Genomic DNA, 1,153,433 nt, shown 5'->3' with positions numbered 1-1,153,433 from the left:
TCTTGGTGTGATTTTCAAACTTTTGACCTGCATTTCATGTGATACTGTGCTTTTTTAATGAACTAAGGATCCTACTCACCACTCGCCCAGTGCACTCCTCGGCTGACGCCATCGGTGGGGAATCACTGCGGCCACGCCCACAAACCTTAGGCCACGCTCCCTCCACCCAGTATTTAGGCGCGCTGACTTGCTAGCGCGAACAGAGTACTGCTCATCTCCTGAGGCGGAAAGCCGGGAGAAATGGTCTAAATCTTGGTGTGATTTTAAAACTTCTAACCTGCATTTCGTGTGATACTGTGCTTTTTTAACGAACTAAGGATCCTACTCACCACTCGCCCAGTGCACTCCTCGGCTGACGCCATCGGTGGGGAATCACTGCGGCCACGCCCACCAACCTTAGGCCACGCCCCCTCCACCCAGTATTTAGGCGCGCTATCTTGCTAGCGCGAACAGAGTACTGCTCATCTCCTGAGGCGGAAAGCCGGGAGAAATGGTCTAAATCTTGGTGTGATTTTAAAACTTTTAACCTGCATTTCGTGTGATACTGTGCTTTTTTAACGAACTAAGGATCCTACTCACCACTCGCCCAGTGCACTCCTTGGCTGACGCCATCGGTGGGGAATCACTGCGGCCACGCCCCCAACCTTAGGCCACGCCCCCTCCACAATATATATATATAAAATGTGTATCTTCCGGAAGCGCAGCGGACGAGCGCAGCAGGCGCGCCGATTGCGCGCCGAAGGCGTGCCTAAGGCAAGCCCGTCTGTGCCCGTCCGCGACCCGACTGCGCACAGCGCCAGCCGCGCTGCCGGTATAATGCCCCACACAAAAAGGATAGTCATGACCCGTGAGGACCTATTGGCGCTGGACACAGCGAAACCTTGTCAGGCGACTAGACTCGATCTGGCCCAGTCGGATCTACCATCCTCCTGTCGGAGGTGCGGCAATTTACTGGACATCGCCCCGCCTCTATCAAAGACATGCGCTAAAACATCATTTCGCCCGACTGTTACAAATCCCCCCCATTCTGTTCAGATCAGCACTGTTGAACTGTAGATCTCTCCCCAAGCATGCCAACGACATTAGCCTACTTATTATGGAGTCTAAATGGGATGCCTTGTTCCTAACAGAAACCTGGCTAAACATAGATAACATGGCTTCGATCCCTATGGCAACACCTCCGGGATATAAATTAAGTTTTTCAAATAGAGAGGATGACAGAAGAGACGGCGGAGTGGCAATTATTTTTAAGGACACACTCACTCTAACGTCCTCGGCTCCTACCACCATCCCAGGCGTAGAAGGGCTTCACTTCTGCTTTCAAATTAACCCCCAGCTATCTCTAGCTGGCTTGATTATCTATAGACCCCCGGATTGCCCCTCCTCACGCACTGATGAACTTCTGGATTTAATTACCCTAAGCTCCCTAGCTCACCCACACTTTATTGCAGTGAGCGACTTCAATGTCCATGCTGATAGGCCTGACTGCCCCCAGACCACTCAACTCATTGCAACGTTGCAAGCTGCCAATCTTACCCAGATTACCTCAGGACCGACGCACCGGGCTGGCCACATGCTAGACCTCATTTTCTCCAACATACGGGATTCTACAACTCTCCCACCACTACCATTAGTATGGACGGATCATTTCCTAATTCCCTTCTCCATCTCCCTCCCATCCTACTCTCAGAAATCAGGCAAACGCTTGTACATGCGTAGGAAATGGGATAAAATATCTGAGGATACCCTATGCCCGGCGCTGGCAGCCGCCCCCCCCCCCAACTGACTTCAGACGCTAACGCTGATGCAATGATGGTGAACCACTGGATAGGTAGCACAGTGGAATCCATTGCTCCTGCCAAAATTTCTACATCTCGAAGAGAATCTCCTACCGCCCCCTGGTTCTCCACTGAGCTGATGGCGATAAAAAGCAATTGCAAAAAGCTGGAGAGCCTCTGGAGGACAAATTATTGCGTAGCAGCTAAAACTCGCTACAAAAAAGCCTCTATATCGATCCATAAAAGAAGCTAAAAAATCATTTTATGCGACCTCTATTCAACAAGCCGAACAATCTAGTAAGGAAGTATTTACGATTGTTCAATCCTTCCTCAAACCGAGGGCCATCGAGACTGAGATTACCCCATCAGAGAGACTCTGTGAGGACATCTCAGATTTTTTTGATAAAAAAATCGCTCAGGTTTATGAGTCCTTCTCTACCCCGGTGCATACAGCAATGGCAGACACAGAAATAAAAGGCTTACCCCCCCTCCCCCTAACACAATTCCGTCTTATCTCTCGCGATGAGGCGCTGAACGAATTAAATAAATGCAAATCAGGAGCCCCGGACGATCCCTGCCCACCAAAACTTTGGAAAATTATGTCGGATGCGATTGTAGATCCACTCCTTCATATATGGAACACATCCATTGTAACTGGCACGTTCCCAGATTGCTGGAAACATGCCACACTTCTCCCCCTAAAGAAAAAGCCTAGTGGTGCATCCGACGACTTGAGCAACCTCCGTCCCATCTCCCTGCTGGCCGCTCCGGGAAAAATGCTCGAAAAACTGATTCAGCGTCAACTGAACAGTTTTATCGGGAAAAACGGAACCCTACACGAAACACAATCAGGTTTCAGGACTGGGTTTAGCACCGAAACGGCCCTCATTGAGGTTGCCGAGTCGATTAGATGGGCTTTAGACACAGGGGCATCAGCTATGCTCGTGCTCCTGAATCTTTCGGCCGCTTTCGATACGGTGGACCACGCAAGACTAATGGCAAGGATGCAGGACACGGACTTGGAGGACAAGGCACTGCTTTGGCTTCAATCCTATCTAACAGATCGCTCTCAGAAAGTCGCACTGGGTGCCTTCTCCTCCAAACCAAAACGCCTGTGGTGTGGCGTCCCCCAGGGGTCGGCACTCAGCCCGCTCCTTTTTAATGTCTATCTAGCCCCTCTTTTCACCCTGATTGCCAAATGGGGGGTCAAGGCAATTTCATATGCCGACGACACACAACTAGTTTTTCCCTATGTTGAGGTATCAGAGGCAGCTTTTAGACAAATAAGGGGCTGCCTTCAAGACGTGGCCAAGTGGATGAATACCAACAAACTTAAGCTGAATGCATCCAAAACAGAGGTTCTATTTTTTGGGAAAAATACGCATCCTCCTTCAGACCTATGGTGGCCCTCCGAAATGGGTCCTGCCCCAGCCCCTGGTACCAATGCAAAGAACCTGGGAGTAAGATGGGACGTGAATCTCTCTTTTTCTTCGCACGTTCAGCAGGTTACTACTGGATGTTTTCACAAACTCAAGAACCTCCGGAAATTTCTGACTCTCCTACCTGCTGAATGTCGCAAGACGGTGGTACATGCAACGATCACGTCCAGACTGGACTATGCAAATGGCCTTTACCTTGGCCTGCCCAAATATTTGGTGCAGCGCTTACAGATCGTGCAAAATGTGGCTGCGAGATTAATAAAACCAATTCCTTTCAGACATCATATCTCTCCGCACCTGCGCGAACTGCACTGGCTTCCAATAGCAAGCCGAGTAAAATTCAAAGCTCTTACCTTGGCGTTTAGAGCTCTGAAATGTACTTGCCCTACTTACTTAAAACTCAGACTCCCCCGTTACCATCAGGAGAGACATCTACGCTCTAATTCTCGGCTTCAGCTAACCACTCCACGAGTTAGGAAGGCCAGACTTGGGGGCAGATCTTTCTCAGCAGGCACGGCGAAACTTTGGAACGCCCTGCCTCTGGCTATTCAGTCTGCCTCAACAGAAGCAAGTTTTAAGAAGCTCTTAAAGACCTGGCTTTTTGTGCAATAAACTTACACCATCTCACCTAGCTTCCTCCCAGATGAATGCACTCTCTTAGCGCCGGGACACCTCATTGAGAGGTAGCTGTTCGCGCTCTACAAGCATCGGTATTATTATTATTAGTATTATTATTACATCACTAGTACAAATCAGGTAGTAGTAGAGTAGACACTAATAGTTATATATGATCATTGTAGCCTTTGCTTAATTAGCCCTAGCCATGCTACCATTTTACCTTTGGGTCTTTTATTTTTGCACATGTGACGTTACCTTTACCTTGCAGCTAAAGACACCTTTGAGCCCACATGACCTGCCTCACACTGCTACTGTCTAGCCTACGCGCTGCGTACAAGCGGTCAACAAACATTAACAAGCCACTTTTTTAGGAAGTACTGGTGTACTACTGTTACTGTTAGTCCATATTGCTTATCCCTAAATGCTACACTTTTTGGCACGGCTGAGAAATGCTTGCAAGTTGCAATATACTAACGCACACCATTTCATTTTTCGCATTACAGACGCGAGATTCCCTTCTACGAACCAGAGCTTCTGAATGATGCAACAACTACCAGTACTAGGTTCTTCTAAGGTGAGGGGTCCCTTCACTCACATCTTCATTTATGAATTTATATAAACTAAATTGCTACGGGATGGTGGTGCTGCCTTCCACCACTGATCAGTTATCATGATTTAATTCCCAACTGTATAAGTGTAACAATGTATATTGTTTTAATGTTATTGATTTTCCGGTTGGTGCTGCATTTATAAGAAAACAGTGTACAGACCTTCTCAAATTGAAATGAATATTTTGAACTTACATAGACTTGGTGGTATTTGGTGTGGACTAACTTACACGAGTGAGCAAATTAAAGTAAGGGTGTGCATGTGAATTGCATCCACGACTGAGAGGTTGGGTGTGTTATGTTCTGGGTTGTCTACTTGTTGGGCATCTTAGGGGGAGGGTTCCGAGACCTAATAGTTATGACAAGACAGTACTATAGTCAAGCAGTGGAATTGTGGTGGGTGCAGAATTTCTGATTGAGGTGTGAAAGGAAGGTCCAACCTACCATCACCAACATCCTATTTTCTGGTGCAAATGTCTGTGTATGTGCAAGATCCCTACAACAGTAGTATGTCCTATAGGGTATCATATCAAAATAGTAATAAATCTGGTAGGGCTGTTGCTGTGAATTTTCAAAGCCTCAAGATCTATAAGAGTAAAAGTAGTACAAGACAACGACCCAACGGATTGGACTCAATGGCTCGAGCTACTGGTGAATATGAGTTTTATATTACAACCTTTCACAAAGAGTGGCACTGGCCAACTGGGCAAGACTAGCTACTACAGTACAGACAGACTGATAGTATGTAGTAGTAGTAGTACTCAGAGTCATCATTCGGAGGCAGGGATAAGATTTTTGAAACCGTACAGATCAAAGGATAATTGGTGGTAAAAAAATAGCATTTGGAAACAAACAATAGTTCGGGAAAAATATGGGGCAGTACAAGTTATGGAATAAGAAATATTATTAAAAACAAGAAGACTTACTGGGGCCAGCAGAGGAGCCCTCAGCGGTGTCCTCCTGGTGGTGTTCTGTGTGTCCCGCCGACTGCCCAGTCCCTGTCGGTCTGCCCCTGGGTGCTGATGAACAGGAAAGATATAAGAAAGAGACAAACATTGATGGATGGTGTCAAACAAATACAATATTTTTCAACAACGGTAAAAAAACACTTATGTAAACAACAATTGCAATAACTAAATTGACCGATCTCATCTGGTCAACAAGTAATATCGGGGGATTCGCAGTTCGACTACTTAAGTTACTATTTATCAACAGTAATCCAGTCTTCCATTCTGATTCCAGAAAACCAAGTTACAACTAAGCCTAAGTACAGCGTACCACCCAACCTAGCCCACCTATTCCAGGCATGCCAATTGTACATTAAGTATGCATTTCCACTGTATTCCTCAACAATGCATATGGTCAAATCATGGAGGACACATGAACATGACTACATGTTTTGTATACACCAAATTTGGGTTTGATTGATTGATGCTGATCTGCTAGTGCTAAGTAACTGCTAAGCCTACCACCACTCATTGAACAAACTAGAAAAGGTTCTAATAAAGACAGCCGTACTACCAGCACGTCATGTAACTGAGTGAGGGGGCATCACGCATACCACTAACAAATTAGAAGCTCATACAAAGTACCTAAACTGAAGTATCAATCCGCCCCTATCTATTAGTGACAGGACAAAATAAGGAGTGAACTAGAGTAACTGTAGCATTACGTAACCCAATTTCTCTAAAATAAACTCGTAAAGAATCACGCTAAGCAAGCGCAAACGCAAAGCTGCAAACAAGTACGATTAGTAGTAGCGCAGAAGAGCACCTGTGTCAAAAAATCACAGACTTTTAAACGTAATTAACCTGGAATGTAAGCAGCAACATTCTAGCTGGTTGGAAGAAAAAAAAGATATTCGCAATATATAACACAGAGCAGAAGAACAGACACAAAGTAGTAATAATTAAATAGGTACTCACCAAGCCCCGGGACCTCCACTCCCAGCAGGTCCAGCAGGTCCTGCTCACGGTCCAAGATGTCGGACCACCGGTGAGTCAGCTGCGCCTGGGTGCGCCGAACACCAGAGAAGCGTGACACTGCCCGGCGCACCTTCCCCCACCGCTGCCGACGCTCTCGGAGGCCGTACCCGGATCCAGGCCTGCCACCTGCTGCCAGGGTTGAGGGGAGGTGGCGCTGCTCAAAGAAAATTAGTGCAGCCAACTCCACCTCCCCAAATAAGGCCCGTGCCTGCACCCCTTGTGGGTGCCGCCTTCCGCAAGGAAGGCGGTCGCGGCTCTGGCTGCGCCGGCGAACAGCCCTACCCTTGGACATGGTTCTGGGAACGGGGCGGGAAAGAAAAGGTAAAATAAATAAAGGAGTAAAGGAAATAAATAGCAGGCAATAGAAAGAGAAAAAATAGCTAAAAAACAAAAAAAAAGTAGACAAAAACCAAAAATACAGAGGCAGGAAAATAGTTAGAGAAGTAATAAGTACTAAAGATCCAAAAAAAGTGGCTATAAACGAAAAGATTTTGGGAGGATTCAAAATCAGGCCCCAGGACCATGCAATAGAGTGAAAAACAAGATGGCCGCGCCCATTGCGACCACGTGCGCAAGTTCGCGAGATATTTTCTCCCGAGCAAGCAAAAAGCAACGCGATCAAGTAAAAGCGGTCGCGAACAGGAAATATCGACCGCGAACGGGCGCGAACATGCATTGCGCGACCCGGAACAGGAAGTAAGCATCGCGAGAGGGCGGGACAAGTGAAAACAAGATGGCCGCGCCCGTGAGCAACCGCATGGGTAGTTGGCGGCCCGCGATCACGCAAAAAATACCGAGAACAAGCGGGAAAAAAACTTCCGCATCTTCGCGATATTTCCGGCGTGTTTGCGGAGATTTTTAGCATTTTCGCGATAGTTTGTGAAAGTTAATTTCGCAAATTCCGCCCACCCCTAGTTTTCGGTGGCCATACCCCCTTTCTCCACCACTATGCAAACGCAACTCCTGGCGTACTACTAGTTGGGGGATGAAGTCACTTTGGCTCTTGAGACTCCTTTAGGCCAACTACCTCTTGTGTTACATCCAGTAAGTCCCAGACAGCTGTATTGCTAAGAAGTTGTCAGAAGCTATGCCCCCTTTCTCCACCACTCTGCAAATGCTACTCTTGGTGCACTACTGGTTGGGGGAAGAAGTCCACTTTAGTCCTGAGGCCCTCAGGAGTCTCCAGATGGGGTCCCCGGGGTCTTATCTTCCAGGGCCACGTAGCTCCCCTTCCCTTTATTAAAAATGGCACTCAAGGATACAGCCCCAAGGCCTAATAAGGCTAAGGGAGGTGGCCACTGGGCTCCTCTCCCCTTGAAAATACTTTGGGCCCTGGGGTATGGGGTCCCTAGTGCATAATGAGGCATGTGGAGGGGATCCATGTGTCACCCCCACTTTAAAAGAGATATGGCCCTAGGGGATGGGATTCCCAGGGCTTTTTTAAGGCTTGGGGAGGAGGGCCACATGCATCCACTCCCCTATAAAAATAGCCTGAGGTTTATGGGGTCCTCAGGCCTAATAAGGCTCAGGGAGAAGGTCCACGTGGCCTCCCTCCCTTTCATAAAAAAGTCCTGGGACATGGGGTTCCCAGGCTGTACTAAATCTTAGGGAGGGGGCCTTGGAGCCCCACTTCATTTTAATTGAAAAACTTCCCTGGGAGATGGAGTCCTGGCCTAATAAGGCTTGGGGAGGGGGAGCAAGTGCCCTCCTTCAAAAGTGATATGGCCTTGGGAAATGGGGTCCTGATGGACATTTAAAGGCTTTGGGAGGGAGGCCACATAGCTCTCTTCCCTTAAAAAAGCATGGCCCTGGGGAATTACATTTCCAGGGCCTTTTAGGGGCTCTGGGCCACACCTACACCCTTCCCTTAAAAATATCTCTGAGGGTTGGTGTCCACTTGGCCCTTCTCTCTATGAAAACAAAGGACCTGGAGCTAGGGTCCCACAGCTAAATAATGTTAGGGAGGGGGATCACATGGTCCTCCTCCCCTTTAAAAAACAAAAACTTGTGGCCATAAGATGATACATTTGTTACATGTAATAAATCTATTTGTCAGCTCCATGACATCAAATTTTGGTTGTTATTTTTGTTAAGACAAACCCTCAACATATAAGGGAATACAAACATTTATATATGAATTTTAAATAGTGGTCTCTGTTCACTTACTTTATGACATTTGACACAATGGAATTTGTTATTAACAACCCAGCAAATAAACTCAGACTTGTCAATGATGATGGATGAGATTTATAAGGGTAAGGCCTCAGTGTTTTGAATCCATATCCAAAACGAGCCCATTTTTGGGGAAGATGTTTGAATAGAGTCTGTGGTAGGCCATTTGGACCGGGGGCACAGTCGGCCCAGGCCTTTATGATGACCATCTCTACTTCGGCTGCTGTAATTTTCCGCTGTACCACAGTGGTTTTAATGGGGCAGAATGAATTAGCGGAATAAATCAAATCGCTCTTGAAATGTGACTCTAAAAAATATACCCAGTCGGTCTCACTGATATTGGCATTATTTGCAGCTGCAGGGCCTTTCTCGTTCCGATTAATAATATACCAAAATCTTTTCGAGTCGTGCGTTTTGGAGGCGTATTGTAACTGGGCCCATAGTGTTTCCTGTTTAACTTGTTTACTTGTTTGTACTTCCAGATCTCTTTTTTTAGCCGCCGTCTTTCATTACGGAGCTGTTGCAATAGGTAAGGGTCTCCCGGATGTTGGCGTACTTGCCGAAAGAGTCTGCCTCTTTCCTTTCTCATGTTCCGAATATGGACAGGCAGAATTGACGATTTGCCGTAATCAAGTCAAGTTCCCTTCTTGTGACTCCTCTCATTTTGAGTTTTAGTCATATTGTTAGCGAACGTCTCCCAAGTCGCTATTGGATTGAGCTTACATTGGGTAGGTCCAGGAGACTCGTGACCGCATCCTGCGTTGATGACTTAATGGAGCTAGGGCTCCACTTCAGGCGTTTCAGATTTTCTGAGTGTGTTTCACCCATCAATGAACGAAAAGTCTCAAGTTTGCGCAGGGATGTGTTCAACTGTGTAGAACAAATTGTCCCAAGAGTGAATGACACTGTTTCACAGGAGGAAATTAGACTTGCACCACTTGGTGGTTGTTTAGGTAGGATTCTGTCCTAGTGGTCCAGATGAACCCCCCAACCTCAGGGCAATGGATAGCTCTACATTTGCACAGTAGGAGGGGATGGAAGGTGGCTCCTGGGTTTGCAGGTATTCCCTTTCAGTGGACGACCCTGGTAGATTTTTGTTTTATGTTAAAGGTGCTCAGAAAAAGGTAAATAAGTGACTAATAGCCCTGCATATGTCCTGGATCCTATCCTGAACCATCTCAGACAGGAAGCAAAAGACAGATACCTGCTTATTAATAAGGCATTGTGTTCCCTTTGCAGCTGCTTAATGTGCCCCATGATTAGATTATTCTCTCTGAGGATCCCGGTGACCTGGCACATTCGATCTTTGCGCTGGTGCACTGCTCCTATAATGTTCAGGCCTATAGTTTCCCTTAACCTTATGACATTAATGGCCCCACTAACGGGTGGTCTTCCTCTACCCCCAGTAACCTGTGGCCTTTGCCGAGTTTGCACCATCACACTGGGTCCTGGATCAACAGCAAATGATGTTGCTGTTGGCAACCCACGAGCCCGGACTTAGGTGTGCACTACAAATGTTGTTAGAGATATTGGGCCACAGGGAGCTGTTCCAACTACTTGCTGTTGGGGAAGGGCAGGTACTACATTTATGTAGTGATTGCAGACAGAGTAAGGCTCACCCTAGCAGCCTCCCAAGACACACCTGACAGACCAGGGTGCTTCTCATCTATATCAGGACCAGCAAAAATTGTGTCATCAGTGAGGGCTTCTGCATGAGGAGTACTTGGGGGCATATTTACATGGAAATGGCAGAGCTGGGGCAAAATTTGCAGCGCCATGCTCTGACATTTCCAAAATCCAGGGATGCGCTGTATTTACAACAATACGGCACACCCCTGTATTTTCCCAAAAGCTGGAGTTGAAAAAAAATGTTTTAATTTAGTTTATTATTATTCAATTAAAACCATAAACAAAATCACACGGTTAAAAGTACATAAGGAATCAAAAGGTAAATAGATCAAAAGCAAGTATGTCATATAACTAATACAACCTCAACTCTTCACGCTACATACCCTTTGCTTTCTTAACTTTCCTTCCTAGAGATTTTAATCGGGATACCAAACACTAATTTATGTTAGATAAAAAGTAACTAAACAGGACTCGTTCATTAACTTGATATCTAAAAAAGCAAGCCTTCCAAACAGATAACTTAAAAAAGCCCCTTAAGTAGTTTAATACATATAATTAAAAATGCCTATAAGCAGAACTAAGAGAAATATAAATGCGGGGCCAGGTGGACTGTATTCACATCATTAAAAAAATAGTTATCTGAGTCTAACGGGATAGAGAACTGCTAGTTTCAAACCCTAGCAGCCCGTCCTTCACCGTTACTGGGCGTGCTCGGTTAAGATTAAAAAATTCCAAGTTATTACAATTTAAAGTTACATTCAGAAACCGCCTCCAGATTACATATCACATATCCTATTAACTGATCATTTTCTTAAAACAGATCAATAACTGAGTCAGTCTAATGTTCAGCATGATGTTGATTGGGTCCATGAACTCCACCAGTGCATGCATGCATGCCTGCACGATCTAATACCCCGTTCAAGGAACTCTCGTCTTAATAAGGCTCTTCAATGAATCATCAAAGCAGGACAAACACAGACAATGTGAAGCAGAGATTCAGGCCCCTGGCGGCATAGACGGCAGGACTGGTCTTCACTTTGACCGGACATCCTCCATTTTGGCATGCGGTCTAGTGTGGGTATTTCTCCGAATCTTAGGGCCAAAAACGACTGTTTAATCTTACGGTGATAAGGAGCAGCTAGCAAGGCTGATTCTCTTAGAGTGGAATACGATTTCAACACCAGCCACCCGTGGCGACGTTTTGACAGGGTTTCTTTGTCTGCCAACCAACTTCTTAAAGATTTTCCCAGAGATATTAGAATTCCAAAGGTCACCCAGTTCAAGCATCGTAATACTGTTTTTCTAAAAATGACTTGTAAGCATGGTTGCCCCTTTGCAAGTTAATTTCAATGCAGACTAGATTTGCCAGAGTGTTTTCCGCTGCTGCTCGCAAGTTATAACAAAGCTCTACAAATGCAGACAGCCTAGTGAGTGTCTGTTTTGTGAGCAGAAATTCTAGCCGGATTTGCGCCGGAGAAGCAGATTTGGGGAGCCTAAAGATTTGTTTATAGGCTCTTATCATCAGTTTTTCTAACAAAAGAGCATCATCGCCCAACATAATCTCCATTCCATATGCAAGGGTTGGCAACAATTTAGCTTTCAAAACTGATCCCATGGGCTTTAGATCGTGACCTTTAATAGATCTGGCCAGTGACGAGAAACCAAAATTTAGAGCCTGTGCTTTCACCCTAATCGCCTTCTTCTGGAAAACAAAGGTGAAATTAGCGTCAATTTTCACTCCTAGGTATACATAAAGTTTTACCTCCTCAATTTTGTTTCCATTAATAGACCATTTTCGATTTATCTTAAAGGGACGATTGCACACCATCACACTTGTTTTTGAAAAATGTATTTCCAGGCCGTTCTTTTCGGTGTAAGCTCCCAGAGGGTGGAACAGCCTTTGGAGTCCTATTTGCGTATTGCTGAACAGCACCAGGTCATCTGCATAGAGGATATGTGACAATTGTTTACCTCCAACAGACGGCACGTGGGTCAACTGTTCGTCAAGCTCAGTGGAAAGCTCTGCCAAAAATAAATTAAAAAGGAAGGGGGCTAGGACACAGCCCTGTTTTACGCCTCCGGATGTTTGAACCTTCCTCGATATGCAAAAGCCATCTCCGATTTAAATTTTGACCCAGGTGTCAGAATATACTAGCCTAATTGCTTGTAGGATGCTTGATGGGATGCCCCATTGCTGAAGCTTAACCCATAATTTATCCCGAGGGACACCATCAAAGCTGCTTTAAAGTCAACAAAGCACAAGTAAAGGGGTGTCCTGGTTGCTTTCGCCCTGTTCCTGATTAGATTCAGGGCCATAAGATTAGTTAAAGTACCTTGACCCCTTTGGAAGCCAGTTTGATTTAGGGGAATTCTTCCATTGCCATGCACCCAAAGTTCCAGATTGCGGAGTATTAGCGTTAAAAAATATTTTAACTCAACATCCATCAGGGCTTTTAGCCTATAGTTGTTTTGTGAACAAGCCAGACCTTTTTTAAAAATGGGATGAAGGATGGAGCCCCTCAAGCTATCAGGAATAACATTGTTTTCCAAAATAAAATTGAACATCGATGCTAGAAAACGAGCCCATTTTTGGGGAAGATGTTTGATTAAAGTCTGTGGTAGGCCATTTGGACCGGGGGTACAGTTTGCCTGGGCCTTTTTGATGACCATCTCTACTTCGGCAGCTGTAATTTTCCGCTGTACCACAGTGGTTTTATTGGGGCAGAATGTACTAGCGGAATGAATCAAATCGTTCTTGAAATGTGACTATATATACCCAGTCGGTCTCACTGATATTAGCATTATTTGCAGCTGCAGGGACTTTCTCGTTCCGATTAATAATATACCAAAATCTTTTCGAGTCGTGCGTTTTGGAGGCGTATTGTAACTGGGCCCATAGTGTTTCCTGTTTAACTTGTTTACTTGTTTGTACTTCCAGATCTCTTTTTTTAGCCACCGTCTTTCATTACGGAGCTAGTGCAATAGGTAAGGGTCTCCCGGATGTTGGCGTACTTGCCGAAAGAGTCTGCCTGTTTCCTTTCTCATGTTCGGAATATGGACAGGCAGAATTGAAGATTTGCCGTAATCAAGTCGAGTTCCCTTCTTGTGACTCCTCTCATTTTGAGTTTTTGTCATATTGTTAGCGAACGTTTCCCAAGTCGCTATTTGATTGAGCTCACATTGGGCTAGTTCCAGTAGACTTGTGACCGCATCCTGTGTTGATGACTTAATGGAGCTGGTGTTTCAATGCAATGGGGAAACCCAATCTACCCTTGTGGGCCTGGGCAAAATTAAATGGATGGGTAAGGGTGCCGATAAGGGATTTATTCAGAATGCACAGTCATATAATTCCAAATACCTTATACAGTTTAAGCACTTATCAATTGTTTATTAGCGAATTACTTCTTAAATTTCATTTTACAACAATCACAATTGAACAATTTGAGTCAAAAGATATATAGACACGGGTGTATAAAGAAAAAATTATTTTATATTTTTCAAAGTAGTTGTATGGGTACTATACATATACATAAACAACAAGAGGAGATACAGTGTAATTCAATGGTCCTTCATTGTCACATTTATTTACACTTTTCTTGATATAGATGAATTTTAGAAAAAGGGTCTGAGGTCGACGTTTCGGTCTCTTATGTAGTCATCGATGAGACCATCGTCAGGACTATTAAGTATTGTAAAGATGACCCCTGATAATTAAGGCCTTATCGCGGAAATTTTTATGCGATACGTCAACGACCTGATCGTGAAATTTGGATGTTTACAGGACAGGCAAATTATGAGTTAATCTGGTAGTACGAGGCGCATAGGTGTCCAAGTTGCGAAATATAGGTGCTCTCACAGTAAATGGGAAGAGCAGAAAAAGGCGAGTATCTATAGCCGATTCATATGGTCATCAGAGCGTACCTCCCACACGACCGTGAACAGTATGCTGCACGTTTCCGGATCTTGAGGGACACTGTACTTACAGCTATCACAATTTTTGAGCCGCGATGCAATACACGTGGTTTGATTGATGTACAAGTCGTCGTGTGGGAGGTACGCTCTTCCCATTTACTATTTACGGACTACTTCACCCTCCCAATCTGGAGTGATTGGGTTATTATTACAGATACTGGCCGAATTGAGCATTTTTAATCACTGCCACACCATTTGGACACTTTCTCCAATCCTCAAGTGACTTGGGTCTCCCTATCCTGAAAGCGGCTCAAATTGGAATTCAGCTACTTCCAGACTACTGATCTCTGCCGATACTTACAACGGATTTCTATCGGATCTATTTCTTGAGCTTGGTTGTGGGTTGGATTGGATACTCTTTTATCCCTAAACAGGATTATTTGTGAATACTACATACGTCTGGACTACAGCGATCGGTGTGCTGTTGGACAGCGAGCTATTGCAAATTGGATAGACATACGCTGTGATTGGTATATTGTCTTTTGATACTGTTTTTGCCCTAAAGAAGCTCCCCATGTGGGAGCGAAACGCGTTGGCTGATTATTTGAATTGAATGTTTTTTAAGAAAAATAATTTCAAATAAAGAAGTGACTTTTCTATCTACTTTGGCCTGTTGGACGCTGTGAGCTGCGCACCCCTATTTGTCATATACATCCAAATGATCCTTTATAATCTTATGGGACGTTAAATCATTGTCCACTAACAGTGTAGAAGTAGCTGTGTCCTGCACTTAGAATAACTCCACCAAGAAAACAAATGTCTAAGCCATACATTTACATATTTCAATGTATTATAAATAATTTCAAGAGTAATGATGTTGACCAGACCCATACAGAGAGAATACAATGCAGTAGAAGCAGCTACTCAACGTCTCCCAATCTGGGTACCGCAGCAATAAACTGCCCTGATCACAGCCAATTACTGCATCCTCAAGTGAGGATAAACAGAAACTCTGATCCTCCTTAACCTCTCGGCTAGCTTCAACACCCTACCCCACCACACGCTGATTTAAAGACTTCACCACATCAGCATCCTCAGATGGATCTCTTCCTTCCCCACAAGAAGATTCCGGAGGATCCACCTCCCACCATTCACCTCCAAACTGAAGGACATCACCTGCCATCTTCTCGAGTGCTTATCCCTAAGTCCCTTGCTCTTCAACGCATATATGACCCCTTTGGCCAACATCATCAGGTCCCAAGGTCTCAAACATAATTTCCTACAAAGACAACAACCTACTCATCCTCTCACTCACTGACGACCCTACCACTACTAGAACTAACTTCCACAGAAGCATGGCAAGCATTGCAGACTGGATAGAGAACCACTGCCAGCAGCTGAAAACAGACAAGACCAAAGTACTGATCTGTGACGACAGTAGAAACACACGGAACGTCTCCTGGCTATCAGACTTAGGACCCACTCTCTCTGACCATATCAGAAACTTCAGACTCACCATTATGATTGCACAAGCTCACCATGTAATCACAGATCACCGCCGTGACCTCCGCCTGCTTCCTCACTCTGCACATGCAACATAAGATCTTCAAGGGACTACCTCTACACATGACATGCAACATGAAACAGGTCCACATCACCAGCCGACTGAACTAAGGCAACACCCTCTATGTAGGAATGTTGCACAACTCCTACAGGGACTTCACAATATATAAAATGCAGCAGCCAGACTTATACTCGGCCTTCCCCGATGAACACACATCACACCCTACCTTCACCAACTTCACTGGCTCCCTGTATAGAAGAGATGGTAATTCAAGCACCTGACCCACAAAGACAAGGGACTTCCCAACCAAGGACCTGCTTAAATTAACCACTGTCTGACTTCTATCAACCACTGAGAAGACTACGCTCTGCATCTCTCTCACTTGCCCAGACTCCACACATCTACTGAAGCAGATGTGGAGGTTGCTTCTTTACCTACATCACAGCAAAGACCTGTAACAGCCTACCCACGCAACTCTGTACCATCCCCTGGCTTCGGGAATTCCGAATGGCCCTCAAGACCTGGCTGTTCAAATAAGCCTCCAGGACCTGCAAGCACCTGCATATCCCCTTAGGTGATTAGTCACACTTTATAAATCCTGAATGATTGATTGACTGACATCTTAAGTAAGCCTGGGCAAAGCACTACGCTACGCTCGCGTAGTTTGTGAAGTTTGCGCTACTTCGCACTACGCGAATTGCACGTAGCACAGTGCAAACACGCATAGCGTAGCGTCGCATAGTGCAGCGGTCATTTTTTGCTTGCTCGCGGTCCTCAACGTCAAGTTGGTGACCGCGAGCAAGCAAAATGACATCCCGGCGAGACTTTTTCCTCGTTCGCACTGTGCAATAATTGAAAACAGCATCTTGCACAGTGCGAAAAGGGTACTACGCAGTTCGCGAAGTGCTACGCGTAGCTCGCGTAGTGCGAAGTACGCCCAGGGTTAGGTTAAATGTAGTTGCAGCAAAAAAGCATTCAAACATGATGGTTACTTGTTACTCGACTTTAACACACTTAAAACTTAACTCTGTATAAATTGGTGTATTGATTACATTCTGAAAATGGATTAAGGTTAATATATGATTTCACATTATACATATGTAATAAAAGTAGTCTCCAAAACCAACATGCAAAACAATATCATACATTTAAGACACATAAACATTTAGCAGGACACAAATGAAGACATGGCAGGTGCTACATAACATGCAGTGATTGTACTTACTAGTCTTCAAACCACAAGGGATTCCTGCAAAACCTCCAGTGTGTACAATCCTGTTCACCTTCAGGTCCCAGGGAAAGAGGTTCATAGGCCTGGGAGAACCACAACCAGTCTGCTGGGCATCTAGATGGACTTTATAGGCCTGTGATCTTAACTTCCCTCCTTAGATCCTTCCTGAACTTCCTAATTTACTCCTTTGAGCCACTGTTGTTAAATACAGCATTCATTCTTGAGACAATTTGCTCCCACATTTGCCTTTTCTGAGTGAAAGCAGTTCTTTGGAAAAGGACTCTAAATAAGTGCTGCTCTACCCTAATGACCTCTCCCACCATGACTGCCAATTCTCTGTCCGAGAATTTGGTGTTATTTCTGCCAGACAAATGATAAATGAAGACAAAAAAGACAATAATTAACTGAAACAGTAGTGATTAATGGAACACAAATCACAAGAAAGAAGTGGCAAATAAAAATGGGACATTTGGCTACTGGTAGGGGAGGGCGGAACTCGCAGTGTTTCACTGCATGGAATTCCGTGGAGTGACATGAATGGGCGGAAATCGACATGTCACATTGCTCTTGCTTATTTTCAGTGTCGGGAGCTTGTTCCATGCTGCAAAATCAGTGCAAACAGCACCCCACGGCATACCAGATGGCACTGCTTCTTTGCTGAAGCTCCAGTAGATTGTCTACTCAAGCGACAGCTTTCTAAATGCAAATTGCGGCAACCACGCATATTGACAAAATCTCGCCAGGAGCCCTCCTAGTTCCTGAAAATCATGCTAGGAGATGACAATTCTCACTCGCCAACTTACCGTTGGCAGGCCGTCCACAAGAAAAAACTCTGCCATATGGCTGTTAGAGGAGTTTGGCGAGAACTTTGTGTTACAAGCGAAATGTGGAGTGGACAAACTCTGCAAACTCGTGGGCGGAGCAGACGTTATCGCCCACCCTTAGTTGCTGGTTGTATGTGAGAAAGGTAACGGATCAGTGAATGGAAGTTTGGACTTTTATAACAGGCTGTGCAGGTGTGATTACTTTGCACATTCATCTTAAGTCTGTGACGCACGTGCCCACATTTTAGTTGATTGGATACTTCAAGCAAAAACGGGTCCATGATGTATTTACCCCAGCAGTACAGTGCTGTGAGACTTCCTCTATGATAGACATATATAAGTTTGGCACTTGGTGTACCGCTATTCCAACAGGGTGATGTCTGACATCTGAGAGTTGTGCCTGTCTATGGGGGAGGTCCACTAGTAGAGTGGTTAATCCTCTGCCAAGGCTGATGGCAGATCTAGCATTTAATTTATAAATCATGTGGGATATACTCCGCCAGCAGGATAGACAGATATGTGTTGGGATCCCCTGCACATTCCTACATGGAATGTTCCCTTGGTTACTTTCCCTGCGTGGAACACAGAATGTGTGTAGTCTGGCAGTTGCTTCCTGGGAGCTGCTAAGATGGGTCATGAATAAATGAAGTACTCACCAACTCTGTATTGGTGCTTCTTTTCATTGGCGACGAGTTGTCCCACCTTGGCCTCCCGTTCCTGTGTGGATCCGCGCGTCCTGCTTTGTGCCTGCGAATCTCCAGAGCTTCATTCTTCTCGTGTGGCATTTTCTACTCCACGGCGCCGCTTCTGAGTCCTGCCATCCTTGAAGACTCCTGTGGACTCCTGTTTCACTCCTGCTGCTGCCCTGGGTTCTCCGCATCAATTTCAGGGTCAATTTCTGACCATTTCAAGTCCTCTGTGTTGGTGGTGTGCACGCGCTGTTTAAGCGGCCGTTGCTTCTCGCGCTTTGTCCCCACGATGCTGTCTCTCTGCATGACATGCTGAACCTGCCTGACCAGCCTGTAGTCCCCGCATGCAACGTCCTCACTTTGCGTGCGGCCATCATGGATCATTTGGATTTCCCTGGTTTGTGTTGTCTTGATGACACCACCTGTTTATTTTTCACGCTGATGCGTGCCAGCTTAACCACTCCAATTTGTGCATCAATTTAAACTTCCTCAGCATTGTTTTCTCCACTGACGCGCACAGCTGTTTTTATTAAAATTCATGTGCAGGTCTTACTAAGCATTCCCTGATGTGCACAGCTTATTCTTACATTGTGTGGATGCACACTTTTGTCCAACACACATAGTTCATGCGCACATCTGGAAAAGTACTCGCTGATGTGCCCAGCTTATTCCTGTAGTGCTTTTGATCGGTTGTTAACCATTTGAAAGTTATGTGGAAGCCATCGATGGTGACACGTTCACTACAAAAAAGAAGATAACACTTCTTATGTATAATCTGGGTGCGGAGGGTGGAAGCATTCTGAAAACTCTAACACCCGAGAGGTAGTCAGCACTCGTGTGAGTGGTGGTGATGATGGTGATTCCTTACTCATAGATGACTATGCATCTTTGAGTAAGACTTTAAACAAAAGGTTAAACCCTAAGAAGAATGTATGACTTGAGCGCCACAAGTTTCTGCAACATGCCCAGATTTCTGGTGAATCTATCGATGATTTCGTTGCTGCGCTCAGAACTCTATCTGTCACATGCAATTACAGAGAATTTAGGGATGAAATCATATGTGATCAACTAATCGAACGCACTTGAAACAAGAAAAGTCGAGAGAAACGTTTGTCTTCTGACGACCCAGATCTTGAGATAGCCATCACGCTTGTTTTAAATACGGAAAAAAAGTTAATCTGGCTCGTTTTTGTAAAGCCATGGGGTCCAACAAGGGAAACACCCAATTTGTCAATTCCATTGAAGAAGACTTTGTTGACTCTGGTGAAGAGAATGATAATATGTTATTAATGCTGTCTTCGTCATCTGTACAACTTGAGGGTGTCGTTGAAATTGCATCCATGGGTGGTTTACGTAAAATAAAATCGCATGTCCTATCCATGTGAATGTGAAGAATGTGAATTTCTTGGCTGATTCCGGTTCCCCCGTTTACTCTTATCAATATCAAGGACTTTGGGGGGTTAGAAGACATTCAGTTGCACCAGTCAGATATTATAATTTTTGCCTAGGGGGGTAAAAGAGTGGAAGTTCTGGGCAAATTTGAAGCAAATTTGGAATTCTGTTTGGATCTAGCCACTGGACCTGTATTCATTGTTAAGGATGGTGCAAATTTGTTGGGATGGGAAGAGCATGGGGAACTCAGGATCATCCTTGATCCTAATCATCCTGACAATTCTTCTGATAGAGTGTAGTGGAACACTTGTCAGGTGATAAGTGGGTCCAAAGGTATCCTGCAGTTTTTCGTGACAAGCTTGGGAAGCAGAAAGGCTTCCAACACCGCATCATCCTGAAAAGTGGTGCGAAGGCTGTTGCACACAAGGTGCGAAAGGTACCCTTGAGTTTGCGTGTGGAATTGAAGCAAGTGCTTGAATGCTTATGCTGAATGGATGTGATTGAAGCCATTGAAGGATCTGAATGGTTGGCCCCCATAGTTCTTGCACGCAAGGCTGACAAGTCTGATATGTGTTGACTTGCACGATCTGAATACCAACATTTGGATCGACTGCCAACCGTTGCCCAACATTAATGAAATGCTGGCGATGCTTGACGTAGTTAAGTATTTTTCGTCATTTGACATTTCTTCAGCTTATCACTAAGTTGAGTTAAGCAAAGAGTCCAGACACCTCACCTCTATCGTAACACAGGAAGAAGCTTTCCGTTAGAAACATATGCCTTTTGGTCTGGCATCGGCTTCCGCTGTGTTTCAACGACTCATGGGGAATTTGTTAAAAAATACAGCGGGAGTCATGTTTTCCAGGATGATATTCTGGTGTATGCATGAATCGAGTTAAACATGTACTAGATACTGTAAAACTTCACGGGCTAACTTTAAGGAAGGACAAGTGTAAATTTTTTCACGAGGGTGTGGATTATTTGAGTCACCACATTTCCTGCAAAGGGATTGAACCCAAAATAAAATTTTTAGATGCCATTCAAAATGCACCTTCACCTACCAAAAAGGATCAATTGCGTTCCTATTTAGGACTTGTGGAGTACTATGCCAAATTTGTTGGGAATTTTGCAGATAAAACTTCCTGTTTGCGTGAGTTACTAAAGAAGAATGTTAAATTTGTGTGGTGCGAAAAATGTGTTAATCAATTTGATATCCTAATAAGGGAAATTGTGCAAGCTAGTCCTTTGAAATTGTTCAACATCAATAACAAGTGTTTTGTTTCTTATGATGCCAGCAATATTGGTTTGGGCGCTGTTCTAATGCAAAGAAGGAGTGACGGTCACGAGGAGATCATTGCGTTTGCTTCTAGGACACTTCGTGGTGCTGAGAGTTCTTACTCCACCATTGAGAAAGAGGCATTAGCTCTATGGTGGGGTGTCCAGTACTTTCAGAATTTGCTGTGGGGAAAAAAAATCATCCTCAGGACCGATCACAAACCTTTGGTTGATCTTTTCACCACCAAAAGTGGTGGTCGTGTCACTCCATGAATTGCCAAATGGCAATAAAGATTACAGGAATTCAATTATCGTTTAGAATATGTGCGTGGTGTCAAAAACAACATTTCTGATTGTCTTTCCCGTTTACCTCTTGCCAAAGACATCAGCGTATCTGCCGAGGATGATCTTGATATTGGATGTGCTGTTGGTGCTGTGGTTGACGTGGTGAAGGGCGCACTTTCTGAGCAGGAATGGTTGCAAGCTCTATCTGAGGACAAAGATATCAAAATGGTTGTGGACTTTTTGGTTCAGGGGTGGCCTGTGAACTAGGACTTATCTTCTGAGTTAATTCCGTTCAAAAGCGTTTTTGATGAGTTATATTCGGTGGATGGAATTTTACGCAGAGGTGGTCTTTTGGTTGTTCCCACATGTATGCAGAAAAAAGTTTTAAATCTTGTCCACGATGGTCACCAGGGTATTCGTGCCATGAAACACAGAATCCGTGAGGAATTTTGGTGGCCTGGAGAGGATAGGTGCATTGAGCATTTTGTCAGGGACTGTTGTGCGTGTGTCCTCAGCGATAAGACTCAGGTGACTCATCCATCCCCAATTGATCCTGTGATTGTCAAAAACTTACCTTGGTGCAAACTACCTTTTGATGTTGCTGGTCCATTTGGGATTTCTGGTGGTTCTCCTTTGTATGTGTTGGTCTTGGTAGACTATATATCCAAGTTACCGAAAATTAATTTGTAGAGTGTGTTACTTTTTTGTCTGTCATCAGTTTCCTCAAAGAAGTGTTTTTCCGGGAAGGATTTCCTGAGGAACTACTGACGGATAATGGATCTCAATTGGTGTCTCTGGAAATGCAAAATGTTCTCAAGGAACATGGCATCAAACATGTTTTAACATCGCTTTATCGCTGTTATTAAGAACCAACTGCAATTGTCTTTGGTGAATGGTTTATCCTGGCGTGTGGCTGTGGCAGACATGTTGTGGGCAATCAGAACCACTCTTCATATAAGTACTGGGATATCTCCTTTTACATTGCTTAGAGGAAGAGTTGCTGGTTCCAAGTTGAACAAGAATTGGATGTCCAGGAAGGAGGTTGACCAAACTAGACTTGGCAAGGAAGCGGATTTGAGAACCGCTGTACGGTCCAAGTACACCACTGTTTCTGAGAGAGTTTCCCCTGTGTGCATTGGAGATTGGGTAAGAATCAAGAAGCCTGGATTCATTTGCAAGGGAACTTCTCAGTTTTCAGCTCTGGCTACGGTGAGGGAAGTAAAAGACCGAGTGGTGGTGTTGGAGAGTGGCAAGATTTGGAATAAATGTACCATTTATGTTGTTCCTCAATCCAAAATGGTGTACGATGGGTGTTCATTTTAACTCCTCTCATATAATTCCTCTTCTTCCAAGTTGTTTTTCAACGCTTGTTCTTCCAAGTTCTTCTTCTAACGCTATTCCTCAGCCGAGCTATTCTTCTTACAAAACATTTTCTTCCACGATGAGATCTATGCCTGCTAAGTTTCAAGACTATGCTATATATTGATGATATACTATGTTTTCTTTAAGGTTCTGATTTTTCCGGTTATTGTCAGAACACGTTTGCAATATTGGTATCTGGTTTTTATAATTGTATATTTTTGCTTTTTATTTATCTCATTGCTTTGTTGCCTATTTTCTTCTTTTCTTTTTCGTTCATTTGTGGGAAGGGATGTGTGATGAGATCTCCTGCACATTCCTACATGGAATCTTTCCTTGGTTACATTCCCTGCGTGGAACACAGAATGTGTGTAGTCTGGCTGTTGCTGCCTGTTAGCTGCCAAGATGGGTCATGAATAAATGAAGTACTCACCAACTCTGTATTGGTGCTTCTTTCACTAAGTCACAGAGGATGAATGGGCTGACTGCCAAGATATAGATCAGGCCCAAAGTTTGAGATTTGCAAGGGCTTTTGGGTAAGAAAAACTGGCAAGTCACCCCACACTGGATTCTACTAGGTATGTGGCTTAAAATATTATGCAGGTTTACTTGTTTTCCCTGGGGGTTGGCTGAGCTAGGGCCCAAAAAACATGGATACACACATCACAAAAAAAGGTCCAGTTTTCAGTGGAAATATTTGATCTGCTCATGTTGTGTTTGGGCACTTTCCTTTCGTGGGCACTAGGACTACCCACACAAATGAGGTACTATTTTTATGTGGAGGCTTGGGAAATGCTGGGAAGCAGGGAATTTGTGGATCCCCACAGATTCCAGAAGTTTTCCTTTCATGCATGCGAGCGAAATGTGTGTTTTAAGTCACAGTTTGATGCTTGATGTTAGTAAGGGCTTCTGGGTAGGAAAACCTAGTGATAGCAACACAAGTCACCCAACACTCAATTACCCCGGGTGTCTAGTTCTAAAAATGTGCAGGTATACTAGGGTTCCCTAGGTGCCGGATGAGCTAGGGCCCAAAATCTATAGCTAGCAGCATTATAGAAAATTGGTCAATTATCTGTAGAAAAATGTGATTTGTCCATTATGCATTTTGGGCCCTTTTCTTTTCAAGGGCACTAGGCCTTCGCACACAAATGAGGTACAATTTGTATCAGGAGACATGTGGTAATACAGAATAGTAAACCATTGGTTATCGCCATTTGGTTTTCTCTGCATTTGTGCCTTTCAAATTGCAGCTAATATGTCAGAAAGAGGACTTTTTGAAAAAAGCCCACTACATCACATGCTAGTGTGGGTAACACAAATTTAAGAAATGCACCCACTTTTGTGGCTGGGCATCAAACCAAGGTCAATGCAAGTCCCACAAGGTGACTGACCCAGGCATCACTTTGTGCTTACATCCCAGAATAGGCGCATAAGTCTTTCACTGCCCCCCACCTCCCAGTGGTAAACTGAGACTGTTAACACAAAATCTTCCCCTGGTGACAGAAAGGAAACTAGTTAACAAGGGAAAAATTAGTGTGGATTTATGGTGTTTATTCAAAATCTGAACGGGGGACAGAAAGATCACAAGACACCACAGGCAAAAAAACTAACCACTCCCAAAAAAAGGGCATGGTTTACTAACCCACACATCTGAGTACATAATGGTCACAACAGTTTTTCAGAACCCCCCCTCCCCCCAGGCAGATTTGTCATTATTGCATTGGTTAACAATTTAGAATAACTGTAAATACAAGTTGATGTCTCAGAAAATATTATTGATGACAGACTTTTTAGTGACCCCGTGTGTCCACTAACTGCTTATGGATTATTATTCAAATACGTTTTTCTCGGTGCTTTCCACTATCCTTTTGCTAATAGCATTTTCTTACTACCTTTTACATTCTTTTCTATTCTTGAAGATCCTTTCTGACCAATTTAAGGCTGAGGCTTGTCCGTATACACTGTTTCAATCACACACACCACAATATTTGCAGTGTTTTCAATTGTATAGTTGAATCCAAGTAATTGTCAATTTAATTGTTGGAATGATGGGAGAAATAATAAGGCACTTACTCCAGTTGACTTTCACAAAAACACTGTTAATATGGTGGCCTCTGGTTCCTCGCAGCTATTCATTGAAATCTAGTTCTTTTTGTTACAAGCGGCAGACACTGTCTTCATGCAGGGGACAGATTTACCGTAGCTTGAGATCGGCTAGGTCATCATCACGCGGTCTTTCAAACAGGACGGAGCAGTTGACTACTCAGTGAGATAATTTTTTCGGTAAGGAAATACTCATTTTTGATAGTTTCATTCTAGTTGAGTTTCTCCTACGGATAGTAGGATCACGCTAACAAGCTCCTCGAAACAAATTCTTATCTCGCAGCAATTACTATTTTTGCCTCTCAATCAACATTTTGAAGTTGTTGCAGCACGCATTCATTATGGCACTCTATTGCAGGTATGAGGAGTAAGACATCAGAATTTCGACTGAACAGACACTTCTGTACATCTGTTTGATGGTTGGTTATTGTTTACAGATTTTTGCTGATTAGGCAAGCGCATCAAGTTTCTTAGGAAGAAGGTGGCAATACACACATTTTTAGGTCTCGCCTAGCGATGCAGCGCAGGCGCTGCTCGCCTTGGCAAGACCTATTGTTGTCGGTTTAGTAGGCGAAAGGGAACAGGACATGTGCATGCGCCCAGAAGACAGGACATGTGCACGCCTACGGCTGAAGATGTTAGCATAAAAGACAGCAGGCGTACAAGGACAGGAGATGTGCACGCGTGTACGGCTCAGCCGCTCGATCCCTCTCTCCCTCCCTGTCTGTGTGCACGCTGCATGCACGCTGTTTGCCTGCTCGCGGTTGCCTTGTTAGCACTGGTAGGTGAAAGTAATGTCTTGCATGGGTCAGTGAGGGCAAAATCCTATATGCAACTATTGATGCACATGTGACGGTAACTTGGGCTTTACACAGACTGGTCGTTATAACCTGTTTTGTAACTGTCTAATCTAACGATGCTCCGTTTACCGACCCGGGAAGCATGGAGGCAAAATGTGCGGGTGTACGAATTTTCAGTAAAAGAAAATACGTGTCTCCCTCCCGCGTCGGCGGCCGCAAAGCAGGCAGAGCAGCCCTAGCTCCTGTCTGGAAGCATTGCCACGGGGAAGAGCTGTGTCAGCCAGGCAGGAAGCAGGCAGCTGCCGAGCCCAGCCAGTGAAACACAACACTGCAGCTCCCAACCTGCGGGCCCGGCGGCCCACCGGCACAAGGAGCAGGAGAGCGAGGGGTGAGCAGCCAGGACTAATGTCTGTGTGTTTGAGGGGGCAGGGGGGAGGGGGAGGGCAGGAGCACTGGAGAGGGGCTCTCTGCCGCCACCGGTGTGTGTGGGAAAAAAGGAAGGGGCAGCCAGGCTGGAGTACAGTGGCAGAACTGTGTGGAGTGGGGCAGGCAGCGGTGGAGCAGGAGGGACAGTGTGTGTGTGAAGAGAGAGGAGCGAGCTGCCAGGACTGATGCCTGTGTGTGCGTGAGGGGGACTGTCACCAGGTGCGCTGGAGAGGGGCGCTCTGCTGCCACCGGTGTGTGTGGGAATAAAGAAAGGGGCAGCGAGGGCTGGAGTACAGTGACAGAACTGGTGTGTGCATGTGTGTGGAGTGCGGCAGGCAGCAGTGGAGCTGAAGAGGGACTGTGTGTGTGTGTGTATGAAGTGAGGGCATGAATTGCTGAAGTGCAGTACAGAGCAGCATGCGTGCTGGAGAATAGTGTCACAACTCTTGTGCAGAGTGTAAAATGAGGCAGAAAGGGAACTGAAGAGGGACGTTGCCAGGACAGGTGTCTGGAGAATTGAAGAGGCACATGGAGTGCAAGGTTATCGTACCACAAAGTGTGAGTGTGTGCGTGTGTGTGTGTGTGTGTGTGTGTAAGTGGGTAGGGAGTGAGGGAAAAGAATAGGGACACGCTGACAGGACTAGTGAGTGTGCGTGTGTTGAGGTATGGGGGCAGGGAGTGCAGAGGTGCAAAAGAAGGATTTTTCGTCAGTAACTGTGCGTGTGTACGTTTGTGTGGCACACTTTAATAACTCCTGTGTGGTAAGGGGCACACTGCCAGAATTGGCGTTACTGCCAGGGTTGCCGACTTTGGAGATGAAGATTCAGATGCACATCTCGGCGTAAACTCAACATCCTGTGATTCTGCGCAAATCACTTAATCTCCCCGGGCCTGCAAAACTTGAATGTGTCCTTGTGTTCTGTAGCTGGTGCCCATGTGAAGTGATCCAATGCCTTCGAGTCAAGTTTGTGCTATACAAAACTGCAAAAAGCAGAACGTGTGTGTGTGGAGGGGCCTGAGAACTTTAAAAGTAATGAGCACATACATTGTCACAAGTTGTGTGTGGGCATGGAGGAGGGGCAGAAGCTGTGTAGGGAAGTTCTTCTTCTAATAATGAAAAATCTACCATTTTCAATTCTAAAAAACACTAAAATGAATCACTTATATGTAGCTGAAATAAGTATAGCTTGTACTACCATAGATTTCAGAGTGAATCAGTAATGTAAGATGTGCAGTCATAAATAGTGTATCATAACGGAGTAAGTTATTCTGATGCCAGTGCTGTAATACATGTGTTGTGAGGGGTTGGCTGCAAGATGCTGTGGCCAGGTTCTGCACCCAACTCTGTTTGAGCAGCCAACGCCCCCACCTCGTATGACATGTCGCCAGGACTGGTGCCCAAACCCCCTGCGGGTGAAAAATTCCATGCATTACGAAGCTGTTTCTCTTGTAGCCCTTTTAAAAAACATTATGTGTGAAATTATTATTTTTTTAAAAACACATACCTTTTTTCACATTTGTATCCCTCTATTCATTTACATAGCCTGCTCTTCAGAAAAGCCTTTAAATGTTTACATTCAAAAGCTCATAATCCAACAAAATAGCCTTCAGCAGTGCCTCATGTTTGTAGTTAATACAAAATGTTAGTGCTCTAGTTGTTCATTGGAACTCTGTGACAACACTGAGAGTTTGCTGTCAGACTGCTGCTGGTGTTGGATGTTTGACCTTTCATATCAAAATGTTTTACTGACATGGATGAGAAATATATCTGAGAACTCATAGTAAGTCTGTCCTCACTTTAGCTTTGTAGAGCACTAAACATCATTTACATGACACAAGGAAGCCCCTTATTATGTTCATTTACAAAGGAAAACCTTTTATTTTATGGCTGTGACTCCAGCATTATGGCTTCAGGTGTGCCCCACTTTTGTCATAAACACAGACTGTTATTGCTTTAATTGTTCATTAAATCAGTGTGGGAATGTGGCAGAACACTGTGGAAAAAAATGACAGGCTGCTGCTGGAAGTAATTATTCTACTGAGAATACCAGACTTTATTCTCAAAAGGCTAATGAAGATTGTGCGAAGTTATAGACAATAGACCCTAATTTTAGTTTCTGGAGCGCCTTCCATAGCCTCTATTAGAACATCATGGGAGAAAACTATTTTCTTTCAAACATGGTTAATCAAATCCAGCAGAGGGTCAGCATTTTTCACATGGTAAAATCACCTGAGAATCCAGCACAATCATCAAAATGAGTGTAACACTACCAACAAATAATCTATATTGTGACTAAAATCTGTGCTCCTTTTTGAACTCTCAAAAACAGGCTTCCATTACATGCACTAGGGGGCAAGGGTATGTGCACTGGTGGAAGGGTATGTGCACTGACACATGGCAGTCAAAAATGTGCTAGCTCTGGGGGAGAGAAAAATGTGCCATTACTTATTAGTTATGACATATGTTTTCCCTGGTGCTTCCCAGTGTAACAAATGTAGCCGATTGTTCTGCCAAAAGTGCTTTAGCGCCGTACTTGCTGAGATTGGTGCTAAAGTTACAAAAGAATTCTCACCTTGCGCCGAAGCCCTTCACTACTCCACACATACCCAGTCTGTACTGAAACACGGGTTCAGCAGTGCGGTGAAGTGAGGTAGGGGTTTGGGGCAGGGCACTGTCTACTGCAAGGTACGATCTTTGACAACAGTGCTCTAGTGTTTCAGGCACCCAAAGCTATCACTCTATTAAAGGATGACTGCTGTGCAGATCTGCCACTGACGCAATGATGGTGTGCCTAAGGCAAACCCATCTGCGCCAGTCCTCATCCTGACCGCAAAAACAACAGCTGATGGCAGAATGCAGAACAATGTCATACATTCACCCCAGTACAGAGATATGGGCCTATATCCATCGCCTTTTTGCTCACCATGCCATTCCAGTTTGAACCCAGCCATATGCACATCAGTCTTGACCATGCGCCTCATGGGAACAGTCCAGCCCGAACTGCCAAGGCAGGTCCTCCCTGGACTAGAAACAAGCATCCTAGGACCGGTTTCGGGGTTTCACCCCTCTTCAGCCACGACAGCTTGATTCCAGTGGCATGGATAGCACGGGACCCACGTCTGGGCATACCCGTCCCACTCGGGGTGACACATGCAAAAACAACAGTTGATAGACAGAATGCAGAACAATGTCATACATTCACCCCAGTACAGATATCTGGGCCTATATCCATCGTTTTTTTGCTCACCATGCCATTCCAATTTGAACCCAGCCATATGCACATCAGTCTTGACCCTGCGCCTCATGGGAACAGTCCAGCCCGAACGGCCAAGCTAGGTCCTCCCTGGACTGGAAACAAGCATCCTAGGACCGGTTTCGGGGTTTCACCCCTCTTCAGCCAGGATAGCTTGATTCCAGTGGCATGGAAAGCACGGGACCCACGTCTGGGCATACCTGTCCCACTCGGGGTGACAAATGCAAAAACAACAGTTGATGGACAGCATGCAGAACAATGTCATACATAAGTGTGCCAGGTATGCTCATACGTGAGTCCCGGGCTCACTGTGCCACTGGAATCAAGCTATCCTGGCTGAAGAGGGGTGAAACCCCGAAACCGGTCCTAGGATGCTTGTTTCCGGTCCAGGGAGGACCTGGCTTGGCAGTTCGGGTGGGCTGTTCCCCTGAGGCACAGGGTCAAGACTGATTTGCATATGGCCAGGTCTAAACTGGGGTGGCATGGTGAGCAAATGAATGATGGATTTAACCCAGATCTCTTGACTGGGGATGAATGTTTTAATTTGTTCTGAATTCTGTCCATCAATTTGGTGTCTTTTGCTTTCTCGCCCTAAGTGCACCAGGTATGCTCAGACGTGAGTCCTGGGCTCACTGTGCCACTGGAATCAAGCTATCCTGGCTGAAGAGGGTTGAAACCCCAAAACCGGTCCTAGGATGCTTGTTTCCGGTCCAGGGAGGACCTGGCTTGGCAGTTCGGGCTGGACTGTTCCCATGAGGCACAGGGTCAAGACTGATTTGCATATGGCTAGGTCTAAACTGGGGTGGCATGGTGAGCAAAAGAATGATGGATTTAACCCAGATCTCTTGACTGGGGGTGAATGTTTTGATTTGTTCTGCACCATCAATTGTGTGTCTTTTGCTCATTCCGACCGCAGCCAGCTCCAGCCTCTATACCTGGAGAAACCCAAAGCTGAGCTCTCAAATTTTTTACACCTCAGAATTTCTACTTAAGTTGCGCCTTACCTCTTTACATTGCAATTACCTTGGGCTTTTAGAAGAGAAGGGCCTATTCTGCTGCTTTTCCTGCAAAATGCTACTCCACCATTACATTCTTGGGGTCTGTGTTAAAAGGGAGCCCAGAATTACCCCATGACACTGAAAGCGGCACTTATTAATGTCTGCTCACTAACCAATCACACCTTGATATTTTTAGTTTGTTAGAGGAAGAGCAACTCAACAACCTCTTCATGACAGAAACCTGACTAAACAAAGACTCATGCCCTGACCTCCAACTACCACTTCCCATGACTACTCCTGCAGACATGTAGATCGTATTGGAAGGAGAGGTGGTGGAGTGTCAATTGCATTAAAACAATCCATTAAATGTACCACCTTTCAGGTGGAGTAGCTAGGCTAGCCTTATGCTTCATCATTTCACCTTTTGTCCAATGTACATTTACTGGGGTCCTTATATACTGCCCCTTGGCTATGCTGGAGAGATTAACCTGATCCTCTTTTCCCTGGGCGATAAAATTATTCAATACAACAACTTAATTTTCTTGGGCTACTTCAATGTCCAATTAGACAACCCAAAGGACACTATGGTTGCAAAATCAACTGAGGTACTGACTGAGGCTGTCCACACGACTACCCAATCAGGACCTACACATAAAGCTGGCCATACGATTGATTCCATCTTTCCGAACACCTCCCTGATCCTAGAGAGCCCAGAAAAGGTTACATGATCTGATTGCTTTTTTTCTTCCATATTCTTGGTCATGTCCCCGGCATTTCAGTCAGGGAGATTAGGTCTCTATACCACTAATCTTACCTGGAATAAAATCAATATTCCTCTGTTAAAAGAAACTCTTGTTGGCACCAGACCTACTTTAATCGCTGACAGTGCGGCTAATGAAAGCAGGGTCTATAGTTGTCTCTCTGAAGCTACTTCTATAGTTGCACCACAGTAACCAATAGGATCCCCAGAGTCAATACTTCTACCCCTTTGCTCCTCTGGTTCACAAGGGAACTCGTGGAGGAGAGGAAATCCTGCACAATATTTGAGCGTGCCATGCAGAAAGAATATAGTGCCTCCGGTAATGGACAGAACAAAAAAGCCCTCACTACTTACCACATAAGGTAAAATCCCGAAAATTCAGGAAAAACTTCATGTAGCATAAGCCAGTGAACCAATCAATGCCATCAGCCTGCCCTCACTGCATGCCCGGCTAAACTCAAGCAATTTGCTGCCCCACACCCTTTAAGCGCAGACATCGACAATCCAAGCACTAATAGAAAATCTGGCTTTCCCTGTGATCTCCTTCCTCCTCAAATCATGAGCCTCCTAAGGGACTATCTAGGTCCTACATTCCATGAACTATTTACCACTTTCCTATGCTCAGGGATAGTGCCTTCTGCATGAAAAAACAAATGTGATCCCACTACTGAAAAATCCTAATGCAGTCCCTATTAACCTAACCCCTGCCCTATTTCTTTGCTTCCCTGGGAAAATAAAACCATAGAAAAAGTGGTGAAAATCCCACGAACTCCATTCTTTGCAGTAACAATCGCCTACATCCATCCCAATCTGGTGTTGGAGCCCATCACACCATGGAGACTGCTTGATGGAAATCACCAACGCCATCAAATGCACACTGGACGTGGGTCAAAATGCCAAGCTAATTTTATTGGACATCTCAGTAGCATTTGACACAATCTCAGATGAGCCCCTACTCCATTGCCTCTCCCAGATTGGAATAGAGGGGAAAACATGGTCCTGGCTGAGGTCCTTCTTGGAAGACAAAGAGTAGGCAGTTTGGCTCAAGCCATATGATTCTGATGCCGAAAAACTTAAGTATGGAGTGCCTCAGGGTTCATCCCAGAGTGCAACACTTTTTAACATTTATATGACATCATTAGCACATCTCATAGAGTCCTTTGACATTCGTGTCGTCTCATATGTGGACAACACACAAATGCTACTGATGTACGACAATAATGAGCCTGAAAAATCTACTAACTTTGCTGCATGTGTATCGGCTGTGATGCATTGGCTGAGGGCTAACGCCCTACAGTGCAACCCTTACAAAACAGAGGTCCTACTATTTGGTAACATTCCTCTGTCCAACTGGTCCACTCCTTGGCTGGATGACTCTACATCACCTCCTCATCCTACTGAAACAGCTGTTATAAACCTGACAATAAGCCATTCTTCAGTACATGCAATTTGAAAAATATGTTGGCTGGATTCGGTACTATACGACAACATAGTACTATTATGCTGCTAATCTCCTATACTATTCTGTACATCTCATTGGGGTTCTGTAAACCTGTGATCAGAGAGTTACTTGAACTTCCAATGAATTCCTCCAATAGTCCCCCACTCAGTTTATCTTCAATTATGGGTGACATTCTTGCAATTGTCTCTTGTGTCCAATTGTATGATGGTGTTGCTGAATACAGGGCATCTGATTTTAATTTGACACAAACTGGATTTGCACTTTTATTAATCTGATATATTTATCTGTGAACTTCCAAACTTCTGGGTTCACTGTTTCTTTTAAATCAGAGGATATTTTTTTTCAACTGTCATTTCGGAAAACAATCCTGTAGCTGTCTCTTGTTGGGCCCTTTTAAACTGTACATCCTCATCAGGAGTCTGATATTTAACATCATCCGTTGAACAGTAAATTGTGCAGTTTTCCTAACAGGTCTACAGTGCTTCTCTTAACATCAGAAAGGTCAGAGCTGAAACTGTCATTTTTAATATAGCAAACTGTTGAAACGGGTTCTGATTTTGGTTCTGAAAAGAATTTAACTTTGCTTTGGACACCTGACTTAAATCAATGTTAGGGTTTCCCATATTTTGTGGGACCATGTAGACTTAGAGAAAGTGTATCATTTGGACCTGTTTCTGATTAGACATTTGCATTTGCTGAACAGGCCTATTTAGCATCTGCATTTCTCCCTGTATTTGCACATTTACATTTACTGCATCAGCTTTAAGTCTACACTTCCAGTGCTCACATATGTTATAAACATGGCGAAAGGTCATTTTCTTCAGAACTGTGACACCCATACCCGAATTTGGACTAACCAAAACTCAGCTGCCTCTGTCCTGTGAAACACCAAATTCTCCTTTAGCACATTGAACTCCTGCTTGTGGAATTAGAAAGTGTATCTCACGTTAATTTCCTGCAAACAACTGATTCTGAAATCCTTGCTGAGTAATCTTCCTCTGAACCATCAAACTTTTCTCCTTAAACTCTTTCTGCTTCATTTTTTGTCCTTAATGAGAGTTGTGAGTAGTTTTAAAGGGATTTATTTTCTAATTAAAGTTTAAGATTCTCTGACTCTTCATTCATAAGTGGCATCAATAAGGTTACAGAATTGATAATAGAAAAATGAAGTTAATGCAGAACATATTATAATTTACATATAGCGTGTTCCATAAAGGAAAGAATCTCTATTCTAAGAAAATGTGGCAAATGATGTCAGCCAGAGCTCATGGGAAATTCAAAATGAAGCAAGGGTGAGATTAGCATGAAGCTAAATCAATAATCAATCATTTCAGATTCTCCCATAAAGAGAAATAAAGAATAGAACAAATATGCCTTTGCAAAGCCAGTAAGTCTAAGCAAAAAGCTTGGGTTTTTTAATAAAAGTCAGAATGGAATTGAACAAAACCTGCATCTAATCTGCCTTTATCTGCATCTGTTCTGCTCTCCATCAAAGTCTGCCCTCTCATCCTCTGCAGGTCTTTAAATCTGTGTCTGAAAAAGTCTGCAAGGTCTCCGTTCCTAAATCTGTCTGAGTCTGCAACTCCTAAACCAGGAATGCGTTTATATCAAAAATAAATGTTGCAAAGCATGTGGCATGATCTTCATTCGTAATCAAATTGGAATACAGCATTCTCCAAAAGTACATGTCCACCTCTCCGCTGTCTGCACACGTCATCCATCAGGCAGGTGAAATCCTTCCCACGACACAGTCTGAATCTTATGTAATATAGCTACATCTCCGAACCTTCTTTTAAAGAAACATTTTATTTTAACTAAACACATGTCATTAGCTGCAAAAATAACTTATTATTTAAGCAAGTATCATTAAAACATAAGATGGTGATACATTTTTAAAATGTGTGTTTTCTATTCTTTCTAAAGTAGAGAAATAAAAAAAGACTTTGAAACATTTTCCAGCAGCTAAAGACAATAACAAGCTTTAAATGATGAGAGGTGTCCTTCATTCACATGAGAGAAAGCATTCTTTTTGTTATCTCGAAGGTCTAGCTGGAGCTCTCAGAGCAAGCTAACTCATGAGCTGCTTCTGCGTTTCTACATTTTAAAATATTGCTTTAATTCAGTACAACTATATGAAGTTAAAACGACATTCTACAGTGAGGAAGCGATCTAGTCACTTTAAAATCAAACTATGGATTAATTGCGCATTTTTTTCACAAGATTTATTGAGTGGAAAGCATCTAATTAAAGGCCTCATGTTTTCATTTTCCAGCACCAAATGTCTGTGTGTCATGTTGTAAAATGTATTTGTGTGTCTGAAGCCCAAGGCAGGTTTGTCATTAGTAATGCGTAATTCTATAGGAAATTTTCACACTCTTTCAACACTAAACTATTCCTTGAGCCCCACATCACGGCTATACTTTAAACCGTATGCTTGTTTCTTAGGATGATAAAAAGATTTCTAAAACTCCTGCCCTGTGATGCCCAGAAAACCATGGTTCAAGCCCTGATTCTGTCAAGACTTGACTATGCAAATGTTTTGTACCTTGGCATACTAGATAGAAGGAACAGAACATGGCCATACATCTCCTGCCTAACCTGCCTAAATGCTCCTCATTCTCCCTCGACCACAGACAGCTACATCGGCTGCCAGTGTAGAAGAGAGTTATCTTTAAAGGACTGACAGTAGCACATGCAACCTTTTACAGGACTGGCCCCAAATACGCACAGGATAGGCTGACTCCCTAATAACCTAATAGACCCCTGAGATCTCAATCATCCATTCTGCTATGTATCGCTCACACTAGACGAATGAAATGGGGGGGGGGGGCTCTGCCTGGTCTGTATTAGCAGCTGGACACTGCATCATGAAATAATCATCTTACATACTTGTGTCATTTATTTAGTTATTTGTAGGGATTGGTTTGGATAGTGTGATTTTCAGGTTAACAGGTATAGCTCCATTACAAGATGCACTCTTTAATTGAAAGTAAATGGCAATCATCATCTTAAACACATACCAACACAACATTGTTCTACTCTAGAGCGAATTTGCATTATTGGATGACTTGTGATCTAATGAGAGTGAAGGAAAATCGTGTTTGCAATTATAGACATAAAACGTCTTAGTCATATAATGAGTATTTCTTACAGCAATATATTTGTATGGAGTGATCAGGAAATCTATCACTTAACGTTGCATCATGTATTTTTTAGCCCTCATGAATAGACAGAAATTAGAATAACGTGCCCTTTGAAGTTATTTTTGCTAAAGACGATCATTAAACAAACGTGTAATGAAGGCAATTAAAATCAACATTTTTGTCCCCCAAAATAAGTTCATAAAGAAATTGCGTGTTTCCTTTTCTGTGCTTTTAACATTTAAAGGGCTGAATTATGTAAATGTTGCCGAGTGACCTTTATTTTTCTTGCAGATATCTTAGGGCTATGCTATGCATAGATCATAGTTTCTTTTTGCAGAGTATTACATAACGCGAACTTGACCCGAACCCAATCAGGTATCAGAGCGCTTTACATAACACCAGCTGAGTTACATGAGGACACACATTCAGTTTGTTAGGCAAGGGGAGATTAAGTGATTTGCCCAGAATCACAGGATGTTCGGAGTCATTACCGAGACTCGAACCCAGTTCCCCAGATCGAGCGCCCTAGCCGTTAGGCCAACTCCTCTCCCAATCGTACGTGCGGTTAACTAGTGCTGTAAGAGCATTATGCATCATACATAATACAACGTTAACACTAAGCAGAATAAAACCGCAGCAGCATCATGCATCTCAGAGATACTGAAAAGCATTGCGTGAACATGCACTTCAATAATAAACCCGTCATAGGACTCTTCTCACTGCCATTGATCACTTGGGCATCGCAAGTAAGACTGAATACCATTGTTTAGAAAACATAAATAACATCACACACATAAATTCACCCTTTATGACACGATCCAGATACTTGCTTAAGGTGTGGTTGCCCTGTCACTGTCCCTCTGAAAGAATCTTTAAAAATCCACTCATCTTTAAATCCTAGAAATACAAGGTTAAGAACCTCCCTCCTCTGCCCTTCTGTTCAGCGGTATTGTATTCTATTAACTGCTGTCAAATATAAATCAACTCTTTCAAGCCATTTCCAAATGAAATGGTATGGCGTCTCTCCCACAGCATGGACACTAATTTGAATTTTAATAAAGGCCAGAAATGCATCTGCATCAACAATTGGTCTCTGTAAATTGATCTAGCTTGGCTCCACGGAAGGGAAGGCTGGTCATGTCACAACTGCTTTGAAAGCATTCAATTTGTTTTTCGACCTGCTTCGGTTTAATATTGTCCTTCGTTATATGAACGGTAAGGATTACCTTATTGCACAACCATCAAAAGAGCACAAGTTTCATTATAAGAAGCTTGTATTATTGTTAATCTCTCAACCCTTTATAAACACACACACACACACATCACAGAGATGAGATCAGTCCTCTTTAGTTGGTCAGAGAAAATTTATTTTGGGGTTTCTTAACAATTCTGAGACTGATTAATGAATCTGCACAGAGCTTTCCCACAAAATTCTGATTTGAGTGTGGCAAAGCAAGTTTTAAACAAAGGTATTAAACCCAGGCAGAAGATAAGGGAGGGTCGCATAAGTGACCTTTCCTATAGAACAACTCTCAAAAGAAGTTTTTCACCTAATTACAGAAAAAACAAATGAATGGATTTACACCAACCCTTGCATTAAAGTAGACCTTTCCTCAATGAAGCGTCTTGGCTTGATTTGGTGCAAATCTGTTCATTTGTTGTTGAGAGATTTGCTTTTGAAATATGATTTTCATTGGTGTCAAATTGTCAAGCAAATTAGATATATTTAGACCATTACTCTGTGGATGAGTGGAAAGTTTGGTACACAGGCTGTCCAAAATAAGTAAAAAAAAAAAAACTGATTGGACAAGGGAGATTTTTTCTGTCATCCATTGTGTTCTGTTGACCAAAATATGTAACTCTAAACATGAAGATGCCAGATTGACCGAGAGCTACTTGGCAAAAAAATGTTGCAGCTACCATTACAGGGTGTGGGGACTTTATGTCCTGAAAAATACAAAATGAAAGAGCTATGAAAGCTATCAGGGCAAAGGGGAAGAATCCCCTGACTGCTTAGGTCAGTTGAAGTTCTGTAAAGAGACACCCTGCCACTTTCAGTTTTAACTCCTTTCCGAATTCATGTAGCTGTTTTTTTTTTTTTTTAAATCAAAATTGTCTTTGGATACAACACACCTCATTACCTTCCCCATCTGTCATTTTGTTCTCTTGATACATCTTTTTTACTTCTGAACTGTTTGCAAATTAGTAGTTCGAACCTGTCAGTCAACAATAGCTATGTGTATTGTGTGTGCTGCTGAGCATATGTGACAAATTGCTGTGGTTCTGTGCATTAGTCAACAAATCAAACCTTAGTGGTAAGTGTAGTTTTTTCATTTTTTTTATTTTTTATGATGAACTTAATTTTCGACATCTTCTGCTCATGGTCAAGCCCTGCCAAAAACCGGTCCTAGCACTGCACTACCCAAAATTCTAAAACACTACCCCCAGCATGACCCCCATACTACCCAAACACCAGGGCACTACCCTAAACCCTAAAACTCTACTCCCAGCATGACCCCTTAATCTATACAAACAGCACTGCACCACCCAAAACCCTGAAACACTACCCGCAGCATGACCCCTACACTACACAAACACCACTACACTGGAATAAACCCTAAAACACTACCCCCAGCACGACCCCCTATAAACCCAAACACTACTGCACTGCACTGCCCTAAACCCAAAAACACTACCCTCAGCACGACCCCCTACACTACTCAAACCCCAATGCACTACCCTAAACCCTAAAACACTACCCTCAGCAAGACCCCCTACACTACACAAACACCACTGCACTACCCTAAACTCTAAAACACTACCCCAGCACGATCCCCTACACTACCCTAACACCACTGCACTACCCTTCACCCTAAAACACTACGCCATCACGAACCCCTACACTACACAAACACCACTGCACTACCCTAAACCCTAAAACACTACCACCAGCACAACCCCCTACCCTACAAAACACCACTGTACTACCCTAAACCCTAAAACACTACCCCCTACACTACACAACCACCACTGCACTGCCCTATACCGTAAAACACTACCCCTAGCCCTAACCCCCTACACTACACAAACACCACTGCATTACCCTAAACCCTTAAACACTACCCCAAGCATGACTCCCTACACTACCCAAACATCATTGCACTACCCTAAACAGTAAAACACTACCGCCAGCATTACCCCCTACACTACCCAAACACCACTGCACTACGCTAAACCGTAAAACATGACCCCCTATGCTACACAAACACCACTGCACTATCACAAACCCTAAAACACTACCCCCAGCAACACTACCTACAAACCCCACTGCACTAACCTAAACCCTAAAACACTACCCCAGCATGACCCCTTTCACTACACAAACACCACTGAACTGCCTTAAACCCTAAAACACTACCTCCAGCACGACCCCCTTCACTACCCAAACACCACTGCACTACCCTAAACCCTAAAACACGACCCCCTGCACTACACAAACACCACTGCACTACCCTAAACCCTAAAACACTTCCCCCTACACTGCACAAAGGCCACTGTACTACCCTAAACCATAAAATACTACCCCCAGCATTACCCCCTTCACTACCCAAACACAACTGCACTACCCTAAACCCAAAAACACTATCCCCAGCATGTCCCCCTACACCACCCAAAAACCACTGCACTACCCTAAACCCTAAAACACGACCCCCTACACTACACAAACACCACTGCACTACCCTAAACTCTAAAACACTACCCCCAGCATGACCCCCTACACTACACAAACACCACTGCACTGCCCTAAACCCTAAAACATTACCCCTACACTACACAAACTCCACTGTACTATCCTAAACCCTAAAATACTGCCCCAGCACGACCCCCTTCACTACCCAAACACAACTGCACTACCCTATGTCCAAAAACACTACCCCCAGCACGACCCCTGCACTACCCAAACACCACTGCACTACCCTAAACCCTAAAACATAACCCCCTACACTACACAAACACCACTGCACTACCCTATACCCTAAAACACTACCCCTACACTACCCCCAACACTACCCAAACACCACTGCTCTAACCTAAACCCTAAAACACTACCCTCAGCACTGCCCCCTACACTACACAAACACCACTGCACTACCCTAAACCCTATAACACTACCCCAGGCATGACCCCTTCACTACCCAAACACCACTGCACTACCCTAAACCCTAAAACACTACCCCAGCACAACTCCCTACACTACCCAAACACCACTGCACTACACTAAACACTAAGGGCCTCATGTAGGTAGCTAAATACCGGTCGGTAACGGCCGAAATTCGGTAAATATCCCGTTACCGATCGGTATTTAGGCATTTGAGATGTAGGAGGCATGATTTAAGGATTCGGTAATTTACCGAATCGGTAAGGGATCGGTAAAATACCGATCCCTTCGGATTCGGTATTTAACACCAACTACAGGTTGATGTTAAATAACGAATACCTTTCAAAAAGCTAAATTTGGGTGCTTTAAAAGTGCCATGTGGCAGACATACATGCCCTTAGGGCATGTATGTGCGCCACATGTGCACACATGCACGAATCAGGGGTGCAACAGGGTGTCAATGTGACCCCCTGCCACCCATGATTATGCTTCCCCTATTACCGATTCAGTATTTACCGAATCGGTAATAGTTAATGGCTTCCCATTCATTCCTATGGGCCTCCAGGCCCATAGGAATGAATGGGAAGGGATGCACTATTACCGATTCGGTAAATACCGATTCATAAATACCGATATTTACCGAATCGGTAATAATTACCGATTGTTTACCTACATACTATTTACCGATTCATAAATACCGAATCGGTAAAATTCGGTATTTATGAATCGGTAAATAGTATGTTACCTACATATGGCCCTAAATCTCCCCCCAGCATGACCTCCCACACTACACAAACACCAATGCACTACTCTAAACCCTAAAACACTACCCCCCGCACAAACCCCTACACTACCCAAACAGCACTGCACTACCCTAAACCCTAAAAACCTAACCCCAGCATGACCCCCTACACTACACAAACACCACTGAACTACCCTAAACCCTAAAACACTACCCACAGCATGACCCCCTACACTACACACACACCACTGCACTACCCTAAACTCTAAATCACATCCCCTATAATACACAAACACCACTGCACTACCCTAAACCCTAAAACACTACCCCCAGCATGACCCCGTACACTACCCAAACCCAACTGCACTACCCTAATCCCTAAAACACTACCCTAGCACAACTCCCTGCACTACACAAACACCACTGCACTTCCCTAAACCCAAAAACTCTACCCCCAGCATGACCTCCCACACTACACAAACACCATTGCACTACCCTAAACCCTAAAACACTACCCCCAGCATGACCCCTACACTATCCAAACACCACTGCACTACCCTAAACCCTAAAACACTACCCCAGCACGAGCCTCTACACTACCTAAACACCATTGCACAATCCTAAACCCTAGAAAAGAAACCCTCACCCCATGCCCAATCCCCCTGACCTCTCACTCCTCATGGTTCCTCTATCCTCGTGGTTCCTGCTTCACGTCATCTCTGCTGGTGCGGTGCACGTCATTGTGAGGAAACGAAACAGCCTCTGTTTCCTTACAACGACGTGGATCGTCTACATGTGTTTTAGAACGCATGGTCATTTACCATACATACCTTTACAACGAAATTCTTTATAAAAGGCATGCGTGGTAAATGACCATGCATTCTAAAACAATGCGTAGTAATGACTTTGCGATGTACAACGCATGCGTGGTAATGCATGCGTTGTAATGGTATCACAAAGTAAAAAAGTAATTGTAACATCTGTTTACCGATTGAAGCTTGCCCTGTTCTTCAGTGAGTCGTTTATTTGATAAATTAGGAGGAAGGAATGTGGTTTTTTACCGAAAAGAGCATTCCCGACTGTTGTATTGTGAAAGTGTCCGCGTGGCCTGGTTTCACATCCGGTGAGAGAGTGGAAGAGTCTGTTTGCATCTAAAGGAGTTCTGTTGTTGGACGGGGCCGGCACGACACGTCATCAGGAAACACAGCTAATGGAAAGCGTCCTCCCTGAAGTGTGGAGCTGTGCCATGAGAGGTCAACGAGTGTGCATCCAACCACAGTATGACCGTACCGCGTGACCCATGTGCTGCCTCCAGGGTACGGGAGGCAGAAGCGGCATTGCAGGTCCTCTTAAAGACCGTTGTAGCACTAATTCTACATTTTGGAACTAGGGCATTTTAACCTCGTTGTTCCTGCCAGATACAAGGAGAAGATCCTGTGTTATTCAGTGCCCTTGTTACCTTTTTTGTGGGTTGTGGTGCTTGTCACTTCGCTTCCCCGCCGGTGCACACAACTGGGCATCCCACCTCATGTGCCATCTTCAGGGTCTCTGCCCTCGGATTACTGGTTTCAGTTTCTGGAGTGGCAACATAAACAGCTGCTCCCAAAGGACTAGCCTGAACACTTAGGTGAATATCCCCTGCACCAGCATTCCATGGAAATTCTTTCCTAGCTCTCCCACGTCGACAAGAATGCCATAATAGCACAGCTCTGCTCGCGACACCGTATAACGTCATCGGAGCTATAAGAGGACCTCGTCGGTGTTCCACCCATTTTTTCCATGCCACCGAGACAAACAGGCGGACCGAGACATTTTCGCATGTATACATCGTATACTAAATATATATATATTCAGTGATGTAATATGTGACGTCATCAGCAGTGCATTGCGGGCGTGCGAGTTATAGTTAGCTGAACTAACTATAACGGGGGAATTTCAATAGTTTTGTACGAGACAAAAATGCCCAGCTAACTATAACGCCCCTGAAACCTATGGTTTCTTCAGTGAATTTCTAAGGTATTGTAAATGCTAATTCCTAACTGTAACGTGCCTGAAACCTATGGTTTTTTCAGTGAATTTCAAAGGTTTTTTAAATGCTAATTTCTAACTATGCCTACAGAGATAGGACATGTGAAGAAAGAAGAAAAAACGCACAGAAAGAAAAAAAAGAAATGCAGAAAGAAGCAACAGAAGTCCTCAAAGACGAAGAAAAGTGCAGGAAGAAGGATAACATGCAGAAAGAACAAACAGAAGAGCAGAAAGAAGCCTTGTTGCAAAATCATCCTGTACCCTAAACTTTTTCAGACGGATACTGGTGGTAACTGAGTCTGACTAACCAGTCCTAGAGCCAGTGCTATGTTAAAAGACACTCAGAATACAGTGAAAACACCTACATACACTAGGGAACACTATGCGTTGGGGTCCCCCTGTGATTAGCATGACCTCCTCTGTAAGCCCCTAGTATATAATAGGGCAGGGGGATTAAAACTACCTCTTAAAACAGGCCACAGGGCGTTTTTGCACACGTTAACTCAGGCCCCGTCCCCTCCCTTCACCACTGTGTAAACACACCCTGTGTCCGTTTTTAGTTGGGAGATTAAGTTCATTTGAATCCTGAGGGTCCCTAGGGTCCAACTAGCCCACTAGGTACCTCCAGTAAGTGCCACAGAGCTGCGTTGCAGAGAGGTGTAAAAAGAGGCACGGCCTGGACCACCTCTCTGCAATGCAGCTCAGTGGCGCTTACTGGAAGCACTTGGTGGGCTAGTTAGCCCCCAGGGGCCCTCAGTATTGAAGGGAAATTATATCCCCAATTTAAAACGTGCCATAGTGCGTGTTTGCTCACGTCACCTCAGGCCCCGTCCCCTCCCTTCACCACTGTGTAAACGCGCCCTGTGGCTGTTCTAAGTTGAGAGATTAAGTCCCCTTGAATCCTAAGGGTCCCTAGGGTCACTAGACCACTAGGTACCTCCAGTAAGCGCCACAGAGCTGCATTGCAGAGAGGTGTAAAAAGGGGCTTGGCCTCAGAACACCTGTCTGCAGCGCAGCTCCCTAAAGCATACTGGAGATGCCTGTTGGGCTAGTTGGCCCTCAGGGACCCTCAGTATTGAAGAGGAATTAATTCCTCAATGTACAACTCGCCAGGGGGCGCATTTGCAGAGTGCTGCAAGGAGGGGGCGTCGCCTCCGGCACGATGCCAGTCTTTTATTTATTTTAATTTTTTAAGAAGGGGGGCTGTGTGCCACACTCCTCTGTGTTGTATTCCACTAGCTAGTGCATACGCTATGACACTCTCTAGCCCATGTGCACTGTAACACCACCCTGTGAATATGTCATGCCACACTTGTCTTCGCACGGGTTATATTGCCCCATCTAACGTGCCTTCCTCGATGCCTATGTTATAACGCACAGTGCTATGCCATACATATTACAATCTGGGATCCATATCTTTGTCACAGTGCATATGCAATGTTACACTCCCCAGCACATATTTTATATTACAACTTTAGAGACTAGTTAGGTTACACAACACTGCCCTGTGCATATTACACTCCAAGGCGCATATCGCATAGCACGCGCTAGTGCCTGTGCTATCTCGTGCTCTCCAATGAATCTGTCATTGCGCACAATGTATTGCATATTATATTTCACACCCGGTTCATCTTATATCACACTTTTTGGTGCATAGTTTATACCATACACTATATCTAGTTTTCATTTTCAATCGTGCTCTCAGGACTATGTTCTATATAACACTGTGTTCACCTACCCTTTTCACGGGCATTACATTTTGCGATAGGGGGTGGAGGGTCAGGGGGTGTTTCTGCCAAGGGAGCCCGGAGTCACAGTCACAAACGTCCTCTTCTTCCTGAATAAAAGTGAGATTATGCTGCATAATTGTTCATATTTTAAGTAGTTCGCACAGACACACGTTTTAAAAACAATAAAGTTCCTAATACCCGCCTTCTCTAAACAGTTAGCTTGCTGCCCCATCCCCCTCCTCCCTATCCTCTGTTGTGTGAACCCATGGACTAGCCTCCTTCCTCCTGCCATGCATGGTCCGATGTGCTGCCACTGCCCTCAATTTAGTATGATGTACCAGTCCATTCCTCCTGCCCTCCATTGCCCAATTCTATGTCCCATCATTGACCTCCTGCTTAAACTCTGTGCTTAGCTTGCTGCCCCTATTCTCCTTCCCCCTGCCCTCCAATGTCTTTGTGTATGCCCCTGCTCCATCCTTTTTGCCCACCATGTTCCATGGACCTGCCACTCCTATCTACTCTGAGTGTTCTGTTGAGCTGCCACTCCCCTCCCACCTGCCTAGCATTGTCAGATGGCTGTAACCTGTCCCTGCCACCTCCACCCTGCCTGTCCACATGCCACGCCCCTATCCTCTTCCTCCTGTCCACATGGTCCATTGTACTGCCACACCCTTCTGCCCTCCCTGGTTTGTTGTGCTGCAACTGCTCCTCCTGCCTGCCCCGTGTGGTCTGTTGTGAGGCCCCTTCCCCTGAACTTTCTTGTCTGTGCACAGGTCCTGACCCTCCCTTCTATCCTCCATCATCCTTTGTGCATGCCCCTGCACCCTCCTTCTTGCCCATCATAGCCATTGTGCTGCCACTAACCCTCCCACTTGCCATGCATGGTCTTCTGTGCTGCCATGGCCCCTCCCACCTTCCCTGTGTGGTCAGTTAGCTGCCCCTGACCCCCTCCCACCTTCCCTCCATGGTCTGTGTGTATGCCATCACAGTCTCACTGTTGCTCTTCATGGTGTGTCTTGCTTCTAGTGCCCATCCTGCCTGACCTCCATGGCTATCTTGCTGCTCCTGCCCTGCCCCCTTGCCCCCAGCCCTCTGTTTACATGTGCAGACCCCTACTCCCTCCCTCCTGGCTTGTCTGTTCCATTGTAATGCCCCTGATCCGTCCCACCTGCACTTTATGGTCTGTTATGCTGCAGCTTTCTCTCCTGTCTGTCCATTTTGGTCAGCTAGCTACCATTGCCTCTTGCCCCTCAGTTCTCTGTTGTCCATGTGCATGGTCCTGTCCCCTCCCTCTTGCTTTCTATGGATTGTTGTGCTGCACTCCCGTCCCGCATGCCCTGTGTGGTGTATTGTGCTGCTGCAAACCCTGATGCCTGCCCTGCAGGGTCAGTTTGGTGCACCTCTCCATGTCCCTCCTGTCCTCTGTTATCCAAGTCCATGTCCCTACCCCATTTCCTTCCATGATCCAATGTACCATACTTGCGAACATTTTGAACTTGGTAAGAGGGAGATTTTGAAAAAAAACTGGGGTATTGATTTTCCCCTTTGAGTTACATTGAAAAAGAGGAGATTGTAGACAGGAGACAGATCAAATAAAGCCCATTTGAGCTTAAAAACATTGGACGTTTCCTGGCAGAATCGGGTCTGTTGGCATGTATGGTTGTACTACCATTGCCTCTTCCTTCTGCCCACAATGGTCTATTACATTGCCACAGCCTCTCTTGCAAGCCCTATATTGTTGGTTTGTTGCCCCTGCCCCCCTTTCCACTGCCCTCCATAGTCTGTTGAGCTGCCACGGCCCTTCCTGCCTGCTCAGTGTGGTTAAATTGTTGCCTTTGCACCCTCCTACCTGCCTTAAATTTTCAGAGTCCGTGGCCCTGGCTTCTGCCTCTCAACAGTATTAACCCTGGGCGTAGTTCGCGTAGTCGCGCTTCGCGAAGCTTCGCGAAGATGTCATTGCACTACGCGACCTTCGCGAAGCTTCGCGAGCTTGCGTAGTTGCTTGTGGCAACCTGTTCGCGATGGCTTTTTCTTGTTCGCGAGCGCGGTAAGCATGTTCGGGGAACTGTTTGCATGCTCGGGGGATATATCTCGCGATCTTACCCATGCGGTCGCCAATGGGCGCGGCCATCTTGTTTTTCTATAGTCCCGCCCGCTCGCGATGCCTTATTTCCTGTTCCGGGTCGCGGATAGCGTGTTCGCGATGTGCATTGACGTGTTCGGGAACGCATTTTACTTGTTCGCGATAAATTGTACATGTTCGCGAGAAATATCGCGCGAACTTACCCACGCGGTCGCGAATGGGCGCGGCCATCTTGTTTTTCACTCTATGCCATGTTTCTGGGCCTACTTTTGTATCCTCCCTTTATCACAGCAATCCTTTGTCTTTAAAGCCTTTTTCCTGACTTTTTTTAGTTATTATCTATCTCTCTGTTTGCCTCAGTTTATATTTTGCATTTTATTTCTACTTTTACTGTGTTTTTGTTACTTTTATAAAGTTCTTTCTATCTTCTTCCCCCTAACTTTTTTTCCCCTTCGGACTTTTCTTTTCCGCCTCCCACCCACCCCAGAACCATGGCCAAGGGCACACCAAGTCCCAAGGGCAAGGGACCTGCAGGCGCAGAGAAGCGCCGCCTGCCTTGCGGCAGAATGCGTCCTGCAGGGGTGCAGGCCCGGCAACTGTTTGGGGAGGAGGAGGTGGCGGCTCTTGTTTTTTTCATCCAGCGCCTCCTCCCCTTGACCTTGGCAGCAGGCGGCAGGCCCGGCTCCGGGTACGCTACCCAGGAGCGGCACCGTCGGTGGGCGAAGGTGCGCCGGGCCGTGTTCCGGTGCACTGGGATCCGGCGCACCCACAACCAGCTAGCTCACCGGTGGTCCGACATCCTGGACCGGGAGCAGGACCTGTTGGACCTGCTAGGTGTCGAGGTCATCGGGCTTGGTGAGTAACTGATTGTGTATATTAAATTAGATGAACAACAAGATTACTGCTGCGTGCCAAGCGTTGCTGGTATTACGTTCCAAAAAGCAAAATGTTCTTTGATTTAAGGACCCAGGTGCACGGTGGTACTCTTACTTGTTTGCAACGTAGTTTGCGCTAGCTTGTGCTGATGCTGATTATGTAAGAGTTTACTTTACAGAATTGAAGTTAGGTAATGCGATTTGCTAGAGAGACTCTAGTCCTTCCATTGTCCTACTGTGAAATAGTGGTGGATGGATATTGGATACTAGGTTTAGTTTGTTAGTAGTAGTTACTAATTTTTTTATGCGGTCTGCGTGACGCATCCTCTGTCACTGAGTGCTGCTTACCCCAGTCCTCCGTCGAACCTTTTGTACTTTGTTTAGTGAGTGGTAGGCTTAGCATGGTCAGTCAGTAGCAGAACTAGATCAGCATTATGCAACCAACCCACAATTTGTTGTATGTATGCACTAATGTATGCAACTATGCATGTGTCCTCCATCTCATCATCTATGCATTTGATGGCTGAAAAAAATTGAAGTGCAGACTTAGTGAACAATTGGCCCGTCTGGAATAGGTGGTGTAGGTCAGGTGGTACTTACTAGGCTTTGTTAGTATTTGGAATCAGAATGATCAAGGAACACTGGAGTGTTCATAAATAAGTAGACGATCCGTAAATGCACTAGGAAGCAGCCAGTAGTCGATCCATCTCATTAGATAGGTCAATTTTATTGCACTTGTTGTTTCCTAAAATGTTCTTTGACTTATTGTTTTTCCAAATGATTTATTATTTTTCTCACAGCACTCCTTAATGTTGGTCTCTTTCTTTATTATATTTTACATGATCATCAGCACCACCCAGGGGCAAGAAGACGGGGTCGGAGTCGGCGGGGGAACCCCAGGACCTCTCCTCTACTGAGGCTCCTGCAGCTGGCCCCAGTAAGTCCTCCATTGGTTAGATTGACATTTATATTTCCCTAAATGTTATGTTACTGCATCTTTTCTTTCCCAAACTCTAAATTATGGTTCAACTTTCTGAATCTCTTTTTTACAAAAGCTTACTTCTTTGACCTTGACTATCTGTTTACTAATTCTGTTTATCCCTGCCTCGAAGTTGCTTCTAACTCCCTCTGCTATGACTGTCTGTGCTACTAATACTACTACTACTATTACTATTATTACTCTGTGTGTAGCGAAGCTTGCACAGTTGCCCACTCTTTAATAGAAGGTTTTCTTTGCAACAATAAAACTCTGATTGACCAATAGCTCTAGCCACTGGGTCCTGTCCTTTGGGTTGTCCTCTTGAAGTCTTCTCAATGATGAGGCTTTGACAATTACCACAAACAAAATGCCCAACCAGATATTTGACTAGTATTTTTGATCGGATAGTACATGATACTACTATTGTCTAGGATTCTGCAGAGCCACATACAGAACTATGCACAACAAAATAGGATGGTGCTGATGGGAGGTTGGATCTTACTGATCACACCTCAGTCCGAAGAACCCAGGATCCCCTAACAGACTAGCTATAGTGTCTCACATTAGGGTCCCACTCCCGACCCCCCCACGAAGACGATACACAATGTTGATGATGACGGAGACAGAGACAATCCAGAACATAATAACAAACACCATTATGCTCACACACTTGTGTAAGTCCACTCCACCACACCAAATACCACAGAGTCTATGTGTAAGTTCAAAAGGTTTATTTGAAACAAGTATCAAACTCTGTACATCGTTAATATGAAATTTAATTTACGACAGCCATAGTCAATAAGCCAGCAAAAAGCCTAACATTAAAACAGTAAACATTTACAAGTGCATGATTGACAACAAGAACAAGAGCCAAGATCTTTATAATTCTGGAAGATCCCTCACCGTAGAACGTAGAAATACTGGTTACATCATCTTGCAGCCACTATGCTCTGTAAATCTCTGGTTTGTAGAAGGGAATCTTTCGCCTATGATATATGAGAAAAACGCTGCGAGTTAGCCGTTAGATAGTATACTGGTGAATGATGCTAGCATTTTGCAGTCATGCCAAAAAGTGTAACATGTATGTGTGATGGCTAAGCAATATAAACTAAACAAAGTCAATATGTTGTTTTTTTTTCGACCTCTTCACTTGTACGCAACAGTCAAGCGGCCTTAAAGGCATCTACTGCACATGTCAATACGCTGGCAGGTATAATATGCACCAAAAGAGTAGTAGTCGACATGATGAATCTAAAAGGGTTACTCATGGCTCAGGCTAACTTTCAAAAGAGCTGAGTAGGACTAGATGACCCTAGGAAGTGGAACCATATCCTACTAGTGTCTGTCTACTGACTGTACTTACTGTCTAGTGCTGATGTATGTTGCATCGCATTAACTTTTTGTTCAATGTTCCAAGTGAACACTTAAAATACGGGGAGGGTTACAGGCATCTAAAAAATTTTTGATGCTTTTTTCTAGGCACACTACCATCCACCAGTGCCGTCGGGGCCAGCGATGCGGCCATTCCGGAGGGGGCAGGCGAACTGGCGGCACCTGCAGGAGACACAGGGCCCAGGGGGGATCCAGCAGCAGTGGCCGGCGGCGGTAAGTTATATTCATTACTTCTTGACATTACAGCTAGATGGAACTGTGTTCACTATTTCACTGTACTGTGCGACATTATACAACGGTTGAAGAAGACACCCTTTACGTAGCATTACCAGCGTGAGTAGAGTAACCAATGGCCTCTTCTATTTGACTCCAAAATCAGCTGTGAATGTTTTATGGAGAAGACAAACTCAGATCAGATGACCTTCATGGATGTGTTGAACATAGAGGGAAAGCACTAAGGGTGGAAGGACGGGCGAGATAAACAATATGACTGACCAGCAGAGAAGGATATGTTGTTGGAAGCATGTATAGGAGTCTGATAGTAATAAGATCAGATGCATGGGTTGTTGAAGGATGGGTGGAAGGTGAAAGAATGCCTGCCTGGGTGGGCGACACAGTATGGGTGGATAGTACTAGATAGCAAGAATCAGCGGTGTTTTTGGTTCAAACTCAAAGCCAAGGCAAGGAAGGAAGGAGCAGAAGCATGGGTGTTTGTTGGTGAAACCAACTAAGGTTTGTTAAGAGATATATATACAAAAGGATAGACGTTTACTTTAATGGATGTATGCCTGGATGTACTATCACCAAGAGACAGTATAGGTGGAAAGTGTCACTGGAGATTCTTACTTTGAAGAAAATGTAACAGAAACTGCGCGACAGTAGCAAAGCCTAGAGGAATCAAGGTAGTATTATGAGCATACAGTACACTTGCAGTAGTTTGCAAGCACGTCATATATTATCAAGCGGAAACCCCTTCCTCCCACTCTGGGGACCACTCCCTACCTATTATTATTAATGTATTTACGATTGGGGCAGCCAGCCTGCAAAGGGTGGCCTATCTGTTGTTTAATGTTTATGTATATTGGTTACACAAGCAATGAAAGCAAAGTACCCTCTGCAGTAGCGGTTGGTGGTGGGATTGTTGGCGGGCGGCGACATGGGGAGGGGACGGGTGGGTGGCACTGGCGAGTAAACTGTGTATTACTGTTACGGCCAAATACAGGTAATCAACATAAAAATAAATAAAACTATTTTCAAGGTGCGCACTGCACCGCCGAATGCGATGCAGTGTGTGCTACTGTGTGCAGCAATGTTTTTTTTTTAATGTATTCTTTAATTACCTGTGAATGTCCTTAATCCATCGTTTACTATCCCCACCCTGCACCTTCCCACGTCACCGACCGGCAGCACTCCCACCACCGACCGCTACCGACCTGATGTCGTATATCGTATTAGCACTAGCAGCATCTATAATATGAATATAAGCAATGATCGTTGGATCCGATAAATAAATAATCAGCCTTTTTGTAGTACCCATGGTAGGGTGTAAGTGAAATTGTGCATGCCATTTGCCCTCATGTAACAGAGTATGACCAGTGCCAATGGCCGTAAGGCGTCAGACAAAAAGATGAGCTTCCCCACCTGCAGACAGTAGTAGTAAATAAAAGTAACGTGAGTCTGCATCATCATGTGGCTCATATCTGTTTCTCTTGGGTGCAAGCTTAGCTGATGGACCTGGCATGCCGCCTACAACAAGGTTATGTAATTGGGCTAAACTACAGATAAGAACAGCACGACTGGTGTACCGCAGTACATACATAGTACGATTATATTTATAAATAATGTCTGAAACGGTCACAAATGTTAGAGTCCAAGGAAGTAGGATTAGAGATACTTACCCCAGCACCAAATCCCAAATGTTATGAACTGTGCTTGCTAGTGATACTGTGACACTATGTGTTGAATGATTTTAGTGTTCCTGTTTTGCTAAGAGTATTGGCTCCAACATGTTCTTTTTCTTTTTTGATATAGATGATACTCCTTCCAATAAACCATCAAGGAAGGAGTTGGCCGCTAGGGCCCGGCGCCGGAAACTGGAGGCCATCTGCGAGCATTATCGCCGGCTGGTGGCTCAGGAGGAGGAGGAGGAGGAGGCGGCTGAAGCTGCAGCCTCCTCCAATGCCCCGGGCCCCAGTCAGGCCCGGCCTCCACTTTCACGGCGCCGTGGTCCGGCATTTGCCCGCCGCCGCGCCTCGATTTCCAGCACTGCTGCCCCCCACCCTGAAAGCAACTTTAGGGCATTTCGCCGCCAGCTGCTCCGCCGGATGGCCCGCTGGGAGGAGAACATGGAGGAGCGGGTCAAGATCCTGGTGGACAAACACCTTAAGGCCCGCCGACAATAGAGGACCTCGTCGTTTGCCCCTTTTTTAATTCCTTTTGTTGGTGGGTGGGTTTGTGGGCGTTGGGGATTTCAACGGACATTGGGACTTTGGACTTTCGTTTCGTTGGGGTTAGGGAGGGGGGTGGGTTAGGTCAGAGCGGGATAGTTTATTTTTGTTAGGGGATATTAAAAATATACTTACTATTTATTTATATGATGTTAATGTTTTTTGTGGTGGGTTACAGTTTTCCGAATTCAATGTAAGTTACATGCTTGTTTACTTTGTTTCCGTGCTGCTGCATGCCCACAGCCAGTGTTTGATTTAAAAGATCTGCCGATTTTGTAACACACAAACCGATAGATGCAGTACCCCTCACTGAGTTATTTTTAATTGTCATAGTACTGTCAGTCTCTCCTCCTAGTCCATACCTCCCACCAAACTTATCTTACCTGTGATTGATGATGAAGTTCGGCACACTGATGGCTGCATGGTTGGTTTCCCAAATTGACGGAGTAGATGCCATTATAGTGGTGGTAGTAGTAGACACTGGCAATAGCGTTTGAAAAAAGAAAGAGAAAGTCACTTGACTGAGACTCAGGGAGGAGGAGTGGAACAGAACACAAAGTAAATTACAGCATGGGTGGTCAAGCAGAAGAAGATCCTTGCCCTGCCTTAGTTGAAATTCAATTAGTGTTGCTTTCACCACATCTGCCCCAGCAAGCGTGTGATCAATTGGTGTACATAGTCATCACATCACACCTCAATATAAATCACACAGCCCGGGGGAAGAGGGTTAGGGATTGATGATTGGATGGGAAGTGGGGTTTTGGGAAAGGTTTGAGAAAGAAAAACAGACAATATGCATGGACACAACAAAAGTAAAACACAATCTTGTAAGACGACCATGATCCATTATCAAAGAAATCAAAGTATGAAGTGAGAGAAAGCAAATGCATGCATGCTGAGGATGATAACTTGATGGTTAATGAGATAATGAGTTGTACTATAACTACTATGACCCAATGAGACAGTACAGTCAGGGACGAAATTGAAATTTGCCTTGCCTGTCTGACGCCCTCAGAGCTCAGACCGAACCCAATTACCTGCTCTACCGGGCTTACTTTCATTTTTCAAGCTAGCTAAGGAAACTAAAAAAAAGTTGGATCAATTAACAAACAAACCACAACACACAGTCGTAATGATTAAAGAGAAAAAAGCAAGCAAATAAATGTAAAGACGAATGATGATACTAAAGTTACTGTATTATCCTGGTCCAAATGAGGAGTTGCATCATTCTCGTCATTCTTCTTGGTCCTCCCTTCCATGGACACTCCGCACATCAATCTTGGGTATCACTGCCTGCCTGATGCGTATTGGTAAGGTACGTGTGAGTCGTTTCTCCCACTGTAGCACAGGGTAAAGGGCCGGCCGGCCTGTAAGTGTAGATGGAAAAACAAACGGGGTATTGAAAAATTACAGCCTTTACAACAATAAACTCAATTACAGTGGAGTGCAAGACAACACTCTGGAGAGAACACTTTCAGACTGAGGCAGCTTGGATAGGCTACATAGTGTGTCTACTCTACAGCAAGCATTAAGGTACAACAACAACGGGACAGGATTCAGGAGCCAGCACAGCCACAGAACAGGAGAACCGCGGCACAGGCCAGGCACCCTACCCCTTACTTACATTTTGACCGAGCCAGAGAAATGTCAAATGCACTGCAGCAACCTAGAATTTTCCCAATGAAGTGACTAAATCAATGCGCCACTGTCCGTCATACCACTACACTCTACTCCAGTCCACACCACTACAAGGACATCTAGCCTAGGTCTGCTGTGGTTCTTGTTCAAACTTTTTACCTTTTATGTCAGCCCATGAAAAGCCTGATGCGTATTGGTAAGGTACGTGTGAGTCGTTTCTCCCACTGTAGCACAGGGTAAAGGCCGGACTGTAAGTGTAGATGGAAAAACAAACGGGGTATTGAAAAATTACAGCCTTTACAACAATAAACTCAATTACAGTGGAGTGCAAGACAAAACTCTGGAGAGAACACTTTCAGACTGAGGCAGCTTGGATAGGCTACATAGTGTGTCTACTCTACAGCAAGCATTAAGGTACAACAACAACGGGACAGGATTCAGGAGCCAGCACAGCCACAGAACAGGAGAACCGCGGCACAGGCCAGGCACCCTACCCCTTACTTACATTTTGACCGAGCCAGAGAAATGTCAAATGCACTGCAGCAACCTAGAATTTTCCCAATGAAGTGACTAAATCAATGCGCCACTGTCCGTCATACCACTACACTCTACTCCAGTCCACACCACTACAAGGACATCTAGCCTAGGTCTGCTGTGGTTCTTGTTCAAACTTTTTACCTGTTATTCCATAAATTTTCTCCAATCCAACTGACTGTGTGCAAAGATAGTATGCTCAGCATCCTCAATGATGGTGACCGTGTGGTACGTATTCTCCAACACCAACTCAGTCTGTAGTGACTGATTACGTTTATAATATATTCCATATTACCAAATTGCAACGGATATTGGCCGGCACCTGCAGTGGTAGGAGTACAATGTGGTCATTATTAAACAACAAGGAAACATTAACTGTCACCACACCTGAGTCACTTGTACTTTGTCGATAAACTAGTATAGTTCTACTTCATGGCATGCACAATTCTTCGTAGTCAGCCAGCATCCAATGCAATGCATGCCACCATCATTCACAATAATCACTCATTACCTGTCTTGGTGTTCTCTTTGGCTGTCTGATCTGATGCCTGCCTAGCCTTCTGCCAGTCAGTGATGAGTTTCTTTCGGATTGGAAACAAAATGGAATATAGGTGGAGTCACGTTTCACTTCTTATGGAGGGACTGTTAGAGGCAACATGTATTGTACTATTCTCCATCTCCATCCAATGTCTGACTTGCTTGAAATGTACTTAGGGAGAGTAAGGAACATGGAGCAGGACCCTGAGGAGTGGAGTGGACAGTTATGCACAGACGTGCAACTCCAATAGGGAAATAAAAAAAGGAGACTGTTGATGGCTTTGTTGTGAATGTAGATTTTGAACCAGAACAACAGATACACACAGTCACACACAAATAAAGGAAGGGAGAACAATTTGAAAGCCTAGTTGTCAGGGAAGAGGAGCTCGTCCTCAAACTCTGGTGGTTCGGACAGCAGTACGTCTAACAATCCACTACTTATGTCATCAAAGTCACTCTCCTCTTCCTCCTGTGATTCACGTATTTTGTACTCTGGTGGTATAAAGTGTTGATTCATTTTGATCATGGTTAACCTCTCAACACTTTTGGGCGAGAGACTGGTCCTTTTGACAGTAACAATGGCACCAGCAGCACTGAAAACACGCTCTGAAGAGACACTTGCAACAGGGCAAGCCACATACTTTATCGCCAGCCTGCTGAGCACTGGCCATTGGCTTCTTTTCCCATACCAATACACCAATGGGCTTTGCTCCATGTAGACCTCTGTTGTGTCATCTAGATAGGCCTGAACCATCCGCTCAATGTTCAGGGGTGCTCCGATTTCCTGGGCCTCTTTTGCCTTTGCATCAGTCATTGATGTGCAATACCCTTTCCGTAGAAACCAATCACCTGCCGTTTTTGTACATGTGCCTGATGATCCTGTTGGTGCTGTTGATGTTATTGCTGCTGGCAGTGTTGACTGCTGGGAGGCAAACGCACTGCTCTTGGCTTCTGAAGTAGAACTTCGTTCTGGGTGCCCTGCAGTACTTTTTCTGCCCTGGAGGGGCGGGCCTTTAATGAAGATCCTTTCGTTTTCAAACTCAGTGGCTTCCTCAGCTATCAAAGTTTTGTACTGGGCAACATTCACTTCTGAAAAAGGAATGACTTCATTACTGCGCAGCAATAATTTGTAACGTGGATCCAAAATTGAGGCAGTAATGTAATGTGGATCTGACAGAATGTTATTTTGAATCCTTGTATTGTGAGATAAGCGAGCGGATAAGGTGTCTGCCAAAGAATGTGCGTCTACTTTGTCATCCACATCTGCGTACATTTCTGCCACCTCCTTCAGCTGTTGCTCTAGCATGTACAACAATGGGATAGCTTGGCCCATAGTACAGTCCTCCCGGCTCACTTCACGGGTGAAGACCTCAAAAGGAAGTAGCATCTCTGTCAGGCTTTTGACAAGGTCCCATTGGGCCATCTCAACTCTCATGCCTTTCACTGTAGGATCCCCTGACCTTTTCATGACATAAGCATTAAGTGGTATGTACTGCTCAAACAGACGCTCAAGCATGTAATACGTTGAGTTCCAACGTGTTGGCACCTCTTGGATGAGTGCTTTGACTGGCATTTTATGCTCACGTTGAATCACCCTCAGCTCCTTCCGGGCTTTAAAAGAATGGTTGAAATGTGTGCATATTCTTCTGCAGGTGGTCAGTAAGCTGCTGACTTTGCTTTCATTTTTCAGAAAGTCTTGCACAACAATGTTAATGCAGTGTGCCAAACATGGCACCCTGAAATACCCACCATCTTTCATGGCCCGAACTACATTACTGCCATTGTCCGTGGCAACAAAACCAATGGTAAGACCTCTTGGTCGCAGCCACTCAAACACCTTGCTGTTAAACTCATCCAAAATGTTAGCAGCAGTATGAGATTTCTCCATTGCAAACATGGCTACAGTTGCATGTTTGCGAGTGTCTTTAAAAATCTCAGCGGTGTCAACAACGCCGTCAGATATCTTATCTTTAACACCCGAAAAAGAGACCCAGTGTGCAGTGATGCACATGTAATCAGTGGCTTGGCAACTGGTCCACATGTCTGTTGTCAGGTGTATACTCTGAACAGCACTCTGTTTTAAGGCTTTTCCAAGCAATTCCAGCACGTCGTGATGTAGTGCTGGAACAGCAACTCTTGCAAAATAGTAGCGGCTGGGAACTTTCCATTTTGGGCAGATGGTGGTCACAAACTCAAGAAAACCCACCCCTTCAACAAAAGAAAAAGGGAGAAGGTCCAGTGCTAACATTTTTGCCAGCTTAGCATTGTACAAACGTGCTATTGGGTGATTGCGTTCGTACTGCCCCTCCGGCCTACTAAACATGCTAAGAATGGTAGGCTGCATGGTATTCCTTCCTGTGGTCGACTTCGCACTTTTTGGCCCAGCTGTACTCCTTGGTGTCTCAGGCTGGCTCTTACTCTTGTGCCAATGAGATGTGGCTGAGGATGTGGGCGTTACCACTGCAGTGCTGGGGACAGGGCTACTTTGTCTACCACTAGCACAGAGAATGTCTCCCTCTTCTTCCTGTTCCACCGTGAGCGGACTTTCTACTCGTTTATGCCCAACAGCAATGGTTCCAGTTTTGATGAGCCTAAGGTGCTCCTCCCACTGGATTGCGTGGTGTTTTTTCAGATGGGTCATTTGGCCTCCGGTACCATAGTTTGTACCAAGCTTTCCACGGCTAACAGAGGAATGACAAACGGAGCATACAGCAATGTTCTCCTCCTTTGGGCTAACCGTAAAGTAGTCCCACACTGGGGAGCTTAACTTTTGTCTCCTGCTGGAGGTGCCACTCCCACTTCCAATGCCAGATGAACTGGAGGGTGTGTGTTGAATTTGACTCTGTGCAGGACCACTACCTACTTCTGCTGAGGTGGTGCTTGTTGTGCTGGATGTAGGACGCTGCCGGCCCTTTGCTAATGTAAATATGGAAGCTGGAGGTCTTGTTGGTGTTACCTGTGTTGGAGGTATGCGTGCTACATCCCTCGCATCCATTTTGGATAATGTAAAAATGTTGCTCTCCATCTCCTCAGGCCCGGGAGTGATGTTTGTGATGACTGGCTCATCATCATCATCATCATCAACCTGCTCTTCTACATCAACATCCATAAGTGTAAGGCTTTCTGGAACCTTCCTTTTGCCATGCCTGCTCTTGTGATGTGTTTCCCTCTCAGACTCAGTTTGTGGCTTCCAAGTGACCTCTAGATCATCAGAAGGGGGGCTTGGTGAAGAACTTGATGTACTAACCCTCCTTTTCCTTGCTGGGGATTTAAAAGCCAATGCAACTTCTAAAGGAGTGGCTTCCTCTTCTTCCTCTGCATGAGGCTCAATTTCCTGAACTGCCCCTACTTCAGGAGGAACAGCTACTATTGCGGGCGGTAGCTGCGGCTGTTGACCACTTATCTGCTGTGTTGATGATGTTCCCTCCTGCGTGGATTGTGTACTACTTTGAGATAGCGATAAGTTTAGTTCAGGCTCAGCATCACTGCTTTCTACCATAAGGCTGGCTACCTCTTCCACACTCATCTGCTTGGGCATGGGTTGGTGGGTTGGGCCCACTGATGTGGAGGTGCTGCCCCCAGCTTGCCCCCCCGACACCGCTGCTGCAGGCCTTATTTTTGGTGAACCAAAAAAGGTTTTGGGAGGCACACCAGACTTAAGTGACACTTCCTTCTTCTTCTGTTCCTTCTTCTCCATGGCAACTTTCTTGGTACCGGAGGACCTGCTACCTGCTTTCTTTGGGGGCATCTTCAACAGATGTCAAAACAGCACTCAGTTGCACAAGTTGCAGAGATGCCTGGTCAGGTCACTGACACGTCATGTTGTGTACACTACAGCAGCAGGACGTCGGTCTGGCACCACAACAGTGGATGATGATGACACACCTCTGTCTTTTGTGCACCTAAAAGCAAAAAGCCAGAAGAACATCAGTCAAAAGATCCATAATATAATATATAATTTATTAGTGTCTTGTGGGTGGTCATCACAATTATTAAATTTCATGCAGTCAGTGAACAACATCAACAGTATAGCCAGCCATTAAGAGACTGACAAGGCCAGGGATCCTTTTGTATTTGTACTGTGTAGTGTACACTTAGGAAGAAGAATAGCAAGGGAAAAAAACCCGCCGTGATGATTGCTGAGTTGTACCCCTGGGCCTACTGTACGACTAGGCCACAAGTTTGGACGCCTATGGCAAAGGCACAATGCATGCCTTCCTAAAATGGCCGCCACACACATGCCCAGCCCCCCCACCACAATAACACACAAAAAGTGATTGGAAAGGACAGGAAGAGGAAGTTGTAGTGTCTGTGGAACTTAATCCCTCTCATAAAAATGTTTTCCAGACAAATAACAGCTTCTCCCTGCTCCAAACCTACAGCTCAATGACAGCCTGAGGAGTTTTTTGTGCAGAAATGCACAAAAAAGCGTTTTCGAGAAGGGTCTATGTTGCTCGCGAGATATTGTTTGCCAGATTGCAAAAGCTGCGTGTTCGGGATCGCGAACTGTACAAAAAGGCTTTCTCGCGTGCGCGAACACGCATATTGCGAGCGCAAAAATGACGAAAACTGTAAGTCCGCGTTGTCGCGCTGTGCAGAGTTACCGAAAGTTCGCGAGCTGAATCCATTGCCTTACATGCAGGCCAAAATAGCCCAATTTGTTTAGCACACACCCAAAAAATGCTATTGCACCCCAAACACACCTTTTGCAACAAAATCCAAAGCCATCCATGGAGTAAAGGAAAATCACCAGACAACACCAACTGTACATGTAAAATCACGCACCACAGCTTGGAGGCTGACTACCTCTGGGCCTAGTGGAAGACTACTAGGCCACAAGCTTGGAACCGGATGGCAAAAGCAAGCACACTGCTTGGATGGCTTCACAAAATGGCCGCCACACACCCACAACAACCACAAGAAATGGGAGACAGTCAATGGACGCCTATGGCAAAGGCACAATGCATGCCTTCCTAAAATGGCCGTTCGCGAGCTGAATCCCTTGCCTTACATACAGGCCAAAATAGCCCAATTTGTTTAGCACACACCCAAAAAATGCTATTGCACCCCAAACACACCTTTTGCAACAAAATCCAAAGCCATCCATGGAGTAAAGGAAAATCACCAGACAACACCAACTGTACATGTAAAATCACGCACCACAGCTTGGAGGCTGACTACCTCTGGGCCTAGTGGAAGACTACTAGGCCACAAGCTTGGAACCGGATGGCAAAAGCAAGCACACTGCTTGGATGGCTTCACAAAATGGCCGCCACACACCCACAACAACCACAAGAAATGGGAGACAGTCAATGGACGCCTATGGCAAAGGCACAATGCATGCCTTCCTAAAATGGCCGCCACACACATGCTCAGCCCCCCCACCACAATAACACACAAAAAGTGATTGGAAAGGACAGGAAGAGGAAGTTGTAGTGTCTGTGGAACTTAATCCCTCTCATAAAAATGTTTTCCAGACAAATAACAGCTTCTCCCTGCTCCAAACCTACAGCTCAATGAGAGCCTGAGGAGTTTTTTGTGCAGAAATGCACAAAAAAGCGTTTTCGAGAAGGGTCTATGTTGCTCGCGAGATATTGTTTGCCAGATTGCAAAAGCTGCGTGTTCGGGATCGCGAACTGTACAAAAAGGCTTTCTCGCGTGCGCGAACACGCATATTGCGAGCGCAAAAATGACGAAAACTGTAAGTCCGCGTTGTCGCGCTGTGCAGAGTTACCGAAAGTTCGCGAGCTGAATCCCTTGCCTTACATGCAGGCCAAAATAGCCCAATTTGTTTAGCACACACCCAAAAAATGCTATTGCACCCCAAACACACCTTTTGCAACAAAATCCAAAGCCATCCATGGAGTAAAGGAAAATCACCAGACAACACCAACTGTACATGTAAAATCACGCACCACAGCTTGGAGGCTGACTACCTCTGGGCCTAGTGGAAGACTACTAGGCCACAAGCTTGGAACCGGATGGCAAAAGCAAGCACACTGCTTGGATGGCTTCACAAAATGGCCGCCACACACCCACAACAACCACAAGAAATGGGAGACAGTCAATGGACGCCTATGGCAAAGGCACAATGCATGCCTTCCTAAAATGGCCGCCACACACATGCTCAGCCCCCCCACCACAATAACACACAAAAAGTGATTGGAAAGGACAGGAAGAGGAAGTTGTAGTGTCTGTGGAACTTAATCCCTCTCATAAAAATGTTTTCCAGACAAATAACAGCTTCTCCCTGCTCCAAACCTACAGCTCAATGACAGCCTGAGGAGTTTTTTGTGCAGAAATGCACAAAAAAGCGTTTTCGAGAAGGGTCTATGTTGCTCGCGAGATATTGTTTGCCAGATTGCAAAAGCTGCGTGTTCGGGATCGCGAACTGTACAAAAAGGCTTTCTCGCGTGCGCGAACACGCATATTGCGAGCGCAAAAATGACGAAAACTGTAAGTCCGCGTTGTCGCGCTGTGCAGAGTTACCGAAAGTTCGCGAGCTGAATCCCTTGCCTTACATGCAGGCCAAAATAGCCCAATTTGTTTAGCACACACCCAAAAAATGCTATTGCACCCCAAACACACCTTTTGCAACAAAATCCAAAGCCATCCATTGAGTAAAGGAAAATCACCAGACAACACCAACTGTACATGTAAAATCACGCACCACAGCTTGGAGGCTGACTACCTCTGGGCCTAGTGGAAGACTACTAGGCCACAAGCACACACATCCAACAAAGGTAAATCACACACACACACCAACAGTGAAATACACCACAGCCACGTTTAGCATTTCAATCCTATGCCATCCATGCCCTACATGATGTAGAAATTCTACAGACACCACAAAACATGGACCCATGGGTACCCTACTGGCTGAAATTGCAGAGAAAAAGAACTAGGCCCATATTGAAAGTAGTACAGGCCACCCACCACAACAATAATTTTTAAAAACAATAAAAATCCCAGAAAAATGTAGGTACAAACAAGCCCCAATGAAACAAACACACCAATTCTCCAACTTACTTGTCGTAAATTAAATCTCAAATCAAAAATTCCTCAAATAAATCCAAAAAAATGGTATGATGCAGCAGACAGACACAAAAAGTGATCCTTCCAGCTCCAAATCCAAATGAAAGTTAACAACACATGCACAAAGCACGTGGGAGGAGCCTGCTGGACAGGAACAGGAAGTTGTAGTGTCAGGGGCACTTCCTTCCTCTTGAAAAAAAAGTGTTAAAAAAATTAAAGGACTCTTTCTTACACAAAGACTACAGCAAGATCACAATCTGAGGAGTTTTCTGAGCAAAATGATCATTTTAGAGAAGGTTTTATGAAGCTCGCGAGATATTCTTTGCCAGATTGCAGTTTTTCCATGTTCGGGATCGCGATCTTACCAAAACAGCCGCCGGAAGTCAGTTCGCGCGCACCAATGACGTGTTCGGGGTCGCACACTCTCGCGGGCTTGGGCAGCCATAGTACAAATCTCGTGGCGCTCGCAAACAGACAGAAAAGCAAGTTGGCGATCGCAGAATCAAGGTAAGACATTACCGCGCGCGCGAGAATGAATATTGAGCGCGCGAGGAAGCAAATTTACTACGCTACGCGCTAGATTGCGTAGCAATCTGCAACTTCGCGCTCTGCGCGAAGCGCGAAGTTACCAAAACTTCGCAAGCTCCGCGAACGGAGCGTAGTTCAACGCCCAGGCTTAAACAGTATCCTAATGAACAACTAGATTGCTAACATTCTATATTTATTACAAAAGTGTGGAACGCCTGACGTCATCTTGATGTAATCAAAACTGTAATACCTAGAGCATTTCCTTTAGAAATTACATATATGAGAGGGTCTTATTGGCATCAAAATTATGGGCAGTGCTCTAAAAGACTAAAATAAGGACATATTTTCTGAGTTTTCAAATAGCAACAAAGCACTTTTAAATTATTTGTTATCTTTATGTTTTTTTATCCAGTTGACCACTTGATTAAATGTTGCACTTTGGGGAGAGGATGTGGTGTTACTTCCAGAACTGAAGACTTTGCAACTGGGGACCAGGTTGGAGTTTCTGCTTCAGCTCGACATTCTGTGATTCTGGTCAAATCACTTAGTCTCCCCATGTCTACAACCAAAATGAATTTCTTCTTGTGTGATGTAACCAATGCTCATGTAAAGCACTCCAATACCTGACAAGCCCGCACTATATAACACTGCAAAAACACAAAATAATAAGTGTTTTGCACACTTCTGTCATTGGGCTATATTTGGGCTACATCTGGGTGATTTTGGGCTACATTTGGGCTCTTTTGTCTCCGGTGGCCATTTTGGGAGATTTATTTGTTATGAAGTTTCCTAATTTCCTCATGTACTGCAGTCTCCTCAGTAGGAAATGCTTTCAGTTTTTTACTTGGATTCCATCATGAAGGTATTCAGATATGTCACACATTTGCCATAAATTCTGAATGTTAGCACTCTAGTTGCTTATTAGATCACTGTAGTAAAGCTACTGCTCACCAGGGAAGTCTGCTTCTGGTATTGAAAGTGCATGTTTCAGTCTGCATGTCAGAATTTTTTAATGAAATAGAAGAGGATTTGAGAAGTCTCTCAAAATGTGATCTAATTTTTCTTTCTGCAGCACTAATCATAATTTTTATGGAAAAATGAACCCCCTCATTTTGTTCCTTTTTAAATTAAATGTTTTAAGAGTTACCACTTTAATCCAAGCAAGATGGCTTCAGGTGTGCCATACGTTTATCATAAGTAGGACTGTTAGCACTCTAGTTGTTCTTTGGAACACTCTGGGAAGCTGCAGTAGAACACAAAGGAATCAACTGACAGTCTCTGCCCTTGTTGGATGTACATGTTTTACTGAGAATGTCAGACTTCATTCTCACATGACTGAGAAAGATAATGTGAATTTACAGAAAATATGCTCTCAGTTTAGCTTATAGATCACCTTCCAAACCTCTGTGGGAAAAGCATGAGAAAATATTTTTCTCTCAATCATGATATCCCAGCAGAAGGCTTTTTCACATGGTGAAATCACCTTAGAACATACCACAATTCCTAAAATGAGTATGGTACCATCAACAAATGATTTATAATGTAACTAAAGTCTTAAAACCTTCTATTAACTGCAATGCTTTTTAATGAGGTGCTATCATGTATATTGGTCCCAAGATGGCTGCCAACACTTCTTGGATGAAGTGCTGACAGCCAATCAGATCTCAGGATGAGATGTGTGGTTAGGCTCCGCCCACATATATATATGATTTTACTTTTGATTTTCTCAGGAACTACTGAACAGATTGACACCAGACCTGCAAAAGGCACTTCCTTGACCTGAGGACTACCTCTCTGCCAAATATCAAGTAATTCTGTTCAGCCGTTCGGGCTGTACCTTGGACTAAAGGTCCCTATGGAAAAATGCATGGGGAAAATGCGTTTTGGGACCCCCCTTTTTTCTCGGCCCCCGCTTGACGAATCACCCCGAGACTTTCAGGGTAGGAGCGGAGCGGAGCGTCCCACCTATTTTGAAAATTTTGCGAGGATTCGTCAACCGGCGCCAAAGTTATTCCAAATAGAATGTTGCGGATTTCCTATGGAAACACGGTCCTAACTATAACTATATATATATATATATATATATATATACAAATGCATAACCAATAAAGGCATAAAGAAATAGCAACTGATCAAGCATTTCTCACTATTAAAACATACGCCTGATTAAGACATATTAAAAACATTCATGCCAAACAGTAATAGCATCTTTTTGGTAGAAACAGGTGGACAACGGGGAGGCAGTGGGACAGTGAGGAATCCACAGGCAAATACTGTATCCACCAGAAAAAGCGTTACCGAAGGTAAGTAACTTGTTCTTCTGCCTTTGGATTCCTCACCTTTTGAATAGAATCCCCAAGCCGTACCTCACCCGGAGGAGGGTGTCCTCCTGACTAGACCAAAAAATCTTGTAAAACAGATTAAGCAAAATGGCCATCCCTCCTAACCCAATAAGAATCCAATAATTTTTCGTCTAAATTATATTGAAAATAATACTTTAAAAATACTTTTTTTCATAAATTTAGACAAACACTTAAAGGAAAACTTTTATTTATAATTAATTTAAAGATATTTCATACTTTACAAATTACGCCGAAGTCGCGACCCCAGTGTGACTTTTCAAAATTGCTACCAGAATGCGCACAGCCATCATGTAGGGTGCGCAAAGGGTGCGCGACTTCTGAATAATTAAAAAAAAAAATGATTGACTATAGTTTTCCTAACTAAAAATAATTCCCATTTAAAAAAAAATATATATATATATATGTATATATATATATAGAACATAATGAAAAACATAGGATTGAGGTACATTAGACTTACAAATTTTTATTTAAAAAACCTTTGAAATTCACTTCAAAACCATAGGTTTCAGGCACGTTATAGTTAGAAATTAGCATTTAAAAAACCATAGAAATGCACTGAAACAAACGTAGGTTTCAGACACATCTTAGTTAGAAATTAGCATTTAAAAAACCATAGAAATTCACTGAAAAAACCATAGGTTTCCGGAATGTTATAGTTAGTTGGACATTTCACTTGTATAAAACCATAGAAATTCCGGCATTATAGTTAGTTCAGCTAACTGTAACTCATGCCCCCGCAATGCACTGTTGATGACATCACATATTACATCATTCATGACATGGTCAGTGACATCACTGATGACATCACTGATAACATGTCAAATGACATCACTGATGACATCACTAGTAACATTATCCACGTGAAAATCTGATGCACCTCCTCACACCTGAATATAACCATGATACACCCACTCTAAAATACAGACTACCATTTTCGAAAAAATAGACACATCAGAACCAGTTACTAAATACGCACTGACTGATTCCTAGGTCTACACACACATCCACTCATTCACCCATACAGTTACTGATACATGCAGTCACTCATCAATATAACACATATCATATGCACTCATACACCTATACAGACACTTACACACTGTCACATATCCAGAGTTACTCACACACCTAGTCAGTCATGCAAAGAATCATTCATACTTCCATTTACTTGCCTATACAGTTATACAGACACCACCTCACTTATTCATACAGATACTAGCACATAATTACTCTCTTATAGACTCACTGATACAAATACACACTCATCCATGCAGCCACTCTCACAATTACTGACTCTCACATATAGTTATTTAAAACACCATCCCTCACATATACTGCCTCTTACATATGTAGTTACTTGCATATGTACCACTGAGACATCCATTCACTCACCAAAACACCCATACACACACTCACCCACCCATACAGCTGTTTCCACATGCACTCTTAAACCCATACACACAGTGAATCAACCAGTCAAACATCTATGCACAGAGTCACACACCTCCCACCCACCCACACACACACCCAGGCACCCATACAAATACTCAGGCAACCAATCGATAACTCATATAGACACTCATGTAGCTACTGACCAACCCGTGCAGCAGCTTACACAACAATAGACAGACTGATACAGACATTGACACAGTTTAGTCACTAACCCATGCATTTAGTAAGACACATTTAATCACTCACTTATATAGTCAGTCACGCCCCTACTAAATCCTCCATTCAGACACTTATACACCCACTCATTCTTCAATACACCTTGGCATATATATAATACATATTTAAACTTTAGAGAAAAACACAGTCACTGGATGATGTCATCAGTGATGTCATTTGAGATGTCATCAGTGATGTCATGAGTGATGTCACTGACCATGTCATGAATGATATAATATGTGATGTCATCAGCAGTGCATTGCAGGGGCGCGAGTTATAGTTAGCTGAACTAACTATAACGGGGGAATTTCTCGAGTTTTGAACGAGTGAAATGTCCAGCTAACTGTAACGTCCCTGAAACCTATGGTTTTTTCAATGAATATATATATATATATTTCCTACTGGCGGTCGCCAGTAGGTAGTTATAGTTTGGACTAAGTTTCCATAGGAAGAACATTTTTTGTTTTGCTTATAACTTTGGAGTCGTTTGATGAATCTTCATTACATTTTTCAAACTAATTCCTTGTCCATATCAGCTCCTATGTTGAAAGTTTGGGGGTGATTCGTCAAGGGGGGGCTGAGAAAAAAAGGGGTCCCAAAACGTGTTTTCTCCATAGGAAACTTTAGACAAGGCTACAGGTCGAACGGGTGAATGGAATTACCCCAAATGTGGCATGGAGAAGGGTCTTGGTCAAGAAAGCACGCTTTTGTTTATTTGGTGTAAATCCGTTCAGTAGTTTTTGAGAAATATCGAAATGTACAGATATCGATATTTGGGAATTCTGCCATCTGATTGGCAGAGGCAATACAAGCACGAGCTTGCTGTTTATTGGCTGCGAGCGGTGCGAGCGGTTGCAACTCGGACGTGTTGACCGCCATTTTGTGATTCTGTCAAAGCGAGTAAGGGGAAAAAAGGGCAAAAAAAGTAGGAAAGAGGAGGGTAGGAGCACTGTAACCTCTGTGGGGTGTTTAGGTTGTGCTATAGAGGGGGTGGGAAGCGAACTACTCATACCTACCGGTCTGAAAGTGCTGGGTACGGAAATTAAGCGAGGTATTGCGTAGTCTGATTTTGCTAAGGTGAGCTGCTGTGGGAGTCGGGGATGAAAGTGTGAGCCTAAACTGTGTGTCTTATGGTGTGAAGTCATGTGCCCTGGCCGCTGCAGCACACCTGTGGAAGTAGTGTCAGCATGTGTTTATACCTACTAGGATGAACTTATGACTCCTACTGGTTTGAAAGTACTGGGGTACGGAAAATATTTGAGGTATTGTCTGTAGTCTCATGGTGTTAAGCTGAGGTGCTGCCGGAGTCGGGGATGAAAGCTTGAGTCCAAACTGTGTGTCATATGCTGTGAATTCATGCGCTCTGGCCGCTGTGCCACAGCTGTCAAGTAGTGTCAGCATGTAGTTATACCTACTCTGAGGAACTTTTGTTTCGAACATTGTAACTTGTGTATGGTGCTTAGGGGGTGTTATACAGGGAGTGTGATGGTAAATGTGTGCATTTCAAATCAATACAGTATTTGTAAAGCACAAACTACTCACCCCTATGGGTCTGAAGGCCCTCGAGGCCGGTGTGGAAATTATGTGAGCTATTAAGTGAGCTATTGCCCAGAGTCACATGGTGCTGAGCTGAGGTGTCCAAAGTTGTCCTTCATAAGCATTTCCAAACCTACCCAAGTCAATGTGCCAAGGTAATTTCCACCACAATGTGTGAGAAAGTGCCATCTTTCTTGCATGGTATGCCCCCACTTTTTGCTGAATTGCTGAATGTACTTTGACTGAGTGTGCCCTGGACTCCCTCCAATCAGGTGCCCAGGGCCTATGTTCCTTCCCTAAAACAAACCAAACCCAAATTGGCAAACCCTGGCCACATGTCAGCCCCTGGTAAATGATACCCTAGGTACCCAGGGCCTTGTGACCAGGGAAGGCCTCTAAGGGCTGCAGCACTCCTTGTGCCACCCTTAGAGGCCCTGCACCCTTACACACACACACTGCCTTGGCAGGCTGAGTGTTTGGGTGCAGGCCAAAAACAAAGTCGACATGACACACATCCCTGTGTGCCATGCCCATCACCTACACTGCCATGGCATACATCAGCCACCCCTCTAGCTGGGTGCCTTATGCCAATGGTTTGGGCACAGGAGCAGGAGCCCTGTGCCCCTACAGTGCCCAGGTCCATTCCTGAGCACTGTAAGTGCAATGCTGCCATTTAAGAGTACATGGTGCTGAGAGCTCGTCAAACACGAGCTCCACAGCACCCTAATGGCAACACTAGAAACTGAGAAGTTTGGTATCAAACTTCTCAGCACATTAAACCCACACTGATGCCAGTGTGGGCTTTAATGTACCAAGCACCCCAGAGGGCATCTTAGAGGTGCACCCTTAAACCTAACCTACAATCCACGTCTGCTCTGAGGCTGCCAAGGCTGCCACCCAGCAGACATGTTGCTGGACCCCTGGGTAGGAGAGCCCCTGGTCTCCTGGGTCTGCAACAATGCACATCCTGGGTGAGGTGCTAAATCTCCTCCCCCAGGATGGGCAGGGGGAAGCTTCAAAGGCATGCAGCCTCTGTGAGCTTCCCCAGGCAACTGCAACCCCCCACTCTGGCGGGAAGCTTTGGCCGGAAACCCCAAATAAGGACAGGGGATGTGCCAGGCTGACAACCCCACCCCTCAGGTGGGGGAGGCAAGGTGAAGAACATCTCTGGGCTCTTGCCATCTTGAAGATGGGGAGCCCTACCCTATCAGGACTAGGCTACTGCCCCTCTCCCACAGGAGAGAGGCAGGATAGGGGTGTACCCACCCCAGGACAGGGCCCTTCACCTACCTGTAACGCCCCTAAATCTAGTATTTAAGGGCCCCTGAACCTTTCTTCCCCAGATTCCAGATTCAAAACTACAAAGAAGAGCAAGAAGAAAGAAGACCTGCCCTGCAGCTGCTAAAAAGAGGAAGACACCAACTGCTTTGGCCCCAGCCCTACCGGCCTGTCGACCCTCGAACCTGCTCCTGCTCCAACCCGGCATCTCTTGTGGCCAGCAACCTCACAAACCCTGGAGGACCTGGCTACCTTTTGGCTCTAAGCCCCTGGGACTCCCATGAGTAGAGGCTCTACTCAAAACCTACCTCTAATCCCTGGCAGCAGCCCGGAACTGCGAACCCAGCACACTCTGCACCAGCGAAGCCTGGCCAGTGCCGGAGTGAACAAAGACCACGAAGACGACCCCACGGCGATGATGACCCTGAGTCCGGCACCCAAGGACCTCCCTCGACACTCCTGAAGAAGCCTGCAGCCTCAGAACAAGGTGCCCCCCCACCGCGATCAACAGAGGGTAAGATATCCTGACACCAAAAGGCACCCCTGCACGCGGCGCCCCGCGGCCCCCTGTGCTCAATCCCGGGGTACCTACCTATCCTGCAACTACCCAACTTACCTCTTGAAGTGGTGGTGGCACCTGAAGAATCCTCGTCCCCGAGCTTGCAGTCTTTTTCTAAACCGGAGATTTCCCATTGAAATCAATTGAGCGCCCGAAGGCTCAAAAGCACCCTGCACCCAACCGCCCGAGTGGCCCTTGCAGTGAAAACTCTACACCTACCTACTTCCCCACTTGCCCTGAGTAAGTGACCAGGAGCCCAGCTCCCACAGCCGCGTGGCTTGTCAGTCAGCAACCACCAACCAAGGCCCCCCTATCCCACATAGGATAACATTGGGCCTAACTCTCTCTGCACCCGGCCGCCCTAGAGTCTCTGAGGGTGAACCAACTGTACCTACCTGACCCTTGGGGGACCCATGAGTCTATGCCCAGAACCTCAACTCTGCCAGTCGAGTACTTACCCTTAAACCGATAACTCTATTTTCCACATAGGGTAACATTGACTGGCTTTTTCCTGAAATTTCTTCTAAGTGTGGACTTTTCAAATCTTAAAATATTCACCAAAAATCAGCCAAGTAACGAAAACGAAATTACTCACCTGCTCTTAGGTGAGCTCCCAGTGCTGGATCTTGGTGCCCAGCACTTACAACTGTACTTACCTGTAACCCAATTTTCTTCCATAGGAAATCATTGACTGTTTTCCTGTGAAATTTCTTCTAAGTGTCAATTTCTGCAATCTTTAAATATTCTTCAAAAATCGTATAATATCTGAAAACGTAATTACTTACCTGTTTTGGATAAAGGTCCCAGTACTGAGTCTAGGCACCCAGTACTGGATTACAAAAGTAACGAGAACATACTGTACAGTTGCTGCTAGAGCGCGTGGTGAGGCCAGCCCTCCTTCCTAATATTTTAACTCAAAAAACGATAATCAGAATTCAGCTACATTTGCACATTGCTATTTTGCACTTTTGGTCGCTTAACGCACTGTTTTAATTGGTGAAATAAGATCTTTTATATCAACGTTGGCACTCTATGCATTCAATTGTGCTTGTTTTTATCTTGCTCTGCCTTACCAGGTATTCGTGTGTTTTGTTGCTAGGTCACAGTCCCCGGTCCGTCGTGGCAATCAAGTGCCGATTGTATGGAGGGACGCTTTGCGACTCCACCCACTACTGACCTCAGTTCCGGTCACGGGGTACATTAAGGCGATGACCTGCCGGCCGCGCAACAGTTGCTGCTAGAGCGCGTGGGGAGGCCAGCCCTCCTTCCTATTATTTTAACTCAAAAAACGATAATCAGAATTCAGCTACATTTGCACATTGCTATTTTGCACTTTTGGTCGCTTAACGCTCTGTTTTAATTGGTGAAATAAGATCTTTTAAATCAACGTTGGCACTCTATGCATTCAATTGTGCTTGTTTTTATCTTGCTCTGCCTTACCGGGTATTCGTGTGTTTTGTTGCTAGGTCGCAGTCCCCGGTCCGTCGCGGCAATCAAGTGCCGATTGTACGGAGGGATGCTTTGCGACTCCACCCACTACTGACCTCAGTTCCGGTCACGGGGTACATTAGGGCGATGACCTGCCGGCCGCGCAACAGTTGCTGCTAGAGCGCGTGGTGAGGCCAGCCCTCCTTCCTATTATTTTAACTCAAAAAACGATAATCAGAATTCAGCTACATTTGCACATTGCTATTTTGCACTTTTGGTCGCTTAACGCTCTGTTTTAATTGGTGAAATAAGATCTTTTATATCAACGTTTGCACTCTATGCATTCAATTGTGCTTGTTTTTATCTTGCTCTGCCTTACCGGGTATTTGTGTGTTTTGTTGCTAGGTCGCAGTCCCCGGTCCGTCGCGGCAATCAAATGCCGATTGTATGGAGGGACTCTTTGCGACTCCACCCACTACTGACCTCAGTTCCGGTCACGGGGTACATTAGGGCGATGACCTGCCGGTCGCGCAGCGGACGCGCGCAGCGGGCGCGCCAAAGGCAAGCCCGTCTGCGCCCAGACCGCGACTGGCGCCGGCCATACTGCAACTCCAGACCAGTCTCATCAATTGCATTGGTCTCGCGAGGCACTGCTAAGTCTTCGTTGCCCTCCTTGCGCCTGCACGCAACGGATCAACTTTGCGAAAGTCCCAGTCCTTCTGAGCTGCAACACATGTGGTTACTTACCACTATGCGGCCGGGGGCCACGGAAGCAATCTCAGACCAACTTCAATGCCTGCCTCATTAATTGCAGATCCCTAGTTAAGCATGCCATGGAAATTTGGTCCCTTCTAAGTGACGGGTCCTGGGATGCCATGTTTCTTACTGAGACCTGGCTTTCCCCGGACCCAGTGACATCTATCGCTCTTGCCATTCCATCTGGTTTTAAGATGTGCCATGTTAACCGTGAGGGGGGCAAGAGGGGGGGCGGTGTGGCCATTATCCTGAGAGACACTTGGGATTTGGTGTCCTCCTCCCCTTCGTTTGGGGACGGCATTGAAGGTCTTTTTTTCTGCATTCAGTTAAATCCCTCTTTCTCTCTGGCGGGCACCCTTATTTACAGACCTCCTGACTAGGGGTGGGCGGAATTTGCGTAATTGCGTTACGCAAATCTCCGCGAAACTGTAAGAAATCTCCGCGAACACGCAGAAATTCCGCGAACACGCAGAATTGCTTGTTCGCGATGCTTTTTTCCTGTTCGCAATTGCTGTTTGCGTGCTCGAGGAGAAATATCTCGCGAACATGCATTTTGAGAACGCGAACAAGCAAAATTTTCGCGAAATCGCGGAAAGCAGACTTTTGAGCAATTTCGCGTTCTCCGCGGAACGCGAAATTACGCAAATTCCGCAAATTCCGCGAGCGGAACGGAATTTGCCGCCCAGGCCTACTCCTGACTGCTCGGCAACGATGCTCCAGAATTTATGTAGCCTTATTGTTCAACTGTCTGTCAAATACACAAACTTTATGGTATTAGGTGATTTCAATTTACATGTGGATGACGGTAGCTGCTCACAAGCCGCTCACTTGGTATCCTCCTTAGAAGGTGCCAACCTTATTCAACTGGTGTCTGCTCCCACACATACAGCAGGTCACACGTTGGACCTTGTTTTCACCACTCTTGCCAATGTTGCGAAAGCGCCTCCCTCCCCTCTAATCTGGTCCGATCATTATCTGATCCCTCTTAGTTTTCCTTGCCTGTCCTTAAACAAACTAAAGGCCCTCGCTTCATTTATAAGAGAAATTTGAAAAATGTAAACGTTGCAGAATTATGCGATACCATACAGGCTACCCCTCCCAGCCTGTCTTCATACCCAAATGCCGATGCTATTTCCGTGCATAAATGGATTGCAACGGCAGTGGACTCCGTTGCCCCGGCAAGAATTGTTAAATCCGCAAGACTATCTCCCACGGCCCCCTGGTTCTCACTCTCCCTCAAAAAATCCAGGAGCGAATGCAAGAAACTTGAGCGCGTGTGGAGAGTAAGCTATGATGACCAAACCAAGACATCTTATAAAAAGGCCTTAAAAGCTTTCCATAGGGACATCAAAATCGCTAGGAGAGACTACTTTGCTAACCGTATCTTAAATTCTGACCACTCTGGCAGCGAGGTGTTTAAAGTAGTGAAGTATTTTTTCAATCCCACGGCAATAGAGTCCAAGCTGTCTCCCTCTCCCTCTCCCACTCCCACCCTATGTAATTCTATCGCTTACCACTTTGACAGCCAATTGCTAAAGGTCTATGACTCTTTTGTCCCGCAGACATCAACCGTAAAATCCGATTCTCCCCTTTCAAAGTCCATGGTTCCAACCTTTAGTCATTTTTCACCTATAACCTCCAAGAAAGCACTAACAACGATTCAGAATTGCCATTCTGGAGCTCCAGACGACCCGTGCCCGCCCATATTGTGGAAAAGTCTCTCTGCTCCCCTAACGGACACGCTTCTCCAGCTATGGAATTCCTCACAGTCTTCAGGCATTTTCCCCGACCTATGGAAACATGCCACACTCCTTCCTCTAAAAAAGAAACCTAATGGGGACCCGGACGACCTTGGCAACCTTAGACCCATCTGCTTGAGAAATTAGTTCAGCGACAAATGACCACTTTTGTTGAGCATAGCGGAGCTCTTCATGACAAACAATCAGGGTTTAGGGCAGGCTTCAGCACAGAGACTGCCCTTCTTGAAGTAGCTGAGTCAATAAGATGGTCGCTGGATTCAGGAGCCTCTTCTATACTTGTGCTCCTGGATCTGTCAGCGGCCTTCGATATGGTGGACCACTCCATTATGGTCAAGAGATTACAGGGTGCTGGATTTGATGGTAAGGCGTTGGCCTGGGTTTCCTCCTTCCTGAGTGGTCGCACGCAGAAGGTCGCCCTCAGGCCTTTCGAGTCGTCACCCCTTCCGCTGTGGTGCGGAGTTCCTCAGGGCTCTGCCCTGAGCCCACTACTTTTTAATCTCTATTTGGCCCCACTCTTCTCATTAATCAACAACTGGGGTGTGAAGGCGATCTCCTACGCTGATGACACCAGCTGTTCTTCCCTTTTAAGGAGCAGTCTGTTGAGGCTTTCAAAAATTTCAAAGGCTGCCTGCGTGATATAGCCATCTGGATGAACACCAACAAATTAAAGCTTAACGCAGAAAAGACCGAAGTTATGTTCTTCGGTGCGGGTTATACCCCTGATGCGGACCTATGGTGGCCGGAGGAGATGGGTCCGCCTCCCTCCCCCGCCAATTGCATTCGTAATTTGGGTGTAAGATGGGAGCCGGATCTTTCTCTCCTGGCTCAAATTCAGCAGGCTTCCGGTACCTGTTTTAGATATCTAAAAAACATACGGAAAATTTTGCACCTCCTCCCGGAGGACTGTAGGAAAATAGTTGTCCATGCCACAGTCACGTCCAGATAGGACTATGCAAATGGCCTCTACTTGGGCCTCCCTAAATATGCGAGACTGGTCCGACGGATTCCTTTCCGACAACATGTCTCTCCTCACTTCCGACTTCTCCATTGGCTGCCGGTGGAAAAAAGAATCATCTTCAAGGCACTGACCTTGGCCAACAGGGCCCTGCATGGAAACTGTCCACGTTATCTGAAGGACAGATTATGTCCCTACAAGCAGGAGCGGTCGTTACGCTCCAACTTACCAAAAAGACAGCTCCTGAGGCGGAAGCCGGGAGTATTGCTCGCTATTTTTAAAGAATCAATCTGCTACAAAATTGTTTTTTACCTGTGTGTCACTCTGCCCTGAGCACTCCCCCCTGAATTCGAGTCGCCGTTCACACCGCACAGCCGATCTAAATGCTGCTGCGGGTGTAACCATTCTCTTGCCGCCAATTACGAGGACAGTGAGGCCACGCCCATCACCCTGAGGCCACGCCCCCTCTACTTGGTATTTAAGTCGCGCCAAACCCCAAACGCGCTATTACCAAAAAGACAGCTCCTGAGGCAGAAGCCAGGAGTATTGCTCGCTATTTTTAAAGAATCAATCTGCTACAAAATTGTTTTTTACCTGTGTGTCACTCTGCCCTGAGCACTCCCCCCTGAATTTGAGTTGCCGTTCACGCCGCACAGCCGATTTAAACGCTGCTGCGGGTGTAACCATTCTCTTGCCGCCAATTACGAGGACAGTGAGGCCACGCCCATCGCCCTGAGGCCACGCCCCCTCCTTTTCCTTACAAAACATGTGCCTGGGCTAGACGCGCAGCGGATGAGCACAGCGGGCGCGCCGCCAGCGCTCCAAAGGCGCGCCAAAATTAAGCCCGTCAGTGCCCGTCCGCAACTGGCCGGGACTAGGGGCTATACCCCCTGCTGGTTCGACTCAAAACTCGTCCACACCCACCGGCTACTCTCACAATGAATTGCTAGCCTTTCATAATGATAATAAGGGTATAAAAACACATCTATGTACCCAAACGGGGCCAGGATTATCCTATGGACCAATCTCCTGCCTCGCTTGTCGCTGGTCCAGCATGGGTCAAACCCCATCAGGAAACCCCACAACCCATGCAAAAAATCACTTGACTCTGAACTGTCTATATTTTAATGCTAGATCGTTACCTAGACACGCCCTGGACATCTGGGATCTACTTATATCTAAGACCCCGGACCTAGTTTTCATTGCCGAAACCTGGCTATCCGAGACCAATGCTCCAGACTTAGCAAACGCCCTCCCCTCTAATTACAAAATCATTACGCAAGACAGACCTGGTAAAAGAGGAGGGGGGGTAGCGGTGATATTCAGGGAACAACTAACATGCTTTGTGGAACCTACAACTTTACTTTACGAGGGCCTTACCATCCTAGCTGGTGCAGTTATATACAACCCCCCTGGACAACAAGCCAGTCTCGGCGCCAAATTATTGAATCAACTTCTGCCACTCTGTCTGAAACACAAAAATTATCTAATTGTTGGCGATTTTAACATTCACTACGAGAAAATGGATGCCCCGGGAGCCTCCCAGCTTGAATATGACATGGGAATTCTCAATCTTAAGCAGTGGGTAGTGGGCCCCACTCATACAGCTGGCCACACACTAGACCTACTATTTACTAATATCGAATCCACCAACATAAGAGAGGTCCACCCCCTATCCTGGTCGGACCAATCCCTTATTTCCTTCTCATTTGACCTTCCCGGTAAACCTCTGAAATCCAAGGTAGCCCCTCATATCTCCAAACGAGCTTGGAGGCTAATCAACGAATCCAATTTTGAGAAACACTTTCAAGAGGCGATTATTAAATTATCGGAGGACTCCTCTGTCTGTAATGATGTTGCCCTACTAGATGCTGGAATATCGCAAACATTAAATAAACTAGCCCCGATGCGGGAATCCAGAAAAAAATCTATAACAGAGAAACGGTATACCCCCCATCTAAAATATCTTAAAAAGGAATGCCAAAAAACTGAACATCTATGGAGACAGTCCAAAGACAGCGAAACGAGACTAACCTATGTCCATAAACGAAAGCAGTATATTCTTGCCATCAAAAATGCAAAAAAGGATTACTTTACTCAGCGTATTCAAGAAAACAGTAATTCAGCGAAAGAACTGTTTAGGATAGTGAAGGAGCTTAGCAAACCATCCAGCACTTCACAAACACTCACCCCCTCGACCGAGGCTTGTGAGCGTATCAGTATCTTCTTTTCTGAAAAGATCAAGAAAATATACTCTACTTTCACCCCCCAACATACCCACAGCCACTCAGATAACCCATCTAAGATTGCGATGCTACCAGAAATACCCACAGTCCCACCAGACTCAGGAAATGCACCCCGCTTAACCAGCTTTGAACCACTCTCTGCAGATGAGGTTCTAGCAGTTCTAAACACAGTTAAATCTGGATCTCCTTTGGACCCCTGTCCCCACTTCGTGTTTTCAGAAATTGTGCCTACGCTCTGCCCCCTGATCACTCAACTTTTCAATAAATCGTTAATCACTGCTATCTTCCCTGATGTCTGGAAGCACGCCTCTGTGACCCCCCTTCTGAAAAAAGAGGGATCTGACATTCTCAATCCAGAGAACTACAGACCGATTTCCCAGCTTCCTTACCTCTCTAAAGCTCTGGAGAAATTGGTCAATGCACAGCTGACTAGGTACCTAGAAAGTAACTCCCTTCTGGATCCCTCCCAGACTGGCTTTAGAGCCAATAACAGCACCGAGGCAACGTTGCTGGCAGTGTCGGACAGTATCAGATCCTCCAACAATCAAGGTGGAGCGGTGGCGCTGATACTGCTTGACCTGTCAGCGGCATTTGACACGGTATCCCATGAGTGTCTGATGAACATACTTCAGAGCAAGGGAGTTCAATCCACGGCATTGAACTGGCTACACTCTTTCCTGAGCAACCATACCCAGGCAGTACATATGGGTCAGTTCCATTCAAGGCCCAACCCCATCGGCTGCGGTGTCCCTCAGGGCGCCTCACTGAGCCCCACTCTTTTCAATGTCTATAATTCATCTCTTGCTGACATCGGAAGGAAGTGGGGCATTGGCATCTGCTACTATGCGGACGACACGCAGCTGATGGTGGCCATGGACGAAGGGCCAGATGTAACCAAAACCAAGCTACATGACTGCCTTTCCGAAATGGCACAATGGATGCATGATCACTGCCTAAAGTTGAATGCAGGTAAATCGGAGATTCTTCTGTTCGGTGGTGCCAAACGCATGTGGGATGCCACATGGTGGCCACCTTCACTGGGATTGGCCCCCACTCCAAAACAACATGCCAGGAACCTGGGAATCATCATGGACAATGCCTTGTCCATGAAGGATCACGTCCGATCCCTTTTTGGAAAGGGCTTTGCCATACTAAAACTTCTCGCCAGGATATTTCCCTGGATACCCCTAGATTGCAGACGATCAGTCACACAGGCCCTATTGGTCAGTCGCCTGGACTATGGCAAAGCGCTGTTTGTAGGGATGAACAAACATTTATTCCCCCGCTTACAGGTTTTGCAAAATTTGGCGGCCAAACTCATCTGCAACAAAGGTAAACGAGACTCGGCATCAGAATGCTTAAAGAAACTTCACTGGCTCCCGATGCGTCAGAGGGCTGCCTTTAAATTGCTTAGCCATGCCCATAGGGCTTTACACAAGACTGGCCCCACAATTCTCCAAGGGAAAATTGAATTTTATGTGCCCAATAGGAACCTACGCTCATGTCAATCAGCTTTGGCTAAAATCAAACGCATCTACAAAGTTAGAACAGGCGGCCGCTCCTTCTCTTACCTAGCAGCAAAAAGGTGGAATGAGCTCCCCACTGACCTAAGACATACTGCAAGTTATCTCCAGTTTCGTAGAAAGTTGAAAACCCATCTCTTCCCCAATCCTTAAACATCTCAGCATACGCCATCAGCAGTCCTTATTTTGGTATAAAGCGCCGTGATGTCCCATGGGATGAGTGTCGCGCTCTATAAAAACCGCAAATAAATAAATAAACTCGCTCAACTTACTTCATCCATCCCGGTTTAGAAAATCACGACGGGGTGGAAGATCTTTCACGGTCAATACAACCTCACTCTGGAACCACCTGCCCAGCCATCTACGACTGGCAACTTCAGAATCTTGTTTTCGGCAAGCTCTGAAAACTTGGCTCTTTGGCTCAGCTTAACTGGTTTCCTTTGGAGGCCGGTCATCTCACCTTTGTATGCTATCTAGCTCCCTCTACTGTCAGCGCCGGAACACCCCTGTTTGGGGTAGCTGTTGCGCTCTACAAGCTCCAATATTATTATTATTATTATTATACTGTACCTGCAACTTGAATTTTCTTCCATAGGGAATCATTGACTGTTTTCTAAGTGTCAACTTTTAAAATAGCTAAATATTGTTTAAAAATCATTACAGTAATTAAGTCGACTTTCATCACTTGATTCTGAGTACTGACCCAGGACTGAATCTAGGATCCAGTCCTGGAATTCCATAAGTAATCTAAAAAGTAATCTGTTGCAAATAACTTGAATTTTCCATTGAGCTCAATGCATTGTTGTGTTTAAAATAGAGTTGCCTATTGCAACCACTTGTAACTGTTTACAAAAGTCAATTGCATATTGCAAAAGTATTTATATGAAACATCTCATTCTGAGAAAGTATATTTTAAATCCAAGTGTTGGTTCTAAAATAAAACAAGCATACATTTTTTATATATAAACCATTGGCCTAGAGTTCAGTTATTGAGTGTGTGAGACCATTTGCTGACTGAGTGTGTACAACAAATGCTTTACACTGTCCTCTGATACTGCCTTACTGCTCGAACAAGCTACCACTTTAGAGAGTAAGGTTATATCTAACTTTAGCCTCAGTCAAACCCTGGGGGACTGTGGACTCTTTACACCCTGTACCTATTAAGGAACAGTATATACAGAGCCACTTTCTCACATTGGTGGATCAGCGGTGGGATACAAACTTGAATTTGTTGGACTACTTGGTTACCATCTGATCACACGACAGAACTCTTAAAATTGCCTTTAGAATTCTGATTGGTCTTTTCCAAAATTACTAAAAGTCTTGCTAGGGCCTTGCTTAAGTCCCATTAGAATTTTAGAAAAATAAAAGTCACTATAGTCAGGGTAGAGGATTAGAACTGTCAGGTTAGAATGACTCAAACAAACCCAGCTGTTAGTGACAATAATAACATGGACCTGGTGGAGGAGCTCAACCTCACACCTTACTTACACTTGTATTTCACGGAATTGAGGTCCCTATGCAAACTTAAAAATTGACCAATGGGCCTGCATCCAACCAAACTAGGGCTCCAGGAGTTCTTGGCTGAGTATGCTAAGGACCACCCATCTGAACATGGTGATGGCCAGTCAGATGAGGAAGGGGAAGCAGAGAGGGTTGACAATAACCCCCCATACTATCCCCTAGGGAGGAGAGGGCACCCATACCCTTCAATCCAAGGATTAGCATCTGGGTACCTAGAGATTACACAGGTGACTCTGGTACCAGAGAGAACACTGGGGGACCCACCAGTGAAGAGGACAGCCTTATGAGGCTGGCCAGAAGACTAGAGCTAGAGTCCAGGCTCCTGGCTCTAGAAAAAGAAAGGAGAGAGATGGGTTTAGTACCCATCAATGGTGGCAGCAATAACAAAAATAAGGATAGGGAGGAAACTTCTGACCTTAAAATCCCCAAAGGGATTGTCCCTAAATTTGAGGAAGGGGATGATATCACCAAATGGTTCACAGCATTTGAGAGGTCTTGTGATATCAGAAAAGTAAGGAAACCTCTCTGGGGGTACTCCTGTGGGAAATGTTCTCTGGTAACTGCAGAGACAGGCTTCTGACTCTTTCTGGGCCAGAAGCAGGATCCTATGACCTCATGAAGAAAGCTCTGATTGAGGGATTTGGATTCACCACTGAGGAGTATAGAATTAGATTCAGGGGAGCTGGATTGATTTTGTAGACTTCTCAGTGAAGACACTGGATGGTTGGTTAGCTGGACATGGTGTGCAGGATTTTACTGGATTGTACAATTTATTCATGAAGGAACATATGTTGAGTAACTGCACAAATGAAAAGTTGCATCAGCATTTGGTAGACCTAGGTCTAATTTCTCCCCAAGAATTGGGAACGAAGGCAGACCACTGGGTCAAGACTAGGGTGACAAGGACAGCCACTGGGGGTGACCAAAAGAAAGTGGTCACAAAACCTCCCCAGGGGAAAGGTGGTGAGAATCCCCAAGATAAAAAGTCTGAGTCTTCCAAAGGGCCTCAAAAACCTGTTCAGGTGGGTGGGACCCAAACTACTCCCTATGTGCCTCAACCCTATAGGGGGAAGAACTTTGATCCCTTAAAGGCCTGGTGTAATAATTGTAAGAAGTCAGGACACCTAACTGTAGCTTGCCCCCACTACAAAGCCCCTAAGGCACCCAGTACAGCTACTCCTGGGGCAGCAAGTATACAAATGGGATCAGAGGTGTACCCTGAGCAAATCTGGGAACACACTGAAGCAAGTCTAGTCTCCTCGGGAGAAGTGGAGTTTGCCAAAGTAGCTGTGTGGCTCCCCAACTTAAAGAAATACTTACAGTACCCCTGGGTGAATGGACCTAGGCTAGAAGCTCTGAGGGATACAGGTGCCAGTGTCACTATGGCGAAAGACACACTGGTTTCCCCTGAGCAATACTTGATTGGGAAGTCTTACCCAGTCACCAACGCTGACAGTGTCACCACTAATCATCCCATGGCCATGGTAACATTAGGCTGGGGGGGGGGGGGGGTTACTGGCCTGAAACAGGTAGTGGTCTCTCCAAAGTTGCCAGCTGCCTGTCTGCTTGGAAATGATCTGGAAACCTCAGCCTGGGCTGAGGTTGAGCTAAAAGCCCATGCAGCCATGCTGGGCATCCCTGAATTGGTGTGTGTGCAAACCAGAGCACAGAGCAAGAGGAAGGGTGAAAAAGTAGGTCTGGAGCCTGAAATAATGGCCCAGCCAACCAAGAGAAAAGGAAAGAGCTTCTACACAGCAAAACATTCAGGACCCCTCTCCCCAGGGAGAGGATTTGGATACCCCTGAGGGAACTGAGTCCATGGAGCTTGACCCTTACCAGGTTGAACTCTTGGGCCCAGGGGGACCCTCTAGGGAAGTGCTGTGCCAGGGTCAGCGAGACTGTCCCACTCTTGAAAGCCTGAGGCAGCAAGCTGTTTCAGAAGCAAGGGGAGATGTCAGTGGTACCCACAGAGCTTATTGGGAAGAGGGATTACTGTATGCTGAGGCAAGAAACCCCACTCCTGGAGCCACCAGGAGGGTGGTAGTGCCACAGAAGTACAGTGAGTTCCTCCAAACTTTGGCTCATGACATCCCCCTAGCTGGACATCTGGGGCAATCCAAAACTTGGGAAAGGCTAGTGAGTCACTTTTACTGGCCCCAGATGCACCAACAGGTGAAGGAGTTTGTCAGCTCCTGTGTTACCTGTCAAGCCAGTGGCAAGACAGGTGGCCACCCAAAGACCCCCCTCATCTCACTACCACTGGTGGGGGTCCCCTTTGAAAGGGTAGGATTGGACATTGTGGGTCCACTTGAACCTCCCACAGCCTCAGGGAACACATTTATTTAGTGGTAGTGGATCATGCCACTAGGTACCCTGAAGCAATTCCACTTAGGACTACTACAGCTCCTGCAGTAGCCAAGGCCCTCCTGGGTGTCTTCACCAGAGTGGGGTTTCCTAAGGAGGTTGTTTCAGACAGAGGTTCCAACTTCATGTCTGCTTACTTAACACACATGTGGAAGGAGTGTGGAGTGTAGTATAAGTTTACTACACCCTACCACCCACAAACCAATGGCCTAGTTGAGAGATTCAACAAGACATTGAAAGGTAGATCATGGGTCTACCTGAAAAACTCAAAAGGAGATCGGATGTCCTGTTACCATGCCTGCTTTTCGCTTACAGGGAGGTACCACAGAAGGGAGTAGTTTCTCACCCTTTGAACTTCTGTTTGGTCATCCTGTAAGGGGACCACTTTGTCTTGTAAAAGAGGGCTGGGAGAGGCCTCTTCAAGAGCTCAAACAAAACATAGTGGACTATGTGCTTGGCCTAAGGTCCAGAATGGCTGAGTACATGGAAAAAGCATCCGAAAACCTTGAGGCCAGCCAGGAGCTCCAGAAGCACTGGTATTACCAAATAGCTGCACTGGTTGAATTTCAACCTGGGCAACAGGTGTGGGTTTTGGAGCCAGTGGCACCAAAGGCTCTCCAAGATAAATGGAGTGGCCCTTACCCTATCCTAGAAAGAAAGAGTGAGGTCACCTATCTAGTTGACCTGGCACTAGCAGGACACCCAAGAGGGTCATCCATGTGAACCGCCTCAAGCGCTACAATGACAGGGCTGACATCACCATGCTGATGGTGACTGATGAGGAGCAGGAAGCAGAGAGTGAACCTCTCCCTGACCTCCTCTCCTACAGCCCAAAAGATGAATCAGTAGATGGTGTGATCTTCTGACACTCTCTCTTCCCAACAGCAGACTGACTGCAAGCAAATCTTGCAGCAGTATGCTAGCCTCTTTTCCCTGACCCCTGGTCTGACAAACTGGTGTACCCATGATGTGGACACTGGTGACAGTGCACCTGTCAAAAACAAAATCTGTCGACAGTCAGACCAAGTCAAGGAGAGCATCAAAGCTGAGGTCAGCAAGATGCTGGAGTTAGGGATCATTGAACCCTCTGAGAGCCCCTGGGCCAGCCCAGTGGTTCTGGTCCCCAAACCTCATCAACAAGGTGAAAAGAGAGAGATGAGGTTCTGTGTGGACTATAGAGGGCTCAACTCTGTCACCAAGACAGATGCTCACCCTATCACAAGAGCAGATGAGCTGATAGATAAATTAGGGGCTGCCCATTTCCTCAGTACCTTTGACTTAACTGCAGGGTACTGGCAGATTGGCATGGCCCCAGGAGCAAAAGAAAAGATAGCATTCTCCACCCCTGATGGGCATTATCAGTTTACTGTGATGCCCTTTGGGTTAAAGAATGCCCCTGCCACTTTCCAGAGGCTGGTGAACCATGTCCTGGCTGGGCTGGAGTCCTTTAGTGCAGCTTATCTTGATGATATTGCTGTCTTTAGCTCCACCTGGCAGGATCACCTGATCCACCTTGGAAAAGTTTTAGAGGCTCTGCACAATGCAGGTCTCACTATCAAGGCATCCAAATGCCAGATAGGGCAGGGCACTGTGGTGTACTTGGGCCACCTTGTAGGTGGAGGCCAGGTACAGCCCTTACAACCCAGACCCAAGTCAGGGCATTCCTTGGCTTGACTGGATACTACAGGAGGTTTGTGAAGGGGCATGGGTCCATTGTGACCCCCCTCACAGAACTCACCTCCAAGAAGATGCCCAAGAAGGTTAACTGGACAGTTAGTTACCAAAAGGCTTTTGACACCCTAAAAGAAGCAATGTGCTCAGCACCAATTCTAAAAGCTCCAGATTATGCAAAGCAGTTCATATTGCAGACTGATGCCTCTGAGCTAGGGATAGGAGTGGTCCTATCCCAGACCAATGATGAAGGCCAAGACCAACCTGTTGCTTTTATAAGCAGGAGGCTACGCCCCAGAGAGCAGCGTTGGAGTGCCATTGAGAGGGAGGCCTTTGCTGTGGTTTGGTCCCTGAAGAAGTTGAGGCCATACCTGTTTGGTACTTACTTCCTGGTTCAAACTGACCACAGACCTCTCAGATTACTAATGCAGATGAAAGGGGAAAATCCAAAACTACTAAGGTGGTCCATCTCCCTACAGGGAATGGAATTTGAAGTGGAACACAGACCAGGCATTGCCCATGCCAATGCAGATGGACTTTCCATGTTCTTCCACTTAGACAATGAAGACTCCATAGGGCAAGGTTAGTCTCATCACCTTTCGTTTGGGGGGGGGTGGGGTTGTGTGAGAAAGTGCCATCTTTCTTGGATGGTATGCCCCCACTTTTTGCTGAATTGCTGAATGTACTTTGACTGAGTGTGCCCTGGACCCCTGCCAATCAGGTGCCCAGGGCCTATGTTCCTTCCCTAAAAAAAAAAAAACCCAAATTGGCAAACCCTGGCCACATGTCAGCCCCAGGTAAATGGTACCCTAGGTACCCGGGGCCTTGTGACCAGGGAAGGCCTCTAAGGGCTGCAGCACTCCTTGTGCCACCCTTAGAGGCCCTGTACCCTTACACACACACACACTGCCTTGGCAGGCTGAGTGTTTGGGTGCAGGACAAAAACAAAGTCGACATGACACACATCCCTGTGTGCCATGCCCATCACCTACACTGCCATGGCATACATCAGCCACCCCTCTAGCTGGGTGCCTTATGCCAATAGTGTGGGTACAGGAGCAGGAGCCCTGTGCCCCTACAGTGCCCAGGTCCATATCTGAGCACTGTAAGTGCAGTGCTGCCATTTAAGAGTACATGGTGCTGAGAGCTCGTCAAACATGAGCTCCACAGCACCCTAATGGCAACACTAAAGACTGAGAAGTTTGGTATGAAACTTCTCAGCACATTAAACCCACACTGATGCCAGTGTGGGATTTAATGTACCAAGCACCCCAGAGGGCATCTTAGAGGTGCCCCCTTAAACCTAACCTACAATCCACATCTGCTCTGATGCTGCCAAGGCTGCCACCCAGCAGACATGTTGCTGGGCCCCTGGGTAGGAGAGCCCCTGCTCTCCTGGGCCTGCAACAATGCACATCCTGGGCGAGGTGCTAAATCTCCTCCCCCAGGATGGGCAGGGGGAAGCTTCAAAGGCATGCCGCCTCTGTGAGCTTTCCCAGGCCACTGCAACCCCCCACTCTGGCGGGAAGCTTTGGCCGGAATCCCCAAATAATGACAGGGGATGTGCCAGCCTGCCAACCCCACCCCTCAGGTGGGGGAGGGGAGGTGAAGCACATCTCCGGGCTCTCGCCATCTTGAAGATGGGGAGCCCTACCCTATCAGCACTAGGCTACTGCCCCCCTCCCACAGGAGAGAGGCAGGATAGGGGATGTACCCACCCCAGGACAGGGACCCATTGGTCCCTGCCCTTCACCTACCTGTAATGCCCCTAAATCTAGTATTTAGGGGCACCCTGAACCTTCCTTCTCCAGAGTCCAGATTCAAAACTACAAAGAATGTTTTCCCTCTGAGGCGGAAGCCGGAGGTTTGCTCTGTGTACTTTTGATGATTTAAAAACGATTGATAACTATATTCGTTTTTAACCTCTGTAAATATTTAAACAGGTTCTGTTTTATATATAGGCGAGACTAATTCGCCGAGGCTCGGGTTCATTTTCTTCCCTCAGCGACGCTGTTCACGCGCTGGGGAGCTATCAGCTTGACTTTGGGCGCCATCTTGTGTTGGGAAGGCTGCCCGGTTTGCTCGGCGCCCCTCCCGCCCTCCCAGGGTATTTAATAGGCGTTCCCTCGCTCAGCCAGTAATTGACAATGTTTTCCCTCTGAGGCGGAAGCCGGAGGTTTGCTCTGTGTACTTTTGATGATTTAAAAACGATTGATTACTATATTCGTTTTTAACCTCTGTAAATATTTTAAACAGGTTCTGTTTTATATTCCCGCCCCCCCACTCAGGCGAGACTAATTCGCCGAGGCTCGGGTTCATTTTCTTCCCTCAGCGACGCTGTTCACGCGCTGGGGAGCTATCAGCTTGACTTTGGGCGCCATCTTGTGTTGGGAAGGCTGCCCGGTTTGCTCGGCGCCCCTCCCGCCCTCCCAGGGTATTTAATAGGCGTTCCCTCGCTCAGCCAGTAATTGACAATGTTTCCCCTCTGAGGCGGAAGCCGGAGGTTTGCTCTGTGTACTTTTGATGATTTAAAAACGATTGATTACTATATTCGTTTTTAACCTCTGTAAATATTTTAAACAGGTTCTGTTTTATATTCCCGCCCCCCCACCCAGGCGAGACTAATTCGCCGAGGCTCGGGTTCATTTTCTTCCCTCAGCTACGCTGTTCACGCGCTGGGGAGCTATCAGCTTGACTTTGGGCGCCATCTTGTGTTGGGAAGGCTGCCCGGTTTGCTCGGCGCCCCTCCCACCCTCCTCCCGCCCGCCCCGCTATGTATATTAACAACAGCCCGCGCAGCGGGCGGGCGCAGCGGGCTCGCCGGCGGCGCGCCAAAGGCGCGCCAAATGCAAGCCCGTCTGCGCCCGTCTGCGCCCGTCCGCGCCTGGCCAGGGCCCAGGGCCACCCCCCCTGGTCTGTCCCATCCTACCCCTCGTATCTGTTACTCAGCCGCTCAGCTACAGTCTTTTCGTCCCCCGACCAGTCATTTATGTTGCATATCCCACCCTAATGCCCTGCTCACAGAGCTTGCAGCAGACTGCCCTGGCTGTCACGCCATTTTACCGTCCATTCGCAAATCTTTTCAGATTGGTAAGCACCATCCGACGAAATCTTACACCATTGCGCTCACAAACGTCCGCTCGCTTGGCAAACATAGCCAGGACATCCATGAACTGATACAGGACCATAAAATAGATATCCTGTTCATGACGGAAACTTGGATGGGCAAGCATCTGATCCGGATCTTGTCATAGCCGTTCCTGCTGGGTTTGCCACTTATAGACTGGACAGGCAAACCAAGAAAAAAGGTGGCGGCATTGCTATCATTGCCCGTGACACCTATATTGTAAGGCACACGCTAATTCCCCAGACTTCCTGCGAAGCCTTAGAATTCGCAATAAAACTGACCCCTTCCTATACCTTCAAAGGGATCCTCCTTTATCGACCACCGGGACCCAGGTGTGACTTCCTGGGGGCTCACAGATCCTTCCTGGAAACATCCGCACTGGAGAACTCCTTCACCATTTTAGGTGATTTTAATTTCCATTTTGATGTGCCCGACAATCCTGACACAGCCACGCTTTTAGCTGACATGTCCACTTTTGGTCTATCCCCTTTGGTTCATTCCCCTACGCATGAAGGAGGGCACACACTAGACGGCATTTTTTCTAATGCCTCGGGCCTCAAACTTACAGAAATACTCCCTCTAATTTGGTCGGATCACCATCTCATCCTGGCTTCACTTCCAGTGGGCGACCCCCTGGTCGACAAGCCCCACCCTAATCCCTGTCTCCCCTACCTGGCATGGGATGACTTAGATGTACGCAGGCTGGAAACCTTGCTTAATGATACCCTCCCTACGTTATCTCCGGACCCCAATAACGCCACGTCCCAATTTTACAACTGGGTGAGCTCAGCAGCAAAAGATTTGGTCCCACTTAAACAACGGTCACGCAATAGATCTACCCCCTCGGCCCCGTGGTACTCAGAGGAACTGCGTACCCAAAAACAAAAGTGCCGAAATAGAGAGAGACACTGGCAGAAGGACTACACACCCGAAGCCAAACTCTTATATAAAGAGTCGGTAGCAAAATACAAACATCTTATCTTGGACGCAAAAAAAAAGTATTATTGCAATAAAATTGAAACAGCACAAAACTCCAATAAATGTCTATATGAGACCACCAAACAATTGGCGGGTTTCTCTGTGGATCTCACACCTCCCCCGTCCCAAATCCTTTGCGACGCTTTATCTAAGTTCTTCTTCAGCAAAGTTGATGACATTTACAGGGTTTTCGCCAATAACGTCACTCTCTTCCACAGCCCATCAATTCAACCTGAAGGACCCATTCTCTCGCAGTTCAGCGAGGTCACGTGTCCGCAGGTGCTAAAAACGATATCCACCATCAAATCGGGATCGGCCCTCGACCATTGTCCCTTGAAGGTCCTGAGACTTATCATGGATGCAGTCTTACCCTCTATAACCAATATCTGCAACTCCATGTTTAGCACCGGCATCTATCCCGAGACACTAAAGAAAACCCTAATAAAACCGTTGCTCAAAAAACCTACCCTTAATAAAGAAGAACCCAAAAGCTACCGCCCCATCGCCAGTCTCCCACTATTAGCAAAAATTGTGGAAAAAATTATGAATGCCCAACTCTCCTCCTTCATCGAGGATAACAAATGCCTAGATGAATCACAGTTTGGCTTCCGTCGCTTCCACGGAACCGAGACGGCCTTGGTCAAAGCGGCGGACGACATCAGATCTATCCGGGATGCGGGAGGTACCGCCGTCCTGATATTACTAGACCTGTCGGCGGCCTTTGACACGGTCGACCATACCACCTTGGTCGACCGTGTCGAGAGCATAGGCATCCAAGGTAACGCCAAAAATCTTCTTGCCTCCTTCCTGGCCAACAGGACCCAGGTCGTCACTGTGGGACCTTTTGAATCCTCCCCCCTGTCACTACCGTGTGGAGTTCCCCAAGGCTCATCCCTTAGTCCGACACTATTTAACATTTATGTGTCGGACCTTGCCAATGTCATCAGGGCACACGGGATGAGCCTCACTTCATACGCTGATGACACTCAACTGGTCCTAGCCGTCAAAAACGACGGCCTTCAGAAAGCCAACATGTTCAACCAGGGCATGTCGGCTATCGGGAACTGGATGTCACACAATTGTCTGAAGCTAAACTCCGACAAATCGGAGGTTGTAATCTTCGGCAATCTCTCTCCGGAGTGGTCCCCCCGTTGGTGGCCGTCATCCATGGGCCAGCCCCCAGTCCCGGTTGATAAAGTGAGGAACCTGGGAGTCATGTTTGACAACCGTCTGAACTTCCTACCACACGCCAATCAGATATCCTCTTCAGCCTTTCATAAACTTAGGCTCATCAAAAAAATTCTGCCCTTTTTACCTGAAAACATGGCGAAAACGCTGGTAAGCTCCCTGGTGCTCTCCACCCTAGACTATTGTAACGCTTTGTTTCTAGGGGCCGAGGAGAGAGTGTTAACAAAAATGCAGTCCATACAGAACGCGGCCGCCAGGCTCCTAGGGCGAATCCCCAAATTCTATCCGGTTTTACCCACCATAAAACAACTTCATTGGCTTCCGGTGAGGAAGAGGATTATGTTCAAAACCTTGTGCCTGGTATACAAGGCTTTACACAACGCTGTCCCAGCGTTCTTCACTCAGAACCTTACCCCCTACTGTCCATCCAGAGCATTGTACTCTTCCAGCTCCCTGGGCCTGGTGATCCCCCGAACTAAATCTGTCAACTGGGGTGACAGAAGATTTCTTGTGGCTGCTCCAAAATTATGGAACACACTGCCTCATCCCATCAAGACCAGCACGTCCCTCTGGTCTTTCCGAAAAAACCTCAAAACCTGGCTTTTTAATCATTGATCTCCCAGTCCCCTTGTTGGCTAAACATTGCAGATACTTAGTGCCGAGATGCCCATGGGCCTTCGTTTCGCGCTTTACAAATGTCAAAAATAAAGAAGAGCAAGAAGAAAGAAGACCTGCCCTGCAGCTGCTAAAAAGAGGAAGACACCAACTGCTTTGGCCCCAGCCCTACCGGCCTGTCGACCCTCGAACCTGCTCCTGCTCCAACCCGGCATCTCTTGTGGCCAGCAACCTCACAAACCCCGGAGGACCTGGCTACCTTTTGGCTCTAAGCCCCTGGGACTCCCATGAGTAGAGGCTCTACTCAAAACCTACCTCTAATCCCTGGCAGCAGCCAGGAACCGCGAACCCAGCACACTGCAACAGCCAAGCCTGGCCAGTGCCGGAGTGAACAAAGACCACGAGGATGACCCCACGGCGACTGTGATCCCAAGTCCAGCACCCAAGGACCTCCCTCGACACTCCTGAAGAAGCCTGCTGTCTCAGAACAAGGTGCCCCCCCTACCGCGATCAACAGAGGGTAAGATTTCCCGACACCAAAAGGCACCCCTGCACGCGGTGCCCCGTGGCCCCCTGTGCCCAATCCCGGGGTACCTACCTATCCTCCAACTACCCAACTTACCTCTCGAAGTGGAGGTGGCACCTGAAGAATCCTCGTCCCCGAGCTTGCAGTCTTTTTCTAAACCGGAGATTTCCCATTGAAATCAATTGAGCGCCCGAAGGCTCAAAAGCACCCTGCACCCAGCCGCCCGAGTGGCCCTTGCAGTGAAAACTCTACACCTACCTACTTCCCCACTTGCCCTGAGTAAGTGACCAGGAGCCCAGCTCCCACAGCCGTGTGGCTTGCCAGTCAGCAGCCACCAACCAAGGCCCCCCTATCCCTCATAGGATAACATTGGGTCTAACTCTCTCTGCACCCTGCCACCCTAGAGTCGCTGAGGGTGAAACAACTGTACCTACCTGACCCTGGGGGACCCCTGAGTCTATGCCCAGAACCTCAACTCTGCCAGTCGAGTACTTACCCTTAAACCGATAACTCTATTTTCCTCATAGGGTAACATTGACTGGCTTTTTCCTGAAATTTTTTCTAAGTGTGGACTTTTCAAATCTTAAAATATTCACCAAAAATCAGCCGAGTAACGAAAACAAAATTACTCACCTGCTCTTAGGTGAGCTCCTAGTGCTGGATCATGGTGCCCAGCACTAACTCTGAAAAATACTTACAACTGTACTTACCCGTAACCCAATTTTCTTCCATAGGAAATCATTGACTGATTTTCTGTGAAATTTCTTCTAAGTGTCAATTTCTGCAATCTTTAAATATTCTTCAAAAATCGTATAATATCTGAAAACGTAATTACTTACCTGTTTTGGATAAAGGTCCCAGTACTGAGTCTAGGCACCCAGTACTGGATTACAAAAGTAACGAAAACATACTGTACCTGCAACTTGAATTGTCTTCCATAGGGAATCATTGACTGTTTTCTTTGAAATATTTTCTGTGTCAACTTTTAAAATAGCTAAATATTGTTTAAAAATCATTACAGTGATTAAGTCGACTTTCATCACTTGATTCTGACTACTGACCCAGGACTGAATCTAGGATCCAGTCCTGGAATTCCAAAAGTAATCTAAAAAGTAATCTGTTGCAAATAACTTGAATTTTCCGTTGAGCTCAATGCATTGTTGTGTTTAAAATAGAGTTGCCTATTGCAACCACTTGTAACTGTTTACAAAAGTCAATTGCATATTGCAAAAGTATTTATATGAAACATCTCATTCTGAGAAAGTATATTTTAAATCCAAGTGTTGGTTCTAAAATAAAACAAGCATATATTTTTTATATATAAACCATTGGCCTAGAGTTCAGTTATTGAGTGTGTGAGACCATTTGCTGACTGAGTGTGTACAAAAAATGCTTTACACTGTCCTCTGATACTGCCTTACTGCTCGACCAAGCTACCACTTTAGAGAGTAAGGTTATATCTAACTTTAGCCTCTGTCAAACCCTGGGGGACTGTGGACTCTGTACACCCTGTACCTATTAAGGAACAGTATATACAGAGCCACTTTCTCACACAATGCACAATTATGAGGTCAGGGTGTGGAAGATGCAAAGAGGTTTTAACCATTTAATGTCCACATTTTGTAAAACTAGGTCTAAGTCAATACGTCTGTGTTCTGCACACCTCTGGCACCTGAAAATATAGCTTTGTCCTATGATCCACACTAGCATTTTGAAGGTATGTCTGGAAGGTATGGAAAGATGTCTGTAGCTCATGCAGTTCCTTGGTAGAATAAGAGATATGTTTAAAGATGGGTAAGTTGTTTTTTTGTGTCATAATCAAGTGGAGGGAAAAAGAAGCTTTGGTCCATCCGGCTTCCAATGGTTAATTATAAATCAAAGAGAATGGACCACTTGTCCTGTGTTACCAAGGTCTTGTCGGTTGTATCCGTCATAAAAAGACCCTCATACATCTACACAGGTCGAAGGTGGTATATTTTCATTCTCCGCCATTTGTGTACTGTTTCAGCATCATCATTGGGTCATTTTTTTGTAAAATGCTGACCTCCGCCTGGAGGAAGACCTTCTGGTGACTGACAGTAGTGGTCAGAAATAGATGTGAATATGTGCTCGTGATAAGGTGAAAAAATTTGGTTAAAATCCCTATGTCACTTGTAACCTCAATGATTTATTGGGAGGCAGTGAATGGGAAATTAAAAGAAAGGTGTCGTGCGTTTAGAATGAGTTACTTATCATACGCACTTCTTTTTGGTCAACATGTTTCAGCCCTCTGTGCATTCTCGGGGCTTTCGTCAGGACCGAACTTGAGTATGTAGAGCCTATTTGGTTCTACATGGAATGGTATACTCACCACTCAAAATTTAATTGGTCAGATCAGTTGTATCTGTACCTGAAAGAAATAAGGAAGATTGGGGGGTGCAGTAATACATGAAAACTTAAACATTCCAAAGTTTCAAAAAGAGGACTGCTGGAACAGTGTTTCTCGAACATCCACAGTGGGAGTGAGTGTGGCGCAACATTGTGCATTAGGTATGGGTTAATCATCAAAAGCTATGTAGGCATGGCGATTAGGTATAAAAACACAGAAGTAGGCTATGTGTTACAATGTATATTGTGATGGTCTAGTATCAATGCCGCTTGTGGGCGGTTATATTTCCCTGATGTGCGCATATATCCCAATTAAACAAAGTCAACCATTAGTCATCGAATCGTCTGCACTTAAAGATGGAGAGACCGATAATTGAAGTAGGCGCGCTTCTAGGTTGATGAATCATGTCTAATGTAGGTGGTTACGCTGTCTAAATTAAGCACATATATCTTAGTGCAAAGTATCTCTGATAATCGGCATTTAGTAACCACTTATAATAGCGAGTGAACACAAAAGTAGGTGAATATCTGTTGTTAAAACACACAGAACTTATTTAGTTGGAACAAACAACTCTTAAACAAACCATCAATATCAATGAAGAGCATTAATGCCTGTAGATATTGGCGAGTTAGCACAGTCTATGTCGAACGAGCAGATAATTCGAGTAAGATTGAGTGTTTTTAACGACATAGAACCTACACGGACAAGGATGTTTTCAGCAAACAGTCATACGGGTTGACAGTAGTATTTACCTTGTGATCGCTTAATTGTCACGCTTCATGGAGTCACCGGCGGGCCTTTGAATGTTGATTCTGGGAAGGAAAATAAGCGTTACAGTGTCTTACTTGGGACTTGAAACGCGGCATAGGAGTCTGTTTGCTCGTAGTTCTCACCAGTTGTTTCACTGTGATTCACTTGTGCTGCCTCTCGCTATGGTGCTCCGAATGACGCGAGGGCGGTCCCGGTTCGTTTGTATTCCCGGTCACGGTCAAAAGGGAAAAGGGACTATGGTGTAGCTGGTTGGCATAAAGGGTTGGCATATTTGTTGTTAGAAAACAGACTTTAGACTATAGCGTTAATATTGAGAGGTTAATCTAAATGAATAGAAGTCAATTGTGGTTAAACTATCAAATAGATAGAGTATGTCAGTAAGATATTTGTATAATCTATTGTTACGGAAACCATGACTTCAGACATATATTGTTGTGGCTAGATGTGGATAAGCTAGGTCCCTTGGTCACTGTTAAATGAGAAATTTGGTGAACCATATTATTGAGCTGGTGGTTTAAAGTCGTCATCCTGATAAGAGATTGTGCGTAATCATGGCGCTAAGATTAAATGTTATTATTGCGGGGGAATGGTCGACTAATGAAGTTCCTCGTAACTTGTATTTTTAAATTGTGGCTTAATTTAGTTTGTTATAGGCCTGGCTAATATAGATGAAAATTGTCGGCCAGAGGGATTTGGAGAAACAGCGGATTCTCAGTGTAAGTAGTAGTCTATCGTGCTATATTGCCAACCTTTATGATAATCCAACTTGGTCAATCTAGATCCCTTGGTCAAGTGTGATGCTTGACTAATTAGATGAGGCAGCTATTCTATGGTTAAGGTTATTCTGTTCCAGGATTCAGGATTCAATATTTTCATGAAAGGGTATGCCACGGAATATTATCGTTCATCCCTCCTGTGTCTGTGTGGAGGCGATAAATCCAACGTTGCTCTTTCTCAAAAAGAATCTTCTCTGCATTGTACGATTTTGTTTGTAGGGTCTCAAGAACTACCCATTTGAGGTCGTCAGGATCATGGTTTTGTTCAATGTAGTGTTTACTCATCTTAGTTGTAATTCGTTTACAGGTTACATTGCTCCTGTGTTCGCAGATTCGAATCTTCACTTTACGGCACGTCATCCCTATGTATTTGAGTCCACAGGGACATACAATCATGTAAATCATATGTGTAGTGTTACAGTTCATATGGTGACGTAGCATCCAGGTGAGAGTAGGTAAGAGTTGTAGTGTTTTCGTCGTCTTTGTGAGTTTGCAAACTGAGCACGAGCCACACGGATAGTGTCCTACTACAGGGTTGAGGTTCCAGAGGGTTGTTAAAGTTCCATCATTTGTGGTAGCTATAGGTCTTGTGTGTACAAGGATGTCCTTAATGTTCTGTGTTCGTCTATTGGCAAAGCGTGGTTTTGGCCAATGCAGATTTTTGGACGTTAGAATTCTCCAATTTTTATTAATTATTTTCTTAAAAGTATTTGTAGATGTGCAGTAAGTGGTAACACATGTCAGCAGGTCTGCTGGTTCTTCTCGTTGGATCGATTCAAGTAAACTTTCTCTGGGCTGGTACCTTGCTCTCTTCTGGTATTTTTTGATGGTCTTCATGGGGTAATTCCTGAGTTCTAGTTTATGTTCTAGAGCTGCTGCTTGGGTCTTATAATCTGTCAGCTTACTACAGTTCCGTTTCAATCGTAAAAACTGACTGTAGGGTAAATTTTCTCTCAGTGGTCGAGGGTGGAAGCTGTTATAAGACAAGAAACTGTTCCTAGCTGTAGGTTTGTAGAAAGTTTTGGTTTGCAAGGTGTTGTTCTCAGAGAAGATCGTAACATCCAGAAAATCTATTCTCCTTTTGTTTGATGAGTGTGTGAACTTAAGGCACTCATCCCTCGTGTTTATCCAGGTTATGAAATCTACTAACGCTTCTTGGGTGTCTTCCCAGATTAACAGGATATCGTCAATATACCTGCACCAGAATTTCATACGATCTAAGAATGGGTTGACGGGATTCTGTATCCATTGTTGTTCGAAGGCGCTGACGTATAAACCTGCTACACTGGGCGCAAATGTAGTGCCCATCGAAGTTCCGTGTCGCTGAGCGTAGAGGGTCCCATCATGTTAAAAAAAATTCTCAGTAAGGGCCATCTTACAACATTCCAAAACAAAATGTCTCGGAGTTCTGTATTGCCAGTCTTGAGAGAAAAGAATGTCCTCTAAGGTCTCTAGAGTCTTTTGTTTTTTTACGACTGGTTTCACAACCAAAAAGCGCGCGAACAACAGATATTCACCTACTTTTGTATTCACAGTCCTCTTTTTGAAACTTTGGAATGTTTAAGTTTTCATGTATTACTGCACCCCCCAACCTTCCTTTTTTCTTTCAGGTACAGATACAACTGATCTGACCAATTAAATTTTGAGTGGTGAGTATAACATTCCATGTAGAACCAAATAGGCTCTACATACTCAAGTTCGGTCCTGATGAAAGCCCCGAGAATGCACAGAAGGCTGAAACATGTTGACCAAAAAGAAGTGCGTATGATAAGTAACTCATTCTAAACGCACAACACCTTTCTTTTAATTTCCCATTCACTGCCTCCCAATAAATCATTGAGGTTACAAGTGACATAGGGATTTTAACCTAATTTTTTCACCTTATCACAAGTACATATTCACATCTATTTCTGACCACTACTGTCAGTCACCAGAAGGTCTTCCTCCAGGCTGAGGTCAGCATTTTACAAAGAAATGACCCAATGATGATGCTGAAACAGTACACAAATGGCGGAGAATGAAAATATACCGCCTTCGACCTGTGTAGATATATGAGGGTCTTTTTATGACGGATACAACTGACAAGACCTTGGTAACACAGGACAAGTGGTCCATTCTCCTTGATTTAAACGTTGTTTTTTTGCCATACAAAACGATACGTGATTGGGAGATGAAAAGCATTGTTTTTTAAAAGTGGGGTGCACATTCGTTTTGTGGAAAAGCATCTTCGTGATTGGTTCAGAAAAAGCAGTTTCAATGTGGAGTACATATCATAGAATAAAATTTGCTCAACTGAACCACAGCTGCTACACGCATTTGGAAGGCACTGTTCGAACTCAAAACAATTGTGAACTTTCAACCTGCACATGTTGTTAAATGTTCGAGAAAATGTTGCAATAAAATATCACTAAGTTTAAAAAAATTGATGAATGTTTAACCTGCACATGTTGCAGAATGTTCTAGAAAGCGTGTTGATAGAATACATTGCGCTTCTGATTTCTATGTGTTGTTGAATATTAAAAAAACGGTTTATATGGAAAATTAAAAAGAAACCAATAGAGAGAAGTTTTGAAACCTAAAAGAATCAAGGAACTATTCTAATTTGTTCTTTACATGTGTTTATGTGTGGAGCAACAAAATTATAGGCACAACAGCACCAGGAAGAGGAAGAAGCAGGGAGTGGGGGGACGGGGGGAGATGGGCAGAATGGCACATCTGCACAATTAAGTACAGCACAAGTATAGAGAAACAATGGCCCAAATGAAACGCACCAACAAGGAGCACAAGTCACACCACCCGCCAACATCACACCACTGAAAGAGCACCGAAGTGAAAACCACGCTGCATTCATACAGGATGTGTACAAAGGCCGGTCGTTGGTGTTGTGGGATGTCTGCGACCGTGGTCATCATGGATGAGATGCCCAGCACGTGGCACATGGGCGAGTTCACTGTGTGTTACGTTGCCAAACAGCTGCTCCTCCCTCCCATGAGTCCCCACACTTTTCTATGGTGTGCTGTTGTATCTCATGCACCTGTACGGCACACCATTGTAATGTCTATTCGCGCATGTCCTGCTACATTGAAATTACACCATCACAGTGCTGTTTCGAAGTGGTGCATGCCACTTTACAACATTGAGTGCTGCGGCCTTTGTGGTAGGCCACACCAGAACACAGAGACACACTTACCGCACTTCCTGTACACGGACATGTCCGAGACACCCTGTTCCCCTAGCTGGATAGGCACACCCCTGCGCTGACCTGTGTACTCCGGACCAGCACACACCGGTTGTGCATGCAGGAGGATGTGTGTGTAGCTACATGTCCAGGCTCACTGCCAATGCTGCGGTGACAGCACACTGTGATGTTGCAGGGCTCGTGCCTATCATGCTAAAACAATGACCACAGCGACACACCTGCTCAGATGCGGGTTTGGGGACGTTGGCGGACCTGGAGTTGTTGCGATGAGTCTTGTGGCCCTCCTAGGTATCCCTGTATCATGCTCAGTGACTCTATGGCACCTGTGGGTGTTCTGGTGTGGCTCTTGGCTGTGTTCCGTTTCATGGTGGAAGTAGTCGTTCTGCTTAACACCAGCAGAAAGCAGGTGTAAAATCCCTGGAGCTAACATGGCTTATCACCGGAATTTGTTTCGCATTGCAGTTGGTCTGAAAGCTGTGATGTGACGTGTGCAGAACAATATACGAACTGAGCAGTGTATCTCGTCAAGATCCAGCACCTGATGCACTATTCCCAATCAATATAAATACAATGAGATTTGTTAATTAATTTTGTGTGTACACTGTACGTGCAGCTACTACCTCAGTGCAATTCAATACAGGTTTTAGTATTTAGAATAAATCGCAAAGATGTACCTCTTTTTGTACGGGAACGGCTAGTCTGCATTTCATTATCAGCACATTAATGGAAGTAAGGTTGAGATAAATCTAACACACTATTCAGAAGTTGGTGCAAACTGCAGACATCACCAGTATTCCCGCGATAATTGCCCAAAATTTAACACCATGTGGACTCAATCAAATAACAATAATAAGAACAAGAAAGGGTCACACAGCAGTGAGGAGAACAACCCAAAATGTTATTCATTTTTTTTTCAAACTTTATTTTTTTATAAATATATATGTAAATGATAAATGAAAAACCATTTGCAAAATTTATTTTTTATTAACATATAAATAAATGATAAACTAATAAACAAAATGTAACAAAAATAATAGAAAACAAGAAGGCGGAACACTCCTGTGTGGACCATGGATGTCGATGACAGAGCCTGGAAAATAAAGCACAAAATAAGGACGTGTGTAATGGGCATATCAAAGGAGAGAGACACAGAGAATCAGAGAAGGAAAAAAAAGCCAGAGAGAAAAAGCGAGGGAAGGAAAGAAAGGGAGTGAGCAAGGGAGAAGGAAGAGAGAGAGTTAGAGAGATAGAAGGAAGATAGAGAGTTAGAGAGATATAAGGAAAGGAAGAGAGAGAGAGAGAGAGAGAGAGAGAGAGAGAGACAGGCAGACAGACACTGCCGCCCCTACGCATCCATGAGCATATAATTAGCTGGTGCCACCGGAGTGTGCAGCAGTGGGCACTCCACATGCCCGTCAAAACTCCTCGCATCCCAGGTATGTTGCTGAGTCCTGAGTCATGACTGGCGGACACCACATCATCTTCTCCACAGCCTGGCAGATCTCACACCTGTCGCTGAGTCCTGAGTCATCAATGGCGGAGACCACATCAGATTCTCCGTTGCCCAGCAGATCTCACACATGTCGCTGAGTCCTGCGTCAACAATGGCGGAGACCACATCAGCTTTTGGGGCCGCTAAGCCTGTGGAACCCAAGTCCGTGCCACGTGGTGGTAGGCCCTTGATGGCCATATAAGCTTCGGGTGGCACTAACCCTGTGCACGCCAAGGGGGTGGTAGGCCTCTGACAGCTATGCAGATCAGGGTGCGACTAACCTTTTGCACAACTTTTCAAAGACTCTTTATGGTGAGACACGTGGAGCATCCACCATCTAGTCAGCACCAGCAATAAAGGATGTGACGTTGTCAATCTATTATATTTGCGTGGTCACATGGCATGTGATTCATGTGCTGGATGGGGGTGATGAGTGTGCAAACCTAACCTTAGGGAGTGGCCGTGAGATGTTGAGAACTAGACCCCTGACCTGCACACCAACAGTTAGTATGCCTGCGTCAGGTAGCTATGTGGGCCAGAACGTAAATGGAGTGGCGTGGCGTACAACGGAACAGGGCAGGGATAGCTATAATGACGCAGACGGCTCATAGTACTGCATCTGTGAGCCGAGCGGACGGGCCACAGCTGTCCCTCTGCGAGCCTGGGTGCGAACTGTTCATAACTCACACTACATAAGCATTGAAAAACCATTTTGTGATTCAGTCCATCAGCTGGCATTTGTCCGAGGCATTTGTGAAAACATATCGGACTTCTTTCTGTGATAGATACTCCTTTGACGCTGCCGCTCCCTACATCAGCAGGCAACGCACCCTCTTCCCACATTACCATCTTACCCCCAACAACCTTCTTGGGCCTGGAAGTGTCCCTGTGCGGTTGGACAAAGAAGAATCTTAGTCATGTATAGATTTACGTATAAAAAAAATTATTTAAAGAAAAGAACAACAAATAAGACTGAAGGGAGTCTGGTGCTGTGGTCGCTGCCACGAAGTTGGGGTCCATGCAATTCGGGACTCAGGACACAGTTACACATGTGGGATCAGCTTGTGTTAAAGAGGATTAGTGAAAGAGGATTAGTGGGACTACGTGTCGCCGGCCTTGCATATCGTAATATGCCTTACTGATCAAAGGGAGTTTGGTGCTGTGGTCGATGCCATTCAGGACTCAGGACACAGTTACACATGTGGGATCGGCTTGTGTTAAAGAGGGTTAGTGGCACCACGTGCTGTTGGCCTTGCATATGGAAATATGCCTCACTGATGGCACCAGAAGCATTGGGACTGTATGAGTCTGTGATGATGCTTCGTGTGGACGGCCGCACTGGGAGCAATGTGTCTTGCCTACAGGACTGCGTCATGTGGAATCAGGACTCTATCTGAATTGTGAGCTCTGCTGACCATAGTGTAGGCCAGAGGTAGTGGTGAGCAAGGGCTCAAAGTCAGATGCATACGTTGGTGGCCCCACCGGCCTGCGTAGTGCAGGTTCAGTGGCACCGGCTTGTGTTGAACAGGGTTAGTGGCACCACGTGCTGTTGGCCTTGCATATGGAAATACCCCTCACTGATCAAAGTGAGTGTGGTGCTGTGGTCACTGCCACAGACTTGGGGTGACTGCCATTCAGGACTCAGGACACAGTTACACATGTGGGATCGGCTTGCATTAAAGAGGGTTAGTGGCACCACGTGTCGCCGGCCTTGTATATGGAAATATGCCTCTCTGATCAGAGGGAGTCTTGTGCTGTGGTCACTGCCATGGACTTAGGGTGACTGCTATTTAGGACTCAGGACACAGTTACACATGTGGGATTGGCTTGTGTTAAAGAGGATTAGTGCCAGCACGTGTCGCCAGCCTTGCATATGGAAATATGCCTAACTGATCAAAGAGAGTATGCTGCTGTGGTCGCTGCCACAGACTTGGGGTCACTGCCATTCAAGACTCAGGACACAGTTACACATGTGGGATCGGCTTGTGTTGAACATGGTTAGTGGCACCATGTGCTGTTGGCCTTGCATATGGAAATATGCCTCACTGATGAGAAGGAGTCTGGTGCTGTGGTCAATTCCATGGACTTGGGGTCGCTGCCATTCACTGCCATTCAGGAGCCAGGATACAGTTACACATGTGGAATCGGCTTGTGTTGGACAGTGTTAGTTGGCACCACGTGTCCAAAATTCAAATTACGAGGTCTGCCCGCAGTGTAGACTGCCGAGTGTTCATTTATATTTGAAAATGAATTTGGTGATTGTACTAGAGCTACAACTGATATAAAAAATGTTTAAGAAGAAAGGATACTAAAAGGATATTATGTAGATTTGAGGCCTGTAATAGTTACTTGCCTAGTGGACTCTGTAGTTAATGAATAAAGAAATGATTTTCATTGTGAGCTCTACTGAGTGCAGTGTAGGCGAATGATGAAAAGATTAAATAAGTATAGAATACACTGACGAAGTGTTGGATTTTCTGAGTACAATCTTGTTGTTAGAAATTAGCATTAAAATTGGAATTGCGAGCTGTACTGCCTGCAGTGTAGACTGCTATTCCATGTTAGTTTGCATATGAAGATTAATTTGGTCTCAGGACACAGTTACACATGTGGGATCGGGTTGTGTTAAAGAGGGTTACTGGGACAACGTGTCGCCGGCCTTGCATATCGAAATATGCCTTACTGATCGAAGGGAGTGTGGTGCTGTGGTCGGTGCAACGGACTTGGGGTCACTGCCATTCAGGACTCAGGACACAGTTACACATGTGGGATCTGCTTGTGTTGAACAGGGTTAGTGGCACCACGTGTCGCCGGCCTTGCATATGGGATTATGCCTAACTAATCAGAGGGAGTATGCTGCTGTGCTCGCTGCCATGGACTTGGGGTCACTGACATTCAGGACTAAGGACACAGTTCCACATGTGGGATTGTTCGACTTGTGTTGAACAGAGTTTTTGGCACCACGTGTCGCCGCCGTTGCATACAGAAATATGCCTCACTGATCGAAGGGAGTCTGGGGCTGAGAAAAAATGGGGTTCCCAAAACACGTTTTCCCCATGTTATTTTCCATAGGAAATTTTGAGACAGGCTACAACCCGAACTGCTGAACGGAATTACCCTAAATTTTGCAAAAAGGCAGTGCTTGGTTCAGAAAGTGACCTTTTTTTAAATGATGTAAATCCATTCAGTAGATGCTAAGAAATTAAAAAATAAGAGTTAAAAAAAACAATTTCCCATAGGAAACTTTAGGCAAGGCTACAGCCTGAACTGCTCAAAGGAATTACTCCAAATTTGGCAAAAAGGTAGTGCTTGGTTCACAAAGCGACCATTTTTTAAATGGTGTAAATCTGTCCAGTAGCTGCTGAGAAAAGAAAATCAAAAATAAAAATATCGATATTTATGGCCGTGGAGGGTTTGCGAACCCTACTGACCACAAACTTTATTCTAATTGGCTGTCAACACTCCAAACCAGGAAGTGTTGGCAGCCATCTTGTGACTCAAACAGAAAAACAAAGGTTAAAAAAAAGAAAAGGGGGCAGGGTAGAAACCCCCTGACCCCCAAGGCCTGTTCAAGGGGTCCCACAAGAACCCCAGGGCCAAAAAAAACATTTATTTTTCCAGTGACATTTGCGCTGGGGTCGCGAGTCCCGCCAACATTTTTTAAAAGTTAAGCGCAGACTCCCGCGCTTCATTTAATTGAAGCCCCCTGGTGGGCCAGGGAAAACAATTAATGTAAAGGAAGGGGGCCAAACAAAGATTAAGATTAAGCTGTACCTGACAGTGACACAAGGACATTTGCTGTTATTCTCTTGTCAAATTATCAGTTTAACATGCATGAAAAACATAATCACCCCAGCCGTAATATTTATGCTACATAGTGTCACTTCACACTGTGCAAGAGACTGTTCAAATGCATATTATATCTGGGCCCTTGTTTAGATAAAGTGTGGCACTGTGATCTTTCCTTTTATTTATTTTTGCAGTTTTATATAGCACGAACCACAGGTATTGCAGCGCTTTACACGAGCACCAGTTACATTACATTACACATGGACACATACATTTCTGTAGGCATGGGGAGAATATGTGGCTTGCTCCGAATCACAGGATGTTGAGCCGAGGACAGACTCAAACCCGGTTGTACAGTTCCAAAGTCACTGACCCCAGCCCATGCCAAGCAGGTCGGTTTATATTCCCATTTGTGACACATGGGTAGCCTCAATCTGCGGTTGACATCTTTTGAAAGTGCAATACAATCTTGCCCTGTGTGGAGATGTGAAGTCCGCTTACAGTACCCGGAAGGCATGCAGGGTTACTCAAATAAGTAGGTCACACCTATTCATAAACTTAGCCTCACCCTATTCCAGGAACATTTATCTATCAAACACTGGACTAGCACATTGTAGACCGGTTTTAAGGGACAAACTTTTTAGCACATTGCAGTGTTACAGACATAAAGCGTTCCTTAACACATCTGGCATACCATATGCCTATCTATCTCCTCGCAATAAAAATGTCTGTGGTGGCGCCACGATGTTTATGGAAACATGAGAAAACATAGCTCTTATAAGATATACGGTTCCCTAAAATGAAGTGCTGGGGGGGATATTTCTATAGTGACAAGAGTGCAGGATAAACTATTCCACTTTACAACATCCTGACGCAGAAAGTAATTCCTACAACCGCAGCTCTCGACTGAAATGGACAACTTAGCAGTGTCGACTAAACTCTCATCAAAAATGAATTCCTCTTAGTCATAATTAGCAGGGACACTGTCCAAAGCTAAACAGAAATGACTTTGTCTCACACGAGGGTTAAACAGAGTCCCGATGGTGATCCGGGTGTGTATTGCAGTCTGCAGATCCCGGGAAGTACTGCAGCCAAGAGGCCGACATTTATGACCATGCACTGGAGACAGGTCATCTGGAAGCCTGCGAGGAGGCCGGGGCATATGGATGTTAGCGACATTAATCAAAGAGGCCAATGGTTCCCTGGATACTTTCATCATTTTATCAGCAGTGGTGGCCTGTTACCAGTTTCCACAAATGGAATGGGACCCACGAGGACTGTAATTGGGTGAGTGTAGTATTTTGGAATGTTCCGAGGAGTCTTGAATTCATGCCTGGCTGTGTCGTTTAGAGACTGCGAGGGGGCCTTGTGTGACAGAGTGAGCGGAGGATAAAGAGGCAATTGGCGCAACGAAGCCTCGATCCCTCTTCATTAAAAGATCTCTTTGACACGAGATGCATATTATTACTGGAGGTAGCTGGTGGGCTAGTTGGCCCCCACGAACCCTCAGGACTCAAGGGGATTCAATCCCCCAATTTACAACGGTCCAGGGGGGCGCGTTTGCACAGTGGTACAGGGATGGGGCGTGGCCTGATGTGGCAAGTGTGCAAACGCGCACTGTGGTGCGTTTTAATTTGGGGAATTAAGTCCCCATGAATCCTGAGGGTCCCTTGGGACCAACTAGTCCACCAGGTTCCTCCAGTAAGCGACACAAAGTTGCGTTGCAGAGAGGTGTAAAAATGGGCATGGCCTCGGAACACCTCTCTGCAACGTAGCTGTGGCGCTTACTGGAGGTACCTGGTGGGCTAGTTGGCCCCCAGGGACCATCAGGATTCAATGGGAATTAATCCTCCAACTCAAAACCCGCCAAGGGGCACGTTTGCATAGTGATGGAGGGAGGGGCGGGTCTGAGGTGACATGTGTGTACCTATGCAATCACTCCGCCAAAACCCAAGCACTTATAAATTCACCATGCACTCTCCTTGCAGCACTCTAATTATCCAGTAACTACCCATGCCCTCATGCAATGACCCATGCATTAACTCATGCACTGCTACAATACCCTGAGCAGTACCCATGCAGTCCAGCCATTGCCCTGTTACTACCCATGCAGTCCTCAATCACCCAGCCAGCACCATGTACTTAGCCAATCACTCCACCAAAACACAAGCACTTATAAATTCACCATGCACTCTCCTTGCAGTAGTCTAATCTTCCAGTCAGTACCCATGTACTCATGGAATGACCCAGGCACTAACGCATGCACTGCTACAATCCCCTGTGCACTACCAATGCAGATCTCTAACCACCTACACAGTACTGATTCACTCCTCCAATCACCCAAGTTGTACCCATGCACGCCAGAAATCCCTCTGTCTCTACCTATACATTCCTCAAATCACCCATCCAGCATCATGTACATATCCAATTACTCTGCCAAAACTCAAGCACTTATAAATTCACCATGCACTGTCCTTGCAGCACTCTAATCCTCCAGTCACTACCCATGTACTTATGCAATGACACAGGCACTAACACATTTACTGCTACAATCCCCTAAGCACTACTGATGCAGTCCAGCCATCTCTGTGTCACTACCCATACACTCCTCCAATCACTCAGCCAGCACCATGTACCTATCCAATCACTCCGCCAAAACCCAAGCACTTATAAATTCACCATGCACTCTCCTTGCAGTACTCTAATCATCCACTCAGTACCCATGTACTCATGCAATGACCCAGGCACTAACTCATAGCAAATACAGAGGAGGTCATGCTAATCACAGGGTTACCCCAACGCATAGTGTTCCCTAGTGTATGTAGGTGTTTTCACTGTATTCTAAGTGTCTTTTAGCATAGCACTGGCTCCGGTCCTGGTTAGTCAGTCAGTTACGACCAGTATACGCCAGTAAAAGGTTGGGGGCACAGGAGGACTTTCTGCTCCTCTATTGGTTCTTTCTGTACATCTCTTGCTTCTTTCTGCACTTTTCTTCATCTTTCTGGACTACTGTTGCCTTTTTCTGTATTTGTCTTGCTTCTTTCTGCACGTTTCTTCCTCTTTCTTCACATGTTCTACCTTTATAGGCATATTTAGAAATTGGCATTTAAAAAACCATTGAAATTCACTGAAAAAAACATAGGTTTCAGGCACGTTATAGTGAGAAATTAGCATTTAAAAAACCATTGAAATTCACTGGAAAAATCCATAGGTTTCAGGCACGTTATAGTTAGAAATTAGCATTTAAAAAACCTTAGAAATTCCCTGAAAAAACCACAGGATATCATCAGGGATGTCACTGACCATGTCATGAATGATGTAATATGCGACGTCATCAGCAGTGCATTGTGGGGCGAACTAACTATAACAGTGGAATTTCTCTGGTTTTGTATGAGTGAAATGTCCAACTAACTATAGCGTCTCTGAAACCTATGGTTTTTTCAGTTAATATATATATATATATATATTATCTACTGGCGGTCGCCAGTAGATAGTTATAGTTAGGACCGAGTTTCCATAGGAAATCTCAAAATTCTATTTTGAATAACTTTGGCGCCGATTGACGAATCTTCGCGAAATTGTCAAAACTAATGGGGCACTCCGCTCCGCTCCTACCCTGAAAGTCTCGGGGTGATTCGTCAAGCGGGGGCCGAGAAAAAGGGGGGGTCCCAAAACACGTTTTCCCCATGGATTTTTCCATAGGGACTTTAGTCGCAGCTACAGCCCGAACGGCTGAACAGAATTACGTGAAATTTGGCAGAGAGGTAGCCATAAGGTCCGTTTGGTGCCTTTTGCAGGTTTGGTGTAAATCTGTTCAGTATTTTCTGAGAAAATAGCATTTAAATCAATATATATATCTATACGGGCGCAGCGTGCGCGCAGGGTGCGCGCACTCGGCCGCCCGCGAGCGTACTTCTGATTGGTTGTTACATCTTAGTAAACATTCGAATCGGTCGAAACCAGGAAGTGTCGGCCGCCATTTTGTCTCTCGCACTGAGAGGGGGGTGAAACACAAAGGAGAAAAACATGTAAAGGGGGCACGCTGGCCAGTTCCTGACCCCCTAGCAGGGGTCAAGGGGTCCCAGGAGGTCCCCCAAGGGCAATTAAAAAAATTTAATTTTTTTCGGTAAATCGCCGAGTGCGCGAAGCGTGCGCGCACTATAGGAATGAAAAAAATTCTGCGTGGTTCGCGCAGCGTGCGCGCACGGTGTAAATGCTTTTTAAAAAAATTCAAATGTCAGTCCCCCCGTGTGCGCACGCTGTGCGCAGCGCAGTGGGCGTGCATGGCTTATCAATAATGAACAGTTTATGCCTAAACCCTTAACAACAAAGCGTATCATGTGTCCTCCTTGTGCGAACAGTGCGCGAAGCCCACCGTGCGTACATGGCCCATTAAGCGTAACGTGGGCACGCGGTGCGCGTAGCGCACTGCGTCGCCACCGTGCGTGCACGGTGCGCAAAGTGCACCGTGCGTGCACGCCACTAACTGCGTAAAGTGGGCGCGCGGTGCAAAGCGCACCGCGTGCTCAACGTGCGCGCACGGAACGAACTGCGTGAAGTGGGCGCGCGGTGCGCAAAGCGCACCGCGTGCCAACCGTGTGCGCACCGTGCGCGAAGCGCACCGTGCGCGCACGGCACGAACGGCGTAAAGTAACTTAGCATTTAAAAAAACGTACAAATTCACTGAAAAAACCATAGGTTTCACACACGTTATAGTTAGGAATTAGCATTTAAAAAACCTTGCAAATTCACTTAAAAAACCATAGGTTTCACACATGTTATAGTTAGCTGGGCATTTTCCTCGTGAAAAACCAATGAAATTCCCCTGTTATAGTTAGTGCAGGCAACTATAACTCACGCGACCGTAATCCGCTGCTGATGACGTCAGATATTACATCACTGATGACATATGTGTCTTTCTTAAAAAAAAAAAATATATATATGTATAGCTAAAAAAAAGGAAGAAGACATGGGTATATAAATGTGTAAATACAGTGATGTAATATCTGACGTCATCAGCAGCGGATTACGGTCGCGTGAGTTATAGTTGCCTGCACCAACTATAACGGGGGAATTTCATTGGTTTTTCACGAGGAAAATGCCCAGCTAACTATAACATGTGTGAAACCTATGGTTTTTTAAGTGAATTTGCAAGGTTTTTTAAATGCTAATTCCTAACTATAACGTGTGTGAAACCTATGGTTTTTTCAGTGAATATATATATATATATATTATCTACTGGCGGTCGCCAGTAGATAGTTATAGTTAGGACCTTGTTTCCATAGGAAATCCGCAACATTCTATTTGGAATAACTTTGGCGCCGGTTGAGGAATCCTCGCGAAATTTTCAAAATAGGTGGGGCGCTCCGCTCCGCTCCTACCCTGAAAGGCTCGGTGGGGTTCGTCAAGCGGGGGCTGAGAAAAAAGGGTGGTCCCAAAACACGTTTTCCCCATGCAATTTTCCATAGGGACCTTTAGTCCAAGGTACAGCCCGAACGGCTGAACAGAATTACTTGAAATTTGGCAGAGAGGTAGTCCTCAGCTCAGGGAAGTGCCTTTTGCAAGTCTGGTGTCAATATGTTCAGTAGTTCCTGAGAAAATCAAAAGTAAAATCATATATATATATATGTGGGCGGAGCCTAACCACAAATCTCATCCTGAGATCTGATTGGCTGTCAGCACTTCATCCAAGAAGTGTTGGCAGCCATCTTGGGACCAATATACATGATAGCACCTCATTAAAAAGCATTGCAGTTAATAGAAGGTTTTAAGACTTTATTTACATTATAAATCATTTGTTCATGGTACCATACTCATTTTAGGAATTGTGGTATGTTCTAAGGTGATTTCACCATGTGAAAAAGCCTTCTGCTGGGATATCATGATTGAGAGAAAAATATTTTCTCATGCTTTTCCCACAGAGGTTTGGAAGGTGATCTATAAGCTAAACTGAGAGCTTATTTTCTGTAAATTCACATTATCTTTCTCAGTCATGTGAGAATGAAGTCTGACATTCTCAGTAAAACATGTACATCCAACAAGGGCAGAGACTGTCAGTTGATTCCTTTGTGTTCTACTGCAGCTTCCCAGAGTGTTCCAAAGAACAACTAGAGCGCTAACAGTCCTACTTATGATAAACGTATGGCACACCTGAAGCCATCTTGCTTGGATTAAAGTGGTAACTCTTAATACATTTAATTTAAAAAGGAACAAAATGAGGGGGTTCATTTTTCCATAACAAGTATGATTAGTGCTGCAGAAAGAAAAACTAGGGCTCATTTTGACTTCTGAAATCCTCTTTTATTTCATTAAAAAATTCTGACATGCAGACTGAAACATGCACTTTCAAAACCAGCAGCAGTTTTCCCTGGTGAGCAGTAGCTTTACTACAGTGATCTAGTGAGCAAAAAGAGTGCTAACATTCTGAATTTATGGCAAATGTGTGACACATCTGAATGCCTTCTTGATGGAATCAAAGTAAAAAACTGAAAGTATTTCCTACTGAGGAGACTGCAGTAAATGAGGAAATTAGGAAACTTCATAACAAATAAGTCTCCCAAGGTGGCCACCAGAGACAAAAGAGCCCAAATGTAGCCCAAATATCACCCAGATGTAGCCCAAGTATAGCCCAATGACAGAATGTCCCAGAGTGTTCTTAAAAACAACTAGAGCGCTTACTTTCTTCATTATGACAAAAGTATGGCACACCTGAAGCCATCTTGATTGGAATAAACTGGTAACACTTAAAACATTTAATTTAAAAAGGAACACAATGAGGGGGTTCATTTTGCCGTAGAAATTATGATTAATGCTGAAGAAAGAAAATGAGGGCACATTTTGAGTGACTTCTCAAATCCTCTTCTATTTCATTAAAAAATTCTGACATGCAGACTGAAACATGCACTTTTAATACCAGGAGCAGACTTCCACAGTGAACAGTAGTTTTACTAAAGTGATCTAATGGGCAACTAGAGTGCTAACTTTCAGAATATATGGCAAATGTGTGACATATCTGAATACCTTCATGATGGAATCAAAGTAAAAAAACTGAAAGCATTTCCTACTGAGGAGACTGCAGTACATGAGGAAATTAGGAAACTTCATAACAAATAAATCTCCCAAGATGGCCACCGGAGACAAAAGAGCCCAAATCTAGCCCAAAATCACCCAGATGTAGCCCAAATATAGCCCAATGACAGAAGTGTGCAAAACACTTATTATTTTGTGCCTTTGCAGTGTTATATAGTGCAGACTTGTCAGGTATTGGAGTGCTTTACATGAGCATTGGTTACATCACACAAGAACAAATTCATTTTGGTTGTAGACATGGGGAGACTAAGTGATTTGACCAGAATCACAGAATGTCGAGCTGAAGCAGAAACTCCAACCTGGATCCCCAGTTGCAAAGTCTGCAGTTCTGGAAGTAACACCACATCCTCTCCCCTAAGTGCAACATTTAATCAAGTGGTCAACTGGATAAAAAAACATAAAGATAACAAATAATTTAAAAGTGCTTTGTCGCTATTTGAAAACTCAGAAAATATGTCCTTATTTTAGTCTTTTAGAGCACTAACCATAATTTTGATGCCAATAAGACCCTCCCATATATGTAATTTCTAAAGGAAATGCTCTAGGTATTACAGTTTTGATTACATCAAGATGACGTCAGGCGTTCCACACTTTTGTAATAAATATAGAATGTTAGCAATCTAGTTGTTCATTAGGATACTGTTGAGAGGCAGAGGCCAGGGCCACGGACTCTGAAAATTGAAGGCAGGTAGGAGGGTGCAAAGGCAACAATTTAACCACACTGAGCAGGCAGGAAGGGCCGTGGCAGCACAACAGACTATGGAGGGCAGTGGAAAGGGGGGCAGGGGCAACAAACCAACAATACAGGACTTGCAAGAGAGGCTGTGGCAATGTAATAGATCATTGTGGGCAGAAGGAAGAGGCAATGGTAGTACAACCATACATGCCAACAGACCCGATTCAGCCACGAAACGTCCAATGTTTTTAAGCTCAAATGGGCTTTATTTGATCTGTCTCCGGTCTACAATCTCCTCTTTTTCAATGTAACTCAAAGGGGAAAATTAATACCCCAGTTTTTTTTCAAAATCTCCCTCTTACCAAGTTCAAAATATTCGCAAGTGTGGTACATTGGATCATGGAAGGAACTGGGGTAGGGACATGGACTTGGATAACAGAGGACAGGAGTGACATGGAGAGGTGCACCAAACGGACCCTGCAGGGCAGGCATCAGGGTTTGCAGCAGCACAATACACCACACAGGGCATGCGGGACGGGAGTGCAGCACAACAATCCATAGAAAGCAAGAGGGAGGGGACAGGACCATGCACATGGACAACAGAGAACAGAGGGGCCAGAGGCAATTGTAGCTAGCTGACCATAATGGACAGACAGGAGAGAAAGCTGCAGCATAACAGACCATAAAGGGCAGGAGGGACGGATCAGGGGCATTACAATGGAACAGACAAGCCAGGAGGGAGGGAGTAGGGGTCTGCACATGTAAACAGAGGGCTGGGGGGCAAGGGGGCAGGGCAGGAGCAGCAAGATAGCCATGGAGGTCAGGCAGGATGGGCACTAGAAGCAAGACACACCATGAAGAGCAACAGTGAGACTGTGATGGCATACACACAGACCATGGAGGGACGGTGGGAGGGGGTCAGGGGCAGCTAACTGACCACACAGGGAAGGTGGGAGGGGCCGTGGCAGCACAGACGACCATGCATGGCAAGTGGGAGGGTTAGTGGCAGCACAATGGCTATGATGGGCAAGAAAGAGGGTGCAGGGGCCTGCACAAAGGACGATGGAGGATAGAAGGGAGGGTCAGGACCTGTGCACAGACAAGAAAGTTCAGGGGAAGGGGCCTCACAACAGACCGCACGGGGCAGGCAGGAGGAGCAGTTGCAGCACAACAAACCCGTTTTTTTCCAAAATCTCCTTCTTACCAAGTTCAAAATGTTCGCAAGTATGGTACATTGGATCATGGAAGGCAGGAGGAATTGGGGTAGGGACATGGACTCGGATAACAGAGGACAGGAGGGACATGGAGAGGTGCACCAAACTGACCCTACAGGGCAGGCATCAGGGTTTACAGCAGCACAATACCATGCATATGGACAACAGAGAACAGAGGGGAAAGAGGCAATGGTAGCTAGCTGACCATAATGGACAGACAGGAGAGAAAGCTGCAGCATAATAGACCGTAAAGGGCAGGAGGGACAGATCAGGGGCATTACAGTGGAACAGACAGGCCAGGAGGGAGGGAATAGGGGTCTGCACATGGAAACAGAGGGCTGGGAGCAAGGGGGCAGGGCAGGAGCAGCAAGATGACCATGGAGGTCAGGCAGGATGGGCACTAGAAGCAAGACACACCATGGAAAGCAACAGTGAGACTATGATGGCATACACACAGACCATGGAGGGAAGGTGGGAGGGGGTGAGGGCTGCTAGCTGACCACACAGGGAAGGTGGGAGGGACCGTGGCAGCACAGAAGACCATGCATGGCAAGCGGGATGGTTAGTGGCAGCACAATGGCTATAATGGGCAAGATAGGGGGTGCAGGGGCATGCACAAAGGACCATGAAGGATAGAAGGGAGGGTCAGGACCTGGGCACAGACAAGAGAGTTCAGGGGAAGGGGCCTCACAACAGACCACACGGGGCAGGCAGGAGGAGCAGTTGTAGCACAACAGACCAGGGAGGGCAGAAGGGTGTGGCAGTAAAGTGGACCATGGAGGACAGGAGGAAGGGGATAGGGGCATGGAATGTGGACAGGCAGGGTGGAGGTGTCAGGGACAGGTTACAGTTATCTGACAATACTAGGCAGGTGGGAAGAGAGTGGCAGCTCAACAGAACACTCAGAGTAGATAGGAGTGGCATGTCCATGGAACATGGTGGGCAAAAAGGATGGAGCAGGGGCATGCACAAAGACATCGGAGAGCAGGGGGAAGGAGAATAGGGGCAGCAAGCTAAGCACAGAGGCTAAGCAGGAGGTCAATGATGGGGCCTAGAATTGGGCAATGGAGGGCAGGAGGAGTGAACTGGTACATCATGCTAAATGGAGGGCAGTGGCAGCACATCAGACTATGCATGGCAGGAGGGAGGAGTCTAGTCCATGGATTCAGACAACAGAGGATAGGGAAGAGGTGGATGGGGCAGCAAGCTAACTGTTCAGAGAAGGTGGGAAGGACAGTGGCAGAACAACGGCCACACAGGGCTGTAATAAGGGTGCAGGGACATGGATTTTGACAATGGATGGCTAGGAGGAGGGAAGGCAGCAGCAGCAAGCTTGGGTAGGGGCAGCACAATGCCAGGCCCTGCCTCCAACCCCCCACCATTCATTGTGATATACATCTTATTTAAAGTTTTTAAAAAAACTAGAAATTTGCTGAAAAAAAAGATTACAGGGACGGTATAGTTAGACTCAGATTTCACTCAGACACAACCAGTGAAATTTAGCAGTTATAGTTACCTGAGCTAACTATAACTTACGCCCCTGCAATGTACTGCTAATGACCTCAGACATTACATCATTCACTTTAAAGTAATGTGTAGTCCATTGTTTATGTTGATGTTTGCAATTCTAAGTATGTTTATTATGAATAAGTCACGTTGATGAACATACAGGTATGGCGGTCACAGGGCAAGATATGCTGAAATGACATTGTGTGCATATTAACACTTGTCTCCTTTTCTTTATTGTATCACTGATTACATCACTGATGACATCTCAAATGACATCACTGATGACATTATTTACGTGATCATCTGATGCACCTCCTCACACCCAAACAAACAGACTACCATTCTCGAAACCTTAGACACACCAATACTAGTACAGCTACAATATTCTGTGCACTATGCATGCAGACCATTAATCAGCTACATAGCTTTGATACAGTCTTTTAAATACTCAGTCAGTACCTATGCAGTCTAGGAATCCTTCTGTCTGTCCCATGCACTACTCCATTCAACCATCCAGCACTATCTACGTATCCTATCACTCTGCCAATATCTAAGCACTAAAAAATTTAGCATGCACTCTCTTTGCAGCACTGAAATTACTCCAGTTATTAGTCATATACTTAAGGAATGGCCTAGCCACTAACACAAGTGCAGGTACAATATTTTGTACACTATGCATACAGACCTCTAACCATCTACATACTATTGATATGCTATTCTAAATACCCAGTTAGTACCTATGCAGTCTAGGAATCCATCTGTCTGTCCCATGAACTTCTCCATTCACCCATCCAGCACTATCTACGTATCCTATCACTCCACCAATACCTAAGCACTTATAAATTCAGCACGGACTTTCTTTGCAACACTGAAATCGTATACTTAAGGAATGGCATAGTCAAAAACACAAGTGCAGGTACAATATTTTTTACACTATGCATGCACACCTCTAACCAGCTACAAACTATTGATACACTCTTCTAAATACCCAGTTAGTACCTATGCAGTGTAAGAATCCTCCTGTCTGTCCCATGCATTTCTCCAATCACCCATCCAGCACTATCTACGTATCCTATTACTCCACCAAAACCTAAGCACTTAGAAATTCACTATACACTCTGTTTGTAATACTGTAATTATTCTAGTTACTAGTCATCAACTTATGGAATGGCCTATCTACTAACACAAGTACATCTATAATATTTTGTGCACTTTCCAAGCAGACCTCTAACTAGCTACATACTATTGATACACTCTTCTAAATACCCAATTAGTACTCATGCAGTATAGGAATCGTCCAGTCTGTCCCATGCACTTCTTTAATCACTTATCTACCACTATCTACTTATCCTATCACTCCACCAATACGTAAGCACTTATAAATTAAGTGTTAACTCTGTTTGCAGCACTATCATCATTCCAGTTACTAGTGGTATGCTTATAAAATGACCTAGACACCAACACAAGTACACATCAAATATTCTGTGCATAATCCATACAAATCTCTAAGCAGATACATACTATTGATCCACTCCATTAAATCCTGAAGTAGTACCCATGCAGCGTAGGATACCTCCTGTCAGTCTCATGCAATTCTTCAATCACCCATCCAGCACTATGTTCTTATTGTATCAGTCTGCCAATACCTAAGCACTTATGGGGCAGATTTACAAGCACCCTGCGCCACCAGTAAGTCACTTTTTGTAACGTAGTGATGGCGCCAGGCACTCCTTCTTATTTACAAGGAGAGGTAAAGCCACCCTGCGTGGTTTTTCCTCTCCTTGTAAATATGATCCCTTCGTACACAGAATTTTGCGTTGAAGGGGCGTCCCATAGGTTTTTCTGTGGGTGTTCCCACGCAACATCCATAGAACAAGACACATCTCCAGATTTATGAGAAATCGTAAATCTGGAGATGTGTGTGAATGCTGCGCCATCCAAGAGTTGGTGTAGCAAGGCGCAACAAGGAGAATTGTTTTCATTTCTCCTCATTTTTTCCTCTTTCCATGCATGCTGCTTTCCACAGCATACATTGAAAGAGGGAAATGCCTTTACTGATTGTTTTTTGCAGGAATGTCTGCAGTTTGTGCAGCAGTACAGAGGGAAGAACAGAGTTGCAACACATTCATGTACATATGTCACATCCCTGTGCTTCGGAAGTGCCACAGTGCAGTGCAGCTAAAGAGCTTGCAGTGTCACGCTGCAGTACTTCCTCATAAATCTTCACCTATAAATTCTCCATACACTACTAATGCTTTCTTTCAGTCAATCATGCTGTATACATATATTCAACCAAACTTTCACACATTACCTTGCAATTATAGTTCTTTCTTTAACCAGATAAGGTAGTTCTGATAAGAACCTTTTTTTTTCTCATTTTTTCTTTTGTATTTTTTTGTTATGTTTTTGAACAATTTTCAAAAAATGAACAAAAAAAAGAACGAATAAAACAGGAAACATTTGAAATTACTTATCATTCCAAAAACAAAAAAACAAAAAAAATTAACAACGATGGTTGCGTTGCGCAGCACAAACTGCATCCACCGACTCCTCACCGAAGCATATAAGCTTCTTACACTTCACGCAGTGTTGCTCGAGAAAGGAGAATTCTGGCCTAATGTTCATTGCAGGTGTTCCTGAGGACGCTCCAGATGTACTTGCCACAGCAGGTGAGGGGTTCAAAGCAGCTCGCCTCATTTCCTGCTGAGCAAGATTGAGAGGATTTGTGGTCCGGAGATGCTTGTACATTGAAGCAGTGCCACAAGAGTATTTTTTTTCACTGCCTCTTGACAGGACTCGGTCACAAATTTTGCATGTCACCTTTCTCGCATTTACTTTCTTCTCTCCAAGTGGAAAAGTGAAGAATTTGCACACAACAGATTCCGGCCTCTGTGGATGTTGTGCCTCCTGCAAGAATTCTTCTTCAGAAGATACTTCCTCCTGCTGCCGCTGCTGTCCAGATGCCATTTTCTTTGATATTTTTTGAAAGACACCAAAACAAACAAGCAAAAAGGGTTCTTTGATGAAAATAGATGTCTCTCTAAAGATGCTCCAACAAGAATGATTAAAATGGGTGGGGTTCTTCAATAATTACAGTGGAAAATGTTATAAACCAATTAAATCCTTTTTTTTGAGGTCACATGGGATCCGTGCACTCTGCGCTCATGAAGCAAGCACCTGTTACGACTTCACGAAATATATTTAAAAATAATATAAGTTTATTATAAGTACAAATATATTATTTTTATGAATATCCTAGATAGTCTCTTGCCCTAATATGTATATTAAATACACATACATATCATTTTATAACATAAAAACATTTGCGGGAGTCACGCACCCAGCGCGCCCCAGCACGTATATGACATCACGTGGGACCCGCCACTGCACAAGCATCGCGTACCATGATGCGCATGTGTCACGAATGCGCAGGAGCAGGAGTCACGGACTGGTCGCATACCAATCGCGCACATCACGTAATATTAAATGTACATGATGTAACTGAAAAACACGCAGCCGTCGCACACCATACGCACACCATACGCAGATTCTTCACAACGTTTCTAAAATGGTGGCTAGAATCCACGCACCCACTGTGATGTGTATGCTTTAGGTGCGCGACTCCAAAAAAAAACTGGGTGATTTATTTAAAAAAAAGAAAATATTATAAATATATTATAATAAAAAAATACAACAACAAAATTAAACAATATTTTAGGCTTAAATGTTGTTTGCAATTTTCAGAAAAATATATAATGTTATTTAATAAATAAAATATTTATAAATAAACAGATAAATAACTGTAGAAAATCAGTACACAAAATAATATAATATAACTACTATTACACTTAAAAATTAGCATTTAAAAAACCTTTGAAATTCATTGAAAAAACCATAGGTTTCAGAGACGTTATAGTTAGAAATTATCATTTAAAAAAGCTTTTAAATTCATTGAAAAAAACATAGGTTTCAGAGACGTTATAGTAAGAAATTAGCATTTAAAAAACCTTACAAATTCACAGAAAAAACCATAGGTTTCAGGGGTGTTATAGTTAGCTGGACATTTCACTCGTACAAAACCATAGAAATTCCTCCGTTATAGTTAGTTCTGCTAAATATAACTTGCGCTCCCCAAAAGCACTGCTAATGATGTCATATATTACATCAATCATGACATGGTCAGTGACATCACTGATGACATCACTAATACCATCTCAAATGACATCACTGATGACATCACTGATGACATCATCCAGTGATGTGTTGTTTCTATAAAGTTTAAATATTTTTCATATATATCTATGCCAAGATGTATTGAAGAATGAATGCATTTACAAGTACCTGAAGGGATTATTTTGTAGGTGCGTGACTGACTGTATAAGTGAGTGATTGAACATGTCTTACTGAATGCATGGGTTAGTGACTACACTGTGTGAAAGTCTGTATTAGTCTATCAGTTGGTGTGTAAGGAAATGCATGGGTGGCTGAATAGCTACATGAGTATCTATATGGATTATTGATTTGTTTTCTGAGTATCTGCATGCGTCCCTGAGTGTCTGTATGGGTGGGTGGGGGGTGTATGACTCTGTGAATAGATGTCTGAGTGGGTGATTCACTGGTTGTATGGATTCAAAAGCGCATCTGGGAAGGGCTCTATGGATGAGTTACTGTGTGTATGGGTGTGTTGGTGAGTGAATTAATGTCTCAGTGGTATATGTTTGATTAACTACATATGTTTTAAGGCACTATATGTGAGTGTTTGACTGTATAAATGACTATACATGAGAGTAAGTTATTTGAAGAGTTCGTGTATAAATGAGCGTCTGCTTGTACACTAATTGTATAAGACAGTAAATATGTGTCTGTATCTCTATAAATAAGTAATATGGTGTGTCTATAAATAATGGACTTGGTGTGTATAACTGTATACATGAGTAAATGGATATGTGATTGATTCTTTGCATTACTGACTAGGTGTGTGACTAACTCTATGGATGAGCGGCGGAGTGTGACTGCACGTATAGATGTATGAGTGCATAATTACTACTGAATTGATGAGTAACTACATGTATAAGTGACTGGATGTGTGTGTGTAGACCTAGGAAACAGTGAGTGGTATATAGTATATGGCATTGTTCTGTATATAGTTTCAAAAATGGTAGTCTGCATTTTAGAATGGGTGTATCAAAGTTTATATTAGGGCATCAGTATATGCATCAGATTATCATGTGGATGATGTCATTTGAGATTTCATCAGTGATGTCATCAGTGATGTCACTGACCCTGTCATGAGTGATGTAATATGTGACATCATCAGCAGTGCATTGTGGGCGCGCGAGTTATAGTTAGCAGAACTAACTATAACGGAGGAATTTCTATAGTTTTGAATGAGTGAAATGTCCAGCTAACTATAAGACCCCTGAAACCTATGTTTTTTTCAGTGAATTTCCAAGGTTTTTTAAATGCTAATTTCTAACTATAACGTCTCTGAAACCTATGGTTTTTTCAGTGAATTTCAAACATTTTTTAAATGCTAATTTCTAACTGTAACGTCTCTGAAACCTATGGTTTTTTCAGTGAATATACATATAAATATGTACATATAAATATATATATGTCTGTACATATTTACATATATATAAATATATATATGTGTGCGTGTAGTGTAAATGCTTTACTATTATGTCATTAGTATATTTTCTTTCCCATCTATAATGGCTTCACAAGAGTGTTTAATAGACCAATTTCACAATTTTTACCAATATTATTTTGGGAAAAGATCACACACTATAGCACTGAGTAACAGTGTCACAATACACAGAGTCCTAATACCATTAAAATAGCATCCGGAAACAGGTAAAAAATCTAGGGTGATCATGCAGAGAAGGCAAATTTGCTATATCTACAATAATCAACCCAATGGAAATTGAAAAACTTATCAATCATGCTAACATTATTTTATTACTTCGATCAAAATATGGACTGCATGTGTGTCCTATTCAAATCATCCCCAGCTTCTCTAACATTATATAAACATATTTCCCAATCGTATTACTACCACGAACATCTGCACTTGATCTACTACTTTTTTTCCTTATCTAGGACATTTTGCTGCTGGTTCAACTCGTTTTTCCCATTTTGAGATCTTAGAAGATATTGCAAAATCATCAGTTAAGATGCCTTTAATGCTCTGACGTATATTTAACAATAATAGATACCTGATGATACACCTTTATAAAATGCCCATTTTGCCTTATATAGATCTTAGAAGGTGCTACATATTCATTAAACTACAACCTTTAATGGTGTTGCATATGTCAATAGTAACAGAGACCTGATGTATCAATCTGATAGACTGATTTATTAACATCTCAGTGATGGGTATACCCAAACATTGTGGCCCTTTCACTTGTCAATTTGGTATAGACAAAATGTATAATGAAATACTTTTCTCCATTCATCCTTAATGCTCATTTGGGAGTTTCAATTATCGTGTTCAATACTGTAATTAAATCTATAGCATTGAGTGTTTTATGCTGTGTGTTTAATCTCTGAATCTGATCAATGAGCAGGGGTTGTAAATCATTTATATGTATGCAACATTTGTGAACCATTGCTTCTATAAGATACATTCCTCTCTCACCTATTGTATTTAGTAACACTCTTGAAAATATTTTATCTTTTGAAAATTCCATCTTGCTTGGCTTTGAATAAGAATTGTAAAGCTTTCATAGGTTGCTTATGCTTCCAAATGTTAGTTAATATACATGAGTCTAACCTTCTAACGTGATGAAGTAATATTTATTGGCAAACCCCTAAACAAATGCTAACTTTTTTATGGCAAACTTACCAAAAGTGCCTGTCATAAAGTGAATTATTAATTAGGAAAGATGGGAGTAATTAAATCACTTTCATGTTATAGTCCAGTCAAAGGATTTAGTAATGTAAACTTGAGCTCAACCCCTGGCAGCTATGGCACAAAGCAGACAGGCTTAACTTCAAGAAATTATGTAAATCATTTAAAAGTATCAAAACAATTGAAAAGTCAAAATCAAAATGCAATAAAAATCCCAACTTTCAAAATTATAGAAAGATGCAAAATGACATACAAATCAAATATTGGGCCTGAGAGATAAGCATTGTATTAAATTGGTTGAGGAGGTGGAACCCAACCTCAAGCAACAACCTCAATCCTTGTCAGGGTGAACCACAAAAGTCACTAAATTCACCTGTGCTTAACTCTCTGGCAGCTTGACACAAAATCAGTCAGGCCTAATTTAAAGGCAATGTGTTAAGTATTAATGCAGCCCTCACACAGCAATGAATTGAAAACACAACACAAGAAAAACACCACACCAATTTAGAAGGGAGAAAATTGTAATAAATAAAATGACACAAAAACAAATTAAATCTGGAGTTAGGAATATTTGAAGTTTTTAGTAGAAACTATTGTTTAACCCCTTGAACGCTGCGCAAATTCCCCCGCTGCAAATTAATGAGTGGGCGGGGTTCGGACGGCCCCCGGACATCCTCGGCATACACCCACCATGATGTCCGATGGCCGGGGGCTGTCCGCAGCATGCAAGGGGTTAAAATATCAAAGCACCAAGCAAGAGTATCTGATACCACGAGACCGAGTTAAAGTCAAAAGTTACCGCCAGCCACAATAGAGCACAGTTTGAATACATGAGGTTGATTAGGCATGGTATCGGCTTACCTCCAGACTTAAAAGTATTTTTAAAGAAAAGTCTAAGAGAAATTTGGCATGGCAAGACAGCAGGCTGTGTCGGAGGAGCGGAGGAGGAGTCACAGTCACCAGCGGATGAGATTAGTGGTGTGCTCTGTCTTTGGTGAGAGCGAGTAGATCTCGGGATGGATGCCAATTGCACACGCAGTGTGGTAGCAACTATGTCTGTAAGTTGGTTAGCTTACACGGGAACTGTATCGTGTCTTCATGTCCAGGTGCCTTCTTGTGAATGAATGCGTGCATGTCAAATCATCGCAGAAGGGTAGATCCGACTGATCCATCTACCTTGGTTCAATGACGAGATCTGCTTGCTCTCACCAAAGACGGGGCGCACCACTAATCTCATCCTCCGGCATTGACCGTGCGTTGCATCCTTGAGGTTGCCAGCCCTTTACCCCAGTACTCATAAAGGGTACTCGGCGGGTCCCTTGTGAGTATCTTTTATTACTTCTTTCACTCAACCGGTGTTTCACACTCTTCACGTCGCTGCACAATCGCCTTTCAGATGTCCCTACACCCATAGGTCCTGAAGAGATCCTATATTGTTTTAAAGGGTCAAAACGTCATCGGAAATCTATCAAAAGGAGCCAATTCAATCAGCCTGATTATTGTATACAGTGGTGGTGATCATTGTATAATTGTTTATGGTGGTTTTTTGTGGAAACCAAGTCACATATGTCACCAATTTAAAAGCTTTTTCTTTACTTTTGGTTCCAATTTCACTGGGGACACCTAGCACTATCATGTTTTTTACTTTATGTACAAATCTATACATTATTTGATGTTTAAAAGCAATATTGGTAATACAGCCGGTTGGGTCCTTGCTAGCCTTTCTTTCTGACATCACAGTAACCCTTAACCATTGCGATTGTGCACACTATTATCCAGATAGTGTTCCCATTTTCCCGCAAGAATCATTCCAGCAGAAGCCAGGTGTAGAGTTCAAGGTATGTGGAGCTTGGAATGCATGGCAAGCATTCTGGACATTTTCCACAGGTCTAGTAGTGTACTGAAGAGGGGATTCAGAGGTTCCAATATTTATAACTAGTGCCAGCCTCTGAAGTGGGGTTAACATCCTGGCTACCCCTATATTTTGTTCTGGAAAGTTCTTCCTTTTCCCTGCTCAGGCACCAAATAGTGTAGGGTGACACAAGACTAGTGTCAGAGACCTTTGTGTGTGTGTTGGAGCCAGCCCTTTGAAATGTAAGGAGATCAGGTAACTGCTCTGCCCCACTGCCAACCCCTAGTCTCCTTTTGTCTCACTATCTGGGAGGAATACCCAAAGACCAACTATCAAGCTACTCACAGTCATATTATCCATGACACAGGCAGCAGGCATCAAATGGTTCAGATAAGAAAATACCAACCTTCTAAAAGTGGCATTTTCAGACTTGTGGTCTAAATCTGACTTTATCAATAAGGAGGATTTTTAAATTACAATTCATTGGTTTCCACATTTGACCTTCTTATCTGTTCCCAATCAAATGTTAGCACTTATTAAATGTAAGAATGTTACCCCATGTTATTCAAAGGAAGAAACAGGCCGTGCAGTAGTGAAAAAGACACATACAACTTAAAAACACATATGCTACTTATTAAACAAAATTCACACTGTCCTAAGGGCTGTTTAGGGTCTGCCTTAGGAGTGACATATATATGTTTTAAAAACTTAGATTTAGGCTTTGCAAAGGCTTATATTGCCAGGTTGGTTTGGCAGTTTAAACTGTCATACAGGCTACAGTGGCAGGCCTGAAACATGTTTTAAAGTGCTACTTAAGTGGGTGGCACAATTAGTTCTACAGACCCACTAGTAACATTTAATTTACAGACCCTGAGTACATGTACTACCATATACTAGGGACTTATAAGTAAAATGATTTTGCCAATCAAGTGTAAGCCATGTTTTAAGAGAGAGCACAAGCACTCTAGCACTGGTTAGCAGTGGTAAAGTGCACAGAGATCTAGTGCCAACAAAATCAAAATTCAGAAAACTGGAGAGGTGAGGCAAAAAGTATGGAGGAGTACCAAAGATGAATAGCCTTACATGCATTTTTGATGATTTAAGTGTTAACAAGTACTAAGCTTCAATGGAAGTCTATGGTCACAGTTGACTGTAACATTGGAGCAATTTCAGGCCAAGAGTGAGGGAGTGCTGGTTGGATACACCAACCTGGTTTGTCCTGGATGCAGGTTTTACCCTGGGACGTGGTCTCTGAAATGAAAGTTGAAATCCTCCAGAGGAGCAGGGTTAAATGTTGTATTTGAGGAAGTCATCTTGAAGTCAGATACCCATTTGATGAGGTCGAGCTGAAGCCATTGTTTTTAGCAGGGAGAGATTCAAGTGGGAAAATGTATTTTTCATGCATAGATAAGTCCTCTCATTGGCCAGATACCTCTGCTGCCTTCACTCTGTCAATTAGATGTTCTTACTTAGGCCCCACTTTATATGTTGGTGATAAGCATACTCTGTTGCAGCGGCGATGGAGTATGGTTACTATCAACATAATGGTCTGCTTGCCGAATCTAGATGCAGGCAGACATTTTGTTTAATCATTGTGGAAACTAGACTTGATAAAACCCTGTGGGGCTTGGATCGTAAGAGGCAGACTTTTAATTACACCCTTACTTTAGATGGGCAGAATTAGTGGTCAGTTTTCACTGCCCGTCACTGCCAAGAAAGTCCTTGTGGTAAGGGACAAGGGAAACTGCTAAATGCTCCCCTCACCATGGGAGAGCACTCTCATGGTGAGGTGTGCATTTTCAATTTTTTTTAAAATCTGCTTTGGATTTTTGTTTTTGAAATAAAGAAGAAAAGGTTAACTGAACCCTGTGCAAAAACTTAACAGTGGTTCCTGGCAATGCTTTGAAAAATGGCGGTCATTCCTAAATCTAGCAGGTTGTACCTTCGCCAGGGCAACAGAGTAATTTAGTTTGTCGACCTGATGGAGAAATGAGCTATCCGTCAGATTCTAAGAGATTTGAATCCTCCAGTGACTAGGTTGCAGTGTGTACCAGACAATAAATTCCACAAGGCCGGATACTTTCTCGCCGAGGGCCAGCTGAAAAGCATTTGCTACTGTGAAGAAGCTCCAAGTGCCTTGAGTGAATTGGGTTGGGTGATTTGCTTGGGTCTAATGGAGGCTGGGAGTCTATAAAGCTTCTAAGTCCTACATTTCTAGAGTTCTAGGAACAGCACTTGGAGGTCAAGATTCACTCCAGCAGAGGTTACCACTAGGGTCTATTCCAGTTCAAGTTGTTAATGGTCATCTGTGCACTTCAGGAAAAAGGTTTCTTCTAGCTTAATGTGACCCTGTAGCCGCACAGAAAATCAACCAATTACCCCTTGGACTTATTCAAGTGGGGGGTAGGTCCAGCCCTTCAGGTCTCCTCATAGGTATCAAACAGGAGTTGCCGTCCTTCTCATGTTTTTCTTACCAATCCAGAGAGGGTGCCTTAGGGTGCCATAGTTATATTTGGCATCAGCTAGTGGGTGGGAATGATTCTTGGCTCCTCCATAATCAATGAGGTAAAGGTTGCAATTGGGAGCCTTCCTCACTTTTATATCAGTTCCTGTTTTCCATATGGCAAAAACGTTCCACATAGCACTTTACTCATAAAATTTGAGAAGAAACAACTCTTCCTGCTTTGGGCAAAGCCTGGATTCCCACCCAGAAGTATGGCAATGAAAAAGAGCCGCCCTCTCCTCTTTGGTCACTCAAAAACCTGTTCTGGGGACAGCTCCCCTCCCACTGGGCCTGGGGCCATACTGACGGGGGAATCAAAAGTGTACTTTCACCAGGTCTTACCTTGCATTTAATTTTGAGAGGGTAATCACCTTTAAAAGTTAATGAAGTACCTGGTCCTCCCTTCCTTCCAGGAGAAAAAAGCCACCTCCCCATACCCTGGCCATTGTACCAGAAAATTGCACAGTTTTAACACCTCATAAAGGCCAAGTACTGGCTGAGCAGTTACTTGAGAGCTAATGCAAAATTTGCCTCATGAGCTTCAAACAGTGAAATGGTCATATTATAAAAGTCACTTTTCCTACATATGCATTAAAAATATGACTTTGCCTCTACATTGGAGTTTACTAAATATTAAAACATTAGCTTAAGCGCATTCCAAGCCAATTCAAACTTAAGATAGCAGAATTAATATTTAATGTCATTTATTATCTATGCTTCAGTTTTCTCATAGAGCATTCCATAGCGAGAAAAACTTTTATGGCCTTGTCTCTGTAGGGATATGTTAACATTAAAGCACTACATATCCCAGCTTTAGATACCATTTATCTATCGTGTGGGCTTCAAGGGGTGACTTAATAATATATAATATATTTTTTTCATTGTTAAAAGTGCTATTTTGACATTTTGGACCACAGGTTTAAAATGCATTAGTCAGACTACATTGAAAGGCCTGAAACCATGTTTTCCCAGTCACACTAGCGGATGTCACACAAATTGCTGCAGCATACAGGTGGCATCCAACTTTCAATGCCAAGAGTTTATCTCTTCCCCACACACCTTGGCCTCAGAAGAAAGTTAAATATGCAAATTAGGGTTTTGCCAAGTTTACCATGCCACATGCACTGGGATATGATTAGCAATGTCACAGAGAAAAAAAAACAGTAGCACTAGTCCAAAAAGGTGGGGGTGATCCCGCAATAAAGGGCTCTTTCTTGAAGTATTCATTCTATTAAATGTAAGATAAATATTTGCATTGTTTTAGATAATCTTTTAATTTTGATAACATGGACTTTTTGTTGGCCGACAGGTTTGTCAAAGTATTCCCTATATATAGTTCCATTTGTTAGCCGCATTATTGGTATGAGCTTGACCTATTCTCAGCATTAGTTTAGCCTGAATCCAGACTCCAGTCTTAATTCCAAAGCTATTTCTTTTCAATGTCTACAATAGTTGTGTTTGAATTAGTTGTATGAAGTAGCACGTCATTTGCAAGCACTGGGTCACATTCTCATAGTTCCCACAATTCGAAGCTATATTTGGGCATATGCACTATATTGTTACAAGTTTCATGTAATCCAGTTAAAAAAAAGAAAATCAGTGCTCTTAACACTTCAAAGCATTGATTGGGTATATTTGATATACTGAACTGACATTTACACACCCTTGAGAAGCGATATAGAGATAGGACACATATGTGTTTTTCCTATAAATTTTGAGATGTGTTTTTCTCACTGAGAGTATTCTGTATGTACCCTGACTGTTAATGACAAACCTTCAATTAAAGCCCGTGCAGCAAATATTAACATCATCATTCTAGTTCTGTTATGCACTTTGTGCAGCATAGTGCGCTTTGTAGGAACCATTCTTATTACTTTTCTTTGAGATATATCGCCAAAAGTGAACTTCCTACGGTCTGGGAAACTGATGTCTTGGGCAACCTCTACATAGACATTCCACAGTTGTGGGCATATAATCTGTAAGCATTCTACGCTCAACAGTGGCTACCAGGCCAAATCAATGTGGCTAAATATGTGTTACTGCAAAAACAAAGCAATTGAACTTAAAGTAAACAATTCAAAGGTTCTAACCAAATGGAAGCTAAAAAAGACAATACATTAAGATAAAAATAAGTGAAAAAGAAGATTGCCCATAGTTTTTAAAAGTGGTGTGGGGAAAATCAGGAGGTGAGGGTAAAATCAGAACATGTGCATAATTAAATTCAGGAGAGTTTCCAGTTTAAAAATCCATGAGTCAACCAACAAACCAGAAACACCTCAGGTCCAGCAGTATGTCATTCAAAGGTCACCGTGGTTTGAAAAGTTGTAAATTCGGACTCCAAATGTTTTCATTTTGAATTACCATCCAACAGTCTGAACCAACAAAAGATGACTCTCAAAGTTGCATTGAGTAGCATTGTAGGTCCTGCTGTGACAGAAAATGTGAACAGCTGAAGGAGTATTTTTACACTTACAGTTAAATTGTGCTTCTACTCTAGGCAATTTGCTTTTCATATTATCTTATTGACGTTTTGTTCCTTTTAACAAGATAATTTTAGTTCTTCCCAAAAATCTTCCTTCTTTCTTTTCCCTTCATCAATGATGTTGCCAATCAACTTTAAACAGTACTAACGTGTACATAAGAATGAAATGCACCTCTGACACCTGAGAACTAACAATATGTTTCCTGATACTGTTTCTGTAGATAAAGATAGGAGCAATAACTTTATGAAGAAGGAAGAAGCCAGAAACCAGAAACCACTATAAACCAATATCAGGAAGTCCAACTCCACATAATTTTTGCTTAAACTTATCAGTCTTCTGTATCTGTCAAATATGGATATACATCCGGAAAGTACAAGTTCCTCCCTGAATTGCTGTCCTTTTATGACAACACTAGATTCAAGAAGAAATATTCGGAGTGAAGGACCTAACCAGATTTCGACAGAAATCAATCACAACCATGTTTGCAAATTCAAAATGACCATCCTGAAATGCATTATTGTCGCTACTAATAGTAGGCCCCATTGATACTTTTCATGACATGGGCAGCTTTAAAAATGGCCCAGAGATACTGCATAACAGTAATATGCACTTCACATATCTGTATCCTAATCATCAGATCGCCTCAAATCAAGTTTCACAATAATCATTCCTTATTAAGTGCTAATCACTAGTCTGTCAGACAATGTTCCAGATAAGTTGGAATGCCACTAGTTGATAGCTATGTTTATATATGAGCAGCTCACAATTGTCTATTACCTCCTCTTTCCTGTCACTGTCCCATCGCTTACTAATCGAGAGAGTGTGCCCATTCACACTCACTTCTTCACACCTGCAAAGCAGTATTTTCTTTCTATGAAAAAAAGGTCAAAGGACCTCCAATCAATCCCTACATTTATCCAAATCCTTCCTGTTTCATTTTTGTGCCACTTTGCATATAGAGCAGTTGGAGGTTGTTGTGCCACTTCCATTGATAACTTCCCAATTTGGGTAAGTTTCCTTATTTATTTTCTCTTACTACACTTCCTGCTATGTCCCAGGTGCCAACGTTTTTCTGTGTATGTCTATAAAGGTTCCCTTTTCTACTTCTCTGACACCATAGCATTTATGACTGTCTGGAACACCACATCAATTAGGACAATAGCTCCCCTAAGTCTTGGTTGGGACAGCCTGGAGTCTACCACTGCCCAGCGCCATATACTCATTTGGCTATTGTATTACAGGTTGGCGTGGTGAAATCTGCAGGTGCATGGGTGCTGCAAATCTGATGGTGCATGATGATTGCAGTCTCTTGGGGTTTTCTTTTTCTGGTCGAGCCTAGCGGCAGCGCGCATCCCCTGCTCGCTCTGCGAGACTGCTGTAATAGAGTAAGGGAGAGAAGCCACACCCACTCTCCTCCCATATTTTTCATTGGCTTTTGTCATTGTCTTTCGTAAATGCTGCCTTCGGTTTTGTTAATAGGCTTGTTAATCCATCCTTAGTACGGCCTTGTCTTCATTTGTAACCTCCCATGGTGACTGGCCCCTTTACTTCGGTTGTTCCAAGGGACTTGTAATTTAGTCTGCAAGCACTATTTACTTTATTGAGTTTCTCTTACTGCAGGCCGGACATGCGTTTTCTTACGCTGAAACCACTTGTGTTTGTTTAAGCAGCATGGCTTCCCCGTAACAGGGGTGGCTGCTTTTAATAACTTTAACCCAGCATTATCTTGTGTCTGTTTCAACCCTCCAAGTAAAATGGATTTAGAAATGATTAGGGAATTAAGTCATGTGAATTCCAGGTAGCACATAATTGTGTGCTAATGGGCTGAAGCTGACAACAGCACATCTGTGTTACATTTCTGTACTAAAGCCACCTGATGGGTTGTTTTCAAAAGCCTGTTTTTTTAACAACAACACAACAACCACCACCAATACCATCATCACCAATATCACCACCATCAATACCATCACCTCCACCAATACCACCACCACCAATTCCACCACCACCAATACCACCAATATCACCACCACAGCCAATACCACCACCAATACCAACACCAATACCAACACCAACACCACCACCAATACCACCACCATCACCAATACCATCACCACCACCAATACTACCACCACCACCACCACCAATAAAACTACCACTAATACCCCCACCAATACCACCACCACCAATACAACCACCACCAATACCACCTCCACCATCAATACCACCACCTCCACTACCACCAATACCTCCACCACCAATACCATAACCACCATCAACACCACCACTACCACCACTGCCACCAATACCATCTCCATCAAAACCACAATCACCAATACCTCAACTAACACCATAACCACCAATACCACCACCAATACCACCACTACCAATGCCTCCACCAATAACACAAATACCACCACCACCATCAATACCACCACCAATACCACCACTGCCAATACCAATACCACCACCACCACCAACACCACCACCAACACCACCACCAATACCACCACATCCACCAATACCACCACCACCAATATCACTACCACCACCAATACCACCAATACCACCACCACTAATACCACTACCACTAATACCACCACCACAAATACCACCACTACCCCAATACCACTACCACCACCAATACTACAACCACCAATACCACCACCAATACCACCCATACCACCACCATCCATATCACCGCCACCAATGCCACCACCAATACCACCATCACCAATACCACCACCAATACTACCACCACCAATGCCACTATTACCACCACCAACAACACCGCCACCACCAATACCACCACCACCAATAACACCACCACAAATACCACCACCACCAATAACACCACCACAAATACCACCACCACAAATGTTATCACTTCCAATACCACCTCCACCAACCCCACCACCAATACCACCAACATCAATACCACCACCTCCACCTCCACCACTACAACTACCACCACCAAATACCACTGCCACTATCACCACCACCACCAATACCACTGCAAATACCACCACCACCACCATCACCAAACCAATACCAACACCAACATGAATACCACCACCAATACCAATACTATCACCACCAATACCACCACCACCACCAATACTAATAGCAGCACCACCTATACCTCTAATACCACCAACAGTAACACCACCACCAATACCAATACGACCAGTACCACCAATACCACCACCACCAGTACCACCACCACCACCACCAATACAAATACCACCACCAATACCAATACCATCATCACCAATTTGTTTTTGTTTAAATTTGTTTATTGATTTACATAGTTGTAGTTTGCATCATGTTAGGCATTTGTTTAATAATGCAGTTTTTACTCAATAATGTTCCTGAGCCAATTCACAACGCAGGTTTTTTCAATTAAACATCAGACTCTTACTCAACCTTACAATAATGGCTGCATTGTCCTAGTGAATATATGATGAAACAGTTTACTACATAACAGTGATATAACAAGGTTAAGAACACGTTAACCCTCAAAGTTGAGGCATTAAACAACGCAGCACGTTATACATAGTATATCACCCTTCTGTGTTACCTATCTATCTTTCGACACGCATCACTTGTTTGTGTGTTGGCTTATTTGCATGTCCCCTTTTAGGCCCTTATCTCTCAGGTGGTGCCTGTTGCTTGTTAAGCTGTGTGGCCTGGGTAAGCGTCAATGAGGAGCATCACACCATTTGCCCTGTGCATGTGGTTGAACATATCATGCCTGTTCTGGTTGGTCCCTTGTGTTCTGTCTATTCTGTTAGGGTCTGGTCCGCAACCCACACAGGTGTGTTGTCTAGTTCCTCTGCCCAGTTCTGCCAGATTGTGCAGAAATCCAACAGGATTGCATCCCATTCCGCTGGCAAATACAACCACCACTAATACCACCACCTACAATACCAATACCAATACCACTACCACTAATTCCAATAACACCACCACCAATACCACCACCAATACCAATACCACCATCACAAATATCACCACCTCAGTGCCTCTTTCTCACTAGTAAAAACAGGGGCACTGTATGAGGCCGGATCTACAGCCAAGACCATCCCTCCCTTCCTCCATGCCTGCCATAAAGCACAGACTGCCCTGCAACAGGAGGTGAAGCCTGGGCCCTACTACAGCTGGAGTGTATTTTATTAGACAAATATTGCAATTAAATTACACAACGCACACTCAAATCACGGAGATGGCAGGAAATAGCCCCCTCCATTCCACTCTTCCTCCTGAGCCATGACAGTGTAATCACAGAGCGAAAGGTGTTGGAGCACTTTGTTAGTTTTTATAGCTCAGATCATATGGAACTCTCACTTCACACTTGGTGTCTTCTTCACTGCACTATTTATCACTACTTTGAAGACATCGCAGGCCGGTGTCTTCCGATGTTATTTACAATCTAACACTCGGTCGAGAAGGCCCATTATTGCAATGCAATAGGTCTTGCATTTGCGAGAGTTTAAGTTATAAGTATTGTAAATGACAATGCCTTTTATTTATGTTTTAAAACCCAAAACATAAATAAAAGGCATTGTCATTTTACAATGCTAATAGCTCAAACTTGCGTGAATGCGAGACCTATTGCATTGCAAATGCTTGGTTTTTCTTAAGCTTTAAAGAATGAATACATTAGAGTAACACAAAACTATTGGTTGTAGGGAACGAGAAAAAAGGAGGGAAGTGTGTATATTAGTCATATATGTGCCTGATTATAAACAGAGAATAAGCAATAAAATATGTATCAAATGTTGCATAATAAAAAACAATAAGGTTAGAATTAGGAAGCCGAGGGTGTTGGAGGACTTCTTATGAACTGGGTGGAGGGGCAAATGACATATTTGCAGAGTTATCAAGGAACCGAGTAATTTGTGTCCAAAGGTCATTTCGTTTCAAAACAAGTGATATAGAGTGCATATAAGCAGTGTCCAATCAATGATTATAGCAAACTGCATACAACCATGCTTTAGATGATAATTGCGTAAAGTCCTTCCAGTGTTTACTTTTTACAGAGCGGCAACTGCTAATCACCGGTCCAATATTTTCATGTTAAATAAAAAATGTGCCCATGTATCAGATACAATTCCCAAAAACACATCAGAAATAGAATAAGGTATGTTGGAATAGAATATAGAGTTGATTTGGTACCAAACTTGTGCTCAGAAAGTAGAAATGTAGAATTATGTGAATACCAAGTGTTTCAAATCAGCTTGTTGTGTGGAATATGTCCAGCAAGTATCCAGAATCTCCGGGTTAATCTTACGTAGGAATATGGGTGGTAAAATAAGTCTATTGTAGAAGAAAAAAAGAAATGCATCGTCTTCGCTGCTTAGGAGGATTTCCTAATTTTAATCCAAATATGTCTCCAAGTTGAAATGGGTAAAGTGATAGATCATTTTCGCAAGCAAGATTAATGTTAGATTTGGGTCTCTCACTAGCAGTAGATTGACCAAGTGAATAAATGTGAGCAGCCTTTGAATGTGTGTGTAAATGTCAGCAAGAGCATTGGATGGCATTGGAGTAGATGAAGAAAAGGATTCAAAGTATGTGTATGTTTGAGAACTGATGTTCTGTAGAGTTATAAATCTATTTCAAAAAGTAGATGATGGGCCAAAGAGTATATGTGCTTGTGAGAATGAAATAAGGAAGTCTTGATTATATAATTGATTTCCCCAAATTAGCCCTCTGGCCCTCCAAGTTTGCCAAAAAAAAGGTTTATTGTTGATTTGTATGTAAAGATTGTGCCACATGGTAGAATCTAGAAAGGAATGCAAGTCTGTGGAAAAGATGAACTGACGGAGGCTAATAGTTTACAGGTATTCCTGAAGATTGGATAAGAACGACTTTGGTGTTTTTGAATGAAAGATAAGTATTGATGAAATAAAAAAGACGATAAGAACGCGCATTCCTGATCTACCCACAATGGAGGTAATGGTGAAGAAGGCTTGACCCAATGTATAAATGTATGTATGAAAAATGCTTTTTAGTACTTGGCAAAATCAAGAAAATTCACTCCACCTTCAGCTTTGGGATTCTTAGTTTAAGTGAAGACAAGAGCCTTTTTATGGTTCCAAAGAATTTAGGATAATATTGAGTACACTTTTGTGTGTGATTTAAGAGTAATATTCAACGGAGTGATAGAGATAGTAAAAAGGATAAAGGGAGCCGACATCATCTTGATGGTGTCAAGTTGACCCCGCTAGTATAAATATAGAGGATGCCATCCGTAAGTTAATAAGGTGAGTTTATGGATGCAAGCATCCATATTGAAAGAAATGGAAGTGGGAAGGGACAGGGTGAATGAAAGGCCTAGATATTTACGTTGTTTAGACTGCCACTTAAAGCACGAAGAAGAAAAATCATGCTTCAAAGTGAAATTGTTCAAGGGTAAACTGTCCCTTTTGTTGTTGTTGATTTTATTACTGGATACTGAAGCATTAAAGGGAACTTTTGATAAGAAAGCCATAAGTAAAGAAAGAGATTTTGATACGAATAACAACATATCATCAGCAGATGCAGCTAGTTTGACATGCTGGGGCAGATTTACAAGAATTGGTGCATCCCTGCATATTAGCAGGGATGCGCCAGTTAAATTGTGACACGTTAAAAAATACGTGCGCCACCATGGATGCACTGCATTTACAACGTGTCGCACCGTGGCGCATGGATAGACAGATGCGTGATGCATCTGTTCGGCGTAAGGGCAGCGCATTGCTGGAGTCATGTCGCAAGTACCACGCAAGTCCAGCAATGGTTTTGGGCCGGCGACCAGTCATACGAACTTTGCATGTTCTCCATGCAGGCTGCATTACCAGCCTGTTTGGAGAACATGCCCAGGCACCCAGTCCCTGGCTGACCACCAAACAACAGTGCTCAGACCAATAAAAATGGTAAATGCTGAATTGCAGCATTGTGATTGGTCAGGGGAGTCTGGATGCTTACCAAACACAACGCTGCATTGCAACATAGTGATTGGTCAGGGTAGCCTGGCTGCCTGCTTCCTGTTCTATTCCTGAGGAGTGATGACAGAGGGACGTGGTGGTAAGGTAAGTCTTTTTTCTTTTTTATTATAATCCCCTTACACCCTCTCACTGTTTGCCCCGCCATCTCTGATCCATGCTGGCTACTACTGGGTGAATTATGGGGAGGTCAAACCATTGGCACAGCTGGCAACCTGAGGAGAAGAGTGCAAAAGATAAATTAAAGTGGTAATTTTAGAGCCAAAGCCAAACCAAGCAAGAGTGTAGAATAGGAATTTCCAACATACCTGATCGAAAGCCTTCTCGACATCTAAGGCGATGGCTGCCATAGATTCAGACAAACCGGCAAATTTTGAGACAATATTGAAGAACATGCAAGAATTATCTGAAAAGTATCTACCCTTGACAAAACCTGATTGATCCTTCCCCAAGATGCCGGGGAGAAAGAGTTCTAATCTAGATGTCAGTCCTTTAGATAAAATCTAACAATCTAAGTTAATGAGAGAAATAGGTTTATAATTCTTGCAATAATGTGTGTCCTTCCCATCCTCTGTGATAATGCAGCTGTGTCCAGTATGAAAAGAGTCAGAAAAGGTGGAATAAAGTACATAATCTGGGAAAAGAAGTTTGGGAAAGTGCATTTAAAATTCATCTGTAAAACTGTCTGATCCTGGGGCTTTATCCTTTTTAAGGGATCTCAATGCGGGAGGCAGCTCTGTATGTGTAATGCATATTTCTTAAGATCAAAAATCTATTTGGGTAGAGTCCGTTTTTTGAGCAGATAACAAGTATTGTAAGACTTCAGAATCTGAGGGTATGTCTTCTGATAGGTATGAATTAGTGTAAAAGGTCTTAAATGTCCAAGTCTTTATAGTGTGTTGTGTCAGTAACATCTGTGATTGATTCAATTATGCAATTTTTTGTTTAATTTTAAAATAGCTTGCCAATCATTCCCCAGATATGTCTTGACCTCCATAGTATTTTGCGCAGGATTCAAAGGAGATAGGCGAATGTGTTTTCAGTGGAAACCTTGTTAAATTGAAGCTTAGCGTTGATATGTTGTTACAATAAATATTGTGTGTGAGAAGTATAGTAAAAGTATACTAAAAGTGCTCAAGATGGAGCCAATATCTGCTGAGTATAAAGATTGAGCGAGAGTGTGTGAGATGAAAATATAGTCAATCCAAGACTATGTGTATGTGTGATGTAACCGAGAAAAATATGTATACTCCCTTAGGGTAGGATGGCATCATCGCCAAGCATATGCTAAGTGGCATTAATAGTTTGTACAAATGTTTATTACAATTTGTTTGTGAGCTGAGGAGTGTCTGTCAATGAAGGGATCAACAAAATCGTCACAGTCATCTGCTAAATCTAGTTTATCATTTGGATATTGTAAACGTTTCTGGAAAATACTAGACCAAAACTGACAATCTGGAGAATTAGGACCATAAACATTAAAAAGAACAATCACAATCTTGTCAATACACAATTTAGGCAATACCCACCTACCTTCAATTTCTTGGAACACCAGAGTGATATGTAATGACTTGTGTCATAGAAAAATTACTCCATGCGTTTTACAGTTACTCGGTGAGAAGAATACTTCTTTACGTAATTTCACAGACTCGCTGTCTGTGAGTTGGGATTCTTGCAAGAAAGCAATGTGTGCATTAAACTTTGACAGATGAGTCAAGACTCTGTCTTTTGATTGAGAAATTCAGACATCTGACATTCCAATACATCATTGTCAAAACCATTGATATAAAAACAAAAAGGAGGAGCTAGACATAATGTTTAAAAATATAAAAAGGAAGCACACAGGTGAGTAGAAAAATTACATCATAAAAAGAAGACAATTATACACAGAGAAGTCTAGTATAATGGAAGGAAGAAAAAGAGAGTAAAGAAGAAGAGCCAAGGAGAGGAGACAAAAGGAAAGAGATAGACTACTATGTTTTAAGTAATATAAATATTGAAAAAATACAAAATATTGCACAAACAAAATTAAGTAATGTAACTCTAATTTATCCTGTTCGGTGCGCGCGTCGGCCAACGGCTGTCGCGAGCACTACCTGGCTAGTGCTGCGCACGTCCGTTGGCTGACGCGGACTCGCCCACTCATTAAAACTCCCGCACCTCAGTGGAATTTGCGCCGCGGTTAATGGGTTAAACAAAAGTTACAAAAATAAAAGTGCTCCTATCTGGAGGAGTTACATTTAGAGTTCCTACTCCAACATAAGCAGAACCAAGGCACTCTGAGGACAGGTTAGATTACTATTCCAACACCAACCTATACAACAGTAGGAATGGTGCTGGCTTTGGAGAGGTTAAATTTACTATTCCCACTTCCATCTAAGCAACACTAGGGAATGTGTTAGAATTTAGAGAAGTTACATTCACTATTCCCATTTCAATATTTACAACAGTAGGGAAAATGTTGGACTTTGGAGAAGTTTGACTTCCCATTCTAATTCAAAGTGTTGGCCTTTGAAGTGGTTACATTTACTATTACCAATACAACCGATGCAACAGCAGGGAAAGGGGCTATATTTACTATTTCCAATTCAACTTAAACAATGATTAGGAAAGTGTGGCAATTTAAAGAGGTTCGGCTTCTCATCTGATTCCCCTACAACCGACCACTACAGTTATAATTTACCAATCAACTTCTTAAATTTAAAAAATACACATTAACAAATTACAATCTATATTTAAATATATATGTAGGTTTAAAATCAATTCTATTAATAAATCTAACCCTTACAATTAATATGGGTACTATTGTATATTAGATCAAAAAAGAATATTTACTACAACTATTTTAATGCAGATGATATTATATACAGCAATATATATTTTTAAATACATAAAATACCTATTCTTACCTTTGATATTCTGGTTCACATTGTTTTTGTACTGTCAATATTTTGGACATGAGTTTTACATTGCATGATGTTTTGGAATAAATATTTGTTTCATTCACATCCAAAATATTACCCACAATTGAGCCCTTATTCAGTAAATCCTGCCATACACACCACGATTAAGTATCCCTTCTGTTTTGCATACCATTATAATTGAGTCAACTGTTGCTCGTGTGTGTCAAAGAACAATGCCCAGAATTTGAACACATAGGGGCTGTTTACGATGGCATGCGGATCGTAGAGTGAATTACCCATCGCCATATTAAGATGGCGGTAGGTATCGCGACGGATGGAAAGTCCATCAGCCGTTTTTATGACGATCGGCAATCGTTACGTTTGCCAGCCGGGCGGAGCTGGGACTCACATATGGTGGCGGTGCCTAGCAGGCACTGTCATCCATATTATGATGCTGGGATTCAAAGGCAGGCGGGGACTTGTTCAGGGCGCCTGTTGCAGGGGTTGGGGGTGCAGGGAGTGAACTTGCACTTGGCATGTCCTGCATGTCCATGCACAAGGTGGCAGGCACCGAGCGGTGCCTACCACATTGTGCATGGAAATGCACAACATGGCATTTCACCATTGCGGTGGGTGCTGCTGCCAGCAGTACCCGCCGCAATGTGAAATCGCCAGATGCAACTGCCACCACGGTGGTTGCATCATAATTAGGGTGGCGGGACCGCCGCATGGCAGTCGGGCGGTCCCGTTACCGCTAGGGTGGCGGGCGAACTAAAGTCAGCCTGCCATCCTAATGACCCCCATCGTTCCCTTCACATAGTTTTTAACTATAATTTGCATTTGAATTAAATAAATCACATGTATTGTGTGAAGTATGCTCCTATGCAGTTAAACTGTGGCTCTTCTGTACCATCATCAATCGACTCCAAACAGCGCATCTCTAGCAAAATACCCAAACATACACAGCCTTAAAATAAAAACACACACAAACTCCTTCTCTGACAGCATGAAGAATCAGTGAAGTCATTCAATTCCCCATCTTCCTTTGATATCTTTGCAGTTATATAGTCTTCACCATCGATCTATCCACTGACATCTGTGGCAAAATCCAAAACTTTTGAAATTTCATTTCATTTTGCCTCAACTATTGTGACGAACACATACGCATACCAATACACCTGCCTCAGTGCCTCCTCAATTCCTAATGACCGATGACTGACACTTCCCAATTTGCATCAGGACCACAATTCACTCATTCATGACCCAAATGAGCAGACACTTTTGTAATCAACAAATCTCTCAACCCCTCAAGCTCCTGAGACCTGTACACAGCCCTCAATGATCTCATAACTGAAATATTGAGATCAACAGACTATTATGACTTCATAAAGTCACTCCAAGCCCACCTAATTCAAAACCCTAACCATATTTTTGATCCCTCATATTTAATTCTTGTATTTTGGCCAGCAATTTTGATTCTACTTCTCTTCTAAGAACACAAGTATTAGGAACAAAATTAACACTTTCTCAATGCTTCACTCTTCTCTCCTGTCCTACACTTCTTCCTTCTCCTCCACCCTCCTTTCCCACCTCACCTTTACCCTCCTACTTATAATGCTCCTCCTTGTATACCTTTGTGCCCCTAAAGCTATATATTTGATACTAACATTCTACACATTTTACACACCCTCTGCTCTCTGGTACCTAACCAGAAAGCTTTAAATCAATTATAATAGTGATGCTACTTTCTTATTTGAAAACGGATTGGTAACCTCTTTGTCTGTTCTTGTACTTTTTGATCCCCCAACTACCATTTTTCTGTCAAATATATGAGTGAACTACTGTTTAAATCTATTTATTTTAGAATATTTTACTAAACTCCCTACAATCTGGCTTCTGCCAACTGCATTCATCCACACTGCTCTCACAAATGTGTCTAACTTTCTTATTTACGCCCACAATAATCATCTGATATATATGTAAGTTCATCTTCTCAACCTTTTCTGGTGGATTAATTTGATATATATATATATATATATATATACTTTAGTGCAACCGCTTGCAAACCCGGAAAGCTGAAATGCTGGCTCTATTTGTAATATCAGGTGGCCTCGAATAGCATACAGAGGAGATAAAATAAATAAAAGAATAAATATTAAAAGGCATTGTTTGGAAACCCTTATGAGAATAATACATTGAGAGGGCAGTGGGGATTAGATCGATAACAATTAAAATTAAAGTGAACCACAGGAGATTAGAGTCCCACAATTTGCTATGGCAGAAAGGAGGCAACGGAGGTTTGAAAGGACTAGTGAGCACTTGAATGATGATAAAGCAATAGTGCTGAATACAACTGAAAGAAATTAGAGGATAAAAATAGAACAATCAATGTCGCAATCATGGAATTTGAGCAACAAGTGGTGGGAGATGACATCACTAGAAAAATACATAGACTATAAAAGAATACCAAGATTTTTAAGAATTCTAAATTACCTACCCTGAACGAAGAGCTCGTAAAAACCTGGCACGATGACACAAATGAATGCTCTTTTAAATTAATGCATGCTGTGATCATGCATGCAGAAAGAAGATTTGAAGTGGTAATTGTCAAGATAAAGGAATTGGAACAAGAATTAGAAACACATACTATGACTGACGACATAATGAGAGTGCTTGAACAAATAATCATAATAGAGAAACTCCCTCACGACCTCTATTCATGGAAAACAATTTAATTGTGAAAGGGAAACATAAGGGCCTACACATTAGTGATACCGAACACAAAGAAATATTTTTCAATTTATTTATTTTTTATTTTTTATCATTAGTTCATTTTATGTTTTTCTTTGAAAAAATTCAATATATTTCTTTTTTTCTTATCACAAAAATAAATTTCAAACTTTTAAATTTCACTGATTAAGTGCATTACAGTGAATGTACATTAAATTAATTAATCATTAGCAGTAGTCCCTGGGACAACCTAATATAGATCACGAAGGATCTATCTCATCCCACAGTCACATCTACACACATCCCACATCATTCCACATTCATACATATACATCTCATAAAAACATCGAGAAGAGGTAAAAAAATTTTTTTGTTATCGTTAATTGAACATTGGAGGTACAAGATACACAATAGCCTCCTGTGACTAACAAATCAACTGCAAACGCAGAGTAGTAGTGTCAAGTCAATGGTCGACGCGTTTTGATGGCGTAGGTGCCACCTTCATCAGGACCACAGATGTATTCAGAAACGATAATGCCCAGGGAATACCTGCAATAATATATACATAAAAAGGTTTTTTTTAATTGCCCAAGATTCCCTATGAATTACAGAAATCCTCACAGGTTAGGTGATCACTGAATAAGAAATTTCAGAAAGAGTTTTTACAAACGAAAAAAGAAGGAAAATAGAGAAAAGGGAATATACATCCAAAACATTCTTGTCAAAATGAAATAACTATCACCACGCTACCGTTGCACAATCAACATAACGACCCCATATGCTTAGATTACATGGAGGTAGCAGATTTTTACGGGACACGTCTTTGCGTATGTACAATGCATCTTAAAGCGGAATACAATACCACCACCAATAAAAGCTTAAGACACCACGTGTATCACTAATGTTATCGTCCTCTGTGCTATACCTAGACACCACCGCTATAATGAAAGGCAGGGGGGCAGGAAGCTTACTTGTTTTAAAAGGTATTCTGTACAGAGTATCTCGTCATACGCTCGATGGAAAGGATTCAAAAATCTGTCAGCACAGTGCATACACTCATTAGTTATCTTTTTATCTTTTTGGCGGGGTCACAGTCTCTATGAATGTAAATCAGGCAAAAACCTCCTAAAAAACCAAGGGAACAGAAATGTGATGGTGTTTTTCAGCTTGCACATAGAAAAGTCGAAAGAACCACTGTTAAATTTAATTTAATCTGTTACCACGTAGGTCTAATACCACTTCTAAACAGATTACTGCCGAATTTGTATATTCAGTAGAAACACAGGTGACGTATTAAGCCAGTGAATATATCACAAGTAGTGTTCCTATAGACCCATTCCTACATTTTAAAGATCTTTTCGTCATCTGTTCTTTTTATCTAAACAGATCTATTTATATAAATCACTTTATGCATATAAAACCTACTCTGGCGACTAACTCGATACTCTAACGGTACTTTATATGAAAAACAGTGTTTATTCTAAAGGACTTATTAGTAAAATAGGAGCTAACCTTAATTCGATACCGGAGTCCTGTTCATTATCTGTTATTCATCAAGGTTTGCAGCCGTTATCCTATTGTGTCTAGCAACACCTCAGCACTAAATAGAACAGAGACTGGAGTCATCTTTTGTTTGTTGTAACGAATTTACAAAGACAATTTTTTACAAGGATATGAATACTGCTGCCACCTGGTCATTAGGCAAATTAGGCGCCAAAAAGGCTTACCTTTTATATTTGAAGTTCTTTTCCTCCAAAATTATATAGATGTACCAGAGATAACGATACGGTAATACAACCGTCCTGATCAAATGTATCCAGAGCTGTGTTATTAATCTTTTCAGTCGGGGACGTGTTACATCTAAAGAGAATCGAAACAGGACAGCGTTAACTAGTTAATTTGTTACCAAGTCTATTTAGCTAATCAAATGAAGAAAGGATGTAGCGGCCCAAACACCACTCTGTCTGGAAATTAGTCTATCTAGCGGTTTACCTTATTTTTTAGAGTCCCTCTTCGTCAATGGTTTCTCAACCTCACGGTCTTCCGGGTAGACCAACGATAGCGGTACGGCAGCACGCAGTGACGTCAGGGCCTACAAGCACATATATACGTTGCTGGCCAATCACAGCGGGCCGGCCAACGAGTAGGCAGAGTATAATTCTAACGTCAAATAAGGGAAAGAGGACTGTCTCGCATCGTTTAACAGCACCATTTTGAAACGGGTATTATGTGGTCAATCAAAGGCGTTTTTTTTAAGACCAACTTTATTGTGCCCTACTGGTTGACAGAAGATATATTAATGATTAAGAATTTAGCTGAGATCAAATTTATCTGTTATATACATGCCATTATAGCCGAACCGATATGTGGTATATACTACCACTACAGAAAGATTGTATATTCTGCAATATTGCAAAAAAGATTTTTCAAAAAGAATTTTTTGCAGGTTGATGAGGGCCTGCATAGAGGCCAATTGTATCAGTGTTTGTACACTAGAAACGAAACATTATAATGAAAGAACATTCAGGAAAAAACAGAAAATCAAACAGTGTTGCAAACACTTTGAAGTCAACGTGCAACTCCGTAAAGAAAACTGTCTTGTAGAAGGTCATTGTTGAGATTGACAGTTGTACGGGAGTAGCGAAAACGTTTATTATCACTCCATACACAGTATTACTGGGACAAAAAATGGTAAATAAGAAATAGTCCAAACTGCTTATCATCATCATCATATTGCTAACAAGCTTGTTAAATACAGGTTATATCCATAAACTGTACAGAGCCTATCATAGTTCATGGCACCTCTTCAGTGAAAGTAGTTCAGCAATCACATGGCACGTACGCATCTGATGTATAAACACCCTCACCAAGTCTGAGTCACCAACCATTGTATGTCTAGGTTCAAGCCCTTTCTAACACTGTTGAAAGTAAAAATCCAGAATGTTTCACGTTGTTTTCGAATGGTCTCTATTGGTGTCCCAGCTTTACTCTGGATTTTTTCCAAAATCAGCCATTTAAATTCACTTTCTGAATGGTTTTTATCCATGCAGTGTTGTCAAGGGGTGCTGTAATTTTCTTCGTACGTATAGCAGATTTGTGCTCGCTATATCGGGTACGGAATTCTCGTGCGGTTTCTCCGATGTATGCTAGACCGCAAGGGCATAGTAGCATGTATACAATGTTATGACTTCTGCAATTTGTTAGGTCTCGCAACTTTACACATTTTCCTTCGTATTGTATGGTATCTGTAACCATAGCACTATCACAAGCATGGCAAGAGCCACACTTGTGATTTCCTAGGATCAAAGGCAGACCTGTTATTGTGAGTTGACGTCCTGCGGTTGGTTGGATAGGTCTAGTGTGCACTAGAAGGTCGCGTAGGTTGCGGTTTCTGCGATACGCTACCAGAGGTGGTTCCAGCTGAGTTTCATTTTCATCACTATTTAAGATTTTCCAATTTTTCATAATGACGTTTCTGATCTTATAATTCAATGAAGAGTGGTTGATGACACATACCACTTGATCTTTGGGTGCACGAGCAGTGCCTGTTAATAACGCCTCTCTGTCGTAATATTTAGCCCTTTTATAGGCATGTCTTATCAACCTATGTGGGTAGCCTCTGGCCAGAAGTCGTACCCGAAGGGCATCTCCATGTCTGTGGAATTCACGCATATCTGTGCAATTACGCCTGATGCGCAAAAATTCTCCAAAAGGGATTGCATCTCTTTGGCTCGTTGGATGGAAGCTATGGTAGTGTAATATGGTATTTTTTGCAGTCGGCTTTCTATATAGACTTACTTCAATGATGTTATTGGAGCCTGAGATGAGAATGTCCAAAAATTCCACCTGGTGGGCACTACTTTTGGCTGTAAATTTTAAATTACAGTCACTGGCGTTAAGCCAAAGTATGAATTCACTCAAGGATTCAGTTGTACCCAACCAGATGAAAAAAATGTCATCGATGAAGCGTCTCCAACCGATGACATTATCAGAGAAGGGAGCAGCTTCATTAAAGATGTTCTTAAGTTCCCATTCTCCCATATAGATGTTGGCCACACTTGGAGCACAAGAAGCTCCCATGCTGGTGCCCTTGATTTGTTTGTATGTAGAACCTTCAAACTCGAAAAAATTATTCATGAGCACCACTTCCAAGCATTCTAAGATGAATACATCTGGTCTTTCGCCTGGAGTTTTAAATAGCAAGGCTGCAACAGATTGTAACGCTTGATATTGAGGGATGTTGGTATACATCAGGCGTAATTGCACAGATATGCGTGAATTCCACAGACATGGAGATGCCCTTCGGGTACGACTTCTGGCCAGAGGCTACCCACATAGGTTGATAAGACATGCCTATAAAAGGGCTAAATATTACGACAGAGAGGCGTTATTAACAGGCACTGCTCGTGCACCCAAAGATCAAGTGGTATGTGTCATCAACCACTCTTCATTGAATTATAAGATCAGAAACGTCATTATGAAAAATTGGAAAATCTTAAATAGTGATGAAAATGAAACTCAGCTGGAACCACCTCTGGTAGCGTATCGCAGAAACCGCAACCTACGCGACCTTCTAGTGCACACTAGACCTATCCAACCAACCGCAGGACGTCAACTCACAATAACAGGTCTGCCTTTGATCCTAGGAAATCACAAGTGTGGCTCTTGCCATGCTTGTGATAGTGCTATGGTTACAGATACCATACAATACGAAGGAAAATGTGTAAAGTTGCGAGACCTAACAAATTGCAGAAGTCATAACATTGTATACATGCTACTATGCCCTTGCGGTCTAGCATACATCGGAGAAACCGCACGAGAATTCCGTACCCGATATAGCGAGCACAAATCTGCTATACGTACGAAGAAAATTACAGCACCCCTTGTACAACACTGCATGGATAAAAACCATTCAGAAAGTGAATTTAAATGGCTGATTTTGGAAAAAATCCAGAGTAAAGCTGGGACACCAATAGAGACCATTCGAAAACAACGTGAAACATTCTGGATTTTTACTTTCAACAGTGTTAGAAAGGGCTTGAACCTTGACATACAATGGTTGGTGACTCAGACTTGGTGAGGGTGTTTATACATCAGATGCGTACGTGCCATGTGATTGCTGAACTACTTTCACTGAAGAGGTGCCATGAACTATGATAGGCTCTGTACAGTTTATGGATATAACCTGTATTTAACAAGCTTGTTAGCAATATGATGATGATGATAAGCAGTTTGGACTATTTCTTATTTACCATTTTTTGTCCCAGTAATACTGTGTATGGAGTGATAATAAACGTTTTCGCTACTCCCGTACGACTGTCAATCTCAACAATGACCTTCTACAAGACAGTTTTCTTTACGGAGTTGCACGTTGACTTCAAAGTGTTTGCAACACTGTTTGATTTTCTGTTTTTTCCTGAATGTTCTTTCATTATAATGTTTCGTTTCTAGTGTACAAACACTGATACAATTGGCCTCTATGCAGGCCCTCATCAACCTGCAAAAAATTATTTTTGAAAAATCTTTTTTGCAATATTGCAGAATATACAATCTTTCTGTAGTGGTAGTATATACCACATATCGGTTCGGCTATAATGGCATGTATATAACAGATAAATTTGATCTCAGCTAAATTCTTAATCATTAATATATCTTCTGTCAACCAGTAGGGCACAATAAAGTTGGTCTTAAAAAAAACGCCTTTGATTGACCACATAATACCCGTATCAAAATGGTGCTGTTAAACGATGCGAGACAGTCCTCTTTCCCTTATTTGACGTTAGAATTATACTCCGCCTACTCGTTGGCCGGCCCGCTGTGATTGGCCAGCAACGTATATATTTGCTTGTAGGCCGTGACGTCACTGCGTGCTGCCGTACCGCTATCGTTGGTCTACCCGGAAGACCGTGAGGTTGAGAAACCATTGACGAAGAGGGACTCTAAAAAATAAGGTAAACCGCTAGATAGACTAATTTCCAGACAGAGTGGTGTTTGGGCCGCTACATCCTTTCTTCATTTGATTAGCTAAATAGACTTGGTAACAAATTAACTAGTTAACGCTGTCCTGTTTCGATTCTCTTTAGATGTAACACGTCCCCGACTGAAAAGATTAATAACACAGCTCTGGATACATTTGATCAGGACGGTTGTATTACCGTATCGTTATCTCTGGTACAGCTATATAATTTTGGAGGAAAAGAACTTCAAATATAAAAGGTAAGCCTTTTTGGCGCCTAATTTGCCTAATGACCAGGTGGCAGCAGTATTCATATCCTTGTAAAAAATTGTCTTTGTAAATTCGTTACAACAAACAAAAGATGACTCCAGTCTCTGTTCTATTTAGTGCTGAGGTGTTGCTAGACACAATAGGATAACGGCTGCAAACCTTGATGAATAACAGATAATGAACAGGACTCCGGTATCGAATTAAGGTTAGCTCCTATTTTACTAATAAGTCCTTTAGAATAAACACTGTTTTTCATATAAAGTACCGTTAGAGTATCGAGTTAGTCGCCAGAGTAGGTTTTATATGCATAAAGTGATTTATATAAATAGATCTGTTTAGATAAAAAGAACAGATGACGAAAAGATCTTTAAAATGTAGGAATGGGTCTATAGGAACACTACTTGTGATATATTCACTGGCTTAATACGTCACCTGTGTTTCTACTGAATATACAAATTCGGCAGTAATCTGTTTGGAAGTGGTATTAGACCTACGTGGTAACAGATTAAATTAAATTTAACAGTGGTTCTTTCGACTTTTCTATGTGCAAGCTGAAAAACACCATCACATTTCTGTTCCCTTGGTTTTTTAGGAGGTTTTTGCCTGATTTACATTCATAGAGACTGTGACCCCGCCAAAAAGATAAAAAGATAACTAATGAGTGTATGCACTGTGCTGACAGATTTTTGAATCCTTTCCATCGAGCGTATGACGAGATACTCTGTACAGAATACCTTTTAAAACAAGTAAGCTTCCTGCCCCCCTGCCTTTCATTATAGCGGTGGTGTCTAGGTATAGCACAGAGGACGATAACATTAGTGATACACGTGGTGTCTTAAGCTTTTATTGGTGGTGGTATTGTATTCCGCTTTAAGATGCATTGTACATACGCAAAGACGTGTCCCGTAAAAATCTGCTACCTCCATGTAATCTAAGCATATGGGGTCGTTATGTTGATTGTGCAACGGTAGCGTGGTGATAGTTATTTCATTTTGGCAAGAATGTTTTGGATGTATATTCCCTTTTCTCTATTTTCCTTCTTTTTTCGTTTGTAAAAACTCTTTCTGAAATTTCTTATTCAGTGATCACCTAACCTGTGAGGATTTCTGTAATTCATAGGGAATCTTGGGCAATTAAAAAAAAACTTTTTATGTATATATTATTGCAGGTATTCCCTGGGCATTATCGTTTCTGAATACATCTGTGGTCCTGATGAAGGTGGCACCTACGCCATCGAAACGCGTCGACCATTGACTTGACACTACTACTCTGCGTTTGCAGTTGATTTGTTAGTCACAGGAGGCTATTGTGTATCTTGTACCTCCAATGTTCAATTAACGATAACAAAAAAATTTTTTTACCTCTTCTCGATGTTTTTATGAGATGTATATGTATGAATGTGGAATGATGTGGGATGTGTGTAGATGTGACTGTGGGATGAGATAGATCCTTCGTGATCTATATTAGGTTGTCCCAGGGACTACTGCTAATGATTAATTAATTTAATGTACATTCACTGTAATGCACTTAATCAGTGAAATTTAAAAGTTTGAAATTTATTTTTGTGATAAGAAAAAAAGAAATATATTGAATTTTTTCAAAGAAAAACATAAAATGAACTAATGATAAAAAATAAAAAAGAAATAAATTGAAAAATATTTCTTTGTGTTCGGTATCACTAATGTGTAGGCCCTTATGTTTCCCTTTCACAATTAAATTGTTTTCCATGAATAGAGGTCGTGAGGGAGTTTCTCTATTATGATTGTTTGTTTTCCCCTTTTCCCTGACCTCAAGTAAATTTTAAGGGGGTCCCATATCTGCTGCAGTGCTTGAACAAATGTAATAAAGAATAGAGAAGCGTGAAGCAGGAATAGAAAATAGAAAAACAAGGAAATTTAACCAAGACAAATTGACTATCAGGTTAGACACATATACACTTTTGCACAAAAAGATGATGGCTTGAGAAGTAGAGCCTTGATGGATAAAGCATTGGAGAAAAAGGGTGCCTCAGAGGCCTCAAAAGATAGCTCTGAAGTAAGCTAAGCAGACAAAAAACCAAATTAAAGTAATCTGGATTTTCTGAGGTACTTCGACTGGTCTGCAAGAACATGAGACAGAGAGAAAGAGTGAGGGGAACAACTGCGGGAAGGGTCAGGGGAGAGGAAAATTAAAAGCAGAAGAAGCAGAGGAAGATGGAAAAGCAAACATAGTAAAAGAAAAAGAAAAACTCAAAAAATAGCAAACCTAGAGAATCTTATTTTAAACTTGTCTAAAAAAATCATTAAATGAAGATCAGATGAAAATCTTCAATTAAGAACTTTCCTTCTGTCCTGACTCGATGATGGGTTCAGCCAGTTTAAGAAATGATTTGTACAAATTCTCATGCAAAATGAAATTAGAAAAACATTTGAAACACCCTTCCTCAGAGACTAATTTGCAAACAGCAAAGAAAGTCTCCAACTTATCATTAAAAGAAATTAAATGAATAAAAGAAATGAAATGAAAACTCTGACAACATTGGAAGAAGAATCAGATGGGATAGTTCACCAATTCCATCTGGGGAAATGACGGATGCACAATTCTGTTCAAAGGTGGACAATAACACAGGAGGAGGAGAGAGCAGATTAAGACCAGGATCCACATTCTCTCCACAACTGCCACCTGGGAACAAGATGGACTTGCTCCAAGAGATGGTGGTTCAAAATCGGAACAAATTATCCCAAAAATATATATCACGATGTAAAACAAACATCACTTTTAAGGAAAGAATAGTGATAAAAGATCTTAGGGAACATCCTGTACTCCCTACCTTCCTTTTTTTTTAAATGGCAACCATGATAGTGATGTAACTGACATTGAAGAAGGCGAAGGGCCGAAACGCGCCTATCAGTGATAGGAGGCTTGCGCAGTAAAGTTTTTGAATTACATTAAACCCGTGAGTGCACTAATTTTTTGATTGGAGATTACGGATCATCTGTGTGGCTTCATATATACACACACACACACATACACACACGCACACACATATATATATATCAGCAAAAACAAGGAGTTCACAGTACTCCCAAGGTCCGGTGCACTTGCGGGGAGTGTTGGCTATAAACCACCCACAGTGCAGAAAAGTCATCAATAAAACGACACAGTCATTTAAACAGTTCTGCCATATGGTTGGTAGATCCTTGGCCAATGATGGGCCGGCGATGGGGCGTCACCGTTTTTGTTTTTTATTGCCTGATGCAATGTTTATGGAGCTCCCATCGTAAAAAGTTGATTGGCAGCCGTGATAACTGTGCCTGTACATCCCCTTGCCTGCCGCTGTTTAAGAATGAAAACACTGTGTGTGTCCCACATATAGTGAACCACTCTAGCTTTGTATAAGCCACAACCTAAATAGGTCAACAGAGTCCGTAAGCGGCGGTTCACAGCCCAAATTTAATCCAAAGCACAGCATTCCACCTGGGGCCAGCCGAACTTGTGGCGGGTGCAGACTACCTCTCTTTAGATCTCCCACACTGGGCGGGGAAACATCCATTAAATCATTACACCGCAATACCTTTACAACACAGTCATTACAACGCCACTGCCTTTACATCGCATGCCATTACAACACATGTCACTGCAACGCATTTCACTACAATGCATACTATTGCAACGCATATCATTACAACGAATTATAAGGTAAGTAATGGAGATTTTTTAGTTTTAGGGTGGGTATTGGTTTTTAGGTACATTGGAATAGTAATTTGTACCCCCACACTCTCCAACGCTTACCCTGCTGTTGCACTCACTTGAGTGGGAATAGTAATTTTCACCCCTACACTATCCAACACTTACCCTACTATTGCTCTCACTGGAGTGGGAATAGTAATTTTTACCCCTACATTATTCAACACTTACCCTATTATAGCTCTAAAAGTATTATGCGTTGTAATGGTATGCGTTGTAATAGTATGCGTTGTAATGGAGTGCGTTGCCATGGTTGTTTTAAAAATGCATTTTAAAGGCATGCGTTGTAAAATCATGCGATGTAATGGTAGTAGCGATGTAAAGAGCGAGTTGTAAAAGCATGCGTTGTAATTGTTTGCATTTTAACATCATATATTCACTGGGAGAGGTCTCTCCTTTTCGCTTCAGAGCTGCCATCGTTCGGCGCTATTGTACTACAGCAGAGAAACTGGCTTCCTGGGAGAATAAGCCCCACCCTGCCCTTGTGACAACACGGCCAAGCAATCGCTGCTGCGTTTTATGTTTTTTGCAATCTTTTTAGTCTACCACACAGATATTTTCTCAAGTCTCTCTTAAACATATTTAGACATCGAGGTGCAGAGAAGCACTGTGGCATTTACAATTGTTAAACACCCCTTTTATTTGTTTTATGGACCGCACCTTTCTTAAAGCTGCGGTAAAATCGCGAAAAGCCATGCATGGGTAATTATTTTAGCTTGGTTGCTTTCGCTTTTTAATGTTCAGACACTGTGAACTCCTCTCCCACAGGATCTTTCGCTCTGCTGCCTCTCTTCATGGGGCATATTATCAAGGATGGCGTTAAAATTATCGCCGGTTTAGCGGCAGAAAACTACCGCTAAAGCGGCGATAATGGGCTTGACTATATGCCCTGGAGAATTCCCATAGAAGCCCATGTTCACACCAGAACATGGGCTTCTATGGGAATTCCATAGAGCATATTATCAAGCCCATTATCGCCGCTTTAGCGGCAGTTTTCTGCCGCTAAACCGGCGATAATTTTTAGCGTCGTCCTTGATAATATGCCCCTATGTTCGTAATCTCACTGTTACATAACTATCGTTACATAACTATCTCATTTATAGTTTTACACAAAGTGTCGCTGATTAATGTTTCCTGTTTTTAATGGGGACATCAGGATTGCTGTTATATGTTTAATAGGTGCCTGCGGCATATGCTTCCAATACCACCAGCGCTTTCTTACCTTACTGCTGTTCGGCTTCCCCTGGCCGGTAATGCCGTTTAAATATGGAATGCTGCTCTCACTTTATTTTATTGTAACTGCATCTTATGATGCACATAACTTTCTATCTTATCTATTGTGTTGTTTTATCCTGTGTCGAAGATGCATATTTGCATATTTAACATTATTTGCATTATCTTTTATGGCCATGCATGGCCGAATAAAGAGTTCGTAAAGTAACATAACGACGGTTTTCAAAAAAAGGAATAATAAAACAAATTGAAAACCACACTAATGGGACAACTTGATCACAGTGAATTTAAAGTGAATGCCTTTTTTCTACTTGCTGCTTTTGCTTTAAAGAGCGGGTATATTTTCTATCGGAGAACAACATTGGTGTGCCACATCAGGTGGCGTGAATTCTAAAGCAGGTGGTGAAATGTATTATTGGCGCTGTCGCTCTGTAATCACATGTGTGAATATTTGTTATCGCCTAAAGTGATCTGTTAAATTGAAGTCAATATCTCCACAAGAGCCATTGATAATTTCGCTAGTGAACTCTTGGTGATGGGGACTATTGACAATGAATTATCTCTTGATCATCGAGTCAATAAAGGTTATCGCGCCGTGGAACAGTTCAGTGTTCAGCAACCTGGATTCCTAATTAAAGAAAAGACTGACTTGGCACTTCCATGTGTGCCAGTCACGCGCAGCGCAAAGGAAGGCCAATTTAATTATTCAATAAACGTCTTGACAATGTCAGACTGTGCCCTTCATGAGACCCTTCCGCAGTAGGTAATCTACTCCAGTCCACCAAGCATAGCCATGCACAATTAAATGCAGCTGCAACAGAAATGCCAAATGTAACACATTGTTTATAGTGCATACATCAGCGAACTGGTATGTAGCAGGAAAATAGCATCTCTACATTGCAATGTGTAAGGAGAAAGCACATGCGCTCCCTCACGGGAGTAACTATACATATTTCTTTTTTTAAGTTTAATAAGCTTTATTGAGATAAGGTTCAATATACAACATAGGGCAATAGCATAGCAATTTTTAAGAAAAACCAACATACGTGATCTAAAATATGCCAGAAAAACAAGTAGAAAGCTGTTTACAATTTTAGGATTATAAGGAAAAAAGGAGGAAGGGAAAGAAAGGGGGGGTAAAAATATACTCTGCATCTAAGCATCAGTGGCAATAAATGTACATCAAAACAGAAAGGGATACATTCATATATTTATGTGTATTTTCTAATGTTGAATAGTTAAAAGAGAAAAAAGGCAAAGAAAATAAAAAGAAGAAAAATAATGGAGGTAGGAAGTTATCAGAAAGATTACGGGCTATCTGAGTAAAATAAATCTCATTTAGGTAAACAGTTAGTGGTAACCAAAACATATCTCTATTTAGCTGTGCATTACAACAGAAAGCAAAAGCAGTATCCAACCTATGATAGTGACAAACAGTGTTCTACCAAGATTTGACTGAGAGCTTGTTTGAGCATTTCCAATTGAGGGGCCGATTCCGATCCTGGAAAAACTGGGTACGAACCATCGGTCGGAGCGTTTTCTCCGTCCGACTCGTACCCGGTAAAAACACCATACAAACTTGCAAGTACGATTCGTACGGAATCACCATTTCCGTACGAGTCGGAAAAAACACCGACCGACAGCAAAATCCATACGAATGTGATCCGGGACACCACGGACGTGACGTCCGGACAGAGTTAGGCATGTTTTTACATCCCAGCAAGTACAATTCGTACCAACAGCAGTCCGGACGGCAATATTTTTCCGGCACCCAAAAAGTGCCGGAAAAGCGAAGTACGCCACGATGCGAGCGGAATAGGGGGCCCGGTACACGCTGTCTCCCCCCCAAGCCCCCCGTATGTACGTGCCGTCCCCCCCAGCCCCCCGTATGTACGCGCCGTCCCCCCCCAGCCCCCTGTATGTACGCGTCGTCCCCCCCAGCCCCCCGTATGTACACGCCGTCCCCCCCAGCACCATGGATGGACGCGCCGCCCCCCCCAGCACCATGGATGGACGCGCCGTACCCCCAGGCCCCCCGTGTATGTACGGCACATACCCCCACCCCCGTAGGTACGGCACATACCCCCACCCGTGTATGTACGGCACGTACCCCCACCTGTGTATGTACAGCACGTACCCCCACCCCCGTAGGTATGGCACGTACCCCCACCCGTATATGTACAGCACATACCCCCAATCGTGTATATACGGCACGTACCCCCACCCGTGTATGTACGGCACGGACCCCCACCTGTGTATGTACGGCACGTACCCCCACCCGTGTATTTATGGCATGTACCCCCACCCCCGTTGGTACGGTGCGGACCCCCACGTGTGTATGTATGGCACGTACCCCCACCCGTGTATGTATGGCATGTACCCCCACCTGTGTATGTACGGCACGTCCCCCCACCCGTGTATGTACGGCACATACCCCCACCCCCGTAGGTACGGCACGTACCCCCACCCGTGTATGTACGGCACGTACCCCCACCCCCGTAGGGGGCTACGCACTGGGGGTCCGCACCGTACCTACGGGGGTAGGAGTACGTGCCGTACATACACAGGTGGGGGTACGTTGCGTACATACACGGGTGGGGGTACGTGCCGTACATACACAGGTGGGGGTACATGCTGTACATACACGGGTGGGGGTACGTGCCGTACATACACGGGTGGGGGTACGTGCCGTACCTACGAGGGTGGGGGTATGTGCTGTACATACACGGATGGGGGTACATGCCGTACCTACGGGGGTGGGGGTCTGCGCCGTACCTATGGGGGTGGGGGTACATGCCGTACATACATGGGTGGGGGTCCGGGCCATACCTACGGGGTGGGGGTCCGCGCCATACCTACGGGGGTGGGGGTACGTGCCGTACATACACGGGTGGGGGTCCGTGCCATACCTAAGGGGGTGGGGGTACGTGCCGTACATACACGGGTGGGGGTACGTGCCGTACCTACGGGGGTGGGGGTACGCACCGTACATACACGGGGGGCTGGGGGTACGGCGCGGCCATCCGCGGGGCTGGGGGGGGCGGCGCGTACTTACCGGGGGCTGGGGGGGATGGCGCGTACATACGGGGCCTGGGTGGGGGACGGCGCGTACACGCAGGGGGCTGGGGGGGGACGGCACGTACATACGGGGGGTTGGGGGGGGTGTTCGGCGCCACCGGGCACATGTTTGGACGTCGCCATGGTTGCTATAGGAGTTTGCTCCGGACGGTCTTTTTACCATACGGTTGTACAATCGGACGGACGGTACGAATCGTACTTGCGCGCTCGGACTTCAGTTTTCAGATTCGGATGTAAAAATGTCAGGGGACGTGTCGGACACCTTTTCCGACCCGAGGACTTGTCGGGGAATTTACCCAATGCGATTCGTATGGACTTTTTCACATACGAATCGTACTTGCCAGTTTGTACGGGGCTTGTACGATTCCTGGAATATTTTTCCAGGATCGGAATCGGCCCCTAAGTGTAATCTGTTGAAAGGCTAAGGCTAACATAAGGTCAAACAACCCACGTTCATGAGACAATAACCTAAGTAATTCTAATAAACTTCCCGTAAAGAGAAGAATATTTGATAAAGGAGTGTGTAGGGCAAAAATAGTTGAGAGCCTAGACCATATTTGTGACCAAAAAGAAGCCATGGGGGGACATGAAAAAAGAAGATGACATAAATCAGCCAATGGATGATTGCAAGACCAGCAAGTTTTGTTGTCAGAGTGAGTAAAGTTGTCAATGGAGATTGGAGTAAAAAATTATCTGTGATATAGAAAAAATAGAGATTGAGTAGTAGATGCAGATCTAGACATTTTTTACGATCTGATCCAGATCTTGCTCCAGAAATCAGTGCTCCATTCACAACCCAGATCCGACTCCCATGTAAGCTCTATCTTAGTATTAGTTAGTTCCGAAACAGCAGAGTTGAAAAATGTATAAATGGGAGAAGCCTTTGGAGACAATGATAGGATTCTGATAAGCGGATCTTGTATAAACAAGGAGTCTTCGGAGGGAAGAGAATACAAAACTTCCAGAATTGTTTCCATCAGTAGCATTAATTTGTGAAAAAAGGAACAAGGAGACTGAAAAGTGGTTTGGAACTGAGGAAAAGAACAAGGAGAAAGGCCATCAAACATGTCCTGAACCTAAATAATACCCTTAGATCTCCAAGAGCTCCAGAACAAGGATCTGTTGTTAATAATGAGAAGGCGATTATGCCAAAGAGGAGAGCATAAAAATGTGTTTCTAGAGATTATCTTTGCATGATAGTGAGGTCATAACCATGAGCGACTGTGTTTAAAAACTGGAAAGGACGTGAGATTAGTTTTGGCCATAAAGGCTAGTATCTCTGGGCAAGAGAAAGGGTAAAGTAAGCAGCGTTTAATATTAACCCATAAAGTGGTGAGGTGAAGAGATGCCCGTATGAAGCCAATGAGCGTCCTGCTTAAGACAAAATGCTTTATGATACAATATAAAATTTGGTAAATTCACACCTCCAGTAGCTTTTAACTTTCTGAGATGGGATAAAGATAGTCTGGATGATTTACCATTCCAAGGAAATTTAGATAAAAGGGAATCCAATTTTTTTAAATAAAAAGAAGGAATATGAACTGGGATCATGGAAAGAACATATAACAAGATGGGAGTGACCACCATCTTAATAGAATCCAGGCGTCCCCACCAGGAGAGGAAAAGAGGATTCCAGGAGGAAAGCAGTTTGGAAAACCCAATCCAGGATTTCTTTCATATTTATTTTGACCGATTCTGAATTGGAGTTGGTAACCCACAAACCTAGGTATTTGATTCTAGAGCTATTCCAATGAAATCAAGTTAGGTCAAAATTATGCTTAGAGCAAACTTTGATTATGGGAAGGATTTTTGTTTTATCAGAATTTATTTCTTTTTTTTTTTTTATTATTTTATTTTAATCGAGCAAAAATTCATACAACATAATACGTCATACAGTACATAGTAATACATTAGCAAATCTGAAATAAGGATTCAAATCAAAATTTAAACAAATAAGCAAATATAAAGCCCAACAGCTAACTTGTTTAGTTCAAAAGAGGTGGCTCATTGGATCTATGTTTCAAATACCATTTAGAAATAGGAGCCCAAATCTGGGCCCCAAAAAGCCGAGCTTTTTTACCTCTAGAGCTATAAATTAAAAGCTCCTGTTTGTATGTTGCTAAAAATCGGCTAAGCCACATCTGAAAAGTAGGTGAATCTGTGTCTTTCCATCGTGCAGCTAAAATAATACGAAAAATAGCAGTACCCAAAAAAAAGTATCCTTTGTTCTTCAATATTATGACCAAGCGATTCATCATGTCCCAATAAATAAAGAGTTGTAGAGTCTTGAATGTGATGACCAAATAATCGGTTCCAAAAGCCCATGAGCGAAGCTTTTAATAAATCTAATTTGGGACAACTTGCAAACATATGTACTAAATTCGCTTGGGGCTGATTACATCTCGGACAGTTATCATCAGCCCGAAGACCCCAAGAAAATAGCTTTGCGGGGGTAAAGTAGAGGTTATAAAGAACTCTGTAATATTGGGCTTTAAGATTCGACGGAATAAAGAGCTCAGATGAAAGAGCCAGGGAAAGATCAACATCAACATTTGGATTAGCTAATCTTATAGCCCAGGTCTGTTCAACCCGCTCTAAATCATCTGAAGTATTTTGGATCAGCAGTTGATAAAAAGTGCCGATCCTAGTGGAGTGTTTCCCAATAATAGAGAACAGCTTGATGTCATCCAATTTAATACTAGGCGTCCGGTCACGAATGCTTGTAAACACCTGCAGGTATTTCAAAAAATCAGTGGAAGGAACATTAAATTTCTGTTGTAACCGTTCAAATGACAAAGTGATGTCATTGCCAAAGAAATCATCCACTGTATTAATACCTAAATGTTCCCACCTATGGGTGGTAGAATCGTTAAGACTAGCAGGTATAATTGCACTATGCCATAAGGGAGTATATTTCGAATATTTTGGAATCGATAAATATTTAGATACAGATTTCCAAACCTTCCAAGCATCTGTGACTACCCTTAATTTGATTTTTTTGTAGTATAGTTGCTCAACCTGCCTTAAAAATAACCCTTGACATTTATTTCCAAGACTTAGCTCATAAATAGAAGGGATACAATAATCCATACTAGGCGAGGTAATCGTTTTATATCTAAATAGGGGAGCCATTTGTTGAACGAATGTTGCCCATAAGTATAATTTTAAACTGGGAATCCCGAGCCCACCTCTCCTCTGGGGTAGAGTCAAAAACGATAGGGCTCTTCTGATCTTTCCAAAGCTCCATATAAACTTGGACATGGAGGAATCAATAGTCTTAATAAAACTATCTCGGGGTAAAAGCGGTATTGCTCGAAACAGATAGAGTATTCTTGGAAAAATATTCATTTTTAAATAATTGGCCCTGCCAATTATAGATAGATGTAAATTATCTATTCTCCTAAGGTCAACCTTAATTTTATTAATCAAGGGAGTATAGTTAAGATGATCAATTTCACTTACATCAGAAGAGAGACAAATGCCTAAGTAAGTAGCTTGTTCAACTCTTAGGGGGCTATCAAAGACAGTATTATTTGTGCACAGGACCATTGTTTTGTCCTTGTTGAGGGAATAGCCTGAAAAGAGTCCGAAGGACTGAGTGATTGATTCGATTTCCTGAATGGCCTCAGCGGGATTTGTCGTTAAAATGGCCACATCATCAGCATAGGCCAATACTTTTGTTGATAACACACCAATATCAATAGGCCGAATAACGGGTGAGGAAAGCAATTTGACAATTAACGGGTTAATGTAGAGAGAGAATAATATAGGAGAGCAAGGACATCCTTGTCTCGTACCTCTTTGTATATCAACAAGCTCCGACTCGACACCGCCAATGGAGACTTTTGCTTTAGGATCAATATACAGGGATTTTATAGCTCTGATGAATTTATTCCCAAAGTTGTTAAAATCAAGAATGTTCCAAAGAAAGCTCCATGATACGCGGTCAAATGCCTTCTCGGCGTCGAGAAGGATCATCGACATCTCACCCCCCATGCTGCCCATGATATTAAAGAGGGTAATGGCTCTCCGCGTATGATCAGTGGTACCCCTACCTGGAACAAAGCCGTGTTGCCATGGGGAGACAAGATGTTCGATGATCCCACTCAACCGATTAGCTAGAATTTTAGCATATAATTTTGAATCAGAGTTTATCAACGATATAGGTCTATAGGAGGATGGATTATGTGGGGGTTTGCCTTTTTTCAAAAAAATGGCTATGTTGGTATGTTTCCACGACTCCGGTGGAAGTGAGTGATACTGAACCCCCAAAAACAAGTCCAGTAGATAAGGTAGAATTTGTTTGCCAAGCGCCTTATAAAGATCAAGTGGAATTTTATCCGGTCCGGCAGCCTTCCCATTTGCTAAATCGTAGAGTGCAGTTTCCAGTTCCGACATTGAAATTTCTCTTTCGAGATCTTCTTTAACTAGATCATCAACCACCGGGTTAAGGTCCTGACCCGATAGCCATTTTTAAAAAAAAGTTTTTAAGGTATTATCAGAATGTGGATTATCATTATGATACAGTTTTTGGTAATATTTTCTAAATGCCTCTACTATCTCGCTTGAAGATTCATATTCCTGACCCTCATACTCAATCTTCTGGATCTTGTTTTGTGATAATTTTTGACGTGTTCGAAGAGCTAAATGTCTGCCTACATTCTCTCCAGACTCATATAGCCTGTTTTTATTAGCTTCATATGTTTCTACCGCTTTCCTAGTTAGAGTATTGTTAATTTCAGCTTTTAATACCAGTATTTTTTGAAGAGTATCGAGAGTTGGAGCTCCCTGATGTATCTGGGTAGCATGCTGTGTCTCGAGGTTTGACAATTCTCTCATTAAACTCAAATTAATATTATCTTCAATCTTTTTACGTTTAGCAACGAATGCAATAGTCTCCCCCCTTAATGCAGCTTTAAAACAGTCCCAGACGATCAATCTGGAGGCACTAAACTGATTACAGTCGAAATATTCCTGGGCCCAAGATGTAATATGGGCTATATATTGATAATTAACAAGTAGCTTTCTATCAAAGGACCACTGCGTTTTCGGCTTCGTATTGTTTGGGGAATCAAATATTAGGGTAAGTGCATTATGATCTGAGATCGTTTTCGGGGATTTAATTATATCTACCAAGAGGTGGAGCTCTAATGATGACATAATATAGTCAATTCGGACATACTTGTTGTGTGGATAAGAGAAATAAGTAGATCCGTCATCATTTTTCTTTTTTAGCCCCCATATATCCTGTAAATTATGGCTGTCCATCAGTTGACGCAAAGCCCTATATACCTTAGGTTTACGTCCCTTGTAATTAATAGAATTTTGATTATAAAAATGACTCCCTGTAGCTATGTTTAAATCCCCACATAAGATGAGGGGTCCAGACCAAGAGGCTAGTTCCAACTCTAGATCTCTAAAGAGTAGGGGATCATCCAGGTTTGAGCCATAAATTGCACAAATTACAAGACCAGATTTTAATTGAGCTATGGCCCACCTGCCATGACTATCGGCCAATGTACGAATAGGATCACCGATTAAGGGCTTTACAAGAATGGCAACCCCGCGTGTTTTAGTTGTTTGTGATGTTGCTATAATAACATTATATCCTGGAATATTAAGCAGTTCTTTATCAGATTCAGAAATATGCGTCTCTTGTAAACATAAAATATCGACAGGATCCTGCCGCAAAAGTTGGAATAATTGTGCCCTTTTATTTCTGTCATTTAAGCCCGCAATATTCCAACTACAAAGTTTTATTCTCCCCATCTATAAAAACAAGAACAGTTTCCAAATCTAATTACTAAAAAGAAGATAGGTTTTATAGATAACAAAACATAAATCTTAATCTGGTCCCCTCTGATTACTTGGATATATTCCATGTACAAAAAAGTGAAAATTGCCTTATTTGCATGAATTTGTATCAGAATTTATTTCATATGAAAAGTAAGATATCATCTGCATATGCAGATAGCTTCAGGTGATGATCTCCATATTGAAACCCAGAAATTTAAGTATTCTGACAAATGTGAGATAGAAAAGGTTCAAGAGATAAAATAAAAACAAGAGGACATAAGGGGCAGCCTTGTGAAACACCGCAGTGAAGCAAAAAACGATTTGAAACAAGACCATTGACCATAGTAGAAGCAGTAGGAGCAGTATAGAGTAATGAAACCAGGGAAATTAATTTAGGTCCATGGTGACCATAGTAGAAGCAGTAGGAGCAGTATAGAGTAATGACACCAGGGAAATTAATTTAGGTCCAAAACCATGCCAACGGAGTTTCTTAAATAAGTCAACTCTGTCGAAGGTCTTCTCCGCATCAATAGATATTGCAGCTAAGGAATACGATAGAGTAGACGCCCTGTTTAGAACATTAAAGAACAACGGAGAATTATCAGAAATTAATCTACCCTCGACAAAACCACACTGCTCTGGGCCAATTAAATGAGGTAAGAGTGAATAAACGCGTAGTGCTAACAATTTAGCGAACATTTTATAATCCACATTTATCAAAGATATAGGACGATACTTTTTGCACAATTTAGGATCCTTACCTTCTTTATGAATTAGACAAATGGAGGCTTCTAGAAACGTACCACTTGCTTTTCCAGTAGTACCAAAATACTGAAAAAGGTTGAAGAGTTTTGGAAGTAAAAGGTTCAAAAAATATAAATAAAATTCTACGGAAAAACCATGTGAACCTGGAGATTTATTTTCCTTTAGTGAGCTTAGAAAGCTAGAAAGCTAGTGATCATCTAAATCTTCGCCGCCAGGCCAGAAATGCCTACAATAAGAAAATACTCAACTCAAAAAAAGAATTCTTCCAAACAGAACTAGAGAATGCCAAGAATAGACCTCGCGAGCTATATGATTCGGTCAAACACCAATCCAACAAACTAGCAAAAACCTCCAAAGAAACTCCTAAATCCATAATATCATGTAAGGAATATTCCTCCTTCTTCTGCAACAAAATTGCTGCCCTAGGAATCAAACTTAAATCTGCAACTTACTCCCAAACTCACTTGGCTCTATGACGAACACTCTATCTAAAAAATTCTAGCCGAACATTCAATTCAATGATCCTCTCCCCTCTAACTGCCTCGCTGCCGCCTCTCAGGCTATTATCCCTTCCTGGACTGCAAAAATCAACGCTTCCCTCCTATAGCGTTCTATACCGGACTCTCTTAAAGCCGGCCAAGTCGTCTCCATCTTACAAAAACCTACGCTGGATCCTGCTTCTGCCGACAACTATAGACCTATATCAAACATCCCATTCCTAGCCAAAGTTCTGAAGAAATTTGTGCAACAGCAGCTGAGCCTACACATCACCAACTTCCACCTACTAGATGACTTCCAATCCGGGTTCAGACCTGGACACAGCACTGAAACCACCCTCCTCCACATGGTGGATGATGCCCTCCAAGCCCTCGACCAAGGCAAAACCTGTCTCCTAATCTTCCTAGACCTATCCTCGGCATTCGATACGGTTAACCACGAAACACTCCTTGAATGCCTCATACTCAGGATGGGTTTGGATGGCACCTTCCTTAAATGGTTTAGGTCCTTCCTCCAGAATTGCTCACAGAGAGTCCTAATCAACGGTAACCTATCCGCTCATGGTTGGAGTCCCCCAAGAATCAACCATGTCCTCTACCCGCTTCAATCTTTACCTTGAACCGCTCACAGAAGTGCTATGCACCGCCAATATCTCCTATCACATGTATGCCAACGACACCCAGATCTACATTAAAACCTCTTCCCCTGAGGACATTCTCTCCCTGAATGAGGCCTTGAAGCTGACTGTTCACTGGCTCACCTCTAACCAGCTCAAACTTAACGCAAATAAAACCGAGTTTCTTCTAATCTCCCCACCCAAAACCAATCCAGACATCCAGGAATGAATCAAGGCCACCACAGAGCTAATCTGCCCTCCTACCATTGTGGATTCTGCTAATCCCCTTGGAATAACCCTAGGCGGCAGCTTGAACATGCGGGCCATATCAACTCGATGGCCAAAACTGCCAGATTTCACCTGAGTTACCTAAGAAACCTGAAACCCTTCCTCGACACTTCTGATCTAAAAACGGCAATCCAGGTACTAGTCATCTCCAGACTAGAATATGGATGCTCTACTCTCGCAGGTCTACCCAAGAACTCTCTGTCCCCATTGAAAGCCTGCCTCAACACCGCCGCCAGACTCGTAACAGGTTCAAAGAAATTCGACAACATCTCTCCCCACCTTAAAGCTCTGAACTGGCTTCCTCTCAAGGCCAGAATCGAACTTAAGCTGGCCTGCATTACTCACAAGGCTCTATACTCCAATTCCCCTACATTTCTTGCTCAGAAACTTGTGATATCCGAAGGAGACAGAAACTCCTGATCTGCCAGAGACCTTTTGCTCCAACCAGCACGCTTCTGGAAAAAAAAACTTACAATCGGGCCTTCTCTGGGGCTGCTCCAAGAATATGGAACTCTCTCCCTCCCACCATCAGAAGACTTCTGTCTTTGGCCCGCTTTAAAAAGGAAACCAAAACTTTCCTAATGGGCAAATTCCTCGCCTAACAATCACATTATATTCACCTCAGCGACCTGTTCTACCCACCATTAAGTCATTATCCATGGATTTTCCGGATGATACCTTCCCAGCACTTCTGGACATCCCACCATAGAGTTGAGACTGCGTGTTGTCTTGTATAATGTATCTACCTGTTTTTATCCCAAATGTATCCGGGACCTGAGACTACTTGTTTTCCTTGTATAATGTATCTACCTGTTTTTATCCTAATGGTATCATCCCCTCCTAAGTCTTTTGTATACCACCCGTCAATCCTGTAAAGCGCTCTGATACCCTCACAGGTCTGGTTCGCTCTCTATAAAACTTTAAAATAAATAAATAAATAAAATCTCTTGAAGCGATATGTCTCAATCTAGGGACTTGAAATCAAGATCTGGGAAAGGAGGGGGAGAGACACTGCTAAGATTAGCATCAATGAGAGGATTTGATGCTGGGCATTACGGAGTATATACATTTTCATGAAAAGATGTAAATTCACCCAGAATATCATGATCTTTAAAACTCTGACAGAATAGAATTGATCAGTATCCTCTCCCTTCTGTGATTAAGATAGTTAGCCAAGAGTGATCCAACCCTGTTACGTCCTGCATAGTACCGGGCACTGCTACGAAGCAGAATAGAAGAAGCGTTATCAGTAGAAATGTTATTGAATTCCTACTTAGCACGAACAAGCTTCTACAAAATGAGATCTGATGAGGAGGTATAAAATTGATGTTCTAAAGCATTTAATATTGGCTAGTAGGGCTTTATGTTGAGTGAGAGTGTGTTTCTTTTTCTTCGATACAAAATCAATAATGAAGCCTCGGGCAGCAGCTTTAAAAGTATCCTACACCAAGGCAGGAGAGATAGATGGGCCTTCATTAAAGAAAATAATTCTTCTGCAAAAGAAACAAAGGAGGAGGAAATAATTTGTTACTGCAGAAGAAATTTTTGGAATCTCCATCTAGATTTGGGCTGTGGGCGGAGCAAATCAAAATCAGCAATCACCGGAGAATGATAAGAAAAAAAAAGAGGTTAATTCGAAGATGAAATGAGATTTTGAGGTAAAGGTTTGGATAGGAATAAATAATCAAATCGGGTTAGAGAGCCATGTGGAGGGGAGAAAAAAGATAATTCTGTTTTGTCTGGGTTACATGGTCTCCAAGCATCTACGAGATGTGCTTGTGAGATTGCACTATGAAATTGTTTGTGGGCTTTGTGAGGGATGAAACGCACCTGGGATCTACGATCAATAAATGGGTCCATGATCTGATTACAATCACACCCAACGATAAAAAATGAATCTTTGTGCGCATTTATTTGTAATATTGGGCCAGAAAGCATAATCCGTTTGAGTCGGACCATAGATATTGAAAACAGTTAAAGGAATATTGGTATTAAAAAGCAATTTAACTAAATCCATCTACCGTCAACATCTATTTCCTGTGAGACAACAGAACATTTAAACTTTTTATGGCATAAAATAATGACACCATTTTTCTTTGTAGTAGTGGCAGAAACAAGAACGGAACCAACCCAGTTGCATTTAAGTTTAAGAGCCTCAGCTTCTGACAAATGAGTTTCTTGTAATACAACTAAATCAGGATTATAGGAGGCTAAATGTGAAATAATTCTTTACCTTTTTACAGGGTTAATAAATGCTTTTACATTCCAAGTAACAACTCTGAAGGGAAGAAAATAACAGTAAATATGGAACAAAATAGCCAACAACAATGAAAAGGTGTAGGAAAAATAAGCAGAGCAAGAGGGAAAGAAAAAGATATGTGAAACAGATGAACCAAGAAGAATATAATAATATACATGTTAGAGGAGAGGAGAGGGGAAGGGTAGAGGAGAATAGAAAAAGGAGGAACAAAAGATAGACCCGGAGGGGACAGTACATGTCAAACTGACGACTGTGATACATACCGTTTATGGGGAGGAAGAAGACAACAAGAAGGAGTGGTGACAACATATGAAGATGACACAGCCGACAAGGGAGAAGGCACCACAGCAGTTCGCCAACATAACAGTTGCGGAACAGACAAACCGAAAAAAAAAATACCTGTAAGGAAGGAAGAAAGATGAAGAAAAAAGTTAACATACTACAAATGAGAAACAAACATCAAGAAGCAACCTGTAAAGGAAGCAGTCATTAGTATAGTTGAGAACAATAGTTATATAGAACTGTAAAAGTCAAGTGAAAGAAGATGGGCCAGGAATTTCCATCGCTGTTGTAGAATGTGAATGAATACATTTCCTTAAGTCTGCAGGATCTTCAAATGTGGACGTATTTTTCTGAAATGTCACTTTGGAGAGGTTTGGACGAAAAAGACCATATCGAGCTCCAAGGGTGCATAGAGCAGGTCTTAAATCAAGGAATTATTTTAACCATTTGGCCATTGCTGTAGAGAAGTCTTTGGAGATGAACAAGTTAACACCAGTCCAAACAGGACGTTTCTTAGCCTTGGCTGCATTTAACACTTGAAGAAAGTCTGTAAAGAAAAGAAGAATCACCCCCCAAGGTTCTGATGGGGCAGATGTTAAGGACAGACGAGGACCTAGTCTGTGAACTCGCTGGATGTTCAAATTGGTCAAAGAAGGAAGGTCCAGAAGTTTTTGAAAGAAGGATGTGAAAAAAGCGACAGGATCATGCCCTCCAGAAAACCATATAAACATAGATTGTTACGTCTGTTACTGTTTTCGAGATTTTCAGCAGATTTTTTAAGGAGTGAAATATCTTTCTCCAACGTTGCTATCTTCACAGCAGCATCCTGAATATTGCCAAAGCGTTGTTCCACTAAGGAGAGTCGGGAATCCATAGAGGACCATTTGTTATCCAACACTTGTAGGCGAGTGTTGGTCTCCTCAATAAATGGGCGCAAAGCACGTATCTATTCCATAATAGTATCTAAAGATACAGGAGTAGGAAGTTTAGGAAGGTAGGGTGGGTCTTGCTTCAGACGCTTGTTAGCTGTGGGGGTTACCTGCATCTTAGAGTTCGGCTGAAGCAGCGGTGCTGAGCGAGAGGCCGACGTCTGTGCCATATCTGCTGTAGAGAACGAACAGTTCATGGAGGGCTCAGTACACCGAGAATCAACTTTGGATATCTTGGAAGCACCACTCTTATTGAATATAATAATGTTTTGCTTCTGCCCATAAGAAAACTTGAAATGCGCAGTCAGGAAAAGAACGCAGGCAACAATAAGCCAATATTTCTCTCCAATAGTCTCCCAGAGCCAGAAAGACAGTCAGTCTGCTAGTTGCACAAATCTCCGCAGACTAAAAGGCTCAAAGTAGGTTAAATCAGGGCAAAGCCAATGCAGGATCAATGAAATATTAACTATTATGAGCAGACAAGTATAAAAAATCAGTCACAATCAACCCGGTGCTGAGAAGAATCCAGCTTCCATCAAACAAAATGGCTGCCACATTACTGAGGGAAAGTTCAAAAGCCCAAAAAATTCATGAAAAAATAAAAAAAATTGAAAACGCCTTCCCTCAGTGCAGGATACATTTGGATGTTGTTTTCTGCCTATTTCCCATGTTAACAGGCTCGCGGTAACCACATACCAATTATGGCACTCTTGCCGCGGTACGGAGCACTGTTATCAGGTGCTCAATAGACAATGGGGTGACCCTGTGTCCCTCAGAACCTGGGTATAGGATTATGAAAGTACAATGGTTCTGTCGGGAATAACCACAATATTTCTTATAATTACAATTCATTTTCAAGGACAAGTGATTTCTTGCACAGGTTGAATGTGAAAACGTTAGCAGGGAACACACAAGAAAGGCAAGGTAATCGAGTATTCTAGGTAATACGATATTTTATATAAATTACATCATTTATATTTACCCACATATAAAGAATAATGTTGCATACACAGTTGCCAACAATGTGAAGATTGAAGTGAGCTGTGATCAAGTGACATGGTGTGATCAGTGACACAATGAGTGTGTGATATGTACATGGCGGTTAAAAAATATACATGTTTGGAAGAGGCCAGGATAAACACAATGACCCTGCTGCTCTATACAATTTCAGTGTATTAGGAGCTGGACCAGAAGGTAGCGTCGACGTTTCAATCCTATATGCACAATATTAAATCATCACGGCGGGTCTTCATCAGGACTGGAATGGGGAGAGGAATGGCAGCCTAACGATAACCAGAGATATTCCTGGTTTGGCTCAGGTCAGAGATGATCGAGGGCCCATCAGGTTATATTAGATGTAGATCCTGTTGTGAGTCCTACACGACTTTGAAGGACGGAGGATATTAATCGTGAACGTCTGTAGGGTTTAGTGTGGGATTCCAATCCGAAATTTCAGGCACAGGGGCAGTGGAGACTCCTGCCGCTCGACTGCATAAAGACGGTGGCCATCTTAGGTGTCACAGCGTGTGCTCCCCCCAACTATACATATTTCTTGTCCCCGGGAAATGCATGTGAAATGCTTTCCTTTTTGCCACGATCTGTGACATAAATATCCTTGTGTAATGTTAGAAAAATGGTTTTGAGGAATAACTACTTTGCAAAAAACAAAGTTTCTCATTCCCAGTGTCACTTAAAAAAAGAAAAAACTTTTCTAAACATGAAATGCCATAAATGTGCGTACATTTTCCAGCATGGAATCATGAAATGTGCAATAAACATGGATTTCATGTTGTGGGTGGATTAGGGAAACCCAGTACCTTCCTGAACCATGAGCCCTAAAATGAGTAAAACATAATTTCCCACATGAAAAAGATGTCATGTCAACAATAAATTCATCCCCCTCATCCCCAACCTGAATGAGATGTTGTAAGTTATTAGACTCTAGAAAAGGTTGAAGATCTAATTCACAAATCTCTCCATCCAGTAGGGCAGCTTGGAAACATAATGGAAATTGCTCGGGTAGTACGAGGCACTTGTGGTGTTACAATTACGTTTTTATAGTGCACCTGGCCAAAGTAGCCACATGAACTGGTGTAGCTGCACCTACACTTAAATACCAATATCAAAAACATCCTCAATAGGAGAAATAAAAAGGCAGAGGTGAGCATATAACAGTGAAAGTCCCATGCACCATAATGGAATGTCTGGCATGGAGGATATTTGGGAAATGGAAGCCTATTGGAAGGCATCGGTGGTGGCCTCAACCATAGCCCTATGGAGACGTAGTGAAAAATGTGATTGACAGTGAAAAGAGGTCATACTGCTCATGAGAGTGCAGAGGAGCTGAATGACACTAAGTGGGAAGATGGTGGTGGTGATAGCTAGGGCAAGTGGGCAGCCGCCCTTTAGGATTTTGAGGAGTTCCAGATAATTGGTTGCCCTGTTTTTTATATGCAGTGCACAGATAGTTGAGGGCTTGAGTCAGAGGATGCCAATGCATACTAGCAGAAATAGGCTGTACAAGTGTTTGAACCTCTCTGCACCTTACAGATGTGAAAGCTGAGGGATTGTGATATCTTAAATGAAGTGTGGATACCTCAAGCACTAAACACTCAGAATAATGAAGATGGAGAAATAAGAGAGGGCACCACTTGCAAGACTAGTAGCGAATCCCAGTTTGGCTCTGTGTGGACAAGTGTATCTGCACATATGTTGTTCACTTATAGCTATGTGTGCAAGACAGAAGAATATGCACTAAAGGTTTGGCACAAGCACAGAATTAATGCTCTGCGTGGATTTTTCGAAGTCTTGGACTGGGAGCACCAGAATTTTAAAAAATCAGTGCTTTATTCAATGCAACTTGCAGTAGAGCAGGGAATGAAGTGACGCTGTTCCTTATTGGCCACAAAGTTAGTAAAGCCTGAGCCTCCCAACTGTCCTACAGGAACACACAAGAAGAGACCCAGGTGACTGTGAGTACCGTCCTGACCAGGCTTCAGGACTTACGATCAGTTTGGGTTGCTTGGAAACAAGCACATTAAAACATCACAAAGGTAACCAGAAGTAGAGTTTCCTCAACTTTACAGGCAAGAAACAACACCAGCACACCAAAGCAATGTAGACATCGTGAAAGGGGAGCCCCAGCCAAGGGCCGATAGGCCATTGATGATGTTGCCAAAGTTAGCCTCCTGGAAATAAAAAGCAGAGCCAGTTCCACTGAAAATAAAAGACACCCTGACACTTTGCTTAGATCGAATGAAAGAGTGTGTTGATAAACAGACAACAAGGCTGAGTGAGACTGAGCAACAAATCTCAAACTTGAAAGATGGAGCGGCACAGAATTGGTCCCTATTGTGGATGGAAAAGGTTCTCTCTTTGGTAAAAGCAAAAAATAAGGATTAGGATGCAAGATCTTGCATGAAAAGTATCTGGATAGCGAGGATCCCAGTTTTTACAGCCATGTATATGCATATGTATATATGGTGGAGGAACTTCTTTAAACATGGTTATGGAGCTATTTTGGAAAGATAAGTTTTCAAAATATTTGTTGTGCTTGAATTTGCCCACCAGTTGCTGGCAAAGTGTCTACCTCTGGGTGCCTCCATGGACAACATTTGTCACATTTTAAATTTATAGATATCAGCATGCAATGTTCTCCTTCTATCATTAATGGTTCAGGAGGAGCAACAATTCTTAAGCCTGATTGAACCTTTTTTTAATAAGGAAACATGAAAGACTAGTTTCACATACTGAAAAGAGTATAACTCATATAGCAAAGGGGTGGAGCATAAGTCCTAGACAGATTGGATATGTAAAGTTGATTTATAAACAGAATGAGCAGTAGTTAGAGTAGAATAGATATAAATTATAATCATGATTTGATTGTTTTGCAGTTTTCTAATCTCCACGAGAAGGGGTTTAGAAATACTTCAATACTAAAGCAGATAGAAGATAGGAACACCTTTGTCTTGTAATAACAGAGAGAACAGGTCGTATTCAGGGTGGAGCATAGGAACTGTTGTCATTCTGCTCCCATGCAAGTCATAGGCAAGAGCCTTCTGACAAAGTAAAGTGCCCACGTTGTTAACTTGCACCCGAGCAGAATGGCAGAAGGCTTACACGTAAAAAACTTGGGAGGAATCTTAGAATGTATACAAAAGCAGATTTTTTTGACACAATATTCCCTTCATTCTATGTGCCATCCTGTGATTTTTCCTGATGCACAACCTTGAATAGCCTTTGTATTGTCCTATCTCAGCGGGATTCAGCATTCTGGTCCATGTCCTTGGTGACTAGAGATGACCCGATCGTATAGAACTTTGAAGAATTCAAGAAATATATTTTGGGGCTCTTTGACAGAAGAAAGGCATCACAAGCAACCAATAATACCTACTGGAGTTAAAGCAAGGAAATTGAGAGTTAGTAGCCTACTAGACCCAATTTAACAAATTAGTAGAAACAGAGTGGCCGAGAAAAAAAGAGCAGCAGTCTTCTACAGAGGCCTAAAGAATGAATGGAAATACACCTTAGAACAAATCCCTAATAGACTGACTGAAAACTCAACATTTGTGGATTTGGAATTACAGATAGATTTTTGTCAGAACAAAAAGGGGGGAGACAGAAAAAAAAGAATTCCAATTTAGTGTACCTAATTTTGAGAGAATTAAAACAGGAAAAATACACGCCACAGAAAACCTGCCAGGTGTGGAACCAATGCACATAGACATGATCATAGGTCCACAATCTACAGAAAATGAAGAGAAAAGAAGGCAAACCAAGCTATGCCTTTATTGTGGAGCAAGTGGGCTTATCGTTAAGATGTGCCCAAAGAAACCTAAGATACGGTTGAAGGAAAACTCATAGCACCACCAGTAAGAGGAGTTGGCCTGGTGAGTGCAGATGAAGAACAACTCCGAAAGACCGTCAGGTAGTTAAGACAGCGCAGGCATTGGCTCCTCATTTAGTCCTTTCAGTGACATTAAAATGTTGCCACATTGTCCTAAAAGAGATATCAGTAATGATTGATTCAGAGGCTACTAGAAACTTTTGTGACCTGAAATTTGCTGATCAAATAGGATAAAAAGCCATAAGAAAAAACAACAGTAAAGCAGTTTGAGCTGTAGATGGTACTAATCTTTCTCCGGGACCAATTGAAAGTCACACTGAACCAGCACACTTACTATCTCAATAAGGAAATCAAGAAGTGATCAAATTTAATTTGATTGATGCTTATTTAGTTGACTGAGCATAACCCCACTAATGACTAAAGTGCAAGAACAATCTGTATCCGAAGATATCCATTTTCAAGACAGAACCTTCATGGATACCATTATAATGCAGCGTATTCACTCCACACTGAGAGCCAAGCTCCCCACTTACCCGATTGCACTGGAACCTATGGCCCTGTTGACATTGATAATTGAGAGTAAGGCTGGTACTCACCTCATCTCCAAAATGTACAGGTCTAGTTCTGGTCTACGACCGGTGTCAGATGTTAAAGTTCGCACTGCATGGGAAAAAGATCTTAGCCGGCCCATTACTGACGATCAATGGAAAAAATCCTGCATGGTAACGAGAGAAATATCCCTCAACAGCAGGCACAAACTCATTCACTTCAAATTTCTCCGTAGATTATATCACACGCCAGCCTGGTCACACAAAATTGATCCCTCCAGACCGCACCACTGCCTGAAATGCTATGCCCCCATGCAGACTTTGCCCATCTTACTTGGACTTGCCCTAAATTACAGACCTATTGGGAACAGGTGCATCTTACACTGGGTGCAATGACGTCGCTGACGCTTCTTCACCTGAAATTGCTCCCATGGGATACACAGTTAACTTTCCCAAAAAGATTAGAAGGTTTGCGGCACTTGGGCTCTTATTAGCTAAAAGGGAAATAGCGCTACTATGGGGTAGACGAACTGCTCCTACCCTACAGAGTTGGCTGCGTAGCCTGGCATATTGTAACGTGAACTGTGAACTGTATGCTTCTCTTATGCCTTGTTCGTCTTGCCCTAAAGATATATGAGACCCTTATAGGGCGTATATTGAGGAGAAAAGCCGGGAGTCTGCTTCACAGGTAGAGAATGGTATAGTAACACAAAAAGATGATGTACGGAATGTTGAAGATTGTCAAACATTCACCCCCAGTCACAGATCTGGGTTTATTCCATCGTTATTTTGCTCACCACGCCACCCCAGTTCAGACATAGCCATATGCAAATCAGTCTTGACCCTGTGCCTCATGGGAACAGTCCAGACCGAACTGCCAGGCCATGTCTTCCCTGGACAGGAATCAAGCAACATAGGACTGGTTTCGGGCTTTCAGCCCTCATCAGGCAGGATAGCTTGACTCCAGTGGTGTAGTGAGCACGGGACCCACGTCTGGGCATACCCTTCCCACTTAGGGTGAAAAAGCAACACAAAAAGATGATGGACGGAATGTTGAACATTGTCAAACATTCACCCCCAGTCACAGATCTGGGTTTAATCCATTGGTATTTTGCTCACCACGCCACCCCAGTTCAGACATAGCCATATGCAAATCAGTCTTGACCCTGTGCCTCATGGGAACAGTCCAGACCAAACTGCCAGGCCATGTCTTCCCTGGACAGGAATCAAGAATCCTAGGACCAGTTTTGTATAGTGCCAGAGGGAGTGGGATGATGGGCTGGGATGATGGGCTACATTATTCGAAATATGATTTATATGTGGTTTGTAGTGTTTCTGGATTATCCTAAGTGCACATGCCTGCATGTTTCGATTACATGGACGAGGGGCAGAGGGGGTCTGGACTGGACGGGCCGCTGCATTGTTGATGAGGTTATTACGATGGGCCGAGGGACCAGATGAAACTGTGATTGGATATGTTGACCATCCTCCCAGCTGATATGCCTCAAACTCGGTTTGCATATTGCATGTATATAACTGATCTGTGACATGATACCTGAATGTGTACCACATTATATATCTTTTGTTTATGGATATAAAAGGGAAATTTGTAAAATAAATAAATAAATAAAAAGTGCAAGAACAATAGTAATGAATTCCGATTATCTGAACACAGATCCATCAGGCCATCCCAGTCACGAGTCCCCTCACCACTTTTATTTGTACAAAAGAAAGAAGGTGACCTCAGAACACATATTGTTTGCAGAGTGATCAGTTTCTTCATCTCCTCAGGATTCATGGCCTGAATTATTTGTTATTCCAGAGCTCCTTTGGAAATGGCTCCGATAATCTTTAGCTGTGGATTTATCTTTTGGCTTTCAATTGAATTCTTCTGGTTTTCTATGTCCAATCTGGATAAGGCATTTGCCTTTTCATTCTTATCCCCTGGTCTGGAATCATAATCATCAAAATACAATGACCATCTTAGTTGCCATGGTATGAAGATTCTGACTGACTAAGAATTTTAGGTTCCTATTGTTGGTGAACACTGTCACGGTGTGTTTTGCTCCCATTAAGGAATGCCTCCACTCCTTGAAGGCATCCTTAATTGCAAGTAGTTCTTTTTCTGTTATGATGTAGTTCACCTCAGCCAGAGTTAGTTTTCAGGAACGATAAGCCACTGGGTGTAATTACCCGGTTACTTTATGCCTTTGAGATAGGACTCCTCTATTGGCTAAATCTGAATCGTCGGTCTCTAGATAGAATGGTTCTAAGGCATCGGCATGAAGTAAAATTGGTGCTGAGGTGAAATGCCTCTTTAAGGAGTTGAATGCTTCTTCAGCTTCTTCTGACCATTTGAAGGGTACTCCTTTTCTCAACACCCATGTGAATGGAATGATCTTTTGAGAAAATTAATGGATAAACCTGCAGTAAATGTTGGCAATCTCAATGAGACTTTGGACTTCTTTCACTGTAGTCGGCTATTTCCATTGAGTGAGAGCCTTCACCTTTTGCTCATCCATGGTTGGTCCTGTAGGTGGAGTGTACAAATCCCAGAAATTCTACTGTATTTACATGGAAAAAGCATTTATCTAATTGTGTCTACAGTTTGTTCTCTCTCAGTCTCTGAAGTGCTGCTCTTACTTGCTCCTTCTGTTCTTCTTTAGTGGCTGAGTAAATCAAAATATCATCTATATAGACAATGGCACATTTTTCTATGAAGTCACTTAACATGTTATTAATAAAATGGTTGCAAAGTACATATGGCATTTCCTGATACTCAAATAGGACATATTTAGTTCTAAATGCTGTTTCCAATTCGTCTTCTCATATTCTAATCAAGTGATGGGCGGCCCTGAGGTAGAGCTTGGTATACATTTGTGCTCCCTTGACCATATCTAGAAGCAAAGAGATAAGAGGTACTGGATAGAGCTTCTTTACGGTGATCCAACTGATCACTCTACAATCAATATGTGTTCTGAGGTCACCTTCTTTCTTTTGTACAAATAAAAGTGGTGAGGGGACTCGTGACTGGGATGGCCTGATGGATCTGTGTTCAGATAATCGGAATTCATTACTATTGTTCTTGCACTTTTTATTTATTTATTTATTTTACAAATTTCCCTTTTATATCCATAAACAAAAGATATATAATGTGGTACACATTCAGGTATCATGTCACAGATCAGTTATATACATGCAATATGCAAACCGAGTTTGAGGCATATCAGCTGGGAGGATGGTCAACATATCCAATCACAGTTTCATCTGGTCCCTCAGCCCATCGGAATAACCTCATCAACAATGCAGCGGCCCGTCCAGTCCAGACCCCCTCTGCCCCTCGTCCATGTAATCGAAACATGCAGGCATATGCACTTAGGATAATCCAGAAACACTACAAACCACACATAAATCATATTTCGAATAATGTAGCCCATCATCCCAGCCCATCATCCCACTCCCTCTGGCACTATACGAAACTGGTCCTAGGATTCTTGATTCCTGTCCAGGGAAGACATGGCCTGGCAGTTTGGTCTGGACTGTTCCCATGAGGCACAGGGTCAAGACTGATTTGCACATGGCTATGTCTGAACTGGGGTGGTGTGGTGAGCAAAATACCAATGGATTAAACCCAGATCTGTGACTGGGGGTGAATGTTTGACAATGTTCAACATTCCGTCCATCATCTTTTTGTGTTGCTTTTTCACCCTAAGTGGGAAGGGTATGCCCAGATGTGGGTCCCGTGCTCACTACACCACTGGAGTCAAGCTATCCTGGCTGATGATGGCTGAAAGCCCGAAACCAGTCCTAGGATGCTTGATTCCTGTCCAGGGAAGACATGGCCTGGCAGTTCGGTCTGGACTGTTCCCATGAGGCACAGGGTCAAGACTGATTTGCATATGGCTATGTCTGAACTGGGGTGGCGTGGTGAGCAAAATAATGATGGAATAAACCCAGATCTGTGACTGGGGGTGAATGTTTGACAATCTTCAACATTCCATACATCATCTTTTTGTGTTACTATACCATTCTCTACCTGTGTAGCAGACTCCCGGCTTTTCTCCTCAATATACGCCCTATAAGGGTCCCATATATCTTTAGGGCAAGACGAACAAGGCATAAGAGAAGCATACAGTTCACAGTTCACGTTACAATATGCCAGGCTACGCAGCCAACTCTGTAAGGTAGGAGCAGTTCGTCTACCCCATAGTAGCGCTATTTCCCTTTTAGCTAATAAGAGCCCAAGTGCCGCAAACCTTCTAATCTTTTTGGGAAAGTTAACTGTGTATCCCATGAGAGCAATTTCAGGTGAAGAAGCGTCAGCGACGTCATTGCACCCAGTGTAAGATGCACCTGTTCCCAATAGGTCTGTAATTTAGGGCAAGTCCAAGTAAGATGAGCAAAGTCTGCATGGGGGGCATAGCATTTCAGGCAGTGGTGCAGTCTGGAGGGATCAATTTTGTGTGACCAGGCTGGCGTGTGATATAATCTACGGAGAAATTTGAAGTGAATGAGTTTGTGCCTGCTGTTGAGGGATATTTCTCTCGTTACCATGCAGCATTTTTTCCATTGATCGTCAGTAATGGGCCGGCTAAGATCATTTTCCCGTGCGAACTTTAACATCTGACACCAGTCGTAGACCAGAACTAGCCCTGTACATTTTGGAGATGAGGTGAGTACCAGCCTTACTCTCAATTATCAATGTCAACAGGGCCATAGGTTCCAGTGCAATCAGGTAAGTGGGGAGCTTGGCTCTCAGTCTGGAGTGAATACGCTGCATTATAAAGGTATCCATGAAGGTTCTGTCTTGAAAATTGATATCTTCGGATACAGATTGTTCTTGCACTTTAGTCATTGGTGGGGTTATGCTCTGTCAACTAAATAAGCATCAATCAAATTAAATTTGATCACTTCTTGATTTCCTTATTGAGATAGAAAGTGTGCTGGTTCAGTGTGACTTTCAATTGGTCCCGGAGAAAGATTAGTACCATCTACAGCTCAAACTGCTTTACTGTTGTTTTTTCTTATGGCTTTTTATCCTATTTGATCAGCAAATTTCAGGTCACAAAAGTTTCTAGTAGCCCCTGAATCAATCATTACTGATATCTCTTTTAGGACAATGTGGCAACATTTTAATGTCACTGAAAGGACTAAATGATGAGCCAATGCCGGCGCTGTATTAACTACCTGACGGTCTTTAGGAGTTGTTCTTCATCTGCACTTACCAGTCCAACACCTCTTACTGGTGGTGCTATGAGTTTTCCTTCAACCGTATCTTAGGTTTCTTTGGGCACATCTTAACGATAAGCCCACTTGCTCCACAAAAAGGCATAGCTTGGTTTGCCTTCTTTTCTCTTTATTTTCTGTAGATTGTGGACCTATGATCATGTCTATGTGCATTGGTTCCACACCTGGCAGGTTTTCTGTGGCGTGTATTTTTCCTGTTTTAATTCTCTCAAAATTAGGTACACTAAATTGGAATTCTTTTTTTTCTGTCTCCCCCCTTTTTGTTCTGACAAAAATCTATCTGTAATTCCAAATCCACAAATGTTGAGTTTTCAGTCAGTCTATTAGGGATTTGTTCTAAGGTGTATTTCCATTCATTCTTTAGGCCTCTGTAGAAGACTGCTGCTCTTTTATTCTCGGCCACTCAGTTTCTACTAATGTGTTAAATTGGGTCTAGTAGGCTACTAACTCTCAATTTCCTTGCTTTAACTCGAGTAGGTATTATTGGTTGCTTGTTATGCCATTCTTCTGTCAAAGAGCCCCAAAATATATTTCTTGAATTCTTCAAAGTTCTATACGATCGGGTCATCTCTAGTCACCAAGGACATGGACCAGAATGCTGAATCCCGCTGAGATAGGACAATACAAAGACTATTCAAGGTTGTGCATCAGGAAAAATCACAGGATGGCACATAGAATGAAGGGAATATTGTGCCCAAAAAATCTGCTTTTGTATACATTCTAAGATTTCTCCCAAGTTTTTTACGTGTAAGCCTTCTGCCATTTTGCTCGGGTGCAAGTTAACAACGTGGGCACTTTACTTTGTCGGAAGGCTCTTGCCTATGACTTGCATGGGAGCAGAATGACAACAGTTCCTATGCTCCACCCTGAATACGACCTGTTCTCTCTGTTATTACCAGACAAAGGTGTTCCTATCTTCTATCTGCTTTAGTATTGAAGTATTTCTAAACCCCTTCTCGTGGAGATTAGAAAACTGCAAAACAATACAAATCTTGATTATAATTTATATCTATTCTACTCTAACTACTGCTCATTCTGTTTATAAATCAACTTTACATATCCAATCTGTCTAGGACTTATGCTCCACCCCTTTGCTATATGAGTTATACTCTTTTCAGTATGTGAAACTAGTCTTTCATGTTTCCTTATTAAAAAAGGTTCAATCAGGCTTAAGAATTGTTGCTCCTCCTGAACCATTAATGATAGAAGGAGAACATTGCATGCTGATATCTATAAATTTAAAATGTGACAAATGTTGTCCATGGAGGCACCCAGAGGTAGACACTTTGCCAGCAACTGGTGGGCAAATTCAAGCACAACAAATATTTTGAAAACTTATCTTTCCAAAATAGCTCCATAACCATGTTTTAAGAAGTTCCTCCACCATATATACATATGCATATACATGGCTGTAAAAACTGGGATCCTCGCTATCCAGATACTTTTCATGCAAGATCTTGCATCCTAATCCTTATTTTTTGCTTTTACCAAAGAGAGAACCTTTTCCATCCACAATAGGGACCAATTCTGTGCCGCTCCATCTTTCAAGTTTGAGATTTGTTGCTCAGTCTCACTCAGCCTTGTTGTCTGTTTATCAACACACTCTTTCATTCGATCTAAGCAAAGTACTCTAACTACTGCTCATTCTGTTTATAAATCAACTTTACATATCCAATCTGTCTAGGACTTATGCTCCACCCCTTTGCAATATGAGTTATACTCTTTTCAGTATATGAAACTAGATTTGAATCAAGACATTTAGTGTTCTTTACTTCTAAATGAATTCATACATCAATATGCAATTAAAATGTTTCTTGTCTTTTCCTTTCAGAGGACGTTCTTATTTAAATCAGGATGGCAAAGAAGGCTGAGGCTGACGAACTTCTGAACACTCAGGTAAGCATTAATCTTCTCTTGTAGTTAATAATTCTCATAAACACCTTCAACGTTACTTACTTTCTTTATGTTTGAGAGAGAAGGAAACAACAGTTAAGTAATATTTTTTTAACTGCAGCTGATATTGTTTCCTACGTACTATGATAGACTTGAGTAGTGCTGAAGTAATTTGGATACTAATCTTCCAGATCAGTTTCTATTGTAGAAAACAGGGCACAACGAGATTCTTCAGTGCACAGACTAAGAGAAAAGATGCTTCACTTGACAAGAAAAGCAGTCTCCAATATGAGACACAACTTTTTCAGACAGACTCCTTATTGCAAACTCGTGGACCAAAGAAACTATAACAACCAATTGAGGCTATGCCACTACCCTGACTGAATATTCACAATGGAGAACTTTTGAAAGGCTGCTCCCTCGGAAATTCACATAGGTGAAGTGTGCATTCTTTAGCCAGTGTGTGCCTCACATTCCATCCGTGCCTTTGAAAGAACAACTAGTCGGTTGCAGGAGAAAATGATCTGGCAGTCCTCTACAGTTTCCAGTACTGCCAGCTCAGTTTCCAATTCTTGTTTTTTTAGTCACCATTCAGATCTTTCCTTTAGTTTTTAATGCCAAAATACTAGCCACTATTGTGTTTTTGGCAGGGATCATCCTTCTGATCCTGACATCCATGCCCCAGGGCTGCTTTATCTTTTAATTGTGTGGCCACCCCCCAATCACTTTGTGGCCCAAGAGGCCCCATTCCTAGGGCTGCGTTCTGTTTGTATGAAGTGCGGGGTGTGCATCCCCATTCCCTGGACCATTATGAGGCCCTGGGGACCCCATGCCTTAGGGCAGCAAAACATTTCAAAATTGTGTAGTTATCCTGGTGCAGAAACAGGACACTGACAGAAATTAGTGCCCATTGGGTCACAGGGGCCCCCAGAACCCAAGCAGCCACTGCAACCCCTACAGGCTCCCTTACCAGCACCCATCATGGTGCGGCAGGAGCCACATCCATCTATTTGCTTCCTTCCAGCTGGAGTTGTCAACTGCTCCCGCCGGGTGGGAGCAAATCTGGGATCCCGGCCTGCAGGAGCACAGGCAAGGAGTTCTAAGTTTGCCCTGCTCACATTCTTCCAGGCAGGAAACTGAAGTGATCCAAGGGATGGGGTCCCCCTGGACACTGCTGCCATCGGGCCCCAAGGGGGCGAGGTCCCGGGACCCACTGAATGGCTTTGGAAGGAAGGCTCCCTCCAAAAAATAAAACTGATGCCCCAGTTGAAAGGGTAACCGGGGCCCTTAAAAGACTCAGGTCCCTACCCAAAAAAAATCAGCGTCAGTGGATGGGGTCACTGAGGCCCTCATGTGGGCTGCAATGGGGGTCCAATGTCATTCCCTAAAAAACAAAAAACGACTTTTCGGGTTGTAGTCTCCGGGTCACTTAAGGGGATCAGGCAAGGGATCTCCAAGACCCCTCCACATTAAATAAGAAATTAGCTCCAGGGATGGGGTTCCCGGGGACTTTAGAAGGCCTAGGGTGGGTGCTGCATGCTAACAAGTGCAGATTTCCTGCCCACCTTCTTTTTGAGCACTGTAAATAGATTTATTGTGTGGGGAGGCCTTTGTTCATCCTATTAGAGAGCATAGTAAATAACGTGCCCAGTTTCGGTGGATCTAAGACCTGGAATCGGAGTATGAGCAGAGCCAGGAAAGATGGCAATTCTTAAAGTGTCAAGAGAGTGTATGCATGATATTGGAGACTGTAAATATGCACTTATGGTGCATGTTTAACCATAGCTTGGTACCGCACTAGATTCAGTAGGCCTCGATAAATGAAACTGTACTAAAATGTAAATTTTGTGTATAATATGTAATAATGTCTAAACACCATAGACCATTAGAAATCACTACAGTCCCACACTATGAACGCCAAGTCACATTATAAGGCCTACCCCAGATCAATACCAATCCTTGAAGGGTCCCATCTGTGACAAACTACCAAGAGGCTGTTACCAGGCTGCACAAGAAGTAGTTTCACAAGTGCATCCCACACATGTGCACCAATCCAGAGCCTTGGACAATAGCTGCTTAAATGCAGCCTAATCTTAAAAGTGAGACTCTGATTTTGAATTTAATGTGAGTGAAACTGAGTTAGTGAGACACCCTCACATTTACAGTAAAAAAACAGATAGTCAAATGTGAAAAAGTAGGGTTACTAAATGGGCAGAAACCATTTGCTAATGTTGGGTTTTGAAATGAGATAAAAACTAATATTAAAAAAAACTCCACTAAAATTCACCATTTATAGTCTACTGAGTTAACTATAATTTATGACCACTGTTAATGGTTTCACATATAGAGTTGCTCATGATACAGTAATTGAGATCATTAATACACTTTAATGAGATCACTTATGATACATGCAATCATGCAACACTGCGTATAAGGTTTGCAGACTTGAATTACTTCAACACACTAGACCTATGACCAATATTCTTCTCATAAATACATGGCGTGACCAGCAATTTTAAGTCATGAGGTTGGCAGGTATGTAGGTAGACCATGTAATTGTAAGTTTCACTGGTCCTGATAGTGAAAAACTTGTTTTTCACTATTGCATTGCCTACCTGTCCCATAGGATAACAGAGGACTTACCTTACTTTATTTATTAAGCTGCAATTTCCAAATAGGAACAGGAACCAGATCATTTTTGATGTCTTTGGAATTGTAATGGTACATCCTCAGTTATGATAGAATCGGATTTTAAGTTACAATTTCAAAAATGCCACTTTTAGAAAGTTGTAATGCCTTAGCCATGCAGTCCCTAAAGCCTGTCTCTGGGTCACATGGCTGGGTGTAGTGGACAATTGGGCTTTGTATATTCCTCCTATGACCACCGTGCACAACAGACAGTTTAGGTGTGCCTGGATGGACCGTCATTGGCAGGATGGAAGGTCGGAACTGGGCATAGCACTACTTATACAGTAATAGACTGTGTCCTGCCTCCACACAAAGAGCTGTGTTCCCCATGTAGTTAGTCTGGAGCCAGGGCAGGGGAGACATGAAACCTGTGCACTTCAAAGGGAAACCTTTAGAAGCTTCTCCCACTTCAAAGGAGGCACCTGCTATAAATATTGGACCTCAGACACCAACACTTCAGTACACTTCTGGTCCTCTGCCATAACGAAGGGAATCTGTCCTGCTGAAAGGACTAACACTCTGCTGGATTGCTAAACTGCTGTCTTGCTGTGCTGCTGCCTTACTGGATGATTGATGCCTGCTGCCCTACTGCCCTGCTGACCTGCTGTCTGAGTCAGAGGGATTGGACCTGCACCTGAACCCAGGACTTCTAGAATGACTCAAAGGTATAGTCTGCTGGCCTCCTGCTCAGAGCCACAGGGACCTAACAGGTTCCCAATTACCTGAACCGGCACCCAGATCCAGCTGGTGCTAGCTGCTGACCCCCAAGTGGGTCCTCAGAGGTCCTGGACCCTCGGTGTGGGTTCAGAGAGTGTACGTTTTTGGGCTCTTCGCAATTGCGAACTGGCCCATTGGCACAAAAAACCTGTCACTCGCACAACGCACCGAGATGAAGTTCTGCAAGCCTGATCCTTTGCGATACAGCATCGACCTATCCTGCAGAGCACCACCGCAAAGCTCCAGCCCCCCCACTTGCAACAATAGATTCTACGCACTACAACAATGACCGTCCATGACGCCAGTCCTGCACTTTGCTGTAAATCACAACCATTTGCGACGCCTCTCTGTTCCTCGTTGCCCACTCTACTGAGAAGGTAGCTTTTTGGCAAGACTAAACTGGCCCCTGTGTGCGCCATCGGCCTGAGCTTGTGACTTTCTCCCAGTCTTGCACCACCAGGCAACCGTGAGTGGCGCCTTGGGCTTTTTGGTGCTATTTTCACTTAAATCTTTCAAATTTCCTAACTCAGGATCTACTGAATGGATTTTTGATGGTTTGGTCTTGTTTTATTTATTAGAATTTATTCTATTTTGTAAATTTGGTGCAAGATTCTTTTCGTGTAGTGTTTTCATTTTATTACTGTTTGTAGGGTTGCACAAATACTTTACACAATAACTTTGAGTTAACCCTGAATGCTCTCAACTGGGCTGGGCACAGGTTATTTGGGGGATTGCTTGTGAATTCACCCAGAGAAGACTTGTGGTCACTCCCCTCAACCAGCAAACCAATCTCTTTCAGGAATTAATACAGGAAATCAATGTTTGGGACCGCTCCTCGCCATTCTTAGCCCCACTTGATGAATCAGCGCAAACGTTTTTACAAGCTGAGGTGAGCAAACTTTTTAGAGAAACCATTGTGCAGATTTGTCAAAAGGCACCAAAGTTGTTTGTGAACAAAGAACTCTCTTACTATTGAAACTCTGACATAACTTAAGCTACACAATGGCGACCACCACTGTGTAAAATATGTACAGTACTTCAAAGGTTTACCTGAAAAATATATTTATAAAGCAGTTATGGTTTTGATAAAAGAGCGGGCTTCCTAGAAGAGTGGCCAGCGATGGGGCAGTCTTTCTATACAAGCAATCCAGATTGCTTAATTATATTTAAGTATATATAATTCTGCGAAAAAAGCACATCATGCAGCTGAACCCTGAAATTTGTGTTGTTTGCAAAAGACTAGACTTCACCATCTAGTGATTATAAAAGAATGCCTGATGAAACATAATTACATCTTTCCCCTACATTAAATAAATCCCTGAATGTAGTATAATTTTCATCTTAGTTTTAACTACTAACCATAATCATATTGCAGAAACCTAGTGCTCAAGGCTTCTATTTGCATATTTGTGCCCAATCCTATAAAGTAGTAGAATGTTTACATTTTCAATTAAAGCGTACTATATATTTCAACTGCAACATTAATTTATACAGTACGATATTGCTGCACGTATATATTGGATCATTCCATACCAATAAAGTAAATTAGGCCCAAAAAGAACATCTGTCTACCGCTTGACAAGGTTTTATAAAATCTTGCAAACTACATTACATGAAGACACTTAAGAGGTGCAACCTTCGATTGTTACAGCACATTTGTGTGTGTTGCGGAGATTCCACTCTCCATCCAGAGTGTACTCTTGTCGTATGGCTCCTACATATCCGTAGGATGTGCACATTGTTTTGGACAACATAAACTAAGGGCTTGGGGGCATATGTATCAAGCCCTTTTCCCGTTCGCAAACGGGAAAAGGCCTTTTGGGATGTATGATCCCAAAAGGGCATCGCAAATTAGAGAATCGCAAATTTGCGATTCTCTATTTTGCGATTGCATTTAAGGAAATGCAAATTGCGATTCCTTGAATGCGATGTAACAAGCACCCAAGTTGTGCGATTTCTCCTTAAGAAATCGCAAATTACCACCGACTTCAAGTTGGTGGTAATTTGCGATTTCTTTGAAAGATTCACTTTTTGGCATTTTTCAAAGTGCCGTGTGGCGCAAATACATGCCCTTAGGGCATGTATGTGCGCCACATGCGCACACATGCTCATTTCAGAGGTGCTTCAGGGTGTCCTTATGACACCCTCGCACCCTTGAAATTATTCTCAATTTGCGATTCTCTAATTGCGAATCGCTAATTGCGAATGTCTTCCCATTCATTCCTATGAGCCTCCTGGCCCATAGGAATGAATGGGAAGGTATTCCTTATTTGAGATTTGCAATTTGCTAATCGCAATTAAGGAATGCCAAGGAATCGCTAACAATTTGCAAATTTTTACTTACATCTCGTTTGCGATTCCCAAATAGTGATTCTCAAAAAATCGCTATTTGAGAATCACAAATAGAGAATTTGATACATATGCCCTTTGGTGTTTAGACTGATTCAGGACGCCATTTTAGGATTTGTTGGCCTATAGACCAGCTAGCTTACAGAGCCACTGGAAGCCCCCTAACTTAACAAGGAGCAAACAGTTTCTGGCAACCACTGAACTTGACAACCCTGATTCCACAGAAATCATGGAAACAGTACAGAACCTTTCACACAGTCACTCCTGCTCACTTGTTCCAGAGAATACACAGTGGGATGTTTTCAATATTATTTATTGAACACACATTATTCTTGCATAAAATACGTGTTCTGCAATGATTAAGAGACAGAAGCAAATAAAGGAGATTAAAAAGCACCAAAAGAGTAAACAGCAGATATGTTTCTACCATGGTGCTGAGGCAATGTGTATGTGCCAGTGTATATGCAAAATGGTAATCTAACGTTCTCCTACGATGCAAACCCTACTCTAAGTGTACCTAGAGTGTGTACTTGTAGAGCCAAGAATCCTCCCTAGGGACGATCCAACCCCATTACCTGATGGGAGAAAGTGTAGGACCCCTTTTTGGTCTCGAGTTGGATACCCCTCATGGAATGTCTGCATTGTACGTGGTGATTTCTCAGCAGGCAGGTAGCTTTGGTATCAGCAGAAGTGCCTCCTCTACCTATCTATCGGGATGCCTATTTTTTATAATAAAAAGCAGTCTTCACAATGTACGTGCTAAATTAGTGATGTTATGGATATGTGGATAGCGCTGTCGCACCGTGGATGAAGATAGGATGACTTTTGTCCCTAGTGCGTAGATAGGCCTAGTACATGATGTTTAGGGCATCTTGACAATGTTGTGCAAACCTGGATGTATAAACAAAGTAGTTTTCAGAGAAACTAATCCAACATTTTCATGCATGCAAATATGTACAAAAGGTCACCGCTGAAATGTTATTCTCTAGGACAGTGTAAGGAATTAGCTGCCTTTCTACATGGGCCTAACTCTGGAATATTACACTTTCTGAGCGCGGAGAGTACCCTCCTGGTGCGGAATGGACTCACCATGCTTGGGGCGGAAATTCCACCCCGACTGCGATGGAAAGATACTACTAGTATCTTACCTTTGTGAATACCAATAGTCATAAACGTAGACTTTTAGTCTACGTCTACCTTTGTGCATACCGAAAGTCGTGAACTTAGACTTTTGGTCTAAATTTACCTTTGTGAATCGGGCCCTAGCAGAACCACATGGTTGCTGAGTCGGTGGACCAGATGATCACCTGGTGGCTTGCTGGACAGATGACTGGCATGCTGGCTAGAGCTGCTAACTCTTACTTGTGTTTCTAACCCTCTCCTGAGAGCTTAATAGTCTAGGAAAAATGGCCTACCAAGCAGGCCCAATGGAAGAGTGAATTGACTGAGGCCATTACCATCCTTAGCTCTCCAGTCTCCGGCACCAGGAAGGTTGAAGGCACAAACGCCACGCATCCTTAGCCGATGAACTGGGGGTGACAGTCCCTACCCAGGGCCTGGTGGCTGCAGACTAGGAAGGACTCTTCTGACCTTCCGGTGTGTGGAGTGGAGAACAGAGTCAATGTGATGGGCGAAGCCGATGCCGGGGTAGGGTGGCATCAGACTGGGGAGGAGCCTGGGGCTCTTGCACGCTTGACAGCTCATGTAATCCCTTTTGAGAGGCGAGCAAAACCATGGCTTTCACATGGGAGGGCAGGGCTCCAAGCACTGGGCAGGGCAATCTTCCCTACACAGGCCTGGGAGGCATCGACCAGCTCCCGAAATACCTGTAAGAAGTGCGAGAAGCCATGTCTTTTCCCTGGGAAGACAAATGGTCAGGCACCTGGCAGGGCCCCTTTCCCTTCCAGGGCCACATTGACATTGGACCGGGGAGGATTCTGGGGTTCCTGCAGGCTGAACAACTTCCATAATCCCTGTCAGAGATGGGCGAAGCCATGACTTTTGCCTGGGAAGCGAAATGATCAGGCACCTGGCAGGGCCCTCTTCCCTACTAGGGTCTCTGTTGACATTGGACCGGAGAGGATTCTGAGGCTCCTGCCGGCTGAACAGCTCCTGTAAACCTCTGTGAGAGGCAGGTGAAGCTATGGCTTTCATGTGGGAAGCCAGGGTTCCAGCCACCAGACCGGGCCACCTACACTGCCCAGACCATGGTGGCACAGGACCGGGGAGGAGTCTAGTGCTCCTTTTGGCTGAATTGATCCTGTAATCCTCCAACAGAGGCAGATAAAGCCATGTTTTTTTGCCTGAGAAGCCAGGGCTCCAGGCCCCAGGCAGGGACACCTTCCTTACCTGTGTGGGCTTGACTGGGGAGTGGGGAGAAGTCTGTTCATCCTGCAAGCTGAACAGGTCCCATAACCCCCCATCAGTGGTGGAAAAATCTATGGCTTTCATCAGGGAAGCCAGGGCTCAAGGGTGGCATCGGACCGGGAAGAAGTCTGGTGTTCCTGCAGGCTGAACAGCTCCCATAATTCCCAAATGAGAGGCAGAAAAATAAATGTTCCCTATACAACCAGGGTAACATCAGACCAGGGAGGAGTCTGTGGCTCCTGTGGGCCAAACAGCACCAGCACCCATACACCCCAGTCAGAAGTGGGTGAAGCCATGGCTTCCACAGGGAAGCCAGGGCTCCCGCCACCAGGCAGTACCAATTTCCCTACTTATGACAGGTTTCCCTGCCACGACTGCCTGCTTTGAGAAAATCTTGCTGGGAGGCATTCCAGCTCTCAGTAATCATGCTAGGGGATGCAAATTCTCAATTGTGCTTCTCAACTTAATGTTGGCAAGTTGCGCATGAGAAAAACACTGCAACATTGCACTTTACAGAGTATTTTGCCAGAACTCTGCGATACTCGCTTAGCGTGGAAGGTGGCAAAACTCTGCGAAATCCACCCAACAAAGCAGAATTTTCCAACCACCCCTAGTTTTTTCACTTCTAGGTCTGTAGTAGAATTAGATTATATTTTGTAAATTGCAATTGTCTTACTTATCTGTGAGTGTGTGTTTTGGATTAGCATGTCCTTCCCTAAACCTCCTTAATTCTTCTTATCTCAACCCCTTATGTATCATTTATTGGCCATATTCCCACCACTCCCAGTCCCTCCAGAATTCGCAACTAACTTCTATAGCCACATATGTTGCGATTTCTTCCACTGGGGTAGAGATCTCAGTCCAGAAAAGGTAGGTGAGGCAGAGGTGGAGATCTCCAGCCCTAGGATTGTGAATTGCATTATGTAGTACTTGAAGTAATGCTACTGGAGTACTGCTATAAGTACTGCAAAATGCATTGTTGTGTATTGGGCCGCTAGTGTATGTGCATTTGTATAAGTTTTGAGAAACTGTATAGTTATTCACGTTTTATGGTTTTTGAATGGTGAGCTTTACATTTATTGCAGGGCGCTGTTTACCTCAGCCTACTGTTTTGAAATAGAGCTTGCCACTGCTGATGTTTAACATGCCATTACTCTACTCTGACCCTCACAATAATTACATGTTAAAAGACCTCTTTGTGCTCTCAGCTAATCATTAGTTTGTGCTTCACATCACACCACAATGTATGCTTAGTACTGAGGTTTACATTATAATTTGTCTTTTTATCAGGTGGTTGTGGTCATACACATGAAGGTACTAGATATAATAATTGCCATTGAGTCAGCATGGGAAAGTAATCAAGTAGTGCAAAGCTCATTGTTTCCCCTTTCTGGTATTCTTTGATGCTGTTCCTTCTCCAATTCCTGTACCATCACCTGGCCACATCAGTACTTTTCTGATCTCTATTGACAGAGTCGGTAGCGTACGGAGGTGGACCCTATCAAGCATCAAGCCAGGCATGAGGATGATGTTAGTCCCTGGCACATATTTTGACCAAGGTGGTGAAGTAACATTCATATGGCCCTTTCTACATATTGAATTCATATGTCTTCTTTCTATTAGGTTGAATATTATTTATGACGTTTGGTTTGGCAGTAACGTGTCTTCATCCTTCAACTGTGACTCAGTGTCACTGGATCTGGGTCGCCAATACTATGATGCACCAAGCATCTGAGTTGACTCTACAATCATGAAAGAGTGTGCGATCAACCAATATGTTATTCAATATTCATTCAAAAAGCTAGGCCCTGGAACAGCAGTGCTTGATAAACACGAATGATACCTTCTTTTCGGAATCTTCTCTGAGTCAGTACCTTTATACATCAGTTTCTGATGATAGATAGGTCATTATAATACTCTTTTTGAGAACCCGCACACTAAAAGGTAAGACTAAAAGTGAAACATCTGGGGGAAGTTGAGAGTTTCAAAACCTCCCTTTGTTGTTTGGTCCAGTATGAGTACATGTGTTCAAGTTCCATTAGAGTTTATTAAAGAGCATTTTGCAGAGTCTTGTTCTTTTGGTACTGAGTTATGTGTTTCCCTGTCCTGTTCAGGGGTGATGCACCAGGGGCTTTCTACCTTCTGAATGAGCTTTGGAAGGATTATTTGTAGGACAATTTCAATGTTGCAACTAGGATTTCTCTGTACATCTCAATCTGCCCTTACAGGTTTTGAGTGAGTAGAGGGCATTAAGCGTATTTTCGTCCCGATGTATTGCTCACTGTGGACTTTTGATGGTGTCCATGTTATTCAAATGGCAAGAGGTGCTACAAACTTTCACCTCTGCATCCTTTCGTTTACCATCTGCCTTAGAACTTGACTGCCTGCCCTGCTTGGATATAGCTTTATGATGTACGGGCTGGAACAAGGAAGACTGGTAAGGAGGTAAGTAGTTTCACCTATTTACGGATTAGAGTGTGGTGTGAGCATAGGATAGTGATTTTGAGGATAGCAACTAATCAAAGTTTTGCTTTAGGGGCATGATAAATAGATTCTGCATGTTAAATTTGGCAAATCCCATGATGGTAGAAATGTGATGAGAAAGACTTGATCTTGGTTTAAAGAAAATTACCAACAAATTATTAGACATGTCCTTTGATAAACTTTGAAGAAATAATATAATGGCAATGTCACATCGGAACCTTGAACAGGAATAATGCTTCAGATTATGGAAACAGTGCGCATAATAAGCAGCAAGAAAAAGGGACTCTTGAACCTAATAAAAATGCAAGCATTGTAGACAAAAGTGGGAACAACCAACCGTGAAGTCAATAACACCTGCAAGAATGACAAAAGGCATACTAACTCTGGCTAACCAGGCACTGGTGGAAGTGGCCATGAAGTACCGTGGAGCAATGCATGGAAAGCACAAGGGAAACAATGATCACCTTAAATTGAATCATGACTGAACCTCAGACCCCTTAGATCACAGAAGGAGAGATTTAACAATCGTGCTGCACCCACAGTCTGGGTGCTGCAAAATGAAATTGAGAAAATCATCGAGCGAAGTCTTTAGTGTTTATGGCTATATGATGGAATATCGCGGTACAAAAATATTTTGTCACAAAAATATTAAATTAAATACATCAAGCACAAAAATATAAACTTGACATACTTGCAAATGAAATACAGAAATATTGCAAACAAAAATATCATAGTGCAAAATATCGACATAATGGTTAGCACAGATATTTAATTGTAGTTATTATTATAAAAGAAAGTCAATGTAGATTGTATCGATACCATTTATATATATAAATATATTCCATATGACACTTCGTTAATCCCTGGCCCTTGCAGGGGTGTAGTGCCTGGCTGAAGGACCATGCAGGCAAACAACCCAATCCAAATGGATTTTAAAATAACGCAGCTCACTCAGAGCAATTCTGCTCTCATATTTATTAAGTGCAAACAGTTCATAATGCTCTGAAGCCATGAAACAGCCTTGATCACATGTCAGGCATGTTTTCACTTTACCTTTTAAATCATTGTGTCTCCAAACATAAACGACAGTTTATTGCATGATAATAAGTGCTTTCTTGGAGTGGTTGACTTACACAAAGCACTCTATTAAAGACACAGGCAGATGACAAATGTAGGTGTCTGACCGTACTGATCATTACTAGTCCATCAAACGACCTCTGGCACCCGGTACAGTGTTACATTCAATTTCATGAGTGGTCATGTGCAAACATTCATGAAATTTATATAAACATAAAATTCAGAAAAAAGAGTCACGTTTTGCTCAGTTTCGATCAACATGCATCTGCCTGTCCTACTCAGGTGGGTTATCCAGTGACATTACCTTAAACTTGGTTACCCTTTCTGGATTACTGCTGTACAATATGCATGATCCTTTCCACCGAACAAAGCCCTAATACTAATACTTGGCAACAACTTACCTGAAGCCTCCCGCGTCGCATCGTGCCTCCTGTCCTCTTCCGGGTCCCAGACTCCCATCCAATCCCCGTGCTGCTGAGAACAGCACGGGGGTTGCCTGAGTGGGCTGAAAAGATGCTGTACTCAGGTCAAGGAGTCTGTGGGGTTTCTCTAGCCCCATTGTACAATGCAGTTGGGCTGGAGAAACCTAAGGGCGAATGTGTGTTTGGCTGGTACATAGCACTCGTCCTTCCCCTCTGATGCCCGCCACTCCCTGCACAAGCTGGCTCAGAGCAGGCAAATGAAAAAAAAACGATGCTAGAACATCATTTTATTTTTCATTTGCTGGCTCAGAGCCAGGGGGCCATTCTCCTCCGCCACTGCAGAGGAGCTACTGCTCAATATGACACAATCCAAGACCATCCACAGTACTGCCCCAGTGGATATCTCTGGTTAATGCTCGTAGGGGAGTACAGCTACATTTTCTGCCAACCTCTGCTATTGCAAAAGTTTCAAATGCTATTGGCAACCCCACCTCCAAAATGACAAGTTCTTATCTGTGGTAGTTATCCTTCTCTCACGTGCACAGTGTCCTGGGAAAAAACAGTAGCGGGATCCATCCTTGCGTCTTCACCACATCCCACTCAATGATCCACATCACTGACACAAACATTCCCTTCCTCTCCTTCTATGAAAAAAAACCCCATAAACTTTGTTAAAATTATCTGAAAATTGAAAGCCAAACAGATCAAGGTATGAGTGACAGCGTCATCCTCCTAGATGCACAGACCAGTTTTTCAATATCAATCAATCAATCATAGGCATTTGTATAGCGCACTGCTCACCCGGAGGGTCTCAAGGTGCTGGGAGGGGGGGAACGCTACTGCTCGAACAGCCAGGTCTTGAGTTGCTTCCTGAAGGCGAGATGGTCTTGCGTTGTCCGGAGGTGGATGGGGAGGGAGTTCCATGTCTTGTCTGCCAGGTAGGTGAGGGAGAGGATCAGCTGGGTGTCGTTGGCGTAGGTGATGATCTTGAGGTTGTGTTGACGTGCGATGGTTGCGAGGGGGCTCATGTAGACGTTGAAGAGGGTGGGGCTGAGCGATGACCCTTGTGGTACGCCGCAGATGACTTCGGTGGCCGCTGACCGGAACGGGGGGAGGTGGACTCTCTGGGTTCTTCCGGCGAGGAATGAGGTGATCCACTCCAGGGCCTTCTCCTGGATGCCGGTGTTGTTCAGGCGCTGTACCAGGGTGCGGTGGCAGACAGTGTCGAACGCTGCGGAGAGGTCCAGGAGGATGAGGGCCGCAGTTTCCCCGTTGTCCATTAGGGATCTGATGTCGTCTGTGGCTGCGATGAGGGTGGTCTCCGTGCTGTGGTTGGCTCGGAAGCCGGATTGCGAGTGGTCGAGGGATCCGTTGGTCTCGAGGAAGGCGGCTAGCTGTCTGTTGACGGTCTTCTCGATGACTTTGGCAGGAAACGGGAGGAGCGAGATGGGGCGTTAGTTCTTGAGGTCGGAGGGGTCTGCAGTTGGTTTCTTCAGCAGGGCACTGATCTCGGCGTGTTTCCAGCACTCCGGGAAGGTGGCAGTGTTGAAGGAGGCGTTGATGATGTCGCGGAGGTGGGGTGCGATGATGTGGTCGGCCGTGTTGAAGATATGGTGTGGGCAGGGGTCCGTAGGGGATCCGGAGTGGATGGTGTTCATTGTGCGTGTTGTGTCTTCGGTGCTGACTGGGGTCCAGGTGCGGAGGGTGGTGGTGTGGGGCATCGGTTTGGTGGTGGGGTTCGTGGTTGGTGGGCTGAAGCTGTTGTGAATGTTGGCGATCTTGTCGTGGAAGAAGGCTGCGAGGGAGTCGCAGAGGTCTTGCGAGGGAGTGATGTCATTGTTTCCGGCGTCGGGGTTGGAGAGCTCTTTGACGATGCTGAAGAGTTCCTTGCTGTTGTGGGTGTTGTTGTCCAGTCGTTCCTTGAAGGCTGTCTTCTTTGTGGCGCGGATCAGTTGGTGGTGTTTGCGGGTGGCGTGTTTGAGGGCCGTCATGTTGTCTGTGGTCTGGTTGGTGCGTCAGGTGTTCTCCAGGGAGCGGCAGTTCTTCTTGGAGGTGATGAGCTCGTCGGTGAACCAGGAGGCTTTCTTGCTGCCGCGTCTGCTGGGGGGGTTCTTCTTCAGTGGTGCGAGGGCGTCTGCACAGTTGGTGATCCACTGTGTGAGGTTGTTGGCGGCTTCGTTGGGGTCCGTTGAGCTGGTGGGGGGGTTCTGGCTGAGGAAGGTGGTGAGCTGGTCGCCGGTGATCTTGTTCCAGCTCCTGCGGGGGGCTTGTTGAGGGTGGTGGTGGGTCGTCATTTTACTGAAGTTGAAGTGGACGCAGCTGTGGTCAGTCCACTGGAGATTGGTGGAGTGTCTGAAGGTGACGTATTTGCTGGATTAGAAGACTGGGTCAAGCGTGTGGCCGGCGTAGTGGGTGGGAGTGGTTACCAGTTGCTTGAGTCCGAGGTTGGCCAGGTTGTCCAGCAGAGCAGTGGTGTTGCGGTCCATGTTGTCCTCCAGGTGGAAGTTGAGGTCCCCCAGGAGGATGTAGTCGGTGGAATTGATGGCGTGCGGGCTGACGAAGTCTGTGATGTCTTCGCTGAACTGTGTGCGTGGTCCCGGTGGTCTGTAGACGAGGGTGCCTCTGAGCGTGGTCTTGGGGTCGGTGTGTATCTGGAAGTGGAGGTGTTCGGCGGAGGTGAAGGTGTCATCGGAGTTGGTCGTGATGCGGATGGTGTTCTTGTGGATGATGGCGATGCCTCCTCCTGTCTGGTTGACGCGGTCCTTCCTGGTGATTTTGTAGCCTTCCAGGACGGCAATGGCGACGTCGGGCGCTGAGGAGGCGTTCATCCAGGTTTCCGTCAGGAAGGCGATGTCTGGTGCTGTCGAGTCGAGGAGGTTCCAGAGTTCGACGACATGCCTGTGAACGGAGCGGGTGTTGAGCAGGATGCACATCAGGTGTTTGTTGCTGGGGCTCGGTTTAGCAGGTGCGGTGTTGGGTCGGAGGCCGGTGAAGCGGCAGGTCAGGCAGGTGAAGGGTCCGTGGGTGCGTCTTGGGGTGGCTCGGTAGCAGGCGGTGTTTCGGCCGGCGTTGAGTGCGTGGAGGGTTTTGGCGTCGTAGATGTGCAGGGTGTGCTGGCGAGGGCGAGGACCAGGGGGTCTGGCGCTGGGCGCGGTCCAGGCGCGGACGGGCGCAGACGGGCTTACCTTTGGCGCACCTTCGGCGCTCAATCGGCGCTTCCGCTGCGCGGTCGCTCTGGGGGCGTCATAAGTAAGGAGCCTGGAGCGAGGAGCAGCTGGGTGGCGGGAGCGGGGCGGCAAATGGAATCACAGGGGACGGGGCCGCAGGGAGGCAGTGGCGGGAAATTCCAAGAAGCAGCGGGCAGCGGGAAATTCCCAGGAGCAGTGGGAAATTCCCAGGAGCAGCGGGCAGCGAGCGAAGGAATCTGCAGGCAGGATGCAGCAAAGGCAGGCAGGAGCGGCAGCAGTGAGTGGGGCGACCAAGCCCTGTGGAGGGCTGAGCGGTCACTGGGACCTTTATTTGGTTCACAAAAGGTTATTCGCTTCTATTCTTACACATTAATACAATTTTAATGGTGCACCTCTTCCCATTCTGGAAAAGGGACTTGCTTGCTCCTGGATTTTTCAGCTGTAACCTTACAAGTGTAAGGTTCAAAAAGTAAGAACATGTATTGCAGACTGTTTTCTACCCTGAAGCCACGTTTTCAGGGTAGAAAACAGTCTGCAATGTATGTGTGAATATATCTGTAAACTTTCCAGCGTGGGGGTGTTCTTACATTTTAAATTTCCACTTCAACTCATCGATTTCTAATTCAAAAGGTGTATTTTTTGTATACAGATCCCATTTAGATGCTGCTGTAAAATCCGTGGCTCTTTATGTTGCAGCTTTTTTGGGGCAGTCCCGAATTGAAGCGTTTACTCCCCAAAATGCCTTTCTGAGGCATATTTGTAACTTTCCACAATTCAAGCCCATGTGCATAATTAGTGCAAAATTGGGCAAAAGGTATATTATAGGGCACGATTATAGTTCTGTCCTATAAACAGAAGGGCTAACTATACTCCCTGTGTTTATCAGATTTTCTAAAATATAGAGGAGCTATAAAGCTTCCTTGGTTCAACAGTCTGTGAATATTGGCAAGATGATTCTGGAGCATATTACTTTCTAGTAGTAGTAAGTAGTAATCTTTATTGCTTGATTAATAAACATCTTAGCAAGCTGCATATAAAACACATATAACATAAAATATAGTCCGTTAAAAGTGTAGTGATTCCATAAAATACAAGAATGTAATATTTGCATACAGTACTGAAAATGTATGTCAATATGTGTGACATGTTTAAGCACACAATGGCTGCTGTGGGACTGTCTTCCGTTTAGTGAACCTAGGTTCAAGTATCTGTGTGATTAAGTATAGAATCCTTGCCAGGTTAAGGGTAGTCTAAAAATGGTCCTTCCCAGTGAACAGATGCTAGGTAAGGTAGCAGCAACCTAGGATACAAGCCAGTTAGTTGGGGGTTGTCAGATTTAGTTTTGTTTTTACAATTTTCATAAAGCGTACAACACTACAGGCTAGCCGAACATAGCCCCCCCTCGAAGCAGGCCTTCACTGCCTGTCTGCATGACCGTATTCGGTTTTCATTCAGACGCGTTCAGACGCGGCTTTAGAACCTGTCTTTGTAAAACGTCCTCTTCGGGGTTATCGCAGTTACGGGCTGGATGAGTGCGTTTCCATGGCGGTAAATGTGGTTTTCCCGGCAGAATCCCCAGCCTCATTGCCAGAAGGCTTTCCTTCATACTTCTCAAGAAGCTTGTGCTTAGATATGGCTGCGCAGCACTTTTCGAGTAGCTCTGAATCACAAACCAGCTGTATGCCCTCTTGTTTACGTCTGTTTTGTCTTTTCCTAGGTAAATGATCTTCACCGATTTGTTCACCAAGGTTTTAAAACTGTTGTAAGGAAGACCAGATTTCCACAAGTCCTGTAAAGCGAGCAGCCTTAATCCTGACTGAAGATAAGCCATAGCGGGGCAGTCATTTTTCTGGTCATCTCTTTCCACAAGTATGAATTTAAGAAACCAGCCTATGCGCTCTTTATTTTATACCAGCATTTGGCGTAAGCGCCCTTCCTTGCTTTTTGCTGCTTTTGTAGGCCAAGCTCCAGCCTTATTTGTGCTGGAGAAGTGTGTTGTGGGAGAGTGAATATAATTCTAACAGATTTAGAGACCACCTTATCCAGAGTTGTTTCCTCTTTCCCTCTCATTGATTCGTTGCCATACGTAATTGTTGGTAGAAGCCTTGCCCTGAGTACTTCCAGTAGAGTGGTAAGATTGGGGCCTGTTATTTTGTACTTGATGTTTTTTAGCGTGACAGCCAGAATGGTTTACTCTTCCTTGAATAGCAACTTTTTGTTGGTGGTACGTTCCCATGCTATCAAAGATAATTCCCAAATATTTGTAACTTTTAACCATCTCCAGTTGCCTGCTACCCAACCACCATCTGGGTTGGTTCTTGGTGCTTCGTTGGTTAAAGATCATTACTTTGGATTTCTCATGATTTATGCTTAATCCATTCTTTTTGGCAAAGTTGCTTGTGACGTTTACCAGATGCTGCAGATCAACTGGGGTTCGGCTGATCAGTATCAAGTCATGGGCGTGTAGTAAGTTTGAAAGTGAAAGGCCACACAAGTTTGGGGCATGGTGATGACAGTTATCCAGTTTCTTCGAGAGGTCTAACAAGAAAAGGATAATCAGGGTGTGGGCAAGAACGCAGCCCTGTTTTAGCCCCTTAGTGGTCGGAACCCTACTTGACAGACTTTCGCCGGACCCCAGTTTGATTTGAACCCATGTCTTGGAGTGGAGCAGGATTGGCTGGTTCAAAAGGGTTGGAGCTATTTTCCATCCGTATGGTTTGGCCCACAATTTCCCTTGACTGACTCAATCAAAAGCGGCCTTGTAGTCAATAAAACATACGAATAAAGATTTGTTAATTGCTTTCGTTGTGTTAATTAAAAGTGATTGAGGAAGAATGTTTGTAGTTGTAACCAGGTTTTTCTGGAAGACTGTATGGTTGATTGGGATCAGATCGTTTTCCCCTGCCTACTCAGTTAATTCTGCGAGTAGTAGGCCGGCGTAATATTTGGCCTCTATGTCGGTTAGTGGAATGAGTCTATAGTTCTGTGGTTCATTCTTGCTACTTTTCTTGTGGATATGTGAGATGATCGATCCTCTCCAGGACTCTGGTATTTTTCCGGTTTCCAAAATTATGTTGAAAACTGGTAATAATGCTCCGGCCCAGTAGGTTGTGTCCTGCTTATATACTATTGGGGGAGCCCATTAGCGCCAGGCGCTCCATCATTTCGGCTTTTTGAGATTCTGTCCAAAATCATTTTAATTGGGAAGGAGGGCGTGGGCTGTGTGCCCCCTTGCATTAGGGGTTGCCACTCCCTCTGACATGCCACTTTGTCTTGTGTATTTTCACCTTTTTCCGAGTTAAAGTGACCCTGTAGGTATTTTACCCATGCGTCCTCCGTTATGTGTGAATTAATTCCTGGTGCCCTTGGGTTCTCTATGCTCTTGACTGTCTGCCAAAATCTAGCGCTGTTTTTTGATTTTGCATCACGTATCAATTTTGCCCATGTTGTTTCCGTGGTTCCTTTTTTCGCTAGCCAAATTATTTTATTTTTCCGCGTCCTGAGTTTCCTTAATTCCAGCCATGTATTATCCGCAGAGTGACTTTGACGGAGGTTGCGCATTGCTTTGTTAATTTCGCCCCTTATTTGTCTTAGCTCGGCGTGTTGGGTTCCTGATAAATAAATTCTTTGTTTATTTGGTGGCCTGCTCAAAGGTGCTTGTATGGTTTTTTGCTCTGGCTTTGTCAGGGTTGCTTTACGGTTAGATGGGCCAAAGCTTTCAGTAAAGAGTTCCCAGGCTGTTAGGATGTTGTCATGTAGCATTTTTTTATCCTCCCACCGCTTGTTTGAGTCTGCCAAGAGTGTTACCATATCACGTGTGTTACATTTTATTCTCCTATGGCTATATGTAGCATTTGTACATGAATCAGCAGTAGGGTAAGTAAGCGCTGTTCCTTGTGTGGCCAGTGTGACCTCTTGAGGTTGATGATCGCTATGGTCTTGTATTCCGACCCTGAAGTCTTTTATGAGATGATAAAGTGGTAAAGTCGAGAAAGTAAAGTCTATTGGGTTGTCGGCAAGCACATTGTGGAAAGTTGCAGCTTGGGGATGGTCCCCCTTAAATTGACAATTTAGTGCTACCAAGGACAAGCTTTCTAGACCCTTCAACAGTTCTTTGGAGATTTTTGTTGGCTTGCCCCACTTACACTTGTCTTGTGGAGAGATCCCCCATGCTGTTTGTTGAACTTCTCCTGGCCTGTCTAAGTCGCCACTCTCTGTGAGGAACATGTTAAAATCGCCAGAGACGATAAAGTTAGAAGTTGCCGTCTCGGTAATTAGTTTGGCTAGTTCTATTATCAGATGTTTTGTGCCATTTCTTTTAGTACGGGGGTGTAGATAGATGTTGACAACTATTAATTGTTGTTTGTTTTTGGGACCACCTATACAGCTTAATTGTTTTAATCTTGTTTGTTGCAGTGCTTGTACTTGTTAGTTCCTTGGCCGTCGTTATAGTTTTAATCGAGGTGTAAATCGCAAGGCCTCCCTTAAGATGACAGAAATTTGAGTTTCTAGTTGCTGGGAGATGGTATGTTTTTAAGCCTAGCAGGTGAAGTTGGTCTGCCAGCCACGTTTCTTGGAGCAGAAATAAATCAAATTGTGGAAGATACAACAGCAGATTGCAGTCTGCTGTTTTAGTTCTGAGGCCGTTAATGTTCCAGGAGCAAAATCTTAGGTTAGGAATGATTGTTTCCTGTTCTAGTCCATGTCAGAGAGGCTCCCTTTTTGTGTTTATTTTTTTTGCTATCCAGGACCACTCCTGTAGTGCGTTCAGTTCTCCTCTGCCCTGGATGTCCTGATTAATGAAACTTTTTCTCTCCAAGGTCTCTAATGAGGTACTGCGTGCCCCCTTAAGCACGGTGATGATGGGCCCAGAATTTCTCTTACTCATTACTCCGCTATTTTTAGGCTCTCGATAGGGGGTGAGTAGTGGATCAGGGGACCTGACTGCTTGGTGGAGATGCAGTCGGAACCCCAAATTTCAAATTGGTGCTTTTCCTTGAAAATTTTCTCCACTATTTCTCCAGTTGCCGAGACTGTCTTGGTTACTTCTTGCTCCAAGAAATGTTTGAAGGTTTCAAATTCTACGGATTCTAGGTCTTGTGAGCTGATCCCTGCCAGACTGGTAAAGGCGGATAGTATTTGCAGAATGTTACCTCAATTTAGGGTGTCTCCTTGTCCTCTGGATTTATACTCCAGGATGAACAGAACTACCTTGGACGTCTCCATTTGGAGCTTATTTAGGAGGTGTTCGGTGCAGACGGATATCTTGCTTTCCCCTGCACCTGAGGTTGTCGCATTTTGATGTTCTTCCCTTTCTATGGTGTCCAGGCTTTGCTCTGGAGTCATGCGCTTTCCGCTGACGCTTTGCTGTTTCACTGGCCATAATCTATTTGCAGTTTCCTCTTCTAGTTTGGCGTCCCTTTGCTTGGTGTATGCGAGGTCCGAGGTTTCCTCTTTTTCCTTGCGCCATCCACCGATGCTTTGTTGCGCTACTGGCATTGTTCTGTTTGCTGTTTCTGTATTTTGTTTGGCCTTCCTTGTTTTTAATTGGTCTGTGTGGGTCATTTCTGCTGCTGTTACCCTGGGGCAGCTACCCTTGCTGCTGTCGTTGTTGGCTGGGTTCCTGCCTGCTCGCGTGAGTTGGTATGTCCGAGATAGTTATCCTCGTTTGTGTTCACCTCTCCTGCTTGTTTCTTCCCAGATAAGCTGGGGCTATTGATGCCGTTTGGCTCCAGCTGCGCGTTTATTGATGCACCGCTTGCTCTTCCTGCTTCCTGATGCCCATTCTGTTTTTTTTTTTTGCAACTTCTAAGAAGTGTTTATTGTTGGATTCTTGTTCCTTTCTTTTCACCTTTGCTTCCGACGCTGTTTGGATGTTTGCCATTTGTTAAACTGGGTATCCTCTTCGTCTGGATGACCTGTCTGCTTGTTGATGCTGCTGGTGGTCTGTGCCAGTAATTGGCATTCAGAAGGGACTAAAGGGACTGATGGGTCAGTGCTCGCCTTGTTTTGTTTTAACTCTGAGGTTGCACCTGCTGCTGCCCCCATGTCGTTCCTGGCCGGCGTGAGGGCGTTAACCAGAGTATTTCTCCACTTGCCTGGCTCAGAGCGCTCTTTTTGCTCCTTAGTCGGTGAAGACTTTTCCCTGTGGTGATCTTGTTCTAGTTTACTATTCCTGGTGTTAAGTTTGCCGGTGTTTGAGTATGTGCTTTTTAGGTCCGTGAGAAGATCACCCATCACAGTAGGCAAGGATACTAGTTTTTCGGCAATTAAATGGCAGCTGCAGCTTGAGGGAATTATTGCTGTTTCTGATTGGACCCTTTTTATAAAATTGTTCATTTCCGACAATTTGCTGTCAATGATTGTAACATGCAAGGCTAGACAGTTGAGGAGGGTAAGTAGAATATCCATTTTGTCCGACTGGTATTCTAGCGCCTTGGTTGAGAGTTGCATGGTATTTAAGATGGAGGCCCATATTTTGTTTTCTCCTATTGGTGATTCCTCCTGGCTTCCCTTCGTGGCCCTTCCTGAGCTTTGAGGGGTGGCATCTCCTTGGCCCTCGTTCTGGGGGTAATGGTGGTTCTGGAGATCTTCATACTTGCTCCCCGTCATTACTACTCCATCCCCCGGTGGAGGGGTGTCTGGTTCTAGCTGTGATCCAAGAAGTGGTCGGATTGGCTCTTGTTTTGAAGCCAGTGTTGGTATTCTTTGCTATCTCTCTGGGTTGAGGCTTTGCTGCATCCGCTATGGTCGTCACTATCTTTTTCCCGTTTGTGTCATTGGTGTATTCAGGGTTTTTAAAGTCCTGGTCTGTGACCGCTGGTCTCGATTGAGAGGGGTTTTCTCCCGCTGATTTAGTTGACCCAATTAGAGACGTTTCTGGGTCAGAGAGTACTGGAAGGGCTGCAACTCCTTGGGTCTTTGTGTTCTGGCACATACATATTGATTTCTGGCTCCAAAGGTAGTCTTGAGGCCTCCTTAAAAAAAGGCAAGGGTGGATTTCCTAGGCATAGTATTCTTTCATCAATCTCTTTCAACAGTATTTGAATTGATGCATATTGCGTTTTGCTGGGCATTGTGTGCTGCCTGTGAGTCAACTACCTCTTTAACCACCCTGTCAATTCTCCAGCAGGGTTGTGCTGTGCTGCATCCTCCTAGTTTGGCCAGCTTGTCTGTTGGGCCGTAGCCAGTTAAACCTCCAGGTTTAATGGTCTTAGGGGGGATGGGAGGTCCAGTTGTTTATTGATGCTTAGGTTAAGTACTCCTCTGGGGTCTTTCACGAATGAAAATTTGGAATATATTTTAGGTTGAAGGTACTTTATTCCTTTGTTTGTTTTTGGCTGTACTTGTCTGTCTACTGACCCGCCCCCGTCTATGTCCACCAACATGTTCGTTAATGTTCCGTAATCCATGTTGGCAGATGTCTCTGCATTTGCTGCTGCTGCTGCCGGTGGAGATTTTAGGGTGAAAGAACGACTATCGATTGGTTTGTTTGTTTCCCTCAGGATTTTGTTATTCTTTTTCCTGTTGTTAATGACATTTGTTACTGACCGCCTCTCCTTGGCAGACCTCATAGTCACTTGTGTACTGACAGTGATTAGTGACTTGTTATCATTGTTGTCGATGTCAGGATTGTTGTTGATGTTGTTAATTCCTATTTTATCGCTTTATTAGTTTTATTGTGTTTTATTGCTTTGTTATTGTTGTTGTTGTTGATGACGGTTTGGTGTGGATGTTTGTTTGGTTGTCTTTGATTTGCGGATCTTAATTGCGGTAGGTTGGTTAATTTGTAGGTTGTTAGTTGATCTGTTGACTGATCTCCAAGACAATAAAACAGGGTTATAGTTATAGTTGTAGTTTGTGGTTGTATTTGTGGCAGGGTTAGGGGGGGTTTTGCGGGTGGGAACTTACAGCAACCTCTCCAGCCTAGCCCCGTTTCCTGTGGTGATTTATGGTGTTGCACCCGCACCCACAACCCTGTACCCACTCCGCCTGTATATATATTACTTTCATTTATCTTTGTCACAATTCTCTTTGTGAAAAGAGAGGAAAGTGTGGATCAGATGGCATCAGGGGTAGTAGGAGAAATATGTATACAAAAATTGTTTAGGCAGTTTACATTTGGCCAGTGTCTTATTGAGATGTCCCCTATGTTTGACCCATGGTATGTGCAATATGGGCAAATATAAAGACTAAATGAATTTTCGTTTTAATTCTAGGATAAGAGATTTTTGATTCTAAATTCTTTTTGAGATGAAGAATGCAAGACTAAATAGAAATGTTGTTTACATATGCAGGACAACATACCACCTTTATCCAGTAAGGCTCTGTGAATTATACACTCAGGGTTTGACAGAATGGGAGGACGTCGTTGTCACTAAAATAAGGGAAGTTTGTAGTTTTCCAATCTGTATAACTTCACAATTTTACAGTTGTCGGTATTTGCATTTGCACATTTTAATTAATGTATTTTAAAATGATAATAACTGATGGCCTCATTTATGAGGTTTTACCGTAGGGCAGCGCTGCAGGCCTTCCTGCTGCACTGCCTTACAGTGAAAGAAAAGGGTATGAATGTGCCGCATCTATCAGATTCAGCACATTCCTGTAATTTTCTCCTGCGCCAGCACACAATGGGCGGCTGTGCTCCAACGCAGGAACCGTTGCACCATGGTGCAAGGGTGCCTGCTTTGCAGGGATGAATATTTCTGTGCAGGAAGGGATTTCTTCCTGCACAGAAACAATCACAAGAGGATTTTCCACTTTCTATGTGTGCTGCATAATAGAAAAGGGAAAAACAAGGTAATATAAAGATATTTCCTCTCGTTGCAACTCCCTTGTGCCTCCCCTGCGGAGGCGTATGTTTTTGGCACTGCTTCAGATTTACAATTTCTCGCAGTGTCAAAAAGCCATGGATGTTGCTGGGAACACCCCCAGAAACACCCATTGCATGACCCTTTAATGCAGAAAACTGTGTTAAAGGGAGCCATATTTACGAGGCAGCATTAAGCCAAAACAAAGGGGCATATGTACAAGGAATGGAGAAAACTACCGCTAACGCTAGTTGGCGGCTGTTTTCTTCCCGCTGTGGACCACTGAAAACTATTGTCTTGTTAGCGACCTATGTACAAGACGTCACTACATGGCGATAGCTTTAGGGATCAGCGGTGAAAACTGCCGCTAACATTAGGGTGATGGCGATAGGAATTCCGTTGTTAGCGGGTGAAAACCAACCAAAGGCCCTTTAGCGGCCCAAAAACGCCCATTAGTCAGCCCAACGTGAGTTTTTTTGCCTCTATTACAAAAAATAGCCTATCAGTCGACCTCTAATAGAAAATAGGCAAAAGAAACAATGACATGTATGATGGAGCAGCCAGGACCACGTGCAGCACACGTCCACAACCTCCTCAAGCCACCCAACATCCGGGATGACCAGGATTAGAGCCTGGAAGCCTCGCAGGACCTGCGCCTGGAGCCTGGATGTCTCACTAGACCTGTGTCTGGAGCCTAGATGCCTTCCTGGACCGGCGTCTGGAGTCTGGATGCCTCACCGGACCTGCATCTCGAGCATGAATGCCTCACTGGACCTGCATCTGGAGCCTGGATGCCTCACTGGACCTGCGTCTGGAGCCTGGATGCCTCACTGGACCTTAGTCTGGAGCCTGGAGTGGGATGCGGAGGAGCTGTGGAGTCAATGAGCCCTGGCGATAGAGATTGAGGCACGGCGATCGCCCATACCTGGTGGTGAAGTCTGGTTAGTCGCATGGAGACACATTGCTGACCTGTGTGAGAAGACCGCCTTGCACCCCTTGAAGCTGTGAAGGGTACAGGCGCTCCTACACACCAATGTAGGGAGGTCTGCATCGCATACTACAATCCACCACTACACCGGGGTGCACAGAGAGGATTACCAATGGTGGGCGGCCTCTCTCTGCATCACAGGCCAGACAAGGTTATGCTGGCCGGACGCTGTGGAGGGTGCGGCCCCTGAACTGCGCCAAACTTGTGTTGTGGGAGCCCTGAAGGTTTATGCCTAAGGGGACCCTGCTGAAGCCACTGCATCTGGAGGTTCACCAGCAGACTTGGCCACGATTGCTGTACCCACGCTTCTGAAATCCCACCTGGCTGAGGCTCCAGCTGTCTGAGTCACAGAGTTGGAAAGAGTTTAGCGGATTGCACCACGTTGTCAATGTCCAGGTAAGGAGGAAGTAGGCCACGTAGCGGAGGAGGCCGGGGGTCGAGTCGCCCAGGCCGAGCACCTGTAGATAATGCACCCCCAGTGTCGGCTTATCCGCTGTGGCGGAAGAGCGTCACCCCACTGCTTCCAAGCAGTGCAAGAAGAGGAACAATCATCACATGATGATATCTTCCTGATGTTATTGTGCCATGCTTCCTTTGCGGGCGGGAGGGTGGGTAGGGCTGATCCACTCATGGAGCAGGGCAGGGGCGGATTGGCATGCCCACTCAAGTGAGCAGTGACTGTTTCGTTGGCCCGCTCAGGCCGCACAAACCAGTCATGCGCACTGTCCTGTTCGCAATGCAGGCTGCATTACAGCCTGCATGGAGAACATGCCAACACCTCCAGACCCTTGCTGGACGCCTCATCCTTGTGCCAATGACCAATTCCAACATTGCATTGCAGAATTGTAAGACAAGGGCCCGGCCTCGAGGTAAGATTTCTCTCATTTAAATATTTACAACACCCGCTCACACTCATACCCCCACGTCAACGCCCCATCATGTGTTCTTTCTGGCGTTTCCCACCTCCCAGCTGTCCAGTTCCCCTGCAGCACTTTTCAATGGCGGCCGCTGTGCGGTCACCAACAGCGGGCATACCACTGGTGTGTCAAAGGTATATATGGAGTTACGACACATACCATTATATCACATTCCAATACAATGCATACTAATACTAGGAGTATTGCAACAATAGGGAAGGTGTTGGATTGTGGGGATGTAAACATTACTATTCCCACTTCAGTGAGTGCAACCCAATAACTAACCCTTGCACCCCAATGCAAACCTTGAACCCTAAAATTTATTTTGAGCCCCCAAAACACACCCTAAAAATCATATTTGACCCAAATGCACACCCCGTTTTTCCATATTTGACCCAAATGCACACCCCAATTTTCGTGATTGAGCCCAAAACACAACCCAAATTTCAAATTTTACCCCATAAAACACCCCACATTTCATCTCCGACAACCGAAACCCATACCCACCCTAAAAATTAAAAATACCCCATTATTGATCTCACAATGTGTTGTGATGGAATGTGATGTAAAGGCACCTGCGTTGTTGGATTTGCGTTCTAAAGGCAATACAATGTAATGCCTGCGTTGTAATGGACGTCTCCTGTGCCAATGGCAAGCCATAGGCAGGCCCGTCTGTGTCCGTCTGCCCCGGGACCACACTCAGCACCAAGGACCCTTCCTCTATGACACTACACTCCTACGGCGCCAGCACCCTCCTCGCCATCAAGCCTGGACACCATATCGCGTGCCAGGACCAACATCTGCTCCGGACCGGACATCGCCATCACTGACGGCTACTAAATCACTCGCAAGGACCACCCAACCGTCCAGGAGGAGGCATTGCCATTACATACACTCCAACTGACCACACACTCTAATGACCCAACGGTGACCATGGAACACCTCAACTTCCAGATCCGGACCAACCCCAATGCCATCCTCTGCGGCACACTCATCTACAGGCCTCCCGGGCCATTGACACCCATTCTCCGATACCATTGTAGACCTCATTGCACACCAGGCTCTCCCATCCACCAACGACAACCTACTCTGTGAACTCAAGCGCCACCTGGACAACCCCAGTGACCAGAACACTACCTGGTGTAGCTCCCCAACATTAGATTAAAGCAGCTAGTCACCGCAGCAAGCCACATAGCAGAACACACGGTCGAGCACGTCTCCTCCGTCATCGGGACCTTCAACTACAGCCACACCACCGGACTCTCCTGGGCCAACCATCATTGTATACATCACGTCTTCACAATGCCCACCGTACACAACCACCATCATCGCCCTCCTCGCAGCTGGATCAAGGCCACCGAAGTACATCTCGTCAACGCTTACAGGCGATGACACCGAAGCGCACAACCGCCACCGATGGATCGCCAACTGTGCCGACACCCGGCCACTAACCCCACACCTGGGCACCCCTCAAGAACGGCACTGCATCAGTACCTTACGCCTGCATGTTGGCAGGCGTAAGGGTGACGCAGTGCCACAGGGATAGGCTGGCCCCATGCATTGCTGGAGTTGCGTCATGGTTGTGACACGACTGCAGCAATGGTTGACTTTAGCGCAGACAGATACGTCAGGATTCCAGACGTATCTGTCATTACTTGCATCATGGAGCACTGTTCAGTAAATACAGCGCATCTGTGGTGTTGTAAGAAGGGGGTAGTGAAAAGTGTTGCAATGCTGTCTTTTCACAGCGCTGCAACACTTTTAATGAGTGAGGCCCAATAATGCGCACTATCTTATTGATGGTGCGCATTCCTGCCCTGTAGTTTTGTCACAGGGCAGCGCAACAACATTGCTTACAGGGCAGTCCAGCAACAAAACCTGCTGAAATGAGACCCCAATGTTTATCTCCATTTTTAAGACCAGCTATTTTTTAGTCTTAAAAAAGTGCCTCTAACTGTACTTAGAGGCAGTTTTTCGGTCCTCCAAAGTTAAGGAATCCCCTTGTAAGTATTGCTAAGTGGGGTTAGTGGACGTTTTCGCATAAGAACCCCTCCCTTGCATGTCATTATCGCTAACAGAAGTGCCGATCTTTAAAATCGATGTTTTTGCCGTTAAACTACAGCTAACAGAGGATAGCAGCAGCTTGTACATAAGGCGATAAAATTCTCGCCACAAAACAGTCGGAAAAATGCCACTAGTGCGGCTTTAACTCCTTGTACATATGCCCCAAAGTGGCTTACTGCTGTCTAGTAAATATGGAGGAGGCTCAGGCATCACCGAAATATCACAAAAAAGTGACTTTGCAGCTTCTCAAGTGGCCTCATAAAATGAGGCCCTGAATTTATGTTTATAAATATATATGTTTTACTGGAAAACTATATTTCAGAAAATAGGCATTTGATGATGATGAGGATGGTTATGGGGAATAAAGACATTCCCCAAATAGAAACGTTTTATACTTGAAGTACTTTACTGCTAAATCTTTCAAGTAGACCAGACAATACTACATGTGGAAAGTTGTATTATATTGACCTTGCTAAACTTCCTTCTATAAAAAGAAGTGAATTGATTATCTACCTAATACAATATTATTTGATTACCTACCATGTTTTAAAATACTTGCTACATATGGAGTGGGAAGGTAGAGTATATTTTCTCTAAAACTGGCCTTGTGGGATAATACCATCCACAACTTAAAAGAAAGATGCTGGTGCCACCATTGTGATTTATTCCCGCATAGTGAGCCACAACTACTGACACTGTGAAATGCCTCTAAGCAGAGGTACAGAGAAAAACAGGATCTGGATCAAGCTCCATCAGGGGCTCCAATTTAGGAAAGTGTTGAAGTCTTAACTCTGTAAAGAACACTATATCACAATACATTAACAACCCATAACACAGCTAAGTTCTTGTAACTTGTTAACTTTATGCTTGTCTTTGTCCCATGCATACATACATACATACATGAGGGATGGAAAACCTTTTCCTTCGGAGAAAGTCCTTCACCTACACCCTGCCAAATCTAGGGATGATCGCTTCCCCTTCCCCTGCTAGTAGAGAAGTTGCTTCACCCCTTGACTCAAGTAAATTGCCATTTCCATGGAGACATGGTTCGATAAGAGCTTACGATTGTCCGTGTTTGATGCCAATCTAAACATCTAGAGCAAACTATGGCATAGAATACCCACTTCCTACCTCTTTTGTGGGATTTATAAGGGCAGATTTCAAAGATACATTATTATCATCTAACTTATATTTGAATATTAGATAAACAAAATGCATTATGTTGGCTTTTTGCCAGATGTGTCCCACAAAAAGACACAATATTTGTGTAACTTGTATCCCTTTCAAGCAGATACGCTTCCTGTAAATAACTATGTCCAATACTCTTACAGCCAGAATTATCAGCACTTCTTTCTCTGTCCTTTAATGCTCATTTTAATGTTCATGACAGAAAGTCATTTTGGACCCACATTTAGTAAATACCTAACACAATGAGACATGCATCAAGCATAATATAAACTAAGGGGCCTTTTTAAGAAAAAGTCACGCAGCGCAAATCACAACTCAAATTGCTGCGCTGTACTGTATGACAGGCTAAGGGCAGGAATGTGCCATATTTAAAGCAATACCACACAGTTCTGCCTTTTCATCTGTGCTGGTGCCTTTTTGGCAGCCTAGTGTCAATGCAGGCACCATCTCACGATGGTAAAAGGGTGACTCCTTTGCATGGAGGATTGTTTTTTGCAGGAATGGGCACCTTCAAAAGATCTTGAGGCATATTCCACTTACTATGTGTGCTGCAGAAGGATATTTCTCCTCGTTACACCTCTCCTGGGGGAGTGCATCCTCTTTGATGTGTGGAGGGAACCCAGCACATTGTCCTCGGAACCAGTGCATCACCTTTGTAATGGATGCATTGCCTATTGCGGGAGTGGCAGCCGTGCATTGCATCCTGACCCAGAGCCTTGCACATGGAACCAACGCATTTTTCGCAATTGCGTGGAGAAAATTGACACATCTCATCCACTACGTAGCTCTAAACTGGTGCATTATTTCAGCTGCATTGCACATCCTTATCAACAACAACGCATCCCGGATCACGTTACTTTGGTTCAGCGGGCCTAAGTGGGTCACTGCATCTAGCTCATGCTCCATTGCGGTCGACCTGAACTTTTGGCTTTGCCCCGGTCTATCTTGACCAGCTAACCCCACAGAAACACTTATTGCTTATAAATGCTATGTTGACGTTTAATCTTTAACAATTCACATCTCAACTTCTACAAATTGACTTTTTTTTTTTTAGTCTTGTTTTATTTATAAAATCATAATAATTTTTCTAACCTGATATGCTGTTGTTTTGTTCTGTTTTCAATGTGTTATTGAATAAAGTGTTGAACAAATACTTTACACATTGCCTCTTAAGTTAAGCCTGACTGCGCTGTGCAAAGCTGCCAGAGGGTGAGCACAGGATAATTTATGTTTTGTAGTGAGCTACCCTGACTAGGATTGTGGTTAGCGATTGGACAGGGTGCATCCCTCTACCAACCAGAAACCAAAATTCTAACATCTAGGTTTACCAGTTCTGGTAAATCTGGGAATGCGTCAAAAATCAAGCGAGTTGTGTCGGACGCCTTCCCAGGTCAGACTAAGGCATTACAGCTGTTTATGCTGTGTTGCCTTACTCCAGATATATAGAGTCACTCAGGGTCGCACACAGGGGCCTTGTATGCTTCATAAATCTGACTTAAGGTTTGCATCGATCTTGCACCATGTTTAGTGGTGCTAGAGTGACACAATCCAGGTTGTAAATTGGCCCCACAGTGTAATAACCAAGTGTGATATTTCCGATAAATCTGGGAATTCCTGATTCAGCTGGCACCTTCCAAATTGGGGTGTACTCTGACTAATGTAGTTGAATCCATGAAGAACATATTTTGGTGATTGGTTTCCACGAGGCTGGTTTTGTCCGGAGTGAACTGTTGAGTTCTTCCTGATCCATACGACCATATCAACAAGGCACTCACTTCTTCATACCATAGCAAGGCACTCACTTCTTCATACCATAGCAAGGCACTCACTTCTTCACACCATAGCAAGGCACTCACTTCTTCACACCATAGCAAGGCACGCACGTCTTCATACCTTGACAGCCATTCATACATCTTATTAGCTTTCTTTATTGTTTTGTCTTACTAGTTTATTGCAACGAAATATATGTTTGTTTACTCTTGCTGCTGAGAACATTTGCTGCTTATGTCTTGTTCAAATTCTGTTTGACAGTTTCCTTTTTTCGATGTTCTCTATAACTACTAAACTATGCTGACAATTAGAAACTGTTTCTGACTCGCTTGCCAACCAGAGGCGACTGGTAATCTTTCCAAGTCCTTTGGAATGTGGCATTAGGAGCATGAACTACATCACCACTTTACTGCTGACATTTTATCCGATGGATTTGCTTAACGGTCCCTGCAACACATCCGCGTAAACAGAGTTACAACAGTTATGCATTTTATTTTCTTTATGTCTCATTCCTATCCTTTAATAGCCGACTTCTATTCGCATGGAAATCCAGTCATTCTGAAACAAATTGCCTGTGTTAAGCACAGCTTCCAGATGGGGTTTATAACTGCCGGCTCATTGAGAAAACAATGAGGCATCGTGTAAAACAGCCTCATTGCACACCAGGGGCAGCAGCATGGCATGGCCCACGATCACAATCCATGTACTCTGAGGGTGAAGGGACTGGAGGGTTGCTAGACAGGGCTGAGGTTGTGTGATTCATGCAGATGCACACGTTTCTGTGTCACCCTTCATCTCTTCAGGCCTCAAAGGTTCAACGACGGTCACAGAGCAATCACTATATGTGGCGCAGTGCACTTTACTCTGTAAATACACTCCCATTAAGTGCATATAGATGTTACTTGCACTTTACTTATGTACGGCTCATTAAATTAATCTTGCTTATCAGAACTGTTATTTGATATGCGGCTGGGTTATACAAATATAAACAATCTGTGTACTTTAAACAAGACATGGAAAGGTAAGCCTCGTTTGCATGACTCACTTAGCATTTATGAATACATAATTATGCTCATTATTTCTTGACAAGGTTCTGGCTCCAGGAGCATCATTCTTTAATACTTTAATCAGTTCTCCCTGAAACAGCCCTATTTAGAAAATTAATGAAGGAGTTATCTGTGACCTGTGTTTGCTGCTGATGCCACTGCTCTGGCGTGAATATTAGTTTTTTACTTTGTTTTTTGGAGCCTGAATAGTAAGCATCTGAAATAATAAAAATGAATCGGGTTTTCTATAGATTTCATGCTGCGGGCTCCACTGTTTAGCAAGGCATTGACACAATCACGAGAAAGCACAAGCAATTATTGATTCAATCATGCTTCGACAAGAATATGAATCTTCAGTGCTCCATGTGTAATGTCATTTACTACAGCTTGTAATATAGTTCAGTGTACCACTGAGCCCACACTGAATGTGTGTATGTTTGTGCAGGCCCTCCGAACAATATCATGAAAAGTCTAGCAACTATAAAAAGAAAGTGTTAAAAAGTAGAAATACTATAACATTTTCCAGAACAAAAGTGCATGAGTGCTGGATAGGAATATCTGGAAGACATGGTTCATTTCAGACTTATTTCAATGAATATAATTGTTCAAACACCGGATGTGCAATCCACCCACAATTAAAAACAAGCATTTGCAATGCATGACTTATAATTTCATGATACACTGCAAGCGCTCTTGGGCTTCACTGTCACTAAAGATATGTTAAAACAGAGCTACTTAAAGCAAACATTTGCAATGCAATAGGTCTCGTATTTATGCAAGTTTGAGCTATTGGCATTGTAAATGATAATGCCTTTTATTTATGTTTTGGTTTTTAAAAGATAAATAAAAGACATTGTCATTTACAATGCCAATAGCTTAATCTTGCCTAAATGCGAGACCTATTGCATTGCAAATGTTTGCTTTAAGTAGCTCTGTTTTAACATATCTTTAGTGACAGTGAAGCCCAAGAGCGCTTGCAGTGTATCATGAAATTATAAGTCATTTCAGAACATCAATATTCATACATCATATACCTGCTCATATAAATACAATTTAGAGCCCTCAGTTACAATAACATTTTTGAAACATCCCAATACACTGACATGTTAACTCCCTCACACTCGTCAATGCAATGGCCCATACAATCACAGAGAAAAGCAACCTCCGTTCCCGATTAATCATGCGCATTCCGTCCCACTTGTACTATTTGCATCAAGCAACCCTGTCATTCACCCCATTCTTGGAAGTATTTTAGTAATCCCTGGAGTTGTGACTGCTCCTCTGCTAGTCACTACAGCCAATGTTAGTCGGTAATGGAGTGAATTATATTTCCTTACAGTCTGTCAGCACCAGAACACCCACACTTATCACTGGGTCTCATGGCGGATATTCAACAAAGAAAGGTTGTGGCTGGTAGCAGAAGCAACAGGTAAGGAACGGTGCATTTCTGGGCAGGAGGAAGGCTGTATATCTCTTCTAAATTCAATGAAACCAACATACTCAAGTTATTTTGAGCTGAGCGATCCTTGGACCTGCTCCATGCCACAAAGAGACCAATGCAACTGGGTGAGCTTGTCTGGAACACTTCAACTTGTGCTCTCGCTCAAATGAAGGGAAATCACTATGTTTACGTACATAGCCTGTCAGTGACCCCACGCAGGAGCGCAGCACCACAGCCTGTAGAGTACAGCAACTGGACCGTGGCTAGCAATATAACCCCCACACTGTGCCCGCTCCAGCATTTCATGCACTCTTCCATCACCTGTATTTTTCTTATAAACAGCCAACATGTGTTGTAGTGATAGTGGTCATTGTTGGTCGCAGTTTTATTATGAGTACATGCATATGCTTTGGTCATAATGTTATTTCATAATTTGGTTGTCATAAATCATATACGTTGCTTGTCATAACTCATTGCTTGTCATATCTCCTTTCTTGTCACTTCTGGGTCATAAAATTGTTCTGTTGGTTTCCACGCTCTTTGCATGTGGAGATAGCTTCTCCCTGGAATTAGGCCCCAACTCACCACCTTGTTAGTCTCATTTGTGCCCTGCCGTCCGGCGGGGTCTGGGCTGCGAGTGCCATCTCTGTTTGCTACCCCTTTTTTGTCAGGCCTACTCACCCTGCCTGAGGCATCCCAAAGTGAGTAGCCCTACTCCTACATACTACCCTGTCGGTGTGTCTCCGTAACCAACTATTGTACCCTTACTTATCTACTTTACGCATCCCTGCTTCTGATAGGTGATCCCCCTCCCGCCCATAGGGGTCTCGGTGGCCTGGGTGGATGACGCTTAGCAGGCCATTGGATAACTCTGAACTGGCCCGGTTCCGTCTTGGGGAACTACCCCTGGGGGAGAAATTACCAATCCCTTTAGTATCGAGAGAGGGAGCGGACCCTCTATCCTTCCCAGGGATTTTTCTTTCTCTAGCTTTTGCGAACCACCTCTGGGTACTGAAGTGCAGCTTTTAAGTTTTTTTGCGCCACCCAGTGGTAGGGAGCTCTCCAATGGTATAACCAAAGCTTTCCCAAAAACCAGCCACTAGGATGGCCGTGACTTTCATGTTGTGATATTTGTGTGCTGCTGGGGGACTCAGCTAACCTATAGTTTTTTTGCAGAGTTTTATATAGCGCGGACTTGACCCGAATCCAATCAGGTATCAGAGCGCGTTACATAGCACCAGTTACGTTACATCAGGACACACATTCATTTTTTTGTTAGGCACGGGGAGATTAAGTGATTTGCCCAGAATCACAGGATGTTCGGTGTCATTACCAAGACTCGAACCTAGTTCCCCAGGTCCGAGGTCGAGCGCCCTAGCTGTTAGGTCAACTCCTCTCCCCTTGTGCTGTGGACTTCATTTAGTCCCCCACTCTCTTGTCTGTTCTAATGTTCTCTCTTCTCTTTTTTACCCCCTCATGGCTCTTCCTTGCATCTGCACCCTGCTGTTGAATGTCCTCTTCCACACACGGAGCATATGTGCTGGAATTTGCAAGAGGCCCCCCATGTGCACTCGTTGGAATCGTGCTTCCAACAGATGGCCGCCGGCCAGTTGGAGGATGGGGGTTTCCAATTATTATCTGATTTAGCCCCATGATATGTCTTGCCTTACCCTTTGTAGAAAGAAACTTGAAAGGGCTGCTCACTCTCCCCTCCCCATGTTTTGATCTCTTTTGCCACCATCATTTTGTGAATGAAACCGGACAAGTCCTCCTCATTCTATTCCATTTCTGGATGTGTCTGCATTTTTAGTCTAAAGCCCTTATCATATTCTAACCGTGCATCCCTTGGGAATTGTCTTTGTGCCCCGTGGATATTGGCCTCGTACAGCCTTATGTCTGTCGCACAGCATGGAAACTTCTCAACAATAATGCACGCCATTATTCTTAATGCGTCTAGCCAGTTATCAAAATTCCTTTCCTTCTTTTCGCACACCATCAGTTCCAGCCCATCCAATTGAATCTCTAACAGTACAAACATTTCAATACATTTCTTCATCCATATACTCTCCTTTACTGCTAAGGGGATAAGGCTTGCTAGCCCTGTGGCCCTTGTGATCATCGATGATGAACCTGGTGCGGGCCTAGTGTATGCGTCCGGGCTAAGGCTATTCTAGCTGGGCCACTTGTTGTGCTTGCGCCACCCCATGCTGCTGCAGGTGACTCTAAACCCAACGTGTCTCCTGCAAGACGTGCCCTTGCAAGCGCTCCTGTTGTGTGTAGCCCGGATCTATAAAGTGTCATGGCAGCCCGGATACTCCCCCTTAAGGTTGGGGGACGCCGTCCCTAGCCCCTGTGCGCCCAACCCCTTAAGCAACAATGGTGCCATTGATTTTAAGCATTCCTGCACAATTATTCTAGTATGTTCACCCCTTGTTGCTGCGTTGCTAGCATCACTGCTAACTCCTGCAGTCGCCAGGATGGCTACAGGCGGCAGGTCAATCCTCCGGCATCCTTTCTTGGCTGCCATCGTCTGCGGAGTTTTGGATGCAGCCCTCTGTCTCTTCCTGGGTGCTGGCATGAGGATGTTCTCAGGCGGCTGATTGCTTGTCCCTTCTCTGGCATCCTGGTCCAAGTGTGCATGAAGCCAGTTGGTCCCGTGGACCTTCGATGCTACCCAAATTTGCCTTATTAACTCCCCCATCTCTCCTGGTTGCTCATTTCTGCCCTGGCTCTCCATCACGCTTGCCTTCCCTGCCTCTGTCAGTCTTCCTTCTCGGTGGGTTGCTGTGGCCCTCACTATGCACCAAAACTTCAAGATTCAACTGGGTGTTAACACCACAGGATGACAACCCCCATACTGCACTGTGTATCTCCACAAGCCCCTGTACTCTGTCTTCTTGGTGGAGTGCTGTCACCTTTCCTTATGCACCAAGAGTCCTTACCACAATTGCACTAGGCTTTTCTTTTCTTTTTTTTTACGATTGTCCGTGTGACCCCAGGACAAGGCAAGGGCCTGTACACCCAACCATGTTTCACTTGCTCCGGCCACCCCCTTTTCCTTGTTGCCTTGCCGACTTGGAGCGAAGAGTACTGCACAGCTGAGCCTGCCCCCAGCACCAAGTAAACTGACTACCTGCAGATGTTACAAGTATGTGACTTCGCAAGAGAAGTGGCTACACCCTGGATCGACCTTGCCGATGTTGAAGTATCGACACTCTCGCAGTGTGTCCCGCACATGTTGGGCGGCTCCACTTTTCCGGCTCCACCCCCCCTGCAGAGCTCTTGCCGCGCCGCCTACCTCCAGGCAGTGCAAGCGGAAAATATAGATGCTGGTACCAGTGGGATTCAAACACAAAGTGACAAAAACCTTAGTTCGCTTCAGACCAGTCGACGGGGTCTTGGTGCTGCGTAGCCTCCAGTTACAGCCCAGACTGGAATCCCTAAGCTGCCAGATTCAGGATTAGAACTCCTGTCCCCCGGAGTCTCTTACAATTCAACGCCCCCGCTGCTTACTTTCTTTCAGTTTCCAGAAGTAGCCGGGAAGCCGCGGACGAACACTGATCGAGTGCCACAAGAGGGGCACAACCCTGAGAAACCTCAGGGAGCTGAAGATCGCCCCACTCTTCACCACCACCACATCAGAAGAAAGGGGGAGAAAGAATGTACCAAGGCAGTGACTCAGAGCAACTAGGGCAGCACACCCAAGGGTCGACCTCGTCGACCCCCACATGATTCAGACCTCAATGCTGGGCAGCAGCGCAAAGGCGCCGCCGTCCCTCGGCGTGCCAATGTTCCTGGCAGTAAACACTCATTGTGGAGCTCCGACAGCATAGCTTCGCCTCGCCAAGTTCACGGACCAGGTACTCAGGACCGCTTTTAAAATCCTTGGCGCCCCTGCTCTACGATGCTAAGAAGCTGCATGGGTGAGTGGTGAGTTATAACCCCCCTCCGCTTTCCTGCCCCAGCCGGTGGTGTCCCCCCATTGGGGGGGTTCATATATCACCCGGCCCCCCATTACAAGGGGGGTATGGTGCCTCTCTGTTGCCCTCGGGTGCAAAGGGCTCTCCCCCATCTGCTTCTGGGTGCGTTGGGGCACCCAGAACCGGCGTTGGTTATGGTGCCGGCCCTCGAGGAGCCCTTCAAGTGCACATTTCGTTTTCTTCCATCTTCTGGAGCAACAATGTTTTTTATACAAATGTACATACTACTCATGCTGTCTCACTGAATAAATCAGTATAAATTGAAATTTGACAGATTGTAATATTTGTTTTCATGGTGACGTTACATTTTGTCTATTGAATTGTATACTACTGTGACCTTTTTTTCTTGTTCGTCAATATTTGCCCGCAGGCATACATGGTGTAACTTATAGCTTTCCCTCCACTATAATACTGATTCGTCGAGAGAACAGGCATAAATCTTCATTTTGGAGGCAATTCAAGTGTTAATTTCATGTGTGCCCTTGAACGGTTCTTGTAATTTGCTCCAATAGCTTCATGTACCCAGCACTCTAGAGCTTTTTGAAACCCCTTTTCTCGTTAGACTAGTTGGATTACAATTTTTTTGCTCAGCAGTTTTTAAGTTTCCATATTCCAAGTTTCCACTTAAGTAGTTGTGCACTGGTTTGAAGGTGGTCTTTAGTGGGGTGCAGGAATATGTGTGCAGTATATGAACTTTCCCTTTTTGATAAAGTGAAAAAAACACCTATGATTAGCAAATCATCACCTTCCCCTCTCCCCTGCCCCAACCACACCGTGCCCCAGGGACATGTGCATATTTTCAATGAGAAAAGAGCACTTTGAGCTAAGTGTTCAGAGAAGAGCGCTGGGTCTGAAGGGACCCTTGCTTCAAACGTTTTGCAGTCAGTCACCTTTTCACAGCGCATGGGTTAGAGGTCTGTAAATAACTTAAATAATCTAACGACCTTTCCTCCTTCAGCAGCGAGAAGTTTTCTATCCCAGATATCCCAGTGCCAGTGCACAGAGCGCTGTCACACACATTCTCTGATGACCTACTGTCAAGCACCCTGCCTTCAGCCGCCTCCGGGCTGCTCGTAGCACCCGGCTCTCACAGAGGGGATCCGGCCTGAGATGGGGCATTACTTCCTATGAAGGAATCTGCGTGCCAGGGGGTGATACAAAGACCCGGTGCCCCAAGGCAACAAACACATACACACACACACCCCGAAGACAGGCAAGTTCACTGAGGCATGCTACGGTTCGTGGAGCTCACACTTCCATTAATACCTTTTGAGTAGGGACTGCAGCTCACGCAGGCTCGAAAAGGCAGTGTGATTTAACCCACTCACCACAGGAAACGTGGCCTCAGGCCCCATCAGATACGCCATCAATCACTGAGGCTAATTTCAGAAACTGGAGTGGCCGAGGAATCACAGATTCATTAGGGGGGGACGCAGATCCCGCCGCCTAAGACATGATCTCCCCTGTTGCATATTCACAAACATGTGAGACCTATGGCATTCAAAACAATTTTCTGAGAGTGCATGCCCCGTGTAACAACCAAGTAAAGGGGACAGTAGCCATGGGAGGATACAAATGACAACGTCTGTACTAAGGAGAGACTAACAAGCCTCAGAATGAATCAAAATGCAGCATTTACAAAGGACAAACACACAAGGCAATGAAAAATATGGGCGGGTGTAGTGAAGACGCTCCAGATTGAAGATGAAGTCACTTCAGTTTATTTTGTAGATTAGCTACACAGCAAAGGAGAAAGGCAGAAGATCCACATCAGACTTCAACTGCTCCACGAACCCACTTCAAAAAATCTCACAAACCAACGACTAGGCAACTAGGCAACCTCTTGACATTCTGCTTGATGTCACAGAGGACAGAACATAGCAAACAGAGCTACAGCTAAAGGATATCCCAACTAAAAGTAGAAAGAGAATATATAACAAGCTTCTCTCCGTACTCAACTACCAAAGCTCTTTGCAGAGCAGCTCTTATGCACTGGCTCAGGCTCGACCTAAAAATACTAAATGCATATGATTTAATACCAGGAAACCAATTTAATGATTTAATGAAACTGCTCATAACAGTGATCAAACTTTGCAGAAAGGGTGGACAAGTCGAGAGCACATACATAAAAGGCACTGACTCTGGACTCAAAGACATATTCATGATGGGAGATCAATAGTGTCTATATCCATCTGTTGTCAATTGCGTTTTTACCTCAGGCTTACTACGATGTCATCACCAGGACAAGAGGTTGTCAACTGACCATGCATCAAGGGCCAAGGCTCTAGGAATTGGTGGCTTGTGTTCAACTGGTAACCCACAGTTAAGAACATTTTGGCTGAAATAAAAGGCAAGATAGGTAATCTAAAATGAAATCCAAGCTGGAGTATAATAAACACTCAGTAGACAAGAAAGTAGAGTCCAGGACATCATCAGATATCAGGTCGGTCAAATTAAATGGAGAGGCGTCATCCACCACATGGAATTCATGCATTAATGGTAGAACAAAATAGCAGCGCCCGCAGCATTTTAGTTGACTTTAGTTCAGGTTGTTGTCACAACTGGTTGCCCCTCTCTATTTAAATCAGAAAAGCATGTAGTCAATGTTTTTCTGTTCCATTTTTTACATATATGTGTATGAAGATGTAAAATATTATTTTCTAAAACGTTTATCTTGAGATTATTTATTTGAGCCGCATCCAATGTAGATTGACAAGGGCAGGACCTAGACTAGACTTTGAAGATAACTAATGCTCTGTAAGGTTCACTGTTTATAAATTTGTTTCAGAATATTTGAAAAGCTGGCATAGATTCAGCTTTTCAAAGCTACATTCTGCATCCCTGATTTAGACAAATGGCAGCTGAGGCCTCAATTTTGAGTGCCTTGGTAATCTATGTGTCATTTGTTGCACACTGTAACTAACTGTACTCGGGGATTGACAATTATAAATAACGCAGATGTTAGAAATTAAGTTTCTGGTTTCCAGAGGTATGCACCGTCTCCAAGCAGGAACAACAATATTAGGCATAAATCAGAAACACATTTCAAATTAACTTGTGCTCAGCATCTGGCAGCTTGGCACAGAGCATGCAGGCTTAACATAAGAGGCAATGTGTAAAGTATTTGTGTAACACTTCAAACAGTAACACTATGAAAATACAACAAAAAGATTCCACAGCAATCTAGAAAAATAGAATATGATTTTATAAACAAAAAAGACCAATACAACCAAATTCCAATAAGTAGAATTCAAGCTATGAATTTTGAAAAATTAAATATAAAAATAGCACTTAGATGTAATAAGCGTCTATAGGACTATGGACAATGGGCCAGAAACAGGAGTCACTCAAGACCAGCTGAATAAAGTACATTGATTGTGGTTGCAACAGTGAGATGATAAGTGCAGCCCCACAATGCGTTGGGTTTGATCCTGAATGCTATTCCAACAGACCAGGCACAGGAGCAGGGGATGGACTGTTCCCTTGGGGAGCAGGGAAAAAGGATGATCTGCATATGGCTGGGTCCAAACTGGAATAGCGTGGCAAGCAAAATATCGATGGATTAATCCCAGATCTGTGATTGGAGGTGAATGCTTGACAATGTTCAGCATTCCGTCCATCATCTTTTTGTGTTGCATTTTTGCCCTAAGTGGTTACGGTATGACCAGACATGGGTCCCGTGCTCTCTACCATCAGTTTCGAGATAGCCTGCATGGTGAGGGGTGATACCCTAAAACCAGTCCCAGAATGCTTGTTTTCTGGTTCAGGGGGACCTGGCCTGGAGGTTCTGGCTGGACTGTTCCGAAGGGGAGCAGGGTCAAGGCTGATTTGTATGTTAGGATACCTGCCACAGCTCACCTCTCTTGACTATCACAAATATACTGGCATGATTCATATTGTTCCTCCCAACACTTATAAGTGAACAAACATCTTGTACCCTGACATTTGACCATATCACAGGCAGTTGGAAATAGCTAGCTGCAGCTGGTGTTTCCCGGTTTGTCTGAAAAGGCTTAATAGCTTTTGCAAATGTTTTACTATGCATATGCAAGGTCATGGTTCAGGCGCCATGGAAACATCCAGTAAATCCATCAGAATAAGTAACAGGCAACCAGCATAGATGGGCTGAACGTAAACCTTCCAGAAGACAGCCCTCATCAAATGAATCACCTGCACCTGTTCCTTGCTATAAGCAATTAGAATTTATCATATGTGAACATTCTAAAACACCTTCTAGAAGGCAGCCTCATCAAGTTAATCATCTGCACCTGTTCCTTGTTACAAACAATTAGAATGCAACCTTTGTGAGCATTCTAAAACAGTGAAATTAACACTAGCGTGCAGAACAAAGACAAGCTGTATTATTTAAAGACCGTCCACACTCCTCTCCTTCGGTTAGCCTTTTCGCCTGCCACTTACCTGTTTCCCCGACTTGCCAACTTCCTTGTTCCTCTTGCTTGAACCTCACAGCTAGGAACGTCCTGCATTAGTCTCGCAACTGGATGGAAAAAAAAGAGAAGTAAAGGAGAGAAATATTAACAGACTTGATTTTGCTATGTGCTGAGCTTAGTCACAACATTGTGCTGCAAACAAATGTAATCAGTGTTTTTGTTCAACTTGTACAAACTGTTGGCAGTGCTCTGCCAGAAAGGACTTGGGTTAAGCTAACCCCATCCAAATTTGCTCACTGCAGTTTTCAAAACGTTGATGCAAAAGCCTCTATGGACAATCTAAAAAATGGATGACAACAATAGTGAAGGTTGGTTGAGATTAGAAAAGCTTTCTCGAGGTGCTACCTTAATAGATGTATTCAATATTAGACTAAAGTCTTAATATTTCTTTGTTTATAGGTACCATATCTGCCGGTACCATTTGTCAGACTGGTGTGAATGCCTGCTGCAGTGTTGCTGTCGAGTAGATGAGCCACAGCATCTTTTGACTCCACACAACCTCTCCATCCCAACCCCCTTACCCTTGGGATTTGCCACTAGAGCAGTATCTCCTCCTGAAAACCAAGGGCAAGTATTGTGAGGATTCGAGAAGTAATGTTGCCACCCCATTGGAATCACCTGGGATCCAGGTAGGTTGCTTATGACATTGCATATGGCTGGGGCCAAACTAGAATGGCATGGCGAGCAAAATAATAATGGATTAAACCTAGATCTGTGACTTGGGGTGAACATTTGACAATGTTCAGCCATCGGTTCATCATCTTTTTGTGTTGCATGAGACGTTGATATACCTGAGTTTCAAAATAGGAGGCAAGCCAGCATGCGCTTGCAGATCACTTTGGGTTCAAGCAAGAGTCCAGTTCTTTCTCAGCAGGGGCAGAGTTTATCAGACAGCAGGTCAGCACAGCAGAAAAGCAGTTCTTCCAGAGCAGCAGTCGAGTGGCAGTCCTTCTAGAAACACAGCAGTCCTTCTTACTGGCAGAGTTTCATCACAGGTCCAGAATTGTCTTATTTGGAGTGGTCAGATATCCAGTACTTATACCCAGTTGTGCATTTGAGGGGTTGACTTCAAACAGGAGCTTTAATTGTGCAGATGTCCCACCTTCCCAGCCCTGGATCCAGACTCTCTACAGGGGGATAATCAACCCTTTGTGTGGGGACAGGACGCTGCCCATTCAGGTGTAGGTGCCAGCTCCTCCCTCCCATTCTGCCCAGGATAAGCCTTCAGGATACAGATGATCACTCAGTCATACCTACCCATCCTTTGTGTGTGGTTATTGGCAGGGAATGCAAAAAGTCCAGCTTTCACCCACTCTAGAGGTTTATTGGAGACAGACTGCAGCCACACAGAGCTTAAGAGCAGGGAAATGTCATCTTTCTAAAAGTGGCATTTCTAAGAAATATAAATTATATTTCTTAGAAATTAAATTATATAATGATAAATCCATCTTTGACAGCAAAGTGAATTTATCATTACCATTCCAATGGTATGAAGCATGACAGAGCTACTCATTCTCAATCAAGAATTACAAATTAAAAGGATAACATGGAATTCCCTATGTTAGCCTTTGAGAGGGGTTGGCCACACAGTACTAAAAAACAAAATGTAGGTGTTTTAAACTACCAGGACATGCAAAACTTAAAAGTACATGTCCTACCTTTTAGGTAAACATCACCCTGCCCTATGAGCTACCTAGGGCCTACCTTAGGGGTGACCTATATGTAATAAAAGGGGAGTTTAAGGCTTGGCAAAGTGTTTTAATGGCAGGTCAACATAGCAGTTTAACTGCACACACAGGTTCTGCAGCGGCAGGCTGTGATACTTATGTGGGTAGAAGAATCAGTGTGCAGTCCCACTAGTAACATTTAATTGTATAGACCCTGGGCACTGGTAGTGCACTCTACCAAGGACTTAAAGATAAATTAAATAACACAATTTTGGATAAGTGAAAGAAACCATTTTTAGGAGAGAAGTACATGCACTTTAGCACTGGTCAGCAGTGGTAAAGTGCTCAGAATCCGAAGGCCAAAATAATGAATAGAGCAAAAAGTTGATTTAGGCAGGCAAAACGTTTGGGGAAGAACACCCTAAGGTTGTCAGATTTAACAGTCAATTATGAATGTTCTCTTTGTAATGGGGAGTAGCAAGTAGATTTGGTGCTTACTGCATCAAAATCCACACGTCCTGTTCATTTTTCATCCAGTAAATTGTGGTAGGCTTGACCTGAGAAATGTATTAGGAGAAATAGGACTGTTGAATTTGCAACATATTCATAATTCTAACCAGTAAAAATAATCATTTGCATGTGTGTCATTTACATTTTACATTGCACTCATAATCCAGGCTGTGCTGTGTTGAGGAACTATCTGTATTTAATCAATGGTTTAAATTAGTATATTGTCAACAGGTGTTATACAAAGAATTGCTGGCTTTGCACTGGACTTAATGACTCATCTTGAAAGTTCTTGGCTTGTTCAGTTTGCGTGATATATTACATTTTGTAAGATATACAATCGCAAACTTAAGACAGAATGGGCCTCTTTTATATCAAATGATTTCTAAGGAAAAAATTATACACTTTTCAAAAAGCACTTGCTGGACAGGATATATTTGAACGACTGGCCTACTTTGTTAGTGTCTCAACAAAAAAATATTCTCAACACAAAGGCTTCTTCTTCATATTAATCTATAAAGGTTAAAACATCGTTTACAATTTTAAATACTTCTGTATAGGTTAACATTCTTTATAAATCCAACAGCATTAAGAGGAGAAGTAAAGAGCAAATTTCTGTAATTGAGACATTAACTAGAAATCATCCATCATTCTCTGCAAAATATCAACATTATTGGACATTAGCGGTAAAGGGCAAGTTGAGAGTTTAGTTTAATATACATTATAATTTGACTGCATTTCAAATGCAGTTAAACAAACAGCACATCAAACTAGGAAGCCCTCCTAATATCTTCCTGAGAGCATTAGGAAGCTAGCTCATTTTAAACATTTGGCTACTTTTCAGGGGGTAGAATAGTGCAATAGGCAGGCATGAAAATTGATGGGAACTGTTAGGAATAGTGTTTGTTTTATTTTAAAAAGTCGCATAGACATTCATGAAGCTCAGAGAGAAGAAATCTCCATCCATCTGTGCGGTGACCTGAGGGGGACACAAAGCTACTGAAGAAGGTACAGAGACAGCCATTTCTTCCCTTCTTATCAGGCCCCATTCGCAAGCTGGTGCTAACAGCCGATACCACCAGTTTACCTGCGATAGCATCCGCAAAAACATGGCCACAGATGACCACACGCTTATTAGATGCAGAGTAGGCATTCCTGAGCAAAAAGCAGCGACAACACCACACCTCAAAATTCTCAACGACCAGCCAGATCGGCGATAAGACCACAAAACAGGCGATAAGACGCGTTAGCAGCAGGAAATTAACACCTGCTCTGACCTGGTGCAAAGTCGGACGACAACCTGCACCAGAAAAAAAGGGAGCCCAGCCCACAGCCACTCCTGAGGAACAACAGATGCCATGAAGCCAATGATCATGCAGCTCAGAGCCCCAACAGGGCCACAACACCCACCGCCACCACACCTAGGACTGCCACCACCCCGGACCCTCCCCCACCGTCCCCAGCCCCCCTGACCATCATAGAGGCAGCGCAGGCAAAGACAGCAGACCTTCAGAAAATGCACCAGCCTCACAGACCTAACACCAGACAATGTCATTGCCCACTACAGGCTCAAAAAGACAACCATCCTCTGCAACATGAACATCATTGTCCAAAGGCTGACGGTACCAACACAGTGGACAACCAACATCCCACCTCAGACAAAGCTGCTGGCTGTGCTGCACCTGTTGGCCTCTGGTACCTCCCAACCGACAACGGCCAGAGTCGGAGGATTCTCACAGCCAGCCCCATGCAAGTTCCTCACACCTGTCCTGGATGCCATCATCAGGGTGGTACCCCAGTACCTATACGTCCCCCACAATGTGCACGAACAGCTGGCGACCAAGCAGGAACTATACGCCATAGCTGGATTCCCACACGTGTTGGGGCAAACAACTGCACACATGTCCTACTTGTGCCCCCTGCCGACACCAAGAAAACACACGCATTCCATCAATGTGCATGCAATAGTGATAGTGGACCACCGGGGACTCTTCACCAATGTCGTCGCCAACTACCCAGGCAGTGTGCATGATTCCTTCATCTTCTGACAGTCCATCATCAACCAGCGCTTCCAGGATGGCACCTATGGGATTGCACTGCTCGTTGGTAGGTACCAAATGAACACACCACACACCTCAACTCCACAATCATGCAACTCAAGACTTTGGCAATGCACACTTTACAAAATCACACACAACATGCCAAACAACATGCCCACTCACCAGACATGACAGCACAACTTACTGTGGTGACCTGGGCAAGCCATGTACATGAGCCATCAACGGCATGGCACCTCAGCCACACAATAGCAGAATGTGGGGAGAGGTGGGAACCATGTATGTACGTAGGAGGCAAGTGACCCATGAATGAGAATGTACACAATGCCAAGTGTGGCGTGCATGTACTGGCCAGACTGCAGTATGCAGACCACAGACATATCCATGTCTACATGCACTGCTGGTGTTTGGAGTGTAGTGAACAGTGGACGCAACGATGTCACCCCAGCCAGTGGGGAAGAGCGCAGAAATGCAGCTTTTGACATCCCCCCCTGTAAGCGGGTGTGGAGTGGGCTGGCCCAGCGTACGCCAGGCCAGCGTAGGGGTGTGAATAAAAAGCATGTAGCTCTGGGTGTGGTTCTCTTCCAGAATGCCCAACATGTCTGCCAGGGCGGCGCCTCCCACCCCGCCACGACGCAGACTCCGTGAGCAGTGTTGCCTGCAATCCTGTGCGACTGCTGCGCCCCGGGCCGCTGGTCCCCAAACCCGTCTTGCCCGCCCCTGCGCAGCCAGACCTCACTTCTCACCTGCAGAGACCAGCATGTGTCAAAGAAGGCCCACCACGTGCCAGCGCAAGCTCCAAGCTCAGCCTCCTCAGACCATCGCTGTCCTCCACGAGACAGGACCGCTGCATTCCTTTTTCGTTGAAGTACTCCACCGGCTTACACAGTGGTCAAGTAGTTCACACATCTGGCACTGAGTCTTGATCATACAATGTCTGAGTACACATGTCCATACCAGGCAGGACACGGCATCGTCACTGGCTAAACACCCGCTCAGCTCTGTTGCTTCTACCTCTGTCAACCACAAGTCATCCCCACATGCCATTTCAACGTCGTGTGCGAGAGTTCCAGGAGGAGCTTGCTGAACAGCGGTTGGCCCGCGCTGACTGCTGCCTCTGGCATACACAGCGGTCAAGTAGGTCACACATGTGGAACTGAGTCTTGATTATGAAATGGCAGAGTACACACTTTATGGTAGATTTCATGTCACTGTACTCCCTTCGATGTGGTGCCACCAACTCCGTGCCTAGCATTGGAATGACACCTGTCTGTGGTCCCTTGCTGACTACTGCCTTCGGCCTACACTGCGGTCAGGGAGGTCACACAGTTTGAAGTGAGTCTTGATGTGTGTATAGCAGAGTTAATATCATTGTACGCAAGGAGAGGAGTAAGAGGAAGACGTGGTGCAGTCTGGAGGAAAAAAGGATCCTCATTATGGAGGTGATCGAACACTACCAACACCTAGTCTGGTGCCACTAACTCTGTGCATCGCAAGCCAATGACACGTGGCTGTGGGCCCATGTTGACCTCTGACTCCGGCCTACGCTGCGGTCGAGTAGGCCACACATTGGGAACTCAGTCTTGATTTTTTTATGGCAGATTTGATATCATTGTACTGGCCTCATCGCAGACTGCATCCCCTTTCAGCTCCGGTGCCACTAAGTCTGTTCCCCAACATCCATGGACACTTTCTGGTTGAACTTTGGTGTTGACTGAGTCTATGGACTGGGGGTTGCCTTCATCATCATATCGGTGATACTGACTTTGTGGCAAAAACGAGGCCGTAGCATTCCACTCCTCCATTTGCTGCTTCCGGCCAGCTTCTGCCCTCTGCATCATGCCCTGGAGGACACCTTCCACTGTCCCCTGCAACCCTCCGCTACATTCACCTTCGACATCGATGAGGACCCGCTCAGTTCGCGTGGCCATATCTCAAAGCACCGCAAGTCACCGTCCTGTGGCGGTGTGCCTGTGCTGGCCACAGTGCATCCGCGGCTCTGTGCAGCTCAAGTCATGGACCCTGTCTGATAGCATATTAGATGGCCTCTGGATCAATGTACTGGGGTTCATCAAGGCCATGTGTCTGTGGCCCTGCGCTGTCCACTGCCTCCGGCCTCAACTGCGGTCCACCTGGGCTCAAAAATCAAATCGCATCCTGACCTGCCTGGACGTCGCATCACCGCAGGATGCACACGCCACCACTGCCAGGACCAATTGCAAACAACAGGTACCAGGGTTGGAAGTGTCTTACTTCCAGACTATCAGATTTGCACCTGTCATGGGTGCCATCATCAACTTGATCCCCTGCTCTGCTCTTCAGGTGCCACTAACTAAGTGCACCACAGCTCATGGACCATTCTGGTTGAATATTGGATGAACACTGTACTTTCTCCAGCTACCACCATGGTGCTTTACAGTTGTTTCTGTTATGTTGTAACCCTGGGCCTAGTACTACACTTCGCTCACGAAGCATGCGTAGTTTGCACTATGCAAAATGCACGTAGCACAGTGCAAAAACTGTGCTACCACACGTAGCGTAGCAGCAATTTCAACAATACCAGCAAATGCTTTTATAAAGCAATTTTGCATGCTAAAATGCATATAACCAATTCACAAAAGTGAACTGTGAATGAAAATATTAGGCAATGAGAGAGGTGATGATTTTGGGGTCCCCCCTAACCTAGGGGGAGGACCAAGCAGATGCCTTGAACACAAAGAGCATATCATGCTGGTGAACAATTCAGTGGTGGTCTCTTCCTCCTAGGACCACCCCAAGCAGAGTTATGGGCAAAAATACAATCTCAACCAAAGGCCCTGCAAAGCATTATGGGACAAGATTAGCAGTGGGCAGGGAATAATATAGGGGCATATTATCAAGCCAAGCGGTAAAATTATCGCCGCTTTAGCGGCAGAAAACTGACGCTAAAACGGCGATAATGGGCTTGATAATATGCTCTATGGAATTCCAATTGAAGCCCATGTTGGATGTGAAGGACATCTAACATGGGCTTCAATTGGAATTCCATAGAGCATATTATCAAGCCCATTATCGCCGTTTTAGCTGCAGTTTTCTGCCGCTAAAGCGGCGATAATTTTATCGCCTGGCTTGATAATATGCCCCATAGTGTCCAATATCAAAATAATTCTACCAAGAGCTGCAGTTCAACTAGTCGTTACTAGATGTCCCTAACGAGTCAAATGCAAAAGCATTGAAATTATTATTACATCAAGCTGCAGTTCCACTAGTCGTTACTAGATGTCCCTCACGAGTCAAATGCAAAAGCATTGAAACCCTTTCATGAAGCTTCAATGCTTTTGCATTTGACTTGTGTGGGACACCTAGTAACGACTAGTTGAACTGCAGCTCTTTGTAGAATTATTTTGATATGGGATACTATAATATTCACTGCCCACTGCTAATCTCATCCCATAATGCTTTGCCCACTGCTAATCTCGTCCCATAATACTATGCAGGGCCTTTGGTTTGGATTGTATTTTTGCCAATAACTGTGCTTGGGGTAGTCCTAAGAGGATGGGACCATCACCAAATCATTTAAGAAGATGTGCTTTTTGTTTTCAAGGCATCTGCTTGGTTCTCTCCCTAGTTTAGGGAGGATCCCAAAATCATCACCTCTCTCACTGCATGCTAATTTATCATTTTCACTTTTGTGAAAGGACTATATGCATTTTAGCATATAAAGACAGAGATACTTATTTTATCAGAACTTGCACTGTGCAAGATGCTGTTTGCAATTATTGCTCAGAGCAGACAAACACACAGTGCTAACAGCTACGCACTACGCAGTTTGCGTAGCTGAGCGTAGTTCAAAGTTTACTTCGCGTAGCTACGTGTAGTGCTACTACGCAAACTATGCCCACGCTTATTATGTTGGTGTTTTCTTTTTCCGCTGTAATTGTGAACACTGTTCAAGTTATTGCCAGCACCAACGACTTCATGAGGGCTGGCTTACACTCACCCCACACACATCGAGCACAGGCGTCACTGTACATGTGACCCTGGCAATAAAGGTGTCGTGCCCACGAGCCCGTAGCCAGTTCAACAAACTATCTGAGTGTGTCCATTTGCTCATGATGTATGCATTAGGGCCCCGGGCCCTACAACATTACATTGTGCCATGTAAAGTGGACGCAGCCATGTCACTGCAGGCAGCGGGTGAGACCTTGCACATGTAGCTTTGTTGTCACCCATTCGAAACATCAGAGGAGTGAACTGGGCCGGTGTGCTCAGGTCCAACATGGGGGTGTGGATGATTATCCCATGGCTCCGGGCGTGGTTCAGTACTGGAAGTGTGCAAAGGCATGTGTCTCTGTCGCAGTGTGGGTCTCCGTTGGGGAGTGTAAGTGGTCCCTGATGGGACTTAGACACCCACGTATATGGTCTAGTTTGGCTTCCATGAGGTTGAACCCCACCCGCACCTGTTTGGCCACCCCCTTCTGGCAGTCGGTCACCTGGCCTTGGAATGTGATGTGTGCTTCGGTGGGCTGCTGGGAGCCAGCCGTAGTGGTGGGTGCGTCCAGCTCTGTGGTCTGTGCAGGGGGTAGGGTATCCTCGATGGAGCTGGGCTGCCCTGCTCCGGGAGGTTGATTGCCTGAGATGTCCATGAACTGTTGTAGGGCGTCGGTGTCGAAAGTGTGGAGGTCCTCTTCAGCAGCACTGTAGAGTTGTCTGGTCTGCTCTGCTGGAGGTGTTCATTGTCCCTATGCAGTGTAAAGGGGAGATGCTGGTTGACAATGTGTTCCATGTATGTTGATGCATTGTACATGTTTACATACACACTGCATGGCAAGTACATTGTGACTGTTTGGGAGGAGCTGTCTATTTCATGCTGGACAGTGGACATTTGAACTACATCAGGGATGTCAAGTTGTACACGTATACGCTCATCTCACAGTTTCCTGCTATGCCAAATGTGATTGACCAGTTTCTACGCACAAGCAGACCCAGTTGTGTCCTCTGTTCTGCAGTGTAAGTGTTGCACTGTGTACCACATTGTCCTCAATGTGGATGTGCTGTTATTGCTATGTGTGTGTGCTGCATTGTGTGAGAGATGCCCCTGCAGCTGTAATTTTGCTGCCTCTTATCCCTTGGAGGCGGTGTGCCTTTGACTTTTGTGCTTTTAAGGTGCTGTGTGGTTGGCGACTTGGGTCATTTGTGCTCTTAGATGGTTTTGTACTCTTGTGCATTGTTTGTCTGCAGATGTATTGTATTGAAGTCAGTGGTTGTTTGTGCACGTGGATGTGTCAGAATGTGACCTGCTCCTTTACGGATGTGGTCCACACTCGGTCTCATGGTGTGCACTACGTCATGGTGATTGTACTCCAGCCATGCTGATCGTCATGTAGAGTCACTTGCATTGTCACTAGGGCTCACAAATACGCATCTTTGCTGTGTTTCGCACGGGTGATGTGTGTGTTGTGGAATTGGTGATGTGTGGGGTGACCCCTTTGGGCACATGGTGGACAGGGGCCTACTTGATGTTTGTATGTGTGCTGCAGTGTGCCACGGGGATCAGGGACATGCTCCACGGTCATTGTGGGTGTGTGGTGTGGTACACATCGTTGTGCATGTGTGCCATTGTGCCCGTCTCCCCCGTTCCCTGTCCCTGGTCGTTACTCACCCTGTTTATGTCATGTCAGGTCATGTCGAGCTGTGTCCGGATTCCTGACTCCTTGCACCGTCTCCACACTGATGACTGTGGCCACCATTTGCTCCAGCTCCTCCTGTGGCGCAGGGCTCCCACCTCCAGTCGTCGTTGCTGCCTTCCTGTTGGCAGCGGATTTCTGCTTGGTTTGGCTTTTCACATCATGCCAGCGCATTTTGACCTCCTTGGCACTCCGACTGCATTCACGATGACATGATATTTTTCCGTCTGTGTTGCCAATGACATGGTGGAGGTGACGGACAGTTGCTGCTAGTGTTCTGTCACCTCAGTGACAACAATCCAGTTGTCATGCGGACTGTACCCCATCTTCCTCTTCCTCTTCCTCTTCTCCTTGGCCTTCTCTGACCCGAGGTTCCTTGCTGGTGGTCTGTGGGGCTTGCGGGGTTCATGTTGACCTGGGCACTCGATCCGGGTGCATCCATGGTGCTACTTTGTTTTTGGTGTGTTTTTCTTGCTCTGTTTTTATTGTGCATTTTCCCGCATGACGCATGGGAATTGCAGGCCTGTTGCTGGCTATCGATGATTTTTGTATCGCGGTGGGCGCAGGGTGTTGCCACCATTCAAATTAAAAGTATGACGGTCTAAACAGCAGGTCTGATGTCATTTTCTGAAGAAACGTGTTCACATTCCTTAGAAGAAAAGCCTAGTACAGTACCGCCTTTGTTTTTTTTAGCAATGTGTTTCTTGAAGGTGAGGTTGGTTTCTAAATCTAGTCCCAGCACCTACCGAATGCTTTTGTCTCCAAATCTCTCAAACAGTCCCCCCAAAAACCTCCAAAAGCAAAGTGTTGAAAACATTTCTGAAAACACTCTTTGCTGACAAATACCAGTGCAGCTGCAAGTATTGCCTAAAAACAGATCCTTTAACTCCTACTTTCCTTCCCGGTGAGAAGAAACCCTTATAAATAAATTGAAAGTGGCTAAATCATGGACAATCCTTCATGGTAAGAAACTAATGGCATCCCCCACCAACTTGCTGTGGTAAGCTCTCTATTCCCTTTTTGGAAATGACAAAATAATGGTTCAGTCAACAGATGGCAAGCTTGACCAGTCTCTCTATAGACTCAACCAGTCTCCTTTGCTACCAGGGATCTCACTTTTACCTCCTCTGCCCATTTTCATAATCTCCATCTACACACCATCTCCACTACCTCTCTGTTGGACCTGTTAGCCTTAGGATGGTCTCCCCCTACATTTTTGCCCTTGTGCCTCCCATTTTCACCATACCTTTTTGTTTGACTTAGGACTCTGGGCACCTTACCACTGCTAAACAGTGCTGAGGTGCAGGTGCCCTCCCTTAACCCCTTCAGCGCTGCGCGGATTCCCCCGCGGTGCTGAAGGGTTCGAGCGCGGGCGGGGCCATGACGGAACGGTTCCGTCATGAGCACAGCTCAACCGATGCTCATGACGGAACCGTTCCGTCATGAGCATGGAAGGGGTTAAAACATTGTGGCACTGGCATACCTGCCACAGGCTTCTGCTACCGCAGTGATGCTTAACCCTCCATAGGTTAACATAGGGGACCCCCCATTATGGGATCATTTCAGACTGGGACCTAATAAGTATGTCATGTTGGTCTTGTTAGAACCGGGACCGGGAACCCTTTCCAATGAAATATGGGGTTTGGGCGCTACTACTTTAGAAATCCCACTTTTAGAAAGTGGAAATTTTCCTGCCTACACTTAGTCTGGGCAGTATAGACTCCCTCTTCCCATCTACACAATGATAACTGCCTGGGTTGGGAGGTGGGAGTGGTGATTCACACCTTCTCCCCTTGAATGGGCTGTGACCGGCTGCCCACTGTAGCCTTAATGGCCCTGTCTTTCGTCACTGTGACAGCCAGGTCAGAGAAGGCAGGGAACATCTCAGAACTCCCTGGACTCTCCCAGAAGCCCCTGCCCCCAGACCTTCCAGAGACTTCAGCCCCTTTTTAGTAACTAGACTGTAGGGTATATAAGGGAGGGTCCTGGCCTCACATCCTTGTTACACTACTGGATCAAGACGGAACTCTGCTGGAGTACAGACTGCTGCGCTAGGTGGTTTGCCACTCTGCTGGAGCTGATTGTTCCTAGGAACTGCTGCCCTGTGGTTGTTGAGCTGCCCTTCTGCCTGCTGATCTGACCCTGCCAAGAGGAGACTGAAGCAACATCTCCAGTGTGTCTCCACAACAAGATTGGCTAATTTCGTAGACTCTAAGCCCCAATGACTGTAAGGACTGTTCCCCCCTGCCTGATGGGGAATTCCTGAAGGCAACCACGTTTTTCCCGTCATCAACTGCCTCTGCAGCACTGGGCGTGTGATGCTAATTCTTCTCACCCCTGCAATCCCCGCTGCCCGGGACCTCAATGCGCTGTGTAGCGCTGCGAAGGAACTAGAGCGCTGTGTGTACCAGTGGAGTCACCGCCGCCCCCCCCCGGGACCTGAAGGCGCTGGGAAGCGCGGTAACAAAGGAGCGCTGGGGCCAGAAAGCACTGCGTGAGGAGAGGGTGCTGTGAAGTGAAGTGCTGATCAGCCGGAATCACCGCCGCCGGCCGGGGAGCCTCGGGAGACCTGCGAGGATCTCCCTGTGACGTCAGAGGCAGCACCGCGCTTGGATTGGAGCCAGCATGGGGCATTGCCTAGCAACCACAGGGCTCACCGTGCGAACACCAAGGAATCCGTGCAAGAGGGAGGAGGCGCCCGGTCTCCCCGCACCATGCCGAGGCCGGGAAGAAGCTCTGACCCCAAGGAAGCCCGAGCCAGCACCAACCCCAGGTATGGTCAGCATTGCGAGTGGAGCTGCCGCGTGGTAGCGGGTTGCGGGGACTAACTTAGCCGATAGCGGGACTGCCAGATATTGAGTAGGGCGGCATCCGGAGAGCGGGGGTGTGCCCCGAGGAGGCTGTCCTGGTTGGGGCCACTTTAAAAGCCTAAACCCTGCATGTGGCCAATGCGCAGGGCATGTTGCTGGCAACCTGTCAATCACGCATTTGCAAGCGCTGTACCTACCACTGTGACAAGCGTAGTGGGGCATTTTAGTGCTGAGAACCAACGTGTTAGCCGCATTTTGTCCAGGAAGCGGCCCCTTGGACCGGAACACTGCTCACAAAGGGAGCACTCTAGCTGACCCGGCATTAGTGAGCGCAGCAGTGCCCTCTAGGCCCCAAACCCGTGGTATAAGAGGCTCTGTGCGCTAGGACCCACACCAGTTTTCTAGATTTGACAAACCTTGTCCCAAAGACACTATCAGAGCCTACACGTCGATCCCATGAGTATGTTGCGCAAGGGAAGTCCTTAGCCCCTGTGAATTTCTTTATTATTGATCTTGCCTGGAAACTGGATTTGTCTTACTATTGACCTTGCCTGGAAACTGGATTTATCTGATGATTGATCTTGCCTGAAAGTGAGATAAAGATATTTTTATTTTTATAATTCATTGGTGTAGTGTCTTTTTGTGCGTGTTTTACTGTGTACTGTGGGGGTGTGTTGCAAAAATACTTTACACATTGCCTCTTAAGTTACCCCTTCCTGCTCTGCGCCAAGCTACCCGGTCAGAAGCGATGGTCCCTACATGGACTAGGGTGCATACCCCTGCCAACTAGTGACCCCGGTTCTAACATTGGTGATCAAGCGGTGGGATTAGGACTTTTGCTTGTGTAACACCACACAGTGACTCAGTGTACACCACAACCCCACGCCTGACTCTACTGAAACCTTTTTGTCTACCTTCTCCAATTGGCATTTTTATTTTTTTTAATTCTCCCTGACTGGCTGCTCTTTTTCAAAGTCCTATTTGCCAAGTCCCATTGGTTTTCTCCACGAACGTCTGAGGTCCTACCAAGCAAAATGGAATTTGAGCTGGCCAACCTGGACGCTTACACTGTGGCACAGCTATAAGAATTCTGCGAGGAGAAAAGGGTGCGCTTCAAGCGAAGCACCAAGAAGGCAGAGCTTCTGAAAGCCTTGAGAGCATGGGTAACGGCCCACCCAGAAGGAGAAGGGGACTGGCAGGGATCAGAGCATGACCCCGCAGGAGATCTTGACCACTGCCCTTGGTGGAAAATTGCAATTTGTAACCAGGTCCAAGGGTACCTTCCAGGGCAGGCAGTAGTGTGTCAGTAAGGCCCCTGTTCTCAGAGGAATTGGAGGACAGGAAAGAGGATAGGCAGTTTAAATTGGAGCTCGCAAGTTGGAAAGGGAGCGTGAGAAAGAAAGGTGGGCCATGGAGGAGAGGAATCTTGCCCACGAGCTCAGCCTGAAGGAGCTGGAAATTCGAGCCCTACAAGTAGGGACCAACAGCAACAAGAATGGTGGCAGCGTACCTACAGAAGCTTCACATGAGTCCAAGGTCTTTATGCCTAAAGATGTGATGGCCAGTTTTAAGGTGGGGGATAATATTGACAAGTGGTTAGCAGCCTATGAGGTGTCCCTAAGAGCCCATGGGGTCCCAGAGAGTTACTGGGGGGGTGGTTTGTACAAGTACATACCTCCAGAAGTTAGGGACACACTCCTTTACCTAGAAAAGGAAGACCAGACCAACTATTCTGTCACGAAAGCAGTATTGCTCAAAAGGTTCGGTCTTACCCCTGAGAGGTATAGGCAGAGGTTTAGGAATAGCCACAAACTTCCCACTCAGAACTGGGTAGATTTCCTGGACTACGCTAGTAAAGCTTTGGAGGGCTGGGTGTGGGGCAGCAATGTGCATGACTATGAAGGGATGTATGACTTGTTATTGAGAGGGAGAAATGTTTTCTAGAGCTGCACCAACACCTGGTGGACAGCAAGTTGACCAATCCTAGGAAGCTTGCGGAGGAGGCGGACACCTGGGTCAGTACCAGGGTGTCCAACAAGGGTTCTGGGGGGGACTCCCAAAGGGGTGGTCAAGGTTCCAATCAGAAGAAAGAGGGGGAAGATAAAAAGAAGGAGTTCTTTAATGACCCCCAAAACAATTCACAAGGGAAAGGGTCTGGGTCCCAGCCCCAATCTGGCCACCAAAAGCCCACTTATCCTGACAAAGGTCAGCAGCCCAGAATTGTCCGGTGCTATGAGTGTTGTGAAATTGGACACTACAAGGGGGATCCCAAGTGTCGCAAGAGAGCACCACCTCCCACTGGAGGTAAAAACCCCGGGGTGGCTAGTGTAGCACTTAGGGAGGAGCTGTCCCTAGATAACAGCAGTGAGGGGGCAGGGCTTGTCCTAGTGTCCCTGGGAGACAGTGAGATGGTTCCTAAGATCCATGTGCCCTCAAATACTACCAAGTATAGGCAGTGGGTCACCATCAATGGTCAGGGGGTAGAGGCCCTGAGGGACACAGGTGCCAGCAGGACTATGGTAAGGAGTCAGTTGGTGTCCCCAGGGCAAATAATTCCCAATGCATTCCACCCAGTTGTGATGGCTTTTTAAATGGTAGCGGCAGTTTCAGTCGATAACCTTTCAAGTATTTGCCCGGCGGTAATCGCCTCTCATACCACTCAATAATTTACCAATGAGGAGGAGCCTAGCGCGCAACCAAGATGGCCGCGTAGGTGCGAGGCTCCCGAGGACCTCCGCGACCTCCTGAATTAATCCTGACTATATCCTGTCCTTTTCGAGGGGACTGTGTCGGTGAACCCGAGCTGAGGCGCCACCCGTTTTCCGTGTTCGAATCGGACCCCGAACACCGGCGGGAGCGCCGATCGAAGGTTGCGGCCTTCCCCGTGCCGGCCCCCCGGATTGGAGTAGTGGGGCGATCCGGGGACAAAGTGAACAACAGCGGCGGGCACGGCTGGGCGACTCGCGTACCCCGCGCTTTCACTTTCACTTTTGCGCCCTCCTCGCCTCCAGTGAGGTAGGGTCGCGAAGCGGGGTGCGGTGGTGTGGTCTTGTCCAGGTGCCCGGCTGACCCGCCTGCTGTGGATTGTCCTGCGGTGCGGTGGCTGCCCTCCCTCCCCCGGACCCCGTGAACGGGTCTATCGGCCCTTTTGCGGAGATTGGCACGACGGTGGGGAAGCAAGCATGTCCACCAAACAAGATGGCGACCGGGCGAAGGTGAAGACGACCCGCCGTGGCCCGGCGCACCAATCCAACAGTATGGACCGCTACACCCTCCAGAAGGGATCTCCGGAGACATCGCGCACGTCCCCGGCGGGCCTGACGGAGACATCTGCCCAGCCGGTGGACCTGACCCTCCGGGACGTCATGGGCGCCATCGCGGAGATGAAGGCCTCGGTGGACCAGCGCTTCGACACCCTAGCGCAGAAAATAGACTCGGTCCTGGTGGATGTGAGCCTGGTGAGGGCCGACCTCTCTAAGACGAATGACCGGGTCGATTCCCTGACCCACACCACAACGGGCCTCGAGACAGATGTGGCGGCCCTCCAAAAGGAGGTGCGCCGGCTTGGCCAGGCGAGCGCCCTGATGGACCGGCGACTGGAGGATTCTGAGGGTCGGGCCAGGAGGAATAATGTTCGTATTGTGGGGGTGCCGGAGGGACGAGAGGCGGAGGCCGCCGACCTTTTTGTGGAAGATCTAATCCTTACCCACCTGCAACCCCGGGGCCTGAGTAGGTTTTTTGCGGTTGAGCGTGCTCACCGGGTCCCTGGGGGCAGGCCGAGGGCCGGTGCCCCGCCGCGGCCTCTCATTGCCCGGATTTTTAATTTTCGGGACAGGGACGCTATCCTGCAGACCTCCAGGCAACAGGGACCGGTCAAGCTTGACAACATGGATGTGCGTTTCTACCCAGACTTTACTCCGGCGGTCCAAAAGCAGAGACTCAGTTTTCTCGGTGTTAAACGTCGCCTGCGGGACCTGAACCTAAAGTACTCAATGCTCTTTCCAGCTAAGCTAAGGGTGGAGGTGGAAGGTCGCACGCACTTCTTTGATCGCCCCGAGGCGGCTGGGGACTGGTTGGACACTCTGCCTGATGATCGGGGCCGGGGGGGTGGGGGGGGTGCGGGCGGTGGAGAGGGCCTGCCGGATCAGAACTAAGGGGTGAATAATAGGCCCTGCTCGGGACAATACTTCTTTACCATTTCTCGATCGTGTATATTCCCCTCCTATGGAGGTCGTACGGGGTCTGTTGGGGGCTTCCCTCCTCCTCTGGGGTACTAGTTAGTCTTTCTCTATGGGGCGACAGGCACACTGCACTTTGGGGGGGCTGACTGGGCTCATGCAGGGGTGCAGGGAGGGGGGAGTTTTGTTGGGATGGGGGGGTGGGGGGGGTGTGTTGTTTGTTTGCACCGCAAGGCAAACCCTTTACTGTATTGCTGTTCTCGAAATGCTCTGTGGGGGACGACCGATTGCTTCTACATATGATGGGGGGTAGGGACTTGGCTGTGTTGTCCTGGAATGTTAACGGCCTGGGGGATCGGATTAAGCGTGGTGTGGTCCTGCAGTTCCTGAAACGTATATCGCCAGATGTTGTCTTCTTGCAGGAGACACACCTTATAGGTAACTCCTTCCATGCCATGAATCGGCGGGGCTATCGTTTGGTGGCCCACTCGGGCTTCACTTCGGGGTCGCGGGGGGTGGGTATCATGATCAAGAACTCGCTTCCACTGGAGATTGATGAGGTGCGCCATGACGAGAGGGGACGTTACACTGTCCTGGTGGGTAGAATGGAGGGTAGAGTGATTGTTTTCATGTCAGTGTACGTCCCGCCTGGGTTACAAGCTACTACATTTGCGGACCTGGGGCGCCTCCTCCTGGACCTCCCGGGTGGCCTGCTGGTGGTCGGGGGGGACTTCAATGCGGTAGTTTCTGGGTCTATGGATCGCCGCCCCCTAGGGACCTCCCCCGGGCACGGGCGTGGCTGTCCGGCCTTTTAGACACACTGGGCCTGGTGGATTGCTGGCGACTAAAGCACCCTACGCAGCTGCAATACACTTTCCACTCGGGCGCCCATGGTAGCCTCTCGCGACTTGACTACATCCTGGTCCCGGCGGCCCACGCTGGGAGGGTAGGAGAGGTGTGCCATCTGGCGCGGGGTATTTCGGATCACTCCCCATTACTGTTACATTTTGATGTCTTCCCGAGAGGGGAGGGCAGCGTGGCCCCAATCAATGCATGGTACTTACGAGACCCCACTATTCGTGCCGACTTGATTAAATCCTTACAGCGCTATTTTGACGAGAATGTGGGGTCTGTCCCTTCGGCCATCTCCCTGTGGGAGGCCTTTAAGGTAGTCCTCAGAGGGGAGGCCCTCTCCTTTATCTCCCATGCCCGGAGGCGCGAGCGGGAGGAGGTGACCCGGGTGGAGGCCGAGATTGTGGAACTGGAGGGTGACCTGGGGAGCGGGGTAACGGATGCCAAGTTGCATGTTTTGCACCTCAAGCAGGCGGCCTATGGGGCCCTCGTCACGGAGGCGGCCAGGGGCCTCAGTAGAGAGCAACAGGGACGATTGTATGATGTGGGCGATAAGGCGGGTAAATTGATTGCGTGGTTGGATAAGAGGGAGAGAGCGAGTCGTGTGGTTCCTTTGATTGAGAGGATGGATGGTACGCGTGTCACCGAGCCGGAAGCCATCGTCTCCTGCTTCGCGGATTACTTCCGCGAGGTGTACTCCCCGGTTTCCCCCTGCTCGGAGGAAGATTCCCATTCCCTGCTTCGGGACATCGCGCTGCCCTCCCTTTCGGTGGAGGACAGGGATTCGCTAGACGCTCCTCCCACCTCGGACGAAATTGCCCTGGCTATTCGCTCGGTCGCGTCCGGCAAGGCCATGGGCCCTAATGGTCTTCCCATCGAGCTTTATAAGCTGCGCCCGGATGTGCTAGCGCCCCACCTGGGCGCGATGTTCTTGGCGGCCCACTCGCAGGGTTCCCTCCCGCCGGACCAGCGTCTGGCCACGATTGTGGTGATACACAAGGAGGGGAGACCCCGTGAGCGGGTCACATCCTACAGGCCAATTTCGCTCTTGAACGCGGAACCCAAAATCCTCGCCAAGGTGTTGGCCAACCGGTTGGTCGGTGTGGTGGGCGACTTGGTCCACCAAGACCAATCTGGCTTTATACCCCATCGCAACACGGCTCTTAATCTGCGACGCTTGCACGGGGTGCTCGCGCGTGTCCCGTTTGTGCGGGAGCCGGCCATCTTGGTATCCTTGGACGCCACCATGGCGTTTGACACGCTTGAATGGCCATACATCTGGGCGATGCTGGCGAAATTCGGATTTGGCCCGGGGTTCATTAGCTGGGTCAAATTGCTGTATTCGGGCCCGCTGGCGCAGGTGGTGGTGAATGGGCGAGTCTCGGCCCCATTCGAGCTGGGGCGGGGCACGCGTCAGGGTTGCCCCTTGTCGCCGCTCCTGTTTGCACTGGCCTTGGAGCCCTTGGCGGAGTGGCTACGGTGGCACCCTTCTATCCGTGGTCTCCGCTGGACCCCTGAGTATGAGGACCGCGTGTCCCTCTACGCCGATGATATCCTTTTGTATCTCGCCTCCCCGCGCAAATCGCTGATTGTCCTGGTTGATGTTTTGCGCTCCTTCGGGCGTAACTCAGGCCTTGTCATCAACTGGGCGAAATCCTGCGTATATGTGCTTTCCGGGGAGGCTCCGGCCCTACCGCGTGACTGCCCGATCCAGATTGCCTCCCAGGGGTTCCGGTACCTGGGTATCTATATCACCCTAGACCCGGAGGCCCGCTATGAGCGGAACTTGTTGCCCCCCCTCCAGCGCTTGCGAGAGGATGTCGCGCGTTGGCGGCGTCTTCCGCTCTCGCCACTTGGCCGAGCGGCCTTGTTTAAGATGATGTCCTTGCCGCGCTTTCTGTACGCCCTCCAGAACACTATGGACTCGGTACCAGCGCGCTACTTTCGCGAGGTGGAGGGCCTGCAGCGGCGCCTGTTCTGGGACGGGAGGCCGCGTATTGCTCTGGCCAAATTGACGCTCCCGTGGTACGATGGGGGGGTCGCCCTCCCGGACATTAAACGGTATTACTGGGCCTCCCAGCTAGCTGCAATCAATCATGGCCTTTACGGGCCCGCCTTGAACCTGGCATTTGAAATGGACAGGATGCTCCTGCCCGGTGGCGATTATAATCGAGCGCTCTATTCTGGCACGCCCGACTCCCGTCTGACGGGACCGACGCGTGTCATGGTGCGTGTATGGCACGCGGCTAATGCAGCTATGGGGTGGAAGGACCGTTTGACCCGGGCGTCACCGCTATATGCGTCTGAGAGGTTGGGCTCCCTGTGGACATCGAAGGGCTTCGAGAAGTGGGACACGATCGGAATCAGCACAGTGGGAGATCTCTGGACGAGGGGGGGTTTCAAGACTTTTGAGATGCTGCAGACGGAGTTTCAGCTGCAAGGCAGTGAGTACTTTCGATACTTACAAGTCCGCCACGCGCTGACCTCCGTCTTCCCGGATGCTGCGTCCATTCCGGAGTCTTCCCCCCTGGAGGACAGGGTGCTGGATGGCCATGTACCAGACAGCACGATCTCCCTTATATATAAAAAACTGATTAATGACAGATCGTGCCTGCTGACTGGCCTCCGCGAGGCCTGGGTTGCCGATGGGCTGGAGCTGGACGACGAGGATTGGATCTCCGCGGTGGCCTCTCCGAAGGAGGTGGCCATCCCGGCTCGCCTTCGTTTCGTCCAGCTTAAGATCCTTCACCGGGTTTACGTCACGGGGCCGAGGCTTCTACGTATGGGCTTTGTTGGTGACGGATTGTGTAAGCGCGGCTGTGGTGCTTTGGCAACTTTCATGCATATACTGTGGGAGTGCCCGAAAGTGGAGCGATTCTGGCGTGGTGTGCATGAGGTTTTGCGTGTGGTTACGCGTGTTGCACTGCTGCCTGAAGCGAGGAGATGCTTGCTGAATGTGTGGGAACCAAATGATTATTCGGTCCCGCAGACGCGGTGGGTGACTCTGGGATACATGATAGCGAAGCGGGACATCGCCCAATTGTGGGGATCCCAGAGGCCCCCGGCGGTGTTGGCCTGGAAAGAACATATGGACTGGTGTATGTTTCGTGAAAAAGTAGTGTATGTGGCGAGGGGTAAGCCTGGGGCGTGGGTGAAACTCTGGGGCCCCTGGAACGCCTACCGTGGGGGTATTTGTGAGCCGCCACTCCTACCGGCAGCCTCGCCAGCCCCATCTCCTTAGCCGCCCCCTCCCTCAGCCGTGGGCGCGTGGCTCCCCAGTCCCTGCTATACTCCCATTCCCCTCTTCAGAGTTTTGCTGCTGGTTAGGATCCCCCATTACGGAGCATGTACTGCCACTTGGATCGCGGGTTGCCTTGCGGGTGTGGTTTTTTGTGTTGTTCTGTTTGACAAAAGGAAACCGTATTGTGGGTTAGGAATGATGCGGCCTACGCTATTGATATCACCTGATTTGCCAATCTGCTCCGCCAAGAGACTCTCACTGTATGTATGTTATATGCCTTTTGCTACTCTAGCGGCCGGCCGGATGGTTGTAGGCCCATGCCTGTAACTTTTTTATCGTGCAATAAACGGTTTCAAAAAAAAAAAAAAAAAAAAAAAAAAATAATTTACCAATGAAAGAGGCAGGCGCCGGAGACTGGAAGGCAGGAAACAAAGTTTTATTCCGTCGGAGCAGAACACATCAGATCAGACAGCAAGGTATCGTCACGAGGTGCTCTAACTGCATCTCTGAGACCTGGTCTCTTATACACTGGTTTATTGCTTTATTACACATAGTACATTCTTGAGGTTCCCTTGATGTATGGGAGAATATCCCCTGAAGCCCCGGTTCAGATCCGATCCCACACATAGATACAGTAGAAGTTCCCACCCCACCCACAGTAGGAGATGGCTATTGCGCAGCAGGGTATTCCGCCAATTCCTGGGGGTGTGTGTGACCGGTCGGGTCTCAGGGGGTAGGGGCTTTGATCTACTGTAATCCCTTTGATGTGGGGTGTTTCCCTTACAGTAGGGGCAATAAACTGCATCCGCAGGGCTAGGTGATGGCCTGGGACCAGTTCAGACAATGGGGCGCAGAGGAAGGGGGTTATCAAAGGAGAGGCATGACCATGTATGGGATGTCGGTCGGATGTGGTTCCGTAGCAGGGTCGAAAGAGAGGGTTTATGGCCTGTATGAGAGAGCGGGGGTGGCCAGCGCGCGGGGGATGCTCGCAGCGCCAAGGGGAACGCGCTGGCGATTGACAATGAGCGGGGAGAGAGTGGGGTGCCTAAAATGGCGGCCGTGCATTCGCTGTGCGTGGCGCTGGGGAGAGGCAAGATGGCGCAGATAATGTTCAGTTTGCAAGCTAAATTTCCACAGTCCTCCCTTTTAACATATCTCGCCAGCTTGCCTGGCCAATATTCACCTTTGTTAGCTTTTCAGTCATAGTAACGTCAATGTTCGTCATATATTTCTTAAAGATACAGAGTCTCTTGGGCAGGCAGGAGTAATCTGACACATTTGTACATTGTCTCATACAGTTTGATAAAGTAGGCGAGGAGGAAGTACATTCAAAATTACATTAGCTGTGCCGCAGGTCAGGCCCAGGTGAGTGTGTTCGAGTATGAATAGGATACTGTCCCAGTGTATAGCCGGAAGTGATTGATGCAACATCACGAAAACTCAATAGGAAGATAGTTAATAAAAAAAGGTGGTTGGGAGAGGATTTTCAATTTTAACATAGGTTCTTCTTTCCAGTGTCCTATTATAAAGAGCCATCACTGGTAAGCTCTTGTTGTTCTTCTTCTTTCGTTGGCACTGTTGAGCACCGGCGGTGGAGCTAAGGTCCAGCTCAAATCTGATTTCTCACGTGGCAGGGTGTGACCACTCGCTGTTCTCTGATCACAGTCCTGTTCCTTAACACAGTTCACCATAGGTACTTTGAGACAGGGTACCTGCCTTTTTGTTCTTCGGTAGTGGGTCAAAGTCATAATCCATATGAAAGAGGAAGAGAGAAGGGGGGGTGGCGTGCTTCGGGATGCCGAGGGAAGAGGGGTGGCGTGGGATCGGATCAAAAATGCAGACCAAGGAGAGCAGAATCTTTCAGCACTGGGCCCATCAATTGGGCCCGACGGGTTTGAGACTTCAGGCACGCTGGTCAGTGAGCAGGGGCCTCGATGTAGCCCCTCGCGCTTATCATTCTGATAATGGTGTCTCGTCTCACGCCTTTTTTGCTTCGTTGCTTCCCCCTTGGTCGATGTCATAGATGCTTTATGGTCCGCAGCCAGGCTGTGCGTCACGTCCGACCCCTCTCTTCCGATGGCTGCAGGTTATCTTTGAATGGGTTATAAGAAACGAAAGTCTTAGAGATTTTGGCAGGGAAGACATTTACATACTTCATCCTCTCTCCCAACCACCGAGTAGTTGCGGAAATGCTCTTATCTGTTACTGTATGATTGGTGTCTATTAACTCTGATGTTAATGTGCGTGTTACTAATCTATTAATTATTGCTGTGGTGCAGGGTTCTGTGGGTGTCCCTGTCCATCGTCTGGCCTTCTAGGTGTCGATTTCTGCGCCCTATAATCGTTGCAGGAAGCCTGACATCTGTCAACTTTCTGGTTTATTAAAAATTCGAACCGGCTTCTCCGGTGGAGGCTCATTCACCTCAACATAAGGTTTGGTAATACACATCTTCCTCCGAGGACTACTAAGTTTATGAAAAAGTAAGTGCGAGGTGCTACTGTCATGCGTTCACGAGTATCCCTTTCAGGGAGGAACATAAGCTAAGCATTATTTTTGTTGGGGACAATAGGTAACCCTGTATCAGTTTAGGCGATGGATTATTAGAAAATAGGGCCATCAGCCGTTTCGTTCGAAATACTCTGAGACGGCTAGTATAGGGCTGGGGTTATTTTTGGGAGAGCAGGGTGCTTTAGACATTCTATTTCGGGCTAATTGGTCAGGAGTAATTCTGGGTGGTGGAGATGGTGTCCTTTAAAAACAAAAACCACTGACATATAGTCCCCGTGTTGAGGGTCAGATTGGGAGACATCAGTCGTCTTACCTGTCCTTTCTTTCTCAGCCGATTAGGCTCAACATTTGCAAAAAGGAGAGGTAGTAACGTGGTAAAGTATGGTCGTTTTGTTTCTGTCAATTTGTTCGAACACCACCGTGTTCAGGCCAATTATACACTTACCGAAGAGGTAGGTGTCGTTAATTTATTCAAGAAGAAAGAGGGCAAGAAAGAGCCCTTTTGTGAGGGAGGGGGAGAGAGAGAGAGAGAGAGAGAGAGAGAGAGAGAGAGAGAGAGAGAGAGAGAGAGAGAGAGACGTGTGCATCAAGTAGGCTATTTGGCATACATACGACACAAAACGAGAGAGAGAGAGACATGGGTTAGATAATAGGCCACTTGGTGCACACACAACATGGAGTAACATGGGTTTGTTCCATGTAGGAAAACACAGGCGGAGAAAAGACATAAATTCGGTGATCACGTATACACAAGTGCCGGATAGGGTGTGACAGTACATGCATCAAGACGGAGACTTAAGACGGAGACTCAGGGCTGCGTTGAGCATGGGGACCTCTCCTTTCCTGTCCTCTATTCCTATGCATGCTGCGTACTTTTAGTATTTTGTAGTTTATCTTAGGGGGTGTCTGACCCTTTATTCTCCTCCCTTTGATCGGTGGACGAGCACTTCAATCATACAGTGACGCTCTCTTCAAGTGACCCAAACATGAAAAGCATACACATTCATGCCGTATAATCGTAGTACACACGCACAATCATATCATACAGTTTTTCATGTTCCCAATGGTGGTCTGTAATTTTACGCACTATCTCACAACGCTTGTCTATGTTTTCCCTGATATTGAACTCGGTGCGGTCCATGTCCACTCCACTCTTCAGTCGGAACTTCGTCGTGACCTATAGAGGGGAAAAAGAGGGGAGGGGAGGTGCAGTATTCAAAATACCCTAGCGCGTTGTAGACACGAAAAGGTTCTACCTACCATGTACCAGGCTAGCCGCAGGAGTGGGTAATACCACAGACCTATTATTCTTTTTGTTCGAGGCAAAGATGCTCTAGTTCATTCATCTCCTAAATTCGGGTTCCCTGGTCGTACATGTATTTCTCAATCGGTCGTGTATTATGGTGCAAGATACCACACCTTGCATGCGGCATATACCTTAAGTTATAGTTGATTATTGAGTTGACAATTCTTGGAAAAAGGACAGGCGTGATGGGTACAAATCCCGTTAAACAAAAATATTTTAGGCAAATTGAGTCTGTATTATCTGTATGCTTTCGCTTAGGAGTAACAATCATTTATTCAAAAGAAAAACCTTCAACAACCCAGATGATTAGTCATGACACTGATTCAGTAATTCCTTTTAAGAAGCCCTTTATTTAAAACAATGTCACTATAGAAATACGGGCCTACAGCCGCTATAGACCGGCCACAGCGTGAGAGACGTCGAGCAACGTGAACCACACTATATCAGCATAAAACTGTTTCCCCCCCCCCCATCATGTGTGAAAGCATCGTATATATATATATATTTCTTTTTAACACAAATGTCACGTGACTGGAACGCCACAAGGAGTTGTAGGCCTCTCCTACATCTGCCCCATTTTAGGGCGGGGTCGGGTCAGTGTACAGTCTAGGTCTTTCCATGAATTAGCTGTTGAACCAGAATTCCTTTCGGTAGTTCGAGAACTTTCGTTAGCGTCAACTTTGCGTCAGCATGGAGTCACTGCGACCTTGTAACAATGCCATGGTTCGTTCTTGGGGCGGGGCGGCAGGGGGGTTCTTCCGCCGACGCTTTACTTTCTCACTGCACCAAGCGGAGGCAAGGTGGTTGCCGCCCGGGGCAAAGAGCAATGGCGGTGGTTTTGTTCTTACCGGAAGTCCACGGGAGTCGAGTGTCAAATGACTCCAACCGATTCTGCAAGGCTGAGGGGAGTGTTCTGTCAAGGGTGGGGCCCATGCCCAAGCAAACAAGCTTTCGAGTCCAGAATTGTCTCACGGTGGGTCAGGCCTGGAACCGGAGGGGTCAACCGCCGGAGTCCAAGGGCAGCAGTAGCAGCAGCTCTTCGGTACGGCTATCGGAGAGGGGCCAACAGCAGCTACAGCGGCAGTTCAGATGGTATTGCCACCGGAGTGGTTCCAGTAGCAGCGACGACAGCAGTTTGGATGGTATCACCACCGGGGTGGGTCCCCGATTGCTTGGCTGCGGGGGCCCATTCCTCGCGTCGGGTGCTAGCGGCAGTCCTGGTGAGCCCTGTGCTTGGGTGGTTGCCTGGTGGCCGCGTGCAGGGGCGCCGGCTCAGCCGAACGGCGAATGAAGTGGCAGGGCGCAACTCAGCTGGCTGACGTGTGAAAGATGCGGTTGGGGTGCCCTCATCTGCTGGCGAGCCTCCACCTGGGGAGGCGGGGGAGGCCCGTCCGCGTCGCCTCCCCCTGCCAGGGCACCCCCCCGTTATCGAAGGAAGAAGAGAATGGGAAGATCCGCACAGCGTGCCAGGGTGAAATTCAGCAGACCGATGAAAAAGATGGCTGGGGTGCCCTCGTCTGCTGGCAAGCCTCCACCTGGGGAGGTGGGGGAGGCCCGTCCGCGTCGCCTCCCCCCGCCAGGGCGTCAGCCATTATTGAAGAAAGAAGAAAGAAAACGGGTAGGCCCGCACAGCGTGGCGGACTCCGCCTTGGTGTTGCCAGAACTTTGGCGCTTCGTATAGCCTCCGGCCTATTCGCATAGCTGCCCGCCACTGATGTCAAGGGATTTTTGCATGGCTTTTATAGCCCAAAGTCAACTGAAAGGACCGCCCAAAAACAGGCCAATGTTGCAACTTCGAGGAAGGAGAGGCGAGGACGGTGTCACGTGGACGTGAATGCTTCGGGATGCAGGTCGCAGCAGACTGTCATGTAAATAGTTGTTTAAAACATGTTCTAACCTGTTCATTTTGCCGGAATGTTGTTATACTTATAAGTTATTAAAAAATGTTTGACCATACTATTTTGTTGAAGCGTTGTACGTATCAGTGATCTGGTCAGTGTATTTGAAAAAAAAATGGCGTTGTTCGATTGCATGTGATCCTAATCAAGTTTGGTGACGTTGATGGTGGGTATCAACAATCTTCCGGTTGTGTCTATTGGGGTCCCTATTTTTGTTCAGTTCCAAAAGGACCGGGCACTGGGATTTCCAGTGTCCGAACCCTCTACAGAACGCACATTGATTCCCATCTAAGTCTTTCCGTCCGTTGTAGGGTGTAGGGGTATGATCTCTAGGGGGTAGCTTTCTAGGGGCTGTTGGTTGGTAATTCTCTTTCGGGGGTTCCCTTCCTATTGTCACTCCTTGCAACTGTGCTATCATCACCCTCTCCTTTAATTCCTTTTTCTTCTTCTCTGACGCCCTATCGTTTTCGTTCTTCTGGTTTTCGTAGTATTGGGCCATCTGGAGAATTGCTGCGGGTTTGGAGGCTGCCCAACTACTCTCGCTGGTCTGTAGCTTCTGGGAAACTTCTTGTGACAGACCCTTTACATAATTCTGGACAAAGAGGTGGTGTCCGGTTGTGGTGGTCATGTCTTGGCCACTGTAATCGGAAAACACAGTCTCGAATCGGGAGAAGTATTCAGACACATCTTCCTGGGGTTTCTGGCGGCAAGCCGTCACTATCGACCAGTCTACCTTTCTTTCTGGGATTAGAGTCTTCAGCTTTTGTACAATCTTGTCTGGGAGCTCTAAGATGGCTTTCGGGGGTTTCTGTCCTGGTTCTCGCTGTTTATCTATGGTATCGAGTTGTACCCAGGTATATCCGAACGGCTCAGCGTGGTCAACTTTCCGGATTTGTTTCCACACATCAGCCGGCAGGCATAGCCCAAAGAACAAGTCGATATCTGCTAACGTCATTATCGTTGAGCCTAAGGCTGTACCCAATTCTGTGTAGAAGGCAGTCGGGTTCTTTCTCAAGTCGGGTAGAGTCTTTCTAAAAGTCAAAATATCTTGCCGGTCCCACGGCTGATAGACCCAGTTATATACAACCCTTCCCTTCGCATCTTGGTGGTTGATGTCGTCGTGTGTTCCCTGACCCCGTGGGGGGACCCAGTAGGGGGCAGCTTCTTTAATGGGCATCATGGCATCAGCCCTTCCTCCCTGGGGTTTAGTTGCTATGGGGGTTTCTGTTTTGGTGGTCTGTCCATGTTCTTTAAGGTGTTGGTAGACCTCGAGTGTACGAGTGAAGAGGTTCGTTACATCGCCCTCTCTTTCTTCCCCAATGTCTACCTTCCTATATAGGGCCGCTAAGCCCTCGGGACCTTTATCGTGGTATCTGTCCTCATATGCATTCAGGGCGTGATAACAGAGCCGTACGACGAAGTGTCGTCTGCGGCTGTCGGCATACGAGTTATACACGTCTGTTATATACTCCTCACTTTCTTTTCGCTCCACCAGCGTCCCTACTATCTTATCAATTCCTGCTCGTTCATCCTTAGTTAATCGATTCATTCTGGTGGAATCTTTCTTTCTCATCTCATGGTCATCTAGCGTTATAGCCGACGTTGGGTTCGGCACAAGAGGCTCAGCCGGCGCGGAGGCCGTGAGGGCCGAGGCCCCTGTACTGCTTTCGCTCGTGTTCGGGGGTTGTGGGTGTTGTACTACTGATTGGGAGGGTGCATACGGAGGGGGCATGTAAATGATCGGGGGACCTAACAGTAATTCGTCATTCGTTCGCTGCTTGGAGGACAACTCAGGGTAGAGCAAAGAAGGGGTCCTAACAGCGTACTGACCTGAGGTTTCGGGCTCCTGTCTTAGTTTAGTTTCCCTTCTCTCCTTTATGTCTTCTTCTAACCTTCTAGCGGCAAGGTGAGCTGCCTTTCGTAATTCCTTTTCTGCTTTTACTTCTTCCCTCTTTTTCCGTTGCGTTGCTTCTGTGCGCCACATGCCGATACTGTCAATCATAGTAGGCGTCGTTTTATTGCTACGCAGAGCTATTTCTAGCGCTTCTATCTTATGGTCGTCGAAGGATCCCATCAGTGGCCACTGACTCTCGGGGTCCTTCTTGGTATATTTATGCCACAGTTTGCTATAAGCTACGGCGACTAGTCCATATTTAGTGAACATGTCCTTATTAGGGGTGCCTTCCAGTGGAGCCGGATGGTTCACCTCTAATAAGCGGTCCGGGCAGAACCAACTACCAATCAGTGGGGAGAAGATAGGCATGACGGGTTTCAACGGGGACAAAAGTCAGCACTACCTATCTTTTCACTGCTTGCAAAGACTAGACAGAATATCTCTATTCTTCGTTATTTGTAAGCAGAGAATACCTCCAAAGAACCAATATCGAACAACTAGTGTTCGGACAATCAATCAATCAATCAATGGGGAGATAAAGATAGGCACGACGGGTTTCAACGGGGACAAAAGTCTGCGTTACCTACCCTTCACTATTTGCAAAGACTAGACAGAATATTCCTATTCTACGTTATTTGCAAACAGAGAATATCTCAAAAAGCACTATTCTTCAAAACAATCAATGTTCGGACAATCAATCAATGGGGAGATAAAGATAGGCACGACGGGTTTCAACGGGGACAAAAGTCTGCGTTACCTACCCTTCACTATCTGCAAAGAGAGAGGGAGTATTTCTACTCCTCCCCGTTTGTAGACAGCGAATATCTCAAAGAGAACAATCAATGAGCAATACTAGTATTTCCAAAGCTTCAAACAATCAATCAATTATTTCGCAATTTGTCGTGTATCACGACCTTACCCGGACCGCGTGGACAGTTTCTCGTCTTCCGCCTCCAGCGCCCGATCGTCCTCTACTCTCCGTATTTGCCGCGGCACTCCTGATGGTTCCCAGTCAGGACCGTAGATCACTCGAGAGAGGTCTGCTCGGAACCAGTGAAGTTCGGATGATCGGCTGCCAGACGAGGGTCTATTGGGCAGGAGCTCTCCCGATCGTTGCAGTCGTTCACTCTGTCGTCGGGACCTCTCCCACTGGATCCACGTGTCGCTGATGGGCCCACGTTTGGGACGCCAATTGTTAAATGGTAGCGGCAGTTTCAGTCGATAACCTTTCAAGTATTTGCCCGGCGGTAATCGCCTCTCATACCACTCGATAATTTACCAATGAAAGAGGCAGGCGCCGGAGACTGGAAGGCAGGAAACAAAGTTTTATTCCGTCGGAGCAGAACACATCAGATCAGACAGCAAGGTATCGTCACGAGGTGCTCTAACTGCATCTCTGAGACCTGGTCTCTTATACACTGGTTTATTGCTTTATTACACATAGTACATTCTTGAGGTTCCCTTGATGTATGGGAGAATATCCCCTGAAGCCCCGGTTCAGATCCGATCCCACACATAGATACAGTAGAAGTTCCCACCCCACCCACAGTAGGAGATGGCTATTGCGCAGCTGGGTATTCCGCCAATTCCTGGGGGTGTGTGTGACCGGACGGGTCTCAGGGGGTAGGGGCTTTGATCTACTGTAATCCCTTTGATGTGGGGTGTTTCCCTTACAGTAGGGGCAATAAACTGCATCCGCAGGGCTAGGTGATGGCCTGGGACCAGTTCAGACAATAGGGGCGCAGAGGAAGAGGGTTATCAAAGGAGAGGCATGACCATGTATGGGATGTCGGTCGGATGTGGTTCCGTAGCAGGGTCGCGCAGAAAGAGAGGGTTTATGGCCTGTATGAGAGAGCGGGTGTGGCCAGCGCGCGGGGGATGCTCGCAGCGCCAAGGGGAACGCGCTGGCGATTGACAATGAGCGGGGAGAGAGTGGGGTGCCTAAAATGGCGGCCGTGCATTCGCTGTGCGTGGCGCTGGGGAGAGGCAAGATGGCGCAGATAATGTTCAGTTTGCAAGCTAAATTTCCACAGGCTGACAACAGGGAGGGTCACTATCCCGTAGCACAGGTTCCATTTGAGTGGGGAGGGGTTTCTGGCCTTCTAAGAGTTGCTGTGAGCCCTGCCATGCCAGTGGACTGTCTGTTAGAGAATGACCTTGAGCACACTGCCTGGAAGGAGGTAGAGCTCAAAGCGCATGTGGAGATGCTGGGGTTACCAGAGTGGATCTGTGCTACCACACGGTCCATGGCTGCCCAGAAAGGGAGTAAACCAGGGCTGGAGCCTGGAACAATGGCCCAGCCTGCTGCTAAAAAGGGAAGAGCCCGAGGGACGTGGGAAGCCCGCCCCAGGGCGGTCACCCCGTGAGATGGATGGGGCACCTGAGGAGGGCGCACCAGAGTCCACGGAGGGGGACAAAGCTCCCTTGGGGGATCTGCCTACCCCTGCAGAGTGGCAGGTGGAAGGAGGGCCCACCAGGGAGGGGTTTTGTCGGGCACAGAAGGAGTGCCCCACCCTTGAGGGCATGAGGCGACAGGCCGAAGCCCAAGCAGCAGGCAATGCCTCCGGGAACTATCACATTTACTGGGAGGATGGCCTCCTTTACAGTGAGCCCAAAGCTCCTGTGCATGGATCATCCAGGGCCTTAGTGGTCCCCCAATGCTACAGGGCCTTTCTTTTGGAATTGGATCATGAGATCCCATTGGCAGGACACTTGGGCCAAGACAAGACCTTTGCTAGGCTTGTCCCACATTTGTATTTGCCACTGATGAGGATCTCCTCAGATACATTCTGCAGGACCTGTCTGACCTGCCAAGCTAGTGGGAAAACAGGGACCAAGCTGAAGGCTCCCCGGGAACCACTACCTGTCGTTAGCAACCCCTTAGAAAGGGTGAGCATCGACATTGTTGGGCCTATGGATCCGCCGACTTCTTCTGGTCACAGGTTTATCCTGGTTCTGGTGTACCATGCCACCCGGTACCCAGAGGCTATTCCTATGAGAACCATCACTGCACCTGTGGTGGCCCGGGCCCTGATGGGGATTTTTACCAGAGTGGGTTTCCCCAAGGAGGTTGTGTCCGACAGGGGCACCAATTTTATGTCTGCCTACATGCAAGCAATGTGGAAGGAGTGTGGGGTTACTTATATGTTCTCCACCCCTTACCACCCACAGACCAATGGTCTCGTGGAGAGATTTAACAAAACCCTAGAGGGCATGATCAGGAGTCTGCCTGAGGGCCTGAGGAAAAAGTGGGACATCATCTTGCCCTGTTTGTTGTTTTCCTACAGGGAGGCACTGCAGAAGGGGGTGGGCTTCAGCCCCTTTGAGCTCTTGTACGGTCACCCTGTTAGGGGACCTCTCAGTTTAGTGAAAGATGGGTGGGAGAAGATTCCAAGGAAGCTTTCCCAAGATGTAGTGAGCTACATGCTGGCCTTCCGCAGCTAAATGGCTAAGTTGTGGAAGCAAGCTTCTGACAACTTAGAGGCTAGCCAGGCGGTGATGAAGGAATGGTACGACCAAAATTCTCAACCTCTGGAGCTGGAACCTGGACAGAAGGTGTGGGTCATGGAGCCGGGAGAGCTCAGTGCCCTCCAGGACCGCTGGACAGGCCCTTATGATATACTTGAGAAGAAGGGCAAAGCCACTTACCTGGTTGACCTTAAGACCCCCAGGCAGCCCCACAGGGTACTACACGCCAACCGCCTCAAACCCCACCATGAGAGGTCTGAGCTCACCTTACTGATGGTGACTGATGGGGCCGAGGAAGAGGAAAGTGAACCTCTCCCGGAGCTCTTGGCCTCCAAAGAGAAGCACAGATCGGTGGAGGGAGTGGACCTCTCCCCATCCTTGACTCCTGAGCAACAGAGTGACTGCCGCCAGGTCCTGGAACAGTTCTCCTCAGTGTTTTCCCTTATCCCTGGGATTACCCACCTGTGTACCCATGATGTGGACACAGGAGACAGCCTCCCAGTCAAGTCCAAGTCTTACAGGCTGTCAGACAAGGTGAAAGCCAGCATCCAGAGTGAAGTCACTAAGATGCTGGAGTTGGGGGTGATAGAGCCCTCCAACAGCCCCTGGTCCAGTCCGGTGGTGCTGGTACCAAAAGCTGCCCCACCGGGCACCACACCAGAACTTAGGTTCTGTGTGGATTAGAGAGGGCTGAACTCTGTCACCAAGACTGATGCTCATCCCATCCCTAGGGAGGATGAGCTCATTGACCGGCTGGGGGCTGCCCGGTACCTGAGTACCTTTGACCGCACGTCAGTGTACTGGCAGATCGCCCTGACGGACGAAGTTAAGGAGAGGTCTGCCTTCTCCACCCCAGAGGGACACTATCAATTTAGAGCGATGCCCTTTGGACTAAAAAATGCTCCTGCCACCTTCCAGTGGCTGGTGAACCGGGTCCTCTCCAGTTTAGAGGCCTTCTCCGCTGCTTACCTGGACGACATAGCTGTCTTCAGTAGCAGCTGGGAGGACCATCTGTGTCACCTTCAGGAAGTGCTTCAGGCCCTGCAGCAGGCAGACCTAACTATCAAAGTTAGCAAATGCCAGATAGGGCAGGGGTCAGTAGTCTATCTAGGACACTTGGTGGGCGGGGGTAAGGTGCAGCCCCTACAGGCCAAGATAGAAAATATCCTGGCCTGGGAGCCCCCCAAAACACAAACTGAGGTCAGGGCTTTCCTGGGCCTCACAGGATATTACCGCAGATTTGTCAAGGGTTATGGCACCATTGTGGCCCCCTTGACTGAGCTAACCTCTAAGAGACACCCTAGAAAAGTGATTTGGACCGAAGCTTGCCAAAAAGCCTTTGACTCTCTAAAGCAGGCCATGTGCACAGCCCCTGTGCTCAAGGCCCCTGACTTCTCCAAAGAGTTCATTGTCCAAACGGACCTCTCAGAGCATGGCATAGGGGCAGTTACTTTTGCAACTCAATGAGGAGGGCCTGGACCAACCAGTGGCTTTCATCTCCAGGAGGCTACTCGCCTGGGAACAGCGGTGCTGTGCTATAGAGAGAGAAGCTTTTGCGGTGGTCTGGGCTGTTAAGAAGCTGAGGCCATACTTGTTTGGCTCCCACCTCCTGATTCAGACTGATCACTGGCCCCTCAGGTGGCTCATGCAGATCCCCAATTGTTGAGGTGGTCCATTTCCCTATAGGGGATGGACTTCAGGGTGGAACACAGACACGGAGTAGACCACGCCAATGCTGACGGTCTCTCTAGGTTTTTCTGCCTTAGTGATGAGAACTAGGCCTGGGCCAAAATTCCATTCCGTTCGCGGAAATTGCGATAATTTGGCATTTTCGCGTTCCGCGGAAAGCGCGGAAATGTCAAAATTTCCGCAATCCGCAGCTTAGCGATAATTTGTTTCTTGCTCGCACTGTAAAAAAATATATTCTCGCGTGCGCGCTGTGGAAATATGGATTTTTATGATCAGTTATGTCCCCTATCTTGGACCCCAACGGTTTCATGTATAAATCACAAGTACATGTATGTTCCCTCCAGTTCCAGTTATGAAGACGCAAACACATGTGCGTCCACCGTCAACATGTCCTCTTTCAGATCCGCCATGAATGGGCCGGATATTCTATTCCTAAGTATGAAAGGCCACCGGCTTTATATGGTTCATTTATCCCATTTTACAGTCCAGGCGAGTAGGCCCTGATTCTGCCATTAAGCCTTTTCCTGCCTTCTGCCTCTGAAAGCTCCAGTCTGAGCTCGCATCTGTATCCATGAACTTTGTCCTACTCCCTGCGCGGCTAACGGTGCCTGACTCGGCCTGTCTGCCTGCCAAAAACTGTATTTCACCTTCAAGATTATCTGCTCTGCTCCGCTCCTCATCCAATGCATTCCTGTCTAGCAGTTTAAGTAAACATTCCTCTAGCTACCGTGCAAAAGGGCCCGGCTTCTCTGTCTTTATGCAAGTAATTCATAGCCCTGTTACTATGGAAGATTTCTGCCCTCGCATCTAGTGTAGACACTTAGACGCTTGTACACGCACTAACAGTCAGTATAGTCAGTATAGAATAAGATTCTATCCTAAGAGACCTCTCTTTTTGGATAACACAGTTCTTTAAACATAGGATGTAAGATATGATTTAGGATTAGGTTGACATAACCCCAGACTTCTGTCTCCACATGTAGAGCTAAATGTCAAGTTCCATTCTCCCCCTAGTTGCACGTCAATCACACGTCATGCTGCTGCGTGCGCATCTCTGCCAAGTATTTTTGCTGACATTGCGAAATTCTTTCATGGAACCACCCATTTGTGACATCATACCTAATGACGTTCTTTAGTTACGCCTAGTTACACCCATTTTAGTTACGCATGTATGTCTTTATCTCTGTTATCAACTGTTACGCCTCCTGCATCTGTTTCACTGTAATGCCTCTTCTATAAAAATGATTACCTGTCAATAAAGTATTGTCCTTCACTTCCTGAACCTCCGTGGTGATGGAATATGAAGCCCACAAATTCGAATTGTGTTTTGGAATAAAGCCCGTTCCGAACCTCTAATACCACGGATTCTGCCTCTTATTTTACTGAGCTATTTCTTATTAATTTTCCGCATCAAATTAAGTACCGGTAATTAAATTATTTACCACATATATGGCGCCCGAACAGGGACACTTTCTCATCTCACGCGCCGGAGGTGCGTTGCAGGCCCGGTCTCCTGCCACAGCTGGACGGACAACAACGCGTACCCACAGGATTTCCTGTATCTCCCTCCTGCCGAGCGGGGGTAACTGAGGCTGCGATAAACACCCAGACGAGGCGGTGAGAAGTGCGAAGTATCCCGACCAGAGCCTAGCTGAGAGAGCAAGATCCGAGGTATACAGAGGCCCACCAGGTTCCGAAGTTCCGAAGTTTCGAGTCGAGTCCAGTCCGGTCCAAGTCCAGTACAGTTCAGTTCCGAGGCCTTCCGTTCCGAGCTACCCGGTGAGTACCATTGCCGGGGAGGCGTTCTGACGTGCACATAGGTTGTGCCGGTCAAGACGGGTTTGGGTACACAAATCCGGTCTGCACTGTTTCAGCAGTGTATCTGTACTGTTTAGCAGTATATCAAGTATGTCTAGTATATAATTCAGAATTACCTAGTTAGTGCCGAGTATTATGCTTAGTGACTAGTTCCCTACATAGCCATCATTTTTGTTCATTAAATGTTAAATGTTAAAATGTTTTAAATACGTTCTGCATATTGTGGTGTGAATGACTGTTCATTATTGTGTTTTGTTGTATTAAACGTGTTCAAAATTAGGTATCAGATCAGTTCTCAATATGCCGCTCTTTTCGAAATTAAGACAGATCAAAACTAGAAAAGGGGTACTCGAAGAAGCTGTTCCCATTCCTCCTAGGGACACTCCAGGGTACTTCATGTATCATAAACATGGCCTAGACGCCATATTATTTCTTGATTTATGGGTAGACTACACCAAGGAATTACCAGAAAGTCAGAGGTGGCCCGCAGCTGGGACCTGGGATGCAGATTGCATCATGAAAGTAGAGGAAGAATTATGGAAAAAGAAAGCTAGACAATCACAGAAAGATGCCATTGAATTATGGCGTAAAGAATCATATAGACGTACAGAAAAAGCACTCAGACAGGAAGAGAAAAGTAAGGAGAATTCAAATAAAGTCCGAGAAAATCTATTAATTGAAGAAGGTACCCGAGCAAAATCAGAACAAGCAGACAGACAAAGAAATGCCCTTATGAATGGTATGTATCCTCTTCTGGCCGAAGGGTTACCTAAGGCTACTCCCGAGATACCAAAAGACTTGCCACCTCCATTGTTTCCGATAAAGGCACATCCCAAAGGGCATCCCAGAACCGCAGAAGATGTTTTCCTTTCCTCTTATTTAGACGACGCAGCTCCCGAGTATGCTAATACTGCACCACATAGACCACCTGCCGAGGGGGTTCAACGCCAAGACCCTCCGTCTGTACCTCCGCAACAACAAACTCCGACACAAGTTCCGGCAAGCACATCTGTTTCTACAGCTGTACCCACACCTATGGTTGCTATATCACGTTCAACGAATCCTTTCACGTCCAGCACCCCAGGTGGTGCTACAGGAGGTACAGCAAACATTTTTTCCACGCCACCCAGAGTAAATAAACTTTCCTTTCAAGAATTAGCCCACCAACGTACGCCCAAACTAGTAACTCCCGACATGCTTAAGGAACTTCTAGTAGATTGTAGATATGACCCTGTGCCCGGCAAAGAGGACGAAATGCTGCTGGCATCATTACGTATCCGACGAGCTGCAATATATTTAGGGAGGCTACCAGGAATGACTACACATTTAGAAAATATATATCACTTTGTCCAGTCAGGGCGAGATTCTGAAAGTATTAATAGAGCCATGGAGTACCAGAAAGTGGAGATACAGGGGGAACTGTTACGTTTCCTCATAAATTGTGTGATCAGAAATCAAGACCGACCAGGGGTAAATCCGGAAGAAATGCGAATTCTTACCACATGGAGTCGGAATATATCAGAGGGGAGACATAATAAACTATTAAGTATAGTAGCTATGTGCCGAAAGATCCGCAAAGAAGTAGAACGAATACACGAAGAAAGATTAGCGGTAGACCAGCCTGAACAAAACGAGGAGGAGGAAGAATTAGAACTGCCCACAGGACAGTTAGAAACGATGGCCTATGTAGGTAGAGGAAGATCTTGTAATAATACTAGATGCTTTACTGATCCGATACGTCCGATACGTCCAGAAAATAACAGAAATTTCCAAACCCCTATAATAAATATAAGGTCCCCCGAACATGCGTTCCAAGCCGCTGACAAATTACTCCGAGAACGAAGGGGTTATCATATACTCGATTCTATGGACGAACAAGAATTAGCCAGGTCAGCCGTTCAATGGGTTGACAGTCCCGGAAAATATAGTGATGATACACTAGCACATACGTTTTTGAACCTCACCCCAGATGAACAGCGTTTAGCTGGTATCTACATGATTCAACAACTCCTTATATTATATAAAAGCCAACACTCCGATCCTGGTCCCTTACCTGATATATTGACTGAATTACTCACGAATAAATGGAGAGGTTCAGGTACTGAGTTAATTAGAGAAATACTAGAATCCAGAAAGCAGTACATTCTTTTTGTATGCCCCGAACATGTCTCACTGCCCATCAAGGAAAGAACGACGTATTATATGGATAGACAGAATCCCTTACGCGAAGTCCACCCGATAAAAGGTGATGACAATCAGTTTAAACGTGTGTTTGTATACACACCCATATCTAAAATGGAACTATTAGAAATGAAGAAAGTGGTACCCAGTCATGACAAAGACCCAGCGGGTTTCCACCGTGAAATTAAAGACATGTTGCTCATGGGAGAGTATACCTATCCCGACATTATGAAAATATTAAAGGTATTAATGCCTGCGGGCATTTACGAAAAACTCAAAGAAAAGGATTGGGAGGTGGGAGACCAAAAGATAGATTGGACAGCATTAGAAAACGAAGAAACAGCTCGAGGTCCAGGTTGAGGGCTCGGGGAAAAGACCAAAATACTACCAGGTTTATTAGTACAGGTACTGCCACGTTTATTAACTACGAAAAAGGAAGACTGGGGTGCAATCTCAGCCTGTAAACAAAAGCAAGATGAAGACACTAGTGATTTCTATGCCCGATTCGAAAAATGTTTTGGTATAAATAGTGGAATAAAAGCAAGTAGCGAATCGTATCCACATCTGTTTGTGACAAAATTAGTTGAAAATGCCTTGCCCCAAGTTAAGAATAGAGTATTGAAATTCGAGAGTACCTGGCAAGGTAACACTCCGTCACAAATGTTACAAATGTTACAGTACCATCACAATAGAATTAGAGAGGAACAAGAACATGAACAAAGACGCATGAAAGACACGAAAATGAAAATGCTAGTTTCCCAGACAGTTCCAGCTGACGGTCATAAAAAGGGTATGACACAGTCCAGTGTTTCAGCAGGTTCTGTAAAAGGGACATGCAACTATTGTAAACAGCCAGGTCATTATGTACACGATTGTCCAGTTTTAAAACATAATATCGCCATAGGTAATACAAAAGAAAGACCAAGGCCACTTAGACAGGATCAGAACCAACAAGGAGCCCCGCAGCATGCACAGTCCATGCCGGCTCCGCAACAGTCTATGCCAGCTCCACCATCGCAGCCTATTGCTGCCACACAAACAACGACACAACAGATGTACCAGACCGCACAGTATGACTATCCTGATTATCAACGATACTCATGAAACAGCCTAGAGAGGGAAGTCGGCTTACCCCTTATCGAGGTCCCTGTAGATCAAGAAAGACCTTATGTACACAGTGAACTATTAGGCCAAGATAGAAATTTTTTACTTGATACAGGGGCGAGTCGAACAACCATAAAACGTAGTGAAGTTCCAGGGGCACCCCTCTCAGGCTCACAGAATATTTCCCTTGGTTTTTCAGGAAAACCTATCATTAACGAAGTATCACAGCCTCTTCCCCTTACGATTGGTCCCTTGACACGAACTACAGATTTATTGCTTACTAAATCATGTCCAGAAAACCTGTTAGGTATAAAAACATTGAAAGCTCTAGGAGCTATAATATGTTGTTCTCCGGAAGGAGTAAGATTGTTTTTACGCGATTTCAAAGGGCACTATGTGTCCCGAGACACGGATCACCGACTGCAGACTTTACCCACACATTTATGGGCACAAGGCCCTACAGATGTTGGTTGCATGAACATTACACCATATCGAGTCACACTAAAGACAGGAGTGGTACTACCACGAATGCGACAATACAAGTTACCCCCAGATGCTGTAGTGGCTTTACTGCAAATCATTGATGAGCTTATTACCCAAGGAGTGGTTGTGGAAACGGACTCCAATGTATGTAATTCCCCGATAATTCCGATTCTTAAACGAACTGATCCAAAAGCCCCGCCAGTATATCGATTGGTTATTGATCTGCGCGAATTAAATAAATGTATTGTACCACAATACCCCGTAGTCCCAGACATTTCTTCATTACTGACAGCCATTGATTCCGAAGCAACATTCTTTACTGTAATTGATCTCAAGAATGCCTTTTTCAGCGTCCCAATAGATCCGGAAAGCCAATACTTGTTCGGATTTAGTTTAAATGGACGAAGCTTTAAATTCACACGCGCACCTCAAGGATTTACAGAAAGCCCCAGCATCTATAGCCAAGCACTGAAACGAGAACTTGACAGTATCCACATGCCAGTCAACACTGCCCTGCTTCAATATGTCGATGATCTGCTGATCACCGCTAGAAGCGAACCTGAATGTGAAAAAGCCTCACTGACGGTTTTACAATTCTTGGCCGAAAAGGGGCACAAGGTGTCCCCTTCTAAGCTGCAATTCTGTGTTCAGCGAGTTGTTTACCTTGGGCACTCGCTGTCCAAGGAGGGAAGGCAGCTTACACCCGATCGCATCCAGTTAATTGCTAACATGCCAATACCCAAGACACAAAAGGAGGTGCGGGCTTTTATAGGCCTCACTTCATATTGTAGGCAGTGGATCCCTCAGTATGCATTTCTAGCAAAACCACTCATTCAGTTGACAACACAGGAGGCAGCCACGTCGACTGTCCTCCCTTGGACTCAGGAACATACACAAGCTTTTGAAAGCCTAAAGAAAGCTTTATGTCAAGCACCTGTTTTAGCAACACCATGTTACAATAAACATTTTACGCTCTTTGTTACAGAACGCGAAGGTACTGCTTTGTCAGTACTCACACAGGAACAAGCAGGATCACACAAACCATGTGCTTATTTCTCTAGTACATTAGATCCAGTAGCTCAGGCTCTGCCTGCGTGCCTGAAATCAGTGGCAGCGACAGCTTTAGCAATCAGACAAAGCGATGCCATAGTGTTAGGACATCCATTGACAGTACAAGTACCACACGCAGTAGAGGTTCTCTTGAACCGAACGCAAACACAACACTTGACTATAGCAAGACTCACCGGTTACGAATTAACATTGTTTCAGCCATACATAGAAATCAGACGTTGTAGTACATTAAATCCTGCCACACTGTTACCAGTAAACGGAACAGACCCACTAGCACATGATTGTATTGAAGTTATTACTATCACGACGAAACCCAGACAAGACTTGACAGACGTCCCATTGTCAGATCCAGACCTGACGTTGTATGTAGATGGTTCATGTATGAGAACAAGTACAGGAGAGCTAGTGGCCGCGTATGCAGTCACAACAGACACTAAAGTCATTGAAACAAATTGCATAAATACCTTGTCAGCTCAAGCAGCAGAGCTCATCGCTCTGACACAAGCCTGTATTCAAGCCACAAATAAAAAAGTCAACATATACACTGATTCACGTTATGCATTCGGAGTTGTACATGACTTCGGCGTGCTGTGGCGAGAGAGAGGTTATTTAACTTCTCACGGTGCCCACATTCAGCACGGACCCCTCATTCATGCCTCATTAGATGCAATACATCTACCCACTGCAATATCAATTATGAAATGTAAAGCTCATATGAAAGTTACTGATATCATTTCCCAAGGCAATGATCTAGCTGACAGAACAGCTAAACAGACTGCTCAAACTCACACATCTGACATGACAAAGACAATAGTTCCGACACCAACACATTGCATGATGGTTAAGGATCCCGCTCTTGACGTAATTGACATACAGACACATGCTACACCAGATGAAATAAAGAAATGGACTGAATTAGGAGGGATCCAAACGGATCAAGGATGGATGACGAAGGAAAAATCTGTATGGTTTCTTCCTGATTCTATGGTTCAAGTTATCATTAATACAATACATAGTCCAGCACACCTAGGAGAAAAAGCTATGCTAGACAGCATTCAACACATTTGGTTCAACAAACATTTACGAGCAGCAGCTAAACAAAAAGTTCGTACCTGTATGATCTGTTGTCAGTTCAACCCAGGTAAAAGCATTCCCGTAGAACAGGGTGGATTTCAGCCTCCTGAGCACCCTTTTGAAGTCCTCCAGATGGATTATATCCAGATGGAACGATGTCGAGGATTCAAATATGTTCTTGTAGTTGTCTGTGCTCTTTCCCGTTGGACAGAAGCATACCCGGTTTCAGAATACACTGCCCCGACTACTGCCAAACAGTTGGTTCGAGAATTCTTCCCACGGTATGGTTTACCACGTGTTGTCTACTCAGATAACGGCCAGCCGTTCTCATCCGAACTAATGAAACACGTTTCACTTTTGTTAGGCTATCAATGGAGATTTCACTGTGTCCGACACCCCGAGGCAGCAGGTCTCGTGGAACGACATAATCAAACTCTGAAAATTAGATTGTCCAAAATATGTAGGGAGAAAGGTGTCGATTGGGTAGTAGCCTTACCAGTTGCACTCTTTTACATGAGAATGGTAGCACACTCTCGAACAGGGCTATCCCCTTATGAGGTGATCTTTGGCAGACCACCAAATATGTGGGGGACGCCTATACCACGCAAAATAACTGATGTTGACTGTAATATGCTGACAGATTACCTGGCTTCCTTGATGTCTGCACTACAATCTTGTCGTTCACAGGTAGCTGCAGCCTTTCCCGACAACACCGAGGTGAAACCCCATGACGTAGTTCCCGGGGACCTGGTGTTAGTGCGGAATTTTGACCGGAAGACTCAGCTGGATCCTAGGTGGAAATCGCCTCAACTTGTGCTGCTCACCACGAGGACAGCCGTGAAGATCGAAGGTCGCAAAGGTTGGATACATTCAAGTCATATCAAGAAATTTCATGGACTACCGTCTGATGTAAACGATACACCTCGCGTGTCTTCACCGATTGACTCAAAGCTTCCTTTGGTTGAACTAAGCGATAAGGAACTATACAAACTAAAATTACGGTCTAATAAGTCAGACAATTTGATTGTTTAAGTCCTCTCCAAGGTGAATCGGTCGAATTTGTCTCTGACATGTATCCCCTAGACCTGAATAGAGAAAGAAACGGAAAGATGCAGTTGAAAAAACATGCGTACTGTAAATCACTGCGTAGTCATTGCACAGTGACGTTATTAATTTTGTTTTTCTTAAGTCTTTTAATAATCGCTGCAAGTATATTGTTGCACATATATTATCCTATTTCTAAACATGTTTACACTGTTACTGCTGAACATTCTTTTAGTGAATTACCCCCGCATGAGTTGTCCTATAGATTTGCGCTGCGCAATAACACTTTTATTAGTATGTTACATCATTCCCATCAGACTAGCAATGCTACAAATTGTTGGATATGTGGCCGACTCCCTCCCTATCAGAACTATAAGGGAATTCTGCCTCTCTTTCCATATCCGTTCACACACAATGGCTCCTGTGGAGCATGGTTTAGTTTAATTAATTCCCTAGATTCGAATTCCGCAGTTTATCAAGACAACTGGGTATGGGGAAACCTGAACTTAGTTTTGCTTAAAGTCTGCTACCCTAACAAGGAGGGACTTCCCAAAAGAACAGGAACTGATCTAGAAAATGAAGTATACGGATTAGGTAATTTCACGCTTAATCTCATGATCCTGAATGTTGAATCCGAAGCTGCACCAATTTTGCCCGCTATGTCAGTATTTCCAGTTAAAGGTGAATTGTGTGTAAGAAAGAATGGTTCCATACATATGGGCCATAGTAAGTGCACCACTGTAATAGAATTCAGTGATCAAGGCAAGTCTACATTTAGAGCTTCTCGCCATTCCTACTTCGTATGTGGTCAGACTGCATATACACGTTTGCCTCTAGATTGGGATGGTACCTGTTACATCGGATTCCTTTTGCCACCTGTTTTCCTAGCTCCTCCTGATTATCATAGAAATACTCATTTAGTACACAATAGACAGCAGAGAGATCTCCCAATCGTCGATTACACTGAAACAGCATGGGATAAATACACAGATTTCAATAAAGGTTTCTTCCCCTATATAGGTACAGTCACTAATAGTAAGTTGATACGTAGATTAACCAGAACCCTTGAAGCAGTAGTGAACGAAACTATTTCCGCCTTAGGCAATTTAACAGAAGAGCAGTCTGCTATGCGGATTGTTGTGCTTCAAAATCGTCTTGTCCTTGACGTCATTCTGGCCGATAGGGGCGGAGCTTGTAGGGTCATCGGATCAAGTTGTTGCATTTTCATACCAGAAAATTCGCCGTCAGTATATAAAGCCATAACTCGCCTTCATAAGATTGTAAGCCAGATACACCAGAATCCAGGCACCTGGACTTGGTCCGGTTGGTTTTGGAGTGTATTGTCAGCCTGGGGATGGAGGGTCCTATCCTTCCTAGGTATTGGCTTTCTCATACTATTCAGTTGCTGCTTATGCCTACAATGTGGACCAGCGATTTGTGGTCTGTGTGCCACATCGTGTATTCCACCACCAAGATTTCATTCATCCCGGAAGAAGAAGGAAGAACAAATGATGCTATATGAACAGATCGACGGATTGATGAAGATTGATATCTCTTAAGGGCAAGTAGGGGACAAGGAGGGAATGTGGAAATATGGATTTTTATGATCAGTTATGTCCCCTATCTTGGACCCCAACGGTTTCATGTATAAATCACAAGTACATGTATGTTCCCTCCAGTTCCAGTTATGAAGACGCAAACACATGTGCGTCCACCGTCAACATGTCCTCTTTCAGATCCGCCATGAATGGGCCGGATATTCTATTCCTAAGTATGAAAGGCCACCGGCTTTATATGGTTCATTTATCCCATTTTACAGTCCAGGCGAGTAGGCCCTGATTCTGCCATTAAGCCTTTTCCTGCCTTCTGCCTCTGAAAGCTCCAGTCTGAGCTCGCATCTGTATCCATGAACTTTGTCCTACTCCCTGCGCGGCTAACGGTGCCTGACTCGGCCTGTCTGCCTGCCAAAAACTGTATTTCACCTTCAAGATTATCTGCTCTGCTCCGCTCCTCATCCAATGCATTCCTGTCTAGCAGTTTAAGTAAACATTCCTCTAGCTACCGTGCAAAAGGGCCCGGCTTCTCTGTCTTTATGCAAGTAATTCATAGCCCTGTTACTATGGAAGATTTCTGCCCTCGCATCTAGTGTAGACACTTAGACGCTTGTACACGCACTAACAGTCAGTATAGTCAGTATAGAATAAGATTCTATCCTAAGAGACCTCTCTTTTTGGATAACACAGTTCTTTAAACATAGGATGTAAGATATGATTTAGGATTAGGTTGACATAACCCCAGACTTCTGTCTCCACATGTAGAGCTAAATGTCAAGTTCCATTCTCCCCCTAGTTGCACGTCAATCACACGTCATGCTGCTGCGCGCGCATCTCTGCCAAGTATTTTTGCTGACATTGCGAAATTCTTTCATGGAACCACCCATTTGTGACATCATACCTAATGACGTTCTTTAGTTACGCCTAGTTACACCCATTTTAGTTACGCATGTATGTCTTTATCTCTGTTATCAACTCTTACGCCTCCTGCATCTGTTTCACTGTAATGCCTCTTCTATAAAAATGATTACCTGTCAATAAAGTATTGTCCTTCACTTCCTGAACCTCCGTGGTGATGGAATATGAAGCCCACAAATTCGAATTGTGTTTTGGAATAAAGCCCGTTCCGAACCTCTAATACCACGGATTCTGCCTCTTATTTTACTGAGCTATTTCTTATTAATTTTCCGCATCAAATTAAGTACCGGTAATTAAATTATTTACCACAGCGCGATCGCCTTACCTGAATCCCTGCATTCGCTGACAAGTTTTCCCAACCCGGTCGCGTTCTCCACGAGATATTGGATTGTTGGTAGCCATTTTGCGCTGTCTCGTAACAGTTCGCGCTCGCATTATTGTCACTTGTCGCACGATCACGTCATTTGTCGCACGATCACATCATTCTTCTCGTGATCATGCACCGCGCGAGTATGAGAAGATTGAGATCTCGAACACGTCATTCTCCACCGCGAGCGAGAGAGTTAGGACGCGGGCACGTCTAATCGAACGCGAAAAGGAGAAAGAGACCCCGAACACGTCATATCCAACGCAACAGGGAGCGAGAGAACGCGATCAAGTCATTTTCGACACGCCATCGACATCCGGCGGAAGTAATGTGAAGCTCGAGAACTCGAACATGTAAAATTTTCAATTTGGAGAAGAATATCAGCGCTAGCAGCATGAAACCTTCTGCAAATGATGATTTTGGATGAAAACAACTCCTCAGATTGACATTTGGCTGTCCTTTTTTGTGCAAGGAGTCCTTTTTTAAAAAGGTGGGGAGAGGGAGGAAGTGACAGAATCTCCAACTTCCTGTTCCTGTCCAGCAGGCTCCTCCCAGTGCTTTGTCCATCTCCTGCTCATTCTGCCTTTGGATTTTGAGCTGGAAAGATCACTCTTTTTGTCTGCTGCATCATTGTAATTGGATTTGAGGATTTTTTGATTTGGATATTTTACAAGTAGGTGATTGTTATGTCTGTTTGATTGTGGGCATTGCAGTCGTTGTAACTACAATTTATTTTTGGTAACTATCATCATTCCTTTTTTTTTAAATGTTGTGGGTAGTAGTAGTCAGTAGTAGGCCTGAGCTAGTCATGGGCATGGCCTCATGGGTGTGTGCATGATGAAGCAACTGTTCCTTTGGTGTTTTTTTAATGTATTTCATTTTCAAGCATCATTTATGGCATGGATGGCATTGGATTGAGTTGGGGAAGTGTGTTTTTTTGGGGTGGGCTTTCTGATGTTGTTGGGCCCGGCCATGTGGCTGGGGGCCATTTTGAAGCCTAGGCCCGCAAGCTTGCCTGGCCTTGTCTGCCAAAAACCCTGCTTTCATCCACTAGGATCAGAGCAGGTAGCCACAGCTTTATTAATCAAGTGTTTTCTGTGTGGTCTGTCGAATTTAGACATCATTTAGGGCATGGATGGCATTGGATTGAGTTGGGGAAGTGTGTTTTTTTGGGGTGGGCTTTCTGATGTTGTTGGGCCTGGCCATGTGGCTGGTGGCCATTTTGAAGCCTAGGCCTGCAAGTTTGCCTGGCATTGTCTGCCAACAGGCCTGCTTTCATCCACTAGGATCAGAGCAGGTAGCCACAGCTTTATTAATCAAGTGTTTTCTGTGTGGTCTGTTGAATTTAAACATCATTTAGGGCATGGATGGCATTAGATTGAGTTGGGGAAGTGTGTTTTTTTGGGGTGGGCTTTCTGATGTTGTTGGGCCTGGCCATGTGGCTGGTGGCCATTTTGAAGCCTAGGCCTGCAAGCTTGCCTGGCCTTGTCTGCCAACAGGCCTGGTTTCATCCACTAGGATCAGAGCAGGTAGCCACAGCTTTATTAATCAAGTGTTTTCTGTGTGGTCTGTTGAATTTTTAGACATCATTTAGGGCATGGATGGCATTGGATTGAGTTGGGGAAGTGTGTTTTTTTGGGGTGGCCTTTCTGATGTTGTTGGGCCTGGCCATGTGGCTGGTGGCCATTTTGAAGCCTAGGCCTGCCAGCTTGCCTGGCCTTGTCTGCCAACAGGCCTGCTTTTTCATCCACTAGGATCAGAGCAGGTAGCCACAGCTTTATTAAGTAAGTGTTTTCTGTGTGGTCTGTTTAATTTAGACATCATTTAGGGCATGGATGGCATTGGATTGAGTTGGGGAAGTGTTTTTTTGGGGTGGCCTTTCTGATGTTGTTGGGCCTGGCCATGTGGCTGGTGGCCATTTTGAAGCCTAGGCCTGCAAGCTTGCCTGGCCTTGTCTGCCAACAGGACTGCTTTTTCATCCACTAGGATCAGAGCAGGTAGCCACAGCTTCATTATTCAAGTGTTTTCTGTGTGGTCTGTTGAATTTTTACGCTAGAAAAAACTAACCCATGAGGTTGTTTACACTGTGCACAGTCCTGAGGGTAATAAAACACCCTGTGTTTATGCAATCCTTTTTAAATGACAATGCAGTAATCAAATTCAACCAATCTGGTTTATACAATAACATATGTATTTGGTATCAAATTTTACGAAGATATAGTCATTGTTGTACAAAACAATCAAAACAAATTGAGTAATCATGCCAATTTTACAATTCTTATGGCATATTTAACATATAAATGCGTCGTATACATTGCAAATGAACAATACATGAGAATAAGCCCGATGCATTTCGGGACTGGCGTGTCCCTTCGTCAGGGGAAATCTGCAATTAAAATGAAATGCATTACAAATATATTAGCACTTAGATGCCTCATATACACCCTAATTTGTTGAGACCAGTCCGTAACCATAATTAGTTGATAAGCCGAAGAGCAACTGGTGAGTATACAGGTTAGTATGAACTTTGTTTAGTCCAGATACTGTAATAGCCAAGGAAATTAGTTGCCATGTCATAGAGTCCGGATACTGTAATAGCCAAGGAAATTAGTTACCAAGTAATAGAGTGTGGAAAATAAAGCAAAACGCCACCAAATAGAATGTAGTTTATGGATACATAAAGCCGTGTAGATCTCGGAGATGTCAAAGCTGTAGGAACAAGTGCGAATGAACCAGTGCATACGGGACAAAAATAAGATGGTGGGAGAGTAAAACGAGAACGTAGAGGTGAACTCACCTCCTCGTAAGTTGACGAAAAACAAAAATAAAAGGGTAATGTACCAGACGCGAGCTCAAACACAACTTTAAAAGAAAATGTGTGTAAGTATTTTATAATTAAAGAGAAATGCGTCCGACCAAATGCAGAAAGATGAGAGACTCAGCCCTCGTGGATCACGTCTCAAAAAAAGGGAGGAAATGGTTGTCTGTAATAAACCAATATGAAAGAAATGAATGTGCTGAATGGGTCATGTTAGGTACAGATAAAAATATTCAATGCTCAGATGAAGCACTTACCGGATGGACTGTGTGATTCAAAAGTTACTGTGGAAGTGGTAGAATGGATCTGCTGGCTACCTGCGTTGATATTCAAAAAGTAGAAATAGAGATAGGCCAGGAGAACAGATAACAACTGTGGGGGCCATCTTAAAGAGGTAAAGCGAATAACAACTATGAGGGCCATCTTAGAGCAAGAAATAGAAAGGCAAAATAAACTAAAAGAACCTCAGAAAATATAAGAGAAACCTTATGATGAATAACCATAGCACACATTATCACCATATGAACGGAAAACAAGAAAATTACACCGCATAACGATAAGGTAGTAAAAGAAGTGTAAAAGACATGAAGAGAAAAAAAGGGTGGAAAAAAGGGGTTGCATATAACCAAATAATACTCCAGCAGTGTAGTTAGTAAAAATATCTGAACCTGCCGTTTACAAAAAGCAGGACATGTCCAAACGATCATTGAGACCTAAAGGGGACATAGTTTGTAATTGTTGTATTCAGAAGATTTCTTGCGTAATAAAGTTTTAGATATATCAATGCCTGGACGTACAGCCATTTTTTCAATAATTTGAAACCGTAGTTGCGATATAGTATGTTTGGCTTCACCCCAGTGTGTAGCTATACTCGAGGTGGTGTTTTTATTCCTGATTTTGCTTTTGTGTTCGGTGATGCGAATTTTTAATTTACGTTCAGTTTTGCCCACATATGCTTTCCCACAGGGACATTTAATGCAGTAAATCACATGAGATGAATTACAGTCACTAGTGTGTTTTAGTTTAATTTTTGAACCTGATACTGGATGTGTTAAAATATTCCCTGTTATAACATTGTTGCAATGGGTACAAGCAGAACATTTTTTGGTGCCCTGATAATCAGTTAGCTTGGAACAGGGATTCGGATTAGCTAATAAAAATCGTAGGTTTTGTCCTTTGATATAAGCAAATAAAGGTTTGGTTTGAAACAGACCATTGAAGTAAGCCAGCTCCTCTAGATTCAATTTCGCTAACACATCATGAAAAACACGCAGACGTCAAGGAAGCAAGCGGCAAATCACTTCGCAGTGGAAAAACAGTGATCTAATAATAAACATCTCTTCTAAGCCACTCAACCCACAAGAAACAGCTGTTCTAGCCCGTGGTTTGTCATTTGTACCCACAAAAACTACTACCTCTCTACAAACACAGGGAGAATTTTTCTAATTTATGTGGATACTCAGGTTAAAACATTTTTTCCCTAATGTAATCACTTCAGACCAACAAACCATTGAACCATCTCCACAGGTTTTCAAACCGAAAAGTACGTTCATCCCTCCAGTTTCGCATAAAACACTGGACACTTTTGAAACCCTAGTCAACAAGGACCTTCAAAAGTTATCATACCAACTCAAAAAACATGACAACTCATCCAAGCACGAGAGAAACATCGTACAAAGATTAGCTAACAACACTGCTATTACTATGCAACCAGCTGATAAAGGAGGAGCTATTGTGGTAATGGATACCGTATATTATCAAGCTAAAGTATCTGCTCATGTTTCAGAAACTAACACCTACTTGAAGCTCACCTATGATCCCACTAGTCATCTTCAAGGGATGCTCAATAACCTTTTAACGGAGGCATGCGACAATGATTGGATCAATGATTCAACGCAACTTTTTCTTACGACTACTAACCCCCGTAGTCCAAAACTATACATGATTCCAAAAATACACAAGGACTCAATCAATCCACCATTTCATCCTATCGTGTCAGGATGCGGGTCTATTTTTGACCCGGTTGGTAAATTTCTAGACTTTTACTTGCAAAAGTTTGTACAACATTGGTGCACGTATCTCAAAGACACTACACATTTTCTTCAAAAACTGAGAGACACACAGATTGACCCACAGATAACCATCTTTCTATGCACTATCGACGTTACTGCTCTATATACTTCAATACCTCATGCAGCAGGACTGGAAGCCACAGAATGGGCACTTCTTCAAATGGATGATATAGACATAGAAAAGTTGTTTATTTTCCAACTACTAAAAGTCTGTCTTCACAACAGTTATTTTGAATGGCAACAACAATATTTTGCACAACTTACAGGAACATCTGTGGGTTTTTCGGGAGCCCCAGCATATGCAAATATTTTTGTGTCCCAATATGAACAGGAGAACATTATCACTAATGAAAACTGGTGGTCCAAAATCATCCTTTACTGCCGTTATATAGATGACATTTTTCTAGTCTGGAAGGACACTGAACTAGCCTTCATAGCCATGATTGAGTTGTTAAATAATGTCAGCCCACACATACAATTGACATACAATATTCATAAGGAAACCATCCACTTTCTTGATGTACAGGTTGTAAAAACAATGTCTAACCATTTCGAGACATCAGTCTACCACAAACCTACTGACCGTAATAGTGTATTGGCATACTCAAGCTTCCACCCAAAAAGCCTTATAAAAAACTTTCCACTTTCTCAATTCATAAGGATCCGCAGAATTTGTTCAGATTCCCAAACCAGTATGATGAATTTACACGAGTCTAGACAACGATTCATATCAAGTGGCATTGGATTGAGTTGGGGAAGTGTGTTTTTTTGGGGTGGCCTTTCTGATGTTGGTTGTCTTAAAGACATGCTTTTGTTGTATGTGTCTGGTGTGTTGGTGTGCAATGCATGCACCCTGCAGACCTTTTTGGGGCCTGTGAATGTTCGTAATTCTATTTTGTTGCATTAAAAAGGCAGAGCAGTGTGCTTTAGCATGCATCCTTTACCTGGCTTTTATAGGCCTTTTATCAGCGCCTGGTGTTTCCCAGGCCCCCTGCTTGTTTGTGATTTGTGAGTGTCCATGTGGCTGGTGGCCTTTTTTTGTGTTTGGACTGGGAGTTATTAGTGTCCTGCTTTTGCCATAGGCCTGCATGGTTTTCCTATTGGCTATTTGGCTTACTGCTTTCATCCATCCACCCCCTTTGCCAGCAGCAGCTCCATGGATGCTGAGATGCTCAAATAATTTAATGGCAAATATGGTCCACCCCACTTCCATTACATTTTTTTTTTGGTGGTTATTATTAACTTTCCTATCCTTCCTGAGAGTGTAGTGTGTGACTGTACACAGTAGTATAACATAGCCCTTGTTCAAAAAAAGTCATAAATGGCTAGACTATATCTTTTGTTTGCACTAGTACAGTACTAAGTAACTGAACCACAACAACAAATGCAACATTTAACTGATGTTCTTCTCCTGGCTTATTTGCTTTTAGGTGCACAAAAGACAGAGGAGGAGGTGTCATCAGCATCAACCGGCTACCAGCCAGCCAGACAGAAGTCCTGCTGCGCATCACGTCCACGTGTGACCAGAACTTGTTGTGCATCTGCATCCTGCCTGACATCTGAAGAAGATGGCACCAAAGAAAGGTACCAGGTCCAGTACCAAGAAAGTTGCCGGTGAGAAGAAGGCACAGAAAAAGGAAGTGCCATTAACCACGACTGGTGGTAAGCCGGCCAATGTTTTTTTTGGCACCAAAAAAGTTACGCCTGCAGCAGCGTTGTCCGGGAACCAAGCAGGAAGCAGCACAGCGGTCCAACCCCACCAACCTAGGCCCAAGGGCTTTAGTGTCGCAGAGGTAGCCAGTCTACTAACAAGCAGCGATGTTGAAGAAATGTCATTACCGCAAAGTAGTACACAATCAAGTTCAACGCAGGCGCAAACTCAGCATATAAGTGTGCAGCCGTAACAAGAACAGCAGCAGCCGCAACAAGAACAGCAGCGGCTGCAACAAGAACAGCAGCGGCCGCAACAAGAACAGCAGCTGCCGCAACAAGAACAGCAGCCGCCGCAACAAGAACAGCAGCCGCCGCAACAAGAACAGCAGCCGCCACAACAAGAACAGCAGCGGCCGCAACAAGAACAGCAGCGGCCGCAACAGCCCACCATAGTAGTTGCTGCTCCTGACGTAGGGGCATTTCAGGAAATCGAGCTTCCTGCAGACAAAGTGGAGCAAAGTCAAACCACTGTTTCAGAATATCTATTGTCTTCCAGACCACCAGCAAGGAAAAGGAGGCTTAGTCCATCATCTTCTTCTTCAAGCCCCGCTCCTGATGATCGTGATGCCACTTGGCTCCCACCAGCTCAGTCTGAGAGTGATATACGCCACAAGACAATGCTTCTGAAAAGGAAGGTCCCAGAAAAACTTAGAGTTATGGAGGTAGATGTAGAAGAGGGGGGTGATGATGTTGATGAAGACAAGCCAGTCATCACACACATTACTCCCGCCCCAAAGGGATTGGAGACCAACATTCTCACCCTATCCAGAAAGGCTGCTACTGAGCGGGATGTAGCACGGATATCACCAACACAGGTTACACCACCACTACCTCCAGCTGCCATATTTTCCAAGGCCCGGCAGGGACCTACATCCAGCTCAACCATCTCCGTAGGTAGTGGTAGTAAAAGTCACGGTATAGGTGCACAGGGTCACATTTCAAGCACACTATCCAGTTCATCTGGTATTGAAAGTGGCACATCCAGCAGTGCCAGAAAGTTCTCCTCCCCAGTTTGGGACTTCTTTTCTGTTAGCGCCAAGGAGGAGAATGTTGCTATATGCTCAATTTGTCGGCAAGGTGTTCGGCGTGGTAAGCTTGGTACAAACTATGGTACCGGAGGAGAAGCAAGTCATCTCAGAATACACCACACTATCGTGTGGGAGGATCACCTACTTCAGTTAAAAGAAAGTAGAAAAACTCAACCCATTGAAGTTGGTCAGGAAGAATCAGGGAGCGATAATAATGCGGTGGAAGGTGAAGAAGAGGGAGTAATTGCTAGCCCTGTCCCCAGTAGTGCAGTGGTAACGCCCACATCCTCCTCAGTAAAATCAGAATGGCACCACAGTAAGAGCCATACTCTGAGTCAGGCTGAGACACTAAGGCGACCGAGTACCGCAATGAGACAATCTGTGTCGTTGAGCCTTAGTGGGTTAATGAAAACAGCACCACAAAGGAAAGTAATCCAGCCTACCATTGAGAGCATGTTTAGGTTGGAGGGGCAGTTCCAACGCAACCACCCAACGGCACGGTTGTACAATGCGAAGCTGGCTAAAATGTTAGCGCTGGACCTTCTTCCTTTTTCATTTGTGGAAGGGGTGGGTTTCCTTGAATTTGTGTCTGCCATCTGCCCTAAATGGAAGGTTCCCAGCCGGTCCTATTTCGCAAGAATTGCTGTTCCGGCACTACATCATGATGTGCTGGAATTGGTTGGACAAACTTTGCAGCAGAGTGCTGTTCCCAATATCCACCTGACAACAGACATGTGGACCAGTTGCCAAGCCACAGATTACATGTGCATCACTGCACACTGGATCTCTTTTGTTGGGGTTAGAGATAAGCTATCTGCACGAGGTGCTGTTGACACAGCTGCGATTTTTGAAGGTACTCGGAAAAATGCAACTTTAGCCATGTTCGCCATGGAGAAATCTCATACGGCTGAAAACATTTTACACAAGTTTCGCAGCAAGGTTTTGGAATGGCCGCGGCCAAGAGGGCTTGGTATTGGTTTTGTTGCCACAGACAATGGCAGTAATGTACTTAAGGCCATGAAAACTTGGGTCCTATTTCAGGGTTCCGTGTTTGGCGCACTGCATAAACATTATAGTTCAAGACTTTCTGAGAAAAGAACCCACAGTCAGCAATTTACTGGCCATCTGCCAAAGAATATGCACTCATTTCAGCCATTCTTTTAAAGCTCGGAAGCAGCTGAGGATCATCCAACGTGAACATAGGATTCCAGTCAAGGCACTCATCCAGGAGGTGGCAACACGTTGGAACTCAACGTATTACATGCTTGATCGTCTGTATGAGCAGTAAAGGTCACTCCATGAATATGTCTGGAAAAGAAGAGGGGATGCTACTGTTAAAGGCATGAACCTTGAGATGGAGCAATGGAGCCTAATTAAATGCCTGACTGAGATGCTTTGTCCTTTTGAGGTCTTCACACGTGAAGTCAGCAAGGAGGACTGTACAATCGGCCAAGCTATCCCATTATTGCAAATGCTAGAGCTTAAGCTGAATAATGTGTCTGAATCTTACAAAGGTGTAGAGGACAAAAGGGAAGCCCATGACTTGGTGGAGAGCTTATCCCGTCGCTTAGCTGAAAATGTAAGGATACAAAATAACATTTTGTCACAAGAACATTACATTTGTGCCACAATTCTGGATCCACGTGCAAAATTTGGACTGAAGACATTCTTTGCTTTTTCCGAGATTGATGTTGCCTGCTACATAACTTGTATAGCTGAAGCAGCCAGTAAGTTGGAAAACGAACGGCTGCTAATTAAAAGCCCGCAAGATCAACCCACAAGAAGTACTGCAGCAGGCCATGCAGGAGCAAGTGCAAATTCGTCGGCTGAGGGCAGTGCGTTTGGATCACAACACTCACCATCACTATCGACCACAGCAACAATAACTGGATCATTAGGCCGAGTACAATCATTACACGATTGGTATGTAAAGTTAGGCATTAATAAGCACAGTGCTGATGCACAGAGAAAAGAGCACGAAAGCTTACCAGCAGCAACCCTGAACATTGAGCGGATGGTCCAGGCCTATCTGGACGACCCAACAGAGGTGTACATTGATCAAAACCCATTGCAGTATTGGTATAGGAAAAGGTCTGAATGGCCACAGCTCAGCAGGCTGGCGATAAGCTATCTGGTCGCAAGTGTCTCTTCCGAACGTGTTTTCAGTGCTGCTGGTTCCATTGTAACATTGAGAAGGACCAGTCTCTCGCCCAAAAACGTGGAGAGATTAACAATGATCAAAATGAATCAGCACTTCATACCACCGAATTACACAATACATGAAGCAATGGAGGAAGATGAGGACAGCGGCTCAGGTGACGGAAGTAGTATGTCACATGATGATTATTCCCTACTACTGGCTGACCTCCCAGAGTTTGAGGGAGAGCTATACTTCCCTGACAATTAGGCTTGCACTTACTGTCTTCCTCCCTTTTTTCCCACCTTTATATGTGTGTCTGTCGTTCCGGTTACAAACTTGTGAATCACAACAAATCCATTACCACCGTCTTCTACTCTTCTTATTTAATATACAATTTTCAGGTGTCTGCAATGTGACAGTACAGTCCCCCGAATCCAGCTCCTCCGCTCCATCATACTGAATCTCCCGCCCAAATCCATTGCCCTCATGAATGATGATTGGATGATGGTAAAATACTACAAGAACAAATTCAAACTTTCCTAGTCCTGCCAAAAGAAGTGGAGCATGAATCAGATGACTACCATAGCTATCCTCCTTTCAGAGCCGACAGAGACTGGCCATTAACTGAAAATAAGATGGAACAGGTAATGATTGATGCCGTGCATTGGACGCAGAGTCGCAGACTGAATGATGTTGTTGTGTTTGTTGTGCATGAATTTATGTAATTGTGCACTGTCCCTAATCAACTTTCTACAGAACACACTAAACTTAACTCAAGGTGAATTCAATTTTCCCCTTCTTGCAAATACGAAATTTGTACTTCTCCTGCAGCTTGGTGATACATTGCTTTTAATTCAATACTGGAAGGGGACTCACTCAATCTGCGCAATGAGTATGATTGACACAACAGCACTGTCCATCATGATGATGGCGAAATAGACGGCCCGTTAACTTAAGATGAGAAGGAACAGGTAATGACAATTAATGGCATGCATTGGACACCTGACTCTGAGCGATTCGTCTTTGTGTTTTCGTTGTTTGTTTGTTGTGCACAAAGTGAAGTCAACGTGTACTAGTAATCTATCTTTCTGTACACACTAAAGACTGAACATATGAGAAGTAAGCAGCTGGGTATACGCACATTCGCACTGCATGAACAAGTCACTTGTGAGTAATACGTGCGTTGCCCACCTCAAATGGCCAGCCGCTTAGAAGACCATAGACAATAATAATGAACACAGAATATGAGAGGCAACGCGAGAGTGAAGTAGCTAATACAGTGTGATATTACATTTCTGCGCCACTAAGTTCTACGGCTAGATTCGTTGCCCTGAAGAAGCCCATGTTTGGGCGAAACGCGTTGGCTGTGGATATGACAACATCATTGCAATAAAGAAGAAACTTGAAAAACTATTCAGTTCTGTGTATACTATGACAACTTTGTAATATCACACTGTATTAGCTACTTCACTCTCGCGTTGCCTCTCATATTCTGTGTTCACACTAAAGACTGACTCAAGTCAATAATATTTCTACTCTTGTTGTGTAATAACAATTTTACTTCTACTGCAGGCCGATCTTCACAGTCAGTCAGTAAAAGTATCGGAGAAGGTGATGAAGTCAGGAGGATGTTTCATGAGTGGCATAAAACTTAAAAGCCTAAAGGTAAACACGTCAACAACAACCACAGCAGACCCAAATGTCTGTGTAGAAGTGGAATAGAGTGTAGCGGTGGGATGACTGCGGTGCATTGATTTACTAACTTAAACTGTAAAATGTTATGTTTGGAATGGATAATGTGCTTTGCCTTTGTCCAACTCTTTAAAAAAAAAAAAAAGTACTTTAAAGTCTTAACGTAGGATGTGCTACTGCTAAGCACTGTGGGCCTGCTCTCTCCTGTTATTGTTGAAGGTCAATGCTGGAAACAGACTAGAGTAGAGATGATGCATACATGCCACCTCGGAAAGTGTTCTTGTTGCACTACACCATAACTTGTGCATTTGTTTCAACTTTGTTTCTCAATATCCTCTTTGGTTTTCCATCTACAATTACACGCCGGGCCTTGCCCTATACTTTGGAAAACATTACAATGCACACTTACCTTACCACTAAATCGACATTTTTTTTCCAGCCGGGCAGTGGCAAGTGGCGAGGCGACACACCCAAGATTGATGGACGAGAGGACCAAGAGGAATGCCGAGATGCAAATCCAGTCCACATTTTTTACCAGGATAACACAGTAACAGTATCCACTTTTAACTTCTTTTAAATAATTTGATTAATATTTTGTATAAATCTTTACAACAGTGTCTTCTTGGAGTTGTTATTATCATCATTAGGTTTGCTCTCTGTTTACGATTCTGCCCTACCAATATTGCAAATTTCTATTTGCTATCTGTAAAAGTATTAAGGCCGGAACAACAGAACAAGAACTAGAAGTGTATGTAATCCGGGTCTCTTATCTTCATGCATGCATTTCCTTTTTCTCCCTTAACATATGGATATGGTAGTCTTCAATGATTGGCGTTTGTTTGTCCATGCATACTGTTTTTCTATGTCAATCCTTTCCCAAAAACCCCCTTCCCATCCATTCAACAAACCCTAACCCTCTTCCTCCGGGCTGTGTGACTTTTTGTCGAGATGTGACTAAATTAAATGTACACCAATACTTAATCACACACTTGCTGGGGCGGATTTGGCGAAAGCAACAGTACTTCAATTTCAAGGCAGAGCGATGGTCTTCTTCTGCTTGCCCACCCATGAGTAGGATATTTTAGAGGTTATTTTATTTAACAAAGGAACATATACCTCAGCATTAATTGCCGGCATTGATTGGATTTGTTTGTTGTCATTCCTCATATACAGCACTAACTGTTAGGCTGTAGGCCTAGTCAAGTGACTCGACACAGCTATAGTTTGTAACTCTGTCTAGTAGGCTATCCCAACCACCATTATGTTTTGTTGTAAAATATTTTAGCATATTATTGTTGCTCGGTAAGTTCTGTACTGTACTTCATTCTACTACTCCTCTAACAGTCTCTCAAAGGCGATTGACTGTCACCTTTTCTTTTTTTGCAAATGCTGCCGCCCTGGCAGTGTCTACTACTACTACTATACTACCACCACCACCCCCCAATCATGGCATGTTAGAAAAAGGAAACCATCTTCACCATGCAGCCACTGCTGTGCCAAAGTTAAACATAAACATCAAGCACAGGTAAGAGAGAAGTTTGGGGGAGGCAGAATTAGTAATGGACATGTTGTCAATGATTTCAATTTCACACACCAGTCCAGATAAAGAATGCATAGACTAGAGGACAGACTGAAAGTACTAGAAGGACAAGTCAATTAGTGAGGTGTGTCGCCTCTATCTGTTTGTGTCTTACACAGTCAGCCAATTATTTAAATCAAACACAGGCTATGGGCGGCCCTGCACTAGCAAGGAAACAGTGTGATGTAAAACAGTTACCCCACCTACAAAACATTAACAACATTGCATGTAACATAGAAAAATATATTTAATTTACCCTAACAAAAATAAACTAAACCCACAAAAGCTGACCCACCCCCCTCCCTAACCCCAACCAATGCCCATAGGAAAGTCCAGGAGAAAAAGTCTGTAAAGCAAAAACCCAAACCCAACGCCCAAACCAGTTTCCACCCACCCAAACAAGAATTAAAAAAGGGGCAGAACTTGATGACAGGGACTAAGGTGTGGGGCGGGACTCAAGGAGGACACGCACCTGCTCCTCTAAATGCGCGACGCAGCGTCTGAGGGCGCGGCAGTTGCAGCCACAGTGGGGGGGCACGAGAGATGGCACTACGGTGGCAGCGGGCAGTCGCCAGACGGTGGTGCCGTACCGCTGGAGGGCGGTGGCTGGGGCCCGGGGCACTGGAGGAGGCTTCAATTGCTGTTGCAGTCTCCTCCTCCTCCTCTGCTAAGACCACCAGCCGCCGGTATTCCCGCTGGATTGCCTCCAGCTTCCGGCGCCGTGCCTTGGCGGCCAACTCCTTTCGGTTGAGTTTAGGAGTAGCTGTGTATCAAAAAGAAAAAACAAGACAATTGTAAAATATACTCTTAGAAAAACAGTAAGACAAGTTAATTATTTATACACATAGTGGCATGGTAGAGTAGCACTATAAAGCACAGTAGTACATAACATTTTAAATCTCGCCCGTCCTACTTCCTTCCACCCGTCTTTCACTTTTTAGTTGAACAGTGCACCAGGTGCTCTTCTCCATAACACTTTCAAAGCGGAGTTGAAATCAGATATTTGAGGCCATTGGTTACGCAATACTCCTGCTCCTATGCTAATTAAAGGGATTCTAGTCTTCTAGTTCACAACAACTTATACTTACTTACGACTTCGGATGGCGGGCGGACTCACGCTAAAAAGAGTGGGGGTCCCATGGGGACAATTAATTAGGATGATGCGCCCGGCACAGTGGCAGGCGCATCCTGTTTTTTTTACATTCTGGTTGGTGGTGCCGAAAGCAATGCTAAAAATACATGTTGCGCTGCTTTTCCAAGCACAACATGACGGGCCCCGCACGGAGCCTGTCACGTTTCGCTTTGAAAGGCAGGGGGGGTACCATAGCATAGGTAGGTACCCTCCATGGGGGCCCCCAAGCATATTCTGCAATGTCTGCATGCCTTTCCATGGTGGACAGCAATGCCGCCACACAAAGGCATTCCAAAATGCAGATTATATGGCTGGCGGTGTGTTCAGAGAGACACCACCGCCATATTGAACCCTTTTCCGCCTGGTCGACATGTGGGGTTCTGACTCTTTTCTACAGGGATGGCGGGAGGCTTGCCCCTGCGGTGTCGGCGGTGAATACCGCCGGCCCGGCGTGGGCAATACGCCCGCCATCCTAATGGGTCCCTACGTCTCAACAGTACAGTATACATATACATACAGTACACCCTTGCAGTGAGTGTACTGTCAAGTTCCACCATAATTAGGATTATGAATCTAACTTACCACCACCCGCCACTGGTGCTGCCACTCTCCCAACCGCTCCGGTATCTGCAGCAACTGCCTCATCCTCTCCCTCCGCATCGCCTTCGCTGGCCCCAGCAATGGTGGTCTGTAGTGCGCCTAGAAAACATTACACATTTATTAGGCGTCATATACACCTCCCCCCTATTGATCAGTAGCAAGGTTGAAAAATGAGTTAATACTAACATACATCACTAGTAAAAATCAGGGTGTAGTAGAGTAGACACTAATAGTTATATATGGTCATTCTAGCCTTTGCTTAGTTAGCTTGAGCCATGCAACCATTTTACCTTTGTCTCTTTTATTTTTGCACATGTGACGTTACCTTGCAGCTTTTTGTATAAGACACCTTTGAGCCCACATGACCTGCCTCACACTGCGTACAAGCAGTCAACAAAAACATTAACAAGCCACTTTTTTAGGAAGTACTGGTGTACTGTTAGTCCATATTGCTTATCCATAAATGCTACACTTTTTGGCACGGCTGAGAAATGCTTGCAAGTTGCAATATACTAACGCGCACCATTTCATTTTTCGCATTACAGACGGAAGATTCCCTTCTACGAACCAGAGCTTTGCAGAGCTTCTGAATGATGCAACAACAACCAGTAATAGGTTCTTCTAAGGTGAGGGGTCCCTTCACTCACATCTTCATTTATAAATTTATATAAACTAAATTCCTAGGGGATGGTGGTGCTACCTTCCACCACTGTTCAGTTATCATGATTTAATTCCCAACTGTAAGTAAGTGTAACAATGTTTATTTTTTTAATGTTATTGATTTTCCGGTTGGTGCTGCATTTTATAACAGAACAATGTACAGAGCTTCTCAATTCAAAATAAAAATGTTGAACTTACATAGACTTGGTGGTATTTGGTGTGGACTAACTTACACGAGTGAGCAAATTAAAGTAAGGGTGTGCATGTGCATTGCTTCCATGACTTAGAGGTTGGGTGTGTTATGTTCTGGGTTGTCTACTTGTTGGGTATCTTGAGGGGAGGGTTCGGAGACCTAATAGTTATGACAAGACAGTACTGTAGTCGAGCAGGGGATTGTGGTGGGTTCTGACTTTGTGATTGAGGTGTGTGAGGAAGGTCCAACCTACCATCACCAACATCCTATTTTCTTGTGCAAAGGTCTGTGTGTGCAAGATCCCTACAACAGTAGTAGTATGTTCTATAGGCTATCCTATCAAAATAGTAATAAATCTGGTTGGGCTTTTGTTGCTGTGAATTTTCAAAGCCTTAAGATTAACAAAGACTCAAGATCAATAAGACTAGAAGTAGTACAAGAGGACGACCCAAAGGATTGGACTCAATGGCTAGAGCTACTGGTGAATTTGAGTTTTATATTACAACCTTTCACATAAAGAGTGGCACTGGCCAACTGGGCAAGCTTAGCTACTACAGTACAGACAGACTGATAGTAGTAGTAGTACTGACAGTCATCATGGCAGAGGCAGGGATAAGATTTTTGAAACCGTACAGATCGAAGGATAATTGTTGGAAAAAAAATAGCATTTGGAAACTGAAATAATAGTTCGTGAAAAATATGGTGCAGTAAAAGTTATGGAATAAGAAATATTATTAAAAACAAGAAGACTTACTGGGGCCAGCAGAGGAGCCCTCATTGGTGTCCTCCTGGTGGTGCTGTTCGGACTGTTGTCCCGCCGACTCCCCATTTCCTATCTGTCTGCCCCTGGGTGCTGATGAACAGGAAAGATATAAGAAAGAGACAAACATTGATGGATGGTGTCAAACAAATACAATATTTTTAAACAACGGTCAAAAAACACTTATGTAAACAACAATTGCAATAACTTAATTGACCGATCTCATCTGGTCAACAAGTAGTATCGGGGGATTCGCGGATCGACTACTTAAGTTACTATTTATCAACAGTAATCCAGTCTTCCATTCTGATTCCAGAATACTAAGTTACAACTAAGCCTAAGTACGACGTACCACCCAACCTAGCCCACCTATTCCAGGCATGCCAATTGTACATTAAGTAGGCATTTCCACTTCTTTTATTTCTCAGCAATGCATATGGTCAAATGGAGGACACATGACTACATTTTTTGTATACACCAAATTTTGGGTTGATTGATTGATGCTGATGTTCTACTAGTGCTAAGCCAATTACCATCACTCATTGAACAAACTAGAAAAGGTTCCAATAAAGACTGCCGTACTAGCAGCACGTCAAGTAACTGAGGGGGCATCACGCATACCACTAACAAATTAGAAACTCATACAAAGTACCTAAACCTAAGTATCAATCCTCCCCTATCTATTAGTGACAGGACAAAGTAAGGAGTGGACTAGAGTCACTGTAGCATTACGTAACTTAATTTCTCTAAAATAAACTCGTACAGAATCACGCTAAGCGAGCGCAAACGCAAAGTTGCAAACAAGTAAGATTAGTAGTAGTGCAGAAGAGCACCTGTGTCATAATCACAGAAGACTTTTAAACGTAATTAACCTGGAATGTAAGCAGCAACATTCTAGCTGGTTGGAAGAAAAAAAAGATATTCGCAATATATAACACAGAGCAGAAGAACAGACACAAAGTAGTAATAATTAAATACCTACTCACCAAGCCCCGGGACCTCCACTCCTAGCAGGCCCAGCAGGTCCTGCTCACTGTCCAGGATGTCGGACCACCGGTGCGTCAGCTGCGCCTGGGTGCGCCGGACCCCAGAGAAGTGCGACACTGCCCGGCGCACCTTTCTCCACCGCTGCCAACACTCCCAGAGGCCGTACCCGGACCGAGGCCTGCCACCTGCTGCCAGGGTTGAGGGGAGGTGGCGCTGCACAAAGAAAATGAGTGCAGCCAACTCCCCAAATAAGGCCCGTGCCTGCACACCTTGTGGGCGCCGCCTTCCGCAAGGAAGGGGGTCGCGGCTCTGGCTGCGACGGCGACCAGCCCTACCCTTAGACATGGTTCTGGGGTAAGAAAAGGTAATAAAATTAAAGAAGTAAAGGAAATAAATAATATCAGGCAATAGAAAGAGAAAAAGTAGCTAAAAAAAAAAAAAGGAGACAAAAACCAAAAATATAGAAGCAGGAAAATAGTTAAAGAAATAATAAATAAGAAAGATGAAAAAAAAGTGGGTCAATAAAAACCATGGTCCTATGATTAACACCTAAATCCCGGACGATATAAAGGGATTGGTTGGATAACCTAAACAAGTGCAGGTGGTCGGAGGGCGCCCCATCATTAAACCGACCAGTTATGCCCTGCAAACAGTTTATAGGTGAGATGAGGACAAAAAATAACAAAAAAAAAAAAAAAAAAAAAAGAAAAAAAAGTGGGTTTAAACAAAGGATTGAAAAGATGTAGGGAGGATTCAAAATCAGACCCCAGAACCATGCAATAGAGTGAAAAACAAGATGGCCGCGCCCATTGCGACCACATGCGCAAGTTCGCGCGATATTTTGTCCCCGAGGAAGCAAAAAGCAACGCGATCAAGTAAAAGCGGTAGCGAACAGGAAATATCTACCGCGAACGGGCGCGAACATGCATTGCGCAACCCGGCACAGAAAGTAAGCATCGCAAGAGGACGGGACAAGTGAAAACAAGATGGCCGTGCCCGTGATTAACCGCATGGGTAAGTTGGCAACCTGCGATCATGCAAAAATTACCGCGAACATGCGGGAAAAAAACTTCTGCGTCTTCGCGATATTTCTGGCGTGTTTGCGTAGATTTTTAGCATTTTCGCGATAATTTGCAAAAGTTAATTTTGCAAATTCCACCCACCCCTAATGAGAACTCCCTAGAGGTTGGATAGTTCTCCCCACTTTCAGCTGGGGAGGAAATGTGTTGGACCTGTCAGCCTTAGGGTGGTCTCCCCCTACATTTTTGCCCTTGTGCCTCCTATTCTCACCGTACCTTTTTGTTGGACTTAGGACTCTGGGTGCCTTACCACTTCTAAACAGTACTGAGGCGCAGGTGCTCCCCCCTAAAACATTGTGACATTGGCATACCTGCCACAGGCCCCTGCTACTGCAGTGATGCCTAACCCTTCATAGGTTAACCTTGGGGACCCCCCTTATGGGATGATTTCTGACTGGGACCTAATAAGTATGTCATGTTTGGTCTTGTTGGAACCAGGGCGGGGAACCCTTTCCAATGATATATGGGGTTTGGGCGCTACTACTTTAGAAATCCCACTTTTAGAAAGTGGATATTTTCCTGCCTACATTTAGTCTGGGCACTGCAGACTCCCCCCTCCCATCTACACACTGAAAGCTGCCTGGGTTGGGAGGTCGGTGTGGTGATTCACACCTTCTCCCCTTGAATGGGCTGTGACCGGCTGCCCACTGTAGTCTTAACGGCCCTGGCTTTCGTCACTGTGACAGCCAGGTCAGGGAAGGCAGGGAACATCCCAGAACTCCCTGGACTCTTCCAGAAGCCCCTGAACCCAGAACCTTCCAGAGACTTCTGCCCCCTTCTAGTAACTAGACTGTAGGGTATATAAGGGAGGGTCCTGGCCTCACATCCTTGTTACACTACTGGATTAAGACGGAACTCTGCTGGAGTACAGACCGCTGCGCTAGGAGGAATGCCACTCTGCTGGAGCTGACTGTTCCTAGGAACTGCTGTCCTCTGGATGTTGAGCTGCCCTACTGCCTGCTGATCTGACCCTGCCAAGAGGAGACTGAAGCAACATCTCCAGTTTGTCTCCATAACACGATTGGCTAATTTCCTAGACTCTAAGCCCCAAGGACTGTAAGGACTGTTCCCCCTGCCTGGTGGGGAATTCCTGAAGGTAACCACGTTTTTCCCCTCATCAACTGCCTCTGCAGAGCTGGGGGTGTGACGCTAATTCTTCTCACCCCTGCAATCACCGCCGCTGCCCGGGACCTTAATGTGCTGTGTTGCATTGCGAAGGAACTAAAACGCTGTGTGGACCAGTGGAGTCACCGCCACCCCCAGGGTCCTGAAGGCACTGGGAAGCACGGTAACAAAGGAGCACTGGGGCCAGAAAGCGCTGCGTGCCATAATCACTGCTGCCAGCCCGGGGCCTGTGAGGAGTGGGCTCTGTGAAGGGAGGCGCTGATCAGCCGGAATCACCGCCGCTGGCCGGGAGCCTCATGAGACCTGCGAGGATCTCCCAGTGACGTCAGAGGCAGTGCCGCGCTGGGATTGGAGCCAGTGTGGGGCGTTGCCTAGCAACCAGAGGGCTTGCTGCGCGAACACCAAGGAAGCTGTGCAAGAGGGAGGAGGCGCCGGCCCCGGGTAAGGTCAGCATTGCGAGTGGAGCTGCCATGTGGTAGGGGGTTGCGGGGACTAACTTAGCCGATAGTGGGACTGCCGGATATTGAGTAGGGCGCCATCCGGAGAGCGGGGGTGTGCCCCTAGGAGGCTGTCCTGGTTGGGGCCACTTTAAAAGCCTAAACCCCGCATGTGGCCAATGCGCAGGGCACGTTGCTGGCAACCTGTCAATCACGCATTTGCAAGCGCTGTACCTACCACTGTGACAAGCGTAGTGGGGCATTTTAGTGCTGAGAACCAAAGTGTCAGCCGCATTTCGTCCAGGAAGCGGCCCCTTGGACCGGAACACCGCTCACAAAGGGAGCGCTCTAGCTCACCCGGCATTAGTGAGTGCAGCAGTGCCCTATAGGCCCCAAACCTGTGGTGTAAGAGGCTCTGAGCGCTAGGGACCACACCAGTGTTCTAGGGCCTCAGTAATCGACTTCCACAACCCGTGAGACTTCCCTCAGAGATCCTGCAACTGGGAGCCTTCCCCCACGCTTGAGACTGAACTGGTGATTTGACAAACCTTGTCCCAAAGAGACTCTCAGAGCCTGTGCTGGAGCAGGGTTTTCTATTGAAAATTTATTGAGATTTAAACTCCAGTTTATGTTGTTTGTCGTGATTAAAATTACTAATTTATGATCATTAATTATTAACTTTGTCAGAAGTCTTGATTAACCAACATTACTAATGAGAGAAAATTACATGTGGGAATGCATATATGTTGCTTTGTTAATATGTGAACTAAATTGGTGAGCAAATTAATTAAATGAGTGTCGCAAAGTGCTATTTGTTTCGTGTTGGCGCTTTAAAATAACGTGCTCTAATGCTTCTTTGTGTTGCAGACAGCTAGGTAATTACATACACATAAGGGTATTAGTGGGGATTAACACTGCATAATCATTATGATGTGGTAACGTTGTTTTGTGTTTCTTTTATTAAGATGGTCCGTTTTGGCCTAAACAAAGATGGCTGCTATTTACAGCCTGCGCTCGAGTGATTGAGATGTGACGAGAGGCCTTGCTGAACATGGTTGAAAGTCACCTGACCACAGCCTCTGTCTGAATTAAAAGTTTCCGTGAGGACAGCAGCTCCGGGCTTGCTTCCAAGTGCCCTTGGAAAAGAATAAAGCCACAATGAACTTTGATAGCGTGTGGTGGCTTCGCTATGGATCCAAGGAAGAGCATTCATAAATGTTTAGATTGCTTAACTCGAGTTTTCTTCTTCCGTGTTTTTATTTTTGTGATTTTTCCTGAGCGGAGGTTTTTCTAAATGTTGCAACATCCTTTCCTGCTCGCTCTGCTCATCGGACAACGGACGTTTTAAAGATTGTTTGTAACTTTAGTATGCACATTTTTAGTATAAATATTACTAGACTAGAGAGGGGCTTAGTCTTAGCATTTCCCAAATGTGGCCACTTCTTCCTGAACCTATGTTCGTGAGGACCGATGCTGTTCGTGAGGACGGTGACTTGAGAGACTTTACTGAGAGACCTGTCCTGACCCATTTAGCTAGAATAGGTAACTATGAGAATAATGAGCTTTCTATTGATTAATTTCCATTTGAACTAATTTAGATAAACAACCATTTGTTTGAATTCCAGTGTCGGGTGGTCATTTCTTTGTCATTTATTGAGTTTCAAATGTATTTCCTATGTTTTAAATCATGACTCAGGACAATATCTTTATGGTCGCATTGACCTCGCTATAGATGCAGATTGGTTTAGGGTTTCTCTCCTATATTCAGTGTGGATAGAGTAATAGAGAGAATCTCAGTGTGATGGGCCCTAGCGTATGATGAGTGTATGTGCGTGCGACTGTAGGTTTACTCTGTCCGTGGAAGCAGGGAGAATTTATATGCGCCGATCTGCAGCACCTGCACGTTATCCCATGAGTATGTTGCACAAGGGAAGTCCTTAGCCCCTGTGAATTTCTTTATTATTGATCTTGCCTGGAAACTGGATTTATCTTATTATTGACCTTGCCTGGAAACTGGATTTATCTGATGATTGATCTTGCCTGAAACTGAGAAAAAGATATTTGTATTTTTATAATTCATTGGTGTAGTTTCTTTTTGTGCGTGTTTTACTGTGTACTGTGGGGGGTGTTGCACAAATACTTTACACATTGCCTCTTAAGTTACGCCTTCCTGCTCTGCGCCAAGCTACCCGGTCGGAAGCCGTGGTCCCTACTTGGACTAGGGTGCATACCCCTGCCAACTAGTGACCCCGGTTCTAACACTCTCCCACCCTTTCATTGCCTACTTTCTTCTTCTCACATCTCTCCCCACCTTCTCACTCTCAATAAGCCTCAATCATGTATGTGAAATGTCCAGGTGGTGGGATGCAGCAACCTTGAGACAATACATAAAAGTAAAAAGAGTACCCAGAGGACTGAGATCCCAAATAATACCCACATATGAGGATTTGGAACCAGATTTATTGGCGGACTGGGAAAAGGAACTCAACAGTAATTCAAATAGACTGATGGAGATCCTAATAGAAAACTGTGACAGGAAGGTTGCAAAATTGCAGAAAGACATTGAAACGATAGAAACGGAAATAAAAGATCTTAATTTACCAGAGGTAATGACAAAGAACTATGTAATTCTAAATGAGATCATAGAACGACATGTCGCTGATATCAAACAGCGGAAAATGAGGAAAATCAAAAGAGATGAACGGGACTATGCTAGCGGTAGAATTTTTACTTTTGCCAAAAAGTATGATCACCTGATTCCCAAAACAGTACCCACTAAAACGGGGGAGGGTACATCAGCTCATTCTAGTACCACCTCACTAGACACAGACTTAACTAGTGACAGTGATCCGGAAAGGGCAGATACTACGGGTAATGTCTCCAACGAAACAAGTTTTTTGTTAGAAGTCAGACGGATAAAAAAAAGGCAACAGAGAAAATCGCAGACCAAATCAGGGAGAAAAACAAGGAGGGGAAAACGAGGGGGCAAGAGATACGGAGCGTCCCGGGGTAAGGACCAGATCTTGGAATGTGAGGAAATGAATGATTTAACAGTTATGAATTTGTCAGATTTAGAGCTTACTAATGATATGGTGTCCGTACTTTCCAAAGGGATGAGCTTTTGCCCTAGTAGCATTGGTGATATATGTACAACTAAAATTGATTTGTTTAAGTTCACTAGACGCCTCAAATTGAAAAAGCATTTTGAATTGAACAAAGTGGCAAATAAAGACATGCAGCAAAATCTTGGTCTATTATTACCCAATGAACAAACAATACAGGACCTACTAGATACCAGATTGTTGTTATCTTTAACTGATTGTGAAGACGAATTAGTATCGACTGACATAATAATGAGAGACCTAAACATTGACCCGGATTACAGTATCACTAGTAAACTAAAAGAAAAATCTAAATGGACACCTACACTCACAGCAGGCAATAACATAGACCTATTTTATAAATTGGTCACGGCTGACCTAGACAAGCATGATGTCAAGAACACGGCCTCACGTATGAAGAAGGATAACCTCACACAACAAGAAAGAATAGCACTTAGAACACTCAGTAACAACAAGGACCTAACCATAAGGGAGGCAGATAAAGGGGGAAACATGGTGGTCATGCGTAGCACAGACTATGAGCAAGAAATACAGACCCAACTAAATGACCCAGATTGCTATGAAGCCCTAATAGGTAATCCTATTTGGATGCTAACGAAGTATATCAATACTCAACTAAGAAAATGGCAAGAACAGGGACTGCTCGACGAAAATGAATACACCTATCTCAAAGTTGATCGACCAAGATACCCATGTATGTATACTGTACCAAAGGTACACAAGAACCTTCCATTCCCACCTGGTAGACCCATAATATCTGGGATAGGTGGGCCGACAGAAAGAATATCTGAATATGTAGACATCTTTCTGAAGCCTTTAGTAACCAACTTAGCCTCATACATAAGGGACACTAAACATATTCTGAGTATTCTAGCTGACCTAAACTGGGAAGACAACATGACTATGGTTACACTGGATGTAACCGCTCTGTACACCAGTATAAAAAGGGATATTGGCATTAGAGCTGTCAAAAGGATGTTGAACAGAAGGGCAGCGAGCTCCTGGAACCATACAGAAATGCTCATTGAGATGATAGAACTCATTTTGGACAACAATGTGTTTCTCTTCAAACAACAATGGTTTAGACAGACACAGGGAGTAGCGATGGGCTCCAGATTTTCTCCCTCGTATGCCAACCTTTTTATGGGTTGGTTCGAGGAGACGAGAATCTGGGGCCCATTGGGTGCTGAATATAACGACTCTATTTTACTTTGGGGTCGTTATATTGACGACTGTATCATGATCTGGACAGGGACAAATACCAAACTTTTAAGTTTCTTTGAATTTCTGAACAATAATGATTGTAATATTAGATTCACCATGGAACACAGTAAAACACACATACCATTTCTAGACGTGGAACTATATATTTACAATAACAAAATTGAGAGTAGACTGTACCGCAAGGCAACAGCATGTAATTCTCTGTTGCACGCCAGCAGTGCACATCCCTATCACCAGATACGTTCCATTCCATTTGGAGAACTGACAAGAACCAGACGTAATTGTAGTAGGGATGATGAATTCCATACACATAAGAAAGGAATAATATCAAGGTTCAAAAGGAGAGGCTACAGCAAACCCTTACTTAAGAAAGCTGAAGAAAGAATAGATAAAATGACCCAACACGAAACATTAAAAGAAAAACCTAAACAGGATGTTAATGATCAAAGGATCAGATTGATTACTGGGTACAACAACTGGTCGGTAGTTCTAAAAAGGATCCTCAACAGACACTGGCACTTACTAAAGGCAGACAATACCCTTAGGGAGTACGTCACGGACAAACCAACCATAACATATCGGAGGGGGGTCTCACTAAGGAACCTACTGAGTCCTAGCTATCCAAAAACAGTAGGCAGGACTAATTGGCTTAGCCAATATTCATGTGGCTTCTACACATGCGGTCACTGTAGCTCATGCAAATGGGCTGATGATCGCAAAACTGAATTTTTAGGACCAGAGGGAAGAAAATACAAAATAAACTCTAACATTAACTGTCTAACCAAATTTGTTGTATATATAATACAATGCAAATGTGACAAACACTACATTGGTAGTACAATTAGACCCTTGCGGGACCGCATAGGGGAACATACCAGAGCGATTAAACAAGTAGACATGAGATACCCACTAGCAGCACATATGTCTACTTGCAATGCACAAACAGGCAATCGCATATTCAAATTCTATGGAATAGAACATGTCCCAATTAGTCCAAGAGGAGGCAACAGAGAACTGACACTAAGACAAAGAGAGGCCCAATGGATCCTAAAAATGCGTAGTGTGGAACATGGTCTTAACATTGACCATGAACTACACTACTTCTTGGGCAGATGAGAGCCTCAGTACTTATATTCGAGTTACCGTGTACATAGTCCTATTCACAGTTCCTTGTTTACCATGACTTATTACACTACAAACTATTGGGTTATTCTACCCAAATCACTACCACACATTGATTAGAGTAGCATCAATAACCCGAACGACTAATATCACATGTTATATTTATCTAGAGATATGTTACTGTATACATTGTATTAGAATTGTATGTTTTTCCAATTTGCAACTTTTTTCTGATCACAGCTGTGGAACACATGATGTCATTTTATTCATGGAGATTAACATTATAGATGTTTTTACGATATGCCTTATCTTAACAATGTTTGATTTATCTATTATTTGCTGGAGTTTCTGATCATCGTGTACTGTTTTTAATAGCTGGAGAGATCTATTCATTAAATATTAGCGTTAATACTAAGATACTAAACATAGCTCCAAGATGGCCGAATCAATAGCCACTTCACCTTAAGTCCCTTTTCCACTCACTGCATGAGAAGAGGCACGCAATGCAACAAGTCACGTGATCACGTTTCACGTTCCGAAACCGGAAATATAATCACCAGGGAAGCCACTCGCATATGAACACTTCGAAAGGGAAACCAGTGACGGGCAGTATTCCGGCCCGATTTTCAGCCGAATAAGGTAAGCGTAGTACTCGCCACACAAGCGTTTTCGGTTAACTAGTAACTTTGACACCGTGCGCTGTGAGGACAATGCAGAAACCTCACCCGGTATATTTTTCGGGTTTCTGGTAGTGATTTGATTGATACCAGGCTCTTTCTTCAGAGCCTGTTTAAGCACAAATTGGGGAGTTACGCTATTCTCATAAACTAATCAGGCACACTCAAACGTGGGGACAGACAGTTGCCAGGGCATATATATACTCATCATTGTTTCATTTTTGAGCCTGCGCATGGTGTAGCGCTCAATAATTACTCAGCCACCATTCGAGAAAAAACGCTTTGACGATTACAAGACTAGCGTATTCTCGTGTGTCAATATTAATAATACTTAGATTCAAGTGGAACATTTAGTTAAAGTGAACACACCGCTCTTTGACGCTAAAATCAAGATGCAATACATGATCTAGATTTATTTACTTTTTTAATTTACTTTTTACAGTACTGGAAATAGAATCTAATAGCACCTGACCACTGAACAACTACAGAGGAATACTGACGCCACCACTACTGAAACCATAGGTGGTTTGGAATTATCACCACTTAATAAGTAGGTGTTTCATCTTTAACGAACACTGCCTATGTTTATTTTGGCCCTAGAATTTTTAAGTCCTGTTTATGAGTACTAAATAAGGTTATTTGTATCATTTTTTAGGAATACTCAAACGAACGAAGAATAGGTAGCTATGATCGCACAACACAAGAATTCACTGTCATGGTCTGATTGTACTGATACATGGCACATTAAATATCGTTGCATGACCGCACATATAGACGCACCACGTCCGGTTTCTAAATACACTACAATGAACCTAGCCTCATCACACCACGAAACTGTTCACGTTTGCCACTCCAAATCACGATTAGCTTTGATTCTTTTAGCGTATTTCCCCACTTTAGCACGGTTATCCAGCTCTCTCCATCTTATTAGAATCATATTTAGTTTATGTCTACTATTACTATTTTACACAACAAACGTTATAGCTACTATGCATAGTGTGTATCATGGACGACTTGCTCACCCACTTGTAGCCGGTTCTTGAGTTTCACCACCAAGTTGCTTTGGCATTGCCGCTGAGTACATGTTTTCAAGTTATGTACTATATAGGTTCTTAATTTTCTTTTGTAACACAGCCTTGAAAAAGTCGCGGGAATAATTTTCCCCTGTAGCGACGAAAAACGTGTCGGCTGGATGTTGTATATCGCACGGAAGACACCTAATGAATAAAGAACCACCCATAAGAGGAGACTAATCTATTTTCTTCACCTACAAATTTGTACTGTCATTGTGGAAACACTAAATAACTTGTTTTTTTGATAGAAAAAGGATGTGTGCTAAGGACTGACTGCTAACTCTACCTCCTGACCCAATGCAGAAATCCAACTATCCCTTATCTAATTCCTCCTCCTCAACTACCATACCTGCACTCACACATCCTCTATCATACTAATGTCAAACCCTCTCCTCGTAGCCCACATAAATCACCCCCAACAAACTCCATAATCTTTCACCAGCAGCAACGCACCCATGGAGATTCTCTCCCACACCCTCATCAAGTTGAATCTCATACACCTGATATATCTAGCAGAGGAGCTGGGAGCGTATGCAGATGATATGCAGCTCCTTTTTACTTGGAAGGAAAATGACCTGTCTCCAGATCGAGCTAAAGACTGTCTCTCAGCCATCTTTAAATGGCTCGCAGCGGCTCAGCTAAAGTGTAATGAGGACAAGTCAGAGGTTCTTTTGTATGGGTCCTTCCCTCCAAAATTTAGGGAGGCACTCTGGCCCACAGAGTATCCTCTACCGAATTCTGCAGGTCTGGTTTAGTGAAGACCTCCGGTTTGCCACGCAGATAAAAAAAACTATCTAGACTGTGCTTTGGCACATTGAAATTGCTCAGGAAGTTCTTTCCGCTGCTACCAAGGCCAGCAAAGGAAATGGTTACTCGCACCCTTATTCTTTCACGCATCGACTATGCTAATGCATTGTATATTGGCCTGCCAGGCTACCAGTTTAAGTAACTGCAAATAATACAAAATGCTGCATCCCAGGAAGATCAAGCATAAAACAACATCTGCATGACTTACATTGGCTTCCTGTGGCTCAACGTGTCAAATTTAAAGCCCTCACTCTGGCCCATGGAGCTCTTCATGGATCTGGTCCGCCATATCTTAGGAAACGCTTTAGCTTTTATGTGCCTCAAAACAACTGCAGTCAGCCTCGCAGCATCTTGCAGTGATACCCCGCTTTTGTCTTACATGAATGGGGGGCAGTTCCTTATCTTTTAAGGCAGCAGAAGCTTGGAATTCCCTTCCATATGAATTGCGGAACACGTAAGACCCCAGGCTGTTTAAGAAGCAGCTAAAAACTCTGCTTTTCAACTAATCTACAGTTCTACTCAGCCCATAGCATTTGGCTTCCGTGCCGGGACAATCTTGAGTATCTGTGCGTGATATAAGTGCTAATAACATAACATAACATAACATAACATACACACATAGCTCAGCCACAAATATAACACAAAACATATACACTCACCCACACACAGCTTCTGCAGCTCCGATAGCAGGAAACTATTTGACCTACTCTCTCTTTCAGCCATCCAACTCTAAACCTTCACTCCCCTGTCACTCTGAATGAAAAACATCAGTAATCAAAACGCTTACATACTCTTTTCTAATCTTAGAAGATGTGTCTCGGTGCTGGAAGGCAATTCTTATTCCTACCTTGTCAGCTTCCCAAGATGTAGACCCACTGAAAATATCCACCATCCCTAAATGACTACAGAAGTAAGCAGAGAAAGCAGTGCTGCCAGTAATAGTAATCTGGGGTGAGGCAGGTAAAGAGAGTGAGAGAAACACCAAATTGGAGTTTGATCCTAGGATTTGTCTCAGTCAAGGGACTCCAGTGTGGAAGCTCAATGTTTTTTAGATAGTTTCCTCTAGCTGGCAGGAAAACAGGGATGGGGAGGTAAGCATATTGAACAAGCCAGGGAGAATAGGTCATCTATCTAGTGTAGGTCACTGCGGAGCAAACATTCCAGCTCTCATCTTGGTGCTCAGGGTACGAGGTAACTTTAATCATGCTCAGGCAAGTATAAAAAAAAATTACAAGCCCCTAGAGAGAATAAAACACTGCTGTAGCAGAAAAAAACCTGGATGCATGCAAAGTCAAAGCTGACAAATAGGTGCCGAAAAATTCCGGAGTGCTGAAAGAGCTGCGGCCGGAAAGACGGCACTAAAGAATCCTGTTTGGGCCCTCTAGCTAAGCTGCTGGGCTGGAAAACCACATGGCGGACATTACATCCTACTTCCCACAGGTCATCAATATTACTCATTCATTCATGGTTCATTCTCAAGATTAGATTATCTACTAATTACTAATTAACACGCCACCAGAATACCTGCAGTGGAGACTCTGCCTAGGTGCTTATCTAATCATTCCCCAGTAAGACTACAATTATCTATGGGTGCTAAACGACTGCCCTTCCTGAGCCGCATCTTACCATGGTATTTGCAAAACTAATATGCACACCGGCATAACGGAATATTTCTCAGCTAATAAAAATAAGCCTCCTCTAGCGTACTTTTGTGGGAGGCAATGAAACCAACAATGAGGGGGTTTATATTAGCTATTGCACTGCTGAGCGGCGCAGAAAAAACACAGAAACTGCTACAATTTGAGGCACACCTGTTGGAGTTAGAAAGACGATGTAGGGATCATGATGGTGGATATGCCCGTAGGCAACTAAGGGGCATATTATCAAGAAAGGCGATAAAATTATCGCCGCTTTAGCGGCAGATAACTGCCGCTAAAACGGCGATAATGGGCTTGATAATATGCTCTATGGAATTCCAATTGAACCCCATGATAAATGTGAAGGACATCTAACATGGGCTTCAATTGGAATTCCATAGAACATATTATCAAGCCCATTATCGCCGTTTTAGCTGCAGTTTTCTCCCGCTAAAGTGGCGATAATTTTATCGCCTGGCTTGATGATATGCCCCTAAGTGTAGTGCAACAAAGATATCACAGAAAACGGATCGATTGCGACACAGAGCAGAATATATCGATGGGGGACAAGTTGGGAAAGCTCCTCCACAGACTCTGACAGTATTCCAAGAAACCAGTCCAATTACCGGCAATTAAAGCACAGGACAATAAACTAATCACAGACCCAGCTGAAGTAGCGCATTGTTTCGCCGATTTCCATAGATCCCTCTATACCAAACACAAAATACTAACTGAAACTCAGATTGAAGACTTCTTCTATGATATGCCACCCAGGGCACTCATAGACAAGGCACATGACACCTATTTCAAGTATGTACTCGGGAAAGTACCAGGGTCCAATGGATTTCCCTGTGAATTTTTTAAAGGGTTCATGTCAATACTGGAACCTAGATACCTGGTCACCCTCAGTCAAGCTATAAGGATCAAAAGCCTACCACCTATCTGGAGACATGCAGAAATTGTTGTCTTCCCAAAACCAGACCATCCACCGGAAATGTGCTCGTCATATAGACGAATCTCACTCTTAAACATCAAAGCCAAATTACTGGCCAAAGTATTAGCAAATAGACTAATTCCCCACTTGACCAACCTGATTCATCCTGATCAGGCGGGCTTTATGCCACAAAGAGCTACGCTCCATAATATACACCATGCCCATAACGCCATTGCGGCGGCAGATCAGTTTTGTCGACCCCCTGCACTACTACTCATGACATCGATAAAGCATTTGATCTCGTAGTTGGGCGCATTTGTTGATTTTATTGAAGCATTTAAACATGGGCCACAAATTCATAGCTTATATACATCTCTTCTATACGGCACTAACAGCTTCTATTCGAGTGGTGGGGGCAGTATCCAACCACTTTTCGATAGGTCGAGGTACACAACAGGAATGTCCTCTCTCCCCCATTTTATTTGCCATGGCCATTGAACCACTAGCGGCATGGGTGAGGAAAGATGCGATCATACAGGGATTTGAATGGATGCTGGAGATTTCAGATCGCATTGCGTTATACACAGACAATGTCATCTTTTTCATGATGGACCCTACCAGAACCTGCCCAAGACTCCTTCAGATAATGTGAATATTCTGGAAGGCATCTGGTCGCCACATGAATAGATCAAAATCTTTTATTTCGGCGGTTAAGGGTTTCCTAGGGCTTGGTCGCTGGCTGGAAGAATTAATAATAGTATCTGACAGCTTACAATATTTGGGAGTATTCCTAACTGATACACAGTCAAGCTGATGGGATAAAAATCTGAGAGCATTGGCGAAACGGATTAAGGTGGTGGTTCGTGCCTGGTCGAATCTCCCTCTCTCATTATACGGTAGATTGGCCATTTTTAAGATGGTATCCCTTCCCCGCCTACTCTATCAATCTCACCCATACTTGATTCAACAGACATGGTTTTGACAAATAAACACAATACTGTGGCAATTTTTGTGGAAGGGGTGACATGTGTGGCTCTGCATACATGCTTTCAATCTACGTTTTGTGGTGACATAGCGGCTGCCGATATTCAATCCTCCTGTTCAGCAGCCCACCTACAGGTCATAAATGAATGGTGGTATGGATCTAGACAAGAGCCGGCCTATAGAGTAGAGCAATAGATTATGAATGACCCCTCTCTAAATACATACCTTTACAATAGATCTGATCCTATAACTCTTCCCCCTGTGACAAGAGTAGTGATCATGGTCTGGCGACGGTCTCTCCATCGGTGGGTTGGTGGGATCGTATTATCAAGGAGACTCCACTATGGCAAAATCCCCTACTTTTTCAAGTGGGGCAGCTACAAGGGTTCCTACAGTGGGATAGCATAGGGATCTCTTTGATAGGGGATGTGATAAGGGGTGCTGTCTTTAAAGCATTACAAGTACTGCAAGCAGACTATTCTATGTCACATACACAATTCTATAAATGTCTCCAGCTACGACATGCTCTCTACCCATATTTAAAAGACTTAAAATCTATCCCCGAATTCAGTCCATTGGAGTCTAATGGAGACCCAGACGACCACAAAATATTGAAGATTTATCAATCACTGATTACCAACAACCCAAACACTCTGGAAACCCTGACGGTGGCATGGGCGGCAGACATAGGCCTAATTGATGAAGATGATTGGACCGAGGCCTTGGAGTCACCCAGAGGGGCAGGGATTTCAATCTGCTTGAGGCTAATACAATTCAAATTCCTACACAGTGTATACTATACACAATATCGATTGTGGAGGGCAGGCTTGGTAACATCCCCACAATGCCTATGGTGTCATCATGACAAAGATACATTTTACCACACAATAAGGACGTGTGGCATTAGATTGCTTTTGGTGTGGCTTAATAAAATGCCTGACAGCAGTACTGGCATGGTAACTTCCCAGATCCCCCAAGCTTACACAACTACATTACACTGAGGGTGTGGGGGGAATATGCATAAGCCACATCAACTCTTCCTAGGCCTAACACTGGCAAAGCGAGACATAGCAAGGCTTTGGAAAGCGGAGGCATCCCCCTCAGCAATGGGGGTATGGAAGAAAGATATGGACTTTAATATGAGTCTAGACCTCCCCACATTCAAGGCACGTGAATACCCCGAAAGCATAGTAAAATATTACAGAGGTGAGCTGATTATCAGGGCATAGTATTGGAACAGCATACTCCATTGGAACAACGCTTATTGGATGAAATTATGTCATTTGAATACAATCACAGACCCACATCATAGGTCAGTCTCAACAATAAAAGGAATGAAGGGATTGTAAAGAAACCAATAACAATTACTGTCAATGCACAAAGGTTTTTACAGTTGGATTGTTATTTGTTTTTATATTTTCAAACGTGTAACAGCCAGTTCCGGTAAGGAACCAGAACTATCAAGTCCAATCTTAATTAATGTATGCATCATTTTATTTCCGGCTCATGTTGGTTTTAATGGTATTGAAAATCAAATAAAATATATTATGAAAAAAAAAAACTGGAACAGCACAAACAACAGAGGACGCAGTGTTGTGACACACTGATCCATAGTTCAGGCTAGCTTAAATAGCCTGAGGTCTAAGATTAGCCTGAGGTCTAAGATTGCCCCAAAAGATGTTTCCACCAAATTGAATTGGGCTATTTGTATGAAAAAAGGAAGGAAATCTTACTTTCCCCCAACAAAATTCCCAGCCTACATTTATTTTGTTTAAAATGTAGAAATCTGAATCTTTCAGCCCCAGATGAGATGTGATACAAACATAGAGGTATGTGACACTGGAGATTCTTCTGGCAGTGCTGACTAAATACTCACCTTGTCTCTTTCTTTTCAATGCGAAGGTCAGATCACTCACCAAACACAATGATGGCAACAAAGATAAAACTTGGAGTGAGCGGAACTCGTGGATTTTCACTTGGAGGAATTCTGCAGACAGAGATGCCAAAAATGTTGACCGAGCATGACTAGACACCAAGATTCCTGCTAAGCTAAAGGACCTGCATAGAAGAAAATAACCTCCTTCAATCAGAACTGTGTGTGGCTACAGAACAGAGACAACAATGTCACATGTAATAGATGATGTTCTAAGCATGCTTATCTCTGGTAAATCATGCCTCCTTTTACTTGAACTTGCCTCAGTGTTTGACACAGTCAACCATACTTCACCAAAGATCCTCAAAGAGCAGATGGGGATTTTGATCTTATTGTTTGTGAAATCATAGCATTATGTAATAAATGGATACACTTTTACATACTCTAAGGACAAAACGTGCTGTCAGCTTTTTTACTCACAATCTCACAAGTTATACACAAGTTCAAGATGCATTGCTCATGCATAGTGAAAATCATGAGTGAAAATAGGAAAGTCCAATCCATGATTTATTACACTAATTAACACAGACATTGCTATTTATCAATAGCTACTTTCAGTGCTTCAAAACCAAATTAATTTGAATCACTTAAATCAAGTTTATAGTGCTTTGCAAAAGTGTTTGCTGAGGACCAGGTGGCAAGACTAGATATTTGCGCCAAAGGTACTTCCTTCATCTAAGCCCAAGAAGTAGGGACTGTTTGCTGATCTTGCCTGAAGTGAACTGGGTAACTCACAACCCATAGAAGAATATACCTTCATGATCGTCTGTTTTTTAAACTTTATACCATGTAAAGAATCCTGGTGCACACTACCTTCTTTTTGCAACATGTAATTTGTATTGCTGTAATTATGGAAGTTTTTCTTTTTGTCTTTATGCATAAAACCAATAAAGCTCTAGAAAAAAAATCCTGGTGCCTAAAAGATCAAAGCACCAACCATGGACATATAGTCGCCCAAGACTGTTTCAAGTGTAAAAAAAAAATGGACAACTGTGAGGTCTGCACTTTTATTTTGGACTAACAGTCTCTTGAGAGAGAGCAGCTAGACAAAGTCACTGTGAGGATTTCTCTGTTCAGGACAAGCCTGAGGCTGTGGCCAGTGAGAGGTCCATGAGGTCAGATACCCCTTTGGTGAAGTACCTCTCAACAGGATTTGCTACTTTAGGAAAGAATGTAGCAGGAGCCCCCTGAAATGTCAGGCCAATCGGTGATGCACCTTGGGCAGATAGATGAGTAGGTTGATTCCAGTCTAGTCTCGGTTCTCAGAGCAGATTTTAGCCCAAACATTTTTAAGACCCAAGTTTGGTATTTTGGCTATCTGGGCACCTTCAACACCACACCTGAGTCAGGACTGGAGGGGCACCACTTGGGGGTTGATTACTCACATTGTAGTGAGGTTAGTGGATTGACTGCAGACATTGCTAAGTGAGCACAAGCTTGGCTGCCATGCTTCTGCTTTTGCGCACATTACTACACAACTTTGTTTTCACTAAACACTGCTTGTGCCTGTTCACATGCGAACTGTCTGCCTTTCGCGTTCCTTGCTGTTCTCTGTGGTTTTCGTCTGTACATGATGTGCAAGGTCGAAAAACAATGTCCCTTGTTATTCTGCTCTGGTCAGTCCCCCACACGTAGACATAACACGAAGCACAGCTGCACTGCTGAAAATCCAGTGCTTTTAATATTGGATGCATGCATGTCAGAGGCACTTGGAGAAAAATCTTTCCAGAGAGAAGAGCTGTGCTTGCCCAGGGATGTAAACCTTTGCATTTAGACTTGGAGGTATGCGGTCCCCCTGACAAAGCCCAGCCTTGTTATAATAAACTAGTTCCTAGCACGGGGAGGGTGGAAAGTCACAGGTCAAAGTAGGCGGTTTTCCACTAGCTTTATAAATCCCCGTTCATATTCTATGGAATTGTAATAATGCTCACTATATTGTGTCTATGAATTCTGCTGTTAGTAATAGCACATATACTGCATTTTAGAGCACGTTAGTTGAAATAAACATTTTTAACTATACCGTGTCTCCGATTACTCATGTTGTGGACAAGCATGAGTGAGTGAGCGAAAGAGTGTTTTTGCTCCCGCGATACCTGAGAGAGTCAGAGTTATATATTCTGGGTCGTCTAATTATTGGTAGCTTTGCTGTAGCACAGAGAATGAATGAGAAATTATAGCTATTTTTTTTTTTTTTTTTTTAAAGTTTTTATTGAAATTAGACAAATCAAATAATACAGATTTTGCGGCTGTGCGATACACAAATAACCAATCAGTAGCAGCATTGTGACATTTCCGGTCCTGAGATAAACAATACCACATCATGAATGCAACCGACAACAAGACCCCATCTACCAATCCATCATCAACACTTGCCCGAACCTGAACCAGGGGGATCCCTGACCCGTGAGCTGTCTCCAGGGTACTAAAGACGTCCCCCTCCCCTGCCCTCATTTCTAACATGGGAAAACGCCACGCGGTGTACAGTACCTGACCCCAGGAGCTTAATATCCCCGCGTCGACACCCCAGCAGGACCCCTACATCTTCGTAATAGTGGGTTGGTACGACCTACCCCACTCCAGTGGGAGCTATTCCGGGATTCAGGGATGGCGGGGTCGAGCCAGGCAAGCCTGCAATGTATGTTTTATAAGGGCCCCAGATGTCCCTAGGACACGCTATCGTTGGGAGGAGACTAGAGTAGATCTCGCTATTCGTGCTGCAGAAAGCCATGGCTGTAAGCCATGTCTTGGACGTGGGAGCTGTCTTCCTCCCCCAGTGCTTTGCTATCTCCCGCTTGGCCAGAAGAAGCCCTAGAGAGGCCAGTTTACGGACATTCTTTGGGAAATTGACCGTATAACCCAACAGTGCGACCTCAGGAGTGGGAATGAGTGTAAGCCCTAGCATCTCTTCTAGGATCTTGTGAACCTGAGCCCAGAATGTCTGCAGTCTCGGACACGTCCAGGCCATGTGTGCAAAATCGGCATGTGGTGCAGCGTATTTCCAGCAGGCGTGCGGCCGCGCGGGATCAATGGCGTGGAGTCTAACCGGGGTCATATACCAACGGCGTAGGAATTTATAATGTAGGAGTTTGTGACGGCTATTCAACGACACTGTGTCGGTGACCTTGCAACATGCCGTCCATTGTTCGTCCGTGATAGGCCTACCAAGGTCTGTCCCCCACTCCTCCCGCGCATGATCATCCGCACAGGGGACCCGCGCCGCGCACGCCCTGTACAGCTTGGAAACAATATGTGCCCCCGTATCGGCGTCAATCAGGATGGTGAGAGGTTCAAGGGAGGCCGGCTCGAGGGGGAATCCCTGAATCTCCGCCCGGGCGGCGCAATAGAGCCGGCGAAGAACAAACCGGTCCATGAATGTAGCGTCACTTAATCGCGCGTCCTCTGACGCCGAGAAAATGTGCCCACCCGGGTACAAGTCCCCGATCCTGGTGAGGTCAAATTTCGTCAACGTTCGTCGCACTAGTGCTTCATCCGTGCCAGGGTTGGGTATCGGGAGGGAAGACGAATACAGCAGAGGCTGAGCCAAATAGCGCGAGAGCCTGCTCCATGCCCAGCTGGTGGTTGACACAGTTTGAATGTCCTTTGGGTCCCTGGGGACACCTTTGGGCAACACCGTCGACAGGCGACCCGGGAGGACAAAGTCCGCCTCTGGGCGAAGGAATGGGATCCGAGCATCAGGGTGATACCAGGCATAGGCATGTGCACACTGAGCGACTAGATAGTATAAATAGAAATCCAGCACTCCAAGGCTGCCACGATCTTGTGGGAGTATGAGGGTCGCCCAGCGGATCCGGGGGTGTTTCCCGCCCCAGACCAGTCTAATCATGAGGGACCGCAGTGTGGAGAAGAAGGCCCGGGTCAGAGGGATAGGGATGTTATTGAAAAGATACAAGAATTTGGGGAGCACTATCATTTTAAGAATAGCTATCCTGGCGGACATAGAGAGCGGGAGCCGCAACCACCCATCCACCTGAGTCTCCAGCCGCGCAATCGCGCGGCCATAGTTGAGGCGGATGATTTCGTCCGTGTTCAAATGTATTTGTATGCCCAAGTATCGCACCGAGTCTGAGCACCACTCAAGAGGGAACTCACATTGCCATGGGGAGGTGCCGATAGTCAGTGGGAAGATGATGGACTTATGCCAGTTTATGCCCAGGCCCGAATGGCTACCGAAACGAAGGATCTCATGTATCAAGGGGGCCAGGTTGGCCTGCGGCTCCCTGACATACAGGATTGTGTCATCGGCATAAAGAGAGGCCAGCAATGGGCCCGTCCGAAACTGGAGACCCCTGTGGAGGTGCCACTCTTGGAAATGCCGAATCAGGGGGTCCATAGCCAAAATGAACAAGAGCGGTGAAAGCGGGCAACCCTGCCGCGTACCGCGCGTGAGTGAGAATGGGCGAGATAGCGTGCCGTTGAGACGCAAACGGGCCGTAGGGCAACTATAAAGGAGTCTGACGGTCGCCAGGAAGTTCGTGGGCATGCCCATGCGCTCCATGACGGAAAGAAAGAAAGGCCACTCCAAAGAATCGAATGCTTTTTCGGTGTCTAGGAGGATCGCTGCAGCCGGAGTGGTCGGGTTAATTCTGTGCAGAACCGTGAAGAGCGTACGCAAATTAAGTGACGTCGAGCGGCGGGGGACAAAGCCGGACTGTGCGGGCGATATAATGAATTCCATCAGCTGGGAAAGCCTGTTGGCCACTATTTTGGCCAAGATCTTATAGTCAGTGTTTAAGAGGGAGAGGGGCCGGTACGACCCACACAATGTAGGGTCCTTATTCGGCTTCGGGAGCAGCACAATGACCGCCTCACTAAGAGTTGACGGGAGGGAGCCACGTTCCAAGGCCTCCGCATACACCTCTATTAGCTTGGGCGCTAGCAGATCCGAAAAGGCCTTGTAGAAGTCAGCGGAGAAGCCATCAAGGCCCGGGGCAGAAGAGCCCCGGAGCACTTTGATCGCCCCCCGCACCTCCGCCACCGTTATAGGTTCCGCCATGAACTCCTGCATGCCCCTATCCAGGAACACAAGAGCGATTTCCGATAAATAGGCCGCACGCGCTGCCGCGGAGTCACCCAACTTGGTGGTGTATAGATCTGTGTAGTAGGCCAGGAACTCGTCCCGGATCTCAGCGGGCGTTGTGCGGAGCTCCCCGTCCGTGCCCCGCACCTCGGCGATCAGGGACTTGCTGTATGGTGGTCGCAAGGCCTGCGCTAGCGTGCGCCCTGGTCTGTCCCCCGGTCTGTCCCCCTCTCCATACCTACGCGCAACCTGGTATTTCCCCAGATACAGGATCTCCCTGTCCGCGGCCTCCCGGAAGTCAGATAACAGTCGTAAGCGCCTGGTAAATACCTCGTCCGTGGGTGCCTGCTGCGCCTCAGTGTCTAGCGCGTCTAGCTGTGTCTCCAGTTGTGTTATTGTGGCGCGCAATACTTTCAGGACCCCAGCGTGCTTAGCAATGCAGACCCCTCTGATGTATGCCTTGAACCCATCCCAGAGCACTGCCCACGAGTCCACCGAGCCAGTATTTATGGTGAAGTAGTCCTCTATCGCCTCGGAAACCTCGTGCACAAAAAGGTCATCCAGCAGCGCCCTCCCAGGGAAGCGCCACTGCCGCTCAAACCCCTCAGGTCGAGGAACGTCTAAGCCAAGCAGGACTGGAGAGTGGTCCGAGTACGTTCTCGGGAACGTCCTCAACGCGCGGAACCAAGGGGACAGGCCCGGGGAGAGGAGCCAGTAGTCAATTCTGGTCCAAGTGTTGTGCTGCCCTGAAAAGTGTGTGTAGTCAGGTGTCGCCTGCGCCATATATCCGTCAACGAGAATCGACGGCAAAGGTCCTGGAATGCGCGCCTTGCCCTAGGCTTAGAGTCTGTGGCCCCAGAGGTGCTATCCAGCCCCACATCCAGCAACATGTTTAGGTCGCCGCCCAGCAAAACGCCAGCCGGCGCTAGGGTTACCAGTTGGGCCGCAAGCGCATTAAAAAAATCCGGGGAATCAGTGTTGGGGGCATACACACAGACAAGAGTAACAACATGGCCCATCAAGACCCCCTGTACAATACAGTAGCGCCCCTCCCTGTCCCCTAGAAACGTCTGGCACTGAAACGGGACTCTCTTATGGATCAGCACCGCAGTGCCTCTGGCGTAATTACTGTAATTAGCGAAGTATCGGTGAGCGCCCCAGGAAGCCGCAAAGCGGGAGGGCATGGGGCCATGCAGATGAGTCTCTTGGAGAAAAGCAATGTCCACCTGATGCCGATTTAAGTAATGCAGTACTTGTTTGCATTTACTCCGGTTGTTCAGGCCCCAGACATTCCAAGTCATTAACGATAGATTGAGAGGAGCTTCATTCAGACCTATGTGGGCCATTGATGCCAGTCAGCAAGTGATGGGAGCAGCAAAATCGGAATGTAACTGTGTATCAATAAAGTTCGTTCACACATAGCCGTAGTAGAAGAATCAAAATTGCTTACCCCAACCCCCCTCCCCCCGCCCGGCCAAACCACGCAAACGTGAGGCAATCCCAATTCTGGAAAAAAAGAAGAACATAGCTCTAGGCAGGAATACCCAGTGTAACCAAACAACACAAAGTAGAGCATCGTAACAGAAAACGATCCCAGCGGTTTCAACCAAAGGGGGGTGACAACGATCCGCAATCAACCCAGCGCAGTAGCACCAATATACTCCAAATGTTAATACGTCCTCAAATAACCAAAGTCAAAACAGTGCAAAGTTCAGTAACGGGCGCAGTCTCAGCCGACACCGGAGGATAAGAACAGGTCCTGGCTGCCCGCAGACCCACTACCAGGGGGAGACCGTCCACCCTCATCTCCCCCTGGCGGGCCCCTGCGCGGCTTGTAGGTACGGCAAAACTCCTGCACCGCAGCGGGATTGTCAAATAGCCGAGCTCGGCCATCAACCTCGACCAGGAGCCGGGCCGGATAGAGCATGCCATATTTAAGGCCCAGGTTCCGGAGCGCCGCCTTCACCCCCGCATACTTACGCCTGGCCTCCTGGCCCATGGCGGTGAAGTCTGGGTAGAATGAGAGTCTTGCACCTTGCCAAGTAATCTCGCCCTTCTCTCTGGCAAGCCGCAAGGCCGTGTCACGGTCTCGGAAGTTCAGAATGCGGGCAATCAGGGGGCGAGGCGGGAGCCCCGGGTTAGGCCTCGGCCCCAGGGAGCGGTGGGCACGCTCCACCACGAAGCCAGGAGTGAAGGAGTCTCTCCCAAAGATATCAGCCAACAGTTGTTCCACAAAAACATCCAGCCTGCCCGTGGCCGTGGACTCCGGAACCCCAATAATCCGTACATTGTTGCGCCAACTGCGCGATTCCAAATCTTCGTTTTTGCTGGCCACTTCCTTCAGTATGCGCTCCAATCTGTCCACCCTTTTGATCTCCTGTACCGATTTATCCTCCACTGCCGAGATCCGGGCCTCAGCCTCCCCCAAACGCTTGTCATGGGCCTGGATTTTGGCCCCCATAGTTTCCAGCGTCTTATTTAGGGCGTCAAAGCGACCATCCAGGGCCCTGAAGCCGGCACGCATCTCCTGTAGCCAGTCCGGGGCCGGAGCCTGGGTCGTCGAGCCGCCGGTCGCCCCACCAGCCGGGTCCGGCATGTCAGGGGGGTTATCCGTGGGCTGCTCAGACAGTTTCTCGAACTGCAGCGTTTTCTGTTTGGGGTCCTTGCGACCCATTCTCACAACCGCCAGACGTGTGGAGAGCAAGGGAGGCGATGGTGTGATGGAGCGTCCGGCTAATCCTTAGCCAATCTGGTCTGGAGCACTGATGATGGTGGGCCCACCGGGCACCGGACAGATCACGTCCTCACTGCGCAGCAGGCAAGAGCCACGACTCCGTGTAGCCAGCAGGGCCCCAATGGAACATCAAGTGCGCCATCGCGATGTGTTCAGCAGCCACGACTCGGCGCCGCCGGGAGGGGCAAGGGAGGAACGCAACAACCAGCCGCGGAGCACATGGCAAAACCCGAGAGGGCCCAAGTAACGAGGCAGAGACAACCTGGGCGTCGGGCCCAGCGCAGGGCCCCAACCGCCCCCCCCCACCGCCAGCAGGCCGTCCCGCCACCCCTCCCAGGCCCCCCGACCGGATTAGCCCGGGGCCCCAGGGAGGAGATAACGAGCGAGGCCGCGGCCGGAGCGCAGGGCCAGAGCCGTGCGCCCGGTCGTCCTCCGGTCCGCAACGGCGTAGGGAGAAAGAAGCGGGCCCCCGCCAGCCAGCACCCCGGTGCTCAATGCCCCCCCCTCCGAGCCCCCCGGGTACCTGTCTCTCGGCCGGCCGCCCTCCTCGCACTCGAGTCCCCCGTTCCCGGATCAGCCCGCCATCTTGGGCCTCAGGATGGTGTGCTCATCTCCGGGCGCCCCCGTGGCCCGGGAGGTCCGCTCTGCATCCCAGCGCACTCCGGGGTCTTAGTAGGGTCAGCGGCAGCGTCTGGCGTCCCGCGCCCGCATCAGGAGGGCGAGGAAAGCAGGGTTTGCGCCGGGTCGATGGCGGAGCTTCAACGCCGTGCGGCCATCTTAGCCCGCGGCTTGGCCACGCCCCCGAAATTATAGCTATTTGGATTGGTATTTTGGGCACTAAGGTGGGTAGTTGGTACACCACAATACACCAAGATCCTGGTTTCCTGCGCATAGTTCTGTATGTGTGCAGAATCCCTGCAATAACACAGTCTGGGTCTAGGTGTGGGTTCAAGATGGTTGGAGCATTTTCTACTCCTTAGGCTCTGATCCAGAGGCCATCCAACTAGCCCCTAGAGTCACACTGGTAGTCTTGGGTTCAAGTGATTAAACAAGGCTGAAGCAGCAGTGATGGTCTGAGGGTTCAAAGGAGTCTCCAGGCAGCAAAGCAGTCTTGTGGAAAACACAGCAGGCCACAGCAGTAGGCAGTACTCTGAGAGTCCTTCTGCAATTTCAGAGAGGGAACTGAAGAGTGGGACTGGGGATCCTGTTTTTATTTTACCTGGTAGGGGAAGTTTGTAGAAAATTCCCTTTGAAGTTCTTGGAGTTTCCTGCCTCCCCTGCCCTGGCTTCAAACTGGATGCATGAACAATGTAGAGGTGACAAGTCATTTGTGCGAAGTCAGGGCACATCCTTTTCAGTTCCAAGTTGGCTATGCCCAGCTCTGTCCCCCCATCCTGCCTGTGATGGCCCATCCAGGCACACTTAATCCATCTGTTGTGTGGCTGTCTAGGACGAATAAGCAAAGTTTAACTGCCAACTATTCTCAGTCATGTGACCCAGTAACAGGCTACAGGCACAACATTGGGAAGGAAGATGCCAACTTTCTAGAAGTGGCAATTTCAAACGTGTTACTTAAAATCCAACTTTACCATTAAAGAGTATTTCAAATAGCAATTTTTTAGACACCAAACATGAATTTCCTACCTGCTCCTAATAAAAAGTTAGCACATAATAAATTAAATAAGGCAAATTGGTGTTACCCTATGGAAGAGGTAGGCCTCACAGTACTGAAAAATGGAATTAGGAGTATTTCACTACCAGAACATGTAAACATAAAAGTAGATGTTTAACCTTTTAGTTGCAATGCACCCTGCCCTATGGACAACCTAGGGCATACATTGGGGTGACTTATATGCAATAGAAGGGGGGTTTAAGGCTTGGGAAGGGGGTTATACTGCCAAGTCGAATTGACAGTTTAAAAATCATTCCGGCTGCAATGGTAGGCCTGAGACAAGTTTTAAAGGGCTACTTAAATGGTTGGCACAATACATGATGCAGGCCCACCAGAATTATTTATTTACAGGCCCAGGTTATGTAATAAACCACTCTACAAGAGACTTATAAGTACATTTAATAAGCTAATTTTGTCTGTGTTTAAGGGATAGAGTGTGAGCCCTTTCCACTGCTTAGCAATGGTAAAGTGCAAGTAGTTCTTAGGCTAACAAAAAAACAAGGGTGGTGAAGGCAAAACCTTTAGGATTGACCGTGCAGAGAGGGCAAAGTGTAAAAGCTCCCTTCACATCTAAAACCCATGGGCACCAGTTGTACTGACAGAAGGATGACATAACAAACTCTTGCTGTATGAGAAACTGAGAATGTACTTTAAGGTGGAACTTGGGGGGCAGCCTAGGCACCACCCTGTCTGAAAACATTCCATCAAATATGGATAGGATTCAAGCAAGGCTCCTAATTCACCAGTACGTTTCGCAGATGAGATTGCAACCAAAAACTTAATTTTTATTGTAAGCCATTGAAGTGTTGCAGATACCATTTGCTTGAAGGTTTTTTTTTTTTTTGAAGACCCTGTAGACCCTGAAGAACCGTAGTTAAATCCCATTGTGGAATAGCTGGTGACCGTGGAGGTTTCTTTAATTGAAAATCCCTCAGTGACCTCCTAATTAGGCTAACAAGTTGTGACAAGGCCAAGACGGAGTCACCCATTCCCTTTATTACCAGCCTATGAGATGTCATTGTGGAACGGAATAAACCTTTTTGCAAACATTCCTGCACAATCTCCAATCTTTCATGAGGATCCACTGTCTCTGCGGTGAATCCCTTATCACTGCGCTGCCTTTCAAAAGTATCCCAGTGTTTTGCATGTGCAGCCAATGTAGATGGTTCTCGTTACTGCTAGATGGAACAGGATACTCCCCTAGAACATTTTAATGCTTGTAAACACCTCCTTCCAACTTCCAAGCCGAGAGGCTTAGAACTTGCCTAGTCACAAAAGGAAGATGTTGGTGTAAATTGGAAATGTATGTAATGGAAACACTATCTGACTGACATCTTAGAAAGGAGAGAGAACTATGTCCTTTTCTGCAGGAAATGTACTTCTAAGATTACTAATTTATCCTCTTACCATATCTTCCTCTGTACCTTGTTCAGTAGGGGAATGGGTGGAAACACATATAGCAGACTCTGTGACCAGGAGAAAGACAAAGATCCACCTTCCACATTTTGTGGATCCTTGGTTTCCTAACAATAGTCAGCGAGAAGAACATTTGTTTGAGATGCGAAAACAACCATGAACCACATAGATTGAAAGGGAGACTGAAAAAGGTAAACAAAGATGTTAGTAGCAATGTGTGTTATGCCAAGCAGGTATATGATGAGCTACAGACATATAAATCAATGGACTGAAATTATGAGATGTGAGATCCAGAAAAACAGAAGTACCAGTCATATCACTAACTACAGGGAAATGGAACTATGGACCAACATTTCTAGCTGTGTAACCTGGAAAGATAAAGGTGCCAGCTATCAACGGATCATCGAATACATGCAGCATAGGAGTAGAGCTTTAATGGGTCACTACCCAGTATGCTGGCAATTTAAAAAGTATGACATTGGGCATAGCAAAACATAAAGGAGGACAGTTTGCCTACAGCATCCTAAAGGTTGCAGTATTATGTGCTAGTGATATGTGCAATAAAGAGCTCATGTCAAAATGGAGTGTAAGTTTAAATATCTAGAGGTTAATTTATGGTCTGCCCAAATGACGACCCTTCTGAACTAAACTTTAAAAAAAGTGAATGCTGTTCTTGGCCCTTATTCAGTACACTATGCGCTGCCTGAGGGCAGCAAATCCACCTAGATTCCATTTCTCGAAAGATTAGATAGCAATTGTATGATATTCGATCAATTTCATAAAATGTGAAAATTGTTCTTTGTTATTTTACCTATTTAAGAAGCATAAGAGAAAGAAGGGTAGTGTTGAGCATTATTGTGACATGCACTAGCATGTTCACAAATCCTATACCTTAGTTGTCTGTTGCTATTGATCCCATAAATCTTACCACGTCTACAAATAATCACATTGATTAGATATCTGGTACACCAATTAATGAAGTGTCTAATCATGAGCTTGTGTTACAATTGAACTCTACTTTTTTGTTTAGACCCAGCGGGCAGGCCAAGCTGTTTCCCTAGGTATAATAGGCCACTGGGTTTTCTGGAATCCAGTTGTCCACTCAGGTTACATGGCTCTATGTAGCTTTGACTTATAAATCATTTGAAGATGCATTCTCGTCTGAAAGTTATAAGGGGCTTTTTAGGTAAGACATTCTCTAAGCCTGCAATAGTCTACAACAAATTCCAGTGTCTATTGAGTATTCTGACTACTTCCAGACTAGAGCTGAAATACATCTTGCTGAATGGCGATCTTTCTCACATGAGATCAGATATCATGAAGGTTCATACTCTTTTTTTCTGCCTTGCATAGTACTTTCAAATCAAATCCCCTAAAACTCAATTGTAAGCTTGGAGCTGCTAAACTGTCTTCAAATGTTTTCGCTTCATTGCAGTTCATGCGTATACTAGCATTTCACCAAAGGGAAATATGTCTTCTAATAGACAGGATATGCACTGTCAGCCCTTAACACATTGTTACTTGCAATAGAGTACTCTGGATCTTATCACTGGAAACATTTAGGGGCTTATTAGTATGTCAGTCAGAAAACCTCGTACCGTGGTCGGAGGCTTTTCGACTGACATCCATCCTTTTAAAGTCCGACCACCTAATTACAATATAAGATGTCGGAGTTTAAACTGGCAGGTCATTCTGTCTGGCTTCCGAAGGGCACAAGGAACCTGTCGGCCAGTCAGAAACCATCACATAATCTCTTACATACAACGTTTCTGCCATAGGGATTATGATGTTGGTTTCCGACAGGTTTTCCATGTCGGGCTTTTCGACATGGAAAGCCAGTTGATGAGCAACTTAGAGGGCCCTTAGCAGGGACCCCATCCCTCAGCGGCCTCCAGTTGTGGGTCGCCTAGGGTGCCCCCCTTTAAATCCCTGCACCATGTGGCAGGAACTGTGAGGTGTCTGCTACACTGTGCAGAGATTCACACAAACTCCCATTTTTCTATGGGAGCTTGGGCTGCGGGCAGAAACCACCCTCAGCAAAAGCTCCCATAGAGAAATGAGAGTTTGTGCGGTCGCATCAAAATATGGTGTCCGGAACTGCCAACCCAAGGTTGGTTGGTTCCTACACCAAATAACATTGTAATTATGGCCTAAAGGTCCCATCCAAAAATTACATTTCAAATTTATGAGCAGACATTGATAACTTTATATTAAATGAATTGTTTGTTCATATATCCATAATACGTTGGCATCTGTTCTTGTGTGCCAGTCCAAATTATCATCAATATAATATGTCCAAAAGTACACATATTTTAACCATTCTGTGGCTCTGTTGGACCAGGTGTGCCTCCACTGCTCCCAACCCAGGAACAAGATGTTTTATTTTTGCAGTTTTATATACCTCAAACTCAACCTGAAGGTATTGAAGTGCTTTACATGAGCACCAGTTACTTTATGCAAGGACACATTCATTTTAGGTAGGCGCAGGGAGATTATGTGATTTGCGCAGAAACACAGGATTTTGAGGCAATGCCGAGACTCAAACCTGGTTGCCCAGCTGCAAAGTCAGCAGCTCTGGCCGTTAGGGCACGTACTCTCCAGGTGTTGCGGGGAAAGCCAGGAGTTGCCCTGCCACTGTTTGTACCACTGCTGATCATATTGAAAGTAGTTATGTGATAAAATGATGTCAACCATCTCTAATAGCATATTGGTTTCTTCATAATTGTCTTTCTAGATGACAAAGCCATCATGTCACAATCATCCTTTGTAAGTTGTAAATGTTCTTAGTTCGACTCCAATGTGTTCTGAAGGAGCTTGTTTGAGCTCTTCAAGAACTGATACATACTCCCGGTTGCTCAGACTTTCACTTAACATTTTGGCCTGCTGCAACCCAATGCTTCATTATAGACATGCAATAGGTAGAACAGTGACTTAAGGAGAGTATGGTGTGGAAAACCGAGGGTAAGTGTAGACCACTGCTCAACAAGTTTTATGAATGTGGTCAAAAAATAAGCAATGGAATTGATGGAGCTCCTAATAGGAGTGCGGGATGGTGGATTGATTTGTGGTACCCATAGGATGGGTGAAAATAACTGTGTTCTTGTTCCAGGCACTTGGGGGTATGCAACCTGAACAAATCCCACTGTGAGGAAGTATATTGACTGGCAGTGTGCAATGGATCATGTTGATGGTTACTATACTCAGTCAGGGCCACACATTCCTTGCCTTCATCCCTTGAGTGTGCAGTCAAGATAGTGGCCTGAAGGAGCAGGAGTTACTCTACCAGATTTGGAAATCTACCACCACCTTTTGATGGAGCATCTTTAACAGGTTTCTCCCACAGGCGCTTTGAATGAGACACACTTGTTGGTCTTTAGGCATTTAGTAATAGGGTCACAATGCCAACATTTCTATTAAGACATTCAAGAGATCATATGATTTGGGGAGTGCCCTTTGTACATCACATTGCTTGTTACAAAGAGAAGTCACCACCACAATGCCAGTGATCTGCTGCACATGCATGAGTTGAGCACAGCAATACAGTAACTCGTCATATCTTGTCTGCCACTGTGATCTTTGAGTGGACAAACCAGTTATGTGTGTTGCTCTCCAATGTTGCCTGCAGAGGTTGTTTTGAGGAATGTGCATTTGTTGTTAAATGGTCAATGGAAATGCACATGAGAAGAAGCAGAATAAGACTTCCAATCCAACATCTGCTAAATTATAAGGACATGGTCTCTGACACATGCATGATGTTTTAAACCATGTACTGACGAATGAATATCAGTGGCATTAATGTGTTCCTTACTGGTAGATTGCATTTTGCTGCTAGAAGTCGATCACTTTATTGAGGCCCTAAAATTGGAGAAGTACAAGCCTGATATGCAAAATGTGTGGGTCTCACTGATCATATCAGAGTAAGATAAGTGACTACAGCTATGTTTTGGTTTTTTTTTTTATTTAGACCTTCGGTCCTTAAACATAAAATTATAGGAGCATTTCCATCTTTCCACAGTACAATATCATTAATCATTTATATACTATAAAATTGTAATACCAGAATAATTATTTCATTTTCTAATCTAATTCCTGTTGTCCTTATATAAAATCATAAAATCCCAATTTTATAAATGCTAAAAACCTTTTTAACTTCAGAGCATACATCTCCCAGTACACAGGCTATGTCCAAATAGGTTATTTCTGTTAGCAATTCTGCTGCCTGTGCCTGGTTCTTTATCCCATATTTAAGAAATATTGGTCATATAAACAGTTTCTGTGTGTCAAGGAACTTATGACAATCTAATAATATGTGTAATATATCGAATTTGTGCCTAAATTGCAGTTGCAATTCCCTTTGGGATCCATCATAGCAGCTTTTATCCCATCATTCATATAGCAAGGATTAATACCTATTCGTAATCTTAAGACTTCGTTCCTAAGGTAGCAGTTGGGTAATATATCTATATACAGGAACTGTTGATCAGATTTCCATGATTTAGTCATAAAACCTACAGATGTTTTCCCCTCTAGGTACTGGCAATCCTGATCTCAAGACATTCTTTTCTCTAGTACCTTCAATTCTCATTATATAATATCAATTTGTAAGTCCTGAGGGTTCAGTTTAACTCATAGTTCCCTGCATACTGTCTCTAACATTTTCCTCACCCCTGATGACCATTTCAATTCACTCTGTATAATTTCCCTTTTGCACCATTCTGCAATTGTTTGCTCCTCCCCATTTCCTAGGCATTGCCAAAATCTTATTAATGCCATAGGTGCCATTTACCTTCCAAGAAACCAGGCTTGTTTCTATTCTTACTTCCTGTATCATAGATGATCTAGGTAGGGATAGTACATTTTTGATACATTTTCCCTCCTCAGTATCCCACCTTCTTTTGCCACTCAGATACATTCATTCAGCCCCATATTGGAACTGAGGCAGTATCCTGGCCATATAGGCTTTCAAGACAGGTCTGTTTGACCTTTCTCTGTAGTTCCTATAACATTTTTTAAACCCCGTAACTGAGGCCTGCACTCATATCCTTAATGCATTCAAATGAGTTTCCCATTTTAGGGATCTTTCAAACCATATCCCTAAACATTTATACTCATTCACTTATTCTACTTTAGGGTAGCCCAGAAACAAACTGAATTTCTTCCTTTTCCTCCCAAAACTCAGGACCTTAGTTTTGTTTAGGTTTACAACAGGTTTTTCCCGATTATAATATTCATTAAACACAGTCAGCTTCCTCAGCAGACCTATCTCTGTTCGGTCTAACATTATCAGGTCATCTGCATTGAGTAGGCAGGCTATGTGTTTCCCATTTAATTAGAGGCTGGCACCCCAAACCTTCTTTAATATAACTGGTAGGTCGGCAGTAAACAGGGAGAAGAGCATGGGGGGCCAAGACACACCCTTGTATTAACCCATTTTCAATTGGTATGTTCCTTGACAGTGTCCCCTCTGTATCCAGAAGAACTTGGGCCCAATTGTTTCTATGGAGCTCTTATATAATGGCCAGAAGGTCTTTATTGATGTCAATGTTTATCAACATCTCCCACAACTGATTACGGTCAACCAAACCAAAAGCTGCCCAAAAGTCGATAAAACAGCTGAACAGCGTACCCCCCTGCTCCACCGACTTCTGCGCATTTTATCAATGGGAGAAGCAGTGATCTACTGTAGAGTGCCCCTTCTTAAAACCACCCTGTTCCGGGAATATTTTTTGGTTAGCCTCCACCCATTCTTTAAGTTTTCCCAAGATTACTTTAAAAAATACTTTCTTTCCCACATCCAAAAGGTTAATTAATCTGTCATGTTGGGGGATCTTTACATCTCCTCGTGTATGGATGGGTCTAATAATTGCACCTTTCCAGGTTTGGGGCATCTTCCCTGTTTCCATTATACCTGAAAACATTTTTGTAAAAAGGTCTGCCCACCAGTTGAATTGGGTCTTTATAATTTCTGCTGGGAGATTATCAGGGCCAGTTGCTCTAGTCAATATAAAATTTGCTATCGTGCGTTTAACGTTACTTTCTGAGAATGACAACCTGGTATCCTCCCCCATCTCTGGCCATATTACATGTTCCGTAGTTACTTGCCGTTCTTCTATACTATATATTTCACCCAAATATCTGTCACTCGCAATTCATAATTGCCTGTGTCTTCCCAGACCCATCTTGGACCAGTTTCCAAAACATTTTTACATCCTTAGTTTCTATTGCGTATCAGGCCTAAGAATCCCTTTTTAATTCATATAAGTCACCCATAGGGTATAACCTAAACAGCCCGTATTGCAGGGTGTATTGTATTTTAAAGGTTGGACATGTACTACATGCCTACTTCTCCCATAGAATAACATTGGGTTACCTTACTACATTTAATAAGTAATAACTTTTGTTAGGGAGCAGGAAGAAATATCATATTTAGTGTCTAAGTGTTAGAACTGGATCCTTCCCATAGATTTCCCTCTAACTCTTTGCCCTTCAGACCTCTGTTTTTGCTGACTTTGATTTTGCTGGCATTAGGACTTTGCACAATTTGCCATGGCTGACCAGTACTAAAGTGCTTGTGCTTTCTCCTTTAAACCTGTTAGATTGGCTTATACCCAATTGCCATATTTAATTTACCTGTAAGTCTCTAGTAAAGTGGTACTACCTGTGCCCAGGGCCTGAGAAATTACTGCTACTAATGGGCCTGCAGCACTGATTGTGTCATCCACTTAGGTAGCACTTTAAACATTACTCTGGTCTGCCAGTGCATCCTGTGTGTGCCCAGTTTTAAACTGGCATTTCGACCTGGCAAAGTAAACCTTGTTTCAGGCCAACAAAGTTCCTTTGTAATACATAGAAGTTACCCCTAGAGTAGGCTCTGGACAGCCCAGAGAGCAGGGTGCCATGTAGTTAAAAGGTAGGGTATGTCTTTTTTAAGGTTTCCATATCCTTGTAGTGAAAAGCTCTAAAATGTGTTTGTCACTACTGCAAGGCCTACCTCTTCCATAGGATAACACTGGAGTTAGCTTATTACATTTCATAAGTGTAATTTCCAATTGTGAACCGGTGCCCAGTTCATGTTTGGTGTCTCTGGAATTGTATGACAAATATTAACTTATGGCGAAGTCAGATTTTAAATTACAATTTTGAAAATTCTACTTTTAGAAAGTTGTCATTTCTTGCCTTAGTCAATTGGTGCCTGCAGCCTCTCCTTGGGTCATTTTACTGGGTGCAGTTTAGAGCTGGGCTTTGTGTATTCCTCCTAGGCAGTCATGCACAATATGGAGCTTAGGTGTGACTGGGTGGTCCATCACAAGCACAATGGGAGGAAGGAGCCTGGTTCAGCCCCACTTACACTAAATAGGCTGTGTCTTATTTCCACACAAATATCTGCATACCCAATTAGTTAGTCTGGAACCAGGGTCAGGAAGGAAGAGCACCTGTGCACTTCAAAGGCATGCCCCTCAAAACTTCTTCCCACTTCAAAGGCACAACTTGGTATGAATACTGGACCTCAGACACCAACTCTTCACAACACTTCTGGTCTTGTGAATACTCTAAAAGAAAGAAGGATTGCTGTGCTGCTTAAAAGTCTGCACCCTGCAGAACTGCTGCCCTACTGTGCTGAATGGCTGTCTGCTGGCCTCTTGCCTGGAGGAGAAGTATTGGACCTCTACCTATAGAACCTAGAGATTTTCCAGGGAATAGTCATCTGGCCTCAGGGACACAAAAGGCTGCCATCTGTGAGTATATACTGCCAAGTGGTGCCACCCCAGTTCTGGACCCTTGGAGGTGGGCTTAAGGGGCTATGTCAGCCTCTGAGGATCCAGCAAAACTGACACAGCCACAAGGCTGTGTAGTTCAAACCCAAGCAGATCCTGGTGCCTCACTGCTCCCGCATGGATTGGACCCCTCACAGCCATTGATGCATCCTGAGCGCAGGTTCTGTCATCCCTCATCAACAGCACCCTTGATGACAATGCCAAACTCCACATCCCTGCCTCACAGCTCTTTGGAACCAACGCATTGCCCCGACTGCCCACCACATCCTTGACGGCAGCATTCGCACAGGCAACCCAATTGACAGGACCCGCGGCGATTAGGCCTGGGCTAAATTTCCGTTCCGCTTGCGGAAATTGCGATAATTTGACATTTTCGCGTTCCGCGGAGAGCGCGAAAATGTCAAAATTTCCGCATTCCGCAGCTTAGCGATAATTTGGTTTTTGCTCGCGCTGTAAAATAATACATTCTCGCGCGCGCGTGATCGCCTTACCTGAATCCCCGCGTTCGCCGACAAGTTTTCCCGATCCGGTCGCGTTCTCCACAAGATGTTGGATTGTTGGTAGCCATTTGCGCTGTCTCGCGACAGTTCGCGCCCGCAGTAATGTCATTGGTCGCGCGATCACGTCTTTCTTCTCGCGATCATGCACCGCGAGAAGAGTGAAAACAAGATGGCCGCGCCCGCAAGCAACCGCATGGGTAAGTTGGCGAGCCACGACCATGCAGAAAATACCGCGAACGGGCGGGAAAAAAACTTCCGCATCTTCGCGATATTTCCGCGTGTTTGCGGAGATTTGTAACATTTTCGCGATAATTTGCGAAAGTCACTTTCGCAAATTCCGCCCACCCGTAGCGACGATGATACAGAAGCTTGTAACTCAGCCATGCCCCACCTTGGAACCAATTAATCGCTGCTGCTGCATGACGCATCTTCACCACGGATCTTCACCACACTCCAAAAACCAGGATTTGAGGTACAGTGTTCTGCAGGCCTAACTGTGTCCCTGGAGCCAGCCTATACTCCATCAGTGTCAGCCTGAATTTGACATTTTTTCCCGGTCTGACAGAAACAGATTTCAACAGTTGAAGCTCTGTACTATTTGGCCATATTGTTCACCAACATCTTTAGAATTGCATATCTCTGGTTCTACTAATTGGATTTTTGTCATTTTTTATCTTGTTCTATACATTAACAGAAGGTCTTTTGTCTAACGTGGTGTGCAATCCTTTTTATGGTTTATTTTTGCTTTATTACTGTTTGAAATGTTGCACACATTCTTTACACATTGCCTCTACGTTAAGCTTGGCTGCTCTTTGCCAAGCTACCTGAAGGTTGAGCACAGGCTAATTTAGAGTTGGCATGTGTCTTTCCCTGACATGGATTGTGGTTGCTGCTTGACCAGGGTTTACACCTCAGTCAAGTAACAACACCATTTCTTACAGTAAGGACTTGCAGTTTAAAACCCTCTTCAATCGTAAAGTAAGATTTGTAGTCATATTTCTGAAAATGCCACTTTTAAAAAGTATATTTTCTTGTCTTAATCATTGGGTTTCTGGAGCCCATTTCCTGGGTCACATGACAAGGTGTAGGTGTTAGTTGGCTTTTGTGTATTTCTCCCTGACGGCTACATAAATTAGGGAGTCCGTGTTTAACAGGATGGAATATTCATGCAGTATTTGGTAAGCAGAGCAGTGTGCAGCCCTACTTGCACTTCAAAGACACTGCCTCTGCTCACACACAAAGAACTTCATACTAATATATTATGGCTACAAACAGACTGGGACCAGGGCAGAGAGGCAGGGAATTCCAAGCACTTCTGTGGGGAAAAAACTCCAAATGTTTCTTCCACTACAAAGCTGACACCGGGTATGAACAGAGAACCCTCTGTTTATACTTCAGTTACATTTTGGACCTATGCAAGGACTCCTAGAGGACTGTCTCACTGCATATAGCTTGCTATGTACCTCAGAGGACTGCCATCTTACACAAGAGGACTTTCCTTCTGTCTGAAGCCTGCCTTGTGCCCTCAGAGGACTGTCCTGCTGTTGAAGACCTGCTATCCTGCTTGACCCCACGACTACCAGAGTGACTCAAAGGGCTAGTTGGATGGCCTTCTTATCAGAGCCTCAAGGACAGAAAAGTCACCAACCATCTTGAACCTGCACCTGGATCCAGCCTGAGTGAGTCCTGGCCCTCCAAGTGATGCCTCTATTGTCTTGTACCCTTGGAAGTTGTGATACAGGTACACAGATAGCCCAAATCCATAACTTGGTACTTGGGACATTTTTCGCCAAAAGGTGCCCTGGGAACCAAATGGAAACCAGGTCCTATCTGCTTGTTGATCTGCCCAAGGAACATTGCGGGTCGGCCAGACATTGTGACAGCTTCCACAAGTGCACAGAGGTGGCAGTGCCTATTTGCGAATGCACATCTATATAACAATTCATCCGTAAAGTAATATGTGTATCTATGCAGTACAATGTAGTGCTCTCAAAGCAATAAGTCTCCTTCTAATTTCAAAGAAATAAAAAGCACTAAGGAAAAGACTCTCCATAGAGTTCACAAATGACATGCACATTTGCCAAGGCACACAAAATGTAGTCCATATTGTGACAATAGGCAGTAACCAATGCAGTAATCATAGGAAGTCCATTAAGATATTTCTTTCTCTTTATTCTCTTATTTTATTTTTCAAATATTTGTAAAACCGAACACACTGGCAGCCGACACGTGTTTTGTCTAACTGACTTTTTCAAGGCTAGGAGGTATAGGCAAAGAAACCCAGCACCCCAAAGCATAGCGTACCGCTAGTAGATGCGTAAGAGAAGATTCTGAATGTCTCTAAGTAGACGTAGAATGACGAAAAAACAGGCATATGTGTCTTTTGAATATATACCGGATCACGTAAAATGCTTCTAGAAAAGTCTCCAACCGTTTAAAAATAGGTCTTTGGCCCGCCATTCCAACCAAGAAAACCTGTACCTGCAGATAAACCCTATGTGGCGTGAAGATCGAAAGTTGAGGCAATCTCTGGCTTGTAGCTCCAACAATCAATGACCGTACCTGTTTTGTTAAAACCTTGAACCCTGTGGTGGGCACATACTATGGGGTGCCCGCCACAGGGTGCAAGGTTTACCCAAACCACCCCTTTTTTCAATTGGAGCATATGTTCTTGTTTGAAATACAGGCTTTCATTGAAGTCAATGCGAGGTTGACCGAACAATGTTGAGAAGCATCATAATAAGCCGGTTGGACTTGCAGACCTGATTTGGTCGGAACGGTTACGAAACCGTTTTTTTCTGAAGAATTTCCGAACGACATCGTAAGATGAAAACTCAATCTTTGCTCTGAATATACTCATGACATACTCAGATGTACTGCCTCATCGTGGTAGTTGGTGATATTTGGCAGAATGAGAGGAGGCAGTTGCAACCAGGTGGGGAGACCTGGTCAAAAAGTCCAGAGGGCACTTTTTGTTCCATAGGGCAGCAACAAAGACAGTGGGTAAGCCCTGGGGGACAGGACTTGAAAAACCAAAGAAACACAATGCCTGCCAATCCATGGTCACATCATCTGGCATCTTTAAAGCTGTCACTTGCTTATATAGGTCAATGTGAGGAGATACGCTACTGCTCTGACCAACCTTCAGGATGAGTGGGAAACAGATCTGGGGCACCCCATACTGGATAGAGACTGGACAGAAATCCTGAAAAGGGTGCCTACGGTGTCAAGAAAATCCCATTTCAAGTTGATACACTTTTATGTGTCTCACAGGGAATACCTAACACTGGAACAAATTAACTGATAGTTTGCTAACTCAAATGCTGGCTGCCCAAGATGCAGGGATATGGTCTGGGCTTGCATGACACTCACACCCTACTAGGTGAACATACCTACTACACTCACTGTCATTATTGAGTGGGAGATCCCATGTACCCCACAGCACTGCATCCTTAGCTGGTTCCTGCATACAGCTAAAAATAAAGCCACATGCAGATTCCAAGTACTGGCATTCCTGCTAGAAAAACAAGAGATTACCCAAAACTGGAAAGGTCAGAGAGGTCCATGTGAGGTATGAAGGAAGGAACTCAACAAGTTAGCTGGATATGATGGAGATGTGTTGATGAGAGACCAGAGGTGGCCTGGGTTCCAGTGCCTTGGAAATGAAAGCAAATACCATGAACCACCCAGAACCCTCATCTTGGGGGACCCAACTTTTAACCTCCAATAGCAGGTACTCATGTTACAGATCCTACCCATCCCCTTCACTTTGAAGGACACAATCCCTGTGCATAGGTTAACTCCTAGCTATATGAAATGATCCTTGTTGGCTATCAGGATGAATAAGGCAATTAGACCACACCTAAAATGCATTATCAATAGGGAAAATATCAGGAGGCAAGATAGGGACAGGTGGGTGGATAATATTGGGATGGGATTGTATTGCTACAGCACTTCTGATGGCAGCTGTACAATAATGTTATTTTAATTTATCAGACATGCTGAATGACTTCTGTTAATGAAAGTCCATAAAATCTGATTTTAAAAAAAAAGTTGGCCATGGAAGAAAAAGAGTATGGCCCATGTGCCAGCTTGACTTCTGTGAGGCGTTATTAGGCGTTTTCAAAGCAGGTGATACCCAATCCACGGGACCCTGAGCAAGGGTAGGACGATCGCTAGTTGCCCGCCTACACCTCGATCAGAGCAACGACGTGTTGTGGTTTATCCCAGCCAGCCTTGACTGGTTTGCTAGGGGTCTAAAAGTATACCCCAGCACTAGCTTACTAGTATACTCCCTACCGCTTCTGGCATAATTAACCTTACTTGCCAAACGGTAGTGCATACACTACCTTTAGTTTAACGGTCCTAACAAAGTGCCAATTGACCCTTTACGGGCAGCCTGGGCACGAAACATGTTGACCATTGACACCACACCAGCCCTTTAGGAACATTGCTCCAATATAAGGGTATCTACGCTGTTTTTAACTAGGCTAGAGCTACCTAATAATAACACTTCACTTAAGTAGGACTGCTCTGAACCGTTGTTAACCCACTGTACCTCTCGTACACTACCTAGCCCCCACACCCGCACGCACCCTACGGCTTCTTCAAAAGATCCCTGATAAAGAGCCCCGGTTTCGGGAGCCCGTCAGGCATTGCAGAGCCAGCCTGAAGAGGGGCAAATGCCCAAATGATGAAGCATGACATCCCTTGGGGTGTGTGAGGGCATTACGAAGAAAGATCTGCCTGCCCCCCCCTTCCCTTGGTCTTACTAGGAACTGCTCACCCCCCGATACTGACCCAATACATTCTACCACGTTTTGATGAAAGACAACCAGGAGAGTCAATACCCAGTGTCTCTGTTTTCCTTTGAGTGGGGGGGTCTCAGGGTACCTTAAGGTAGCTGTGAGTCCTTCAGTGCCTTCAGATTGCCTGTTAGGAAAGGATTTAATGTACACTGTCTGAAGGAAGTGGAGCTCAGGTCAAATCTGGAGATGTTAGGGTTGCTTGAGGGATCTACATGACCACAATATACATGGCTGCCAAACAGGGGAGTCAAGGAAGACTGGAGCCTGGAACATTGGCCCAGGCAGCTGCCGAGAACGGGCTGGGGCTGGCTCACATTATACCCCTGGCAGGACAAGACCTTTGCCAGACTAGTCACCCACTTCTATTAACCCCGTGAGTGCCCCGCCCTTTCCCCGCCCTGTGCCGGCCCTTTCATTAGCGGGCGGGGTTCATGACGAGAGAGTCTCGTCATGGGCACAGCGCAACCACGGCCCATGACGAGACCATCTCGTCATGGGCACTCAAGAGGTTAACCCGAGATGAAGACAGCCTCTGATCTATTCTGTAGGTCATGTCCCACCTGCCAAGCCAGTAGTAAAACAGGGAAAATATCAAGGCTCACCAGGTTCCTTTCCCTGTCATTGGCATTCCCTTTGAAAAGGTGGTCTTCGATACTGTTGGGCTCTTGGATTTCAAATCTTCCTTAGTCAAGAGGTTCTTCCTGACTGGTGGATTATGCCACCAGATAACCAGAGGCCATATCTCTGAGATCTATAGCTGCACCTACAGTGGCTAGAGCCTGATGGGAATTTTAACTAGAGTGGGGTTCCCCAAGGAATTGGTGTCTGACAGGGGCGCAGACTTCATGTCTGCCTACATGAAGTCCATGTGGGGTGAGTGTGGAGTAGCATACAGGTTCTCCATACCCATTAAGTGGGTCGCACACCGCTCGTCATACTAGCAAGTAGCCCCATAGGATTCTGGACAATGAAGTAGCAGCGGCGAGTACACCTATGCTACGAGTGTTAAGTAAATGCCATCCCTGGACACGTGTTTCGAGGTAGTTGCCTCTCGTCAGCAGGGAGCAGGTCTGTATGTGGGGTGCCGGTAGACTGCCAAATGTACAAGGTTAAATACCTTTCACGGCGCGCGGGTGCGGGATCCTGACTCGTCAGCCGTTTAGCTCGAGGGAGCTTTAAATTCAACCATTAAGTGGGTCGCACTTCATTGTCCAGAATCCTATGGGGCTACTTGCTAGTATGACGAGCGGTGTGCGACCCACTTAAAGGTTCTCCATACCCAATCACCTGAAACACAAATGGGCTTGGTGAAAGGTTCAAAAAGACCCTTTAGCCCATGTTTGTGGGTCTGCCTGAGCCTATGAGGTGGAAGTGGGCCATCCTCTTGCCATGCCTTTTCTTTGCCTACAGGCAGGTGCCGAAGAAAGAAAATGGATGTAACCCCTCTGAACTCTAGGAGAACATAGTCAGCTACATGCTGACCCTAAAAATCCAGGCACAGAAGTTCTGGAAAAAGGATTCAGAGAACCTAGAAGCCAGCCAGGAAGCCGCGAGGCTTTCGAATGACCAGAAGGCCACACTGGTAGATTTAAAAACAGACCTGGAAGTGTGGTTGATGGAATCTGTGGAACCCTGGTTCCTTCATGATCATTGGTCAGGGCCCATGATGTGACTGAGGGGAAGGGGACTGTCACCTATTTGTTGACCTCAGATCCCCAAGAAACCACTTAAGGGTCCTCCATGTCAATTGCCTAAAATCACACTGTGAGAGGTCTGAGGTTACCATTGTCCTGGTGACAGATGATGGGGTGGAAGGAGAATGATGGGTCAGTGGAGGGTGTCAACTTCTCCCTACCCTGACCCCAGAACAACAGAGGGACTGTGCCAGTTGTTTGGCCAGTTTGCCTTTCTGTGCTCACCACACACTCATCACAAGACTACAAACAGCAGGAACGCAAGGATCAGCACTCAAAGGAATAGCCTCCTTCCTCTCCAGAACAACAAAATGAGTCAGGCTCATGCCATTTTCATCAGATCCCAAAGACCTCATCTGTGGAGTCCCACAGTGATCATCACTCATACCTACACTTTTCAACAAGTACATGATTATTTTGGCTAACATCATCAGATCCCATGGAACCAGCAACATTTCCTACACTCATGACACCAAGCTCATTTTTTCCCTAATTGTCACCACCAAGAGAAATTTCAAACAATGCATGACCAGCATTCCAAATTGCATGAAAGAGAACTGCCTAAAGTTCAACACTGACAAAACTTTATCCACATAAAAATTATAACCTTTAGGAAGGACTGGTTGGACAAGCCCCCATTCAGTCTTTGCTGCTGCTTTAAGTGTGGAACCTATGGGATTTAGAGTGTGGCCCCTCCCTGTATACCCTCTCAGGTTGTATACATAACTAGTAAATCTCTCACACAGCATGTACCTTTTGATGCCATATTGAGCTCTTTTGCTCAGTGTGTCCTGCCTGAACAGAAGTTGCTCTTTGTACAATGTCAATCAATCAATCAGGGTTATTGTATAGGATGGCTAAACACCCATTAGGGTCTCAACACACGGTGGGGTCTGTGAGGTGTGTGTGACAAAGTGTAAATGCAAGAAAGCACTTAGCTTATCAATGCTGCTACAGCATCTTCTAAGACTCTAAACAAAAAAATAAAAACAATTGCCACACATGCAATACCACAACATATTTCATCGGGCAAGTGGAGCAAACACAATATCCCTCATGGTCCAATGTTTTTTCCTAGTGCCTAGTGATTTCCTGCTTGTGGATTGTGGTATCTTAGAGTGAGGCATCACTGGAAAGGGAAGCTCTCCTCTTTCCAATGTGGCCTCCTTGAAACACGGAGAGGCATTGAGGCCCATAAAAACACTCTGGATGACAGACAGAGCACTCACCCCCCCCCTCCATGTCTGTTGGGGATCTGTGATGTCAGTGTGACTCACATCACACTGACATCGCAGATGGACTGGAGGGGGTAACTGAAGCAAGAACGATTATGCTTCACCCACACCCCTAGGTTTAAAAAAAGGTACTCTACAGTGCAAACTAAAGGTTTTTCTTTAAACCCTCCCCAGTAATTGGCCAATGGCTGACAGATGCACTAGGGAGGAAGTTCAGGTGTCATCCATTGCCTGACACCCACACTTCAGGGATTATTATTGGTATTTCAGAAAGAAGTCACAGAATATGATACTATTCAACAACATACATGCATGACACCACTAGGACTGGGCAGTGAACTCCACTTCGTTTGCGGAGGTTTCCACACACCGCGGAACACGCAGAGCTCTAAAAAAACCCTGAATAACATCAATTTGGTGAGCGCAAGCGAGGAAAATCTACCTCCCGGCGAGATTTCGCAACACGGGATGTCAGATTTCTCAACCTGGGCAGTTGTGAATGTTCGCGATCGCTCGCATTGAGAAACATTCTGTTTGTGTTGGAAAAACTGCCATTCAGGTAGAAAATATACTCAAGCGCTAAGAAAAGAGGCAGTGGAATGTTACACTGTGCATGGTGCCGTTCTTGCTGATTTTACAGCACGAAACATACACCTGGCCCTGACAATCAATTAGAATCACATGACCAGACACACTTTTTCCATTTGAGGTACTCAGAGTATTGCGGCTGAGTTTTTTCGGTCACTCCGCGAACTTCGCCCACAACTAGTCACCACATATTAGTAAGAGCAAGCAATTACCAACAGTAGTCATACTACATGTCTCTACAATCCTATCAACTCATTGGTGAGGGCACCGCTAACAATTTATTCAATAGAAGTAGTCTCTGCCAATCTAGCATAGCAATCAGAGTAACCTATGACTTGCGTAGGCTACTTCTGAGATCTGTGGGGGTTCTAGACAGTTTCAAAGAAAAGGCATAGGGAGGTGGATTACTATCGTCCTATGCATGAGACTGGTTTGCCGCTAAGTGTGACTGCACCTGTCTAATCTTCAGGGTAAGCAGACGATTACAAATTAGTGCCTAACCAAGTATCCATTTGCTCCATGAACTCTAGAGTGATGTCTTTTGTTCCTCTAAGGGAAAAATGCATAGAGTGAGAAGATGAGATCCAGGACTAAGGATCTACTGAGTGAGGGGTGTAGAACTTGAAATACCATTGTATCCCACAGACTTTTCATATGAAACAGCAGATGATGTAAGTAAGATGATCTGTCTGGTCCCTTTAGTAAGAGATTGTGCTGCCAGGTAGGGACCTTAAATGCTGCCAAAAATATCAATTTGGTTGGCCATTTATATGAACTTTTTTAGACTGAAAATCCTTGTGAGCTCAATCATCCATTCGTCATATGTCAGTGCTGCATATAGATTTTGGATTCTGTTTGTGAAAATGTCACCTACATAAGGACTTGGTTAGTGAGGCCCACAATATTAGGTGTCAAGAAGTATGGCAAGGTGTGGTGATGGGGGGATGATTCTTTTTCTAGTGTCAGACCCCATCTGGCCCATGTGTTCAACATGTATTTAAATGTGGGCATTTCCTCAACATATCCAGTAGGTCACAATCTCACCAGACCTTCTCCAACAGTTCGATCTTTCATGTAGTTCACCTCAATGTCGTTTCTAAGGTGACCAATTCCAGCCATGCAATATTGTAAATCATTTATATCTCTTTTGGAGAACGTTGTTTGTTTAGTGTCATCTGCCGATTCAAAATGGAGATGTTCTCAATTCGAAGAGAGAACCTCTCCTCCCCCACCGCCCAGTCTGAAACAAATGCCACTCCCCAGTTCTGCTGCCACATCCTAAGGCATTTGAAACTGAAACACGGCGCACACATATTTTGGAGTGGTCCAAGATACCATATCCGACAATGTTGTTGGTGACAATACTTAGCTTTCAGAGGTAGTCAGCAAGGTTCAAAGGTTTTTTTCAGAATTGTTAATGTGATTTAGAAATAGGATACCTCTTGTTAACCCTGTACACAAGTGTATTGATGCTTTGTCTTGAGCAACCCTTTGCTGTGGCAGATAGGTGCATAAGTGTTTGATGTTGGATGGGTTCGAAGCTCTCTGTGGGCAGTGTTTCAAATGGATGGCATCCTTTACACCATTGGGTTGTCAACGTATGTAGTCTTCGAGGTAGGTAAATGTACTGGATGGATACAGTGCAGGGATTTAAGAATTTCTTGTTTAATATGCAACCTTTGCAGAATGTATTTTGCAGTCTTTAAAAAGAGGAAAAATTGTCATAAATGATGCGCTAAACATTGACTCTACATCTGGAAGTATGCAATTCCCAGGATGCCCACCGTTTTTAAGATCCCAGTCCGAGTTATGCTTTTCTCCATATTTTTTAATCTGTCAATCTATCTGAGTCAATATTTTTCAGGTATTAAGATCGATATGTGCCAAAAGACAGGTGTAACAAGTAGTCGCAAATTGTGCACCAATTTTTTGTAAATGCTGTCTTTGTATAACATCCAACTGAGGAAGAACAGCTCCGAAAATACCATTAAATATTTTTGGTAGCCTTTTGAAAAAAGTATTTATAATTATTTCAACCAAAAAAATGTTTCAGCATAGTCACATTTACAACTTCTAAATGACTAAAGGAGCAAAGCCTATGAACTCTATTTGCAAATCACATGTAATTCCTCTGCGGTAATCGGAGTGCAAAAGGATAGAGAATTTGCTTGTGAACCTCTTGATGGCTGAAGAGACCTTTGTCTGTCTCAGCCAATCAGATAAGAATTTTCATTCTAATCGTGCATACAACATTTCAACAGTATAAGTTCTAGTGCCATACACTGAGGACTTAATTCTACCATATGGGAATACCAGGTGATAATTATAAAATCAACCCAGGAAGAAACTGTTACCGCAATAAGATGGATTTCCAGAGGGCAATTTTACTTCCACGTTCGAAATTTCTGCTTGTTAGATTGGGGATTAATGTGCGGTGAGTTTTTACCGCATGCTAAATTCACTGAAGTTCTCCATCATAAGAGACAATTTTGCAATGTGTCTTGCGTGTATTCTTTATTCATGGGAAAATATTCTTGTCCTTTTCCACACTGGGATCTCTGTACGACAGGACATCATGGAACAGGATGTGGAAAGAAGAAGGCTCCAGTCCTGGAACCTGACAAGGTGGTCAGAGCAGCAGATATGAGGGTAGATGGTGAGATTTGAGAGTTGTCAAAGATCATGTCCTCATTTTTTGCAGCAGCACCATTGCATAATTCTGCATTTATTGGTTGGGTTGGCAAGGTTTTGGATGGGGGACCACCAGGTATCTGATTCTGTCTAGTGATTCCACTGTTACTAACTTGGGACGGGATGGATGGTTGTCTAGTAGCACTTGGAGCCGCTAGTGTACACATATTTTCATACCTCTACCTATTTTCCATTTAACAGTCAGAATTGGAAGGAAATACCAAACAAACCCCTTCCATGCAATGCTTAATTGGTACTGGTGGTTTAAGGTCATCAAGACCAGAACTTAATTGTCAACACTGCCACTTATTACATTCTGCCACATGGACTTGTTTTTTGTTAACTTTTGAGATGTGCACAACAACAGTTGTTTAATAATTGAATATACATTAAAAATGCTGCTGCCTAACCATATTATTACATTGGATGGCCTAGAATAGTTTAATTTTTACATTTGTGGTAATATTATGGTTCGTAGTTTTGTAAGTACTATCACTGGCAGCGCTAGCAGGGGCAGTGAGTAGTGCAAGATGCAGTGGCCTTCTAACGAGGGTCCAGGCATGCACTTTTTTTTTTTACAAAATAAGCACTGCTTTAATTTTATATCTAAAGAAGTATTCAGGGATTAAAATTGCAGGATCAGAGAGGATTTATTACTTACTGTGGAATTGAATGTCAAAGAGTGCTTTGCGATTTTAGTAAGAACCTGATCATTTAAGGCCTCATTATTATTTTCCCATAAATCCTAATAGAAATTGGAGTTACCAGCTCATCGGGCTCATAAATACTGCTAGAGCACAGAAGGATTTCTGTTTTTCACCCAGATGTTTCACCTGCTGAAAATGTTTGAGTGAAATACTGGGCAAAAATACACGGACATTATTCCTGGGAACTTGCAATAGCGGCTATTTCCTCTTTCCAGAGTTACTGATGCCCACAGTATTGGTAATTCAAAGGAGGAAGTTTTTTAAGGCGTTTTAAGCCTACTTACAATAGGCTTGTTAGACCTGGTGTCCTTGCACAGTTTCCGCCCTAACGTTTTGCCTTCAACCTGCCTGTTTGGCTGAATTTGTTTTTGAGGACACTGAGCACTTTACCACGGCTAACCAGTGTTGAAGTATTGTATTGTAATTGGATTTATATAGCGCTTATTACCCCTAATGAGACGTCGAATCGCTTTAAGGCAAGTAGTTTGCTACTCCGGAACACAAGGTTAGTGGTTAGTCCAGTGGTTATTGTGATTAGTAATGTGCTATAACACACAAGGAGGAGTAGCGAGTGAAAATACGGAGGTGGCACGTGCACAGTGAAAAAATACTGCCCTCACAAACAAAATTGTGACATGCTTCATCATTGGGTCTGCTTCAATACACCCCCGCGCAGACCAACACCTGGGGTGGAGCAAAATTAAGAGGAGGCAATACAACAACAAAACAAATGATATACAGATGTAATTTGGGGAACACCGAAAGAAAAGTGCTGTGAAGGTTAAAACTAGTCTGGTGTCCTTGCTCAACAATTTAATCCTGGACCAACCGGCTGGGTCTAAAAAACGTGAAGGATGGTGGTGATAGGAAAGAATTAAGAGTTCCTTCACCCCTTCTTACTGCCTAAGTGTTGCCATGTTTCTGCCGTGTCTCAGGTGCCCACAGTGTTGGGTCACATTGGCATTTCTCAGGACCTTTCTGATCCAATAATGTGATTACCCTTGTACCTTGATTAGGTGTCCCTGGAACCAGTTGTTTCCAGAGGGAGGGTACCCCTAAGTAACTCACATTAGTTCATCAAGTTTATTACGAATCATGCTAAAACTGGCGGATAAGTGAGAGAGACCCCCTGTAGTCAAACATTCATCAAAGCCTGCCTGGCAAATGTCTTTTAACTGCCGTGAAGATTAGTAATGTGCACTCAAGAAAAATTGCATGCATTTACTCCAGTTACTTTGCTATACATACTTGTGCTCTCAACTCTAAACATGGTAAAATTAACCTATACCCAATTGCCACATTTAATATACTTGTAAGTCCCTAGTAAAGCGATACTATGTGTACGCCGGAATCTCTAAATGTAATGCTGCTAGTGGTTCTGTAGCACTGATTGTGCCACTCACTTTATTAGCCCTGTAAACATGATAAACATAATAAACCTTTTTTCAATCCCAAACTTTCCTTTTGAATACATATCCCACTCTAGAGGAGACCTGGACAGCCCAGAGGGCAGGATGCACTGTAGTTAAATGTTGAACATGTGGTTTACATTTTACGTCTTGGTAGTGAAACATTCTTACACTTTGCTGCTTCTTCCATAGGATAACATTGGAGTTACCTTATTACATTTAATAAGCTGTAAATTCAAATGGGAACAGATCACCAGTTCATGCTTGATATCTTTGGAATTGTAGGGAACATTCCTCTATTATGATAAAAGTCTGATTTTTAATTATGATTTTGAAAATGCCGCTTTTTGAACACAGGCATTTTCCTGCCTTAGCCATATAAATCCTGCAGCCTGTCACTGGGTCACATGACTGGGTGTAGTTGATAGTAGGGGTTAGTGTATTCCTACTAGATATCCATAAATAAAAGAGAGCTTCGGTATGTCTGGATGGGCCATCACTGTCAGGAAAGGTTGGTGGAGCTGGACACAGCCCTATGTACACTTGAATAGGCTGTGACGTGCCTACACACAAAAGGCTGCATACCCCTTGCAGTTGGACTGGAGCTGGGGCAGATGAGTCAGGAAACCTGGTCACTTCAAAGGGAAATCTCTAGAAGCTTCCCTCACTTCAAAGGAAGCACCTAGCATAATTATTGGACCTCAGACACCAACTCTATAGAGCACTTCTGACCAGTGGAGACTCTGATCTCCCTGATTTTGGCCCATCGGGCTCTGCATCAGACTGGCCCTCTCTACATCCAAAAGCGGTTCGCCTTCTATACTCTTAACAGACTGCTGCGCTCCGCCACCTTGCACCTAGTGACGGTATCACGCTTCCATAGGGCCCGTCTGGCTGGCCAATCTTTTTCAGTGAAAACAGCCATGGCCTGGAATGCCTTACCTTTGAAACTGCGCGTCATCCAAGATCTTAGGCTCTTTAAAAAACAACTGAAAACTTTTCTTTTCTCTGGGGCACTCTAATGTCTTCTCCTCAAGGTTCCGCATGCAGCATTCACGCCAGGACACTTTTTAAGTATTTGTGCACGTTAGAAGTACTATATAACATAACATAACTACTGTTATGTTGAAAGGACTGCCCTGCTGGACTACTGCCTTGCATGACTGCTGCCTTGCTGGATTGCTGCTCTGCTGCTCTCCAGCCTGAGGCAGAGGGATTGAATCTGTACCAGAACTCCCAGAGTGACTTCAAGTGCTAATTTTCTGGCCTCCTGTTCAAAGCCATAGGGACATAACTAACTCCCAACCACCTGAACCTGCACCCAGATCCAGCTGGAGCAGGCCCCTGACTCCCAAGGTATGCCCTTCAGGGTCTGTGCACTTAACATGGCCTCAGAGGAGCTGAATTGAAGTTTTGGGCTCTTTGTGACCATGAGCGGGCCCGGTGCCCCCAAAACCTTGTCACTCGCACAGCCCGGCAACACGAAGTTCCGTCAACCAGACCCTTTGTGCTGCAGCATCAACTGCTTGTGGGGAGTGACTGTCCCTGACCACAACAGTATCTTTGCTCTGCAGAGATGACTGTCCATGACTCCAGGCCTGCTCTTTGCACTACATCGATGACCTTCCGTGACACTTCCCTGCTCCTCAAGGCACCCTCCACCGCAACAGGACAGGACTCTGCGTTGCAATGAGAAGGTAACATTTCAGCGGGAAAAACCTGTACCCTATATCTGATCCATGCTCCTTCATTGTCTGGCTGAAGGTGTGATTTTCACCCGCACTTGCACAACTAAATAGCAGTGAGTAGTGCATTGGACTTTTCGGTGCTATTTTAACTTAAATGTTTAAGATTCCATATCTCTGATTCTAGGGATTGGAGTTTTGTCGTTATTGTCTTGATTTATTTATTACATTTTGCTCTATTGTTCTAAATTGGTGTGGGATTTTTTTGTGTGTTGTACTTTCACATTATTACTGTTTGCAGCGCTGCATAAATACTTTACACATTGCCTCTAAGTTAAGCCTACTGCTCTGTGCCAAGCTATGAGAGGGTTAAACACAGCTTATTTTGGGATTTGCTTGTGCCTCACCATTACAAGGATTGTGGTTACTGCTTCAGTAGGGTTTCACACCCTCAACCAGTAACCCAATGTCTCACCTGGCCCCTTATTTGAGGCCATTGGTCTGTGGAACTGATGGGCTGATGAAAAACCTTGGAAAAACAATGGTAAAACAGCACAACTAAAAATGACAAGGTCATTATGTCTGCAGTAATTGCAAGCTCACACAATTCCAACCCTCTTCCAATGATGAGGTGTCCACCACTACAAAACATATATCAGTTGGAAATTCAGATTGTTTTCTTTCCTAGGCAATGGACTTGGAAATGTTGAAGGTTTATGACTTGATCAATGCCTAAAACTCAGTCTTCTTACATAAGCAGAAATAAAGTGGTATCGTCACTTTTCAGCAATGAAGTAACACTTGTGTACTCCAAACTAACAGAATAGAATAGGTATGTGATAATCCGATTCTTGCCTATTGACCCTATCTAACTCTAAAACGAAGCCTCAATATTTACAGGCATCCTAGAATTCAATGTTTTGAAAAGGTACCATAGCTATCATTTTGAAAAATGCTTTTTTAACCTTTTGATGTACATGCAGTGTAAAGATTTTTTATAGACAGCAATCTATGGTGGTCAACATCAGAGCATAGAGATACTAAAGAAGTGGAACTTCGCAGGGGTGCATCCTTTTTTATCTTATCTTCTTCCCTGGGTCACTAATTTAATTGCCATGAGTCTTACGCTGCTTTAAAATATTGGTTCTGTACTTGGATGTAATTCGTAATTTAATATGCAGCACTGATATGAACCCAATATATTCAGTTTACATATGAACCCAATGAAAAGCATGTGAAAATACATCAAGCAATATATTATTTATTTTTGAGGCAAACAATCTATTTTCATTTAATTATCTCCAAGATACCTTCGGGCAACAGGTGAATCTTGCTTTTCATTTGGGAAATGAGTAAGGAAATCAATATCCCTGTTCAAATAATTTCTAGCTGAAAACAATAGAGCAAGGCAATCCATCTGTTGTATTCCAGACGGACTTTACTTTATTAAGATGTTGGTAGATCGGAACCAATACATTGACTCTAGACTACTGTATATTGTGAGATAATTAGAATACACTCCTGCTTCTGGAAAACAAGATACAGTGAACCTTCAGGAGAAAAGTCACATTATGAATATGTATTGATGGAGCTCATACAACATGCTGTGTATTATGCTGAAATTGTGTTCACTGGACTATTCTATTGCAATAATAAATACATGCATAAAAATAAATGTCATACATTTACTTGCGCTGTTTAAATTGTCATATAAAGGTAAACCGAGTAATTTGCACAGGCCCACATGTTTTTTTACAGTGAAGTGCTGATGAAGGAGGTGCCCAGCTTTCAAAGACTTCTGTTTAGTCACAACAGCACATCCCTCCCCTAAGGTATACGGTATTTATAGAAAATATTGAGTTGTAAATATAGGAGCACAGATATATCTGAAAAACATATTGTGAAACAAAAATATAGTGATGCAGAAAAACTGTTGTCAAGAATATCGATTGTTTTAGTCAAGTAATATCGTTAAGTATAGCCTTGTTAATGTTGTTTTCAATAATATAGTTGTAAAACATATTGTTTTGTTAATTATCTTAATTTGATTTAGTTCCTAGATTAATTGTATGTGTTAGCATTGTATGTATAATTGGTAATAATATTTCTAAATATAGTTTGTAATTTGAAGTGATTTATAATTTCTAATTTAATCGTTAATAGCAATTTATATTGTTGTAATCGGGTGCTAATTAATTAACGAATAATTATTGATTTGTTATTATTTAATTGATTATTAAGTATGTAAATTGTGTAATAATACATTTTCAATTTATATATTTGGTTTGGGCGTTAGGTTTGTAGAGATATAGGGTGGGAAGTTAAGTAAGTAATAATGAATTATTAAATATTTATTTATTATTCACTCTTTAGTTGATAATTAAGTATATTATGTAACATTGATTTATTTTAGTTATATTTTAGTTGTGGGTTGCTATGTTTGCAGCGGTATAGCGTGAAACATTAAGAAATTAATAATCATTTAACAAATATTTATTAATGTTCAATTAATTTGTTAAGTGATTATTATTATGTGATTTGTTTTATACTTATTAATTGTAGCTATATTTCTCATGGAGGCTGGTAAATTAGAGGGGTTATAGGGGGGAAGTTAACTAATTCAGAAATGACAATTCTTTTATTGATAATTAATTACATTTTTTACTAATGTCAATTGTTTAATTGTTTTATATATGTATGTAATTTGTATTGGTTAATTAATAATGTTCATATTAAAAGTTTTATATTTGCTGCAAATTAATAGAGTTATTCAAATATGTTATGTGTTTGAAGTGAAGTATTTTCCCTACTGCTGCACAGACTGGAGTGGAAATACTAAATTTAATCCATGTGAAGTCCAACACTTTCCTTACTGTTGCACAGACTGGAGTGGGAATAGTAAATTCAACCCTCCAGAAGTCCAACGTTTTCCCTATTGCTGCACAGTCTGGAGTGGGATTGTTAAATCTTACGACTCTGAAGTCTAACACTTTCCTTACTGTTGCACAGACTGGAGTGGGAATAGTAAATTCAACCCTCCAGAAGTTCAATGTTTTCCCTACTGCTGCACAGTCTGGAGTGGGAATAGTAAATCTTACTACTCTAAAGTCTAACGCTTTTCCTACTGTTGCACATCAATCAATAAATCACACAATCAATCAATCAGGGTTTGTAGAGCACACTACTCACATGTTAGGTTCTCAAGGCGCGGGGGGGATGTGCAGCTCTGTTACAGTCATTCAAAGAGCCAGGTCTTGAGGTCTTTCCTGAATTGGAGCAATGTTGGGCTTGCTGGAGGTGAAGGGGAGGTAATTCCAGGTCTTGGATGCCAGGCAGGAGAAGGACCTTCCAACCGCTCTGTTCCTATAGAATCATGGGACAGTGGCTAGGGAGGTCGGGCGAGTGGAGGTTTCTCTCTGTGGTGTGGAAGAAGAGGCAGTTTTTGAGTTATTGTGGTCTGATGTTGTGGAGGGCCTTGTAGGCGCTTGTGAGCAGCTTGAAAGTAATTTTTCTTTCAGTGGGGAGCCAGTGGGGGTCGCAGAGGTGTTGGGTGATGTGGTTGCATTGTGGGATTAGTCTGGCCCCGGTGTTATGAATGGTCTGAAGTTTGTGGAGGAGCTTTTTGTTGATTGCGGCATAGAGGGTGTTTCCGTAGTTGAGTCTGCTGGTGATGATGGCATGAGTGACTGTTTTTCTGGAGTCAAGGAGGATCCATTTGAATGTTTTGCATAGTATGCAGAGTGTGTTGAAGCATGCGGAGGAGATGGCATTTATCTGGTGATTCATAGTGAGCGATGAGTTCAGTATTATACCGATGTTACATGCATGGTCTGTTGGGGTGGGTGGGATTCCGAGGGTGGGGGCCACCAGGTGTTGTCCCATGCAGAGGGGTGGAGCCAGGGAAGAGGGCCTCTGTTTTGTCTGAGTTGAGTTTCAGGCGGCTGTTCTTCATTAAGGTTGCAACAACCCTTCTAGGAAGTTGTGACTGGTGACGTCAGGTTCCTTGGTGAGGGAGAGGGTGAGTTGGGTGTCCTTGGCATAGGAGATGATGTTGAACCCACAGATTCTGATGATGCTTGCGAGAGGGCCAATGTTGATATTGAAGAGGGTGGGGATGAGGGAGGATACTTGGGGAACTCCGCATCTGGTCTCTGTCGGAAGGGCAGGAGTCTTATTTTCTGTGTTCTGCCCATGAGGAATGAACATATCCAATCTAGGGCTTTTCCTTGGATGCCGGTGTCATGGAGTCTGGTGGCTAGTGTGCGGTGGGAGATAGTGTCGAAGGCTGCTTATAGATCCAGGAGTATGAGGACTGTCATTTGGCCTTGATCAAGGAGGGTTCAAATGTCACCTGTGGTGGTGAAGAGGGTGGTCTCGGTGATGTGGTTGCTGCAGAATCCAGATTGGGAGTGGTCTAGGATGTTTTTGGCTTTGATGAAGTATGCTAGCCGTATGCTGATGGCCTTTTCGATGACCTTGGATGCGAAATGAAATAGTGAGATGGGCCTGAAGTTCTTGAGGTCGGTCAGGTATGCGGAGGGTTTCTTCAGGAGGGGGTTGACTTTGGCACGCGTCCAGTTGACGGGGTATGTGGCAGTCTCGAGGGAGCAGTTGATGGTTTGAGGTAGCTCGGGTGCAATGGCTGTGGCGGCCCTGTGGAACATGTGTGGCGGGCAGGGATCTGACGGTGCTCTGTAGTGGATGCTCTTCATGGTCTTTAGGGTGTCTTCTGTTGTGAGTGGGGTCAAGTGAGTAGGGTCTGTTGGGTGGCATCACTGGGGGTGGGGGTTGAGGCAATTCAGAGGTCTTGGTCATCGAAGTTATCATAGTGTCTTGATCTTGGGGTGGAGAAAGGAGTTGAGTCTGTTGCAGAGTTCTTACGAGGGCACATGTCTGTTACCTAGCTGTTGGGTTTGGTAAATTCCTGTATGATAGAGAAGAGTTCCTTGGAGTTGTGGGTGTCGGAGAGGATTCTGTCTTGGAGGAAATTCTTCTTTGTGGATTTGATGAGTTGGCGGTGAGCTGTGGTGGCTGTTTTGTAGCCGGTGCATGTTTCTGGAGTTATGCTGTTTCTCCACGTCATTTCCAGTTATCTATAGAAGCGCTTGAATTCTAGTAGTGTCGTGGTGAACCACTTTGCTTTCTTGATGTGTCGTCCTGCAGTCTTCTGGAGGGGGGTGAGTCTGTTGCTGTAGTCGGCGATCCATTGGCTGAGGTTGCTTGCTGCTGTGCAGGCATCTGTCACAGTTGGGGTTGGAGTGCAGGTGAGGGCAGAGGTGAGGTGTTCTTCGGAGACTTTGATCCAGTTACTGCATGGGGTGATGTGGGTGCTTGTGTGTGGTGAGTTTTCTGAAGGAGAAGTGAATGCAGTGGTCGTCAGTCCAGAGGAGTTATGTGGTGTGGCTGAAGAAGATGCCTTTTCCTAGTGCAAATAGGAGGTCGAGTGTGTGTTCTGCTGTGTGAGTGTGAGCAGAAACAAGTTGCTTCAGTCCAATGGTGGTGAGGTTTTCTAGGAGGGTGGTGCTGTTGGAGTCGTCATGGTTCTGCAGGTGAAACTTTAGTTCTCTGAGTAGTATGTAGTCTGTGGAGGCGGGGCTGTGGGTGCAATGAGGTCAGTGATGACAATGGTGAATGGAGCAAGTGGCCAGAATGGTCAGAAGACAAGGGTTTGATTGAGTGTTGTTGTGGGATTGTTCAGGATCTGGAGGTGGATGTGTTCTAGGGCGAGCGAGGCATCGTCTGAGTTGGTGGTTGTCATGTGAAGGGAGCTTTTGTGGATAATGGCAAGGCCCTCTCCTAGGAGGGTGGGGCAGTCTTTCATCAGGATCTTGCATCCATCAGGGATGGCGGTTGCGATGTCTGGTGCGGAGGAGGCATTGATCCAGGTCTCTGTGAGGAAGGCGACCTCAGGCGTTTGAGTGTTGAGGAGGTCCCAGATTTCCATGACGTGTCTGTGTAGGGAGTGTATGTTGAGAAGAATACATTTCAATGGTTTGTGTGCACTGGCATCCGGTGGACTGGGGGCTGCTGCCAGGCAGACAGATGATGGAAAAGGTTTAATTAAGTAAATAAATACTACCTATTCCTTCATCTGTTGGCTTCCCTCCCTCCCGCTGCACCCTGCCCCACTGTACTGCACTTATCTATGCCAGCCGCCGGTGAAACCTGGGCCCTCCGGAGTCCAATACTTTGTCTACTGTTGACTTGCTTGGAGTGGGAATAGTAATTGTAATCCCTCTGAAAGCCTGCACTTTCACTACTGTTGCCTAAACTGGAGTGGAAAGAATATGTCTATCTATTATTACCCATCTAATATTTCCGGGATTCAATGTTTTTCTTTATATTGTTTAACTATATCAATTATTATTATTTGTTAACATATGGAATTTTATATTACTTATCCATATATATATATATATATATATGTCCACACCAAACGAAAAAGTTCTTCGTGCGCTCTCAGTAATAAACAGGTGAAACAACGATATCAATATCCGAAAGTTTAATTCACACTACGCGTTTCGGCGACAAGCCTTGATCACGTGTGAACATGTGTTACCCAACAGTCCTAATAAAGCATTGAAATTGCAATGTCATCACGTTAGACATAACCAGGGCAGCGGCCATCTTAGAGTGGTACAAGCATTATTGGTACACAGGAAAACATTGCATATTCAAATAAAAATAAAAATTAAATTGATAAATCAATGTTGCAATGTGACGTGTCTACACAGGTGCGGATAAAGCATTGAAATTACGCTGTCAAAACACCGGAATGAGTTGGAGCCAAGGCAGCGGCCATCTTGGAGTGGTAAAAACAGTATTGGTACTTAGAAAAACATTGCATACTCAGAATCGGAGTTCAAAGTTGAGAGAATTGATACATGATGCAATGTGAGTTGTCTCCACAAGTGCGGAACATCCCTATGGCTGCACTGCTGGACCAAAGGAATAGTAGGGTAATACTAATATTAACGGAACCGGTGGTTGCCATGGCAATGGTGCCCCCAACAATTGACACGAAAAATGCGTGAGCTAAAGACAGGGGTCAGGTGAATGGCAGTCTACGGGCAAGTGCCCAGGCAACTACCTAGTAATGTTATGACTAGCGCTAAATAACGAGGACAAAAACATAATATTGCAATAGTAGTAGCTCTACAGACATAAAATGTGTACGTGATGACTATAACCATAGGACTTATCTTAGCCAATGAGCGTGCCCATAGTGGAAAGGTTTGAGGTGATGAGCAAGTGAAGAGTGAACTCGTGGAGTGAAAGGGTAGGAAGCCCGTGCCGGTGAGTCAAAGTGAAGGGCTCCTTCCTTCTCTCCTGTAAATAATACAAAAAATGAACATGTCAGTGCAACGAATAACATAGCTCATAGGGTTAACACAATACAGAAGTATTAAGTAGCATAGCATACACATCGAAAAGGAGACTATTAAAAGACAAAACAGCTGGATTTGGTTGTACAAGGGTGAGCATAAAAACACATGGTATGCTGGACGGGTAAGGGAGCAATTAAGACATAAAATATGCTTATATGGTTCCTCATTATTTAAGGTGGATTGACATTTCCTCATCCATGTTCAATCCCCCTGGGCTCTTTGTTTGAAAGTCAATAATATATCTAGATTCACGTTGTCTGAGGTGAAGAGTTCTATCACCACCTCTGGGATTCCTAGGTATATGTTCCAAAATGCAGTAACTCATGTCGTTAATGTGAACCATGTTTGGAGAAAAAGTGACGAGCAACCGGGTATTTGGGGTCATTATTGGTAATGGCCCTTAGATGCTCCATCACTCTCTTTTTAGCAGGACAGGTGGTACTCCCTATGTACCAAAGTCCGCACGTGCACTCAATGGCATAAATCACGAAACAGGTACTACATGTGAGAAATTGCGTGATTTTCTTGGACACCCCACCATATGTCAGATTGTCTTTAAATGTACTGTTTCTGCAACCTTTACAATGGCCACATGGAAAAAATCCCATGAGGCCATGGCCAGTATTGGTGGTACGGTCAGTGATATCATTTCTGACTACTATGTCTCTGATGTTCTTATTCCTCCTGTAGGTGATACTGGGCCTGTCAGGAACCAGATTGCCAACCACCCCATCTGATTTAAGAATGTCCCAATGTTTAGCGAAAATGCGTTGGATTTTATGTGCATCAGAATTGTATGTGAGGATCACCCGGACCACATCTGAGGTATCATCGGTGGTACTTTCTACTCTGTCTTTCAGGGTGTCTACCCTATCAATCCCTTCCGCGCGTTCTTTCGCTTTTCTGAGAACCCAATTGGGATAGCCTCTAGCTTGGAACCGGCTGACAATGTTATCCCTCTCTATACTGTATGAATCGGGATTGTTGCAATTTCTCTTTGCCCTCAGCAGCTCCCCGTAGGGTATACTCCATTTGAGAGTATCGGGGTGGCTGCTGAGGGCATGCAAGATGCTATTGCCCGCTGTAGCTTTCCGAAAAAGAGTAGTGCATATTTTGTTCTCCACTACCTCCAGTCCTACGTCAAGAAAGTCCGTTTTGGTGTCATTGATACTCCCAGACAGAACAATGTTGTAACTATTGGTGTTCAGTTTCGAGATAAATTCCTCAGCTTCACCTCTGGTGCCATTCCAGACGATGAACAAGTCATCAATGTAGTGACGCCACACGACAACTTTACTGAAATCGGTTTCCAGGGTCCTGCTGGCTGTTATTTCTTGCTCCCAGAAGCCCATGAATATATATATATATATTCGAAGAAGTTTTCCGCTGAACGCCGCACGCCTGCACATTAACGCCGGTGCCTGCCGTGGAAGCGGCAACCACGATAAATTGAGTAAAGTTCAGTCCAAAATAGGAATGAGGCGGCACACCGTCCTGGTGTTTCAGGTATTTTTAATCGCTCACTAACAACAACACGTTTCAGCCGAAAGACGGCCTTTGTCAAGTTGTTTATGCGTTCCACAAAGCAGATTTTTAAACAATCAGCGTCATAATGGACATAGAAGAGTTACTGCGTGAGTTTCATATGCAATTCATTAATCATGTTGTTGTCATTACATTTCATAAAAATGAATTACAGAACAGTTGAAAAGAAAATCAAATAAAATGAAATAGAAAAAATGGAAAAAAATCATCAATAATAATTAATTAATTCATTTCCTTCATTGTAGTGTGAAAATCACTTCGTGAAAATAGACGAAAGACGGTAGCCCTTCACTTCAAGGACACCAGCCACATATTGTTTACAAGGTGGACCGCCAAATAAAGCCAGCCCTCGTGGCGAGAGTGAAACAGCCCATAATGTCTAATGTTTGAAAATTGATTACACAAACACATGCAATTTGTTTCATTAAGAACACGCATGAATTCAAAAGAAGGCAAAACAATTGACAGAATACATATTTTCCATTTCTTTAGCCATGATTCATATTTCAAATACGGAATTGCACTGCAGTTGAAAAAGATTTCACCATTCCTAGTGTCGAAAAGATTTTTTTGATTGCATTGAGGGAACGCACATTAAATAAGTGCAAAATAGTGGAGTGTGTAAGAAAAATAAAGAAAGGACTAATGCAAAGAAACGGTATTGGTTACATATACCTCTCTAGTAGTTCCCATTATTATTCTGTACAGTGACAATGGATACCAATATGATCCATTGAATATGCAGTAAATAAATAAATCCCAATAAGGATAAAGAATAGGAATTTAAAGAATCACTATTAAATATAGGACAAGTGCCCAATTATCTACTGTCACAGGAACTAAATCAAGTCACAATGAGCAATATCGAAATGTCAAACATATGGATCACAATTCCATGTCTGTAATAACCTAACCCCAATGCTAGTCTCAGTCGATATGAGTGAATTTCCATTTTGTGTACGGTACGCGCACGGTGAAAAAACTTTAAAAAAACCCCCAAAAAAACATAACTTAGCATTTAAAAAACCGTACAAATTCACTGAAAAAACCATAGGTTTCACACACGTTATAGTTAGGAATTAGCATTTAAAAAACCTTGCAAATTCCCTTAAAAAACCATAGGTTTCACACATGTTATAGTTAGGTGGACATTTCACTCGTGAAAAACCATTGAAATTCCCCCGTTATAGTTAGTGCAGGCAAGTATAACTCACGCGACCGTATTTGTAATATATGTATAGCTAAAAATTAATGGAAGAAGACATGGGTAAATAAGTGTCTAAATACAGTGATGTAATATCTGACGTCATCAGCTGAGGATTGCGGTCGCGTGAGTTATAGTTGCCTGCACTAACTATAACGGGGGAATTTCAATGGTTTTTCATGAGTGAAATGTCCACCTAACTATAACATGTGTGAAACCTATGGTTTTTTAAGTGAATATATATATATATACATATATTATCTACTGGCGGTCGCCAGTAGATAGTTATAGTTAGGACCGAGTTTCCATAGGAAATCTGAAAATTCTATTTTGAATAACTTTGGCGCCGGTTGACGAATCCTCGCGAAATTTTCAAAACCGATGGGGCGCTCCGCTCAGCTTCTACCCTAAAAGTCTCGGGGTGATTCGTCAAGCGGGGGCTGAGAAAAAAGGGGGGTCCCAAAACACGTTTTCCCCATGCATTTTCCCATAGGACCTTTAGTCGAAGGTACAGCCCGGACGGCTGAACAGAATTACTTGAAATTTGGCAAAGAGGTAGTCCTCAGGTCAGGCATGTGCCTTTTGCATATATGGTGTCAATCTGTTCAGTACTTCTTGAGAAAATTGCAGTTAAACGTACATAAATATCTATAAGCACGCACCGTGCGCGCACCATAACGTGCGCAAGCGTAATTCTGATTGGTGGTTACATGTCTGTCAACATTCGAATCGGTCGAAATCAGGAAGTGTCGGCCGCCATTTTGTGTGTTTTGTGTGTGACAGTGAAAAAGAAAGGTGGAGAACGTGAAAAGGGGGCAGGGTAGAGAGTTCCTGACCCCCTAGCCTTTGTCAGGGGGTCCCTGAAGGACCTCGAAGGGTGAAAAAAACATTTTATTTTTTTTCCAAAAAATCGCGGGGTGCGCGCACCGTGCGCGCGTGGTGAAAAACCTTTAAAAAACCCAAAAAAAACATTTTAAACGAGCCATTCCATATTACAGTATAGAGTCAATCTATAACTATATACATAGGTAGCTTATTGTAAAATAAATATATAAAAAATATAATAATACATACATAACTTAGCATTTAAAACACCTTACAAATTCACTTAAAAAACCATAGGTTTCACACAGGTTATAGTTAGGAATTAGCATTTAAAAAACCTTGCAAATTCACTTAAAAAACCATAGGTTTCACACATGTTATAGTTAGCTGGACATTTCACTCGTAAAAAACCATTGAAATTCCCCCGTTATAGTTAGTTCAGATAACTATAACTCGCGCGACCGCCACTCTATCACAAGGATGATGTCATCAGTGATGTCATGAGTGATGCCACTGACCATGCCATGAGTGATGTAATATGTGACGTCATGAGCAGTGGATTGCGGGCGCGCGAGTTATAGTTATCTGAACTAACTATAACGGGGGATGACATCTCAAATGACATCACTGATGACATCATGCAGTGAATGTGTGTTTTTCTGAAAATTACATATGTTTTATATATGTATATCTCAAGGTCGATGGAAGAATAAATGGGTATATAAGTGTCTAAATGGATGATTTGTTTTTGAAAAATCGATTGTATAACTGACTGATTAAGTGTATCTTAATGAACACATGGCTTTGTGAGTAATGTTTAAATATGTAAATATCTGTATCAGTCTCTCACTTTGTGTATAAGTGGCTGCATGGGTTGGTGAGTAGCTACATGAGTGTCTATATAGGTTATTAGTTGGTTTTTTGAGTATCAGTATGAGTGTCTGAGTGTCTTTATGGTTCGGTGGGGGTATTACGCAGTGCATAGGTGCATGAATGAGTGACTCACTGTTTGTATGTGTTGAAGACAGCATGTGTGCAGGAATGTATGGGTGGATGAGTGTGTGCATGGGTGTGTTAGTGAGTGAATGACTGTCTCAATAGTGTCTTTATGAGTAACTACATATGTTTTAAACTGGTATATGTGACCTTTGGTGTATATAAGTGAGTATATGTGAGAGTGAGAGATTGAAAGAGTTCCTGTATGAATAAGTATGTGTTTCTATAAGTGATTGTTTGAAAGACTAAGTATGTGTAAGTTTCTGTAGAAGTAAGTGTGGTGGTGTGTGTATAACTGTATATGCAAGTAAATGGATGTTTGATTCTTTATTAGCATGAGTGACTATATGTGTGAGTAACTCTATGGATGAGTGGCGTTGTGTAACAGGATGTATAGGTGTATGAGTACATATGATGAGTGAGTACATATATGAGTGACTGTATAGGACTGTTGGTGAATGAGTGGATGTGTATGTAGATCTTAGAATTACTGAATAGGTTGTTGTAACTGGTATTGGTATGTCCATTGTTTTGAAAATCTTAGTTTCTATTTTTGAATGTGTGTATCAAAGGTTATATTAGGGGGAGAGGAGGTCTGCCACTCTATCACAAGGATGATGTCATCAGTGATGTTATCAGTGATGTCATTTGAGATGTCATCAGTGATGTCATGAGTGATGTCACTGACCATGTCCTGAGTGATGTAATATGTGACGTCATCAGCTGTGCATTGCGGGCACGTGAGTTATAGTTAGCTTAACTAACTACAACAGGGGAATTTCAATAGTTTTGTACGAGTGAAAAGTCCACCTAACTTTAACGCCCCTAAAACCTATGGTTTTTTCTGTGAATTTCTAAGGTTTTTTTTAAATGCTAATTCCTAACTATAACGTGCCTGAAACCTATGGTTTTTTCAGTGAATTTCAAAGGTTTTTTAAATGCTAATTTCTAACTATGCCTACAGAGATAGGACATGTGAAGAAAGAAGAAAAAACGCACAGAAAGAAGCAACAGAAGTCCTCAAAGATGAAGAAAAGTGCAGGAAGAAGAATAACATGCAGAAAGAACAAACAGAAGAGCAGAAAGAAGCCTTGTTGCAAAATCATCCTGTACCCTCAACTTTTTCAGACGGATACTGGTGGTAACTGAGTCTGACTAACCAGTCCTAGAGCCAGTGCTATGTTAAAAGACACTCAGAATACAGTGAAAACACCTACATACACTAGGGAACACTATGCGTTGGGGTCCCCCTGTGTTTAGCATGACCTCCTCTGTAAGCCCCTAGTATATAATAGGGCAGGGGATTAAAACTACCTCTTAAAACACGCCACAGGGCGTCTTTGCACACGTCACCTCAGGCCCTGTCCCCTCCCTTCACCACTGTGTAAATGCGCCCTGTGGCCATTCTAAGTTGAGAGATTAAATCCCCTTGAATCCTAAGGGTCCCTAGGGTCAAACTAGCCCACTAGGTACCTCCAGTAAGCGCCACAGAGCTGCGCTGTATAGAGGTGTAAAAAGGGGCGTGGCCTCAGAACACCTGTCTGCAACGCAGATCCCTGGCGCATACTGGAGATACCTGTTGAGCTAGTTGGCCCTCAGGGACTCTCAGTATTGAAGGGGAATTAATTCCCCAACTTACAACTGGCCAGGGGGCGCATTTGCAGAGTGCTGAAAGGAGGGGGCGTGGCCTCTGGCGCGATGCCGGTCTTTTATTTATTTTATTTTTTTAAGAAGGAGGGCTGTGTGGCCCCCCTTCTTTTTCTAATTTTTGGCCCTGGGGACCCCATCCCCCAGGGCCTGCACCCTAATTTCTTTTGTTGAAAAAAATAAATTTGGCCTTCCCAAGGCTTTAATAGGCCCTGGGGACCCCAACCCCGGGTCAAGGCATTTTTAAAAAAGAAATTCTTTAGGAGGGGGCTACTTTGCCCCCCTCCTCAGGCCACTTATGGCCCCGGGGACCCCATCCCCCGGGGCCGGCCTTTGTTTTTTATTATTTAAAAAAAATATATATTTATAGAAATACCTAGGACATGCTGGACAAACCGTATGTACCTATCACCATGACGATTTGAGTGATATTCATTAAAAGGTGACTATGCATACAATGAATCCACGTGGAATGTATTTACACCGCTAGTGAAGCTCTGACGTGTCTGATGCCCTACCGTGCCTAATCCCGGCGCACCCGCCGGTGGGTACTCTCCAAGTAGACACCCTTGTCGTTTATTTATACAAACATGGGTAGCTATTGACAGGCACATTTAATACACACGCACACCAAGCCATTCAAAGGGGATTCGACAAAAATTTTACCAAACTATGCAAGAAACCCCCCTCACGGTTAATAAAAACACACATCCACCGCCGGATGTGTAATACTTTTTATTTTACTCTCTGGATAGGAGATGAACCTCACTTGAGAGTCACAGCGTGCTCCTGGCTAAGCCCAATGCTGTGTTACACCCACCAGTGCCCGCCAAGTGCCACACACCTCTGTGTTGTATTCCACCAGCTAGTGCGTATGCTATGACACTCTCTAGCCCATGTGCACTGTAACACCACCCCGTGAATATGTCATGCCACACTTGCCTTCGCACAGGTTATATTGCCCCATCTAATGTGCCTTCCTCGATGCCTATGTTATAACGCACAGCGCTATGCCATACATATTACAATGTGGGATCCATATCTTTGTCACAGTGCATATGCAACGTTAACCTCCCCAGCACATATGTTATATTACAACTTTAGAGACTAGTTAGGTTACACAAGACTGCCCTGTGCATATTACACTCCAAGGCGCATATCGCATAGGACACGCTAGTGCCTGTGCTATCTCACGCTCTCCAATGAATATGTCATTGTGCACAATGTATTGCATATTATATTTCACGCCCTAGTTCATCTTATATCACACTTTTTGGTGCATTGTTTATACCATATACTATATCTAGTTTTCATTTTCAATCATGCTTTCAGGACTATGTTCTATATAACACTGCGTCCACCTACCCTTTTCACGGGTATTACATTTTGTGATGGGGTGGACGGTCAGGGGGTGTTTCTGTCAAGTGAGCCCGGAGTCACAGTCACAAGCGTCCTCTTCTTCCTGAATAAAAGTGAGATTATGCTACATACTTGTTTATATTTTAAGTAGTTCGCACAGACACACATTTTAAAAACAATACATTTCCTAACACCCACCTTCTCTGAACAGTTAGCTTGCTGCCCCATCCACCTCCTCCCTATCCTCTGATGTGCTGCCACTATCCTCCATTTAGCATGATGTACCAGTCCACTCCTCCTGCCCCCAATTGCCCAATTCTATGCCCCATCATTGACCTCCTGCTTAGCCTCTATGCTTAGCTTGCGGCCCCTATTCTCCTTCCCCCTGCCCTCCGATGTCTTTGTGCATGCCCCCGCTCCATCCTTTTTGCCCACCATGTTCCATGGACCTGCCACTCCTATATACTCTGAGTGTTCTGTTGAGCTGCCACTCCCCTCCCACCTGCCTACCATTGTCAGATGACTGTAACCTGTCCCTGCCACCTCCACCCTGCCTGTCCACATGCCATGCCCCTATCCCCTTCCTCCTGTCCTCCATGGTCCATTTTACTGCCACACCCCTCTGCCCTCCGTGGTCTGTTGTGCTGCAACTGCTCCTCCTGCCTGCCCCGCGCGATCTGTTGTGAGGCCCCTTCCCCTGAACTCTCTTGTCTGTGCCCAGGCTCTGACCCTCCCTTCTATCCTCCATGGTCCTTTGTGCATGCCCCTGCACCCTATTTCTTGCCCATCATAGCCATTGTGCTGCCACTAACCCTCCCACTTGCCATGCATGGTCTTCTGTGCTGCCATGGACCCTCCCACTGTAGTAAGGAATCCCTTAATACATACATACAATGTTAAGTTAGCATAACCACGTTAGATGTTAGAAAGCCATCTTGCTGCTTTTGCGCACGACACTGCATCTACATGTTATTGTTTAAACAAACTGCTGGCTCGCGCTTTGCCTCACACGAGAGCAATCTGTTGTTACCATCCCGAGCTCTGCGCAGCGACCTTGGGCTGTACATGGTGTAACAAACAGTCTGGGTTGTTAGACAATGCATGTTTTCCACTCCAGGTTGATCGACCCACTATTTAGCCATAACACACAGGCAGCTGTGAATACCTGAAAGTTGGTGCTTTTAATATTGCAGACATCATGTTTAATATTCAGACCGAAGAGGAGCCTTCCTGCGAGAAGACTCCTGATGCTCCTGTGATGTGATTTCACTAAGCTGATCTTTGAGGTATGGGGTCCCCTATTCAAGCCTAAGAGACCTTTTATTAGCATAATAATAATATTAGCTTCTTAGTAAAGGAAAGGTGGTAGTATCCACTGTCATTTATAACATGATCACTCCTTTTATATTCTATGGTATTGTAACGATGCTGATGGTATTAATTATAATCATTTGTCTGCTTTTATTAGCCAAAGTACTGCATCTGAGGACACGTGGTCTATAAAAATAAACTCTTTTTATTTTCACCGTGTCTCTGTTTATTCTTGTTGTGGACTGATGTGAGAATAATATACGAACAGGTATTTCCGATTCCCACCATTCCTGAGAGTACACTGAGTCGCTTGTTCTGGGTTGTCTTTTCATTGGGATCGCCGAGCCAAATCTCGGATAACGAATGGGACACTTATGCTAGCCGGATACTGGGTTCTGGGTTCTGAGGTGAGTTTCTGGTACACCACAATTCACTGAGGTCCTGGGGTTCTACGCATAGTTCTGTGTATAAGCAGAATCCCTGCAACATGGCGCACCCAACGTTTGGTCTATGAGTTGAAACGCCTTAGTAGTGCTTATATTAGTCCACAACACCCTCATTCTTGTTTCCGGATAACAAGTCTGACGGATTTAAACCTACCTATTTCTGTTGATATAGGTTTCTTCAAGCTTGATCATTAAAAAGGTTATTGAACCCTTGTGCTACTGATTACTTCGAGTGTAGCTTGTCCTTATGGCGGTAGATATAGCGGCGCACAGCCGTGCAGCTCTGAAACGTCATTTGATGCAGTATGGGGTGCCGGACACTGGTGTGAACGTCATCTTTGTGGTAGGAGCCGATGCGGCTCATCCTTATGAGTTGTTCTACTCTTGGGTGACGCTTCCGGCAGTGAGTGAGGACGATAACTCCTTTCATTCTTACACTGCCGTGCCAGCGAACTATACACCGTATAGGACACAGGAAATACCAATATCTGCTTGGCAGCATCTTATTTGGTTTAATGGCGCCCTTCCCCATGCGGTTATACCGCCGAGAATGGGCCCTTTGTCAATTTCAGGGGCCACTTGGCCGGTACTAGCCGGATTTACGCCTCATCCCCGTTACCTCACGGTGACGGTGGCTGAATTGCGTGTACTACACACTGCCCTTATTACAGTATATAGGGCGTTGGTACAGTACGTGTCACGCAATGTGCAGGCGGGGGCACCTGCTGTTGCGGGACAGCCTACTGACCACCACGCGGTGGTCATTAGTCCTTTTATGGTTAATTCTGTTATGGGCAAGCGCCCCCAAACTAGGGATGATTTCCCTTTTTGGCTTGCTGAGAAATTTGACCAAATAGAAGCGGTATACCCAAATACCTTACCATTAGTTTGCCTAAAGACTTGGTCCCCGACATTGATGATTGTGTAAACTGGGGCAAGGTCTTTGCAGCGATGTACTCGCAGTGCTTTGGCACTCCGTCTATGTCGGTACTACCCTCCGTTATTAAACGTGTTCAAGATAACCACAGTGCGGAGTCTGCGATAGAATTAGGCATGCGGCTCCTCGGACAGTTTGACCTGGTGGCTACCATGATAATGTGTAACCTTAAGGGTGATGCTATTCAGTTCCAAGTTCGAAATGAACTGAAGAAAGTTGCTGATGAGGATAAGCCGCGGGAGTTGGCGAAAATAATCTCGTCGGCGTACAGAGATTTGGGTCGTAGTTCTTTAGGAGTTAAACCTGTGATCAAAACTCCCGAAATTAAGCAGCAGGGTAAGGCGGAAGCCTCTGGTAAGGATGACCGGCCAAGCTTTCCGAAACAGAATTGGCGGTCAAAACAACAAGGAAAACAGCAGCAGAAACAGGGGTCTCGGCCTGCCTCTCCCGTTCAGTCAGGTAGTGAGCGCACTTATGATCTGCGTGATCGTGCTACTATTAAGTCTCCTGATAGATTTCAGGTTTCTGAACAACGTTCTCCTCGTTCTTCACAGGAAGCATCGGCTTCACAGTCCGGTGGCGGAGGCGCTGGCAAAGGTCGGGGTGCTCCACAAACAAGTGACAAGCCCCGACAGACTGAGGGTAAAGGCAAGCAGGACGAATTTGCACGACAAAGACCCCCGTTTCAGAAGAAGAAAGTGGCTGCTCTGACGGCAAGGTATGCCTCAGATAGTGCGGACACAGCTTCGGAACCGGACATGGGCGCTGACGCTACTGGACAGCGTGGCGGAAATTACCATAGTCCGTCAAGCTCTGCGTCCATTTCTGGCGGCGACAGCAACTGATATATTGGTTACTGTTGAAACAGCTGACACCAGAGTGGCTCCCCCTGACAGACTTTACGAAATAGTCTTACTAATTGAGGGTGACATACAACGTACAATAAAGGGGATTTTTTGGGATAATCTGACTACCACCTATGATATCCTCCTAGCGGAGGCAGATTGGCCCCCAGCTTTCATTTTAGAAGCTCCTAGAGGGGAGGAGGTAATCCTCCCGTCCTTTGCGCACACAGTGCCTAAGGACCAGGCTGAAGTGTACGCTGAGGAGTGGGCACTGGCGCTTGCGCCGGCGGTGTATCGTACTCAAGTGGGATGGGACCGGTTGTCCCCCTGCCATGAGATTCCATTGCGGTCTATGCCCCAGCCTCAACCCCAATATCCCATGCGTCGTGAAGCTAGACCGCACGTCGCTGCAATCCTTGAACAATTGGAATATCAGGGTATTATTGAAACTTGTGTGTCCCCTATGAATAACCCTTTATTCACTGTGACGAAGCCCGACGGGTCGTACCGTTTAGTTTTGGATTACCGGCACTTAAATTCGCATTGCCGGACCTGCGCGGTACAAAATACTCACAGCTCGGCTCTTGTCAACAGTCTCGTGCGTAAGAGATTTAAAACGACACTTGACATCTCCAATGGCTTTTTTAGCCATAACCTGTCCACACTGAGTAGCCAGTGGACGGCGTTTACTTCGGGCGGCAAACAAAAACAGTTCACAAGATGAGCCATGGGCTATAAAAACAGCCCTGGCGTCTTTTCCGCTCCCGTGGTCTCTCTCTTAGAGAGAATTGACCCCGATGCATACTCCTATGTTGACGATATCTACCTCACGGATGATGAGCTGATGCCACATCTGTCTCGAGTCGACAATATTATTGTGAGTTTTGCAGACTATGGCTACAAATTTAATTTTGCGAAGTCTCACATCGCGGAATATACAGTGTTGTTTTTGGGCTACGAGCGCAACAATGAAGGTAAGGGATTGGCTCCTCACTTTCTGGAGAAGTGCGCATGCTTGCGTGCTCCTACAACACTGAAAAAATTACAATCTCTTCTGGGCTTTCTGAATTTCTGACGTACGTATATTCCTGATTATGCCCAGCGTATCAAGCCGCTTTACACCTTGGTACAACCTTCTTTTTCGAAGTCTAGCTGGCAGCTAGAACATTCTGCTATTCTACAGTCTTTACAGGCTGATCTTCTTGCTTCACAATACTTACTGACGCGTGATAACCGCACTAACCTGGTAATAAGAATAGTACCAGGCGCAGTGGGTTTCACGTATTTGACGTTCAATGAGGGCGATACAGTCCCCATTGCATATAAATCACACTTGTACACCTCTGCTGAATTGCGTTTTTCCACTGTCGAGAAAGTTCTGACGGCAGTACAGATGGCGATCCTTAAAGAACGCGCACTGTCGCATGGAAAACAGATACTGGTTGTAACACCGTATCCTGCCCTAGAGGCAGTGACAAAAGCAAGTGTACCAAATTCTAAAGCTTTGCATCCACGGTGGATACAATGGGCCACAACTCTGACATCACCAGATGTCACTTATATCTTTGACGCCTCTTTACAGACTCAGGAGTACTTACAGTATGAATTCGTTCATCCCGCTCCTCTGTCTTTGCGCCCGCTCGAAGAATACCATTGTGTCATATACACTGACGGCTCGGCGCAGCCGGCGATTGGATCAAAGCATGCCTATTCTGCGGCTTGTGCAATTGTCGTGGGTACATTCGTCAACGGTGAATTCCAATCTGATGCCGTGCATACGCAGTCATTGGGTGATTGTACCGCGCAATTGGCGGAGCTCCGGGCTCTGGTGCTTGCACTGGAGTTTACTGATCCCCGAGTCACGACTCTTATAGTAAGTGACTCCTTTTATTGTGTCCAGTCCTACAATGACAATTTACACTTCTGGTCTCAAAACGATTATCGTGATACCAAAGGTAGCACAATTAAGCATAAACTGCTTTGGGTTCGAGTGGCAGACTTTAAAGAACGTCTCCCTCTCGTGAATGTTATTCACACTCTTGGTCACCAACGACTGGTGTCCATGCTGTCGGTAACAGCTTGGCTGACGAGGCAGCAAAAACCGCAGTGGCTACATACTTAGTGGCAGCAGTTACAAGATCCAAAAGTAAGATTGATGATGACATCTTGGCAGCTATTGCTGCTACAGAGAAGGGAAGTGATTACCCGAAGGGTTTTCCTTCTCGTTATTTTTATCACTTATGTCCTGATAACGTCCCGTTAGTGAGCATTAACGACGTTGGTGACAGAATTATTCCCAACGCGGACTGCAGACCATCTCTGATACTAGCAGCGCACGAGGGGTTGGCGTCAGCCCACGCCGGCGTGTCCCCTACTATATCTCTGTTACAACAACGTTATTGGTGGTTTGGTTTATATAAACAGGCGCGCGCTTATGTTCTTGATTGTGACATTTGCCAACAGATTAAACCTTCCACTGTTGCGCGCCCACCACAAACACAGTTGTAAATATCTAATAAACCATTTGGTTGTGTTTATCTGGATCACTGCGGTCCTTTTTCTTCTGATACTGCGTACAAGTATATCTTGGTTGCAGTGAATTCGTGCACACGTTTTCTCTGGGTAGGGCCACAAAGGAGTGCTGACTCGCGGACTGTCATCAGGGATTTGCGTGTCTTTGTGGGAACTTTTGCGTGTGGTACCTTCCATTCTGATCAGGGCCCTGCGTTCGCCTCTAAGGCTTACAAGGAGGCTATGAGAAATTTGGGGGTCCAAGTGAAATTTTCGTCCCCCTACCGACCTGAGGGTAATAGTGTGGTGGAGCGAATGAACCGTGACTTAAAGCAATCTTTGACAGCACGTGTTTTAGGCACAGGCCGGAATTGGCTAGCCCATTTGTATAACGTCCAACGTGCACTTAACATTCTCCCTAGAAGGTCTCCGGGTGGGCGGACCCCATACATGATGCTCTTCGGAATTAGAATGTTTGTCCCAGACCTTGATGGTCTAGACATGGCGGCGTCGACCGCACCCTTTGACATAGATGATCACTGTGCTGTTTTGCAGACCCTACAAGAAGCCAGAGACACTCTTTCGAAGGAACACTTGCCCTCCACGTCTGATGCTGAGCTTCAGATTCCGGTAGTCGGCTGGCTACCCCGAGTTGGAGACCTGGTCCGTGAGAAGGTGGAGAACAAGAAGGAGTTCGGCCCCTCTTATCGTGCACCGGTTCCAGTGCTTGGAGTGCAGGGTACAAGAACATTCATTTTACCTCCACTTCCTGGTCGCAAAGAAAACAGGTACATCTCTATTGACAATGTCAAACTTCAGCGAGTGGCCGATACTTCTTAGTCTAACTCCAGCAGTTTCCTGCCAGACAATGCAAAGAAATTCAGTGTTGGTTTCTGCTTCTACCACCTTGTCTGATGTTGCCATCGAGATGCAGTCAGTTACTGATCCCTTGTTAATACCGCCGGCTATTGGTCTGCCCGAAGAGACTGAGTATGCTTATCCTACAGATGGTCACTCGCCTGTTTTAAAATCTACGGCGGTTGACCAGTCACGTTTCTCCTTTGACACTAACTCATTGCCTCATACTTCCCCTTCGAACATTGCTATTTTTGCTAGTTGGTTCAAAAGACATTTCTTGATTCCCCCTTGGACATACATCTGGCTGGTGCTTATAAGTATTTTTTTGTTTATGTCCATTGGATTTGTAATAGTATTTTTCTGTCTGGTGAATGGCCACTATCTTAAAGAAAGATCTACAATTAGACTTATCAATGAAACTTTGGTCCCACACTCCTCGTCCCACATCATGAGAAGGGACCAGACTTTTGTGAATATAACTGCCTGGCCCGTTTTGGATGGAATTGCGTGGGATGCTGTTAAATTCCAAATTCATGGTCCTACAGAGGTCATCAATGTACCTAATGTGTTTTGTGTTTCTATGGGTGATGTGGTTAAGCAGAACATTCGTTCTGATGATTGGGATGTTCATGCCTTTGAAGCACTGTTTTCTGATTTGAAATATTATGCCGCTTTTTGATGCAGAAGATTTATATGAAAATGCGGCTAACTATGCGGAACAGTATTGTTTTCAGCATTATGGCAATCACTTCCTGCATAAAGCGAACACATTTCGTAATTTTGTAAATTTTACCCAATGGGAACACTGTCCCACCCCATCTTTCGGCAGTTCACCTACATTGGTTGATAAGTATACTTATTTTACTGATTTCAGTGTTTCCAACCCGGCATCCTTTTATTTTAAAGTGATGCCTGAGTCTGCCTCGAAGGTTAGACTGACACACACCAAATTGCTCTATTCTAAGTCCTTTATGGATAAGTTGTCAATCAAAGGTTATGATCTGTGGAAGGCTACTATTGATCTTAAATCGGTTTGGGGTTCCAAACCGTGGCAGGTTCAGGGAACTGAAGCTTTACATCGTGCCTGTCGTGTACCAAATCATATGTTGTTTTTAAATTCAACCATCTTCCAGACAACCTGTTTCGGATTGGCCACTTCTAAAAAACTAAATTTCCCTTCTGTTCCAGATCTGGGCGCTTACCCAAATTGGGATAACCACACAGATCTGTCCCTTCCTGCTTTGCAGTCATTAATTTCTAATACATCTTTCAATATTTCGAAATTTAGTAGTGAAGGATGGTTAATTTGGCAAAGCAGTTCCGATACCTGTCAACGTCGTTTTCTAGGTCTGAAACCGGGGTATACTCAGCAACGCGTAGACCCTCGGTTTGAGTCCTCTCATACAGTAACTACCTACTCTGTAGGGAAATTATGTCAATCCTGGCTGCGACATTCCACCTTGGCATCTGTCAAAGTTCATTTATCAAAATTACATGACAAAATAGATTTGAATGATTTTGTTAAAGGTCCTGTGAGTGGCAGATCCAAGAGGTGGGCGTATGCTATTTACAACGAAGTATGGAAATTGTCGTAAATTGAGGCTGCTTCTAGATTGAGAGCTATTGATCAAGCAAATATGGAAAAGGTATTAGCCGTTATAGATAACAGCATTAGCACTCTTTCTTCCAGAATTTATACATTAGACATTCAATTGTTGATATTGTACATGATGATATGTCTGTATTGTACCATGGTCAAAACCAGTTGCGTTCTGTTATGCAGTTTGCATGGACATTACAAACGTTAAAGGCAGGAAAGGTCCCCTGGGACTATCTGAATACGACATCATTATTCCTTCCCTTTAACCTTACTGTAAAGCAACAGTTCATGTCCATGAAAGATGCTACATATTCATTGTTACACATTGAAAAGTTGGAGCCGTTACCTTTCTCTGTGGCGGAATTGAATTCAGCTGTGTGGTTAGTACATGGGTTGATCACGCTCCCTTTCGCGCTTTTTAGGTTTACGTCATGCATGAAACACTATGCCCTGGGTAGATATGAACAGTTGGGTACCGCGTTCCTGCATGAGGTTTGGTCTCTCCCTTTTACGTATAGATGTACAAGAGACGGTACAGAGGTTTACCTGAAAGGTGAGGAGTGTACCTCGACACCTGATCATTCTGTAGTATGTAGGCACATTCAGTTACACGGTGCATGCAATGTACACGCCCCGAATTTGGCCTGCGTCCTCAAAGGTATCCCAGTGCCAGTGATTACACCATCTTTCACGCTGCTTGCAAATGGTAGTTATTTGATTTTGAATAATGAAGCTTGCTGCGGGATGTTAGTGGGAATCCCATATATAGTAACTGTATCGCAGAGAGTAGTCTGCTGCAATAATGTTCTATTTCCTCCCCCGCATGGGCGGCTGGATGTTTCCATCTGGCCTTCGATTCCGACCTTGAAAGCAGAGTTCAACAAGATGAGCAGAATAAGAGCTCTATTGTCCCAAAAGGAGATGCCATTGACTTCCTCCCGAGAAACGTTTGTCCTTCACGTAGCAAATACGCGCACTGAGGTACAGGCGCTTTTGAATACTGACCTCCCCCTGCATTTTGGAGCTTTGATCCAAACAATTTTCAATGCCTCGTCCACAACTGGCCTGGCTCATTTTTTTAAACTTGTAGGCTCAGGCCTCGTGACCTCCTTCCAAACTTTTTTTGGTGTGATTCCGGCATTTTTTCATTCTATTTTCTCGAGCGTCTTTGGCGGTGTCCCGCTGATTCTGGCGCTGGTGGCAGGTGTGCTATTTTTACTTTTCATACTACGAAATGGCTGCTCTTTCTGTGCCACACGACAACCTGTCCCGTCTGCTTCTTCTTCGTGACAGGATGCTTGAATATTATGGTACGCTGCCATTGGCGACTTTGAGCCTGGCGTATGGATTATCCTTCCGGTATTCCTACTTCACCTGCGTGCAACCTGTTTTTCACTGCCTAGATTGTCCCTTTGAATGGCCTCTGGATTTGTGCTTAACCAACACGGTGTCTCCGGTGCCGGATTATGATCAACTGATGAGGCCCTTAGTGTCTCACGAGTTTGCCTGTTCTGGTGTTCGGATTATGGCCTGTGGTGCGGCGCATGGAATCCTGGGTAATTGGGACATCGCAAGGGCTGCCTATGACTTCTTGGATATGAGTTTTCTGGAAGAACACGTCGGTTGCCCTCTGATGGTGCTAGAGGCTCCGCTTATTGAAGAACATGTATGTTCCTTTTCTTTGATTAACTGGATGGCTGAAACTTTTAGTGGCCGTGCCAACGATTTCCTGTTGGAAGCTGTTGCTACGTATGCTGCATACACGTTCATGGATTGAGTGAACTGTCATCCACCATATTTTTTCTACCATGTCTTAAACATTGCCTGTGACTTTGGATTGCTAGCTAAAGCAGCATTTTTCATTTTTTTTGCTTTTTTGAGGTTTTTGCTTTTCTTTTTTCTTTCGAACTTTCTCTGAACCGATACTTGGTTTCAATTTGGATACGCCTTGTTCTGCTCTGTCGAATTTGAACTCTGCGTTCTCTCATTTCTTCCCTGCTGGTTAGTGCTTCGATCAAGGGGGCATGTAGTAAGAAATCCCTTAATACGTACATACATTGTTAAGTTAGCATAACCACGTTAGATGTTAGAAAGCCATCTTGCTGCTTTTGAGCACGACACTGCATCTACATGTTATTGTTTAAACAAACTGCTGGCTCGCGCTTTGCCTCACACGAGAGCAATCTGTTGTTACCATCCCGAGCTCTGCGCAGCGACCTTGGTCTGTACATGGTGTAAAAAAACAGTCTGGGTTGTTAGACAATGCCTGTTTTCCACTCCAGGTTGATCGACCCACTATTTAGCCATAACACACAGGCAGCTGTGAATACCTGAAAGTTGGTGCTTTTAACCCCTTGCATGCCCGCCCCTTCCCCCGCCCAGTGCCGCGCCTTCCATTAGCGGGCGGAGTTCATGACGAGCTGGACTCGTCATGGGCACAGCGCCACCGCAGTCCATGACGAGTCCAGCTCGTCATGGGCACTGAAGGGGTTAATATTGCAGACATCATGTTTAATATTCAGACCGAAGACGAGCCTTCCTGCGAAAAGACTCCTGATGCTCCTGTGATGTGATTTCACTAAGCTGATCTTTGAGGTATGGGGTCCCCTATTCAAGCCTAAGAGACCTTTTATTAGCATAATAATAATATTAGCTTCTTAGTAAAGGGAAGGTGGTAGTATCCACTGTCATTTATAACATGATCACTCCTTTTATTTTCTATGGTATTGTAACGATGCTGATGGTTTTAATTATAATCATCTGTCTGCTTGTATTAGCCAAAGTACTGCATCTGAGGACACGTGGTCTATAAAAATAAACTCTTTTTATTTTCACCGTGTCTCTGTTTATTCTTGTTGTGGACTGATGTGAGAATAATATACGAACAGGTATTTCCGATTCCCACCGTTCCTGAGAGTACACTGAGTCGCTTGTTCTGGGTTGTCTTTTCATTGGGATCGCCGAGCCAAATCTCGGATAACGAATGGGACACTTATGCTAGCCGGATACTGGGATCTGGGTTCTGAGGTGAGTTTCTGGTACACCACAATTCACTGAGGTCCTGGGGTTCTACGCATAGTTCTGTGTATAAGCAGAATCCCTGCAACACCACCTTCCCTGTGTGGCCAGCTAGCTGCCCCTGACCCCCTCCCACCTTCCCTCCATGGTCTGTGTATGCCATCATAGTCTCATTGTTGCTCTCCATTGTGTGTCTTGTTTCTAGTGCCCATCCTGCCTGACCTCTATGGTCATCTTGCTGCTCTTGCCCTGACCCCTTGCCCCAGCCCTCTGTTTCCATGTGCAGACCCCTATTCCCTCCCTCCTGGCTTGTCTGTTCCATTGTAATGCCCCTGATCCACCCCTCCTGCCCTTTATGGTCTGTTATGCTTCAGCTTTCTCTCCTGTCTGTCCATTATGGTCAGCTAGCTACCATTGCCTCTTTCCCCTCTGTTCTCTTTTGTCCATGTGCATGGTCCTGTCCCATCCCTATTGCTTTCTATGGATTGTTGTTCTGCACTCCCATCCCGCATGCCCTGTGTGGTGTATTGTGCTGCTGCAAACCCTGATGCCTGCCCTGTAGGGTCAGTTTGGTGCACCTCTCCATGTCCCTCCTGTCCTCTGTTATCCGAGTCCATGTCCCTACCCAAATTCCTCCTGCCTACCATGATCCAATGTGCCATACTTGCGAACATTTTGAACTTGGTAAGAGGGAGATTTTGAAAAAAACTGGGGTTTTGATTTTCCCCTTTGAGTTACATTGAAAAAGAGGAGATTGTAGACAGGAGACAGATCAAATAAAGCCCATTTGAGCTTAAAATTATTGGACGTTTCCTGGCTGAAACGGGTCTGTTGGCATGTATGGTTGTACTACCACTGCCTCTTCCTTCTACCCACAATGGTCTATTATATTGCCACAGCCTCTCTTGCCAGTCCTGTATTGTTGGTTTGTTGCCCCTGCCCCCCTTTCCACTGCCCTTCATAGTCTGTTGTGCTGCCACTGCCCTTCCTGCCTGCCCAGTGTGGTCACATTGTTGCCTCTGCACTCTCCTACCTGCCTTCAATTTTCAGAGTCCGTGCCCCTGGCCTCTGCCTCTCAATAATATCCCAATGAACAACTAGATTGCTAACATTCTATATTTATTACAAAAGTGTGGAACGCCTGACGTCATCTTGATGTAATCAAAACTGTAATACCTAGAGCATTTCCTTTAGAAATTACAAATATGAGAGGGTCTTATTTGCATCAAAGTTATGGTTAGTGCTCTAAAAAACTAAAATAAGGACATATTTTCTGAGTTTTCAAATAGCGACAAAGAACTTTTAAATTATTTGTAATCTTTATGTTTTTTCATCCATTTGACTACATGATTAAATGTTGCACCTAGGGGAGAGGATTTGGTGTTACTTCCAGAGCTGTAGACTTTCTGCTTCAGCTCAACATTCTGTGATTCTGGTCAAATCACTTAATCTCCCCATGTCTACAACCAAAATGAATATGATCTTGTGTGATGTAACCAATGCTCATGTAAAGCACTCCAATACCTGACAAGTCTGCACTATATAAAACTGCAAATACACAATAAATAAGTGTTTTGCACACTTCTGTCATTGGGCTACATGTGGGCTACACCTGGGTGATATTTGTGCTGCATTTGGGCTCTTTTGACTCTGGTGGCCATCTTGGGAGATTTATTTGTTATGAAGTTTCCTAATTTCCTCATTTACTGCAGTCTCCTCAGTAAGAAATGCTTTCAGTTTTTTACTTTGATTCCATCAAGAAGGTATTCTGATATGTCACACATTTGCCATAAATTCTGAATGTTAGCACTCTGGTTGCTCATTAGATAACTGTAGTAAAGCTACTGCTCACCACGGAAGTCTGCTGCTGGTATTAAAAGTGCATGTCTCAGTCTGCATATCAGAATTTTTTAATGAAATAGAAGAGGATTTGAGAAGTCACTCAAAATGTGCCCTAATTTTTCTTTCTTTAGCACTAATCATAATATCTATGGCAAAATGAACCCCCTCATTGTGGTCCTTTTTAAATTAAATGTTTTAAGTGTTACCAGTTTATTCCAATCAAGATGGCTTCAGGTGTGCCATACTTTTGTCATAAGAAAGACAGTAAGCGCTCTAGTTGTTCTTAAGAACACTCTGGGACATTCTGTCATTGAGCTATACTTGGGCTACATCTGGGTGATATTTGGGCTACATTTGGGCTCTTTTGTCTCTGGTGGCTAATTTGGGAGATTTATTTGTTATGAAGTTTCCTAATTTCCTCATATACTGCAAGTCTCCTCAGTAGCAAATACTTTCGTTTTTTTATTTTGGTTCCATCAAGAAGGCATTCAGATGTGTCATACATTTGCCATAAATTTTGAATGTTGGCACTCTAGTTGCTCATTAGATCACTGTAGTAAAGCTACTGCTCACCAGGGAAGTTTGCTGCTGGTATTCAAGGTGCATGTTTCAGTCTGCATGTCAGAATTTTTTTATGAAATAGAAGAGGATTTGAGAAGTCAAAATGTGCCCTCATTTTTCTTTCTGCAGCACTAATCATAATTTCTATGGCAAAACGAACCCCCTCATTTTGTTCCTTTGTTAATTAAATGTTTTAAGTGTTACCACTTTATTCCAATCAAGATGGCTTCAGGTGTGCCATACTTTTGTCCTAAGTGAGACTGTTAACGCTCTAGTGTTCGTTAGAACACTCTGGGATATTCTGTCAGTGGGCTATACTTGGGCTACATCTGGGTGATATTTGTGCTACATTTGGGCTCTTTTGTCTCTGGTGGCTATCTTGGGAGATTTATTTGTTATGAAGTTTCCTAATTTCCTCATTTACTGCAGTCTCCTCAGTAGGAAATACTTTCAGTTTTTTACTTTGGTTCCATCAAGAAGGCATTCAGATGTGTCACACATTTGCCGTACATTCTGAATGTTAGCACTCTAGTTGCTCATTAGATCACGGTTGTAAAGCTACTGCTCACCAGGGAAGTCTGCTGCTGATATTCAAAGTGCATGTTTCAGTCTGCATGTCAGAAATTTTTTATGAAATAGAAGAGGATTTGAGAAGTCAAAATGTGCCCAAATTTTTCTTTCTGCAGCACTAATCATAATTTTAATGGCAAAATGAACCTCCTCATTTTGTTCCTTTGTAAATTAAATGTTTTAAGTGTTACCACTTTATTCAAATCAAGATGGCTTCAGGTGTGCCATACTTTTCTCATAAGTAAGACTGTTAGCGCTCTAGTTGTTCGTTAAAACACTCTGGGACATTCTGTCATTGGGCTATACTTGGGCTACATCTGGGTGATATTTGGGCTACATTTGGGCTCTTATCTCTCTGGTGGCCATTTTGGGAGACTTATTTGTTATGAAGTTTCCTAATTTCCTCATTTACTACAGTCTCCTCAGTAGGAAATACTTTCAGCTTTTTACTTTGATTCCATCAAGAAGGCATTCAGATGTGTCACACATTTGCCATAAATTCAGAATGTTAGCACTTATTATTATTATTATTATTATTATTAGATCACTGTAGTAAAGCTACTGCTCACCAGGGAAGTCTGCTGCTGGTATTGAAAGTGCATGTTTCAGTCTGCATGTCAGAAATTTTTTATGAAATAGAAGAGGATTTGAGAAGTCACTCAAAATGTTCCCTAATTTTTCTTTCTGCAGCACTAATCATACTTTCTATGGCAAAATGAACCCCCTCATTTTGTTCCTTTTTAAATTAAATGTTTTAAGAGTTACCACTTTATTACAATCAAGATGGCTTCAGGTGTGCAATACGTTTGTCATAAGTAGGACTGTTAGCGCTCTAGTTGTTCTTTAGTACACTCTGAGAACCTGCAGTAGAACACAAAGGTAGAACACAAAGGAATCAACTGACAGTCTCTGCCCTTGTTGGAAGTCCATGTTTTACTGAGAATGTCAGAGTTCATTCTCACATGACTGAGAAAGATAATGTGAATTTACAGAATGCTCTCAGTTTAGCTTATAGATCACCTTCCAAACCTCTGTGGGAAAAGCATGAGAAAATAGTTTTCTCTCAAAAATGATTCATGATATTACAGCAGAAGGCTTTTTCACATGGTAAAATCACCTTAGCACACACAACAATTCCTAAAATGAGTATGGTACCATCAACACATGATTTATAATGTAACTGAAGTCTTAAAACCTTCTATTAACTGCAATGCTTTTTAATGAGGTGCTATCATGTATATTGGTCCCAAGATGGCTGCCAACACTTCTTGAATGAAGTACTGACAGCCAATCAGATCTCACTATGAGATGTTTGGTTAGGCTCCGCCCAGATATATCTATCTGTTTAACTCTAATTTTCTCAGGAACTACTGAACGTATTTACACCATTTAAGCAAAAGGCATGAGTCTGAACTGAGGACTACCTCTTTTCCAAATTTGGTGTAATTCCGTTCAGCAGTTCGGGCTGTAGCTGTGTCAACAGGTCCTATGGGAAAATGTGTTTTGGGACCCCCTTTTATCTCGGCCCCCTCTTGACGAATCACCGCCAAATTTTCAGGATAGGAGCGGACCAGAGCTGGCCAAAAGTTTGGAAAATTTTGCGAAGTTTCGTCAATCGGCGCCAATGTTATTCCAAATAGAATGTTGCAGATTTCCTAGGGAAAATAGGTCCTAACTATAACTACCTACTGGCGACTGCCAGTAGGTAATATATATATATATATATATTCACTTAAAAAACCATAGGTTTCACACATGTTATAGTTAGCTGTACATTTCACTCGTAAAAAACCAATGAAATTCCACGTTATAGTTAGATCAGGTAACTATAACTTGCGCGCCCACAATAAACTGCTGATGACGTCACATAGTACATCACTCATGACATGGTCAGTGACATCACTCATGACATCAATGATGACATCTGAAATTACACATTGTGGATTGCGGTCGCGCAAGTTATAGTGTCCCAGAAGTCAATGAGGCGCAAAGTCCCACATGGGCGTGGCAGTAGAGTACAGGTCCACACAGCTGCCAGGACCTTCGTGATAAGCCATTGAGAAAGGGCGTGAAGCCTGAAATGCATCTGGCGCTTGAGATGGGGGAGAAAGCGCGCTGAGCCTGTGCCCGCAATAAAGAAAGGTGCACAATTTCAACTTTGTTGGCGTTTCTATCATAGGGCAACCTTTGTGATTTGGAACTAATTTGCGGTGCGCCTCGTCGCAGAAACGCCCTGCCGCAGAGAGAGCGGACCCGGCACCTGGAGTTCCTAGTGCTGTGTGGGGTTGAATACTTACCTTATTGCGGCAAAGAACACTGGCAGGAACGAAAGCGGTTCTCCTCCACCAAACCCACTGGGGGAGTACAATTTACCACGAATACCTGAGAGCAGTCCACTTTGGTGAAAAAGCATGGACTACCTGTCCCAGAAGTCAATGAGGCGCAAAGTCCCACATGGGCGTGGCAGTAGAGTACAGGTCCACACAGCTGCCAGGACTTTCGTGATAAGCCATTGAGAAAGGGCGCGAAGCCTGAAATGCATCTGGCGCTTGAGATGGGGGAGAAAGCGCGCTGAGCCTGTGCCCGCAATAAAGAAAGGTGCACAATTTCAACTTTGTTGGCGTTTCTATCATAGGGCAACCTTTGTGATTTGGAACTAATTTGCGGCGCGCCTCGTCGCAGAAACGCCCTGCCGCAGAGAGAGCGGACCCGGCACCTGGAGTTCCTAGTGCTGTGTGGGGTTGAATACTTAAATTATTGCGGCAAAGAACACTGGCAGGAACGAAAGCGGTTCTCCTCCACCAAACCCACTGGGGGAGTACAATTTACCACGAATACCTGAGAGCAGTCCACTTTGGTGAAAAAGCACGGACTACCTGTCCCAGAAGTCAATGAGGCGCAAAGTCCCACATGGGCGTGGCAGTAGAGCACAGGTCCACACAGCTGCCAGGACTTTCGTGATAAGCCATTGAGAAAGGGCGCGAAGCCTGAAATGCATCTGGCGCTTGAGATGGGGGAGAAAGCGCGCTGAGCCTGTGCCCGCAATAAAGAAAGGTGCACCATTTCAACTTTGTTGGCGTTTCTATCATAGGGCAACCTTTGTGATTTGGAACTAATTTGCGGCGCGCCTCGTCGCAGAAACGCCCTGCCGCAGAGAGAGCGGACCCGGCACCTGGAGTTCCTAGTGCTGTGTGGGGTTGAATACTTACCTTATTGCGGCAAAGAACACTGGCAGGAACGAAAGCGGTTCTCCTCCACCAAACCCACTGGGGGAGTACAATTTACCACGAATACCTGAGAGCAGTCCACTTTGGTGAAAAAGCACGGACTACCTGTCCCAGAAGTCAATGAGGCGCAAATCCCACATGGGCGTGGCAGTAGAGTACAGGTCCACACAGCTGCCAGGACTTTCGTGATAAGCCATTGAGAAAGGGCGCGAAGCCTGAAATGCATCTGGCGCTTGAGATGGGGGAGAAAGCGCGCTGAGCCTGTGCCCGCAATAAAGAAAGGTGCACAATTTCAACTTTGTTGGCGTTTCTATCATAGGGCAACCTTTGTGATTTGGAACTAATTTGCGGCGCGCCTCGTCGCAGAAACGCCCTGCCGCAGAGAGAGCGGACCCGGCACCTGGAGTTCCTAGTGCTGTGTGGGGTTGAATACTTACCTTATTGCGGCAAAGAACACTGGCAGGAACGAAAGCGGTTCTCCTCCACCAAACCCACTGGGGGAGTACAATTTACCACGAATACCTGAGAGCAGTCCACTTTGGTGAAAAAGCACGGACTACCTGTCCCAGAAGTCAATGAGGCGCAAAGTCCCACTTGGGCGTGGCAGTAGAGTACAGGTCCACACAGCTGCCAGGACTTTCATGATAAGCCATTGAGAAAGGGCGCGAAGCCTGAAATGCATCTGGCGCTTGAGATGGGGGAGAAAGCGCGCTGAGCCTGTGCCCGCAATAAAGAAAGGTGCACAATTTCAACTTTGTTGGCGTTTCTATCATAGGGCAACCTTTGTGATTTGGAACTAATTTGCGGCGCGCCTCGTCGCAGAAACGCCCTGCCGCAGAGAGAGCGGACCCGGCACCTGGAGTTCCTAGTGCTGTGTGGGGTTGAATACTTACCTTATTGCGGCAAAGAACACTGGCAGGAACGAAAGCGGTTCTCCTCCACCAAACCCACTGGGGGAGTACAATTTACCACGAATACCTGAGAGCAGTCCACTTTGGTGAAAAAGCACGGACTACCTGTCCCAGAAGTCAATGAGGCGCAAAGTCCCACTTGGGCGTGGCAGTAGAGTACAGGTCCACACAGCTGCCAGGACTTTCGTGATAAGCCATTGAGAAAGGGCGCGAAGCCTGAAATGCATCTGGCGCTTGAGATGGGGGAGAAAGCGCGCTGAGCCTGTGCCCGCAATAAAGAAAGGTGCACAATTTCAACTTTGTTGGCGTTTCTATCATAGGGCAACCTTTGTGATTTGGAACTAATTTGCGGCGCGCCTCGTCGCAGAAACGCCCTGCCGCAGAGAGAGCGGACCCGGCACCTGGAGTTCCTAGTGCTGTGTGGGGTTGAATACTTACCTTATTGCGGCAAAGAACACTGGCAGGAACGAAAGCGGTTCTCCTCCACCAAACCCACTGGGGGAGTACAATTTACCACGAATACCTGAGAGCAGTCCACTTTGGTGAAAAAGCACGGACTACCTGTCCCAGAAGTCAATGAGGCGCAAAGTCCCACATGGGCGTGGCAGTAGAGTACAGGTCCACACAGCTGCCAGGACTTTCGTGATAAGCCATTGAGAAAGGGCGCGAAGCCTGAAATGCATCTGGCGCTTGAGATGGGGGAGAAAGCGCGCTGAGCCTGTGCCCGCAATAAAGAAAGGTGCACAATTTCAACTTTGTTGGCGTTTCTATCATAGGGCAACCTTTGTGATTTGGAACTAATTTGCGGCGCGCCTCGTCGCAGAAACGCCCTGCCGCAGAGAGAGCGGACCCGGCACCTGGAGTTCCTAGTGCTGTGTGGGGTTGAATACTTACCTTATTGCGGCAAAGAACACTGGCAGGAACGAAAGCGGTTCTCCTCCACCAAACCCACTGGGGGAGTACAATGTACCACGAATACCTGAGAGCAGTCCACTTTGGTGAAAAAGCACGGACTACCTGTCCCAGAAGTCAATGAGGCGCAAAGTCCCACATGGGCGTGGCAGTAGAGTACAGGTCCACACAGCTGCCAGGACTTTCGTGATAAGCCATTGAGAAAGGGCGCGAAGCCTGAAATGCATCTGGCGCTTGAGATGGGGGAGAAAGCGCGCTGAGCCTGTGCCTGCAATAAAGAAAGGTGCACAATTTCAACTTTGTTGGCGTTTCTATCATAGGGCAACCTTTGTGATTTGGAACTAATTTGCGGCGCGCCTCGTCGCAGAAACGCCCTGCCGCAGAGAGAGCGGACCCGGCACCTGGAGTTCCTAGTGCTGTGTGGGGTTGAATACTTACCTTATTGCGGCAAAGAACACTGGCAGGAACGAAAGCGGTTCTCCTCCACCAAACCCACTGGGGGAGTACAATTTACCACGAATACCTGAGAGCAGTCCACTTTGGTGAAAAAGCACGGACTACCTGTCCCAGAAGTCAATGAGGCGCAAAGTCCCACATGGGCGTGGCAGTAGAGTACAGGTCCACACAGCTGCCAGGACTTTCGTGATAAGCCATTGAGAAAGGGCGCGAAGCCTGAAATGCATCTGGCGCTTGAGATGGGGGAGAAAGCGCGCTGAGCCTGTGCCCGCAATAAAGAAAGGTGCACAATTTCAACTTTGTTGGCGTTTCTATCATAGGGCAACCTTTGTGATTTGGAACTAATTTGCGGCGCGCCTCGTCGCAGAAACGCCCTGCCGCAGAGAGAGCGGACCCGGCACCTGGAGTTCCTAGTGCTGTGTGGGGTTGAATACTTACCTTATTGCGGCAAAGAACACTGGCAGGAACGAAAGCGGTTCTCCTCCACCAAACCCACTGGGGGAGTACAATTTACCACGAATACCTGAGAGCAGTCCACTTTGGTGAAAAAGCACAGACTACCTGTCCCAGAAGTCAATGAGGCGCAAAGTCCCACATGGGCGTGGCAGTAGAGTACAGGTCCACACAGCTGCCAGGACTTTCGTGATAAGCCATTGAGAAAGGCCGCGAAGCCTGAAATGCATCTGGCGCTTGAGATGGGGGAGAAAGCGCGCTGAGCCTGTGCCCGCAATAAAGAAAGGTGCACAATTTCAACTTTGTTGGCGTTTCTATCATAGAGCAACCTTTGTGATTTGGATATATATATATATATATATATATATATATATATATATTTTCACTGAAAAAAACATTGGTTTTACAGACGTTATATTTAGGAATTAGCATTTAAAAAACCTTTGAAATTCTTAAACAAAATATAGGTTTCAGGGACGTTATAGTTAGTTGGACATTTGACTCATATAAAACCATAGAAAATCCCCTGTTATCGTTAGTTGAGCTAACTATAACTCGCGTGCCTGCAATGCACTGCTGATGACACATATTACATCACTCATGACATGGTCAGTGACATCACTGATACCATCACTGATGACATCTCAAATGACATCACTGAAGACATCACTGATGACATCATCCAGTGAATATGTGTTTTTGTAAACTTTAAATATATTTTATATATGTTAATGCCAAGGTGTATTGAAGAATGGGTTGGTGTATAAATGTCTGGGTGCAGGATTTAATAGGTGTGTGACTGACTGTATAAGTTAGAGATTAAATGTCTCTTCCTGAATGCATGGGTTAGTGACTAAACTGTGTGAATGTCTGTATCAGCCTCTCAGTTGTTGTATAAGCTGCTGCATGGGTTGATGATTAGGTACATAACTGTTTATATGGCTTACTTATTGGTAGCATAAGTATTAGTATGGGTGGCTCAGTGTTTGTGTGTGTAGGTGGGTGGGTGGTGTGTAACTTTCTGCCAACATATGTGAGTGGCTAATTTATTAGTTATATGGGTTCAATAGTGCATGTGGAAATAGCTATTTTGGTGTGTGTGTGTGTGTATCACTGTGTTTGAGAGTGAATGTATATCTCACTGGTATATGTGTGATTAACTACATATGTGAAAGGCAGTATGTGTGAGTGTTTGAGTATATAAATGACTCTATGTGATAGTGAGTAATTGCGAGAGTGGCTGTATAAATGAGTGTGTGCTTGTGTCAGTGATTGTATAAGAGAGTCAGTATATGTTACTATTTGTATGAATAGGTTAGATACTGAATGTATAACTGTATAGGTGAGTAAGCTGCAGTGTTATAGATTCTTTACATGACTAGCTATGTGTATCAATAACTCTGTGGCTGAGTGACAGTGTATGAGTGTTTGAATTGGTGTATGAGTACATTAAACAGTGCTATATTGATGAGTGACTGCATGTATGAGTTACTGTATGGGTGAATGAATGAATGTGTGTGTATAACTAGGAAGTAGTATGTGGGTATATAGTAACTGCTATTGATTTGTCCATGGTCTAGAAAATGGTAGTCAGTATTTTAGCGTGGGTGTATCAAAGGTTATATTAGGGTGTGAAGAGGTGTATCAAATTATCATGTGGATGATGTCATCAGTGATGTCATCAGTGAAGTCACTGACCATGTCATGAGTGATGTAATATGTGACTTCATCAGCAGTGCATTGCGGGGCGCGAGTTATAGTTAGCTCTACCAACTATAACGTCCAAATTTCTATGGTTTTGTACGAGTGAAATGTGCAACTAACTATAACGTCCATGAACCTCTGGTTTTTTCAGTGAATTTCAAAGGTTTTTTAAATGCTAATTTGTAACTATAACGTTCCTGAAACCTGTTTTTTTTAGTGAATTTCAAAGGTTTTTTAAATGCTAATCTCTAATTATAGTGTTCATTAAACCTATGGTTTTTTCAGTGATTTTAAATGATCTTTCCATTTTCAACCTGATGAAAACAGGCGATATCGCCAGTTTTCCAGCAATAGCTTCCACAAAACAAATTGCCACAAATGAGCGCAACAACTAACGCAAATAATATGCAAAGTAGGCATTCCTGTACAAAAAGAAAACAAAAAAACCATTTCCTGATATTTTCAACAAGCAGCCAAATCTGCGGTGCGATCCAAAAACAGGCGATAAGCTGTGTTAGCAGTAGGAATGTACCATTTGCCTTTTACTTGTGTAAAGTAGGACGAATACCTACAGTGTGAAACAGAGCGCAGCCCAGAATGATATCTGAAGAATAACACATGTCATAGAGCTACTGATCATGCACCTCCGACACCCAAGAAGGCCACAAAACCCACTGCCACCACCCTCAGGACCTCCCCCTTACCATCCCCCCTACTACCACCGAGGCAGCGCATAACAGGACAGTGGACCTTCCAAAAACGGCATGGCCCCTCAGCCACACAATAGCTCAATGTTGCGAGATGTGGCAACCAAACATGTGTGAAGGACGCAAGTCACCCACCAATAATAATTCCCACAATACCAAGTGTAGTATTGATGTGCTGGACAGACCTCACTATGCAGAGGACAAACCTCTCCATGTGTACATATACTGCTGGTGCTTGTAGTGTTGTGGACAGTGGACGCAACCATGTTACCTCAGGCAGTGGGGAAGATCTCTGTCATGTACCTGTATCGTCGTCCCCTGTAAGCAGAAGCACAGTGGGCTGGTCCAACATACGCCACTCCAGCGTAGAAGTGTGAAGAAATAGGCCGGGACTCTGGGCGTGGTTCACTTGTGTGAAAGCCAATGCATCTGCCAGAGCAGCGACTCTCACCCTGCCACGTAGCTGCCGCCATATCCACTGGCATCCTCGACACGGGTCCCCTGCGAACACAGCGGCACAGCACCGCAGACTTATGTCTGTACAGACTCCTGCCTTCTAACTACACTGTGAACAGTAAGGCTCACAATTCAGACGGAGTGGCGATTGCAGATGACACAGTCCAGTAGGCAAGAGATATTCCTCCCAGTGTGGCCCGCCCACACCACGCATTAATTGCTGGCTGTGTACACGCCGAGCGCCAGAGGTACCACAAACTCAGTGCACCACAACTCAACACCACGTGGCCTTATTAATGCAAATTGTGTAAGAGACTTTAATCGGTTAAGGAAACCAGATGCTCCCAATCTGTGCAGCTAAAGTCAACGCCACGTGGCTGTGGGCCTTTGCTGACCGCTGCCTCCGGCCTACACTGTGGTTAGCAGGGCTCACAGTTCAAATTCATTCTTGATTCATTAATTGCAGAGTCCAGTAGGTAACTAACTATAACATCCCTGAAACCTACACATTTCGACAATGTATCCCATTCATATTTCATCTTTTGTTACCTACACTGAGGTGAGCAGAGCTCACAATTTACATTGAGACATGATCTATTAATTGCAGACAGAATTGTACTCTATCTCCTCTGATTTTGTCAAGAGGAAGTGACAAAAAGCATTCCTTGATGTCTGTGCTGACTACTGCCTTCCATCTACACTTCGGACTGCAGGGCTCACAATTCAGTTTGAGTTGCGATTGCAGTTGACGCAGTCCAGTAGGCAACAGACATTGCTACCAGTGCGGCCCGCCCGGACTAGGCATCATCGCAGGTTGCACACACGTTGAGCGCCAGAGGTACCACTAACTCAGTGCACCACAAGTCAACGCCACGTGGCCTTATTAAGGCAGAATTCATTAGACAAAAGACATTGCTACCAGTGTGGACCGCCCGGACCAAGCATCATCGCAGGGTGAGCACACGCTGAGTGCTTCAGGTGCCACTAACTCAAAGCACCACAAGTCAATGCCACATGGACTTATTAAGGCAGAATTCAGTATGCAAAAGACATTTCTACAAGTACAGCCCGCTAGGACGATGCATCATCGCAGGGTGCGCACAAGCTGGTTGCTTCAGGTGCCACTAACTCAGTGCACCACTTATCATCGCTGGCTGCACACATGCTGAATTGCCAATAACTGTGCAGCTCTACTGAATGCCACGTGGCTGTGGGCCCTTGTTGACTGCTGCCTCTGACCTACACTGCGGTTAGCACAGCTCACAACTAAAATTGAGTGTTTATTCATTCATTACAGAGTCCAGTAGGCAACTAACTACAATGTCTTCGAACCTAAATAATATCCTTTTAGTATCCTTGCTACAAGAACTTTTTTGATATCAATTATAGCTTCACTACAATCACAAAATTGATTTTATAACGTCCCCAAAACCTACACAGTTTGACAATGTATTCCATACATATTTCATCTTTTGTTACCTACACTGTGGTCAGCAGAGCTCACAATTTACATTGAGACATGATTTATTAATTGCAGACAGAATTGTACTCTATGTCCTTGGATTTTGTCAAGAGTAAATTACAAAAAGCATTCCTCGATGTCTGTGCTGACTGCTGCCTTTCATCTACATTGCTGATAGCAGGGCTCACAATTCACATCGAGTCGCAATTGCAGATGACGCAATCCAGTAGGCAAGAGACATTGCTCCCAGTGTGGCCCGCCCGGACCACACATCATTGCTGGCTGCGCACACGCTGAATGCTTCCAATGCCCCTATCTCAGTACAGCACAACTCATGGACCCTTTCGTGATACAATATTTTGTGTATAATTTCACATCTGGTGCCCCTACCTCAGTGTACCACAAATCATGGACCCTTTACAATAGAATCTTTTGTGTATTATTTCACATCTGGTGCCCCTACCTTAGTGCAGCACAAATCTTTGACCCTTTATGATTGAATCTCTATGTCTGATCCAATGATTACTGTTCTACTTGTTGCTTGCACCAACCATTCCCAGAGGGCTGGCTTACACTCACCCCACATGCATCCAGCACAGACGTCACTGGACATGTGACCCTGGTAATAAAAAGGAGTCGAGCGCACGTGCCCGTAATCAGTTCCACTATCTATCTGTGTCCGTGAGTTCATTATGTATGCAACATGCTGCCCCTGGGCCCTACTACATTACATTGTGCTCTGGACAGTGTATGCAACTAACTTACCTTTGACAGTGGGAGAAAACTTTGGTTATGTAACTTTGTCCCGGTCATTGTACAAGAACGAAATTAGAGACTGGATGATTACAGTACTGCAAGGAGAGTTTATAGTGAATTTATAAGTGCGTGGGGGTTGGCGGAGTGATTGTATAAGTTAACCCTGGGCGTAGTTCGCATAGTAGTGCTACACGTAGCTACGCAAAGTGCATTTCACACTACGCAAGAAATGCGTAGCACTACGCGAACTGCGTTGTGCGCTGTTCGCGATGATTGCACAGTGCCGGATGCTTGTCCGCACTGTGAAATCATTGAAAACGGCATCTTGCACAGTGCGAGCTGTCGTTTTCTGCCACTCGAGTAGATTTTTACTCGAGCGGCAGCTTTCTCAACTCAGACTGGTAGTTTCACATCGTGAGCGGTCGCGAGCATATGCGACCACTCGCAATGAGAAACCTGATCTCCCCGAGTTGAGAATCTCGCCGGGAGGTTTATTTTCCACACTCGAGATCGGCAACTTGATTTTGCTGATCACGAACGAGGAAAAAGTCTCACCGAGATGGCATTTTGCTTGCTCGTGGTCTCCAACTTGACGTTGAGGACCGCGAGCGAACAAAAAATGCCAACTACGCTACGCTACGCGTTTTTGCACTGTGCTACATGCAATTTACAAAGCGCGAAGTAGCACAAACTACGCAAACTACACGAACGTAGGGTAGTTGTCTGCCCAGTGTTAGTATAAGTACATATGTTGGTGTAGCCTAACTCCGACAACAAGCTTGTCTCTAATTGGCTGCCCTCCATGTCCATGTCCCAAAAACTGAATTTTTGACTTTGCATGGCCCAGTATTGCTACAACTGCAATACTCCACTGATTGTGCAATAAACATTCACATCCACACAGATATGTCATGTCCACCATCTTTCTTGTGTGGAACTATGGATGAATGTAGGGTCGGTGATTCCCCGTACCTTCCATGTTAGCCATGTTGTGGGACTTGGCTCACAGACTGACACACTGACGCTTGCGACCCGGGTGACGGCAGCACTAAACAAGAACACCCGCATGGCAGTGTTGCCACATTTTTTAAGCATTCTCTAGCCCAAAGACAACCAATATTGCTACTTTAAGGAAAGAGGGGCAGGGACATCGTCAAGCAGGCGGTGAATGCATTGAAATTGATTTTGCAGTAGGCTCCCAAGTGAATATTTATCTAATAAAGCGATTTAACATACTAGTTTGCTGGAGTGCTGTATATATATTTATAATCTTGCAACTAGCACAAACCAATATTTTACCGCACCACCGGGAAAAATATAGCTCAATTGTGCATGATCTAGCTCAATCTGGCAACAGTGCCGCCTCAGTTGATTCCTCATACAGCTCACAAAAGAGTCACGCCCATAACTCCGGAGTCATTCTTCACAGCCTCACGCAGGACTGACATTCGCCAGGCCAGCCCACTCTGCTTACAGGGAAGGACAACAATTCTACATGGCCCAGATTTTCATTGTAGTGATCTGCTGGTCACAGATCTAGTTGTCACTATGCCACAGCCACTCCCTGACGGCTGGTATACACCCACACCACACCCATCCAGCACAGGCGTCACAGGACACGTGACTCTACCAATAAAAAAGACCGGGCACACGCGCTCTATGCCATTTTAGAGTTGCTCCCACTGCATGCACTGTGATGGCATGTCCCGGTGGTCCAGACACCTCATGTAGGCCTGAGCCACCGAACAGGGAGGCCTACCACCATGTGCATGGCCTCACTGGTTACTGAGTTAGTGGGAGCGGGTGTGCAACCTTTGATGATGATAGGTGCACTAGTATCTCCTCTGCCATGGCAAAATCAAGACGCAGCACCAAATGTGAGACCTGTTGGCCTGCATATTGGGACTGCATGATGTGGAGGTTGCCCTCTCTGCAAAAAGGTGAGCAGTGAGGCCTGGGTGCGCAGCGGTGTGAAAATATATCTGGGCAGCGGGAGTGGATGGGGTGCAGCAGACTGGGTGTGCAGCGGCATGCAGTCACCTCCGGGAACTGGGAGTGCATGGGATGCAGCAGCCTGTGCCCCAGCGGCTGCCATACACCTCTGGGCAGTGGGAGTGGATGGGGTGCAGCAGCCTGGGTGTTCAGCAGTGAGTAGACACCTCTGGGCAGTGGGAGTGGATGGGGTACACTAGCCTGGATACACAAAGGCAGAACAGCAATTTAGGCTTGCACAGTTGTATGTACTCATCCATTACTGATTCCATACTATGTTTCAGATTACTAAGCTTGAGGGTTGCCCTATATATTGGCATGTGGTTGGAGACACACCAGTGGCAGAAAGGTGAGCTGTGAGGATTTTCTCTACAGTGTGAACACTCACTCTCCCTATCCATCTCTTCCTTTCTGTCACTCACACTCTTTCTCTCTCTCTCACTCTCTTTCTCTTCCTTTCTCTCTCTCACTCTCTATCTCGCTTTCTCTGTCTCTTCCTCTCTCTCATTCTTACTTTCTCTCTCTTCCTCTCTCTCAATCTTTCTCTCTCTCTCTTCCTCTCTCTCACTTTTTCTCTTTCTCTGTCTTCCTCTCTCTCTCACTCTTTCTTTCTTTATCTCTCTCACTCCTCTCTCTCACTCTTTCTCTCTTTCTCTCTCTCTCTCCTTTGCTGGATGCATGACGCCTCATCTTATCTTTCTTTTTGTCTTGCAGGCTGTGATTCACAAATTGTGCACTTGTATGTACTCATCCATTACTGATTCCATACTATGTTTCAGATGACTAAGCTTGAGGTCTACCCTATATCCCGGCACGTGGTTGGAGACACACTGGTGGCTGAAAGGTGAGCTGTAACGATTTTCTCCACAGTGTCAACACTCACTCTCCCTCTCCATCTCTTCTTTTCTGTCACTCACATTCTTTCTCACTCTCTCACTCTCTAGCTATTCCTTTCTCTCCCTCACACTCTTTCTCTCTTTCTCTGTCTCTTCCTCTCTCATTCTTGCTTTCTCTCTCTCACTCTTTTTCTCTTTCTCTCTCTTCATCTCTCTCTCGCACTGTTTCTCTCTTTCTTTCTTCCTTGTATCTCACTCTTTCTCTCTTTCTCTCTCTCACTCTGTCTCTCTTTCTCTGTCTTCCTCTCTCTCTCACTCTTTCTTTGTTTCTCTCTCTCTCTCCCTCTCTCTGTCTCTCTTTCTCCTTTGCTGGACGCATGACGCACCATCTTATCTTTCTTTTTGTCTTTCAGGCTGTGATTCACAAATGGTCCAGCGATGACATGACATGGCTGTACAAAGTTTTATTTGTTGTTGTTTTTAAAAAATATATATTTTGTATATGTAAATCCATACATGACTAAGATTCTTATTTGTCCAACCTAACGTGACTGACACATTTGTTTGTGGGGGTAGGGGTGAGAGGGGATGGCGGACAAGGAGCTCCTGCTGGGGGATGTCGAAGCAGTGTTGGGTGTCCGACCTGCATGATTGTTGCCTCCATTGCATCTGTTCTCAGAGACTTACGAGCCGGCAGGCTGGCTTGTAGATGAAGAGCTGTGAGCCGACTGGCAGGCTCATAGAGGGAGAACCGTGGCCCGTCAGTTCGCAGAGGGAGAGCTGTGGGCCAGCTCACAGAGGAACACCTGAGGGCCGACTGGCATAGGGAAAGGTGCAGGGCATCGGCTTCCAAAGGGATAGCTGGGGAACAGCGATGTGGGGAGAGGAAGCGTGAACGGGGTATCTCACAGAGAGAGACCCGCGGACTTGGCTTCATAAATACAACTGTGGGCCCGAGAACTCACACCCGAAGAGCATTGAGCTGACATGTGGTTCGCAGAGTGAGACTTGCGGTCCCAATATTCTTGTTGGAGGTTTGCTGTTGATGGGGGAAAGGGGTGCATTTCCTGCTGATGTAGGGAGACGTAGCGTGAAAGAGGTATCTCGCAAAGACAGAGCTCCGGGATATAAAATTGCCCCCGGGACCTTTCTTTTATATTTTCACTCGATGCGAGGCACAAGATGGCTGCTAACACTGGTTTGAAGTGTTAGCAGCCAATCAGAGGCAAGCTCGTGCTCGGGACTTAGGCACCATCCAGATATATATATATTTTTTCCTTTAATATCTAAAAAACTACTGAACAGATGTCACCATTTCAACAAAAGCATGCTTTCTGGACCAAGACCTTTCTCCCTGCCAAATTTGGCGTAATTCTGTTCAGCAGTTTGACCTGCAGCCTTGTCTAAAGTTTCCTATGAAAAATGCATTGAGAAAACACTTTTTCGGACCCCCCTTTATTCTCTTGACCAATCCCCCTGTAATGTGTCTTTGCAGCTGGAGGGCTCCGATCGTGGGTGCAAATATCTCGCAATAAACTTGCTTTCAATCAACAACCAACCTTGTATGTCCTCAATACAGCCCATAACTTTAAATATACGAGCTGATCAAAAAAGAGAAACTTTCTGGAAAATTTAGTAAAGATTCGTCAAACGACGTAAAAGTTATAAGCACATGGAGGGCTCCAGGAGGGGGTCTGCACAACTCCCCTCCCAACACTTGTACGTCCTCAATATACCCCTAAACTTTCAAGATACGAGTTGATCAAAAAAGAGAAACTTTCTGGAAAATTTAGTAAAGATTCGTCAAACAACGCCAAAGTTATAAGCACATGGAGGGCTCCAGGAGGGGGGCCGCGCAACCCCCCTCCCAACATGAGTGAAGCCCTGGGTCTGCGGGGACCCCAACGGGCCCCCGCAGCCCCAGCGAGACCCCACTATTATTTTTTAAGAAATGCCCCCGGGTCTCATTAAAATAAAATGCGGGAACCTGTGACCCCAGTGCGAATTGCGCCAATATATATATATATTTGTAATGCTTTCTTTGGCCCTGAGGATCTTTCTGGGACCCCCTGAGCAGTCCTAGGGGGTCTGGGTATTTCTACCCTGCCCCCTTCTCTTGTTTTATACCTTTGTTTCTCTGTTTTCTGATGACTTGCTTCTACCGAGTCACCAGATGGCTGCTAACACTTCCTGGTTTGGAGTGTTGACAGCTATTCACAGTGAAGCTGGTGCACGGGACTTAGGCTCTGCCCAGATATCGAAACTTTTATTTTTTCTAATATCTCAGCAACTACTGAACGGATTTACACCATTTAAAAAAAGGTCGCTTTCTTAACCAAGCTCTACCTTTCTGCCACATTTGGGGTAATTCCATTCAGCAGTTCGGGCTATAGCTCGTCGCAAAATTTCCTAAGGAAATTGACGTGGGGAAAACGCGTTTTGGGACCCCCCTTTTTTCTCAGCCCCCACTTGACGAATCACCCCCAAACTTTCAGGATAGGAGCTGACCTGGATAGACTTTTTTTTGGAGAATTTCGCAAAGATTTGTCAAACGACACCAAAGTTATTAGCAAATCAAAAAATGCTTTTCCTATGGAAACTAGGTTGTAACTATAACTACCTTCTGGCGACCGCCAGTAGATAATATATATATATATATATATATATATATATATATATATATATATATATATTCCCTGAAAAAACCGTTATAGTTAGTTGGACATTTGACTCATATAAAACCAGAGAAATTTGCCTGTTATAGTTAGTTGAGCTACCTATAACTCGCGCACCTGCAATGCAATGCTGATGACGTCACATATTACATCACTCATGACATGGTCAGTGACATCACTCATGACATCACTGATGACATCTCAAATGACATCACTTATGACATCATCCAGTGAATGTGTGTTTCTGTAAAGTTTAAATATTTTTCATTTATATCTATGCCAAGGTCTATTCAAGAATAAGTCGATGTAAAAGTGCCTGAATACATTATTTAGTATATGCATGACTGACTCTATAAGTCACTGATTGAATGTATGTTACTGAATACATGGATTAATGACTAGACTGTGTAAATGTCTCTCTTAGTCTCTCACTTGGTGTGTAAGCAGGCACATGGCTTTGTAATTAGCTACATCAGTGTGTATATGTGTTTTTCATTGATCTGTGTGGGGGTCTGACTGTTTATGTGGGTGGGTAGGTTGTGTCTGACTCTGTGCATACATATCTGAATGGCTGATTCACTGGTTCTATAGATTCAAAAGTGCATCTCAGAAGGGCTGTAAAGATAGCTGAGTGTGTGAACAGGTGTGTTGATTAGTGAATTGATGTCTCAGTTGTTTATATGTGAGTAACTATATATGTTTTTACAAACTATACGTGAGTGTTGGAGTGTATAATTGACTACGTGAAAGACAGTGATTGCAAGAGTGTCTACATACACAAATGTGCACATGTATTAGTGATTGTATAAGAGAGTAAGTATGTGATAGTATCTATATATATAAGGAATGTGATGTGTATAAATAAGGCAGGTATTGTTTATATATCTGCATAGGTGAGTACATGGGTGTATGATTGATTATTGGCATGACTGAATAGACGTGTGAGTAACTATATGGAACAGTAGCACTGTGTGAATGTGTATATACATGTATGAGTGGATATTATACGGATGTACTGATAAGTGACACCATGTATGAGTGACTGTATCAGTGTATATCTGGCTCACAATATATAGATAGGAATCAGTGGATGGATATCTAGTATCTGGTATTGGTGTGTCTATGCTTTTCAAAATGGTACTCTGTATTTTAGAGTGTGTCTCTCAAAGGTTATATTACAGTGTGAAGAAGTGTGTCAGACTATCACGTGGATGATGTCATCAGTGATGTCATGAGTGATGTCATTTGAGATGTCATGAGTGATGTCACTGACCATGTCATGAATGATGTAATATGTGACGTCATCAGCAGTGCAGACGCGCAAGTTATAGTTAGCGCAACTAACTATGACAGGCATATTTTTCTGGTCCAACTAACTATAATGTCCCTGAAACCTATGGTTTTTTCAGTAAATTTCTAAGGTTTTTTAAATGCTAATTCCTAACTATAACATCTGTAAAACCTATGGTTTTTTCAGTGAATTGTGAAGGTTTTTTAAATGTTAATTTCATATTTTAATATTTATAAAACCTTTATTTTTTCAAATTGTTTTTTAATACTTTGCAACTCTATCATTCTTTTTTAAAACTTTACAAATTATGTAATCTTCCCCACAAAATATGTATGTCTTTTTTTTTTTTTTTTAGATAACTACAGTCCCGTACCGGTAGTCTACCAAGCTCAATCAACACGCGAATCCTATCCACCACATTTAAATGATGCGCATTTCCTATCTGACAGGTTTGTGGCACCGCGTCCTGCGTAACAACATGTACATTTGAGGTCGCGCCAGCTGCTACTCTGGTATGTGACGGTTACATACTGCCAAGCCGCACGTTACGTCATATATGTATAGGGTCGCGCCCGCTGCATGTTGCGTATGCGATGAGTGAACGCTGCCACACCCTGTGTTACGTAATAGATGTACGATGTCATGCCGCATAAGCCATTCCCTCATTTTTTTTGTCTCAAAACTATATCTAAAAAACTTTAAAGTGTATATGAGAGCAAGCGATAATTACTAGGGGTGGGCGGAATTTGCGTAATCGCGTTACGCAAATCTCCGCGAAACGGTAAAAAATCTCCGCGAACACGCAGAAATTCCGCGAACACGCGGAATTGCTTGTTCGCGATACTTTTTTCCTGTTCTCGATCGCTGTTTGCGTGCTCGGGGTGAAATATCTCGCGAACACGCATATTGAGAACGCGAACAAGCCAAAAATTTCGCGAGGTTGCGGAACGCAGATTTTTGGGCATTTTCGCGTTCTCCGCGGAACGCGAAATTACCCAAATTCCGCAAATTCCGCGAGCGGAACGGATTTTACCGCCCAGGCCTAATAATTACAAATATTTTAAACAGTTATATATTTCTAACTCTAATAAACGTATAATATAATAAATATATTTTCTCAAAATCACATTGGGTGCGGTCTCATTGTGCACTGGCTGCGCAATTGCCATGTAACCATAAAAAAAAGCATTTCATTAGTTCATAACATTTTCCATTGTAACAGTTCGAAAACGCCACCCATTTTTGTCAATATCTGTACTGCATTTCATGAGACACACCTCTTCTGCTTAGAGAGCTTTGTTCAAAACGTTTTGCAATATACACATATCTTACACTACACACAACATGCAACCATCATTTTCATCAATATTCATGCTCTGTAAAGTAGCCTTTCACCTATGATACCCATTCACCTAAAAGTTACATTACCGAAATTTTCTCCAATACCACAGGCAACATGGTTGCATTCGCTGTCCACAACACAACGTAATATAGTACAGCCCAGAGACAGTATCATGCATAGACAATGAACACACGGACACAGATAGATAGTGGAAGTGGATATGGCCACGTACGCTTGACTCCTTTTTATTACCATGGTGACATATCCAGTGACGTCTGTGCTGGATGTGTGTGCGGTGAGTCTAAACCAGCCTTCAGACAATGGTTGCTGCTAGCATCAACCACAACAGTAATCATTGGATCACACACAGAGATTTAATATTAAAAGAATCAATAAGTTATGCTGCAGTAAGGTAGGGACAGTAGATGTGAAATAATACAGAAATAATTCCATCGTAAAAGAACAACAACTTGTGGTACACTGACACAAAATCAATAGATCTAAAATAATACACAAAAAGATTATATCATAAACGCTCTATCAGTTCTACTGCACTCATATAACCACATCAAAAGCATTCAGCATGTGCACAGCCACCGGTAATGAGTGCTGTAGACAGGTCGCACTAGGAGCAATATCTGTTGCCATCAACACTGCATCATCTGCAATACCGACTCAATCTGAATTATGAACACTGCTGTCTGCAGTGTAGGCCATAGAGAGCGGTCACAAAGGACCCACAGATACGTAAAGTGACTTCACCTACCCAGTTTGTCATCAGCGAAGCAACAAAAAAGCCTGCAATTATGCATATGCATGGTGCAGACAGTACACACTGGAGCAATGTCTATTCCTACAGGACTACCTCATCTACAATAGCGACTCAATCTCAATTGTGAACACTGCTGTCTGCAGTGTAGGCCAGAGTGAGCTGTCACCAGGGCCCACAGCCACATGGCATTCACTTGAGCTCTACAGTTTGCAATACACAAACTAAAAACAAAAACGTGTTCAGAGCCTGCAATGATGCATTTGAGTGGTGCAGACAGAGCGCACTAGAGCAATATCTTTTCCTACAGGACTGCATCATCTACAATACCGACTCAATGCCAAATGTGAACACAGAAGTCTGCAGTCTAGGCCAGAGAGAGCGTTCAGCAAGGGCCCACAGCCACGTGGCATTGACTTGACCTCTACAGTTTGCAATACATGAAGCAAAAAAAAACGTGTACAGAGCCTACAATGATGCAGCAGACAGAGCACACTGGAGCAATGTCTTTTCCAACAGAACAACCTAATCTACAATAGCGACTCCATCTGAATTGTGAACACTGCTGTCTGCAATGTAGGCCAGAGAGAGCAGTCAGCAAGAGCCCACAGCCACCTGGCATTCACTTGAGCTCTACAGTTTGCAATACACGAAGAAAAAAAACGTGTGCAGATCCTGCAATGATGCATATCAGTGGTGCAGACAGAGCGCACTGGAGCAATGTCTTTTCCTACAGGACTGCATCATCTATAATACTGACTCAATGTCAAATGTGGACACTGAAGTCTGCAGTATAGGCCAGAGAGAGCGTTCAGCAAGGGCTCACAGCCACGTGGCATTGACTTGAGCTCTACGGTTTGCAATACACGAAGCAAAAAAAAAGTGTGCAGAGCCCACAATGATGCGTATGAGTAGTGCAGACAGAGCACACTGGAGCAATGTCTTTTCCTACCGTACTGCATCATCTACAATACCGACTCAATGTCAAATGTGAACACTGAAGTCTGCAGTATAGGCCAGAGAGAGAGTTCAGCAAGGCCCCCAGTCACGTAGCATTGACTTGAGCTCTACAGTTTGCAATACACGAAGCAAAGAAAACGTGTGCGGAGCCTGCAATGATGCGTATGAGTGGTGCAGACAGAGCACACTACAGCAATCTCTTCTCTTACAGGACTGCATCATCTGCAATAGCAACTCGATCTGAATTGTGAACACTACTGTCTGCATTGATAATTAAAAGCAGTACTCACACACACAACCATCAATACTTTTTCTCACTCCCTCTTTACAAAATAAAACAACATAAATTACAGAGAACTTTACAATGAATAAATCAAAACAATTCAAATTGGGATTTCATCTCTCCACAGTCTTTGGACTTCCAAGATAAATTTGGTAATTTCACTATACCTATAACTGATATAAGAAAACTTCTTGAAGCAAGTATACTAAAACAATGTTGTGTATGTTTCAATAGACGTTCTAATTACTTAACTACTGGATTGTGTAATTAAACAATCACCACGCAATCTAAATTGTGAACCCTGCGAACTGTAGTCTACACCAAATCCAGTGGTCATTCACAACTCATAGCCACATACCGTTGGATTCGGTAGCACGGAGTTGGTTGCACCTGATCAGAGGGGGAACACAAAAATCATCAGAGACTTTAACTTATGACATCTTCAATCATAGAATCAAGACCCCATTTCACTGTTTGCACCTGCTGTACTACAGTATACTCCACCGACTACTGTCAACCAAGCCCAATAATCATGTGCAGCAGTTAGCTATGGAATCACAGACTGTGATGCACCTCAACACACAAACTCCAAAAAAAAGCAAGCAGCAGGTAATATCGGACATCATCCATTGTGGGATCAATACACTGTTCCACAGTTGGGACCTAAAGTTGGATGAACCTGATAGAAGAGAGTACCTTCATCTCCACCTCTCAAATGCAGTTCTAATGTCGTCCATTGTGAAGTCAACACACCGTTCTACTTTTGGAACCTAGAGTTGGTTGCAGGTGGTAGAAGGGAATACCTCCATCTCCACTCTCAGATACAGTTCAAACATCATCCATTGTGGGATCACCACACCATTCCACTGTTGGGACCTAGAGTTGCTTGCACCTCATGGGAGGGAGTACACAGAAATCATCACAAACTGTAACTTCTAACATCCTCAATCATTTAATTAAAACCCCATTTCACTGTTTGGACCTGCTCTACCGCGGTGTATTCCATCAATACCAGTCAACTAAGCCCAATAACCACGTTCAGCACTTAACAACAGAGGCACAGAATCTGATGTGCCTCAACAGACGGAGTTCTGTGAAAAACCAGCAACAGGTAATATCGGACATCGTCCATTCTGTGATCAAGACACCATTCCACTGTTGGTACCTAGAGTTGGTTGCACCTCACCACACACTTTAACTTCTGACATCCTCAATCATAGAATTAAGACCATGTTTCACTGTTCAAACATGCTGTACCGCTGTGTCCTCCAGCAACTGCAATAAACCATGCCTAATAAACATGTGCAGCAGTTAACTACAGAAGCACAGAGTCTAATCCACCTCAACGGAAGGAGTTCTGTAAAAATTAAGCAGAATGTAATATCGGACATCTTCCATTGTGGAATCAAGACAACGTTCCACTGCTGCAACCTAGAGTTGGTTCCACCTGGTAAAAGAGAGTACCTTCATCTCCACTCTCAGATGCAGTTCTAACATCATCCATTATGGCATCAAGATACCGTTCCACTGTTGGGACCCAGAGTTGGTTGCATCTGGTCAAAGAGAGTACCTCCATCTCCACTCACAGATGCAGTTCTAACATCGTCCATTGTGGGATCAAGACACCGTTCCACTGTTCGGACCTAGAGTTGGTTGCACCTGATCAGAGGGGGTACCTTCATCTCCACTCTCAGATGCAGTTCTAACATCGTCCATTAAGATATCAAGACACCGTTCCACTGTTCGGACATGCTGTAACGTGGTGTACTCCACCGACTGCAGTCAGCCAACCCCAATAATCATGTGCAGCAGTTAGCTACGGAAGCACAGAGTCTGATGCACCTCAACGGCGGGAGTTCTCTTAAAACTCAGTAGCAGGTAATATCGGACATTGTCCATTCTGGGATCAAGACACCATTCCACTGTTGGGACCCAGAGTTGATTGCACCTGGTCGGAGGGGGTACACAGAAATCATCACAGACTTTAACTTCTAACATCCTCAATCATAGAATCAAGACCCCGTTTCATTGTTCAGACCTGCTGTACCGTGCTATAGTCCAGCAACTACTGTCAACAAAGCCCAATAATCCTGTACAGCAGTAAGCTATGGAAGCACTGAGTGTGATGCACCTCAACGGAGGGAGTTCTCTGAAAACTCAGCAGCAGGTAATATCGGACATAGTCCATTATGTGATCCAGACACCATTCCACAGGTGGGACCCAGAATTGATTGCAGCTGGCTGAAGGGAGTACCTTCATCTCCACTCTCAGCAACAGTTCTAACATCGTCCACTATGGTATCAAAACACCGTTCCACTGTCGGTACCTGCCGGACTACCGTGTTACTATTATACAGAGCACTCCATGCTCCTGGGCCTCAGGCTGGGCTCTGTGTGCCTATGTCGCGGTAGCCAGCGTTAATCCCAGGAGCCTTCCGAGCTCGCAGACCTCGGCCCAGGGCCTTCCGCCAGCACGTGGTCTGCCCTCTTTCACATACAGCGGTGTCAAAAGGTGAACTGTGGGGAATATATGCGTCACAGCAGCCATGACGGATTCTGAGTACCAGGAGGCTGAGAGCATCATTCAGGCACCCACCTTCGCTCACAGCGTCAGCCTTGTGGAGGTGTAAGCTGCGCAGACCTGGCAGACACATTTGCCAATCCGGAAGAGAACCACACCCAAAGAAACATGCCGTTTATTCATACCCCTACGCTAGCCTTGCGTACGGCGAGCCAGCCCACTTCCCTAAACATTTGTGGGGGGGAGAGGCACGTATGCACTACCATTCTTCCCTACTGACTGTACTATCATGGTTGTGTCCACTGTCCACTTCACTCAATAGACCATCAGTGTATGTTGACATGTGCATGTCTGTGCTCTGCATACTCAAGTCTGTCCTGCACATCCCCTCAAGACTTTGTATTGTATACTTGTATATTATTTGCCACCTTCGCACATACTTTGCTCTCATCTCTCCCCGCATTCTGCATAGTGAGGCAGAGGTGCCATGCCATGTTTGGTTTGTGTACATGGCTAGCCAAGGTTCCCACAGTACGTAGTGCAATTGAGTCTGCTACGTGCACATGTTGTTTGTCATGTTGAATGTCATTATATAAGGTAGCAAATTTATTCACAAGCAGTGGCTTATTCCATTTACATATCGCTGTCTTAAAGAGCATACAAAAGTTTTTCTCACAGGTGAATAGTGCAAACACAATGGCAGTCATTCATTACTATTCAAGAATTTTCCTGCTGCACAACGCTTCTAAGCTTACAGCCACCAATCTTGCATTCTTTCTGAAAAGGACGCCAACTCCCACAATCACACCAACATTCACACAGCTTTCTAACAACAGTTATCTGCTTCTCAATAACATACACTCCTACGGAATATGAGCTGGCATACCGCATGTCCTTACTGTTTCAAACACAGTAACTTCCTATGTTAATGTCTATTCCCACCCACACAAACTAACTCCCAAACTTCAACTTGGCCTTCAATTCCTAGTTTGAAAACACATTTCAAGAAACAAACCAAACTAAAAGCACCTTTGTTCAGAACAGAAGTCTCCCTCACTTCTACAAAAGAAATTTATCGACTGCAGATACCATGAACTTCAAATAAAATACACTCCCTTTTAAATACGAACCACCAATTACACTTCGTGAATTGTTGCACAATTTTCAACGCATGTAACACTCAAGGTCTGGCAAACTTTTTTAACATGGTCTCCTACAGCCTTCTAACTCGCTTTCAAACTGTTCTTGTTTTAAGCCAGACATTCTTTCGATCATCTCTGGAATAACAGGAACAGTGCCCATAAGTCTCACCCTCTTTGCGGCCATCCTACTACTAATTCTACTTCTAGAAATGGCTACGCTCTCTATGGTAACAACTATGTCCAACAGAATACGCCTCTACGCCAAGCTACATCAATACTGTAAAAAAATGGAAAACATTTTTGGCTGCCTGACTGTATCTATTATCGGAGCTAGCTACAACATAACATTTATCTACACTTATGCAATATGTGTACAACCATTGTTTGATTGCAAAACTTGCCCATTCGACAGGTGAATGGATGTATGCCTTGGCAACATCTCAAAAATCGCTCCTGATATCTAGCAGGTAATGGAGTATCTTGAAAACCATGAACGTGATTGTTCTGGCAGCGGAGCAATGGCGAATGCAATGCAAAAAGGAATCGCATCGCAATGGGATTCCTGCGCAGCCGCGAAAGATCTCCTGCAATGTGCGACCTTTCACAACATCGCAGATTGCCTTCCCATTCAAATTACCACTCCAACATTTGAGCAACATTGCTGTCCCTTCGAGGATATGGATTGGATCGCTTCGCTTTTCTCACACGATGGCAACAATAGCCTCTTGGAACATTACCCATCTCAAGCAACTGAAGAACTTCTGGACTGGAATCTCCAAGACTTGTAGAGACTCACATTATTCTTGAATGGATTTTTTTCCATCTTTTTTTTACTTTTTCCTTTATTTTATAATTTTATATATAAATATAATATTTTATAATACACTTCAATCCTACTACTTTGATATAATAACTTTCTAAGTATACTCAGATATTTGAACTCTATCCTCATTATTCCCCCTTACGTCTCCAGTCTAACCAGGAATCGGTGATGTATGGCGTATGCAAATACGCTATTTACTTCCAAAATTAACCTAAACCCGATACCCATTTAGGAACCACGTCTATTCTTTGTGCACACACCTTTCTGCCTGCATGTTATTCACAAAGCCCTTTCACACAATTTTACTCAAAGTCACCCTCTGCTCAGAACCTCACGATAAAAATTTAAAAGGACGACTTTATTTAGGAACTTGTTGGCACAGTGTGGTAATCGTAAACTACCTTTATTTTCATTATACAATGTATTTATTCATGTCTAATAGCTATTCTGTAGGTCACATAGAACTGTAACATATAATGTCAATTCACTGATGCAGGAGCTGCGATTTGACTACAGCAGAAGCAATTGGAGTTTGTCTAAGCTCGATGCCTTAGCTCTCTACACAAGAATGTTTTTTTGAAACAGCTGAAGACAATAATGTACGGTTTGACTATAAAGGTACCAAATGTGCTTCTCAGAAGAGAAATGTTTGTATTCATCCTCAAAGTTCCAATGTGGGTAGAACTAGTACCAATTCTGACACACACCACATTGAATCTACTGTACAACAGATTGCTAACTATACTACTGTTGCTAATTTTCTGTTACAAAAAAGCACTGCCAAGGTACATAAAAAGTTTGATGACTACATTTTACAATTTCTTTTTTATTTATTTATTTTCTTAAACGATCCATGTGGTAATCGTATCCCACCTTTATTTTCTTTATAGAATGTAGAGTCATTCAAGTGTAATAGATATTGTTTATTTCACATGCAACTGTAAGATGCAATATACAATTCACCGATCCCGGAGCTTACGTTTGAATACAGCAGAAGTGGTTCAACTTTGCATCAGCTGGATACCCTAGCCCTTGCACCAGTGGGTCCAATTATGGCACTGAAATAAAGACACGTTCTATATAATTTTCAAACTCCATCCCTTTATTACACACAACCCCTTTCTTAGACACAACTCATTTTACCATTTTCCTTCTCTGGCATTGCAACATTCTGCATTATATTCTTCACGATTATTCCTTTATTCCTGCTTCCTAAAACACTACATTCGACTCTTTGGACCAATAGGGATGAGTAGTTCGTTTCACACTCCCTGTATAGAATAAACGCACACTAACACTACTTACACAGGTATGCTACAGCGGCCAGTATCCTACAGCGCCCACAGCACATCAATTCACAGCAATAAACTCATGACTTACACTCACAGTTTCTTCCCCAAGTCTTCATACCGATACCACTGAGTACTTTGCTTCTCACTCCTGCTATACTCTAAAGGCATACTAATACCAACTGCACAGATATGCTACAGTGCCCACTATGCTACAGCACAGAGCACATCACTTTACTGCACTCAGCTCACAGTTTATATGCACGGTTTCATTACAGAGTGTACCGGCACCTCTCCTCAGCACCATCTCACAGTGGGCAAAACAGCACTTTCACACCAGTAGGGATAAATAATTAGCTTCACACTCCCTCTATAGCACACCCTATCCACCCTACAAACCTCACAGTGCTCCTACCCTCCTCTTTCCCACTTTTTTCTCCCTTTTTCCCCTTAATCGCTTTAACGGAATCACAAAATGGCGGCCAACACTTCCTAGTTACAACCGCTCTCACCACTCGCAGCCAATCATCAGCAAGCTCGTGCTAATAATGCCTCAGCCAATCAGATGGCAGAATTCCCATATATCGATATCTGTAAATTTCAATATTTCTCAAAAACTACTGCACGGATTTACACCAAATACACAAAAGCGTGCTTTCTAGACCAAGACCCTTCTCCCTTCCAAATTTGGGGTAATTCAGTTCACCCATTCGACCTGTACCCTTGTCTAAAGTTTCCTATGGAAATTAACATTGAAAACACATGTTTTGGGACCCCCTTCTTATTCAGACCCCCTTCACGAATCACCCCCAAACTTTTAACATTGGAGCTGCTCTACAACAAAGAATTAGTTTTGAAAATTTTGCGAAGATTCGTCAATCGGCACCAAAGTTATTGCGAATAGAATGTTGCCATTTTCCTATAGTAACTATGTCCTCACTATAACTATAGATATATATATATATATATGTGTATATATATTATCTACTGGCGGTCGCCAGTAGATAGTTATAGTTAGGGCCGTGTTTCCATAGGAAATCTCAAAATTCTATTTTGAATAACTTTTGCGCCCGTTGACGAATCTTCGCGAAATTTTCAAAACTTATGGGGCGCTCCGCTCAGCTCCTACCCTGAAAGTCTTGGGGGGATTCATCAATCGGGGACCGAGAAAAAAGGGGGGTCCCAAAACGCGTTTTCCCCATGCATTTTTCCATAGGACCTTTAGTCGAAGGTACAGCCCGAACGGCTGAACAGAATTACTTGAAATTTGGCAGAGAGGTAGTCCTCAGGTCAGGGATGTGCCTTTTGCATATATGGTGGCAATCTGTTCAGTAGTTCCGGAGAAAATTGCATTTAAAAGCACATACATATATATAGCCGCGCACCGTCCGCGCACCGTGCGCGCACGGTGCGCGCACCCTAACGTGCGCAAGCGTAATTCTGATTGGTGGTTACATGTCAGTCAACTTTCAAATCCGTCGAAATCAGGAAGTGTCGGCCGCCATTTTGTTTGTTTTCTGTGCGAGAGTGAAAAAGGAAGGTGGCGAACGTGAAAAGGGGGCAGGGTAGAGAGTTCCTGACCCCCTAGCCTTTGTCAGGGGGTCCCTGAATGACCCCGAAGGCAGAAAAAAACATTTTACATTTTTTTTTTTAAATCGCAGGGGTGCGCGCACGCTGAAAAACCATAAAAATAAAAAATTATTGAAAAATAAATATATAAAAAAAATAATAATACATACATAACTTAGCATTTAAAAAACCTTGCAAATTCACTTAAAAAACCATAGGTTTCACATATGTTATAGTTAGGTGGATATTTCACTCGTAAAAAAACAATGAAATTTCCCCGTTATAGTTAGTTCAGATAACTATAACTCGCGCGACCGCCACTCTATCACAAGGATGATGTCATCAGTGATGTCATGAGTGATGCCACTGACCATGTCATGAGTGATGAAATATGTGACGTCATGAGCAGGATTGTGGGCGCGCGAGTTATAGTTATCTGAACTAACTATAACAGGGGAATTTCATTTGTTTTTTATGAGTGAAATATCCACCTAACTGTAACATGTGTGAAACCTATGGTTTTTTAAGTGAATATATATATATACACACACACACATATATATACACATACATACATACATACATAAATACATATACATATATATATATATATATATATTCACAGAAAAAACCATAGGTTTCAGGCCTGATATAGTTAGGAATTAGCATTTAAAAAACCTTAGAAATTCACTGAAAAAACAATAGGTTTTAGGGGTGTTATAGTTAGCTGGACATTTCCCTCGAACAAAACCATTGAAATTCCTCCGATCTAGTTAGTTGTACTAACTACATCTCGCGGGCCGCAATCCACTGCTGATGATGTCACATATTACATCATTCATGACATGGTCAGTGACATCACTGATGACATCTCAAATGACATCACTGATGACATCATCCAGTGAATGTGGTTTGGTTTGTTATTTAAATATGTATTATATATATAGCAATTTGCATTGAAGAATGAGTGGATATATAAATATAAGTATCTGGATGGAGGATTTAGTAGCAGTGTGATTGACTGTTTACTTGACTAATTTATAGTGTCTCACTAAATATATTGGATAGTGACTAAACTGTGTGAATATCTGTATCACTTTGTAAGTTGTTGTGTAAACTGCTGCACCAGTTGGTTACTAGCTACGTGAAAGTCTATATTATTTATTGATTAGTTAACTGCGTATTTGTATGGGAGAGTGAATGTGTGTTTGGTTCGGTGGGGGGTGTGTGACTGCCCAAAGATGTGTGAATAGTTGATTCAGTAGGTATATGAAGCTAAAACTACATGTTATAACAGTTGTTTGGGGGAGTGAATATCTTTATGGGTGCGGTGATGAGCCAATATATGTCTCAATGGTACATGTCCAACAAACTAGGAAAATAAAAGCCAGTGTATGTGTCAGTTGTTGTATATAAATAAGTATACATAAGACTTAGTGATTGTATGAGTGACTGTATGGATAACTGTATACTTGTAATAGTGTTTTTATAACACACTAAGTATGATTTATTATCTATATGAATAGATGAAGTGGCGTTTTTATAAGTGTATAGCCAAGTAAAAGTAAGTATGATCCATTGTTTGCAAAAGTGAGTAGGAGGACTTTATAAGTGATTAGGATGTGTGCTGGTGTGTAATGTCGATATAGGTGTATACGTGATAGTGTTTTATTGATCATTGACAGCATGTATGAGTGAATCTATAGGTAAGTGATTAGATGTGTGTATCTAGGAATCACTGAGTGGGTGTTTAGATACGTGTGTTGGTGTGTCAATGGTTTTAAATCTGGCACTCTGTATTTTACAGTGAGTGATGAAAGGTAATACTAGTGTATGATGAGGTGTATCTGATTGTCACGTGGGTGATGCAATCAGTGATGTCATCAGTGATATCATTTGAGATGTTGTCAGTGATGTCACTGACCATGTCATGAATGATGTAATATGTGACATCATCAGCAGTGGATTGCGGGCGCGCGAGAAGTAATTAGTACAACTAACTATATCAGAGGAATTTCAATGGTTTTGTTCGAGTGAAATGTCCAGCTAACTATAACACCCCTAAAACCTATTGTTTTTTTCAGTGAATTTCTAAGGTAAATGCTAATTCCTAACTATATCAGGCCTGAAACCTATGGTTTTTTCTGTGAATTTCAAAGGTTTTTTAAATGCTAATTCCTAACTATATCAGGATTGGAACCTATGTTTTTTTCAGTGAATTTCAAAGGTTTTTTAAATGCTAATTCTTAACTATATCAGGCCTGAAACCTGTGGTTTTTTCAGTGAATTTCAAAGGTTTTGTAAATGACAATTTTTTATGTCTTAATTGTTATACTGATTTTTTTTTATACTGATTTACTACATTTTTTAAACTATTTATTTTTAGATATATTTATTTAATTACATTATAATTACATTATACATTACAATACAAAATATACTTTCTCAGAATGAATTGCTTTAGTTTAAATACTTGGCAAATAGGAAACCGACTTTTCAGTACAGTAGTTACAGTTGTTGCAATGGGCAACACAATTTCAAACACAAAGCAACATTGAGCTCAATGTGAATTTCTAGTTTAATGCAATTAGTTACTTTATGGATTACTTTTCTAACCACAGGACTGGATCCTAGATTCAGTCCTTGGACATCTCCTGTAAACAGTTGAGTAAAAGCGTTTTCGTTACAGTAGTTATTTTTAAGGAATATTATTGTATTTTAAAAGTTGACACTTAGAAAATGTTTCACATAGAATCACCAATGTTATCCTATGGCAGAAAATTCACTTAGCAGGTAAGTAGTGTTATCGTTACTTTTTCCTCCTCAGTGGTAGATCCTGGATCCAGCACTGGCCAACCTCCTGTAAACAGTTGAAAGAATGTGTTTAAGTCATACAGACGATTTTTTAGGAATATTTTTAGTTTGTGAAAATAGACACTTAGAAACTTTTCTGCTGAAAACCACACAATGGATTCCTATGGAAGGAAATACAAGTTACTGGTAAGTACGCTTAGAATTACTTTTCAGAGTCAGTGCTGGGCTAAAAGATGCAGCCCTGTGTTCTCTCCTGATAACAGGTGAGTAAATCGGAATTCGTAGTTCGGCTGATTTTGGAGGAATATTTGTACGTTTCAAAATTAGACACAGAAAATTTTCTGGTTTAAACCACACAATGGATTCCTATGGAAGGAAATCCAAGTTATTGGTAAGTACGCTTAGAATTACTTTTCAGAGTCAGTGCTGGGCTAAAAGATGCAGCCCTGGGTTCTCTCCAGATAACAGGTGAGTAAATCAGAATTCGTAGTTCGGCTGATTTTAGAGGAATATTTGTACGTTTCAAAAATGGACACACAACATTTTCTGGTGAAAACCACACAATGGATTCCTATGGAAGGAAATACAAGTTACTGGTAAGTACGCTTAGAATTACGTTTCAGGGCCAGTGCTGGGCTAAAAGATGCAGCACTGGGTTCCCTCTTGATTACAGGTGAGTAAATCGGAATTCGTAGTTCGGCTGATTTTAGAGGAATATTTGTACGTTTCAAAATTGGACACAGAAACTTTTCTGGTGAAAACCACACAATGGATTCCTATGGAAGGAAATACAAGTTACTTGTAAGTACGCTCAGAATTACTTTTCAGGGCTAGTGCTGGGCTAAAAGATGCAGCACTGGGTTCTCTCCTGATTACAGGTGAGTAAATCAGAATTCGAAGTTCGGCTGATTTTAGAGGAATATTTGTACGTTTCAAAAACGGACACTTAGAAGCTTTTCTGCTGAAAACCACACAATGGATTCCTATGGAAGGAAATAAAGTTACCGGTAAGTACGCTTAGAATTACTTTTCAGGGTCAGTGCTGGTCTAAAAGATTCAGCCCTGGATTCTCTCCTGATAACAGGTGACTAAATCGGAATTCATAGTTCGGCTGGTTTTAGAGGAATATTTGTACAATGGTAAAGGAAGGGGACGGGGCCTGAGGTGACGTGTGCAAACACACCCCGTGGTGTGTTTTAAGTTGGGGGATTAAGTCCCCTTGAATCCTGAGATCCCCTGGTGGCCAACTTGCCCACCAGGTACCTCCAGTATGCGCCAGGGAGCTGTGTTGCAGAGAGGTGTTCGGAGGCCACGCCCCTTTTTACAACACTCTGCAACGCAGCTTCGTGACGCTTACTGGAGGTACCTGGTGGGCTAGTTGGCCCCTAGGGGACCTCTCGATTGAAGAGGAATGAATTCCCCAACTTAAAACGCGCCACATGGCGTGTTTGCACAGTTTCACCTCAGGCCCCGCCCCCTGTGTTCACTACTGTGCAAACGCACCCCGTGGCGCGTTTTAAGGTGGGGGATTAAGTCCCCTTGAATCCTGAGGTCCCCTAGTGGCCAACTAGGCCACCAGGAACCTCCAGTAAGCGCCACAGAGCTGCATTGCAGAGAGGTGTAAAAGGGGCGTGGCCTCATTACACCTCTCTGCGAAGCAGCCCCCTGGCGCATACTGGAGGTTCCTGGTGGGCTAGTTGGTCCCCAGGGACCCCCAGTATTCAAGGGGAATTAGTTCCCCCTGGGCGCGTTTGCAGAGTGGAGTAAGAAGGGGGCCTGGCCTCCGGCCCGATCTCGTTTTTTTTGCCCAATACAAGGCTCCAGGAGGGGGGTTGCATGCCCCCCCTCCAACATGTACAAGTTGCCCTGGGGTGGTGGTCCCCAGGGCTGGGGGGGCCTGAGAGCCCCCCACATCAAATAGTTTTAAGCCCTGGGGGTGGCGGTCCCCGGGGCTGGGGGGACTGCTAGCCCCCCCACCTATGATAATGAAGCCCCGGGGGGTGGTGATCCCCGGGGCAGTGTGGGGGCATTGGGACCCCCCCAACACTTTTTTTAAATTAAGCCCCTGGGATTTGGCCCCCGGGGCAAATTAGAATATTCAGCGCGGGAGTCCACGCTGAATTTTAAAAAAAAATTCGGCCGAAAACCACGCTGGGGGCGCGAATCTCGCCGATATTTTACAAAAAAAATGCTTTTTTGGGCCCTGGGGGTCCTTGTGGGTCCCCCTGAGCAGGCCTAGGGGGTCTGGGTGTTTCTACCCTGCCCCCTTGTCGCGTTTTTCGCGTTTGTTTTATAGGTTTCTTGTGCCTCGGTTCTACCGAGGCACAAAATGGCTGCCAACACTTCCTGATCTGGAGTGTTGACAGCCAATTAGCATTCAGCTTGTGCACGGCAGGGTGCGCACTGGGTGCGGGGAGGGTGCGCGGATCCTCCGAGGCCATAGATATCACTAACTTTTTTACCCTAATTTTCTCAGGAACTACTGAACGTATTTACACCATTTAAGCAAAAGGCACGAGTCTGAACTGAGGACTACCTCTTTGTCAAATTTGGTGTAATTCCGTTCAGCAGTTCGGGCTGTAGCTGCGTCAACAGGTCCTATGGGAAAATGCATGGGGAAGACGCATTTTGGGACCCCCCTTTTTTCTCGGCTCCCGCTTGATGGATCACCGTGAAATTTTCAGGATAGGAGCGGACCAGAGCTGGCCAAAAGTTTGGAAAATTTTGCGAAGATTCCCGAATCGGTGCCAACGTTATTCCAAATAGAATGTTGCGGATTTCCTATGGAAAATAGGTCCTAACTATATCTACCTACTGGCGGTCAATATATATATATTACCTACTGGCGGTCAACATTCTATTCCCAATAACTTTGGCGGCGGTTGATGAATCTTCGCGAAATTTTCTCGGGGTGATTTGTCAAGCAGGGGCCGAAATAAAAGGGGGGTCCCAAATGTGTTTTCCCCATGCAATTTTCCATAGGAACCTTTAGTCGCAGCTACAGCTCGAACTACTGAATGGAATTACACCACATTTGGCAAAAACGTAGCCCTTGGTTCGGAGTTGTACCTTTTATTTAAATGGTGTAATTCCGTTCAGTAGTTGCTGAGAAAATCAAAAGTCAAATCGTATATATATCTATGGCCACGCAGGATCCGCGCACCCTCCCGATGACAAGCTGTATGCTAATTGGCTGTCATCACTGCAAGCCAGGAGGTGTTGGCAGCCATCTTGTGCCTCTGTAGAAACGAGGCACAAGAAAGCAGAAAAAAAACGCGAAAAACGCAAAAAGGGGGCAGGGTAGAAACACCCTGACCCCCTAGGCCTGCTTATGGGGTCCCACAAGGACGCAGGGTGCGCAGATCCTGCCGCAAAAAAAAATTAAAACCATGGGTGGGCTCCCGTGCTTCATTGTTAATTAGCCCCCGGGGGGCCAAATCCCGGGGGCAATATTGTTTATGTAAACCCCCGGGGCTTTTTCAATTCTGTGTGGTGGGGCTCTCAGGCCCCCAGCCCCGGCCACCACTACCCCCAGGGTTTTGAAAAGTATTGGGTGGGGGGCTCAAAGGCCCCCCCATAAGCCGCGGGGACCGTCACCCCCTAGGGCTTTTAGAAAAGATTGGTGGAGGGCTCACGGCCCCCCCACAGCCACCCCTGGGGCTTTAAAAAAAAAAAAACCCCACATGCCCCGGGGACCGCCACACCCCGGGGCTCTAAATATTTGAATTGGGGGGTCCGTGACGGACCCCCCAGCCCCAGGGACCACCACCCCCGGGGCTTTGTAGATTGTGGGAGGGGTTCACACGGCCTCCCTCCTGAACCCTTTTCATGGCCCTGGGGACCCCCACCCCTTAGGGCTGGCTCCTGCAGTGTCCCGCAGTGCCCACCCCCGGGACACTGTAGTTTGCTATGGCATGGCGGAAGCCTCACGGCTCCCGCCCTGCCATAGCAAACTTGGTTTGAATATTGAAAGAGAGAGCAGTAAAGCCTGCTCTCTCTTTCAAAATTCAAACCAAATTGCTTTTCCACATGGGGAGCTGCATCTTAGCAGCTCCCAATGAGGAAAAGCAATGCCGGCTCCCAAAGGACGCGGGGAGCTGGCTGGACCGTGGAGATATTGGGGACCCCTTCACGGTCACCAAAGGAGAGGGCCAGCCCCGGGGAATGTGGTCCCTGGGGCTACAAGTGGCCTGGGAGGGGGGCCACGTGGCACCCCTTCCCAAAATTAAAAAATTAACAGAGGCCGGCCCCATAAATGGCCTAAGAAGGGGGGCAAGGCAGCCCACCTCCCAAAAAAATAATAATAAACAATATGGCATTGCCCCAGGGGATGGGGTCACCGGGGCACATTTTGGCCTTGGGAGGGGGGCCACGCAGCCCCCTTCCCAAAATAAAAAAAATGGGGGCATGCCCTGAGGGATGGGGTCCCCAGGGCCAAGAATAGAGCAGCCCCCTTCTTAAAAAAAAGACCGGCATCTCGCCGGAGGCCACGCCCCCTCCTTTGAGCACTCTGCAAACGCAGCCCCTGGCACGTTTGCAGATGGGATCGAATTCCCCTTGAATACTGGGGGTCCCTGGGGGCCAACTAGCCCACCAGGAACCTCCAGTATGCGCTAGGGGGCTGCGTTGCAGAGCGGTGTTCTGAGGCCATGCCCCCTTTTACACCTCTCTGCAACGCAGCTTTGTGGTGCTTAATGGAGGTAGCTGGTGGACTAGTTGCACCCCAGGGACCCTCAGTATTCAAGGGGAGTTAATCCCCCAACTTGAAACATGCCATGGGGCGCGTTTGCACAGTGGTGAAGGGAGGGGGCGGGGCCTGAGTTGACATGTGTGCAAACACACCCTCTGGCACGGTTTACGTTGGGGAATTAAGTCCTCTTCAAACCAGAGGTTCCTGGGGGCCAACTAGCCCACCAGGTACCTCCAGTAAGAGCCACGGAGCTGCATTGCAGAGAGGTGGTGCAGGCTGTGCCCCTTTTTACATCTCTCTGCAATGGTGCTTACTGGACATAACTAGTAGGCTATTGCCCCTAGGGACCCTCAGGATTCAAGGGGACTTAATCTCCCAACTTAAAACGGCCAAAGGGCGTGTTTACACAGTGGGGAAGGGAGGGGACAGGGCCTGAGGTGATTTGTGCAAACACGCCCTATGGCGCATTTTAAGTTGGGGAAATAATTCTCCTTCAATCCTGAGGGCCCATGGGGGCCAACTAGTCTACCAGGTGCTTCATGTAAGCGCCACTGTGCTGCGTTGCAGAGAGGTGGTCCAGGCCGTGCCCATTTTCTCTGCAACACAGCTCTGTGGTGCTAACTGGAGATACCTGATGGGCTAGTTGTACCCAAGGGACACTCAGGATTCAAGGGGACTTTATCTCCCAAATTAAAAAGGCCACAGGGCGTGTTTGCACACGTCAGCTCAGCTTCCCCCTCCCTTCACCAGTGTGCAAACGCACCCTGTGATGCATTTTAAGAGGTAGTTTTAATCCCCCTGCCCTATTATATACTGGGGGCTTACAGAGGAGGTCATGCTATGCTAACAACAGGGGTACCCCAACACATAGTGTCCCCTAGTGTATGCGGGTGTTTTAACTGTATTCTAAGTGTCTTTTAGCATAGCACTGGCTCTAGGACTGGTTAGTCAGAGTCAGTTACCACCAGTACCCATCTGAAAAAGTTGAGGGTACAGGATGATTTTGCAACAAAGACTGTTTCTGCTCCTCTGTTTGTTCTTTCTGCACGTCTTCCTTCTTCCTGCACTTTTCTTTGTCTTTGAGGACTTCTGTTCTTCTGTGACTTCTTTCTGTATTTCTTTTTCTTATTTCTGTGTGTTTTTTCTTCTTTCTTCACATGTCCTACCTCTGTAGGCATAGTTAGAAACTAGCATTTAAAAAAGCTGTGAAATTCATTTAAACCATAGGTTTCAGTTACGTTAAAGTTTGAAATTAGCATTTAGAAAACCTTTGAAATTCCTTTAAAAAACCATAGGTTTTTAAAAAACCATAGATTTCAGGCACGTTTTAGTTAGGAATTGGCATTTAAAAAACCTTAGAAATTCACAGAAAAAATCATAGGTTTTCGGGGTGTTATAGTTAGCTGGACATTTCACTCGTACAAAACCATTGAAATTCCACTGTTATAGTTCAGCTAACTATAACTCGCGCACCCGCAATGCACTGCTGATGACGTCACATATTACAGCACTCATGACATGGTCAGTGACATCACTCATGACATCACTGATGACATCTCAAATGACATCACTGATGACATCATCCTAATGATAGAGTGGCAGACCTCCTCTCACCCTAATATAACCTTTGATACACACATTCGAAAATAGAAACTAACATTTTCAAAAAAAATGGACACACCAATACCAGTTACAACAACCTATTCAGTAATTCCAAGATCTACATACACATCCACTCATTCACCAACAGTCCTATATAGTCACTCATTCATGTACTCACTCTTCATATGTACTCATACACCTATACATCCTGTTACACACCGCCACTCATTCATAGAGTTAATCATGCTAATAAAGAATCAAACATCCATTTACTTGTACATACAGTTATACACACACCACTACACTTACTTCTACAGAAACGTACACATACTTACTCTCTTAAACAATCACTTATAGAAACACATAATTACTTATACAGGAACTCTTCCAATCTCTCACTCTCACATATACTCACTTAAATACACCAATACTCACATATACTAGTTTAAAACATATGAAGTTACTCATAAAGACACTATTGAGACAGTCATTCACTCACTAACACACCCATACATACACTCATCTGCCCATACAGTCCTGCACACATGCTGTCTTCAACACATACAAACAGTGAGTCACTCATTCAGGCATCTGTGCGCTAGGTAATACCCCCCACTGAACCATACAGACATTCAGACACTCATACTGATACTCAAAAAAACAACTAATAACCCATATAGACATTCATGTAGCTGCTCACCAACTCATGCAGCCACCTATACACAAATTGAGATACTGATACAGATATTTACATATTTAAACATTACTAGCTAACCCATGTATTCACTAAGATACACTTAATCAGTCAGTTATACAAACAATTTTACAAAAAAAAACATCCATTTAGATACTAATTTTCCCATTTATTCTTCCATCGACCTTGAGATATAGATATATAAAAAATATTTATTTTTCAGAAAGACACACATTCACTGGATGATGTCATCAGTGATATCATCAATGATGTCATGAGTGATGTCACTGACCATGTCATGAGTGATGTAATATGTGACGTCATCAGCAGTGCATTGCGGGCGCGCAAGTTATAGTTAGCTGAACTAACTATAACGGTGGAATTTCAATGGTTTTGTACATGTGAAATGTCCAGCTAACTATAACACCCCTGAAACCTATGTTTTTTTCTGTGAATAAATATATATATATATATATATATTCACTGAAAAAAACCATAGGTTTCACACACGTTATAGTTAGGAATGAGCATTTAAAAAACCTTGCAAATTCACTTAAAAAACCATAGGTTTCACACATGTTATAGTTAGGTGGACATTTCACTCGTGAAAAACCATTGAAATTCCCCCGTTATAGTTAGTGCAGGCAACTATAACTCACGCGACCGCAATCCTCTGCTGATGACGTCAGATATTACATCACTGTATTTAGACACTTATTTACCCATGTCGTCTTCCATTAATTTTTAGCTATACATATATTACAAATATTTTTTTTTAGAAAGACACATATGTCATCAGTGATGTAATATCTGACGTCATGAGCAGAGGATTGCGGTCGCGTGAGTTATAGTTGCCTGCACTAACTATAACGGGGGAATTTCAATGGTTTTTCACGAGTGAAATGTCCACCTAAATATAACATGTGTGAAACCTATGGTTTTTTAAGTGAATTTGCAAGGTTTTTTAAATGCTAATTCCTAACTATAACGTGTGTGAAACCTATGGTTTTTTCAGTGAATTTGTATGGTTTTTTACATGCTAAGTTATGTTTTTTTTAAAGTTTTTTCACCGTGCGCGTACCGTACGCGATCGGTGCGCTTCGCACACCGTGCTCGCGCTGTGGGCGCTTGGTGCGCTTCGCGCACCAAGCGCCCACGATGCGTTGTTCGTGCCGTGCGCGTGCTTTGCGCACACCCCGCGATTTTTCGCAAAAATTATTATTATTTTTTTCCCTTGGGGGTCCTTCAGTGACCCCCTGACAAAGGCTAGGCGGTCAGGACCTGTCCATCCTGCCCCCTTCTCACGTTTTCCCCCTTTGTTTTTCATTGCCTCAGACTGCAAGAGACAAAATGGCGGCCGAGACTTCCTGATTTCCACCGATTCGAATGTTTACTGACATCTAACAACCAATCAGAATTGCGCTCGCGCACGTCACCTTGAGCGTACGGTATGCTTACCGTACGCGCACGGTGCGCGCTCATAGATATATATATGCTTTTAACTGCAATTTTCTCAGGAACTAATGAACAGATTTACACAAGACCTGCAAAAGGCACATCCCTGAACTGAGGACTACCTCTCTGCCAAATTTCAAGTAATTCTGTTCAGCCGTTCGGGCTGTAGCTTGGACTAAAGGTCCTATGGAAAAATGCATGGGGAAAACGCGTTTTGGGACCCCCCCTTTTTCTCAGCCCCCGCTTGACGAATCCCCCCGAGACTTTCAGGGAAGGAGCGGAGCGGAGCGCCCCACCTATTCTGAAAATTTCGCGAGGATTCGTCAATCGGCGACAACGTTATTCCAAATAGAATGTTGCGGATTTCCTATGGAAACACGGTCCTAAATATAACTATCTACTGGGGACCGCCAGTAGATAATATATATATATATATTTGAACCCAAGTAGCTCGTTTTTGAGAGATCTCAAAATCAGCAAAGCGGCACACCAAAGGACAAAACAATTTATTTATTGTCTATATAAACGATGCATTTCGGCGAAGCCTTTTTCAAGTTAGTGACCTGCGCCCAACTCCCCTTAGAAATACAGGTCGTGGTAAACAAACAAATAAGAAATACTATGTTCTAATACGATCGCATATAAAACAATTCATGGATTCATGAAAATTCAATCAACCTTGAATTCATCTATCACATATGTATATATAAACGTCGGACATGTCCATAAATACAATTTACATTTTTAAAAATTTAATGTAAAAGAAATCATGGTCATAATGCAAATAAATAATAAGCGGTAATGTTGCCACGCTATTGCTCCGTCATATGCTATATACATAAACATTTCCACCATTCAAACCCTCATGATTAGGGCATCAAAGGCAAATATCTCCACTCTAACACATACATAGTATAGATCGGTAATGTACCGTCTATATTACTAATGCAATTAAATCATAAGCGGGAATGTCGCCACGCTATTGCCCCGTCATATGCTATATATATGAACATTTTCACCAATCAATACTTCATGATCAGGGCATCGAAAACAAATATCTCCACATTAAACACACATAGTATAGATCGGTAATGTACCATCTATATTACTAAAAATGGTATCAGTGGTTATGGCAGATCCTATCATTTGTAAATAATAGGCACCGTATAACCATTTGGCAATGGAGGCATATGCCCCATGACATTCATATCCTAGGTAATGTACCTTAATGTCCAACAGTGATATACATAATTCAACCATGATGTTATATATTACCGCAGTTTCATCAATTCGAAAAAAAGGGGGGTTGGGGGCTAACAGTGACACATGGTGAGGAAAAATAAAAAGTGCATGAGTAATAATTATATATATGTGCGTTAGAAGCAATAGAAGGCATTTAGAACCGTCGTCCCCCGACAGCCGTCATGGATGGAATCACATAATCCTATGTGATATCGGAACCTCTTCAATGCCAGGGGAATCTGTGTACATGCTTGTTGTGTGGGTATGCTCTTGGTGCTGGAACCTCCTTTAGTTTGTGCGTACAGTTGGTAATGCGTTATTGGGTGCTCGTAGCTGACTCGGCACTGCGGCCAGACCAAGGAAAGTTGTCTTCTTTTTTTATTTAATTTAATTTTACTTCTCCCGTCGTATGTTGACTTACCCGACCCTCATCCCGCCCCACCTCCTCACCGCTCTTACCTGTGCCGGCTGCCACTGGGTGCTACCTGTCCTATCGTCTGAGTTAGCACTTGGTTTCTCTCTTAGTAGTGAAGGAGAGGTGACACATTTTATAAATGTAAGAAAAAGTCATGATGAGGTCACTCCTAAAGTGAGGGTGGCTTTTAAATGACGAGTAAGATTTAGAGAGAGCTGTTTTAGAATTTTGTCTAGAAGGGACGATGATAGTATTGCTATGGATGTACGTTTTTCTCATTGTGGTATACGTTGAAATCCTGAAGCGGTCATAATATTCAGAGGAAGTGAAATTGCTAAAGGTTATGCCAGTCAGTCCTGCTGTAAAACAAATGTTGTTAACAGGTAGTTTTATAACAGAGTATTGTCCATTGTTTAAGGTTTAGATATTTGAATGTTAGTTTGGAGGCATTCTACTGAGTGGGTGACTGATGGTGCCAATGTAGTGCAATTTATCTGGTCTCTGCATTTGCAGTCGATTTCCCCACTCATTTAATTTTTTTCTCAATCATTCCACAGAATTTTGTATCCCAGGGAGGCTAATATATCTCTGAGGTGCTGTCCTGAGTGGAAAAAACAGATTCCAGGTAAGAAGAGGGTGTTGATGTTGTAGGTGCAGTTTACTTTTGCTGGCAGGTTTTTGTGAGTGCCAGGTCGAACGGTAGAGCTTCGGCAGTGAGCTGTGTTCCCAGTGGGCCACGGGTCACAGACTCTCGCACTTTTAGAGAGATGGCAGTCATCCTCACCCACTCACCCCTGCCCTCACCCACCAATCCCTGCCCTCCCCCACCGATCCCCTCCCCTCAACCATTGATCCCCCCTCACCCCACCCCCTGATCCCTCCCCTCACCCACCAACCCCTGCCCACCCCTCACCCACTGACCTTTGCCCTACCCTCACCCACCGACCCCTGCCCTCCCCCCACCCACTGACCCCAGCCCTCCCCTCACCCACCAACATTTACCCTCCCCTCACCCACTGACGCCTGCCCTCCCCAACCCACTCACCCACCGACCCCTGCCCTCCCCTGACCCATTGATCTCTGCACTCCCCTCCCCACCAACCCCTGCCCTCCCCTCACTGCCTTCCACCTTCACGTACCCAGACCTCTGCCTGTTCTCTCCAGAGACCCGCACCCTAAGTAACACCTGGCAAGGAGGCACAATCTGGACTGTGACTAAACATTTAGGGCAAAGGATCGACATTCAAGACACAAAGTGAGGATAAAAGGTCACTTGTATGGCAGATCTGAGGAGTCCAGCAGTCATGTACACAGACATCTGACACCGGCAAGAGTCAGAGCAGGTTTGTCAGCTTTGGTTTGTATAATACATGGCACTTTTGATCAAACCTTCATATGTAATTTGGATTATTTAAGGATTTTAAACACTTCAAACGTGTACTCTTTAAGCAGAATCCGACAGCTGGCAAGGGGGGCTTCGGTGGCAGACCCCTCCTGCCCTTCTACCATGTGGGACAGAAGCAGTGCTCCGAGGCCGAACATGCACCGCCAGGGTTAGTTTTTCCTTTTCATAAGCAGTAGCAGATCTGAAGTTCTTTGTTTCGAAGAGAAAAGAACAGAAATCTGGGCATGAATATTGATCTGGACCCGCAGTTCCTCTTTAACAAGTTTAGCATCACACCTATCACACTGCAGCATGCTGGGGGCGAGAGACGCCACACTCCGGTAGGACGTTTAAGGTTCATTTCACCCACACCTCTTTTGCCTCTTTCAGCACCTCTGTTGGTTCTTTCTGCACTGCTCTTGCTTCTTTCTGCACATCACCTGTCTCTTTCTGCACTGCTCTTGCTTCTTTCTACACCTCTGTTGCTTCTTTCAGCAATTCTCTTGCCTTTTTCTGCACTTCTCTTGTTTGTTTCTGCACCTCTCTTGCATCTTTCTGCACCTCTGTTGCCTCTTTCTGCACTTCACTTGCTTCTTTCTGCTCCTCTCTTGCCTCGTTTGACACATCTGTTGCTTCTTTCAGAAATTCTCTTGCCTCTTTCTGCACTTCTGTTCCTTCTTTTTGCATCTCTCCTGCCTCTATCTGTACCTCTCTTGCCTCTTTGTGCACCTCTCCTACCTCTTTCTGCACCTCTCTTGCCTCTTTTTGCATGACTGTTGGTTCTTTATGCACTGCTCTTGCTTCTTTCTGCACCTCGCTTGCCTCTTTCTGCACTGGTCTTGCTTCTTTCTAAACCTCTGTTGCTTCTTTCAGCAATTCTCTTGCCTATTTCTGCACTTCTCTTGGTTGTTTCTGCACATCTCCTACCTCTTTCTGCACCTCTCTTGCCTCTTTTTGCATGACTGTTGGTTCTTTATGCACTGGTCTTTCTTCTTTCTGCACCTCACTTGCCTCTTTCTGCACTGCTCTTGCTTCTTTCTAAACCTTGTTGCTTCTTTCAGCAATTCTCTTGCCTTTTTCTGCACTTCTCTTGGTTATTTCTGCACCTCTATTGCCTCTTTTGACACCTGTTACTTCTTTCTGCACCCCTCCTGCCTCTTTCTGCACCCCTCTTCCCTATTTGTGCAACTCTCTTGCCTCTTTCTACACCTCTCTTCCCTCTTTCTGCAGCACTTGTACCTCCTTTTGCAACTCTGTTGCTTCTTTCTGCACTTCTCTTGGTTCTATTTGCACTGCTATTGATTCTTTCTGCATCCATCTTGCCTCCTTTTGCACCGCTGTTGCTTCTTTCTGTACCTCTGTTGCGTCTTTCTACACTTCTCTTGCCTCTTTTTGCACCCTTCGTGCCTCCTTCAGCACTTCTGATGCTTCTTTCTGCACTTCTCTTCCTTCTTTTTGCACCTCTTGAGCCTCCATCTGCACATCTGTTGCCTCTTTCAGCACCTCTGTTGGTTCTTTCTGCACTGCTCCTGCTTCTTTCTGCACCTCACGTGTCTCTTTATGAACTTCTCTTGCTTCTTTCTACACCTCTGTTGCTTCTTTCAGCAATTCTCATGCCTCTTTCTGCACTTCTGTTCCTTCTTTTCGCACCCCTCCTGCCTCTTTCTGTACCTCTCTTGCCTCTTTGTGCACCTCTCCTACCTCTTTCTGCACCCCTCTTTCCTCTTTTTGCACCACTGTTGGTTCTTTCTGCACAGCTCTTGCTCCTTTCTTCATCCTACTTGCCTCTTTCTGCACTGCTCTTGCTTCTTTCTAAACCTCTGTTGCTTTTTTCAGCAATTCTCTTGCCTCTTTCTCCACTTCTCTTGCTTGTTTCTGCAACTCTCTTGCATCTTTCTGTACCTCTGTTGCCTCTTTCTGTACTTCACTTGCTTCTTTCTGCACCTCTCTTGCCTCTTTCGGCACCTCTGTTACTTCTTCCTGCACCCCTCCTGCCTCTTTCTGCACCCCTCTTCCCTATTTGTGCAACTCTCTTGCCTCTTTCTACATCTCTCTTCCCTCTTTCTGCTGCACTCGTGCCTCCTGTAGCACCTCTGTTGCTTCTTTCTGCACTTCTCTTGGTTCTTTCTGCACTGCTCTTGCTTCTTTCTGAATCACTCTTGCCTACTTTTGCACCTCTCTTTCTTCTGTCTGCACCTCACTTGCTTCTTTAAGAACGTCTGCTGCTTTTTTCTACAGATCTCTTGCCTCTTTCTGCACTTCATTTGCGTCTTTCAGAACCTTCAGTTGCTTTTTTCTGCAGATCTCTTGCCCCTTTCTGCACCCCTCTTTTCTCTTTTTGCACCCCTCTTCCCTCTTTCTGCACCTCTGTTCCCTGTTTCTGTACATTTCTTGCCTGTTTCTGCACCTCACTTGCCTCTATCAGCACTTCTGTTGCTTTTGTCTGCAGATCTCTTGCCAGTTTCTGCACCTCACTTGCCTCTTTCAGCACCTCTGTTGCTTTTTTCTGCAGATCTCTTGCCTCTTTCTGGACCGCTCTTGCCTCTTTCTGCACCCCTGTTCCCTGTTTCTGCACCTTTCCTGCCTGTTTCTGTACCTCTCTTGCCTCTTTCTTTACCTCTGTTGCCTCTTTCACAATTTTCTTGCTCTTTTTGCACCCTTCAAGCCTGTTTCAGCACCTCAGTTTGTTCTTTCTGCACTGCTCTTGCCTATTGCTGCACCTCTCTTGCCTCTTTCTGCACTTCTCTTCCTTTTTTCAGCACTCCTCCTGCCTCTTTCTATAACACTTGTGCTTCTTTGTGCACCTCTCCTACCTCTTTCTGCACCCCTCTTTCCTCCTTTTGCACCTCTGTTGTTTCTTTCTGCACTGCTTTTGCTTCTTTCTGCACCTCACTTGCCTCTTTCTGCACCCCGTTCTCTGTTTCTGTACCTATCCTGCGTGTTTATGCACCTCTCTTGCCTCTTTCTGCACCTCTGAGTTAGAGGTACTTTTAATCCCCCTGCCCTATTATGAACAGGGGCCTTACAGGGGAGGTCATGCCAATCATAGGGATACCCCAACCCATAGTGTACCCTAGTATATGTAGGTATTTTCACTGTATTCTAAGTGTCTTTCAGCATAGCACTGGCTCCGGGCCTGGTTAGTCCGAGTCAGTTAGTACCAGTCAGCAAAAAGTTGGGGGCACAGGATGACTTTGAAACAAGACCTCTTTCTGCACCTCTGTTGCTTCTTGCTGCATATCTCTTGCTTGTTTCTGCACGTTTCTTTGTCTTTCTGGAGTTCTGTTGCCACTTTCTGCATTTCTCTTGCTTCTTTCTGCACCTTTCTTCCTCTTTCTGCACATGCTCTACCTCTATAGGCATAGTTAGAAATTAGCATTTAAAAAACCTTTGAAATTCACTGAAAAACCATAGGTTTCAGGGACGTTATAGTTAGAAATTAGCATTGAAAAAACATAGAAATTCGCTGAAAAAAACATAGGTTTCAGGAATGTTATAGTTAGCTGGACATTTTACTCATACAAAACCATAGAAATTCCTCTGCTAAAGTTAGTTCTGCTAACTATAACTCGCGCGCCCGCAATGCACTGCTGATGATGTCACATATTACATCATTCATGACATGGTCAGTGACATCACTGATGACATCACTGATGACATCACTGATGACATCCTCCACGTGACATCCACTCACTGATCAATAGAACACTATGAAATACATTCATTAACCTATATAGACAATGACACATCAGCAGTCATCCTACTCGGTTTTGCAGTTATCGTACTCACTCAGGAAAAAAATGAATCACACTTACATTTACTCACTTATACAGTTATACACACAACACCTCATTTATTCGTACATATTGTTACTCATAGGTACTATGTTATAAAATCACTATTACAATTATACACACATTCATGCAGTCACTAGCACAATCAGTGACTGTTATGTATACTTATTTGTATACACTAACTCTGACATAAAATGCCTTTTTTTTTTGTACTTTCTTCGAGATGTAGCAATGAGACATATATTCACTCACCCACACACCCATTAACACACTCTATTACTCAAAGAACTGTTTCCACAAGCACTCTTAAAATCATACGCCTATGTAATAAACCACTCACACATCTATGCACAGAGTCATACACCCCCCACCCAACCATACACACTCTCAGTCTCCCATACAAATACTGAACCAACTAAACAATAACTAATATAAACAATCATGTAGCTAGTGACCAACTGATACAGCAGCTTACACAACAATAGACAGAGTGATACAGACATTTAAACACTTTAGTCACTAACCCATGTAATTAGTACAACACTTTTTATTACTCACTTAAATAGTCACTCACACAACTACTAAATCCTCCATCCAAACACTTATATATCCACTCATTCTTCAATACAGATTGGTATATATAATATATATTTAAATTTGAAACAAAAAAACATACACTGGATGATGTCATCAGTGATGTCACTGACCATGTCATGAATGATGTAATATGTATCATCATCAGCAGTGCATTGCGGGCGTGCATGTTATAGTTAGCAGAACTAACTATAAAGGAGGAATTTCTATGGTTTTGTATGAGTAAAATGTCTAGCTAACTATAACGTGCCTGAAACCTATGTTTTTTTCAGTGAATTTCTATGTTTTTTTTAATGCTAATTTCTAACTATAACATCCCTGAAACCTATGGTTTTTTCAGTGAAAATATATATATAGGTATATTTTGAGGACATTTATTTTTGGGGGATTTTTGTAGTTTTTATATTTAATTAATATGGACATATATTTAACGTTTTGCAGTTGATTTGCTAATATATATGTTTCATATATTTTATCTACAGATATATATGTTTTATATAGCACCAAATTAAAACAAATTACTCACAAATTTAAAGATAATGCAAAATATATATTTTTAAATATAGTATTACATTACATATATGTATATATAAGCATGCACGTATACATGTTTGTGTTCCTATAAATATTTATATATAGTATTAAATATGATTTACCTTTATTCAATTTACCTTATAGTAATGTTAACTATTGAAATTTTTAAGATTTACTATTTGAAACTGCATATATAATAAAAAAACAATATTTTTGTATGTTTGTTTACTTTATTAATGTGACACAATAAACTTTTTAAAATATTTTTGCACTTACCATTATACGTATAGGGGCACTATATTTCTGTAATCGAAATTTCGGACACAAAACTATTGTATCACGATATTGTTGTTTTCGCTTTTGTGTCAATGATCCGGATATAGGATTGAAGTTGGCAAAGGCACAATAACAAAGTCAAAGAGTACATGGGCTGACTTTAATTGTCACAAATGACTTTGCCTTTCTATTTATGTATCTAAGCAGCAATTCGTTAAAACTGAATGCAGAATTGAAGACATATTGAAAACAAATGCCTCTACATTGTGGACCATGGATTACCTGCCTGCATTAGTTTAGCAAACCCATTTTCAAAATGATAAGAGAATTGAAAACATAGGGACTACCAAATATTTAAAAAGGAAACATGCAATCATCGCAACACTCATAAAACACATTAATGGCAGAAGTGCTGGGGGCAGGAGTGCTGGGGGGATCTCTAGTACATTAAAATACATTAAAATGTGCCCTGTTATATGCTGCTTAATGCTATATTTCCAGACTGTTGATTACACCGTAGATGAAAAGGGAAATTCAGTACAGAACTCAGTACAGTGAGGCATTGACAAGAGGGTTGTGCAAAATGTGAGGGGCACATAAGAGAGAGCACAGAAATCTAAGAGCCACAGCTCAGTGGGTTTATGTTCCTGTTGTCGAGATGTGTTGTAATATAAAGAAAACAGCATATAATATACGTAAAGCAGCTACATTTGTCCCTGTATTTTGCAGGGAATCTACCTGACAAGCAAGAAGGAGAAAGGGCCCTTTTTCTTGTGCGTTAAGACTGAACTCCTATAGAACATTCCAGGGGGTTGACAACCGTAAACCACCCTCTACAACAGGAGAAACCCTTGCTGGCCTTTAGTAGATTGGCTGAGCACAAGTACTACTTCTCAATAAGAGTACAAGGGAGAAGGAAAATATTCAAAACATTTTATGGAGTGTGTCTGTAGAGGCTGATATATGGTCCCAATTCGAATCGTGATGGAAAACTGGCCCACTACAAATATGACCTTAAGACATATGGCGTAACATATGAAAGTGGGTGTTTCTGCACTGATTCCCACTTGGTTATCACCACTGGCTTTCACTTGGACAGTCTGAAGATGTCCAGGTAAAGCACTAGGGATCTGCAGTATTCCTGCGACATTGTAATTCTCGATGCAGCATGTAACAGAAGTTACCCAATGCACTGCGAAATATAGCACTCTCATCAGAAGGTTCACAGCCTTCTGTCTGCAGGTTGAGGCAGAACAAACCTCTACAGATCTGGACACACTGAATGAGATTCCTTGGTGATCAGTGAACAAACACATCCAACTCACAAGCTCCACCTGGAATACAGCGCCTTTCAATGACGGATTTGCTGTCCAGTACTCCATTTGCAGAATTGCTGATGTTCTTTCAGGTCCAGCAGGTTCTGTCTATGGCTGTTATCAGACGAGAACTCTATGGGCTCAGTTTGCAGGCTCAGAAGCTCCCAATTAACTTCTGAATAGTCTTATTTATTGAGTGGGGCAAGGCCCGTCCTCAGTCTGCCAAGATGGTGTCATATGAGGAGCTCCTTGCTCAAGGACCTTCAACAATTAAAAGTACTATTTGCAGGAGGCTCACCCAGTTCGTGGACCCAGAAGGTCCAGCAAAATCTAGCAGAAAAAATGAAATTCTGTTGCCTTACTTCACACTTTCTCTCCAATTTCAAGCAATGGCCAAAAAGACTGTCTTATCAAGTATGGATTTCTATCGAACGCAGGAATGCCAGTGATCAAAAGTGGCATCACCTGCATTTCATAGTTTCATACTTTCATAATTTGTATAGCCAATTTATTTTTCCTGCTGCTGAAACGCTCCGTAGAGATCAAGAACAAAGAAGATGTAAACATAAACCCACCTCTGGATACACTGGGCCTCATTTACTATATTTTGGCGCACGGCAGCACAGCAAGCCTTCCTGCTGTGCTGCCATGCATCAAAATAAAAGGGCAAGAATGCACCGTATCTGCAAGATATGTCGCATTCCTGTCCTTCTCCCCAGCATTGGCACAGAAACAGCAGTTGTGTGCCAAAGCAGACACCCTGGCGTTATGTTGCAAGGGTGCCTGCACTGAGGGACACCTTCCGGCACAAAAACAATCATTGATTGCATTTTCCTCTTTCTATGCATGCTGCAGAATGCAACACGCATAGAAAGAGGAAAAAATTATGAGAAAATAAAGTATTACTACTCATTGTGCCACACCCCCTGGGGCGGCTAGGATTCTGACGCATTCCCTGCTTTACAAAACGTTTTAATACAGGGAATGTATCAGGGTCCATGGATGTTGCGTGCAAACGCGCACTGAAACAACGATTGAATGCCCCTTTTATGTAGCATAATCTATAAAAGGGGCACATATTTAAAAGACTATTAAAAGTCACACAGGGTGAGTTTACGAGGCCTTGTAAATATGGGCAAGCCCATTGCGCTGCAAGTGCGTCAAAGAAAGTGATGCACCGGCAGTGCAATGGGCTTATAAAACAGGCCCACATAGTTTTGATAGTATTTCCTATTCAAGGGATGTGTCTTGAATTTAGTCTCTTGCTATTTCTTTTTTTATTCAAAGACAATTGCAGGGCAATGTTGCAGGCAGAGATGAGTGAGTTACGCATACCTGCAATAGGCTACTTGGTAGCTCCTGAGTAAGCTAGTGATTGTAGTTCAGCACAGTGGAGCAAAGACATGCTGCAGAAAGCTGCATATAGCAGGCCGCCTACAAACTCCAATATCTGAGAAGTTGAATGATGTCTTAAGATGCTAGCAGAAGAGACCTGTGTGTAACCTACAGGGCACAGGTTCCATTCCCAATGGGATTTAGGACTGTGCTGAGAGTCTGGTACAGTGATGTTTAAGAAACTAAGAGTTTGAAAGTTTAAATCCAATTCAGTGTATATGTATGTGATATGTCTATAGCGCAAACCTACCCAAAAGTGAGCGGAGTGCCGTACAGGGTCAATTATGATGGATCTGTTGAAGATATCTACATTTTAGGGCACTGGTTGCAATCCTGGAAGTTGCGTCGTATTCTTTCACCCTTCTGAAGGTGACATAATGTGTACTATTGAGTTTGAGAATAGATAAGTTGCTGTAAGAACCAGGAGACAGATGATCACAGATTACAGTCTATGATCTACAAAAGACATGTCTCTAGAGGCTGCACATGTCACAGAGACACTTAAAGAGTCTTTGGTGTCAAACTTCTAGTTTCAGTTCTTGCATATTGTTTCAGGCTCCTTTTGAAAGTGACACTGCTTCTTGTGAATACCTGCGGGCAGACAATGATATCAAAGATCACCTGTGTCAATTGTCACTTCAGACATTCTACCTGGCACGAGTCCTAGGCATAGCTCAAACAAGTGTAGGGAGGTGGGGGTTCACCAACTCAGAGCGGTTTAACAACAACACTTTCAACAACACAGTCTCCATTCACTGAAAAAAATATTGGTTATTTTTTAATGGTTTACGATTCTGAATGGGCCGAGGAGCTACCTGGATGATATGTTCTGCGAGATCTATTTTAACTTTGGAATTAAACCTTTTGTTTATATAAATATTTAGGATACAGTTTAAGGAGCTTCGGAGTGATTTCGTCCAGTTTTTTCTAAATTAAATTTGTACTTATAAGAGACAAAGGGGCAGATTTGCAAGAAAGTGACGCATCTATAAAAAAGTGTCACTTTCCCAGCGCTACTGAGAGAAACCCTTGCGCCACCATGGATGTGCCGTATTTACAATATGGCGCACCATGGCGCAAGGATTGACAGATGCATAAAAAATTCTGATGCATCTGTTGAGGCAAAAGTCATGCATTGCTGATGTCCTGTCGCAAGCACGACGCAACGCCGGGCAATCCATTTTGAGGCCTATTCCCACTAAACTGCGTCACTCCTTATGCCTACTTCAAGCATGCAGAAGGGTTTGACGCAGTGGCGTCCGAGAAGTGACGCAGTGAAATCTTGTAGATTTCACTGCGTCACTTTTACGAGGCCTTCCATCGTGGGAAAGCCCACCCTGCATACATTATACCTGACGCAGGTATAATGTGACCCAGGGCTTAACAATGTGACGCATCTCCCTTGATGCGTCACATTGTAAATTGCCCGCATTTTTTATGCCACCCCTGGGCCACAAAAGTGACACAACTGCAGCGCAAAAGTGTTGCAAGCAGCTTGTAAATCTGCAACAAAATGTGGGCCTCTTTTGTGATTTTAATATATGTTTTAAGAACATTGATACAAAAATACAAAGCTTGTTGGAAAAAATTCTGTAATGATGGCAAACCTAATGATCAGCAACTGGAAACTAACTGATTATTAGGAGAGAAATGGTGCACCTAGGCCTTCAGCAAGACTAATCAACAGTCACAGGGAAAACTCACAAAGAGATTTGCGAGTGCATGCAGCAGTACTTACTATAGGAGTGTTATTTTACACATTCTAATATGCAATTCTCAATAGGCCCTAAAATTTGAATATTCGTCAAATATTCAAATACAATTGTTACAAATAGAACCAGCAGTGTTTTTAATGCATTTTTACTAATGGGAAATTTTAAGTTTTAGGGTCACAAAGTCATGAAAAAGCCGGTACCTGAAACAGTACTCCTGTAGTACTTCTTTCCCTACTCATAAATGCTAGTGGGTATCGGTCCCATATTCAATGTTTTCACACGCAAAGAACATAGCTGATTGACACGCTTTTGCCTATTTTGAAAGAAGAATAACGAATAAAGCATTCGATTGGGCTCTTCTGTAACTGGTGACTTTTAGTTACTTTTCTGTAAATTGACAGTGCACGTTAACATTAGCCATTATTGAAAGGTAAGGCAATTTTATTGAAGAGCTCATAGGATCCCTCTTTTCAGCAGCCTTTGGAGCTCACATCACCCTTGATGTACAGTTTGCAGATCCTTTCATCTTCATTAGAAACCGCGTCTTTCACCCTGGTCACCACACAGCACTCTCACATCAAAGTGCAGCACTTCAAATGGAAGAAGGCACGTGGTCCGTGCTTTCTATCACGGGCCGTGCATCATTATTTAGAGTGCACTGGTTGGCCAGGCTCTTCAAAGAATATTCCTATTAACAAGCGCTGGTACAGACGTCCAATTATGATCCCAGCACTGCTCGTGTGAAGTACAGGCGCTGAACGGCAAGAGGGAGGCAGGGCTGACCCACTGTGCCGGTTTGTACTGGTACTCATGAAAAGGTGTCACAAGGGGCACATTGGATGAGGGTGGGCTGTGTGACTCCATGACATGTATGTCCTTAACCTGAAAATACAACAAACCCGCAGTTCAAAAGTTTAAACTGCATTGCTGCTTAGATATAAGTGAACTCCTCACAGGAGCAAGATTATGTGTTACTCGACCTTTTAAGCTTAACTGCTCCTAGTTTAAAGGGAGTGCCCTACATTTTAAAGACTTTCTGATTGAGGGCCTTACTTAGGAGGAGTGCCACATCGCTGAGACAAAGCAGCGATGCAACACTTCTCAGTGCGCTCTCCTTGCGACACCAATGATGTGTCATATTTACAGTGCGGCGCATCAAGACGCAAGGACTTACAGATACATCAGTATTACTACCGTATCTGTATGCACAAATGTGGCATATTGCTGGGGTGTGTCTAAAAAGAGACGCAACTCCAGCATTCTGCAGCACACATACAAAGAGGAAAAAGCCTCCTAGCATTCTTTTTGCACAGGAAGGTGTCCTTTCCGGCACATAAACGATCCTGCTACAACACACGCACCCTATTCCATGGTGCAAGGGTTCCTGATCTTGTGCTAGGCTGCAAAAACAGCACGAGTGCAAGGTAAGAAGACAGGAATGTGCCGCATTCCACAAATATGGCACATACCTGCCCTTTCCCTGTTAAGTGGGGCAGCACAGCAAGTTGACTTGCTGTGCAGCCCTGTGCCACAATTTTCATAAATATGCCCCTCAGTTTAAGAAAATGTATTCATGAAAAACAATATGATTAGATAGTGAAGCATTGTAGTATTCTCTGTAGGATGGCATTACCTTCAATTTTACATGCTCACTATTAAAGCCATTCATTTCATCAGGCACACCTGTCATGATCGAAAGAACACTGTTCATTTCATGTGATAATGCTAAACCAGAGTCTCCAATGCATTTAAAGTCAACCATGATGCTAAAATTAAACTAATAACTTAGTTATTGACATTTGTATATCACAGTTAATTTTTTTTTCCTTACAATTACACTGGCTAAAGACCAGGAGATTTTTCGTACAAGATTTGCAATTTGCGCTTTTTTTATTAGGACTCTAATAAAATCCATTCGGCAGAAGTGAGTGGCGTTTGCACACCGACTTCTACCGAACACATTGTTTTTGTGAAATAGGTTGTTTAATAAAAGTTCTAATTAGTAGTGGTTAGCAATTCGACCCACCTCAGTAAAATGCATAAGTTAGGTAGCAAATGAGACCCACTAAGTTTAGAGTCAAAGGTGCGGTGATCTGCTGGGGTCAGCAGATCACCATGTCTGTGATCTCTTTTAAATAAAGGATTTTTTTTCTAATGCAACCCATTTTTCTGAAAGAAAAATGAAGTTTATTTAAAAAATAAAAATGAATATTTTTGCAAATATTACCACTGCCTCCTAATATAAAAATTCTTTTTTGACATTCACAAAGAAAAATGAGACATTCCATTAGGGACCCCTTCCCATTTGCAAATAATTACCACCAATTTAGACTTGGTGGTAAAATATTAAGGGTTTGTGACCAGATTTCAGATACAAAATAATGATATATAAGTCAAGGAATCAATATTTGGAAGGGACACCCTTTACACATAGCTGCCAAATACCAGTTCTGTATTTTGCCTGAAACCCAAATTACGATTCACTAACTTGTAACAAAATTGGGATTTGTTTTTTTTTTGCATTTACAAAAGCCATTTTGCAGTCACGAAGACTTTAAATTTGACATTTGCGTCCATCAATCTCTCTGTATATCAGGTCCCCGGTGCCATATGTTCTAAGCGCTTTAACACCGCAAACAGTTGGAATGGCTGTTTGCTTTTTTTTTTTTTATTTTTTTTTTATTGTGATTCAGCGAGGAAGCATTACATAATAAAACAAAAGTATACAGATATCTCTCCTGTACACAACACAAAAGAAGCAAGGTAATGCATACATAAAAGCATATAAGCATATAATAACCATCATTCTTGTATCCATTTTCTCATTGGCTTCCATATCTGAGCCCCTAGCTTTTTCTTTGAGAGACCTTTTAATTTATACAGGGCTGATTCGGTGTTATATATTGAGATTATCTTGGCCCTCCAACCACAGAAGGAGGGGGGGTCCGGATCAATCCACTGTGACGTTATACATAACCTCAAAACCGACATAGACATAAACTTAAAGCCTCTGTAGGGCACCAGTAATCCAATCGAATCTGGGATAGATTCAGGTTCCATTCCAAACAATACCAGACTTGCTGTAATAGTTATCTGTATCCCCAGATAGTGCATCATAAACCCCTCTATCTCTAGTAACAGAGGCTGAAGGGCAGGGCAGGAAAAAAACATATGAATTGAGTCTGCTGCATAGAGATCACATCTTGCACATTTATCGCCCCTCCCTCCCTTCCATTTTGCTATCTTTGCCGGGGTATAATACAAATTGAACAGAGCCATATATGACTGGCTCTTAAGACTGCCAGACAGCAAAATGGAACCAGCAATTTGGGTTACGAACTTTAAGTCTAAATTACTAACTGATAGTTTCTCCTTCCATATTGCTTCCTGCCTAGCCATATCATCCCGTTGCATACCCATAATCTCCATATAAATCTGACGTATTTTAGAGTTCTGTTGTATTAAATCCAAAATACGAATCTGTCGAATCTGACATCTACCCCCCGTGACTGCACCCTGAAGAAAGATTCTCAACTGCAGATATTTAAAAAAATCAGTATTACTGACACTAAATCTGCCCTGCAAAGCTACAAACGAGATCATCTCTCCCTGCACCAACAGATCCCCAATTCTTTTAATACCATAATGGGCCCACCTCCGCATGACCACGTCATGAAATATCCCAGGTAAGATACCGATAGAATCTAATGGTGTATCCCATAAAATACTCGGAATATGCAGCTGCTTACGCAACCCCTTCCAGACTGAGTAAGCTGCCTGAATAATTTTAAACCTAGTTTTTTTGTAATAGCTTGGCTCCAGAATTTTCAACAATAAGCCTTGTGCTGAGTCACCAAGACACCATTCATATATTGAAGGTGAAAAAGCAGCATCCAGAATCGCTATCGGGCCACAAACCAAAACGCCCATAAATTGAAGTAATGTTGCACAGTAATATAAATAAAAATTTGGGAGAGCCAAGCCTCCCCGTTCCGTTGGGAGATAGAGGAATTTAATTGCTCTTCTAGATCGGTGGTAACCCCATAAAAAACGTGTGCACATTCGTTCTATTTTAGTGAACAACAATCTGGAAAAAAGAATTGGAATAGCCCGGAATAGGTACAGAAATTTTGGGAAAATAGACAAGGAATGGCTGTTTGCTACTGCAAAAAAGTTTTTTTGCCATGTACTAATGGCATTTTAGGAATCAGTAAATCATTACTGACTCCTGTAATTAGATTGTGATTCCAGTGCAAATTGGCATTTGGAAGGGATGTGTTGTAGGTTTCCCTTTCTAGTAGCAATATGGTATTGTTTTGCTAATTAAATCCACACACAAAACCATGAAAAATGACTGACTCGAGTTGGGGGTGGTTCACCATTTGCAAAAGGGAAGGGGCCCCTAGCAACACTAAAAAACAACGTATATTTTTAAACTCAGTACTGTTTGCTTTAGAGGAAACAGGCAGTATATACAAGCATTTTTTATTTAAAGGTGATCACAAACATGGTAGTCTGCTGTTTCCCTGTGATGGCCACCAATCAGAAAGAATTGCACTTTGAGACCTACATTATTACTATTTATGAGATGGGACAGATGACAATCTACTCAAAATCTGAATTTTACATGCTGGCCAATTAGTACATAGATCCGTTCTTTAGTAGTAATAGAAATATAGGTCGTACACTATGTGCATTTTTTGTGACCAATTTTAATACATCCGTGCCTTGGTTTGAGCAGAAAGTGTATCATACAAAATGAGAAAATGGATGCATACCATGGACACATGCTGTACAAGCAACACTCAACATATAGCTGTAGAAACTGGCTGTACAATGCTTTACACTGATGCCTCTTGTGCTTTTTGAATGCAAAGTTTAACTTATGTAAAATTGTTATGCACGTCTGTGCGCGTAATATGCTTAAAAGCCATAATGCTCAAGAAATCATACAGTTTCTCCATGGAAAAATGTATGCAGTTTTTTCGAATCTGAGGAAACACAAATTCAAAACTTAAGTGCAATCAACTAAGCTGGAGCACATTTTGCACTTACAGTTATCTTACAAAACACAGAGTAGCTATAATCAGATATTTTCCACCCCATGAAACAACTGACTATGATCAACCGTGGCATTTGTCAGACTAACAGTAGTTGGCTACCATCCAAACCATGAACCTCTGAATTTTCTTTCTACTTACTAAACTTTATAATGTCTTGCAATCATGCAAGTCTGTTGTAAATTACAGACACCTATGATTCTAAAAAAATTGATGGTGAACACAAAGGCATGTATATTTATTACAACTTCAAATACTATTTTGAGGCCAAATAACTAAATGCAAAGCGATTTCTGTTGACAGGAAGATCAGCTGTTTTACATCAGAGCCTTGCAACTATTTTGAAGTGGCTGGAGAACCCATGCACACCAGGCACACAGAACCATCCAAAAGGCTAGAAGCTAATCTTTGAGTAGATACTCAATCCAGCGCAGAATTTTGGATATTACTTTTTGGAACAGAAGTGAGCCTCTCGCTCCTGTGTATGGGATGAAGTATGCTACGATAAACAACTCGCTCCCAACATACAAAGTGCAACAACTTCTGAAATCAGTGGAGGAGCGGAACAGCCCAGCAGGGCCTACAGTGACTTCCAATCCCCAAACATGCTCCATTTAAAGCCTTGTGCTGGTCTGCTTGGCTTTCTTTGCTCCTGGGTGCATTTACCTACATGCTAGGATAAATCATTGTTTTCCTACTCTTTGGAAGCAATCTAAATCACACCATTTATTGCTTGCACCTTACATGCAGAGCTTCTTCAGTGGACTATCTGCCACTCTTGTTGCATCAAACTATGAGTCATGGTACATTTCAAGGTGGTTCTAAGACTAATCCATTTGGTAAGACCGTTGTTTTGTGTTCTTGGTTGTCCTATTTTAATCCTAGGACCATCATGTCTCTAGTTGACCATGCACTCACTAAGAGCATTCCAAGTGAGGTGGGTGGGAACAGTTGGGAACTATGACCACACAACACCTGTAATGCATTAAATATGTAGTAGAAACCTCTTAGCCGGCCTATACACTTTTACTTTGATCTATTTAGATTCTGCATCCCCAAGTCAAAATGTCATAAATAAGTTACGTTACATTTATATAGAAACCATATAAGACATTTTTCATTTTTAAATAACAAACATTTCTTTAATTTATATCTTTTTTTGTGTTTTATAATTTACACATAATTTAGGAGAACGAAAAAAACATTTTTTACATTTATAAACTTTGATACAAACACATTGCACATTTAATATAAAAAAGGAAACATCATCCTAGACATCAGTGATATATACAGTAAACAATAACTAGTCACTCATACTTGCATTCACACAAAGAAAGTGAGTAGAAAGGAAGATATACAAGAAAGAGAGAAATAGAACTCTTGGATTGGTTAAAATTCTCAGACAAGCAGAGTAAAAAGGTTGTCAGTTTTCTCTGTGTCGAAAGTAATGTTGCAGTCGTATGGGAAACAATGTCGCGGTCAACGTGCGTTTCAGTGGAAAGAACCACCTTCTTCAGGACCAAACTGCTGAGTTTTTAGAAAATGGAGTGAACGTGGATGATGTCTGGGTGTCTGTGAAATAAACAAAAAAATGACATTGACAAAGCGGAGGGGGATGTAAATACTTTGTAAGGAGATTACTTCCTATTAGTCTATAAGCGTGCTCATCCTGCTTCAAAGAAATGTACAAAAAGTAGCTGAAAAAGGTCATGCACTTAGATAAGGGATACAAGAAATAGTCTTTCTCCTGTAGGACCCATTGATTTTGTGAGAGTGAAATCTGAAAAAGTTTACGTGCATATTAGAAGACTCCGGATATAAAGTGCCCAAAAAGAGCATGCAAACCTCGAGAGACAGATCTGTTGTTAGCTACCTTATAAATTGTTAGGCCAGACGCATGTGACCCGCTTAAAAGAACGTCTATGTTGTGGTGCAAAAAGTATAGAATTTTTCTGCAAAAGAAAAAGTTTAGCATTATATAACCCACTCAGGAGAAGTAATGCGAATGGCTGAATATGATAACAGTGCCATACTACCTCAACGAGTTAAAATGTGGAGATATATTTTCAATCCAGAATTAGTGTAATTATCTCCAAAGTTGTTTGTAAAAACAATTGCGGCAGTCCTGCGGAGACAAGTAGGCTCATTGTCAAACCTAGTCAGATAGTTGAATTAAAAAGATCATTGAATGCCGGTAAGTTGTATACCTTGTAAGTGCAAAGATTGGTGTTGGCGAATCATGTCAGGCAAATGTCTTGACACCAAACCTCTCTATATATATCTGTTAAATACCATTCATCTAAGTTGCATCACATCCCGACATATCTCTGTAGAGAGAAAAAAAACCAAAAGAACATATGTATACCCCCTTAGAAATGCGAAGGGGAAGTAATTCGATGTGTAGCTACCTAGTTTGCATTGATATATTAACTAACAACGCAAAATGTTGATCAGATAGACACGAGCTACCACGACTCTAGTTATGTGATAATTTACTAATGCATTATTCACGCAAAGCAGAAAATATACGAAAGACCCTTTTAGTAATCGTTAACACCAATGCTAATAGAGAAACTTAAGATAGTGGGGTGATCTCACTAATTAGAATGTGCGATAGAAAGCACAAACATGATTGACCCGCCGTACACAGTGGTAACAGGATCTAAGAAGAGCCGGGGTAATTCTACAACGGAGCCGGTTGAGAAAAACATACCTCTGTACGCCGGGGAGCCTCTTTGCCGATCAGTCGAGAGGCGGAAATGAGAAGAGGGCGTGCTTAAACACGTTGGAATGCTCGCGAGATTACGATCTCATAAGCAATGTTAAAAGTTCCTCTACACTTATTTGCTGTGGCGCCATCTTTGAAAGGAGTAATGGTTTGATATGTTAGATGGTAGTGATCTTTAACTCTCCAAAACGTGCACAGTATTTCTCAATCTATCACGTACAAAAAAACAAGTGGTAGTTGGCATGAATTAGCCGTTCATCCCAATAAGAATGTTATTAAGTGATTGTCGTGTATAAACTAAAGTGCTAAATTTGGCATATGAGCATAGATGAATGAAATTGCGGGATGATGTCGCATACTAGATATAATGTAACGAGGGGGGGACAATTGCCATGAATTTAAATACACGTTGTGTTTGGCACAATAGACGCCATATTTGAATGGTGTGAGAGTCATGGTTATTATCCTATGAAATCAATCACGATCCTATTTTTAAATTTGCAGAAGCCCCTATGATGGTGAGAAAGAATGGTATTCTAAATAGCTGTGATGCTTTGACCTTCTAGGATGTGGAGATATTGGACATGTGTAATGTATATCTTTGTTGATATAAAGGTAACAAGACTAGATTGTAACTTAGTCTAAGGGAACATGTCATTATGTTATGATCCAAATTATCTCCTCATTAAGGCCCCTGCGGACTGTGTCACAATGGAAGATCCAGAAAGTCTCCCTATTTTTCCGTAGTTTATTAATGTCTTGGCCTAATCTGGGGCTCACTTTTTCTAGAATCAGCCATTTTAAATCATTTTCTCCATGGTTGTGTTGGAGGAAGTGTTTGACCATAGGTGCATGTTCTTTACGGGTTCTAATGGCCGATTTGTGCTCTGAGAGTCTAATGCGGAATTCCCGGCCAGTTTCCCCGATGTAGCCTAGGCCGCAAGGGCAGAGGATGAGATAAATGACATTATTGCTTCTGCAATTTGTGTGGCTTTTGAGCCTACCGCCTCTGTTTCCATATGTCCAAGTCTCTGTTGTAATAGCTGTTGTACATGCATGGCATGTGCCACATCTGTGGTTGCCTAGAATTGGAGGCAGTCCATCAATGGTTCTTTGTTCAGCTGAGGTGTTGATGTGTCGCATTCTACTGTGGACTAGCTTATCCCTTAAGTTAGCATTTCTTCTAAAAGCCACTATTGGTTTTGCAAGGGGTTTGCCAATCTCATTCGTGTTTAGAATTTTCCAGTTTTTATTTAGGATTTGCTGGACTTTGTGATTGTAATTAGAATGATTGACTACACATACTAATCTTTCCATAGGATTTTTTTCTTTTCCTGAAATGAGACTATCACGGTTGTAATATTTGGCTCTTTTCATAGATTGTTTTATGAGGCGTTTAGGATAGCCTCTAAGTAGGAGCCTATTCTTTAGGTCTTCAGCGTGTGTATTGTAGTCCTTTATGTTGGTACAATTACGTCTGATTCTAAGAAATTCCCCAAAGGGGATAGAATCCTTCTGACAGGAAGGATGGAAGCTAGCATGTTGCAAAATGGTGTTCTTTGCTGTGGGCTTCCGATATAGGCTAACTTCAATGTTTCCATTGCCGCTTTTAATCCAGATATCTAGAAATTCCACCTTTTCTGGTGAATGATGAACAGTGAATTTTAAATTATATCCACTGTGGTTTAGCCATTCAATGAATTGATTTAGCTCGTCAACAGTTCCTGTCCAGATAAAAAAGATGTCGTCTATGAATCTATGCCAAGTGTTGATATTTTCATAGAAGGGGGCCATTTCGTTATAGATGTGTTTTAACTCAAACTCCCCCATGTATATATTAGCTACACTCGGTGCACATGAAGCACCCATGCTAGTACCTTGTATTTGTTTATGTAGATTATCTTTAAATTCAAAGTAGTTGTTGTGAAGTACTATGTCTAAACATTCCAAGATAAAAGCATTGGGTCTATCGCCCTGTGTTCTGTTGAGAAGAGCTGCCACTGCCTCTAGGGCACGATCTTGGGGTATATTAGTATATAGAGATTCTATATCTAATGTCACCAGGAGTTGGCTATCTTTGTTAAAGGGCATGTGTTCCACATTAGAAATCATATGGCCTGTGTCCTTGATGTATGACCGATATAATTTGGTGAGAGGACAGAGAAATGAGTCTACATATTGTGAAAGCGGTTCCGTGTGCGAGTTGATAGACGAGATAATAGGACGCAATGGGGGGTCATTAATGTCTTTATGGGTTTTTGGGACACCATATAGCGTAGACGTGACCGCGTTGTTTTTGTTAAGAAAAGTCAGTTCTTTTTGACAAATGTAACCATCATTGAAGGCTTTGGATGTACTGCTTTCTATTCTGGTTTGTAGTTATTTTAAAACAGATCTGCGGGCTGGTTGGTAATGTTCTGGGATACTAAGCATATTTTCCACTTTCTGTGAATAGGAATCACTGTCTAGAATAACAATTCCGCCTGCTTTGTCACTAGGTTTGATTATGATGGAATTATTTTGTCCTAGATCTCTTAAAGCTGCCATTTCTGGCTTCGTTAAGTTGGGGTTGATTTGCGAACAAATTTAGTGACTCTTTCTAGTTCTTTGATCACTGTTTTCTCAAATATAGCGACCTCAGGTCCCACCATTTCTAAGGTGGGTGTAAAGCTTGACGGTGGTTTGCATCCTGAGTAATTCTCTTCCTCTTCCATCGGAATTAACTCTGACATGTACTTTTGTAGGCGAATTTTTCTGAAGAAGGAAAAGAGAACTTTATTCAAATTGAAGATATCCGGATAGGTACTAGGGACAAAGGAGAGGCCTTTACTGAGGAGCGTGCATTCCGCAGTGGTTAATTGGTGTCTTGAGAGGTTGAAAATAGGTATGCTTTCTCTTTCTGTGGCATTACCTGTTATGACTTCCAATACTGTTGATTTCTCGTTCTCATATACGGTTGCGGATGTACTTGCTCCATCTGATGATAGTTGTTCCTGCCTCGTCTTTGGAATCTGGCTCGTCCCCTGCCTCTGCCCTGTTCTAAAAAAGAGGGTTGACCATACTGTTGGTAATTGTGTATGGATCCCCTCCGATTTCTGGGGTTATATTCATACTCGTCATTTAGGAACGGGCTATCACGGTCCGAATCTGAAGAATTGGTATCTGAAAATTTAACTATTTTTTGTCTCTTATCCGAATGCATGTTCGGCTGTCCTGCTTCCCCTTCTTCTTGTTGGAAATAATTGCTCTGCAGGTAAGGATAGATTTTTTCTTGGGAAAACCACCTTATATCTTTTTTTAATTTTTCAATGGAGTCTCATGCGCATTATATGTTGGAATATCTTAAAGCAGGGGTGATACCATCAGGACTTAGAGTAAGAAACATCCCTGCACTCTTTGTGCAAGTACGCCAGTTCCTGGAGCGCTGGTCGCACATCGCGAACCGTTGCTCCAGGGACTGGATGATACTGATTATTGAAACAGTTAAGGAAATGATTACAGTCCTCAACCAAGAAATTACAGAATTAGAAGAGAAACTGAAAACCAACAGCAGTGTAGAAGAAGGGAAATACAAGCTTACAAACATGAACCAAGAACTTCAAGAATTTGAAGACTACCTTTTAAAGAAAAAAACTGAAAAATTAAAAAAAGATATAAGGTGGTTTTCCCAAGAAAAAATCTATCCTTACCTGCAGAGCAATTATTTCCAACAAGAAGAAGGGGAAGCAGGACAGCCGAACATGCATTCTGATAAGAGACAAAAAATAGTTACATTTTCAGATACCAATTCTTCAGATTCGGACCGTGATAGCCCGTTCCTAAATGACGAGTATGAATATAACCCCAGAAATCGGAGGGGATCCATACACAATTACCAACAGTATGGTCAACCCTCTTTTTTAGAACAGGGCAGAGGAAGGGGACGAGCCAGATTCCAAAGACGAGGCAGGAACAACTATCATCAGATGGAGCAAGTACATCCGCAACCGTATATGAGAACGAGAAATCAACAGTATTGGAAGTCATAACAGGTAATGCCACAGAAAGAGAAAGCATACCTATTTTCAACCTCTCAAGACACCAATTAACCGCTGCGGAATGCACGCTCCTCAGTAAAGGCCTCTCCTTTGTCCCTAGTACCTATCCAGATATCTTCAATTTGAATAAAGATCTCTTTTCCTTCTTCAGAAAAATTCGCCTACAAAAGTACATGTCAGAGTTAATTCCGATGGAAGAGGAAGAGAATTACTCAGGATGCAAACCACCGTCAAGCTTTACACCCACCTTAGAAATGGTGGGACCTGAGGTCGCTATATTTGAGAAAACAGTGATCAAAGAACTAGAAAGAGTCACTAAATTTGTTCGCAAACCAACCCCGAACTTAACGAAGCCAGAAATGGCAGCTTTAAGAGATCTAGGACAAAATAATTCCATCATAATCAAACCTAGTGACAAAGCAGGCGGAATTGTTATTCTAGACAGTGATTCCTATTCACAGAAAGTGGAAAATATGCTTAGTATCCCAGAACATTACCAACCAGCCCGCAGATCTGTTTTAAAAGAACTACAAACCAGAATAGAAAGCAGTACATCCAAAGCCTTCAATGATGGTTACATTTGTCAAAAAGAACTGACTTTTCTTAACAAAAACAACGCGGTCACGTCTACGCTATATGGTGTCCCAAAAACCCATAAAGACATTAATGACCCCCCATTGCGTCCTATTATCTCGTCTATCAACTCGCACACGGAACCGCTTTCACAATATGTAGACTCATTTCTCTGTCCTCTCACCAAATTATATCGGTCATACATCAAGGACACAGGCCATATGATTTCTACTGTGGAACACATGCCCTTTAACAAAGATAGCCAACTCCTGGTGACATTAGATATAGAATCTCTATATACTAATATACCCCAAGATCGTGCCCTAGAGGCAGTGGCAGCTCTTCTCAACAGAACACAGGGCGATAGACCCAATGCTTTTATCTTGGAATGTTTAGACATAGTACTTCACAACAACTACTTTGAATTTAAAGATAATCTATATAAACAAATACAAGGTACTAGCATGGGTGCTTCATGTGCACCGAGTGTAGCTAATATATACATGGGGGAGTTTGAGTTAAAACACATCTATAACGAAATGGCCCCCTTCTATGAAAATATCAACACTTGGCATAGATTCATAGACGACATCTTTTTTTTCTGGACAGGAACTGTTGACGAGCTAAATCAATTCATTGAATGGCTAAACCACAGTGGATATAATTTAAAATTCACTGTTCATCATTCACCAGAAAAGGTGGAATTTCTAGATATCTGGATTAAAAGCGGCAATGGAAACATTGAAGTTAGCCTATATCGGAAGCCCACAGCAAAGAACACCATTTTGCAACATGCTAGCTTCCATCCTTCCTGTCAGAAGGATTCTATCCCCTTCGGGGAATTTCTTAGAATCAGACGTAATTGTACCAACATAAAGGACTACAATACACACGCTGAAGACCTAAAGAATAGGGTCCTACTTAGAGGCTATCCTAAACGCCTCATAAAACAATCTATGAAAAGAGCCAAATATTACAACCGTGATAGTCTCATTTCAGGAAAAGAAAAAAATCCTATGGAAAGACTAGTATGTGTAGTCAATCATTCTAATTACAATCACAAAGTCCAGCAAATCCTAAATAAAAACTGGAAAATTCTAAACGCGAATGAGATTGGCAAACCCCTTGCAAAACCAATAGTGGCTTTTAGAAGAAATGCTAACTTAAGGGATAAGCTAGTCCACAGTAGAATGCGACACATCAACACCTCAGCTGAACAAAGAACCATTGATGGACTGCCTCCAATTCTAGGCAACCACAGATGTGGCACATGCCATGCATGTACAACAGCTATTACAACAGAGACTTGGACATATGGAAACAGAGGCGGTAGGCTCAAAAGCCACACAAATTGCAGAAGCAATAGTGTCATTTATCTCATCCTCTGCCCTTGCGGCCTAGGCTACATCGGGGAAACTGGCCAGGAATTCCGCATTAGACTCTCAGAGCACAAATCGGCCATTAGAACCCGTAAAGAACATGCACCTATGGTCAAACACTTCCTCCAACACAACCATGGAGAACATGATTTAAAATGGCTGATTCTAGAAAAAGTGAGCCCCAGATTAGGCCAAGACATTAATAAACTACGGAAAAATAGGGAGACTTTCTGGATCTTCCATTGTGACACAGTCCGCAGGGGCCTTAATGAGGAGATAATTTGGATCATAACATAATGACATGTTCCCTTAGACTAAGTTACAATCTAGTCTTGTTACCTTTATATCAACAAAGATATACATTACACATGTCCAATATCTCCACATCCTAGAAGGTCAAAGCATCACAGCTATTTAGAATACCATTCTTTCTCACCATCATAGGGGCTTCTGCAAATTTAAAAATAGGATCGTGATTGATTTCATAGGATAATAACCATGACTCTCACACCATTCAAATATGGCGTCTATTGTGCCAAACACAACGTGTATTTAAATTCATGGCAATTGTCCCCCCCTCGTTACATTATATCTAGTATGCGACATCATCCCGCAATTTCATTCATCTATGCTCATATGCCAAATTTAGCACTTTAGTTTATACACGACAATCACTTAATAACATTCTTATTGGGATGAACGGCTAATTCATGCCAAATACCACTAGTTTTTTTGTACGTGATAGATTGAGAAATACTGTGCACGTTTTGGAGAGTTAAAGATCACTACCATCTAACATATCAAACCATTACTCCTTTCAAAGATGGCGCCACAGCAAATAAGTGTAGAGGAACTTTTAACATTGCTTATGAGATCGTAATCTCGCGAGCATTCCAACGTGTTTAAGCACGCCCTCTTCTCATTTCCGCCTCTCGACTGATCGGCAAAGAGGCTCCCCGGCGTACAGAGGTATGTTTTTCTCAACCGGCTCCGTTGTAGAATTACCCCGGCTCTTCTTAGATCCTGTTACCACTGTGTACGACGGGTCAATCATGTTTGTGCTTTCTATCGCACATTCTAATTAGTGACATCACCCCACTATCTTAAGTTTCTCTATTAGCATTGGTGTTAACGATTACTAAAAGGGTCTTTCGTATATTTTCTGCTTTGCGTGAATAACGCATTAGTAAATTATCACATAACTAGAGTCGTGGTAGCTCGTGTCTATCTGATCAACATTTTGCGTTGTTAGTTAATATATCAATGCAAACTAGGTAGCTACACATCGAATTACTTCCCCTTCGCATTTCTAAGGGGGTATACATATGTTCTTTTGTTTTTTTTTCTCTCTACAGAGATATGTCGGGATGTGATGCAACTTAGATGAATGGTATTTAACAGATATATATAGAGAGGTTTGGTGTCAAGACATTTGCCTGACATGATTCGCCAACACCAATCTTTGCACTTACAAGGTATACAACTTACCGGCATTCAATGATCTTTTTAATTCAACTATCTGACTAGGTTTGACAATGAGCCTACTTGTCTCCGCAGGACTGCCGCAATTGTTTTTACAAACAACTTTGGAGATAATTACACTAATTCTGGATTGAAAATATATCTCCACATTTTAACTCATTGAGGTAGTATGGCACTGTTATCATATTCAGCCATTCGCATTACTTCTCCTGAGTGGGTTATATAATGCTAAACTTTTTCTTTTGCAGAAAAATTCTATACTTTTTGCACCACAACATAGACGTTCTTTTAAGCGGGTCACATGCGTCTGGCCTAACAATTTATAAGGTAGCTATCAACAGATCTGTCTCTCGAGGTTTGCATGCTCTTTTTGGGCACTTTATATCCGGAGTCTTCTAATATGCACGTAAACTTTTTCAGATTTCACTCTCACAAAATCAATGGGTCCTACAGGAGAAAGACTATTTCTTGTATCCCTTATCTAAGTGCATGACCTTTTTCAGCTACTTTTTGTACATTTCTTTGAAGCAGGATGAGCACGCTTATAGACTAATAGGAAGTAATCTCCTTACAAAGTATTTACATCCCCCTCCGCTTTGTCAATGTCATTTTTTTGTTTATTTCACAGACACCCAGACATCATCCACGTTCACTCCATTTTCTAAAAACTCAGCAGTTTGGTCCTGAAGAAGGTGGTTCTTTCCACTGAAACGCGCGTTGACCGCGACATTGTTTCCCATACGACTGCAACATTACTTTCGACACAGAGAAAACTGACAACCTTTTTACTCTGCTTGTCTGAGAATTTTGACCAATCCAAGAGTTCTATTTCTCTCTTTCTTGTATATCTTCCTTTCTACTCACTTTCTTTGTGTGAATGCAAGTATGAGTGACTAGTTATTGTTTACTGTATATATCACTGATGTCTAGGATGATGTTTCCTTTTTTATATTAAATGTGCAATGTGTTTGTATCAAAGTTTATAAATGTAAAAAATGTTTTTTTCGTTCTCCTAAATTATGTGTAAATTATAAAACACAAAAAAAGATATAAATTAAAGAAATGTTTGTTATTTAAAAATGAAAAATGTCTTATATGGTTTCTATATAAATGTAACGTAACTTATTTATGACATTTTGACTTGGGGATGCAGAATCTAAATAGATCAAAGTAAAAGTGTATAGGCCGGCTAAGAGGTTTCTACTCCATTTTGCTGTGTCTTCTCCCTCCTCTAGGGCCTCAACTGAATTAGGGAGATCCTTTTGTTTTATCCATGCATTAAATATGTAACAGAAGGAACTGCAGGTTGGTTAATATGATGGGGGCAGGTAGACATCAAGTAAGGGAAAGCAGGATAGGATAGCAGACCTAGAAAAGGAGATACAAGAGCATGGCACTGGCTGGAAAAGTCAAAACAGAGAGTATGTAGTGTGGCTACGTAGCGCACGAGGGCAGAGCGCGCAAGATTGCAATGCGCATGCGCGAACAGCGGGAACGCCATAGAGCGGAGCCGCGGCAGCGAGTAGGTCGTGCTTGGCCCGGCGCTCTCTTGTGTATAACAAACAAAGTATAATTCAAGTTCCTGCAACTCCTGGAGTCCTGTGCTTATTGAGGGAGGTAACAACAACATTACAGTGGCGACGAGTGTGGGATGTATCTGCAACCAGGGACAGCAGAGAAGCCCCGACCCACCGCGTGTGAGCACAGGCCAGAGCAGCAGTAGCCAGCCAGGGGGAAGACAGGAGAAAGACCACTCCCAGGAAGAAAACACACACAGAGAGCGTGGCAGAGGCAGCGGAGAAGGTAACCGACCACGTGCAGAGACCAGTAGGCGGCACGAAGCTGCAAGAGGCAAATACAAAGCCTAGTCACTGAGAACCTGGCGGAAGCGGCAGCATGCGGCGATGGGGGGTCGGAAGAGGCGCAACAGGAGCAGGCGCAGCCAGAGAGGGGAGACACGCCAGACAGTCCAAGGGGCCCAGGGGCGGCGCCAGGAAGACGGGGGGAGATGAGCACCCCAGGATCTTCGCTGACGGCGCTAATACCATTTCTGCCAAGACCAGGAGAACCCCAAATGAAGTGGGAGGATTGGCGGGAATATATCAAGAACTACCTTGCGGCACTTGAAGATAAAAATGGAGAAGCGTTCCCCAGCGCGAGGAAAAAAAGAATACTCCTGCACAATTTAGGCCCGGAGGGCATAAGGGTGTACCAGAACCTAGTACCGCAACCCCGGCAAAACGCTGACGATGACGTATTTAAACACGCCATGGAGGACCTTGATGCCCACTACCGCCCAGCGGTGAGTGTTTCGATAGATAGGTACAACTTCCAACAGAGGAAACAAGAGCCGGGAGAAACCATCGATGAATACGTAGCGGCATTGAGGAAACTGGCAGTGACATGCAAATACGGAGCATTGCATGATGAGTAAGGGTGGGCGTAGTTCGCGAAGTAGCACTTCGCGAAGCTACGCAAAGTGAAGTTCGCACTACGCGAGCTACGCGTAGCACTTCGCGAACTGCGAAGTAACATGTTCGCACTGTGCAAGATGTTGTTTTCAATGATTGCACAGTGCGGACAAGCAACCGGCACTGTGCAATCATTGAAAATGGCATCTTGCACAGTGCGAGCTGTAGTTTTCTGCTGCTCGGGTAGATTTTTACTCGAGCTGCAGCTTTCTCAACGTGAACTGGTAGTTTCTCATCGCGAGCGGTCGCGAGCATACGCGACCCCTCGCAATGAGAAACCTGACCTTCTCGCGTTGGGAATCTCGCCGGGAGGTTTATTTTCCATGCTCGCGATCGCGAACAAGGAAAAAGTCTCGCCAGGATGTCATTTTGCTTGCTCGCGGTCGCCAACTTGACGTTGAGGACCGCGAGCAAGCAAAAAATAACCGCAGCACTACGCAACACTACGCTACGCGTGTTCGCACTGTGCTACGTGCAGTTCGCGTAGCGCGAAGTAGCGCGAACTTCGCAAACTACGCGAGCGTAGCGTAGTGCTTCGCCCAGGCCTAATGATGAGTTCATCAAGGACCAAATCGTCATGCATACTACCAACAAGAGCGTACAAGACAAGCTGTGGGCGAACAGTGAGGCGCCACTAAAAGAAGTGATCGCGATGGTGAAGAAAGCGGAGTTGACAAAAAGGTGCGCGGAAGCGTCAAAAAGGGAGGTGCTCCCGAAGACCATGGTGAACAACGTGGATGATGCAGACTCGCAGGGAAGAAGCAAATCCTCGCCCCAGGAGAGTAAAGGTCCTCCGAAATGGAAAGGGAAACAAGGACAAACATGGAAGCAGAATAGGGACAACAACGGAGCTTGCTACAGATGCGGCAGCCCGGCGCATACAGCTCAGGACAAACGATGCCCAGCGTTCCGTGCGAAGTGCATGTTCTGCGGCATAATGGGCCACTATGAGAAAGTCTGCCGAAGGAAGATGAAGAGGCCCATGGTGAAGTACGTGGAACAAGAGCAACGGGAGGAGGAAGAAGAGCAAGAGGAAGACGTGGAGGTACTTTGTGTCGATGAGCAAGTGCTGGGGATAGACGGGAAGAGAACCCGCAAGCCACAATGCGACATGAAGATCAGAGGGGTGAAGATACAGATAGTAATAGACTCGGGATCCCCGTACACCATCATCCAGAAAGCAGTATGGAAGGAACAATTCGAACCCAAGTTGGGAACGAGACTAGAACCGCCAGACATATGTCCAGTATCGTATACAGGGGAACCGATACCCATGGTGGGGTACAGGAAGTTGACCTTCGAATTCAGAGGTAGACAAGCCGACTGCAAATTGTACATAGCGGAGAAAGGTCCCTCCGTACTGGGATGGATGGACCAAGGTGATCTAGGGATCAATTTAGACCCAGGAGGCGACACACAAGTACTTATGACAGCGCCAGGGAGCTGGCCGCTGTTGGAAGAAATGAAGAGCAAATTCCCGAAGGTGTTCGGAGGGAAGGTGGGGAAGCTGGAGAAATTTACACACAAGATAGTACTCAAAAAAAACTCCAGACCAGTGTCCCACAAAGTCAGAAACATACCCCTAGCGGTGAAAGACGCAGTGCAGACGGAGCTACACAGACTGGAAAAGGCGGGGATAATAGAGCCGATCAACAGATCAGAATGGCTCGCCCCCTTGGTAGTGAAACCAAACGGGAAAGTCCGTTTATGTGTGGACCTTCGGGAACTGAACAAGTGTCTTATAGTGGAAAAATTCCCGTTACCACGCATCGAAGAAATGCTGGCCAAGACCAAAGGGGTAAAGTGGTTCTCCACCATCGACCTAACGTCCGCCTATCACCAGATAGACCTACACCCGACAAGCCGGAAATTGACATCGTTTATCACACCCTTCGGGTGCTACCAATTCCGTAGAATGCCGTTCGGTCTCGCCTCAGCAGCGGCGGTGTTCCAAAAATTGATGCATCGCTTATTTCAGGACATTGAGGGCGTCCAGTATTTTCAAGACGATATACTGGTGATGGGAACAGATAGGAAAAACCACAATGAGAGGCTGGAAAAGGTACTCAGAGTACTAGAGAACAATGGGCTGACTGCGGAATGGGAGAAGTGCCGGCTGGGGATGACATCTGTCACGTATCTAGGTCATGAGATAGGAGGACACGGCATCACCCCTAAAAGAGCTAATGTGGAGGCGATATGCAAGGCGATGGCCCCCAACAACAAAGAAGAAGTGAGGCCCTTCTTAGGGATGGCAGAGTATTACAGCAAGTTCGTGCCAGACTTTGCCACCAAGACACATCACCTAAGACAACTAACGAGGGACAAAACCGCTTACAAATGGACTGAGGACACACAGAAGGAATTTGAAGCCCTGAAGAAAGACATCAGTCAAGCGGTGCCCTTGCAAGGATATGTTCCACTCGGCCGGTCAATACTGACGACAGATGCCAGCGAAAAGGGCCTAGGGGCTGTACTCATGCAGGAAAGGAGTGATGGAATGGTGGAAACACTCAGCTTCGCGTCCAGAACACTGTCGCCTACTGAACCGAAATACAGTGTGATTGAGAAAGAGATGTTAGCTGTGGTGTGGGCTATGGGAAAATATCACCAATTCTTATGGGGCACAAGATTCCTACTTAAGACGGACCACAAGCCCTTGGTCAAGGTACTCACCTCTAGCGGGCATGCCGGCGCCACACCCCGCATAGCGAAAATGACGCTCAAACTGCTAGAGTACAGATACGATGTGGAGTACATTCCAGGGACGAAGAACAAGGTAGCGGATTACCTTAGCAGGGCAGCAGCCATGGAAGGAGCCCCGGACATGGCTACAGAGGAGGAAGAGATGGTGGCAATAATGGAAGACCCAGAAAGGGTAATAAGCAAACAAGACTGGATACAGGCGGATGGGGAAGATGAGGAAATTCGCAAAGTCAAAGAGTACATAATACGGGGATGGCCGGAGAAGAAACGTCTAGGAGAGGCACTCCGAAAATAATATGAAGTCAGAGAAGAATTATCAGTGGGGAACGAAGGAATATTCTTGTACAGGAGAGACAAAGTGGTTCCCCCGGCAGCAGTGGTCCCCCGATTAATTGCAATACTACACGAAGGACACTTGGGAATAGTAAAATCCAAGGTGAGAGCGAAGCATATGTACTGGTGGCCAGGAATGGACGCTCAGGTGGAAAGACAAGTGAGAGAGTGCAACCAGTGCCAAAGAGCAGACAAAACACTAGTTCCCCTACGACCGGCACTAGGGAAATTCCCTCTACCGAGTGGGCCGTGGGAAGACGTGGCGGTGGACATCCTGGGGCCAGTGCTGGACACCCACGGTATGCCCCAATACCTATGTGTCCTGGTCGACAAGTTTTCCAAATGGCCGGAAATACACATACAGGAGGAAATGGAGGCAGAGACAGTGATAAAATTCCTCACCTCGGTGTTCCTAAGAGAAGGCATCCCTAGAACAATCTTGAGCGACAATGGACCCCAATTTAGATCCGAAAAATGGAACAAGTATGCGGAACGCAATGGGATTAAATTGCTACATACCGCAGTGTACCACCCGTCGAGCAATGGACAGGTAGAACGGTTCAACAGGGTGCTCATGGGGTCCATCCAAGCTGCCATAATGATGGGGAAAGATTGGGAGAAAGAGATACGGAACATGTTGTGGGCCTACCGCATCACCCCCACGGGAACAGGGTATAGCCCCTTCCAAATCCTGAGGGGGAGACACCCCTTCACCAAGGACAACGTAATGTGGAGGGAGAAGACGATCACCAGCAAATGGTCTCCAGCGGTAGTACAACACAACCTGGAGAAGGCCCAGAGAGTGTACACGGAGTACTACAACCAGAGAAGGAAGGTCAAAGAAGCCAAGGAAGAAGGGAGACAGCAAGTACAGTCCACCTCTACAGGTGAAGGAGGTGTATGAGAGAGCCGCCTTACTCAGCGACGGGAAAGTGTGGTCCCACGACCGCAGGGCGAAATGTAACAAGATCCTAAAATGGCCGGAGGAAGAGAACGAGAAAATACCCCATGAAACATATACAAAAGACAATGAAGGGAGCAAACTTCTTGAAGGAAGAGATATACAGGAGGGAGAGTACAGCGAGGAGCAGGAAGATCCGGGGATGAAGGAGTCGGGAGAGTTACCGACGGAGGAAGGCCGCAGCCCGGACAGAGTGGAGCGGGGTGACCCCCGAGGTATGGAGGGGAGCCCAGCTGGAAGCAGTGATCCTGGAAACTCCTGCACCCCGGTAAGGCGTACCCGAGCCGGCAGAGCGATTGTGAGGCCTAGCCGCTTCAGACACTTTGAGCTAGAGGGAGGGTGTATACCCTAGAGACTGTGAGGACTGCAGGTTCGTTGGGCCATGGAAAAGGAGGGAGATATGTAGTGTGCGCTCTAGTCCTCGCACGCTACATGGCCACGTAGCGCGCGAGGGCAGAGCGCGCAAGATTGCAATGCGCATGCGCGAACCGTGGGAACGCCATAGAGCGGAGCCGCGGCAGGGAGTAGGTCTTGCTTGGCCCGGCGCTCTCTTGTGTATAACAAATAAAGTATAATTCAAGTTCCTGCAACTCCTGGAGTCCTGTGCTTATTGAGGGAGGTAACAACAACATTACAGAGTAGAACTCCACCCACTTCCGCCAGGGTCTCTGCTGCGCCTCGCTACGGTTCGCCCGCTTAGGCTTCTTTGCCTCTGGTCGGCACACTTACTTCTCACATGCCTCCCTCTGGTGTCCGTCTGCCACTGCCGCGCTCTCCTGGTGTGCTGGTGTCCGTCCTCTACCTCCCTGGTCTGCTCGCCTTGTAGGACGACGTCCCCTCCGGCTCTCCTGCAGGTTGGGGGCTCTTCCCTCACTGGGGTTCAACAGGGTCCGCTCTGTCCAAGCCTCATCGCCACTGTAATGATGCTGGGTACCCCCAATGATGTGCAGGAGGCAGGACTGGTGTATAAGTGCCTTTATTGCAGCATTAGATATCACACATCCGAGAGAGCGCCGGGCAACAGGCTCCGATCGCTTCTCTCGCGTTGCGCTAACTCGCGCATGCGCAGTAGTGTCCAATATGGCCGCTACGCGCATTTCTGCCGTTACGTAGTGCGTGTCAACTAGACCGCGACACTACAAAGATATCTTTCAATCTCAGTCATACACTTAAGAGCATTGCAAGTGGGGTGGGTGGGAACAGTTGGGAACTATGACCACACAACACCTGTAATGTATTCAATATGTAACAGAAGGAAATGCAGGTTGGTTAATATGATGGGGGCAGGTAGACATCAAGTAAGGGAAAGCAGGATAGGATAGCAGACCTAGAAAAGGAAATACAAGCGCATGGCACTGGCTGGAAAAGTCAAAACAGAGAGTAGAACTTGCTATTCTGTGAAACCCTTGGCAGACCCATAAAACTGTTATTTGTGTTAAAAATTATTTAATGGTATCACAGGTTATTCTTTTTAGAATAAATGATAGAATGTAATTAGTCAATGTGACACTGTAGACTTGGCCCTCTGCATCTTCTGCTGTTGAGCAGAGATGGAGCAATATTGGAGAAAGGCTGCCTGCTTGCCCCAGTTTAATTCTATGAAAGCAGCACTTAGATAAACTTTTTAGCTGACTGATTGATAGAACAAGAATCAGGTAGGGTTAAGTAGTTTGTCGATATTAACAGGTTTACTTTCACACGTTTTCGACATTAACAGTTTTACTTTCACACTTTTTTCAGATATCAAAATCTTTCAGTCAGTCGTGCAATGTTAAATGTGATGGACGAGCAGGGCTTCATGAGGCTGGAGGCCTTCTTTCTCTCCCATAGCAGCCGTCAACCCAAATGGAATAAGATTGGAATCTGATGTTCCCATGGCTGCATCGTCTATGGGCATGCCTCCAACGTTGTCATAGTTCTTGGAGAGATGACAAATTTACCAACTTTGGCTAAAGTTGAAAGCCTTTTTTCTAGTTACTCCAAATTGTCCCTAACTTGTCCGGACTGTTCCTTGGCTTTGAAAGTGCACAGTTTAGTTGAAAAAAGATGTTTGACCAACGGCAATTGTTTTGCTCCAACTGAACCTGCTGCTTTTCTCTACTGACTTATTTTCCTGTGATTCTGCTTTCTTCCCAGCCCTGGGAAAAGCTGCGTTACAGCAGCAGGCATTCCTGCATGTGTATTGAACTTCCTCCATTCTTCTTGTAGGGTCAGCAACTGACCTTTGATATAATAATAGAATCACAATATCAGAGGAGATGAAGAATCGGAGGCACGCTGAAGAATAAATAAAGTTGATTTATTCTGTGATAAGATGCCTATGACAAAGCAAGTCCTGCCAGCTTGGATCCCCACGCCTGAATAGCACTGTAACGGAATCCATGCCCACAGTGGTACAGTGCCTGTGGGAAGGCTGATTAAAAGATAACAAGCGTTTTAAAACACAACATGATGAGATGAGCGCAGGCATGCTTACAGTGAATACAAGTGACAAGTGAAAGTATACAATCCATTACACCATCGTCCCTTAAGCCGTGCGTAGTGTGAGCTCAATGAGGAAGCTGCACACACGCCGGTGGGACGCGGCACAGGTGAGTGGAGTGACTGATGGACTGGCGGTTTGTTTTGAAACATCACTCGGGCTCAGTACGTTGCAGATTTAGAAGTTCTGAAGCATAATGTTATGGTATACAGGGGTATAGTTGACTAATGCGCAGTTGATGTTTGGTGGAATGAGTTCTTGAGATTGGTTTGAGGCATACCAATAGAGCGAAAGGCAAGAAAAGATCGCAATAAAAGGTCGTGTTTCTGCCGTGACGTGATGAGTGGCATATTTACACATGAGCTTCGCCATATGATTTTCGGATGATTAGCGGGTTGAGCACTACGTGTTCAGGCCACCCTCCGAATTTGTGCATTAAGAACAGATGCGCTACGTATGTCAGGAAATGTCCTGAATGGATTACGCTTCGAAAAAGTACAACAATAGTAAAGATGTAAGGAATGACTCCTTGTTTTATATATTCTTTGGGGATGAATTACTTGGTAGTCACCCTAGGGGCACGTGATTAGAAGACACGTGTTCCATTTTGAAGACGGTTGCTGGTACGAGAAGACTTCGCAACCTTCTGGTAAAAACGGAATTGAGTACATTATTACAGATTAAAATTGTTGAGTTCATGAGTGCGTCCGGAATGTTGGACGTTTTTTTTAACTGGCTTTCCTTGTGTCTTTTGTATCATACCATCAGAGGTTTTAGGTGAATCATTTGTGAAGGTGGTTTGGAACCACATAGCCCTGAAGAAGTTGCGTGATGGGTCGGCAATAAAACATGTTGGCATTATAGAACTGGGTATGGTTTGATTGAAACCATTTTTAATGTGGGAGCTTACAGCAGTTAATAAAGTCACGATAAGCTAGTAAGCACCACTATTTTTTAATTGTGAGAATTAAAAACTATTATGTTCTCAATGGGGTTCATTGGACACATATGAAAACACTTGGCACTATTATCTTCACCACTTTTATACACTGAAATTATATATTAGTATGTTATATTTTCTTTGTTTTTCACATGGAGTAAGAGCAACCGATGATGATAAGTGGGCATGCTGGTGAGTACCAACCAGCCATCCTCCTTGGTGTTACTACCGTGAGGTGCTCTTTCTCCTTTCTCACCTTTTTTTAGTGAATTTGGGGTAGAATTGGTGTTTGATGGTTTTTTTGACAATTTTAAATTGATACACCATAACCTATGAATAGTGATAGGAAACATACACTAGGGAATTATAAAAGATTGGAAACCCTGTTGACCAGTATATAAATCGGTGTATCTTAGAGCAGGCCATTGGTTGTTATAGTGTATTGAGTGGGGGGCGGCCTTGCTCGTTTCTTCTCCCCCTGTGGCTCCTATTGTGTTAGTACATACCTGCCCTTTCCCTGTTAAGTGGGGCAGCACAGCAAGTTGACTTGCTGCACAGCCCTGTGCCACAATTTTCATAAATATGCCCCTCAGTTTAAGAAAATGTATTCATGAAAATCAATATGATTAGATATTGAAGCATTGTAGTATTCTCTGTAGGATGGCATTACCTTCAGTTTTATATGCTCACTATTAAAGCCATTCATTTCATCAGGCACACCTGTCATGATCGAAAGAACACTGTTTATTTCATGTGATAATGCTAAACCAGATACACCAATGCATTTAAAGTCAACCATGATGCTAATATTAAACTAATAACTTAGTTATTGACATTTGTATATCACAGTTATTTTTTTTCCCTTACAATTACACTGGCTAAAGACCAGGAGATTTACGTACAAGATTCGCAATTTGCGATTTTTTTATTAGGACTCTAATAAAATCCATTCGGCAGAAGTGAGCGGCGTTTGCACACCGACTTCTACCGAATACATTGTTTTTGTGAAATAGGTTGTTTAATAAAAGTTCTAATTAGTAGTGGTTAGCAATTCGACCCACCTCAGTAAAATGCATAAGTTAGGTAGCAAATGAGACCCACTAAGGTTAGAGTCAAAGGCACGGTGATCTGCTGGGGTCAGCAGATCACCATGTCTGTGATCTCTTTTAAATAAAGGATTTTTTTTCTAATGCAACCCATTTTTCTGAAAGAAAAATTAAGTTTATTTAAGTTTATTTAAAAATAATATTACCACTGCCTCCTAATATAAAAATTATTTTTTGACATTCACAAAGAAAAATGAGACATTCCATTAGGGACCCCTTTCCAATTGCAAATAATTACCAGCAATTTAGACTTGGTGGTAAAATATTAAGGGTTTGTGACCAGATTTCAGATACAAAATAATGATATATAAGTCAAGGAATCAATATTTGGAAGGGACACCCTTTACACATAGCTGCCAAATACCAGTTCTGTATTTTGCCTGAAACCCAAATTACGATTCACTAACTTGTAACAAAATTGGGATTTGTTTTTTTTTGCATTTACAAAAGCCATTTTGCAGTCACAAAGACTTTAAATTTGACATTTGCGTCCATCAATCTCTCTGTATATCAGGTCCCCGGTGCCATATGTTCTAAACGCTTTAACACCGCAAACAGTTGGAATGGCTATTTGCTACTGCAAAAAAGTTTTTTTGCCATGTACTAATGGCATTTTAGGAATCAGTAAATCATTACTGACTCCTGTAATTAGATTGTGACTCCAGTGCAAATTGGCATTTGGAAGGGATGTGTTGTAGGTTTCCCTTTCTAGTAGCAATATGGTATTGTTTTGCTAATAAAATCCACACACAAAACCATGAAAAATGACTGACTCGAGTTGGGGGTGGTTCACCATTTGCAAAAGGGAAGGGGCCCCTAACAACATTAAAAAACAACGTATATTTTTAAACTCAGTACTGTTTGCTTTAGAGGAAACAGGCAGTATATACAAGCATTTTTTATTTAAAGGTGATCACAAACATGGTAGTCTGCTGTTTCCCTGTGACGGCCACCAATCAGAAAGAATTGCAGTTTGAGACCTACATTATTACTATTTATGAGATGGGACAGATGACAATCTACTCAAAATCTGAATTTTACATGCTGGCCAATTAGTACATAGATCCGTTTGTAAAATTATTTAGTAGTAATAGAAATATAGGTCGTACACTATGTGCATTTTTTGTGACCAATTTTAATACATCCGTGCCTTGGTTTGAGCAGAAAGTGTTTCATACGAAATGAGAAAATGGATGCATACCATTGACACATGCTGTAGAAGCAACACTCAACATATAGCTGTAGAAACTGGCTGTACAATGCTTTACACTGATGCCTCTTGTGCTTTTTGAATGCAAAGTGCGCGTAATATGCTTAAAAGCCATAATGCTCAAGAAATCATACAGTTTCTCCATGGAAAAATGTATGCAGTTTTTTCGAATCTGAGGAAACACAAATTCAAAACTTAAGTGCAGTCAAGTAAGCTGGAGCACATTTTGCACTTACAGTTATCTTACAAAACACAGAGTAGCTATAATCAGATATTTTCCACCCCATGAAACAACTGACTATGATCAACCGTGGCATTTGTCAGACTAACAGTAGTTGGCTACCATCCAAACCATGAACCTCTGAATTTTCTTTCTACTTACTAAACTTTATAATGTCTTGCAATCATGCAAGTCTGTTGTAAATTACAGACACCTATGATTCTAAAAAAATTGATGGTGAACACAAAGGCATGTATATTTATTACAACTTCAAATACTATTTTGAGGCCAAATAACTAAATGCAAAGCGATTTCTGTTGACAGGAAGATCAGCTGTTTTACATCAGAGCCTTGCAACTATTTTGAAGTGGCTGGAGAACCCATGCACACCAGGCACACAGAACCATCCAAAAGGCTAGAAGCTAATCTTTGAGTAGATACTCAATCCAGCGCAGAATTTTGGATATTACTTTCTGGAACAGAAGTGAGCCTCTCGCTCCTGTGTATGGGATGAAGTATGGTACGATAAACAACTCGCTCCCAACATACAAAGTGCAACAACTTCTGAAATCAGTGGAGGAGCGGAACAGCCCAGCAGGGCCTACAGTGACTTCCAATCCCCAAACATGCTCCATTTAAAGACTTGTGCTGGTCTGCTTGGCTTTCTTTGCTCCTGGGTGTATTTACCTACATGCTAGGATACATCATTGTTTTCCTACTCTTTGGAAGCAATCTAAATCACACCATTTATTGCTTGCACCTTACATGCAGAGCTTCTTCAGTGGACTATCTGCCACTCTTGTTGCATCAGACTATGAGTCATGGTACATTTCAAGGTGGTTCTAAGACTAATCCATTTGGTAAGACCTTTGTTTTGTGTTCTTGGTTGTCCTATTTTAATCCTAGGACCATCATGTCTCTAGCTGACCATGCACTCAAGATTGTAATGATGCTGGGTACCCCCAATGATGTGCAGGAGGCAGGACTGGTGTATAAGTGCCTTTATTGCTGCATTAGATATCACACATCCGAGAGAGCGCCGGGCAACAGGCTCCGATCACTTCTCTCGCGTCGCGCTAACTCGCGCATGCGCAGTAGCGTCCAATATGGCCGCTACGCGCATTTCTGCCATTACGTAGTGCGCGTCAACTAGACCGCGACACTACATATCTCCCCCTTTTATACCACACAACACAATGTACCTGACTGGGTGGTTAGTCCATTTTATAGTCTCTAAACTTGGACGGTCTCACCACCGCTCGCCCAACCCGGGTGTGTCTTACCGGGGTAGTATGTCCTTCTTGACCTCCTTCTGCGACAGGGCTTCCCCTTCTTCCTCCCGGAGTGCCATGACCTTCTCTCTCTCCATTCTCACCCCCTTCCCGGGTCCTTTCCTCCGTGGCCGGTCCTTCGTGTACCTCTCTCTCACAGTTTTGCTCTTCATGAATGTTCTCTCCGCACTTTCCCTTTGGAGCTCCTGCTTCCCTTGTCACCTCTTCTGGTGGTGTTGCCCCTTCCATGTCCTCCCGGGGCCATTGTAAGATTTTGTTGCATTTGGCCATACGGTCTTGGGACCACACGTTTCCATCGCTGAGCAACGCTGCTCGGTCATACACTTCTTCCACGCTTAGGGGTGGGGAGTATTTGCTTTCTCCCTTTCGCATTAGAACAGCCAGCTTCACTCTGACCCACTCCCCTTTTTCTAACGCTGTCTCCTTCACCCTTTTGGTGCGGTTGTAGTATTCAGTGTAAATATGCTGTGCCTTCTCCAGGTTGTGTTGTACCACTGCTGGAGACAACTTGCTGGTGATGGTTTTCTCTTTCCAAGCACCATTGTCTCTGGTGAAGGGTTGCCTTCCTCGTAGGATTTGGAAGGGGCTGTACCCCGTGCTGGTGGGGGTGATGCGATATGCCCAGACCGTACTTTGTACTTCTTTTTCCCAGTCTTTGCCCCTAGTGATGGCAGCCTGTATGGAGCCCATAAGCACCCTGTTGAACCTTTCTACTTGTCCATTACTGGCCGGGTGATATATCGACGTGTGTCTGAGTAGAATGCCATTCCTTTCCGCAAATCTGGACCATTTGTCCGAGGTAAATTGGGGACCATTGTCACTGATTATGTTTCTGGGGATGCCCTCCCTGAGGAATACCATCTTGAGAAAACACAGTATTGTGTTAGTGTCCATTTCCTCTTGGATGTGTACTTCTGGCCACTTTGAGAAGTTGTCCACCAACACGCATAGGTATTTGGGTATCCCCTGATGGTCAAGTACAGGTCCCAAGATGTCCACTGCCACTTCTACCCACGGGTTACTGGGATTCGTGAACTTTCCTAGAGCAGGCCTCATCGGTTTTAGTATCTTGTCAGCTCCTTGGCACTGCACGCAGTCTCTCACGTGCCTCTCCACCTGCAGATCCATCCCCGGCCACCAATACGTTTGTTTGGTTCTGGCTTTCGTTTTCACGATTCCCAGGTGTCCCTCGTGTATTATAGACAGCAGATCCGGTATTATGTTCTCAGGTGGAACCACTCTGTTTCCTCTGTATACAAACACACCGTCGTTCCCCACCGACAGCTCCTCTCTAACCTCATAGAACTGTCGAACCTTGGGCTTCTGTTGTCTCCTCTCCGGCCACCCTCGTACGATGTACTTCTTGATTTCTTCCAGGTCTCTATCAGCTACATACGCATCCTTCCACTCCTGTCTACTGAGGGCCCTTTCCGGATCATCTGTCAGGGCTACCATCTCGTCTTCTTCATCGGTGCTGCTGGTGGCGCTTTCCATTGCTGACGCCCTGCTGAGGTAGTCCGCTATCTTGTTTCTTGAGCCAGGTATGTAGTCCACGTCGTACCGATACTCCAAGAGTTTTAGCGTCATCTTCGCTATCCGGGGTATTGCGCTGGCATGGCCACTTGACGTCAAGACCTTCACTAGGGGTTTGTGGTCCGTTTTCACTTGAAATCGCGTGCCCCACAGGAACTGGCGATACTTTCCCATGGCCCATACCACGGCCAACATCTCTTTCTCGATCACACTGAACTTTTGTTCCGAGGTCGTCAGTGTCCTGGACGCAAAGCTGATCGTCTCCGTCACACCTCCTTGTCTCTCTTGCATGAGCACCGCTCCTAACCCTTTTTCGCTTGTGTCTGTCATCAATATCGATCTACCCAGGGGATCATACCCATGTAGCGGGATCGCCTGGCTGATTTCCCGTTTCACCGTGTCAAACTCTTCTTGCGCCTCTTCCGTCCATGCAAACGCCATCTTGTCCCTCGTGAGTTGTCTCATGTTGTGTGTTTTCGTGGCGAAGTCGTGGACAAACTTACTATAGTATTCCGCCATCCCTAGGAAGGACCTTACTTCTTCTTTGGAGGTAGGCGGGGGCGCGTCACAGATAGCCTTCACATTCCCTTTCTTCGGTGTTATCCCGTGTTCTCCAATTTCATGCCCCAGGTATGTGACTGATGTCATTCCGAAATGACACTTCTCCCACTCTGCCGTCAGTCCGTTTTCCTCCAAGATCTTTAATACCGCTTCCAGCTTCTCATTGTGGTCTTCTAGCTCCTTCCCCATTACTAGGATATCATCTTGGAAGTATTGCACCCCCTCTATACCCTTGAATAGGCGGGCCATTAGCTTTTGGAAAACTGCCGCTGCTGATGCTAGTCCACAGGCCATGCGGCAGAACTGATAGCATCCAAACGGAGTTATGAATGACATCAGTTTCTTACTCGTGGGGTTCAGAACTACCTGGTGGTATGCCGATCTTAGGTCGATGGTGGAGAACCATTTCACGCCTTTCGTGCGGGCCAGCATTTCCTCTATGCGTGGTAACGGGAATTTTTATACCACGATGCACTTGTTGAGTTCTCGGAGGTCCACCCATAAGCGCACCTTGCCTGACGGTTTCATGGCCACCACCAGTGGCGCCAACCATTCTGCGCTGTCGATCGGTTCAATGATTCCTTCTTCCTCCAGTCTGTGTAGCTCCTGTTGCACTGCCTCTCTCACAGCGATCGGTATGTTTCTTACTTTGTGTGTAACGGGGCTGACGTTCTCCTTGAGGACGATTCTGTGGGTAAATTTCTCTAGTTTACCGATCTTGCCGCCAAATGTTTTTGGGTGTTCGCACTGCCATCTCGCTGCCGTCGACCATTCTCCATCAAACGTCACTAGCACTTGGGTGTCTCCTCCCGGATTCAGTTGTATGCCCAACTCTCCTTGGTCCATCCACCCGAGGACTGATGGCCCCTTCTCCGCGACGTATAGTTTGCACTGGGCGCTGCGTTCTTTGAACTGGAACAGCAGTCTCCTGAATCCTACCATTGGAATGGGTTCCCCCGTGTAGGTGACCGGTCGTATGTCGGGCGGTTCCAGATGTGAGCCAAGTGTGGGTTTGAATCTCGCGTTCCACACGGATCTTTGGACGATCGTGTAGGGAGACACCGCTACTATGGTGATTTCTACTCCCCCGATGTGCATGTCGCACTGGGGCTTGCGCGCTCTTTTCCCGTCGATGCCCAGTACTTGGTCTTCCACACATAGGACTTCATCGTCTTCCTCCTGACCTTCTTCTTCCTCTCCAATGTCCTGCGCCATGAATTTCACCGCGCGTTGTTTCCCTTTCCTTCGACACACCTTCTCGTAGTGGCCGACCAGGCCGCAGAATGCACACTTGGCTCTGAAGGTGGGGCACCGTTTGTCGTGCGCCGCGTGGTTCGGGCTTCCGCACCTGTAGCACGTCGACGTTCCTTCCTTTTCTTGCTTCCACGGTTGTCCCGGTTTTCCTTTCCCCTTGTTTGTTCCTTTGTACTCTCCTCGATACTGGTTGTCCAAATTTTCAATGGCGTGTTTGAATACATCGGTGTCCGCTGCTGGTCGGGTGACCGGTGTTAAGTTTTGGAACACCCGTATGCCTTCTGGTCCCAGATTATGTAAGAGTATCCTCTTCCTCCTGGCGCTGGAGAACGCCTCCTCATTCTCGTCTTCCAGTGCTTCGAGGTAATTTTTGAAGTACTCCCTCCAGTCTTCCCATTTCATTTGGGGTTCCCCTGGCCTTGGTAGGAACTGGACTGGCGTCGTTAATGCTGATGCCTGCGCACTCATCTTGGCTTCCGACTGTTTCCTCGGACAGCCTGGCGCTTCCGTCCTCTCCCCCCTTCTTCGGGTCGTCGGGTTCTCGTCGGAGCTGCCTGCGCTGTCTCCACCCACTTCCGCCAGGGTCTCTGCTGCGCCTCGCTACGGTTCGCCCGCTTAGGCTTCTTTGCCTCTGGTCGGCACACTTACTTCTCACATGCCTCCCTCTGGTGTCCGTCTGCCACTGCCGCGCTCTCCCGGTGTGCTGGTGTCCGTCCTCTACCTCCCTGGTCTGCTCGCCTTGTAGGACGACGTCCCCTCCGGCTCTCCTGCAGGTTGGGGGCTCTTCCCTCACTGGGGTTCAACAGGGTCCGCTCTGTCCAAGCCTCATCGCCACTGTAATGATGCTGGGTACCCCCAATGATGTGCAGGAGGCAGGACTGGTGTATAAGTGCCTTTATTGCAGCATTAGATATCACACATCCGAGAGAGCGCCGGACAACAGGCTCCGATCGCTTCTCTCGCGTTGCGCTAACTCGCGCATGCGCAGTAGCGTCCAATATGGCCGCTACGCGCATTTCTGCCGTTACGTAGTGCGTGTCAACTAGACCGCGACACTACAAAGATATCTTTCAATCTCAGTCATACACTTAAGAGCATTGCAAGTGGGGTGGGTGGGAACAGTTGGGAACTATGACCACACAACACCTGTAATGTATTCAATATGTAACAGAAGGAAATGCAGGTTGGTTAATATGATGGGGGCAGGTAGACATCAAGTAAGGGAAAGCAGGATAGGATAGCAGACCTAGAAAAGGAAATACAAGAGCATGGCACTGGCTGGAAAAGTCAAAACAGAGAGTAGAACTTGCTATTCTGTGAAACCCTTGGCAGACCCATAAAACTGTTATTTGTGTTAAAAATTATTTAATGGTATCACAAGTTATTCTTTTTAGAATAAATGATAGTGTGTAATTAGTCAATGTGACACTGTAGACTTGGCCCTCTGCATCTTCTGCTGTTGAGCAGAGATGGAGCAATATTGGAGAAAGGCTGCCTGCTTGCCCCAGTTTAATTCTATGAAAGCAGCACTTAGATAAACTTTTTTCTGACTGATTGATAGAACAAGAATCAGGTAGGGTTAAGCAGTTTGTCGATATTAACAGGTTTATTTAACACTTTTTCGACATTAACAGTTTTACTCTCACACTTTTTTCAGAGATCAAAATCTTTCAGTCAGTCTTGCAATTTTAAATGTCATGGACGAGCAGGGCTTCATGAGGCTGGAGGCCTTCTTTCTGTCCCATAGCAGCCGTCAACCCAAATGGAATAAGATTGGAATCTGATGTTGCCATGGCTGCATCGTCTATGGGCATGCCTCCAACGTTGTCATAGTTCTTGGAGAGATGACAAATTTACCAACTTTGGCTAAAGTTGAAAACCTTTTTTCTAGTTACTCCAAATTGTCCCTAACTTGTCCGGACTGTTCCTTGGCTTTGAGAGTGCACAGTTTAGTTCAAAAAAAGATGTTTCACCAACGGCAATTGTCTTGCTCCAACTGAACCTGCTGCTTTTCTCTACTGAGCTATTTTCCTGTGATTCTGCTTTCTTCCCAGCCCTGGGAAAAGCTGCGTTACAGCAGCAGGCATTTCTGCATGTGTATTGAACTTCCTCCATTCTTTTTGTAGGGTCAGCAACTGACCTTTGAAATAACAATAGAATCACAATATCAGAGGAGATGAAGAATCGGAGGCACGCTGAAGAATAAATAAAGTTGATTTATTCTGTGATAAGATGCCCATGACAAAGCAAGTCCTGCCAGCTTGGATCCCCACGCCTGAATAGCACTGTAACAGAATCCATGCCCACAGTGGTACAGTGCCTGTGGGAAGGCTGATTAAAACATAACAAGCGTTTTAAAACACAACATGATCAGATGAGCGCAGGCGTGCTTACAGTGAATACAAGTGACAAGTGAAAGTATACAATCCATTACAGCATCTTTCCTCATTAGAAACACAAATAAAATTACTCCTAAAAAGAAACAGAGAGGAAGAGCAGGTTAAGAAAGTACAAAATCATCAAATGTTTCGGGAGCTCTCCTAAATCTTGGAGCTATCACATTTATATCTGATTTCTCAGAGTCAGTGGTTATGTGTTTAGACACAGTACCTTCATTGCTGCCCATGGTCCTTTGAACGACCTCCTTATCTTTGTCCATTGAAGACTGATAAGGAGATTGAAGCCACTGTGCCCAATCTGCATTGTGTATCTGATCTCTCCTATTGAACATGATGTTAACTTGATCTGGAGAAAGCGTAACCAATTGGCGTTTGTTCCTCCAACCCCTGTCCCGAATGACCACAGCACCCTTTCTGACTCTGTCCACCTGCACTGGGACAGAGAACTTTGATTCACCCTTCTAATTTTTGACTGGATTTCTGATCATTATCCAATCACAGTCGCTCACATCCACCCTTCGATAACTACGCCCTTAGTTGAATCTCAACTTCATTTCAGCTTGCTTCGAAAGCCAACTTCTTCGGAACACAGCTTGAGCAAGCCAGAAATAGACCCCAAAAGCTATTCCAAATAATCAAGCAACAATCATGAAGCGTATCTAAACCGCTAGGCACCGGAAACAGCTCTCTCCTAAACTCCGAAAAACTGACCTCCTTCTTCACAAAAAAAATGCAAATATTGAGAATGACCGGCAATTAGCAAAGGAGCCACTACTGACTACCTCACTCAACTTTCCACACGCCCTCCAGTATGATGAAAGGCGTGATCCACCCAGGTACCTCTCCAAAAACAATGCCTCCTGACACACTTTCACATCATTCAATGGAAGTGACATCTACAGAATTCTCTCATCATTGAATCAATCTAATCACTTCATGGACCTTCTACTGCCATCTATCTCCAAGGAGATCAAAACCATCACTCTCCCCTTATGGTCTAAGATTGTAAATGCCTCACTAGGTCAAGGCACTATCCCTAACTGTCTGAAAGGAGAACAAGTAACCCCCATATTAAAAATCCTAATGCAAATTGCTCTGATCCCAACAACTGCCGACCCATCTCCAACATCTCCACTTTAGCAAAGCTCCTAGAAAAATGTGCCCAGATCCAACTCCACATAGACAATTTTGAACTCCTTGACCAACGCCAGTCAGGCTTTTGGCAAGGTCACAGCACTGAAGTTGCACTCACTCACGTTGTGCACAACATTAAAAATGCTGGATTTAAATGAATCATGACTCCTAATTTTGCTTGACTTATCTTCCGCCTTTGACATGATTAAACACGATAGCCTACTGAACCTACAAGAACAAAGAATGGGCTTATCCGGGATTGTCCTGCAAAGGTTTTCTTCATTCTTCCAAAACAAGGTCCTAGAGAGTCAAAATGAATCAATCCCTCTCTAAGCCCCACACGATCAGTCTTGGTGTTCCACAGGGATCCGCTCTCTCACCCATTCTCTTCAATCTAGTCCTGGAACCACTTGCAAACTCCTTAAAATCCGCTAACATCCATTATCACATTTATGCAGATGACACTCAGCTGTATCTCAAAACTGTTTTCCCAGACTAAATTATATCCTTCAACTCTACTTTACAAAACACTCATCTTTGGCTCATGGATAACCATCTCAATGCTGCCAAAACCGAGTTCCTTCTCATCTCGGCCCGAATGACATCCCAAGATTGATCTTTGGATGAAACATCTTACAGCGCTCACCTGCTCTCCTCGCATCATAGACTCTGCTAGATCCTGTGGCCTACCTCGATACAAGTTGGCTCCCCTAAGAACCTCCCCTAACGTGGCAGCCAGACTTGTCTCCGGAGCAAAAAGAAATAATTGCATTTCCCCGGCTCTAAAATCTCTGAATTAGCTACCATATAAAGCAAGAATTCAACTAAAGATTGCCTGCATGACTCATAAAGCCCTACATTTCAATACCCCCAGATATCTGGCCCAAAAGCTTGAAAGGTCAGGGGGCTGCAGACATTCATGAAGTGCGAGCTCCCTACTTCTGAAACCCCAACGTTTCCATAAAAAGAAAATGGGTTTTAGAGCTTTCTCGGTTGTCGCACCTAAGATATGGAATGCTCTGTCACTGGATGTTTGCCTGATCTCATCTGCCTCTTCCTTAAAAGAAAAGCAAAATCATTTCTGATGACCAAGTTTTTACCCTAAGACAACATCCATATATGCATTGAATGTAACCATACTAGCTACTCTTCATGATGCTTTACCTCCTCATTGCTTACTATTTTTTTGAAATAAAGCTTATTACTCTGTTTATTTTCAATGTTGTTCTGTCATACTTATATGTGACTATGTTGCTAGTCCAATTTATTTTTTGTCTTCCTTCGTGTAAAGCGCTCTGATACCCGCTAGGGTCATGTTCGCTCTATACAAAAATAATTAAACCCTTTCAGCCAGCACATACTATGAAGGTGCTGTTTTATTACCTGTGTGAGACGTATCACACAATTATTAAGGACACAAAGACATGTATGCATTCCTACCTCTTAGTAAAGAGAAAAGAGTAACACCCGTTGTGCGATGGGTGGAGATAATATAAGTCAATACCTTCTGGTTCACAAATGGTGCAACATCCAGACCTGAAGCCAAGGCTGTGGCTTCCTCTTTGATGACTCCATTGGCGCACTCAACCAGTGCATTGGAAGATGGAAAGTATAACAACTGTAAGGTGCTCCACAGCAGTGCTAAACAAGCAACTCCTCATGCACTCAGAGACAAAGTGGATGGCATTGTCTGTAACAAGAAACTTGGGTGCCCCTTCCATGTGAAAGACATGCTCTAAAAATGTAATAACTGCATGCATGTCTGGGGACTCTGCAAAAGCATGGTACATCGACTTCAAGTGGTGATCTACAAGTAGAATGGCTTACCTCATATTGCGGGGTACAATGGAGTATGGTCCAGAGAAATCTAATCCTAATTTCTCCCACACTTTCTCAGTGAATGCAGTTGGGCAAAGAGGTGCATTAATACTTCTCTAATGTTTGTCTGACAACATACATTCCAGGCATTTATCAACAACTGATTTGACTTGACTGTCCAAAACAGGCCACCAGTAACGCTCTTAATTCTTTCTGCTTGATTTGGTGCTACCTAAATGACCTCCATGGGCCTGTGAAATAATGGCACTAGTAAGCTTCGAGGGAGGAGCAAAATGGTCACCCCATAGAACAAACCATTTCTCCACAGATATCTTTTCCGATAATTTTGCAAAAGTCTTCAAGTCTCCTTCCAAACACCTCACCAGCTACACACAGTGCTAATCCAGTCCTGTTTACTAACCGCAGTGTTACACTCTGAAAGAACATCAATCAAAGCAGCATATTCCACGTCAACAGGCACATCATCAACATTATCTGTCGCCAAACATGACAAACAGTCAGCGCAGAAGTTTTGTCCACCTGGGATGTGACTGGTGACAACGCTATATTCCTGTAACATAGAGACTACTCTAGTGAACCTAGCAGACATGTTCTCCCATACACAATTGGTGGAAATATGGACGAAAAGTTTGTGATGTGTTTCCAACTCGGATATTATGTCCCAAATCTATGTCCTAAACTTATGGACTGCCAATACATATGCTAAAGCTTCTCGTTCTATGGCACTATACTGGCACTCATATGATTTAAGGGCCCTGGATGCAAACACAACAGTTTTGACAACAGTTCCTGTTTTCTGAGTGAGCACCCTACCTAAACCAGATGCACTGGCATCCACTGTAATGGCTGATGGGCAAACCTCACAAAATGCACTCAGTGCAGGGACTGACACAATTAGTCTCTTCATGTTTTTAAAGGAAATAGTGAGATCGTCAGACCATGAAAATTATTGTCCCTGTCTAAGCAAAATCCTGAGCTGCTACACAGACTGAGCAAAACCAGATACAAAGTGTGCATAATTCTGATAAACCAAGGAATGAGCGAAGCGCATCCTTGTCTCCTGGTGTATTTGCATTAGAGATGGCTTTGATTAGAGATCCTTTTGGTTTTAGGCCATCACTTGTCAGAGTAAGCCCCAAATAATTTTATTCATTGGTAGCAAACGTACACTTTTCTAATTTCACTGTCTTACTCCTCTGTAACAATATTGAGTTGATATTATGTTTCTCCAAATCTTTGGAAAGAAATGATATATCATTCTGGTGCACCTGCACGCCAGCAATGCTCTCGAATAAACTGTTGATTAGCTTTTAAAACATCCTAGCAGAGGACGGAAGACTGAATGGCAGCCTGAGGTACTTATATGCTCCACAGGGAGTGACAACGGTTGTCAGTTCCTGAGATTCACAAGATAATACAACCTGATGGTATGCAGACCTGAGTTTGATGGTGGGAAACCAGACTGCTCCACCAAGACTTGCTAGCAGATCTTGAATTTTGGGTAGTGGGCGGCAATCCAAGATGATATTTTTTTTAGAGCACCCATGTCAGCACATAGCTTAGTCTCACCATTTGCTGTGTGCACTACGAAAATAGGTCCCACCCACTGTGATGAATCAGTACCTTTAATAATACGCTGAGACCATATTTTATCAAGAGTGATTTTCAAATTATCTCACACACTCAAGGTGTTGGAAACGGCCCTTTTTGCAGGGTTATCCCCAAACTTTTTGCTTCTTCCTCCTTTATTTTTTCTGACCCGTGGTTGTTGGCAATAGAACTCTGGGCACTTTACCACTGCTGATCAGTGCTAAAGTGCATATGCTCTCTGTATAAATTGTTATATTGATTGGTTATCCATGATTGGTATATTTGTTTCACCTGTTAGCCCCTAGTAAAGTGCACTGAGTGTGCCAGGGCTGGTGATTCAAATGCTACTAGTGGGCTGCAGCACTGATTGTGCCACCCACAGGAGTAGCGCTAAAATGATGTCTTAGGCCTGCTTGCAGTGCCTATGTGCAGTCCAGGACTGCCATGTCGACCTGGCCAGTGCACCCACTGACCAGGCATTATCCTTCCCTTTCTGTACATGTCAGGCATCCCTATGGTGGCCCTAGGTACCCTTCTGGGCTGGGTGCAGTGTATCTGAAAGGTAGGGCATGTACTGAGGTGTGTAACATGCCCTGGTAGTGAATTACAGCCATTTCCGTTTTTCACTGCTGAGAGGCTATCTTGCCCATAGGATAGAATGGGGAAGGCTGTTTACATGCCTATCTTCCCATAAGGGCAAGATAGAAAATCCAAGTTTGGTATCTCTGTGTTCAGAATTTAATTATACATCTTTTTAGCAAGATGGTTTTTAAATTCACTGTGTGAGAATAGCACTTTTTAGAAAGTAGCTATTCTCCTGTTTAACCTTCCTGTGTGCCTGTGTGCTGGTTGGCTGACTGGTGTCATGTGATGGGCTAGGTGGCTCCAGGAGCCTGGATGAGTCAGCAGCAGGGTGAATAGGGAGATCTGCTTTAGATGGGTGGGAGGAGTAGTCCCTGGGTTTGAATAGGGCTGCCCCTGACAAACACAATGCTGGCTCCACCCCCTGCTGGCCAGGCTGAGGACTCTGCCTCTGCTGGCACAAAGAAGGCTCCACCTCCTGCTGAGTGTCTAACGACCCTGCCCCTCACTCTGAAAGGAACCAGGTGCTCCAGAGCAGAGCACACCCAGGAACCGGTTTGAGCAGGGGAATCCCCCCACTGGAACAAAGAGAGACAAAGACTTGGAGGGGTATAAGAAGAGGACCCCAGACACCTAAAACTTTAGATCACTTTGGAACTAAGAAGAAACCTCTGCCAAGGAGAAAGCTGAAAAGAACTGAAGAGGAGAAGACTGCCTGCTTGCTGTTTTGCTTTGCTGCCAAGGAGAGGGGAAGGACTTTGCTGTGTCCCCTTCTTTTGATTCTGATCTCCAAGGGCCTGAGAAGAGCTGGCTCCCTGTTAAGAAGTCCCAGGAACAAAAGGACTTCACCACCAGCTCCCCTGGAACTCTGCTGAAGGAGTTCTGACCTGCCTTGGAGTGCTTGCCCAGTCTTGGGGCCTCAGGAGGTCGTTTTGCTGTGTTTGGGAGCTGGGAAGCAGAAGCGTGAAAAAGAGTAACTGGTACCCAACGCATCATCTGATTGCGTGTCGCAAGAACGAGAGTGCGAGGAGAATTTCATCGCGGCGTCATCGCAGCACCCGGAGTCCCCGCATCGCCGAGTGCGTCGAGCATTGTCCCGGTGCGAGAAGATTCCTGACGCTGCGAGGGTCGTCGCAGAACCAGTTTGCGGGCCGCACCACTGCCGGTGCGTGAAAGTATCCAGTCGCTGCGTGTGTCGACGCAGAGTCCCGTCCCGTGACGCATCGAGGGTTGCAGCGCCAGAAGTCAGCGCTGCGCCGCGCATCGCGCCGCACCGAAGATCGTCGCATTGTACCTGTGCGTGAAGCTTCCCCCGAAGAAACCTACGCAACGAAAGCCAACGTCATCGCATCCTCCCCCTACAGATCGGAGCCGGCGCATCCACCTCTGCTGCGTGACGCAGGGCTGCTGCAAAGCCTCCCCAAGATCTCAGGAGTATCGCATCGCCTTTGCCATCTTCCTTGTTATAGCTTTTGGGAACCTTATCGCAACTACAGGTACTGTTGGGCACGAGAGTGTCGCATTTTGTGCATTGAGAGTCGCATTGTGCAGGACACTGACTTTTACATCCTGGAGTACTTTCTGCAAACTCTTGAACCATCTTTTAAGTAACCTTTTTAATTGTATGTTGGTTTTTCTGTAGTATTTGGTCTTGTGAAGTTTTTAGTAAAGATACCTTATTTTTCTAAAACTGGTGTGGAGTAAATCTGTGGTGTTTTCACTGTGTTACTGTGAGTGTTGGTACAAATACTTTACACATTGCCTTTGATAGCCTAGACTGCTCAGGCCAAGCTACCTAGAGGGTGAGCAGGGGTTATCTTAACAGTGTATCCCCCTTTCCCTGACTAGAAGCAAGGGTCCCTACTTGGACAGTGGTACCTACCCTGCCAACTAGAGACCCCCAGATCTAACACAAGGGTACAGGGCAAACTTTATTTCAAATATGTGAAACAGGCTGTGCATTGGGAAGTAACCTGATTTTATGCTCGAACCCTGAAATCTTACCAACATAATTATCAAACAAAGGCTTAAAATCAGATAATCTGCTGTCAATAGACACGTGAGGCTTATCAACCAAAGAAATGGAGAGTTCACACAAAATCACAGGACTGGTAGAGACTGGGGCTAGGAGAACACCCATTCTTGCTAGGTCTTGCCAACCAACAATGTTTTTGCCCTTGATGGCAACATAGACCTTAGTACATGTATTGTTGCTAAAACAGGGTTACATTTTCTGGAAAATAACCCAACATTTCAATGTCCTTTTCTCTAAAATCCTTTGGGTTAATATCTGCGGGGAGTAGGACCTGTTCAACATCCCATAATTCATGAAAGTAGTGTCTCTCAGAATGGTTATGTTATATAATCAATTTGCATTTCACATATTGGACCTTTGACAGGTGAAATTTAGTCAGAACACTCAAGGGTCTGGATAACATTGTCAAGTGATTCAAAACATGTGACAAGATCTACATCCATGCTACCATTCTTTGTAGGATGCCTACAACTCTTGCATACATTCTGAAAATGACTAATTTTCTAGCAAAGGATACACTTCTTGCCAATTGCAGGACAGGTTTGAGCATTACCAAGACCACACTTAGAACCGCATCAATAACATGACCCAACAACTTTCTTGCTCACATTCTTAAATGTCTTACCTTTGGTATTGATGGCACATTCAGTGTCAGCAGATCCCTCACTAGGTGAAATGGGATCAACCATATGAGTCTCAGGATGCAAACTTTTCGAGGAGATAAGCGATCTTTCAATTTTCTTTATGAGATCGAGAACCTCTATTAACGTGGTGTTTCTGCAGCTTAAAATACTTTCCTGCACCTTTCTTGAATTGCAGTTAAATACAAATTGGTCTTGGATGTAAATATCTGGATTAGTGCCAAATTTGCAAGTGGATGCTAAAACCATGATACATTCTCTTCCACATTCTCTTTTGACTGCTGTTTGCATTTGAAAGCATTATGTTTGCTTCATCCAAAAATTGCTTGCGTAATCTGTCAATAGCCTCCAGATATAAATTCAGTGAACCATCACCAGATGGTGTCGGAATGGATGGTAAACTATCAAAGATGCACTGTGTGGCTAGACCAAGACTGCCAAACATAGCAAATTTGCATGCAGGGTTGTAACTGGCAGAATCAATAGTGACAATGTGGTTATTGAATAACCTAAACCAATGTAGCCATTTTATTGCAGGTTTACCTGGTAAACTCAAGAAAGGTGGGGATTGGGTGAACATTGCTTGCTGTGAAGTAGCCATTAAAACAAACAATATTAAAACAATACAAAGGTCAATTGTAATTTGTCCCAAAGGTCTATAACAAGTGCTTTTCTTAGTGGTTCAGAGCTACTGGAGAGACGAAAAATAAATAAAATAAAAATAAAATACAGGTTGTAACTCTACAGAAATGGCATGTCGGTCACCAAAATCACAAGCAACCAAATACAAATAAACGTTACAGTTAAATTGTGGTATATAGACTGTATCAATATGAAGTGATGTGCCTGTCACCCAGCGTGAGTGCAGGCAAGCTGTGCAACCTCCTGAAATGCCGTTGCTGGACAGTAGGAGCAGTGTACCATTGCAGTAAAGCAGGAACGGAAACAGCAGTCATCTTGAAGTAATGCTGTGCCTGTCACCGAGTGTGAAAGCACACACGCAGTTGTTGCACAAGAGTAGAAGTGGTGGACCAATTCAATATGGCCACCGCCGACATCCAACGAGATGACGTGTGTCTAAGTAGATGTGTTAACAGCAGCCATTGCTGAAAGAGCAGGAGCGATGGACCAATTCAATCTGGCCGACGCCGCTGTCCAACACAATGACGTGTGCCTAACTAGATATGTTATCCGTGAAGAAGACCAAACTAATATGGGTTCTGTTGACGTCCAACTCACTGACATAAGCCGTCCACTCTAATGTGAGGTTTGTCAGGGGGGAGTGTGCGGAGTTCCTGGTCCAGCAAGCCAAATAACATGCATTTGCCGCCAGGAGCTGAATGCAGGAAGACCAGGCAAAGGGTAAGCTGCTGTGATGAAATAGTTATGATGCAGAGCGAGCGGCTTTGAAATCCTGGCTGAAGAAGCTCCAGAATAAAAACAAATAATCACACAATTGGAAAAAAAATCCGGTTGGAGGCATCATCACCAATAGGAAATGAAAAATTGGAGACAAGCCAAAGAATAAATAAAGTACATTTATTCTATGATAAGATGCCCACAACAAAGCACGTCCTGCTAGTTAGGATCCCAACAGCTGACTCGCACTGTAACGGAATCCATGCATGCAATGGTACTGTGCAGGTAGGAAGGCTGGTCAAAACATAACAAGCATTTTAAAACACAACATAACAAGTTGAGCGTGGGCACTTATCTTGTGCTTAGAGTTATTACAAGTGACAACTGAAAGTATACAATCCATTACAGGAAAGTAGTCTTGTCTTTCAATGCATTCAAATAATTCTCTGCAAAGACTGTATGTAACTATTTATGTACATATGTATATCAATAGGGTTAGTCAGACAATGAGAACCTAGATGAAAATCAAGATTGACAAACAGAAAGGGCAAGATCTCAGTTCTGGGAATGTTATGGGGATGGTATTCCGGGTTCTCTGTGAGTCGACGGAAAAATCTGTGCATTCTGGGTTTTTTTTCTCGTTTTTTACTGTGTTTCCTTGTTTACAGCATGGCAATAATTTGCCTACTGGTGAGGTACATCCATCTAAGGCAGTTAATTTATTTTGTAGATAAACACAGATTTTGTTTCTGATGGTCTTGTAGGCAATGCATCTTGTCTATAAAGTGATGGAGGATTGGAAGCAGTGACAAAAAATTATTTCATTTTGGGGGTAATGTGGTGACATTTCTTCACACCATGGATGAAACAAACTTCAAAATTGGATGCCTACCTAAAGTCAGGAGAAGCTATATACGAGTGGGAGAGGACCTGTGTTTGCACTCTTGGTAAGAAGTCAGATTAGGAAATTAATGTTTGCACCGTTTTCAATGTGTTCTTTGGAAGTAAATCTGCAAAGATGGTGACTCACACACATTTTGTGTTTGTTCTCAGCAGGAATGTGAACCCACAAATGTTCCTATCTTCTAGCCCAGCTTGTATCAGTGGTTGGTTGGCAAAAACTGAGATCAGTAGGAATTCACCATATTTGGGTTGAGTTTGAAATGGTGCCTAACCTCCTGTTCTTAATTGAGGTCAAGGTTTGATGTAAGTCATTGATTGTCATCACAATGATGAGAGTTAAAGGTAGAGTTAAGTGTCCATGTTGTGGATCCTGATGTTGAAGTTGAGTAGTTCACCCAGAGGATCCACATAGAGGATAAAGGTAAGGATAGATCTTCAGGAATCTCCACAGGAACTAAGGAGTTTCTTGAATCTGAAGTATCCATCTAGATATGGGGTACTCGCAACCATTTTTCTAGGGGTCAAAAAGTTTGGTCTGTGATGCGACAGAGGCGGCAATGATGCAGCAGGATAGTAGTTGGGTAGAGGCGTTTGGTCATGTGGTTGGCAGTAACATTGGTAAAGGGGAAGCCAAGCATATGCAAATTGTTGCTGAATTGCACAATGTTTAACCAGAAAAACCGGGACTAATCCCAGCTTCCATACTTTACTGAATTGTGTGATCCTAGGTTTCTTAATTACCACATATTAGAGGAGCTCAAATACTTGACTTCAGGATGTGTACTGTACAGAACCTCCTTCTGTGTTTTATTTGATTAACTATAATGTTGTTCAAATATTACAGAAACCCAGGCCAATGTTAAGTGGTGCAGGGCACCCTAGCTACTTCCTTTCTTTACCCTCAATTAACCATTAAATGCATGCTTCTCAGATTAATAAATATAAGTGCTGAGTCAAGTAAACAGCAGCCTAAACTGCTGTTGACTGGGTGCTGTAAAAGTCAGGAAGCCCACACTCAGACCCTGGGCTGCACTTTGACTATCACTGATCTAGATAAACTAATGGTGATTCATTAGGGAATTGGAGGACTGTGTTGGTGAAATAAACATATTGTTTTACAGTGTTGAATAGTGGTTGATGGTTGAACATGTCAAAAGCAAGGTTCATTCTTGTTAATAGAGAGAAATAGTGTCCCCTAGATGCGGGGCAGAGTGCCCTGTAGCCTGATTGGAAGATTTGTAGAAGATGTTTCTTGATAATTTGATACTGAAGTTGAATGGCAACTAATTTCGTAATGATTTTTCTGAAGTAAGGATGGCGAGTGAAGAGTAAATATTTGGCAACATCATCTGCTTCCAAGGTACGTTTTTAAGCAGGCAAATGATCAGAATTGTGTTGAAGACTTTTGGGAAGATTCCTTGAAGGAAGGAGGAATTGATGATTTTATGGAGAGCAGTTATGACATTTGATTGGAAGGATTTCATCTTGGTGGAAGGTGGTGTTCAGTGAGATGAGTATGCTGGTTAGGTCAGTATGTAGAAAAAAATTGAATGCTGGCCACTTGTTGATAGAGAGAGGATAGATTGCAGCTGGGTTGATGCCCACCCCATATTGCTGATGAGGGCAATCATTTTCTACATCTACACTTAAAAGAAGTGGTTGCTGATGAGGCACATGTTGTCAGTTTGGGGAATTGGAAGATCTGTAAGTGCACCGATGCAATGTTTAACTGCTTTGACCGTAGTCCAACTTGCTGGTTAGCAGGGGAGAGTGATGGTTTTTCTGGGTTGGTTGGGAGCCATTTGAAGATTTTCTTCACCATCTTCAGGTTGTGGAAGCAGGATGCAGTGACAACATTGACTTCTGTGTTCATGTCCAGTTTGCTGTTGATATTGATTCTGAGGTTTAAGGTGTGGTTGCGGATTTGAGTTCAGCTGACCACCAGTTGGAGTCCCATGGCAAGGTGTTCTTGGGGAAGAGGACTAGTTCTGTCTTGTTGGATGCCTTGTCGGTGTTGAGTTTGAGGCAGTTAGCTTTCATCCAGTTATCGACTTAGATTATGAAGGCAGACAACTTGCTTCTTGTGTTGGAGGTCTTGCCTGAGAAGGAGAATAGGAGTGGTGTATCATTGGCATAGGAAAGGATGTTGATGCTGTGTGTGCGAACGAAGTTCGGCAGAGGGATCATGTAAGCATTGAAGATGGTAGGGCTGAGGGATGAACCATGAGGGACTCTGCAGATGAGTTTGCAGGCTTTCGAGTGGTAAGGGGCTAGGCTGACTGCCAAAAAGGATTGTGTTAGAGATGGGATCTCTGGTTGGCTAAGGCTTGTGCCAAAGCCAGGCAGAGACCACCACTCTAGTCAGGGAAAGGGAGTTACACGCCTAAAATAACCCCTGCTCACCCCCTTGGTAGCTTGGCACGAGCAGTCAGGCTTATCCCGGAGGCAATGTGTAAAGCGTTTGCGCAACACACACACACAGCAGCAACACGCTAGGCACACCACAAAAGGAACTCCACACAAGGTTATATCAAAAATAGCCTTGTATTATCTTAAAACACATTAGATGGTAATCACACAATATACACTGTGCCAATTTGCCCTGGGCAATATTTACAGGGGACAATATATACACATGACAGGGCCTCATGAACCACTGTCAGAATCATCACTTAGTAGAAATAGTAAAAGTAAGATTTATCATAAATGTAGAACACAACTAGTAATTGTAGCACACATAGCAAATGTAGAGCACAACCAGTAACTGTAGCACAATAGTAAATGTAGCACAACCAGTAACTACTGGCACAATAAGGACCTCAGCATTATCACATTAGGGATAAACCATATTAGGATGACACATTATGCACCAACCTCATACCTAAAAGCACATTATGTAAGAATCATGAGACAATAGGCCTCGCAAGCATAACACCTTAGGAAATATTTCGCATAAAAACAGTGTGCCCCAATCGGGGGCGCAACACACTGAAAGTGGGCCCAGGCCAACTGGCCTCTCACAGGGGCGCACATGCCTAATGTACAGAATGTCAGGGCTGGCTGCCAAAGCAGCAAAGCAAAGTGCGCAGTTGCACCACCTAAATGTGGCAGCTGCCCACTACTTGCTGGGCAGCTGTAACAAAGAGCACAGGCACCAGCGTGCCTCCTGAGCCCTCTCTCTGGGACTTTAAATGAACTATGACCACCTGTGCAGCTGCCCGCAAGGCGGTGCACCTGTGAGCCAGGGACAGAAATGCGGGCACGTTGGAGCCCCCTCCGGGACTCAGGAAGAATCCAAGGAAATGGCCACGGCATTGCAGCGGCCCGCGACTGCGGTGCCGCTGTGACGATTACCCAAACACTGGCACCACTGTGCCTGGGGGAGTCCCACTTGGGGGACTTATAGAAACAAAATGCCCCCCAACGTTGGAGCAGCCCGCTCTCCTGCGGGGCCGCTCAGAAAATGGGCTCTCTCTGGCTGGAACCCGGGGCTCTCCTTAGGCTATGGGAGCCAAGGCCACGTTGCTGCGGCAGGGGAGGAAGGCACCGGCAAGCCACCTTCACACACCCCCCTCCACAGGACTCCCAACTGTGCTCCACTCACCGGGCTACACAGCGGAGGCTCTCCGGAGTTCTGGGACCCGGGACTCATCTAGCAGGCTCACGGGCAGGACCACAAAGGCAGGGTAGGCTCCCGCTGGATTCACATGCTCCTGCTTGCGGCCACACGCTGGGCTCTCCTCGTCTCTCCGGGAGCCCCGCCGACAACAGCCGCACCTCCCTGTTTCCGGCCGCGGGTCAGCCTGCCCACAATCAGGCCTCCAGCATGTCTGTCTTCCTGTTCGCCGCTCCGACGCGGAAGTTTCTTTATTGGGATCTCGGGTCCCGACGGTGACTTCTAGGCAGCAATGCGGGGTGGGCTCCCGCTGAGCAAAGAAAAACTAATGCGGGGTGGGCACCCGCTTCTGTCTTTAAAAAATGGTATAACGTGGCGGTGATCTCCAGGCAGCAATGCTGGGTGGGCTCCCGCTGAGCAAATAAAAACTAATGTGGGGTGGGTACCTGCTTTCTCTCAGCAGTATTGGGGAATCCCTATGGCTGGGATTTCCTCTGTAAATACAGCAGCAGCACACTGCAAGGTACCAGCGCTCGCGGAAATTGCGATAATTTGACATTTTCGCGTTCCGCAGAGAGCGCGAGAATGTAAAAATTTCCGCAATCCGCATCTTAACGGAAATTTTTTGCTTGCTCGCGCTATAAAAAAAAATTTTTTTGCGTGCGCGCGATCGCCTTACCTGAATCCCAGCGTTCGCCAACAAGTTTTACCCGATTTGGAGCACTCTGTTTACCCAGCTCCTCTTCCCCTTTGTCCAGAGGGGGCTCAGTTCTCAGACGCACCACAGGGGGCGGAGCGAGCATTGTGGAGGGAAGGCACAGCCCTATTCAGGTCCCAGGTGCAACTCCTCCCTCCCATCTAGATGCAGATCTCTCTATTCTCCACTGGGCTGACTCACCCTGTCTCCTGGAGCCACCCACACCCCTCAGCTCTTGTCACTCACAAGCCAGACATGCACTCCACATCAGGCAGGCAGACACATAGCACACAGAAATGCCAGCTTCTAAAAGTGGCACTTCTCCTCCAGTCACCTTAAATCTGCGCACACCATTGCACAGCATTTATTCTCACGAGTTCATACATACTAAGCTCGCCCCTGCACTCCTCTCATACCAGGAATTACCATGGACACACATATCCCCCATGCATTCCTATGGGAGGGCAGGCCAACCTTTCAAATGTAACACAAAGAGCACACACACTTTACACTGGGCCACAGTGCTAAAGTGCGCAGAGGCCTAAAACCACCAACACTACACAGGGAAAAGGCTATGAGAGAGGCAAAATGTTTAGGGGCGAACCTGCCAAAAGGGCCAAGTCCAACAGATTGGCACTCTTCCATCAAGTTTTCCATTTCAAGATGTAAGCAACACAGCTTTACATGATTTAAATTTGGACATTGTGAGCCTATGGTTGTTTCTTCAATGTACTTATGCACATGTACTAGTTATCACCAGCTAAATTGTTTAACCAGGTTTTCTTTTAGATATTTAAATACAGAGGCTCAAATTATGGAGAGACCTGGGCCCTATTTTATCACACTTTGAATGTGTTAGACCCATATGCAGGTGGTGAGTTATGTTCTGCAACCTACGAGAGGGTATAGATTCTTCTTCAGGTGCATAATTTTTGTGCCTTTTTTAGTGGTCTTGCATTAAAGTAAATGTGCAAATTAGAATTTTCAAAATGTGTATCATGTTTTAAGAGAAATAGCACATGCTGTGAGCACTGACTGACAAATTGTTACTGCTCATGCCCAGCCCAGGTAGCTGTAAAAAAACTTGGCCTATTCAAATACAAAGGAGATAAAGTATATATTTCGGAAAACTACTAAGAGTATATGAATACTAAATATTCCCACTGATAGCAAAAATTTATTTGATGGCCAATGCTTTTTTTGAAAAATGCAAAAGTGAAATAAGTGACAAACTCATTCTTTGCTTTTCTTGCATCTGCAAAATGCCCAAAAATGTGAATCTGGTTTACTGGTCCATGGTAGTTAACCAGGTCATTTCATGGAGAAGGGTTAATAGCCTCTAAAACCTGCAATGTTTTGCAAACACCTTGGAATTCTGACCTGTCTAACAGATATGTAATAACATGGTTAGCCTATTGGTGAAGCAAAATTACTTCTTGTGTAAATCGTGGATGTTCAGGAATGCCCATGCTGCACCCTAGTAATGTTGCCCCAATGCAAGGTAATGCAAGGCAGCGCTACGCATGCCATTGCTTTGCTTTTGGGATAATACCACATGTAAACCATGCAAATTTCAATTTATGTGGTTTGGTAAATACCAACATGGACTTTATGTAGGGGCTGCACCACAAAAGTCTTAGTAAGATTGTGGTAAATCTGGGCCTTGATTTATAACTTTGTGAAGGTAGTTGTAGAAATAAGGATATGCATAATAGTTCAGGTTATGCTGTGCATTCATAACAAAAGTTTATCATCTCTTCTAGAAAGTCATAGCATTGTCAGCCACTACAGTGACTCGGTTATACAGAGATTGTTAACAAATATGTAGCAGAAAATAGTGAACTGTAGCATCATTGACCCAAATTTAAATAATCATTTCTTGTTGTACTTGGAAATAAGCACACGCAATGTAAAGATTTCCAGAACCAGTTTTACTCTTTTTTCACACAAAGTTGCACAGAATTGCATGAAAGTGAGAGAACAGACATTCATCATATCTACTATGCTATTGTGCACTTCTGTTCTTTTATAGCACTGATGCACTTAATACAGCCTAGTGCCAACACAGACAAACTTGCACCGTTGTGCAAAGATGTCTATATTACGGGTAGGATTGTTGTTGTGTAGGTAGGTATACCTTCCTAAAGAAAGATCTACGCTGCAGAATGTTGAACACATGGAAAGAATGCAGCACACATGGAAAGAGAAAGTAACAATGAGAAATATAGATATTTTTCCTCAATACACCTCTATTGGGTAGGTGTATTATTTTTCTACAAACCCAGATTTACAAGTCTTGGTAAATCTGCGTATCAGCAAATTGGCTTTTCTGTGGTTTAGTAAATCCAGAAATGCATTTTGCGCCAGGGCGGTGTTAAAAAAGGAAGTGGTGTATCCCTGATGCAAAATCTAGCCCTAGTGTCTCTGTTTTTAGGTCTCGCTGAGGCCAGCGCATGCACTGGCTCAGAGAGACATTTTGTAGTTGGGATTTTTAAAGTGCTGCCTGTGGCCTAAAGCTTGAGTGCACGTGAGCGTGCACGCACGCAGCCGCCAATCACTGCTGCGCGCGCACCACTCGCGTGCTTGCCACACAGCGCTCCCGTCCAAGCAATCGCGATCACTTTCGCTTTGATCGCGATTGCTATTACTTTCGTTTTCACAACCGCGCCGCCGTTACTTTGTCGTCAACCAATCCACTAGCATTCTCTTGTTTTCTTTGGGGATGTCTTTGTTTCTCCATTACTAGCGCAGACTCCCGCAGTTTTCTCACTCCCTGGTTGTCCTTCTCACTCTTTCTACAGCGCCGCCTCCCTCTCTGTGTCTGCCTCCCACTCTCAAATGGCGTCTTTACAGCACCTCCCAAGACTCGTGGACAAGGCACACCTCCCATTGCCTGCCGCCTGGTGTGGACTACACTACAGGTCCCGTGATGACCCTTTATGCTTCGCCCTCTGTCACTTTCTCTACCCCGTGCAGTCTGTGCCCAGGCTTGGATCGATGTAAGTCTGCTGGGCTTTGCTGCTCGCTCCTAACGCTGTCCTATATCAGGTCAGTGCTGCTGCTTTTAAGCTCACTCCGTTTCTGAGCCTGCCCAGTGACGCGCATTGTACACACTGAGTGCAAAGGGCTTCATTCATTCACTGTGCGCGCTCCCAGCAGTCACCGCCGAGCAGAGAGGGGACACAGCCTGTACAGGGGCCATAGCGTGCATCTGTGGGCACAAGGACCGCTTCTTCGATGTGTCTGCACACCACACAGCAGAGCACCATTTCTTGCCATGCACGGGACGGGAAGCAATGCATGCATAACTCACCACCGTAGATTGAGTGCACCACACAGCAGAGCACCATACCTTGCCATGCACGGTATGGAAAGCACTACATGCATAACTCTCCCCAATAGATAGAATGAACCACACACCAGAACACCACTCCTTGCCATGCACGGGACAGGAAACACTACATGCATAACCCAGCACAACAGATACAGAGTGCGCCGCCCTGCAAAAGAAGCACAGTATGCAAACACTACGGGGAGCAAGGCACCTATCACCCGCGTAAGGACCAGAGAACACGCTGCGTGCTTGAAAAGCGCGTGCACCGCGCTGCAAATGATGCACTTCCTGCACAGTGAAAACAATCTATCCTTCTACTTAAGGCGTCCTTTGTACAGGCGGTGCACTATCCATTGTGCTACTATACTGACCATACTGCAAAAAATGCATATTCCATCACCGTGCACACCGGGCAGGCAGAGCACTCACCACCCCACAGAGGCCACAAGATGCACGAATCTGCCCATGGGCACCATGTGGATCACGCTGTACAGAAAGCACAGCATGCGCCGCCCTGCCCAAGTGCCCAGAAGGGCCCAGGGACACCTCACACAGGTTGTCGCATGCATTGCCTTTCCTAAAGACACAATGCAGTCTGTGCTTGTTTAGAGCTGATTTCACATCTCTATCCCCCTACCTCTTGTGTCGGCTTTATTAATATGCCCTTCGATTTATTCATGTTTTTCTCTTTTTAACAATATTCTACCTTCTGAGAGCCCCCCCGCCCCCATTCCATTTGTCCTCAACAGCTTCTCTTCTTTACTCCTTTCCCGTTTGTACCGATTACTTTCCTTCCTTCCATTTTCTTTTTTCGTTGTGATATATATCCTTCGTCTTGGCCCAACTCCCAATTGGAGACATGCAGTCAAGAGGCGTGGCACAACTGAATTCGGGAGTTGTTGTTGTTTGTTCATTTTACCGAAAAAATACCTTAAGGTGGAAGGGACTTTTTAAAGTTTGTTACTTTAGAATCACCCTCTTGCCTTTTCAACTCGATTCCATCTTGCCGAAGAATAGCCAAACGCGCTTCACTTGTTAGTAATACATTCATCCACTTGTTCATTTATTTATTCATTTATTCCGGGGTTCCACTGAGCTCACTTCTTGACATTTTGCAAATGTCATTTTGCACCATGCGTGCGTTAGAAATAAAAGGCACACGCATTTTGATCAGCACACTTAAAAGCATTTGTTTGCTATATTTTGTGTGTGTGTGCAGCAGGAGGGGGGCTTAGTGAAAATTTAGCTTTTACTGCAAATTGTCATGCTGTATTACCATTCTTCTTCAAAACACAATGTGAGTGATTGGGTCACGCCAGTCCACTTTCATCTTCACAAATTAAATTGCATGTGGAATTGAAATCACTCTATAGCGTGTGCGTCAGCCGCCAGCATATCCGTGTTTCATGCTTGTAGAAGCTTTTAAACGGTATTTTGCAATCTTCCTGCTAAAGCTCCTTGAGAGTCGGGCAAGGTGATGATTTACTGCTCTCCTCCAAAATGCTGTTTAAGATCCCAAAGTTCACATTTCCAGGATTCCTCAGATTCCCAGAGACAAAGGGTAGGGGTGGGGTGCATTATCCCATCGTTGTGGTGGTATGATAGGCAATTGTTTTAATTTATTTGTTTTTGTTTGGGTTTTTTAAATGATGTGCAGTGTGTCGTTTGTCTGCTTCTAAGTTAACTATTGAGTAACTTGATCTGGTCGCCTTAAAGATCTCGATGGCTCAACAGTTCTATGTATGTTTGTAAGTTCTAAACTGCCCGATTTGTAAACATGGACTACTTTTTAGCAATCTAATGCACTAAATGGGCCGCTTAAGCTCGTAAACACACTACCAAGCATCAACACATCAGAAGTTTTAAATATGAAATTATGAAAACACTTTATTTTGAAGAATTATTTAAACACGTACAAAAACAATGATTCAAAAAATGTGTTCAAAGTGTAAAAATATCCTATTGGTTATATATAAGGTAAGAAAAATGCTTAAAATACGTTTTTATTATAACTTTTCAACATGTTGCACGGCACCCATGCGGCTCTACAACATAGCTTAAAGACACTGACAAAGCCAATAGCTATGCCTAAACACTTACAAGACCCCAAAGGCGAGACCTATTGGCTATGCCAATGCTTGTTCTTTTTCCTTCCCCTGTCCCACAATCTACTGCTGACCTGCATAGATATTCTTTGCATGGTCATCAGTGAGCTCAAGTAAGTGTGAATGCGAGCATTGCTCCTGTTGGATCTGAACTGCCAGGCTGGTGCCACCCTCACACTTTTCTGTGCTCATAATCAAAACATGCTTACATCAAGCAGGGGCAGCCCTATTACCCGAACCTGGGGCAAATAAAGATTACAATGGTAACAATGGTTCAATTACAAAATTACACAGAAACCTATTATAACTGATATTGAAAACAACATTAAAGAAACGTGAAAATGAAACCCATAAACAATCAAGCCATGTGTATTGCAAAACACATCTTTTACTAAAACAATGATAAAATGACATAATCGAAATATGGCAACAAATTCAGATTAAAGTAGGAACCTCACAGAAAGATGCGCTTTCCTACAGCTATTACACATCATGAATGTCTTTTCCAGTACATTTCACTTCAGTGAATGGGTAGCAATTCTGTTTTTTTATGAGCTCCAGCCTGGAATTTCACAAACCGTCTTCAGCAGTGACAATGGCTTCAGCGCTGATATGAAAACTGCATAGATTATTTGCCATTCTAACAAGAAAATAATTACATCAGAGTTTGTTGGCACAAAATTGAGAGGTGAATTGGGCAAGTTATTCAGCACAAGCAATGCCGCTACTTCTTTTAATGGGTGTGAAACTCTCAGATAATGGAGGTCTAACATCGCAGGCTGTTAACATGCAGCATTTTAACACTGCACTCTGAGTCAGTTTAGACTTGCCCTTGGTTGATATAAGTGAATGTGTACATTTGTACCTCTTTATTTGTACTCTAGCTTCTCCTCCCATGAAAAAGTATCACATAATACTATGACACGTAACAAATACAATTATAATTCGCTTGAACACACTGAGGGGCATATTATCAAGAACACGCGATAAATATCTCAAATCGCGCTTAGCGCGTTTTTCATTATCGCCCTCTATCGCTGAATTACATCGCCGTGTTAGCGGCGTTTTAGCAACACGTTGCTAGCAGGCGATGTGCAATCCAGCTATAGAGTGCGCTAATCATCATTAGCGTGTGAAATCCTGTGATGATTTCACAGCCCTAATGAAATGCTTGTTAATAGGGGAGTTTGTACCTAACCACACAATCCACCTCCCATAGGCAATACTGCTAAGTCAGGTTTTTTTCAGGCGTTAGAATCATTCGATAATGGGGGCTTAGCGCGCGTTTTGTTATCGCTTCACTGTTCAGGGGCAGCATTGTTGAGACAGCGATGTCGTGTTTGTGACTTTTTACATGTTGTTGTTTTGTAGGAACACCTATTTTGCATCTCATTAGCGATGTATATCGCTAACATGAGAAGCGTTACAGAAACGGCGCTAACATGCACTAATGCGTGTTAGCGCCGTCTTGTTACTAGAGCGATAAGAATATTGCCGGCAACTAACAGGCACTACTGCATGTTAGCGCCGTCTTGTTAATAGGGCGATAAGAATATTGCCTCTTTAGCGGCAAAAAGTGCCGCTAAAGCGGCGATACTGCCCTTGATAATATGCCCCTGAGTGCTCTAGTAGTCACAAACATTTTTCTAAAGATTGATTTCATAAACGAACAAGGAAGTATTTTAAAGTAGGAAAATAATGAAATTAATTAATTAATAATCAAGGATAGGAAGAAATTGTGCCAGTAAACTGTTATTCTTCAGTACCTGCAGGTAGGAAATTGTCCCTCGAGAAGGAATTGAGAACGTTATTAAGGTAAACTAAAAATAGATACACAAAGAGCACTGTGAAGACTTGTCCAAAGTTATTGTGACTGTAGAATTCCAGGCACATGACTGAGGGCTACTGTTTCACATATTGGAAATTCGGTACTGGACATATAATACAATTTTTCTAAATCATGTCCAGAGGAAACAATATTTTCTAGCATGTTTTGGTCTAAGGGAACACTAAAAACTGAAAATCGTGTTGAAATGATGCGTCATTAGAGCTAGAACATCCGCAGTTCGATATTGGCTAGAAATCAATAATTCATAGGTCATGCCATCTCATGCTTCTAAATGTGGTGGAAAGATATTCTTCTCTGTTTTACTCAGCATTCACTACCGAAACAGTTTGAACATGACCAATCAGAAAAAAGTCAATATAAAAGTTTCTGGATGTAACACACTATCATTATTGAATACAGAGCTTCTGATGTGAGATTGTTAAACTATTTGAGACCTAAAAATGGGAAAAAACATTAAAAACTATTTTTCACCAATGATTTTCAGTTGTAAATCCTATGATTTCTTTTGTAAATTCATAGTACTAATAATGCTCGTGTTATATTAGGAAGCATCAACACATGTTTAAACTCCGTATCATAATATATGTAACCAAATTGGGGGCTTTTCCACAGAAAAAGTCCCATAGGAGCAACAGATTTCCAAAATGTAAGCAATATAGAAAGGGATGCCCTGAACGAACTGAAACAAGACACCAGAATAACCATTAAACCTGCCAATAATGGGGGAGTGATAATTCTCCAGACAATTAATTCATATAGGACTGAGGGCCCGATTCACAGAACTAACTTAAGACAAAATCCTAAACTTACTACCATTTTGGTATTCACAGAAGGCACTTACTCATTTTGGTATTCACAGAAGGCACTTACTCATTTTGGTATTCACAGAAGTTAGGAGTCCTAACTTTAGGACTCCTAAATGCCTTCTGTGAATACCGAAAGTCTTAAAATTAGGATTTTTCTCAGTTTAGTAGTAGTATAGTTAGGACTCCTAACTTTAGGACTCCTAAATGCCTTCTGTGGATACCGAAAGCCTTAAAATTAGGATTTTTCTCAGTTTAGGAGTCCTAAGGTTAGGACTCCTAAGTATACTACTACTAAACTGAGAAAAATCCTAATTTTAAGGCTTTCGGTATTCACAGAAGGCATTTAGGAGTCCTAAAGTTAGGAGTCCTAAACTTAGGACTACTAAATTGAGAAAAATCCTAATTTTAAGACTTTCGGTATTCACAGAAGGCATTTAGGAGTCCTAAAGTTAGGACTCCTAACTTCTGTGAATACCGAAATGAGTAAGTGCCTTCTGTGAATACCAAAATGAGTAAGTGCCTTCTGTGAATACCAAAATGGTAGTAAGTTTTGGATTTTGTCTTAAGTTAGTTCTGTGAATCGGGCCCTGAGTGTCTAAGGCTATTGCCAGGAAAATAAAACAACAAGCATATCCTTCTCCTATAGAGAGATCACTTATATGATAGAGGAAGCAGATTGGGAAGGGTGGATCAAGAAGCAGGAAGGGGAATTCTTACGGAATGCCAATCCAGTAAAACCATATTTTTATGCCCTCTTCATAATTCACAAATACTGCAACCTCCCCCACCCAGCAGACCTATTGTGTCAGGCATAGGGTCCCTTTTGGAACCTGTGTCCCAGTTTTGTGACTTCTTTATGAACCCATGTGTGCAAAAAACAGAGACTTACATTAAAGACACCAAGGACCTGCTAATACAAATAAAATAAATATAATTTGATCACCAACAGGATTTATTGTTGATCCTGTATGTGGAGAGACTATACACCAGTCTCCCACAAGAGGATACCTTGGATGTTATCTGAGAATCCTTAGAGAACACAGAATGGACACACTCCATGCACAAATAGCTCTATCAAGACACTGCTTTGAATTTGAGGATACCCTCTTTATCCAACCCATGGCACGTCTATTAGTAGTACCTTTTACAAAGGTGTGGCAGGAATCTATGTCCACAATCTTGAGAGAAAACATACCTTGCATAACAACAACCTATACAAAGAGCACATAACGATGTGGAAACATTACGTTGATGACATTCTAAAGGTATGGAGGGCTTTGCAATTCATCGGATTGTTAAACAGACAGGATGGGAGCCTCAGGTTCACACAAATTATCAGCAAAGACTCCATGACATTCTTGGGTGTAAGTATATTAGTATATTATAAAGCCTGGAACAAACTACCATTCCGGCTCAGGAACTCCACTGAGCTCCTTTCCTTCAGGAAGGGGTTAAAAACGTGGCTGTTCTCTGAATAACCCTCCTTATTCATTGAAACCTGTTAGACAGTGCTCAGAGCCAGGACACCCTTGGGTATAAGCGTGCTTTAGAAGCTTTAATAACATAACATAACATAACATAACATATATTCCCAGAAGGAGGGGTAGCACACACTGACAATTATCATAAGCCAACTGCCAATAATAACCTGCTTCAATTTGACAGCTTTCTATCCAAAACCGCTGAGAGAAAATCTCTCTTACGGGCAGTTCCTCCATTTAATGTTGAACTGTGAATGGGTTAGTGATTTCAAAAGTCAAGCATAGAACTTAGCTGAAAAACTGAGAGCCCAGAATTATTCAGCAATTTGCATATGCTGAACATGGGACCCAGACAGTAGGACTACCCCCTGTTTTCACATAAAATGGCAAAAAGCTTGAGAGACACCTTTCTACATTCAAGGCCTAGACAATACACTGTGTTCTGGGTCTCCCGGGAGTAGTGGGAAACTTCCCGTGTGGTCATTCTAGTATTTGCCATTTGACAACATCAACAAAGGAATGAGACCTGGGTTTAAAATGTCCCTGATGAATAAGGAAACACACCAATTGTCAACATAAAGCAGGTCATATATATGATTACCTGCCCGTGTATCCTCAAATAGGAAGGAATGACATCCAGGAAGGTCAGGAATAGGATATGTGAACACAGAAGCAATATCAGTTGCGAACGCAACAACACAAAAATGGCTGAACACCTGTTCACCAAATCATATCATAAATGGGTTATTTTGGAACTAGTGATAGGAGAGAACAGTCATTCTGAGAAAATTATCTTTGAGAAAGAACAGCAGTAGATACATAAATGGTGAATGTATGAAAATGTAAAGCATGGATTTGCTGCGATGATTATATGTACTGAGTATCGGCCAGTCATTTGTCCTAAATGCTCAATTTCACTAATAAAAATAATAATAATTAAAAATAAATTGGCTAGATCTTAATTTACATTTAAGGATTGAGGTCCTCATTTACGAGGCCATTTCACTGCAAGTACATCACATTTTTTTTACACACTGGTGGCGCAGTGTTTCTGCCTGTATTTTTAAGGCCACATAAAGTCACCCTGTGCGACATTTCATGGCCTTGTAAATATGGGCCTCTTTCACACCTTACTCTGTGTGAAAGGAATGACCCCTGGGAGTTGCTGTGGGTGTTCTCACACAATACCCATGGAATGTACCACATTAGCAGATTTACAAAGTTTTGTAAAGCTGGGAATGCATCATAATCCTGCATCTCCCCAAGGGAGGCATAGGAGTGGTGCAACTAGGAGAACTACTTCTATTTCTCCTCGTTGGTTCCTCTTTCTTTGTGTGCCGCATTCTGCAGCCTGAATAGAAAGAAGAAAATGCCATAAATCATTGTTTTTGTGCAGGAAGGTGCCCCTTCCTGCACAAAAACAATCATCCCCTCAACACAGGCACACTTGCAACATGCCACAGGGGTGACTGCGCTGGCATGTGGATGGCAGTTGTGCACCAGCGTAGGTGAAAGCTCACAGATGCATCGTATTATCGTCAATACGATGCTTCCTGTGCTTTTGAAATGAAGCAGCTCAGCGCAGCAACATGGCTTGCGGCACCACGCATCGTTTAATTTTTTTTGTAAATGAGGCCCATAATATTTTTGTCATATAACATCACTTCTATTACTATGTTAAAATGTAAGTAAATAAATCTTTCATGTTTATGTCAATTAATGTCACATTCTCAAGTCTAGGGGTAAAGTCTAATTATGCTGATTATTGTTGGAGCTGTGATTACCAACACTCTATCAGGGTCTCAGAAAACTTCACCAATTATTATTAAATACAGGTTTGGTTCATGGCTAAATTAGCTCTTTCCTTCTCTCTAACCTTCTTTTATCATGGAAGAAACTGTAGTTGAGAATAATGTGGTTCATCTTTCTTACTTTTATTTATATGTATTACTCAAATTAGACATTATTTGCATTTTTCACTGCATTGGCTCATCTTCAGAAGAATGTTGAGATGTGGGTTTAAAGGGCCAATTAGTGAATGATGTCACAATAATTCTCAAAAGACAAGGTGACATAATCAAACAAAGAAACAGAATAGAATGCCTGTTGTTGGTGATTGTTAACAATGCAGGATTGGGTAGAGAAATAAATTTCACTTACACCAGATGGCCCTTTAACAGAAGCTAAAAAAGCACTGTATCTCAGCACCTGTCCAGTACCAGTCACTTCGAAAAGGCCACATTCCCCATTAAATATGTCTCCCCTTCTCTCTAGGAAACCATAATAGAAAAAGCATGCAGAAAGTAAAACAGAGTGTTATGGTCCACTGCAGAGGGCTATACCAGTTGTTAAAGTTCTAAACCTGTGAGGACCTCTAATGAGGAAAAGGGCCTTCAAAAACCAGTAGAACCCTCAACTGCAGGCTCTAAGTTTATTGAACATTCCACCCACTGAGGGCAATGGCAGAAACAAAACGAGAAACATTGGAATGTTGGAGCAGTAGACTTTTAACTTCCATTATTAACCCAGACCCACTTCAATGTCATATGTTGCGCTCCCAACATTCCAATGTTCTATTCTGATTTACTCCATCAAGACAACCGTAATCATTTACAAGTGTAGTTCATCCCTTGAATTGAAATCTCTTTCTCTAATTATGCTTACCATGTATGCTTTGTTGTTGAGTATAATGCACTTCATCTTCCACATCATTTTTATAGTAAGTTATTGGCTTAGTAGCCCAGTCCAGTGCAGTATGTTCATAATAGGAATACATGTATCAATATATTTTACTCTATTTGGAGCTCTTCCAAGGAGTGTAGAAATGCTAATTTGAAAATGTTTTTTTAACACAGGATCCTGATACCTATTGATCAACAGTCACTTCTGCAAGAGGTCATATCCACCGGTGCCTCACTATCTTCTCATATGAAAGCATGGTGGTAAAACCATACAGAGAACACACCGTGTGGTGCACTTCATCGCTGCATATGTGTGAGGACTTACAGGCGCTGGTTATGCCTTAGGCTTCCATTCCACTCTCTTGAATTTTACTCAGCATTGTGGACCTTGTAGCTATGTGTAACTCATTTATTCATCCAAATCTTCTGTATATTCTGGACATGAATCAGAAGCCATACCAATGCATTATGTTCATGTTAGTATTAAGTATAGCAATACATTTTAGTGAAAAGGTAAAAATATATGTCTCCCTATTTTGAGCTTGTCTGAAGACAGTAGCAGTGCTGGCTTGAAACAGATACATTAGGAGGCTGTATAAAGAGGCCATTCACTGAAAAGTAGTTGATCTCAAAATCCTATTATCAAACAAAGCAACCTTCTAGCATGCCTACTGTTGGTGAATCTTAGATGTGCAGACCTTGGAAAACAAATACAGTGGATGAACCTTTAATAAGGTCAATGCAATCAAGAATTGAGAAACTATTTTGAGGAGGAAAACATATAACGTAAGCGTATAGTTAGCCCTAAAGGCAAACATTGAGTGAGCTGTTTATTTTAATATCTTTGTACATTCCACATGTTTTTCCAGCATCAGAATATTCACCTTTGAGGACAAGATCTTTGCCTAGCACCTCCCCTCTTGAAGCTTAGCTCGAATTTTATGTTGTGAACAGAATAATGCAATGAGAATGTCTAATGGTTTCCGGCCCGACTTACAAATAAGAAAGAGCGATGGCAAATTCTGCTGTTAATTCTTCATCTTTATTTCACAGTATCCCCAATTATTCCAAGAGACTCATATCGTCCTGAAGAAGGCTACCGAAAGGAATGAAAGGGTCGAAAAGAAGAGGCACTAAAGTGGTGAAAATGTCATCCTCTGGAATCTCTGTGGAAAATCTTTTGACTGATTGGCTCACTGTGTATCCTACCAAGGAACTGAACTTTGCGAAGTTGACTGTGATATGTACATCTGGGGGCAGATTTACAAGCCACTTTTGGCGCAAGGGGCTTGTAAATCTGCCCCCTGGTGTTTATAAATCAGATGCTACACATTGTTGATTTGATCCAAATGTATTTGTCGTTCTTATGAGTTTGTCTTTTAAGGTAGCACATATCAGCAAAATGTATAAGCAGCGTGCTTCAATTTATGCACACATTCATATAGGCACCTTTGGTGCTAGGTCTGCTATACTTACAAAAAGCCTATAAAGAAAATATTTGAAAACATAAAATATAAACTATATCCAAACTATATTGGCTTTCTCTGAATGAAGTATAGTATGAAATCTAAACAGCTTGAAGCAATTTGGTTTATTTCACTAAAGGAGGAATATTTCGATGTTTAGAGATGAAAATATATTTCGAATAATATTCAATTTTCGAAGGTTCGACCCTTCTGGGATCATTTGTACGTAAATGCAGCATGTTTTTAAGGTAGCCACAGGTATAAAAACTGAGTTGACTTACTTGGTTTTTTAGCTAGTCAGGAAGTGCAGGAAGATGAAGAGAAGTAATCTTATTTTAGTTAGCATTCACCGAACTACTACAACGCAGATTGGTCACACACTATTTTCTGTCGTTCGTGCCACTTTCCGTTCCACTGAAATAATGTCACACAGTGGCCGGCTACCAGCAGTTGTACCAGGTGTTCTCACATTGTCATGTGGTTCTAACTCAACAGTATTATTTCAGTGACATGCTAGAATAGCCCCTAACTGGGATGTTAATGGCTGTGTTCCCACATTCATAGCTAACTTAATTAGGAAGTATGACTTTCTACAGTGACATTATTTTGCTGCTAGCAAGAGAGTGGAGGAGCAGCTTTGAGGGACAACTTGAAATACGCATTTGTCCAGAAGCAAAGCATGTCATACATTTAGGCACTTGCTTGCCTATAGCAGGACAGATAATATTTTAAAACACGGTTTGCAAAGAACACAAATATGATCGCATAATTCACTGTGGGCTGTTCAAAATAACCATGAAAATAAGTTCTGTTTGTCTAAGTAAATGGCAAGATTAGCTTTTCTTTATGTTTTACATCTGTCATCTTGTAGATAAATTCGAAAACATTGATCTAACTTCACTGAAGTAAAACAATAAAGTAAAGGCCACCAGTGGTATAGAAACAAGTAACTATGTTTTCTTTCACTTGGGGGATACTCTAGGATAAGGTGTATAATTCCTAGCTGCAGAGCATAATCAGTGTCGGACTGGCCTATAGAGCAATTAGGCAGTCCCTTAAGGGCTGGACTGACAGATCAGTGCTTCGGCCTACTGTGGCTGGTTGTTGCCTGTTTATAGTCTGCTGGGCCGGTGTTTACTGTTGCTTTCCCTGAATTCAAATTATTGCCTGCAGCAAACAACAATTCATGCAGTTACAAGTACCGGTGAGTCTGCTGATTGCTATACATTTGAAACAATAAAATACTTGAAAGGTCAAGAAAGTGTTCTTTGTATTTATTCTTCTGAATATTGTTCATAACCCTTTGTGGAAAAAGATCTGACTTCACAAACAAAGCAGCAGCCGACGCGTGTTTCGCACTTAGACTTTTTCAAGGCTGCAAATGATACATATTCAGATTATAGCATTCGTCGAAGGCTGTTCCTTGAAGTCACAGTCCATAAGGACAACAGAGCTGATTTAGCAGGATTTTTGTGAAATAAAACCTGCTCGGATTGAACCCTCAATAATATATACTAACAGTGTGCGGTGGAAAATTTTTGTGAAAAGAATTGTTTAATATGGGAAAAAGGCTATTGCGCAAGCTCGTACTAAAGTACTAAAGTAGGCTGCAAAACCTACTAGGCCGTAAATGCTTTCTGACTAACAAAAATGATTAGTGTTTGCTGGGAAATAATAATTAACGTGGGTTGCGCATGGATAGATGCAGTATTCGGAGGGTGCGTAAATGAAAAGGCATTCCAAGTGAATAATAAGGCTTGTGTTTTATTTTCCATAGAGAATATGGGTTTCTATTGTGCATGAATTGAGGGTTAACACATTTACGAGAGAAAAATGGAAGAATTAGAAGGAACGTGCACAAAATTTGTCCTTCAGAAAGTCCTATGTGTCTTCCAAATGTTTGTCGGCGAGCGAAGGGATTCTTCCTTACGAAAGGAGCAGATGACGAAAATAATACAAAGTTTGCTACAAAACCGGAGAGAAGGAAATGGAAGAACGGCTGAGGAATAAATTGCATTTCCTGGGGTATAAGTCGTGAAGTGATTATTGAATAGAACAAAAGGAGATTTAGTGAGATGAACACATTGAGTTTGGTGTGTCAGTACACCCCCTTCCTCAACCAATCAAAAGTAGAATAAACTTTCGTTTAGATACAAATGTGGTTTAGACATTTGGGTTTAGGTTATAATTGAGGTGTCTGGTGGGCGAGGTTGTAGGCACTTTGCAGATAGTGGGGAGATCGTCACTGTCGTCGGTTTGCTGTCTTTACCTGACTGTCCCTGTCTGCTGATTACTGATTTAGTGTTTGCCTCATCAATTCTTCTTGAGGGGCCTGCTCTCATGGCCAGAGGGTAGTTTTCTATTTCAATTGGGTTAGTATAGACAGAAAACTGAATTTGCATAATCATTTGCAAAATGTATTTTGTCTCTGAACCTTTTATCTCTTCGCCTTTCCACTCTTTCTTTGCATTTCTGATTTGAGATGTGTTCTTTATCATTATATCTCTGATATTGTTTCACTGTGATGATCTATGATTTGTTCTGTATTTCTGTACTGTATTAGCATTATTCACATTATTTAGATAAACATTATAAAATATAAACGAGTCTGTCATTATTAAAGATGTTATTTAGTTTATGGGTTTGTTCAATCAGGTATTAGTTTGCCAATCCCTATCAGCTATATAAAAATTAATCGCCAACTATAGGTATAGGTATAATAGGAATAGGTATAAGAGGAAAGTGGATACAAATTGATCTTTGGTAGGTTTTGGTAATTTGTTTAGTAATTCACTAACCCAGCATGAAAGGACTTTGTTGGGTAATGAGATTGAGCCTGGTTTGTGATAATGTATTAGTCCCTGATCGCTGGATCAGTTTTGGTAGCAGATGATGGTTTATATTGATTATATTGGCAAATTAATGGTTATTGGCAAATTATTGATTTTGGTTATTAATATTAGAAGTTAGCATCTTTGTTTTATGCAGTCTGGAAGTACGGAGTTGCCTAAGATCCTGGGATATTGATTTAGCCTCAGGGGCAGAGGAAGAGTGTGGAAAAGTATCACACTGTAGAAGTACTTTTTCGTGAAATACTGTTGATGTTATACTAAGGGATTTATTCTGTTGAAAGAAGAGTGAATGAGATAGGGAAGGTCTGCTTTTGAAACATTGGCCTTACATCCCAAAGGAGTACCAAGACCTCATTCCTAAAAGTCCTCTACCGAAACTTTAGCTAGCATCCCCAAACGAGTACCAAGACCTCTTTCACTTGATTGAGAGTAGAGTAGCGCTGGTCATTATTCTGCTAGAAGTAAAAGAATCCATTTGAGTTTTGAACTATCTTTTTATTAGTGGAGCAGACAAAGTATCAGTGTTTTTGTGTTGTTTCTAATAAGATATTATTTAGAAAGACTTTGCAGTATATTGCCGTATTATTTTATAAAGGGAGGGTCAGTAGCAGGAGTTATACTGATGTCACAAAGGCCGTGCTGGCCCGGGTCAGAACAGTGGATGTGTACTTGACTGTGATTGGTTTGTTAGTGTGAGTCGCACTGGTATAGGACGAGCGAGAGCAAATAGAGTATGTGGATTTATGGAAATATTTCCTTGATTTCGGAGTATTGCTGAAAAGGAAGAGAGTTGAAAATTAAGTTCTTAAAAATGATGCAAGAATATTTTAAAAAGGACAAACCAATGATCACTAGAGAGTGACTTCCTGTGACTTCACCAAGATCACCTGCTTCTTTTATGATGTTAGAGCATGGGAATCATACGTGTACTTGGTTGGAGAATTGGGTCAGTTATACGGATGATGATGGAGTTTTAGCTTTCCCAGAACATGGCACGTTTAGTTTGAGAATTCTGGAGAATTTGGGGAGACGAATGAATATCTTGAAACCAAATCCCAGACCTATGCAATGTGAGGCACTTGAAGAATGGGAACTTGAGGCATATAGAATAGAGAGAGATAGGAACGGGGTAAAATATAGGAATACAATCAGATAGTATTCAGAAGCGAAATGGAATGCTCAGATGAGGAAGTGGAGAAGAGAGGTAATTGTAGATGGATTATACCCAGTTATGGTCGCTGAGGGACAAGCTGGTGGAAAGTGCAAGGAGAAAAGTATAATTATGGCAATTTCAGAGTCAGATATGGATCCGAATGACATTGATAATGAGTTATTAGATGAGATGTTGATGAAAAGACCACCACCATATCTGGAGAATCCAAATGAGATTACTCCAAGTGCACCATTAATTAAAATAGAAGTACCACAAGTTCCACAAGTACCTTTAGCTGTACAGTCTTCATCAGATACTCAAGTTTCACAAGAAAGAAAGATTGAAGTGCTCAATAGAGCAAAGGAGGAATTGACTCAGAAAATTCATCAAATGAGTTTGAATGCAGAAGCAGTAAGGATTGGTCCTATAGTTCCATTCCATAGTGAGGGACAAAATATATCAAGAGTGCATGCATTGACAGTTACAGTGAATGGTGCTAGGAATGTTAGCAGACAATCATCAAATGAGATAGGCACATCACTGATTGATAATCCAGCATATGGAAATGTGACTGAAACACCGAAGAGAAATGTACAGATTGATCCTAGAAAATAAGTGACAAATGTGAGAGAAACAGCTTCACTATCGGGGGGTTTAGTGGGACCTTTGCCAGAGTAGCTGGATGAATGGAGTACAGGAATGGCACCTAGTAAGGCTAAATAGGGTATAGATTTACGTAGGTTGAGTGTAGATCTGAAAGAAATGATTATTGGTACAATAAGTCCAGAGAGATTGAGTAAATATCCGGATGAAAAGTTAATATTTTTGTGTAAGAATATTGCTTTAAAAGCGAAAAGTTTGCAAGAGAAGTTGGCAGAAGCAACACAAGAATATGGAGTGGATATTGAAAAATCAAAAGCTTTGCAGGAGACATATAGATTGGATTTCAGTGACAGACTTGGAGAGTTTGAAAACATCAAGAAAATGATGGCAAATAAAATAATTGATTAATACTTTGAAAAGATGGGGTGATTTGGAAAGATGGAAAGGTAGATGGCGTAAAAGAAAGAAGAAGAATTTGCAAGCAAAGGTGTGACTGCATTTTCATTACTTCCATTAAGAGAGACAGAGAATGCGGAAATGATATATCCAAGGAGAGTAGTTCTAGGTGGTTGATATGTTCATATTCCTTTGTCAAGACAGGATATATTGTCTTTTACAAATTGAGGGACAAGCCTGTTGACAGCTACAAACTGGTAAAGAGTTTGAATCTTTATTGTTTCAGCTTTTAAAAACATGACAATTCCAATAAAATTAAACAGTCTGCAGAGGACAATATACTGTACACATTAAAATCATTAATTACCATTATTAAAGTTTACAGCTTTTGATAACATCATATCAAGACAATATTAGCACCAATGTATGTACATGTTAGACATACTGGTTATCCACTGAAGAACCAGTTACAAATAGATAAAACACTATTAAACAGTATATTAGAGATGTAATCTCTTTAGTAAAATAACATTTAAAATACCAGTTCAAATAAAATTTTCATATAAAAGTAAAAACCAATCTCCAGTTAAGTTGCGGGTCACATGGCTCAAGACACTTTAGTATAGCTGATCTTTAACCCTATCTTTGACCCTATCTTTAAAAGGATGTTTTGACAATAAAAGACGAGAGAGGTTTGTGAAAGTTTCAAAGGTTTTGGTAAAAGATTTGGATGGTTTGTTTGAAATTGTGGTTCCAGCTGATCTATGGACAGAGTGTAAGGTTGCAGTTGATTGACCAAAATAAGAATATCCTAGAGATGTTAAGACTGGAGCTCCTTCGGATTAAGTAATGAGAAAAAATATAATCAAGTGATTACTTATTTCAAAGGAAAAGATATATTCAGAAAGAAACAGATTGGGTTAAAATTGACAGGATGACACAGGAATCAAAGGGAACAGTACATGCTTATTATGAGAGACTTTTACAGGTGTTTAAACAGTATAGTGGTTTTGAAAGTATAACTGACAAAGATATGGGACAGTGTGTCAATACATTTTTATTTGGACTAATACCTGAAATTAGTAATATGATTTAACAGCATTTAATTTGTTGGCAAAATCAGACAGTGCATGTAATTCAGAAATATGCAAAGTATTATAGTGATGATATTGAGTCAAGGCATAAGAAATGGAAGGAGAAAATGATGTGGGCACAAGTGAAAGCGGCGCAGCAGAAAAATGGGAAATTTGTTGATTATTCTCAAACAGGATTTCAAATGAAAAGGCAGAACCAGGTTTTTCAAAAAAATCAGGTACCTGTACCTACTTTGAATAATGTACCAAATGGTGGAGTCCAGGTGCAATTACCAGGAAAAAGAAGAGGTAAATATAATAAAGAGGAAATGAAAAAGAAATATCCTTGTCATGGGTGCAGAAAGATGGGACATTGGAAGAAAGAGTATAGGTTCTTTTTAGGAAAAAATGAAATGGTTCAAAATTTTAATTCGCAGAGTTAGATGGTTGTGAATCAACAACAGTTGCAGCAACAGCTGAAACAGCAACAGGTAATTTCACCACAGCTACAGCAAGTACAACAGGTACAAGTGCCTCAAGCACCTATGTCAAAAAATAATGTGAATGCTCAAGTACAGAGATACAGTGCGAATGCTGGATTTCACACGAGTGAACAAGGTGGTAAGAATCAAAATGTACAAATGGTTTTACAATACTGGATGCAGTGTCCTGAGATTGATTCACATATATCTCAATGACAGTGCCTGAGGGGGGAGGAAGAGTATGTGCTTTGCGCATCTCTAGTGGTAGATCAATCTGGTACTTGTGTTGATGGGAATGTGGAAGGAAATTATGTCACATTCCTTGTGGACACAGGTGCTACCCGTTCTAGTGTGAGAACAGCAGAAATTCCAAACTTACCCCTCTCAGGAGAAACTATCCAAGTTGTTGGAGTTTCCAATAAGCTTTTCAAAACTCCAAGTCAATGGCAGTTCACATTGAAGAATTTAGAGATTTGCATCGATTCGTGGTGTGTGATTGGAGTCCAGTAAACCTTTTAGGTAGAGACTTGTTGTGTAAAATGAACTGCGCCATCTATTGTACACCAGAAGGTATTGCTTTCCAAACACCAGATGAAGATGTTGCTTTCAAGTTGATGTTAGCAAAGCAAGGGACAGAAGTGAATGATTTATATCCTATGCTTACAACAAAGGATTTGCCTTTTTAATTGAGAGACACAGTGGTGACTGATGTGTGGGATATTTCAGGGAAAGACATCGGATTGATGAAAGGAGTTGATCCTAATCAGATTTTGTTCAAACAAGGTGCAGAGTTTGCGAAAACACAGCAGTACAAAATTAGTCCTGAGACTATTGCAGGAGTTACTCCTGTAATTGAGCAAATGATTGAACAGGGAATTTTGAGAGAAATACTAGGGTGTCCTTGTAATTCACCTAATATGGGAATTAAAAGGCCAAGCGGAAAATATAGGATTGTGGAGGAGTTAAGAAAGATTAATAAGATTGTAGCACCAGATTCCCAGTGACGCGGAATGGTTCACAGTGATTGATTTTTCTCGATACCCTTGCATCAAGATAACCAGTATCTTTTTGCATTTAGGTTTGGAGACTGTGTTTTGGCATGGTGCCAAGTTCCTCAAGGGTATACAGAGAGTCCTTCGATTTTTAATCACATTTTGAAAAAGTGTCTGAAATCATTGGTTATGCCAAATAATTTGGTACTAGTGCACTACATTGATGACCTATTGGTGGCATCAATGACACAAGAAGCATGTGTGACAGATACAATTGCTCTACTGAACCACTTGGCAGTAGGTGGGCATGAAGTGTCACCAGCTAAATTGCAACTCTGCCAAAAAGAAGTTCAATACTTGGGACACAAAATTGAAAAAGGAGTCAGGAAAGTATCTCAAGATTGAATTGCAGTGATCTTGCAAATGGGTCCTCCCAGAACACAGAAAGAAGTTTGAATGTTTCTGGGCATTGTTGGATACTTTAGACAATGGATCAGTGGATTTTCACTGATAACCAAGCCATTACAAAGATTGACTCATGAAGTAGTAATGTAGTTGATCCGATTAAATTGGATGAAGAAACATGAAGGCTTTTGTTGAATTGCGAGATTGTATTTGTCGAGCACCTGAATTGGGAATGCCAGATTATTGTGAAGATTTTGCATTATCCTGTTGTGAAAAGGATGTGTGTGCACTTTCAGTTTTAACACAGACACATGGAATGGTACGTCGTCCAGTGGCATATTTTTCTGCTACTTTGGATTCTGTCGTTGTGGTGTTGCCAGGTTGTTTGAAAGCGGTGGCTGCAACTTGTGTGAGTTTGGAGCACAGTGAAGGAATTGTAACGGGATATCCATTGAAAGTGTATGTGCCACATTCTGTTGATATTTTGCTGAAAAGAAAAAGGACTCAGTACATGACTAGTAGTTGTTTGACTAAATATGAGCGAGTGATTTAGGGTGCTAAAAATGTGACAGTGACAAGATGTACAACATTGAATCCAGCAACTTTGTTGCCGAGTTCAAGTTGTGAAGAAATAAAAGATGAAGCGGAACATGATTGCTTGGATGTGACAGAGTTGTGTACAAAACTGAGGCCTGACATAAAGGATACACAATTGCCAGATCAGATTATGTGATGTTTGTAGATGGTTCTTGTCTGAGAGATGAAAAGGGTGCATCACATGCTTCATATGCAGTATGTACAGTGGCCATGGTTCTTGAAGCATCTTGTCTAAGAGGGGTAACGTCAGCACAAATTTCTGAGTTGGTTGCATTGACCAGGGCATGTATAATTGGCAAAAATCTGAGAATAACCATACTTACGGATAGTCAATATGGTTTTGGGGTGGTGCATTTGGCAAATTGTGGATGCAACGTGGATTCCTGACTTCTTCAGTGTCACCGATTAGAAACAGCAAAGATGTAAAGGATTTGTTGAATGCATTACAATTGCCCAAAGAGATTGCAGTGGTGAACTGTCCAGCAGATACATCAGGAAATGATTATGTACTAGTGGAAACAGATACACTGATCAAGTGGCTCGTTTCTGTGTACAAAATTCAGTTTCAATTAACAAAGGAACAGGGAAAAAGAATACAAATTGTCACTTGATGTTCTCTATTGTGGAAACATGGGATGAAATTAGACAGCTGCAAGAAGAGGCCAGTGAAGAAGAGAAAGAAATCTGGATAAAATTAGGTTGTACACATAGAGAAGAAGATGAAGTGTTGATTTATTTTGATGGGAGACTAATAATGCCAGATAGTCTGTTGTCTCAGATGGCAAGGACATTTCATGGTTTGACACATGTTGGGAGAGATGCTATGATCAGGCTTTTCAAACAGTCATGGTATAATCCTAAATTTACGGTTATTGCAGAGAGCCTATACCAGAGGTGCGTAGTCTGCCAGCAGCAAAATCCAGGAAGTAAAACAGTTGTTAGTTGGGGGCGAATTGGAAAAGTAGCAGGATCTTTTACATGATTGCAGGTTGACTTCATAGAACTCCCTCCTTTTAATGGACTCAAATATGTGTTGGTTGTGGCTTGTCTGTGTCGTCGTTGGGTAGAAGCTTATCCAACAAGAATAAATGATAGTCTAACAGTTGCTAAATTGCTTTTGAGAGAGATTCCTAGATTCGGATTTCCAGTCTCTTTAGAAACAGATAGAGCAGTGGTCTTCAAACTATTTGATGTCGAGACCCCCTTGTCATACCTTTTTAGGTGTAAGGACCCCTTCTGACAAAATTTTCTAGAAACTGGTTCTCCTCATATTCAACATCTATCGATAACTATAAATGCCCCTGTTATACCTGCCATCTTTTGGCATGTTTCCCATGTTTTTTTCCTTTCGGACCTAGTTTTTACTGTTTTTGCTGGTTCAGTGTCTCTGCGCACTTTCTCACTGCTGTTCAGTGTTAAAGTGCAAGTGCTCCTATTGTAAATTGTATTATGGATTTTTGTTTCCATGATTGGCATGTTTGACCTACTAGTAAGTCCCTAGTAAAGTGCACTGAGGGTGCCGGGGCCTGTAAATCAAATGCTGCTGGTGGGCCTGCTGTACTGATTGTGCCACTCACCCACGCAGCCCTGAAAATGGTTATCTGACCTGCCATGTCAACCTGGCAAGTGCACCCACTTGCCAAGCCCTAATCTTCACTTTTCTTACATGTAAGTCACCCCTAAGGTAGGCCCAAGGTACCCTTGTGGGCAGGGTGCCATGTATATTAAGGGTATGGCATGTACTGGTGTGTGTGAAATGTTGTGGTAATGAATTACAGTGTGTTTCATTTTTAGGTCTCGCGCCTAGCGTTGCAGTGCTCAGCACTGCTCGCGAAGCGAGACCTCTTGTACGGGGTTTAGAAAGCTACCCACATGCTTGTGCGTGTGGGTTTGCTTTTCCCATGTGGCATTGGCTAGCGCCTGCTTTTTTTCCCAAAAAACAGCACGCGATTGGGCAAAGGCGGAACAATGTCCCGCCTTCGAAATGCCCATTCCTGACGGTGGCCAGCACACGCAACAGCACCGTTCGCCTCTCTGCCACTGCCGCGCTCCCCCCTCCTCTTTGGTGCACGCGCACCACTAGTTGTTGACAATCTTTCAGTGCTGCTTTTATTTTCTTCTTTACTTTTCGTATAATCGCGGCACCCGCGCTTTACTTATAACATTGAAAGTAAAGCGTGGGTTCCGTGATTATACCAAAAGTAAAGAAATAGATGTTTTTTTCTATTTCTTTACTTTTGGTATAATTGCGGCACCCGCGCTTTACTTTCAATGCTATAAGTAAAGCACGGGTGCCGCAATTATACCAAAAGTAAAGAAATAGAAAAAAACATCTATTTCTTTACTTTTGGTATAATCACGGCACCCACGCTTTACTTTCAATGTTATAAGTAAAGCGCGGGTGCCGAGATTATGCCAAAAGTCGGCTCCTTCCTTCTGCGATCACCACTGCCGCCATGTAAGTGCCTCATTATATGTCTGGGTGGTGCACACATGAATGTATTTGCATGCATTCACTGTGAATGGGTGAGTGCAAGAGTGTGCGAGGATGTATGCTTTTGGATGAATGGATGAGGATGTGTACTTGTGAATTGGTGGAAGTGAGTGCCTCACTACTCCTGCTCATTACTAGCCACCACCGGCTTTGGACGATTATGTGCAAAGTTTTCTGGTTTTTTGGAGGCACAAAATAGTTACTGTAGACATGCTTCAGAAGATGGTTGAGAAGTAGACTTCTGACAAGTGAAACTGTTTTAAGGGGCAGGGCTGAGAGCACCAAGTCTGCATCAGCATTGCCTTACAGCACGGCACACCCGATTAAAAATCCATGCTTTCAAAGCACATTGGCCCACACATTTTTGGTTTTGAAAAAAATGAAGGGCAAAATGAATGTATTTCCATTAAAATTCAGTAAACCATACATAGCATCATGGCTACAAAGCACATGGTCTACCACAGCAGGGGCGAGTGCCTACAAATGCACTAACAGCTCCACTAAAACGTGATGCTTTTTCTTGGGGTCTGAGGAAGCAGGGTTTATGAGACTGGTGGTCCGGACCATCCCAGCTGATACCCGAGGGGTACTGGGCACCACAAATCTGATCACACCCGCTGGAAAGGTTGGTGCTCTGAGTGACTGCAAGGTAGTATTTAGTACCCTGCAAAATGCCACAAACAAAAGCAACCAAATCGATTCCATAAATACAGAAGTCCAGTCCTGATGGCTTCTCTGTGTCCTTCAATCTATGAGAGCCAAGGTCGCTGGCACCTGGCTATCAGCGTGCGATGTACTGAGAATGAAAGCAGAGACAATAGCATGCCAGAGCCTCGGGTGGGGGTCACCGGCGCGCCTTCAGATACTGAATCCGTTTGTAACAAGCCAAGGGCCCAAGCGGTGCACTCAACAACTGCCCTGTATTCCTGTTACACTCCATGCACTGGCAGATCAGATGCAGCTGAGGGAAGACACTCCACAGGGCCAGGGCAGAAGGAGAAGGCCAGCCATTAACGCACAGTGCAATCTGATATTATCCACCACTGATGGAGTGCGGAGGTGGGCTTCGAACTCCCAAACGGAACCAAAAGGAAACACTTAGAAAATGACCAACCAGGTCTAGGTAATGTGCGGAGGTGGGCTTCGAACTACCACGCGGTACCGAAAGGAAACACTTAGAAAATAACCAACCAGGTCTAGGTAGGCTTAAAAGGTGCACATTCTTCACCAATGGCTGGCATCTCCTTTGGACAGGGAGGAATTCCCGAAATTGTTGTTTTGTTTCCCATCATCCCTTCTGTAAAAAATTGTAGGTGTACTTGGCAACAAGACCCTCCCATAAATTCCTTTTTAAAATTTCACTTACTTTATAACCTAATGTAACTCATAGATAAGTTCCTCATCTTTGCAGTTATCAAGTTTTCATTAAACCTCGACATTTCTATAATGCAGACAAGCAGCTCTTCGAGACGAGGGGTTACATTAGAATCAGGCAGCAACAGTACTCCATACCCAACCATCTGGGAAAATGGTTGACTGAATTTATCATGGAGATGATTTTTACCTACTCACTCTACAAGTCCATTATTGAACTTCCATAAACATCACACAAATCCAACACCGATTCTAGTAACTTCAGAGCCTCGCATCACAGACTGCAGTGGAACTCAAGAGCGAGGATTACTAATGTTAAGGTAGACCGCTTGCCTCAGAAGGGATCTGCATGTGCTTGCTAGAAAAGCACACCTACCTGCAAAGTCTCTTAAACCTGTCCAGAAGACCACTCATTTCTCTCATAATACTCCATCTCGAAAAGTATGCGGAAAGAGGTATTTTTCCAATGTAGTGCTGGAACAAGGAAGGAATTGACCCAAATGGCACAGACTCGTTCACCAACTCTTTTCAAAGCCAGAGGCCCACTTTTCATTCAATCCATGTATGTGCTTACATAAAGGGCTTTCCGCCACCATGGTTAACGGTTTCAAAATGGCATCTGAAAAAAGAATGTTTGCGATATTTCGCCCTGTAAAAACAGGACCAAAGCTCAGAACTTCACAGCGCTATCTTCAACAAAAAGTAAAATTTGCCTGGCACGTTTGCGGAGAAGTTGTTCAGACATTGAACTGTAGATGTCAATCTGACACTTCTCCTGTGTATACGTTTTTGGATCCTCGTGTTAAGGGCATGATTGGCTGTGCCCCACTTAGCATTAAAAAATGGTGCCAGATGAAATGGATCAATGTTATCCCCAGACTAGAAAGTGTTAAGAATTAATTCTAACCTCAGTACTGTGCCATAACCCTAAATCATCTTTAATAGTTGATCTACCCAAGCTGCATCTTGAAGATATCTGTAATAGTAGATCCTGCAAAATGGAGGCATTTTGATAAGCACTTGATGTTCTGTGGCTTATGGCTGAGCTGCTCCCAGCAGTGTTCCAGATGCCTTTATTGCCTTATCAAAGATATTAACTGTAGGGCAGTTTTCAAAATTCCAAGCTAAAGCTTATTTAGCTTATCTTTCACAAGGGCTGTCTTATATGTCAAATAGATCTTCGTAAACACTTGACGTTGACTCTGAGTGAACAAAATGACCACTGGGATGGATCTATCTAATGTAAGTGACTCTAGAGCAATTAACGCTTCACAAGAAACAGAGGCTCGTAAACTGGCATGCTATGATTTGAGGACAACCATGTTAGATAGAGAGGGCAAAGAAGGTCTGCATCTGATTGGTTGTTGAACAAAAGCTCATACTCTCAGAATTGATTCTCTGATTGGTAGCACTGAATGGATGGCCCATTTTCCCAGTGTGCATGACCCTATTCCAATGCTGGCAACCGGTGAGATGTTTAATATGGTATTGCTGTGTCCAGGCATGGCAATTCTGACAGAGATCCATGTAAAACAGACCCTTTTATTCCGGATGCTGTGTTCTATGACTTATCTGGGCAAAAACAAAAAATTCAATGAGCCCAAATTGTATTCTAGACGGATCTATTCAAAAAGGATCTTGAGATTGCATTGTGGCACTGCCCTCTTGGTTATCTTCCATTTTATTTATGTGTTTTGAAATCCTGCAAGCGTTGCGTAAACACACACTTTGTACTTATAGTTATTGCTTACGAGAAGCAAGGCTGGCAGTAACTGCGCCTCTTTTACTGCCAGCCTTGCTTCTCGTAAGCAGGGACTATAAGTACAAAGTGCATGCTAACGCACCGCTTGCAGGATTTCAATACAAATAAATAAAAGGCATTGTCATTTACAATGCCAATAGCTCAAACTCTCGCAAATGCGAGACCTATTGCATTGCAAATGCTTGTTCACTATGGAAAGGCTATCTGTCTCATAGGATAATGGGAGTTTACTTATAACATCTTATGAGCATATCTTCCCATTGGGACAAAATAGAGAAATGGGGTTTAGCATGCCTGAACTCAGAATATAAAATTGCATCTTTTAGTAAAGAGGATTTTTATGTTCTGTGTTTGAAAATACCACTTTTAGAAAGTAAGCATTTTCTTGCTTTGCCGTCCTGTGGGACTCTGCTGGGTTTTTGGACTGACTGTCTGGCTTAGGAGTGACAGGGGCTGGGGATGTGCACTCTCATCAGACAGCTACTGGGGAGGTCAAGGTGTGTCCTTCCTTTCCTGGATGAGTCACAGCTGGGATGAGTAAACCTGGGCTGTATTTATAGTAGTGGGAGGAGATTTTCTTGCACTTGAATGGGCCTGGTCCTTGGGCAATGCTGTCGCCACCTCGTGCCAGGAAGCTGGGCCAGAGAGGATGGAACTGGTTTGTGCTGGGCACAGGCACTCTCTGCCCAAAACGCACAAAGAGAAACTGAGTATAAATATTGGGGTCCAGACCCTAGAACTTTAGAACTCGCGGGAATTAAGGAACCTGCCAAGAAGAGCTGGAAGAGCTGTCAAGAGGAGTACTGCAACTTTGCTGTGTTGCTGCTTTGTTGGTTTGGCCTGCAGTTGCTGCTTCTGCCTTGGGCAGTGAAAGGACTGGACTGAACTTTCTTTACTTGTTGCCTCCTGTTCTGAAGTCTCAGGGACCGCACAATCTTCACTGGCCTCTGGGTGCCGCCTCTGGAACCATGGTTACAGTTACCACGGGGGGGGGGGGGGGGGGGAGAAACCGACTCTGTCACTGACTCTGCCGCTGGCTCCTGCCCTGAAGGCACGCTGAGGGCACCACTGCATCTTGCACCGCAACCCTGGTCTCACTGATGACGATAGCTGAGCTGTTGCTTGCACCGTGACCTGTGGGCACTGCACTCCGCACCGCCTCGCTTCACTTCGCCGCCCTGGTCTCACCGACGCCGTCATTGACTTCGACAACCATGACCGCACTGTGGATTGGGGGCACTGCTCGTAAGTCTTGCGACACACTGCCCCATCCCACACCGCAGTCTGGACCAACCAACCAACGCCAGCTCCCCGCAAAGTGCATATTTTTAAGTTCTGTGATGTTGGATTATTATCGTTTATGCTTGTTTTGAATATATAAAGTATTGGATATTTTTCTAAACTGGTGTCATGTCCTTTTGTAGTGTTTTCAGTGTATTGCTGTTGGTTATGTGCAAATCCTTTACACACTGCCTCTGAAATAAGCCTGACTGCTTGTGCCAATCTACCAAGGGGGTGAGCTGGGGTTATTTCAGTAGTGCATCCCTCTTACCCTGACTAGAAGTAAGGGTCCCTACTTGGACAAGCAAAAGCTTGTTTATACTGATGTGCAGTTTCAGGAGAGTCAGAATGCTGGTGCAAGAATCAACTGTGAGGTAGAATTCAAAGTTCCATGTAGGTTAAGGTAAAATTGTTTTATTAGCTTTTGTGGGTGTTTATGTGTTTGTTGTGTGTGTCTGTGCATGCATGACTGCATGATTGTTTGTCTGGCTTCTGCGATGAACACGATCGATTCTCTGTGCTGGGCTCCGTCATTAAAAACGTCTGTTTTTAATTAACTTGATACTTGTTATATTGTTTTGGAAATGCTATAGTTATTCATTTAAACACGCAGTTTCCAAAGCTCTTGCCGTTGTAGCAATAGTTGTGGCTGTAATAAGATTATGATGTGCATTGTGATATTAAAAAGTTTGTATTCCATATCTGCCACTTTTTTCGTATTTCTAATTTTCTGTTTGCACAGTCAAACGTTAACACTTTTTTATTGCCCCATGCTAAGCTCCCAGGTTGCACTGTGCCTCTTACACAGTGAAAATCTTCACAAAAAACGAATAACCCATTAAAGACACACAGGTGCAATTTGGGTATCATTTGTGGGAATATATCAAACCCTAGATGAGCTTGAAGTCTTCAAGCTCCTAAAACCAATGCAATACATCAGGGCACTGGGCAAGTACGTTGGGGGTGGGGGTCACAGTCCTTATTAGGGGTAGTAAGTTCTGTATAAATAAAATTACGATTCTTTGAAAAGGAGATTTTTGAGTACATGGAAGTTGCAATCTTCGAACATGGTATCAGATGCGAATAACATCACGTCAACTGCATGTTATGTGTGCCACTGTCTAAACCTTAAATAGTTTCTCGATGTACCTAATCAGCCATAATACAATGTTTTGAGCTCATGGCCAGTGTCGTATTTAGAGGCCAACTCAAACATTGTGAGGGTAACAGAGAGAGCAACACTATGCAATTAAAAATCTTTGCATGATAGTCAGTGACACAGGGTGATCTGCACAACAATCGTTTTGACGTATTACTCCATGCAGAGTTTTATTCTAAGTGCCTTATTAACAGGGGCTGTTGTAGCCCACATCAGAAGTTCTAGAAGAGGTGCAACATACAATATTATTGCAGGATACTACACACATAAAGGTAGATAACTACACAAATATGGCATTCAGGGAAATACTTCTAAAAGAGTGATTTGTCACAAGGGTTTGGAGGCAGACAGTGTAAGGGTAGATACATATTTAGGCAAATACACAAGTGTAAAATTTGATTTTTAGTGCAGAGTCATTGTAAGATAAATAAGTAAGATGGCTCAGTGAAGTAACATTTGCAGTGATGCCGAGCTCATGAGTTTGAATGGTAAAACAGACTCAAAATGCAATCCTTCCATGTTCCTCAGAATGGCAGGAGGGAGATATGAAGTGATCTCCCTTTAGTTTTCAGCATTAGTTTGCTTCTATACTGACACAGCTTGCCTCATTGTTCACTGAATGATGTGGTAAAACATCAGCGATGTGGTACATTTAAGAAATCAATTGTGTGTAAGTAAGTGTGTATGTATGTACTCGGACTGTAAGGCAGTCTCTGGGATTGCTTTTGCTTGTTCATTTTCTTGAAATTCTAGCCCGAGCCCACTCTTTTAGCTAGTAGGATACACCTCAGAACTTAAATTCGTGCCATACCACATTTCAAATCTACCAGTCGCCACTGCTTAGAAGGGTGTGTGCCTTTGATGTGCTATACATCATACAGTGCCTTGTAGAGAGCTATATTTTTTCAAAGATTGTGTCGGTCAGAAAAAGATTATTATTACTTTATTTCTGTGACAAAAGAGCCTGCATCCATCCTTCTGCTCTCACACTTCTGGCCAGTCTGTAACAAATACTCACACAAGCTTGGGCAAAAACATTTTTTTACCTGAACATATGATGTCATTTGATTGATTCTAACTTGATTCCAATACATGCTCTCTTTCTTCTCCATAACCCGGTGTAAGGATACATTAGGTGGAAAAATGGAGCAGACTTAAGACATCAGGAACAGGAAACTGGTAGCATTTTATCTCTGGTACCCTCTTATAATTTTAATCACGGAGGAAGTGAAATGTAAAACCGCGGCTCTGTGTTATAGAATTAGATATAATAGCGGAGGTGTACCAGGAGAACATGAAGGTCATTCTGTGAGACATCCATTTAGTTCTGCACATCGCTATGTTAGAATTTGCAAGTATGCCAAATACTATTTCCAAGTCAGCAAGTTTAAGGAAGTGAACAATCTTACTACCATGACATCGAATCAGTGAGAAATCTCACATGCTCTTGAAAAAATATGAAATATTCCACATTAAGACTGTTCATACTTTACAATTTCGTTTTCCTCTTTAAATAGCCATTTACTTTTTAGAAGAACGTACCATGAAAGTCTTGTTCATGAAATGGCAATACAATGTGGTTCCTAAAGATGAATATTTATGATTACAAAAAGAACTTGGAGTTCTTTGCATGATCTCTATGTAAAGGGATATTAGAAAAAAATAATGTATGTTCTCCGATAAAAAAATGACTGGCAATCAAAAATTGCATGTTTCTTTTAACTGTCTTGATGCCACCAATCAACAAATTAAATATGCGTTCATGCGATGGATTTATACATTGGTGTAGTAGCCGGCTGGATACAGTCTAGTGTTTCTAATGCTGTTAACCCACACTAAACACCCACCCACCACAGGCGTCACCAGTCAGGTGACCCTGATAATAAAAGGGTCTGAGCGCACGTGCTCGAGGCCAATTATCTACCAACTACATGTGTCTGTGTATTCCTTCACCAAGTATGTGGGCCTAGCGCCCCCACCACTTTACAATGGCGACGAGTGGGTCTTATCCCATGTGTGCAGTGCCTTCACCTCCCCTGGTCCTGGTGGGGGAAGGGTGAGGCCGATGGCGACGGGTGAGGGGGAGAGATCTGCCTCATGGAATCGGCACCCCCCCTGCGAGGAAGGCGCCAGCCGCCAGAAGGCCTGCGGGGCATGTGACGAGCCCCGGGCCTGCATGAACAAAACGGGGTGAGCGGCTCTACCCCCCTGCCCGCGCAGCACGAGAACAGAGTGAGGCTGCCACAGAGGGGAGGGGAGCACTGCAGGCGAAAGAAGCGGATGTGGCAGCACCAAGAGAAGGTCCCCGCACCCTGCCCAACCTGCACAGGCGAGCGAGAACCCCAGCCGGCTGAGAGCTGCTTCCGGAATTAAGTACCGCCAGCTGCAGAACCGGAGAGCGAATAGGTTGCCGTTCGGAGGAAGGCTGCTCTCCTAGCGAGGGCAAGGAGCACTGAAAGGACTGTAAAAACGTATGGAGCACACCTCAGCGGCGATAGTAATCAAAAGAAAAACAGGTGCAAGGACTTACCGTGGGGCTGAGCAGCATTAGGGATGGCTTGAGGAGCCTCATGGCAGTGCTGCCGATGGGGGGAGACTTGCTGGGCAGGGGAGTAGGTGCCAGTGGAGAGCGGCAAGGCCCTAGCTGCGCGTGTGTGCTCCTGGCAAGAGGCAGCATTGATGGAGGCATAGAGGTGTCTGCGGCTTGAGGGCATCAGGTGCAGGGATGGCAGCACCCGCCACGGGTCGCCATCGTTCCTCTGCACCCAACGACGCATGCAAGACCAGGACATCACGCAGCACTACGGAACCCAGGGAGGTTCCAGAAAGAAGAAAAATTAGCAACACTGCCATCTAGTGGCCATGGGTAGCACCGCGTTTGTGCCAATACAATACGATCAAGGACAGAGTTGCAGCATAAGGAGACTAACCGTCGTAACCTGCAGTCAGGACGAAGAAGGTAACTGGTACGTGGGAGCCCAAGCGGCGATCAAGCTGAGGCAGTTCCTGGCTGTTGAAGAGAAGTAAAAAGGGGGAGAAAGACTGGATACTGCATCAAGGAAGTCCATACTGCAGCAAGAGACCGATGCATCCAGCAGAGAGCCCCAACAAGCTCAATGTTGCCCCACCAAGGAAGCTGCCAGGAGGCCAGTTAAGGGGAAAGGACCGAAAGCAGCCAAGCCACTACACAGCTGCGAGGAGAAAAGAGACAAAGAGCAAGAAAGCACCAGGAGTGTGAGATCGCAGCACAGGGAAAACTGTGGTTAGCCAAAGCGCAGGAGGACAGCAAGCTGGCACTCCGAGAAGGGAAGAAGAACGCAGTGACTAGCGCGCACAAGTAGTGACCAGGAGCAGGTCGACGGAGTGGTGGCGCAGACCACCAGAAGCACTGAACCGAGCTGAGGCCGAGAGAGAGAGCAGTGGTACCTAGTGGCCACAGATTGTCGCTGCAGCAGTAGGAAGGAGAAGGAGCACCACCAGACAAATGAACGGAGATACAAGAACTCAGCACCAGGCAAGTGCGAAGATGCGCAAGAACAGCAGACACTGCTCCCGGAACAAAGGAAGTAGAGGAACGTGCAGCGAGTGCACCCAGTGTGGTAACGGAAGACCGCCATCGGAAGCGTGCTACAGCAACGTGAGTACAGAGAGGAAGAAGAAGTGGGTGCACGGACCACCAGAAGTACGAAGACCCAGAAAGAGAGAAGAAGCCAACCAGCCAGATGGTCACCAGAGAAGAGAAGAAGACGACCAGCCAGATGGTCGCCAGAGAAGAGAAGAAGCCAACCAGCCAGATGGTCCCCAGAGAAGAGAAGAAGCTGAACAGCCAGATGGTCGCCAGAGTAGAGAGGAAGCCGACCAGCTGGATGGTCGCCAGCGAAGAGAAGAAGCCGACCAGCCAGATGGTCGCCAGCGAAAAGAAGAAGCCGACCAGCCAGATGGTCGCCAGCGAAAAGAAGAAGCCGACCAGCCAGATATTCATCCGAGAAAAGAAGCCGACCAGCCAGATGGTCGTCAGAGAGGAGAGACCTGACAAGAGGTCTGATCAGAAGAATGGAGAAGATGTCCGTGAAGTGAGTGTCCGAGGGGATGTCCGTGAAGAGGACCCCAGGAAAAGCGAAGAGGACCAGAAACAGACGGGCGAGAAGTTCAACATCAGTAACTAGAAGTTGGAAGGAATCAAAGGAAGAAGGTCGCGACAACCGGTCAAGTCACAGAGTGAAAAGAAGACAGTGTCCTACTGCTGGGACAAGACCAGACGGAAGCGTTTAGAGTGCAGGCTACACGGAGAAGCTTGTTTAGGATGGGAAAGAATGCGAGAAGACCAGACTGTGTCGCGGAGGAAGGAAAGAAAAGAAAGAACGTGAGTGGCAAGACGCCATGAAGAAAGAAGTGGAGAAGAGGATGACAGGATGTCAGCCTACAAAGGAGGAAGGTACAGTGGCACCGCGCCATGGGGCAGACAACCAACACAGGCGTGGAAGGGACAATGAGGCGAAGAGACCGGGCAGAGTACTTGCATCACCACAGAAGAGAACACCCGAGACATCAGACCGCCACCTACTGCCCCATCAAAGAATAATGGTGAAGTCATCAACACCACCAAGGAGCAGCACAACACCTAAGGGAATCCACACACTCCAGGCAACTGGAATCCAAGAAGGCAGGCCGCCCAGGAACCGTCTGTGCACCCCTCTCAGCCTGCACCATAAGGAAGTAGAGCACAACCGGACATTAGACGATCCACAGCTTGGGATAAAGCAAGACTAGGCCGTGGCCCTGCTGGGAGTTCTGAAGTGACCCCTACGCGCAGCCTACACGAAGGCCCGCACAGCCCACGTGGTCAAGTGGAAATCCAGGGGCAAATGGCCTCGGTGGAATTCCAGTGAAATTGGAGTCCGAGTGGGAGAGATGTTCTTCAGCAGCTCCTCGACATGCGCAGGATGCACGGAGGCCACAGCCAGAGACTGGTTGCCCTGCGGCCCTGAGAGGACGACACAGAACCGGATTCCTGATGGCGAAGACACCAAGATGGAAACATCACCCTTGGCAGACACATGGGCGACTAGGCTGTGAGTCCCATTGGCAGTTTGGAAGTGACGCCTGAGAGCGGCCCACTCGGAGCCCGCATGGTCCACGTTTTCCCATGACCGCCCAGCAGGAAAGCCCACCCGGAGGCGCCGGTGAGAGAGGTTCCCAAGTGAGAGAGGCAAGTCGGAAGCATCTTGGCCGTCAAGATACTGGAACAACAGCTAACACGTCACCTCCAGGCAGTAACCTCATAACAAGAAACATCACAGAGTGGATCTCATCACAGCTCCCAGTATCATGATGAAGGACTATTGTGCATAGACAGTGTTACTGATAGACCAGGTCGGTCTCAGGCAGTTTGCCAAGACGAACCCGAACGTCACGAACAATGGTGGTCCAGGAAATCCAACACTCCCGGACTGCGGCCTGAAGATAACGCCACTTGTGATTTATTTTGGGGTGTTTGCTTTCTTTACAGGTTGGATGTAGTATCCGGCTGGATTCAGTCTATTGTTTCTGATGCTGTTAACCCACACTAAACACCCACCCACCACCGGCGTCACCAGTTAGGTGACCCTGATAATAAAAGGGTCCGAGCGCACGTGCTCGAGGCCAGTTATCTACCAATTATCTGTGTCTGTGTAGTCCTTCACCAAGTATGTGGGCCTAGCGCCCTCACCACTTTACAATTGGGAGCCTGTTAATATTCTGACATTCAACTGCCAACCCACAGTAGTAGTTCAGCATGAATTTGGAAAGAGACTGAGGGCAACAATTTAAACCTGCTTTTGTTTTTCCCAGTCTGGATAAAAAATCAACCACACCAGGCACGGCTCTTCCACTATGGCAGAGGAACGTCACCCCACTGCTTTCTCGCAGTGCAAGAAGCAGAAACATAAAATGGTAATAACTTCCTGGTATTACCATTTTATGTTTAGTTGCGGGCAGGTGGGCGGGATTGCTGCACAAACAGGGGGGGATGGTGTGCCCACTCCTGAGGGCACAATGACTGTTTGGTCGGTCCTCTGTGGCCACCCAAACCAGTGATGTGCACTCTGCCCTTTCTCCTGCATGGAGAGCATGGCCTCCCCATAAGCCCCTTGCTGGGCGGTATCCCCACCAATCACAATGCTGCCATTGCAGCGGTGTAATTGGGTTAGGGGAGGGAATCTGCCTGCTTCCTGGTCCTGCCGGAGGCAGGAGTGCAGGAGAGCAGGAGCAGGAGCCAAGAAGACGCAGGACCCGGCCGGGAGACAAGTACGTTTTTAAAATGTATTATTAAATTAAACCCAACCTCCCTACTCGATCGCCCCCGCGTGCCCCCCGCCCTCCACCCGCGATTGATGCCAGGGCCAGACTGGGAGCCCAAAGCAGCCTGGGCAAATGTTGTCAGACCTGCCCCTTTACGTTGCATAGCAAGGGAGTGTAGCAAGTGGGTTAGGTGGGTTCTCCCCGCAAGAAAATCTTGTGAAAAATGGCAAAAACGATGTATTCTACAACACATCTTTCAATATATATTCAATTGTATTAGCTTTTAAAGCATAGCAAGTAATGAATGATACCTCTCTAAGTCAATGTTGCATTATTCAAGTGTGGTTGGGCTGGAGAAGCACAAACTCAGCATTCAAAATGTAAAGTATTGGTTAGGGTAACATTTACTAATAAGACTTTATTTCTACCCAAACAAACCCTTTTTCACAACAATAGGATAAAGAAAGACTGGAAAAAACATAACTATTTAAACTGTACCATGCAGTTTGCATTCAGCTTTTTGATGGAAGTTCATAACTCACTGCGCTAAATTACTATTGTAACTTGTAAACAGCTTTGTGACAAAAGGAGTAACGCACAGAGCTAATAATATGCTGACATGAGTATTCCCATATGGATAATAGATGTGCACGATGATGGTTGGTTACTGTCATTTAGATCCATCTCTATTCAAGCCTGCGCATAAATATTTTGACATAGTAAAATTTGTCTCCAGCAAATAATTCTGAGTATGTGTTTCTGGCCTCATATGATTACCGTTCTATGATGGGCGCCATCTTTGACTAATATGAGGATCCCCTTGCTACACCCAAGAAATCATCTATGCGTCAAACACATAAATAAGAACCGTCAATTGTTAGATACTCATACAAACAACCGTTTATTGAGTTTCAATTTGAGGGTTGTTTAGACTTAGCAACGTGTCATGTTATCCATTACATTCAGGTTAGGGACATATCCTGCTTTGTAAGTCCTATTTCGATAGCCATTACGTTCGCCTGAGAATCTCTTCAATTCTCGTAGTCCTACCTCGATAGTGATTACGCTTCGACCTCACGTAAGCCCGGCCATCTTTTTTGCATAAATGTAGGTCTTTGTCGCTGAGGACTACTTTCATCTTGTGGGACGCTGAGGCATCTGACGTAGTAGACGTGAAATCCGAGAGAGAAGGTGAGTACTTTGATGCGGCGTCACAATGCGACAGCAGCTTGGCGGCACTCCGAGTATCTTATTGAACCTGCTGGGGCTTTTAATTATCATCGTGGCGAAAGCTCTTCTCTTTCTCCTTTTTTTTCCCCACATTTGTACGAAGTAATATTATGCCTGTATTCTTACTTTTAGACGCGCACCGCGCATATTCACCACTTGAGATAGGTTTGCCCACTAACTATAGGGCCACGCCTCTACCGGCTCGGGGTGCATAGTTCAGTTTGCGACACGATGTGCCTCTGACGTAAAGTGGATATCAGTCCCATATTAAGAACAAAAACATTTTCATTGGACGGATAGCCAATAACATCTATACCACGTCACTGATAATTCTCAAGATGCCGACTTCATTGTTTATCCTTACCGCTAGTTTGCTTATCTCGAGGATGTTGCACCTATAACTATTACCCATAAACTAGGCCCAAGAGGAGCACTTACGGGGGCAACAAAGGTTAGGCATTATTGTAAGAAACATCACACTCACAGCACCACTATATGCTTTAATTGTAGGTCAGAATATGGAGGCCCCGGCCCGGAGGGCATTGTATTAATCTATTTAATCTTCTACCATCCAACTGGGTACGGGATCTCCTTGGACTGCATGGTATATCAAACTATAGTGAGTATATTACTGTTGATGCCCTGTTAATCCATATGGGCCACACTCTAGAACATAGCTCAGGTAGGAATTACTACCCACAGATTTCTCTATTAATTGTTGATTCTGAACAATTTTTCTAGGTACTTACAGACTTGTTTGGAATAAATGTACGGAAATTGTCCCTCAGCTGTACAGATTTGCTAAGAAAGAAAGTAATTATTCCTTGCCAATAGGTAAAAGTCTTTACTAGAGCACAACCACCGTTACCCCAAAATGATATAGGATAAGACTGAGACAAATGTAGCCTTTATAATATATATGGCTGTTTTTGGTTGCATTTATTGCAGTACTCGGATTCATCTGAGATGTAAAAGAATCAGTGCTCTCTGATCTGTCCATTTGGAATCAATCTGGATTACGAATATTGCATTCAACCCCCAAGAGTAAGGGACATCTCAGTTAGTTACTTTGTAGATCTGTATTTCATTTCTGGATGCTGATTATATTCTAAGACTATAGTTTTCTCAGCACAAAAAGGTGTTCACTTTGGGATTCTTCTTTTGGGGATAGCTCTCTCTACAAACACTATTTCTTGATTGTGGTACTATGGGCCACACGTTAGAAACCCTAGGGGGGCATCAAGCACACCTCTTTAAGGCTTTTTTCTTCTATATTTGTTCACCACTAGAGGGCCTGATACACCGCTTGCAGTTTTGTTATTAATGACTGTTGCTTGGTGCATGGACTATCTTGATGATTAATAATGGAAAAAAATGGAAAAATATGTATATATATACTTTTTATCATTGTCCCTTAGGTACCCCCATGTTGCACTAACTTTGGAGACACTATACCCTAATTGGGCGAGGTCCTGATGAAGGTCGTTTAGTGTTGTGTTATTCCACCGAAACGCGCGTAGACCATATCTGCCCAGACCTACTTAGGTTGATGTCATCTGAACCAAAGACGGGAGATGTTCCTATATCTACATGCGCCTTGAACCCACTGAGTATATGTGCCTTTGTGTGATTGTGAATGAGTCAGAGTTGTGAATGTGTTTGCGTTTTGATTGTCTCCATGATTAGGGGGTTGTCACTTGTATATATTACAACTATTAGTTGTCTACATATAAAAAAAATTCAACTGTCTTGAACAAATGTTGTTTTCACAATATGATATGAATTGTATTGTTTTATAAAATGATGAAGACTGACTTATAGCAGTTATATGATTGTACTTATTGGTAAAATTAATCTATTTAATAAAAAAATACATTTGGTATAAAAACAGAAACAAATCTTGTAATAGTATATTCATGTGTGCAAATCACGTATGGATTCATTACACTTATCAATTCATGCACAGATACAACCTCCCTGGACTGGAACCAAGCATCCTAGAACCGGTTTTGGGGTTTTACCCCTCTTCAGCCAGGATAGCTTGATTCCAGTGGCATGGAGAGCACGGGACCCACGTCTGGGCATACCCGTCCCACTCGGGGTCACAAATGCAAAAACAACAGTTGATGGACAGAATGCAGAACAATGTCATACATTCACCCCAGTACAGAGATCTGGGCCTAAATCCATCGTTTTTTTGCTCACCATGCCATTCCAGTTTGAACCCAGCCATATGCAAATCAGTCTTGACTCTGTGCCTCATGGGAAAAGTCCAGCCCGAACTGCCAAGCCAGGTCCTCCCTGGACTGGAAACAAGCATCATAGGACCGGTTTCGGTGTTTCACCCCTCTTCAGCCAGGATAGCTTGATTCCAGTGGCATGGAGAGCACGGGACCCACGTCTGCGTCCTACTCGGGGTGACAAATGCAAAAACAACAGTTGATGGACAGAATGCAGAATAATGTCATACATTCACCCCAGTAAAGAGATCTGGGCCTAAATCCATCGTTTATTTGCTCACCATGCCATTTCAATTTGAACCCAGCCATATGCAAATCAGTCTTGACCCTGTGCCTCATAGGAACAGCCCAGCCCGAACTGCCAAGCCAGGTCCTCCCTGGACTGGAAACAAGCATCCTAGGACCGGTTTCGGGGTTTCACCCCTCTTCAGCCAGGATAGCTTGATTCCAGTGGCAAGGAGAGCACAGGTCCCATGTGCACAATGTTACTGTACAGGGTGGTGTGCAACATGGGGATATCATCATCTTGTTTCGTGCTTTGCCTGCATATGATGGTTGTGTAAATGCCACTGAACTGACCCTACATCTCTGTCTCATGCATCATCTCCTGTGGGCACGGAAGGACAGGGGACGGACACCAGTGGTGAGGCATCAAGCATGACTGCTGCAGACAAGCACATTGACACTGATGTGATCAGTGCCTCGGAGGGGGACAGGAGTCTGCTTGAGGAATCACAGCCAGAAACACCAACCTCAATGTCATCTCACTCCAGCCGTGACATATCTATGTTGGCGGGCACTGGGAGTGGGAACTCTGCCTCCTCTTCCACCACACAGCGTACCGTGACCACCCTCCCACTTACTTCCACTAGTGCTGCCCATGTTCACACCAGTAAGAAGGGAAGAGTGTCCTTCACCCCAGGCACCGCTGCCCCTGCCCCTGTCTCCCCTGCTGCCATCAGTGTTGAGTCTGTGGACCTTTTGCACCAGCTGTGTGTGGGCCAGACAACTCTCATCAACGCCTTCCTAGACCATGACAAAAAGTTGGCACAGGTAGTTGCTTTCATGGAGGGCATTCATTCAGACGTGGGTGGGCTACACCGGACTGTCCAGTCTTTGTCCTCCGCAGTGATGGCAGCCATTCAACTGGCACAATCTCAGAGTCCAGCTCCAGTCCCTTTGCCCCCCCCTGCCAGTGGCTACATCTGATGATAGTGACCACACACCACAGACCTCAAGGTCAAGACACAGCACACGCAGCACACAACAGCAGCAGCCCAAGCGGTTGTGGGTGCTGACACCATCCCCCTAAAAAACTAAAGCTATCCCAGAGCGCAAAGGCAAAAGCCCTTCAGGCGACAGCCGGGGACACAAAGCCAAGAAGCAGGCCTCAGGCTCACAAGCCTCAGAGGCCTCCCAGCCAAGTACTCTCCTGTCCCAAAAGCAGACAAATGCCATGCCCGCTGAGATGCTGGTGCTTGCGATGTGTCCACATAAATTAAGCTTCAAGGCAGATTCACCCACAACCTCAACTCCCATCCAGAGCCCTGTGAAGCAGGGAAAGGAGGGCACTGTAGGGGGTACACCTAGTAAACAGGGGATGGAGGGGCAAATGCAAGGACAGGCCAAGTGTACAGCTGGATCCAGTATGTCCCCAGAGGGAAGGCCAGCGGCTGCACCTGATGCAGCTTTGGTGGAGAGTTTGTCTGTTGTGTCTGCCCCACCTCCCACTCCTACCAAGACAGAGAAGCCATTTAGACTCCCCAAGAAGTGGAAAGGTACCCCTCCACATTCTCCCACCTGCACTGTATCTCACGGCAGCATGACTCCACCTCAACTTGCCACCACACCACCCGGTCCAAGCAGCCCTCCGGCTTCCGAAGCCACTGATGCCTCTACCGCAGCATGCCTCTCTTGCCCCGGTCCAGTCCTCCAGCTGTCCCCGACACTCAGCCACTTCCCAGTCCGACTGACAGCCAAGTCTGAGTGAAAGTCCCCCTCAAACACCTGTCTCTCCCACAGCCTTGCCTGGAATGCCCATTGTTATCCCCCTAACTGTGTTGCTGACCATGGCAGGGTACAGTCTCACCCATTCCCTGTGCAGAATCTCATGTACCTACTCTGGACCTTGGACTGGCCACTGGACTTGACGTTCACTGCTGTTTGCCCATTCCCTGTGCAGCTTCTCATGTACCTACTCTGCACCTTGGACTGGCCACTGGCCTTGATGTTCACTGCTGTTTGCCCATTCCCTGTGCAGCTTCTGATGTACCTACTCTGTACTTTTTACTGGCCAATGGCCTTGATGTTCACTGCTGTTTGCCCATTCCCTGTGCAGGATCTCATGTACCTACTCTGCAACTTGGACTGGCCACTGACCTTGATGTTCACTGCTGTTTGCCCATTCCCTGTGCAGCTTCACATGTATCTACTCTGCACCTTGGACTGGTCACTGGCCTTGATGTTCACTGCTGTTTGACCATTCCCTGTGCAGCTTCTCATGTTCCTACTCTGCACTTTGTACTGGCCTTGCTCTTGTCTACCTTTGGGGCCTATCTGTGTAATATGTGAATAATGACACTTACTCCTGTTGTCTGCTTTGTCAGTGTCCTTGCTAAATAAAGGGTTTTCTGTGTGGGTAGGGTTTAATGTGACACATGCTCTGTATGCCACTTCAACATTGCCAATGGCTTGTTTAACTTTTTCTGGGTTTTGCAGAGGTGACAGGCTCTTCAGTTCTTCTTGACTTTGAGGTTTGGGGGTGCAATGATTGTGGTTTGTGATGAACTACTTTTATCATAATCATTCTTTGGTCAGGTTAGCTACATTGTACACATGTCATGTTTGTATGCACTGCCAGCACAAAGTAGGATTCTATCCCCAGGATTGCAGGCAGGCTGGCCAGGGCCATCATGTCTGTGTGATCTTTCTTGATGTGTGAACAGCAGTGTTGGTGTATGCTCACCTTGTGATGGCCAGTCATCCTAGTCACATGGGTAAATTTCAATGTGTGCACTTGGGTGGTCAAGAAATGTGCAGAGTGAAGGGGGTGACTGTCAGTAGTGTTGATGTGTGTGTGCCCCTGAAATGTCAACTGCACACATGTCACCCAGGAGTTGGGTGCCTGTTATTATGATTAGTCAGCCCAGTGCTTGTGATTGTGTGCACATGTGGGAGTTGTAGGTTGTGCACTGTGCAGTGTGTTGGTGTGTCCTTGCACTCCTGGTGGACACCTACTTGTTGTTGGTGGCAATTGTGAGTATGCAGAGTGTGTGACTGGCGAGTCAGTGTTGTGTTTTGTTGATCAGCCATGTGACTTGATACTGTTTGTGATCACTGTGCAGAACTGCTCAGTCACATTGACGTGGGTGTGTTTTCTCATGCATTGCTGTCAGTATGGCATGTGTGGTGTGGAGTCATAAAATCCCCTACCTGTGCTACTGATGCCTACCCATTGTGAGTGTGCACTCCATCTATTTTTGTATGGGGCACTCCTCACCTGTCCACTACTGACGTACACACCATTTCACTCTCACGTCAGCTGTCCCCTTGGGTTGCCAGTGTGTGTGCCTCCCCACCACTTTCTTTGTTACACTATGGTTTGTGGAGCTGATCTGTGCACAGGACCAATGTGCCACTCAGGACAGTTTCCCAATTGGTTATATGTGATTTTCTTGTACTGTTTTGCAGTCATGATTGCTCATATGCAGTTCAGCTGTTTGTGCTGCACAGTCCTCTGGTTATGTTGTTTTCACCTGGGTGTCCCAGACTTGTGCATCTGTGAGTGATGGGTAAGCTGTATGTGTGTTTGCTGAGGTACTTCTTCCCTTCCTGAGTGTGATGTTGTGTGGGTGTTATAGTGATTTGTGTTGTGGGGGTTCATGATGTGGCATTCATATCTGTGTGGAACTGGTATGTGTGGTGCGCACACACTGCTTGTCGTGCATGCAGTGCTGAGTGTATGTTGCCTTGTCCTTGCCTGGTGTGCATCCCCTGATGTCCAGCTGTGTTTGCAATGTGATGGATGGGCATGTGCATCTGTTGTGTGTTTGATGTGGATGTGTGCAGTGTTTAGCCTGTGTTGTCTTTTGCAGCTGGCAGATGCTCTGTGTGTGATGTTCTATTTGCATGTCTTTTTTTTCCTTTTATTGATGCAATCTCACATTTTATAAACAAACATATAATGTGGATTTCAGATGAGGTAAGTAAATAAAACTCCAGATATTCCTACAGCGATCAACTTACAATTCATTACAACAAGGTTCCTCGCATGGTCATGGGAAATAAATAAAAAGAAAAAAAGGCCCCCACAGAATGGGAAGAACAACATTAATTTCATATTATTCCTTCATGTATTCAATTATTGGACCCCAAATTGACAATCCAAGTTTCTGCTTCTGTACCCCCTTCAACGCATATAAACTATACTCCAAATTAAAGATAGCCAAAAATTTGGCTCTCCACATTTCAAAAGTTGAAACCTCTTTTTGAAGCCACAAAGAAGCTATACAAAGCCGGGCTACCGCCACTGCTATGAAGATTAGGTATCTAAAATCAAAAGCCGATTGTCCTTCCCTTACATCCCCCCCTATACCCATTAACATAACAGATGATGAGATTTTAATTTTAACTCCCGTAATTACTGATAAAAAACCTTCCATATAATCCAGAAGTTGGGTCAGTTTCCTACATGTAAACAAAATGTGGATAATATCAGCCCCATCCGTCCCACATCTAAAACATTTCCCATCGTTGTTCCCCTCCATTTCAACATCTTAGCAGGGGTAGATATAGATCAAAAATTGGCTGATATTAAAATTCTCCCTGCCATAGCAATTGATTGTTCTATACATATTTCCTGCTCTCCCAATCTATTTCTCCATCTTACATTTTGAGCTTCCAAATCATCTCTCTGTATGTCCAAAAGACATCTATAGATTACCCCTATGCGTTTGCCCTCTCTAACGGCCTCAACCAACAAACATGGCTCTATTATCCTTTGTTTTTTCCGTAGAAAGTCCCTCATCTGTAAAAATTTTAAAAATTCAGTTCGACGGAGTTTAAATTCATCAGCTAACATCTGGAAGGAGAGCAGCTCTCCGTCTTTATATAATTTACCTATAGATATAATTCCCTTATCCTGCCACATCTGAGCTACTCTGTCAGTAAAGACAGTACGGAGTAACATGGGTGAATTTATTGGAGTATAGAAACTAATCCCCTCTATTTGTAACTTTTTCCGCACTGCTCTCCAAATCTTATAGGCAGCAATTGCTACCTTAAAGCGCGTCCTCTTAAAATAGTTATAATTTAATTTTTTAAACAAACAATTTCTTACTTCTGGCCCTAGTACCATCTGATATATGGACGGGTGCTCTGCAGGGTTGCTGATGTCTTCGCCAGTGAGCATTATCCTAATATTTTGCAAAATACATGTATAATAATACAATGTGAAATCGGGTACCGCCCATCCACCCTTTTCTTTTGTTAAAGACATATAGTGCATCGCCCGTCGCGGTTTCCCTTGGGCACATAGAAATCTCATACAACACGACTCTAGTTGCTGTAACTGCACCTTAGATAGTTCCAATGGGACAGACTTAAAATAATATATAACTTTAGGTAAAATTACCATCTTTAAAACATTGCATCTTCCCACCATTGTAAGCTATAAACATTCCATTTTATCTAATTGCTTCTTAACATTCAATAGGATAGTATTCCAATTGATTTTTACCAATTCGTCCAGGCACACCTTGATTTTAATCCCGAGATAACTAACTTCATCTATCACTCTGGGGTCTTGAAAGCCGGTCTGGTTAGTACATAATATTTATGTTTTCGATGTATTGAGCTTGTATCCAGAGATCGTTCCAAATTTATGTGCCATTTATTCAATCTCTGAGATTGCTGAGGCCGGGTCTGATGTTACTACCGCCACGTCGTCCGCATATGCTAATACTCTGAATCACATTCAACCGGTTTAATTCTCGGATTACGTTCTAACATAGTTAAGAATGGGTTTATATATAGAGCGAATAATAATGGGGAACACGGACATCCCTGCCTCGTGCCTCTTGTTATATACACTGGTCCCGATTCTACCCCACTGATACAGACTCGAGCTTTAGGACTCTTATATACAGCTTGAATAGCCTGGACAAACGGTCAAAAGCTTTCTCAGCATCTAGTAGAATTAGCCCTATGGCAGTGTTCTGTACACTAGCCTTATCTAACAGTGCTACTACCCTATTAATGTGATTTACCGTCCCCCTCCTAGGTATGTTATGTTATGTTAACAAGATTTCTAAAGCGCACTGTTACCCTGAGGTGTCCTGGCGCTATGCACTTTCTGCCCAAACAGCTGAGTAAAACACAAAGAGAGTTTATGAGAAAAGCCAAGTCTTTAGCCCCTTTCTGAAGGCAAGCAGTTCCGAGGAATTCCTAAGATGAAAGGGAAGGCCATTCCAGGCCTTGATGGCACAGTGAGAAAAACTTCTGCCACCCCAGCTAAGTTTGCGGTAGCGAGGAAGGATGGCAAGTTTAGACTGCATTGATCGCAGAGTTCTGCCTGGCACATACCATTGAATGGATTGTTTTAAAAAGTCTGGGCCAATGCCGTTAAGGGCTTTAAAGACTAGACATAGTGCCTTGAACTGAATTCGTGCCGCTACCGGAAGCCAGTGTAGAGATCTAATTCCATCCTTTACTGAGGTAAATCTGGGGATACCAGTAAGGAGTCTGGCCGCAGCATTTTGCACGGTCTGGAGTCTGGAAAGATGTTTCTTTTGAATGTTGATGAAAAGACCATTGCAATAATCCAGCCGTGAGAGGATAAGTGCCGTCACTGCGATTCTTAGGCAGTCTTCGGGGAGAAAGGATCTAATTTTCCGCAGAAGTTTAAGAGGGAAGGAACAAGAAGAGACAACCCTGCTAACCTGATCTTCAAAGGACAATTTTGCATCTACAATCACCCCAAGGTTTTTTGCCTTAGTGACTGGAACAGGAAGCTTCCCCATAGACGTCGGCCACCAGTCAGGGGTCCAAAGATTGGTGATATTCCCGAAGAGTACAACCTCGGTCTTTTCCGCATTAAGCTTAAGGCAGTTTGCTTTCATCCAGGTAGCAATAGCCTGGATACAATTATGGCATTTGGAGGCTTCTGCCCCTTTTTTGATGGACAGCACAATTTGTGTGTCGTCAGCATACGATGACAACTGGAAATCAAAAGATTTAACCAAAGTGGCCAACGGGGTAACATAAAGATTAAATAATGTAGGGCTAAGTGATGACCCCTGAGGGACCCCACAAGGAAGAGCAAAAGGCCTAGAGCTATATCTGTCGAGATCCACCGTTTGTGATCTGTCAGTCAGAAAGGATTTTAAAAGATCCCATGCCTTACCTCCAACCCCTACCGCTGTCAGACGGTCCATCAGAACTTGATGATGGACCGTATCAAATGCGGCCGACAGATCTAAAAGAATGAGAATGGCAGCTCCACCCTGATCCAGGGCCTCTCTGATCTCATCAGTGGACTTCAGCAGTGCGAGCTTGGTGCTATGATCAGCACGGAACCCAAACTGTGTGGGATCCAAGGATGAACTCAGTTGCAAAAATTGGCTTAATTGATTATTCATATCTTTCTCAATCATTTTGCCTGGAAAGGGAAGACGAGAAATGGGCCTATAGCTGCTCGGGTCGTTTGGATCCAGTTTGGGTTTTTTTAGTAGGGGAAGAACTGAAGCAGTTTTCCAGAGAGTGGGAAAGCAGCCAGATTGAAAAATAGACCGAAACAATGGGGTTAAGGCCTCTCCGATGATATCCGAACCGATGCAGGGCAAGGATCAAGCGGAGATCCAGAACGAATCTCGGAGAGAAGTTTAATAACAGCCGACTGTTCAAGAGGAACAAAGTGGTCAAAATTAGGACGAGATCCGTTACACTCCTGGTGGCCCATCAGCTCATCTTGGTCGAATAGTGTAGGTGAAAATGTGAAAGACGAGAAAATGTTTTCGACCTTTTGTAAGAAGAAAGTAGCCAGAGATTCACATAGTATAAACCCATGCTGTCTCAGTGATACTAATGGGGTAATAACATTAGCCAGACGAGTAGCTAAAATTTTTGTATAGATCTTCCCGTCAGCATTTAATAAAGAAATTGGACGATATGACCTTGGGAGCTCTGGTGGTTTATCTTTCTTTCTGAAAACAATGATATTTGCTTCCTCCCATGATGCGGAAGCTGCCCCCATCTGTGCCTGTTGCAGGGTGGTCAATAATTCAACTTTTAATTCCTGGAAAAATATTTTATATACTTCCAAGGGTAACTTGTCTGGGCCCACAGCTTTACCATTATTAAGATTATTTATTGCCATTTCTAATTCTTCCATCGTGATAGATTCCTCTAAAATCTGCACCTCTGTTTGTCCAAGTTTGGCACAATCTATATCTTTAAAGAATGTATCTATAGACTCATACCCTTGATTATCCTCTGTATATAACTCTTCGTAAAACGAGTGAAGAGTTTCAAGTATTTCCTGTGGGGTTTCCACTATATTGCCTTGTGCATTCCTCATCCTTAAGATTCTCTGTGCCACCTCTTTAGACCTTAACCTTTGTGCCAAGCACTGCCCAGTGGTTTCACCGAGTTTGTATCTCTCTCCCTTAAACTGGTTATATTTTAAAGCAATTTCTCTACTCCAGTGAAGGTTGATTCTTGCTTTACATCGGGTAACCTCTGCTTGTGGCTGGACAATATCCCCCCCCTGCTGCAATCTTTCGCATCAAATCTATCTCTGCCAACCTAAGCTTCCCATAGAGATCTTGTACCTCAGCTCTAAGTTGTCTCTGCTTATGGAGCCCATAACTCAGCCCCTCCCCCTCCCCCTTAAGCCTTGCTTTTAGGGCATCCCAAACAAATGGTTGTGAAGTCGAGTTGTGATTTATTTCCAGAAATTGCCAAATCCACTCTTTCATGTGCCTTATATAACTAATATCTTTTATGAGTTTACGATCAAACAAAAAAGGTCTCCGTAGAGAGGTGTTACCATTGCAGAGGATTGGGATGTCTATAACTAATGGTCCATGATCTGAAGTGACTGTCGGGTAAACTTGTATGCTAATAATTCTGGTGGTATAAAAAAATAGTCTAATCTAACCGCTTTATTATGAGGATGAGAAAATAAAACCATGATCCTCCACCAAGTGTTATAACCCCTTAAAAACTTTTGGTTTCCTGCCAGTATAGCATTCCCATCCCTTCTGAAAATCATGCCGATTTAGATGAATATTAAATTCCCCACATAGTATCAGAGGGGTAGGCCATAAGGATAACTCTACATTAAGTCCTTCTAACACTAAAGCTTCGTCCAAATTAGACCTATAAACCGAATACACAGTAAAAGTTATACCACCCTCTTACATTCCGTGATTACCCAGCGACCTTGGTTATCAACCTTTGTTCTACTCGTACATTGTATCTCCCTTTTTGCTAAAATGGCTACACCTCGAGTCGTGGTGGACTGTCGTGCACAAGTGAGTACGTTAAACCCCAATTCTCCAAGAACCTTCCGCCTATCCCATGAGATATGAGTCTCTTGGAAACAAACTAAATCCGGCTGCATCATTCGTATTTCCGCAGCTACTTTTTGCCGTTTCAAATTGTTATTCAACCCACGCACATTAAAAGAACATATCCGTAAGTTGCCCTGCTTCCTTTTATCCCCCATCAAAAAAAATGCCATGCCTCTCCTTTTAATAACCTTATCTCCTTATCTCCCAATCGACTTATCCAGATTCTCCTCCTCATCCTCAAAATACTGTGAGTTGCATCTCCTGTTTTACCCACTACCCATACCCGAACCATCCCCTCCCCCCAAGTAACCAGAGGAAATGGTTACAATCCCCCCCCCACCCTCCGTTTAACAAGGCTTTAGGACCCATGGTCCCGTTGATGGACAGCTGATTTCTCCCAAACCCCTCCCCCATAAGTCTAACCAACTAACAATTACTTATCTAATATTAATTTCGTACCGTGAGTCTGATAGTTCAAAAAAAACAACTATGAACCCTGTTTCTTTTAGGTCTATTACCTCCTTATATACCTGTCTATATATACCTTGCTAACATATACCCCAAAATCACATACAGATCAAAAACGTCAAAAACAATTAAATAATACCAATAAAGAGAGATCTTAGTACATTAAAGACTATCCATATATAGAAGTACGTCATCATTTCCTTTTTTTTTTTTCCTTTTTTTTTTAGAGCAAGAAAAAGGAACAGCTTTAAATATCACCTATCACTGTCCTGATGAACCTAGACAATGGAGTGCAGTTGTTTATTTGCTTTCACTTCCGACATAAAAAACCGTGTCTGTTCCTTATAAATAACCTTTAATGTGGCTGGGTTCAGTAAGAAAGCTTGAGCTCCCTTGCTTTGAAACGGACTGATGAGCTGCCTCAGCTGCCAACGTTTCTCAACTGTCTGGTGGCAGAAGTCCGGCCTCACAAAAAACTCAAATCCTTTGCCTTTTCTTTTTCTATCCGGACGCGCTAGCTCATACACAGCCTGCCGAGCTAGATAATTATTGACAGATATCAATATTGCTCTGGGTCTGCTCAGATCTTGACCCGGTCTCGCTCACTGAGCAAATGGAAATCTATGTGCTCTTTGGATTTCTTGATTCCAATCCCAGTGTGCCAACTCCGGAAAAGCTTCTGAAAACATATCTACCACAAATTTTCTTATGTCTTGGCCTTCAACCCCTTCCGCCACCCCCAAATTTCTTAGATTGTTTCACCTTAGGCGATTTTCCAGATCTGTGAGCTTCCATGATATGTCGTCCTTTGATGTCTGTGCTAATTCCATCATTGTTCTTTGAGCTACTAGTTCATCCTCGATTTTAGAGATCCGAGTTTCCGCTTCTGTGACTCGTTCCGCAAACTCAGAGCAAGTTTTTGCAATCCTCCTTATTGAATTTTGGAGTTTGCGATACGCTCCTTGAGTCCTTTGACTCTCCAGACGAGTTTCCTCCCTGTGGGCCATGATGGTCTCATATATCACCTTCAATGACATCTCTTCAGGTTCCGGTATATCCACCACGGCCCGTTCCTCCAGTGTATCATCCACATTTCCTACTGTCCCAGGTGAAAAAGAGGCTAAAAAGGAGGCACCATCCCCTCCGTCCCCTTTATCTCCTTCATCCATATTTGGCTTTATCTAGTTGACCTATATTTTTTCGTACAGTCCGAGGGGCAGTTCTAGTACTGCTTGAAAGGCTACTGGATCCCATTTTAAACTCCAAATCATCCTCATTGCCTGACGAGTCTGAAGGGTCGGAAAGGGAGAAAAAGTCAGCAGAGTCAATTTCTTTAGCTTGGGTTTGCAGGGTATTGCCCCCATCTGCCCCAACTACCCCACCGAGCTGTGCAGTTGATCTATCTATGGTCTGCTTGCTGTCACTGTCTACCATTTTTTCTTTCCCTGACTTCAATAAGGCCATTCCTTCTATTCCCAGTAAGGGAATATCACTAGCAGATGACACCACCGGACCTTCACCGGAAACAGTGTCTAGTGTGCATGGAATACATGGGGTGGCATTTGTTAAATCACTTACAAAAAGTCCAGCTTGCTGATTATTAGAGGCATCGCTACAATCCATCTCAAGCAGAACATTTGGCATTGTCCTCATGCCTTTACGCATCTCCCCTTCTGCCCCCTCGCTGATATCCACATTCAGCTGCTTTTTACCCTTACTCGATAAAAACAGGGCAGGGATACTGCGCTTACCACCTTCTGCATTATCTGTCCATTTTTCTTGTGGATTTTCTTTCTCCTTTACATTGCAATTCTTTGTACTTGCCAGAGGCTGGGTGATTTTCCCCAGATACGTTGTTTCAATAGGAGTGCGTGTTCTTCCTCGAGCCGCCTTCGGGGGCATTATGCCTGAACTCACGAACACCTTAGGCTTCCTTGCTCCGCCCCCAATACCAACTCTTCCTTGCTCCGCACACCGTAACGAAGAAAGCCGCCAGCAGAGACCCGCGAATCGTCGCGTTCTACTCCAGACGATCGCAGCCAAAAGGGACATGACCTCCCAAGCCGCTGGTAAGTCCCATAATTTTTACCCGTTGGAATTGGCCACAGCTTCACGGCACAGGCTTCAGGTGGGAGTGTTGAGTTTTGGGAGTGCTCAGCTTATCGGCCGCCTCGCAGCCGCCATCTTGCCCTGGGGTTCGCACTGTCCAGATGTCCTATTTGCATGTCAGTGTGTGCGATTTGTTAGTGCATTGTGATTCATTCAGATGTGTGTTGCCAGTGTAGTGTGCATTACTTGTGTGACTGTCACATGCACTTAGGGTTATTCTTGTTCCTGGGTTTATTTTGAGTGCATCCTTGGTGTTTTCTCCTCTATTTGACCTGTCACTTGTCAGGATTGTGCATGTGCAACATGTGGTACACTATGACACCATTTTGACTTGATGGATGGTGCAGTATGTCTGTCTGTGTTTTATTGTAGGCCCATTGCTCCCAGTTTGTGTCCATGATTGTTTTGAGATGATGCACTTCTTGTCTGTGTTGGGGTATGTTGTCTGTGCATTGTTCCTGACTGATGATTTTGTGTACTCCTGTTCTGTCTGGGCTCCCATTGCCTTTCCACAGTTTTGCTGTACATGTCTGGGCTTGTTGTACGTCTGTGTACTTTGTTAGTGAGTTTTGTGTATGGTTGTTGTTTTTGTGCCAGCATTGGTTCAGGCATCCCTGAGTGAGTGTGTGTGATGTTTGTGGCTGCCCCCCCCCAGGGAGTGTGATTGTTTGTCAGTGTATTGACTGGACATTATTGGCACCCTTCTCTGTGTTTGACACTGGTGTTGTATGCTGCAGGTGCGAGGTTGGGGGGTATGTGTGAAGGATCCAAGTTGTGTTTGACAGTCATTGAGTGTGACAATGGGCCCTGTGTGTTGTGCTGCTGACATACACCTGTCAAATAGTTAGATGCAGATGTGTGGCTGTTCACTGTTTGACTTCAGAGACTTCCTTTCATCTGTGTGTCTATGCATGGGTTGCCTTGCTGTCTCCCTGAGTTGTTGCACAGAGGTGGCTGTACCAGCCATTTGATGGGCTAAGGGTGTTGTTATATGTTCCTTCTCTTGCATGTGATGTACACATGCTTAGTTGTTAGCTCCTTGGCCTTCAATTTGTGTTCACCTCACTTTAGCTTTCCTATTTGTTGTCCTCCATTGCTGCTGACATCTGGTCTGTGTATGTGGCTGAGTGTCAGTGTGGGGTATGTCTGTGTGACTTGACAGGCTGTGTGTCCAGTTGAGTGATTGTTAAAATTCTGTATGTGTGTTTATTTTGTGCTTGGACTCAGTTTTCTTGCCATGAGTGTAGTGTAGGTGTGGTGTGAGAGTTGCCCTGGCCCTGTGCTACTGTGCTGTATGTTCCTCTGCAGTCCCACCTGCTGAGACTGTCTCCCTAGTTGTTTGGTGTGTGTGGTGTGGTGCAGGGTGTGGGTTCACTTGGCTGGTTATTGTGCATGGGGGAGCACCGGAGGGGCACATAGCATGTCCCTTCATGTTTGGGGCGGGCCTAGTGTCTGGAGTGTGGAGGTGTGGCCCTATGATCTTTGTGCACTGCCCATGCCTGACGATGGTCCTGCCTTCTGTATTGTGCACATGTTTTCCCACGTCTTCACCACAGCGGTGACGTGACCGGGATATTGCATTGACATCGCGGTTGGTGGATGACCTGGATGCGGAGGGGTGATTGGGTGACATGTAGGACATGGCTGGGGACACTTGTGGATGTGTTCCTGTCTCCACCAGGGTGTCTGGTGTGGACAGGAACCCTATATCAGCCCATGAGTTGTGTGTTGTGGTTGTGTGCGGAGTTGTGTGATTGCGCACCTGCTGCGGCGTCCGCAACGGTGCATAACTTGCTTGTAGTGTATCAGGTACAGCACCGGTAAGACGTGTAGAGCTGGATCCATTGCAGTCGGGACCGGGTGGAAGGGACCGGGAATCTGGTTTCGTGCTCTGCAGTTGTGCTTCCGCCGTCTCTGGTTAGGCGGTTTCTCCGCTACTGTGCAACTGGCTGTTTGGGACATCCTGATTTGTACAGTGGACGGGATGTAATTCCACACTGCGGTGGCTCTCCATTGGCTCTCACCGCCGCGGTGGCAGGCGCATTTGGATGGCGGTTCACGTCGCACCGGAGCAGACAGGAAATAGGCTATTTTTGGCTATACTAATATGGTGGGCGTGAGGAGCGCTCTTGTCGTGCGGAAAATGGCATTTTCCACCACCGCCAGCACCGTGGTGGTGCCTCCGCCCACCATCCTAATGGGCCCCATAGCCTTTACATTTGATGAAAGGGGGTTATCATGGAAAATGGGTATTTTCCTACTGATACCAAAAGTTCACCAGAGACCATACCTGGATTTTGTAGCCTCTGAGGGAACTCAAAGTTACATAGATTTGCCACCCCACATTATCATGTGATTTTTGAATAGCCCATTGTAGTTTTCCCTACGTTAGCCTAACTGTACTCATTGTAGGTCTCATTTTCCTTTGCACACGTTACTATAGACTCATTTTGTTTTTGTGACACATTGTACTTTCACATGGAACTTGCATATGTGTTTGCATTCTTTTCTTTTCCTGGGATTTAGTCTGAACATCATTGACAAGGTCAAACAGCAATATCCCTTGTTATTCTTTCTAGCTAGGCACTGGCACCTAGACATAACACAAGAAGGCAGCTGTTATTTATGTGCACATGTCCTGTCAAATAGAAGACTACATGAGCCAAAAAGCAACAAGAGTTCTGAGACAAGAGCATGGCGCCCGCTCAGATGTAGAGCGTCAATCTGTGTATGCTAAGGTATGGGGTCTGCCGGTAATCCCAGAGATATTTTCATATAATCAAGTAGCAGGGGAGAGGGGGTTACGTCACTCTGTCTTATGAAATTAGTGTTTTTCATGGTATACGGATTATTAACCATGCTAACAGTATTTTATAATGCATTTGTTTTCTGATTGTGGCACGTATACTGTATTTCAGGAAATGATAGTTTTAATACATTTTCCAAACTACCTTCTTGTCTACTGGTTATCTCATTGTGGACAATTTTGAGTGAGAGAGCAAAAGGGTCTGTCCCATTATCATGATCCCTGAGAGGACCGGGAGTGTTGTGCTCTGGGGGTGCCAATTCACTTGTACCTCTGGTAAGGTTAGGAGGGACTATAGCTAGTTGGATTCTGGCTCATAGATACTGAGGCAGTATGGTGACTCAGTCTCCTACATACTGATGGTCTATGGGTCCAAGCATAGTTTTGTTCCAGAGCAGAGTCCCTAAACAATATTGGTCCAGGATTTTATGTTCAGCCATAGTCACAATTGTGGTTTGGCTTCTAGGCACCAGGTCACTCTCCAACCAGGTCTCCTAAAATGTCACTCTGCTATTTTTGTGTTCCTGTGACAGGCAATTAAGAGTCCATCCACTTGACCCTTGAAAAACATTTACAGTCTCTGGGTGCCAGCAGGATGCAGAAGTAATTCAATCCTTGAATGTTTCAACTTTTTCTAGCAGGAGTCGGGAGCCAGGAGTCATGAGTCTTCTTGTAGAAGTGTCTTCTTCGAATGCAGGCTTCCTAGGTCCAGGAAGGTTTTAAGGTGGTGGTGGAGGTGCCATTTTCAACCAGTGTTCTACAAGAGACTGGATTAAATCTAACACCCATTCCAAAAAATTTGCTCACAGTCCCATCACTTCTTTTTCCAGCACATCCTTTTTGTCTTACAGTGAAGTTACCCAGAATTGCATTTTGAAGATGAATGAACCCAGCTGTCACCATGCAGTCCTGCCCTGAGCTCCGTAGCTACTCCACTATTTATATTAACGTTCTTTCCGTCAGACCGGTTCAAAACTGGTTCTCTCCTCTTCTGTGATGCAAGCCTGTTTATATGGCAGGGTCCTGGGTAAGAATAGGAGAAGCCCTTTGTGACATCTCCATGTTAATAGAGGAAGTGCCAAAGCTGCCTTTTGTTTTACCCTCTGTTCATGTCCTTTCCCATAATAGTTTATCTTTGATAAGTAGTCTGCAATTAATAGTGATCGTTCTTCTTAGGCTCAGAGGCAGGCATTGTTCTAAGAGCCAGGGCCATTAACAGAGTCTGAAGGTGAATTCCAACTCTGGGTGGGTGATGAGTGGCAGACCTGGTTTCAGAAAATAAAGTAAGAAGTAACTTTGAAGCAGTTTTGTAGCATGTTCCCAGGTGGTTATAAGTAATGCCGATTTTAATCTGATCAAGTCCACTTCAATGAGAAATCTAGCAACACCTACACAGTGAAAAACCTTTAATGTAATATTTCACTGTGAGTATATTTCTAAAGTACAAGGTAAAACAATGGGTGATAAGAGATCAGGGGTATAAGTAATTCTAAAGGAACATGTGTCTCTTATGTGAAGAATGTCAAAAATCAAATGTACATAGAAATACAAATGAAGTCTGCGTATGATGTCCAAAATAGAATAATCATATATATTTATTAAAGCAAAATAAAAACATCGCAGAGGGAAGACGAAAGAAAGGAAGGTCACATAAAGCTTGTAAACACAGGCAAATAAATGTGACAAGAATGACAACGCAATGGTTAGGTCACAAACTGCAAGACCTAATGCTCCCATATAATAATGAACAGTTTTAGCAATTAAGTCAAGCTACCATAGTTGATGGATATTTAAGGTCAAAATACCACATTTATGCCAGAAGGGAGTACTCAAAAGCATTTCTGGCAGGTGTAAATGGATTTAGTACTGTGGAGACTCTGCTACAGGTCTGGAGAATCATCATTAGTAACTCCTGTGCAAGGGGTAAGAAAAAGCTTTCTCCATGTGTAAAAATGGTTTCCTCATAGTAAAAAATGCGCTTTGACATATAGCTCCTGAATCCGAGTTTATTCACATGAAGGTGCTGAGAAATAATATCACAGGGTTCATCATATATCGGATGTCATAACTAAAAAATATCACTTGTTTTTGGGAAATACCATGCAGATTTTAGTGTTTTCTGCCCCACAATCCACATGCTAAGATCAATACTGTACACTTTGACCTTGTTAAATTCCAGCAGGTTTGACCTGACAAAATATAATGAAGGGTGAGATATTTAACATACCCAGTAATTACTGGATCCATTAAATAACACCCAACTCGAAATTCCAGCGCCTGTGCAAACAGGAGTATGTACAGGAGGTCGGAGACACTGACCCAATAATAATCAGGGTTTTTGTTGGCTGCCCTTTCAATGTGCTGCATTCTATACTAAGCACAATTACGCATATGAGGAATAGTCAGCGTTTTTATAAAAGCAGAAAAAAATCACATTAATTACGTGGAATTCCAATCCTGACATGGCTTTCACGGCATAACGTTACATCGATTGTTTAATTGCATTAACATTACCTAGGGCTTTTACTGGAATACCAACGATTCAGTGCTTAATTTGAGCCAGTGGTTCCTGGTGCTCGGCACAGGCACTTACTTTTGTCAATACCAGCGGGTGTGACAGTCTGCCACAGGTGACGCTGTCTCAGAGGACCACTACAACAGTCACTTATTAAATTAATATACATTTAAAATGACTATTATCTGCCACCCAAGCCATTCTTATTGCTTTGGGGGCCTGGAATAGTCTGGATTATCACACTAGTAGGCATGTGATGGTTAGTAGTTGTGTAGTTACTATCACTGGCAGCGCTGATAGGGGCAATGGGTGGCGCAAGCTGTAGTGGTCTCCTGACGAGATCCCTGGCACTTATTTATTTACAAATTAAGCACTGCAACGACTTTATGTTGCAGACTTGCGCACTCAGGTATGGGGCAGTTTGATTGCACATATTTATAGTGTTATAATATGTCCCACAGTGGACTTTTAATATCAACTTGCTGGATAATTACCTTTTCTGAAAGAAAATATAAAAATAATATTTTTGTATTTAGGTGGGTAAAAGTGTGGCGTTCAACTTTACTATCTTACATTTGCTTACTTTTTTAATGTAGACGTGTTGTATGTGTAGCCCACAGTTATATTATTTTTACAATGCAGTTAGTATACCTGAATAAAAATATTATGCTTTGTTTACCTGTCAGACTAAAGTTTTAATAGTTACAGTATGCATATTAAATTGTCTGTAACTTTTAATATTAGAGAATGGCAGGTGATCTTGAAATCATTTTTCATATTGCTATTTTTAATATTGATTTTCCTTCACAGTTCGAGAAAGACTGCATATAGCATTTTAATTTCATGGTTTTGACACTGGTACATTTGAACAACTATCATTTTCAGCAATGTACATTTTCAATATGCTGTGCGCTTTATTGTTCTTTTGTGACATTTCTGCATCCCCAAATGTCTAATGTGTCGTTTGGGGATCCAGGATTTTTTTAAATAAAAGATTAAACTGTCGTGCAATAATCATCATTTCAGTTTGCTATGTATGCAAGTGGAACAGTTTAGAAGAATTAAACACAAGTTAATGCCATTTATTCATTTCTGTAATCTTTGACCTGCTTGAAAAGTTGACAAAAAGTTGTGATGCACAGAACGTTTTAATAAACGAAAAAAAGAATAGACAAACCTACGACCCCTAACCGCACACGGATTAGGATTGTTCCATACCTATTTAAACAGTAAAGTGTATGAGTGACAAAAGCAGTCAGGTGCATTTGTTGACATGTATTAACGTTGAGTCTAACACTCCTTCTACCACAGACACATACTGTGCTGTCACTATACCCCGGCAGCCAACTAGGAGTCGAAGGTAAACGGGTGACCATAGGGAACTCACCTGGGCAGGTAATGATCCCTGAGAAAGAGCTGGAAGGCGAAATGCAGCACAACTCTCACCCCAGCATCTACAGAAGTGGTTCCTCGCTGCAGTCAGAAATAGTGGACAGGCCCTAGGAATGATCAATACCAAACTCCAGAGTATAGCATTGCATAGAAGAGGGTATTTCATTGGCCAATCAAGGACCAAGGTCGGAAACTTTATCCAAGAAAACAGTACAGCATTTCAGGCTACCGGAAGTCAGCAAATCTCCCCCCATAACAGCATCGACAGATATGGGAACCGAGCAATTTGTGGGTAAAACATATGATAAAAAAAGCAGGTGAAAAACAGAAACAACAGGATGTATATATCCTAGGCACTTCACCACTCATATACTACTAATAAATATATCTACTACTGCTAGATGTATGTCTCTCGTACACGTGTATGGGGGTAGTGCACAGTGGTGCAGAGAGTGTATTGGCACCTGGGGCCTACAAGGTAAAAAGGGCCCCCTAGATCACAATTGTTTATGTTTTAAACATTGTTACATTACCTTGTATAACATTATCGTTGTAGAAATATAGTTAACATAAATGTATCATGAGTGATATAGACATTGCATAATGATAAGTTGTACAAGCTTAGTGCTGGAGGCTGAAACATCGACTGTTCCCAGTGGTAATACTGACTAACTTATAGGAGGAGACAACTGAGTAGTAAAACCATGCATGATGTGGGTCCTGGCATATGTAAGTGTTGACAGCATGATGTATGCCGTGGGGGCCTCTTCATGCACCAGTTCCCAAAACTGAGTAAGCATGGTGTCCCGGGCAGATGCTATCGGTCGTTTTTGAAGCCGGCGGGCTTCTTTGCAATGTAGAGCTACACTATCAGTTTCTCCGCATCGCAGGAGCACCCTCTGCCATTGGAAGACAACTGGAGGTTTGAAGTCCTCCTATTTATCATGAGTGTCTTCTTAGTTAGTAGTAGGTCCAGGTTTACGAATCTTGACCGAACTTTGTGTATTTTCCTGTGTTTGTAGATCTCCAGGGCAGTCACCTCCCATGTGTTGAGAGTGGTAAGCTCTGTAATTGTGGCTAGGACGTCAGGTAGAGTGTGCCAATAGTGAGTGAGTGAGTGGCAGGATCATAGCATTAGTTGGAGGTTTGCTACAATGAATTGACATCTGGGTTTGTGTGCTTCCAGAACGATGCGGTACAGTCTGGATGGCCTTATTTAAATCATGTCTTGCATGTTGTTTCATTGTGCATTATGTGAGACACTTTGGGGCCGATTCCGATCCTGTAAAAAGGCCCTACGAATGGTCGTACGGAGCGTTTTCTCCGTACGACTCGCACCCGGTAAACTGTCCCTACAACCTAGGATGTACGATTCGTACAGAAAGCCTATTTCCGTACGAATCGTACAAAACACTGTACGTGGAAAAAATACCTATGATTCTGATCCGGAACAGCTTGTACGCGACGTCCGGACGTATTCAGGCAGCGGTTTCCGGACCAGCAAGTACGATTTGTCCCTACGTCACTCCGTACGGCTCTTTTCTACGGGAGTCAAACACAGCCGGAAAAGCAGAGTTCGACGTGAACCGCTATGCAACGGAGCCCCGGTACGCGACGTACACGCCATGAACCCCATCGTACGTGTCATCCCGGTCCTCCTGGCCTACGACCTGGTGCACCGCACCCGACGCACATGCTGCAGAAGGTGAGAACAACACCCAGGGGCCAGGGGGAGTGAGGGGCACGAAACATACCCCATAACCAAACCCAAACCTATAATATGGAGGCCATACATTACCACCAGGGTCTGGTCACTTTGGGGGCGTATCCAGCAACCACTGCGTACCACAACAATGGAAGTGGATGTGTACGGTGCGTACCACACGTACCCCTACGGCACCATTACAACAGTGGCACAGACCGTACCCACATATGAATGCGTGGGTACGGTGCGTACCACACGTACCCCTACGGCACCATGACAACTCAGGTACAGACCATACCCATGCATGAATGCGTGGGTACGGTGCGTACTACACATACCCCTACGGCACCATGACAACTCAGGTACGGACCGTACCCACGCATGAATTGGTGCGTACAACACGTACCCCGTTACGGCAGCAGTAAATTTGGGATAGGATGCGTACACATGCCAGGAATGTGGGTCTAGACGACTGGCCCAGCATGTTACCTTCATATTGGTGTGTGCGTAGGTCCAGGCCAGCAGTGTACAGCCCCAAGGGGGTGCGTGGGTGGGTGCATCTGACTACCAGCAGCGTACAGACATATGAGGGGTGGGTGCATATCACTACCAGCAGTGTCCAGACATATGAGGGGTGGGTACAGAGGACTCCCAGCAGTGGACAGACATATACGGGGTGGGTGCATATCACTACCAGCAGTGGACAGACATATGAGGGGTGGGTGCATATCACAACCAGCAGCGTCCAGACATATGAGGGGTGGGTGCATATCACTACCAGCAGTGTCCAGACATATGAGGGGTGGGTGCAGAGGACTCCCAGCAGCGTCCAGACATATGAGGGGTGGGTGCATATCACTACCAGCAGTGTCCAGACATATGAGGGGTGGGTGCAGAGGACTCCCAGCAGCGTCCAGACATATGAGGGGTGGGTGCATATCACTACCAGCAGTGTCCAGACATATGAGGGGTGGGTGCAGAGGACTCCCAGCAGTGAACAGACATATGCGGGGTGGGTGCATATCACTACCAGCAGTGGACAGACATATGAGGGGTGGGTGCATATCACAACCAGCAGCGTCCAGACATATGAGGGGTGGGTGCATATCACTACCAGCAGCGTCCAGACATATGAGGGGTGGGTGCATATCACTACCAGCAGTGTCCAGACATATGAGGGGTGGGTGCAGAGGACTCCCAGCAGCGTCCAGACATATGAGGGGTGGGTGCATATCACTACCAGCAGTGGCCAGACATATGAGGGGTGGTTGCAGAGGACTCCCAGCAGTGGACAGACATATGCGGGGTGGGTGCATATCACTACCAGCAGTGGACAGACATATGAGGGGTGGGTACATATCACTACCAGCAGTGGACAGACATATGAGGGGTGGGTACATATCACTACTAGCAGTGTCCAGACATATGAGGGGTGGGTGCAGAGTACTCCCAGCAGTGTCCAGACATATGAAGGGTGGGTGCAGAGGACTCCCAGCAGTGTCCAGACATATGAGGGGTGGGTGCAGAGGACTCCCAGCAGTGGACAGACATATGCGGGGTGGGTGCATATCACTACCAGCAGTGGACAGACATTTGTGGGGTGGGTGCATATCACAACCAGCAGCATCCAGACATATGAGGGGTGGGTGCATATCACTACCAGCAGTGTCCAGACATTGGAGTGGTGGGTGCAGAGGACTCCCTGCAGTGTCTAGACATATGAGGGGTGGGTGCAGAGGACTCCCAGCAGCGTCCAGACATATGAGGGGTGGGTGCATATCACTACCAGCAGTGCCCAGACATATGAGGGGTGGGTGCAGAGGACTCCCAGCAGTGTCTAGACATATGAGGGGTGGGTGCAGAGGACTCCCAGCAGCGTCCAGACATATGAGGAGTGGGTGCATATCACTACCAGCAGTGTCCAGACATATGAGGGGTGGGTGCATATCACTACCAGCAGCATCCAGACATATGAGGGGTGGGTGCATATCACTACCAGCAGTGTCCAGACATATGCGGGGTGTGTGCAGAGGACTCCCAGCAGTGTCCGACTCCCAGGAGGATGAATGTCTTACTCACACTGCATGACACACCACATGTGGGTGTGAGGACATATAACACATGCATACCCACCCATGGCGGATGCAGCACAATACACACCCAGATTTCATGCCAACAGACTGTATAGTCATGTAACTGCATACAAAACTAAGATAGCCAAAGGGAACACACACTGTCACGCACATCCCAGGACTGATAGGAATGTCCAGGTGCTGGTCCAGCCACCAAGATGTTGTCTCTCATGGAAGGAATAGGGTTCAATTCCACCAGATACAATGCCCACAATTGCGAGTCAGGTGCCCAAATACCCGCCATAACAAGTACCATTTGTGCGGTAGGCCGTGATTACACACATGCATAGTGCTGAAAAGGGAAGGCATTCCTACATACCCAAAACACAAGTACAGTGACTAGCAAGGATGGCACAGACGATTCAGCAGGAGACATAGGTGAGCAGGCATGGCCATTGTTGAAGGGATCCGTCACCAACAAAGGAAATGTCGACACAGGTCAGCACAACAATTGTGCAACTGTTTGCAGGGAAGATGTCATGTGCCACAGTGGAAGGAACACTCCTTGGGACAATGTATCCAAAGAAAAGGAACACACACTACCAATGATTCTTTGCAGAGACATTGTGATGGCACACAGATACCATGGTCCACCTCATGACCATCATACAAAAACATTTCTCAGAACCCTAACACATTACCGGAACAACAACTCCAGGAGCCCCATCACCAACATCAAGTACCTGAAATGCAATAGTGTTGAAAGTAAAAGAAAAGGCTTTATTCAGCACACAAAAATAATAAATTAAGAAGACACTATCTACAAAGGCCAATGGCAACTGTGTGAGCAGTTGAGTGTGTCCATGGAGGACATGCAGCACTGATGCCTGACCAACCTGCAACTGGCGCAGTGTGTCCACAGACTCTTCACTGAGGGCAGCAGGGGTGACAGGGGCAGGGGGTGCGGTGCCTGGTCCGAAGGAGACATGGTGGGACCCTGCATGGACAGAAGGGACAGGAGCAACTGGGAGGGCAGAGATGTCAATGGAGGAGGCGGGTACAGATGGTGGGATGCTGCCAGTTGTTGGGGCTTCCTCTGCCTCCTCAGGGAGTTCAGCCTCGGACCCGTCGGCGTCGTAGATGCTCTCGCCTCCAGACAGGTCCTCCGAGTGACTCCCCTTGCCGTCCGTGCCACTGGCGCCTGCTGACTCCACAGCACTGGCGGCACTGTCGCTGAGTCCCTCCTCAAGGTCCATGCAGGTGTCTCCCTCGCTTGCGGCTGATGATGCTGTGGGCAAGGAGAAGAAACCAAAATGCATCAGTCACCTGTATGCATCTGACACATGAGCACAAGGACAATTGGTCACAGTGCATATCAGGCAATGCATCATGAGTAACAGCTAGCTTACTCCGCACATATGTAAGCCATGTACTGCCCAGTTGTTAGACCCACCATGCCACTTTAACACCAGGAAAATACATACACAAAAGGCCACAACTTGAATGAGGAATACACTGAGAAGCTAGTGTCTGTGAACCGGTGAGCACAGCAATACAATGAAGTCATTACACCTCTTGTTTAGCCTGAAAAAACAGTAGTGATGCACTCAAGGTAAACTAACACACCTCAATACTCAAGGTGTCACCACACTCAGAGACCTGTAAATCCTTTGGAACACAAAACGAACAAATGTTGCTACCTTGGGACTCACAATACTTTACACAATCTACATGTTTTGAATGTGCCAATTGGCCATTTCATGAAACGAACACTCATGTGGCTGCATGCAATATATCGCACAAGGCAGTGCACACAAAAGTACATGTACACTGTCATTGAAGTAGCTGGCACCTTTTCTGAGAAGCCACTGTTAGAAATTAATGGTGTTGCAGAAAGTAGATTTACATGGGCCCACGGAGGTCCTGATTAGGAGGCCAGGGTGTCTCAGGGGACTGTAGTGGGCACACTGCTCCGTGGTCCTTGAATGATCTGACTGTACCATCTTCAACCGTCATGGCACTATGCATATCTCACACTCATGCACATAGTGTCTGAGGCCACAGCATTGGTCATGCATGCTGCAAGGGTGTCCAGTTGAAAGCTCACACTCCTATGTGGAGAGTCAGCATCAGTGACAACTATGGACCCCCAACATAGTGAACAGGTCATGGCATAGGCAAGGTACCAACACAAGTCACAGACCACCCTCCCACATGATGCAGAAAGCAATGTGCCCTTAGATTTACTGGCACCCTAGATGACCATGTGCAAATGTGATTACACACAGACCAGGGGACACATGTCAAGGAGGGGAAGGGATGAAAAAGAGCAACAGGTGACATTGGGGAACAGAAAATGCACTGCACATATCAACTCTGGGAGTGTATCCAGGCTAGAGCGCTTACAAAAGCTTGCGACACATAACACGACAAACAGCCATGTACCTACCCCCTCCTTGCTGCAGTCTCTCCTGTAACTGCCTATCGAGGTCTGGGAAGACCACCGCCAGGACACGTCTCATTTGGGGGTCAGCCGTCGGCGTCCGCCGTGGGGGCGAGGAGGGTCCAGCCCCAGCTGGACCCGGGCGATCCGCCGGGTCCAGCACCGGACGTCCTGCCACCTCTTGCGGACCTGTGGCAGACGGCGACTACACTCCCCCTCAGATCTCACGTCCCTGACGATGTGGTTCCAAATCACCCCCTTCTCGTAGGCAGTGACCTGTCAGGATGACAAAGTGACACACCATCAATATACCTGCTCCATGTCCCCGAGACACACATTTGAACCTCTTATAAATGTTGAACAGGGCATAGGATGCAGACAGGAATTACATCATACACAATAAGAAATTGGCCTGTGTGCAAGCCCCAATGCACTACATGGCATTGAAAGTCAACCGGTTGGCATGAGGGTTGCGACACACTCACTGATCATGCCACACACTGCGCAGCACATGCAACATGGCCAGCACGTGCCAAGCAGTCACATGTCCCACTCCACTGACGCACCCTCAGCATACTAGACAGACACACCCAAGCACAGATCACCTGCCTGTCATTGACAACAGCAGATACAACCCTCACTCTGCACATGTGCCACTTGCCAGTGGGGTGTCACAGGTGTCATGCTAGCTATGCAAGTCAGACACACAGCACGGCCTCTTGTCACATCAGATGGGTAGATATGTTGCCACCTCCATGCAGGTGTGGTGCAACACTTCACATAGACACTCACCCACATGTAAAGGAAGATTCACACACATCAATGTCCATGAGGTCGTACACATCATTTGGACACTCTCACCACAGGTCCACTCAACTCATACACATCTGTGGGTACAGTCACCTGTCACACCGGGGGGAGCACTGAATCACCTCAGGACAATAGGAAAAAAAAACACCAAGGATTTCACTGGCTCAATGTGTCATGCACTATGCAGTGAAAGTCACAGTAAGCACAATGCAAGTGAGGAGTGCACACAGGAACTACATCAGGCTCTGCATGAGAGACATCAGCATGTCCCCCACCCTGGGACCCACTCCAAACAACATAGCATGTCTGGCCCACCTGGACATAATATTGACAGTCACACAACAGGTGCCTAGGCAAAGGTAGTGGACTCAGCACTCACCTGCTTCCCTGGTCTCCCATACAGCTTGGTGTACTGTGGGAGGAGGGCATCCAGCAAGGCCTGATTCTCCTCCTGGGTGAATGGCTGGGCCCTCTCCACAGTACGCGACATGGTCCAGAGGAAGCAGAGACAGCATGGGTTCTGGCTGCCTTATATCTGTCTTGCTGAGGGGCAGTCATTCAGAGGAGTACATAGTAATTGGTCAGACTCATTAGCATCCTATGTTTACTCCAATCCCTTTAAACATATACCAATGACTTTAATCGTACACAATTGCAGCATTCGCATCGTTCAAATTTTGAGCATCATGTCAAGTCAACAACCACTTTGCAATATTGTATTTTGTGGCCAACTGACTGTTCCAGGACACCTGATTGACACTTTCCAACAGAAAACTCTGTCTCCATGACAACCAACATGCATTTAGGGCCTAATACTTGTCCCTTATGTGTCCCCTATGTAATTTTGAATTCCACACACAGGTACGGTGCGTTTCACATGTACCCCTATGGCACAAGTACAATGGTGAAACAAAGCGTACACACGCGATGATAGTGGGTGTACGGTGCGTTTCACACGTACCCCTAGGGCACAAGTACAATGGTGAAATGAAGCGTACACACGCGATGATAGTGGGTGTACGGTGCATTTCACACATACCCCTACGGCACAAGTACAATGGTGAAACGAAGAGTACACGCGCGATTATAGCGGGTGTACGGTGCGTTTCACACGTACCTCTACGGCACAAGTACAATGGTGAAACGAAGCGTACACACGCGATGATAGCGGGTGTACGGTGCGTTTCACACGTACCCCTACGGCACAAGTACAATGGTGAAATGAAGTGTACACACGCGATGGTAGCGGGTGTACGGTGCGTTTCACACGTACCCCTATGGCACAAGTGCAATGGTGAAACGAAGCGTACACACGCGATGATAGCGGGTGTACGGTGCGTTTCACACGTACCCCTACGGCACAAGTACAATGGTGAAACGAAGCGTACACACGCGATGATAGCGGGTGTACGGTGCGTTTCACACGTACCCCTACGGCACAAGTACAATGGTGAAACGAAGCATACACACGCTATGATAGCGGGTGTACGGTGCGTTTCACACGTACCTCTACGGCACAAGTACAATGGTGAAACAAAGCGTACACATGCGATGATAGCGGGTGTACGGTGCATTTCACACGTACCCCTACGGCGCCAGTTGTACAGTGCGTTTGACAGGTACGTGTACTACTAGTGCGTACAGGTACGTGTATGGGTATGTGCACTAGTAGTACACATACCCATACGCACTAGTAGTACACGTACGGGTACGTGTACTACCTTAGTACACATACGTGTACGCACTAGTAGTACACGTACGGGTACGTGTACTACTAGTGCGTATGGGTACGTGTACTAAGGTAGTACACGTACGTGTATGCACTAGTAATTTACACAAGCTTGCTACGGCTGACACCTAGTTCTGCACCTCAATCCCAATATACCAACATATATAAAGTCCTGTGCACAATTCTTCCGGAGGATGCCGTAGAAAAACTCCACTGGAAACCAGATGAGAGGATTGAAACAAACGTGTACTACTAGTGTGTACACGTACGGGTACGCACTAGTAGTACACGTACGGTGCATGCACTAGTAGTACAGTGCATACCCGTATGTGTACTCATTTCACACGCTTACAATGGTAATACAGGCGTACACATGACAGGAATGGAGGGCTACGAGTCACACATGGATGTCCATCAAGTACTTGTCTTTGCATACTTACATGTGCAGGCCCTAGGTGTGTTAGCCAGTGATATTGCACAGGTCATCTCATCTAGTTGCACAATTGATGTGTGATGACCTGTGGACACATGTCATGTGTGATGGGGCACTATGTGGCACACATCACCTTGACACTTGCCACATGTGTGTCTGTAGTCCAACATGCACAGCAGCAGTGGGATGTAATCAACACCCGCACCTGTCTCCTGATGCCAGGGACAGGGACACTCTCTCGATCACCGTGCCCCTTTGGGACTATGTCAGGTGTGTGTCATGTGTTCCCATGAGCTTGATGTCAGTGTCCCGTCAACTGCATCTGCTGTTGGTGCATCCAACAGGGGTCTGTGTGGAGATTGGCATAGAACACGTCTACGCACACTATGCCACATGTGGATTCCCATGGCTGTAGGGTCTGTGTGCATCGTGCACCATATTTTCCCAGTCAGACATGTGTGCGTTGCCTCAATGGCAGTGTTTTTTAGTTGTCATGTGTACCCCTTCATCGCATGTGACCTGTGCGTGTGCCTTGCAGTCAGCTGTATGGATGAGATGACATCCTTCCAATGCAGCTATGTGGATGTGTGTCACTCTGGTGATATCTCTGGCTGTTCACTCAGACTGGCCCCCAGCTCATTTCAGGGCATGTCATGTAGACTTGACAATCAACAGGTGTATCTGGCTTTGTAGGAGTGCCAGCAAGCGTGCATATGTGTCCTGGATGTATTGCACACACCCGACTCCATAGTTACCTGATGTGTATTAGCAGTGTGGATAAGAAAATGGGGGGAGATTCAATAGGGTGTAGCAGAGGCTGGAATCTAGACTAACTGTTTTCAACATACATTTTGCCTCTGACACCATAAATTACAGCAATTATTTTGTCAACTAGCCTGTTTAATGACTGTGATCTACAAAATCTTTTTTTGGTTTTTGATTTCTTAGATTCGATGAACACTACTGGTTTGACACACACTTATTGTATACAAGATATGGTGACATAAATATTTACATTTGTACAGTGACTTCAAAATGTGACAACAAACGAAAAAAATTATATAAATACAGCATACAGATTATCAAATTGGAATTATTTTTCAAAGCTGAAGTCAAATGTCCGAAACAAATTAGTTCATGGAACGTGAGCAGTTGGCTCCTATAGTTCTCGCTATTATTGCGGTCCTATGCAGAGTCGGGTACTTGTGTCTGTATATAATTTCAATGAGCAATGCAAATTGCAGTCTGTCTTTGCATTTGCAATTGCTTATGTAGAGAAGCTGGTTCTAGCTTAATCTTCTACAAAAATCCTCTGCGATCTCTGCTTTTGCGCCAACGCGTTTCGACCTGTGTAGTTGGGGACCTGTGTGATGTTTGTGAGGTCGTCTTCAGGGCGGGTATTGTGGTGGAATCGGACTTCTGTTCGTTCACTCCAGGTGGTTGAACTTGTCTTTTATGTTATGCCTTGTTTTGTGTACTGTCGACTGAAGTAGAATGACTTTCTTGACCTTGGTCTCGTTATTTTCTTTCTGCTCTGTGTCCACGCCTAGTACAAGGGAAGGCGAGAGCCTCGCACGCCAGCTGGCACGGCTCCCGGAATCTGACGGGCATCAGCCGCCAGGAGAGAGAGGTCGCCCTTCACCCCGCTGCAACCAGGACTGCGACTTCTAGTTCCCGGGGGTAGCAGCGCTCAGTCCGCAGCTGGGGGGCACGTCCTGCTGGAAGTGTTCAGTCGTGAGGGGGTTGAAGTGTTTCTCCAGTGGGTGAATGACAGCCTCTCGTGTATTAGCAGTGTAGCATGTGCTATGTTCATTGACATTGATGTTGGCCGACTCTCAATCTTCGTTCATCCAAACAATGTCTTGCAGGGCACCACCTGTCCCAAGACCAATGCCAGACTTGGGTGCCATGAGGGAACGTGCCTGCATCCGATGTTACAGATTCACTCAACAGTTGATTGAGGACTTGACCGACAGGCTGGCACCACACCTCCAACCGCGACACAGGTATCCTACTGCACTGACCCCAAAGATGAAGGTGATGGCAGCCCTACATTTTTTTGCCACAGGTACATTTCAATTCAGCATAGCTGATGTTGGTGGCATGTCCCAGACAATGTTCAGCCGTGTCCTGCGTGATGTTTTAGCAGCCATGTTGGAGCACCTTGATGAATTCATCCAATTTCCTACTCCTATCGCAATAGAGAACATTACCACTTGATAAATGCCCTTGTGGTGTGTCTTGCTAACATGCTGATTTCTCATGCCTGTGCACGTTTTCCAGGATCAGCACACGATGCCTACATCATGAGGCGTAGCAGGGAGCCACAAATGAGGCTGCGGCTGCACAACGAACGAGCATGTCTTGTTGGTGGGCATACTCTGTTTGTCCTGTGTGTTGAGGTATCTTTGGCTCTTACGGCATCTCCTGACCCTGTTTTTTACATGATGTTTCCATGCAGGGTACTCTGGATATCCCAACATGCCATGGCTAATGACATCTCTCCGCAAACCAAGAACAGCAGCAGATCACAGGTACAACGATGCACACGGGCAGACCAGGCAAGTTATTGAGAGGACGTTTGGCCTCCTGAAGAGCCGATTCCGGGGACTGGACAAGAAAGGCGGGTCCCTCCCTTATGCCCCGGAGAAGGTCTGCCGAATCTCCCTCGTGTGCTGCATGCTGCACAACATGGCAGTTGAGAAGGCAGTGCCACTCATCCTGGATGCGGATGAGCAGGAACATCCACCCGTGGAGGATCAAGGGCTTGCTCACGAGGCTAGTGATGAGGAGGAGGAGGATATCCGGAGTCAGCTCATACGCAACTTCTTCTCATAATGGTGAGTCACTGGGTATGAGTGTGCAAGGTTGTAGCATTGAGTGGCATGTGTTGCAATGTGTGTGTACAGCTGACTGAATGCAAAGTGGCTTGGATGTGTGTTCTGATGTGTCACTAGAGTGATGATGTCATGCCACACAGTTTTGCGGAGAGACATTCTTTGAAATTTGCATGTGTCAAACATTGTTCATGTTTGGTAAATGTCCATGTGTGCGGTGAGAATTGTTTTAGGTGACTTCTTGTGTGTCTGTCATTCCCAGGTATTTAGTACCTGTTGTCTGCTCGTGTCATCGTTGTCCTCCTGCTATTCCTCATGAGGATTGCAACGGGTGCTGAATCAGCGTTCCATGTACGGACATGTGGAAAGGTCAGTCTTGGTAGAGTTTGCAGCATGGACTTTTTGTGGTGGTACGGGTTTGGAATGTGTGGGGACTGCTTCTGTGCATGTTGTGGTACAATGCATACATGTCTTCTCACCATTGAGCATGTAACATGTAGCATCACTCCCATGACATGATAGTCACCCTTCTTGACTGTCATCTGTAGTGGAGTGTGGCATCTGATGAAGGCATCAATGTATATAAACCTTGCCTCTGAAACATTGCAGATGCTACGGGTGGACATAGTGGGGGACATCACAACAACAGGCTCCATGGGGAATTGCAGCCTCTCCGTGTGCAGCAGGATGTGTTTCGCTCATCCCCTTAACTTTTGTGCCAGTTCATTGAGATTGACATCATCCGTGTTGTGAAGGGGGTGTCCAGCGTATGTCCCACATGTTCTGTCAACTGACCTGTGAGTCTGTTAATATGGATGCATATCCCTTTGTGTGTGTATGTGGAATAAAGGTGTTCAGCACAATCCAAAGTGCCTCATCTCTGTCACTGCAGCTCTCTTAACAGTTTGCATGCGTCATCTATGGCATAATTGTCGAAGATTGAGCATCTGTGTGCACGTGTAATTTATAACCCTGGGCGTAGTTCGCGTAGTCGCGCTTCGCGAAGCTTCGCGAAGATGTCATTGCACTACGCGACCTTCGCGAAGCTTCGCGAGCTTGCGTAGTTGCTTGTGGCAACCTGTTCGCGATGGCTTTTTCTTGTTCGCGAGCGGGGTAAGCATGTTCGGGGAACTGTTTGCATGCTCGGGGGATATATCTCGCGATCTTACCCATGCGGTCGCTAATGGGCGCGGCCATCTTGTTTTTCTATAGTCCCGCCCGCTCGCGATGCCTTATTTCCTGTTCCGGGTCGCGGATAGCGTGTTCGCGATGTGCATTGACGTGTTCGGGAGCGCATTTTACTTGTTCGCGATAAATTGTACATGTTCGCGAGAAATATCGCGTGAACTTACCCACGCGGTCGCGAATGGGCGCGGCCATCTTGTTTTTCACTCTATGCCATGTTTCTGGGCCTACTTTTGTATCCTCCCTTTATCTCAGCAATCCTTTGTCTTTAACCCCTTCGCTGCTAGGCCTTTTCCCCTCCTGTGCTAAGCCCTTTTTGGGCTATTTGAGGTAGTGCGCGCTTAGGCCCCTGTAACTTTTTGACCACATTAGGTATCCACGCCAAATTTGCGTCCTTTTCTTCCAACATCTTGGGGATTCTAAAGGTACCCAGGGTTTGTGGATTCTCCTAGAGGGTTCCCAGAAATTAGTCAAAATACAGCAATTTTTTTTTTTTGTGAAAAATGTGAAAAACGGGCTGCAAATGAAAGCTTCTGGGTTTTTCTCTGCAAATGGTATCAAAAAAGGGTTTGTGGGGCTGAAATCACAATTTCTCCAGCTTTTAGGGAATGACAGACTTTTGTTAGAAAACCAACATTTTTTACACAGTTTTGGCATTTTTCTGGGACATACCTTATTTTTGCTATTTTTTGTGCTTTCAACCTCCTTCCAGTTAACGGTAGAAAAGGGTAACAAAACAATAATGGATCCTGGAAAGCTATACATTTTTGAAAAGTAGACAAAATTCTGAATTCAGCAAGGGGTCATTTGCGTAGATCCATCAAGGTTTCTTTATAGAAATTTACAGGCAAATATAGGAAAAATTAAAAATTTGTTGAAAAAAGCAGCCTCTTGAGTCAACGTTTTTACCTGTAACTTCTTCGAATTATGACATCTCTTTGAAAGCAATGTACCGTTACATCTGGTAGACCTTCCTGGTTGTGGGGACATATAGGACTTGTAGGTTCACCAAGAGCCCAACGAACCCAGAGTAGAAAAATGAGCAGCATTTTGTAATGTTTTTTTTTTTTGGTCCGGGTATATAGCAATTATTGTGGGAAAATGTATACTTGGAAAAATCGGTATGAAAGTCACCTATGTATTTCTGAAATGGGAACAAATTACAGAGTTCAGAAACAGTGCATATTTGCACATTTTCAAAATTGGGAATACTCATATTTGCATGAAAATTATTGGTCATTTTTCAAAATGACTTTTTTTGTACACAATGTCTTTCATTTGGAAGGGAGAAATGCATCAAAAATCAATAGGTAATAACAGTTGCTTTACAAATTTGAACTACCCTAAGTCTCCCGAGAAAAATGGTACCTCACTTGTGTGGGTAGGCATAGTGCCCACGACAGGAAGTGGCTCAAAACCTAAGGTGAACACACCACATTTTCACACTGAAAATTTACACTTTTTTTGCTAAGAGTCTAGCTGTAGTTTTTGAACCCTAGCCCTGCCGGCACCTAGGGAAACCTAGCAAACCTATACATTTTTGAAAACTAGACACCCAGGGGAATCCAGGATGGGGTGACTTGACTGCCTTCCACCATGGTCTGTTACCCAGAATCCCTTGCAAACGTAAAAAATTGACAAAAAAAACATATTTTCCCCACATTTCTGTGATGGAAAGTTCTGGAACCTGCGTGGATCCACAAATTTCCACCCACCCCGCGTTCCCCAAAGTCCTACGAGAAAAATGGTACCTCACTTGTGCGGGTCGGACTAGTGCCCGCGACAGGAAACGGCGCAAAACGCAACGTGGTTTTGGAGTGAAAAATGACCCTTTTTTTGGCAAAGTGACTAGCTGTAGATTTTGTACCCTAGCCCTGCCGGCACCTAGGGAAACCTAGCAAACCTATACATTTTTGAAAACTAGACACCCAGGGGAATCCAGGATGGGGTGACTTGACTGCCTCCCACCATGGTCTGTTACCCAGAATCCCTTGCAAACGTAAAAAATTGACAAAAAAAACACATTTTCCCCACATTTCTGTGATGGAAAGTTCTGGAATCTGCGTGGATCCACAAATTTCCACCCACCCCCCGTTCCCCAAAGTCCTACGAGAAAAATGGTACCTCACTTGTGCGGGTCGGCCTAGTGCCCGCGGCAGGAAACGGCGCAAAACGCAACGTGGTTTTGCAGTGAAAAATGACCCTTTTTTTGGCAAAGTGACTAGCTGTAGATTTTGTACCCTAGCCCTGCCGGCACCTAGGGAAACCTAGCAAACCTATACATTTCTGAAAACTAGACACCCAGGGGAATCCAGGATGGGGTGACTTGACTGCCTCCCACCATGGTCTGTTACCCAGAATCCCTTGCAAACGTAAAAAATTGACAAAAAAAACACATTTTCCCCACATTTCTGTGATGGAAAGTTCTGGAATCTGCGTGGATCCACAAATTTCCACCCACCCCGCGTTCCCCAAAGTCCTTTGAGAAAAATGGTACCTCACTTGTGCGGGTCGGCCTAGTGCCCGCGACAGGAAACGGCGCAAAACGCAACGTGGTTTTGGAGTGAAAAATGACCCTTTTTTTGGCAAAGTGACTAGCTGTAGATTTTGTACCCTAGCCCTGCCGGCACCTAGGGAAACCTAGCAAACCTATACATTTTTGAAAACTAGACACCCAGGGGAATCCAGGATGGGGTGACTTGACTGCCTCCCACCATGGTCTGTTACCCAGAATCCCTTGCAAACGTAAAAAATTGACAAAAAAAACACATTTTCCCCACATTTCTGTGATGGAAAGTTCTGGAATCTGCGTGGATCCACAAATTTCCACCCACCCCCCGTTCCCCAAAGTCCTACGAGAAAAATGGTACCTCACTTGTGCGGGTCGGCCTAGTGCCCGCGGCAGGAAACGGCGCAAAACGCAACGTGGTTTTGCAGTGAAAAATGACCCTTTTTTTGGCAAAGTGACTAGCTGTAGATTTTGTACCCTAGCCCTGCCGGCACCTAGGGAAACCTAGCAAACCTATACATTTCTGAAAACTAGACACCCAGGGGAATCCAGGATGGGGTGACTTGACTGCCTCCCACCATGGTCTGTTACCCAGAATCCCTTGCAAACGTAAAAAATTGACAAAAAAAACACATTTTCCCCACATTTCTGTGATGGAAAGTTCTGGAATCTGCGTGGATCCACAAATTTCCACCCACCCCGCGTTCCCCAAAGTCCTTTGAGAAAAATGGTACCTCACTTGTGCGGGTCGGCCTAGTGCCCGCGACAGGAAACGGCGCAAAACGCAACGTGGTTTTGGAGTGAAAAATGACCCTTTTTTTGGCAAAGTGACTAGCTGTAGATTTTGTACCCTAGCCCTGCCGGCACCTAGGGAAACCTAGCAAACCTATACATTTCTGAAAACTAGACACCCAGGGGAATCCAGGATGGGGTGACTTGACTGCCTCCCACCATAGTCTGTTACCCAGAATCCCTTGCAAACGTAAAAAATTGACAAAAAAAACACATTTTCCCCACATTTCTGTGATGGAAAGTTCTGGAATCTGCGTGGATCCACAAATTTCCACCCACCCCGCGTTCCCCAAAGTCCTACGAGAAAAATGGTACCTCACTTGTGCGGGTCGGCCTAGTGCCCGCGACAGGAAACGGCGCAAAACGCAACATGGTTTTGGAGTGAAAAATGACCCTTTTTTTGGCAAAGCGACTAGCTGTAGATTTTGTACCCTAGCCCTGCCGGCACCTAGGGAAACCTAGCAAACCTATACATTTCTGAAAACTAGACACCCAGGGGAATCCAGGATGGGGTGACTTGACTGCCTCCCACCATGGTCTGTTACCCAGAATCCCTTGCAAACGTAAAAAATTGACAAAAAAACCACATTTTCCCCACATTTCTGTGATGGAAAGTTCTGGAATCTGCGTGGATCCACAAATTTCCACCCACCCCGCGTTCCCCAAAGTCCTACGAGAAAAATGGTACCTCACTTGTGCGGGTCGGCCTAGTGCCCGCGACAGGAAACGGCGCAAAACGCAACGTGGTTTTGGAGTGAAAAATGACCCTTTTTTTGGCAAAGTGACTAGCTGTAGATTTTGTACCCTAGCCCTGCCGGCACCTAGGGAAACCTAGCAAACCTATACATTTTTGAAAACTAGACACCCAGGGGAATCCAGGATGGGGTGACTTGACTGCCTCCCACCATGGTCTGTTACCCAGAATCCCTTGCAAACGTAAAAAATTGACAAAAAAAACACATTTTCCCCACATTTCTGTGATGGAAAGTTCTGGAATCTGCGTGGATCCACGAATTTCCACCCACCCCGCGTTCCCCAAAGTCCTACGAGAAAAATGGTACCTCACTTGTGCGGGTCGGCCTAGTGCCCGCGACAGGAAACGGCGCAAAACACAACATGGTTTTGGATTGAAAAATGACCCTTTTTTTGGCAAAGTGACTAGCTGTAGATTTTGTACCCTAGCCCTGCCGGCACCTAGGGAAACCTAGCAAACCTATACATTTTTGAAAACTAGACACCCAGGGGAATCCAGGATGGGGTGACTTGACTGCCTCCCACCATGGTCTGTTACCCAGAATCCCTTGCAAACGTAAAAAATTGACAAAAAAAACACATTTTCCCCACATTTCTGTGATGGAAAGTTCTGGAACCTGCGTGGATCCACAAATTTCCACCCACCCCGCGTTCCCCAAAGTCCTACGAGAAAAATGGTACCTCACTTGTGCGGGTCGGCCTAGTGCCCGCGACAGGAAACGGCGCAAAACGCAACGTGGTTTTGGAGTGAAAAATGACCCTTTTTTTGGCAAAGTGACTAGCTGTAGATTTTGTACCCTAGCCCTGCCGGCACCTAGGGAAACCTAGCAAACCTATACATTTCTGAAAACTAGACACCCAGGGGAATCCAGGATGGGGTGATTTGACTGCCTCCCACCATGGTCTGTTACCCAGAATCCCTTGCAAACGTAAAAAATTGACAAAAAAAACACATTTTCCCCACATTTCTGTGATGGAAAGTTCTGGAATCTGCGTGGATCCACAAATTTCCACCCACCCCGCGTTCCCCTAAGTCCTACGAGAAAAATGGTACCTCACTTGTGCGGGTTGGCCCAGTGCCCGCGACAGGAAACGGCGCAAAACGCAACGTGGTTTTGGAGTGAAAAATGACCCTTTTTTTGGCAAAGTGACTAGCTGTAGATTTTTTACCCTAGCCCTGCCGGCACCTAGGGAAACCTAGCAAACCTATACATTTCTGAAAACTAGACACCCAGGGGAATCCAGGATGGGGTGACTTGACTGCCTCCCACCATGGTCTGTTACCCAGAATCCCTTGCAAACGTAAAAAATTGACAAAAGAAACACATTTTCCCCACATTTCTGTGATGGAAAGTTCTGGAATCTGCGTGGATCCACAAATTTCCACCCACCCTGCGTTCCCCAAAGTCCTACGAGAAAAATGGTACCTCACTTGTGCGGGTCGGCTTAGTGCCCGCGACAGGAAACGGCGCAAAACGCAACGTGGTTTTGCAGTGAAAAATGACCCTTTTTTTGGCAAAGTGACTAGCTGTAGATTTTGTACCCTAGCCCTGCCGGCACCTAGGGAAACCTAGCAAACCCAGGCATTTTTGAAAACTAGATACCCGGCGGCTTCCAGGGAGGTATGGCTTGCGTGGATCCCACAACGTTTCCTTACCCAGAATCCCCTGCAAACCTCATTTTTTGCTCAAAAAATCACTTTTTTCACACATTTTGGGGTGGGAAAGTAGTGGCATCACCGGGCTCACACAAATTTACCACCACCCAGCGTTCCCCCAGGTCTCCCGGTAAAAATGGTGCCTCACTTGTGTGGGAGGCCCAAGTACCTGCGGCAGTCAAGGGCCCCAAACGTAGTGAGGCGACATCAAGATGGCCTATCGCCAAACCACCTGGTTTTGCAAGGGGGGTCACTTTGGTTTTTGGCCCGGTGGGCGGCGGCCATCTAGGGAAACCTACCAAACCCAGGCATTTTTGAAAACTAGACACCCGGCGGCTTCCAGGGAGGTATGGCTTGCGTGGATCCCCCAACGTTTCCTTTCCCAGAATCCCCTGCAAACCTCAAATTTTGCTAAAAAAATCACTTTTTTCACACATTTTGGGGTGGGAAAGTAGTGGCATCACCGGGCTCACACAAATTTACCACCACCCAGCGTTCCCCCAGGTCTCCCGGTAAAAATGGTGCCTCACTTGTGTGGGAGGCCCAAGTACCCGCGGCAGGCAAGGGCCCCAAACGTAGTGAGGCGACATCAAGATGGCCTATCGCCAAACCACCTGGTTTTGCAAGGGGGGTCACTTTGGTTTTTGGCCCGGTGCGCGGCGGCCATCTAGGGAAACCTAGCAAACCCAGGCCTTTTTGAAAACTAGACACCCGGCGGCTTCCAGGGAGGTATGGCTTGCGTGGATCCCCCAACGTTTCCTTACCCAGAATCCCCTGCAAACCTCAAATTTTGCTCAAAAAATCACTTTTTTCACACATTTTGGGGTGGGAAAGTAGTGGCATCACCGGGCTCACACAAATTTACCACCACCCAGCGTTCCCCCAGGTCTCCCGGTAAAAATGGTGCCTCACTTGTGTGGGAGGCCCAAGTACCCGCGGCAGGCAAGGGCCCCAAACGTAGTGAGGCGACATCAAGATGGCCTATCGCCAAACCACCTGGTTTTGCAAGGGGGGTCACTTTGGTTTTTGGCCCGGTGCGCGGCGGCCATCTAGGGAAACCTAGCAAACCCAGGCATTTTTGAAAACTAGACACCCGGCGGCTTCCAGGGAGGTATGGCTTGCGTGGATCCCCCAACGTTTCCTTACCCAGATTCCCCTGCAAACCTCAAATTTTGCTCAAAAAATCACTTTTTTCACACATTTTGGGGTGGGAAAGTAGTGGCATCACCGGGCTCACACAAATTTACCACCACACAGCGTTCCCCCAGGTCTCCCGGTAAAAATGGTGCCTCACTTGTGTGGGAGGCCCAAGTACCCGCGGCAGGCAAGGGCCCCAAACGTAGTGAGGCGACATCAAGATGGCCTATCGCCAAACCACCTGGTTTTGCAAGGGGGGTCACTTTGGTTTTTGGCCCGGTGCGCGGCGGCCATCTAGGGAAACCTAGCAAACCCAGGCATTTTTGAAAACTAGACACCCGGCGGCTTCTAGGGAGGTATGGCTTGCATGGATCCCCCAACGTTTCCTTACCCAGAATCCCCTGCAAACCTCAATTTTTGCTCAAAAAATCACTTTTTTCACACATTTTGGGGTGGGAAAGTAGTGGCATCACCGGGCTCACACAAATTTACCACCACACAGCGTTCCCCCAGGTCTCCCGGTAAAAATGGTGCCTCACTTGTGTGGGAGGCCCAAGTACCCGCGGCAGGCAAGGGCCCCAAACGTAGTGAGGCGACATCAAGATGGCCTATCGCCAAACCACCTGGTTTTGCAAGGGGGGTCACTTTGGTTTTTGGCCCGGTGCGCGGCGGCCATCTAGGGAAACCTAGCAAACCCAGGCATTTTTGAAAACTAGACACCCGGCGGCTTCCAGGGAGGTATGGCTTGCGTGGATCCCCCAACGTTTCCTTACCCAGAATCCCCTGCAAACCTCAAATTTTGCCCAAAAAATTACTTTTTTCACACATTTTGGGGTGGGAAAGTAGTGGCATCACCGGGCTCACACAAATTTACCACCACCCAGCGTTCCCCCAGGTCTCCCGGTAAAAATGGTGCCTCACTTGTGTGGGAGGCCCAAGTACCCGCGGCAGGCAAGGGCCCCAAACGTAGTGAGGCGACATCAAGATGGCCTATCGCCAAACCACCTGGTTTTGCAAGGGGGGTCACTTTGGTTTTTGGCCCGGTGCGCGGCGGCCATCTAGGGAAACCTAGCAAACCCAGGCCTTTTTGAAAACTAGACACCCGGCGGCTTCCAGGGAGGTATGGCTTGCGTGGATCCCCCAACGTTTCCTTACCCAGAATCCCCTGCAAACCTCAAATTTTGCTCAAAAAATCACTTTTTTCACACATTTTGGGGTGGGAAAGTAGTGGCATCACCGGGCTCACACAAATTTACCACCACCCAGCGTTCCCCCAGGTCTCCCGGTAAAAATGGTGCCTCACTTGTGTGGGAGGCCCAAGTACCCGCGGCAGGCAAGGGCCCCAAACGTAGTGAGGCGACATCAAGATGGCCTATCGCCAAACCACCTGGTTTTGCAAGGGGGGTCACTTTGGTTTTTGGCCCGGTGCGCGGCGGCCATCTAGGGAAACCTAGCAAACCCAGGCATTTTTGAAAACTAGACACCCGGCGGCTTCCAGGGAGGTATGGCTTGCGTGGATCCCCCAACGTTTCCTTACCCAGAATCCCCTGCAAACCTCAAATTTTGCTCAAAAAATCACTTTTTTCACACATTTTGGGGTGGGAAAGTAGTGGCATCACCGGGCTCACACAAATTTACCACCACACAGCGTTCCCCCAGGTCTCCCGGTAAAAATGGTGCCTCACTTGTGTGGGAGGCCCAAGTACCCGCGGCAGGCAAGGGCCCCAAACGTAGTGAGGCGACATCAAGATGGCCTATCGCCAAACCACCTGGTTTTGCAAGGGGGGTCACTTTGGTTTTTGGCCCGGTGCGCGGCGGCCATCTAGGGAAACCTAGCAAACCCAGGCATTTTTGAAAACTAGACACCCGGCGGCTTCTAGGGAGGTATGGCTTGCATGGATCCCCCAACGTTTCCTTACCCAGAATCCCCTGCAAACCTCAATTTTTGCTCAAAAAATCACTTTTTTCACACATTTTGGGGTGGGAAAGTAGTGGCATCACCGGGCTCACACAAATTTACCACCACACAGCGTTCCCCCAGGTCTCCCGGTAAAAATGGTGCCTCACTTGTGTGGGAGGCCCAAGTACCCGCGGCAGGCAAGGGCCCCAAACGTAGTGAGGCGACATCAAGATGGCCTATCGCCAAACCACCTGGTTTTGCAAGGGGGGTCACTTTGGTTTTTGGCCCGGTGCGCGGCGGCCATCTAGGGAAACCTAGCAAACCCAGGCATTTTTGAAAACTAGACACCCGGCGGCTTCCAGGGAGGTATGGCTTGCGTGGATCCCCCAACGTTTCCTTACCCAGAATCCCCTGCAAACCTCAATTTTTGCTCAAAAAATCACTTTTTTCACACATTTTGGGGTGGGAAAGTAGTGGCATCACCGGGCTCACACAAATTTACCACCACACAGCATTCCCCCAGGTCTCCCGGTAAAAATGGTGCCTCACTTGTGTGGGAGGCCCAAGTACCCGCGGCAGGCAAGGGCCCCAAACGTAGTGAGGCGACATCAAGATGGCCTATCGCCAAACCACCTGGTTTTGCAAGGGGGGTCACTTTGGTTTTTGGCCCGGTGCGCGGCGGCCATCTAGGGAAACCTAGCAAACCCAGGCATTTTTGAAAACTAGACACCCGGCGGCTTCCAGGGAGGTATGGCTTGCGTGGATCCCCCAACGTTTCCTTACCCAGAATCCCCTGCAAACCTCAATTTTTGCTCAAAAAATCACTTTTTTCACACATTTTGGGGTGGGAAAGTAGTGGCATCACCGGGCTCACACAAATTTACCACCACCCAGCGTTCCCCCAGGTCTCCCGGTAAAAATGGTGCCTCACTTGTGTGGGAGGCCCAAGTACCCGCGGCAGGCAAGGGCCCCAAACGTAGTGAGGCGACATCAAGATGGCCTATCGCCAAACCACCAGGTTTTGCAAGGGGGGTCACTTTGGTTTTTGGCCCGGTGCGCGGCGGCCATCTAGGGAAACCTAGCAAACCCAGGCATTTTTGAAAACTAGACACCCGGCGGCTTCCAGGGAGGTATGGCTTGCGTGGATCCCCCAACGTTTCCTTACCCAGAATCCCCTGCAAACCTCAATTTTTGCTCAAAAAATCACTTTTTTCACACATTTTGGGGTGGGAAAGTAGTGGCATCACCGGGCTCACACAAATTTACCACCACCCAGCGTTCCCCCAGGTCTCCCGGTAAAAATGGTGCCTCACTTGTGTGGGAGGCCCAAGTACCCGCGGCAGGCAAGGGCCCCAAACGTAGTGAGGCGACATCAAGATGGCCTATCGCCAAACCACCAGGTTTTGCAAGGGGGGTAACTTTGGTTTTTGGCCCGGTGCGCGGCGGCCATCTAGGGAAACCTAGAAAACCCAGGCATTTTTGAAAACTAGACACCCGGCGGCTTCCAGGGAGGTATGGCTTGCGTGGATCCCCCAACGTTTCCTTACCCAGAATCCCCTGCAAACCTCAATTTTTGCTCAAAAAATCACTTTTTTCACACATTTTGGGGTGGGAAAGTAGTGGCATCACCGGGCTCACACAAATTTACCACCACCCAGCGTTCCCCCAGGTCTCCCGGTAAAAATGGTGCCTCACTTGTGTGGGAGGCCCAAGTACCCGCGGCAGGCAAGGGCCCCAAACGTAGTGAGGCGACATCAAGATGGCCTATCGCCAAACCACCTGGTTTTGCAAGGGGGGTCACTTTGGTTTTTGGCCCGGTGCGCGGCGGCCATCTAGGGAAACCTACCAAACCCAGGCATTTTTAAAAACTAGACACCCGGCGGCTTCCAGGGAGGTATGGCTTGCGTGGATCCCCCAACGTTTCCTTACCCAGAATCCCCTGCAAACCTCATTTTTTGCTCAAAAAATCACTTTTTTCACACATTTTGGGGTGGGAAAGTAGTGGCATCACCGGGCTCACACAAATTTACCACCACCCAGCGTTCCCCCAGGTCTCCCGGTAAAAATGGTGCCTCACTTGTGTGGGAGGCCCAAGTACCCGCGGCAGGCAAGGGCCCCAAACGTAGTGAGGCGACATCAAGATGGCCTATCGCCAAACCACCAGGTTTTGCAAGGGGGGGTCACTTTGGTTTTTGGCCCGGTGCGCGGCGGCCATCTAGGGAAACCTAGCAAACCCAGGCATTTTTGAAAACTAGACACCCGGCGGCTTCCAGGGAGGTATGGCTTGCGTGGATCCCCCAACGTTTCCTTACCCAGAATCCCCTGCAAACCTCAATTTTTGCTCAAAAAATCACTTTTTTCACACATTTTAGGGTGGGAAAGTAGTGGCATCACCGGGCTCACACAAATTTACCACCACACAGCGTTCCCCCAGGTCTCCCGGTAAAAATGGTGCCTCACTTGTGTGGGAGGCCCAAGTACCCGCGGCAGGCAAGGGCCCCAAACGTAGTGAGGCGACATCAAGATGGCCTATCGCCAAACCACCTGGTTTTGCAAGGGGGGTCACTTTGGTTTTTGGCCCGGTGCGCGGCGGCCATCTAGGGAAACCTAGCAAACCCAGGCATTTTTGAAAACTAGACACCCGGCGGCTTCCAGGGAGGTATGGCTTGCATGGATCCCCCAACGTTTCCTTACCCAGAATCCCCTGCAAACCTCAATTTTTGCTCAAAAAATCACTTTTTTCACACATTTTAGGGTGGGAAAGTAGTGGCATCACCGGGCTCACACAAATTTACCACCACACAGCGTTCCCCCAGGTCTCCCGGTAAAAATGGTGCCTCACTTGTGTGGGAGGCCCAAGTACCCGCGGCAGGCAAGGGCCCCAAACGTAGTGAGGCGACATCAAGATGGCCTATCGCCAAACCACCTGGTTTTGCAAGGGGGGTCACTTTGGTTTTTGGCCCGGTGCGCGGCGGCCATCTAGGGAAACCTAGCAAACCCAGGCATTTTTGAAAACTAGACACCCGGCGGCTTCCAGGGAGGTATGGCTTGCGTGGATCCCCCAACGTTTCCTTACCCAGAATCCCCTGCAAACCTCAATTTTTGCTCAAAAAATCACTTTTTTCACACATTTTGGGGTGGGAAAGTAGTGGCATCACCGGGCTCACACAAATTTACCACCACCCAGCGTTCCCCCAGGTCTCCCGGTAAAAATGGTGCCTCACTTGTGTGGGAGGCCCAAGTACCCGCGGCAGGCAAGGGCCCCAAACGTAGTGAGGTGACATCAAGATGGCCTATCGCCAAACCACCAGGTTTTGCAAGGGGGGTCACTTTGGTTTTTGGCCCGGTGCGCGGCGGCCATCTAGGGAAACCTAGCAAACCCAGGCATTTTTGAAAACTAGACACCCGGCGGCTTCCAGGGAGGTATGGCTTGCGTGGATCCCCCAACGTTTCCTTACCCAGAATCCCCTGCAAACCTCAATTTTTGCTCAAAAAATCACTTTTTTCACACATTTTGGGGTGGGAAAGTAGTGGCATCACCGGGCTCACACAAATTTACCACCACCCAGCGTTCCCCCAGGTCTCCCGGTAAAAATGGTGCCTCACTTGTGTGGGAGGCCCAAGTACCCGCGGCAGGCAAGGACAACAAACGTAGTGAGGCAACATCAACATTGCCTATCCCAAATGTCGCCTCACTACGTTTGTTGTCCTTGCCTGCCGCGGGTACTTGGGCCTCCCACACAAGTGAGGCACCATTTTTACCGGGAGACCTGGGGGAACGCTGGGTGGTGGAAAATTTGTGTGAGCCCGGTGATGCCACTACTTTCCCACCCCTAAATGTGTGAAAAAAATGATTTTTTGAGCAAAATTTGAGGTTTGCAGGGGATTCTGGGTAAGGAAACGTTGGGAGATCCACGCAAGCCATACCTCCCTGGAAGCCGCCGGGTGTCTAGTTTTCAAAAAGGCCTGGGTTTGGTAGGTTTCCCTAGATGGCCACCGCGCACCGGGCCAAAAACCAAAGTGACCCCCCTTGCAAAACCAGGTGGTTTGGCGATAGGCCATCTTGATGTCGCCTCACTACGTTTGGGGCCCTTGCCTGCCGCGGGTACTTGGGCCTCCCACACAAGTGAGGCACCATTTTTACCGGGAGACCTGGGGGAACGCTGGGTGGTGGTAAATTTGTGTGAGCCCGGTGATGCCACTACTTTCCCACCCCAAAATGTGTGAAAAAAGTGATTTTTTGAGCAAAATTTGAGGTTTGCAGGGGATTTTGGGTAAGGAAACGTTGGGGGATCCATGCAAGCCATACCTCCCTGGAAGCCGCCGGGTGTCTAGTTTTCAAAAATGCCTGGGTTTGCTAGGTTTCCATAGATGGCCGCCGCGCACCGGGCCAAAAACCAAAGTGACCCCCCTTGCAAAACCAGGTGGTTTGGCGATAGGCCATCTTGATGTCGCCTCACTACGTTTGGGGCCCTTGCCTGCCGCGGGTACTTGGGCCTCCCACACAAGTGAGGCACCATTTTTACCGGGAGACCTGGGGGAATGCTGGGTGGTGGTAAATTTGTGTGAGCCCGGTGATGCCACTACTTTCCCACCCCAAAATGTGTGAAAAAAGTGATTTTTTGAGCAAAATTTGAGGTTTGCAGGGGATTCTGGGTAAGGAAACGTTGGGGGATCCACGCAAGCCATACCTCCCTGGAAGCCGCCGGGTGTCTAGTTTTCAAAAATGCCTGGGTTTGCTAGGTTTCCCTAGATGGCCGCCGCGCACCGGGCCAAAAACCAAAGTGACCCCCCTTGCAAAACCAGGTGGTTTGGCGATAGGCCATCTTGATGTCGCCTCACTACGTTTGGGGCCCTTGCCTGCCGCGGGTACTTGGGCCTCCCACACAAGTGAGGCACCATATTTACCGGGAGACCTGGGGGAACGCTGGGTGGTGGTAAATTTGTGTGAGCCCGGTGATGCCACTACTTTCCCACCCCAAAATGTGTGAAAAAAGTGATTTTTTGAGCAAAATTTGAGGTTTGCAGGGGATTCTGGGTAAGGAAACGTTGGGGGATCCACGCAAGCCATACCTCCCTGGAAGCCGCCGGGTGTCTAGTTTTCAAAAATGACTGGGTTTGGTAGGTTTCCCTAGATGGCCGCCGCGCACCGGGCCAAAAACCAAAGTGACCCCCCTTGCAAAACCAGGTGGTTTGGCGATAGGCCATCTTGATGTCGCCTCACTACGTTTGGGGCCCTTTCCTGCCGCGGGTACTTGGGCCTCCCACACAAGTGAGGCACCATTTTTACCGGGAGACCTGGGGGAACGCTGGGTGGTGGTAAATTTGTGTGAGCCCGGTGATGCCACTACTTTCCCACCCCAAAATGTGTGAAAAAAGTGATTTTTTGAGCAAAATTTGAGGTTTGCAGGGGATTCTGGGTAAGGAAACGTTAGGGGATCCACGCAAGCCATACCTCCCTGGAAGCCGCCGGGTGTCTAGTTTTCAAAAATGCCTGGGTTTGCTAGGTTTCCCTAGATGGCCGCCGCGCACCGGGCCAAAAACCAAAGTGACCCCCTTTGCAAAACCAGGTGGTTTGGCGATAGGCCATCTTGATGTCGCCTCACTACGTTTGGGGCCCTTGCCTGCCGCGGGTACTTGGGCCTCCCACACAAGTGAGGCACCATTTTTACCGGGAGACCTGGGGGAACGCTGGGTGGTGGTAAATTTGTGTGAGCCCGGTGATGCCACTACTTTCCCACCCCAAAATGTGTGAAAAAAGTGATTTTTTGAGCAATATTTGAGGTTTGCAGGGGATTCTGGGTAAGGAAACGTTGGGGGATCCACGCAAGCCATACCTCCCTGGAAGCCGCCGGGTGTCTAGTTTTCAAAAATGCCTGGGTTTGCTAGGTTTCCCTAGATGGCCGCCGCGCACTGGGCCAAAAACCAAAGTGACCCCCCTTGCAAAACCAGGTGGTTTGGCGATAGGCCATCTTGATGTCGCCTCACTACGTTTGGGGCCCTTGCCTGCCGCGGGTACTTGGGCCTCCCACACAATTGAGGCACCATTTTTACCGGGAGACCTGGGGGAACGCTGGGTGGTGGTAAATTTGTGTGAGCCCGGTGATGCCACTACTTTCCCACCCCAAAATGTGTGAAAAAAGTGATTTTTTGAGCAAAATTTGAGGTTTGCAGGGGATTCTGGGTAAGGAAACGTTGGGGGATCCACGCAAGCCATACCTCCCTGGAAGCCGCCGGGTGTCTAGTTTTCAAAAATGCCTGGGTTTGGTAGGTTTCCCTAGATGGCCGCCGCGCACCGGGCCAAAAACCAAAGTGACCCCCCTTGCAAAACCAGGTGGTTTGGCGATAGGCCATCTTGATGTCGCCTCACTACGTTTGGGGCCCTTGCCTGCCGCGGGTACTTGGGCCTCCCACACAAGTGAGGCACCATTTTTACCGGGAGACCTGGGGAAACGCTGGGTGGTGGTAAATTTGTGTGAGCCCGGTGATGCCACTACTTTCCCACCCCAAAATGTGTGAAAAAAGTGATTTTTTGAGCAAAATTTGAGGTTTGCAGGGGATTCTGGGTAAGGAAACGTTGGGGGATCCACGCAAGCCATACCTCCCTGGAAGCCGCCGGGTGTCTAGTTTTCAAAAATGCCTGGGTTTGCTAGGTTTCCCTAGATGGCCGCCGCGCACCGGGCCAAAAACCAAAGTGACCCCCCTTGCAAAACCAGGTGGTTTGGCGATAGGCCATCTTGATGTCGCCTCACTACGTTTGGGGCCCTTGCCTGCCGCGGGTACTTGGGCCTCCCACACAAGTGAGGCACCATTTTTACCGGGAGACCTGGGGGAACGCTGGGTGGTGGTAAATTTGTGTGAGCCCGGTGATGCCACTACTTTCCCACCCCAAAATGTGTGAAAAAAGTGATTTTTTGAGCAAAATTTGAGGTTTGCAGGGGATTTTGGGTAAGGAAACGTTGGGGGATCCACGCAAGCCATACCTCCCTGGAAGCCGCCGGGTGTCTAGTTTTCAAAAATGCCTGGGTTTGCTAGGTTTCCCTAGATGGCCGCCGCGCACCGGGCCAAAAACCAAAGTGACCCCCCTTGCAAAACCAGGTGGTTTGGCGATAGGCCATCTTGATGTCGCCTCACTACATTTGGGGCCCTTGCCTGCCGCGGGTACTTGGGCCTCCCACACAAGTGAGGCACCATTTTTACCGGGAGACCTGGGGGAACGCTGGGTGGTGGTAAATTTGTGTGAGCCCGGTGATGCCACTACTTTCCCACCCCAAAATGTGTGAAAAAAGTGATTTTTTGAGCAAAATTTGAGGTTTGCAGGGGATTCTGGGTAAGGAAACGTTGGGGGATCCACGCAAGCCATACCTCCCTGGAAGCCGCCGGGTGTCTAGTTTTCAAAAATGCCTGGGTTTGCTAGGTTTCCCTAGATGGCCGCCGCGCACCGGGCCAAAAACCAAAGTGACCCCCCTTGCAAAACCAGGTGGTTTGGCGATAGGCCATCTTGATGTCGCCTCACTACGTTTGGGGCCCTTGCCTGCCGCGGGTACTTGGGCCTCCCACACAAGTGAGGCACCATTTTTACCGGGAGTCCTGGGGGAACGCTGGGTGGTGGTAAATTTGTGTGAGCCCGGTGATGCCACTACTTTCCCACCCCAAAATGTGTGAAAAAAGTGATTTTTTGAGCAAAATTTGAGGTTTGCAGGGGATTCTGGGTAAGGAAACGTTGGGGGATCCACGCAAGCCATACCTCCCTGGAAGCCGCCGGGTGTCTAGTTTTCAAAAATGCCTGGGTTTGGTGGGTTTCCCTAGATGGCCGCCGCGCACCGGGCCAAAAACCAAAGTGACCCCCCTTGCAAAACCAGGTGGTTTGGCGGTAGGCCATCTTGATGTCGCCTCACTACGTTTGGGGCCCTTGCCTGCCGCGGGTACTTGGGCCTCCCACACAAGTGAGGCACCATTTTTACCGGGAGACCTGGGGGAACGCTGGGTGGTGGTAAATTTGTGTGAGCCCGGTGATGCCACTACTTTCCCACCCCAAAATGTGTGAAAAAAGTGATTTTTTGGGCAAAAAATGAGGATTGCAGGGGATTCTGGGTAATGAAACGTTGGGGGATCCACGAAAGCCATACCTCCCTGGAAGCCGCCGGGTGTCTAGTTTTCAGAAATGCGTGGGTTGGAAAGGTTTCCCTAGATGGCCGCCGAGCCCTGGGCAAAAAACCAAAGTAACCCCCCTTGCAAAACCAGATTACCTATTGTTACTACAGCGTGAGAATTTAGGAATAATACTGCAAAGAAAATGTGGCAGACAATTTGAGGTTTACAGGACAATGGGGATAAAAAATATTTTTCAAATCACTAGAGAGACATCACCATGAACTCCCAAGGGTTTTCGACAATATCTACAGTTGGTGGGTTATTCTTACATGGAAAGTGTACCTTGGCAGAGAAACAAAAGACAAAGATTCCTGCACAACCATCTATTCCTCAAACACACACACATACTGGTTGGATTTGGCACGAGGGCAAGTCATGGTTCAGTGTATTAAATTTTATTAACAAGAGATTTCACAAAAATGAAATGCACTGTCAATAATTAAATTCACAAAAAACCAAACCAATGACTTGCAGCTCGTGAGCTGTAAAGCCACGTCAAGGCACCAACCGCTTTACAGGCCATTCACACACCTTTCATACGTGATACAAACAAGACCATTCGCACCACCAGGTACAAAAGCAACACAGTACAAAAATCACCAAAAAGGGACAAGGTACACCCTGCTTCAGAAAGACAAATATTACTGCACAGTCATCTAACCCGCAAGCACACACACATACTGGTTGGATTTGGCACGAGGGTGAGTGATGGTTCAGTAGATAAAATTGTATTACCAAGTGATTTCACAAAACATGAAATGCACTGGTAATAATTGAAAGGGCAAGAAACTGAACCATTGACTCACAGCTCGTGAGCTGTAAAGCCACGACAAGGCACCAACCTCTTTACAGGCCATTCATACACCTTTCATACGTGTGAGACATACAAAACCATTCACACCGCCAGCCGCGGGCCCATCACATAACAAAACTCACACCAGCACACAGCGCCATTCAAGGGCCCATCACTTTCACACGCCCACAATCCAGACACAGCAACTACACAGGCTGAAGGATTGCGTGGAGTGGCACTCAGCTAGCAGTGTGTGTAGTGACCAGCAGAAAGTCACTACTCACACACAGCCAGCCAAGCACCAGTCGACACACACCGCTAGCCAAACGCCAGTCCACGCACACCGCTAGCCAAGCGCCAGTCCAGGCACACCGCCATCCAATCGCCAGTCCAGGCACACCGGCAGCCAATCGCCAATCCACCTACACCGCCAGCCAAGCTCCAGTCCACGGACACCACCAGACAAGCACCATTCCACGCACACCGCCAGCCAAGCTCCAGTCCACACACACCACCAGACAAGCTCCAGTCCACGGACACCACCAGCCAAGCTCCAGTCCACGGACACCACCAGCCAAACACCAGTCCGCACACACCACCAGTCCACACACACCGCCAGCCAAGTACCAGTCCACGCACACCGCCAGCCAAGCACCATTCCACGCACACCACCAGCCAAGCACCATTCCACGCACACCGCCAGCCAAGCACCATTCCACGCACACCACCAGCCACGCACCAGTCCACGCACACCGCCAGCCAAGCACCATTCCACGCACACCACCAGCCACGCACCAGTCCACGCACACCACCAGTCCATGCACACCGCCAGTCCACGCACACCGTCAGCCAAGCACCATTCCACGCACACCACCAACCAAGTGCCAGTCCACACACACCAACAGCCAAGCGCAAGCCTACACACACTGCCATCACATTTTGGATTTTTTTAGAAAAAAATAAAAACACAAACAAATTGCAAATAGATACAAATCTTCTAACAGAAAATCAGCAACTAAATACATTGCACTAACACCAACCTTGAAACAGAATCATATTTTCCAAAGAATACAGACCAGGCAGTTCACTTTACCACTCATGAATCTTCCCAGAAGTTTTTACGCGTGTGGTACGCTCGGAAACAAGCAGAGAGACACAGTGCAGGATGAGAGGGACAATCGGGGCAGTACATACGACTCTCCTTCCGCAAACCTCTTCTCCAACAGACTCTACATCTCCTACTGGGAAAATCTTTTGCGGGTGTGGGAGGAATGTGATCTGGAAAGTGGCGTTCTTTCAATCTAGCAACATCCTCCACCAGTCCAACTCTAGGAACACTTGCCTGTTCCACTACAACAAGGCTGCCTATTACAGACTCCTGAAACTTAGCAAAAGTCATCTTTGACTCAGGGCAAGAATCCTGGAACACAACAAAAGCATTAAACATTGCCAAGTGGAAAAGATGGATAGCCAACTTCTTGTACCAAATGTAAGCCTTACGAAGAGCAGTGTAAGGTTCCAACCTCTGATCTACTCTGTCAACACCACCCATGTACCTATTATAGTCTAAAACACATACAGGTTTGCGCGCTTCAGCGACCTGACCCCAAACAGTCACAGGTGCAGTGCTTTCATCATGGATGGAAGTCAGCATGTAGACATCTCTCCTGTCTGTAAACTTCACAGCAAGAAGCTCCTGGCAACGCAACGCACTGCACTGACCCCGCACAAGCTTTTGACAAACAAGTTCTTTCGGAAAACCTTTACGGTTACAGCGGACTGTGCCACAAGCAAAAGTGTCCACTTTGGCCAATTCCCTGAACAACCGTACACCAGTGTAGAAGTTATCTACATATAAATGGTGGCCTTTGTTAAAAAATCCTCTACCAAGTTCCCAAACAATTTTCTCAGTCACTCCAAAAGTGGACGGACAACCAGGGAGGTTAAACCTAGATTCCTTACCGGTGTACACCCTGAAATTAGAGACATATCCAGTCCTACTGTCACACAGCATATACAGCTTTATTCCATAGCGTGCCCTCTTACTAGGAATGTATTGCCTAAAAACCAAGCGGCCCTTGAACAACACCAAAGACTCATCCACTGCAATTTCTCTACCAGGGGCATAAATCTCAGAAAATCGATCAACAAAGTGATCAAGGACAGGCCTAATCTTAAAAAGACGGTCACAATCAGGGTGATCTCGTGGCAACGCTAAACCATTATCTACAAAGTGCATCATCCGAAGCAGAAGCAAATACCTGTCACGAGTCATGACTGCCGGAAAAATAGACGTTGCCATCAAGGGACTGCTAGACCAATATGAAGCCAATGATGGCTTCCTTAGCAAGCCCATCAAAAAAGTTAAACCCAAGAACTTCTTCATCTCTTCAACATTTGTGGGAGTCCACCGGGTAGCTCTAGAGTGTGGCTTAAGACTGGCACTGTTGTCCCTCAAAAACTGTTCGGCATACAAATTAGTCTGCTCAACAATCTCTGCCAAAAACACATCGTCCATAAACAACTGAAAAAAATTTACAGGCAAAAAGTTCTCGGTATTCACTCTAGACCCTGGAACACCAGTAAACTCAGGAAATTCCGGCTGCACCATGCCAGGGGCAACCCAGAGGTCATCAGTTTCAACGGGAAGACTTGCAGCCCCAGCCTGCAGCCCAGATGTCTCTTGCCGCACTACACCAACGGAAAGGCTTGCAGCCCCAGCCTGCAGCCCAGATGCCTCTTGCCGCACTACACCAACGGGAAGCCTTGCAGTCCCAGCCTGCAGCCCAGATGTCTCTTGCCGCACTACACCAACGGGAAGCCTTGCAGCCGCAGGCTGCAGCCCAGATGCCTCTTGCCACACTATCGGCACATCAGTCTCCTCCTCTAACACAGGCACTTCATCCGCACTAAGAGTATCTTCATCATCCGATGACCCCATACGGAGAGAAAACTCACTGCCAGAATCGTCCCCTGCCCCCTCTCCCTCAGAAGCAGAGTCAGTCTCTGACCCAATATCAGAGGAAGACTCAAACAGCAAACCAACAACCTGCTGAGCAGTCATCCTGCGGCTAGCCATTATACCTACTAAGATAGAAGACTGCACAAACAAGTCAACAACAACCAACAATGTGCAAACCAAGTAAGTAAAGAAATGTGTACCTTATATCAATAAGATCAATGTACTCAAAAACTATACAATCCAAAATCAAAAGAGACAGCTGCACTCACCAGAAACAAACTCTGCAGTGACACAGCAAAGACCAACGATATCAAACTAGAAAGAAGAAAAAAAACAAATTACTCACAAGACAACAAAATACACATCGTGCACCAATGCAAAAAGTTTTTGAAACTCAAAAACCAAACATACTGCTATTATTACACCATTTGCAAAAAAAAACAGGCAGAGAAATCAAACACATTTGCATTGTACAAAAAAACAGTCTCTTACCAAACTACACAAACAGCAAAACCACCAGAACCAAAACGTCACCGTGAACAGAAGAAAAGCCTTCACCTAGAACAAAAAAGTAAACAAAAAAAACATTACAATTGGAAATCACAAAAAATATAACAATAAACATTATAACATGCCATGTCACTACCCAAATGGTCAATCGGTTTGTGTGCCAGGTCAGGCAGAAAACAGCAGGAAAAAAAAGGCTATTCAGTCCCGGGGCAGGTGAGCCAAATACATATAACAAATTGCACCCTGGAAGCGAGGGGTCACTTCTATTTCTAATTGAACTAATTCCCTGGTGTCTAGTGGGCTTTTCTGCCCCCAATGGGAGCAGAAACGGCAAAAAAATAAAACCGATCTGCCCACAGAGGGGGCAGAAAAGTCTTCAAAACATTTAGGGGCCCAAGGAAGCGACCCTTGCCCAAGGGGTCGCTTCCTACAATAATATTTATATCCCTGGTGTCTAGTGGGCTTTTCTGCCCCCCCCCTAGGAGCAGAAACGGACAGAAAGACGACCAATCTGCCCCCAGGGGGGGCAGAAAAGTATTCTAAATAATTAGGCCGCAAAGGAAGCGACCCTTGCCCAAGGGGTCGCTTCCTACATAAAGAAAAAGACATCCCTGGTGTCTAGTGGGCTTTTCTGCCCCCCCTGGGGGCAGAAACGGGCAGAAAGACGACCGATCTGCCCCCAGGGGGGGCAGAAAAGTCTTCTAATCACTTTACCACCCTAGGAAGCGACCCTTGCCCAAGGGGTCGCTTCCTACATAACGAAATAGACATCCCTGGTGTCTAGTGGGCTTTTCTGCCCCCCCTAGGGGCAGAAACAGGCAGAAAGAAGACCGATCTGCCCCCAGGGGGGGCAGAAAAGTCTTCAAATTATTGGGCCCCCCAAGGAAGCGACCCTTGCCTAAGGGGTCGCTTCCTACATAGTAAAAACGACATCCCTGGTGTCTAGTGGGCTTTTCTGCCCCCCCTGGGGGCAGAAACGCGCAGAAAGCGGACCGATCTGCCCCCAGGGGGGGCAGAAAAGACTTCTAAAAATTTTGCCCCCAAGGAAGCGACCCTTGCCTAAGGGGTCGCTTCCTACATAGTAAAACCGACATCCCTGGTGTCTAGTGGGCTTTTCTGCCCCCCCTGGGGGCAGAAACGCGCAGAAAGCGGACCGATCTGCCCCCAGGGGGGGCAGAAAAGACTTCGCCAAATTTTTATCCCCAAGGAAGCGACCCTTGCCTAAGGGGTCGCTTCCCAAATTCGAAATACCAAATCCCTGGTGTCTAGTGGGGCATCCCTACTCCACGATCGCGACGCTGTGCGCGATCGTGGAGCAGGAATGCCCTGTATTGAGACATCGGGGGAGAGGAAATACTCTTTCCTCTCCCCCGATGCCTCAATACTACAGATTTCACCGCCGCGGCCCCCACCGGACTACAAACACCTACCTCTGCTCCCTTGGACGCGCTGGAAGAAATGGATTCCAGCGCGTCCAACGCTTCCTGATGACGCCGGCGCGCGCTGTGCGCGCTGACGTCATCAGAAAGCGTGGGGGGGCTCGGGGGGGCTCGGGGGTGGCAGCGGAAGCTCTTCCGCTGCCACCCCCGTAAAGGGGGTGAAGATCGCTGCACAAGGGGGGGAGCACCAGCGCTTCCCCCGGGGGCTGTCCTCATGACGGAACGGTTCCGTCATGAGCACAGCCCAACCGATGCTCATGACGGAACCGTTCCGTCATGAGCATCGAAGGGGTTAAAGCCTTTTTCCTGACTTTTTTTAGTTATTATCTATCTCTCTGTTTGCCTCAGTTTATATTTTGCATTTTATTTCTACTTTTACTGTGTTTTTGTTACTTTTATAAAGTTCTTTCTATCTTCTTCCCCCTAACTTTTTTTCCCCTTCGGACTTTTCTTTTCCGCCTCCCACCCACCCCAGAACCATGGCCAAGGGCACACCAAGTCCCAAGGGCAAGGGACCTGCAGGCGCAGAGAAGCGCCGCCTGCCTTGCGGCAGAATGCGTCCTGCAGGGGTGCAGGCCCGGCAACTGTTTGGGGAGGAGGAGGTGGCGGCTCTTGTTTTTTTCATCCAGCGCCTCCTCCCCTTGACCTTGGCAGCAGGCGGCAGGCCCGGCTCCGGGTACGCTACCCAGGAGCGGCACCGTCGGTGGGCGAAGGTGCGCCGGGCCGTGTTCCGGTGCACTGGGATCCGGCGCACCCACAACCAGCTAGCTCACCGGTGGTCCGACATCCTGGACCGGGAGCAGGACCTGTTGGACCTGCTAGGTGTCGAGGTCATCGGGCTTGGTGAGTAACTGATTGTGTATATTAAATTAGATGAACAACAAGATTACTGCTGCGTGCCAAGCGTTGCTGGTATTACGTTCCAAAAAGCAAAATGTTCTTTGATTTAAGGACCCAGGTGCACGGTGGTACTCTTACTTGTTTGCAACGTAGTTTGCGCTAGCTTGTGCTGATGCTGATTATGTAAGAGTTTACTTTACAGAACTGAAGTTAGGTAATGCGATTTGCTAGAGAGACTCTAGTCCTTCCATTGTCCTACTGTGAAATAGTGGTGGATGGATATTGGATACTAGGTTTAGTTTGTTAGTAGTAGTTACTAATTGTTTTATGCGGTCTGCGTGACGCATCCTCTGTCACTGAGTGCTGCTTACCCCAGTCCTCCGTCGAACCTTTTGTACTTTGTTTAGTGTGTGGTAGGCTTAGCATGGTCAGTCAGTAGCAGAACTAGATCAGCATTATGCAACCAACCCACAATTTGTTGTATGTATGCACTAATGTATGCAACTATGCATGTGTCCTCCATCTCATCATCTATGCATTTGATGGCTGAAAAAAATTGAAGTGCAGACTTAGTGAACAATTGGCCCGTCTGGAATAGATGGTGTAGGTCAGGTGGTACTTACTAGGCTTTGTTAGTATTTGGAATCAGAATGATCAAGGAACACTGGAGTGTTCATAAATAAGTAGACGATCCGTAATTGCACTAGGAAGCAGCCAGTAGTCGATCCATCTGATTAGATAGGTCAATTTTATTGCACTTGTTGTTTCCTAAAATGTTCTTTGACTTATTGTTTTTCCAAATGATTTATTATTTTTCTCACAGCACTCCTTAATGTTGGTCTCTTTCTTTATTATATTTTACATGATCATCAGCACCACCCAGGGGCAAGAAGACGGGGTCGGAGTCGGCGGGAGAACCCCAGGACCTCTCCTCTACTGAGGCTCCTGCAGCTGGCCCCAGTAAGTCCTCCATTGGTTAGATTGACATTTATATTTCCCTAAATGTTATGTTACTGCATCTTTTTTTTCCCAAACTCTAAATTATGGTTCCACTTTCTGAATCTCTTTTTTACAAAAGCTTACTTCTTTGACCTTGACTATCTGTTTACTAATTCTGTTTATCCCTGCCTCGAAGTTGCTTCTAACTCCCTCTGCTATGACTCTCTGTGCTACTAATACTACTACTACTATTACTATTATTACTCTGTGTGTAGCGAAGCTTGCACAGTTGCCCACTCTTTAATAGAAGGTTTTCTTTGCAACAATAAAACTCTGATTGACCAATAGCTCTAGCCACTGGGTCCTGTCCTTTGGGTTGTCCTCTTCAAGTCTTCTCAATGTTGAGGCTTTGACAATTACCACAAACAAAATGCCCAACCAGATATTTGACTAGTATTTTTGATCGGATAGTACATGATACTACTATTGTCTAGGATTCTGCAGAGCCACATACAGAACTATGCACAACAAAATAGGATGGTGCTGATGGGAGGTTGGATCTTACTGATCACACCTCAGTCCGAAAAACCCAGGATCCCCTAACAGACTAGCTATAGTGTCTCACATTAGGGTCCCACTCCCGACCCCCCCGCGAAGACGATACACAATGTTGATGATGACGGAGACAGAGACAATCCAGAACATAATAACAAACACCATTTTGCTCACACACTTGTGTAAGTCCACTCCACCACACCAAATACCACAGAGTCTATGTGTAAGTTCAAAAGGTTTATTTGAAACAAGTATCAAACTCTGTACATCGTTAATATGAAATTTAATTTACGACAGCCATAGTCAATAAGCCAGCAAAAAGCCTAACATTAAAACAGTAAACATTTACAAGTGCATGATTGACAACAAGAACAAGAGCCAAGATCTTTATAATTGTGGAAGATCCCTCACCGTAGAACGTAGAAATACTGGTTACATCATCTTGCATCCACTATGCTCTGTAAATCTCTGGTTTGTAGAAGGGAATCTTCCGCCTATGATATATGAGAAAAACGCTGCGAGTTAGCCGTTAGATAGTATACTGGTGAATGATGCTAGCATTTTGCAGTCATGCCAAAAAGTGTAACATGTATGTGTGATGGCTAAGCAATATAAACTAAACAAAGTCAATATGTTGTTTTTTTTTCGACCTCTTCACTTGTACGCAACAGTCAAGCGGCCTTAAATCTTAAAGGCATCTACTGCACATGTCAATACGCTGGCAGGTATAATATGCACCAAAAGAGTAGTAGTCAACATGATGAATCTAAAAGGGTTACTCATGGCTCAGGCTAACTTTCAAAAGAGTAGAGTAGGACTAGATGACCCTAGGAAGTGGAACCATATCCTACTAGTGTCTGTCTACTGACTGTACTTACTGTCTAGTGCTGATGTATGTTGCATCGCATTAACTTTTTGTTCAATGTTCCAAGTGAACACTTAAAATAGGGGGAGGTTTACAGGCATCTAAAAAAATTTTGATGCTTTTTTCTAGGCACACTACCATCCACCAGTGCCGTCGGGGCCAGCGATGCGGCCATTCCGGAGGGGGCAGGCGAACTGGCGGCACCTGCAGGAGACACAGGGCCCAGGGGGGATCCAGCAGCAGTGGCCGGCGGCGGTAAGTTATATTCATTACTTCTTGACATTACAGCTAGATGGAACTGTGTTCACTATTTCACTGTACTGTGCGACATTATACAACGGTTGAAGAAGACACCCTTTACGTAGCATTACCAGCGTGAGTAGAGTAACCAATGGCCTCTTCTATTTGACTCCAAAATCAGCTGTGAATGTTTTATGGAGAAGACAAACTCAGATCAGATGACCTTCATGGATGTGTTGAACATAGAGGGAAAGCACTAAGGGTGGAAGGACGGGCGAGATAAACAATATGAGTGACCGGCAGAGAAGGATATGTTGTTGGAAGCATGTATAGGAGTCTGATAGTAATAAGATCAGATGCATGGGTTGTTGAAGGATGGGTGGAAGGTGAAAGAATGCCTGCCTGGGTGGGCGACACAGTATGGGTGGATAGTACTAGATAGCAAGAATCAGCGGTGTTTTTGGTTCAAACTCAAAGCCAAGGCAAGGAAGGAAGGAGCAGAAGCATGGGTGTTTGTTGGTGAAACCAACTAAGGTTTGTTAAGAGATATATACAAAAGGATAGACGTTTACTTTAATGGATGTATGCCTGGATGTACTATCACCAAGAGACAGTATAGGTGGAAAGTGTCACTGGAGATTCTTACTTTGAAGAAAATGTAACGGAAACTGCGCGACAGTAGCAAAGCCTAGAGGAATCAAGGTAGTATTATGAGCATACAGTACACTTGCAGTAGTTTGCAAGCACGTCATATATTATCAAGCGGAAACCCCTTCCTCCCACTCTGGGGACCACTCCCTACCTATTATTATTAATGTATTTTCGATTGGGGCAGCCAGCCTGCAAAGGGTGGCCTATCTGTTGTTTAATGTTTATGTATATTGGTTACACAAGCAATGAAAGCAAAGTACCCTCTGCAGTAGCGGTTGGTGGTGGGATTGTTGGCGGGCGGCGACATGGGGAGGGGACGGGTGGGTGGCACTGGCGAGTAAACTGTGTATTACTGTTACGGCCAAATACAGGTAATCAACATAAAAATAAATAAAACTATTTTCAAGGTGCGCACTGCACCGCCGAATGCGATGCAGTGTGTGCTACTGTGTGCAGCAATGTTTTTTTTTTTATGTATTCTTTAATTACCTGTGAATGTCCTTAATCCATCGTTTACTATCCCCAGCCTGCACCTTCCCACGTCACCGACCGGCAGCACTCCCACCACCGACCGCTACCGACCTGATGTCGTATATCGTATTAGCACTAGCAGCATCTATAATATGAATATAAGCAATGATCGTTGGATCCGATAAATAAATAATCAGCCTTTTTGTAGTACCCATGGTAGGGTGTAAGTGAAATTGTGCATGCCATTTGCCCTCATGTAACAGAGTATGACCAGTGCCAACGGCCGTAAGGCGTCAGACAAAAAGATGAGCTTCCCCACCTGCAGACAGTAGTAGTAAATAAAAGTAACGTGAGTCTGCATCATCATGTGGCTCATATCTGTTTCTCTTGGGTGCAAGCTTAGCTGATGGACCTGGCATGCCGCCTACAACAAGGTTATGTAATTGGGCTAAACTACAGATAAGAACAGCACGACTGGTGTACCGCAGTACATACATAGTACGATTATATTTATAAATAATGTCTGAAACGGTCACAAATGTTAGAGTCCAAGGAAGTAGGATTAGAGATACTTACCCCAGCACCAAATCCCAAATGTTATGAACTGTGCTTGCTAGTGATACTGTGACACTATGTGTTGAATGATTTTAGTGTTCCTGTTTTGCTAAGAGTATTGGCTCCAACATGTTCTTTTTCTTTTTTGATATAGATGATACTCCTTCCAATAAACCATCAAGGAAGGAGTTGGCCGCTAGGGCCCGGCGCCGGAAACTGGAGGCCATCTGCGAGCATTATCGCCGGCTGGTGGCTCAGGAGGAGGAGGAGGAGGAGGCGGCTGAAGCTGCAGCCTCCTCCAATGCCCTGGGCCCCAGTCAGGCCCGGCCTCCACTTTCACGGCGCCGTGGTCCGGCATTTGCCCGCCGCCGCGCCTCGATTTCCAGCACTGCTGCCCCCCACCCTGGAAGCAACTTTAGGGCATTTCGCCGCCAGCTGCACCGCCGGATGGCCCGCTGGGAGGAGAACATGGAGGAGCGGGTCAAGATCCTGGTGGACAAACACCTTAAGGCCCGCCGACAATAGAGGACCTCGTCGTTTGCCCCTTTTTTAATTCCTTTTGTTGGTGGGTGGGTTTGTGGGCGTTGGGGATTTCAACGGACATTGGGACTTTGGACTTTCGTTTCGTTGGGGTTAGGGAGGGGGGTGGGTTAGGTCAGAGCGGGATAGTTTATTTTTGTTAGGGGATATTAAAAATATACTTACTATTTATTTATATGATGTTAATGTTTTTTGTGGTGGGTTACAGTTTTCCGAATTCAATGTAAGTTACATGGTTGTTTACTTTGTTTCCGTGCTGCTGCATGCCCACAGCCAGTGTTTGATTTAAAAGATCTGCCGATTTTGTAACACACAAACCGATAGATGCAGTACCCCTCACTGAGTTATTTTTAATTGTCATAGTACTGTCAGTCTCTCCTCCTAGTCCATACCTCCCACCAAACTTATCTTACCTGTGATTGATGATGAAGTTCGGCACACTGATGGCTGCATGGTTGGTTTCCCAAATTGACGGAGTAGATGCCATTATAGTGGTGGTAGTAGTAGACACTGGCAATAGCGTTTGAAAAAAGAAAGAGAAAGTCACTTGACTGAGACTCAGGGAGGAGGAGTGGAACAGAACACAAAGTAAACTACAGCATGGGTGGTCAAGCAGAAGAAGATCCTTGCCCTGCCTTAGTTGAAATTCAATTAGTGTTGCTTTCACCACATCTGCCCCAGCAAGCGTGTGATCAATTGGTGTACATAGTCATCACATCACACCTCAATATAAATCACACAGCCCGGGGGAAGAGGGTTAGGGATTGATGATTGGATGGGAAGTGGGGTTTTGGGAAAGGTTTGAGAAAGAAAAACAGACAATATGCATGGACACAACAAAAGTAAAACACAATCTTGTAAGACGACCATGATCCATTATCAAAGAAATCAAAGTATGAAGTGAGAGAAAGCAAATGCACGCATGCTGAGGAGGATAACTTGATGGTTAATGAGATAATGAGTTGTACTATAACTACTATGACCCAATGAGACAGTACAGTCAGGGACGAAATTGAAATTTGCCTTGCCTGTCTGACGCCCTCAGAGCTCAGACCGAACCCAATTACCTGCTCTACCGGGCTTACTTTCATTTTTCAAGCTAGCTAAGGAAACTAAAAAAAAGTTTGATCAATTAACAAACAAACCACAACACACAGTCGTAATGATTAAAGAGAAAAAAGCAAGCAAATAAATGTAAAGACGAATGATGATACTAAAGTTACTGTATTATCCTGGTCCAAATGAGGAGTTGCATCATTCTCATCATTCTTCTTGGTCCTCCCTTCCATGGACACTCCGCACATCAATCTTGGGTATCACTGCCTGCCTGATGCGTATTGGTAAGGTACGTGTGAGTCGTTTCTCCCACTGTAGCACAGGGTAAAGGGCCGGCCGGCCTGTAAGTGTAGATGGAAAAACAAACGGGGTATTGAAAAATTACAGCCTTTACAACAATAAACTCAATTACAGTGGAGTGCAAGACAACACTCTGGAGAGAACACTTTCAGACTGAGGCAGCTTGGATAGGCTACATAGTGTGTCTACTCTACAGCAAGCATTAAGGTACAACATTAACGGGACAGGATTCAGGAGCCAGCACAGCCACAGAACAGGAGAACCGCGGCACAGGCCAGGCACCCTACCCCTTACTTACATTTTGACCGAGCCAGAGAAATGTCAAATGCACTGCAGCAACCTAGAATTTTCCCAATGAAGTGACTAAATCAATGCGCCACTGTCCGTCATACCACTACACTCTACTCCAGTCCACACCACTACACGGACATCTAGCCTAGGTCTGCTGTGGTTCTTGTTCAAACTTTTTACCTTTTATGTCAGCCCATGAAACGCGGTTATTCCATAAATTTTCTCCAATCCAACTGACTGTGTGCAAAGATAGTATGCTCAGCATCCTCAATGATGGTGACCGTGTGGTACGTATTCTCCAACACCAACTCAGTCTGTAGTGACTGATTAAGTTTATAATATATTCCATATTACCAAATTGCAACGGATATTGCCCGGCACCTGCAGTGGTAGGAGTACAATGTGGTCATTATTAAACAGCAAGGAAACATTAACTGTCACCACACCTGAGTCACTTGTACTTTGTCGGTAAACTAGTATAGTTCTACTTCATGGCATGCACAATTCTTCGTAGTCAGCCAGCATCCAATGCAATGCATGCCACCATCATTCACAATAATCACTCATTACCTGTCTTGGTGTTCTCTTTGGCTGTCTGATCTGATGCCTGCCTAGCCTTCTGCCAGTCAGTGATGAGTTTCTTTCGGATTGGAAACAAAATGGAATATAGGTGGAGTCACGTTTCACTTCTTATGGAGGGACTGTTAGAGGCAACATGTATTGTACTATTCTCCATCTCCATCCAATGTCTGACTTGCTTGAAATGTACTTAGGGAGAGTAAGGAACATGGAGCAGGACCCTGAGGAGTGGAGTGGACAGTTATGCACAGACGTGCAACTCCAATAGGGAAATAAAAAAAGGAGACTGTTGATGGCTTTGTTGTGAATGTAGATTTTGAACCAGAAAAACAGATACACACAGTCACACACAAATAAAGGAAGGGAGAACAATTTGAAAGCCTAGTTGTCAGGGAAGAGGAGCTCGTCCTCAAACTCTGGTGGTTCGGACAGCAGTACGTCTAACAATCCACTACTTATGTCATCAAAGTCACTCTCCTCTTCCTCCTGTGATTCACGTATTTTGTACTCCGGTGGTATAAAGTGTTGATTCATTTTGATCATGGTTAACCTCTCAACACTTTTGGGCGAGAGACTGGTCCTTTTGACAGTAACAATGGCACCAGCAGCACTGAAAACACGCTCTGAAGAGACACTTGCAACAGGGCAAGCCACATACTTTATCGCCAGCCTGCTGAGCACTGGCCATTGGCTTCTTTTCCCATACCAATACACCAATGGGCTTTGCTCCATGTAGACCTCTGTTGTGTCATCTAGATAGGCCTGAACCATCCGCTCAATGTTCAGGGGTGCTCCGATTTCCTGGGCCTCTTTTGCCTTTGCATCAGTCATTGATGTGCAATACCCTTTCCGTAGAAACCAATCACCTGCCGTTTTTGGAAATGTGCCTGATGATCCTGTTGGTGCTGTTGATGTTATTGCTGCTGGCAGTGTTGACTGATGGGAGGCAAACGCACTGCTCTTGGCTTCTGAAGTAGAACTTCGTTCTGGGTGCCCTGCAGTACTTTTTCTGACCTGGAGGGGCGGGCCTTTAATGAAGATCCTTTCATTTTCAAACTCAGTGGCTTCCTCAGCTATCCAAGTTTTGTACTGGGCAACATTCACTTCTGAAAAAGGAATGACTTCATTACTGCGCAGCAATAATTTGTAACGTGGATCCAAAATTGAGGCAGTAATGTAATGTGGATCTGACAGAATGTTATTTTGAAGCCTTGTATTGTGAGATAAGCGAGCGGATAAGGTGTCTGCCAAAGAATGTGCTTCTACTTTGTCATCCACATCTGCGTACATTTCCGCCACATCCTTCAGCTGTTGCTCTAGCATGTACAACAATGGGATAGCTTGGCCCATAGTACAGTCCTCCCGGCTCACTTCACGGGTGAAGACCTCAAAAGGAAGTAGCATCTTTGTCAGGCTTTTGACAAGGTCCCATTGGGTCATCTCAACTCTCATGCCTTTCACTGTAGGATCCCCTGACCTTTTCATGACATAAGCATTAAGTGGTACGTACTGCTCAAACAGACGCTCAAGCATGTAATACGTTGAGTTCCAACGTGTTGGCACCTCTTGGATGAGTGCTTTGACTGGCATTTTATGCTCACGTTGAATCACCCTCAGCTCCTTCCGGGCTTTAAAAGAATGGTTGAAATGTGTGCATATTCTTCTGCAGGTGGTCAGTAAGCTGCTGACTTTGCTTTCATTTTTCAGAAAGTCTTGCACAACAATGTTAATGCAGTGTGCCAAACATGGCACCCTGAAATACCCACCATCTTTCATGGCCCGAACTACATTACTGCCATTGTCCGTGGCAACAAAACCAATGGTAAGACCTCTTGGTCGCAGCCACTCCAACACCTTGCTGTTAAACTCATCCAAAATGTTAGCAGCAGTATGAGATTTCTCCATTGCAAACATGGCTACAGTTGCATGTTTGCGAGTGTCTTTAAAAATCTCAGCGGTGTCAACAACGCCGTCAGATATCTTATCTTTAACACCCGAAAAAGAGACCCAGTGTGCAGTGATGCACATGTAATCAGTGGCTTGGCAACTGGTCCACATGTCTGTTGTCAGGTGTATACTCTGAACAGCACTCTGTTTTAAGGCTTTTCCAAGCAATTCCAGCACGTCGTGATGTAGTGCTGGAACAGCAACTCTTGCAAAATAGTAGCGGCTGGGAACTTTCCATTTTGGGCAGATGGTGGTCACAAACTCAAGAAAACCCACCCCTTCAACAAAAGAAAAAGGGAGAAGGTCCAGTGCTAACATTTTTACCAGCTTAGCATTGTACAAACGTGCTATTGGGTGATTGCGTTCGTACTGCCCCTCCGGCCTACTAAACATGCTAAGAATGGTAGGCTGCATGGTATTCCTTCCTGTGGTCGACGTCGCACTTTTTGGCCCAGCAGTACTCCTTGGTGTCTCAGGCTGGCTCTTACTCTTGTGCCAATGAGATGTGGCTGAGGATGTGGGCGTTACCACTGCAGTGCTGGGGACAGGGCTACTTTGTGTACCACTAGCACAGAGAATGTCTCTCTCTTCTTCCTGTTCCACCGTGAGCGGACTTTCTACTCGTTTATGCCCAACAGCAATGGTTCCAGTTTTGATGAGCCTAAGGTGCTCCTCCCACTGGATTGCGTGGTGTTTTTTCAGATGGGTCATTTGGCCTCCGGTACCATAGTTTGTACCAAGCTTTCCACGGCTAACAGAGGAATGACAAACGGAGCATACAGCAATGTTCTCCTCCTTTGGGCTAACCGTAAAGTAGTCCCACACTGGGGAGCTTAACTTTTGTCTCCTGCTGGAGGTGCCACTCCCACTTCCAATGCCGTATGAACTGGAGGGTGTGTGTTGAATTTGACTCTGTGCAGGACCACTACCTACTTCTGCTGAGGTGGTGCTTGTTGTGCTGGATGTAGGACGCTGCCGGCCCTTTGCTAATGTAAATATGGAAGCTGGAGGTCGTGTTGGTGTTACCTGTGTTGGAGGTATGCGTGCTACATCCCTCGCATCCATTTTGGATAATGTAAAAATGTTGCTCTCCATCTCCTCAGGCCCGGGAGTGATGTTTGTGATGACTGGCTCATCATCATCATCATCATCAACCTGCTCTTCTACATCAACATCCATAAGTGTAAGGCTTTCTGGAACCTTCCTTTTGCCATGCCTGCTCTTGTGATGTGTTTCCCTCTCAGACTCTGTTTGTGGCTTCCAAGTGACATCTAGATCATCAGAAGGGGGGCTTGGTGAAGAACTTGATGTACTAACCCTCCTTTTCCTTGCTGGGGATTTAAAAGCCAATGCAACTTCTAAAGGAGTGGCTTCCTCTTCTTCCTCTGCATGAGGCTCAATTTCCTGAACTGCCCCTACTTCAGGAGGAACAGCTACTATTGCGGGCGGTAGCTGCGGCTGTTGACCACTTATCTGCTGTGTTGATGATGTTCCCTCCTGCGTTGATTGTGTACTACTTTGAGATAGCAATAAGTTTAGTTCAGGCTCAGCATCACTGCTTTCTACCATAAGGCTGGCTACCTCTTCCACACTCATCTGCTTGGGCATGGGTTGGTGGGTTGGGCCCACTGATGTGGAGGTGCTGCCCCCAGCTTGCCCCCCCGACACCGCTGCTGCAGGCCTCATTTTTGTTGAACCAAAAAAGGTTTTGGGAGGCACACCAGACTTAAGTGACACTTCCTTCTTCTTCTGTTCCTTCTTCTCCATGGCAACTTTCTTGGTACCGGAGGACCTGCTACCTGCTTTCTTTGGGGGCATCTTCAACAGATGTCAAAACAGCACTCAGTTGCACAAGTTGCAGAGATGCCTGGTCAGGTCACTGACACGTCACATTGTGTACACTACAGCAGCAGGACGTCGGTCTGGCACCACAACAGTGGATGATGATGACACACCTCTGTCTTTTGTGCACCTAAAAGCAAAAAAGCCAGAAGAACATCAGTCAAAAGATCCATAATATAATATATAATTTATTAGTGTCTCGTGGGTGGTCATCACAATTATTAAATTTCATGCAGTCAGTGAACAACATCAACAGTATAGCCAGCCATTAAGAGACTGACAAGGCCAGGGATCCTGTTGTATTTGTACTGTGTAGTGTACACTTAGGAAGAAGAATAGCAAGGAAAAAAAACCCGCCGTGATGATTGCTGAGTTGTACCCCTGGGCCTACTGTACGACTAGGCCACAAGTTTGGACGCCTATGGCAAAGGCACAATGCATGCCTTCCTAAAATGGCCGCCACACACATGCCCAGCCCACCCACCACAATAACACACAAAAAGTGATTGGAAAGGACAGGAAGAGGAAGTTGTAGTGTCTGTGGAACTTAATCCCTCAAATAAAAATGTTTTCCAGACAAATAACAGCTTCTCCCTGCTCCAAACCTACAGCTCAATGACAGCCTGAGGAGTTTTTTGTGCAGAAATGCACAAAAAAGCGTTTTCGAGAAGGGTCTATGTTGCTCGCGAGATATTGTTTGCCAGATTGCAAAAGCTGCGTGTTCGGGATCGCGAACTGTACAAAAAGGCTTTCTCGCGTGCGCGAACACGCATATTGCGAGCGCAAAAATGACGAAAACTGTAAGTCCGCGTTGTCGCGCTGTGCAGAGTTACCGAAAGTTCGCGAGCTGAATCCCTTGCCTTAAATGCAGGCCAAAATAGCCCAATTTGTTTAGCACACACCCAAAAACTGCTATTGCACCCCAAACACACCTTTTGCAACAAAATCCAAAGCCATCCATGGAGTAAAGGAAAATCACCAGACAACACCAACTGTACATTTAAAATCACGCACCACAGCTTGGAGGCTGACTACCTCTGGGCCTAGTGGAAGACTACTAGGCCACAAGCTTGGAACCGGATGGCAAAAGGAAGCACACTGCTTGGATGGCTTCACAAAATGGCCGCCACACACCCACAACAACCACAAGAAATGGGAGACAGTCAATGGACGCCTATGGCAAAGGCACAATGCATGCCTTCCTAAAATGGCCGTTCGCGAGCTGAATCCCTTGCCTTACATGCAGGCCAAAATAGCCCAATTTGTTTAGCACACACCCAAAAAATGCTATTGCACCCCAAACACACCTTTTGCAACAAAATCCAAAGCCATCCATGGAGTAAAGGAAAATCACCAGACAACACCAACTGTACATTTAAAATCACGCACCACAGCTTGGAGGCTGACTACCTCTGGGCCTAGTGGAAGACTACTAGGCCACAAGCTTGGAACCGGATGGCAAAAGCAAGCACACTGCTTGGATGGCTTCACAAAATGGCCGCCACACACCTACAACAACCACAAGAAATGGGAGACAGTCAATGGACGCCTATGGCAAAGGCACAATGCATGCCTTCCTAAAATGGCCGCCACACACATGCTCAGCCCCCCCACCACAATAACACACAAAAAGTGATTGGAAAGGACAGGAAGAGGAAGTTGTAGTGTCTGTGGAACTTAATCCCTCTCATAAAAATGTTTTCCAGACAAATAACAGCTTCTCCCTGCTCCAAACCTACAGCTCAATGACAGCCTGAGGAGTTTTTTGTGCAGAAATGCACAAAAAAGCGTTTTCGAGAAGGGTCTATGTTGCTCGCGAGATATTGTTTGCCAGATTGCAAACGCTGCGAGTTCGGGATCGCGAACTGTACAAAAAGGCTTTCTCGCGTGCGCGAACACGCATATTGCGAGCGCAAAAATGACTAAAACTGTAAGTCCGCGTTGTCGCGCTGTGCAGAGTTACCGAAAGTTCGCAAGCTGAATCCCTTGCCTTAAATGCAGGCCAAAATAGCCCAATTTGTTTAGCACACACCCAAAAAATGCTATTGCACCCCAAACACACCTTTTGCAACAAAATCCAAAGCCATCCATGGAGTAAAGGAAAATCACCAGAAAACACCAACTGTACATTTAAAATCACGCACCACAGCTTGGAGGCTGACTGCCTCTGGGCCTAGTGGAAGACTACTAGGCCACAAGCTTGGAACCGGATGGCAAAAGGAAGCACACTGCTTGGATGGCTTCACAAAATGGCCGCCACACACCCACAACAACCACAAGAAATGGGAGACAGTCAATGGACGCCTATGGCAAAGGCACAATGCATGCCTTCCTAAAATGGCCGTTCGCGAGCTGAATCCCTTGCCTTACATGCAGGCCAAAATAGCCCAATTTGTTTAGCACACACCCAAAAAATGCTATTGCACCCCAAACACACCTTTTGCAACAAAAACCAAAGCCATCCATGGAGTAAAGGAAAATCACCAGACAACACCAACTGTACATTTAAAATCACGCACCACAGCTTGGAGGCTGACTACCTCTGGGCCTAGTGGAAGACTACTAGGCCACAAGCTTGGAACCGGATGGCAAAAGCAAGCACACTGCTTGGATGGCTTCACAAAATGGCCGCCACACACCCACAACAACCACAAGAAATGGGAGACAGTCAATGGACGCCTATGGCAAAGGCACAATGCATGCCTTCCTAAAATGGCCGCCACACACATGCTCAGCCCCCCCACCACAATAACACACAAAAAGTGATTGGAAAGGACAGGAAGAGGAAGTTGTAGTGTCTGTGGAACTTAATCCCTCTCATAAAAATGTTTTCCAGACAAATAACAGCTTCTCCCTGCTCCAAACCTACAGCTCAATGACAGCCTGAGGAGTTTTTTGTGCAGAAATGCACAAAAAAGCGTTTTCGAGAAGGGTCTATGTTGCTCGCGAGATATTGTTTGCCAGATTGCAAAAGCTGCGTGTTCGGGATCGCGAACTGTACAAAAAGGCTTTCTCGCGTGCGCGAACACGCATATTGCGAGCGCAAAAATGACGAAAACTGTAAGTCCGCGTTGTCGCGCTGTGCAGAGTTACCGAAAGTTCGCGAGCTGAATCCCTTGCCTTAAATGCAGGCCAAAATAGCCCAATTTGTTTAGCACACACCCAAAAAATGCTATTGCACCCCAAACACACCTTTTGCAACAAAATCCAAAGCCATCCATGGAGTAAAGGAAAATCACCAGACAACACCAACTGTACATTTAAAATCACACACCACAGCTTGGAGGCTGACTACCTCTGGGCCTAGTGGAAGACTACTAGGCCACAAGCTTGGAACCGGATGGCAAAAGCAAGCACACTGCTTGGATGGCTTCACAAAATGGCCGCCACACACCCACAACAACCACAAGAAATGGGAGACAGTCAATGGACGCCTATGGCAAAGGCACAATGCATGCCTTCCTAAAATGGCCGCCAAACACATGCTCAGCCCCCCCACCACAATAACACACAAAAAGTGATTGGAAAGGACAGGAAGAGGAAGTTGTAGTGTCTGTGGAACTTAATCCCTCTCATAAAAATGTTTTCCAGACAAATAACAGCTTCTCCCTGCTCCAAACCTACAGCTCAATGACAGCCTGAGGAGTTTTTTGTGCAGAAATGCACAAAAAAGCGTTTTCGAGAAGGGTCTATGTTGCTCGCGAGATATTGTTTGCCAGATTGCAAAAGCTGCGTGTTCGGGATCGCGAACTGTACAAAAAGGCTTTCTCGCGTGCGCGAACACGCATATTGCGAGCGCAAAAATGACGAAAACTGTAAGTCCGCGTTGTCGCGCTGTGCAGAGTTACCGAAAGTTCGCGAGCTGAATCCCTTGCCTTAAATGCAGGCCAAAATAGCCCAATTTGTTTAGCACACACCCAAAAACTGCTATTGCACCCCAAACACACCTTTTGCAACAAAATCCAAAGCCATCCATGGAGTAAAGGAAAATCACCAGACAACACCAACTGTACATTTAAAATCACGCACCACAGCTTGGAGGCTGACTACCTCTGGGCCTAGTGGAAGACTACTAGGCCACAAGCTTGGAACTGGATGGCAAAAGGAAGCACACTGCTTGGATGGCTTCACAAAATGGCCGCCACACACCCACAACAACCACAAGAAATGGGAGACAGTCAATGGACGCCTATGGCAAAGGCACAATGCATGCCTTCCTAAAATGGCCGTTCGCGAGCTGAATCCCTTGCCTTACATGCAGGCCAAAATAGCCCAATTTGTTTAGCACACACCCAAAAAATGCTATTGCACCCCAAACACACCTTTTGCAACAAAATCCAAAGCCATCCATGGAGTAAAGGAAAATCACCAGACAACACCAACTGTACATTTAAAATCACGCACCACAGCTTGGAGGCTGACTACCTCTGGGCCTAGTGGAAGACTACTAGGCCACAAGCTTGGAACCGGATGGCAAAAGCAAGCACACTGCTTGGATGGCTTCACAAAATGGCCGCCACACACCTACAACAACCACAAGAAATGGGAGACAGTCAATGGACGCCTATGGCAAAGGCACAATGCATGCCTTCCTAAAATGGCCGCCACACACATGCTCAGCCCCCCCACCACAATAACACACAAAAAGTGATTGGAAAGGACAGGAAGAGGAAGTTGTAGTGTCTGTGGAACTTAATCCCTCTCATAAAAATGTTTTCCAGACAAATAACAGCTTCTCCCTGCTCCAAACCTACAGCTCAATGACAGCCTGAGGAGTTTTTTGTGCAGAAATGCACAAAAAAGCGTTTTCGAGAAGGGTCTATGTTGCTCGCGAGATATTGTTTGCCAGATTGCAAACGCTGCGAGTTCGGGATCGCGAACTGTACAAAAAGGCTTTCTCGCGTGCGCGAACACGCATATTGCGAGCGCAAAAATGACGAAAACTGTAAGTCCGCGTTGTCGCGCTGTGCAGAGTTACCGAAAGTTCGCAAGCTGAATCCCTTGCCTTAAATGCAGGCCAAAATAGCCCAATTTGTTTAGCACACACCCAAAAAACTGCTATTGCACCCCAAACACACCTTTTGCAACAAAATCCAAAGCCATCCATGGAGTAAAGGAAAATCACCAGACAACACCAACTGTACATTTAAAATCACGCACCACAGCTTGGAGGCTGACTACCTCTGGGCCTAGTGGAAGACTACTAGGCCACAAGCTTGGAACCGGATGGCAAAAGGAAGCACACTGCTTGGATGGCTTCACAAAATGGCCGCCACACACCCACAACAACCACAAGAAATGGGAGACAGTCAATGGACGCCTATGGCAAAGGCACAATGCATGCCTTCCTAAAATGGCCGTTCGCGAGCTGAATCCCTTGCCTTACATGCAGGCCAAAATAGCCCAATTTGTTTAGCACACACCCAAAAAATGCTATTGCACCCCAAACACACCTTTTGCAACAAAATCCAAAGCCATCCATGGAGTAAAGGAAAATCACCAGACAACACCAACTGTACATTTAAAATCACGCACCACAGCTTGGAGGCTGACTACCTCTGGGCCTAGTGGAAGACTACTAGGCCACAAGCTTGGAACCGGATGGCAAAAGCAAGCACACTGCTTGGATGGCTTCACAAAATGGCCGCCACACACCCACAACAACCACAAGAAATGGGAGACAGTCAATGGACGCCTATGGCAAAGGCACAATGCATGCCTTCCTAAAATGGCCGCCACACACATGCTCAGCCCCCCCACCACAATAACACACAAAAAGTGATTGGAAAGGACAGGAAGAGGAAGTTGTAGTGTCTGTGGAACTTAATCCCTCTCATAAAAATGTTTTCCAGACAAATAACAGCTTCTCCCTGCTCCAAACCTACAGCTCAATGACAGCCTGAGGAGTTTTTTGTGCAGAAATGCACAAAAAAGCGTTTTCGAGAAGGGTCTATGTTGCTCGCGAGATATTGTTTGCCAGATTGCAAAAGCTGCGTGTTCGGGATCGCGAACTGTACAAAAAGGCTTTCTCGCGTGCGCGAACACGCATATTGCGAGCGCAAAAATGACGAAAACTGTAAGTCCGCGTTGTCGCGCTGTGCAGAGTTACCGAAAGTTCGCGAGCTGAATCCCTTGCCTTAAATGCAGGCCAAAATAGCCCAATTTGTTTAGCACACACCCAAAAAATGCTATTGCACCCCAAACACACCTTTTGCAACAAAATCCAAAGCCATCCATGGAGTAAAGGAAAATCACCAGACAACACCAACTGTACATTTAAAATCACGCACCACAGCTTGGAGGCTGACTACCTCTGGGCCTAGTGGAAGACTACTAGGCCACAGGCTTGGAACCGGATGGCAAAAGCAAGCACACTGCTTGGATGGCTTCACAAAATGGCCGCCACACACCCACAACAACCACAAGAAATGGGAGACAGTCAATGGACGCCTATGGCAAAGGCACAATGCATGCCTTCCTAAAATGGCCGCCACACACATGCTCAGCCCCCCCACCACAATAACACACAAAAAGTGATTGGAAAGGACAGGAAGAGGAAGTTGTAGTGTCTGTGGAACTTAATCCCTCTCATAAAAATGTTTTCCAGACAAATAACAGCTTCTCCCTGCTACAAACCTACAGCTCAATGACAGCCTGAGGAGTTTTTTGTGCAGAAATGCACAAAAAAGCGTTTTCGAGAAGGGTCTATGTTGCTCGCGAGATATTTTTTGCCAGATTGCAAAAGCTGCGTGTTCGGGATCGCGAACTGTACAAAAAGGCTTTCTCGCGTGCGCGAACACGCATATTGCGAGCGCAAAAATGACGAAAACTGTAAGTCCTCGTTGTCGCGCTGTGCAGAGTTACCGAAAGTTCGCGAGCTGAATCCCTTGCCTTAAATGCAGGCCAAAATAGCCCAATTTGTTTAGCACACACCCAAAAACTGCTATTGCACCCCAAACACACCTTTTGCAACAAAATCCAAAGCCATCCATGGAGTAAAGGAAAATCACCAGACAACACCAACTGTACATTTAAAATCACGCACCACAGCTTGGAGGCTGACTACCTCTGGGCCTAGTGGAAGACTACTAGGCCACAAGCTTGGAACCGGATGGCAAAAGGAAGCACACTGCTTGGATGGCTTCACAAAATGGCCGCCACACACCCACAACAACCACAAGAAATGGGAGACAGTCAATGGACGCCTATGGCAAAGGCACAATGCATGCCTTCCTAAAATGGCCGTTCGCGAGCTGAATCCCTTGCCTTACATGCAGGCCAAAATAGCCCAATTTGTTTAGCACACACCCAAAAAATGCTATTGCACCCCAAACACACCTTTTGCAACAAAATCCAAAGCCATCCATGGAGTAAAGGAAAATCACCAGACAACACCAACTGTACATTTAAAATCACGCACCACAGCTTGGAGGCTGACTACCTCTGGGCCTAGTGGAAGACTACTAGGCCACAAGCTTGGAACCGGATGGCAAAAGCAAGCACACTGCTTGGATGGCTTCACAAAATGGCCGCCACACACCCACAACAACCACAAGAAATGGGAGACAGTCAATGGACGCCTATGGCAAAGGCACAATGCATGCCTTCCTAAAATGGCCGCCACACACATGCTCAGCCCCCCCACCACAATAACACACAAAAAGTGATTGGAAAGGACAGGAAGAGGAAGTTGTAGTGTCTGTGGAACTTAATCCCTCTCATAAAAATGTTTTCCAGACAAATAACAGCTTCTCCCTGCTCCAAACCTACAGCTCAATGACAGCCTGAGGAGTTTTTTGTGCAGAAATGCACAAAAAAGCGTTTTCGAGAAGGGTCTATGTTGCTCGCGAGATATTGTTTGCCAGATTGCAAAAGCTGCGTGTTCGGGATCGCGAACTGTACAAAAAGGCTTTCTCGCGTGCGCGAACACGCATATTGCGAGCGCAAAAATGACGAAAACTGTAAGTCCGCGTTGTCGCGCTGTGCAGAGTTACCGAAAGTTCGCGAGCTGAATCCCTTGCCTTAAATGCAGGCCAAAATAGCCCAATTTGTTTAGCACACACCCAAAAAATGCTATTGCACCCCAAACACACCTTTTGCAACAAAATCCAAAGCCATCCATGGAGTAAAGGAAAATCACCAGACAACACCAACTGTACATTTAAAATCACGCACCACAGCTTGGAGGCTGACTACCTCTGGGCCTAGTGGAAGACTACTAGGCCTCAAGCACACACATCCAACAAAGGTATATCACACACACACACCAACAGTGAAATACACCACAGCCACGTTTAGCATTTCAATCCTATGCCATCCATGCCCTACATGATGTAGAAATTCTACAGACACCACAAAACATGGACCCATGGGTACCCTACTGGCTGAAATTGCAGAGAAAAACAACTAGGCCCATATTGAAAGTAGTACAGGCCACCCACCACAACAATAATTTTTAAAAACAATAAAAATCCCAGAAAAATGTAGGTACAAACAAGCCCCAATGAAACAAACACACCAATTCTCCAACTTACTTGTCGTAAATTAAATCTCAAATCAAAAATTCCTCAAATAAATCCAAAAAAATGGTGTGATGCAGCAGACAGACACAAAAAGTGATCCTTCCAGCTCCAAATCCAAATGAAAGTGAACAACACATGCACAAAGCACGTGGGAGGAGCCTGCTGGACAGGAACAGGAAGTTGTAGTGTCAGGGGCACTTCCTTCCTCTTGAAAAAAAAGTGTTAAAAAAATTAAAGGACTCTTTCTTACACAAAGACTACAGCAAGATCACAATCTGAGGAGTTTTCTGAGCAAAATGATCATTTTAGAGAAGGTTTTATGAAGCTCGCGAGATATTCTTTGCCAGATTGCAGTTTTTCCATGTTCGGGATCGCGATCTTACCAAAACAGCCGCCGGAAGTCAGTTCGCGCGCACCAATGACGTGTTCGGGGGCGCACACTCTCGCGGGCTTGGGCAGCCATAGTACAAATCTCGTGGCGCTCGCAAACAGACAGAAAAGCAAGTTGGCGATCGCAGAATCAAGGTAAGACATTACCGCGCGCGCGAGAATGAATATTGAGCGCGCGAGGAAGCAAATTTACTACGCTACGCGCTAGATTGCGTAGCAATCTGCAACTTCGCGCTCTACGCGAAGCGCGAAGTTACCAAAACTTCGCAACCTCCGCGAACGGAGCGTAGTTCAACGCCCAGGCTTAGTAATTTAGCAACATGCATGCAGTGCTTTATGGCTAATGATCTCTATTGTGTATGAAGTACCTTGTTGGGTATGTATTTGTGCAGCTTGCTCCCCACAATGGGACGTGAACGCCTGCTGATGGTGTGTGTCCTTTGTGCATCTCCGCATTTTGTTGCCTGATCCAGTGGCTGTAATTTATGGTGATTGTTCATACATTTTCTCATAGTGACCAATGAGTGACCTGACACTTCTTCCTTTACATACACCTGTTGCACTGTGCATTTCAGACCTTGTCTGTGTGTGCTACTTTTTCCCTAATTACTAACCCCTTCCGCCTGCTGCTGCCTCACCTGCAGCACCGCCCCACCGAGTGCCCTGATTCTGCAACCCCCACACCTCCGAAATGCTCTGCCCTTCCCCCTCCACCCATTCGAAATGCAGGCAGCAGCTTTTCTGTGCCACTGTAGCCCAAGCGCCGTGCCAAAGGCAGGTACGTATGCGCCTGCTAGTCTTTGCATGACCCACGTCACACAACAGGCTCATGCTGCAGCCACTCTCGAAGCAATGTCATTGTGACAATCATCCTCCTGCTATCAGGCAACCCCTAAGCACACACATGACACCTTCGCATGCTGAGTGTGCTACTCCAACTGCCTACACAGTGCTGCCCAGCCTACAAGACCCTGTAAGAACAACCAGGTAATGTGCCTCCTACTCCACACTCGCTCCGTCCACCAGCACGCCATTGGACTCTGTTAGCTCCTCAATACGACAGCCCCACACATCACCTTCATGACAGTAACCTGGAAAAGCATCCTCAGCACATGACGTCTTCATTGCCATCTCATACGGATACAAAACCACCCGCAGGGACGGCAACACCAGTCCCGGGGGATGAATTGCTATTTATTCACAAGTACACCCTCAGAGTCACAAATCCGGGTTTGCAGCAACTCCATGGCAACCCTCAGTGTAACACTCCTCTACAGATCTGCAGGACTACATCCACTATTCCGTTAAGCCATCAACACGTACATCTGCACGCACGCACTAACCTCCAGGGGCTACATGTGGCTGTGTGCCAGTAACTTCTTGCTGGAGGGGAACAACACCACCATCCATCATTGGTCCATCAACATTTGACTACACATCTCCGACAAGCAACACACTGCCCCACACCCCACTCCGGATCCCCCAAAGATGCTTGATGTAAGTCACCACAGACAAGCTGTGTGGGACACTAAAACAACACCCCTGCCACACCCTGCAACCTCACACACTGGATCAGCAACTGATCCAACAATCTTGCCACATTGATGGACTTTCCTGTGAAGCACAACAACAGTTCAGGCACCTGGGACAAGGCAGACCTATAGGACTCCTACAGACTTAGCCGGACTCTTGTGCAAACCTTGCAACACAAAGAGCCATCATTTGCCTTACAGCCCTGGAAAACACCACACACAGCCATCACCATATCACCAGCAAGGACAAGTGGAGATCCTTCAGATAGTGCCGAGACACCCAATCACACAACATCCAGGGGCTCATCAGCATTGTGAGTGAAATGACAGAAGATATCCATCCAAGACACCCCAGCCTTGCAAGGCAGATCACATCTCTTGCAACTTTGTACCACTGCAAGCTCATGGGCATACACGACAGCCTTGGCACACAGACGCAGACAGCACTATTATCCGCAGGAAAAAACCCCCATCAGGTTATGGACTCCCATCAGCAGCAATGACACAACCTGGCTCATTGCAACATACACTCTGGCTCTCCATCAGGCCCCTTCCCACACAACATCTAAACCACATCATTCCACATCCTTGAAGCCCACGTCCAGCGTATCCTGAATGTCTCCTTTGAGTTTGCCACTTTCCATAGGTGCAGGAGGCATGCAGAGACCCAGGCCTTTCTTAGACAACGGTCGTCAGTACCGCAGGATCTCCTGGTGCATCACCCTGCTTCCCTACCCAGGAAATGTCATCAGGAAGACACTCAACAAGCCATGCAACCTTCTCCAGGCAATCGGCACCAGACCATCTTCCACAGTAACAACACCACTGCAACCCTCAGCATTGCCACCAACGACAACTTTGCCATGCTCAACAATGGTGAGGCCACCACCCTTGACCTCTCAATGGCACTCTATACCATGTGCTACCACACCGTCAGCTCACACATCTCCAACACTGGTATCCAGAGGAGGGCCCAGAGTTAAATCAGAAAGTCTGCCTCCACCCTGCAACATGTAGTACACTGGGGTCATCTGGCCCATGCCCCAGGGCTCTTCTCTCAGCGTGACGATCTTCAATGTCTCCATGACCCCCCTCTCCACCATCACATGCGCACACGGCCTCATCATCTTCTCGTATGCCATTGACACCCAGATGCTCCTCCAACTCACCAAAGACCCAGCCATTGCCAGATCCAAACTTCAAGAAGGCATGAGATCTGTTGAGGAATGGCTGAACATCAGCCACCTGAGGCTGGACTTGGACAGGACAGTAGTCATCATCTGAGGATTGTCCCCTTACAGCTGGGTCAACTCCTTGTGTCCCACTGGTCTGTGCACCGCACCAGCACCCAGTGGCCACGCACGCAAGCTGGTGTTCATCATGGACCCATCGCTGACAATTACCATGCAACTCACCACCATCTGTACCTCATGCTGCAACACCCCCCACATGCTGCAAATGACCCACAGATGGATCCACTCCAAGGCAAGACAGGCCGTCCCCCTGGTCCATGACACCAGCCGGCTCAACTACAGCACCGGCCTCTATGGAGAACAACAGCAAAACTGCAGGAGAAGTTGTCGACATCCTGGGTGCATCCGCACACCTCATCTGCAACATCCCCCACCCTGGCCCCATCACCGTCCACCTGAGATAGGTACAATGGCTCACTGTGTGCTGCAGGATCACCTTCAGACTCCTCAACCACACTCAGGAGGCAGTCCACAACCCCAGACCCAACACCGACCTTGGATGTCTGTCATCCAACACCCGTTGGCCCAACTCCATGCAGCCCACCTTGCCCTGGCAACCATTCATCACATCCACATAAAAACTGCATGCAGGAGATAGTTCTCCTACCTCGCAAAACAGACCTGGGACTCCCTCCCCGGGCAAATCAACATGACCCATGACCTCTACACCTTCATGATACTCTACCAAATTGGTCTGTCTGAGCAGTATTGCAAGCACCCCCTCAGCATCTTGAGGCCATCACGTGTGAGTATTGGGCTCCATGTCTGTATTTTGTGATACATTGTGACCCATGTGTGTCCTCGACCGGACTCAGATCCAAGTGTGGGGATGGCTGGAGTTTGTTCCACACTCAGGCATACTTCGACACATCCCCACACATATGTTGTGTAATCATGCTAAATGACTGCAACATAAAATATCATGTCTTAATTTTTTATATAGCTCTGGGGCGTAATTTGTGCACAGAAAAAGGTGCTATGCAGGGACCATAGAATCTAAAGTTCACAGGGGGAGATGAGATCCTTGGTATTTGAAGTCATCAGTCCAGACCACAGTGTTTGGCATCATTGGTCAGTCTGTGACCAGCAAGTCCATGTGGCAGATGATGTTAGTCAATGAGGTGATGCTGTTGCACGTGAAGGCCAGGTGCCAGGCCAGGTGACCTGGGAGATGTGGATGGGCCGCTGCCTCTCATGGTCTTTTCCGTGGATGACCCACCTTCCTCGCATGACCCTCAGTTGCAGGCTTTGACGATGCTTGGGACGCTCCATCGGACGAATCCTCCTCCCAAAAGGCTTGAAGGGGGTTCAAGCCTTTTGAGCATATGGGCATTGCGCACCTGGTCAGCACTATCCAAACATAAGGCATGGGGCCCTTATGGAAGCACACGTTGCACGCCTGAACGTGATTCATTTATTTTGTCAATTTAGATTATGAGACTGACTCACAGCTAATTATGGTTCTTTTGCCTTCTGTTGTTATGACTGGTACAGGCTTCCTGTAGGCTCCTCCTTTTCACCCTTATGCTACCAGCTCACCAGCCTTGACAAACCATCTAAACACAAGTAGATGTGGAAGGAACAACAGCTGGTGCTTCATAAACATTTGGATGGCTGTTCTGCAAATCCTGTAACACTCCAAGATTTCATTAATTAGGAGGCTTTTTAGCTCCTCCCCAGGAAGGACTGGCTTTTACAATTTTATATAAAATGAAATTTCATAAGGTGAACAGTTTAGCAATAGATTTCTTGGTATATTATTAAAAGCTTACTATGCACTATACAGAATATTTAGCGAGAGTGTGCTATATCTTGAAGGCCTCAGAGTCAAAGCTTATTTTGTTGTTACAGTCTACCACTCACTTTGAATCTGACTGGTGGTGGTCTTTACCTGGTGGCACAGGGAGGGTTGCCCATGTTGTCGGCGATCCGACGGAGTGAATGGCTTATGTCCCTTTGCATGAATGAATGAATGAATGAAATGAGTTTTATAAAGCGCACGTAGCTGCCCTGGGGCGTCCAAGCGCTGAGAATACCAACTGAGGCTATGATTGCTTGAGGGAAGAATATCTAACCTAACTACTAATTAATAAACAAAAGCGTTTTCAGCTGTTTACGGAAAGAACTAAGGTCGGGGATGGATCTTAGATGTTGGGGAAGAGCATTCCACAATTTGGCCACATTAAAGGAAAAGTAGCAACCTCCCGATCCTGATTTCTTTATTTTCGGGACAATGGCCAGATTGGCAAAGGCTGAGCGCAGATGTCTGACAGGCTGATAAGGTGTAATAAGGGGAAAATTAATTGCTGGGCCTGAGGACCAAAAGGCCTGATGTGCAATGCAAAGTGATTTGAAATTTACTCTTTCCCTAAAGGGAAGCCAATGCAGTCTCCTTAGGCCGGACTTTACTGATGATCTGCGGGGGATTTGTAGAAGAGTCCGTGCTGCGCAATTCTGTATCAACTGCAGTTTGCGTAGAGTGAAATCGGGAGCTCCCAGATATAGAGCATTCCCGAAGTCCAACCGTGATTGGATCATGCCCAGAACCACGGTCTTTCTTGCTTCAAAAGGGAGTAGAGGAAGGACCTTCCTGATGACTCTAAGAATGCCGAAACAGATAGCAGATAGTCTTATTGCCTACTGATCAAATGACAGGGACCTATCCAGCCAGACACCAAGGCTCTTAATGGTATCTTTAGGCACAGGGGCCGGTCCCAAACTGGGTGGCCAAAGAGTATCAATGGAAGAAGGAGCGTGACGACCAAGGAGCATGAGCTCAGTTTTGTCTCCGTTGAGTTTGAGACAAGACTTGGTCATCCAACTCTTAACCATGTCCAGACAGCCTGCAAGATCCGCACACACTAAGGATCCCCCTTCCTGTGCCAGAGAGACCACCAGCTGAGTATCGTCCGCGTAGGTAATGATCTTAATGCCATACGGATGGACGATCTCAGCTAGTGGCCTCATGTAGACGTTAAATAACGTCGGGCTCAATGATGATCCCTGCGGGACTCCACATCCCAGAGGCTTACTGGTGGAGGGGACATTGCCCTCATATACCTGGAAGGATCTCTCATTCAGGTAGGACCTGAGCCACTCCAAGGCCTTGTCAGATATTCCGGTGTCCAGGAGACGTTGTAAGAGGATATCGTGATTGACGGTATCAAATGCCGCACTCAGATCAATAGTGCAGTCTCGGTCCCATGCTTGGGTCGGAAGCCTGTCTGGGAGGGATCGAGCAGCTGGTTTTGTTCGAGAAAGGTTGTTAATAGGCCGTTTATATATTTCTCCAAGATTTTGGCTGCCCATGGCAGCAAGGAGATCGGGCGAAAGTTGTTAAGATTCTTGGTGTCCAGATTAGGTTTTTTAACAAGAGCTCTCACAATGGCCTGTTTCCAGGCCACTGGGACTGTGCTGGTAAAGATCGAGGTGTTTAATACAGCTAACAGTGTAGGAAGGATGGTCTGAGTGGCAGAGACTAAAATGTGTGGAGGTGCTGGGTCCCTAGGGGAACCTGATTTCACCTGATGCATGAGGGAGGTGAGATGGTCCACATCCATCTGGGGAAATTCCGCCAGCACTGGAAGGCAGTTGGATATGTTTTCTTGTAGGGGACAAATAGATGTCTCCTTCAAAGTAGTCTGCTCTGAGGGTGGAAAGGAGGAGTAAATGAGATTTATTTTCTGGAAGAAAAAATTGGCCAAATCATCACAGCGGAGCTGAGAATTTTCATCAATAAGTGGAGGCGTTGGGAGGCTAATAAGACTTTTTACAATCCTATAAATCTCCTTGGAGCTGGAGCTAGCCTCTGCGATTTTGTGTGAGTAATATATGGATTGCGCGCTCTTTATGGCTTTTTAATATACTCTAATCGAATCTATAGATGGTTTTGTCTGCTCCAGCGTATCCTAATCGCCATTTTCGTTCCAGTCTCACAGGGGCACTTTTTCATCCGTAAATCATTCGAATACCAAGGAGCTGAAATCCTAGATCTTTTAAGACAATTTTCTTCATAGGGAGTGTAGCATTTAGAGAGTTGTTTATCCATTCGTTAAACATTTCATTGGCCAGAGATGGAGTCTGACCAACTGAGGGAATTGAGATTTGTAATTCCTGAGTCCACAGAACCAGCGGAATTTTTGACCAATTGCGTGTTTCTCGCACTGTAGGTGCGAGGGACGGAGACTTATCAGATTTCCATAGGAACGGAATTAAAGCATGGTCTGTCCAGGGGAGTGCTATAGGGGGACATATTTTCAAGTTGGGACAGTTGCTAAACACCGGATCCAACCAATGACCTTTGGTGTGCGTGGGGGATGGAACCAGCTGGGACAACTGTAAAGCAGAAAAATCCCCAATTAATTTGTTAGCGATGGAGTCATCAGGTTCATCGAAATGAATGTTGAAATCGCCTAATAACGTAAAGTTGGAGGGTGAACAGGCTAGGTCAGCGACCAGCGAGGGCAGAGATTCGTGAAAGTGTTTGGCTGGGCCCGGAGGGCGATATATAAGTGCACCAGAAAAACTTGTATTAGGAGAAAATTCCAAGGAAAAAGACAAGCTTTCGCAGTCCACAAAGGGATTCGGGGTGCAGCGACAGGTAAAACAGTCTCTGAAAATGATTGCCAAACCACCCCCTCTATCCTTCACGCGGTCCTGTCTCACAATTTGGTAACCCTGACCCAGGGTTTGAATTAACTCCGGGTCAGATTGCGAGGTTAGCCATGTCTCGGTGAGAAAAAGAACATCAGGTTTTCTCTCCTCGAGTAGCAATGATAGTTCTGTACAGTGTCTAGGCAAAGATCTACAGTTTAAAAGGGACATTCTGAACAATTGTTGCCTGTGAGTGAGGGGCTTAGTAGTAAGAAGTATGTTGCAGTCCCTACATTGAATAGGTAGGTCAAGCGGAGGGTACTTATGTACACAAGGCAAATTTACCTGTGAGTTGATCATTCGTAATTCAGTAGAGGTGTATCTCCTAATATTTTTTGTTTTAGTGGAGATGAGGGGTATGGCCCCTGGTCCCGGCCGGTCGCGGACGGGCGCAGACGGGCTTGCCTTAGGCGCGCCAACGGCGCGCCCGCTGCGCTCGTCCGCGGCACCTCCTGAAGTGACACATTTTTATATGTGCTGGATGACGGCCAGGGGGGGCGTGGCCTCGCAAGGGGGCGTGGCCAGCGATCTCGCCGGTGATGGCGGCGGGGTGTTTGCCTCTGCCCAGGGTCCGCTGCACGGCAGGGGAAAGCGTGCAACCCCAAGAGGAGCAAGTAATGCGGTGAGTAGAGTAGAGTACAGTTTGCACCGCCAGGAGCTCAGCCAGTCTTGCCTCTATCCATCCTTGGTGTTCTTGTTGACTGGCGTGTTGCTCGGCCTGCTGGTTCTTGATCTCTGTGAGTGTCACCAATATCTGGCTGAACTCCCTGGTTTCACGCCGGTATGCCTCCATGATGTTGTGGATGTGTGACATACCGGTCCCTTCAGCTGGCTGGTCAGGTTCTCGCCTCCGCCGTCCTCCACTCCCACCACCCCTGCCCACACGAGCCTGGCCTGCCGTTGTGGGCACATCGGGTCTACGGGACCCCTGAGGGATGGCAGTGTCGGTGTTGTCTGCCTCCTCCTGGGTGCCCGCCGCACCTTGTCCCTCCTGGTCAGACTGGCTCAGTTGTTCACTGCGGGCAAGGCTTCTCGGTGTCTCCTGGGATGTGGCAGGAATGGGGCGGTGGTTGGCACAGATGGTCCTGAACCAGGTTGTGCAGGGGCTTGGACACCAGAGGGTCCAGGTCGGTCGGGGTCATCCGCGGAGTGTTGAGAGGCGTCGCTGCCGGTGGGATCAGGTTCCTCCCGAGCCTGTGACTGTGATTCTTCCCCCCCATTGTTGGGGGGATATTCATCACGTTGCCCTGTGTGTGAGAGACAGACAATGTTAATGCTGTTTCATGCAACATGCATGTTTCATACACATTCAAGTTGGCAGTGTTCCTCCAGGTAGTTGTATGTGCCTAGCATGCTCCTCAATGTTCACTTGTGGATGGGTATGTTGCGGGGGACAGATTGATATGTTCTCCTGAGTCTTTGACATGGCGATTTGTGGCTTGGATGCTTCTTCGGCTATGCATTGGTCTTGTTGTGTTGTATGTCCATGGTGACAGTGGGTAAATTCATTGCCTGTCCTGGTGGTGTCTGCTTGTGTAAGGGGTGTGTGTGACAGGGCCTGCTGGTGGGTGTAGTGTGATTTAGCAGTGGGGCTTCCAGGTGATGTAGTTGTCCCCCCATGGAGCATGCTGCCATGACAGTGAGTGTGAGTTCCTGTCCTAGATATCTGACCTTGTTGTCTTGGTGTTTGTGTTGGCACTAGTCATAGGAGGGCCTTGTGCTACCTACACCCAGGCCGAGTGTGAGCTATCTTGTCAGTACTTTCCCAATCCCTGTGCATTGCGCATGGTGCATGGGTATGTAGCTGGGCCATATTGGATGAGGGCAATTGTGTCTGATTTGGACTTGGAGTTCAACAATGTGTTTTGTGCCACCCACCCTCCCAGCATACCAGACATCCATTCTTGGGTTGGTGCTTCATGTAGCATGGCACGTAGCATGGCCTTGCTTTGTCAATGGGGCATACACATGTTGTTGGCATTAGCGTAGTTTTTGAGTGTGGTTCTGGCCGGTGATGGCTTGGGGGTAGTTGGGTGCATTTGGTGTAGTATGGGTGTGGATGGCATTACCCCCATGTTACGTAAGTTGTTTGTGTACTCACCAGGCTCTGCAACTCCTTGGAGTCCATGTACTCCCACCGGTGGAAGCATGGTCATCACCTTCTCCTCCCAGGGATGGTAATGTACTGGTCTGCGGGGCGCACCATCTCCAGTGATGTTGCTCTGGGCGTAGTCCTCATTCATTTCGCTCTTGACCGCCCTCCGCAGATCGTACCACTTGGCTTGGCATTCATTCCTGGTCCTTCTATCACCCTATCGACGATCCTCTGCCACAGGCGTGATTTTTCAGCTATGCTGGTCTGTCTGACCAATGTTCCAAACAGCTGTGGCTCGACTCTGATGACTTCATTGACAAGGATCTCCAGCTCCTCCCTTGTGAACTTTAGATTCTTGTCTGTGGGCGTGGTGTGGGGTGAAGGGTGTGGATTAGGCCTGGGCCAAAATTTCATTCCGTTCGCGGAAATTGCGATAATTTGGCATTTTCGCGTTCCGCAGAAAGCGCGAAAATGTCACAATTTCCGCATTCCCCAGCTTAGCGATAATTTGTTTCTTGCTCACGCTGTAAAATAATACATTCTTGCGTGCGCGCGATCGCCTTACCTGAATCCCCGCGTTCGCCGACAAGTTTTCCTGATCCGGTCACGTTCTCCACGAGATGTTGGATTGTTGGTAGCCATTTGCGCTGTCTCGCGACAGTTCGCGCCCGCAGTAACGTCATGCGTCGCGCGATTACGTTTTTCTTCTCGCGATCATGCACTGCGAGACAAGTGAAAACAAGATGGCCGCGCCCGCGAGCAACGGCATGGGTAAGTTGGCGAGCCACGACCACGCAGAAAATACCGCGAACGGGCGGGAAAAAAACTTCTACATCTTTGCGATATTTCCGCGTGTTTGCGGAGATTTTTAACATTTTCGCGATAATTTGCGAAAGTGAATTTCGCAAATTCCGCCCACCCCTAGTGTGGATGGTTGTGGGTGTGTGGTTGTGAATGTGACGCTGTGGGTGTGAATGTGTAGAGGGGGTATGTGTGAAGGAGGTTGTGTGAAGGTGTATATGGTAAGGTGGATGGGTGCAGTTGTTCGTGTGTGCTCTGTAGGTGCAGTGAGTCTGTTGCAAAGGCTCATGGTTTGTGTGTGTGGGCCCTTTTAATTGGTCCATGTGTGGGTGTGGCTCAGTTTGAATTTTTGGTGGGTGTGTCATAAGAGGTGGTTGTGAGTTTGCCCCTCTGTTTGCCTGTTTGGATGTGTCCAGGTGAGTCCTTTCCATTTTTTGTGCAGTGTAGACGTGTTTTGTGGTGTTGTGCGAGTCGAATAGGCCCTCCTTGTGCTGTTTTCCAGTGTCCGTGGTTCAGTAAGGTACAGGGGTACGAGTCGTACAGACACATGGCGCCATGCGTTGTGTATGTATGGGGCGTATGCCGCCATTGCCATGTACGATGCATACACCACCATCGCTGATGTACTTTGCATACACCGCCATCGCTATGTACGGTGCGTACACCGCCATCGCTTATGTACGGTGCGTACACCGCCATCGCTATGTACGGTGTGTACACTGCCATCGCTATGTATGGTGCGTACACCGCCATCGCTATGTACGGTGCGTACACCGCCATCACTTATGTACGGTGCGTACACCGCCATCGCTATGTACGGTGCGTACACCGGCATCGCTATGTACGGTGCGTACACTGCCATCGCTATGTACGGTGCGTACACCGACATTGCTATGTACGGTGCGTACGCCGCCATCGCTTATGTACGGTGCGTACACCAACATTGCTATGTACGGTGCGTACACCGCCATCGCTATGTACGGTGAGTACACCGCCATTGCTATGGATGGTGCGTACACCACCATCACTTATGTACGGTGCGTACACCGAAATTGCTACTGTACGGTGCCTACACAGACATTGCATTTGTACAAGTCATTCCCCATGTACGGGACGGACGTTTTCCGTACGAATCGTAAATCAGTAAGCTGGTCCAGATCGTACTTGTATGCTCGGACTGTGTTTTTACGATTCGTACGTAAAAGTGTCCGGATCCGTCTCGTAACACTTTTCCCGCTACGATTCATACGGATCAGGCCGATCCGTATGTACTTTTTCCCGTACCAATCGTACTTCACGGGTCGGACGTGACTTGTACAATTCGCACGGAAAAAAATACAGGATCGGAATCGCCCCTTTGTGTAGACTCCAGAGCATTATTCCACTCGAAGTCATGGAGATAGTGTGCAAAGTCTTCTTTCCACGATGGTGAAGGGTTGCCAATGAGACACCCACATGTACTCCGATAGCTTAATATAGCTATGTGATCAAGTGACACCTGGCACCCATAGTGTAGAGTCTGTGTATGACAGCATGGGTGGGGGTTCTTCGTCCACTGTGTTCCATAGGAGTTGACATGCAGTTAGCATCTTCCTGTGCAGGAGGATCTGACCTGGAGGCATTTCATAATTGTGATGAAGCTGTTTGAAAGTGGCCAGTTTGTGGCCCTGAAAGAGGGAGCCCAAAGCATCCAAGGATTTGTCATGCGAGGTTGTGAGGTTGCCTGCCATCAAGGATCCAAAGAATTTTGACAGTTCTTACAGGGGAATTTCAGAGTATAAGGCAGTGCTTGCCACATCAGTTGAAAAACCCAAGCGAGGCATTTCTGGGCTACCCACACAAGTAGGGATCAGGAGTGGTGCAGCTTAATAGAGGGCAGAAGAAGCTGACAAATGATGTCAGGGGATAAGGGAATATCTCCTGTGCTGGTTTCATAGAGATTCATGCCTCCTGCCAATGGGACACACATTGAAGTTGGGCGTGAGATAGTAGGATTCAAAAGAGGTACCGCCCTACCCATAAAGGCTAAAGGGAGATGCTTCCAGAATCGAGTTCTGGGATTTAGGGCTGCGAGTGGTAGAGGCGGATTCCTTGATTTTGGACCATTATCCCCACCCAAGTTGCAGTGACTCTGCTGAACTGTATCATCTCAGGGCTGCAACTCCTCACAGGGGGAAGATTTACGACTTAGTCTAGTTGACCTGAAAACCTGCTGTGGCTTTAAAGTCTTATGGGGCCTCATGTTTCATTCTGGTACCAGTACTGACATCTCAGAGATAGAACAACATCATGTGTGTGGTGTTGGATAGTGGGATGCCACAAAAGAGGCCCTCTATGCGGAGATGGAGTGCAAATAGTATGGGGAGAGAGGGCTAAGAGGGAGAGAGGGCATCCCTGGCAGGGCCCTGGCCAGCAGCAGAGAATGAGGCAGCTAGGGTGCATCCAATCTGCACCTGATGGATGGAGTGGTGCATATTAGTTTCATGTAAACCAGGAGATGCCATCGAAACCTAGGGGTCCATTAGTATGTCTGGCGCATCGCCACTGCCAGCATGGCGGTGGCGATCTGCCCGAAATAATCCCCCCGTCCGCCTCCCATTTCCCCCCACCATATCAATATGGCAGGGGGTACCGCTGCGGACGGGAAGACCATCCGCCGCTTTTCCGCCCGGTCGACGAGTCGACCGGGCGGAAAAGGCTTTAATATGGTGGCGGTGTCTGCTAGACACTGCCATCCCTATTTGTATGCACGCGGGGAGCAGCCTCACTGCCATGGAAAGGCATGCAGGATTCAAATTTGGGGGCCTGTTGCAGTCCCCCAGGAAGTTGGGTGTGGTGGAGGGTGCACATGGGGGGTACCTATGGTGCCCCCGTGCATTTGCATGCACAATGCGGCAGGCACCGCGCGGTGCCTGCCACGTTGTGCATGCAAATGCACAACATGCATTTTTGGCATTGCGGCAGGTGATGCTGAAAGCATCGCCAGCCGCAATGTTAAAAATGCAGGATGCACCCGCCAGAGTGGCAGGCGTATCACCCCCACGTGACCGCCGCACTTATGGTGGGTGGTCCTTTTTTATGTCAGGATGGCGGGTGGACTAATGATGCCCTTAGTTTTGACAACATTTTGAAAAGATATGGGCATGACATCATGTCAAATGCCTTCTGTAGATCATGTATGAGGCACGCACACGTCTGATCCATTACATGCTATGGCCCAGGACTAATCCGTTTTATAAGGGTGGGTACACTGACAAACTATCGAAAAAAATATTGTGAACAAAATATCGATATATATATATATATATATATATATATTATTTTTTTTAAATAAATATTAAATATATTAAAGAATACAATTAATTAGAAAAATATTAGATTTAATATACATTTTAATAAATATAATGAATAAACTTTTTAAAAAAACGTTAAATAGTCCTATATAATAATTAAAATATATATATATATATACATTTACTTTAAATAATTATTAAACAATTAATTTTAATGTATTTTATAATTTTGTAATTATATAAAAATGTAACACATGTTATAGTTAGCTGGACATTTCACTCGTAAAAAACCATTGAAATTCCCCCGTTATAGTTAGTTCAGATAACTATAACTTGCGTGACCGCAATCCACTGCTAATGACGTCACATATTACATCACTCATGACATGGTCAGTGACATCACTCATGACATCACTGATGACATCATCCTTGTGATAGAGTGGCAGTCGCGCAAGTTATAGTTATCTGAACTAACTATAGCGGAATTTGCAAGGTTTTTTAAAGGCTAATTCCTAACTATAACATGTGTGAAACCTATGGTTTTTTTAAGTGAATTTGTAAGGTTTTTGAAATGCTAATTTATGTATGTATTATTATATTTTTTATATATTTATTTTACAATAAACTACCTATGTATATAGTTATAGATTGACTGTATCCTGTAATATGGAATGGCTCAGCTCTTTTTGTTTGTATTTGGATAAAGTTGAACAGCATAGTTAATATCTTCTATAAACTTATAAACAGTTGATTTTTTTTTTTTTTTTTTACTTTTTTCACGGTGCGCGCACCGTGTGAGCACAATGCGCGCACCCCGCGATTTTTTGAAAATAAAATAAAATGTTTTTTTCACCCTTCGGGGTCCTTCAGGGACCCCCTGACAAAGGCTAGGGGGTCAGGAACTCTCTACCCTGCCCCCTTTTCACGTTCTCCACCTTTCTTTTTCACTGTCACACACAAAATGGCTGTCAACACTTCCTGATTGCGACCGATTCGACTGTTGACTGACATGTAACCATCAATCAGAATTACGCTCGCGCACGTTAAGGTGCGCGCACGGTGCGCGGCCATAGATATTTATGTACTTTTAACTGCAATTTTCTCAGGAACTACTGAACAGATTGACACCATATATGCAAAAGGCACATGCTTGACCTGAGGACTACCTCTTTGCCAAATTTCAAGTAATTCTGTTCAGCCGTTCGGGCTGTACCTTTGACTAAAGTTCCTATGGGAAAATGCATGGGGAAAACGTGTTTTGGGACCCCCCTTTTTTCTCAGCCCCAGCTTGACGAATCACCCCGAGACTTTCAGGGAAAGAGCTGAGCGGAGCGCCCCATTAGTTTTGAAAATTTCGCGAGGATTCGTCAACCAGCGCCAATGTTATTCAAAATAGAATTTTCAGATTTCCTATGGGAACTCGGTCCTAACTATAACTATCTACTGGCGACCGCCAGTAGATAATATCTATATATGTATATATATACCAATAACAGAAAATCTGCTCAAAAACATTCTATTATAAATTAAAACAAACAATTTAAAAATCTTTAAACTTACATTTCCCACTCCAGTTAGTGCAACAGTGGGGAAAGTGATGGACAGCGGAGGGGTAAAAATTACTATTCCCACTCCAATTAATGCAACAGTAGTGAAAGTATTGGATAGCGGAGAGGTAAAAATTACTATTCCCACTCGTGTGAGTGCAACAGTAGGGAAAGTGTTAGATAGCGGAGGGATAAAAGCTACTATTCCCACTCCAGTCAGTGCAACCATAGTGAAAGTTTTGGATAGCGGAGGGGTAAAATTTACTTTTCCCACTCCAATGAGTGCACCAGTAGGGAAAGTGTTGGTAGCAGAGGGGTCAAAATTACTATTCCCACTCCAGTCAGTGCAACCATAGGGAAAGTATGGGATAGCGGAGGGGTAAAATTACTTTTCCCACTCCAATGAGTGCACCAGTAGGGAAAGTGTTGGTAGCAGAAGGGTCATATTACTATTCCCACTCCAGTGAGTGCAACAGTAGGAAAAATGTGGGATCGCAGAGGGGTAAATAGTACTACTCCCACTCTAGTGAGTGCAACAGTAGGGAAAGTGTTAGATAGAGGAGGGGTAACAATTACTACACTTACTCCAATTAATGCAACAGTAGGGAAAGTGTTGGATGGCGGAAGGGTAAAAATTACTATTCCCACTCCAGTCAGTCTAACAGTAGGGAAGCGTTGGATAGCAGATTGGTAAAATGTACTATTTCCACTCCAATGAATGCAACAGTAGGGAAAGGGTTGGATAGCGGAGGAGTTAAAATTACTATTCCCACTCCAGTGAGTTAAACAGTAGGGAAAGTATTGGATTGCGGAGGGATACAATTGGCTATTTCCCCCCCAGTGAGAGCAACAGTATGGGAAGTGTTGGATAGCGGAGGGATACAAATAAAAACAAACAAAATATCATCAACAGAATGTTTTTTTTAAAGTAAGTAAAAAAATATAAATGTTACAAATTTAACTTAAAATATATGAAATAATAAAAAAAATATATAAACATATTCTAATGTTAAATACATATCACCAATACCTACAAATATTATATTAAATAACATAAAAACTTTTTTGAAACAAATACATATTTTATTTACAAATTATTTATTACATAAATGAAATCTATTTACTTCCTAACCTATAACACCACACAACTCATAACCCACAACTAAAATGTATTTTTGCATAATTAACATATTTAAATTATTAATTAAACAAATATTATTAATTAAAAAACAAATTAAAACACATAGAATGTAATTGACTTCCCACCCTTTACACCTAGAATCCCCACAACCCACACCTAAAATTAAACTGTAAAAAAAACTAATTACACAATGACATTTTTTTTCAATTAAATAACTAATAGTATTTAACAACTAATTATAAGGTAAGTAAAATTAATTTGATCACCAAAACAAATAATTGAATAATTACTCTAATTAATTACCAATTAATTAATTAATAGTAATTATCGACTAATTATGAATTAACTAAAAATAAATTACTTCCCACCCTGTACCCCTAGAAACCCCACTACCCACAACTAAAATTAATAACACAATTTCAATATTTAACTGTCAATTAATTAATTAATATTAATTAACAACAGAGTTTTAATTAATTAAAAATAAATTACTTACCACCATTTACCTCTATAAACCCCACAACCAAAATGTATTACAAAAATACCATAATTAATTGTTATTTAATTAATTTATATTAACAACTAATTATTAATTAATTACAAATACATTTCTTACCACACTTTACCTCTATAATCCTATCAGACGCACCTAAAATGTACCCCCAAAAAATAAAAACATTATAAAATCTCAATTAAATAATAAAATATATTTGTTGATTTTTTATAAATGAATTTCCTCCCACCCTATTCCCCTAACCCTCAACAGAACTAAAAAATGCAAAATGTAATTAAAATAAAATTAATAACTACTAAAAATTTAAAACATATATTAAAAAACATAAACAATACTTATCCAAAAAATACATCACATATATTTAGAATATATACTAAATACATAACACTAATTAAAAAATCGATATTTAAAACAAATATATTTTTGCAAACAATATTAATGACTTCTATGTTTTTCAAATCAATATTTCTTACCTTGAAGTTGATATTCTTGACCACAATATTCTTCCTGTTAATATTTCGGTGTCACAATACTCAAAACTCAATATTAGTGTAAGTCAACATTTCCAACTTTATATTTTGGGGCCTATTAGGATGGCGGCCGAAAAACCACCCCGACTGCCATGGAAGGGGAAAACAACCGCCCGCCGGCACAGTGGGAAAACCGGCGGCCAAATTAGGATCATCCGCCAAAAAACACCGACCGCGGCAGACCGGTGCCAAGAAAACCTCCCGTAGCGGGCGGAGATGGCCAAAATCTGTCCGCGGCTGTCGGAGTCACGGCAGAAAAACACCAACCCGCCGCAAGTATAGTGGAGACACTGCACGGGAAATTAGGATATCCCCGACGGTCCCGCGGTACGTACCGCTGTCTCCAACCGCTGCGATCGCACAATGAGATGAATGGGAGAGCCAGCGGAAGAGCTGAAGCACAGCCACCACTGCGGACGATCCGTAAAAAATATTGCGGATGAAGCAAAAAACCCACAAGAAGGTCAAAAAGTGCACACAGAAAACTAGCCATGGCTCCCACATACACAAAACACACCACAATGACACAACCACATGGCAAAAAAAAACATACAAATCCCAGGACAACATACCTGACAGCAATACCCTAATTGGACACACCCACATAGCTGAGTATAAAACCAGCTCCTTCCCTGACCACAATCCTTTGCAATACTCCATGAGAGAAGGGACACACACCCCAGCTGACAGGAGAGGCAAAGGACACAACATCACTAGCCGCACCACCACCACTTCCACACCTGCACAACTAACCCCCTGCACAACACACACCATACATGTCACAACCACAACCACCACTCACACTCCTGCACCCACAACCACTTTGCACACCACACACCATGGCCACACAGAAAATGCCGAAATTCACAGAGAGTGAGTTGACAGTCATGGTAGATGAGATAGTCAGAGTGGAACCACAGCTTTTTGGTAGCCCGGTCCAACAGACACCATTAGCCACAAGGACATAAATGTGTGCAAGGATAGTCCAAAGGGTCAATGCAGTAGGGACCAACCCAAGATCAAAAGGGTGGTCAAGGAGAGTAGGAGCAAGAACTGTGAGCTGGCTCACAGGACTGGCGGTGACCCTCCCATTTTACAAAAACCATTCACACGATGGGAGGAGAAGGTGCTTGCCATACTGCATCCAGAGAGTCTCACAGCAGTAGCCGGGGGAGTTGAGGCTGTGTGTACAAATAAATGACTACCACCACTCTGCTATGTACAGTCCTGCACAACTACAAAGCAACACCACCTAGGACAAATTCCATCCATCTGCACCACACACTCACAAAAACATGTCTCACAGATCCAATATTCACCCACTCCCATTCACCTCACATGTAGCTACCAACATTACCATGGGGGCATGTTTACAGGCAGACAGCACTACAACTCCCACCACGCCCCCTTGTCCCAAAGCATCAGCAAGAAGGAGCCTTCCAACCACCCCACCCAGAAGCATGTGTCAGCCATTACATTACCCTCATCAAACTCACAGGTAGGTAGCCATCTTCCTGGGAGGGTGTTTGGAGCACTACCCCCACCCCACCCAGAGGCAGTTGGAAGCTATTACATCGCCCTCATCAAACTAACAGGTAGGTAGCCATCTTCACAGTGAGGGTGTCTGGGTGTGGGAGGCCTGTACCACTACTCCCTTCATGCACCCTGCCCCCTACCTCAGCAGGATGGAACCCTACCCCACCCCACCCAGAAGCAGTTGGAAGCCATTACATCACCCTCATCAAACTAACAGGTAAGTAGTCATCTTCACAGTGAGGGTGTCAGGGTGTGGGAGGCCTGTACCACTACTCCCACCATGCCCCCTGCCCCCCACATCAGCAGGATGGAGCCCTCCCCCATCCCACCCAGGAGCAGTTGGAAGCCATTGCAGTATACCAAACAAACTTACAGGTAGGTGGCCATCTTTACAATGAGGGTGTTTGTGGGTGGGAGGCCTGCAGTACCACTCCCACCATGCTCCCTGGCCCCCACCTCAGCAGGATGGAGCCCTCCCCCCACCCCACCCAGAAGCAGTTTGAAGCCATTACATCACCCTCATCAAACTAACAGGTAGGTAGCCATCCTCACAGTGAGGGTGTCTGGGTGTGGGAGGCCTGTACCACTACTCCCACCATGCACCCTGCCCCCCACCTCAGCAGGATAGGATGGAGCCCTCCCCCACCCAACCCAGAAGCAGTTGGAAGCCATTACATCACCCTCATCAAACTAATAGGTAGGTAGCCATCTTCACAGTGAGGGTGTCTGGGTGTGGGAGGCCTGTACCATACTCCTTCCATTCCCCCTGCCCCCTACCTCAGCAGGATGGAGCCCTCCCCCATCCCACTCAGAAGCAGTTGGAAGCCATTGCAATACACCAAACAAGCTTACAGGTAGGTAGCCATCTCCACAATGAGGGTGTTTGGGGGTGGGAGGCCTGCACTACCACTCCCACCATGCCCCCTGCCCCCCACCTCAGCAAGATGGAGCCCTCCCCCTACCCAGAAGCAGTTGGAGGCCATTGCAGTACACCAAACAAACTTACAGATAGGTAGCCATCTTCACAACGATGGGTGTTTGGGGGTGGGATGCCTGCACTACCACTCCTACCATGCCCCCTACCCCCCACCTCAGCAGGAAGGAGCCCTCCCCCAAACCACACCCAGAAGCAGTTGGAAGCCATTACATCACCCTCATCAAACTAACAGGTAGGTAGCCATCTTCACAGTGAAGGTGTCTGGGTGTAGGAGGCCTGTACCACTACTCCCACCATGCCCCCTGCCCCCACCTCAGCAGGATGGAGCCCTTCCCCACCCCACCCAGAAGCAGTTGGAAGCCATTGCAGTGCACCAAACAAACTTACAGGTAGGTAGCCATCTTCACTATGAGGGTGTTTGTGGGTGGGTGGCCGACACTACCACTCCTATCATGCCCCCTACCTCCCACCTCAGCAGGATGGAGCCCTCCCCCACCACACACAAAAGCAGTTGGAAGCCACTGCAGTACACCAAACAAACTTACAGGTAGGAAGCCATCTTCACAATGAGGGTGTTTGGGGGTGGGATGCCTGCACTACCACTCCCAACATGCCCCCTGACCCCCACCTCAGCAAGATGGAGCCCTCCACCACCCCACCCAGAAGCAGTTGGAAGCTATTGCAGTACACCAAACAAGCTTACAGGTAGGTAGCCATCTTCACAATGAAGGTGTTTGGGGTGGGTGGCCTGCACTACCACTCCCACCATGCCCCCTGGCCCCCACCTCAGCAGGATGGAGCCCTCCCCCTACCCGACCCAGAAGCAGCTGGAAGCCATTGCAGTACACCAAACAAACGTACAAGTAGGTAGCCATCTTCACAATGATGGTGTTTTGGGGTGGGTTGCCTGCACTACCACTCCCACCATGCCCCCTGGCCCCCACCTAGGCATGATGGAGCCCTCCCCCCACCCCACCCAGAAGCAGTTGGAAGCCATTGCAGTACACCAAACAAACTTACAGGTAGGTAGCCATTTTCACATTGAGGGTGTTTGGGGGTGGGAGGCCTGCACTACCTTACCATCATGCCCCCTGGCCCCCACCTCAGCAGGATGGACCCCTCCCCCCCACCCCACCCAGAAGCAATTGGAAGCCATTGCAGTATACCAAACAAACTTACAGGTAGGTGGCCATCTTCGCATTGATGGTATTTGGGATGCCTGCACTACCACTCCCACCATGCCCCCTGCCCCCCACCTCAGCCGGATGGAGCCCACCCCCCGCCCCACCCAGAAACAGTTGGAAGCCATTGCAGTGTACCAAACAAACTTACAGGTAGGTAGACATATTATTCTGGCCTGTGACCCCACTGAGCTCACTGAGCAGGATGTAAGCCGCCACCACACACACACACATGTGTGACATAACAAACCCAAATGTGGGCACATTACAGGTAAGTAGCCAGTACGTGCACCCACCCATTTATCACAAATTAAATGGTGCCAAATGACAACACCAGCCCTCTCATTGCACAGAGGCACACCTATCCCATTGCCAAGCACAGTGTGCACACAGGTAAGCTAAGGAAACTGTTACAGCTACCAAAGTGTGACACACCAACGCACAAGTAGAAGAAAGTCATGGCACAATCATGCACAGCACCTAATTACATCTGCATCGCCATGGGGCTAGTGCAACAAGGACCATTTGAAAAATACAAAAGCATGTGTGGTGGTACAAACCAAGATATGCACATGACAGGACAAAGGTACGCAGGAGATGACAATTACCAGTCCATGGCCAGATGTGACGCCTGCCAGGTCAGACAAATCAACAATGAGTCCTCAATTAAAAACATGTTGTGCCAGGCCCTATATGGCAACAAGTCCCTGTAATCATTAATTGTGCACGGGTCGAATGGTATGCCTTGACACCTCACACCATGGACAAGTAATCTATGTACCGCTGCATCATGTCAGGAAGCACAGTAGTGCACACAGGAAACAATGTGATGATCTGTGAATTGTGTAGTGTACAAAATGTGAATGACACACAGCTAACACAAAGCTTGCCGGGTGCCATTTCCCATCTGACCAACAGGTGACCAAGAACTCACTGCAGAGGACAATACCAGAAACCTGCAGAGCCAGTCTCTCCCCCCGGTACATGGACTCTCAGATGTTGACTCCCAGGATTCCATGGACAATGAGCTTGAATCCGGCCCATCTGGTGTGCCAGGGAGCAACAGGTCCCAGGACCCCATCGTCCCCCCACCACATCAGCGGCAACAACTCCACAGCAGACCCCTGCGGTCACTGCCTGCGCAGCCACCGCCGCCACCACCACCACCACCAGTGCTGCCTACAACACCCTCCCTGTCCCAGAGGATGACCAGCACACACCACCGATGGAAGAGGGCAGGGAGAGGATGCAGGTGCCCACAGTGGTGAGGCAACAGGTCCGTGGCAGCAGGGCAGGTGGGAGGGGCAGGGTCACCCACAGACACCAGGAGGCTGGGATCCAATCCCTGGAGAACATCACCAGAGTCCTGGGCGCATACGAACAGGACCAGGGACGAACGGGCCGGTCGGACAAACTTGTCCACGAGCTCATCCTGCTGATGAGGTCCATCGACACCCACATGGGACAAATCGTGGACCTCTTGGGCCAGCAAGTGGCGGTACTGAGGGACAGGCATGCGCCACAAACAACACCTCCAACTCCCTCTGGTGGGCCGCAGGATGACAGTTCACCATCCTCCCCTGTGCCCACAGAGAGGGGTGAGTCCTCAGACCCCACTGGCCCTGCAGCAGGGACCCCCCTGCCAAACGACAAAGGGGCCATCCTAAGAAGACCATGGGAGTATCTGGAGGCAAAGCACCTGCCAGACGCCAGTCACGGAGCCAGCCATGATGGCAACCCTCTCCACCACTGCATTGACTTTTTGGACTGTCCTTCCCTACACTGCCTTGTGAATGGCATCTGTCTGTTGGACTGGGTCACCACATCAATGTGGTGACTACTCGATTATCAAATCTATCACAACTGTCAACTCACTGCTCCACACCCCAATGGAAATGTACCCCCCCCTCGCATCTCACCATTGCAAATAAAATATCCTTACACACATGCTGTTGTGTCTGCTCCGTCTTTATTACAGGATGTACAGCCTTCAACATGATCACAATGTACCAGGAGCATGGGCTGCATGTAGGCAAGGAAAAGTTGAAGGCACCTAGGGAAAAACAACAGAACTACTTTCACTGGTCTGGTTGTGGCATCACAGACATCACACAACCCCTACCATCAGGATAACCCAACATGCACACGTCACAATGGGCAACAAGTGTCAACATACACGTCCTGTAGATGTTCCCAAAAGACCTGTCCCAGAAACATTGCCAAACACCACTGGGTCTACAATTGGCTGCTGTTACAAATCTCACATGCCCCTTCACGACAACAGCAATATCAGCAGACAATGGGTATGTTGCACATTGTCACCCACCTTCAAGTGAAGTAGCGTGTGATGAGCTGTTGACACAGGTCAACACCTTCCTCCTCTCCACTGTCCTCATCACTGGACACGGGTTGGTTTGCAGGCTGGGGCCTTGGGTCCTCACCATCATCCAGGAGCAGGGGAATCTCCTTGCGAATGGCTAGGTTGTGGAGCATGCAGCATGCCACTACAATCTGACACACCTTCCTGGGCGAGTATACCAGTGCACCTCCGGTCTTGTCCAGGCAACGGAAACATGACTTGAGCAGACCAAAAGTACGCTCCACCACACGACGTATCCTCCCATGTGCCTCATTGTAGCGGATGTCAGCTGGGGTCCTGGGATTCCTCAGTGGGCTTAGAAATCAGGGACGATTGGGATATGCAGAGTCACCTAGGTATGACAAACACAAATAGACATTGTAATGTTGCTGAGGATGAGGGTACCAGCTTACACACCCAGCACGTAATACGACTAGGCATACTCACCCAAAATCCATGCATGCTCGGGAAGCAGATTAGCCATCAGCTGGGGCACAATGCTGTTCTGCAGGATGTAGGAGTCATGGGCCGAGCCTGGGAATTAGGCACACACGTGGGAGATGATCATATCTGCCAGGCACACCACCTGCACATTTATGAGGTGGTAATCCTTGCGATTCCTGAAAATGTGCTCACTTGCCTGTGGTGGCACAAGTCCGACATGGGTACAATCAATGGCACCAACAACATTGGGGATGTGTCCAAGGGGATAGAAGTCTCCCTTCACAGCTGGAAACTCAGCACCCCTGGGGAAATGGATGTATCTGTCCTCGTATATCATCATGGCGGAAAGTACATAACGCAGCACCATGCTGAACATCGGTTGTGACATCCCACCTGCGCTGGCCAGTGTCTCTTGGAATGATCCAGTGGCAAAAACATGCAGGGCCACCATCACCTTATAAGTAGGGGTGAAAGCTGTTGGATATGTCCGGAGAAGCTGCAGGTGGGGCTCCAACAGATCACAAAGGGTTTTGAGGGTGGCTCTATCCAGTCGGCATTCCTAGATGATCGCAACATCCTCCATGTCCTCCAGCACCTTAAAGTGACGAATCAAATTTGGCCTCCTCCTATTTGAGATTATATTAGACACATGTCATGAGATGTGCACAGCATATCACGTTCTGGATGACACAATGACAACAATGACTGCCATCAATATTGAGTTACAGACCAGCTTACATGTAGGGACACCTTCAGCTACACAAAGGGCACACCTGTCAACTTACACAAGACAAGTACATAAAACACCATCATGGACAATGTTAATGCACATAGGGAGATGGCCACATTTCACATGGGCATGCCTGGGAGTATAGCATCCAGCATATGTGCAACAAATCAAACCCACTGTCTAATACCTAGCTGCTGTACCTGTCACACCTTAATGTGTCATTACAACCTGGCACACATCTACCACACAATGACCACCGTCGGCACAGGAATGACGAATGTGTGCATGAGTAGACATGAGAGGCAATGCAAAATGGATCATCATTAAGGCGAGCATTGCTGTGATTGTCACTGCACCTCAACACATTGACACGTGTACACATTGTAGAGTCCAGAACAACACTGTCCTGCCCACCCAACCATCACATCCATAAGTGACCTGTGAGTGAGTACAGGCCAATCTACGAAATCACACACACAAACATGGCATGTGTAGCCATCAGTGGAGTAAATGGAACATTGCTGTGAGAAGGTGGCCTGATATATGCTGTCCACTAGTTCTAGTGGGCACCTTGTATCAGTCCAAACAACCCATTATGGTAAATTGGTTAAAGAGTAAAGACAACCTTAATTGAAAGCTATCCTAGTGGTAGCTATGGAGAGCAGCCTTCAGGCTAAGTCTTGAAGGAATGTAAAGCAGCTTGTTTTACCAGTCTATAATCTCTGGAATGATCAAATGAAAGGACAACCACACCAGGTATATATTCAAAATATATGTATTTAGGATAAAACATACCCCTCTAGTCTCTTTATGAGACTGGAGTTCGAAGTACTTAATTCACAAGTTAGCAATCAACAGTAATAGCACAAGTACACATTTGGGCCCTAGGGGCGTACCAAACCATATACCAAAAAAGTGGTATAAGAACCACAACTGAACTAGACACAAGGCCTAGTGCCTGTAGAATCGCTGGGACCCCAAGGAACCACCCACGGTAGTGACACAGGGGACCCACGGGTACTGTATGCAGTGTGTAAACACAACCGTGGGTTCCCGTTAGCTTCTATGGGCAATGTCGGGGTTGGAAATGTAATGATTAGGGACACTTAGAATTGAGTTAGGACCAAACCCCTTTGGACTTAAGAAGCTCTAGGGCTAGCACACACAGGAGCACCGGAGTACTCGAGTCACCTCACCCAGGGAAGCTGGGTGCATAGGTGTCTTTTGGTGTCGGGTCGCGTCGTAGATTTCAATGGAAGCCTGCAAAGAACTGCTGCTGCCATGAAGAGGAGAAGTGTCTGAAGAGATCCAAGCCTGGATCTAGGATGGAAGGAACATGAAAGCAGAGGGGACAGAGTCTGGGTCACTAGCCAGTGACCAAGGGCCGGATGGACCAATGCCCACAGATGTCGGGTGCTTCAGGTGAGTTGATGGGTGTCTTGACTCTTCAGCCAGGAGGTCCAGGAGGCGTCGACGAAGTCCACAAGCCGGATTCGAGATGTCCCACAAAGTCTGTCGAGTGCTGCGGCTTCCGCAATCAGATTGGACCCAACAAGCCTTGGCAACGGCAAGTCAAAGGAATTCAGAGAAAGGACTGCGGTGCAGACCAACAAGGTCTGAGGGGCTCACCCAGCAATGGTAAGTCAGGGCACATCTGGAGCAACCAGGAAAGCCCAAGTAGAAGAGGAGTTGCCTTTGTGGGGACCTACTAGCCAACGGGCTAGCGATCGCAAAGGAGCCTCGAGCGGTCGCACAGGAAACTGGCCCACAGGTCGGTCGTGGCGTGGAGGCCAGCAATCTTCGGTGCAGGAGGTGCTCAAGGCAGGGACTACTCGGAGTCCCAGAAGATAGTGTTGCTGCAAAAGTTCACAGTGTCCAGGGGTCACGGTTCCACGTCACCCACTATAGCCACGGGCCTCAACTTTGCTGTGGACTCAGGGCAGCCTCGGGGAAGTCTGGAAATCCACCTCTGGGGATGCAGAGACTTTGGCCTCCGGTGGGAGCTTCAGAATTGCAGACCAGTCAGTTGCTTCTTTGGTGCCTGCCAAGCAGGGGAGTCACTCCTTGACCCCAAGGGAGATTTCTTCCCTCTTCTAGTCGAGATAGAAAGTCGAAGGTCCAGGATATATGTTGCAGAGTTTCGTCCAGGGTCATCTAAAGTCGCAAGGACTGGGTTCCCATACTTATACTAAGTTTGGGGGTTGGACATTCTCTAGGGACCCACCTATGGGAGGGTTTGGAAAGAGAGGTGGTTACACCCATTTCCTTTGCCCAGTTTCACGCCAGAGGAGGGGCAGTTAGCCCCTGCAACCGGTTTGAACTGGACTATGCACAGGGACACCAAGTGTGCCCCCAGTGCAGGACTTCAAAGCACCAGAGAGTGCTCCCGCCCAGCCCCAATACACATCTGCCTGTCTGGGGAGGTGGTTACACCTCCCTTCAACAGGAAACCTATTGTTCAGGCCTCCCCTGCCGGAGCTTTGGACAGCAGCAGGAGGCCAGACCCGTGTCTGTGGCAGAGGCATCCATTTTGTGATGCCAGGGCTCAGGAAAGTCCGACCAAGTTAGACCAGTGTGAACATGTCTCTCCCTCTAGAAGGGTGGAATGCTACCCCCGCTGCCAGAACTGGCAGGGGGGTAGTATTCCAAAGCATTTGACACCAAACACAACATGTTTTGATGCAGTCATTCCAAAGATAGCATTTACCGCAAGGTCATAATGCACTTAAGAGTATATGGTATGGCTGTATTTCAGAACAAATGTAAACAAAAAGAGAGCGAGGAAAACAAGGTAACTTGTCCTTTTCCCCAATGAATTTTCAGAAACAAGATGGACAAGTACTTAGGGAAGGTAACTTGTAGCAAAGGTTTTTCGCCGTCACCTGTTGAAGGAGAATAAACAACTATTGTAAGAAACCCCTCACCCACCTACCTGGTAGGTGGCATGCTTCATCATCGGGGCCCAACTGGATTGCCTAGTGCAACCCAGCTGTGCTACAACGCCTGATTTACAGCGGAGCAGGTTGTTAAGTGAAAGGAAAGTGACTTAGTATGTGACGTGCAACTATGTGTTAAAAATGTCTCTGAGAATGCCCTTTGACAACAATTATTTATTACAAGGGTCCCAGGACATGAGTAAAAATATAATCAGGATCTCTACTAAGGTTTGTTATTTGCCTTGGTATCCCTTATAAATGAGGTCTACTAGTTTCAGCCTTCAGATGGTTCTTGAGGCTTTCTTCAGGACCAAAAAATTAGTGAGTGGCCTAAATTAGGAGAGGCCACATGTGATGTGAAATATCAGCACACACCCTAAAGTGTGCTGTGAGTGTAGTGGTTAGCGATCATTACTCACCAAAACCTTTGTTGGGAGTACCTGAAAATAAAAGGTTGATCAATACAGATATATAGTTGTTTATTCGTGAATCTATGTCATTTAAATGCATGCTCCTGTATAATATAGCAGGTGGTGACATGCATGTGAAGTAGTAGGCAGGCATGTCCACTAGAGAAAACTTGCGTGGCTACAATGTGCCCCAGTGTAGTGGGTATACGCAAGGAATCGTGTAACATGTACAGGTAAGTGAAAAAAAAAAGATTTGCGTAGCAAAATGGGGCACTTGGTGCTCATAAACGGTATCATCACTATCAATTGTGCACGTGTTTTTATGCACTTTAGCTCTAAATGTAAGGCATTTCTGCTTCATTGTGACGTACCCACTACACTGGGGCACATTGTAGCCACGCAAGTTTTCTCTAGTGGACATGCCTGCCTACTACTTCACATGCATGTCACCACCTGCTATATTATACAGGAGCATGCATTTAAATGACATAGATTCACGAATAAACAACTATATATCTGTATTGATCAACCTTTTATTTTCAGGTACTCCCAACAAAGGTTTTGGTGAGTAATGATCGCTAACCACTACACTCACAGCACACTTTAGGGTGTGTGCTGATATTTCACATCACATGTGGCCTCTCCTAATTTTAGGCCACTCACTAATTTTTTGGTCCTGAAGAAAGCCTCAAGAACCATCTGAAGGCTGAAACTAGTAGACCTCATTTATAAGGGATACCAAGGCAAATAACAAACCTTAGTAGAGATCCCGATTATATTTTTACTCATGTCCTGGGACCCTTGTAATAAATAATTGTTGTCAAAGGGCATTCTCAGAGACATTTTTAACACATAGTTGCACGTCACATACTAAGTCACTTTCATTTCACTTAACAACCTGCTCCGCTGTAAATCAGGCGTTGTAGCACAGCTGGGTTGCACTAGGCAATCCAGTTGGGCCCCGATGATGAAGCATGCCACCTACCAGGTAGGTGGGTGAGGGGTTTCTTACAATAGTTGTTTATTCTCCTTCAACAGGTGACGGCGAAAAACCTTTGCTACAAGTTACCTTCCCTAAGTACTTGTCCATCTTGTATTTCAGAACAGCCATAAGGAAGTAGTTCCGAAAGCTGCAGAGGGTCTCAGCTCATGCTTGGGCACCTTCTCACACAAAATCAAGCACTCTGCCTTCAGGATTGTCAAGGCCTGCCACAGGAGTGGCTTATAGGTTTATATGTGCCTGTATATATATGTGGATATAGGTAGCCTATACCACTGTAAGGCGTGCAAGCACACCCTTAGCCAGGCTGCAGTAGCAGACCTTTGGTGCTATTTAGGAGTGCTTCCCAGGTGTGGCATAATACATGCTTCAGCCCCTGGTAGGCCTCTGAGGTACCTATGCCCTAGGTACATAGTATACCATATACTAGGGGCTTATAAGGCACTCCAGAATCCAATTAGATATGTACCTAATGTACATGCAAACCATTTTAGAGAGGAAGCAGCTAGGCTAAGGTCGAAAAACAGTGAAACACCAGCAAAAAGTGGGGGTACCCATGTGAAGCAGATCCTACTCTCCTACAATTGGCATCATGTGCACAATGATGTGCCATTGACCATGTGGACACTGTGCTCTGTTGATGTTTGCCAGATGGCCATTGCGATTGTATGGCACCCATATTGTGGTAGCTACCGCCTGGCCCTGGCGGTGTGTCACCAGCACCCCCATTCACACATGTGCGGAAGTGATAGCCATGGAACATGGGGAGATAGCGGTTGGCATGCTCTGTGACCCATATCGCGGTAGCTACCTCCTGGCCCCGGCGGTGTGTCACCAGCACCCCCAATCACACATGTGCAGTAGTGATAGCCATGGAGACATGGCGAGATGGCAGTTGGCATGCTCTGCCACCCATATCACGGTAGCTACCGCCTGTCCCCGGCGGTGTGTCACCAGCATCCCCATTCACACATGTGCGGTAGTCATAGGCATGGAGACCTGGGGAGATGGCGGTTGGCATGCTCCGCCACCCATATTGCGTTAGCTACTGCTTGGCCCCAGCGGTGTGTCACCAGCATCCCCATTCACACATGTGCGGTAGTCATAGGCATGGAGACATGGGGAGATGGCGGTTGGCATGCTACGCCACCCATATTGCGGTAGCTACCGCCTGGCCCCGGCAGTGTGTCACCAGCATCCCCATTCACACATGTGCAGTAGTCATAGGCATGGAGACATGGGGAGATGGCGGTTGGCATGCTCCACCACCCATATCGCGGTAGCTACCGCCTGGCCCCGGCGGTGTGTCACCACCATGGAGCTTGACCTAGAGCCAATGGGAAGCTTGATAGCGGTGGCATGATGTAATTTTGAAGATCGCGGTAGGCGTACTCCGCCACCGCAAAGGCGCTCATTGGATGCATTTGAAAGATGCACCATCGCACTAGCACACACCAGGCCCCAGCGGTGTGTCACTGCCATGGAGGTTGCCCTGGAGCCAATGGGAAGCTCGACAGTGGTGACATGATGCAATTTTGAAAATCACGGTAGGCGTGCTCCACCACCGCAGGGGCGGTCATTGAATGCATTTGAAAGAGGCAGACCTGGACCACCAATTGCTGCAGCTTGGCACCTTTGAAATGACCCCAGGGCGTTATATATGTGTGGAATTGAGCCTTACATTTCCAGTGCTCCCAGAGCCTGCTGCCAGAGACCCCTCACCTGCTGCTGCCTCCAGGGACTGCAGCCTGAGACCCCTCACGTGCTGCTGCCTCCAGGGACTGCTGCCTGAGACCCCTCACCTGCTGCTGTAATGTATTGCTTGCATATGTTTGTTCTGTTACTGTCACTGACCTGACCCTACATCTCTCTCTCTCATGCAGCATCTCCTGTGGTCACGGAGAGACAGGAGACGGACACCAGTGGGGGTGAACAAGCACAACAGCTGCACAGGAGCCCAGTGACACAGATGTCACCAGCGCCTCAGAGGGGGACAGGAGTCTGCTGGAGGAATCCCAGCCTGAGACGCAAAGCACCACATCATCTGATGCCAGCGGGGATGAATCCATGTTGGAGGGCACAGGGAACGGGGACTCTGCATCGGCTTCCACCACCCAGCCACTTCCTCTGGTGCTGCCCGTGTCTGCCTCAGTAAGAGGGGAAGAGTGTCCTTCACCCCTGGCACCACTGCCCCTGTCCCCCCTGCTGCCATCAGTGCTGAGTCTGTGGACCTTTTGCGCCAGCTGTGTGTAGGCCAGACAGCTCTCCTCAATGCCTTTGTTGATCACGACAAAAAATTAGCCCAGGTGGTTGCTTTCATGGAGGGCATACATTTTGACGTGGGTGGGCTGCACCGGACAGGCCAGGCTTTGTCATCGACAGAGACGTCTGCCCTTCAACAGGCACATACTCACAGTCCAGCTCCAGTCCCTTTGGCCACCCCCCTGGTAGTGGCCACATCTGATGATAGTGTCCACGGTCCACAAACATCAAAGTCACGAAACAGCACACAGAGCACACAGCAGCAGCAACCCAAGCGGTCCAGCTGCAGACACCATCCCCACAGAAGACCAAAGCCACCCCAGAGCGCAGGGAGAAAAGCCCGTCAGGCAACACCAGTCGACAAAAAGCAAAGCAGTGGGCCTCAGGCACACATGTCTCAGAGGCATCACCATGCAAGGACTCTCCTGCCCCTAAAGCATCGCACAATGAGAAGCATACAGTGTCTGTGCCCACCAAGAAGGTGGTGCATGCCAAGGGTACACCTAGGAAGGGCTCCAAGGCAGATTCACCCACCAGCTCGACTCCCATTCCAAGACCAGTGAAGCAGGGGCTGGAGTGCACTGAAGTGCCTGCACCTGATGCAGCTTTGGTGGTGAGTGTGCCTGTTGTGCCCACACCACCTCCCATTGATCCAAAGTAAGGCAAGCTATTTAGAATCCCCAAGAAGGGGAAAGGCACCCATCCACAATCTCCAAGCCACACCTTGTCTCCCGTCTGCATGACTCCACCTCCACGTGCCACTACACCACCTGGTCCAAGGAGCCCTCCGGCATGCCAAGCCACTGATAGCTCTACCTCAGCTGTTCCGCTCTCTCCCCGTTCAGGTGCCCCAACAGTCCCCAAGACACAACCAGCTCCCAGTCCGCCTGACATCCAAGTCTGAGTGTTAGTTAGCCTCAAACACCTTTCTCTCACACAGGTTGGCCTGTACTGCACATTGTTACCCCCTGACTGTGTTGCTGACCATGTAAAGGTACAGTCGCACACATTCCCTTTGCAGCTTCTCATGGACTCAGTCTGCACTTTGTCCTGCCCACTGGCATTGTCATTCACTGCTGTGTGCCCCCTGCCTGTGCAGCGTCTCATGGATTCAGTCTGCACCTTGGACTGACCACTGGCCTTGTCCTTCACTGCTGTGTGCCCCCTGCCTGTGGAGCTTCTCATGGACTCAGTGTGCACCTTGGACTGGCCACTGGCCTTGTGTTTTGCCCCCTGCCGGTTCAGCTTCTCATGGACTCAGTCTGCACTTTGTCCTGCCCACTGGCCTTGTCGTTCACTGCTGTGTGCTCCCTGCCTGTGCAGCTTCTCATGGACATGCTCTGCATTTTGTGCCTTGCTCTTCTCTTGTCATGGTGCCTGCCTGTGTAATATGTGAATAAAGACAGTTGCTCCTGTTGTCTATTTTGTCAGTGTCTTTACTGAATAAAGATCTTTTGCTGTGTGTATATGGTTTACTGTGCAACATGCTCTGCGTGCCACTTCTACATGGTCAATGTTTAGGCTCACTTACGAATCAGTTTTCTGGGGTGACAGGGTCTTCAGTTCTTCCTGAACCAGATACTTGTGGGGGCAATGGTGTAATTTTACAATGTGCAGCAGTTGTCATTTACTTGATTAGTACATGTTGGCTATATTGTACACATGTCCGGTTGGGGGGCACTGCCGGCACAGAGTGGGTTTCTGCACACAGTTTTGCAGGCAGGCTGTCCAGGGTCATCATGTATGTTTGTTCTTGCTTTATGTGTGCCCAGTGGTGTATGTGTGTGGTCATCTTGTGATGGCCAGTCATCCTAGTCCCATGGCTTACTTTCCATGTGTGCTCTTGGATGGTCAGGTGGTGTGCGGTGTGAAGGGGTTGAGTTTGTGGGGAGTGTTGATGTGTGCATGCCCCTGCAATGTGAACTACACACATGTGTCACACAGGAGTTGTATGCCTATTGTTTTGATTGTGCAGCCCTGTGGATGTGGTTGTATGCACATGTGTGAGTTGTATGTAGTGCACTTTACATTGTGTTGGTGTGTCCTTGCAGTTCTGTCTGACTCCTACTTGTTGTTTTTGTCACTTGTGAGTATGTAGAGTGTGTGACTGGCGAGTCAGTGTTGTGTTTTGTTGCACATCCATGTGTCTGGTGGCTGTTTGTGGGGACTATGCAGACCTGCTGTTCCACACTGCCATTGTGGTTGTGTTTTCTCATGCCTTGCTATCTCGATGATGCCTTCTTTCCTCCAGTGTGGCATGTTGTGTGTGTTGTCATGCCATCCCCTATCTGTGCTTCAGATGCCTACCCATTGTCGGTCTACACTCCCTCTCTTTGTGTTTGGTACACTCCTGCTATGTCCCCTACAGGCATGCATTCCACTTCACTTTGGTGTCAGCTGTCCCCTTGGTTTCCATGTGTGTGTGCCTCCCCATCACTTCATTTGTGCCACTGTGTTTTGTGGTGCAGTTCTTTGTCCAGGGTCAATGTGTCACTGAGGGCATTTCCCTGATGTGTTGTATGTGATGTGCTGGTGCTGTTTGTCAGTCATGGTTGCTCCTATGCAGTCCAACTGTGTGTGCTGCCCAGTCCTCTGGTCAAGTTGTTTCCACTTGCATCTGTTGGTGTTGTGTTAGATGAATGTGTGTTGTCTGTGTTTTTGCTTCACTTCCTGGGTGTGCTGTGCTGTATCATGTTGTGTAGGTTGCTGTTCTGCCACTGATATCTGTGTGTGGCTGGTATGCCTGGTGTTCACACACTGCTTGTTGTGCATGCAGTGCTGTGTGTGTCTGTTGCCATGTCATTGCCTGGTGTGCATCCCCTGGTGTCCTGCTGTGTTTGCTGTGTGATTTTTGTGCCTGTGCATCTGTTGTTTGTTTGATGTGGCTGTGTATTTCTGTGATGGTGCACTTCTTGTGTGTGTTGTGGTATGTTGTCTGTGCATTGCTCCTGAGTGATGATGTTGTGCCCTCCCGTTGTGTCTATGCTCCTATTGCCTTTCCCCAGTTTAACTGCACAGGGCATGTCTGTTCTTGTTGTTGTTCTGTGTGTGTTTCTGTTGGGTCATGTGTTGGTGTGTTGTTTTTGTGCAGACATTTGGTGTGGCATCCCTGTGTGTGTGGGATGTTTGTGGCTACCCCCAGGGTGTGTGATTGTTTGTGTGTGTGTTGACTGGCAAGTATTGCCAGCCTTCAGTGTGTTTGGCACTGGTGTTGTGTGCTGCTGGTGTGAGTGTATATGTGTGTGGATTCCTACTGGTGTTTGTCAGTCATGGCGTCTGTCAATGGTCCCTTTGTGTAGTGCTGCTGGTGTACTCCTGTGAAGTAGTTGTATAGATGTGTGGCTGTTCACAGTTTGACTTCAGGGCCTTACTTTCATCCTTGTGCCTCTACATGTTTTGCCTTGCTGTCTCCCTGTGTTGTTGCACTGTGATGTCTGTGGTTTGTTCTCACTGACTGTACCAGCCATGTGTGCTTTGATGGTGTGAGGGTGCTGTTCTCTGTTCCTTGTCTTGCATGTGATGTACACATGCTTGTTGTGTGTCTCCTTGGCCTTCCATTTGTGTGCATCCCAGTTTGGTTTTCCTATTTATTGTGCTCCATTGCTGTTGGCATGTGGGGTGTGTATGTGTCTGTGTGTCAGTCTGTGGAATGTCTGTGTGACTATGCAGGCTGTGTGTCCATTTGCATGTTTGCTCCTTGTATGTGTTCATTTGGTGCTTGTCCTCATTTTAGTTTCCTTGAGTGTGGTGGTGTGGTGGTGTGTGTGTTTCCCTGGCCCTGTGCTACTGTGCTGTGTGTTCCTGTACAGCCACTCCTGCAGAGTCTGTCTCCCTGGATGTTTGTTATGTGGTGCAGGGTGTGTATTGACCTGGCTTGTTGTTGTGCATGGGTGCACAGGAGGGGAACATGGCATGTGCCTTCATGGGGTGTGCTAGTGTGTGGTGGGAGGGGATGTGGCCCTGTGGTCTTTGTGCCCTGCCCATGCCTGGCACTGGCCCAGCCTTCTGCATTGTGCGCATGTACTTAATTGTGTTCACTGCTGCGGTGACGTGACCGGGACATTGCTGCATGGTGGCGAAAGACGTGTGTCCAGGATGCAAAGGGGTGACTTGGTTGGCAGGTGGGTGATGTGTGGGTGCCCTTGTGGATGTGTCCCTGTCCCCACCAGGGTGTCTGATGTGGATTTGGACCCTGTGTCAGCCCCTGTGTTGTGTGTTGTTTGTTGTGTTATTGCGTACCTGCGGCGGCGTCCATGGCGGTCCATGAGTTCCTTGTGATGTGGCAGGTAAAGCACTGGAAAGACATGTAGGGCTGGGTCCATGTCGGTCGTGACTGGATGATGTGGACCGGGACTCTGGTTTCGTGCTCCGCTGTCGTGCTTCCGCTGTCTCTGGTTGGGCGGTTTCTCCACTGCGGTGCGTCTGCTTGTTTGGGTCATCCTAATTTGTGGAGCGGAGCGGACGTCATTCCGCATGGCGGAGAGTCTCCATTGGCTTCCACTGCCGCGGGGGCGGGTGCACTTTGATGGCAGTGTACGTCGCACCGCAGCGGTTGGGAAGTGGGCTATGTTTGGCCATACTAATATGGCGGGTGTGAGGACCACTGCTCGTGGGTGGATAAAAGCATTTTTCCGCACCGCTGGCACAGCGGTGGTGCCACCGCCCGACATGCTAATGGACCCCTTTGACTGAATACCATCAGGGTGTATCATTTTAGGGAGGATCAGAAGGTAGCGGTACGCGAGTATCTTTCTCCATATTTTGCAGTTGACACCCAAGATAGCTATGGGCCGGTAATAAGACAGCTGGTCAGGTCCCTATCTAGCTTGACTAGGAAGAAGTGAAGGAGGGATGCTGGGAGTGCTACAATGGTGAGCACCTCATTGTATATGTCAGCCAGCTTGGGGCTACGTGAGTGTAGAAGTGGTCATAGTACTCCAGAGGGAGACTGTCCTAGCCCATGTTTTCTTACCAGCCAAGTTTTGGATTGCCTTCTTCACCTTGACCACTAAAATAAAATAAAATGATGGATTTGACCCAGATCTTTGACTGGGGATGAGTGCTTGACAATATTCAGTATTCTCTCCATCATTTTATAGTGTTATTGTGAATAAATTGTCAAGCTCTTTATGCTCTGCGGCAGTGATGTGTGGCAGAAGATTGGGTCATCCAGGATGTCTCGCCGTAGGAGCTGTGTAGGAAGAGTTGGAGTGGGAACTTTCCAGTCCATGTTAAGTATGTGTGCTGCATGGATGGATATGACATGGCCAAGATAGTCTGTGTGCTGTAGCTGTGTGAGTGGGGATGTGGGGCACAAAAAACTGTCCAGGCAGACAAACAAGTAGGCTGAGTAGCATGAATAATGTTTGGGTAGTGGATTTTTTGCTCTCAGGTGTCTTAAAGGGACTATTGTCTATCCCAGTGGACAAATTGTGATGAGTGGAGCTGTGCAGGTGCCTGGGGGAGCAGTGGGTGTGATTTGTCTAATTGTCAGTCGAGAACACAAAGCCGACTAGTACCTGCAACAGAGAGACTCAGAAATTGGATGTCTGATTTCAGTGCATCACACGCCCCAGTAACACATGGACACCATCCAGGTGGCCCTCTATGAAAACAAATTTGCCTTTGTTGTCAATTACTGTGTTGAGTGTCTGGAAGGGTATTCCAGAGGGAATCCAAATCAAATTGCCTTGTGCATACGCTGACTATGGTGCACAGTGTATGGTGCCCATCCAACGCTGGCACAGTCTCTGAAGTGAGGTGTGTCTCCTGAGGCAAACTAATGTATGCATTTTACATCTTGATATCTGAGTAGACAGGGTAGCAACGGCGTGGTCTGTGCATGCCCTGAATGTTAAGGTTGGGAATTCTGATCTGTTGGCGGCGTGTCATGGATCAGAGGTGTGCAAAGTTGTGTAGCAGATGCCAACCATTGTGTGCTGACCCACTATTTAACTCCCCACCCATAGGAAGTGCTAAGAGAATAGTGCTGCTCAAGGGAAGTGGTGCGTGAAGATAGAGCCAAACTTGAACAAAGTGAAGAGCCTACAGCAACCAGCTGTACACTCAAACAGTCATTTTAAAGACATAACACAAATTGAGGAAGAATGTAACAACCAGTAAGTTCAGTGAGAAAGCATGGGGATTCTCGACATCAGGCAGGAAATCCAAATCTACTGTAGTCTTGGTCCGACGGATACATTCTACCATCTGCAGGGTGCAGTTGTGTTGGACTAGTGACCCACAGGGCCACCAGGGTTGGAGTCAACCCCCCGGCATGCTAGTGGTGGTGTCGCAGGCAATGTAATTAGGTTGTCTTGTGACTGTTGTCTTACTTGGGTATGAAAAGCATCAAATCAGTCGTCAACTGTCTGTGGTGTGACTTAGGGACCATGAAGTGTCTCTGTATGATGGGAGGGACCAGAGGAGTCATTATCTGAGCTGCTATTGGAGTTTGTGTCAGGATTGGATGTGGGTGATGACTGGTACAATGCCAGTGCTGTGGCAACGGTTGACTGTCACTTTATCTGTAACTCCTGCGGTGAGGGTGCCCCAGATCTCACTGGGGTTGCAGCAGTCTGCAATGGCCTTGACCCCTTCATTGTCTGGCATGTGGTGGACTGTTCTTTCCTGCTGGCTGGTGGGTGCCACCATCAGTGTGGCTTTCAATCATGTCCCATTCCTGGGTGGCATCTGTAAAGATGTATGAGAGCTGGTCATGGACGATCTTCAGTTTTCTTGGGTACAGCGGTGAGTATTGGATATATACGTCTCGGAGCTGACACTTTTCTCAAGAGGGGATTTCTGTCTGGTGGCATGTAGGATGGCATCTCTCTCCATGTAGTGAAGAAAGCCATGTGACTATGGGGAAAGGTTGCAAGCCTGAATGTGGGGGGCTGGTGGGTACTCCGATCACGCTCTCAAAAAAGAAATATTGTTGAGCTCGTCCCTTGGCATTTTACATGCAACTCTCCAGGTTGACCATGGATACTTTTTTTTACCCCCTCATGGAGTTCCACCACCCTATAGTGTTACATTGAGCTCAACCCTTGGCATTTTCCATGCAACTCCCCAGGTTGATCATGAATACTTTTCACTTGGTCACCCACTTGGGGTGTCAGTTCATTCAGTCAGTGCTCAGCATCCATCACTCTGGAGTCCAACTTTCAATGGTCATCTCATAGGAGGCGGAATTCCGTTTGAAGTTCTTCGATTTTATTTTTCACTGAAGGGCAAGAGATCTCAATCGCAGGCACATTAGCATCCACCTTGTTGCTAGATTCTTGGAGTTGAGTCATCTGCTCGTGCCCTGGTCTGCAGTGAACCAGTGGTGTGGGGGATGGGAGATGGCAGTCTGAACTTACCCCTCGTTGGCCTATGGCTACACATCCTGAGGTGTGGGTCAGTGGCTCCTGCAAAAAAAGACGGGCTGTCAGTGGTGGATCCCTGGCTGTCTCAGTCACCTATGTGTTGGACTCAAGGAGCCAAAAGCCGATGGATCTCCGGGACACAGAGACCCCTGGGGCCACCTGTAGCATCAAATAGGAGTCCTAGCAGCACCTACCACTTAATCTCAGTAAACATAAATGGTGCTCCACGTCCTGGGAAGTCTTGGTGGAGTACTCCACTGCCCACCATCACCACTTCTAGGGCCCATGTTGCCCTTTCCATGGATAGCGGGCTCACTCAGGGTCAAGTCGCCTTGCTGCTTCTTGGTTTCCTCTCCTATGAGGCTGTACAGAGTGAATTGTGTCCTGGTGGGTCAATATTTGCCCTGACTAGCTAGGAGAGGCTAGGGGGCTGGGTGCCCCTTGGGCTGGGGTTATTAATCTTATGTCTATTTGAAAGCCCGACATGAGATGTTAGGTGTTCTTGACATTAATAATTGTTTAATTGTTTTCTTTCTATAGATATGGGCACTTTAGAGTGATGATTACTTCATCCACTGGGGAGATGAAGGAGGTGTGATCTGTGTACGTTTGAAATCCTTATGCCAGTAGGTGCAGATATCTAGGATTGTCTTGCTCTGTTGCTTTTTAATTGCAATGGGTTATTTAAGGCATATGTTAGGTTCAAATATAAGGAGAAGTATATCCCACTTGGGATGAGTATGAAGGTTGGATGGTTTAATTTAGTATCGAAGGCATTATACTATCTGCTCATTTTTGCCCTACGTTTGTTTTGTTTGCATGTATAACACAAATGCAGGTACCTGATTTCAGCGTGTGAATTGTAATGCACTGTTAAAAAGGAGCCCTGAGCATTATGAGACATATGGACTACCTGAGTGCTGATCACTTCTTGTAAAATGAAGAGGCTTGGAATTCTGGTTACGTGTTGGCGAGCATGTCAAGCCGCACCGCTGGTGATTTAGACCGTGTCAGCAGACCTGCTGGCCGGTAAAGTGATTAAACTATTGATCCTGCATGCAGGGAGCTGCATTTCCAGCAGCTCCATTTCCAGCAGCTTCCTGTGTGCAGCAGCAATGCCAGCTCCTGCTGGATCCGGGAAGCCAGCTGCGAGTGCAGTTGCCTTGAGGCTTCCCCCACGGTCCCAAAGCACAGGGAGTTGTGCCCTAAATGCCCCCCCTTCCATTCTAATAATTGGGCAAGCCGAAAAGCCCACATCAGTTGCATGAAAATGGCTTCTTGCCTTTTGTCAGGATGATTGACAATTTGCCAAAGGCCCCCCAGCACATTTCCCTCTTATTTTGGTGACACATTCTTGATACCAATGAATATGAGGACATCTCCACAAAACAAAGATCCACGTAGTTCATATAGATAAGAGGAAGAACTGCTGTTTGTTGGAGATCTACCTCTTTGTAGTCTCATTGTCCTCTCTATGGTAGGATTCATGTTGTCAAATATTTCTGGATAAAGATTCAGAAGGAATAATCACATTTCCAAACGCACACAAGGTCACTGGAGACATTACCTCCTGGCCCATTACACAGATGTAATATAGAAAATGCACCTAACGAGGTGGCAGTTACTAATTAATCAGAAGAAAGTACTCCACTTGGGTAGATAATGTGTACAAAACTATGGACTCTTGTTGGATAAAAGGGCAGGTGCAGTTTGTTTGTGGTTGAGTCACTCACATAACTACTGAAATACCCACACAGATACTTAGACATCCACTCACACACTTAGGCAGTCACACACTCACTGATAGTCCCACTCAGACACTCACACATACATTCACAGATGTACTCAGACACTTCCTCAGACACTCATGGGCCGACTCACAGAGCCATACAGCCACTCACAGACCCAGTCAGACACTCATGCACTCACATGCAGACCAACCCAGACACATACACCTACTCACAAACCCACTCAGGAACTCATATTGCCACTCACAGACCCACTCAGAGACTAAAATACCCACTCAAAGACACACTCAGACACTCATGCACTCACTCACAGGCTGACTCACATACTCATGGAGGCAATTGCAAACCCACTCAGTGGTGCATCAAGTTTTCACTTTTAAATTTAATCAATTCTGGGTAAAGAAAGCAGCAATATTTGGCACCTAGGTAACCCTGCTGATCTTGGATAGTTCTGAAAACTGTTGACCCAGGTAAGTCCATGATTGTGTTGCTTGAATGTATCTCACTACTTGCCCTTACCTAAAATCCACTTCAAACTTTACTTAAAGTCACAGAATTTTTCCATGTTTATGAGATGGAACATTTCTCAACCAATGTCTTACCTCCCAGTGTTTCCACATCTCACCTGATAAAAACAGTATCCTACTTGTGTGGGAAATGTATATTCCTAAACGTACTGATACCTTTAACTTCAAAATATTATAACTCATGCACCTCAATAAACAGTGTATTCAACTCGGTAGCCACACAGTGATAATAATAACTCACCACTCTACCATGCACTGTGTTCTCAAAACATTTATGATTTGCAACAACATTACTATTATTGTAAATGACATTATTTTACCAGGTGTGACTAATATAATATAAAAGGGTCTAAATATTGCATGGAGGAGGCGCACCTTATGTTTAATGTAGTGTGACTACCGAGTTGAATACACTGTGAATGAATTATAATAATGGAAGGTGTTGTGTAAATTATAAATTAAAGGTATAAATCCCCCAGCAGGCACAAACCAAACCAGGGTCAATGAGAGTCACTTCACCAAACTCCCATTGACTTTGGTTTAATGATTGACTGTCTCATGCACTAGTTCCAGCCACAAAAGTGAGGGAGCATTATCAGGACAAGTGGGAGAATTTTGTGGATTCCTGCTGATTCCAAATGTTCAGGTCACAGGAATGCAGAAAATGTTAAGTTTTATGCAAAGTTTGAGGTTTGCAGGGCATTGTGGGTAAGAAAATGTTGTCAGATCCGCACAAGGCATACCACCCTGGACTCCCCTCAGTGTCTAGTTTTCAAAAATGTTTGAGTTTGGTAAGTTTCCCTGGGTGGTCGCTGCAATTCCCATTGCCAAATCAGATCACTTTTGTAACAGGAAATGTTGTTTACTCCACAATGCATTTTTGGGCCTTTTCTGTTGCGGGCACTAGGCCTACCCATACAAGTGAGGTACCATTTTTATAAAGGAGACTTAGGGGAATGCTGGGTGGAAGGAGGTCCTCATCCTGGGATCCACCCCCTCGGCCTGGAACGACTCCTGGTGGCCGACCTCACTGGGAACAGCTCCAACACCCGCCGACCATGCACGCAACCAGGGGTCATCCTCAACTCCACCCTCTCCTTGGATGAATTCAGAATGTTGTCTTGTTTTCAGAACTATATATTTCCCCTGGATCACCCATGTGTTTGACACTGGTTTACACCACAAACCTGAAGCAGGTTAAAAGCACAATTATGGGAACAATGGGCTACCTGTTCGAAAAATGCCAAAAGTGTGGCAATAACATTAGATTTTTTGCTTCAGCTCAGATGGCAGCTTTAGCACAGGGCTCTCCAACCTTTTCTGTAGTGAGAGCTACTTCTGATCAGTGAAAATAATTCTTAGCTACTGAAGGCTAATCGCACCCACACCCAGCTTAATTGTCTTTGAGCCTAAGGTACATGGAGCTGGATGCCATGGTTTGAACAAAATACTTTGACTAGGGGCATTATGATAGGGTTGCCATGTGTGTCTGCGAGAGTATGGTCTTTGGGTATGTAGGAACTTGTGTGCATATGATTTGTGTATTTGTGTACATGTGACTGAGAGACTGTCATATGCATTTGTGGAAAAAAACATACCTTTCACAGTATATGGCACTGTAACACAAAAGGATGAAAAATGTTCAGAATATGGAACATTTTTCTTCTCTTTAAATTTCTCCAACTTAAAATAATCGCTGTATTTTTCCACTTATAAATTTGGCAATGTATCAAGAATGTTACATTGGGGAGTTAACTTTGTTTATACGGATTCTGTAAAACTCATTGATTAAATGTTCTCCCAAATCCAAGTGCCACATTTACAAACATCAAACATCTTGCTCCCAGTAGCCTGTAGACATGCAACTGTATTTATAACAGAAATATGCAATTGTTTAAATGTGAGCAATTTTTAGGGGTGGGCGGAATTTGCGAAATTCACTTTCGCAAATAATCGCGAAAATGTTAAAAATCTCCGCAAACACGCAGAAATATCGCGAAGATGCAGAAGTTTTTTTCCCCGCCCGTTCGCGGTATTTTCTGCGTGGTCGCGGCTCACCAACTTACCCATGCGGTTGCTCACGTACGCGGCCATCTTGTTTTCAATTGTCTCGCGGTGCATGAGCGTGAGAAGAAAGACGTGATCGCGCGACGAATGACGTTACTGCGGGCGTGAAGTGTAGCGAGACAGCACAAATGGCTACCAACAATCCAACATCTCGTGGAGAACGCGACAGGATCAGGAAAACTTGTCGGCGAACGCGGGGATTCAGGTAAGGCGATCGCGCACACGCAAGAATGTATTATTTCACAGCGCGAGCAAGCAAATTGTTTCTGGTAAAATGCGGATTGCGGAAATTTTGACATTTTCGCTCTCTCCGCGGAACGTGAAAATGTCAAATTATCGCAATTTCCGTGAGCGGAACGTAATTTTAGCCCAGGCCTAGCAATTTTACATGACAAAACATGGTTCATAAAAGGGGGAACCAATTAAAAAATTTTCTGAGCATGTGGAGGATGTTGATGCAGGCTCATGTGGGGGTGTTGATTTGGGGTCTCATGGAAAGTTAGATGTCCAGGATAATGCTCCAGTTATGAGTCCAGTCGTTGGGGGTTGTGGTGGGTCCCAGATTGATGGGATGGGTCCCAGATTGATGGGCCAGGAGGAGTTGTTGGATCCGTAAAACAGGACTTCCATTTTCTCTGCATTGAGTTTCAGCCAGATGCACAATTTGCAGTTCTTTTTGGTGTTGACGGGGTATTCTGAGAGGGAGCAGATGAGTTGTGTGCCATTCAGGTATGAGATGATGCTGGGTCGGTGGGAGCTTTTGATCTTCGCAAAGGAAGCAAGGTAAATGTTGAAGAGGGTAGTGATGCAGGATGACCCTTATGGGACTCCCTAGATGATGTCTTTGGGTTTGGAGGTGAAAGGCAGCAGCCTGATGCATTGCGTTCTTCTGCACAGGAAGGAGAATAACCATTGGAGCGCTAGTGCTTGGCTTCCTAGGTTGTGGAGTCTGGTGATATGCATGTGGTAGGAAACACCCTAATTTTCCACAATAGGCTGTCCAAGTGGTTCTTGATTACTAGGGTCTGAACTCTGGCTCTCTTGTGAACTGTCCTTTCCAACCTCTACAGCAATTGTTTTCTCGTGTTGAATTTTATCATTAAAAAATTTCTGATATGTGGGAAACACTGTACATTTAATTCTATCTTAAACTGTATCGAAACCATCTTTAGAACAGTCATAGTCACCTAGCAGTTCAGTCTCAACAGAGTACATGTTCACCATAGTAAAGTTTGTTGTATAAGTAAGCCTTTATAATACTATCTATGGTAGTGAATACCTCATTTATATCACAACATTCCCTCTCTACTAATATCTCTGTAGAGTTAAAGGCTGGGGGCAAAAGGCTTTAGTGAGTAATTCAGCCCTGTACAAAGAATTAGTGCACAAGGTGTTATACAAACACTAGAACTTCCGCTAACAGATTAAAACAGGGTTCAGGTTTTGTGTGGTAGAGTTGCATGAAAGAGTAACTCCTTTTCAGACAAGAACTAACAGAGTGAATGGTTCCATTTTATAACACAAAATGTCTACTGACATCTCTCTACACAATAAAAAGTGAGTATGAAGGGCTATAATAATGAATCTATCTGTCTCTACAGATCTTTTCTCAGAGTGAACAGGGTGTTTGACTCAGCTTTCAAGCTGCATTCTCTACTGACACCTAGGAAAAGGATTTGAGGGCATGTTTATTAAATAGCCTTGCTGCACTGCGTGACAGTGAATGGGCATGATTGCACCGTATTTAACATTAGACGGTGCATTCCTGTCTTTTCCCAATGCTAGCGCACAATGTGATGCCTAGCGCCAATGCAGCTCCCTTGCACCATGCTGCAAGGGTACCTGTGTAGCAAACAGGATTGTTTTGTGCAGGACAGGACAGGACTGTTCCCTGCACAAAAACAATACCAAGACATTTTCCTCATTGTATGTATGCTTCAGAATTCAGCACACCTAGAAAGAGTAATAAAAGAGGAGTAATAAACATATTTCTACTTGTTACGCCTCACCTGGGGAGGTATAGCAGTTATGGCACATTCCCAGGTCTACCACTTATGGTAAATCTGGGACTGCATCAAAATCCATTGGTGTCATGTGAGAACACCTGTGTACATACCATGGAACACCTCCCTGGGGCCGAACAATGCAAAACAGCGATTTGCGCTGTCTTTCGTTACTCCAGATTTATCAAGTCACTCAGGGCCACCCAATGTGGCCTTGCATGGCTTGATAAATCACAATTAGTAGTAGTGTGGTGCCTGCACCCTTTTGCATGGTGCAAGTGGGACGCCACCTCTTGATAAATATGGACCGACAGATTTGTGGGCAACACTCCATGGAAAGATTTGGCCTTATATTATTACATTTTAAAATGGTGCAGATTCTCTATGGTAGAGTTTGATGAAAGAGGGGATCCTCTTCTGATAAGTATATACAGGGTAAATGCTTCATTTTCATGGCAACATGGCCTTTAGTATCAGATTTCTCTTCAGGGTGAAGATTGGATGTGAAAGGCTATGTAGGTAAAGTAATCCCTCTGTAAAGGTATGAGTGAATAGGGTGTTTGGTTTAGTCCAGTAAGACCATCCTCTCTAGTGATTACTCTGAGCAAAATAGACAATCTGTGTATAAATATTAAGAGAAATACTAGACCCTGTGCTAGTGTATTTCAACATGCTATACATTTTGTATCTTAGAATTTGATAAAACAGCGATCCTAACTCATTTTACTCTGTAACAGCAGTCACTTTACTGACACAGCAGAGAGTTCCTAGTTTCTGTAAAAGAACTTAGAAAACTAGTACCTGCTGTGTTATATAGTATTAGAAACAGCAAGTTCTCTACTTATATCTCTGAACAGAGTAAAGGGTGTGTGTAAAAGGTATCTGTGAAACAATAGGCCCTCTGCTACTACATTTAAACTGAGTGCAGATTGAGGATTGAGGATGTAACTGGTGTATGTAAAAGTAAGAATAGCAGTCCAAGTATGATCTGCTACATAGGAGAGAGAAGTCTCAAAAATAAGATTCTAGAGTGTTCGTGAGTTGAAGTCCAGATACTCCTAGGCAGGTGCTGGAAGTGCCCTCACACACCCTTGCGGGTGCAAAGCATCATCATAGGGCAAAGCTCCTCGTGGGGGTGGTGCTGCAGTCCCTCACGGGCCCTCAAAGAGGGCGCTCTGTCGGAGATCTTTTTAGGAGTAGCCGCTGTTGTGCGTGCGAGGGTGTGGGGATGATGTGGGAGGTGGTGAGGCTACAAAGACCCTTTGGTACCCCAATAGTTTTATTTGTGAGTCCTCGAGGTCTGGTAAAAATAAAACGGGGAAAGATGCGTAAATAACACTTGAATGAGTAGGGGAAAAAAAGGTAAACTCCTCAACTAATTGTGAAAAAGTTTTGAGGTCTCCGTTATGAAGAATCTGATCTATAGTCAGGATACCCGCCGATTTCCATGTAGGCCAGAAGTGAGTATTCCCTTTAATATGTATTCCAGAGTTATTCCATATTGGGGCCTTTACATGCAGACTTGGATTAAATCCTAAAATACGGTGTGACCTTTGCCAAATTTTACGCATTGCAGATAACATAGGATTACGGGATCAAGACGGCTGGTACCTGACCTATATAAGGCAGATATAAGGCAGAAAGACCCAATTCAGAGGATAAGAGAAATCTTTCAGTATGTACCCATTGTGGCGTGTTAGAGTTATCGTGAAACATGTATGTAAGTTGGGATAATTGTAATGCAATTGAATAGTGTTCAATCGAGGAGAGACTCAGACCACCATTGGAATGATGGGCAATAAGTTTATTGATGGCTAAACGGGGTTTGATGGGGCCCCATATAAAGGATTTAATCTTCGAATCTATGAGATGTAGTGTAGATAAGGGAATATGGAGAGAAAGCATTCCTAGTGTGTAAAGAAAACATGGAACAGTGACCATTTTCACAGCTTGTACTCTACCCCACAAAGATAAACCCAAGATTTTCCACTTATCGAAATCACGTTGCAGTTGGGTAAGTAAGGGATTTATATTATCCGGAACCATGGCTTCTGTTCCCTTATTCACAATAATACCTAAATATTTTAAACGAGAAGACTGCCAATGGAAGGGGTAACCTTGTATCAAATGTTTTGAGGTGCCATCAGATATAGGAAGTGCTTCACACTTATCCCAGTTAATTTTATACCCAGAAAACGATGAAAAATTCTCTATGATTTGAAGTAGGGATGGTAATGATCTTGATAAGTCAGTAATGGTAAGTAGAATGTCATCTGCATAGAGATAAAGTTTAGATTCTCCCAATGGAAGAGGAATACCAACAATCAAGTGTGATTGTCGTATTGCAGCTGCCAAAGTTTCAGTAGCCAATAAGAACAAAAGAGGCAACAAGGGGCAACCCTGGCGAGTTCCTCTACGGATTAGGAATGGATAAGAAACAAAACCTCCACAGTTAACTGATGCAGTGGGTTGTTCATATAGCAATTGTACCTTATTTATAAACTGGTCTCCCAATCCAAATTGTTTTAAAATTTTGAATAGGTATGTCCATTCTACTCGATCGAATGCCTTTTCTGCATCGAGAGATAATGCTATGGCATCGTCTTGAAGAACTTTAGCAGCGTGAAGGGTGTGATTTAAAGAACGCAAATGATTTCGAGAGGAGCGTCCAGGTATAAATCCCACTTGGGTATGAATGAATTAAGGAGGGAATAACTTTACGAAGGCGAGAGGCAAGAATACTGGCTAGGATTTTTATGTCACAATTGAGAAGTGATACAGGACGATAACTGCTACAGAGTAATGGATATTTCCCCGGTTTAGGCAGGACGGCAATTATAGCTTTATTACAGAGATTTCCTAGGGAAGATGTGTGTTCAGCCTCTTGGAATGCAGCATGTAAACAATCCACTACATTGTCGCCTGACCAACGATAAAATTCTGCAGGGAATCCATCCTCCCCCGGGGCTTTATGATATGGGAGTTTGGCTATAGCTTGTACTATTTCCTCTTTACTGATTTCTGCATTTAAAAGTGCTCTGTCCTCTGCAGAAAGGAGAGGTAAATCAATTTCTGCGAGAAAGGATGTCAATTTATCGTGGTCTATTTGGGTGCCTGGAGTATAAAGGGATTTATAGTAAGAAGCAAATTCATTAACTATATCCTGAGGGCGAGTCAGCATATTACCTGTAAGTGATTTTAAGGCTGGGATAGCCATAGCAACTTCTCTTTGTCTCAATTGTGCTGCTAAGAGTCTATCCGCCTTTTCTCCCTGATCATAATGCCTCCCTTTCATTTTTTGAAGGGCATATTCTGCCTTGGAAGTAAAGAGATTGTTCAGTGCCATACAGGCTTGTTCTAATGCTTTACAATTTTGTAAATTGGGTGAATAACTAAATGTTTTGTTCTAATTCTTTTTGTCAAGTAGCATTTTTCCTATTGGCCTGAGCTGCATCCCGCATAAGTTGCCCCCAGATGGTAGCTTTAGCAGCAGCCCACATAGTCCTGCTAGAAGTCACAGAACCTTGATTTAAGGAGAGATAATTGTGGAGATGATCCTGTAATTGTGTTTTACCCTTAGGAGTTTTGTGACGTTGAATATTCATCCTCCAAAGTTTGCGACCTGGTCTTGCCATCCCTGTTTGTAACAGTAATAAGACTGGAGAGTGATCAGATATTGATGCTTCCAAAATATGGGATTCCTTAACTGATTGGACTATACCTTGGGAGATGAAAAAGTAGTCCAACCGAGACAGAGTTGCATGAGTGGGAAACGTGAAGGTGTATTCAGTGTCATCCCGGTGTGCAAGACGTGATCAACAAGGCCGTTATCATCAATTATGTCATTCATGAGGGCCCTGTCTGCAGCATTATGTTTATCAAAAGGGCCTGTCCTGTCAAGATCTCTCACCAAATTCCAATCACCCCCTATAAGGTATTGTGAAGCATCAATCTCTGACAACAAACGATTCAGATGAAGGAGAAAGGATTTTTTGGAACCTGTCGGGGCATAGACTGATCCCACACAGATATGAGTATCACTAATACGCAGTTTAGCAAAGACATAACGACCGTCTGGATCTACCCATGTTTTCGAATGAGAATTGCCACACCACATTTTCGAGTGGGACCTGAGTCCGAGGAACTGTCGCTATGAATACTGCTGTGGAAAACCTTTCCTACCCAGTCTCTACACAATTGTTTTGATTCAAATTCGTCAAGATGTGTCTCTTGAAGAAGAGCCACATCTACTTTTTTGGATTGGAGATATGAGAAAACTTTTTTCCTCTTAATATAATGCGTGAAACCATGAACATTCCATGATATTGCACACAAGGCATGGGAAACAACCATATTTGCAGGAGTATTGAAAGTTTTGTTTAACTTTTGTAGACAGAATAAAATGAGTTTTGGAGGAAAGGTTTTCCAGTAACAAGAATACAAATTGTTCTAAAATCTGCTTGTCAATAAGAATAAAAAATGTATTGTGTAGAAAGAATAGGAAATACGTTCAAGTCACAATAAACTGGTGTACAGAGTACTACAGGATCAAAAACTTTAAGCGCGGGTCTAGGTTCACAAGAACAACGCTCCAGGCAAGGCCCCCATCAGGAGTACTAAGCAGAAACCAGGACCGATTATTATTGAAAATATTAGGATCTATAGAGCCCAAATATACTTGATGGTGATCTGTGAAGGGAAGTACCAAGCATTATAAAGCATGTACCTAGGCGTGTCTGGGAAATAGAATAAAGAGATCTAGAAAATATTCTAAAGGGACATACGTGTCAATAATATAAACAAGAATATCTCATTCTAGGTATATCATAAAGGATCAAATAAATAACAGATTGTATTCATAACTATAAATATTATTTACCAGGCATAGTTGTAAAAAGGATTACCAGTAAAATAAATACAATTCAAATGACAGACTAGCAATTGAATAAATATGAGAAAAGAAACAGTAAAAAGAGTATTATCCAATAAATACCAGCATTAATAAATAATAAAATGGCCAATGTAATAAACATTCATCCCATGCGGAACAATTAATATATGTATATAATAATTATTAAAATATACAAATTCAAACCTTAAAGTATATAGAAGAAAAAGATACACATTTTATGTTGAACATTGGCAACAATATTAAGGGAATAGAGAGAGAAATAGTGTAGATAATGTCCATCTGCTGAATATAAAGATAGGATATTTCTGTGAAATATGAACATGGGAGTCATGAAATAGAATAGTTATTAATTATAAAAAAAAAAAGAAAATACGCTACTAAGAACTATATTCCATCTTAAAATTAGTAATAGGTATGTAGAAAATGAGATTATAAACAGATTTATCATTAGAATAAATACAAATATATCTATTGGAGATAGCACATAAAAGTCCTATGAGGTACAATAATAAGTAATATATATAAAATAAATTTTTATAAAAATTTGGAAACAGCTTAAATAAGTTTAAAATCGAAGGCATACACAAATAGATATTGGAAACCATTAACAAGAATGAGTAAATAAATACAGAAAGAGTGCGGAAAGTACTCATCTGGAATGTTGAGGATACTTGTCTCCCTGTATAGCATAAACCTGAGAGATTTAAGCTAAATCTTGTAATTAGCAAGAGAAGAGATATGTTGTCAAGGACTACTCTCCATCTGAGGTGGACTTTAAAAGAGAGCGAGATTTGTCTCTGTGATGATCTTGAGTAAAGTTAGATACTGTCTACAAAGCTGAGGTTTTATCTTCTTGGGTGCGGTTCAATCTCTCAAGCTCTCTACCCCATTCACGAGCTTCACCTGTGATATGATGTCTACCATCTGGAAGGTGATGAGTAGATTGAGAACTTTGAGAAGTCTGAGGCGTAGACGTAGGTTGAATATCCACATCTTGGAGCATCGTGTCATCCAAGAAGCGCTGTAGCTCATCTGGATTGTAGAAGTCTCTTGATTCTCCATTCTTAGTAACACGAAAACGGGCTGGATCAAACAAGCCGTATTTGATGTCCATTTTTCGCAGCAAAGGCCTCATGGATAAAAATGCTTTTTGTCGTTCATTAGTTTCTCTGGAAAAATCAGCAGCCATACGAATTACATGACCCTCATAACTATAAGAATTCTGTGTACGTGCCGCAGTCAGTAGTTGTCGAACCTGATCATGCCGCAAAAATGCAAGCAATGAGGGGTCTTGGGCGGGAATTTAGATCCTTACGCGGAGGGCCAAGATGATGCGCATGTTGAATTTCAAGCATGGTTCAAATCGAATACCAACCAATTTTGGAATAATTTCACACAAGAAGTCTCCAGTATTCTGACCTTCAATTTTCTCTGGAAAGCTAACAAACAGATGTTATCTCTCCGGCTGCGATCTTCCAAATCCACCAGCTTGCTACAGAGAAATATTAATTTTTGATCTCTGCTTTGTAATGTGTAGAATTTATTTTCAACAGCAGTCAAGCGTTGATCCAAGCCTTCTGTTTTAGTATGAAATTGCACAATATCTGCTCTTATTGGTTTGGTTTCCAATGCAAGGGAAGAAATGTTAATGTCCATTTCTGTTAGGCGGCTACTAATGGTTGAAATTTCCTGAAAGAGACGGTCCATATTATCACCTGATATTACCTTGGAAGTAGTGCGAGGTTGAGCAGGTGGTGATGAGGCAGAGCTCTTCGCAGACATATTACTTGATAGTTTTAATACGTCAGCAAAAGGTAACTGCTTAGTAGGCTTGTTTCCGTTCTTGTTATTAGGCATTACCGCAGACACTTGAAGCAGTAAAGAAGAAGAATGAATCAAGCTTGCCAATAAGAATGAAGTGAATTTTAGTTATGTAACTTGTTTTGACATAACATGAAACATATAGATATTTGTTGGGTTTTGTTTATTAAAAAAAAAATAATAATTATAATAACCCAGTATATTGGCTCAGGCAGCTGATGTTGTGAGGTAACACAAACAAATTGAGAGGCGGCGACTATGCATTGATGAAGCAAGTTGTGCCAAAAGGTTTAAAATTACGAAGAAATTTGTTTTGCTCTTTTTTCCTAGTCAAAGGTAGTTTACACAGAAATTCCAACAGTCTGTATATTGTTGAAAGGAAGACGAAAGGCTTTCATTTACCTCCAGAGACAAGCTGACAGAAATTAGAGCAAGTTTAGCTCAAAAAACAGTCTCAGAGACAAAAAGGTGACACATGAACCAGCAATTATTTAGAAATAAAATGTTGCAGTCCAGAGGTGCTGAGAGCAGACCCAACTCTGAGGTGATTCAATGTGTGGTAAAAGTGTCATTTATCAAGAGCAGTGTGTGTGGAAACTCCCAGCTTAACTCTGAAAATAACTTCATTGCCAAGGATTTTCATGTATAAACTCCCACCAGCAGTTGTTGACTGAAATAATGATAGAGCTGTAAGATTCAGAGTGGGGAGAGCGCCTACCTCATGAATCTTCACACTGTCAATGCCACAAGCTAGTCAGATAAGCAGGCGCGATGACAACGCGAGGCCCGGGGCTTCAAAGGCTTCACAAGGCCCGGCCTGCGCACATTTTCTTTCAGAAATTCCACAGCTTGAAAAGGGGTCAAGAAGAGGTCATTGAGCTACGGAAACATATCCCAGGCATGGCTCTAATTTCAGCTTGCTCAGGAACTCTTCAGTGACAGTCCTGGAGTCCTGGAGATGCTATAAATAATGCTGTCTCCATATGGGTGCCGGCCCGGAGCAGAGCTCTTCAATTAGGCGGCCATCTTCCTACGTGGCCAGACCACGCCCCCTTACATTATATTTTTAAGTAACTGCAAATCAAGTTGTATGTTTAAGATAGCTAAATACACCAATCTCCTTTAATCAAAACTCAAATAACCTCTGCTGATCACAAGTCAAAGAGATTACACATGTCTCACCTCAAAACCACCCAGGGAAATCTCAGGTGTCTCAGGTTATGTAACAGATATAAGTATCTGAACCTTCAAGCCTTGCACCCAACCACAAGATAACTTAAAAAGAAATTGTAGCAGGAATGTCAACTATTGGTGGACGCTAATATAAACTCACTCCTGCATTTTTTACACAACAAATGTATCTCTTCCACAGTACATGCACTACATGACCATAATTCCCTTTAATAGACCTTGTAAGCTTTTATTTTGACTTATTATTATTAACCTTGCATTATTTATTTGTAATGAATTATGGTTGTTTAAATCAGTTAATGACACTTGTACTGTGCCAATGCACAGCTTTTCTCTCCCTGTAAAATCAAGCTCCTGAGACTACTGCATGAAGGTAAAAAGGCCTTACAGCAGGGTCAATCTGTACATTTCCATGTGAGTCTTTTGAGATTTTTGCAGGATTGTATGACTTGAAATCCAAATGAAGTTGACCTTTCCACAATTGATGTCTCTCTTTCCCCACAGAGCCTTTTCTATTCTAAGATATGTCAAAAGCAAAAATGGCAATGGTCAAAAGATTTTTTTCTAGATTGACAAATCCCAGAAGCATGATAATAAAACATTTCTGCATTTCTTCACGACTATGGCACAGGCTCTCTTTGTCATAAAAATATCTGCTTCGATATGCTTGGTGTCTTAAGGCAAAATGCACGTGCACATGCAAGTGCACGTCACTGCAGAAAGAAATTTGATATTCCTTACATAATATCAAGGAATGCATCCAATTCTATGTGTAACTAACCACTAAACACTATAAACACAAAGGCTCTTGCCATAGCTACACTTCTTCTACATTATATGATAGTTTCATATCATAAATCCTTTTTTGGGGGATATTGATACCTGTGAGACTCTGGCAAGCGTGAGAGCACCCAGACAGCTTCCTTTACCAGTATATTTGTCCTTCTCCTGAGAGAGTCTTGTGAGCTCATACAGCTAACCTATATCTTGTGGATTACAGCTGTGCATAGTAGCATACTAGCCTCTCTGTTGAGACTTCTCCTCAGGCTAATAGGTGTCCATGCTAGGGTTTAGAGACTGACATGCCTCTCTGTTGAGACTTCTACCCAAGGAAATCTGTGTGCATAGCAGGGTATGGAGATGGACAAGACTCTCCTCTGAAACATCTCTTTGGAAATATGGGTGTGCAAAGTATGGTGTGGGGAGGGACATACTGCATAGGTCAGACCTTTTTCTTGCATGACAGGTGTGTGTAGTAGGCTGTGGGAATAAACTGACATCTGTGCATGGGGGTGTGCATAGTAGGATGAGTGGAGAGACCTTACTCTCTACTCTGTCTTCTCCCCAGGGTGACAGATTTCCAAGTATGGTGTGGGGAAGGACTGGCCTATGGGCTGAGAACTTTTTGGATGATGGGTTTGCACTGAAAGCTCTCACCAGAGTGATAGTAATACATAGTAAGTTTTAGACAAAATTGCTCTCTCCAGAGTACCAGGTGTAAAGAGAGGTTGTCTTCTCTGTTCAAACTTCTCCACAGGGTGATATGTAGTACATACTGTCAAACAACTGCATCTCTGCTGACATCTCTCCCCAATTTCACATTCATAAGAAGTTGAGTGATGGAAGAGACAGACCTGTTCTGTAACACCTCTCCCAAAGGTGATGTGTGTACATAGTAGGGTGTGCAGAGGGAATAGTATCACCTCTGAGTCCTCTCCCCAGGATGACAGCCATACACAGTAGAGTGTGTTGTGAAAGAGTATCTTCTCTGATTACACCTCTCCCCTGAGTAAAAGTTGTGCATATTACAGTGTAGATAGGCACTGCCATTTCAGGGGAAACCTTTCACCAGAGTGATGTCTATACATACTAGGGTGTGGTGAGTGATTGGTCTGTCCACTGACAAGTCTACCCACTGCAACAAGTGCACATAGTAGGGTGTGGGAAGGGAGTGGCCACTCTACTGTAACCTCCCTCCAGAATAATGGGTGCACATAGTATGTTATAAGGAATTACTGTCCTATCCACTGAGACCTCTCTCTACAGAGACACATGTGCATTGTAGGATGTGGAGAGAGACAAGCCTCTCCACTGACACTTTTCCACAGGATGACAAGCTAGTTCAGTAGGGTGTGAGGAAAGACTGCCTCCTCCACCGAGACCTCTCACCACATTGACAGTCATGTACAGTAGAGTGTAGGGAAACTCAACTCTTTCTATTGAAAACTCTATCTAAGGTGACAAATATGCATAGTAGGGTGTACGGAGATACTACCCTCTGTGTTGAGACCTCTACCCATAATCAACATCTCTGCGTATTAGGGCATGCAGTGCCAGTGTCCTCTCTACTGACACCTCTCTTGATCACAAGCGATGTGCATGGTAGAGTGTGATAAGGGAGAACACTCTCCGCATAGACTTCTCCCCGGAGTCACAAGTGTATTAAGTAGGGTGTAGGCTGGCCTCTGTATTGAAATCTCTCCCCAGCATGACAGCTGTGCATAGTAATGTGAGGGGATAGACTGTTGCTCCACTTATACATCTCTCTTGGACAACCCATGTACAGGAAGACAGTGGCCTCTACTGTCAGAATTCTCCCTATAGTGACAAGCATGCATACTAGGATGTAAGGAGATTCTGGCCTCTTTGCTACAACCACTCTTCAGGGTGACAGGCCTACAGAGTATTTTGTGGAGAGGAATTGACGACTCCACTAAGACCTGTCTCCAGTAAGTCAGGAGTGCATAGCAGGGTCTGCTCTCCACTTGTACTTCTCTCCAGCATAACATGTGTTTGTAGTAGGGTGTGGGTAGAAAGTATCCACTCTACTCACTCATTCCCCCAGGACAAGAGATGTACATAGTATGATGTGAAGAGACACTCTCCTCTCCACTCATACTTCTCTTCATGACAACTAATGTATGTATTTGGATGCCGGGGGAAGAAACCTGTAGACTGATAAGTCTCCCGAGAGTGACAAGCATAGAGAATAGGATACGGAGAGAGACTGCAATGTCAGCTCAGACCTCTCCCCAGAGTAACACATGCATAGTAGACTGTGGGTATAGACTGGCCTCTCTACTAATACCTCTCTTCATGGTGACGGATGTGCATAGTAGGGTATTGAAATGGAGTATTCTCTTTGCTGAGAAATGTGTCTTGGTTCACTGGTGTGGATAGCTGAATGGGGGGACACACCTCTCCATCAGACCTCTCACCATGGGGACAGGCATGTGCAGTAGGGTGTGAACTGGGACAGATCTGTCTGCTGAAATACCTCCACAGGGTGACAGGCATTCATATTAGCATGTGTGAAAGGACTGCCCCTCCAGTAATACATCTCCACATGCATAGTAGAATATGGGGACGCACTGACCTCTGTGCAAAGACCTCTCCCTTGTTCGAGAGCTCTTGGTACTACAGTGTGGGCAAGAACTGATCTTTCTACTGAGATCTAACTCGTGCATGTCAAGTAAGTGTAGAAGTGTGTACAAATTATTAGCTTCTCCACTAACATTTATCTCCAGCATAAAAGATGGCCTTGAACCCCATAGATAGGCCTTAATGCAGGAGCACCGGTGCAGTTTAAAGAGATTAAACATCCAGTTTTATTTAACATTCCAATGCTGTTATGATATTGAAATCTAAACTAACTACTAAGTAAAGAAAGCACTACTAACTTTGAATGACATTTTTTTATAATAAAATAATGTAATAACATTACATACCTACAACAGCTATATAAACAAACTATATTGACAATTCTAAAACAAAGAACAGAACCAACTTCACTCATTTACAATGTCATCTTCTAACTGTGATGTGAAGGCACCAGCAGTTTGTTTAGCAGCTCAAGAAAGAATCTCTTATTTGACACTTATTAAGTATGAAAGCAGGAGGGAAAAGGTATCTGACAAGTTTGTGACGTGCAACCTTTGTTACAAAGAATTCATTGGAGGGACAAAGAAGCAGTACTCTATGAGCACTACTGGTACGTAGAGATATTTAAGATCTATGCATCCACAGAGATTTGACAGGGGTCTGATGGTTCTCTCTTCTGAAATGGACAACACCTCAGGAGGTTCTACAACATTTGCAGCTGGGGATACACTACCACCTCAAGTACTGTTTGGTCAGGCCGATACTAATCCAAGGTATTTTAACTAGGTTCTGTTTTGCTGGTTGTGTAAGCAAATTATTTCTTGTTTTGAAACTAGATCTGCACAAAATTAAGCTTCACGGAAAAGATAAATACGCCCCCAGGCCATAGTTTTCTTTTATTGATTTTCCTCAAAGTTATTGTTTCCTGCTTCTTCAAAAGCGAAAATGTTTTATTTTTCTCCTCCATATGTTTTATCATGTGGTAATTTTGTTTTCAAAGATCGGTGTTTTCCATCTTTCTACTACAAAAAAATAAAAGTTACATATTTTTCAATGAAACTTTTGTGCATCTTTCACCCAAAATAACATGTGTATATCTAGTGCATCACGTATTGATATTCCATTCTCCAGAACAATTCCACACCCTTACCACTGCATCATTCTTTTTGATACCAATAAAGTGGAGAATGGCTTCAAATCTGTGCTTGAAGTAACTACATACATTCGCAGGATCAATAGAACACAATTGGTGCAATTAATGCCTGCAATGTTTGCATTAGCTGGCCAGAGAAAGTGATGAAGATGTTCCTATGTGTACTCTTTGCAGCTCAAAGTGACAAACCAGGTGAATGCACCTACATTGTGTAAAATACGCTTGAACTACTGACACCTCAGTACATGGTAAAGGCTGGTTGTGTAAGGATTTAGGAAGTAACACATTTCTGTTCAGAGACTTTTGCTGAGAGTGAGCAAGGTGTTTCACTTTAGAAACAGCAATCTCTCCAGCGAAAAGGGTAAAGGATCTGTATACCAGGCTTCCGGGAAACACTGCGCCTTGTATTAACACACTCCTGATTCTCTGTTTTATAATTTGAGAAACACTGCCTCATATTCTTAGAACTGTATACATAGTGAACAATTCATTTACAACATGTCATCTCTGTTGACCTCTCTCTACATTGCAATCTCTACATGTAAAAGGCTATACTGAGAAAGCTACCACCTTTTCTTTCAGTAAACATGGTGCAGAATAAGGATATAAACAGCAGGATAGCTTCTGACATTTCTAAATAGAATAAAGGGCCTGTTTCCAGATTTCAGAGATACACTAAGACTCTGCATTAGTTCAAACGTGTCATTATTTATGTTCTTAGTATTCACAATTTAAAATTTGACAAACAATAACCAATGCCTTAACAAACATACAACTCTAAAAAGTATTTAAAAAAAGAACATTATCAAACTCTCTAATCACACATCATACAATAAATGAACTATCATTTTTTTTACCTGAAATTGGAGCGGTTTCTTAAAAGCAGCTGAAGACACTACTCTATTTCAATTCAAAGTAAAATCACCTCTGTTAAAGCACAAATCAAAGAGATTACACATCCTTCACCTCCAAACCACCAAGGCCAATCTCAGATGTCTGTTGTTATGCAGCCAATCGTCTGACAGCATTTTTTCAACTATGTAGTGATGATGTTAACTATTGGTTAACCTTAAAATAATTTGGGGCCAGATGTAGGTGGCTAAATACCGCTCGGTAACCACAAAATACGTTTTTCAGATTACCACGAGAGTCTTGCAAACTAACAAATATATATATATATATTACAATAAGACTGTAAACTAAAGAGAATGGATTCTCCACTCGACTATTAGGGTGCATAAAGAGAATGGCCTTTTACATGAGACCTCTTGGATGACGGGTGTGTGTAGTAGGGTGTGGGGGAGGTTCTAGCTTCTCAGCTGATACCTCTCTTGGACGATGGATGTGCGCAGTAGGGTGTGGAGAATTGCTGGCGCCTTAGCTGAGGTATCTCTCTTCAATAACTATGTATAATTAGTAGGGTGTGGAGTGAAACTACCCCCTCCACTGAGACCTCTCTCTAGGATGACGGGTGTGCATAGTAGTATGTAAAGAGAGACTAGCCTCTCTGCTGAGACCTCTCTCTGGTATGAAGGGTGCGTAGTAGGTTTTAGGGAGGGACAGGCTCCTCTTTTGAGACCTCTCCTTTGGATTACATGTGTGCATAGAAGGGTGTGGAGAAAGACGGCTCTCCACTGAAACCTCTTCTCGGGAATGACGTAAAACCATTGAAGATGTGTGGAGGGACTGGTCTCTCCGCTGACAGCTTTTCCCAAGGCATCAGGTGTACATAGTAGTGTGTGGGGAGGGACTATCCTCTCCACTGAGATATGGCTCTTGGATAATAGGTGTGCATAGTAGGGTTTTGGGAGGGTCTGGCCTCTCCACTAAGACCTCTGTGTCACAGGGGTGCATAGTAGGGTATGTGAAGGGACTGGGTCCCGCCGCTAAGACTCATCTTTTGGATGACGGGTGCACATAGTAGGGTGTGTGGAAGAGCTGGCCTCTATGCTGAGACCTCTCTCTTGAATGATGGGTGCGCCTAATAGGGTGTGCAGAGAGAATGGCCTCTCTGCAGAGACCTCTCCCCAAAGCTACATGTATGCATAGTAGAGTGGAGAGAGAGTGGCCCTTTACATAGGATAGGATAGGATAGGATATATGCTCTAGAGAGCTTGAATGCTGTGGCGTCTTGGCGCTAAGGTGAGTACCAGTATTACGGCCTGCATCATTCGCCTATGGTGTAGCAAACAGTCAGGTCTTCAATTCTCTCCTAAATACTAATCTGTTTGATTGAAAACGCATGGTTGTAGGCAATGAGTTCCAAAGCTTTGCTGCGCAGTGGGAGAAGGCTCTCCCATCCCATCTCGCCTTCCTGATCCTGTCAATATGGAGAAGACCCAGTGTACTGGATCTTAATGAGCGGGCAGGGGTATAGGGTCTAAACATTCTTTGAATGGCCTTAGCTCCTCCACCATAAAAGGCCTTGTGGACCAGACATAAGGCTTTAAATTCAACTCAACTCTGGATAGGAAGCCAATGTAAGGCTCGGATTCCAGCGGAGGTAGATTTACCTCTTGGTATGTTTAGGAGTAATCTAACAGCGGCATTTTGTAATTATTGTAGCCTGCTCATTTGGGACTTATTAATTCCCAATAGAAGGCCATTACAATAGTCTAACCTGGATAGCAAGAGAGCTACTACCACTGACTTCTGCAATTCCTTCCCAATAAAGGGAAAGATCTTCTTCAAAGTTTTAATTAGAAAGAAGCAGGAGGAGGTAAGGCTATTTACCTGGGCAGAAAAAGTTAATTGACGGTCAAAGATGACTCCCAGATTTCTAACCTTAGGAGCCGGACTGGGACATTCACCAGCTGTCGTTGGCCACCAAGAGGCGTCCCACCGGGGTTGCCCCTGGCCAAATTCAATAACATCTGTCTTATCTGAATTGATTTTTAGGAAGCTGTGGTTCATCTAGATCATAATCTCCTCTAAACATGAATGAAACCTGACCGCTGTATTCTCAGGATGTTTAGCCATGGAGATTATGAGCTGGGAATCATCTGCATATGATACAAAAGCAAATCCATGCTTCCTGATAAGACTGGACAGGGGTAGCATATAGATATTAAAGATTGTAGGTGATAATGCTGAGCCCTGGGGGACCCCACAGGGCAGATGAAAACTTTCTGATTGCAGGCCCTCCCAATGCAGGTCCAGAAAAGAGGATAGGAGGGACAGAGCCAAACCCCCAATCCCTACCTCCCGTGGCCGCTGAACCATCACCGTGTGGTTCACGGTGTCGCAGGCTGCCGATAGATCAAGCAACACAAGGACTGCATTACCCCCATGATCAATTGTTCTCCGAATCTCCTCAGCAGCTACGATCAAGGCTGATTCGGTCGAATGGTTAGGTTGAAAAGCATGCTAAGTTTGATCAAGTCCATTATTAGTCTCCAGATAGTCCATCAATGTCCTATTCATTGACTTTTCCAGAATCTTGGCCATTATAGGCAAACCGGCTATCGGCTGTTAGTTCTTAGGCTCCATAGGATCTAAAGTGGTTTTTTTTAAGATAGGTCTGATCGTGGTTTTTTTCCAGCATGCTGGATAGCTGCCAGACTCCAGGACTTGATTAATTAGCGGCGTCAATTCGTCGCCAATTCTACTAGCAACCGAGTGTATTACAGTAGCAGGACAGGGGTCTTTGGGTGATCCACATTTTATAGAGAGGACCAATTTACAGACCTCATCTTGATTAATCGCTGGGAATCTGGTTAGCTCCATCTCGGGTATTTCTGCTGGCGACTGTGATAGAAGTGATATATCTGTGGCCATTCGAGCTTCAGAAAGGTTATCATAGATAACTTGAACTTTGTTTTGAAAGAATGTCACAAGCCTATTACACATAATTTGATTAGGATGAAAGATACTGCCGAGCTGTGATTTAGAAAGCAAATTTATTGTTTTAAAAAGCTCCCTGGAAGAATTTCCAGCTTCCTCAATTTTGGTAGTGTAAAACAGCTTTTTGCCTCAGTAATGGCCTCTTTATATTGTTTAAGGGCAAGATTATAATTCATTTTCATGACCTTATCATAATCCTGCCGCCACTGTCGTTCGGCTGTTCGACATTTCACCTTTAGAATCTTCAGTTGTAGGTTGTACCAAGGAGATGAAGGCTTAAATCTCCTAATAGTAGACCATTTTTCTGGGGCCACCTGGTCAGCCACTGTCCGGAGCCAGTTGTTAAACTCAGAAGCTGCCTCATTACTATTTTTGGCCAGCGACAAGGGACCTTGACCGAGAGCTACTAACAGATCGTCAGCATTGACTTTATTCCACCGTCTGGATGTTACCTTAGTTGGTTTTATTTGTTTTACCTGAATTGGCAGCGGTACCCTGATCTTAAAATGGACCGCATGATAGTCTGTCCATGGAAGAGGTGCGACTCTTGACACAAATATTTCAAGGTTATTTGAGAAAATATCATCTAAAATGTGACCAGCCTGATGGGTGGGTTCTGAAACCAGCTGGGTAAATCCAAAGGTAGCTAGATTATCAAGTAGCCTTCTTGTGTCTGAATTGTCAGCAAGTTCCAGATGGAAATTAAAATCCCCGAGTATCATAAACGGGGCAGAGTCTGTTTGAGATTCTAAATGAGTCATTAAAGTCAGTGCGAATGGGACCTTGGGTCCAGGGGGGCGATAGAGCAATAAATCCTGAAGATTCAGAGTGTTATTAATATTAATGAAAAAATGCAGGGCTTCTGCCGGGAGATCCCTGATTTTAGATATTCCCTGTGTATGATGGCTATGCCCCCCCTCCCTATCCTGTGAGGTAACTACATAGCCTTTTGGCAAGGCTATATTCCAATCAGGGCATGAGGCATTATCTGTCCATGTCTCAGTAAGAAAAATTATATCAGTATTCGTACTTTGGATCATGTCTTCGATCTGGTATTTATGTTTCCCTAGCAATTGGATGTTTAGTAGAACACACCGCAGGTTTTTTACATGGGCAGAATTGTAATTTCTAACCGCATTATGCCTGGACGGAGAGCCGGGTTGGGTATCCATAACTCCGCCCTCCCACCCCCCTACCCTTTTAATAGTTGGACATCCCAGACGATAAGAGCATTTAGAACACTCAGTATTGTCTGAAAAAATTAAGTCATGTGGCTTTCATGATCCTAGATCCAAGAGTAACAGCTGTTCCCTGCTATATTTTCCGGAGCTCAGTTGACCAGGGGTTCTGGCGCTGGTCGCATTCCGGGCGCTGACGGGCGCAGACGGCTTGCCTTTTGCACGCCAGCGGTGAGCCCGCTGCGCGCGTCCGCTGCGTGTCTGCCCCAGCGCATTAATGTAGCTTCCGGGAGTAGAAAAAACTAGCGCGTCAACCCTTGTGCAGTGCGGACCCTCTAACATCCGGGTTCCACCAGGGTCGAGCGCGAAATGAGGAGCAGATAGACAGGGAAGAAAAGGTAAGGACTACAACCAAAATATCAACCAGGGTTTCAAAATGTTCGTTATTTTAAAACAGAGCAAGCAACAATAATGTGCCAAGTGCAATGAGGAGTGTTCAGCGAAGTTAAAATGAAATTAAAATGACAGGTAGCAGCAAATTCACGAGTAGCAGCAAACTAAAACTTCTAACAACAGGTACTCACACATGAGACATCTCTCTTAGATGACAAGTGTGCACTGTAGGTTGTGGGGAGAAACTGGCCTCTCTGCTGAGATCCCTTTCTTGGATGACATTATGTTCTGAAATTACTTCTCTTGCAGCTGCATACAAAAGGAAATATCCAAGTTCCAAAATGTCTTTATTTAGATCATGTAGCACACATAGAAGAAGGAACAAGCCTCTACGTATTGTTTTGTGTAGAAAGGTCTCCCATGCAGCACACACTATGTCAGAACAGGACTGCTCCATATTTTTCTCTTGCTGCATCTCGTTTAATGAAATAATAAATGTGACTTTGTGCACAGTTCCCTACTTTTCCTTGCAGCCTAACCCAAAGAATAAACTGGGGCGGGAGGGATGCAGGGGGCTCCTGCTCCTATTATCGAGCATAGACAAAGCTTGTGCAGTTTGGTATGCCTGGCGGAGTCTTGGAGCAAAAACCCATCGCAGATACACACTTCACAGAGCAAAAGCTTAAATCCTTGTATTACACAAACCCAAACACAATGGTGGGTTGAATTGTGAAACATTGACTTTTTAACCAATGTGTGAAATGTTCCCTGTTTCATTTTGGATGCAACTCTGTTTGACTCAGAATAAGAGAATCCAAGAAAACCTTTTCTCTGAATGAAATAAAATAGAAATGGTCTTGCTGGTTATCAAGGCTTCCAAGTGGCCTCATGTCATGAGTGGAGGGACCATTAAAACCACATTTGTAACAGAAACATGCAAATGCAAGGCTCTGATCTCAAAGGAAGCATTGTTAGATGATGCTCCTGATATTAAACAAGTTGGCAGTTAAGTTTAGAACAGCTGATGAATGTGTGAGTCTGTTTTAATATTCAAAATCTATGTATAATGCTATAAATAAAAAATAAATGTTCATGATCTCCCCCATTTTGATGTACTGGTGCTGCTGGTTTTATGACTCTTCACACTGAGACACTACTAACCAGGCCTCAGTGCACGTGCTCTCACCCCGAAAACATGTCAAAATGTGCTTACATCGAATTGACCTATTTAACTTTTCAATACAGTGTAAGTATATTGCGTCCCAAAATACACACATGGCAAGTATCACCTATGGAATACAGCACTCGTGCAACCAACTAGTGTAACAAGACACATGACGGCAGACCCATGACTGTGGCCTGGTTGCATGACATGACATGACAAAATGCTCCTTTTGACAGGAGAAAACATCCCTTTAAAATATTAATGTTACCCCTTTGTAGGCCTTAAAGCCCACAAAGCAGAGTGCAAGGTATTTAAAACATGTAGAAAGTTAAAGTTAACATGTCCTTACAGTGCCTAGCATCCAAATGCTATTTCTCTGTAGAAAGGCTGGCTGGCCCACAAAGAAACAATGAAAAGCAATATTAAATATGAATTCTGCTGTTTCAGGATAGAGACCGGCTAGAAACATGATTAGCTGTTTTCTATATTTATTAAAAGCCCAATTTAGTGGTGAAGTTGGACGTTTGATAAATAGGAAGGGAAAGGAACTTTTAGAAATATACCTTTTCTCTACCTAAATCTCCTGGAGGCTGATTGTATTATCCTCTAACTGTGAAGTGGCAAATAGCCCAGATGAGATGTGAAAATTCCTCCCAGAATCAGAAAAATGACCTGAGCATGGGGAGGCTTTTTCACATCCTAGGAAGACTGGCTGGGCTGTGCCAAGGAACTTAATTTACTTCCTCCCAGCCAGACAGGCACCAAATCCAATGTGGGGGGGGGGGGGGTAAAAGATACCCCCAGAACAGGGTTAGAGTGAACACATAGCAGGGAATGCTCATTACTCTGGCCACGACTCCGGAAAGGTAGACAGGATCTGCACAAAAAGGGCAGGGTTTCTCCAGCTTGAATTTAGAGAGCGAGAGACCTTGTGGGACCATTTCAGTTGGGTAGACAGGAACTGCTGCAAAAACAGGTAGGCTTTCCTCTAGGAATGTGTAGCCTATTGTTTAGGGAGGGGCTAGGGATCATCCCCACCTAGAAGCTATTGCCAGGTGTAAATATGGGATCCCAAAAACAATTTGGTCCTCTGGAAGAACAGAAGAAGGACCTGATGTTTGAGACCTGTAAGGAGACCTGTTCCCACTTGTACCCCTGGAAAAGAAGTGGACTCCAAGGTTTAGTTGGCTGGCCTCGTGTGTGGTTAAAGAGACACAGCAAGCTGTAAGAAGCCTTTTTCCTGAAGTGCCCAGCTGACCAGTACTGATTGAATCTCACCTGGACCCTGCTGTTGGCCTGTGCTGGAGTGAGTCTTTACCTCTATATGTTGGGACCTTGTCTGTATGTCTAACTGAACTTCCCTACTACTCTAGACAACCTGGGAATGTGTGAACTCAAAGACCTCTAAAGGACCAGGACAAACCTGGGCCAAGCATATATGCCTAAGGTGCATCGTCTCTGGGCTGAAACAACAGGTTTCCTGCACTCAGAGCTTCTTTGCATCAGCAAATCCATTTTAGCAGGACCTCAGAGAGAAAGTATCTGGGCTCGTGAAGCCCTCATCAGCCACAGCTGACAACAATGCACCACTGGAGGAATTTGAGCTCCAAAAAAAGAGACTAAGTCTGAAGGTAAAAATCTTGATAGAGTTTAGGCACCCCCAGCATCCAACGGGTGAGATGACTTACCTGGGTGTGAAATTAAACTTTTCTTGCTCAGTGTTTTTGCAGCAAAACCAATGACCTTACCTGTGTTGCAGCGTGGAACATCAAATTCCCCCTTCGTCGCAGACCAAATACCTCAATAGCAAATTCACTCAAATACATTCATTGGTGGGGCCCATAACACCAACACTCATACTTCACTGATCTGCTTCCCTAGAGGAATAAGCTTCCAAACGCTGACATGAAAGGAATATCTTTTACCTAACCATAAATACGTTGACTTCGACCCAGTGATATTCCCCTCATTAGGAGATTAATCATTTAGTTGTTATCTATGGTTTTAGTGACTAAATTCATTTATTTATACACTACTCTTTATCCTAATTCTCTTCTTCAAATAATCAACACAACACATTTATCAATTAATCAAATATCATTTATCTAAGAAAATTGCAAATCGTTAATATAGTCATCAGCATTGCAGAACATCATATTTACCTAATCTGGCTAATAGTCAGTCAAGTCGAGGGAAAATCTTTATTTCACCAAAGTTAGGCCGCAATTCAGTCTCTCGAAGATTCAGGATAACAGCTGTCCAGCAGTGTCACCGTCCTCTCCGTCAGCATATCTTCAGGAAATCTACTTAGTGATCTGTAACATAGGAGGAGGATTGAAAGACTAGATCCACACCTGCCTATTATCAAGGTTTTCTGGGCTTATTATGAAGGACGGCGATAATGGGCTTGATAATATGCTGCAGAGAATTCCAATAGCAGCCCATGTTCACACCAGAACATGGGCTTCTATGGGGCATATGATCAAGCCCATTATCGCCGCTTTAGCTGCAGTTTTCTGCCGCTAAACTGGTGATAATTTGTAACGCCTTCCTTGATAATATGCCCCTTTGTTCTTGCAGGATAATTATCGCTGATTTTCGCACGTTAATGCAGCTTCTCACCCTCTATCGCTGGATTTCACATCGCCTCGGTGAAAAGCGTTGATAATACTCCACTAACCTGGGGCAGAAATCCAGCGATAGACTGCGATAATGCAAATCGCGATGATTATCGCATCTCCTTGCTAATATGCCCCTTAGCTGGGCCAGGTGGGACAAATGTCCAAGATTAAACAGCAGAGGACGGACTACTTCCATATGTTTGCTCGCCGTGGAAGCCTTCAAACATTTTAGATATTATTTTAGTGTTTTTGTTATTCCAGCAGTTAGATTGAAAAACGTTCTCAACAGACCAACTTTATCCATTTTGGGATGAACAATGTTGCGAACAAATGCCCCCTCCTCCAGTAAATAAAATTCAAAATATAAGTTCTCAGTAACTAGGTATTGTTATCGTTATAGTATAATTGTCAGGAACTAGATGACCAATATAATACCTACCATTGAACAATAGAACAGGAATATATAGAACTTGTCTGGCTGGTGCAATACATTAAGCTGTAAATACAAAAATCAGTTTGCAGTGGATATTAAGAAACTCACATTACTGGCCCTGTCGGGGTTACTGGGAGCACTCGTTATGAGGCGAGAACGTGCGAAATGCGCCGCCATGACCTCACACTGAGGAGCGTAAGGTCATAGGTAGTGCACCGAGCAAGTTATAGTGTACAATAAAGCATGATGTTGCAATGACACAAAGGAAGGTCGCCCGCCACAGCACAAACAGCTCATAATTACTGATCACTTGATGAATATATTTCCACAAATTGCACTCATCAATGAAAATAACATACTTTAATTATATTTGCGGCAGCATTATAACACCAATTAGTTTTTAACAATAGTGTCACTGTGTGCATTTATTTCAGTCGAATTCATTCAAATATATTTCTGAGCAACCTACAATTTTTAAATATCCTGGTTACTGAAGGGGAAATCTGTACTTGAAGCAAACAATTATAACTTGGCAAGACTCCAAATGTAAAGTCTGAGTAAGTAATTTTGCATATTTATAGAATGATTTAGCTGATCAGTGTAGACGGGTCCTTTAATGGTGTGCTCCTGTCTTGTTCTCTTTTGAAATACCTATTAACAAAAAGCACGCATATTTTGCACTCGCTGTTACATTTTGCTGTGGAATGTGTGCTGCATTATTGGCATCCTAGTGGGAATAGTCATTTTACAATCACTGTTAAATATAACAATTTCCAGACATCGCTTTAAAACAAAAAAAATACTTCTGCAATGTTATTTTCCAATCTAAGATAGACATTTCAGTCAATTAAAGTTGATTCTTTGAAATAACCAAGGTGTTTTTGGGAGTAATATGAACTGCTTAGAGGCAATTACATTTTGCCAATTAGCTTGAAGATATCAGTTTGAGATATTTTACCATACGTGATGTCACTAGTGATGTAATTTGTGGTATCATCTATGATCTTATTCTCCATAAATGGAAAATTGTATTTGCTTTATAGTTTTATGTCATAGACACTCTGGTCTTCATCATTTTCCTTGATTATGTGATCCCAATAGTTTTAATCAAACTTTAGCCTGAGTTTATCTAGTTTTCTCTATGAATTCCAGGTGTTGTAGTGCATCTTGTAGTACTTTTTCTATCCTCACATTTTAGGTCTGGCAGTAACAAACACCTTTTGATTTCACTAAAATATGTATATTATCCTTACTTATAGAGGCTTTCAGCCACGTCTCACCATCCATTGGCCTGTTCTTGTGCCATTCAAATTGTGCTTTCACCCACTACAGCTATAGCATGGGGCAGTGAGTTAGCCTACTTAACCCACTGGTCAACTTCACTTTGAGTGACTGCTTTTTGCTATATCACAAGGAGCACATCCTCACACAAGGTAGTTCCCTTCAGTGCCAGTGTTTTTTTTTTTACTTTATAATTGTCGCCAGGTGTGATAGTAGGAAGCTTTTGATGCACATTCCATTTTTATCAGATTCCTTCTCCTCACAACGCTGTTGTTCTGTAGAGTTTTGTTTTTGCGGCTGCTGCTATTTTCAAGCATACTAATATGTGTCAATTTCGAACTGCTCTGTATTAAGTTATCCTCTGTTTTACTTTTTTTTCGCTCCTTTTTTTAGCTTTTCTATTTCCCTCCTTCTTTCATTCTCTTTCCTTCTTTTTCTTTTCTTTTTTGTCTTCTTTCACTTTCACTCTCGCTCTCATCTTCCTTCCATTCTTTCTTTCTTTCTTTCTTTCTTTCTTTCTTTCTTTCTTTCTTTCTTTCTTTCTTTCTTTCTTTCTTTCTTTCTTTTTCGCTTCTTTTCCTTTTTTATTATCCCTCTTGATGTAAAAACTGTAAAGCGCTCTGATACCCTCGGTGGTCATGTTCGCACTATAGAAAACTTTCAAAATAAATAAAGGAGTTTCAACAAGACCTCATGCACTAGTTTATGGTCGGTGTCATTCACATTTTTCTTCCACCCACTCCAGCTTGCATTAAGGGACAATGTATCAGCCCACATCAGTTATTGGCTGACTTTAATAAGAGTTACCACATGCCGCCCTTTCACAAAAAACACACCCACACCAAACGTAGCCCCCTGGGAATACTATAGTAATGTATAGTTCTCTTTATACCCAAAAACGTTTTTTACCTATAGCAAATGACCTTTAGATTGGTTCAGGGACAGGCATGGTCCCAAGTTTGCAAAAATCATGAAAAATCAAAACAATAATTGCCAGAAGGCTTGCGGCCAATGCCAGACTTATTGCCCTGCCATCGCTTGATATTTATTTGTCTTTGCCTATTTCCTTTGTCATAAGATTCCTAGTTATACTCCATTTGGAACACCAAAGCAATATACCTTTTGCTTTGGTATTCTATTTGTTATTTTGCCTTCTCCTACATGTAACAGGCACCTTTCTGCATATTTTGCTTTAACTGTTTTCTCAACTGTTCTCTGAACTGTTTTCTTCCCTTGCCATTCGTTTCCATGCACAATTTGGGGAAACAGAAGTTACTTTAAAAAAAAAAAAAATGCAGACTGAATTTTAAAAGAGTATGTATTTATTTTTAGGAAAAAGAAAACATCTTCATACTCATATGCAGCCATATAGGTTTATGTGCCTTTGTATTGATTCACAGGTATGTTTGCTAATATATAGACATGACTGTAAAGGGAAACACATGACTAATATGAGAGGAAATACATCTGCTGGTTTTGTTTTTTTAAAGCTAGCAAATAAAGCAGTTATCATTGTTCTCATTGCACAAAATGGGTCTAATTGTACATAATTATTTATATTTCGCCCCAAAATTACGCATTTAGCTTTTCCCTAATATTTACTGCTTTCTCCTTCTTTCCCCCCTTTTTTATGAGTGCTTTTCCTGCTTTTGTCTAGTCTTTAACTTCTTTTTAAATTCCTTTCCCTTGTTTTTCTGAGTGCTTGCTCCTGCTTTCGCCTTGTTTTTACTGCTTTCTCCTTCCTCTCCCCAGTTTTTTTTCTTGCTTTCATGCTTTCTCCTGCGTTTCACTAATTTTCCTCTGCATCTCATTGCTTTTTGTCATTTGCCGCTACCGCCTGACAACCCTTTTCCCGCCTAGCCCCGCCCACTGCCTCTCAGCACCCCTCCCTCCTCCCAGGACCTAATTAATGGAGGCCGCAGTGCAACCTCATTGAACAGGTCTTAGGCCCAGCTCTCCCGTGCTGCTGCACCGCTCTGCTTCCTCCCTGTTTTTATGAGTTCTTGCTCCTGCTTTTGCCTCATTTTTGACTGCTTTCTCCTTCCTCTCCCTCATTTCTCTGTGTGATTTCTCCTGCTTTTTCCTCATTTGTCACTGCTTTGTCTGCAAAGCAGCTAGCAACTCCAGTGCCTTGAGACCCTCATGGATGATTTGCTGCACTTTATAAATCCTGATTGATTGAATGGCATTTGTCTTTGATATTCCCTTCTTCCCCTTATCTATTCATAGAAGTGTAGCCTAGCCTTACCTTATGCCTTCCTTTATTCCTGAATCCCCCCAATCCCTAGCCCTCCATGTGGAGAAAATGTTTTTTCTGGTTGATGGAATGGCTATCTGGTTTTTAAAATGTTTTCAAGCAACAAATAAAACAAACCTCTCAAACTGATAACTTTTCATAGACACAGAAGATAGTGATAGATAGCTAATATAACTTTAGAGAGTTATTTGTGTTGCATGTTGTGCAAAATAAATGCATACATGGCTATCTGGTATCTAAAATAGGTGCATTATGTTTTTCACCAGGCTTAGGGACCAACGGCAGCAGCAGTGCCATGAACTCCAGGACATCGGTGGAGGTGACAACCGAGGGAGAAAGAGAGAGATGTCCCAGTGGTGGCAGGGACAAGTGGAATGTCACCTGGCTTTGTATTGACAATGTACTGTTCTGGTTAGACAAGGCAGATATCATTATCCTGCCCATCACCTCATCTCCAGTCCCTCCTCTTACCATCTCACCACCTAAAACTGCAGATCGGTGTAATCTCTTGTGCTGCTGCTGAAGTGTATGTAGGACACAATTGGGTTCATGTGTGTCTGCAGCGGCACAGTGGCACAACAGAATAAAGTCTGAAATGCACAAACCACAAACCGAAGACATGGTGTATTTGCCAGTGCCCATTCAGTCACCTACTAGTACTTCACTTCATCACTCTGTCTTCCTGTCCTAGCCTACCTAAAAAGTCTCATATGTTTGGTCCACATTTCTCTGCTCAAGTTGTTATCTTCCATTACAGATTGATGGTTCCAATATCTGTCCTTCTTCACATTGATTGATGGGAGTAACATTATTTGAACCGTCAATTCGTAGTTCATGATCATTTATTGACAACTAACTAACCATTCCATTGCTAAACATGTTCCTAGCCCATTACTTATAACTTATCTCCCTGTGGACTAATTTAAATTTTCCCCACTGCCAAGTGAAGTTATTTCTTGAGAATAATCAGTGTTGGAGGACTGTGTGTTGAATGTGGTATTAAGGGCCGGATTTAGATTTTGGGGGATGGGATACTCTGTGCTAAATAAAGACCCAGTTCGCTGCACTATAGTACATCATATTCTTCTATGCACTGTCTACTGTAATAAGAGATAGGATATCCATTATCCACCAACTGTGTCCCGTCTGCCAGACTATCAGCCTAAGCGTATAAATTCTAACCTACGTTTGGTCCTAAGGTAGTAGAATGGAGTAGGGAGTTGGAGAAGAGTAGGGCCACTGGAATTATAAGTTCATTTAACATGCTATAGCCTGAACAGACGCCTCCTGAGGCGGAAGCCGGGAGGAACGATCGCCATTTTTTAAAGCATTTAAATACTAAAAATCGATGTTTTACCTGTTGTTGCACATCTCCCTGAGCACTCCCCCTCCTTAGAGTCGCTCGCACACACCGCGCAGCCGATCTAAACGCTGCCGCGGGTCAGTCAACAATTTGCTGCCATCAGCGAGGGAAGTGAGGCCACGCCAACCGCCCTGAGGCCACGCCCCCCTGGCTACCATATAAGACGCGCTAATCTCCAAGCCCGCATTAGCCTGAACAGACACCTCCTGAGGCGGAAGCCGGGAGGAACGATCCCCATTTTTTAAAGCATTTAAATACTAAAAATCGCTGTTTTACCTGTTGTTGCACATCTCTCTGAGCACTCCCCCCTCCTTAGAGTCGCTCGCACACACCGCGCAGCCGATCTAAACGCTGCCGCGGGTCAGTCAACAATTTGCCGCCATCAGCGAGGGAAGTGAGGCCACACCCACCGCCCTGAGGCCACGCCCCCCTCCCCCCAAAAGGATGTGCCTCGGCCCGACGCGCAGCGGACGCGCGCTGCGGGCGCGCCGAAGGCGCGCCAAAGGTAAGCCCGTCTGCGCCCGTCCGCGCCAGGATGGGCCCAGGGCCCAGTCCCCCTGCTCCTCTCAGCTCGTCTCCCATCAGTTACTCTGCAAGCACACTTCGGCTACTCGCCATGAGTACCCATGACTTCTGCCTCCATTCAATCTCTCCCGATGAGCATCAAAACAAATGCAACCACTGTCCATACAGACTCACCCCCCACTCCTCCCCAAAGTTAGGACATTCAAAATGGCCTTGCTCAACTGCAGATCCCCCCCAAACACAGCACCGAGATTAACCTTCTAATACTGAACAACGATATCGAAGTGCTGTTCCTCACGAAAACCTGGATCAACTCAGCATCTGACCCAGACATAGTTCAAGCCCTAATCCCGGGCTACATATTTAAACATTTAGATAGACCTCAAGGACAAGGAGGCGGCATAGCAATTATCACCAAAGCTCACCACTCCTGCCAACTCAAGGCCAGCCCAGTCCTCGAATGCGAAAACACTCACTTCTCCCTACATCTCTCCCCGGAGAAAACACTGTTGGGACTTCTAATCTACCGACCCCCGGGCCCACCTGGACAGTTCCCTAACTCGCTTGTGGAGACAGCCACCTCTCTAGCCTGTCTATCTTCCAACTTCACAGTGCTAGGAGATCTTAACATTCACTTCGATGACCCAAGGAACAAAATAGCTGGGGACCTTAAAGAAGACCGAGCAGCACTCAGCCTCCCATTGAAAAATCCTCACCCCACCCACAACAAGGGCCATCTCTTGGACCCCATCTTTTCTAACATCCCGGAACTCACCACATCCTCACCCCTACCCATCCCCTGGACAGATCACCATTTGATCCTCCTCAAACTTCCAATCTCTACTGAACTCACCCCAAGCACCCTCTCACCCGTGGCACAAACTAAACACAGATGCTTGGACCAGCCAGCTGATAGCCTCCACCCCCACCTTGGACCCGGACCCCTCACTAGCAGACACCCAAATTCGATCCTGGATTAAAACATCCCTAGACGCGGTCCTCCCCGTCAAACACCTCCCCAGTAAAAGGGGATCATTCAAGTCACCCTGGTTTACTCCGGAACTGCGTGAACTACGCAAAAATGCAAAAGACTCAAACATCTCTGGAGGAAAGATTGGACCTTAAACAGCAAAGAAACTTACAAATCATCCATGAAACAATACAAAACCCTTATAAAAAATACGCAAGCTATCTATTTCGAAGAGAAAATCCTAGCTGCTTCCAACTCCTCCAAGGAGACCTACTGCATAGTAAAATCACTTATGAAAATCCCCGAACCTCAGCTGGCTGCTGACCCCACCGGAGCCAGATGCACCCAACTCGCCGAGTTCTTCTCTTCCAAAATCCTCAAGATCCTAAAGACTTTCCCCCAGCCCCACCCTCCAACAGACCCTCCAGATTGGCCTATCGACAAAGACGCCCCCCTCCTGAATGCCTTCCTCCCCATCTCCACCGAGAGGTTGGTGGCCACCCTCAATCTTGTGAAGAGCGGATCCCCGGACGATCCAGCTCCCATGAGTAAACTGAAATTAGTAACCCCTACAATATCCCCCCTCCTCACCAGGCTGATAAATGCCTCCTTCTCCCGGGGGATAGTCCCCGCCAACTGGAAAAGTGCGATAGTACGGGCACTCATCAAAAAACCCCACCTAGACCCCTTGGATCCCTCAAACTTCAGACCTATCTCCTTCCTCCCAGGCATCAGCAAAGTTGCAGAAAAAATCGTAAACGAACAGCTCTCAATATTTCTAGAGACCAACAACCTCCTTCGCCACTCTCAGACAGGGTTCAGACCAGGACAGGGGACTGACACCGCCCTCCTGGCCATTACAGAGGAGACAAGATCTATCTTGGATGCAGGGGGATCAGTGGCAGTGATCCTCCTGGACCTGAGTGCCGCCTTCAACACGGTGGACCACACCATCCTCCTCCACCGCCTCCAAAAAACTGGCATCACAGGGACTGCCCTGGCCTGGTTAAAATCATTCCTGGAACACAGGACCTTCCAAGTGGCCGACAGTTACGGTCACTCCAAAGCTCTTCCTCTTAACTGTGGGGTTCCCCAGGGATCCTCCCTGAGCCCCACCCTTTTTAACCTTTACATGGCCCCCTTAGACAATATAGCCTCACCATTCGGCATAAAGGTGGTCATGTACGCCGACGACACCCAACTAGTCGTCTCCATCAACCAGGCTGATCAATCCATGGAGAATCTTGCCACCTGACTGCATAACATATCCAAATGGATGGGCGACTCCAGATTAAAGCTCAACAGCGAAAAATCTGAGATTATGCTCCTAGGCGACCCAAACAAACTCCCCAAAACCCTTGCCTGGCCACCCAGCATGGGTACCCCCCCACACACCAAAAAACGAAATCAAGAGCCTAGGCTTTTGGCTCGACCAGGACCTCAGCTTCAGAGCCGAAGCGAGAAAGACAGCCGGTACTTTGGGCTCATGCGAGCAGCCCGGAAGATCCTCCCTCTTATCCCTTCCCAGTCTAGAAAAATTCTTGTCCAGGGCCTTATTTTATCTAGACTGGATTATGGAAACGCCCTGTACCTAGGCGCTCCAGTAGCTGTCATTAAAAAACTTCAGCACGCCCAGAATGCCGCAGCAAGACTGCTCATGGGGACGAAATCAAGGTGCTCGGCTAAACCTTCTCTCAAGGCTCTCCACTGGCTCCCCATCCAGGAGCGCATCGCCTTTAAAACCTTATGTATCTCTCATAAAATCTTACAAGGTAAAGGCCCACCTATACTAAAACCACTCATCAAACCCCATAAATCTACCAGACAGCTTAGGTCGGACTCCCTTTTTCTTGCTAGCGTCCCCAGAATAAGAAGAGCACGCACGGGTGGGCGCCGCTTAGCATACAACGCCCCCAAGCTCTGGAACAGCCTCCCCCTCAGCATTCGCACAGAAAACAATCTGCTTTCATTCCGCAGATTACTGAAAACTTGGCTCTTCCCCCAATAATCATATACCAGGAGTACTTTCAGGCCGACACTATAGCGCGGGGACGCCCGAGGGTAGCTACGCGCTCTATAAAACCCAAATCAAATCAAATCAATCAAATCAAATCAAATAGCTGGCAAGACAACCACAGAGATTTTGGCCCCACGGTACAATCACATCGGACCTGCTCTTTCTCTTGGAAACCTGACTGACCCCAGGCGGTGCTCCGGATATCACCATGGCCATCCCTGTGGAATCCAATATCATCATACAAAACCCTCCAGCACAAACTATAGGGGTGCACCAACACCATGGAAATCACAGCTACGTGGAGCATCTGACCTTGAATTTTGAAATCCCAGCCAGCTTCAAATTATGCAGAATGTTCATCTATAGACCACTGGGACCAATCAGAAAATTTGACAGCAATGCCACAAATGTTCTCTCCCCCCTCATCATTGACTCCACCACATTCCTCCTCTTAGGAGATTTAAACTTTCACCTGAAAAACTACATTGGCCCAAACTCCATCAACCTCCTAGAAAATCTTAGCAACTTCAGCCCCCCAGCATGTCACCAAACCCACCCACACCTCCTGGACCTGTATTTCTCCACCATCAGAAACATCAAGGTAGACAAACCTTCACCCTTTAGATAGACTGACCATACCCTCATCAGTTTCAGCAGTCCCGTCCCAAGCTGCAGGAAACCCATCACCTCTGACCTTGCCTAATGCTCCTGGATAAACATTTCAAAGATGGACTGGGCTTCAGCCCCCTCTAGACACTAGCCCAAACCAAAAACAACCTGACATGAGATATAAATAACTTCAAAAATTGGATTACTGCCTGCACCACATAACTGCCTCCCTTCTAGAATGACAAAAAGGACAAAAACATAAACACAAGCAAGAACCACACAGAAGTCCTCGTGCTAGTGAAGCAGCACTGTGAGCAACTAAAACATAAGTGGTTAGCAAGCCAAAACCTGCAGATAAAGTGATATTTAAAGCCAACACAGGCAATACCACCAACAAATCCTGAAAACTAAGTGCACAGCACTCACAGATTACATCAATACTGTTACTGGCAACAACAAGTAAGTCATCAAAGTGTTCACCACTTCTTCAACCATCTCCAACAATATTACTGCATACCAATGCCTCTGCAACAATATATCAGACTACTTCTATGAAAAAATCCATACACAGCAACTTCAACCCTCAGTTGGACCCCTTGGTCCTTGCAACAAGTCTCCTTGTCTCAAACAAAGAAAATACCCTGACCATGTGACATGTTCTGCAAACTGTAACTGTCAACATCATGGAGTCCATTCACTCTGGAACCCTGTCAGAACCATGACTCCAACTCAACTACAACAAGGAACTCATCCCCACTAGTGAAGTCCTCACCCTGCTCCTCAATGTGTCATCAAACCAGACACCTTCCTGGAAACCTCGAAACATACACACTCCTCTCAAGAAACCCTCAGCAGACACTGCTAAGCTCAACTATTACAAACTAATATCCCTCCTACCATACAGCAAAGGTTTTTGAGAAACTCATCAACAGACGCCTCACTAATGACCTTGTCAACCAGCAGGTCCTAGATGTGACTCCGTTTGGATTCAGACCTAACCACAGTACAGAAAGAGCGCCACCATAGATAACGTACAAATGATCCTGGCAGAGGAGAAACCATGGCCCTCATACTCATGGACCTCTCAGCAGCCTTCGGCACTGTCTCACACTCAACACTAATCAGGCGCCTCCTCAATATCTGCAATCAAAGAGCTGCTCTCCACTGGATCAGCTCTTCTCTGATGGAACAAACTCAAATGGGCACCCTCACAGCATACATTTCTGAAGCCCGTAAGCTCATCTTGAAAGTGACTCAAGACTCACCCCCCAGGCCCACTCTATTCAACAAATATGTGATGCCTCTAGCTAATGCCATCCATAACTGCAACATCAACACCCTCTCGCATCTCAAACTATTCCTCTCAGACAAAACCTCTGTGAGAGATTAAGTTGTTGGTTGAGTGTGATGTTCACCCGGCTCAAGTAACAGTCACATTTCCTGTCAGGGTGAACCACTCAAGTAACTACATTAACCTTATGGTAGCAAGGCACAGAAGCAGTCAGGCTCAACATAGAGGCAATGTGTCAAGTATTTATGCAGCACACAAACAGTAAAAAATTGAGAACACAACACAAGAAAAATCCGACACCAATTTAGAAAAATAGTACATCTTAATGAAATATTGGACACAGAAAGGACAAAAATACAAACAGTAGATTCTGAGTTCTGAATTTTTAAATTTTAGACTAGCCTCTGAAAGATCAAAGTGCCAACCGTGGGTCAAAGTAGAAAAATATGGCCAACCGCAATGGAGCATGAGTTGGATACAAGAGAAGTGGATTTTGCCTTGTGTGTACTTACCTTCGGACGTAGGAAGTTTTTTTGAAAAAAACATCTGAGAATGTAGATGTTTAGCAGGGCAAGGCTGCAGGCCGTGACCGAGACGGAGCCAATGCCATTGGGAAGCTGCTGGATGAAGTCATGGTGAAGGCTTCAACTGTGGGACTCCTTCTCTTTTTTAGAAATTGAAAATCTCCAGCTGGATGAGGCTGGAAGCTGTGGCCGAAGAGGGATGCACAAGGGTAGAATACCTCTTCTAAAAATGACTGCTGCACAGGATTCACTGCTGTGTCGAAGAACGTAGCAGGAGCTGCCACGAAAACAGGCTGATCTGCAATGCAACTTGAGCTGATAGACAAGCAAGTTGTTCCAGGTCTATCAATTCTCAGAGCAGTTTTTAGGCAAAAGTTCTCTAGTGCTAAGTTTTGGAATTTGGCTATCTGGGTCCCTTTAGCACCACTTTAGCATTGCCCATGACTAAAGATATATCACCTGGAGTGTTAGGACTCACTCAGGCTCAGTCCAGGTGCAGATTCAAGATCACTGGAGCCTTTACTGTCCCTGAGGCTCTGATCAGCAGCCAGCCGACTAGCTCTTGGAGTCACTCTTGTTGTCCTTTGTTCAAAAGGTGGAACATGACTCAAGCAGCAGGGCAGGACTCTGATGGTTCATGGCAGGCTTCAGACAGCAGAGAAGTCCTTCCAAGTGCAGAAAAGCAGTCTTCTGAAGTACACAGCAGGCCACATCAGCAGGCAGTCCTCTGACATTCCTTCGGCAGGTCCAGAAAGTTAACTGAAGAGAAGGTCTGAGGAACCTACTTTTGTACTTCTTTGAAGTAGAAGAAGGTTCTAGAGATTCCCTGTGAAGTGCTTGGAATTCCCTGCCTCCCCTGCTCTGGATCCAGCCTGGCTGCCTGAACAATGCACTGGTGTCAAGTACTTTGTATGAAGATAGGGAACTAGTCTATTGATTTGCAAGTGGGGCTGTGGCCAGATCCACTCAGCCATCCTGTCAGTGACGGCCCGACCAGGAACACCTAATCTCTCTATTGTGTGGCTTTCTTGGAGGAATAAACAAAGTTCAACTGCCAACTACACCCAGTCATGTGTCCCATGACCAGGCTGCAGATGCAAAATAGCTAGGGCAGGAAAATTTAAACTTTCTAAAAGTGTAATTTAAAAATTTTAACTTAAAATCTGGCATTACCATGTTAGAGAATTTTAAAATTCTATTTCCCAGCCACCAAAAATGATATTTTTACCTGTTTCTAATCAAAAGTTACAAGGCAACCCCATGTTATCCTATGGGATAGGTCGGCCTCACAGTAGTGAGAAACTAATTTAGGAGTTTTTCACTACTAGAACATGTAAAACTTAAGGTACATGACCAATCTTTTATTTCCAATGCAATTTTCCCTATGGGCTGTCTAGGGCCTATCTTAGGGGTAACATATGTAATAACAGAGGAGTTTAAGGGTTTGAAAGGGGTTTATTTTTCCGAGTTGAATTCGTAGTTTAAAACTGCCTTCAGACTACAATGGCGGACCTGGGACATGTTTTACGTGGCAATTTAGGTGGGTGGCACAATGTGTGCTGTCAGCACACTAGTAGCATTTAATTTACAGGCCCTGGGTATAGGTAATGCCAATGAACTAGGACTTATAAGTAAATTAAATAGGCCAGACAGGTATAAGCCTGTTTTACCATGTTTTGGGGAGTGAGCACAAGCGCTGTTGCACTGGTTAGCTATGGTAAAGTGCATATAGACTTGAGGCCAGCAAAAACACATTCAGCAAATATAGGACAGGTGAAGCAAAAATGTTTAAGGGTGACCCTGCAGAGAGGACTAAGTCCAACAACCTCAGTACCACAAACAGGTCCACTGCCTGCATTACCAATGTTGCCATCTGAATTAAAAAGGTCTTTTTCAAGCTTTACACCTACAAGACAGAAGTGGTGATCTTTGGAAAAAACACCTCACCCTAGAATTCCACCTGACGAATGGACAACCTCGGACCCACCCCCAGGTCGCCATGCCTGGAACCTCAGCATAATCATAGGTGATGAAGTGGCCATGTCCAGGCAGGTCAACACCATTACAGCCACATACCTCTACACCTAGAAGGTGCCAAAGAAGATCATCAAATGGGTCCCAAGCAACGTCAGGAATAACTTCACCCAAGCCATCATTAACAGCAAACTGTACTACAGGAATACCCTGCATGCCAGAATTACCAAGCATCTCACCAGAAGACTAGAGACCATACAGAACGCAGCAGGCAGACTCATCCTCAACCTCTCTCACAGGGCTCCCATCACATCATACCTTAGAGAACTCAACTTGCTCCCTATACACATACGCACCAGTTGAAGCTCCTCATCCTACACTTTCAATGCTCTACATAACGCAAGACTGGATTAACTAAGCAGTCAGATCTCCTTCCACCAACCAGCCAGACAACTCCTCTCAGCTGGACTCCGACTTGCATACGCGCAAATCATTCACAGGAGCAGAGGAAGAGGTCAAGCCTTGTCATACATAACTCCTGCAGTGCGGTACAGCCTCCCTCCCTTCATCAGAGCCTCCTCCTCTGTTCTTGAATTCCACAAGAAGCTGAAAGCATGACGTTTTGACTAACACATCCTTGGTCATGGCCCCTACTCCTGCTAAGTGCTAGGATACCGTCATGGGTGGAAGTTTGGTACATAAATATATGTAACATAACATACCATGAGGGTGTTGGGGGCATGTGGCATGCACGGCTTGGCACCTCCCTTGGAGGCATATTGCATCCATGTCTTGGGGTCCCAGAGGATGATTTGTGAAAAGACCCAGGAATGGATCTTTCTCAATGAGACAGGATGTTATAAGTGAATTGAATTGATACTGGTTGATGGAATGTTCATTAGTACATCTGCAAATCCTAAGAGATGTAAATAACACATCTAACAGTCCACTGCCACTCACAGAAGTCAGCTTCCCCTTCAATCATTTATTGTCTGGATATTTGCATTTAACCATTTAAAGAACTGTGCGGTTTTGGTCTAGTTTTGCACTATAAAAATGGCACTTACATTCAAACATACATGCATACATGTTTCTTTAACTCATTATTGTTGCTCAATTAATCGACCCCAACATGATGGCAATTTGAGTCGGCCTTGCTGGGATTAAAGCTTGTCATTCTTTTTAATAAACGCCTGCCAGCACTGAGAGTTGCACTCACTGAGCCAGCATGTAAGCAACGATGAAGGGTACCAGTCAGTGAAACCTACGCTCACACTCAGTGTGCGTTGAATCAGTGGAAAATTGTGACTTATTTAATACCATTTATGGATACTGTAAGAATCTTTATAAAAGGCAATATGTTCAATGTATCGTTGTTAACTTTCCTATTTGAAGTTCCATCCTCAAGTAAAATAAACTCCATTTGAGTTTAAATATTTCGCTTCTAGTGGCCTACTTTTAAACATGTTGCCCCGCATCGAACCAATGTTCTATACATGTGTTTCAAGGTTAAAACACAGTGTGACCCTCTCAAGGTATTATCAGCACTTTAATAATGAATCCACATAAGAAGATGTATTTGAGTGTTATGTAGCTAACAATGCCAAGAGAGGATCAATAAATCATCTCCGGATTGCTTCCTCTCCACTCATTTCCTGTTTGAACCTCATGCCTCTGCTCTATAGGCCATCAGAAACGCATAATAATCTACAGACCTTCAATGTTGCATTCTTTTGTCAAGTCATGTTTATCCGTGGCGCTTTCTCTAGCATCATAGTATTAAACATTTTGGAGAAGGTCGTAGTTTCTGCACTACAACCAAGATTCAATTTTCCGTATTGACTATAACTACGTAAACAGGCCGGTTGGTACAACTGATGAATGTGACATGTGATACTTCTTAAATTCTAGCAGCGTGGCCAAAACAAAACCAGGCTTTCTGTTGCATTTAATTGTCTCTGATACTCTGATAGAAAATGTATTGATAGGTCTCTCATAGATAAAGGATGACAAAAGAGCATGAGGTTAGTCCTGAGAAAGGAACTGCATGTGGCTAGCTGTCCCTTAGAATGTTGACAGAAGAATATGCATTACAAAATGGGCAGATACACTTTATATTAAACAATATCAATCTTGCTAAACCAATAGCAACAAAACAAGTGCTTTCGTAGAGGTGTTTTCCGAAGATTTTAATTCTCGTAATACACATTTTTTGTATGCAGTCTGTTTGTGCTGCAACATTTGACTTGAAAAGTCGCTGCAGAGGTACGCTAGAAAAAAAAGCAGATTTCATGTTGACACAGGTAAAAGGCCTGTGAATCGGCTGCCCACATGAAACTGGTTGATCAAGAGGGGTCCTGGAGACACAATCTGCCTAAAGCAAATTTGATTGACTTTCCGGGGCGTATTCACAAGGTGTGGCGCATCTCTGCAAATCAGCAGGGATGTGCCAGAATAGATGAGACACGCAATTCTCCCCTTGCGCCACCATGGATGCGTCGCATTTACAATGCTGCGCACCGTGGCGAAAGGATAGGCAGATGCGTGTCGCATCTTGTGGCATAAGGGTGGCGCATTGCTGGAGTCGGGCATAAGGGTTTGACGCAGCGTCGTCGTAAAACTGCCCACCGTGCGACAGAACGCCCACATGAAACCTGACACAGGTTTCATGTGGCGCAGTGCTTTACAACGTGACGCATCTGCCTAAATGCGTCACGTTGTAAATAAATCTTAAAGTGGCGCATGGTTTACGCCGCTGCTGCGTCACAGAAGTGACTCAACGGGGGTGCAAATGTGTCTCAAGGGGCTTGTAAATCTCCCCCTCAATGCTCCAAGCACATCGGCCAATTCGGGTGATTTAAAAAATGTGTCATTCAGATTGCAAGTTCAGCAATCTGACTGGCCATCAGATCAACATACAAGGCCTCTGTGTTAGGCATTATCTGATGATGGCCAATCAGACTTAACCTTGATACTACTTGTCTAGACTTGCTTGCAGGTTCAGAAGACCACTGCATGACACTTTCCTTTTTATTTACATGAGTTAGACAAAAGTGGTTCCTGAAGAAGGCAGGTTTACCTTGAGATTATTTTCTACACATGGCAGACCAAAATAAATGGCCCCACACTGGTACTTAGTGGCAGGTTAGAAAATAGTTCAGGATAATTGTATACATTTAATTAAATTTAACTATGTCAATTGTTAGCAATGGGGGTCTCCAGTTGGCAGAGGAAGGTACTTTGTCCAAATAGGGACCCTTGCTTCTAGTCAGGTTAAAGGGAATACACTTCTAAAATAACGCCTGCTCACACCCTTGGTAGCTTGTCACCAGCAGACAGGCTAATCTCAGAGGCAGTGTGTAAAGCCTTTGTGAACACATACAGTAACACAGTGAAAACACTGCAAATGGACACCACACCAGTTTAGAAAAATAATTAATCCTTATCTAAACCAAAACAAGACCAAACAACAGAAATCCGCAGTACAGTATTAAAAATAAGGCTTTCAAATGGTAGAAATAGTTCAGTTCAATGCAAGTTGTAATTGCAACACTTTTCTCACAAAGTACCTTGGATGCGTAACGCAAAACAAACAAAATGGCCGCAGGGGAGGTGATGCATCGGTTCCTTACGGTAGAGGAGGTGATGCGTCGGTTTCTTACTACGTGGGGAGGTGATGCACCAGTTTCTTACTACGTCCCCAAATGATGCGACAAACTTGGCGCCTCGATGCGATGCGACGATCCAGGACGATGTGTGGATTCATCCATTTCCCAGCAGAAAACCGTTTCTAGAGGTATGAAACCACAGCAGGCACTTCTTTGCAGGTCAAACCTCCCAGAAAGGAAGTTCAGGGGAGCTGGTGGTGCAGTCTTTGTGTCCCCGATACTTAAGAACAGGAGGCAAGCTCAGTTTCAAGCCCTCGGAGATCTTCTTTCAAGCAGGTGACAAAGCAAACAGCAAAGCCCTTCTCTCCTTTCCTTGGCAGCAAGCAGCCACTGCAGGCCAACCCCAGACAGCATAAAGCACAGTGGCAGTAGAAGAAGAAGAAGGGGGGGAAAAAAGGCCCCACCCACAAAGTATCAGGAAGGGGGTAACTTTAGAGCAAAGGCCAAGGGAAAAGGTTAAGGTAGAAAGGCAAGGAATAAAAAAGCTAACCCATGAAGAAACAGGAGTGAGAACCGGTAGACCTGAGGGAAAACTAAGGTGGGAATTAGGAAAAAGTATGGCAATGAGCTTTAGGTGGGACTTGGTGGAAATACCCAGGTGAAAAGGAGGACGTAGTTCAAGAATGGGGGATGGAGCCGTCTGTAGCAGCAGGGCCTAGTAACCCAGTCCCGGGGATGAGGTGTAGGAATAGAGGTAAAGAAGAAGTAACCTATCAAAGAAGGGAAGAAATGTTAGAAGAAAGATCATTAGATATGCGGCGAGATAGGCCCGTAGACACTTGGCTATTTTTAGAACCAACAGGATATAGAAAGGGGGGGAAAGAGCCAAGAAATTAAACCCCCTAAATCGTGCCCAACTCCTCTCCTCATTCGCAAAATGCCCTAGCTTAAGATACATAAGTACAGAAGATCTAAAAGAAGTGGGGTTCCTGAAGAACACAAAAGGACAAGAAATAACAAAGGTTTTACTCCACTCAGCATTAATAAAAGTAGCATTGGAAAAGGCAGAAGCCGAGATGCAAAGGGAAGGAATAAGGATATTAAAAAGAGAGGATGTGCTGAGAGATAAACAAGAGAAACCTTTTCTTAGGAACCATGCAGGGCTGGGAGAAAGGCAAAAAAAAATGATTAGTTCAGGACGGGGTATAAAAAAGAAGCCCTCGAAATTACTATAACCCCTAAAAATCTAGGGTGGGATGAGGTAGACGTCCGGGCAGGGAATAGATCTGGAGAAATTACATATATGGACGATGGAGAAAAAGACGGGGATTTGATTAGTGTTGATTAGGAACGAGGGTCGTTGCACAGCCTAGCCATACTGTCTTGGAATGTTAATGGATATAAAAGAATATGTGATCATGAAAACTTTGAAGATATCCTAAGTAAGACCGATGTTGTCTGCTTACAGGAGACTTGGTTGTGCAACGAAACCCTTGCTATGGAAGGCTTTACATATCATGTAAAGCCTGGAAGAAAGAATAGATCTGGGAGGCCATCAGGGGGTCAGATAACACTGGTCTCAACAAGGATAGCGACAAATATAGAACCACTTGAACTTAAGTGTAATTGGGCTTTAGGTAGCAGAGTGTTGATATTGAATAATAATGTAGATGGGGAAGGTTTATGCATTGTAAATGTGTATATATGTAAAGGCAGAACAAAAGAGTATAAAGCAGATCTGGAATGATTAAAAAAGGACTTGAAGATTTTACAAGATATATACCCAAGAGATGTGTTACTATTACTGGGTGATTTTAACCACAGACTAGACCCCCAAAAAACTGACTCTTGGCAGAGGGAGTTGCTAAGAGTATACAATATAGAGTTTGCAAAGTTCCCTAGGTGTGGTAGCTCAAACCAAGATGTGGAGCTAGGTAAACTGTTGGGGGCTATGGGCCTGTTCTGTGTAAATGGAAGAAAGGAATCGGATCGGCCTGCAAAGCGCACTTTTAAAATAGGGCAGCAAAAGTGCCCCATAGATTACGCATTTATTCAGGCATGGAGCTTTCATTTAATCAAACATTTTGAAGTAGGTAGGGCAGATGGTAGCGACCACTACCCACTGATGATAGAATTACAAGTAAACAGGGGCCCGCAGAGACAAAAAGTGTGACAAGTAGATGTGGAATATCCTAAGTGTTTGACAACTAGGATTAGTGATGACCATATAAGGAAATTGAGTTCACTCCAATTAACAGTGGAAATAGAAAATCGTCCAGCAGGAGAGGACTTATCCTGGTATGAGGATATAATAAGGCAACTAGTAGAATGCCTCAGGATTAATATTAAACGGGGTAACTACGGGCCACAAAATAGACCAAAAGTACTTTCCAATAATAAACCATGGTTTGATGAAGATTGCTGAAAAGTAAAAGCCGCTATTAGGCAGAAAGAAAGACGCCTAAGAGATATTTATAATGACGCATTATTGCATGAACTTAAGAAATTAAGGATGAAATATAAGGCAACCATCAGAGAAAAAAAAAGATCCTCTAAAGATAGATGTTGGATGAATTTACTGGAGGCAATTGAAGATAAAAATGTCAAAGCCTTTTGGAAAATGATACAAGAATGTATGGGGAAAGTTGTAGGGAGCCTGCAATGCATGGTTTTGGAAGATAAGTGGGAAGCTCACCTTGAAGAAATCTATGGTAAATGGCCAAGGAGGGAGGAAACATTATCAAATAACTGGCCAGGGGTCAGGGAAGATGTGAAAGAGCACTTCTCCACAGATTACATTAAGAGCATTATATCAAATTTAAAACTAACACGAGCTGCAGGTCCTGATAATCTACCAGCAGTCGTTATAAAAACGAATCCAGAGTGGTGGGCCGAGTTCTTTTCGAAGATGTTTCAGAGGATACTAATTAGAGGAATTCTGCCAGACAGCTGGAAAGGGGCGATTATTAGTCCAATACACAAAAAAGGCGATGCAAATGATCCAAAAAACTATCGCTTGATAAACCTCCTGGATATAGGTGAAAAAGTATTTTCCAAAGTAATCCTGGGTATGCTAAAGGAATGGGAATATGATAACCAGATAGTACCCCCAGAACAGGGAGGATTTAGAGAAGGACACTCGATGGTGGACCACTGTTTTGCACTCTGGTCCATAGCGCGGAAGTCAATAGAACAGAGGGGTAATTTATTCTGCTGTTTTGTGGACTTCCGAGCGGCTTTTGATCTTGTGGGCAGGGAGCGGTTGTGGACAACCCTGATAGGGTATAACATACAGGATGATCTTTTTGGCCCTGATCCAGGCCTTACACACTGAAAATTGAGCCCAGATAATTTTGAATAAGGAGGGAGGACTGTCAGGGAGGATCCAAATTGGAAATGGTTTGAGGCAGGGGTGTGTACTTGCCCCCTTACTTTTTTCCCTGTTCATAGCAGATTTACCTCAAAAATTAAGAGAGGTTAGAGGGGCTAGCCCAAAACTTGGAGGGAACCATGTACCCTGTTTACTTTATCAAGATGACCTGGTGATTATGGACCAGACGGAGATAGGTCTCCAGAGAAAATTAAACAGGTTTAAAGACTACTGTTTGAATAAAAAATTAGCAGTGAATATGGAGAAGACAAAAATCTTATGCTTCGGGAGGAATAAAACAAAGTTTTTGTGGAACCTTGGTATAGAACGTCTCGAGAGAGTAATGGAGTATAGATATCTAGGAATGTGGTTCACGAGTAATTTAAAATGGAATACTCATCTGGAAGCGCTAAAAATGAGGGCAGCGGCCTCTGTGAAGGGCCTAAAAAGATTTAACAGTGTATATGGAGAGATGTCGGATAGGCCAGTTATAAAGGCCTATCTAGCAATGGTCCCGCCACAATTCCTGTATGGGATAGAAGAACTTTACTTAAGTGGAAAATTCAGCAGGGATAAAGAAGAGGGAAATATTCTAAAAAGCTTGTTCTCGCTGCCAAAATCATCTATGGTACAGGCAGCAAGATTAGAGCTGGGAATTACCTCTTGGGCCATAACAGCCTGTATGGCACTAATACGCTTCTGGCAGCGCTTAGGGGCAGAGGAGTCTCATAAAGTCTCCCAGTGGTGTAAAGCCGAAATTGCCTGAGTGAGCTGCCATGGGCAAAAGAGGCAAAAACCGTAGTAAGGGAAGCATACGGAGTATTAGGTTTAAGGCTTGACCCGCAGCTAGGATATCCCCGATTAGATAAAAAAGAACTCAGGTCATTGGGATTCGACACGTCTCGTATACATGACCGGGAGGATCTTTCGCGAAAAACTTCAGTATCCCATATGACCTTGGCTTGGGAAAAGGATAAACATTATCCTTATATAGATAGGTTACCAAGTCACTATTTACGACGTGAGGTGTTAAAAGTGCGAATGGGGATAAACCCCTGTTATATGAATAATGGGGTGAAAAATCTCATGATAGATCCTAACGGGAAATGCACTTGCACTTTGGGTACCCCCTGTGATACTGTACATATTTTATTTGATTGTATGAAATTTTTAGATATACGAAAGGAGATTCTACGCCCTATATTTACACAATATAGAATAATGAGTAGGACGCAAGCTGTTGAACTTTTAGTGGGAATGAGTAATTTAGACATAGCTTGCGCCATGGGGAAATATATGTGTAAAGTCAAAGTGATTCTTAAGGGCACAGAGTAACTTTTGTCTGCGTACTGTAACGCCGTTAAGAGATGGTGTAACTAAAAGATAACAGTACGGTATTTGATTTATCGGAAATATTGGATCCAAATGTATAAACGTATGAATTACCCGGTTTTATCAATTTTAGAATATTCTGTAATTTTTTTAAAAAAAGGATATGGATCAATTTATGTGTGTTGAGTATGTGTCGTATTTTATATGTATATGTATTTTAATAGAGGGAATAGATGTAATGTATATACTTTTATGGTTGTAACAAACTAAATAAAGTTAAACTGACTGACTGACTGATGCAGTGGCAGTATTCCTCCTCAGCTTCTCAGGCTCTTCTCTTCTCCTTGGCAAAGGTTCATCTTGATTTCCAGATGTGATATAAAAGTCTGGGGTCCATTCCCCTCTTTTTATACACCAAAATCCTTTGTTCTCTAAAGGCAGAGAGTGTCTGTACCCAGCGAAAACCAGTTCTATGGGGCACTTTGCATGTGCACAACAACCTCCATTGTCAGTGTGAGCCCTGGCTCCAGACACACCACAGGGGGGCGGAGCTGTCATTGTGGAAGGCAGGCACAGCCCTATTCAGGTGAAGGTGATACTCCTCCCACCACTCCAAATGCAGGCCAGGCCTATTCAGCCCAGCCCTGACTCATCAGACGTCTGGAGCCACTGCCCCTCTACAGCCCCTGTCCTACAAAAGCCAGACATGCAATACACAAACCTAGCAGAGGCAAACTGGATGGTTAGGCATGAAAACACCTACTTTCTAAAAGTGGTATTTTCAAACACAGAATGTAAAAATCACCGTCACTAATAGATGCACTTTAACATTCTGAGTTCAGGCATACTAAACTTTACTTTCTATCTTGTTTCTAGGGTCAGTTATGTTTATAAGATGTTATAAACAAACTCCCTATTCAGGTCATGGCCTACCTTTCACTTACAATGCACCCTGCCCACAGGGGTGACTAATATGTAGAAAAGAGAAGTTTTATGGACTGGCAAGTGTGTGCACTTGCCAAGTCGACATGGCAGTCCCAGACTGCAACAGGCTCTTCAATGGCAGGCCTGAGTCACATTGTACAAGCTGCTTCTCTGGGTGGCACAATCGGTACTCCAAGACCACCAGCAGCATTTGATTTACAGGCCCTGGGCACACATAGTGCACTGTACCAGGGTCTGACAAGTAAATCAATTAGCCAGTCATGGAAACACTAATCCATAACACAATTTACAAAAGAGAGCATATGCACTTTAGCACTGATCAGCAGTGGTGAAGTGCCCAGAGTCATAAAACCACCAACAACAGGTCAGAAAAAAATACAGGAGGAAGGCAAAAAGTTCTGGGATGACCCTGCGAGCCAAGTCCAACATCAATCAAGCCGTATTGCTGAAGATTCATGACTTGACTTACTGTATACAGAAGGGCAGAGATCAAACAGAGCTAGCACTTTGGAATGTTTGCAGTATATTCATAGCAGTATATTTATAGAATGTGTTTCATGGACTATGAAAATATCTTTGATGCAAAAAACTGTCACATCCAAACAAAGTATGTGGGTTAATAAAGAAACTGCATTAAGCACCATTAATTCCTAAAAAACGGACCAGGAGCTGTAATACTACCAGCCTCATTCATGAGGCTCTACTGGCACTTTTGCTCCACTGTAACGTCTCTTTTTTTACGTTCCGGTGGCGCAATGTGCCACTGGCATATTTATAAGGCCACATTTCATGGCCTTTTGAATATGTACCAATTTCACGCAGAAAACTGCGTGAAAGGGACTTCCATGGGTGTTGCTGGGGGCGTTCCCTGGAACATCCATGGCGTTTTGACACTGACCCAGATTTATGAGAAATTGTAAATCTGAGGCAGCGCCAAAAACGTACACCTCCCCACGGGTGGCGTAAGGGAGGCACAGTGAGGGAATATATCTTTATTTCTTCTTGTTTTTACATAGAAAGTGGAAAAGCCTCTTGCGATTGTTTTTGTGCAGGAATGTTTCTCTTCCTGCACAAAAATAATCATCCCCACAACGTAGACACGCTTGCACCATGGGGCAAAGGTGACTGCCTTGGCGCACGCCATCCCATTGTGGGCAGCGCAGGAGAACATGACAGGAATGTGCTGTATCTAATAGATACAGCACATTCCTGCCCTTTTCTATCGCCATTAGGGCATCACTGAGCAAGGCCTGCTGTGCTGCCCTACGGCAAAAAAACCCATAAATGAGGCCCTGCATTTATCTTGCATCTGTAAGTCATCTGTTATGGTCAAGTTGTCAGTATTGCAGGACTGCAAATGCAAACATGCGTTGATCCCTGACTTTTCACAGGTTGTTTGCTATTCAAATCATAAGAATTAAGAAGACATTTATAAAGTCACTGCAGTGGTGAACTACATTCATATATCTTGTTAGAAGAAGCATATCCATAGGATACTTGGGATTTATTAAGAGTTTGGGCCACCAGTTAATCTAGCCCATTGTGGCAGATATCCCGTCCGCCATATCCCAAAAGTACATTATAGCCTATGGCCCTATAATATGGCAGACACAATATTCATCATGTTTTTTGCCACATCTGCCAAACTCAAAATAACTTCCTTTATTTGATGTGTGGCACTGGCACTGATGACAACTGATAACCACTGGAATGATTCATACTGAAGTACTAGAGGACTTGGAAAACATGTGAACCTGTTTTCTAAAATTTGGAAATTTTACTAGCATACAGCCCTACCACATCACAAGGCAATGGCATTGTTTGTACTATGTTGTTGAACATTATTTCATCAAAAGTAAGTTATATAATATTTAAGTCTAAATGTATGTATTTAAAAGTAAGATAAGAGTAACTTAAAAAAGAAACGGGGTTGCAGGTACCCTGAACAAGATAATCCAACAACAAAGACCTGGCAGTGCTCGGACTTTCGTCAATTTATATGTTTAAATACGTAGGATTACTTATAGGGTGATATACTTATCAGTTCCCCAAAATCAGTAGTTCTTATCATGGACTCTGACCTAATTCTCTGTGCCTTAAAAATTAGTACTTTAAAATTCCCACTAAAGGGAGAAATACCAGTCAGCAGTCAGGTTACTCAACCAGCACCAGTTAGCATTGGAGAGTCAAAGACAGCAAGGTGCAAGAAAAAGTGTAGGGAAATGAACCGGTGACTAGAGATCCAGGTGAGGAACGTCTTGGGGTGATTACAACCATGGTTGGACAAGCCAAAGAAAAGAAATGGATAACTGGCAAAGAGGCAGACTTTTAAATTAATGTAAAGCCAAGAACACTGGCATTTTATATTCTGCCTAAAATGCATAAGGCGCAACACCCACCACCTGGGCGCCCGATAGTTTCGGGGATCTCCTCTGTATTAGAGTCGCTTTCGCAGTTCGCTGACTTCTTTTTAAGAGAATGAGTGTTGAATCAACCCTCCTATGTCCAGGATACAACAGATATCTTGAATGTTATCCAAGATATGGATTTTGACCCATCACAACAGTTGTTAATGACGATTGATATTGAATCTCTGTACACTAGCATACCCCAAGAGGCGACGCTGGTGGCAGCAGCTCGTGCTCTTGGGGCCCAGGAGTGGTTTTACAATACTCCACAGTCCTTTGTTATCCAGTGCATTGAGATTGCCCTGACCGGCAATTATTTTGGCAATAAGAACAAGCTTTTTTTACAGACATCCGGTGCTTCAATGGGCGCATTTATGTAGGCCAGTTTGAAGAACACCATTTGTACCATTCATCTTACCATATTTGCCTCTGGAAGAGGTATATAGATGATGTCCTGTGTGTGTGGTCAGGCACTGAGAACCATCTCCACAAATTTTTGGAGTGGCTGAATGGTCGTGATGACTGCTTAAAGTTTACATGGAGCATAAGTAATGAAAAGGCGACATATCTCGAGCTGGACATTGGAGTGGTTAACAACAAGCTCACTTCAAGTGTGCATCAGTAACCGACAGATAAGAATTCACTGTTGCACTATCAATCATTTCACCCTAGAGCTTTGAGGGATAATCTCCCGGTGGGGCAATTTCTTCGATATCGGAGGAATTGCTCCTCCACGTGTGATTACTTGCAACAGTCTGAAAGTCTGGCCGAAAGACTGGTGCAAAGTGCATATCCTATGAGGATTGTCAATAGAGCCCGTAAGAGGGCACACAACACTCCATGTGAGGCTTTACTTGAAAGAAATATGAGAGAATCTAATGACTGCCTGCCAGTTGTACTGACCTATGATCCCCTGTCTACAAAGATCCGTCAAGTGATAATGAAACATTGGTCGCAGTTATCTACCAATGATTATCAAATGTCACAACCGAGGTTTGCTTTTAAGCGTGCACAGAATTTGAAGGACAGGCTTGTCCATATGAGGCCCATACAACGTACGGCAAATACATCCATTCCATCTGGGCATTACCCGTGTGGGGGATGCTCAGTGTGTGAGCTAACACAGAAAACTATTAGTGTGCAGTTGAAGAACGGAAGAACGTGCCACCTTAATAGGTTCAGCAATTGCAACTCTGTTAATGTTATTTACAGATTAACATGCCAGTGTGGGCTACACTACATCGGCCTCACAACTAGAAAAATCAAAGTGAGGGTGCAAGAGCATCTGAGCACCATCAAAAACAGAAAGCTGACCACTAGATTAGTCCAACATTATCGAGAAAAACAACATGACCATAGGGCAGTACAATGGGTGGTTCTGGAGAAAGTAATGGGTGATTCCAACAATGTCGAGAAAATACTTGCTATGAAAGAAGCTCGGTGGATCTATTCTGAGAAGGCGGATCAAATTGGCCTGAATGATCAAATTGAGTGGAATAAAATCACTAGACAGTGAGTGGAACCATGTAGAAGCGATGCTCCTTTGCAGACAATAATGTTGTCACTGGCTAAGCCCCGCTCCCTTCTCTAATGTGAACACTCTGTTTGGGTCCATTGAAGACATTGGTTCTCTGTCTGATCACTCCCCTTTTTGTTTTGATCATTGGCCCTGCCCGGCTATATGAATATGTTCACGATCGGTTATAGTTAAATCTTCGGGCCTTTCGTGTGGTTTTATACGCAGTCCGCAGTTTGTTGTTGGCAGAAATGATTGGTGCTTCATCGAAGAATTATTACACGACTCTTAGCATATTGATATTTTCTATTTTTCCGTTATCTTTACATTTTAAATGGTATGCGGCGTGTTTAATAGTGGGTTCTGATATAGTCACATTAGCCCAGCATATGTAATTAATTTGACAACTCTAAGATGGCCACATCGTGGGCATTACGTTATCTGACGCTCCGATGCGAATCCTGAGCAGTGCTCATGTGACCGACGTACTGACGTGAGATGAAAGGAGAAGGCTTGCGCTGTGTTTTAAAATCGACCACACGCACAAGCTTGGTGCAATGCCGGGATGATTGACCGCGTGCAGTTACAGCACAAACGGTGAGAGTATGCTGTGTGTTTTTTGTCCTCACAATTGGATTCTGAGAGAATAGGAGTTGTGTGCAAGGTCGATGGCACCTTTTGGTGTGTTAAAGATTAATTAGAGTAAATCAGGACTGTGGAATAGAAGGGGAATTGAGAAAATGTGTTTGTAGTGCTGGGGCGAGCAGGTCCGATGGTACTTGTAATGGCTCAGGGACGTGCAACCATTTCTGGAGATCGAGTGCTTGAACTATGTACGATTCAGTGCTGTGAGGTTGTATAAAATATGGAATAAGGACTGGGGAGGATTGTATGATCCAGGTTTGAATGTATAGAACGATAACTTGATGCAGTTAACATTTTAGTTTGTGTGTTTGTTTCCACAGATAAAGTTGTGAGCAACAGAGGTGCTTGCATAAAGGGAGAAAAGTGTAAATAATATACACCCCTGCAACTGAGTGAGAGCCAGTATGTGGGCCCATGGTTCTCACTAGGTAAATATTTACCAAAACCACAGGACTTGTGGTTACTATTTTAATAAAGTCCGTGTTGATATGATTACCTGCCATGAATTATTAGATAGGAACGGGTGGTGTTGCTCATAATTTACCAGTAATTTCTTTCTCTGCATGTTTGTCAGTCACTCTTTTTTTGATGTACAAAGGTCCAGGGAGGTGAATGCTGACCTCGGTTACCCTGATGAATTTGCCGTTACTCTTGAAAAGGCAATGAAACACGTTGGCCATCCTTAAAGTGGTTAACAACATGCTGTGTTTATAACATTGGGCCAACTCACGCAGCGAAATAAAAAGCCGGAAGTGCATATGTCAGTTGGACCCAATTTTATGTGAGACTCTCTCCATCTTTTTCTTTGGGGTCTTGCTTATCGCTTGCTTTTTTTCACACCTTTACCGCACTGGACACATATTCTATTTTATGAGAAAGTTATCGCTGATGATAAATACGTGGGCAAGCTGGTGAGAACCGGCCAGTAGCTCCTCCGGTGGTGCACACGTGAGATACTTTCTCATTTCGTTACACTTTTTTTTGCACCTTACTATCTTTGTGATACGTACACTCTTCAATGCTAATTGGTGCTGGTTGTGTGACCTGACTGCTGACTGGTATTTCTCCCTTTTGTGGGAATTTTAAAGTACTAATTTTTAAGGCACAGGGGATTAGGTCAGAGTCCAGGATAAGAACTACTGATTTTGGGGAACTGATAAGTATATCGCCCTATTAGTAATCCTACATATTTAAACATATACATTGACGAAAGTGCCTGGTATTGCCAGGTCCTTGTTGTTGGATTATACGTTGAGTGGAGGGTGGCCTGGCATATATTTTCCCTCTGCAGCCTCTTGTTGGATAATACCCTGAACAAGATGTAAAGTTAAATGATTTAGTGAACTGCACATAGTGGCGGGCAATGTTGTGGAGTTATAGTAAAATATAATAATCTCCTGAATTCTGGCCTGAAGTGGACCTGATTGATGAAAATCAATCCTGAATGATCAGCAACACAAACTACTTTCAACATTTCTTTCACTCCTGTCAGTGACCCTAAGTCCTACCTTTACAGATTTAGGAGATATATGGGACCCAATTGCATAGCTCTAAGAAGATTGCATTCGCCACACTTGGTACTAAAGCTATGTTCCACATTGATGATATTACGTGTTGAATTGGGCTGTTGGATCAGCAGTATCCAGCTTTTGCACAGACTTGAGCAGATACATCCTCTTGATCATTCCATGTCAGAAGATAAAACCTTTGATTGGTGCAAGTACGAAGATGTTTCTGGCTATGTGCTTCTGTGAGTCAAGCTCACTTGGTCCTTCAGTTCTGGTGCATGTCTAGTGTGGTATATGTTGCCATATTTCAATAGCCATTAATTTCTATTCAAATAACATTTCACATTATTTCGTGAAGAACTGTAAGATTTTTTTAGTAACTGTTAAATCCATTTACTGATTGTTAAATTTGTTTGGCATTTGGTTATTAATTTTTACTGTGTATGCCGTTAGATGTGTATGTCATTAGATGTAATGCCAGTTGTACAGTTTTGTTACATATACTAATTGGTATTCACGTTAAGAAACCAAATGTGGCCCTAGGATACCCTCAGAAAATAGTTGGTTAAGACTTGTGGTACTTATGTTTAGCCATTATGGAAGCTCTGTCACATCTCACATCAATACTGTGAACTCTCATAGATTGACAGTCATATTCCCTTTGTGAATGGTATATCTATTTAGGAAATTGTTTGCCATGCCAATTATATTGTGCATTGACACTTCAAGCCATGTTGAGTATATTGGATCCGATTCAGATTGAGTTCAATGTTGCAGAGACTGTGTTAAGGCAATATTGGTTTTCCACTGCATCTATACTTTTCTCAGTGCAGTATTACAAAGTGGCTGAGCTCCTGTTGTGATCAGCCCATGTTGCTATTTGCTATCCGACTAAATGCATAGTTTATGATTGTTTGCTACACAGAGAACACTACCCCTTTTCCTAAGAAGGTGGTTATCTATTAAAAAACAAAGTCCAATGAGCCTTGTATGTCTTTTAAATTTCAACCTGTTTTTTTACTTCCTCAGTAGAGATGCTAATTTTACTGTTTTACATTTTTTACATTATCCACTCTGCTTTTGCAAATTGCAGTAAGTTTGCTGCTTTAGTCAGGTTCCTCAGATACCACTCTTCAAAGGAACATAATTTCAACACTATAAAAAAAATTCTTAAATGCATTATTGAAATCGGAATTCCTTCTTTGTGTCTCCCTAAGACACCCATGTTTAATCAGACACACCAGACCGGGATCACAGATGCAAGGAAGCAAAAAGCATCTAAAACACAGAAATGCAAGCCAATAACAAGGGCTTGCCCTTTATTGCTTGTGATGCATGTCAGCTGTATCCATACTATCTGTACATCATGCAAGATGTAGACCTTCTCACTCATTAGGAACAGGAATTTTACTGAGGAGTAGGCAGACCGTGTTGCCCACTTTGTATTTAACCACCATGGTGGACAACATGGTCTGCCTGCACATTCCCACAATGAAGCAGAGAAGCGGGTCAAGTGGCAAAACATCATAGAAGAGGCAAATGCATTGTGTTTGCATGTATGCACTATGGGGATTTAAAGAAAGCATGACAAGAAGGGATAATAAGTGTGAAGAAGACGTTTGCCACATTAGATGTGCAACTATATTCCCTATAGGAAGATTTATAACACACCAATGACCCACTCACATGGAGAGGCATGTCATTAATATTATCAGTACCTTGGGTACACACCAGCTAGACGAGCTGGATTATCAGGTCAGGCAGGATGCAGTAAAATATCCCTTTAACTGCAAACTTACTGTGCACACATGCGTGTACAGGCTAAGTACAACTCAGTACTTACTCCAGCATTTAGACCACCACACACACACTCACACCAACACATGCTGTTCCAATGCACTGCCATGGATGGCTCCAAAGTTCATCCCCTTTACCCAGTGAGCAAGGAAGGTGTCACAGCAATGTCAGTCTTAGCCATACTACCAATAAAAATACCACAACATTATGTGTATGTGCAGGGTAATATAATCTTTGCATATGTACACTATCTTTAATATATCAGTGCATATCTCAAGTTGTCAAAATGAGGGTAAGCCTACACAAAAATATTCCCACATGATATTACATATTGAACATTGCAGGACCTGTTTTGCCAGCACTTCAGCCACATGCCAACAGATCACCTGCTGTTTCATATCCTGCTGTGGCACACGGATGTTAAATCAGACTGGATGGACCACCGATCCTGGTGATTCACATTACACTAATTTACCATACTGTGTATGTTCTAGCATGTGTTCACCTCAGCGCTTGACCCATCCAAATTATTTTTCCAACATCTGACTAATATAGCTGGATTGTGGTTGTACTCATTAGTGTTAAGTCTTCCTTGTCTTCCCACAACACACGCCCTTACAATTACCATCACTGGTGTAAAAGCCCACTGTATACTATCAATAAATATCAATAACATGTTTGGCTTGATTTGTCTACAAACTGTTACTTGCTATATTGCAAACAAGTCTTAGATTAATTATAGTTGTATAATAAATGGGGTTATTAGTTGAGAGGGGTAGCAGCCCCACCCAGCGAACAACCACAGTCCTTGTCAGGGTGAACCATAAAAGTCACTAAATTAACCTGTTCTGAACCCTCTGGTAGCTTAGCACAAAAACAGTTAGTCTTATCTCAGAGGCAATGTGGAATGTATTCATGCAGCAAACAAAGAGTAATAAAGTGAAAACACAACACAAGAAAAATAACAAACCAATTTAGAAACGTAGAATACTTTTTATTAAATAAAATATCAGAAAGACAAAAGTCCAGTCAGTAAACTTGTGAAAATAGTACCTAAAAGAACAAAATGCTACTCGCTGATATCAGGTCAATCTAGACCTGACAAGTTCAGGCACAGAGCAATAGAGCATGGGTCAGATACAAGGACAAGGTGAGTCCCACTGAAAAGCTACCTTCCATGGCTCGTATGAAGAGTTCTGTTCACTTTATAGGATGCCAAGAGTTGAAGGCTGAGTGTCACAGATTTTCATCGCTGTAGCATGAAAAGCAGTTTGGACGTCATGGACTTTGCTGTATCGCAAAGTGCCGGTCAAGCATAGCATTTTGTTGACAGTCATTGAAGGCTATTGTTGTGAAGTGCACCTCTCTCGTTGCCGGTTGTCTCTGTTGACATGAAGAGCAGGTCTCACCGGAGCTTCACGATGGCGGTTGTCACAGTCGGCAGAGTCATGGTGTGAACAGACCCATTTGCCGTTTTGAGGAGCCCAAAATTTAGGATTTTCAACCTTTCTTGAGGAGTACTACACTATGATGTCAGCCCAGGGTGAAGGACCAAAGGAGGCACCTCTTGGGGATAAGGAACTCACTCCAGCAGAGGTCAATAGGGCTCAGGTAGTTCAAGTTGCAGCAGGTCAGTTGGGCAGTTCAGGAAGGCCTCTGAAGGTGGTGGTGTCCATGCAACTCACACAGGAGGTCAGCCGACAGACCCCTGGAGTCACTCTGGTTAATGTAGAGTGAGGACAGGCACATAAAATCTTCCTTCTCAGACAGCAAGGCAGTCCTTCCAGGAGGGCAGCCCTCTGACAGAAGTGCAGTCCTTCGCCTATAACTTCCACAGATGGCAGTCTTTGTGTGCGGGGACTCCTTGTCCTAACCTTACATCTGGTACTGGAAAGGTCTTCCACTTCCCCTGTCAAGGCTCCAAACTGACTGGGGGTGACAAAAGGCAGGCAAGCCTAGTGTCACATTCCTCTGTGTCTGCAAGAGATAAAGTTAATTGAAGTGTAAAGTGGGCTGGGTACAGCCTATCCCAGTTATCTCATCCTATCCACACATAAGCCCCTTTTGCACTACTATCTGGAAGCAATCCACATGCCCCCACAGCAGAGTCATTTACAGTCATGTGACCCAGAACACTGACAGAAGGCACAAATGGGTGCGGTAAGAAAATGGCAACTTTCTAGTGATATAGGAAAATTAGGGGTTGGGCCCTTAAGAAACGGTTGGGTTAGGCCACCTTTAGTATGCAAATTGTAATCAGAAATAACAATAGCTGTGAGAGCAACAGCCGGAGAGACGCTAAACCTGTCTAAAATATAATAAAAATCATAACAGAAGCTGTTCAAAATTTTAAGAAGGTGACTCAAGACACACAACATACAAGGTGAACTAGAAGAAAAATGATAAGAAGAACCCATAAACAAAGGAAGGGTTCAAAGTGCATCAAAGAAGAAACTTGGGGAGTGCAAACTTGAATCAAAACATCTTTCTGTGGGCAAAGTGGAAAATATGAAAGCTTACTTATATAAAGTGATTTCTTGACCCCCAAGAGACGATTAAAGCAAGAGGTTCATTTTTGGAAGTGACAACAATGATTACCTGTGCATAGTCTACATTTAACGTTAATATAATGTGGTCATTTTGAGTTATAAATGTACACAGCATCATACGTATTGTAAACTAATTCATGAGTATTTAATGTTATATGTGTTTGATATTTGAAATGTGGCCTGAAAATATTTTTAAGAGTTTATCAAGCATCTAAATCAGATGGTAAATCTATATACATAAATAGACGGGCCACAACAATGTATTTACTTGATCCACACATTAAAAGTGTCACTTTAAATAATTACAGTTTGGGTAAATTACTGTATACGTTTTTAAAAGTGACATTTTCAGAATTGTGACTTAAAATCCAACTGCACCATTAAAGAGGATTTTAAATTACAACTCATTTGAGTGTAAACCATTCTAAAGTTATCACTTATTGAGTATAATGAGATAACCCATTGTTATTAAAGGACGGAGGTAGGCCTCACAAAAGTGAAAAATAACTTTAGGAGTTTTTCTCTGCCAGGACATGTAAAACGTAAATACAAATGTCCTACATTTTAGTGCAATGTGCCCTGCCTTCTGCATGGTAGGGCCTAAATTCCTGCATGAATACTGTCCCTATTTTGATGCAGGATACGTTTCTCCATCTAAACTATGACAAGACGGAAGCTGGTTTTCATCATGGTGGCCTTTAGAACTGGGACAACCTCAGTCTCCAGTGGTTTCTGCAAAAACACAAAACCTCCTCATTAAAATTAATCAGCTCTCATTTATTAAATAGATTGATTAGGTATCCAAGACCTGTTTTCTTTTATTGGGGATGCTCAGCGAGATAGTTCCTTTGCTGCCCCTTGTTAGCTGTAAAACAGTAATTCAGTCCCTGACCAATTTATGTCTCATCTATGGCAAATCCATCTACTTTGGTCTCTTTGACTATCTTCTAAATTGACTTCAGATTATCCAGACCTCAGATCACGGATTGGCTTATCCTCAAACTGCCAGCCTCATCCCACATCCGCCTTACTTAAAAATCTTCACTGGACGTCCATCAGAAAGAATCCTAAATGTAAGGCTCTCTGCCTAATTCACAGAAAAGTGTTCAACTCATATCATATTTATTTAAGGAAAACATTCTGTTTGTACCTTCGAACATGTCTCTTCATTCCTATTCTACTGAACTCGTTATGGTGCCTTTCATCAAGAAGACCTATGGGGGCAGGGGTGACGCTCCTACTCCTTTCTTGCTTCTAAGTTCTGGAACACTTTGTCACTCATGACCAAATTGATCTTCACTCCTAAGAGATTCAGTAAAGAAATAACCATTTCTCATAGTCCCGCTGTTCTCCCCTTGCCCTTTTCCTTCAACTTTGTCAGGATTCCCCTCATGGTATTTGTCACACTTTAATACATAATTAACATAACAAGTTTGACTGCCCTTCTTTTTATTTTGTATTGCCTGCAGAGTAGAAAATAACAGAGACGTAGACCTCACTCTGCTAAGTGTTACTGCTAACAAATTAAAATTGTAGAGGTCGAAACCAAGAATTAAGCTGCTGCCAAAAAGGCAGCCAATACATAGAAGTGTCTTGCCACCATTGGAAAGAGCAATGAGAGCAAACCTTTTTCAAAGGTGGGTGTTGTGATGTGCTTATTCTCTATACACTCTCCCTACTCTGGTTCTCTGCCTGCCTGCTCAGCCTCTGATGAGGTATGATAGAATGTTGAGGGTGGTCTGGATTCTAGTGTGGATCAGTTGGTGAGAAGGGGCTGAGCAGGGAGGACGCTGCTCCTGGTGGGGCTTTAAGAAGGCACAGAACATCTTCCTGTAACATGTAACTAATGATTAGGACTGAAGAATAAAAACATCAATCATTAATACAAGACCTTGCTTGCGCACCATCATTCATTTTAACACTGGTGACGAGTTAAAGAACCTGCGTGTACCTTCAAAGGATTTTGGACTTGTGAAACTTAAGAGCCTACCTTGGATGAATTTGGGAACTGAAGAAGCGCATAAAAGGAAAAAAAAAGAAGTCATCTTGCACTCCACAAGCCCCACCAGTGACCTAAAGACCGGTCAGCCCTGGCGTGGATGTGCCAGATGATGGACTTGGGTGAGTGTTTCCCCAAAGGTCATTTTTGACTATCTGAAACCGTCAGCTCTAGCCTGGGTTTGCTGATTCCTGATGTTAAAGCCTGCTCCTGTACTGGGGTATGTGGAGTTTTGCCATATTCTGAGGATTCCTGCTGTTGGCGCTACTTTGGAGGAGCTTGATGGAGTAGTTACAGCATATAGTGCACTCTGGATACAGTGTACGCCAAGTCTGACATCTGGAGTGTTTTTGAGGGTTTAAAAAAAAAAAAAAAAGAATACGTTTTTGCCTCATGTTTTTACGTTGATTTTACAAGGATTTACAGTGTTTTTGACGTATTTAATGGCTGTTTCCTCTCACGACGATGTATTTTAAAAGTTATGTGAGCATTCTGGGTCATTTTCAGCGTGGAGAATTCACACAAAGGATAGTGTGTGATGTACAGTGTCATCGGCAAGTTGTGGACGTTTACTAGTTACGTGGAGTGGCAGGTGAGACTTATTATTGAGGTTTTAACATTGATTTTTTTTATGTTTGAAATGCTTTATTTGAAGAGAAACATAGCGAACGACAAATACAGGTCAAATTAAGAGCATTGTCATACAAAGTCAAAAGGAGAGAAAAAATATTACAGGGTCATTATAAACTCAAAAACCTTAGGAACCTGAGGAAACAATACGAAAAGCATTTTATAGTATTTTAAAGGGAACCGAAAGGGAAAAGAAAGAGGGGAAAAGGAGAGAAAAGGGGGAGAAGAAAGGAAAGAAGGAAAAAGAAAGGAAAAGGGAGATATGAGGCGTCTTAGTGAAGAGTAAATGGTATAGTCGGACAGAAGATAGATAAGATAGAGAGAACAGATAAGGCAAGAGTAGGGAATATTTGAAAGGCAGGGAATGAGAATGTAAATATAAATAAGGTAAAGAGAATAGAGAAGAAGAAAGAAAGAGGAAGGATAGAGCCGGTGTGCTTCATGGGGGTTTGAAGTTCTCAGAGGATAAAGGAGAAACAGACTTCGAGTTTAGAGCCTTAGAGTCAAGATAAGTTGTGAGAGGCAACCAGAATAGATCTCTGTTGAGAGTAGGAGTGGAGGCAGCAGCGAAGCGAACATCAAGCCTGTGATAGTGACAGAGGGAGTTCCACCAACATTGTATCGTGAGTTTAGAAAGATCCTTCCAGTTGGAAGTAATGTGCTGGAAAGCCAGAGCCAACATGAGATCTAATAGGCCTGAGGAACTAGAAGGAATGTCAAGAGCGTCAGAGATACTACCTAAGAATAGAAGAGGAATAGAATACGGAATAGAGATAGAGAAGAAGCGAGAGACATAAGACCACACCTGATCCCAAAGTGCTAGAGCAGAAGGACACAGAAAAAGTAAATGGTACAGATCAGCATTAGGGGCAGAGCAGGTCCAACAGGTAGAGTCTTTATCAGGAGAGAAGCGAGAAATAGAGAGGGGAGAGAGATAAAGTCTATGATATAGAAAGAACATAGACTGAGTTAGAGAGGCAGAACGGGAGATTTTCAAGGATCTGACCCAGACCTTGTCCCAAACAACTATAGACCATTCACAGCCCATATCAAGTTCCCAAGCAATTTCCAATTTGGATTTTGGACGAGTTGGATTGGGGGAAGAGAAAAACTTATAAATAAGAGAGGCTTTGGGAAGAGCAGAGAGAATCTGAAGAAGCGAGGACTGGGAAACAGAAGAGGGTGACAAGGGGAGAGAGTAGTAGACCTCAAGTATAATGGCCATTAGGACAGAGAATCTATGGAAGAAAGACTGAGGACAGTGAAACAAGAGTCGGAACCGAGGAAAAGAACACGGAAGAAAGCCATCAAAAAGCTGGTTAACCCATATCAGCCCTTTAGATCTCCACGCGGTCCAGCAAATAGGGCGATTATGGAGAAGAATAAGTGAGTTGTACCAGATCGGGGAGGCCAAAAAAGATTCGCGAGAGATCGGGTCCGAGCGGACTAGAGTATGTAGCAGAGAGGTAGTATGTTTAAACAGGGGTAGAGGGGTGGTTAAATTCTTAGCAGTGAAGTGAACAACTTCAGAAAGGGAAAAAGGAGAGAGGAGTGAACGTTCAATGGAGAGCCAAAGAGGAGCTAGAGGGGAAGGCGTGAGTACCAGCCAATTAGAAGCCTGACGGAGAGAAAAGGATTTATGGTAGAGACGGAAATCTGGAAAATTGACTCCGCCGTTAGCCTTTGGTTTACGAAGGACAGTAAGCGCAATTCTCGATTTTTTATTATTCCAAAGAAACTTAGAGAGACAGGAATCTATGCGTTTGAAATGGACATCAGGGATATGAACGGGGAGCATGGAAAGAATGTATATGAGAATGGGAGAGATCATCATTTTGATCGAATCTAGCCGACCCCACCAGGAGAGAAAAAGGGGATTCCAAGAAGAGAGCAACTTATCTATACGGGATACTACGGTAGTGAAGTTGAGCCGAATGGACGAAGAAATGGAGGTGGAGAACCAGATGCCAAGGTATTTGATTTTAGAGGGATTCCATGCAAACCCGGTAGCTGAAAACTGGTGAGGGAGACAAAATTTAGTAAGAGGGAGAATCTCAGTTTTATCGGAATTGATCTTGTAACCAGAAACTTGAGAAAAGGAGTTGAACTCAATTAATAAGGCCGGAATGGATTGGTCAGGATCGGAAATAAACAAAAGAATGTCATCTGCATACGCAGAGAGTTTCAAGTGGGCTTTACCATAAGGAAAGCCAGAAATAGAAATGTTGTTTCTAATGGATGAGAGAAACGGCTCTAAAGCCAGAACAAAAAGTAAAGGGGAGAGAGGACAGCCCTGGCGGACACCACGCCGCAAAGGAAAGTAAGAGGACGTTCGGCCGTTAACTAATACAGACGCTTTAGGAGAGGAATAAAGTAGAGAAACAAGAGAGATAAAATTAGGGCCAAAGCCGTGCCAACGAAGGGAGGCGAACATAAAGGACCAATCTACTCTATCAAAAGCCTTCTCGGCATCCACTGATATAGCAGCTAGAGAGGAGTTAAGAGAAGGTACTTTGTTGAGAACATTAAGAAAAAGACGGGAGTTATCTGAGGTAAGTCTACCCTTTACAAAACCGCATTGTTCCTTACCGATAAGGTGTGGGAGGAAAGAATCTAAGCGTCGGGCAAGAAGTTTAGCAAATAATTTATAATCTACATTAACGAGGGATATTGGGCGATAGTTCTTACAGAATTGCGGGTCACGACCATCTTTGGGTATTAAGCAGATGGTAGCTTCGTGAAAGGTACCAGAAGCCGTACCGGAGGTGAAGAAGGATTGAAAAAGAGAGAGAAGTTTGGGAAGCAAAAGATCTGAAAAATGTAGATAAAATTCCACAGAAAAACCATCTGGACCCGGAGATTTACCCTTGGTTAGAGATGTTAAGGCATTGTCCAATTCGGTGAGAGAGAGGTCAAGCTCAAGATCAGGGAAACTAAGATGAGAGGTAGAGGGGGCAGGAATTTTGTCCAAGTAGGATTGAATGAGAGTAGCCGAAGGGGGGGATTCAGGGGTATAAAGAGATTGGTAGAATTGCTGGAATTGGGCGAGTATATCCTCTTCCTTGTGGAGGAGACGGTTATCGTTGGAATATATTGAATCAATCAGGTTACGCTCCTTGCGGGACTTAAGATAGTTGGCCAAGAGCTTACCTGACCTGTTACGACCTCCGTAGTAGCGGGCGCTGCTGCGGAGAAGTAATGAGGACGCATTGTCAGTAGAAATTTTGTTGAACTCGAGTTTGGCACGTATAAGGTCTGGTACAACAGTTGGAGTAGAAGAAGTGTAAAATTTATGTTCTAAGGATTTGATATGAGAGAGAAGGTCTTTTTGTTTCTTAAGATAAGATTTCTTTTTCTTTGAGACAAAGTCAATCACAAAACCACGAGCCGTAGCCTTGAAAGAGTCCCAAATAACATGAAGGGGTAGAGAAGGGTCAGAATTAAGTAGGAAAAATTCTGTGGCAAAGGAAAGGAAGGTAGAAGAAAAAAGGGGGTCTAGGAGGAGAGAGTTATTAAAGCGCCAGCGTGAGGATTTGGGGTGAGGGGGGAGAAGATCAAAAACGGTGACAATAGGAGCATGGTCTGAGATAACCATCGGCTCTATAGATGAGGAAAGAAGATTTTGAGAGAGGGATTGAGAGAGAAATATATAGTCAATCCGGGAGAAGGAGGCATGAGGGGGTGAGAAGAACGAGTAGTCTAAAGAGTCAGGGTGGAACAGTCTCCAAGAGTCAAGAAGGTGAGATTTGGAAATAGTGTCAAGGAATTGTGTATGTGATTTGTGGGGGGTGAAGCGGGCAGAGGATTTGCGATCAAGAAACGGATCAACAATTTGATTACAATCCCCCCCTAGAATGAACAAAGAATCACTGTGTTGGAAACATTTAGAGGTTATTAGAGGCCAGAAATTACAATCAGGGTGGGTGGGGCCATATACATTAAAAACAGTCAGGGAAACAGAATTAATTAACAACTTAGCTAAGACCCAACGACCCTCAGTGTCATTTTCTTGAAAGAGAACTTTACATTTCAACTTCTTGTGACACAAAATGGCCACACCATTCTTCTTGTTAGAGGTAGGAGAAAATAAAACCGTTCCCACCCAACCTCTTTTTAACTTAAGAGACTCCGCCTCAGAGAGATGAGTCTCTTGCAAAAGAACCAAGTCAGGGGTATAAGAGGCTAGATGGGAAAGCACTCTCTGCCGCTTAATAGGGCTAATAAAACCTTTCACATTCCATGAAATAACTTTAAATTAAATCACAATAAAGTGTGTCAGGAACAGAGAAAAAAGGAGTAAAACCAAAAAACGCCACAAAGAAGAATAGCGAACAGAGGAAAGACAAGAGCAAGACAAAAGGAAGTCGAAGAACATGGTGAAAAAGAGAGCAAGAAGAGGGGAAAGGAAGGAGAGGGGCGAGAAAAAGGAGAAGAAGAAGATACAGTACATATCCAAAGCGGACGACTGAAGGAAACATACCTGAAGGGGGAAGGGAGATGAGAAGATGACGACGATGGGGTGTGGGAGGATTCGACAAGAACAGCCCTCCGAGCCGGAGAGCAACAACTCACCGCAACAGGACGGATTATGAGGAAGACGGACTAAATGGTATGGAGAGGATTACACGAGGGTTGGTCAAACAGAGAATCTGGGGAAGGAAGAAGAAACATGTTATGCAGGGATCATGGGAAGGTAAACAGTACACAAACAAACAATTAAATGCAAAAACAGAAACCCAAAACGACAACCGTTATGTAATCACTTCAGATAAAAGGAGGATCAACTAGAAAGGGAAAAACTCCAGCAAGAACCTGTAAGGAAAAAAGACCAATCAAGTAAATAATCAACCAGTAGGAGGATTGGATGTGTCCATGCCAGTACTAGTCTGAGTGTGGATGAATTTCTTGAGCTCAGCCGGGTCTTGAAAAGTCCAAGTATTGTTCTGGTGGGTTACCTTGAAGGTACAGGGATGAAAAAGGCCATACCTAGCACCCATAGAACGTAGGGGAGCGCGAAGAGACAGAAATTCTTTTCTTCTAGCAGCAGTGGCACCAGAGACATCCTGAGAGAGATAGACTCTCTGACCCATCCAAGAGATTTGGCGTTTCGCTCGAGCTGTGGAGAGGATCAGGAGGAGGTCAGTAAATTTAAGAAAGAGGATAATGACCCCCCGCGGTTTGGTGGAGGGGGAGGAACGAGGGCCAAGTCTGTGGGCTCGTTGGATGCTAAGAGAGGTGGTAGCAGGAAGGTCTAACAGCTTCAGGAGAAAAGAAGAGAAGAACGTGACAGGATCATCCCCCTCCAAAGATTCCGGTAGGCCATAAACGCGCAGGTTATTCCTCCTGTTCCTGTTCTCCAAATCCTCAGTATGCTGCTGAAGGGCAAGGAGAGACTTCTCCAAAGAGGAAATGCGATGGGAGTTTGACTGAATATCTGGAACCTGCTGCTCCACAGAAGAAACACGGGCCTCCATAGTCGACCATTTGTCCTCAAAAAGCTGCATCTTAGCGTTAGTCTCCTCCACGAATGGGCGCAAGGCGCGAATCTCCTCAAGTATCAACTCCATAGAGATAGGGGGTGGAGATGATTCAGAAGGAGGAGGAGAGGCGTCCGGCTTCATGCGCTTAGGTAAGGAGGCAGGAGGAGAAGACTTACTGGAAGAAGATTGTGCTGAAGAAGAGCGGGAGGGACCTGCTGTCGCCATTTGCTCTGTGGAAGGAGACTGAGGAGAAGGGCCTGATGGAGAGGAGGAGGCAGAGGAAGGCGGAGCCTTTGAAGGCACAAAGACAAACTTCCGATTGCGAAGCTTGCCCATAGAAGCTGGAGCCGTGCCAATGATAGTGAGCGAAAGTCAAATAAGCAGGCTAACACAAACAATCTGGGTTCAGAAGCAGGGGTTATCAATGTGCCTACATTACCAGACCAGAACCAAATAACCCAGCGATTATCCAAAGTGATAGAGGAGACTTGGAAAGGTCACTGAAAAACTCCGGGGTTGAAAATGATGTGAGCGAATATTAGGCGGTGTTTCCACACATAGTAAGCAATTAAATATGGATGTCCAATACCACGTTTAGTACCACATAAGGCTTGGCAAAGGTATCCTCAAGATTACATGTAAGTCATAGAGAAAGAGCCTCTGGTTTAAAATCCATCTCCAAGCGTCACAAAAAGCGTAGAAAAATAAGTTAAGTCATTCTCTGAAGGATTAAAGTAGACATGTAATCATGTAATCCTCGGGGGACAGCTCAAAACCACAGAGATATTCACCTGCCAGGGAAGTTGCCATGAGCTCTTCACATAGCTGCTCCAGGAGAAGCGATTAGGAAGTAGGAGTTACTCCACATTGTCCTCGAAAGCAGAGCGCGTCTGAAAACAGGGAGAACTGCTGTTCCAGGTGCGCGCGCTGGTTACAGGCGAGCGCTGCTGAGGAGACAAAATGGCGGGCGTTCTGAGGAGCGCATTCAACGCGACGAAGATAGCGTGTTTTGAACGCAAGAGGGATCACCCTTGGCTCCCCAGGTGCACATCCCGTTCCGCAAGCTGGACTGTCTCTGCGGCGCCGATAAAAGAGGCTGGAAACTGGTATAATCAATCCGGGTCCATCCCGGTGCGGCGGAGCTCCGGAACTAGGCGGCCATCTTAGTCGGCGTCCAAGCCACGCCCCCTTAACATTGATTTTTGTCCGTTTTGAGACCTCTGGTCGCGGTGATCTCAACCGCCTATTTAAGTTTAAATACAAATATTGCACGAGCTCTGTATGGCGCATGAATGCCTACCTTCAAGAAGACGCTGCAAGCTTCATACTGTCTTCTATGACGTCTTCCTGGTCGTTCATTTGGATGTTTGGCACACAGAGCGTGCCGTGAGCCACTCGACGCTGCGTAAAAAACGTGCCGCCATGTTGAGATGTGAACGTTTACACTGTCAACCAGGTAATTGCCATTGGAGACACGAGCCATTTCCGCCAACCACGTAATTGTGCCAACCAAGTTTTTTTTTTTCGTTTCCATGAATGCAGCTTTTACAATAAAGTTTCATCAAGCACGAAGATGATCGAGTTGGTCACTACTTCGGCGGTGAGTGCAAGTCATCATTTGGAAAGTATCCTGAGGCGATGTTTTTTTTTTGTTGTTGTTCCCGGTTCACGTGAACATGTGTAGATTTTCAGAGGGTGTTCCTATTACAGGACTTTGGGGCTGAACATAACTGTTTGGAGAGTTGATGTTTTTACGACAAGAGTGGTGGAAATGTTTTCGGGTGAGAGATCGCTCACCGGTGTGGCATACAGTTTTAAGATGTTGTGCATATAAAGTTTTTGTAAATTTTATGTAATATTGTTTGTATTGTGATATTCCACAGTTTTTGTTTCCTTTCATTGGGTGGGACATCTAATGTCGGGGTGGTAATCACAGGTTTATCTCTTGTTTTAGGGTTGCGCTTTGTATTATATTTCCACAGCTTTAGTGCCTTTACGCTATAGGATACCCAAAAGGGTCATGGGTTATAAATACCCATAGTGTTTTGCGAGTGTGTGTTTCAGGGTTAAGGGATACCCTAAACTTGACATGGGTTATAAATTCCCATAGTGTTTTGCGAGTGTGTTTTAGGGTTAAGGGATACCCTAAATTAGTCATGGGTTATGGTTACCCATAGTTTATTGCGAGGTTGTTTGAGGTTATAGTTGCCTTGCAATTTGTCTTGGGTTTTGAATACCCGTGGAGTTTGCGTGAGTGTTGGGGTTAGAAAATGCCCTAGTTTGGTTTGAGTATTAGAGTAAGTCTGGTCTTGCTTAGTTTTAGTCTTAGATCTGTCTTAGTGGTGGATCTGTTTTGTCTTAGTTGTGCAGTTTTGGGTTGTAGATCCCTGTTCTGCCGCAGTCTTGTGTCTTTGTATGAGGCACAATGGGTACGTTGTGGGGTGTAGTGTTTTGTACCCATAGTTGTAGTGTGAGTTTTCATGCTAGTTTTGCAATTTGTTTTTGATCATTATCAGGGGAAGGATGGTGTTTAATGTTATTCATTTTTCTTTTCTACCGAATGTGTGTTAAATTATCTTCATGCATTTTATTGTTATGATCATTATAGCTGGGGGGGTGTTGAGCATTAGTTGTATTATTGCATCCTCCTATCCTGAGTGTGTGTTGTTTCATCTTAACACATTTTCGTTGTTATCAATTATTATAAGGGGGGAGATGTGTTGTGATGTGCTTATTCTCTATACACTCTCCCTACTCTGGTTCTCTGCCTGCCTGCTCAGCCTCTGATGAGGTATGATAGAATGTTGAGGGTGGTCTGGATTCTAGTGTGGATCAGTTGGTGAGAAGGGGCTGAGCAGGGAGGACGCTGCTCCTGGTGGGGCTTTAAGAAGGAACAGAACATCTTCCTGTAACATGTAACTAATGATTTGGACTGAAGAATAAAAACATCAATCATTAATACAAGACCTTGCTTGCGCACCATCATTCATTTTAACAGTGGGCAACTCTATGCATCTGTTTTGGGAGAGATGAGTTTGGGGGGTTAACCTTTGGAACCACATTGGTGCCGCCACCACATAAAGCAGGCAGATGTATTGTTATATGGCCATTAGGGCGTTGTCCACATTGCTAAGTTAGCCTGAGCGCTGCTGCCATGATGCTGCTTTTGTGCACGTTACTACATGACTTTATTTTGCAAGGCTCTGTTTGTGCCTTAAACATGAAAACTGTCTGATTTCTGCGTTCTCTGCCTGTTCCTGGAGTTTAGTCTGAACACAATGTGCAAGGTCGATAAACAATGCCCCTTGTTATTCTGTTCTGGTCAGTCCCTAACACCTAAACAAAACATGCTTAAACAGCTGTGCTGCTGAGGACTCGTGCTTTCATATTACGGGGAGGCATGTTTTTCAAATACACACCTGGAGAGGGACCTTTTCCAGGGAGAAGAGCTATGCAGTTCCTATGATGCAAAACTTCCATCAGGCACTAAGTATGGGGTCTGCTGACAAAGCCCAGAGATCTTCCTTTATATAATAAACTTTACCTTACCAAGGGGAGGGTGGTTAGGTCTTATAGTCCTTTTTCCACTGTCTGTATATGATGACATCCCCCTTTATATTCTATGGAATTGTAACCATGCTAACTGTGTTAGGTTTATGCATTTCGCTGCTGGTAGAGGCTCGTATATTGCATTATAGAGCATGATAGTTAAAATAAACATGTTGAACTATAACAGTGTTTCTGCCAATTCTTATTGTGGACAAGTATGAGTGAGTGAGCGAAAGGGTATGTCTTTGCTATGCGATTCTTGAGAGAGTCAGGTGTGTTCTGTTCTGGGTTGTCTAATCATTTGAAGCTTCATAATTATGTAAGAGAACGAATGAGACACTGTAGCTAGTCGGTTTTGGGATTTTGGGTACTAAGATGGTAGGAAGGTACAACCCCAATACACCGAGGTCCTGCTTTCCTGTGCATAGTTCGGTATATGTGCAGAATCCCCACAACAGTATCTTATTGCTGCAGTGACTGCAGTTGTGCCTGAGATTACTAAATATGACATAGAATTGTCCTATCAATATTCCCAGCACTCTCACTATGTAGACAAGTCTGATGCACTTTATCTTTCTGAAGTTGGGGCAGAGCAAGAGGTTTGGCTTGCAGCACAGCAGGATGATGTGCCTGTTCTCTCATTGGAAAAATGGACTTCACCATCTCAACTTACGCTGAAAGAAGCACAACTCCTCCATTGTCTACAAACCCATTTTTCGATGAAGCCTAAGCTGCAAAAAAGGCATAGATAAATGGATTTCAGGTGTCCTTGGATGACATTTCATCACATTTTACACATGCATGCACTTACATCTTTGTTTTTGTAGGGATGAGAATTGTGAATTGCCACACACTTTGATATCATGCCTATAGTGAATATGAACATCCTTTATATTTACAGCTTTATGAGCTGAAATCCCAAGCAATTAAACGTGTACGATTGCTGACCAATGGAAAATATACCTAGCATGTGTTGCATTAGGAAAGGTGAAGTTCAAATGTGCAAACTGTCACCTGGAATATCATATAGCTTGGTTGTTGAAAGAATATCAGCAGTGTCAATTGCAATACTAGCGTTTCATCTGCTGGTGCGTCAGACGTTTCACATGTGTACTGTAAATGGCTCCCAGCAAGAAATAACCTTTGGCATAGATTTGCCATCCCCAGCCATTGACTTTCCTGCAATGCATTGATTGTGGCATGGTAATATTCTTCTGCACTCAACTGGTGATGCATGACAATGCCTATTGCAGGATTGACTTGCCTCTGAAAGGACAACTTTCCACTCCCTCCCTTTGTCCTTTGAAAGGATTTAATGGCTAGGAAGTTGATTGAAGCCAGTATCTTGATATGGGGAAGGAAGGAATGGGAGTGACATCTTTATGAAGTGGGCTCTTTATTCTCTTTAGCAACCACATCAACGATCACACCTGTAGGGAAGCAGTGCCTCCCAAAACGGCCTCTTCATATGTGGCAAAAAAAATGATATTCATCCACAAGGATCAGGCACTGCAAGAAAAAATTGATGCAGGCATTGAGGAAATGTTTTTGTATCTATGACTGGCTAACGTAAGTGGCTGACCAGTGTGAGACTGGTCTGTTAATGACAAGTAGCAGATTGTAGGAGGTTTGGAACACCTGTTGTCTAAAACACCACCCCAGGATTGTCTAAGTGCATGTATGTGTTTTAAATATGCATTTGGTGTTCAGTTTGTGTTTAATATGCATACAGTTTCCAGCAAAATCATCTGTATCTGTATCTTTCAGTATTATGTTTACTGAGGGACTGTTAGACCCAAGATCCTTGGTTGTCTGAGGTAAATACTGTAGGCCAAATTGGGACCCACGTTCCAACGTCAGGGAAAGGAAGGTCACCTTCTGAGATAGCCCCCACTCCCCCCCTCGGTAGCTTGGCACGAGAAGCCAGGCAATTCAAGGCAAATGTGTAAAGTATTTGCAACCATGCTCACAACAACCCAATGATGACACCACAAATAGACTCCACACAAGTTTTATAAAAAGATATACGATAAGACCACACAATATATATCCAACATATGAGTATGTGTAATATTTCTCCTGGCTGGTCGTTAGGGAGTTCTGGGTGCCTCCCTACCAGTGACACCTTCTTCCTTTGATTAGTGGGGGTCTGGATTCTCAGTCACTCAGCAGGAGATGGGACAATTGTTTTATAGCAGCAACACAGGCCTCTTCACCTCTAGGGGCTACTCCTTCCCCTAAACTCCAGATGCAGGTCAGCCTGTTGCTGTCTCACCTCCTCCCCTGGGTCAAGACATTCACCAGATCCTATTGTTTTCCAATCCAGACAGTCAATCCACAACCAGGCAGGGACACACAGAAATGTTAGAGCACAAAAACACAGCCACTTCTAAAAGAGTGGCTTCTAAACGCACAATGTAAAAACCAACTTCATAAAAAGATGTGTTATTACATTGTGAGTTCAGGCATACTGAACATTACCTCTCCATCTTATGCCTTTGGGAAGATAGGCTGAAAAACATATTACACACCCTCCCCATTCTGTCCTATGGGCAAGTTGGACTTTCAACAGTGAAAAACGAAATGGAGATTATTTCACTGTCAGTACATGGTACACATCTTAGTACATGTCATACCTTTCACATGCAGTGCACCCTGCCCAGGGGGTACCCTGAACCTACCATAGGGATGTCTGAAGTGTATAGAAAGGGAAGGGTAAGGCCTGGCAAGTGGGTGCACTTGTCAGAAAACATGGCAGTTTAACAAACTGCGCGCAGGCACTGAAATGGCAGGCCTGAGTTCCCTTTTAAAAGCTACTTTTTTGGGTGCTCCAGACCCAGTAGTAGCATTTGCATTGCCAGTCTTGGCACACATAGTGCACTTTACTAGGGAGTTCACTAGTAAGGAAAACATACCAATCATGGACAACCAATTACCATTACACTTTATGCGGGGAACACTTACACTTTGACACTGTTTAGCAGTTGCAAAGTGTCCAAAGCATCTAAGTTGGCAACACCATGTCAGAAAAAAGGTCTAATGGGAAAGCAAAAACGTTAGGGAACTTTAGCCTAAAAGGGCAAAGTCCTACAGGGGCTGATTCACAGAGGTTACTTTTGAGTAGCTTTACTACTTTTGGCTATTCACTGAGGCCCAGATTCATGAAGGGCTTGCATTTCCGTTGGGTCACGCAAGGTGACACAAGGCAACTCAAGCCCTTAAGTCAGACTTACTATGCAACACAGAGCCACCTTTTGCGGCTCTGTGTGGCATAGTAAATCTAGAGTAACTCAAGGCATGGTAAGTTGCAGCTTTGCATTACTCTGCGTGGAGTAAGGCGTTCCAAGGGTGGGCATGAAAGTTCACACGCATCAATCCATGGTTTTTGGCACATTTCCAGATTTACTAAGACTAGTAAACGTGGAAATGCATCAAAATGTAACGCCCTTCCAGGTGATGTGAATGAGGAGAATTATGTTTATTTCTCCTTGTTATTTACTCTTTCTTGATGTGCTGCATTCCGTACAGCATACAAAGAAAGATGAACATGCCTGTGAGGTTTGTTTTGCAGAATGGTGTTCCTTCCTGCACAAAAACAATCCTGTCTGTCTGTAACATAGGTACCCTTGCACCATGGCACCTGCATTAACTCTAGGCAGCCACTATTGCTACAGTGCAAAGAGAGAGCAGGAATGGACCATACATTAGTAATTATGGCACATTTCAGCTTTCAACAATTGACAAAGTGCAGCAAGTTGTCTTGCTGCGTTGCGTCAAATTTTGATAAACCTGGTCCAAAGTGTCCTGATGTTACCATGTATGTAGTCATAATTATTTATACAGGTGATGTTTTCCTTGACAGTGTTCTCCAGTTATGCTTATTTTATCACATTTTTTTTTGTCAACCTTTTTATTTTGTATGAGTAGATATAGTGATGACTGTATGAAGGATAACATTTTTTTATTAACTTTCAATTTTACTTTTTGTCTTAGATGCAATAATTTCAAGCTTCCTTTGGTTGCTGGGTAGTCAGTGAAATTCCTGGGAGTGATCTGTGTGTGTTGTCTGACTTCCTTTAACTATGGGTTGTTGTAACTTGAAGACTAATTGGTATGCAGCACTAATTGTGCAATATTTACTGTAACTATGTTGAACTGAGACCTAATTCCCTTTTGTGAAAGTGTTGGTGGATTTGCATGTCTTCTCTGGGCCCTTCCTTGATTTTTCCTTCACAACGGCAAGATATAATAACCTCCCTAGACCAATTATATACCTGACTATTGCATTTTTTATAGGCAGATAACTATGTCATGTTATGTGAAATTGTGTAAATACAGTCAACTACTTTTTTGTAATAAGGGTTTGAGGATTGCCATTCCTGTGTATACGCACATAGGGCCTCATTTATGAGTTTTTGATGCCGGACAGTGCAGCACATCACTTTTCTGCGCTGCCTTGCATCAAAAGGAAATGGCAGGAATGCCCCATATTTTTGATATATGGCGCATTCCTGTCCTTTCCCACTGAGCTGGTGCCATTTTGGCTGCCTTGCGCTAATGCAGGCACCCTTGCACTAAGGCGCAAGGGTGTCTGCGTTGTTGGCAGGATTACTTTCTTTGCAGGAAGGGACACCTTCCCCCTCAAAAGCAATCATGGAGGTTCTTTCTTCTTTCTATTAGAGCACACATAGAAAGAAGAAAAAACAAGGAGGAAACATATTTCTTCTTGTTACGCCTGCCCTGGGAAGGTGTACAGTTTTGACTCGTTCACAGATTTACAGATCCTTGTAAATCTGGGAAAACATCAAAACCCAATGGGTGTTGCATGGGAACACCCATCACAACGTTCTTAGAACCCCTCACTGACACAGTGTAAGGCACCGCAATGACTTGCGCTGTGTTGCCTTACACCAGATCTGCAAGGCTATGAAAAGCTACACAAAGTGACTTTGCATGGCCTCATTCACATGGGTCTGCACTCTCCACTGCTAGAGCATGATAAAAAGTGAATCACCTCTGACACAAGGGGCTTGTAAATAAGCCCCATAGCGAGGTATTCTGAATTTACACTAATTGGTTTGTAAATTTGGATCTTCAGTGGGCCGGGCAGCGCAGCACAACAAGTCACTTTTCTGCGCTGCGCTGCGCTGCGCTGCCCTGCATAAAAAGGAAAGGGCAGGAATGAGCCATATTTATGATATATGGTGCATTCCTGTCCTTTATCACTGTGCTGGTGCCATTTTGGCTGTCTTGCGCTAATGCAGGCACCCTTGCACTAAGGTGTAAGGGTGTCTGTGTTATTGACGGGATTGCTTTTGGCAAGGAAGGGACACCTTCCTCCTCAAAAACAATCCATGGAGATGTTTTCCTCTTTCTATAGCAGCACACATAGAAAGACGTAAAAACAAGGCGGAATCATATTTCTCCTTGTTATGCCCTGGAGAGGTGTACAGTTTTGACTCATTCACAGGTTTACAGATCCTTGAGAATGCATAAAAACCCAAGGGGTGTTGCATGGAAACACCCATCGCAACATCACTGACACAGTGTAAGCCAACGCAACGTCTTGTGCCATGGTGCCTTACACCATATCTGCAAGGTTATCAAAAGCTACAGAAAGTGACTTTGCATGGCCTCATAGATATGGGTCTGCACTCTGTGCTGCCAGAGCATCCTCAAAAGTGACGTAAATATGACGCAAGGGGTTTGTAAATAAGCCCCATAGCGAATATTTTGACTATACACTAATGGGCTTGTAAATTGAGATCTTCAGTGGGCACTGTTCTAAGTTTTACATCCGTGTGTTTCAGGGTGCCATTAATTTATCATGCTTTCAGAATGCTTTGATTCCATGATTGAAAATAAGTGTTGTGCCATTACTGTTGTGCTCACACTAATTTTGAGGTGAGCGCTACATAGTGATGAGCAAGTCTTCAATTCCTAGAAACTCGTTCTTGTGCACCACATACTATCAATTTATATGATGCAGCTGCAGGAAAGATTCCTACAGGAAAATAACAGGCCTCTTTGTCTGTCAGGAATCCAATGTAATTGATTGGGTGTCTACTTTTGTAGAAATTCAGAGCCGTTGACGTTTGCTACACATGTATTATTTTCCCACAAATCTCTCTTATTCACAATTGATGGTCTTGAAGAGCTTGGCCCATGCATTTTTCACTGGTCTGAAGGGAGACACTTCAGCAAGCCAATTAGTACACAATAGATGAATGGAGTTTAGTATGCCTCACATCAGAATGTGGAGATGCATCTTTTAGTAAAGATGATCTCTATGTTCTGTGTTTGAAAGTACCACTTTTAGAAAGTAAGTATTTTCTTGCTTATCCATCCTGTTTGCCTCTGCTGGGTTGTGGATTGACTCTGCCTCTGCTGGGTTGTGGAGGGGCTGGGGATGTTCATTCTCTTCAGACAGCACTAGAACTTGCTGGGATCAAGGAACCTGCAAAGGAGAAGAGCTGAAAGAGCTGCCAGGAGGTGTACTGCCCATTTACTGTGTTGTTGCTTTGCTGGGTTGGTCTGCAGTGGATGCTTCTGCCTAGGGCAGTGAAAGGACTGGACTGAACTTTTTTCACTTGTTGCTGAGTATCTCCAAGGGCTTGAGATAGAGCTTGCCTCCTTTTCACAAAGTCTTAGGGACAGCAAATAATTCACTTTCCTCTGAGTACTCTCTTGGTTGCCACAGAAGGAAACCCCAACTGGACACCGCCAATAAGACCGCCAGTGATTCCGTGACCTGAAGGCACAGCAGAGGGCACCACGGCAGTTGGCAGCACAACCCTGTTTTCCCTGAGCTGCTGCTTGCACCACGACCTGTGGGCACTGCACTCTTCACCAACTCACTTCACTCCGCCACCCTGGTCTCACTGACGATGATGTTGCCAGCTGACATCACCGCTGTGGTCTGCACTGTAGTCTGGGGGCACCACTCATAAGCTACACGCAGGACCGCACCGCAGCTGCAGTCCACTGATACCAGCCCCATGGACTGCCGATCTGGGATGGCCGCTGAAGCTTGCATCATGACTGCCAGCACTGCAGAGGTCACCTCTGCACTTTCGCACCGCAGCTCTGGTCTCACCAATGACAACGACCGCTGCTGCCACCAAGCCGCTGCTTTCACCGCGGCCTGTTGGGCACCGCACTTTGCACTGCTCCACTTCACACTGCCGCCTTGATGACTGCTGCCTCTGGAGCATACCTCCGCAGTCGGCCTGAACAAAAAGTTACTGTTTTCAAGTCTTCTGACACCGAAGCCGGACAGCACCGACGCAGTCGACTGACCCTGGTGGATTTGGTTATTTTCAGCACAGCTGTAGCACCAGACGGAGCTACCGTCTTCAAGGAACTGCATTTTTAAGGTTATTCTTGCAGATTACTAATTCTGGTCATTGTATGTCTGGCATCTGGTCATTGTATGTTTGGCATTTATCGTTTTGGTCTTGTTTTGCACAGATATATATTGGTTATTTTTCAAATCTAGTATGGTGTCCTTTTGTAATGTTTTCACCATATCACTGTGTGTGATTTGCAAATTCTTTACACATTGCTCAGAGAAAATCCTGACTGCTCATGCCAAGCTACCAAGGGGGTAAGCAAGAGTTAATTTTGAAGGGTATGCTCCTTATCTTGACTCGAAGGAAGGGTTGATATTTGGACAAAGGTGCACACCATTGCCAACTTAAGACCCCCAGTTCTAAAAGTGGCTGAACAGTAATTTTATTGTTTTCACATGTTTGTTGAGTTCTGAGGGGCACATTATCAAGACAGGCAATAAAAGTATCGCCACTTTAGCGGCAGAAAACTGCAGCTAAAACGGCGATAATGGGCTAGATAATATGCTCTAAGGAATTCCAATTGAAGCCCATGTTAGATGTGAAGGACATCTAACATGGGCGATAATTTTATCGTCTGTCTTGATAATATGCCCCAGAGTCTCTAAACCCACATTACTTTAGTAAAAGTCTCAGTTTGACAATCTGAACCCAGCAACCTCTGTCTGCCATGGGCATCCGATAATTTCCACAGCTTTTATATTACATGAACCTTGTTGATTCATATTGTTGCTGCAAGAAGAGTATGATTAACGTTGGGTGTGTATTTTCCAACAAACATAGGGCAGTTGAAAATGGAAATTACTTACCTTGATTTAATCCATACACATGCCTGGAAAAAAGTGAAATTTCAAAATGCTCGACTTACACATGATTTGTAAAGGCCTGTATACATGAAGAAGTGAATACTTTGCATAGGTGTAACGCCATGTGACAATTACAAGTGTCTTAGACTCACAAAAGGGACTGATTTATAATCTATGTTTTACGAATCTCTAAAACGTTTTTAATTGTTTTCCATTTTTTATTCGAATGGCTCTTAGGAGTGAATGCAGATGGCTCAAATGTTTTCATGTGGCCCAGTACCTGTAAGTTGTTTAGAGTTATATTGGCTGTGCAATTCATGGGGCTTTTGAGCAATAACACATGCAAAACCAGTACAATTATCGATTCCCTTTTTGCTTATGCTGTAAATCAGGAGCAAAAAAGGCACGGACATCCTGTGCGAATCCTATTTGTGTTATGGTGTTTTGGAGCTCATGTTTGCTGATCAGCTCTTCATAACTCTGGCGGTGTCTGTTCACTGTATTTTCTAACAGGTTCTATGATCCCTGTTTGGGAATTGATATTGGTGTACATTAGGTACAAATATATGGCAATGTTTCACAAACATATTTTCCCCATCCGCTCAAACACAAATTGGACTTCAAGTACATTTATGCATGTGTTCTGATTCATTAAAAAATATATACACATTAGGGGTATATTCACAAGAACGTGTGACAACTACCGCAAGAGTAGCGTAAGGCAACTTTCAATATCGCAGCCCATCGCGGAAAAATAACCCCGTGACAACGTGGGATACACAACAAAGCGCTAGCATGCGATAGTCTGCTGAAACCTCGGACAATGTCTGCGATAAAACCACCTCGATGGAGAAAAAAACACAAATCACAACACCAAAAACTACGATGGGCCAAAGCGCGATGAGGAAATCAGCGATAAGCAGCGCCAGGCCTGCAACACACACCTGGTGGGTGGGAAAAATCCCCATAAAAGCAGAAGAAACACCCACACACAAACTGACCTACACCCAAGCACCATGGAGGCAGCCGGAGCAGGTGCAAAGGACGAGCGTAACCCCACAATCATCCCGGACAACCAGCCTGGGACCACAGGGACAGGGAAGGGCAAGGACAAGAAAACAAGGAAGACAGTTCAGTCCAAAGGCGAACAGGATCAGAGTCACGGAGGTGATGGAACACCATCAACAACTCTTCGTCACCTCCAGCGTGTCACTGGGCACCAAAACTGCAATATGGCAGGACATCGTCGACAAGGTGAATGCCGTCGGAGAGCACAAGAGGACAATGGATGAGGTCAAGAGATGATGGAATGACATCAAGAGAAAGACCAAGGATAAACTCTCGGCCAACCAGAAGGCAGCAATGCAGACTGGAGGTGGGGGCCCAGCCCCACAGCTGGAGCTCGATGACATGGAGGAGCTGGTGTCGACAGTCATCAACATGGAGACTGTGGCCGGAGTCGGGGGACCGGACACTGTTCGACAGGACACAACACAACAGGGTGAGTGACCACCAGGTCCTGGGGGGAAGGGTGGAAATGGGCACAATGGCACTCATGCACAATAAAGCAGAGCACAGTGCACACCCAAAATGACTCTGGGTCACCGCCCGGATCTACAGACTGTCACAATGTACAATGCCATGCTGTCTGAATGTTAACCTGTACCATGCGTCTACACACATGGGGACACATTGTAATACACCATCTCCCCTTCACATTGCAGGGGCACCATCAACACCTCCTGCAGAGCAGTCCCAGCCACTCTTCACGGATGACGAGGAGGACAACGCCAGCATCAACACCCAAACCATCCAAGACATCATTGACCTCATCCGCCACTCACCTCCAGGCTCAGGGCAGCCCAGCTACATGACCCCACCCACCACCCAAACCACCCAGCAGGAGGCCCCCTCAGCCCGGCACCCTCCCAAGACCTCCAGGAACAACACATGGCCTTCCAATGCCGTGTGCTGGAGTGCCAGGTGGAGATGGCTAAGCAGGTGCCGGTGGGCTTCAGCATCATGGCTGCCAAACTGGGCGCCATCCTTGGGTGTCTATGTCCGCCCCATGGTCTCCAACAAGCCCTGACTGACATCACTGGAGTTATGACGCGGAGAGTAGAACAGCTGTCTGCTCAGAGTGGCTCCAGCAATACCAGCCGTGAGCTGGCACACATATGGAGGCTCATGGAGGACATGGTGCGTATGGAGGCGGAAAGGATGGCAGCCACCGCCGCACATCATCAAAATGTGGCTGGGATCTATCATGCCCTACTGACCTCCACCATGGCATTGCCACCACAAGGCGTGACACAGATGAATACTGCTGCCCCCACACCATCCACATCCCTGCCCCCTGGGGTGTCAGTGCCACCCAGTGTGGCAGCCAGATCCAATCAGGCCCCTGCTGTGTCAGTGGCACACAGTGCGGCAGCCAGATCCACTTAGGACCCTGATGTGTCAGTGGCACACAGTGCAGCAGCCGGATCCACTCAGGTCCCTGATGTGTCAGTGGCACACAGTGAGGCAGCAGGTTCTTCAACACCCACAGGTGGGGCAGGGCACACACCCGGGACGAGGACGCAAATGGGACTGTGGTCAGAAGGACCAACAAACTAACATTCATTACTGCCACCTGGCCTGTTTCTGCTTGGACCCGCACATGACTTCATGACCTTACACTGACCCATGACACACTTCGGTGCACTCACCTTGGACAGCAACATGGACTGCCACTTTCGGATTGGTGACCAATGACACGTCAAACAGGCTGCAGACTGTACCCTTCCCTTCAGCAGGACTTGTCATCGCCAGATGGACTCTGGATGGCCCTCCACGGGCCCATATTGTATAGTGTGCTTGGCATTGCCCTGAACTGCTCTATCTGCATAACTGCACTGGATGTGCATTAAACATCCATTGACGCAGTGCTGTGTCACCTCTTTCATCAGTCATGTATATATGTGTGGATGTATGTAGGGGCAGTGATTATCCTTGCGTCAATGATGCTCATCCTGTGGGATGCCAGTGAGAGGGTGCTACATTGCATTTTGTGTTCCGGTTCCCGTGGACACTACAATAAGAACACACGCATCACTCACTTCCATGTCAAGACATGGACTGAACCATGCCCAGAGACCACATGTCATGGTGGCAAGCCCTGCGCTGGTCCTGCGTACGGCAGGCCAGACCACTCCGCTTATTCTCAGAGGGAGGGCCATCATTGCTACCCGTCGCAGGTGTACTCCCTGGTGGTGTGTAGGTCACTGGTCTAGTTGTCAGTATGCCACAGCCACTCCCTGCCTGAAGGCAGGTTTGCACGCACACCACATCCATCCGGCACAGGCATCACAGGCCATGTGCCTCCGCCAACATAAGGTGCCGACGACATCACATTCTCCTCTGCCTATGGCGACTGGATGATGGACGCCACGGTTCCCAATCATAAAGGGCCCAAGAGTTTTGTTGCGCACAGGGTTAGTGGGAATCCAGGCCTGCGTACGGCATGGGCTGACCACCACGTGGCGCTGACTGGCGTTACACAGGGTTAGTGGCAAACCAGGCCTGTGTAAGGCATGGGCCAACCACCACGTGGCACTGACTGGGGTTGCACAGGGTTAGTTGCACCCGGTGCATTGCGGCAGGCACAGGCACCCCGCCACGGGACGGTGACTTTGGGTGCACTGAGTCAGTGGCACCTTAGGCTGCAATAATGCCCGGTCCCAGCGGTCCAGGCAACTCAGCTTTCCTGTGCCCTGCTGGACCGCAGTGTAGGCCAGAGCCTGTGGGCAGCACGGGCCTACCGCCACGTGGCCTCGCTTCTGGGTCACAGACTTAGTGGCATCCATTGGGCTTATTGGGTGTGCAAAATACACACAATTGATGTACGTAATGCTGCACAAATCAAGACTGGGCGGCTGTGCAGCCTGCGATGTTGCCGGGTGCACTGGTATGTCCTCTGTCATGGAGTATTCAAGACCCAGCACAAAATGTGAGGCCTGGTGGCCTGTGGTGCGTGGCTGCATGGTGTGGAGGGTGCCATGTCCGTGGGCCCCGGGCTTGTAGCTTGCAGCGGCACATGGTGGGGCATCCAGTCTACACGCCGGTGGTGGAAGGTGAGCAGTGAGGCCTGGGTGTGCATGGGCGGGCATGCTCCGTGGGCGGCGGGTGCCTTTGTGATGCCTCTGCATGGGTGTGCATGGGCGGGTAGGCGATGTTATCTTGTGCAAGTGTGTGTACTGTGCCAGTCATGTATCTGGACTCTGTTTCAGATGACGGCTCTGACTCAGATGTGTGTCCTGGCGTACTGCTCTACATACTGGCACGTGGTTGGAGACACACCGGTGGCAGCAGGTGAGCAGTGTCGCCTGGGTGTGCAGGGGCGTCTCTCTCTCTCTCTCTCTCTCTCTCTCTCTCTCTCTCTCTCTCTCTCTCTCTCTCTCTCTCTCTCTCCCTCTCTCTCTCCCTCTCTCTCTCCCTTCTTCTCTCTCTTGCTCTCTCCCTCTCTCTCTCCCTTCTTCCCTCTCTCTCTCTCTCTCTCCCTCCCTCCCTCTCTCACTCCCTTCTTCTCTCTCTCTGTCTCTCCCTCTCTTCTTCTCTTTCTCTCCTTCACTCTCTCTCTGTCCATTGATGTGCGCAGGACACAACTTCTCATGTTTTCTTTCTTGCAGGGTGTGACCTATGGACTGCATGCGTCTTCATTTCATTTCGGTGTTCATGTTAATAAAGTTATATTTATTTCTTCGAAAGAGAATATGTGATGCTCATTTCTGTGACTACACATGCATTTCAACTGTTGTGATTGTGCGACATCATGCAGAATAGTTTGTACATGTTTTTGTGTAGCTGATGTGGCATGTCTTTGTTGGGGGGGTGCAAGGGAGGGGTGGCCCGGGGGGGTGGTGTCGGTGGGTGTTGTGGCTCTCTTGGGTGTTCAGGCCACATGATGGGTGGCTCCATGGCATCACTTGCCCTTCCAATGTGGCCCTGGGCTGGTCTCCCTTTTGTGGTGCTGGCTGCCGTCCGATTTAACACCAGGTCAGAGCAGGTGTAGATTTCCTGGTGCTAACACGCCTTATTGCTTTGTGTCCTTATCGCTGATCTGTCTCGTCGTTGAGAATCTTGAGGTGTGGTGTGGTCGCGGTTTTTGGCACGGGAATGCCCACTCTGCATCTCATTAGCGATAGTTGCGGTGTTCCTCTGTGGCAATGTTTTTTGCAGCTGCTATCGTGGGTAAACTGGTACTCTGGACTGTTAGCACCAGCTTGTAAATGGGGCGATACATTTATCACAACTTTGGCTGCGATAAAGTGCCATTAACTCAGCGATAGTTCCTTGTGAATATGCCCTATAATGTCTTCAAGGTGGTTGAGGTGCACTCATCTTCTTCATCCCAAAACTGCCTGGCACACATTTTGCTCTGGTTCTAGAAAGCCTGCTCTACAATCTGCACATGCTTTGCCATAGATGTACTGGCATGAGCAGAGCTTCTAGAGAGGACCCTGCTGTGCTGGTAATGGCAGCGTGGCGATATCATTCACCCGTCTTTAGGTATTACTTTTCTAAATCTGACATGCGGGCATTTTTTATCATATCTGTACTACATTTATATTGCAAGTGTACTACCAACATTCAAAGTATATGTTTGAAGTTTGAAAACAGGTATTATTTTTGCTTCCATCACATGAAATACTGTAATGAGGACTTAGGGACACAGATTTACAATAAACTAACGCAGCGCGGTGCAGCAAGTCATTTTGCTGTGCCGCGCTGCATTAGTTTGGAAGCACGGGGATGCAACATATTTACAACAATATGTCGGATCTCTGTTCTTCCTCCTGTGCGGGTGCACAAACTGCTGCCATGCGTCGATGCAGGCACCATGGTACAAGGATGACTGCGTCAAGGGGATGATTGTTTATGTGCAGGGAGGGTTCCCTTCCTGCACATAAATAATCAGAAATGGCGTTTTACAAGTTCTATGTGTGCTTCATTAGCACACCTAGAACTTGTAAAACGTCATTGCTTTAATGGATTGTTTATGTACAGGAAAATCCATGATCAATTATCCAGTAAGCCTTTGATCATTTTTATCATTACTTCATAATTTCATTTATAAAGTTCTGCATAGTGATTAGTTACATTTTATGTCCAAATCGGAAATTGGGTTGGAATTAGAAGTCTGCCACTCAAGGTTAAAAGGAAGAGTGTGAAGCTAAGTATTAAATAAAAGCAATTCTGTTTTATTATGATTAGTTTTATATCCCCCAATTGATTGGATCTGCTCGAATTCTCCCAATGTCATTTTGATGTTTTTCTCTTCTGACCTGAGGTAAAGTATTAAGTCACCAGCAAATAGTTTGAGCTTAGACATACATACAATCGGTACCTCAATAGCCAAGGTAGCACTAATCCTAACTACCAGGGGTTCAATAAAAATGTAAATAGTACAGGAGACAAGGGACAACCCTGTCCAGTTCCCCTATTTATTTTGACCATTCCTGCTAAATTTGTATTTATAAATACCTTTGACTGAGCCCTCTGTTATAATAAGCATAAAAATAAACTGGGAAGGAAAACCAAACCTTTCAAAGCAATAGAAAAGAGCATCCTAGTGAACGAGGTTGAATGCTTTCTCAGCATCTTCGATTGTGATCAGTGCGGGCATCTGTTTCACATTAAAAAAATCCACTGCATGAATTAAGGAAGAAGTTTAGACAACATCAACCTGGCAGCCACAAGCCCAGTCTGGTCCTTATTAACTAGCTTCAGGGATACCTGGGTGATGCAATTAGCCCACAATTTCATCATTTTGTTTTTAAAATCTGTATTTAATAGGCTAATCGACCTATATGAATTTAAATTTTTAGGGTTCTTTCCTTTCTTAATAAATCTGACAATTGTTGAGTCCTTACAGATTGATGACATCTCACCCCCTTCTTTTATAAAAATTAAAAAACGCCACCAAAAAGGCACTAATTGTTTAGACAAGATTTTACAAAATTCTCTTGGAAATGCCATCATTGCCACAGGCGTTTCCGCAAGGCATTGGGACCAGGGCCTGTTGGATAGCTAATGCTGTAATACCTGCTTCTAATCCCTCTGATTGTATGTTTGTCGATGTGGTCATTTTATAGATTGGAAATAATGATGTATGGTCTCTTTTAAGGCTGCACATTTGGTAGCTTACAAATTATTGTAAGGCTGCAATTGTTCTGAGATATCTTGTTCTTTGACTACAGCCCCTGTCCCCAGTTTCTGAAGGTTGGTAATTAATGCAGCTTCATGCTTAACCCTGGTTGACCAAGCCAGGACTCTCCCTACCACCTGGCTTTCCCCAAACACCTTCTGCTGATTCAGCCGTGAGCTCTGTATTTCTCTGTAATAAAGCATTGACTGCAGATTGAAGGTGAGCTTTTCAAACCACCCGGTCTTTAGCTAGTGAGGTCATAAAGGCCACCATCTGACCATGCACTGCTGTTTTTAAAGCACCCCAAACTGAACAAAGTTATGCAGTACCCATATTGATCTGAAAAAACTCTTCCATATTTTTCTTCGTTCTTATCAACCATTCCTGATTAGAAAGAAGAAGACGATCCAACTGCCACCTGGACCCCAATCTCTGCCTTGCCTCCACCTCCAACTCAGTATCAATCAATGAGTGATCTGATCAACACAATTCAGAGAACATGAATCAAGAAAAAGATTTATATGAGAAGCAAATTGAAATCAATGGCAAAAACAAGTTTAGTGCGAGAGACCCAGATGAGCAGAACACCATGGGTCAGTCAATTGATGATCCTGTATCATTATTTCTAATACTTTTTTGATACACGGCTGCAACTGTTTTTTGGTTTTATTCAAAATATCCCTTACAAGGTACTGAATAAAATTGAAATTGCTGCCTATAATTAATTATAGGGCCCACTGCTCCAATGGCCAATTTGTTAATCTGCATGATTGCTGTAGATCGGCCACTATCAGGATGTAGTAGTTGAAAGGATTTCCATTAACCCTGGCTGTAATCCAGATGCATCTACCATTGGGATCTCTATAAGCTTGAATGTCCTCTAAAGAAAGATCACTACCCCACTTACCGCCAACCCAGCCGAAGCAAAGTATGGCTTAAAGTAGCATTTGGAGATAAAAAGCTTTGGTGTGTTGGGTTGTTTGTGTTTTAGATTTAAGGGCCAGAGCAGTATACAGATTCCCCGTCATATTAGTCATTTTTAAATGCGTCACCATTGTGGTTCAAGAATGCGTAACACACACAGTGCGTCATTAGCTCAGCTTTGAAATCCTGGTTCAGTCAGCCACCTGGGAGTAATTAACGAGGGCGGCAAAACGTATAACAGGTTGTGTCACCGATAGATTTAGTTAGCATTCAAATGGGTCACGCGCGCCTCGGCACGCCAGGAAATAGGAACATGACACGATAGAACACGGCATATTATTTTTAAAGAAGTGTAAATTCTGTAAGGATTGTTTTAAGGAACAGGAATGACCAGATGACATGGTAAGCGTGAACATGTTTAGAGCAGTTTCAGTGCTAATGAATAGGTGACAAGATTTAGGGGCATATTATCAAGCCAGGCGATAAAATTATCGCCGCTTTAGCGGCAGAAAACTGCCACTAAAACGGCGATAATGGGCTTGATAATATGCTCTATGGAATTCCAATTGAAGCCCATGTTAGATGTCCTTCACATTTACCATGGGCTTCAATTGGAATTCCATAGAGCATATTATCAAGCCCATTATCGCCGTATTAGCGGCAGTTTTCTGCCGCGAAAGCGGCGATAATTTTATCGCCTGGCTTGATAATATTCCCCCTGATGCGTTAAAGGGGTTGGTTTTACCGAGGGTTAACTTGCCACGTTAAATATTCGAGAACAGCATGGATGTTGTAGAAAGGTTTGTGCTGTATGGTGGATGTTCCAGTGTAAACTCTCTGGGAACTGGCCGGATTTATTTGCAGTGTTTCTTGCTTTGTATATGGAGGATATTATTCCTGTGTACAATAGATGGATATCGTTTTTTAATTATTGCGAAAAGTACCATTATGTTGACAATGATGGGTAAAACATATATGTGGTTGTTTTTTAGATGCCCCTGAGGAAGGGAATTTGTTCCCAAAATGCATTAGGTTGTTAAAATAAATCATGACATATGGAACCAACTTTTGCTTCTGAGCTTTTGTGAACAGCGACGTAAAGCATTGAAATGAATAAAATTGATTGAATGAACAGTTAAGCAAGAAGGTTAAAAAGTAACGGTGAAAAATATGGATAAAAAAGATTACATTATTTAAATGTAATTCATTGGATTCATCCAGTTGTGTGGCTGTGCAGCTTGCTGGAACCAAAACTGATGGTTCCCTTGTGGTTTAGAATGCGTACTTCCCCAATTCAAGCCTCAGATTAATTTCAGGAGGGAAAAACCAACCAGCGACGCACAACCAGGACACCCTACAAATGTACTGACATTTGCTTAGGTACTTACCCCTGGTGTGAAACCTGGGGGCTCTTTCCTACTGCAGCCCCTAATGTTGTCTTCATATTGGAGGGCACACAAAAATACAAAGCTAGATAAGGCCTCCTGCGTTTCTCTCTTCTTTTTTTAATCCTTTTTTTGTCCCCCACTGAGTCCCATACAGTATCTTCAATCAAGAGCAGTTCTGCAATATCTTGCAGCTGATTTGAACTTCAATGAAGTGCGCTGCTCTTCAATGGGCCACACAGCTCATCTGACCTTGTCAGGAAAAGAGGCCCCCTTGTTAGCTAAAAGCCGGGAGCCGTGCTGAAGCCCTGCGATGAGAGCCACACTGAAGCCCACTTTGCCGCTGCTATGGCTGTCCCAGGGCACCGCGTAAACCCTCCGGTAACATTTTCCAGTGCCACCCGCTGTTCGGTGCAGCCACATCTCAGCTGTTTCCTCAGCTGCATCCTAGTATCCTGGCGGTCCCCAACTCAGGAAGCAGAAACTGATTCTGCACTGTGAGTTGTGGGACAGTGGAGGGTTGGACACCTAGCAGCAGTGTATGTGGGATTACCTATTCTTAAATCCACCTTCACCAGTATGGAGGATTTATCATTACCATTTCAAGCATATGAAAAACAAAAAAAGTCACTCCTCTCTGATCAGGTATTACAGCTTTATGGTGTATAAAGGAATTTCCAATGCTAACTTGTGAGAGGAGCAAGCCTTGCAGGAGTGAAAAATGAATTTGGGTGTTTGTCACAACCCGGACATGTAAGACAGAAAGGTGCATATCCTACTTTTTACTTACATATCACCCAGCTCTGTGGTTTACCTATGGCCACTGATGATTCACTCGTTCCCAGGCCATAGCGCGAAGGTTACCACTCCTCGTGCATTGCCTTGCCCAACGCTCGCTATGCAGCAGGACAGCTCCCTGATGCATTCCTTCCTCGCATTTACCAGCAAGTAAGTTATGGCACCCTCCAGATCCCTTACCCCACTACAGTTGTGCGTGTATCCGATTCCTAATCACATTCCCCTTTCCCTCCATGTCATACAGATTATTACTCATTGGCAGGAACGGGAGTACAACACAGGGCTCAACGTCCGTCCCCGCCCCCGATTCATCCACAAGAGGTAAATTATCTCCAGCTCCGTTCCTCGACTAAAATTGCCTCTGATCTATAATTGAGTTTTTGCATACCTACATGCATTTCCCCTGTACTCATACATGCAATTCCCTACACAGTTTCATCACAGTAGCCTGATAACGTCCCCCTCGTGGCAACCCTTGCTTGAGTTACTCTACATCTACCTGAGGTAATTACCTACCTACCACTAAGACCCTCCCTATTTCTTTCTTCTTTACCTTTGGGCTACTTAGTTATTTACTCTTCTCCTTCTCCCTTTCACTCTATACAGCATTACTTCAAAATCATTGACCATTGTCCTGATGATGACCTGAACTTAATCAGGTTGAAACGCCGGCGGCTACCCAGCTAAAACACTGGGTCTGTTGTGGTCACTTTATTTGCCTTAAATGATGAATATCTGCCTTGTATATAAACCCTTAATTACATTATTCTGACCACATTATTATTGTCACTGCGCTGCTCACTATCTCTAGCACATTCAGTGTTCACTTTGTGTGTTAATGGTCACCGTATATCAATCTGTACTTTAGTGCTGATATAACTATGTACAAATTATAACCCCTGTCTTTACCATCCTTGTTGTGGTCCCCGTTCTTTAGCCCCTTCCCGCTGTGATATATAACTGTGAGGGTTCCTCTCTGGTACAGCGCAAACCACACAATCTTTCCAACATGGCGACCGGAAGTTGGGTTGGCAGACATTGCCAGCAGCGCACCAGATGCCTTGGGTAGGGGCCTTGTCACGGTTCTCTCCCAGCCTGATGAGGAAGGGTATCTTCGCCCTATCCTGTTCCTGAGCCGCAAGTTGTTCCCTAGGGAGACACGTTATGCCACCATAGAACAGTAATGCTTAGCTATCAAATGAGCCATAGAAGCCCTCCAATACTACTTGTTGGGACGACAGTTTGTTTTGTTAACTGATCATGCTCTTTTAACCTGGTTGTCCCAGAACAAAGACTCAAATCCTAAGGTACTCTGTTGGTTCCTTACTTGCAGCCCTTTTCATTTTGCACCATACATGCCCCGGGAAGGCTACAGACAAACGTTGACTTCCTTTCTCTATGCCCGGTGTCTGAACGGCCCCAACGTCCATTCCTGGAGGGGAGGCAGTGTGAGGGTTCCCCTCCGGTACAATGCGAACTGCCCGATCTTTCCAACATGGCGGCCGCCATGTGGCAAACATGAAGTTGGGTTGGCAGTCCAGCGGACCAAGCGGACATTGCCAGTATCGCACCAATCGGAGGACAGTCAGGCGGGGCCTTGAGAAACAAGAAGACCGCTTTTGGGACGTCTGGGTGTTGGGAAGAAGGAGCAGAGGCGAACAAAGGCGGAGTGAAGGGGAGCGAGAACGAGACTGAAACCGAAAGAGAAGGGGCCGGAACCAGCAAGAAGGAAGACACAGCAGAGGAGACGGTACCCAAGGACGTGCTTTGTAGGAGCGAAGAGAAGCAGTCTTGCGACGGCTGCTCTGGGAGAAACGCAAGTAAGTCCAGCACTCCCACCTCGGGGGGAGAGGCTGCGACCTCCAACTCCATGGCCCAGGAGGGTTGTGGGTACAGGCAAGTGCCCAAGACTGGGTTCTTTTTGTTACGGGGTTGGTGGGCGGGGTCGTCAAGGGCCACACTACACCCAGTCACTAAAACATTTCCTGACACCTAGGCACTGCACCATAGGGAGGCACTGGCGACGGGAGCACTTTTTTCCCCCTCTTTTGTGTGCGACCCAAAACGGAGGTCTAATCCTGTTTTCTTTATTATTTTGCTTTTCCCTGGGACACATACGACTGCTATCCATATCCATCTCCTGCTGCACCTCGAGGAGCCCAGTCAGGCAGAGATGACAACACCAAAAAGGAAATCACCACCAGTGACTGTGGACTGTATTTTCTCCTTGTCATCTTCCTGCCTAACCTCCCGTGTTTCCTTTTCACTACCCCATCCCCAAACCAAGGGAGAAAAAGCCGACGGTCTTGAGAGACACTGGCATATCTCAATGCTTTATTCTGTTAATAAACGTCCTCATATCAAGCACCTAAGACCGCCTCCAGGGTATTCTTCTGTGCACTGACAAAGTTGTCAGTCTCAAATAGCGGTAATCCTCACAATAAAGTTTTTTGTATTTGTCCTAATTGAATAACTTCCAGTTGAGACATTGTCGTTTGTTACAAACTTTAACCGGTCTCACCTGGGTTAACGGGTTATACTCCTGTATAGGAGTTTCAGTTGATTATCTATGGGCTACTATGATTAAAATGAGGTTTGGCATTAACCAAAAGAATCAGGTAAACTGGCTATATCAAAATCCCAAAAAGCAGGTCATCATCAGTGTGGACGCAGCCATAGAACTGCCCATTGTTGCCATTATTAATTATTCTATACCTAGAACCTTATATTTTTTGGCTCTCCCATAATCATTTTCTATCACCTGTTGAACCAAATGGAATTACAGTTCACTTAACTGTATTCGCTGATGATATCACTGTGCATTCTAGTAATCTGATATACTGCACATTAAACAGGAGGCCTTAGCCTTTGCCATTAACTGAATACAACCAAAATCCATACTATATTACACCATTTAGTGTCACCTGAATTAAGGGTTGTTCATCATGCCACATGTAGAGATTGTCATTTCGAGTAATAGTCACAAGATTTTCAAGCTCAACTATCAGACAATCCTTTCAAATGTACCTCTCAGATACAAATGTGGCACAGGCTTCCAATCTCCGTAGTTGGGAGATGCAATATTTTTAAGATGCATGTACTTCCCAAATGTTTACATCAGTTTATTGCTATCCAGCTCTTAGTCTCTCATTCTTTCTTTTACCGTCTCAACTTCGCAATTAGTAGCTTTCTGTAGAGGTAGCAGCGTGTGAGACGAGCTATTGAATTGTTTAAACAAGAGGAGGCGGCTGATCATTGCCAGATTATAAACACTATGACTGGGCAGATTTTTGGGAGTCAATTTGGAGCCTTGTGACGGAGACATCTGAAAAGAGCGTGACATTTGTGTATGGAATTACCCTGGGCAATCATCCAAATTGCTTCGAGCGTGTGAGACTTACGGTGATTGGACATGCATTACATATTTGGAATATAAATGGTACAGAAAACTCAATATTACGAGTTTTCCCTTCTATATAAGTATGGATATAACAACCCATTTTTTCCATCGGGGCTAAAAATCACTGGACAATTTTACAAGCTTGGCTCACTTGCCCTTCCTTAGAATTCCAAGTGGATGGAATTTGAACTTCCATCCAAGACGTTTATCTTCAGGTATGGGATTATCTAAATCGTTAACCACCTTCTGTTCTTGAGTAATGAGCTTTTGAATTTTTATTCGAGGGGATAGAAAAAATCCCTATTAGAAAGCTATACGGGGCATATCAGCAACAGCCGGCGATATTTATCGCTAAGCGCACTTAATTATCGCCGGCTAGCGTGGATTTTTATCGCTGAGATAGCGTGCTATTAGCAACGCTTATCTCAAAAGCGATAAAAATCCTAGCGCTTACTGCCAAACATGAGATTATCGCTGGAAACCCAGCGATAATCCCACGAAGTTTGGCAATAGCTTGCTGATAGGGCCTCACATACTTAGCCATGATATCCACCTTCCATAGGATATCATGGCTAAGTCAGTTTCAAAGCAGGCGTAAGGAAAGTAGCGATAACAGAGGTTATCACTACTTTTCTTGTCGCTATGCTGCTTTGCGTGAGGCTTGATAATAGGAGAAATGTCGCTTAGCGACATTTCTCCCGTTATCCTGGGGAGGAACGTCCACTTTGCATCTCATTAGAGATGCAAAGATGGGCATTAAGAATTCAGACGCTAAGGCAAGGTTTCACGCGATAGCATGACCTTGCTGATATGGCGATAAAATTATTGCCGCTTTGCGTCCGAAAACGGCCGCAAAAACGGCGATTATTTTTTAGCGCTGCCTTGTAGATATGCCCCTACGTCTGTTTATCAACGCTGTGACAAAATGATGTGATTAAACCGGCCGATATATGGTCAAGGAATTTAGGCACAATTGTACACTCGGATACTTGCGTTGGCATTCAATAACTCATCTGCTCTGCTATTGTCAGCCAGTTGAAGCTATAGCAATGTAAAACCAAGTGCATGCTTTATTATACCCCCAAATTACTCACTGAATGGACAAAAGGAAATAGAGGAATGTTGCAATGCCCACGTTGTGGCCTTCCAGCTGGAGGCATTGTCCACATGTTAGCTGTCTGCCCTCTTGTTTAAAGGGTTTGAGACGGGACTGCACATAGGCTAGCAGGATATTAAGAGATGTGGTCGAATTCAAACCCTTTAATCTTATGCTAGTATCAATCTCTCTGCATCACCCCTTGACTTATGTATGCTCTATATTTTCAGTACAATCCCAAGGGTTTGCATTGCACAAGAATGGAAACATCAGCCACCACCCACGATTAATTTCATTCTGCCACTCTTTGAATTTGAACCGGCTGCACTCAAACCAAAGGGGGAACGAGGTATGTCTAAACAAAAACAATGGGAACGTTTTTTTTCTTTATGATTTGGGCCAATTTTAAGTTGCAAAAGAGTGCGCCAATTTTCTGTAACGTCTTGCTGTTTGAACGCAATGTTACTCATTTACCTGATTCACCGCTCTTTTAAATCGCTGTATATACTTCTTAATCCGCCATTATTGTGTTCTTCCTATTTGTTTTTCTTTTATGGATGTATAGATGACCCTCTAATAAAAAAGAAAAAAAAGAAAAAAACACTCATAATACTCATGAGTAGATTTTGTTTTGGTCAGCAAAACACTGGCTGCTTGTGTGATAATTAACTCAATATGGGTATAAAATCATGCACCGCTTTTTATGATAGTTGAAGTAAATGATAACAACTCACAACTAGAGAGATCTTTCTGAAAGGACTACTGCAGGATATGACATACGTTCGAGAATTAAGATTATTTACCCCTTAATTGTTATCCATTAATTTGGGCACAGCCAGTGTTAACGAATTATAGGACTTTATGAAAGTTGCTATCCGTGGCTTTTCAATAGAATATTCCACGAAAAAAAATGAAGGCTGTCCCAGTGGATGTAAAAGGATTTAAGAGCTAGGCTAAAGGAAAATTAACATATCCATTTTCAGGTAATAACTTCCAAAAGATTTCTACTCTCTAGAGTATTTTTAGAAATTCTCACTATAAGATACAAGATTGAGTTTTAGGGGCATACATCATGAAGGCAGAGAAGCAGGTATTTGTGATATGAACACAGTAAAAAGCTGGGTCACATTTGGCTGCTCAGACACGGCAATGCTTGGCAGCTCAAACTTCCCTATAAACAGCACAGAAGCAAGACTATTAATACTTTGTCTGAGGTATCTTGCGCTTTTGACCATTTTACTCTGAGCTACATCTTCTATAAGAGCAAAACCCCTTCCTAAGGAGAGTCAATGACAACAGAAAGATATGTTTTGAAGCATAACCTTTCAATAATTTATAGAGATAATCCATGCATCTCCTTTAGGCAAAACTAGAGGCATAGATGCACTTCCATTTAAATTCTTAATATTAGAAGCTGGACCTTTTTCCCTTCACGTGATGTTCCTTCATTTGTATTACAGATGCAATTAGGCCTACACCATTTGTAATATGGCAGACAGGATAGCTGCAACATGTTGATGGACTACGCCACCCACCAAACTTTAAACAAGGCTCAGTGTCTGGTCGTTCAACCCCATGATACTGGAGAAGTGCTTGCATACAGGCCTTCTGTAAAAATAACAAATTCCCTCAATGAGATCATACTGACCCATATATCTTCTATGTTTTGATTATAAAATATATACCCAATTAGTGGCCCTTTGAACATGTTTCAGGCCTACCAACACAGCCTGTGTGTGCAGTTTCAAACTGCCTTTTTGACCTAGCAAAATAAACCTTTTGCTAGGTCTAAATCCTCCTTTTTTATGTCTCGCCTAGCGTTGCAACGCATGTGCTACCCACTTTGCGAGCCACGTAGTATATACTATAGCAGGGAAGCTTTGTGTAAGCTCTGCCCAATCACCGCCCATCTTTTTGTTTTGCTTACATCCTAAATGCTGCCTTCTGATTGGTTTTTGGCTTGTTAGTCTCTCCTCCTAACGTCCATTGCATAATTTGTACACTTCCGAGGCTATTGACCCTTTACTCAAAACTATTTTTTTCCCTGTGTCCCCCCGCCCCCTTACGCAGTCCATGATTTTTCTCCCACCTCTCACCCCCCCCACTCCCGTTCATGCCTTCTTTGATGCCCGCACTCCAATTTCCAATGCAATACGTCTTGCGTAAATGTGAGTTGTTTTGCATTGCAAATGCTTGTTTTAAAGTAGTGCGCAGTCATTTAGAGGCAGGCCCAACAAAGCCGTAGTGGGTACGTGGCACTGGAACTGCCTCCCCCTTCCTGCTGAAGCTGCATGCTCATGCGGGCGCACCAGGCCCGTGCCCACAGCCCGAGGAGCCGCAAGCCTCTGCCCAGGTCCTGGCATCGGGCGGGTGTTAGTGCCGTAGCTGTCAGCCCGGTATTCTGCTGCTTCGGGTGCCTGGTGTGTATTAGTGCCACAGCTGCTGACTGAGGAAATGGGTTTGGCTCCCGGTGCCGACCTAACATCCTTTTGTATTGGGAGACTGGCTCTGGAAAAATTAGCATTTCTTAGAAAGTGCTTTGTGACTGTCTGGCACGAAGGGGGCTCGCCATTCCTCCGAACCCAGGCAGCTAAAAAGGATCATTTGTAGGCGAGGTTGTGGCAGAAGGCTAGAGCCCCCGATTTTCGAGCCTGAGTATGCAGGTTCAAGCCTGGCATCCGCTCTACATCCTGTGAGTCAAAAATGAACACGTCCTTGTCTAATGTAACTGGTGCACGTTTATATAAAACTGAAAAACAAGTCACTTTGAAACAACATCAAAAGCGGCGACCATGAATCCCCTGTCCCAATATAAAAACCCGCACTTGTGAGGTAACTGGTGCTGAGTTGGCGCTATAAAAAACAGTTTCTTGCGCCAGCTCTGGGGCCGGGTCCCTTGATCTCCCCGTGCCTAGCAGAAACGAATGTGTCCTTGTGTGGCGCGGCAGCCGCTCAGGTGAAGCTCTCTGACGCCGGTCCCCTCAGAGCAAGTTGGCTCTGGGATCAAGCGGTGTATTGTCCCAGGTGTGAAAACAGTAGAGGTTGAAAAAACTTAAAAAGAAAAAAATGTGCACAGAGAGGCGGAGTACATGCAGGACAGTAGCTGAGGACAATAAAGTCCCCAGCTACTGAGGTTGGTGCACGAAGATAGGAACTCGATGGTAACTTCAGTTGAGCCCTGCAGAGTAGGATTTCGGTTACCTGCTAGCAGGGCTCACTCAGGCTTTCGACCTTCTGAGGTCGGAAAAGTAAACTGCCATGAAATTGATCATTGTGAGTCTCAGTCATTGGCAGAGCATCGAACCAGAAACGCGCTGTTCCCACCACATTGGAGAAGTGGCACAGGGACAAGAACGTTTTCACTGGAGTCTATAAAACAAAGTCCAAACTCGGCGGGCCCCCTTTCAGCTGTTCACCATGCTGAGAGGTCCCGTCTATGGGAACAGGAGGGGTGGCCTGATTTGGTTTCTCTCTTCTGGTCCCTCACTGGTGGTATTAAAGGGGTGTTTGATGTAGAGCCATGTCACTCCATGTGGCCAGGACACTACTTTCCACACCTGGTGGGGTCAATGGGAGCACCGGTGACTACAACTCCCAGAATACACGGTGTCATCAAATAAAAGCCTAGGACTGGGACCTACAGTAAGATGGCCACTCTAGTCGCTTAGTCCCATGGATTGGCCTTCCAGGCTCTATGTACGTATTGTGTGAGCTGCAGTTGTCAGCCCTTTGATGCGCATTAAATGTCTGTGAGGATTGTTATGGTGCGTCTTGTGCTCATTTGGTCAGTTTTGCATATGTTCTCATTCTGCAGTTTCAAAATACTGTAAATGAGAACTGCAAGCACCTGTATTTGCATCTGAAATATGCAAATCCATTGAAGTAAAAAGAGCGAGCACTTCTGGCAGTCACAAATCACCAGCATGCTACAACTCTGCAACATCATTTACTAACTAACGTACATGGAAGAGCTGTTTTACCAGCACAACTGCGGAATATTACCCGCACAGCTCCTCAGCTGTGTCTCTGCAGCCCTCTGCATTACCAGCACAACTGCAGAACATCTCCTGCACAGTTCCTCAGCTGTGTCGGGGCAACCCTCTGCATTACCAGCACATCCATATTATATCACTTGTACAGCTCCTGAGCTGTGTCTGTGCTGCCCCTCTGCATAATCAGCACAGCCGTAATATATCACCATGCAGTGTGAGAATATATTTGTCTGTCAGTGGAAGGCGCTCAGCTTTGTCAATACTTATAAGGTCCCAAAGGCAAGACTGATTGGCATTGCAAATGCTTGTTGAATATGTGTCACCACTAGGGTAGGCCCTTAGGGCAGGTTGCAGTGTATTTAAACAGTGAATTTAAAAAGTTGGATATGTACTTTTGAGTTTTACATGTCCTAGTAGTGAAAAAGTCATAAATTCATTTTTACTGCTGTGAGACCTACCTCTTCTTACCTCGTCCTTCTCAGCTAGCAGGGCAGGGCTCAAGTATAAGCAAGCAGGGTTTTCTTCTTCTGTAGTATCCGCAGGTCCAGAAGTGTACTGAAGAGTTGGTTCTGAGGGTCCAATATTCACACTTGATGTCAGCGCTGAACCAGGAAATGTTTCTAGAGATTTCCATCCCCCGAGGTGCTTGGAATTTCCTGGCTCCCTGCTCTAATCCCAGCTTGTCTCTGGGCTACGTAGACTAGTGTCAACCCCTTCGTGATTGTGCTGATGCAGAGGCTTTTTGTGTGGTAGGTGACAGCTCGCCTCCCCTTTCAAGTCAGAGATGACCCATCCCACCAACACCTATTCCCCCATTGTCTCACTGTAAGAAAGCAATACAAAGAGATCAACCAACAGGAGAACTAGGCTCCTAACATTACCAAATACAGGACTATAGGGTTCACTGGAGAAACACACCGCCAAGAAGCAGTAGATGTCGCTTGTGCCAACACCACATAGAATCTGCTGAGCACATCGTCTATTGTTGCCCAGATCTGTTGGGTCCGAGGCACCTATATTTAAGAACTATGGGGCTCATTTATGAGCCCCTGCGTCACTTTTGCGCCGCTGGTGCGTCACTTTTTGTGACGCACCAGTGGCGTAAAACATGTGCCATGTTGCGCCATATTTACAAAGTGACGCATCTAGGTAGATGCGTCACTTTGTAAACCCCTGTGCCACATTATACCTGCGCCAGGTATAATGTATGCAAGGGGGGCGTTTTGACGCAACAAAGGGTCGTAGAAGTGACGCGGTGAAATCTACGAGATTTCACTGCGCCACTTCTAGGGTGCAAATGCGTCAATTTCTTGCGCCTGCCTCACAGCAGGCGTGAGACTGACGCAGGCCCTTTCACATGGGGCTTGCCCCATGTGAAAGGACACATTGCTGGAGTTGCGTCACTTTTGTGACACACTCCAGCGATGCGTCACTTTTGCGCCTACAGATACGTCAGAAATACTGACGTATCTGTGACTCCTTGCGACATGATGCGTCATACTGTAAATATGACGCATCACTGGAGTCGCAGGGAGGGCGCAGTGAAAAGTGGCGCATCACTGTTTTCACGCAGTGATGCGTCACTTTTCATAAATGAGGCCCTATGTTCCTTCAAAATGGCATAAGATCATGCAAGGATGCTCTAATGTTCATCTACACCACCACAGTGCAGATGGAGCTCGCATGAATTGGGAAGTTCTATGCGGCAGCCAGAAGGACTTTATGTTATGTTATGTTATGTTATGTTATGTTATGTTATGTTATGTTATGTTATGTTATGTTATGTTAGCTGGTGTTTTATTGAGCGCTCAGCTACTCAAGCAGAGTGTCCCGGCGCTATGATTAATGCAAGAACTGATGATGAAACCGAAATAATACATGAGCCACTGATCATCAACCGTGGCAGTAATATTTGCATCGTGTTTCTATACTTCCCCCACTTGCACTTTTACTCATTTTCTCATATTGTATAGTTTACTTTGGGAGGAGCACTGTCCCTCAATTCATCCCACGTGCCTTCACATACAATAATCACGCTACTACGACACTTAATTGCATGCTCACACATTCAATGCCTCTCAGTTCTATCCAATGATGCCCCTTCGCTTTTCTTTTATGTTCTTTTATGGCTCGCTCACACATTTTTCATCCCATACCTCTGCCCGCGCATAAAGTTCTTACACTCATGCTTGTATGACATCCTATTGCACGTCCACGCTCCCAAGCATTCCGGTCTCGCATGGTGATGTTCCTCTGCTCTTCTGCAGCATTTTTAGCCGTTCTTAAAATTTTTCAGGTCACTCCTGTTTTTTATACATTTTAGACCTTTTAATTAATCAAATGTCTTTTTTACGATGTAACATGCACTTTATTTGTAAATGATTTTAGGTAATCAAACAATAAAGAATTTACCTGATCAACTTTTGGCGCTATTTTCTAGGCCTGGGCAGAATTTCAATTACACTGGGGTAATTTTGGTAATGACCAATTATTACATGATTTCTTCTCCTTGCGTAATCAAGTTATTGCAGGTGGGGGAATCTTAATGCAAGAGGGAGCACATATGTCTGCTCGCTATTTGCATTCTGCTGCATTTAGGGCTATTTCTTAGTGCAAAATGCATCCTCACATCCATTTTGGATGCAAGGCGGCATTTTTATGATGAGAAATAGCACTAAATGCAGAATTACCCTTCTCACGTAATTCAAGCATAATCTCGCAGGATGTTGAGTAATTCTGCATGATTACACTGAATTATGCGCGTTATGCCCACCGCTACAATTTTCTTAGCGTGTGATTAAACATATTTTGTCTGGTTTAGACTCAGACCAGCAGAATTACTGTTACTATTGCTAATACTCCTTGATGTTGATTTAATAGGAGAATGGCAACTTGCAGAATGGATAACAAAATTGTCTAATTGTCTGAGAGATGGTATCACATCAGAATTAACTTCTTAATAAATTTCCACGAACTATTTTGTTATGAACATTTTCAAACTTAGGATCCAGAATTTCAGTCAATTATTGAATTCTGTGCGATACCTGCTAAAATGGTACAAGGGTTTCCAATGGAATGCTGAACTGCCCTAGATTTAGAACTCAAGAGGCAGATTATGCAATTTGACCCTATTTGGACGGAATTATTTTTGTGAACTATCTTTAGCGCACGGTCTCCCTCACATTTACGATGCCTCAATGATCATTACTTCAACAAAGACTTAAAGTTAGCTTTACATTGCCACCAATTCTAGTAGCACTTTAAAAAAATGGTTGATATTGGAAAGACTCTATTCAGTCTGATGTCAATTTATGATCAATGTTTAGAATCAATAAAAGAGGCAAGAGCTTTTTAAGGCTGAAACAAATATGTTGCAGTAGTAAGTTGGATTTATGATAATTATTTAGACTGTATATAATTGGTATAATGTATGAATATGTCACTGGTTCTATTCTGCCTAATTTTTTTAAAAATGAAGGAAAAAACGAAAGAAAAGGTAGTATGGATAAGCCTGCTATTTTGTTAAGCGTGGAAGACAAACAAGAACATGTGAGGACACATGCTCTTCCCCCTGCTACAAATCCATAGTAAAATAGAAGAGCTGTTAGCTCCTAAACTTATCTGCATGTTTTAGAAGGGATATCATTGAACCGATTGAACCAATTTACAAAGATGTTTCTGTGTCTGTTTTAGTGCAACTGGCTTATTCATAGATTCCAGGAGTAACCAGGAACACCTACATATGGAAAAATATTTGGGAATCGGGCACTATTGGGTTATACCAAGTGGTATAACACATAATGTGTCACAGCAAGTGAAGCTGCTACACTGCTTTGCATGAATTAGTGAGAGCAGACCTGCACCAAACCTTCACAGAAATGGTGCAATTCTGCACTCTCCATGAGTTAGCGCACTTACAGCTGCCTATGGCCATCACAGGCACCCTTGCGCCATAGTGAAAGGATCTCTGAGTTAGGGTCAAGATAATGTTTGTGCAGGAAAGGGTACTTTCCTGCACAAAGCTATACTTTAAGACTATTTCTTCTTCGTATTTGCACTGTACAATGCAGCTCCATGGTTGGATGCAGGGGAATGCCCATGCACCCCCCATGGAACACCTACCTATGGCAAAGTAACACAAGGCAGCGCCCTCCCTTGCATTACTTTTTTTTACAAAGCAATGCAAATGATCATTTTCGTTGCCTGGTAAATACCACAATGGAATTTGCATAAAGTCTGCCTCCAAAAATTGACGAAAACTCGAAGCAAAATCATTTTAAAAAGTGGTCCTGAGGGTTGTGTGGGCACATTTTTGCACTTAACCTGTGGGCAATGTCTTATGTCGATTTGCACCAAACAAAAGTCAACACAAATCTTAGCAATTAGACCTCGACATGTGCCGCAGTGGATTCATGAATCAGTATCAGTACTTTACTTATGCCTTAGTAATCCCATGAGATCCGATGTAAATTACTCCTGTTCAAAGTACACTTTGGGACAAGGAAGGCCGATTTACACAACAAAAAGTTCCATTGTTAATTGGGAGCAAAGTTCATTGGCATTTACAAATAGGGGGCCATTGTCTAGCTGGTTATAGAGGGTTTTCAATGTTTTACAATGCGTGTTTTCTGTTTTGCCGAGAAAGCTATTTGCTTATGTTTCATTCAAGATGAAAACATGCATTTTAAACTAAAAAATAAGAACTGCATAAACTTGAAACTTGGTAGCCTGATTGAAAACATGTATCTCGGTTTGACTGCAATGCATGTGGTGAAGCCCTCTGAATCAAAACATGTTTTGATGATAAAAAACAGTCTCACTGAATAAGTGGAAAAACCAGCAGCATTTCGTGAACACAAATAGGGAAGCCCACGGGAGCAGCCAGCCAGCAGAATCACTCCCAGGACTGCAAACACAAATTACACTCCCCTCCTGAGTTTTATATTGCTCTTTTTTAGCAAACCCGATGCTAAATCCATGTACTGCCTTTAATAGAGGTTCTTTGCACCAAACCCATGTTTGAGCCCCTGTTGATAATGTTGACAAGTTGACATGCACCAATCCTTTTCTATTTAGTTTTACAAATATGAGTAGAAATCCCCAAGTCAGTTCAGATAATAGGAAGTTTCTAAAACATGTTCATTCACTTCAATGCAAAAAAAAGAAACACAAAATATTTCACATTGAAGTACGATAAAATTGCTGTGTAAACCTATGACGTTTACAAGTGTTAAGAATCTTGAAAATTGCAGGGCGTTTTGAAAAATACTAAAAACCATCTTTGTAAATGTTTCCTCATTACTCCCTTATTTCTTAGAATAAAAGAAAATGCACCAATCTCGATTTTGATTGCTTTATGTTCTGAAAAAGCGAAACATCTTGTTTATACTTAATATTTCTTCGCAATTGAGAGTAATTGTTGAAACTAGAAAGCTCAAGGGGTCTAAAGAAATGTTTCTTAAAAAGTAAATTACATTAAGGGTAAATGTGAAGAAAGCATGGGCAGCTTTTCCTTGAAACACCTACCCATAGTTCTAGTTGTTATTAGTTGTCATTACAAAAGAATATAGAAAATAAACGTAAAAAAGTATATCCTATAGGAAAATACACACACATTATCATTTAATTATTGTGTACTTTTGCGAACGAATTATCTTCTGCTCGTCTAGGCCGAATATATTTAGGCCAATGGAATGGCGGGTCACAAAGTGCAGTTTGATTTCAGTCATTGAAGCAAACCTAGGGGCATATTATCAAGCCAGGCGATAAAATTATCGCCGCTTTAGCGGCAGAAAACTGCCGCTAAAACGGCGATAATGGGCTTGATAATATGCTCTATGGAATTCCAATTGAAGCCCATGGTAAATGTGAAGGACATCTAACATGGGCTTCAATTGGAATTCCATAGAGCATATTATCAAGCCCATTATCGCCGTTTTAGCGGCAGTTTTCTGCCGCTAAAGCGGCGATAATTTTATCGCCTGGCTTGTTAATATGCCCCCTAGTTCTGTGAATGAAGTGCATTGGACAGGTGGTGCTACACACTTCGACCTATAAGTAGAGGGGGATTAAATTAATGTAATCTTATAAAATGTTTTTTCGTCGAGAAAGCAGTTCTTGAGGAGGAGAGCAAGGCCGTGAGCAACCAGACACTGTGGGCCATTGACAAAGGTAAATGTATACTTTTGTGTAAGTTTACGATTGTTTGCTATTCACAAAAGGATTTATGAGAAGTATCTTTAAGAGTAAAGATTCTCTGCACATAGAAAGATAAGTCTTTTTATGTGTGGAAACTCTGCACTCATGACGAAGGTCAGGCAGTGGTTCGATATTTTGGTACTCAATATTTTGTTCATGATACTAAGGCACCATGATATCCCTACTATCAATATTCAGTAGTACAATCAAACTAGACTGTTGTTCACATTCAAGACTAGTAGTCACAAGGAAGGTGGTGATGAGAATTATAGGAAAATAATAAGAGGTTCCAATGAAAATTTCTAATCTCAGTGATGACATTAGATGTTAGACATGTCAGCCATAGGGTTGTCTTACCCCAAACGTTTTGATTCTTCCCCCATTTTTGATGAACTAGTTTTTGCTGGTGTTAGACTTCCCAGGATCCCTGGTTGGCTGAGGTAGGTACCGTAGGCCAAACAGGGTCTCTAGAGCCCCAATGTTAGGGAAAAGACAGGTTGCCTCTAGAGATAGCCCCCGCTCCACCCCCTTGGTAGCTTGGCACGAGCAGCCAGGCTTATCTATACGGCCAAAGTGTAAAGTATTCGCAATTACGCTCACAGCATTCTAATGATGACATCACAAATAGACTCCACACGAGTTTTAAAAACAAGTATATGTTTATAAAAAGATATACGATGCGACCACACAATACTAAACCAACATATGCGGCGGGGTAATGCCCCACATGCCTATTATTATTGAGCTAAACTAAACAATCCTTCTTAATGTCATAATATGCAGTTCGTTATGCAAGACTCAGATACTTTACAACATAAGAATAATGCAGATCGAAACACGGCTATCTGGCAATTTGTACTGTCACTGTAATGCAATGCTTAAAGCAACAACATGGTAAACTGCTATGCTCCCGTAATGCAATGCGTACGGTCCCCTTTCAGGTACTCTGTTAGGAAAAAGCAATACAACCTGTAAAACAGTTATCAGACAGTTCGTTATGTGAAACTAATGCAATGCGGAACACATTTATCTGGCAGTTCGGTATGCAACACTAATGCAATGTGTACTACGACAATCCGGCAGATCGTGATGCAGGACTAAGACAAAGCATAGCACATCTATCAGGCAGTTAGTTATGCAAACCTAGTGCAATGCGTAACACACCTACCAGGCAGTTCGTTAGGCAAACTAATACAATTGGCAACACGACAAAACAGGCAGTCCGTTGTGCAGAAATAAAGCAATGCGCTATACAATCATCAGATACTCTGTTTATGCAGAAGTAATGCTGTACGTAAATTACTCCTGCACCATTCACGGTGCCTCCTGCGGTCTCTCCGCCACTTGCGCTGGCTTGCGGTTAGTCTCCGGCCACAGTTGCCCCCCCCACACAGTTAAGATAGAACACAGTAAATGCAGCTTCACACTCAGGCCCTGGTGCAGCCACTCCCTTGGCACACGGGCCTCAATCCGAGCAGAAGCAGAGGCTCGCATTGCAGGACTGAGAGGGAGGCAGAGAGTGTCTCCCTCTGAGTCCGAGCACCGCCCCAGCAGTCGACACACGTTACCTGGGGGGCGCGAATCCACTCTCCTCTCCTCGTGCAGCGACTTGGGCCTCTGATGCAATTTCTCTGAATTTCCAGGCAATGGGAAGATCCCAGGCTGCACACTACACCCACACTCAGAGTCGATGAGACTCACGGGAACTCCGGGTGCACGATAGCCAGACAACTCCTCACGAGGATCTCAGGCTGCGCATGGCACACACGCACAGGGTCGCTGAGACACACTTGATCTTCAGGTGCCCATGATCACGGGGCACAACTTGCGCAGGTCTCAGCTGGTAGAAAGTACACGCACACAGCATCGCTGCGACACTTTATCTTCAGGTGCCCCTGATCACAGGGCACCTCTTATGCAGGTCTCAGGCAGTAGAAAGTACACGCACACAGCATCGCTGAGACACATAGTTTATCTTCCGGTGCCCCCGATCACAGGGCACCTCCAGCAAGGGTTTCAGGCTGCAAACAACACATGCACACAGCGTCGCTGAGACACACTTGCTCTTCTGGTGTACACGATCACGGGCCAATCCACACAAAAGTCTCAGGCTGCCCCCAAGCACACGCACACTGCGTCGCTGAGACTTACTTGGCTCCCCGATACACACGTTCACAGGACGATCCTCTCGAAGGACTCAGGCTAGACAGAGCACACACACACCGCATTTCTGAGTCTCGTTTGGAACTCCAGGTGCCCAAGATCACAGGGCACAAATTGCGAAGGTCTCAGGCTAGACAGAGCACACGCACCCACAGCGTTTCTGAGAGTCTTCTCTGGAAATTTTTGTGTTCCTGTGTTTCCAAACAGGGAGCCAGCTCAACTCAGGCCCTTGGGGATAATTACTTCAGGACACAGCACACAGCAAAGTCCTTGAAGCAGGGGGCACAGCACACAACAAAGTCCCTATAGCCTTTTCTTAGTTGAAACAGCACACTGCAGGCCAGCCCCAGATCACACAGCAAGAGCAGTCCTATCCATCAGTCTCTTCATTTGCTTCTTCTTCGGCAAAGGTTCCTCTTGATCCATGAAGTAGCTCCAGTCTTGTTCACACTTGATCAAGCCATTCTCCAAAGTTCAGGGGCTTCAGCTCACATAGTTATACCCCTCAATGGCTTTGAAGTGTTTGTGTTACAGGGGGCACTGACCCCTGCTCAAACCAGTTCTGGGTGCCTCCCTACCAGTGACACCTTCTTCCTTTGATTAGTGGGGATCTGGATTCTCAATCACTCAGCAGGAGATGGGACAATTGCTTTATAGCAACAGCCCAAGCCTCTTCACCTCTAGGCCTACCCCTCCCCCTACACACTCCAGATGCAGGTCATTCCCCAGATCCTATCGATTTCAAATCCAGCCAGTCTATCCACAACCAGGCAGAGACACACAGAAATGTTTAAAGCACAAAAACTAAAAGATGTGTTATTGCAGGGTGAGTTCAGGCATACTAAACTTCACCTTTCCATCCTAAGGCTTTGGGAAGATAGGCTGGGAAACATATTACACAGCCTTTCCATCCAAGTCTAATGGGCAAGATGGCCTTTCAGTAGTGAAAACGAAATGGAGATTGTTTCACTGCCAGGACATGGTACACACCTTGGTACATGTCCCACCTTTCGCATGCACTACACCCTGTCCAGGGGGTACCCCTTGAAAAGGGAAGCGCAGGGTCTGGTAAGTGCATGCACTTACCAGAACAACATGGCAGTTTAGGAAACTGCACGCATAATGGACAGCCGATCTCCATTACACTTTACACAGGGAGCACTTGCACTTTGACACTTTTTGGCAGTGGTAATGTGTCCAAAGCATCTAAGTTGGCAACACCATATCCACCACAGTACCAAACATACAGGAGGTAGAGGCAAAAAGCCTGGGGCAATCAAGTTAAGACATGCCAGGCCGAACAGCTGGCGTTAAGACTCTTCACAGTTTACCACTGCTAACCAGTGCTAAAGTGCATGTGCTCACGCCTTAAAACATGGTAACATTGGCTTATACCCAATTAGCATATTTAAATTACTTGCAAGTCCCTAGTAAAGTGGCACTACATGTGCCCAGGGCCTGTAAATCAAATGCTACTAGTGGATTGTCTGCAGCACTGATTGCACCACACACTTACCTAGCGCTATAAACACACTTCAGGCCTGTCTCTGCAGCCTGTGTTTTTCCTTTTTTAAAACTGCTATTTCAATTTGTCAAAAATAAACAATTTGCCTGGCCGAAACCTTCCTATTTAATACATATATGTCACATCTAGATTAGGCTCTGGACAGATAGCAGGCTCCAGTGTATTTAAAATTTGGAAATGTACTTTTAAGTGTAATATGTCTTGATTGTGAAAAACTATTACATTTGTGTTCCACTACGGCTAGGCCCACCTCTCGCATAGACTAACAATGGAGTTTCCTTAATACAGTCAGTAAGCTGTAATTTCTGATTGGAAGCCGGTAACCAGTTAATGTTTGGTGGCTTTGGAATTGTAATAAAAATGCCTAACGCACGGTGAAGTTGGACGTATAATTACAAATTAGAAAATGCCGCTTTGAGAAATGTGGCATTTTACTCAGATAGCCATTTAGTGCCTACTGCCTTTATCTGGGTCACATGACTGTGTGTAGCTGACAATTGAGCTGTATGTATTCCTCCTTGTCAGCAACACACAATAAAAAGCTTTGGTGTGCCTAGATGGACCATAACTGGCAGGATGGAAGGGTGAAGCTGGGCACAGCCCCACTGACACATTATGAGGCATGCCTCCACACAAAATGCTTTATACCCCCCTTTAGTTAGTGTGGAGCCAGAAAAGGGGAGGCAATATGACTAGGGACGTCAAAGGGAAACCTCAAGAAGATTATCCCCCACTTCAAAGGCACAACTGGGTAAAAATACTTGACCTCATAAACCAACTCATCAGTACACTTCTGGATCTGTGCATATTCTGAAAGGAAGTAGAACTGCTGAGATGCTGAAGGGCTCCCACTCTGCCAGACTGCAGCACTGCTGGAATACTGCTTTGCTATGCTGCTGCCTTGCTGTACTGACCTGCTGCCCTTTTGACTGAGTGAAAAGAACTGGACCTGGATCTCTTGAACCCAGAACCACAGAGTGACTCCAAGGGCTAATTGGCTCACCTCCTGACTTGGGCCACAGGGATAAAAAGCTCCAACAGCCATTACCCAGCACCTGGACTTTGTCATCTGTGAGTCCATCCTGGAAAGTGGTGTCACCCAAGTCCTGCACCTTTAGAAGTGGGCCTGAGGTGCTCTGCCAGTCCCTGTTGATCCAGTGGAACCAATGCATCACCGGTACTGCATGGGTAGGAACCGCCACAAAGACCGACATCATAGCCCGTCGCCACATTGGAACCAGGGATGCGCAATGTATCCTTGATGGAGGCCCTCACATCAGTCATTCATGGCAGCCTTGACAGTGATGCCAAAATCCACATTGCAGCTCCTCAGGACCAATGCATCCCCCCAACTGTGTGGCACATCCTCCACTGCGGACTTCACATCACAAGCCCTAGTTGTTGGGATTCTCAACGATGGCGCAGGATATCGCATTTTCAGCCTCGCTGCATCTCAGAACTGATGCATCGCTTTGGATGCAAGATGCTTCTTTGCTATGGATCCTCACAATGCTCTGCAAACCAGAATTTATGGTACTCTTATCAGCTAGCCTAACTGGGTCTGCAGATGGCTCAGGCTCCATCATGGTTAGCCATAACTTATGACTTTGTCCCAGTCTGGTCTACAGTTATGCACAGGTGCCACTTTACACCTTTGGCGCTACTTCAACTAAGATCTTTACAATTGAATATCTCTGGTTCTAGTAATTCAATATTTGTAATTCTGGTCTTCTTTTATTCAATAACAGTTACTCTATTTTTCTAACTCTGTGGTGGGGCTCGTTTGTTGTGTGTTTTCACTGTGTGAATTTTGGAAGAGTTGTACAAACACTTTACACATTGCCTCTGCATTAAGCCTGACTGCTCAGTGCCAAGCTATCCAAGGGTTGCGCACAGATTAATGTAGGGGTTGTGTGGGACTTCACAGTGAGAAGAATTGTATTGGTGCTTGAGAAGGGGTTAACCCCCCACTACCAGAAACCCCATTTCTTACAACAGATTTACCCAATTCCCAAAAATAGAGTGCAAAAGATATAAATGAGAGTAGCCTTCTTTAATACTAATGTTGTCCAGTACTTCAGAAGTATGCTCGTGTGTTCACAATTTACGTATTATTCACAAACATTTAAATATGGGTGCATGATTTACTCATGTGGCACTGCAAAAATCTGTAGATTCACATGAGTATTGTCTTGATGTGGTCTAGCAGAGATTCCAAAAAAAACCTTGAAAAACATTTTGTGCACATTATTATTCAAGAAATGCTTATGCAGAAGAGCACCATGTGCCACATGTGCAAGAATTGCATCATGCATGCATATGACCTATCACAAAATATTCCCCTAGGTGTTTGCCTGTGCTTCCTCTGATTTAAATCTGAATATCTGCACCATGTAATATAGCAGATTCAAATACGAAGCTGAGGAGGAAAGAAAGAAAGCAGAATAGACACATTACCCCCAGGCCCATCCAGTCCTCATCCCATTCCTTACTTATGGAGATGACCATCTCCATGATAGAAAAAAGAACAGAGGAATGCTGGGAACCCTAACCCCACCCCCTCCTACATGGAGTACTTAACCAGCACTTACCCAGCATTCTACCTGTTATTTGTTCTGTCTGCCAACATAATGGGACATGGTAATTTGTGCTACTCCTGCCAGGAGGGAGCTGTGTCTTCTCTGGTGCCCGTCGGTCAGCTGGGCTTTCCTTGACAGTGCTTAGTTATGCTTCCAAGTCTGCCTGACTTGCCGGGAGGCTTAATTGTTGGCAGCCGGCCCTTTGCGGCTGGTGCGCCGGGTCTTCTGTGGAGTTCCAGGTTGTGGCTGCGCAACTTCCTGATGCCGGGCCAGGTGGAAGTTGTGCTGCCATGGTGTGTTCTGCCTGCTTCGGCTGCTTCTTCCAGCTTGTGGTGGGCTTTCTTGAGCCTCTACCTTAGCCTGCCTCTCTCTTGTCTGTTGTGTAGGTCCTGTCTCAGTTGGCAGTTGCAGTGGCTGCTTGGCAGATCAGTGCTGTCTTGGGAATGCTCTGGTAATGACTGGATACAGGGTGTCTCAGAGCTGTTCTGACGGGCTATGTCCAGCGTGCCAGTCTTGGTGAGCGTGCCTGAGTGCCCTGGGGACATTTTTCTGTTCCTGCTGTGCCTTTATGCCCCATGGCGAGTACTGCATAGTGGTTTCTTTTTTCTTTAAAGTTCTACTGTGTGCCCAGGTGCTTTAACTGATAGTACGTGCCTGGGTTGGCTGGTGGGGGCTTTATAGGGGCTGCCCTATTCGGTGCTGTCTTGGGGTTACTCCATATTTACCTAGCTTTAAAGTGTCTCGGAGCTGTTCTACCGGTCTATGTCCAGGCATGCCAGTCTTGGTGGGCGTACCTGAGCGTCCCGTATGCATTTTTCCATTTGTGCTGTGCATTAATGCTCCATAGTGAGTATTGCATAGTGGTTTCTCTTTTGTTTTCTTTTCTGCTGTGTGCCCAGGTGCTGCTTTGTGGGTGGTGGGCACCTGGGCTGGCTGGTGGGGGTGCTGTTGTGTCAGTCCTTGCGCACAGAAGTCTGCCAGCCCAGTGGGTGAGTTCCGCATAGCGGTTTTACTTCTACCTGCCTTTTCGTCAGTTCATTTTCTGCTGTGCCCTGGTTTTCCATGCAGTTCTTGCCCTGCCTCTTCTCTGTGTCATTTTGTGCCTCCTCTTTGAATTTGGATGCCTGCCCACTGCTGGTGCGGTCAGCAGGTTTCTGCTGCTTTCCTGTCTGTAGTACGACTTACACCTGTACCCCATTATTTTCACTCCTATGTATTGTGTTGGTGTCCAGGGCCGAAAGGGTTGGTGGCTTGGTACTCTTTCCGGTTGGCCAGGGTACTCCATCCCCACCAGCCAGTCACACTTTCCCTGCTGTGGTTGTGTCGTTTGGGTATGGTTGTGGGCTGTACCTGTGTCCCCTCGTTGGTTCCTGCAACCTTGGTCTGGTCTGCTTGGTGGAGGCTTTGGCTTCAGCCTCTCTTCTCTGGGGCCTCACTATCTGGTTGTGGCTGCACATGTATCCTGGTTGAAGTGCTTCCTGGTTTCGGGGGGCTGACCTCCAAGGCAGATTGTCCAGTCCTTGCCTTTGGGAGTCACCCTTTGGGTGTCTGTTTCAGTGGAAGGGTCTCTACCTGCTGTGTCACTGTTGCCTCTTTGGGTCGAGTTTGGGTCTCTGGTGTGGTGGCAGGGTTCTGTCACTTTCCACTTGCGCTTGGTCTTGCCTTTTGGGCTTTGTGCTTTGGGTTCCTGGCCCCCTTCCTGCCCTGCTTGTTGTGGTTCGATGGTGGGTTTTGTGCCTCTGGTGTCTGGGGTTCCTGCTCTTCCTAGCATTTGATAGCTTTGCTGTTGCTCTTTCTGCTTGGGTCCGGGTTCTGCCTAGTCCACCTTCCTTGTGCGCTCTTTGGGCTCATTCTTCCTTGGGGTTTGCTGTTGCCCTAGGTCTTCAGGTCAGGTTGTGGGGCCTTGGCTTTGCCTCTGTGAGAAGTTGGCCTGATATATGCTGTCCACTAGTTATAGTGGGCACCTTGTATCAGTCCAAACAACCCCTTATTGGTTATAGATTAAAGACAACCTTTAATGAAAGCTATCCTAGTGGTAGCTATAGAGAGCAGCCTTCAGGCTAAGTCTTGAAGGAATGTAAAGCAGCTTGTTTTACCAGTCTATAATCTCTTGAGTTCCTAAATGAAAGATATCCACACCAGGTATATATATAAAATATATGTATTTATTACTAAACACAGCCTCCTAGTCTCTTTATGAGACTAGAGGTCAAAACACATAAGTTACACTTCAATAATGACAGTAAATAAGCACAAATACACGTCAGGCCCTAGGGGCGAGCGAAACCATATACTAAAATAGTGGTATAAGAACCATGACTTAACTAGACACAAGGCCTAGAGCCTGTAGAATTGCTGGTACCCCAAGGAACGACCCAAGGTAGTGACACAGGGGACCCACGGGGACCGTGTGCAGTGTGTGAACACAGCTGCGTGCTCCCGCTAGCTTCTGTGGGGAAAGTCGTGGTTAGATTTTTAAAGATTAGGGACACTTAGAAATGAGTCAGGACCAAACCCTTTTGGGCTTAGGAAGTTCTAGGGCTAACACCCACGGGAGCACCAGAGTACTCGTGTTACCTCACCCAGGGAAGTCGGGTGCATAGGTGTCTTTTGGTGTCGGGTCGCGTTGTCGATTTCAATGGAAGCTGGGGAAGAAGTGCTGCTGCAGCGAAGATGCAAAGTGTCCGAAGAGATCCAAGCCTGGATCGAAGATGAGAAGAACCTGAAAGCAGAGGGGACAGAGTCTGGGTCACTAGCCAGTGACCAGGAAGGCGATGAACAGATGCCCACCGATGTTGGGTGATTTCAGGTGAAAGAGGTGAAGATTGACTCTTCAGCCACGAGGACCAGGAGGTGTCGAGGATGACCAGGACCTGGATTCGAGCTGTCCCACGAAGGATGTCGAGTGCTGCAGCATTGGTGCCGGGATTGGACACAACAAGCCTTGGCAACAGCAACCCATGCAGAAACAAGAAAGATGCTTCGGTGCAGACAAGCAAGGTCTGAGGGACTCACTATTTGGTAGGGAGTTGGGGCACATCTGGAGCAACCAGGGAAGCCCAAGACAATTCAAAGTTACCCCCTCAGGGACCCACCAGTCAACAGAGCAGGGATCGCAAAGGGACCTCAAGACGAAACACAAAATGGCGGAATGACCAGGCCAACAATCTTCAGTGGATTCAGTGTTCGAGGTAGGGGCTATAAGTCAGCCTAAGTACGACTTCAAGAAATGTTGAGAAGTGAATGCGCTTGCAGAAATGCACAGTGACCAGGAGTTCCGGTTCCACGCTACTCATGAGGGCTGCGGGTCTCAGCTTTGCTGAGGACTCGGGTCGGCCTCTGAGATGTATGGAAATCCTCTTTCTGGGCTGCAAATACTTTAGAGTCCGGCGGGAGCTTTGAAAATGCAGACCAGCAAATTGCTTCATTGGTGCCAGTCAAGCAGGGGAGTCACTCCTTGTCCCCAAGGGAGATTTCTTCAGTCCTCTGGTCTTGAGCAGAGTGTCAAACGTCCAGGATTTGGCTTCAGAGTTTCGTCCAGGGTAATCTAAAGTTCTGGTTATAGAGGTTCCTTACTTATACCTAAGGAAGGGGTTGGACTAGCTCTGGGGACCCACCTATGGGAGGGTGTGGAAAGAGGGGTGGCTACACCCATTTCCTTTGTCCAGTTTCGCTCCAGAGCAGGGGCTGGAAGCCCCTGAACCGGTGTGAGCTGGACTATGCACTGGGACACCAAATGTGCCCCCAGTGCAGGACTTCAAAGCACTCAGAGAGTGCTCCCACCCAGTCTCAATACACATAATCCTGTCTGGATGGTGGTTACACCTCCATGTGACAGGAAACCTATTGTCCAGGCCTCCCCTGCCGGAGTTTCGGTCAGCAGTAGGAGGCCAGACTTGTGTCTGTGGCTGCAGCATCCATTTTGTGATGCCAGGTCTCTATTAAGTTTCTACCGGCTATACCAGTGTTGTCATGTCTCTCCCTCTAGAAGGGTGGGATCATACTCCAAGGTGTTTGACACCAAACACGACATGCTTCCATGCAGCCAGTCGAAAGTTAGCATTTACCGTTTGGTTATAATACACTTAAGAGTATAAGATCAGGGTGCACTACAAACAGCATCAGAGAAGGGTCTCTGAACGCTGCAGAGGGGCTCTGCTCATGCAGGGGCACCCTCTCACATAAGAACCAAGCACTCTGCCTTCAGGATTGATAAGGCCTGCCATAGGAGTGACTTATAGGTTTATATGTGTGCATATATATAGTGATTTAGGTAACCTATATCACAGTAAGGGGTGCATGCAGCACCTTACCCAGGCTGCAGTAGCAGACCTGTGGTGTCATTTTGGGTGGCTTTCCAGGGGTCGCATAATACATGCTTCATCCCCTGGTAGGCCACTGGTGTACCTATGCCCTGGGTAAATAGTATACCATATATTAGGGACTTATAAGGGCACCTCAGTTCCAATCTGTAATGTACCTAAAGTACATGAAATCAATTTATAAGAGAAAGCAGATAGGCTGGGGACCTGAATAGCAGGTTCCCAGCCAAACTAAGTCAAAAACCACCAAAACACGAGGAAAAAAGTGGGGGCAACCATGCAGTCAGATTCCACCTTTGCACAGCATCTATTTGTGGTAGCCTTGATGTGCCTATGTTCGGTCCCTCACTGACCTGTGCCGGTTGGTTTGGCGATGCATTCAATGCACTTGTCTCCTGGTTAGGAGCTACCTGGTTATGGGGGTCTTGCCTCCGGGTGGTGTCTGGCTCAGCTCGTAGGGGCCTTAGCACCTTGGGGGTCTTCTTCTGCAGGCCGTTTCTGGCTTCCCTTCTCCTGTTTGCTCTGTGACTTGCTTGGGTGTGGGTCTTTTGGGCCCCCTGGTGGTCAGCAGTTCAGGGCTTGGCATTGGTGGTGTCCGGTCCAGCCTCCTTGCCCTTTCCTCTTGCCTCTTCTTTGCACCTGCCTTTCCAGATTTGGGCTGGGCTGTGGTGTTGGCATGCCAGTGCTGTCTGCTTGGCTTACTCCCTGGCTTCCTGACAATTTTTGTTCTCTCTTTGGACTGGTTGTGGCTGGTTCCAGCAGTTTTCTCTCTGCCCTATTGGTCCTGTGCCATTCCTTCCGGGCTTGTGGGGTGCCATGTTGCTGGCCTCCTGTTGTTTTCTCCTCTGGTTAAACCCCGGGTTTGTGGTTGTCATCCTTAGTTAGATGTTGTTTGGGGTCCGGTATTCCCTATTGGCCCTGTATGGTCTTAGGCTTTCCCTCAGCTCAGTGGCATCGGGGATGTGCCTCGCCCCTCTCTTGGTGCTATTGCTGGTCTGGTTCGGGGTCTGATGGTGTCCGCCCCTTGTTTTCCTTGGGTGGGGTCCGGTTGTTGGCCTTGTTCTTGGTGGGAGGGTTGTGCTTTGCGGGCTGGCCTCTAGTTTTCTCCCTTCCGTTTCCTTTCCAGGTAAAGTCTTTCTTCTTGCCTGGTCGTTCTGGTTGGTCTTTAGATGGCTGGTGTTCTGGTGCTTGTTGGTCCTGTTTCCTTCTGACTGTTACTGTGCCTTTGTTGGGCATGGTTCCCGGTTGTTTCCCGGTGTCCTCTGCGTTCTTTGTGGGTGCCTTGGTCTTGGCCTGTTGAACTGCCCCTGGGCCCAGCTCCGAGTTCTCCTCCCGGTTTGAGTAGTTTGGTGGTTGTCCTGTGTCACCACTGGCAGTTGGTGCTGGACGTTCCTGCCCGGGGCCTGGTTCTCTGCTGGGGGTTTTCAGTGGTGGTGTCCTCTGCTTTCTCTGGTGGACGTGAGGTTCAGGTTGATGGGACTGGCTCTTGTTCGGTGGTTACTCCGTTTCTGGGGTTTGTCTGTGTGGCCCTGACAACTTTCTTGGTCCTCTGTTTCTGTCTTTGTGCCCTGTTTGCTGGCCCTGTCTTCTTTTTTCTGGGCTGATCTGCTGTAAGTCTCCCCGGTGTTGTTGAGGTTGGTCCTGTTGCTGGGCCTGTTCCCCTTCATTTTCTGGTTGGGGCTGGACCTGTGGGGGTCTTTCCTTAATTCCCCTCCTTTCTTCTTTGGGTTTCCTTGTGGCTTTTTCAGCCTTGCTGGGCTTTCTTTCCATTGTCTGCTTTGGCTTGCTTTCTGTCTGTTCGCTAGTCGGTCTGGGGGCTACTCGGTGTTGCTGGCCATGGCAGCTTTCTGGCCACGTGGGCGCCCTTCCAGGCTTTTCATGTCCTGTGGGGTGCTCCGGCTGTTCTGGTCCTCCCTCTGCTGGTTGTTTCTGGTGGTGTGGTTGCTTGGACCCCTCTGGGAATTGGCCTTTGGGTTGGGGTCTCTGTGGTTTGCCTCCTTTCCCACTCTGACTTTGTTGGTCTCTGTCTTGTCACCTTCGTGACTGGCTCCCTTCGGCTTGGGGGTTTTTGCAGTTGGGGTTGGTGGGGCCTGGGTGCCTTTCTGGGGCTTTTTTCTGTGGTTTGCTGCCTTCTTGGGGCTGCTGGTGCCTTCGGCTTCCAGGGGTCTGGCCCTGGTTTACTGGTGTGCCTTGTTGCCTTGGGTCTTCTTTCATGTGTGACCTCCTCGCTGTACTTCTGTTGAGGGTGATCTCTGGTGGTTCCTTGCTGGGTGTTCCTCCTTCGTTGTTGGTTCGGGGCTTTCCTGTTGTGGGTTGGCTGCCTTCTGGGCAGCAGCACTGTGGGTTGGCTACATTTGTGTTCACCTGGGTCATCTTCTGATTGTTCCTGGGGTTTGAGACCCTGTTGTTTGGTTGGCAGTGTTGCTGGCTGTGTGCTCGTACCTCTGTTTCCTGTGGTTCTCCTGTTTGCTTCACTTGGGCTACTGCCTTTCAGGGTGGTGTACTGGGTGTTCTTTTGGTGTTCGGACAGCCAGGTTTCTGTCTTTGGTATGCTCCATATGCAAAGAATGGGACGAGGACTGGAGAGACCTGGGGTAATGTCCTTTTACTTACCGGAAATCTTCATTACTCCTGGTCCCGTTGTCCTCGTCCCACTCTTTACACCCCTCCCTCCCGGACGGCTGCCCTTTCTGTTTGTGGCTAGGTAGTACTGGCAGAATGTTAGGTAAGTTCTGGTTAAGTACTATCAGTGAGAGGGGGTGATGTTAGGGACCCCAACATTCCTCTGTTCTTTCTTCTGTCAGGGAGATGGTAATCTCCATAAGTAAGGAATGGGACCAGGACAACTGGACCAGGAGTTATTAAGGTTACCAATAATGTATAGCCATTCCTTAATGCTCTGGCCCCAGTCAGTAAAAGAACTATTGAGTGCAGCTTATTTTCACTAAGGTGCACAGAGAAAAAAAATATATATATTATTAAGCCACAATTGAATCGCAGAAAGCAGCTATGTAATGGGATCAAGACAGCAATATGTGTATATATAAAATATGACATTTTACCGTTAGGACCTCATGTACTGGTGGCGTGTCCCAGTCCTGATGACGACCCTTAATTGTTTGTGTTCACAATAGGGTAAAAAGAACCATGTTGACATCCCCATAAAGAAGTTAAATTTACAGAAAGAGGAACATGTATCCCTAAAGATCAATGCCTCTAACAAGCTTCCCGTTGATGAGCACATTCCAAATAGGATTGAGACTATAAGGACACCTTCTAAAAAAGCTCCCATTAGTTTGTGCAAATAGTTGTCATGCAAAAGTGTCCTTAAAGAAGTGTAAATGGTATTCAATATAGCATCATGGATGTATTGGCACTGTGGAGAGTGATATGAGATTTCTGTTCAAATGTTAAAGGTTTAGTCACCAAACCATTTCTGCAAAAAAACAATATCATTGTTCTGTTTTTCATATTTAAATTATAAGAAATGTTTTGATTCAAACAGGTTTTCTTTCAAATATGTGCATGTAGAGAATAGTAAGCAACTCAGCTTGCCCACTATATTTTGTGGAGGAAAGACGGCATTTTTCATAAACATATAAGACTGGCTCCTTGATTGCCACACTCCATACCATCATCATCCTCTAACGCAGGGACCTATATCAACCTATGTATTTCAGTACATTATAAAACATACAGAGGAAATAAGCAGGGTAGTCTATTTTCCTTTTTACCTGCCCTAAATTCCTTACGTATCGATCGTCCAAAAGAAATGGAAAACTTTTTTAATGCATGACTATAGCTAATGTAGAGTCATGCTCTTTAATAACACATACAGCTAAAAAGAGCACAGAGTAGAATGTATCAATATAATTACAATTAGTTTAAATTAATGTATGCTCTTCGCCATCTCCTAGTTGTTTTTCGCTTTCTAATATTTCCGTGGAAAAGTAAGATTCATGTCGAGTGAGTCATATGATTTTTGTGGACTCTAGTTTCGTTTACCCTGGTCCTTCCGAGCCGTGGAGCTAGCTAGCCTGTCGGCCAGCAGAGCTGGGAAACAGAGATGAGTCCTGTGGACATAGTGTATGAGAATAGATGAGCATGGAAACTACCTCAGACCTGCCACGGAACCTTCAGCAAGAATGTAGAGGATTTCCACCACTTTGCTTTGAGAAATCACATACATCCACAGTTCCTTATTTCCCAAGACACTGACAGGAAGCATTAGCACGGGTGAGTATGACAAATTAACAGATAGTATATCCCTCACATTGTATTAAGGGCTAACAAAATGTTGAGGTTTTTGAAGCTAAAGCAACTAAGAATAAACAGGGGATGGCTAATTACCCTAATCAACCTTATTTACCTAAACACCCTTGTTATGCAAATCTTCTCTATGCTTGCTGTGCTTCTCGAGTCGAGTTTTAGACAAATTAAACTTCAGAAAAATAATGTGGATTTTCTCCCTCAAAGTCAAAAGATTACACTCATCTATCGTCTTGCTTATGCTTCCTTTAAAATCAAGTACAACATGTTAAGCATGCAACAATTATTACGGGTGACTTCAATGCCATCCATTTATATGAAAACACCTCCATTACAGCAAGGGATTCAGAAGAGAGGTATTTCTGCATCCCTTTGTAAAATAATAATGGGGCATATCAACAACAACCGGCGATAATTATCGCTAAGCGCACTTAGTGCTAGGATAATTATTGCCGGCTAGCGATTTTTATCGCTGAGATAGCGTGCTATTAGCAACGATTATCTCAAAAGCGATAAAAATCCTAGCGCTAACTGCCTAACGTGAGATTATCGCTGGAAACCCAGCGATAATCTCACAAAATGTGGCGTTAGCTAGTTGATAGGGCCTCACAAACTTAGCCATGATATCCACCTTTTTATCGCTACTTTACTTTTCTTGCCGCTATGCTTCATAGCGTGGGGCTTGATGATAGGAGAAATGTCGCTTAGCAACATTTCTCCTGTCATATTAGGTCAGGAACGCCCACTTTGCATCTCATTAGAGATGCAAAGCTGGGCATTAAGATTTTGTGTGCTAAAGCAAGGTTTCACGCCTTAGCGTGACCTAGCTAATTAGGCGATAAAATTATCGCCGCTTTTCGGCCGAAAACGGCCACAAAAGCGGCAATAGTTTTCTATCGCCTCGTTGCTGATATGCCCCAATGGTCTAAAAAAAAACCAATAAATGAACATAGCAGTTTTTTTTTTGATGAACTTGACTTGTGAACATTACAATCACGCATTTCGTTCAGCAGGCCATACATCTGTTATGGATTACACGTATATTTATTACATGGATTTTAATAAATGTCAACATGTTGCTCTAAGGTACAGGGAGGACAGTGATTAAGATACCCAACCAATAACTCTTAAATGGTGTGGAGCGATGTACCGCTAAAGAGCCTGATCATTTGTATGTCAAAGAGACATCTTCAATAACAATTCAATGCAATTGCCTATTAAGGAATCTCTGTTGATTAAATGCACTATGTCTAACATTTCTGAGGGCAGCCATAACGCTAACAAAGAAGAATGGGAAATTTTTGTCACTGACATTTTTGATTTTCTTTCAAATAGAGTGACCAGCGCTACTAATAATTTGTTCCGTTAGAATTGCTGGTACATGAGAATACAAAATGTAAAGCGTTCTTATAAACAGAAGGTCAAAAATAACATCCTTGGGAACCACAAAATTCGACAATTGAAAATATTAATCAGGATCACCCTTAAGAGAAACTAACTTAACAACAGCAATTATGGAGTGAATTTCATGCATGAATTGAGAAATAATAAGAATTCAAAGAACTTTTGGTCACAATTTTGTTTTGTCCAGGAGAAGAAAAACAAGTTTAGGTGATATCATTTCAACCATAATAAATGGGAAATCTACCTCGCAGAGTTGTATGGTTTGATATCAAATCTTTGGCAACGTGAGATACTATACTTTTCAGTTCTAAATTTTTAATTACCATATAGGAGATAGGAAATCTCATCTCTGAAATAGGATCCTCTCATACCTTCAGGTCCAAATGGGATCTCAAATGCAATAATAAAGAAAAATGTATAAAATTGGCCTCTACTCCTAAAGTCTACCTCTAACTCCATCCTTCGTTCGAGCAATATTCCTTTGTCCTGGAAAGGATTAATCAATTTTGCAACCCTTGTATAAACGCAATCCCAAATTAGAACCCTGTAGCTATTGTATGATAGCTTTATTTGATGCAAATGGTAAAAATGTGAAGACTGGGAATAGTCCTACAGGATACTTCAAATTGGTCTCAGCACATCGCAAACTTGAAAAATAAATGTCGTAAGACAGCAATGGCAATTACTAACCCTGGGCGTAGTTCGCGAAGTAGCACTTCGCGAAGCTACGCAAAGTGCACTTCGCACTACGCGAGCTATGCGTAGCACTTCGCGAACTGCGTAATACCTTGTTCGCACTGTGCCAGATGTCGTTTTCAATGATTGCACAGTGTGGACAAGCAACCAGCACTGTGCAATCATTGAAAATGGCATCTTGCACAGTGCGAGCTGTAGTTTTCTGCTGCTCGAGTAGATTTTTACTCGAGCGGCAGCTCTCCCAACGCGAACTGTTAGTTTCTCATCGCGAGCGGTCGCGAGCATACGCGACCACTCGCAATGAGAAACCTGACCTCCTCGCGTTGGGAATCTCGCCGGGAGGTTTATTTTCCATGCTCGCGATTGCCAACTTGATGTTGCTGATCGCGAACAAGGAAAAAGTCTCGCCGGGATGTCATTTTACTTGCTCGCGGTCGCCAACTTGACGTTGAGGACCGCGAGCAAGCAAAAAATGACCGCAGCACTACGCAACACTACGCTACGCGTGTTCGCACTGTGCTACGTGCAGTTCGCGTAGTGCGAACTAGCGCGAACTTCGCAAACTACGCGAGCGTAGCGTAGGGCTTTGCCCAGGCTTAGCAATTACACGATTCGCTTACAAGTATGGAGGAGGGGCTGTTGTTCCAGCTACTGTTGCCATTAAGACTAAAATAGTTTCTAGCGGCAAGCAGATGAGGGCAGGTATGAATGCCATACGGCAGAAGCTCAATGTAGCCTCCTGAGACGTCTGCTTCCCTCGTTGAGGCATTCCCGGGTATTGGTTGGAGTTGGATTAATACGTAGGCGTTGTTCTAAACTACTGTGCCCAGACAACAATAACCACTTACCTGACTCAGGTCTATATAACAGTGTGTACTATTTCTTTTGACCCCTGTTTGATTTAAAATTGTATTTATACTTTTTACCTACACACATTTTTGGGGTTTTGATGAAACGCCAAGGATCCAGTAGGGACCATGGGGCATGAAACTTGTCGACCCCATGACTTTTATCACTACTCACATTTTGAAAAACAAAGTGACCCTTCTCATTGGAGTAAGGGCATGTTAGACCTGGCATCTTTGGCGTGGTTTCCCCTGACGTTTTGCCTCTACCTCCTGTATTTTTGAAGCTGTGCTGTTTTTCGTTTTTGCTGGTTTAGATGCTTTGGGCACTTTGCCACTGCTCCCTAGGTAAATTGTTATATTGAGTGGTTATCCATGATTGGTATATTTATTTCACCTGTTAACCCCTAGTAAAGTGCACTGAGTGTGCCAGGGCTGGTGATTCAAATGCTACTAGTGGGCCTGCAGCACTGATTGTGCCACCCACAGGAGTAGCCCTAAAATGGTGTCACAGGCCTGCCACCGGAGTGCCTGGGTGCAGTTGCTAACTGCCATGCTGACCTGACCAGTGTCCACACTGGCCAGGCCTAACCCTTCCCTTTCTGTACACATTGGACACCCCTATGGAAGGCCATAGGTAGCCCCCTGGGCAGGCTGCAGTGTATGTGAAAGGTAGAGCATGTACTAGTGTAGGTGACATGCTCTGGTAGTGAATTACAGCCATTTTCGGTTTTCACTATTGAAAGGCTATCTTGCCCATAGGATATAATGGGGAATGCGGAGTATAATGTTTACCTGCATATCTTCCCATAGGCGCAAGATTGAAAATTAAAGTTTAGTATGCCTGAACTCAGAATGATAAAATATATCTTTTAGTGAAGTTGGTTTTAACATTCTGTGTTTGAAAATACCACTTTTAGAAAGTAGGTATTTTCTTGTCTAACCATTCAAACCTGCCTCTGCAAGGTTGTGTATTTCTTGTCTGGAGTTTGAGTGACAGGGGCTGGGGAAATCCAGGGGGCTGGGGAATTCCCGAAGACAGGGTGATTCAGCACAGGGCTGACTAGAGAGATCTCCATGTAGACGGGTGGGAGGAGTTGCACCTGGGACCTGAATAGGACAGTGCCTGTCCCCCACAGTGCTAGCGCCACCCCCTGTGGTGCATCTGATGTCTCTGCCATGCACTGTGAAAGGAGAGAAGGAATCATGTCAACAAAGTGCTCCAGGGCTGTGCTTTCCCTCCACAATGCTGGCTCCACCTCCTGTGGGGCGTCTGATGTTTCTGCCCTGCAATGTGAAAGGAAAGAAGGAGTCATGTAAACAGAGTGCTCCAGAACTGGTTTGGACTGGGCAAAGGCCCCTCTGCCCTCAGAGGAAAAAGGATTTGGGGGTATAAATATTGGGACCCTGATCCCAAGAAATTATATCTTCCTGGAATCAAGAAGGAACCTCTGCCAAGGAGAAAGCTGGAAGATTGAAGAGGAAGGAATGACCTGCTGTAAGGCTGACCTGCAGTTGCTTTGCTGCCAAGGAGAGGGGAAGGACTTTGCTGTGTGCTGTGTCCCCTGGCTTGAAGGAATCTCCAAGGGCCTGAGGAGAGCTGGCCTCCTGTTAAAAAGTCCCATGAACAAAAGGACTTCACCCCCAGCGTCCCCCTGAACTCTGCTGTGTGAGTTCTACCCTTCCTAGAGTGCTTGATCCAATTGTGGGGCCTCTGGAAGTTGTGCCTGCCGTTGGGAAGCTGACCAAAAGAAAAGAAGTAAAAGAGTATCATCGCAGAGCCCGACGCCGCTGAGTGAGATCGTCGCACCGCTCGTTAGCAGGCCTCATTTCTGCACTGCGAACATCGTTGCAGAGCCAGCGAAGATCATCGCATCGTGCCTTTGCGTGTAAATTTCTACCTGAGAAGCTACGCCTTGGAATCCATACAAGTATCGCCTCACTCCCCATACAGACCGGATTCGTCGCACATGCCCACTGCGTGCAGCGGGGTTGTCACATCGCCTCCCCAGGGTCTCAGGTCTGACGCTGTTGCTTGTTTTTCGACGCCTGAGCGCCGCTAGGAACTTTTATCGCATCACCTGGTACTGTTGGCTAAAGTCGACGCTAATGTGGATTATTTTGTCCCTAAGCTAAGAACTCTTTTGAAACCATATTCTTGAACTGTGTATGTTGGATTTTTGTCGTTTTGGTCTTGTGTAGTTTATATAAAAGTACTTTATTTATCTACACTGGTGTGGAGTCCATTTGTGGTGTTTTCACTGTGTTACTGTGAGTGTTGGTACAAATACTTTACACATTGCCTTTGATAAGAATGTCTGCTCGTGCCAAGCTACCAAGGGGGTGAGCAGGGGTTATCTAAAGAGTGTATCCCCCTTACCCTGACTAGAAGTAAGGGTCCCTATTTGGACAGTGGTTCCTACTTCTGCCAACTAGAGATCCCCAGATCTAACAGGGCACTATAGTTCTTTTTCCTGCTTTTAATCATACCAACAGATCCAAGAAAAAATATTACTACGGGTATTGTTACATTATTTTTCATTCACCTGCACACTCCCCACATACCCAAACTCACCACTAAAGCGTTCCTCTCAAAAGATCTCTGCTAAAGAGCCCTCTTGTGGCGCCCGTGGTTACTGCAGCACCAACCCCACAAGGAGCTAAACGCCATATGATGAAGCATGACACCTTAACGGGTGTGTGAGGGCAACCCTTCAATTTAGAGGAATTACCCCTCCACATACCTTCCTATTCATCAAACCTAATGATCATCTGTTTAGATGGATTACTACCAACCTTCTTTTTCACCCCCACTCTCCGCTGCCTATTCTTTATAGGAACAGTTACTCTCTAGTGATTTTGACATACTGTCTTGGGAGCACGGGTACTGGCCTACTTTCTTAGCAACCCGTCCCTCGCTCTGTTCATTAAACTCTATAGGGTCACCCTAAACCTTTTACCTTCCTACGCCTCTTTTTTTCTTGTTCTCATTTTTTTTAGCTTTAGGACTCTGATCACATTACCACTGCCAACCAGTGTTAAGTGGTTTGACTGACTTATCCATATTTTGCATATTTAATGTATCTATAAGCCCCTAGTAGAGTTCACTACATTTGCCCCGGGCCTGTAAATGAAATGCTACCAGTGGGTCTGCAGCACAGGTTTTATCACCCACACAAGTAGAACTTTAAACAATTCTCAGGCCTGCACTGTAGAACCTGTTTGCGGTTTACACTGCCATGTTGACTTGGCATTTAAAACCCCTTGCCAAGCCTTCAACTCCTCTTTTATTACATACATGTCAACCCAAATGTAGGCCCTAGGTATCCCATAGGGCAGGGCGGTGTGTAATGAAAAGTAGGATATTTGCTTTTAAGTTTTGCATGTCCTGGTAGTGAAAAAAATCCACATTCAGTTTTCACGTCTGTGAGGCCTACCCCTCTCACAGGTTAACATTGGAAATTCCTTATTACACTTATAAGCTGTAATTCTTGGATTGCGAATAAGTAATTCAGTCATGTTTCATATCATTGGAATGGTGATGATAAATTGTCCTTACTGGTAAAGTTGAATTTAACATTACCATTTTAAAAATGCCACTTTTACAGAGATATTTATATTTTGCACCAACAAGGGAACCCAATTAGTGACCAGGCACCTTAAGTATCAATTATTCCAAAAGAACAGCGGTCCTTTACACGTAAATTATTAGTACTGTAATTTACGTAGAGGTACAATGATATCTTTGTTCTGACTGTCAAATTGGACATAATCATTTAATATACACAGATAATTATAACAACCTATAAATGAGATAATTAACAAAGACAAAAGGAGAAGAACTCCAGCATAATTAACTAAGGCCTATAACATTACTAAGTAGTTAAAAAAAAAATACATATTTTAGGCACCATAGCACTATTTGGTAAACATAAATATTCTGTCAAGGTGCAAAGAGTCGACGATGTTTCGATCCACTTGTTAAAATGCTGGGATCATCTTCAGGACAATAAGGATAATCCCTGAGGTAATTGCTACAGAAAAGAAACAAAAGAGAGGGAAGGGTAGGGGGTGGGAAAATAAGAACAATGAAACTGTTAGTTTTGTGTCCAATTGAGAATTATCATCATTACATGTGGGCATGCACAGGTAGTGGGCATGCACGGTCTATCATAATCAGCAAAGGTGCATCCTGAGTCGGGTGGACTTCACTTAATTATTAACACATAGTCTAAACAATAGGACCCCTTAAGCACTGCTTCAAAATGGAGAAAATCTCTCCTGGATGTTCAGTCCTTGCTAACCCAACCTATATGTCTGGCTAACTTTCCCAAAAACTCCCCTTTCAGCCCCCCTGCTAATGGAATTACAGGGGCTCACATCTGGATGGGGATGCAGAAAGAGGGGATGGAGCTGGTTCCTGTCCTTACTGTCCTTCTCCCTTTGAAGACCAGTTTGGCTACCCAGCCTCCTTCCCACCTTTTTTCTGCTACAGATCTCCTTCCCCCAGATTTTTCTTTGTTCCCTTGTTGACCACTTTGTTGCAGGAATTCTGTTTGGAAACAGAACTATGTCTGGTAACACAGAACATCAGTATGTAGGGACTACGTCACCCTACCACATTAGTACATATGGTGCCCAAATCCTGACTAGCTCACAGTGTCTTACCTGCCTTGCTAAACTTCCCAGAGTGATAGGTAAATTAGCAACCCAGAGCACGACGCCCTAAGAGAATTGTGGCAACGGATCATCATCTTTTGGTCTCTCACTCATGCATGTCCACAATAAACAGAAGAGACATGAGCACAGGTTTTCAAGATTTATTGAAACTCCTATGCTCTATTATGAAGCAACTGTGCTGCAAAAAAAAACATATGCAACTGAGCAGTGTAATTAGCATTACCAGTAAACTGTATGCAATAAAAAGCCAAGCATGGCAAATGATAAATCTGCCTAAGCCTAGCTTCACTACATGAGCACAGTGATATATCAATGATCTCTTGGATTAGTACCGGGCCCATACCTGGCATTTCCCATTAGCTGGTCTGCATCTCATATTGCGCAGAGCTGGAGCTCACATCCCGGGACATTTCCTCTGCTAGAAAACCTCCTGTCTGCTATGAAAACGACAAGTCACAGCTTATATGAGAAGAAATGCCATGTTAGAAAACTACAGCTGGGTTGCTCTGTTATGTTTTTATGTTAGAATGTGTTAGTGACTGACCAAAGAGAAAAACAGGGCATGATGTTGTTCGACCTTGTACGAAATGTGCAGACTGAGGCCCAGGAAGAAGTACTGAATAACAAAAACATGAACAGTGTATTTCTAGAATGATTTTGTGGCACTGAAATAAACGTGTTATTATGTAATGTGTGCACGGCAAAAAGCAGCCTACAACATACTGTTAGGCTAACCTAGGGGAGAACTACAGTGGGCCCTAGAGCGAACTCACTACAACTTCACACCTCATCAGAGCAGTTTGGCTCAGTCGGTCAAAGGCTGTCAAATCAGGAGAAGCTGCTCTCGAGCTGGATTCAGGCACATCTGAAAAGAAACATGTTCCTTAAAGTCTTTTCTGTCATAATAATTATAAATCCAACCTTGGCAAGTCATTGGATTTATTCTAACCATTATTTTAACACTACAAATAATTAATTTAGCTCACTCCTGTCAATATTTGGACTTTATTAATGTAAAAAAAAAGGCTTCACATGTTAGCCTTTGGAGATAATACACTACAGTGGGAAAAATCGAAAGTGGTATTTTTTCCCCTCACCATGGCATATAAAATATCTTTCGTAATGTATCTGTTAATTTTAACATGGCACCCTACCCTTGTTGCACCTAGGGGTGACCTATATGTTAAAATAAGGTAGTTTAAGACTTTGGAAGTATCTTTAATTCCAAAGTGGAATGGACATAGTTTTATTTAAAAGGCAGCCTGCAAGTCAGGGCTGTTTTCCAAAATGACAGAAGGCACTACAGCAGTGCACACTTAACTGCATGAAATCTACTGGGCCTCTAAACCTGAATGCCAAACCACGTACTAGGGATTTACAATTTTAATTGCATATAATTGCCAGATACCTTTTAAATGAAGCACTGGGCTTGAGCCTGGTTAACAAGGCTGAGGGCACAATCAGAGTCAGTAACCACCAGTATCAGTCAAAAAATGAGGGTGATCAGTGCAAAAAGGATGACTTTCTCACATATGCTACATGAAAAAATTGAAAAAACAGCACAGCTGGAGAGCTCCATTTGTGCAGCTTCTATACTCATATTTCCAGTATCATTTACACTACATAAATATTAGATTCCTGTATCTTACCTTAAGTTATTAACAGTACAGGAATGATTCATGTAATGAAGAAACTGATAAGTGGGATAGATAGCAGTGGGAAAATAGGGACAAATAAGAAAACAGCTCACTTTTAATGCTTAAATGCACATGTAAATATCTCAAATAGTCTACTGGTTGTCTGAGAATCATTACACCTAAATAACAAAGGCTGTTGCTTTCTATTGGTATTCAGTATTTCTGTTGCGAATTATGCTTGTCCACACAACAGAGACAATAAATCAATTGTATATCCTCTAGGAATATTGCAATATCCTGGCAGGTACACCCCAGAACTTGACAGTGTGGTACACAGAGTGACCGGGAGAGAGGGAAAGGCAAATGTTGTGCTTGGATTAGGATAGGTTTGTTTTTCAAATACGCCCTAAAGACCTCTAAAGGAACTTGGTGCAGCGAGTAAATAAATAGCTACTAAGAAGAAACTGGAAGTATGAAACCCGGTGAGATTTTCATGATTACATCAATCTCACTGTGTATTAAAAGTCAATACCTTCCCTGCTGAAGTGTCTCCCTTCAGACCAGCGAAAAACGCATGAGCCAAGCTCTTCAGGACCCTCAATTGTGAATAAGAGAGAATCGTGGGAAAATAATACGTCTGTAGCAAATGTCAACCGCTCTGTATTTCTTCAAAAGTAAACACCCAATCAATTACATTGGATTCCTGACAGATGAAGAGGCCTGATATTTTCCTGTAGGCCTCTTTCCTGTAGCTACATCATATTCATTGTTCGTATGTGGTGCACAAGAAAAAGTTTCTAGGAATTGGAGACTTGCTCATCACTATGTAGCACTCAGCTCAAAATTAGTATGAGCACAATAGTAATGGCACAACACTTATTTTCAAACATGGAATCAAAGCATTCTGAGAGCATGATAAAATAATGGCACACTGAAACACACAGATGTAAAACCTTGAACTGTGCCCACTGAAGATCCCAATTTACAAGCCCATTAGTGTATATTCAGAATAGTTCGCTATGGGGCACTTTCTGTACCTTTTCATAGCCTTGCAGATATGGTGAAAGGCAACACAGCACAAGTAGTTGCATTGCCTTAGACTGTGTCAGCGAGGTGTTCCATGGGCGTTGAGATGTGTGTTCCAACGCAACACCCCTTGGGTTTTAATGTTTTCCCAGATTTGCAAGGATCTGTAAATCTCTGAACAAGTCAAAACTGTACACCTTCCCAGGCCAGGCGTAACAAGGAGAAATATGTTTCCTCATCCACGTTTTTTTCCTCTTTCTATGTGTGCTGCAATTGAAAGAGGAAAGCACCTCCATGGATTGCTTTTGAGGAGGAAGATGTCTCTTCCTGTACAAAAGCAATCCTGCCAATAACGCAGACACCCTTACACCTTAGTGCAAGTGTGGCTGCATTAGTGCAAGGCAGCCAAAATTGCACCATCACAGTGGGAAAGGACAGGAATGCACCATATATCATAAATATTAAGGGAAAAGGGGGGGGGGGTGTCCTAGCCGGCACATTCAAATGCTGTGAAAACCAATTTAACAGACTAGAGGCCATCAATTCAATTGATATGGGCTTGAAGCATTTATTTGCTACTTCCTTCTGTACACTGTACTCCGCATTTAATCATGGGTCAGGTAAGAGCGGATATGTCCTCTGCTGTGTGGCTGCCATGCTGTGTAATGTACAACGTGCAACCTGCAACGTGCAATGTGCAGCGGGCAGCAGATCTCAACGGAGCTCAACGGAGATTGGCGTTTCATCGGAGAAGGATCAGAGCAGGATTGGGAGGTTACATCGGCATCAGGGAAGTGGCCCCCATGTTTTTCACATTACCAGGAGCACGAGACGCCTATCGCCTGGCAGGCTGCACCACTCCATCTCTTCTCCACGTTTTTGGCAGACCCGGAGGGGAGTTTGAAAATCGGTATGGCAGATGAGTGATTGGCAGAAACGCGCTAGCTCCTGGTGGCCCTGAGAGGGAGGACTGATGGAATTTTAAGGCGTTTGTCCATTAACCCCAGCCCCTGGTCCCCGCCCATGAATGAAGAGACAATATACATAGGTGCCTCAAAGTTTTAAGCAGGAATAACGTCCAGCCAGCCAGCTTAGCACACAGCACAGGTAAGTGTTTTTTTTAAATTATAGAAGAAAATCCTTGTCGATTTTAAAAAGTCTCTAATCCAGAAGATACACCAGGGACCAGTCCAGGAAGAGGAAAGAGGTGGCAGTTGTCCAGCAGCATAATTTAGAAATTGAGTGGGTGTAAGGAAACTGATTTTCCCTCCTCCGGACTCAATCCGTTTCACTCCCTTACCCCATTTAAATTAGTTTATAATACATAATACAGAAAGAGACTTCCTAGTAAGATGGCACAAAAGAAGACAAAAACAAGAAAAGTTTTCAAAGACCTCCCATCGCTGAGTAATGAGACTACAGATGAAAACGGGTCTCTAGGGGAGGGTGTGGATGGGCATACGGATGGTCATGAGGAATATGAAAAAAAGTGTTCATAAGAGGAATACAAAGAAGATCACTCTACCTGAAAAATCTCTAGTCTGCATGAAAGGGGGGGGGTCTAGTGTCCAAATCAATAAAGGACTTTGTTGGCAAACATTTTAAAAAGGCACCGATGCCCGTGAAAGCTCAAGGTCAAGGCCTTGATAAGAAGCAGTCAAATGTACTGGAGGTTAACGAATACTGCACCCCAGATCTCGATGATCTATCTCTCACCCAAAGTGATTTAAGTCACATTGACCACCCCTTGGAACCAAGACTTTGATCATCCTCTCAGATATTTTCTTTGTCTGGCGTCGAAGAAGTAGAGGTAGTAGAAGAAGTTGAAAATGAGGGAAATCTTTTTAAGGACTTGGGAAATCGAACTGTCTTGTTGAACCTGGCTACAAGGCCTAAGTCTGATGAAAGCATGGGCCATTCAGGAACTCAAGGCTCTAAGTCCATAGAAGAAGTGGTGCGTAATAGCACATTGGGATTTGATATATCCGCTACACCCTCGGCCACAATGTTGGACTTAATGCTGATGCTGCAAAAAACCTTGCAAGGATTGTTAGAAGTTTCAATGTTAAATAATACCTTGCTAAATAATCATGAAATCCATTTCAAAAGAATGGTAGAAGAACTACAAGGGATCAGGGGTCACATGCCATCTATGGTTAGACCGGTGCCAGATCCCCCCATTGAAGGTAGTATTGGGGATGTAGCACAGGCGAATAAACAGCGTGATGTGTACATCTCCAGATGTCCAATGTTAATTAGGAGACGGGGAGAGCTCTCTAGGTATAGGCACCAGAACTCTCGGTCTCTCGCAAACACAGCCACAGGGAAGAAATAAGGGCTTAAAAAAAGGGAGGGGTAGGGTGGATCACACACAAGTAGAATCAAAGGAGATCGGAATCCCTCCAAACAGTAGAAGGAAATGGAGGAACCTGGAGTGTCCATCCAATCTGGCACTAGCAAAATTGGGAGAGAAAAGGGTCCAAGAACAATGTATTCAAAATGCCTGTGGGGAGGTTAAAAGATTGAAAATATGTGAAAAGACGCAGCGAGTGAAAGAATCCCCAAGGAATCCAGCTGAGGGGGGAAACAAATATATTATCTAGAAAGAAGGAAAAGTCGGGAACACAGAATCAGGATATAAAAGCATTAGACTCCAGCGCCAAGATGTGGCTAAACTTTGAACCCACCTAAATGGAGAGGAAAAAACAAAGCAAGATCATACCTCTAACTCGTTGCCAACTCTTTTTCTCCTTTGCAAAATGCCCTAGCCTGAAAGAAATTGGGACAAAAGATCCGAGGCAGGTAGGTTTTAGCCTCAATAACAAAGGCAATGAATGTACCAAGGTTCAAGTTTACTCAGGGCTGGCTAAGGCGGCAATTTTAAATGCCAAAAAGGAGATTTTAAAAGATGGGATAAGAATAATATCAGAGGTAGAATTGCAAAGGTCAAACCAGTGAGGCTGTGCCTTTTTGAAAAATCATGCAGGCTTGGGGAAAAGACAAGTGAGATTGATAGTCAGGGCAGTCGGGGAAAGAGCAAACATCAACATAGTGGTTGAGAACCTGGAGCCCAGTAAAAACTGGGGTGACTAGAGTCCATGAAATAGCCAGTTAAGTACATCCTCATGGGATCTGATGGGTCAGGTTGTCTCAGCGATATTGATTAGGGCACCGGGTCGTCGCATAGTCTGAAAATAGTTTCTTGGAACATTAATGGTCTTGGAGGGTAAACAAAAGTGGAAAGTTTTAATTACGTAGCACAGCGTGCTGATATCATTTGTTTGCATGAAACATGGCTTTGTGACAATACCCCGGTGGTTGAAGGTTTCGCAAGCCTGCCAGTAAAAAGAAAAGATTTGGCCGATCATCCGGGGATATCATGACACTTACCTCAACTAGGAGTGCGAGAAATGTGAAGCAAATAAATACAACATGTAAATGGTGGCTGGTTTGCAAGGTTTCTCAACTGGTTACTGAAAAGAAGAATGCTCACATGATTCTCGTAAATGTTTATATACAATGGGGTTCCCAAGAGGAGTATGAAATTGAAATGGGGCTTTTTAAAGAAGATATGAATACCTTAAGTGAAATGTATGAAAATGATTTGATGGTCATGATGAGAGATTTTTAATCACAAATTAAATTTTGAAAAGAGAGACCCATGGTTTGACGAAATACTGAGCTCCTGTGATATAAAGTTAGCTGATTTCCCCACGTGCTCATCAACAAAACAGGATGAAGCGCTTGGAACTTTTTTAGGATCTCAAGGACTATTCTGCCTGAATGGCAGGATGGATCATGACAGTCCAGCCACACAGACCTCTAGACTTGGTAATTAATCCTACCAAATAGACTACGTTCATGCCTGGAACTATGATATAGTAAAAAGGTACCAGGTAATCGGGCGCAAAGACAGAGATCACAATGCCCTACATTGTGAAATATTAAGGGGGCCAGTAAGCCACCGCAAAAGAGTCCTTCCACAAGAATTGATATACTCTAAACACCTAACTACAGCATTAACAGATGAGTACTTAAAGAAATTAGCAAGTTTTCAACAACATTTAAATATGGAATGTGCCATAGATCAAAAGGTATGCAAAAGGGTTTTTTTTCATCCTTAGCAAACCAGGTATAAACGAATATTCAATAGGACACAACAACAAGAGAAGGGTACTTGGTTATCTATTTAACCGCTATTTATTTTATGAGGAGAAAAAACAATGACCATTAGGTTAATCTGTCCTTGCTATATGATTTTTTTAAAAAATCATAGCATTTCTAAACATGTTGATGAAGGACATTCAAATCATGCCTGAGAAGTGATACAATTCAACATACAAAATTTTACGGTTTGGATACATCAACCATGTGAATATACATAAAACCAAAACAGTGCAATAATTTCACACAAACCATATAAATGAGACAAAGTGCACAAAATTACACCAGCATAACATGTTCATTGAAAAGGTCCCCTTATTCGCCTCTCAATAGGTGTTTTTTTAATGGAGGAACTTGGGCCACATGGGAAATGTCTCTCCACTCCTGCGAGGTGCATAATAAATTGTGCACCTTTAGTATGGAGCACAGGATTTGGTAGTTGCGCTAAGTGGCAGACAAAGTGAAAAAGGCTGACGGGTTTCTAATCCCTGCGGTAAATCACGGGATTGTCATCAGGACGTTGAGGGACGGTGTAACCTATAAATGAAATTAAGTGAACTAATTAAAATGTGGTAAGTCTTCTCTTCTATACCTATTTATAATCTGCTGTATTTAAAACAATGTACCTGAAGTTCATGGTGCTGCTGCACAGCCGGTAAAAATAGCTTTAGGCTTTCTAAACAGGACCTGAAACAATCAAGGAAATGCCTATCATTTAACCAAAACACTTTAGTGTGTGATACCTGCAGTTAATGGACTATTTCGAAAGGGCACTTACTTTAAGACCAAAAGGAGGACGCAGAAAATTATTTACATGGACCGATCTTCAATCTACACGAGGCCGTCACTTTCTAGTTATATGTCACCATTCATAAGAGAGATGCCTGAGGATAGGATACGACCAAGAAAGCTTAGTTAACCAGACTAAATTAAGGAAAGAATATAAAACCTTAGTAAGGAAACAGATAAGGATCTTTAAAGAAAAATGTTGGGAAAACCTGCTGGAAACAATAGAAGCTAAAAATGTCAAAGGATTTTGGAGGTTGATACAGGACGCTTCCGGTAGGATTCCGGGAACCATGAGCTGCGTAGTGGATGAGGCAGCTTGGGTAAAATATTTAGGAGAACTATATGAGGCAAACAAAGCACCCTCAATAAGTAAGGAAAAAGCTCATTGGGGAGGGTGCATAGATGATTTAAAAACAGCATTTACTGCAGACCAAAAAAAAGGAAACTATCAAGAAGCTAAATTTAACTTGTGCTGCAGGGCCCGGCAATTTACTTACCATTATAATTAAAACACAAATAAACTGGTGGGCAGAATTCCTATCCCATATGTTTGTTGCTATATTGGATTCAGGCCATATCACCAACTCTTGGAGAGCGGCGGTTATTATACCACTTCACAAAATAGGTGATAGGAAGGATCCAAAGAACTACAGACTGATCAACCTGTTGGATATAGGCGAGAAGGTGTTCTCCAAAATAATCTTGGGCAGATTGAAGGAGTGGGTGTGATCCAGTGGTTCAACAACAACAGATACTCTACTACCATATACTCACCTGAGCCCATAAACATACAATATGAGTAAACCGCTGGGTGTCAAGTTTATGTGTTTTCACAAGTGTTCAAGATTAGTCTAAATCACCTTTACTGACCCTTCACAGATCAAAAAGTTCTTTCCTCTGGTCAATGGACCATTAGTTGAACTAATTGATGGTGATAATGACTCAAACTCAGCTTAAATACCTATACTTTAATTAAATGTTACTTTAAAAAATAAATGGTTTCACTGTATACCACCCATCTCTACACTATTCCCCTTCATTTATTAAGACTTTCCCCACATTAGCATTAGTATAATAGCTTGTTTTCTTTTCAGCAAAGCAAATGCCATGCATGTGAGCCTTTAAGCCACCATGTTAGTGCCTTCTGCTCATGCGCAAGAATTTCCCTCCAAGCTTTAGAACGTCATATTGCGTAGATGCAGTTGACGCATGCACAGTAAAGATTTCCCTGTTAAAGCGGTTTTAGTAATCCCAGCGAGTCGCTAACGTTAACAAACACATATGCAAGCTTCACTAATTCATGTGTTTATGTGGTGCGCGTTAGATTTCCACAATACGTAATTAATAACATGTTAGTGAGTTAAACGAGCAGATTGCGTCCGAGCAAGTCTCTTTTCTACGAGTCCTTGCTCCATCAGGTGAAGCAGCAGTCGATTGTGCCAGTAGAACAGGGAGGATTTAAGGAGGGTCATTCTACTATTGATCACTGCTTCGCCTTATGGGCAGTGGCGCGGAAGTCCATGGAGCGGCACGGTAAGCTGTATCGCTGCTTTGTGGATATCTGTGCGGCCTTTGATTTGGTAGACAGGGAATGCTTATGGGAGATCCTGAGAAATGATGATGTCCCTAAAGCGCTCCTGCTCATAATTCAGGAGTTGCACAGCCAGAACTGGGCTCAGGTTATTAAAGACACGAAATGGCCTGACACCTGAAATAGCAATTAACAATAGCCTCAGACAGGGTTGCGTTTTGGCCCCGCTTCTCTTTGCCATATTTCTAGCAGATCTGCCATCCATCCTGGGGACTGTCAGAAGTGCTAGCCCAAAAGTGAATGGGAAGCATTCATCCTGTTTGCTGTATGCCGATGATCTAGTATGTTAGATCACACTGAGATAGGTCTACAAAAGAAGCTAAATGCTTTTAGCACACATTGTGCAGCAAAACGACTTACAGTAAAAATGGATAATACGAAATCTTGTGTTTCGAGAAGAGAAACATGAAGTTTAATTGGTATCTGGGACAAATCAAATTAGATAATGTATGAGTATAAATACCTTGGAATATGGTTTGTCAATTCTTTAAAGTGGGGTACGCATTTGGAGGCACAGAAAGTAAAAGCCCAAATATCGGTATGTGCACTGAAAAAATGTAATCGTAGTTATGGAGATATGTCTCATAGACCCCTGTTGACAGCCTATAATGCAATGATCCCCCCGCAACTTCAGTATGGAGCAGAAATTCTCTGTCTAGGCGGCAAAAGTTCTTGGGATAATAAAGAAGGAAAATGTTCAAAATCATTATTGTCCCTCCCTAGCTCCTCAATGATCCAGGCTATTAGATTAGAGCTAGGTTTGACCACATGGAATGTCCAGGTGCAAATAGATTAGATTTTGGAAACATCTGGAAATGGGGGAAGTTACGAAAGTGTACCAATGGTGTATGAAGGAGATTCAGTGCAGTGAACTAAAATGGGCCAAATCAACAGGAGAAAAACGTCATACCATTTGTGATCACTTCAAGGTGAAAATTGATCCACAGACTTTGCACATTGACGAATCAAAGAGTGTACTTAGATTTTTAGGGAAAGAATTGTCTAGAATATTAGATATGGAGAACCTGAGTAAGAAAGATTCTGTGAAGTTTATGAGAAACTGTTCGGAGAAAGAAATCTGGTACCCTTATCTAGACACCTTACCTAACCAATGGTTTAGAATTGAAGTATTAAGGCCGAGCATTGGAATAAATCCTGCTGTGCTAAATGGCAAAATAAAAACAGAATTGATGCGACCTGATGGTAAATATACATGTAAGATGGGTATGAAATGTAATAGTTTACACATTTTAAAGGACTGTCAAAAATTGTTACATCAGCAAAAACAGCTTTTACGCCCAATTATTTTCAAAATATGATATTAGGTCACGTACCCAAGCATGTGAGTTTCTCACTGATATGGAAAATCTTGATATTGCAATAGCCATTGGAAAGTATATGCAGGCTGTAAATAGGTTTTTTATGGAATAGAAAATTGCCTGGTTGCAAGTGTGGTGGAAGCAAGGAGGTATAGAGATACAGATTTTAGCACTATTTAGACTATGTTTGTAATATGTGTGTATACACAGTTCACGAATGGAGTTACTCGAGAAAAAGGAATGTAATTTTTGGAATTTTAGATTTTACAAATGGCACAGGTTGATGAATTTGTAATTATTTGAGAATATTTATATAAAATGATATGTTTATGTGGTTTAAAGCCCAACGGTCTAAATAAACTTTATTTTTTACTTGACTTGAAGTGCGGATATGTTTCAGTCATGAACAAATCATACATATTAATTCAACATATAAAACAAAGACATACAGACTTTGTGATAAAGTAATGTGATGTAGCAAACAATACATGAAGCGTGATACATAACTTTGAAATAAAAAGAGAGGGGTCCCCTTCTCCAAAGGGACAGGACACCAAGATAAGACACTTCTGTCAAAAGCAAAGATCCCTGTGGGCATACAAATATTCTCAACCATTATGCATACACTATCCACATCACCAGCATACAATCGGAACCAACAAAAGTGATATAAAAGTTATTTATTAAAATTTATAATTTTCTCACAAAAATATGCTATTACCATCAAATTCACATCATTATTATGCATCAGATAATAAAAACAAACATAGACATGTTTAAAAACAACAGTTGATTGGGGACATAAACATAAATCTTGTCCAAGAAGCACATCATGTTTGACAATATAAAGTATAAAGATCAACACTTTTTCTTTGTTATTATTGACCCTTGGAAAATACATGGGTGCTAGATGAACACAGGACAAGCAGAACAAGCGACGCGTTTCGGGGGCACAATTCGATTCATCACCTTCTTCAGGCTTAATGTGATAAATCAATATCTCCCCAAATATCTTAATCTTTCTTCCTTCCGTTCTTATTTGTTAAAAAATGGTACACAGGATAGGGCAACCTATATTTGTTTCCTTTTCTCTGTCACTTGTTGTGCCCTGCCACTGGAGTTATGGCAAATGATTTCTTGTATTCTGTATCTGTCTACTGGTGGGCTAAAAAGCTTCAATAGTAGTCCAATCGATACCGGGACATAAAAAGTCTCCAAACTGACTCCACATTCGTCTACTGGTATACAAGAAATGCTTCTTGCACAAGATTTATGTTTATGTCCCCAATGTTGTTTTTAAACATGTCTATGTTTGTTTTTATTATCTGATGCATAATAATGATGTGAATTTGATGTTAATAGCATCTTTTTGTGAGAAAATTATAAATTTTATTAAATAACTTTTATTGGTTCTGATTGTATGCTGGTGATGTGGATAGTGTATGCGTAATGGTTGAGAATATTTGTATGCGTGAAACATAACAACAATTATCTAAACATTATATTACCAGTCTTAGTTCACAAACGGAGCAGCTACTAGGAGAACCTTTAGCATCCACATTGTGCAACAAATACAAGAAGCTGCTACCCATGGGAAAAAAGAGACATTAGGCCCAGAGGTGAGATAATTCAAATAACATTTCTACTGGAGGAAACCTAATTAAAAGCATTCATGCCCTCTCCTTTTGATGTTGGGCAGCCCAGAAAAGTGACTTGCTGCACTGCCCGACGTCAAAAACTCATAAATGAGGCCCTATGTGCGCATACAAAGAATGGCAATCATCAAACCCTTATTACAAAAAAGTAGTTGACTGTATTTACAAAATATCACATAACATGACATAGGTATCTGTCTATAAAAAATGTAATAATCAAGTATAAGAATTGGCCTGCTCATTTTCACCTTTCTCCTAGAGGTCCAGGAGTCCCAGGAGGGCTCCGGACATGCTACAACCTTATTGCGAAGGTTCGGGGTCCTGCAGTTACTCTGCAAGTTTGCAGACGGATATGGGGCGTATGTGGGAGACCCAGTGACATCTGACGCTGGCCCTGTGTAGCCCCCCAGTGTTGGTGCATAGCTAAGGGGGGCATTTGGCTACCATACTGGTAGCAGGATGGGATAAACCCACGATGAGGGTCCGACCCTGTGGAGGCTACTGGAATACAGATAAAAGAAGTGCAAAGGCTTCTGTGTCATGCATAGAATCCATACTGCATAGCATGTAATAGACACACAGATGCTCTGTCTCTAGGGGTTCCCTGCCTTTGTAGGAGATGTATCCTATGTGTTTAGGTTGGTACTGATATGGTGATTCTTATGATGGTATTTTGCATGATGTTATGATCTGTGCAACCTATGGGAATTTTACTTATGTGCTCTGTGGAGTTGTGTGTTTTCACAAGGGTTTTGGATCTGTGAAAATTTTAGTTATTTACTTCAGTGCACTACATGTGATATCATGATAATTGTCTTATGGGAAAGTGATTTATAAATTATGCAACTTACAAGTATTAACTTAGTTGCACTATATGTACCTTTATGGCCATTGCCTAGTGGCACAGTGATGTCTGTGATTGTGTTCTAAAGTGCTTTATGAATAATACAAAGGATATTTTTATAAACCCTTGAGTGGAGTCTGTTTTTGTGGTGTGCCTAGTGTGTCACTGGTGGATGTGTGTATTGCGCAAACACTTTACACATTGCCACTGGGATAAGCCTGACTGCTCTGCAAGCTACCAAATGGGTGAGCAGGGGTTATCTTAGGTGTGTAACTCCCTTAACCTGACTAGAGTGGTGGGTTCTGCCTAGCTTAGGTGCATACCGTAGCCAACCAGAAACCCCATTTCTAACAATATTCAACTGCCTTAGCTTTTAAAGTATAATGAATATGACCTTACCATGCACCGGGACGCAACAATTTTTGTTGGGGCCCCTTCAATGATTCCCTCACTATCACCTTCCAAAAGTGACCCTCATCTCTCCAAAGCCCCTCTCTCACATGTATAATTTTTGTTTAATAGCACCTCTCATACCAGTGTAGGGTGTTGGAGCACTATACATCACACACAGAGACAATGAATGAAACGTGAATATCAGAATATAGAAAATGTTACCTAAGACAAAGTGGAATGCGAGGTGTAGAGACACACTTACCGGAGCAGTGAGGGGAGAGTCTCTGGGGCCTGACACGCTTTGGTGAAGCTGAGCAGCAGGGATTCACCGCTGCAGCCCACACAGTTTTTCCACCCAACAACACCCTGTGGAGGACTTCATGCCCCAGGGTGCAAAGCTTTCCACTGATAGCAGCTGTCAGCAAGGGGGAGGCGTCATCATCGGCACATAAAGCGATGCCTCAAACCCCGCGGCGCAGGATGTGCTTACCAGAGCAGTAAGGGGAGAGTTTCTGGGGTTTGGCACGCTATGGTGAAGCAGAGCAGCAGGGATTAGCCGCAGCAGCCCACACTGTTTTTCCGCCCAACAACACCCGGTGGAGGACTTCATGCCCCAGGATGCAACGCTTTCCATTGATAGCAGCTGTCAGCAAGGGGAAAGCGTCATCATCGGCGCATAAAGTGCTGTTAACCCCCGCAGTGCGGGATGCGCGTGGGCTGCCCCCTGGCAAAGCCCAGGCCAAGGGCGGGCCCATCCTAATCCATCATTGTCAGGAAGAGGCAGGGCTGGGCCACCCCCTGTCAACTAATTTGCTGCACACTAAAGGTACTGTTCTCTTTGCTTCCGCCATTAGCAACCAAATTACCCACTTGTATGGTAACTTTACTCATAGTGTCATTCTGGTCATTCATGGACGATTTCTGAGTAGCTCTCTGTCCCCTTTAGGACATTCGTCATCCTGTTAGTTTGGACTGTTTACATTTAAATAATTAGATTTACATTGCTTAATATTTGGTTGTTATTGCGATCTTGCCCCTCAGTGTGTCCCTATTTGTGTTCTCTGCCCTTCATTGTTATACTAGAGGGGGTGTCGCGACATCCCATATAGCTCCATTGTTTATGTGCTCCCTTCCTTTGTCTGTTGTTATAACTTATGTACCTACGGCTTTGGTAAGAGTCTGTTTTTCCATTGTATTAGGGAGGCATGGGGAAAAGGAAAGCAGCAGAAGTTCTGGGAGGAGGCACAGTGGCGAAGGGTAAGAAGGCCAAAAAGTCCACCAAGCAGCCAATGTACAAAAGCAGTACTGGTGTTATGGGCCGCATTGACAATTTAATCAGTGATTGTGAGGAGATTTTAGCAGTCCCCCTGCGCTCTGACTGCGGCTCCACTGATGAGTAACTCATCCCCAGCCCTACCATTCCAAGTAGAGCTTTATCCATCCCAGAAATGTTTAAAAGACCATTAACAAAGGGGCCTTCATTGAACAATCAAGTTGATACATCTCACATAGTGAGAATTCATTCTCCACCTTCAACTTCTAATTCAGACAAACCAAGCCAACTCAAATCCACACTAGTGTGCACCAATAGATTTGCCCCTTTATTGGATCTAAATGAGGAGGATTTGGTCCATCAGTCTACAGTTGGGATAGGCGATACTCCACATTCTTCTAACTTTCCTTAACTGTGTAAGACCTCGTGCTCGGATCAGTTCACTAGTCAGATTGTGGACCTAAAGGCCCAAACAAGAACACTGACGGAGGAAGTCAGCACACTTAAGGGTATGATCAGCACGTTAATTGATTCACTAAAATTATAAATTCAAAACACACTGTGTGCCTCTGAAAGATCAACCGTGTTACAGCAGCCCAAGCCCAGAGAACTAACCATTGCTTGTACATATAGAATAAATAGCGATCCAACCCCTATTTGGCAGACTACCGCTCACATAGTAAAAATCGATCTAAACCACATAAGGGCTCGTCTAATATTCCGCCACTATTTCACCACACTTAAGATAGGCAGTGTGGTCTACGACTAAAGAGTATGAGACCCAGAGCTGATCACTATACGTTTTCTAAAACCAATTCTTATTTGAGATCATCGTCACAAGAATAACAGCTATAAAAAGGCATTGACTTGTATTCCAAAATGGCAATTTTATTTTACTGGATGTTCCCAAACAATCCCCTAGTTTAATTAAAGAAGACGATTAATCCCTGATCAACAAAATTACACAATGGCTTAGACATGTGAGAAAGTATAGATCTGTAATTAGGGAAGACATACTCTCAGCCAAAAGGTATTTATCTACAGACTCTAAATCTGATTATGTTTATCTTACATTGGCCAGTGCTGATTTGGTGGATAATTTAGTGGCTTTTGACATTAGGACCTCACACCTGAATACAACCACAATTAGGATTAAGAACAACCCCCCCAGCTCCACAAAACAACCCGAATACCTGTAATTACATTCCAACTTGTAGTGAGGGACTTACTTTACACAACATAGATTGAAGGCTATGGAACATCCTTTCCTCGCTCCGATTGAAGGATGCTGCATATCCAGGTGGTGTAGTCACAAGCTGTCTCTTATCTTCCACCGTTAGTAGTAGAGGCGGTCTGGAAACAGCTGTTAAGCTTACCGGGCCATAGGAATGTACCCAGGTTGGCCTATACTGTTCCTCTAAACATAAGGACCCCGCCCAGTTGGTATATACCCCGAAAGAATGTACCCAGGTTGACCCTTATTGTTCTTCTAAATTTCAGGACCCTGCCCAGTTGGCATATGCCTCCTGGAACATTGCAGGACTGCAATAAAAAATATCATCCATGGACTGGTCAGCATTTAGAGAAGCACAGGACATATGTGCCTTCCAGCAAGCATGGTCAATCAATACAATGTACCGCTCAGGTTATTTAAACTTCTTTAAACCTGCAATTGGTGGACAGAAAGGTAGACCCTCAGGAGGGCTTACATACTGGGTTAGGCAGCGTTCCTGTTACAAGATGCAGGAAGTGCATATCGATACTCCTGACATTGGGGCAATTCTTTTACGATCAAAATATCTCCCACACTTAATGGTGATCAACGTGTATGCGAGAGGTCTTACGGGCAGTAGATTATCTACCACAATTTCCCTACTTGATAGCTTTTTAGATAATAACAGGCCCATGTATTATTAGTGTTGAAGAAGATGCTCAATGGAACATCTCTTCATTAGAGTTGCCCTCAATAAGGAAATGGACAGAGGTAGCCCTCCAATTAAAAGCACTATGTCTGGAGAGGGGTATCAGGGCAGTGAACGGGAGAACTCCTTCAGATAGATTAGGCTCCCACACATATTGTAACGGTCAGAGAAGTAGTCACCTTGACTACATTCTTCTTAACCTAGAGTACTGGTCTTTTCTTATTGACATAGAGGTATGTGAGAGAAACAAAAGTGATCACACCCCGCTCCTCTTAAAGATGTTGGCCCCAGGTTTCGCAATTGCCCAGCCACAGACAACTGAGAGTGCGACTGCAGATTCCCTCATTTGTAACGACATGAGGTGGGTTAAATGGGACAGGATCATAGATAATGACTGCTCACTTGTACAAATGAGAGCAGCTGTTGTTAGCACTCTATCAAGCAAACAATGGTTCTGTCGGGTATGCACTATTTCTTAAAACATTGAATCAATCAAAACTTAATTTCATGAAAGACAAAATCTCATAAGCAACACACATAGAGACCAAAAGAGGGGGTATTTGAAAAGTTTTATAAATTACTTCATTTATAAATCCCCATATTCAATTTATATGGCTGTCATTATGAAAGGTAAACTGTAATTTGTGACACAGTGAAGAGTGGTGCTCAGTGCTATGGTGAGGTGCGTAATATATACAAAGTGACTTTCGTGAAAAAACGTTTTTTTAAAAAGGCCAGAATACAACGGCTGTTAGAATAGGTCTGTAGACTGAATGAATGAGTCTTTATACAGAGTCTTTCAGCTGGTCCAGGGTATATGTCGACGTTTCAACCCAGGGGGGCATTACTGTCTTAGTCAATGCGGGTCTTCATCAGGACAAAGGAATGGGGGACAGCCTAGAGAATAATAATGTATGGTCAGGTGTGTTGGCGCGAGATGCTGAATAAATCACGGTATATAGGGTTATAGGGTAAAGGACTCACCTATTGGGGCCCGTGGTGATTCAAAGGGCTGGTGTGTGTGCAGTAGCAGAGTGGTACTGCAGGTGTTCTTCCAAAGTGGGTATCCTATTCGGGAAATCGCATAATAAGATCTATAATATTCAATTGATTGATTTACTGACAATTAATATCGTGCTTGCTGTCGACTTACCCAATGAAGGGAATCGACCACGGTCTTCCGAATTCTAAAGACCTCGATATGGTAGAAGAGTACAGGCAATCGTACTGTCTCTGGTGATCAGTCTAATATTCTGCGAAAAAGGGGGGGGAAGGGGATAAGTCACCTATTGTGAGGATCGCATCCAAGCGATCGCGCCATTAGCTATTATGTTCTAGCGCTTACCTTAATGAAAAATGGTATCAGGAAGAAAATGAATTAGTTCCAGTCCGTGGGTGCTAGCGTCCTCTCTGCTCGAGCTCCGACACCAAGTGTGCCGCTGGGCGTCTTTATCATGTGTGGATAGCGCGCGTGTACGTAGCGTGTATGGTTGCGTCCAGGGCTCGTTGCTAAGCAACACGTTAAGCGTGTGACGTGCCTCCGTCATGTCAGTCGAGGAAAAGCGTCCCGGTCTTGTTGCTGGGCAACAAGCTACGTGGTGCATGCGACTCAGTATGCATGTACGGTGGGGCAGAGCGCGAAGACTCGTTGCATTCAACTATTATTAAATCTCATCGTGAACAGTGAATGGACAGGTGAACTGAGCGCATTAAGAGTATACGTGAAGCTCTGAGAGGTATCGAGTCAAATCTAACCCGATAGAGGTCCAGTCGGCATTTTTGAGTCGGACAAAACATACATTTGAACAACTTTTACAATTGAACAAAAAACACAAAAATGTACAAACTTTCTTGGGTTAAAACAAACAGTGATCCTCGCATAGAATCGCTGATACTGCGTTAAAAATTGAGTAAGCTATACATTGTGATTAATGCTACTGGGTGCATGTTTGTGGTCAAGACCTGAATATTTACATGTAAACAGATATGGGAGACTCAGATTGTTATAGTTATCCCATGTCTCTTAAATCACGTTAAACCCATTATTACTGGAGTTAGGTAAATGGGTAAGCTGAGCAGGTTCAAATGCAAGCAAGGGGCTCTAAACATTTAGATTAATGGGACATTAAGAGTATCAGAGTTGTCCCATTTGTCTAGCGGTCTCTTCAATCTCGTTCAACCCGTTATGAACAGAGTTGAGTGAGTGAATCCATTTGCATTCCTTGTAATTTAGGACCCCGGATAGTGAGCCACCTCTCGCATTGGGACTGATCTTTTCTATAATCCACCATTTTATGCTATTTGGAGAATGGTTATGTGTCGTAAAATGCTCGACCATGGGTGCTCCCTGTACCTTGCATTTTATTCTGCTCATGTGTTGAAGGATTCTGGCTTTAACTTTCTGAATAGTTTGCCCTACATATATCAGATCACAGGGGCAGAGGATGGCATATATGACGTGGGAGCTGTTGCAATTTGTAAAGAGAGGTTGTTTGTATGTTTTGTTGTTGTATGTGAAGGTCGTGCCTTCTTGACATTGGTCACAGGCCTTACACTGTCCACATTTGTGATGCCCACTGAGTGGTGAGAGTCCAAGGTAGTTTCTTAGTCCTGGTTGCTTTGGTGGTTCTAAGAATGCTCTGACGACCGTGTTCTTGATATTTTTGCCTCTTTTGAAGGCAAAGATCGGGTCTTGCTTAGTGTCAAGTTCACTTGCAACCAAGTTCCAATATTTCTTCACAATCTTTTTGATGTTGTTGCTCTTGGTGTTAAAAGTCGTTACACAGACGATGTTGTCCGATTGTGTGTATTTGTCCTTTACCTCCAAGAGTTCCTCACGTGGGCAATACCAAGCTCGTTTTTTTGCTCTTTTGAGGAGTCCTGTCGGGTAGCCTCTTTCTTTCAGGCGACTCACGAGATTGTCTGCTTCTTGGAAGAAATCCGATCGTTTTGTACAATTTCTTCTCAGTCTGAGGAATTGCCCGTAGGGCAAATTATCTCTCAGGTTGCGTGGGTGATGCGAGTTGTACATCAGCAGTGTGTTTCTCTCCATAGGTTTCCTGTAGAGATCGCAGTACAACAGGCCTCCTTCAATTCGAAACGTGAGGTCCAAGAAATCTATGGACTCATTACTACTCGACATAGTAAATTTGATATCACTTGATCTGGTATTTAGCCAGACATGAAATTCATTTAGCTCATTTGAGTCTCCAGACCAAACCATTATCACGTCGTCAATATATCTTTTCCATATTGCGATCTGATTCAGGAAAGGGTTTTCATCACAATACAAATGTTCCTCTTCAAAATCATCCATAAAGATATTGGCCAGGCTCGGCGCGTATGTAGCTCCCATCGCCACGCCCTTACACTGGAAATAAAACTGTTTCTTAAAGATGAAATAATTCTTTTTCATAGCGATCTCTAGGAGCGAGATCAGAAAGTTAGTAGGAATCCAGTGTGGTCTCGGTCGTTCGTCCAGAGTTTGTCTCATGATGTCAAGGGCTTTGTCCTGTGGGATAGATGTGTAGAGGGAGGACACATCGAGTGTTACTAGCAGTTGCTTATGCATATGAATTATTTCATCTTTAAGAAACAGTTTTATTTCCAGTGTAAGGGCGTGGCGATGGGAGCTACATACGCGCCGAGCCTGGCCAATATCTTTATGGATGATTTTGAAGAGGAACATTTGTATTGTGATGAAAACCCTTTCCTGAATCAGATCGCAATATGGAAAAGATATATTGACGACGTGATAATGGTTTGGTCTGGAGACTCAAATGAGCTAAATGAATTTCATGTCTGGCTAAATACCAGATCAAGTGATATCAAATTTACTATGTCGAGTAGTAATGAGTCCATAGATTTCTTGGACCTCACGTTTCGAATTGAAGGAGGCCTGTTGTACTGCGATCTCTACAGGAAACCTATGGAGAGAAACACACTGCTGATGTACAACTCGCATCACCCACGCAACCTGAGAGATAATTTGCCCTACGGGCAATTCCTCAGACTGAGAAGAAATTGTACAAAACGATCGGATTTCTTCCAAGAAGCAGACAATCTCGTGAGTCGCCTGAAAGAAAGAGGCTACCCGACAGGACTCCTCAAAAGAGCAAAAAAACGAGCTTGGTATTGCCCACGTGAGGAACTCTTGGAGGTAAAGGACAAATACACACAATCGGACAACATCGTCTGTGTAACGACTTTTAACACCAAGAGCAACAACATCAAAAAGATTGTGAAGAAATATTGGAACTTGGTTGCAAGTGAACTTGACACTAAGCAAGACCCGATCTTTGCCTTCAAAAGAGGCAAAAATATCAAGAACACGGTCGTCAGAGCATTCTTAGAACCACCAAAGCAACCAGGACTAAGAAACTACCTTGGACTCTCACCACTCAGTGGGCATCACAAATGTGGACAGTGTAAGGCCTGTGACCAATGTCAAGAAGGCACGACCTTCACATACAACAACAAAACATACAAACAACCTCTCTTTACAAATTGCAACAGCTCCCACGTCATATATGCCATCCTCTGCCCCTGTGATCTGATATATGTAGGGCAAACTATTCAGAAAGTTAAAGCCAGAATCCTTCAACACATGAGCAGAATAAAATGCAAGGTACAGGGAGCACCCATGGTCGAGCATTTTACGACACATAACCATTCTCCAAATAGCATAAAATGGTGGATTATAGAAAAGATCAGTCCCAATGCGAGAGGTGGCTCACTATCCGGGGTCCTAAATTACAAGGAATGCAAATGGATTCACTCACTCAACTCTGTTCATAACGGGTTGAACGAGATTGAAGAGACCGCTAGACAAATGGGACAACTCTGATACTCTTAATGTCCCATTAATCTAAATGTTTAGAGCCCCTTGCTTGCATTTGAACCTGCTCAGCTTACCCATTTACCTAACTCCAGTAATAATGGGTTTAACGTGATTTAAGAGACATGGGATAACTATAACAATCTGAGTCTCCCATATCTGTTTACATGTAAATATTCAGGTCTTGACCACAAACATGCACCCAGTAGCATTAATCACAATGTATAGCTTACTCAATTTTTAACGCAGTATCAGCGATTCTATGCGAGGATCACTGTTTGTTTTAACCCAAGAAAGTTTGTACATTTTTGTGTTTTTTGTTCAATTGTAAAAGTTGTTCAAATGTATGTTTTGTCCGACTCAAAAATGCCGACTGGACCTCTATCGGGTTAGATTTGACTCGATACCTCTCAGAGCTTCACGTATACTCTTAATGCGCTCAGTTCACCTGTCCATTCACTGTTCACGATGAGATTTAATAATAGTTGAATGCAACGAGTCTTCGCGCTCTGCCCCACCGTACATGCATACTGAGTCGCATGCACCACGTAGCTTGTTGCCCAGCAACAAGACCGGGACGCTTTTCCTCGACTGACATGACGGAGGCACGTCACACGCTTAACGTGTTGCTTAGCAACGAGCCCTGGACGCAACCATACACGCTACGTACACGCGCGCTATCCACACATGATAAAGACGCCCAGCGGCACACTTGGTGTCGGAGCTCGAGCAGAGAGGACGCTAGCACCCACGGACTGGAACTAATTCATTTTCTTCCTGATACCATTTTTCATTAAGGTAAGCGCTAGAACATAATAGCTAATGGCGCGATCGCTTGGATGCGATCCTCACAATAGGTGACTTATCCCCTTCCCCCCCCTTTTTCGCAGAATATTAGACTGATCACCAGAGACAGTACGATTGCCTGTACTCTTCTACCATATCGAGGTCTTTAGAATTCGGAAGACCGTGGTCGATTCCCTTCATTGGGTAAGTCGACAGCAAGCACGATATTAATTGTCAGTAAATCAATCAATTGAATATTATAGATCTTATTATGCGATTTCCCGAATAGGATACCCACTTTGGAAGAACACCTGCAGTACCACTCTGCTACTGCACACACACCAGCCCTTTGAATCACCACGGGCCCCAATAGGTGAGTCCTTTACCCTATAACCCTATATACCGTGATTTATTCAGCATCTCGCGCCAACACACCTGACCATACATTATTATTCTCTAGGCTGTCCCCCATTCCTTTGTCCTGATGAAGACCCGCATTGACTAAGACAGTAATGCCCCCCTGGGTTGAAACGTCGACATATACCCTGGACCAGCTGAAAGACTCTGTATAAAGACTCATTCATTCAGTCTACAGACCTATTCTAACAGCCGTTGTATTCTGGCCTTTTTAAAAAAACGTTTTTTCACGAAAGTCACTTTGTATATATTACGCACCTCACCATAGCACTGAGCACCACTCTTCACTGTGTCACAAATTACAGTTTACCTTTCATAATGACAGCCATATAAATTGAATATGGGGATTTATAAATGAAGTAATTTATAAAACTTTTCAAATACCCCCTCTTTTGGTCTCTATGTGTGTTGCTTATGAGATTTTGTCTTTCATGAAATTAAGTTTTGATTGATTCAATGTTTTAAGAAATAGTGCATACCCGACAGAACCATTGTTTGCTTGATATACGATCGCCCAGGTTCTGAGGGATACTGGGTTACCCCATTGTTAACATAAATTGATTCGTGCAGGTTTTGACCTGCGAGGGTTTTTTGCTCTCATTCATTGTTTTTTGAAATTGTCAATTATTTATTGTTCACACTCCCATCTTCGTAGTATGTCTGAGAGAGAAACTCTGTCATATAGCGAAGACTATATAGCAAGGCTAATACAAGATCAGGGTGCCTCTAATTTCCTTCTAGGATCCGACAGAGTCTCAATAGATACAGGCTTGAATGAGAAACTTGCCAAAATAGAAAGATTGGAAAAGAAACTCATCAGATCACGCCTTCACGGGCACGTACTAACCAAGTATTTGCAATCAAATATAATCCCAAAAGGATTGCAAGTACGCAACGAACCTGCTATTTTCATAGACATCCCAAAATTTAGAGAGGGCTTTAGCTTCGTGGCAAACAATTGCTCTCGACATTGGATGGTCTTAGGGGTTGAAACTGCGATTGAGTACGTCAAAAAACTCACGCAAGAAATCTCTGACCTAAAGAAAGAGATACTTGAAGATAGAGCCCTTTTGAATGCAAAAGAAGCCCTAGAAAGAGCTGAAAAAGCATTGGTTGACTTCAATACGGTCACATTAAACAGGAAATTAGACAAATTAGCAAAAGACATAAGAGGTTACGATAAGAATATAACCTATCCTTACTTAGCTGATGATTACTACCAACAGGACAGCCAGGGTTTCTTCACCAACAGAAGCAGGCAGGGCCCAAGGAGGTTCAAAACATTTTCAGACTCAACGGTAGGCAGTGGCTCCGATTCTGAGTCAGAGAGACCCACCACTAGCTTTCAGGGTAACCAAGGTAACCAGGGCCCACATTTTTTAGGGGAAGGTTACCGACTGGCCAACAGAGGAGGGGGGAGATCACAGAACTGGGAAAGACCAAGGGGTTGGAACAGAGGCAGGAACACACAACAAGGAACATCACGGGTTCGCTTCTACCAACCAGAAACGCACGGGGAGATCTCAACCCGGAGACAAACCTACAGATGGTAGAAATCCAGAGAGCTAACTGCAGCACCCCTATGGACAATAATAAGGTATTGACCATACAGAATACCAATATGGTTCCCAACGATGTGACCACTAACAGCTCCCCCAACACTGACACCATAGCACCACAGACTATTGAAAATGGTACACTAAGCCAGGTTGAACCCCTCAACAACATCAACACGCTAGATCAAAGTGAACCTATAATAAACTTGTCAACTCACATTATGTCCATTGCCGAACGTAATGTCCTTGCTAAGGGGCTGTCATTTGTGCCCACTGTCATACCTGACTCGTTTCAAGTCAAACTGGAACTTCAGAAGTTTTTTCGGAAGATCAGACTAAAATACTATTTTAGCAAAAATATCTACAATCCGAGAACAACCGCCACAAGTTTTAGACCCACTTCAACCTTTACGCCGGGTTCCTATCTAATGAGTGAAAAGATATTGGCATTTGAAAAGATTGTTCTACAAGAAGCTATGCAACTGATGAATGAAAAGAAATACATCCATTTCAACATTAGCAAGGAAGAAAAACTCGCACTGAACTCCCTGCGCAACAATGATTCCATTGTCATCAAAGCAGCCGATAAGGGCGGTGCCGTGGTGCTACAGAACACCTGTGACTATGTGGAAAAGATAGAACTTCAACTGAGTGACCGGGAGAGTTACCTACCGACTCCACGGGATCCCACGCTCACCCTGAAAGTCATGATAGAGAACATAACCAAGGAAGGAATGATTTCCGGCTTCCTCAGCCAACATGAACATGACTTCCTTAACAAAAAGGAACCAAGGATCCCTACAATCTACACACTTCCTAAAGTGCATAAGCGGATAGTGAAACCACCGGGAAGGCCGATTGTGTCCGGTTGCGGCTCAATATTGGAACCGTTAAACCAGTTCATAGACCATTTCTTACAGCCGCTAGTCCCAAAAACCAAATCCTACGTGAGGGATTCTATGCATATCATTCAACTTCTGGAAGGACAAGCCTTCGATATGCATAAGCAACTGCTAGTAACACTCGATGTGTCCTCCCTCTACACATCTATCCCACAGGACAAAGCCCTTGACATCATGAGACAAACTCTGGACGAACGACCGAGACCACACTGGATTCCTACTAACTTTCTGATCTCGCTCCTATAGATCGCTATGAAAAAGAATTATTTCATCTTTAAGAAACAGTTTTATTTCCAGTGTAAGGGCGTGGCGATGGGAGCTACATACGCGCCGAGCCTGGCCAATATCTTTATGGATGATTTTGAAGAGGAACATTTGTATTGTGATGAAAACCCTTTCCTGAATCAGATCGCAATATGGAAAAGATATATTGACGACGTGATAATGGTTTGGTCTGGAGACTCAAATGAGCTAAATGAATTTCATGTCTGGCTAAATACCAGATCAAGTGATATCAAATTTACTATGTCGAGTAGTAATGAGTCCATAGATTTCTTGGACCTCACGTTTCGAATTGAAGGAGGCCTGTTGTACTGCGATCTCTACAGGAAACCTATGGAGAGAAACACACTGCTGATGTACAACTCGCATCACCCACGCAACCTGAGAGATAATTTGCCCTACGGGCAATTCCTCAGACTGAGAAGAAATTGTACAAAACGATCGGATTTCTTCCAAGAAGCAGACAATCTCGTGAGTCGCCTGAAAGAAAGAGGCTACCCGACAGGACTCCTCAAAAGAGCAAAAAAACGAGCTTGGTATTGCCCACGTGAGGAACTCTTGGAGGTAAAGGACAAATACACACAATCGGACAACATCGTCTGTGTAACGACTTTTAACACCAAGAGCAACAACATCAAAAAGATTGTGAAGAAATATTGGAACTTGGTTGCAAGTGAACTTGACACTAAGCAAGACCCGATCTTTGCCTTCAAAAGAGGCAAAAATATCAAGAACACGGTCGTCAGAGCATTCTTAGAACCACCAAAGCAACCAGGACTAAGAAACTACCTTGGACTCTCACCACTCAGTGGGCATCACAAATGTGGACAGTGTAAGGCCTGTGACCAATGTCAAGAAGGCACGACCTTCACATACAACAACAAAACATACAAACAACCTCTCTTTACAAATTGCAACAGCTCCCACGTCATATATGCCATCCTCTGCCCCTGTGATCTGATATATGTAGGGCAAACTATTCAGAAAGTTAAAGCCAGAATCCTTCAACACATGAGCAGAATAAAATGCAAGGTACAGGGAGCACCCATGGTCGAGCATTTTACGACACATAACCATTCTCCAAATAGCATAAAATGGTGGATTATAGAAAAGATCAGTCCCAATGCGAGAGGTGGCTCACTATCCGGGGTCCTAAATTACAAGGAATGCAAATGGATTCACTCACTCAACTCTGTTCATAACGGGTTGAACGAGATTGAAGAGACCGCTAGACAAATGGGACAACTCTGATACTCTTAATGTCCCATTAATCTAAATGTTTAGAGCCCCTTGCTTGCATTTGAACCTGCTCAGCTTACCCATTTACCTAACTCCAGTAATAATGGGTTTAACGTGATTTAAGAGACATGGGATAACTATAACAATCTGAGTCTCCCATATCTGTTTACATGTAAATATTCAGGTCTTGACCACAAACATGCACCCAGTAGCATTAATCACAATGTATAGCTTACTCAATTTTTAACGCAGTATCAGCGATTCTATGCGAGGATCACTGTTTGTTTTAACCCAAGAAAGTTTGTACATTTTTGTGTTTTTTGTTCAATTGTAAAAGTTGTTCAAATGTATGTTTTGTCCGACTCAAAAATGCCGACTGGACCTCTATCGGGTTAGATTTGACTCGATACCTCTCAGAGCTTCACGTATACTCTTAATGCGCTCAGTTCACCTGTCCATTCACTGTTCACGATGAGATTTAATAATAGTTGAATGCAACGAGTCTTCGCGCTCTGCCCCACCGTACATGCATACTGAGTCGCATGCACCACGTAGCTTGTTGCCCAGCAACAAGACCGGGACGCTTTTCCTCGACTGACATGACGGAGGCACGTCACACGCTTAACGTGTTGCTTAGCAACGAGCCCTGGACGCAACCATACACGCTACGTACACGCGCGCTATCCACACATGATAAAGACGCCCAGCGGCACACTTGGTGTCGGAGCTCGAGCAGAGAGGACGCTAGCACCCACGGACTGGAACTAATTCATTTTCTTCCTGATACCATTTTTCATTAAGGTAAGCGCTAGAACATAATAGCTAATGGCGCGATCGCTTGGATGCGATCCTCACAATAGGTGACTTATCCCCTTCCCCCCCCTTTTTCGCAGAATATTAGACTGATCACCAGAGACAGTACGATTGCCTGTACTCTTCTACCATATCGAGGTCTTTAGAATTCGGAAGACCGTGGTCGATTCCCTTCATTGGGTAAGTCGACAGCAAGCACGATATTAATTGTCAGTAAATCAATCAATTGAATATTATAGATCTTATTATGCGATTTCCCGAATAGGATACCCACTTTGGAAGAACACCTGCAGTACCACTCTGCTACTGCACACACACCAGCCCTTTGAATCACCACGGGCCCCAATAGGTGAGTCCTTTACCCTATAACCCTATATACCGTGATTTATTCAGCATCTCGCGCCAACACACCTGACCATACATTATTATTCTCTAGGCTGTCCCCCATTCCTTTGTCCTGATGAAGACCCGCATTGACTAAGACAGTAATGCCCCCCTGGGTTGAAACGTCGACATATACCCTGGACCAGCTGAAAGACTCTGTATAAAGACTCATTCATTCAGTCTACAGACCTATTCTAACAGCCGTTGTATTCTGGCCTTTTTAAAAAAACGTTTTTTCACGAAAGTCACTTTGTATATATTACGCACCTCACCATAGCACTGAGCACCACTCTTCACTGTGTCACAAATTACAGTTTACCTTTCATAATGACAGCCATATAAATTGAATATGGGGATTTATAAATGAAGTAATTTATAAAACTTTTCAAATACCCCCTCTTTTGGTCTCTATGTGTGTTGCTTATGAGATTTTGTCTTTCATGAAATTAAGTTTTGATTGATTCAATGTTTTAAGAAATAGTGCATACCCGACAGAACCATTGTTTGCTTGATATACGATCGCCCAGGTTCTGAGGGATACTGGGTTACCCCATTGTTAACATAAATTGATTCGTGCAGGTTTTGACCTGCGAGGGTTTTTTGCTCTCATTCATTGTTTTTTGAAATTGTCAATTATTTATTGTTCACACTCCCATCTTCGTAGTATGTCTGAGAGAGAAACTCTGTCATATAGCGAAGACTATATAGCAAGGCTAATACAAGATCAGGGTGCCTCTAATTTCCTTCTAGGATCCGACAGAGTCTCAATAGATACAGGCTTGAATGAGAAACTTGCCAAAATAGAAAGATTGGAAAAGAAACTCATCAGATCACGCCTTCACGGGCACGTACTAACCAAGTATTTGCAATCAAATATAATCCCAAAAGGATTGCAAGTACGCAACGAACCTGCTATTTTCATAGACATCCCAAAATTTAGAGAGGGCTTTAGCTTCGTGGCAAACAATTGCTCTCGACATTGGATGGTCTTAGGGGTTGAAACTGCGATTGAGTACGTCAAAAAACTCACGCAAGAAATCTCTGACCTAAAGAAAGAGATACTTGAAGATAGAGCCCTTTTGAATGCAAAAGAAGCCCTAGAAAGAGCTGAAAAAGCATTGGTTGACTTCAATACGGTCACATTAAACAGGAAATTAGACAAATTAGCAAAAGACATAAGAGGTTACGATAAGAATATAACCTATCCTTACTTAGCTGATGATTACTACCAACAGGACAGCCAGGGTTTCTTCACCAACAGAAGCAGGCAGGGCCCAAGGAGGTTCAAAACATTTTCAGACTCAACGGTAGGCAGTGGCTCCGATTCTGAGTCAGAGAGACCCACCACTAGCTTTCAGGGTAACCAAGGTAACCAGGGCCCACATTTTTTAGGGGAAGGTTACCGACTGGCCAACAGAGGAGGGGGGAGATCACAGAACTGGGAAAGACCAAGGGGTTGGAACAGAGGCAGGAACACACAACAAGGAACATCACGGGTTCGCTTCTACCAACCAGAAACGCACGGGGAGATCTCAACCCGGAGACAAACCTACAGATGGTAGAAATCCAGAGAGCTAACTGCAGCACCCCTATGGACAATAATAAGGTATTGACCATACAGAATACCAATATGGTTCCCAACGATGTGACCACTAACAGCTCCCCCAACACTGACACCATAGCACCACAGACTATTGAAAATGGTACACTAAGCCAGGTTGAACCCCTCAACAACATCAACACGCTAGATCAAAGTGAACCTATAATAAACTTGTCAACTCACATTATGTCCATTGCCGAACGTAATGTCCTTGCTAAGGGGCTGTCATTTGTGCCCACTGTCATACCTGACTCGTTTCAAGTCAAACTGGAACTTCAGAAGTTTTTTCGGAAGATCAGACTAAAATACTATTTTAGCAAAAATATCTACAATCCGAGAACAACCGCCACAAGTTTTAGACCCACTTCAACCTTTACGCCGGGTTCCTATCTAATGAGTGAAAAGATATTGGCATTTGAAAAGATTGTTCTACAAGAAGCTATGCAACTGATGAATGAAAAGAAATACATCCATTTCAACATTAGCAAGGAAGAAAAACTCGCACTGAACTCCCTGCGCAACAATGATTCCATTGTCATCAAAGCAGCCGATAAGGGCGGTGCCGTGGTGCTACAGAACACCTGTGACTATGTGGAAAAGATAGAACTTCAACTGAGTGACCGGGAGAGTTACCTACCGACTCCACGGGATCCCACGCTCACCCTGAAAGTCATGATAGAGAACATAACCAAGGAAGGAATGATTTCCGGCTTCCTCAGCCAACATGAACATGACTTCCTTAACAAAAAGGAACCAAGGATCCCTACAATCTACACACTTCCTAAAGTGCATAAGCGGATAGTGAAACCACCGGGAAGGCCGATTGTGTCCGGTTGCGGCTCAATATTGGAACCGTTAAACCAGTTCATAGACCATTTCTTACAGCCGCTAGTCCCAAAAACCAAATCCTACGTGAGGGATTCTATGCATATCATTCAACTTCTGGAAGGACAAGCCTTCGATATGCATAAGCAACTGCTAGTAACACTCGATGTGTCCTCCCTCTACACATCTATCCCACAGGACAAAGCCCTTGACATCATGAGACAAACTCTGGACGAACGACCGAGACCACACTGGATTCCTACTAACTTTCTGATCTCGCTCCTATAGATCGCTATGAAAAAGAATTATTTCATCTTTAAGAAACAGTTTTATTTCCAGTGTAAGGGCGTGGCGATGGGAGCTACATACGCGCCGAGCCTGGCCAATATCTTTATGGATGATTTTGAAGAGGAACATTTGTATTGTGATGAAAACCCTTTCCTGAATCAGATCGCAATATGGAAAAGATATATTGACGACGTGATAATGGTTTGGTCTGGAGACTCAAATGAGCTAAATGAATTTCATGTCTGGCTAAATACCAGATCAAGTGATATCAAATTTACTATGTCGAGTAGTAATGAGTCCATAGATTTCTTGGACCTCACGTTTCGAATTGAAGGAGGCCTGTTGTACTGCGATCTCTACAGGAAACCTATGGAGAGAAACACACTGCTGATGTACAACTCGCATCACCCACGCAACCTGAGAGATAATTTGCCCTACGGGCAATTCCTCAGACTGAGAAGAAATTGTACAAAACGATCGGATTTCTTCCAAGAAGCAGACAATCTCGTGAGTCGCCTGAAAGAAAGAGGCTACCCGACAGGACTCCTCAAAAGAGCAAAAAAACGAGCTTGGTATTGCCCACGTGAGGAACTCTTGGAGGTAAAGGACAAATACACACAATCGGACAACATCGTCTGTGTAACGACTTTTAACACCAAGAGCAACAACATCAAAAAGATTGTGAAGAAATATTGGAACTTGGTTGCAAGTGAACTTGACACTAAGCAAGACCCGATCTTTGCCTTCAAAAGAGGCAAAAATATCAAGAACACGGTCGTCAGAGCATTCTTAGAACCACCAAAGCAACCAGGACTAAGAAACTACCTTGGACTCTCACCACTCAGTGGGCATCACAAATGTGGACAGTGTAAGGCCTGTGACCAATGTCAAGAAGGCACGACCTTCACATACAACAACAAAACATACAAACAACCTCTCTTTACAAATTGCAACAGCTCCCACGTCATATATGCCATCCTCTGCCCCTGTGATCTGATATATGTAGGGCAAACTATTCAGAAAGTTAAAGCCAGAATCCTTCAACACATGAGCAGAATAAAATGCAAGGTACAGGGAGCACCCATGGTCGAGCATTTTACGACACATAACCATTCTCCAAATAGCATAAAATGGTGGATTATAGAAAAGATCAGTCCCAATGCGAGAGGTGGCTCACTATCCGGGGTCCTAAATTACAAGGAATGCAAATGGATTCACTCACTCAACTCTGTTCATAACGGGTTGAACGAGATTGAAGAGACCGCTAGACAAATGGGACAACTCTGATACTCTTAATGTCCCATTAATCTAAATGTTTAGAGCCCCTTGCTTGCATTTGAACCTGCTCAGCTTACCCATTTACCTAACTCCAGTAATAATGGGTTTAACGTGATTTAAGAGACATGGGATAACTATAACAATCTGAGTCTCCCATATCTGTTTACATGTAAATATTCAGGTCTTGACCACAAACATGCACCCAGTAGCATTAATCACAATGTATAGCTTACTCAATTTTTAACGCAGTATCAGCGATTCTATGCGAGGATCACTGTTTGTTTTAACCCAAGAAAGTTTGTACATTTTTGTGTTTTTTGTTCAATTGTAAAAGTTGTTCAAATGTATGTTTTGTCCGACTCAAAAATGCCGACTGGACCTCTATCGGGTTAGATTTGACTCGATACCTCTCAGAGCTTCACGTATACTCTTAATGCGCTCAGTTCACCTGTCCATTCACTGTTCACGATGAGATTTAATAATAGTTGAATGCAACGAGTCTTCGCGCTCTGCCCCACCGTACATGCATACTGAGTCGCATGCACCACGTAGCTTGTTGCCCAGCAACAAGACCGGGACGCTTTTCCTCGACTGACATGACGGAGGCACGTCACACGCTTAACGTGTTGCTTAGCAACGAGCCCTGGACGCAACCATACACGCTACGTACACGCGCGCTATCCACACATGATAAAGACGCCCAGCGGCACACTTGGTGTCGGAGCTCGAGCAGAGAGGACGCTAGCACCCACGGACTGGAACTAATTCATTTTCTTCCTGATACCATTTTTCATTAAGGTAAGCGCTAGAACATAATAGCTAATGGCGCGATCGCTTGGATGCGATCCTCACAATAGGTGACTTATCCCCTTCCCCCCCCTTTTTCGCAGAATATTAGACTGATCACCAGAGACAGTACGATTGCCTGTACTCTTCTACCATATCGAGGTCTTTAGAATTCGGAAGACCGTGGTCGATTCCCTTCATTGGGTAAGTCGACAGCAAGCACGATATTAATTGTCAGTAAATCAATCAATTGAATATTATAGATCTTATTATGCGATTTCCCGAATAGGATACCCACTTTGGAAGAACACCTGCAGTACCACTCTGCTACTGCACACACACCAGCCCTTTGAATCACCACGGGCCCCAATAGGTGAGTCCTTTACCCTATAACCCTATATACCGTGATTTATTCAGCATCTCGCGCCAACACACCTGACCATACATTATTATTCTCTAGGCTGTCCCCCATTCCTTTGTCCTGATGAAGACCCGCATTGACTAAGACAGTAATGCCCCCCTGGGTTGAAACGTCGACATATACCCTGGACCAGCTGAAAGACTCTGTATAAAGACTCATTCATTCAGTCTACAGACCTATTCTAACAGCCGTTGTATTCTGGCCTTTTTAAAAAAACGTTTTTTCACGAAAGTCACTTTGTATATATTACGCACCTCACCATAGCACTGAGCACCACTCTTCACTGTGTCACAAATTACAGTTTACCTTTCATAATGACAGCCATATAAATTGAATATGGGGATTTATAAATGAAGTAATTTATAAAACTTTTCAAATACCCCCTCTTTTGGTCTCTATGTGTGTTGCTTATGAGATTTTGTCTTTCATGAAATTAAGTTTTGATTGATTCAATGTTTTAAGAAATAGTGCATACCCGACAGAACCATTGTTTGCTTGATATACGATCGCCCAGGTTCTGAGGGATACTGGGTTACCCCATTGTTAACATAAGTTGTTAGCACTCTAGCAGTCCTCCAAAATGCCAACACAGCGCAAAATTAATGACATTATCACCCAAGCTCATAACGATTTGTTTGGTAAAATAAAGTCTAACTTTGTTAAACCCCATAAACAAAGCAGCAGGGCCACCCCTAAGCATGCCAATTGGTACAACAAGTCATGCAGAGAAGCCTATAAGCAGCTGTTAGAAATGGGATTTCTGGTTGGCTAGGGCTTGCACCTCACCCATGCAGAAACCACCACTCTAGTCAGGGCACAGGAGTTACACGCTAAAGATAACCCCTGCTCACCCCCTTGGTAGCTTGGCATGAGCAGTCAGTCTCATCCTAGAGGCAATGTGTAAAGCGTTTGTGCAACACACACACAGCAGTAACCCACTAGGTACTCTATAAAAGAGACTCCACACAAGGTTATATAAAAAATAGCCTTTGTATTATCCAAAACACATTAGAATCATAATCACAAATATACACTGTGCCAACTGGCACCAGGTAGTAATTTACAGGGGACTATATACACAGGACACGGCCAATCAGGCCACTGCCAGAACCTTTAGAAAGCACAAGTAGCACAAATAAAACACCACCAGTAACTACTAGCACAATAATGACCTCAGCATTATCACCTGCAACATAAACACCTTAAGTCTGTATTACTTTAGGCATAGAACACATTATGCATACATCACATAAGCATAAACTGTTATGCCACCTCTGTTGGCATAAACACTTTATGCAATAGGCATCAACAGCATAAACACATTATGCAATAGTCATAGTGCATAAATCACATTTAGCAGCAAACAGATTAGGCATACTACGCAATCCTGGTAGAGCCTTGTGCCCTACCTATCTCACCAAAATGACCCAAGGCCAACTGGCCTTTTACTGGGGCTCAAGTGGCCTTTGTCCAGAATGTCAGGGCATAACTGGGGCCTTCCACTGGCCCCTTGGCTGCCAAAGGAGCGAACACAAAGTGCGCAATGCACTGGGGCGTGGGGTGCACCTCACCCCTTTCTTAGCAAGAAAATGAACTGTCCCCGTGGTTGCAGCTGCCTGCACTCCTGCGGTGCAGCTGAGAACAAAAACTACCCTGTCACTAGCTGTGCCACTGAAGCCCCACTCCGGGACTTCTAAAACAAATGGGGCCCCTCGTTGCAGCGGCCCGCTCTCCTGCGGGGTTGCTGAGGCACTGGCACCAATCGTGTTCGGGGAGCACCAACAAATGCCCCCGCTACAGCCCCACTCACCGGGGCTTCTCCTGGTGCCTTTGCGCCACCAGCCAAAACTGCAGCTCTCCCCCACTCACCGGGGCTCCTCTGTTGATGGCATCAGGCCCTCCACAGGCCTATAGATGGGACACGGTGGGGGCGGGATGCGGAGCCAGGTCTCTGTTGGTGTCGTCCCCGCCGCCTCTGTGACTAAGCTGTGGAGCTTCTTCCAGCCACGGAAGTCCCGCCTTCGAACAGGCACAAACTCACCTGACTTACTGCCATCTGGCACCTTCTCTTCTCTGTTGCGGTCACGGAGGCGGGGTAGACTCCCACCCTCCTTCAGGGAAAAGCTCCGCCCCAGACCAGGCAACCTCTGCCTGACTTCCGGCCCGGGTCACAGTGGTGAACACCACAAGTCCACGCTAGGGCTCATGTCTCGGCATCAATACGGGGTGGGTTCTTGCTTCCCAAGGAGCGCCCAATGCGGGGCAGGCTCCTGCCTTTTAGATGCACCAACGCGGGGTGGGCTCCCGCTTTCCGAGGCTGGAAATTGCAGGGGGACGCCCACTTTGGGACCTCCCCAAGGCACATTGCAGCCCAGTGCTGCCAATTAAAAAAAAACGCTCCCCTCGTCCAGGAGCATAAAAATGGCAGTGCAGTCCTCAGGAGGCACTGGAACCCCAAAGTTCAGGGGGGAAAGGCAGGGCCCAGGCAGGCCAGCTCACAGGGCCCTCCAGCAGGGAGGCAGTCCCCTGTGGCGGTTCTTCCTGAGGCCCAGCAAGCAGCAAGTCCCCAAGCAACACAAGGATGCACACTGACATGGGGTCACAGCCCCAATATTTATAGTACATTTCCTTTGTCTATGATAGATAGATATTTACACTTTTAGCAAAATAATCTCTTACAAGAAATTTTATATACTTAATTGCATTGAACATCATTCTCCGAAAAGGGCTTGGGGGAATCCAGCCTCAACTGGTTCTGGGGCTTGTGGAGCACTTTGTTTACAGGGCTCCCACCCTCCTTTGTCAGGTTGGGGCTCTGTCATCAGACACACCACAGGGGGGCAGAGCCAGCATTCACCTAGGCCGGCACAAACCTATTCAGGGTCAGGGGACTACTCCTCCCACTACTCCAAATGCAGATCTCCCATTCAGCCTAGCACTGACTCACCCTGCCCTCCCTGGAGCCACACCCACCTCACCAGCCCCTGTCACTCCAAAGCCAGACATGCAATCCACATCAGGCAGGCAGACACATAGCACACAGAAATGCCAACTTCTAAAAGTGGCATTTCTAAAATATTGATAATAAATCTGAACACGCCATTGCACAGCATTTATTATTACCATTCCAACCATACCAAACTTGACCATGCTGCTCCTCTCATATCAGGAATTACCACTGAAGCCCTTATCAGGGAATCCCCAATGCATTCCTATGAGAGGGCAGCCTCACAGCAGTGAGAAATCAAAATGGCGGTTTGTCGCTACCAGGACCTGTCTCACACTTAAGGTACATGTCCTACCGTTTACCTACAATGCACCCTGCCCATAGGGCTAGATAGGGCCTACCTTAGGGGAGACTGGCATGCTGTAAAAGGGGGTTCACAGACGTGGCACACACTTTCGGTGTCACGTCACAGCGGCAGTAACACTGCGTGCACAGGCCCTGCAATGGAGTAGAAAGGCTACTTTGGTGGGTGGTGCAATCAACGCTGAAAGTCCACCAGTAGCAATTAATTTACTGGCCCGGGTATATGAGATATCACATTACTGGGGACTGACAGGTAAATTAAATATGCCAAAACAGGTGTAGACAAATCTTACCATGTTTACCACCGAGAGCACACCCATCTTACACTGGACAGCAGTGCTAAAGTGTGCAGAGTCCTAGAACCACCATCACCATGTCAGAAAAAAGGCTAGGAGTAAGGCAACAAATTCAGGGATGACCATGCAAAAAGGGCCAAGTCCAACAGCAGCTGACCCTAGCAATTAAAACCAAATCAATGTGTCAAAAATGCACGAAAGATGTACAAAGCCACCCAACTTACAGCTAAGAAGGAATGGGATGAGCAAAAATGGCAAGAACTCTATCAGGCCAGGAAAGAGAAAAACATGCAGAACTTCTGGCAATTAGTCAAATGGGGTAGGGGTGGGCAAATTTCTCAAAATCACGTAGCACCGGTCCAGTGAGTATCATTCTTTGAGGCACAATTTGCAGTTGGGGCATAGACAACCAGTTCCAAATTCCAAAGCCTGATTTGGATTTGTTTTTTGATAGAGGGGAGGTTGGATCTGCTCTGAATGCAGTAGCAAGAGGAAGAGCCCCGGGCCCAGACTGCATACATGCAAATCTGTTCTTACACAACAGAGATAATTGGTTAAAGTATATTCAGCTGTTAGCAAATACAATAGCCAGCGGTGCCCCAATACCTGAATCCTGGTGTGGTGCAGAATTCCTCCCAATCTATAAAAAGGGGGATCGATCCTGCCCCAGCAACTACAGGCCAATTAGTCTAATCGACTCAATTCAAAAGATCATGGCAAGGTTTGTGCTGAGCAGAAACCAGTTTGAGATTATAGCAAGTGACATATTAACGTCCCTACAACGAGGATTTTGTGTGCATGTAAGTACCATTTACCAGGTTTTCCGTTTCATCTTAATATACTGGCGTGTTGTAAAGATTGCAGGAGGCACCATTTATGCTGCCTTAGTAGACCTCAAGTCTGCATTAAACATGGTTCCACGCAACAAGTTATGGATAGTCTTCAAAGATTTAGGGATGCCACTTGAGTTATTATCTGTTGCTGTGAGACTGCATAAAGCCAACTATGCACAAGTACATTGAGGCGCACAGGGTAATATCACCAATCAGTTCCAAGTATCTAAAGGGGTTTGCCATGTGTGTGTTATGGCCCCAACCTTATTTTCGTTACTTTTAAATTGGGTCATTAATTACTTTTCTACATACTCTTGCAGGTACAAAGGTACCGATACTTATGTTCGCCAATGATACCCTTATCATCTTGAAAACTCAAGCAGGGCTGCAGAGACTTTCCACACATTTTGAGGACTTTTGTAAAGACCATGATTTGGGGATAAATGTGAACAAAACTAAATTCATGGTCCTCCACAAACATAAAGCTGTTAAGTGCAGGGTCCATATGAATAAGGAGCAACGAGAACAAACTGACGTCTTCACCTATCTCGGGATTACCCTAGGTAGAAAGTTAAACTGGAAAGCCCAGATTGAATTTATGGCTCGTAAACATCGTCAATTGGCTGGAGCACTATTGAAAGAACATAGGCTGTCGCAAATTAAGTCCAGTAGTAAAGATCTATAACACCAAAGCTAGGGCCTCCACCCTTTACGGAGTCGAACTCTGAGGCTTTGAAAATTTGTCTTTGTTAGTTATAGCACAGAATAAATTTGTGAGAGGCCTTACTGGTCTCTCGCAAAATACTCCACTCAAGCCCCTATACTTTGACCTGGGATGTAGTACCCTGGATGAGGCAGCAAGGTTTAGACCAATCACATTTTGGCATATATTATGATCAACCCCAGAGTTATCACACTTCGCCAATTCGCTAAAGGATGTTAGAACCGCTGATACATCTTGTAAGATAACTTGTCAAGGAGGCTTATTGACCCATGGTTAAAGCAAACAGTATACGTGCTATTAAGAACACTTAATTGACCTGTATTTTTTTAGAGCATAAGACAAACTCTATGTATGAAAATTTCTGGGATATCATAACCAAGTCCAGTGATAGGAGATTATTCTATCAATTTCGGGTAGGCATTCTCCCGGTCAAATTCTTCACCCACAAGTGACATAACATTTCTGACAGTAAATGCTTATTTTGTACTGAGCAGGATGAGACAGTACCACACATCCTATTTGCATGTCCCGCGTATAAGTCTCCCCGGGATAAATGGTTAAAACCAATCTGTATTATCATGGGCACCAGGTCATGTGCCACAGCACTACGAATATTGAACCCTAATACTAGCAAGCCTATTGTGATAGCTATAGCTACATTTTTAAGCTGGATGTGGAGAATTCGTACCAACTACCCAAAGCCGCGGACCATAACGTCTAGTAGCAATACTTAGTATGAAGTACTTGTCATTGTCCCGGCAGCTTAATTTTTATTACGGGTTCTTTTTTGTAGCCTATTGTACAGATATAACCATGTATAGATTAACCATAATATTTGGCTATTATTGTGTATTATTGGGTGTATGTTAGTTATATCATTCAGTGTTATGTTTTTTAATGGTTTTTAGCAGTTTTTAAATGGTTAGTGTTTATTGACTTTTCGATCTTGCACTGTAATTACTTTTTATGTTACTGCCAAGTGCCAAGACACGTAGCTGCATCATTGTTCTTCATTTTCAAACCATGTTTTTTATCTTCTATCATATCATGATGATATTGTAAATACTACGATTGTCTTTTATGATCAGTGCGATTGAAATAAAGATTAATTGAGTTGAATTGAAGGCATTTTTTAAGAGTGCGTGGTCGGCAGAAGCACAAACTAAGGATTCAAAACGTAACACAGTGGTTAGGGTTGGATTTACTAATAAAAACTAATTTCCACCCAAGCAAACCTTTAGCAACATTAGGATGATGAAAGACTGGGGAAAAACTTTCTAACCTGTACCATGCAGTGTGCATGGAGCTCTTTGATAACAGTTCATAGCTCACTGAGCTAGATAGCGATTGTAACTTATGATCCGCACAGCAACAAAAGCTTCTCTGCGACAAAAACGGTAACCCAATGAGCTATGCTCATAAAGTGCAGTTCTGTGATCTTCATGATACGCGATCTTTGCAGCAGGCATTCTAACCCTCTGTGCTGCCTTAGATGAATCAAAACTGCCACTAGACAAAATTCCCTCTCTGGCAGGAAGATCAATTACCAGAGTCATCTTGACACTTTTATTGTTGCTGAAAACTGCTGGATGTACAAGGTTCTCTGCAGTTGGGCTTTTAAACCATAACATATTTTAAACAGAAAGAGGCTGGAAACGAAAGTGAGTGCAGAGTGGATTATGCTGGCCTGATGATTTTGTTAAGTGGGGGCCCGATATTTCACCCAGTAACAAAATGGGCCCCAAGTAACAAAACTGGCCCCCAACTCTGCCAACCTCCTCGGGAAACGCCCGATGCCCTGTGCAGCCTGTCCGGCATGGGGAAGATTGCACTGCTGGGGAAATTACTTAAGTCTCCAACATCAGGCAGGCATGAAAAGATGAATACCTTCTTCTCCTGATAGCAACAAACGTGGATCTGTATTTATGACAAATGTTTTAAAAAAAAAATGCGTTTGACAAGAGAAGTGAAATGATTAAAAAAAATTATTACATTAGACGAGGAGTGTTCGCCACTGTACTCACTGAAATGGCCAGGCATTTTGAGAGCAAAACGCCGCTCCTTTCACCATAATGAGCACAATTGCATCAAATTACTGCTGATTGATGGGAAGTTACATGATGACCTGGTGGGTTTTTATTTCCTACATCTCCTGCTGTAAATACCCACATTCAATTAATGTCCATGCAGCCATCCACTAAGGGAATCTCATCAAATCCCAGCCAAAACCAGCTGTAGTATTGCTGACAATCGTCGTGGGGCGGAGATTTATTTGGTATTTAGGGGAGTTGAATGACCGGTCAAGGAGGGTATGTGCAGAGGAGGGCCTCCAACCATGGACATTGACAAACGAGGATTTACTAGCCCCCGTCAGGACCTCGCAGCTAGATGTAAAAATGGAGGAAATTGCTTCATTCAAATGAAACGGGGTTCAACCTTCATTGAGACTGATGCTAAACCATCTATTGTGAAGCTTAACTCCAATGTATACAAACAATATAGCTGGGATGCAGTCTACACTATCCGACCCTGACTGGTGTGATTTTTTTGTGGGGGTACTTTGATATTTCTGTTTTCCAGTACAGATGGTATTTCGTTCTGGATTTTTGAACAGTTGTTGAAGGGAGCAGGTATACCCTCCTGGTGCTAATCATTTGGGTTAAAACAGGTCTGGCTGGAAATATCTAACCTGCATACATCTAATCGCATGACAATACATGTTTTAGTATGCAATATACCATTGGCCAAAATGATATAAGTCTAGGGGCAGATTTACAAGCCCCTTGCACTGTCAGTACGTCACTTTCTGTGACGCACTGGCAGCGGATTTCTCTGCCCCATATTTACAAGGGCAGGAAAAGCCACCCTGCGTGGCTTTTCCTGTTCTTGTCAATACGGCCCCTTTACATGCAGCACTTGGCGTGAAAGGGGCATTCCATGGGTGTTGCTGGGGGTATTCCCATGCAACACCCATGGTACCAAACACATTTCCAGATTTACGAGTATTTGTAAACCTGGAAATGCGTCAGTATGCTACGACACCGTAGGGGTGGCGTAGTGGGGCGCACACAAGGAGAAATGTTTTCATTTCTCCTCCTTTTCTTCCTCTTTCAATGTGTGCCACATTCTACAGCACGCATTGAAAGAGGAAAATGCCTTTCGTGATTGTTTTTGTGCAGGAAGGTGGCCCTTCCTGCACAAAAACAATCTCCCCATTACGCAGGCATCCTTTCAACATGGTGCAAGGGTACCTGCGCCAGCGCATGGCAGCTGTTTGTACGCCAATGCAGGGGAGAGCACAGGAATGCAACATATCATTGTAAATATGTCAAATTACTGTTCTCTGAAAGTGCCACAGCGTGGTGCAGCCAAAGGGCTTGATGTGCCATGCTACAGCACCTTTTTGTAGATATACCTTATAATGTATATAGTTGTGCAGTGAGGGGAAATAGTGGTTCAGAAACCCTTAGACATTTTGAAACGCATTGAAAAGAGAGAGGCCCTTAATTATTGCAGATGATTTTTAAAAAAAGTTTTATTATTAAGTTGCCCAGCATCAACAGTCACTGTGCATACAAAACAGGTGCCAACCGGCCCACTACAGAGGGAGCAGTGAAATAAATATAGGTTTGAAATCACAACCAAAGAGTATACACCATGTCGTGGATATATAAGAATAGAAATCAAAGGATCAAAGGCAAGGTACAGCATTTGGACTCTTTTTATCTCAATCGCAAGTTTGGGGTTCTACTATTAATGCAATGTCTAACGCTATCTTGATGGTATCCAAAATACCATCCTCTTGGTCAGGGACTGAGATTATCCCCATTTACAAAAAGGGCCAAAGAGAATTCCCAAGTAATTATTAATCGATGAGCCTAATTGACAGGCTACAAAAAAATCTGCTGCCAGATCCTAGACCAACTACAAGGCTGGATTAATGAGTTTGAAGTTTTATAATACTTGCAAGCATATGAAAGGGCCATTTTGATTCATCCCGGAACTTTTGTCGAGACATACTCCAATGGGTCTTTTAAGCAGCATGAGTGTGAAGGGGAGGAAATCATTATTGCAAAATCAATTTACAATTTCCACTTAACCAATATATAATACCCAAAGGACAATTAAGGAAGGTTAGTTAGATTTATTACAAAGCCAAAGATAATTGAACATAGACACACCTTAACACGAGGGTATAGAAATACAAAGGAAACAGCATAAAGCCAAACCTACGCAACCAATTCAGATGTAGCAACATGAACATGACTATTAATTTGAGAAGGAGGATACAAAGAATCAAGAGGCAAGAGTCCAACTTTCCCTGCATTGAGGGTTGGGCAATGAAGAGCATTTAAATCTATCCCTACTCTATCGCTAAGGTGACAACCTTTCGTTGATGAGTAGGCATTCTGAATCAGGAGGAGAGGTGTCAGTCATGGAGACTTCCTAAGAAATCTCTCCACCATTTAGATGAGTCAAGCAGCATAAAGCCACGATAGCAAGAGAAATAGCTTGTTCTGAGGTGCTCCCTTTCCAAAGGCAAAAAGATGGGTAGTCTATCCCTAAATCAGACAACCAGTTATCCACAGGTAGAATTCCCATGATGCACTTCTCACACGTATTCCACAATGGATACAGTCATGAGCGTACCTTTACACTGTGTTCTCCATGTACAACCTTCGCAACAATTCATCCTTGGTTCCTGTGCCTTCTCCAGTGTGAAACTGACTTCTTCCCTTATCACCTTCAAGCCATGTATTGTAACTTCTTCTCTCCGTGCCTAGCTGCTAAAACAGTCATTAATTTACTTAAAAGAATGCTTCTCCACCTGCAATGCAAAACCTGAGAAAGAACAGCTTCCACAGTGAACATTGTATTGTATTGTAATTGCATTTATACAGCGCTTACTGCCTCTGACAAGGGGTCGAAGCACTTTTTCAGCAAGAATCACGCTACTACACAACCCATTAAGGATTAATAGTGAATTAGTATAGTGAAATATGAAAGTGATTTGAGTGGTGGACATGTTAGTCAGTTATTTGGATTGAAAAGGATATTGTACGAATAGAAGAGGGAAAAAGGTTTGCATTTATATAGAGCTTGCTACCCTTGATGAGGTGTTAAAGCACTTTGTACGATTGGAGCAGTCTACTTCGGAACGCAGAAAGGATTAGTCAGTTATTTAGATTGAGAATGATAGTGGATGGATAGAAGAGGGAAAAAAGGTTTGCATTTATATAGCGCTTACTACCCCTGATGCGGTGTTGAAGCGCTTTTTTGGCAAGTAGTAGACTACTCCGGAAACCATGAAGGAATAGTTGTGAATTAGTATAGGTAAATGTTAAAGTAATTTGAGTGGTGGATATGTTAGTCAGTTGTTTGGATTGAGAAGGATAGAGGAGGGATAGAAGACGGAAAAAGGTTTGCATTTATATAGCGCTGGCTACCGCTGACGGGGTATTGAAGTGCTTTTTCGGTGAGTAGCACGCTACTCTGGAACCGATAAAGTATTTGTGGTGAATTAGTATAGTGAGATATGAAAGTCATTCAATCAATCAATCAGAGACATTTATAGAGCGCACTACCTACCCGTAGGGTCTCGAGGCGCTTGGGGGGGGGGGGGTGCCGCTACTGCTCGAACAGCCAGGTCTTGAGCTTCTTCCTGAAGGAGAGGTGGTCTTGGGTCAGGCGCAGGTCGGCCGGGAGGGAGTTCCAGGTCTTGGCGGCCAGGTAGGAGAAGGACCTTCCTCCTGTAGTGGCTCTGCGGATGCGTGGGACGGCGGCGAGGGCGTGGCCGGCGGATCGGAGGTGGCGTTTGGGGGCGTAGAAGTTGATTCGGTTGTTGAGGTAGCTCGGGCCTTGGTCGTGGAGAGCTTTGTGTGCGTGGGTAAGGAGGCGGAAGGTGATTCTCTTGTTGACCGGGAGCCAGTGCAGGTCTCTTAGGTGTCCGGAGATGTGGCTGTATCGTGGGATGTCGAGGATGAGTCTGGCTGATGCGTTCTGGATGCGCTGGAGTCTCTTCTGGATCTTGGCGGTGGTTCTGGCGTAGAGTGCGTTGCCGTAGTCCAGTCGGCTGGTGACGAGGGCCTGGGTGACGGTCTTCCTGGTCTCTGTGGGGATCCACCAGAAGATCTTCCGAAGCATGCGCAGGATGTTGAAGCACGATGAGGAGACGGCGTTGACTTGCCTGGTCATGGAGAGGGAGGAGTCCAAGATGAAACCCAGGTTGCGTGCGTGGTCCGTCGGTTTGGGTGCGGTGCCCAGGGCGGGGGGCCACCAGGAGTCGTCCCAGGCGGAGGGCGAGGAGCCCAGGATGAGGACCTCCGTCTTATCTGTGTTCAGCTTCAGGCGGCTCGTCGTCATCCACTCGGCTACCTCTCTCATCCCTTCGTGCAGGTTGGCTCTGGCGGCGGCGGGGTCGTTGGTCAGGGAGAGGATCAGCTGGGTGTCGTCGGCGTAGGAGATTATGTTGAGGTTGTGTTGGCGTGCGATGGCCGCGAGGGGGCTCATGTAGACGTTGAAGAGAGTCGGGCTCAGTGAGGATCCTTGAGGGACGCCGCAGATGACTTTGGTGGCCTCTGACTTGTACGGTGGTAGGCGGACTCTTTGTGTTCTTCCGTCGAGAAAGGAGATGATCCATTCCAGCGCCTTCTCCTGGATTCCGACGTTGCTGAGGCGCGGCACTAGGGTGCGGTGGCAGACCGTGTCGAAAGCCGCGGAGAGGTCTAGGAGGATGAGGGCCGCTGTTTCCCCGTTGTCCATCAGGGTTCGGATGTCGTCAGTGGCGGCGATGAGGGCGGTCTCGGTGCTGTGGTTGGCACGGAATCCGGACTGCGATGGGTCGAGGGATCCATTCGTCTCGAGGAAGGTGGCCAGCTGTTTGTTGACGGTCTTCTCGATGACTTTGGCTGGAAACGGGAGTAGAGAGATGGGGCGGTAATTCTTGAGTTCGGTGGGGTCTGCTGTAGGTTTCTTCAGTAGAGCGCTGAGTTCGGCGTGCTTCCAGCTCTCGGGGAAGGTGGCGGTGTCGAATGAGGTGTTGATGATGTCCCGCAGGTGGGGTGCGATGACCGCGTCGGCTTTGTTGAAGACGTGGTGAGGGCAGGGGTCGGTCGGAGATCCGGAGTGGATGGAGTTCATCGTGTGGACGGTTTCTTCGGTGTTGACCGGGGTCCAGGCGTGGAGGGTGGTGGTGGGTGGCGATGCTGCGGTCGTGGCGTGCGTCGGTTGAGTGCTGAAGCTGTAGTGTATGTCCGCGATCTTGTTGTGGAAGTAGGAGGCGAGGGAGTTGCAGAGGTCTTGCGAAGGGGTGGTGTCGTTGTTTCCGGCGTTGGGGTTGGAGAGCTCTTTCACGATGTTGAAGAGTTCCTTGCAGTTGTGTGCGTTGTTGTCCAGTCGGTTTTTGAAAGCCGTTTTCTTGGCGATGCGGATCAGTTGGTGGTGTTTCCGGGTGGCGAGCTTGAGGGTGGTCCTGTTGTCCGGCGTGGGTTCCCTTCTCCAGGCTTTCTCGTGGGCTCGGCAGTTCTTCTTGGAGCTCTTGAGTTCGTCGGTGAACCATGGGGCTCTCTTGCTGCCGGGTCTGCTGGGCGGGGTCCTCAGTGGGGCGAGTTCGTCCGTGCAGTTGCTGATCCACTTCGTGAGGTTGTCGGCGGCATGGCTGGGGTTCGCTGAGCTGGCCGGAGGGTGCTGGCTCAGGGAGGCGGCGAGCTGGTCGGCTGTGATCTTGTTCCAGCTTCTTCGGGCAACCTGTTGCTGGTGGTGGTGGGTCGTCGTTCTTCTGAAGGTGAAGTGGATGCATCTGTGATCTGTCCAGTGGAGTTCTGTGGCGTGGCTGAAGGCGATGTCTTTGCTGGATGTGAAGATGGCGTCGAGTGTGTGTCCGGCGAGGTGGGTGGGGGTGGACACCAGCTGCTTGAGTCCAAGGTTGGCGAGGTTGTCGAGCAGGGTGCTGGTGTTGCAGTCGTTGTTGTTCTCCAGGTGGAAGTTGAAGTCCCCCAGGAGGATGTAGTCAGCGGAGGGGAGGGCGTGCGGGCTGACGAAGTCGGCGATGTCCTCGCTGAATTGAGTGCGTGGTCCCGGAGGTCGGTAGATCAGGGTGCCTCTGAGGGTGGTCTTCGGGTCGGTGTGGATCTGGAAATGCAGGTCTTCGGCGGAGGGTGGGGTGTTGTCGGTGCTGGTCGTGATGCGGATGGTGTTCTTGTGGATGATGGCGATGCCTCCTCCCACCTGGTTGGCGTTGCGGTCCTTCCGGGTGATCTTGTATCCTTCTGGGATGGCGATGGCGATGTCGGGCGCTGAGGAGGCGTTCATCCAGGTCTCCGTGATGAAGGCAACGTCAGGGGCTGTGGTGTCGAGGAGGTTCCAGAGTTCGATGGTGTGTCTGTGGACGGAGCGGGTGTTGAGCAGGATGCACTTGAGGTGGTTGCTGCTGGTGCGAGGCATGGCAGGTGCTGGTGTCGGGCAGGTCCGGATGCAGGAGAACTTGCAGGTGTTGCAGCTGAAGGGTCCGTGGACGCGTCGTGGGGTGGCTCTGCAGCATCCTGCGACTCGGCCGGTGTTGAGTGCGATGAGGGTGGCGGCGGTGTACGTCAGGCGGGTCGGTCGGGGTTCTCGAGGGCCAGGGGTCCTGGCACTGGGCGCGGGCCAGGCGCGGACGGGCGTAGACGGGCTTGCCTTTGGCGCGCCTTCGGCGCACAATCGGCGCACCCGCTGCGCGTGACCGCTGCGCGGGACCGCTGCGCGTTCGCACGGTCGCCATATAAGGCGAAGTGCGCGGGTGGGCGGAGCAGCTGGGAGGCGGGAGCGGGGAGGGTACAGAAGAGAAAAAGGGGCGGGGTAATCGGCGGTGGCGGGAAGCGGGGAGGGAGAGCGGAGGGCGGCGAGGTAGGCGGGCAAACAGGAAGGAAAACGCTAACACGGGCACAAAATTACAATGAAACAGCCACAAATGGAAAGAAAAAAAAACAAGACCAAAAACTAACAAAAGTTCAGGCAGCCGGCAGGCGAGCACGGACCACGCCGCTCGGAGGAGGGGGCGTGGTCAGCGGCAGCGAGGCAGGCAGCGAGGCAGTGGGCAAGGCAATGGGGCACACGCAGCAGCTGGTGGCCGTGCGGCGCGGGGGTGTCCCACAAGTGGGTCACACTCACCTGCGTCGCACGGTCGCCATATAAGGCCAAGTGCGCGGGTGGGCGGAGCAGCTGGGAGGCGGGAGCGGGGAGGGTACAGAAATTCAAAACATTAATTCTAAAGCGAGAGTTTGTCAGGGGTTTGCATTTCAGGCTTAAAGCTTTAGCTACTATAAGAACATATCACTTACGCATTAAAAGTCTGCATAACTAATTTAATTTCAACTAACACATTTACCTGATTAGAGAAAGTATCATTATTAAACACATTTAGTACGTGAGTATTGTCAAATTTCACAACACACTTTCTTCATGTTAACATTTGCTGCTAGTTGCATATTTTTCCTACCTTAACTTAACTCCTCATGCTTCTCATCAGTAACCTAAAATATGTCCCGTAGGTACATTAACATGGTTCACAATTCTAACACTCACAGTTACACAAGACAGGATTATATGCGGGTGCACTGTAAACGTGATTATGATACACTCCTACAGATGAATACAATGAAATACAAAACATCCGCGCCATCACAAGAAAAAAGTAAGCACAAGTGATCAGGTTTTTAGGTTCCTATTTATATACTGAAAAAGTGTAGTTTTGAACAGGGGAAGCTTATATGTTGCATTTGTCGACTTAAGGTCTGCTTTTGACCTGATCACATGCAACAAGCTCAGGACAGTCTTGAACGAAATGGAAGTTTGAGCAAATATTCTATCAATCGTAACAAGACTGAATGCTAGCACCTATCATCAAGTAAGGTGGGGGACTCAGGGAGAACTAACAGAGCGCATCCCATTTAATAAGCGGTGCACCAGGGGTCTTTTATGGAGCCAACGTTGTTCTTGCAATATATAAATGGTGTTGTGGATTATTTTGGCCTCTGCAGGATCGACTCCCCCATATTACTTAAGTGTTGGATTCTGCTGCTCTTGTTTTTAGATAAAATGCTTCTGCTTCCTAAGTCATCAATGGGCCTACAAGCCCCACTAGGTACATTTGTGGACTTCTGCAAACAGATAGGCTAATAGGGCTAGAAGTGAACACTTCAAAGATGAGATATATGGTATTTAGCTTGACAAAAATCCTGTGGATAAACCCATGCTAGAAGGGCTTCAGCTTTAAAGGATTTAGGCCTCGGTGTGAAACTGACAGTCAATATGACATGGGATACGCAAATCAGTAAAAATTGCTTAATTAGCAGCAGTACAGCTACAGGGTATTGAGATCATTGATATGCTACTGCTAAGGACTCTGAAAAAATCTGTTTCACCTGCACTATAGATATATAATGCCCAGCACTGGGGGCAGCAATATATGGTGGAGAGCTTTAGGAACATAACACAGTATTGAGCTTGGCCGAAGCCAAAATGCGTATTCTCAAGTCCTTGTCAAGCTTTCACAAAGCACTCTTATGTTACATTTCAGCTGGACTTAGGAGTTTAACTCATTTTGTTGCAAGCCAATATCAGACCACTGCTTTTTTGTCAGCACATCTGGCAATAACTAGGGATGGGCGGAATTTGCGTAGTTGTGCTCCGCAAAGCTCCGCAAAACGGTAAAAAATCTCGAGCATGCAGAGTTCCGCGAACACGCGGAAGTGCTTGTTCCGCCCAATCGCAATGCTTTTTCCCTGTTCGCGAACTCGGTTTGCGTGCTCGCGGGGAAATATCTTGCGATCACGCATTTTTAAACGTGAACAAGCAAAAAATTCTGCAAAGCCGTGGATTACGGAAGTTTGGGCAATTCCGCGTTCTCCGTGGAACGCGAAATTACCCAAATTCTGCAAATTCCGCGAGCGAAACAGAATTTACTGCCCAGGCCTAGCATTAACCTCTTATAGAATGGCTCCAGAAGAGGTATTTAGTCTTGACTGGGACTCAAAGGTACATTTGCTGAAATCTATCACAACACAGTTATATACAATGGGGGACAGATTTACTAACTAGTCATGCAACGCAACACAGCAAGACAATTTGCTGCACTGTTTTGCATGATAGGGAGAGGGCGAGTATGTGCCATTTCTATTATGATATGCCACATTTCTGCACTCTTCCAGCACTGTCACACTGAGTGCAGCCTAGCACCAACACACAGGCACCCTTGCGCTATTGTGCAAGGGAGCCTGTGTTACAGCCAGGAATTGTTTTTGCAAGAAGGGACAACTTCCTGCACAAAAACAATTCTCTGAGGCTTTTTTGTGTTTCTTTGGGTTCTGCGGAAATACTGGTTGCACGCTATTGGGAATGACTTTTGATGGCGCTAGACCAGAAAGCCTTATAAATGCTTTTTTTAACTTCACATCTACGAAGCAAATTTGTGCCATTCTTAAACTCTGTAATAACTCCCCTCTAAAGCAGCGTTACTTAAAATTCAGTTATACAGTCAGTTGCCAGCAATAGGTAAAATTCAGGTATAGGATTCGTTCTTAACTGGCTTCTGAAGTAAATGGTCAACTGCTCAACCAACTAACATTAAATATCCATGCAGTATACATGAAATTGAAATTGTGGCACATGTACTGTTCTTTAATGAGGCCTATGTGGAAATACAGAGGAAATGGCTTGTTTCAATTTGCTATCATTTAATATTCTCCTAATGCATAACTGATTTGGGAATTTTGAGATCTTATTCTAGAGAAACCATAGTTTTAGGTACGTCTAGGTTCCTTACATTGCCACCATTACACTGCAGCAAGACTCCTCCTTAGCCTCCCACGACAAGACCACATCACCCAGCACCTACGAGACCTCCACAGGCTCCCCGGCAAGGAGAGAGCTACTCACTCACACCTACAAATCCCTCCACAACACCGGACCCCAGTACCTCAACAAAAGAGTCTCTTTCTATGCACCCAAGAGAAGCCTCCGCCGACCTCGCCCTGACCGAAACCCCTTGAATCCGCAGAGCCAGAACACGTGAAAGAGCCTACTCCTACATCACGGCAAAGACCTGGAACAAACTCCTGCTCAGCTTCAGAAGTTCCCCCACTCTCCATGCCTTCAGGAAGAGCCTCAAGAGCTGGCTCTTCGGGTGAGACGTTGCTGCACGATTCTCCCCCCCCCCCCAAGGCCTTGAGACCCTCATGGGTGAGTAGCACACTTCACAAATCGCTGATTGATTGCTTGGCTTACATCTATGCAGCATGCTGGGACAAAATAGCAGACAGTTTCAACTCTTATGATTGTCTTTCATTTAAATTCTGTTTTTATATGTGTAGGGTTCCTAGAAGACTGGGTCGGAAGTAAATGCGAGGGGACGGCTTTAAAGGCTCTATGATGTTTATTATTCAACAGTTATAACTTGTGAAACATTTAATTTTGTAAGGAATTCCTTTAGGCTACTCAAATTCTTCTGTCTTTTCTCTTCCAGGTTTCCCAGCAGCTGTAGATGTCCCCAGTGGCTCATAGGAAAGAAGTAAAAGTAAGTGTGAGTTTATTGGTCTTCTTACTATATTCTTCCCACACCAACAGTGCTCACCAGAGGTGCCTTTCCTTGCTATAGCATTGATTTACCTTTCACTTTTCTCTTTTATTTTTTTTCTCCTGTGGTTAGAGTGAAAGAGTTTTCCAAAAGCAAAGGATGAAAAGTGAGGAAAGGACAAAAACTTGAAAAACACAAAACAAAATGAAAAAGGGTCTTCGAAAGGAAGGCCTTAGGTAAACTTTTCCCTTTCCTTAGTTTGTTTCCTATTCTCTTTTTGTGCAGTTTCATCAGGATTCCACCTTAGTCATTTCTTTCAGGCATACCCGTCTCAATCATTCTGGATCAAGTGAACCCTTGTGGGGATGTTTCTAATTCCAGCACCTTTCAACCAGTGCAAGACAGAGAGAGAGAGACCCGTGAATCACCCCCTCCCTCCTCCAGCTCTATAATTTTTTTCCTCTTACTCCACTTCGCTACAACTCTCCTGAGTTATAGCCAAACATTATGAGGACACTAGAGATAATTTGATCAACTGTCACTCAGAAACTGCAAACTGGATGGAAAGCCACCGTCTGAAGCTGAATGCAGAGAAGTCTGAAATACTTCTCTTTGGAAAAGCACACCTAGTCTGGGAAATAACTTGATGGCCTCAATCATTAGGCACTACACCAGAACCCAAACGGGTTTTTAAAAAGTTAAGAATTTTGGTTGACAACGCACTAACCATGCAAGATCAAGTAAACTCTGTGAGGCACATATTTTGCCATGCTAAAATTACTAAGGAGACTTTGTATATGGATCCCAGCCAACTGGAGACAAACCATTGTTCAGGCCTTGATAACTAGCAAACTAAAATATAGGAATGCGCTATATGTTGATATGGGTGACTACCTATTCTTCAGACTACAGCTCACCCAGAATGCAGAAGCTAAACTGGTCTGCAATAAGAAAAAGTACAGTGCGGCATCCAAGTGCCTGAAGGTGGTACATTGGCTGCCTATGCATGAAAGAGCTAAGTTTAAACTACTGCACATAAAGCCCTATTCAAGCTCGGCCCAAAAATGACTTTTATGCCCCCCGCAAGAACTGAGGTCCAGTAATCTCGCTCTTGCTAAAACCAGAAGCATAAAGAACGTTAGATCTGGAGGCAGCTCTTTTTCATACCAGGCGGCCATTTATTGGAATCAACTCCCTTTAGCCCTTTGTCTTACCGATGATCATATAGGGTTTAGGAAACAACTGAACACATGGCTATTCAGGATTTAACTACTCGTGCCTTGGCAAGTGTCTTCTCAATATGGGTTAGCTATCCTAGCGCTGTGATATCCCTCAGGATGAGTGTTGTGCTTTATAAGTAAATTAAATTAAATGGAGCGTAGCCCCAAAAAAACATATCTTTATCGACTGACACTGTTCATTCAACCACCCCTCACAGTAAGGCATCAAGTATATCTTGGTTGTAGTGGATCATGCCATCAGGTATTCTGGGACGGTACATCTGTGGAGCATGGTGGCAGTGATAGCTCTACTGGGAACCTTTTCTACGGTTAGATTTCAGAGAACTGTAACCTCTGACTGGAAAAACCAACTTGTCTTATCTGAGAGAGCTATGGGTGCAAGCAGGTGTGAACTACCACTTCTCCACAGTATACTGCCCGCAAGCTAAGTGGATAGGTTTAACAAGACAACTAAGAGCATGATAGGAAATATGATGGAGAACCTAAAGAGAAAGTAAGATCTTGTCTATGCCAGTCTTTTGTTCATTTACCAAGGGATTCCACAGAAGGTTGTAAGGTTTAGTCCCTTTCTCCCTAACCTTAACAACTTCTCTCTGAGTCTCTCTCCACGTTGCGGGTTCCCACTATTTATGCAGGTGGTGATAGTACTGCCTTTGGCCAGATTCTCAAAAAGTTCCTCCGCTACTCTGTCTCTGTCCATCGCTGTATGTATATATAATGTGGTGCAATTGAATGGATCACACGCTGCGGCTGCCTTCCCTGATAAAGCTAGGTGCTAATGTTGTGGGGACATTAATTAAACAGGAAAATCGTCACCTGCCAAATGTGCATGGTACAAACCAATACAGAATTCATGTGGTGCAAAAATTGAGGGAAAAACCCTAAAACAACCAAAATGTGGGACCAAAATGTACGGCAAGTAAATAATGTCCTGTCCTATGGACACACTTCAGTGTTCAAATGAAAGTTCATAAAAGAGTAGGAATACAGAACAAAGAAGAGTAATGTCTGTTATGGTACTTTCTTTGTCTTTTATTCAAGATAAACGTCCAGCAAACACGTGTTTTGTCGTATGGGGATTACCCCTTGAGTTTCAATCGCCTCTCTGCCGGTTAACATTCCGACCCGGCTGGTCAATTATTCCTCTATTGTCACAAAACTCAAATGTAATTTCGAAAGCTAAATCATAAAATATAATGTCAGTTGTATGTTCCTTTATTGATAAGTTCAGGCCAACTAGGTAGATCAAAATGTAATCGTAGGCCGATGTGAGCTGAAAGATTCTGAATCAAGTGCGTTGTTGATCCTATTCATCGCCGGGTACGCATTCTGTACCGGCTTCCAGTTTTAGCCACAGGGATGCAGATGGATGTTCCTACCAGATCTGCTAACCTGGCGGCAGCATACAATTTTCGTAATAGTGATCAGTAAAGTGACCAGGTATTTTTATCTGTGTCACTGGAGTGGAGTAAACTTATGCTGTTTTGTATTTAATTCATATAAGGACTCAATGAGAATAGGTCTCCTGTTTCATTCACTACTATACCTATAAAACGATGTTTTGGGTGAACTGTCTTCGAACCCATAGGGTTTTTAAAAAGAACCCTCACTCACCTACATAGTAGGTGACTTGCTACCTCAATGGGTTCCCACCCTCTTCGCAAAATGCTTCCAGGGAGTGTTGGGACACCTGATTACAGCAGAGCTGTTTTTTTGGAGGGGAGAACAGTGATGGTGAGTTAAATAGTGAAAAGTGCAGTTTTAAAATTGGCTCAAGAATTACAGTCAACTATACATACATTTTAATCAGGGAAGTCTTGGTCAGTGTTAAAAAATATATATAGTGGAGGATATATGTGGGATCTTAAATTGATCCAACTTATCGTCAAAGTGGTCTACATGTTTCAGCCATCTTCTAATACTGTCTCTCAGGGTCAGAATGACTTTCATCATTACCAAAAAGAAAGGGCCCGCATGCGTGCTAAGGCATGAAGGAAATGTTTGAGTGAATCATTATTACAACCCACTGATTTGTCAGGAAAAATCACTTTTTTTCTTCTTCCAGAAAGAACCACATAGGTACATTCCCTTCTGATTCCTTTGCATGCCTAATTTGTCACTTTATATTCCACACGTCTTGTTTAGCATTTATAAATAAAAAAAGTATGTATGTATGAGCATACGTGTTTTCTGTATCTTAGACAGACTATATATACAACCAGATAGTGTCTCAGGTATACATACAGATTATCTGTTTTACAGACAAGACATACAGACAAATAGTATTTCTCATGAGGATTCCAACATAGAGAATGTGCTTATTATTGTTAGCGCGTGTCCGGGCTTTTCAGTAGTTCAACATACATCTTGACCTGATATTGGTCAAATGTGCTATATTGTTAAAGTTAGTACTTTTTTGCTCAGGTTACGTGCAATAATCAGACATTAGTTTTGTGCCAGGTAAGCCAGAGAAAATTCAAGGGTTTTCGGTGCTAGAGTACGAAATTGGGCAAACAGCGCTTATCTCCAGTAGGTAAAAAAGAGTTAATTCTTCACAGTAATGTGTTGATTTAAAAAAATAAATATATATATATAGTAAGTAATAGGCACTGACTTTGCGGTAGTAGCCTCTTGCTACTTAGGATAGGCTGAGGGGGTGGACCCTGTAGTCACACTCGGTAGATTTTAAAAGAGGAGAAACCCTTTAATCAAGGTCGGCCTCTAAGGTTTTTAATCTTGTTGTGACAGTCATCTTCCAGGCCAAAGGGCTAAACAGAGATCATAAAACCAAGTGTATGAAATTCAAAGACTGATGCTATAAATCACATTTGTATCTGGACACAGATTATAAAAAGGAGATCTTGAGTCTCCCACATTGTCAAACTGGAGCTGTAGATCACCTTGGAGAACCTCAACGCGACTTCTGTCTTTTGTGACCAAGGTCTGTTAGTCTCCCTCCTGGCTGAGGGGATTTCGCCCAGGAGAATCAAGACCACTTGCCTTGGAGCCTGGAGCACCAGCACCTGCATGCCTGCTGAGAGACCCTGTAAGGAGAAGGAAGGTGCATGGAAGGGTTAAGGTCCAGTGGCGATCCTGTCTCATGAAATCTTGTAGTGAAGAGTGAGAATCATGGTCTATTCGTAGCATCACACTGGTCAGGCCATCTGCCCATGTGCTGCTCAACTCAGAGACCCCATATGCCAGGTGGAGCTTCCATGAAGATTCAGGGCCATCATTCTGGGGCATTTGCTTTGAACCTGGAGGGCTTTTTCCTTCTGAAGGTCTGTGACCTGAAAAGGCCATTGCTGCCATGTGTACTGCTGTTTGTGACCCCTGTATGACAATTGGGATCCACAGAGTAGAGAGAGGTGCATTACTCTTGTGCAGCATTCAAAAGTGAGGCGTACCAGGTTGTGATCTGTGTAACCAGAGCATCTTCTTTGCCACGGGAAACAAGAAGTTGCCTTTTGGAAATAGGGTAACTGGTTGAAAGGGTTAAAACCCAACTCAAACAGCCACCACAATCTCTGTCAGGGTGAACCTCAAGCAAACCCCAGATTAACCTGTAGTTAACTGTCTGGTAGCTTGGCACAAAATGAGTCAGACTTAGCTTAGAGGCGATGCATAAAGTATTTATGCAGCACTTCAGAGAGTAATAAAGTAAAAATACAGCATAGGAAAAATCCCAAACCAATTTATAAACAGAGTAAAACTAAATTAAATATTCGAGACGAATTGGAGAAAAGTCTAACCAGTAGAATGTAAGATATGCAATTTAAAAGTTTTAAGCAAAAACACCACTTAGAAGCACAAAGCACCAACTGAGGATATCGGGTCGGGTCAGACCGTGACAAAGTAGCAAGTTCAGGTTGACCACAATATAGCGGGGGCTGGATACAGGGACCAAGTTAGACACACTGAACAAAAGTGAAACAAACTTTACAAGGCATCCATTACATCGCACTACCTTTACATAGCAGTCATTACACCGCAACATCCTTTACATCGCATGTCATTACAATGCAGCCATTACATCGCATTTCACTACAACGCATGTCATTACATCGCAGGTCATTACAATGCATACCATTACAACGCATAGTACCCTTACACTATCCAACACTTACCCTACTGTTGCACTCACTGGAGTTAGAATAGTAATTTTTACCCCTACTCTATCCATCACTTACCCTACTGTTGCACTCACTTAAGTTAGAATAGTAATTATTACCCCTATACTATCCAACACTTACCTTAAATGCGATGTAATGGTATGCAAGGTAATGGTATGGGTTGTAAAGGTATAATGCGATGTAATGACTGCGTTGTAAAGGTAGTTTCTGAAAATGCTATGTAATGGCATGCGATGTAAAAGAATGTATCTTTAAAGGATGTTGCGATGTAAAAACTGCGTTGAAAAGGCATGCATTTTCAATGTATGCGTTGCAGAGTCATACATTCTGAACAAAAAGTACCTTACATTCTGGTTTACGGAGGGTTGTGAGATCCCGCATTAAGGATTTGTAGCACAGCGATGATTCCAAGGATCTACAGTGCTGCGATGATGAGCCCTGTGTCGCCATTAAGGATGCCATTGACGACAGCCTTGCATTGCGGAGTCCTGCATCGAGGATGCAATGTGCAGAGGCCGTTCAGAGGAGACTGAGCACTGTGATGCAAGGGGGATACGTCACTCTGTGGTGGTTTCAACGTGGCTTCAAGGAGATGCATCACACTGCATCAGTTCTGCTTCACAGGACCACTGGTGGACTGGCAGAGCATCTACCTTCCCAACTCCTAGAGTCCAGGACTGGGGTGACACCACTTGGGGGGGTAGTACTCACAGCAGACAGAGTCCTGGTACTGAGTACAAGGGGGTTGGAACTTTAATTACCCTAAAGCTCTCATCAGGAGGCCAGCTAATTAGCCCTTCAAGTTATTCTGGTGGTCCTCTGTTCAAGATGCAGGTCCAGTCCTTTCAGTAAGGCAGCAGGGCAGCAGGATGGAAAAGTAGCAATCCTTCCAGCAGTCCTTTTGAGTTTTCCACAGGTCCAGAGGTGTACGAAGAGCTGGGTCTGAGGGTCCATTATTTATACCTGATACCTACTTTTCAGTAGGAGAAGGTTCTGGAGGTTCCACCCTCAAAGGTGTCTGGGATTTCTTGCTTCCCCGACCTGACCCCCTGGTGTCACAAATGACTAGAGTCAAACCCTTTGTGAGTGTGCTCAGGCAGAGCCTTTATGATATGTAAGTATGGTAGGTGACAGCTTCTCCCCCTCATCAAGCAAGCAATGGTCCATCTTGCCAACGCCTATGCTCCTTTGTCTTACTATCTTTGAGCAATATACAAGGGCCAACTGCCAAATACACCTAGTCATGTAACCCAGGAAACAGTCTGCAAGCTGTAAATGGTCAGGACAAGAAATAAACAACTTTCTGAAAGTGGCAACTTCAAAACTGTGACCTGAAATCTGTCTTTCCCATTAAAGAGGGGTTTAAATTACAATTCTTCAGAAACCAAGCTCGACATTCCTACCTGCTTACAATTGGAAGTTATCACTTATTGAATGTAATAAGTTAACCCAAGTTTATCCTATGAGACGGGAGGTCCTTGCAGTAGTAAAAAATGAAATTATGAGTTTTCGAAAACTACCAAAATATGTAAAACTTGAAAAGTACATGTCTAACTTTTTAAATACAGTGATTCCTGACCTCTGGGTTGTTTAGGGCCTAGTTTACAATGGAACAAACAAGCTGCCCTGGCAGGCCAGAGACATGTTTAAATGGCTACTTAAGTGGGTGGCACAATGAGTGCTGTAAGGCCACTAGTATCATTCACTGATGTAAAGGCCCTGGGTACATGTAGTACCCCTTTACCAACGACTTACAAGTAAAATAAATATGCCTATTGGATGCAAGCCAATGTTACCATATTTAAATGTGAGAGCACAAGTAGTTTAGCACTGGTTAGCAGTCCAAAAGCTAGGATAAACAATGCCAGCAAAAATAGGAAGCTGGAAGGCAAAACATTGGAGAAAAACTAAGCCACGGTTCTGCGGTCCGCCACTGCTCGATATCCGCAGCCAGAAATAGGAGGGCTTACCACAGATTTGGAGGAGCATCACGAACACCCAGCCACCTGTCCTACAGTGACAAGCCTAATGTGCATTGCTCGCCATCTGCTCATGTTGAATGCAAAGCCGAACCATTAGATGACTTTGGGCCACTGCCACATTCGTAGACCTTCTGTAACGCAATAACAGCGAAAGTGGATGAGTCTAATCATCTGGCTACAGAGCCATCGGAGGACTTGCATTGACTATAGCAATGCAGTGTACAGGCATGTTGTCTTCAGAAGACATTGTGAAACTTTTAGGATTAGTACTCATTAGCCAGGCCTAGCCTGAATTTTGCCTCAAGAAAATGGATAAATGGAGGGAAACCACAGTCTGCAGACAGGGAAGCAGGACTCGGGACTTTGCCCTGTCAATGTTAGGGTGCTGACCTTACTGTGTGCCGTATTACACTTTAGGTTCATGTATAAATAATAACTTTTTCATAAAAGCAAGTAATTGGTCTGACATTCATTTTTTGGTGCTGGTGAGCATGTTTTAAGTTGTGTACTTGTGTAAACTTTTCACCACCCCCCACGCCCCAAAAAGAGACTTGGCCTGCTCAGCATGCACTTGGCCTATTAACTCAATCACTATCGTAGGTCCAGCCATGGGACATCAGGAGATAAAGGGGCAGATTTATGATAACTGGCGCATCCCTGCATATCAGCAGGGATGCACCAGTTATTATGCGCCACAGCTGCGCCACCATGGATGCGCCGCATTTATAATGCGGCGCACCATGGGGCAAAAACGGCACAGATGCGTGACGCATCTGTGCCGTAAAAGTGGCGCATTGCTGGAGTTGTGTCGCAAGCGCGACGCAGCTCCAGCAATGCTCTGGGGGGCCCTATCTGTACAATGCTGCGTCAATCCTTACGCCTGCTTCAAGCAGGCACAGGGTTTTGACGCAGCATGGGCCTAAAAGTGACTGAGTGAAATCTTGTAGATTTCACTCAGCCACTTTTAGGAGGCGTTCCTGCGCCGGAACGCCCCCACCTGCCCTGGAACGCCTACATGTGGTGCAGGGCTTTACAACGTGACACATCTCCCAGATGCGTCACGTTGTAAATACCCCGCACCATGGCGCAGGATTTGCGCCGCTGCTGCGTCACAAAAGTGACGCAACGGCGGCGCAAAAGTGGCGCAAGTGCAACATAAATCTGCCCCAAAGTCCCCCTCTCCCTTGGTTGGGTAGAGTAGATTCTGCTTGTACTATAGCCATTTGAAAGGGATTCCGATAAGTTGTGTCACCAACAAATAAAAAGGCTTTTTAAGCATTTACCCTGATTTTCAGTCTGCACAGTTTCCTGTATCATGATCACTATTCTTCTGTGTCACTAAATAAGCTTAGCTTGGATATTATTGTGAATTATGGTGAATTAGTGTGCTTGAATCTAATTGCATAATTTCTAAGACTTTGAGACGTTTTATTGGGATGTGTTGGCTATCTCTTACAGGATACCCTACAATTCAGTTGTGAGGCAGGACGGTTGACTCAGGTATATATTAAATAACTAACACATTTTTTTAAATTCATAATAGTGTTTGGACTGCAAAGGTAAACCTGCAAAGGTGCATCATTGGTGATATCAGAAACAGCTCTCTTTTCTCTTTTAGTTGTTTCTAATGCTTTTTACATCAAATATTTCATGCAGTTTCGCCTTTAAGTACTTGCATCGCTTCAGTTGGATTTGTCTGAGGCAAAAGCCAGGTAAGATATAGCTGGTAGAAACTGTGGTAAGTGGTCCTATATCAACATGCACTTAAGTGTTCCTCATCAAAAGACTTCCATGACTGCTAGGATATATGAATTAGTCAGGGTCTGACTGGGAAAGAAAATAAGCCTGGTCATCAAAATAAAAGTAGCCTCAATTTGGTGAATCAGACAAAAAATGCTGCCCACACTAGCAAATCAGGGCAGTTTTCAACTTGTTTTCTAAGGATTTTGCAAAGTGTAGTAGTATGCATGCATTTGTGCTTGCAGGCAATGTTTATGATAATATCAAGGAAATCAACAGTAAAGAACTGACCACCAGACTATAAAACAGGTCTACACACAGCCATAAAAAGGCTCACACGCTGACCTATCAGGCAAACCCTTCAACCAATCAATTTGTATACCCTAAGGGTATCTGGGCGCTGTGGGTGTGACGTCTCTATCAAAGAGCCAGTTCTTGAGTTTCTTTCTGAAGTCTGTCAGGGATGGTGCTGTTTAGAGGTGAAGGGCCGGTTTGTTCCAGGTCTTGGTCGTGATGTAGGAGAAGGAGCGGCCCTGCTGCAACCAATGCGGTGGGTGTGCACTCTGACCAGTGAAGAGAAGCACAGGTGTCTTGCAGGTTGGCTAGATGAAAGTTCAGTCGATGATTGATGTAGGCCGGTCTTTGATCATGTAGAGTTTTGTAGGTGTGCGTAAGGATCTTCAACTGGCATCTCTTATGGATGGGTAGCCAATGGAGGTTTCTGAGGTGGCGGTGAAATGGGTTTGTTTGGGGAGGTTCTGAATGAGTCCGGTTGCAGCATTCTGTATAGTCTGGAGTCTTCTGGAGAGCTGGGTGGAGATGCCGGTGTAGAGAGCTTTGACATAGTCGAGGTGGCTGGTGATGAGAGCCTGAGTGACGGTTTTTCTAGTGTTGACAGGGATCCATCTGAAGATTCGGGAGGCCTGCGAAGGATGTGGAAGCAAGAGGAGGAGACCGCGTTGGCTTGTTGTTTCATGGTCAGTTTACTGTCGAGCATAAGGCCTAGGTTGTGAGCAGGGTCTGTTGGTGTGGGTGTTGGTTTGAGTTCTGCTGGCCTAAAGCTATGGCCCCAAACGGAAATGTTTTTTCCCAAATATTAGTACTTCTGTCTAGTCAGAGCTGAGTTTAAGGCAGCTGTCTCTCATCCAGTTGGCTACATTGGTAATTGCGTCGCAGAACTTAGTTCAGGTGGTGAACGAGAGTATGAATTTAGTGTTGTCTGAACTGAAAATATGTTGAGCCTGTGGGATCTGACCCTTCGGGCATTGCCCGATTGCCCTTTAGGCTAGTCTGACTCTGGAATCGTTCATTCATGGAATGCTGTGTAAGAGAAATGTGAATCTTAAAGCAGATGGATCCAAGGTTATATACAAGGTCATTGCGGCCAGTATTTCAAGTCAAATTTGGTTGAACTCTAAACAGAATAACAAGTCCACTGTGCGTCCTCCTATACGGATCTCACCATCTCGTACCTGGATGAAGCGGAAGAGATTCAAGACATGTCCAAGTCCAGTTTATCGATACATATATTAAAACGAATTATGTGTGCCTTTGTATTTCATGGATTATTTTAGAACCAGGTGAGCAAATGTGAAACGGAGGCAGACTGTAAGTCCCGGGGAGGTGGGAGGTTCTGTATTTCCATTTGAGAAACATAGATAAACGGTGACTTTTAGCATTTACTGTTTAATTCACAGACTTTCATCATAATAGTAATTTTTATGACTGTGTTTTCTACTGCCTAATAAAGGAACAGGAGTTTTCTATTCAATGCTATCTTGTACATATTACAATGTGTTAGGAAGCTACTTTGTATTCATGGCATCCTACTGAATGCATTCAAACGGCCTTTGATTTATAAAGTTATCTTTCAGGACTATGTGTGTTTGTGCAATGAGAATTCCGAGTTTACTCGATCATCTGCATTCCATTTGCAAAGTGTAATTATTTGTGAACACTTTATGGCTGCAGAGGTTATCTATAATCCTGCAAGCTTGCTATATTAAGCTGCGGTCTGCATATCAAAATCATCCCTGCTGATATAATTGAAAATGGCCTATGTTGTTAAGCTTCCTAATTTGTGATTAGAAAACCATTTCACTGTATTTCAAGAAGATACTTAAATGGAGCAGCTTTTTAGAAACTGTTTCACTTTTTTTTGTATATGAATGCTTCCCACACAATATGACTTATCTTGAGTACTTCAAGATCATATCCATAAACTACTCATAATATGTGATCTGAGTTTAACATGAGATAAACTCTTGAGGCCTGTTTCCCAAACCCGTTTACAACCAAAATAAAAAGTACAGCAGCAGTGTTACCTCTTGGACGCCATTCGTGGGTTCAAGAGCTATATGTTTTTACTGAGCCGCTGGCCAAATTCTCAAAGCCATTTACGAGTATGAAGTGTAGTTCTACTGGTATATTGTTCCGCATACCCATAAATGGCAATTCACCAAAATACATTTGTCATTCTACACACCGGAGCCTCCTATCTCTTATGTTGTGAACGGATTTCTCACACGTGTAAACCTATTATTGATGGGAGTTTCTTCGGGGACTGACTGGGAAACGGTGGATATCGACTCCAAAATGGGGGGAGCAAAATGTAAAATCATAGGGGCATATTATGAAGACAGGCAATACAATTATCGCCGCTTTAGTGTCAGAAAACTGCCGCTAAAACGGTGATAATGGGCTTGATAATATGCTCTATGGAATTCCAATTGAAGCCCATGTTAGATGTCCTTCACATCTAACATGGCTTCAATTGGAATTCCATAGAGCATATTAATCAGCCCATTATCGCCGTTTTAGCGGCAAACGGCGATAATTTTATCGCCTGTCTTGATAATATGCCCCCATAGAGAGGCAAAAGGAGGGCCATGCAATCACAGGAACATACATACACAATAGGGCAAAATTACAAACGTTATTCTCCACCTATTGAAGCACTGGCAAGCCACGCAAAGATTATTGAAGCATATCACAAAGCACACCACACCACCGAGAGGAACTGCAGTGGAAGTACAGATACATTAGTGGAGCCAGAGACTAACACTACCAGGATAAAAGGGTCAAAATTGAAAAGACAAATTGAACAACAGTCTACACACATCCACGATAGCAATAGTTCAGTGCACACACTGCGACAACCAGCAGTTCCATGCACTGACCGGCATCCTGGGTAACAGATGCATGAGGAGGAGAGAAGATATACGTTCAGAAGATCACTGCACTTCGCATGCCTGAGGAAGGGTGGTGGCAGACACCGTTTCCCTCCTCATGTGATCCTGGGCATGGCTACAGAACGCTAGCAGGATCTTACTTGGCAACAGCCCCTCTCATGTCATTTCTGTCTTTGTCAATGTACTTGCTGCAATCCATTCCTCACCCACTTGATCATTCCAGAGGAGCCAACATTTCACAGGCACGCTAATTCTAGGTGTTTGCATGAGGTTGTGACTTGCATTGCCAAATGAGAGCAGCAATCACTGAATGACAGGTCAGTCGCGTCAATTCTATGACATTTCCCTGGTGCTGATTATCATTCTTTGGACATGTGAACTTCAACCAGCATTACTGGGCACACTGTTATCACAAGTGACCCTTCTGATACTTAACTAACATGCAAGCAGTCTGCAATGCTTCAGGCACTCCAATGACATGCAAGCTGTAGGCAGTGCTTAGCACTGATTCGCACATGTGGGAGCTGCCTTTTAGAGTGGATTACAGTGATATGTGTTGACATATATGTTAAGGCACACAATGACCTCAGGCCTAAAAGAGTGCACTTTTGGCATTCTCAAGTCATGCTGCACCTGCTACGTTCACAAAGAAACTGAGGATGCTAATGCACTCCTATGATATAGTGGGCACAGTCATCATATCCTATAATGTTTTGCACACTATCGCCTTTCTATATGGCTAACATATAGACATACAATCTTTTCTAAGGCCCCCAGCCAGATGACCAGGCTGGGCCAGTTCCCAAAGGTTATTATCTGCTTGTGCATGATCAACGTCTGGTTTCAGGAGGGAGGAGCGAAGAGAGTGGATGTAGTAAGTCACACTTCAACAGAGCTCTGCCATAAATCATTCTTTTTATCAAAACATAGGGCTCAACCATGGCGCTGTGATTAACGCAACCCAAAGGAAGCAGGCAGAGTGACCACACCAGCGCTCATCAGTCGAAGCCAGCAATGGCATTGGTTTGACACGGGCAATGGAACTGACTGCCTGATTACATTGGAGGCCACAGATGCATTGAATTAATGTGGAATGGGTCCGGCTGGCATGGTGGCCTTTATTGCCTGAAGAAACCTGCTTTGCTGTGGGTTCCTTGCATGTGATACTTGCAGCCATAATCTCTGCTTGGTAGCGAGCATTGTGGCCTAGCTGATGGAGCATCCTCAGCCTGTCTAATGGGAGAGACCTAAGGGGGTACCTTCATCTTGGTAAACGACCAAAATATAGAATCAAATATATAGACAGGAGAGAATATCGACTCCAAAATATAGTTAGGACAGAATATCGAATTACCAAAATATAGATAGCACAGAATATCGAAATTGCGGTATGAAATATCGATTTCCATAATATCGAATTTAAAATATTGATTTCCATAATATCGATTTTTTTGAGTTATGTATTTGTAGTATATGTGTTAAAATGATGTTTTGTTTTTGAAATGTATGTTTAATTTTTTTAAAGTAATGAATGTTATATAATTTAATTTTTGCGTAATTTAATTCCATAGAGGGTTGTGGATTTATAGGGGAATAGGGTGGGAAGTAATTTAATTATAGCAAATTAAATATAAATATTTATGTATATGTATTGATAATTAATTGATTGATAATTAATTATCATTTGTTAATTAATTTTTATTAATTGGCAATTAATATGTATTAATTGGTAATTGATTTGTATTAATTCGCAATTATGTTAATTGTATTTTTTATTATTAGGAGCGGGTTGTGGGTTTATTGGGGAATTGGGTGGGAAGTAATTTAATTGTAATAAAGTAAATATTAATGTTTATTTATGTGTATTGATAATTAATTGCTAATTAATTATTAATTGGTAAATAATTTTTATTATTTGGTAATTAATTTTTATTAATTGATTAATTGATAATGTTAATTGTATTTTTTATTATTGGGAGTGGGTTGTGGGTTTATAGGGGAATTGGCTGGGAAGTAATTTAATTGTAATAAAGTGAATATTACATTTTATTTATATGTATTGATAATTAATTGATAATTATTAATTGGTAATTAATTTTTATTAATTGGTAAAAAAAATTAGAGTAATTAATTTTTATTAATTGATAATTATTTTCAATTAATTTTTTATTAGTATTGATAATTAATGTAATCTTATTTTAATATTAAATCATTACTTTCGCTACTGTTGCACTCTCAGGAGTGGGAATAGTAATTTTTACCCTCCCGCTATCCAACGCTTTCCCTACTGTTGCACTCTCGGAAGTGGGAATAGTAATTTTTACCCTCCCGCTATCCAACCCTTTCCCTACTATTGCACTCACTGGAGTGAGAAATAGTCTTTTTTACCCTCCCGCGATCCAATGCTTTCCCTACTGTTGCACTCTCTGGAGTGGGAATAGTAATTGTTACCCTCCCGCTATCCAACGCTTTCCCTACTGTTGCACTCTCTGGAGTGGGAATAGTAATTTTTACCCTCCCGCTATCCAACGCTTTCCCTACTGTTGCACTCACTGGAGTGGGAATAGTAATTTTTACCCTCCCGCTATCCAACGCTTTCCCTACTGTTGCACTCTTTTTAGTGGGAATAGTAATTTTTACCCCTACGCTATCCAACGTGTTCCCTACTGCTGCACTCACTGGAGTGGGAATAGCAGTTTTTACCCCTAACTACCCAACGCTTTCCCTACTGTTGCGCTCACTGGGGTGGGAATAGTAATTTTTACCTTCCCGCTATCCAACGCTTTCCCTACTGTTGCCCTTTCTGGAGTGGGAATAGTAATTTTTACCCTCCCTCTATCCAACGCTTTACCTACTGTTGCACTCTTTGGAGTGGGAATAGTAATTTTTACCACTACGCTATCCAACGTTTTCCCTACTGTTGCACTCACTGGAGTGGGAATAGCAGTTTTTACCCCTACGCTATCCAACGCTTTCCCTACTGTTGCGCTCACTGGAGTGGGAATAGTAATTTTTACCTTCCCGCTATCCAACGCTTTCCCCACTGTTGCACTTTCTGTAGTGGGAATAGTAATTTTTCCCCTCCCGCTATCCAACGCTTTACCTACTGTTGCACTCTTTGGAGAGGGAATAGTAATTTTTACCACTACGCTATCCAACATTTTCCCTACTGTTTCACTCACTGGAGTGGGAATAGGAATTTTTACGCTCTCACTATCCAACAAAATCTCGAATTTTTTTTACATTACATTTATTATTTTTACAAATATGTTTTATTTAATTGTTTTTAATATTTAATTACTTTTATATTATTTTTAATACATTAAAAAATCGATATTTTAGTTAACTATATTTTGTAATCGATATTTTAGTACTTACCTGTTTGCAGATAGGGATTCCATATTCTGTACTTTGATATTTTGGAGTCGATATTTTGGGCATTCTATATTCTGTCCCTCGATATTTGGTCACTGAACCCTTCATCTTGTCCTGGTGACTGGGAATGGGCTCTACCAACACTCAGTGAAGGTTGCCCTCTACACATACCTCTCCAACTAGTGGGACAGTGGTGGGCAGGAATGCAGCAGCAAAAGGACTGCATATTTTCTATCCATACCTTCTCTTTTTATCGGTAGCTTTACAGAAGGGAGGGTTTGAGGAAGGGCACTTCTAAGGTCCCTGAAATAGACTTCTTCGAGTAGTGATGCTACATATATGTCATCTGTGGTTCAAACATTTCACCATTACTCAGTGGATTGGGACCCACATAGTGACTGGAACTCTGCCATTTTCAGCATACCAAAAAAGCACCAGCCTGGTGGCTCATCACTGGATAGCTTTTTGTGAATTACCATTAACAACACTTAGACCAGAGAGAAAACCTTAGTTATGCAAAGATGCAACATACACAGCACCCCCATCTCTGGCAGCAATAGATTCAGACCCAAAAATAGCCATGTTGCAAACAAGCACTCCTGAACTAATAAATACACTTTTACCTCCAGATAAAAATGACTTCATCTTGATGAAGATCAAAGACTGCAATAATAAGTTGGCACAAAAGATAGACACCGTAGCATTAAATATGATTTAATATGCACCAATCAGTAGAAAATAGCCAACAGTGTAATTTAAAATGAATCACAAATAGATGGGCTTCAGCCAGACGTTAAGGAGTAGAAGACTTGTATAGCATGTATGTAAGAATGGGTCAAGTTTCTGATTTCTGAGTAAATGAGCAGAAGATAGCTCCCAATGCAACCATGTTAGGATTCTTGGTCTTCCTGACTGTATTCGTGGTCAAAGCATAGAGCTGGTTTAGCCTGATTGCTGCCCTAAACATCATATCAAAGCATTTGATGGTGTATAATACTTATTTTTGCATTGTTGCAGTGAGAATTAGCTGATGGCTTTAAGGCACTAAACAATGCTACTGTTCCCCAATTTCTCAGTGGCAGTCCAACAAAAGTAGAACGTCTTCCCAGTAGTAGAAGTAAACTACACCAAACTGAGACTCGGATACATGGTTCTCTTTCCCACTAAATGAAAGGTGCACAAAGGTGAAAATGCAGTGTTTTTACTGACATCAAGAAGGCATGGGAATAGAGTGACTGTGGGGCTGTAGAGGACGTAATCCAGGTTAGTCAGAGTACTCACCTCGAACAAAGTAGCAAAAATGCCTGTCACAAGTGATTGAGGCCAAAATATTCGCTTCACTCAAATCATACTTCTGATTAGCATGGCAGTGGAAACGGCTTATAACTCCTGCTCAGGGCATGTCCTATGTCAATCACAGACTCAGATGCAACCTATCAAGAGTTGTACCTGTGCGTTTCAAAGTCTGATATTGATGACAAGGAAGCAAAGTCTCTACTTACACCAAGGCACAATTATATGAACTTAGACTAAGCACTTAACATTTTTCTTCTTTTAATTGTAGTAGATTGACCCACCCATCTAAGTGTAATAAGTGCATTTCACATGTGAGTAAAAGCTAAACTGACACATATGATCGTCCAGCATCCTGTTGGACGAAATAGATGGTGGAGGACAGGCCCTACTGTGCATGACTTTATAAATCCATTTCGCTCTTCTTTTCCCTCTACGCAACAGTTCAAGCAAACCATAGGTGATCAGCATTTTTATTGTTTCAGCCATGATATAATCAGATCTAACCCAGGAAAATAGTTTAGGTTTTCCTGAGCATTTTGTGATTTGCTTGAGATACAAAAAATTAGTCACCTAGTGTCGTTTATCAGAAGTATTACCAGGCTGAATAAGGATATCTTGCCATTACAGGTGCTCAGGCGCACTTAGCAATGGAGGGATCACACAGAGGCCACTTTTCATACTCAAACGCATACATTGAGGCAAAAGGACATGCCACCCATACACGTTTCTTATTCCTTTTTCGTGATTCACCACAATATCACATATAAGTTCTCTCTTTGCTCTTTCACTGTACGTGTCTTTTCCTCACCTCACTTTTTGTACATGTTCGGTGTTAAAGGTTTATATGACTAGATGAGGATGATGCGGTTTTAAAACCCCAGGAAACCGTTCTCGATAATTACGCTTAGCCATGTTTTAATGCCAAATAGTGGAATATTGTATTTGTCAAATTAAATCTAAATTTTCCAATTACATCTGACTTTACATGAATTACCTTGATGACCATTGAAACAATGTACCTTGTATTATCCATTTTGCATTGACTATAGGACTGTACTTAATGACCATTCCTGCCTCTCTTTCAATGCTAGACTCGCAATTATGTGCCCATTTGTGGAACAATGCACCATATATAATCTATCCTTTGCATTAACTATAGGACTATGTGATTTCACATGCTCAATTACCTGATGCTCATAGATGAATTTTTATTAATACTAAGTTTGTGTATACGTGCCAAAATGTGATATACTGTACCATATTTACTTTGTGATCGTATTTCCCTTCCCCCTTTTGTGCCCCACCCACCTTTCACCCCCCTCCTCCCTCCTCTTTCCTCTGTCCCTCAAACTTTGGAATAATAATTCCACCTCTCACCACTATTCCACGTATTCATACTACTTTTTCACACTCTATTTGCCCATGCCCCCCTTAACCTCAACAAACTCTTTTTCCTTTCTTCTATATACCCTGTCCTCTGTCCCTTAAACTTTAAAATAATTTTTCCACCTCTCACCACAATTCCACGTATTCATACTATTTCTTCACACTCTATTTGCCTGTGCCCCCCTTAACCTCAACAAACCCTTTTTCCTTTCTTCTATATCCACACATTCTCAGCATTGAAAAAGCCCTCGGCCGATGGGCCACATGAGCGAAACATGTGTCGGCTGTTTCTTTACTATTTTTGTTCTTGTTCCACATATGGAAATATAAATAAATACTACGCATTTGAAAAGCATCAAAGAACGATTGGAAATCATTCCACATAAATACATACAAATCAAGAAGGCATAATATTCGATTTCTCTCTAGACTTACCCCATAATGGCGCTTGCGTGTATCCATTTGTGAGGAATGTGCCATCACTAAGATTGGGCCCTGACAACTGTAGCACAAAAGCCTAGATTTCTCCACCCATTTCAGTTACCCACCCATACAAGTTAGTCGGACATTTCCCTCGTACAAAACCAGAGAAATTTGGCCATTATTCTTAGTAGAGATAACTATAACTCGCGCCCCAGTAGTGCTCTGCTGATGACGTCACATATTACATCACTCATGACATGGTCAGTGACATCACTGATGACATCTCTACTGACACCACTGATGACATCACTGATGACATCATCCATGTGATAATCTGATGCACCTCCTCACACACTAATAAAACCTTTTATACACCCACTCTAAAATACAGACTACCAATATTGAATCTATAGACAGACCAATAGCAGTTGGTACATACCCGCTCAGTTATTCCTAGGTCTACACATACACATCCACTCATTCACCTATACAGTAACTCATATATGCAGTCACACATCAATACAGCACTATCATATGCACTCATACACCCATACATACTCTCACACACTGCCACTCATCCATAGACTTACTCACACACCTCCTCAGTCATGAAGAGAATCAATCACACCCATTTACTCACCTATAGTTATACACAGACCTCCTCACTTATTTGTACAAATACTAACACATAATTACTCTTTTATACAATCACTGATACAAGCACACACTCATCCATACAGCCACTCTCACGATCACTCACTCTCACGTATAGTCAATTATATACTCCAAAACTCACATATACTACCTTTCATTTATGTAGTTACTCACACATATACCACTGAGACATCCATTCACTCACCAACACACCCATACACACACTCACCCACCCATACAGACCTTCACAGATGCACTCTTGAACCCATACACCCAGTGAATCACCCATTCACACATCTATGCACAGAGTCACCCACCCCTACACCCACTCACACAGACACTCAGGCACCAATACAGAAACTCAGACAACCAATCAATAACCCATAAAGACAGTCATGTAGCTTCTCACCAACCCATATAGCCGCTTATACACCAACTGACAGTCTGATACATACATTTACTCACTAACCCATGCATTCAGTGAGATACGCTTAATCAGTCAGTTATACAATCAGTCACAGAACTTCTAAATCATCTATTCAGACACTTATACACCAACTCATTCTTCAATACACCTTGGCATATATATATTACCTACTGGCGGTCGCCAGTAGGTAGTTATAGTTAGGACCAAGTTTCCATAGGAAGAGCATTCTTTGTTTTGCTTATAACTTTGGGAGATGTGTTGGCTTAACAGTTAGAGCGCTCGACCTCAGACCTGGGGGAACTGGGTTTGAGTCTCGGTAACGCTGCTAAAACATCCTGTGATTCTGGGCAAATCACTTAATCTCCCCGTGCCTAACAACAACAAAAAATTAATGTTTGTCCTCATGTAACGTAGCTGGTGCTATGTAAAGCTTTCTGATACCTGATTGGATTCGGGTCAAGTTCGCGCTATAGAAAACACTGCAAAGAAAATTTAAAAATACTTTGCCGTTGTTTGATGAATCTTCATGAAATTTTCCAAACTAATTCTTTGTTCATATCAGTTCCTATGTTGAAAGTTTAGAGGTGATTCGTCAAGGGGGGCCGAGAAAAGAGGGGGTCCCAAAACGTGTCTACTCCATGTTAATTTCCATAGGAAACTTTAGCAAGGCAACAGGTCGAATGGGTGAACGGAATTACCCCAAATTCGGCAGGGAGAAAGGTCTTGGCCTAGAAAGTATGCTTTTATTTATTTGGTGTAAATCTGTTCAGTAGTTTTGGAGAGATATAGAAATTTACAGATATCGATATTTGGGAATTCTGCCATCTGATTGGCTGAGGCATTACAAGCACGAGTTTGCTGCTTATTGGCTGCGAGCGGTGCATGCGGTTGCAACTAGGAAGTGTTGGCAGCCATTTTGTGATTCTGTTGAAAAGTAGGAAAGAGGAGGGTAGGAGCACTGTAACCTCTGTGGGGTGTTTAGGGTGTGCTATACAGGGGTGCGAAGCAAACTACTCATCCCTACCGGTCTGAAAGTGCTGGGCTATGGAAATTAAGTGAGGTATCGCCTAAAGTCTGATACTGCTAAGGTGAGCTGCTGCGGGACCCAGGGATTAAAACGTGATCCCAAACTGTGTGTCTTATGCTGTGAAGTCATGTGCCCTCTCCGTTGCACCACACCTGTGGAAGTAGTGTCAGCATGTGTTTATACCTACTAGGACGAACTACTGAACCCTACTGGTCTGAACTTGCTGGGTTACGGAAAATGGTAACTGATCCCCTCCTCACTTCTGCTTCGAGTTTGCAAATGTAGCGCGGGGACACGCTTCCTGCGTAACCATGCGCTTTATAAACTTCCCTAATAATAATAAATAATAATGTGAGGTATTGTCTAGAGTCTCATGCTGCTAAGCTGAGCTGCTGCCGGACTCGGGCATGAAAGAGAGTCCAAACTGTGTGTCATATGCTGTGAAGTCATGTGCTCTGGCCACTGTGCCTACATCTGTCCAAGTAGTGTCAGTATGTAGTTATACCTACTCGGAGGAACTTTTGTTTCGAACATTGTAAGTTGTGTATGGTGCTTAGAGGGTGTTATACAACGAGTGCGAAGGTAAATTTGTGCGTATCAAATCAATTCAGTATTTGTAAAGTGCAAACTACTCACTGGTATGGGTCTGATGGCGCTGGGGGTGTAAGCTGAGCTGCTGCCAGACTCGGGGATACAGTCGTGTAACTACTGACCCCTACCGGTCTGAAAGTGCAGGGTACGGAAATTGAGTAAGGTACTGCCTAGAGTGTCATGTTGCTAAATTGAGCTGCTGCTCGACTCGGGGATAAAACCGTGAGCCCAAACTGTGTGTCCTATGCTGTGAAGTCATGTGCTCTGGGCGCTGTGCCACACCTGTCCAAGTAGTGTCAGCAATATTTTATTCGTAGTAGGAGGAAGTTTTGTTTGGAACACGGTAACTTGTATATGGTGCTTAGGTGGTGTTATACAGGGAGTGCGAAGGTAAATCAATACAGTATTTGTAAAGCGCAAACTACTCAGCTACTACTGAGCAGAGCTGCTGCCGGAGCAGGGAATGAAACCGTTAGCCCTGTGCTCTGAACTCATGTTTTCTGGCCGCTGAGGCACACCTGTCCAAGTAGTGTCAGCATGTGTGCATATGTACTAGGAGGAACTTTTGTTTTAAACAGCGTTTTGTCTGTAGGGTGATTGAGGGGTGCTACAGAGGAAGTGTGAAGTACAAGTCTGCCGTTTCAAATCAATCCAGTATTTGTAAAGTTCAAACTGCTCATTCATACGGGTCTGCAGGCACTGGGGGCTGGCATGGAAATTAAGTGAGCTATTGCCCTGAATCACATGGTGCTATCCAGAGCTGTCGCTAGAGCCGGTGATCAAAGCCAGAGCTCTGTGCTTCAAAGTCAGATGGTCTGGCCGCTGCACCACAGCTGTGTGGTGAAAATCTTTTGCCGAGGGTCCGTTAGTTGCCGTTACCTGGCCCTAAAATAGCGGGCCTAAGTTGTCAGTTATAGGGTGGCTCTAAAAAGAGCCCTTGTGTTTATTAGTTGGAGCTACATATAAGTGCGGATGCACAGCTTCAGGTTATTCAGAAAAACTCGATTTCCCTGATCTGTGAAGTGTACTCCATCACTTCTGTAGATATCAGCCATATCAAAACGTATGTTGTTGTTGTAGATCGACCCCATTCTATGGTCTCTGAGGTATGCAGACACAGCTTTATTGACATTCTTCCTAGATTTTTCAATCTGAGGACAACATTGGTTTGACCATTTCCACTTCTGGCTTTGGCATATATTGGAAGACAGTTTGAGGCAAAAGTAACATCAATTGTCGAAAGGTGTCTTTCACTAGCATTTCCAAACCTACCCCAGTCAATGTGCCTAGGTCGTTTCCACCACAGGACACAATCTTGAGGTCAGGGTGTTTTGGAGATGCAAACAGGTTTTAACCAAAGGCAACAATTGGTGCCACTTCAATCCTCTCTGTCCAAACCATTTAATGTCCACATTTTGTAAACCTAGGTCTAAGTCAATACGTCTCTGTTCTGCATACCTATTGCACCAGAAAACATAGCTATGTCCTACGATCCACACTAGCATTTTGACGATATGGCTGGGAAGTATTGATAGATGTCTGTAGCTCATGCAGTCCGTTTGTAGAATAAGAGATATGTTTAAAGGTGGGGAACTACCTTTTTTCTCATTCAAAACGATATCCGATTGGGACATGAAAAGCATTGTTTTTTAAAAGTAGGGTGCACATTTGTTTTGTGGAAAAGCATCTTTGTGATTGGTTAAGAAAAAGCAGTTTAAACATGGAGTACATATCATAGGATAACATTTGGTCAACTCAACCACACCTGCTACTTGCATTTGGAAGGCACTGTTCGAACTTAAAACAATTGCGAACTTTTAAACTGCACATACCGTTAAATATTTGAGAAAATGTTGCAAAAAAATATCGTTATGTTTAAAAAAATTGATGAACTTTTAACCTGCACTTGTTGTAGAATGTTCTAGAAAGTGTGTTGATAGAATACGTTGAACTTCTGACTTCTATGTGTCCTTGAATATTAAAAAAACTGTTTATATGAAAAATCCAAAAATAACCAATAGAGAGAAGTTTTGCAATCTTAAAGAATCAAGGAACTATTCTAATTTGTTCTTTACATGTATTTATGTGTGGAGTAACAAAATTACAGACACAACAGCACCAGGAAGAGGAAGAGGAACAAGCAGGGAGTGGGGGGATGAGGGGAGATGGGCACAATGGCACACATGCACAATTAAGTACAGCACAACTACAGACAAACCATTGCCAAAATGAAACACAGCAACAAGGAGCACAAGTCGCACAACCCGCCAACATCACACCACTGAAGAAGCTCAGAAGAGAAAACCGCACTGCCTGAAAGGGAGAAGGGTGAACAAAACCTTGTAGTAATGGAGGTCCACGCAGGATATTACAAACCCCACATGAAGGGACATCTCACACACAATGCAGCACACACACGTGAAGCAGAGCACACCAGCATCCAACATAATGTTGTCCAAACACAAACATTCACACAATCAAACACAGGACACAAATGCACTCGCCTGCGGCAGATAAACATCCAAAAGAGTCAGTACAAAACGGCACATGAGAACGCATAAGTACAAACCCCCAGTCCGGATGGGGTAGCAATTCACGTGTGGCAGGCAGCCAGAGAGTCCGTGACACACACATTGGCATACAAATGAAGACACAACACATTTGGAGACAAGTGAAAATGTGGAAACTTTATAAAAAAAGTGCGTGTCAGTACGGCCAAGAGTAGTGCCACGATATGCAGACAAATGCAGCAGCATGCCTGAATAGGGAATGAAGGAAAATGTCCATGTTCACCTCGGGGTAGTCCATCACCAACACACGTCAGTGTCAAGCAGCGTTGGTTGTCCGCCCCTTGGACATGAGTCGACGCCAATGCAGCCAAGTCCACTGTCGTCTTGGGACATGTGACCAGATGCACAACGTGCAATGATGCGGCGGGACACGTGCAATGTGGTACATCGAGTCGTGGTTGCAGATACTAACCCTGTGCAAGTCAAGTCCGTGCCACGTGGTAGTAGGCCCCTGACGGCCATACAGCTCAGGGTGCTACTAACCCTCCGCTCAACTTTTCATGGACTCTTTATGATTGAGACCCATGGAGCGTCCGCCATCCAGTCACCACCGCCAATAAAGGATGTGACGTTGTCGATGCATTATATTTGCGTGGCCACATGGCCTGTGATGCATGTGCTGGATGGGTGTGGTGTGTGTGCAAACCTGCCCTCAGGAGGTGGCCATGACATGTTGGCAACTAGACCACTGTCCTGCACACCAACCGCGAGTACGCCTGCAACAGGTAGCTATGTGGGGGTGTGAAAATGTGTTTTCTAAATGGATATTGCATAGGAAACTTTAGTCAAGGCTACAGGTCAAACTGCTGAACAGAATTACGCCAAATTTGGTAGGAAGAAAGGTCATGGTCCAGTAAGTACGCTTTCTGGCATCAAGTGAAAATATAAAAGAAAGGTCCTGGGGGCAATTCAATATACCGGAGCTGTCTGTGCGAGATAACCCTTTCACGCTCCCTCTTCCCAACATCACCACTTCGCAGCTATAGCATTAGAAGCCAGTCCGTCAGCTCGCAGCTCTCTACCTTTGCGAGCTAGTACTCTGCTGTGCCTGTACCTCTGTGAGCTATTACGCTGCTGTTCCTTTGGGAGCGGATGGCTCGTAGTACTGCGTCTGTGAGTCGACGGGCCGCAGTTGTCCCTCTGTGAGCCTGGGTGCGAACTGTTCATAAATCACACTACATAAGCATTGAACAGCCATTTTGTGATTCAGTCCATCAGCTGGCATCTGTCCAAGGCATTTCTGAAAACATACCGGAGTTCTTTCATTTGAGAGATACCCCTTTCATGCTGCCTCTCCCAACATCAGCAGGAAACGCACCCTCTTCCCACATTACCAACATACCCCTAACAACCTTCTTGGGCCCAGAATTGTCCCTGTGCGGTTGGACAAACAAGAATCTTAGTCATGTATAGATTTACATATAAAAAATTTTATTTAAAAAAAACAACAACAAATAAAACTGAAGGGAGTCTGGTGCTACGGTCGCTGCCACGAGGGGAACAGCCATTACAACGCGAGTTTTACCACGCATTGCTATTACATCGCATGCGTTACATCGCATGCGATGTTACAACGCGTGGTAAAGCCACGCATACATTACATCGCATTCGCTTTTACAACTCATGCGATGTAATGTGGCAGCGGCGGCTATCCAAGTCGTTGTGAGGAAACTCAGGCTGTTTCCTCACAACAACGTGAAGCAAGCAGGAAGGAGGAAGCAGGATCTGACGGTGATGCTGGAGATGAGATAGGTAAGGGTGTTTGCGCTTGGGGTGGGGGTTAATTTTTTGGGTTTAGGGTAGTGTAAAAGTAGTGTTCTGTATGTTTTTTTAAACATTTTAGTGTTTTTTTGTAGTGCAATGTAGTGTATTAGGGGTTAGGGTGGTGTCGTACTGATTTAGGGTTTAGGGTTTTGTTATAGAGTTTGTGTAGTGTAGTGATTTAGTGTTTTAGGGTTTAGGGTAGTGTAGTAGTGTTTGTGTAGTGTAGTGTTTTAGGGTTTAGGCTAGTGTAGTTTTTTAGGGTTTAGGGTAGTGTAGTAGTGTTTGTGTAGTGTAGTGTTTTAGGGTTTAGGCTAGTGTAGTGTTTTAGGCTTTAGGGTAGTGTAGTGTTTGTGTAGTGTAGTGCTGTAGGGTTTAGGGTAGTGTAGTGGTTTAGGGTTTAGGGTAGTGTAGTATTTTAGGGTTTAGGGTAGTGTAGAAGTGTTTACGTAGTGTAGTGTTTTAGGGTTTAGGGTAGTGTAGTAGTGTTTTAGGGTTTAGGATAATGTTGTAGAGTTTGTGTAGTGTAGTGGTTTAAGGTAGTGTAGTAGAGTTTGAGTAGTGAAGTGCGTTAGGGATTAGGGTAGTGCTGTAGTGTGCATCTGTTGTGTTGTGTTTTAGGGTAGTGTCAGGGGGTCATGTAGGGTAGTGTAATGTAATTGTAGTGAGAGGACTGGGGGGCGGGGGAGGGTTGTGTAGGGGTAGGGTAGTCACTTTCCTTGCAAACTAACCACAAATATAGCTTTATCACGCATGCCTTTGCGTTGTAATGGCATGCTTGGTAAAGGCATATTCGTGGTAATAGTTTGTGATGTAATGGCATGCGATGTCATTGACATCGCGTAGTAATACCCGCGTTGTAATGGCATGCGTGGTATTACTATGCGATGTAATGACATACATCCCTGCCACGAAGTTGGGTTTACTGTCATTCAGGACTCAGGACACAGTTCCACATGTGGGATCGGCTTGTGTTGAACAGGGTTAGTGGCACCACGTGTCGCGGCTTGTGTTGAACAGGGTTAGTGGCACCATGTGTCAAAAATTCAAATTGCGAGCTCTGTTGCCCGCAGTGTAGACTGTTATTGAGTGTTTGTTTGCACTTGAAGATGAATTTGTTGATTGTACTAAAGCTATAACTGATATAAAAAAAGTTCTTGAAGCAAGGATACTAGAAGGATATTATGTAGGTTTTAGACCTGTGATAGTTACTATCCTAGTGGACTCTGTAATGAATGAATCAAGATTTAATTTTAATTGTGAGCCCTACTGACCGCAGTGTAGGCGTATCATGAAAAGATGAAATATGTATAGAATACACTGTCGAAGTGTATGAGCCTGTGATGCTGCTTGGTGTGGATGGACCGCAGTGTGAGCTATGTCTCTTGCCTACTGCATCATCTGCAATCACGACTGTATCTGAATTGTGAGCCTTGCTGACCGCAGTGTAGGCCAGAGGTAGCGGTGAGCAAGGGCCCACAGCCACATGCATAGGTTGGTGGCCCCACTGGCCTGCGTAGTTTAGGTTCAGTGGCACCACGTGTCGCCAGCCTTCCATATGCAAATACGTGTCACTAATCAAAGGGAGTCTGGTGCTGTGGTCGCTGCCACAAAGTTGGGGTCACTGCCATTCAGGACTCTGTTCCACATGTGGGATGGGCTTATTGTGAACAGGGTTAGTGGCAGCACGTGTCGCCGGCCTTGTATATGGAAATATGCCTAACTGATCAAAGTGAGTATGCTGCTGTGGTCACTGCCACGGACTTGGGGTCACTGCCATTCAGGACTCAGGACACAGTTTCACATGTTGGATCAGCTTGTGTTGAACCGGGTTAGTGGCACCATGTGTCGCGCCTTGTGTTTTACAAGGTTAGTGGCACTACGTGTTGCTGGCCTTGCATAGGGAAATATGCCTAACTGATCAAAGGGAGTCTGGTGCTGTGGTCGCTGACAAAGACTTGGGGTCACTGCCATTCAGGACTCAGGACACAGTTCCACATGTGCGATCGTTTGGCTTGTGTTGAACAGGGTTAGTGGCACCACGTGTCGCCTGCTTGTGTTGAACAGGGTTAGTGGCACCATGTGTTGTAGCTTGCGTTGAGTTCTGCCTCAATAAGTCCACGTGGCGATGACTTGTGGTGCAGTGAGTTAGTGGCACCTGAAGCACTCATCGTGTGTGCACCCTGCGATGATGCGTGGTCCGGGCGGGCCTCACTGGTAGCAATGTCTTTACATGCTTTGAAAGAATCTTCATAACAGTCAAAATCTCCAAGTAATTCCATTTCAGTCCTCCAAGGTTTGAAGAGTTGCAGAAGAGCTAAATAGAAAAACTCTCTCTTATCTAGAGTATCACAACTTAATTTCCTGTGATTAATCAAATTTCCTTTGGCATTCTTTAAGAAACATCCATTAGATCCATTTACAGCATATTTCCCTTTGTTTATTTTTTCTGTAACATTTTTTCTAAAGCTATAATGTTGCAGTATTTCATATAGACATATGTTTTCCAGGTATGGACTTCTATTTGGATAGTATGCGAGGAACAGTAATTGAGTTATCTGCAACATATGGTATGTCCATATTTGCATTCCACATCTTCAAAATTACTGGATTGTAATCATTAATGTACATCGATTCTTCTTTTCTTTTTATATTATAAGTATTTTTGGGTGATTTTCGAGTGATAGTATGCCTCACTGCTGACATAAAACTGTTCACTCTTCCTTGCGATGACTTATGGTGCACTGAGTTAATAATACCTTTGGTGCTCAGCGTGTACGTACTCTGCGATGATGCATGGTCCGGGAGGGCCGCGCTCAGTTCAATGTCTTTAGTCTATTGAATTCGGCCTCAATGAGGCCACGTGGCGATGACTTATGGTGCACTGAGTTAGTAGTACCTTTGGCGCTCAGCGTGTACGTACCCTGCGATGATGCGTGGTCCGGGGTGACTGCACTTGGACCAATGTCTTTTGTCTATTGAATTCTGCCTCAGTAAGGCCACGTGTCGATGACTTGTGGCGCGCTGAGTTAGTGGTACCTTTATTAGAAATTAGAAATTAGTATTTAAATATCCTTTGAAATTTAAAAAAAAAAATAGGTCTCAGGAAGATTAAACTTAGAAATTAGTATTTAAAAAACAATTCACATTTACTGAAAAAACGATTGCCACATTTCCCTACATTGAGCTATGATACGGCTAAGGGACCATGCCGTTTTTGGAGGATTCGCTTTCCTGTTCTGCACTGCCTTGGTGGTAGTAGGGAGAGGGGTTGTACGGGGGGAGGTCCTGAGGGTTGCGGCAGTGGGAGTTGTGTCCTTCTTGGGTGTCGGAAAAAACTATAGTTTAAATGAACATTATAATTAGAAGTTAGCATTAAAAAACATTGAAATTCACACAAAAAATAGGTTTCAGGCACGTTATAGATAGAAATTAGCATTTAAAAAACCTTAGATATTCACTGAAATAAATATAGGATTCAGGGACGTTAAAGTTAGAAACTACCATTTAAAAAACATTAGAAATTCACTGAAAGAACCATAGGTTTCAGGCCTGATAGAGTTAGGAATTAGCATTTAAAAAACCTTTGAAATTCACTGAAAAAAACATAGGTTTCAGGCCAGATATAGTTAGGAATTAGCATTTAAAAAACCTTAGAAATTCACTGAAAAAACAATAGGTTTTAGGGGTGTTAGAGTTAGCTGGACATTTCACTCGAACAAAACCATTGAAATTCCTCCGATATAGTTAGTTGTACCAACTACATCTCGCGTGCCCGCAATCCACTGCTGATGATGTCACATATCACATCATTCATGACGTGGTCAGTGACATCACTGACAGAGTGTTTATTGGAGTTTATAGATACTGACAGAGAAATTGAAGGTCTGAAAGACAATTGTGTTGGTACTTACAGGCCTCCATGCATGGTGGAAACAAGTTTGAATCAATCCATGTGCTAAGGCCTGCCTCACTCCATTAGTACTTAGATACTGACTGAATGATTAGACTATTGCAAGAAGCGTACCTTGCTTAATTTATAAGTGTTTCAGTTTTGGCGCAGTGAATGCATTACTACATGGTGCTGAATAAATCACTGGAACAGTGCAAGGGGAGTGATAGGATGTTTGCTGGAAGTACATGGATACTGACTGGGGATTTGAAGCTGTTAAAGACAAGTGTATAGTATGTTAGAAGACTGCATGCATACTGCTAGAGATTTGAAGCAGTCCATGTGGTAATGCATGGTTCCCTACATGAGTACCTGGAAACTGACTGAATCATTAGACTACTGCTAGGAGAGTGCCTGCGTAAAACATTTAAGTTTTTCTGTTTTGTCGCAGTGAAGAGATTAGTACATGGTACTGGATCAGTCACTGGAGGTGTGCAAAGTGAGTGACAGGGTGTTTATTGAAGTATATAGATACTGACTAGTTAATTAAAGAAGTTAAAGACAAGTGTGTAGGTGATTAGAGGCCTGTATGCATACTGGATAGACGTTCAAACAGTCCATGAGCTAAAACCTCAGACACTGCATGATTACTTCGGTACTGACCGAATCATTACACTACTGCAAGGAGAGTGTCTGGGTTTATCTTTTAAAGCTTTTGTGTTTTGGTGCAGTGAATAGATTACTACATAGTGCCAGATGAGTCAGTAGAGGTGTGCAAGTGGACTGAAAGAGTGTTTACTGGACTTTATAGATATTGAGTAGTTAATTGAACAAGTGAAAGACAAGTGTGTAGGTGACTACAGGCCTTCATGCATACTGGACAGACATTTGAATCAATCCATGTGCTAAGGCCTACCTCACTCCATTCGCACTTAGGTATTGACTGAATGATTAGACTATTACAAGAAGAGTGCCTGGGAGAATTTATAAGTGTTTCAGTTTTGGCGCAGTGAATGCATTACTACATGGTGCTGAAAAGTCACTGGAAGAGTGCTAGAAGAGTGACAGGGTGTTTGCTGGAAGTACATGCACACTGACTGGAAAATTCAAGCTGTTAAAGACAAGTGTATAGTAGGTTAGAAGCCTGCATGCATGCTGGATAGACCTTTGAAGCAGTCCATGTGGTAATGCACAGTTCACTGCATGAGTACCTGCGTACTGACTGAATCATTAAACTACTGCTAGGAGACTGCCAGGATGAAAATTTTAAGTTTTTCGGTTTTGGTGCAGTGAATAGATTAGTACATGGTACTGGATCAGTCACTGGAGGTGTGCAAGATGAGTGACAGGGTGTTTATTGAAGTATATAGATACTGACTAGTTAATTAAAGAAGTCAAAGACAAGTGTGTAGGTAACTAGAGGCCTGCATGCAAAGTGGATAGATGTTTAAACAGTCCATGCGCTAAGACCTCAGACACTGCATGATTACCTGGATACTGACTGAATCATTACACTACTGCAAGGAGAGTGCCTGGGTTAATCTATTTAAGTTTTTGTGTTTTGGTGCAGTGAATAGATTATTACATAGTGCCAGATGAGTCAGTAGAGGTGTGGAAGTGGACTGAAAGAGTGTTTACTAGAGTTTCTAGATACTGACTAGTTAATTGAAAAAGCGAAAGACAAATGTGTAGGTGACTAGAGGCCTGCATGCATACTGGACAGACATTTGAAGCAGTCCATGGGCTAAGGCTTGGATCACTGCATGAGTACCTGGGTACTGACTGAGTCATTAGAGTACTGCAAGGAGAGTGCCTGGATAAATCTTTTAAGTTTTTGGGGTTTTGGCGCAGTGAATAGATTAGTATATGCTGCTGAATGAATCACTGGAGGTGTGCAAGGGGAGTGACAGGGTGTTTATTGGAGTATATAGGTACTGACTAGGCAATTGAAGGTGTGAAAGACAATTGTATAGGTGATTTGATGCAAGAATGCATAGTGAATAGACGTTTCAAGTACTCCATGTGCTAGGTCCGGGTTCACTACATAAGTACCTGGGTACTAACTGAATCATTAGAGTACTACAAGGAGAGTGCCTCGGTGAATTTATAAGTGTTTGGGTTTTGGCGCAGTGAATGGATTAGTACACTGAAGGTCTTTAGGCAAGGTATTTTTAATTCTTTGGATATGTTTTTAATATTGTTGGTTTATTTTATTTTATGTCCTTGACTGTTTTTATTGATTGTATGAAATCTGTACCTTTATTATTTTAATTAATCGAATAAAGTGTTTTCTGACTGACTGACTGACTGATTAGTACATGGTGCTGAATTGGTCACTAGAGGAGTACAAGGGGAGTGACAGTGTGCTTGCTGGAAGTGTATGGATACTGACTGTGGAATTAAAGGTGTGAAAGAGAACTGTGTAGATGGTTAGAGGACTGCATGCATAGTGGATAAGCATTTGAATCAATGCATGTGCTAAGGCCTGCCTGACTCCTTTACTACTTGGACAGTTCCTGGGTGAATACATAAGCAATGACTGCCTTCTAATTCTACCAAAACTTGAGAACAGGAAAGGTTTTTAAGCAGCTATGCGTATGCAAAGATGTCAAGTACTCAAATGCTTCTCTCACAGTGGTTCTCAAATGCAGACAGACTCACAGTGTGATTCTAGACAAGCAACACTGTCCTAGGAGTTTACCAAAACTCATTCACTAGTCTGGAAGGGGTAAGGGTACAGCACACAATCTACATATCTCAGTACTGCACTTTAGTGTCAAAGCCTGAATCAATGCATAAGCAACGACTGGCTTGTAATGCTAGTAAAACTTGACAACATGACCGGTTTTAAAACAGTTATCTGTCAGCAAATACACGATGTTACCAAATGCTCCTCTCACAATCCTTACGCAAATGCACACAGACTCGCAGAGTGATTCTAGACAAGCAGCATTATCCTTAGGTGTTCATCAAAACTCATTCACAACTATGGAAGAGGTTAGAGGACTGCACACAATCTATATATTTCAGTACTCCACTTTAGTGTCAAACCCTGACTCATTTTATCAATTCATAAGCAAAGACTGGCTTCTAATGCTTCTAAAACTTGACAACATGACCGGTTATAAAACAGATATCTGTCAGCAAATACACAATGTTACCAAATGCTTCTCTCACAATCCTTACCCAAATACACACAGACTCACGGTGTGATTTTAGACAAGCAACACTATCCTAGGAGTTTACCAAAACTCATTCACTACTCTGGAAGGGGTAAGGGGACTGCACACAATCTACATATTTCAGTACTGTACTTTATTGTCAATGCCTGACTCATTTTATCAATGCATAAGCAAAGACTGGCTTCTGATGCTTCTAAAACTTGACAACATGACGGGGTTTAAAACAGTTATCTGCAAGCAAATACATGATGTTACCAAATGCTTCTCTCACAATGGTTACCAAAATACACACAGACTCACAGTGTGATTGTAGACAGCCAACTATCCCTTGTACAAAATACATTTACTACTCTACAAGATCTAAGGTGACTGCACAAATTACAGAAACATTTCTACTACACATAAGTACCAAAATGCTTCTCTCAAAATGATTCCTAAATGCACACAGACTCACTGTGTGATTCTAGACAAACAACACTATCCCTTGCACTATACCAAAACACATTTCTTAATCTACGAATACTACATTTTAGTGTAGAAACAGGACTCATTTTGCAAATTCATAAACAATGACTGCTTTCTATTTGTACCAAAATATAAAAACAGCACAGTTATCTGTCTGCAAACACATGAAAAACACAAATGCTTATCACAGAATGGTTTCTACATGCACACACACTGACAATAAGATTGTAGACACTTTAGCAGGAGAAACATTAGTTTGATTAAAATCAAAATAGACCACATACATCCCCTCACAATTAAATAACTCACATTTTAAGTTGTTTTGTAGATTAAGAAGTAAAGCAGTCACACACCACATTTTCTTATACAGAATCTCTGCACTGTGCACCTGTCAGTAAAACCAAAGAATGCCAAAGTTTCCCTCTCATTTTCCACAAATATACATGTAAACATCAATTCACATTCCTTCCCACATAAATTCAAAAGCTAACACACATTTCTATTGGTTAAACATTTCAACCCTTTCAAAATGACATACATTTGAGCCCTACCCCCAATCTGCCTTCTGCCTGTTACCATAGAAACAGGTCATGGAACACTGAACTGAGCACACAGGTCACAAGTTCAGCAAAAAATGTTGCTAATCAAATCAGCAAGTGTGGTTGACTTTTCAAAATATCAGCTTATCATATATAATGTTCCTTTCAATCAGTTTTTGTTAACCAATAAGAATCATGTGTTTAAAAAACAGAAACATGCACCCTACCTTTCAGTGTAGAAGGTTGTCAAACAACCAATGATTTCTTGTCTTTTTTCAAAACTGCATCTTAGCCACCATTTTAGAAAAATCTTACTTTTCAAACTGCCATTTCATATATAGAAACCATCTGAGTGCATCCAGACCTCCCTTCAAGATGCTTAGAGTGTGGATTGTGGGACACAGCTATATTTTCTGGAGCCAAAAGTATGCAGAAAACAAGGCATTCACAAAGACCTAGGTTTGCCAAATGTAGACATTAAATGGATTGGACAGAGAGGGTTAAAGTGGCACCAATGATGCCATTGGTAAAATCCTTAATGCATATCCAACACGCTGACCTCATAATAGTGCATTGTGGTGGCAATGACCTCGGCACTTTGACTGGGGTTGGTCTGGAAATGCTTATGAAGGACACCTTTGTAGAATTGATTTCACTTTTTCCCAAAACTGCCTTTGTGTATTCTAACATATGCCAAAGGCAGAAATGGAACTGGTCCAATCATTTTTGTCCACAAATTGGGAAAACTAGGAAACATGTGAATAAATATGTTTCTGCTTTTCTCCGAGACTATAGAATGGGGTCCATTTACAATAACAATCTGCGCTTTCATATGCAAGAGATGTATAGGAGAGATGGAGTACACTTTACTGATGAAGGAAACTGAGTCTTTCTCAACAACTTTAGACTCTTTATAGGTACTTACTTATAAGTACCAAATACTCTCAATGAACACAACGGCTCTTTTTAGAGCCACTCAAGAACAAAACACTTAAGCTTGATGTTTATCTCCCAAAAATTTCAGTTTTTTTTCCCTTGGTCCCGCGCACCCAACGCGTTAGTAACCGCGTACCCTACGCGAGAGAAATCATGCATCCAACGCGTTAGGATACGCGACTCCTAATTTTACTGTAAAAAAAAAAAGTAGCCCCTATCACTAATTATTATTATCCCCGGGGACCCCATCCCCTGGGGCTTATAGAAAAACGTTTGGGACCGTGGGGGGAGCCCCAACGCCCCCACGGTCCCAGCCGGCTCCCCGCGTCCTTCGGGAGCTGGCATTGCTTTTCCACATGGAGAGCTGCTCCCCATGTGGAAAAGCAATATCGTTTGGATTTTGAAAGAGAGAGCAGGTTTCCCTGCTCTCCCTTTCAAAATCCTAACAAAGTTTGCTATGGGAGGGCAGGAGACTCCCGCCCTCTCATAGCAAACAACAGTGTCCTGGGAGTGGGCACCCCAGGACACTGTGCCTTGGGGGGTAGCGGTCCGCAGGGCCCCCGAGGGCTTCAGGAGGGGGGCCACGCAGTCCCCCTCCCCCCTTAATTTGTAAATATTTAGCCCCCGGGATTTGGCCCACCCCGGGGGCTAATTATTAATGAAGCGCGGAAGCCCGCGCTTCGGGTTTTTTTTTTTTTACGTCCGGATCCGCGCATTTCGCTGGTTAAAAAAAACAAAAAAACAAGGGGGCCCCAGGGGGTCCTTCTGGGACCCCCTAAGCAACACTAGAGGGTCAGAGTATTTCTACCCTGCCTCCTATACATCTTTCACACACTTATTTCCCTTACTTAATCAGCCTCGCTTCTACCGAGGCACAAAATGGCTGCCAACAGTTCCTGGTTTCGATTGTAGACAGACACTTGACAGCCAATTAGCATTCAGCGCGTGATCGGGATGGTGCACGCTCGGTTCGCAGAGGGTGCGCTTAGGGTGCGGGGAGGGTGCGCAGATCCTCCGAGGCCATAGATATATCTATCTTGTTTAGTCTAATTTTCTCAGGAACTACTAAACGGATTTCCACCATTTATGCAAAAGGCACGAGTCTGAACTAAGGACTACCTCTTTGCCAAATTTGGTGTAATTCCGTTCAGCAGTTCGGGCTGTAGCTTCGTCAACAGGTCCTATGGGAAACTGCCTGGGGAAAATGCGTTTTGGGACCCCCCTTTTTTCTCGGCCCCCGCTTGACGAATTCCCCCGAGACTTTCAGGGTAGGAGCTGAGCAGAGCGCCCCGTTAGTTTTGAAAATTTCGCGAAGATTCGTCAACCGGCGCCAAAGTTATTCAAAATAGAATTTTGAGATTTCCTATGGAAACACGGTCCTAACTATAACTATCTACTGGCGACCGCCAGTAGATAATATATATATATATACATATATATATATATATATATATATATATGTTTATACAACCTCCTCCCCTGTTTGAAGAGCACTCTCTAGAACAGGTTCGTGAAGGCAAACAGCATTCTTTATTCAAACGATTTTGCAAAGCCTTACGCGTTTCAGAGATAAATCTCCTTGTTCACAGGCATTTCAGCGAGTTGTGCAGATTTAAAGAGGCATTGTACCAGCATGCTCTTTTCACAGGTGAGTATGTGTACTGCCTTCTGGGATGTGTAGTACCTTCAATTATATGAAAGCCCCTTCGAAAAATACTTTTTCCTTTAGTAGGTTCTGCGCCATCTCACATTATTAATGGCATTGTTCTTACCCTCCAGAGGGTTTTTGAAAAGCGGAATGCTGGAAATTATGCCGACGCTGTTCACACCAAAGCAGACTTGGAATAGTTCTGAGTCCGTGGCCCCTGTCATCTGGGTGGTGCTTCTTCCCGGCTGGAACTGCCGGTTAAATTTGTTTATACAACCTCCTCCCCTGTTTGAAGAGCACTCTCTAGAACAGGTTCGTGAAGGCAAACAGCATTCTTTATTCAAACGATTTTGCAAAGCCTTACGCGTTTCAGAGATAAATCTCCTTGTTCACAGGCATTTCAGCGAGTTGTGCAGATTTAAAGAGGCATTGTCCCAGCATGCTCTTTTCACAGGTGAGTATGTGTACTGCCTTCTGGGATGTGTAGTACCTTCAATTATATGAATGCCCCTTCGAAAAATACTTTTTCCTTTAGTAGGTTCTGCGCCTTCTCACATTATTAATGGCATTGTTCTTACCCTCCAGTGGTTTTTTGAAAAGCGGAATGCTGGAAATTACGCCGACGCTGTTCACACCAAAGCAGACTTGGAATAGTTCTGAGTCCGGGCCCCTGTCATCTGGGTGGTGCTTCTTCCCGGCTGGGAATATATATATTTACATCAGAATCTCACAACAAAATCCCTCCGATTCGACAAAGGTGTAGGTACCACTACAAACCTTCTTGGCCTAGGATAATGGCTTATAAGAGTCTACATCAGCAAAAGAGCTTATACCCATGCTTTATAGACTTTAAAGCGGCATTTGACCAAGTAAACAGAGGTCTACTATGGCATAAATTAGTGCAGTGGGGACTCCTAGAAACCACATTAAGAGCCATAGAGCTACTCTACACAAACACCTGGATCGAAATCAAATTTGCCGATTGCAATAAGCTCACCAGGAAGAACTATACAAACGCCGGCTTAAAACAAGGGTGTGTCTTGGCCCCACATCTTTCCCCAAAGCTAGAGAAGGTGAACTCAAATTCTCCACGTCTTGGCATTCTGGCCATCACCCACTTATCTTATGCTGCAGATATAGTGCTATTAAGCCAGACACAAATAGGACTACAAAGGGCAATCGATGTACTGGCGCAATTCGCCAAGGAAAATCAAATGGACATTAATACTTTAAAAACAAAAGCAATGATCTTAAGTCATTGGGCTCAGAAAGACCACCCACTCCAAATCAGCAGTAAAGGCTTGGAAGTGGTTAGTACCTACAAGTATCTGGGAGTGCTCATGGATAATCGGCTTACTTTCTGAAACCACAATGAGATCCAAACGAAAAAAGGAAATGGGCTAATATTTGCCTTCTGCTCAATGGCAAGGAACCTGAAAGGTCCACACTGCTAGCAGTTATTAAAGCTAAACTCTTGCCAACAACTGCATACACAAGTGAAATTCAGCATGGCAAAAACTCTGGATGCTTTATAAACATAGGCTTACAAGATAGTATTCTCTCTACCCCGTAATGCCTCCCCGCAGGCAAAATACAATCAATAATAAGCTGTGGAGGGCCTTAAATGAAGATTCTGAATCCGCCTGCACTAAGTGCTTCCAAGCATCCTTAAAACTTACCAATACTATAAATCTCTCGCAATTGAACCTCCAATTTTCTTCCTTTCAGCTAACGCTAAAGAAAGCAACGATAAAGCACTCGATATTGGAGGACAAAACAAGTCTGAGTAAGCGATCCCATGCTTGGAGGGTCCTGCAATCATATAACAAATTGAAACCAGCAATGTATCTAGGTCAGATGTCTGGCCCGCACTTAGAAACAAAGTTCCTAGAGCTACATCTTGGCACAATTCTATCAAATGCTGATCAACCAAACTGGCAATATAAAGGCCCCAAAGCATTCAGTCTTTGCAGAGCACCGAAGCAGGATCTAATTCATTTAATTGGCGTTTGCCCAAACCTAAAACCTTATCGCACTTGGTTATTAAAAAAACATTTTAATATAAGTGGTATTCGCACCTGTAGAGCAGCAATATTAAAATGCTTTGATCCAAATGATCCACAGCTTAATTATAACCTAATAAAATTTCTAACCCTATATAAAAAACTAGTCAGGTCCGATCCAAGGGAAGCTACAGAACAGTAAACTGAAGGACATATATTTTACAATGGACTTCTTCCAGTTCTGTCCTGTCTTTTTACGGTTTTACATTAATATCCTAAATACTGTCATGAGTTGGTGTGGCAACCCCATCAGGCCCCCTTGGAGACTGTGTTTTACAAAACAGATTACTGTGTCTTGATTTTATTGCACTTTGTCACCTTTTATGCTTAAATGAGCTGTGTAACCAAAGGACTGTGAATCAACTGATGTTTTAAAAGAGAAAATACATCTTTTTTGTACAATTCTTTTAAACTTATTATAATTATCTACAGCATATTGTTATGGTTTTAATTAACTAAAACAATAAAGTATTTTAACAGAAAAAAAGAACAGAAATATATATCTATTTCATTCAAGCACTTTTTCTGAAACTTAAACCTTACGTCTGGTGGTACGTACCTTGTTTGCGTCACCATCTCAATAGTGGGCTAGGATTCCTTTTACTTCAAATTCATTCAGATTTGTCTGTCTTCGGATATATGGAACCTCTCTCTATTGGTGACGGATTGACGTGCAGCCGATTTTGCTTTTGTGCCTTTTCTGACCGGAAGGAGTACAGTTTCAGTCTGCCCTTCGCTGTTGTCGGATTACTGAGTCAGAATGAGCCGTTTTCAATGAGCAGCCGCAGGACCCAAGTTGTCGGAGGACTTAAGGGAACCGGAGATCTTCTTGTTTGGTAAGCTTTTCTCTGACATTTGGCATTTATCCTTCAGCTAGTTGAGAGATTTTCCATTATGGTTTCACCGGGTGTTTGGAAAAATTCTATAACGCCATCACATATTAGTGCATTATTCAGGCATTTTGTCATCATGTCTTTCAACGACGCACTGCGAGAGCGTAAAGCCACAGCTGAAGTTTTTTTTCTAAACCTTCCTCAGATTACAAATGAACAGATGGGGCAAACCAACCCTGCAATCAACAATGATGTAAAGACTCTCCTGAAAACTCTTGAAAAGTTATCAAAGACCAAGCTCACTAAATGGTGGGAGAGAAAATCATTAGAGAAATACAAAGAGGCTAACAGAGTGCCAAGAGGATTGAGAGTACTGATTGCTCCTTCTTTTGAAAACCCAAACCCTGCAATGCTTAAAGAGTGGGCTGAGAACAATTTGCTAGCCTCAATGAATATGGTTGTCATACAAATCATATACGTTGAGATAGACTGTGAATTGATCTTAAAAGAAATTGAAAAAAACTATTGGTTTCCTTGATGGACTTGACCATAAAGAGGCAGTGTCTAAAGGGCGAGCTGAAATTGATGTAAGAATCAAAAAATATGAAGGGGTCATTAAAGCCAAAATGCCGCTCAAGTTTGCCAGATATAAGAAAGATTATGAGACCAGTCGTGTTTTCACTTTTGCGAAAAAATGTGACACTGCTAAGAGACAATCACTAGCAAACAAGGTAGTAGCTTTACAAACGACATCGCAGACTGCCAATATAGTGGTTAATCTCGACTCTGATGTGAGTTCCCTTACTAGCAACAGCGACTCTGAAGACAGTTTGGCTTCCTCTTCTGGTATTCAAACTACAGGGACTACTAGTCTGACACTGGCAGAAGAGATACATTTTTTGCGCCAGGACCAATGCCAAACCCTACAGTCTCGGAATTTTCCATCGAAAGCAGGCGAAGAAGGACTCAATGCAGGAGGCAGAGGAGGAGGAGGAAACAGCAACAACTCAAACAGAGGAACTTGAGCCAAAAAGTGGAAGCGATAAACGGAAATATGGATAATACTGTTATCAATCTCACGGATACAATACTTACAGCTGCTAAATTACAACTGCTTTCTTTGGGGCTCACTTATTGCCCTGAAAGTAATTTCAGTTACAATCAGTCAAGTGTGGATATTTTTTAATTTATCCGTAAGTTAAAATTGATCGAATTCCACCAATTGAAAGATTCCACATCAGGCAAGAAAGCTGATTCTTTCCACGGCATGGTCGCTTCGAATTTGCTTGCAACGGATGTCAGCACTTTAAGGCTTTACACTCTTTGGCCATTGATGATGATCTGACTGACTGTACACAACCGGGTCGCGCAGGAGCTGGTGTTATCATAAATAAACCATAAAGTAAAAGTAAATTCCTAGGCAGTCTATATATACTAACAAGACCATCTACCGATATTGTTGTTGGGAAACAAGAGAAATGCTAAAAACATCAATTTATTTTGAAAGATAATAAATTTTTATTTCATCATCTTATTTGTTTTCTTCGTTTCTTTCAAAGTGAAAACAGAAAAATATATCATGACATTTAATATATACAATATAGATTTAAAAATAAAACAACAGCAATAAAATTGCAGTACAATACAATATAAAATAAGTGGCAGTTTGTAATTAATGATCGTAATCGACGCGCGTTTCGGCGTTCACAACGCCTTCATCAGGAGTAGCCACAAAAGTATCTACAACAATAAAAAACGTATAATCAAAACACAACCTAATAGTTAAATTAACATCCATGTCTTAATCAAAATCATTATTATAAATACATTCTCAAGATCCCAACTTAAACAAAAAATATACACAATCTGATATACATACTGTGATAATAGAATGCTAGAGACAAACTAATTTATACATAATAAAAACAGTTGAACTGCTCTTTTTAGAATTGCAGATAGCTAAAAAGAAAAAGATGTGAAAAACAGAAAGATGGAACCAGACAGACTGTATATTGAGAATAGACTTACTTAAAATGTCAAAAATCGATCTTTTAGGAAGAATATTTATTGAAATAACCGATGTCGCATATCTGGTATGAAGGAATACTGAAAATACAACAATAAACAAAAAAGCAACTTATTATATCTGGCCGAATGTAAATTCACCTGGTGTAAGCATCGATGGAACAGCATGTTCCATGTTATGTTAGAGAGTTTGAGAGTTTAGAATATTAATATGTATTAATCCGATACAACTTACTTGCAGCAAATAAGCGAGTTGATAGGAATGTCTAACTTTTAGTCTTATTTTTATGTAGGTAATGATACCGAATCTAGAAATGAAAACACCATATTTTAGTTTTTTATCAGTTATAATTGTAATGATGAAACACAACAAAGTGGAAAGCAAAAAACCACTAACTTTTGTTATTCTTCTAGTTGGGAAGCAATTATTTATTCCAACGATGCATGGTTCTGCCGATTCGTGTCAGTTAACTTTTAAGGGGAATCGATATAAAAACAAATTCTAAGGAAAAATGAAGAGAATATCAATAGCGGCAAACTAGTAAACCGTCATAAGAATAACAATTAGCTAAAAAGGGAATAAATGCTAATAAATTCGAACTATACCAGGACATTATTGCGTTTTTTCGTAAAATTAGATTAAAAAATGTTTTTGAGCTCAACACTAATTTCAATTCTGAATATGCTACTATAAAAACTATCGCTCTTCCATCCACTTTTTGTCCTTCTTTAGAACAATTAGGACCGGAAGTAGCTACATTTGAATTAGTTGTACTCCAAAAATTGGAACGAGCACTCCATTTTATTCCGAAACCAATATATAATCTTGATAGAAATGAATTCTTAGCATTGCATTCTCTGGCCCAAAATAAAGATCTGACAATAAAAAGCTGTGACAAAGGGGGTGGCATAGTTGTCATTAATACTTCAGATTATGAACATAAAATGTCCACTATGCTTAATGACAATAATTTTTATTCTAAAATACTGTCTAATCCCTCTACTTTAATATCTAAAAAAATCCAAACTCTAACTCATCAAGCTTTAATCGCTGGTGATATTACGAATAAAGAATATGAGTTTCTAAATTTCAACAAAAACAAAACTGCTTGTATTTATGGGTTGCCAAAGATCCACAAGAACATCAAAGATCCCCCTTATAGACCAATTGTTTCTACAATTGGAACCATTACTGAACCTCTATCGAAATTTGTTGATTTTAAATTACGTCCTCACATTCCGAGAATCATTTCCTATATTAAAGATACTGGGGAAATGATCAATAAAATAGAAAACGTTGGATTCAACCCTCAAAAGGATATCTTAGTGACTCTTGATATAGAGTCACTATATAGTAATATTCCTTTAGACGGAGCATTGAAAGCAACAGCCTGGTTCATTGACGAATTTAACATACCTTGTCCTAAAACATTTATACTTGCGTGCCTTGATGTAGTACTCAGGGAAAACATTTTTGAATTTGGTGACACTTTATTTAGACAAGTGAAAGGCGTAAGTATGGGTGCTTCTGTGGCACCATCTATAGCCAATATTTATATGGCTGCCTTTGAGACTAAGAATATACATAATGAAATTGCACCATTCTTTGAGTCTATCTCCGTCTGGTCCAGATATATAGATGATATCTTTTTTATCTGGACCGATGGAGAAGATTCTCTGTCTGAATTCTTGATATGGCTCAACGCCGCGGATAAAAATCTAAGATTCACAGCTCAAAAAAGTGTCCATCAAGTGGAGTTCTTGGATATTATAATAAGACATGCACAAGGTAAGTTAGAGGTAGACCTCTTTATAAAACCCACGGCAAGAAATACTTTGCTACACTTTAAAAGTTTTCACCCTCGAAACCAAAAGCAAAGTATTCCGTTTTCGCAATTCCTGCGAGTTCGGAGAAACTGCACTAATTTGATCGATTTTGATACACAGGCAGCTGAGATGAGGAAAAAATTCCTTGATAGAGGGTATCCCCATCGTTTGATAAGGGATTCCTATAAACGAGCCAGATTTTATGACCGTGACCATCTCCTGAAATCAAAAGAACCTGTTGAAAAATCACAATTGGTGTGTATTACGAGACACTCTACCCTGGACAATAAGGTAAAACAAATCATCAATGCCAATTGGCATATTCTTAATAGTAATCCTGAACAGCAAAAATTAGTAAAACCTCTGTTTGCTCATAGACGCAATAAAAATATTAAAGATCTGATTGTCCATTCTAGGTTTGATAAAAAATTATTAAACCCTACGTTTATTCAGAAATCTATTGATGGTAATATGCCAATTAAAGGAACAGTTAAATGTTCCTCTTGCAAATCCTGTGATTCTATTTTAGGTGGAGAAACATTTACCCACAATGGGTTCACCACACAAGCATCAGAAATGTGGAACTGCAGAACTCAAAATATTATTTATTTTATCCTTTGTCCATGTCAACTAGGATATGTTGGCGAAACATCGCGAGCCATTCATACTAGGATTACCGAACATCGTTCTGCCATTAGAACTGCTAAACTCATTGCACCTTTAGTGAAACATTTCATTGAAATGAATCACAAACCGGAAGATCTCCGTTGGAGAATTCTAGAAAAAATCAGAACCCCAAACAATAAAGGTGGTGAAAAAATACGCAAAAAACGTGAGGTTTTTTGGATTTTTTCGTTTGACACCTTCAAAAAGGGATTAAACAACGAAATTCCGTGGGAAAATGCTATTGTGTGATGGATTCAGCATTTACCCTATTTGTCAATATTTAGGATACAAATATCTTATTTTATTGTTTTTCCTTTTTTGCAACCATAAATATTCATGTTCGAAAATTTATTAAAGAATTAAGGCCATTACGAACTATAGCCCATTTTGGGGTTATCTATATAGTTGAGTCGATACAGACGCATTAAACTGAAGAGTCTGTCTTCACTCTTGCTTATTTGCATGTACTACAACTATATTTCGAACTATATGTGACTTGTCACTTGTTTTACCACTAATAAAGCATTGATTGACAAAACAAATGCAAAGGGAAAAGATAAAAAAAAAAAAAAAATAGATGTCATGTGACTTGTCACATGACCAACCAACGAGTACTTAAGAAGTTGGTTAGTTTGTATCCTTCGCTATCTCTTTTTCTGCTGTGAACACGTGAGACGCCGGAGGCCATTTTCAGCCCCGTGATAACTAAACTAAGGTAAATTTAGCCCGTTTAAAATACGTTCTATAATGGGTCTAGCCTATATAAATAGCAGCTCTATACTAAAATTAGGTTCTTTTTAAGTTCCAGAAAAATCGTTCGTGGAACCTTCTTTTAAATAGACGATATCGCGAAATACACGAAGGTTAGTCAAGTATCCCTTTTTAGCTAATTGTTATTCTTATGACGGTTTACTAGTTTGCCGCTATTGATATTCTCTTCATTTTTCCTTAGAATTTGTTTTTATATCGATTCCCCTTAAAAGTTAACTGACACGAATCGGCAGAACCATGCATCGTTGGAATAAATAATTGCTTCCCAACTAGAAGAATAACAAAAGTTAGTGGTTTTTTGCTTTCCACTTTGTTGTGTTTCATCATTACAATTATAACTGATAAAAAACTAAAATATGGTGTTTTCATTTCTAGATTTTGTATCATTACCTACATAAAAATAAGACTAAAAGTTAGACATTCCTATCAACTCGCTTATTTGCTGCAAGTAAGTTGTATCGGATTAATACATATTAATATTCTAAACTCTCAAACTCTCTAACATAACATGGAACATGCTGTTCCATCGATGCTTACACCAGGTGAATTTACATTCGGCCAGATATAATAAGTTGCTTTTTTGTTTATTGTTGTATTTTCAGTATTCCTTCATACCAGATATGCGACATCGGTTATTTCAATAAATATTCTTCCTAAAAGATCGATTTTTGACATTTTAAGTAAGTCTATTCTCAATATACAGTCTGTCTGGTTCCATCTTTCTGTTTTTCACATCTTTTTCTTTTTAGCTATCTGCAATTCTAAAAAGAGCAGTTCAACTGTTTTTATTATGTATAAATTAGTTTGTCTCTAGCATTCTATTATCACAGTATGTATATCAGATTGTGTATATTTTTTGTTTAAGTTGGGATCTTGAGAATGTATTTATAATAATGATTTTGATTAAGACATGGATGTTAATTTAACTATTAGGTTGTGTTTTGATTATACGTTTTTTATTGTTGTAGATACTTTTGTGGCTACTCCTGATGAAGGCGTTGTGAACGCCGAAACGCGCGTCGATTACGATCATTAATTACAAACTGCCACTTATTTTATATTGTATTGTACTGCAATGTTATTGCTGTTGTTTTATTTTTAAATCTATATTGTATATATTAAATGTCATGATATATTTTTCTGTTTTCACTTTGAAAGAAACGAAGAAAACAAATAAGATGATGAAATAAAAATTTATTATCTTTCAAAATAAATTGATGTTTTTAGCATTTCTCTTGTTTCCCAACAACAATATCGGTAGATGGTCTTGTTAGTATATATAGACTGCCTAGGAATTTACTTTTACTTTATGTATATTACCCTGTCCTAGGAGTTGAACTATTCACTGTTCAGGGGGTCCTTGTTGTTCTTCATCTGATCATAAATAAACCAGCCAGTAGTCCTTTTCGTCCTCTTTCTACATTTCTTCCTATCATGCCCAAAGATGCCATTGATGTTTTTAGTGACATTGTAATTGAAGATCTTAAAAAACTCAATATCACTATCAGTCACAAAACACAACGGACAAAGCACCAACATCATCAATACCTTAACCTTATGAAAAAACTTGGTGACAATCATGAACTCATCATTAATAAGGCTGATAAGGGAGGCAACATTGTTCTTTGGTCAAGGCAACAGTATTTGGAAGAGGTGAATAGGCTTTTGGGAGATAACCTATGCTACTGGAAAGTATATGTGCATGATCTATGCAAGGTGAAAGAAACTGTGTTCGAACATCTGAACCATTGGAAGCGATCTGGACTCCTTACGAAAAATTAAGCAAACTTTCTCAGAAACGATCATCCGATTATTCCTGTTCTATACTTTCTCCCAAATGTCCATAAAGGTATAACTCCTGTCCCGGGGAAGCCCATCATATCTGCGGGAAAGAGTCTGCTGGAATCTATGTATAAATATGTAGACTACGTCTTACAGGAGTATGTCTTCAGTCTTCCATCTTTCATCAAAAACACTAGTGACTTCAGTAGAAAGCTAAAGGGGATACATTTGGAAGAAGATTATTTTTTTCTAGTGATGGACATTTCTTCCTTATACATGAGTATCAACCATAATGAACAACAAACAAGGGGTATGGGGTAATTATCAATGCACCTATCTCGATATCTAAGGTTAATATTTTTGCAGTATCTATGAGTGCCAAGAATCAGAGGCTCAATACCCCTTAAACCTCCTAGGAAATAAATCTTATGAATATACAACCAAAACAATGATTCAGTACTCCAATAAGTTAAGACATTAGTGTAATTTGAAGACATAAGCAGAGGTGCATGACTTCAGCAGGTTCTTTTGTCTTGGTTTCTATATTGAAAATTCTTCTTTTAAAACGACCGTAGCGAACGCGTTTCGACCCAAAAGGTCTTCTTCAGGGCAGTCACAACAGTGGTGAAGTTTTTTTATTTTTTTTCTTCTTCACTTCAACTCGATTCCTCTCTCTAATCTAGAAATGTCAGTTGGACCTTATGTATTTATTCTTATGTTGTTTCTTTTTTCTTTCCTACTTTCAAGTGCAACAGCGACGTAAATATGGCTACGCAGTGGAAGCGGTCCCGGGAATTCACAAACAGATATGGGCTAAATACCCATCTCCTGACTAAAGGAATTATTGAATATAACCTGAACAAGCCATATTTACGTCTCTGTTGCATTTGAAAGTAAGAGAGAAAAAAGGAAAAACGAGTATCAACCATATTAATGGGATCACAGCTGTTCAATCTTTCCTTGAACAAAGATCAATTCATTTATATGAACATATCTGCATGCTTATGTCTATGATTGAACTCTGAGTAACAATTTCTTTTTGTTTAACAGTGATTTGTATCACCAATTGAGGGGTGTGGCTATGGGGGCATGCTTTTCCCCCAGTTCCGCGTGTCTTCACGTTGGCTGGTGGTGAGGAGCATGTCCTCAGAACTCAACAAAAGTCGGCATAGGATTCCCATGTCGTTCAATGGTGGCATTACACTGATTATGTTTTCACAATATGGAAAGGTACTAGAGAAGAGGCAGAACAGTGTGTAGCATCTGTAAATGTCAATGACTTAAATTTGAATTTCACAGCTTCCATTAGTAATCAATGTGTAGAGTTTCTGGATGTGCAGATCTATATAGACAAAGGAGATATCCACACAAAACTCCACTGGAAATCCACTGTTGGAAATTCAATATTACATGCTAGTAGTGCACATCCCCGGCATTTAATACGTAGCATTCCCTACAATGAATTTTCAAGAATTTGGCGCATTTGTAGCTCTGATTTTGATCTCGAACACTGCCAATCTGAAGCAGTCAATTGCTTAATTTGCCGGGTGTATAGTCACTCTACTGTTATCAATGCCCTCTCTAGAGTTAATTCTCACACCAGAGAACTTTCACTGTCGTCCAAACACATCACAGTTAAAGGCCCCAATGTCAGACCTAATGTGGATTCCCTTTCTGATACCACTCTAGAAATAATACTTATTGCCACCTTTAGCAGGCAGGAAAGACAGATACAGAGCATTGTCAATTCTCATTGGCCAACAGTTTTGACTATTATTACCCTAGGTGAAATCCTCCACAAACAACCTTCCATCACTTTTAGATGTGAAACATCTATGAGAGACTCACTAGATAAAACTAGTCAAGAGTTTAACCCACACAAACTTGGCTAGCCAACAAAACAGGATTCTTTAGGTGCAATTCCTGTCGCGCCTGCAAATTCGGTGTTAACACCTCCAAATACATTTTATTTTCATTTCCAATCAGAAGCATAAAGCCCAGCTAACGCGTTTCGTCCAATGGATGGGCTATATCAGGGTTGTGAATCAGATCACGAAGATCAGCAAAGCAATCTACGAATGTGAAATCTTGAAAGCCAAGAATCTCGTTATGTCTTGTTAATAATATATATCCAAGTTGAGAACAGCTCATATAAATCACCAAACAAGTTTAGTGAGCCATATAAATATGCATCAATGTTCCAATCTCACCAATGACTTCTGGATTTTCTAAGAATTATTGCCTTCTATCCATGCTGGTATCATATGAAGTCGTGTCCAAAGTATCATCCATCCGACCGTGGTTTACATGAGCTGATTCCAGGTTGGATATCTATTATTAACAAGATGTCACAAGATGTCACAATATGAACACATTAATTTTTTTTCAAATTGCATGAATTTGATATTGTTTATAGTCTATAAATGTACTATATTTGATGATATGCTCCTTTTCATTATTTCTTTATTCTAAGAGACGTTTTCTTCTCTTCTAGTGTGACTTCTATGCAGTGGGGTTACGAAAAGTGAGCATTGCGATTACATGTGTATCAGTTTTTATGAATTTTATAACAGCATGCCTATCTAAGTTATTTGGGTTACTGTACCAAATGTTATGAGATTCTCTTTGCACTTGCACTTTATGAAAACAACACCATATGGTGGTATTTTACCATCTATGTGTGTGTTTGCTTTGTTACTTTTCTAGTATTACGTTCTCTGATCTATAGTCATAATGTAATAGTTTTGCAGGACATTATTTATTTATTTGAATATCAATTAGCGCAATTCATGAATTTGACAAATTTGTTTTGCGCATTTACCCCATAGTCTATCTATTATGTCTATGAGCCTCATTTGTTGTGTTGCACTATGGTTGTTTTTTGGTTGCACTATGATGGTATTTTGGCAGCATGTCATGTGCTCAAGACCATGTTCCAACCGGTCGAAAAGCGTTATGGCAGGCACTAGCCTGAATAATACGATGTGCAGTGATTTCACTAAATCACTTTTCTAAAACTGAAACCTAACACCTGGTGGTCCGTACCTTGTTTGCCTCCTCGTTTCCATGGTGGGCTAGGAATGCTTTTACTAATATATATATATATATACTGGCGGTCGCCAGTAGATAGTTATAGTTAGGACCGTGTTTCCATAGGAAATATGAAAATTCTATTTTGAATAACATTGGCGCCGGTTGACGAATCTTCGCGAAATTTTCAAAACTAATGGGGCGCTCCGCTCAGCTTCTACCCTGAAAGTCTCGGGGGGATTCATCAAGCGGGGGCCGAGAAAAAAGGGGGGTCCCAAAATGCATTTTCCCCATGCATTTTTCCACAGGACCTTTAGTCGAAGGTACAGCTCGAACGGCTGAACAGAATTACTTGAAATTTGGCAAAGAGGTAGTCCTCAGGTCAGGGAAGTGCCTTTTGCATATATGGAGTCAATCTGTTCAGCAGTTCCTGAGAAAATTGAGTTAAAAGCACATAAATATCTATAGCCGCGCACCGTGCGCGCACCGTGCGCGCACGGTGCGTGCACCCTAACGCGCGCGAGCGTAATTCTGATTGGTGGATAGATGTCAGCCAACGTTCGAATCGGTCGAAATCAGGAAGTGTCGGCCGCCATTTTGTTTGTTTTGAGTGCGAGAGTGAAAAAGGAAGGTGGCGAACGAGAAAAGGGGGCAGGGTAGAGAGTTCCTGACCCCCTAGCCTTTGTCAGGGGGTCCCTGAAGGACCCCGAAGGGTGAAAAAAACATTTTATTTTTTTTTCAAAAAATCGCGGGGTGCGCGCACGGTGAAAAACCATAAAAAAAATTACATTTTTTTTTTAAGATGTAGCTTATTGTAAAATAAATAAATAAAAAATATAATAATAAATACATAACTTAGCATTTAAAAAACCGTACAAATTCACTGAAAAAACCATAGGTTTCACACACGTTATAGTTAGGAATTAGCATTTGAAAAACCTTGCAAATTCACTTAAAAAACCATAGGTTTCACACATGTTATAGTTAGGTGGACATTTCACTCGTAAAAAAACAATGAAATTCCCCCGTTATAGTTAGTTGAGATAACTATAACTCGCGCGACTGCCACTCTATCACAAGGATGATGTCATCAGTGATGTCATGAGTGATGTCACTGACCATGTCATGAGTGAAGTAATATGTGACGTCATGAGCAGAGGATTGTGGGCGCGCGAGTTATAGTTATCTCAACTAACTATAACGCGGGAATATCATTGGTTTTTTACGAGTGAAATGTCCACCTAACTATAACATGTGTGAAACCTATGGTTTTTTAAGTGAATATATATATATATATATATATAATCTACTGGCGGTCGCCAGTAGATAGTTATAGTTAGGACCTATTTTCCATAGGAAATATGCAACATTCTTCCCAATAAGTCTGGCGCCGGTTGACGAATCCTCGCGAAATTTTCCAAACTTTTGGCCAGCTCTGCTCCGCTCCTATCCTGAAAGTTTCGTGGTGATTCGTCAAGCGGGGGCTGAGAAAAAAGGAGGGTCCCAAAACGCGTTTTCCCCATGCAATTTCCCATAGGATCTGTTGTCGCAGCTACAGCCCAAACCGCTAAACAGAATAACACCAAATTTGGCAAAGAGGTAATCCTCCGTTCAGACTCGTGCCTTTTGCATAAATGGTGTGAATCTGTTTAGTAGTTCCTGAGAAAATTAGAGTTAAATGTACATAAATATCTATGGCCGGGGAGGATCCGCAGACCCTACCCGCACCGTACGCGAACCCTCCCCAAATCAAGCACGCACCCTCCCGATCGCGCACTGAATGCTAATTGGCTGTCGAGCGTCTCTCTACATTCGAAACCAGGAACTGTTGGCGGCCATTTTCTGCCTCAGTAGAAGCGAGGCTGAAGAAGCAAGGGGAATAAGTGCGTAAAACATATAAAGGGGGCAGAGTGGAAATACTCTGACCCTCTAGAGGTGCTTAGGGGGTCCCAGAAGGACCCCCTGGGGCCCCCCTTTAAAAAAAAAAAAAGCGGTGAAATGCCCGCACGGTGTGCGCATCCTATCGCGTTGGATGCACGGATCCTCTCGCGGTGGATTATCGGATCCACGGCAACGTTTTTTGAAAAACGACAAGAAATTATTGGTTGCAGAACAACTTTCTACACTGAAAGGTAGGGTGTATATTTTTGTTTTTAAAAGGTATGATTGTTATTGGTTAACAATAACAGATTGTAAGGAACATTATATATGACAAGCTGATATGTTGAAAAGTCAAGTACACTTCCTGTCTTGTGTAGGAACATTGTGTGCTGAACTTGTGACCTGTGAGCTGAGTGCAGTGTTCCATGACCTGTTTCTATGGTAACAGGCAGAAGGCAGATTGGGGGAAGGGTTGAAATGTATTTCAGTTGGAAAGGGTTGAAATGTTTAACCAATAGAAATGTGTGTTTGCTTTTGAGTTTATGTGCGAAGGATTGTGATTTGATGTTTACATGTATATGTGTGGAAAATGAAAGGGAAACTTTTTCATTCTTTGCTTTTGCTGAGAGGTGCACAGTGCAGAGATTCTGTAAAAGAAAATATGGTGAGTGATTGATATACTCCTTAATCTACAAAAGAACTTGAAAGATGAGTTATTTTATTTGTGAGGGGATGTATGTAGACTATTTTGATTTTAATCAGACTAATGTATTTTTCCTGCTAAAGTGTAGGGAGTACTTTTTGTCTCTACAATGTGTGTGCATGTAGATAGCATTCTGTGATAGGCATTTGTGTTTTTCATGTGTTTGTAGACAGATAAATGTGCAGTTTTTATATTTTGGTAGAATTAGAAACCAATGATATGAATTACCACGCACACCTATTATAAACAAGATAAGCTTTTTGAAAAAATTCCTGAGCGTGCTAAAGAGGAGTCGTCCTTTAAACCAAGGCGAAAAAATAGACAGTAGTTGCACAACTCAATTATGAGTGGTGTCCCTCTAGCAGCACAGCAATAGTGGTGCGAGAAAATCGCTAAGAATCCAAAAAAGATTTCACTGAAGTTGATCTTGAAAGTTTAATCAAAACAACATATCCATTGTCATCATGAATATTTGAACGATGAAGTTACTTAAGCCATTCCAATAACTTTAAAAAGAAACCAAAGGAAAAATCCCCAATGCATTTCGGGTGGGTAACCCTTCGTCAGGAGGAATCCTAAGAATATAAAGATAGGAGAGAGTGTCACTACCCTCTGGCTAATGCAAGCTTGCGAAAAATACATATGTATCAACAATGTCGTGAAAAAAGAAGCAAGAAACCAAGAGAAAATGAAAATCCTCGTGAGTGAGACTGTCGAAAAATAGGTTAAATAAATGATAGCCATTAATCCAAAACGTGACTTTCATTTAAGACATGCCTACCGCGATAGTGAAATTCACCATAATTGTAGTTATTGCTGGGGAAATAAGAAATAGGAAGTCTGTTTACCAAACAATTGTAAAACACCGTGATTCCGAAAGGTACAAAATGAAATTAACGTGAATGGGTACATAGCCCGTAGATTGAGTGTAAAAACAACCAAACCACCATGAAATGACAGAGATACAAAGATTACTGAAAAAGTGATGTCGCTAAATTTGGGTTTACCTTTGTCATGAATCACAAACGAACACTCACAATGCCCGCACGAATGATGTAACAAGTGCTGACAGTTGTTCCAACTCATTATAAGTAGAGAAAACGGACAATTGGTCTGACGCCCAAATGGCGGCCATCTTAGAATGGGAATACATAAACAAGTGGAGCACTGTTCATAACATTATACGTTGGTCATAATAAATTATAACAAAGTGTAAACGAAGCTAAAGGCAAACTATAGGTATATTTGTGATAGAATATAAGAAAAGTTAGCGATAGAATACGAGAAAATAAGCAAATGAAAATAAGAATAAAAGGAAGGTATGTACGTATGCTCAATAAAGTTTCAAAAAAGAAAAAAGAGAAAAGAGACAAAAAATTGAAAAAGTTATAAAAGAGAAAAGGAAAAAACTTGAATGTGAAGAGAATAGTAGCGAGTAAAACGAAGATAAAAAGTAAACAAAAGAATGACTGACTTGAAAGAAAAGTATTGACAAGAAACATGACAGAAACAAGTAATAACAAGACTGATGAAACTTGATATAAGACATAGTGTGTGGCACAATACAGGTTCACATAAAACAACTGAGTTCAATTCGGTCATTGAGTCCGTTAGGTACCAAGGAGTTCATTTTGTAAATCCAAGATGTTTCACGTTGAATTAAAAATTTTCGGTTATCCCTGCCTTCTTTGAACGGGACAATTTCACAAACAAGAAAACGTAGTTGATTGATGTTGTGGTTGTGTTCGTTGAAATGCACAGCTACTCTGGATTTCAAGTTGTTGTTCCTGATGTTACTTTTGTGTTCATTCAAACGTGTTTTTATTTTCCTTTCAGTTTTGCCAGCATATGCTAAGCCACATGGGCATTTCAACATATATACTAGATTTTTCGAGTCGCACGTGGCAGAGACAAAAAGTTTGATGTTATAACCACGTGTAGGATGTTGAACACTGTTCCCTTTAATGATGCTGTTGCAATTTCCGCAATTGTGACAAGGTGTTGTGCCCTTGTATAGTGAAGATGACTGTGTTTCCATAGGTGGTTTCATTAATTCCATCAAATTTTGGCTCCTTTCATAAGCAAACAGTGGTCTCTCTGAAAAGATTTTGTTGAAATCAGGTTTAACTTGTAACATGGGCCAATGTTTAAGAATTGCTTTTTTGAGACACTGTGAGGGTGTGTGCATTTGGGTAAGGATTGTGAGAGAAGCATTTGGTAACATCGTGTATTTGCTGACATATACCTGTTTAAAACCGGTCATGTTGTGAAGTTTTAGTAGCATTAGATCTCTGTACTGGGGTGAATGTATGACATTGTTCTGCATTCTGTCCATCAACAGTTCTTTTTGCATTTGTCACCCCGAGTGGGACGGGTATGCTCAGACATGAGTCCCGTGCTCTCCATGCCACTGGAATGAAGCTATCCTGAAGAGGGGTGAAACCCCGAAACTGGTCCTATGATGCTTGGTTCCAGTCCAGGGAGGACCTGGCTGGGCAGTTCGGGCTGGACTGTTCCCATGAGGCACAGGGTCAAGACTGATTTGCATATGGCCGGGTTCAAACTGGAACAGCATGGTGAGCAAAAAAACGATGGGTTTAGGCCCAGATCTCTGTACTAGGGTGAATGTATGACATTGTTCTGCATTCTGTTCATCAACTGTTTTTTTGCATATGCAGTGGACCGGGCTACATGTGGCCCACCAACATGGCAGTTCAAATGTTTCTTCAATTAGGTGCCTTATCTCCAGTGGGCAGCATCGGATGAGGCTGGCTGACAGCAGTATGGCAGGGAAACCCTCTGACGGCTCCATCAAATGGCAGCTCTGCTACGACATCTCAGCCCGCACTTGGTGGATGGTGAGTTGGCAGCATGGCTGATTTTTTTTCTAACATTTTACACCTCCCTCTCTGGTGTCCCAGACCTCACATTTATCAGATTAGCATTAGGAGCAGGTTTTTTTCTCACTTTTAAGTCCCGCATGTCACACGTATCCCACATTGTACTGTCAAAACTTTGAAGTGTATGTACAGAGTCCGTGGGAAAGAAGCTGTCTTTAACCCCTTCAGTGCCACGCCCTTTCCCCCTCCTGTGCCGGGCGTTGCATTAGTGGGTGGGGTTCATGACGAGATAGTCTCGTCATGGGCACAGCGCGACCGTGCTCCATGACGAGACTATCTCGTCATGGGCACAGAAGAGGTTAAATGAAATGCTAAGCACGTGAACCTTATAAATTTGCATATTTTTTTATGTTCATGGTATTTGCTAACACCTAAGATAGAAGTATAAAAAATGTAAAAAGGAGAGTTTTATTGGCATATTGGCTTTGTTTTATGGAAGGACTAATTTAGGAAGGAGAAGTAAAAATTTTGAATATGAGCAGTTATTAATGGGGTGAAACGGGCCTTTCACATGGTTAGAATTGCGCACTTATCAGAGGATTAATTGACAGTGCATTTGCATTTTATATGTATTGTTTTAAAGGTACAATATGAGACACTTTGAAGAAAACAATCTTTTCATGCTTAGGGCTTTCTTCGACGTTGGCGAGTAGGCATAAAAATCTCTCAGGGATATAAACGTTGTTTACCAACTGCTGCCTGCTTTGTAATAACAATATTAAAGTCATTAAGCACTTTCGCTCGCGTGCTTGTGTGATGCCTGGTCCTGTGGTGGGCTCTGTAGATTTATGGGTACAGTTAAAGTTGAATCAGAGCCTGGGGATGATGAGTTAAGTCGCAGGCTCTGGTCACCTGCCCGGCTAGGGGATCCCTGGCACGAACCTGGGCGAGTTCGTGCACGTACAATAGGCCATTGTGGTGGGGGATGCGGGGCTCTCTGCTGGCAGGAGCGGAGCCCTGACTCTGTCGCCTCCTTCTAGTTTGCGCCGGGTCCTGTAGGGATCCACTCGTTAATGGCCACGTTTTGTTGATTGCTTTAATTGTTATTCCCAAGACGAGGCGCGATCCTTCGCAGGCGCACAATAGCGAATTATTTGAGGCCAGCGAGCGCATCCATCTGAGGGTTGGTGCTGCCCTGAGAGCCATCGGCGGCCGGGAATTCAAAGCCTCAGCGCAGAGGGAGGGCTCCGAGCTGGAGGACGCCTTCCACCGAGGACTGCCTGTGGGTACCGGGGGCTCCGTGAAGAGCCGAGCTGCGCCTGGGTGCAGTGGGAGCTGTGGATTACTGGCGGCACCCAGGGTGTGTTTGTAAACTCAGGAGGTGAACCCGGCGACTGTCAGCGTCAGAGTCCACAGCCCACCAAGGTAGCCTCAGCCCCACAGAGCCATACAGCCCCTCAGAAGAGCCTCAGCCTTGCTGTACTACAGCCTACTAGGGGAGCCGCAGCCTTACAACACCATAGCCACCAGGGTAGCTCCAACCTTACAACACCACATCCATTAGGGTAGCCACAGCCTTATTGTGCCAGCAGGCCACCAGGACAGTCACAGACGTACAAAACACCAGACCACCAGACCAGCGACAGCCTTACCATACCACAGCCCAACAGGGTAGCCACAGCCTTACAATGCCACACTGCCTCACAAAAGCAGGCATAGCCTTACAATACCATAGCTCGCCAGATCAGCCACAGCCTTACTGGTCCAACAGCCCAGCAGAGCGGCCTCAGACTTACAATATCGCAGCCTAGCAGGGCATCCTCAGTCTTACAGAACCACAGACCACCAGGGAAACCACAGCCTTACGGAACCACAGCCCACCAGGGAAATCACAGCCTTACTGACCCAAAACCACCAGGGAAGCCACAGTCTTACAGTACCACAGCCCACCAGGGAAACCACAGCCTTACAGAACCACAACCACCTGGGAAGCTACAGCCCACCAGGGAGGCCACAGCCATACAGTACCACAGCCCACCAGGGAAGCCACAGCCCACCAGGGAAGCCACAGCCCACCAGGGAGGCCACATCCTTACAGTACCTCAGCCCACCAGGGAAGCCACTGCCCACCAGGGAAGCCACAGCCCATCAGGGATGCCACAGCCTTACAGTACTGCAGGCCACCAGTGAAACTACCGACTTACGATACCACAGCCCATCAGGGATGCCACAACCGTACAGTACCACAGCCCACCAGGGAAGCCACTGACTTTCACTACCACAGTCCACCAGGGAAACCACTGCCTTACACAACCACGCCCACCAGGGAAGCCTCAGCCCACCAGGGAAGCCACAGCCCATCAGGGATGCCACAGCCTAACAGTACTGCAGCCCACCAGTGAAGCTACTGATTACAATACCACAGCCCACCAGGGAAGCCACTGACTTATGCTACCACAGCCCACCAGGGCAGTCACAGCCTTACAGTACCACAGCCCACCATGGTCGCCACATCCCAGCAGGGAAGTTATAGCCTGGCTGTGCCACAGCCCTGGTGTGACCCTAATTTGGAGCACCCAGAATATTCTAACCAGTTGTACTCTAAAACGATGCCTTGTTTTCGGATCCACTCCACCAGTGCAGAACACACACTCCAAACTACTGCCGAAGTTTAATCTGCATTGTAGAGTGCGGGGCTCCTCATTTAGAAACTCTGCCAGCGTGACTGCCTATGAAGAGTGCTGTTTTTGTCCTCACTCTGGGTGTGTTTTTTTTACCAAATATGAGTGGTATGACGTGTCAATCCGTTTCTTGTATATCTTCCGGTTTACTCATTAGGGGTGGTTTCCACAAACGCGTTCTGCTGTGTACAGGTGCAGGGCATACGTTTTTTGACACCAAACATGGGAGGCATTTTCAAGTGATTTTCGTAGAATGAATGATCGCTGTGTGGGCCCATTAGTTTTGTTTGTATTTTTATTTACCCACCATAATTCCCACTCTTTTTCTCTGTTGGGTGCATATAGTACCACATAACCATCATGGGTGCAACTCTAATTTCTGCCAGAGAACTCTGCTGATTGGCTGGTCCTGAGTGATTTTTGTGCATAGTTGTAGTCACTTACATTGCTGTTGTGGTTTGAGCTGGCAGCTTTTATTTGCGCTTAGGGTCGCAGCCAGATAGAGAGCGCCGGGTTTGTGGCATCATCATGGTTTTCAACCTGGTTGTTTGTGCTGTGACCTGCGGTCTTAAATGCCACACCTGGTGCACTGCACTGGCCCAGGGCTGCTCCCTGGAGATGAACAGGAGGCTCTGCCCAAACCTCAGGTCTCCTTCATGTAGTCTTCAGCGCGTCACCGGCCCTTGCACCGTCACAGCCTTAAAGCGGGCTTTAAGGCGCTATGGGTCATTTTACCATCACAACCATCATGCGGTCTTTAATGCGCCATGGGCCCATGCACCGTCACAACCTGCTTTGACAAATTTTGCCCCTTTTGGCCCTTGATATTCACTTTTTCCTTAAACGACCAACACTTCTACACTCAGATAAGTGCGCTGTCGCTGAAATGTGGCTTTTCCTTTCCAAAAATCATTTTACATGCCTTTTTGCTGTTGTAAATATACATCGTCGAGATGCTGGAAATGTTTAGTCAGGAGCTGCGCCGAAAGTAAACAGCCCTGAGCTGCACATGTCACTGTTCAGACTGCGCACATCTGGGCAGGGCTACAGAAACTTGCATGCGCCGCCATGTTCTGAAAGTTGGACGGGAAGGTGCTGCCGCGGACAGCCCAGGTTTGACGCATTGTCTTGTCTGGGTATTTGTAACATTCAATCAACGTCCGAAGAACTATAAGGGTAGCTCCAGCAGCTCTTCGAAGACCGACATTACATTGCACAAGGACACAAGTGCTGTCTTCCCTTAGAACAGGGTGTTGCAGGTGCGCGCGGGCCTAGCAGCGCAAGCACTATGGCGGCGCGCCAATAATGGAGACCACACAGGTGTACTGTCTCGGCGCGAATGCCCCGCAAGGCGCCCCCCCTTTATTTATACAATGGCGTACGCCACCGTCGTGGCGTACGCATAACGTCCTTTGACTGCGCGTCGGACGCTAGAGCGCTAACTGCAACATCCCTCTCTGTTGGACTTGGCCCTTCTGGCAGGTTCACCCCTGAACTTTTTTGCTTTTTACTGATGACTTGGTGTGGTGATTTTTTGGTTTCCTGCGCACTTTCCCTGTGTCCCAGGGTAAAGTGCGTGCGTGCTCTGAGTGCATGTGGTGAGATAGGCCTGCCCTCCCATAGGAATGCATGGGGAATGTATGTGTCCCTAGTAGTTCCTGATGCGTGGGGTGTGCAGGCCCGAGTTTGGTATGTGCGGACTCGTGGGAGTGAATGCTGCGCGATGATGTGTGCGGCGTGCATGTACCTAGTGTGGAAGTGCCAATTCTAGAGGTGGGCACTTCTGTGTGCAGTGTGTCTGTCGCGTGATTGGCTGGTCATGTCATGTGACAGGCTAGGGATTCCCCAGAGTTAGGATGAGTCACCCAGTGGTGAATGGGGAGATCAGCAGCTAGATGGGTGGGAGGAGTACACCTGGGTCCTGAATAGGACAGGGTTTCCACACACAATGCTGGCCCCGCCCCCTGTGGTGCGACTGACGACCCTAGCCCTGCCAATGAATAGAGTGAGGGGCTGAGCACATCAAGGGTGCTCCCCAACCAGCTGCGACTGGTTTTCCCCCTCACCCTGAACCCAGAACAAAGGGGTTTGCTGTATAAAAATGGGGCTGTGTCCCCACAGAAACTGTTCTCTGCCAGGATCTTACCTGAGGGGGGCTGCTGCTGCTGCTGCTGGACCAGAGGACCGCCACTTGGATTACCTCCCTGCCTGGAGGCCCAGTGAGCTGGCTCTGGGTCCAGCCTTGCCCCCCACCCCTGCCCTGCTGCATGCAGGGAAGAACTTTGCTGGACTTTGTGGTGTTTTATTTTTATGCCTAAGCGCTGGGAGCGCTTTATTTGTGTCCCTCAAGCGCCTGGAAGCGCTTTTATTTGCCGTTTAGCACCGGAGCGCTTTATTTCTGAAAGCCGGTGCCCACCCGGCGTTTGCCCCGTCTTTTCAGCTTCTGAATTCCCCTGGCAGGTGCCCACCCTGCCAGGGACATTGCCTGGGTCGTTGGCGGGTGCCCACCCCGCTTATTTGTCGTAATTCCTACGGCGGGTGCCCACCCCGCCGTATATCACGTCGCGAGGGAGCCTACCCCTCTTATTGCCAAGAGAAATCACCGCCGCGGCCCTTGAGCGAACCGGAAGTCAGGCCTCCCCTGGGGGCGTGTCGCGGGACGGAAGCCTCGTTCTAAAATCAGGAAGCGGACGGGAGCCTACCCCGCGCTCCTGTGCCGTGCGGAAGAAGTGCCCGGGTGAAGCAGGGACGTCGTGGGAGGAAGCGGGCGGGAGCCTACCCCGCGCTTCCCCCAGGAGAGAAGGACGAGACTGCCCCGCCGCGAGAGGAGTGCTGCCGGTCCCGTGGAGCCGACCGCGGAGAGCGCAGACGACGCGGGAGTCCCCCGAGCAGCCCGGTGAGTGTCTAGAAGGGCTGGGGGACTCCGCGCATGTGCTGGGGGTGCGGGGAGCAGTGTCCACGAGCCCTGTGGGCTCCAAACTGGGCGCATTGGTTTCTGAGCCCCGTGGCTCCAACGTGTTTGGGGCATAATAGTGGCAAGCAGAGCGGCCCCGGAAGGCAGTGGGCCGCTCCAACGAACGGGGGCAATTTTGTTCAGAGCCGTGAAGGCTCCAACGCTACGGGGGCATTTCCTAGCCAGCAGAGCGGCCCCGGAAGGCAGCGGGCCGCTCCAACGTCGCCCCCACCTTTTTCTAGAGCCCGTGAGGCTCCAACAAAGGGGCACATTAATATTTAGAGCCTGCGAGGCTCTAGGGGTCATTTCATTTGTTTCAGAGCCCTGGGAGGCTCCAACGTTGGCCCCAGCATTTCTCCAGTTGCCCAGCACTTAGTGGGCAACTGCTACGTGTAGGTTGTGCTTTGTGCACGCTGGTTTGCGCAGCCTGCGCCGGCGCGCCCTGACTTTCTGGACGCAGGGCGTCCTTGCCCCTTCAGGGCCAGTTGGCCCAGGGATTGCCACAGATAGTGGCTAATGTGAGTTTTTGCGCCATTGTACCTTTCCTGCACCTCTGAATGTGTTTATGCGTCATGTGCTTTGCCCTACACCTCTGAATGTATTTTATGCATCCTGTGTCTATGTGCTTAGTCCCCTACAGGTATTGTGATACTTAGGTGGTTGTTTTCTCCCTAGTACAGGTGGTACTAGTGAGGTCCTAGTTCCCTGCGTGATATTCCTAAAGGTGGTTAGGGTTGCGTAGGTGGTACTTTCTGATACCAGTAGTTACTGGTTGTGTGCTACCTGTTCTATTTTTAGTGCTACAGTGATTGTGTGCTATGTTCTCAAATATTATTCCTACGTTCTAAGTGCTATTTCTACAAAGTGCTAATTCCTGACAGTGGTCCATGTGGCCCTGTCCCCTGTATATATAATCCCTTGTAAATTCTGCCCGTGCCTGTTGGCACATTGTAAAGTGTGTATTTTTATCTAATGTGTTGTGTATAATACAAAGGTTATTTTTATATAATACCTTGTGTGGAGTTTCCTTTGTGGTGGGCCTTGGGTGTTGTTGCTGGGTGCGCGCGCAAACGCTTTACACATCGCCTCAGGGATAAGCCTGTCTGCTCGTGCCAAGCTACCAAGGGGGTGAGCAGGGGTTATCTTTGGCGTGTAACTTCCTTGCCCTGACTAGAGTGGTGGTTTCTGCCTGACTTTGGCGCAAGCCTTAGCCAACCAGAAATCCCATTTCTAACATTGGTGATCAGCAGTGGGATTTGGACTTGCGTTTGCGCTGTACCGCAGCGGCAACTGGCCGCACTACAAAACTCTGCATTTAGATAAATCACATGGTATAGGGATTATTGTTCTAAGTTTGTTTTTAATTGTCATTTCTTTGGAAATGTGTTTTTGTGCACTGTGAGTTAGGTGTCCCTAGCTCGGGAGGGTAGATCATCCCCCTTAGTGCATTGTGTTTCTGGATTCACCAGAGGGTGGGATCCAGTGGTGGCAGCGTATTACTGTCTTGTACATTTGTCCCCCGCCCTGCGCCCAGAGTTGGTACCTGTGTCACGTGGTGGTAAGGTTGAGGAATCAGGGGTGGTAGAAACTACCTTACCAGTCCGAGGGGAGGGTTGTGTGTGGATGAATGGTGTGTGGCACTAGGCAAGTGAGTGTGAGTTCTCTGGGATAGAGAGCTTGCCGAATCCTTTGTGAATTATGTACTCCTGTGTTAAACTCAGACCTCTAGGTTCCCTGTGTGATCTTTTCTCTAGAACGTCTGCCAGAATGGAGCCTGCTTTTGATCTCAGTGATCTAGTTTATTACAGTATGCAGGAGTTGGAAAGGTTCTGTAGAGAAAGAAACATAGGGGTGAGATAGTCAGACACTGTGTACGAATTGAGGAACTACATGATTGGATGGCAAGCAGATGAATGGAAACGTGAGCGCAGTGAGGAAGACAGGGCCCGGGCCTCGCACCTGGAGGGTGGTGGGTCTGTGGGGAGCCCTGAAGATTCAGAAGGAGATGACAGTACCTGGACGCCAGTAGAGAGTGAGGACCCCGTAGGTAGGGAGTCCCTTGCTGGGTCCAGCATAGGAGATAGCGCCTCATCCCTTTCCCTGTCCCCTGAGCGCAGTGGTAGTTTTCTGGATTCCCCAGTGAGGGTGGAGTCCAGTGGTGGCAGCGATATAAAGTGCAGTATAGAGAGTCCCAGTTCCCCGAGTGTGGTACCTTGTTCCCGAGAGGAGGAATGTAGGTTGAAGTTCAGGGGCAGTAAGAAGCTGTCTCACCAGTCTTGGGAGGAGGCTGTGGAGGAATGTCATGATGCCCTGGTGGACTGGTTGGTGTTTAACCCGGAGCAGGATTTGGATGGAGTACTAAATATGATTATCAAAGAGCAGATGCTCAGTAGTTGTTCTCCAGGGTTGCGCCAACACCTGTTGAGGTATAACTCTTTTTGTCCATTTGAACTTGCAGAGGAAGCAGACCGCTGGGAAAGGGCCAGAGGTTCTCTAGTGTCATTAGTGAGTGATTCCAACAATAGTGGGTCAGAGATCCTCCAGCCCAGCGTGGTGGAGGAGGCTCAGTGTAGCCCAGCTAGGTCCCAGGATAGCGAGGAGGGTGTAGGGGCTCACTGCCTGGCTCAGTGGAGCAGGAGTGAGGGGTGACCGAGGGTCCCCAGACGCCCGAAACCCTGCCTCAGGACTTGGATGGTTTCAGGAGGGAACACCAAGTTGGGGACCTAGGCTGTCCTGTTAGTCCACTTGAGGAAGATCTCTTAGTGAGTAGAGGACCTGGAGCGCCTGTAAACAGGGCTCCTGTGGTTCTGGAGTCTGGCAGTACCGCTCCGGTAGGGAGGGTACAGGAGTCCAGCGTGAGTGATTGGGGGATGAGTTCCCCAGTGGAAGAGCCGGTGGGTCAGGGACTTCCCAGTTGGGCTAGGATCCCGTGTAGTGACCAGGGTGACACCACTTCTGTTCTGGGGGATCTCCGCGCACTGTCAGGTGGACAGGGGACGGGAGATCAGCGCCAGACAGACAGTCGCTCGACATATGTGTCATTTGATAGCCTCAGGGGGATGGAGTGTAAATCCCCCAAAGTCCTGGAGTGCCAGGCGATTATTCCACCAAAGGTTCTAGGCCGGAGGTTGGAAGGCCAGGTTCGGGATCAGCCTGACCTGAAGGGTGGGACGTCTGTAATCAGCGTCCCGACCGGTTCTTCTTCCAGAGGTACCGCCCCAGTTGGTAGGGAGCAGGGCTCTGGAAGGGGGTGCAGAGGGTGGGAGAGCCCACCTCTGGCCCCGGTACAACCTGAGGGGTTAAACCCTGGGTTGGAATGGCGTTCTAGGTGTACCCCTCGCCAGAGGAGGAGGAACCCTAGGAGAAGAGGTAGGGGGAGGAGAGCCTTCCCTGAGACTCCTGGTCCGCCTGAGGGTGTAGACCCTAGGCTGGAGAACCAGTGGCAGTCTAGTCCTGTCTTTCAGAGAGGAAGAGTGGAGAATGGCCGCTATGTGCCAGGGGTTACTACCCCCCACTCTGTGATTAGGCAAGGACCGGTGGCACCTGGGTGGCCTAGGGCCTGGTCTTGGCCGCGGACAGCTTGGGAGTACCAGTGGGGTAGCCCAGTTGGTCCAGACAGTGGTGTTAGAAAGAATTCCATGGGTTCACCGTGGCGTAGAACCGGAGGGTGTCCCTGCAGTTGCGGGCCCGCGTCCGTGTTCTATCGCCCCAAGCAGGGAAGTCCATCACGGTGGTGATTGGTCTGCCCTGCGTTTTGGCTGGAAGGGGGTTGTGTTGGACTTGGCCCTTCTGGCAGGTTCACCCCTGAACTTTTTTGCTTTTTACTGATGACTTGGTGTGGTGATTTTTTGGTTTCCTGCCCACTTTCCCTGTGTCCCAGGGTAAAGTGCGTGCGTGCTCTGAGTGCATGTGGTGAGATAGGCCTGCCCTCCCATAGGAATGCATGGGGAATGTATGTGTCCCTAGTAGTTCCTGATGCGTGGGGTGTGCAGGCCCGAGTTTGGTATGTGCGGACTCGTGGGAGTGAATGCTGCGCGATGATGTGTGCGGCGTGCATGTACCTAGTGTGGAAGTGCCACTTCTAGAGGTGGGCACTTCTGTGTGCAGTGTGTCTGTCGCGTGATTGGCTGGTCATGTCATGTGATGGGCTAGGGATTCCCCAGAGTCAGGATGACTCACCCAGTGGTGAATGGGGAGATCAGCAGCTAGATGGGTCGGAGGAGTACACCTGGGTCCTGAATAGGACAGGGTTTTCCACACACAATGCTGGCCCGCCCCCTGTGGTGTGACTGACGACCCTAGCCCTGCCAATGAATAGAGTGAGGGGCTGAGCACATCAAGGGTGCTCCCCAACCAGCTGCGACTGGTTTTCCCCCTCACCCTGAACCCAGAACAAAGGGGTTTGCTGTATAAAAGTGGGGCTGTGTCCCCACAGAAACTGTTCTCTGCCAGGATCTTACCTGAGGGGGGCTGCTGCTGCTGGACCAGAGGATCGCCACTTGGATTACCTCCCTGCCTGGAGGCCCAGTGAGCTGGCTCTGGGTCCAGCCTTGCCCCCCACCCCTGCCCTGCTGCATGCAGGGAAGAACTTTGCTGGACTTTGTGGTGTTTTATTTTTATGCCTAAGCGCTGGGAGCGCTTTATTTGTGTCCCTCAAGCGCCTGGAAGCGCTTTTATTTGCCGTTTAGCGCCGGAGCGCTTTATTTCTGAAAGCCGGTGCCCACCCGGCGTTTGCCCCGTCTTTTCAGCTTCTGAATTCCCCTGGCAGGTGCCCACCCTGCCAGGGACATTGCCGGGGTCGTTGGCGAGTGCCCACCCCGCTTATTTGTCATAATTCCTACGGCGGGTGCCCACCCCGCCGTATATCACGTCGCGAGGGAGCCTACCCCTCTTATTGCCGAGAGAAATCACCACCGCGGCCCTTGAGCGAACCGGAAGTCAGGCGTCCCCTGGGGGCGTGTCGCGGGACGGAAGCCTCGTTCTAAAATCAGGAAGCGGACGGGAGCCTACCCCGCGCTCCTGTGCCGTGCGGAAGAAGTGCCCGGGTGAAGCAGGGACGTCGTGGGAGGAAGCGGGCGGGAGCCTACCCCGCGCTTCCCCCAGGAGAGAAGGACGAGACTGCCCCGCCGCGAGAGGAGTGCTGCCGGTCCCGTGGAGCCGACCGCGGAGAGCGCAGACGACGCGGGAGTCCCCCGAGCAGCCCGGTGAGAGTCTAGAAGGGCTGGGGGACTCCGCGCATGTGCTGGGGGTGCGGGGAGCAGTGTCCACGAGCCCTGTGGGCTCCAAACTGGGCGCATTGGTTTCTGAGCCCCGTGGCTCCAACGTGTTTGGGGCATAATAGTGGCAAGCAGAGCGGCCCCGGAAGGCAGTGGGCCGCTCCAACGAACGGGGGCAATTTTGTTCAGAGCCGTGAAGGCTCCAACGCTACGGGGGCATTTCCTAGCCAGCAGAGCGGCCCCGGAAGGCAGCGGGCCGCTCCAACGTCGCCCCCACCTTTTTCTAGAGCCCGTGAGGCTCCAACAAAGGGGCACATTAATATTTAGAGCCTGCGAGGCTCTAGGGGTCATTTCATTTGTTTCAGAGCCCTGGGAGGCTCCAACGTTGGCCCCAGCATTTCTCCAGTTGCCCAGCACTTAGTGGGCAACTGCTACGTGTAGGTTGTGCTTTGTGCACGCTGGTTTGCGCAGCCTGCGCCGGCGCGCCCTGACTTTCTGGACGCAGGGCGTCCTTGCCCCTTCAGGGCCAGTTGGCCCAGGGATTGCCACAGATAGTGGCTAATGTGAGTTTTTGCGCCATTGTACCTTTCCTGCACCTCTGAATGTGTTTATGCGTCATGTGCTTTGCCCTACACCTCTGAATGTATTTTATGCATCCTGTGTCTATGTGCTTAGACCCCTACAGGTATTGTGATACTTAGGTGGTTGTTTTCTCCCTAGTACAGGTGGTACTAGTGAGGTCCTAGTTCCCTGCGTGATATTCCTAAAGGTGGTTAGGGTTGCGTAGGTGGTACTTTCCGATACCAGTAGTTACTGGTTGTGTGCTACATGTTCTATTTTTAGTGCTACAGTGATTGTGTGCTATGTTCTCAAATATTATTCCTACGTTCTAAGTGCTATTTCTACAAAGTGCTAATTCCTGACAGTGGTCCATGTGGCCCTGTCCACTGTATATATAATCCCTTGTAAATTCTGCCCGTGCCTGTTGGCACATTGTAAAGTGTGTATTTTTATCTAATGTGTTGTGTATAATACAAAGGTTATTTTTATATAATACCTTGTGTGGAGTTTCCTTTGTGGTGGGCCTTGGGTGTTGTTGCTGGGTGCGCGTGCAAACGCTTTACACATCGCCTCAGGGATAAGCCTGTCTGCTCGTGCCAAGCTACCAAGGGGGTGAGCAGGGGTTATCTTTGGCGTGTAACTTCCTTGCCCTGACTAGAGTGGTGGTTTCTGCCTGACTTTGGCGCAAGCCTTAGCCAACCAGAAATCCCATTTCTAACACTCTCCAACTTGGATGATGAAACCCGGATTTAGACAACATAGTCATAGTCACTCACTTACTTGGCATGTGAAGTCTTTGAGGCGGATGCTCGGCGGGGGACTCCCCCTCAGTCCATACCTGGCCGTGGCCTGGGTGTTGAGGTTTGACGGGCAGTCAGGTTCCAACCCGCCGGCCGCAGGGTCAGGGTGTTCCGGCTCTGTTGTCGACTCGTGCCTACTCGGGGGTGACTGGGGTTCTGTTTCGGGGATCTGGGTGTTTTCTTCCTCGTCCCCTGCGGTGCTGTGTCGATGTTCTGTGGCCTCAGGAATCCGTTTGAACCACGAGATGTTGCGTGTGGCCGATTTGCCCCCTCTCTTTGCTGTTACCATTGTTCCGTGTCTGCGCTCCACTGTCCAGCTCCCGGGCTCATACCGTGATTTGAACTTCCCTCCTGGTCTTCGGTTCCTTATGAGGACATAGTCTCCTGGTCTTAGGGCGCGTTCCCGACTGCCCCTTGACTGGCTCACTTGCTGGTTTTGGCGCTTCCGTCGTTGCAGCGATTGTTCCTCCTCAAATGGTGGAGGGGCCCATCCTGGTGCTGTGGGCAGACCATCGTGGCGAGTTCCTTTTAGCATGAGGGCCCAGGGGCCTGTTTGGTGGAGCAGTGGGTTGTGCTCCGATATTCCCCTAGGAACCGTTGGATCTCTCGCTCAGGGTCTTGCTGCTCTGGGACCGCTATCTGTAGGACTTTATTTAGTGTCCGCATAAAGCGTTCGACCTCGCCGTTAGCTTGGGGCCATTGAGGGGTGATCCGCCTGTGACATATGCCCTGGAGCTCGAGGAACTCTCGGAATTCGTGGCCTTGGAAGGGTGGCCTATTGTCACTTTTCAGTTCCGAGGGGTGCCCAAACATGTTGAACATTTTCTCTAAGGCTGGTCCTACAAACGTGAATGCCGTGGAGGGAAGCGCCTCTACCAGGGGATATTTGGAGAAGCTGTCAAGGACTACCAGTGTCACTCTCCCGTCTGGGAGGCTTCCGAAGTCTACGCTGATTCTGTCCCATGGGTGCTTCCCTGGTTCTTCAGTTACGATGGGGGCTGGAAGTTCTGGTCCGCTAGTTTTCTGACACGCGGGGCAGCTCTTCACGACGTCTTCCACTGAGGTGTCCATCCCCGGGAACCATACCTTTTCCCTCATCCGGGCTTTCATTTTCTCCGTTCCTTGATGCCCTTTGTGGGCAAGGAGGGTGGCTTGGCGGCGTAGCGCGGTGAGGATGACGATTCTGGCTCCTCTCAGGATGATTCCTTTCCTGGTTGCACTGAGTTTGTTCCGTATCCGCCAGATCTGTTGTAGGTCTTTTCTCTCGTCATCCGTCCAGGTGTTGGCGGACTGTATGAAATTGGTCCAGGACCCCTTTTGGAGGGCCTCTCAGGTCTTGGTAATCATGGTGTCGCGCTCTGCTGCCCGTAGGATCTCCTGGAGTGTTAGCACTTGGGGGCAGGTGAGGGCGGCTACTAGGTCGAGGTGTGCTTCGGCGTCGTCTTCCTCCTCTCTCCCAGTCGGGGTGGACTCACATCTGTCTGGGTGTCTGGACAGAAAATCGGCCAGATTCTTGGCGCCCGGTCGATAAGTTATGTCCATGTGATATTGTTGCAGCCCGATGGCCCATCGCTCTATTCATGGCGGGGGGTGCGGTACTGTCCCTTTGAAGAGGGGCACTAGCGGCTGGTGGTCCGTCACGACAGTGAACGGGTGTCCACAGACGTATAGGTGAAAGTGTCGACAGTCCCACTTTATGGCCAGCGCCTCCCGCTCAATTTGGGAGTATCTTTGTTCGGTTGCTGTGAGCGCCTTGCTCGCGTACGCCAGTGTAGCCCATCGCCCTGGTTCCTGTTCTTGGGTGAGAACCGCTCCTAGTCCCACCGGGCCGGCGTCGACTAGCAGCTCGGTCTTTCTTGCTGGGTCAAAGTAGGCCAGGGTGGCCTGGTCGAGGAGCGCGGTTTTGATGGCTTGGAATGCGTTGTCTTCGCGAAGTCCCCACTGCCACGAGACATCGTTCTTCGTGAGGTGTCTGAGCGGCTCGGCAATCGGTGCCAGGTTCGGGATGAAACGCCCGCAGTACGTGGCCATTCCTAGGAAGCTGCGTACCTCTGAGGCCGAGGCTGGCGCGGGGGCGTCTTTGATGGACTGGGACTTTCTTGGGTCTACCTGGATGCCGTGGTTGGTGAAGGTGTAGCCGAAGAACTCGATTTGCTGCTGGAACAGCTGACACTTGTCCCTGTGGAGTGTGACTCCATACTCCTTGAGTCGTGCCAGCGTGGCCCGGACTCGGCGATAGTGCTCGTCCACTGTTGTTGAGTGGATTAGTATGTCGTCACTCACATTCATGACTCTGGGTAGGCCTTGTAAGATGTCCCGGATAGTGTTTTGGAAAATCTCCGCCGCGGACGATATTCCAAAATTGAGTCGCCGATACCTTCGCAGCCCAAGGTGTGTGCTGAAAGTGGTGATGTATCTACTTTCCTTTGCTAGCGTTAGCTGGTGGTAGCCGGTGTTTAGGTCCAACTTGGAAAACCAGCGAGCCCCGTTGAGGTCGGCAATGATGTCATCCATGGTGGGCGTAATGTGTCTTTCTCTCTTGATGGCTTTGTTGGGCAGCCTCATGTCAATGCACACCCGGATTTTGCCTGGATGACGGGGCTTTTCCGTGATCACCATTGGGGACACCCAGGGGGTGGGTCCGGTGACTGTCTCTATAACCCCTTGTTCTTCTAGTTTCTTAAGCTCCTCTTCCACCAGTGGGCGCAAGTGGAAGGGAATTCATTGGTGTTTCAGTGCTGTGGGTGCAACTGAGTGATCAATGTGGAGCTTGACTGGCGGGCGCCTGATGTTCCCTAGTCCGGTGAACAGCTCTGGGAATTGGTCCAACAAGTTGGCTGTTTGGGTGTCTTGCACCTTCCGGAGAAATGCTAGCAGTCCTAGGTCCTCGGCGGCGTGCCTGCTCAGGAGCGCATCCACTTTTTGGTTGATGATGTGTATGTCAATTGTTATTTCCGCATTCTCTGTTCCCACTGGTACTGTCATTTTCCCTAAGAGGGGTAGGGGCACATCACTCCCATAGGCGTAGATTCGGGCCTTCGAGGTCTTGAGCTCTGGTTTTGGCCGGAGGCGGTTATACTGGTGCACTCCCATGACGGTGACTGATCCGCCGGTATCGATCACGGCGTTCACTCTTGATCCTGCGACCATGACGTCACATCGAGGTTGTGGTCTTCTCGTGCTTTTGAGGGCTCTGGTGAACGAGACGAGATATGTCTCCCCCTCGTCATCAGAGTCGGAGTCGTCATCTTGCAGGGCTTGCGTTTGTCTGTGTCCAGCGTCGGTGTGGGAGGACAGGGACAGCTGGGACAACTGTCTCACCATGTTTCTTGTGGGCCTCCTTCCCTTTTGGTCTTTCCGTGTGGTGCGCTTCCTGCAGACGGAAGCAAAATGGTTCGGGGTGCCGCAGTGGGTGCACGTCTTCCCTTTCGCTCGGCAGGTCTTGCCTGGGTGCTCATCGTAACCGCAGTATCCACACTGGGCCGGAGGCGATCTCCTGGCTGCTGGTCGTTGTACCTTCTCCTTTGCCTGCACTGAGTCCGCCCGTTCTGACTTAATGGCCACTCCTGACCCGGTGCCCCTTGTTAGTGCTTGGTCCATCTCTTCTGCTCGTGCGTCGGACAGGTCATGGGATCATGCGAGCACCAGGATGTCAGCCATTGGAATGTTAGGTTGGCGAAGGATAAGGCTCCGCAGTTTCTTGCTCCGGATGCCATAGATTAGCTGCGCTCTGATCTCTTCTTTCGCCCGGTCTCCGACAATATGTGTGTCCGCAAGTACCCTCAGTCGTGCATGGAAAGCATCTACAGACTCCCCTTCTTTCTGCTTAGCTTGTCGTAGCTTAAAGTGTTCAAAGTCAGGATTCATCTGGGGGTCAAAATGCGTGTTGAGGGCCGTGACGGCCGCGTCGTAGTCATCTGCAGCCCCTGTATTAGGGAGGTGCTTGAATAGCAGGTACACCTCTTCCCCCGCGTAGTGAAGCAGGAGAGACCGCTTCACCGCACCATCAGTCTCCCTGGAGCCAATAAAGTATTTGTTGAGCCGGCCAATCCACGTCCGCCAGCGTGGGGCGGCTGTGGCGGGGTCAGCTGTCTCGCTGAAGGGCGGGAGGACGCCGGTTGGCGGGTGAGATGGGGTGGCTGGCGTCGGACAGGCGTCATCTCCCATGGCGCTGTTGGGGTGCTGTGGCGCTGGGTGGCTGGGACTTGTGCAGGAGAGGGCGCAGGGAGCCACGTGGTGGTACACTCGTGTGGAGGCAGAGACTGCTGCAGGCGAGGGCACAGAGGGCCAGGTCTGTGGAGGCCGACTTGAAGCAGGGGCGAGACCTGGCAAGCGGGGATGTTCATCCGCTGAGAGTAGGCAGTGATTTCGGTGCACACTTGCTCACCGTGTCGCAGATCGTTGCAGCACGTCGGTTACATCCGCCGCATCTGTCCACGTGGCAGGCGTGCGTTGACCCCGGCTCCCGTAAGGAACGGAGCGGACTGGTGGAGGTCCGAAGGATGGACGGGTGCGCGGTCGCGGGACTGCCGCGATCGGGCCGTCAGGAGGCTGCACGGGTGGTTGTGCACACGGCGGGTCTGGCCGCACTCGTCGCCAGTGCTGCAGGTGCGCGCGGGCCTAGCAGCGCAAGCACTATGGCGGCGCGCCAATAATGGAGACCACACAGGTGTACTGTCTCGGCGCGAATGCCCCGCAAGGTGCACCCCCTTTATTTATACAATGGCGTACGCCACCGTGCGCTAACTGCAACACAGGGTGCGCTGGAAGGATTCACGTTTAATGCACACTTCTTGTGCCAGGATGACTTCTCGCCTCAGCGACTGCCTAGCAGGAAAGTTCCCACGAGAACTCCCAGAGACACAAGTCGCACAGACACCGTGACCCCAAGAGCTCTCCTCCCCGCCGTGGCATGCTCTGACCCCTGGAAATACACTGCTGCCCCACCCACCACAGGTGAGGCACAGAGCACACAGGCACTCAAGAACCGCCCTCTGTTGCCCCTCACATGCTCAGTCACCCCAGAGATAACTTTCCCTCAGAGAAAGACGCATGGATGGTATTCCCGTTTAATGCACACCTCTTGAGTAAGGCTGACCTCGGGCACTGCCTAGGAAGCCTGTTCCCACAGTGACACATGTCACACAGTCACCACATGAGGTTTCCTCCATGCCCCTCACACGCTCAGCAGCCCCTACCCGACCCTCAGAGAAGGATGCACCGAAGGTCTTCTAGTTAAATGTTAATATAAGTTCCAACACATGGCGGATCGTGATGCCAGCGAGGAAGAAGCAGCAGTTGCGTCATTGTCAATTAACCACAATCACAGTGTTGTCTGGTTACACATAACGCCTTCCCCTGCTGTCTATCTAACACCTCATCCTGCTCATTGTTGCTCGCCCGTGTACCAGGCAACTCGCTGCCAACGTGTTCTCATACCTCTGTGTCTCTGTGCAACACCCAGCGCGCATGCGCACAGACCCCACGGTGTGCTCTTTGGTGTGTCAGGCACCTTTCTGCCCGCGTGCTCTGGTACCTTACATCATCTGTATCTCTGTGCAACACCCACACGCACACACCCCACTGTGTCATGTACCTCTCCGCCAGCCTGCTTACCTCACACCCACCTGTGTCTCTGTGAATCACCCACGATCGCATGCGCACACACCCCACTTATCTGCCCTCCCCAACCGGTTTGTATGGTCTTAAATTGTCGAGGAGTTCTGATGACATCATAAACCACGAGGCTGAAAGCTAAGTGGGATTTAAGTGTAACCATAGTTCCGAAATGGCGATATTAGACAATATAACCTCTTATTTATTTTTACATGACATATTTATTTTATGGCATTTAGCTTGGAAGGGGTGTTTGTTTTTCAAACAGGAAAATGTTTGTTAAAAACGGTAAGTGAAGCACTGTATGTAATTAAGAATGTCCAGTTGTAGAAACTATCATTGTGATGATGAATTTCACATTTCAAAGGAACTTTTGTGTCGGCTTGTATGTGTATAGATAGATACATAGATAGATAGACAGGCAGAGAGGCAGACAGACAGACAGACAGACAGTATAAAGATAGATAGATAGATAGATAGATAGATAGATAGATAGATAGATAGATAGATAGATAGATAGATAGATAGATAGATAGATAGATAGATAGATAGATAGATATACAGATAGATAGATAGATAGATAGATAGATATACAGATAGATAGATATTGTCGAGTGTGGGGAGGGACAATGATTCGAGAGGGACTGAATCCTCTGTGCCATGATGGCCCCCCTCACCTCAGCAATCGATAATGTTATACCCAGTGTATCTATAGTCAAGTCAAGTCAAGAAAGCTTTATTCGACGATTGTCATAAAAGCATAAATATACCATACATTTACAAGATAATACATTTTAAGATATTTTAAGATGATTTAAAACAATAAATAAATAGAGATATTTACAGAATGATTGAGCAATTCACGGAGAGGAAAATTAATCAAGACAACATTTTGCTCCTAATCACCCATGCCCTGCCGAGAAACTTTGCAACAGATATATAAACAAATGAAGTTTCAGCAGATCGTAAAATACGAACTGCCACCTTGGTATTCCTGGTACCCAGGGTCCGGCACATTGGTTTAAGCCAGGTCTGTCGAGGGATTATATAAGAAGGGCATTGGAACAAAAAGTGATTAACAGATTCAATAGATGCAGTACAACCAGGACAATTGAGTACATTTTCTGTGGACCATCTAGATGTAAACTCTCTTACTGGGAGACTGCCAACTCTGAACTGAAAATAAAGCTTTCTGTCCAAAGGACTGGTTATATCATCCCAAAAGGGTGCCAAGGAAATGGTGTCCTTAAAGTCCAAGAAGATGCCTGATAGTGAGAGCGGTGCTGTCGATCTGAAAACTCTGGATGCTACCATTTCCCAGTACAAGGCCTTCAGGACTTGTTTGGTGGGGAAACAAGCATTTAGAGGATCATCCCACAGGTTTTTTAGGCCCAGGTCCCGAAGCGACTCATAGATCCTACAGAGCCACTTGACCTTTCGGCAAATGTCCAGTTTGATAATGTCCATGAGGCCAAGAGCAAAAAGCCTAAGTTCGGGGGTGACCCATAAACGCCGCCAGTATAGAATAGGGCGGAAAGAGGCAATTAGTGCTATCGGTCTCATACCAAGGTCATAGAATAGGGGACAAAGGGGAGGACTCTGAGGTAGACTAGTTAAATTTTGAAGGAAATTATTTTCAGAGGTAGATAACTTATGTACATTTTCAAAACCCCACAGTTCAACTCCATAAAGTGCAGCTCCAACCACTTTGGCATCATACACCCAAAGTGCAGGATCAATGGGTTTGGTCAGAGATTTGGCATGTTCTTTGCTTAGAGCACCAGAGAGTTGGGAGTGCTTAAGAGATGCCAAATTAACCTGCTTTTTCCAACTCAAATCATGCTGGATACAAATGCCCAGATAAGTAAAATCTTGGACCTGGTCCAGTAACAAACTATTCATAAATATCTTACATTTAAAAGATTTTGGTTGATTAAAAGACATGAATTTAGATTTTAAAACATTAATTTCAAGCCCACGGGCTAAACAGAACTCCTCGAACAATCCTAAGGACCTCTGTAGGCCACTCGGGGTTTTTGAAATTATAAGGCAATCGTCGGCAAACATTAAAATAGGAATTTTCGCACCTACCAGAGAAGGGGCATCCACTTTCGCATCTATTAATAGTTTTGCTACGTCATTGATATACAAGGAAAATAAGGTTGGTGCGAGGACGCAGCCCTGCCTGACCCCCTTTTGAATAGGGAACTGCCTGGTCACTTGTCCAACACCACCCCATCTAATCTGCGCAAAATTGTCTAGATGGAGTCTAGCAATTAGAGAAACTAGAACAGCTGGCATCCCCAGGTTGTCTAGGACAGCCCATAGGGTATTCCGAGGGACTAGATCAAAGGCTGCCCTAAGATCAATAAAAGCGGCATATAGACTGCCTCCCCCCAGGTAAACCACCTTCCAATAGAGCATAGCAAAATGCAGCACCTGATCGATGGTGCTTATTCTTGCTCTAAAGCCGGCTTGTAGATGGGAAAGGATTGCATTGTCTAGGGCCCAATCCAACACTTTGTTCAGGATCAACCTGCCTAAGATCTTTTGTGTGGTATCAATCAGGCTGATAGGACGGTAGTTAGCAGGGAGAGACTTATCCCCCTTCTTGAACACTGGAATAATTTCTGCTCCCTTCCAGGACGTCGGAATCGGAGCACCTCTAGCAATCAAATTGGCTAAAATTAAAATGTAGTTACCCCATGACTCACTTTTACAGAAGAAAATATCAACAGGAACTCCATCCATCCCAGGAGCCCTCCCAGGAACCAATGACTTGAGGGCAATAACAACATCACCCAGGGTAAAGGCATCTTCATTGTAAAAAGTATATTGATAATTTGAAGATGGGCACGTGTTTTCGTCAATGGCATATAAAGATTCAAAATGCTTAACCCAATCATCTTGTGACACCCAATTTTGTGGTTTATCAGGGTTACCTCCAGCCCCCCATTTAAAAACTGACCAGAATCGTCTCATGTCTTTATGGGCACCTGCTTCCCTGAGTTCCTGCCATCTTTGGAGGTCCCACGCTCTCTTGGCTTTAAAGATAGCTTGCTTATATGCATATCTAGCGGGACGAACTAAAGAGATGTCACCAGATTTCAATGCGGAGCCCAAATTAGCACGAGCTTCTCTACAATCGGTAGAATACCAACGTAGTGGGGAGTCGTCATTGGGTTTAGTTTTTTTAATGGGTCTTACAAAGATATCTTTAAGTTCTGAGAAGAAGGTTTCATGGATCGAAGTTCCCAGATTACAATGAGATGCCAAGGGGCACTGGTTAAGTACGGCCCCCATATCCTGAATGGCAAGCACTAATCTATTAAAAATATGAATAAGACATTCTTGACTTTGAGCAACCTTTGCCCACTTTACATGACGCATATCATTAGAAATAACTACGTCTTGATGGAGCTGAAGAGAAAAATTACTATGGGCAATGGGAGTCACCCAAAACGAGGTAGTTAGAGAGAGAGGGTTGTGATCACTCTCCAATCTGGCTATTACTTCCATGCCCTTCAGGGATTCCCATAGATCTAAGGATAATAAGATGTAATCTATCCTGCTTGTACGGGAACCACTCTTAAAGGTAATTGATCCAGATTTATCCTGTTCAGTCCTGCCATTAGTTGCACGAAGCCCCTTGCTAAAACAAAGGGCGTTGATCTGGATTGCCAGTTCAGACCAACGAGTGACAGGTTCAAGATCTAAGCATGGGACACCCCATAAGCCATCCTCAGCCTCCATGATACTCCAATCGATACCAGAAAGGGGTTCAAAGGTTACATTAAAATCACCACCTATGATTACATAGGAGTGGTGGGAGTGGAGAAGCAAGAGTTCCTCCAAACGAGCAATAATATCAGATTTCTTGCCCCCAGTACTTCTAGCATAGACATTGTAGATATCCAGCGATTTACCGTTACTAAGCTTAAGCTTAAGTAGCTGGATATCTGGGTGAGAGGTGGGGAGCTCCTTAACAATAATACCTAGATCCTGTCTAATCCAGGTGGTTAGACCACCTGAGGGACGCCCCTTTTTGCCCTTTACGGCCAAAACGTTAAAATTCAAAAAACCCGCTACAAACTGAGCCTCCAGTAGCCAGGTCTCTTGGAATAAACAAATGTCATAAGAATTAATAAATCGTACCCAGTTAGGATCATTCAACTTAGATTTCAGTCCTGCGATATTCCAGGACAGGAGTGTACCATGCTCAGGGAGGGTTACACTATCTTCTTGGATAAATTCCGGAATATCATTCAGTGGAGTGATCCCTATCGGGTCTACAGAGAAACATTGCTTATCCGTACTACCCAAGTTACCAATGTTAGGGACTTTATTAGTCTCTGGGATGCTGTTCAGTGAAGTAATCCTGACAGGATCTATAGAAGCATATTGTTTATCCATACTAGCCAGAGTACCGATGTTAAGGACTTTGTTAGGCAAAAAAGAAGAAACAGGGGAAACCACTAGCCTAACTTCTTTACAAAGTCAATCATTTAAATCTAGGCAGGACTCTCCCAAGGACTGAGGCCAAACACCACCTGAGCTAGAAGATTGAAAAGGGGAAGACTTGATTTGGATTGTAGAATAGTCAGGAGGACAACTTCTGAACTCCAGATTGATAAGATTATCTGCTATGGTGGGATCATAAAAAATGACCTCTATAAGGTCCATCATATTACCATTCTGAGAAATCCTTCTAACTCCCTCTATGTCAGCTCTGATTACAGAGCAGCAACCCCTTACATGCCTGAGCCAATGTATGACCTTGTTAGTCAGAGATTCACTGGTTTCAAAATGGGACCCAGAGGACAATCTTGGGACATTTACCATAAGGACCTTTCGTGGATGAAAAATACGACTGTATGGCCCACGTGTTTGGGTTTGTCGGTAAGGATTACCTCTAGGAGTGATTCCAGTTCTCTCATTAATAAGGGAGGGTCTTCCAGCACGTGATAATACCTGAGGCATACCAGGAGAGGCTCTGGTAGGATGTCTAACCAAGGGTGGGGTGCAAGCAACGGTAAAGTTATCCCTTGGTTGTGCTAGGAGACGAGACTGAATATTCACAGGGTGAGCAACATGGGGCAGAATCTTAGCATTAACGTTAGATGTTACTGGTGGCCCTTCAGGCATCTCTACAGGGGCCTTTACCAAACCCCTCTCCGAGTTAACAGAGTTTAGTTTAGAATGAATATCAGTAACCATCTTAGATTCACCCAACTTCATAACAGTAGTTGATAGTATATCAATCTTAAATTGCATAGTCTCAATCAAGGAGTGCAAGTTTTTCACTAGAACCAACAAAGATTTTATATCATGTTTGCAGGATTCAGTCCCTATAAATCCCTCGGGTAGGTTAATGGTAGAGCTATCTTGAGATAGAAGAGGACCTATATTTGTATCCAAACGTGCAGAAGAAAGCAGAGCAGGACAACTAACATCAGTATCAACATCGCTCAGAATGGAAAACCTGTTGCTACATGCAATACCCGGGGGACCGTTGAAATCAGAAGGGGATTTACCAGAGTGAACTTGGCTCGCAACCGTTATTACTGTGGGGGTGATAGGGACCAAAGCTTCGCCCCTTACCCCATTTGTTTGTTCCTCCCCACCCTTTTTCGAGAGGAACATATCCGGAACTGTAACAACACCTTTGGTAGACACACTTCTACCACCAATAGCCGGCAAAGGGGTGGCATTAAGTATTTCCCCGCATTCATCGACTATAACCTCAATGCGGTCCATTACACAGTTACTGGCTGCATGTTGGCGAGCTTTCTTAGATCTAGACTTCCTTATCTTAGAATTCACAGGCAGGGAACGTGAAGAGTCAGATTCTCCCTCGGGAGTTTTCCTTTTACCCATGTCTGGAAGAAATGATGACAGGTATACGGACCTTGGCGAATCGGGAACACGTTGTCAAGGACCGGGCCGACCCGACCCAGTTCGTCCCCGGACGGCCACAGACGGCCCGCCCTCTGCCCGGGCTCAGCCCGGCGCCGCCCGCGCGCGTCCCGCGACGCGGAGGGAGCCTCGCTCTAAGTAGCGCCTCCGGGCGCGATGTCCGGCGGATGTGGGCGTGGCGGGGAGGGATGCTGGGTCCTGTAGTTTCTCTCCCGACTGCAGCCTCGAGTGGTAGGAGGCGGCGGGGAGAGCTGGCGACCAGGAAATTATGCGGGCTGCTGTCGTGAGCCCAGGTAGGAGCAACGCTGAGACTCTGAGATGACCCCCAGCTCCACCGAGGGAGCCTCGCTCTAAGTAGCGCCTCCGGGCGCGATGTCCGGCGGATGTGGGCGTGGCGGGGAGGGATGCTGGGTCCTGTAGTTTCTCTCCCGACTGCAGCCTCGAGTGGTAGGAGGCGGCGGGGAGAGCTGGCGACCAGGAAATTATGCGGGCTGCTGTCGTGAGCCCAGGTAGGAGCAACGCTGAGACTCTGAGATGACCCCCAGCTCCACCGAGGGAGCCTCGCTCTAAGTAGCGCCTCCGGGCGCGATGTCCGGCGGATGTGGGCGTGGCGGGGAGGGATGCTGGGTCCTGTAGTTTCTCTCCCGACTGCAGCCTCGAGTGGTAGGAGGCGGCGGGGAGAGCTGGCGACCAGGAAATTATGCGGGCTGCTGTCGTGAGCCCAGGTAGGAGCAACGCTGAGACTCTGAGATGACCCCCAGCTCCACCGAGGGAGCCTCGCTCTAAGTAGTGCCTCCGGGCGCGATGTCCGGCGGATCTGGGCGTGGCGGGGAGGGATGCTGGGTCCTGTAGTTTCTCTCCCGACTGCAGCCTCGAGTGGTAGGAGGCGGCGGGGAGAGCTGGCGACCAGGAAATTATGCGGGCTGCTGTCGTGAGCCCAGGTAGGAGCAACGCTGAGACTCTGAGATGATAGATAGATTGATAGATAGATAGATAGATAGATAGATAGATAGATATACAGATAGATAGATATTGTCGAGTGTGGGGAGGGACAATGATTCGAGAGGGACTGAATCCTCTGTGCCATGATGGCCCCCCTCACCTCAGCAATCGATAATGTTATACCCAGTGTATCTATATACATAGTTCATGTGTGGCAATTAGTTCATGTGTATTTGTTATAAACATAGACATTTAACATAAACAAATCAGAATGCCTGGGGTTACATTTGTGCAAGACCACAATTGTGACTATTAGTACAACTGTTTCCCTAGTTAGTGGGTGTAAAATAATGCAATGTATGAGCAGTGAATACTGTTTTCCTGGGGCAGTGCTGTGATAATAAACTGTAATTTGACAATAGCACTGCATTAATAAATGCATGAATGTGTGTGTTTTTAGTACATTAGCCATATACTGTTATTAATTAACTTGTTAGCAGGTGACATTTATGTTAACTGCCATATCACACGATGGTGCTTGCGCTTGTCTGTCTGTCTAGAGTGATAGAGACAGACAATCTTGCAAGCCCTCTCTCTCTCCCTCCTGGGCATTTCAAGCTCTTTTCTGTCGCTCTGCTTCTGTTCTCCATTTCCACCTGTCACTACACCTCACTCCATCACTCCTGTGCTTGCTTCCTGTTCTTGCGTGCGTGTCCTTCTATGTGCTGTGTGGTCCAAAGACTACATTCTTGCCCGTCATCCTGGTGCCCTCGTTTGCGTACATGGTGCTTTGTGTGACCCTTGTCCGGTCCTTCCTTGCCTACACCAGTGACATTATCTGAGAAGTTTTTGAAAAATTATGCAAACGCTCTGTGCAACACTGACATTTGCTGTCTCTGTCAGTGTCTCGTGCTGTGCCCTGCCAGCCCTCGCTTTTTGCAATGAAGGTGATGTTTGAAGAGCCGGTCTGATCCTGCCCCAGGTAGGTCGGTGGGGATATTGTTTACTCATGGTGGCTTGTCACGTCCTGGTGCAGGGGTCTCCAACCAGCCTGCTCTGCTGCCTAATGCCCAACTCAGTAAAGCGTTTGTTGATGCCTCCTGCACACCTGGCTGCTGGGCACTGCACACACCTGTTTCTCTCACCTGGGGACCAAAGATGCCAAGGGCTGTCGTGCGGGAGTTGACTGTGCCCACCTATGCCCATGTCCAGCAAGGAAAGCAGCCATCATTGGTATGCATCGACCACTTAACCACCCGTGGGCACGGTGCTACTGCACCTACTGCACTATTGATAGCTACGTCTCTGGCTTTTAGGTAGCGGCTATGGTAGTATCCATAATACCCATGTGCTGTATGGATGAGGGGGCGGTGACTAAAGGTGGCGTTAAAGCCTGACACAAGCAACCCCTCCCCCTCCCGCCCCCACCTGTCTAACTACAATCACACCTGCCCTGCGCAGACTGTGCGACCATTCAGACAAGGTCCTCTGGTCTGTGTGAATCAGGCAGAGACACGCATCAAACAGCGCCCCCTTCCATAGATGTGATAGAGCCCAATGCTTGGTCTATGTGCGCAATAAAAAGGTCATCCTTAAAATCACGCGCCATTTGGTCCCACAGCCAGGCTTCCATATCATGTGAAACAGAATAGCGCTACAAGCACATTGCAGACACATTATCAAAATGGTGCACTTAATGTTACAGTGTTTCACCAGTTTTACCAAATGATGTTTAATCTTTCTGAATTGTGTTCTTCTGACCGCACACTCTTTCTTCATTCAGCATTGACAATAAATGTTTAACTGCCTCTCTGTGGGAATTATTTACAAGCCCTTTCCGCAGCCCCTACATATCTTTTTCCTATATTAAAAGTGACACATTTATCTATCTGTCTGTCTATCCATCCATTCATCCATCCATCCATCCATCCATCGTCCATCCATCCATCCATCCATCCATCCATCCATCCATCCATCCATCCATCCATCCATCCATCCATCCATCCATCTATCCATTTGTCTGTCTGTCTACCTACCTGTTTACTATCTCCTGTGTGGTTATCATGGGTTGAGGCGAGGATTAGGCTCCCTATGTGGAGACGCCCTGAGCACCTCAAATAGATTTCTTCAGAGCACAATCCCTGATCATAATCAAGTCTGTTGAGATATTTGTTTCCAAACGAGCAGTTCAACGTATAATTATAACAAGTACACACATATATATATATATATATATACACATATGATGTGATCAAGGCCGCATGTCTGGTGGCCGAAACACGTCATTTGGACACTTGATGCTTGAATAAATCAACTAACCCTGGGCGAGACACTACGCTTCGCCCACGTAGTGTACGTAGCGCTGCCTGCTTCGCAGTTTTCGAAGTAGGCGAAGCAGGCTAGTGCTACGCACACCCAGGGCGAAGCGTAGCTGCCTGCCGCTGCCACCCGCCTCCCGCCCGCCCTCCTTTTAAATCAAACCCCCGCATTTACAATAAATACTAAATTAAAGAAACTTACTTGAAACGCGGCGTCTCCGGGGCTCCCTCTTCCATCTCAAACTTCTTCTGACAAATGCGCATGCGCGGACGCCCGCGCATTTGCATTTCTCGCAAGAAATGCGCATGCGCGGGCTTCCGCGCATGCGCATTTGTCAGAAGAAGTTTGAAATGGAAGAGGGAGCCCCGGAGACGCCGCGTTTCAGGTAAGTTTCTTTAATTTAGTATTTATTGTAAATGCGGGGGTTTGATTTAAAAGGAGGGCGGGCGGGAGGCGGGTGGCGCGTAGTGGGGCTACGCAAAGCACGTAGTGTGCGTAGATTTGGGCACACTACGTGCTGCTTCACGTAGCCCCACTACGCCCACTACGCCCACCCTTAAAATCAACATTTAACTCTCAACTTTGCCTTTGGAGTCTGTTTCCTGGTGTTGCGCCTTTCTTTGGATGGTGGTACTCCTGGGATCCTGCTGTGACATATTATCTACTGGGGGTCGCCAGTAGATAGTTATAGTTAGGGCCGTGTTTCTATAGGAAATCTGCAACATTCTATTTGGAAAAACTTTGGCGCCGGTTGACGAATCCTCGCAAAATTTTCAAAATAGGTGGGGCGCTCCGCTCCGCTCCTACCCTGAAAGTCTCGGGGGGATTCGTCAAGCGGGGGCTGAGAAAAAAGGGGGTCCCAAAACGTGTTTTCCCCATGCAATTTTCCATAGGGACCTTTAGTCCAAGGTACAGCCCGAACGGCTGAACAGAATTACTTGAAATTTGGCAAAGAGGTAGTCCTCAGGTCAGGCATGTGCCTTTTGTATATATGGTGTCAATCTGTTCAGTAGTTCCTGAGAAAATCAAAAGTAAAATCACATACATATCTGGGCTGAGCCTAGCCACACATCTCATCGTGAGATCTGATTGGCTGTCAGTACTTCATCCAAGAAGTATTGGCAGCCATCTTGGGACCAATATACATAATAGCACCTCATTAAAAAGCATTGCAGTTAATAGAAGGTTTTAAGACTTTAGTTACATTATAAATCATTTGTTGATGGTACCATACTCATTTTAGGAATTGTGGTGTGTTCTAAGGTGATTTTACCATGTGAAAAAGCCTTCTGCTGTGATATCACGAACCATGTTTGAGAGAAAACTATTTTCTCATACTTTTCCCACAGAGGTTTGGAAGGTGATCTATAAGCTAAACTGAGAGCATATTTTCTGTAAATTCACATTATCTTTCTCAGTCATGTAAGAATGAAGTCTGACATTCTCAGTAAAACATGTACATCCAACAAGGGCAGAGACTGTCAGTTGATTACTTTGTGTTCTACTGCAGCTTCCCAGAGTGCTCTAAAGAACAACTAGAGCGCTAACAGTCTTACTTATGACAAAAGTATGGCACACCTGAAGCCATCTTGATTGGAATAAAGTGGTAACACTTAAAACATTTAATTTACAAAGGAACAAAATGAGGGGGTTCATTTTGCCATATAAATTATGATTAGTGCAGCAGAAAGAAAAACTAGGGCACATTTTGACTTCTGAAATCCTCTTTTATTTCATAAAAACATTCTGACATGCAGACTGAAACATGCGCTTTGAATACCAGCAGCAGACTTGCCTGGTGAGCAGTAGCTTTACTACAGTGATCTAATGAGCAACTAGAGTGCTAACATTCAGAATTTATGGAAAATGTGTGACACATCTGAATGCCTTCTTGATGGAATCAAAGTAAAAAACTGAAAGTATTTCCTACTGAGGAGACTGCAGTAAATGAGGAAATTAGGAAACTTCATAACAAATAAATCTCCCAAGATGGCCACCAGAGACAAAAGAGCCCAAATGTAGCCCAAATATCACCCAGATGTAGCCCAAGTATAGCCCAATGACAGAATGTCCCAGAGGGTTCTTAAGAACAACTAGAGCGCTTACTGTCTTACTTATGACAAAAGTATGGCACACCTGAAGCCATCTTGATTGGAATAAACTGGTAACACTTAAAACATTTAATTTAAAAAGGAACACAATGAGGGTGTTCATTTTGCCATAGAAATTATGATTAGTGCTGAAGAAAGAAAAATTAGGGCACATTTTGAGTGACTTCTCAAATCCTCTTCTATTTCATTAAAACATTCTGATATGCAGACTGAAACATGCACTTCTAATACTAGCAGCAGACTTCCGTGGTGAGCAGTAGCTTTACTACAGTGATCTAATGAGCAATTAGAGTGCTAACATTCAGAATTTATGGCAAATGTGTGACATATCTGAATACCTTCTTGATGGAATCAAAGTAAAAAACTGAAAGCATTTCCTACTGAGGAGACTGCAGTAAATGAGGAAATTAGGAAACTTCATAACAAATAAATCTCCTAAAATGGCCACCAGAGACAAAAGAGCCCAAATGTTGTCCAAATATCACCCAGATGTAGCCCAAATGTAGCCCAATGACAGAAGTGTGCAAAACACTTATTTTTTGTGTATTTGCAGTATTATATAGTGCAGACTTGTCAGGTATTGGAGTGCTTTACATGAACATTGGTTACATCACACAAGATCAAATTCATTTTGGTTGTAGACATGGGGAGATTAAGTGATTTGACCAGAATCACAGAATGTTGAGCTGAAGCAGAAACTCCAACCTGGTTCCCCAGTTGCAAAGTCTGCAGCTCTGGAAGTAACACCACACCCTCTCCCCTTGGATGCAACATTTAATCAAGTGGTCAACTGGATAAAAAAACTAAGATTACAAATAATTTAAAAGTTCTTTGTCGCTATTTGAAAACTCAGAAAATATGTCCTCATTTTAGTTTTTTAGAGCACTAACCATAATTTTGATGCAAATAAGACCCTCTCATATATGTAATTTCGAAAGGAAATGCTCTAGGCATTACAGTTTTGATTACATCAAGATGACGTCAGGCATTCCACACTTTTGTAATAAATATAGAATGTTAGCAATCTAGTTGTTCATTGGGATACTGTTGAGAGGCAGAGGCCAGGGGCATGGACTCTGAAAATTGAAGGCAGGTAGGAGAGTGCAGAGGCAACAATTTGACCACACTAGGCAGGCAGGAAGGGCAGTGGCAGCACAACAGACTATGGAGGGCAGTGGAAAGGGGGGCAGGGGCAACAAACCAACAATACAGGACTGGCAAGAGAGGCTGTGGCAATATAATAGACCATTGTGGGCAGAAGGAAGATGCAGTGGTCATACAACCATACATGCCAACAGACCTGCTTCAGCCAGGAAACGTCCAATGTTTTTAAGCTCAAATGGGCTTTACTTGATCTGTTTCCTGTCTACAATCTTCTCTTTTTCAATGTAACTCAAAGGGGAAAATCAATACCCCTGTTTTATTTCAAAATCTCCCTCTTACCAAGTTCAAAATGTTTGCAAGTATGGTACATTGGATCATGGTAGGCAGGAGGAATTGGGGTAGGGACATGGACTCGGATAACAGAGGACAGGAGGGACATTGAGAGGTGCACCAAACTGACCCTACAGGGCAGGCATCAGGGTGTGCAGCAGCACAATACACCACACAGGGCATGCGGGATGGGAGTGCGGCACAACAATCCATAGAAAGCATTAGGGAGGGGACAGGACCATGCACATGGACAACGGACAACAGAGGGGAAAGAGACAATGGTAGCTAGCTGACCATAATGGACAGACAGGAGAGAAAGCTGCAACATAACAGACTATAAAGGGCAGGAGGGACAGATCAGGGGCATTACAATGGAACCGACAAGCCAGGAGGGAGGGAATAGGGGTATGCACATGGAAACAGAGGGCTGGGGGCAAGGGGGCAGGGCAGGAGCAGCAAGATGACCATGGAGGTCAGGCAGGAAGGGCACTAGAAACAAGACACACCATGGAGAGCAACAGTGAGACTATGATGGCATACACACAGACCATGGAGGGAAGGTGGGATGGGGTTAGGCGCAGCTAGCTGACCACACAGGGAAGGTGGGAGGGGCCATGGCAGCACAGAAGACCATGCATGGCAAGCGGGAGGGTTATTGGCAGCACAATGGCTATGATGGGCAAGAAGGAGGGTGCAGGGGCATGCACAAAGGATCATGGAGGATAGAAGGGAGGGTCAGGACCTGGGCACAGACAAGAGAGTTCAGGGGAAGAGGCCTCACAACAGACCGCGCGGGGCAGGCAGGAGGAGCAGTTGCAGCACAACAGACCAGGGAGGGCAGAAGGGTGTGGCAGTATAATGGACCATGGAGGACAGGAAGAAGGGGATAGGGGCATGGCATGTGGACAGGCAGGGTGGAGGTGGCAGGGACAGGTTACAGTCATCTGGCAATGCTAGGCAGGTGGTAGGGGAGTGGCAGCTCAACAGAACACTCAGAGTAGATAGGAGTGGCAGGTCCATGGAACATGGTGGTCAAAAAGGATGGAGCAGGGGCATGCACAAAGACATCGGAGGGCAGGGGGAAGGAGAATAGGGGCAGCAAGCAAAGCACAGAGGCTAAGCAGGAGGTCAATGATGGGCCATAGAATTGGGCAATGGAGGGCAGGATGAGTGGACTGGTACATCATGCTAAATGCAGGGCAGTGGTAGCACATCAGACCATGCATGGCAGGAGGGAGGAGGCTAGTCCATGGATTCACACAACAGAGGATAGGGAGGAGGGGGATGGGGCAGCAAGCTAACTGTTCAGAGAAGGCGGGTATTAGGAACTTTATTGTTTTTAAAACGTGTGTCTGTGCGAACTACTTAAAATATGAACAAGTATGCAGCATAATCTCACTTTTATTCAGGAAGAAGAGGACGTTTGGGACTGTGACTCCGGGCTCACTTTGCAGAAACATCCCCTGACCCTCCACCCCCATCGCAAAATGTAATGCCCGTGAAAAGGGTAGGTGGACGCAGTGTTATATAGAACATAGTCCTGAGAGCACGATTGAAAATGAAAACTAAATATAGTATATGGTATAAACTATGCACCAAAAAGTGTGATATAAGATGAACTGGGGCATGAAATATAATATGCAATACATTGTGCGCAATGACAGATTCATTGGAGAGCGCGAGATAGCACAGGCACTAGCGCTTGCTATGTGATATGCGCCTTGGAATGTAATATGCACAGGGCAGTGTTGTGTAACCTAAGTAGTCTCTAAAGTAATATAAAATATGTGCTGGGTAGTGTAACATTGCATATGCACTGTGACAAAGATATGGATCCCAGATTGTAATATGTATGGCATAGCGCTGTGCTTTATAACATAGGCATTGAGTAAGGCACGTTAGATGGGGCAATATAACCCGTGCGAAGGCAAGTGTGGCATGACATATTCACGGGGTGGTGTTACAGTGCACATGGGCTAGAGAGTGTCATAGCATACGCACTAGCTGGTGGAATACAACACAGAGGTGTGTGGCACTCGGCGGGCACTGGTGGGTGTAACACAGCATTGGGCTCAGCCAGGAGCACGCTGTGACTCTCAAGTGAGGTTAGTCTCCTTTCCAGAGAGTAAAATAAAAAGTTTTACACATCCGGCGGTGGATGTGTGTTTTATTAACCGTGAGGGGGTTTCTTGCATAGTTTGGTTACATTTTTGTCGAATCCCCTTTGAATGGCTTGGTGTGCATGTGTATTAAATGTGCCCGTCAATAGCTACCCATGTTTGTATAAATAAACGACAAGGGTGTCTACTTGGAGAGTACCCACCAGCGGGGGCGCCGGGATTAGGCACGGTAGGGTGTCAGACATGTCAGAGCTTCACTAGCGGTGTGAATACATTCCACGTGGATTCATTGTATGCATAGTCGCCTTTTAATGAATATCACGCAAATCGTCATGGTGATAGGTACATACGGTTTGTCCAGCATGGTCCTAGGTGTTTCTATAAATATGAATTTAAAAAAAAAAAAAAAAAACAAAGGCCGGCCCCGGGGGATGGGGTCCCCGGGGCCATAAGTGGCCTGAGGAGGGGGGCAACACAGCCCCCCTTCTAATGAATAAAAAAATGTAAAAAAGGCCATGACCTGGGGGTTGGGGTCCCCGGGGCCGATTAAGGCCTTGGGAGGGCCAAATTAAGTTTTTTTCAACAAAAAAAATTAGGGTGCAGGCCCTGGGGGATGGGGTCCCAGGGCTAATAAATTAGAAAAAGAAAGGGGGCCACACAGCCCTTCTTCTTAAACATAAATAAATAAAAGGCCGGCATCGCGCCGGAGGCCACGCCCCCTCCTTGCAGCACTCTGCAAACGCGCCCCCTGGCCAGTTGTAAGTTGAGGAATTAATTCCCCTTCAATACTGAGGGTCCCTGAGGGCCAACTAGCCCAACAGGTATCTCCAGTATGCGCCAGGGAGCTGCGTTGCAGACAGGTGTTCTGAGGCCTCGCCCCTTTTTACACCTCCATGCAACGCAGCTCTGTGGCGCTTACTGGAGGTACCTAGTTTGCTAATCTCTCAACTCAGAATGCCCACAGGCCCTGTGGCGCGTTTTTAAGTTGGGGAAATAATTCCCTTTCAATCCTGAGGGACCCTGGGGTCCAACTAGCCCACCAGGTGCTTCCAGTAAGCACCACTGCTCTGCGTTGCAGAGAGGTGGTGCAGGCCGTGTCACTTTTTACACCTCTCTGCAACGCAGCTCTGTGGCACTTACTGGAGGCACCTAGTGGTCTAGTTGGACCCTAGGGACCCTCAGGATTCAATGGGACTTAATCTCCCAACTTAAAACGGCTACAGGGCGTGTTTACACAGTGGGGAAGGGAGGGGACGGGGCACGAGGTGACGTGTTCAAACACGCCCTGTGGTGCGTTTTAAGAGGTAGTTTTAATCCCCTGCCCTATTATATACTAGGGGCTTACAGAGGAGGTCATGCTAATCACAGAGGGACCCCAACACATAGTGTGCCCTAGTGTATGTAGGTGTTTTCACTGTATTCTGAGTGTCTTTTAACATAGCACTGGCTCTAGGACTGGTTAGTCAGACTCAGTTACCACCAGTATCCGTCTGAAAAAGTTGAGGGTACAGGATGATTTTGCAACAAGGCTTGTTTCTGCTCTTCTGTTTGTTCTTTCTGCACGTTATAGCTAGGAGTTAGCATTTAAAAAACCATAGAAATTCACTGAAAAAACCATAGGTTTCAGGGGCGTTATAGTTAGCTGAACATTTCACTCGTACAAAACCATAGAAATTCCCCCGTTATAGTTAATTCAGCTAACTATAACTCGCGCGCCCGCAATGCACTGCTGATGACGTCACATATTACATCACTCATGACATGGTCAGTGACATCACTGATGACATCATCCTTGTGATAGAGTGGCAGACCTCCTCTCCCCCTAATATAACCTTTGATACACACATTCAAAAATAGAAATTAAAATTTTCAAAACAATGGACATACCAATACCAGTTACACCAACCTATTCAGTAATTGTAAGATCCACATCCACATCCACTCATTCACCAACAGTCCTATACAGTCACTCATACATGTACTCACTCATCATATGTACTCATACACCTATACATCCTGTTACACAACGCCACTCATCCATAAAGTTACTCACACACATAGTCACTCATGCTAATAAAGAATCAAACATCTGTTTACCTGCATATACAGTTATACACACACCACCACACTTACTTCTACAGAAACGTACACATACTTAGTCTTTTTAACAATCACTTATAGAAACACATACTTATTCATACAGGAACTCTTTCAATCTCTCACTCTCACATATACTCACTTATATACACCAATAGTCACATATACTAGTTTAAAACATATGTAGTTACTCATAGAGACACTATTGAGACAGTCATTCACTCACTAACACACCCATGCACACACTCATCCACCTATACAGTCCTGCACACATGCTGTCTTCAACACATACAAACAGTGAGTCACTCATTCATGCACCTATGCACTACGTAATACCCCCACCGAACCATACAGACATCAGACACTTATACTGATACTCAAAAAACCAACTAATAACCTATATAGACACTCATGTAGCTACTCACCAACCCATGCAGCCACTTATACACAAACTGAGAGACTGATACAGATATTTACATATTTAAACATTACTCACTAAGCCATGTATTCACTAAGATTCACTTAATAAGTCAGTTATACAATCAATTTTTCAAAAACAAATCATCCATTTAGACACTTATATACCCATTTATTCTTCCATCGACGTTGAGATATACATATATAAAACATATGTAATTTTCAGAAAAACACACATTCACTGGATGATGTCATCAGTGATGTCATTTGAGATGTCATCAGTGATGTCATGAGTGATGTCACTGACCATGTCATGAGTGATGTAATATGTGACGTCATCAGCAGTGCATTGCGGGCGCGCGAGTTATAGTTAGCTGAACTAACTATAACGGGGGAATTTCTATGGTTTTGTACGAGTGAAAAGTCCAGCTAACTATAACGCCCCTGAAACCTATGGTAATTAACCTCTCAAAAAAGACTCTAACTGCAATGGAAACGAAACTTCTCCAACGTGGCCTGAATTTCTGTCCCACCACTGGAATTGATCTGGCTGAAACCAGAATAGATCTATACAAATATGTTCGCAAAATCAAATTAGCCAAACTGTTTGCTGAAAACCCCAATCTAGCCAAACATCAAAAGAGCACTCAAATACCGCAAATGGAACTATTGGCACAAGACGCACAACACTTTGTCACCCTGATGGAACTAGACAAAGACCCTGAACATGAGGCAAGTGAAGTACGAGTTTACTGCAATCAACTGGGAGCGGGTTGCAGTAAAAAAAAAAACAAGTCTAAATTTTATCCACAATTACCACAAGGCAACAAAATTGACTTATTCCATGAGTGTGTCATTAAAGATCTCTACAAAATCAACCACTCAAAAAAACAGGACAATCTTTCACATGAAGAACGCAATGCATTACTTGACCTAAAAAATGATGACTCAATCGAAATAAAAATGGCAGACAAAGGAGGAAATGTCATCATCCTGCAGAAAGAAGCATACATCAAAGAAGCATATTCACAACTTGAAAACAAAGAATATTATGAGAAATTGAAAACCAACCCCACCAAAAAATGGAAGGAGGAACTGGATTTGAAATTGGATCTTTGGAGAAATCAAAATCTGTTGGATGAGGAAGAAGTAAAATACTTAAAAATGGACCATCCGAAAATGGCAACAATATACTTTCTTCCCAAGATCCACAAACACCCAACCAAACCACCGGGAAGACCTATAATTTCTGCGAAAGGAGCCTTACTCGAACCCATGGCCAACTTTCTGGATGTATTCCTACTACCATATGTCAAAGGTCTATCGTCCTATTTACAAGACACAGGAGATCTGTTGAGACACCTACAAAACACTCCATGGCAAGCCTCTTACAAATTAGTAACGATGGATGTAATATCATTGTACTCAAATATTCAGAATGAGATTGGGCTAAAAGCATGCAAACATTTTCTGGCCGAAAGAAACATACAATTCTCTGACCACAATGAGATGTTATCACAAATGATACAGCTATGCCTAGAACAAAACATCTTTATGTTCGGTGAGGAAATCTATCGCCAAGTAAAAGGCACGGCGATGGGTTTTTCATTTAGTCCATCATATGGCTGTCTCACTATGGGCGTATGGGAAAAAACATGGGCTTGGAGCAATGAGAATGATGTCTATGTAAACAAAACCATAGCTTGGTTCAGATATATAGACGACCTACTGATCATCTGGGAAGGAACAAACAGTGAGTTCGCAGAATACTTTGAAGTTTTGAACAACTCCAACTTCAACTTGAAATTCACGTACAATATCAGCGAAGAACAAGTGGTGTTTCTGGACACTAAAATTTATATTTTGGACAACACACTACACACAACTTTACACCGCAAAGATACTGCAACAAATGCAGTACTACATGCAGAATCCTTCCACCAAAAGAGCCTAATACAAAACATTCCCTATGGTGAATTTCTTAGGATTAAAAGAATATGCTCCAGGGAAGAAGAGTGGTTCAAACATCGCAACCAGGCAATAACACGCTTTAAAAAAAGAAATTACAGCTCCAAAACCATCCAAACATCTTTGCAACGAACAACAGCCATCAACAGAACAGAATTGCTAAAAGATAAAGAAATCAAAACAAATGAAGAGAATCTAATTAGATTTATAACCACTCACTCTACAGAAAACCAACAGCTAATGAAAATATTACGCAAAAATTGGCATATCTTACACATGGATCCAACAACCTCATCGATTGTAGGTGACCACCCCAACATCACGTACAGACGAACTAAAAATCTAAGGGATCAGTTGATCCACAGTCATTTTAAACATCAAAACAAAAAGGAAACCTGGTTGAAACCTAAGGGCTTCTTTAAATGTACGAGTTGTAAGGTATGCACCATTGCTCAGAACACCAAGGAAGTAGTGATGGCCAACAAACGCACATGGAAGATCCAACAACTAATCAACTGCAAAAGTCAATTCGTCATATACATCATCGAATGTCCCTGCTCATTAAAGTATGTTGGAAGCACTAAGTGCGAATTGAAAAAACGCATCTTGGAACATGTTCGTGCAACCATCAACACTGACAGAAGCAACGCGGTTGCAAAACACATGGAGAAGGAGCACGAAGGAAAATGGAAAGATCTGAAATTCTATGCAGTGGAAGCCGTTGGAATACATCCCAGAGGAGGAGACCGAGAGAAAACTCTCAGGCAAAAGGAATCCAAACATATTTTGAACTTTAGAACTCTGACCCCCTTCGGATTGAACCAGGATGAGGAACTTCATTACCATCTTTAACTTGCTACACACTAATCGGAAATTGTCAATAAGATGGTCATATCTGACAAGGACTTTGACATTGGCCTCTCAGACTTTTTAGATTTAATGTTTGTTTTGTAGTTTAAATTAATTCACGACCAACATGTGAGACAGTGTCCTTCCATTCATTACAAATCAGTGATTTAGGCCCACTGGAGGGCTTGATTCATGATATAATCATGTCTAACTCTGTGACAACTTACAGCATTATCTGAGTCTTATGTTATGGTCCGTCGTAGTATAACAATCAGGCGTTATAATTATTTACGATTGGGTGATGAGATTGAATTAAATCAAGATGGCCATATATCAGAAAGATCGACTTTGATTAGGCTGTGCATCGCTGCTAATAGAACGATTATTGAAAATGCCGTTAAATATGACAGTATATCATAGGACTATTCCAGGTGTAAATATTGAATGCAGGCATATCTTATATGAGTATAATTCTCTTAATTTGCTTCATTGGTGAAACTGAACACGCTATAATTTAAAATGTTAATTTGTTATGGACTACTAGTACCAGAATGCTGAGCGGCACTGTCTCAGGAAGTGATGTCACTAATCAATTGTATGCATGTTTAAAACACTATGACAACCTTGAACAAATGCTAGACTCGTGATCAAGGTCTCTGTTGAGACTGAAATGCGTAGAGGTTTTCTTGTATCTGGCATGCTGAAAGTAAAAGGAATCATAACCCACGATCGTGTTTGAAGTTGTATTTCCCTCTGGGAGTGCGCGAGGAAGCCTTCGCGGGCAAACAAATTGAATATATATATATATATATATATATATTACCTACTGGCGGTCGCCAGTAGGTAGTTATAGTTAGGACCACGTTTCCATAGGAAATCCGCAACATTCTATTTTGAATAACTTTGGCGCCGGTCGACGAATCCTCGCGAATTTTTCAAAATAGGTGGGGCGCTACGCTCCGCTCCTACCCTGAAAGTCTCGGGGGGATTCGTCAAGCGGGGGCTGAGATAAAAGGGGGGTCCCAAAACGCGTTTTTCCCATGCATTTTTCCATAGGACCTTTAGACAGGGCTACAGCCCGAACGGCTGAACAGAATTACTTGAAATTTGGCAGAGAGGTAGTCCTCAGGTCAAGGAAGTGCCTTTTGTAGGTTTGGTGTAAATCTGTTCAGTAGATTCTGAGAAAATAGCCTTTAAATCAATATATATATCTGAGCCAGCTTACGGTGCGCTTACGGTACGCGTAAATTAAAATATTACCTTTCAAAACGAAGTGCATCATATGTCCTCCATGTGCGCACGGTGCGCGAAGCGCATCGTGCGTACATGGCCCATCTAGCGTAATGTGGGCACGCGGTGCGCGTAGCGCACCGCGTGCCCACCGTGCGTGCACGGCACTAACTGCATAAAGTGGGCGCGCGGTGCGTGAAGCGCACCGCGTGCCTACTGTGCGCGCACGGTGCGCGAAGCGCACCGTGCGCGCACGGAACGAACTGCGTTAAGTGGGCGCGCACGCCACGAATGGCATAAAGTAACTTAGCATTTAAAAAACCGTACAAATTCACTGAAAAAACCATAGGTTTCACACACGTTATAGTTAGGAATTAGCATTTAAAAAACCTTGCAAATTCACTGAAAAAACCATAGGTTTCACACATGTTATAGTTAGCGGAAATTTTACTGATAAAAAAACAATGAAATTCCCCCGTTATAGTTAGTGCAGGCAACTATAACTCACGCGACCGCAATCTTCTGCTGATGACATATGTGTCTTTATGAAAAAAAAATATTTGTAATATATGTATAGCTAAAAATGTATGGAAGAAGACATGGGCAAATAAGCGTCTAAATACAGTATTAGCATCAGCAGAGGATTGCGGTCGCGTGAGTTATAGTTGCCTGCACTAACTATAACGGGGGAATTTCATTGTTTTTTTATCAGTAAAATTTCCGCTAACTATAACATGTGTGAAACCTATGGTTTTTTCAGTGAATATATATATATATATATATATATATATATATATATATATATATTATAATCCAAGATGCCCCAAAGCAATGGGACGGCACTCGACGGCGCTCTCATTAGTGACAAACCTCGCACCGCTCGCCTGCCTGCTCCCAGGAAATCATCCACAAAGCCGACGCGTTTCGAGGCCTTACGCCTCTTCTTCTTGGGCAGACAAAAGTACACTGAGCGTTCACCATTGTATTGCTTTATTTAGTATGTACCCTTAGTATATATATATATATATATATATATATATATATATATATATATATATATATATAAAAATATATATATTTTGACTTATTTTAGGAGTGTGTTCGGGTCCCGGTAATATAACTCTAAAGGATTCTGACTTTGCAATGTGATATTTGCCTATTAGTCCAGCTATTTTGCCACCACTGTGTTGCACTACGGGAGGGGTAGTCATCTTACGGACTTGTGCACGCACGGTGATATGAACATTTAACTCCTACTTGGACACAAATTTGTTCTTCTGGGTCCCATAGCACCAGGGTCATCAGCTTTCTTGAATATTCACTGTAATATAAGCATTTTTTAGCTCAACTTCTCATTTCATGGCACTGAAAGTCAGTATCTAATTACCGGCAGACCGCTTTTCATCTGAGCAGCACATTCCAGTCGGAGGGGGTGTGAGATGGAATTCACCATTACTTTCATGATTTATGACAGCACTACAGCGTGTTTTAAATCCAACTGCGATATTTAGGTGACACATTTAGAGTGTTTGGTGCTAACGTCTATTGTGTCAAGTTCTCCCACTCAGGCTGGCGATAACTAAACTTTTTTATGCACTGACTCTTCTTGTCTACAGTATGACAAAATAATGTGATTATGAGGATTGAGTATGTGCCTTGTGCAGCTACTGTTTATTCAATCATACTTTACACGCAATAATGAGGGGTTTTGCTTACGCTTTAAAAGTATTTTTTTAATTTTTTACTTTTGCCTGAAGTGGGAGTGATTCTCTAAATATATTTTGATAGAAAAAAAGCACCAAACTGATTGAGAAAGGCCTCATTGAAGCCAAACGCATCTCTTGTGCCTCGAGGTCGTGGGTGACCTGATCAAGTAAAAGAAGCCGTATACTAACTACATGATGTCGGTGCCTTCTTCATGGGAGTTTCCTGTTGAAGTTTGGAGTTTGTTTTTTTATATATGTATATTCACTTAAAAACCCATAGGCTTCAGACATGTTATAGTTAGAAATTAGCATTTAAAAAACCTTAGAAATTCACTGAAAAAACCATAGGTTTTAGGGAAAGTTATAGTTAGTTGGACATTTCACTCGTACAAAACCATAGAAATTCCCCTGTTATAGGTTTGTAGTGGTACCTACACCGTTGTGGAATCCCGACTGGTTAGGAGGGATTTTGTTGTTAGATTGTGATGTAAATATATATATATATATATATATATTCACTGAAAAAACCATAGGTTTCAGGGGCGTTATAGTTAGCTGGGCTTTTCACTCGTACAAAACCATTGAAATTCCCCCGTTATAGTTAGTTCAGCTAACTATAACTCGCGCGCCCGCAATGCACTGCTGATGACGTCACATATTACATCACTCATGACATGGTCAGTGACATCACTCATGACATCACTGATGACATCTCAAATGTCATCACTGTTGACATCACTGATGACATCATCCTTGTGATAGAGTGGCAGACCTCCTCTCCCCCTAATATAACCTTTGATACACACATTCAAAAATAGAAACTAAAATTTTCAAAACAATGGACATACCAATACCAGTTACAACAACCTATTCAGTAATTCTAAGATCCACATACACATCCACTCATTCACCAACAGTCCTATACAGTCACTCATACATGTACTCACTCATCATATGTACTCATACACCTATACATCCTGTTACACAAAGCCACTCATCCATAGAGTTACTCACACACATAGTCACTCATGCTAATAAAGAATCAAACATCCATTTACTTGCATATACAGTTATACACACACCACCACACTTACTTCTACAGAAAGTTACACATACTTAGTCTTTTAAACAATCACTTATAGAAACACATACTTATTCATACAGGAACTCTTCCAATCTCTCACTCTCACGTATACTCACTTATATACACCAATAGTCACATATACTAGTTTAAAACATATGTAGTTACTCATAAAGACACTATTGAGGCAGCCATTCACTCACTAAAACACCCATGCACACACTCATCCACCCATACAGTCCTGCACACATGCTGTCTTCAACACATACAAACAGTGAGTCACTCATTCATGCACCTATGTACTACGTAATACCCCCCACCGAACCCTACAGACACTCAGACACTCATACTGATACTCAAAAAAAACAACTAATAACCTATATAGACACTCATGTAGCTACTCACCAACCCATGCAGCCACTTATACACAAAGTGAGAGACTGATACAGATATTTACATATTTAAACATTACTCACTAAGCCATGTATTCACTAATCAGTCAGTTATACAATCAATTTTTCAAAAACAAATCATCCATTTAGACACTTATATACCCATTTATTCTTCCATCGACCTTGAGATATACATATATAAAACATATGTAATTTTCAGAAAAACACCATGGAAACATCAGTAACATTAAATTGTATGGGATACAACATGTGGCAAAGAAGTCCTGGAGTGGCAACAGAGAATTGGAGTTGCTGGAAGCAGAATCCAAATGGTGGAAGAGTAGGTCGCACACTGCTCGTCACACCAGCAAGTTGCCCCAAAGGACTGTGGGAAATGTAGTGGCGACGGCGGGTACGCCTATGCCACGAAATGTAAATAGAACAGTATGTGTTGCGTTAGCCATCCCTGGACACGTGTTTCGAGGTAGTTGCCTCTCGTCAGCAGGGAGCAGGTCAATGTAAGGGGGTGCCGTGTGGACTGCCAAAATGTAATTAAAAGCAGGTCAAGTACCTCTCCTGGCGTGCAGGTGCAGACCAAGGCTCGTCAGCCCGTTAGCTCAAGGAAGCCGTTTAAATTGTGGAAGAGTAGGTCGCACACTGCTCGTCACACCAGCAAGTTGCCCCAAAGGACTGTGGGAAATGTAGTGGCGACGGCGGGTATGCCTATGCCACGAAATGTAAATAGAACAGTATGTGTTGCGTTAGCCATCCCTGGACACGTGTTTCGAGGTAGTTGCCTCTCGTCAGCAGGGAGCAGGTCAATGTAAGGGGGTGCCGTGTGGACTGCCAAAATGTAATTAAAAGCAGGTCAAGTACCTCTCCTGGCGCGCAGGTGCAGACCAAGGCTCGTCAGCCCGTTAGCTCAAGGAAGCCGTTTAAATTGTGGAAGAGTAGGTCGCACACTGCTCGTCACACCAGCAAGTTGCCCCAAAGGACTGTGGGAAATGTAGTGGCGACGGCGGGTACGCCTATGCCACGAAATGTAAATAGAACAGTATGTGTTGCGTTAGCCATCCCTGGACACGTGTTTCGAGGTAGTTGCCTCTCGTCAGCAGGGAGCAGGTCAATGTAAGGGGGTGCCGTGTGGACTGCCAAAATGTAATTAAAAGCAGGTCAAGTACCTCTCCTGGCGCGCAGGTGCAGACCAAGGCTCGTCAGCCCGTTAGCTCAAGGAAGCCGTCCTTTGGGGCAACTTGCTGGTGTGACGAGCGGTGTGCGACCTACTTTCTCTCAATTTAAACGGCTTCGGCCGGCGGGCTGACGAGCCTTGAGTCTGCACCTGCGCGCCAGGAGAGGTACTTGACCTGCTTTTAATTACATTTGGCAGTCCACGCGGCACCCCTTTACACTGACCTGCTCCCTGCTGACGAGAGGCAACTACCTCGAAACACGTGTCCAGGGATGGCTAACGCATACACATACTGTTCTATTGACTTTTTGTGGCATAGGCGTACCCGCCGTCGCCACTACATTTCCCACAGTCCTTTGGGGCAACTTGCTGGTGTGACGAGCGGTGTGCGACCTACTTTCTCTCAATTTAAACGGCTTCGGCCGGCGGGCTGACGAGCCTTGAGTCTGCACCTGCGCGCCAGGAGAGGTACTTGACCTGCTTTTAATTACATTTGGCAGTCCACGCGGCACCCCTTTACACTGACCTGCTCCCTGCTGACCAGAGGCAACTACCTCGAAACACGTGTCCAGGGATGGCTAACGCATACACATACTGTTCTATTGACTTTTTGTGGCATAGGCGTACCCGCCGTCGCCACTACATTTCCCACAGTCCTTTGGGGCAACTTGCTGGTGTGACGAGCGGTGTGCGACCTACTTTCTCTCAATTTAAACGGCTTCGGCCGGCGGGCTGACGAGCCTTGAGTCTGCACCTGCGCGCCAGGAGAGGTACTTGACCTGCTTTTAATTACATTTGGCAGTCCACGCGGCACCCCTTTACACTGACCTGCTCCCTGCTGACGAGAGGCAACTACCTCGAAACACGTGTCCAGGGATGGCTAACGCATACACATACTGTTCTATTGACGTTTTGTGGCATAGGCGTACCCGCCGTCGCCACTACATTTCCCACAGTCCTTTGGGGCAACTTGCTGGTGTGACGAGCGGTGTGCGACCTACTTTCTCTCAATTTAAACGGCTTCGGCCGGCGGGCTGACGAGCCTTGAGTCTGCACCTGCGCGCCAGGAGAGGTACTTGACCTGCTTTTAATTACATTTGGCAGTCCACGCGGCACCCCTTTACACTGACCTGCTCCCTGCTGACGAGAGGCAACTACCTCGAAACACGTGTCCAGGGATGGCTAACGCATACACATACTGTTCTATTGACTTTTTGTGGCATAGGCGTACCCGCCGTCGCCACTACATTTCCCACAGTCCTTTGGGGCAACTTGCTGGTGTGATGAGCGGTGTGCGACCTACTTTCTCTCAATTTAAACGGCTTCGGCCGGCGGGCTGACGAGCCTTGAGTCTGCACCTGCGCGCCAGGAGAGGTACTTGACCTGCTTTTAATTACATTTGGCAGTCCACGCGGCACCCCTTTACACTGACCTGCTCCCTGCTGACGAGAGGCAACTACCTCGAAACACGTGTCCAGGGATGGCTAACGCATACACATACTGTTCTATTGACTTTTTGTGGCATAGGCGTACCTGCCGTTGCCACTACATTTCCCACAGTCCTTTGGGGCAACTTGCTGGTGTGACGAGCGGTGTGCGACCTACTTTCTCTCAATTTAAACGGCTTCGGCCGGCGGGCTGACGAGCCTTGAGTCTGCACCTGCGCGCCAGGAGAGGTACTTGACCTGCTTTTAATTACATTTGGCAGTCCACGCGGCACCCCTTTACACTGACCTGCTCCCTGCTGACGAGAGGCAACTACCTCGAAACACGTGTCCAGGGATGGCTAACGCATACACATACTGTTCTATTGACTTTTTGTGGCATAGGCGTACCCGCCGTCGCCACTACATTTCCCACAGTCCTTTGGGGCAACTTGCTGGTGTGACGAGCGGTGTGCGACCTACTTTCTCTCAATTTAAACGGCTTCGGCCGGCGGGCTGACGAGCCTTGAGTCTGCACCTGCGCGCCAGGAGAGGTACTTGACCTGCTTTTAATTACATTTGGCAGTCCACGCGGCACCCCTTTACACTGACCTGCTCCCTGCTGACGAGAGGCAACTACCTCGAAACACGTGTCCAGGGATGGCTAACGCATACACATACTGTTCTATTGACTTTTTGTGGCATAGGCGTACCCGCCGTCGCCACTACATTTCCCACAGTCCTTTGGGGCAACTTGCTGGTGTGACGAGCGGTGTGCGACCTACTTTCTCTCAGAATCCAAATGGATAATAGTAATCTGAACAGAGCACCCCTGGGGCCTGAATGTGGACGCCGTGCTTCATGTTTACTTGTGAATCTCCCATGATTCCTTCTCAGACTGATTACTTCACTGTAAAATATTTATGATACTGTCTTACCATTTTTTACTGTTACCTTACACAATTTTATGTAATTTTTACATTTTACATTCTGGTCATATTATCATCTGCATTTGCACTTTAATGCTTCTTTACACCTGCTGGAGACTTGTGCCGTGCTGAGCATCGTAGGTAATTTTTACATTTCACAGTTTGCTTATACTATCATCTGCATTTTGCACTTTAATGCTTTTTTGCACCTGCTGGGGATTTATGCCTTGCTGAGCATCGCATAGAATGACATGGTATATACCAATAAGGTGGGTGTTAAGTATATGTCGAGCAATGTTTGAAAATTGTAACAAAAGGATGTGCTCCATGTGCATTATTGAAATATATGAAATTATGTTGTGTTCTGATTGTAATTATATGGGTTCATTTTGATCTCTTTGTACTTTACAGAAATCAGTGATATTGAACCCAAATGTATCCCAGATTGAGATTTGACCATGTACCATATGCATTCTCATTAAATACTCTACACAGGCATTTTTAAACCCAAAGGTTAGAAGATACTGAGTGACTGATCCAGTGCTAGGCAAAAAAATCTCGGAATGCATGATTATGTACTTTATTTAGATGAGGACATCTTTTGGAACTCTGGAAATTGTTGCTGTACTTGCACTTTATATTGATAAGAATGTACGCGTATATTTGCACAAAGCCTCATGCACAAAGATAATAGTATTTATTGCATTTGCACTTTAATTATAATCTTATCATGTACATCTGCATAGGGTGCCATGCAAGTGGGCTATTTTATTGATTGCATTGCAGAGATGAACACGTTCAGGCGCGCTTTACATAATATCTCTTGCAGCGAAAGGGCATATACTTAATGTCTTAGACTCCTGCATTTGCACTTTTAAAATCATGAATACTATTGCGAATTTCGCACTGAGAGATGTTTAAATGTATAAATTGTATGTGTAATGTAGAGATCAATGTGGTGGTCTTTGCGTATACAAAGAAACAACTGCTATATCATTGGTGTGTTTTATGATATATATATATATCTATATATCTATATATATATATATATTCAGTGAAAAAACCATAGGTTTCACACATGTTATAGTTAGCTGGACATTTTACTCGTAAAAAACCAATGAAATTGCCCCGTTATAGTTAGTTCAGCTAACTATAACTCGCACGCGCCCGCAATGCACTGCTGATGACGTCACATATTACATCACTCATGACATGGTCAGTGACATCACTCATGACATCACTGATGACATCTCAAATGACATCACTGATGACATCATCCAGTGAATGTGTGTTTTTCTGAAAATTAAATATGTTTTATATATGTATATCTCAAGCTCGATGGAAGAATAAATGGGTATATAAGTGTCTAAATGGATGATTTGTTTTTGAAAAATTGATTGTGTAACTGACTGATTAAGTGTATCATAGTGAATACATGGCTTAGTGAGTAATGTTTAAATATGTAAATATCTGTATCAGTCTCTCACTTTGTGTATAAGTGGCTGCATGGGTTGGTGAGTAGCTACATGGGTGTCTATATAGGTTATTAGTTGGTTTTGTGAGTGTCAGTCTGAGTGTCTGCATGGTTCGGTGGGGGGTATTATGTAGTGCATAGGTGCATGAATGAGTCACTCACTGTTTGTATGTGTTGAAGACAGCATGTGTGCAGGACTGTATGGGTGGATGAGTGTGTGTATGGGTGTGTTAGTGAGTGAATGACTGTCTCAATAGTGTCTTTATGAGTAACTACATATGTTTTAAACTAGTATATGTGACTATTGGTGTATATAAGTGAGTATATGTGAGAGTGAGAGATTGAAAGAGTTCCTGTATGAATAAGTATGTGTTTCTATAAGTGATTGTTTAAAAGACTAAGTATGTGTAAGTTTCCGTAGAAGTAAGTGTGGTGGTGTGTGTATAACTGTATATGCAAGTAAAAGTATGTTTGATTCTTTATTAGTATGAGTGACTATGTGTGTGAGTAACTCTATGGATGAGTGGCATTGTGTAACTGGATGTATAGGTGTATGAGTACATATGATGAGTGAGTACATGTATGAGTGACTGTATAGGACTGTTGGTGAATGAGTGAATGTGTATGTGAATCTTAGAATTACTGAAGAGGTTGTTGTAACTGGTATTGGTATGTCCATTGTTTTAAAAATTTTAGTCTCTATTATTGAATGTGTGTATCAAAGGTTATATTAGGGTGAGAGGAGGTCTGCCACTCTATCACAAGGATGATGTCATCAGTGATGTCATTTGAGATGTCATCAGTGATGTCATGAGTGATGTCACTGACCATGTCATGAGTGATGTAATATGTGACGTCATCAGCAGTGCATTGCGGGCGCGTGCGAGTTATAGTTAGCTGAACTAACTATAACGGGGCAATTTCATTGTTTTTTTACGAGTAAAATGTCCAGCTAACTATAACATGTGTGAAACCTATGGTTTTTTCACTGAATTTCTAAGGTTTTTTAAATGCTAATTCCTAACTATAACGTGTGTGAAACCTATGGTTTTTTCACTGAATTTCTAAGGTTTTTTAAATGCTAATTCCTAACTATAACTTGTGTGAAACCTATGGTTTTTTTAGTGAATTTGCAAGGTTTTTTAAATGCTAATCCCTAAATATTTCGTTTTTGAAAAATATGTTTTTTTCTGAGAATTTGTATGGTTTTTTATATGCTAAGTTATGTATTTTTAATTAAAGATATTTTTTTTTATTTAAATAAAATTACTTTATATTCATTTATATATTATCTGTATTTTTTTAAATAATTTTTTTAAATAATTCAATTTGTTTTTTTTTTTTATAATTTTTTTAATTATTTAATGTCCTCTTTTTTTTTTTTTTTATTTATAAATTCTTGGGGTGCGCGCTCTGAGCGCGCACCTAGTACTATTTCGTATGTTTTTTATGAATTCCGGCGTACGTTATTTACGTACGCAAATATACTTATTGGTGCGCGCAGGGAGCGCGCACCCAGTACGTATGCGTACGTACGTACGCATGCGTCCTACGCCCTCGACACGGTTTACTTCCGCATACGCTAAAATTACACGCAATAACGGTCGCGTATACGCGTGTTAAACGTATGCGCGCTAGGTGCGCGTATATGACGTATGCACCTGCGCGTTTACGCGTTCGTGCATACGTCATCACGGGGTGCGCGCACGGAGCTTGCGCAGTGCGCGCACCTCGGGTTTATACATAATAAAACAACATTTCTTATTGGTTATCATTACTTTCAGTTTCTAATTGTTTCAATACCACACCCAATCCCCTCATGGCAAGTCATGTGATCAAGAATCATCACTTATGATTGGTTTGAAGTACTTTCTGTTCCAGATTCTTCCCAAACCACACCTACTCCCCTCATTATTAGTTCTGATTCCTTTGGAGAAGGAGCTATTCTGTTGTTGAGAGACAATGGCTGAACAGCAACCTACTTCAGACAGTGAGCAGGACACTCTTGAGAGGCAGAGGAACAGGAAGCAGAAGGACAGCTTTGTATGGCAGTTTTTTACTTTTCCTGAGAATGAGAAAAAGGTAAATGCACCAAAAGTTACATGTGTACTTTGTAAAAAAGTCTTATCTCGTGGGAATCCTAACAAGAAATATTCTTTTAGCATTCACACTATGTTGAGACATGTTTACAAAATGCACCCAGCATCTTATCGTCGAGCTTCTGGAGAAAACCCTCCACCTGCTCAGCCGACGACATCAGCAGCAGCTCAGCCGAGCACATCTTCGGCAGCTCAGGGGAGCACTTCAGCTGCGATGGTGCCTTCACCTGTTTCTTTACCTCTTGTTGGTCCACCTTGTTTGGCGAGGTTGTCTACACGGTGCACTGATTGCGGTTCTCTTATTTCTGTGGGGGAGACCAGTCTTGATCTCCTTCAGAGAAAATTTGATGCACATTCATGCACTAGGCCATAGATGTTTTTTCTTTTTTTGCGTTTTTCTCTTCCTGTTTCCCTCCATTAACTCAAGGGCTCTTTTAAGAGCCACTTATAAACTTAACCAAACACATTTTTTTTTTGAAAATTTTTTTTAAATTTTTTTTTGAGGTGCGCGCACCCTGCTCGCACCCAAGGTTTTTTTTTGGTACCGAAAAACAAACAATAAACACAAGGGCTCTTTTTAGAGCCACCTTATATCTAAACACTTAAATGCAATTTTTTTTAAATTTCTTTTATTTTTTTTTTTTTTTCCGGGTGCGCGCAGGGTGCGCGCACTCGGCGATATTTTTTTACAAAATATTATTCTTTTTTTTTGCCCTACAAGGTCCTACTTTGACCCCCTTACAATGCCTACTGGGTCTATTTCTACCCACTCTGCCCCCTTTTCAACTGCTCCCCCTTTGATTATCACCTCCTCTTTATGCGATAGCCAAAATGGCGGCCGCCGCTTCCTGACTTCCACCGATTCGAATGTTTACTAAGATCTAACAACCAATCAGAATTGCGCTCGCGCACGGCAAGGTGCGCGCACCCAGCGCGCACTCTGCGCGCTTACAGATATATATATTGATTCAAAGGCTATTTTCTCAGAATCTACTGAACAGATTTACACCAAACCTACAAAAGGCACTTCCTTGACCTGAGGACTACCTCTCTGCCAAATTTCTAGTAATTCTGTTCAGCCGTTCGGGCTGTAGCTCGTTCTAAAGGTCCTATGGAAAAATGCATGGGAAAAACGCGTTTTGGGACCCCCCTTTTATCTCAGCCCCCGCTTGACAGATCCCCCCGAGACTTTCAGGGTAGGAGCGGAGCGTAGCGCCCCACCTATTTTGAGAAATTCGCGAGGATTCGTCGACCGGCGCCAAAGTTATTCAAAATAGAATGTTGAGGTTTTCCTATGGAAACGTGGTCCTAACTATAACTACCTACTGGCGACCGCCAGTAGGTAATATATATATATATATATATATATATATATATATATATATATATATATATATATATATATATATATATATATAGCGGGTCACATCCTCAGAAGTTACCGGGACACTCGTACAGCGGTGCAAGTCAGGGTCCAAGGCTCCCTGTTACTTAATCCAGTTCCACAATGCAACAAAGCATTCCATGCACTCCTTCCCAAAGAAAGCACGCTCAAGATCACGGGGCTTCAATGTGGTTTATTTCAGCAACCAAGCCGCACATGCCCAACGCGTTTCGGCATAACCACTTTGATCACGGGTAGATTGTATTCTTTGCCATTCACTTTTTAAACAATTCGCTGTGCATGACGTAAAAAATAAAGTGATACAGAAAGAGGACAAGGACAAAACCGTGTACACATTGCCATAATATCCTTCCTAATTCATCGGCCATTTCGTAATGGTAAAATTAAGCAACCTTTGTACTTAAAAAACCGAATTACAGCGCTTTACATGCTTGTCATATACATGCCACATATTATCTAACATGTTTTCATTAGATTATGATAACTTTTCATTTAAAATATAAAAAGTAATCACATCAGATAATATTCCACCAAAAGTTTGTTAAATGCGCTTTTAACATACCGTTCGGTTATAAACAATACTGTCAACCAATGATCATACACAATGTGCCTATTATTAACATTTTCCAGTTCTTAGACAAGTAATGTTATGACATATAGTTATTCGACATGTAGTTTTTCGACATACAATTTTTTTCTCTTACAAAACTTTATTGACAGCGGACCAGTTCTATACGGCTCCCATCAATGAATAGTGCATAAACTCTTATGTTGTAATACATAATAAAGTTTAGTTAAATCCAAGTGGGAAAGAAAACAAGGAGAGAGGGGTGAATATCTCCATTATACCTCTAATGTAATTCTTCACATGCCACGATATGGCAAAGCAAAAGTCCAAAACTGTAGAGTGAACTCTTCTAGCTAACAAGACACGATATAACTGATATTGCTGCCCTTAATTAGCAATATACAAAATCTGATTGCATCATTAGTTCATAACATTCGACATCATTTTTAGTTCTACGATCCAAAATATCACCTGACAAATACAGGGAACCAATGATGTTACACATATGTAGAAAGTATCACGAACAAAATAAAACCCCAGTGGGTAGACACTAAATAGCTAAACTGTTGTTTATAAAACAAGTTATTAATCGTGATTATTTTGATTTCACATAATCACAAATATAAAAAAAGAGATCAGAATACATTATTAGACCACAGTGGGTAATCATTCATCCTTTGAAATAAATGCTTTACAATATCATAGATAATAGAGAATCACTATTGTTTAAATCTCAATCAAAGTATGTCTTCATATCAAATAACTTCTACACGTCAACACCATCTGTAAAGAATAGTAAACAAAATATGACTCAATAATAGATAAATTATATAGGCACAGAATATGTATCTAAGATAAATATATTATTGTTGTGAATGAAACAAGAAAATTATATATATCAATCAATCAATCAATCATGGCATTTATATCGCGCACTACTCACCCGGAAGGGTCTCAAGGCGCTTGGGGAGGGGGGGGGTCTGCTACTGCTCGAACAGCCAGGTCTTGAGCTGTTTCCTGAAGGCGAGGTGGTCCCGGGTCAGCCGCAGGTGGACCGGTAGGGAGTTCCATGTCTTTGCCGCCTGGTAAGAGAAGGATCTTCCTCCGGCGGTGGCTCTCTGGAAGCGGGGGACGACGGCGAGGGCGAGGTTCGCGGATCGTAGCTGGCGGGTGGGCGAGTAGAAGGTCAGGCGGTCGTTGAGGTACCTTGGGCCCAGGTCGTGGAGGGATTTGTGTGCGTGGGTGAGGAGTCTGAACGTGATCCTTTTGTTGACCGGGAGCCAGTGCAGGTCTCTGAGGTGGCTCGAGATGTGGCTGCGTCGAGGGATGTCCAGGATGAGTCGGGCGGAGGCGTTCTGGATGCGCTGGAGTCTCTTCTGTAGCTTGGCTGTTGTTCCGGCGTAGAGGGTGTTTCCATAGTCCAGTCTGCTGGTGACGAGGGCCTGGGTGACTGTTTTCCTCGTCTCGGTCGGAATCCATTGGAAGATCTTGCGGAGCATGCGGAGTGTGAGGAAACAGGATGAGGAGACGGCGTTGACTTGTCTGGTCATCGAAAGAGTGGAGTCCAGGATGAAGCCCAGGTTGCGTGCGTGGTCCGTTGGTTTGGGTGCGGTGCCTAGGGCCGGGGGCCACCAGGAGTCGTCCCACGCGGAGGGTGATGGTCCCAGGATCAGGACTTCTGTCTTGTCCGTGTTCAGCTTTAGGCGGCTGTCTTTCATCCATTCGGCGACGTCTTTCATCCCTTCATGGAGGTTTGCTTTGGCGGTGTCGGGGTCTCTGGTGAGGGAGAGGATCAGCTGGGTGTCGTCGGCGTAGGAGATGATGTTCAGGTTGTGTTGGCGAGTGATGGCCGCTAGAGGTTTCATGTAGATGTTGAAGAGCGTAGGGCTGAGCGATGATCCTTGCGGGACGCCGCAGATGATCGTGGTGGCCTCCGAGCGGTAAGGAGGCAGACGTACTCTCTGTGTTCTTCCGGAGAGGTATGAGGTGATCCAGTCTAGGGCCTTCCCTTGTATGCCGGTGTCGTGGAGGCGTTGTACTAGGGTGCGGTGACAGACAGTATCAAATGCAGCGGAGAGGTCTAGGAGGATGAGTGCTGCTGTTTCGCCGTTGTCGAGCAGGGCACGGATGTCGTCGGTCGCTGCGATGAGAGCGGTCTCGGTGCTGTGGTTGGTTCTGAATCCGGACTGTGACGGGTCGAGGGATCCGTTCGTCTCGAGGAAGGCGGCCAGTTGCTTGTTGACGACCTTTTTGATGACTTTGGCCGGGAAGGGAAGGAGCGAGATGGGGCGGAAGTTCTTGAGGTCGGTCGGGTCCGCTGTTGGTTTCTTCAGTAGGGCGCTGAGTTCGGCGTGCTTCTAGCTCTCCGGGAAGGTTGCTGTGTTGAAGGAGGCGTTGATGATGTCTCGGAGGTGGGGTGCGATGGTGGGGGCCACTTTGTTGAAGACGTGGTGAGGGCACGGGTCGGTCGGGGATCCGGAGTGGATGGTGTTCATTATGCGAGTCGTGTCTTCAGGGGTCACCTCGGTCCATGTCCGGAGGATGGTGGCTGGGTGCGTGGGTTCGATCGGTGGGTGCGGGGGGGTGAACGCCGAAGCTGTTGTGGATGTCGGCGACCTTGTGGTGGAAGTACGAAGCGAGGGAGTCGCAGAGGTCCTGTGAGGGGGCGATGTCGTTGTTGCCGGTGATGGGGTTGGAGAATTCCTTGACGATGTTGAAGAGCTCCTTGCTGTCATGGGCGTTCTTGTCCAGTCGTTCCTTCAGAGATTTCTTCTTGGTGGTGCGGATGAGGTGGTAGTGTCTGCGGGTGGCGAGTTTGAGGGCGGTCATGTTGTCGGCGGTCTTGTCGAGGAGCCAGGTCTTCTCCAGGGTGCGGCAGGCCTTCTTGGAGTCTTTGAGTTCGTCGGTGAACCAGGGGGCTTTCTTGCTTCTCGGCCTGATGAGTGGGTCCTTCAGTGGGGCGAGGTTGTCGGCGCTAGTGGACAGCCACTGTGTGAGGTTGCAGGCTGCTGTGTTAGGGTCCGGTGTCCTGCCGGGGGGGTTCTGGCTGAGGGAGGTGGTGAGCTGGTCGGCGGTGATCTTGCTCCAGTTTCTGTGTGGAACCTGCTTCGGGTGGTGGTGGGCCGTGTTCTTTGCGAAGCTGAAGTGGACGCAGCTGTGGTCGGTCCAGTGGAGTGCGGTGGAGCGACTGAAGGAGACGTACTTGCTGGAGGGGAAGATAGGATCGAGCATGTGTCTGGCTTGGTGTGTGGGGGTGTTGACCAGTTGCTTCAGACCGAGGTTGGCCAGGTTGTCCAGCAGGGTGGTGGAGTTGCGGTCGTTGTTGTTCTCCAGGTGGAAGTTGAGGTCCCCAAGGAGGATGTAGTCGGTGGAGTGGAGGGCGTGTGGGCTGATGAAGTCCGTGATGTCATCGCAGAACTGTGCCCGCGGTCCCGGGGGTCGGTAGATGAGGGTGCCTCTGAGGGTCGTCTGGGGGTCGATGTGGACCTGGAAGTGGAGGTATTCGGCAGCGTCGAATGTGTCGATGGACGCAGCCGAGATGCGAATGGTGCTCTTGTGTACGATGGTGATGCCTCCTCCGGTCTGGTTGATGCGGTCTCTCCTGATGATCTTGTAGCCGTCCGGGATGGCTATGGCGATGTCGGGGGCTGAGGAGGCGTTCATCCAGGTTTCCGTGAGGAAGGCGACGTCTGGGGATGCGGTGTCGAGGAGGTTCCAGAGCTCAACGGTGTGTCTGTGGACGGAGCGGGTGTTGAGTAGGATGCACTTCAGGTGGTTGCTGCTTCCGGTGCTGCTGGTGGGTGCGGTGCAGGATCGGAGGCAGGAGAAGTTGCAGGAGCGGCAGACGAAGGGTCCATGGGTGCGTCGAGGGGTCGCTCGGTAGCATCTGGGGGTTCGGGCGGTGTTGAGTGCGATGAGCGTGGCGAAGTCGTAGGTCCTGCGGGGGGGCTGGCGGGCGCGGGGGCCAGGGAGTCTGGCGCTGGGCGCGGTCCTGGCGCGGACGGGCGCAGACGGGCTTACCTTTGGCACACCTTCGGCGCTCAGTCGGCGCTCCCGCTGCGCGCGTCCGCTGCGCGGTCGCGGAGGGGGCGTCATAAGTAGGAGCCCGGAGGGAGGGTCAGCAGGGAGGCGGGAGGCTGGGTAGCCAATGGGCAGTGAGGGGAGGCGGGACTGCGGGGACCGGAACAGGGAAGCGGGAGGAGGGGAAAGAGTGACCGGGGCAGTGGCGGCGGAAACGGCGAAAATAAAGAAAATCAAGCAGTCAGCGAGCGGAGGCCGGTACCTGTGAGCGGCGGAAGGAGGTAAGTGGCGCCAACGGAGGTTGCAGTGGGTGTAAGGCAGCGGCAGGCGTAGGCAGCGGCAGGCGTAGGCAGCAGCAGGGGAGAGGAGCGACCGCCTGTGGGTCACAGGGGGGTCACACTGACCAGCGCGGTGAGGATCCCTAAGTAGGAGCCCGGAGGGAGGGTCAGCAGGGAGGCGGGAGGCTGGGTAGCCAATGGGCAGTGAGGGGAGGCGGGACTGCGGGGACCGGAACAGGGAAGCGGGAGGAGGGGAAAGAGTGACCGGGGCAGTGGCGGCAGAAACGGCGAAAATAAAGAAAATCAAGCAGTCAGCGAGCGGAGGCCGGTACCTGTGAGCGGCGGAAGGAGGTAAGTGGCGCCAACGGAGGTTGCAGTGGGTGTAAGGCAGCGGCAGGCGTAGGCAGCGGCAGGCGTAGGCAGCAGCAGGGGAGAGGAGCGACCGTCTGTGGGTCACAGGGGGGTCACACTGACCAGCGTGGTGAGGATCCCTAAGTAGGAGCCCGGAGGGAGGGTCAGCAGGGAGGCGGGAGGCTCTATATATAAATAAATATTAATGTTAAAATCATGGATGTTTATCAGAAGTATCGAGAGTCAAACTTCAACAAGTTCACCAATTACAGATAACCAAAACACAAAAGACAGCTCATCCATATAATCACCCAGAAACCAAGATAACTCTTCTTCAGAGTTCAGACCACATGGGATCTTAGTATCAAGCTCCAAGATATACTTGGATTCTAACTTGCGTAATTTGCGAATTCTGTCTCCTCCCCTAATCGTTGAAGGTATACGATCTATCACAAAGAATTTCAACAAACTACGATTGCTTTTCTGGAATTCTTCATAATGTCGTGCTGTGGGGGAAAGCTTGTCCCTGTTTTGTATTGCCCTCATGTGCTCCAAGATATGTTTTTGGCAGCAAACATAGTGCTGCCTACGTATCATTTAGTACAAGGGCAGATTAACACATATACACAGTGATCCGATAGACAGCTCAGATGTTTGTTATGTCTCTGTTCTCATCTGTGATAGGATAATAGACTTTTTTTACATTGGAGCTGAATTTGCAAGCTTTGCACGACATACAGGTGTAAAAACCTTGAACCTCTGTAATAGGTGGTCTCACATGGCTGATTTCATTCCTGCATAGTTTATTACGTAGGGAATCTGCCTTCCTAAATGTGACATTGGGCATGTCATTCATGACCTCCTCTAATGTTGGTTCTGTTTTCAGGATGCCCCAATGTCTTTTAAGACATTTCCTTACATCATAGGAACCTGAGTTGTACGTCGTTATGTATCTGATAACTTTGTCTTTATCATCATCTGGGTTATCTTTAGGGACCAATAGATCATCATGCTTGAAATCAGTGGCTTTTAAGTGGGCTCGTTTTATGACATTTACATCATACCCCCTATCAAAGAATCTTTCATTCATGATATCGCATTCCTGTTCGAAATCATGATCAGAGCTACAGTTCCTCCGAGCCCGGAGGAACTCTCCAAACGGAATGCTTCTAATGAGGGCCTTAGAATGTCCACTCTCAGCGTGTAACAACGTATTTCCTGATGTTTTTTTACGATACAGTTTTGTTGTTAGTGTATCATCCACTGGCTGAATTTGTAAATCTAGAAATTCGATGCAAGAGCTGCTGATGGTACCTTCAAACTTCAAATTGACCTCATTGTTGTTAAGAACTTTGATGAAATCTTTGGCAAGTTCTTCACTGCCCTCCCAGATGATAAAAAGATCATCAATATATCGCAACCATGTTTTGACATGGTTACGATATGGACTGTACATATATATATATATATATTCACTGAAAAAACCATAGGTTTCAGGGGTGTTATAGTTAGCTGGACTTTTCACTTGTACAAAACCATTGAAATTCCCCCGTTATAGTTAGTTCAGCTAACTATAACTCGCGCGCCCGCAATGCACTGCTGATGACGTCACATATTACATCACTCATGACATGGTCAGTGACATCACTCATGACATCACTGATGACATCTCAAATGACATCACTGATGACATCACTGATGACATCATCCAGTGAATGTGTGTTATTCTGAAAATTAAATATGTTTTATATATGTATATCTCAAGGTCGATGGAAGAATAAATGGGTATATAAGTGTCTAAATGGATGATTTGTTTTTGAAAAATTGATTGTGTAACTGACTGATTAAGTGTATCATAGTGAATACATGGCTTAGTGAGTAATGTTTAAATATGTAAATATCTGTATCAGTCTCTCACTTTGTGTATAAGTGGCTGCATGGGTTGGTGAGTAGCTACATGGGTGTCTATATAGGTTATTAGTTGGTTTTTTGAGTATCAGTCTGAGTGTCTGCATGGTTCGGTGGGGGGTATTACATAGTGCATAGGTGCATGAATGAGTGACTCACTGTTTGTATGTGTTGAACACAGTATGTGTGCAGGACTGTATGGGTGGATGAGTGTGTGTATGGGTGTGTTAGTGAGTGAATGACTGTCTCAATAGTGTCTTTATGAGTAACTACATATGTTTTAAACTAGTATATGTGACCATTGGTGTATATATGTGAGTATATGTGAGAGTGAGGGATTGAAAGAGTTCCTGTATGAATAAGTATGTGTTTCTATAAGTGATTGTTTAAAAGACTAAGTATGTGTAAGTTTCCGTAGAAGTAAGTGTGGTGGTGTGTGTATAACTGTATATGCAAGTAAATGTATGTTTGATTCTTTATTATCATGAGTGACTATGTGTGTGAGTAACTCTATGGATGAGTGGCATTGTGTAACAGGATGTATAGGTGTATGAGTACATATGATGAGTGAGTACATGTATGAGTGACTGTATTGGACTGTTGGTGAATGAGTGGATGTGTATGTGGATCTTAGAATTACTGAAGAGGTTGTTGTAACTGGTATTGGTATGTCCATTGTTTTGAAAATTTTAGTCTCTATTTTTGAATGTGTGTATCAAAGGTTATATTAGGGAGAGAGGAGGTCTGCCACTCTATCACAAGGATGATGTCATCAGTGATGTCATCAGTGATGTCATTTGAGATGTCATCAGTGATGTCATGAGTGATGTCACTGACCATGTCATGAGTGATGTAATATGTGACGTCATCAGCAGTGCATTGCGGGCGCGCGAGTTATAGTTAGCTGAACTAACTATAACGGGGGAATTTCAATGGTTTTGTACAAGTGAAAAATCTCGCTAACTATAACACCCCTGAAACCTATGGTTTTTTCAGTGAATTTCTGAGGTTTTTTAAATGCTAATTCCTAACTATAACGTGCCTGAAACCTATGGTTTTTTCTGTTAATTTCAAAGGTTTTTTAAATGCTAATTTCTAACTATGCCTACAGAGATAGGACATGTGAAGAAAGAAGAAAAAATGCACAGAAAGAAACAAAAGAAGTGCAGAAAGAAGCAACAGAAGTCCTCAAATACGAAGATAAGTGCAGGAAGAAGGATAACGTGCAGAAAGAACAAAAAGAAGAGCAGAAAGAAGCCTTGTTGCAAAATCATCCTGTACCCTCAACTTTTTCTGACGGATACTGGTGGTAACTGAGTCTGACTAACCAGTCCTAGAGCCAGTGCTATGTTCAAAGACACTTAGAATACAGTGAAAACACCTACATACACTAGGGAACATTATGCGTTGGGGTCCCCCTGTGATTAGCCTTACCTCCTCTATAAGCCCCTAGTATATAATAGGGCATGGGGATTAAAACTACCTCTTAAAACAGGCCACAGGGCATTTTTGCACACGTTAACTCAGGCCCCGTCCCCTCCTTTCACCATTGTGTAAACACGCCCTGTGTCCGTTTTTAGTTGGGAGATTAAGTTCATTTGAGTCCTGAGGGTCCCTAGGGTCCAACTAGCCCACTAGGTACCTCCAGTAAGTGCCACAGAGCTGCGTTGCAGAGAGGTGTAAAACGTGGCACGGCCTGGACCACCTCTCTGCAATGCAGCTCAGTGGCGCTTACTGGAAGCACTTGGTGGGCTAGTTAGCCCCCAGGGGCCCTCAGTATTGAAGGGAAATTAATCCCCAATTTAAAACGTGCCATGGTGCGTGTTTGCACACGTCACCTCAGGCCCCGTCCCCTCCCTTCACCACTGTGTAAACGCGCCCTGTGGCTGTTCTAAGTTGAGAGATTAAGTCCCCTTGAATCCTAAGGGTCCCTAGGGTCACACTAGACCACTAGGTACCTCCAGTAAGCGCCACAGAGCTGCGTTGCAGAGAGGTGTAAAAAGGGGCTTGGCCTCAGAACACCTGTCTGCAGCGCAGCTCCCTGGCGCATACTGGAGATGCCTGTTGGGGGCGCGTTTGCAGAGTGCTGCATGGAGGGGGCATGGCCTCCGGGACGATGCCAGTCTTTTATTTATTTTATTTTTTTAAGAAGGGGGGCTGTGTGGTTCCCCTTCTTATTCTAATTTATTGGCCCTGATGACCCCATCCCCCAGGGCCTGTCTCCTAATTATATTTTTTTGACCCCAATCCCCAGGGCCGGCCACTGTTTTTTATTATTTTTAAAAAATATATATTTATAGACACACCTGGGACATGCTGGACAAACCGTACGTACCTATCACCATGACGATTTGCGTGATATTCATTAAAAGGCGACTATGCATGCAATTAATCCACGTGGAATGTATTTACACCACTAGTGAAGCTCTGACATGTCTGATGCTCTACCGTGCCTAATCCCGGTAGACACCCTTGTCGTTTATTTATACAAACATGGGTAGCTATTGACGGGCACATTTAATACACATGCACACTAAGCCATTCAAAGGGGATTCGACAAAAATTCGACCAAAACAATGCAAGAACCCCCCCTCACAGTTAATAAAACACACATCCACTGCCGGATGTGTAATACTTTTTATTTTACTCTCTGGAAAGGGGACGAACATCACTTGCGAGTCACAGCGCGCTCCTGACAGAGCCCAATGCTGTGTTACACCCACCATTGCCTGCCGAGTGCCACACACCTCTGTATTGTATTCCACTAGCTAGTGCATATGCTATGACACTCTCTAGCCCATGTGCACTGTAACACCACCCCGTGAAAATGTCATGCCACACTTGTCTTCGCACGGGTTATATTGCCCTATCTAACGTGCCTTCCTCGATGCCTATGTTATAACGCACAGTGCTATGCCATACATATTACAATTTGGGATCCATATCTTTGTCACAGTGCATATGCAACGTTACACTCCCCAGCACATATTTTATATTACAACTTTAGAGACTAGTTAGGTTACACAACACTGCCCTGTGCATATTACACTCCAAGGCGCATATCGCATAGCACGCGCTAGTGCCTGTGCTATCTCGCGCTCTCCAATGAATCTGTCATTGCGCACAATGTATTGCATATTATATTTCACGCCTGGTTCATCTTATATCACACTTTTTGGTGCATAGTTTATACCATACACTATATCTAGTTTTCATTTTCAATCGTGCTCTCAGGACTATGTTCTATATAACACTGTGTTCACCTACCCTTTTCACGGGCATTACATTTTGCGATAGGGGGTGGAGGGTCAGGGGGTGTTTTTGCCAAGTGAGCCCGGAGTCACAGTCACTAACGTCTTCTTCTTCCTGAATAAAAGTGAGATTATGCTGCATACTTGTTCATATTTTAAGTAGTTTGCACAGACAAAATGTTTTAAAAACAATAAAGTTTCTAATACCCGCCTTCTCTGAACAGTTAGCTTGCTGCCCCATCCCCCTCCTCCCTATCCTCTGTTGTGTGAATCCATGGACTAGCCTCCTCCCTCCTGCCATGCATGGTCTGATGTGCTGCCACTGCCCTCAATTTAGTATGATGTACCAGTCCACTCCTCCTGCCCTCCATTGCCCAATTCTATGCCCCATCATTGACCTCCTGCTTAAACTCTGTGCTTAGCTTGCTGCCCCTATTCTCCTTCCCCCTGCCCTCCGATGTCTTTGTGCATGCCCCTGCTCCATCCTTTTTGCCCACCATGTCCCATGGACCTGCCACTCCTATCTACTCTGAGTGTTCTGTTGAGCTGCCACTCCCCTCCCACCTGCCTAGCATTGTCAGATGACTGTAACCTGTCCCTGCCACCTCCACCCTGCCTGTCCACATGCCATGCCTCTATCCTCTTCCTCCTGTCCTACATGGTCCATTGTACTGCCACACCCTTCTGCCCTCCCTGGTCTGTTGTGCTGCAACTGCTCCTCCTGCCTGCCCCGTGTGGTCTGTTGTGAGGCCCCTTCCCCTGAACTTTCTTGTCTGTGCACAGGTCCTGACCCTCCCTTCTATCCTCCATCGTCCTTTGTGCATGCCCCTGCACCCTCCTTCTTGCCCATCATAGCCATTGTGCTGCCACTAACACTCCCACTTGCCATGCATGGTCTTCTGTGCTGCCATGGCCCCTCCCACCTTCCCTGTGTGGTCAGTTAGCTGCCCCTGACCCCCTCCCACCTTCCCTCCATGGTCTGTGTGTATGCCATCACAGTCTCACTGTTGCTCTTCATGTTGTGTCTTGCTTCTAGTGCCCATCCTGCCTGACCTCCATGGCTATCTTGCTGCTCCTGCCCTGCCCCCTTGCCCCCAGCCCTCTGTTTACATGTGCAGACCCCTACTCCCTCCCTCCTGGCTTGTCTGTTCCATTGTAATGCCCCTGATCCGTCCCTCCTGCCCTTTATGGTTTGTTATGCTGCAGCCTTCTCTCCTGTCTGTCCATTATGGTCAGCTAGCTACCATTGCCTCTTGCCCCTCTGTTCTCTGTTGTCCATGTGCATGGTCCTGTCCCCTCCCTCTTGCTTTCTATGGATTGTTGTGCTGCACTCCCGTCCTGCATGCCCTGTGTGGTGTATTGTGCTGCTGCAAACCCTGATGCCTGCCCTGCAGGGTCAGTTTGGTGCACCTCTCCATGTCTCTCCTGTCCTCTGTTATCCAAGTCCATGTCCCTATCCCATTTCCTTCCATGATCCAATGTACCATACTTGCGAACATTTTGAACTTGGTAAGAGGGAGATTTTGAAAAAAACTGGGGTATTGATTTTCCCCTTTGAGTTACATTGAAAAAGAGGATATTGTAGACAGGAGACAGATCAAATAATGCCCATTTGAGCTTAAAAACATTGGACGTCTCCTGGCTGTATCGGGTCTGTTGGCATGTATGGTTGTACTACCATTGCCTCTTCCTTCTGCCCACAATGGTCTATTACATTGCCACAGCCTTGAAGGAGGGTAGATTTTGTATCACAGGGGGCCCCTGGCCCGTTCTGTCCACACCTGAAGTATGAGACCCTTGTCCTTGCCCTGCCAGCCGCATTTGTAGGCCGTATTAAATTGACCAGCGGGTCCTGTGTTGCTATATAATTATCCCGAGACATCCTTACCACTCAGCCAGCATAAAACCCCTGTGTAGGCCCTTCTGTTCAATATGTAGGCCTCTTTGTTAAATTGACCATAGCTCTGCAATTTTAGTGTATAGCAGTCTGAAGGCAGGTCTGCGAGGCCTTCTGCTCCAAACTAGTAGCCCCCACCCTACCCGAGTGCTCCGTGCTCGGTATCAAAGTTCAACATCCCCCTGAAGCTGTCGACATACAGTAGGCTGCATCCTGGACTGGTACTTGCTTCCTGGGCAGGTTTCCCGCTTTTAAGGAAGTGGCAACCGCAGAGCGTCAAGTTAGGAGAACTGAGGAGATTTTATACATGAATATATTGAATTCCTGTACAATACCCATTATTTTCTGCTTGCTCTATGGAACTTACGATAAGCGATTGGCCTGAGAGACTGACCTTTTCACCCAGTCCATTGTCAGCATTAAGTGGGTAAATGACGAAATGTCTGGTAAAATCTGCAGACGAAGCTTTTGGGTAGCATACGTAGGTAGATGTAGCGTGCAAAGGAGCCCACAAAATGATATAAAAAGGGAGCACCCACAGATATCGACGGACAACCTCGCCGTCTGTATGTAGGTTAACAGGCTGTGCAGGTTTTCCCCAAGAACTGGGAGCTCTTGTCTTCCTTTGCTTAAAATGTCTTGCTCTGCTTTGCTTGAAGTATCTTATTCTATTTTACCTATATGAAATGTCATGTTATGTTTAACCATTGTTCTCTTTACTTTTGCATTTAAAAGATGTTGTATTGTAATTGCAGGAATGCTTGCTCTAAGAGTAAATGTGAGTGTCCCTAGGTAACATTTTCCTTGGTGTAACTTGTTTCTCATGATGCATTTATAGATGTGTTTTCTCTCTCTCTCTGTCAGTCCATTAATTGAGATACAGAGAATATCATGACAGCTGTATGATTATCTGGATTCTGTATTTTGTACTTTATGTCTCTATTCTGCGGTTTCTTTGAAGTTGCATCTTCTCATTAAACTGCCATTGTATTCTGCCTCCAATTCCATGTCTCATATGTCTGTTTTCTTCATTTTTGGAGCAAGCGTTCCTAGGCACCCCAGCTCAAATTAAGGTGCCCCTTTTGTCCCTGACTCACTCTCCTGCTCAGTTCTGTGGTGGCTCCCGGGGCTCTGGGGACCGCCCCTAGCTTCCTTGACCCGTAATAGATCTTCCCTCCAACAGCCTCTCTTGCAAGTCCTGTATTGTTGGTTTGTTGCCCCTGCCCCCCTTTCCACTGCCCTCCATAGTCTGTTGTGCTTCCACGGCCCTTCCTGCCTGCTCAGTGTGGTTAAATTGTTGCCTTTGCACCCTCCTACCTGCCTTCAATTTTCAGAGTCCGTGCCCCTGGCCTCTGCCTCTCAACAGTATCCTAATGAACAACTAGATTGCTAACATTCTATATTTATTACAAAAGTGTGGAACGCCTGACATCATCTTAATGTAATCAAAACTGTAATACCTAGAGCATTCCTTTAGAAATTACATATATGAGAGGGTCTTATTGGCTTCAAAATTATGGTTAGTGCTCTAAAAGACTAAAATAAGGACATATTTTCTGAGTTTTCAAATAGCGACAAAGCACTTTTAAATTATTTGTTATCTTTATGTTTTTTTATCTAGTTGACAACTTGATTAAATGTTGCACATAGGGGAGAGGATGTGGTGTTACTTCCAGAACTGCAGACTTTGCAACTGGGGAACCAGGTTGAAGTTTCTGCTTCAGCTCGACATTCTGTGATTCTGGTCAAATCACTTAGTCTCCCCATGTCTACAACCAAAATGAATTTGTTCTTGTGTGATGTAACCAATGCTCATGTAAAGCACTCCAATACCTGACAAGTCTGCACTATATAACACTGCAAAAACACAAAATAATAAGTGTTTTGCACACTTCTGTCATTGGGCTATATTTGGGCTATATCTGGGTGATTTTGGGCTACATTTGGGCTCTTTTGTCTCCGGTGGCCATCTTGGGAGATTTATTTGTTATGAAGTTTCCTAATTTCCTCATGTACTGCAGTCTCCTCAGTCGGAAATGCTTTCAGTTTTTTACTTTGATTCCATCATGAAGGTATTCAGATATGTCACACATTTGCCATAAATTCTGAATGTTAGCACTCTAGTTGCTCATTAGATCACTTTTGTAAAACTACTGTTCACCATGGAAGTCTGCTCCTGGTATTAAAAGTGCATGTTTCAGTCTGCATGTCAGAATTTTTTAATGAAATAGAAGAGGATTTGAGAAGTCACTCAAAATGGGCCCTCATTTTCTTTCTTCAGCATTAATCATAATTTCTATGGCAAAATGAACCCCCTCATTGTGTTCCTTTTTAAATTAAATGTTTTAAGTGTTACCAGTTTATTCCAATCAAGATGGCTTCAGGTGTGCCATACTTTTGTCATAATGAAGACAGTAAGTGCTCTAGTTGTTTTTAAGAACATTCTTGGACATTCTGTCATTGGGCTATACTTGGGCTACATCTGGGTGATATTTGGGCTACATTTGGGCTCTTTTGTCTCTGGTGGCCATCTTGGGAGACTTATTTGTTATGAAGTTTCCTAATTTCCTCATTTACTGCAGTCTCCTCAGTAGGAAATACTTTCAGTTTTTTACTTTGATTCCATCAAGAAGGCATTCAAATGTGTCACACATTTGCCATAAAATCAGAATGTTAGCACTCTTTTTGCTCATTAGATCACTGTAGTAAAGCTACTGCTCACCAGGGAAAACTGCTGCTGGTATTGAAAGTGCATGTTTCAGTCTGCATGTCAGAATTTTTGAATGAAATAGAAGAGGATTTGAGAAGTCACTCAAAATGTGCCCTAATTTTTCTTTCTGCAGCACTAATCATACTTTTTATGGAAAAATGAACCCCCTCATTTTGTTCCTTTTTAAATTAAATGTTTTAAGAGTTACCACTTTAATCCAAGCAAGATGGCTTCAGGTGTGCCATACATTTATCATAAGTAGGACGGTTAGCGCTCTAGTAGTTCTTTGGAACACTCTGGAAAGCTGCAGTAGAACACAAAGGAATCAACTGACAGTCTCTGCCCTTGTTGGATGTACATGTTTTACTGAGAATGTCAGACTTCATTCTCACATGACTGAGAAAGATAATGTGAATTTACAGAAAATAAGCTCTCAGTTTAGCTTATAGATCACCTTCCAAACCTCTGTGGTAAAAGCATGAGAAAATATTTTTCTCTCAATCATGATATCCCAGCAGAAGGCTTTTTCACATGGTGAAATCACCTTAGAACATACCACAATTCCTAAAATGAGTATGGTACCATCAACAAATGATTTATAATGTAACTAAAGTCTTAAAACCTTCTATTAACTGCAATGCTTTTTAATGAGGTGCTATCATGTATATTGGTCCCAAGATGGCTGCCAACACTTCTTGGATGAAGTGCTGACAGCCAATCAGATCTCAGGATGAGATGTGTGGTTAGGCTCCGCCCACATATATATATTGATTTAAATGCTATTTTCTCAGGAACTACTGAACAGATTTACACCAGACCTACAAAAGGCACTTCCTTGACCTGAGGACTACCTCTCTGCCAAATTTCAAGTAACTCTGTTCAGCCGTTCGGGCTGTAGCTGTGTCTAAAGGTCCTATGGAAAAATGCATGGGAAAAACGCGTTTTGGGACCCCCCTTTTTTCTCAGCCCCCGCTTGACGAATCCCCCCGAGACTTTCAGGGTAGGAGCGGAGCGTAGCGCCCCACCTATTTTGAAAATTCCGCGAGGATTCATCGACCGGCGCCAAAGTTATTCCAAATAGAATGTTGCGGATTTCCTATGGAAACAGGGTCCTAACTATAACTATCTACTGGCGACCGCCAGTAGATAATGTGTATATATATATATATATATATATTCACTAAAAAAACCATACGTTTCAGGGGCGTTATAGTTAGTTGGATATTTCACTCATACTAAACCCGTGAAATTCCCCTGTTAGAGTTAGTTCAGCTAACTATAACTCGCGCCCCCGCCGTGCACTGCTGATGATTTCATATATTACATCACTCATGACATGGTCAGTGACATCACTGATGACATCACTGATGACATCTCAAATTACATCACTGGTGACATCATCCAGTGACTGTTTGTTCCTGTAAAATTTAAATATGTTTAATATATATTGGGAAAGGCGTATTGAAGAATGAGTGGGTGTATAAGTGTCTGAATGGATGATTTAGTAGGTGCGCGACTGACTCTATAAGTGAGTGATTAAACTTATCTTACTGAATGCATGGGTTAGTGAGTAAACTGTGTGAATGTCTGTATCCGTCTGTCTGTTGGTGTGTAAGCGGCTGCATGGGTTTGTTAATAGCTACATGAGTGTCTACATGGGTTATTGATTGATTGTATGAGTATCTGTATGTGTATGGGTGCCTGAGTGTTTGTGTGGGTGGGGTGTGTGTGACTCTGTACATAGATGTGTGAGTGAGTGATTCACTGGGTGCATGGTTTCAAGAGTGCATCTGTGATGGAATGTATGGGTGGGTGAGTGTGTGTATGGGTGTGTTACTAAAGTGAATGTATATCTCAGTTGTATATCTGTGAGTAACTACATATGTGAAAGGCAGTATATATGTGTGTTGGAGTATATAAATGGCTATAACTGAGAGTGTGTGATTGTGAGAGTGGCTGTATGGATGGGTCTGTGCTTGTATCAGTGATTGTATAAGACCGTAAGTATACAAGTTGGGTTTTTGTTACTTTGTAGTCCATGTGTGAAATAAATACATACGCTTTGTTAAATCGAGTGGCAGCTCTGAGGCATTTGTTTCCTGGGTGACGCATACTGGGACGTGTAGCGGCTGTTGTTGGATATATATATATATATATATATATATATAAAAACAAAGTCCTGAACTCCCAAATGTAAGCTGGGGAGTTTAGAAAGCAGGTACGGACCTCAATCTATGCACCATGCTGCCGTCCAAGGAAAAATACACCAAGCGGTTTGACGTTTCAATTCTGACTTTTATTTCATGTAGTCAGACAAGTGTCCGCCTCAGACGCGTTTCAATCGCCTCCGCGATCTTGATCACCTGACACGCTGATACCGGACCTTCCTTTAAAAAGATAGTATCACCCAATCAGATCTCTTATAATCAATGGACATAAACAAAATACTGGAGAAATGAAAATGCATCATCATGAGACTATTGTGAATTCATTTCAAAGCAATAAATAACCCAGAGAATCACAATAAATAGTACAGATCACAGTGATAAGCATGCATTAGCTATAGAAAGGATATCATTTTCCAGTTCTTAGACAAGTAATGTTATGACATGTAGTTATTTCTAAGGTTTTTTTAAATGCTAATTTCTTACTATAAAGTCCCTGAAACCTATGGTTTTTTCAGTGAATTTCTAAGGTTTTTTAAATGCTAACTTCTAACTATAACGTGCCTGAAACCTATGGTTTTTTCAGTGAATTTCTAAGGTTTTTTAAATGCTAATTTCTAACTATAACATGCCTGAAACCTATGGTTTTTTCAGTGAATTTCAAAGGCTTTTTTAATGCTAATTTCTAACTATAACGTGCCTGAAACCTATTTTTTCAGTGAATTTTAAAGGTTTTTTAAATGCTAATTTCTATTTATAACGTGCATTAAACCTATCTTTTTTTCTGTGTTTTTTTAATTATCATCCGATTCTCAACTTGGTGAAAACTGCAAACCTAACCACTCTTCCATCAATACCTTACACCAACAAAATCGCCACAAACAAGAGCCACATCTAATGCTAATGAAATGCACAGTAGGCGTTCCAGTGCAAAAAAACCCGAAAACACCGCTTCCCCATATTTTTAACGGCCAGCCAAATCTGCAATGCGATCCAAAAAGCAGGCGATAAGCCGAGTTAGCAGTAACAAATTAACATCAACCTTTAACTGGTGTAAGGAGGTGTACTATCTACTCCATTATTTTGACCCAACTCACAGCCACATCTAAAGATTACCACGTGATACAGCTACTGATCATGCAGCTCTGACACCCAACATCGCCACAACACCCAGCCCCCCCACCACCAGAACCTCCCCACCGGACCACCCCCCTACTACTACCAAGGCAGTACAAAACAGAACGGACCTTCCCAAAATGCCATGTCCCTCAGCCACACAATAGCTGAATGTTGGGAGATGAGCAACCAACTGTATATGAAGAAGGCATGTCACCCATCACTGAGAAAGCACACAATGCCAAGTGTAACGCTCATGTGCTGCACAGACCTCACTATGCAAAGCACAAACCTCTCCATGTGGAGATATACTATTGATACATGTAGTGTAGTGCACAGTGGATGCAACCATGTTACCTCAGGCAGTGGGGAAGATCTTGGTCATGTAGCTGTGTTGTCCCCCCCTGGAAGCAGAAGCGGAGTGGGCTGTGCCAATGTACGCCACTCCAGTGTAAGAGTATGAATAAATAGACCAGGCCCTAGGCGTGGTTAACTTGTGGGAAGACCAACGAGTCTGTCAGAACGGCAGCCCTCACCCTGGCACGTGGCAGCCACCATAACCGCGGGCTTCCTCGACACAGGGCGCCTGCGAACCCAGCGGCACAGCACCGCAGACGTATGTCTGTACTGACTACTACCTTCAATCTACACTACAGACCGCACGGCTCACAATTTAGATGCAGTGGCGATTGCAGATGTCGCAGTCCAGTTCGCAAGACACGTTTCTCCCAGTGCGGCCTGCACGGACCACGCATGTTCGCAGGCTGCGCACACACTGTGTGCCTCAGGTGCTACTAACTCACTGCACCAGAAGTAATCCCCACATGGCCTTTTCAATGCAGAATTCATTAGACAAAACACATTGCTCCCAGTGCGGTCCGCTGGGACCACATCTCATCGCAGGGTGTGCAGACGCTGAGTACTCCAGGTGCCACTAACTGTGCAGTTCAACTCAACGCCACATGGCTGTGCACCCATCCTGACCGCAGCCTCCGCCGTACACTGGAGTTACATGGTTCACAACTCAATATTAGTAGCGACGCAATTTGTGTAAGAGACTATAATAGCTTAAGAAGACCAAATGCTCCCAATCTGTGCATCTCAAGTCAACATCATCTGCCTGTGGGCCTTTGCTGACCACTGCCTCCGGCATACACTGTGGGAGACTGGCGACACATGGTGCCAACTAACCCTGTTCAACACAAGCCGATCCCACATGTGTAACTGTGTCCCGAGTCCTCAATGGCAGCGACCACAGCACCAGACTCCCTTCAATCACTGAGGGGTATTTCCACATGGAAGACCGGCGACACGTGGTGCCACTGAACCTGTACTACGCAAGGTTTGTTTGGGTCACCAACGTATGCATGTGGCTGTGGACCCTAGCTCACCGCTGCCTCTGCCCTAAGCTGTGGGTGACCGGCGACAAATGGTACCACTAACCGTCTTCAACGCAAGCCGATCCCACATGTGGAACTGTGTCCTGAGTCCTGAATGGCAGTGACCCCAACTTCTTGCCAGCGACCACAACACCAGACACCCTTCGATTAGTGTGGCATATTTGCATATCGAAGTCATCAATGTGGAAAGTATTGCTGACGAAAAGATAACGCAAAGATAAATTTTACACAAACTGTCAATTTCCCTTTCCAAGTCCAGTAATTTCCAAAGGAAGAGTGAACAGTTTTATATCAGTAATGAGACATACCATCACTCGAAAATCACCCAAAAATACTTATAATTTAAAAAGAACAGAAGCATCGAAGTATAATAATGATTACAATACGGAGATTTTGAAGATGCGAAATGCAAATATGAACATACAATATGATGCACATAACTCAATTGCTGTTTCTCACTATGTCACGTCATATATTACCAACTCTGAGAAGACAGAATTGAAAGAAATTTGGGAAGAAATTTCACAGGAGAAGACACTTAGGAAAAAAATGTACAGCTTCAGTTTGGAGATACTTTCACATCGAGAATTTGGATCCTACCAATGTTCGGATCAATAGACATCTGCAAGTTTATATTCAAAGTCAACAGGAACCATCCGGATAAGTCTAGGTTTTCCCGTGGCATGAAATCGAGTTTTAATATAAATGTTATAAAAAAAATTGTGATGATATAGACTTACGTTTCTTTGCTAGTCAAGAGAACTGTACAGAAAATAACAGTTGGATATGTCTAGGTGTTGATCAACAAATGGAAGATAATACTGTTATGAAGTTTGAAAAAGAAATAACAAAGTTTAAAGTAGTTTCTGGTGAAAATCCCAACTATGTTTATATGTATTGCCGATATACTCATTATGAAATTCAAACTAGGAATGTAGATGTACTACCACTTACCCTGTTCAACATAAGTGATCCCACAAGTGTAACTGTGTCCTGAGTCCTGAATGGCAGTCACCTCAAGTCCGTGGCAGCAACCACAGCACCACAATCTCTTCGATCACTGAGGCATATTTCGATATGGAAGGCCAGTGACACGTAGTCCCACTAACCCTCTTTAACACAAGCCGATCCCACATGTGTAACTGTGTCCTGAATGGCAGTGACCCCCAGGTCCGTGGCAGAAACCACAGCAGCATACTCTCTTTGATCACGTAGATATATTTCAATATGCAACGGCGGCGACACGTGGTGCCAATAACTCTGCTCGACACAAGCCAATGCCACATGTGTAACTGTGTCCTGAGTCCTGAATGGCAGTGATCCCAACTCCGTACCACCACACTCCCTTTGATCAGTGATGGGTATTTCCATATGCAACTAGACTCCAGTAGGCAAGTAAGTATCACAGTCCTAAACCCTGCATATTATCCTTTTAGTATCATTGCTTCAAGAACTTTGTTTATATCAGTTATAGCTTTACTACAAAGACTAAATTAATCTTCAAATGAAAACTAAAATGGAATAGCAGTCTACACTGCAGGCAGTACAGCTCGCAATTCCATTTTTAAATGCTAATTTTTAACAACAAGATTGTACTCAGAAAATACAACACTTCGTCAGTGTATTCTATACTTATTTCATCTTTTCATCATATGCCTACACTGCACTCACTAGGGTTTCCAATGGAAATTATTTATTCATTCATTAAGTACAGAGTCCACTACGCAAGTAACTATTACAGGGCTCAAATCTACATAATATCCTTTTAGTATCCTTTCTTCTTGAACATTTTTTATATCAGTTATAGCTTTAGTACAATCACCAAATTCATTTTCAAGTAAAAACGAACACTCATCAGTCTACACTGCGGGCAGCAGACCTCGCAATTTGAATTTTGGACACGTGGAACAAACTAACACTATCCAACACAAGCCAATCCCACATGTGCAACTGTGTCCTGAGTCCCGAATGGCAGTGACCCCAAGTCCATGGCAGCCACCACAGCAGCAAACTCTCTTTGATCAGTTAGACATATTTCTATATGCAGTGACCCAAAACTTTATGGCAGTGACCACACCACCAAACAAACTCCCTTCGATTAGTGTGGAGTATTTTCATATTTAAGACTGGCGACAAGTGGTGCCACTGAACCTGCACTACGCAGGCCGGTGATGCCACCTACGTATGCACGTGGCAGTGGGCCCTTGCTTACTGCTACCTCTGGTCTACACTACGATCAGCAGGCCTCACAATTCAGATAGAGTCAAGATTTCACATGACGCAGTCCTATAGCCAAGACACATTGCTCCCAGTGCGGTCCGTCCACACCAAGCATCACCACACGCTCATACACTCTCAATACGTCTGGTGCCACTAACCCTCATTAACAGGTGCCGATCCCACATGTGTAACAGTGTACTGAGTCCCGAATGGCAGTGAGCCCAAGTCCAGGGCAGCAACCACACAACATACTCCCTTCGATTTATGATGCATATTTTGATATGCAAGGCCGGCGACACCTAGTCCCACTAACCCTCTTTAACATAAGCCAATCCCACATGTGTAACTGTGTCCTGAGTCCTCAATGGCAGTCACCCCAAGTCCGTGGCAGTGACCACAGCACCAGACTCCCTCTGATCAGTGAGGCATATTTCCATATGCAAGGCCAACAGCACGTCGTGCCACTAACCCTCTTTAACACGAACCGATCCCACATGTGTAACTGTGTCCTGAATCCTGAATGGCAGTCACCCCAACTTCGTGGCAGCGATCACAGCACCAGACTCCCTTCAGTCTTATTTGTTGTTCTTTTCTTTAAATACATTTTTTATATGTAAATCTATACATGTCTAAGACTCTTTATTGTCCAACCTCACAGGGACACTTCCGGGGCCAAGAAGGTTGTTGGGGGTATGATGGTTATGTGGGAAGACTAGGGTGCGTTACCTGCTGATGTGGGGAGAGGCAGCGTCAAAGCGGTATCTATCACAGAAAGAACTCCGATTTGTTTTCACAAATACCTCGGACAAATGCCAGCTGATGGACTGAATCACAAAATGATTTTGAAAAAACTTATGTAGTGTGAGTTATGAACAGTTCGCACCCAGGCTCGCAGAGGGACAGCTGTGGCCCGTCCAGTCCACTCACAGACGCAGTACTACGAGCCGTCCACGCCATTGTAGCTATCCCTGCCCTGTTCCATCATACGCCACGCCACACCGCGCCATGCCACGACACGCCAATCAGATTACGTTCTGACGATGGCCCCTCATAGCTACCTGTCGCAGGCGTACTCGCTGTTGGTGTGCAGGTCAGTGGTTTAGTTCTCCACATCTCCCGCCCACTCCCTGAGTGCAGGTTTGCACACACACCACACCCATCCGGCACATGCGTCACAGGCCATGTGACCACGCAAATATAATAGATCAACAACATCACATCCTTTATTGCCAGTGCTGACTAGATGCCAGACGCTCCACATGTCTCAACCATAAAGAGTCTTTTAAAACTTGCACGGAATATTACTCGCACCCTAATCTGTATAGCCCTCAGGGGCTTACCACCCCCTTGGCGCAGACTTCAGATGCACAGGGTTAGTGCCACCCAAAGCTCATATGGCCATCAGGGGCCTACCACCACGTGGCATGAACTTAACTTTCAGAGGCTTAGTGGCCCCAAAAGCTGATGTGGTCTCTGCCATTGATGACTCAGGACTCAGCGACATGTGTGCGATCTGCCAGGCCGCGGAGAAGCTGATGTGGTCTCTGCCATTGATGACTCAGGACTCAGCGACATGTGTGAGATCTGCCGGGCCGTGGAGAAGATGATGTGGTCTCCGCCATACATGACTCAGGACTCAGCGACATCTGGGAGATCCGCGGAGAAGCTGATGTGGTCTCCGCTATTCATGACTCAGGACTCAGCAACACATCTGGGATGCGCGGAGTTTCGATGGGCACGTGGAGTGCTCACAGCTGCACACTCCAGTGGCACCAGGTTATTATTTACTCATGGATGCGCAGGGGCTGCAGTGTCTCTCTCTCTCTCTCTCTCTCTCTCTCTCTCTCTCTCTCCCTCTCCCTCTCCCTCTCCCTCTCCCTCTCCCTCCCTCTCACTCCCTCTCCCTCCCTCCCTCCCTCCCTCTCTCTCTCTCTGTCTCTTCCTTCTTTTCCTTCTATCTCTCTAACTCTCTCTCTTCCTTCTCCCTTTCTCACTCCCTTTCTTTCCTTCCCTCTCTTTTTCTCTCCAGCTTTTTTTTCCTTCTCTTTTTCTTTATGTCTCTCTCCTTTGATATGCGCATTACACCCGTCCTTATTTTGTGCTTTATTTTCCAGGCTCTGTCGTCCCCATCCATGGTCCCCAAAGCAGTGGTCCACCTTGTTATTTTATATTTGTTTTGATAAATTTTGTTTATTACTTTATAGTTGATATATGTTAATAAATAAATAAAGTTTGGAAAAAAACAATAATAACGTGTCTAGTTGTTTTCTTAACTCATGTGTAACTCTTTCTTGTTCTTATTACTATTATTTGATGAAGTCCACCATGGTCTTACATTTTGGAAGACTTATCACGGGAATACTGGTGATGTGTGCAGTTTCCACCAACTTCTGAATAGTGTGTTTATTTATCTCAACTTTACTTCCATTAAAGTGCTGATAATGAAATGCAGACTAGCTGTTCCCGTGCAAAAAGACACGAGGGACACCTTTGCGATTTATTCTAAATAATAAAATCCTGTATTGAATTGCACTGACGTAGTGGCTGCACTCACAGTGTACACACAAAATCATTTACGAAACCTCATTGTATTTATATTGAATGGGAATCGGGCGTCAGGTGCTGGATCTTGACGAGATGCACTGCCCAGTTCGTATATTGTCAAGCACATGCAAAAAATCACATCACAACTTTCACACCAACTACAATGCGAAACAAATTCCGGCGATAAGCCACGTTAGCACCAATGATTTTACACCTGCTTTCTGATGGTGTTAAGCAGGGCGACTACCTGCACCATGAAAGAGAACACAGCCAAGAGCCACACCAGAACACCCACAGGTGCTATAGAATGAATGAGCATGATACAAGGATATGGGAAAAAAAGGGGTGGTGATGGACAGAGTTTCTGAATGATGCAGAATACTCTTACCAAGTCAAGAGATCATGGTTTTAATCCATCACCGTTGTTTAGCTCACTGCACCATCCCAGCTCAGAACCTGGCTACATGCAAATTAGTCTGTACCTGTCCCGGTGCATGATGGGAACAGGGCAAACCAAACTACCAAGCCAATTCTTATACTGGGAAGGAAACAAGCTTCCGGGGACCGGTTTCTGGCATCACAGCCTTCGTCGGCCCGGCTTGCCTGAATCCTGATGGTGCAATGAGCAAGGGACTCACGTCTGAGCATACCCTCCCACACTGAGTGTGGATAAAATCGATTTGGGAAAAAAGGGGTGGTGATGGACAGAGTTTCTGAATGATGCAGAATACTCTTACCAAGTCAAGAGATCATGGTTTTAATCCATCACCGTTTTTTAGCTCACTGCACCATCCCAGCTCAGAACCTGGCTACATGCAAATTAGTCTGTACCTGTCCCGGTGCATGATGGGAACAGGGCAAACCAAACTACCAAGCCAATTCTTATACTGGGAAGGAAACAAGCTTCCGGGGACCGGTTTCTGGCATCACAGCCTTCGTCGGCCCGGCTTGCCTGAATCCTGATGGTGCAATGAGCAAGGGACTCACGTCTGAGCATACCCTCCCACACTGAGTGTGGATAAAATCGATTTGGGAAAAAAGGGGTGGTGATGGACAGAGTTTCTGAATGATGCAGAATACTCTTACCAAGTCAAGAGATCATGGTTTTAATCCATCACCGTTTTTTAGCTCACTGCACCATCCCAGCTCAGAACCTGGCTACATGCAAATTAGTCTGTACCTGTCCCGGTGCATGATGGGAACAGGGCAAACCAAACTACCAAGCCAATTCTTATACTGGGAAGGAAACAAGCTTCCGGGGACCGGTTTCTGGCATCACAGCCTTCGTCGGCCCGGCTTGCCTGAATCCTGATGGTGCAATGAGCAAGGGACTCACGTCTGAGCATACCCTCCCACACTGAGTGTGGATAAAATCGATTTGGGAAAAAAGGGGGTGGTGATGGACAGAGTTTCTGAATGATGCAGAATACTCTTACCAAGTCAAGAGATCATGGTTTTAATCCATCACCGTTTTTTAGCTCACTGCACCATCCCAGCTCAGAACCTGGCTACATGCACAACTTTCACACCAACTACAATGCGAAACAAATTCCGGCGATAAGCCACGTTAGCACCAATGATTTTACACCTGCTTTCTGATGGTGTTAAGCAGGGCGACTACCTGCACCATGAAAGAGAACACAGCCAAGAGCCACACCAGAACACCCACAGGTGCTATAGAATGAATGAGCATGATACAGGGATACCCATGAGGGCCACAAGACTCTTCGGAACAACTCCGGAACCGCTAAAGCCCCCCAAACCCGCATCTGAGAAAGTGTGTCCCTTTGGTCATTGTGTTAGCATGATAGACACCAGCACTGCAACATCACAGTGTGCTATCACCTCAGCGTTGGCAGTGAGCCTGGACATGTAGCTACACACGCATCCTCCTGCATGCACAACCGGCGTGTGCTGGTCCGGAATACACAGGTCAGCGCAGGGGTGTGCCTATCCGACAACGGGAACGGGGTGTCTCGGACATCTCCGCGTACAGGATGTGCTGTAAGTGTGTCTCTGTGTTCTGGTGTGGCCTGCCACAAGGGCCATAGCAGTCGATGTTGTAAAGTGGCATGCACCACCTCCAAACGGCACTGTGATGGTGTAGTTGGAATGCAGCAGCACATGCACAAATAGGCATTACAATGTTGTGCCGTACGAGTGCACGAGATACAACAGCGCACCGTTCAAAAGTGTGGGAGCTTGTAGGAGGGAGGAGCAGCTGTTTGCAATGTAACAGACAGTAAACTCGCCCATGTGCCACATGCTGGGCATCTCATCCATGATGACCACGGTCGCAGACATCCCACAACACCAACGACCCGCCTTTGTACACATCCTCTATGAATGGAGCGGGGTTTTCACTTCTATGCTCGTTCACTGGTGTGATGTAGGTGAGTTGTGTGACTTGTGCTCCTTGTTGGTGTGTTTCATTTTGGCCATTCTTTGTCTATACTTGTGCTATACTTAATTGTGCATGTATGCCATTCTGCCCATCTCCCCGTCACCCCCCTCCCTGCTTCTTCCTCTTCCTGGTGCTGTTCTGTCTATATTGTGTTGCTCCACACATAAATACATGTAATGAACAAATTAGAATAGTTCCTTGATTCTTTTAGGTTTCAAAACTTCTCTCTCTTGGTTTCTTTTTAATTTTCCATATAAACAGTTTCTTAAATATTCAACAACACATAGAAGTTAGAAGTGCAACGTATTATATTAACACACTTCCTAGAACATTCTACAACACGTACAGGTTAAAAGTTCATCAATCTTTTTAAACTTAACTATATTTTTTTGCAACATTTTCTCGAACATTTAACGCCACGTGCAGGTTAAAAGTTCACGATTGTTTTAAGTTTGAACAGTGCCTTCCAAATGCAAGTAGCAGGTGTGGTTGAGTTGACAACTTGTATCCTATGATATGTACTCCACGTTGAAACTTCTTTTCCTTAACCAATCATAAAGATGCTTTTCCACAAAACGAATGTGCACCCTACTTTTAAAAAACAATGCTTTTCATCTCCCAATCAGTTATCGTTTTGTATGGCAATAAAAAGTAGTTCCCCATCTTTAAACATATCTCTTATTCCACCAAGGAACTGCATGAGCTACAGACATCTGTTCATACATTCCAGCCATACCTTCAAAATGCTAGTGTGGATCGTAGGACATAGCTATATTTTCTGGTGCAAGAGGTATGCAGAACAGAGACGTATTGACTTAGACCTAGGTTTAGAAAATGTGGACTTTAAATGGTTTGCACAGAGAGGATTGAAGTGGAACCAAATGTTGCCTTTGGTTAAAACCTGTTTGCATCATCAACACCCTGACCTAATGATTGTGCACTGTGGCAGAAACGACCTAGGCACATTGACTGGAGTAGGTTTGGAAATGCTTATGAAGGACACCTTTGGACAATTGATGTCACTTTTCCCTCAAACTCTCTTTGTATATTCCAATATATGCCAAAGACAGAAGTGGAAATGGTCAAAACAATTTTGTCCTCTGATTGAAAAACCTTGGAAGAAACGCAACAAAGCTGTGTCTGCATACCTCAGAGACCACAAAATGGGGTCCATCTACAACAACAACATACGTTTTGATATGGCTGAAACAGATCATGGAAATCGAGTTTTCCTGAATAACTTGAAGCTGTTCATCCGCACTTATATGTAGCTCCAATTAATCAACACAAGGGCTCTTTTTAGAGCCACCCTATAACTGACAACTTAGGCCCGCTATTTTTGGGCCAGGTAACGGCAACTCCTGGACCCTCGCCAAAATGTATTCTCAACACAGCTGTGACGCAGCGGCCAGACCATCTGACTTTGCAACACAGAGCTCTTGCTTTATTCACCACCGCTACTCCCCCATAGGGGTGAGCAGCTTGCGCTTTATAAATACCGTATTGATTTACCTTCGCACTCCCTGTACAACACCACCTAAGCACCATATACATGTTGGACAAGTGTGGCACAGAGCCCAGAGCACATGACTTCACAGCATAGCAAACACAGGCTCACGGTTTCATACCCGAGTCCAGCAGCAGCTCAATTCAGAAGCATGACGTTCTAGGCAATACCTCACTTAATTTCCATACCCAGCACTTTCAAAACAGTAGGGATTAGTAGTTCAACCGCTTTATCCCAAGTCCGTCAAGCAGCTCAGCTCACGCCCCCAGCACCATCAGACCCGTAGGAGTGAGTAGTTTGCACTTTACAAATACTGAATTGACTTGATACGTGCAAATCTACCTTCGCACTCCTCGTATAACACCCCCTAAGCACCATACACAAGTTACAATGTTCGACACAAAAGTTCCTCCGAGTAGGTATAACTACATACTGACACTACTTGGACAAATGTGGCAAATTTCTCAAAAACTACTGAACGGATTTACACCAAATAAACAAAAGCGTGCTTCCTACACCAAGACCCTCCACCCTGCCAAACTTGGGGTATTTCAGTTCACCCGTTCGACCTGTAGCCTTGTCTAAAGTTTCCTATGGAAGTTAACATGGAGAAAACACGTTTTGGGACCCCCTTTTTTCTAGGCCCCTGCTTGATGAATCACCCCTAAACTTCCCACATAGGAGCTGATATGAACAAAGAATTAGTTTGGAAAATTTCATGAAGATTCATCAAACAACGCCAAAGTTATAAGCATAACAAAAAATGCTCTTCCTACGGAAACTTGGTCCTAACTGTAACTAACTACTGGCGATTGCCAGCAGGTACTATATATATATATATATATATATATATATTCACAGAAAAAACCATAGGTTTCAGGCACGTTATAGTTAGGAATTAGCATTTAAAAAACCTCAGAAATTCACTGAAAAAACCATAGGTTTCAGGGGTGTTATAGTTAGCTGGACTTTTCACTTGTACAAAACCATTGAAATTCCCCCGTTATAGTTAGTTCAGCTAACTATAACTCGCGCGCCCGCAATGCACTGCTGATGACATCACATATTACATCACTCATGACATGGTCAGTGACATCACTCATGACATCACTGATGACATCTCAAATGACATCACTGATGACATCACTGATGACATCATCCAGTGAATGTCGGTTTTTCTGAAAATTAAATATGTTTTATATATGTATATCTAAACAATGATGGAAGAATAAATGGGTATATAAGTGTCTAAATGGATGATTTGTTTTTGAAAAATGTATTGTGTAACTGACTGATTAAGTGTATCATAGTGAATACATGGCTTAGTGAGTAATGTTTAAATATGTAAATACCTGTATCAGTCTGGCTGCATGGGTTGGTGAGTAGCTACATGGGTGTCTATATAGGTTATTAGTTGGTTTTTTGAGTATCAGTCTGAGTGTCTGCATGGTTCGGTGGGGGGTATTACGTAGTGCATAGGTGCATGAATGAGTGACTCACTGTTTGTATGTGTTGAAGACAGCATGTGTGCAGGACTGTATAGGTGGATGCGTGTGTGTATGGGTGTGTTAGTGAGTGAATGACTGTCTCAATAGTGTCTTTATGAGTAACTACATATGTTTTAAACCAGTATATGTGACTATTGGTGTATATAAGTGAGTATATGTGAGAGTGAGAGATTGAAAGAGTTCCTGTATGAATAAGTATGTGTTTCTATAAGTGATTGTTTAAAAGTGTGGTGGTGTGTGTATAACTGTATATGCAAGTAAATGTATGTTTGATTCTTTATTAGCATGAGTGACTATGTGTGTGAGTAACTCTATGGATGAGTGGCATTGTGTAACAGGATGTATAGGTGTATGAGTACATATGATGAGTGAGTACATGTATGAGTGACTGTATAGGACTGTTGGTGAATGAGTGGATGTGTATGTGGATCTTAGAATTACTGAAGAGGTTGTTGTAACTGGTATTGGTATGTCCATTGTTTTGAAAATTCTAGTCTCTATTTTTGAATGTGTGTATCAAAGGTTATATTAGGGTGAGAGGAGGTCTGCCACTCTATCACAAGGATGATGTCATCAGTGATGTCATCAGTGATGTCATTTGAGATGTCATCAGTGATGTCATGAGTGATATCACTGACCATGTCATGAGTGATGTAATATGTGACTTCATCAGCAGTGCATTGCGGGCGCGCGAGTTATAGTTAGCTGAACTAACTATAACGGGGGAATTTCAATGGTTTTGTACAAGTGAAAAGTCCAGCTAACTATAACACCCCTGAAACCTATGGTTTTTTCAGTGAATTTCTGATTTTTTTTAAATGCTAATTCCTAACTATAACGTGCCTGAAACCTATGGTTTTTTCTGTGAATTTCAAAGGTTTTTTAAATGCTAATTTCTAACTATGCCTACGGAGATAGGACATGTGAAGAAAGAAGAAAAAATGCACAGAAAGAAAAAAAGAAGTGCAGAAAGAAGCAACAGAAGTCCTCAAAGATGAAGAAAAGTGCAGGAAGAAGGATAACGTGCAGAAAGAACAAAAAGAAGAGCAGAAAGAATCCTTGTTGCAAAATCATCCTGTACCCTCAACTTTTTCAGACGGATACTGGTGGTAACTGAGTCTGACTAACCAGTCCTAGAGCCAGTGCTATGTTAAAAGACACTTAGAATACAGTGAAAACACCTACATACACTAGGGAACATTATGCGTTGGGGTCTCCCTGTGATTAGCATGACCTCCTCTGTAAGCCCCTAGTATATAATAGGGCAGGGGGGTTAAAACTATCTCTTAAAACAGGCCACAGGGCGTTTTTGCACACGTTAACTCAGGCCCCGTCCCCTCCCTTCACCACTGTGTAAATACGCCCTGTGTCCGTTTTTAGTTGGGAGATTAAGTTAATTTGCATCCTGAGGGTCCATAGGGTCCAACTAGCCCACTAGGTACCTCCAGTAAGTGCCACAGAGCTGCGTTGCAGAGAGGTGTAAAAAGTGGCAAGGCCTGGACCACCTCTCTGCAATGCAGCTCAGTGGCGCTTACTGGAAGCACTTGGTGGGCTAGTTAGCCCCCAGGGGCCCTTAGTATTGAAGGGAAATTATATCCCCAATTTAAAACGTGCCATAGTGCGTGTTTGCACACGTCACCTCAGGCCCCGTCCCCTCCCTTCACCACTGTGTAAACGCGCCCTGTGGCTGTTCTAAGTTGAGAGATTAAGTCCCCTTGAATCCTAAGGGTCCCTAGGGTCAAACTAGACCACTAGGTACCTCCAGTAAGCGCCACAGAGCTGTGTTGCAGAGAGGTGTAAAAAGGGGCTTGGCCTCAGAACACCTGTCTGCAGCGCAGCTCCCTGGCCCATACTGGAGATGCCTGTTGGGCTAGTTGGCCCTCAGGGACCCTCAGTATTGAAGAGGAATTAATTCCCCAACTTACAACTCGCCAGGGGGCGCGTTTGCAGAGTGCTGCAAGGAGGGGGCGTGGCCTCCGGCACAATGCCAGTCTTTTATTTATTTTAATTTTTTAAGAAGGGGGGCTGTGTGGTTCCCCTTCTTATTCTAATGTATTGGCCCTGATGACCCCATCCCCCAGGGCCTGTCTCCTAATTATATTTTTTTGACCCCAATCCCCAGGGCCGGCCACTGTTTTTTATTATTTTTAAAAAATATATATTTATAGACACACCTAGGACATGCTGGACAAACCGTACGTACCTATCACCATGACGATTTGCGTGATATTCATTAAAAGGCGACTATGCATACAATGAATCCACGTGGAATGTGTTTACACCACTAGTGAAGCTCTGACATGTCTGATGCCCTACCGTGCCTAATCCCGGTAGACACCCTTGTCGTTTATTTATACAAACATGGGTAGCTATTGACGGGCACATTTAATACACATGCACACCAAGCCATTCAAAGGGAATTCGACAAAAATTCGACCAAAACTATGCAAGAAACCCTCCTCATGGTTAATAAAACACACATCCACTGCCGGATGTGTAATACTTTTTATTTTACTCTCTGGAAAGGGGACGAACATCACTTGAGAGTCACAGCGCGCTCCTGGCAGAGCCCAATGCTGTGTTACACCCACCATTGCCTGCCGAGTGCCACACACCTCTGTGTTGTATTCCACCAGCTAGTGCATATGCTATGACACTCTCTAGCCCATGTGCACTGTAACACCATCCCGTGAACATGTCATGCCACACTTGTCTTTGCACGGGTTATATTGCCCCATCTAAAGTGCCTTCCTCGATGCCTATGTTATAACGCACAGTGCTATGCCATACATATTACAATCTGGGATCCATATCTTTGTCACAGTGCATATGCAACGTTACACTCCCCAGCACATATTTTATATTACAACTTTTGAGACTAGTTAGGTTACACAACACTGCCCTGTGCATATTACACTCCAAGGCGCATATCGCATAGCACGCGCTAGTGCCTGTGCTATCTCGCGCTCTCCAATGAATCTGTCATTGCGCACAATGTATTGCATATTATATTTCACGCCTGGTTCATCTTATATCACACTTTTTGGTGCATAGTTTATACCATACACTATATCTAGTTTTCATTTTCAATCGTGCTCTCAGGACTATGTGACACTGTGTTCACTTACCCTTTTCATGGGCAATACATTTTGCGATAGGGGTGGAGGGCCAGTGGGTGTTTCTGCCAAGTGAGCCCGGAGTCACAGTCACAAACGTCCTCTTCTTCCTGAATAAAAGTGAGATTATGCTGCATACTTGTTCATATTTTAAGTAGTTTGCACAGACACACGTTTTAAAAACAATAAAGTTCCTAATACCCGCCTTCTCTAAACAGTTAGCTTGCTGCCCCATCCCCCTCCTCCCTATCCTCTGTTGTGTGAATCCATGGACTAGCCTCCTCCCTCCTGTCATGCATGGTCTGATGTGCTGCCACTGCCCTCAATGTAGTATGATGTACCAGTCCACTCCTCCTGCCCTCCATTGCCCAATTCTATGCCCCATCATTGACCTCCTGCTTAAACTCTGTGATTAGCTTGCTGCCCCTATTCTCCTTCCCCCTGCCCTCCGATGTCTTTGTGCATGCCCCTGCTCCATCCTTTTTGCCCACCATGTTCCATGGACCTGCCACTCCTATCTACTCTGAGTGTTCTGTTGAGCTGCCACTCCCCTCCCACCTGCCTAGCATTGTCAGATGACTGTAACCTGTCCCTGCCACCTCCACCCTGCCTGTCCACATGCCATGCCCCTATCCTCTTCCTCCTGTCCTACATGGTCCATTGTACTGCCACACCCTTCTGCCCTCCCTGGTCTGTTGTGCTGCAACTTCTCCTCTTGCCTGCCCCATGCGGTCTGTTGTGAGGCCCCTTCCCCTGAACTTTCTTGTCTGTGCACAGGTCCTGACCCTCCCTTCTATCCTCCATCGTCCTTTGTGCATGCCCCTGCACCCTCCTTCTTGCCCATCATAGCCATTGTGCTGCCATTAACCCTCCCACTTGCCATGCATGGTCTTCTGTGCTGCCTTGGCCCCTCCCACCTTCCCTGTGTGGTCAGTTAGCGGCCCCTGACCCCCTCCCACCTTCCCTCCATGGTCTGTGTGTATGCCATCACAGTTTCACTGTTGCTCTTCATGGTGTGTCTTGCTTCTAGTGCCCATCCTGCCTGACCTCCATGAATATCTTGCTGCTCCTGCCCTGCCTCCTTGCCCCCAGCCCTCTGTTTACATGTGCAGACCCCTACTCCCTCCCTCCTGGCTTGTCTGTTCCATTGTAATGCCCCTGATCCGTCCCTCCTGCCCTTTATGGTCTGTTATGCTGCAGCTTTCTCTCCTGTCTGTCCATTATGGTCAGATAGCTACCATTGCCTCTTGCCCCTCTGTTCTCTGTTGTCCATGTGCATGGTCTTGTCCCCTCCCTCTTGCTTTCTATGGATTGTTGTGCTGCACTCCCGTCCTGCATGCCCTGTGTGGTGTATTGTGCTGCTGCAAACCCTGATGCCTGCCCTGCAGTGTCAGTTTGGTGCACCTCTCCATGTCCCTCCTCTCCTCTGTTATCCAAGTCCATGTCCCTACCCCATTTCCTTCCATGATCCAATGTACCATACTTGCGAACATTTTGAGCTTGGTAAGAGGGAGATTTTGAAAAAAAACTGGGGTATTGATTTTCCCCTTTGAGTTACATTGAAAAAGAGGAGATTGTAGACAGGAGACAGATCAAATAAAGCCCATTTGAGCTTAAAAACATTGGACGTTTCCTGGCTGAATCGGGTCTGTTGGCATGAATGGTTGTACTACCATTGCCTCTTCCTTCTGCCCACAATGGTCTATTACATTGCCACAGCCTCTCTTGCAAGTCCTGTATTGTTGTTTTGTTGCCCCTGCCCCCCTTTCCACTGCCCTCCATAGTCTGTTGTGCTGCCACGGCCCTTCCTGCCTGCTCAGTGTGGTTAAATTGTTGCCTTGGCACCCTCCTACCTGCCTTCAATTTTCAGAGTGCGTGCCCCTGGCCTCTGCCCCTCAACAGTATCCTAATGAACAACTAGATTGCTAACATTTTATATTTATTACAAAAGTGTGGAACGCCTGACGTCATCTTGATGTAATCAAAACTGTAATACCTAGAGCATTTCCTTTAGAAATTACATATATGAGAGGGTCTTATTGGCATCAAAATTATGGTTAGTGCTCTAAAAGACTAAAATAAGGACATATTTTCTGAGTTTTCAAATAGCGACAAAGCACTTTTAAATTATTTGTTATCTTTATGTTTTTTTATCCAGTTGACCACTTGATTAAATGTTGCACTTAGGGGAGAGGATGTGGTGTTACTTCCAGAACTGCAGACTTTGCAACTGGGGAACCAGGTTGGAGTTTCTGCTTCAGCTCGACATTCTGTGATTCTGGTCAAATCACTTAGTCTCCCCATGTCTACAACCAAAATGAATTTGTTCTTGTGTGATGTAACCAATGCTCATGTAAAGCACTCCAATACCTGACAAGTCTGCACTATATAACACTGCAAAAACACAAAATAATAAGTGTTTTTCACACTTCTGTCATTGGGCTATATTTGGACTACATCTGGGTGATTTTGGGCTACATTTGGGCTCTTTTGTCTCCGGTGGCCATCTTCGGAGATTTATTTGTTATGAAGTTTCCTAATTTCCTCATTTACTGCAGTCTCCTCAGTAGGAAATACTTTCAGTTTTTTACTTTGATTCCATCAAGAAGGCATTCAGATGTGTCACACATTTGCCATAAATTCAGAATGTTAGCACTCTTTTTGCTCATTAGATCACTGTAGTAAAGCTACTGCTCACCAGGGAAAACTGCTGCTGGTATTGAAAGTGCATGTTTCAGTCTGCATGTCAGAATTTTTTAATGAAATAGAAGAGGATTTGAGAAGTCACTCAAAATGTGCCCTAATTTTTCTTTCTGCAGCACTAATCATACTTTTTTATGGAAAAATGAACCCCCTCATTTTGTTCCTTTTTCAATTAAATGTTTTAAGAGTTAACACTTTAATCCAAGCAAGATGGCTTCAGGTGTGCCATACGTTTATCATAAGTAGGACTGTTAGCGCTCTAGTTGTTCCTTGGAACACTCTGGGAAGCTGCAGTAGAACACAAAGGAATCAACTGACAGTCTCTGCCCTTGTTGGATGTACATGTTTTACTGAGAATGTCAGACTTCATTCTCACATGACTGAGAAAGATAATGTGAATTTACAGAAAATAAGCTCTCAGTTTAGCTTATAGATCACCTTCCAAACCTCTGTGGGAAAAGCATGAGAAAATATTTTTCTCTCAATCATGATATCCCAGCAGAAGGCTTTTTCACATGGTGAAATCACCTTAGAACATACCACAATTACTAAAATGAGTATGGTACCATCAACAAATGATTTATAATGTAACTAAAGTCTTAAAACCTTCTATTAACTGCAATGCTTTTTAATGAGGTGCTATCATGTATATTGGTCCCAAGATGGCTGCCAACACTTCTTGGATGAAGTGCTGACAGCCAATCAGATCTCAGGATGAGATGTGTGGTTAGGCTCCGCCCACATATATATATGATTTTACTTTTGATTTTCACAGGAACTACTGAACAGATTGACACCAGACCTGAAAGGCACTTCCCTGAGCTGAGAACTACCTCGTTGCCAAATTTCAAGTAATTCTGTTCAGCCGTTCGGGCTGTACCTTGGACTCAAGGTCCCTATGGAAAATTGCATGGGGAAAACGCCTTTTGGGACCCCCCTTTTTTCTCTGCCCCCGCTTGACGAATCCCCCCCGAGACTTTCAGGGTAGGAGCGGAGCAGAGCGCCCCACATATTTTGAAAATTTTGCGAGGATTCGTCAACCGCCGCCAAAGTTATTCCAAATAGAATGTTGCGGATTTCCTATGGAAACACGGTCCTAACTATAACTATCTACTGGCGACCGCCAGTAGATAATATATATATATATATATATATTATCTACTGGCGGTCGCCATTAATTTGTTCTTGTGTGATGTAACCAATGCTCATGTAAAGCACTCCAATACCTGACAAGTCTGCACTATATAACACTGCAAAAACACAAAATAATAAGTGTTTTTCACACTTCTGTCATTGGGCTATATTTGGACTACATCTGGGTGATTTTGGGCTACATTTGGGCTCTTTTGTCTCCGGTGGCCATCTTGGGAGATTTATTTGTTATGAAGTTTCCTAATTTCCTCATTTACTGCAGTCTCCTCAGTAGGAAATACTTTCAGTTTTTTACTTTGATTCCATCAAGAAGGCATTCAGATGTGTCACACATTTGCCATAAATTCAGAATGTTAGCACTCTTTTTGCGCATTAGATCACTGTAGTAAAGCTACTGCTCACCAGGGAAAACTGCTGCTGGTATTGAAAGTGCATGTTTCAGTCTGCATGTCAGAATTTTTTAATGAAATAGAAGAGGATTTGAGAAGTCACTCAAAATGTGCCCTAATTTTTCTTTCTGCAGAACTAATCATACTTTTTTATGGAAAAATGAACCCCCTCATTTTGTTCCTTTTTCAATTAAATGTTTTAAGAGTTACCACTTTAATCCAAGCAAGATGGCTTCAGGTGTGCCATACGTTTATCATAAGTAGGACTGTTAGCGCTCTAGTTGTTCCTTGGAACACTCTGGGAAGCTGCAGTAGAACACAAAGGAATCAACTGACAGTCTCTGCCCTTGTTGGATGTACATGTTTTACTGAGAATGTCAGACTTCATTCTCACATGACTGAGAAAGATAATGTGAATTTACAGAAAATAAGCTCTCAGTTTAGCTTATAGATCACCTTCCAAACCTCTGTGGGAAAAGCATGAGAAAATATTTTTCTCTCAATCATGATATCCCAGCAGAAGGCTTTTTCACATGGTGAAATCACCTTAGAACATACCACAATTACTAAAATGAGTATGGTACCATCAACAAATGATTTATAATGTAACTAAAGTCTTAAAACCTTCTATTAACTGCAATGCTTTTTAATGAGGTGCTATCATGTATATTGGTCCCAAGATGGCTGCCAACACTTCTTGGATGAAGTGCTGACAGCCAATCAGATCTCAGGATGAGATGTGTGGTTAGGCTCCGCCCACATATATATATGATTTTACTTTTGATTTTCACAGGAACTACTGAACAGATTGACACCAGACCTGAAAGGCACTTCCCTGAGCTGAGAACTACCTCTCTGCCAAATTTCAAGTAATTCTGTTCAGCCGTTCGGGCTGTACCTTGGACTAAAGGTCCCTATGGAAAATTTCATGGGGAAAACGCCTTTTGGGACCCCCCTTTTTTCTCTGCCCCCGCTTGACGAATCCCCCCCGAGACTTTCAGGGTAGGAGCGGAGCAGAGCGCCCCACATATTTTGAAAATTTCGCGAGGATTCGTCAACCGCCGCCAAAGTTATTCCAAATAGAATGTTGCGGATTTCCTATGGAAACACGGTCCTAACTATAACTATCTACTGGCGACCGCCAGTAGATAATATATATATATATATATATTATCTACTGGCGGTCGCCATTAGATAGTTATAGTTAGGATCGTGTTTCCATAGGAAATCTCAAAATTCTATTTTGAATAACTTTGGCGCCGGTTGACGAATCTTCGCGAAATTTTCAAAACTAATGGGGCGCTCCGCTCTGCTCCTACCCTGAAAGTCTCGGTGTGATTCGTCAAGCGGGAACCGAGAAAAAATGGGGGGTCCCAAAACGCGTTTTCCCCATGCATTTTTCCATAGGACCTTTAGTCGAAGGTACAGCCCGAACGGCTGAACAGAATTACTTGAAATTTGGCAGAGAGGTAGTCCTTAGGTCAGGGAAGTGCCTTTTGCAGGGCGTGTGTCAATCTGTTCAGTATTTCCTGAGAAAATAGCATTTAAAAGCATATACATATCTATACGCGCGCACCGTGCGCGCACGGTGCCGTGCGCGAGCGAAATTCTGATTGGTTGTTAGATGTCAGTCAACATTCAAATCGGTCGAAATCAGGAAGTGTCGGCCGCCATTTTGTCTCTCGCGCTGAAAAGGAAAGGGGTAAAAAATGTGGAAAATGTGAAAAGGGGGCAGGGAAGAGAGTTCCTGACCCCCTAGCCTTTGTCAGGGGGTCACAGAAGGACCCCCATGGGTGAAATAAACATTTTGTTTTTTTAATAAAAATTGCGGGGTGCGCGCAGCACACCGTGCGCCCAATGCGCGCGCACAGTGCGCGTAGGGCACCGTGTGCGCACGGTGCGCGCACGGTGAAAAACCTTAAAAAAATATATATATTAATAAATACATAACTTAGCATTTAAAAAACCGTACAAATTCACTTAAAAAACCATAGGTTTCACACACGTTATAGTTAGGAATTAGCATTTAAAAAACCTTGCAAATTCACTTAAAAAACCATAGGTTTCACACACGTTATAGTTAGGTGGACATTTCACTCGTAAAAAAAACAATGAAATTCCCACGTTATAGTTAGTTTAGATAACTATAACTTGCGCGACCGCCACTCTATCACAAGGATTATATCATCAGTGATGTCATGAGTGATGCCACTGACCATGTCATGAGTGATGTAATATGTGACGTCATGAGCAGTGGATTGCGGGCGCGCGAGTTATAGTTATCTGAACTTACTATAACGGGGAAATTTCATTGTTTTTTTACGAGTGAAATGTCCACCTAACTATAACCTGTGTGAAACCTATGGTTTTTTAAGTGAATATATATATATATATATATATATATATATATATTACCTACTGGCGGTCGTCAGTAGGTAGTTATAGTTAGGACCACGTTTCCATAGGAAATCCGCAACATTCTATTTTGAATAACTTTGGCGCCGGTTGACGAATCCTCGCGAATTTTTCAAAATAGGTGGGGCGCTACGCTCCGCTCCTACCCTAAAAGTCTCGGGGGGATTCGTCAAGCGGGGGCTGAGATAAAAGGGGGTCTCAAAACACGTTTTTCCCGTGCATTTTTCCATAGGACTTTTAGACACAGCTACAGCCCAAACGGCTGAACAGAATTACTTGAAATTTGGCAGAGAGGTAGTCCTCAGGTCAAGGAAGTGCCTTTTGTAGGTTTGGTGTAAATCTGTTCAGTAGATTCTGAGAAAATAGCCTTTAAATCAATATATATATCTGAGCCAGCTTACGGTGCGCTTACCGAACGCGTACGGTGGCGTGCGCGAGCGCGATTCTGATTGGCCCTTAGATCTTAGTAAACATTCGAATCGGTCGAAACCAGGAAGCGGCGGCCGCCATTTTCTCTCTCGCACTCTGACAGGGGGTTGAAAAACCAAGTGCAAAAACATGTAAAGGGGCTGTTTACACAGCTCCCAAGCACCTAGCCATGTCGAGGGAGTCCCCAACGATCCCCCAAGTGAAAAAAGGCAATTTTAATTTTTTTGAAAATTTCGCCGATTACGCTTACCGTACGCGTACGGTAACAAATAATAAAAAACAAAAAAAATACCCATATTCTCCCCACCCCGTGTGCAAAAGGTGCCCGAAGGGCACCTTTTGTGCATGGCTTATTAGAGGTAAACAAAACATATATTTTACCTGTCACAACGATGCTCATCATATGTCCTCCATGTGCGCACGGTGCGCGAAGCGCATCGTGCGTTCATGGCCCATCTAGCGTAACGTGGGCACGCGGTGCGCAAAGCGCACCGCGTGCTCACTGTGCGCGCACGGTGCGCGCACGGAACGAACTGCGTTAAGTGGGCGCGCACGCCACAAATGGCGTAAAGTAACTTAGCATTTAAAAAACCGTACAAATTCACTGAAAAAACCATAGGTTTCACACACGTTATAGTTAGGAATTAGCATTTAAAAAACCTTGCAAATTCACTGAAAAAACCATAGGTTTCACACATGTTATAGTTAGCTGGACATTTTACTGATAAAAAACCAATGAATTTCCCCCGTTATAGTTACTGTAGGCAACTATAACTCACGCGACCGTAATCCTCTGCTGATGACATATGTGTCTTTATGAAAAAAAAATATTTGTAATATATGTATAGCTAAAATTTAATGGAAGAAGACATGGGCAAATAAGTGTCTAAATACAGTATTAGCATCAGCAGAGGATTGCGGTCGCGTGAGTTATAGTTGCCTACAGTAACTATAACGGGGGAATTTCATTGCTTTTTTATCAGTAAAATGTCCAGCTAACTATAACATGTGTGAAACCTATGGTTTTTTCAGTGAATATATATATATATATATATATATATATATATATATATATATATATATATATATACACACAGACACACAGCGTTCTCCATTTCCGGAGCCCCCGCCTCTTCAGGGCGGCCTCTCAACAATGGGCACGGAGCAGCCCATCCACTTAAACCACGAAAAACCAGAGGCCCAATACTGGCAAAAAGGCTTTTTATTCAGCGTCTTGCAGCACAGCTTACTTCCAGTCACCTAACGTTTCGGCCCCAATTGGCCTTGCTCACAGGTGGAAGGTAAAATTCTGATTGCCAAGTGCACTCATGCGTGCTTTCAAAGTTTTTAAAGTCACATGACTGAGTGTTAAAATACAAATCCCACAGTGCACCGCTAATTATATTAGAATATGCAAACTGGAAGTCCTCGTTTGTATTCTCGTTATTCAAAGTCAATATCTTGTTAGCGGTAGCCCTGATGTTGGTGTGGAGACTTCAATAATAAACAGCCAGGTGAGTTGATATACCTCGTATATTACTGTATTCCTTCAGATGACATGAACAAAACTCCGACTTGCCAGCACGATCAGTGATAGATGTAATCCATCATGAATCACTTCCAACACGCGTACAGTTTTTCACCCATTGGCATTTCCTAAATAGGCTGGGCGTGTGAGTGGGTCATGCTCCTCCTTTAGATACAGACACAGCGTTCTCCATTTCCGGAGCCCCCGACCCTTCAGGGTGGCCTCTTAACAATGGGCACGGAGCAGCCCATCCACTTAAACCACGAAAAACCAGAGGCCCAATACTGGCAAAAAGGCTTTTTATTCAGCGTCTTGCAGCACAGCTTACTTCCAGTTACCTAACGTTTCGGCCCCAATTGGCCTTGCTCACAGGTGGAAGGTAAAATTCTGATTGCCAAGTGCGCTCATGCGTGCTTTCAAAGTTTTTAAAGTCACATGACTGAGTGTTAAAATACAAATCCCACAGTGCACCACTAATTATATTAGAATATGCAAACTGGAAGTCCTCGTTTGTATTCTCGTTATTCAAAGTCAATATCTTGTTAGCGGTAGCCCTGATGTTGGTGTGCAGTCCTTCAATAATAAACAGCCAGGTGAGTTGATATACCTCGTATATTACTGTATTCCTTCAGATGACATGAACAAAACTCCGACTTGCCAGCACGATCAGTGATAGATGTAATCCATCATGAATCACTTCCAACACGCGTACAGTTTTTCACCCATTGGCATTTCCTAAATAGGCTGGGCGCGTGAGTGGGTCATGCTCCTCCTTTAGATACAGACACAGTGTTCTCCATTTCTGGAGCCCCCAACCCTTCAGGGCGGCCTCTCAACAAAGGGCACGGAGCAGCCCATCCACTTAAACCACGAAAAACCATAGGCCCAATACTGGCAAAAGGCTTTTTATTCAGCGTCTTGCAGCACAGCTTACTTCCAGTCACCTAACGTTTCGGCCCCAATTGGCCTTGCTCACAGGTGGAAGGTAAAATTCTGATTGCCAAGTGCGCTCATGCGTGCTTTCAAAGTTTTGAAGTCACATGACTGAGTGTTAAAATACAATTTCCACAGTGCGCCGCTAATTATATTAGAATATGCAAACTGGAAGTCCTTGTTTGTATTCTCGTTATTCAAAGTCAATATCTTGTTAGTGGTAGCCCTGATGTTGGTGTGCCCATTGGTGTGCCCATTGTTGAGAGGCCGCCCTGATCCTTACTTATTGACATTACACTCCCTGCTAGGGTGTACTGTATAATACTGTACAGTTGAGACCTACTAAGTAAGAAGTTGTTGTGAATGGTTGAAGACACCCTTTACTTAGCATTAGTAAAAGCATTAGCAGCGGGAGTGTTGAGTAACCAATGGCCTCTTCTATCCATTTCAACTCAGCTGTGAAAGTTTTATGGAGAAGACTAAAAGTCAGATCAGATGACCTTGATGGATGGGTTGAACGAAAAGGGAAAGAAGAGTGGAAGGAAGAAGGACGTATGAGATTTAATATTTATGGCTGGCAGAGAAGGATACGTGGGATGCATGCAGCATGCATAGGTGGCTGATAGGAATCAAATGCATGGTTGGTTGAATGCCTGAAACTCCCACAAATGTTAAAGTCCAAGAAAGTGGGAGGATAGATACATACCACAAATGTTATGTACTGAGCTAGCTAGTGCTACCGTGACACTATGTGTAGAAATAATTTGTCTTACTGCTTTGCTAAGAGTATATTTTACAATAGTCTTGTTTTTTCTTCTCCATATATAGCTACTCCTCCCAAGGGGAAACCTGACAGGAAGGAGTTGGCAGCCAAGGCCCAGCGCCGGAATCTGGAGGCAATACAGACTGAATATCGTCGGCTGGTGGTTCTGGAAGAGGAGGAGGTGGCAGCAGCTTCATCCTCCTCCAATGCCCCGCGCCCCAGCCACCGCCCTCCAGTGGTATGGTGCCACTGTCTGGCAGCCGCCCGCCACCAGCCCTCCATCAGTGCTGCCCCCCTTGTGGTTTCAACTGCCGTACATTGAAGCGCCGTGTTGCCCGCCTGGAGGAGCAAGTACGTGTCCTCCAGAGTCAAGCCCACCGAACTAAAGACCCTGTTTATTGCCCCTTTTTTAATTATTCTTTGGGTGGGTGGGAATCAGGCGTTGGGTTTTCTCTTTTCAATGGACATTTTGTTTGAAGTTTTCTTTACGGATATTGGTTGGGGTTAGGGAGAGGGGTGGGTCAGGTGTGGGATTTTTTTACATAGTTTATTTTTGTTAGGGTATTAAATAAGATATTTCTACTTTACATACGATGTTGTTAATATTTTCTGGGTGGGGTTACTGTTTTACATCACACTGTATTCTTCTTTCCTTGCTGGTGCAGGGCCGCCCACAGCCAGTGTTTGATTTTTATAATTGGATGACTTTGTAAGACAGAAACAGATAGATGCGGCACCCCTCACTGAGTGACTTGTCCTACTAGTACTGCCAGTCTCTTCTACTCTAGACACTCTGCAACTGGACTCAAAGGGGTGTGTGAAATTGAATTAATGAAAACATGTCCATTATTAATTATGCCTCCCCAAAATTTCTCTTACCTTTGCTTGATGTTTAACTTAGGTACAGCGATGGCTGCATGGTGATGATGGTTTTCTTTCCTAACATGCCATGGTTGTGGTGGTGGTAGTAGTAGTAGTAGACACTGGCAGCATTATTTGCAAAAAACAGAAAATGAGACAGTCAGTAGCCTGAGAGAGACTCTTCGAAGTGTAGTAGAATGAAGTACAGTACAGAACTTACTGCCAATCAATAATATGCAAAAATACAACAAAACATAATGGTGGTGGGCATTGCCTAGTAGTACACAGAGTTATAAACTGTAGTTGTGTCGAGTCACTTGACTAGGCCTACAGTACACTGGACACAAGCGTAACTGTTAGTGCTGTGTAGGAGGATGACAATAAATCCATTAATCCAATCAATGCCAGCAATTAATGCTGATATAGTATGTTACTTTGATAAAAAAATTACCCTACAAATATACTGCTCATGGGTTGGCAAGCAGAAGAAGATCCCCGCCCCGCCTTGAAATTGAAGTACTGTTGTTTTTGCCACATCTTCCCCAGCAAGCGTGTGATAAATTATTGGTGTACATTTAATGTAGTCACACCTCAATAAGTCACACAGCCCGAGGGAAGAGAGTTACGGTTTGTTGAATGATTGGGAAGGGGGGGTTTGGGGAAAGGTTTGAGAAAGAAAAACAGTACGCATGGACAAACATCAAACGACAGAATCTTTGTAGACTACCATATCCATATCAATATGTTAAGGGAGAAAAAGGAAATGTACGCATGATGATGATAAGGAGACCCGGATTATGTACAGTTTGTGTTCAGTGTTACAGGGCTTACTTTTACAGATAGCAAAGAAAATTAAAAAATATCTGTAGGGATGAATTATAGACAGAAAGAAAACCTAATGATAATAATAATAATAACAACAAGAACACACTTTTGTAAGGATTGTAGACAAAAAAATGAATCAAATTATTTAAAAGATGATGAAAGTTGATACCGTTACTGTGTTATCCTGGTCAAATGGGAAGTTGAATCTCGGCATTCCCCTTGGCCCTCCCTTCCATGGATGCTCTGTCCATCAATCTTGGCTGACGCCACTGCCTGCCTGGCAGATGTAGATTCATTGGTAAGGTAAGTGTGCATTGTTTTCCCAAGTATAGCAAAGGGTAAGGCCCAGCCTGTAATTGTAGGTGCAAAAACAAAAGGGATATTGAGAAGCCAAGTTGAAAAAAATTCACAAGTTATGGTGTAGTGCATAAAGAACACTTTCCGAGGCGGCATGGATGCATCATCTCTACTCTAGTCTGTATCCAGCATTAACCTAAAAAACCAACAGGACAGAGCAGGCCCACAGAGACGGCACCCTTTGCACATCCTCCATTTAGCGTACATTTTTTGAAAGAGTTGGACAAAGCACATATCCAGCAACATTGCATTTTACAATTTAAGTGACTAAATCAATGCACCGCAGTCATACCACCGCTGTACTTGACTCTCCGGCTACACAGACATTTAGGTCTGCTGTGGTTGTTGTTTACTTGTTTACCTTTTATGCCACTCATGAAATGCCCTAACTTATTCCATCAATCATCTCCGATCCGTGTGCTGTCATGATGGTGTTGTTCAACTCAGTCTGCAGTGTACCGAGTGAGTCTCCTTCCTTTATTCAAAATGCAACGTATCGGCCTGCAGTAGAAGTACAAATTTGTTGTTAAAAATACTAGAAGGGAAAAGGAACTTGAGTTACTTTTAGTGTGTAGATTATTACATAAAGTACACAATGAAGTAACTTAATGCACAACAAACAACAAAATCACTCAGTCAGCGTCCCATGCATGGCATCCTTCATTACCTGTTCCTTCTCTTCTTCAGTTAATAGGCAGTCTCTCTCGGATCAGAAAGAAGGATAGCTATAGTAGTCATCATAAATCATGTTCCACTTCTTCTAGAGAGACTAGGAAATATTTTCTTATTTCTTCTATTTTGCATCATCCAATCATCGTCTGTCTTCTTGAGGGCAATCGATTTAGGGAGATTCAGGAGGATGGAGGAGTAGGATTCGGAGGAGTGTACTGTGATATGCAGACAGCCGAAACTTGTATATGGCAATAAAACTATTAGAAGACGGTGGTGATGGATTTGTTCTGATTCGAAGTTTCTAACCAGAAAAACAGACACACAAATAAAAGAAAATAAGGGAAGAAGACAGTTAGAACTGGAAGTGCAAGCCTAATTGTCAGGGAAGTATAGCTCGTCTTCAAACTCTGGGGGTTCAACGAGAAATAGGTAATCATCATCTAACACACCACTTCCGTCCCCTGAGCCGCTGTCCTCATCGTCCTCCCTTGATTCATGTATTGTGTAATTCGGTGGTATAAAGTGCTGATTCATTTTGATTATGGTTAACCTCTCCACGTTTTTGGGCAAGAGACTGGTCCTTCTCACTGTTACAATGGAACCAGCAGCACTGAAAACACGTTCAGAAGAGACACTTGCGACAGGGAAAGCCAGATAGTTTATCGCCAGCATGCTGAGCAGTGGCCATTGGTCCCTTTTCCCATACCAATACCGCAATGGGTTTTGATCAATGTACACCTCTGTTGGGTCATCCAGATAGGCCTGGACCATCCGCTTAATATTCAGGAGTGCTAAACTTTTTTTGGGCTCTGCATCAGCACTGGACTTACCAATGCCTTGCTGTAAATTCCATTCCTGCAACGATTTTACTGGGCCTAATGATCCAGTTCTTGCTGTTGTCGATAGTGTTGGTGAGTGTTCTGAGCCAAATGCACTGCCCTCAGGCTCCGAAGTCGAACTTGACGCCGGATGCCCTGCTGCAGTACTTGTTGTGCGTTTATTTAGCAGGCTTTTAATTAGCAGCCGTTCATTTTCCAACTTACTCACTGAGTCAGCTATCCAAGTTTTGTACCGGGCAACATCCATTTCTGAAAAAGAAATTAATGTATTTGGTGCCCATTTTGTCTGTGGATCCAGAATTGTGGAAAATTGAATGTTTTTGTGACAAAATCTTATTTTGCACCCTTGTATTGTCAGCTAAGCGACGGGCTAAGCTCTTCACTAACTCATATGCTTCTTTTTTTTCCTCTACATCTTTGTATGCTTCAGACACCTCCTTCAGCTGATGCTCTAGCATTTGCAACAATGGGATAGCTTGGCCCATAGTACAGTACTCCTTGCTGACTTCACGTGTGAAGACTTCGAAAGGAAGAAACATCTCAGTCAGGCATTTAACTAGGCACCATTGGTCCATCTGAATGGTCATGCCGTTCACAGTAGCATCCCCTCTTCGCATGACATATTCATTGATTGACCTGTACTGCTCAAACAGACGGTCAAGCATGTAATAAGTTGAGTTCCAACGTGTTGCCACCTCTTAGATGAGTGCTTTGACTGGCATTCTATAGTCACGTTGAATGATCCTCAGCTGCTTCCGAGCTTTAAAAGAATGGCTAAAATGAGTGCATATTCTTTGGCAGGTGGTCAGTAAGTTGCTGACTATGGCTTATTTTTTCAGAGAGTCTTGAACAATAATGTTAATGCAGTGCGCCAAACACGGAACCCTGAAATAGGAACCAAGCTCCATGGCCTTAAGTCCATTACTGCCATTATCTGTGGAAACAAAACCAATCTTGAGTGCTCTTGGGTGCAGCCATTCAAAAGCCTTGCTGTGAAACTCTTCCAATATGTTTACAGCAGTATGAGATTTCTCCATGACGAACATGGATACAGTTGCATGTTTCCGAGTAGCTTTAATAATCTCAGCTGTGTCAACAGCACCTACTTCAGATAGCTTATCTCTAACCCCCACAAATGAGACTCAGTGTGCAGTGATGCAAATGTAATCAGTGGCTTGGCAACTGGTCCACATGTCTGTTGTTAGGTGGATATTGTGATCAGCACTCTGCTGCAAAGCTTTTCCCAACCAATTTCAGCACATCATGATGTAGTGCTGGAACAGCAACTCTTGCAAAATACGACCGGCTGGGAACCTTCCATTTAGGGCAGATGGTTGACACAAATTCAAGGAAACCCACACCTTCCACAAATGAAAAAGGGAGATGGTCCAGCGCTAACATTTTAGCCAGCTTCGCATTGTACAACCGCGCCGTTGGGTGGTTGCGTTGGTACTGCCCCTCCAACCTAAGCATGCTGTCAATGGTAGGCTGGATTATTTTCCTTTGTGGTGCAGTTGTTTTCTTTAACCCAGTTAGGCTCAACAGCGCACTTTGTTTCATTGCATTACTCGGTTGCCTTGGTGTCTCAGCCTTACTCTGACTCTCTCTGCGGTGCCACTGAGATGTTGCTGAGGAGGATATGGGTGGTACCACTACACTACTGGGGACAGGGCTAGAAATGTCTCCCTCTTGTTCACCTTCCACCACGATAATATTGTCCCCTGATTCTTCATGCCCAACAACAATGGGTTGAGTTTTACTTTGTTTTAAGCAAAGTAGCTGAGCCTCCCACACGATAGTGTGGTGTATTTTGATTTGACTTGTTTGGCCTCCGGTACCATAGTTTTTACCAAGCTTACCCCGCCTAACAGCATTTTGACAAATTGAGCATATAGCAATGTTCTCCTCCTTACTGCTAACCGAAAAGAAGTCCCAAACTGGGGAGGAGAACTTTCTGGTGCTGCTGGATGTGCCACTTTCAATACCAGAGGAACTGGAGGGTGTGCTTGGAATGTGACCCTGTGCAGCTACACTGAGACTTCAACCACTACCTACTGAGGTGGTGGTTGAGCTGCATGTAGGTCCTTGCCTTTCCTTTGCAAATGAAAATATGGAAGCTGGAGGTCGTGGTGGTGTTACCTGTGTTGGTGGTATACTTGCTACATACCTTGCAGCCATTTTGGATAGGGTAATAATGTTGGTCTCCATATCCTTTGGGCCGGGAGTGATGTCCGTGATGACTTGCTCGTCATCATCAACATACCCCTCTTGTATATCTACCTCCATAACTCTAAGGCTTTCTGGAACCTTCCTTTTCACTAACCTTGTCTTGTGGCGTGCATCACTCTCAGACTGAGCTGGTGGCTTCCAAGTGGCATCAAGATCATCAGAAGTGGGGCTTGAAGAAGAAGATGATGGACTAACCCTCCTTTTCCTTGCTGGGGGTCTGGCAGACAATGGATCTTCTGAAACAGTGGCTTGACCCTCTTTGTCTGCAGGAAGCACGATTTCCTGAAATGCCCCTACTTCAGGAAGAAGAACTACTATTGTGGGCTGTTGTTGTGGCTGTTCTAGTGGCTGCTGCTGTTCTTGTGGCGGCTGCTGTTCTTGTGGCTGCGGTTGATCTTGCGGCTGCGGCTGTTCTTGCGGCTGCGGCTGTTCTTGTGGCTGCTGCTGTTCTTGTGGCTGCTGCTGTTCTTGCGGCTGCTGCTGTTCTTGCGGCTGCGCCTGCTGCTGCAGACTTATCTGCTGAGTTTCCACCTGTGTTGATTGTGTACTACTTTGCGATAATGACATTTCAACTTTCGCTGCTTGTTAGTAGACTGGCTACCTTTGCGACACTCATTGGCTTGGGCCTAGGTGGTGCGGTTGGCCCTCTGGCGCGGAGGTGCTTCTCCCAGCTTGGTTACCGCCGGACAACGCTGCTGCAGGCGTGTGTTTTTTGGTCCCAAAAAACACATTTGCCGGCACACCAGTGGTGGTTAGTGCCGGCAACTTTCTTGGTACTGGAGGACCTGGTACCTTTCTTTGGGGCCATCTTCTTCAGAGTTCAGACAGGAAACAGGTGCACAAGTTGCAGAGATGTCTGCGGTCACACATAGATGTGATGTGGTGCGCAGCAGGAGTTCTGTCTGGCAGTACAATGGATGATGTTGATAGTTACCTCCTCCTCTGTCTTTTTGTGCACCTAAAAGCAAATAAGCCAGGAGAAGAACATCAGTGAAATGTTGCATTTGTTGTTGTGGTTCAATTACTACTAGTAAAAACAAACAAATAAAATATATAGTGTAGCCATTTGTGAGACTTTGGCAACAAGGGCTTTGGTATACTACTTACTGTGTACAGTGTACACACTACACTTTCGGGAAGGAGAGGAAAGAATAAGAACAACAACCAAAATACAAATGTAATGGAAGGGAGCTGCTGCTGGCAAAGGGGATGGATGGAAGCAGTAAGCCAATAGGAAAACCATGCTGGCCCACATGGCAAAAGCAGCACACTAATAATAGCTCCCACCAGAAAAGGCCACCAGCCACATTGACACTCACAAATCACAAGCAACAAGCAGGTGGCCTGGGAAACAATGAACTGACAAAAGGCCTTTAAAAGAAGACAGGCAAAAGATGCATGCTAAACCACACTGCTGTGCCTTTTTAATGCAATAAAATGCAAAAACAAAAACCCACAGGGCAAAACAAGGTCTGCAGGGTGCACAGCAACACACCAGGCACACACAACAAAGGCATTTCTTTAACACACACCCAGAAACATAAATACACCCCAAAAACATATTTTCCAACTCAATCCAATGCCATCCATGCCCTAAATGATGTTTAAATTCAACAGAACACACGGATAAACACTTGTGTAATGCACCTGTGGCTACCTGCTCTGAGCCTACTGGATGAAAGCAGGCCCGTGGGCAGACAAGGCCTCACAAGCTTGCAGGCCTAGGCTTCAAAATGGCCACCAGCCACATGGCCAGGCCCACCCAACTACAAGAAACAGAGCACAGACAATTCAGTCCTGTTGCAAAAAACACACAGCCTGCCTTCAAAATGGCCGCCAGACTCATGGCCAGGCCCACAACCAGAAGCCTAGGCCACAAAGGAATACCATGCAGGCCTATATATGGCAAAAGCAGCACACTAATAACTCCCACCAGAAAAGGCCACCAGCCACATGGACACTCACAAATCACAAGAAACAAGCATGAGGCCTGGGAAACAATGAACTGACAAAAGGCCTATAAAAGAAGCCAGGCAAAAGATGCATGGTAAACCACACTGCTGTGCCTTTTTTATGCAATAAAATGCAAAAACAAAAAGCCCACAGGGCAAAACAAGGTCTGCAGGGTGCACAGCAGCACACCAGGCACACACAATAAAGGCTTTTCTTTAAAACACACCCAAAAGCTGAAGTACCCCCCCAAAAACACATTTTCCAACTCAATCCAATGCCATCGATGCCCTAAATGATGTTTAAATTCAACAGAACACACAGATAAACACTTGTGTAATGTACCTGTGGCTACCTGCTCTGAGACTACTGGATGATAGCAGGCCCGTGGGCAGACAAGGCCACACAAGCTTGTAGGCCTTGGCTTCAAAATGGCCACCAGCCACATGGCCAGGCCCACCCAACTACAAGAAACAGAAGACAGACAATGCAGGCCTGTTGCAAAAAACACACTGCCTGCCTTCAAAATGGACGCCAGCCTCATGGCCAGGCCCACAGCAAGCAGCCTAGGCCACAAAGGAATACCATGCAGGCCTATATATGGCAAAAGCAGCACACTAATAACTCCCACCAGAAAAGGCCACCAGCCACATGGACACTCACAAATCACAAGAAACAAGCATGAGGCCTGGGAAACAATGAACTGACAAAAGGCCTATAAAAGAAGCCAGGCAAAAGATGCATGGTAAACCACACTGCTGTGCCTTTTTTATGCAATAAAATGCAAAAACGGAAATCCACAGGGCAAAACAAGGTCTGCAGGGTGCACAGCAACACACCAGGCACACACAACAAAGGCATTTCTTTAACACACTCCCAAAAACAGAAATACCCCAAAAAAACACATTTTCCAACTCAATCCGATGCCATCCATGCCCTAAATGATGTTTGAAAAACATTCAGCACACCAAAGGAACAGTTGCTTCATCATGCACCCACCCATGACTAGCTCTGGGCCGACTGGCTACCCCCAACAATTTTTAAAAAAAATGATAAGTACCAAAATTGTATTTGCATCAACTGCAATGCCCCAAATCAAACAGACACAACACCAACTTACTTGTAAAATATCAAATTCAAAAGTCCTCAATCCAATGATAATGATGCAGCAGACACAAAGAGTGATCCTTCCAGCTCAAATCAAAAGGCAGAATGAACAGGAGATGGACAAAGCACTGGGAGGAGCCTGATGGACAGGAACAGGAAGTTGAAAACTCCCTCTCCCCCCAAAAAGCAGTTTTTTTTTAAAAAGGACTCCTTGCACAAAAAAAGACAGCCACATGTCAATCTGAGGAGTTTTTTTCCATTCAAATCATCATTTACAGAGGGTTTTAAGCAGCTAGAGTTAATATTCTTCTCTAAATTGAAAATTTGGCATGTTCGCGATCGCGACCTTCACCACACTTCCGCCGGATGTCGATGGCTCGTCCAAAATGACGTGTTTGCGATCTCATGCTCTCTGTCGCGGTAGAGATTGATGTGTTTGCGACCTCACGCTCTCTCTCGCGGTGGAAAATGACGTGTTTGTGATCTCAGACTCTCGCGGTGTCTGATGGCGAGGAGAATGACATGATTGCGATCGCGAACTCTCATGCGATAGCGCGACCGTCTATCAACATCTGGTGGAGCACGCTAACGGATTGGAAAACTCGTCGGTGAATGCGGAGATGCCGGTAAGGCGATTGCGCGTGCGAGACCGCCACCCACCAGGGCTTTTCATGCGCAAGCGCGCGAGCGTCACGTATGAGTCGCGTATGCGCCTGGAGTCGCATACCGGTCGTGCACGAAAATACGCACCCATCACACATCCTACGCGGATCCTACACAACAATCCTAAAATGGTGGCTAAGTTCCGCGCAGTGATCAAGAAAGGTCCTCTTGGGTGCGCGACTCCCCCCCAAAAATTTTTAAAAAAGAAAGAAAGAAAGAAAATATTATAAATATATTAAAAAATATATATTAAAAAAAATAAATGAGTTTCAATATTTAAAAAAAATCCATTTACATTCAAAATATATAATGCAATAAAAAAAAATATGTAAAAATAAATAGTTTAAAAAATGTAGAAAATCAGTATAAAAAAATAAATATAACTATTTTTACATTGAAAAATTGTCATTTAAGAAATCTTTGTAATTCACTGAAAAAAATGTAGGTTTCAGACATGTTATAGTTAGCAATTAGCATTTAAAAAACCTTTGAAATTCACTGAAAAAACCATAGGTTTCAGACATGTTATAGTTAGGTATTAGCATTTAAAACACCTTTGAAATTCACTGAAAAATCCATAGTTTTCAGAAATGTTATAGTTAGGAATTAGCATTTAAAAAACCTAAAAAATTCACTGAAAAAACTCTTAGGTTTCACAGGTGGTATAGTTAGCTGGACATTTAACTCGTACAAAACCACTGAGAATTCCTTCGTTATAGTTATAGTTAGTTCTACTAACTATAACTCGCGCGCCCGCAATCCACTGCTGATGATGTCACATATTACATCATTCATTCATGACATGGTCAGTGACATCACTGATGACATCACTGATGACATCTCAAATGACATCACTGATGACAACACTGATGACATCCTCCACGTGACAATCTAATACACCTCATCATACACTAGTATAACCTTTCACTCATTATAAAATATGGAGTACCATATTTGAAACCATTGACACACCAATCTAAGTTTCTAAAAAACCACTCAGTGATTCCTAGATCTACACACACATCTAAACACTTACCTACAGATTCCCTCATACATGCTGACAAAGATCAATAGAACACTATCGAATATCAAATATACTTATACACCTACATCAACATTACACACCAGCATGCATCCTATTCACGTATGCATTCGTCCTAATCACTTATGCAAACAATTGATCATACTTACATTTACTCAGCTACACACATATACAAACACAACTTCATTTATTCATATAGATAGTAACTCATACTTAGTGTGTTATAAAATCACTATTACAAGTATACAGTTATCCATACAGTCACTCATAGAATCACTGAGTCTTATGTGTACTTATTTATATACAACAACTGTCACATACGCCAGCTTTTTTTATTTCTACTTTGTTGGACATGTATCATTGAGAAATATATTTACTCATCCCTACACCCATAAAGACATCCACTCACCCAAACAACTCTTTCCACATGCAGTCTTAACCTCATATACCTTCTAAATCAACTATTTACATATATTTGGACAGTCACACACCTCCCACCCAACGACACACATATTCACTCTCCCGTACAAATACTCACTTAACTAATCAATAACTAATATAGACTTTTACATAGCTAGTAACCAACTCATGCAGTAGTTTACACAACAAGAGACAGAGTGATACAGATATTCACAGTTTAATCACTATCCCATATATTTAGTGAGACACTTTAAATTAGTCACTTACACAGTCAATCACACTGCTAGTAAATCCAGACACTTGTACTACCACTCATTCTTCAATGCAGATTGCTATATATAATACATTTTTAAATATCGAACCACACTACATTGATTCTATGATGTCATCAGTAATGTCATCAGTGATGTCAGTGACCATGTCATGAATTATCTAATATTTGACATCATCAGCAGTGGATTGCGGGCGCGCGAGTTATAGTTAGTAGAACTAACTATAACAAAGGAATTTCAATGGTTTTGTACGAGTGAAATGTCCAGCTAACTATAACACCTCTGAAACCTATGTTTATTTCAGTGAATTTCTAAGGTTTTTAAAATGCTAATTCCTAACTATAACATGTCTGAAACCTATGTTTTTTTCAGTGAATGTATGTATACATATATTCACTGAAAAAACCATGGGTTTCACACACGTTATAGTTAGGAATTAGCATTTAAAAAACCTTAGAAATTCAATGAAAAAACCAAAGGTTTCACACATGTTATAGTTAGCTGGACATTTCACTCATAAAAAACCAATGAAATTCCCCCGTTATAGTTAGTTCAGCTAACTATAACTCGCGCGCCCGCAATGCACTACTGATGACGTCACATATTACATCACTCATGACATGGTCAGTGACATCACTCATGACATCACTGATGACATCTCAAATGACATCACTGATGACATCATCCAGTGAATGTGTCTTTTTCTGAAAATTACATATGTTTTATACATGTATATCTCAAGGTCGATGGAAGAATCAATGGGTATATAAGTGTCTAAGTGGATGATTTGTTTTTGAAAAATTGATTGTATTACTGACTGATTAAGTGTATCTTATTGAATACATGGCTTACTGAGTAATGTTTAAATGTGTAAATATCTGTATCAGTCTCTCAATTTGTGTATAAGTGGCTGCATGGGTTGGTGAGTAGCTACATGAGTGTCTATAGAGGTTATTAGTTGGTTTTTTGAGTATCACTATGAGTGTCTGAGTGTCTGTATGGTTCGGTGGGGGGTATTATGTAGTGCATAGGTGCATGAATGAGTGACTCACTCTTTGTATGTGTTGAAGACAGCATGTGTGCAGGACTGTATGGGTGGATGACTGTATGCATGGATGTGTTAGTGAGTGAATGACTGTCTCAATAGTGTCTTTATGAGTAACTACATATGTTTTAAACTAGTATATGTGACTATTGGTGTATATAAGTGAGTATATGTGAGAGTGAGAGATTGAAAGAGTTCCTGTATGAATAAGTATGTGTTTCTATAAGTGATTGTTAAAAAGACTAAGTATGTGTAAGTTTCTGTTAAAGTAAGTGTGCTGGTGTGTGTATAACTGTATATGCAAGTAAATGGATGTTTGTTTCTTTATTAGCATGAGTGACTATGTGTGTGAGTAACTCTATGGATGAGTGGAATTGTGTTACAGGATGTTTAGGTGTATGAGTACATATGATGTGTGAGTACATGTATGAGTGACTGTATAGGATTGTTGGTGGATGAGTGGATGTGTATGTGGATCTTAGAATTACTGAATAGGTTGTTGTAACTGTTATTGGTATGTCCATTGTTTTGAAAATTTTAGTGTCTATTTTTGAATGTTTGTATCAAAGGTTATATTAGGGTGAGAGGAGGTCTACCACTCTGTCACAAGGATGATGTCATCAGTGATGTCATTTGAGATGTCATCAGTGATGTCATGAGTGATGTCACTGACCATGTCATGAGTGATGTAATATGTGACGTCATCAGTAGTGCATTGCGGGCGCGCGAGTTATAGTTAGCTGAACTAACTATAACGGGGGAATTTCATTGTTTTTTTACGAGTGAAATGTCCAGCTAACTATAACATGTGTGAAACCTTTGGTTTTTTCATTGAATTTCTAAGGTTTTTTAAATGCTAATTCCTAACTATAACGTGTGTGAAACCCATGGTTTTTTCAGTGAATTTGCAAGGTTTTTTAAATGCTAATTCCTAACTATAACGTGTGTGAAACCCATGGTTTTTTCAGTGAATTTGCAAGGTTTTTTAAATGCTAATTTTTTTTTCTTTCTTTTTTTTTTTTTTACATATTTTTATTTTAATTTTCTATCCTTTTTTAAACACTATGGTTAAATTTTTAAAATTCTATAATATGTTTTTTTAATATATTTTATAAAATAAACATGTAAAATTTATTAGCAATACATTTTTTCTTTTTTTTTTCTTTTTTTTTTAGTACGCGTACCGTAAGCTTACGGTAAGCGTACGGTTTACGCAACGTCTGTAATTTTTCTACGCTGTTTGCGTATAGTTACGCAATTTGCGTAGCCGCGCGTACTCCGCGTGGGACGCGTACGCGTGTACGCTACACGCGCACGTTACGCGGAAGTGTCGGGTAGTGACTGTTATGCGCATGCGCGCAAGCGCGTGTCTTTTTTACGCGCATGCGTACTTTTGCCGTAAGCGTACCGTAAGCGTACCGTAAGCGTACGGTAGGTCATGTGATCATGAAACACAACTTTTGATTGGATGAAACTACTTTCAGTTCTAGAACTCTCCTACACCACACCCATTCCCCTCATTTCTGCTTGTGATCCCTTAGGAGAAGGAGCTGGGTTGTCTTTGTGATACAATGGCAGAACAGCAGAGCCCTTCTGAGAGTGAGGCTAGCACTAGCAGCACTACCTTGAGGCAGAGAGCGAGGAAACAAAAGACCTCTTATGTATGGGATTATTTTACTTTTCCTGAAGGCCAGCTAAAGGTAAATGCACCCTTAGTGACTTGCAAGCTGTGTCAGCGTGTACTTTCAAGAGGTAATCCTGACAGGAAGTATTCCTTTGGGAATCATACCATGATGAGGCACCTCAAGGATGTACACAAAAGGACACATGCTCGACTTTTTGGAGGTAACCCTTCAGTAAGTCAACCAAGCACATCCACAGCAGCTCAGCCTGGACCATCATCTGCAGGGCTGAGTCCTTCTTCTGCAGGTCAGGTGAGCCCTTCATCTGTGGGGGGAGCATCTCCTTTTGCTGGCCCTCAGGAAATTAACCCTCGATTTCTGAGGGTTGATATTCGATGCGCCTCTTGTCATGATCTAATTTGTCATAGGGAGACCAGTGTTTCCCTAGTGAACAACAAAATAGATCAGCACACTTGTCGCAGAGACTAATTTTCCCAATCTTTCTTTCCTCTGTCCCTGCATGAACACAACGGCTCTTTTAAGAGCCAACCTTATCTTTCATCTTTTTTTTATATATGTTTTTAAAAACTTTTTTTTTTTTTTTTTTTTTTACCGTGCGCGTAATTTTTTTTTTTTTTTTTAAAAACACTAAAAATCAATTATCACATTACAAGGTCCTTGAGAGACTACACTTATTATTATTGACTTACCATACCCACTCAAAAAAATATTTATTCATTTGTTTTTAAAAAAAATTGCTTTAAAAATGGTTCTAGTTTTCGAAAATTTTCTATATCAATCTGAAAAAAAAGAAAAAAGTATTAATATTTTTAAAACATTTTATAATACAGTATACATATTTACATATTTATCAAAAAATATATTTGCCTTATTTTTGCTGTTTTCAGAATATATTGCATTTCACTATAAATTGTGAAAGCAATTGCATTCATCATTTTACAGCGGGCAAAAAAAAATAACAATCTCAAAGATTGTATTAAAAAAGCCCAGAATCTCTTTTTACTTAAACTTAACATTATAGAAATGCATAATATTCTAAAAAAATATCATCTAATATCAATACTTATTTCTTTAAAATACCGTCTGATATGTTTGTTTCAGAAGTATAATCACAATATTATATCTCAAATAACTCCACATTACATCTGGTTCCATTTCCTTTAGGCCAAATAGTAATTTTAAAATTCTTTTTTGATTAAATTTCCAATGGTCATCCAATAAAATTCTAAAGTTTTATTTGTACAGATCTCACCGATTCTCTGTAACATATTGGTTCCCGAAAGATTTATTAATAATTTATTAAGTCCACAATAGAATTGGTTACCTTTCCACATGGCCAAATAGTAATTTAAAAAATCTTTTTTGAAAAAATTTCCAATGGCACTCCAATAACATTCCAAAATTTAAATTGTGCAGATGTTACCGATTTTCTCTAAATTTTTGGTTTTCGAAAGTTTCATTAAAAATTAAAAAAGTCCACATTACAATTGGTTATCTTTCCATTAGGCCAAATGATAATTTAAAAAATCTTTATTTTTGAAAATTCCAATGGTAATCCAATCAAATGGTAAAATTGTTTTGTCCAGATCTTGCCAAGTCTCTCTAAAATTTAGGTTTCAGGAAGATTAGATAGGAATTTGCTAAATCAAAAGGCAAACGTTGCTTAAAAACCAATTGGGAATCATTACACAGTGTCCAGCCTTTTTCACATTTAAGATAAACTGTGTAATGTCCAGAAGTAACAGTAGGTCCTTCATGGAAAATTATTGCCTGTAAACTTCTTTATTAAAGTATCCAATTTTGAACCATCAGCTCTACATCGTTGCATCATTAAAATTACATACTGTCCGTATTCCTTTAAAATTAATGTTGAAAACATGTCAGATTGACACTCACCGCATTGCATGCTATGATTAGCATCTTTAACTAATTTAGCAAAAGTGACTGTTTTAGTCTCTGGCAATGTCAAAAAAATAAACCTTCCATTATCAACATTAGAGCCACATATATTATAACAGTTTTCACAACTATGTTCCCATTTATAAGAGAGACCAAATAATTTATCAATTGCAACTTCTTCTTCTTCCAGTACCTGAAGAAAAAACATCAAAAATTTGTGTGCATCTTGCTGTTCATTTTGAGAAAACTGTGTTCGTCCTGAACATACATCTAAAAGTTTTCTAATTTCAGTAGCACTTTCTATTTGAGTTTTATCATTACTCAGCTTTTGAAAAAGGAGACTCAGCTCTGAACAGAATCTTTTTCCCTGATTTACTATTATCTGCTCTTGCAAACTTTCCAGATAAAATGCAACATTCAACACTACATTTGCGTAGCAGTTGACACCAGAGCTATTTTCAAAATGACATCCTACAACCTGTTCTTCTTTTTCCTTACTCTTTTTGCTTGCAATTACATCACTCCTCTTTTTTTTCCTCCTCTGTACATCTTCATCACAGATATTCTCATTTCTCCTTTTACGAGAAACTACACGTTTCTCCAACACAGGATACTGACCTAAATGAGGAGCATAGCTTCTTCTTAATCTATTATACTCCTTTACACAATTTGTATCAGCACTAACTTTTGAGTCATCAAAGTCTATCATGAATAAACCTGATAATGTTTTCACTCGTGACAAAGCAACATATGCCATACCTTCTTTGAACACAGTTGAACCAATGTTCACAAATGCACAATCTACAGTCAATCCTTGAGACTTGTGAATAGTTACAGCATATGCTAGCGAAAACGGAAACTGCTTTCTACGTACATATAAGTCTTTCACAAGCATGAAACGAACTGAACAACGACAAATGTCTTTAACTTCTTCTATCTGATCAAATTTCATTTTTAAACATTCAATTCCATCTTTTTTCTGATAATTAATAAAACCCACAACTCTTCCCATAGCTCCATTAACTAAACCTTTTTCAACATCCAAATTTCTCCTTAAAAATACTCTACAGTTCATGCAAACATATAGATTTTTTTCTAATCCAGCTGTTTTGGAAATGTTCTTCTCTAGTGAATCCAATTTATTTTTCAGTGTGCCTGTTACTGTGACAGTAATTCTTCCATCCTCAATTTTGTCCACTGCTTCTAATTTCCTGATCTCTTCCTTTTCCAATTTCAAAAGCTCCTCATTGAATATTGAGCATTCACGTAGAGTTGGCATTAAGCAGATGATACTTTTCTTTTCTGCAATGTTCTTGTATATCTTCTCTGCAACTATTTCTTCCTTTGGAAATAAATTATGTAGCAGCCGACTCTGTAATGCTTTTTTGCCAACTTCTGTGAGTAGTCCAATTCTGATATCTTTCAGAATACTTCCATATTCTTCATCGCTTGCTTGCCTCATATTAGTAGTAAGTTCCTTGTACTCAAAGAAGGACCAAATATTTGTATTTCCGATGCTTCCCAATGACTTCTTTGTGTCTTCATGTGTCACAGTATTAAACACTGGTTGTCCTTTAACTGGAGTAAGTTGCAAAAGATCTCCAAAAACTATGACGTGTTTTACACCAAATAACATGTCATAGTCTGTCTTCAGAATTTGCTGCATTCTTAAATGCACAAAGGCAAGCATTAAGTTTGAAACCATGCTCACCTCATCAATAATGAGAACTTGCATCTTCTTCAAGACTCTTGAAACTTCCAAGGATGCTTCTCCAGTTAGCTTGTTGTATTGTATTTTGTTCTCATGCTCCACTGGTAACATTAGCAAACGATGTAAAGTGATTCCTTTTATGTTATATGCTGCTAACCCAGTTGGAGCAGTAACCACACAAGACAAAGTAGAATCCGTTTTTTGCTGTAGGTAGCTTCTGATGACTTTAATTAGGAAACTTTTTCCAGTTCCAGCTTGTCCGCTTACATACATCCTGATTGGATGAAATGATGTGCATGAGCACTCTTTTTTTTCATGTAGAAATCCGTGATCAATTTTGTTTCTGATCTCTTCATAAATTTGTTGCTGCTCTTCGTTCAGTTGTCTTTCCAAATTTTGTAAGTCTATAAATTCTTCTTGAGCTTGATTCATAGCCGTTTCCACTTCATTCATGGCTATTGATGCTTCATTTTCAACGATTGGTTGTCCTAGGGGATCTTGACTGAGTGTTTCTGAACTTTGGCTGTCCTGAGAACTGTCTCTAGCTATTTCTGCTGCAATTGTAGTTTCCTGTTCAATTTCTTCATTTAACATTTGCAGATAACTTGAGAATGTACTGCATTGTATGCTGTCTTTGCAAGCATTAAAAGAATCTTCATAGCTTTGAAATTCTCCCAGTAGTTCATCCTCTGTACGCCATGGTTTAAACAACTGTAAAAGAGCCAAGTAGTAAAATTCCTTCTTGTCAGTAGTGTCGCAACTCAGCTTCCTGTGATTTATCAAACTTCCTTTTGTTTGCTTCACCAAACATCCTTCCTCACCAATGACTTTATATTTTCCATTGTTGATGTCTTCTGCGGCTTTCCGTGAATAAATGTAGTTCTGCAGCACTTCATAGAGACACATGTTCTCCAGATGTTGACTTCTCTTGGGATAATATGTGTCCAACATATTTGATTTCAAAATATCTGTACTTTCTGGGTCATTCTCGGCCAAATATTCAATTTCTCCAACAGATTTTAGTACCCGATTTCTCATTGCTGCAAGGCCTAAACTTGCCCAAATTATTCTTCTTGACTTCGAGTAGAGACTTGCAGAAGATAACCTATCTGAACATTCGTAGGATCCAATTTCTCGATGCGATAACATCTTCAAACTGAAACTGTACAGCTTCTTACTGACAGTCTTCTCGTGAGAAATCTCTTCCCACATTTCCTTCAATTCTGTTTTTTCTGATTTTGTAATGTAAGACGTTACATATCGAGCAACAGCAATGGAATTGTCAGCTACATACTGTATATCCATGTTAGCGTTCCACATGGATAAAATGACTGGGTTGTAGTCATTTATATTTTTTGATTCTTCTTTTCTTTTAAGGTTGTAGGTATTCTTAGGTGATTTTCTTGTGATAGTATGTCTCACAGCTGACATAAAACTGTTTACTCTTCCATTTGAAAGAACAGGTCTAGGAAATCCAAATCGACATTTAGTGTAGTATTTATCTTTGCTCTTGTATTTCCGTCAACAGTATTTTCCACACCGATGACTTTGGAAACGTAAAACTTGCTCCTTTAACTTTTTCTCTTCTGTGCTTTTTGGTATAGCACATGTTGCATATTCTTCAATGTAAGATAACACTGCTTCATCAGTATCTGTTCCAAACTTTGGGGCATCCTTGATCCACAACAGCATATGAATATGAGGAGCACCTCTTGCCTGGTACTCTTTTCTCCAAAAGAAATCTACTACTTCTCCAAGAGGTGGATTTTTTTTATTGCAGATGAAGGACATCATAGCCTCAAATCTATGATTGAAATATCTGCAAACATTAACCGGATCCAATGAGCACAGTTCTCCTGCTGTCTTGTATTCGATGTTTTTAATGTTTGAATTTGCCTCTCGTAGAAAATCCAGTAAATCATCCCAAGCGTACTCCGCACAGCTTAGGGTAACGAACCATGTTGGTGTTCCTAAATTCCTTAACATGCATTTTAATTCACCATGGCGTCGGTACCAATATTCATTTGTCCCACGCTGACAAGCCATCAGATTGATCGGTTGTGTTTCCAAATGATCATCTCGGTGCTGCACTTTCTCCATAAAATCCTTAGCAGACACATTTTGTAAATGTACTCCACTTTTTAAAATGTGATTTACTGCATAAGACAGTGCAGACAAGTCGCTTTCAAATAAAAGATGGAACAAATAAGGAATACTTTGTCGAAATCTGGGATCTTCAGCATATAGTCTTGTAGTCCGATACTCAGAAGCTGGAATCTGTTCCGGACGTTCATCGTATCGTCCTCCTTTTCCTTTAGGAAACAGCTGGGGAAAACATCGAGCTTCCAAGCTCTCCTCCCATACACTCACGGGACTTCCTTTTGCTTTCTTCATCTGAAAGAGATCAATATTGTCTCCCATAACTTCTTTTGAATGAAGAGGATGTATGCTAAAATGTTCATAAATTTCTTCTTCCTTTGACTTGTCCACTTTTTCAATTTGTCCAGTTGGTGTTTCTGTGTCTTCTTGTAAATCTTCTTCTTCTTCTTCTATATAAATTGATTCATACCATTTGTTATTCCTTTTCAAATACAAATTTGCTCTTTGTACTTTCCGTACATCTACCAGCTCCTGCCAAATCTTCTTATTCTTTGTAGGTACACCATTAACCAGAATAATGAATGGTTCAGTTTCCAAAGTATCCGCATCAATAGTTTCCATATTTTTTTTCAAATCCAAGGGCAAATACACCACTCTACCTTTTAAACCTCTCAGTAAATCAGAAGGAGGTAATTTACCAGTGTTGGGCTCCATACGTACTATGGTCTGGAACGGATGAACACATTGAATGAGTATAGACTCATATGTATTTAATTCAGAAAGTTCAGCAGGAATAGCATCCAATTCTAAATTCTTATGTACAGCTCTGGTCGGCATTCTATTTTCCTCTAACTTGTTGTAACAGTATTTACAAATACGCTGTACTTCACCCAATTCAAAACAATTTTCAAGAAATATATATGTGGCAAAATCCTTCCACTTATAATTATCTTCATTTTCACTCTTTCTGTAGAGATCAACATACCTGGTTTGTTTTCTATAATGAGTTCTGCGGCAAAAAATACAAGTAATATTTGGTCTTTCATTAGAGATTATTGCAAATTTTGTTATGTGATCATTAAATGTCTTACTTACAGAGGGTTCTACATTCTCTTCCACTTCTTCCTCATTTACTGTGTCCTTCTCTGCACTGTTTTGTTCAGGACCAAAGTAACAAAACTGAATTTCATCAACAACCTTCTCTACATCTGATACCGTTCCACGGAACAGAGCCCTATTCAATTCATCTAACTTTATTGCTGGACTTTTAGCAAAATATAACCGTCTCACAAACTTTCTCATTTCAGTATGATGAACAGCCAGCATCCTAAAATGATGGAAAACACTATTACACACTTTTCTAGATAGACAAGCCAGAGAATGACCCTGCAAACCAGTATTCTCTCTCACTCTGCATGGATCTAGACTTTGAAGCACCTTAATCTTCTGTTTTATACTTTTTTTACTAAATACTCTTAGAAACTCACGAAATTTGTCAATAGATTCCTGACGCACAGTGCAAATACTACTACAATTCCAAGTGTACACTGGGGCTTTAGGCCGTCTCCCCATAGCCTCATCTGCCATCACTTGTACCTCATCTCTTGGAACCATTATCTCCTTCTCCATTATGCAACCATTTTTTACTTCGTAAGCACGACCTCTGGTGTCAACTGCATGCAGCAAACTATTACTTTGAAAATAGCTCTCTTCATTAAAAAAAGGTTCACTACTTGAACTATGCATCCACTTTCCTAAAAACACTTTACAAAAGTTTGTTCTGTTCACTACTCTTTTCCTTTTGCTATGTGATTTCAGTACATTAACCATTTTGTCTAATGTACGCATCCTATTCAAAATTAAAATGAATAGTTTCCTTTTTAATTCTAATGCCTTTGCTGCAATGGCTTCAATTTCTTTTTTTCTTTTATAAAACTTACTCTTTTGCTTATATTTCTTCACATCCTTTATCAAATTGGACATAACTCTTCTCTGAAACATTTTTCTACGTATCTCTTTAAACGCTGTTTTTCTATTTATGTAAATCTTTTCAGTTGCAGAAGGTATATTTGCATTAACTAAATTCTCAATTTTTTCCTGTCCTTTTCTTTTCAAAACATTCTTTCCAGTACAGACATTCTGTACATTTTTCATTCTTTTGAATATATTTTTTAGAAATTGTTTTTTCTGCTTACCAGAAGATTTTTTCTTTTTCCCAACATGAGCATCTTCTACTAACTTTGGTCCTCCAGTTGTCTTCAAATATAGGTTTTTTTGTGAGTTTTTTGAACACTGGATTTTGTAGGCATCTTAAATTTTGTTCACTGCAATACCTGAAAAAAACTAAAAAAAAATTCCTTTATTTTATTTAAATATATTACTACATTTCTTTTCACAATAGTCACAAAACGAAATTTCTTTGCCAATTTGAATGCACACTTACTGCTCTTTTTTTTTGGCAAGTGATAATCACTTTTACAGACTGACACATTATAAATCCACTTTTCAGATTTTTTTAAATGCACATGTCCAGACTGCTTTTTCAGACCACCACCATGTGTATCCTGGGTGACTGCCTACACTCCAGCAAGGGAAACCAGCCTTACTGATGCTGAATGTCTTTGCATTACAGACTGAAACCTCAAACCCCACTCGCTTGTAAATACTGTGCCTGATTATACATGGAAAGGAGCTGGGTGTGTGCTAAGAGTCTGCTTCTGCACCAAAAAATCGCTCCCCCTTTTTCCTACTAATGCAACTGTGAAATCACCAGAGCAAAACGCAATAAATCTCTGCCTGTAATTCCTATTTGCACACAGAGTCATGTTTTCACATTAGTCACAAAACGAAATTTCTTTGCCAATTTGAATGCACACTTACTGCTCTTTTTTTTGGCAAGTGATAATCACTTTTACAGACTGACACATTATGAATCCACTTTTCAGATTTTTTTAAATGCACATGTCCAAACTGCTTTTTCAGACCACCACCATGTGTATCCTGGGTGACTGCCTACACTCCAGCAAGGGCAACCAGCCTTAGTGATGCTGAATGTCTTTGCATTACAGACTGAAACCTCAAACCCCACTCGCTTGTAAATACTGTGCATGATTATACATGGAAAGGAGCTGGGTGTGTGCTAAGAGTCTGCTTCTGCACCAAAAAATCGCTCCCCCTTTTTCCTACTAATGCAACTGTGAAATCACCAGAGCAAAACGCAATAAATCTCTGCCTGTAATTCCTATTTGCACACAGAGTCATGTTTTCACATTAGTCACAAAACGAAATTTCTTTGCCAATTTGAATGCACACTTACTGCTCTTTTTTTTTGGCAAGTGATAATCACTTTTACAGACTGACACATTATGAATCCACTTTTCAGATTTTTTTAAATGCCCATGTCCAGACTGCTTTTTCAGACCACCACCATGTGTATCCTGGGTGACTGCCTACACTCCAGCAAGGGCAACCAGCCTTAGTGATGCTGAATGTCTTTGCATTACAGACTGAAACCTCAAACCCCACTCGCTTGTAAATACTGTGCATGATTATACATGGAAAGGAGCTGGGTGTGTGCTAAGAGTCTGCTTCTGCACCAAAAAATCGCTCCCCCTTTTTCCTACTAATGCAACTGTGAAATCACCAGAGCAAAACGCAATAAATCTCTGCCTGTAATTCCTATTTGCACACAGAGTCATGTTTTCACATTAGTCACAAAACGAAATTTCTTTGCCAATTTGAATGCACACTTACTGCTCTTTTTTTTGGCAAGTGATAAACACTTTTACAGACTGACACATTATGAATCCACTTTTCAGATTTTTTTAAATGCACATGTCCAAACTGCTTTTTCAGACCACCACCATGTGTATCCTGGGTGACTGCCTACACTCCAGCAAGGGCAACCAGCCTTAGTGATGCTGAATGTATTTGCATTACAGACTGAAACCTCAAACCCCACTCGCTTGTAAATACTGTGCATGATTATACATGGAAAGGAGCTGGGTGTGTGCTAAGAGTCTGCTTCTGCACCAAAAAATCGCTCCCCCTTTTTCCTACTAATGCAAATATAAAATTACCAGAGTTGTACACAATAAATCTCTGCCTATATTTCCCAACATGTGTAACCTGGGTGACTGCCTACATTCCACCAAGGGCAACCAGCCTTAGTGATGCTGAATGTATTTGCATTACTGAGTCCAACCTCAAACCCTTAAACTATTCATTTTTTATACCAATACACCTTAATTTATCGTGAAAACATAGTCCATATTATTTTACATGTTCCTCACATTTAAATTTCTCCCAAAACAGAAAATAATAAACGCAACTTCAACAAAAAGAATTACATTTCTATTATTCATTTCTTAATTTACCATATACATCCCCTCTCAAACTCTAACCTCACCTTTAAAATTAGTTAGTTGTGAAAGAAATGTGGCACTCAAACAGCAGATTATCAGAGCCAGGATCTCTGTTCTCTACACCTCTCTCCTCTCAGCAGAACCAGATAATGGCAAAGTTTCCCTCTATTTTTCCACACATATACATGTAAGTTTCAAATCTCAGTGCTTCCCCCTTTTTTTCAAATGTAATCACACATTTCTATTGGTTGAAAACCAACCCTTTTCCAAAAGTACCCTGCCCCCAACTTGACTTCTGCCTAGTACCCTTCCCCCAACTTGACTTCTGCCTGCTACCATAGCAACAGCTCATGGAACACTGCTGTGTGGAGTTAGGTCAGAAGTTCGCCACACAATGTTTCAATTCCACAGAGCAAGAGTGCTTGACTTTTCAAACCTAACAGCAAATCCATAGTACTGTTCTTTGGTAACACATTTTTCTGTACCAATACAAAACATGCTTCTATTAATTTACACATACAGCCTAGTTTTTATTCTAGAATGGTATGAAACAGCCAATCAGTTCTTTTTGTTTTGAAAAAAAATATGTATGCCTCCATTTCCAAACTGTCTTTCTTTTCATATTGCCATTCTACTGAAAGACACCTCCTGAGTGCATCCAGTTCTCCTTTGAAGATGTTCACAGTGTGGATTGTAGGGCACAGCTATGTCTTCTGGAGTGAAAAGTTTGCAGAGAAAACAGGTATGGTGAGAGACCTTGCTTTGCCAAATGTAGACATTAAATGGATTGGTCAGAGAGGGTTAAAGTGGCACCAATTGATGCCATTGGTGAAATCCTTCATGCAAATCCAACACCCTGACCTCATAGTAGTGCACTGTGGTGGCAATGACCTAGGCACTTTGACTGGGGTAGGTCTGGAAATGCATATGAAGGACACCTTTGCACAACTGTTTTCACTTTTCCCTAAAACTGCCTTTGTGTTTTCTAACATATGCCAAAGGCAAAAATGGAACTGGTCCAATCATTTCTGTCCGCAGATTGACAAAGCAAGAAAGCACGTCAACAAATCTGTTTCTGCTTTCCTCCGTGACTATGGTATGGGTTCCATTTACCACAACAACTTGCGTTACCACATGATGAAGGGAACAGAGTCTTCCTCTTGAACCTTAGACTCTGCATCGGTACTTACTTGTAGGTACCACAAAAAAATCACTTAATAAACACAACGGCTCTTTTTAGAGCCCCCTAATATCTAAACACTTAAATCTGAATTTCATTTCTTTTTTGTATTTTTTTTTTACCGTACGCTTACCGTAAGCTTACCGTACGCGTACCCCGTGATTTTTTTTAAAATCAATAAATGTTTCCTTTGTACTTTTCTGTCCTTCTTTGACCCCCTTACAAATGTTAGGGGGTCTGTAACTCTCTCCCTTGCCCCCTTTTCAAGATATCACTCTTTTTTACCGGAGTGAAATACACAAAATGGCGGCCGCCGCTTCCTGGTTTCGGCCGATTCGAATGTTTACTAAGATCTAACAGCCAATCAGAATCGCGCTCGCGCACGCCACCGTACGCGTACGGTAAGCTTACGGTAAACGTACCGTAAGCTGGCTCAGATATATATATTGATTTAAAGGCTATTTTCTCAGAATCTACTGAACAGATTTACACCAAACCTACAAAAGGCTCTTCCTTGACCTGAGGACTACCTCTCTGCCAAATTTCTAGTAATTCTGTTCAGCCGTTCGGGCTGTAGCCCTGTCTAAAGGTCCTATGGAAAAATGCATGGGAAAAACGCGTTTTGGGACCCCCCTTTTATCTCAGCCCCCGCTTGTCGAATCCCCCCGAGACTTTCAGGGTAGGAGCGGAGCGTAGCGCCCCACCTATTTTGAGAAATTCGCGAGGATTCGTCGACCGGCGCCAAAGTTATTCCAAATAGAATGTTTCGGATTTCCTATGGAAACAGGGTCCTAACTATAACTACCTACTGGCGACCGCCAGTAGGTAATATATATATATATATATATATATATATATATATATTCACTGAAAAAGCCATAGGTTTCAGGCACGTTATTGTTAGGAATTAGCATTTAAAGAACCTTACAAATTCACTGAAAAAACCATAGGTTTCAGGGGCGTTATAGTTTGCTGGACTTTTTACTTGTTCAAAATCATTGAAATTCCCCCGTTATAGTTAGTTCAGCTAACTATAACTCGCGCGAACGCAATGCACTGCTGATGGCATCACATATTACATCACTCATGACATGGTCAGTGACAAAACTCATGACATCACTGATGACATCTCAAATGACATCACTGATGACATCACCGATGACATTATCCAGTGAATATGTGTGTTTTCTGAAAATTACATATGTTTTATATATGTATATCTCAAGGACGATGGAGGAATAAATGGGTATATAAGTGTCTAAATGGATGATTTGTTTTTGAAAAATTGGTTGTATAACTAACTGATTAAGTGTATCTTAGTGAATACATGGCTTAGTGAGTAATGTTTAAATATGTAAATATCTGTATCAGTCTCTTACTTTGTGTATAAGTGGCTGCATGGGTTGGGGAGTAGCTACATGAGTGTCTATTAAGGATATTACTTGGTTTTTGAGTATCTGTATGAGTGTCTGAGTGTGTGTATGGTTCGTGGGGGGTATTACATAGTGCATAGGTGCATGAATAAGTGACTCACTGTTTGTATGTGTTGAAGACAGCATGTGTGCAGGATTGTATGGGTGGATGAGTGTGTGCATGGGTATGTTAGTGATTGAATGACTGTCTCAATAGTGTCTTTATGAGTAACTACATATGTTTTAAACTAGTATATGTGACTATTGGTGTATATAAGTGAGTATATGTGAGAGTGAGGGATTGAAAGAGTTCCTGTATGAATAAGTATGTGTTTCTATAAGTGATTGTTTAAAAGACTAAGGTGCCGATCACGATCCGGCAAAAACCGGGTACGAACCGTCGGACGGAGCATATTCTCCGTCCGACGCGTACCCGGTCGTCAAAATATACAAACATGGAATTACGATTCGCACGGGTACACCATTACCGTACGAATCGTAAAAAAGACCGACCGAACAAAAAACACCTACCAATGCGATCCGGGAAAGCGCCGACCTGACGTCGGGACGCACACAGCCAGCCATTCACGACCCAGGAATCACGATTCGCACCGACGTCACCCCGCACGGTGAATATTTTGCGGCAGCCAAAAACTGCCGGGAAATCAGGACGACGCGAACAAGGACCACCAGTACGCGACGGACAGACGGCGACGCGAACAAGGAGGACCAGTACGTGACGGACACACAGGACGACGCCACCAAGGAGGACCCGTACGCGACAGGACGACGCGATCAAGGAGGACCCGTACGCGACAGGACGACGCGAGCAAGGAGTACCAGTACGCGACGGACAGACATGGACCCGAACCTACGAGTCATCCCTGCCCTCATAGCAGTACACCTCCTCTACAGGTTACGACGCAGACGCCGCAGAAGGTCAGAATAACTAAGGGAGGGGGGAAAGTGGGGTGGGGTGGGGGTGGCACGACCAGGGCAGGCCACAAAACAACCACATGAGTGACACACTACACATGGCCTGGACATACCTGACTCCCATGCCCTGGTCACCACGAGGGGGTGGGGGCGTGTCCTGATAAGCCAGCGACCGCCACAACGGAAGTCCGTCACCACGAGAACCGGCAACACAACCAGACAGGTACGTCCCGTACCCACGCCTGAAGAGCGTGGGTACGAGTCGGACCACGCCCACACACGTCACCCCAACAATGGCGGGACGGATCGCACCCACGTGGCAAAGGCCTGGGTACGGGCCGCACAAACATCACATAGCATGGGGACGGATATGTACGGACCCTACCCCCACCCCGTATGCAAGGAGCGTACCCCCCAGCCCAACAGTGCAAGTACGACCCGTACCCCCACCCGCGGACGTACGGAGCGTACCCCCAGCCCAACAGTGTAAGTACGACCCGTACCCCCACCCGCGGACGCACGGAGCGTACCCCCAGCCCAACAGTGTAAGTACGACCCGTACCCCCACCCGCGGACGTACGGAGCGTACCCCCAGCCCAACAGTGTAAGTACGACCCGTACCCCCACCCGCGGACGCACGGAGCGTACCCCCAGCCCAACAGTGTAAGTACGACCCGTACCCCCACCCGCGGACGTACGGAGCGTACCCCCAGCCCAACAGTGTAAGTACGACCCGTACCCCCACCCGCGGACGCACGGAGCGTACCCCCAGCCCAACAGTGTAAGTACGACCCGTACCCCCACCCGCGGACGCACGGAGCGTACCCCCAGCCCAACAGTGTAAGTACGACCCGTACCCCCACCCGCGGACGTACGGAGCGTACCCCCAGCCCAACAGTGTAAGTACGACCCGTACCCCCACCCGCGGACGTACGGAGCGTACCCCCAGCCCAACAGTGTAAGTACGACCCGTACCCCCACCCGCGGACGTACGGAGCGTACCCCCAGCCCAACAGTGTAAGTACGACCCGTACCCCCACCCGCGGACGTACGGAGCGTACCCCCAGCCCAACAGTGTAAGTACGACCCGTACCCCCACCCGCGGACGCACGGAGCGTACCCCCAGCCCAACAGTGTAAGTACGACCCGTACCCCCACCCGCGGACGCACGGAGCGTACCCCCAGCCCAACAGTGTAAGTACGACCCGTACCCCCACCCGCGGACGCACGGAGCGTACCCCCAGCCCAACAGTGTAAGTACGACCCGTACCCCCACCCGCGGACGTACGGAGCGTACCCCCAGCCCAACAGTGTAAGTACGACCCGTACCCCCACCCGCGGACGCACGGAGCGTACCCCCAGCCCAACAGTGTAAGTACGACCCGTACCCCCACCCGCGGACGCACGGAGCGTACCCCCAGCCCAACAGTGTAAGTACGACCCGTACCCCCACCCGCGGACGCACGGAGCGTACCCCCAGCCCAACAGTGTAAGTACGACCCGTACCCCCACCCGCGGACGCACGGAGCGTACCCCCAGCCCAACAGTGTAAGTACGACCCGTACCCCCACCCGCGGACGCACGGAGCGTACCCCCAGCCCAACAGTGTAAGTACGACCCGTACCCCCACCCGCGGACGTACGGAGCGTACCCCCAGCCCAACAGTGTAAGTACGACCCGTACCCCCACCCGCGGACGCACGGAGCGTACCCCCAGCCCAACAGTGTAAGTACGACCCGTACCCCCACCCGCGGACGCACGGAGCGTACCCCCAGCCCAACAGTGTAAGTACGACCCGTACCCCCACCCGCGGACGCACGGAGCGTACCCCCAGCCCAACAGTGTAAGTACGACCCGTACCCCCACCCGCGGACGTACGGAGCGTACCCCCACCACACCAGTGTCAGTAGACTCGTACCCTCACCTCTAATGCAGTGTGCGTAACCCCACCGTGTATGTGCCAAGCGCACATATCCAGAAATCGGAGGTGTGTGTGCAGACTCCACCCAGCAGTGCCCTGAGACAGGAGGGGTGGGTGCCCATCACTCCCAGCAGTGCCCAGAGACAGGAGGGGTGGGTGCCCATCACTCCCAGCAGTGCCCAGAGACAGGAGGGGTGTGTGCAGAGTCCTCCCAGCAGTGCCCTGAGACAGGAGGGGTGTGTGCAGAGTCCTCCCAGCAGTGCCCTGAGACAGGAGGGGTGGGTGTGGAGTCCTCCCAGCAGTGCCCTGAGACAGGAGGGGTGGGTGCTGAGTCCTCCCAGCAGTGCCCTGACACAGGAGGGGTGGGTGCTGAGTCCTCCCAGCAGTGCCCTGACACAGGAGGGGTGGGTGCAGAGACCTCCCAGCAGTGCCCTGAGACAGGAGGGGTGGGTGGTGAGTCCTCCCAGCAGTGCCCAGAGACAGGAGGGGTGGGTGCAGAGTCCTCCCAGCAGTGCCCTGACACAGGAGGGGTGGGTGCCTAACACTCCCAGCAGTGCCCTGAGACAGGAGGGGTGTGTGCCTAACACTCCCAGCAGTGCCCTGAGACAGGAGGGGTGGGTGCAGAGTCCTCCCAGCAGTGCCCTGAGACAGGAGGGGTGTGTGCAGAGTCCTCCCAGCAGTGCCCTGAGACAGGAGGGGTGTGTGCAGAGTCCTCCCAGCAGTGGCCAGACACAGGAGGGGTGTGTGCAGAGTCCTCCCAGCAGTGTCCACACCCAGGAGGGGTGTAACACATGTGTGTGATGCCACAATTACCCACATCCATACTGCCTACAAGGGAACATGTCCCCATGAACTCATGTCAACTGACTCCACACACAAGTACAGTGATCACCAAGGATGCCACGATTGTTGCAGGTGGAGACATGGCCATGCATGCATGGCCAAAGTAGAAGGGCTCCGTCACACACACAGCTCATGTAGACACAGCTCTGCGCTAAACATTGGGAACACCCTGCAGGGAAGAAACTGGGTACACAGAGGAAGGAATACACCCTGGGACAATTGAACCATGCAGTAACTGCTGACATGACCTAAGGAAGTTAGCCAACACCTTGTGATGGCACACAGATCCTAGGGTGGCCCCAAAGAGCAGAACACTACTACAAATCCCACACACCCAAAGCCTTAAACACCACCCAAAACAATGTAGCAGCCCCACCAACACCAATACCACCATAGCAGGAGTGTGATAATGAAAAAAAAAATAAAGCTTTAATCAGCATGAGCACAATGTCCGTGGATCAACGGCAGTTCAAAGTCAACAAAGGCCATAGGGCAGTCAATTATTCCCAGCTGCATGGGGGACACAGTGGGATGTGTGTCCCCTACCTTGCCTGCACAGTCAAATGCCATCGTCTTCCATACTGGTGAGGGCATCAGGGGGGGGGGAAGCAACAGGCACCGCAGGGACATCAGGGCAAAGGGGCGGCGTTGTGGGTGCAGGGATGGAGGACTCAACCACAGGGGGTGTGTCATGGCCAAAGGCGGAGGCCAGGATGGCACTACACACCTTAGCAAGGTCCTCCAGGGAGTCCCCTGCACCCGAAGTGACCTCAGGCCCCAAGGAGGGGGGGGGTTCAGAGGGATGGGTTGCAGCGCCACCGGGGGAGGGTGGAGACAGGGGGGGAGACTCAACCACCCTGACCGAGGACTTCCTTGACCGCTTGCGTGGTGGCGTAACTGTGGGGCTCAGGGACAGAGCGGCCATGAAGGAGTCCTTGGGGGAGATGTGGCCAGGAGAGCTGAGGGGAGGGGATTTGGAGGGAGTGGATTGTGTGGAATGCGGACTCCCACTCTGGCTGCGTGTCACACGTTTGCCCCCCGACCCAGTGGGTGTGCCTATCTCACCCTGTGTGTGCGTGTCAGGAGGAGTGCGGTGGACCTTCCCTGCTGGTGTGGTGCCTGTGTCTGTTGTGGTGGGTGCATGCCGACGTCTGGGTGTACGTGGGACAGGCATGGAAGTGGGAAGTGTGGATGGGGCAGGGGTAGGTGGGGGGAGGTCGCGCTGCAGGAGACCCACTGCTGCAGTCAGTGTGGAGTCTAGGGACCTCAGCAAGTTGCGTTGGTCAGCCTGCAAAGAATGAATGCCCTCCAAGAATGCCTCGATGTTGCTGAGGGTTTTCCCGTGGGAATGGAGGACATTCAGGATCGCAGCCTGACCAACCTGCATTTGCCGCTGGATGTCCATAGACTCAGCATTGGCGGCAGCAGTGGAGACAGGGGCAGGGGGTGCGGTGCCTGGCAGGAAGGAGACATGCGGTGACCGGGCACGCTGGGAAGGGACACGAGCAAGTGGGAGGCGGTTGGTGGGAACTGAGGGGGCGGTGGCAGGTGTTGTTCCACTGTCAGCTGCTGGTGCAGCCTCCGCCAACCCTGAGACATCCTCCTCGGACCTGTCAGCTTCGTAGTCTGATGTGCCAGTCGACAGGTCCTCGGCCACACTATCCTCCGCCTCTGTCCCACTCGATGTGCCAGCCCCGATGTCACGGCTGCCACTGGTGCTCGGTCCCTCCGCCTGGTCCGTGTCCATGTCTCCCTCTGTGTCCCCCGACGATGCTGTGGGCAGGGTGGAGAGACAGAAATTAATCAGACACCTGTACACATCTGTCACATGAGTCCAATCTACATAGTCAACATTGCATAGCCTGAAGAGGCAGATCCCTAACATCTGCAAAACAAGGTACCGATGTAGGGCATGATACACACTTGTTTGAGCCACCATGCCACTGAAATACCATGGAGAGCATGAGACAATAGCTGATGACAGGAAACGGAGTCTGACATAGCACCCAGGCCCTGGGGACAATCCTGCACTGCCTCTGCACCACACAGCGTTTGTGAAAATACCTATGACCAGGGACAATATCCATGAACTTGAGACACATGCTGCATAGGTAATGCTGCTAACATGCCCAACATAACTCGGTCACTGCACCTTGCGTGTGTGTCCAGTAACATCACACACTGTCCAGACCCAGCAATTAGGAATCAGGATTTGACACATAGGCATTGCCCGCCCCAAGTAACCCCCACACGATGCTAATTGCTGAGACACAGGTGGCACCAACATCTCATAGTCTGGGTGATAAACACAGTGGCAGGCAAAAGGCAAGATTGGACGCAAATTAGCAAAGGTGCGCCTGTACAAATAATGAGGTACCAGTGCCCATCCTCAGATGAGTATAACAAGACACACAGGCACTGGCAACTGTGAGTATGAAGAGGGACAATCAGGTCAGGCTGCACAGTGGACACCTGTACATAATAGCACGTCTATATACATGGTGACAGGGGACAATGGCACAGAGCACAACCTACGCTGTAGACAGTGAGAGTGTCCACGTTGATGATGACACAAACAACACTGAGGATAAGGTGCCCCAGGGGACAGTATTGGGCACGCAACTACATGCTACTGAATGGCTGAATGGGAATGACTGCTACACACGTCACCATCCCTGCACTATGCGTAGCGCACACTCATGCACATCATGTCACAGGCCACTACATAGGACATGCGCGCTGTAAGGCATGACACATGAGAGACCAACTCCCATGTCTGGAGCCAGCATCAGTGCCAACTGACATGGAACCCACATGCAGTGAACTTGACAGTTCACAGGCAAGGTCCCACAACCTGTTACCCACCACTACCACCCATGATGCTACAGTCATTGTTCTCGTGGACAAAGCGCCAGCCTACATTACCTTGTGAAGGAGTGACTACACACAGACCAGGGAACACATTGCAAGGAGGGGAAGGGTGGCAGGGGCGCAGCGCCACACTTGGGCAAACTGGATGGGCACAGCACCTTTAAACCCTGCCAGTGAATTAATGCCACTGTGCCCTTACAAATGCCGGTGACACACAACAAACGCACATGTACCTACCCCCTTCCGCCTGCTGCATTGCCTGTAAGCGCCTCTCCAGGTCTGGAAAGACCACCGGCAGCACACGCCTGTGGAGGTGGGTCAGACGGCGGCGGCCGCGGTTCTTGTGGCTCTCAGGTGAGTCCCCCAGCAGGAGCCGTGCAATCCTCCGCGTCCAGCACCGGATATCCTGCCAGCGTTTCCTCACCTGGGACAGGCTCCGCCTCCGACCATCCACACGCCTCACGGCACTGACGGCGGTCAGCCAGATCTGCTCCTTGGCAGAGGCGCCTACCTGTGAGGAAGTACAAGTGACACCACATCAATACACCAGCCACATGTCACAGAGAGACATATGTGAACATAATAGCTGGTTACTACATGGCATGTAATGCAGCCAACGCATTGCACCTCTGTCATAGGGACATCATCCTCTGGTGAGGGAAAAGGCAGTACGTGCCATAGTGGGTACTCAGGTGGAATGATGGCAATGTCACAATCAATGATCAAGGCTCACACTGTGCATCACACCCACCCCTCCTGTCTCAGGGCACTGCTGGGAGGACTCCACACCCACCCCTCCTGTCTCAGGGCACTGCTGTTAGTGATAGGTCCCCACCCCTCCTGTCTCAGGGCACTGCTGGGAGGACTCCACACCCACCCCTCCTGTCTCAGGGCACTGCTGTTAGTGATAGGTCCCCACCCCTCCTGTCTCAGGGCACTGCTGGGAGGACTCCACAGCCACCCCTCCTGTCTCAGGGCACTGCTGTTAGTGATAGGTCCCCACCCCTCCTGTCTCAGGGCACTGCTGGGTGGACTCTGCACACACACCTCCTGTCTCAGGGCACTGCTGGGAGGACTCTGCACACACCCCTCCTGTCTCAGGGCACTGCTGGGAGACATCAGGCACCCCCCCCCTGGTACCCCCCCGACAGTACATGGCATGTGTGTCACACCGGGTCACAATGCCTGAAGACACAGTCACAACATAGGGACAGTCTGTGGCAGTGGCCTATGCACTCACCTGATACCCTGGTCGCCCATACAGCATGGGGTACTGTGGGAGGATCACATCCAGCAGAGCCATGTTCTCCTCCAGGGTGAATGGCTGTGTCCTCTCCACAGCCCTTGACATGTTTCCAGGGAATCAGTAGCAGCAGCTTGGTCGACAAATGCAAAGATGTGCAGGCAAGTAATCCCTCATGGGACCTGGCTGCCTTATATGTGGCCTTCTGCCCAGTCTCATGCACAGGAGTACAGAGTGATTGGTCACTCACATTTGCATCCTATGTTTCCACCAATCCCTTCAAACCTAGCAGTCTGTGGGTTCTCTATCGGTTTCATTCTCCTGCATGATGTCAGCCCCACAAACACATTGCAACAAAGTAGAAGAATTCCAACTGACTTCTGCTGTGCACCTTCCAGAACAAAATCGAAATTTGAACCTGGTCGCCATGACAACCAGCATGCATGTAGGCCTTAATACTTGTCCCCTATGTAATTAGGAGAATCACACACAGGTACGGTGCGTTTCCGGGCCCTAGGGCACCCCAAAAGCATGGCAACGGCCCGTACATGCATGCCTACGTTCAAAATCACTATGGGTCTGCACGCGTATGCGTACACGTAGTGGTACGGACCGTACACACGCATGTACGCTCACTATCACTATGGGTCTGCACGCGTATGCGTACACGTAGTGGTACGGACCGTACACACGCATGTACGCTCACTATCACTATGGGTCTGCACGCGTATGCGTACACGTAGTGGTACGGACCGTACACACGCATGTACGCTCACTATCACTATGGGTCTGCACGCGTATGCGTACACGTAGTGGTACGGACCGTACAAATGCCTGTACGCTCACTATCACTATGGGTCTGTGTACCCGTAGTGATAGTGAGCGTACATGCGAGTGTACGGTCCGTACCACAACGAGTACGCATACGCGTGCAGACCCATAGTGAGAGGGCCGTACACTCGCATGTACGCTCACTATCACTATGGGTCTGCACGCGTATGCGTACTCGTTGTGGTACGGACCGTACAAATGCCTGTACACTCGCCATCACGATGGGTACACATACGGCAGCACTCCCACAGTGATTGGGGAACATACACAGGCCCTCTTAGCAGCAGTACGCCGGTTTGTACACATCACTGTGGTGATAGTCGACACACAGGTAGGAATAGGGCGGACATACTTGTCCATGGATGGACATACTTGTCCAGGAATGGACATCTAGGCATCGTCTGTGCATTACTACATGTGTGGGGCACAGGTGTGACAGGCTGTGATGTGGAACATGCCTCCTGAGTGGAGAAGGCACCAGATGTATGATGAGATGTGTACAGGTGTACTGTGTGAGGGTGCAATGTGTGCCAGGCATGCCCTTGACTCCTTTGACATGTGTGCATGTCGTACTGCGCACTTGGGGTGAGCGTCACTGGCATGGCACGGACACCAACACACGGAAGTGTCCCATGATGGCCGGTACAGGGGTCATGAAACCTGACTTGTCACTACCCACAGTGCACAATGTGACTATGTCATTTATGTGTCCGGGATTTACATCAGGTTGATGTTGTAGCACCCTCAAAAGCTGCAGCCGTTGCAGCAACCAACATGTGTCTGTGTGTAGATTATCATTGCACACTGTTCCGCACACCATGCCACATGTGGTATCTGATGTGAGGTGCACATGTATGCATGGGACACGGAGTAGCGTGACAAGGCCATGTCAGCAAACTCACAAGGAATGTGTGGTGAGTCATGACATGTGCACCTTCATGGCAAGGTGTGTGGGCTGGACTAGTGTAATGTCATGTGACCTGTGGCTCCAGTGTTCCGCTACCAGTCTCTGCAATCGGCATCCTACTTCTGCTGATGTGTGGGTGTATGTCACTTCTGTCTTGCGTCGGGCTGTTCACTTGCACTGGGACACAGCTATTCCCATGGCGTGGCATGGGGAGGTTCTCAATCACCGTGTGTGGCTGGGTCTTGGAAGGAGTGTCACCTTGCATCCATACGTGTCCTGGGCATGTAGCACATGCCTGACTCCCTATGTGGCATGTGTGTATTGGCAGATTTACATGTGCTCAGTAGACATGAGTTGTTCTCGTAGTGCACTCACTCTTCCTTGTCACTTCCAAATTACTGCAGAGCGCCTCCTGTTGCCCGAAGAATTCCAGACTTGGCCACCATGCAGGAGAATGACAGCATCCGGCTCTACCGCTTCACCCAACCGTTGATTCTGGAGCTGACGGCGAGACTGGCACCACACCTGCAACCGCAGCACAGGTATCCTACGGCACTGACACCCCAGCTGAAGGTAATGGCTGCCCTACATTTCCTTGCCACGGGTACCTTCCAATATACCATAGCTCATGTTGGTGGCATGTCCCAGAGCATGTTCAGCGGTGTGCTGCATGATTTCTTGGAGGCCATGTTGATTCACCTGGATGACTTCATCAAGTTCCCAACCCCTGAACAGATGACTGAGGTCAAGCGTGGATTCTATGCCCTGGGAGGGATGCCCCATGTCATTGGGTCCATAGATGGGACACATGTAGGTTTGGTACCACCACACGCACGGGAGGTGGCGTACCGCAATCGGAAGCACTACCACTCCATCAATGCCCTTGTGGTGTGTCTGTCCAACATGGTGATTTCACATGTCTGTGCTCGTTTTCCAGGATCAGCACACGATGCCTACATCATGAGGCGTAGCGGGATGCCTGATATGATGATGCAGCTGCGCAACGAACGTGCATGTGTTGTTGGTGGGTACAGTCTGTCTGTCCTGTATTCTGTTTGGCCGAGCAGCACTACCGCTTCGCCTGTTCTAACGATATCCATGTGCTTTCCATTTAGGGGACGCTGGCTATCCCAACATGCCTTGGCTGCTGACACCTCTCCGCAACCCCATCACGCCGGCCCAGCTCCGCTACAACACCGCCCATGGCCGGACAAGGCGAGTGATAGAGAGGACGTTTGGCATGCTGAAGAGCCGATTCCGGTGCCTCCACAAGACCGGCGGCGCACTCCCATATGCCCCGGCGAAGGTCTGCAAGATCTTCATGGTCTGCTGCATGCTGCACAACATGGCAGTTGAAAGAGCTGTGCCCCTCATCCTGGATCAAGATGACGAGGACCATCCACCCGTGGAGGACGAAGGGCTTGGCAATGGGGCTAGTGATGTGGAGGATGTGGAGCCGCAAGAGGACATCCGGACTCGGCTCATACGCGACTTCTTTGCTTAGTGGTGAGTACCAGGGTCTGAGTGTGCACGCATTGGTCCCCGTGTGGCATGCGTTGTGATGTGTGTCTCCACCTGCATGTATGGCACGTGGGTCAGAGGTGTGTGTGGGTGTGTCACTGGAGTGATGGTGGCAGTGATGGTAGTATTTCCCCAGACATAATTGTGACATAGCATGTTGTCATACATACATGTGTCGAGTACATGCACATGCAAGTGGCTGTGCTTCTTGTGGCTGAGTTCTTGTGTGTCTCTCTTCCCCAGGTACCTGCGCATGCCGTTTGCTGGTTGCATTGTTGTGGCACTGCTATTCCTCATGGACATGGCATCGTGGGCTGACTCAGCGTTACAGGCACGGACACGTTTGGAAGTCTCCATGGGGTAAGGGATGCATCTGGGGTGTATTGGGTGTGGCAGTTGTTCACGATGTGTGCACACTGCCCCGGTCGGGGTTTGGGTCCTCTGCAGACATGTGGCATCCCCATGGGACACGACATGCAGCTGGGTACACCTGAATAGATGGGCTGCCTGGTTGTCAGTCATCAGTGATGGGATGGTGGATTGTGATGAAGGCATCAATGTGTGTGACACTGCCCTCGGACACATCCGGTTAACATTGTCTTGACATGGCGTGGGACTTCCACATCAGCGGATGTATGGTGTATGGCAGGCTCTCCGTGAGCAGCTGTGGGTATTTAGCTATTATCCGACACTTGTGTGCCAGTTCCATGGCTATCACGCATTTGTGCTGCAGAAGGGGGGTGCCAGTGTTGGAGCCACATGGTACTCCACATGATGTGTTCATGTGTACTTCAAGTTGCCTCTGCAATCCCAAACACATGACTATTAAAGGTGTCCCTATGCCTCCAAGGTGCCTCTTCTCAGTCAATGCTGGTGTGTTGGCACGGTGCATCCTGCATGTCTGGCATGGTATTCCCTGATTGTGGCTATGTGTCAATGTGTCGAGTGGCAAGATGCAAGCTGTGTGTGTGTGCTGAGACTGTGTAATGGGCATGATGTCCATGACTGTGTGGGTATTGTGACATGTGCCATCCCCATGCATCCAACGTTATCCATGACCCCATTCTCTGCATCCACCGGACTGAAGCTTGCAGGACATGGTTCTGCCACCTGTCTACACGTACCTGGGTGCCCCCCAGGACACGGGCCAGGATCCCTGACCTCTGCGCATGACTGTTGCTGTACTCAATGTGTCTGTCAGCACGGTTGTTCGGCCACCCCCTCAGCTGGTTCTGACCATCACGGGTGTGTATGGTGCTCCATGTCTGTCTTGCCTAGAAAACTGTGACCCATGTGTCCTGTGCCAGACTCAGGCCCCAGGGTGTGGATGGTTGAAGTGAACAGATGACTCAGGCATGTTTAGACTGTACAAGACACATGTTAGGTAATAATGCTACCAGCAGGCATCTACTCTTAATAGTGTGATTTATTATTGGGGGGGGGGGGCCAAGTGAGGGCCTTTCCGGGATTAGGGAATCCAAAGTTCAGTAGGGGAGTTGGTGTCCTTGCCATTGGAAATCCTCAGAGTCCATGCCACAGTCTTTGTCAACATTGGTCAGCCAGTGACCAGCAGGGCCATGTGGCAGAGAATGTCTCTTGATGCTGTGATGCTGTTGCTCCAGTGGGCCAGGTGCCAGGCCAGGTGTCCTGGGAGATGGTGATGTAGCAGCCACCCTCACGGTCCTTTCCGTGGACGACCCGGCTTCCTGCGGGGAACCTCAGCAGCAGGCCGTGACGACGTCTGGGATGCTCCGTCGGATGTTTCCTCCTCCTCCTCATGATCCCTCCCTGTGGGTGGTGATGTTCTCCGCCTTCTGGCACAGGGAGGGTCGGCCATGGTGTCGGCCATCCGACGGAGTTCAGCGTGAATCCCCTGGGACGCCGTCACTTGCTCAGCCTGTCTGTCCTCCATCCTCCGTTGGTGTAGCTGTAGACAGGCTATTAGCTCCGCATGTTGCTGGGCCTGCTGGACCTTGATCCCCTCGAGGACGGACACAACCTGGGCCATGCCCGTGGTGTCCTGCCGGTATGAGTCCAGGATGTTACGGACATGGGAAAATACCGGATCCCCAGCCAACTGGTCAGGCTCGCGCCTCCGCCGCTCTCCACTCCCACCACCCCTGCCCACTTGCGTCTGGCCTGCACTTGTGGGCACATGGGGTCTCCGGGACCCCTGAGGGGTGGCATTGGCGTTGTCGCCTGCCTCCTCCTGGGTGCCCGGGACACCGTGTCCCTCCTGGCGAGCCTGGCTGCATTGTGGTGTTGGGGCAGGGATCCTGGGTGTCTCCTGGGATGTGGCAGGAGTGGGGGTGGTGGTTGGCACGGTTGTACCTGACGCAGGTGCTGCAGGTGGTTGGACACCAGAGGGGCCAGGTCGGTCGGGGTCGTCCGCAGAGTGGTGAGAGTGGTCGCTGCCGGTGGGATCGGTCTCCTGCAGATCCGGGTCCTGTGAGTGTTCCCCCCCAGTGTTGGGGGGTGCAGCACGACGTTGACCTGTGTGTGAGAGAGACAATGTTACTTTTGATCCATGCAACATCCATGTTGCATCCGTTACAAAGTTGGCACATTTCCTCTTGGAATTAGGATCTGTCTTGCATTCCACTCACAGTGCACTTGTGCATGTGTGTGTCCCTTGGGCACCAATTTGGCCCCTTTAACTATGTGTGGCACAGTCTTACTTGCTGCGTCAAGTGTGACTGCAGTCAGCAGTGGAGTGTGCATGTGTGGCGAGCCATGCACTTGCGCCTTCCTTGTAGCACTGTACATGTGCACATGGAGTGGATCCACACACTCATATGATGCAGGTGGCTGTCCTTGTGCTCGTGTACAGGTTGTAACATGGCCCTGCGTTTTGCCATGATGAAGAGGGGGGGTTCTGGCACTGGGCACCCTTGTCTACATGCACGCAGTCCACCTGCTGACGAGCAGACATTCCCACACACCAAAGGACTGATTTGCTCTCCCTGTGTCTCCCTCCTTCTCTGTCCCCCTCTCCCTCCCTCTCTGTCCCCCTCTCCCTCCCTCTGTGTCCCCCTCTCCCTCCCTCTGTGTCCCCCTCTCCCTCCCTCTGTGTCCCCCTCTCCCTCCCTCTGTGTGTCAGCCTCCTCCCTCTGTCCATCTTCCTGTGTCTCCCTCCCTCTCTGTCCCCCTCTCCCTCCCTCTGTGTGTCAGCCTCCTCCCTCTGTCCATCTTCCTGTGTCTCCCTCCCTCTGTGTCCCCCTCTCCCTCCCTCTGTGTGTCAGCCTCCTCCCTCTGTCCATCTTCCTGTGTCTCCCTCCCTCTCTGTCCCCCTCTCCCTCCCTCTCTGTCCCCCTCTCCCTCCCTCTCTGTCCCCCTCTCCCTCCCTCTGTGTCCCCCTCTCCCTCCCTCTGTGTGTCAGCCTCCTCCCTCTGTCCATCTTCCTGTGTCTCCCTCCCTCTGTGTCCCCCTCTCCCTCCCTCTGTGTGTCAGCCTCCTCCCTCTGTCCATCTTCCTGTGTCTCCCTCCCTCTCAGTCCCCCTCTCCCTCCCTCTGTGTCCCCCTCTCCCTCCCTCCGTGTGTCACCCTCTGTCACCTTGGCCCAGCTTCCTGGGCACACACTGTTAGCAGATCTTTGAGTGGCCCTTGGCCTGTTGATGTGAGTTTGTTTCTGATCTCCAGGCACCCATTTTGTCTGCTGTGTGTCTGTGCGCTGCTGCTGTGGTGGTGTGTGCTGCCACTCTTTCACACTGTTGGCTGTTCATTAGCTGCTGGCATGTGCAAAACAGTGCCTTCACCCCCATGTGTTGATGCAAGGCATCCGCCATTTGCTGGCAAGTCATTCCTGTGTTGGGACACAGTGTTTGTCTGGCTGTGACCTAGGCCATATGGGCAGAGGGCATTGTTGTCTGCTTTGGAGTCGCACTATGTGATTCTTGGTGCCCACACTCCCGCCATCCGGGTTACCGTGTCATGTGTTGTTGTCTTCTGTGGCCTGTGACTTGACATTGTCCAGCTGGGTGCATGGGGCATGGTGGCAGCAGTGGCATGTGCCTGCTCATGGAGTGTGGTTGAGTAATGCGATGGCTTGTGGTGGTTGCGTGCCTGTTAGTAATTTTGTTTGTGGTTGCAGTTCCCCCCATGTGAGGTGCGTTGTTTGTGTACTCACCCGGGTCTCGGAGTCCTTCTACTCCTTCAACTGCCTCCACCGGCAGTATGGCCATCACCCTCTCCTCCCAGGGATGGTACTGTACGGGTCTGCGGGAGGGCCCTCCTCCGGTGGCGTTGGCCTGGTCGTGTTCCTCCTGTCTCTTGGCTCTGACCCTCCTCCGCAGATCGTACCACCTGTTCTGGCAATCCTGCTTGGTCCTCCTGGTGTCCGCAACAGCATTCACAGCATCGACGATGGTCTGCCACATGGCTGTTTTGGCTGCCTGGCTGGTGCTTCTGACCAATGTTCCAAAGATCTGTGGCTCGACTCTGAGGATTTGATCAACAAGGACCTCCAACTCTCGGTGACTGAACTTTGGATTCTTGGTAGTGGGCATGGTGAGGGGTGTGGGTGGGGATGGTGTGGGTGTGGGGGTGTGTGGATGTTGGGGGGGGGTGTGGATGGTTGTGTGTGTGTGTGAATGTGATGAGAGGGTGTTTGTGAGGGTGGTCGTGTGAAGGTGTGCAAGTGTAAGATGTGGTGTCGCTTGTAGTCTGGTTCTGTGGTGTCTGGCAGCAGTGGGTCTGTTGCAAAGGCTCATGGTTTGTGTGTGTGGGCCCTTTTTATTGGTCCATGGGTGGGTGTGGCAGTGTTTGAATTTTGGGTGGGTGTGTTATAAGGAGTGGTGGTGTATTGGGCCTCTGTTTGTTTTTGACAGTTGCAGGTCAGTGATTGTGTTATTTTAGTGGTTGTTGGCCATGTTTAGTGGCTGTGTGCCTTTCGAATGGTGTATTGTTGAGTTTTTTTGTTTTGTCCTTGTTGTGTACGTGCGTTTTGAGCGTGTGTACGGTGTGTACATGGGCCATTTGGTTGTACGATTTGGTCCTTGTGTGTGGCTTTGCACGACTCGTACATGCGGTTGTGATGTTGGGGCATGGGGTGCGCTCCGTACTTAGGAGGTTGTGTTGGGGGTGCGCCAGGAACGTACTGGGGTGGGGGTACGACTGGAACGTACTGGGGTGTACATGGACGGTGGTACGACACGTACAGGGGTGGGGGGGTGTACATTGACGGTGGTACGACACGTACTGGGGTGGGGGTACGACTGGAACGTACTGGGGTGTACATGGACGGTGGTACGACACGTACAGGGGTGGGGGGGTGTACATTGACGGTGGTACGACACGTACAGGGGTGGGGGGGTGTACATTGACGGTGGTACGACACGTACTGGGGTGGGGGTACGACTGGAACGTACTGGGGTGTACATGGACGGTGGTACGACACGTACAGGGGTGGGGGGGTGTACATTGACGGTGGTACGACACGTACTGGGGTGGGGGTACGACTGGAACGTACTGGGGTGTACATGGACGGTGGTACGACACGTACAGGGGTGGGGGGGTGTAAATTGACGGTGGTACGACACGTACAGGGGTGGGGGGGTGTACATTGACGGTGGTACGACACGTACAGGGGTGGGGGGGTGTACATTGACGGTGGTACGACACGTACAGGGGTGGGGGGGTGTACATTGACGGTGGTACGACACGTACAGGGGTGGGGGGGTGTACATTGACGGTGGTACGACACGTACTGGGGTGGGGGTACGACTGGAACGTACTGGGGTGTACATGGACGGTGGTACGACACGTACAGGGGTGGGGGGGTGTACATTGACGGTGGTACGACACGTACTGGGGTGGGGGTACGACTGGAACGTACTGGGGTGTACATGGACGGTGGTACGACACGTACAGGGGTGGGGGGGTGTACATTGACGGTGGTACGACACGTACTGGGGTGGGGGTACGACTGGAACGTACTGGGGTGTACATGGACGGTGGTACGACACGTACAGGGGTGGGGGGGTGTAAATTGACGGTGGTACGACACGTACAGGGGTGGGGGGGTGTACATTGACGGTGGTACGACACGTACAGGGGTGGGGGGGTGTACATTGACGGTGGTACGACACGTACTGGGGTGGGGGTACGACTGGAACGTACTGGGGTGTACATGGACGGTGGTACGACACGTACAGGGGTGGGGGGGTGTACATTGACGGTGGTACGACACGTACTGGGGTGGGGGTACGACTGGAACGTACTGGGGTGTACATGGACGGTGGTACGACACGTACAGGGGTGGGGGGGTGTACATTGACGGTGGTACGACACGTACTGGGGTGGGGGTAGGACTGGAACGTACTGGGGTGTACATGGACGGTGGTACGACACGTACAGGGGTGGGGGGGTGTACATTGACGGTGGTACGACACGTACTGGGGTGGGGGTACGACTGGAACGTACTGGGGTGTACATGGACGGTGGTACGACACGTACAGGGGTGGGGGGGTGTACATTGACGGTGGTACGACACGTACAGGGGTGGGGGGGTTTACATTGACGGTGGTACGACACGTACAGGGGTGGGGGGGTGTACATTGACGGTGGTACGACACGTACAGGGGTGGGGGGGTGTACATTGACGGTGGTACGACACGTACTGGGGTGGGGGGGTGTACATTGACGGTGGTACGACACGTACTGGGGTGGGGGTACGACTGGAACGTACTGGGGTGTACATGGACGGTGGTACGACACGTACAGGGGTGGGGGGGTGTACATTGACGGTGGTACGACACGTACAGGGGTGGGGGGGTGTACATAGACGGTGGTACGACACGTACAGGGGTGGGGGGGTGTACATTGACGGTGGTACGACACGTACAGGGGTGGGGGGGTGTACATTGACGGTGGTACGACACGTACTGGGGTGGGGGTACGACTGGAACGTACTGGGGTGTAGGTAGACGGGGCTGTGACACGTACTGGGGTGGGGGTGTGGCTCGAACGTACTGGGGTGTAGGTACACGGGGGGTACGACACGTACTGGGGTGGGGGTGCAACTGGAACGTACTGGGGTGTACATAGACGGTGGTACGACACGTACAGGGGTGGGGGGGTTTACATTGACGGTGGTACGACACGTACTGGGGTGGGGGTACGACTGGAACGTACTGGGGTGTACATAGACGGGTGGGGGTATACATATACGGGGGGTACGTGTCGGACGTACGGGGGCTGGGGGGAGTGTTGGGCGCGTATGCGGGCACATGTCTCCATGGTTGCTATTGGTGTTCGGTGCGGACAGTGTTTTTTCCATACGGTTGTAGGCTCGGACGCACGGGATGGATCGTGATTCCTCGGTCGGACTTGGATTTTTACGTTTGTAAGGTAAATCGTCCGAGGACGTGTCGGACACGTTTTCCGACCCGAGGACGTGTGGGGAATGATTCCCGGTGCGGGTCGTATGGACTTTTTACCATGCGAATCGTGATTGCCAGTTCGTACGGCATTTGTACGATTCGTACGGTAATAAGACCCGATACGAGTCGCACGGGGGAATTTTTTGCCGGATCGTGATCGGCACCTTAGTATGTGTAAGTTTCTGTAAAAGTAAGTGTGGTGGTGTGTGTATAACTGTATATGCAAGTAAATGGATGTTTGATTCTTTATTAGCATGAGTGACTATGTGTGTGAGAAACTCTATGGATGAGTGGGGTTGTGTGACAGGATGTGTAGGTGTATGAGTACATATGATGAGTGAGTACATGTATGAGTGACTGTATAGGACTGTTGGTGAATGAGTGGATGTGTATGTGGATCTTAGAATTACTGAATAGGATGTTGTAACTGGTATTGGTATGTCCATTGTTTTGAAACTATTAGTTTCTATTTTTGAATGTGTGTATCAAAGGTTATATTAGGGGGAGAGGAGGTCTGCCACTCTATTACAAGGATGATGTCATCAGTGATGTTATCAGTGATGTCATTTGAGATGTCATCAGTGATGTCATGAGTGATGTCACTGACCATGTCATGAGTGATGTAATATGTGACGTCATCAGCAGTGCATTGCGGGCGCGCGAATTATAGTTAGCTGAACTAACTATAATGGGGGAATTTCAATGGTTTTGTACAAGTAAAAAGTCCAGCAAGCTATAACGCCCCTGAAACCTATGGTTTTTTCAGTGAATTTCTGAGGTTTTTTAAATGCTTATTCCTAACTATAACGTGCCTGAAACCTATGGTTTGTTCAGTGAATTTCAAAGGTTTTTTAAATGCTTATTTCTAACTGTGCCTACAGAGATAGGACATGTGAAGAACGAAGAAAAAATGCACAGAAAGAAAAAAAGAGAAATGTAGAAAGAAGCAACAGAAGTCCTCAAAGACAAAGAAAAATGCAGGAAGAAGGATAACATGCAGAAAGAACAAAAAGAAGAGCAGAAATCATCCTGTAACCTCAACTTTTTCAGACGGATACTGGTGGTAACTGAGTCTGACTAACCAGTCCTAGAGCCAGTGCTATGTTAAAAGACACTCAGAATACAGTGAAAACACCTACATACACTAGGGAACAGTATGCGTTGGGGTCCCCCTGTGATTAGCATGACCTCCTCTGTAAGCCCCTAGTATATAATAGGGCAGGGGATTAAAACTACCTCTTAAAATGCGCCACAGGGTGTGTTTGCACATGTCACCTCAGGCCCCGTCCCCTCCCTTCCCCACTGGGTAAACACGCCCTGTGGCCGTTTTAAGTTGGGACATTAAGTCCCCTTGAATCCTTTCCAACTAGACCACTAGGTACCTCCAGATAGCGCCACAGAGCTGCGTTGCAGAGAGATGTAAAAAGGGGCACGGCCTAGACCCCCTCTCTGCAACGCAGCGCAGTGGGGCTTACTGGAAGCACCTGGTGGGCTAGTTGGTCCCCAGGGTCCCTCAGGATTGAAGGGGAATTATTTCCGCAACATAAAACGCGCCACAGGGCTTGTTTGCACACGTTAACTCAGGCCCCGCCCCCTTCTTCCACCACTATGTAAACACGCCCTGTGGCCATTTTTTAAGTTGGGAGATTAAGTCCCCTTGAATCCTGAGGGTCCCTAAGGGCAAAATAGTACACTAGGTATGTCCAGTAAGCGCCATTGCAGAGAGGTGTAAAAAGGGGCACGGCCTGCACCACCTCTCTGCAACGCAGAGCAGTGGCACTTACTGGAAGCACCTGGTGGGCTAGTTGTCCCCCAGGGTCCCTCAGGATTGAAAGGGAATTATTTCCCCAACTTAAAATGCGCCACAGGGTGTGTTTGCACACGTCATGTCAGGCCCCGTCCCCTCCCTTCACCACTGTGTAAACGCGCCCTGTGGCCGTTATAAGTTGAGAGATTAAGTCCCCTTGAATCCTAAGGGTCCCTAGGGTCAAACTAGCCCAATAGGTACCTCCAGTAAGTGCCACAGAGCTGCGTTGCATAGAGGTGTAAAAAGGGGCATGGCCTCAGAACACCTGTCTGCAAGGCAGCTCCCTGGCGCATACTGGAGATACCTGTTGGGCTAGTTGGCCCTCAGGGACCCTCAGTATTGAAGGGGAATTAATTCCCCAACTTACAACTGGCCAGGGGTGGTGTTTGCAGAGTGCTGCAAGGAGGGGGTGTGGCCTCTGGCGCATTGCCAGTCTTTTATTTTTTTTATTTTTTTAAGGAGGGCAGTGTGGCCCCCCTTCTTTTTCTAATTTATTGGCCCTGGGGACCCCATTCCCCAGGACCTGCACCCTAATTTTTTTTGTTGAAAAAAATAAATTTGGCCCTCCCAAAGCCTTAATCGGCCCCGGGGACTCCAACCCCCCGGGTCATGGCCTTTTTTTTTTTATTCTTTAGGAGGGGGGCTGCGTTGCCCCCCCTCCTCAAGCCTCTTATGGCCCCGGGGACCCCATCCCACGGGGCCGGCCTTTGTTTTTTATTATTTTTAAAAAGTATATATTTATAGAAACACCTAGGACATGCTGGACAAACCGTATGTACCTATCACCATGACGATTTGCGTGATATTCATTAAAAGGCGACTATGCATACAATGAATCCACGTGGAATGTATTTACACCATTAGTGAAGCTCTGACGTGTCTGATGCCCTACTGTGCCTAATCCCGACGCCCCCGCCGGTGGGTACTCTCCAAGTAGACACCCTTGTCGTTTATTTATACAAACATGGGTGGCTATTGACGGGCGCATTTAATACACACGCACACCAAGCCATTCAAAGGGGATTCGACAAAAATTCGACCAAACTATGCAAGAAACCCCCCTCACGGTTAATAAAACACACATCCACCGCCGGATGTGTAATACTTTTTATTTTACTCTCTGGAAAGGAGACGAACCTCACTTGAGAGTCACAACGTGCTCCTGGCTGAGCCCAATGTTGTGTTACCCCCACCAGTGCCCGCCGAGTGCCACACACCTCTGTGTTGTATTCCACCAGCTAGTGCATATGCTATGACACTCTCTAGACCATGTGCACTGTAACACCACCCCGTGAATATGTCATGCCACACTTGCCTTCGCACGGGTTATATTGCCCCATCTAACGTGCCTTCCTCAATGCCTTTGTTATAACGCACAGCGCTATGCCATACACATTACAATCTGGGATCCATATCTTTGTCACAGTGCATATGCAACGTTACACTCCCAGGCACATATTTTATATTACAACTTTAGAGACTAGTTAGGTTACACAACACTGCCCTGTGCATATTACACTCCAAGGCGCATATCGCAAAGCACGCGCTAGTGCCTGTGCTATCTCGCGCTCGCCAATGAATCTGTCATTGCGCACAATGTATTGCATATTATATTTCACGCCCGGTTCATCTTATATCACACTTTTTGGTGCATAGTTTATACCATATACTATATCTAGTTTTCATTTTCAATCGTGGTCTCAGGACTATGTTCTATATCACACTGCGTCCACCTACCCTTTTCACGGGCATTACATTTTGCGATGGAGGGTGGAGGGTCAGGGGGTGTTTCTGCCAAGTGAGCCCGGAGTCACAGTCACAAACGTCCTCTTCTTCCTGAATAAAAGTGAAATTATGCTGCATACTTGTTCATATTTTAAGTAGTTCGCACAGACACACATTTTAAAAACAATAAAGTTCCTAATACCCACCTTCTCTGAACAGTTAGCTTGCTGCCCCATCCACCTCCTCCCTATGCTCTGTTGTCTGAATCCATGGACTAGCCTCCTCCCTCCTGCCATGCATGGTCTGATGTGCTGCCACTGCCCTCCATTTAGCATGATGAACCAGTCCACACCTCCTGCCCTCCATTGCCCAATTCTATGGTCCATCATGACCTCTGGCTTAGCCTCTGTGCTTAGCTTGCTGCCCCTATTCTCCCCCCCCCTGCCCTCCGATGTCTTTGTGCATGCCCCTGCTCCATCCTTTTTGCCCACCATGTTCCATGGACCTGCCACTCTTATCTACTCTGAGTGTTCTGTTGAGCTGCCACTCCCCTCCCACCTGCCTAGCATTGTCAGATGACTGTAACCTGTCCCTGCCACCTCCACCTTGCCTGTCCACATGCCATGCCCCTATCCCCTTCCTCCAGTCCTTCATGGTCCATTTTACTGCCACACCCTTCTGCCCTCCCTGGTCTGTTGTGCTGCCACTGCTCCTCCTGCCTACCCCGCGCGGTCTGTTGTGAGGCCCCCTTCCCCTGAACTATCTTGTCTGTGCCTAGGTCCTGACCCTCCCTTCATTCCTCCATGGTCCTTTGTGCATGCCCCTGCACCCTCCTTCTTGCCCATCATAGCCATTGTGCTGCCACTAACCCTCCCGCTGGTCATGCATGGTCTTCTGTGCTGCCATGGCCCCTCCCACCTTCCCTGTGTGGTCAGCTAGCTGCCCCTGACCCCCTCCCACCTTCCCTCCATGGTCTATGTGTATACCATCATAGTCTCATTGTTGCTCTCCATGGTGTGTCTTGTTTCTAGTGCCCATCCTGCCTGACCTCCATGGTCATCTTGCTGCTCCTGCCCTGCCCCCTTGCCCCCAGCCCTCTGTTTCCATGTGCAGACCTCTATTCCCTCCCTCCTGGCTTGTCTGTTCCATTGTAATGCCTCCTGCCCTTTATGGTCTGTTATGCTGCAGCTTTCTCTCCTGTCTGTCCATTATGTTCAGCTAGCTACCATTGCCTCTTTACCCTCAGTTCTCTGTTGTCCATGTGCATGGTCCTGTCCCCTCCCTATTGCTTTCTATGGATTGTTGTGCTGCACTCCCGTCCCGCATGCCCTGTGTGGTGTATTGTCCTGCTGCAAACCCTGATGCCTGCCTTGTAGGGTCAGTTTGGTGCACCTCTCCATGTCCCTCCTGTCTTCTGTTATCCGAGTGCATGTCCCTACCCTAATTCCTCCTGCCTACCATGATCCAATGTACCATACTTGTGAACATTTTGAACTTGGTAAGAGGGAGATTTTGAAAAAAAACTGGGGTATTTATTTTCCCCTTTGAGTTACATTGAAAAAGAGGAGATTGTAGACAGGAGACAGATCAAATAAAGCCCATTTGAGCTTAAAAACATTGGATGTTTCCTGGCTGAAACGGGTCTGTTGGCATGTATGGTTGTACTACCACTGCCTCTGTCTTCTGCCCACAATGGTCTATTATATTGCCACAGCCTCTCTTGCCAGTCCTTTATTGTTGGTTTGTTGCCCCTGCCCCCCTTTCCACTGCCCTCCATAGTCTGTTGTGCTGCCACTGCCCTTCCTGCCTGCCCAGTGTGGTCAAATTGTTGCCTCTGCACTCTCCTACCTGCCTTCAATTTTCAGAGTCCGTGCCCCTGGCCTCTGCCTCTCAACAGTATCCCAATGAACAACTAGATTGCTAACATTCTATATTTATTACAAAAGTGTGGAACGCCTGACGTCATCTTGATGTAATCAAAACTGTAATACCTAGAGCATTTCCTTTAAAAATTACATATATGAGAGGGTCTTATTTGCATCAAAATTATGATTAGTGCTCTAAAAAACTAAAATGAGGACATATTTTCTGAGTTTTCAAATAGTGACATATTATGTTTTTTTAAATGTTGCACCTAGGGGAGAGGATGTGGTGTTACTTCCAGAGCTGCAGACTTTGCAACTGGGGAACCAGGTTGGAGTTTCTGCTTCAGCTCAACATTCTGTGATTCTGGTCAAATCACTTAATCTCCCCATGTCTACAACCAAAATGAATTTGATCTTGTGTGATGTAACCAATGCTCATGTAAAGCACTCCAATACCTGACAAGTCTGCACTATATAAAACTGCAAATACACAAAAAATAAGTGTTTTTCACACTTCTGTCTTTGGGCTACATGTGGGCTTCATCTGGGTGATATTTGTGCTGCATTTGGGCTCTTTTGTCTCTGGTGGCCATCTTGGGAGATTTATTTGTTATGAAGTTTCCTAATTTCCTCATTTACTGCAGTATCCTCCGTAGGAAATGTTTTCAGTTTTTTACTTTGATTCCATCAAGAAGGTATTCAGATATGTCACACATTTGCCATAAATTCTGAATGTTAGCACTCTAGTTGCTCATTAGATCACTGTAGTGAAGCTACAGCTCACCACGGAAGTCTGCTGCTGGTATTAAAAGTGCATGTTTCAGTCTGCATATCAGAATTGTTTTATGAAATAGAAGAGGATTTGAGAAGTCACTCAAAATGTGCCCTAATTTTTCTTTCTTCAGCACTAATCATAATTTCTATGGCATAATGAACCCCCTCATTTTGTTCCTTTTTAAATTAAATGTTTTAAGTGTTACCACTTTATTTCAATCAAGATGGCTTCAGGTGTGCCATACTTTTGTCATAAGTAAGACTGTTAGCGCTCTAGTTGTTCTTTAGAACACTCTGGGACATTCTGTCATTGGGCTATACTTGGGCTACATCTGGGTGATATTTGGGCTACATTTGGGCTCTTTTGTCTCTGGTGGCCATCTTGGGAGATTTATTTGTTATGAAGTTTCCTAATTTCCTCATTTACTGCAGTCTGCTCAGTAGGAAATACTTTCAGTTTTGTACTTTGGTTCCATCAAGAAGGCATTCAGATGTGTCACACATTTGCCATAAATTCTGAATGTTAGCACTCTAGTTGCTCATTAGATCAGTGTAGTAAAGCTACTGCTCACCCGGGAAGTCTGCTGCTGGTATTCAAAGTGCATGTTTCAGTCTGCATGCAGAATTTTTTTATGAAATAGAAGAGGATTTGAGAAGTAAAAATTTCCCCTAATTTTTCTTTCTGAAGCACTAATCATAATTTCTAATGCAAAATGAACCCCCTCATTTTGTTCCTTTGTAAATTAAATATTTTAAGTGTTACCACTTTATTCCAATCAAGATGGCTTCAGGTGTGCCATACTTTTGTCATAAGTAAGACTGTTAGTGCTCTAGTTGTTCGTTAGAACACTCTGGGACATTCTGTCATTGGGCTATACTTGGGCTACATCTGGGTGATATTTGGGCTACATTTGGGCTCTTTTGTCTCTGGTGGCCAATTTGGGAGACTTATTTGTTATGAAATTTCCTAATTTCCTCAATTACTACAGTCTCCTCAGTAGGGAATACTTTCAGTTTTTTACTTTGATTCCATCAATATGGCATTCAGATGTGTCACACATTTGCCATAAATTCAGAATGTTAGCACTCTAGTTGCTTATTAGATCACTGTAGTAAATCTACTGCTCACCAGGGAAGTCTGCTGCTGGTATTGAAAGTGCAAGAGGATTTGAGAAGTCACTCAAAATGTGCCCTATTTTTTCTTTCTGCAGCACTAATCATACTTTCTATGGCAAAATGAACCCCCTCATTTTGTTCCTTTTTAAATTAAATGTTTTAAGAGTTACCAATTTATTCCAATCAAGATGGCTTCAGGTGTGCAATACGTTTGTCATAAGTATGACTGTTAGCGCTCTAGTTGTTCTTTAGAATACTCTGGGAAGCTGCAGTAGAACACAAAGGAATCAACTGACAGTCTCTGCCCTTGTTGGATGTACATGTTTTACTGAGAATTCCAGACTTCATTCTCACATGACTGAGAATGATAATGTGAATTTACAGAACATATGCTCTCAGCTTAGCTTATAGATCACCTTCCAAACCTCTGTGGGAAAAGCATGAGAAAATAGTTTTCTCTGAAACATGATTCATGATATCACAGCAGAAGGCTTTTTCACATGGTAAAATCACCTTAGAACACACCACAATTCCTAAAATGAGTATGGTACCATCAACAAATGATTTATAATGTAACTAGTCTTAAAACCTTCTATTAACTGCAATGCTTTTTAATGAGGTGCTATCATGTATATTGGTCCCAAGATGGCTGCCAAAACTTCTTGGATGAATTACTGACAGCCAATCAGATCTCACGATGAGATGTGTGGTTAGGCTCTGCCCAGATATATCTATCTTTGTAACTCTAATTTTCTCAGGAACTACTGAACGGATTTACACCATTGAAGCAAAAGGCACAAGTCTGAACTGAGGACTACCTCTTTGCCAAATTTGGTGTAATTCCGTTCAGCAGATCGGGCTGTAGCTGCGCCAACAGGTCCTATGGGAAAATGCATGGGGAAAACGTGTTTGGGACCCCCCTTTTTTCTCGGCCCCTGCTTGACGAATGACTGTTAAATTTTCAGGATAGGAGCGGACCGGAGTTGGCCAAAAGTTTGGAAAGTGTGGCAAAGATTTGTCAATCGGCGCCAACGTTATTCAAAATAGAATGTTGCGGATTTCCTATGGAAAATAGGTCCTAACTATAACTACCTACTGTAGGTAATATATATATATATTTATATTACCTACTGGCGGTCGCCATAGTTAGGACCCTGTTTCCATAGGAAATCCGCAACATTCTATTTGGAATAACTTTGGCGCCGGTCGACGAATCCTCGCGAAATTTTCGAAATAGGTGGGGCGCTACGCTCCGCTCCTACCCTGAAAGTCTCGGGGGGATTCGTCAAGCGGGGGCTGAGATAAAAGGGGGGTCCCAAAACGCGTTTTTCCCATGCATTTTTCCATAGGACCTTTAGACACAGCTACAGCCCGAACGGCTGAACAGAATTACTTGAAATTTGGCAGAGAGGTAGTCCTCAGGTCAAGGAAGTGCCTTTTGTAGGTTTGGTGTAAATCTGTTCAGTAGATTCTGAGAAAATAGCCTTTAAATCAATATATATATCTGAGCCAGCTTACGGTGCGCTTACGGTGCGCTTACCGTACGCGTACGGTGACGTGCGCGAGCGCGATTCTGATTGGCTCTTAGATCTTAGTAAACATTCGAATCGGTCGAAACCAGGAAGCGGCGGCCGCCATTTTGTGTATTTCACTCAGAAAAAAAGGGTGATAACTTGAAAAGGGGGCAAGGAAGAGAGTTACAGACCCCCTAACATTTGTAAGGGGGTCAAAGAAGGACAGAAAAGTACAAAGAAAACATTTATTGATTTTAAAAAAAATCGCGGGGTACGCGTACGGTAAGCTCACCGTACGCGTACGGTAAAAAAAAAAAAAAAAATGAAATGAAATGCAGATTTAAGTGTTTAGATATTAGGGGGCTCTAAAAAGAGCCGTTGTGTTTATGAAGTGATTTTTTATTGGTACCTACAAGTAAGTACCGATGCAGAGTCTAAGGTTCAAGAGGAAGACTCTGTTCCCTTCATCAGTGAAGTGTAAACCATCTCCTCTATAAATGTCTTGCATGTCGTAACGCAAGTTGTTGTGGTAAATGGAACCCATACCATAGTCACGGAGGAAAGCAGAAACAGATTTGTTGACGTGCTTTCTTGCTTTGTCAATCTGTGGACAAAAATGATTGGATCAGTTCCATTTTTGCCTTTGGCATATGTTAGAAAACACAAAGGCAGTTTTAGGGAAAAGTGAAAACAGTTGTGCAAAGGTCTCCTTCATATGCATTTCCAGACCTACCCCAGTCAAAGTGCCTAGGTCATTGCCACCACAGTGCACTATTATGAGGTCAGGGTGTTGGATTTGCATGAAGGATTTCACCAATGGCATCAATTGGTGCCACTTTAACCCTCTCTGACCAATCCATTTAATGTCTACATTTGGCAAAGCAAGGTCTATCACCATATCTGTTTCTCTGCATACTTTTCACTCCAGAAGACATAGCTGTGCCCTACAATCCACACTGTGAACATCTTCAAATGAGAACTGGATGCACTCAGGAGGTGTAATTCAGTAGAATGGTAAAAAGAAATGAAAGACAGTTTGGAAATGGAGGCATACATATTTTTTTTATAAAAAAAAGAACTGATTGGCTGTTTCATACCATTCTAGAATAAAAACTAGGCTGTATGTGTAAATTTACAGAAGCATGTTTTGTATTGGTACAGAAAAATGTGTTACCAAAGAACAGTACTATGGATTTGCTGTTAGGTTTGAAAAGTCAAGCACTCCTGCTCTTTGGAAATGAAACATTGTGTGGCGAACTTCTGACCTAACTCTACACAGCAGTGTTCCATGAGCTGTTGCTATGGTAGCAGGCAGAAGTCAAGTTGGGGGAAGGGTACTAGGCAGAAGTCAAGTTGGGGGAAGGGTACTTTTGGAAAAGGGTTGGTTTTCAACCAATAGAAATGTGTGATTACATTTGAAAAAAAGGGGGAGGCACTGAGATTTGAAATTAATATGTATATGTGTGGAAAAGGAGAGGGAAAGTTTGCCATTATCTGGTTCTGCTGAGAGGAGAGAGGTGAACAGAACAGAGATCCTGGCTCTGATAATCTGCTGTTTGAGTGCCATATTTCTTTTACAATTAACTAATTTCAAAGGTGAGTTTAGAGTTTGAGAGGGGATGTATATGGTAAATTAAGAAATGAATAATAGAATTGGAATTCCTTTTGTTGAAGTTGTGTTTATTATTTTCTGTTTTGGGAGAAATTTAAATGTGAGGAACATGTAAAATAATATGGACTATGTTTTCACGAAAAATTAAGGTGTACTAGTAAAAATAAGGAATACTTTAAGAGTTTGAGGTTGCACTCAGTAATGCAAATACATTCAGCATCAGTGAGGCTGGTTGCCCTTGCTGGAGTGTAGTGAGTCACCCAGGTTACACATGTTGCTGGTCTCAGAAAGCTGTTTGGTATTGCTCTGGTGATTTTACATTTGCATTAGATGGAAAGGGGGAGGTTTTTTTTTATGCAGAAGCAGACTCTTAGCACACAGCCAGCTGGTTATCCCGTGGAATCATGGATAGTATTCACAACCGAGTGGGGTTTGAGGTTTCAGTTAGTAATGCAAATACATTCAGCATCACTAAGGCTGGTTGCCCTTGCTGGAGTGTAGTCAGTCACCCAGGTTACACATGGTGCTGGTTTCAAAAAGCAGTTTGGACATGTGCTGTTTTCAGAATCTGAAAAGTGGATTCAAAATGTGTCAGTCTGTAAAAGTGTTTATCACTTGCCAAAAAAAGAGTAGTAAGTGTGCTTTCAAATTGGCAAAGAAATTTCGTTTTGTGACTAATATGAAAACATGACTCTGTGTGCAAATAGGAATTACAGGCAGAGATTTATTGCGTATTGCTCTGGTGATTTTACATTTGCATTAGATGTAAAGGGGGAGCCATTTTTTTGTATGCAGAAGCAGACTCTTAGCACACAGCCAGCTGCTTATCCTGTGGAATCATGCATAGTATTCACAATCGAGTGGGGTTTGAGGTTTCAGTCAGTAATGTAAATACATTCAGCATCACTAAGGCTGGTTGCCCTTGCTGGAGTGTAGTCAGTCACCCAGGTTACACATGGTGCTGGTCTTAAAAAGCAGTTTGGACATGTGCTTTTATCAGAATCTGAAAAGTGGATTCATAATGTGTCAGTCTGTAAAAGTACTTATCACTTGCCAAAAAAAAGAGTAGTAAGTGTGCTTTCAAATTGGCAAAGAAATTTCTTTTTGTGACTATTGTGAAAACATGACTCTGTGTGCAAATAGGAATTACAGGCAGAGATTTATTGCGTATTGCTCTGGTGATTTTACATTTGTATTAGATGGAAAGGGGGAGGTATTTTTTTATGCAGAAGCAGACTCTTAGTACACAGCCAGCTGCTTATCCTGTGGAATCATGCATAGTATTTACAACCGAGTGGGGTTTGAGGTTTCAGTCAGTAATGCAAATACATTCAGCATCAATAAGGCTGGTTGCCCTTGCTGGAGTGTAGTCAGTCACCCAGGTTACACATGGTGCTGGTCTGAAAAAGCAGTTTGGACATGTGGTTTTATCAGAATCTTAAAAGTGGATTCATAATGTGTCAGTCGGTAAAAGTGTTTATCACTTGCCAAAAAAAAGAGTAGCAAGTGTGCTTTCAAATTGGCAAAGAAATTTCGTTTTGTGACTAATGTGAAAACATGACTCTGTGTGTAAATAGGAATTACAGGCAGAGATTTATTGCGTATTGCTCTGGTGATTTTACATTTGCATTAGATGGAAAGGGGGAGCCATTTTTTTGTGCAGAAGCAGACTCTTAGCACACACCCAGCTGCTTATCCTGTGGAATCATGCACAGTATTCACAACCGAGGGGGGTTTGAGGTTTCAGTCAGTAATGCAAATACATTCAGCATCACTAAGGCTGGTTGCCCTTGCTGGAGTGTAGTCAGTCACCCAGGTTACACATGGTGCTGGTCTTAAAAAGCAGTTTGGACATGTGCTTTTATCAGAATCTGAAAAGTGGATTCATAATGTGTCAGTCTGTAAAAGTGTTTATCACTTGCCAAAAAAAGAGTAGTAAGTGTGCTTTCAAATTGGCAAAGAAATTTCGTTTTGTGACTAATGTGAAAACATGACTCTGTGTGTAAATAGGAATTACAGGCAGAGATTTATTGCGTATTGCTCTGGTGATTTTGCATTTGCATTAGATGGAAAGGGGGAGCCATTTTTTTGTGCAGAAGCAGACTCTTAGCACACACCCAGCTGCTTATCCTGTGGAATCATGCACAGTATTCACAACCGAGTGGGGTTTGAGGTTTCAGTCAGTAATGCAAATACATTCAGCATCACTAAGGCTGGTTGCCCTTGCTGGAGTGTAGTCAGTCACCCAGGTTACACATGGTGCTGGTCTGAAAAAGCAGTTTCGACATGTGCTTTTATCAGAATCTGAAAAGTGGATTCATAATGTGTCAGTCTGTAAAAGTGTTTATCACTTGCCAAAAAAAAGAGTAGTAAGTGTGCTTTCAAATTGGCAAAGAAATTTCGTTTTGTGACTAATGTGAAAACATGACTCTGTGTGTAAATAGGAATTACAGGCAGAGATTTATTGCGTATTGCTCTGGTGATTTTACATTTGCATTAGATGGAAAGGGGGAGCCATTTTTTTGTGCAAAAGCAGACTCTTAGCACACACCCAGCTGCTTATCCTGTGGAATCATGCACAGTATTCACAACCGAGTGGGGTTTGAGGTTTCAGTCAGTAATGCAAATACATTCAGCATCAGTAAGGCTGGTTGCCCTTGCTGGAGTGTAGTCAGTCACCCAGGTTACACATGTTGCTGGTCTCAGAAAGGTGTTTGGTATTGCTCTGGTGATTTTACATTTGCAATAGATGGAAAGGGGGAGCTATTTTTTTATGCAGAAGCAGACTCTTAGCACACACCCAGCTGCTTATCCTGTGGAATCATGCACAGTATTCACATCCGAGTGGGGTTTGAGGTTGCACTTAGTAATGCAAATATATTCAGCATCACTAACGCTGGTTGCCTTTGCTGGAGTGTAGTCAGTCACCCAGGTTACACATGTTGCTGGTCAGAGAAAGCTGTTTGGTATTGCTCTGGTGATTTTACATTTGCATTAGATGGAAAGGGGGTGTTATTTTTTTATGCAGAAGCAGACTCTTAGCACACAACCAGCTGCTTATCCTGTGGAATCAAGCACAGTATTCACAACCGAGTGGGGTTTGAGGTTTTAATCAGTAATGCAAATACATTCAGCATCACTAAGGCTGGTTGCCCTTGCTGGAGTGTAGTCAGTCACCCAGGTTACACATGTTGCTGGTCTGAAAAAGCTGTTTGGACATGTGCTGTTTTCAGAATCTGAAAAGTGGATTCAAAATGTGTCAGACTGTAAAAGTACTTATCACTTGCCAAAAAAGTAGTAGAAAGTATGCTTTGCAATTGGCAAAGAAATTTCGTTTTCTGCCTAATTTCAAACCATGACTCTGTGTGCACACAGGAATTGTTTTTAGATATTTAATTTGTGATGGTGTTATTGTGATTTTCACTTGTAGGAAAGGGGTACATAGTATTTTAAGATTTGAAAAGATCATAAAAAATGTAGTAATATATTTAAATAAAATAAAGGAATTTTTTTTTAGTTTTTTTCAGGTATTGCTGAAGAGCAGTGAACAAAATTTAAGATGCCTACAAAATCCAGACTAAAGAAAGACCACAAAAAAAACCTATATTTGAAGACAACTGGAGGACCTAAGTTAGTTGGAGATGCTCATGTTGGGAAAAAGAACAAATCTTCTGGTAAGCAGACAAAAGATTTTTTAAAGAACATCTTCAAAAAAAGGAAAAATGTACAAAATGTTGGTACTGGAAAAAATGTTTTCAATAGAAAAAAAAAGAAAAAAATTGAGAAATTTAGTTAATGCAAATATACCTTCTGCAACAATAAAGATTAACTTAAACAGAAAAACAGCGTTTAAAGAGATACGTAGAAAAATGTTTCAGAAAAGAGTTATGTCCAATTTGATAAAGGATGTGAAGAAATATAAGCAAAATGCAAAATATTACAAGAGAAAAAAAGAAATTGAAGCCATTGCAGCAAAGGCATTAGAATTAAAAAGGAAACTATTCATTTTAATTTTGAATAGGATGCGTACATTAGATAAAATGGTTAATGTACTGAAATCACAAAGCAAAAGGAAAAGAGTAGTGAACAGAACAAACTTTTGTAAAGTGTTTTTAGGAAAATGGATGCATAGTTCAAGTAGTGAACCTTTATTTAATGAAGAGAGTTATTTTCAAAGTAATAGTTTGCTGCATGCAGTTGACACCAGAGGTCGTGCTTATGAAGTGAAAAATGGTTGCATAATGGAGAAGGAGATAATGGTTCCAAGAGATGAGGTACAAGTGATGGCGGATGAGGCTATGGGGAGACGTCCTAAAGCCCCAGTGTACACTTGGAATTGTAGTAGTATTTGCACTGTGCGTCAGGAATCTATTGATAAATTTCGTGAGTTTCTAAGAGAATATAGTAAAAAAAGTGTAAAACAGAAGATTAAGGTGCTTCAAAGTCTAGATCCATGCAGAGTGAGAGAGAATACTGGTTTGCAGGGTCATTCTCTGGCTTGTCTATCTAGAAAAGTGTGTAATAGTGTTTTCCATCATTTTAGGATGCTGGCTGTTCATCATACTGAAATGAGAAAGTTTGTGAGACGGTTGTATTTTGCTAAAAGTCCAGCAATAAAGTTAGATGAATTGAATAGGGATCTGTTCCGTGGATCGGTATCAGATGTAGAGAAGGTTGTTGATGAAATTCAGTTTTGTTACTTTGGTCCTGAACAAAACAGTGCAGAAAAGGACACAGTAAATGAGGAAGAAGTGGAAGAGAATGTAGAACCCTCTGTAAGTAAGACATTTAATGATCACATAACAAAATTTGAAAAAATCTCTAATGAAAGACCAAATATTACTTGTATTTGTTGCCGCAGAACTCATTATAGAAAACAAACTAGGAATGTTGATCTCTACAGAAAGAGTGAAAATGAAGATAATTATAAGTGGAAAGATTTTGCCACATATATATTTCTAGAAAATTGTTTTGAATTGGGTGAAGATCAGCGTATTTGTAAATACTGTTACAACAAGTTAGAGGAAAATAGAATGCCGACCAGAGCTGTACATAATAATTTAGAATTGGATGCTATTCCTGCTGAACTTTCTGAATTAAATACATATGAGTCTATACTTATTCAATGTGTTCATCAGTTCCAGACCATAGTACGTATGGAGCCCAAAACTGGTAAATTACCTCCTTCAGATTTACTGAGAGGTTTAAAAGGTAGAGTGGTGTATTTGCCCTTGGATTTGAAAAAAAATATGGAAACTATTGATGCGGATACTTTGGAAACTGAACCATTAGTTATTCTGGTTAATGGTGTACCTACAAAGAATAAGAAGATTTGGCAGGAGCTGGTAGATGTACGGAAAGTACAAAGAGCAAATTTGTATTTGAAAAGGAATAACAAATGGTACGAATCAATTTATATAGAAGAAGAAGAAGAAGATTTACAAAAAGACACAGAAACATCAACTGGACAAATTGAAAAAGTGGACAAGTCAAAGGAAGAAGAAATTTATGAACATTTTAGCATACATCCTCTTCATTCAAAAGAAGTTATGGGAGACAATATTGATCTGTTTCAGATGAAGAAAGCAAAAGGAACTCCCGTGAGTGTATGGGAGGAGAGCTTGGAAGCTCGATGTTTTCCCCAGCTGTTTCCTAAAGGAAAAGGAGGACGATACGATGAACGTCCAGAACAGATTCCAGCTTCTGAGTATCGGACTACAAGACTATATGCTGAAGATCCCAGATTTCGACAAAGTATTCCTTATTTGTTCCATCTTTTATTTGAAAGCGACTTGTCTGCACTATCTTATGCAGTAAATCACATTTTAAAAAGTGGAGTACATTTACAAAATGTGTCTGCTAAGGATTTTATGGAGAATGTGCAGCACCGAGATGATCATTTGGAAACACAACTGATCAATCTGATGGCTTGTCAGCGTGGGACAAATGAATATTGGTACCGACGCCATGGTGAATTAAAATGCATGTTACGAAATTTAGGAACACCAACATGGTTCCTTACCCTAAGCTGTGCTGAGTACGCTTGGGATGATTTACTGGATTTTCTACGAGAGGCAAATTCAAACATTAAAAACATCGAATACAAGACAGCAGGAGAACTGTGCTCATTGGATCCGGTTAATGTTTGCAGATATTTCAATCATAGATTTGAGGCTATGATGCCCTTCATCTGCAATAAAAAAAATCCACCTCTAGGAGAAGTAGTGGGTTTCTTTTGGAGAAAAGAGTACCAGGCAAGAGGTGCTCCTCATATTCATATGCTGTTGTGGATCAAGGATGCCCCAAAGTTTGGAACAGATACTGATGAAGCAGTGTTATCTTACATTGAAGAATATGCAACATGTGCTATACCAAAAAGCACAGAAGAGAAAAAGTTAAAGGAGCAAGTTTTACGTTTCCAAAGTCATCGGTGTGGAAAATACTGTCAACGGAAATACAAGAGCAAAGATAAATACTACACTAAATGTCGATTTGGATTTCCTAGACCTGTTCTTTCAAATGGAAGAGTAAACAGTTTTATGTGATCTGTGAGACATACTATCACAAGAAAATCACCTAAGAATACCTACAACCTAAAAAGAAAAGAAGGATCAAAAAATATAAATGACTACAACCCAGTCATTTTATCCATGTGGAATGCTAATATGGATATACAGTATGTAGCTGACAATTCCATTGCTGTTGCTCGATATGTAACGTCTTACATTACTAAATCTGAAAAAACTGAATTGAAAGAAATGTGGGAAGAGATTTCTCACGAGAAGACTGTCAGTAAGAAGCTGTACAGTTTCAGTTTAAAGATGTTATCGCATCGAGAAATTGGATCCTACGAATGTTCATATAGGTTATCATCTGCAAGTCTCTACTCGAAATCAAGAAGAATAATTTGGGCAAGTTTAGGCCTTGCAGCAATGAGAAATCGGGTACTGAAATCTGTTGGAGAAATTGAATATTTGGCCGAGAATGACCCGGAAAGTACAGATATTTTGAAATCAAACATGTTGGACACATATTATCCCAAGAGAAGTCAACATCTGGAGAACATGTGTCTCTATGATGTGCTGCAGAACTACATTTATTCACGGAAAGCCGCAGAAGACATCAAAAATGGAAAATATAAAGTCATTGGTGAGGAAGGATGTTTGGTGAAGCAAACAAAAGGAAGTTTGATAAATCACCGGAAGCTGAGTTGCGACACTACTGACAAAAAGGAATTTTACTACTTGGCTCTTTTACAGCTGTTTAAACCATGGCGTTCAGAGGATGAACTACTGGGAGAATTTCAAAGCTATGAAGATTCATTTAATGCTTGCAAAGACAGCATACAATGCAATACATTCACAACTTATCTGCAAATGTTAAATGAAGAAATTGAACAGGAAACTACAATTGCAGCAGAAGTAGCTAGAGACAGTTCTCAGGACAGCCAAAGTTCAGGAACACTCAGTCAAGATCCCCTAGGACAACCAATCGTTGAAAATGAAGCATCAATAGCCATGAATGAAGTGGAAACGGCTATGAATCAAGCTCAAGAAGAATTTATAGACTTACAAAATTTGGAAAGACAACTGAACGAAGAGCAGCAACAAATTTATGAAGAGATCAGAAACAAAATTGATCACGGATTTCTACATGAAAAAAAAGAGTGCTCATGCACATCATTTCATCCAATCAGGATATATGTAAGCGGACAAGCTGGAACTGGAAAAAGTTTCCTAATAAAAGTCATCAGAAGCTACCTACAGCAAAAAACGGATTCTACTTTGTCTTGTGTGGTTACTGCTCCAACTGGGTTAGCAGCATATAACATAAAAGGAATTACCTTACATCGTTTGCTAATGTTACCAGTGGAGCATGAGAACAAAATACAATACAACAAGCTAACTGGAGAAGCATGCTTGGAAGTTTCAAGAGTATTGAAGAAGATGCAAGTTCTCATTATTGATGAGGTGAGCATGGTATCAAACTTAATGCTTGCCTTTGTGCATTTAAGAATGCAGCAAATTCTAAGGACAGACTATGACATGTTATTTGGTGGAAAACATGTCATAGTTTTTGGGGATCTTCTACAGCTTACTCCAGTTAAAGGACAACCAGTGTTTAATACTGTGACACATGAAGACACAAAGAAGTCATTGGGAAGCATCGGTAATGCAAATATTTGGTCCTTCTTTGAGTACAAGGAACTTACTACTAATATGAGGCAAGCAAACGATGAAGAATATGGAAGTATTCTGAAAGATATCAGGATTGGACTACTCACAGAAGTTGGCAAAAAACATTACAGAGTCGGCTGCTACATAATTTATTTCCAAAGGAAGAAATAGTTGCAGAGAAGATATACAAGAACATTGCAGAAAAGAAAAGTGTCATCTGCTTAATGCCAACTCTACGTGAATGCTCAATATTCAATGAGGAGCTTTTAAAATTGGAAAAGGAAGATATCAGGAAATTGGAAGCAGTGGACAAAATTGAGGATGGAAGAATTACTATCACATTAATAATTTTAGTCTCTATTTTTGAATGTGTGTATCAAAGGATATATTAGGGGAAGAGGAGGTCTGCCACTCTATCACAAGGAAGATGTCATCAGTGATGTCCAGCTAACCATGTGGCTCTAATGTTGATTCTGAAAGGTTTATTTATTTAACATTGCCAGAGAGTAAAACAGTCACTTTTGCTAAATTAGTTAAAGATGCTAATCATAGCATGGAATGCAGTGAGTGTAAATCTGAAATGTTTTCAACGTTAATTTTAAAGGAATACGGACAATATGTAATTTTAATGATGCAACGATGTAAAGCTGATGGGTCAAAATTAGATACTTTAATAAAGAAGTTTACAGGACAGCAATTATCAATTTCAGGAAAAACTTTTGTAACAGTTGCAATAATTTTCCATGAAGGACCTACTGTTACGTCTGGACATTACACAGTTTATCTTAAATGTGAAAAAGGCTGGACACTGTGTAATGATTCAAAATTGATTTTCAAGCAACGTTTGCCTTTTGATTTAGCAAATTCCTATCTAATCTTCCTGAAACCAAAATTTTAGAGAGACTTGGCAAGATCTGTACAAAACAATTTTACCATTTTATTGGATTACCATTGGAATTTTCAAAAAAAATGATTTTACAAATTATCATTTGGCCTAATGGAAAGGTAACCAATTGCAATGTGGACTTTTTAAATTTTTAATGAAACTTTGGAAAACCAAAAATTTAGACAAAATCGGTAACATCTGCACAATTTAAATTTTGGAATGTTATTGGATTGCCATTGGAAATTTATTCCAAAAAGATTTTTAAAATTACTATTTGGCCATGAGGAAAGGTAAACAATTGTATTGTGGACTTATTTAATTATTAATTAATCTTTCGGAAACCAAAATGTTACAGAGAATCGGTGAGATCTGTACAATTTAAACTTTGCAATTTTATTGGATTAACATTGGAAATTTAATCAAAAAAGAATTGGAACCACATGTATTGTGGAGTTATTTGAGATATAATATTTTTGGGATTATACTTCTGAAACAAAAATGTCAGACGGTATTTTAAAGAAATAAGTATTGATATTAGATGATATTTTTTAAGAATATTATGCATTTCTATAATGTTATGTTGAAGTTAAAAGAGATTCTGGGCTTTTTTAAAACAATCTTTGAGATTGTTATTTTTTTTTTGCCCGCTGTTAAATGATGAATGCAATTCCTTTCACAATTTATAGTGAAATGCAATATATTCTGAAAACAGCAAAAAAAAGGCAAAAACATTTTTGGGAAAATATGTAAATATGTGTACTGTATTATAAAATGTTTTATTAAATATTAATACTTTTTTCTTTTTTTTCAGATTGAGATAGAAAATTTTAAAAAACTTGAACCATTTTTAAAGCAATTAAAATTAAATTTTAATTAATAAATAATTTTTTGAGTGGGTATGGTAAGTCAAAAATTTCATGGTCCCTTTTTTCCACTTCTCCACAATCATATTTTCAGTTTATCATTGTAGTCTCTCAAGGACCTTGTAATGTGATAATTGATTTTTTGTGTTTTTTTAACGCGTACGGTAAAAAAAAAATAAAAAAAAGTTTAAAAAAATATATAAAAAAAAGTTGAAAGGTAAGGTTGGCTCTTAAAAGAGCCGTTGTGTTCATGCAGGGACAGAGGAAAGAAAGAATGGGAATATTAGTCGTTACGACAAATGTGCTGATCTATTAAATTGTTCACTAGGGCAACACTGGTCTCCCTATGAGCAATTAGATCATGACAAGTGGCGCACCGAACTAAAACCCTCGCAAACCGATGGTTGATTTCCAGAGGACGAGAAAAAGGAGATGCTCCCCCCACAGATGAAGGGCTCAGCTGACCTGCCGAAGATGGACTCGGCCCTGCAGATGATGGACCAGGCTGAGCTGCTGTGGATGTGCTTGGTTGACTTACTGAAGGGTTACCTTCAGTATGTCGAGCATGTGTCCTACCGTGTACATCTTGAAGGTGTCTCAACATGGTGTGATTCCCGAAGGAATACTTCTTGTTGGGATTCCCTCTTGAAAGTACACGGCCACAAAGCTTACAAGTCACTAAGGGTGCATTTACCTTTTTCTTGTCCTCTGGAAAAGAAAAATACTCCCATATAAAAGAGCTCTTTTGTTTCCTCCTTCTCTGCCTCAAGGTAGTGCTGCTAGCCTCACTCTCAGAAGAGTTCTGCTGTTCTGCCATCGTATCACAAAGACAACTCAGCTCCTTCTCCTAAGGGATCACAAGCAGAAATTAGGGGAATGGGTGTGGTGTAGGAGAGTTCTAGAACTGAAAGTAGTTTCAACCAATCAAAAGTTGTGTTTCATGATCACATGACCCACCATGCGCGTACGTTAAGCTTACGGTGCGCTTACGGTAAAAGTACGCATGCGCGTAAAAAAGACATGCGCACGCGAATATGCGCAAAACAGGCACGCCCCTTCACTTCCGCGTAACATGCGCGTGCAGCATACACGTTACGCGCTGCGCGCGCGTGACATACGTCTACGCAAATTGCGTAAACGAACGCAAACAGCGTAGAAATCTAACGTAATGAAAGCACAACGCGCGCTTACCGTACGCGCACGTTAAAAAAATAATAAAAAAAAAAAAAGGGGAAAAAAAAACACTATGTTATGCTAATAAATCTTACCTGTTTAGTTTAAAAAAATGGTAAAAAAAAATATATTGTAGAATTTTTAAAATTTAACCATAGTCTTTAAAAAAGGATAGAAAATTAAAATAAAAATATGTTAAAAAAATTGAAAAAAAAAATGAATTAGCATTTAAAAAACCTTGCAAATTCACTGAAAAAACCATGGGTTTCACACACGTTATAGTTAGGAATTAGCATTTAAAAAACCTTGCAAATTCACTGAAAAAACCATGGGTTTCACACACGTTATAGTTAGGAATTAGCATTTAAAAAAACCTTGCAAATTCAATGAGAAAACCAAAGGTTTCACACATGTTATAGTTAGCTGGACATTTCACTCGTAAAAAAACCAATGAAATTCCCCCGTTATAGTTAGTTCAGCTAACTATAACTCGCGCGCCCGCAATGCACTACTGATGACGTCACATATTACATCACTCATGACATGGTCACTGACATCACTCATGACATCACTGATGACATCTCAAATGACATCACTGATGACATCACTGATGACATCATCCAGTGAATGTGTGTATTTCTGAAAATTAAATATGTTTAATATATGTATATCTCAAGGTCAATGAAAGAAAGAAAGGGTATATAAGTGTCTAAATGGATGCTTTGTTTTTGAAAAATGTATTGTGTATCTGACTGATTAAGTGTATCATACTGAATACATGGCTTACTGAGTAATGTTTAAATATGAAAATATCTGTATCAGTCTCTCACTTTGTGTATAAGTGGCTGCATGGGTTGGTGAGTAGCTTCTTGGGTGTCTATATAGGTTATTAGTTGTTTTTTTGAGTATCAGTCTGAGTGTCTGTATGGTTCGGTGGGGGGTATTACCTAGTGCATAGGTGCATGAATGAGTGACTCACTCTTTGTATGTGTTGAAGACAGCATGTGCAGGACTGTATGGGTGGATGAGTGTGTGTATGGGTGTGTTAGTGAGTGAATGACTGTCTCAATAGTGTCTTTATGAGTAACTACATATCTATTAAACTAGTATATGTGACTATTGGTGTATATAAGTGAGTATATGTGAGAGTGAGAGATTGAAAGAGTTCCTGTATGAATAAGTATGTGTTTCTATAAGTGATTGTTTATAAGACTAAGTATGTGTAATTTTCCGTAGAAGTAAGTGTGGTGGTGTGTGTATAACTGTATAAGCTAATAAATGTATGTTTGTTTCTTTATTAGCATGAGTGAGTATGTGTGAGTAACTCTATGGATGAGTGGCATTGTGTAACAGGATGTATAGGTGTATGAGTACATATGATGAGTGAGTGCATGTATGAGTGACTGTATAGGACTGTTGGTGAATGAGTGGATGTGTATGTGGTACTTAGAATTACTTAAGAGGTTCTTGTAACTGGTATTGGTATGTCCATTGTTTTAAAAATTGTAGTCTCTATTTTTGAATGTGTGTATCAAAGGATATATTAGGGGAAGAGGAGGTCTGCCACTCTATCACAAGGAAGATGTCATCAGTGATGTCCAGCTAACTATAACATGTGTGAAACCTTTGGTTTTTTCATTGAATATATATATATATATATACATATATATATATATATATATATATATATATATATATATCGAGCTCAGTGGGGAGTGACCAACAGGTAAGTCGCACTCGGACAAAGGATAGCTTCCCCAAACAGCCTTTAATATCAATCAAACAGCAGCACTTGCCAGCAAGTTATGAGCATGAGACTGCAGTCCTGACGCGTTTCGAGAAGTCCTCTTTTTCAAAGGATAGTGCAGGGTAGCACTTTGGGAGCATCTACTGGTCCAACAAGGCTTCAATCTGTGAGACAGGCCTATGTCATGGTGCACACACATGATCTATGTTTACCTATGAAAACAAAAATCAGCATTTGTGGTCCACAAAATAGTACTGTTAGGCACTCAGGGTAGGGGCACACGTCCTTTACCATACAGAACTCTTTTTTGACCCAACAGGGGATTGCAGGTCAGTGGAATCCGGCATAGCTCACGGGTGGCGGGGCCGGTGCTGGAGGTCATGGTGGGGTTGTGTGTGTAGGGGGGGGGCATGCCGGGATAGAATAAGTAAAAAAAAATCTTACCTTGAGGCTGGGTCCTCTGTCTCTGGTCCTGCTCCTGCTCTCCTGCCTCCAACTCCAGGAACAGGAAGTAGGCAGCCAGGCTCCTTCCACTAAGCCAATTACAATGCTGTAAAGCAGCATCGTCATTGGTCTGAGAACCATGAAACGATGCTCAGCCAGGGGCTGGAGGTGTGGGCATGTTCTCCATGCAGGCTGTAATGCAGCCTACATGGAGAACGGAAAAAATGCACTTGACTGGTTTTGGCGGCCCGAGAATGCCGACCAAACAGCCATTGCGCACTTAGGAGTGGGTAAGCCACTGCTCCCCTGCTCTGAGAGCAGAGCAGCCTGGCCCACCCACCCGTCCGCAAAGCAGCAGGACACGAAGCACAAAATGATAATAACTCTAAGCTATTATCATTTTATGTTTCTGCTTGGCACTGCTTAAAAAAGCAGTGGGGCGACGCTCCTCCACCATGGCAGAGGAGTCGCCACTGTTTAAGGTCTAATGTGGGATTTAGACTAGGTGTTAGAGCTATAAGGAATGCGTTGATGTCTGATGTTGTTGTAAATAGGGAGGGGAGGAGAGTTTGCCATAGAGTCGTTCTTGAATGAATATTCTCCACGCGCAGTGCTTTTATAAATGCTCTCCTTGCTTCATGATTTGGAAAACTACTGCTAGATACAGCTGTGTTCCGAGGGAGAGATTGAGAGCAAAAACTATTCTAACTCGGCCATCTGTCTTGTTTTAGTACGTCCAACAGTCTGCTATGTGGTTTTATTCAAATTGAAATGTTCCATATGAGGGCTTTAAAATATGTAGAATCCTTTTCAAGTTTTTTTGGGCATAAATTGGCTTTTAATGACTTCCATGATAAAACAGTTTCCCACTGACTAACTCCGCAGAAATTCGGCGGACGCTGTTGTTGGCACGATGACGTCTGACTTCTGACATAATCCGAACCCGATTTAACATATAGGTCCTTTCTAACCTACCATAACCCCCTGTCTCGATTCACTACCTCTTTTCTTAGAAGAGGCATAAAGAAATGTCTTATGTCAAGGTACAAAACAATTAAATAAACACGTAAATTCGTACATGAGAAAAAAAATTGAGATATTTCCATTATGCCACATTCATAATTTTTTATAATTCCAATGCAACACAAGTGCCCCTTTTAAAAATATTTTCTCCTCTACATATGCTTTATATTTTAACTATGTCTAGATTGTGATTATTGACATTTATAATTTACAGTACCTCCTTCAGGGTTAAGCATTTGAGGCTCACCCTGCGTTAGCTTCATGCAGCTGTTCCACGAATATGGAGATGACCTGTTTCTTTTTCCACCTGCAATGGCAGTTACTTTAGGCCAGTGGCAGGATAAATCTCTTGCCAATTCCTAAATGATAACGGGCTGGTTTGGGAATGCCAACATACGAACATACGGGCTTATTTACAAGCCTCTTGCACCACTTTGGCATCAATTTTAACAAGGGAAAAGTGATGTACGGGTGGCGCAAGGGGCTTGTAAATAAGCTCCATAGTTGTGAGCTCTTACAATAGTCAAGGCAAACCACTCCTGGGAATGCTTACTGCAGACGAGGCCGCCCTTGTGTGGAGATTCTGCCCTTGAAATTCAGTTTACGCCTGCCTGGAAACTGATAAGCATAAAAAAGCTAAAGTTTGTAAACAAGTTTACATTTGTGAATGTGATTCATGCAGTTTTATACCTCTGCAGTCATTGGGGCATATTTACATTAACTGGCGCATCCCTGCAAATCAGCAGGGGGCGCCAGTTATTGTGCGCCACAGCTCCGTCACCATGGATGCGCCGCATTGTAAATGGGGCGCACCATGGGCAAAAACACGCATCTGTGCCGTAAAAGTAGCGTATTGCTGGAGTTGCGTCGCTGGAGCTACGCAGCTCCAGCAATGCTCTGGGTGGCCCTATCTTGTTAATGCTGTGTCAATCCTTACGCCTGCTTCAGGTAGGCACAGGGTTTTGACGCAGCATGGGCCTAAAAGTGAATGAGTGAAATCAGTCAGTCAGTCAGTCAGTCAAAATTACTTTATTCGGTTTCATAACAAAAACCATAAAAGCATATAAATATATACATACAATATAAATAACATTTAACATTAAAACACTACGAATGAATTAAAAAGGCATACAAGGTAGTGGTTACAATTCATGAATTACCCAAATAATGATTATGTCCAAGAAATTTTCTTCCTTAATCTCATTGAGGTTGCTAAAAATTTGGCAATATTAAAGATCTCCCACGTTGATCCCAGCAATTGTAAATATAAAAGGGCAGGTTTAACTTGCCTAAAACCTTTCTCCTTAATAAGGGGGATGATATGTTTTTTACGAATGGGAGCCAAGTATTTACAAAAGAAGATAAAGTGCACTGTATCTTTAAGGGAAAAACCGTCACAAGAACAGATTCCCAGGTCCTTCTCCCTTGACCACCCTGGGGAATCGGTGAGCAAAAGATGAAATTTGTTCAGTCTGAACCTGGTAAGTAAAAAACGATGATTCATGTTATTAACAATGACCAGGTAGGGTTCAATACTGTTTGAGGTGATTAATAACTGATGAGCCCTGACTGAAGATTTAAGTAGCTCCTTATCTTCTCTTTCTAAAGTTATCCGATTTTTATATTCAACTTTCACCCATTTTAAATCCCCCTTAGTTAGACTGCCAGGAGCATCAAATAATTCTGGACGACCTAGTTCTCTTGATAAATTCTTAACATAGTTTATCCAGGGGATGGAGGTGCCATACTCAAGAGATAAACAATCCTTTAAAATTGCGTGATTTAATTCCAAATCAGGGTTTAGCCAGGTTGTAATCCATTTTAACATGGGCGCTAGAGCAATACGGTCCACAAGGTGGTCTAACCCGCATTCCTGATGAACAATAAAGGCAGGGGTTGACTGAGGAAGAGATAAAATAGATTTTAAAAATTTGTCCTCAACTATTTGAAGAATTTTTACATCTTTAATTCCCCATAATTCAGCCCCATACGTTGCTATAGAAAGACATTTTGCAACATAAATGTTCAAAATGGCCTGCATGGGCTTCACCCCCAATTTGCGGGCAAAGTCTAATACAGCTAAGGTAGATCTAACAAAAGTATTACGCTTAGCCGCCAATTGCGGAGACCAGTTAAGACTATCATCAAAGATAACCCCCAAATAGGGAAATCTACTGACGCGGGATAAAACATGCCCTTCGCAATACAAGCTCTTAGCTTTTTTTACTTTACACCCCATAATCATAACATGAGATTTGGAAAAATTCACGCTGAGATCAAGTGCTTTCATAAAATTTGCAAATGAGTCCAGCAACCGTTGCAGACCCACAGGAGTACGTGCTAGCAAGGCGGCATCATCGGCGTATAATAATGCCGGAATAGAAAATTTGCCAGCTCTAGGAATGTCCTTGCACGATTTGGTCAAAACAGCACCTAGATCATTAATATATAAAGTAAAAAGCAGGGGGGCTAGAATACAGCCCTGTCTAACACCATTCGAAATTCCAATCCTACTAGTACAGTTGCCCAGGCGGTCATATCTTTAAACAAGAAAAGGGGTTTACCCGTTTTAACCCTCTGGCACCTGGGTAAATGTACAACATGTAAAAAATATATGTAGTGCCTTGGGATGGATATGGACTTAGTTACATGTAGAAATAGTTTAGTTATTTCTATCAAAATACTTCATTTTAATCGAAAGAATCTGTATATATTTTTTTAAAATCAATCCAGAATCCAATGAGCCACCACCCCCAAAAAAAACAATTTATAAACAAATGTATAGCGAAATAAAATGTATTTGTATGGTTTTTGTAGTGAGTTTCTCTTCACATTCTTTCAAAACATATATACATCTTAGTCTCTTGATCTCTCTTGGACAGGGGTCAGTACAACTGTAATCAATGTCTCAGGTAATGCCCAAAAGTGGCATTATATTCAGAACCAGGAGACTCGATGTTACTGAGCCAACAAATTAACGCCGACGTTTCGACCCTGAAGACAGCTTATTTCATGAGTGTCACGGCGGGCCTTCCTCAGGGCTATAGAATGGATGCGGACAGCCAAAATCTGAAATCTGATTTTCAAATACACTCTTCTTCTTGAGTTTGAAGAAAATCTGATGCGGATCAGAGACCAGAATAATCCTTATATGCTTTAAGATTAAACACTGGATTCTAAATGATCCGTTTCCTTTGTTTCAAGGCGTACAATTTCAATGGTACGTCCTCCGCGAAGGCAGTCTGCCTTCGCGGAGTTGTACTGACCCCTGTCCTTGTGGAATTGAGAATTTACGCAATTGACTGCCCTAGTCCTGAAGAGGCCTAAAACTGTATGGGCTGAAACGCGTCTCCTGAAGAGGCCTAAAACTGTATGGGCTGAAACGCGTCGACATTTATTTTGGAGACACTCAAATGAAATTTAACTGTGATGAAACAGATAAAAAGAACATTTAATAATGTATTTGTGAAAAAATATTCCATTATGTTGCTTTAATAGAGTGATTTTCATTTAAGGAATGTGATTTAAACTATTGCAACACATCCTGTGTGATTAGTAGGGCAAGGAGATCATTGCATATTGTTAACAAGAGAGATCAAGAGACTAAGATGTATATATGTTTTGAAAGAATGTGAAGAGAAACTCACTACAAAAACCATACAAATACATTTTATTTCGCTATACATTTGTTTATAAATTGTTTTTTTTGGGGGTGGTGGCTCATTGGATTCTGGATTGATTTTAAAAAAATATATACAGATTCTTTCGATTAAAATGAAGTATTTTGATAGAAATAACTAAACTATTTCTACATGTAACTAAGTCCATATCCATCCCAAGGCACTACATATATTTTTTACAGGCGGTCATATCTAACAGTGGCGGTGAGATCCCTATGTAAATCAGCCAGGAAAAATACAATGTTTTCATCAATGCCACACTTAAGAAGCAGATCCCATAGCTTTGACCGGTTTACTCGGTCAAAGGCCGAGGACAGGTCCATAAAGGCAAGATATAATTTCCCTTTTTTGGCAATAGTGTATTTGCCTATTAATAAATATAGGTTCAGACTTTGATCTATAGTACCTCGGCCTGCTCTGAACCCATATTGTAGGCAAGATAGGGTCTCATTATCCTCCAACCACGCAGATAGTCTCCCCAAAACTACACGCCCAAGGACTTTGACTGCAGAATCGATGAGGGAGATAGGGCGGTAACAACTAGGATCCCCCCTGCAACCTTTTTTAAAAATGGGTATAATCACGGATTCAGACCAAGTATCCGGGATGCCTGAAACACAAATCCTATTAAAAACATTCATTAAAACCACAGACCAAGTCTCAAGGTCAGTTTTATAAAGATCAACCGGAACACCATCCGGGCCCGGGGCTTTGTTGCTTGTCATCTTTTCAATGGCCTCGACTACCTCGGTCTTAGAAACCGTTAAAGTATATTGATTTACAACGGAGGAGGATGGGGGCTGTGCCCCATTTCTAACCCCTTCATAGACTGACTTAAAATGGGTACACCACAAATCTTCCCCTATTCCGCAATCTAATTGGCCGTTACAAGCGTCGCTAAGATAGGGTTTATTCACCACAGACCAGAACTTTGCACTATTTCTAAGAACATCCACGGAAGCTAGTTCCGCCCAAGCCTCCTCTCTGATCTCTTGCTTTCTAGTTTTCAAAGCTTTATCATAATCTTTCCTCAGCATAGCAATAATCGGCCTGTTGATAGGTTTACAACGTAAAGCAGCCTTCAGCCTTCTGTTAGCCAGAGAGCAGTTACTATCAAACCATCCCAGGTCTATATTATCATTACCCTTAACTGGGCAGCTGAGATCAGCAGAGATTTGTGAACAAATTACAGAGTAAGCCTCTAATACTACATTATTACCGGCATCCGTGTTCAAACAAGTATTTATCTCTGAACCCACCTTCCTTTTTAAATTAGAGTGGAAATCCTCCGGAATAATTTTGTTCCATCTAATCCTACGATTCTGGTCAGAGGGGCGGATATTGAATTTATCCGTCCTGCCCGTAGTTTTAGTGCGGGTAATAAGAGTTTCTGAAATGCTAAGGACCACAGGGTTATGGTCACTGAAGTGTGACCACATCACCTTGTAACCGTGAATCATTTTACCAAGTGCAAAGCTAATAAAAATATAATCGATGACAGAGTGTTTACCATTCCCTTTAAAAGTGGGAATTTCCTCCGACGTCAAAGAAGGGAGTATAAGGCCGAAGTCTGCTAACAATGACTCAAGACATTCTCCCTGAACAGAGTGCTCAAAATGAGCATCACCTTGTATAGATGATCCTAATGGGTCAAAGGTCTGACAAGTGTCAGGACAGCCGTGGATGTTAAAGTCACCCGAAATTATAATAAAACAGTCATTATGGTTAGCGTCTTTGTAAGCCGCCAAAAAGCGTGTTAAAGCTAAGAGATGATCCGTTGTGGTGACTCTTTCAAAAGAATTATAAAAATTTACAATTAAAAGAACGCCTCCCTCAGACAGGGAAATTTCTACAGCCAAACTGTTCCGTGAACCTGTGTCTATTTGGATCTGTTGACCTGAAATACTAGCGGAGATTAGAGTGACCAGCCCACCCTTTGCCCTCCCAGCATTTGAGGGTACAGCTGGGACAAAAAAACTCCTATAGCCATCAACGAACAAGGTGTTCTCTGTATCCCAGGTTTCTTGTAGGATAATGATATGTCCTGAACCTATAAGTGCCCGCCAAGCTGGGTCATCAATTTTATTTTTTAGCCCGGCTATGTTCCAACTGACCAGTCTAAGTAAATTGCCCAATGAACCAAAAGTAGATACGTCAAGACTATCATCTGTTGTCTGCAGTATATTTTCATCACAGCCAGTTGCCCCGCTAACTCGGGTATTACACTCAGCCAATGTCCCTAGTCATTCGTTATCATTTAGATTTGAGAGAGCATCAAATCTATTAAAAATAGGGACAGCATAGTTGTTTAAGCTTATACCTCTAGAGGGGTCACACAGTGGCGGTCCAGCTTGAGAAGGAGGATAAAAGAAGCCCAAAGGAAGAACATTAACAAAATCCGTCTGGATTCTCACTGACCCCGCCTGTTTCAATATATCCTCAACCAGCCTTGGAGATCTGAAACTTATAACAATACAATCGCCTGTCAGACTCTTATTTGTTCTACCCACCCAAGGAACCCTTCTAATCATCATAAAATTGTTAGCAAGATGTTGTCCCAAAACAGTTTTTCTAGATAAGAAGTGGATGGCCTTATTTTTAAGGGAAGTCCAATGTTCTCTTGTATCCCCTTCAAGTTTTGGGACATTAGCTAAAATAATGGAGTATGGACAGGCCTCAACGGGTAAATGCAGGGAGTCCCTCTTGTCATAGTTAGCTAACGAGCCGGGGCCCCTTTCAGTATTCTGAGGGCCTGAAACCAGCATTTGAGTTGTACTCATAGGATTTGAAACTAAAGGTAGTGTGTTAACACCAGAAGCCAAGGACGGACCCTGATGTACTGGTTGTTGGGGTACAGTAATTATGGTATCCAACAGATTATTAACCGTGGCAGTAACAGAGTTAAGAGAGTTAATTGCTCCGGTACTAGAATGAGTGAAATCTTGTGGATTCTTGCGCAGGAACGCCTACATGTGGCGCAGGGCTTTACAACGTGACGCATCTCCCAGATGCGTCACGTTGTAAGTACCCCGCACCATGGCACAGGATTTGCGCCGCCGCTGCGTCACAAAAGTGACGCAACGGCGGCTTAAATGAGGCGCAAGGGGCTTGTAAATCTGCCCCTTGTCACAAAATGAAGGATGCGCATTTATTTAGCTGTAGCTGGAGCTACGAGGGATTTGGAATGTCACTCCACAACGCATTAGATGCCTCTGGATTTTAAGAATTTGCATTCAATCTGCATCTGTCGCCTAAGGCTCATCCACCAATGATCCCCTTTCCCAACTCCCTGGCATCCCTTCCCATTTTCACAGACTGTTTCGTAGGAAGCCCTGTCAGGTACCCCTTACCTCTCCCAGTGTGATTCCTTATCTTTTCTCCCCCTTTTCTTCCTGTCTTCATAGTTTAGTCCACTGAGAACCGGGTCCATCTGTGAAGAGCACTGACGTCTCTAAGGATATATGAAACATATCAATTAAGAAAAAAAACAAATATATAACGTGAGAAACTGCTGCCCGTTTACTTTGCAACACAGTATCCGAATGCATCCTTTGCATTCACGCAGTTATCAATTGTATTTGCAAATGAAACGTTTCCCCTTCGCAAAAGGTTATGAACTGAAATCACGTCGGGCATATCATCAACAACCGGCGATAATTATCGCTAAGCGCACTTAGCACTAGGATAATTATCGCCGACTATCGCTTGTTTTTATCGCGGAGATAGCGCGCTATCAGCGACGCTAATCTCCAGAGCAATAAAAATTAAAATAACCGAGTTAGCTGCCAAATGTGCAATTATCGCTGGGATTCAGCGATAATCGCACAACGTTTGGTACTACGTTGTTGTTAGGGCAGGGCAGACTTAACCATGATATCCACCTTCCATAGGATATCATGGCTAAGTCAAACTAAAAGCAGGCGTAAGGAAAGTAGCGTTAACCGCGGTTAGCGCTACTTTTCTTATCGCTATGCTTGTTAGCGTATTCATTGATAATTGGAGAAATGTCGGTTAGCGACATTTCTCCAGTTATTTTGGGAAGGAACGCCCACTTTGCATCCCATTAGAGATGCAAAGCTGAGTGTTCAGGAAACAGGCGCTAAGGCATGGATTCACACGTTAGCGTGTCCATGCTGATAGCGCGAAAACGGACGCTAAAGTGGCGATAATTTTATCGCATCGCCTTGATGATATGCCCCCAAGGACTTTTATTTCTGAACAACCTGCCTGGAATCACAAGGAGCAAATAAATAAACAGTAACAAAGGAACAAACTGGTCAGTTCGTCCGCGATGTTGTAAACAGATCGTAACACTCACCAACATTGATGATTTAGACAGTACAGGCCAGAGATCAGCCCAGGCTGTCTTCAGTTTGAAATACAACTTCAAGAAGTGAATCGGCGAAGCTCTGCTGGCATCTGCTTTTCCTCTAAAGTAAAATAACCTAGAGATGGTTTCTTTGCTGCAGACCACACTGCTGAAGAAAATGCCTGTAATCTTTAAGGACTGCATTATGAGGGTCATTAACATTAGAAGATTTTCTTAAACCTAAATTTAATATATATCAAAATAAGGGCCATATTATCAAGGATCGCCGATAACATTATCGCCGCTTTAGCGGCAGGAAACTGCAGCTAAAGCAGCGATAATGGGCTTGATAATATGCCCTTGTGAATTCCCATAGAAGCCCAGGTTCACGCTAAAGCGGCGATAATGTTATCGCCGATCTTTGATAATATGGCCCCAAATTTGCACCTTCTTGAAATGTGTCAGGCGTAGTCTCCAAGGGGGATATTATCAACGCTTTGCGTTAAACATCGCAAATCACGCTTAGCGCGATTTTGAATATCTCCGCCTATCGCTGGTTTACATGGCCGTGTTAGCAGCGCATTTACAACGTCTTGCTCACAGGCGATGTACAACCCTGCGATAGATGGCGATATTCATCATTAGCGTGTGAAATCAAGCGATGATTTCATACGCTAATGAAAAGCTTGATAATAGGGGAGTGTGGACGTAACTAAACAATCCACCTCCCATTCAAAGCATTCCTAAGTCAAGGTGTGACCAGGCGTTAAGGATCCTGCGAAAACCGCGGTTAGCACGGCTTTCATCATCGCTTCGTGGTTCCGGGGCCGCGTTCTAAATAAGGCGATGTCCTGTTCATGACCGTTTGTCATGGTGTTACAGGAAGGTACGCCTACTTTGCATCTCATTAGCGATGTATAGCGCTAAGATGCGTGGCGTTACAAAAACGGCAGCTAACATGCACTAATGCATGTTAGCGCCTGCTTGCTAATAGGGCGATGAAATTATCGCCGCTTCAGCGACAAAATGTGCCTCTAAAGCGGCGATAATGCCTTTGTAAATATGCCCCCAAGTGTTATGTTGTATACTGTATTAGACATAAAGATAAATGGACACATGCCCACTATAAACAGCATTGCTTTTAAGGTGCACAACCATCAAGTTCCCCTCCTTGTTCATCCTCATCTCAGATTTCAGCACAACTGGATATGACCAGTTACTACAACAATACAACAGGCGGTTCACACACAAACTAACAGTACGTAAAGGAGGATTTCTGTAGCTGTATTCGTCTTCGTACTTTTATACGCCTTGAGAATTGGCCAGAAAACATGTAAAATGTCACATACAATTAGCCCACATCGAAAGGGCTGTGCACTCTTTGTACTTGTACAAATAGAGAACTGGATATTTGCGGACGATACACCCCAAGGCGTTTTGTACATTTAAAAAAGCATTATTCCAGTCAAAAGCTGCCTGATTCACAGAATTGGGCAATTTGAGACCAGAAAAATGCTTTTGACATCTGGCCCTTAATTAGAGTCAAGGTTATTTCTTGGTAAGAACTCTTCCTTCATCAATGGAGTTAATAACATGGGAGGGTTGTACACCTACCAAAATAAAATAAAAAACCTCTGGTTAGCTCAAGATACAGTACTGAGAGAATCTTTACTCAGCCCATAGCATCAATTGCACAAGCAGCAGACAATCACTATAGAAGTGTTTGGTATATTCAACAATAATAACAATTTTAAATTTAAGAACACAAGTCAAACGAATCCAAAAATAATTTAGAACAGCAGAGAAAAAGCAAGCACCTAGAAAAATTAAAGCAGCTATCAAGACATTGTAAATGGTTGGCAGGTTCCTGATTTTAGTCTGGTCACAATGAAGGGCAGATTAACCAAGCGGGTCATCCCGGTCAAAGTTAATACTTTCAGACGTACACTCGATTTGGAATTTAAAATCTAACAACGGGGCAAGGGCCAAGGCTGTGGGCAGAGAGGGTCCTTCAAAGTTGCATACCTCATTGAACTGCCAGTGAAGCCTTTGATTTTAGCTGCAAAAGCTCCAAGTAGGACAAACCTGGATTTTGTAGGCACTAAGGTTGCTTTGCCTGTCAGATACATTTCCTGCATTTCCCCAGTCTAAAGTTTTATCTTCAGGCTTAGTCACTGTTTTCTAATTCTAAATCCTCTAGTGTGGAAAGGCTGAAAGCTGGTGCCGGACAGGGCTCACAAGACCACATACTTTCTCTGGAAGGTTACTCAGAACCAGTTCTCTGTCTGGCAAAAAGCTCTGAGAGACTGAAAACCCTGATTATTTTGCTCACGTTGGGTGCAATGTTCCTGTAAAAGGCTCAACACCTTGTCCTGGTCCTTCGAAAATGGAAAACGATGACTAAATCCTACTTGTCTCCACCTGCTGGAAAAGTAATTTCCAGAAAGTTCTGCAGTCTGAGCTCTTCACTGTACTACTAGGTACGCAGTATCTCTACAGACAAGTCTACTGCAGGGTCCAGTCTTCTGTAGCCAGCAGGTCCCTCTAGGAGTCTAAAGTCCTTTTGCTTTTGTGTCCCTAGGTGATTAGTTTCAATTCCTGGGTTCCAGGAGATTTAAGGATTCTTTGAATCATTGGGATAGTCCTCTGAGGAGGTAGTGTTTGGCATATGAGATATATTCTATTTATTAGTCAGTGACTGTAAATATTCTACTCCCTAACACTTTTGCATTACATGAGGACACATTCATTTTTTTCTTTTTAGGCACGGGGAGATAAGGTGATTTGCCCAGAATCACAGGATGTTCAGCGTCATTGATGAGACTCGAACACAATTCCCCAGATTTGAGGTCGACCGCCTTACCCGTTAGGCCAACTCCTCTCCCTAACACTAAATATTTTCTTGCAGTTCCCCTTTTGCTGAACTTCCTCTTTGCCTTACTGTAAAATTACCAGAAGCCTGTGTTTCAATATGGCCAAATCCTTATACAACTGAGTAGGTCTGTCTTCAGCTGATTCGTTTTAGGATGAGCTCTCTTCGCAACTCGCAGGGTGCAAACTGGCTCTTTCACCTACTGTGATTAGAGCCTTTCTGTCTAGGATTGTCTTGCCCTCAGTTCTGTTAGCTGTTCTAGCCCCATCCACAATAGTTAATCCTTAGTACATGTTAAGCAGTTAACACCCATCTGCCCATCCATCTGCCCTTCTTGGACGCAGAAGCAGGCTCTTGTCTGCCAGCTGAGGATGTGTATTCGAGCTTTGTAAGGGGTGACTGGCAAAACAGGTTTTGGGCTACTTTTGAATCAGGCAGCACAAAGCCCATTTTTACAAAATAATTTTTCTTCTCAAGCTATCAACAATTAGGTTTTACAATGAAATCAGATTTTGTAAATCAAGTGAGAAATAACTTTAGAAGAGGTTAATAGCATTTTCTCAGGTGGAAATATGAAATTAAATATTTTAGTCACACATAGGTCTATCCATTGGAAATATAGCTGGGTCTACTCTGTGAAAAATCTTTTAGGCCTTCAGTCACTGTGAGAGTATGGTTTTTTCACTGTATAGTGTTCCACTTTTTATACATTAGGCACTCTGCCTTGTGGGTTTGCTAGATAGAATTTAGGGTGATTGAAAAATATATAAAAATAGACTTTCCCATACGTAAATTTACTTTAACTTGCCATATGTTATTGTGGTGTATCAAACATCACACTGTTCAGAGCAGTGCTCCTATTTGGCAGTGTTGCATCTCATATCAAATAGTTCACATATATGGTGGTGGTGCCAATATACACTACTGCCCAGGTATGACACTTAATTTCCACCGTCTGCCATAAATTCATGTTCTGCACCAATTGCAATGATCTCACAGGACAATTAAAAAGACAAGTTTAGAGAAACCAATTCTACCAGTACCCTTTTGGGGCCAGAGCATTCGCACGGTGGCGTGAAATAGAAATGTTACAGTTCTAAGACAAGCAAAAAGAGAGTCCCAAAAAGTTTTCTACTAATTCTTGTTACAAAAAGTCTTACCCTCCAAATAGCGACAGGCACTAGATCATAAAAAGTAGATTAGTTGATGAAAATGATCTTGCTTTGTGGGATAAAATTAAATTTGGAAACAACAAATCATGCTTAAGCTCAAGCTTGGAACTTTTATGATCAAGTAGGGCCACTTTAACTAATTGATTGATTGATCTATTATTCAGACTCATGTTTGTATATTTTGGCATAGCTATTACTTTCCTTCATTTCGTTCACCTATATATTCTTCCTAGACATTTAACATGAACATGGGAGTTAACAGTACTTTTTAGAAACAATTGGCCAATGTATAAACAGCAGGTCACAAACCAGTTTGTGTTTTTTGTATATAGACTGTTTGTAACTAACCATTAACTTTTCAATTTGATTGATGTAAAAATGAGTCACACTGAGAATGCCAGCAAAAGGTGCGATGAAAGACAGCAGTCCTTTGTTGCATCATTAAAATTCCACAAATATGACAGTTTTTAAAAAAATCCTGTCCCTTTAAGGGATATGTGATAAATTTGAAAACACTGTTGGAAGGATGCTTTAAAAAAGTATTGACTCTTTGCAAATGAGTTACCACATCATGTCTGATCTCGGTAACTGTTTAATGACCTATAACAGCAACTCTGATTTAGAAAGAGGAAAGTGGATGTCCTTTCATGTCACCTTCTCTTTGCAATTTAGACTGAGTCTGAGGGATATATGTACAAAGCGTTAGCGTTAGTTAGGGGCAGCGTTCTTAACGCGGCCCATCACAAAAAACTATCGCCCTGTTAGTGATGTATTTACAGTAATAGACGTTAGCGAGAGAAAAGTAACAAAAGGTCCATTAGCTGCAAAAAAACTCACGGTAGTCAGCGTAACATGACTTTTTTTGCCTCTAGAGGCTAAAATAGCTGATAAGTCCAACTCCAATGAAAAATAGGTAATAAAACTAATGGAATGCAGAATGGAGAAGCCAGGGCCAAGTGTAGCACAAATCAACAACCCCCCAAAACCCCCAACAGCCAGGATGACCAGCCAGAGTCCCAAGAGAAGAGGACATGCACATTCAGAGCTACAGTTATGAAACGAGGGTCATCCCTGGGAAAAATGCATTACTTTTCATAGCGCCCTCCTTGCAACACCATGGAAGCCAAAACTGGGCCTGCGTTTGTGACCCGGAGTGGAAGGCATATCTGCTGTGGAGTTGCTGGGACGTGGCGGTGGACATTGTGGCATCGGTGATCGCCCTTACCTGATGGTGAAGTCCGGCAGGTAGCATGGAGACCCGTTGATGACCTGTGTGAGAAGACTGCCTGGTGCAGCTTGGAGCTGTAAACAGTATAGGCACTCCTGCGCACCAATATAGGGAGGTCTGCATCGCATACCAGGCGCCACCACTACACTAGGGTTCACGGAGGAGGTTACCAATGGTTGGCTGCACCTCTCTGCATAACAGGCTGGAGGATGTTGCTCTGGCCGGACGCCGTGGAGGATGAGGCATCTGAGCTGCGCCAAACTTGTGTGACGGGAGTGCTGCAACTTCGTGCCTAAGGGGGCCCTGTTGCATCACCTGCAACGGGAGGTTCTCCAGCAGACTTGACGGCGATTGCTGTATCCAGGCTTGTGAAATTCCACCTGGCTGAGTCTCCTGCAGGCTAAGTCACAGATTTGGAGAGAGTGCAGCACATTGAGCCCCGGTGTCAATGTCTAGGTGAGGAGAAGGTGGGATGTGTATCGGCAGAAGCCCGGGGGGAGTCGGGCTCAGGCCTAGCACCTGTGGATGACGCACACCATGTCCTGAGCAGTCCCTGCACTCCGGCTGACCTACATCACCGAGGGCACCGCAAAATACTGGTGGGGGACTCCTCTAACTGGCTCAAGTCTCTAAGATTGGCCCTTGGCGGCAGTGGGTGCCAGGGGCACTGGGGCTGGTTCTGGCCCAGGCCCTTGGGTGTGCAGCTTGATCTGATGTTACTCACGGGGGGAACTGGGCAACATGGAATCTGGCTGCCACTGTTAGATTGGAAGGGGCAACTGGGCAGTGCTGCCTTTCCTTGCCCCCTGTTAGTTTGCTATTGGGTGTATGGCGGACTAACCATTAGTGGACTTCCTCTTCCCACAGCACTGTGCCGTCTGTTTGCTGCTGTCCCCATCTGCTGTTGCTGGTTCCTCTGACCCAGAGGTCAGGTGTTCGAGTCCCTCCTCCACCTACAGGCTCCTGCCTGCGCCTCATCCGTGGTGGTCCAGTGGTAGAGCGTCACTGCTCTGCATCTTGACTGCCGTCCTGAATGTCTTTTCTGCTGTTCCTGTTGCTCTTTCTGCTATTCTATGTTGCTTTTCTACGTTTGTCTTTTTTTTATCTTCACTTCGTTTGGCTTTTTTTTCCTGTGCTTTTTTGCCCTATCCTCTCACTTGTTGCCACTGAGAACTCTGTGTCCCCACACCCGCCAGTGTCTTTTCCCATGTTTTCTGCCTCTTAGCTGTCCAGCCCCCATGTAGCACTACTTAATGGCTAACGCTGTGTGGCCATGAGCAGTGGGCGTGCCACTGGAGCGCCGGAGGCAAGCACATCTGTGTCTGTCTGCCCCTGTGCTGCGCCCTGCACCAGGGACCCTGCCTCTTGGACACTCCACCACTATGACGCCAGCACCCTCCTCGCCCTCAACCCTGGACGCCATGTCACCTGCCATCTAGCATCACTGAAGAATATTGTTGCACTCTGCACCTGTCAAATCTGCAAATTCACCTCCTACCACATCAGCACACCAGCACCTCTTGCGGCCCAGCTGACCAACGGCGCACCCGGCCGGCTCAACTGCATCCTCCTGAACTGGGGGCCTTCCACATATATGCCACTGAAATCTGGGACCTCCTCTATGCCACCTCTTAGACATCACCTTCTTCACAGAAACCTGAACCAACCTGTGCTCCGGACCAAACATCGCCATTGACATCGCCATCTCCGACGGCTATAAAATCAACCGCAAGGACCACATGACCGTCCAGAAGGAGGCATTGCTATCGCCTACAGAAACACAATCCGACTGACCGCGCACTCTAATGACCCAATGGGTACCATGGAACACATCCACTTCCATATCTGGACCAAGCCCAACTAAACCCTATGCGGCACCCTCGTCTACAGGCCCCCTGGGCCAAAACCCCCCATTCACAGATGCCATTGTGGACCTCATCGCACCCCAGGATCTCCCATCCACCAACTTGATCCTACTTGGAGACCCCAAGTTCAACCTTGACAACCGCAGTGACCAGAACACCACTATCCTCCTGGGAACTCTCACAAACATCGGACTCAAGTAGCTAGTCACTGCACCAACCCACATGACCGGACACAAGTCCGAGCCCATCTTCTCCACCAGCGGGAACTTCAACTACAGCCACACCACAGAACTCTCCTGGACTAACCATCATTGTATATTTCACGCCTTCACCACGCCCACCATACACCACCGCCATTCTCGCCCCCCTGTCGCTGCTGGATCAAGGCCATATAAGAACTTCTTGTCAACTCCCTCAGCACCACCACTCCTTCAACTCTTACAGACACCAATGTCACAGCGTGCAACCTCCACCAATGGATTTTCAACTGCGCTGACACCCCTCAGGAAAAGACCAGGCAAACAACACTCCCTAAAGGTCAACTGGTTTACTCTCACCCTCCACTAGTCCATACGCACCTGCAGACGTCTCGAGTAAAGATGGAGCCACAACATCAATCAACTCCGTAACACAGTCACCCTTGCACCATGGCGCAATGGTGCCTGCATTGGCGCATGGCAGCCATTGTGCACCATCATAGGGTAAAAATGCAGGGGGGCTTAATCCTAAGCCCCTGCCGGCAGTTTAACGCTGCTGGTGTGTCATTTTCTTGATGTACTTGCAGCATGAATCTTGCACCACTTTGCTCTGTATTTACAAAGGGATGCATCTAGGCATATGCGTGACCTTGTGCAGCCCTGTGCCACATTATACCTGCGTCAGGTATGATGTATACAGGGTGGGCGTATCCACGCAAAAAAGCCTTGTAGGATTGGCACAGTGAAGTCTCTCAGATTTCACCGCGACAATTCTAGGACGCTACTGCTTCAAAACCTTACGCCTGCCTCATGGCAGGGGTTAGGGTGATGCAGTGCCATATGTATAGGCTGACCCCATGCCTTGCTGGATTTACATCATGCGTGCAACACAACTGTAGCAATGTGTGAATTTAGCGCTGCCAGATATGTCAGGATTCCAGACGTATCTGTCATTGACTGCGACATGGAGTGTCGTACATTGAATACGGCACATCCATGGAGTCGCAAGGAGGGCACAGTGAACACTGTTTTATCACAACACTGTTTTGTCGCAGCAATGCAACACTTTTCATGAATGGGGCCCAGGACTACGACCTATCTTATTGATAGGGCACATCCCTGTCTTTTTGTTTTGGTGCAGGGCAGGGCAGCAATGTTCCTTGCAGCGCTGTCCAGCACCCAAGCATCTAATATGTTTACCCAAATGTTTGCACCAATTTTAGGAGCGGCTATTTTATGGTCTTAAATAACGGTCTATAACTGGACTTAGCAGACGTTTTGGGGGTTATCACCGTATGGGAATTTCATTGTAAATATTGCAAATTGTGGTTAGGGGCAGTTTTTGCATTGGAACGCCCACCTTTGATCTCATTTTCATTAAGTCCCGCTAACAGAAGTGGCAATCTTAAAAATTCACGGAAATAAGTCAATAAAAAAAAAAGCTGCTGAAACATCCAAAAATTGACGCTGTTAAGTTTTTGTACATATGCCCCAAAATATTTATAGACATGATCAAAATACAAATAAAAGAATCCAGGACTAATGTGGGTCTCATCAAAGGCCAATAGAAAATATTTAACTCACTGAAACATTTTGCTACACACAATGTAACTCCACATTTGTGCAGCATGCTCCGCATCATTTTACAATCGCAGAGGCATGCTTTCCAATTTGAAGAGAACCAACAGGGCCCAAAGAACTGCACATGATGTGAACACACTTTATGATTAAATGCCTTGAAGGTATTTAAGGAACATCCACTTCTGTAACTTATCACAATGTGTTTTGAACACTTTGCAAATAAATTGGAAAAAAGAATAATGCTGCTCTTTAACCTTCATCGTCTGTAAACTTTATTAAGAATGACTCTAACAGAGATAGGGCATTGAAAATAGACATTTCCAAGAATATGATATGATTTATTTTTCTTGCGTAAGAAAGGAAAACGTGTAACTAAAAGAACAATTGAGGAGTCTTAACGAGAGGTGATGAGCATAGAGGAATTTCAATATAAGTGAGCTATCTGAACATAAAAGCAGTGTTCAAGCAGATTTATATACCAAACATTAACATCTGGTGTATTTAATTTCTGTTTGATTTCTTTTGAATCATATAATTTTCCTCACAATCATTAAAGATCACTTTACACCTATCATGAGTTGAATTTATAAGCAAGTAGGCAACCCACTGAGCTACACATTGCTGAATTTACATACTACCAGAGAAGGAATGAACCATTTACATAACATGCACAGCATAAAAATTTGAGAAAATTCTACCATCATATTATCATTTTGACAGTCCTCCCCTAAACTCACTGAGTCCAGTTGTGAAGAAATGGAACTCAATGAACAAAGTTAGCTTCTTCCTATTGTAAATTTCACGTAAAATTGAAGCTAAATGGAGTAATTGTAGATGCGAACACTGCTCTGGTCAAAGGCAGGATTTAGGGTGCTTTGAATGACGTCCATATTTAAGTCGGCTTAAACAAAAAGGATTCGCCAAAGAGGATTTTTTTCTAGTGGATATGAAAAAAATACACTTTCTGAAGTACATTTGCATAACACTTACAAATTGATGCATTTTCCGCCCGGTAGAATACCTGCAGATTTGACATACTGGAATGCTCCAGAACATTGATGTCTCTCAAAGGTTCCGACAGTACTGCTTTGAAGATGTGTGAATCTATTGAATGTCTGCTACAAACATCTATGGGAGGATATTACTGACTTTGTAATGTGTATTGGCCACGGTGCTTTTCTCATGAGAAGAGAACATTCATTTTGTATGCAACAATGCCTAGTTGATTTAGAAATGGGATTATTATATATGAAATACAATGATAAATAGAAACAACGTGAATTATTCAGTTCACCTGATCATGTCAGGAGGATTCGCCGAGTGGCAGATGCGGCCTCTGGCTAAAAATACTTAGGGGTAGATTTACAAGGAAGTGCCGCAGCGCGGCAATACAAGCCCTTTGGCTGCGCCACCCTGCAGCACTTCTGAAGCACAGGAATTCAACATATTTACAATAATATGTTGTATTCCTCTGCTCTCCTCTACGCTGGCGCACAAACAGCTGCCATGCGCCGGCGCAGGCACCCTTGCTCCATGGTGCAAGGATGCCTGCGTCATGGGGATATTGTTTTTGTGCAGTAAGGGGCAACTTCCTGCACAAAAACAATCACTACAGGCATTTTCCTCCTTCAATACGTGCTGTAGAATGCAGCACGCATTGAAAGAGAAAAAAACAAGGAGAAATTAAAAGATTTCTCCTTGTTGCGCCCCCCTATGCCTCCATGGGGAGGCATAGCATTCAGACGCATTTCCAGATTTACAAATCCTCGTAAATCTGGAAATGTGTCTGGTTCCATGCGTGTTGCGTGGGAACACCCACAACAACACCCATGGAACACCCCTTCCATGCAAAGTGCTGCGTGTAAATGTTCCATATTTACAAGGAGCAGTAAAATACGCCACCATTATGTCACTTGTTGTGACGTACTGGTGGTGCAGGGGGCTTGTAAATCTGCCCCTTAGAGTGCAATGGCCATTAAATTAATGTGATAGCCTATTTGCGCCCCCGTCAGAGTCCAGGCTGAGAAAAAAAATACATATAGGGAGCATCCTCCATTGACACTATGGCCAATGTGAATGCTTCAATCGCTTCATGGGACAGTCTTCAGATTGTGCTTACTTCCTGCAGCTTATTCCTGCTCCCCAATGGTCAATATGGAAGGCTTCAACAGTGAGCGGAACAAATAACAATGGTTCTGTTGGGAATCACAAAAGCTTAGTTAAATGTGTAATCAATACATATAATCAATGTTTCAGTATTCATTCAGTAAGTAACACAAAAGCACACACATAAACCAAAGCAAGAGATTCTGAAATTAAATTCGTTTTTACTCTGTCGTATGTATCAAAATATTCAGCAAAATATATACAGGACTAACCCACCGTAAGGCACATAGAACGTGAGACAATTAGTGACTGAACGTGCTTGGTGACAAAGAATTGACCACAAATTCATATATAACATATATATACAATAATGGACATAATTATACAAAAAAGTCCAAAGTCGAGAGCATAAACCACAACAGGATATAATTTTCCTAATTCAAATTGTGGGATTGCGGAGACAAGATGGACGAGTAACGTCGACGTTTCGACCCTGTAAAGTAGTGCCGGATTATATGCATCTAGAGCGGGTTTTCATCAGGACGGAAAGTGAGAATGGCAGCCTGTAAGTGCAAAAGATATTTACATAAGGGCCATGTGTGTGTGTACGTAACTTGAGATAGACTCAATGTTACACTCAGCGGCAAAATGCTCACCTGGTATCAAAGTGTTACAGGGTTTGAATTCCTGATATCACGTTTAGTGAGATGTCAGCCGACACCTCAATAGATCATCTATTCTGTAATAAAATAGAGGAAATAGAAATAGTATCATGGCTTCCCTATTGTAATAATTAGAGTAGTGTGGTAGAGAGGAAAGGAACGTACCTTGACAGTTATTCTTTCCTCTTGGAAGGAGGTGGTGCTGTCATAACGATTGCCACGTACTGTAAATAGAACGGCATGGTTAAAGCCACTTGGAAAGGCTGAAGTGAATTGATTGTGAATAGACGGCTAATTTAAAACGGAAGGATCATACTAAATATATCGCCCGTAAGGAAAGAGGTAATCTTTAAGGAGTACACAAATATTACATTTAGAATGGTGCATGTTAAAACTTAACAAGGATTTGAATGGGACCGTGATTCGGCTGTTTGAATCTACCGGGAGATGTGCTAATTACGCACGTGCATTTGATATCACTCCGATCTGTTGACAGCGGTGTCAAATACCCAAGAGCACCAAACAGATCGCATGGATTCCATACGGTGGCACGGCGAACATAAAGCAGCGATGTAATGAAGACTTACTAAGTATTCTCTGTAGAGACGTCTGTGTCCGTCTGTAACTCAACAGCTAATGACAGTGAGTGAGGGGTGAAATCGGCTATATGACGTAATCTCAATTAGCGTGTACATGCGGGAAGCCGACTCGGCTCGCAAAACGCGGTCAGGAATCCCGTGAAAAGGATCCCGTGTCTGCTAAAGCTTTGCCGAAGAACGCAGTGTGTATTCACAATGAAGGAAGTGTATACATATAAATGCATAAACCCAGTTTGTCTCAGGAATCTCTTCCACAATAGATTTCTCTCATATACAAGGCAATTACATAGAACAGTTTTAAGGCACTGGTTCAGTAATTTATAAACATGTGACCGTAAGTGTATACACATAAATGCATAAACACAGTTTGTCTCAGGAATCTCTTCCACAATAGATTTCTCTCATATACAAGTCAATTACATAGAACAGTTTTAAGGCACTGGTTCAGTAATTTATAAACATGTGACCGCAATAGTAAAGTGCCTTTATGGATGGATTTCACCTCAATCAATTTAACCCAAACTATACAAATTAAGCTACTTTGGTTCATCATTGTCACGGTTGTATAATATAACATATAGCAGTGAACTGTATGGGCCTAAGTTATCAGTTAGTATATATTAAATAAACAACTAATACAGTAGTTCATAATGCCCACGAATCAACATAATGTAATGAACAAAAGTAGTTGGAGGAGATTATTCCATCGCAATGACCACATGTGCCTCCTATCACAGTCGGCCTGCCTAGAGATACAAGGACCAGGGGATAACGATGTTTTAGCATTTTTAGATCGAAAAAACTCAACTATTGAGTAGTCTTACAATTTACTCATTTGTAAATACGTCTCTTCATGCTCATTGAGGCCATGGCTAGTCGCCTCAAGAGTATGAATCCAACGGCACTCTTTATAGTTGAGAGAGGTTGCAATATTCACTCCCCTTTGGTGTACTACGATTTTTTCTAGTACCCACCATTCCAGGTGTTCATGGGTGTGTCCTGCATTTGTATAGTGTTCGACTAGGGGAGCTCCATGGGTCTTGCATTTTAGTCTACTCTGGTGTTGCAGGATCCTATTTTTGACTTTTTGGGCCGTCTGACCCACATAGATCAGCTCACATGGGCATCTGATAGCGTAAATAACATTCTGACTGTTACAATTAGTGAAGTGGTCAAGGGCATATGTCTTTCCACGGTGTCTGAACATAGTTCTAGGTGTGGTATATTGGCATGCCTTACAATGACTGCATCTGTGGTGTCCTGTAATTGGTGGCAGACTGAGTTGTGATCTTATATCAGGTATGGGAGGTGGTTCTAAGTAAGACGACACTACAAAGTCTTTGATGTTTTTCGCCCGTTTAAATGAAAAATAGTTGCCTCAGTCATACTGATTTCTGTTCCCACCAAGTTCCAATACTTCTTAATGACATTTTTTCTTTCTTTTTTTTTTTTTTTTTTTTTTATAATTATATTTTATTAGCAATTCCAATAAATACAGATGGGCAAGTCGATCGTCCAATAAATATAGCAGCAATGTAAACACATTAATACACACTCAATGATGACAATAAAAATACATAACAGAAGAATACAAAGCAGTATGGAGAGGGAACGGTTCGAGCTGGAAAAAATTCATAGACTTCCTAATATTGCCGAGCTCCATTCGCCCAAGCTGTAATCGGTGCCCAGATTTTTTCCCCCAAAATTCTAGACCGCAATGCTCTAGTAGCAAAGATGGCTTTCTCTTGATTATACACCCCCAAAAATCTGGCTAACCACATCTGAAAACTGGGCGGATGCGGATCTTTCCATTGTGCTGCTAGTATGATTCTAAAAACAGCCGTCCCTATAAAAAGACATGCCTCTTCTTCACGGCTAAAACGTAGGGTATTATCATATCCGAGAATATAAAGTGTGCTAGAAAACACCATCTTATTTCCAAATACCTCCTCCCAGAATCTTAACACCATATTTTTAAGTGGTATTAGTACAAGGCAATCCGAAAACATGTGAGGAAGAGTAGCCGGTCCTAATCCGCATCTTGGGCAGGAGTCGTCTGTTCTTTTTCCCCATAAAAACAGCTTGGCAGGAGTAAAATACAGATTAAAAATTGTCTTGTATAATTGTGCTTTCAAATTTGAGGATAAGAGCAGTTGAGATATTAAAACCAGACTCATGTCAATATCAATATCGGGGTTACGTAGTTTTTTGACCCATGAGGCTTCAACACTATCTAGATCGCTTGGAAGCTTCTCCTGGAGAGTATCATATATAGTTCCTATCCGAATAGAATCTCTAACAATGACATCCATATATGGTACAGTTTCAAGAGGAATCGTATTGGACCCTAAGATAGAGTTAATTTGAATAAACTTAAAGTAATCATTATTCGAAATTCCAAAAGTGCTTTGTAAATTTAAAAACCTATGGCCTGTCCCAACCCCCAAAAAGTCACCAACTGTATGTATCCCTGCTCTATCCCATTTCTTTGCAATTACATCATTAACATGTGATGGTAATTTCGAGGATTGCCAAAGAGGTGTATATCTATTAAATTTCGGGATTTCCATCAGCTTAGCGGTGTGCCCCCAGACCGTCCATGCACTAATAATAATCCTCAGCTTGGTTTTTTTTATAATATCTTACTTCGGTTTGTCTTAACAGGAGTCCCTGAGCTTCTTTCCCCAATGCTATTTCATAGATAGAGGGAATAACAGTATCTTGATTATCTTCATTCATCACAAGGAGGGGTACCATTTGTTGAAGAAGGGCTGCCCAATGGTATAGCCTCAGGTTCGGAGCAGCTACCCCTCCTCTGTTTTGAGGAAGAGATAAATATTTTATTGACCTCCTGATTTTCATATACGGCCATATAAAACTAGACATTTGGGACTCAAGCAATTTCATGATTTTTTCCTCTAAAAACAGGAGGATAGCCCGAAATAAATACAATATTTTAGGGAGAGTATTCATTTTTAAATAATTACATCTGCCAATAATGGATAGATGTAGGTTATTTACCCTTAGAAGATCTTTAGTAATACTCTTAATTAGGGGATCATAGTTCAGGTTGTTAATGTTTTCTATTTTCGCAGTGATGCACACTCCTAGATAGGTCGCATTTATTGCAGTCCGGGGGTCAGTAAATATGATATTTTCGGTACAGAGAATAACCGTCTTATCTCTATTTAGAGAATATCCCGAATATTGTCCAAATTGACGTGTAATTCTTTCAATTTCAACAATAGCCTCAGCGGGGTCTGGTGTTAAAACTGCCACATCATCGGCATATGCTAGAATTTTAGTCTCGTATTCCCAAACGATAACTGGCTTTATTTTCTGGCTGTATAATCAGAATATAATTTTTCTAATTCAAATTGTGGGATTGCGGAGACAAGATGGACGAGTAACGAAAATTATATCCTGTTGTGGTTTATGCTCTCGACTTTGGACTTTTTTGTATAATTATGTCCATTATTGTATATATATGTTATATGTGAATTTGTGGTCAATTCTTTGTCACCAAGCACGTTCAGTCACTAATTGTCTCACGTTCTATGTGCCTTACAGCGGGTTAGTCCTGTATATATTTTGTTGAATATTTTGATACATACGACAGAGTAAAAACGAATTTAATTTCAGAATCTCTTGCTTTGGTTTATGTGTGCGCTATTGTGTTACTTACTGAATGAATACTGAAACATTGATTATATGTATTGATTACACATTTAACTAAGCTTTTGTGATTCCCAACAGAACCATTGTTATTTGTTCCGTTAAAACGCCCAGGTTCTGAGGGTTACTGGGTTACCCCATTATCTTTAATGGTTATCTAGTGCAGGTTCCTACCTGCGAGGGTTTTTTTGAAGCATTCACTGAGATTTCCTTAAATCAATATACTATGTCAGAAAAGGAAACATTGTCCTATAGTGAGGACTATATCAATAAATTAATTCAAGAACAATCTGAATTTGATTACCTAGGTACCGGTCTAACTCCCATAGACACTACCTTGAACGATAAATGATCACGCTTAGAGAGACTAGATAAAAAACTTATACGTACAAGATTACATGGCCACTTATTAACAAAGTACTTACAAGCAAACATCATCCCAAAAGGACTACAGGTCCGTAACGAGCCGGCTATCTTCATTGATTTGCCCAAATTTCGTGAAGGTTTCAGCTTTGTGGCCAATAACTGCTCCCGACACTGGATGGTGTTGGGGGTTGAAACAGCCCTTGAGTATGTGAAAAAACTGATTCAAGAGATAGCAGAACTAAACAAAGAGATCTTAGAAGACAGGGGTTTAAAAAACGCAAAGGAAGCCCTGGAGAAAGCAGATAAAGCTACAGCTGAATTTAATACTATAACATTGAACAGAAAGTTAGAAAAATTAGCTAAGGACATTAAGTCATAAGACAAAAAGATCACATACCCGTATACCAGTGACGACTACTACACTCAAGACTCACAGGGTTACTACACCAATCACAGTAGACAAAATTCAAGGAGATTTGCTACCTTCTCTAACTCCTCCTTTGGCAGTGGATCTGAGAACAAATCTGAGAGACCGAGTACCAGCTCTGATCCTCGTACATTTTCAGATGGGACCTCTTTTCAACCACAGGAATCTACTTTCCAACAGGGTCCAACATACCAATCTCGTGTCCGGTATCAAGATAATTTTGGACCATCAACCTCTTCTTTTTTAGGCGAACCAGTCTGGACCAATCAAGATCAGAATTGGTGGAGACCATCCAGATGGAATCAAGTGAAGGGCAACCAACGAGGGAACTCCAGAGTCTGGTTTCAAACACAGCCCCAACAGAATCACGGGGAAATTCGGACCAGACGTCAGACCTATCGATGGTAACTCCTACATCCACTAGTGATCCGATAGTAACAATGGATGCCTTTACAATAAAACAAGGAATGGCAGGTGGAATCACGAATATGAAAGATCCCATACTTAATATCTCCAAATACACCTTAAATAAGGCTGAACATGATGTTCTGTCAAGAGGACTATCTTTTGTACCCACTTCCACCCCTAACTCCTTCAATATTAAATTGGAACTACAGCAATTTTTCAGGAAGATCCGTCTAAAGTAATTTTTTGTGAAGAATGACAGTTATAACAAAAAAATGGCAGCTACAGAATTTCGCCCGACATCCACCTTTACACCTGCATCACATCTGATGAATGAAAAAATCATAGCCTTTGAGAAAATAGTGATGAGCGAAGTCATGAAATTGCTACATAACACCAAATACATCAAACACAGCATCACTAAAGAGGAAAGACTAGCCCTGCACTCACTGAACAACAATAAATCCATTGTGATTAAGACTGCGGATAAGGGCGGTGCGGTGGTGGTACAAACCACAGAAGACTACATAGACAAGATTAACCAACAACTTAGCTGTACAGCCAGTTACAGGCGGATCCCGTGTGACCATACTAAGGAAATTGCCAAATTAATTAGAGATGTTACCAGTCATGGCATAGAGGAAGGATTCCTCTCAGAACCGGAATGTAAGTTTCTCAACAAAATAGATCCTAGGATTCCTACGATCTACACTATCCCGAAAGTACATAAGAATCTACAAAAACCCCCTGGTAGACCGATTGTGTCCGTGTGTGGGTCTGTCTTGGAACCTTTGAATCAATACCTTGATAGTTTCTTACAGCCATTTGTCTTGGAGACCAGATCGTTTATCAGAGACACCATGCACACTATTCAATTGTTTGAGGACCAACCCTTTGATAGCACCACACAGTTATTTGTCACACTTGACGTGTGTTCACTATACACGAGTATACCACAGGATGAGGCCATTGAAGTCATCAGGACCTTATTAAACACTCGTCCTACACCCCAATGGATCCCCACTGAATTCCTTATACAACTATTGCAAATTGCAATGAAAAAAACGACTTCATTTTCCAAAATGTGTTTTTTTACCAGTGCAGAGGAGTAGCCATGGGAGCAGGGTTCGCGCCGAGCATGGCGAATCTGTTCATGGATCATTTTGAAGACAAGAATATCTACTCTGACCAGAACCCCTATATTGACAACATCACTGCCTGGAAGCGATATATCGATGATACCCTTATGCTGTGGTCAGGTACAGTCGATCAACTGTTGGCATTCCTATCATGGCTGAATTCCAGCAAAGTGGATATCCAATTTACCATGGCTCATAGCAATGACTCAATACCTTTCCTGGATCTTACACTAGAAGCAGAGGATGGCAGAATAGTGATAAACTTACACAAAAAGCCTACGGATAGAAACACCCTGCTCCAATATAATTCTCATCACCCTAGGAATCTTAGGGACAACTTATCCTATGGACAATTTTTGCGACTGCGTCGCAATTGCACTAGAAGAAAAGATTACTTCAAGGAAACTGACATACTCATCACTAAACTAAAGGAAAGGGGATACCCCAAGGGACTCCTCAACAGAGCCAGAAAAAGGGCCTGGTATAGACCACGAGAAACTTTACTGGAAGTACAATCAAAAGATCGAACAATGGATGAACTGATATGCGTAACAACTTTTAACACCAGAAGCAATGAAATAAAAAATGTCATTAAGAAGTATTGGAACTTGGTGGGAACAGAAATCAGTATGACTGAGGCACCTATGTTTTCATTTAAACGGGCAAAAAACATCAAGGACTTTGTAGTGTCATCTTACTTAGAACCACCTCCCATACCTGATATAAGATCACAACTCAGTCTGCCACCAATTGCAGGACACCACAGATGCAGTCATTGTAAGGCATGCCAATATACCACACCTGGAACTATGTTCAGACACCGTGGAAAGACATATGCCCTTGACCACTTCACTAATTGTAACAGTCAGAATGTTATTTACGCTATCAGATGCCCATGTGAGCTGATCTATGTGGGTCAGACGACCCAAAAAGTCAAAAATAGGATCCTGCAACATCAGAGTAGACTAAAATGCAAGACCCATGGAGCTCCCCTAGTCGAACACTATACAAATGCAGGACACACCCATGAACACCTGGAATGGTGGGTACTAGAAAAAATAGTAGTACACCAAAGGGGAGGGAATATTGCAACCTCTCTCAACAATAAGAGATTCATACTCTTGAGGCGACTAGCCATGGCCTCAATGAGCATGAAGAGACGTATTTACAAATGAGTAAATTGTAAGACTACTCAATAGTTGAGTTTTTTCGATCTAAAAATGCTAAAACATCGTTATCCCCTGGTCCTTGTATCTCTAGTCAGGCCGACTGTGATAGGAGGCATATGTGGTCATTGCGATGGAATAATCTCCTCCAACTACTTTTGTTCATTACATTATGTTGATTCGTGGGCATTATGAACTACTGTTTTAGTTGTTTATTTAATATATACTGACTGATAACTTAGGCCCACACAGTTCACTGCTATATATTGTATAATACAACTGTGACAATGATGAACCAAAGTAGCTTAATTTGTATAGTTTGGGTTAAATTGATTGAGGTGAAATCCATCCATAAAGACACTTTACTATTGCGGTCACATGTTTATAAATTACTGAACCAGTGCCTTAAAACTGTTCTATGTAATTGACTTGTATATGAGAGAAATCTATTGTGGAAGAGATTCCTGAGACAAACTGTGTTTATGCATTTATGTGTATACACTTACGGTCACATGTTTATAAATTGCTGAACCAGTGCCTTAAAACTGTTCTATGTAATTGTCTTGTATATGAGAGAAATCTATTGTGGAAGAGATTCCTGAGACAAACTGGGTTTATGCATTTATATGTATACACTTCTTTCATTGTGAATAAACACTGCGTTCTTCGGCAAAGCTTTAGCAGACACGGGATCCTTTTCACGGGATTCCTGACCGCGTTTTGTGAGCCGAGTCAGCTTCCCGCACGTACACGCTAATTGAGATTACGTCATATAGCCGATTTCACCCCTCACTCGCTGTCATTAGCTGTTGAGTTACAGACGGACACAGACGTCGCTACAGAGAATACTTAGTAAGTCTTCATTACATCGCTGCTTTATGTTCGCCGTGCCACCGTATGGAATCCATGCGATCTGTTTGGTGCTCTTGGGTATTTGACACCGCTGTCAACAGATCGGAGTGATATGAAATGCATGCGCGTAATTAGCACATCTCCCGGTAGATTCAAACCGCCGAATCACGATCCCATTCAAATCCTTGTTAAGTTTTAACATGCACCATTCTAAATGTAATATTTGTGTACTCCTTAAAGATTACCTCTTTCCTTACGGGCGATATATTTAGTATGATCCTTCCGTTTTAAATTAGCCGTCTATTCACAATCAATTCACTTCAGCCTTTCCAAGTGGCTTTAACCATGCCGTTCTATTTACAGTACGTGGCGATCGTTATGACGGCACCACCTCCTTCCAAGAGGAAAGAATAACTGTCAAGGTACGTTCCTTTCCTCTGTACCACACTACTCTAATTAGTACAATAGGGAAGCCATGATACTATTTCTATTTCCTCTATTTTGTTACAGAATAGATGATCTATTGAGGTGTCGGCTGACATCTCACTAAACGTGATATCAGGAATTCAAACCATGTAATACTTTGATACCAGGTGAGCATTTTGCCGCTGAGTGTAACATTGAGTCTATCTCAAGGTACGTACACACACACATGGCCCTTATGTAAATATCTTTTGCACTTACAGGCTGCCATTCTCACTTTCCGTCCTGATGAAGACCCGCTCTAGATGCATATAATCCGGCACTACTTTACAGGGTCGAAACGTCGACGTTACTCGTCTATCTTGTCTCCGCAATCCCACAATTTGAATTAGGAAAATTATATCCTGTTGTGGTTTATGCTCTCGACTTTGGACTTTTTTGTATAATTATGTCCATTATTGTATATATATGTTATATGTGAATTTGTGGTCAATTCTTTGTCACCAAGCACGTTCAGTCACTAATTGTCTCACGTTCTATGTGCCTTATGGTGGGTTAGTCCTGTATATATTTTGCTGAATATTTTGATACATACGACAGAGTAAAAACGAATTTAATTTCAGAATCTCTTGCTTTGGTTTATGTGTGTGCTTTTGTGTTACTTACTGAATGAATACTGAAACATTGATTATATGTATTGATTACACATTTAACTAAGCTTTTGTGATTCCCAACAGAACCATTGTTATTTGTTCCGTTAAAACGCCCAGGTTCTGAGGGTTACTGGGTTACCCCATTATCTTTAATGGTCAACAGTGAGCGGGCAGGCTCTTGGTGAAGTAAGGCTTGAAAGTGGATTTCTGTCTCAAGACATTTTCATCTTGTGCACAGGGTGCCAAAGATTTAAAATGCAAGCCTTCTCTACCCTCAGGTCTCTCTGTTTTATTTCCAGCATTAGCGAGAGTTTCCTGTTATTTTCTTGCTCACCTTAAGCTGTAGCTTTGTAACTCCTGGCCCTTGAGGAATGTCGTTCTTGATCTTAGGTTTTTTTTCTTTAAGTATTTATTTAAATTCTAAACTCACTTGAAAGATCATTTCATTTCATAATGAAGAAAGAAGGGTCAAAATGGTACACCAAACAAAGTGACCATACCATGTCCAGTCGGAGTGGCAACCTTGTGGCAAAATCAAAGAGTAAATGGTGAGGCACATCCGCCTTCTTGTCTGTGGACTCTTAAACATAAGATTTCATCAGGTTTCTGATGTGCTTATTGGGTCCTATTAAGCAAAAACTCAGCAATACATCTCAAGCTGTTCAGTTGTCTGAGCTTTCTATAGCTATGAAGAGGGATGGGATGAGACGGAAGTAATATATACATCACAGATCCCGCTCTGCGTGGAATCAAAACTCCAGGTTCCTCATAGTCCTAATCATCCTCAAAGCATATTCTTAGCACCCTCATCCCTTTATATCAGGAAAAGTCACCTTGAAGTGGTGATTGATGGAGGGTGAGAGGGAGAAGAGACAGAACAGTTGCCTAAACTCATATGGTCTCTTTCAAAATGGTTATGCCTCTGTCTGTCTCACCAAATGAGTTCCTACAAATTACTCCACATAAGTCCCCCACCTACCACTCATATTCACCAACCAGTGAGGAAGTAGCTTGCTCAGGTGATGCAACCTTCAATGGAGAGGAAATGGGAAAACTGAACTTGCTGAATCTTCCAGGAATTGGCAGACCGCTGATCTCAGCACTTTTGTTTTTGAGCTTTTAAAAAAAACAAATGTAGCGCTAAATGCTCGACTTGCCTTGGATTTGAGTTTTGCAATATTATTGCACACCGCTATTCATAGGTCCCTAACCACTATGCAGCCAATCACTGCTGCTTCTTGCGTCGCAGAAGATTAAAGGTTACTAAAAGTGATGATCAAAACCCGAATAGTCGCCAAGGCGCGTTGACCAAAGGGCCTATATTGACCCTAGTACCGATTACTACCTTATACAAAATCACAGAAAAAGAAAAAGGCCACAATTGTGAGATTATGTCTCTTTACTAAGGTTCAGTACGCCACTTATTTTTTAGACTAAGCTTTTGTACTTTCCCACACATTTAATGTTGACTTTTATCTTTGTACCTACTGCCTAAAGCAGACAAAATCCAGAAATTCCAACTGAATACAGAACTTGGGGCAATATGTGCAAAAGCACTTGTGAACTTGGCCATTTCTGACTGCAAAAATGCTTTTAAATATGTACAGAGCACAAATTGCAATTCGGAGTTTGGAAGGGCAGTGTTTACGGAGTCCATCTTGATACCAAATCACATTGGTATGTATGAATGCTATGCGACAGAGGAATGGTCACAAAACCTTAACTATTTACAGATACTTCAAGGGTGGTGGTAACCATTAGCAAATGGAAAGGGATCCCAACCGGACCTCTTCCACTTTGTGAATGTTGAAGCAAATATGTTTTAAAAGCAGGCAGTTGTCTTAAAAAATGAAACTTAAAGTTTTATTTTTTTCTTTCGAAATGCATCCAGTTTTGTTTTAAGGAAAATGGGCTATGTTTAAAAACAATTGCTTTATTTAAAAAGCAATCACAGATATGGGGGTCTCATGACCCCAGCAGTCCACCATCTCTGTGATGGGAGCCAATAATAGTGGGTCCCAAATTGTGACCTACCTCAGTAATATGCACGAGGTAGGTCAATTTGCAACCCCATCCATATCACTATATGAGCCACAGTGACTTTCATACATAAGTAATAGTGATTTCCTTATTGCGAATTGCAAAAAATCACAAGTAGGTAATCACTATTCCTATTTTTGTACATCAAGCACGTAATTTTGAAGGTGTGTCAGGAGACAAGAGGAGCAGAGAGAAGTCAGATTTTCTACTAATCAACTTATTGAGAAACCTTAACATTGTCCACCCTTTTTAAAATATCTGAGACTCAGTTGCCACAGCAAGACTGCTCACAACAAACTCCTTACTGCACATGCCCTTCCAATTCAACCATGACTTTCTCCACATGTAGAGCGTGAAACGAATATCACATCAGTTAATTAAAAACAAATGTGACTTTCTATCCATTTGTCTATGATTATTGCAATACACAGTAGTAGATAAAGAGGCCTCACCTGCCGTTTAAGGCCGTGAGCAACAAACCATTGCCTGCTTTTCAAAAACAAAACTTCAAAGTTAAATTTTTTCTTTTAAACATATCCCATATTCCTTTAAGGATAACTGGCTGCATTTTTAAAAAAGTGGTCTGCTTTATTAAAAAGCAATCTTAGAAGTGGTGATCTGCAGACCCCCAGTTAGCCACCATACCTGTGATGGCAGCAATTCTAATGGATTGCAAATTGCGACCTATCTCATTTATATTCCAGAGGTAGGTCAATTGTGACCACATTAGAAATCGCTGAATGAAACCCAGTGGGTTTCAAACATTTAGAATTACAATTTCCTAATTGCAATTCACAAAGACTCACAATTAAAAAATCACAATCCCTACTGTACATATGGCACGAAAAGTAAATCAGGTGATGGGCACACAGTTATGATAGAATGTTTAACAGAGAATATATTAACTTTTATTATACCATTCAACTATACCGTATATAAACTGTGGAATATATATTAATGTATTTCGTCATATTAGTCTTTAGCTTCAAATCCTTTTACACCAATGATTTCAAAGAAGGGAAAAGTGACCAAAATATTCATTAGTCTTTTGTAATATGAGTTTGTTTCCTGTATAAGTAGCTAAAATGAAGCTGGACTGTTTAAATGTTCTAATAAAAGAATCGGGGAGTGTTGAGTTGGCCCTCTCTGCAGGGTCACCTCTCAAACCCTTTGCCTTCACCCACTTTTTGCTCAGAATTTCTTTTGTTGGCCTTAGTACACTATGCACTTTACCACTGCTAACCAGTGGTACTGTGCTTGTGCTTACTCCCAAAAACATGTAAACATTGGTTTACACCTGATTAGTCTATTTACTTTATGTATACGTCCCTAGTAAAGTGACAAGCCAATATTTTCAGGGCCTGTAATTTAAATGCTGCTAGTGGGCCTGGAGCACTTAGAGTGCCACCCACTTAAGTACCCCTTCAAACATGTCCTAGGTCTGGCATTGCATCCCGAATGCAATTCCAAACAGCCAATCCGACTTGGCAAAATAACTCAATTGCCAATGCTTGAACTTTTATTACAGATGTCACCTGTGGGACTTGGCCCTTTTTGGCTAAAGTTCCCTAAAGCTTTTGCTTTTCCCCTAGACTTTTCAGACATATGTTGCCAACTTAGATGTTCTGGACACTTTGCCACTGCTAAACAGTGTCAAAGTGCAAGTGTTCCATGTGTAAAGTGTAATGGTGATTGGTTGTCCATTATTGGTATGTTTTCGTTACTAGTAAAGTCCCTAGTGAAGTGCACTATGTGTGCCAGGGCCAGTAATGCAAATGCTACTGGTGGATCTGCAGCACTTATTGTGCCACCCACTCAAGTAGCCTTGGAATGAGAACTCAAGCCTGCCATTGCAGGGCCTGTGTGCAGTTTCCTAAACTGCCATGTGGTTCTGGTAAGTGCAGACACTGCCCTTCCCTTTTCATATATTCATCAGGCACCCCTATGGTAGGTCTAGGGTACCCCCTGGACAGGGTGCAGTGCATGTGAAAGGTGGAACATGTACCATGGTGTGTGCCATGTCACCTGTGGGACTTGGCCCTTTTTGGCTAAAGTTCCCTAAAGCTTTTGCTTTTCCCCTAGACTTTTCGGACATATGTTGCCAACTTAGATGTTCTGGACACTTTGCCACTGCTAAACAGTGTCAAAGTGCAAGTGTTCCATGTGTAAAGTGTAATGGTGATTGGTTGTCCATTATTGGTATGTTTGCTTTACTAGTAAAGTCCCTAGTGAAGTGCACTATGTGTGCCAGGGCCAGTAATGCAAATGCTACTGGTGGATCTGCAGCACTTATTGTGCCACCCACTCAAGTAGCCTTGGAATGAGAACTCAAGCCTGCCATTGCTGGGCCTGTGTGCAGTTTCCTAAACTGCCATGTTGTTCTGGTAAGTGCAGACACTGCCCTTCCCTTTTCATATATTCATCAGGCACCCCTATGGTAGGTCTAGGGTACCCCCTGGACAGGGTGCAGTGCATGTGAAAGGTGGAACATGTACCATGGTGTGTGCCATGTCCTGGCAGTGATATAATCTCCATTTCGTGTTCACTGCTGAAAGGCCATCTTAGAATAGAATGGGGAGACTGTGTAATATGTTTTCCAGACTATCTCCCCAAGGCCTCAAGATGGAAAGGTGAAGTTTAGTATACCTGAACTCACCCTGGAATAACACATCTTTTTATGAAGATGGTTTTTTGCATTGTGTGTTTGTAAGCCACTCTTTTAGAAGTGGCTGGGTTTTTGCACATTAAACATTTCCGTGTGTCTCTGCCTGGTTGTGGATTGACTGGCTGGATTCGAAAGCGATAGGATCTGGGGAATGTCTTGACCCAGGGGAGGAGGTGAGACAGCACAGGCTAACCTGACTCTGGTGTGTAGGAGGAGTAGGTCTAGAGGTGAAGAGGACTGGGATGGTGCTATAAAAGAATTGTCCCATCTCCTGCTGAGTGTTTGCAAATCCAGACCCCCACAAATCAAAGGGAGAAGGTGTTACTGGTAGAGAGGCACCCAGAACTGGTTTGAGCAGAGGTCAGTGCCCACTGTAACACAAAGACTTCAAAGCCATTGAGGGGTATAATTATGTGAGTAGAAGCCCCTGAACTTTGGAGACTGACTTGATCAAGTGTGAACAAGACTGGAGCTACTTTGTGGATCAAGAGGAACCTTTGCCAAGGAAGAAACAACTGAATAGACTGCTGCATAGGACTGCTCTTGCTTTGTGATCTGGGGCGGGCCTGCAGTTTGCTGTTTTAACAAAGGAAAGGCTGTCGGAACTTTGCTGTGTGCTGTGTCCTGAAGAAACTATCCCCAAGGGCCTGAGGTGAGCTGGCTCCCTGTTTGGAAACACAGGAACGCAAAAGTTTCCAGAGAAGACTCTGTGGGTGCGTGTGCTCTGTGTAGCCTGAGACCTTCGCAAGCTGTGCCCTGTGCACCAGGAGTTCCAAATGAGACTCTCATATGCGGTGTGCGTGTGCTCTGTCTAGTCTGAGTCCTTCGAAAGAATCGTCCTGTGAACGTGTCACCGAGGAGCCAAGTAAGTCTCAGCAACGCTGTGTGCGTGTGCTTGGGGTTAGCCTCAGACTTTCGTGTGGATTGGCCTGTGATCTTGCACACCAGAATAGCGAGTGTGCCACAGCGACGCTGTGTGCGTGTGCTGTTTGCAGTCTGAGACCTTCGTTGGAGGTGCCCTGGGATCGAGGGCACTGGGAGATAAAGTGTGTCTCAAGCGATGCCGTGTGCGTGTACCTTCTGCTGCCTGAGATCTGCGCAAAAGGTTACCAGTGATCGGGGGCAAAAGAAGATCAAGCATGTCTCACCGACACTGCGTGTCTGTGTGTCGTGCGTAGCCTGAGACCCTCGTGAGGAGTTGTCAGGTTAACGTGCACCCGGAGTTCCCGTGAGACTTCGTGACTCTGAGTGCGGGTGTAGTGTGCAGCCTGGGATCTTCCCATTGCCCAGAAAATCAGAGATTCCATCAGATGCCCAAGTCGCTGGACGAGGAGAGGAGAGTGGGTTTGCGCCCCCCAGGTAATGTGTGTCGACTCCTGGGGCGGGGCAAGGGCTCGGAGGGAGATATTCTCTCTGTTCTGCAGTGTGAGCCTCTGCTTCGGCTCGAATTGAGGCCCATGTGCCATGAGAGTGGCAGCACCAGGGCCTGAGTGCGAAGCTGAGACAAGGGACGTGAGCTGAAAACTGGAGACCGATACCTGTCAGCAGCAGATGGATGAGCACCTTGTTGCATGCCTGTAATCCTTCGCAGTGTCATGAGCATGCCACAGTTATGGGACAACAGATTTTAGTTTGGCTGTGCTATGTTTTGTTCTCTGCAACATTGCACAGTCTGCTGCACATCTGCAAGCACCTGTACCATTTACATGCCATTGTGTGCCTTCATTTATTTAGATGTTCTATGATGCATTATGATATTCCCCATTGTTAGGCCTGTTAGCTCAACCTTCTCTGTATACATAACACTGACTCTGGAAAGCACACTTGGCTGTGGGGGTATGTTCTAGGCTGCTGTCACCTGGCCTACTAATATGGCCCTGCCCCCACCCTTGTTCCCTGGTTATCTGGCTACCTGATTACATTCTAACCACTATCTACCCAGGCCCTCCATGTGTTGTCCTCACAGGGGCACCAGTTCCACAGGTCTAGACCCATAGTCTACAGTCTCCATTGAGGCCTGTGCTTGGCTTAGTGCTGATTAATTAATTACCCCCACATTGCCCCATATCACTCCTTCACCCCTCTTCTCTTTGTGCATAGCATCCTACCCCTGGTTGTGTCTGAGGGGTCAGTGCATCCCAGCCGCTGACTCATTCCCTCTTGTATTCCCCTCCTTTTTCCATTTCACCCACGCCCATCTCCTTCCCCACCTCGCCTTTCATTGCCCTCTCCAGCCAAACCGCACTTCCCAGACCTCTCCTGATGGGGCCTAACTGCCCATGACTCCATCAAATCCACGACCAGGCATAGTTGCCGGATCAGCACCTGCAGACCCCCCCATATGCCATCTTGTGGAATGTCAATGGGTTAACACCCAACATAAAGAACAAGAAGGTGCTGTCTTACTTGCATTCCAAATGGTTGGATGCAGCTCTATTACAGGAGACTCGCCTCTGAAACCTAGAATCTGAAAAGCTGCACTGGGATTTGTTGGAGAGAGTGGTCCACAGTAGCCGCCTGGCGTCAACAGAGGCGACGGATGTGGGGTTGCGGTTCTTCTCTGTAAATTGCTGCCCATCACAGCTGTCAAGTCCTGGTCCATTTCAAAAGGCCAATATGCTATTGCCAAGCTGAAGCTTGGGGAATGGACACTCTGCATGGGTTTGGTGTATGCACCAACAGTTATAAAGTGCCCCTTTCTCCTCTAGCTTAACCACCTTCTAACCAAGATTGGGGGCTGCCACTACTTAACTGGTGGAGTCTGGCACCTAGCACGTGCAGCGGTAATGGATCGAACTGGACCACTGGACATGGGAAACAACATAGACAAGGCCCTCCTGGCGGATGTGCACTCTGTCTATGGACTGGTGGATCCCTGGCATCTTTCTCTCCTGGCAGACAGGAAATATATGTTCTTCTCACTGGTACATGGCAACCAATCTAGGCTGGTCTACTTTCTGGTCTTCCAACTGGTGGTGCCTATCACTGTGGCGTCTCAGATCATAGACGCTGCACTTCCAACCATGCATCGGTCCTGCTCTCCCTGGACTTAGGTCTTGCCTCCTTAGTCTGCAAGCCATGGTGCCTGATAAAAATGCACTACTGCACCCCCAGGGTAAAGTCCAACTACGAACGCATGTTTGCACATACCTAGAAGAAAACAGAGGCTCAGTATAATCCCATAGGATACTGTGGTGATACTGGGGAGTTTTACAAGTGGGCCGGCAGGATGTTGTTTACTCCCTAAACGCTGCCTTCCAAGAGGCTGACCAGAGAGTCTCGCTGGGTTCCATATCTAACAGAGTGGTGATAGCAGTCCTCCCCAAACTTGGGAAGGACCCCCTCCTCTGTGGCAGTTGCAAGCCTATCTCCTTACTCAATGAGGACATAAAAATCCTTGCTTGTGTTTTGGTGGCCCATCTCCAGAAGGGGATTCCTTACCTGATACACCAAATGCAGGTGGGTTTCGTCCCTGTCCCCTCCACCAGGAACCACCTCCCAACCCTCGCTCATGCCCTTTCGACGTCCAAGGCCCTATCATATGCAGCACTTGCCCTCTCTTTTGACGCTGAGAAGGTATTCGATAGCATTAAGTGGGGGTACCTCTTCACCGCCTTGAAAAGATTTGGCCTTGAGGATCAGTTTATCACCAAGGTCCACTGGCTCTACAACTGCCCCACTGCACAGGTAAACAGAGGTGGCTTCTTGGTAGAACAATTCCTGCTCCATAGAGGAACATGACAGTGCAGCAAGTTATAGCCCCTGCTGTTCCTGTTGGCTATGGAGCCCATTGTGGCCTCAATCTGTCAATCACTGCTCCTCACCGGCATACCTATTCTGGATAGGGCATCCAGGATTTATTTGTCTGAGGATGACATACTCCTCACCCTCATAGACATACAGCACCCACTACCGACCCTGCTGGATATCATAATTGGCTTTGCTGCCCTGTCAGGGTACCACGTGAACTAGAATAAATGTGAAGTTCTACCCCTATTGTGCTTGACCACAAGGGCGGCGATTCATGGCAATCCCTCCCGCTGGGCATATTTGTAGTTCTGGTACCTCTGGTTCTTGGTCGACAGGGGCCTGGACAATATGGTTACAGACAATTTGGAACCCGTTATAGCTTTGCATGAACAAGTGGTCTCACCTAGGCCTATCACAGTGGGGAAAAGTGCACGCAGTATGGATGGTCACACTCCAGCAGTTTACCTATGTCCTTGGCATGTTACCTCTCTTGGTCCCCTCGCCAACGTTGTGTTCATTGGATGTGGAGATCAGCTCCTTTGCCTGGGGGCCCTCGTGCCCCCGCCTGGCCTACAGCAAACCTCTGAAGAGCCATTAGTGCGGAGACCTGGATCAACCATCAGCCGAACATTTCGCCTTGACCCTCCACTTTTCTCAAATGGTCTATATGCTCCCTGGGACGCTGGACCCAACTCAGTGGGTGTCAGCAGAATGCTCGCTATTGAAAAGTCAGCGCGGAATTGGCCAACTGTTTAAGAGATGCATGCCTCAGTTGCACTCAGGGAACCCAATGCTGAAGGCCATGATGAAACCCTGGAATAGAGCAGATTGTATCATTGGTGTTGACCCTCTTCTTCATCTGCACACACCCCTATGGGGCAACACTCAGCTGTGCATTGGTGTGGAGGTTTTCAACTGGAAACATTTGCAAGAAGCAAGCATTCACAGCCTAGACCAGGTTATCACCCTCAAACTCTTGGAGAGGCTCCATGACAACTATGGTTTCCCACCTCAACAGTTGTGGCTACATCTCCAATGGCAGCACTGCCTTCAACACAGCCTGGGAGTATGGACGTGGGTCCTGCAGGCCTCGCCAGTAATCGCAGGGCTTGAGGCAGCTCAAAGGGTATCATGTCAGGACTCTATATCACATATTGTAGCTTCTCCCCAGCACCCTCTGAACCAAATTGCAAATCCGGCTGCAGAGGGATTACGAGGGGGACGACAGGGCGAAGCTTCTGGAGGCACAGGACATGGGTGCAAGGGAGGCCCACTTAAAATTCTACCTCTTCAAGATATTGCACGACTTTCACTGAACCCCTATAAAACTGCATATGGCAGGCTTGCAACACCTTGTAAACTGCTGCTGTTGTCTGAATATCCAATGCCGCCTCATACACGCCAAATGTGAATGTCCCTTGATCCAACTCTTCTGGGATGCGATGAAGGCTGCAATGAGTGAGATCTTGCCATTCTGGACCCCTCTGCCCGACTGCCTGATTCTGTTTCATGACACTCACTGTTGACTCCTGCACACAGCCCTGGCAACAACCAAGATATGCCCTATCTGCCACTGGCATTCACTGATGCCACCTACACATGAAGAATAGCTGGCAATGATGTTTTAGGTGGTAGCTCATGAACACATCATCTACAACCTCCAGGACAGAGCAGAAATATTCCTCCAGGCATGGGCACCCTTCTTCCAGAACAATGCAAACCTTTACTTTCGACTGTATGGCAGTGCTGAGAATAGCTCACTGTGGTGAAAGATATGTCCCCAAGTTCCAGGCTCTCTTCCCCCCTCAATGCTACCCGTCTTAACCCGCAGACACGCATCCTAAAAATGTTACTTATTCTACACACTCTACTCATTCTGGTCATCCTATGCATTACACCAATTCTACTTATTCCATTGATTATACTCACTCTAACTAACCTACCAGCTCAATTAGTCATCCCAACTGTCTCATGGCTTCATGACCTCTAGCAAAAACAGGCGACACCCCTCCCCCCTCTGTCTTTTATTGTGATTATGAGGTCATTGACTGCAATGTAGGTAATGCACCGTTCTCTCCCATCCAGCTCTTCTCTAACCTGCTCCCTATTCTGTATTGTTTCTCTGTAATGTTTCACAATAAAGAATTGCAACACACAAACTGGATAACACAGGCCCTAAGTCTGAACATGGGACTCATTTAAGAAAATGTTTCCAGGGCTTCCCCTATGATGATGCCTTTCCCTCCTTGGACACTTCCTGCATGTTTGCCCCGCAGAACTTCTACCACCTCAGAATCCTTTTTTTTTTAAATTTCTTCTAAGTCTGAAGGTAAGCACCGACCAGACCCAATCCACTTTTTTTTATTTGACTCATGCTCCTTCGCGGTCAGCCATATTTTTCAACTTTTACCCAGTCTTGGCGACTAGAAGTCCGATTCACAAATGTAAACAGAGTCGAAAGTCCAACTTTATGAATTTCGGTATTCACAAAGGGCATTTATGAGTAGTAAAGTTAGACTTTTGTCTCAGTTATACTTAAGTTTTGATCTTAAGCTTAACTGAGACCAAAAGTCTACTACGCGCAAATGTCTTTTGAGAATACCAAAAGTAGTAATGTTAGACCTTTGCCTCAGTTTCTCTTTGTCAATCAGGCCAAAAATGTCTACTGTTTTACTCTTTGATCTTTTAGGCACTAGTTTTTACCATAACATCTAAAAATTCATAACTTTGGTTCTACTGATTGGGTTTTTGTCATTCTGGTGTCAAAGCTTTTTTTTTGCACTCTATTTTTATAAATTGGTGTATAGTTTGTTTGTGTTGTGTTTTCACAGTATTACTGTTTGTATGCTGCATGAATCTTTCTTACATTGTCCCTAACTTAAGCCTGACTGCTTTTGTCCCATACTACCAGAAGGTTAAGCACAGGTTAAATTAGGGGCTTATGTGGCTCTTGCTTGAGCAAAGTTGACTCCCCACTCAACCAACAATCCAATTTCTCAAAGGTAGCATCTAATTAACAGTAAGTGGCTCTTTTTGCAGTTTAGAGGGTGGCACTCCCTGCCCACTGGGTTGCAATAGAGGTCTGACCCCAATGGTTGAGGATAGCTAGGGATAGATACAATGGGAGTTCTGTGTTGAAACGGTATCTGCCAATGTAATAGATGCCCTTTCATCACTATTTAGTACTAAATGGGCCACAATTGTGTTCTACTTGCTTAACCATCTGTTTTGATTTTTCAAAACAAATCTTAAAAGAAGTGGTTCTCCCCTAAGTGCAGGGACTTTTCTCCCTGCACATTCAAAATAGTTTACATTTTCCTTCCCAAGACCATCATGCCTCACCTTGATATATCTGTTTGGTAAAGGGTTTCTGATGGCGGACCAGCAGGGGCACCAACACTGGAAACAAATCGGTTCCCCAACCACTAAAAGTGGTTAGTAAACTGTACATTTGATGAGAAAGGAGCACCATCAATCTGTAGTGAAGCTCTCAGTGTATCAGACTTTAATGAGACCTTTAGAGCCTGATTTAGAGTTTGGCATCGGGTTACTCAGTCAAAAAGGGACTTATGTCCCGCCCTCCCTATTAAATGTGCCATAGGATATAATGCACTTGTACAAAGGCGTTTGGGATATCCAGAGCAACTCATCCACCACTTTCTAAGTCAGGCCCTAATGTTCAAAGATTGACTAGATTGCGTCAGCTTATTGAATTTTGGCATTTAATTCACAGTATTTGCCCCCCAAAATTGTACAGATTGAGCTATTAGCACTGGAACTGCCAAGTGTATCTTATTCAACAAAACTGATGGAAGATGAAAGCCCTTATTAACTGTAGCTTTAGAATATTGCAATCAAACACTTTCAAAATAATACAGATATCATGTTTCGTATTGCACTAAAACATATCTTGGAAAGTGCAATTTACTATTATCAAAACACATAATTCAACAGGTAGCAAATGGCATATCTTATTATGAAAATAACACCCACAAAGGAATTCCTTTGATAGGGTGATCCACTTCACAACATTCAGCAACAGGCAGGCAGAACAGCAAAATATACATTTTTTTGTTAAGGTAGTCAATTTTCCTATTTTTTGGTGGTTTCTACTCACTTGCAATATGTGATGTAAACAGGTATGAAACCAATGGGTGGAGCCAGAAATTTACAGGTGTCATTGGTGCAGATCACTTATGTTTCCATCCCAATTAACTAATTATTTAAACCAAAAGATAAGAAGGAAAAATAGCAATAGGTGATACATTTTTCATTAATCGTTTTTTTCCAATGGCCGATTTAAAAAGTAACATGCTCTTAGATTTGTCAGACCAAGCTTCTAGTTGCAAGGATATATAGTATTTTTTAACCATACTGTCATGTGATTCAGAGGGAAATTTGCAAAATTTGTTCTTTCTAGCACACTATCTTACATTTGACAGCCCAAAATGGTGAGAAATTAAATTGATATTAACAAATTATCTACTATTACCTATTCAACTATTCTGCGTTCCCACATTTTTCCTGATAAAAAGAGTTCCCCACTTTTGTGAATGGGCCTAGAACCTGTCAAAGAAAACCAACATGCAAATATCAATTTTTATCCATTAAATGTCAGTCATTCTGAGGATGTGGATATTTGTGGTTTTCTGGCCCACTGCCGTTCAGCACCCTGGAAAACCTTCCAACCCTGGACATTTCTGAAAGGGAGACCCATGGATGAGTCTTTTGTGGTGGGACTTGTTTTTCTTACCCAGAACTCCCTGCAAAAATCAGTGATCAGTCTCAGTTGCAGACTGAATAAATTAACGTAGGAAGATGGCACCAAATATCGAATTTACAAACAGCCAGGGACCATCTTGTGGATTCTAGTTTGTTCAGTCACAGTCATTTACAGGAACTAAAAGAGGTACCTTTTTAGATGGCCTGCATTTACCTTAGTTAAAGCAAGGCTCACTAGACCAGACCCTCATATATTTCAGAAGCTCACTCCTAAGAGCACTTTCAAGTATCTAATTGAGGTCCCAGATAATTGTGCAGAAAGTGATTGGATCCTATTTGTGAATCAACAGTAAGGTCCCAAAGACATCCACACTTTCCATAACAGGGAATATAATAGGCAAGTGGTAAACTCCCTTCCTTTGGAAAGTAAATAACTTGGCTTGAAATGGGCCTCAGGGTGCTGAAGTACTTTTAAGACACTATACATTTAAAAAAATGTAATGAAGGTTTTCCTCCTCACTCGATTGCATCCACCTGGTGGGATTGGTGTTTGCCAGTGGGTGCAAGACCAGCTTCACATTCAACAAATATCTTGTCAATTAGCCCAAGAAAGAGCCTGCACTCCATGCAATTTTTGCCTTGACTAAATATTTGGTGTCATTGGACGAATCTTCACGAATTTTCCCAAAAAGTTGCAGGTTTGGCCTTGTTGTGAATGGAAGATTTCAGGGTGATCTGTGAAGTGGGGGCTGAGAAAAAAGGGGGCTAAAAAGTGTGTTTCCTAAGTTCTTTTCCATAGAGATTTTAGACAAGCGTACAGCCCCAGCTACTGGAAAGAATTGCACCAAATATGGCAAAAAGGTGGCTTTTAGTACAAAAAGCACACTTTTTTTATTTGAGGTAAATCCGTTCAGCAGTTAATTAGATATTAAAAGAGAAAAAATGTATATCTGGGAGGAGCACATATCTCATGATGAGATCTGATTGGTTGTGAGGCAGCCATCTCGGCACCAATATACATGATAGGACACTATTGAAATGCATTGCAGTGAATGGCAGACTTTGAGGGCCATAAAAAGCAGAACGTATAAAGGTTGATACCCTGCCCATGTGAAACGGCAACGGAGGAGAACCCCTGACCTTCCTACTGCTGCTGAGGGCTTGCCTGGAACTTTAATACCAGGAAGCTTTGCTGTGCCCAGGAGGAGGTCGGTGCCATGCACAAAAACCCACAAAATCACCTGCGGCACGGGACGCCTGACCTTCTCACTACTGCTGAGGGTTCTCCTGGGACTCCTAATCCCTTGAAGCTTTGTGTGCTCAGGAAGAGGGCCGCACCGTGCACAAAAGCCGGCAAAATCACCAGCAGCACGAGATGCCTGACCTTCTCACTGCTACTGAGGGATTAGCTGGGACTCTTAATCTCAGGTGGCATTACTGTGCCTAGGAGGAGGGCCGCACCATGCACAAAATCCTGCGAAATCACCCATAGTGCGGGATGCACATGGGCCAAGGGCGGGTCCATCCTGCACCTGTCGGCGACTGGAGGAGGAGGGGCGGAGCCATCCCCCTTGGCAACAGAAATGTGCCCTATTATTCCAATGCGCATTTGATTGGGCCATCTAATATTGGCTTTGACTGGAGGCTGACCGGAGGGTGGTCACCTTCTATGTAACACCTGCAGAACACTTGCAAGAACATCAATCTCAGCCCACGTATGCCAGCCCCAATCTGTCGTACCTCACAGCAAGTGACATGGCAAGCACTATCAAGCTGTGCCGAGTATAAGGTACTCTTGCTTTGTTAGTTCACCTTTTCCTGCCCTTGCTCATGACATTATTTGTTTTTATCCTGACATTTGTGGGAGACTCCCTGTACATGTTCTCCAGGGGCCGAATTTAATTCTACCAGATTGGATTCTTGTGCACTCAAAAGAGGAAAAACGATTTTTTGACTATTGAATTGGTTTGGACCACTAATCATCAGGGGGGATTGTATTTTGATTGCTGATTGTTGATTGTGATCTTAGAGGCGGGTGGGGGGTGTTCTGACACTTCAGTAACCATTTTAGTATTGACCTGCATTTACACCATATTCTATTGCTCTGATTATAATGAACTTTTGATTTTACTGTCACTATCTGTCTCTATTGTAAACGTATTCCTTGAATGTGGGTAAGAGAAAGCATCCTGTTACTGCAAACAAATCCTAGACTCTGCCCTCTGACAAATCACAACTTTCACTACTAAACTATATTACAGGAGCAATGGGGGCAATTAATAGGCAAATAACATCAGTGGAAGAATCACTGCTAACTTGTGGGGAATCTGCAACAACTTTGGTAACTTTGTCACCTCAAATGATCCAAAGGACCCCATAGGGAGTCAAATAACTAATGCTGAAAGATGGGGTTTAGGAAAGGATTAAGATGCAATTGGGGGCGCAGGGGATATTGGGTGTATTAAATTCACCAACACGGAAACGAGTAAGAAAGCCCTCATATCACCCTGTAAGCACTTGTACCAGAAAAAAACCTTCACGAAATAAACAAACAATTATTCAATACAAAGGTCCCCAGCAAATAGAAATAGTCCTTTCTGAGATCAATATGCCTTAGAACAATTCAATATTTAGTAAATTAGATGCCCTTGGTGAGGAATTCATGCTATTTGAGCAAGATTTCAACAAAGCACTGGGGGCTATACACACACGTCTAACTAAAGTGGAAACTACAACCAATTCTTGATTGGATTTATTGAACTCTCTTGTAAAGGATCAAACGTTAAATGTAAAACACACTACGACCTGCCCGCATCCTATGGAGGCTCAGCCAGGCCCACAGCAAATAAAACCATCTCTGACAGTTCCAACCTGCACCCTTACACTCATGCAAGGTCCAACCTAACCACCCATAAAGGCAGATTGGGTGATGGGGAGACGTTATGTCAAAGTTTCTGGTCTCACGGTGGATAGTGGCAGATGTCTAGGCTCTGCGGCAGTTATCCCACCCATGGATGATAATCCACGAGAACAAATGGAACAGCCAGCCAATCGCCTTGACCTCTGCCCGGCTGCAAACCCATATGTGATAATTTTGGCCAATGCACCTCCTGTACCCACTAATCAGATGGAGAATTGGATACTGCTAAGAAACAAGTCCCTAAATTAAGGATATAAAAATGGTGAGAAGGGTTAAATGGGTGGAGAAAGGCCAAAAAACTGTGTGGCAACTGCAGAGTCCTGTCTTTTAAAACTCCATACTTGGTGGCTACTGTTTCGTGAAAGACTAGGGCTCATATTATCACTACAACCTCCATCTCCTCTCTCCCTCTGGGTTACTTCTATCAACCTAGAAAGCAATTTGATAGAGATAGACCATGGTTTTCAGCAACTCCAGGACCCACACAGTATTTTAATTCTATGGTACCAACTCAGAATCGTTTCCAAAGCTTGGCAAATCTGGATGGCTTGGATTGACTTAACAGGGAGGATTTAGCAGTTAGTCAGAAAGGCTTAACAATTACCTCTAACTTAGCCTGTGAGGGATGTACTTCCCCATATGACTCTACCGACCAATCTCTTAGTAGAATGGCTAGAGTTTGTAGTTGGCTTTGACTTCATATGTATACAGGAGACCTAGCTTAGGGAGGAGCACATTCATATGAATGGGTATAAATCATACTGCACCCCGCCATCCCATCCTCGTACGGTAGATCAAAGGGTGGACTATGGACATATGTATGTAATAGTTTACAATCTACTAACATCACCATGGCAACAAATAACCCCTATTATCAACTGACATTATGTGACTCATTGGGTCCTAACAGGCTCACTATAATCAATTTTTATAGCAATGCCACTATGCGGGTTATTACAGATACACTACATAAACTGAATAATGAACTGGATTACATCAACACAAACAATAGCAAGTGCATCATAATCTTATGGGAGGAGAATTTACTTTACGCCTGTGTTATGTGCAGTGAACCAAAACATGAGGTATGACAAATGAATAAGACGCTGACTAAAACCATTTCTACCACAACATTTACGGGGATAAGTCTAATGAATTAATATTTAATTTGATATTGCCCTTGCAAATGAGATCTCCTCCCCTTAAGCTCCACGTACGAGTACTTTCAATGGGAGAAATAAACATAGTATTATTTATCATGTTTAATCTCTAATGGGTTTGTTGCCCATGTTTTTAACTTTCATACTCACTCAATTTCAATAAGCGATCATTATCCCTTGAGCATTGAATTATCACCAACTTTATTTCTTAAGCGGCATAATAAAACAACCCTACAAGCTGAGGAAAATAAACTAGAAAGCTTAAATGGGTACACCTTGCGCTGGACACAGATTGTTCCGGAGGGGTTCCTTAAGCAACTGATAATTAATAAACAAGAGGCTTTTGAGATCTGCCTTGATGACCCAGTTGCGCTTAACATACCATTAAGGCTTTTCTGTTCATCACACAGTGGGTGAGGGAGAGCCTTTTTGTCGCTAGAAAAAAACAAGACAGGAGAGCAAGGGATGGCTTGACGTGCACCATGGCACATAAACAACTAAAGGAGGCTCTACATAAATCCCTTAAATGTAACATTGAGGTACAGATTTGTAGAATTGAGTAACAAGAAGGCAGTCAAGTTAAGGAAGTCACAGTTAAGGGAGAGGGCTTGGGAATCCTTTTGTGAGGGGAACAGCCATTACAACGCGGTTATTACCACGCTGTGCAGGTACATCGCATGCGTCACAACGCATTCGATGTTACAACGCTATGCCTTTAGAACGCAAGTCTGTACATCGACTTGCGCTAGATGGCGTGCTAACATTACAAATAGTGTAGTTTACTATCCCAACACCTTCCCTACTGTTAAGTGGACTGGAGTTGGAATAGTAAATTACACTTTTTTAATGTCAGCACGCCATCTAGCGCAAGTCGATGTAAAGACTTGCGTTCTAATGGCATAGCGTTGTAACATCGCATGCGTTGTAACGCATGCGATGTAACTGCACGCGTGGTAAAAACCCGCGTTGTAATATCTTACATCCCTTTTGTGAAGCATGTGCCAGCAATGACCACAGAGCCTTTTGAAGGGTGGTTAATTCTGCAACATTGAGACCAGGGGGCATATTATCAAGAACGGCATTAAACATTATCGCCGGTTTAGCGGCAGAAAACTGCCGCTAAAGTGGCGATAATGGGCTTGATAATATGCCCTTGAGAATTCCAATAGAAGTTCATGTTCTGGTGTGAACATGGGCTTCTATTGGAATTCTCCAGGGCATATTATCAAGCCCATTATCGCCGCTTTAGTGGCAGTTTTCTGCCACTAAACCGGCGATAATTTTAACGCCGTCCTTGATAATATGCCCCCAGATGAGGCCCCCCACGATTGAGCTATAATGGAGGAAGAGTGGATAAAGCACTTCACTAGCATTTACATTCTACAGCTCCTGTAGCAGAGCAGGGTTATCGTCAATCTATAACCTCAGACTCTTCTCCGACTCCATCCATGGTTCCCTTCAGTCAGGAGGAAGTTAACAACGCAATATTGGCAAGCATAGGAGGTAAAGCCTCAGGTCCAGATGCAATTCCGGTAGATCTATACAAAGCCAATTTTGCACTATGGGGGCCCCTATTGACCTTAGTACTCAAGGCAAGTTGCGCAGATGGTTTTCTATCAACATGGGCCGCATGAATTATCATCTCTATCTATAACAAGCATTTGCAATGCAATCGGTTTCGCATTTGGGACCATATAAGTATTTAGCCATGCAGCACAGGCTGGCAGAGCAATGGAAGAGTCAGTTATATGTCAGGCTTAGGTATGAAAGGCAGACTGAGCTAGAGGAAATGTCTGTCACATATTCGACCACACACTGACACTGTGCAGTAGTAGTAATAATACATTTTGAATGTAAAGTTAATCCACCTCAGATCAGACGACAGCAGCTATGTAGAAAGTACCAGACTGCGGCCCATCTGCACCACAGACACCGGGGCCATGGTTTTCGTCTTCTGTGTGGATGCCTGGGGTTGGAGCACTACATTATCTTAATAGTTTTTGCAGTTCGCATTCACCTGATCTGTGTCACGTGGGCTTTTAGTGCTATCAAATACCAGGGGTTATTAGAAAAGTATCACTCTTTTCAATTGTACTCCCTTTGTGAGATAAAGATGAACGCTCAGTTAGTACTATCAGAAGTGGATCCTGTGAAATGAAGATTAAGCAGCAATCTCTGCAGGAGGTGTTGCGGGGATTCTGCTCATGCACAGAATTACGCACAGGAAACCAGGACCTCAGTGAATTGTGGTGTACCAAAAAACTCACCTCAGTACCCAGAACCCCTATCCGACTAGCATCAGTGTCTCATTCATTCTCTGTATCATAACCCAAAACAAGCAACTTAGAATACTCTCAGGAATGGTGGGAATCAGAAACACCTTTTCGTTGTTATTCTCATATCAGTCCACAACGTGAGCAATCAGAGACAGGAAATGTATATTTTTAACTACGTGCTTTGAGATGCAGTACTTTGGCTAACATAAGCAGACAAATGATTAGAAATAAAACCATCAGCATTGTTACAATATCATAAAAAAGAAAGGGGGAAATCATATTACAATTATAGTGGAAACAGGTCCTACAATACCTTGTGTACCACTCTCCACTGGCTAATAAGCTAGTTTTATATAATAATAGAAGGTCTAAAGGTTTGAATGGGTAACCCCATACCTTAAAGATCAGCTTAGGTGAATCACATCACAGGATCAGCACTGCTCTCTGTGTCTGGAAAGGTTTTCTCTAAGTGTCTGAATCATGAATGCAAATGCAATATTAACCCCTTGCATGCCCGCCCCTTTCCCCGCCCAGTGCCGCGCTTTGTATTAGCGGGCGGAGTTCATGACGAGCTGGACTGGTCATGGGCACAGCGCCACCGCAGCCCATGACGAGTCCAGCTCGTCATGGGCACTGAAGGGGTTAAAGGCACCCGAGTTTCAGATATTTGCAGCTGTGTGCTTGTTGTGCCTAGAGCGTGGGCCGATCAACCTGAATTCAACAGCATACAATGTTATTTGACCTTGACGGTTTCTGCACACAGTGTTCAGACTAAGGTTGCGGTGCACGTCTAGGGCTGTGTAAAACAGACCATTCTCATGTGAAGAAAAAGCAAGCAAGCAGTTTTACTTGTAATAACAACTACCTGTTGTATCGTGTGCAAAAGCAGCAAAGTGGCAAGATGGCGCTAACATCTAAAACGCTTATGCTAATATAGCAATGTATGCAGACAAAATCCGTATAAGTGGTAGTGAAGGTTTGAAAAGTTTGTTGGAAAAAAGTAAAAATGAAAAACAATCAGGGACACTATATAGCCCTTTCTAGAGCAAAAAATAAAAAAAATAAAAATTCCAGCTTGTATGTGAGGAAGATGGACAACCGCCAATTTAATCCATCAATGTACAGGCACAGTATGTTGCAACAGCCTCCAAGAGGAAGTCATTGTAATCTTCAGTAAATGAGTCAGCCATCCAGTCTAATAAACTAAAGGAACATACATGTTGTTCAATTACAGGAGCCTCTAGCACCATCAGAGGACAACTTGTGTGTTCTTCAAGAAAACTTCGCGCCAGGAAGTCATGGGCTGCTGAGTATATATCCCAATTTCCCAGAATTCCATGCACAGCCGCACAGGCCATAATCCCGTTGCCAGAACAGTCTTACTCATGAGCCACTAAGGGACTCATCAGTCGATCATAATCCGTGATAGGAGACGCCGTGTTCGACAGGCACAAATCCAGAGCCCATTCAAACGAACAATTTAGGCAATGGAAAACAGGTTGCACGCAAGTAAAGTACGAGAACCGGAAGGATAATCCATAGACTACGCTCAAAGTGGCCAAGGGTAGTGTTCCATAGTATTCAAGCATCCGGTTGCGCAGTTGAAGTAGCCGGGGCAGGCAGTCGTGTGACACAGATTGTGCAGCCACTGCGGAGCACACCAGCAGTCAAGGCGAGAATTAATGGAAGCCCGCCGAAGACGCGGGTAAAAATAGAATGAAAAAATGCAGGTATCACACCAAATATTGTTTGGAACGAGGTCACAAGGCCGGAGCCCAGAACTTTGAAAAAATGTGCTAAGCCAGCTGTTGACGAGGCATTGAATATAGTGTAAATCAGAGCACCGAAATGAAGGGGAAGATCAGTATTTAAAAGAGCATGCACCTCGGTGCGGGTGTTAGCTACGTGAATGACAAATGTTTCACGAGAGGAAGTCAGGGCGACTTCTTTATGAGACAATCGAGCCCTTATTCTGCTCATCTTGTTGAACTCTGCTTTCAAGTTTGGTATGGAAGGCCAGATGGATATATCGAGTCTCCCATGCGGGGGTGGGAAAAGCACATTCTTACAATAGACTACTCGTTGTGAGACAGTTACAATGTACGGAATCCCTACTAGCATCCTGCAGCATGCCTCATTATTTAAAAGCAAATAGCTACCATTAGCTAATAACGTGAAAGCGGGTGTAATCGCTGGCATAGGATTTCCCTTCAGAATGCAGGCTAAATTCGGTGCATGAACTGTGCATGCGCCATGCAATTGGATATTCCTACAAACTACTGAGTGATAAGGTGCAGAAGTGCAATCTTCTCCTTTTAAATAAACCTCTTTACCCTCTCTTATGCACCTGTATGTAAATGGGAGCGACCAAACTTCACGTAGGAAAGCGGTACCTAGTGGTTCATATCTGCCTAAGGCATAGTGTTTCATACAGGAACTGAACTTAAACAATGGAAAAGGTAGTGTGATTAACCCATGGATAAGCCACACAGCTGAGTTTGATTCTGCCACAGAGAAAGGTAAAGGTTCCAACTTTTCAAGATGCAATAGTGAATATGTTGCATCCTTCATGGACATGAACTGTTGTTTATCAGTCAGATTAAACGGCAGGAATAAAGATGATGTGTTCATGTAGTCCCAGGGAACTTTCCCAGCCTACAATGTTTGTAAAGTCCACACAAACTGCATTATAGAACGCAATTGATTTTGACCACCGTATAAAACAGACATGTCATCTTGTACAATATTCACAACAGAAGAAACAATATTATCTAATGTGTAAATTCTGGAAGAAAGAGGGTTAATGCAATTATCAATGACAGCAAGGACTTTTTCCAAATTTGCTTGATCAATAGCTCTTAATCTAGAAGCAGTTTCAATTTGAGATAACTTCCAAACTTCGTTGTAAACAGCATACACCCATCTTTTGGACCTGCCACCCACAGGGCCCTTAACAAAATCATTCAAATCTACACCGTCAGTTAATTTGGACAAATGAAGTTTAACTGACGCCAAGGTGGAGTGTTGAAGCCAATTTTGACATAATTTTCCTACAGAATAGGTAGTAACAGAATGGGAAGATTCAAATCTGGGGTCTACTTTAACCTGTGTATAACCAGGGAGCAGACACAGAAAACGATGTTGACAGGAATCTGAACTCTTCTGCCATATTAACCATTCTTGAGGATCCAGGGTGAAAATATTAAAGGATATATTAGTAATTAGGGACTGCAATTCATCAAGGGACAAATCTGTGTAATTATCCCAGGTTGGACAAGCGCCCAGATCAGGAATAGTAGGGGAATTCATCTTTTTAGAAGTAGCCAATACAAAACAGGTGGTCTGAAAAATGGTAGAATTCAAAAACAACATGTGGTTCGGGATAAGGCATGCAAGATGCAAAGCCTCAGAACCTTGCACCTGCCAGGTTTTAGAACCCCAAACAGATTTAAGATCTATAGTATCTTTCCACAGCTCATAGCCCCCTATAGCTAATTCATCCATAAAGGACTTACAGTAATTTTGTATCTTTCAGTCTAACTTTGGAAGCTGACTTGGCAGACATTTCCAAATAAAATGCTTCAGGATTAGATACACTGAAATTGGTTAAATATGTAAATTTTTTCACTAAAGTTTTGGAGCTGCTTGCAATGGGAGCTGGACAATGTTCCCATTGTGTACAATTAACGATATTCCTAAATGTATTCGCTTTATGCAGGAAATGATTGCCATAGTGTTGGTAGCAAAACAACTCTCACTAATTTGCTGAGTCTAAATACAAATCTTCAGCATCATAATATTTCAAATCAGAAATAAGAGCCTCTACGGCTTGGACATTCCAATCGTCAGATCGTATGTTTTGTTTCACAACATCCCCCATAGAAACACGGACTACATTGGGAACATTAATCACCTCTGTGGGGCCATGCATTTGAAATTTTACAGTATCCCATACAATCCCATCTAACACAGGCCAGGCAGAAATATTAACAAAAGTCTGGTCCCTCTTCAAGATGTGTGATGAGGAGTGGGATGCCAAAGTTCCATCAATTAACCTAATTGCAGATCTTTCGGTTAGATAATGTCCATTCACCAGACGAAAAAAAGACAACCACAAATCCAATGGAAATGAACAAAAAAATAGATATGAGCACCAGTCAAATGTAAGTCCAAGGGGGAATTAAAAAATGTCTTTTAAACCAAACAGCAAAAATTCAAATTTTTGATGGGGCACTTGATGTTGTAGAGTTAGTGTCAAATGAAAAACTTGACTGGTCAACTGCCCTTGATTGCACACCAGGCAACAACACATCTGTGGGATAGGTATACTCAGTATCTTCAAGGGGACCACCAGCCGGTGGAGTCAATCAAGGATTAGTAACTGTATGCATCTCGATGGCAATGTCAGGCCTGTTGGTATTTGCCGGAGCCAAAGCAGAATTTCTCAGCATTGCTGGACAAGAGACCGCTGGAGTCATACTAAGAAGAATTGGCCACTCGTTGTAGTTTGACATCCTCAATGGAGATGTACCTGTTATCCTTCGACCAGGAAGTGGAGGTAAAATGACTGTTCTTGTACCCTGCACGCCAAGCACTGGAACCGGTGCACGATAGGAGGGGCCAAGCTCCTTCCTGTTCTCCACCTTCTCACGGACCAGGTCACCAACTAGAGGTAGCCAGCCAACTAGAGGAAGTGCAGCATCAGTTATGGAGGGCAAGTGTTCCTTTGCAAGACTGTCTCGAGTCTCTTGTAGATTCTGTAACACAGCAGAATGATCATCTACGTCAAAGGGTGAGGCCGACGCCGACATGTCTAGGCCATCAAGGTCCAAGACAAACATTTTTATGCCAAAGAGCATTTCGTATGGGGTCCATCCACCCAGAGACCTTCTAGGGAGATTATTAAATGCACGTTGAACGCTATACAAATGGGCCAACCAGTTCCTGCCAGTACCTAAATGCCTAGCTGTCAAGGATTGCTTTAAGTCATGGTTCATTCGCTCCACAACACTATTGCCCTCAGGCCGGTATGGAGACAAAAATTTGACTTGGACCCCCAAAGATCTCATGGCATCCTTGTACGCCTTAGAGGCGAATGCTGGACCCTGGTCCGAATGGAGGGAACCACATGCAAAAATTCCCACAAAGACACGCAAATCTCTGATGACAGTTCGAGCATCAGCACTCCTTTGTGGCCAGACCCATAGAAAACGTGGGCACGAATCCACTGCAACTAAGATGTGCTTGTACGCAGTATCAGAGGAGAAAGGACCGCAGTGATCCAAATAAACACACCCAAGGGGTTTATTAGATATGTACAACTGTGTTTGAGCTCAAAGGTTTAATCTGCTGGCAAATGTCACAAGTAAGGACATATTCACAAGTCTGTTTATACAATCTGTGCCACCAGTAACATTGTTGTAAGATAGTGACAGTCACTGAAACGCCGGCATGGGCAGAGGCCATACCTTCGTGAGCGGCTGTTATCAAAGCAAGTCTGCGGTCCGCCTTGGGAATCAATCTGTCACCAACATTGTTAATTCTCACATAGGAAACTTTATCAGGACTTAAATGATAAGAGTATTTAGAAGGGAAACCCTGAGGGTAATTATCACCCTTCTCTGGTGCAGCAATGGCTGCCAAGATGTCATCATCAATTTTTCTTTTGGATCTTGTAACTGCTGCTACTAGATATGTTGCCACTGCTGTTTTCACTGCCTCGTCAGCTAAACTGTTGCCAACAGCGTGTACCGCTGACGTGCTGGTGACCAAGAGTGTGAATTGCATTCACAAGCGGCAGATGTTGTTTAAGTTCTGCGACTCGAACCCAAAGCATTTTATGTTTGATTGTGCTACCTTTGGAATCACAATACTCATTTTGAGACCAAAAGAATAAATTGTCGTTGAAAGACTGAACACAGTAAAAAGAGTCACTCACAATAGGAGGAGTCACTCGAGGATCAGCAAACTCCAGTGCAAGCACCAGAGCCCGTAGCTCTGCCAACTGGGCGGTACAATCACCCAATGTCTGCGTATGCATGACATCAGACTTAAATTCTCCATTCACAAAAGTACCCACCACTATTGTGCAGGCTGCTGAATATGCATGCTTAGAATCCATGGCCGGTTGCACCGAACCATCAGTGTAAATGATACAGTGGTAATCTTCAAGCGGGCGCAAGGACAGAGGAGCTGGATGAACAAATTCATACTGCAAATACCCCTGAGTCTGCAATGAGGCATCAAAGATGAAAGTGACATCCGGAGACATCAAAGAAGTGGCCCATTGTATCCAACGCGGATGAAAAGCTTTTGAATTCAGTACACTGGCTTTCGTCACTGCCTCTAAGGCAGGATACGGTGTGACAACTAACATGTGTTTCCCCTGCGACAGCGCTCTCTCTTTTAGAATTACCATCTGTACTTGTGTCAAAACTTTTTCGACATTTGAAAAGCGCATTTCAGTCGAAGTGTACAAGTGTGACTTGTAAGCAATAGGGACTGTGTCTCCCTTATTAAACGTTAAGTACATGAAACCCACTGCTCCAGGCACAATTCTTATCACGAGGTTTGTGTGGTTATCACGCGTCAATAAGTATTTAGAAACAAGAAGATCAGGCTGCAAAGATTGAAGGATAGCTGAATGTTCTGGCAGCTAGCTCAATTTGGAAAAAGTTGGTTGTACCAAGGCATATAGTGGCTTGATACACTGGGCATAACCGGGAATGTAAGTACGCCTGAAATTTAAAAAACCCAGCAAAGATTTAGTAGTTTTTTCAGAGTTGTCGAAGCGCGCAAACATGTGCATTTCTCCAGGAAGTGAGGCTCTAAACCTCGACCTTCGTTGTTGATTTCATAGCCCAAAAACAACACTGTATACTCTGCAATGTGTGATTTTGCAAAGTTAAATTTGTAACCGAAATCCGCAAACATAACAATGATACGGTCAACGCGACACAGATGCGGCCATAATTCGTCATCTGTGAGATAGATATCATAAACATATGAGTACGCATCAGGGTCAATGCTCTCCAAAAGAGAGACTGCATGTGCGGCAAATACACCAGGACTGTTTTTATAGCCAATGGCTAATCTTTTAAACTGTTTATGTTTGCCGCCAGAAGTAAAGGCTGTCCATTGACTACTAATAGAGGACAGGTTATGGCTATAAAAGCCATTGGAGATGTCAAGTGTGGTCTTAAACATTTTTCTCACGAGTCTATCAACGAGGGCAGAACTGTGGGTGTTCTGTACCACGCAGGACCGACAATGAGAGTTCAAATGCAGATAATCCACAACTAGGTGGTACGACCCATCAGGTTTGGTTACAGTGAAAAGAGGATTATTCATAGGTGACACACGTTTCAATTACACCTTGATATTCCAATTGTTCAGGGATTTCTGCAACGTGAGATCTAGCTTCCCGGCGCATGGGATATTGGGGTTGTGGCTGTGGCATAGACTGTAATGGAATCTCATGCTTGGTGATAATTTATCCCACCGACCTGAGTACTGTACAATGCCAGAGCAAGCACTTGTGCCCACTCTTCTGCAAAGTTCTGAGCTTGCTCCTTCGGCACACTGTGCACGAAAGATGAGAGGATTACCTCCTCCCCTTTGGGAGCCGCCAAAACGAAAGCTGGGGGCCAGTCCGCCTCTGCTAACAGAATGTCACAGGGAGAGGTCAGATTTTCCCAAAATATCCCTTTCATGGTACGTTGTATGTCACATTCAATTAAAAGGACTATGTCATATGGTCTGTCAGGTGGAGCCACTCTAGTGTCAGCAGTTTCTACAGTAATAAATGTGTCAGTTGATTTCACCTTCAGAAATTGACGCAGTGCTTGCAGCACTATTGTAACCTCCGCTGTGCTGTCTTGCAGCGTTCGTGCCCAAGTCAGGTTCCGAAGCTGTGTTCTCACTATCTGTGGCATACCTCGCTGTTAGTGCAGCAACTTTCTTTTTTTGAAACGGAGGTCGTTGATGTGCAAATTCGTCCTGCTTGCCTTTACCATCAGCTGGGCGAGGCTGCTCACGTCCTTGTGGGGCACCCTGACCTCTTCCACGTTCTCCTCCACCAGACTGTGAAACCGATGTTTCCTGTGAAGAACGAGGAGAATGTTGTTCAGGGACCTGAAATCTATCAGGAGACCTAATGCTAGTGCGATCGCGCAATTCATATGTGCGTTCAGTAGTCACTGGTATCGGTGACGCTGGACGAGACCCCTGTTTCTGTTGCTGCTTCCCCTGCATCTTAGTTTTCCAATTTTGTTTTGGAAAAGCTGGACGGTTTTCTTTAGTAGACTTAACCATCTGAGTTTGCGGTTGCGCTGTTGTTTTAGCAAAAGGCTTAACACCCAAACTATTGCGGCCAATGGTCTTATAAGCCTCTGCAATAATTCTTGGTAACTGCCGGGGTTTATCGACAGTCGGCGACAAGGCGCAGCTCATTCGACACTTGAAAGTTAACCGCATCTCCCTTGACGTTAGCAAGGATGAGATCAGCAACTACGTCGAACACGCCAACAAACCTCATCCCTAACTCGACCGCCGTCTCTGGACCGTGCTCATCCTGAACACGCTTGATCACGGAGGGCAACACAGTCATAGACGGTGTGTCGAAGCACTTCGCGTAGACTGCTGCAAACACTTTACCCCAGTTCTCACAATCTGTTACCTCTGGGACTAAGTTTTTCTGCAAACTAATAGTAAGGATCCTGTGTTTTTCCACAGGAGTAGAGTTAGGACACACTGCTTCCAGCTGGTCAAATTTCTCAGCAAGCCAATAAGGCATATCATCCTTATTCTGGGGGCACTTGCCCATACCGAATTAACCATGACGGGACTAATAGTAATCCCGGCCTGACCAGCTGGTTGCCTCGCAACCCCAGGTTCCCCCACCTGGACATTGCGAGAGATGTATTGCACTAAAGCCCTGTGTACCGCAATCAAGGTGGTATGGAGTTGACGTAAGTCATCCAGCGGGGCTTGCAAATATCGTGAATGAGGTGTGAACCCGGCCAAGACTGGCCAAGTGGCTCCAGGAATGGACAAGGGACCTAACCGAACCAGAGTTATGGTGTGGGGGAGGGCGCCATTGAACCAAATACGATGCTGCCAAGCGCAAATCGGAATTTCCGGCGTCCTATACGGCGTATAATTAGCTGGAACTGCCATAGGAGTGTATGCGTGGAACGTCTTATCATCCGCATTCACCTTCGGAAAAGTAACCCAAGAGTATAACAGCTCATAGGGGAACAGTGCATGGACATTCACTACAAAGATAATTGACATTCCATCGTCAGACACACCGAACTGCATCAAATGACGCCGGAGAGGTGCGCGACTATGCGCTGCAATAGCAACTTCAGCCATAAGGACGCAGAGAAGAAAAACAATCTATATTAAACCATAACACAAATAGGGTCAGTAATTGAAAAAGAAACCTTTTTAATTGTCAAGCTTGAATGAACCTATAAGTCAACTATATAGGTAGGTTTAAACCGTCACTCCCATCAACCGGAAACAAGAGTGAGGGTGTTGTGGACAAATATAAGCACTACTAAGGCATCTCAATCATAAGCACCAAACCGTTAGGTGCGCCATGTTGCAGGGATTCTGCTCATGCACAGAACTATGCACAGGAAACCAGGACCTCAGTGAATTGTGGTGTGCAAAAAACCTCACCTCAGTACCCAGAACTCCTATCCGACTAGCATCACTGTCTCATTCGTTCTCCATATCATATCGAAGCTACCAATGATGAGACAACCCAGAACAAGTGACTTGGAATACTTTTAGGAATGGTGGGAATCAGAAACACCTTTTCGTTGTTATTCTCATATCAGTCCACAACGTGAGCAATCAGAGACACGTAAAAGTTTAAAATGTTTATTTTTAACTTTGTGCTTTAAGGTGCAATACTTTGGCTAACATAAGCAGGCAAATGATTAGAAATAAAACCATCAGCATTGTTACAATACCATAAAAAACAAAGAAATCATATTACAATGAAAGTGGAAACAGGTCCTATAATTCCCTGTGTACCACCCTCCCCTGGCTAATAAGCTAGTTTTATGTAATAATAGAAGGTCTCTAGGTTTGAATGGGAAACCCCATACCTCAAAGATCAGCTTAGGTGAATCACATCACAGGATCAGCACTTCTCTCAGTGCCTGGAAAGGTTTTCTCCAAGTGTCTGAATCATGCATGCAAATGAAATATTAAAGGCACCCGAGTTTCAGATATTTGCAGCTGTGTGCTTGTTGTGTCTAAAGCGTGGGCCGATCAACCTGAATTCAACAGCATACATTTTTATTTGACCTTGACGGTTTCTGCACACAGTGTTCAGACTAAGGTCGCTGTGCACGTCTAGGGATGTGAAAAACAGACCGTTCTCATGTGAAGAGAAAGCAAGCAAGCAGTTTTACTTGTAATAACAACTACTTGTAGTGTTGTGTGCAAAAGCAGCAAAGTGGCAAGATGGCGCTGACATCTAAAACACTTATGCTTACGCAATGTATGCAGACAAAACCCTGTCTCCACTACAAAGGTGCATTAAGCCACTGAGCTAAGTGGGCTCAGACTCTGCAGGATACGAGTCTGTACCATGTACACATATTTCTCCAGTCACAGTCACAGTCTCATCCCCTAGAGCTGTGAGAGGTTTTTAACCTGTGTCCAACAGTTTGCAGTCAGATGCATGCAGCTGAGACACAACAAGCCTACTTCAGGCTTTAAACAAATGTTTGGTAGTCACACAACAGAGAGTGCTGTGGTGCTTCCTGTTCTGGTTCCGTGGCAGAATGTGAATCCGATACAAGAACGGAGGAGGCAATGCCCCCGATAGCAACCGCTAGATTGATCTGACAATAAAGCTGAGGTGCGGTCAGTATGTGAACAGGCTCAAGCTGCTTCCCATGGCTAGCATAGATGTCGGGTAACCAGGCGCACTGGGTGAAAACCACACATGAAGGCAGTGAGCTTCAAGCCAACTCACCAGGCATCCTGCTGAGGCAGTGGTGGCTCGCATAGGGCGGGGTGGTGGGCAGGGTAGGGGAGGGGCAGGATGGGGGGGTAGTAAACTCAGACATACGACGGAACGCAGGAAAGTTACTTTCCTGCGTTCCATCGTATGTCCGAGTTTACTACCCCATCACCCTGCCCCGCCCACCGCCCCGCAGCACACCCTATGCGAGCCACCACTGAGGCAGTGGCGTAATGATAATTGAGGGGGTCACCCTGAAAGGTACGTGGAGGGGCCCCCCCCGAACTCTTATCAAGAGCTCTCCGGCCAAAGTGCAGTGCAGAGGGGGCCCCCTGGAACTTCAATAAAGCTGAGGTGCGGTCAGTATGTGAACAGGCTCAAGCTGCTTCCCATGGCTAGCATAGGTGTCGGGTAACCAGGCGCACTGGCTGAAAACCGCACATGAAGGCAGTGAGCTTCAAGCCAACTCACCAGGCATCCTGCTGAGGCAGTGGTGGCTCGCATAGGGCGTGGTGGTGGGCAGGGTAGGGGCAGGGTAGGGGCAGGATGGGGGGTAGTAAACTCAGACATACGACGGAACGCAGGAAAGTTACTTTCCTGCGTTCCATCGTATGTCCGAGTTTACTACCCCCCCACCCTGCCCCGCCCACCACCCCGCAGCACACCCTATGCGAGCCACCACTGAGGCAGTGGCGTAATGATAATTGAGGGGGCCACCCTGAAAGGTACGTGGAGGGGCCCCCTCCAGACTCTTATCAAGAGCTCTCCGGCCAAAGTGCAGTGCTGAGGGGGCCCCCTGGAACTTCGGGCCACCCCCCGCACTGCGGGGGATGCTGGGGCCTGTGTTACACCCCTGCACTGAGGTCTTATGAGGAGGTGAGGGGCAAAGAGCAGGAGGAGTTGATGTGAGAGATCTCAACATGGGAGTTCCAAGAGAAATGCCATTGCATGGTGGGTTGAGTGACTGCTGCAAAATTCCTGCAGTGAGGTGCAGGGAACCATGCTGTAATCCTCCTTTTCTCAGAGTGGCCCAGCTGACTCTCCTTACGAGCCCTCGTACTGAACTCCACTCTCTTTCCGTTGGCTATGGACATGTCATCAGTCAGGATACCCTCACTCACAGTGCAAAACAGCCAATGCATGAAGTGAGCTGACCCACTGACCAATGCTGTGGTGGGCAAAAACAAACTTTTAGTCACTCTTAGACCATTGGCTGACCAAAAGCCACTGCATGTATGTTTATTATGATTTTGCTTTAGGAAAACATAAGGCTCTGAGCTTGCACACATAAAATGGTTATGTAACAGCAGTTATGTACAGGTAACAGAACGTTTTTAAATTGTAAATTCACTCTTCTGTTGCTATGCGGATACTTTAGCAGGATTATATCACAAGTTATGTGTTCTGTCTGGAAGATTAATAACGCATGTGTCCTTCTGTCGTCCCTCTATTTAAGGTTGATGACATAAAAGCAGCACTCGCTGCTGTGAAGGAAAGAAATGTCAGGATACTGAGCGAGGAGACAGTAATAGGTGCGCATGGGAAACCTGTGATGTTTTTGCAACCCAAAAGACCTTGACGGAGTCCTGGTGCAGTTCAAGGAGGGGTGGGGTGCTCACAGAGTGGGGGTGAGAAGGTTGCGGGGAGGGGTAAGACGAGCAGGGAAGTGCTTCCATGCTACTCCCGGCCACTGTGAACCTATTTATTCACTTTCCGTCATCAGCTGGGCATATCTCCGATTTCCATTAACGGTCTCGTTCTCTCATGCACCCACTTGTTATTTTGAGTGAAAACTTGAATCAGCATTGCGAATCTCATAATTAATACAATATGTTTATCACCACAGTCTTCCAACACTGCCCCCTTACAAGTAAGGGAGCGGTAAGGGAGCAGAAGTATTGAATACAAAATCTCGAATATTACCTGTTGGAATGCAGGAATATGATTGCACTCTTGATCACCACAATGTTCCTCTGCTGTGCATTCTTCCAGCAACTTTTCATCCTTCCAGCAGCGTTGCAAGCTGTGGTACTTTAAAATTTGGGACCGCGTAGGAGGCAGGGCCCTACCCTGCCTATTCCGGTATCAGCGAACCGCGAATGGCCAATGCAGTATGTACAAGTGCTTTTCATAACGTTTCATCGGTAAATGCACCGTGTATACGATATTACACATTGACTTTGTGGGTTCCATCTTGGAGCGGTGGCCATCTTATGGTTGCCCTCACATAGGCTACACATTAAGGACAAGTACAGGCCTTCAGAACACATGTGCCTTCCATTTGACTTCTCTGTGACCCATGCGATTTGGCTCCACTGCCCCAGGTCAGTCCGGTCCCACGAGCTCCCCGTCCTACGGCCACCTGTGATTAGCATCAGGGTTTGACACACCATAAAGCCTTTTCATCCCACACAAGCCTCCGGCTAATCTCTTTCACACCTGACTCTTCCTGCTTTATGGCTTGTTTTACAAACAGGAGGTGCCCGTGTTTATTGGGGTCTGCTGATATCGGATGTGGGATCTGAGACTCGCTGGGTAAATAATTGTGGGCTGGCTAAACTGGAATGTGGGGTGGTCATCATGACTCTGCCTTTTCGTTTGTAATGAATACATATGAATGACCATATCGTAAAACGAGGAATGTGTGCCTGAAGCATGATATTTTGTATATAAGGAGAAGGCCGTTTCTGTAAGTTTAAGCAGTCTCCTGAGAACATACATTGTGTTGTACTTCTCGGATACCTGTAATTGGTCTGCAGCCAATAAACAAGATCTTTGACTTCACCAAGTCTCTATGTTTCTGTAGGTCTGAAACAGGAAGAACCCGAATGCTTAGGGTGTGTTCCCCTGCACCGCTGGGTTTTAAAAACCCAGTACTTCAGTTGGCGCCCAACTCGGGGCGATTTCAGCGGTACCGGTCCAAGCCAGAGGTTCGTGAGGAGCTTCGTGTGGAAATTCCGGAGGAAGGCCGCCACTTCATCGACCCCTGCATGTCGACGTGGTCCTAAAGTCTTTTCTACGAGGTTCTCCGCGTCCCGACGGCTACGAAGGACTGCTGCCCTGATTAATCGCCCTGTTTTGGACCCTTGACGATTGGGTAGAGCGAAACAATTGAGAGAGTCTTCTGGTGACGCCATCGATCATCGATATTCAGTTAAGTATAAGTGGAGCGTCTCCCAGTTTGTTTTGTATCCTTCGGGAATTTGGTATCCTTCGGGATCGTTTTGATTTGGAACTTGCAAGTGCCAAAGCCAGAGGACTCGTGTATTCACGAGATTATCGTATTCGATACTCCTTTGAAGTTTGAAACTAGACTAGTGAGCGAAGATGCCTGGTTCTAGTGTATTTGGAAGATTGTTTTGTTTGGGTTGTAGAAGGGATTCCCAATTATAGGATTCGTGTCCGGTTCCTCCAATTGGAACTCCAACTTATGAGCTTTATGTAAAACATGGCGTGGGCCCCATTGCATATAATGAAGTATGGATCCGATACACCAGAAAGGACGGTGTTTTAAAATGGCCCCAAAATGGTAGTTTCGATACAGATATCTTAGATAATTTGGAAGTTAAATTATTTAAAAAGAAAGCCCGGCCGGCGATGTTTGATTCTTTCCGCCTATGGCGAAAGGAAGCCAAACAGAAGGAAATTAAGCTAGCGAAAAGGAATAAGAGAGAAAAAGGTATGTCAATGATGCAAGCAGCTGTGCAATTTAAAGATAATGAGGAGGAACAAATGAATGAGCAGTTACATAGACAGCGCAAACTATGGTTCGATAAATGTTACCCAGTTTTGCCACCCCTTGTACAAGATGAGACAAAAAAGAAAGAGAAAGATTCCCTAATGTCCCATTTGCTAAGTTCGCCACCTCCGTATGAGCAAAATGCCACAGCGCCTCCACAGCTCATAAATGTGCAGCCTCCAGTTAATGTGCCGCAAGCATTCCCACATCCGCCAGCTCCCCCTCAGCTGGCTCCTATCCCTACAGCGCAGCCCTCTCAAGGGCCGCCAATCTCGTTACCTGTCTCCCCCGCGTTTCCTGCGACTTTGCCTAGTACATCAGCTGCCTCCTCTGGCGCTCTTCCTTACACTACCCAGGTACCTGTATCTGCACCCGCTTTTCTTTCCTCTGTCTTTCCCCCCGTTTTCGCCTCAACTTCTCCTTCAGCACGACAACGACTAGCTAATGTAGTTACTAGTTTAATGTCGCCTCTCTTTGGGTCATCTAGTATGACCCCTGGTTTACAACGTAAGCAGTTGCGTAGTCAGCTGCCTAATCCTGAAGAGAAAGAGGTATTAGATCATATGGCGCGTAGGTGGATTGTTTTCCCTTCACTCTATGATGTGGAATCAGTTGTTAACGTTTTTCACCAATGGGACGCCCCAAAACAGAGGTATGTGTTTGACAAAATGTGTGAATTCCTCTGTGAGGAATTGGAGGATCATGGTTCAAACTCAAACCCGCAGGAGTTGTGTCGAGTGCGATTTGATTTTGGAACAGGTACAATTGTGGGTCCCGATGTAGATAAAGCAGTTGCGACTTTACTGTCCTTCAGGAATGGCGATTGTCAACAATCATTGTTCGAACAGGAATTCCCTGTGGGGAAAAAGGTAAAAGCGCGCCAATATCCGATGCGTGAGGTTCCTCCAGTTTGGAGACCTGCTGATGCAAATGTTAATCCACCTGTTCCAGCTCATTTCCCGCGTGTTTGGGTACATGTCCCATGGAAGCGTTCTGAAGTGTTAGAACTTAAACAGACATTGCCTGACCCCCGTAAAAACCCTACAGGATATTATGAGTTATCACAAACTGCAGAATCGTGTGTCATGAATCTGGCTGACATAGATATGTTGTTCGGGAATGTGGTTCCACAGCCTTTATAGGGATCCATTCGTAATACAGATCATGCAGCAGAACTAGGGGGCACATGGGCTAATATCGTTGCCGCAGACACTAGACAAGTTGGTGGTGCAAAACCTGAGCCTCTCGTAGCAGAACTCCCTGGTAGAATTATTACATACATGAAAACTTTAATGCCCGCGATGCGTGTGAATTGGGATAAACTATCCGCATGCAAGCAGAAGAAAGATGAAACAGTGTCCGATTTCTTCACTAGGTTTGAAGAAACGTTTATCGACCATAGTGGTCAAGACCTGAGTACTGAAGGTGGCCAACGGTTATTTGTTGATAAATTTGTGCAGAATCTACTTCCCGAGTTGTGTAAGAAATTAAAAGATTCAGAGAGTTCTTGGGCTGTTTCCTCTTCGGCGCAAATACTGGCTACTGCACAGTATTACGAAAATAGGGATAAAGACAAGAAGGATAGAACAGACAAGAAAACAAAAGAATTGAAAACGAAGGTCCTTTTACAGCAGGCATATCCTCCATGTGGAGGACAGAATAATTATAGGCAAACCCAAGGTATCTATCAGCAACCCCAACAGTTTCAGAGTAACCAGCAAATGAATGGGTATTATCAACCACGTATCCCTATAGGTCCCAATCAATGTTCATATTGCAGAGAGGAAGGTCATTTTAAGTATAGTTGTCCTAAATTGTTGCATCGTACTAATAATGCGTATGGCACAAGAGGTAGAGGTGGTCAGCAAGCTCCTAGAGGTAGAGGGCGTGGAAATGTTCCCCAGAACGCGCGACCTCTTCCGCCTCAAAATACGATAAATAGCTTTGATCAGCAAGCCAATGCAACTGGTAACACAGCTCAATACTATAATAATGACTATTATGCAGAAAACGACAATGTGGAAGGTAATGATTACTAGGACAGCCGTAGACAGAGAGAGGGAGTTGTTTCAGTACCAGTGGATCAGAGTGGACCGTATGTTAAGGTAACTACATCGGGTGTAACAGAGCCCTTTCTGCTGGACACTGGTGCTGCAAAGAGTTCAATTATGCATTCAAAACTCCCTGGCGCGCCTTTTTCTGGCGAAATCAATATTTCAGTAGGTTTTTCTGGCGCCCCGGTTAGGAACCCGATTTCTAGTCCTATGCCACTTTCTGTTGGACCTTGTGAGTTAAAAGCACCCCTCATCCTAACGACAGTTTGTGGTGAAAATCTGTTAGGGTTGGATTTGTTAAAAAGATTGCATGCAACACTATATTGTTCTCCCTCAGGAGTACAACTTACATTAGGTAAGGAAGTGATTTTCCCAATGTATTTGTCAAAGAATACATTGCCACCTGAATTGTCACCCCTTCTGGATGTCCTTTGGGCTACTGGTCCCAATGATGTGGGCCTCTTGGAAATACCGCCATATGTGGTCACTTTAAAGGCCAATGTCAGATTGCCACGCATTCCCCAGCATAAGATCTCCAATGAAGGTCAGAAAGCGTTGCTAGCAATTATCAGTGACTTGATTAAAAAGGGTGTAATTGAAGAGACAAGAGGCAACGTTTGCAATAGTCCTGTTTTACCTGTTTTAAAACGTACGGACCCTTCACAGCCACCTGTTTACAGATTTGTGATTGATCTTAGAGAGGTAAATAAGATTGTTGTGCCACAGTTTCCAGTTGTCCCTGATATAACTGCCTTGTTAACAATGATTCCAGCCTCTGCTGCATGGTTCTCAGTAATCGATTTAAAGAATGCTTTCTTTAGCATTCCAATTGCAGAGGAGAGCAGGGACATTTTTGGCTTCAGTTTTGGAGGTCGAAGCTTCCGCTTTAAACGCGCTCCACAGGGCTACTGTGAAAGTCCATCAATATATAGTCAGGCTTTAAAAGCGCAGCTTGATGCACTTGTTTTACCTAGTGGCGCTATCCTTATTCAGTACGTTGACGATTTGCTAATCGCCGCGGATACTGAAAAAATTTGTAAAGAAGCTACATTGTCATTGTTGCGTCATTTGTCTGCCTCTCATCATAAAGTGTCTCTCTCCAAATTGCAATATTGTCGACAAGAAGTGACCTACTTAGGTCATCTCTTATCGAAGGAGGGAAGGAAACTGACCCCAGAAAGAATTCAAGCCATTGCACAATTGAGCATGCCAAGAACACAGAGAGAAGTGCGTGCTTTCTTGGGTATTACTTCATACTGTAGGCACTGGATACCAAATTTTTCTTTGCTGGCGAAACCTCTGTTAGCATTAACATGTAAAAACATACCGAATCCTGTCCCATGGTCTGAAGAGTGTCAGAAAAGTTTTTGGGAATTGCGTAACGCATTATGTTCAGCTCCTGTGTTGGGTACCCCTGACTACAGCAAGCCTTTTACATTATATGTTCATGAAAAGGACGGTTGCTCATTATCAGTGTTAAGACAGCCTTTTGGCGACAGACCGCATCCATGCGCATATTTTTCGTCAACCTTGGACCCGGTAGCGAGGGCATTGCCAAGTTGTTTAAGAGCTACAGCCGCAGCAGCTATGTCTATTCGACAGTCTGCTGGATTGGTAATGGATAACACATTGATTGTAATGGTTCCACATGCTGTGGACACATTGTTAAACCGGACCAAGACACAGCAATTAACTAGTGCTCGGTTGTCAGGGTATGAATTGACACTATTGGCAAACCATGTGCACATAAAGAGATGCAATACGTTGAATCCAGCTACATTATTGCCGATTCCAGCAGACATAGATGAGATTGAGCAGCATGATTGTCTGTTCAGAACAGAAGAAGAGACGAAAGGGAGAATAGATCTTAAAGATACTCCCCTAACTGAGTGTGATGGTACCTTATTGGTGGATGGTTCGTGCTTCAAGCTTCCGAATGGTGATACGACTGCTGCCTATGCTATCACGACTTTGCACACGATCGTTGAAACTGCACGTGTGCCACATAATTCGGCTCAAGCAGTAGAATTAATTGCCCTTACAAGAGCATGCGTGTTGTCTGAAGGAATGAGAGTGAACATATATACTGACAGTCAGTACGCCTTTGGCGTGGCCCATAGTTTTGGGCGATTATGGAAAGAACGTGGGTTCCTGACTTCGCATGGAGCTAAAATTCAGAATGGCAAGTTGGTGAATGATCTCCTTGAGTCACTGACCCTACCGTTACAAGTTGCAATCATGAAATGCAGTGCGCACAAGAAAGTCACTGATGATGTTGGTCGTGGTAATGCATTTGCTGACGAAATTGCGAAAGAAACAGCAAAAGATGTGAAGACTCGAATGTATGTTGCAGGCCCTGCAAGATGGGTTGGTGATGTTGGAATGTGTGAAGACACGATCGAGAGTGTGAAGTCCCTTCAAGCTGAAGCCACAGAGAAAGAATTGAGCAAGTGGAGAGAAAGTAAGGGTAAATTGGATGAGAATGGTTGTTGGGTTGATTTGTCAGAACATCGGCGATGGTTGCTACCTGATGCATATGTGCTTCCAGTGGTTACTATGGCACATGGAATGGCACATATCAGTGTGAAAGGAATCTGTAAGTTGTTGGCTCCAGTATGGCAGAACGCTGGAATTCCCAAGTGTGCAGAGAATGTGGTCAAGAATTGTATGGTATGTTTGAAATACAACCCTGGTAGAGGAACCCCGACTCCAGCTGGTCATTTTGCGCCTCCATCATATCCATTTGAGGTTTTGCAGCTAGATTTTATCCACATGGAGAGGTGCAACAACTTGAAATATGTACTGGTTGTTGTTTGCGCTTTTTCAAAATGGATAGAAGCATATCCCCTAAAAGACAACACTGCTTTATCCACAGCCAAAGCCCTTGTGAAAGGTTTGGAATGCCAAGAATGGTGTGGAGTGATAATGGGAGTGAATTTGTGGTTTGAGTGATGAAGAATGTGTGTGAGGGATTAGGTATAAAGCAGAAGTTCCACGCTGCAAATCACCCCCAATCAGCTGGATTAGTAGAGTGCTACAATGGCACTCTGAAGCTCAAACTGGCCAAAATTCAGGCGAGCTCCGGTCTTAAATGGCCTGACGCTCTGCCTTTAGCACTCCTATCAACAAGAATGACTGTGCATTCACGAGTGGGACTTAGTCCATATGAAGTGGTTTTTGGCCGCCCGGCCAATGTATGGGACCGACAAAATTCAGCGAAATCGAACATCCAGTACTGCTTGACTATCTGTATGAATTGACGGCTAAATTGCGTGTTTTACACCAACAGGTGCACAATACACTCCCCCAGGCCTCTGAAGCTCCAGAACACCATATCGACCCTGGCTCGTGGGTACTCGTGAAAAACTTTCAGCGAAAAAACAACGATGAGCCCCGTTGGATCGGCCCTCACCTTGTACTTCTATCGACAAGATCGGCGGTTCGAGTGAAAGGGAAAAAGAATTGGATACACGGCGCCCACTGTAAACGGATCTCTTTGCCTCTACCATACGACCAGTGGGTCCAGGAGGGTATCGCTGATTCTGAAACAGACACTGTACCTCGTTTTTTACCATTCAGTGATGCACGCGTAAGAGGCACAACTGCAGAACAAGAAAGTGACGATATTTTGCAGGAAGCCGTGCCACCGTCAATTCGATTGGACATCACAGAGCCTGAACTCTTGTTTCAAGACCAGACAGTGCCTGGCAGAAACCACTATAACCTAAGACCAAGGCCTATGGACAAATACAAATTCCCTTCCCTTACTATTTTTTGATATTATAGCTCTCCCATCTGAAGGACTTTTTTATTTTTATTTTTCGAACCACCATCCGGGTTCAGCCGCAGGGTCGCGGTGCCAAGACTTTGGGGTACAGGCCGAAGACGTTAGGTCAATGGTTCTGGTTGGTCTGGGGCGTTCCCTGGACTGACAGGCATACTCCTTAGCAGAAGATACTCACCCGCCACGAGCGGCACGATTAGAGGATGGAGTTTTTCAAGATGGAGAGACCCACTGAGGAAATGAACTTTAAAACGAAAATATGTAAAATAATGAAAAGCAAACGTTTTATATTATTATGTTTGTTTATACTATGTAGTATGGTGGTGTTTACTGTAGGTTATGTATTCTTCTCCTCTCAAGTACCATTTGCACCCACTGAACAGCCTATACCTCCTCCTACTGTCTCCTTACACTCTTTCCACCCTCTGCCTGAACACGAACAAGCTAGACGATCCGAGTTCGTAAACAACTCGTTTATTCAACACCTGCACCAGCACCAGCTAGTTATGAATACAACCAATTGCTGGGTGCGTGGTTTAATGCCACATACCATTAATAAGGGTATCCCATATCTAGTGCTGCCGTTCAGCTATAATGGATCGTCATGGGCATTCTAGACCATGTTTCTTTTTGCATTAGATGCCTACTCCCCGCGACAACCGCGTTCCATCAGACCTAGCACAAATAATAAAGCCTTAATGAAAGGAGTTGCCGATATGAGCAGAGATATCGACGCATACTCATCTATTCCCAAGGATGAATTGCGAGCTTATGTAGGTTGGAACGCGACGGGGTATAGCATTAGTCTGGGTGAAAGGCAGCGAAAAATCTCATCCCCAATTTGGGTCATACCCCACATAGTTCGGTTCTGTTTACAAGGTAATGGTCAGAATCCAAGAGCTCAACTGGGGAAAAGTGACTGTACTGAAATGTACACTTTTCCATCACAGTTTTCCCCTGCGTTTTTGGCTGCCAAGGATACATATTTTGTTTGCAATGACCGAGCATATACATGGTTGCCCCCTGATTTCTCGGGCACATGTTATATTGCAAATTTGCTACCGCCAACATTTACTGCTGCCTCTGATTATCACAAGACCAGAGTTGTGAGAGGCGTTGTTAGTCAGGAGGATACTGCCGGTCAGGTAGCGGGAGACTTCTTTTTGGGTTTCCAGCCATTTTGGGGACCTGTGGTCAATAGTAAGAACCTGAGACAACTGACTCGTGTGGTTGAATCCACTGTTAATGTTACGGCTGGTGCCCTTGGTAATTTGACAGCTGAGCTCCAAGCGGATCGCCTCATGACTTTGCAGAACCGTATGGTTCTAGACGTCATACTCGCAGACCGTGGTGGGGTATGTAAGGTCATCCAATCTAGCTGTTGCATTTTCATACCAGATAACGCTCCAACAGTTTATCAAGCCATCTCCAAACTGCATAAAATATCTGAATCTATTCATGTGGATAAAGGAGATTGGTCACTGATGGGGTGGTTCTGGGAACTGATATCTGCCTGGGGTTGGAAAATTCTGATGGTCATTGGTATGATCTTAGCCATCCTTTTCCTGTTCTGTCTGTGTATACAGTGTGCTCCTGCGATATGTGGCCTCTGTGCTACACTATGTGTAAGGAAACCTGTATCGAGGGACGAGCTAAGTAATAGGATGATGCTACAGCAACATCTCCATGACTTCATGAATGTAGACCTGGACTCGGATTGATATGAGTATAGTTATTGCCTATGTAAGGGCAAAAGGAGGGTCTGGGGTACTTTAAAATTTGGGACCGCGTAGGAGGCAGGGCCCTACCCTGCCTATTCCGGTATCAGCGAACCGCGAATGGCCAATGCAGTATGTACAAGTGCTTTTCATAACGTTTCATCGGTAAATGCACCGTGTATACGATATTACACATTGACTTCGTGGGTTCCATCTTGGAGCGGTGGCCATCTTATGGTTGCCCCCATATAGGCTACACATTAAGGACAAGTACAGGCCTTCAGAACACATGCGCCTTCCATTTGACTTCCCTGTGACCCATGCGATTTGGCTCCACCGCCCCAGGTCAGTCCGGTCCCACGAGCTCCCCGTCCTACGGCCACCTGTGATTAGCATCAGGGTTTGACACACCATAAAGCCTTTTCATCCCACACAAGCCTCCGGCTAATCTCTTTCACACCTGACTCTTCCTGCTTTATGGCTTGTTTTACAAACAGGAGGTGCCCGTGTTTATTGGGGTCTGCTGAAATCTGATGTGGGATCTGAGCCTCGCTGGGTAAATAATTGTGGGCTGGCTAAACTGGAATGTGGGGTGGTCATCATGACTCTGCCTTTTCGTTTGTAATGAATACATATGAATGACCATATCGTAAAACGAGGAATGTGTGCCTGAAGCATGATATTTTGTATATAAGGAGAAGGCCGTTTCTGTAAGTTTAAGCAGTCTCCTGAGAACATACATTGTGTTGTACTTCTCGGATACCTGTAATTGGTCTGCAGCCAATAAACAAGATCTTTGACTTCACCAAGAAGACTCTATGTTTCTGTAGGTCTGAAACAGGAACAACCCGAAGTCTTAGGGTGTGTTCCCCTGCACCGCTGGGTTTTAAAAACCCAGTACTTCAAAGCTTGGCTGCATGACTTCAGAACGTTCTTAATTTGAGCCGGAGCTTTCCGGTGCTCAGCACCGGAACCTAATCATCAGCACCGGAGCTTCTAGCACCAATTAAGGGCACACACATTTGGAAGTAAGGTGATTTTCCCCATAATTACAGAATGTTGAGACACGCCGATACTCGAAACCGGTTCCCCAGCTCCGAAATCGGCAGCTCTAGCTATTAGGCCAAGTGCTCACCAGTATAATAAGTGCCGGGGCTCTAGTCAGGAGGCAGTTTGCGCCAGCACATTTCTCCTGGTGGCACTGCCGCCTAAGGAGAGCCCGGCACTTTTTATATTACAAATTAACTACTGACTTCAGATGAGGCAAATACTCCTTTCATTGCACACCCGTTTGGCGTTCTTTGTAAAATATCTGTTCCTTTCATTCTGATGTACCGTCAGGTTTGTCGCAGTTGCAGAGTTGTGAAAAATTAAATGTACATTTCACAACACCTCCACATTTTACGCAATGTCTACCTGCATATCAACATTTACAATCTTTGTCTTCCTGGAGGTCTGCTGTAGTGTGGCATCATTTCTATGGGCTCTTTTCCGTGCCAGGAATAATATCCCCCTAACCTTACAACAGTAAACGGACATAGGGTGCAAACATACTTTGGTTCTAGGATGGGCACCCTTAGTATATGTTATTTTAGTATCTCTATGCCCCTATAGCCAAAAAAGACTTATGTGGTGGGGAGCGCATGGCGGACCCAATATGAGGTTTTTGCCCTCTCTCCAACTTTGGTCTCATTTAATTTTTCGTCTAACCTTAGTTAATCATGCTATGGGGATTTTGTGCACATGCTTTTACTCATTAGATGTATTATGAACTTATGGAAATAATTTATGCGGACGCGATTCATGTTTTAATCTGTTTTTAATTCTTAAATATTGCATACCAGTATATTGCGTGACCGCTTCTTGATCATAAATTTAGTTTGGTCTTGATTTTTACTGCACATATTCTGAATTGCCACTATGAATTGTATGTTTATGTCTTTTTCTTTTCTTTTATACTGCTTTTATGGATGGCTAATCACCTTTGAATAAAGTTATTGAATTGTATTCAATTGCTACCAAGTTTTAGTTACAATGTATCTCAATTGTTGATGATGCCATACTAATTTTAGGGATTGTGGTGTGTTCAAAGATGCTTTTACCCTGTACAAAAGCCTTCTGCTGGGATTTCATGAATCATGATTGAGACAAAACTGCTTTCTCATGATTTTCCCATGGAGTGGATAAAGCAGATACGCTGCTGAAATTTTAACTGACACATAAAACTAGTTATGACACATATGAGAGAGAAATGATGAAATGTGCACCTATTGTTCTAACTATACTTTGTAGACACATGAGAAAAAAAATCTTGAGAAGTCTTAGTTACTGCATCATAAAGCATGTAGAAGAGTGTAGATGAGATGAAAATATTAATTTGAAAAACATAGATTCATGTTTCACTAAATTTCATCGGTATATTCTTTAATGTGTATTAGAAATATGAAAGTATTGATGCCTGTATTATAGAGGATTCATTAACCATGCTCATTAATTAATAAATTGTGTGAAGAGTTTATGAAAACTAATGTAATCTAAATTGCATTATGTGTATTTTAGGAGTCTCAGCCTAAACTCCACCTTTGGCACACGTGAAATTGTGCACCAAGTGAGAAAGGAGAAAAGGGTGCTGCATGTTTATAGCACAATCAAATGCTCTGAAACTTTCAGGGAATAATCTTCATATTTGTACTAATGTGAATCACCAGAAACGATATTAATGATTTATGTATTGAAATAATTGTATACGTTGGTATTTGGAAAATGTAGTAAAATATCATAGTTACACGTGCTACATCCAAGGAATCAAAATGCTTTATGAGTTTAAATCAGTTGCAAGTAATGAAAAGAGTCCCAATGTAATAAATAAAAATGTATATTTATATTATTTTATATTCTGTATTTCATGAGCCGAATATAATGTAGGCCTTCATTTTTCTTAACTTTACTTGATTCTGTTCTCATGGAGAGGCTTCATAAACTTGCAATATCAATAGAAGCTATGTCTCATTGGGCGACTTCCCATTTGCATACTAGGATTGCTTGCAACAATTTCGTTACACTGGGAATTTCTGCCAAGGGAAACTGTCCTCTTGAACTCACGCATGAGCTTTTGCAAAAGGACTATTGTTTGAAAGATATGTATACTGGATGGCTTGTCAACTTACGTGATGATCACAACCTTTTTGATACTTTATGTGTCTTTCTTCATGCTGAATGACAATCACCCTATACGTACTGACCAATCGACTGCATGGTCTGACCAGATGAGGTGGCCCAGGTGTCACCCCAGAACTTGAGGATTATATTATACACTGATGTGACAGAAATTGATCATAATTATCTACTTTATTCTTCTTTATTTTTCTGCATTCTTGGGGAGACCTCTGTTGAACTTCCTTTTGGACAATTTCTATAGGAAATGCTTTAGGTATTGCAGTTTTGTCAGGCGTGCCACACTTTTGTAAAAACCTGGAATGTTAGAAATCTACTTGTTCATTAGAATACTATTGGGAGGCAGAGGTCAGGGACACAGGCTTGGATAATTGAGGGCAGGGAGGAGGGTGCAGGGACAACAAGTTGACTACGTTGGACAGAGGGAGGGGCAGTGGCAGCACAATGGACTGTGGAGGGCAGGGTAAAGGGGGCTGGGGCAACATATCAACAATGCAGGGCAGGCAAGAGAGGCTGTCGTAATATCACAGACCATTGAGGGCAGAGGCAGTGGCAGTACAGCCATAAATGCCAACAGACCAAAATCAGGCAGGAGACTCTAATGATTTTAAACTTGAAAAAGATTTATTAAATCTTTTTCCTGCCTAAAATCTCATCTTTTTTTAATGTAAGTCAATGGGGAAAATCAATTCCCAAGGTTTATTTCAAAATCTCCCTCTTACCAAGTTCAACATTTTGGCAAATATGGTGCATTGGAACATTGAGGGCAGGAAGAATGGGGCAAGCACATGGACCTGCATAACAGAGGCAGGCGGGAGATGGGCAGGAGCACCAAACTGTCCTTAAAGGGCAGGTGTCAAGGGTTGCAGCAGCACAAAACACCACAGAGGGCACGCAGGACAGCGGTACAGCACAACAGACCATGTAAAGTAATAGGGAGAGGACAGGGCCATGTACATGGACAGCATAAGGGAAAAAGGCAATGGCAACAAGCTGACCATACCGGACAGACAGAAGGACAGTTGCAGCATAAAGTACCATAAAGGGCAGGAGGGAGGGGGCAGGGGCATGACAATGGACCAGACAGGGCAGAAGAGAGGGAATAGGTGACTGCATATAGAAAACAGAGGGCAGGGGGCAAGGGCAGGAGCAGAAAGCTGACCATGGAGGACAGGCAGGAAGGGCACTGGAAGCACTACACACCATGGAAGGCAACAGTGAGACTATAATGGCATACACACAGACAATGGAAGGAAGGTGGGAGGTAGTCAGAGGCAGCAGACTGACCGCACAGGACAGGTGGGAGGGACTGTAGCAGAACAGAGGACTATGCATGGCAAATGGGATGGTTAGTGACAGCACAACGGCCATGGTGGGCAAAAAGGAGGGGGAAGAGGCATGTACAAAGGAACATAGAGGACAGAAGGGAGGCTGGACTCCAACAAGAGAGGGCAAGGGAAGGGGCTTCCCAACAGAACATGCAGGGCAGGCAGGAGGAGCAGTTTCAGCACAAGAGAGTATGGAGGACAGAAAGGAATGGCAGCAAAATGGACCATGTATGACAGGAGAGAGGGGTTAGGTGCATGGTGTTGTGTGCCTGAGTTTGGCCCCATAGGAATTAGTGAAATGTTTACATGCGCACGGTCCTTTCCTAAAGTTTACCATATCAACCTTTGGCACACATTAGCATTCGTGACTCTTCGACTAGTTTCTTGGAAACACTGGCCTTGCTGAAATGGAAAACTTTGTGAGCACACTATCATAATGTATTGGCATTAGGGACATGGCCCTCACATCCATGACACAAATGTGTTTATTATTACATTCATGTGACAACGCAGCTATCTGTGAAATACAAATTATGGCAGGCCAATGGCAAACATGGCCGAGGCAAGGATACCATTTTTTATATATAACCTTTTGTTTCCTAACATAATACGAAGTGAAACTTCTTCTGCCTTCAAGGGGTCATTGTGTGCTGAAGCTTTGGCCTAGCAGCAGACCAACATCTCAGTGAGGAGTGTCCAATTCACAACCAAGATAGGGTCTTACACTCTTTGGAAATACACAAAAATGGGGGCTAGAGAAAGTTTAGAGACCAGTGAGGGTAAACTCCCCTTAGTCAATTAATCAAACACGCAAGAGCCCGTGGGTCTGGATAAAGAAGTTAGGCTAAAGGAATCAACTCCAAAATTGAAAGACGTCCCTTTAAAGGATGGTTTCCCTCACCCACCAGAGGTGGCATGCTTCATCATTGTGGAACATCCTCATACCATGAGATGGATGGTAAGAAGGATAATGGGGGCAGGAGCAGCAATCTTGGGTGGGGCAGCTCAATGGCAGGTCAGGCCCTGCATCCAATTGCACCCCCCACCGTGCCTTGGGAAGGGCATCTTATTTAACATAAAACTGAAAAAACAAAGGTTATAGGGATGTTATAGTTAGGCTCAGATAACACTCGTACAGAACTAGTGAAACTCAGCAATTATTGTTTATTGGGCGAAGTATAATTTATGCCTTCACAATGCACTGCTCATGACCTCACATATTACATCACACATGAAATGGCCAGTGACATCACTCCTGACATCACGGATGACACCTCAAATGACAGCACTGATGATATCATCCAGTGATTTTGAGTGTTTTCTAAAGGTTTATGCATGTTAAACATATATACTAAGGTTTTACAAAAGTTAAATGAATGTATTTTGGGCCATATTTCAAGTCTAGTGGTCCTCAGGACTGCCATACTCGCAGTGGCGGTCTGAAAACTACCACCACTGTGGGCCACCCATATTATTCCGCGTGTCGTGTTTGGACTACCACAGGACCACCGCATGTACCAGGATCCAGTATCCCACAGTAGAGGTGCAGCAGAAAGGGGTACAAATATGCTGGCAGTCAGTGCTGCCACATCGCCAAGCATATTACAAGTCAGCTTTCCACTGCCCATTTCATGGTGGTAAGCCCGCCATGAAAAGGGTGGCAGAGCAGCAACTAAGGGTGCCCCAACAGGGTCCCCTGCCTCTTCTGGGACTGGGGGTGCATGTGGGGAGCACATGTTATGCCCCCTTGGATTAGCACTCTTGTTCCTGCATTGTGTGGCATGCATGCCACACAATGCAGAAACATGCCACAGGCACTGTCACTGTGGTGTTCTGCTGTTAAGGCTCTCCTATGTGTCTTACACAGCCTCTGCTGTGAGACCACCATAGCACTGCCCGCCCGCCCTGGATTACACTCATAAACTGTTGGGCAGATGAACAACAGGCTGTGACGGGCTGACAGGAGGACCGCCAAACTTGTAAAGAAGCCCTTTGTGTACTTCTAATGAATTATACTACTTCTAACATATATGATGTAAGTGGCTGTGTGACTGTGTGTATCCATGTCTTCATGGATGTCTGCATGACTGTAATTGGGCGTGGAAGTGCCTGTATGATTGAGTGAGTGACTGTATGAAAGGCTGTATGGGTGAGTGAGTGACTGTGTTGAGAAGATGTGTGGGTCCGTGACTGGGTGTGGGACTGGTTGTAAGGGTGAGTAAGTGGCAATGTAAGTAGCTCTATGGGTAATTGGGTTAGTAATTGACAGTATGAGTGAGTGAGTGGTTGTGTGAGTAGTTGTTTGGGAAGTGAGTAGCTGTGTGAGTGGCTGTATGGGTGAGTGAGTGAGTGTGTGGCTCTATGAAAAAGTGAGTGGGTGTGTGAATGGTTGTATGGGTGAATGAGTGGGTGACTGAGTAGGTGTATAAGTGGTTGTGTGAGTGGATGTATAAGTGGCTCTGTGGATGATGTCATCAGATTTATCATTTGTGATGTCATCAGTGATGTCATGAGTAATGTAATATGTGAGGTCATAAGCAGTGCATTGCAGAGGCAGATGTGATAGTTAGCACAGGTAATAGCAGCTCAATTCCACTGGCTTTGTATGAGTCTAACTATAACGTGCCTATAACCGTTGTGGATATATATATATATATATATATATATTCACTGAAAAAACCATAGGTTTCAGGCACGTTATAGCTAGGAATTAGCATTTAAAAAACCTTAGAAATTCACTGAAAAAACCATAGGTTTCAGGGGCGATATAGTTAGCTGGACTTTTCACTCGTACAAAACCACAGAAATTCCCCCGTTATAGTTAGTTCAGCTAACTATAACTCGCGCGCCCGCAATGCACTGCTGATGACGTCACATATTACATCACTCATGACATGGTCAGTGACATCACTGATGACATCATCCTTGTGATAGAGTGGCAGACCTCCTCTACCCCTAATATAACCTTTCATACACACATTCAAAAATAGAAATTAAAATTTTCAAAACAATGGACACACCAATACCAGTTACAACAACCTATTCAGTAATTGTAAGATCCACATACACATCCATTCATTCACCAACGGTCCTATACAGTCACTCATACATGCACTCACTCATCATATGTATTCATACACCTATACATTCTGTTACACAACGCCACTCATCCATAAAGTTACTCACACACGTAGTCACTCATGCTAATAAAGAATCAAACATCCGTTTACCTGCATATTCAGTGATACACACACCACCACACTTACTTCTACAGAAACTTACACATACTTAATCTTTTAAACAATCACTTATAGAAACACATACTTATTCATACAGGAACTCTTTCAATCTCTCACTCTCACATATACTCACTTATATACACCAATAGTCACATATACTAGTTTAAAACATATGTAGTTACTCATAGAGACACTATTGAGACAGTCATTCACTCACTAACACACCCGTGCACACACTCATCCACCCATACAGTCCTGCACACATGCTGTCTTCAACACATACAAACAGTGAGTCACTCATTCATGCACCTATGCACTATGTAATACCCCCACCGAACCATACAGACATCAGACACTCATACTGATACTCAAAAAACCAACTAATAACCTATGTAGACACCCATGTAGCTACTCACCAACCCATGCAGCCACTTATACACAAAGTGAGAGACTGATACAGATATTTACATATTTAAACATTACTCACTAAGATACACTTAATCAGTCAGTAATACAATCAATTTTTCAAAAACAAATCATCCATTTAGACATTTATATACCCATTTATTCTTCCATCGACCTTGAGATATACATATATAAATCATATATAATTTTCAGAAAAACACACATTCACTGGATGATGTCATCAGTGATGTCATTTGAGATGTCATCAGTGATGTCATGAGTGATGTCACTGACCATGTCATGAGTGATGTCATATGTGACGTCATCAGCAGTGCATTGCGGGCGCGCGAGTTATAGTTAGCTGAACTAACTATAACGGGGGAATTTCTATGGTTTTGTACGAGCGAAAAGTCCAGCTAACTATATCGCCCCTGAAACCTATGGTTTTTTCAGTGAATTTCTAAGGTTTTTTAAATGCTAATTCCTAGCTATAACGTGCCTGAAACCTATGGTTTTTTCAGTGAATATATATATATATATATATATATACTATATATATATATACATATATATATATATATATATATATATATATACATATATATAAATTCACTGAAAAAACCATAGGTTTCACACATGTTATAGTTAGCTGGACATTTCACTCGTGAAAAACCATTGAAATTCCCCCGTTATAGTTAGTGCAGGCAACTATAACTCATGCAACCGCAATCCTCTGCTGATGCTAATACTGTATTTAGACACTTATTTGCCCATGTCTTCTTCCATTAAATTTTAGCTATACATATATTACAAATATTTTTTTTTCATAAAGTCACATATGTCATCAGCAGAGGATTGCGGTCGCGTGAGTTATAGTTGCCTGCACTAACTATAACAGGGGAATTTCAATGGTTTTTCACGAGTGAAATGTCCAGCTAACTATAACATGTGTGAAACCTATGGTTTTTTCAGTGAATTTGCAAGGTTTTTTAAATGCTAATTCCTAACTATAACGTGTGTGAAACCTATGGTTTTTTCAGTGAATTTGTACGTTTTTTTAAATGCTAAGTTACTTTACGCCGTTCGTGGCGTGCGCGCCCACTTCACGCAGTTCGTTCCGTGCGCGCATGGTGCGCTTCGCGCACCGTGCGCGCACAGTGAGCACGCGGTGCGCTTTGCGCACCGCGCGCCCACTTTACGCAGTTAGTGCCGTGCACGCACGGTGGGCACGCGGTGCGCTACGCGCACCGCGTGCCCACGTTACGCTAGATGGGCCATATACGCACGATGCGCTTCGCGCACCGTCCGCACACGGAGCACATATTATGCGCTGCGTTGTGAAAGGTTATCTATTAAATGTTCAATTATTATATATGCCATGCACACGGGGGGGGGGGAATGTGGATATTTTTTTTTTTACTTTTTTTACCGTACGGTAAGCGCAATCGGCGTTTAAAAAAAAAAATTAAATTAAATTTTTGCCCTTGGGGGTTCTTTTGGGACACCCTAACCAAGGGTAGGTGGTTAGAAGCTGTCTAGCCTGCCCCTTTTTCATGTTATCCAACTTTGTTTTTCCTCCCCCCCTCAGAGTGCGAGAGAGAAAATGGCGGCCGACACTTCCTGGTTTCGACCGATTCGAATGTTTACTAAGATCTAACAGCCAATCAGAATCGCGCTCGCGCACGGCACCGTACGCGTACGGTAAGCTTACCGTAAGCGCACGGTAAGCGCACGGAGCGCTGCCACAGATATATATATTGATTTAAATGCTATTTTCTCAGGAACTACTGAACAGATTTACACCAGACCTACAAAAGGCACTTCCTTGACCTGTAGACTACCTCTCTGCCAAATTTCAAGTAACTCTGTTCAGCCGTTCGGGCTGTAGCTGTGTCTAAAGGTCCTATGGAAAAATGCATGGGGAAAACGTGTTTTGGGACCCCCCTTTTTTCTCAGCCCCCGCTTGACAAATCCCCCCGAGACTTTCAGGGTAGGAGCGGAGCGTAGCGCCCCATTAGTTTTGAAAATTTCGCGAGCATTCGTCGACCGGCGCCAAAGTTATTCCAAATAGAATGTTGCGGATTTCCTATGGAAACATGGTCCTAACTATAACTATCTACTGGCGACTGCCAGTAGATAATATATATATATATATATATATAGTCACTGAGAAAAACATAGGTTTCAGGGACGTTATAGTTAGTTGGACATTTCACTCATACAAAACCATAGAAATTCTGCAGTTATAGTTAGTTGAGCTAACTATAACTCGCGCCCCAGCAATGCACTGCTGATGATGTCACATATTACATCATTCATGATATGATCAGTGACAGTGTTAGTGTAGAAAGAGACGATACTAAACCTGTAGTCATTCTTGTTAATGGTGTACCCACAAAGAGTTGGAAAATATGGCAAGAGTTAGTACATGTCATGAAAGTCCAAAAGGCTACATTATATCTGGTGCAAAACAATATTTACTATAAAATTGTAAATGTAGAAGGAGAAGAAATGACTTTAGAAGATGAAGCACATATTTCAAGTGGACAATTCAAGAAAAGAAAAAGTTTATGAATATTATACTATACATCCTCTACATTCAAAAGAACTGATAGGACATACTATTGAATTGTTCCAGATGAAAAAAGCTAAACGAACTCCCATGAGTGTGTGGGAAACAAGTTTGGAAGCTCGTTGTTTTCCACAACTCTAGTGAAAAAGGTAGACGATATGATGAACGACCAGTTCAGATTCTAGCTTCAGAATACCATACTTTACAACTGTACTCAGAACAACCAAGATTTCCTCAGTGTATTTCATAAATGTTCATCTTCTGTTCCATACACCTACACTGTGGTCAGCAGAGCTCACAATTAAATTGAAACACGGTTTATTTATTAGAGAGAATTGTCCTCGAACTTTGTCAAGAGGAAGCTACTAAAAACATTCCTCGATTTCTGTGCGGACTACTGCCTACTGCCTACTAGTGATCGCAGGGCTCACAATTCACATTGAGTTGCGATTCTGTGGCTCGACTGCACCACGCATCATCGCTGGCTGCGCAGAGGCTAAATGCTTCTTATGCCCCTATCTCACTGCAGCACAACTCATGCACCCTATCTGATAGAATATTTTGTGTATCGTTTCACATCTGCTGTCCTACCTCAGTATATCACAAGTCATGAACCCCTTACGATAGAATCTTTTCTGTATGATTTCATATCTGGTACCCGTACCTTAGTGCAGCACAAATCATTGACCCTTTATGATTGAATCTCTGTGTCTGATCCAATGATTACTGTTGTTCTTGTTGCCAGTACCAACCATTCCCAGAGGGTTTGCTTACAATCACCCTACACGTATCCACCACAGACGTCACTGGACATGTGACCCTGGTAATAAAAAGGTGTCGAGCGCACTTGTCTGTACCCAGTTCCACTATCTATCTGTGTCTGTGTGTTCAATATGTATGCAACATGCTGCTCCTAGGCCCTACCACATTACATAGTGCGCTGGACAGCGTATGCAACCATCTTACCTTTGACAGTGGGGGAAAACTTTAGTTACGTAACTTTGTCTCAGTCATTGTACAAGTACGCACTTAGAGACTGCATCATTTGAGTACTGCAAGCAGAGTGTATAGTGAATTTATAAGTGTGTGAGGATCATCACAGTGATTGTAGTATATATGTTGGCGCAGCCTAACTCCGACAACGAGCTTGTCTCTAATTGGCTGCCCTCCATGTGCCAAAAACTGAAACTTCAACTTTCCATGGCCCTGTATAGCTACAGCTGCAACACTCCACTGAATGTGCAATAAACATTCATATCCACACAGATGTCTCATGTCCACCATCTTTCTTGTGTGGAACTATGGATGAACATAGGGTCAGTAATTCCCTGTACCTTCCATGTTGGCCATATTGTTGGACTTGGTTCACAGAGTGACACTTTGGCTTTTGCAACCCGGGTGACGGTAGCACTCCAACATGGATACCCGCATTGCCAAAGCCACTCCCTCACGGCTGGTTTACACCCACTCCCCACCCATCCAGCACAGGCATCACAGGACACGTGACCCTACTAATAAAAAAGACCGGGAGCATGTGCTCTACGCCATTTTAAAGTTGCTCACAACGCATGCACTGCGGCTGGCACAGTCACACCGCCACGGTGATGGCCCATCCCGGTGGTCCGGACACTTGATGTATGTGTGCTCTGCTGCACTGCAGTGAAGGCCTGAGCCCAACAGTGAGCAAGCAAGCATTGAGCGGGTGTACAACCTGCAATGATGATAGGTGCACTAGTATGTCCTCTGCCATGGTGATATCAAGACTCAGTTCCAAATGTGAGACCTATTAGCTTGCAGAACGGAGCTGCATGATGTGGAGGGTGCCATAACCGCGAAAAGGTGAGCAGTGAGGCCTTGGTGCGCAGCGTCGGGCAGATACCGCTGGGCGGCAGGAGTGGATGGGGTACAGCAGCCTGAATGCAGAAAGACAGTAGAGCGATTTAGGCGTACGCACTCGTATATACTCTGCCACAGCATCGGATTGGTAACGTGGGCACTGGTGCAATGCCCGAGGAGCCGGTCCCGAGTTCCAATTGTGGGCTGCTTTTTGGGGCAGTCTGGGGGGCAGATTTGGGTGGTGTCGCTGTTGTTTGGATACAGTCAGCGGCCCAGTGGGTGTCTGAATGGCATTTCTGGAGCCAGATGGGTGTCATCACCTCACGTTTAGCAACAGGCAGAGGAGTCACTTTCTTTCTCTCGCAGGGCCGCCTATTAATGTATGCATACCTAGCAGGACAGGGGCCCTGAGCAGAAGTGGCCTCACTTGTTTTTAAGTCACCAGTATAAACAAATCCATGCATTTTTTTGTATCTCCCCCACCCCCCTATTTTAAATAAAATTTCGCCGAAGCAGTGTTTTAAGGAAAGGCAATATGCAAATGTGGGCCACTGTTTTTTTTAGCGTGATCGGGCTGATTTTGAATTCTATTCCAACGCTGCTCTGCCATTACTAATTCTGTACTATCTTTCAGATGTTGGAGCTTGAGAGTTCCAATAGGTCGCAGCACGTGTTTGGAGACAGAGCTGTGGCGTAAAGGTAAGCTGTGACGGTTTTGTACACAGTGTGTGCACTCAGTGTCCCTCCTTATCTCTTCCTTTCTCTCCCTCACACTCTTTCTATCTCCCTCTTACACTCTTTGTCTCTTTCTCTCTCTTCCTCTCTCTTTGTTTCTCTCTCTCTCACTCTTCCTCTGTTTCTCTGTTCCTCTTTCTCACACTCTTTCTCTCTCTCTTCCTCTCTCTCACTGTTTCTCTCTCTCTCTTCGTCTTTCTCACTCTTTCTCTCTGTCTTCTTCTCACTTTCTTTCTTTTTCTTTTTCTCTCTCTCTTTCTCTCACTGTTTCTCTCTTTCTCTCTGTCTTCTGCTCACTCTTTCTTGCTTTCTCTCTCTCTTCCTCTCTCCTTTGAAGGATACATGCTGCACAATCTTATCTTGCTTTTCATTTAACAGGCTGTGAATCACAAATCGATATTCACCCCCCCAACACCACCAAATCTTAAAGCGCGAAAAATCTGCGATAATGCGTGGCCATCCTGAACACATGACAAAGTTGCTTGAACACGTGGTGAGCCCTCTTACACACACGCCGGTGGCAGAATGTGAGCAGAGAGACTTCTTTCTGCAACCAGAGGGCAGTCACCTCTGGGCCGTGGGAGAAGATAGTGTGCATCAGTCTGGGCGCACAAGAGCGCACAGACACCTCCGATCAGTGCGAGTTGATGGGGTGCACCAGCCTCATTGCGCATTAGCGAAACATAGAATTACGCATGTGCAGTTGTATGTACTCTGCAATTACTAATTCTATACTATGTTTCAGATCACTAAACTTGAGGGCTTCACTATCTCCCGGCACGTGGTTGGAGACACACCAGTGGCACAAAGGGGAGCTGAGAAGATTTTTTACGGTGTCAACACTCCCTCTCCATCTCTTCCTTTCTCTCTCTCACACTTTCTCTTACTCTCTCTCTCATTCTTTCTTTCTTTTTACCTCTCTCTCACTCTTTATCTCTCGCTCTTCCTCTCTCTCACACTGTTTCTCTCCTTCTATCTTCCTTGTATCTTACTCTTTCTCTCTTTTTCTCTCACTCTTTCTCCTTCTCTCTCTCACTCTTTTTCTTTGTCTGTCTTCTTCTCTCTCACTCTTTCTCTCTTCCTCTCTCACGTTCTCTCTCTCTCTTCCTCACTCTCACTCTTTCTCTCTCTCTCTTCCTCTCTCTCACACTGTTTCTCTCTTCCTTGAAACAGAGTGTGCAGTTGTATGTACTCTGCAATAACTAAATCTATACTATCTTTCAGATCACTAAACTTGTGGGTGCACTATGTCCCGGCACGTGGTTGGAGGCACAAAGGTGAGCTGCGAAGATTTTCTCCAGTGTCAACACTCCCGTTCCATTTCTTCCCTTCTCTCTCTTACACTTTCTCTCTTTCTCTGTCTCTTCCTCTCTCTCTCATTCTTTCTTTCTCTCTTCCTCTCTCTCATTCTTTCTCTCTCTCCCTCTCTCACTCTCTCGCTCTCTCTTCCACTCACTCTCTTTATCTCTCTCTCTTCCTCTTTCTCACACTGTTTCTCTCTTTATCTCCCTCTCTTCCTCTCTCTCACACTGTTTCTCTCGTTGTCTTCCTCTCTCTCATACTGATTCTCTCTTTCTCTCTTCCACGTATCTCACACTTTCTCTCTTTCTCTGTCTTCCTCTCTCTCACACTGTTTCTCTCTTCCTTGTAGCTCACTCTTTCTCTCTTCCTCTCTCTTCCTCTTTCTCTCTCTCTTCCTCTCTCTCACTCTTTCTCTCTCTGTCTTCCTCTATCTCACACTGTTTCTCTTTCTCTCTTCCTTGTATCTTACTCTTTCTCTCTTTCTCTATCTCTCTTTCTCTGTCCTACTCTCTCTATCATTCGTTCTCTCTTTCTCTGTCTTCCTCTCTCTCACGCTTTCTCTCTTCCTCTCTCTCTCACTCTTTCTCTCTCTCTTTCTATCCTTTGCTGGGCGCATGATGCACCATCTTATCTTTCTTATTGTCTTGCAGGCTGTGAATCTCAAATGGACCAGCGATGACACACCACGGCTGTACAAAGTTTTATTTGTTGTTGTTTTGTTTTAATAAAATGTTTTATATGTAAATCTATACATGACTAAGATTTGTATTTCTCCAACCTCAAAAGCAACTTTTTATTAATAGTTCGTAGAGGGACCCTTCCGGGCCCAAGAAGGTTGTTGGGGGTATGCTGCTGATGTGGTAAGAGGGTGCATTACCTGTTAATGTGGGGAGACGCAGCGTGAAAGGGGTATCTCTCACAGAAAGAGCTCCGATATGTTTTCAGATATGCCTCGGACAGATGATAGCTGACGGACTGAATCACAAAATGGCTTTTCAATGCTCATATAGTGTGACTTATTAACAGTTCGTACCTGCTCGACTCACAGAGGCAGAACTACTAGCCGTCTGCTCCCAAAGGGACAGCAGTGTAGTAGCTCACAGAGGTAGAGGCACAGCAGCATACCAGCTCGCAAAAGTAGACAGCTGCGAGCCGACAGACTGGCTTCTGAAGGCATAGCTGCGAAGTGGTGATGTTGGGCACAGGGAGCATGAAAGGGTTATCTTCCTACTAGTGTCCTGGAGTGGAAGTCGTGTTGCCTGGCGCTCACCTGTTTCTCCTTTATTGTTAATAAATCTTAAATCTTCACTGCGTCCAAATCATCATTACACAGAGCTCCGCTATATTAAATTGCCCCCGGAACCTTTCTTTTATATTTTCACTCGATGAGAGGCACAAGATGGCTGCTAACAGTTCCTGGTTTGAAGTGTTAGCAGCTGTTAGAAATGAGATCTCTGGTTGGCTAAGGCTTGCGCCAAAGCCAGGAAGAGAACACCACTCTAATCAGGGCAAGGGAGTTACACACTAAAGATAACCCCTGCTCACCCCCTTGGTAGCTTGGCACGAGCAGTCAGGCTTATCCCGGAGGCCATGTGTAAAGCATTTGCGCAAGCACACAGCAACAACAACCCAGGCACACCACAAAAGGAACTCCACACAAGGTCATATCAAAAATAGCCTTCGTATTCTCATAACACACTAGAATAGTATTCACATAATATACATGGTGCCACCTGGCACTATGTCATATCTACAAGGGATTATATACACCTGACAGGGCCCGCTGGACCACTGTCAGAACCATCACAAAGTGAACTTAGTAAAAGTAAGACATATCATAAACGTACAACCAGTGATCACTGGTAACCACTGTACTCAGCATCATCCTGTAACATAAACCACATTATGCACAGTATCACATTAGGCGCGAATTACATTCTGCGCCAACCTCACCAGCATAAACACATTATGCAATCATCTCATAAGTCTAAACGCATTAGACCCTAACCTCCTAAGCATACTCACATTAGGAAATAATCTCAGTGAAACATAATCTCACTAGCATAAACCATAGTATGCAAAACAACATCATAATCATAAAAGCCACATTTAGAGGTGTCAAAACAGGGTGCGTAAATCATACTACATGAATAACATTTCCTAGAACCACATAAATCACATTAGGACCTGGCACCCTATTAACCTAACAGTCCCCCTGGCCAACTGGCCATCTCAAAGGGGCTCAAATGCCCTGTGTCCTGAATGTCAGGCCACAGCGAACTCCACGGGCGCAACAGCGCAAACCTAAACGTAGCAGCTGCCCACTACTTGCTGGGCAGCTGGGAAAGTATGGGGCAGAGGAGTGCATCTCACTCCTAAATCAAAACATGCCCCCAAAGAAATGTGGCCTAAACGTTGCAGCTGGCACTAATTGCTGCGCAGCTGTAAATGAAGAAAGACCTGGGCACTCAATGTGCCCCTTGAATCAATATGCAAAACTTTGCAACTGCCCTCTATCAGGCGGGGCAGCTGGGAGTACACATAAGAGAAGGCACGGGCACCTAGGGGCCCTTGAAATAATTGTACCCACGTCGCAGCTGCCCTCTAGCAAGCGGGGCAGCTGTAAGACTGGCCAAACTGGTAGGGGCCTGGGCCCATCTGGGCTCACCTAAACAAATATGCCCCTTATCATTGCAGTTGCCCACTGTCAAGCGGGGCAACTGTGAACATATGAACAGAGACGTGGGCACCCCTGGAACCCCACGGGGGCCCTAAAAACCAAATGGGGCCACGTTGGAGCGGCCCTCTAGCAAGTGGGGCCGCTCAGGAGACCAAAGCACCGGCACGGGCACAGTGGGTGGGCACCAACAATGTGCCCCAGCAGCAACCCCCGAACCACTGTAAGACTCAGCCCTCACTTACCGGGCTGCTTCGAAGACTCCAGAATTTTCTTGCGGCGCGGGACCTGCAGCACTTCTCCTGGTCTTCTCTTCGCTGCTGGCGCCCGCGGGGCTCTCCCTAACTCACGTGAGCCCAGCGCAGGCAGACGCCATGATCAGGGAAGCCTCTCCTCTGCACTTCACCCGGGCCCCCTCCTGGGACCCGGGACTCCTATCTCCAGGTGTGCGGGGCTCTCCCTGGTTTACGGGAGCCCCGCACTGAACTCCGGCCGCCCGGAGGAAGTCCTGCCCACAACCAGGCGGCGCCGCCTGTCTTCCGGGTTGCGCTGATAGCGGCCCGGAGAAGGTTTCAACAATGGCTCGGGCCACGGCAGTGAAACATGGGGTGGGCTCCAGCTTCAATTCCGGCACGGAGCGGGGTGGGCACCCACATAAAGCGAAGCATAAGCGGGGTGGGCACCCGCATAAAATAACGATGATCATGGTATCAAAGCAGGGTGGGCACCCGCCGAAAAAGGCATAACGGGGGAATCCCTATGATGGGGATTCCCTCACCAAGGGCTGCAGCTCAACGCTGCACAGCCCCACTCTCTCCTCAGAAAGGAAAAATGATAGTGGATAGGAAAGCGCTCTTCAAAGTAAAACGCTCCCGCAGAAATGAAAACAAAGCGCTTACAAGGCGCCAAGGATGTTCCAGGGGCCAGGGGCATAGCTGGACCCAGGGAGTCCAGCACACAGGGACCTCCAGCAGGGAGGCAAGCACCCATGGCGGTTCCTCCTGGGCCCCAGTAGCAGCAAGCCCCCAGCACAGAACAGCACACGACAAAGAACTGAACATTTTCATGGGGTCACAGCCCCTATATTTATATTACAAAATCCCTTTGTGTCACAGCACATGTCTTGGGGATACCAGTCAGGACTGGTTTAGGGGGGATTTGGTGCACTTTGTTTTGCCCAGCTCCTCTCCCCTTTGTCAGGTGGGGCCTCAGTGATGAGACACACCACAGGGGGCGGAGCCAGCATTGTACTAGGGAAGCACCATCCTATTCATAGTCAGGGGATTTCTCCTCCCACTACTCTCAGCTCAGGTGTCCCATGCAGGCTAGCTCTGACTCATCCTGCCCCTCCTGGAGCCACCCACACCCCTCAGCTCCTGTCACTTACAAGCCAGACATGCAATTCACATCAAGTAGGCAGACACATAGCACACAGAAATGCCAACTTCTAAAAGTGGTATTTCTCCACCAGTCACCATAAATCTGCGCACACCATTGCGCAGCATTTATTCTCACGAGTTCACACATACTAAACTCGACCCTGCACTCCTCTCACACCAGGAATTACAATGGATACACTTATCCCCCATGCATTCCTAGGGGAGGGCAGGCCATTCTCACCACACGCACCCAGAGAGCGCACAAACTTTACACTGGGCCACATTGATAAAGTGCCCAGAGGCCGAAAACTACTAACACCATGTCAGAGCTTAAGGCAAAAGGTTCAGGGGTGAACCTGCCAAAAAGGCCAAGTCCAGCAGCAGCCAATCAGAGCACACTTCCTGCTTTGAAGTGTTAGCAGCCAATCCGAGGCAAGCTTGTGCTCGGGTGTTATGCACTGAACAGATATATATATATTTTTTCCTTTAATATCTCAAAAACTACTGAACGGATTTACATAATTTCTACAAAACCACGCTTTCTGGACCAAGACATTTCTCCCAGCCAAATTTGGAGTAATTCAGTTCAATCTTGAAAAGAAGACGGTGTTGGGCTCGGCATGTTTTCTTGGCAAAATCTGCAGGTAACAGGATTCTCCGTTCCTGTCTCTGAGCTTGCCCTGCAGGGTCGGGGGACCCCGGTAAAATTGAGCATTTCTTTACATATGATGAAGGGGCATGACCCGCTTGTCGAGCGTTCCAGCCAGCAAGGCTTTCCAATGCGATGTGGTATGGTTCGAGAGAAAGGGAGATGAGAGAGGTGACCCTCTCTCTGGCAACACCACATTTCCAGTAATTGTTTTTAAACAGTGCATCAAAATATGCACTTTGCAGTTTTAAATTTGATGAAGATGCACCACGAACCATGGCATTTGATTCTGTGACTTTGGGTGATAGTAAAAGCGCTATTCAACGGAATGGAATTTATTAACTGTGTCACAGTGTGGAATATACACTATGGTGCATCTTGGGGCCTGTAGTTGACTGCTATGGGCCACATGTCCTCTAGTATTATAAAAGAACACTCACATGTGATCAAGGCAGACATTGCTGAAATGCGTAAGGAGATAATGAGTGTTTCAATTGCTGCGTGTTTACTGACGAATAAAGTCAATCTTGAAAAGAAGACAGTGTTGGGCTCGGCATGTTTTCCTGGCAAAATCTGCAACTAACAGGATTTTCCATTCCTGTCTCTGAGCCCGCCCTGAAGGGTTGGGCCCCTGGTAAAATGGAGCCTTTCTTTACATATGATGGAGGGGGCATGACCTGCTCGTCGAGCGTTCCAGCCAGCAAGGATTTCCAAGGCGATGTGGTACCGTTCGAGAGAAAGGGAGATGAGAGAGGTGACCCTCTCTCTGGCAACACCGCATTTCCAGTAAATATTTTTAAACATTGCAGCAAAATATGCACTTTGCAGTTTTAAATTTGATGAAGATACATCACAAACTATGGCATTTGATGTTGTGGCCTGTAGTTGACTGCTATGGGCCACGTGTCCACTAGGATTATAAAAGAACACTTACCTGTGATCAAGGCAGATATTGCTGAGTTATAGTTCATATCGGTACCCTGACATAGGTTTAGAGAACATAGTACACTTTCCCTACATTATCTTACCTTCATTTCATATGAACGAGCCTTATAAGGACATAACTCCAAATAAGGACAGAATGCCTAATAGGGACTGAACACCTTAGAAGGACTGATGCCTTTTAAGGACTAAACCTTTCCCCTAGCTTCATGACGAGGGTGGGTTTTGCCCGATCGATATTGCTAAGAAGTCATCCTTAGCACATAATAATAATTTATGAGAACAATCTCAGGGGGCATACTTCACCTCTCCTATCTACACACAAAAGTTTAATCCCCAACGTCATCCTCATACTGAACAATAACTAACACGCGTACATACACTGTATGAATACAGCACCTCTTGATATCAGTAAGCAGGAGCGAACCGAGACTTCAAGACCGACACACTGACCAGAGACGCTGCAGCTCCGGCATGCCATTGCTCCAGCTGACAGTGGTCTGACGATCCCTTGTGGGGTGTCCAGCTCAAGTCCAGGATGAAGTCCCACACTCTCACTATTCAGGTGGCGGGATTCTTGGCTCATAGGCTCCTAGGCTTAGGCTCTGTAGCACCTACTCACATGCTAGGTACACTTAGGTACATCTAGTTAGGCATCTTAGGAGTACTCATTTTATTTTTATAAATGCATTTCATATTCATTTATATGTTCGTGACTATTGCAAAATGCTGGAACAATGCCATTCCTTTTTATTCACTGTACTGCTGGTTTTATATCTCTGCTACTGTGTTACAGTTCTAACAGCGCACTTAGTCTACATGAGAAGAACTACGTTACAATAAATTCTTATTGTAAAAACGCTCGACTGTTCCTTCTCCTTATCTCTCTGAGAGCAAAACAAGCAAACACGAGTGACCGGGTGAAAAGTAGTATATTGCTTTCACAAGTCTGAGGTTATTGTGTTCTGAGGTTGCCAAAAACTAATCTCTCTGATAGCAGGAGATTCTAGTGGCAGTGCGAGCTAGCTAATGCAAACCATGGGCTAACATATGCGGCAGGGTTCACGGAGCCAGTCTGCCACCAGATCCACAGTATATGTTATCCGTAAACAGCGCACGTCCTGCATGACAGGGTGCTATTAGGACTACACTACATGGCGCCCAACGTTGTATGTTGATTGCACACTTACTCAACAGTAGAATCTGAGTGGCCCAGTCGTGCTTATTCTCCGAGACCCTACTTACAAAACAAAGAGCCGTCTGCAGTAAGTGGGCAAAACACTCCGCCACAGCTGAGTAGGCGAGATATCCTATGTATTGGATGTTGGTTAATCAAGCTTGAAAGGACAATATTTCCAAAATTGTGCATAAAACCTTTGCTTAAAACCTTCGCATACAACCTTTTTATCCTTTCCTTGGACAATAATTTTGTGTCTTAAACACGATGGCGGACGAGGAAGGAGTTTTAAACCCAGGACCTAATCAGACTGGTGAGGTTGATGCAGATGCAATAGAAATTGCACCCAAAGTAAGACAAACTTTAACAGTAAAACTACTCAAAAATGGGTTACATCCCAGAGGAGGTGTAGTAATATTTGTGATAGAGGCGCACGAAGATTTCAAAACAGAGGTATTCTACTCATGGGTTATATTCCCAGCTGCTTATGCTGTAACAAAAACTTTTCATTATTACATACATGATGACATTCCAACGGTCTACACTCCTTTTGAGTAGACTGAGATTCCACTTACTTTCCAGGAACATATTTTCTGGATTAATGCGCCCTGCCCCACATAAAAACACTAGCAAGGCTTGGTCCTTTAGGGATTCCAGGAGCAACATGGCCAACATTAGCGGCCTTTGCACCACATCCAGACATTGACACAATGCCACAGGATGAACTACTTGTTCAACACAAAGAGTTGATAAAACTCTACAGAAACATGACACACTTTTGTCTTGAGGACGTCTGGGTATCTCAGAAAATAACCAAGTTAGAATCAGTATTCCCAAATATCAAACCATTTGAAAAAACACAGAATGTTAACAATCTGTTTGCCCATGGGGATTACACCACAGTTAGTAGATTGAACCTCTTGGGGTACAGTCTTTGCTGCCATATATACCAGAACTCATGGTATTCCTTCATTAGCAGTAGTACCAGATGTATTCAGACAAATATAAAATGACTATTGATCAGAACCTGCCCTGAACTTAGGGATGAAGTTGTTAAACAACTATGACCAGGTATCAGCCATAATACTAGCTAACATTAAAGGGGACGCAGCATCAGTGGCAATCCGCCAACGTCTAAGGGAGTGCTCTCCATTAGAACAGGAGACTGAACTACCCAAAATAATTGACACTGCGTATGCAGAATTAGGCTGGGATAGTTTGGGGGGAGAAGCTTTAAAAACCTCAACTACAGGGCAGTCCTAAGAAGGACACTTTTAAACAGGCACCTACTTCTTCTAAAAAGAAGTGGGATAATAAGAAAGAAAACTCTAAAGATAAGAGATCTCAGTCCCGAGGCAGGTCTTCTCAACAGGAGCACTCTGAAAAGAGATACAACCTCAGGAATAGGGATAATATTAGGAAACCTGACAGGTATCAGGATACTGATACACATTCCTCTTGTTCCTTTCAGGGCTCGAAGAAAGGCTCTGAAAGAGAAAGACGGTCAGAACACAGAGAGGAGCGCACACAGTCCAGAGACAAGCAGCGCGCTCAAGACTTTACTTCTAAAAAGAAGATAAGCAAAATCCAAAACCTCAATTTAAGAAAAAGAAAGTTGCTGGTCTGAAAATCAGACATGCCCAGAATTCTGAGGACACAACTTCTGAACAGGGAATGGGCTCTGACGATGCTAGACAGTGCGACAGAAGTAACAATAGCTCGCCTGAACCTGAAGGAATTTCTGGTGACAGCAGAGTTGAATGAGTACATCACAGTGGAAACACCAGACACCAGGGTGAGCGTCACACATAAGTTGTTTGAAATAACACTCCGGATGGAGAGAAACAAGCCCAGGTGAGTAAAAGGTATTTTTTAGAAGAACCTATCATCTGGATATGACATCCTATTAGCGAACAAGATTGGCCGCCTGCATTCGTAATAGAGTGCCCTAGGGGAGAAAGTGTAATTTTTCCTGCAATTTCCAACCACGTTCCCATTCAACTTAAACATACATATGCACAGGAGTGGGCAGTAGCCCAAGCCCCGGCATTGTACAAAAATCATCAGGGTGGGATGAGAACTCAACCTACCATGTGATCTCGTTAAAAGTTTCACCTAATGCTCAGAGGCAATACCCAATAAAGCAAGAAGCTAAAAAATAGATCAGGAAGATCTTAGATCAACTTGAATACCAGGGGTCATTGAAAAATGTACCTCTCCAATGAACAATCCTTTGTTTCCTGTAGCTAAACCTGACAATACATATCATCTAGTTTTAGATTACAGACATTTAAACTCATACACAAAGACATTTGCTGTCCAAAATGCACACAGTGGCGCCTTAATGAATAACATTGTAAGCAAAAAATACAAAACCACACTTGATATCTGCCAAAATATAGCGCTAGAAAGCCGGTATCTAACAGCCTTCAGTGCATTAGGGTCACAACGACAATTTTGTCAACTTGCCCAAGGGTACAAAAATAGCCTTGGGGTATTTTCTGCAAGAGTAACAGATCTACTTTAAAAATTTGATGAAGAAGCAATGTCCTATGTGGATGATATTTATCTGACAGACGACAACTTAGAGAGGCACTTGACCAGGGTAAGCACCATTACTTTGGGGTTTGCCACAGAGGACTACAAATTCAACTCTAGAAAATCAAAAATTGCCCACCTCATTGTCCTATTTTAGGCTATGAGCTGTCAAGTGAAGGCAAAAGTCTGGCAGCTAACTTTTTGGAAAAGTGTGCACTGCTCTAGCCTCCAAAATCATTTAAAAATTTACAATCAATACTAGGATTCCTAAATTTCGGCACAACATACATTTTAGAATATGCACAAAGGGTTAAAACCTCTCTATGAATTAATCAAACCTGACTTTTCAGCAAGAGATTAAACTCAAGAACATACTAATATTCTTTGTTTACTCCATGAAGACATGATTGCTTCCAAACACGCGTAAACGTACACCACTTGGTGATCCGAATAATTGCGGGTCAAAGCGAGTACACTTATTTGACCTTCAATGAAAGAGAAACTGTACCAATCGCATACAAATCACACCTTAACACAAATGCAGAAATGCGTTTCACTTCAACAGAAAAAATCCTGAGAGCCATTCAGACTGCTGTAGCAAAACAAAGAGCACTGGTCCAGGGGAAACGCATTATTCTCGTAACTCCGGTACCAGCTTTAAAAGCTGTTACAAAACCCAGCATCCTGAATGTGATAGCTTTACATCCAAGATGGATACAATGGGTTAATTCTCTTACTGCAACAGATGTTGAATACAGATTTGATCCAAGTTTAAAAACACAAGTATTCCTGCAATATGAACAAGAATATCTTCTACCAAATGAAATCTTGCCTCTTGACCAGTATGAATATATTATTTACACTGACGGATCTGCTCAACCGACGATAGGAAGTAAGCAGCAATATTTTTCGGCATGAGCTATCGTTAAAGGTCACATGCGTGATGGCAACTTCCATCCTAGCTGCACAAAGACGCAATCTCTAGGAGACTGCACGGCTCAGTTGGCAGAATTAAAAGCACTGATACTGGCACTTGTAAATACGGATCATGAATTCCCCACACTCATCGTGTGTGATTCTTTTTACTGTGTACAGTGGTACAATGAGTACTTACAGCATTGGGAACAAAACGGGTTTAAGGATGCAAAAGGTGGCACAATTAAGCACAAAATGCTAAGGGAACAGGTAGCAGAGTTGAAAACCGAGCTACCGAGGACTCACGTGATCCATACACTGAGTCATCAACGTGATGGCGTTCACGTTGAAGGGAATTCATTTGCTTATGAAGCCGCAAAGGGGGCTGCTCGCACGGGCTTCCATAGCTGCTCTGACTCGTTCTAAAACGAGAATAGACGGAGATATAATGGTAGCTGTCATCGCCTCATGCAAAGGCAACACAGCAGTACCTAAACATTTTCCACTACAAATTAGATGCACAAAACATTCCATATGCTCAGATTCCTGGAGTGGGAGATAGAGTAATACCAAATATGGATCGTAGGCAAGGTTTAATATTAGCTGCACACGAGGGTTTGGGCTCTACGCACACAGGCATTACAGCAACTATTTATTTACTGAAACACCGCTATTGGTGGCCAGGGTTATCTAAGCAAACTAAAGACTATGGGGCAGATTTATGAGGCCCTTGCGCCTCATTTACGCCACTGTTGCGTCACTTTTGTGACGCAGCGACGGCGCAAATCCTGCACCATGCTGCGGGGTATTTACAATGTGACGCATCTGGGAGATGCGCCACGTTGTAAAGCCCTGCGCCAGCAGTAGGCGTACCTGTGCAGGGGGGGCGTTCCGTCGCAGGAACGCCTCCTAAAAGTGGCTGAGTGAAATCTACAAGATTTCACTCAGTCACTTTTGAGCCCATGCTGCGTCAAAACCCTGCGCCTGCTTCAAGCAGGCGTAAGGATTGACGCAGCATTGTGAAGATAGGTCCCTCCAAAGCATTGCTAGAGCTGCGTCACGCTTGCGACGCAACTCCAGCAATGCACCACTTTTACGGCACAGATGTGTCATGCATCTGTGCCGTTTTTGCCCCATGGTGCGCCGCATTGTAAATGCGGCGCATCCATGGTGGCGGAGCTGTGGCGCACAATAACTGGTGCATTCCTGCTGACATGCAGGGATGCGCCAGTTATTTTAAATCTGCCCCTATGTCTTGAAATGCAACATCTGCCAGCAGATGAAAAGCTCCACCGTTACACGCCTGGCACAGACACCATTACTAACATCTGATAAACCACTCGCATGTTTGTACTTGGACCTCCGCAGACCCTTACAAACAGACAGGGCTTACAGGTATATCATGGTGGCAGTGGATTCATGCTCGAGATTCCTATGGGTTTGGCCTCAGCATTCTGCTGACGCTCGAACTGTTATAAAAGATTTGAGAGTCTTTATCGGTACATACGCAGTTAGCACGTGACACTCTGACCGCGGCCCTGAGTTTAGCTCTTGGGCTTACAAAGAGGCCATGGAAAGAATGGGCGTAGCATTGCGTTTTTCATCTCCGTATCATCCTGAGGGAAATTCTGTGGTGGAGAGGAAAAAAATGAGACTTAAAGCAATCTTTAACAGCTAGGGTATTAGGCAAGGGCAGTAGATGGGTCACACACCTTTATGGGGTACAGCGGGCATTAAATAACCAGCCAAGAAGCTCTCTAGGGGGTGTCACTCCATATGAGGTCCTCTTTGGGACACAAATGTGGGTACCTGATCTTGATTGTGAAGGCGCAGTGGCAGATGAAAACCCATTTGACATCCATGATCGTTTTGGCTGTTTTACAGAATCTAAAAGAATCCAGGACAAAACAATGTCCATCTAAAGCAGACCGCCACTGAGGAAGTCAAGGTAGTCACGGCAAGACCTGTCTGGATCCCAAAAGTCAGGGATCTGGTCAGAGAAAAAATTGCAGACACAAAGGAATTTGGACCCTCTTACACAAAACCTGTACCAATCCTTGCAGTACACAGAACAAGAACTGTGCTGCTCCCACCTCTTGCTGGAAAAAAGGAGAAAAGATTTGTCTCAATCAACTTAATAAAACCACACTATGTGGCCGATACTAAACAGTAGGCCTAGTGGGCTCCGATGTAGCAGATGTCCTCCTCTAGCTACAATCCAAGAAGTTCAAACAGAAAGACTCATCACGTTTGAAGAGCCATCTGTAAGGAATGAAGGACTAAGCACAATGCTATGTAACTTGTTCCACTTGAACCAGACATTCAAATTCTAAATGAAAAACAGAATAGTTCACAAGTTGCAATTAGACCTAATACATATTTCTACATAAACATGCCTCAGCAAGAGGAAAATAACATTTCAACTAATCCTGATGCAATTCCAACAATTGATTGAACTGCTTCTGGCTATTTCATTAACTTTGATACGTTTTCTCTGGATCCATTCGAGCTGGAAACGACGAAAGCCAAAACACCATTCAAGCAATAATTAAAGAAATTTCTTCTCTTTCTTCAAAAAAACATACCTGGTATCACCTTGGATTGATCTCTGGGAAACTTCTGGGATAATGTTTTTTCTTTTATGGCTAGGTTTAGTATTGACTTTTGGTATGCTTGTTAACGGACATATCTTTAACAAGATTCCACAGCCCGAAAGGTCAACATCCTCCTGAAGCCACACACATCGTCACATCATGAATGAAGAGACTTATCATCAGTGAACATCACAGCTGTTCCTATGCCGGATGGTATAGTATGGACAAGGTTGATTTCAACATTTTCAGCCCAAACGAAATTTGAAAAATTAATCATGTATTTAAAATCTCATTAAGTGATTTCATTACCTCCAGTACATTTTCTGATGCTTGGGACACTGAAACAGTTAATAACATGTTTTCTGATTAAGAGAGAAGGGCTGCAGTTTCTAATAATGAAATGTTAGAGGGTTTTCCAGACTATGACAAATTGTACTGTTATCAACATTTTGGTCATCATTTCCTGCACAAATCCATTTCACCTAGGAAAGTATTTGAGTACCATCAGTGGGAACATTGCCCAACACCACCAAAAGCTAGTTCACAAGTGTTTGCACAGACATTTGCATACTTTTCAGAATTTAACACAACAGATCCAGGCTCATTTTATTGGAAGGTTGCACCAACATTAGCACAGAAAATGATGTAGACAAACACCAAACAGATTTACTCTGCTTCCTTTTTGTCCCAATTATCTGAACGGGTTTCCACCTATGGAAAGATGAAATTGATTAAAATCAATTTGGGGTTCGAGGAACTGGCAAGTCCAAGGTACAGAGGCACTATTTAGAGCATGCCTCATTCCACAGCAGATGATCATTTTAAATGATACTGTGCAACAGACATCCTGTGTTGGAATAGCTAATATAAAGGACCTGAATACTCCAAGGTTACCTACACCAACACATGGGTGGCAGAATTCATCTACAAAGGGAGGGGCAACAGATGATGACATACTAAAGTACAATAGAACAGAACGCAATTGGAAGGAGTGGGTGGTTTGGCCCTTAGACACAAACACATGTCATAAAATGTTCCTGCACATCACCGAGGGACTCAATATGCATAGGCCAGACCCACGTTATGAAAAGACAGAACATCCAGGGGTAGTGACATCCTATAGTGTTGGGAAGTTGTGCCTACAATGGCTAGAAACCTCAACACTTGCAGAAGTGAAACAACACTTATCTTTACTCTCACAAGACATGGATTTTAGGGACTTTTTACAAGGACCTAGGAAACAACGTCAAAAACGTTTCATATATGCAGGCATTTATGCTTCCTATAATGAAATCTAGAAGATTTCCTAACAAGAAGCCGCTGAGAGAATACAGGAAATAGACCGTATAAACTTGGAAAAAGCTTTTGCTGTGGTGGATGATGGGTTAACAACTTTGACCTCCAGAGTATATTGATTGGGCAACATTGTATCTTCTGCTATTGACATACTGGAACAGGATTTAGCCATATTACAACACGGCCAATCACAGTTACGTTCTATTATGTTATTGGGCTGGGCACTACAATCTTTGCCTGCAGGCCTTGTGCCTTGGCGTTTTATAAACAGTACGTCTCTGTTTTCAGAATACAATCTAACTGATACACAGATTGAAATGGCACAAAGGGGAGCTAAATATACAATGCTGCAAAGTGAAAAACTGGACAGACTACCATTTACAGTGGCTGAATTACCATCAACTGAGTGGCTAATCCATGGCCAAATCACTCTCCCGGTCACTACATTTCAGTTTCACTATTGCCTTGAGCAAAGGCAGGCAGGCAGATATGAAAAATTGGGTAAAGAGTACATTAAGAAATTCTGGGATTTACCATATAGATTTAGATGCCGGAGTGGGGATCGAGAAGTGTTTCTTAGTGGTACCAACTGCAAGAACGCTTTAAGCGGTTCTCTCATGTGCCAAGATATCGTTTTGCACGGAGCCTGTAATGGTTCAATTTCAAATCTGTCTTGCCACATGAAAGGAACACCAGCTACCGTAATATCACTAGTGTTCGAGTTGCTTTCGAATGGGAGTTACTTGATGCTGAATGATCAAGGTTGTTGTGGCATGCTTCCAGGCATTGCATATCTGGTCACCATGAACACCAGGGTTACTTGCTGTATGCAAGTATTGTTTCATCCGACAAGTCAGGGAGGTGCTAGTATGGCCTTCACTGAATGTTTCGTTGTTACAGTTTGATGCTTTGAGCAGAATGAATGCCATGCTTTTACAGAAAACCATACCACTCACCTCTACTCGAGAAACCTTTGAACTTCAAGTTCAACTGAGATACAGGCGCTAATTCGAACAAATTGCCCCCTACATTTCATAGAAATGGTGGGATGTACCTTTAGCATGTCTGATACGAGTGGCATTATACACCTATTTAAGACCATAGGGTCCAGATTCCTCAGCACTTTCCAGACTATCCTCGGAGTTATTCCTAACTTCATGCACTCCGCGTTTGGAAGCATTTTTGGGGGGTCTACCTCTGATACTGCTCGCTGCAGCTGGAATCCTGATTATCGTCTACCTGCTGCGCAATGGATGGACCATCCGCCAACGAGATTACGAATGCTCTCATGGAAAGACATTACCGTGAGCGCATGGTGCAGCATCACGGTGTACCTCGCCTACGAGAACTATGTGCTTCTTGGTTCTTATCCTTCAGACCAGTCTTTGAATACTGCATCGTACCTGTCTTCCGATGCCTGTTCTGCGGAGTCGAATGCGAGTTGGACATCTGTCTTACACCTCTGACAGAGACGCCAGCAAACTTAGACTCCAGGCTGGAACCTTTGTTGTCCCATGGATGACTCTATCCCCAGCATATTCCCATCCTGACGCATGCCTTCCTTGAGGAACCGCAGATGCCTTTCACAACTGAATTAAATTTCAGCTCCAGCGTTGACACCAAGGTTTCGAATCCGGTACCGGATGCCTACACACTGGCTGTTGGCAGCGAGGAGTTTCATCTCTGCACACTTGACGTGCTATGTGAGGTATTGCAATGTTTGTCCCCTGCTGTAGCAGGCAGTGATAATATTATGTCTCCCAACCAGGACTTCTAATCTAAATCTGGCTTGTGTGCTGGGAACGAATATGGAACTTTTTACTTCCCTTTATATTTCTAAAATAACTTTGTCAAATTGACACTTTCTATCATGAAGGATGGCCTTCTAAGTACGCTTGCAGTAATTCAACTTGTGTGATCGAACTCGTTTAGAACTGGGATTGGCAGAACTTTACAGCAATGTCAAACCTTATCAAAGAACATTTATTTCCTTGTTTTTTAAAATGTTTAAATGATTTTTTAAAAGTTTTTAGAAACATTTTAAAATGACTTCTTGACAATGTTTATGCACTGAAACTGTTATACATGTGTATCTCAGAATGTGTATTATTATAGTTAAGTATAAAGTGGAGTGGATGTTATATTTCATATCGGTACCCTGACATAGGTTTAGGGAACATCGTAAACTTTCCCTACATCATCTCCCCTTCATTTCATACGAACGAGCCTTATAAGGACATAACTCCAAATAAGGACAGAATGCCTTATAGCAGAGGTCTTCAAACTTTTTTGCTCTGAGCCCCCCTTAAACAAAATGTTTTGAGGTCGGGCCCCCCTCCAAAACTTTATGTATAGATTGGGGGAGCGGGAGGGACATGGCGATGTTCACGGGCAGGCACCCCGCAAACAATCAATCACAGAGTTAAATAAACCATATTCACAATACTTGTGCCTCAGTAGGTACTGGTACTCTAACAAAACAAAGGCACTCCAAGGTACCATATTAAAATACTCAAAGACCTAGTTAGCCGCCACATGCAATTAATGCTGTCCACGATGAGTCACGAATATGTCAACCATATGTGTTTTTGAGAAAATTTATCAATTTCCTCAATGCACAATAACAGACACATTAAACATTTGATTCACTGAACATAATACAAAATGAGCAAAGTGTCCCCACTGAATTAACCACAAGGAAAAGAAAACAACATCTTTTGACAACTGCAACTTTAACAAGCAAACAAAGAACATGGGGACATTGATACTAACAATGTGGGGCCATTAAGGCCACTAGACTACTAAAGATGAATTCTTGTATGTGTTCCTTATGAGAAACACACATGTACAGGAGTATGCTGCATGGAAATCTATGTGCATTTTTCCCCACATTCGCTCATTTATTCCCTTGTTGCTCTCCTAGTTGTACATCTGACATACCTACCGACTGTCTACCATTTTTGATTTCCATAACCTCTTGCAATTTTCTATTTGCCTTTTCCATCCATAGCATGTTCAATTCATCTTACTATTCTACCTCACATCTCAGTTTTTTCCACCTAAACCTCTGTCCACCTTCCTCCTCTTTCTGTCTTCATAGCCCTCCACCCTCCAACTCCGTAATGCCCCAACTAATTCTAATAAAATAGAATCACGTGCTCTTTGTTCCTTAAACAATCACTCCACTACAGACCCAAAAAGTAAATAACAAACATAACAATTTATGACGCCAATAGTTATAACGTTTTCAAATGCCAGACCTTTACTGTGAAAACACAAAACACTTACTTACATTGGTTCTCGTGTGTATGAAATACGAACACCTGACAGAAACTACCAGGCAGCAGTTCCCGCTTACACGTGGCTCCTCTCCATTTGAGCTGTTTTGCTGTTTGAGTGGTGCCTGAATCCTGTATTGAGGGGCTTCTATCACATTTCTGTATTCATAGCTTGACTGACATAGCTCAACATTCTGTCCCAACAGCTTGCAAGACTGATCACTGCTATATGGTCCTCAAATGGAAATACAATGCATACAATGGTATGCATTACAGTGCACTTTAGCTAGTGCACAGTGGTCAGGTCGAGAAGACTTGAAGTAGGATGCATCGTATAGGCGTGTCTAGGCAGCACGCACTCCACTGCAGCATGCTGAGATAAACAGTGAGAAGGGTTAAATAACATTTTATAACCAGGTGTGCTACACTAATTCAACAAAGATAAGTATACAAGGGACAATACTGAGCTGTAGTGGCCACTTACTGGTTCGTTCGATGAACAGAAAATGAATTTCCTGCAGGATAAATTGTTTGCTAAACGGTCCATGTTTGACTCTTTGAGGTTGTGGCAGAAGGAAGCAAAGCAGCGGCGCTTGAGAGCAGAGAAGGTGGCTAGAAGGAAAGAGACGCAAATGATCACACAGAAGGCAGTAGCCTATGATAGGGAAAAGATAGAGAAAGGCATAGAGTGCGAAGACAAAAGGTTTCGACTGCAGACTGATACAAGTTATGTTGTGAGGGAGGAGGGAGATGAGTTTGTTGAGGAGCTTCTGGACTCTCATCATCCACCACCCTATGCCCCACAGTGGATATACCCTGTGGTCCCCACTTCCCCAGCTCCAGGCCCTGGGACAGCTCCTTCTGATATTCCAGGCACCGTTGCATCAGCCTCAGACCCGCTTTCTTCCCTTGCATTCCCGCCGGTAACAGGAACGAACACTGCCACTTACCCTGTGCTGTCTCTTCCCTCTCCTGTCTTGTCTCCTAGTTCCGCCTCGTCCACTACCCTTCCCCTTACACCCCCTACTCTAACCCCCATGTGATGGTACCCATTTCAGCATCTACTATTCCCTCTGTGGGTGCTACGCCCCAAACACCGTTGCACACTGAGACGCCCATGCGTGGACTTCCTGACATCAATTGGGCAGCAGTGCAGGATCGCATGAATAAAGTGTTAGTGATCTCTGCTGTAGGCACTGAGGAGAAAAAGATGGTAGCGAACCAGGCAGCACAGTGGGCTCCACACCCGATTTATACTGTAGAGGATTTGTGGAGTGTGATGAAAGATTATGAGCCCTTTATACAGCAACATGCCCTAAAACACATGTCTGCCACTCTGATACAATTGTGGAAGCAGTGATTTCAGGGTGCCGCACCTCAGATTATCTATGACATACGAGATCGAGTATACATTGCAGACCTGGCCCCGAATTAGGTTTTTAGTAATTTGTCCACCCTAGTGGGTTATCGAGGCTGATTACTCCAGAAGGTTCCGTCGCCGGGGGCACAACACCCCATGAGGGAAGTCCATCCTATTTACCATCCCGAAATACCAGAATTGAGTGACTCTACAAAAACTGTAATAAGACAGCGAGTCGATGCTCAGTTTCAAGAGCAATGGATCTATACCAATTGGAAAAGGAGTGAGGTCCTTTCCCTAAAAAGTCAGTTACCGGAGCCGAGGAAAAAGCCAACTGAGTACTATAAGGAATTGACTGAAGCGGCCTCCTCCACAGTGATGACGTTAGCTGACATAGAGTTATTCTTCAGCTTGTTGGTGCAGGTAGATATATGGAGACAAGTTCATACGCAGGGCCATGTACTGGAACTGGGTGGCACATGGGAAGAGATCAGAGCATGGGATAAGGAGCACAAGCCCGGGGAGAAGCCCAAGGCGGAGCTAATGGCTCTGCCTGGGCGTATTATTGCCTGCATGCACTCCCTTATCCCACCGAAGAAAGTGGATTGGGATAAATTGACTGCGTGTCATCAGAAGAAGGATGAGAGTGTGTCAGATTTTTTTACCAGATTCGAAGGGGTGTTCCTAGATTTTAGTGGTCAGGATGTGACACAAGAGGGTGGTGTGTATTTGCTTGTGAACAGGTTTGTTACGAATTTACTACCTGAGATTGCTACTCGACTGCAGGCCTCGAAGAGTACGTGGACCACATCCTCCCCATCAGTCATATTAAGTGTGGCTCAGTATTATGAGCATAGAGAGAATGAGGACAGGGAAAGAGTGGCGAAGAAGGCGAAAGATTTGAAAACTAGAGTGTTGCTGCAGCAGGTTGCAAGAGGAAGTGGTAGAGGACGTGGCCAGTGCGCGGGGGCCCCAAGTAAAAATAGGGGTGGCACGTCAGGTACGCCCGTGGGGCCCAACAAATGTGTCTACTGTAGAAAGGAGGGTCATTGGTGGAATGAATATCCGGAATTGTTGCAGAGAGGTAGTGCTCCTAGAGGTAGAGGTTCTGGAGGAAGAGGGCGTGGAGGGGGAGGTGAGACGCAGTCAGAGAACACGATGAACAATAGGCGGAGCCGGAACTATTTTGACGACCCCCGAAGCAGAAAATACTATCATGATGACTATGACATGGATGAAGTGACAGGGTTGTCTCACAGCTAGGACAGCCAGGGGCAGGGCAAGGGACCAGTTCCGGTGCCTGTAAATCAGCGTGGACCATACGTTACTGCAGATTTACAAGGCTCCACCGAGAAGTCCCTAGTCGATACAGGGGCTATGAATAGCTCTGTTTCCTGTTCACTGGTCTCGGGGGCAGCTCTGTCTTTCCAAAATAATATTTCGGTAGTTTTCTCAGGCGTGCTGGTCATTAGCCCCATTTGTAAGCCTCTTGCTCTGACTATTGGTCCTTTTACAGTCGATTCACCTTTCCTACTGCCATCGAATTGTGGAGAGAACTTACTTGGATTGGACTTGTTAAAAAGGTTGCATGTGACAATATATTTCTCCCTGGATGGTGTTCACATGACTGTAGGCCCGCGAGATGCCCATGCTAAGTAATGCTTTACAAAGATGACCCCCTCCCTCCTGAGTTCCACGACGTACCACGCTCATTGTGGGCTACTGATGATACCGATGTTGGGTTGCTTCAGATACCCTGAAGAACCAGAACCTTTTGGGCCTGGCGGCGCAGGGTACGCCCAAAGTCTCCGGAGTTCTCCTGCTTCGCTACACAGAGACACGGGACACTCTGTCGGTGTTAGAAGATCAGATTTATTTAGCTGCAGCTAGTACAGTTATCCTAGAAGTACACACAGTAGGTTCTCAGGAGACTGCCACTGAACTTTGTGGCGCATCGGGTTTTATACCATACAATGTTACAATTATTAATGAAATGCACTCCCAGAGCATACAAGAAAGAGCCAATAAGGAAAGTTGGAAAACAAGGCGGAACCAATAAGAAAGGTTTGAAAACAGAAAGTGTCAGATGACTCGAAGAGACCTCTCCTCCAACTGTGTTTGTCACCCGTCCCTCAAGCTAATACATTAACAGATTCATAACTAACTTGCAGGTGGCGAGATACGTTTGTGTGTGTTGGAGGACAGTTGTGAAACGAGAGAATGCTAGCAGGAGACAGTGAAGGCCAGTCGATAAGATAAGGTCAGGAAAGAATAGTGTGAGCCAACAGATAGTTGAGACAGGGATTAGAAAAGCCAGACAGGGATTAGTGTACTCGGCTAGTTCTAACACCAGCTTTGCAACTAGAGGCCGAGGGTGTATTTCGACACCAGGCTACAGGAAAAGCAGAATAGACTTTGTTCGCCGTGCTGCCTGAGTGATGGCAACACAAAATGGCAGCGGGCCACAAAATGGCAGGTTGATTCGATCGTGATCGAAAATCGAAGTTCCCCAACCCCCTGTCTCTATACAGGTGAAAGACAATGCCAGGTTGCCCAGAACTCCCCAGTACAAGATATCCCAGGCAGGAGAAAAGGCTTTATTGCTAATAATTAAGGATTTGATTAAGTCTGGGGTGGTTGAGGAGACAACAGCAAATGTGTGCAAAAGCCCCATCCTTTCTATTCTTAAAAAGGCCCCTTTGGAATTTCCAGATGCTACTCCTGATGTTTAACTTTTTTTGATAGATTTATGAGAGGTAAATAAAATTGTGGTTCCCCAATATCCTGTGGTTCCTGGCATCACAACAATTTTGACTATGCTTCCCCCGACCGCTACATTTTTCTCAGTCATTGACTTGAAAAATGCTTTCTTTAGCATTCCCATCCATCCCGATAGCCGTCATCTTTTCGGATTTGCAATAGCCAGTTGGAGTTTTAGATTCTGTCGTGCTCCACAAGGCTATATGGCAAGCCCTAGCATTTACAGCCAGGCTTTGAAAGCACAATTGGATGCATTGGAATTTCCATCTGGTAATGTGTTGCTACAAAATGTTGATGATCTTCTGGTGGCCTCAGACACTGAGCAGGGCTGTAAAGAGGCCTCGGTTAAATTACTGCACCATTTGGCACACAATGGACACAAAGTGTCTCTATTGAAGTTTAAGTATTGTCGACAGGAGGTCACCTACGTAGGTCACCTACTGTCGAAGGAGGGTCGCATGTCTGTCCCTAAGACCCAACACGAGGTACGTGCGTTCCTGGGGATAACTTTGTATTGTTAGCAATGGATCCCTAACTTCTCCTTACTAACGGAACCACTTCTTTACCTCACCACCAAAGATGTGCATGAGCCTTTGCCTTGGACACCTGCATGCCAGCAAGCTTTTGAACAATTAAGGACTGCTCTTTGCTCTGCTCCTGTGCTTGGTATGCCTGATTACCAGAAGCCTTTTGTGCTCTGTGTAAACGAGGCCGATGGTTGCATACTTTCTGTATTAACACAGGGTTTCGGTGGTAAGCAGAGACCCTGCGCTTACTTTTCAGCCATTTTGGATAATGTCACCAGAGCGCTCCCGAGTTGTCTGAGAGTTGCAGTGGTGGCAGCGATATTGATCAGACAATCGGCTGGGCTCGTCCTTGATACTGACCTCACAGTGATGATACCTCACGCTGTGGACACGCTATTGAACAAGACAGAGACACAGCACCTCACCAGTGCACGTCTTACTGGATATGAACTGACCCTATTTGCTCTGCACATTACCATAAAAAGATGCGCCACTTTGAATCCAGCCACGTTACTACCCCTCCCTTCGGAAGGAGAGGACAATGATGTTCATGATTGTCTGTTTCGAAGAGAAGAAGAAACGAAGGGGCTGTATGCCTGACTGATGTTCCCTTATCTGACCCTCAAAGGGAACTATATGTTGATGGCTCTTGTTTCAAACTGCCAGATGGCACTATTACTGAAGCCTATGCAATAACAACACTACATACTGTTGTGGAAATGTGGATTTTCCTGATCAGTTATGTCCCCTATCTTGGACCCCAACGGTTCTATATGCATGTTACAAGTACATGTATGTTCCCTCCAGTTCCAGTTTCGAAGACGCAAACATATGTGTGTCTACCGTCGACATGTTCTCTGTCAGATCCGCCATCAATGGGCTGGATATTCGATTCCTAAGCATGAAAGGCCACCGACTTTATATGGCTAAGTTACTCCATTTTTACAGTTCAGGCAAGTAGGCCCGATTCTGTCCTCAAAGCCTTTCCCTGCTCTCTGTCTCTGACAGCTTCAGCTTGAGCTCGCATCTGTATCCATGAACTTTGTCCTACTCCCTGTGCAGCTAACGGTGCCTGCCTCGGCCAGTTTTCGCCTGCCTGCCAAGAAGCTGTATTTCACCTTCGAATTATCTATTTTGCTCTTCAGCCGATGCATTCCTGTCTAGTGATTTAGGTAAACATTTCCTTTAGCTCACAAGCAAAGGACTCAGCCTTTCCGTCCTCCTGCAAGTGATTCATAGCCCTGCTGCCATGGAAAGTTTTCTGCCTCTCGCTTCTCATATAGACACTTAGGCGTTTGTGCACGCACACAGTCAGTATAGACTAGATTCTGTCCGAGAGTCCTTCCTTGTGGATAACATAGTTCTTTAAACATAGGATGTTAGATATGATTTGGGATTAGGTTGACTTGACCCCTCAGACTTCTCGTCTCCACATGTAGAGCTAAATGTCAAGTCCCTTCACCCCCTAGTTGCACGTCAATTACACGTCATGCTGCTGCGCGCGCATCTATGCCAAGTATTATCTTATAGATCCACCTATGTCTGATAATCCTAACCAATCATGTTTCTTTTATTCCTTATTACGCCTAGTTTCGATTACGTACCTGTCATGTCACTTTTCTTATCAAATGTTACGCCTTCTACATTCGTTTCATTGTAATGTACTTATTATAAAAATGCATGTCTGTCAATAAAGTATTGTACTTCACTTCCTGAACCCTCGTGGTGACGGAACCTGAAGGCCGCGACTCGAGTCGGCCATTTTGAATGGAATAAAGCCCATTTAGAAACTCTTATACCACGGATTCTGCCTCTTGTTATTTTGAGCTATTTTACTTTATTTTAAGATCCCGTATGAAATTCAGTCCGGTAAAGAAGATTTTATTTACCACATAATGGCGCCCGAACAGGGACACTTTCTCATCTCACGCGCCGGCGGTGCGTTGCAGGCCCGGTCTCCTGCCACAGCTGGACGGACCATAAACGCGTACCAGCAGGATTTCCTGTAAGCTCCCTCCGGTCAAGCGGGGGCGAGTGAGGCTGCGATCAACCCAGACGAGGCGGTGAGAAGTGCGAAGTGTCCCGACCAGAGCCTAGCTGAGAGAGCAAGATCCGAGGTATACAGAGGCCCACCAGGTTTCTCGAAATCCCGATGTCCAGAGGGTCCGCTGTCCGCAGTCATCGAGTCCTGTCCATTCTCTGAGGCCTTTCGTTTCAAGGAGCTACTCGGTGAGTACCATCGCCGGGGAGGCGTGTTGACGCGCACATAGGTTGTGCCGGTCAAGACGGATTTGGGTACACAAATCCGGTCTGCACTGTTTAGCAGTGTATATGTACTGTTTAGCAGTATATCAAGTATTCCGAAGTATTCAGTTATTGTCAAGAATTCAGCGTGGTGATTAGTTAGGCAGACTGTCATCATTGTCGGTCGTTGTTAAAATGTTTAATGTTTAATGTTTAAAGTGTTCAAATATTGTGGTATGAATGAGTGTTCATTGTTCACTGTTCATTATTGTGTTTTTCGTATTAAGTGAGTTCAAGAGTAAGTATCAGATCAGTTGTCAATATGCCGCTCTTCTCGAAGTTAAGACAGATTACTACCAGAAAAGGGGTGCTTGAAGAAGCAGTTCCTATTCCTCCTAGGGACACTCCAGGGCATTTTATGTACCATAAGCATGGCTTAGATGCCATATTGTTTCTTGATCTATGGGTAGATTATACCAAGGGATTGCCGGAAAGTCAAAGGTGGCCCGTAGCGGGAACCTGGGATGCAGAATGCATCATGAAAGTGGAGGAAGAGTTATGGAAAAGAAAGGTCAGACAATCACAGAAAGACGCTGTTGAGTTATGGCGTAAGGAATCTCATAGACGAACAGAAAAGGCACGTAGGCAAGAAGAGAGGAGTAAAGAAAGTTCAAATAAAGTTCAAGAAAATCTATTAATTAAGGAAGGTATCCGAGTGAAATCAGAACAAGTAAATAGACAAAGAAATGCTCTTATGAATGGTATGTATCCCCTTCTAGCCGAAGGACTACCTAAGGCTGCTCCAGAGATGCCAAAAGACTTGCCACCCCCATTATTTCCAATTAAGGTACATCCAAAAGGGCATCCCAGAACCGCAGAAGATGTTTTTCTTTCCTCATATCTAGACGACGCAGCTCCCGAGTATGCTAACGCCACACCACATAGACCGTCTGGCGGAAGGGTTCAACGTCAGGATCAGGTATCTGTCCCCGTGCAACAGCAAGTCCCGATACAAGCTTCGGCAAGCACATCTGTTTCCGCATCTGTCTCCGCAGTCGATCCTACAGGGATATCGACACCCATAGTTGCTGTGTCACGTTCAACGAATCCATTCACACCCGACGCCCCAGATGGGGCCACGGGAGGTGCTAGCAGTACCTTTACACCACCCAGAATAAATAAACTTGTTTTTCAAGAGTCAGCGCATTCACGTACACCTAAATTCGTAAGTGAACGTACGCTTAAGGAACTCCTTGTAAATTGTAGATATGACCCAGTGGTTGGTAAAGAGGACGAAATGGTCCTGGCATCATTACGTATCAGGCGAGCCGCAGAGTATTTAGCAAGGTTACCAGGAATGACTACGCATCTAGATAACATATATCATTTTGTTCAAACAGGACGAGATCCAGGATGTATTAACAGAGCTATGGAATTCCAGAAAGTAGAGATACAGGGGGAACTGTTACGTTTCCTCATAAACTGTGTGATCAGAAATCAAGACCGCCCGGGGGTAGACCCGAATGCAATGCTTATTCTTACAAGATGGAGTCAGAATATATCAGAAGGGAGACACGATAAGCAAAATTGTATAATAGCCATGTGCCGAAAAATCCGTAAAGAAATAGAGCGTATTCATGAAGAAAGATTGGGAACAGACGAGTTTGAGCAAGATGAAGTGTCCGAATCAGGGAATTCCGCAAGACAGTCAGAGACCATAGCCTATGTAGGCAGAGGAGGATCCTGTGATAATGCTAGATGTTTTTCTGATCCCATACACTCAGTATGCCCAAATAATAGCAGAACGTATCCGACGCCTGTAATGAATCTGAAGTCTCCTGAACATTTGTTTCAAGCCGCAGATAAAATACTACGAGAACGAAGAGGTTACCACCTCCTCGATTCCATGGATGAGCAAGAATTAGCCAGATCAGCCGTTCACTGGATTGACAGTCCTGAAAAATACGGTGATGAGACCGTAGCACACACGTTTTTTAATCTCAGTACAGATGAACAACGTTTAGCTGGAATATATATGATTCAGCAACTCCTCATATTATATAAGAGCCAACATGCTGACCCTGGTCCTTTACCTGATATATTAACGGAACTACTCACGAACAGATGGAGAGGTTCTAGTAACAAGCTAATTAAAGAGATATTAGTGTCACGTAAGCAGTATGTCCTTTTTGTAAGTCCGGATCCTCTCTCGCTGCCCCGCAGAGAAAGAGCGCCGTACTATATGGATAGACAAAACCCCCTACGAGAAGTGCACCCAATAAAAGGCGAAGACAATGAGTTTCACCGTGTATTTGTTTACACACCCATATCAAAAATGGAATTATTAGAAATGAAAAAAGTAGTACCTAGTCATGACAAAGACCCAGCGGGTTTCCACCGAGAAATTAAAGACATGTTACTGATGGGAGAGTACACCTTTCCTGATATTATGACGATATTAAAGGTGCTTTTGCCTGCTGGCATTTATGAAAAACTGAAAGAAAAAGAGTGGGAAGTGGGTGACCAAAAGATAGACTGGACAGCATTAGCAGAGGAAGAAAGGGGCCGAACTGCAGGTTCAGGGCTCGGGGATAAAGTTAAACTGTTACCAGGTTTACTAGTACAGGTACTGCCACGTTTATTAACTACAAAAAAGGAAGATTGGGGTGCAATCACAGCCTGCAAACAAAAGCAAGATGAAGACACAAGCGATTATTATGCTCGATTTGAAAAATGTTTTGGTATAAATAGTGGTATAAAAGCAAGTAGTGACTCATATCCACATTTATTTGTGACAAAATTAGTGGAAAATGCATTGCCTCCAGTAAAGAATAGAATATTGAAATTCGAGAGTACCTGGCAAAGTAACACTCCGTCGCAAATGCTACAAATGTTACAGTATCATCACAATAGAATTAGGGATGAACAAGAACACGAGCATAGACGCATGAAGGATACAAAAATGAAAATGCTAGTTTCTCAGACAGTACCAGCAGATGGTCACAAAAAGGGTGTGACACATTCTGGTGATTCTGCAGTTCCTGTAAAAGGAACCTGCAATTACTGTAAACAACTGGGCCATTATGTACACGATTGTCCAGTCCTGAAACGTAATATAGCTACAGGTATTGCAAAGGAGAGACCACGATTAGTTAGACAAGATCAGAATGAACGAGGAACTATGCAGCATGGACAGTCCATGCCAGTTCAGCAACAGTCCATGCCAGCCTCACAGCAACCCATACAGTTTGTGCCAGCTGCACCACCGTTGCCTGCTACTGCCACACAAACCACGACACGACAAATGTATCAGACTGCACAGTATGAATACCCTGAGTATCAGCGTTACGCATGAACCAGCCTAGAGAGGGAAGTTGACTTACCGCTTATCGAGATTCCTGTAGATCAAGAAGGACCTTATGTACATAGTGAATTATTAGGTCAGGATAGAAAATTCTTACTCGATACAGGGGCAAGTCGAACAACTATAAAACGTAGTGAAGTTCCAGGGGCACCCCTCTCAGGCTCTCAAAATGTTTCCCTTGGTTTTTCAGGAAAACCTATTGTTAATGAAGTATCACAGCCTCTACCACTTACGATAGGACCTTTGACACGAACTACAGATTTATTGCTTACTAAATCATGCCCAGAAAATCTGTTAGGAATTAAAACTCTGAAAGCACTAGGAGCCATAATATGTTGTTCTCCGGAAGGAGTAAGGTTGTTTTTACGTGATTTTAAAGGTCACTATGTGTCTAGAGACATGGATCCCCGACTACAGACTTTACCAGTACATCTATGGGCACAAGGCCCTGCGGATGTTGGCTGCATGAACATTACACCCTATCGAGTCACACTGAAAGCAGGAGTGGTACTACCACGAATGCGACAATACAAGTTACCGCATGATGCTGTAGTGGCTTTGCTGAAAATCATTGATGAGCTGATTGCCCAGGGAGTAGTTGTAGAAACAGACTCCAATGTATGTAATTCACCGATAATTCCGATTCTTAAACGAACTGATCCTACTGCCCCACCAGTGTACCGATTGGTTATTGATTTGCGTGAACTAAACAAGTGCATTGTACCACAATTCCCTGTGGTCCCTGATATATCATCATTGTTGACAGCAATTGATTCCGAAGCAACATTCTTTACTGTAATTGATCTCAAGAATGCCTTTTTCAGCGTCCCAATAGATCCGGAAAGCCAATATTTGTTCGGATTCAGTTTAAATGGGCGCAGCTTTAAATTCTCACGCGCTCCCCAAGGATTCACAGAAAGCCCCAGCATCTACAGCCAAGCACTGAAACGAGAACTTGACAGTATCCACATGCCAGTCAATACAGCACTGCTTCAATATGTCGATGATCTGCTGATCACCGCGAGAAGCGAGCCAGAATGTGAAAAAGCTTCTCTGACAGTTTTACATTTTCTAGCCGACAAGGGGCACAAGGTGTCTCCTTCTAAGCTGCAATTCTGTGTCCAGCGAGTTATTTATCTTGGTCACTCGCTGTCCAAGGAGGGAAGGCAGCTTACACCAGATCGCATCCAGTTAATTGCTAACATGTCAATACCCCAGACACAAAAGGAGGTGCGGGCTTTCATAGGCCTCACTTCATATTGTAGGCAAGTGGATCCCTCAGTACGCATTTCTAGCAAAACCACTCATTCAGTTAACCACACAGGAGGCAGCCACATCGACTGTTCTCCCTTGGACTCAGGAACATACACAAGCTTTTGAAAACCTAAAGGAAGCTTTATGTCAAGCACCTGTTTTAGCAACACCATGTTATAGCAAACATTTTACACTCTTTGTTACAGAACGCGAAGGTACTGCCTTGTCAGTACTCACTCAGGATCAAGCAGGATCACGCAAGCCATGTGCTTATTTTTCCAGTACATTAGATCCCGTAGCTCAGGCTTTGCCTGCATGCCTGAAATCAGTGGCAGCGACAGCTTTAGCAATCAGACAAAGCGATGCCATAGTATTAGGACACCCATTGACAGTACAAGTACCACATGCAGTAGAGGTTCTTGTGAACCGAACACAAACACAACACTTGACCATAGCAAGACTTACCGGTTATGAACTGACATTGTTTCAACCACACATAGAGATCCGACGGTGTAATACATTGAATCCTGCTACACTATTACCTGTAATTGGAACAGACCCACTAGCTCATGATTGTGTTGAAATCATTGAAATAAAGACGAAACCTAGACAAGACTTGACAGACGTTCCATTGTTAGATCCAGACCTGACGTTGTATGTAGACGGATCGTGCATGAGAACAAGTACAGGAGATTTAGTGGCCGCGTATGCAGTCACAACAGACACTGAAGTTATTGAGACAAATTGTATAGATACTTTGTCAGCCCAAGCAGCAGAACTTATTGCTCTAACACAAGCCTGTATTCAAGCCACAAATAAGAAAGTTAATATATACACTGACTCACGTTATGCATTCGGAGTTGTACACGACTTCGGCGTGCTGTGGCGAGAGAGAGGTTATTTAACTTCCCATGGTGCCCACATTCAGCACGGACCCCTCATTCATGCTTTGTTAGATGCAATACATCTACCCACTGCTATATCGATTATGAAATGTAAAGCACACACGAAGGTTACTGATACCATTTCTCAAGGCAATGATTTAGCTGACAGAACAGCTAAACAGACTGCTCAGAATCGCACATTAGACATGACAAAGCCAATAGTTCAGACACCAACACAGTGTATGACAATTAAGGATCCCGCACTTGACGTAATTGACATACAGACATATGCCACAGCAGAAGAAATAAAGAAGTGGACTGAACTAGGAGGGATCCAGACAGATCAAGGATGGATGACGAAGGAGAAATCTGTATGGTTTCTCCCTGATTCCATGGTTCAAGCCATTATAGCTACAGTTCACAGTCCAGCACATTTAGGAGAGAAGGCTATGCTAGACAGCATTCAGCACATTTGGTTCAACAAACATTTACGAGCAGCAGCTAAACAAAAAGTTCGTACCTGTATGATATGTTGTCAGTTTAATCCAGGAAAGAGTGTTCCCGTAGAGCAGGGTGGATTTCAGCCTCCTGACCATCCTTTTGAAGTCCTCCAGATGGATTATATTCAGATGGAACGTTGTCGAGGATTCAAATATGTTCTCGTAGTTGTCTGCGCTCTCTCCCGTTGGACAGAGGCGTATCCCGTATCAGATTACACTGCCCCGACTACTGCCAAGCAGCTAGTTCGAGAATTCTTCCCACGGTACGGTTTACCACGTGTTGTATATTCAGATAACGGCCAGCCTTTCTCATCCGAATTAATGAAACATGTCTCACTTTTGTTGGGATATCAGTGGAAATTCCACTGTGTCCGACACCCCGAGGCAGCAGGTCTCGTGGAACGACATAATCAACTTTTAAAAATCAGACTGTCTAAAATATGTCAGGAAAAAGGTGTGGACTGGATAGTAGCCTTACCAGTTGCGCTATTTTACATGAGGATGGTAGCACACTCTCGAACAGGGCTATCCCCTTATGAGGTGATCTTTGGTAGACCACCGAATATGTGGGGGACGCCTATACCCCGTAAAATAACTGATGTTGACTGTAATATGCTGACAGATTACCTGGCTTCCTTGATGTCTGCACTACAATCTTGTCGTTCACAGGTAGTCGCAGCTTTTCCCGACAACACCGAGGTGAAACCTCATGACGTAATTCCCGGCGATTATGTTCTCGTCAGGAATTTTGATCGGAAAACCCAACTGGAGCCAAGGTGGAGGCTTCCTAAGTTGGTCCTGCTGACGACCAGAACAGCTGTGAAGATCGAAGGGAGAAAGGGCTGGGTGCATTCCAGCCATATAAAGAAATTTTATGGACTTCCTCCAGACACAAACAGTACTCCCCGTGTGTCTTCCCCCATTGACTCAAAGCTACCTTTGGCTGAAGCCAGTAGCACCGAACTCTATAAGCAGAAACTCAGGTCCAGATCCAAACTGTCGGACGATTTGATTGTTTAAGTCCTCTCCAAGGTGAAGCGGTTGAATCTGTCCCGACATGTATCCCTTAGGTCTGAATGATGTAGAGTCCAGAATCATAATGAAACGACATGCTTATTGTAAATTACTGCGTAGCCACTGTATTGTGACTTTATTAATTTTGTTTTTCTTGAGTTTTTTAATAGTTACTGCAAGTATATTGTTGCATATGTATTATCCTGTTTCTAAACGTGCTTTCAATATAACTGATGAACATTCTTTTAGTGAATTACCCCCACATGAGTTGTCCTATAGACTTGCGCTGCGCAACAACACCTTCATTAGTATGTTACATCATTCCCATCAGACTAGTAATGCCACCAATTGTTGGGTGTGTGGCCGACTCCCTCCCTATCAGAATAACAAAGGAGTTCTGCCTTTCTTTCCACATCCGTTCACACACAATGGCTCCTGTGGAGCATGGTTTAGTTTATTAAATTCCATAGACCCAGACACAGCAGTTTATCAACAACATTGGATATGGGGAAATCTGAATCTAGTTTTATTCAAAGTCTGTCACCCTAATAAGGAGGGTCACCCCAGTAGAACAGGAACTGATTTAGAAAATGAAGTGTATAAATTAGGTAATTTTACGCCTAATCTTATGATTTTGAATGTCAAATCCGAAGTTGAACTAATTCTGCCCACTATGTCAGTATTTCCAGTTAAGGGTGAATTATGTGTAAGAAAAGTTGGTTCCATACACATGGGCCATAGCCAATGCGTTACTACAGTAGAATATAGTGATCAAGGTAAATCTTCATTTAGAGCTTCTCGCCATTCTTACTTTATATGTGGTCAGACTGCATATATGCGTCTGCCTCTAGATTGGGATGGTACCTGTTACATAGCATTCCTTTTGCCACCTGTTTTCCTAGCTCCCCCTGATTATTATCGAAATGTTCATTTAGTACACAATAGAGAGCGAAGAGATCTCCCAGTTGTCGATTATACTGAGACGGCATGGGACAAGTATGTAGATTTCAATAAAGGTATCTTTCCCTATATAGGTACAATATCAAATAGTAAGCTGATACGCAGACTCACCAAGACTCTTGAAGCTGTAGTAAACGAGACTATAGCCGCCCTAGGCAATCTGACAGAGGAACAATCAGTGATGAGAATTGTTGTTCTCCAGAATCGTCTTGTCCTTGACGTCATCCTGGCCGATAGGGGCGGAGCTTGCAGGGTCATCGGATCCAGCTGCTGCATATTCATACCAGAAAATTCGCCATCTGTATATAAAGCTATAACACGCCTTCATAAGATTGTAAGCCAGATACACGAGAATCCAGGCACTTGGACGTGGTCCGGGTGGTTTTGGAGTGTGATATCGGCCTGGGGATGGAGAGTTCTATCCTTCCTAGGTATTGGCCTTCTTATGCTCTTCAGTTGTTGTTTATGCCTGCAATGTGGACCAGCGATTTGTGGTCTGTGTGCCACATCATGCATTCCATATCACAGTTCTCGTTCAAAACACCGGAAGAAGAAGGAAGAAGAAATGATGCTCCATGAGCAAATCGATGGAATGATGAAGATTGATATCTCTTAAAGGGCAAGTAGGGGACAAGGAGGGAATGTGGAAATGTGGATTTTCCTGATCAGTTATGTCCCCTATCTTGGACCCCAACGGTTCTATATGCATGTTACAAGTACATGTATGTTCCCTCCAGTTCCAGTTTCGAAGACGCAAACATATGTGTGTCTACCGTCGACATGTTCTCTGTCAGATCCGCCATCAATGGGCTGGATATTCGATTCCTAAGCATGAAAGGCCACCGACTTTATATGGCTAAGTTACTCCATTTTTACAGTTCAGGCAAGTAGGCCCGATTCTGTCCTCAAAGCCTTTCCCTGCTCTCTGTCTCTGACAGCTTCAGCTTGAGCTCGCATCTGTATCCATGAACTTTGTCCTACTCCCTGTGCAGCTAACGGTGCCTGCCTCGGCCAGTTTTCGCCTGCCTGCCAAGAAGCTGTATTTCACCTTCGAATTATCTATTTTGCTCTTCAGCCGATGCATTCCTGTCTAGTGATTTAGGTAAACATTTCCTTTAGCTCACAAGCAAAGGACTCAGCCTTTCCGTCCTCCTGCAAGTGATTCATAGCCCTGCTGCCATGGAAAGTTTTCTGCCTCTCGCTTCTCATATAGACACTTAGGCGTTTGTGCACGCACACAGTCAGTATAGACTAGATTCTGTCCGAGAGTCCTTCCTTGTGGATAACATAGTTCTTTAAACATAGGATGTTAGATATGATTTGGGATTAGGTTGACTTGACCCCTCAGACTTCTCGTCTCCACATGTAGAGCTAAATGTCAAGTCCCTTCACCCCCTAGTTGCACGTCAATTACACGTCATGCTGCTGCGCGCGCATCTATGCCAAGTATTATCTTATAGATCCACCTATGTCTGATAATCCTAACCAATCATGTTTCTTTTATTCCTTATTACGCCTAGTTTCGATTACGTACCTGTCATGTCACTTTTCTTATCAAATGTTACGCCTTCTACATTCGTTTCATTGTAATGTACTTATTATAAAAATGCATGTCTGTCAATAAAGTATTGTACTTCACTTCCTGAACCCTCGTGGTGACGGAACCTGAAGGCCGCGACTCGAGTCGGCCATTTTGAATGGAATAAAGCCCATTTAGAAACTCTTATACCACGGATTCTGCCTCTTGTTATTTTGAGCTATTTTACTTTATTTTAAGATCCCGTATGAAATTCAGTCCGGTAAAGAAGATTTTATTTACCACACTGTAGTTGAGACATCCCATATCAGTCAGCCCAAGCTGCAGAATTAGTCGCTCTGCTAAGGGCCTGTGAATTGAGTGAGGTACTGGCTGTTAATGTCTACACTGACAGTCTTTATGCCTTCGGCGTAGCACGTAATTTTGGGCGCCTCTGGGCAGAGAGGGGGTTCCTGACATCTCATGGACCGAAAATACAACATGGCCCCAAAATACTAAGATTGTTATCAGCACTGACACTCCCTGACATTCTGGCTATTATAAAACGCAGCGTACATAAGGCTGGTGTGGACGATGTGGGGAGGGGGAATGCGTTCGCAGACCAGACAGCTAAGGAGACAGCTAGGTCAAAGATGAGTAAAATGTTTGTGGCATGTCCTGCTAGATGGGTTCCAGACAATGGAATGTTTGAGAACACAGTGGAAAGTGTAAGGGAAATACAAAGTGAGGTGACTGCAGACAAACTGGCAATGTGGGAGGAGAGAACAGGGCATTTAGACAAGGACGGGTGTTGGACTGATTTGCCAGGGAAACAAAGGTGGTTGTTGCAGAACACATATGTTTTTCCTGTAGTAACCATAGCCAATGGCCCGGCGCACCTTAGTGGAAAAGGTATTTGGAAACTGTTAGACCCAGTATGGCAGAATGAGAATATCCCTGAAGTTGCAGCACACTTTTTGAGACACTATCATTTGTCACAAGCATAATCCTGGAAAAGGCACCCCTACACCATCTGGTAATTTCGCACCACCTTCCTTCCCTTTCGAGGTCCTCCAGATGGATTTCATCGAAATGGAACGAGTGAATAACCTAAAGTATGTACTAGTGGTAGTTTGTACATTCAGCAAGTGGGTGGAGGCCTACCCAACTAAAGAGAATACGGCTCTAGCAACAGCAAAGGCCCTTTTTAAGGATTACTTCCCGTGCTACGGATTGCCACGTGTGATCTGGAGTGACAATGGGAGCCACTTCAATGCCAAGGTCATTGATTTGGTGTGTAAGGGTTTGCAAATTACGCAAAAGTTTCATGCAACAAATCATCCTTAATCAGCCGGCCATTGTTGAAAAATACAATGGCATTCTAAAGCTGAAACTAGCAAAAATACATGAAAGCACAGGATTGCAAAGATGCGCTGCCCCTGGCACTAATCTCGACAAGGGTAACTGCGCATTCTAGGACTGGATTGCCACCCATTGAAGTGGTCTTTGGGCGCCCTGCTAATGTATAGGGTGTCCCGAGACCTCAGCATTTTTCTGAAAGTGAATACCCTCTTTTGATTGACTATTTGCATGCCTTGTCTAAAGATCTGCTTTCTGTCCACGAACATATATCTGCCGCCCTACAACCATTGCCAGAGGGTCCCGGACATCGGATTCAGCCTGGAGACTTTGTGCTTATTTGTCAATTTCAGGGCAAATACTGCTTGGAGCCGAGGTGGAGAGGCCCCACCCAGGTGCTCCTGGCCACTCGGACAGCTGTGAAAGTGGATGGCACTGTGGGCATGCTTCGCAGGTAAGTAGGGTGTCTCTTCCGCTTCCTTGCGATTCCTGGGTGAAGGAAGGAATCGCTGACCAGGAAGTGGAGCAGGTCCCCCGCTTCGTTCCCTTTTCTGCCGCCCAGCTGAGAGGGGCGCGGACCGACAAGGAGAGTGATGAGTCCTTATTTGAGGCGATCCCCCCTGAGAGAAGGGCCGCCCCGGATACCCCAACTCCTAGAACACAAACACCTGAGTCTCGATCCCGAACTGAATGTGAGCTCTTACCTTTGTTTGTTGATGAGGAAGTGCCTGGGCACACAAGGTACAATTTGCAGCTCCTATGGAAGGACAGTGCACCAGCAGGGCAACACAGGAGTTAGGGAAGGACTTGAGTTTAGGGTGCAGGTGCTGTACCACTGATGCCTGTTTTAGATAAGAGTGAAGAACACTGGTGCACTGCCTTGGCCACTGGCCAGGATCATTGAGGGTATTGGGCCTGGAGGGAGTTTGCCCTATTCTGAAAGAAGAAGGATTGTTTTTAGTAAGGGCCGTAATTGTTTTCAGTCGGGCTGACCTTGTGCAGCTCCACCGTGGAAGACAACATTTGATGAACGATAAGAACCTGCCTGTGAGGCTCTTGAAGGACAAAGGAAAGAAGATTATCCCACTGACTGGTTGTATAGTGGCTCCAATTTCCCTGTACTTTTTTTCATAATACACCCCTTTGACCGCCCTATCCCTGATGAGGAGCAGCCTTTTGCGGCTCCACGCCACATCCCGAATGGCCCTGTTTGGTCCTCCTGGCCCACAAAGACTAAAGTGATATTTGTAATAATTATTTTGCTTGCTTTGATGTTTTTACTCCGAATACTGTTCTTTCTAGAAGAGAAATATCCTGTGCATACTTGGATGAGTACTACGTATAATCAAAGAGGGGACAAAAGAGCTGGTTATTTAAAGAGGTCCTGTTCCTGTGCTCCCGAGGTATACTTGATTCACAGTAAGGAGACAGTTCCTCTCTTCAGGCAGGGGTGATAAGGATCACTAACCGCCTGTAGTATTGTGGACTCGGGGGGAGATCTGTATTTCAGATCTTAATGCCCTCACACACCTGTTAGGTTGTCATGCTTCATCATTGGGCGCTCCTCGTCGGACCGGTGCTGCAATGTCCAACGGGCCTGGTTGCATCTTTAGTGGAGATCTTCTGATCTGAGAACGCCATTTGTGAATTTTGTGTGTGAGTGGAGGAGGTCGGTGGCTCCTAGTTTTGTATATGAAGGTGAATAAAATAGGCCCTGGCCCTGTTAATTCTTTAATAAAGGTATCTGGCCTGGGACTGAGTAAAATCAGTGGGGCTACTGCAATGAGTCAAGGTATCTGGGTAGCCGATGTTTCGTGTCTATGTTGCTCCGAGATAGAGCGACACTTCATCAGGACCGAAGGTAGATCTAAATGTCTCATGACCTCTGTTTGTCGGTTAGGAGGATAAGTACTACACCAACACCCACTGAACATACCATTGGCCCGTTGGCACCCCACAAAGGAGAGCACTGGAAGTCTTATAAAGATAATGTTTTTATTCAGACGCTACATCAAACACATGCTGTTTATAATACAACAAATTGTTGGGTTTGTGGGTTGTTACTTCCAGTTACACATAAGAGCGCAATACTGCTCCCTGTACCTGTGTCCTACATTAATGGCTGTGAGGGTTGGTTTGTTCTACTTAGTTTGGTTAGTCCATTCTCCCAACCTGACTCCCTGGAGCTTAAGAGATGCAGCTCATATTCTATGTCAATGAAAGTATATTCTCAGCATAGATTCCCATATGGTACCTCCTCTGGCAATGGGCGATTTGATCGGGTTTTTGTTTCGAATTCCTGCCTTACAGTGGTGGATGAGGTGATAAAGCTCAATAGGACAGGGATAGGCAGAGATAGATTCTTGCAGTTTAATGTATCAGAATATTACCAATCTTTCCACGCCCGTAATGTCACGGAGGACAAGCCTATAACTCTGGAGGTTGCAGATGTACTGGCTCCTTTTTGTGGTCAGGGAATGGGAACAGTAGATGTGGGGAATAGCAGATGCAACACCACCTCCATATTGAGAATGCCCAAAAGTCTGCCATTAATCCCACCCCCCAATGTTTATTTTATTTGTTGGGACTGTGGTTATGTGTGGTTACCTGAGGGATGGTCTGGGCAATGCTACCTTTCCTACCTTCTTCCTCCAGTCTATCTAGCTACTCGTGACTACCACAGAACTCATCGTCTGCAGCGCAGGGATGTCTCAGCTTCCTGAGGTAAGAGAGTTGTTGATCCAGATGACATTGACCAGAGACATACCCCCCTGCAGGAGTTTACTGATATAATGAAGGGTCTCACACCTTTCTGGGGCCCCATGTTCAACAGCCTCAACATTCGTCTTCTCGCAAAAGTAGTTGAGGGAGTCATTTATTCTACTGCGAGTATACTGACCAATATTACAGTTGAGCTCCAGGCTACGAGACTTGTCTCGCTTCAAAATAGAATGGTTTTAGATGTTATCCTAGCTGATGGGGTGGAGCCTGTCGTGTCATAGGCAGCAGTTGCTGGGTATAGATACCCGAAAGCACTCTGACTATCTATTCTGCCATACAGAAATTGCACAAACTTGCCTCAGAAATACATGAGGACAATGGTTCATGGGGTTTGTTAACTTCCTGGGTTTGGAAGATTTTTCTTGTCTTGAAAGGTATTGCAGGTATTGTTGCCTGTGCATTCACTGTCTCCCGGTATGCTGCACTTACTGTGTTACTAAGCTTACACCAACCCCTAGACTTTCTGGTCACACTAATAAAGTCTCCAATATGATGTTGCAAGAAGTTTAGTCAATTCTGCTTCTTGATGAAGGCCTGGTTGATTATTGAAATGCTTGCCTTGTTACTACCTTGCTCTGATCGGTAGATGATTATGTGCTGCCTCCTCCCCACTAGAATTGTAAAGACCCTGCCAGATAGCAATAAAGGCTTTAGCCACACTTTCTAAAAGGAGAGTCTGTTTGAATTAAAGTTCCCCGTTCCATTATCACATTCAGCATGTCATATTAGATTAGCAATGTGTGACTAAAGTACATGTAATTATGCTCATGTTATGCAACCCGCTGAGTTATCCCGTTAACATGCAAGCTTTCATTAGCCAGTGTGACTCAATTTTGTATTTCGTAATCCTTTTTAGACTGTTTCTGCTGAGCTCGTATTAGACCTTAGAATTCAGAATAGCTTGCCTCAGCATAATACTGTATTTCTTTATATTTCTTTACCCTGTTGAAGGCTGCAGCTCGACTTGCTAACATAACAATTATTGTACTTTGCATTCCATTGTATACATGTAGTTCTGCTCCCATGTTAGGAGACGCTGAGACTTGGCACATTGGCCTTGAGCCACTGATAGCATGCCCATCTGTCAGGTGTTGGCTCATCTCTCTGTACCTCCTTTGTTCGTGTCTGGCTCAGACCGGTACTTTTCCACCAGATGCGTGGCTGGAGTCTTCTGAAGGGTTTATCTTCTATTAGCAAATGATGGGGAGTCAGTCCCCTCGACAAACATCTTATGGTGATGGTCTGACTGGGTTCCTCTGCGGAGAATAACAATAAATACGTATGTTTTCATTCTCTACTGTCTGATCGACATAGAAGGTGGTCATAAGTACCCGCGTGGCCCTAGATGGCCCCGTCCTTCACCTGCTTTAACACAGAATGCTGATCAATATCAGGGCCTTAAAGATAGCTGAGTTTCAAATCTCTTGATGTTATTTTGCCATCTCATTCCCTTCATTCAGTTTGATCTCTCCCGCCAGCTACCTGGGTCAATAATTTGCTTTGTCTAGCAAAGGCCCATACAGACTTTGAAGAAAGTCTGATGATGAGGAGTCCAAAAATAGCTATAGATTAGTGATAACAAACCTACCATGGACTTTTTAGAATAGCCTTTGCTTTATTCCTTTCTAATAAAATCACGAATGCTCACAACAGTCCAAAGACGCTCTGTAAGGTGGTTAGAGAACTCTGTGACCCTTGCAATGTATCTCCAGCTCCCTTGATCTCTCAGATTCAGTATAAGGATCTTGCCCAATATTTCACCCAGCAGGTGGCAGACATCCATCTGCATCAGTCCAAGGATGCTAAGTGCAACCTATTATCTAGGTCCACAACAACTGGTGTACTATGACAGGTGGTGGTGAATGTCTTTAACACCTCACTTCTTGAGGGCTATGTTCCACAGAGCTGGAAGCACGCTATGGTTTTTCCACTCATAAAATAAAAACATTTTGACCTGTCAATCCAGTCAAATTTTCGACCTTATTCTCTGCTACTGGGGCTCTCCAAAATGTCGGAAAAGCAATTGAATGCACTGGTCGAATCATAAGTAGGTACTCAATAGGTTTTCCATCCTACACAGTCGGGTTTTAGTGCCAGACACTGCACTGAATCTGCTCTCCTAGGAGAGGCCGATCATCTTATATGACTCCTGGATGGGGTGGCGGGGGGGGGTAACAACCTTTACAACGCAACTTTTACAACGCACTACCATTACAACGCATTTTTTACAACGCATAATCCATTACAACGCATGATATTACAACGCATGACACTACAACGCATTTTTAAAAACTACCTTTACAACGCATTCCATTACAACGCATACTACCATTACAACGCATACCATTACAACGCATAATATTACACTATACTATCCAACACTTACCCTACTGATGCACCCCCTGGAGTTAGAATAGTAATTTTTACCCCTATACTATCCAACACTTACCCTACTGATGCACCCCCTGGAGTTAGAATAGTAATTTTTACCGCTATACTATCCAACACTTACCCTACTGATGCACCCCCTGGAGTTAGAATAGTAATTTTTACCCCTATACTATCCAACACTTACCCTACTGTTGCACCCCCTGGAGTTAGAATAGTAATTTTTACCCCTATACTATCCAACACTTTCCCTACTGTTGCACCCCCTGGAGTTAGAATAGTAATTTTTACCCCTACACTATCCAACACTTACCCTACTGTTGCACCCCCTGGAGTTAGAATAGTAATTTTTACCCCTACACTATCCAACACTTACCCTACTGTTGCACCCCCTGGAGTTAGAATAGTAATTTTTACCCCTACACTATCCAACACTTACCCTACTGTTGCACCCCCTGGAGTTAGAATAGTAATTTTTACCCCTACACTATCCAACACTTACCCTACTGTTGCACCCCCTGGAGTTAGAATAGTAATTTTTACCCCTACACTATCCAACACTTACCCCACTGTTGCACCCCCTGGAGTTAGAATAGTAATTTTTACCCCTATACTATCTAATACTTACCTTAAATGTAATTTAATATTATGCGTTGTAATGGTATGCGTTGTAAAGGTAGTATGCGTTGTAATGGTAGTGCGTTGTAAAGGTATTTTTTTAAAATGCGTTGTAGTGTCATGCGTTGTAATGTCATGCGTTGTAATGGATTATGCGTTGTAAAAAATGCGTTGTAAGTGCATGCGTTGTAAAAGTGTGCGTTGTAACGTCATACATCCGGCGGGGGGTGACCACGTTTATTTGATTAGATCTTAGCACTGTTTTTAATACTGTGTCTCAAGCCATCTTGCTCAAACTGTTATCATCTCTGGGTCTGAAAGGGAAACCTTGGCCTGGTTAACATATTTTCTAAAGGATTGCCCATTTCAAGTATTTTCTTCTACTGATAGATCTGAGACGCTGGCATTAACATTTGGTGACCTTCAAGGTTCTGTGCTAAGTCCTGTGCTAGTTAATATATATATCGTGGCCCATTGGCAGACATAATGGAGAGTTGAAGTTTGAACCTTTTTTCTTATGCAGATGACACCCAGCACAAGCTGGAATCCTTAGGACCTCTTTCTAACCTGTCCCCCAAGGTTAAGAACTTAGGCTTTGTTCTCGATGAAAAACTCAGGTGACTAAGGTTACTTCCACCTGTTTCTCTGTATTGAAATGGATGAAGAAGATCATCTGGTTTATCCCCCAATTAGCCCAAAGGACCGTGATTCAAGCCCTAATCTTATCCAGATTGTATTATGGTAACATCTTGTATTTGGTAATCAAGCAGGCTTCCATCAGGCACCTGCAGATGGTCTGGAATTCATCAGCCAGACTGCTGTTTCAGCTCCCTAAGTAATCTTCTGTCTCACATCTCCTCCTTGAGTTGCATCGGATTACAGTCAACAAGCATATTCAATTTAAGGCTTTTGTTAAATATTTAAGGCCAAAGCTAAACTAGATCTTCGCTATAGTCAAGACCTAGTGATATCATACATCCCTACATATACTTTGGACTCTTTAAAACTGGCCATTTGCACTATTCACAAAATTCACTTGGCCCAGATGGGAGGATGCTCTTCCGCTGTGTTGCACTCAAGATTGTAGAACTCTCTTCCCAAATCCTATAGAGACTGCACTTCCCTGCCCACCTTTCGAAAAGGTCTGAAAACATGGCTATATTACTTCGGCAATCTTTTTTTTGTTTTGCTATGCTTAACACTAGGAAACCCTTTTTGGGTAACTGCCGCTTTATAAGATTCTAAAATAAATAAATAAATGAGTCCAACCATAGATTTTGCCCAAATTTATCATTACTGGCAGACCTGGGAATGTGTCGAAATGCTACGCCTCTTTATTTCTCCTCATTTTTCCTCTTTCTATGTGTGCTGCATTTGCAGCACACATAGAAAGAGGAAAATGCCTCAGAGGATTATTTTTGTACAGAAAGGTGTCCAGCACAAAAACAATCTTGTCTGCAATGCAGGCACCCATGCACTACGGCAAAAGGGTGCCTGCATTGGCACTAGGCAGCACATTGTAAAGGACAGGAATGTGGCAGATGATGCTAAACAAAGCCAATTCCTGCCCATATCATTTCACACACGCAGCACAGGAAGAAGGCGTGCTGCGTGAAACAATGATAAGTCTGCCCCTTAGTGCTGCCAGCTAAGACTTTTTTTCCTGCTCTGGAAACATCAGTAAAAGGCCATGCAGCTGGTGGTCTGACAATCTTAGTTTCAGCCACTTCAAGAATGGAGTACATTCAATTATAAATGGTTTTCATACTGCACTGGCCTTCATCTTACTCAAAAAATGTTAATAGTAAATCTTTATATTCAATTGAATGACTTGGAGAAGTGCTCTTAAATCCGCAACTTTAGTGAGATAAACAGTGTGTACTTAACGTACTTTTATTTTTTCTAAAGAAAAAGTACAGACTGGACAATCTTTTATTGAATGTTATTAGTGGGTGCCAGTGAACTGTGATTGCTACCCCACACCACCTCCCTTGAGTAGTCCTTGGACTGTTCTGCTTCGCCACCATGAGAGAGTCAAGCATTACAATCTGGTGCTTGGTTCCCAGTAAGGAGAATGGTGTACCTATTACTTCTGAAGGCCACACAACAAATAACACAATTTCCTACAAGGACTGATCAGTGGTTTCTGTTATCACCTTTGGAGTTTGTGCTTTTTATTGAAGCTATTGTCAGGAACAAACATTGGAGACCCAGAAATATGTGACAGCCACAAACTACGAGGCATTTCTAAAATCCTCTTTTCCGTTGGTGACTTAGCATTCATTTAATTGCTGGAGAGGAAATATTTTTTTTAATCTTCAATGTAATATAGGAGAATTCTTTAATCATGAAAATGGAACTCACTCTTAAATTCTGAGGAGTATTTCTCTCAATTTCTAGAGCAGGGACTATTCCAAATCAGTAAAGTTTAGACTTGGAGCTGAAGCACTCTCTCTTTAATGCAAGAAATACACTTAATAAAAATTATGATCCACCCATAGTGCCTATTTAAGTTTTTCTTAATTGGTCTATTTGTAGATGTCACCTAGAGAGAGCTATTGCTACGGCCTTATGTCTGTTTGGTATCATATTTTACACATACACACCTACATAAGACAAGTGGGTTTTAAGTTTCATATTTTAAACATTGGATGGGTGAATGGACCAAGAAAGGTTACATGGAGCTTAAAGTTATTCCCTGTATTACCCTGTTCACTGTGCAGCTACCCCCCTCACTGTCACTTAGCCCCATTCCACTTCCTTAATCTCCCCCCAAATCCTCCTCAGTGTAGGAGATTAATAGGGACAGAAAGTACTTCATCCAAGAATAGGATCTGCTGGTAATAGCCCCATTATCATTAAACAAACAATCATTTGAAAAGCCAATATGTTTTAAACTGTTAAACTGGCAACTCCGCCCTTGCTTCTTTCAGAGTTTAGTCAGTGCTTCACTCATCTGCTCCAAGGAAGAGAGTGTTCATGATGGGTCACTACTCCTATTAAGGCCTATTAAGGCCCAGCTTGCCTATCTGCCATCTTTGTGAGGGACACACATGCTCCTTGGGCAGATTATAGTTTTAGGGATGGGTGGCTTGTCTCCTATGCTAATACTTTCTCTCCTCTATTGCTGCATTGGAGTATTTTTCTAGTGAACTCTGGTGACATGTTATGCTGCATAACCATCATCCTCATACAATAGTTGTTCCTCAGTCCTCATTCTAGACAATGTTGGCTTTACTTTAAGTGTGCCTGGCCACGGGCATACCATATATTACCTAACACTCATGATGTAGCCAGGGATGGTTCCAGTATTTTTAAGTCCTGACTGAAATGGAATGTGTGAAGTCCCTCTTATTTGCAGACAGTGCAACATCACAATAAATTACATCACAGGAAATGATATAAATTGACTTTTAGTCCCATCACTTTGTTGAAGCAATTTTGGAAGAAGCAACTTTCCTGGCGCAGATATCAGTACAACAATAAAAACAGCGCAGCCCAGCTGCCCGAGGAGCCAGGAGCCCGAACAGCCTTAAGGCTCCCTGCCAGCTGTCCTGTGGATTCAATGCAGTTTCTCACACAGCGTGTCTGTTTTCCTTCTGTCTGCCAACCTAGAAGGTACGGCAAGACTTTCCCCACACTGCAGCTCCGGGTAGATTATAGCGAGCGCCGCAGCTTCACAGACTCCCGCTCATGAACTCAGCCACGGCCATTCTGGCCATGCACGCGACGTCCTGGAAGTGAGGGGGGCGTGGCTTACGGCGTGATCAGCCGACAGCCCGCATCCGTCATCTGGAGTATTAGCCCTGTCCTTGCTGTCTCTGCAGGGGGGGTATCAATTGCACAAATATCTGAGAAATCAGAGACAATTACTTCCATGGGTGATGCTGAGGCTGGGAAATCTAAGGTACTTAAAAAATACCCTCTATTCTTCAAAGCCAAATATGGAATAGCGCCTGGCGTAGATGTGCCGGAGGGTGTCCCACCAATACCTGGACAGTTTCCTGGCTCAATTGAGGGTATGTCTCTCAGTGTTGACAGTAATGCCTCTTTACAACCTCCACCACAATCTCTGCCGTCTCCTTCACAGAGCCTATCTGGATTACTCACCCCTGAGAACAAAGGGCAGACAGTACCTGATAGCACTGTAACATTTGTAGCATCTGCAGCTGTTGGGATTTAGGGGACATAGGGCTCGGGTGCCTTCCATTTGTCTCTTTAGTTTTTTAATGCCTGCCTGCCTGCATGATTGGGTGCACAAAAGAATTTGTGGGTAGTCCCATAGGCTATTTGTATAAAAGGACCTACCTTCAGGATGCTGGTGCTTGGTTTCTTTTACGGTCCTTTGCCTCTGGACTTCCGGTTGCTGCTTCGATTTCCCTGTGCCTAGCTGGTGGATCTTCGGTTGTGGACTCTCGTGTGCCTCCTGGATTGGGAGGTTGGGCACTCTTATTTTCCTTCACTGAGACTGTTTCTTTTTTTTTTCTTTTGTTTACTACCTCTCTGCTGTTTGGCCCTGGAAGATTTATTCATTGAAAATACGGAGTAGTACTAAGTGAGAGGAGAGACGTGGCTGCGTTTCTCGTGTTTCCCCGGATTAGACTTCCTGTATGTGTTTAACCTATCCGCCTCATTATGTGTTATTAAGCGGAATCACGAAGGAGCTGAAGTTCGGCCGTTTTTGTGTACTTGGGGGTTTTTATTACCCCTGGGGACAAGGCTATATTTGGAATTACCACAGCCCTCCCTTCGTTATTTTTTCTTTTTTACCTCCACTGGACAGGTGGAGTTAAGTATCCTGAAGTTGCTCCTCTTCATATAGAGATCGTTTCCATCCACAAAATTGGGTAAGCCAAAGTTTTGTGGGTTTTTGTGTGCACCAGGTTATGCATGTAGTGGATTTGTGTCATGTTATGAGATCTTAAAGTAATACTTTGTTGTCCTTTCTTATTTTTACGGTCACGGCTGTGGTCTTCCAATTGCTGGTTGGGTGGTAGACAAGAAAGTACGCTGCAGTACCTGAGCAACCACTGTGTTTTGTTTGTTCCCTGTTTTATTTCCTCACCTTCTCCCTGCATCGGGGTCACCCATCACCTTGATTTTCTAGTCGGGTGTATGGTGTCTGCGGTTAGGGTAGCGGACTGGGACATTGTTCACTCCTGCAGTGCTGGGTGGGTTGGCAACGGAACACAGCACAACCTAAATCTGGCCAGAATCAACTCACGAAGACTCCTCTCAGAATGATAGATCCTTTACTTTGCAATGGGATGCTAAGAGCCTGCCCAAATTAATTCTGGAGAAGAGGAGGGAGCTCAAAGCCTCTCAATCTATGGAAATTGCTGCTATGCATGCCCGGCTTACTAAAATCGAAGATAGCATGGCCCCGGTTCCGGCGCAACTTAATGAGGCAGAAACTAGGATATCACAGCTGGAGGACCAAGTCTCTATAATGAATGACAAGGTTGCTGCCTTTCTGAGCCCAAAATTCACAATGGAGTATACATTGGAGGAATTGGAGAATCACTCTAGATGCTATAATCTCTGTATCCTCAGTATTCCGGATGGCCTTGAGGGGCAGCAGACACTAGAATGGGTCGACTCTTTCATTAAAAAAAAATGTCCTCCCGGAATATAATGGGGATTTTACTCTTACGAGGGCCTATCGCGTGCCTGCGTATCTTCATCCCAATGCCATATTCCCCTGGACAATCCTTGTTAATGTTGGTGATTATAGGGTCAAGGGGCAAATCCTATGCTATGCAGTGAAGCAGGGACAGTTCACCTCCTTGGATGTACCATTATGTTGTATTTTTCCTGATATGTTTGCCTCCGCAGCCAAAAGGCGGAAGAATTTGTTAAAATGTTGCATTTATTTAAAGAGCAAGGGGCACAGGCAATGATCGCACAACACAGTAAATTAAAAGTTCTTGCAAAAGGTAGATTCCATGGATTCTGGGGAACAGATACCTACACTTTCCTAGTATTTATGCACCAGTAGAGGATAATGCTATGCCATAAGAAAAGCTTGTTCAATCCTTAATACAAATTCCTGTTGAAGTTATCATAGGGGGGATTTTAATTTTCCAGTGAACCCAAAAATTGATTCCGCAGTCACTTCCAAAAAGCTATTAAAACCTAAAACTTTTACAATTATTCAAAATGATAGTACAGCTCTGGATATAATCGACCCCTGAGGGGAAGCATTTCTGACTAAAGTCGCATACACCAGTTTTTGGGGCAGATTCCGCACTTCCTCACGTATTGATTTTTTTCCTAAATCCAAGACCTTGAATTTTAGTCATTAAATATTCCTTCTGAATGGATTTTCAGTTCATGCCATGATTATTTTAGAAATTGAGTAAGGCAAAATCTCGGTTCATTCTAAGAGATGGACTCTAAATTGGCAATACCTATTGGAAGAAAGTTGGGTGCCATTCTGTAAAACAGAGGTAATGAATTTTCTTGCAATAAATCATGGGACGACTCCTCCCATAATGACTGGGACTCCCTTAAGGCATATATTAATTGTCTACCTATAAGTAAAGATGCTGAAAGTTTTAGAAAAAAGAAAGAAAAAAAGCTAATCCTAGAACAGATGGTTCAGAGGTGCTACAATACCCTACTTAGAAGCCCCTTGGCTCCCAACCAACAAAAACTTGACCAGACCCGGGCTATTAGCGAGACCTATTATTTAGAATGTAAAACCTCTAATAGTAATTATAGGCAAAAGTTATATGAAGAGTGTAATTGTAAAGGGAGGTTCCGAGCATGGCAGTCTGGGGAGCAGGCCACAAGTAACCAGATTAGCAGATAGAGATGTCCCGTAACTGGTACCCGAAGTGAAGACCGGCTAATATAGAGGACATAATGTTGCAACATTACAGGCGTATTTATGGTCAACAACAATCAATCAATAGCGCATCTCTGGAAATGTTCCAGCGGAAACAGGAAATTCCAGTACTCTCAGAGACCGATAAAATGTTATAAAAAACCTCCCGAAAGTAAATCCTGTGGACTGGATGGTCTCCCGGCAGAGTTTTTAAAAACATTTTCAGGGGCTGTTTTAGAATATTTTTAACTGATCACTAATTCAATCCTGAAGGGAGCGCTGATACTAGTCTTGTTCCAAAAAGGGATTGTAGCTAGCTTTTTAAAAAAGGAAAAAGACTGCAGAGACCCTAATTCATATTGCCCAATCACACTTTTGAACTCTGATTATAAGATCATCACTAAACTTTTAGCCAACAGATTTATTACAATAGACTCAAACCTGATCCATTCAGTTCAAAATGGTTTTTATCGCAGGGAGACAGATTGGGACTAACAGGAATTATTTAGCAGAAGCACTGAATTATTTAAAGACTAAGAAAACATCAGCCTTGGCCCTTTTGTTAGACGCCGAGAAGGCGTTCGACCTCGTGGTCTAGGAGATCTTCTTTCATATCCTTTCTAGGTTCGGTATAGCCCCCCAGATAACTGGGTTGATTCAGAGAATGTATCACTATGCAGAAGCCAATATTATTGTCAACACCACCGAAGTAGAGCAAATCAGTGCTAAGGTGAGACCAGACAAGGTTGTCCACTGTCTCCCGTTTAATTTGCTTTTTTTATTGAGCCTTTGCTCATTGCCATCTGAGATAATGCAGATATTCATCCCCCTTTACCAACTATGGGGAAACTAAAATTATATGCTGATGATATTATGCTTATTATTGATTGCGATAAAGGGGTTTAAGCTAAATTTTTTGAGGTCTTTGACCAGTTTGAATCATTCGACTGGTATAAAGTTAGTAAAAAGAAAACAGAAATAATCCAATGAGGATGTAAGCCCAATGTCCTACACACTGATATTTTGTCATGTGTAACTTCTAAACCCAAAAGGTACTGGGGAGTTCATTTTCCCTCACAAATCTCCGACCTGTCCGACTTAAATTTTGCTCCACTACTGCTAAATGTAAGAAATGATTGCACCATTGGAACTTGCTCCCGTTAACTATCATGGGAAAGGTTTCACTGATCAAGATGTCTGTTCTCCTGTTGTGTAACTTTTTATTCTCGGCAATTCCATGTGTTTTAACAGCACCTTTCTTTGTTAAATTAGAGTCCATGTTTACATCTTTCGTTTGGGGAAAGAAAACCCCCTGAATTGCACTAAGCACTTTATATGAGATGTTGGAGAATGGTGGGATTAATATTTTGCATGCTATGCACAATATATGCCTAGGTTTAAGTCGGAATTGCATACAGGAATATTCATAAACTATTTTATGAATTTAATCTGCAAAGAGTACCAGATATGCTGTCCATTAAAAATCTAGAAATCACCCAAATTAGTGCACTTTAAGTGTATGCAGGGTTTCTTTCATAAACGTCAGGACTTCTATAGCAGATACACAATCCCAGTAATGAATACCTCAAGCCCTTTATCCAAACTTACTTCTGTATTTGGGAATAGAGAATCAACTGAAATTACTCAAAAATGTGTCAAGGCCTGTTTTTGGAAAATCTCAGATTTTATAACGATAGATAGGTGGCTAAACATTTCCGAACTTTATGAGCTAATTCTAAATGATTTTCCTCTTCTCTGGTCCTATAATATCCTTATCAAGTTCCTTAGTAATATGGAACTGATACAGATTAATGAACGTAAAAGTCTTGTGCACGTACTATTCAAAGAAATCACAGTGAGGAAGCACGGGTTGTGGAAAAAACGTTTAGCCCCTATCAAAAGTCTGGACCTCGCTCAGAAAGCAATAATAAAATGGAAAAAACACGAAGTATTGGATGTCACTGCGAGTATGTGGTCCGGAGTAAATAAACTTAATTTTAGTACATTACGGGGGGCTAACTGGCATCGGATGTTATGCTACAGTAAATGGGTTCTATACAGAACCCCCCACTTTTTATCCAAGGTCTATCCTAGCAAAACTAGTCAGTGTTTTCGCTGCTCAAATCACCCAACAGCCAATTGGACACATGTCATATCACAGTGCCCTTTATTCAGGGGTTCTGGGACAATATTTTCTGCCTTCTGAAGCTGAATGGCTAATTAAATTGGATTCAAACAATTGGCTGAAAATCCTGGGCTATGATCCCTCTCTACGCCTGTCTGATAAGCTGGTTAAACTATTATATGTTGCAATGGCAGTTGCCAGGTCACTCCTGCTTCAAAGATGGGAATCAGACTGGGTACCGATAAAATATGAGTGGGTTCTGAAAGTGAAGCAGGTTATAAATAGAGAGAGCTTGTTTGCACTGCGAAGTGGGGTGATTAGGAAGTTTGAAAAAGTCTGGGAGGCTTATTTCGACTAAATTCCAAATACGAGCTTAAAATCAAGAGGTACTTCTAATATGCTGAAATTGAATCTGATATTTCAAGTGTGGACATATTTGTATATCCTAGTGCACTTTATTGCACTATAGACATTTATTTCATTACCCTTAATTGCACTATAGTCACTTTCGCTCCTTTTTAACAGGCAGTCGATGCTGTGTTAATATGACAAAACATTATCTAATGCCCACATTTCGATATTTTTGTATACTCTAATGTACCTATTGCACTTAAGACACCATAGCTTCTTCTAAAACAGGCAGGTGACGTTGCATTTGGTCTTTGTTTATGCCAAAACACTATCTGCAGCCTTATTTTCAGCTGTACCTTGAAGTTTTTACTCAGATTTACATTTTCATGCATTGTGGGCACTGTAGTCATTGTTTGTTCAATGATGAAATGATACTGTATCTGGTCTCTAATGTCTTTCCTTGTCCAAGGCCATTCTGGATTTTATTCTGACCTTGTATTTCTCTTGTTCACTTTTTATGCTGTATTTAGCTATTATGAAGTGCATTATATCGGATATTTATATTGCGTTCTATGGATGAATCTGTAAATGTTTGATGGATCTCAATAATTTTCTTTTTTTTACATATTTACAGTTGTCAATTAAAACGATTTTCACCATTTAATGTCTTTTATATTTGTAAAGTATACACCCCAAAACCAGTAGCGAAACCATCTCATTAGTCTAAGCATTCTCTTTAGGCATTTCTTCTTATAAGACAAAATTGACTTGCATTCAGAAAGTATTCGAACAGTAAGACTGCACAACATCCCAAAAAAAGCATAATTGTCATAAAAAAGTATCTAATCAAAAATCCTTATCAAAGTCTAAAAACCTTTTCAAAAAGCTATTGTCTCGATCAGCAAAATGTGCTTTGCCATAAATAGCAACTACATAATGAAAGTGCTTCATTGAACATAAAGTGGCTTGTGCCTCATTCCGTGCGCTGATAGCAGCGTGCTTCCTTAACACAGGCCAAAGGACCTTTTCCCTCTCACTGAAAGGAGAGGATAGTCTAAAGGAATATGCATTAGTAAATATTGTATTTGCCATTCACAGAGACAGTAGCCATTCATTTTAACAACTCAACTTCTAAAACCAGGAATTCTCCAACCAGGATCAACACCTATACAAAATCAGCATTTCTTATTCTTCTGTCTTAGTATCTTAAACAAATAAAGAAAGGTTCCAGCACCCCAAGACATCTATGGAGTGATCTACTGATTGCTTCCTCTCGACGTATAGTGTCTCCCGGAGTGCAGGAGCGTCCCTCGCCATCTCTAAACATCTTCATCAATTTATTAAGTGATATCGTATTCTCAATCTCAAAAATATCGCTTCCCAATTTGAAATTGCCAATATTGCCTGCATGGGGCCTTATGTCCCGCAACAGTTTTCCTTCCCTACAACAACCTTTGGTATAGAAGAGAAGATTTACTCCTCAGTTCCCGGCCAAGAGTTTACAGGCATCAAGATTGCATTACTGCTTAATTGTCTGTATCAGATACATTGTTGTGGGTCAATTAAAGTCCTTTTACAAAGGTTCCCTAGAAACTCCTAATTAACAAACTGATCTATAATCACTAGTTTTGCTCTATAGAGTCCCTGGGCAATCAGCTTGCCTAAGATTGCCGTCCTAGAAAGCTCCAGGGGAAAGCCCCCAAAATGTGAATCAAACCATCTCCGTGCATTTACAGTTGCCAAGGGTGATGCTCCTGAGTTTGCCATATGTTTGTCCCATTATAAATAACCGCCAAACTTAAGGTCAAGTTACCTGTACTCCATGACCTGTTCTAATGGGACATTATATAGATACCACATCACCTTCTTAGAATATCTCGAGAATATCAGGGTCTTGGTTTTTTAAACATTCACAGTAAGTTTGTTCCTTATACAATAGGAATTTTTAGCCTGA

At 44.5% G+C, this 1,153,433-nt stretch overlaps 1 long non-coding RNA gene across 1 annotated transcript; it reads right to left on the bottom strand.

Annotated features, from left to right (window-relative positions):
* Positions 1-139,874: 139,874 nt before the first annotated feature.
* On the bottom strand, positions 139,875-141,741 carry LOC146829325 (uncharacterized). The gene is made up of 3 exons (XR_014961955.1): positions 141,670-141,741; positions 141,405-141,537; positions 139,875-140,226 (listed from the first exon to the last, which is right to left on the bottom strand). It is a non-coding gene; the product is annotated as an uncharacterized LOC146829325 (long non-coding RNA).
* Between the last annotated feature and the right edge of the window lie 1,011,692 nt (positions 141,742-1,153,433).

The sequence above is a fragment of the Triturus cristatus genome, chromosome 5_2 (assembly GCF_964204655.1).
Source record: "Triturus cristatus chromosome 5_2, aTriCri1.1, whole genome shotgun sequence".
Taxonomy (NCBI): domain Eukaryota; kingdom Metazoa; phylum Chordata; class Amphibia; order Caudata; family Salamandridae; genus Triturus; species Triturus cristatus.
Note: the sequence above shows the minus strand (reverse complement) of the source record. Positions and strands in the feature narration are given on the sequence as shown.